Here is a 1,015,121-nt window from a genome sequence, read left to right as displayed (position 1 = left end):
ACACCAGAGGTATCGCATGACAGTAAAACCCACTTTTCAGTTGCCCAGGCCATGATCAATCATCGGTCAAACCCAACATTCTTCTTTAGACAGGTCGAACGAACCCATAATAAACAAGCATTGGAAATGCAATAGGTCTCGCATTAGAAAAGTTGGAGTTATTGGTCTTGTAAATGACATATTTTATTTATTTGTTGGTTTTTAAAATTCCTAAATTGATGGCTTTGTCATTTACAATGCCAATAGTTATAACTTTCGCGAATGTGACACCTATAGCATTTGGAATGCAACATGTTTTGTATTTACGTGACTTAGATGGCAGCTCTGGTCGTTAGGCCACATCTCTAGAGAGCAGGAGAGTGCAGCAGGGGAGAGAAGCACAGCAATGCAATAGGTCTCGCATTAGGAAAGTTTGAGCTATTGGTATTGTAAAGGACACATTTTTTATTTATGTGCTTGTTTTGAAAATAGCGAAATTAATAGCTTTGTTATTTACAATGCCAATAGTTTTATCTTTCGCAAATGTGACACCTATTGTAACACAATATGTGTTGTGAGGGTGAGGGTGAGGCGTTGAGGGTGAGGGGTTGAGGGTGAGTGAGGGTGAGGGGTTGAGGGTGAGTGTGAGGGTTTGAGGGTGAGTGGTTGAGGGTGAGTGAGGGTGAGTGGTTGAGGGTGAGTGAGGGTGAGTGGTTGAGGGTGAGTGAGGGTGAGTGGTTGAGGGTGAGTGAGGGTGAGGGGTTGAGGGTGAGGGGTTGAGGGTGAGGGGTTGAGGGTGAGGGGTTGAGGGTGAGTGAGGGTGAGTGAGGGTGAGTGAGGGTGAGTGAGGGTGAGTGAGGGTGAGTGTGAGGGGTTGAGGGTGAATGAGGGTGAGTGGGGTGAGGGGTTGAGGGTGAGTGAGGGTGAGTGAGGGTGAGTGAGGGTGAGTGAGGGTGAGTGAGGGGTTGAGGGTGAGTGAGGGTGAGGGTGGGTGAGGGTGAGTGAGTGAGGGTGAGGGGTTGAGGGTGAGTGAGGGTGAGAGTGAGGGTGAGTGAGGGTGAGGGTGAGTGAGGGTGAGGGTGAGTGAGGGTGAGGGTGAGTGAGGGGTTGAGGGTGAGTGAGGGTGAGGGTGATTGAGGGTGAGGGTGAGTGAGGGTGAGGGTGAGTGAGGGTGAGTGAGGGTGAGTGAGGGTGAGGGTGAGTGAGGGTGAGTGAGGGTGAGGGGTTGAGGGTGAGTGAGGGTGAGTGAGGGTGAGGGTGAGTGAGGGTGAGGGTGAGTGAGGGTGAGGGGTTGAGGGTGAGTGAGGGTGAGGGAGGGTGAGGGTGAGTGAGGGTGAGGGGTTGAGGGTGAGGGTGAGTGAGGGTGAGGGGTTGAGGGTGAGTGAGGGTGAGGGTGAGGGGTTGAGGGTGAGTGAGGGTGAGTGAGGGTGAGTGAGGGTGAGGGGTTGAGGGTGGGTGAGGGTGAGGGGTTGAGGGTGGGTGAGTGTGAGTGAGGGTGAGGGGTTGAGGGTGAGTGTGAGGGTGAGGGGTTGAGGGTGAGTGTGAGGGTGAGTGTGAGGGTGAGGGTGGGTGAGTGGTTGAGGGTGAGGGGTTGAGGGTGGGTGAGGGTGAGGGGTTGAGGGTGGGTGAGGGTGAGGGGTTGAGGGTGGGTGAGGGGTTGAGGGTGGGTGAGGGTGAGGGGTTGAGGGTGGGTGAGGGTGAGGGGTTGAGGGTGAGTGAGGGTGAGGGGTTGAGGGTGAGTGAGGGTGAGGGGTTGAGGGTGAGTGTGAGGGTGAGGGGTTGAGGGTGAGTGAGGGTGAGGGTGAGTGAGGGGGTGAGGGGGTGGGGGTGAGGGTGAGTGAGGGGTTGAGGGTGAGGGGGCGAGGGTGAGGGTGAGGGTGTGAGGGTGAGGGGTTGAGGTTGAGGGTGAGGGGGTGAGGGTGAGTGAGGGGTTGAGGGTGAGTGAGGGGTTGAGGGTGAGGGGGTGAGGGTGAGGGGTTGAGGGTGAGGGGTTGAGGGTGAGGGGTTGAGGGTGAGGGGTTGAGGGTGAGGGGTTGAGGGTGAGGGGGTGAGGGTGAGTGAGGGGTTGAGGGTGAGGGGGCGAGGGTGAGGGTGAGGGTTGAGGGTGAGGGTGAGGGGTTGAGGGTGAGGGGTTGAGGGTGAGGGGGTGAGGATGAGTGAGGGGTTGAGGGTGAGTGAGGGGTTGAGGGTGAGTGAGGGGGTGAGGGTGAGGGGTTGAGGGTGAGGGGTTGAGGGTGCGGGGTTGAGGGTGCGGGGTTGAGGGTGCGGGGTTGAGGGTGCGGGGTTGAGGGTGAGGGGTTGAGGGTGAGGGGGTGAGGGGTTGAGGGTGCGGGGTTGAGGGTGAGGGGGTGAGGGGTTGAGGGTGAGGGGTTGAGGGTGAGGGGTTGAGGGGTTGAGGGTGAGGGGGTGAGGGTGAGTGAGGGGTTGAGGGTGAGTGAGGGGTTGAGGGTGAGGGGTTGAGGGTGAGGGGTTGAGGGTGAGGGGTTGAGGGTGAGGGGTTGAGGGTGCGGGGTTGAGGGTGAGGGGTTGAGGGTGAGGGGTTGAGGGTGAGGGGGTGAGGGTGAGGGGTTGAGGGTGAGGGGTTGAGGGTGAGGGGTTGAGGGTGAGGGGTTGAGGGTGAGGGGGTGAGGGTGAGGGGTTGAGGGTGAGGGGGTGAGGGTGAGTGAGGGGTTGAGGGTGAGGGGGCGAGGGTGAGGGTGAGGGGTTGAGGGTGAGGTGTGAGGGTGAGGGGTTGAGGGTGAGGGGTTGAGGGTGAGGGGGTGAGGGTGAGTGAGGGGTTGAGGGTGAGTGAGGGGTTGAGGGTGAGTGAGGGGGTGAGGGTGAGTGAGGGGGTGAGGGGGTGAGGGTGCGGGGTTGAGGGTGAGGGGGTGAGGGGTTGAGGGTGAGGGGTTGAGGGGTTGAGGGTGAGGGGGTGAGGGTGAGTGAGGGGTTGAGGGTGAGTGAGGGGTTGAGGGTGAGGGGTTGAGGGTGAGGGGTTGAGGGTGCGGGGTGAGGGTGAGGGGTTGAGGGTGAGGGGTTGAGGGTGAGGGGTTGAGGGTGAGGGGTTGAGGGTGAGGGGGTGAGGGTGAGTGAGGGGTTGAGGGTGAGTGAGGGGTTGAGGGTGAGGGTTGAGGGTGAGGGGTTGAGGGTGAGGGGTTGAGGGTGCGGGGTTGAGGGTGCGGGGTTGAGGGTGCGGGGTTGAGGGTGAGGGGTTGAGGGTGAGGGGTTGAGGGTGAGGGGTTGAGGGTGAGGGGTTGAGGGTGAGGGGTTGAGGGGGTGAGGGGTTGAGGGTGAGGGTGAGGGGTGAGGGGTGAGGGTGAGGGTGAGTGAGGGGGTGAGGGGTTGAGGGTGAGGGGTTGAGGGTGAGGGGTTGAGGGTGAGGGGTGAGGGTGAAGGGTTGAGGGTGAGGGGTTGAGGGTGAGGGTTGAGGGTGAGGGGTTGGGGGTGAGGGTGAGTGAGGGGTTGAGGGTGAGGGGTTGAGGGTGAGTGAGGGTGAGGGGTTGAGGGTGAGTGAGGGTGAGGGTGGTTGAGGGTGAGTGAGGGTGAGGGTGAGTGAGGGTGAGGGGTTGAGGGTGAGTGAGAGTGAGGGGTTGAGGGTGAGGGGTTGAGGGTGCGGGGTTGAGGGTGAGGGGTTGAGGGTGAGGGGTTGAGGGTGAGGGGGTGAGGGGTTGAGGGGGTGAGGGGTTGAGGGTGAGGGGGTGAGGGTGAGTGAGGGGGTGAGGGTGAGGGTGAGTGAGGGTTGAGGGTGAGGGGTGAGGGTGAGGGGTGAGGGTGAGGGGTTGAGGGTGAGGGGTTGAGGGTGAGGGGTGAGGGTGAGGGGTTGAGGGTGAGGGGTTGAGGGTGAGGGGTTGAGGGTGAGGGGTTGAGGGTGAGGGGGTGAGGGTGAGTGAGGGGTTGAGGGTGAGGGTGAGGGGGTGAGGGTGAGGGGTTGAGGGTGAGGGTTGAGGGTGAGGGTTGAGGGTGAGGGGTTGAGGGTGAGGGGTTGGGGGTGAGGGTGAGTGAGGGGTTGAAGGTGAGTGAGGGGTTGAGGGTGAGGGGTTGAGGGTGAGTGAGGGTGAGTGAGGGTGAGGGGTTGAGGGTGAGTGAGGGTGAGGGTGAGTGAGGGTGAGGGGTGAGGGTGAGTGAGGGGGTGAGGGTGAGGGGGTGAGGGGGAGTGAGGGGTTGAGGGTGAGGGGGTGAGGGTGAGGGGGTGAGGGTGAGTGAGGGGTTGAGGGTGAGTGAGGGGGTGAGGGGTGAGGGGTTGAGGGTGTGAGGGTGAGTGAGGGGGTGAGGAGTTGATGGTGAGGGGGTGAGGGTGAGTGAGGGGTTGAGGGTGAGGGGTTGAGGGTGAGGGGTTGAGGGTGAGGGGTTGAGGGTGAGGGGTTGAGGGTGAGGGTGAGGGGGTGAGGGTGAGGGGGTGAGGGTGAGGGGTTGAGGGTGAGGGGTTGAGGGTGAGGGGTTGAGGGTGAGGGGTTGAGGGTGAGTGAGGGTGAGTGAGGGTGAGTGAGGGTGAGTGAGGGTGAGTGAGGGTGAGTGAGGGTGAGGGGTTGAGGGTGAGTGAGGGTGAGGGTGAGTGAGGGTGAGGGGTTGAGGGTGAGAGTGAGGGTGAGTGAGGGTGAGGGGTTGAGGGTGAGTGAGGGTGAGAGTGAGGCTGAGTGAGGGTGAGGGTGAGTGAGGGTGAGGGTGAGTGAGGGTGAGTGAGGGGTTGAGGGTGAGTGAGGGTGAGTGAGGGGTTGAGGGTGAGGGGGTGAGGGTGAGGGGGTGAGGGTGAGGGTGAGTGAGGGGTGAGGGGTTGGGGTGAGGGGTTGAGGGTGAGGGGTTGAGGGTGAGGGGTTGAGGGTGAGGGGTTGAGGGTGCGGGGTTGAGGGTGCGGGGTTGAGGGTGAGGGGGTGAGGGTGCGGGGTTGAGGGTGAGGGGGTGAGGGGTTGAGGGTGAGGTGTTGAGGGTGAGGGGTTGAGGGTGAGGGGTTGAGGGTGAGGGGGTGAGGGGTTGAGGGTGAGGGGTTGAGGGTGATGGGTTGAGGGTGAGGGGTTGAGGGTGAGGGGTTGAGGGTGAGGGGGTGAGGGGTTGAGGGGGTGAGGGGTTGAGGGGCTGAGGGGGCGAGGGTGAGGGTGAGGGTGTGAGGGTGAGGGGTTGAGGGTGAGGGGTTGAGGGTGAGGGGGTGAGGGTGAGTGAGGGGTTGAGGGTGAGTGAGGGGTTGAGGTGAGGGTGAGGGGTGAGGGTGAGGGGTTGAGGGTGAGGGGTTGAGGGTGAGGGGTTGAGGGTGAGGGGTTGAGGGTGAGGGGGTGAGGGTGAGTGAGGGGTTGAGGGTGAGGGGGCGAGGGTGAGGGTGAGGGGTTGAGGGTGAGGGTGAGGGGTTGAGGGTGAGGGGTTGAGGGTGAGGGGGTGAGGATGAGTGAGGGGTTGAGGGTGAGTGAGGGGTTGAGGGTGAGTGAGGGGGTGAGGGTGAGGGGTTGAGGGTGAGGGGTTGAGGGTGCGGGGTTGAGGGTGCGGGGTTGAGGGTGCGGGGTTGAGGGTGCGGGGTTGAGGGTGAGGGGTTGAGGGTGAGGGGGTGAGGGGTTGAGGGTGCGGGGTTGAGGGTGAGGGGGTGAGGGGTTGAGGGTGAGGGGTTGAGGGTGAGGGTTGAGGGGTTGAGGGTGAGGGGGTGAGGGTGAGTGAGGGGTTGAGGGTGAGTGAGGGGTTGAGGGTGAGGGTTGAGGGTGAGGGGTTGAGGGTGAGGGGTTGAGGGTGAGGGGTTGAGGGTGCGGGGTTGAGGGTGAGGGGTTGAGGGTGAGGGGTTGAGGGTGAGGGGGTGAGGGTGAGGGGTTGAGGGTGAGGGGTTGAGGGTGAGGGGTTGAGGGTGAGGGGTTGAGGGTGAGGGGGTGAGGGTGAGTGAGGGGTTGAGGGTGAGGGGGCGAGGGTGAGGGTGAGGGGTTGAGGGTGAGGGTGTGAGGGTGAGGGGTTGAGGGTGAGGGTTGAGGGTGAGGGGGTGAGGGTGAGTGAGGGGTTGAGGGTGAGTGAGGGGTTGAGGGTGAGTGAGGGGGTGAGGGTGAGTGAGGGGGTGAGGGGGTGAGGGTGCGGGGTTGAGGGTGAGGGGGTGAGGGGTTGAGGGTGAGGGGTTGAGGGGTTGAGGGTGAGGGGGTGAGGGTGAGTGAGGGTTGAGGGTGAGTGAGGGGTTGAGGGTGAGGGGTTGAGGGTGAGGGGTTGAGGGTGCGGGGTTGAGGGTGAGGGGTTGAGGGTGAGGGGTTGAGGGTGAGGGGTTGAGGGTGAGGGGGTGAGGGTGAGTGAGGGGTTGAGGGTGAGTGAGGGGTTGAGGGTGAGGGGTTGAGGGTGAGGGGTTGAGGGTGAGGGGTTGAGGGTGCGGGGTTGAGGGTGCGGGGTTGAGGGTGCGGGGTTGAGGGTGAGGGGTTGAGGGTGAGGGGTTGAGGGTGAGGGGTTGAGGGTGAGGGGTTGAGGGTGAGGGGTTGAGGGGGTGAGGGGTTGAGGGTGAGGGTGAGGGGGTGAGGGGTTGAGGGTGAGGGGGTGAGGGTGAGTGAGGGGGTGAGGGGTTGAGGGTGAGGGGTTGAGGGTGAGGGGTTGAGGGTGAGGGGTGAGGGTGAAGGGTTGAGGGTGAGGGGTTGAGGGTGAGGGGTTGAGGGTGAGGGGTTGGGGTGAGGGTGAGTGAGGGGTTGAGGGTGAGGGGTTTAGGGTGAGTGAGGGTGAGGGGTTGAGGGTGAGTGAGGGTGAGGGTGGTTGAGGGTGAGTGAGGGTGAGTGAGGGTGAGGGGTTGAGGGTGAGTGAGAGTGAGGGGTTGAGGGTGAGGGGTTGAGGGTGCGGGGTTGAGGGTGAGGGGTTGAGGGTGAGGGGTTGAGGGTGAGGGGGTGAGGGGTTGAGGGGGTGAGGGGTTGAGGGTGAGGGGGTGAGGGTGAGGGTGAGTGAGGGGGTGAGGGTGAGGGTGAGTGAGGGGTTGAGGGTGAGGGGTGAGGGTGAGGGGTGAGGGTGAGGGGTTGAGGGTGAGGGGTTGAGGGTGAGGGGGTGAGGTGAGGGGTTGAGGGTGAGGGGTTGAGGGTGAGGGGTTGAGGGTGAGGGGTTGAGGGTGAGGGGGTGAGGGTGAGTGAGGGGTTGAGGGTGAGGGTGAGGGGTGAGGGTGAGGGGTTGAGGGTGAGGGGTTGAGGGTGAGGGGTTGAGGGTGAGGGGTTGAGGGTGAGGGGTTGGGGGTGAGGGTGAGTGAGGGGTTGAAGGTGAGTGAGGGGTTGAGGGTGAGGGGTTGAGGGTGAGTGAGGGTGAGTGAGGGTGAGGGGTTGAGGGTGAGTGAGGGTGAGGGTGAGTGAGGGTGAGGGGGTGAGGGTGAGTGAGGGGGTGAGGGTGAGGGGGTGAGGGTGAGGGGTTGAGGGTGAGGGGTTGAGGGTGAGGGGTTGAGGGTCGAGGGGTTGAGGGTGAGGGGTTGGGGGTGAGGGTGAGTGAGGGGTTGAAGGTGAGTGAGGGGTTGAGGGTGAGGGGTTGAGGGTGAGTGAGGGTGAGTGAGGGTGAGGGTTGAGGGTGAGTGAGGGTGAGGGTGAGTGAGGGTGAGGGGGTGAGGGTGAGTGAGGGGGTGAGGGTGAGGGGGTGAGGGGGAGTGAGGGGTTGAGGGTGAGGGGGTGAGGGTGAGGGGGTGAGGGTGAGTGAGGGGTTGAGGGTGAGTGAGGGGGTGAGGGGTGAGGGTGAGGGGTTGAGGGTGTGAGGGTGAGTGAGGGGGTGAGGAGTTGAGGGTGAGGGGGTGAGGGTGAGTGAGGGGTTGAGGGTGAGGGGTTGAGGGTGAGGGGTTGAGGGTGAGGGTTGAGGGTGAGGGTTGAGGGTGAGGGTGAGGGGGTGAGGGTGAGGGGGTGAGGGTGAGGGGTTGAGGGTGAGGGGTTGAGGGTGAGGGGTTGAGGGTGAGGGTTGAGGGTGAGTGAGGGTGAGTGAGGGTGAGTGAGGGTGAGTGAGGGTGAGTGAGGGTGAGTGAGGGTGAGGGTTGAGGGTGAGTGAGGGTGAGGGTGAGTGAGGGTGAGGGGTTGAGGGTGAGAGTGAGGGTGAGTGAGGGTGAGGGGTTGAGGGTGAGTGAGGGTGAGAGTGAGGCTGAGTGAGGGTGAGGGTGAGTGAGGGTGAGGGTGAGTGAGGGTGAGTGAGGGGTTGAGGGTGAGTGAGGGTGAGTGAGGGGTTGAGGGTGAGGGGGTGAGGGTGAGGGGGTGAGGGTGAGGGTGAGTGAGGGGGTGAGGGGTTGAGGGTGAGGGGTTGAGGGTGAGGGGTTGAGGGTGAGGGGTTGAGGGTGCGGGGTTGAGGGTGCGGGGTTGAGGGTGAGGGGGTGAGGGTGCGGGGTTGAGGGTGAGGGGGTGAGGGGTTGAGGGTGAGGTGTTGAGGGTGAGGGGTTGAGGGTGAGGGGTTGAGGGTGAGGGGGTGAGGGGTTGAGGGTGAGGGGTTGAGGGTGATGGGTTGAGGGTGAGGGGTTGAGGGTGAGGGTTGAGGGTGAGGGGGTGAGGGTTGAGGGGGTGAGGGGTTGAGGGGCTGAGGGTGAGGGGTTGAGGGTGAGGGGTTTGAGGGTGAGTGAGGGTGAGTGAGGGTGAGGGGTTGAGGGTGAGAGGGTGAGGGGTTGAGGGTGAGTGAGGGTGAGTGAGGGTGAGGGTGAGTGAGTGTGAGGGTGAGGGGTTGAGGGTGGGTGAGGGTGAGGGGTTGAGGGTGGGTGAGGGGTTGAGGGTGAGCGTGAGGGTGAGGGGTTGATGGTGGGTGAGGGGTTGAGGGTGAGGGGTTGAGGGTGGGTGAGGGTGAGGGGTTGAGGGTGGGTGAGGGTGAGGGGTTGAGGGTGGGTGAGGGTGAGGGGTTGAGGGTGGGTGAGGGTGAGGGTTGAGGGTGGGTGAGGGGTTGAGGGTGAGTGAGGGTGAGGGGTTGAGGGTGAGTGAGGGTGAGGGGTTGAGGGTGAGTGTGAGGGTGAGTGAGTGTGAGTGTGTGAGGGTGAGGGGTTGAGGGTGAGTGAGGGGGTGAGGGTGAGTGAGGGGGTGAGGGTGAGGGGGTGAGGGTGAGTGAGGGGTTGAGGGTGAGGGGGTGGGGGTGAGGGGGTGAGGAGGTGAGGGTGTGAGGGTGAGTGAGGGGTTGAGGGTGAGGGGGTGAGGGTGAGTGAGGGGTTGAGGGTGAGGGGTTGAGGGTGAGGGGTTGAGGGTGAGGGGTTGAGGGTGAGGGGTTGAGGGTGAGGGTGAGGGGGTGAGGGTGAGGGGGTGAGGGTGAGGGTGAGGGGGTGAGGGGTTGAGGGTGAGGGGTTGAGGGTGAGGGGTTGAGGGTGAGTGAGGGTGAGTGAGGGTGAGGGGTTGAGGGTGAGTGAGAGGTGAGTGAGGGTGAGGGGTTGAGGGTGAGAGTGAGGGTGAGTGAGGGTGAGGGGTTGAGGGTGAGTGAGGGTGAGAGTGAGGGTGAGTGAGGGTGAGTGAGGGACAGGGTGAGGGTGAGTGAGGGTGAGTGAGGGTGAGTGAGGGGTTGAGGGTGAGTGAGGGTGAGGGTGAGGGGTTGAGGGTGAGGGGTTGAGGGTGAGGGGTTGAGGGTGCGGGGTTGAGGGTGAGGGGGTGAGGGGTGAGGGTGCGGGGTTGAGGGTGAGGGGGTGAGGGGTTGAGGGTGAGGGGTTGAGGGTGAGGGGTTGAGGGTGTGGGGTTGAGGGTGAGGGGTTGAGGGTGAGGGGGTGAGGGGTTGAGGGTGCGGGGTTGAGGGTTGAGGGGGTGAGGGGGTGAGGTGTTGAGGGTGAGGGTTGAGGGTGAGGGGGTGAGGGGGTGAGGGGTTGAGGGTGAGGGGGTGAGGGGTTGAGGGTGAGGGGTTGAGGGTGAGGGGTTGAGGGTGAGGGGGTGAGGGTGAGGGGTTGAGGGTGAGGGGTTGAGGGTGAGGGGTTGAGGGTGAGTGAGGGTGAGGGGTTGAGGGTGAGTGTGAGGGTGAGGGGTTGAGGGTGAGTGAGTGAGTGTGAGGGTGAGGGGGTGAGGGTGAGGGGGGCACAAGTCCTAACAAGGAAGCAAAGCAAACAGCCGGAGAAGGGAGAAGAGAGAAAACGGCAGGAATCGAAGTAAAGAGGAGGATGCAAGGAGAGGTACAGAGGGAGTTAGCATAAAAGGAGACACGGCCGGCGGCCGTGAAACTGAAAGTACGGCCGGCCGGCCGTGAATAATTAGGGGATGAGCGCACGCTGAGAAGCTGCCTTTGATGTGGTAATGCGAGGCAGGCAGGCAGGCGGCTGGTGGCATTGTGCACGCGCTTTTTAGGGCTTGCGCTTGCGCAATGACCTAAAAAGCACATGCACTTCAAGAAATCGCCAGTGGAATCGTGCTTGGGTAAACGCTGTTTAAGCCCCTATAGAGCTTCGCCAGCTATGCGCATGCGCACAGCAGGCGAGCCCTAAAAAGGGCACAACCCAATCATAAATATACCATAAAGAAAGGAGCAGAAACAGGTGAGAGTAGGATAAGGCATATTTGTGTGCAGTAAAACTTTATGATGTCCTGTGCTCTGATCCTTAATCTTGATCAGCTAAAGGGCAGGAACTGGTTTAACAAGGTCAGCTTCAGGCAACAGGGTCCGTTCACTCAGGTCAAACAGGAGTCAGCACAAACTCGAGCTAAAGTGTACATGTCCTTAAAAAGACTAGTTCAGCCACAGTCATCGGCCTATGTGAGGGCAACCACAAAATGGCTGCCAAACACAAAATGGAACCCAAGGGTTCAGAACGAAATCCCTAAATACGTAGTGAATCCATCGGTCTAACATGATGAAAACACTCATACTTGCCGCACTAACTAGTTACGGTTCGCTAGTATCAAATTCGTAACGAAACCATAACCTTTATGAAACGGGTTCAGAATTCACGGAACCTCACTCGTACTCGCGCTTTCATCGAGGCTACATTTATCAAACATCTTGTCTGCAGCCTCGGCGCGCTTGCTGTGTCTGGAACTTGCCATTATAAATCTTGCACCAATTCATGCGTTAAGCTGAAATGCTGGCGAAAAAGTAAGCCAAACTTACTTGGATCTTTTCCGCCCTCCATCTTCAAGGTCTATTCAAATGTCAGCACTCTGCTCGTACTGGGAAACAGACACATCCGTGGTCGTTTAGATTTCACACGGCCACTGTTCTTCCTTCTCAGAGTTGACGAGTTTACGTGCTCCAATGATTTACTTGCGGACGGGGGACAGCCATTAACAACCCAAACAACTACTCTCGGCAGAACGCCGAGAACGCCATGTCCCCACCTCAAATGGCGGCGGCTCGTGGTAAAAGGCGGCGAACCTTCAAATAATCCAGAGATCCAGAGATACTGTGACAGATGACGGGAGTTTCCACCCGAGAAAAACACAGCTCCACGAACTCCGGATGCAATATCAGCAATATTTCTATTTTTAGCAAAACAACGGCAGTTACACTCAATGCGCTTTGAGACCTACATCTCTTGGTCACAAGTGCTGTTGGTGGTTAAGGCATTGGTGTTTAAACAATTGTGACGTGCTCAAAGTAAACAACACTATAAACAGACCTCCGTTCACTGTTGTGATACACATGTGCAAATGAAAAAATAACAAGAAATAAATGATCTTAACTGCTAGTGCATTAACTTTCATTCCATATTCTTAAATGTTGTGCAATTTAAAAAAACTACATGCACCAGCAAACATATACCTGTACTCTTTGGCCCGTTTTGTACGTATGACGCTTTATAATCATTTTTTTCTAAATGCGTTGAGTGGAACTGCCGTTGTTTTGCTAAAAATAAAAATATTGCTGATATTGCATCCTGAGTTCGTGGAGCTGTGTTTTTCTCGGGTTGTAAACTCCCGTCATCTGTCACAGTATCTCTGGATTATACAAGGAACTTTGCAGTGTTTTAAAATGACTGCACTGCTACAAAATCAGCCAGACTAACAAAACCGGTCCTCACCTTCCAGCCTCCCGTGGAAATGCCTGAATCCCGGAATGGCCAGGCCAGCCTTGTAGAAGATACATCTTCCAAAAATTCAAAATAAAACCTTGCAAAAACCCCAGCTACTCTCATAATCTTTTTCAATTGATCTCCTATTCAAAAACCTTTACCTGCCTTGCTCCATCCAAATCACAACCTGCCTCAAACAAACAAACCAACCCAATGTTCCATAGTCACAGAACTAACAGGATTATAAAGTCTAACATAAGTTAACAACTGAGTCACCCAGTCTCTACGAAGTTCTGCCATTCTTTTCTCATATTCTTTCAAACACCTCACATAACTTAAGGTGTTGAGCGAATCAAGGATGAAAAGAGAATATGAGATTGTTTTAGTTCTTTGTAAAATCTGAAACACCCATCCTCGTTATAAAATTGGTTACTTATCTTCAATGCTTTATTATCTGAAACTCTCCTGAAAGATATCAAACATAAAAAGTCACCAAATTACTTGAAAACTGTTTTAAAGTAAAAGGCCTATAAGTGGGCCAGCTCTCCAAGTTCTCAGATATTATGTTTACATCCCACAAATGATTGTATTTCGGTCTGGGTGGTCTACGCAGCTTAATGCCCTTCATAACCCTGTAAAGTAAAACATCTCATTCTATTGAAATACCATTAATAGGAACATGGCCAGGTGCCACCGCTAACCTATAACCATTCATAGTTCTATAACTCAGGCCCTTTTCATACAAATAAATTAATAATTCTATAATAGATGCATCCACTGGATCCAGATTGCTTTTGAAGTACCAACAAACCAGGTCCTCCAAGATAAAAAATGTATCTTTCCTGCAACTGGGGCCCAAAATTCTCAGAGTAACTCCTGAGCCCGGTCAGAAGGAGCTGTAAACTGTTCTCAATGCCTGAAATCCTCCAAGCAAGAAGGTTCACAACCCCTTTTATCACCCAAGAATAATCTTCTTCTTCCGGAGCCTACAGCAAACCTCTTGAAATTTGAACTAAAATTGGTTCCTCCATTGTCAACTTCAGCCCTGGAAACCTGGGTTTAGCTACCCAAAAAAGTGTTATCAGAACTGACTTGCATTGCTGTCTCCTCTCCACCAGTAATACTCTCTGAATCATGGCAAAGGGTGGAAAGGAATATCCTCATGGTTCCTCCAGTCCTCCTGAAACCCATCTACCACCTCTGCTTGTGAACCTGGTCTCCAACTAAAATACCAATCCAACTGATTTGTTAGCCTTGATACAAACACATCCACCTCTAAAGGACCCCAAAACTACTGCAATGCCTGAAAATCCCTCATTATGCAGTGAATTCCAATCTACTGTTAGATTGCCCAATCCCAGAAAATACTCCTCTTTCTTTTTTTTTTTTTTTTGAATTTTTTATTTTGGCAAGCATGTCAGACAGAAAACGTATCAAAAACAAATTTAGAGTGATTTCAGGGAGAGATCAAATATACAAAGTAACACAATATTCTTACACATAACGCATCAGCCTGACAGAAAGACTAAATATAAGGAATCAAAGTAAAAAAGAACAAAAAAAAAAAAAAAAACCCAACCTTCAATCTTCAAAGTCCCAAACAATTCATCTTGTATCATACAGGTTTTATACAAAATTAGCCCATATCCTTTCCATTTTTTCTACTGCCTTTCGGCTTCTGTTCTTAGCAAGAGCCTTTTCCATAGAGTATTTTTAATGGATTAAATTTAACCATTCTGTCTTATAAGGTGGATTCAGTGAGATCCATGCTCTAGCTACCACCAGTCGAGCACAAGATAGCGCTATATTTAGCCAACCAGTATTGTTATTACTTCTCGTATTTAAAGAAAGTAAGACCATAGGTGCAGTAAGTGGGAAGCAGATCAGTTGCTTTTGGAGTAGGGTATTTTCTATTTCTTGCCAAAACGGAGCCAACATAGGGCACAAATAGATCATATGAATGAGATCTGCTGCTTCCAGATCGCATTTAGGGCATTTGGTACGATCACTATTTTGTGACCATTTAGAGATTTTCAGCGGAGTATGATAAAGTTGGCTGACCGTCCTATATAGTTGAAGCTTTAAGCTCGAGGAATGGTCTATTTTGTTAACATTAACAAAAGCACTAGATATGTTTTGTGGTGTCACATTTATTCCCAATTCTATAGTCCATTTTTGTGACAATCTCGGGCAATCATCCACATTATGTTGGCTTAAGAGTTTGTATCCAGAGCTGATTAAAGATTTTTTTTTGTATTTTTGTACTATACAAGAAACCCCACATATCCGAGCTTGTGATTTTATTCAGCTTCATTTTTCGTATTAAGTAGTCCCTGATTTGCATATATTTGAGTAGCATTTCCCCTGGCAACTTGTAAAGCAATTGTAAAGTCGAAAACTGAAGAAAGCCGTCAGAACCATAAAGGTCTCCCAGTGTCTTAATCTCATAGATGGCCCAATCTCTCCCAGCTTTGTCATTAAAAATACCTGGTAATCCTGGATTGTCCCATAATGGTAAATCTGTATGAAAAAAAAGAAGTATCACAAAATTTCATAATCTGGTTAAAAATCGCTACCGAGTCCCTTGCTATCTTAAATTTGACTCGTTTGAAGAAATTCGGATCTTGTACTCTTGCTAGAAATTGAGATGAATTAGTGCCTAAGATAAATTGATAGAAAAAGAAATGGGTTTCATTTTTATTTAGTAAGCACCTAAGCCGTCCGAGAAAGGATGCATAAAAGTAAGACTTAAAGTCCGGAAATTCTAATCCGCCTTTTTCTAGGGATAATTTTAGTATCGTCATTGATCTCCTAGGATTTTTATAGCTCCAGACAAAACTGCTGCATATTCCCTCCAGTTTCCTAAAAAATATATTATTAACTCGAAGGGGAATGGAGCGGAAAAAATATAAAAATTTGGGCAAAATATTCATTTTAATCAAATTAATTCGGCCCAAGATGTTCAGTGGGATTTTATGCCATTTTTTAAAAACCGTTGAAGTGTGTTTAAGTAAAGGGTCATAATTTAGTTTGTTTATTTCACTAGTTTTAGGAGAGATTTTCACCTCTAAGTACACAGCTGAATTGCATAGCCCAGTGACTGGTTGATTAATTTGGTAGTTCATTAAGGTTTGAGTTTTGTTAAAGTTTAATTTGTAGCCTGAGATAGCCCCAAATTTTTTCGCTTCGTCTGCAATTCCGATTAGTGCTTCTATTACATTTGTAGTGTATATAGCTAGATCGTCTGCATATGCAGTAACTTTGAGTATTTTGTGTTCATGATCTAGTGGTATTATCTTTTCTTGATTCTGCAGGGCGTTGATAAAAGGTTCCATGGAGAGAGCAAACAGCAGGGTAGAAAGTGGACACCGCTGCCGAGTCCCCCTTAATATTGCAAAAGTTTGTGATGATAGCCCCGCATAGCTAATTTTAGCATTGGGTTCCCTATAAATAGCCTGTATGCCTCTGAGGAAACGATCTTTAAACCCAAACTGAGTTAACACTTCCCACAGATAATCCCACCCCACCCGGTCAAACGCTTTTTCTGCGTCCAGAAGTATCATGCCGAGTGGGGTGCGATTAGTAGCAGCTATGTCAAATGCCGTAATTGCCATATTGTCCGCAGCACTTAGGATAAGTGCTAACTCCCTGAGCACAACCTTTTCGAAACGAATATCGTTTTATCAAATATTTTTCCAATAAAGTTCAAATCAATATTGCGATGGATTGCTTCATCTTTTATTCCATGTTGTTTTTCACATGAATATATTTGATCATCTCATCATAGTAGATCATTTTCATATTTCACATTTTGCTCATGGTAAATTCATCGGAGAAACAAAATTATATATAAATATATATATTTTTTGTTCTGTTTGCATTTCTTAATTTTTGCTTGGAATGTGTTGCTGTGCACATTTAATAATTAACAAAGGATACTTTGACGATGAATTTACCATGAGCAAAATGTGAAATATGAAAATGATCTACTATGATGAGATGATCAAATATATTCATGTGAAAAACAACATGGAATAAAAGATGAAGCAATCCATTGCAATATTGATTTGAACTTTATTGGAAAAATATTTGATAAAACGATATTCGTTTCGAAAAGGTTGTGCTCAGGGAGTTAGCACTTATCCTAAGTGCTGCGGACAATATTTGGATTTCAACACCTTCTGTCAGGGGGTGATACCTCTGAAGCACACCACAGCTATCCACTTTGATCCAAAACGGTAGTGCGCAATCCGAACCCCTTTTTGTAATTGCCATATTGACATGCGCTGTGGTATCCCTACCAGCTACAAAGCCATGTTGTTGTTCGTTTACTAAGTGAGGCATAAGGGGTGCCAGTCGTAATGATAACAGCTTAGAGTAAGCCTTAGCATCAGTATTTATTAAGGAAATTGGCCTATATGACCCGCATTGCGTTGGAGGTTTCTTTTTTTTCAGAAAAAACATAATTTTCGCAGTTCTCCAGGATTCCGGAGCCTTACCGGTTGTACCTATTGAATTCACAACTAAACACAGAAGGGGAAGTAATTCTTCGGCACAGACTTAGTACAATTCAATAGGAAGCGTATCCTCCCCTGCCGCTTTATTAGGTGGGAGAGAGAATACTGCTAAACGTAGTTCTTCAATTGTGTATTCCTCTTCCAGATTATCTAGGGTGACCTGATCTACAAATTGTTTTACGGGGAGTTTATCATTTAAGTAAGATTGGATCTGAGTTGAGCTGACCTTGGTCTCTGGAGTGTATAATTCCTCGTAATAAGAAACAAATTGCTCCATAATATGTACAGGTTGCGTATACAGAATATCATTGGGGCCTTTTATGGATTTAATCAGTGTTGATGCTCGATCTTCGGCCACTTTATACGCCAGGAGCTTTCCTACTCGATCCCCACATTCATATTGCGAGATTTTATATTTAAGTATCTTGCAGCTATATTATTCCTTGAGAGAACTTTTGATGTCTGAGCTTAAGATCAGTAGTTTATTTTCCAGAAATAATATATCGGGCCTATTCCTACCCCCATCCCTTAGACAGTCAGCTAGTTGTTTCTCTGTATGTAAGATATTATTTGTCATTAGTTTTGCTTCTTTTTTCTTTATTGCATTTTGTTTGAAAATATATTGTTGTGTTATTCCTCTGATGGAGGCCTTGCAGGCATCCCAGACTGTGAGAATGCTAGCCGTGTCCATATTATGTGCAATAAACTCCTTTATATGTTTTTTAAGGGAAGTCACAAAGGCCTCATCCGATAATAAGTATCTTGGAAAAGTAAAAGGGCGCCCTTCTTTTGCCCTTAAAATTAGACCAAATGTAAACATTATGGGATTGTGGTCAGAAGAAATTTTTGGCATAACCTGCATAGATCCCTGACTCATTAAATCGTCTGAGGCCCAAGCCAGATCTATCCTAGAGCAGAGTTTATGGGGAGATGAATAATAAGTATAACCAGGTATGCCTGGGTAGAGACTACGCCATATATCTTTTATGTTGTGTATTTTTGCTAGCTCCAGTATTGCTGCTCTTGTTTTACGCATACGTATTCCTGTCCCTTTTTTAGTTGCATCCTGTGAATAGTCTAATACACAATTAAAATCCCCCATTAATATAAGCTCTCCTTCCCATGATAGTAATTCAATATTCAACCAATCGAAAAGCTGTGGTTCATCTTTGTTAGGACCATATAAGGCACAGAAAACATACATACTATCTTCTATCCGAATTTGCATTATTGCCCAGCGTCCAGCCTTATCTGCTGCAGTTTTGATAACATCCCCTTGCCAGTGTCTTTTCTTTAGAATTGCAACCCCTCTTATAGGTGAGGTAAAAGTGGTGCAAACCACCAAATCATATCCCAACTGTTTCAGAAGTGTTTTATCTTTATAACAAATATGCGTTTCTGTTAGCATGACCAGCTGTGCATCATACATTTTCAGTTCTTGAAAAACTAGATTTCTCTTGGTCTTATTATTCAGGCCAGATACGTTCCAAGCAAGACAGCTACAGTGCATCATTTTATGTAAGACCAATCAAAAAACACTCCCCCTTTCTTATCACTCTTCCAAGTATCCTTCCTTGCTAGAAATATTTTAACTTCATTTTGACTTGCCATGCCAGTTTTAATTTTCTCCCTCCCTTCCCTCCCACCCTCACTCCCTGATTCTACACACCCTCCCCCCGTACTGTAGGAAACCACCCCCCTTTATACCTGCTGTCGTTGATAGGACAGCCTCTTGAAGGTGTAGCCACCTACCTGCCTCCCACCTACCACATTAGGTGTGTCATTCCCCACTTTAATAATCAACAATTTATGCTAGATTCATCAAATTGGTCAGGTCCTTCCAGATAGCAATCATGTAGAATTGGCCTTTCTACAAATATATATACCTAATAGCTTATACATTAGTAAATTTTCCTAAGACCATGTCTGCCTCGTTGACCTGATTAAGATAGTACGTATGCCCGGCTTTAATAACTTTTAAACATGCAGGTTCTTGGAGAAAAACCTGAGCCCCCACGGCTTTAAATGGGTCAATTAATTGACGCAAGTTCCAGCGTCTCTCCATGGTGGTTTTACATAGGTCAGACCGAACAAAAAAAGTAACATCTTCTGTAACAATAGGAGAGTTAGGTTTGCCTTTTAGAGATACAGCTTGTCTGAGTAGAAAGATTCCAAAATAAATCAAAAATGGGCGAGGGAACTTATTGTTTCTATTTCTGTTAGCTAATGGCAACCTGTGAACTCTCTGAAGCTGAGAGTCCCAATCCCAGTCTGCAAGATCCGGAAATGCACGTTGGAATAATTTGACTATATACGCTCTTGGATCTGCCCTTTCTGCCCCCTCAGGGACCCCAAAGAGCCTAAGATTTTGTCTTCTCTGTCTGTTCTCCATATCTCCATATCTTCAATCTTTTTGTAGAGCCCGGATCTCATCCCCATGGCTAGAGCTTTTCTGCTCATATTTAACCGAGGACTCTTCTATATGTGCAACTCGATGTTGTAGCTCTTCCACTTCTTGCGTTATCGTATTCATATTACTATTAACTTCATATAAGTACTATTGGATTTTAGTATTATCCTCCTTCAGTTGCCTAAAGTGTTGCTGCGCTTCTTGTCTCTGTTCGGTAAGCATGTTCAAGATTAATGCAAGAGAAGGGGTCCCCAATGTAGCGTCCGGCGGTCACGCTTCCCGATGTGAATCGTTGGTATCTTGCGTAACATAGTCTGTTTCTTTATCAACCGGGCACACAAGATCATTTAGACTGGAAGCCACTTCATTGGTCTCTTCTCCTGCCATAGAGTCCAAATTCAGTTTTGATGGACTTGGGGGTGTGGCTAGAGTTGCATTATCCACATCTTGGTTCTCTTGGTACTCTTGTAATGGAGTTGATGGCCCTGTGGAGCTGTTTCCGGATAGACGTAAGGCCATTGATTTTATCCCCCCCCTTAGCTTGTATCCACTTGCGTAATGGACTATCATCAAAGATTGGTTTGCCTCTGGTATTGGCATGAGTTATGGCAGAGGAGAGAGTAGAGGGATTAGTGATCTTCTTGTTTTTTAATTTATTTTTAGCTTTCCCTCTTCCTTTTTACCCTGTGCCACTATTTTCCATTTGTCCTGTGGGAAACTCTCCTCATTGTCCCCCTCCTCATCATTCAGTTCCTCATATTCGTCATTGGATTCTGCCTGTTTCCCATTAGTTGAGACTAGATTGATTGTGTCTGTTTCCTCATCCAGTGAGGTATCCACCAAGGTATCACATATCATCTGAGTGAGTGAAGTAGTAACTGGGTCATTTCTAACCCCCTTTTCTTTGACAGTATCTGTACTTCTTGTTAGCTCAGTGTCTACTGGATTAAAGGATTGTACTTCTTGCTTAACTTTGTCTTTGTCTCTAGCTATATAGTTAATCTTATCATTATCATTTTGAGCAGCTATTATATCTCTATCAGAGGGTATTATAGCCAGATCTGTGGTCACCGCATCAGTCTCATTAGTCTTAGCATTGCTAATATCAGTTCTAATAGCACTCCGTGTATCAGACATCATAGCCATATTGTTCCCCTTATATGTTGACATAGTGACCTTAGTATTAGTACGTTTTTCTAAGACCATTTTGGTTAGATCTATATTGACCCCTTTAACTTGAGTGTCGTTATTTTTACTAGCGGTAGACGCTGCAGGCAAAAGCGATTCCAATTGCTTACCATTCATTATTACTGCTTTGTCTTGTTTCCCGGTAGCAACCAAGTCCTGCAATCCAGCAATAGCTCTATCCTTCCCTTGAAGCTTGGCTGGGGTTTTCACTTTATCAGCCACCTTATCCTCGGGATTTGAGACTGCTTTCGTAGTCCTAGTGTTCCGTGGTTGATTCTTCGGAGCCATGCCCGTAATTAGACTCTCTGAGCAAGCCTCTGAGCAAGAAAAGTGTCTAGAAGTTAAGGAGCCTCTTAGCTCTCGGTCGGTGCAACAAAGAGCACTGGTTGCACGCCTCACGCTCGTTAATACTCCGGTTCCCGGGTCTGACGAGCCAAGCCAGGTTAGCAGGGTCCAGCGAGCCCAGCGTGGGTAACCAGTCTCAGCCCCCAGCCCGCGGTTGCCACTACCGCTGCCGCTTGCGAGCAGGAGCCGCATCCGAATTCGGCTATGTTCTCAGCTGTACCCACAAAGCGGTCGGTCAGGGCTTAGCTAAGCTTCTCCCCGCCGTCAATAAAGTGAATTTCCTCGGCTGTATCCTAGGTTAGGGAGCTTTTTAGCTGTAGATCAATGCAGAAAAGGGCGCTAGTTGCGCGCCTCACACCAGGTTAGCAGGGTCCAACAAACCCGGCGCAGGTAGCCAGTCTCCGCCCCCAGCCCGCGGGGGCCGCGGTAGCCGCGTCCGAGTTCGGATGTGTTCCCAGGTCTGACAAGCCAAGCCAGGTCCGGCGAGTCCAGTGCGGGTATCCGGTCTCCACCCCCAGACCGCGGCCGCCACCACCGCCCTCGAGCAGGAGCCGCATCCGGATCCAGCCACGTCCTCGGCTGACTTCTTGGTCGAAAAACAACCCTCCAGATGTGGGTAAGCCCGTTTCTTCTTCTTCTTCTAGTCGATCAGGGCTTCGCTAGATTTGTCCGTCTATCCATAGTCAGTGAAGTGGTGGGAGCGGCATTTTCGAGCTACACCTGGCGGCGTCTTCAATCCGCCATCTTGGTTCCTCCCAACCCTACGAAAATACTCCTCTTTCAAATCTATTTTGTGCTCCAGATACTCCATATCACCTTTCCTAACTGGTTGATATAACACACTGAAGAAACATTGTCCATGTTCAACAAGACATTTTAATTCCTTATTAAATATACAAAACTCTTCAATGCAAATAAACCTGCCCTCATTTCCAGTTAATTTAAGTGACACAACCTCTCCTCCAAAGTCCATCTTCCACCAGTGTCCTGATGATCTAAACATGCTTCCCAATCACACAGACTTGCATCAGATTCTAAAACAAAATCTGGACAGATTCCAAAAATTGCCCGGCCATTCAAAACATCTAAATTGTTCAGTCACCAATATAATTCTTCCTTAGTTCCACCGTGAGAACAATCAGATCTCCGTACCACAATCCCTTCCTCAATCTCTAAGCTTTTAGACTCTGCAAAGCTCTGTAAGCTCTGTAATGAAGAAAACTGAAGAACCGTGTATACCCACTTACTGGGTCTCGGCGGCGGGGGAACCGCCCTAGTCTTCCATACCCTCCTTATATAGAAAAATGAGACACAGGATCCTTCGTCTGCAGGAGGAACCAAGTTTTATTCGAATAGCCCGGGCTATGGAACAGAGTCCCAAGCTCGTCAGAGACAAGACAGAGGAGGCTGCTGCTTTACTCCGCAGCTTACAGGCCTTATATACATATTTCCCCCCTTAAGAAACCAGTTTGGATGGGGCTGAGCGCCTTCCAGTCAGGACACAGTTACGCCATTCTTTGTTCTGGCAGGGTGGTGCTGCAACAGATGGTGTCATAGATTACGGGCAGATCTTGTAAAACAGGAGGTGTACGAAGAAACAGGCAGTTCTTGCAAAACAGGATATGCATGAAAAGAACAGGTTCTGGGACGTTGGCTTGACCAAGTCTTGCAAAACAGGATGGGTGCGTGCAGGAGTTTAGTACGAGGGTGGTGAGGCCAATTGTTTGTTCCCCTTTTTCAAAATTGGCCCAACCACAAGGAGCAGGAAGGGCAGGGTGGTCGTGACAGCTAGAATTTCATCAGACATCAGCAGAAATAACCAGAAGGGTCATGCAGAGGTGTTTGCCACGAAATGGCAATGCAAAAAAAATGGACTCCTGACACAAAATAAATGCCAACACGAAGGACACTTTTCCTCAGGACACTGGAAAACGTCTTGAATAGAAGATGAAAATAAACCTATAATTTTTACTAAAGTCCTCAAAGTCAAGAACTCCACTTCAAAACATCTTTCACTTCTGACTTTATTCTTGCAACTTCCTTTTCTGGAAAACTTAAAATAGCCTGAACAGTACTCATCAGAAAACCCAGAAATTCTAACACTTGACAAGTCTCGAGCACTGGCTTCTCCATGTTTATTAGGAAACCCAGTCAGTCTAAAAGATCCATCACCATTCCTAAATTAATCCTCAACTCCTTTCAATTCTGTAACATAATCAAAAAATTGTCTAAGTAGATACTCAGTCTAATCCCTCGCTCTCAGATATGCAGTCACTGGACGTAACACCTTTGTAAAACACCAAGGAGCCGAGGCCAGTCCAAAGGGAAGACAAGTAAACTGATAAAGGACTCCTAACCACCTGAATTCTAGATACTTGCAACTGACGTCTGACATTGGAATTGTCAAATAAGCATCCTTTACATCAAACTTCACCAAACAATCATTAATTTGCAAAATATCTCTTAAAAGATGGATTCCTTCCATCTTGAAATACCGATTTACTAGTAACCAGTGTAAATTTCTTAAATTTGCCACTGGATTCCAACCTTTGCCCATCTTTACTAAAAATATTGTATTCGCAAAAGTTAACTCTTTCTCTGACACTCTCTCTATGGTACCTTTTCTACACACCTCTTGTACTTTCAACTCCATCTTTTGCATCTCTTCTGGAGAAACCATCTCTTGTGGTTTCTGAGTTTAAAAAATAATCTCTCGGAACTCTATCATATAACCTTCTACCACATTCAAAACCCATTGGTTTATTGTTAACAAGCTACAATTTCTGAAACATTTCTTAGGCAACCCTCTATCTTTCCTTGGGAAGACCCAAGAGAAGTCCTCGTACTTACCTTGAGTACCTCCCAGCTGTTAAACCCTTCCGCTTGACCGGAGTCTCTTACTAAATCTCCGACTCTCAGGGAAGAATCCGGTGATCGACTGACTGGGGCAGATTTGGTGCATCCCTGCATATCATCAGGGATGCGCCAGTTATTGTGCGTCACGGCCCCGCTACCATGGATGCGCCGCATTTACAATGTGGCCCACCAAGGGACAAAAATGGACAGATGCTTAGAGGCAAGATGGTGTCGGTGTGATCAGTGGCAGTAAGCAGAGCTCCGCAGCGTCCAGACTCCTGTAGAGTTAGGAAGCAATGCTCAGGGGGCCAGCCAATCTGAATCCGCATGAAATTGCCCATGGATTTTAAGACATGGTTAACCTGACAAAAATTCGGTGAAGAATGAGGAGAAGAAAAGACAAAGGGCAGAGTGCATTTCGGACGGCAATGGTGCATGGTGAGAAACCGATGCGGTGGCGATATTGTAACAGAGGAAAACTATCAACGGTGGTAGAGCAAAAGGAGAGAGAACTGATCTACCGGAGCGGCACTGAGCCGGGCGAAGTGTGACAAACAATCTTTTTAAAAAAACATTCCAAAACAATCGTACCTGTATTTCATTTGGTAGTTGGTACTCGGTACTTGGGAGAATAATTTTATGACGCCGAGAGGTTCTGCGGCTTGCGGTTCTACGGGGCAGTGGTTCAGCGGTTCCAAAAACTCGCCGATGTGGTTTCAAAGCTGATTTCCAGCCCGGCCGTGTATGGCTTAGCAGCCAAGAGGGCTCCCGGTCATCTTTGGTCATCGCCCACCATTGCGGCAGATACGGGTGTCTACTGGTGTCTATGTGCGTAGCCCCCCACTGTTTGGGGTTTCAGACTGCCCGGCTCTTGCCATGACTCATTCAAACTTCAAAATCCTCGAGGTAGACTGAGGCAGACTGACAGCTCGACGGCTGCATAGACTCGACGCTCCACTGTTCTCCTGTTTCCAGGGAGACGCTGCTAGAAGCTACAAGGCCCGTCCGGTGCTCAATGCAGAGCACACACAAAGGGAATTCTCGAACAGGGACTGGAATAGGCTCTGGCTCTGGTCTTGGCTCGGGCTCAGGGCAGCTCCACTAAGGCTGTGCTCCCGGCGGCTTGAGTCACCAGGTTGTAGCGCTCCTGAGGTTTGTGTCACGCCTGGGGAATGGAGGCCCTTTGAAACGGCTTTTCTACGGGTGCTTCTATCGGAGCTCACCGAGGTCAAGTGAATTCAGGCGGATACCGAGAACTGCCGGGAGAACGGTTTGCTCCTGCCCCTGCTCCTGTTCTTGCCGGTATACTGTTGCCCTGGAGAGACTACAGCAGAGCCAGCAGGGCCTGAGATCAACAGTGGAAGAGGTGGCCGACATGACAGAAGCGGAGGGGTCCAGCTCCGGGTATGTACTGCGCGAACAAAGCATCGAGAGCGCTCTGGGCGCAATAACTATAACTGACACACAGGGGGGTGGAAAGTGTCTTGAGAATGCAAGTATTCAGGGCTCGATTAATCCAGTGAGGCGGCTAGAGACAAGGGGGGCTAAAAATAAAGACAAAGAGAAGAGATTAAAACTCACAGACAACGAAAGGGACAAAGTTAAACAGAAGGAGCAGAGAGATAAGGAGAAGGATAAGGAGAAAGACCCAGTTAAGGACAAGGCTAAAGACAAATTCAAAGATAAGGAGCATGATACAGACATTGGTTCTGATAATTTACAGACAGTGGCCAAGATGGAATTATTGGCGAAAAAAGCCAAGCGGCTACAGACTATAAAAAATCTAAAATCTGCCGCCAGAACTAGTGGCCAGGCTAGTGATGCTCAACCCCGGATCTCGACCATATTTGCTCCAGCAACCGAAGGGCAATCCGACCAGGGGAAGCTAACAGAAATTGACAGCAACTCAAGTAATCCGTCTAAAATACCCGGCAATCGGAGCAAATACTCTGTAGCCACTAGTGAAAAAGCCACGACAGGACCAACAACCGAGGTATGCAGTTCGACTGAACTTAAAGGACCACCAGGGGGCCTGACAGCCATGTCACCGGTAGAACTCACACAGACTACCAGCCTAGTCCCTCCAAGCTCCTTCTCATCATTGCCCTCAAGCTCGACCAGCGCAGTCGCGGAAAAAAACGAGCATTCTCAAAGTCTCGATTTAAAATTTGATACTACGGCTCCATTTCTAGACAACCCGGGATCTGAGTCAGAACTAGAATCAGAGACAGAGTCCGGACTATATGAGACGGGAATGTCTACCTCAAGTGAACCTTATGGACTGAGACAAGAACAGACACATTTTGAAAGCCCCGAGCCCTCTGATTCCAACTCCAAAACTAATTTTAAAGAGACAAATGACTCTCCTAAAGAAAATAGCGCAAGGAAAAAGCAAGATAAAAAGAAAAGAAGACAAAGCAGACATCATAACATAATAGATGAGAATACTACCGATCAAGGCAATAATACAGATCGGATCGACTATCTCCATAGGAATCTATCAACACAAGGACAATCAACGTCCGATCCAAAATATAATTCAAAATACAATTCGCAAAGAGATGTAAATATGATTGCACACAAACATCTGACGAAGGGGACGGTCACAGTGAACCTTCTCTGGGCGATGTATTTAACTCAATTAAGAAATTTCAAGATATCGTTGAATCTGACAATAAGAAGCTCCAAGGCTCCATCAACAAGGTGGGACAAACTTGCCTAGAAATTTCGTAGAGAATGGCGTCTGTTGAGCTCAGGACAGAGAATCTTGAAAAGGATGTTTCTGTCCTCCAGAAACAAGGGAAAGAACACGAAGGAATTGCGCGAGATTTAATGAGGAAAGTGGAGGATCATGAAAACAGGGCCCGGAGGAACAACCTACGCCTCTTGGGAATCCCGGAGGGAGCAGAAGGGAACGACCCCAGGGGATATATGATCTCTCTATTTAAAGAATCTTTCCCCGAAAGCACTGCCTGGGACTGGGATAAAGAGGTTCAGCGGGCGGGCCTTTTCTTTAAATAAACGATCTCACTGAACAGAGAAATACCCAAGAACATTCTTGGTTTATTTTGGCAACTTTCTTCTACGAGAAGCAGTATTTGATCTGGCTCGCCCTACACACAAAAGAGAACAAAAAGTGTATAAGTTCTTCAGTCGACCTGACTTTGCCCATGCAACGGTTGAAAGAAGATGGCGGTTGCGACAACTTTTTACCCCTTTTGAACAGCTGGGAGCCACGGTATATCTACAGAATCCTGCCAGAATGAAGGTCATTTACAATGGAAGCACCAGAACCTTTATTAGCGAAATCCAGGCGCACACCTATCTAGAGGAACTCACAAGAAACAGCGATGGCAAAGAAAAACCTAAAAAAGGGGTGAAAAAACATAACACTTAGTGTGTAACTTTATGTTAATCAACAGCGCACCCGCGGCAAGAAGAGGCGAAAAAGATATATTAGAGAAAGAGAAAGGGTGGTGGGCAAAATAGTTAGCATAGACAGATGTTATGTTTGTGCCAAATGACGACAAGAAAATGCATTGCTTAAAAAGAACATTTAATCCTTCACTCTCAATAGTAATAGGGGTTAAGACGCGGAGAGACGCCAGCTGCATCGAATCACATGATGCCCACAACCTGGTTCCGACGGAACTCGGTTGCCTCACAAACAGGTGGAGGGGGGTGGCGGGGTGTGTGGGGGGGGGTAAATGTAGATGGGTTTTAGGGGGAGGGGGGTGGGGGCAACCAAACAGGCAACAAACCAGCTCAGAATTTATGACTGACATAGCTGCGAGAAAAAAATTGGGGAAAAAAATGGGCATTGCTCACTAGTAAAAAGTGCAAATACCAATATATACAAAAACATTCTCTTATACCTATAAATGGCTAAATTAAAAATCTTGACTATCAATATATGTGGGCTTAATGATCTTAGGAAGCGACAAAAAATAGCAATCGGCCTCCAATCAATCAAGGCAGATATTGTTTGTCTGCAGGAGACCCATATTGAGGGGTCCCAAAGACACTTATTAAAAAATTTGGGTTATAGACTAGTTGTTACTACAACTCAGGTAAATAAAACACGGGGGTGGCTATTTTGGCACGGGGTGGTGGAGTACGTTTTACAAGATCTGCTGCAGATTCTTGTGGCAGATGGGCAATTACTGAGGGCCTATGTGCTGAAGGGAAAAAGATCACAATTTGTTCAGTTTATGGCAGTGTTTTTGATGACCCTGAATTATTACTGTTTTTATCTAATGAATTAGCGCATTGGGCGGTACCCATGGTTATTTGTGGTGATTTTAATCTTAACCTCCCAACAAATTGGTCCTATGGTCATAACTTTAACTATCAAGGCAGGAAACCAAACAGGCAACAAACCAGCTCAGAATTTATGACTGACATAGCTGCGAGAAAAAAATTGGGGAAAAAAATGGGCATTGCTCAGTAGTAAAAAGTGCAAATACCAATATATACAAAAAAATTCTCTAATACCTATAAATGGCTAAACTAAAAATCTTGACTATCAATATATGTGGGCTTAATGATCTTAGGAAGCGACAAAAAATAGCAATCGGCCTCCAATCAATCAAGGCAGATATTGTTTGTCTGCAGGAGACCCATATTGAGGGGTCCCAAAGACACTTATTAAAAAATTTGGGTTATAGACTAGTTGTTACTACAAATCAGGTAAATAAAACACGGGGGGTGGCTATTTTGGCACGGGGTGGTGGAGTACGTTTTACAAGATCTGCTGCAGATTCTTGTGGCAGATGGGCAATTACTGAGGGCCTATGTGCTGAAGGGAAAAAGATCACAATTTGTTCAGTTTATGGCAGTGTTTTTGATGACCCTGAATTATTACTGTTTTTATCTACTGAATTAGCGCATTTGGCGGTACCCATGGTTATTTGTGGTGATTTTAATCTTAACCTCCCAACAAATTGGTCCTTTGGTCATAACTTTAACTATCAAGGCAGGAAACCTAAAACTTTCAAAGCCTTGGAATCACTTGGGTTAGCAGATTGCTGGGAGGTAAAACACCCTTATAACCCAGGCTATACTTTCTTTTCTCATCCTCATCAAAAACTAGCCAGACTGGATTACTTTTTTGTTTCACACACCATTGTATCTAGCTGCTCAATAGATCGGTTACCCAGGGTTCTTTCTGACCACAATCGTTTACTTATGTGCATGAATATGTTATGTTATGTTATGTTAAACAATTTATACCGCGCACGTACACCGAGACGGTTTCTTGGCGCTCAATATGGGGACGATACAATCCGATCGTAGCCTGTGGACCTTTGAAAGAGCATTATTGCACAACGAAAAATACTGTTTACATATGGAGAATTGGATCCCAGAATTTTTTTTTAAAATTATTTTTATTAATTAAAACACAAGAGAAGAAATGTACATATCGGATGTCAGTTGGAGAAACATACTGTGATGGCGAACGGGCAAATGATTTAAGGATATACATAGCAGTTATAGACATCTGAAAATCAACAATGCCAGCTTAGAGCTGGGGCTAAACAATACAGTACAGATAATCATAAGCGAACAGCATCGGAACCCGCCCACGCCAGAAGACAGGATATTAAAAGCTAACATTCGTCACCCAGATATGAGGAACTAAACGGCTCAGGATAATATGCCACATCTCTTGTGAAGAGGGGAAAAGGGAGAAAGAAAGGCCATAGAACATAATAAAGGAAAAAAAAAAAAAACTCAGCCCCCCACCCTGCACCCCTGCAGATGGCTACGACCTAACCCCACTAGCAGCGTGCCTGTCGCCCACTAAACTAAACCCCAAGGAAGGAAAAGGATGGAGGAGGAAATGTCATACAATACAATACGAGCTCCCGGACTCCCCTCCCCCCCTCCCCCCCGCCAAAAGTGGACAGCCCCTACCGTCGTACAAAGCGAAGGAAAGCAGACTAATAAGCAAACAGATAGGTGAGTCACAAAAATGGAGAGAAGACCTTCCCGCCCAACCCCCGGCACAACAGAGGCAGCAAATCCTTTATCAAACAGAGCAATTGCACCAAACCCAGGCGATCAGACGTCCATCTGGCCCCTACGCTCACAGACACCACCCAGCAGAGCCAAAAGATAGTCACTGTGCCGAACTCAGACAGTCAAATTCAGCCCTGGCCCTCACGATCCATCGCACAAACCCCATCCGGTAGGACCGACATAGTAGCAAAAGAGTCAAAACGTTGTAAGAAAAGAAGACCTATACTGCTGGAAAGGGTAAAAAATGTTACGTCTCGAAGTCTCCCGGATACACGAAAGTCAGTCAGAAAAGTATGAAAGGAAGCCTCCAGAAGCGAAGGAAAAGATGAGTCCTGCGTGGGCGATGACTCTGCCGGTCGTGCTGGTTGTTCAGGGGCTCCGGCAACGTTCCGTTGCACTCGTGCATAGACAAATGGCACCAGGTCTCAATTACGTTCGGGGTTCTCCTCTCGAGTTAGATCAAGCTTCGCGGGGGACACCGTATGTTGCAGGTCTGACACAAGGCTGGAGTCCGGTCTCAAACACACAGTCTCGATGCTTACGGCCAATTTGTAGAAGATAGCCTCCATTTGCAAGTGAAGAGCCCCAATGGCGGCCATTACGGTCCCCAGTGATGGTCCACACATCGTTCGATCCATCGCTACTTGCATGATAACAGAACAGGTTTTTAACCCCGGAGGCCGGCTACTCCGGGGAAACAAACAGGAGCAGGATGGACGGAAGCGACGGGCGACTTGTAGGCTTGGCGCTCTTTACACTGTTGCCGCGTGCGGGGGCCCCACCTGCGGACCCCGCGGGACGCTACAGGGTCCCCGGGAACTGGCCCCCCACCCACCTCAGCAAACACATCTCGTCGCCGTCTGTCTAGTATTCGCCGGGACCAGAAACCACCACCAGGTCGAAGAAAACATTTTACTCCAATGAGACCGGACTCCGCCAGGTACCTGCGGCCGATGTTGTTCAACTGAAACCCGGCTGGGTCAGTACTCGAGGCCGCGGCTTACACACTGGAGTAGGCCCAAAAATGAAAGACGGTGTAACTTCGTCAATCAGTGTGAGAAAAACTCCAGGAATGCCCCCCTGGGCTCAGCAACGATTCAGACACCCGGGAGTCGGGCGGGAGGTCAGGATTAATTGCAGGATAGGTCCGCCAGCGACGGAGGTCGGCGGAGCCGGGAGCTTATGCGGCCATCTTGGTTGCTAGCGTAGCTCCTCCCCCCGGATCCCAGAATTTTTAAAGTTTAATTTGGGTAGTGCCCCTTTGGATGTGGTCTGGGACGCATTGAAAGCAGGTGTAAGGGGCGAAACTCTTAGATTTTCCATCAACAATAATAAAGAAGAAAAACAAAAGCTGCTAAACTTACAGGAAACCTAATAAGAAGGGAAGAAGCCCTCGCTAGAGCGGTGCAATGTGGAGTCAATGTAGAAAGGGCGGTACGAGAGGTAGTGATTGGAAGGAATTCAATATCTGAAATATTTACCACCAAAGCAATCAATAAAGCGGTAGTGAACAGGGAAAAAACCTATGAACGGAGTGAGCGAGTGGGTCATCAATTAGCTATTCGTATTAGACAACAGAACTCAGGAAATATGATTAAAGCAATTAGAGATCCTGTCCATGGATTAACTCATGATCCCAAAGAAATCAGAGAAGCTTTTAAGCGGTATTACTCGGATCTTTATACTGAGATAGGTAATAGCCAGGTTAATATTGATGAATATCTAGAATTAACTACACGCCCCCGTTTATCTCAATCGGATCAAGATATTCTCACGGTTACTCCGGATTGGATAGAAATTCTACTCTCAATAAATAGTCTTCCGTCGGGCAAAGCAACAGGCCTCGATGGAATCCCTATCGAATTTTATGCTAGATTTAGCAACAAACTGAAAGATATTCTTACTAACTTAATGATTCATATCTTTCAAGGTGGAAGCCCTCCGGCATCCTGGGCCAGGGCGAAAATTATTGTCTTTGCCAAAAAAAATAAGGATCCTACAGAACTTGATGCATATCGACCAATCACATTAATCAACAATGATTCTAAAAAATACTCTAAATTATTAGCGTGTAGATTGTCACCCTTAATCCATAAAATTGTATCGGCCAGACAACACGGATTTGTCCCAGGGAGAACAACCACAGATCATATTCAGAGGGTGATCATGCTTTTCGACATGGCAGAAGTGGCAGGAGACCGTATGGCCTTGATATTGCTAGATGCCGAAAAAGCATTCGATAGGGTCTCCTGGCAGTATCTATGGACAGCCATGTCGAAAAGTGGGATTGGCGACCAGTTTATCAAAGCTGTTCAGGCGATGTATACCACTCCAGAGGCAGTGGTAATGGTTAAAAGGGATTAATCAGACACCTTCAACGTGACTAGAGGTACGAGGCAGGGCTGCCCCTGCTCCCCATTATTATTTGCCATTTTTATTGATCCATTTATTTCAAGGTTAGAATCAAACCACTTAATACAACCCAGGAAAACAGCCAATGGTGAAACAAAGACCGTGGCTTTTGCAGATGACATTGCAATAGTTACTGCCGATCCAGAGGAAACAGTTAAACAAATGGAAGAAGAAGCGAAAAAGTTTGGCATTATATCAGGGTATAATTTGAACGAAACCAAAACCCAGATTGTCACCAATAGTCAAATCAATTTTTCTGACGACAGGGTGGTGGAGAATGCACTATATCTTGGCGTCATTATCACCTCCAATCTAAACAATTTAGTAAACCTCAATTTGAACCCACTTCTTAGAAAGACTGAGAAAAGCTAAACAGCCTGCATAACTTGCAGTTAACTATTATAGGAAGATGTAATCTTATTAAAATGTTGTTCTTTCCGAAATTTCTATACATTTTTCGGACCATCTGTCTAAATTGCGACCCATCAATATTTAAAGATATGGATAATATTTTCTCTCGCTTTATCTGGGGATATGGAAGAACTCCTAGAGCTCAAAAATGTATTATCCTACCAAGGGAAAGAGGGGGTATGGCGCTTCCCAACTTTAAAATCTATTGGTGGGCAACCATCCTTAAATACAGTAGAGCTCTCTTAACCCCCAGGCAAGAGTCCAATCTAGATATGTTTGTCCCAACCCCACAGGAACTCATTCTAGGCAAAGAGACAAGTGATCATTTGTGGAGGTTAACATATGACTGTCATTTCAAAAAGGTCCGCTTTAAAACACTTAAAGGTATCTATATCGTTTGGAATAATGTGCGAAAACTCTTGGGGCTCGGTAGGTTCTCCCACTATACCACTCTAGTCAGAAATTCTAATCTCCCCGAGATCTTTACAGATTATTGTATGACACGATGGGTAAGATCGGGAATCACACAGATTGGCTCGCTATATGACTGTATGGGCTTTCGCTCATTCGAATCCCCAAGAACTAAATTTGGGCTAGAATCGCGTGACTTTTTTAAATATTTGCAAGTTAGGGACTTTATTTCTAAAAAGGGGGGTGGCAGTAGGGCCATGAATAAAATTCCAGCAATCGTAACAGTGGTGTGCACTAATAATAGTGTCAGAATTGGCGAAATTTATAAAGATTTAGTCGTAAGTCTCCCAGATGATTTAGACAAGCATATCCGTTATTGGCAAAACAAATTAGAATTAACAGAACCTCTTACGCGAAAAGCACTAGAAATCTCAAATTGCTTGTTAATGTCAACCAAACTTCAAACCCAATTTTACAAGACGTTTTTTCAACTTTATTATACACCAGCTAGAATATCTAAATGGAGTACCGGCAAAGGCACATTATGTCCTCGATGTGCGAAGCCCGAAGCAGATTTGGTACACATGTTGGCCACATGTCAAACCCTAAATACTATCAGACAAGATATATCAACATTTTTGTCAGGAATATTTGAGAGCAATATTGAGATCACCACTTCTGAAATAATACTGGGGGTAGATAGGAACGTTAGACCCACCAACATGCAGGGATTATTGTTTATCTCTATGGCGGTACTTAGAATCTGCTTAACATCTGCATGGTTGGACTCGTACCCGCCTACATTCCAGCAATGGCGGGCACGATTCCTTGCTACCTATAGCTTGGAAATAGCCATATACAAACATAAGGGCCTTAAAAGGAAAAAAAAGGGGCTAGAAATATGGTATCCCGTTACACAATGGATTGAGAGATCAGATTTGTAATGCTGTTTAATTGCTTTTATATGAAAGGATTTTCTTTGTATGGATTTGCACTCATTCGTTGTGTTTCTCGCTTATTATTTTCATAACGCCTTATTTAAAATATTTATTTCTGTTTATATTCATTGCCTGTATGGGTGGGGTTGTTTTTATAATAGGGTGGGATGGGTGGGAAAGAACGGTCAAAAACCATCAATAAATAATTGTTAAAAAAAAAAAAGAAGATGAAAATAAACCTATAATTTTTACTAAAGTCCTCAAAGTCAAGAACTCCACTTCAAAACATCTTTCACTTCTGACTTTATTCTTGCAACTTCCTTTTCTGGAAAACTTAAAATAGCCTGAACAGTACTCATCAGAAAACCCAGAAATTCTAACACTTGACAAGGCTCGAGCACTGGCTTCTCCATGTTTATTAGGAAACCCAGTCAGTCTAAAAGATCCATCACCATTCCTAAATTAATCCTCAACTCCTTTCAATTCTGTAACATAATCAAAAAATTGTCTAAGTAGATACTCAGTCTAATCCCTCACTCTCAGATATGCAGTCACATGGACGTAACACCTTTGTAAAACACCAAGGAGCCGAGGCCAGTCCAAAGGGAAGACAAGTAAACTGATAAAGGACTCCTAACCACCTGAATTCTAGATACTTGCAACTGACGTCTGACATTGGAATTGTCAAATAAGCATCCTTTACATCAAACTTCACCAAACAATCATTAATTTGCAAAATATCTCTTAAAAGATGGATTCCTTCCATCTTGAAATACCGATTTACTAGTAACCAGTGTAAATTTCTTAAATTTGCCACTGGATTCCAACCTTTGCCCATCTTTACTAAAAATATTGTATTCGCAAAAGTTAACTCTTTCTATGGTACCTTTTCTCAACACCTCTTGTACTTTCAATTCCATCTTTTGCATCTCTTCTGGAGAAACCATCTCTTGTGGCTTCTGAGTTTAAAAAATAATCTCTCGGAACTCTATCATATAACCTTCTACCACATTCAAAACCCATTGGTTTATTGTTAACAAGCTACAATTTCTGAAACATTTCTTAGGCAACCCTCTATCTTTCCTTGGGAAGACCCAAGAGAAGTCCTCGTACTTACCTTGAGTACCTCCCAGCTGTTAAACCCTTCCGCTTGACCGGAGTCTCTTACTAAATCTCCGACTCTCAGGGAAGAAACCGGTGATAGACTGACTGGGGCAGATTTGGTGCATCCCTGCATATCAGCAGGGATGCGCCAGTTATTGTGTGTCACGGGCCCGCTACCATGGATGCGCCGCATTTACAATGTGGCCCACCAAGGAACAAAAATGGACAGATGCGTGACGCATCTGCTGCCGTAAAGGCGGCGCATTGCTGGAGTTGTGTCGCAAGCGCAATGCAGTTCCAGCAAGACTCGGGGTGCACTATCCTGAAAATGCTGCGTCAATCCTTACGTCTGCTTCAAGCATGCGCAGGGTTTTGACGCAGCATGGCCTTACAAGTGGCTGAGTGAAATCTTGTAGATTCCACTCAGCCACTTTTAGGAGGCGTTCCTGCGCCGGAGCGCCTACATGTGGCGCAGGGCTTTACAACATAACGCATCTCCCAGATGCTTCACGTTGTAAGTACCCCGCACCATGGTGCTGGCTTTGCGCCGCCGCTGCGTCACAAAAGTGATGCAACGGCTGCGTAAAAGAGGTGCAAGGGGCTTGTAAATCTGCCCCGAAAAGTTTAAAAGATCCATACCCTTGGGCTTGATAGTGAGATGTAGAGTAAACTCGCCCAGAAAAACATTCTCTTGCTGTGACCCTCTCAAAAACATTCCCTCCAAACACTCTCCTTAGAGAGACTGAGCTTTGTAAACCTTTAAACGTTATTACATAAGTTCCAACCCCTTTAACTAAACCATCTACAAAGAGAAGTCCCTTAGGATCTTCACTAGGCTATTTTTTAGGAAACTCCATTAACTTGGGACTAATTCCCATGTGGCGACACCTTTCTTCTTTCAGTAATTAAAGAAGCATTTGCATTTTCCGTTTTGCTTTATTATCTACTAGCAGCCCGTCCCGATCTTGTCCGGGTATGAATTGCTGCCGGCCAGTAGTATATTGTTTTGTAGGATTTAGTTTTGATAGCATTTCTTCACTGTGACAGGCCTGTGAAACGCTCCGATTCACAGTGCACTGCTGATGCACTTAAGATGCGCATTCAGTAGTGTGTGAACTCGAGTTTCCCTACTTTATTTTTCCTTGCAATATTATATAGCGCGAACTCAACAACATGGCATGAGCACAATTTACATTACAGAAGAACACATTAATTTGTGGTTGGCACGGGGAGACAAAGCGATTTGCCTGGAATCACAGGATGTTGAGCTGATGCCGAGATTCGAACGTAGCTCCCCAGCTCTAGAGTTCGCAATTCTAGAACTTGTGGTGGGAGGTGTATCTAAAAGTGTATGTTGGTGCAGGCCATCAATGAGAGAGACCTGTGCATTTTTCAAATCGGTGGTGAAAAAATATGAGTATTTTGCTGGAGATGTGGGCCGCCGTGCCACCAATGTACTTACCGGGGGAGGGTAAACACCCATTATTACGCAACTTTCTTTCCGCATACCATCACTCCGCATACTTTCATTATGAAAGTACCATGACACCGCAATGCCATTATAACGCATGGCATTACATTTTATATGCTTTTACCACGCATACATGTACAACGAAATTCGTTGTAAATGCATGAATGTTAAAAGCATGTTTTTTTTAATGTTTGGATAAGGTAAGTATGGGTATAGGGGTATATGTTTTGGGGTACTGAGGTATATGTTTTGAGGTGTTTGGGTATTTTAAGGGTTCCGATATAGTTTTGGGTTATGGGGTACAGGGGTAGTTTTAGGGTTTAGGGATAGGTATGGGTTTTGGGGTACAGGGGTATTTTTGGGGTTCATGGCTAGGTTTGGTTTTTGGGGTATAGGGGTATTTTTAGGGTTCAGGGGTAGTTTTGGGTTTTGGGGTACAGGGGTATTTTAAGGGTTCAGGGCTAGGTTTGGGTTTTGGGGTACAGGTGTATTTTTAGGGTTCAGGGCTAGGTTTGGGTTTTGGGGTACAGGGGTATTTTAGGGTTCAGGGGTAGGTTTGGGTTTTGGGGTACAGGGTTATTTTTAGGGTTCAGGGGTAGGTTTGGGTTTTGGGGTACAGGGGTATTTTAAGGGTTCAGGGCTAGGTTTGGGTTTTGGGGTACAGGGGTATTTTAGGGTTCAGGGGTAGGTTTGGGTTTTGGGGTAGAGGGGTATTTTTAGGGTTTAGGAATAGGTTTGGGTTTTGGGGTACAGTTTATATTTATAGGGTTAAGATGGGTTAGTGTTTAAGGGTGTTGGGGTATTTTAAGGAGTAAGGATGGGTTTTGATTATGGGGTGCAGGGGTATTTAAAGGGAGCAGGGTGGACACCCGGAGCTGGAATGTACAGAACCTGGGAAGAAAAAACAATGAAATATTTGGCACAACGCTCGCTTTTTTCCCCCCGTAATCCCGCGCCCGCACACGCCCACACCCCCAGCACACGCCCACAGCACACATTATGAGACATGGCATGAAGAGCGGAATGTGAAAACAGCAGTTGATGGACAGAATGAAAAACAATGTCATACAGTCACCCCAGTACAGAGATCTGGCCCTAAATCCATCGTTTTTGTACTCCACACCAACACCACCCCGGTACAGACATGGCCATATGCAAATCAGCCTTGACCTTGCGCCTCATGGGAACAGTCCAGCCCTAACTGCCAGGCAATGTCTTTCCTGCACCAGAATCAAGCATCCTAGGACCAGTTTCTGGCTATCAGCCATTTTCATCCAGAACAGCTTGACTCAAGTGGTATGGAGAGCATGGGACTCACGTCTGAGCATACCCATCCCACTCGGGGTGACAAATGCAAAAACAACAGCTGATGGACAGAATGTAGAACAATGTCATACATTCACCCCAGTACAGAGATTTGGGCCTAAATCCATCGTTTTTTTGCACTCCACACCACCCCAGTTCAGACATGGCCATATGCAAATCAGCCTTGACCCTGTGCCTCATGGGAACAGTCCAGCCCGAAGGGCAGAACGTACCATACGCCCCCAGCATTTGTCACGCCCCCAGCACAAGCCCACAGCACAAAGCAGACACGCCCACAAGGGACTACTTTGCTGGCACGGTTCTTTTACCTTTTAAATATATATGGTGGGCGTCTGCATAGCCTATGTCCTTCTGCTGCAACTGCCCTTTCCAACGCTGTATTGGATGTTGTGATTGGTGCTGTGGTTCCTGAGATTACCCGCCTCAAAGGTTTGGGCTCTCTCTTTATTATATTAGTATGGATAACAGGAAGACAGATTGGAGCCTGCATAACAGCCTTAGCTTCCTTCTCCAAAGGCCTACGAATGCATCATTTAATAAACTCTGAAACATGACTCATGGGCCATCATTTCTTGGGTATCTTATAATATCTGGTCTAAACACATCTTCTCCTTGAGGATATTGACATATTGCTTTCTCTCTCAGTATTTTCTACCTCTTATCACTATCCAGGTCCCAAAAATCATCATCATATGCATCACAGACAGACTCATCAAAATATGACTTATCCAAACTGGACCCATATTGATTAAAATAATTTCCATCATAAGGTCTAGCCTGAATCTCCTTTGTGCTGCCAAGGAAACCTTCAGATGGCCCACATAGGACTCCTTCAGATGGGCCGCGTAAGACACCTTTAGATGGGCAGCGTAAGACACCTTTAGATGGGCAGCGTAAGACACCTTTAGATGGCCCACGTAAGACACCTTCAGATGGACCGCGTAAGACACCTTCAGATGGACCGCGTAAGACACCTTCAGATGGACCGCGTAAGACACCTTCAGATGGACCGCGTAAGACAACTTCAGATGGACCGCGTAAGACAACTTCAGATGGACCGCGTAAGACACCTTCAGATGAGCCGCGTAAGACACCTTCAGATGGGCCGCGTAGGACACCTTGATGGGCTGTGTAGGACACCTTCGGCTTATGTGGTGCTAAAACCACCCTTCTCTAATGTAGATAAATCCTCATCATTTGCCTTTTCAATATTCCTTGTTTTCATCTTTTATTTTCGACTCTGTTTCCTTATATCTCTAGTCTGTTCCTCAACAAGGGACCGAAATTTCTCATCCATACCTGTAAAATGTATTCCTGTTATGACTTAAGACAAGCCCCTAAGCTTCTTTAACAGAAGCTTTTACCTCTTTCGCTACTTTTTTCCATATAACTTACTCCTGAGCCCGTGTCTCAGATGCACCGTCATCTTATCTCTTTTTTAAGTATTCCCCAGGGCAAAGCACAATGAAAGAATCAAACACTAACATAATTCAGTTGCGGCTGGCATGTATTTAGAGTGGTGGGTGGGCAAAATATGGGTGGTATTCAAATACAAATAAAAAATGGCACTTATCTTTCTGACTTACCGCACGAGGTCCTCCTTGCTTGGGTGTCTTCGCTCCTAGAAGCTCCGGACCCAGAAAACTGCACTACCCAATCCTAGCCCTGCTTTCATGCTGTCAAACAGCACAAGAGAAGCCTCTCTCAGCGCTCGTAACAGAACTGGAGGCCTGCACTTGCTCAACCCCAGCTGTCTAAGGCAGCTAAGTTAGAGAAGTTTAAAATGCACATATCTGGTTGGCCGTTGCAATACGGCCGCCCAAACGGACATGCACACTTTAAACCTAAGTGCACAGCTCACTGCTGCCACTCATCAGCCCAACCCCATCCTGACGCTTGGTTCAGGACGGGTTGTTAAAAAATAAAATGGTAATAAATAAAATGTGTTTCCATTTTATTTTTCAGCTGCTCTGGGGTATTTTTTGTTAGCGGGGCAATACTCCCTCGATCTCATGGAGAGCCGCTCCTGACGTAATCATCGCTTGACTATCACCGCGACTTGACTGAATAAAAGACTGTTATCATTACTATTTTTCAAACTGTCAAAATTGCCTTTACCAACATGTCCCTCTGTGCTACTCTTCTACCTATTCTACCTGCAATAATGGGCTTAACCAAGATGGTGGAACCTATAACATGACGACCTCATTGCACAAATGATACACCCTGGAACACACTGCAGCTGTACCACAAATGAAGTCTGATGGAGCTAGCAGTGATTCACATGTCTTACACAGAGAAGAGAGGCTCTCAGATTGTCTCACAGTCTCTGTGTGAGTGAGGCTACATGTGCTTCTTTTCAAATGTGTATCCCAGACTCCATGGGCAACTGCCTGAGCACCTCTTGACTACCAAAATGTTAAAACCTAAACTCTTTTACATATGCATAAATCTACTGTAATTTCCAGTAACCTTGCATCAACAACATTTACAAATCGTAAAACATTTGAAAACAAATAATACAACAAATATGTTTCAAGTTAACTAGGAAAAATAAACATACTGAATCTCAAACTATTACAGACACAACTATACAAAAAACATCTAAAACTGCTTAACACATTTTAAATAAACATTTCCCAGCAAAAGGAATAAGGTACTTACCTTACACAGACCAGCAATGAAAAGAGGAGGATGGCTGATGTGTGAGGGCTTATAAAGACTGAGGGGGGTTATCACCAAATCTCCACACCACGCTTTGCAGCATCCCACGAGACTGCGCGACAGGGAAGGAGCAGGAGAGCGCCATATTTTCAAAGATACAGTTCTCTCCTCCCCTTTCCTTTGCGCTGGTGCTGGTGCTGATTACAGCTGCAGTGCGCCACACACCACCTTATCGCCATAGCGCTAGGGTGTGTGTGTGAGTGTAGCATAGGTTTTATGCAGGAAGGGTACCCTTCCTGTATAAAATACTATGCCTAGACATGAGGGAAAGTTTTTCCCACTTTGTACGCATGCTGCACAGTGCAGCACGAATGCAAAGTCGGAAAAGGAAAGAGAAATTAAAGCATTTTTCTTTTCTAGTTTAAAAGGGCGTAGTTTTCTCCCTCCAAACTCAATCTGCTGTATTTAGTCAATGGGTTTAGCCTGAGACACCTTTGGTGGTTGCATGGGAACCCCCATGCACCACCCTTGGTAACACCCCCATGGCATGAAGTAATGATCCGCTGCTCACATTACTTTTACGTATTTTCCAGCGCTAAACAAGTTAAGTGCTGGAAAATAAATTAGGAAAAAAGATTTTGCACCATTTTGCGTCACTTTTGTGATGCAGACATGGCACAAAATCTTAGTAAATCTCCCCCTGACTTCTGATTCTTGAATGTTAATAAGTGTGGCTAGCAGTTTGCTTTAATTGGCTGCCTTGGAGCAGCCTTAAAGAGATTATGCATAATGCTAGCCTCTGGTCTTGTCATGAAATCTCACCATTTCTGCCAACTTTTTTGTATCAGTAAACAACAGTAGAAAGATTTGTGTTCGGAACAAAATCAGCTCGGGCTTCAACTGTAGGCAGCTGAATCTGGTACGTCCTGCGTGGGCTTTGTTTTCATTTGACTGAAATGTCTTCGCGCGATACATTCTCGCAAATCAACTGTTTAACCACAAGAGGGCAGCACTGACCCATCTTCAGATGTGATCTTTTATTAACAACATTTTAGACGTAGAGTAAAGGGTTTGTTTACATGGCCTCTCCAGAAATGACAAACAAATGCAAAGAGCATGCATGGTTTTGTTACAATTTTTGATACTGAATGTATTCTTGCCGTATTTTAAGAAGTCTATTTTGTATGTGTTTATGTCACTCAAGCGACAATTGTTAAATTTATTTATTTATTTATTTGAGAGTTTTATATAGCGCGAACAAGATCTTTGCAGATAACAGAGCGCTTTACAGAGGCAGGTGGAGGGTAGGGGAACAAGGGGGCATAGTAGGGAGGTAGATCAACAAGTTCATGTACATAGCACCAATATAGTATATAACATAGCACCAATATAACGTATAGTACAGGTATGAGGCAGCAGGCATAGTTGGAGCGTAGGCCATCAACACGCTGTAAATAATACAGAGTAATATTATTATAAAAATAGTACGTATAGTACGCATAGTACAGGTATGAGGTAGCAGTGCATAGTTGGAGCGAAGGCCATCAAAACGCTGTAAAAAATAAAGAAGGACTAAAATACGTCAAAACACACGTGCAAAGGAATATATAGGCAATATCATAACACAATACTGGTAATACTGTTCATACTGTAAATCAAACGAATTGTTCAAGTGTATTTAGCCATAAGGATACTTTTGACTTCTTTCTTAAAAAGAAGGGAGGAAGAGATGAGCCTCATTTCAGGAGGAAGTGCGTTCCAGATCCTGGGCGCCATACCAGAGAAGGAGCGTTTGTAGGTTTTTTTCCTTCCGGAATCTTCGCGGTTTCAGCAGAAGATTGTTCGTGCTCCTGGTAGTTCTGGACCCACCAGAGATTGTCAACTTATGAGTGAGGTAACTGGGTGATTTCAGGTGTATAGCCTTGTGCGTCATGCAGGCAATTTTCAGCTGTATTCTGGCTTCCAGAGGCAGCCAGTTCAAGGCTTTGAAGTCAGGGGAGATATGCGAATGCTTTTTTGATCCAGTGATGAGTCTTGCAGCCGCATTTAGTGACGCTCTTAGGGGTGCAGTTGTCGTTAGGGGGAGGCCGCAGAGGGCCACGCTGCCGTAGTCTATGCGAGGGATGACTAGAGCTTGTACTGCTGTTTGGAAATCTTTTGCTGGGAGGAAGGGTTTCAGTTTTCTCAAGGTATTTATTTGGAAGTTCGCCCCCTTAGTAGCCTTGCTGATATGCTGCTGCATTTTGAGGTTGGTGTCTAGTGTTATGCCTAGGGATTTAGCTGAGTCCATGATGGTCGGTTGGACATTGAGTGCTGTTAGGTGCTTAAGCCATGTTTGTGCGGAAGATATTTTCGTGGGAGGTGAGATTAGGAGGAACTCAGTCTTAATAGCATTGAGTTTGAGGTGGTTGTCTGCCAACCAAGATTGGGTGCTTCTGATCGTTGAATTCAGACTCAGGATGTCTTTGGGGGATTGTAACTTGAGGTATATTTGAGTGTCATCGGCGTACATGTGAAAGTGTACATTGGATGCTTGTAGCAGGGTGGTGAGAGGTTCCATAACTAGGTTGAACAAAGTAGGGGATAGGCAGGATCCTTGAGGGACGCCTAACGATACCGGTACTGGGGAAGACATTAGGTTTTTGCTCTTGAATTTTTGAGACCTGTTGTGTAGAAAGGAAGTGAACCAATGAAGCACAGTCCCAGAGAGGCCCATTCTTGATTTTAGGAGTTCGAGTAAGCTCTCATGTTTCACTGTGTCGAATGCTGAAGAGAGATCAAGAAGGATGAGGAGGCAGGTATTGTTTTGAGCTAAGATTTGGATGGCGTCGTCAATTATGTGAGTCATAGCGGTTTCAGTACTGTGCCCTGCTCGGAAGCCTGATTGGTGTGGGTTGAGGAGATCAAACTGTTCTATGTGCTTTGTCATTTGTAGTTGGACGCATTTTTCTAGCAGCTTGGCGAGAGTGGGAATGTTGGTAATCGGACGGTAGTTGTTTAGATCAGTGGGGTCGGCTGTTGGTTTCTTCAGTAAAGGTGTAACTTGTCCAACTTTGAGGGAGTCCGGGATGGTTCCTTGTTGTAGTAAACTATTGATAATTTTAGTCCATAGTGGGAGTAGCAGAGGGATGAAGTCTTTTACGGCGTTAGCAGGAAGAGGGTCAGTGAGGTGATTGCATGGTTTTAGGGTGCTGAGTATTCTGCCAATTTCTTCTTCAGAGTAGGTGTCAAAGGATGACCATGTCGCATTGTTTTTTAGTTTAATGGGTGTTATGCAGTTGGGTATTGAGTAAAGGCTTGCGTCATTGAGGAGGTCGCTCCTTATATTGTCAGTTTTATTGTTAAAGAAAGCTGCGAAATCTTCACAAGAAGGGGTAGTGCTGATAATGTCGACAGCTGGGTCGACATTATCAGCACTGAATGAATCATTGGAACATTTTTGGAAAAAAAAAAAATTAAAGGTTACAAATATGTTCTGTTAACTAGCATTTGCATGGTATACAGCTGTCATTGTTGTGGTATTCAATCAATAATCTTTATTTTGATTATAAAAAACCATAAAAGATTACATATAATATAAAAACAATCATACAAAGTTCATTTAGATCGTAACCCGCACAATCAGACGCAACTTTAAATATTAATCGAAGTCCCAATAAAGGTTTTCCTAAGAATTAAAACAATAAATACAACTTTAAATTTTAAAATACATAAAACACCCTTCACCAATATCATTATACCTTAATTTCACAGTATTATCAGTACTTAAAAAACAGTTTATAAGGGATATTAGTTCCTACTTAAAATACATTTAATAACTTTCAACAATATGTACAAGGATCTATACCAGTCAACAAGAGGTATACATCTTGGGTTGTCATCATTGCTTACTTGACATAGGATTAATCTAAGAAATAAATATAACTTAAAGCCCCTTATTATTAAATCTACACAAAAAAGATATCTACTTACGCTAAACACAATAGGTTGTGCAACATCTGTTTGCAATATTCTTTCCAACTCGTTACAAGATCTGGATCCCAGGAGCCGACAAATGGGTTTAATCCATTTTCTCCTAGCATAAATGTAAGCGGGGCAGAAGAATAGCACGTGTGCTTCGTTCTCTTTGACACTTGTGTTGCAGATTTCACAACAACCAGTATTTTCCTTTTCTGTGTTACGCACCCATTTGTTAGTATTTGCATTAATTTGCAAAATACCGTAGCAACATTTTAAATACAGAGATTTAGCAAGTTCTGGTTGGATTTCGTCCATAAAAGACTCGAATTTACTATCTGGCTTTATATTTAGGTACCTTAAAGCTAAGGTGCCCAATTTAGAGTTGTGTGACAAGGAGACTTGAACAAACGTCCAAAATGTTTGTTTGAGCAATTTTTTTGATCCCAAGGTCAGACCTTCTGGGTCCTCCCAGAAGTGTCTCAACCCCAATTTAGTAAACCAATCCTGGATATGATTTAACCATGCCAACCTTGTACTATTTCTAATTTTAAAAATGTCCTGTAGGCCTTCTCTATAATGGACGAGCTTGTCTGTTGACCACAGGCGGACCCAAAATAATAATGGCAGTAAAGCCGCATGCTCATCAGTGCTGTGAATGTGCAAATCCATTACTACTGGTAGTATAGGTGTACGCTTAGGGATGCCTAGTAGCTTCCTAAGAAAAATATTCTCTTGAACCGCGAAAGTGTTCTTTACTGCGTAGCCCCATAATTCAGCCCCATAGAGGCAAGCAGACTGTACCTTATATCTATATAACTCCAATACTGGAGAAACAGCTTTCGATTGGCTACTCTTATGCTTCCTTATTATTGGGACTGAGTTTTGAATTTAAATTGTTTTACTTTTGTCCAGCTGTGGTTTCCATTCTAATTTAGTATGTAGAGTGATACCTAAATAATTAAAATTAGGCACGTGTTCTATCCTTTCATTGTTGACAGTTACATTTTTTCTAAAAGATTTGTGAGGATTAACTGCCATATATTTAGTTTTGGAGGAATTAATCTCCAGGCCCTTAGTATGACAGTAGATTTCAAAAGTATTGAGTAGATTTTGCAGACCTTTAGGTGTCTGAGATATCAGGATCGTATCATCTGGGGAGAGCTGCGGATGGAGCTGGCTTGTGGATGACAGTGGCCCGGACTGAGGACGTCCTTTTGGCTGGCAGCCGTCTGCTGCTCCCAGAGTGAGCAGGACTTTGCTGTAACTTCCTGGGGAGAGGGGCTGCTTCCCCACACTGGAGGAGATGTGGGGAGGCCAATAGTGACTATTTGTCAGCTTGGAGTTCTTCTCTTCCTCTCCCTGGTGTAGCACGCCCAGCGACTGCGGGAGTGTGCTGTTGATTCTGCTGGGCTAGGGAGACCCTCCATACTGAGAGAGGGGGTCTAAAGGGGACAGCTCGCCTGGGAGGTAGCCCTCTTTCCTTCAGGCCCTGGGGATCTGCGCAATTTTCTGTTGGACCTATTTCCCTGTGGGGTAGTAGGGACTGCTGATCATTGCCCCCAGAAGTTGTTGGCACCTGCATTGGAGCAGGCACCAGGGGGCCGGCTAAAGGGGGCAGAGATATTGCAGTGAGTGTCAGAGCAGGGCTCCCAGCGTGGCACAGGACAAGGAACCTCAACGGAACCTGGACATCCCAGACAAACTGGACTCGAGTGTAAAATAGATAAGGTGTCCGTTGACCTGGGCATGCTCAGGGATGACTGACAAAGCGAAACACAGTGCTGAGGCCCTGGATGAAGGGAGCCAGCGGTTGGACCTCATACTTTAGAAAGCCCGGGAGGAGCAGAATTACCTAATGGGGCAGGCATCAGTGGCTATCTTCTCAGACTACACCATGCAGGTACAGCAGTGTTTCGCTTTGTTCCTTTGTTAAAAAGGAGATGAGGGAGGCCGGCATTTGGTACTAGTGGTTATTCCCTGCCCACCTTAAGGTCATAGTGGATTGCAAAGCACTGTTTTTTAATGATCCCCCAATGGCGTGGGATTGGCTGGAGTCCTACGAGGCTGAGCTTGTTGGAAAGAGACATGGGGGTCACTGCGGTTGAAGCGTCAGCGCCGGCATCTCCGGTTGCTCGCCGAGGCACTGCCAGCCGAGCCAGAGGTAAGCGGAATGGGAGAGAACCGCGGCACTGTATGCAGTCCTTCCCCTGGGGCGGTCTCTGTGGCGATCTCAGAATTGGTTAGCACTATGGCCTCCCCTGAAAATATAGATGCTCTGCAGGAGTAGCTGGCTGAGGTCCCTTGTGTCACACCCCAGGATGACTGACTACCTCTAGTGGTGGTGCCACCCCATAAGGATGTGTAATTCTGTGAGCTGTTTGTGAGCTAGTTTGTGGAGGGGGTTCTGGCATGGGTGGCTATAACTGGCAGGGTCGTATTCGCTGGAGCCTTCTAGACAAGCACAAGAACACCCACCCATATGTTGTTGAGACAGACCAGCCCGAGCCCAACTTAAGGTCCGGTATATGTGCATAGCGAGGTTGATGGCAGAGTGCTGCGCCAGCTGGGGATACAATGGCACCTCTCCCCTTGTAAAAACCTCCTTACGATAAACTGGTATTGGGGGTTTGGATTTCACGGCTACGTTGGTAAATTCTTGGTTTTGGCTGGAGGGCCGTTGCTACTCTGACTAGGGTTTGGGGAGTTGGGGAAAGAATGATTGTTGTTTGCACAGTGTGTGTGTATGATGGTGGCTGTACTTCTTAATGGGGGGATGGGACGGCGACGGGGTCTATGATTCTTACCTCCAGTATGAATGAGAAGATGTGTTAACATTTTCTCATGTGGAATGCTCGGGGTCTATTAGCAAATTGTATCAGGTCCTCTAATTACTGAAGCAGAGGTATGTCGACGTGGCCCTCCTCCAGGAGACCCACTTAATGGGCGCTGAGACAACAAAGTTACAACGCTACTGGAGAGGGCATGCCTTTGTGACAGGGTATTCGGCTTTCTCCAGAGGGCCACTGGTCTGGATAAGGCTGGGGACCCCAATGGAGGCAGAAAACACTTACATTGACAAAAAGGGCTGATATGTGATGGTGGTTGGGCTCCAGATATTGGTGGGCAGCATATATCCCAAATGCGGATTAGGCGCAGTACCATGCAACACTATTGCAGGTCCTTTCATGTCATCCAGATGCCCGATGCTGCTGGGGGTGACTACAGCGGGTGTGGTGGATCTGGTACTTGATTGGCTTACCCTGTCTTCCGGACTCCCCTATAACGACACTAGCACAGAGTATCCAAACCTGGAAGGACCATTGTGTGGTAAGATTGCAATCTGGACAGAAGGGAGTACTCCTTTTACTCCCTCGTGCATGACTTGCATGTGCAACTGACTCGGTGTTGTGCAAAGCGGGACTGGCTACTTAGATCGGCTGGTATGAATATTTGGGGCACACACTGTCAGACCACAACCCCCTACAAATCGCTGTGCTCTGGGAAGCGTATATCGTCTATAGCCACCTGGTGACTCAACCCCACACATATGTGCTATCCTGCCTTTAGGAACCCCATAGCTGAAGTGATTGACGATTATTTTGCTGCCAACGCACGTAAAGCCTCCCATTCTAATACTAAGTGGGATGCCTTTTAAGGCAGTTGTCAGGGGGCACTGTCTCGGTCAGTCAGTGGGGATGAGCTGATTGTAAGATGAACTGACTCTACAAGAGGGAGCCATCTGCCAACTGAGGGGGGTGTCACCCTGGGTCCTTTCAGGTCCTGAGGGAGACATGCAAGAAATACTCAGAGGCACAGAGCAAGCTCCATTCCTAACAACAGAGAGAATTTCTCAACACTGCACATGGGGAGGAGAGATGAGCCAGGCAACTATTGCAAAGGTTCATCCAGACGGAAGATCGGGGGGGGGGGGGCATTACACAGCTGAATACACCAATGGACCAAGGAGTGCACTTCCAATCTGAAATTCATGCAATTTTTTCAGACCATTCTAGGGGACTGTACAGGGCTGGCTCTCCGGTGCCTGTAGAGGCGCTTGAGGGCTTTCTGAGCCAAATGACCCTCCCACAGCTGCCTGGGACAGATGGTCTCCTGGACAAATTTTGCAAGGCTTATTCCGCTAAATTGGCTCTGCGGTTAGCTAACAAGTATGTGGCATGATTAGAGTGTGGATGCCTACTGGAGATGTTTCTAGAGAAGCTCTCATTGTGCCTATCCCATAGTCAAAAGGGGACATCCTGAAGGCGTTGACATATCGTCCGTTATTGACTCTCAATCTGAATTATAAGATACTTAAGCCCATATTTACGACCTGGTTTACGTCACTCTTGCAATATGTAGGGGCCCCCTGAAAACTGATCAAGGGCAGACCATCAGGGGAAAACAGAACCAACCATACACAGAATTGTCTGCCCCTTCTACTTGATGCAAATGGCTCACGAGGAGTCCAAAATTACTACATAGCAGATTTGAGTTCACCAAAATGCATAGCTAGCCCACAAAATTAACAAAACAACGTAATAGAAAAATACAAAAGTTTTATTTATTGAGTTCATCACAAATAAATAATTCCTTCATCAAAGAAACACAGATAGCCATATTCACAAATCAGAACTAAACCGTCTCACACAACCCAAAATTCTTACATCCACTCAACAGCACTTAATCACATTCTCTACATCCTCTCCAAGCACAGTACAACAAACATACCCATATATCCATCACCTATTTCGTCACTCATCCTTAACAAGATTTCAGATGTAGCAAACTATAGCTGTCCTGCGGCGTCTTCCCAGTAGAACCAGGGACCAGATATCGTAATAGCAGGACAGAGTAAAAAAAAAGCCAACGCGCGTTTCAGTGCCGTGCCAGATCTACGGCACACCTTGATCAGGGCATTCAAGAGTGGGAAATGAGGGGACAGGAACAATATCAAAACAGCAACATAATCTGTAGTGGGTAGAAAGGCATATTTTTTACATATGAATCAATTCCAACTGATAATTTCATTACAAACAAGTCCTAAAACAAGAACATTTCAGTATTTGACTTTTTCTTCAACTGTCTTTTTTTCCTTTTGACCATGCATTAGTGAGCTCAAAATCTGCATATTCGAATAAGTACACTGAGAAAATGTACATCCAAACTAAGGACATAGGAATCCCTCGGGAAGACATCACACAGCAACCAATACATCAACCTTGCTAATCAACATCAAACAAAGAAAATGCAAAATACAAAAAGAGGAAATAAAAGAAAAAGTGTGACACAAAAAGGTCTGCTCATTGCAGCAACTCTCGTACGGAATTAAATAACCAATATGCAATGGTTCTTAACATATGGAGTCAGTATAACTTCCCACAACAGACCTCAAACTGAGGTTTTAGATACTTACTCAGACGCGAAATTATCAGTTGGAATTGATTTCTATGTAAAAAATATGCCTTTCTGCCCACTACAGATTATGTTGCTGTTTTGATATTGTTCCTGTCCCCTCATTTCCCACTGTTGAATGCCCTGGCACGGCACCGAAACGCGCGTTGGCGTTTTTTTACTCTGTCCTGCTATTACGATATCTGGTCCCTGGTTCTACTGGGAAGACGCCGCAGGACAGCTATAGTGTGCTACATCTGAAATCTTGTTAAGGATGAGTGACGAAATAGGTGATGGATATATGGGTATGTTTGTTGTACTGTGCTTGGAGAGGATGTAGACACAGGGCCCGATTCACAGAACTAACTTAAGACAAAATCCTAAACTTACTACCATTTTGGTATTCACGGAAGGCACTTACTCATTTCGGTATTCACAGAAGTTAGGAGTCCTAACTTTAGGACTCCTAAATGCCTTCTGTGAATACCGAAAGTCTTAAAGTTAGGATTTTTCTCAGTTTAGTAGTAGTAAAGTTAGGAGGCCCGATTCACAGAATGAACTTAAGACTCAATCCTAAACTTACTACTATTTTGGTATTCACAGAATGCACTTACTACTTTTGGTATTCACAGAATGAAGTTACTACTTTTGGTATTCACAGAAGTTAGGATTTTGTCTTAAGTTTGTCTTAAGTCTGCCAAGTTTGTCTTAAGACAAACTTAAGACAAAATCCTAACTTCTGTGAATACCAAAAGTAGTAAGTTCATTCTGTGAATGCCAAAAGTAGTAAGTGCATTCTGTGAATACCAAAATAGTAGTAAGTTTAGGATTGAGTCTTAAGTTCATTCTGTGAATCGGGCCCAATGTGATTAAGTGCTGTTGAGTGGATGTAAGAATTTTGGGTTGTGTGGGACGGTTTAGTTCTGATTTGTGAATCTGGCTATCTGTGTTATCTTTGATGATGGAATTATTTGTTTGTGATGAATTCAATAAATAAAATTTTTGTATTTTTCTATTAAGTTGTTATGTTAATTTTGTGGGCTGGCTATGCATTTTGGTGAACTCAAATCTGCTATGTAGTAATTTTGGACTCCTCGTGAGCCATTTGCATCAAGTAGAAGGGGCAGACTATTCTGTGTATGGTTGGTTACGTCACTCTTGCACCACGCAACGCTGGGCAAGAGCAATGCAAACCGTAAGTCATATTTTTGAAGCCACATAAAGCCACTTTGCGCTGGCCTAAAAATATGGAGCAAAGCAATGCAGAGCAAATCACTGCGTTGCATTACTCTGCCCTGGGTAGGCGCTCTGTTAGACCTGGCACCTTGGCGTGAGTCTCCCTTCCACTTTTTGCTGATGTGCCTCAGATGTTTTGCTGGTGTTCGCTGCTCAGGGCACTGCACCACGGCCAATCCGTGCCGCAGTGCAAGTGCTCCCAATGTAAACTGTACCTATAATTGATTTCCACGATTGGCTCCTTGGATTTACTGTTAGTCCCCAGTAAAGTGCACCAGGGGTGCCAGGGCTTGTAAATGCCAATACTGCTAGTGGGCCTGCGGCACTGGTTGCGCCACCCACAGAAGCGAAGCAGCCTTTTAAAATGTGTCTAAGGTCTGCCATTGCAGAACCTGCATGCAGTCTGGTACTGTCATGCTGGCTGGGCAAGTGCACACACTTGCCAGACCCTAAACCTTCCCCTTTCTTCATGTGAGTCACCCCTATGGTAGGCCCTAGGGCAGGGTGCATTGTAAGCATAAGGTGGGACAAGCCCTGATGTGTGTGGCATGTCCTAATAGTGGATTACAGCCATTTTCGTTTTTAGTGTTTTTAGTGTTATCGTTTTAATTGTAAGGCTACCTGTTCTCATAGGCCAGAATGGGCTGCTGGAATTATTACACTCTATAATCCCAGCAGGCTCAGGGAGCATGGTAGAAGGTCAAGTTTAGTATGCCTGAACTCAGAATAATAAAATACTTCTTTTAGTAAAGTTTATTTTAATATCCTGTGTTTGCAAATGCTACTTTTAGAAAGTTAGCCTTTGCTTGCCTAACCATTTCAGCCCGCCTCTGCCAGGATGTGTATCTGCTGTCTGGGTTGTGTGAGTGATAGGGCTGGGGATGACAGGTGGTGAATGGAGGGATTACATCAAGGTGGGTGGTGGGAGTGCCCCTTGACTCTGAATAGGGCTGTGCTCTGCCATCACAATGCTGGCTCCACCTCCTGGGGAGCGACTGATGACTCTGCCCGACACCTGGCCCAGGGAGAGGGAAGACTGTCAACAAGGTGCTCCTGGCTGTACTTGTCATCTCAATGCCGGCTTCTCCTCCTGCGGAGCGTCTGCTGCCCCTGCCCCACACACTGAAAGGAGAAGGCAGAGTCTGCACAACAAAGTGCTTCAGTGCTGAAAAGGACTATGCAAAGGCCCCCCTGGCCTGAAAAGACAAAAAAAACTGACTATAAATGTAGGAGCCCTGCTCCAAAGAAATCAGATCCAGTTTTACCACAACGAACCTCTGCCCAACTAGAAGGACCAAGAAGAAGCTGAAGGACTGGCCTGCAGTTTGCCTTGCTGAGGGAGGAGAAGACCAAAAAGGACTTTGCTTTGCTGTGCTCTAAACTATCTCCAAGGGCTTGTCTGAGCTTGCCCCCTGAAGTGAACCCCAGGACCAGGGGGTTCTATGTGCCTTGGCTCGTCTGCAAACTGAGCCGCGTGTTTCCTCTCACCGGAGTTGAGACTGCACCCCCTCGCCCCCCTAGAGCCGTGACACCCAGGAGCTGGCCCGCCCTTCTGCCTGTTGAGAGCCTCGCTCCGCCAGAGCCGCTCTCTGCCCCCCTGGTCAGGCCGCCTGCTCCTCTGTCACCTTGCTCGTTACTGGAGTGCCCCCTCACCCCTCCCGCCGGAATCCTGGTCTAACGAGCGCACTTCCAAGCCTGGACGGCCGCCCGTGCGCTGCATCGCACCCGGCCGCCCCGCTGTGCCCTCTGACCTCTGGAAGAGGCCGCGCCGCACCGCGAAGGGACTCGCCCCGTACAATCCGTACCGGAGCTCCTGTACCGCGCCCCGCCTGCTGGAGACCACCCGCCATCGAAGGACCCCGAGGTACGCGGTACCACGAAGCGCACAACCAGCCCACGACTCGCCTGATCGACGATTGGACGTCGCGCACTTCACAGGTACGATCCTTCACGACCTGATCAACTCGGGCTCGGGGCCCGCAACGTTCTGATTTCCCCGTTCTCCGCTGTGCGTCTTCACCTGTTCTATTCCGTGCCTGCCTGCCCGCCCAGTACGCCGCGTACCGCGAGGCGCTCCGGTGACAGCAGGACTTATCTGTCCTGCCTCGAACGAGGCACATAGCTGTCACGAACTTTGCTCCGGTGTCCCGCAAACACACCCCGGAGTGTGTGGAACTATCGTGAAGTTAAATTGAATAACTCGAAAGTAACAAACCATTGTCTTTACCCTACAAGAACGCTTGCCATTATCCTTACATCTTGTGGCCTCCTTTGAAACACGTTATATAAGGTCTTGTGATAATTTACCTGCCTGCATATATTTTTACATAAAGAAGACGTATTTTTGATACAACCTACAGCCTGGTGTCCATTTGTGGGGGAATCAGTGTATTTATTGTATGTGATTACAAATGCTTAACTGACAGCACTCCTGAGATTAGCCTTGACTGCTCGCGCCACGCAACCTAGAGGGTGAGCAGGGGTTATTCTTGAGAGGTAATTCCCTTGCCCTGACCTAGAGGAGAGGGTCCCTGCTTGTCAGAAGTACCTACCTGTGCCAACCAGAGACCCCCAATTCTAACGTTGGCAGCGGATGGGATTTTCGAATTTGCATTTGTGATTTATATACAGTAAAACATTAATCACCACATAGTGAGAGCAGAACTATAACAGCCACAGATTTCTGTTTTTTTAATTTCGTTGAGAGATCTCCCATTATTGAAGCCATGCCTGGCTCACTCTCTGATGGAAGGGCACCCTCCATAATCTCTGGGATTGATGAAGTAGATTGGGAACACCGGGGACTGGAAGGCTACACAGTAGAGCAGTTGAGAGGCTACTGTCAGAAGTTCAGAGTTGCCCAAACAGGATGCAAAAAGAAAGCCCAATACATCAAGGCGCTGAGAGCCTGGAAGGAGTCAAGGGAGCCACAGAATGTGGTGGTAGTGGAACCATCAGAAGGCATTTTGGACTTTGGCAGAGGCCTGTCGCCAGAGGAGCTGGCAGACAGGGCAGCAAACAGGGCACATGAGGTGGAGATGGCAAAATTAAATGGACAAATGGAAATGGAGAAACAAAGATTGGAAGAAAAGAAGCTCCAGATGGAGCATGACATGAGAGTGAAAGAGTTGGAGCTGAAAGCGAAAAGTTTGGAAACAACTCCCTCTGGTGGCAGCACAACGCCAGTGCAGGTAGAGTCAAAGGTGTACATGCCTAAGGATGTGGCAAAGGAATACTTTAAGGGGGATGACATAGGGCAGTGGTTCAGAGCCTATGAGGTAGCTATGTCCTCCCACCGGGTCCCTTAGAGAGATTGGGGAGCGGGGTTGTGGGGGCGGTTCCTCACTGAGGGGCAGGACACACTGCTAGATCTTCCCTCTGAAGTTACCAATTCCTATCCCCACATGAAAGAAGCCTTAATGACCAGGTTTGGGTTAACTCCTGAAATGTATAGACAGAGGTTCAGGGGTTGTACTAAGATTCCTGGGAGCACGTATGTGGAGTATGTAACCTTTTTCTGCAGAGCACTGGATGGTTGGGTGAAGGGTAGCAAAGTGGATGATTTTTAAGGGCTTCTTGATTTAATGGCATGGGAGCACTTGTCCAGTAATTGTTTTCCTGAGCTACGCCAGCAACTAATTGATAGCAAGCTGTCCAACCCGAGGAAGCTTGCTGAGGAGGTGGACCGCTGGCTCAGCACCAGGGTCCACAAGGGTCCTGTGGGAGACTCAGCCAAGGGTGGGCAGGCTCCCCAGCAGAAGAGTGGGGGGACAGGGGTAAACAGAAAGGGTTCCAAAAAGACCCCCAAAGTAATCCCCAAGGGAGCCAGCAGAGAGGTTCTCATCCTCCAACACCCCCGAAGCAGACCGGGGCCCGACAGGTAAACCGGTTCAGAGAGGGCCCATCACCTGTTACAGGTGTGGTGACCAGGGTCACATTGCCGCTGATCCTAAGTGTCGCCTATTTGGAAAACCCGCACCCACTGGTGCTCCTCCCAGGCAAATAGCTAGTGTTAATTTTGGGGAGGAAGTAGCAGTCCAAGGGGGTGGGGATCCTGTTCAGGTGACCCTAGTCTCTTTAGGAGACAGTGAGATGGTCCCAGAAAACTACTTACCCTCTAACACTAAGAAATATGGGCAATTAGTGACCGTCAATGGAAAGAAAGTAGAGGCTCTTAAGAGATACAGGAGCCAGTGTTACTGCAGTAAGGCAGCACCTGGTGTCTCAAGAGCAGGTTGTACCTCATGCCTACTGTAGGGTTGTCAATGCTGACAACTCAGAGAGTCAATGTCCAATGGCTCAGGTTCCCTTTGAGTGAGGGGGTCTCTGGTACTCTGCAGGTTGTTGTGAGAACTGCCATGCCTGTAGACTGTTTGCTAGGGAATGATCTGGAGAACTCCCCTTGGGAAAAGGTGGAGAAAGCAACTCACCGACGGATGGTGGGTTTACCTGATTGGGCATGTGTGACCACCCGGTCAATGGCAGCCAGTAAGGGTGTTGAAGAGGTCCTGGAGCCTGAGGGAGAGGCCCAGGAACTGGCCTTAGAGGGAGGGAGCAGGGGGCGCGGGAAACCGGCCCCTGAAGTTTCCACGGCCCAGGAGGAAGCAGACCTTGAGGGGGATGCCCCGGAGCCTACCGGGGAACAGATAGCCGAACTGGGGAACCTGCCTGAGCTGACCCATTGGGCGCAAGAAGGAGGCCCCTCCAGGGAGGAATTCTGCAAGGAGCAGAGAGAGTGCCCCTCTCTCGTGGGTGTGCGACAGCAGGCTGCAGACCAGGCCAATGGTAGTCAGTCCGGTACTCACTTCATTTACTGGGAGAATGACCTTCTGTATTCAGAGCCTAAGGTTGCTGAACCTGGGTCAGCCCGTGCGCTGGTGGTACCCCAGAAGTTCAGAGCCTTCCTACTGGGGCTGGCTCATGACGTTCCCTTAGCAGGACATTTGGGGCAGGACATGACCTTTGAAAGGCTTGTCACCCACTTTTATTGGCCCCAAATGCGCAAGAGCTCAGATGTGCATTGCAGGACTTGTCAGACTTGCCAGGCAAGTGGGAAGAGTGGCAGGAAGCAGAAACCTCCCCTCCAACCCTTCCCTGTGGTCAGCACCCCATTCCAGCGAGTGGGAATTGACATTGTTGGGCCTCTGGACCCCAGGACAGCCATAGGCAACAGGTTTATCCTGGTCCTGGTAGATCATGCCACCCGGTACCCTGAAGCCATCCCTCTGAGGACAGTGACGCCCCCCGTGGTGGGACGGGCACTGATGGGAATTTTCTCCCGAGTGGGATTCCCTCTAGAGGTGGTGTCTGACAGGGGCACCAATTTCATATCCAAGTATATGAAATCCCTTTGGCAAGAGTGTGGTGTAACATACACATTCACCACACCTTACCACCCCCAAGGAAATGGGTTGGTTGAGAGATTCAACAGAACTCTGAAGGGCATGATCATGGGTCTGGAAGAACCCATGAGGCGTAAGTGGGACGTCCTCTTGCCATACCTTCTCTTTGCATACTGCGAGGTGCCACAGAAGTCTCTAGGGTTCAGCCCCTTTGAACTTCTGTATGGTCACCCAGTGAGAGGACCTCTGAGTTTGGTTAAGGAAGGCTGGGAGCAATCGCCGAGGAAACCTCCCCAGAATGTATACAGTTACATGCTGGCCTTCAGAAACCAGACCATGCGATTCAGGCAACTTGCTGAGGCAAATCTGGAAGCCAGCCAGGAAGAGATGAAGCGGTGGTATGACCAGAATGCCACTCTGGTGGAGCTTCAGCCTGGACAAAAGGTGTGGGTCTTGGCCCCAGTGGAGCCTTGTGCACTTCATGATAAGTGGACAGGTCCATTTGAGGTTGTGGAGCGCAAGAGTCCTGTCACCTACTTGGTGGACTTGCAGTCTCCCAGGAACCCTTTGAGGGTCTTATATGTTAACCGCCTTAAGCCCCACTTGGAGAGGTCCGCAGTGGGCATGCTCTTGGCAACTGATGATGGGATGGAGGAGGAGACTGAGCCTCTTCCTGACCTCTTGGTAGCCTCTGAGAAAGATGGGTCAGTGGATGGAGTTAACCTCTCACCCACCCTGACTCCTGAACAACAGAGTGACTGCCGCCACTTACTGGGGCAGTTTCCTTATCTGTTCTCCCTGGTTCCTGGTGTCACAGATTAGTGCGTCCATGATGTGGACACAGGAGACCGCTTGCCTGTAAAGCACAAAGCTTACAGAGTAACTGACAGGGTCAGAGCCTGCATTAAAGAGGATGTCTCAAAGATGCTTGCTCTTGGAGTGGTTGAGTCCTCCAGCAGTCCTTGGGCCAGTCCAGTGGTCTTGGTCCCAAAGGCTGCAGCGCTGGGAGCCACACCTGAACTCCGGTTCTGTGTGGACTACAGAGGACTCAATTCAGTCACCAAGACTGACGCGCACCCCATCCCCAGAGCTGATGAGCTCATTGATCGGTTAGGGTCTGCCCGGTACCTCAGCACGTTTGATTTAACGTCTGGGTACTGGCAGATCGCCCTGACTGATGGGGCTAAAGAGAGGTCAGCATTCTCCACACCAGATGGGCATTTCCAGTTCCGGGTTATGCCATTTGGGATGAAGAATGCCCCTGCCACCTTCCAGAGATTGGTCAACCAGGTGTTGGCTGGACTGGCTGAGTTCAGCGCTGCCTACCTGAATGACATTGCAGTGTTCAGCAGCACCTGAGAAGAACACTTGCAACACCTCTGGGAAGTGTTGATGGCACTGTGCAAGGCAGGCCTCACGATCAAGCCAAGCAAGTGTCAGATCGGACAGGGTTCAGTGGTGTACTTGGGACACCAAGTGGGGAGTGGCAAGGTGGCACCCCTGCAACCCAAGATTGAGACCATCCTGGCTTGGGAACCCCCCAAAACCCAAACTGCAGTGAGAGCCTTCCTGGGTCTCACAGGGTACTACAGGAGGTTCGTCAAGGGGTATGGCAGCATTGTTGCACCCTTGACAGAGCTGACTTCTAAGAAGCAGCCCATTAAAGTGATCTGGACTGACACCTGTCAGAAAGCGTTTGACACCCTGAAGACTGCCATGTGCACGACGCCCGTGCTCCTGGCCCCTGATTTCTCCAAGGAATTTCTAGTGCAAACAGACGCTTCAGAGCATGGTGTAGGCGCTGTTCTCTCACAAATGACTGAGGAGGGCTGGGACCAACCTGCAGCCTTCATCAGCAGGAGGTTACTTCCACGGGAACAGAGGTGGAGTGCAATTGAGCGAGAAGCTTTTGCTGTGCTCTGGGCATTGAAGAAGCTAAGACCCTACTTGTTTGGGTCTCACTTCCGGGTTCAGACAGACCACAGGCCCCTCAGATGGTTGATGCAAATGAGGGATGAGAACCCAAAGCTGTTGAGGTGGTCCATTTCCCTACAGGGTATGGACTTCACGGTGGAACAACGCCCTGGCGCAGATCACACCAATGCTGACGGTCTGTCCAGGTTTTTCCGCCTTAGTGATGAGGAACTCCCTGGGGTAGGGTAGTTCTCCCCACATTTCAGCTGGAGGGGACACGTGTTAGACCTGGCACCTTGGCGTGAGTCTCCCTTCCACTTTTTGCTGATGTGCCTCAGATGTTTTGCTGGCGTTCGCTGCTCAGGGCACTGCGCCACGGCCAATCCGTGCCACAGTGCAAGTGCTCCCAATGTAAACTGTACCTATAATTGATTTCCATGATTGGCTGCTTGGATTTACTGTCAGTCCCCAGTAAAGTGCACCAGGGGTGCCAGGGCTTGTAAATGCCAATACTGCTAGTGGGCCTGCAGCGCTGGTTGCGCCATCCACAGAAGCAGCCTTTTAAAATGTGTCTAAGGTCTGCCATTGCAGACCCTGCGTGCAGTCTGGTACTGTCATGCTGGCTGGGCAAGTGCACACACTTGCCAGCCCCTAAACCTTCCCTTTTCATCATGTGAGTCACCCCTATGGTAGGCCCTAGGGCAGGGTGCATTGTAAGCATAAGGTGGGACAAGCCCTGAGGTGTGTGGCATGTCCTAATGAACAAGTTACTTACGTTCGGTAACGCTTTTTGTGGTAGATACTATATCTGCCTGTGGATTCCTCTCCTTGTGAATATCCCCTTGCGTCAGCAACATTCGGAAATTCTTTTTGTAGCTTCGCGCCGACATGGACTCGGACGTCACAGAGGCATGGCATCGCTCGCGACTCCGCTGACGTCACCGACGCCCACAATAGGCCCACGCCGGCGTGATGACATCAGTTCCGCCCTTTTTTCCGTGCCTTCGAGGCACACGGACGGACCAACGACAGTAGACATATACACAGTATACACAATACCCATATCAAGGTAACACACACAGTGTGAAGCAAATGCAATAAAACATTTTACAACAAAATAAATATATAACAGAAACACTGGTATAGAAGAGTGGACAAAGGGGAGGCGGGTGGGTCAGTGAGGAATCCACATATAGTATCTACCAGAAAAAGCGTTACCGAAGGTAAGTAACTTGTTCTTCTGATAGATACATCTGCCTTGTGGATTCCTCACCTTGTGAATAGAGTCCCACAGCAATCCCCACTCCTGGAGGAGGGTGTCCACTCCGCTATACCAGGAAATCTTGGAGGACAGAACGCGCAAAATGACCGTCCCTCCTCACCTCGGTATCCAAGCAGTAATGCTTCGCAAAAGTGTGGAGGGAGGCCCAAGTCGCCGCTCTGCAAATGTCCTCAACTGGAACACCTCTAGACAAAGCAGAAGTTGCAGACTTTGCTTTAGTTGAATGTGCTCTAATACCCTCAGGAGGGTCCTTACCCGCCAGAGAGTAGCAAATCTTGATGCACAAGATTATTCATCTGGAAAGTGTGCGCTTGTGCACCGCTCTGCCCTTCTTGCAGCCAGCAAAACCCACGAAGAGCTGATCGTCAATTCGAAAGTCTTTAGTCCTATCAAGATAGAAACTAACAGCTCTCTTTGGGTCCAAGCGATGAAGCCTCTCCTCCTCCTTGGAAGGGTGTGGGGGAGGATAGAAGGTAGGAAGGGTAATGGACTGTCCTAGATGGAAGGGAGTTACCACCTTAGGCAGAAAAGCAGCCCTGGTCCTGAGAACCATTCTTTCAGCATGAATGGACAAGAATGGGGGCTTGAAACTAAGAGCTTGAAGCTCACTCACCCTCCTTGCCGAGGTGATTGCAACCAAGAAGACCTTTTTAAAAGAAAGAAGTCTCAATGGACACTTGTGCAAGGGTTCGAAGGGAGAACCCATCAAATAGGTCAACACAAGATTCAAATCCCAATGAGGAACAATAAAAGGAGTAAGAGGGAACTTATTTGTGAGGCCCTTCAAAAATCTCAAAACCACAGGAGATTTGAAAAGAGAAGGCTGATCAGGCAAACAGAGAAATGCCGACAGCGCTGAAAGATAGCCCTTCACTGTAGCAACGGCAAGACCCTGTTGCGCCAGAGAAAGGACAAACTGGAGAACATCAGACAAATGGGCTCTCAAAGGGTCTATAGATTTCTCCCCACACCAAGTGACAAATTTTGACCACCTATAAGAATAGATGGGGGTCATTGTGAAATTCCGCCGAGGGCAAGGCAGGACACAACCTACCATCAGGAGAACTGCTGCAGGGCGCTGGGCTGCTGACGCCGTTGTTTCCTCCCGCCGCTGGCGCCAAACTCCATCCCGGCTGCCGAGGGGAGGAACTACGGTTCCCAGCGCCCCTTGCGGCTACTGACGACCACTTCCTGTCCCGCGCACCAGGAGGTGCATATAATCACGGAGCTCCCTCGAGGGAGCGGGGTCATTGTGAAATTCCGCCGAGGGCAAGGCAGGACACAACCTACCATCAGGAGAACTGCTGCAGGGCGCTGGGCTGCTGACGCCGTTGTTTCCTCCCGCCGCCGGCGCCAAACTCCATCCCGGCTGCCGAGGGGAGGAACTACGGTTCCCAGCGTCCCTTGCGGCTACTGACGACCACTTCCTGTCCCGCGCACCAGGAGGTGCATATAATCACGGAGCTTCCTCCGCGTCGCGGACGCGTGCGGACGGCGCCGGGCGGAGCCCGGGCAGAGGGCGGGCCGTCTGTGGCCGTCAGTGGCTTGCAGTGGTCGGGCGGGCCACCCCTCTTACATTTCCATCTCGCCCGTGGTGAGTCTACCTCCATTTCCTATTCACCTCTCAAAAAAATGGAGTCTGCTAACATTGGTGTTACTCAGGATGATTTTCCTTTTCCTCCGGCTACATTCGAGTCTTTACTTGAAAATGCACTGACCTTGGTATCAAATGAAGAAGAATGTCTATAAGCTGTACCAATGTTACACAGCCGATATCACTGTCAAATAGCCCTGGTATCCCACTATCTCCAGCTGTTCTTATCACAAAACCGGCATTGGTACTAACACCTCCCTTGTCCCTGTTGCCCGGAACTGTTCCCACTATTACAATTGCCTCCCAGGATGAGGCCACTAACCCGGGATCTATGGAAACTGGTAATAAACAGGGAGGGGAAAAACGCAAGAGAGGCATCGCTAAACCAAGTGCCAACAAAAGGAAGCAACCACTAATTAACAAGAACCAGCCCACGCCTCAGAGTTTGTGGAATAAACAAAAACCTATTGGGGCACAAACTGTTGATGTGGATAAAGACTTAGTGGATGCAGATGATATCCCTGCTGTAATTACCACTAATTCAAATGGGACTTCCAATACGATATGGACCCAAACAACATTAATGGGAGACAATTATCATCTTACGAAACAGAATGGGAATTTGATAGAAACTATAGTTGATACTATTTTTAATCGACTTGAGAAACAAATGATCTACCAGTTTAGTAATGTTTTTAAAAGACTTGACAGACTAGACAACCTGGTTAAAAACGAAGAAGCAAAAAGAAAGGGGTCTGTTGTCTTGGATCAAATCAGAGCTGACCGTCTCTTAAAAGAACTTGAATCTGTAAGCAACACACTGTCACTAAAGAAACAGGAAGCTTCCCCCTTACCGGGTGGGAGCTCAAGTAACCCTGGAATATTACAACACTCTACTGTACCATCTATAATTCAACCCCGATCCGCCAATGAAAGGAAGAACTTGGCAAAATCTAATTTACCGCCTAAATCTATTCCAATACCTGCACCTAGAAAAACTGTCCCTTCTGCTACTACCAATAAAACCATTACTAACCACAACGGCTTGACCCAAACCATTACAGCAATAAGATCAACTGCTGCTAGCAGTAAAAGCACTGGGGAAGCAGGGTCAATCAGGCCTTTTAAACATCAAGGGCCTGCATTACACCTGCCACCGGATGCTTGTCCTTTTGTCCTGGTCCTTGCAGGAGTACCACCGTTGAGGGAGGATCAAGGGGAATCATGGGTACAACTGCGGAATAAAAGCATAGATTGGCTAACTAAGCACAAAGGTGTCGGATATGACATCTCAAGAGAGATCCTATCGGCTCGCAGGGTGTCTTGGGTTGGGCCCTTACTCAAGGATATGGAAGGTGAGTGTATAGTTCTCAATTTTAAGAACCCCGCAACTGTAAGACATTTACTCAGTAGAAATGGTAACTGCTCTGCTATCTCTACTGTTGTAACCATGTTACCCTTGAGTCACTTCTACAGACAATCGCTAATGCAATCTCGGCCACCCTTAATGCAGTTTCATCCACCACCTATGCACTTTCAGCCACCCCCTATGCAATTCAAACCGGCCTCATTTCCATTAAATATGGTAAATAGATTTGCCCCTCTGTCAGATTTGGATATGTTAGACTGACCCACAACGTCTAACCCAGCCGGATCATCACTGGCACCTACTATTGAAACCCTGGATGTCTCACAACCCATGCAATGGACTGTAGTCAGAAAAAAACCCTTGAATCAAAGACTAATGCTCCAGGATCCTGATATATCTCTCGTAAGCTGGAACATAGCGGGTCTTAACTCTAAATTGAAAATTAAAGAATGGTCAGACTGGGTTAATAACAACTGTGACATTTTGATGCTGCAAGAGACTTGGTGCACTACTACACCCTCAATGGAGGGCTTCTGCTGTTATAATTTACAGGCTTCTCCCTCACCTAAGGGTCGCCCCTATGGGGGCTTATCCATCTGGACTAAAATAAAATCCGGGGTACAAACAAAATTGATCCCCACACCGGGTAAATGTTTTATGGCTATGAAGTACACTAAAAGGATGACACTTTGTATAATTAATTTTTATAATAATGATTTTGTCACTCGCCCCAATGACAATTTTACGTTATTGTTTAATTTTATTGACGAAATCACGGAAGGGCAGAAGTATGGGCCCTTTGATGGCATTTGCATTGGAGGGGATTTTAATGCTCACATGTATCGTGATAGCCCTATATGTAGAAACGGTGAAGAGTTGAAAAACCATCTAGCCTCCCGTGACCTAGTAAACGCAATGGAAATTGCTGGTTCTAGTCTAAATAATACATTAACACCTACATATATAGGCCAGGGCTGCTCCTCCACGATAGATTATATTTTTATTTGTCCAATATTGAGTGATATAATTCTAAAAGCGGAAGTCATTTGTTCCGCATACAGTGACCACTATCCGCTTAGAATATATTTTGACAATCTACAGATCCCGAAAGCTGCTGTGAGATTTGAGACAGTGGCACAAATTCTGTCATTATCTACTGATAGACTCAGATTAATATGGAAAGGGGTGGACAATAAAGATATTCTAGCTAGAGTAATTAAAAAACACCCTCAGATGGTAGAGACTTGTCTGTCGTACACTAGCCCAGGTGACGATGTGGTTGTTGCCTTCTGTAATCTCTGTGGGGCTATTAAAAGAGAATCCTCTAAACCAGCCAGGCCTAATATAGATCATGGCCCATGCTGGTTTGACTCCTCCTGTTCTAAGGCTAATAGGGACCTTAGGGCGGCCTTAAAAACTAACCCTAGGGATGTCCAACTTGTGAGAGAATTAAGATCAAAATACAAATCTGTGCTTCGCACTAGATCTGAGGCCCTAGTGATTAATCATTGGGAAACTCTCACACGTACTGCCTCATTAAAAGACACGACAGGTTTCTGGAGAGAAGTCAAGTCCCTCAGATCTTTTGGATCTAATATCCAACCAATCAACTGTAACATAACTGGCGAGGTGTGGGCAGAGCATTTCTCCAAAATCTATGCTATATCAGCCACTCCTCTAGATACTGTCCCACCACCTAGTACAGCTAAACGACTGAACTTTTTATTACTTGAGGTCGAGGATGCTATATTTGAGAGTGCTAGTAATAAAGCTCCAGGCCTGGATGGCCTTTCTATTGATCAGATTAAATCTGAAATTAATTTCTGGGCCCCATTATTATGTAACCTATTTAACAATTTGACTGACAGCTCCATTCCCGAATCCTGGTCGAACAGTGTCATCGTACCGATTTTTAAAAAAGGTGACAGGGCGGACCCTGCTTGTTACCGCCCGATCTCACTGATCGATAACACACTAAAGGTCCTTGGAAGAGTAATTTTTAAAAGGATAAGGAATTGGGCTGAGGATAATAACGTTTTACACTACAGTCAATTGGGATTTAGAAGTCACGTGGGCACTGTTGAACAATGTCTTAATTTGAATCTGATTTTGGCCAAATATACAATTGTTAAAAAGTCCCCGCTTTATTTAGGTTTCATGGATTTGAGTTCCGCTTTTGATTTTGTTAATCGTTCTAGGTTGTGGTCACTTTTGCTTGATTATGGTTTAGATGAATCACTGGTATATTTCCTTTCGTATTTACACAGAGATTTAAAGGCGAGAGTACATATTAATAATGATGGCGAATTATCTGATGATATTTTAATTAGCAGAGGAGTTAGACAAGGCTGCGTACTCGCCCCACTGCTTTTTATTCTATATATTAATGGGTTGAGCTGCACTCTGAGTAAGACTACTAAGGATGTACCAATTGTAAACGGTTCCCCCATTACTACCCTACTTTATAAGGATGACGCAGTATTAATGGGGCACACCCCGAATGCCTTGCGCATTTTAATTACTGGGTTTGTTGATTTTATGTCCAATCTGGGCCTAAACACTAATTTAAAAAAATCTTATATTATGAATTGTGGACTTAAAAAATACAATATTACCTCAATTAAGTCAGGTGACAATATACTAAAATGCACTAGCACCTTTCCTTACTTAGGGTTACTATTCTCCAATACAGGCTCATGGCAGCCACATGTTGCCTATGCGAGAAATAAAATTGGGAAGTCAATCAATTCAATTCTATCCCTCCGACAACCCAAATTGGCTGACGTTATCACCCGCTTGCTCAATATTTATCGTACCCAATGTCATCCCACTGGTACATATGGAGCAGAAGTGTGGGGATACTGCAATATTACATCTCTCCAATCGGAAGAAAATAGATTCTGTAGAAAGGTGCTGGGGGGTGTCCCTTGTGCTCCAACATTTATCTGTCACAGCGAACTGAGGTTGCCATATATTGTTGATTTTATTAGATCTAGGCCCGCGCTTTTTTGGATAAAAATATGGTCAAACCCAGCAGCATCTTTAACACGCAGCATAATATCTGATTGTTTATTACACGAAAGATCCTACCATATACCCTGGTTAAATGCTGTTAAGAATAGTTTGCTGAGTGTGGGATATGGCTCTTTGTTCAGTTCCCCTAATACCATTACCCCCAACCATAAGAACAGTGTAAAACGGGCATTACTCGATTTATACAAAGAGGAACGAATGAGATCCGAATTTGTAAAACCCGTTGTTATTAAATATTTGTCACTTACAGAATCAGGTAATAACAACTCAAACAGGCCCTGCAGATATCTAACAACACCAAAAGGAAGATGGAACCGGAGCCTTTTGTTTAGGTTCCGGGACGGAAGCATTGTTAACTTGCTTAGCTTCCCCCTTGGCTATAACAAAAGCTTAGAAGAGCTGGATTGTCCCTGCTCCGTAGGTGGGAAACAAAGTTTGCTGCATTATTTCCTTTTCTGTGGCCATTATAATTTATATACCCGCCATTACCTATTGCCGATTCTTCGTAAACACAACTTAAGGGATTTTAATATGGCATTTAAGTTCCTACAAATGTTGCCAACAGATGAGATCATTCATACTGTAAGCTGTTTTATAAAAGTTTGTGTGAGATCAAGGGCAAGTATGGAACAAGCATAATGGATAATGGTATTATATATGAACGCACATTGCACTTTACCATTCTGATACAAATTGCACTAAGAAAACATTTATATGTGTGTATGGATCTGTATGACTATTCTTAGGTGAATGCATATTGCACTTTACCTCTCGGATACAATTTGCACAAAGAAACTTTTATATGTCTGTTTGGATCTGTCTGATTATTTTAGGAATAGATAAACCGAAACCCATGGTAAAAATATACTAATGAACTAATGTCTCTCCATATGTATTATGCACTTTATGATATTTATGCTGCTTAAAACCCAATTGGAAATTCTGTTTTTAACTTTTTATAGGTTTTATGTGCTTTTAATGTGTTTCATTCTGTATGTACTTTTATGGATGTATCAAAATTCCGAATAAAGATCATTTGAATTGAAAATTGAATAGATGGACTTAGTGGAGTCACGCCTGGCTGACAAGATAACATCCACCACATCAGGCGGGAGAGAAAAAGAACTCAGGTTGCCCCGTTCAATCTCCAGGCATGAAGGTGTAAGGTCTGGAGGTGGGGGTGTAGACCCTGCCCCTCCATCTGAGAGAGGAGGTCTGCCCTGTGAGGGAGACGGAGCGGCGGGTGAGAGGAGAGGTGGAGAAGGTCTGAGTACCACACCCTTCTTGGCCAATCCGGGGCGATCAATATAACTTGGGCCCGGTCTTGGCAAATTTTCCTCAGAACCCGAGGAATCAAAGGTATGGGAGGAAACGCGTAAAGGAGTTGCGAGCTCCAACTCAACTGAAACACGTCCCCCAAGGCTCCTTGCATCGGATACTGGAGACTGCAGAATGACGGGCAGTGAGCATTCTCGCGAGTGGCGAACAGGTCCACCTGAGGAGTCCCCCACATCTGAAAGATGTCGTGAACCACCTCCGGATGGAGCCTCCACTCGTGGTCGGCAGAGAACTGCCGACTGAGACTGTCTGCTCGCACGTTTAGAACTCCGGCCAGATGATTTGCCATCAGACAAATCTGGTGGTCCTGAACCCAGGACCAGAGACGCAGAGCCTCTTTGCAGAGACACTGCGACCCCACTCCTCCCTGCTTGTTGACATACCACATCGCGGTCGTGTTGTCCGTCAGGACTTGAATCGACCGACCGCGAAGGGAAGGGAGGAAGGCCTTGAGCGCCAGACGTATTGCCCGTAATTCCAGAAGGTTGATGTGAAGCAACCTTTCCTCTGGAGACCAAAGACCCTTGACCTCCAGGTCCCCCAGATGAGCACCCCACCCTAGAGTGGATGCATCCGTTATTACCGTGGCCACCGATGGAGGAAGTTGAAAAGGCTTTCCTTGCGACAGATTGCCTTCCACGGTCCACCAAGACAGATCCACTGCAGTTTCTCTGGAGATCCTCACTGACTCCCTGAGATCTCCGTTGTGCTGATACCACTGCCTGCGGAGGCACCACTGGAGTGCCCTCATGTGCCAGCGTGCATGGTTGACCAATAGAATGCAAGAAGCCATCAGACCGAGCAGGCGAAGAACCTTCAGGACTGGAACGACCGCTCCATTGTAGAACAAGGGAATCATTTCCTGTATGTCGTGAATCCTTTGAGGTGGAGGGAATGCACGCCATACAGTTGTGTCCAGTACAGCACCTATGAACAGGTTGCGCTGGGAGGGCACCAGGTGAGATTTGGGTACATTTATCGAAAAACCCAACCTGTGTAACAACTGAGTTGTCTCTTGCAGGTGATGGAGCACCTTCTCCGGCGACTCCGCTTTGATCAACCAGTCGTCCAGATACGGGAACACATGTATCCCCGACCTCCTGAGATGTGCTGCCACTACCGCCATCACCTTGGTGAAGACTCGAGGCGCAGTAGTAAGACCAAACGGAAAGACTGCAAACTGGTAGTGTTGCGACCCAACCGTAAAACGGAGATACTTTCTGTGCGACTTCAAGATGGGAATATGAAAATACGCATCTTGCAAGTCGATCGACACCATCCAATCTTCTTCCAGCAGCGCTTGAAGAACCTGTGCAAGAGTGAGCATCTTGAACTTTTCCTGTTTCAGGTAAAGGTTCAAGATCCTGAGATCCAGAATTGGCCGAAGCCTGCCATACTTTTTGGGGATCAGGAAGTACCGGGAGTAGCATCCCTGACCTCTCTCCTGCTCCGGAACCACCTCTATCGCACCTTTTCGAAACAAAGCCAGGACTTCTTCTTGCAGGAGAAGTAGGTGGTCCTCCGAACAATAACCTTGGCAAGGAGGGTAATTGGGAGGGAAATCCTGGAAAGGAAGCGCATACCGATTCTCCACAAGATTGAGAACCCAAAGATCCGATGTAATCAATTCCCAATCTTGTAGAAAATGGGTAAGCCGGCCCCCCACTGGGCCCACATGATCCAGAATGGTGGATCTAGGGCTGCTTTGCTGCTGTGGCTGGGGGCTGGGATGGAGAAGAGGAGGAAGAGGAGGAAACATTACGGCCCGAGCTCGGGCCCTTTGTTTGCCTCTATAAGCTCTGTATAAAGTGTTCTGCTGCTGCTGTGGATGCTGTTGGGTTGATTTATAGTTTCGAAAAGAAGATCTGCCAAATCCTCTTGAGCGTCTTGCAAAAGTGCCCCTGGTCTGAAGGCCCAACGACTCTGCTGTTGCTCTGCTATCTTTAAAGCGTTCCAACGCAGTGTCTGCCTTCTTCCCAAACAATCCAGACCCGTCAAAAGGAAGATCCATCAGTGCAGCTTGGACATCAGTGGAAAACTCACTAGATTTAAGCCATGCGGCTCTCCTTGTCGCAACAGAAGAACCCATGATCCTTGCCACAGAATCAGTCGTGTCCAATCCACTTTGGATAACCTGTCTTGCTGCAGCTGGAGTATCAGAAATAACTTCCTGAAAGTCTTTCCTATCCTCTTCAGGTATCTTGGGCACCAATTGTTTCACAGTGTCCATAAGAGCATGGATATAACGTCCCATTAAGCAGGTTGCATTTGTGGATTTTAAAGCCATACTGGCCGAGGAAAAGACCTTCTTAGCAGCCTGATCCTGCTTTCTAGACTCCTTTTCCGCTGGAACCTGCGGAAACGCACCTGTAGATCTCTTGGAACAGGCAGCCTGCACCACCAAACTCTCCGGTAAAGGATGAGATGTTAAAAAATCCGGGTCCTCAGGAGCTGCTCTATACCTCCTAGCCACAGCTCTAGATACAGCAGGAGCTGACACAGGATTTTTCCAAATTTTTAAAATTGGTTCCTTTAAGGCATCATTAAAAGGTAGTAAAGGTTCAGTCACTGAAGAAGGAGAGTGAAGGACCTCTGTGAGCAGATTAGATTTAAACTCTGCAGAAGGTACAGAAATGTTCAATACATTTTCAGCTTTTTTTATCACCACATGATAAGGTGTCACATCTTTTGAGGGTTCATTAGAAACCGAAACAAGGTCCCATTCAGGTGACAGTTCAAGGCCACTAGCTACAGATAGGTCCTCGAAAGGGTCCTCAGAATCATGAAGCTCGCCTTCCTCCAGATTTTCATCTCTATATCTCTCCTCATCCATCAATCTTTGGGCTTCACGTCTAGATCTTATCTTTACATTCGAAGCCGTCGGATCCGCAATCGACTCCGACGGAGCCGGCGTCGAACTCGACGTCGGACGAGGAAGAGATTCACGACGTCGCTCAGGGTTCGGCATCATAGTTGATGGAACTGGAGTCGAAGGAATCGGAGTCATCGATCTCGGCGTCGATGGCTTCGGTGTCGAAGGCCTCGCCGGAGTCGGATAATGCCAATGCGGCGCCGGAGCCGGCATAAAAGGCATAAAGGGCGCAGGTGCATAGGAATGAGGAACACCCAAACCATATGCCATAGGACCCATAGGACCAGTAGGAGCCCCAGAGGGATACATAGCCCTTGAATAAATTCCGAACATCGCATTCAGGAAATGCGAAGGGTCTTGACCTGGAGCCGGGAAGGCTGGGTATGAACCCCCAGGTTGCTCTTGAGGGCGTGGAGTCGAAACGACGTCGACCTCTTCTTCAGGCTGGTGTACCGGAGTCGTACTACCTTCGGGCATCCGAGCTCCACCCTCACCAACCTCCTCCTCCTCACCTTCATCCTCCTGACCTGAAGGATGGGATGGGTCCGGAGATGGAACACACTTCCGCTTCGGTGAACTCGGTGAGTTCGCATGCGATGCTTCAACCTCGACATCGTGATCCTCCGAAGCCGAAGAAACTACCTTCTCAATCAGTTTCACTTGTGACTTCGGCTTGGAACCCGACTCCTTCCTCGATCGATGTCGGAATTCATGGGTTCTCTTTTTATGCTTCTTTCTAGAAGACCTCGAAGCATGGGCTGAGGACGAATCAGATCGCGACCTCGATCGAGATCTCGACTTCGAACGACGAGTTCGCGATCTTGATTTTTTCTTTTCTTTTCCTCCTTTAAATTTAGCAACTAGAAGTTTTGCTTCTCTCTCCCGAAGGGCCTTTGGAGTCATCTTCTTGCAGGATTGGCAGTCCTCGACGTCGTGGTCGGAGCTCAGACACCACAAACAGCATTCATGCGGATCTGTAATGGACATTATTCTGTTACATTCTCCGCAAGCTTTAAATCCAGTCTTCTTCGAAGTCATGATGAAAACGAGAAGACAAAGATACTAGAAATTTAGATAGTAACAAAGTTACAGTAAAGGCTACAGACGATCCCAGAAAACCGTTAGCGTCGACGACGCGGAAAAAAGGGAACTGATGTCATCACGCCGGCGTGGGCCTATTGTGGGCGTTGGTGACGTCAGCGGAGTCGCGAGCGATGCCGTGCCTCTGTGACGTCCGAGTCCACGTCGGCGCGAAGCTACAAAAAGAATTTCCGAATGTTGCTTACGCAAGGGGATATTCACAAGGTGAGGAATCCACACGGCAGATGTATCTATCAGAAAGTGAATTACAGCCATTTTCGTTTTTCACTATTGTAAGGCTACCTGTTCTAATAGGCCAGAATGGGCTGCTGGAATTATTACACTCTATAATCCCAGCAGGATCAGGGAACATGGTAGAAGGTCAAGTTTAGTATGCCTGAACTCAGAATAATAAAATACTTCTTTTAGTAAAGTTTATTTTAATATCCTGTGTTTGCAAATGCTACTTTTAGAAAGTTAGCCTTTGCTTGCCTAACCATTTCAGCCCGCCTCTGCCAGGATGTGTATCTGCTGTCTGGGTTGTGTGAGTGACAGGGCTGGGGATGACAGGTGGTGAATGGAGGGATTACACCAAGGTGGGTGGTGGGAGTGCCCCTTGACTCTGAATAGGGCTGTGCTCTGCCACCACAATGCTGGATCCACCTCCTGGGGAGCGACTGATGACTCTGCCCGACACCTGCCCAGGAAGAGGGAAGACTGTCAACAAGGCGCTCCTGGCTGTACTTGTCATCTCAATGCCGGCTCCACCTCCTGCGGAGCGTCTGCTGCCCCTGCCCCACACACTGAAAGGAGAAGGCAGAGTCTGCACAACAAAGTGCTCCAGTGCTGAAAAGGACTATGCAAAGGCCCCCCTGGCCTGAAAAGACAAAAGAAACTGACTATAAATGTAGGAGCCCTGCTCCAAAGAAATCAGATCCAGTTTTACCACAACGAACCTCTGCCCAACTAGAAGGACCAAGAAGAAGCTGAAGGACTGGCCTGCAGTTTGCCTTGCTGAGGAAGGAGAGGAGAAGACTAAAAAGGACTTTGCTTTGCTGTGCTCTAAACTATCTCCAAGGGCTTGTCTGAGCTTGCCCCCTGAAGTGAACCCCAGGACCAGTGGGTTCTTTGTGCCTTGGCTCGTCTGCAAACTGAGCCGTGTGTTTCCTCTCGCCGGAGTTGAGACTGCACCCCCTCCTAGAGCCGTGACACTAGGGAGCTGGCCCGCCCTTCTGCTCTTTGAGAGCCTCGCTCAGCCAGAGCTGCTCTCTGCCCCTCAGGTCAGGTCACCTGCTCCTCTGTCACCTCGCTCGTTACTGGAGTGCCTGAAGTGCTCCCTCGCCCCTCCCACCGGAATCCTGGTCAAACGAGCGCACTTCCAAGCCTGGGCGGCCGCCCATGCACTACATCGTACCTGGCCGCCCCGCTGTGCCCTCTGACCTCTGGAAGAGGCCGCCCCGCACCGCGAAGGGACTCGCCCCCGTACAATCCGTACCGGAGCTCCCATGCCGCCCCGCCTGCTGGAGACCACCCGCCATCGAAGGACCCCAAAGTACGCTGTACCACGAAGCGCACAACCAGCTCACGACTCGCCTGATCGACGACGCACACTTCACAGGTACGATCCTTCACGACCTGATCAACTCGGGCTCGGGGCCTGCAACGTTCTGATTTCCCCGTTCTCCGCTGTGCGTCTTCACCTGTTCTATTCCGTGCCTGCCTGCCCGCCCAGTACGCCGCGTACCGCGAGGCGCTCCGGTGACAGCAGGACTTGTCTGTCCTGACCCGAACGAGGCACATAGCTGTCACGAACTTTGCCCCGGTGTCCCGCAAACACACCCCAGAGTGTGTGGAACTATCGTGAAGTTAAATTGAACAACTCGAAAGTAACATAAACCATTGACTTTACCCTACAAGAACGCTTGCCATTAGCCTCTTGTGGCCTCCTTTGAAACACGTTATATAAGGTCTTGTGATAATTTACCTGCCTGCATATATTTTTACATAAAGAAGACGTATTTTTGATACAACCTACAGCCTGGTGTCCATTTGTGGGGGAATCGGTGTATTTATTGTATGTGATTACAAATGCTTAACTGACAGCACTCCTGAGATTAGCCTTGACTGCTCGCACCACGCAACATAGAGGGTGAGCAGGGATTATTCTCGAGGGGTAATTCCCTTACCCTGACCTAGAGGAGAGGGTCCCTGCTTGTCACAAGTACCTACCTGTGCCAACCAGAGACCCCCAATTCTAACACGCTCCATTGGCATTGCCTAGGTGTTCCCAGGCAACTCACATGGTTTCTGATGCATCAGATGATTTAAAAGACCTTGTAAACCTGGGAATGCACCATAAAGATACACCTTCCCAGGAGAGGCATACCCAGGATAAATATCTTTCTCATTTTTTCTTCTTTTTATGTATGCTGCATTCTACAGCACATATAAAAGAGAAAAAAGCCTCTTAGGATTGTTTTTGTGCAGGAAGGTGGCTTTTACCGCACAAAAACAATCCTGCCTACAACACAGGCACCCTTGAACCATGGAGCAAGGGTGCCTGCATTGGTGCTATGCTGCCAAAACGATGCCCGCACAAGCAAAAGTGACAGGAATACCCTGTATTGGATATATACGGTGCACTCCTGCCCTTTCCCTGTGACGCAGGGAAGCGCAGCAGGATAACTTGCTGCGCTGCCCTGCACCACAGAACTCATAAAGATGGCCCTTAGTAAGGTCCTGGGAATAGACTGCAGCCTCATCTCGCCTCCTTAGTGTATGCGGACCAAAATGATTTTATAGCGAATAGCTCATAAATCAGACATCTGTTCTGTGTCTTAGATTAAACATCTGTGGAACAACACCCAAAGTCGCTGGCATTTTCTACATATATAAGAAAGGCTTTTGGCTCACTGCGGTGGGATTATCTTCAATTGGTCACATGACCTGGATGTCTTTGGGAGAGGGATTGACATGATGGGTTATATGTTATGTTATGATAACTTATATGGTGCACTATTACCCGGAGGTGTTCTGGCGCAAGTTACCTTTCCAATACCCAGATCCCACCAGAAGGCATAGGGCAAAAGAGAGTGTGTGATAATTCAAACTGAGCTATCTGTCAAACAGCCATGTTTTTAGGCTTTTCCTGAAAGATGTTAAATCAGTAGATTGTCTGAGATAAACGGGAAGGTCGTTCCAAGCCTCTGCTGCACCAAGTACGAAGCATTTGCCTCCCCAAGTGGCCTTTTTGATGGCTGGCACGGTAGACAACTTGGCCCCCCGAAGAGCGAAGATTGCTTGTTGGTGCATACCATGTGAATTGTCGTCTTAAATATTCCGGTCCAGTACCATGTAGAGCCTTATAGACCGTACATAATGCCTTGAAACAAACTCTATTTCTCACGGTAAGCCAATGAAGTTTTTTTATACCTCCACAAATTGAGGCAAACCTTGGCGTACCAGTGAGGAGCCTAGCTGCGGCATTCTGCAGCATCCGAAGCTTGTTTATAAAGCGTTCCTGAATGTTTAAATACAGGCCATTACAATAGTCAAGCTTTGATAAGACCAAAGCAGTAACCACGGTCTGTTGACTACCTAACGATAAAAAAAAAACGTTTTTTAAAAAATTGTTTTGATAGCAAATGCGGTTTTAGATGAAACTGCGTTTATTTGGTCTCCAAAATTGAGTTTGTCGCCCACATTAACACCTAAGTTTTTAGCCTTCTTCGTAGGTGTAGGAAGAGAACCCATCGATGGCGGCCACCAATTAGGTGTCCCCCATCTATTTGCCTACTGCTTCCATGCAATCCTGAAAACGCCTCTCAGTCCCAAGTTCCTGCCCGGGTAGGAGAGACATCACAATTTGGGTGTCATCAGCATAGGTTGTAAGATCAAATCTAAAACCACTAATAAGTGGGGCCAAGGAAGAGACGTATACGTTAAACAGTGTAGGACTGAGCGAGGACCCCTTTGGGACTCCGCAAGGCAGCACAAATGGTTTGGATTGGTAATCACCCAGAGACACCATCTGGACTCTGTCTGAGAGGAACGATTGAAGGAGTTTCCATGCTTTGTTCTGGATCCCACACGCCCTTAACCGGTCCATCAGGAGATCATGGGGGACCGTGTCAAAGGTTGCGCTACTGTATGCAGAAGCAGGAGCTCGAGAGTGCATTTCAGGCCCATTTGGGGTTCCATAGTGGCACACGATAGAGTGGCCCTCTTTCCGCCATGTTGTTTGCGCTGGCGGTCAAGCTTTTTGTGTGTCTGGTGTTGGATAGAGGTCATGGAAGCAAATTCTGCTGCACAACAGGGAACACATGATCTCGTTGTATGCAGATGACATGCTAATCTTTCTGAGGGATGCCAGGGATGGTATTCAGTAGAGCATGGCTCTCCTGGAGGAGTTTGGGCAGGTTTCTGGCATACAGGCAAACTGTTAGAAGGTGTGCACTTTCCCTGTGCCGCTGGAATTAGTGGAACCCCCCGTGGAAGGGCGAACCGCTGGACTCCAATGGGAACAAACATTTATCGGTGAGGATTTAGCATACCAATAATAACATTAGAGTTTAACCTTTGGAGAGCACTCCACACTCTTCGTGACTCTGGCATTCTGAGCGGCAGAGAAACTCACCATCATGACTCACGTGGCCATGACCAAACTTGTCATGTTGCCTTGAGTCCTTTACTACTTTGCGAATCTCCCTTTCTGAGTCTCGAAGGCATGGTTCAAGGCCATTAGTGGCTTACTATGGGAGCTGATCTGGGATGGCCAGCTACTTGGGTGTCCTTATGACACTTCAGCATCCGACAGCTAGGGAGAGGTCTTGGGGTCCTAGACTTTGAGATGTATTATTTCGTGGCTCAATTGCAGTGGGTAGCTAGCTGGTTGTCACAGACCCATATGGCGGAGTTGGGAGATCTTAGAACCGTCCATAGAGAGGCGGCGATGCGGGCCACATTACTGGGTGTCAAGCTTGCCCCAAAGGCTGACCCCCCCAGCTGTTGCGAGTGGGGCTAAGATGCTGGAGAAGGGCTTTCCGCTTTGTGAGGTCTGTCCCACTTTACCCCGGTGCTGCCATTTGTGGGATTCCCTGATGCTAGGGGTGGATACTTTCCTGGTAGGTGCTTGGCTGCATGGACAGATGCAGAAGTGGTAACCTTTGAGCACTGCTACTCTGAAGATGCCTTCAGGATGCCGGAAGAACTGGTGGCTGATTATTGCTTACCGGTACCCGGCACTTTACCCCGGTGCTGCCATTTGTGGGATTCCCTGATGCTAGGGGTGGATACTTTCCTGGTAGGTGCTTGGCTGCATGGACAGATGCAGAAGTGGTAACCTTTGAGCACTGCTACTCTGAAGATGCCTTCAGGATGCCGGAAGAACTGGTGGCTGATTATTGCTTACCGGTACCCTGTTTTTGGCCTATGGAGAGTTGGCTAGAGCAGTGCAATGGATGTACAGGGTAGTGGACCCAAGACTGCAGACGCATCAGCTCTAGTAGACTGCGCTGACATTCATAATGGGTGTCACCTTATATCCTGGCTGTATAAAATGCCACTTTCCATGAGAGTTTTTTTTTAATATAGTTTTATATAGCACGAATCGGGTATCAGAGCGCTTTACATGAGCACCAGTTTCGTTACAAAAGGACACATTCATTTTTGTAAGGCACGGGGAGATTAAGTGATTTGCCCAGAATCACAGGATGTTGAGCATCATTGCCGAGACTCGAATCCAGTACCCCAGCTTTGAGGTCGACAGCTCTAGCCGTAAGGCTACATCATCTCCCCAGAGTTGACGATCTGCAGGTCCTGCGGGATCACTGGGAGACCATGTTGGGTAGGAATTTGCAGGGAAGGAGTGGGACAACGTACCAAATTGTTCCTATTAGATCACTCGTAAAACACGGTTCAAATACACTCAATTTAACTATTTGCACTATGCTTACCTCACACCACAGTCTGAATATTATGCTCTAAAGCACTCGCAAGACTTGCCTTAGATGTGCACTTGTCGATGCAATCTTCTTGCACATCGTTTGGAGCTGCCCTATTATTGAGAAATTATGGATACACTGTGCTGACCCAAAGTGCACCGTGGGCTCATTTCAGCTCTCTACAGTGAAGATGTCTGCTTGGCTCGTATAGGAGACCATAGAAAAAGGTGGGTGACAGGTTCTTGGATCTGGCCTCAAGGATAGCATGGGGAGACGTAGCGTGCCCTTGGAAATCATCCCATGGCCTCTGTATAGCAGGAGGAGGGCAGTGGTAGACATGTGGGCCTTAGCAGAAGGGGTGGGGTTGAGGACTGAAGAAGCTAGAGGGCTTCGCCGCGAACCTCTCGCAGATTTCTGGCAGGAGCTGGTGAATAGCTTTTTAGAGGGTGACCAGTAGAATGGGATCAACTGGGTAGATGGTGTAGATGTGCGCATAGCAGGCACTGGACTTTGCACGTTTTTGGGGTCCCTTCGATGCCCCTGGCGCCTCCCATGACCTAGCAAGATTGAAAAGGGAGACATTGGGCAATTGCATGTAATGAGACTGTTGATAGCTTCACTGACCCACACTGATCAAGCCTTTTTCGTTGATTTTTCTGTTGTTGTTCAAGAGGTATATTGAATCATTTCTTTTTTCTTTCTACCATCGAGGAGCGCTAGGACTGGAAAAAGTCAATAGCTGCTTTCGGATGAACTGCATGATGTAGCTGATTTTAAGTACTTGTGAGGCATAGCCTTCTAAGGCATAAGAATACTTGACACGCAGATCATTCTGCAATTGTAATACTCAAAGATAATGTTTTGTACTAATCTTTCATCGAAGTATTGGTAAAGAAATTTAAATAAAGACTATGAGGACTTGAACATCACTTCTGGAGATGTTTTTCTGGGGGGTTGGAGGGGGGAGATACACTTTCTGTAGTAGAGAGCTCCTACAAATTCTCTTGGTTTTCTTGGCAAAGTGTTCCTTGAGGATGATGTTGGAAGCGAGATTGCCCTTAAATTTGCCATGGATCTGGAATGGTTAATATTCTATATATTCACTATAGTAGTATGAGAATCAGCATTGTTTGCCTATTTTATTGCCAGGGAGGTTTTTCATCTTATTGTTCAAGGAAAGAGCAAATATGAAGGGGCCCCTTGAACTGCCGGTAGGTCACTTTATTTGACTTTATTTGACACACCGGCAGCACAGTGGGGTGCTCCATATTTACGAGGCCATTTAAAGTCACCCTGCATGGCTTTTCATGGCCTTGTAAATACGGCCCCTTTTTATGCAGCACTTTGTGTGAAAGGGGCATTCCATGGATGTTGCTGTGGGTGTTCCCATGCAACACCCATGGGTTATGCCGTATTCCCAGATTTACAACATTTCGTAAACCTGGGAATGAGTCAGAACCATACGCCATCCTACGTAAGGAGGTGCAAAAAGGAGAAATAAAAAACAAGTTACTTACCTATACACTGTGGTTCTCCAGTATTGATATCTTTTACAGATTCACATACTTGAATCTTCCATGTCGTCATTGTGGGAGTCATACGGTAACAGTAGAACTAGTAGTACTGAAAATATTACACAGACGTCCATAGAGAGAAAATTCAATTGAGCACTCTATCAACCTCATTTTATAACATCCAAAGTTCAGCCAATCACAGCAGAGACCTCAGAGTAACCCTCTCCACAGAGCCACCACACCTCAGATTTCGAGCACAAGTGTGCAAATATATATATTTTTTTATTACTCAGAGGTAGAATGGTGAGCCTAACCGGGGAGGGGGCGGGTCGCATATGAAGCTATAAAAGGTATCAATACTGGAGAAGCACAGTGTACAGGTAAGTAACTTGTTTTTTCTCCAGTATTGTATCTTTTATAGATTGGGAACAAAATAGGTTGCTGAACTGTTCCTGAGTGAAGAAATTATATGTATTTGGCGTGACCGGGGGTGTAAATATGGCACCCTTGGGTATCCATTTTGTTGGATATATTTGCCTCACACACCCGAATGGGTGTCATGCTTCATCATCGGCGTTGCTCCTCGTCGGGGAGGCGGTGCAATCCCCGACGGGCTCACCTCAAAGAGGGGCTCTTTAGCGGACATCTTTTAAATCCAACTGCCTTATGGTGAAGTGCGGGTATGTGGGAAAAAGGGCAGGTAGCCTAGAGAGTGATTAAAATGTAGTAGGGAGTACCAAAGACACTCCTTTATTCTGGGGGTCTCCCGCTACGGTTAAAAACGTGGATCCAACTCACTGGGTGTCACTATGTTAAGTACAGTGGCCCTAGATGAGATTGGAAAAGAGATTGGTCAACATGTTTCTCGCATCATTAGATTCCCCGCGATTCATCAGGACCTATCAGGTGTGGAGATTCTAAAAATTGCAGTCATTCAACAGCATGCTAGTGTCATGTGTGAAAATACAAATGTTGTGTGTCTTGTTTACCTCTGTAGTGTTGTCCTATGCCTAAATTAGGGAATAAGCACAATAGTACAGGGTTAATAACAATGAGTTGAAGTCAAAACACACAATTGATCAAGCCGGAAATACACATAGTGTGTCATGCTGGTGATGGTGAGGTAACAACCAGCTTCAGTGAACCACCGCTGCGTGTTGGCAGCGTATCGTAAACACAACGCACCAACCATATGTGCTCGAAAGGTGCTCTACATTAAAAACAATATTATAAAAACATCGAGGTAAGGAAGAATAGGAAAAATAAGAATACAGCAGCATAATAATAAGAAACTCAGTTAACTTCTTTCTTGGTGCACATCTATTGTTACAAGTGCTCACTCAATGTGGAAAGTGACATAGCAGGCACACATCTGTCTCACCTTAGGGTCAAGAATCAAATACTACATGAGTGTCCGGCAGTTTCTGAACATCAGGGGAGAGCCTTCAGATGTGGCTGCAGGAGGAAGAGGCATGTATTTTGGTAAAAGGGAGGCAAGGAGCAGGTGAATCACAGCCCACTAGTATTGTAGCGCCCAGCATGTATTACCGTCGAAGGACAGCAAAGGGCAAATGAATCCCAGCCCACTGGTATTGTCAGCTGGTAAGGAGCAGGTGAATCACAGCCCACTGGTATTGTAATGCCCGGCATGTGTTTTCGTCAAAGGACAGCGTAGCGCAATTGATTCAAAGCCCACTGGTATTGTCGCGCCGAGATCGCAGCCCACTGGTATTGTAGCGCCAAGCATATATTTTATTTAAATCAAGGGAAAGCAAACGAAGGCAAGGAACGGCACTAGTATTGTGGCGCCGTGGTCGGTTAACTCATAACAGGAGTAATGGTGGACTCCCCCGGTATGTGACTATAGATCGCCTTACCTCGAATTACCCGTGTTCCAGCAGTACGACCTACCCATCGCCGCCGAGCTCGGATAGATAGGGGAGCTCGGCGGCGGGCGCCATATCTAGTCGTAGGCGCCCTTGGAAACGGCGTTTGGCCCGCCCCTACGTGGAGGTCAGGTGGTGCGTCAGGAAATGGCGGCCGCCATCTTAGAATGGAAAGATTCCGGTTAATCTGATCTATCCATGGCTTCAGATAAGCCTGAAGAGTGTAATTAATTATATCTGGAGGGTTGGATGAGTGTTCCAGCATATCAAAAATATAGGTTATTGACATATTGTATGCATTGTGTGCAATGACTCAGGTCGGGAATAGCCAAAGTCAGTCACCTCACATGATGGCGGTCATTACAGAGTGGAGTATTGAATATAGACTATACCTAGCGGGAGTGTGATTAGAGTATGAACATACCCGCATACAATTGTAAGGACCGCCGTGTATTTGGTAAAATCAAATAATGGTCGCGGGTGGAAATGTCAGGGCAGTGGCTGTACAGTGGTATCACATTGGGCCCGTTATTTATTGTAGTGTAGTATTGTAACTAGGCATTTTGGACAAAGGAAAAAACAAGGAATGTGGGTTGCCATTCCATGTATTACGTACAGTATATGGTGTACAGAAGTGGCGTCAGGTTGTATTAGAGAGAGTGCCAGGGGATATCCTCGTTGAGACCTCCACTGTCAGTGGTCAATCGGTGAACCCACCTTTGTTCTTTCCGGAACAAAGCTTGTTTAGGACAATTGGGGCTGGATTCTAACACTAGCCATTTTAGTGAATCTGCAGTGTGGTTGGCCTCCACAAAGTGTTTACACATTTTAGTGTGTGTCTTTTTACAGCGAAAATTGCTGCGGTGTTCTATAATACGGGTTTTGATTGGACGAGTCGTCATCCCAATGTATTGTAGTCCACACGGGCATATTAGCATGTAGATACAGTGGGAGGTATTGCAGTTAGTGTGGCCCCTGATCTCCCAATTAAAGGTGTCACTAAGTTGGATTGTCTTATGTATAGCTGTGTAGGCACACACTCCACAGGAACCACATGGGTAGTGGCCTTTGACTGGGGGTAAGTTCCACAAAGTCTGTTGGACCCCCTTCTTGGGTACTTTAGGTCTTGTGCTTATCAAGATATCTTTTATATTCTGGGATCTTTTGAACGCAAACCTCGGGGTTGCAAGGTTAAGGTTGCCGGTGTTCAAAATGTCCCAGTGCCGCTTGATCACATTTTTGATTTTACTGGACCAAGGGGTGAAGGTTGTAACACAAGTTATGGGTTGGTTCTCAATAGGTACCGCCTCCCGTGACCTTAATGATTACAAGCAAGAATCTGCAATCCTGTCCAGGAACCTACTGGACAGAGGTTACCCAAAGAGAGAGGTCACCATAGCTAAAAAACGAGCCAGAAATAATCATCGTGAGGCCCTCCTGGAACCACGGGAGGCGGTACCTATTGAGAACCAACCCATAACTTGTGTTACAACCTTCACCCCTGGGTCCAGTAAAATCAAAAATGTGATCAAGCGGCACTGGGACATTTTGAACACCGGCAACCTTAACCTTGCAACCCCGAGGTTTGCGTTCAAAAGATCCCAGAATATAAAAGATATCTTGATAAGCACAAGACCTAAAGTACCCAAGAAGGGGGTCCAACAGACTTTGTGGAACTTACCCCCAGTCAAAGGCCACTACCCATGTGGTTCCTGTGGAGTGTGTGCCTACACAGCTATACATAAGACAATCCAACTTAGTGACACCTTTAATTGGGAGATCAGGGGCCACACTAACTGCAATACCTCCCACTGTATCTACATGCTAATATGCCCGTGTGGACTACAATACATTGGGATGACGACTCGTCCAATCAAAACCCGTATTATAGAACACCACAGCAATTTTCGCTGTAAAAAGACACACACTAAAATGTGTAAACACTTTGTGGAGGCCAACCACACTGCAGATTCACTAAAATGGCTAGTGTTAGAATCCAGCCCCAATTGTCCTAAACAAGCTTTGTTCCGGAAAGAACAAAGGTGGGTTCACCGATTGACCACTGACAGTGGAGGTCTCAACGAGGATATCCCCTGGCACTCTCTCTAATACAACCTGACGCCACTTCTGTACACCATATACTGTACGTAATACATGGAATGGCAACCCACATTCCTTGGTTTTTCCTTTGTCCGAGATGCCTAGTTACAATACTACACTACAATAAATAACGGGCCCAATGTGATACCACTGTACAGCCACTGCCCTGACATTTCCACCCGCGACCATTATTTGATTTTACCAAATACACGGCGGTCCTTACAATTGTATGCGGGTATGTTCATACTCTAATCACACTCCCGCTAGGTATAGTCTATATTCAATACTCCACTCTGTAATGGCCGCCATCATGTGAGGTGACTGACTTTGGCTATTCCCGACCTGAGTCCTTGCACACAATGCATACAATATGTCAATAACCTATATTTTTGATATGCTGGAACACTCATCCAATCCTCCAGATATAATTAATTACACTCTTCAGGCTTATCTGAAGCCATGGATAGATCAGATTAACCGGAATCTTTCCATTCTAAGATGGCGGCCGCCATTTCCTGACGCACCACCTGACCTCCACGTAGGGGCGGGCCAAACGCCGTTTCCAAGGGCGCCTACGACTAGATATGGCGCCCGCCGCCGAGCTCCCCTATCTATCCGAGCTCGGCGGCGATGGGTAGGTCGTACTGCTGGAACACGGGTAATTCGAGGTAAGGCGATCTATAGTCACATACCGAGGGAGTCCACCATCACTCCTGTTATGAGTTAACCGACCACGGCGCCACAATACTAGTGCCGTTCCTTGCCTTCGTTTGCTTTCCCTTGATTTAAATAAAATATATGCTTGGCGCTACAATACCAGTGGGCTGCGATATCGGCGCGACAATACCAGTGGGCTTTGAATCAATTGCGCTACGCTGTCCTTTGACGAAAACACATGCCGGGCATTACAATACCAGTGGGCTGTGATTCACCTGCTCCTTACCAGCTGACAATACCAGTGGGCTGGGATTCATTTGCCCTTTGCTGTCCTTTGACGGTAATACATGCTGGGCGCTACAATACTAGTGGGCTGTGATTCACCTGCTCCTTGCCTCCCTTTTACCAAAATACATGCCTCTTCCTCCTGCAGCCACATCTGAAGGCTCTCCCCTGATGTTCAGAAACCGCCGAACACTCATGTAGTATTTGATTCTTGACCCTAAGGTGAGACAGATGTGTGCCTGCTATGTCACTTTCCACATTGAGTGAGCACTTGTAACAATAGATGTGCACCAAGAAAGAAGTTAACTGAGTTTCTTATTATTATGCTGCTGTATTCTTATTTTTCCTATTCTTCCTTACCTCGATGTTTTTATAATATTGTTTTTAATGTAGAGCACCTTTCGAGCACATATGGTTGGTGCGTCGTGTTTACGATACGCTGCCAACACGCAGCGGTGGTTCACTGAAGCTGGTTGTTACCTCACCATCACCAGCATGACACACTATGTGTATTTCCGGCTTGATCAATTGTGTGTTTTGACTTCAACTCATTGTTATTAACCCTGTACTATTGTGTTTATTCCCTAATTTAGGCATAGGACAACACTACAGAGGTAAACAAGACACACAACATTTGTATTTTCACACATGACACTAGCATGCTGTTGAATGACTGCAATTTTTAGAATCTCCACACCTGATAGGTCCTGATGAATCGCGGGGAATCTCCTGATGCGAGAAACATGTTGACCAATCTCTTTTCCAATCTCATCTAGGGCCACTGTACTTAACATAGTGAAACCCAGTGAGTTGGATCCACGTTTTTAACCGTAGCGGGAGATCCCCAGAATAAAGGAGTGTCTTTGGTACTCCCTACTACATTTTAATCACTCTCTAGGCTACCTGCCCTTTTTACAACATACCCGCACTTCACCATAAGGCAGTTGGATTTAAAAGATCTCCACTAAAGAGCCCCTCTTTGTGGTGAGCCCGTCGGGGATTGCACCGCCTCCCCGACGAGGAGCAACGCCGATGATGAAGCATGACACCCATTCGGGTGTGTGAGGCAAATATATCCAACAAAATGGATACCCAAGGGTGCCATATTTACACCCCCGGTCACGCCAAATACATATAATTTCTTCACTCAGGAACAGTTCAGCAACCTATTTTGTTCCCAGGTACCTGCGGTGGGCACTAGCTGATACTGGACCTTCCACTTTGCTAAGTGGTAAAGAGTGCCCCGTTGATCGATTGATCACCCTCCCCTCCTTTGATGACTATCTTTTATAGATTCACATGCTAGAATCCGATTAAAGAGGAGTACATCCATATATGAATAGAAACAACAATGTAGGTGGGAAGGCGAACACTCCCACCATGACAGTGTCAGAAAATCATACATATAAAACCAGAATTCTCTTAATACAGGTAGAAATAACAACCAAAAAGATTATACAAGCATAAGCACCATAAGTAGATAGAGAAATCAGGATGGCTACAAGCCTCCTAACTTGGGCAAAGAGATGACGAAGAGCCACTTGTCCCACGGCTATATCTGCCTTCCGCCAACCATCTAGGCAGTAATGCTTTGTGAACATGCGTCCTCGCCCATGTTGCTGCCCTGCATATGTCAGGGAGAGAAGCCCCGCAAACAGGGCTGAAGAAGTTGCGACCTTTCTTGTTGAATGGGCCTGTCCAGCCTTCTCATGGCAGAAAACAGTAGCTGAAGTGACCCAGGGAGCAATACTGGCCCTAGTTAGGGCGAGTCCCTTCCTGGGTGAAGAGTAAGAAACCAGCAGCTGAGAAACCTTTTGAAAGGATTTTGTCCAGAGAATGGAGAGATTTTTCCGCCACAGAGGACGGATTTGGAAAAAATGTAGGCAGAACAATAGGCTCGTTGAGGTGATAAGATAATGGTACTTTAGGTATGAAAGAAGGATTCTTACGCAGAATAACTATCTGCTAAAAATTAAAGAAATGGTACCTTTGTAGAAAAAGCCAGCATCTAGCTGATACATCTGGCTGACGTAATGGCCAAGAGAAAGGCCACCTTCCATGAGAGAAATTTTAAGTCACATTTGTGTATTGGTTCAAATGGATAACGCATTAGTTGTGACAAGACCGTATTTAGTTGCCATAGCACTGGAGGAGATTTCACCGGTTGGTAGGTCCTGTATAGGCCTTTTAGAAATTCCTTAATAAGTTTATGAGAACACAATGAAGATTGTTCCAGACTTTGTCTGTATCTAGAAATCGCATCAAGGTGGATCTAGATGGACGAATGTGAGAGTCCCGCCTTAGCTAGGTGTAGGAGACATGGTAATACTTGCTCCGGCGTGGATGAAAGAGGATGTAAAGAATGAACACTGCACCACACTCAGAATCTTTTCCATTTTTCAGAGTAACATTTGAGCGTAGAAGGAGCTCGAGAATTTAATAAAACTGTTTTGCACTCATTGGGTATGTTCAAATTCTCAAATTCAATTCTTTGGAGGAAAGAGAATCGGAGTGCACTCTGAGAGGCAAAGTAGCTCTGTGCACCAAAATTGCCTTGCCCACCCGGGAGCGATAAGAATTATGCGGTACGGCTCCCATTTTATTTTTGGGAGAACTTGAGGAATGAGAGGAAACGGGGGGGAAGGCAAATTTGCCTGTCCAGAAGAGCAGAAAAGCGTCTCCCCATGATCCCGGCTGAGGAGTCCCGATTGTGTAAAAGGTGCACTTTTTGTTTAGCTACGTAGCAAATAGATCTATGGTTGGAAATCCCCAAGACCGGAAGACCATAACATAACATAACATAACGTGTATTTGTAAAGTGCACGTTCACCCGGAGGTATCTTGGCGCTGAATAACAGATGTTTCTTGTTACCCAACTCAATGGTACTCATTTTATTGACCTCAGATGGATGAAAGGCTGAGTGGACCCGCCAGGATTTGAACTTGTGACCATGAGGTCGAACACAGGCCCCTGCAGTGGAGGTATTAGTCTACTGAACCAGCAGACCCGGCTGCAACATCTGGTCGTGGAGCTCCTATTCATGGCACTGTTTGGACACCCTGCTGAGAGAGTCAGCCCGCTGATTGTGAACTCCTGGCACGTGCTCCACTCAGAGTGAAATTTGGTTGAGGAGAAGCCATTCCCAAATCTCTTGCGCTTGAAGAGAGAGAACCTGAGATCTCTTGCCACCCTCTTTCTGGATATAAAACATGGTGGTGGTGTTGTCCATCCGGACCAGAACTGGAGATCCCAGAATCTGAGGCAAGAATGCTTTGTGCCCCAAGAACACTGCTCTTAACTCCAGAAGGTTTATGTGGCATTTCGATTCCTGTTTGGACCATTTCCGTGCACTTGAAGCTCTTGGATGTGAGCTCCCGAGCCCTCCATGGACGCATCCGACGTCGTGTTTTACTCGATCTGCCACCAAGACATTGCAGTTTTCTTAGCCGTTGAGATTTGAATTGTGTCGTGAAATGACCCCTTGGATTGAACCCATTGAGTGTCCAATTGCTCCTGCAGTACTTTCAGACAGAAACTAACCTTTTTGACGATAGAAGGCGTGTCATTCCTGGAGACGCAAGACCCTTTTGAGAGTTGGAAAAGCTTTGCCGAGATTTGTATTGATGCGAGCTCCTAGGAAAGTCAGAGAAAGTCAGAGAATTGGAAGAAATGAGAGAGGACTTTTCTAGACTGAGGTGGAGACCCAGAGACTGGAAGAGATTCCGGCAAGTTTGAGGAGAGTTCCTGGCTGCCTGAAACGAAGGAGCTTTTATTAACCAATCGTCCAGGTAGGGCAATACCTGGTGACCGTAGCATCTCAGAAAGGCAGCTATCGTGCCATGCATTTGGTGAAGACTCGGGGGGGGCGACTTCAAACTTCAGACTTCAAACCGAAGGGAAGCACTCTGAACTGATAATGGCACCCGCCACTTTGAGCCGGAGATATCTTCGATGCTTGGGGTGAATGGGGATGTGAAAATAAGCATCAAGAAGATTGAGAGATAACAGATAATACCCTTTTTCTATAAGAAGGATGTCCTGCAGAGACAACATCTTGAAAGATTGTTTTTTGATTAATTTGTTCAGTAACCGGAGGTCCAAGACCTGCCTCCATTCTCCTGTCTTCTTTAAGATTAAGAAGTGGGAATAAAACCCCTTAATGCGCGGACGTAAGGGTACCTTTTCTATGACACGTTTGGAAAGAAGAATTTTTATTTCCCTCTTGAGATCTGGCAGATGACAATGTAGTACCTTCCGAGGAGGGGTAGTCGGAGGATACTGAACAAACTCTAGGGTATGACTGTGACGGAAGACATCCAAAACTCATTTGTCTGATGAGATGGACATCCAATTTTTAAAGATTTTTTAGCAGGTTGATTCCAATAGTTGTGGAACTCTAGTGGTGGGGGCCTGAAGAAACTCATTGCCTCTTGTTAGAATCCGGTTGTCTTCCGGCAGATTGCTGCCTTATACGACCAGTGGGTCGCGAATAAGATGATGCAGTGCCGGACCTGTAAGGTTGGTTGTACACCTGATAGGATATTTGAGGGTAATGTTGGAACCTCTGTTGGAACTACGGTCTAAATGCGTACTGCCCTCAAACTCTGCCTCCAAAGCTCTGGAAAGGTTGTTGTTGTAGAGTTGCCAGGGATTTAGCTGTGTCTGTGTCATTTTCTATAGATTGAAGGGCTTCATCTATATGATTTCCAATTAGGCATTCGCCGTCAAAAGGCAAATCTAGCACATTAGCCTGAACCTCAGGACGGACGCTAGTTGCCTTGAGCCACCCTTGAAGCCTCAACACCGCTGCTCCTGCCATTTGCCTGAATGAAGTCAAAGAGATATCCGTTGCAATCTCTATCATCTCAGTGGAAGCCCTCTCCCCTTCCGACAAGATATCCCTTGCTCGCTTTTTTTCTATCTTCTGGAAGATGTTCTAGGAGCGAAGAGATGTCTGACCACATCTTTCGGTCATACCTACCCAGAATGGCCACAGCGTCGGAAGCTCTTATAGAAGTGGCTGCCAGGGCGGCAAACCTCTTCTATATGTTGTCCAGCAGACGTCATTCTTTATCCAGAGGTGCAGAACATTGAGATGCTGGATTTTTAGCTCTTCTTTGAGCAGCCTGCATGATCAATGAATCCGGTTTAGGATGACCAATGAGGCATGTGGGTGAATTATCCGAGGCTTTGTACTTTTTATCCAGCTTCGGGATTACTACTGGGATAGAAGCTGGTGTCCGCATCAGTTTTAGACCTTCCTGTCATACATAATCCACTATGGGAATTGCCCTAATGGATCGTCGAGTGCCTGGTTTAAAGTCATATAAGAAACACTCAGTTTGTTTAGCTGGCATGGGTAGATCAAAGCGCCTCGAGGCACGTTCTAAAAGGTTATGAAAGCCCCCGATGTCAGCAGGCGGAGAGTCTGCAGGAGGAGGGATAGGAGATGATGGTGGGGGAACTACGTAATCATCCCATACGTCCTGGGTGTCAACATCAGTGTGTATCTCTCCTTCCTCTATCTGTTGTTGGTTCACATTTTGTGAATCATCAGAAATAACTATAGGAGGAGCAAAACCTTTTCCCTCGCGGGTCTAGAAGTCACTTGTCCTGTGTGTTCCACGGGGCCTGCTGAGGGGGTGGAGGATGTTGCGGAGTATTTGCCTCAGGAAAGCGTCCATAGTAGTCATTTAGCATGTGACGTAAGACTGTTACCAATTGCACTAGAACGTTAATAGATGGTTCCCTAAAATGGCGAGGAGCCTCTTCGTCAAAGATAACGCTCTTGGAAAGATTCTGGCTGCTGAACGGTAACAGAGTCAATGAAAGAATACTCCCCTACAAGGTATGAGGATGGATTAATGTCCTCTAAGTCCTCATCATCATCAAAGTCCTGACATTTGACTTTTAGCTGGGAAGGACTACATGCAGGGCCAAACGCGCTGTCATCCTCAGACTCTTGGAAGTCAAGCAAACGTGTAGGTGGTAGTGGAGACGTTTTTGAATAATCCTGAACCTTAGAAAGTCTCAAATGGATTTTTTCTCCCGTCAACGGTACTGTCTACAGTGTCGACGCTGACACCACCACCGTCGGCGGAAAGGAGGACGACGTCGTCGATGGAGTGGTCGTTGTCAGAGTTAACTCCGTTCCCGTCAACACAGCGGCCGTCGACGAAGCTGTTGTCGCCGTTGCTGTATCAGCCGTCAACAACGAAGGAATCACCTCAGGTCTAACAGGAATAGCTCTCGTCGATGACACCGTCAACGGACGAGAAGAAAGATCTCTCACAGGTGTTATAGAAGCAGAAACTGGAGCAGAAGATGATTTTAGAGTTCCTTGTACCTGCTTTCTGTGGCATGTCTCTTCAGATTTTTCCCGATCCTGTGATTTCGATCTCTTGGAGTCCTCTTGGTGAGGAGAGAAGCTACCTTCTTTTCTTTGCCTGCAGGAACAGTGGGGCTTTTCCTCAGTGTCAGAGCCAGATTCAGAAACTGCCTTTTGTCTTCTGGAGCCAAAGGAACAGTCTTCCCTCCATATCGTTGAGGGATTTGGCTGAGAAGGTGCAGCAGTATTTGCATTCCCTGGGATTATGGTCAGGGTAGAGGCAATAGAGACATTGCTTGAGAAAAGTCTAGATTTGCCACAAGACTTACAGGGCCTAAACAACCCTTTTTTAATATGGCATCATGAAAGTCAAAGAAAGAAGTACTTTGAGCTGAAAGCTGGAGGTCAAAAGTTGAAAAAGCCATCTGTCGCTGAGCAGAGTTCAGAGAGACTCCCAATCACATGACGTGCGGTAAGAAATCTGAGGTGTGGTGGCTCTGTGGAGAGGGTAACTCTATGGTCTCTGCTGTGATTGGCTGAACTTTGGATGTTATAAAATGAGGTTCATAGTGCTCAATTGAATTTTCTCTCTATGGAGGTCTATGTAATGTTTTTAGTACTACTAGTTCTACTGTTACCGTGGGACTCCCACCATGACGATGGGGAATATTCAAGCATGTGAATCTATAAAAGATACACTACTGGAGAATTATATTTCTCCTTGTCTTTTCCTCTTTCTATGCGTGCTGCATAGAAAGATAAAAACACATCATCTGATTGTTTTTGTGCAAGAAGGGAGACCTTCCTGCTAAAAAACAATCTCTCCTAAAAAGCAGACATCCTTGCGTCATGGCGCATGGGTGTCTGCATTGGCGCATATCAGCCAAGTGTGCACCATCACGGGGGAAAGCACGGGGATATTGTTGTAAATATGAAGCATCCCTGTGCTTTGAAAGTGGCGGCAGCCAAATGCCATGTGGTGCAGTGCTGCGTAACTTTCTTGTAAATAAGACCTGAAGTGTTTTGCTAAGTTTGTCATTGAAACCGCAACAAGAGAGATTAAAGGCAACCTTTGGTTGCAAGGTTGGTGGATGCTACTATTACTTGTGGAATCACGGCTAGACTTATCAACGCTTAGTGTCAGTGGAGTGTCACCAAGCGTGATGCCCCATATGAAAGAAAGGTACCCCCTAATTAATTAATTTTAGGTCTAGGATCAAGGAGAAAACAGAAACCATAAACAGAACACATTATTTCACACGACCTCCAGTTATTCTGTTATAGCTCAAAGTGCATAGTGAACTGATCAAAAACAGGTTTTGACAATTAATAGCTGATAAATTTCCATAATTTTTATTTTTTTTACTTAAAACATTTAACAATGCACAATGCTGCAATATTGTTATATACATAATTGTTGTCACCCCATCGACTCATTCCCAAAACACATGTTCTCATATGTACCACTTATACCAATCCCAGCCACGCCGCACATACACCACAAATCACAACATGAAAAGATCTATTTGAGCCGTTGTTGTGTAGTGGACTAGGATCCCTCCTAAAATCAGTAGAGACACGTTTTGGTGGGTGAAAACAATTCCATATCCACATCAGGACCATACTTTAACCAGAATATACTCTTGTGGCTAATGGGGGTTTATGCCAATCGGGGAGGTCTTCTAGTATGTTTATGCATGTTATTTTTTCTTTTTCACATGTCCATACTGCTATAATCATCCCTAGGGTAATGAAGTACTCTCACAGTGGCTATAAATTGGGGACTCCTTGGGGTTCCTCATCCTGCCTCTTGTGCTTGGATATGTTTTTCAACTTAGCGTCTCTCGAAACTCTCTGTGGATTTTAAAAGAGTCGATGGAAAACCCTAATGTATACCCGACTTTGGAATACCACCGGTGGTCTCCGACTCAAGACATCCCCTAGGAGTTTGATGTCGGAAGAACAAATGATGGACAGAATGCTGAACAAATCAAACATTCCACAGATCTGAGTTTAATCCATTATTTTCTTTCCTCAAAACACCACCCCAGTTTGAATCCAGCCATGTGCAAATCAGTCTTGACCCTGCTCCCCATGGGAATAGTCCAGCCCGAACTGCCAAGCAACGTCCTCCCTCGACCAGAAACAAGCATCCATGCTGCAAAGCTATGTATTCAAAGACTGTGGATTGCTTTGGCATGTGCTGCATTGAAAAAGTGATACACATGTATACGTGCACAAATGGTGGGCAATAATGTATTTCAGTGGTGGTAGGGCAGTCGGATTGTCAGGGCCACTGGAATTATGGAGGACCAAATTATGCAGCACAGTTGACTAAATTATGAGACAAGAAAAGACAAATTATGCGCATAATGTGACATATGCTGTGGCAGAATTGCTTCACTAATTTGTACTGTCTGGGCAAAGGTTTGACTGCATTAGTACTTTTGACACTTGGGCCCAGATTAAAAAAAATAATTGGGCTGGGGTTGCATTACTTGTTTACCGCAAACCCGACACCAAGTGTACTGGTGGAAGTTCCAATTCAACACAGTCACATTTGCATTGGACTGTACCCTAAAGTAACACAAAACTGCATAATGTACTGTCTTGCTTATTTTATGTCAAGGGGGCATTCCATGGATGGTGCATGGGTGTTCCCATGCAATCACCCATGGGTGTTGATGCAAATTCCTATCTTTAAAGAATTGCACAGAGGAGTTTACGCCACAATCCCGTGCTTCATTGAAGTTGATATAACAATGAGGAATGTTTTCATTTCTCTTCGTTTTCCCTCTTTTATGTGTGCTGCATTTAACAGCACACAGACAAATTGGGAAATCCTTATAGCACAGATTTTGTATTGCAGCATTTACATAGTGCTTCCCACCCTTACGTGGGTCGCTGAAGCATGTGCTAGTTATGGAATTTCTTATTATTCTACCCTGCTAAGTTGGTTAGTGCACTGGGTTGTCCTATCTGAGATTTTCTGTGTAGCTGTGGTCATGAGCTGGCATGGTTACAGGGATAGAGAAGTGGAGAGATCTTTTGGGGTCGTTTATTATCATACAAGACGGTGGTTCATGCACACCAGGTTTGTTCTCACTTAGGGTTTCATAAAGTTGTGCGTGCAGATCGAGTATCGCTCACTGATCCATGAGCGTGGGAAAAGAATGAAAATAGCAGTCTCCTTGGGGGGGAGGGGGTCCCCTCAATGCACAGCATTTGTCAGTTAGTTCACATTAAATCAGTCTGGAACAAGTTGGTCCTGTTTTCATAAATTGAATTTATTTACTTTCATGAATCCGAACTGAAAACAGAACTGAAAAGCTCCCAAATTGTATTCCCAATTAGTAGCTCAAATGCATTTTGGGCTACTGGGAGCCCTTCATCAGGGGAATTTTTAAACTCCGAAAAAATGAAGCAGAAAGGCTGGGGTCACTGTACTGCACTGTTCATGCTTGTAAACTTGAAACATGTGCATCGTTTGTCTATGCCAAGAAAGGATATTCCAGTGGTGCCATGGTGACCGCTCTGTCGTGCAATTTGGAAACATGCGTCTATGAAATGCTATATGAATTAATCAGGTGACGATATCACATTATTTCAATGGTAAAAATATTTAAGCTAAAAAAGTGTGGTGCACGGCTTGTACTCATGAATAAAAGAGTGAGTGCCCTTGATTATTCAATTGTGCTCAGAAATAATCCATTTCAAAGATGTGTGCTAAAAAGGTGTTCATGCTCAGGGATGCAGATTGGGTGTATCGAACGCGTCACGTGGCTATGGCAGTGTTCTTAATGAATGGTTGAGCCCAGTTCAAAGATGCTTGTTAAAAAGCACAAGCACTATTTAACAAACATTTTTGAACTGGCCTCCATCATGCTGGGTTGTGCAGTCTATATCATAAGGTTTCAGAGACAAAAGAACTTTAGTTTCAGAGATTAACCCTCTCTAGCTTTAGGAATTATTATTTTTTGTTAAACATGCAACAGTGCTAATATTTACGAGCCTTACCACTGAGACTCTCTTGAATCCTTATATTGTTGATTATAGTTTCAGAAGTAATCTTACACTATAGAAAAAATATAAGAATATCAAGAATATTCAAGAATCAAGAAATTTGAGGACAAACATATTGGAAGGTAAGTTTCTATAGGTAAGCAAAGTTTTACTACAAATAATGCCACATATACGTATCTTGACGATATATATATATATATCTTCAAGGTTCGTAGATGTGAAGCTAAGAATAGTAAATCTATACTTACACACTGGCACTTACCTTCTCGATATTTTGGTCCTCGATAATTTTGACACGATATTCTGTCCACACAATATTTGAGTTTCCGATATTCTGTCAGTGATCCCCCTTCAACGACGTTTAGTTTAGTTCATCGTCTCCTTCCATAACCTCCTCAGATCCAGTTTCCTTGACTTCTCTCTGTTATTACTGCCAGCTCGCCCTTCAGTTTTCTCCACTACCCCTCCTCTGTCTCATTCATTCACATCTGCAGCTTGAAATTTATAGGATAGACACAGTATGAATGTGCAGGGTATTTGAGGTGAATCTCTTAATGTTCAATCTTGAAATACAGGCAGGTGCTCCATTAATTTAATATAGAGATTTATTTCAGAGGTGTTTCCTATATCAATATCGATACTATGTTCAGATGGAAAAGGGCCAGCCACTATGTGTTTTGCCCCTGGGTCGGCGCGCAGGCCTATGGCTTTCTCAAGGCTGTATGTCCGAAACAGAGATTGTTTTTAAAATACATGAACACAGAAATATATGCATGACATTTATAAAAAGAGTTAAAACATATGCAAAAAGAATCAACATTGGAACAGAGAATACGACAGGAAGAGCAAAAAAAAAAGCAAATAATAAGAACGCTGGTTGGTCAATGACATAATAAATCGATTGCCTATACATGCATAGAGTGGTGAGACCATGGGTACACTGCAAACTGGGTCAAAAAGCACTCTGTGCAGCATGGTCATGTTTGAAGATCACGCCAAGTACAGCACTGTTGCTGGTTGTGCGTTTGTGCACCTATCCGGTGTGCGAGCTTTTTAGAAAATGGCGGCTTGCCCTTAACTGTTGAGTGTAGAAAGATGGGTTCCTGAACAGGTAAGCAGTCAAAATTACAGCTGATAATTTAGCCAGGATTGATAAATACTGGTCTATAATAAAGATTAGTAAAGGATATCAGTGTCACTGAGGCAAACAAAGCCGCAAGGACCCACTTCCTACGTGTGTAGGGAGATACCTTGGTGGTAAGAATCTTGTCCAGCATTTTGGACTGAACGTACCGTCCTGATTAGTCCAGGTTGACAGGCTTTTACCTGTGTCACAGATCGAGATTTAAATTAAGTCTATAACGGTTGATTATTTGGACCAGCATACTGCATGGGTGCATCGAGCGATGCTTACCTTAGTTAGTGTTGAAAGCAGGTCACTGAGGTCCGGAATGTTCATTCAGTATGAACCACTCTGTTCACCTTCTTTATTTTGATTTTTATTGTTTTATTTAGTGAGAACAAGGAGCTTTCGGGTGTCAGAGCGCTGTACTATAGTATATAGATAGGTAGTCTTAGTCTGACACTAACACACCATACAGCCTCCATCTTATTCCACTTATTTCTTGCCCAGAGAGCCACTAATATCCTACAGACACCACCTTCTACTGGACGCCTGAATGACACTCCAACCAACTACTTCAACCAAAACGCTGAACTATGACCTAGATGTACATTGATTTTGCGTCATTGTTATGTCATTTTTGTGGCTCAACCTGATGCTAAATCATTTTAGGCCACGCAAAGACACTTTGCATGGAATTGTGTGGTTCAGTAAATACTAAGTAACGCAAAGTAGCACATTGTGCTACCTTGCATTACTTTGTGTCGGTTAGGCATTACATTGGGAAAGCATGGGCGTTCCCCAGCTCTGCAAAAACGGGTAGTCCTGGGTTTGCACCAAAATGCTGCTCCTTCCTGACAGAGGCATAATAAAGACAAATATCCTTATTTCTCCTGCTTACTTCCTATTTCCATGTGTGTTGTATTCTGAAGCACACAGAGAAAGAGGAGTATGTCTCTAAGGATTGTTTTTGTGCAGGAAAGTACTACCTCCTCCACAAAAGTAATCCTACCCATAGCGCAGACACCCTTGCTCTGTGGTGCAGAGGGGGCTTGCATCGGCGCTAGGCACCAGTGCCAGAAGAGAGCTGAAGAGCGTCATATCTCTGTAAATATGGAGCATTTCAAGACTCTCCACTTCACACAAAGTAGTGCAGCAAGTTTTCTTGCTGCGCCACGTTGCATAAAATAGTCAATGTGCCTCCAAATTCTTACCGCCAAGATAACTCCCCAGAGAAACCGGGGACAGTTCATTAGTGAGAAGTAGACCACCCGTTTGAAGCGGACATCCAGCCTTCCACTGTGCAGATGAAAACCTGGCTGGCCTTTAAAAAGGATTTGGAGAGACTGCACCTACCTGCAGGGGGTTATCTGATTGGGCCGTAGGACACCTTGCAGGTGCACTATGAGCCACCTCTTTTCTGCCCACAGTTAGTGTGACCCCCCCGACAACCAACTTGCCTCTGCGCTTGTGTTTGTAATAAGGCGCAGGTGGAGAGGTCTTTCCTCATTTGCATGGGGCCCAGCCCACATGCTTAGGAGGTACTACCCCATCATGATTACACCAGCGTAAAATTTGGATTGGTGTGATAACGTATAACAGAAGTGACTTCACAAGCATCTGAGGCCCCAACTGCATTTCTAAAGTGTCAATGGGGAGGAAGAAGCGGACACAAATGCCTGCTGCGCTACGTGGCCTTTACTGTAATACAGTCCCAGGAGCTCTCCACGGTATGTTGTCTGCTAGCAAGGATCGCAGTGTAGAGACGGTGCATGAGGAAAGCCAAGGGTAGCAACTGCTATCTCTCGCAATCCCACAGTGAGGTCCTTGGGTGAACTGGGTAACACAGTAGGCAACATCATAGAAAAGTGCACGATAATATAGAACATAACTATAAATAGAAGGATGGCGAGTGCTGAGTAGGAATCTTCTCTTCAGTTTTTTTTAAATTAATCAACACCGCTTTCTAAGTCGTTTTCCAAGGTTATGTGACCTTACTTAGGGACAATGAGGTTATTCCTTCACTTCATTGGCTACAATTCAAGCCTTGTAATGAGGTGGATTGACTGCACATGTGGCGAGGACTAGGCTTTGCCAAATGAGTGCATAATCCCACAGCTCCTGAACCATGAGGCACAGATGATTGCTAGAATGAAAGGAGTAATTCGGCCATGTGGATATATGATATAGTCAACGACGGAGAAGCGTAAATCCTTCTACTCTTTGGCAATCCTTAATGAGCTATTTCCTGCCTGATCCACTACTGCCCTCTTACAAATTTCTATGGCCTAAATGTATCACTCACCCCTTGGAAGCATTAATTCAAGATTTTCATGTACTTGACCACAATGCCCGCTTATTTAAATCATGCCGATCACAGAGGCAATGACGGCAATGCAGATTTTCATAGACTTCTAGCTCTCTCGTAGTATCTCTACTTTGAAGTTTTTCTGCTCTCGCCACCTCTACATGTCTGGACAAACACAACCATCTCCGACAGTCAGCCAACATCCCTCTTCAAAGGTAGAACATACAGCCAGAGCAGTGCTGTGAATGTCCACCATTTTAGAACATCAATAGATAATGGCAACAGCAGCAAATAAATTATTCATTATATTATATTCACAAGAGGCAGAAATGTATCTCTAGAGTTTAAAATTGGAAATATAGCACTGAAAAATCAGCGTGGTTAGATCACTTTTTTATGAATTATATAATCAGGCATCTTTCCACTCTTCTATGTGACAGTGGTTAGACCCGTAACAAGGTGCAAATTAATTTTTCTTTAGGTAATCACTTGTCCCGCGCATCTCCGCTGTGATCAGCAATTTCTCCGCCCTCGTTGTCCAGTTCGATCACTCCTCTGTAGGTAAGAAATCAGTATCAATGGCCACACAGTTATAAGCTGCGTACCGCAGCTTCTCTTCACAGACTTTGGCACTGGAGGAGAAAGAGTTAAAGAAAGTGAGTCATTACCACAATAACAGAAGCCATTCCTTCTTCCTTCTTCTCTTAGTTGCCCAGTAGTTCACTTCTAATGTATTAGGATCAGCGCTAGCTGCAGCATTGCTGCACCTTGGAATAATTTTCTTATTTTTTATTTCTTTATTGGCATTTAAGGAACTTACATCCAGCATAATAGACACATCTGATATCTGTATACAGTTGGTACAATTCTCTCACAACAGTACAGTAGACATATATCCATATCCATTCCACCTTGTATTTTCCAGCTAGGATAATCATATAAGAACCCAACTACACAGAACACACCCCACCCAACCTCAAGTTGTCAGCAAATTGTAAGCGTCACTCCCTCTCATACATTGTCCAAAGGTCTTATGGTCTCCAATTTCCCATCCCGTCGCACTCTCTTCATTCTGAAAGCTTCTATCGCCGCCCACTCACCCGAATCTTGCAACCACAGTTCAATCTTTGGAGGAGCAGTGCCCATCCATGATATAGCGATCCGTCGTTTGGCAATGCCAACCCCAGTATCACAAACCTCCTGTTTAGTTTATTTTGCTTTGGAGCGGGCAAAAGACCCAGCAGCACCTCCCGTATACCTTTGGACACGGACCATCCGGTCGCCTCCAGTATTTTCTCCAGAACTGAGGTCCAGTACTGAGACAGCATCTGGCATGTCCACACCATGTGAATAAAGTCAGAGGAAGCAGCCCCGCATCTAGGGCGGCTATCAGGTCTGGTCGGGAAGATTCTACTAAGTGTTTTGAGGGTGAGGTATGTCTGGAGTACAAAGTTATATTGGACTAATTTAAACCTGACATTCGAGTTGACAGCTTTGACCCCTTCAAGAATCCTAATCCAGTCTTTCTCGGACAAGGGCTCCTCCAGTATCTCCTCCAACCTACCCATGGCAGGTAGGGGTGCACTGGTCAGGTCCTCCCGCAATGCTCTGTACTGGTGTGTAATAAAGCGCCTCCCCCTCACCATATACAACATAACCTGCAAAACCCTGGTTACCGGTCATCAGGGGTGGAAGTCCATATCCCCCGTGCTACTTGGTTAATCTTCCCATATTGAAGAAATTGACCTGTCCCCAACTCGAACAGTGATTCCGTTTCCTCCTTAGTAATAAATTGTTTGTTTTGGAACAAATCACCCATCGTCAAACACCCGCCCTCCTTCCATCGCCGCACCGTCATGGTGGTCTCTATTTTTGCGAATGGTTGTACCACCCAGAGGGGCATATCTGGGGCGCACAGGGCATGTCTCACCACTTTTTTAACGACACATTCCCAGAACCGTGCCACATGCCGAATTATGTATGGTACTGTCTGTGGGGTACTCGCCCCCATCATTAGTAATGCTGCCAGCGAGTGTCCCCCATAGGTGCCCGCCAGCAGCCTCCTCTCCCAGTTGTCCTTCTCATCCAGCCAACGAATTGCATGCTGGAGCTGTGATGCCATGTAATGTAATTCCAAGTGTGGGACCTCCAGTCTGCCGCTCCATGTTCTCTGCAGTGTCTCGAGACTTACTCTCTTTCTTTTGGACCCCCATAATAATTCTATCAACAATGTGTTCAGGGACTTAAAAATGTGGGACGGCACCTCAGAGAGAGAGTGCTGTAAAGCATACAAGCATCGAGGGAGTATTATCATTTGAATAATTGCAATTCTGCCCATAAGGGACAGAGGTAACTGCTGCCAAAAACGAATTGAACCTTAGATCCCCTCGATCACCTGCCCTATATGAAGCGTCAGATACCGGGCGGGATCATTGGCCAGTTTGATCCCCAAATACTTCAGTTCCGAAGTTACCCATGGAAGTCCCACCTCCGGTATGTCCCCCCTCGCACTCTTTGCCAGACGACCCACCGGCAACAACCTCGACTTATTAGGATTCGTCTTCAAACCTGACACCTCCCCAAAGTGGGACAGCACAGTCAACAGTGTCGGAATTGCTTGGGCTGGTTGCTGTAAATTTACTAGAGTATCATCTGCGTACATAGACACTCCGTGGTTTGTGTCTCCCAATCGAATCCGCCACCACTCCAGTCGCCGTAATCGTAGTTCAAACACACAGGAGATCAATCCCCCCGGCGCACCCTAGCTCGTGGGTCCGTATAGATTAACTGGAGCCACCGGAGGAACCCCGGACCCATTCCCATTACTCTCAGTGTTTCCCAGATATACCCCCATTCCACTGAATCAAACGCTTGTTCAATATCAAGCAGTGCCACAGCGCAGTCCTCCTGTTCAACTCTGGGGGAGTGCCACACCAAGGCCAACCTCCTGAGATTATTAGCAGTGCTTTGTTTGGGAATAAATCCTCATTGGTCAGGATGGATTAAAAAGGACATGTGAGCCAATAGACGGTGTGCCATAACACCACTCATAATTTTCCTATCTATATTAAGAAGCGGTCTGCATAACTTCGCCATGTGGGGGTCCCGAACGGGCTTTGGTATCATGATAATGACCGCCTCTGTCATACTTTCTGGCAAAATCCGGTACTGCAGGGCTTCATTTTCACCTTGGTAGAATGTTCATGGGTAGGGACTGCCATAAACAGGCAACAGCCAATATTTTGTTTCTGTTTTTTTTAAATGGTGGTGCTTAGGCATGTGCAACATTTCATAAATTTGAGTAACAAACCTTTGCAAAAAAGATACAAAATTATGAGGCTGTCTGTAAATGACATTTGTCGGTATGTCGTGTGAAATTTGAATGCAAGGGCATGCTTGGTTACTTACCGGTAATCTTCATTATCCTTAGTTCTAGGAGTCCTCGTCACAATCATTACTTTATTTTTAAGGGTGGCCTCACCCCTCACAGGAGAAAAAAAACAGAAAGTAAGAAAAGATCCTCCCACGCCTAGGTGTTAAGGATTACTTACCCTGTGCCACTTCAAGTAATCTTAGTAACAAAAGAGAGAGTGAGGGAAATTATGTGAGGTGGGAACTCCTGGTCCCCCGAACAATATACAAAAACAAAGGAGGAGTATCCACTCGTATGTAGAGAAATGTGTTTCTCTAGTCCTAGGCTTGAGTGCTCCAATCAGCACATTATGCCCCAACCTGTCACTGGATAATGCATATCCTTATAGAAGACCCCTCACTCACCAACCTAGTTGGTGACATGCTTCATCATCGGGGTCCCACCCCATAGGCCGAGTGCCTATAGGGTGTGCTGCGACACCTGACTACAGTGGAGCTGGTTAGTATTCTTCTTTTATGTGTTCAGAAAACTATCAAAAAGTGTTTTAAAAAGGGCCAATACTACTCACTGCAAGTATTTTTATTCTTGAGTGCTTGAACCCTTGTTAAAATATAGTGTGGCACCCGTGCCTAATTAGGTAGGCTTTGGTGTCATAAGTAGTATTCAAGATTTAAAAATAGCAAAAAGTGTGCTATGTGAAACGTGAATCTTACAAACTATTAATTAAAAAGGTCTACATGTTTCAACCCATCAATATATTCAAGGGTTTTCGTCAGGACCGTGGTATTTTGAACTGGGTGGTCCGCACACGCTAAGGCGCGTCCTGCCCTAGTTCAATTTGGAGACCGCAAATTGCGGTTTCATGTAAAAGAGTGCGTTTTTCCTTAGTCCGGAAAAAACCTGTAAGGAAACAGGAAAAACAAAAGACAGGTAGGGTCACATACTGGGGTAGACAAAACAAATGTACAACATTTAACATATATGTTATTGATCGTTGCCCCAAACATATGATCAATATATGGGGTCATGCCAGCATTTGCGATCAAACAGTAGGAACCATCTATTGCGGTCATGCAACAGTGCTACCGTGATAAATGCCAGACTGTGCCTTTCAGTAAAGGTCCAGCGCCAAAGGAGAGGTGTCGAAATGGTTTTGGCGTCTGATACTATCGTGCGATAAAACAATGGGCCGGGATGTAGGGGAGTGATCTATATCGTGCTGCGACGTGGACGGCTGCCGAAAAATTGTTTGTGAGCAGTCGTGCTATCGCTGCCGTAAAAGAAGAAAACGGCTTGTTTTCGTTTTTTTGCTTACGCTTAGTTGCGGCACTACCGCTTCATGGGCACCAGCGTATCCAAGACGGCAAGAGTCCGTCTCCTGTAAAGTAATAGAGAGCACATACCGAGTATAAGTCGTGAGCTGCTCAGGTCTGCCAATTTTCTACAACCTGTGGGATCGTGCGGTATGCCGTTTCCGCATTCCGATCGGGCCGAATGTACTTACTTGCTACTTCTGTTCGTCACACGGAAAACCTACTTGGTTCCTGCTGGACGTGCCCCGAGGAATAACCGGAGTGTCCGTCCGGAGCTGGTAAAGTAAACCGGTTCCACTTCCTGGTTGGGCGTGGCTTCGTCACGTGGTCTTAGCACGTGGTTCATTGAGAGCCAATCCGGTCGATTGACTGGAAATGGTAGAAGGACTACTCTTTCACGAGCATTGATTATTTTGAAGCCCATATTCATTGCCATGGTAACCGTCCCTGCTATATGTAGTGAACATCAGAGGGACATAACCCTGTTGGCTTGTAAAGTAGATAGGGAATTTTTGAAAACAGAGAGGACAATAAACGGGATTGCGAACCACAAGGGTTGATTCTACACTATTTCACCCATTTGTATATTGGGAAATTAATTGGTCGATATAGAGATTATGTAGCTGATGGGAACAGTACTTATTTCATCACGCTATTCCACGGTATATTGTCATTCAAACCGGATATGTGGGTGGAGAGTCTATAAACCCACCTCTGTTCTTTTTCGAATAGACGTTGGGTCAAGTTAGTTCCTGGTTTGATTTGTTCAATAATTGTCCATTGAAGGTCATCAGGAGTGTGACCTACAGACAAAAAATGTTCAGTACGTTTTGTATTAGATTTTTTGCATCTAATGGTGCTTCTGTGCTCTCCGATGCGTAGCTTGATTTTCCTACTCGTCATTCCTACGTAGTGTAGGTTACAGGGGCATGTTAGTCTGTAGATGACGTTTTCACTATTGCAGTTTGTCTGTCCTCTGATTGTCCAGGTTTTGTTCGGTTCCAGATGTAATGTTTTGGTATTCTTGGTGTATGGACAAACACTGCAACTTCCACATTTATAGTGGTCTGTCACTTTTGGTAGACCCCATAGGTTTGTTTGTGTTTCTTTTTCTGGGGACACCTTTAAGGGTCTAGTATTGACAACAGCATCTTTTATGCTCCGTGCCCTCTTAAATGAAAAAAGGGGTTTCTCCCATCTCAAATTTCCTGTATTCAGTATATTCCAATGTTTTGTTATTATTCTTGACACATCATTGGATATGGTGTTATATGTAGTAACACAGGTCAAGGGGATTTCTTCCAGTGTTTTACAGGTATGTCCCAATAGAGCTGCACGCGGTTGGTTGCGCACTCGCTTTTGGCTTTTTTGGAGAATTCTATTTGGATATCCTCGGTTGTGCAATTTTTGAGTGAGATCATGGGCTTGCTTTTTATAGTCTTCCAACTCACTACAGTTACTTCTGATCCGCAGGTATTGCCCATAAGGTAAATTTTCACGTAAGGGTCTGGGGTGGAAGCTTTCAAATCGTAGTAGGTTGTTTTTCGCCGTTGGCTTATAATGGGTAACAGTAGTCAATTTTCCTTCTTTTTTTGTAATTGTTACATCTAAGAAGACCAATGTTTCATTGTTTTTTTCATAGGTGAACCTTAGATGATCATCACAAGTATTCATCCAGTTGTAGAAAGAGATTAGGGATTCATCGGTACCTCTCCATATGGTCAGCACATCATCGATGTATCTACGCCATAATAGAATATTGGAACTATAGGGGTTTGTATCACTGAGAATGTATTTTTCTTCAAAATCATACACATACTATCCCGCTATGCTCGGCGCAAAAGAGCTGCCCATGGATGTACCACCCGTCTGTAGAAATATCCGATCTTCGAACTCAAAATAATTTCTTTTGAGTGCCAATCTTGCACATTCTAGAACAAATTTTCTAGGTGTTCGGGAAGTCCATTCTTCTTTTTCTAGCGCTCTTTCTAGCACATCCAGTGTGGCATCCTGGGGGATGCTGGTGTACAAACTCTCAATATCAAAACTCACCAGGATGGTGTCATTGTCCACGGTGAGTTGATCTAGAATTTGTAGTAGGCTTTTGGTGTCTTGCAGGTATGTGCTAGTTTTTTGTACCATAGTTTTGAAGAACACGTCGCAAAATTGCGAGAGTGGTTCCAGAACGGACCCAAGTCCAGAGACAATTGGTCTGCCTGGAGGTGGTACCCTGTTTTTGTGTATTTTTGGGAGTGTATAAAAGTAGGGAATCTTCCCTTCACTTTCACAGAGGAAGTCAGCCTCTTGTTTTGATATGAATCCCTCACTTTCACCGTGCTCCACTAGTGATTTTATCTCACTTTTCAGATCTTCGGTTGGGTCCATTGGTAATCTGCGGTAGCTGTTATGGTCTGCTAAAAGTCGGAGACATTCATTTTGGTAAGCTGTGCGATCTTGCACGACAATGCCTCCGCCTTTATCTGCCGGCTTAATGATAATGGTATCACAGTGTCGTAAATTTTCCAGGGCGATCCTCTCTTGGTTTGTTAGGTTCATGAATGGTTTCTTAGGATTCGTATTCTCCACTTCATTGAACACGGCTTGTTCGAAAGTAGAAATTTCCACGGGAATCAGATGTGGTGGGGGGTAAAGGTGGATTTATTCCTTAGTCCTGTTTCATTGGTGTCCAGGTTCTCCTCTATGGTGGATTTTTTCTCAAAGAATGCCTTTAATCGTAATTTTCGGAAGAAAGACGAGAGTTCACAGTGGAGTCTAAATGTGTCCAGGTTCGCTGTAGGTACAAAACCTAGGCCCTTGTTTAAGACTGATTCTTCGTCTTTACTTAAGGGTCTGGTTTAGAGGTTTGTTATCAGGTTCTCCGATTGCTCGGCCCTGCTTGAGGAGGTTTGGGCTTGTTCTGGTTCTTGCTCGGATCTCCCGGTGCCCAATGTACCTGTCCACCCTGATTCTGGTTTTTTCTTCTTCCCCGTCCTCTTCCGCCCCGGTATAAAAAAGGTGGTGTGTAGGGGTTGGGTTGAAAGAATGGCTGTTGAAAAGGTGGTTGCCACCCATACATTGGCATACTTTGTGGGTGGTAGTAAGGGTCAGGTGGCCCTTGCATTGACACTGGATTAAACGGTGGCCAGTTTCCCAGTCCTCTACCACGTCCTCTCCCTCTCTGTTTGGTATTTCCTCCATTTGAGTTTCCACTAGAGTTAGATGTGTTACTCGATGCATTGCTAGAGGCATCTGAGTTGTCTTCTCCTTTAGAGGGTGGTACGAACTCTGGATCAGAGTATGGGTATGCTTTGATCATTGAGAATTTTTTCAAATCTTTCTGGAATTTCTGCACTTTCTGCTGTGTCAAGTTGTCTTTATATTCTGTCATCTCTTTGTTCAGGTCATCGAGCTTCTTCTTGAAGCCTGTGATGGTAGCTTTCATATTGCCTTCTGTCATCTGGATTTCTACTAGGATTTTTTCTGAGAGTCTTAGAGCAGTTTTTAGGATCAATACTATCCAGTCATGCGTGCAGTGCCACGCTATGGCTGCCCAGTCTTTTCGGAATAGTTCATCTTCAAGGAAGATGCGAGGTGCATTGGAGACCAATAGCCCCTTTGGTGCCATATTGTTGCTCAAATATTCTTTTAAAATTGTCCCGTGTAGAATGGTCCTGATTCTGTTCCTCTTCAGTTCTGTCAAATTTTCCCAATCTTTCGTTGTGGAAATGCTCTGTGCTATGTTTGCATCCGCAAACACCGATAGGTCATCCATTATCTCCTCTATCTCAGCAGAGGTATAGGAGAGGCCCTGGTTTTCGGCCATGATAATAATGGGTTTGGCCGGTATTGTGTGGTGTAGTATCTATAGTGTTTAGACTCTCGCAGCTGTGCGCTGCCTACATCTTAGTAACAAAAGAGAGAGTGAGGGAAATTATGTGAGGTGGGAACTCCTGGTCCCCCGAACAATATACAAAAACAAAGGAGGAGTATCCCCTCGTAAGTAGAGAAATGTGTTTCTCTAGTCCTAGGCTTGAGTGCTCCAATCAGCACATTATGCCCCAACCTGTCACTGGATAATGCATATCCTTATAGAAGACCCCTCACTCACCAACCTAGTTGGTGACATGCTTCATCATCGGGGTCCCACCCCATAGGCCGAGTGCCTATAGGGTGTGCTGCGACACCTGACTACAGTGGAGCTGGTTAGTATTCTTCTTTTATGTCTTCAGAAAACTATCAAAAAGTGTTTTAAAAAGGGCCAATACTACTCACTGCAAGTATTTTTATTCTTGAGTGCTTGAACCCTTGTTAAAATATAGTGTGGCACCCGTGCCTAATTAGGTAGGCTTTGGTGTCATAAGTAGTATTCAAGATTTAAAAATAGCAAAAAGTGTGCTATGTGAAACGTGAATCTTACAAACTATTAATTAAAAAGGTCTACATGTTTCAACCCATCAATATATTCAAGGGTTTTCGTCAGGACCGTGGTATTTTGAACTGGGTGGTCCGCACACGCTAAGGCGCGTCCTGCCCTAGTTCAATTTGGAGACCGCAAATTGCGGTTTCATGTAAAAGAGTGCGTTTTTCCTTAGTCCGGAAAAAACCTGTAAGGAAACAGGAAAAACAAAAGACAGGTAGGGTCACATACTGGGGTAGACAAAACAAATGTACAACATTTAACATATATGTTGTTGATCGTTGCCCCAAACATACGATCAATATATGGGGTCATGCCAGCATTTGCGATCAAACAGTAGGAACCATCTATTGCGGTCATGCAACAGTGCTACCGTGATAAATGCCAGACTGTGCCTTTGAGTAAAGGTCCAGCGCCAAAGGAGAGGTGTCGAAATGGTGACCATATGGAGAGGTACCGATGAATCCCTAATCTCTTTCTACAACTGGATGAATACTTGTGATGATCATCTAAGGTTCACCTATGAAAAAAACAATGAAACATTGGTCTTCTTAGATGTAACAATTACAAAAAAAGAAGGAAAATTGACTACTGTTACCCATTATAAGCCAACGGCGAAAAACAACCTACTACAATTTGAAAGCTTCCACCCCAGACCCTTACGTGAAAATTTACCTTATGGGCAATAGCTGCGGATCAGAAGGAACTGTAGTGAGTTGGAAGACTATAAAAAGCAAGCCCATGATCTCACTCAAAAATTGCACAACCGAGGATATCCAAATAGAATTCTCCAAAAAAGCCAAAAGCGAGCGCGCAACCAACCGCGTGCAGCTCTATTGGAACATACCTGTAAAACACTGGAAGAAATCCCCTTGACCTGTGTTACTACATATAACACCATATCCAATGATGTGTCAAGAATAATAACAAAACATTGGAATATACTGAATACAGGAAATTTGAGATGGGAGAAACCCCTTTTTTCATTTAAGAGGGCACGGAGCATAAAAGATGCTGTTGTCAATACTAGACCCTTAAAGGTGTCCCCAGAAAAAGAAACACAAACAAACCTATGGGGTCTACCAAAAGTGACAGGCCACTATAAATGTGGAAGTTGCAGTGTTTGTCCATACACCAAGAATACCAAAACATTACATCTGGAACCGAACAAAACCTGGACAATCAGAGGACAGACAAACTGCAATAGTGAAAACGTCATCTACAGACTAACATGCCCCTGTAACCTACACTACGTAGGAATGACGAGCAGGAAAATCAAGCTACGCATCGGAGAGCACAGAAGCACCATTAGATGCAAAAAATCTAATACAAAACTTACTGAACATTTTTTGTCTGTAGGTCACACTCCTGATGACCTTCAATGGACAATTATTGAACAAATCAAACCAGGAACTAACTTGACCCAACGTCTATTCGAAAAAGAACAGAGGTGGGTTTATAGACTCTCCACCCACATATCCGGTTTGAATGACAATATACCGGGGAATAGCGTGATGAAATAAGTACTGTTCCCATCAGCTACATAATCTCTATATCGACCAATTAATTTCCCAATATACAAATGGGTGAAATAGTGTAGAATCAACCCGTGTGGTTCGCAATCCCGTTTATTGTCCTCTCTGTTTTCAAAAATTCCCTATCTACTTTACAAGCCAACATGGTTATGTCCCTCTGATGTTCACTACATATAGCAGGGACGGTTACCATGGCAATGAATATGGGCTTCAAAATAATCAATGCTCGTGAAAGAGTAGTCCTTCTACCATTTCCAGTCAATCGACCGGATTGGCTCTCAATGAACCACGTGCTAAGACCACGTGACAAAGCCACGCCCAACCAGGAAGTGGAACCGGTTTACTTTACCAGCTCCGGACGGACACTCCGGTTATTCCTCGGGGCACGTCCAGCAGGAACCAAGTAGGTTTTCCGTGTGACGAACAGAAGTGGCAAGTAAGTACATTCGGCCCGATCGGAATGCGGAAACGGCATACCGCACGATCCCACAGGTTGTAGAAAATTGGCAGACCTGAGCAGCTCACGACTTATACTCGGTATGTGCTCTCTATTACTTTACAGGAGACGGACTCTTGCCGTCTTGGATACGCTGGTGCCCATGAAGCGGTAGTGCCGCATCTAAGCGTAAGCAAAAAAACGAAAACAAGCCGTTTTCTTCTTTTACGGCAGCGATAGCACGACTGCTCACAAACAATTTTTCGGCAGCCGTCCACGTCGCAGCACGATATAGATCACTCCCCTACATCCCGGCCCATTGTTTTATCGCACGATAGTATCAGACGCCAAAACCATTTCGACACCTCTCCTTTGGCGCTGGACCTTTACTCAAAGGCACAGTCTAGCATTTATCACGGTAGCACTGTTGCATGACCGCAATAGATGGTTCCTACTGTTTGATCGCAAATGCTGGCATGACCCCATATATTGATCATATGTTTGGGGCAACGATCAACAACATATATGTTAAATGTTGTACATTTGTTTTGTCTACCCCAGTATGTGACCCTACCTGTCTTTTGTTTTTCCTGTTTCCTTACAGGTTTTTTCCGGACTAAGGAAAAACGCACTCTTTTACATGAAACCGCAATTTGCGGTCTCCAAATTGAACTAGGGCAGGACGCGCCTTAGCGTGTGCGGACCACCCAGTTCAAAATACCACTTCAAGTAATACCAATCCTATATTGAAAGCCACCAAATGGAGGGGTGGGTTGGAGGGGTGGGTGAGTCGTAGTGACTGTATTGAGGACTCGAGGGACTAAGGATAATGAAGATTACCGATAAGTAACCAGGCATCATCCCTACAGCCCTCTGTCCTCATCCCAATCATTACTTTTGAGAATACCAAGGCCCATAGGCCTGCAATTAGAAAATAAAACACCAACCAATGCTTTCCCATTTTATTAGTGCTCACAGAAATCCAAGAACGTGAAGAAAGGAAAATGCTACTTACCAGTATGCATCTGTTCTTGGCATGTAGAGCTATAGAGTTGTATACTTTAGCATAGATCGCCACCTGGTGTTGAGCTTGGATGTTTGCAGTTTGTTTTTATTGAAGAAGTGCTCGTTAGTCACGAGATAGGAGACTTCTCCTTATGATGATAGTGCACATGGGCATCGACTCCATCCCCAGTTTGTTTTTCGCCGTGAAGGGTAATGATGGAGTTAGTAGGAAAAGTAGAAAAGAATGTCAATGTGTAATGTATCTAAGTAAGATAATACTGCAACGGATAAAGTCATCTGGGGAGGTGGGTGGGCGTATACAACTCTACATGCCAAGAACAGATGCATACTGGTAAGTAGCATTTTCCGTTCGAGGCATATGAGCTGTAGATTTATACTTTAACATAGACTATATAGCAGTTTCCTTCCTTAGCGGTGGCAACCTGTATCCATTGCAGTGGTCTGAAAAAGTGTTCTCAATACAGCCTGGCCCACCCTAGCTTGTTGTTTTGCTTGCACATATACATAATAGCGTTTAGTGAAAGTGTGCAGTGTAGACCAAATTGCTGCTTTATAGATGTCATCTAGGGGAATATTCCCTAAGAATGCCATAGAAGCCCCTAGTTTGTGTGTGCAATGAGCTCTAGGGGGAATGGTTAGCGTGCGTTTAGCTTTGAGGTAGCAGATTTGTATGCACTTGACAATCCATCTTGCAATTCCTGTTTTTGAAATGTGATTATCCTTGTGAGGTGGGGAGAAAGATACAAATAGTTGTTTAGTCTTTCTAAAAGGTTTAGTTATTTCTAGATAGTATAGTAATGCCCTTTTGATGTCTAGCATGTGAAGAGCACATTCTGCCCCCGAGTCTGGTTGAGGGAAAAAAACAAGTTCAACAGACTGATTAAGGTGGATGGCAGAAACTACCTTGGTTAGAAATTTTGGGTGAGGCCTAAGAACCACTTTACTATGATGCATTTGCAAAAATGGTTCTTGTATGGTTATTGCCTGGAGTTCACTAACTCTCCTGAGGGATGTGATAGCTACCAGAAAGGGCACTTTCCAAGTGAGGAACTGTAACTCACATTTGTATAGAGGTTAAAATAGATGACCCATGAGCTTGGTAAGGAAAATATTGAGGTTCCAGACTGGGGAAGGTGGAACTCAAGGTGGAATTATTCTTTTAAGTCCTTCCATAAACGCTTTGATAGCAGGAACTCAAAATAAAGACAGGACTTGTCTGTTTTGGAGGTTAGCGGATATTGCAGCTAGATGTAGCCGTTTAGATGTATATGCCAAATTACATTGTTGTAGATGCAAGAGGTAACAGATAATGTTTTGAATGGAAGCATCTAATGGGTTGATATTGTTATTTGTACAGTATACAACAAATAGTTTCCACTTTGCTCTTGTGGTAGGACGTCTAGCCTCTTTGATGATGTTCATACAATCTGGTGGGAGATTGAGGTAGCCAAACTCTGTGACTTCAGGAGCCAGATATCAAGGTTGAGTTGATTGGGATCTGGATGCCTTGCCTCTCCATGGTTCTGTGTAAAAAGTTTGGGTGAGAGGTGTAGCTTTTGATGCGAAACTACTGATAGTTCCAAGAGGGTTGTGAACTGTGGTTGTCGGGCTCATGTTGGAGCAACTAGGATCATTGTGAGGAAATGCTGTTTGAGTTTCCGAACCACTAACAGAATGAGTGGGAGAGGAGGAAAAGCGTAAGCAATTTGCCTGACCAGTTCATCCATAGCGCATTGCCTTCGGATAATGGGTGTGGATACCTGGACGCGAAGGTTGGGCATTTTGCGTTGTGATGTGTGGCGAACAGATCTATGTCTGGGTGCTTCCACATTTGAAAAAATGGTTGTAGAACTTGATGATGAAGTTCCCATTCATGACCTGGTATGTCCATATCAACCCTCTCGTCTGTTTCGCTCTTCTACAGAAGAAAAATTTGAAATTCCGAGGATTAAATTGGTGAAAATGGGCGGGCGCTCCTTCTCCTACCGTGGTCCTATCCTGTGGAATTCTCTCCCTGATGTGATGTGTAAAGAGAGTGTACTCTGAATTTCGTAAACAATTAAAAACTTGGTTAGTTAATCAGTGATTCTAACCTAGGTTTTCAGAGTTTCTTTCTGGTTCTGCGCTGGGAAACCCTTTTTGGGTAGCTGTGCACATTAGAAAATAAATTAACATAACATAATATCTGTATTATAGTCCCTCATGAATCTGGCTGCTGTGGGGGATCATCATTATCTTGTGGAACTATATTATCCTCCCCTTGTCCGTCTCCATCTCCATTATCACTATCCTCTGGCTGTGAGAGTAAAAAAGAATGTTCTGGAGAGTGTACTGGAGAGATTAGTAAACTGGGATCAATAGGTGGATGAAAAGGTGAGGAGGGTGGAGAGGTGTTAGTGCCCATGCCTATTCTTTTAGTGTACCGGTGAATTTTGCAAATGGTCAAGTTTCCTTTTTGTAGGTTGTTTGGAGACAACATGACCAGTTTTTGGATGGATATCAATTGATTACTGGTTTGCATCCGGGACAAAAAGTTCTTCGGAGCCCGTGTTCTTTTTCGGTGCTGAAGATTTCTCCCTATGAGGAGTCTTAGACTGTTTAGGCATAGGGATAGTGTCCGGTTTTAGAATCCTTTTCTGGTTCCGAAGACTTCAGTGTTGGTTGTTTCGGCTCCGGAGTCTTTTGCTTCGGGGGTTTAGGCATCGAAGGTTTTTCCCTGGATTCTTTCAGCTCTGACGTTTTAGGTGTCGAAGTTTTTCCCTTTTGCTTTGGCTCAGAGGGTTTGTCCTTCAGCTGTTTAGGGGCCGGAGGGTTTTCCGGTGCCGAAGGAGGAGGGTGTGGCATATCGGCGGCCTTGGACTTGGGTGCCAAAGGTGTTTTTTTGGTACCGGAGTGTGTTCGGCTCGAGCCCGAGACCGTATGCTTGTCTTTGCTTTTCATAGGTGGGCCCGAGGGAGGGGCATCTGAATGGTTAGGCCGGTGTGGACCTGGGCCCTGTGGCGAAGGTGATACTGGAACCCTTGGTATGGGCTTGGGTGGGGCAGGGGTCTTGGTACTCACGGTCCGCTGAGCTGGGGTGACTGTGTCTTTGACGTCGGAGTCATCCGCTTCGGAGACTGAGACCTGTTCCTCCTGGGCTTGTTCCGGAATGCTGTTAGGGCCTGGATGGAAGATGTCCGGAATGGAGACGCTTCCTCTGGACATTTCGTGGCGTCAAGCCCGACGATCACGAATGGTCTTCTTAGACTTGAAAGATAGACAAGCCTCACAGTAATCCTTTCGATGCTCCGGATAAGAGGCAGAGATTACACACTGGGTGTAGGTATGAGTGTGGGAATTTAGCACCACACTGGGGACATTTCATGAAGGGAGTACGTTCTATCGGCTTCCGTTGGAATCGGCGCGGGTAGGCCCTACGGCCCGTGTTGACGTTTATCGAAGTTTTGCCGATTGTTGAAGATGCGCATCTAAAAGGGAAACGCGATCGAGACAATACTGTCGAGTGATAGGTGATTGCGTGTCGAAGGGTGCCTGGGACCACTGCCTACTCTTAAAAAAGTTTTTGCTGCCAGTCACAAAGGGGAACAGGTCCCATGGGGACCCCTTACCGTATGCAATTGACTTACCACCTACTTCAAGTAGGTGGTAAACTGCAATTGTTTTGCGACCGCATTCCAGTCGCAAAACAATTGTACATGGCCTAGTGACTCGCTATTAGGAAAGGACACATTTTTCATTCTCTACAACCCTTTTTAGCAATCGTAAACGTCCCAAATCTCCGTTTGCGAGTGCTAAAAATAGTTGAACATGTGGCCCTCAATCTGATGGTAAACTGCAAATGTTTTGCAATCATAATCATCCGCAAAAGATTCCTACATACCTCTGCTTCTTGCTATTAGAAAGGGACACCCTTGACATGGCCCATCCTAATACCGACACACAAACCCATTTTGTGATTCGCTAACAGGTTAACGAATCGCAAAATAGTGTTTGTACATTGGAAAAGCCATCTTTTCCAGTTGCAAATGGCCAATTTCGACTACCAAAAATCTTTGTAAATCAGGCGTGTAGATAAACGGTCAGCATTATATATTGTTTTACTTTTATCAGTTAGTATGGAAGGTACTAAAAGAAGGATCATTTAGAGAGCACGCTCCGAAAAATTGATTAAAAAACATGATGTACAAGGTTGACGACAACAAAATACAATAACATTGTTGTAGCTGTAAGACCAAATAATGTAAAATACTTTGATTCTAGTATTTATCAATGTGGAAGGCGGCACACAGCCTGCATTATGTTAGATGCACTTCATTGTGTCTCGTGATCCAAATAACCACTATGAACTGCATCTACCAGAATGCCGAGGGAGAACTGGTGATGGCGGTGTGCTCCTCCTCCAGGAGTTATGTGGCTGACGAGCCACGAGATGCAGCGGCATGAGTGTAGTGGGCCTGACGCACCATGGGAAGCACTTCAAGCCCCCACAAACCTACTGCCTCCTTTCTGCTCAGGACCAGCAAGAGCACAGAATGAATATGCTACTTACCAGTATGCATCTGTTCTTGGCATGTAGGGCTGCTGACATTCATATCTATAGCATAGATCGCCGCCTAGTGTTGGGTCCAGATGATTGCACATTGTTGTCCTGGAAGAGTCTTCGAAGTATCACGAGATAGGTGGCTCCTCCCCTGGACTACAGTGCGCATGGGCATCGACTCCATCCCCAGATTGTTTTTAGCCATTGTGGCAAAGATGGAGTGTAATAGTGATAGCGATGGCCATGCCAAGAGTAAGTGTTAAAAAGTCTGCAGCTGCTACAGGCGCCAGGGAGGAGGGCGGGCGATATGAATGTCAACAGCCCTACATGCCAAGAACAGATGCATACTGGTAAGTAGCATATTCAGTTCGAGGCATGTGGGCTGCTGAATTCATATCTATAGCATAGAATACATAGCAGTCCCTCCATTAACGGCGGCCGCCTGTGCCAGCTGCAGAAGTCTGAAAAAGTGTTTTAAGAACAGCCTGCCCTACAGCTGCCTGCTGCTTGGAGTGCACATCTACACAGTAATGTTTAGTAAATGTGTGTGGTGTAGACCATGTGGCTGCTCTACAAAAATCTTCCAAAGGGATATTACCAAGGAAAGCCATAGAGGCCCCAAACTTTCGGGTGGAGTGAGCTCTTGGAGGGACCGTTAAAGTGCGCTTAGCCTTGTGATAGCAAATTTGAATGCACTTAACGATCCACCTGGCTATACCTGCTTTGGAAATGGGGTTGCCTTTGTGCTCGGCTGAGAAGGCAACAAAGAGTTGTTGTGTTTTCCTAAAGTCTTTGGTCCTATCGATGTAGTACATCAAGGCTCATTTGACATCAAGAGTGTGGAGCATTCTTTCGGCAACTGTTTCTGGGTTTTGAAAGAATGCGGGCAGTTCAATGGTCTGATTGACATGGAACTGCAAAACCACTTTAGGAAGAAATTTAGGGTTAGTGCGCAGCACCACCCTGTTGGAATGAATTTGAATGAATGGCTCTTGTACAGTGAGCGCCTGTAGCTCACTAACACGTCGCAGAGACGTAATGGCTATGAGAAAAGCCACTTTCCATGTCAAGAACTGAATCTCACATGAATGTAGAGGCTCAAAAGGTGGGCCCATTAACCTGGTGAGGACCACATTGAGGTTCCATACAGGAGCTGGCGGGGTCCTGGGAGGGATGACCCGCTTCAGGCCTTCTAGGAAGGCCTTAATGGAAGGCACTCTGAAAACGGAGAGATGCTGCCTGTTTTGGAGATAAGCCGCTATGGCGGATAAGTGTATCCTGATGGAAGTGTATGCTAGATTGCATCTGTAAAGATGTAACAAATAGCAGATGATGTTGGGAGTGGATGCATCTAGCGGGTTGATGTTGTGTGTAGCACAGTAAATGACATACCGCTTTCATTCGGCTGCATAGCAGGCTCTGGTGGTGGGCTTCCTTGCCTCCCGTATGATATCCATGCATTCAGGAGGCAAGTCAAGGTAGCCAAACTCTAAGACTTCAGGAGCCAGATCACCAGGTTGAGCTGTTGCGGATCTGGATGCTGAATGTCGCCATGGCTCTGCGTCAAAAGCTTGGGCGTGAGGTGTAGCCTTTGATGCGGTACCACGGAGAGTTCCAGAAACGTGGTGTACCATGGTTGGCGTGCCCACGTTGGAGCAACCAGGATGAGTGTCATCGAGTGTTGCATTAGCTTTCTTGCCACCAGCGGTATGAGAGGTGCTGGGGGAAAAGCGTACGCAAATCTGCCTGACCAGTTCATCCATATCGCATTGCCTTGCGACTGTGGGTGAGGGAACCTGGCGGCAAAGCTTGGGCATTTTGCGTTTTCCCTTGTGGCAAAAAGGTCTATCTGTGGATGACCCCACTGCTGGAAGTACGGGCGGAGTACTGATGGATGTATCTCCCACTCGTGCATCTGGTGGCTGTACCTGCTGAGCAGGTCCGCCATCTGATTGTCTGTGCCTGGGAGGTGTTCTGCCATGAGGAAGATGTTCCTCTGAATGTCCCACTTCCACATGCTCTGAGCCAGATGAGACAACTGTGGAGAGTGTGTACCTCCCTGCTTCTGGATGTAGTACATGGCCGTCATGTTGTCCGTCCGGATCAACACGACCTTGTTGCACAGATTTATTTTGAATGCTTTCAGTGCCATGAAGATTGCCATCAGTTCTAGGTAGTTGATGTGCATCTTCTTCTGCTGTATTGTCCATAGTCCCTGCACTGTGAAGTGGAGTACATGAGCTCCCCATCCCTGGAGAGACGCGTCCGCCGTCAGGATGATCTGTGGGACAGGCTCTTGGAACGGTCGGCCCTTGCAAAGGTTGTGTGGATTCCACCAATGCAGAGAGTTGTATGCCCGACCGGTGACCAACACTAGGTCTTTCAACTGTCCCTGAGCCTGATTCCACTGATGCGCTAAGCATTCCTGGAGCGGGCGCACATGTAACCTCGCGTGCGGGACTATGAAAATGCAGGAGGCCATCATGCCTATCAACTGCATGAACACTCTCACAGGGAGCGAGTGTTGCGGTTTGAACTGTTGGATCAGCGACTGGATGTTGTTGATCCTCGCCGAAGTTGGCTGAGCCGTGGCTGCCAGAGTATTGATTGTTGCACCTAGATATTGCCGCACATGGGCTGGCTGAAGGTGCGACTTTGGATAGTTTAGGGAGAAGCCCAGACTGTGAAGAAGGTGAATGGTGTGGGACATGTCGGCGGCGCACTGCTGGGCCGACTTTGCCTGAACCAGCCAGTCGTCCAGATAAGGGTAGACATGGATGTGTTGTCTCCTGAGGTGCGCCGCCACTGTTGCTAGACATTTGGTGAACACTCTGGGGGCTGTGGTCACTCCGAAAGGAAGGACCTTGAATTGGTAATGCCGATTCTGAATGGTGAATCTGAGGTATTTTTTGTGTGATGGATGGAGTGGAATGTGGAAGTAAGCATCCTTGAGGTCCAAGGTTGCGAGGAAGTCCCCCTGAGTGAGTAACGGAAGAACCTGCTGCAGCGTCAGCATGTGGAAGTGTTCCGAGAGAATGTATTGGTTTAGAGGCCGGAGGTCGAGAATAGGCCTGAGGGACCCGTCCTTCTTTGGGATCAAGAAGTACAGGGAGTATACCCCTGTGCCTTCCTCTTCCACTGGTACGAGCTCTATGGCGCCCTTTTGCAGCATGACGAGAACCTCCTGCTGCAATAAGTGTAAATGCTCTGTGGACATAGGACGGTGTTTTGGTGGTATGTTGGGTGGAGTGGATGTGAGCTCCAAACAATAACCGAACTGGATAAGTTTCCTGACCCACCTGTCTGTGGTGATGGATTTCCAGACTGGCAGGAACTGCTGGAGTCTCCCCCCGACAGGTGTGGAATGGTCAGGGGGCAGTGAAAGGGCGTCACTGTTTGTTGGAGGCGGAGGAACGGGAGTTGTTGTTGCCCCTGCCTCTGCCCTTGGCGTTGTTGCCCCGATAACCTCCTCTATTTTGTTTGGGGTAAGAGGTTTGCGCCCCACCTTTATTGAATTGTGTTTACTGGGACATTTGGCCTCTGGAAACACCCCTATTGCCTGAGCGACGAAAAGTGCTCCCCCGAAACTGTTGGGATTGGAGAGCTCCCATGGACTTCGCAGTCTCGGTATCCTTTTTTATTTTTTCCAAGGTGGTATCCACCTCAGGACCAAATAATCTGTCAGGGTTAACTGGCTTGTTGAGGATGGTAGTCTGGATCTCAGGCTTAAATCCGGAGATTCTGAGCCATGCCTGTCATCTTAACATCACACTGGTGTTAATCGCCCTGGCTGCAGTGTCCGCAACGTCTAGTGCACACTTAATCGAAGCGTTGGAGATGAGCTTCCCTTCCTGGATAAGCATCTCCGCAGCCTCCTTATATTGGTCTGGGAGATGTTGCAACAGGGTCTCTAGTCTGTCGTAGTGTGCCCTGTCGTACCGAGCCAAGAGTGCCTGCGTGTTAGAGATACGCCAGATATTGGCCGCCTGAGCTGCTACCCTCTTTCCCGATGCTTCTAGCACTTTGGACTCTTTGTCCGGGGGAGGAGCTTCACCAGTGGTTTGCGAATTCGCCCTTTTGCGTGCATTAGAAACGACCAGGGAGTCCAATGGCAACTGGCCCTTGATGTAAGTGGGATCGCCAGGTGCCGGTCGGTATTTTTTTTTCAATTCTAGGATTGACCACCCTAGCCCGTGTGGGCTCTTTGAAGATGTCCGCAGCATGTTTGAGGACCCCTTTTAGCATCGGGAGGGTTTTCACAGTCTTTTCGGCAGTTGAAAAAGTGCCAAAGAGGAAGTCCACCTCCACAGGGTCAGCATGCATTTCAACGTCGTGGTTTTTTGCCGCCCTTTCAATCAAGGCATTGAATGCCGCAGAATCCTCAGTGGGAGAGGTCTTGACATTGTATATCTGAGGGTCAAGGGCGGGTTGCTGATCCCCCTGGTCACCTGTGTCCACCCATGCGTCCTGTTGTTCATGAGGATCTGTGTGGGCCGGGAAGCTGTATTCCTCATCCTGATCCCCAGCATCCTCGGCATCTGAATAAGTTGGCGAGGGCGCGGCAACTGTCTGAGTCCGAGGAGTCAGTGGTTCGACCAAGACCGGTGAATCCGAAGCAGGCTTCTTGCGCTTCAAAGGAATGGTGTACGACTCCAAAGGCGTCGTCGCCGTAATTTTCCGCTTGTAAAGCGTAAGCTTCACAGTGTCGGCATCGATGAAACGTTCCGACTGTTCCTCCATTAATGGTGGTCGATGCTTCAAACCCCCAGCCGGGAGAGTAGGCGTCGACCCCACAGCACTCTGCAAGTTCGCGTCGGGCGCCGCCCGTGGTGCGAAGGCCTTAGGTGCCACCTTCGGCGGCAACGTGAAGAGGATTGGCGTCGATGACTTGGAGGCGGGGACCAACTGCTTCGGTGCGGAAGGTGTTTTGGGGTCTTCTGCCGAAGCCTTGTCCCTGATACGTTTGAGGGAGTCCGAGACCTGCTTCGTGAATGAAACGGACGGCTTCGTCGACATGACAGACGATCGTGGTCCACCAACGTGTGAAGACTCGAGGGTCGATGCCTTGGGCTGGTCGGTCCGAGGCTTGATTGCGTCGGCGGCCTGGGCAACCGCCTTTGGGGCACCAGTCTTCGGCTCGATGCCCTTGCTGGACTTTGGCTCGATGCCCTTGCTGGACTTCGGCTCGATGCCCTTGCTGGACTTCGGCTCGACGCTTTTTGCGGCCCTCGGCTCAACGCCTTTGCTTTGCTCCGGCTCGACGCCCGTCCTGGACTTCGGCTCGACGCCCTTGCTTGACTGTGTCTCGACGGCCTTCTTGGACTTCTGCTCGACGCCCTTGGTCTGCTTTGGCTGGACGGATTTCACCGACTTTGCTGAGTCGACAGGCTTCTTCGGCCTGGGCTGTTCTGACACCTCGGAGGACGAGGCTGTCGACGGTGGAGCAGAAGGTTTCGGTTTCGAAGGCGGTTGGACCACTTTAGGCAGTGTGGACACCGAAGGTTTCACTTTCGGTTTCGTTTTCGGTAATGGCTGCTCCGTCGAAGAGTCCGTAGCCGGGCCGGGAGGCGGGGCCGTGGATGTTGGTAGAAGGTCTTGGGTAAGGCGTTAGGCGATCCCTCGACCTGAGCCTTTGTAAGTGTTCGAACGGGGCATAGCTCTTCCTCTGAGCTATCTTCCATGGCCCCATAGGCCTCATCGTCGTCTCCTACCTCGTCGACGACTTCTTCTACGGGTAGGCCTTCGACATCCACTTCATATTCGTAGTCGATTTCTTCCGCTGGAGGTGAAATTTGCAGCTGAACATCGTGTTCGTCCGCTTCTCCGCTGTGGAAGATGTCCACCGGTGCCGGGGCCGACTGCCGGGCCTCCATACGCGCCACGCGCCGAAGCCGAATCGTCTTCTTTGAACAAAATCGTGAACAAGCCATACAGTTGGATTCATCGCGGTCCGGCGACAGGCACTTGTTGCACACCGGGTGGACGTCGATGTGTGGGTACTTCGATCTGCACACGGGACACTTCTTGAACGGGCTCCGTTCCATGTCGCGTCGTCGAGGGTCTTGCTGCGCCGACTCGGCCTCGATCACCAAAGAGCCACGCGACTCCCTGGATGTCAAACTTGGGAGGCGAGTCCGAACAGAACCGGGCACCGAACGCAAACAATACCGACGTTACTGAGAAAAAGGCCTTTTGGCCTCGAGAATATTGTCGATTCCGAACTGGAGAGAACGAAAGTACATCCAAACCCAATGGCGGAAAAAAACAATCTGGGGTTGGAGTCGATGCCCATATGCACTGTAGTCCAGGGGAGGAGCCACCTATCTCGTGATACTTCGAAGACTCTTCCAGGACAACAATGTGCAATCATCCGGACCTAACACTAGGCGGCGATCTATGCTATAGATATGAATTCAGCAGCCCACATGCCTCGAACACACAAGTCCTGAAATGAAAGCACTGGCAGTAGCAAACACACCCACTGCTGCTAGTGTGCCTCTATTGACTATTTAACAACTTAATAAATTGTTTCATATTAAACCGTACTTTAATAAATCACTTGAATAGACCCTACTTGGATAGCTAATTTCCTCAAAATAATATCAAGCCAGAACCAGGGAGTTATTTTCAGCAGTAGAGCAGGTGCAGCGGCACCGGGGTCGAGGGTTGCGCGCATCCCATTTCATCTCAATCATGGTGGCCCCTTACGCCCTATCAAGGGACGCAAGAGGACGCAGGCTCCTCGCGTGCATCCATGCCCACCACACCCTTGCTACGCCACTCCCAGCAGAGGAAGAAGCGAGCTTTAAGCAGCCACGAAAGCGGACTAATCGAATCCCTAAATTGTTGCTTGCGAGTACACCGCAGTGACAGTCAGTGGTTCTACCACGACAAGGCTAAGGCCATATCCTTAAAGTCTAAATAATGTCACAGTGTCAGAGTGGACTACTTTTCTTTACAACATTTCTGCCAGCAAATTTGGACATAAGATCAAGGCCATGCCTTCATTCATGCATCTAGTCCAAGGGTAGAAATCTTATTTCATGCATATAATTGGCTTGACTCAGTCTTTCTCCATCCAGCATATCTTTGGATCCATACGTTCCCCTGTTCCCTTCCACTAATGAAAAAGAACAAAAGAAATTGACATTTTCTTGACTTAAATGAAACTGTTCAAGACAATTGGTGTAACTGTATAACTTTTGTAAGTAGTGTAATTGTATTGGATGAGTTGCAATTACAATTAAAGAATTAAGGGCTTAATGTACAAAGCATTTGCGAGCTGAGAAACGTTTGCACACTGGTTTGCGGCCACAACTTCGGCCTTTTGCAAAGTACAATTGGTCAAAATAGATTTTTTGCAAAAAGTACAGTAATGTGAATAATTGGCGATTCCTTAAAATGTGACTGAAAAGAGTGAATCCAAAACTATGGTTTCAAATTTGCAAAGCAAATTGTGATTATCTCCAAAAACAGCAAATTGCATATGAAATTTGCTGTCAAGTGGAAGCGGATGGCAACCAGGTGAAAACTATAAAAGGCAACCCAAAATGCAATACAGGCTTTCATAATGGCCTCGATCAACGCTATATGGAGGGGATGTGCATCCTTGGACCACAGCAGAGGAGGAAAAGAAGAAACTCTTCAGAGGTTGAACCTGTTTGAACAAATTGAATAGGAGGTTTATGCTAGATTTAGGCGGGTTCACCCAACTCAACCAGGCAATCCCCACGCCCATACAGGGTTTGTTTTACCTACACTTGCTAGCCGCTGGAAGGTACCATCCAGTGGTAGCCAGCCCATGGTGGTGGGGTGTGTGGAGGGGGCACAATGGGTGCGCGAGTAGGGAGTGCTGAATAATTAAAAAAAGATAAACTTACCTGGTGTTGCTTCTGCCACCTTGCACCTTGGTACTCCTCTGCTTCCTGGTCCCAGGAGCCCCTGGGACAGCATCAGAGGCTCTCTGAGTAATCCCCGCACTGCTCTCATGCAGCATGAAAGCGGCACAGGGATTGGCTTGAGCGGGCTTGTTTAAAGCTCTTTCAGGCACATTGATTCTGTGCTGTTTCTCCAACCTGGCTATGCAATAAAGCTGTGTTAGAGAAACATAACTGTGCATGTCTGTTTGGACAGCATAGGACGGCCGACAAACAGACATGCACAGTTAGCATCACTCCGCCCCATTGCCATTGTACGGCCCATCTCCACACACTCTGGCAGCCAGCAGCTGAAAAATAAAATTATATTAAAATATTGTTATATTATTCAGCTGCTGGCTGAGGCAGTGGGGCGACACTCCTCCGTCACTGTGGAAGAGCTGCCGCTACTACCATCATAAAGTAGCAGTTGGAGGGGGCATATCATAGAGAGTTGTTGAGTTAATGTAACAACGTTGTGTTAAATATCATATGTCTTGTTTCTCCCTGCATCCCTTTTGCTGTAGTACAGGCAAACATTGCCTAACCTCTATCTGTTCCATGTGTGATAGTTACTTTGGAGTGGGGGCTAGGGGCAGGGTATGTATGTGTGTGTGTGTACACGTGTGTGTGTGTGTGTGTGTACACGCCAGTTGACACTGATCTTCGTGCTGTACCTTCCCTGCGTATGAGAGAATCTTTCCCTGTTACTGGTTGCACTGTACCGGCTTTGGTTAAGGTTTACAGTGCAACCGTCTGAGATGTAGTTTTTCCATGTGTCAGATAAGCTTTTCCCGTTGATGCTTCTGTGTTGTACTCATGCTCCCTGTGTGAGCTTGTTCTGCAGCTGCCTGTGCTGGTGGTACCACATCTGTGGTGTTTATTCACCTGTATGACCATCACACAGGGGATCCTGACCTATCTATGACCTTCACTGTTTAGTCTTTTCAACAGTAGCATCATATTTATAGCATTTTTCATCATCAGATTTCTGCTTATTTATGATTCTTCTGTATGAACATGTTCATTTATTCAGCCTTTTGTATTGTGTTATGTTTAGGGCTATTAAGAGAAGGATTTCCCATCATTGCAATTTAAGGCCAAATTTATCAATGTTTTGCGTCATCCTTGCGCCACTGAAGGCGATGCAAACCCTATATTTAGATGTACCACGCCATGCAAGGCCATCTTGTGTGGTTCTGTGTGACTTGGTAAATCTGCAGTAACGCAAGACAGCGGGAGTAACTGCCTTGTGTTACATTGTCTGGTGGGGGAATTACATGGGTGGAGTGTAGGTGTACCCACGCAACTACCCATGTATTCTGATACATTCCCAGATTTACCAACACTGGTAGATGTGGGAATGCGTCAGATTGTACGTCTTCCCACCAGAGGTACAACAAGGAGAAATATATTTATTTCTTATCGTATATTCCGTTTTATATGGTTTTATAAGGTGTCCCTTCCTGCAAAAAACGATCCTGCTTACAACGCAGGCACCCTTGCACCACGCAGCAAGGGTGCCCTGCTTTGGCGGTAAGCTGCACTGAGTGTGCCAGCGCAAGGTTAGTGCAGGAATGTGCTATAGAATGTTAAAAATGGTGCATTCCTGCACGCTCTCATTCACTCATCACAGTACAGTGTCTTGCAGCGTTCCATGAAACCTTGATAAATCGCCTCTCCGTTTTCACATGAACTTTTTTCATGCATGACTAGTTCCCACAAAAAATTCACGAGAACATCCTGGGGTTGCAAAGAGTAGCCTTCGACATGTATTTCAACTGTGCAACAGAAGACAACCCCTTATACAGTCATTTAGACACACAAGAAGATTGTTTTGTTGAGAGCTACTCTCAAGGACCTTGGACTGCAGAGAAGGCTTGCTTTGGGATACTTCCCTCATAATGGTAGAATAAAGGTTGGGAATATTTGTAATACATTTTCTTTCATTCCTTTATGATAAATGTTCACTAATTATTAATATATTTTATTCAATATTAATTTGCTATATGCTAGTATAGGGCACAGTAAACACAAATAAGATCTAACCCGTGGTCTTTGCTGACTACTCAGAACCGGTCAGCACCACATACACAACCTCTGCTGAGTCTCTGGCAGGACTGCTGTGGACTGTGGATGTCCTACCATGTCTCACAGACACAGGAGGGGGACTGGGTGGCACTTGTCTGTTCTTCTGCTACACATGCCTACCAGGGAATCCGGTAGAGCCTTGGAGGATCCTACTAAGTCATCAAAAAGAGAGGAAAAACAAGGAGCAACCGATGTTTCCTATTATGTATCCCATGGGGCATCCACAGGAGAAGGACAGGGGATGTTAGCTGTGTGGGGTGTGCATTGTGGCTTTGAATGCTATCTGCTGGTATACCTGGTGTACTGCGCCAGAGTGTCCTCCAGGGGCAGTCGGACCCTCTACAAATACCCATAACTGGTATATATGGGTAAGGAAATGACCTGGGAGTACAATGACTGACACTTGGCGGGGCAACCTGGACACATGATGTCAGTGACTGAGTCGCAACCGATAGTGCTAGGAGAGCAGTGGTCCTCTATCTTCACTGGAGACAACAGCAATGAGAGAGTATTTATTACTCTCTTCAACCGACTCTCGTAGTTGTCACTACATACTCAGTGTCACGTAGCAGCACTGTCCTAATCTACACAGTGGAATAACAATTGTATACTGTCAGTTTTTGTTGCAATGTATTACTGCATTATACAGCATAGTAACATTTTTAAATCCAATAAAAATAAATCATAAAAAAAAGATTGCAATGACTGACGTATATTTATTTACTACAAACAATTGAATGGTACTTTTGGATGAAATAAGTGGAAATACAGACAATAAGGGGCTGATTTACTGGTGCTGCAGGCCTCTCAATCATATCAATGAGATGACGCAAAGCCACCCTGCGTGGCTTTACATGGCCTCATACATATGGAGTAAGGCAAGGCAGCGCTGAGGAGAAATGTTTTAATTTCTTTTTATTTTATTCCTCCTTCCATATCGGCTGCATTCTGCAGCACACATAGAACGAGGAAAACGCCTCTCAGGATTGTTTTTGTACAGGAAGGCGACCCAAAAAGACTTAGGGCACTGCCCAAAGCCATTTGTTGTGTAAATGAGGCCCTAGATATTTAAGAACCATGGGGCATATTTACTAAGGTTTTGAGTCGGAGTTGCGTCTCTTTTATGGCGCTGCCACAACGCAAATTCCTTTTTGACATTTACTATGTCACACAAAGCCATTTCGTGTGGTTTAGTTAATACAAAGTAACACAAGGCAGCCCTGTGCGCTGCCTTGCATTGCTTTGCGCCAGCCAGGCGCTACATGGGTGGAGCATGGCTGCTCCCATGCATCCACCCATGGAATTTGGCACCTTCCCAGATTTATAAAGAATTGAAAACCTAGCAATGTGTCAAAAAGCTATGCCTCCATGAGACAGGCGTAACCATGAGAAATGTCTTTCTACTGTCAGACCTTGCTGTCCACTGTCTGCCCATTACATCATAAAACGGTAAGGGAAAAATAGAGGATCGCCACAGGGGAGTATATCTACTGTATTTAGGGAATTTCACAATTTTACTTATTCTACTACAGACCTTCGATGCACAATATATGACCTTGAAGCGAACCTTTTTATAGTAGCTTTGCTCTGGTTGTCATAAAAGTAATCCACCAGCCCTTTTGCCAAGTGCGAGTTCATTATCTACTGAGAATAAGATGTGCATCTGTTGCAAGATGGCCGCCCAGTAATACAGCCTAATGTTGGTTATTGCCAGACCCCTTGCCTCTGTGGGAGAGAAAGATATTTCATTGAGCGCCTTATTTTGCCATATTGCCATACAAAGTTGACAAACATTGCATCCAAAGTCTTTAATATTATTTAGTCGACCATTACTGGTAAAGACCTAAATAAGTGCAGAACCTTGGGTAGCATGGTAAGTTTTAGTACATTAGCCCTACCAATGTTTGATAGATGCAGCCCATTTATACACTTAAGATCAGTTGGCATTTTCTTCATTAGAGGGTCAAAATTAATTTTGGCTATCGTTGCCACTTTTGGGCTGATACGAACCCCTAGATACACAGGTGACTTAACACATCTTGTATGCTGAAACCTCAGGTTAACTGTACAGATAATCTGCGTTGTATTTGTATTCAAGGAGTACCCTGTGAATTTACCGAAGTCCTCCGCCATGTTTTCTATTTCCTTGATTGTCATCTGGGGATCCGTAGTGAGCACCGCAATGTCGTCGCCGTACGCAAGCACCTTAGTCTCATATATCCCTTACTGTATTAAGGTTTTATCCCCTGGTTGCTTATACATTTTTCAATCAACGGATTTTTATATACTGCAAATAGGATGGGGGAGCACGGGTACACCTGCCTCGTCCTCCTTGAAACTCTTATAGCTTCTGATTCTTCTCTCATTAGTTGAATCCGTGTGTATGGAGAGGAGTACATGGCTTTAATAGCAGTAATTATTGTTGGACCAAACCCCCTTGCTGCTAAGATCTACCATAGATACCCTCAGTCCACCCGATCAAAGGCCTTCTCAGCATCGAGTAGGACCATAGCCATTTGTTTACCTGTCCCAGCCATAATGTCGAACAGTGTTATTGCCCGACGAATATGGTTAGTTGTTCCTCTGCCGGGAATAAATCCATGCTGCCAGGGCGACACTAGGTCGGCTATGACCCTACCCAATTGAGTTGCCAAGATTTTCGAATAGACCTTAGAGTCTGAGTTTATTAATGAAATTGGCCTGTATGAAGCTGGGTCAGTAGGGTCTTTATCCTTTTTGGGAAATATCACTACGTCAGTACCCTTCCATGACTCCGGTGGAACCCCTGTGTATTGAATCCCTAATAATAATAATAATAACAAATCAAAGAGAATAGGAGCTAATTGCAGTAAAAGAATTTTATACAATTCAATAGGTATTTTATTGGGCCCTGCTGCTCTCCCCGAAGCCAAGGGTTGTATAGCTACCATAACCTCAAATAGTGTCATCTCTGCCTCCAGCTCAGCTCTTATAGTTTGATCTAAAGTCACCCCAAGATCCCCTTCAAAAATAGTGTACAAGTTATCTACAGGTAGCCTCTCCTCCCCTTTATACAAATCTTGATAGTATTCCTGTAGAATCCTGATAATATCACCTGTTTCTGTATATACCCTTCCATCCTTTTTTATCGAAGTTATCCTGCTTCTAACTTCTCTCTGCCTTGTACATAGTGCCAATACTCTGCCAACTGATTCTCCATATTCGTATGCCTTTGACGTGTGTATTGATAGTCCTCAGCTGCCCTCTGATTTATCCAACTGCAGTTTTCTGCCTTCAAAGTAATCATTTTAAGCTAGGTCCGGGCTACAGCCTGTCCTAGTGCTATAAACGTCACATGTTCCTGCTCAGTCTCTGTTAATTCCTTAAGTAGTCTTTCCCTTTCGATCTGAAATCGTTTTTTTTTCTGAGCAACATAGCTAATAATTTCCCTTCTCAAGGTGGCCGTTAAACTATTACACACTATTATCTGTGAAGCACTGTATCTACTAGCTTCATACAACCCCAGTAGCCAGCTCTTAATATTTCAACAAATTTATTTTTAGTTAGCATTTTCCAGTCAAAACGCGATTTCCTATGTTGTTTGCCCTTTTGAGTGAGTTTCTACCTCCAGAATCAATGGATTATGGTCCGGAACTAGCTCAGGTAGTTTTCTAATCTTACTTTTGCTTGCCAGGATTGCTGAGCTCAGGAAGTAATCAAGTCGTACATGTTTCTTATGAGGACATGAGTAATAAGTATATCCTGGATCACTAGGTTGATGATGGTACCATAAATCTACCAAACCGTGGCTATCCATAAGAGATGACATTGCCCTATGCACATGTGGTTTCCTCCCTAGGTATCGGCTCCCTTGCCGGGGGTCAGTTGTGTAATGTATATTAAAATCTCCGCAGATAACCAACGGCTGAGGCCAAGATGCTAACTCCACCTCGAGGTCCTCAAATAGCTTTGAATTGTCTAAGTTAGATCCATAGACTACACAGATCACCAGCCCTAGCTCCAACTCAACTACCGCCCATCTATCCTGAGTGTCCATAATCTTACGGTTGGCCAATCCTATCTATGGTTTGGCCAGAATTGCCACCCCTCTGATGTTAGTTCTCTGTGGAGAGCATACCAATAGATTATAGCTCCTCAATGACATCAATTCCCTCTTCTCCCAGGGTATATGCGTCTCCTGCATACACACAAGACCTGGGGATGTTATGTGTATAAATTCTGCTACTTTCTTTCGTTTGCCCTATCATTAAGCCCTCCTATATTTATTGAACATATAGTAATTCTAGCCATATAAGCTGTAATCTGAAAATAAATTACTGTTCTTCATTACATCACCATTCAATTTATTATTAATAATACAAAACAGTTGTATCTTATCATCTTGACTTTTGTTCTGAGTTTTCTTTTTGAGTTTGCACCCCCTGCACTTGCCCCTCCCGTCCCCCTTGCCCAATCGCCCCTCCTCCGCCTGCTCCTCCCACCCAGCCCTGAGAATCAATAAGACCACGATGCGGTCTGTAGAGAGATGGTAGTGATACCTATGACCAGTGCATTTTGTGCCTAGTGAGTATACATCTTAATTACAGTGTAATGAGGAAGAAAAAGAGGTGCAAAGTCAAGGGAAGTAAACATACATAGTATAATAAAGAAAGTACAAGTGCCTAATATCCTGTCCCAGATCCGGCCATCGACTAACAAATGGGGCAGGTATCCATCTTCTCTCAGTCCACCTATCCCTCCCCCATTTACCAGACATAAAAGTGAGGATGATCCATTGAGTAACCTCTGATTAAGTGCAGTTTATATAATGATATATCAGCCTCATATTTCTCCTTCTCTCTTTTTTTTCTCTCCTTTTAAATTTTATTTAAGAGTATTTAATACTAACAAGAAATTCCTTGCCTTGATTTCAGACACAAAGAAACATGTCTGTCCCCCCAGATCACTTTCCAGAGTGCAGGATTAGTTAAATATACTTGTACATTCTTATCCTGAAATGGTCTAATCATTTGCCGAAGCCACCAGCGTCTCTCAACAGTGGAATGTTAAAAGTCCAGGCAGACAAAGAATGAGAAGTCGCCACCTGATCTCTTCGCTTCAGGTCTTGCTTTTTCAAAAATTGCCAGTTTCAGCAAAAAGTTCCCAAAATAAATTAGTATATCCAGTGGTTTAGAGCCTTCCTTAGGTGGTTGTTTCAGGACGACTCTATGGACCCGCTGTACTTCTTGCTACCAATTCCATCCTGTTATTTCTGGAAGGGCGGTCTGCAATAGCATTAGCACATAAGTTGCATATCCGAGCCCTCAATCCCTTCTGGGACCTTTAGTAAGCATAGATTATTGCATCACTGGCGGTTCTCATAGTCTTCTAGCTTCCACTGAATGCCTACAAGTTGTGCTTCATGTGCCTCCGTATGAGTTAGTTTTATTGCGAGATCCGTTTCTGCCACATTTAATTGTTAAAAAGTGACCTGCCAGTGCTTTATTTGAGCTGTTATTTAAAACCAATTGTTCTTGCGCAAAATATTAGGGATTTTAAAATTGTGTTGTGTCATAATTTGCACAGTTGTATGTTTTAGTATTGCACTTTATAATAGGGGCGCTATACATCTTAGGGAAAGCATTGTAACACATACTTTTAGAAACGATTTGACTATATTAATCCTTATTGCTTTTAAATGTTATATTTATTTGTGATATATTTTATTATCTTTTATGGTAGCAGTATTCGTGCCAAATAAAAAATCTAATTGATTGATTGGGCCGGTGGTTGCAGGTGGTGACCACTGGTACTCATTTTTGGGGAACGGCACTTACTTTTCTGTAGCAGACATTTACTAAGAGCAAGAGAAGAATAAATAAACAAAGCGTAAAGATGGAGGACGAGAAAGACGAACAAAGTAGCAGATAGGGAGAAAGCAGGCAATGCAAGACTGTGAAAGGGTCAGGGAGTATCTAGTGTTGGATTAAAGAGGTATGAGGTGTATTCAAGACTGCGTGGCCTTAGTATTGGGCATGCCAACAATTAATTGCACCAGCCGCAGGCTTCTGCGTAGAGCTTTAGTTTAGGCACTGGCACTCATTCTTTTACAAATTAAGCATTTGGACAGGACATAAGGACAAAATACTGCATAATGGGGAGAGGTACTAGTTCCTGGTGCCAGGGCTAGTAGTCCCATCATAAAGTCAATGTCATCCGCTAAGCAGCAGTCACTGTGTCAGGAGTCGAGATTAAAGTCCTCACAGTGTGTGGTCTGCCATGGAGTTGTGTGGCATTTTAACTTTTCTGTTGTCTGTGTGTTTTTGCCCCAACCATTAGACTCAACATCTTTGAGCCCACTGACGGAGATCCACATTACTTCTGTTAGCAGAGCAGGTGGGTTTGCTGAGTTGTGCGTTTGTCCCAGTTATTCCCATCCGGGAAGACGGTAGCTGTTGCCACATGATCAGTCTATGGACAAGCCACTGGCAGGGGGTTTCTATGCCGGGGCACATGCCTTTTTACCTGTGCCTTGGTGAAGACCTGCTAGCACTGAAAATCTTTGAGACCACATAACTAATGGTATCCTTCTCAGTGTGCTGTCACGTTGTATTGTGCTAGTGCGATTGTGTGCTGTATACATGTCTACCGAGAGGGAAAACTGCATGTTATGTTAATACATTTGTAAAGCGCTTAGCTGCCCCAGCAGCAGAGCTTCCCAGCACTATCCATTGCAGATTGCAGCAGCGGCTTAAAACAGAGAGGGGAGAAAGGGGCACTAACTGGAGGTTCTGTTGCAGTACCCCCCACTTTTTGCCTGGCTCTTGATGCAACTTTAACTGTAGAGTAGTGGGTTCCTGCAAGTGTGCCATGTCAGCTAGCACTGACTAAGATATAGGTAAGTCACCCCTCTAGCAGGCCTTACCAGCACTAAGGGAGGGTGCACTATATCCCAGGTGTGGGCATGTCTGCATGAAAAGATATTCCCCTACAGTATTAGGGTCTATTCCTTAATACTGTAAGTGCCAGAGAAGCCCTAGTGAGTACATGGGAGGGAAACTCGACAACTCCAGTTCCACAGCACCATGTTGGCTTCACTGAACACAAGAGTATTTGGTACCAAACTACTCCTTTCAATCAATCCCCACTAATGCCAGTGTGGGACTTATTGTACTATATATATATCCAAAGGGCACCTCAGAGGTGCACCCTGAAAACCTACCCACCCTGGTTTGCTGTTTGAGAAGCTGTAGGCAGCCAGATGCCACCAGACATGTTTCTGGACCCCTGGATATAGAGCCTCTGCTCTCTGGGACCAGAAACAATACACATCCTGGGCAGAAGTGTCAGACCTCCCTTCCCTCGATGAGCTAGTGCTCAAAGAAGGAAGTTTCAAATGCCTGCCACCTTTGTAATGTGACCCCCAGCCTCTACTGCTAGCTGTAGATGGCAGCCACTTTGGGCGGGAGAACCAGCGGGAAACCTCATAAGAATAGGAGGTGTGCCCACCTCTGCCAACTACACCTCTAAGGTGGGGGAGGCAAGGTGAAGCACATCTTTCAGTCCCTACCATCTTGAAGATGGGGAGACCCTCCAATCAGGGCTAGGTCTATTCTCCCTCCCACAGGAGGGTGGCATAATAGAGGGAGTAGTAACCCAGGGGAAGGTTCCCATTGGCCCTCCCTGCTACTGCTCTAAAAAACTACCTAAATCTAGTATTTAGGTGGCTCCCCCAGGCCTGGCAAGTAGATAATCGATGACCTAAGAAGAAAGAAGATGACCCTACAAAGAAGACTGAAGACGATTGCTGCCTTGGCCCCAGCCTTACTGGCCTGTCTCCAGCTTCTGTGAACCTGCGACCTTGTCTTGCAGCCAGTGACCTCTGAAATTCCTGGGGAGACTGCTGCCTTGGAAAAAGACTCCGATCTTCCGTGGACAACGGATCGGACCTGAAGAAACCTACTCCAAGGACTCCGGATCAAGGTGGATCTGCGTCTCCTGCCCACTCTGCACCCGATGGCCATGGCCCGAGTGGCTCACTAGTGCAGTGAAGTCTCCCCGGCGATCCCAACTTTGAGTCTAGCGTTGTCCGACCTCTCCTGCCCTCCACGAAGGCACCTGCAGTGTGAATCCAGAGGCTCCCCCCGACTGCAACCGGCCCGGGAAGAAGATTCTGACTGAATGCCCCCTTGCACCTGAAGACCCTGGGCTTGGCGAAATGAACAGACGGCAGCCCTACAATCCCCTACATCCTAAAATGTGCCTCTTTGCTCAAGGAAGAATCACTATTGAGCGCCAACGTCAAATCTGGGTCCTGTACGGAGTCTTCCCAGTGCCTCTGGTGGTGTATGTTTGGTGCTGCTTTGTGCCCCCGTGCTTGACATAATCCCAAAAGCTTGGCCCCCTGCAACCGATCTACTTACCTGTAAGCAGTGTGGCTCCAGGCACCCCCTGTCTCTATTGGGTCGAACTCCGATTTTGACCTCTGAACCTGGCCGCCCCTGTGCCGCTCGTGGTGCACTATTGATACTTAACTGACCCTGGCTCTTGCTGACTTTTGGCTCCGTAGACTGGTATTTTAAGTTTAATGCTTACTTGTTTAACCGTGATATTTTGTTACCCATAGGATAACACTGAACTCTGCTGAAAAGTTGCTAAGCGCAGATTTTTGAAAGTGAAAAGTATTTTTAATTAAAAGCGTATTTACCCGATTATGAATAACCTGGTCTTAAAATAAAATACAAACAACGTATATATTTCAAAAATTGGTCTGGATCTCCTTCTTGAGTCATGTGTCCATTATTGATCAATGTTGTGCAATAAACGTCTTGCACTCTGTGTTAGGCCTAAAGCTGCTCACCTTCACTACCACTAATAAGGGTTTACATTGAGCCGTGCACATTTTTGGGGAACTTGTGTACTCTGTGGGCGGTATTAGCACAGTATTACGGCATTACACCTAGTGGCAATATCATATACGGAGCCAGCTTCCTACAAGCCTGGTCTTCAGTGTTTTCCTGAACTGAAAATGGTTCTGAATGTTCCTGATGAACAGTGGGAGCAAGTTACAAGGAGCTGGGGCCTTTGCACGAAAAGAGCTGCCTCCCAGTCTTACTCTCTTAAAACGTGAAATAGATAGGAGCCCCCTGAGAATGCAGAATCTTGTGGGCAGTACACAAGGTCTTAAAGTGCATTCGCCGGTCCACAGGGAGCCAATGCAGTTTGCAAAGTAGAGCAGAGGCACTGCACAATCTAGGAAGGGATAATAGTAGTCTGGCATCAGTGTTTTGTGTCAGCTGGAGTCTATTAGTTACAGACTAATTGGCTCCCAAATACGGAATGTTGAAGTGATCTAACAAAGATAAGATAACTACTGGAATAATGGTTTGTCGAATTATGCTCGAATACCAGGGTGAAAAAGACCAAGGATGGGTTTAAGCCCTCTCAAGAACACGAAGTACGTGCCTGCTATTGATTTGTCCTGCGCTTTGAAAGTTAGTGTCGTATACCCAGACTCCTAGATTTTCAATAGAGGTCTTAGGGGGGGATGGTTGGAGGGGAGGGGGGGCGGGGAGTGGAGGGCTGAGGAAGGGAGGCCCCAAGTGATCGCCACAATAGTAGGTATCTTTTCCTAGTAGGAAAAGTTCTGTTTTGCTTGCGTTTAAAAACAAGTAATTGGCATTCATCCACTCTGCGACGATACGTATTCCCTTTTGGAAATTGGCCAGGTCAGAAATATGATTGTCCAAAAAAGAAAACACAAACTGGGTGTCATCTGCAGACAACACCAGTGCGAGCCCAGAGTATTTGATGACATGAGCCAAACAATAGATACAAATATTAAACAAAGTAGGGCTCAGAGCAGAGTCCTAGGGAATGCTTTGTCACAGACCATGGAATTGAGAGCTCGGGAGGGGCGGGAGGGATTGGGGGGTTGAACTGGAAAGATCGCTCAGATAAAAAAAATAAAGCATTTACAATGCAATGGTTTCGCCTTTGTTAAAGTTTGAGCTTTTGGTATTTCTTTTGACAAATGGTCTTTTCTAACTTCTTTGAATTATGTGTAAAACGTTGATGTGTTTTACGTTACACAGAAATATGGATTGCATTTATAATGCAATTATTTGCAGATGCACAGTGAATTAGACACGCACTCACACATACGTGTGCACAGACACAGTGCATAATTTGAGGAGGTGGTGGCAGCCAGCGCCCATTTTTGGAGACCACGATTATTTTTCACCATCAGGCTCTGACAGGCCACAGAAAAGAGGAATGGAAATAAAGTAAAATTGTAACATAGGTAGAAGAACCCTGTAAGAGTGAGGTAAGTGGACAGGAAGTGTAAGCTGGTGGAAGAAAGAGTCATGAGGTTGATTCAAGAGCAAGCCGCCCTGCAGTTCAGGTCTGCAGGGGACACGCCCCCTCAAAACTCCTCCTCCCAAACACACACCTTCCGACTGATTCATTGCCATGTACCACAACTAACAGCCTCCTTAAAGGACACCGAAGAGTTTGAAACAGTTCTGAAGAATGCTAAGATTGTTGTAAACAAACTCCAAAAGCGTGGTGTTTCTTTTGTGTTTCGGGGTGGATTCCTTTGGGATTTTTGCAGAAAAAAACCAGGGAAACCTTTAGTAAAATGTAGGACAATCTGCTAGGATTCTGCGGACAGTCATATGGGGTTCTTTATAAAGGGAATGTAGATGACTCATAAGGAAAGTAACAAGGCCTTTTATGTAACCGCTATCAGCAGGAGCGCACTACATTATCTGTAACTTTGAAAAGTATCCTTCAGAATTTAGTGAAACAAATATTCCAAAGATTGCTTTTGCTTTCACTTACAAACTCCCATGAGATATGTGTGACCTTTCCTTATAAACTCGAGGGTGCCACCCTAGCAAGTAACGGGTGGTCACAAAAAAAGCTAAGTGATGAGCACACAATGTTCTCGCAGCTTGAGAACTTTCTGTGCCTGGACATTTTGTCATCAGCCACTTTCAGAAGGAAGCATGCCTGGAGCTTGTCAGCCTCACCACACCCTTGCAGGACATTGGAGCCTGAGGCGGTTCACCCTTTCCTGATAAAGATTGCATGTGCTCGAATGTGTCCACTCTGAAGTCATGCGACCCGCAAATTGCCCAACACTTGGGGAGTGGAGGGCGATGGATTAAAAACCAAAAGAAGCAAAACTGGGGAATCTAACATAAAATCAACAGAATCCACCAGAAACTGCACAGTTTTATCCGGACACCATTTTATAACCAGTGTGCACTGATAGTGCGCCCTGTGTGCTAATACTAAGGCTGATCGTCTGAAATTCTATAATGTATTCACACTTTAATGGTAAAATAGCGTGGTATGTGTGTGTTGTGTGAACATGCCACAGAACTGCATGACCAGGCTGTCTGTGCATAAAACCCCGTATGAGTGGAACCCTAACCGTGCCAGTATTTGTTAGTGTGTCTGATTTTTTTCTATAAATGATGGGTAAGACCTCAAAAGGGCTTCTGAAATCATGCCCAGTCATTCTTCGAATCCTGTGGGGGTCACTTCACAAGTCCAAGACACTAAACCTGGATACAGAGGAACAGGATGTACAGTGTAACATGGTGGGATCATTTAAAGTGTTACTATTTATATCAATCAATCCAGGTTTATACAGCGCTGCTAATCACCGGATAGGGTATCCAGGCGCTTGCAGGCCCAGGCGCTCATTGGAACCGCCCGGTCTTGAGGGCACTTCGGAATTCCAAAGGTGCAGCTCCGGCTCAACCCTATGTCCCCTCGCATTGCCTGGCCTCAAGAGTCATGACATCCGCATATTCATAGAAAGCAAAGAGGTCTCTCGGAGCCATGTTTATTTTTTGTAAGTTCTCCTTAACACATCCCCTCAGAAGTCAGAATGACCTTACTAAAGTGTAACTGCGGAATGTAATGTTTGTTTTGAGGAGGAAAAAACCAAACACACCTTTCAACTGCGTGTTATTACACAATCAAGTGCTTCCTCTTTTTTCTCGTCCATGGAAGGATGAAAGGCAGAGCCCGTCCTGCCGATCCTAGGACGTGCAGACGGGCACAGCCGCATGCTGCGATAACCTGCTTTTCCAGATGGGAAGCATAGTCCCCGGCCCACGTTTGCAGCCAGGCTGGAAGAGCCGAGACACGCGTGGCGTCGGCCGCTCCCAAGCTCCAGAGCCCCTATCTCGGGCGGCCCTGCCCGCCCGCTCCTGGCTGCCTTTCAGGCGCACTTTGCTCCGAGGCCCGCCACCCTGGGAACATACAAAGGGAAAACACATTTATAAAGAAAATGCTCCTTACCTGATCGCTTCGTGGGAACTTAAATCTTGCAGCCAACTCCAGCAACAGACACTTCTAAGAACAAAACAGGCCGACACGAAAAAAAAAATAGCATACACCCACCGCCGCGATGACGATCAGAAAAGGGTGGAGAGGGAAGAAATCGTGGGAACGCCCACGAATCTGGTCCGGCCATGACGGACAGATCTCTGTTCCAATGGCTAGCCTCCATTTATGGAGCTAGCCAATGGAACAGAGGGCGGATTCTCAAGCCACATAGTATTCTCATTAGGTTTTCGCCTGCGCGAAAAGCTGCGCAGTGCGCAGCTTTCACTTAGGCGAAACCTAAAAAGGAAAACCAGAACAGAGCAGGCCCACCTACGCCGATATCCGATAAATGCTGAAGCAGACACCGTATCAAAAGCAGTGCTTAGGTCGAGCAGAATCAAGGCTGTGGTTCTGCCTTCATCCAGAGTGCTATCGAGTTGCTCCATAACCGCAACGAAGAGCAGATTCTGTACTATATGCCAGCCTAAAGCCATTTTGCATCTTGTTCAGAATCTGGTTGTCTTCCAAGAACTCCAAGAACTGATTTAGAATGGCATTTGCATTTCTCTCTGTTACCATAGCAAGAAATGGCAAGAAGGAGATGGGGCAGACATTTTCAGCCTAGGAGGTATCTAAAGACTGTTTCTTTAAGGGGGGATAACTTTGACATGCTTCTATGGACTAAGTACCAAAGCAGAAGACAGAGAGAGAGACTGAACAGTTTCAGACAAGGAGGGGGAAGAGAATCCTGAAGTTTAAGGAACAGGTCTGGTTTAAACGGGTCGGCTGGAGAACATGATTTAACTTCTTTGCATAAAGTCAACAACTCAGGCAGCCCTAAATGGGATAGACAACTGAGCTGAGGCAATACTAGTAAAACTATCAGGCCTCAGCCGCTAGAGCATCAGGTAAAATGCAGGTAGATATCCTCTAATCTCGCTGTGAGCATTGGAGGCTTCAAGGGAGGCCACTGAAAGCACTGGTTTAGTGAGGCTAGTTACTAGATTAAAGATTTCTATTGCAGGGTTATTACTATTCTTAATTTTATGTGCTAACTATTCTGCCCTAGATTTCCAAATCAATTTATAATAGGACTTAATAGCAGCTCTATATCGTATTTTTAAGGAGGAGTCATATGATTTCCTCCAAGATCGTTCTAGAGCCTTACGTTGCTTTTTTAGGCAGAGAAAGGGGTTTCATTAAACCAAGGGGCAGTTTCCTCTTTCTTACCATGAACCTGTCTACCAGGGATGAAGACATCTACGGCAAGCTAAGACTGCAAGATGTTATTCGGTACCTTTACATTGGAGACCAGCTGACGGCGGCAGCACGTGCTGGTGACCATACACTAGCTTGTCAACTCTCCCTAGAAACTCATCCTATTAACCAGTAACGGACACCTAAGCCGGTAACACAGTGGTTGACATGAGAGTAACCTGAAGGTTGCTAAAGCCAGCCCACAACTATGTGGAAGTCTGCATCATCCTGAGAAGAACTTCAGTGTTTCTTTCCTTTCTTGAAGTCATCATCTTAAAATGTGTCTCCTGCTGGAATGCTTAATTGCACCCTGGCTCTAAAACAAATGTTACCCAGTGGTTGCCAGCCAGCCAGGAGTGGGCCATCACCACCAGAAATTCCTAATATTGACCATTCATTTCTAAGATTCAACCAATACCACAGAAAGCCACAAAAGGTCAAGTGTAATATCTGTGGATTTATTTTTTGATCCATTTAATGGGTCCCCAAATAATAAAACTGCAAACATTAGGACTTGGAAGAAGCAGTTTAAACCAGACAAGCTGCCTGCTGATCCCTTCAGGGACAGTGGAAGGGAATCAGAGTGCTCAGCAGTGCACAGAATAGAGCCTCAAGGGCTACCTGGTCAAACAGGAAATACTGCACTCTTTTTTCTACTACCTTTCTCAATGCTTTGGAGATGCGATCCATGCTTGGGTGGTAATACAACAGCATAACTCTCACCCTAGACCTTATGAATCCTGCTGAGTGCTTCAGATAGGGAGGCTAAAGTGCTGTCTGCAGAGAAGTGCGAACTCCTTTCAGTCGTAACCCCAGTAATCTTTCGGGTAAACGAGTAATCCCATGGTAATTCCCAGTTAAACCATAATCAAGTGGTGAAGGAACGCCTGACAGTGGCAAAAGCTATGTACACTAGCTGCCCAGTGATCATGCCGCAAGGTATTTCCCCTTATGGACGCCATGCTCTAAGCCTTCTGGGGAAGGCAGCGCTTGAGCCAGCCAGGGGCTCCCTCCCAAGAAAAGCAGCACCCGTGTTGGGAAGGCTGATGGCAACAAGGCTCCAGGGGCCAAGAGAGAGGACCTAGAGGTGAAGCCAAACCTGATGGATAAAGGGCAGGCAAGGAAGGAACCAAACAGGTGAAAGCCTGAGGCTTTCCATAGGTACTCACTACCCAACCGGTTCTCCCAAGTAATGATAAAGATCTGTTTTTGGACAAGGTGGTGATACCATCATGTGTTCAAGGAGTAGAGATGCTGAGGTGAGCTGAGCTGATCAGCTGGTGAGGTAGATTCAGCCTCCCATCAAAGTGAGGCCGGTAAATTAAACCAATAGTATCACCTGTTACTACCAGCACTTACAAAACAAGAAAAGCAGAATGAGTTCTTAGAAGTGTTATAAAGATAAACACCTCATAACATTTTTCAACTATTACCAATGTTATCAGAGAAACCAGCAGACAAGAAGAGGACCAAACTAATGACAATGTTACATAGTCGTTTTTGCAACAGCCATTAGAGAGATCACTGAACACTATTCCACAAGTCCCAGTAGCACACAGGTGAAACTTTAAAAGATTATGTCATAGATTTCCAATCAATTTCATGCAATGATGGAGAGAACTTTTCTCAAGGAGGCACGTAAAAAGACATCCCTTACAGACCTTGTTACTAGTAGCTTCGAATGGAAAGGATCTGCTAATATGCATGTCCATGTGGAATGTTTCTAAGGAGCATTAAGCGCGCAGTGCAACTTCACACATCCTATGACCATTGCCAGCAGCGACACATTTCCTACATTATGACAGACCACACGTGAGCACCTCGTGCCTCACTCAACTCTTTTCACATAGGACACAATCCAACCAAACATATGAGTCTGCCTGGAACCACCTTGGACTGACAGAGTGCCACACAGGTAGCAAATGCAGTCTATACAAAAGCCAGAGAAGATAATTGCTATATATGCCTAATCCCTGATTCCCAGCGCCTGGACGCCTCAGGGCAACTGCAGCGCTTTACAAACCCTCTTTTCATTTCATTTCATTTCAATGCTCACCTGGGATATCTTGGTAAATAGAGGATACTGCTGCAGGTGCAGGATTCGGGCAGATTATCTGTGATGTCTTCAGAGCTGTGAACATGAATTGAAAGAGTAACCTTTTATCCTTCACCTCAGATCGTCCAAGTATATTCACTAATACAACATTCTTGGTCAGCAATGTGTGTGAGAGGAAAGTTGTTAGACTAGTGTGTACTTGTTTTATCTGTGAAGCTTGTCCCGTGGCACACCATGTTGTACTTACCTACTGTGTGTGGATGAAGCTCTCTTGCTTTCCCCTTACTATACCTGTTTTGTGTACGAGTGAAGTTCACACTGTTATTGTCTGTGCAATATGAAGGATGGCTTGCACTATCACTGCTGCACTTGTCCGCTTGTGTGTGAAGGAAGCTGTCTCCTGCTTTTCCCCTTACTTGTGTATGAGTGACGTTCAGGGCTGCTGTCTGTGCAATGTGAGGAGAAGATTGTACTGTTACTACTGTACCTGTTCTGTTTGTGACGGAAGCGTGCACCATTACAGTGCTGGCTCCGTGAGTGCAAGGGCTAATGGTACTGCTTTTATACTTCATGCGGAGTTCAAGAAAAAATGTTGATACAGTTTGTTGATTCCTTTGTTAGTTGTTAGGGCCACGTTTGGGTTTCTCAGTGACAATATAATCCCAAGTCGTGAGGTATCCTTCTTGCAGGATAAGTCATAGCTGGATCTAGTTTGGTGCAACTATGTTCCTTCCAGTCCTTATCCACAAGATGCTCCCAGTTTGCCTTCAGTCTTTATTTGATGGATGATATTTGGAATCAGTTTTAGATGGAATTGAAAACAATGGCACATTCCAGGGAAGCAGCCGACATATGGCTGCGTGATTAGGAGGAACTTCCATAATTTCCTTTCTCACATTCGGTTGCTGAATGTTCATTTTTCTAAGCCCCACAGGACTGCACCTAATGCAATCTGGTATCCTAATGTGGCTTGGACAACTCGATCAATGCACTGCGAAAGATGGTGGCCATGAGAACGAGAAAGTCTGTGAATAGCATTTGACGAGGATTCAGATTTTTCAATTGACTTATGTCCAAGGATGGACTATTTAGATTCCTGTTTATGTTCAAGCCAAGAATGCAAAATATTAGCAAGCATGTTTACTAAACCCTTATGCAATGCAGATCAACAGGCAAAGTTACTGAGCTGTGTTTCATGAATGAGAAAGAGCTGAATAGCATCATATCTACTAAGATATGGTGCTCCTCAACTTTCTACCTGTGCTGCCGCACTTGAGGCTGCCTAGTATCAACCTTCCTGCACAAAAACAAGTCCAAGGAGGCGATTTCCTCGTTCTATGTGTGAATACATAACACACAGAAATGGAACATAACCAGGAAAAATAAAGATATAACTGCTCGTTACGTCTCTGTGGTATGAACACCATTTTGGTACAAATTTGTATTGTGTCAAATTCCATAGATGAATGCATGGGAACGTCCATGCGCCACCCATGAAAAGCCTACCACAACAAAATATAACGCAATGCAAGCCGCTATGCTGCTTTACATTTAGTTACAAAGTGTCGCAAGGCAGTGAAAATAGCCCTTGCGTCGCTTTGCACATCCTATTTAAGGACTTGCGCTGCCTTGCGTCACTCAAAGACAACACAAGTCCTTAATAAACCTGGACCTTAACTTCTTCGATGGAAAAATATGTTATAATTCTTTGATTTTTTCCCCAAAAACTACTGTGTTTGTTTTTGGTTTGTTTATCTTTTGCCCGTTTGCTGTACACGATTGTCCATAGCAGATGAGCTTGAAGCGATTTAGGTGTACATAGTCTGCATACAAGAAGGCTGATATTTTGAATTCCCTGATTGAGGGGACGTCTTGAGAGGCCTTCAGGACTGTGCCATGGAGGCTATTGGTGTATAGTGATAACAATAACGGGACAAGGAGACATCCCTGTCTGACCCTACACTCACTATGAAGTTAGCCAATGAATGACGTTGGCTGACTCAGTGCCCCATGCTTTTTGCTGTAGTGGGTACAAGAGACATGTGTATGACACAAAAACAGTCCAATGGATGAAGAGGTCTGGCTAAAACATGTAAGTATGTCTATAGATCTACAGATGGTGAAGTGTCTTGAAATTGAATGAGTTTGAAGAAGAGAAAGCACCAAAAATCCCAGCAAAGCATTAAATGCTACCAGCTATCACAAAAACAACAGTCTTCACTCCTTAAAGAATTCCAGATCTTTGGCAACACAAGTGGTGAGTTCAATGTTGCATGCAAGGATATTATAGTCCTCACATTAGAGAAGTATATACTTAAAAGTATATATTTTATTTTCAGATCAGAGTCGAGCACCTATGCTCCGCATCCACGTATGAGTATACAAAATGTCTGTAGGTTTTCAGATGACAGCTTTAAATATTTACCCTGACTTCTCCGGGTAGATGTGTATGAGTGCTGGAAGACGACTCCTTCCGCTGACAAATCTTAGGAAATGGCTGCGATCCTCTGCGGGAAAACAAGAACACGTCAGCAAACAGGAGTTGCCTGCCAAGTCTGCCACAAGTAGGAACTGTGTGGTGTGAGAGGTAAGTTGCTAATCTTTTCACTCAAACTTTACATGAAAATTACAACTACATCCACAAAACACTGGCCAGTTGACGACCCTAGATAAAAGGCAAAACCAAGTTGAGGATTATAGGACCTAATTACAAAGATACATATACATGTGAGAAAAGCTACATGTGTAAATGTACTGTTACACTTTGGTCCTCATTACGAGTGCCCGGTTCTTCTCCAATCCCTGTGCAAACTATTGTGTGCACAGGAATCAGAATTCCGAGTTTTGCTGTAGTTATTACATGCCTCTCAATTTTCCCTACATACATTTCGGCAGGTAAAACTTGCTGAATTTTACAGGGGGAAAATACTTGGTAGATTCCTTTACGTATGGATTTTGGTGAGCAAAGCACACAAATCTCCATGTTATGACCCATTTTAAAGGGCACAACTGTATGATTGCATTAAATTCTGAACTCTGTGGTATCGAATTGTAAAAGATGCAATAATAATCGCCTTCCCAGCCAGGCACTCGTGATGAGCGTCTCCTTAGCAACTTTATCACGTTTGGCTAGTCACCATTTTGGAGTGTAAAAGTTACTACAAAAGGTAGAGATTTCCAAGTCTCCACTCTAGAAACCAAGGGGTGGAGTCTTAAGCACTAGTAACGTTTTTCACATGAAGGTGAAGGTGTAAAGTATAAGAAAATTCCAAAAAGTTTATTGAACTTAAAGTAACAATATTTTTATATTAAATTTTAGTGTAAATTAATTGTATCTTTTTTTTTTAAATAAAGAACTAAAAACATAAAAGGTTACCTCATTAACTGGATTTTAAATTATATTTGTATTTGATTTTAATATATTAAGATAAAAAATAACCACCTAAAGTAAAATGCTTATATTTATTTATTAAGCATTACTACAAATTATGTATAGATTTTAAATCAATCTAATTATGTCAAAAAGTTACACTTAATGTTAATGATATACTTATTAACATTAACTCTTTAACTGCTGCCGTCGCGAGCACTACCTCACTGGTGCTGCGAACGTCCAACGGCCGACGCGGCCCCACCCACTCCGCGGAACTGCTGCACTGCCGTGAAATAACGGCCGCAGCTAAAGTGTTAAATTACATGTTTATATACTTTTAAAAAGTCAGAATAAATTAATTTATTTTGACATTATTTCCTGCGGGGTTGTAGTGTAAGTCCACGCCTCTAATGAACAAGTTACTTACCTTCGGTAACGCTTTTTCTGGTAGATACTATATCTGCCTGTGGATTCCTCACCTTGTGAATACCCCCTTGCGTCAGCAACATTCGGAAATTCTTTTTTTCGTAGCCTCGCGCCGACGTGGACTCCTGACGTCATAGAGACACGACCTCGCTCGCGACTCCGCTGACGTCACCGACGCCTATACTAGGCCCACGCCGGCGTGATGACATCAGTTCCGCCCTTTTTTCCGTGCCATCGAAGCACACGGACGGACCAATGACAGTAGAAATATACAAGTATACACAGTACACAGTACTCAAGGCAAAACACACAGTGTTAAGCAAAAGCAGGAAAGCAACTGAAACATTTCCTTGACAATAAAATATATATATATATTACACTACAGTAACTCTGGCATAGAAGAGTGGACAACGGGGAGGCGGGTGGGTCGGTGAGGAATCCACAGGCAGATATAGTATCTACCAGAAAAAGCGTTACCGAAGGTAAGTAACTTGTTCTTCTGATAGATACATCTGCCGTGTGGATTCCTCACCTTGTGAATAGAGTCCCACAGCAGTCCCCACTCCCGGAGGAGGGTGTCCACTCTTCTAAACCAGGAAATCCTGAAGGACAGAGCGCGCAAAATGGCCGTCCCTCCTCACTTCGGAATCCAAGCAGTAATGCTTCGCGAAAGTGTGGAGGGAAGACCAAGTCGCCGCCCTACAAATATCCTCCACAGGCACACCTCTAGCCAATGCTGAGGTTGAAGACTTAGCTCTAGTTGAATGAGCCCTTATACCCTCTGGTGGTTCCTTACCGGCCAAAGAGTAGCAGATCTTTATGCAGAGGACGATCCATCTCGATAAAGTCCTTTTATGGACCGCCCTTCCTTTCTTGCAGCCAGCAAATCCAACGAAGAGCTGGTCCTCCAAGCGAAAGTCCTTGGATCTGTCCAAGTAAAAGGACACCGCCCTCTTAGGGTCCAGACGGTGCAGTCTCTCCTCCTCCTTGGAAGGGTGAGGGGGAGGATAGAAGGTAGGTAGGGTAATGGACTGTCCTAGATGGAAGGGAGTTACCACCTTAGGCAGAAAAGCAGCCCTGGTCCTAAGAACCATTCTATCAACATGAATGGTCAGGAATGGGGGCTTGGAGCTAAGAGCTTGAAGCTCACTAACCCTCCTTGCCGAGGTTATTGCAACCAAGAAGACTGTCTTAAGGGTAAGAAGCCTCATGGGACATTTGTGGAGAGGCTCAAAGGGAGCCCCCATCAAAAAGGTCAATACAAGATTTAAATCCCACTGAGGCACAATGAAAGGTGAAGGAGGGAACATATTAGTAAGACCCTTCAAAAACCTTAAGACCACAGGAGACTTAAAAAGAGAGGGCTGGTCAGGCAAGCAGAGAAAAGCCGACAGTGCCGACAGGTAACCCTTCACCGTGGCAACCGCAAGACCCTGCCGCGCCAGAGAAAGGGCAAACTGGAGAACGTGAGACAAATGGGCCTTCAAAGGATCAATAGACCTTTCCCCACACCACGAGACAAATTTCGCCCATCTATAAGAATAGATGGACTTAGTGGAGTCACGCCTGGCCGACAAGATGACATCCACAACGTCAGGCGGGAGGGAAAAGGAATTCAGGTTGCCCCGCTCAATCTCCAGGCATGAAGGTGCAATGTCTGGAGGTGGGGGTGTAAAACCTGCCCCTCCATCAGAGAGAGGAGGTCTGCCCTGAGAGGGAGACGGAGCGGCGGGTGAGAGGAGAGGTGGAGTAGATCTGTATACCACACCCTTCTTGGCCAATCCGGAGCGACCAATATGACTTGGGCCCGGTCTTGGCGAATCTTCCTCAGAACCCGAGGAATCAAGGGTATGGGAGGAAACGCGTAAAGGAGTTGATCTTCCCAACTCAACTGAAACGCGTCCCCCAAGGCTCCTTGCATCGGATACTGGAGACTGCAGAACGACAGGCAGTGCGCATTCTCGCGAGTGGCAAACAGGTCCACCCGAGGAGTCCCCCACATCTGAAAGATGTCGTGAACCACCTCCGGGTGCAGCCTCCACTCGTGGTCGGCAGAGAACTGCCGACTGAGACTGTCCGCACGAACGTTCAGAACACCGGCCAGATGATTTGCCATCAGACAAATCTGATGGTCCTGAACCCAGGACCAGAGACGCAGAGCCTCTCTGCAGAGACACTGCGACCCTACTCCTCCCTGCTTGTTGATATACCACATCGCAGTCGTGTTGTCCGTCAGGACTTGAACAGACTGACAGCGAAGGGAAGGGAGGAAGGCCTTGAGCGCCAAACGTATCGCCCGCAATTCTAGAAGGTTGATGTGAAGCAACCTTTCCTCTGGAGACCAAAGGCCTTTGACCTCCAGATCCCCCAGATGAGCACCCCACCCGAGAGTGGATGCATCCGTTATCACCGTGGCCACCGATGGGGGAAGTTGAAAAGGCTTTCCTTGGGACAGATTGCCTTCCACGCCCCACCAAGACAGATCCGCTGCAGCTTCTCTGGAGATCCTCACTGACTCCCTGAGGTCTCCGTTGTGCTGATACCACTGCCTGCGGAGACACCACTGGAGCGCCCTCATGTGCCAGCGTGCATGGTTGACCAACAGAATGCATGAAGCCATCAGACCGAGCAGGCGAAGGACCTTCAGGACTGGAACGACCGCTCCATTGTAAAACAAAGGAATCATCTCCCGTATGTCGCGAATCCTTTGAGGGGGAGGGAATGCACGACATACGGTTGTGTCCAGTACCGCACCTATGAACAGGTTGCGCTGGGAGGGCACCAGGTGAGACTTGGGTACATTTATTGAAAAACCCAACCTGAACAACAACTGGGTTGTCTCCCGCAAATGATGGAGCACTCTCTCTGACGACTCCGCTTTGATCAGCCAGTCGTCTAAATAAGGGAATACCGGAATCCCTGACCTTCTGAGATGCGCCGCCACCACTGCCATCACCTTGGTGAAGACTCGAGGCGCAGTAGTAAGTCCAAACGGAAGGACCGCAAACTGGTAGTGCTGCGATCCCACCGTAAAACGGAGATACTTCCTGTGCGACTTCAGGATTGGGATGTGAAAGTAAGCATCCTGCAAGTCGAGTGACACCATCCAGTCTTCTTCTTGCAGCGCTTGAAGAACCTGAGCAAGGGTGAGCATCTTGAATTTCTCCTGTTTCAGATAGAGATTCACGATCCTGAGATCCAGGATTGGACGAAGCCTGCCATCCTTCTTCGGAATCAGGAAATACCGGGAGTAGCATCCCTGACCCCTTTCCTGCTCTGGGACCACCTCTATCGCACCCTTTCTTATCAGAGTTAAAACTTCCTCTTGCAGAAGAGACAGATGCTCCTCGGAGCAATACCCTTGGCAAGGAGGGAAATTGGGAGGGAATTCCCGAAAGGGAAGGGCATACCCATTTTCCACAAGATTGAGAACCCAAAGATCTGACGTAACCGATTCCCAATCCTGTAGAAAATGGGTAAGCCGGCCCCCAACCGGACCCACATGATCCTGAATGTCGGATCTAGGGCTGCTTCTCAGGGGCAGGAGGGTTGGAGGAGGTGGAGGAGGAAGAGACCTGACGTCCACGAGGACGCACTCTTTGCTTTCCCCTGTAGGACCTGTATAAGGAGTTTTGCTGCTGCTGTTGTTGCTGCTGCTGCTGCTGGCCTTGCCGGGAATTCCGAAAGGCAGGACGGCCAAAACCTCTGAATCTTCTGCCAGTCGAAGAACCTCTCATTTGGAGACCCAGGGATTTAGCAGTCGCCTTGCAATCTTTAAACCTCTCAAGGGCCGCATCAGCCTTCTTCCCAAAAAGGCCTGAACCATCGAAAGGAAGATCTAATAATGTCGCCTGAACATCAGCCGAAAAGTCAGAGGATTTCAACCAGGCAGACCTCCTAGTAGCGACAGCAGTGCCCATAATGCGCGCCACAGAGTCTACAGTATCCAAACCGCTCTGAATGACCTGGCGAGCCGCTGCCTGAGCGTCAGAGAGGACTTCCTCAAAATCCTTCCTGCTGTCCTCAGGAACTTTTGGAACCAGAACATGTAAAGAGTCCATCAGAGCGTGTAAGTATCTCCCCATCAAGCAAGTGGCATTTGATGACTTCAATGCCATACTGGCAGAGGAGAAGGACTTCTTTGCCACCTGATCCTGCTTCTTTGCCTCCTTCTCAAAAGGAACCTGAGGGAAAGCACTAATGTTCTTTTTGGAGCATGCAGCCTGAATTATCAAACTCTCCGGTGAAGGGTGAGAGGTTAAAAAGGCAGGATCATCAGGGGCAACCCTGTATCTTCTGGCTACACTTTTAGAGACAGCTGGAGCAGACAAAGGTTTTTTCCACACCTCCAGAATGGGTTCTGTTAGAGCCTCATTGAAAGGAAGAAGAGGTTCCACCACTGAACTCGGAGAATGGAGTACTTCAGTCAGAATATTAGATTTGAATTCTGCTGTAGGCAAAGTCAATTTAAGCAGACTGGCAGCCTTTCTCATAACCAAATGATAGGGTTGAATGTCCTTAGAAGGAGTACTAGAACCTGATGGTAACTCCCACTCTGGAGAGAAATCCAGGCTTCCTGCTTCTGCCAAATCTCCAAAAGTATCTTCATCCAACTCACCCTCCTCGAGATCAGATTGTGAGTCCAAAAACCTCCTTTCCTCCAGAAGGCGCTGAGCCTCTCTTCTGGATCTCATCTTGACCCGTTTTGCCCTCGGATCCACCATCGGCTCCGACGGATTCGGAATCGACGTCGGGATCGAATCCGCAGATTCAGAGGGATGTGTTCTAGGTCGACACGGAGCTGGTGACGTCGGAACCGGCGTCGACGGCTTCGGTGGAGCCGGAAAATGCCACGGCGGCGTCGGAGCCGGCATGTAAGGCATAAACGGAGCCGGAGGGTAGGAGTGAGGGACTCCTAAGTTAAACGCCAAAGGACCCATGGGACCCGAAGGTGCACCAGAGGGGTACCATGACCTCGAAAAGACTCCATACATCGCGTTGAGAAACGCAGAAGGGTCCTGGCCTGGGGCAGGAAATGGTGGATGAAAACCTTCAGGCCTGTCTCGAGGAGCGTTCGGATTCGGCTCATTTAAGGGCTCGGAACCCTCATCTTCATGAGGCTCCTCCTCATCTCGGACCGGGGACGGCGCCGGAGATGGATTCGGAGCCGGATTCGGAGTCGGAGACGGAGCCGGAGACGGCGCCCGTGACTCAGAAGGGGAAGCCTCACCTTCAGGTTCTGGATCCGAAACCTCAATGGTCACCACCTTCGAACGAACCTTCGGTGACCTCGACCTCGACCCCGACTCCTTACCAGATCGACTTCGGGACTCATGTCTCCTCTTCTTATGTTTCCTCTTCTTCGAAACATGGTCCGAAGCCGACTTCGAAGACGACCTTCCTCTAGATCTAGACCTGGACCTCGATCTCGACTTCGACCTCGCCCTTCGAGAACGAGACTTCGACGATTTTCCTTTTCCAGCTTTCATTTTAGCCACCAGGAGCTTCGCCTCTCTCTCCCTCAGGGCCTTCGGGTTCATCTTCTTACACGAAGAGCAGTCCTCCACATCATGGTCCGAGCTCAAGCACCAGATGCAGTCGCTGTGTGGGTCGGTAATGGACATCATTTTGCCGCATTCTCTGCAGGGCTTAAAGCCGGTCTTTTTTGAAGACATTGTCGAAAAGACAGGATACAGAGAAGCAGAAAAAGGTAACAATATAGGCAACAAAGTATCCGTTGGCTACAGAGATTCCCGATAACCGTTAGCGTCGACGACGCGGAAAAAAGGGAACTGATGTCATCACGCCGGCGTGGGCCTAGTATAGGCGTCGGTGACGTCAGCGGAGTCGCGAGCGAGGTCGTGTCTCTATGACGTCAGGAGTCCACGTCGGCGCGAGGCTACGAAAAAAAGAATTTCCGAATGTTGCTGACGCAAGGGGGTATTCACAAGGTGAGGAATCCACACGGCAGATGTATCTATCAGAAATGTTCTACAGAATGGTCTGGAGTATTAGTGGCTGGCCATGTGTGGTGCTGGACTTACTCTAGGTCTGCATGGAGCATATTAATGACTGCTATGGGTCCTCTGTGGCTGTATTAACTTTAGACGTGCAGTTTGTGAATAGGAATGGGCTTACGCTTGTGGGCAGGTGCACGCCCCTCTCTGAACCCCTCCTTAGCCTTCCCTAAACCCCTCCTTATTCCTCCACAAACCTCTCCCACTTTGTAGTACGTGTTTACCGTTTTCCAGCCACTCCCCCCTGTCCCTGCTACATTTACTACTCCAACGGAGGTGAGCATGCATGGAGATCTCAACAGTCGGGGCATTGTTCTTTGCATAGAAATTATGGGAGTGGCGGAGTACAGGAAGATACTGTCCAAGAAAAGGCGAACGACACTTACCACTGGTGAAGTTATTAAGAGCCTCCCAGAAGTACTGAACTCTGGTGTCTGCCGGCTTCATATCCTGAAATTGAGCTGTTGGGCAGAATGCAGAATCGATTATAACCAGTGAATGCATAGAGAGATGCCTCTAGGGAGGGAGAATAGGGAAATGCAAGCAATCAAAAAGAACTGAGAGTGAGAAGAGAGTTATATAGAGAGAGTAAGGCTTGTGAGGCATATTACTCATCTGATGGATAGTTAATAAATAAGAATAAATACTTGCAGACGGTTACATTCTAAGCAGTTAAATGTTAGGTAAAACAACTGACTTGCCTGGTAGTAGGTACAGTATTCCAAGTAAAACAAACCTTCTACCGGTATTTGATCTTGGGGTATTTTCGAAAAACATGTGCAGGTTCTGCAGTTGGGAGAGGGTTGTTGAGATATCCTGGAGCACACTCTTGGCCTTTGTTTCCCTTGAAGACCTAACTCTTTCTGTTCCTACTTGAGTAAACTGGCTAGAAGCTCCCTGATTTCCACATGCTAGATGGGAACATGAAATGACATCATTGCTTAGAAAGCAACCTTTCCTTATTCTTACTTTTGGACAGCTTCTGTTTCCAACTTTGAGAACAGGTTGCGAGGCAAAGACTAATAAGAAGGCAACGGCTAGGCCAGGAAAAGTATTTCGCAGAATTATTTGGGCAGATCTGATCGCTGCTCTAAAGCTTGCTTTCAGAGGGCAGTAACGACAGACTGCACCTGCATTGCTCATTGCACTGCCCTATATTTCCCATAAAAGGTAACATGATTCTGGAAGAATTAAAGCTATTGCTGTGTTTGTGGAGTAGACAAGAGTTCCTGCATCAAACACACCTCTCTAAGGGAATGTACTGATTCACAGCACACAATGCAATAGAAAGTGGAGACTTTCGGTCCAAGGAATCTTCTGTTTATAAGTTACTAATAGCCTATTAGTTTTGTCATTGTAGAATCCAAGAGCATGTCCCATAACTAACCAATGCAATCTTCATGATATCCAAGAGACCTGGAGTATCAAGGAACATAACTAAATAGTTGGGTGTTTAGCGTAGGTCCACGATGGACAGAGCAATCCCCATGGACAACCACAGTAGATAAATGTTGTAAATAAACGTAGCGTAGTCCTTGTAGTTCCTTGTAAGTCGTTTATTTAGGTAACATGGTAAGTTAAGAATAAGAAAGGAAAACTCCACCAGGAGCAGCCTCCTGCCACTCAGCCCTCCATCCAACTGACAGTCTTACACACTCAACATTCTAACAGGCTCTCACATCATACATTCTAGGATGAGCAGCAGGAATAAATATAACACTAAATTACATAAAATATATTTAGGTGGAACATGATGTATGAGTGGGCTGGTAATTGGTGCAAAATTGATCGTAGCTGCTAAAATCTGACTATGCTGTGTCCAAATTTATTGGGGGTGATAAATATTGCATGAATTACAAGCTTCCCCTATAATGGGGAATAACATGAGGATTTTGATGCTTGCCACATTATAGTCTGCGTATCTACTGAGCATCCTGCCCCCCCCCCCCCCCAAGTAAATTCCAGCAGGTTTCATCTGTCCAAATGTAACTCGAGGAAGTGATTTGTATCACACAGTCTAAAATTAGGTCTTCAAAACAGAAACACTGGCAACAGACTAGAGAGTCAAAGAGTGTAGTACAGTGTTGTATAATGGAGGTGCATACAGAGGAGAAGAGTGTAGTACAGTGTTGTATAGTGGAGGTGCATACAGAGGAGAAGAGTGTTGGACAGTGGAGTGGCATAGAGCAGAGCATGGTACAGTGGCATGGAGTGGAACGTAGTGCAGAAGAGTGGAGCATACTGGAGTGGCATAGTGTAGAGTGAAGAAATTTGCCATGCATTGGAGTGCCATGTCATAGAATATAGAGGCGTGGAATGCAGTAGAGTGCAGTGGTGTAGTAAAAAGTTGAGTAAAGTGTCATAAATTGGAGTACTGTGTTCTACTGTAGAGTGTAGTGGCGTTTCGCACAGTAAAGTGATGATAAAGTGATGTAGACTACAGTAGAGTGGCATACAGTCTAGTTGAGTTTTGTATAATGGAGTGGACTACAGTACAACATTGTAGATTGGATTGGCATTCAGTGTTAAGTACAATGGAATAAAGTGGCATAGAGTGGAGTGACATACAATAGAGTAGAGTGAAGTGGAGTAAAGGGGAGTAGAGTACTATATCAGAGTAGAGTGGAGTAAAGTGTTGTGCACTGACACAAAGAGTTGCGTACAGTCTCGTATAGTGGACAAGAGTATCATAGAGCAGCACAGAGTAGAGTGTTGTACAGTGGCATACAGTATAGTACAGTGGAGTGTAGGGGTATAGATAAGAGTAGAGTTGTGGACAGTGACATACAGCATAGAAGAGTGTTGTAGAGTGGAGTTGGATAGAATCACGTAGTGTCAAGGAGTAGAGTGGGGTGGAGTGGCGTAGCGTAGGTATTAAATGGTTATCAATTGGAGTGGGGTCTTGCTCTGTACAGTGGAGTGCTGTGTCTTATAGAAAAGTGACAAATAGTGGAATAGAGTGTTGTACAATGGAGTGTACGAGCATAGAGTTGAGGAAAGGATTGGGCAGTGGAGTGTACGGCATAGAGTAGCATATAATGTTGTAGGGTGCCACAAAGTGTGGTAGACCTTTATAGAGTAGTTATATAGAGTGGAGGAGAGTGCCATAGAGTGGAGCGGTGTAGTGGTGTGGTGTACAGTTGAGGCATGGAGTGGATTACTGTAAAGTGAAGTAGCATAAAGTGGAATAGCGGACAGTTAAATTAAGTACAGTGGCGTGTAGAAGACTAGAGTGGCATAGAGAGGGACAGCGTAGAGTAGTGTACAGTGGAAAGGCATAGAGGCGAGTAGGGTACAGTGAATTAACGTAGGGTGGGGTGGCATACATTGAAGTAGCATAGCATTGAGGAAACTGTTATAAACTGGAGTGACGTCTCATACAGTAGAGTGGAGTGCTTTGTTGTACAGTGTTGAAAATTGTCGTAGAATTGGGCAGTGTTGTACAACAGGGTATACCGGCATAGAGTTGGGTACAAATTTGGACTGTGGAATGTAAGAGGATATAGTGGAGTAAAGTAAAATAGAGTGTAGAAGAGTTTTGTAGAGTGCAGTTATATAGAGTAGAGGAGGGTACACTGAAGTGGCATACAGTGAAGTAGCGTTGATTGGAGTGGTGTACAGTGGAGTGGCATATAGTGAAGTAGCATACAGTGGAGCGGTGGAGACTGGAGTGGTGTATTGTGGGGTGGGGTAGAGTGTAATAGCATACAGTGGAGTGGGGCAAAGTGGAATACCATACAGCAGATTGGCAAAGATTGAAGTAGCGTACAGTAAAGCAGAGTGGGGTGGAGTGGCATTCAGTGGAACAGCGTAAAGTGAAGTACAGTGGAGTGGCGTAGAGTAGAAAAGTGTAGAAGTTGAATATCGTTGAGCGAAGTGGTGTACAGTGGAGGGCAAACACCGGAGTGGGGTGGAGTGGAATAGCAAATAGGGGAGTGGCGTCCAATGGACTAGCGTAGAAAGGAGTGGAGTACACTGGAGTGGCATATAGTAGAATAGCATAGAGTGGAGTGCCATACAGTGAAATGGCATATAGTAGAATAGCATCCAGTGGAGTGGCATACAGTGGAGTGGCGTAGACTGGAGTAGTGTACAGTGTAAGAGCGTAGAGAGAAGTGGCGTGTAGTGAAGTTGCATACAGTATAATAGCTCATAGTGGAGTGGCTTAGAGTGGAATCTCCTACATTGGAGAGGCATAGAATGGAGTGGCGTAGAGTGGAACAGCATATAGTGGAGTGGAGTACAGTGGTGTGGTGTATGGATGCATGTAGCAATGTAGATTATGATGTGCAGAGTAAGGCAAAACAGAGAATTCCGCTGCCTTGCATTTCTAAAGATTTACCAATCATCGCAGAGCCACACGTGATGGCTTTGCATTGCTTTGTAAATCTGACTTAAGTATTGCGTTGCCTATGCGACACCATGTGTGTCATAAGGGTACTGCAATCCAATAATAAAGCTAGGCCTTAGTTACATTTTTGGCCATGGTATACCACGGTAACTTTGCAAGGTACTGTGGTACATGCAGATGACAAGCCAGTATACTTGAGTAAGGGCCATTTTTAGAGAATGAAAAGGCAGCCATATTGTTTTACTACACTTTGGTTGTGTTCAGTGTTGGGCCTTAGATATAGGTAAGCAGTAGGTCCTCATCAAACTCACACTAGGGATCCAAGGGAGATAATCCCACCTAAGAATGTATCATTCCCTATCTACATAAGAAACCCACAAAAGAAAAGTTCTACTTAAAACAGTTTTTTTTTAACATGTCTAATAAGGAAAAGTAATCCTTTGTCACATCAGGGCCACAAGGTCCCAGATGTGGCTACAACTCCTCACCAAGAGCAGTGGGTGGAGAGGAGCTGAGGTGTTTTAGATGGGAGATACCACTATGAAGTATGGGTGGGTGAGGGGCAGAGTGCAAAACTAAACTGAGTGAGAGGTTAAAACTATCTCAAGGGACTCAATCTCTTTATTCAATAGTGCCCTTGGATAGGATTAAAAAGTGAGAGGACTGGGGGTTCAGAGTACATATACACCCGTAATGGTCAGGTGGTATATCTGCTCTGAACACCCAGTTACTCATTAGACGTGTTAAAAATCCCATTTAAGCAGTAGCTCCTACCTATTACTACTTTATCAAAGTGGTAATAGGTAGGGAAATAGTTTTATATTTTTCATATGATTTTAAATATGTTTACACCCATGGTAGTTTCACAATTCTTTTTGAAATTATGTGAAAGGACAGCGATGACAGTTATCAAAGAGTTTAAATACCTTATAACTTAAAAGATGCTTACCCTACTTAATTTAAGTACAGGAACAGCATCATCATTGCACCACAATGTATCATCCTGTTAAATTTCATTGAAAATCCGTTCAGCCATTTTCGCGCTACGTTGAATACAATAGCCTTTGGAAAATACATTGGTAAAAAAACACATTTTGGGAACCCACTTTTATCCTTAACAATTCACCACAAAAATGTAATTGTCTCAAAATGTAGAAAATGCAATAGGACTGGAAAGTTTTGTGGTGATTCGTCAAATGGGTGGAAAGGTATTAGGTAGCTAAAATCAAAGGAAATCATATCTGGGAATACGAGCTATAACTACAGAGTACGGTTATCTACTGTATTTGTTTTTTGCTTTGCATAATCATGTTATGGTATTTTTTAATTTTTTATTTGTTACATGCTCGAATCACCCCCAGAGGGGTATGTCGTAGCGGGACCTGGACGACGGACAGCAGGCAAAGAAGGCACTCTTAAACTAAGTAGGTCTTAAGCGCTTTTCTGAAATGGGATTGATTTTCACAGGAGCCTAATTGCAATGGCAGTTTATTCCAAAAGTGAGGGGCAAGGAAGGAGAACGATCTGCAGCCTGACCTGGCCTTTCATGTGACCATAAATGTGTTATTTTAGTTGTTCATGTAGTAATTCTTAAACTTTACGTATGCAGTCTAGTTATTTTTTGGGCTTCCTTGCTACTTTTAGTAGGATTGTGCTATATGTGAAGCCCAAAGTAAATGAAAGACAATCATTATTGTGGTTATAAAAATATAGATTATTGGGAAGGTTCGTGGTCAGCAGCTGCTGAAGATGGCAGCCATTTGAGCGAGCTGCGCTTGCTACCAGCGAGCAAGCCCGCTAAATCCGTTGTAATTCGGAGTCTGGTGAGTAACCAGTGAAAGACAGCTGATCATAAACACAGTGGGTGCCCCACAAGGAGTAATAGCCTCTGAGCGACGACGGAGGCTGGATAAGCAGCGTACAGTCGGACCGGCTGGCGGAGGCAAGATGGTACCGCCCTTGTAGCTCTGGGAATATCGAGGGGAAACTCGCCCTGAGAAAGCAAGGCAGCACCGGCTGCATGACACGCAGATACTGAGGGCCCCAGTTGGAACTGTTGCGGAGAGCCCACTTCAGGTGCAGGTGGGGCTGCTGGTACCTTTAGGGAGCAGAGACCCTAAGCACCGGAGAGCGTCGAACAGCAGGGAACTTACTGGGCTGTCCACAAGTGACTGCTCACCAGCTCCGACCCATAAGCTGGTGGCTGAGCCGCTGCAGTGATTTAATTGGGGGCGGATGTGTGGTCAAGGAGGAGGGTTGAGAGCTAGATCTGCCGGTAGACTGATCGGGAGGCCGGCTGTGAGTCAGGGATGCATGCCCCCCACCCCCCTTTAGGTATGAGGGAAAGAGCCGCCTGGGAGTCGCCTAGGCTTAAGCAAAACATCCAGGAGGTGCAGGGACTCCAGCAGGCCAAAACGTGAGTGAATTTACCTGGAGTGAATGGTAGGCGGGGATCCCACACAAAACTCAGCAGGAGAATCCAAGACATTTCGTGACCCTGGCTGGATGGAAGTAAGAGGGCTCTCCCCTTGAGCAACTGGACCTGTGAAACGATTGCTTGTGTGGCTGAAGCTGTAGTGCGTAGGAAATCTTGAGTTGTGCCCATAGGGGAGAAAGTTAAGGAGTGGAGGCATCCGACACCAGTGCAAGTACTAAATACATAAGTCTGAATGAATTCAAAACCCGAGCCCACCGCTGAAGAACTACGGACTGCAGACATGGAACGCAACAAGGTGGTGCGGCCAGGTCAGGTCAACCATATTGATAAATACACTGTGGCAATGGGCCACGAAGGAGCCGCAGTGGGAGTTGAACCACTATCTGAGCACGAGGCCCAGTCTCCGGATCCCTCCCTGAAAGACATCATGAGGGCGATCAAGGAACTACGTGGGACCCTGGTACCAAAACTTGATTCTGTCACTGAGGAGGTAAATCTGCTCAGAGCAGAGCAGACATCCGGAAAATGTCTGAGAAGGTGTCCGTGGCAGAGGCGAGCATTGCGGATTACAGTCCAAAACCAAACGTCTAGAAGAGCAGGTCTCAATGCTCACTAAGAATCAATCTGATATCTTTGTCCGACTTGAATAACAGGAAGGGAGAGCCCGACGGAACAATATTCGGGTGGCGGGGGTGCCAGAGGGTCTGGAAGGGCCATCAATGGACCTCTTCTTGGAGGACTTAATTCTGAATAAATTGACACCAAAGCGCATATCCTCATTCTTTTCCGTAGAACGTTCACACCGCGTGCTGGGAGGTAGACCTTGCCCAGAAGCAGCCCCACGCACGATCATAGCCCGGATATTGTATGTCAGAGATTGGGATGCCATCCTGTAGGTGGCGCACCAGCATGGAGACTTATGCCATTACCTGTTTTTCCCCAGATTTCACGCTCCATGTTCAGCGTCAGAGGCGTAGATTCGACGCAGTCAAGGGGGCACTATGCGAGAAAACCGTGAAATACATGATGCTATTCCTGGCAAGGCTCAAAATAATCTACGAGGGAAAGGCATACTTCTTTGATTCACCAGCAGAGGCAAGCGACTGGCTAGAGGGCTGGCACACTGTCGGACGAAAAGGAGGGAAAAGTCTAACACCATCTGCGGATGGGTGCACCGCGGAGGGACGGGAGATGGACTAAGTGCCACACAGCCCAGACCAGCGCCAACGAACAGATAAGTGACAAAATGGATGCTCACCCCAAGTATTGACACTTAATTGTCCTCTCCTGGGTTCGCCGTTTGGGGAGGGTGGGGAGGCTCTGGAACAACACTATAATGTTAAGGACCACCTTTGATACAGGGCACCAAAGAGACACTTGTGGTGTCACTATTGTTGTCCCCTCAGGGGGTCTGGAGTGTGAGCAGATGGACAAGGTTACTCTCCAGACATTTCAACAGGGTTTAGATGTATCCAACAGCATATTTATAGTACTTCATGCTGCAGACTGATACGCTGCCCCTTATTAATCTTTGTTATTACACAGTTTGGGCGACAAGCACTATACGTGTTTGGGAAGTGGGAAGTTTGCTACTCACCTAGCAGGGTTGCAGGGTTGGGGGAGTTGTGCACAATGTTTAGTTTTGTTATGTATGTTTGCATGCGCGCTCAGGACCACTGTAGCCGAACAGGTTGACACAAGACCATTCTGAGAGAGCGGGGGGATTAACACGAGTGAATTTCTTAACCCAACACCACGGAATACCTGGCTAGTATACAGGTATGGAGCTGGAATGTAAATGGTCTGGGAAACAAAATCAAGCACACCCTAGTCCTCCAACACATTAAGAGGCACTCCCTAGCTGTTGTATTGCTACAAGAGTCACACCTAAAGAGGAGCAAATGTAAAGCTCTAGATCGCTTCAGGTATAGGCTGGTGGCCCACTCTGGATACTCTACCAGGGCTTGGGGGAGGGAATCCTAGTTTGCAGTATGTTACCCCTGACTATAACAGATACTTGGACAGACGATGCAGGCTGCTGTGTGGCGGTAGCGGGTAAATGGGAGGGGCGCTTGTTTTATTTTGCTCGATATACATACCTCGAAGGCTTCACGATATTGCTTTCCTGAAGATCAGTTTGTTCCGAATCAAATTGCCCTAGGTTACCATATTGGTGGGAGGGGACACAAACGCTGTCATGGACCCGGAGCTAGATCGATCTGTTTTTCGAGTGGGCCAGAGGAGAGAGCGAGACCTGTTGGGCTTCCTGACGGCCATGGGCTTGATAGACCTGTGACTTGACCACCTCTTTACACGGAATGACAAAGTGGGAGAATTTGCAAACCCAAACATATGGCATTGGGTAACTCAAATCACTCCCCGGTGGGGTTGGTCATTAAGGGCCCGCTCTTACCAGGGCAGCATTCCTGAGGCTTAACCACTGGCACTTTCGGGATCCGGCACTTCGGGACCAACTCCGGGAGAGCTCGGAACTATACTTTAAGGAGAATGAGGAGACAGAAGATTCACACATAACTCTATGGGAGGCTTACAAACCAGTGCTGAGGGGACAGACACAGGCGCTAATTGGGGCCAAAAATAAGGAAGAGGAGCTACAAATTAGTTCTTTGGAGCTTGAGATAACTCGGATGGAGGGAGAGGAGGTAGTGGACACCTCTGAGTTGCACCACAGACTGGCACTGAGGCAGCGCGACTTACGAGCCCTGGCAGACAGTGAAGCGAGAGCATATGCTATGGCAACTCAGCATCGCCAACATGATGTGGGAGACAAAGCATGGAAACTCCTAGCATTGTTGGAGAAGCGGGATAGTGAACGGTCATGGGTGACAGGAGTGCGAGATAAAGCAGGGGTACTGAAAACAACAAGTACAGACATAGCGGAGGCCTTCGCCGCACATATAGAGGAAGTTTTGCCCACCCGTTTAAACTAGATCCGAGGGTGACTGTGAAGTACGACTGCAAAAACTCTCCCTACTCACACTAACTGAAGAAGCGCGTGATACATTCGATGCTGATCTCACAGAGGAAGAGCTGGGAGGAGCCCTGGCGCACCTCAATTCAGGGAAGGCAGAGAGCTCAAATGGACTCCCAGTTGGAAATATACAAAAGTCAGGCTTCCATAATAATACCACCACTACTAACTATGTTGGTAGAGGCGCAGGGACAACTCCCGTCGGGTCAGCATGCGGCCACAATTGTGGTGATACACAAGGCTGGGAAACCACCCGACCAATGCGCCTCCACTTCCCAATCCCTATGATCAATGTAGAGGCGAAAGTACTGAGGCATACAGGAATGTGGCTTGCTCCTGCAGTGAGGATTGCCAAAAGAAACATCGCAAGGAGGTGGGGAGCGCCTTTACTGCCGTCTCTGGGAGAGTGGAAACAGGACCTTGTCTGGTGTCAACGTGCTGAAGAAACAGTGTATGAAAGTAGGGGATGTGTCAAAAAGTGGGAGAAAATGTGGTCACCATGGCGTCAGCATAGAGCAATGTTGGGGGAGGAGTGATACGCATCAGTTGCGCCTTGTCGGGGGAGAGGGAGCGACCGATAAATTGGTGTTTTTGTCTACTGATTACACATAGGGCCTTCAGAGCCATGGACGGTACACAAGGATTAGTTACTTACCTGTAATCCTAGTTCTCTTCCAGGGCTATACTCATCAAAGTCATAAGCACTGAATTATCTCCACCCATAAGCGGGAACCCGGAACATATAGACTAATATATATATATGTGTAAAATATATAAAAAGAGTACATAGTACTAAAAGAATTATACACATGTATAACTAATAATATGCAGCCCTAACCATAACCAATAGGCTAATAAAGCCATAATTACATGCCTTCTGCAGAATGAAAATAATCTATAAAAACAAATGCACGAAAAGGACATGAGCCTTAAATGCATTCCACAGAAAACACCCTTTTATGTTCATCAAAGAACAGGTAATAAAAGGCAATAAGCCTAAGCAGGCTGCATAAATAAATAACATCCTTGTACAGAAAAGGAGACTGTCACCTCGCCTTTAAGGCCTCAGAGAATCTGAACACTTTGCCTTTAAGGCCTCCAGGAGAACCCTGCTCCCATCATGCCCCACAGGTGACAGTTAGGTCAGTTCTTTTGTACGGTATAGGAAACCTTGCAGGAACCTGCATACAGAATGCAATAACAACATATCAAAATACAATGCTACTGCTCGCCCGGGAGGCGGGAGGGTGCTTATGACTTTGATGAGTATACCCCTGGAAGAGAACTAGGATTACAGGTAAGTAACTAATCCTTCTCTTCCAGGGGATACTCATCAATAGTCATAAGCACTGAATAGAGTAGAAAGCTCATACCCACTACCAAGCGAGCGAGCAGAAAGTAAAGATTAAATCACTTTGACACATATATCTCAGCTATTATTAGCAAACAAGTTTCTTAGTGATGCCTGCCCAACCTGAGCATCTGCCTGCATGTCTGAATCAAGACAGTAATGGCGAGTAAAAGTATGGACTGAACGCCATGTAGAAGCCTTACAAATTTCTGCCATAGTAACATTCCTAAGGAGAGCTGTGGTAGAAGCTTTCTCCCTCGTAGAATAAGCCTTTGGCCTTCCTGACAAAGACCTGTTAGCTAATTGATAAGCTAGTACGATGCAAGAAACAATCCACCTAGATATGGATCTTTTGGAAGCTGCGGACCCCGTGTTATTAGGACCATAGTTAACAAACAAACGGTCTGTCTTTGTTCTGTCCAAATAAAACTTGAGAACTCTCTTAACCCCTTCGACGCTCATGACGAGCTGGGCTCGTCATGCAGTAGCCTCCTGCTACGCTGATGACGAGCCCAGCTCGTCATGAAAAGGGGCATCTGCAGATTTCCAGCACAGGGGAAAAATCCCCATAGCGTTCAAGGTGTTAAAATCTAAATGATGGAGAGATCTTTCTGGAGGATTTGTAGGATTTGGAAAAAAAAGTCGTTTGTCTGATTAATGTGAAAATCAGAAACAACCTTGGGTAGAAAAGCAGGATGTGTTCTGAGTACTACTCTATTAGCATGAAACACAGTGAAAGGTTCCTTACAACACAGCGCCTGGCTCTCGCTCACTCTGCGGGCAGAAGTAATGGCTACCAGGAATGCAACCTTCCAAGTTAAATGTTGTAAGGAAGCTTTGTGAATAGGCTCAAAAGGAGCACCCATTAACTTAGTCAATACCACATTAAGGGAGAAGGTGATCTGACTGGAGGATACACCTTTCTTAGGCCTTCCAGAAAATCTCTCACCACCGGCATCCTAAAGAAAGAAGTCTGGTTAGGTGATTTTCTGTAGGGGGTGATTGCTGCAAGATGCACTTTAATAGAGTTAAACTGAAGGCCAGACTTCGCCAAATGCAGCAAATAAGGCAAAATCACCTGCTATTGACCTTGGACAGGGTCATGTCCCTTGTCCATACACCACAGGAAGAATCGCTTCCATTTAAAACTTATGAATTCCTTGTCGAAGGCCACTTCGCCTCTTTAAGGATATGCATACAGTCTGGATTCAACTGCAAGTGACCATACTGGATGACTTCAGGAGCCACGCTGCCAGGCGTAGGGAGGACAGGTTGGGGGGGGGGAATACTCTCCCCACCTGCTTGGATAGAAGATCCGGGCGACATGGCAACCTCCTGTGTGGCACTTCCGACAACTGAAGGAGGTCTGGAAACCACCACTGGCGAGGCCACTCCGGAGCAATAAGAATCATCCTGGAGTTGGTTCTGTACATCTTGTTGATCACTGTTGGTATCAATGGGGTCGGTGGAAAAGCGTACAGTAAGTTCTGACACCAATCTTTCAAAAGGGCATTCCCTTGAGATCCGACCTGGGGAAACCTGGATGAGAAGAAGGGGCATTTTGCGTTTCCCGCGTCTGCAAACAGGTCGATGTCTGGAGTTCCCCATGCTTGAAAAATACTGTCCACGACTTCGTTATTGAGGACCCAATCGTGAGTCCCTGCTGAGGAAATCCGCTTGAGAATTGAGGGAGCCCGGCAGATGAACAGCTACTATCGACAAGTCCCTTGCCAGTAACCAGTTCCATATGGTCTGGGCCTCCATGGAGAGGGTCCTTTACCGGGTACCCCCCTGTTTATTTAAATAATACATTGTTGTTATATTGTCTGTTTGAATCAGAAGGTATCGAGACTTGAAAGATGGAAACAGGGACTTGAGAGCTAGATGTACTGCTCTGAGCTCTTGCAGATTGATGTGATAGCCCCTTTCGGATTCTGACCATAGCCCTTGTACTTGCAGAGGGCCCATATGAGCACCCCAAGCCTGGAGAGAGGCATCTGTGATCAAAGTCTGAGTAGGAGGATCTTGATGAAACGGCACTCCTTTCATTATGTGCGACCTCTCCATCCACCATCGCATGGAATCCTTGGCTGTCTGATGAAGGATTATCTGATCCTCCCAGCACCCCGACCTCTGCATCCACTGATCTTCTAAGCACTGCTGTAGTGGAGGCATGTGCAACCTTGCGTTTGGTACTATAAAGATGTACAACGCCATTGACCCTAGTAGAGAGGACACCTGGCGAACTGTCGGGAAACTGGTATGAAGAAGAGACAGACATTTTGTCCGCATTGATAACCACCTCTCCTCCGAAAGACACACGTTTACTTTTTCTGTGTCCAAGAAAAAACCTTTTGGATTTATGGAAGGTGGTGGTTTTTTGAATTTGAGGAGGTATCCGTTCAGAACGATGTCGATGACCCACCTGTCCTTTGTCAATCTTTTCAACTCGTTCAGATATAATGCAATGCTTCCTGCTACCGGAGTGGACAACAGCCTTGGAGGAAGTTCCGTCTCATTGTTTCTGAGGTTGTTTTGAAACTGTAGACTGCTGTCTGTTTCCACCTCTGCCTCGCCCAGCCCTGCGTTGTTAAACTGCGACCTCTGTTGAGACTGGCCCTGGTTTTGCGAAGACCAGTTCAACGTTTGCCCACGCTGTCAAAACTACCTCTTGTCGTAGGGACGAAAGTGACGGTGAAACTCCTTTTTTTTGTAGGCCAACAGCCTTTAGAGTATCCAGTTCAGCCTTCATTTTGGCCATCTCATCGTCTGCATGAGATCCAAACAACGTTGTTCCATTGAAAGGCAAATTAACTATTTTCCTTTGGGCATCAGGCTTAAGGCCCGTGAGGCGAAGCCATGCTGACCGTCTGGAACAGATGCCATGGGCATAACCATGAGCTGCTAAATCCGCAGTCAGCAGCCGTAATAATAATTTGGTTGGCAACCAAACCACCTTCTTCCACAATCTCTAAGAAATCTTTCTGATCCTCCTAAGGCAATTTTTCAGCAAATCTCGTCAGAGAGTTCCATAAAAGACGGTCGTAGCGACCCAGCAGAGCCGCTGCACTCGCCACTCTCATAACAGAACCAGCCGTATTACACATTCTCCGCCCCAAGGAGTTCATGTTCTTGCTGTCCTTTTCTGGTGGAGCAGATGAAATGGAAGTAGCAGAATGTGCCTTCCTGGCCGTTGCCACAATGAACGAATCCAGTGGTGGGTCAGTACGTAACATTAAGGGATCCTGATCTGGAGCTTTATATTTCTTTGCGATTCTAGAGGGCCCCGAGCCCACTGTAGCAGGTGTTAAAAATGTCTTCATTGCTGACCGGTAGTCTTGAACATTCCAGAGCAAGAGGTCTATCACCCGCTCTGGGCTGCATTTCCAATGACGGATGCTCTCCAACTATCTAGGGGACATGCCAACAGGAGGTGATTTGCGCACCGGAGAGCCCTCCGGGGTTACCTGGACAATTTGTATCCCCATCGCCGACGAACTCCTTATAGACTGTGGAGATCTAAACATCGGTCTATTTGCTTCTTCCCCAGGAACCAATTGCCTGAACCAGAATGCGCCGCCAAAGAAGATGCCTGATGAGGAGAGGCTCTGACAGATGGAGATCTGTTCGAAGAAGCCCTCGACGTCGGATCTTCCTGCGGCACCATGGTTGGTCAGTTGGTGTCCTCGACGTCGGCTCCGACCTTGACAAAGACCAGTGACGGGTCCGAGAGGTCGATCTAGAATGTCTCGACGCCGACCTTGGAGCGGGTGGCGGAGACCTCGACGACGATTTTCTCGACGTCGGTAGACTTTTCAACGTCGAACGAGGCTTTTCATGCCTCGAGCCCGAAGCATGTCTCGACGTCGACCCATGCCTCAACGGCGACCTTGATCTTCTTCTCTTCTCAGGTCTCGACGTCAATCTACTCCTAGCCTTCGATGTCGATCTACTTTCACCCTCGGTGCCGGCTTCAATGCAATCAACACCACATGCCTCGACGTCGAAAAGCTTCTCGTCGGCGATCTTGACCTCGGTTTCGTAGTCGACTTGCTTCTTAAAGGTGATGTCTTCGATGCCGGTTTACCTCTTTCCACTGGTCTCGACGTCGACAAACCTGAGGGCGATCTAGACTTCGACGTCGATCTTACTTTTTCACTCGCCCTTGATGGTACCTCATGACACCTTTTCTTACTCCTACCCTCAGGAGAAGCAGATCTTCGACGTTTTGTAGTAGAGGAGGGCCTTCCAGATGAGATTCCACTTCTAGCACCCTTCTCATGATGTTTCTCCCTCTCCATAAGCCCCGGAAGACGAATTTTCTCTCTTTCCTTCAGAGTCCTTCTGGAAAGTTTAAGGCAGTGGTAACATTTCTCTACATCATGTGTGGAAGGCAAACAAACCCCACACACAGAATGAGGATCTGTTTTGGACATCTTCTTCCCACAGGAAGGACACTTGTAGAATAACTGACTAAAGATTATCTATGAATTAGTCAGAAAAGATTAAAAAATACCACCAACAGTCACAACTGTCGAAAAAAGTAGGAAAAAAACAAATTCTGACTGAAAAACAATTAAATTCAGAAGAGCTCAAGTTCCAGGTTCCTCACAGAACAAGCCGGGAAAAAAAACTGACCTAACTGTCACCTGTGGGGCATGATGGGAGCAGGGTTCTCCTGGAGGCCTTAAAGGCAAAGTGTTCAGATTCTCTGAGGCCTTAAAGGCGAGGTGACAGTCTCCTTTTCTGTACAGGGATGTTATTTATTTATGCAGCTTACTTAGGCTAATTGCCTTTTATTACCTGTTCTTTGATGAAAATAAAAGAGTGTTTTCTGTGGAATGCATTAAAGGCTCATGTCCTTTTCTTGCATTCTTTTTTATAGATTATTTCCATTCTGCAGAAGGCATGTTATTATGGCTTTATTAGCCTATTGGTTATGGTTAGGACTGCATATTATTAGTTTATACATGTATATGTGTATAATTCTTTTAGTACTATGTACTCTTTTTATATATTTTACACATATATATGTATTAGTCTATATGTTCCGGGTTCCCGCTTATGGGCGGAGATAATTCAGTGCTTATGACTATTGATGAGTATCCCCTGGAAGAGAACCTCATACCTCTCCTACAAGAACATTGTTGTGATACAAAAAAATGTCAACCATGTAAAAATGCATGTCATTACTGTAATGTATGGTCCCTTGAGCAAGTTAATTAAAAGATTTATAAAACAAAAATTCAAAAAAATATTCATTTTTTTTCCTAGTTGCGAATTATCATTGCCTCCAAATAGTAGTTTAGGTAGGTCACGTTTTCATTTTGTTGCACAGGGGTACGTAAGGAAAATGGATTTAGTTACGCTTGTTCAGCACAGTTTTATTTTGTGAGCCAGAGAGCAAGCAAAGAAAACGTAAGTAGATTAAGATGTATTCTATTTGTTATGTATTTGTTTATAAGTTTCCATAGCATGTGACCATAAATGAGTCTTTCAATTGTTTATGTAGATAATATGAAACTTTTCATATGCAGTCTGATTCATTTTTGGGCTTCCTTGCTACTTTTAGGAGTAGTACTGTGCTACACTTATACCACCCTTATAACTTCATAAGCACTTCACAACAGTACTTGCAATAACAAAAAGAATCATCTGCATGGTCTGATGTATATTGTTGAGAAATGTCATTACAATCTGTTCGTGTTTTGCTGCTACGTGAAATACAAAAGTCTATGTAAAATGCATTCGAGAGCACATATTTTTGGATCCCCTTTTGTCTTTGCACCGTGGCGCCAAACTTTCAATCCTTTGCCAATGTACTGGGTGCAATAAGTCAGCAAAGTTTTGCGAAGATTTGTCAAACACGTGCACAGTTATTAAGGGACAAAAATCGGAGGAATTCCGATCTCTGGTAACCCTAACTATAACTACAGAGTGGCTATAGCATACATGGATCAGCACTACAAGCAAAGTGCCTGACTCCTGACAGATGCAGTGGCTATCAAAGAGAACCTCCGCCTGTCATAGGGCACCATGCAGAAAGGGGACACAATATGCAAGAGGTAAAAGTTATGGGGCACCAAGCTGGGTGTTGTGACGTTGGATGGTTTCTCAAGTCTAGATGAAAATTTGTTTTTAAGTGCAGCAGGTGGCTTCAATTAAATCACACCTCTTGGGCACTGAGGTCATGGCGCAGACAGAGAAGTGTCACCAAGCTGTGAGGTTACCTACAGAAGCAGGGACTGTGGTGGAGATTAGGTAACTGCCTCGGCATCTCTGGGTGTTGGATACCCAGTTCCCATATCTAGGAGCTTAAAACTGCATTTGGAGTAGAAATGCTATCAGGTATATTGGGGGCACTTTCTTGAAGTCGCGAGATCTCTCATACATTGAACCTGGTTCTTTAAGGATGATTGTTCCTCCTTCACACAGTTGCCAGGAATTTATTGTGATGACCATTTATTTGTATTTAGTTTATTTCATAAGTTTTATAGAGCGCTAGCTAGACCTGACGGTATTAGAGCGCTTTACATAAAATGAGAAATAGAACATAGCTTTACAAAGGATGCATAAAATGAGAAATACAATAAAGTAGCTCTGTATATGATACTAGACACTTAGATTCAAGAGAAAGCATAAAAAGGAGACAAAGAGAATCAGTAAGCAAAAAAGGTGTGTTTACAGTATGCGGAAAAGTTAGAACAACATAAATGAAAGAGGGAATGACCTACTAGACTGCTGAAACAATTAAATAACCAACTATCACAAACGGTTGAGTCATAAAGAGAGAAAGCTATTGGAGCATAGTGCAGCTGGCATGTGTGGTAAATTATTTGTTGAGGAGGAGTTTCAGTTCCATTTTGAAGCAGGAGAAGGAGGGGTTGCATAGGAGATCTCTAGGGAGTGCGTTCCATATCCTGGCTGTATTTCCAGAAAAAGTGCGGGTCTGGGTGGTTTTCCATTTCAGTTTGGGAGGTATGAGAAGTGATCTGGAGCTTCTCAGAGTTCTGGTTCTTCCTGTTTTCGTAAGTTTATTGTCTAGATAGTTGGGGGTATGAGTGTAAAGGGCTCTGTGGGTGATGAAGGCAGTCTTGTAAATACATCTTCCTTCAATGGGAAGCCAGTTGAGGATCTTGAGGCCTGGTGTGATGTGTTCAAACCGTTTAAGACCTAAGAGTCGGGCTGCCAATTTTTGGACCGGCCTGAGGGTAGAGGTGAATTTTCGCCGTCCCTGCTAAGATGGCGTTCCCATAGTACAGTTTAGAGAGGACTAGAGATTGTACTACTGTCTTGAAATCATCAGGGGGATCGAATTGTTTAATTGTCTTGATGTGTTTTAGTGTGTAAAGCACTCCTTTGGCTGAGATTTTGATGTGATCATTCATTGACAAGTTATTGTCCAAGGTGATGCCTAAGGACTTTACAGAGTTGGACAGGGTGAGGGAGGAAGTAAGGGCATCCAGGTTCTTGAGCCCGTCTTGGATTGGTAGGTGGTTACTTTCAGCGGAGAACAGTATTAATTTATTTTTGTTCGGATTCAACTTTAAGTAGGTCGAATTAACCCAAAGTTTGTATCTTGGTTAGTGTGGCATTGAGGTGTAGGATGTCACTAGGTAACTAAGTAATTTGATTTTGTAGTAGAGTTGTGTGTCATCACCATATAGGTGATATTTGACCCCTGCTTGCTTCAGGATGATTGTAAGGGGTTCCATGAAGAGACTGAAGAGGAAAGGGGAGAGAATTGAGCCTTGGGGTACACCAAGATTAGCTCATGTGGGTTTGGAGAGACAGTAGTTGATTTTAACTTGTTTAGATCGGTGTTGAAGGTAAGATGTGAACCATTTTATTTAGTACTGTGCCAATAAAACCAGAGCAGATCTTAAGTGTCTCAAGTAATGCTGAGTGATTTACGGTGCTGAAAGCCGCTGATAGGTCAAGAAGGATGAGTAAATTGGCTTCAACTTCATCTAAGGCTCTGTGGATGTCATCTGAGATATTGAGCATGGCAGTTTCTGTGTAATCCTGATTGGAAGGTTGGAAGCGACTTAAAAATATGTGGCATCAATCGGAATATAGTGGATGGGATGAGTCACCGTCCTCGAAATGATTATCTCAAAAAAGTCGCCACATTACGGTCGGCCAGTTGTGAATCTTCTGATTGAAGCTCCGAGTGGGACGCTGGATTTTTACAGCCTACAGATTCACAACTGGCCGACCGTAATGTGGCTGCGTTTTTGAGATAATCATTTTGAGGACGGTGACTCAGCCCATCCTCTATATTCCGATTGATGCCCCATATTTTTTAAGTCGCTTCTGCATCAGCTACATGCTCTGTGTTTTCATTCCATGATCCACGACACTACGCCCCACCCCCCTCCTGAGGAAGACCCCCCCTGTAAGGCTCCATCACTGCCTACGTTATCGTGAGTCGAAAAGTCGACAACCTGTCCACTTACCAGCTTCTACCCTTAACATGATATTTACTGTAATTTTTGGAAGCATGGTGTTTTTTATTTGAACTTGAAGTCGTTCATGTTTTATGTATCTGGCTTTTTTCATAAGCCGTGTCTATATAATTTTTTAATAAGGTCTCTTCACCGTCATTGTCTCACTACCCTCAACCTTGCACTACTCCTTCCACTGACATCCTCCCCAACCCTTTCCTTCCGGGGCACTATTTGTGATGACGTTGATATGCCTTTTTTGTGTATAATATATTTTGGTTGATACATTGTGATTACATAACAATGTCTCCTTACACATTTGTTTTTATATGTCCTTAATTTATAGTAAGAAGTCCTTGTTTGTATATAATACTACGTTCTGGGACCCTTCTCTCTCATACTGTTTACTGTACACAGGGCTGGACAAGCGAAATGACATCTTTTACTAAGGGTGGGCTACATGATCCAATACAGTTTTAAAAGAAAAGCACATCCCATAAGAAGGAAGCTTAAGAAATACGGATTAGTTACTTACCTGTAATCCTAGTTCTCTTCCAGGGGTATCCTCATCAAAGTCATAAGCATTAGAATATTCCCGCCCATGCGCGGGACCCCAGAAACACTATATTATATGTGCCCCACATATATATATATATATATATATATATATATAAAACCAAGCAATTGCAGCCAAATTCACAATAGAGCTGGATTATGCTGTAAAGAATTTCTACCATACATGAAACATATGCATTAGAAATATGAAAAACAACACCAAAGATTGTTTTGAAACTGTTTTAATGCTGAAAAAGCAGTAGAAATTCTTATTATATCCTGAAAGCATAGAAAGCTCCCAGGCTGCATTGCAAACACACAGTCTAAAAAGACTGAAAAGCTAACCTGTAGCTGCATGCTACAAAAAACTGATACCGTGCCTTTAAGGCACACATGACCCCCAGTATCCCATCATGCCTCAGGGGTGACAGTTGTGTCAGTTGTTCTTTTCGGAGACTGAAAAACCATGGAAACAAATAGGTTAACAATATCTCCAAATTAATAAAGATCCTATGCCCGGGGAGGCGGGAGGGTTGCTTATGACTTTGATGAGGATACCCCTGGAAGAGAACTAGGTTTACAGGTAAGTAACTAATCCTTCTCTTCCAGGGGATCCTCATCAATAGTCATAAGCATTAGAATAGAATAGCGAGCCTCATCTCATCTCCCTGCGGGCAAAGGAGTAACAATACAGTAATAACATTACTAAGCCTAGAAAAACTAAGCTTGAACAGGCCGCAGGCTACCCAAATAGATTCCTCAAAGAGGCTTGTCCTACTTGAGTATCAGTCTTGGAATCAGATTCTAGACAGTAATGCCTTGTAAAGGTATGAACTGATCTCCAGGTTGCAGCCTTGCAAATCTCTGACATAGGGACATCATGCAGGAAAGCTACTGTGGCCGCTTGTGAGAAGTTGGCCTGATGTATGATGTCTCCAATTCTGGGGGCACCTTGTATCAGTCCAAACAATCCCTTATGGTGGTGGTTGTAAGTCAACCTTAAAAGACAAGCTATCCTAATGGTAGCATGGACTAAGCAGCCTAAAGGCTTAACTCAAGAGGGCATGTGAAGCCAGCTGTTTTACCATATGCTATCCTGTAATATCAAATGAAAGGACACCACACAAGTTATATATTATAAAAATATATGTATTTATTACTAGAATAATCCCCTGTACTCTTTATGAGTATAGAAGCACAAGAGTTTAAACAAAAGCACAGTATAACATATGAAAGTTGCACAATTATGGATAGGGCCGGTGGCCATTCAAACCATATATGAAAAAAGTGGTATAAGTATCACCTTTCGAACTGTGGTAAGGCCTGGGGCCTTGGGAATCGCTGGGACTACACTGGACTAACAGTAGTTAGGACAGGAGTAGCCCGCGGGAATCTGGTGCAGCGCTAAAAGCACACGCATGCACCAATGTAAAGTCAATGGTGCGTAAAAGTTACAAAGTTACTGTTTTAGGAGTCTTCCGACTGGAATAGAATGACCACACTTTAAACTAAGACACTAAAGGTGTAAACCACTTCAGGAGCACCGGCGTTCATGAGTTACCTCACCCACAGGAAGCGGGTGCATAAGTACCAAAGCATGTCGGGTTTCGTCGTGCAGTTCTATGGGGCCTGGAGATGAAGATGCTGAAGCGGTCAGGAGAGAAGAGTCCGGTTGGATCCAAGGGTGGATCGAAGATGTAGAGTACCTGAAAGCAGAGGGGACAGAGTCTGGGTCACTGACCAGTGACCAGGAAGGAACCAGGCGATGTCGGGCGCAATCAGGTGGTTGTCGAGAAGCTTGTCTCCGCTGCCACGTGGACTGTGGGGCTCCGAGGATGTCCTGGAGTGAATCACGAGCTGTCCCGCGAAGGCTCTCGCTGTCAGTGGTGTCGGCTTCCGGATTGGAGTTAACAAGCCTTGGCAAGTGCAACCCACGCAGGACTGGAAGATCGCTTCTTTCTCGGACCAGCGAGGTCAGAGGGGTTGCTCCTTTTCAGGGGAGCGAGGGCCAGTCTGGAGCAACCAGACTAGCAGAGCAAATTCAAAGGTTCGTCGGTACTGGGGCCACTAGCCAACGGGCAAGAGACCGGACCAACGCGTCGAGCAGGAAAATGCAAAAGGGCCCCAGCACTCGGTGAGTGTGGAGGGGAGATCTTCGGTGCAAAAGCTGCTCGGGGCTGGGGCTTCTCAAACCCCAATGCACAGCTTCGAGGAAGCCTCGGGAGCTGCACGGTCAGCACTTCGTAGTTTTTCCAAGATGGCCGGCTCCACGTCGCCTCTACGGGTCTCAGATTCGCTGGGACTGTGGATCGGGCTGCTGGAAGTCAGGGAAGCTGGGTCTTGTCGATCTCTGTCGCTCGGGTTCCGGCGGGAACTGCAACAAAGCAAACGGTGAGGCGCTGGATGGTGCCTGTTTGCACAGGCTGGTCACTCCTTGACCACAAGGGAGATTCTTCAGTCTTCTACGTCGAGTAGGATGTCGAAGGGTCCAGAGTTTCGTTTCATAAGTTTCAGTCAGGATAATCTAACTTGGAATGGGACCAGCTCCTACCTTTATCCTGCTAAAGGGGGCTGTACTAGTGACTACGTCCCTCCCATGGGTGGGACCAGGAAGGGGGGTGGTTACACCCGTTATCCTTTGCCCGGTTTCGCGCCAGAGCTGGGGCTGGAGTGCCCCAGCAACTGGTTTGAACCGGGGTATGCACAGGGACACCTTGTGTGCCCCAGGCATGTCTCATTCCTTTCAGCCCTCCCTACCTCAATACACAAAATCCTGTCTGGGGTGGTGCTAGCACCTCCCAAGGCAGGAAACCCTTTGTCCAGGCCTCCCTCGCTGGAAGGACTCCCAGCAGCAGGAGGTCAGACTTGTGTCTGTGGTGGCAGCATCCATTTTGTGATGCTGAGGCTCTGTTTAACTTTAACCGGGGTTCACAGTTACATACATGTTGTGTCCCTCTAAAAGGGTGGAATGCTACCCCCTTTGCCAGAACTGGCGAGGGGGTAGTATTCCAATTCGTATGACACCTTACTCGACATGTTTTGATAATGCTATATCAAAGTTAGCAATAACCGCGAGGATTATAATGCATTTAAGAGTATATGGTATAGCGTTATCATGGAAACAGCTAAAGGACTTGGTTCCGAAAGCTGCAGACAGGCTCAGCTCATGCTAGAGCACCATCTCACATAATTCCAAGCACTCTGCCTTCAGGATTGATAAGGCCTGCCATAGGAGTGACTGATAGGAGTATATTTGTCCATTTTTGGGTTAGATATAGGTATACTATATCTACAGCAAAGGGTGATTACACCACCTTGCCCCAGCTGTCTTAGCAGCCAGTTGTGTCAGTTTAGGTGGCCAGCCAGGGGTGGCATAATACATGCTGCAGCCCCTGGTAGGCCTTGGGTACACCTATGCCCTGGGTACCTAAGGTACACTGTACAGGGGCTGATAAGGGGACCCAGCATCCAATTAGGTATGTACCTAAGGTACATGGAGTCCATTTTATCAGAGAGAGCAGATAGCCTGGGGTCCTGAATAGCAGTATCCCAGGCCAACTAAGTCGAAAACCAGCTAAACACTAGGCAAAAAGTTGGGGGTAACCATAGTCAGATATCCACCTTCCTACACCGCTCTCCCCCTAGTAGAGTGTGCTTTAGGTGACAAAAGTAAGGGCTTGCCTGCAAGCTGATAAGCCAATTTAATACAGGAGACGATCTATCTGGAGATGGATCTCTTGGCAGCTGGAAAGCCCATTCTCAGTGGACCACAGTTGATAAACAATTGGTCCGTCTTACTACTCCCTTTGGTCTTTTCCAAATAAAATTTAAGGACTCTTTTGAGATCTAAAGAGTGCAGCGACCGCTCAGCCGGGGTCGTAGGGTTTGGAAAAAAGAAGGAAGAGAAATAGACTGATTTATATGAAAATCAGAGACAACCTTAGGTAAAAAGGAAGGATGTGCCCTTAAGACTACTCTGTTGTGATGGAAAACAGTGTAGGGTTCTTTTGTACACAGCGCTTGTATCTCACTTACTATGCGCGCTGATGTAATTGCAACTAGACAAGCGGCCTTCCACGATAGGTGTTGCAAGGAAGCTCTGTGGATGGGTTCAAAGGGTGGGCCCATCAACTTAGACAACACTAGGTTTAATTCCCACTGAGGAGAAGGGTTTCTAACAGGGAGGTACACTTTCTTCAACCCCTGTAAGAAGTCCTTGACCACCTCCATCTGGAAGAAGGAGGGCTGAGTAGGAGACTTCCTATAAGCCGTAATGGCCGAGAGGTGCACCCTGATCGAAGCATATTTAAGACCAGATCTTGCTAGGTACAGCAGGTAAGGCAGAATCACATCCTCCTGTGCTGATGAGGGATCAAAGTGACGTTCTCTGCACCAAAGAAAAAACCTCTTCCACTTAAACGCATAAGACGTTCTTGTGGAGGGTCGTTTCACTTCCTTTAAAATATGCATACAATCAGGTGGCAAATTTAAATGTCCGTATTGTAGGACCTCAGGAGCCATGCTGTTAAGTGCAGTGAGGGAAGGTTGGGATGAAGAATCCTCCCCCCCCATCTTGGTCAGCAGGTCCGGCCTGCAGGGCAGTCTCCTGGGTGGAAGCACCGACAGCTGTAGAAGGTCCAGGCACCACCACTGCCGAGGCCAGTTTGGGGCTACCAGGATCATGGTCATGCTGGATCTGATGAGTTTGGACACCACCTTCGGAATCAGGGGCAGAGGAGGAAATGCGTAAGCAAATGTCCCTGACCAGTCCATCAAAAGGGCATTCCCCCTTGTCCCTGGACGGTGGAATCTGGACGCGAAGGCGTGGCATTTTGAGTTTTCATCGTCCGCGAACAGATCTATTTCTGGACGATCCCAGCGATGGAAGAGGTCTGCCACCACCTCGTCGTGCAGAACCCAGTCTGGCTGATCTTTGAAGTGCCTGCTGAGTGCGTCGGCCTTGATATTTAGCTCTCCTGGGAGATGCACCGCTACTACTGTGAGGTTCCGGGCGAGCAGCCAGTGCCAGATGACTTGTGCCTCCAGAGAGAGAGGACGTGACCGAGTTCCGCCCTGCTTGTTCAGGTAGAACATGGTCGTCGTGTTGTCCGTTTGAATCAGGACTGAGTGTGATTCGAGTGCAGGAAGGAAGGACTTCAGAGCCAGATGGACTGCTCGAAGCTCCATCATGTTGATATGGTAAGTCTGTTCTTTTGCTGACCACCTTCCTTGAATCTGCAGACACCCCATGTGTGCTCCCCAGCCTTGGAGAGACGCGTCTGTGACTATAGACTGTGTCGGGAGAGGTTGGTGAAAAGGCACTCCCACCAGAAGGTTGCGAGGGTGAGTCCACCATTTGATGGAGGTCTTCGTCACCTGGGAAAGATTGATCCGGTCTTCCCAGCGCCCTGTCGACTGAACCCATTGATCCTCCAGAGCCTGCTGCAATTGTCGCATCCTCAGCCTGGCGTGAGGAATCAGGAAGATGCAGGATGCCATGGAACCCAGCAGAGACTCTACTTGACGCGCTGTTGGATTCTGGGACTGTAGTAGAACTCTGCACTTCTGCTGCAACGAAAAGAGTCTCTCATCCGAAGGATACGCTTTTCCCAATTTTGTATCCAGAACGGAGCCCAGGTAGTGAATGGATTGGGTTGGTAGTTGTACTGACTTCTCTATGTTGACGTGGAGGCTGAGCCTGTGCAATTGTAGCAGGCAAAGGTGGAAGTCGTTCTCTACCTGTTGAGGAGATGGGCCTTTTAGGAGCCAGTCGTCTAGGTAGGGATAGACGAAAAGTTATTTTTTGTGCAGGAAGGCTGCCACCACTGCCATGCATTTGGTGAAGACTCTCGGCGCTGACTTTAGCCCGAAAGGCAGGACCCTGTACTGGTAGGGTTTGCTGCCCACCAGAAACCTTAAGAACTTCCGATGTCGCATGGCAATTGGAATGTGGAAGTAGGCATCTTGCAAGTCCATCGAACACATCCAATCTCCTACTTGCAGATGTGAACATATTTGGTGAAGAGCAAGCATGCGGAACTTCTCCTTGACTATGTTTTTGTTCAGAACACGAAGATCCAGGATGGGCCGGAACTTGTTTTCCTGATCCTTTTTGGCGACAAGAAAGTATCTGGAGTAGACTCCTTTTCCCCTTTGTGTGGGAGGCACCTCTTCTATAACTCGTTTTTGGAGAAGAGCCTTCACCTCTTTTCGGAGCAGATCGAGTTGCTGCGGACGAGATTTCTTTGGGGGAATGTCCTGTTGAGGCGCACGGAAACGAAGAGCATATCCATTGCGCAGTGTATTCAGCACCCACCGATCGTTCGTGATGCTGCCCCACTCTGCCAGATGTTTTGAAACACTTACTCCCACTGGAGTGGACAACGGCGCCAGAGGAAGCCAGTGCTCATTGTTTTCCTCCTCTCGTAGAGGTAGAGGACTGCTGGTGACCTCCTCTACCTCGGCCGGCTTTACCACCCCGAAACTGGGTCTTGCCCTGGGTCTTGTTTTGGGACCACTGAGGGGTTTTGAACCCTCTGTTGAGCGCCTCTGCCTTTGTTGGTCTTGAAACGGCGTTTAAACTCTTTCTTTTTTTTCTATGCCGACTGCCTTGACGGTGTCGAGCTCGGCTTTCATCCGACTCATCTCGTCGTCTGTGTGCTGGTCAAAGAGAGATGATCCGGTAATCCGGTAAACGGGAGGGTCAGAATGCGCTGTTGCGCGTCGGGCTTGAGGCATGTCAGGCGCAGCCACGATGAACGTCTGGCACATACCCCATGGGCATATGTATGACCCGCCAGTATTTCTCCATCTGCAGCAGTGCTAATTATCTGGTTAGCCACCAGACTTCCTTCCGTCAGGGTCTCCTCGAAGTCTTGTTGCTCCTCCTTAGGCAATTTTGATTTAAACCGCTCCATTGAGTCCCATAAGGCTCTATCGTACCTGCCTAAGAGCACAGCCGCGCTAGAAACCTTCAGCGTCGAAGCGGCACAACTGCAGCCCTTGCGGCCCCACGAGTCTTGCAACTTGTTGTCCTTATCAGGAGGAGTTGAGGAGGAGGGAGAGACTGAGTGGGTTTTTCGTGCTGCCGCCACGACTACTGAGTCGGCGGGCGGGTCCGCTTTCACAAAGATCGGGTCAGAGGGTGCGGCCTTCTTTTGGATGTGAGCCGGCTCCGCTTTTACCGATGCTGGAGCCAGGAACACATCATTGACAGGATCCATGATCCCTGGGACCAACGGTAACAGTGGACAAGACCCCGACTTTTGGTGAAGAGTCTCAAAGATCACTGTCCTGGAAACCTGTGGCACAGACAGCTCGATGTTTAATTTCAGTGCACCCCTCTGTAGGACATCATGATAGGTGTTGATATCGTCCACCGGGGAAACCCTAGACACAGGGCTATCAACCAAAGTGGGGGAGTAATCCCGTATGGAAGAGCGGGTAGAGGAGGTAGGAGAAGTAGCTGGTGTTAGAGCTCTCCTTTCGCAAGATCTTCTGGCGGGTTCCTCCCGTCTAGGGGAACGAGTGTGCCTCCTCTCGTGAGACCTCCCTGAGCGTTCTTCTCGTGCAGGGGAACGAGATGCAGCTAGCCTCACAGGTGATCTTTCTCTGTGCCTGGGAGGGCTGCCACTGTCCACTTCCTCAACCAGTCTTTGTAGAGGAGATCTGTGTACTGGGCTGACATATTCCTGCAGCCGTCTTGTAGCCCCTGAGTCTCGCCAACCGTGCAGAGGCTTATACCATCTGGGAGACAACTGCACACAATCAGTGGGAGGTCTGCGGGCAGGACTTCTAGATCTGCGGGCAGGACTTCTGGATCTTGACGGGGATCTGGAAGAGCCAGAAGAGTGACGGGAGGCTGATTCAGTCACTAGGATCACTGAACCATCCCTGGATCTCGTAGCCGAGTGTCTCGACGTCGCCCTGGACCGTTCATGGTGCCTCGACGTCGAATGCTCTGAAGACTCCGAGCGATGATGACCTCTCGACATCGACCGGCGCTGCCCCGCCGCCGACGGAGTCCTTTCCTTCGAGGCCGACTCTCTCTGTGGCGCCGGTGGATAAGGCAATCTCGACGCCATATGCCTCGAAGGCGAACGGCGTGAGGAATGGTGGTCTCTCGACTTCGAGCGGCGTTGTGTGGCCGACGACGGAGCTTCCTCTCTTGACGTCCAATGTGTACGTGACATCGGCGGAGGGGTATTGGTCGCTCTCGACGCTGAACGTCGACGAAGATCTCCTCCTCGACGCCTGGTTGTCGACGGCGGAGGACTTGGGGCTCTGGACGTCGGTCGCCTGGTTGACGTCAGTGGAGGAGTCACACTCTCGACGCCGGTCGTCGCCTGGTTGACGACGGCGGAGGTGTAACGCCCCTCGACGCCGATCGTCGCCTGGTTGAAGACGGCGGAGGGGTCTTACCTCTCGACGCCGATCGTCACCGAGTTGACGATGGCGGAGGGTCTGGACATCTCGACAACGACATACCTGATCTTCTTGACAGTGAGCCCGCCGTCGGCGGTGATAAACGTCGTTTTTTCGAAGAATGACCCACCGGTTGCTCCCTTCTCAGCGCTGAGCCTGACGCTGAAGCTGCAGGACAAGAAGACTCGCCCTTTGAAGGTTATCTGGACCTCTTGGAGCTCTTCTTGGTTGGGGACCTCCTTCTAAAAGACCTATGGGCTAGGCCATAGACTCGAAATCTCTCCCTTTCTTTCAAAGTTCTTGATGACAGGGACTCACAGTGAGGGCAGGTCCTTGGGTCATGGTCTTCAGGTAGGCAAAGGATGCATACCTCATCTCATGGCTGTCCGTCTTTGCCTTCTTCTTGCCACAAGCAGGGCATTTGTCAAAAAGGGAAGGCATATCAAGATGAAAATGCCAACCAACAAGAGAAAACCTACTTGACTAGTTGAACAACGTCTAAGTACGGTTAAAAACGTAGAAAACAGAGAATTTTCTGTCAGAAACAGAAAAAGAGTGGAGGTGTGTAACCAGGATCCTTCCTGAAGGAGCCGGAAAGAACAACTGACCCAACTGTCACCCTTGAGGCATGATGGGATACTGGGGGTCATGAGTGCCTTAAAGGCACGGTGTCAGTTTTTTGTAGCATGCAGCTACAGGTTAGCTTTTCAGTCTTTTTAGACTGTGTGTTTGCAATGCAGCCTGGGAGCTTTCTATGCTTTCAGGATATAATAAGAATTTCTACTGCTTTTTCAGCATTAAAACAGTTTCAAAACAATCTTTGGTGTTGTTTTTCATGTTTCTAATGCATATGTTTCATGTATGGTGGAAATTCTTTACAGCATAATCCAGCTCTATTGTGAATTTGGCAGCAATTGCTTATATATATATATATACACATCCATATGTCGTGCAGCCGCCGCTGCACTCCGCTCTGACCCCTCCACTCGCAACAGTGATCCGTACCGGGCAGCGAGCCCATCAATTCCAAGCAGTCACACTCACGTCCTCTCAATGCCGGGACAGCGTGAAGTATGCGTCGAGAGACATTGTTTTGTTTCTGCCATTGCTGATTAAACAAACTGTGAACACGCTATTTTGGTGTATATATATATATATATATATATATATATATATATATATATATATATATATATATATATATATATATATATATATATATATATATCTCGAAAACAAGAAGAAGCAAAACTGCCGTCCCGGGTCCCCAGGAAAGCAGACAACTCCACGAATCCAGTATCCAGGCAAAGGTTTTTATTAAGCAACGCTTAACAGAGAAAGAAAACTGACGCGTTTCGGGCGGGGTGCCCTTGATCACAGTCAATTTAAAAACCCCTCACACCTGAACTTTTAAACTGCGTGTGCATACCATGTGACACCTATAAACATGGAAGACATACTATCATTACATGTATTTTGGCAAATGTTCGGGAAAAGGGGGAAACAAAGACACATAATGTTAACGTGGCTTAACATTGCCTGACACAAAAAGAAATTAATATCTGAATGAATTCAAAATATAACAGTGACACAAATTCTGGCCGCATAAATGCTAAATGTCACGTATTTCTAAAGGTTTTCAAGGGCAAAAATAGTAAAAAATTTCTATCATTTATGTATACCGACAGTAAAGGAATAGATTGAATAAGGACAATACCATTATTACGTCACATACTAACCAAACTTTAACTCAATATGTTGACACAATTAATAATTAATATCTATGTAAGAATAAATATATACCCATAAAAATAAATGTCACTCATATATGTACATACAATTGTCGTCTATTTACTCTATATACAAACGACCATATCTCATATGTACATCTGTGTTGGAGATACTATGTTCAGTGGATGATATCTTAATACTCAATAAATACTGTACAAATATATACAAAAATATACATTAAAATCAAACCATTCCTACCCTGTTTGTGTATAGGTGGGGACATCATTATATAGTGATGGCAACCCCACCTGAATGTGCTTGCTTCGGGGACATCAAACTAATGATGGCAGCCCCTATTTTCCCAAACAGCTCTCCTACGTCTAATAGTATATCTACCCCAACAAAAATAATGGGATTGTGTACCCAACATCTAGTGAGTAACATCATGCAAAAATAAACATGAATAAACAAAATCATTGAATATTGTTTCACTTTGAATATGGTAGTTGTGCATACATCATACTCCAACATATAGTAATGGTAAATTTAATTCAAAGTTCAAACGTGAAATATATACATGGGGCGAAGTGAAGGAAAAGTAAGTCAACTTACTAAAAAACAGAAAAGGGGGTGTATACAATAATTAATTTTGTTTGGTGAGTCAATATGGTGACCTAAGAGGGGAGGCGGACTCCACTGATAAGCTTTTAGGCAAAAGGATATATAATGCCTACTAACACCAGATGTCACGTTAAGGCTAATATATACAGAGTATAGTGACTTTATAGGAAATGATATAGGTCCTCAGTGGTATTCAACCCATTCGGGACCTTGGTATCTAGCTCTAATATCATTCTGGATTCCAGTTGGCGAAGTAACTTGTCTCTGTCTCCTCCTCTACGAGGACGAGGCACAGAGGTAAGGACATAGTAGCTGAGACTTTCCAAATTATTATTGTGGACACTTTTAAAATGTCTCGCCACCGGGTAGGCATTGTCGTTGTTTACAATTGCTCGGAGATGCTGTAAAATCCTGACGTGCACCGCAAGCCGAGTACTCCCAACGTACCTCAGGCCGCAAGTACACGTCAGGACATACACAGCAAACTCCGTTCTGCAATCGTATTTGCCTTTGATTTTGACAGGCGTGGGACTGAAAGGAGTCATGTAGGTACTGGTGTTTACACCAAACCTACATGCCCGACAACTAGAGCATTTAAAAAAGCCCTGATGTTGCGGGAACCAAGTTTTCGGTTTGAGGATTTCGGGAAACGCATTGGTGACATGATTGCGGAGGGTCGGCCCTCTCCTGAAAGTGATTCTAGGGTTATCAGGGAGGTCAGATGCTATCACATTGTCTGTTTGTAAGATCGGCCAGCTTTTGGTAAGGATTGATCTAATTTTCCTGTTCTGGCAACTATACGGTGTAATGAATCTTAATTCAGACTCTTCAGAACTTGTTTCGGTGGTTGTATTAACACTGTTCTGCTGTAGAAGGCATTCCCTGGATTTTTCATTGACCTTTTGAACTGCCCTCTTTAAAGTGTCAGCATGATACCCTCTCCTCCTGAATCTGCTAAGTGCTTCATTAGTGCATCTCTCCAATTCATCCTCACTGCTGCAAATTCTTTTTAAACGGAGCAGTTCTCCATAGGGGATGTTTTCTATTGTGTGCTGCGGATGAGAACTGCTGGCATGCAGAGTTGCATTGCCAGCAGTAGTCTTTCTATGAAGGGTAGTTGCAATTTTGCCAGATTTGTGATATACCCTTACATCTAGAAAATCAACTGATTGTTCACTGATATGATGAGTGAATTTCAAATTATAATCATTGTTATTTAGTTGATCAATAAACGCAAGTGCACTGGAAACATCTCCCCTCCAAATTAAAAACACATCATCTATGAATCTTACCCACATCTGGACATGTTCTTTAAAAATCTCTTGAAGTGTTCCCATAAGGACCTGCCTCTCCCAAAACCCCACATGGAGACATGCGTAGCTCGGGGAGAAGCAGGCCCCCATCGCCACCCCTCTCCGCTGCAGGTATATTTCCTTGCCAAACATAAAGAAATTGTGGTTGAGACTCCATGCTGTCAATGAAATGAGCATTTTACTGTGGTTGTAACAATCAACCGGCCTTGTCCCTAAAAAGAACTCCATGGCCTTCAAACCTTTCTGATGTTCAATGCTCGTGTACAGAGCCTCAATGTCTAGCGTAATTAGCAGAGAGTTGTCTGTCCAGGTGGTATTGTGGATTTTATTCAAAAAATGTCCCGTATCTTTAATATATGTAGGTAATTTCACCACCAAAGGTTGCAGGAAATAGTCAATATACTGAGCAAGGTGTTCACCCATACTGTCTATAGCTGATATAATTGGTCTTCCCGGTACGGGTGTTACTTCCTTGTGGACTTTAGGTATTAGATAAAAACGTGCCATGCAGGGTAATTCGACATGCAGGAATTTAAATTCTTGAATGGAGATTAAACCCTCCCTTTTGTACTGAAGGAGAATGTTAGACCTGACACCTTTTGGCGTGGTTCTTCCCCCATCTTTTTGCCTCTGACTCATGTGTTTTGATGCTGTGCTGGATTTCGTTTTTGCTGATTTAGATGTTTTGGACACTCTGCCACTGCTGATCAGTGTCAGAGTGTAAGTGCTCCTTCTGTAAATTGTGATATTGATTGAGTATACCTAATTGGCATATTTGTATCACCACGAAGTCCCTAGTAGAGGGCACTGTGTGTGCCAGGGCTGGTGATGACAAATGCTACTAGTGGGCCTGCAGCGCAGATTGCGCCACCCACATGAGTAGCTTTTAAAAGGTGACTCAGGCCTGCCAGCGCAGGGCCTGTGTGCAGTCAGTGACTGCCATGTCAGCCTGGCCAGTGTCCCCACTGGCTAGGCCTAATCCTTCCCTGTCTGTGCACATCAGTCACCCCTATGGAAGGCTCAAGGTACCCCCCTGGGCAGGGTGCAGTGTATGGATAAGGTAGGGCATGTGCTAGTGCAGGTACTATGCTCTGGTAGTGGGCTACAGCCATTTTGTGTGCTCACTGCTGTAAGGCTATCTTGCTCCATAGAGTAACATGGAGGGGGGCTGGGCCCATGTGATACCAGCCTATCTCCCCATAGGAACAAGATGGGACATAAGTGAAAGATATCCCTGGACTCAGAATTTAATGACACATCTTTTAGTGAAGGGTGTTTTTAAATCCTGTGTTGGAGAATAGCACTTTTAGAAAGTGGCTGTTCTCTTGTCTAAACCTTTCTGTGTGCCTGGGTTTGTGGAATGTCTGCCTGGTCTGGATGTGACAGGAAGGGGCTGCAGAGCCCCAGAGGAGAGGGTCGGAGCCATCCCGGGGATGAAAGGGCACATCTGCCTGCTTGGGAGGAGGGAGGAAGGAATGCCAGATAAGTGCTGGGCTGTGCTTGCCTACCTCCCCCACATTAGCTCTCTCCTGGTGGTCAACTGACCCCACTGGCCCTGAAGCTGACAGGAAGAAGAAAGCCAGAGACACCTCAGTGCTCCGCAACCCCCAGAACTGGTTTAGACTGGACCCAGGGCCTCCATGCACAAAGAACTTCAAAGACATTGGGGGGTATAAGGAAAGGACCCCTGTCTGCAGAGAGTTAGATTCTGAAATTCTGCAACCAAGAAGGAACCTTTGCTGGAAGGAGGACAGCTAGGGAACTAAAGGAAGACTGCCTTGCTGTGTGCTCTAAGGGCTGACCTGTTCTACTGTCTACCTGGAAGCTGAGGAGAAGAAAAGGGGCTTTGCTGTGTGCTGTGACCCTGCCTACTTGAAACTGCCAAGACTCTGCTGTGTGCTGTGTCTGCAACTGAATCTCCAAGGGCCTGAGAAGAGCTGGCCTCCTGCTGGGAACCCAGGGCTAAAGGTTCCTAAAGCTATCCCAGGAAACAGCTGCAAAATCATGCTGTTGGGACCCGAGACGCGTGGTGCTGGACTGCGGAGCGTGAGGAGGAGATCGGTGTGCTCATCGGCACATTAATCGTGAGGGTTGGAGGCTTGTGGAGCCTCCCCTCGTGAAATCTGCTCCCAGGTGGTGGCAAGGTCGAGAGGGGGGTCTAGTTCTGACCAGCGCCCTTTAAAACCCTTTGCCGCCAAATCACCGTCGCAGCCCGGGGCCAGGATCACCCCTGGAAGTTGCTGTTCGTGACCAGGAGCGGCCGCGGCAAAGAACGAAGCCGCCGCGACCCCATTGGCTGAGGGAGCCGAGCCCCCTCACTAACGCCGCGACGGGATTGGCCCGCGCAGCGCAGCGTCATCAGCTGTGGTGTGCCGTGATTGGCTGAGCCTGCGGAGCGTCATCGGCGAGGCCGCGCTGCCATTGGTTGGCGGCCTCGCGCTCAGAGGGGCTCGACTGAGGGCCGCGACCGGATTGGCTGCCTCCGCTGAAGCTGCAGGAGTTGCCTCAGGATTCCCCAAAATCACCGCCGGGACCGGGGAAGAGGTCCGACCCCGCCGAGGGACCTGGAAGCGTCCCGCACCCCTGGCCCGCCGTCCCTCCATCAGGTGAGCTTCACCGCCTCCCCCGCCGCTCGTTGGATTGTCGAGAGCGGGCGGGAGAGGAAAGGGGACCGGCCGGGGCGGGGACGCGTGCAGTCTGCACGGCTGGTGCGCAGTGGTGCGCCTGTGATCAAGGAAGACGCGAGGCTGCCCCGGGGACGAGAAAGAGTCCCTGGGCCTCGCGAGGGAGTGTCTGACAGCGCCTGAATGCCCATAAATATCAGTACACGTGGGCCTGGTGTTGACTGTTCGTTTTGAGAGCGAAGTGCATAGAAATCAGGGGCCTATTTTTGAGGCCTGATTTGAGAGACTAGAGACTATTTTTATTGTTATGCTGAGAACTGCCTATTTACAAGACCTACTAAGAATTAAGTGCAACCTTGTTCTAAATGAAGTGTTTAACGTGCAACCTTTAAGCTAAGAATGCTATGTGTTTTAAAGAAGTGATTATCATGCAACTGCTTCATTTACAGGCTGAAATTAGATAAAGTTATATTTTATATATACTTACCTGTGTGGTCTCAGTTTGTGGTGGATTGGGAATTGCTGTTGTGTTAAGTGCAAATGTTATCCACATTGTCTCCGAGTTTAGCCTAGACTGCTCGCGCCATGCTACCTAGAGGGTGAGCAGGGGTTATCTCAGAGGGTTATTCCGTCGCCCTGACCGGAGCTAGGGGTCCCTACTTGGGCCAAGGTACTTACCTTTGCCAACCAGAGACTCCCGGTTCTAACATTGGTGGCTCGCGGTGCGGATTTTGAACTAATGATTGCACTTGACCTGCAGTGATTTCTTGTACATCACTAGTCTAGTTTAACGGAACAGGTTGCGCAGGATTTTTTCTTTTTGGTGAAACCTTTTTAGTTGAAAAAGGGGTAGGAGGTAACATGTCTCAGAACGCGCAAAGCATGAATGCAGAAGGGGAAGTGGAATTTGAAAGCCAGGAGTTGCTCACCTATAACAAGGAGCAACTGAGAAAATTCTGCAGACAGCTTGAATGCCCAGTAAGGGGCGGCGCAAATAAGGAAGAGCTACGGACAGCTCTGAGGGCCTGGTGGGAGGCCAAACATGGTGCCCTGGAAGCTGCTACTGGAGAGGGAGACACACCGGAAAACGGGTTTTTGCCCAGTGAATTGCCAGTGAGGAAGCCAGGGTCTAGGACCGGCAGCGACCACTCCAGTAGGGTTATGTCTCCAGAGGAAATAGAGGAGAATCAGCGAGTTAGGGCCCATGAGATTGAGCTTTTGAAGCTCAGGGCGGAAGCCGATGAGAAGAGACTGCGCTTGGAAGTTGAGAAAGAGGCGCAGGAGAGAGCGGCGCAGGAGAGAAGGCAGGCGCTCGCTCTAGAGGAGAAGAAGCTCCAATTGGCTCATGAGAGGAGCATGAAGGAATTGGATTTCAAATATAAAGAGAGAGGGTCCAGTTCTAATGGTGGCAGCGCACAACCAGTACAGGCGGGTAAGGTATACATACCAAAGGATCTGGTACAGAATTATCAGAGGGGTGAGGATATTTATGCGTGGTTCAGAGCGTATGATGAATGAGGTGCCTGAGAAGAATTGGGGAGCAGGGTTGTGGAAGCATTTTGAGGCCTCTGGGAGGGATGTTTTGGCACCCTTAGAAGCAAAGGATGCTTTGTCCTACTCCGCCATGAAGGAGGCTTTGTGCCTCAGGTATGGGCTCACTGCTGAACAGTACCGCCAGAAGTTTAGGAACTTCAAGAAGCTTGATTCAAGTACTTGGGTGGAGTGTGTGAGTATGTACACGCGTGCACTGGAAGGTTGGATGAAGGGCAGCAAAGTTACTGATTATGTGGGGTTGTGTCACTTGATTAGTAGGGAGCACTTAAGTAGTTTGTGTGTCCCAGAGCTGCGCCAGCATCTTTTGGATAGTAAGTTAACTGATCCCAGTGAGCTTGCTAAAGAGGCGGACCGGTGGACTAGCACCAGGGTCCACAAGGGGGTGGTAAGTACCCCAGCCAAAGGTGGACAGGGTCCCCAGCAGAAGAGTGGGGGGGACACGGGTAATCAAAAGGAGTCTTCTAAAGGGCCCCAAAGTAGTTCCCAAGAGAAGGTGTCTCAACCCCCCAAGTCTAAGAAGTCCTGGCCCCCTAAGGGCCCGCAGGACAAGAAGACCCTCACTTGCTATGCATGTAGGGAGGTGGGGCACATTGCTCCAAACTGTCCAAAGAAGAAATCTGCACCCACTGGTGCTCCAGCTCCAGCTCCGGCGATAGCCAGTGTAGCTTTGGGAGGGGATTTGATTTCTAGTGGGGAGGAGGGGTTAGCATTGATGACCCTTGTCTCTCTAGGAGACCGAGAGATGGCCCAGGAAACCTTGCTGCCCCAAAACACTAAGAAATACGGGCAGAAGGTAACCATCAATGGACAGGTGGTGGAGGCTCTGAGAGACACAGGGGCCAGCGTGACATCTGTTAGGTGTCAGTGGGTGTCTGAAGAGCAAATTGTTCCCCAGGTACTCCGGCCTGTGGTGGCAGCTGACAGTTCAGTGCGCTACTGCAGGCTGGCGAAAGTTCCATTTGAATGGGGAGGAGTCTCCGGTATTTTGGAGATTGTAGTAAGTGATGCCTTGCCTGTAGATTGTCTATTAGGTAATGACCTGGAGAGCTCCCCCTGGAAAGAGGTGGAGCACAGGACTCACTTGGAGATGTTGGGTTTGCCTGCGTGGATCTGTGTGTCCACCCGTGCAATGACAGCAAGAGAGGGCGGTCTAACAGAGCTGGAGCCTGGAACAATGGCCCAGGGACCTGCCAAGAGAGGAAGGGGTAGAGGGCGCGGGAAACCGGCCCCCACTGTTCCCACGGTCCAGGAGGAGGCAGACCCGGAAGGGGATGCCCTGGAACCTACAGGGGAGCAGGTGGCCGAACTAGGGGAATTGCCTGAGCTGTCCCAGTGGCAGCAAGAGGGTGGTCCCTCCAGGGAGGAATTCTGCCAGGCTCAGAAGGAGTGCCCTTCTCTCATTGGTGTGCGGCAGCAGGCTGCCGACCAGGCCGCAGGCCTGGGGTCCAAGGAGCATTTGATCTATTGGGAGGATGACTTACTTTATAGTGAGCCTAAGTTCGCTGAGCCCGGCGCAGCCCGTGTGCTGGTGGTACCGGAGCGCTTCAGGAACTTCCTACTGGGTCTGGCTCATGACGTGCCTCTCGCAGGACATCTGGGGCAAGACAAGACCTATCACAGGCTTGTCACCCATTTCTACTGGCCCCAGATGAAGACGCACGTCTCTGCCTTTTGTAAGTCTTGTCAGACTTGTCAGGCCAGTGGCAAGAGTGGAGGGAAGCGCGTGGCACCCCTCCAACCCTTTCCCGTGGTGAGCACCCCTTTTGAGCGGGTGGGCATTGACATCGTGGGGCCCCTGGATCCCAAGACAGCCCTAGGCAACAGGTTTATCCTGGTCTTGGTGGACCATGCCACCCGGTACCCGGAAGCCCTTCCGCTCAGGACAGTCACCGCCCCAGTGGTGGGCCGTGCCCTGATGGGGATCTTTTCCCGGGTGGGATTTCCGAAGGAGGTCGTTTCGGACCGCGGGACAAACTTCATTTCTAAATATATGAAGTCCCTGTGGAGTGAGTGTGGGGTGACTTACAAATTCACCACTCCTTACCACCCTCAAGGAAATGGTTTGGTTGAGAGATTCAACCGCACATTGAAGGGCATGATTATGGGCCTGGAAGAGCCCATGAGGCGGAAATGGGATGTCTTGTTGCCATGCCTGTTGTTTGCCTACAGGGAGGTGCCTCAGAAATCATTAGGGTTCAGTCCCTTTGAGTTGCTGTATGGCCACCCTGTCAGAGGACCTCTGGCTCTGGTGAAGGAGGGGTGGGAGAAATCCCGTGGGAAAACCCCTCAGGATGTGTTCAGCTATGTGCTGGCCATCCGCAACCAGACCAAGCGCTTCAGGAAGCTCGCTCAAGAGAACCTGGAGGCTAGCCAGGAGGAAATGAAGAGGTGGTATGACCAGAACACTTCTCTGGTTGAGTTCCAACCTGGTCAGAAGGTGTGGGTGATGGCGCCAGTGGAGCCTTGTGCGCTCCGTGACAAGTGGTCTGGCCCATATGAGGTGGTGGAGCGCAAGAGCGAGGTTACCTATTTGGTTAACCTGAAGACTCCCAGGCAGCCCCTGAGAGTGCTACATGTGAACCGCCTCAAACCCCACTTTGAGAGAACTGAAGTGACTATGCTCATGGCTACAGATGTTGGAGGGGAGGAGGATAGTGATCCTCTCCCTGACCTCCTGGCAGTCAAGGAGCAAGATGGGTCAGTGGATGGTGTGGTCCTCTCCCCCACCCTGACCCCCGAACAGCAGGAGGACTGTCGCCAAGTGTTGGGTCAGTTCGCCCCACTGTTCTCCCTGACCCCAGGTGTCACCAAATGGTGCGTCCACGACGTGGACACTGGAGACAGCATGCCTGTGAAACAGAAGTTTTACAGGGTGGCTGACAAGGTCAGAGCTAGCATCAAGGAAGAAGTTTCCAAGATGTTGGCGCTTGGGGTTATTGAGCCCTCCAGCAGCCCCTGGGCTAGCCCAGTGGTCTTAGTGCCTAAGAAAGCTGCTACCCCCGGTGGCCCCCCAGAACTTCGGTTCTGCGTGGACTACCGTGGGCTCAATGCGGTCACGAAGACTGACGCGCACCCCATCCCCAGAGCTGATGAGCTGGTGGATCGGTTGGGAGCTGCCCAGTACCTGAGTACTTTTGATTTGACTTCAGGGTACTGGCAGATTGCTTTAACTGACGGGGCAAAGGAGAGGTCAGCATTTTCAACGCCGGAAGGACACTTCCAGTTCCGTGTCATGCCCTTTGGGTTGAAAAATGCCCCCGCCACATTTCAGAGATTGGTCAACCAGGTACTGGCAGGGCTGGAGCAATTCAGCGCAGCCTACCTGGATGACATTGCGGTGTTCAGCTCCACTTGGGAGGAACACCTGCAACACCTCACTGAAGTGTTGAAGGCTCTGCAGAAGGCAGGCCTCACTATCAAGGCCAGTAAATGCCAGATAGGGCAGGGATCTGTGGTGTACTTGGGACACCAGGTGGGGAGCGGCAAGGTGGCGCCCCTACAGGCAAAAATTGATACCATTCTGGCTTGGGAACCCCCCAAGACCCAGACTGAGGTGAGAGCCTTTCTAGGTCTCACCGGGTATTACAGACGGTTTGTCAAAGGCTATGGCACCATTGTGGCCCCTTTGACAGAGCTGACATCTAGGAATCAGCCCAGGAAAGTGAATTGGACTGAGGCCTGTCAAACTGCTTTTGACACCCTCAAAACTGCCATGTGCACAGCACCGGTGCTTAAGGCACCTGACTTTTCAAGTGAGTTCATTGTGCAAACTGACGCTTCAGAGCAAGGCGTGGGAGCAGTGCTCTCACAGATCAATGACGAGGGAGGAGACCAACCTGTGGCTTTCATTAGCCGGAGGCTGATCCCCAGGGAACAAAAATGGAGTGCCATTGAAAGAGAAGCTTTCGCTGTGGTCTGGGCTCTGAAGAAGCTGAGGCCCTACCTGTTTGGGACTCACTTCCGTGTTCAGACCGACCACAGGCCCCTCAGATGGTTAATGCAGATGAGGGGTGAGAATCCAAAATTGTAGAGGTGGTCCATTTCCCTACAGGGGATGGATTTTACGGTGGAGCACCGCCCTGGTACAGAACACGCCAACGCTGACGGTCTGTCCAGATTCTTCCGCCTTAGTGATGAGGACTCCCAAGAGGTTGGGTAGTTCTCCCCACTTTCAGCTGGAGGGGACACGTGTTAGACCTGACACCTTTTGGCGTGGTTCTTCCCCCATCTTTTTGCCTCTGACTCATGTGTTTTGATGCTGTGCTGGATTTCGTTTTTGCTGATTTAGATGTTTTGGACACTCTGTCACTGCTGATCAGTGTCAGAGTGTAAGTGCTCCTTCTGTAAATTGTGATATTGATTGAGTATACCTAATTGGCATATTTGTATCACCACGAAGTCCCTAGTAGAGGGCACTGTGTGTGCCAGGGCTGGTGATGACAAATGCTACTAGTGGGCCTGCAGCGCAGATTGCGCCACCCACATGAGTAGCTTTTAAAAGGTGACTCAGGCCTGCCAGCGCAGGGCCTGTGTGCAGTCAGTGACTGCCATGTCAGCCTGGCCAGTGTCCCCACTGGCTAGGCCTAATCCTTCCCTGTCTGTGCACATCAGTCACCCCTATGGAAGGCTCAAGGTACCCCCCTGGGCAGGGTGCAGTGTATGGATAAGGTAGGGCATGTGCTAGTGCAGGTACTATGCTCTGGTAGTGGGCTACAGCCATTTTGTGTGCTCACTGCTGTAAGGCTATCTTGCTCCATAGAGTAACATGGAGGGGGGCTGGGCCCATGTGATACCAGCCTATCTCCCCATAGGAACAAGATGGGACATAAGTGAAAGATATCCCTGGACTCAGAATTTAATGACACATCTTTTAGTGAAGGGTGTTTTTAAATCCTGTGTTGGAGAATAGCACTTTTAGAAAGTGGCTGTTCTCTTGTCTAAACCTTTCTGTGTGCCTGGGTTTGTGGAATGTCTGCCTGGTCTGGATGTGACAGGAAGGGGCTGCAGAGCCCCAGAGGAGAGGGTCGGAGCCATCCCGGGGATGAAAGGGCACATCTGCCTGCTTGGGAGGAGGGAGGAAGGAATGCCAGATAAGTGCTGGGCTGTGCCTGCCTACCTCCCCCACATTAGCTCTCTCCTGGTGGTCAACTGACCCCACTGGCCCTGAAGCTGACAGGAAGAAGAAAGCCAGAGACACCTCAGTGCTCCGCAACCCCCAGAACTGGTTTAGACTGGACCCAGGGCCTCCATGCACAAAGAACTTCAAAGACATTGGGGGGTATAAGGAAAGGACCCCTGTCTGCAGAGAGTTAGATTCTGAAATTCTGCAACCAAGAAGGAACCTTTGCTGGAAGGAGGACAGCTAGGGAACTAAAGGAAGACTGCCTTGCTGTGTGCTCTAAGGGCTGACCTGTTCTACTGTCTACCTGGAAGCTGAGGAGAAGAAAAGGGGCTTTGCTGTGTGCTGTGACCCTGCCTACTTGAAACTGCCAAGACTCTGCTGTGTGCTGTGTCTGCAACTGAATCTCCAAGGGCCTGAGAAGAGCTGGCCTCCTGCTGGGAACCCAGGGCTAAAGGTTCCTAAAGCTATCCCAGGAAACAGCTGCAAAATCGTGCTGTTGGGACCCGAGACGCGTGGTGCTGGACTGCGGAGCGTGAGGAGGAGATCGGTGTGCTCATCGGCACATTAATCGTGAGGGTTGGAGGCTTGTGGAGCCTCCCCTCGTGAAATCTGCTCCCAGGTGGTGGCAAGGTCGAGAGGGGGGTCTAGTTCTGACCAGCGCCCTTTAAAACCCTTTGCCGCCAAATCACCGTCGCAGCCCGGGGCCAGGATCACCCCTGGAAGTTGCTGTTCGTGACCAGGAGCGGCCGCGGCAAAGAACGAAGCCGCCGCGACCCCATTGGCTGAGGGAGCCGAGCCCCCTCACTAACGCCGCGACGGGATTGGCCCGCGCAGCGCAGCGTCATCAGCTGTGGTGTGCCGTGATTGGCTGAGCCTGCGGAGCGTCATCGGCGAGGCCGCGCTGCCATTGGTTGGCGGCCTCGCGCTCAAAGGGGCTCGACTGAGGGCCGCGACCGGATTGGCTGCCTCCGCTGAAGCTGCAGGAGGTGCCTCAGGATTCCCCAAAATCACCGCCGGGACCGGGGAAGAGGTCCGACCCCGCCGAGGGACCTGGAAGCGTCCCGCACCCCTGGCCCGCCGTCCCTCCATCAGGTGAGCTTCACCGCCTCCCCCGCCGCTCGTTGGATTGTCGAGAGCGGGCGGGAGAGGAAAGGGGACCGGCCGGGGCGGGGACGCGTGCAGTCTGCACGGCTGGTGCGCAGTGGTGCGCCTGTGATCAAGGAAGACGCGAGGCTGCCCCGGGGACGAGAAAGAGTCCCTGGGCCTCGCGAGGGAGTGTCTGACAGCGCCTGAATGCCCATAAATATCAGTACACGTGGGCCTGGTGTTGACTGTTCGTTTTGAGAGCGAAGTGCATAGAAATTAGGGGCCTATTTTTGAGGCCTGATTTGAGAGACTAGAGACTATTTTTATTGTTATGCTGAGAACTGCCTATTTACAAGACCTACTAAGAATTAAGTGCAACCTTGTTCTAAATGAAGTGTTTAACGTGCAACCTTTAAGCTAAGAATGCTATGTGTTTTAAAGAAGTGATTATCATGCAACTGCTTCATTTACAGGCTGAAATTAGATAAAGTTATATTTTATATATACTTACCTGTGTGGTCTCAGTTTGTGGTGGATTGGGAATTGCTGTTGTGTTAAGTGCAAATGTTATCCACATTGTCTCCGAGTTTAGCCTAGACTGCTCGCGCCATGCTACCTAGAGGGTGAGCAGGGGTTATCTCAGAGGGTTATTCCGTCGCCCTGACCGGAGCTAGGGGTCCCTACTTGGGCCAAGGTACTTACCTTTGCCAACCAGAGACTCCCGGTTCTAACAGAGAAGTTTTCTCAATTTGTCCCTTGCTTTGTCGTACATTTTAACATCAGCTTTTGTATAACATGATGAATCTGATAGCTGTTTAGTGGCTTCAGCAATATATTGTTCCTGTGGCCATATAACAATATTGCCGCCCTTATCGGAGCTGCACACTATATTGCGATAGTCGTTTTTTAATCTAGATACAAAGTCCCAGTATTGTTTTTCCTTATCATGTTTGATCCTGCCACGGTGTTTGATCTGGTGGTGTAATTTCTTCAAATCTGATATTACCACATCATGAAATGAATCTATTGCATCTTTAGGCATGATGGGCATAAATGTAGATGATGGTTTAAATGGGCTTGATCCTGCTCCCGTCTGTGGGATTTCAGCAGATCTTAGTTCTTCCTGAGTCGATATGTTGTCATCCATGTCATTCGTACCTTGATCCAACTGGCACAGAGTGAGTAAACCTCTTACGTCACTAGCTTGGAGATTAGAAGTGGTTGGTGTAGCTGAGTCTGATTCCGTTGTGCATGTATTCTGCTTGATTTTAAAGAATTTGGACAACTTGAGCTTTCGAATATAGCGGAATATATCTATTCTTGTGGTTGAATAATTAAAGTCCGTCAAAGGACAGTAAGTTAACCCAAGACTGAGTAATTGCTGTTCCGCTATCGTCAAAGTTTGGGATGAGAGATTAATTATTGTTTTTTCATTTGATTTTTCTTCTTGTGCCAGAATTTTTTCTTTTTGTTGTTGTTTCTTGCATCTATTTTTTCGGCGTCGCTCTTTCCTGCGCCGGTTGATTCTGGCCCTTTTTTCTGCTGCTGTTGCTGCTTGCGTGGGCGCAAGGTTTGCAGTCGGGCGTTGACTAAAAAATCAATTTCTTCGCCCAAATCAAGAACCATTAAGGGCTCATCCCCATCTTCACCGGTTGTTGAATTATCGCTGTCAATACTGCTCAGGTTGGAGTTGGAGTCACTTGTGCTGGGTAAGTGCTCTCTTGGTTGCTCTCTTGTACAAGATTGGCTTGAGGATGCTCCCCCGTCAGTTAGCGGCAATGCCTTGTTTTGATTAATTTTCAAGCGCTTGGCATCCTCAAACTTGCGTGCAAACGTGTAGATTTTACCATGCTCGTAATCATCTTTATCACGTGCAAATTTCCACGCTTTACGGGTTTTGATTTTTTCCTCATGTCCATTTACTCTCTCCTGAATTTCCTTTCTCAATGAGGTAATTAAATCATTTGGTTCGAATTTGAGCAATTCCTCATTAATTGTTGCCAACTCTTTAAGCAAAATGTCACGGTCTATCTCAGCATATTCTATTAAAATCAGAATTAGATTTTTTGAGGCCTCCAAATTGCTTTTCCCCCATTTTTTCAGCATTTCTGGGTGGGGTTTCTCATAATTAGGTATATATATATCTCACATATAATATAGTGTTTCCGGGGTCCCGCGCATTGGCGGGAATATTCTAATGCTTATGACTATTGATGAGGATCCCCTGGAAGAGAAATGAAAGTTCCAAATAAAACTGTCTCTGCATCAGTGACATAAGTAATGAAAAAAGGAGCAAATACTAGCCCTATTGATGCTAAGGAATTGAGTGATGAGTGGAATAGGAGTTCTAAGATGAGCAAGGATAGTCAGTAAGTAAATGTGGGCATCCATTGCCTGGTGCTTATTCTGAACTGCAAGTGTTATATTTTCAGGTCTGATATAAGTAATAATAGATAGGACATCTGGAGAAGTCATCATTGCATGCAGTGATATGAGAAAGACCGTACTCTGAAGCTGAAAGAATCGATTTAAACATTTATGGAAGGTTCTAAGTACACACGTGGACACAGACAGACACACACACATACCCATACACCCACCCACAACATAACATACCTATCTTTATGAGGACCACACACACACATGCGTACACACACACACATACCCACACACACATCCAAACACTGATATACTTGTCTTATTCATCATTTCACTTAATGATGTGATGAGATAAAGGGAACCTGAAATCTTCCTAATTCCTCATATAGATACAACAGATACACTAACCTGGGCATATAGTTGATTTCATGCAGTGATGTAGAGATGAAGCAAATTAGAAATTGTTTTGATTTTATTCATGACTCATGGAGAAACACTCTAAATTCAATACAGAATGATGAACGCTACTCACTAAATTTCTTTAAGGCCTCCACTGTAATTTCAGGATCACCACAAATTTTCTTTTCCAGCTCTTGCCAGGTCAAGAGATCAAGGACTGCTTGCGGGACAACCGTCAGCAGGCCAGCCTGCATCGCTGCAATCTGAGGTTCAGGGCAGATTAGACAAGGAGAATAGAAGGGGGTGTGGTGGAGAGGCAAACAGGAGGGGGCAGACAGAACAGATGAATACAAAGAGAAGAGAAGAGAAAAGGAATACCATGATTCAGAGATTAAGTTACAAAAACTGTAAGTCCTCCTTACAGGATGTCTCTTGTGAATACAGTTGCAAAGGGTAATTTGATGAGGTCTCCAAGGAGCATCATGGTGCTATGAGACTTATACCTAAAGAATCCCCACCAGGATCTCCAATCCACAAAAACAGACTAGGTATGCCTTGAGGGCCTTCCTGATGAGGATGTAGCTTTCCAGTTGACAAAACGAAAAAGGAAGAGAGTTCTAGTGTTTGGGTTGTAGTTAACAGAGCACTCACCCTATGGCTCAAGCTATATTTTAATGCACTACCTTAAATAGTAACTGGTTGCTAGACCAGAGAGACTGCAGGAGAATGCATTTGGAGAAGCAATCAGCTTCAAACGGGGGCCCATATTTACAAACACTTTGTGCTGGGTTTGCCTTACTTTTGTGGCACAAATCTGAAGCAAAGTGCTATACTGGAATTTACTATCCTACACAAATCAGGTTTTGCATTGGATAGTTTCCCAAGAGGGTGTTCCTTGGGTGGGACATGGAAGTTCCCATGCAACCAGCTATGGGTTTTGATGCAAATCCATATCCACCAACAATCAAAGACCGTTATTTCCCTTAAAATCTTATGCCTTCTTGAGGCAGGCATAACAAGGCGAAATGCTTCATTTCAACAGATTTTTCCTGCTTTGCATGTATGCTGATTCTGCACACAGGCAATGTGGTAAACGTGTTAAAGGATAGTTTTTGTACTTGAAGGGCCCTCTTTCTGTACCAAAGCTATTCTTCACACAACGCATGCACCCTTTCACTACAGATCACGGGTGCCTGGCAGCCTAAAGTAAGGCAGCGCAGGGATAGAGGTAGACACGGTCACATCTTGATAGATATGACGCTGTCCTGCTCGCTCCATTTTACGCAACGCAGAGTAGCAACTAAGGATGCTGCAATGCTCACATTTTTAGTAAATCTGAGTTGAGTTCTTTAATGTACTTGGAAGCAATAAAAACTTTATCTATATTGACTAAGATGGTCAAACTGTCATCCAAAATGTTGTCTGTGTTGCAACTTTTCCAGCTCCTTGGCTGGAGGGTGTAGAAAAAACACTGTTGCAACTGTAGAGGTGTGAAGGACGCACGCAGTGACTACTTGTTTGGGCATTGCTTTGCATATAAAATGGAGAACTTTCTTTAAGGAGCACATGATGTAAATACAACCGGAGAAGGTGCCCTTTATGGATCTATTAAGGAGTCTCATCAATCTAGACACCTAGCAATTTCACCTTGTCTATCACACATGGAAAAGCGGAAACTGATGCCGGCCATATTGAGTTATGCCACGACAGATTAGTAATCGTTACCTCTTACTAGTAACTTGGTTTTATGACCTTTACTCATTTCCAGGATGACTAAAACTCCTTCAGCACTTAGTACACTAACAGCATCTCTCAAATGTCCTTGCAATATCACCTTTTTAGAGAGATAAGCAAACGTCATTTTAATATTTGAAACTCTAAACGTGCAAACATAAGCAAATAATAAGGTAATAATGCACATACTTTTTGTCAAAATGGCTTGACTGATCAATGCATTCCAGATCACAAATTCTCTTATACGCCCTGCCCCCTAATTTACAACACAGTTTCCACGACACACTGAATCTAGTCTAAGAAAAAAAGTTAATACAGAGCAGTGTTTGGATATATCCTTCAAAATGCCCCTCTGCCCCCTGTTTATATTCACAGGTATAAATTGATAAGTGCCTTTGAATATCAATGTTTCTGTGGGGGGAACACCCTCTGGGCATACTACGATGATTCAGCTTGCTTCCAACATCCCACCATATCCCGTTTTATTGTGAGAAAATCTCATTCTATGTTGGTGATCCCAATTAAATTATTCTAAGGGTGGTAAGCAGGCATAGAAATGTTTCGTGGCTACTTCTCTAGAGTGTGGACTGAGAGAATGTTCTATGTGCACTGAGTGTGGAGGCAGCTGTATCTAAGAGTAAATCTATACCAGTTCTTGCAGTAACTCCTCATCTGATGTGTATCCTGCTCGGCTAGCCTTGAACAGTAAAGAAGACAGCTGTCCAATAATCTGGACTATCACATTTCTTGATAGCACCACAATATATTCATGCATGGATACCTATCAGGCTTTCGGCTGTGGAAATAGGCATAAGTGCACAAGCAACGTTTCTGTAAATATCTCATGCATAGGATTAGTTTAGTACCGCAACTGAGTGATTTGGTAAATATTCTACTAATATTTATGAATGTGATTTCAGTCATTGGTGTTGCCAACCCCTACCTGCTCCTTGCTCTCTTCCAGGCGTGTCTTTCGCACCAGGCGGATGAACTCCTTGCGGTCCTCGTAGCGTACGGCCACACTGGCACCGTTGGGGATCAGCTCCACCACCTGCTGGTCACTGAGCACAGTGGTGTACGTTAGCTCGCCACAGAACTGGTAATCGAACGTGTCTTTGTCAATCACTTCCATCACCTCCAGCAGATTCACCTAGGGGACAGAGCAGTCAAAACAGGCTGTCTCTAAAACAGCAATGAGGGAATCAGCGTTTGAACTTTGAGCTACCGCCGACACCAAACCACAACATAAGGGTCTGGGGATTTCACTATGTGGTTGGTGGAAGATTCATGGCAGGAAAGCCCAGCCTGTGGGCACCACATCTGTTACCATTACAAAAGCAAGAGAGTGGTAGATGTTTGATAGTGAGTTGCAAATGGGCTACTGGTCTACCTTCACTAGTACAAAACACAACCTATGGTGGGTCAAATAAGACACACAAACGAGATGGATTTACAACCTTGGAAGACAGGTGGGGAAGGAAAAAAACAGCAATCGAAGCAGCAAAGAGAACAGAAAGATATTCAACTCAGTGCTGGTGCATGAGTATCTGTCATGGGTACGAGGTTCGCTAAATAAAACACATATGGTCTCAATGGGGAGGAGAAAGCACATTGATTTCGGTGATACGAGAATAAATTGTCATGGAAAGGAGTCTTTCTTCCTTTGGTGGTATCTAATCTCCACACTTTCATCAAAAATAAACAGTGAACAGGCTGTGGAAGGTTAATTCTACCAATGGTTAGACAGCATTGCAGTACAAATTTGAAAATTATGCTAGACACTGGGAACCTTTAAGAAAGTCTTTCCTTTGGTGTTCATTTCACATATACATATAAATACTTGTTGAAGTCACTCCAAAATAATCACTGTCCAATTTGTGGTTCAGGGTTTATTCTGGTACAACGTTATCACCATTAATAGTAGTACACGCTCCACTCGCCAAGTTACTCCACTCCAGCCGTGATCTTTCTTGTAGCTGCTCCAAAGCCAGCAACATTCCACCCCCGAAAATCTTAAGTGGCATTTTGTTTTTGAAAACACAAAAACAAATTACTCCCACACCATGGGAGTGGTCTCCCCTGGAGTGTGGGTCACTTTGCAGTATTCATTGCCCTTTCCCACCAGGGTTTACCCGGTGGTATCAGACTATGAAAACTGACCATTCAACTGCCCACTACAAATCTTTCCCTTACTCTTTCCGTGTCACTGCAGAAGCATGTCAGCGAAAGAGATGGAGCAGTCTCTGTTGCTGACATCAGTAAGGTCCACCCGTCCATGAACCAAACAAGCAGACTTTCAGTCAGGCAGAGGTAGTACTCTGTCACTGTTGCGACGGAGTACCCTCTTTACCAAATGCTAAATCACCTCCTATATGTAGGCTACTGCAGGCATGAATTTTGCAACCCTGGGCACCCGCTTGAGAACCCCACTGGACCTGTGGAATATACAAGAAAGATTGCACCTGTTGTTGAGACCTGTGTGGAGAACCTAAGAGCTAAACCTGCTCTCACTTTCACCCAGGACTAAGAAGTTGACTCCAAGGGTGAGGTAGCTGACCTCTTCTTAAGTTATAGGGACACAAAGCTGCAAGAATCCCACTTTCCTGGAAGAGCTCTACTGACCAGTTTCGACAGAACCTGCCCTGGAGCCTGTTGATGGCTTCTATTGGAGTGAGTCCTGACCCTCACTTCCTCTTCCAGAGGTCCTGGAACCATTGGCTGGTGTCAGAGTGTACCTCTCAAGACCAAATATAAAGGATGGGAATTAGAAATGTTTTCACATTTTAAGGCTGGAGAACCATTCTGGGCCCAAGACCAACACGTCAGCCGATCTGACATGGTTGTATAGCCAATGGGCTTGACTTCCCACCAACAGGCATCTGATGACCTCAAACCTTCTTCAGTTACAGTCTGCATCCTGCTAAGTAAATCTGACTTCCAGAAAAGAGTCTAAGTCCGCAGGCAGAAATCTTCACTGGGCCGATGCTGAGCAGCATCCGATCAACACCGATGGCTTCCTGGGTGCGAACTTCCGACTTTTCCCGTTGTGAGCTTTTCCCAACTTTGTTGAAGGTTTCACTGAAACTTTGTCCTTTGTTAACCTGTCATTGATGTGCCAGTCTTCAGATCCAGCCAGTAGTTGTTTTCATGTCATGCTGTTTATTAAAACAATGTCTAGTGTTATAAGTTGGGATTTTTAGTGTTGTGTTTTTGGCTTTTTAAATGTTTTGGTACTAAATACATATTTTCTTAAGTTAAGCCTGTCTGGTCTGTGCCATTGGTGAGGGAGTGAGTTCAGGCTTAAATTACTAAAACCTTTGTGGATCCAACCAGAAAACAAGATTTTACAGATTATTATATAGGATGGGCTACCATCCATTCCAACTAATAATCCTCTTCCTCACACTGGCAGCACGCCAAAGAACTTCCACTGATGCTGTGCCCTCACCATTTCGGGGGAACCTCACAGAGCCTTTAGTGACACATCACTGGCATGTGCCTGCACCACATCTGGGTGGGCCACACATACCTATTACTGAGGTTTCTGTACAATGCCACCAATTCTGGGTGCCATATAGGAGACCTATCTAGGCATCTGTGGGTTGTGCCTCTACTGCTTTTGAGAAGTACATCACAGACCCTCTACTATGAGCAATTGTTGTTTTCTAATTGATCCTTCACCTCATCTGCATGGACCTCAAAGACCGTCCGCTGAGAAAGGTAAGTATATGCAACAGTGTAGATAGGTTTGGTTATTTTTTGCAGAAATGCGTGAAATAATTCCCAAAAGAAGGTTTTAAGTGTAAAACATAGTTTTATTCTTGCATTCAATCAATTGGGATCAAGTCATAAATGTATCAAATTAGAAGTGATTAAGCCAGGATGTTTCCAGACAAAAATCAGTTGACAAGTTGTCTTGACACTTCCCCTGCTGTAATGTGATCTATTCATGTACTTTATGAATATGGAAATAAGGTAAAAAAGTACCTACATGTAAGTTGAATCATCTTGAGCTTTAGGATGCACCGAAAATGTGTGACGACTTCACATTGATTAACTGGTGATACAACTGTGTACTTGCCCACCTGCTTCTTTGTATTCCTTGGATACCATTAAATACAAAAAATGTAATGTATTCATGTATGGGCATTACAAAGTGCAAGCTTAGCTACAACATTACTGGCCTCTGTCCTGGGGATTGAGGTTGCAGAATGCAGAAGGAGGGATTCTCAACCAGATAGATAAAAAAGGGTGCAGAGAAACGATGGTTGATTGGCATACATACAGAAGAGAAGCAGCCACTTTGGGGGGAGGGAGTGGGGTTGATAGGATTGAGGGTGGGTTCCTTCAGAGGTATCCGACATCAGAGGACTGTAACAACATTTTGAGGAGGAATAATATTGGCTACTACTGGAGCTTTCTCTGACATCTATCATCTTTCTTACACTGAAGAATCAGAGAACACTGAGATTTAATGCACCACCTCCACACTGCTTAGTGCTCACTACTTACCAGCACTGAATCCACAGCTGGAAAGTCTACACTCCAACTAACAGGCTCTCCAGTCAGCTGTTTCCAGACCAGGCCAGGCAGTGCAAGAACCTGCAGGAGGCACAGAAGGGAAGAGAGTCAGATCACACTGAATAGAGTAAGGGCACAGAAAACTCAAATCACAAAAACAGGTACGGCAGCACCAGAAAAATAATAAAGAGAAACATAGAAGATATGTTGTTTTGGAACATTCAAGGAAGAATAAGGAATCCAGAGTTTGGACTTCACAGGACTTCTGACATGTGTCTGAGCATGGCCATCCTTAGTGGAGGGAGGAAACTTCACACACCTAAAGATGTCATGCTTCATCATCGTTATCCTCTCCCCAACCTGGTATGTCACTATCCTCGAAGGCTTTAAAGGAAGGAGAGAGTTCTTATATAAAGACTACAGAACAATGCGGGATCCAGACTTACAAAAAATACCTCTGTGTTTCTCGGTTGTCACCTTAATTAATGATGACACCTGGCATATCCAAAAAACAATCATGAGTGGGAATACTGAGGACAATGGCTCAAACCAGTCTCTTCAGCCAACATGTTTCTGCCCAATTATGGTAGCAGACAAGGTTTGTGGCATTCTTCAAGGCTTTGAGGATCCCTACGAATGGTTAATATGACTCTAATCAGCCAAACCTTTCTTGCAAGCATACAATTAAGCTTAAAAACACAATTTTATCTCTTGACTTCTTATAAAATACATGTACATAAGAAAATGACAATGACTCGAAGTTTGAATGGCACTTGGTTAGAACTTACATTGCATGTATTTCTTTAGAGAGCTAGGAAAATAAAAGAATAGGGTGACATGAAGGCACGGAAGAGATGGGTTGAAAGCGGTCTTCGATCCTCTTCTGACTTTCCGTTGGATAGGCTTGAGGTACAGACGCAGTGGAAGTACAGGGGGTCCGCACCCACATCCTATACAGTGCACCCAGTGAGTGTCCAGCACGTAGTCAGTGTCTGACTTTGGGTGTATGGTACAGCAAAGGGTGCTTCGGTGAAGCAGAAATGCCTCATCATGATTGGACGGTTAGGTCAAGCAGAAGATTTTGAATCAAATTCATATTTAGGTTAGACACCAGTCCAGACCTTTTTCTCACCAGGAAGATGTAGCATGTTCTCTTTAGACAAATATACGGCAAGCTTCAGGTTGTTCAATGTGTAAGACAGGTGTATAGTGAAGAGATAATTGCAATAGTGATCTAATGAAAAGATCCCCTCCCCAGCCCCAATGAAACTTCAGATCTTAGAAAGGCACTTTTGTTGCCTTGTTCAATTCTGTCACGAATGACTGGTCAGCATCAAAGGTTACTCCTAGGCTGTGACCTTGATGACTAGGCACCTGTGCTAAGACCATAGCATGGACCATGTATAACATAGAGGGCACAAGCTTCAGAAATAGGACATTTATATTGGAAGCACTGAAACATTAGTGACTGACAGCATCATAGCTCTGGACATTCAAGAGGCAATTCGCAACCTTGTTTAGGTGCAGCTACATGCTGTCAGTATATGTATGGGACCTGAATTACTAGAAAATTCACGAAGGACATTAACTATAGTTGCTGCAAAGCGTTGCGTGAAAAGGAGATAGTAGAATAGTGTCACTTCTACAAAGTTATAAAGCTTTTTTCCTCTCTTCCTGCTCTGGCACACATTAGGCTGCCATGGCAAATGCACATAAGGTTGTGTGTGTTCTGTAACAATAGTTTTTGTTCTGAACTGAAAGACAAACTGATGGAGTTAGAGTCCTAGGAATTTATATGTCAGAGTTAAGACGGTCAAAGTAATGGTCATTTCAATGTTAAAGGTTTTGGGAACCAACCAAATAAGGATAGTAGTAAAGAGGTTGGAGCAATTGCGGTTCAGAGTGATGAAGGTTGGTTGAGGAGATGACATAGGTTTCCCTAGTAGCTAGATACATGTTTACTGCTGGGTTTGACTTCAGCAACATAAAGGCCTAAAGAACAAGTTACTTACCTTCGGTAACAATAGATCTGTAAGAAACATTAGTAGTGATAGATTCCTTACCTCAGAATTACCCCCAGGCGTCAAACTGGATCTGGAAAGTTTTTTGTCAGCAGTACCCCTGCTCGTCGGAAGGTGGCGTCGTGCGTCTCTGTAGCTACTATGACGCCGCCCATGCGCGCTGACGTCGGTTCTGTATACGACTTTCTGCGCCAGGAACGCAGAGCCATGCAAGATACTGACCACTGGTACCTTGAAACTAGGGCCCTGAAAGGGATGACCTTAACCCTAGAAATCACTTCGCAGAACGGTAAGGATGGGTAGGATGGTAAAGAATCTATCACTACTAATATTTCTTAACAGACATATTGTTACCGAAGGTAAGTAACTTGTTCATCTGAAAGAAACACGTAGTGATAGATTCTTACCTTTGTTGTGTTTCTATCTAGGACCCTAATTCGATATTCCCGATTTATGCCCTTATATGGTTATAACAAATATTATCCTTATAAAGGCATAAGAATCATATCCATATTTAGTAATAGCCAATGCAGTCCAAATACGGCAAGGCTACTCCCCATGACTCCTAGAAACGCGTTCTTTTTTTTAAAAAAAATTTGTTTTTATTGTTGCCAACACATAATAAACATCAGTGGATAACCATGCTTCATTGCAGCGTCAACATTCAGCTGCATTCAATCAGTATAGCAACTTTTCAAATTTTTATTTTCTCCCAAACTCTGAACAGACTACTAAAAGGGTCAAGATAAACGATCCGTGTCATAGATCAAATATTGCATCAGCGTGAATAGAAGCATCATAAGCATTATTCAGAGTCTCTGTTAGAAACAAGTCTGCCTGCATGTTCAATTCCTAGGGCCCGTGCATACCTTAGCTTTCAATGTCCTTTCCCTAGTTCCCCCCATTATTTCGCATCCTCGTCTTCCCCTGAGCTATCACCCTCCTCATCTTCAGGCAGAGGCTCACAAATATCCCCTCTATATGTGTTCCAAGGTGACCATAATTTGTTCCACTTGCGTGGATTATGCCTCTGTTGGTAAATCGCCCTCTCCGTTAACATAAGCATGTCCATGTTCCTGCACCACTGAGCTAGGGTCGGAGTATTCAGCGCCCCCCAGTTCTGCGCTATATCGCGTTTTGCCAGCATCATACCAATGATCACCCATCGTTTTCCATGCGGCGACAGGTCGGTTGGGCCCCATACATTCAGTAAGCAAACCCGAGGGTCAAGCGTGAACGAGGTCTGTAGGGTCTGGCTGACCGTTCTTGCTACGCGCCTCCAGTACGTTTGTAAATTAGGACAGAAAGTATGGAACAGCGTACCCTCCTCCCCACAGTTCCTTAGGCAGTATGGGTGTTCCGCCCTGTGAATTTTGTGTAGTGTTGTCCGGGTGTAGTAAACCCTATGTAGTATTTTGAATTGGACCAGTCTGAATCGGGTGGATATACCTGCCTCCCTAGGCGACGCTAGTGCTGCATTCCATTCCGTTTCATCCATGTCCCCAATCTCATCTACCCATTTTTCTTTCAGTTTCTCCAGCGGATCCGGTAGGTTGTTCAACAGTTTGCGGTAGGTGAGGGAGGTAGCACCAGCTTCCATGTAGTCCGTAAGCAGTCGGTCTTCTAACGGAGCCGACTCCGGGACCGTCGCCCCCAGTTCTAACACAGACATGAGTGCGTGCCTAACTTGTATATATCTGTACGTTTCATTCACTCCAAGATCATACTGCTCCCTCAGGGTTGCAAAGGAGAGCACGCCACCTCTCGACCATAGATCGCCAACCGTGGAGATCCCGATGGCATCCCACTGATCAAACCCTTTACAGCTGCGCAGATTACCGAGGGCCTTGGAATCCCACAGTGGTGTGAGTTTGGTAATCACCCCCTCCCAACCAAGCCGCCTCTGAGCCCTATGCCATATAGACACTGTGTGCTTGGTAGGTCCCTCCAGCTTCCCCACCATACCCTTGTTGTAGAGTGGGGCCAGAAGGGTGTTCGTGCCCAGTTGGCTTCTATCCGCCATGTAGGCCGGGTCATCGTGTGCACCATGGATCCACTGGTTGATCACCTTAAGGTGCGCTGCCCAATAGTACAATTCAAGGTTCGGGAGCGCTATCCCTCCGCTGTACCAGTCTCTAGTCAATTTCAAATGCGCTACTCAAGCTGGCTTGCCACTCCACAGCAGGGCGGACAGTTGTGCCGACACTTGGCGGAAGAACGATAATGGGACCACTGCCGGTGCGTTCTCTAGAACATAGAGGAAGCGAGGCAGCGCCAACATTTTGAAGAGTGCCGCTCTACCCAGCAGTGTCAAGGGGAGGGTCTTCCAGTGGCGCACGTCGGCCTTCAGTCTGCCAAGCAGGGGCACAAGGTTCAGCTCCAGAAAGGTCGCAGGGTCCCCTGTGATTTGAATCCCAAGTTATCTGAAGGAAAGGGTTTCCACGATCAGCTGACACCCAATAGGTAGGACCGGGGGGCTGCCCCGTATCATAAACAGTATGGACTTGGACCAGTTAAGTTTATACCCTGATGCTGCACCATGTCTCTCACATAGGGCCAGCAGGACCGAAATACCATTCTCGAGGTCCATGAGGTAGATGAGCATGTCATCAGCATACAGGGAGACCCTATCCTCCCAGCCGTCACCCCATCGTATGCCCCTCAGCAGCTGGGTGGTTCTGAGAACCGTGGCCAGGGGTTCCAGTACTAAAGCAAATAGCAGCGGTGAGAGCGGGCATCCCTGTCTCGTGCCCCTCGCTAGCGGAAATTCCCTCGAGATACAACCATTGGCCGTCACCCTTGCCACGGGGTCGGTGTACAACAACCTGACCCACGAGATGAAGTTCGGGCCAATACCCATGTGTTCCAGGACCGCAAAGAGATAGCGCCATTCCACCATGTCAAACGCCATTTTGGCATCTAATGACAGCACCGCTGCTGGTTCAGCCAATCGTGGGGCGCGCGCCAGTACTCCGTGCAGCCGTCGCAAATTCAGCGCCGTACTCCGGTGTGGCATAAAGCCCGACTGGTCCGGATGAATTAGGTGCGTCAGGTGGGGCAGTAGTCTAGTGGCCAGTAGTTTTGCCAAAATTTTATTTTCGGCGTTAAGGAGTGAGATTGGGCGGTACGATCCGCATTCTTCAGGAGGTTTGCCGGGCTTCGGTATTGCTACTATTGTGGCCGTGCGCTGGTCAGGAGGCAACCGCCCCTGCTCCCGGCATTCCTTATACATTTCGAGGAGGGGTGCGGAGAGTGTTTCGGACATGATCTTGTACCATTCTATCGGCACTCCATTGGGGCCCATTGCTTTCCCTGGGTGTAATGCCGCTATGGCTACCTGTATTTCTTCGGACGTCAGGTCCGAGTCAAGTTCGTCCCGATCGTCCTGGGGGAGCGTACGGGTCGGTACCCCTAAGAGAGACCCTTCTACCATCTCCCGCGTGACCTCAGTTTCAGGGGAGTAGACTGAATGGAAGTGGTCTGCTAGGAGCTCCACTATGCGGTCCGGACCGGTCTGTAGCACCCCCTCCGAATCTTTTAGTTGCAGTATGGCCCTCTGCCCTCCCCGTTTCTTTGCCAACCATGCCAAGAGTTTACCTGCCTTATCGCCTACGTCATATATCCTATTCGTAGTCGCCGCCATACTGTTCACCACTTTGCGTCGTACATGGTCGGCGTGTCTCTGCTGACACAGCCTGAGTGCGTGTTGTGTATCCCCATTCGGGTTTCTCTCATGTTCCTGTGTTGCCCTGGCGAGCTGCTCCTCTAGGTCTAATAAGTCCTGGCTCTGTGTGCGCTTATGCTGTGCGATAACCGAGATTGCCTGCCCGCGAAGAACCGTTTTGTAGGCTTCCCATAAGGTTACATGGGATGACACCGATCCCACATTGTCAGCGAGGTAGGATCTCGTGCCCTTCTTTAAAGCCTTGGCTATAACCGGCTCTCTAAGGAACTCCGGGTAAATAGGGTAGATGCGTCTGTGGGTGCATACCTGGCTGGAAAGAGTCAATGTCAGCGGGGAATGGTCCGAAACCCCCCGTGGTCCGATGTGAGTGTCAGTGATATTGAGAAGGCCCCCCCCAGAGTGAGGAAGTAGTCAATCCTTGATAGGCTATCGTGGACTGCCGAATGGTACGTGTACTGTTGGTCTTCTGGGTGAAACCGTCTCCATATGTCTACTAACCCCTGCGCTTCCATGAAGTCATGCAATCTGGAAGGCCCTGTTGTGCGTGTGCGCACAGGGTAGCGGTCTAGGGAATTATGTGCCACCGCATTAAAATCTCCCCCCACAATAAGGTCCCCCTCTGGGAGGTTCAACAAAAATTTCCCCAGCTCCGGGAGAGCCACGGTGTGCAGCGCTGGCGGGATGTACACTGAAACCACATTGAGCGGCCTCCCCTCCCACTGCCCATGTATCGCCGCAAAGCGTCCCTGTGTGTCAACGCTAACGGATTGGGTTATGAATCTGGACGAGCGGTGCATTAATATCCCCGCACCCCGGGACCCCTTAGTAAACTCAGGGTGAACAATCATGCTGTAGCCTTTCCTATCTAGGGCCTGTGTCGCTGTGCCAGTCAAATGAGTTTCCTGCAGGAGGACCAGGGCGGGATTTAATCTCTTTATGCTCTGTAAGACCAACCCACGCTTTATTTTGTCCCCCAGACCCCTCACATTCCAGGACATTAGGCTCAAAGGTGATGCCCGCCCAATGCTAGCGTCCCCCCCCCATCATGTCTGAATGAGCGGAAAGTCAGCCGACGTCCGCATCGCTGTAAGCAGCTTGTAGAATCAGCATGCACCCATTGCTGTAGTACCACCATTCTACGCATACGTACCCTACGGTACTGTTCCTGACCCTGTGTACTAACTAAAAACCAAAACCACATCCTACCCCCAACTCCCCCCCTCCCTGCCCACCTGCTCAACGGACTCAAAACTGCCCGCCCCCCCAACTCAGCAGAGTGCCTGACCCCAACCCAAAACATAGTACTTGCTCGCTGGGGTGAAGGACTCTCCGGTATCAGCGGCCCCCATCCTCGGCTGCGGAGGCCCTCAGCCCAGTGTCCAAGGCGGCATTGCCGGTCATCACTGCAGTCAGTTCAGCCATACCGCAGCAATGATTCATTGGTCCTCATCAGCACCCTCCTCCTGAAGGTCAGGCAAAGGGGAAAGTGCCTCCGCGTCCTCTCCGGTGGATTGTGAGCCCTGTCGGGATCCAGTAGTACGGTGTTTGGTCTGCCTGTTGGAGCGACGCGGGAGGTCCACCTGCCTCCATCCCTCCAGCCATTCCTGTGCCATCTCCGGTGAATCAAAAAAACAGGTTTTATTGTCTGCCACAATCCGAAGTTTGGCCGGAAAAAGCATTGAATACGGGATTTCTCTAGCTCTCAGTTCCTTCTTTACTTCGAAAAAAGTTCTCCTCCTCCGTGCGACCTCGGCTGTGTAGTCCGGAAAAAAGGCCAGTGTAGAGTTCTGGATCTTAATAGGGGGCGAAGTTCTCGCCGCCTGCAGGATGGCGTCACGATCTCTGAAGTTAAAGAGTCTTGCTATGATCGGTCTGGGGTTAGCGCCCGTTTTCCGGCGTCCACCAGGGACCCTGTGTGCTCTTTCCACTGTGAAGAAGGCGGAGAGTCCTTTAGGCTGTAGTTTCTGCTTGATCAAGTCCTCCACATACAGGTCCATTGCTCTCATGTCTTCCGATTCCGGCACACCTATTATACGGATGTTGTTCCGCCTCGAACGCCCTTCTTGTTCATCGAGCTTTTCACGCAATTCCTTGTTTTCCTTCGAGACGCGTTCCATACTAATCTGCAGCTCCGACACATCTTCCACCAAGGACTTGGTCACCACTTCCATATTATTCACTTTCTCCGACATCTTATGGAAGTCCGCTCTTATTAGTGTGATTTCGGCTGAGATCGACCCCACTGTGGCCTGTACTTGCGTGAGGGCCCGCATGACGTCGTCCAGGGTCGCCTTCTTGCCCCCTGTCGTGTCCATGGACTTGCTGTGCTGGGATTTGGCATCTGGGGGGGAGGAAACGGGCTTCTCATATGCAAATCCGTCAAGGCGAGACTGTGCCGCTCCAGCCTTCGGTCCCTTGCCGGCCATCTCAGCAGTGGGGCTCACCCAAAGTGTAGGTAGCCGGTGCCCCACTCCCCCGGTTCAGCGCACCCGTACGCCTGTGCCCACACCTGACGCCGCCCGGGCAGATGCACTCTCTGGGTGGCCACGGGGCGCAGTTCAACAGGCCACGTGGTCTCCGTGAATTCTTCTTGACCCAAACAATAATCGGTGGCACTATGTATCACAGGGCCCCCCCACCGTGTCGCCGTTCCCGCGGTGTTCAGCGGGGTCTGCGGGACGAGGCTGCCCTACCCAGTCGTGGGGCGGATGTTTCAACACTCTCCTCCGGAGATGCGGAAGGTCCTCTACTCTAGTGTCTCATGTGCCGCCCCAGCCCTGCGGCCGTCAAATCATCTGCCAGGCACTCCTGGTTAAATCGCAGGGCCGTGAAACTAGCAAAGAGGTCGGCTAGAGGCCGAGGAGCAAGGCCTGTATGGACGACCCCCTCAATGGGGTCCGGTGTCTGCCCGGGCTGATGTCGGCTCTATGTGTCCCCAGTCGGTGGAGGAGCCCCGGTAGAAGTTTATGCGCTGCCAGGCGGCGAAAAATCACTCCCGGCCCGGCTCTGCGTCTCGATTGCGACGCCGGGTCTGCTGCGGCTGAGGCAGGGCTCTCTGTGTGATCCCAAGATGGCGGCCCCTCGTCCCGGTGTCGCCGCTCTGTGCGCCTCCTCTCTTCCCCGCAGGCTGTCAGGGCTGGTCTTACCCTCACTCCTTGCCGCTGCAGTCCGGCGGCGCTTTAAGGGCGCCGAGGGTTCTTCTCCGTCGTCGCCAGGCACAGGCGGACGCTTCCGGTCTCCTTCCGCCCGGATCAATGAACTTCCTGTCCGTTCTGCGGTGCAGTACACTCCCCGGTCCGGATGCTGCGCACAGGCCCACACGAGTGTCGGCCGAAACTGGAGTTCCTGACCACGGATCGAATTCCCGGTACTCTAGAATATTGCCGCCCGGTCCTGGGCTTCGTTGCCTTCCCGCCTGGGAAATTCCGTAGACGGATAATTGATCGGATAGGTTAGGAGGCAGCTTCAATCACGGAGCTCTCCTCCTAAGCTGCCGCCATCTCCGGCTGCTGGCCACGCCCCTCCAGAAACGCGTTCTTTAAACAAACCAAGCCTCCAGCAGCCCGGGAAATCCCCCTGCTCTTGTTTTGATTTGCACAAGAACTCCTAGAGTCAGAAAGAACTGTTAGTTCTTGGTGACGTCTTATGTCCAACCTTACGTCAAACCCGGCACCTTCCAGGTATAAATATACCAAAGTTGCCTTAAGCAAACACACGGTGGTTTGGAGCAGAGCGGCTATCTACTTGCCCGGAAGCCCAGCTGATGCGAGAGCCGAAGGAAGCCGCCCCTCCCCTTTGACGCACTGAGAGAGACGCTGTCTTTTTCTCCTGCCGAGAAAATCCAGCTCGGCAGGAGAAAAAATCCAGCTCCGGTGTTTCTAGTCACCCATGCGGGTTGCTGGGAGATCGAGTCCTGAGAGAGAGATACAAGACCTCCTACATTCTAGAACCAAGGTACGGAGCTGACTAAACCCTTAAGAGAATTCTTGATTCAGATTCTTGGCAAAAAAAACAACTTAACTTAAACTGCAACTTACTTACTCCTTCCCACGTATTAGGCTTAGGTCAGGTACACCGGGGAAGGCCTATCTTAGAAGCACCAGTTGAGTACGTTAGTCAAATGTTTTTATGTATGTATATATTTTATCCATTTTAAAGTATCATGTGGCTAAGAAACCATATCAATGCTTTTACAGTATTATTTCATAATACTCCTTCTACTGTATGTACTTTACTTCATGATAAGTATTGCAATTGTGGCAACTCATTTCTCTTGCATGAGAAAGAGGACTGCTCAATAAATAACTTTTATTGAAAACGCCCGTCTCTCTATTTCTCTGAACTCTGGTGAAATTAAGCATGCACGATTGACTGAGTGAAATAGCTGTCTATTGTTTTCACACGACTCTAGAGATATACTCTTTATTCTGAGGGAGCAAAGTTGTCATGTTTATGCGGTTGTCGGAAGCTAATCCCTTCTTGTCTAAATCAAGAGAGTTAACTCTTTCCTGAACATTCAAGAAAGTTTCTAGTGACCTCTGAGCTAGCTGGCAAAACTAATTAAGTCTAATATAGTCAGTAGAGACCTAGATGACCTCAGTCCTACGTCTACACTGCTGTTTATATTATTCCAATTCGCAGAGCCTATTGGGAATATAGGAACTACACTACACCTTAGAACAGATACCCCAGCAGTACCAACCCCGGTGGTGGGTCTGCGAACCAAGATCACACCAGAAAGTCCTGGAGAACAGAACGGCCAAAGAAGCCGTCTCTCTAAACTTAGCTGTCCAAGCAGTAGTCCTTGGTAAACGTGTGCAGCAAGCCCCACGTAGCTGCCTGACAGATGCAAGGTAACTTCCCGTCCCAAGGCAGTAGTGGTGGCCATCGCCCTGATAGGATGGCCGTGTAGCCCCACCTGAGGCTCCTTTTTAGCCAAAGAATAACAAGCCTTTATGCAGAGAAGGACCCACCGAGAGATGGTCACTTGTGCACGGTCCAACCTTTCTTGGCGCCCACGTAGCCAACAAAGAGCTGGTCATCCACCCGGAACTGTTGTGTGCGGTTCAGGTAGAATGAGAAAGCACGTTTTGGGTCCAGACCTTGGAGCCTGTCTTCCTCTTTGGAGGGATGCGGACGAGGAAAGAAGGTGGGCAAAATGATGGTCTGCCCGATGTGAAAGGCAGTGACCACCTTTGGCAGAAAAGATGGACGAATCCTTAGAACAACTTTGTCTGGATGGACAGAGAGAAACAGAGTTTTAGAAGAAAGAGCCTGGAGCTCACTCATTCTTCTGGCACTGCTGATGGCAACCAGGAAAGCAGTCTTTAAAGTGAGAAGACGAAGAGGACAGTTGTGAAGTGGCTCAAATGGAGCACACATTAGATATATCAGAACCAGGTTCAAGTCCCACTGAGGCATTATGAAAGGAACAGGAGGGAAATAATGCCTTTTAAGAATCTACTTACAACAGGCGTCTTGAAAAGGGAAGGCTGATCTGGAAGCCGTAAAAAGGCTGAAATGGCTGAGAGGTAGCCCTTGATAGTGCCCAGAGCAGAGCCCTGCTGGGACAAAGAAAGGAGGAACAGGAGTACCTCTGAAAGAGGGGCAGAAAGGGGATCCACAGCCTTTGCTGTGCACCATGCCACACACAAATTTGTTCCACCGGCAGGCATATACAGTCTTAGTGGAGGGATGCCTGGCTGCCAAGATTACATCACAAACTTTGGGAGGTAGGTCAAAAGACGTCGTCAACTGCAGCTGCTCAATCTCCATGCAAGGAGGTGGAGGCTGGACAGGTTCGGGTGGAGGACCGTCCCCTGCTGCTATGACAGAAGATCCTCCCGAAGAGGCAGTCAGATCGGGGGATCGATGGCCATGATGAGTTGCTCGGGGTACCATACTCTTCGAGCCCAGTCCGGAGCCACAAGAATGACTTGGGCCCGGTCGCGCTTGATCTTCTTCAGCGCTCTGGGTAGAAGTGGTATAGGCAGGAAAGGCGTATAGTAGACCGCAACTCCACTCGTGATGAAAAGCGTCGCCTAGCGAGTGCCGCCTATGTATATTCCAATGCGCAGAACTGATGACATTGCGCATTCTCTGCGGTGGCAAATAGATCCAACCAAGGCTCTCCCCACTGCAAAAAGAGACCTTGCGCCACGTCCGAGTTCAGACGCCATCCAAGATCCATCATGCACCGGCGTCTGAGTTCGTCCGCCCTGGCGTTCAGTGAACCTGCCAGCTGTTGAACCACCAGGGAAATGCCCTGGTGCTCCAGCCAAGTCCAGAGACTTAGAGCCTCCTGACATAGGGTCCACAACCCCACCCTGCCCTGTTTGTTGCAGTATCACATGGGGGTGTTGTAGTCCATGAACACCTGCACTACTCTTCCCTGGACAGAGGGAAGGAATGCCATCATTTCAAGCCGGATCGCCCAAAGCTCTAGAAGGTTGATGTGGAGCCCGGACTCCGCCGGAGAGCAGAGGCCTCTGATCTCCACCTCTCCATGTGGCCGCCCCATCGCAGAAGGGACGTGTCCATCTCCAATGTATGTTCCGGTTGGGGAAGGGAGAGGAAACTGCCATTGACCCAACAGCGATTCGGGAGCCAGCACTGCAATTGTCATGCAGTGCCCTCTGAGATCAGGACGTGATCGGACAGCTTGCCCTGATGCTGTGCCTACTGGAACTTCAGACCCCACTGCAGAGCCCGCATATGTCATCTGACATGATCCCATAGCAGGATGCAGGAGGCCATCAGGCCCAGGAGCCGCAGGGTCATCCTGACCGAAACCCCGGATAGAGGCTGAAAGATCGGAATCAGTTTCGGGTTCATCCCATAACTCGCTGCTCGGGGGGATAAACCCGAAAATGCGCCAGAACTGCTCCGATGAAGAGGAGCTTCTGAGAGGGAATTGGCACGTTGATGGAGAACCCCAGCAAATGCAGGAGGTCGGCCGTTGTCTGGAGGTGGGAGACAACTACCTGGGGTGAGCCCGCATTCAACAACCAGATGAGCTGTGACCACCACCATCACTTTCATGAACACCCTAGGGGCGCTGGTAAGGCCAAAGGGGAGCACGGTAAACTGAAAGTGCTCGTGGCCTACTGTGAACCGCAGGTAACGCCAGTGGGCCGGCAGGACGGGGATGGGAAATATGTGTCTTGCAAGTCCAACACTACCATTCAGTCTCCAGGGTCGAGGGCAGACAACTTCTCCTTCCAGAGGAAGCGATGGACGTTCCTGAGGTCCAAGATAGGACGCAGGTCTTTGTCCTTCTTGGGGACCAGAAAGTAGTGGGAATAACAACCACAACCTACTTCTGGCCCAGGAACGCGCTCAATGGCCCCCTTGGCCAAGAAGGCTGTGACTTCCTACTGAAGAAGCGCAAGATGGTACCCCGACATGCGGTGGTACTGAGGTGTTACTGAGGTGGCATGGCTGGAGGGGTAGTCTTGAAGGGGAGGGAGTAGCCCTTTCGGACTATTTGCAGCACCCACCTGTCCGAGGTCATGTTGCGCAAGTGGGGGAGATGATGGCGTATCCTGCCGTCCACTGGCGTTTGATGAGCCTGAACGTTTGGACTAGGAAGGCTTGAGGCAGATGCTGCGGGGTGGAGGTGGACTGACCTGTCCGCTGCCCCCCCCCCCCCTCCGAACCGCCTCAGCGGTTTCCACATCCGCGCTGAGGTTGTTGTTGTGCAGGCCTGTGGCTCTGAACCGAATGTGGTGGGCACCCCTTCCATGGCCATGAAAGGAGCAAAAAGCAGAAGGCGGAGGGTGAGAGGACGACAGGCCCAAGGACTTGGCCGTAGCCCAGGAGTCCTTGAAGCGATACTCTGCTTTGTCACCGAACAGGCGACAGCCATCAAAGGACATGTCCATCACAGTGTTCTGGACATCCCCTGAAAAGCCATTTGTCCTCAGCCAGGCATGGCGCCGAAGCACCACCATCGTGGAAATTGCCCTGCCCAGCGAGTCAGCGGTATCAAAGTGAACTTTGCTGCATCAATGTCTTGAGAGAGCACTGTCCGAGCCTCCTCCGGACAGGCAGACAGCACCTGCGCAATAGTGTCCCATACAGAGTGGGAGTAACGGCCCAAGAGGCATGAGGTGTTCACCGACAGCAGCCCTAAGCTGGCAGATGAAATTAGCTTCTTGACAAGCTGATCCAGGTTCTTGGATTTCCTACCCGGAGGTGCAGAAGGGAACTCGCTCTGGGAAGTAGAGGCTTAGACGACCAAGCTCTCAGGGGTGGGATGTTGGCAGAGAAAGAGAGGGTCAGCCGAGCTAGGCAATGGCGTCGGGCTACGTCGTTTCCACAGGCGCCCCGGTGTTGGGCCTGGACAAAGTGCCCAAAAGAATCTCCGAAAGTGCGTCATTAAAGGGCAGCAAGGGCTCCGAAGAGGTCGCCGCCGGCTGAAGCACTTCTGTCAGGAGGTTAGTCCTGACAGCCACTGTAGGGAGTTCGTGGGGGAGGGCCTCGGCCGCCCTACGCAACACCACTGCTTAGCTTGCACTCTCCTCCGTAGCCACATAAGGAGGAGACAGCATGCCAAGGTCAGATGCGGTGTCAAGACCGCTGGCTTCCCTCAATTCTTCTGCCCAGTCTGGGTCATACTCATACTGTTGTGTGACCCCTCCCAGTCCTCCCCTCCCTCTGAAGTATGCGAAACAGGCTGGAAATAAGGACGACTGACATGGGGAAAGTATAACCTCATCGTCGTCGAGCAACGCCGATCCGGCTCCGTGTCTGCTTTGGAGCAGAAACCCGGGGACGACGTCGGAGGTGGTGCCAGGGGGTGGGGGGGTCGGCGTGAGTGGAGGCGTTATTAGGTCAACCTTATTGGGTCAGTGGTTCAAATCCTTCCTGGAAAACAGAACGCAATCCTACTTGATCAGCAACAATCTTTCAGTCTCCTCCCCATACCTACTGGGAGTTCCTCAAGGCTCCACGCTATCTCCCATGCTATTCAACCTATACGTCGAACCACTCACTGAGCTACTACAGCTGGAGAACATATCCTTCCACATGTACGCGGATGATACCCAACTGTACATCAAGATCTCCTCTATCGAAGATTTAAGGTCAATGAACACAGCCCTCGAAAAGACAGTCCAATGGCTATCGACCAACTTCCTCAAGCTAAACTCTCAAAAAACAGAGTTTCTCCTAATCTCCCCACCTAAAAACACCACCGAGACAAAGGAATGGATCAAAACTATCACGGCGTTGAACTGCACGCCAACAGTAGTGGACTCCTCCATATCACTAGGAATCACTCTGGATAAGAACCTGAACATGCAAAACCATGTCAACCTATTGGCTAAAAATGCCTGCTTCCATCTCAGCTATCTGAGAAAAATGAAACCATTTCTCGAGAACACGAACCTCAAATCTGCAGTCCAGTCCTTAGTTATCTATAGAGTGGAGTACGGTTGTACCACCCTCGCGGGGGTTCCCAAACTCTCAACAGCCCCTCTAAAAGAACAAGTTACTTACCTTTGGTAACGCTTTTTCTGGTAGATACAGTATCTGCCTGTGGATTCCTCACCTTGTGAATATCCCCCTTGCGTCAGCAACGTTTGGAATTTTTCTTCGTAGCACGCCGGCGTGGGCGACGCCATAGGAACGCGGCATCGCGCGCGACTCCGTCTGACGTCACCGACCCCTTATTAGGCCTACGTCGGCGTGATGACATCAGTTCCGCCCTTTTTTCCGTGCCTTCGAGGCACCCGGACGGACCAATGACAGCAAATATACATATATACAGTGTACATAGTACATACAAATCAGAACAGCACACATAGTGCGAAGCAAAGGTATCAAAAACCCAATATATATACAAATATAAATATAAATAAACATAAACTCAGGTATAGCAGAGTGGACAACGGGGAGGCGGGTGGGTCAGTGAGGAATCCACAGGCAGATACTGTATCTACCAGAAAAAGCGTTACCGAAGGTAAGTAACTTGTTCTTCTGATAGATACATCTGCCTTGTGGATTCCTCACCTTGTGAATAGAGTCCCACAGCAGTCCCCACTCCCGGAAGAGGGTGTCCACTCTGCTACACCAGGAAATCTTGGAGGACAGAACGCGCGAAGTGGCCGTCCCTCCTCACCTCGGTATCCAAGCAATAATGCTTCGCGAAAGTGTGGAGGGAGGCCCAAGTCGCGGATCTGCAAATGTCCTCAACAGGTACACCTCTAGACAATGCAGAAGTAGCAGACCTTGCTCTGGTAGAATGAGCTCTTATACCCTCAGGAGGGTCCTTACCCGCCAGGGAGTAGCAAATCTTGATGCACAGGATTATCCACCTGGAAAGTGTGCGCTTGGGCACTGATCTCCCCTTCCGACAGCCAGCAAAACCAACAAACAGCTGGTCATCAATCCGGAAGTCTTTAGTCCTATCCAGATAAAAAGACACCGCCCTCTTAGGGTCCAGACGGTGCAGTCTCTCTTCCTCCTTAGAAGGGTGAGGGGGAGGAAAGAAGGTAGGAAGGGTAATGGATTGTCCTAGATGGAAGGGAGTTACCACCTTAGGCAGAAAAGCAGCCCTGGTCCTAAGAACCATTCGTTCATCATGAATGGTCAGGAATGGGGGCTTAGAACTAAGAGCTTGAAGCTCACTCACCCTCCTTGCCGAGGTGATTGCTACTTAGAAGACCGTCTTGAAAGACAAAAGCCTCATGGGACACTTGTGTAAGGGTTCGAAGGGAGAACCCATCAAGAAAGTCAAGACAAGATTCAAATCCCACTGAGGCACGATAAATGGAGAAGGAGGGAACTTATTTGTGAGGCCCTTCAGAAACCTCAAAACCACCGGAGATTTAAAAAGAGACGGCTGGTCCGGCAAGCAGAGAAATGCCGATAACGCCGAAAGGTAACCTTTGACTGTGGCAACAGCAAAACCTTGCTGCGCCAAAGAGAGAGCAAACTGCAAAATATCAGACAGATGAGCCCTCAAGGGGTCAACAGCCCTCTCCCTACACCAAACAACAAATTTAGACCATCTATACGAATAGATGGACTTGGTGGAGTCACGCCTGGCCGAAAGAATGACATCCACCACATCGTGAGGGAGAGAAAAAGGGTTCAGGTTGCCCCGTTCAAACTCCAGGCATGAAGGTGTAATGTCTGGAGGTGGGGGTGTAGAACCTGCCCCTCCAGCTGAGAGAGGAGGTCTGCCCTGAGAGGGAGACGGAGCGGCGGGTGAGAGGAGAGGTGGAGTAGGTCCGTGTACCACACCCTTCTTGGCCAATCCGGGGTGACCAATATGACTTGGGCCCGGTCCTGGCGAATCTTCCTCAGAACCCGAGGAATCAAGGGTATGGGAGGAAACGCGTAAAGGAGTTGATTTCCCCAACTCAACTGAAACGCGTCCCCCAAGGCTCCTTGCATTGGATACTGGAGACTGCAGAATGACGGACAGTGAGCATTCTCGCGAGTGGCGAACAGGTCCACCCGAGGAGTCCACCATATCTGAAAGATGTCGTGAACAACCTCCGGGTGAAGCCTCCACTCGTGATCGGCAGAGAACTGCTGACTGAAAACGTCTGCACGAACGTTCAGAACTCCGGCCAGATGATTTGCCATCAGACAAATCTGATGGTCCTGAACCCAGGACCAGAGAAGCAGAGCCTCTCTGCAGAGACACTGCGACCCTACTCCTCCCTGCTTGTTGATATACCACATCGCTGTCGTGTTGTCCGTCAGGACTTGAACCGTCTGACCGCGAAGGGAAGGGAGGAAGGCCTTGAGCGCCAAACGTATCGCCCGTAACTCTAGAAGGTTGATATGAAGCAACCTTTCCTCTGGAGACCAAAGACCTTTGACCTCCAGATCCCCCAGATGAGCACCCCACCCTAGAGTGGATGCATCCGTTATCACTGTGGCCACCGATGGAGGCAGCTGGAAAGGCTTTCCCTGAGAAAGATTTCTTTCCACACTCCACCAGGACAGATCCGCCGCAGTTTCTCTGGAGATCCTCACAGACTCCCTGAGATCTCCGTTGTGCTGATACCACTGCCTGCGGAGACACCACTGGAGTGCCCTCATGTGCCAGCGTGCATGGTTGACCAACAGAATGCAAGAAGCCATCAGACCAAGCAGACGAAGGACCTTCAGGACTGGAACAACCGCTCCATTGAAAAATAAAGGAATCATTTCCTGTATGTCGCGAATCCTTTGAGGTGGAGGGAATGCACGACAAACAGTAGTGTCCAGTACCGCACCTATGAACAGGTTGCGCTGGGAGGGCACCAGGTGAGATTTGGGTACATTTATCGAAAAACCCAACCTGTGTAACAACTGAGTTGTCTCTTGCAAATGAAGGAGCACCTTCTCTGGCGACTCTGCTTTGATGAGCCAGTCGTCCAGATACGGAAATACAGGAATCCCCGATCTTCTGAGATGTGCTGCCACCACCGCCATCAACTTGGTGAAAACTCGAGGCGCAGTAGTAAGTCCAAATGGAAGGACCGCAAACTGGTAGTGTTGCGAACCCACCGTAAAACGGAGATACTTCCTGTGCGACTTCAGGATAGGGATGTGAAAATTAGCATCCTGCAAGTCGATCGACACCATCCAGTCTTCTTCCAACAGCGCTTGAAGAACCTGCACAAGAGCATCTTGAACTTTTCTTGTTTCAGATACAAGTTCAAGATCCTGAGATCCAGGATTGGCCGAAGCCTGCCATCCTTCTTGGTGATCAGAAAATACCGGGAGTAGCATCCCTGACCCCTCTCCTGCTCCGGAACCACCTCTATCGCACCCTTTCTGAACAGTGCCAGGACTTCTTCCTGCAGGAGGAGCAGGTGGTCCTCCGAACAATAATCTTGGCAAGGAGGGTAATTGGGAGGAAATTCCCGAAAGGGAAGGGCATACCCATTTTCTACGAGATTGAGAACCCAAAGATCTGATGTAACCGATTCCCAATCTCGTAGAAAATGAGTAAGCCGACCCCCTACCGGACCCGCATGATCCGGAATGGTGGATCTAGGGCTGCTTTGCTGCTGCGGGTGGGGGGTGGGAATTAGAGGAGGAAGTAGAGGAGGAAGAGGTTTGACGTCCACGTCCACGACCCTTCTGTCTACCTCTATAAGACTTGTACAGAGGGTTCTGTTGCTGCTGTTGCTGCTGGCCTTGCCTGAAAGGACGAAAGGAAGATCTGCCAAAACCTCTGAACTTTCTGGTAGCTGTACCTCTCGACTGTAAACCCAAGGATCTAGCCGTCGCCCGGCTATCTTTGAATCTCTCCAGAGCTGTATCTGCTTCCTTTCCAAAGAGACCAACCCCGTCAAAAGGTAAATCCAAAAGAGTAGCCTGTACATCAGTTGAAAACTCTGAGGATTTTAACCAAGCAGCTCTTCTGGTAGCCACTGAAGAACCCATTATCCTAGCTACGGAGTCAGCAGTGTCCATGCCACTCTGAATAACTTGGCGGGCTGCAGCTTGAGTGTCCAAAACAACCTCATTAAAGTTTAGCAGATAATTGTTTGACTGAGTCCATTAAGGCATGCACATATCTGCCAAGCAAACAAGTAGCATTTGTTGATTTTAAGGCCATGCTACCAGAGGAGAAGACTTTCTTAGCGGCCTGATCCAACTTCTTGGAGTCTTTATCTCCAGGAACTTGAGGAAAGGAGCCAGCTGATCTATTCGCACAAGCAGCCTGAACTACCAGACTCTCTGGCGAAGGGTGAGATGACAAGAATTCAGGATCTCCAGGAGCCACCCTATAACGTCTCGCCACCGATCTAGACACTGCAGGTGCAGACAAAGGCTTTTTCCAAACCTCCAGAATTGGTTCGGTCAGAGCTTCGGTAAAAGGTAGAGTAGGCTCAATGATAGAAGAAGGTGAATGTAAGACCTCTGTGAGGATATTAGGTTTAAACTCAACTGTTGGCAAAGTTAAGTTTAGTAAATCAGCAGCTTTCCTAATTACCATATGGTATGGAACGACATGCTTGGAGGGTGCATCTGATACCACAGGTAATCCCCATTCCGGAGAAAGTTCAAGACTGCTAGCAGAATGAAGATCTTCAAAATAATCATCATGCTCATGAAGTTCACCTTCCTCCATTTCAGATTCCACATACTCTTTTTCCTCAAGTAGACGCTGGGCTCTACGCCTCGACCACTCCATACGGATCGACGTCGACGGATTCGGTAACAACTCAGATGGAGTCGGAGCCGGCGTCGACCGAGGAGCTGGAGCAACAGGAGTCAGAGAAACAGGAACCGGCGTCGAGCCTCGATCTGAATTCCGAGGTCGCTCCCGAGTCGGCGAAGCCGTGCGCGGAGTCGAAGCCCTCGGCGGCGCCGAACCGATCCAAGGAGGATATGGAGTCGGCATGAAGGGTAGAAAAGGCGCCGGTGCATAAGCTTGGGGGACACCCAAGTTGAAAGACAAAGGACCCATAGGACCCGCAGGTGCTCCAGTGGGGTACATTGCCCTCGTATACACTCCATACATAGCATTTAGGAAATGCGATGGATCTTGACCAGGACCAGGAAAAGAAGGGTAAGAACCCATTGGATTTGTAGGAGGCTGAACTGGATTTGGCTCCTCTTGATCCTTTAGGTTTTCCGGTTCATCCTCCGGAATCGGAGATTGAGGGACCTCCAAGACGTCCTCATGCTCCGAAGACTGACCCGAAGCCGGATTCGGATCCAGTTCCGGCTCCGGTGTATGCTCTCGAGATGTTACCAGAGTGGTAGCATCAGCAGGAGATGGAGACACAAAATCTTTGTGATGCTTTCGAGAAGATTTCTTCTTAGAGTCCGAAGATCCCGAATGATGGTGAGAACTATGCTTCTTCCTCTTATGTCTTTTCTTCGAGGAACCCGAAGCATGTCCAGAAGCCGATTTCGATGCCGACTCCGATCTGGCCCTCGACCTCGATAACTTCGATCGCGACCTTGATCGTGACTTCGATTTCGACTTCGGTCTCGATCAGGAGTCTCTTGATCTTGATCTCGAAGATCTGTCGGCTTCTTTACCTTTTATCTTGGCTAATAAAAGTTTAGCTTCTCTCTCACGCAGTGCCTTCGGATTCATTTTCGAACAGGATCGACAGCCCTTGACGTCGTGATCCGATCCCAAACACCATAAACAATCCTCGTGTGGATCAGTAATTGACATCATCCTGGCACACGAGCCACACTGCTTGAATCCCGTTTTCTTCGACGACATCCTCGACGAAGAACAGAAACAGTAACAACAAAAAGAAACAAAGTCACTATCTGTAACTACAGAAGATCCCTGAAACCGTTAGCGTCGACGACGCGGAAAAAAGGGAACTGATGTCATCACGCCGACGTAGGCCTAATAAGGGGTCGGTGACGTCAGACGGAGTCGCGCGCGATGCCGCGTTCCTATGGCGTCGCCCACGCCGGCGTGCTACGAAGAAAAATTCCGAACGTTGCTGACGCAAGGGGGATATTCACAAGGGGAGGAATCCACAAGGCAGATGTATCTATCAGAAGCTTGTCTCAATGCGGCAGCAAGACTCATAACAGGGTCTAGGAAATTTGACCACATACCGCCACACCTGAAAGCACTCAACTGGCTACCCTACGAAGCTCGAATCCACCTAAAAATGGCCTGCATCACACACAAGGGGCTACACCACAACACCCCTCGGTACCTAGCCCAAAAACTTAGCTTATCTGGAGGAAACAGACATTCAAGGAGTGCTAATAATCTACTTCTGAAACCCTCACGTTTCAAAAAGTCTAAAACTTCCAACAGAGCATTCTCTGGAACAGCTCCAAGAATTTGGAACTCCCTTAAACCACACATCAGAAAAACCTCCTCTATCCCTCTCTTCAAAAAGGAAACAAAATTATTCCTGATGAGCAAATTCCTACCTTAAAGCAATACCACCATGTCACAAGATCGACAAACTCCATACTACCTTACTCGCTGGTCCGTTTAATTAAGACCTTCGTGAACCTAAACTGTGCTGTTTGGGCCCAGAACATTCTTCTCATGGCGGCCACGAGAACTGTTGACCAACACGAACATGAACGGTCTGTTATTGTTTTTCAGAACAAGTTTTCTCAATGTTATTACTCCCTGTTACTCGTGAACTATGTTTCTTTGTATGCAATGTTCCCCATTGAATGTTTCACCTTACGCCTCATGTAAAGCGCTCTGATAGCCCAGTTTGGGTCTGGTTCGCTATCTATACAACTCTAAAAATAAATAAATAATAAATAAACCTGCGTCGACCGGGATCCAGGTCCAGGCGGGTCCTGTGGCCGAAGCCCGTGGCGATGTAAGGGCAGGACCCCCAGTCAGGCCCCGAAGGAGCACCGGCGGGGTCAGAGGGCCCAAAGAGTCAGGCCATGGCAGCAAGAAACTCATGCACCTGAGCAGATGTCACCGACGGACCTGGAAAGGGCGGGTAGGCCGGAGGTGATGTTGCAGGCTCCGCCAGAGCCTCGGGGTGGCACCACCCGCACCCAATGCTGCGTCGGGCGAGGGTAAGTCTAAGAGCGATGACGCTTCTTCGACTTCTTCTTGGAATGCTTTGACTTACCTGACCCAGAGTGCGAAGAGTAAGATCCAGAGGAACAATGATGATGGACGGAATGTTGCACAATGGCAAAACATTCACCCCCACTCACAGATCTGGGTTTAATCCATCGTTATTTTGCTCACCAAGCCACCCCACTTCAGACATGGCCATATGCAAATCAGTCTTGACCCTGTGCCTCATGGGAACAGTCGAGCCCGAACTGCCAAGCCATGTCTTCCCTGGACCGGAATCAAGCATCCTAGGACCGGTTTCTGGCTATCAGCCGTCTTCAGCCAGGATAGCTTAACTCCAGTGGCCTAGTGAGCATGGGACCCACGTCTGGGCATACCCTTCCTGTGAGAAGTTGGCCTGATATATGATGCTCACTAGTTCTAGTGATCACCTTGTATCAGTCCAAACAACCCTTATGGTGATTGGTTGTAAGTCAACCTTATAGACCAGCTATCCTAATGGTAGCATGGACAAAGCAGTCTTAGGCTAAACTCTTTTGGCATGTGAAGCCAGCTGTTTTACCACAATATAACCCCTTGAATACCAGATGAAAGGACACCACACAGGTTGCTATGAAAATAATCAGTATATTTATTAATAACAACACCTCTGAACTCTTTATGAGGTCAGAGTGCTAAGCACATGACAATCTCTTAAGAAAAATACGACAAGTTGCACAAAATTACAATGGTGCCCTAGGGGCACGACAAACTATATACTAAGTAAGTGGAATGTGAAAGTCGATAAAAGGAATGGAGCTGTCCAGAGGCTGTAGGATCGATGGGACCACGCTACACTAACTCTAGGTAAGTAATAGGAGGCCCACTGAACGCGTGTGCAGAGTGTGAACTCTCACGCGAGATGCGTAACAACGTCTATGGACAGTACAGTTCAAGTAAAAGGTGAGTATGGGCAATCCTGACTAGTTAGGACTAAAACAACTGTGGAACTGGACAGTAGAACAGTTAAACTACCCTTGAGCACTGAAATGCTCTCGTTACCTCACCCACGGGCTGCGGGTGCATAGGTGCCAAAGTGTGTCGGGTTCTCGCCTTGAAGTCAATGGAGCCTGAAAGAAAAGATGCTCCAGGCGACTAGGAGGAAGATGTCCGGTGCGATCCAAGGGTGGATTGGTGAAGAAGAGGACCTGAAAGCAGAGGGGACAGTGTTCAAAGTCACTAGCCAGTGACCGGTGAGGAACCAGGAAGGAACCAGATGCTGTCGTCGCGATCAGGTGAAGAGTGGACGCTTGACTCTGCAGCCACGTGGACCAGGAGGTGACTTCGACGACCAGGATGGAGGCACGAGCTGTCCCACGCAGGCTCTCGCTGTCGGCGGTGTCGGATCCGGGATTGGAGTCAACAGGCCTTGGCAAAGGCAACCCACGCGGTGAGTGGAAAAGACGTCTGGTGCGGACTAGGAGAGTCCGGGGTGTCCCTCTTTTGGAAGGGAGCAAGGGCCAGTCTGGAGCAACCAGACCAGCAGCAAAGATTCAAAGGTTTGTTGTCTAGGAGGTCACTAGCCAGCTGGCAAGTGACCAGACTACGCGTCGAGCAGCAAACAAGCAGAAGGGCCCCATGCAGATCTCGTGGAAGCTGGAGGGCTGATCTTCGGTGCAAGGGCTGCTCGGGGCTGGGGCTTCTCAGTCCCCAAAGCACTTGGTCGAGTTTACCTCGGGAGTCGTGCTGGAAGCGAAGTGCAGGTTCTTTCAAGATGGCCGGTCCCACGTGTCTCGTCGCACCCACGGATCTCAGCTGTGCTGCAGATGTAGGTTGAGGTCGGAGAGGTCTGGGAATCCGGGTCTTGTCGGGCTCTGAAGTCTGGATCCTGGAAGGAAGACGACAAAGGGAAGCCGCTGGACGCTTGATGGTGCCTGCAGTTGCAGGGTGGACACTCCTTACCTATAAGGGAGATTTATTCAGTCTTCTGTGGAGCAGAACGTCGAAGTCCAGAGTTTCTTCTTGTAGAGTAGTTCAGGATTAATCTAATTTGGAATGGGACCAGCTCCTACCTTTATCCTGCTAAAGGGGGCTGCACTACTGACTAGGTCCCTCCCCTGGGTGGGACCAGGAAGGGGGGGGGGGTTACACCCCCTATCCTTTGTCCGGTTTCCCGCCAGAGCTGGGGCTGGAGTGCCCCAGCAACTAGTTTGAACCGGTGTATGCACAGGGCACCTTGTGTGGCCCAGGAATGTCTCATTCCTTTCAGGCCTAGCCTACCCAATACACAAAATCCTGTCTGGGGTGGTGCTAGCACCTCCCAAGGCAGGAAACCCCTTTGTCCAAGTCGCCCTCGCTGGAAGGACTCCCAGCAGCAGGAGGTCAGACTTGTGTCTGTGGTGGCAGCATCCATTTTGTGATGCCAAGGCTCAAGTTAACTTAAACCGGGGTTCACAGTTACATACATGTCGTGTCCCTCTAGAAGGGTGGAATGCTACCCCCGTCGTCAGAATTGGCGAGGGGGTAGTATTCCAATTCGTATGACACCTTACTCGACATGTTTTGATAATGTTATACCAGAGTTGGCATTTAACCGCGAGGTTGATAATGCACTTAAGAGTATATGGTATAGCGTTATCATGGAACAGCTATTAGGACTTGGTTCCGCAAGCTGCAAACGGGCTCAGCTCATGCAAGAGCACCATCTCACATAATTCCAAGCACTCTGTCTTCAGGATTGATAAGGCCTGCCATAGGAGTGACTGATAAGAGGATATGTGTCCATTTTTAGGGTTAGATATAGGTATACTATATCTACAGCAAAGGGTGTTTACACCACCTTGCCCCAGCTGTCGTGCAGCCAGTTGTGTCAGTTTTAGATGGCCAGCCAGGGGTGGCATAATACATGCTTCAGCCCCTAGTAGGCCCTGGGTACACATATGCCCTGGGTACAGGGACTGATAAGGTGGCCCAGTACCAATTGGTGAATGCACCTAAAGTACATGGTTGTAAATTTAGACAGAGAACAGCTAGGCTGTGGGTCTGATTAGCAGGCCCACAGCCAGGGAAAGTCGTAAACCAGTGAAGAAAAAAGCAAAAATCTGGGGTGACCATAGGATTGCAGACCCCACTCTCCTACATAACCCCCCCTCAAACTTAGGGACATTAAACTAACCTTGACCAGGTGAGTCTTCCTGTTCTAAGTGGAAATACCTGGAGAGACCATCTGCATTGCCATGGTCAGTCCCTGGTCTGTGCTCCACTGTAAAGTCCATCCCCTGTAGAGAAATGGACCACCTAAGAAGTTTGGGGTTTTCACCCTCATCTGATTTAGCCATAAGATGGGCTTATGGTCGGTCTGAATCTTGAAGTGAGTTCCAAACAAGTATGGCCTCAACTTCTTCCGGGCCCAAACCACAGCAAAGGCCTCCCTCTCTATAGCTGACCAACGTTTCTCTCTAGGGGTCAGCCTTCTGCTTATAAAAGCAATGGGCTGGTCATGACCATCAATATTCAGTTGAGATAGAACAGCTCCCACACCCAACTCAGATGCATCTGTTTGGACAATGAAGGTTTTGGAGTAGTCAGGACTCTTGAGAATAGGTGCAGTACACATGGCCTGCTTTAGGTCATCAAATGCCTTCTGACAGCTAACTGTCCACTGAACTTTCTTTGGCATTTTCTTGCTTGTCAAGTCATTAAGTGGTGTCACAATGGACCCATAATTTTTGACAAACTTCCTATAGTAACCAGACAGGCCCAAGAAAGCTCTGACCTGTGTCTGGGTGGTTGGTGGAGGAGCCCAGTCCTTTATGGCCTGTATCTTGCTCTCCAAGGGTTGAACCTGGCCTCCACCCACAAGGTGGCCCAAGTACACAACCTGACTCTGCCCTATCTGGCACTTGGTGGCCTTGATAGTGAGGCCTGCCTTTTGCAGGGCCTCCAAAACTTTCCTCAGGTGGATCAGGTGATACTCCCAGGTGGAGCTAAAGACAGCAATATCATCTAGATATGCTGCACAGAAGTCATCCAACCCAGTGAGAACTTGGTTCACCAACCTTTGAAAAGTGGCAGGTGCATTTTTCAAACCAAAGGGCATCACCACAAACTGGTAATGACCTCCTGGGGTAGAAAATGCTGTTTTGGCCTTGGCATCCTCAGCTAACCTGATCTGCCAATGACCAGCTGTTAGGTCAAATGTACTTAAGAAAGTTGCAGAAGCCAACTTGTCTATCAGTTCATCTGCCCTAGGTATTGGATGGGCATCTGTCTTAGTGACAGCATTGAGACCCCTGTAGTCTACACAAAACCTCATCTCTCTCTTACCATCCTGGGTGTGAGGGTTTGGCACTAGAACTACAGGACTAGCCCAAGGGCTCTCTGAGGGTTCAATGACTCCCAATTCCAACATCTTTTGGACTTCTTTCTTTATGCAGTCCCTGACGTGGTCAGGTTGCCTGTAGATTTTACTCTTGACAGGCAGACTGTCACCAGTGTCCACCTCATGGGTGCACCAGTTTGTCTGACTGGGGGTCAGTGAGAACATTTGTCTAAAGGATTGAAGAACCTGTTTACAATCCTCTTGTTGGTGTTCAGAGAGGCTGTCAGAAAAGACTACACCATCTACTGACCCATCATCAGGGTTCTGAGTGAGCAGGTCTGGGAGAGGGTCACTCTCTTCCTCCTGTCCCTCATCTGTGGCCATGAGCAAGCCCATGTCCTCCCTGTTGACAAATGCCTTGAGCCTATTCACATGAAGCACCCTGTGGGGGCTCCTGGGAGTTCCCATGTCCACCAAGTAGGTGACTTCTCCCTTTTGCTCAATGATGGTATGGGGTCCAGACCATTTGTCTTGGAGAGCTGCTGGGGCCACTGGCTTCAACACCCACACCTTCTGTCCTGCATGATACACAGTTAGGACAGCCTTTTGGTCATGCCAAGCTTTTTAGAGATCTTGGCTGGCCTCAAGGTTTTTGGATGCCTTCTCCATGTACTCTGCCATCCTGGAGCGGAGACCAAGTAGATAGTCCACTATGTCAAGTTTAGGCTTTTTGAGAGGCAACTCCCATCCTTCCTTCACCAGACATAGGGGTCCTCTTACAGGATGCCCAAACAGAAGCTCAAAAGGACTGTAGCCAACCCCCTTCTGTGGGACCTCTCTGTAAGCAAACAGGAGGCAGGGTAAAAGGATGTCCCATCTCCGCCTAAGCTTTTCAGGTAACCCTTTTATCATCCCTTTGAGGGTGTTGTTGAATCCCTCAACAAGCCCATTGCACTGTGGGTGATAGGGTGTGGTGAATTTATAATTGACACCACACTCCTTCCACATTGCAGTCAAGTATCCTGACATGAAGTTTGCACCTCTGTCAGAGACAACCTCCTTAGGAAACCCCACTCTGGAGAAAACTCCAAGTAGGGCCCTGGCCACAACAGGAGCTGTAGTTGTCCTAAGGGGAATAGCTTCTGGATACCTGGTGGCATGATCCACTACCACCAGTATAAATCTGTGCCCAGATGCTGTTGGGGGGTCCATTGGTCCAACAATGTCTATCCCCACTCTTTCAAAGGGTACCCCCACCACAGGTAGTGGTATGAGGGGGGCCTTTGTTGTGCCACCTGATTTGCCACTGGCTTGGCAGGTGACACATGAGCGACAAAACTCTTTAGTGTCTTCAGACATATGAGGCCAGTGAAAGTGTGGGGCAAGCCTGTCCCAAGTCTTGTTCTGGCCTAAGTGACCTGCAAGGGGAATCTCATGGGCTAAGGTGAGAAGGAAACCTCTAAGAGACAAGGGGATGACCAGCCTCCTGGTAGCACCAGGCTTGGGGTCTCTTGCCTCAGAGTATAGGAGTCCATCTTCCCAATATACTTTATGGGCACCTGTAGCATTCCCTGCAGCCTCAGCAGCAGCCTGCTGTCTGAGGGGTTCAAGAGAGAAACAGTCTAATTGGGCCTGTCTCAAGTCTGCCCTGGAAGGTCCCCCTGTCCCAAGAAACTCAACCTGATCAGGTTCAAGTTCTTCTAGGACAGTTCCTTCTGGGGTCTCTGGGTCAGCCTCCTGAGAGGGCTGATCCTCAACCTGAGGCAGGGGGAAGGCTCTGCCTTAACCCTACCATTCCTTCTTTTGGGTAGTGTCTGGTCCATTCTTCCAGGATCCAGCACTTGTTCAGCTGGGCATTTCTTGGCCTGTGACCTAGTCACAGCAAGGACATGTGAGGAGAGACCTAGCATTTCTACATGAGTCCTGTACTCCACATCTGACCACAGTGAGGATTCCTAATCATTGCCCAAAAGACAATCTACTGGGAGGTCTGAACTAACTACAACCCTTTTGAGGCCAGTTACCCCTCCCCAGGAGAAATTAACAACTGCCATACTGTGATTGGTAGTGACATTGCTAGCATTCGTCACTAGGTAATCTGAACCTAGCATGATCTGGTCAGGGTCCATAAATGTTGGTGTCACCATGGTGACACTGGCACATGTGTCCCTGTAGGCCTGAGCCATTTTTCCATTGATTAAAGGCGTTTGTCTGTATTTGCCCAGAGTACTAGGACTTACAGTAGGGGTCATATCCATGTCCCCAGTACAAACAAGAACTGCCTGAGTAGGAATTCTGACTAAGTCAGAACCCACCTCAGTTCCCAGGGTTAACCCAACTATAGCTTTGGGAGGTACACTACCACTACTAACTTTACTAGGGGGTGCAGGTGTCTTAGGGACAGTAGTGGTAGGAGTTTGGCCTTTCTTGGTGCACTCACTAAACCAGTGAGTCTTACTTTTACAGTATTGGCACCATGGTTTCTTAGGACCATCCTTCTTCTTTTGGGAATTTTGGGACCCACCCTCCTTAGGTTGTTGGGGCCCTGTTAAAGACTTCTGGTCATTTTGCTTATTCTCATTACCCTTCTGGTCTGCTTTCTTCTGGCCACCACCCTGGTTCTGGTTTTGCTGCTTGACCCTTGCCCTGACCCATCTGTCTGCCTTCTTTCCCAATTCTTGGGGAGAGGTCAGATTTGAGTCAATCAAGTGCTGATGCAACAACTGGTTCTGACAATTATTTAAGATTTGCTCTCTCATAATTAGATTATACAATCCTGTGTAATCAGTAACTTTACTTCTCAGTAACCAGCCTTCCAGAGCCTTAGTGGCACAATCAACAAAGTCAGTCCAATCTTGAGCCTGAGTTTTCTGGGTGTCCCTGAACATCAACCTGTACTGTTCAGTTGTTAAGCCAAACCCATCAATCAGTGCAGTTTTCAAGACTTGGTAATCATTAGCATCCTCATCTCTAACAGTGAGGAGCTTGTCTCTACCTTTACCTTCAAAGGAGAGCCACAATATAGCTGCCCACTGACTCTGGGGTACCTGCTGTACTTTGCAGGCTCTCTCCAAAGCAGTTATCCACTTGTGGATATCATCTCCTGTCTTATAGGAGGGCACTATTTTACTCAGGTGTCTATTATCAAAACTCCTGTCTCTATCCCTAGGGATATTGCTGCCACCAGTGGGGACTACCCCACTCAACTGTTGCTCTCTAGCAAAGGCAAGCTTCTCTTTGGCAAGGGCAAGTTCTTCCCTTTGGATCGTCACATTAGCTTCCTTCATCTTTGCCTCATGCTCTCTCCTCTGATGGGAAGTCATCCTCCTCTGAGCAGATGCATGAGAGGCACGAGAGTGCAGATCTAATGGAGTCCCTAGAATGAGACCTATCTCTTCTAACTCCATGGTTAGGCCTGCTTAGGTTCAGCACTGGGGGTCCCCCAGTTCCTTCCCTATGTAGGTCTAAGTTGGCCCTTGTGAGTCTGCTGACTATCACAGAACCTTTGTCTGCCTCATCCCCGGAGAGTTCCTCATCCTCCTCCTCCTCATCTACATCTTCTGTTTCAGGGAGATTTGGATCACCACGAGTACCTTCTAAGGGGGGCATGCTCCTATCTGGATTAGAAGGGTCTGTGTTAGCAGCCCTTCTGGCATCATATGTCTCTAAGAGACCTAACAGAAAAGGAGTGGTAGGGTTAGAACCCTGTTTTAATTTCCTGGAGGTACACAATTGTTTTATCTCCTGGAAACTGAGAGCTGCATATCTGGAAAGGACCTGTGGAGGGTCACTAACCACTAGGGGAGTCTCTGAAGACTCTCCATGGGTAGACATGCTTTCTAGTGAGGTGTAAGTGATGCACCTACCTACACTATGGGTTTTCCTACTGATCCCTTGCTAAGAGTTGTAGTCAGGGTGTGCTAGGCCCTTTCTACCTACTACAACAGCTGGTTCAGTAGAACTCAGAGTATTTCTAAGCTTGTTATATGTACCTAGAGTACCTTATGTGATCTTTCAGATGATATTTCAAGATTATATGTGGTAAAAACAACAGCAAGCTCAAATCCCAACCGCTGCACACCAATGTGAGAAGTTGGCCTGATATATGATGCTCACTAGTTCTAGTGATCACCTTGTATCAGTCCAAACAAGCCTTATGGTGATTGGTTGTAAGTCAACCTTATAGACCAGCTATCCTAATGGTAGCATGGACAAAGCAGTCTTAGGCTAAACTCTTTTGGCATGTGAAGCCAGCTGTTTTACCACAATATAACCACTTGAATACCAGATGAAAGGACTCCACACAGGTTGTTATGAAAATAAACAGTATATTTATTATTAACAACACCTCTGAACTCTTTATGAGGTCAGAGGGCTAAGCACATGACAATCTCTTAAGAAAAATACGACAAGTTGCACAAAATTACAATGGTGCCCTATGGGGCACGACAAACTATATACTAAGTAAGTGGAATGTGAAAGTTGATAAAAGGAATGGAGCTGTCCAGAGGCTGTAGGATCGATGGGACCACACTACACTAACTCTAGGTAAGTAATAGGAGGCCCACGGAACGCGTGTGCAGAGTGTGAACTCACACGCGAGATGCGGAACAACGTATATGGAAAGTACAGTTCAAGTAAAAGGTGAGTACGGACAATCCTGACTAGTTAGGACTAAAACGACTGTGGAACTGGACACTAGGACAGTTAAACTACCCTTGAGCACTGAAATGCTCTCATTAGCTCACCCACGGGCTGCGGGTGCATAGGTGCCAAAGTGTGTCGGGTTCTCGCGTTGAAGTCAATGGAGCCTGAAAGAAAAGATGCTGCAGGCGACCAGGAGGAAGATGTCCGGTGCGATCCAAGGGTGGATCGGTGAAGAAGAGGACCTGAAAGCAGAGGGGACAGTGTTCAAAGTCAATAGCCAGAGACTGGTGTGGAACCAGGAAGGAACCAGGTGCTGTCGTCGCGATCAGGTGAAGAGTGGACGCTTGACTCTGCAGCCACGTGGACCAGGAGGTGTCTTCGACGACCAGGATGGAGGCACGAGCTGTCCCATGCAGGCTCTCGCTGTCGGCGGTGTCGGATCCGGGATTGGAGTCAACAGGCCTTGGCAAAGGCAACACACGCGGTGAGTGGAAAAGACGTCTGGTGCGGACTAGGAGAGTCCGGGGTGTCCCTCTTTTGGAAGGGAGCAAGGGCCAGTCTGGAGCAACCAGACCAGCAGCAAAGATTCAAAGGTTCGTCGTCCAGGAGGCCACTAGCCAGCCGGCAAGTGACCAGACAACACGTCGAGCAGCAAACAAGCAGAAGGGCCCCACGCAGATCTCGTGAAAGCTGGAGGGCTGATCTTCGGTGCAGGGGCTGCTCGGGGCTGGGGCTTCTCAGTCCCCAAAGCACTTGGTCGAGTTTACCTCGGGAGTCGTGCTGGAAGCGAAGTGCAGGTTCTTTCAAGATGGCCGGTCCCACGTGTCTCGTCGCACCCACGGATCTCAGCTGTGCTGCAGATGTAGGTTGAGGTCGGAGAGGTCTGGGAATCCGGGTCTCGTCGGGCTCTGAAGTCTGGATCCTGGAAGGAAGACGACAAAGGGAAGCCGCTGGACGCTTGATGGTGCCTGCAGTTGCAGGGTGGACACTCCTTGCCCACAAGGGAGATTTCTTCAGTCTTCTGTGGAGCAGACCGTCGAAGTCCAGAGTTTCTTCTTGTAGAGTAGTTCAGGATTAATCTAATTTGGAATGGGACCAGCTCCTACCTTTATCCTGCTAAAGGGGGCTGCACTACTGACTAGGTCCCTCCCCTGGGTAGTACCAGGAAGGGGGGTGGTTACACCCCCTATCCTTTGTCCGGTTTCCCGCCAGAGCTGGGGCTGGAGTGCCCTAGCAACTGGTTTGAACCGGTGTATGCACAGGGCACCTTGTGTGCCCCAGGCATGTCTCATTCCTTTCAGGCCTATCCTACCCAATACACAAAATCCTGTCTGGGGTGGTGCTAGCACCTCCCAAGGCAGGAAACCCCTTTGTCCAAGCCGCCCTCGCTGGAAGGACTCCCAGCAGCAGGAGGTCAGACTTGTGTCTGTGGTGGCAGCATCCATTTTGTGATGCCAAGGCTCGAGTTAACTTTAACTGGGGTTCACAGTTACATACATGTCGTGTCCCTCTAGAAGGGTGGAATGCTACCCCCGTCGCCAGAATTGGCGAGGGGGTAGTATTCCAATTCGTATGACACCTTACTCGACATGTTTTGATAATGTTATACCAGAGTTGGCATTTAACCGCGAGGTTGATAATGCACTTAAGAGTATATGGTATAGCGTTATCATGGAACAGCTATTAGGACTTGGTTCCGCAAGCTGCAAACGGGCTCAGCTCATGCCAGAGCACCATCTCACATAATTCCAAGCACTCTGCCTTCAGGATTGATAAGGCCTGCCATAGGAGTGACTGATAGGAGGATATGTGTCCATTTTTAGGGTTAGATATAGGTATACTATATCTACAGCAAAGGGTGTTTACACCACCTTGCCCCAGCTGTCGTGCAGCCAGTTGTGTCAGTTTTAGATGGCCAGCCAGGGGTGGCATAATACATGCTTCAGCCCCTGGTAGGCCCTGGGTACACCTATGCCCTGGGTACAGGGACTGATAAGGTGGCCCAGGACCAATTGGTAAATGCACCTAAAGTACATGGTTGTAAATTTAGAGAGAGAACAGCTAGGCTGTGGGTCTGATTAGCAGGCCCGCAGCCAGGGAAAGTCGTAAACCAGTGAAGCAAAAAGCAAAAATCTGGGGTGACCATAGGATTGTAGATTGTAGACCCCACTCTCCTACACTTCCCACATAGGGTTAACAGCAAAACAAACAAGATGATGGACGGAATGTTTCACAATTTCAAAACATTCACCCCCAGTCACAGATCTGGGTTTAATCCATTGTTATTTTGCTCACCAAGCCACCCCAGTTCAGACATGGCCATATGCATATCAGTCTTGACCCTGTGCCTCATGGGAACAGTCCAGCCCGAACTGCCAAGCCATGTCTTCCCTAGACCGGAATCAAGCATCCTAGGACCGGTTTCTGGCTATCAGCCGTCTTCAGCCAGGCTAGCTTGACTCTAGTGGTGTGGAGAGCATGGGACTCACGTTTGAGCATACCCATCCCACTCGGGGCGACAAAGGCGAAAAACAACAGGTGATGGACATAATGCAGAACATTGTCATACATTCACCCCAGTACAGAGATCTGGGCCTAAATCCATCGTTTTTTTTGCACTCTACACCACCCCAGGTCAGACATGGCCATATGCAAATCGGCCTTGACCCTGTGCCTTATGGGAACAGTCCGGCCCGAACTGCCAAGCCATGTCTTTCCTGTATGACAATGTTCTGCATTCTGTCCATCACCTGTTGTTTTTGCCTTTGTCGCTCAGAGTGGGATGGGTATGCTCAGACGTGAGTCCCATGCTCTCCACACCACTGGAGTCAAGCTATCCAGGCTGATGACGGCTGATAGCCAGAAACCGGTCCTTGGATGCTTGATTCCGGACCAGGAAAGACATGGCTTGGCAGTTCGGGCTGGACTGTTCCCATGAGGCACAGGGTCAAGGCTGATTTGCATATGGCCATGTCTGACCTGGGGTGGTGTGGAGTGCATAAAAACGATGGATTTAGGCCCAGATCTCTGTACTGGGGTGAATGTATGACAATGTTCTGCATTCTGTCCATCACCTGTTGTTTTTGCCTGGGTCTCTCGGTGTGACAGGTGACCCAGTACTAAAATGTTATCCGTAATGGAACTTTCAGGCCTAAAACCAGATTTAAAGAGAGGAATGATGTTGTCTTTTACCCAGGCTTCTAGTTCTTTCAACAGTATTCTTGCATACACTTTTGCTTCTTTATCTAATAGAGCAATAAGGCGGTAGTTTTCTGGTTTCGTGCTGTCCCCTTTTTTATATAAATGGGGAAAAGAATGGAACCTTTCGCCGTCAATGGGATAGTTGAAGTGGCGTAAGCGTACTTGGAGCATGGAATGAGCGGTCCTGCCCAGTATGCATGTGAGGCTTTAAACACTGATGCTGGGACCCTGTTGGATCCTGGGGCTCTGTCTGTCCTCATTTTTTAATTAAGTTGGTAACCTTGGCCCCTGTAATGTTAGGTGTTTTAACGGCCTGTCATGTTACTTGGGAGGATTGTTGAGGGTTGGTATATGACATCTTCTGGTGGTTAGAATATAACTGCTTTGCGTGTTTGACCTACTCAGCGGCTGCCACTCCATTCCCTTTTGTCTGACCGGTATTACTATGTTGATTGATGTATTTCCAAAGTTGATTATGTCCCCTTTCTTTATGGAGGGTGAATATTTTCAGCCATTCTGCCTCGATTTTCTTAGATCGTATCTGCCAGACTTTCTTTCTGTGCTCAGCATGGAGATGTGATATTGTCTGTGTTTGCGGATTTATTATTCCTTTTCTTCTTGCCTTCAAGGCCTTTGAGAGACTGCGTTTGGTTGGATGTAGTCCCCTTGGTTTAATTTGTGGGGGGAGTTGGTGGGCATAGGTAGCCTGCGTTTGGGTGTTTCCAAATCCGCCCCCTAGAGCTCGTTTTAGATCCGCTAGGAGTACTTTCCAATGTTCCAGGGGGCGACGGTACTCATGGCTGTGGGGTTTAACTCTTTGTGTTTATTCCACTCCAAACGTTTTGGGCCAAGATTTGCAGACTATTTTATTCTGCTCAGCTTCTTGGTGCTCTTCCCCGGTTGAAGCCCCTAGTGTTTGCAGCTGTGGTGCAATTTTCCCATTTAGTTGAGAGATTACCCTCCTAAAACAAAAGCAAAAGGGCCGGCATCATTTACAGTCTGAGACGCCTAAACCAGCGACTTCACAGTCCGACTGCAGAACCCATCCTGAAAGTTTTAAGAGCAAATGTTTTTCCCCCCTTAATTATGGTCAGCTATTATTTCCCAGCGTATTCAACAAGCTCCTTATGAACCTCCAAATCTCAGCTTATAAGAAGGTTCTAGCTCTCCCTCGACAGGTCACTTGAGCCAGAGTGAGGCTGGAGCTGGGACTCGCCCGCCAGGATATTATTTGCTATGGGGACATAATAAAATACTACATTAGTACTTTGGGTGCCTCAGCACCCTCACTGAAAGCTCAAATCAAAACAATTTTTGAAGAAGAGGGTGGTTCCCCATGGCAGGTTCAGTTGGCAGCAGCTACAAGTCTACTTGAAATAGAAGTCCAAACTCTGGACAAGCAGGATATCCTGGCCATAGCCTGGAAAAAGACAGTGGACGCTCAGGTCAAGAGAATATTATTTGAAAGGGACCTGGAAAGTTTACATTACCAACTCAATCTATCCACACTGGACATCTCTTATATCCTGGGAAAACCTCAGCCATACTATGAGCAAGTTTTGACAGGCTCGGCCCAGAAATAAATCACCTACATGAGACTTCGCGCAGTGCCCATCGTGATCTTCAATCCATCCTGAGCCAGGCATGACAACTTAATCGCCTGTCTATGTAGCTACCATTGTGAATCGTGGTTTCCCTGATGTGTTGCTGCCCGAGGTTGGCAAGAGAGCGGCACTGCATGGTACTCCCAATATGCAGGTCTCACGGCTTTAGAAGATACAGAGAAGTCTCAGACCTGTGTTTCTTCGCCAACACAGCACAAATAGTTGCCCGACTAGGGAAATTCACAGATGAAATCCGGGCTGTACTGACACACACCACTAAAGTCACATGTTGCAATCAGTTGGCCACCAAGCCAGAGTGACGACGACTAAACAGTCCACAAAGCAAAATATCAGTCCAGTGTCTACAATATATTCAGAGTCCTGCCTCGGTTTTTATTCAAAACAAATCCCAGGCACACAAGGAACCCAAAAAAAAAAACGATTAAGACTAGAGGACTAAACAAGCATGTCAGACAAGCTAATCCAGGTACCTGGCACCGAAACAAGGAAAATGATATTGTTTCAAATGTTTAGTCATCATAAAGCGAACATTAATTTTATCGGGCATAGGGAATATCTAAAGGACGTGCAAACTGGGTTCCCAGACAAAGGAGCCATCCCCATGCACCAGCACTTTAGTTTTCGTTTGGACAATTGTTTCTACGATTTTATAGCTTTTAGCAAATTTAGTTACCCCTGTAACCTTTCCTTTTTTCTACTGGGAAAATGTGTATTATTGTACTGTTATTAAATAATTGAACAATAAAAAAATACTGAACTCCATCACTAGGATATCTGCCTTCCATATCTACTCTCTATCTATCCAATCACAGGATACTTGCCAGAAACTCTTTGCCTCTGAGAGCTGCACCCATCAGCTGGCCAATCCATTGATACTTTGCGAAGTCCCGGCAGGAGGGGTTGGGGACATACACATCCCGGGCTTCACCAGTGCTGTTGCCCTGGAAAGGAACAAAAGAATTTTCAGTTCATGGTGGTCTCATCGAAAAAAACTGGACACAAACTCAAACAGGCAGACCAACCTCACATGTGTGGTTCACAGGGTTTTTAGCTGTCTCTACAGAGGGGGAAATAATTGATCTCTTGCCAGAACAGAAAGGGATTTTGGTCAGTAAAAGGGTAATGGGACTTAGAAAACTCCTTTGCTTTGCTGCATTAAGGGTCACATAGGAAGAAATCACAGAAGAGCAGCTTTAATTTATCCTAAAAAGTCTATATGCATCATGCCACCCTTCACACTGTTGCTGCAGGGTTTCCCGTACCTCTTTCTATTGAAAGCCCGCCAAAAAAAAAACAGTGAATCTTTGCTAGAACAAGTGTTTGAGAATTAAAAAAAAACACCAAATATCTTACTACTGCCCCTCACCTTCCGCTGGCACGCCCACTCTCGTTTACCCTTTCCATATGTATAACATATACCTGCCATCTCTCTTGCTTTTCCTCCCCCTCTTACCCCTGGCTCTTCCTCCTCCTACCTCTATGAGTGCCCTGTTTCTGAGCTAGTAAGGAGACACAGTGCTCGGCAGTCGCTCTGTGTCAGAGCTCTGCCGTGCTCTGCAGACCTGGAGCCGAATGGCAAACCTTTTTGACTGGCACTAATAAATGTCCTTGATGGTCAGTACGGTAGTGATTGGTGCAACAGCTTGCACCACAGTACTACGAAGGCAAGTTTGTGGAGGAGGCAGTGGGTGACAAGAATATTTGAGCATATTTGTTCTGCTGTTTGTGTTGTGTTTTATCCTGTCTTACCTACATTGTGTTATTGTTGTGCTGTTTTGGGGTTGTTGAGTTGTATTCTTTTTTGACTGTTTTGTTGTGCTCCATTATATTTTTGTTATGTTATTTTGCTTTGTGTTATTTCATTGTTCTGTAGTTTGCTAGAGATGTGAACAAGTACTGTGCATTTCCTGTCAAAAGCAGCACAATCCATTAAAGTTCTCGTAACAAACAGCCATTTACCACTGCCAATGGTGGGAAAAAGACTGCCTGAGCTTTTGAACAATTTATTATATTGGTCAGCTTAAATTTGCTGCATAGACCTCTGTTACATCAGCACTTTCAGTGCTCACATTATGTGATACAGCCCAACTACCCAACACAGAATGTGAAGGAAGAATTGCTTCAGATCATTTAAACATGATCTTTAAGAAAACATCAAAGGCCTGGTGCTTCCACAGATCACAGAAAAGATAAGTATCGGGGGCGTGGCTTTGTGTTGTAGGGGTGTTGTGTTATGCGCCGTGGTGTAGCTCTGGGGTGAAGACTTCAATCTGCTGCCGCCTGGCGCCCTAGAGAGTGCAGCGCGCCTCAGAGGGCTGGGGGCGACCTGTCTTGGGCTCTTAGGCCCCTCCCCGATGTTGTCCAGCCTACCTGGGCTGTGCCACACTTATGAGACGGGCTGTGGTGGTGCGTCACGTGAGCAGGCCATGGCTGCGGCTGCTGGGGCCCACTGCGTGCTGAAGGCTCCCGAACACTGTAGCCCCCATCTCCCTTTGCCCCCATTGCCTGCTAGACACGATAGACTGCTGGGGCAGAGGGGGCAGGTGGGGGCTGCTGCTGTGGGCCCTCCCCGCCAATGTGAGATCATCAAGCCTCTTCCTCCTTCCACGCAGGAGGTTGTAGGTGGATACGAGCGTGCCAGAGAACAGAACCAAGGGGCATCCATCTTGTTTCTCTCCCTGTCGTTGCCTCCTTCGTGTTACCTGCATGGCTTTTGAGGCTCTTGGTCAGATTGCGATTCACGCTGCTAAACTGTCGTGACCTGCAGTACCGGGACTGCTCCTTCCTCGCCAGAGTAGGTGGATTCTGGGAGCGACCAGTACACACAAGGAGATGATGGACGGAGAGTCAAAACTTTTCAGACACTCACCCCCAGTCACAGATCTGGGTTGAATCCATCATCGCAGAGACCCTGGCCATGGTGCAACCAAGGGTTGGAAAATCCACAGTGCTGGCCTCGTCATTGGGGATGTCATCCACCATGGCCGCAATGGAGTCTGCGGGGGAAGGCCTGACTGTGCTAGATACATCGACTGGAGCGAACTCAGCACTGGAAATTCTTGACTCCATTTTATAAGCCATCACTGAGACCTGGATAGAGCATGGAGGATGGATGGATGCGGTGGCCTGAGAGCTGGGGCTGTTATGGGCTGAACAGTGAAAACTCATAGAATTCAGTCTGCGGAGGCAGCCAACTCTTACCTTTGGCCATAAATGCAGTCGCTCAGTGCGCAGGTGGATGTACTCGCCAATGAGGTTAGTTAATTGGAGGAAAAGCTCGACCATCTTGAAGGCAGGTCCTGGCGCATCAATGTTCACATCCTTGGCTTCCCAGGGTGGGCCGAGTATGGAGACCCAACTACTTTTTTCGAGACTTGGCTCGCCATGGAAGTTGCACCAGGGGGACTGTCACCTCAATTCACTGCGGAATGAGCGCACAGGGTGTATGCATGCTGGCCCCGCCTGGTGTGCCTTTGCAACCAGTACTGGACAAGCATCGGCAAGTGTCCTTTGCAGGAGTGAAGTGTACGCTACAGGATGTGGTTATCAAGTACCCCCTTTTGATCCCAGCAAAATTGAAGATGATCGCATATGGCAAGACCTACTTCTTCACGGAGCACGGAGATGCTTGGTACTGGGCTGAACGATGCAGGCAGGCCTCTCTGGAGCCTGATCACACTGTGCTGAGCGGGGCAGAGGCCCCCTCGACTAACCTGCGGCAGGAGCACCGTGACTGTCAACTCCCAGGAATGCATAGGAGGACCTCGGTGTCTCTGGTTCTCCTTCGCCTATTTAAGCAATACGGAAGAGCCCTTGTAGTGACGGCACATTTGCGAAACTCGACACACTACTTCAATTGTGCCTTGCCCATAATCGATCAAACCCACCTCTTCCAAACTTCCCCACTGCCCGAGCTGTAGTCTCCTTTCCACAATGGGCTGTACAATGGTCCTCCTTGCCAGCTGTAGTTACCTACACCAGGGAATACTTCTTTTACTCAATTCCTCTTGACTTGCATGTCAGATCGGATAGGTTTCTCTGCCCTCCACACACCAAACTGCTCGTCACAGGTGCAGAATACCGTGGCAATCTGCATTGGTCCTATGTTGGTTGCCTACTCCCAGGCAGATATTCACAAGGAGTTTTGCACACACTGTCAGACATTGTATGCATCTGACCGTACTCCGTGCCATGCTGAGATAGAGGACTTCCTTTCCACGGTTGTCCTTTCGGGTGTCTCAGCAGAACACAACCGACTTCTCTGTGGCCCCGTCACGGAGGAAGAGATCCGATCTGCTATATGGGATTCTCCCACTTATAAGACCCCCGGGATTGGATGTCCTTCCCATCGAGTTCTAGAAGATGTACTCGGACCTGTTGGCGGAACTATATGCCGCAGCTCTGTACGCTGGCATACTTCCTGGTTCCCGGAGTGAGGCACTGTTGGTCTCCTTACCTAAGCCAGGCAGAGACCAGCTAGCCGTGGGCTCTTATTGCCCTCTGACCTTGATGGGGTATGACTATAAGATCCCCAGTAAAGTATTGCCCATTTGTTTACTGACCTGTATACCGTATTTGGTTCATGAGGACGAGCACAAGTTTATATTGGGGGAGATGTTTGTCATTTCATTTGCGGTGACTCAATCGGCTGCTTGAAGCTGTCCCAGAGCTGTATCCCCACTCTGCTTGCCAGGTTTTAGACCTTGAAAAGACGTTTGATATGCTGGAATGGGGAAATAGGCTTGTTGTACTGAGGAAGATGGGGATGGGGGAGGGACTGGTCCGCTGGGTCAAGCCACTTTAAACGAAGCTGACGGTCAGAGTTCGGATTGGCCAGTTGATATCTGTCCTAATCCCGAAGTGAAAGAGTATGAGGTAGCGGTGCCGTTTGCTGCTACTGGTTTTGCACTAGTGATACAGCCATTGGCGCAGAGACTACGACCGCCAGACCAGGACTTGAGACTGGCACTCCAGGGCCAAATGCAGGCGTTTTTACTCAATGCAGATAATATCCTAATAAAGGTGGTGTGGATTCTGTGCTGGGGGCCCCAACTGCATTTTTAAGGTGTATCGGGACTGGGTGTAAATTGGCCTAAGATAAGCATATTGCCCCTGCAACTATACTGCCCCTGGAAAACAGTGGTTGCGGAGTCTCACAGCATAAAATGGGAAGCCTGCACATTTTGATACTTGGGCATCAATGTGTATCATTCTCCCAAGGATTTAATGGAGGGCAACCTCATGAGGGTGGTGGCCTCCCTGGGTCCTCTATTCGCCCCTTGGTGCACACCCCTCCCCCACAGTACAAGTGAGGGTTGCCCTATCTAAAATGGTGATGCTACTTAATATTTCATAAACCTGCCCATTTCTGTCCTGCGACTGACGTTCCACATGCTGGATTGCATGCTGGGATACCTACTCTGGAGCAAGAGTATGCGTAGAGTTGCTCCAGGCAAGCTTTAGTTGCCCACAGCCGCAGGGGGCCTTGCAGACCCAAACTTTGAACAGTACTACCTAGCAGCAAACAACAGTGGTCTGTCCATTGGCTAGCAGGGCGTGATCTGGTAGAGATCTTGCCCATAATGCTCGGTGAGACACATTACAAGGTGCAGGAATTTTTTCTCATGCAATCATCGCTGCCTGCACATTCCAGCAGTCTACTCCACGTAGCCTAAGACTGTTGCCGTAGGGCATTGAGGTACGCATCTGGCACACTGCTGCATGCACCAGAGATCCCGCTGAGCACTCTACCTGACTTTTCACGGCAGCCAGCAGGGAGGGCCTGGCAGTTTAGGAATCCTTGGGGGTGGGCTCTTTGATTGACCTGTTTCAGGATCACGCTTTAGTCCCGTTCTATACTTTCAATCAATCAATCAATCAATCAGGTCATTTGTAGAGCGCACTACTCACCCGTAGGGTCTCAAGGCGCTGGGAGGGGGGGGGGGGGTGCCGCTACTGCTCGAACAGCCAGGTCTTGAGCTTCTTCCTGAAGGAGAGGTGGTCTTGGGTCAGGCGCAGATCGGTCGGAAGTGAGTTCCAGGTCTTGGCGGCCAGGTAGGAGAAGGATCTTCCTCCTGTTGTCGCTCTTCGGATGCGGGGGACGGTGGCGAGGGCGTGGTTGGTTGATCTGAGGAGGCGCTTGGGAGTGTAGAAGTTGATCCGGTTGTTGAGGTAGCTCGGGCCTTGGTCGTGTAGGGCTTTGTGCGCGTGGGTGAGGAGCCGGAAGGTGATTCTCTTGTTGACCGGGAGCCAGTGTAGATCTCTCAGGTGTCCGGAGATGTGGCTGCGTCGGGGGATGTCGAGGATGAGTCTTGCCGAGGCGTTCTGGATCCGCTGGAGTCTCTTCTGGAGTTTGGCGGTGGTTCCGGCGTAGAGGGCGTTGCCGTAGTCCAGTCGGCTGGTGACGAGGGCCTGGGTGACCGTCTTCCTCGTCTCGGTGGGGATCCACCGGAAGATCTTACGTAGCATGCGCAGGATGTTGAAGCATGACGAGGAGATGGCGTTGACTTGTCTGGTCATGGAGAGGGAGGAGTCCAGTATGAAGCCCAGGTTGCGTGCGTGGTCCGTCGGTTTGGGTGCGGTGCCCAGGGCGGGGGGCCACCAGGAGTCGTCCCAGGCGGAGGGCGTGGAGCCCAGGATGAGGACCTCCGTCTTGTCTGAGTTCAGTTTCAGGCGGCTGGTCGTCATCCATTCGGCTACGTCTCTCATCCCTTCGTGCAGGTTGGCTCTGGCGGTGTCGGGGTCGTTGGTCAGGGAGAGGATCAGCTGGGTGTCGTCGGCGTAGGAGATGATGTTCAGGTTGTGTTTGCGTACGATGGCCGCGAGGGGGCTCATGTAGACGTTGAAGAGGGTGGGGCTCAGTGAGGATCCTTGAGGGACGCCGCAGATGACTTCGGTGGCCTCTGACTTGTACGGTGGTAGGCGGACTCTTTGTGTTCTTCCGTCGAGGAAGGAGGTGATCCATTCCAGTGCCTTCTCCTGGATTCCGATGTTGCTGAGGCGCTGTACTAGGGTGCGGTGGCAGACCGTGTCGAAAGCCGCGGAGAGGTCCAGGAGGATGAGGGCCGCTGTTTCGCCGTTGTCCATCAGGGTTCGAAGGTCGTCGGTGGCGGCGATGAGGGCGGTCTCGGTGCTGTGGTTCGCTCGGAAGCCGGACTGTGAGGGGTCGAGGGATCCATTCGTCTCGAGGAAGGCGGCCAGCTGTTTGTTGACGGTCTTCTCGATGACTTTGGCCGGGAACGGGAGGAGCGAGATGGGACGGTAGTTCTTGAGGTCGGTGGGGTTTGCTGTAGGTTTCTTGAGGAGAGCGCTGAGTTCGGCGTGCTTCCAGCTCTCAGGGAAGGTGGCGGTGTCGAAGGAGGTGTTGATGATGTCCCGCAGGTGGGGTGCGAGGACAGCGTCGGCCTTGTTGAAGATGTGGTGAGGGCAGGGGTCAGTCGGAGATCCGGAATGGATGGAGTTCATGGTGCGGATGGTGTCTTCGGTGCTGATCGGGGTCCAGGTGCGGAGGGTGGTGGTGGGTGGCGTCGTTGTGGTTGTGGCTTGCGTTGGTTGGTTGTTGAAGCTGTTGTGAGCTTTCAGAGCAGTCTGGCCTTTCAGTGGGTCCGTTTTTACTGCACAGATGGCTAGTTGCTGTGATGGGACTTCTCTGGGGCACTGTTCATGTTGAGGGAGGGGCACCGTCTGGTCACCATGCTCGGGAAAACCATTACTGATCAATGGATAGACTTATTGGCTGGTCAGAAGGGTCCGGTGTGAGCAGGACTTACATCGTCTTTTGGCTCCTAAACAGTGCTAACAGATGCTCCAATACCAGCATAAGGTCTCCAGAAATGTTTGCTTCCAGTATATCCAGTTTAAAATCTTACACTGTCCTTATTTGACCTTAACCAAACTATATTGCATTTATCCAACGTCTGCTCTGGCATGCCCCAGGTGTAAACAGACCGGCACAGATATATTCCACATGCTCTGGGAATGCTTCATAGTACATCACCTTTGGGAGGACGTTTGTGCAACACTTCACAGACTCATAGGTCGATCAGATAGATGTAGGCCAGAGTTATGCCTCCTTGGACTACATGGTTGTCAAAGAGCACGGGGAGACACATCACTCTCTATTGATTTGGTGCTCCAGTTAGCAAAACGCACAATTACAATGCGGTGGAAGGCTGTGTAGCTCCCTGGACCGGCGCCATGGCAGGCGGCTCTGATGCAGTAGGACACAGCGGCATTACCTATAGCTGCTGATTGGGATGACTCCTTACGTGCTTTTCGGAGCGTCCCGACTCGGATTCTGGCTCATAGTCACTGTCATTTTGCACATCATTACATTCCCGTCCAGGGGGCAAGACAGTGTCCATCCCACGACGATGGGTACATAGTCATCCACACACAAAGACGTTGCGACAGACTCTCTAAAGTAGGTCTTATGTTATTTGTTGGTTTACTGCTTTCTCTTTTGTTGATATCCCATGTTTACAATAATGCTTTGATCTAATGTATTTTGTCACTGCATGAGTGACACTGGCTCCAACTGTACTGCTGTAAACAATGGCGTTCTTTCTTGGTTTATTACTTGAAGTGGTTATTTGTATTGTTCAAACACCTTTAATAACTATATGTGGAAAAAAATAAAATATTTGTATCAATAAGTCTTTGAAGGTGCTCACTGAAATCATACAGCTAAGTGAAAAATTCTGTTTTATTTTGTGAGGTTCCCACTGAAGAAGAAATGTCTTCTCTCGACCCCCCCACCCAGGACTCAAGATTTGTAGCGGAACCAGCAAACAAAACATGATACACCCAAGCTTTCAGAGGACCATAACGGATGCTCATCTAGATATTTTAGGTCTTGTCTCCACTGCTATGGTGCCACTGTGGGAACTAGAGTTCGCCAGTGCTTCATGTAACAGCCTGTCATGCCCCCACCTGATGCATCCAACTGTGTTCATCAAGAAGACAGTCATCACCAATCAGAAATGGGTGAAATAAAAAAGCAAAAGGAGAGCAAAGCGACTAGTCTGTTTGAAGCTTGTTGGTTTGACTGGGGCAATAGAATTACAGATTAATGCTAAGGGCAGAAATACTAAGTGTGCGCGCTGGTGCTCATATAACTATAAGATATTCAAAGCATCGCAAAGCACCAAAAACATCAGCAAGGGAACAACTTACACATGCATCTCATCTATCGTGATCTAGTAGGCACACTTGAAAAGCATCACGGGGAAAACAGAGACCACAGCAGTAAATTAGAATGCAAATGGTGACATTCAGTGACATTGTGATGCGATGAAGCTATAAAGCGATCAAACATGTCAATAGATCTACTACGTCAAGTGTACCCAAACCAGTCAAGGGACATTTTTAACATTTTTAATGAGCTGACCAACTCTGAGTTACAAAAAACATCCCTGAATACCTGTACAGCTGTGCAAATATTTATTTTCTTCTCGTCCAAGTGTAGGAGAGCATTATTACCAGCAGCATGAAGTATAATCACTTCTCCTGACTCCCTCACCCAACCTTTAAGCGATGCTAACAGCATTTCAGCCATTAGATGAATCAGCATAAATGCATAATTTTATGTGCTTTGACTTTGCACTCGTAAAGATACTACTCGTAAATCCTTTTGTGAATAGCAAACAAACGTAAACTTACGCAAAAGTGTGAGTTTACCAGGCCCAAAGTGTTTCTTCCCCTGAGCTACAGTGGGAAGAAACCAGTTAGAGGCGGTGAAACTTAATTATAACAAGGTCCGCTACCAGGTGGAACATTCTTTCGTTTCTACATATAGTGAGTATTCCTTTACCCAAAGGCCACAGTCTCATTCATCAGTGAAGAAAAAAGGGGCGGAGTCAGGATTAAGACAAGCCACTCACACCCAGAGGTCCTATATAAAGAAGGAAATAGAGTAAGTAGATTGTATCTGTATTAACCAATGATGTACTGACTGCTGTCCTGGTGCTTTCTATCAGGAAAAAATATATATCCAGGACTTTATATAGATGTGAAGGGAGCAAGGAACTTAAATCAGAGGACAAAGAACTGAATTGATAGACTGGAAAAACAAATGCCTGTTTCAACAATTTAGAAGCTCCTAAGAGAATGAAGTAATGCCCTTAATGAGGTCCCCTGTCTATTTTAAGTACATTCTGTGTGAATGAATACTGACAAACCTTACCCTAAGTTCCCTACAGACATTTGATTTTCTCCAAACGTCATCAGATCACCTCAAAGGGCACAAAAAACACCTCTGCACCGATGAGCAGCCGGTTAGCTCCTGAAACTGTGCCATCAACCACTGAGAGCTTAAGGAACAATTTTCCTCGAACTTTTAAGTAAAGATGTTGTCCGCATGCCTCTTGCAGAAAGTTGGCTTTACCCCCGCTAGGCCTAGTTAGTGCTGGGTCAGCCCGCTGGAGCTGCAGTGCAAAAGGGTAGAGAAGAGTTGTCTTGTGGTATGAAATGAAGTTGGACGCCCGGAGAAGAAGTAAGTGACTTTATTGGTAGCACACCTCAGGAGCAGTCATCCCTCAGCCAGCCAGCAAGAAACTGCCAACTTTGGAACGCCCATCTCCTACACTCTCTACAAGGAATGGAGAGTGGCGATGACATTCCAGTCTATCAACTTATAAGCACACTTCACAACAAGTTGGCACCCAGGGAGCGGAGGAGGCTCAGCTTAAATTGGTCTTGAAGAGAAGCTCTTGTTGATATTAATAAAAACTATGCTAATGCATTTAATGGTACACTCGCATACATAAACAAAATCACATCATTATCTTTAAATTCGCCCGTCATGAACTCTCAATCAACCCAGACTCAAAAATACGTGACAGGCAAGCTCTGCAACCTAAACCTGCAGTAACTGATTGACAGGTGACCGGTGGGGTGGCACATAGCTGGCAGACAAGCGTGCGAACAGGAAACTCAGGTTAAAACCCCAGGTAATCGCAGCAACACTAAAATGGTCCTGGGAAATTGGCCCCAAGCACACATGGGCATGGGGGTGTGTGCATTCCCAAACACCATAACGTCAAATGCCACAAAGAGTTGGGAACACACAGCCAATCAGGACACAGCATACACAGTACATGCAGTGATCACATGCCCCTCATGCTGGACATCAGGATATTTTACCCATTGGCCCACACTGTGTCCATGCAAGGTCGAGGCTCACATGCATTTGTTATCAGGGACCTTTTATTTACGGCTCCACAGACTAGGCCTGTATTCTTTTACCAAACAAGGATCGCCGGATGTACATTCATGGCACCCAAACTGTTTAACAATTGCTCAGAATTATACTTTGAGACAGTCCTCAGACCCGTTTCTGTAAGCTGTACTCCCGGCCGAAGTATTTAACTGTTCCTATTTTGCCAAACGCTTCTGGTCTTTTGTTTTTTCAAAGTAAATTCATATTAGACCAACACCCCTATGGAATTACTACAGAGGGCCTTATTACCTGTTCAGATGCTATTTATCATACTTGATAAATAATATTTGTGGGGAAAAACATGCATATTTTGGTGTTTAACGTACCAAAATCAGGACGGTGTGGTAAATACCATATGGTTTTCCCCCGTTAAGTTGAAATTTAACAACAGTTGAGGTATTTAACAAAGTTGATAATTATCAGATTTGTTACATTCAGCCAAACTCATAATTGCGAGATGGCCATGGACTGGTCCAATGTCCTTTAAAAAACTCTTCAAGTATTGTGTGTATTGTGTTGATAAATGCCAATAAACAAAGTAAAACAAAAACCTCATAATTCTGTCTTGTTCGATAACAGGGGTTTATGCACAGGTCGGAATTAACCAACCCACTCGTAATCAGAACAAGAGACTGTGCTTGTTTGACATCATACACCGAGAGTCACTCTAGCCTTAACCTGTCCACCAGAACAATGCCTCCAAGAGATGCTAAGTGTTGTGACTCACTTTTTTACTCAAATACAGTCTTAGAGTTTAGAGGACAGATGATAAGAGTAGAAGGAAGTGAAATATGGCTTCACAAACAACCCATTCCCTCATGAATTGAGGATCCTAGCTGTGATCTAGGATTTTCCCCTCATGAATTGAGGATCCTAGTTGTAATCTAGGATTTTCCCCTCATGAATTGAGGATCCTAGCGGGGGGAGAGGGGGGGAACTGCCCAGGGGGCAGAGGGGAGTGTTGGGGTGGAGGGGGGGGGGGGTGGGAAGAGACTATCAGGCATCAGTATTATTGGTTCACAGTTGTTATATAAAAGTCATTTTTGTGCACAAACCTGGTGTTGGGAAGATACACCCTCAACTACGCTAGCGCACACAAGCTTAATGTATGGACAGTCATGGACCTACTCTGGGGCGGCTGCCCCAACAGCATACGTTTTGCCAGTATTGGGCGGGTATTCCTCCTTCTTATTCTACTCATTGTTTTGTACCCCATACCTATATGATGTAATGTCACTTAATGCACATCTGAGATGCCCATTTACTGTGCTGATACTGTTGCAATGTCCAATGTACTGTGATATCAGATTTGACAAAAAAATGAATTGAGGATCCTAGCTGTAATCTAGGATTTTCAGAGAGTGTTAAAAACATTGTGGAATCAATCGCCACATGAACAATCACCTGACAAACAGATGAAGGTATACAGAACCTTACCAAGAGGGTTTCATGAATGGACTTCTTGGAGACTGTACTGGAAGAAGGACTGAAGACTCACAGTAACTTTCATTACTGTGTGGTGCCAGCAGTACTGAGGTTGTAGTTCGAGACTGAATCTCTTGAAGATGATAAATGAACATCTGAGGAGTCCTTTACTGTTCCGACATATAACGTGTCCTAAGCAAAGTCTCCCATTATACAAGGCTCCCTTTATTAGAGTTTGAAATCCCATAGGGTAAAGACCAAGAGTGCATAGTTGGATAGTAAACCTAAAGACAAAGGGTCTGGGCAGAAGGAGGAAATTATCTCCGCCATCTTGATGGACTACCATTAAATTTAGAGATCCTGATGCACTACCGTCAAATTTAGAGATGACCACCGGCCCAGAGGTCCTCCTTATATATTGAAGGGAATAGCCATCACATCATTTGTTTACTCACCATCTGTTTTCCCATCCATCCACCAAACTTGTAACATATTATGTTTTTCAGAAACAAACTTCTAAAATGGGAGTTTGTTTTCTAAAAAACCCCAAAACCTAATGACCCTTACACCTTTCGAGTGTTCTCCCAAGGTGTCGGGGTCATTAATGTTTTTTTCTGTCCCTCAAAAGCAGGTTTTTCCTGGTGGTAACCGCTAGAAAAAGAAGATATTACACCATCCTCCCTAAATAGGGCAAGCGGTGTAATTTTTAAATTACTGACCGAGCGCACGGATTGAAGCGGGACTGCTCCGGGTCCCCTCACTGCTCCGGTGATAAGCGAGGGCCGATTTAGGGCTCTTACAGCTTGCAGCTTCCCCACAGAATTCGGGCGCCATCTTATGACAGCAACTGCAGGTCAGCGCACTAGTGTACGGGCGATTGGCGGCCCAGATACTACAAATTGGACACAGCATTCACGCGCCTGCACTTAGAACTTAAAGCTCCTGAGGCGTTCAAGCCGGGAGTTAGGTCACACACGCACTCACTAGCCTGCCTGTTTTAATCTTGTCGTAATTTTAAAACTTTCGCATTTTGTGGTGCTTTTTCAAAATAATTTTTAAATTACTGACCGAGCGCACTGATTGAAGCGGGACTGCTCCGGGTCTCCTCACTGCTCCGGTGATAAGCGAGGGCCGATTTAGGGCTCTTACAGCTTGCAGCTTCCCCACAGAATTCGGGCGCCATCTTAGGACAGCAACTGCAGGTCAGAGCACTAGTGTCCGGGCGATTGGCGGCACAGACACTAAAATGAACGTCACTTCCTGCACGCGCAGCGGGCCGGCGGAGCGGACGCGCCGATGGCGCGCCAGAGGCAAGCCCGTCTGCGCCCGTCCGCGCCAGAGCGGGCCATGGGCCAGATACTCTGCCCTCTACCACTCCCAAAGATCGCAAGACATACACTAGGGGCGAACTTATACAGCTAAACCATAAGGTAGGCCCTCAGCACGGTCAACTGGAGACTCACGACAGACAATTCAGACAAGGTCAGCTCTGCCCTAAAATCACCCAGGCCAATAGAACGGGTAACAAGACCTGTAATCATCTCAATATGGCACTTCTTAATTGCAGGTCACTACCAAAGCACGCTGTCGAGATAAACCTACTGCTTCATGAGGGGAACCTGGATATACTGTTTCTATCTGAGACATGGCTATCCTCCAATTCAGAGTTCGACATTGTCAGCGCCCTTCCGACTGGCTTTCTTATTCAGTGCCAACATAGGGCGCTGGGGAAGGGAGGTGGCCTGGCAATAGTTTATAAAGATACGTTCTCATGTAGAATAAATGACAGTTGTATTGCGGACTCAGAAAGTTGTCACTTTATTCTCCAAATCACCCCTAACAACTCCCTATCAGGTCTCCTAATCTACCCCCCCCCCGGGCAGTATAAAACAATTTAAGGAATCTCTTCTGGATATTACTATAGCCGCAGCTGCTTCTTCTTCCAACTTTATGATATTAGGAGATCTCAACTTACACTTTGATGATCCTGACGATAAGGTGGCAGCGGATCTTAGGCTTGATTTTAAATCCTTCGAACTCAACCTCATAAATAAGGAGCCCACTCACATTAAAGGTCATCTATTGGACTCTATATTTTCTAATATTACTCATCTCGATTCCAGCTCCCCCCTCCCTATTCCTTGGTCCGATCATCTCTTGGTCCCTTTTACATGGAAAATTCGTACTTACTTACCAAACGTCACACCCTGCCGTACTCTAGAGAGAGCCTGGTCTAAATTATCCCTTGAGAACTTTATTCGGACACTGGAACAAACAGTTCCCATGCCAGATCCAGACCCACTAGTGGCTGACACCAACTTTCACAGTTGGCTGATTAATTCCCTAGAGGTGGTACTGCCTAGGAAAAGTACAACTAAAAAGAGCAGTCGCTTCAAAACACCACGGTATACTTTGGAACTCAGAATTATGAGGAAAAAGTGCAAGCAATTAGAATGCACATGGCAAAAAGACTGGTCGGCCAATAATAAGGCAGCATACCGTGCCGCCGTGAGGCTTTATAAAACTGCCCGCAAAACAGCCCAGTCAGCCTTTCTGGAGGAGAGAATCAAAACTGCCTCCAACTCATCCAGGGAAACTTTTAAAATAGTAAAAGAACTGCTGAAAGTCCCCTTACCCTTAATTAGGCAGGAGAACTCTGAAGTTAGATGCAATCAACTAGCCGACTTTTTCTATATGAAAATCCAAAAAATCTTAGACAGTATTCCGCATAGTGGCCCTGCCCCGCACTCCACCGACCACTGTTCTCGCATACCTGGTCCATCGCTGGATTCCTTTTCCCCTTTTACCGTGGATGACTTTTGTAAAACCTTGTCCCTTCTCAAAAGCGGCTCCCCAACTGACCCCGTGCCCATCCATATCCTTAAGCTCATCTCTGATACCATCGCCCCTGTAGCCACGGAGCTTATAAACATCTCCCTAACTTGTGGTGTTGTTCCACCCAGCTGGAAGCAAGCTAGGGTGAAGGCTCTTCTCAAAAAGCCAGGTCTTGATCCCGCAGACCTGGGAAACTATCGTCCAATATCACTCCTACCGGGGCTTAGCAAAATTGCGGAGAGAGTGGTCAACAAGCAGCTTTCCTCTTTCTTGGAAAACAACTTGCTGCTGCGTAATTCACAAACAGGCTTTCGCCCGGGTCAGGGGACTGAATCCGCCCTGATAGCAGTGGCGGAAGAGGCAAGATGCATTTTAGATTCAGGGGGATCCGCAGTTGCGATCCTCCTGGATCTCAGTGCAACTTTTGACACGGTGGACCATGGCATCCTTATCCAGCGACTTGCGGGATTGGGAATCTCTGGCATGGCGTTACAATGGCTGTCATCTTTTTTGAGCTGTCGTTCTTTCCAAATCTGCGAAAACAGCGCAACCTCGAAATCCATCCCCCTCCAGTGTGGAGTGCCCCAGGGCTCTTCATTGAGCCCTACCCATTTTAACGTTTACATGTCACCACTGGAGGAGGTGGTTAATCCTTTTGGGATAAAAATAGTTACCTACGCTGACGACACCCAACTAGTCGTCTCGTTATCCCAACAAGAGAGTTGCTTTGAGAATCTTTCCGCCTGCCTCTCGGGAATCTATGCCTGGATGTCTAGATCTCGGCTCAAATTAAATGGAGCCAAAACAGAGATCTTGCTCCTGGGTCATCAACTAACAGCGTTGCCAAAGTCCATCTGGCCTCCCTGCCTGGGTGTTGCTCCCACCCCTAAAGATGAAATCAAAAGTTTAGGGGTTTGGTTTGAGCGGGACCTTACCTTTAAGACCCAAGCAAAGAAAACAGCAGGCATATGTTATGGGTTGCTTCGGTCTGTTCGAAAGGTTCTTCCACTTCTGCCCAGTCCAGGAAGCTGTTAGTCCAAGGTCTAATACTATCTAGACTGGACTACAGCAATGCCCTGTTTTTGGCGGCACCCGAAGCAACCATTAACACCCTTCAACATGTCCAGAATTCAGCAGCTAGGCTGCTTACGGGCTCCTCAGTAAGAACTTCAGCCAAGCCAGCCTTAAGATCTCTTCACTGGCTCCCGATACGGGAAAGAATAAAATGTAAGTCTCCTTGCATATCACACAAGTCCCTCCAGGATAAGGGACCTTCCATCTTGAGGACTCTGATCCGCCCTTACAAGTCCTCTCGGACTTTACGATCTGACCAGGGAAACCTCGCCATTGTCCCCAGAGTGAGGAGGGTTCGCTCGGGGGGGGGGGGGCTCGCTTCTCAGTCAACGCGGCATCACTGTGGAATTCCCTCCCTCTGACGATCCGAACTGAACCCAATCATGGGAAGTTTCGGAAACTCCTCAAAACCTTTCTTTTCCCACTGATCTCAAACTAACGTTGTCCACTTTAGGTTGCTTTTTGTTCTGCTGCTCTGGGACGCTTTCGGGCAGCCATGCGCTTTACAAATTACATTTCATTTCATTTCATTGCTCTTCCTCTGATGGCTACTACCCCAGTGGGTGGCTGGAGGAAGTTTTCTGTCGATGGAGCCCCTGCTGGACAACTTTAAGATCTGCCTGTCTTTAAATAAGGCAGGCGGGCCCAAACTTTGATGGACACGTTACTCTACCACGTTTGAGATGGAGTACCCTATATGCCTAGCTCTAAATCAGGCCCAAAGTCATAGCAATGTTAGCATCCAACCTGAGCAAGAGAGAGTCCTGCAAAAAAATTGGGGCAACAGACATATACAGTGAAAATAATCTTTTATGATTACAAACAATCCACACAGACCAGGAGGTAAGACGTAAACAAGGGGAAAAGGTCTTGATTGGTCTGAGGCTCAAGGCAGAGCGTGATATTAGGCAAAACCTGGGGCTCCCCTGTGTTTACACAAATGTCAGCTTCAAGAGTCTTCATGAAAGTTCAGTGAAAGAGCGCTGTGTGACACAAGAGAACAAAACCCAATACTGGTTGTTGGCCACTAGAGGGGGAAGGTGAGATGCACTGTACGGTACAAAGTCAAATCTTTTTTTCTAAACAAATACAGTGAGTGGGGGTGGGCAAAACCTATACCTGATCTGACATTCCCTAGTAGTTGCGATGGTCCCTCCTTTCCTTCCTCCCTCCTTTCTCTCATTCCATTCTTTTTTTCTCTATGGGTTTTCAATGTGGTTAATCTATTTGGAGGATGTCACCTGAGATGTGAGTAAAGTTATACTGGGGAAATGTTTTTTCAATGCAATATTATTATGTTATTTCCTTGAGATATTTGAGACCCCTCAACAAAAATGAAAGAAACCGAAATATATCAGCTGTTGTAGTGTTAAACACAATCCAATCTTTAGCATGGAAAGTTACTGGCTAATCTTTACAATTCTGGAGCGTTTGCATGAGGAAACTATCTTCCTCCTGTTCCAGCAGTGTGGTAACTCTGGGCCTGATTTAGATCTTGGCAGATGGGTTACTACGTCACAACGGTGATAGGATATAATGGGATTTATATTTCAACAGACAGAATAACGATCACTGTTGTGATGGACTGACCCGTCCGCCCAGATCTAAATCAGGCCCTCTGTAATGAATTACAGAGAGATTTCATCCAGAGGTGACAACCATGAATAATAACACTTCCCACTAACCCGTCAACGTAATTAATCCAATATGGGAGAGATCCAAAATATTTTTTTTCCCTTGCATTTTTATTTCACTTTGCATGATTAATTTTCAAACAATATTTCTTATTCTCATTTATATCATTTTCGCATGAACTTGTTTGATAGAATTACAGTGTTTAAAATGTATACATTCGTTTTTGTAAACAACACTACACGAAATATAAAGACAAATCCGCACAATACTTCACAATGCAAAGTTACGATCACCCCACTCTCCGATCACTCACTCACTCATATATCACTCCCATACACTCCGTATATACAAGTCATTTACACTCCCAGAATATAAATCTTTAACAATCCACCTAGGAGACCATTCTTTTTTGGGCTTCTATTGATGTGTCTTGATCTGGGTTTTTCCAGAAAATTGGTCAAGGCATGTATCGGTGGTATGCAGGTTCTTATAACCGCCTTCTTCAGGACATATAGCTCTTTAACTTCTTAAACAATTCAATGAGTGGGGGGATTTCCAAAGAAGTAAAAACATGCATTTTTATGGGTCTGAATCTCCATTTAGAATGAACATAGCTTCAATTGCATTTTTGAGACATAGTTGCTCGTGACCAGTTCCCACCATATAATGGGTCTCATGGAGATTCCATGCCAGTTAAAAAAAAACCAAGGAGCAGTATTCTGAAGCAGACACTACAACAAAACAAGCAGCAAGCACAACATCAGTGACAGCCTATACTCATGTACATTCATACTTCAGGGTTGCTACTGCTTTTGCCGCACACCGCCTGTGTCTGGGGACTTCAGTGTTTGGACGTGCTCCCTATGCTGGCACCGCCTCGCATCCACCGCTAGTGAACTCAGCGTGAGGCTGGGTGCGATGCTGCCCCCGACGGTGTGCCTCTGAGGCCTTTTCTGGCGGCAGTGCCTGTTGCTTCCAATCCACTGTGGGCTGACCGGATCCCGTGACGGCTATCCTAGGGCCTGGCCCTACCGTGATCGGTGGGGACGCTGTGCAGGAGTGCCTATTTGACCCCAACTGGTCGTTCACCGCGCCCCCACCCTGTATTCCTTTGCGCTGACTCGGGGTCTCAGGCGCTGTGGTGTGCCCTCCTGAGACGGCTGGCTTTGGGTGATCGGCCTCATTGGACTGGCTCATCTGTTACCTGCCTGTGCGGACGCGCCGTGTGGGCCGGGCTGGCGCTTGTGGGTGTTGCTGGTCTCCTGGCTCTTCTTGCTGCTGTCTTGCTCCTCCTGCGCCTCACCTCCTACACTGGGCCCGGATGCCCCCTCTGGGTCTGGCTAACCCCGTGACGATCTGCTCAGGTATGGGAAAGTCGGATCTCAAACAACCCAAGATCGCCTTTGACCTTCGTAGGTCCTCCCGCCAAGACGGTGCGGGCCTTGAGACGACGGACTCTGCCGGGGCTCTGGATGCTCTCCCCGGGCGTGATGACGATCTCAAGGCAATTATGCTGGAAGTGAAGTCAGCCGTTACCGGCATTGCCTCTCAACTTGAACAGCTCTCGGCTCGCCTTGATTCGGTTAAGGCCCGGGTAGACTCTCACGACAACCGGCTCCTGCACGTCGAAACCAGGGTATCGGATGTAGAGGACTCTGCCACCCAGGATAGGCAGAAATTGCTCCAGATGGACAAAATCCTAGCTGTTATCCGCGAGAAGAACAAGTTACTTACCTTCGGTAACGCTTTTTCTGGTAGATACTATATCTGCCTGTGGATTCCTCACTTTGTGAATATCCCCTTGCGTCAGCAACATTCGGAAATTCTTTTTGTAGCTTCGCGCCGACGTGGACTCGGACGTCACAGAGGCACGGCATCGCTCGCGACTCCGCTGACGTCACAGACGCCTACAATAGGCCCACGCCGGCGTGATGACATCAGTTCCGCCCTTTTTTCCGTGCCTTCGAGGCACACGGACGGACCAATGACAGTAGACATATACACAGTATACGCAGTACCCATATCAAGGTAACACACACAATGTGAAGCAAATGCAATAAAACATTTTACAATCAAATAAATATATAACAGAAACACCGGCATAGAAGAGTGGACAACGGGGAGGCGGGTGGGTCAGTGAGGAATCCACAGGCAGATATAGTATCTACCAGAAAAAGCGTTACCGAAGGTAAGTAACTTGTTCTTCTGATAGATACATCTGCCGTGTGGATTCCTCACCTTGTGAATAGAGTCCCACAGCAGTCCCCACTCCCGGAGGAGGGTGTCCACTCTGCTATACCAGGAAATCTTGGAGGACAGAGCGCGCGAAGTGGCCGTCCCTCCTCACCTCGGTATCCAAGCAGTAGTGCTTCGCGAAAGTGTGGAGGGAGGCCCAAGTCGCGGCCCTGCAAATGTCATCAACAGGTACACCTCTAGACAAAGCAGAAGTTGTAGACTTTGCTCTAGTTGAATGAGCTCTAATACCCTCAGGAGGGTCCTTACCCGCCAGAGAGTAGCAAATCTTGATGCACAAGATTATCCATCTGGAAAGTGTGCGCTTGTGCACCGCTCTGCCCTTCTTGCAGCCAGCAAAACCCACGAAGAGCTGATTGTCAATACAATAGTCTTTAGTCCTATCAAGATAGAAACTAACAGCTCTCTTTGGGTCCAAGTGATGAAGCCTCTCCTCCTCCTTGGAAGGATGTGGGGGAGGATAGTAGGTAGGAAGGGTAATGGACTGTCCTAGATGGAAAGGAGTTACCACCTTAGGCAGAAAAGCAGCCCTGGTCCTGAGAACCATTCTTTCAGCTTGAATGGACAAGAATGGGGGCTTGAAACTAAGAGCTTGAAGCTCACTCACCCTCCTTGCCGAGGTGATTGCAGCCAAGAAGACCGTTTTAAAAGAAAGAAGCCTCAAGGGACACTTGTGCAAGGGTTCGAAGGGAGAACCCATCAAATAGGTCAACACAAGATTCAAATCCCAATGAGGAACAATAAAAGGAGTAGGAGGGAACTTATTTGTGAGGCCTTTCAAAAATCTCAAAACCACAGGAGATTTGAAAAGAGAAGGCTGATCAGGCAAACAGAGAAATGCTGACAGCGCTGAAAGATAACCCTTCACTGTCGCAACGGCAAGACCCTGTTGCGCCAGAGAAAGGGCAAACTGGAGAACATCAGACAAATGGGCTCTCAAAGGGTCTATAGATTTTTCCCCACACCAAGTGACAAATTTTGACCACCTATAAGAATAGATGGACTTAGTGGAGTCACGCCTGGCTGACAAGATGACATCCACTACATCAGGCGGGAGAGAAAAAGAACTCAGGTTGCCCCGTTCAATCTCCAGGCATGAAGGTGTAAGGTCTGGAGGTGGGGGTGTAGAACCTGCCCCTCCATCTGAGAGAGGAGGTCTGCCCTGTGAGGGAGACGGAGCGGCGGGTGAGAGGAGAGGTGGAGAAGGTCTGAGTACCACACCCTTCTTGGCCAATCCGGGGCGATCAATATAACTTGGGCCCGGTCTTGTCGAATCTTCCTCAGAACTTGAGGAATAAAAGGTATGGGAGGAAACGCGTAAAGGAGTTGTGAGTCCCAAATCAACTGAAACGCGTCCCCCCAGGCTCCTTGCATCGGATACTGGAGACTGCAGAATGACAGGCAGTGAGCATTCTCGCGAGTGGCGAACAGGTCCACCCGAGGAGACCCCCACATCTGAAAGATGTCGTGATCCACCTCCGGATGGAGCCTCCACTCGTGGTCGGCAGAGAACTGCCGACTGAGAATGTCTGCACGAACGTTCTGAACACCGGCCAGATGATTTGCCATCAGACAAATCTGATGGTCCTGGACCCAGGACCAGAGACGCAGAGCCTCTCTGCAGAGACACTGCGACCCCACTCCTCCCTGCTTGTTGATGTACCACATCGCGGTCGTGTTGTCAGTCAGGACTTGAATCGACCGACCGCGAAGGGAAGGGAGGAAGGCCTTGAGTGCCAGACGTATTGCCCGTAATTCCAGAAGGTTGATGTGAAGCAACCTTTCCTCTGGAGACCAAAGACCCTTGACCTCCAGGTCCCCCAGATGAGCACCCCACCCTAGACTGGATGCATTCGTTATTACCGTGGCCACCGATGGAGGAAGTTGAAAAGGCTTTCCTTGCGACAGATTGTCTTCCACGCTCCACCAAGACAGATCCGCTGCAGTTTCTCTGGAGATCCTCACTGACTCCCTGAGATCTCCGTTGTGCTGATACCATTGCCTGCGGAGGCACCACTGGAGTGCCCTCATATGCCAGCGTGCATGGTTGACCAATAGAATACAAGAAGCCATCAGACCGAGCAGGCGAAGAACCTTCAGAACTGGAACGACCGCTCCATTGCAGAACAAAGGAATCATTTCCTGTATGACGCGAATCCTTTGAGGGGGAGGGAATGCGCAACATACAGTTGTGTCCAGTACAGCACCTATGAACAGGTTGCGCTGGGAGGGCATCAGGTGAGACTTGGGTACATTTATCGAAAAACCCAACCTGTGTAACAACTGAGTTGTCTCTTGCAGGTGATGGAGCACCTTCTCCGGCGACTCCGCTTTGATCAACCAGTCGTCCAGATACGGGAACACATGTATCCCCGACCTCCTGAGATGTGCTGCCACCACCGCCATCACCTTGGTGAAGACTCGAGGCGCAGTAGTAAGACCAAACGGAAGGACCGCAAACTGGTAATGCTGCGACCCCACCGTAAAACGGAGATACTTTCTGTGCGACTTCAAGATGGGAATATGAAAATACGCATCTTGCAAGTCGATCGACACCATCCAATCTTCTTCCAACAGCGCTTGAAGAACCTGTGCAAGAGTGAGCATTTTGAACTTTTCCTGTTTCAGGTAAAAGTTCAAGATCCTGAGATCCAGAATTGGCCGGAGCCTGCCATCCTTTTTGGGGATCAGGAAGTACCGGGAGTAGCATCCCTGACCCCTCTCCTGCTCCGGAACCACCTCTATCGCACCTTTTCGAAACAAAGCCAGGACTTCTTCCTGCAGGAGAAGTAGATGGTCCTCCGAACAAAAACCTTGGCAAGGAGGGTAATTGGGAGGGAACTCCTGGAAAGGAAGTGCATACCCATTCTCCACAAGATTGAGAACCCAAAGATCCGATGTAATCAATTCCCAATCTTGTAGAAAATGGGTAAGCCGGCCCCCCACTGGGCCCACATGATCCAGAATGGTGGATCTAGGGCTGCTTTGCTGCTGTGGCTGGGGGCTGGGATGGAGAAGAGGAGGAAGAGGAGGAAACATTACGGCCCGAGCTCGGGCTCTTTGTTTGCCTCTATAAGCTCTGTATAAAGTGTTCTGCTGCTGCTGTGGCTGCTGTTGGGTTGATTTATAGTTTTGAAAAGAAGATCTGCCAAATCCTCTTGAGCGTCTTGCAAAAGTGCCCCTGGTCTGAAGGCCCAACGACTTAGCTGTTGCTCTGCTATCTTTAAAGCGTTCCAACGCAGTGTCTGCCTTCTTCCCAAACAAACCAGATCCGTCAAAAGGAAGATACATCAGTGCAGCTTGGACATCAGTGGAAAACTCACTAGATTTAAGCCATGCGGCTCTCCTTGTTGCAACAGAAGAACCCATGATCCTTGCCACAGAATCAGTCGTGTCCAATCCACTTTGGATAACCTGTCTTGCTGCAGCTTGAGTATCAGAAATAACTTCTTGAAAGTCTTTCCTATTCTCTTCAGGTATCTTGGGCACCAATTGCTTCACAGTGTCCATAAGAGCATGGATATAACGACCCATTAAGCAGGTTGCATTTGTGGATTTTAAAGCCATACTGGCAGATGAAAAGACCTTCTTAGCAGCCTGATCCTGCTTTCTAGACTCTTTTTCCGCTGGAACCTGCGGAAACGCACCTGTATATCTCTTGGAACAGGCAGCCTGCACTACCAAACTCTCCAGTAGAGGATGAGATGTTAAAAAATCGGGGTCCTCAGGAGCCGCTCTATACCTTCTAGCCACAGCTCTAGATACAGCAGGAGCAGATACAGGATTTTTCCAAATTTCTAAAATTGGTTCCTTTAAGGCATCATTAAAAGGTAGTAAAGGTTCAGTCACTGAAGAAGGAGAGTGAAGGACCTCTGTAAGCAGATTAGATGTAAACTCTGCAGATGGTAAAGAAATGTTCAATAAATTTGCAGCTTTTTTTTATCACCACATGATAAGGTGCTACATCTTTTGAGGGTTCATTAGAAACCGAAACAAGGTCCCATTCAGGTGACAGTTCAAGGCCACTAGCTACAGATAGGTCCTCAAAAGGGTCCTCAGAATCATGAAGCTCGCCTTCCTCAAGATTTTCTTCTCTATATCTCTCCTCATTTATCCATCTTTGGGCTTCACGCCTAGATCTCATCTTCACATTCGAAGCCGTCGGATCCGCAATCGACTCCGACGGAGCCGGAATCGGCGTCGAACCCGACGTCGGACGAGGAAGAGATTCACGACGTCGCTCAGGGTTCGGCATCATAGTAGATGGAACTGGAGTCGAAGGAATCGGAGTCATCGATCTCGGCGTCGATGGCTTCGGTGTCGAAGGCCTCGCCGGAGTCGGATAATGCCAATGCGGCGCCGGAGCCGGCATAAAAGGCATAAAGGGCGCAGGTGCATAGGAATGAGGAACACCCAAACCATATGCCATAGGACCCATAGGACCAGTAGGAGCCCCAGAGGGATACATAGCCCTTGAATAAATTCCGAACATCGCATTCAGGAATTGCGAAGGGTCTTGACCTGGAGCCGGGAAGGCTGGGTATGAACCCCCAGGTTGCTCTTGAGGACGTGGAGTCGAAACGACGTCGACCTCTTCTTCAGGTTGGTGTACCGGAGTCGTACTACCTTCTGGCATCCGAGCTCCACCCTCACCAACCTCCTCCTCCTCCTCACCTTCATCCTCCCGACCTGAAGGATGTGATGGGTCCGGAGATGGAGCACACTTCCGCTTCGGTGAACTCGGAGAGTCCGCATGCGATGCTTCAACCTCGACATCGTGATCCTCCGAAGCCGACAAAACCACTTTCTCAATAAGTTTCACTTGTGACTTCGGCTTGGAACCCGACTCCTTCCTCGATCGATGTCGGGATTCATGGGTTCTCTTCTTATGCTTCTTTCTAGAAGACCTCGAAGCATGCGCTGATGACGAATCCAATCGCGACCTCGATCGAGATCTTGACTTCGAACGACGAGTTCGCGATCTTGATTTTTTCTTTTCTTTTCCTCCTTTAAACTTAGCAACCAGAAGTTTCGCTTCTCTCTCTCGGAGGGCCTTTGGTGTCATCTTCTTGCAGGATTGGCAGTCCTCGACGTCGTGGTCGGAGCTCAGACACCACAAACAGCATTCATGCGGATCTGTAATGGACATTATTCTGTTACATTCTCCGCAAGCTTTAAATCCAGTCTTCTTCGAAGCCATGATGAAAACGAGAAGACAAAGACACTAGAAGTTTAGATAGTAACAAAGTTACAGTAAAAGCTACAGACGATCCCAGAAAACCGTTAGCGTCGACGACGCGGAAAAAAGGGAACTGATGTCATCACGCCGGCGTGGGCCTATTGTAGGCGTCGGTGACGTCAGCGGAGTCGCGAGCGATGCGTGCCTCTGTGACGTCCACGTCGGCGCAAAGCTACAAAAAGAATTTCCGAATGTTGCTGACGCAAGGGGATATTCACAAAGTGAGGAATCCACACGGCAGATGTATCTATCAGAAGAACGAGGACTTGGAGGCACGCTCTCGTCGGAGCAACCTCCGCCTCACGGGCCTTCCTGAATCCACGAATATCTCTAAGATGAAAGACTACATGGAGAACCTCCTAAGGGAACTGTTTGGAGACGTCCTCTCGTCCTTCTTTGTGGTGGAGCGGGCACATCGCTTCCTGGGGCCTCGACCTCGTCCTGGTATGCCTCCACGCCCCATCGTGGCCAAAATTTTAAATTTTCGCGACCGGGATGCCATCCTCTGTGCTGCCAGGGACAGAGGCACCATCACCCACCAGGGCAACACTCTTTCATTCTATCCCGACTACACCATGTCTGTTCAGGCCGCGAGGAGAGAGGTTTTACCAGCTAAGAAAATCCTCCAAAAACATGAGGTGTCTTACTCTTTGGCCTATCCGGCAAAGCTGAAGGTCCGCCAGGGCGACAAGACGCTGATCTTCCCAGACCCGAGAGAGGCTCTCGCTTATGCCAAAAGCCTGGATAGAGACTCTAGACACTCCCCCTCCGGATCTTCAAGTGAGGCCACCAATCAGCCGAGTGACAATGATTGATGGGCCTTGTGGGCTTTCTTATGTTTTCCATGCCAAAATGCTGGAGAGAGCAATGAATCAGGAACTAACACACACCTAGAAAACCATCACCTCCTAGACGTTACTCAGCATGGCTTTAGGGCTTGCCACTCTACTGAAACCGCTCTGATCATAGCCATAGAGGACATTCGCAGGACCATGGATGACGGGGGTAGAGCCGCCTTGATCTTACTTGATCTAACAGCGGCATTTGACACCGGTAACCATGGGGTCCTACTTAATAGACTCAGGGCGCTGGGCATTAGGGACACCGCCTTAGCGCTTTTTGAGTCCTTCCTAGAGTCCCGTGTACATCTGATCCACTGGGGAGGCCTCCAGTCAGCAGAATTCCATCTTCCATGTGGCGTTCCGCAGGGTTCGGCTCTATCACCGACCTTATTCAATCTATACGTCACTCCCCTGGCTTCACTAATAAAATCCTATGGCTTGCGTTTAGTGTCTTACGCCTACGACACTCAATTAGTGGTGTCATTATCTCAGTCGGTAGAAGCCACGGCTGCCAACTTCAGAAGTTGTCTGTCGGACGTAAAGAATTGGATGAACGATCACTTCCTAAAGCTTAACACCGAAAAGACTGAAGTGATCGAATTTGGCCAGAAACCTTCCATATGGAGTCACCAATGGTGGCCTCCAGAAGCGGGAAGCTGCCCTGCTCCAACAAATAAAGTCAGAAATCTAGGTTTTATAATAAAGATCTCAGCTGCTCAGCACACACCAGTCAGGTCACTTCGGCATGTTTTTACTTAACGAAGGTACTTAGGAAAATCCTACCCTACATTCCGTTCCTTCTTAGGAAAACTGTGGTGGGAGCTTTAATTATGTCTAGAGTATATTATTGCAACGCTCTTTACCTGGGAGCAGGTGCAAAACAGCTTGCAAGGCTCCAGTCTATTCAAAACACTGCGGCAAGAGTGTTACTTAACCTCCCAAAAAGACATTCCACCTCCAAAGCCATACGTGAATTGCACTGGCTCCCGGTTAGGCACAGGATCAAATTTAAGGCCATGTGTTTGGTCCATAAATCACTGTATGGCAACACATCTGAGGAGCTTACCAACCTCCTTCCCCGCTATATGCCCTCACGCGCCTCAAGATCCTGCAGCCAACTTCTACTCCAAACACCTAGAATAAAGAGAGCCCGGTGGGGAGGAAGATCCTTTTCCTTCCTGGCCCCCAAGTTATGGAACAGCATGCCCGTTACACTGCGCTCGGAAAACAACAGAGCGAGTTTTAGAAGGGCGCTGAAGACCTGGCTCTTTATGATGCCTTACACCTTCCCCTCTACCTGCTTCTGTCTCACAGCGCCAAGACGCCTCGGCATAAGAGCGCTTTAAAAATAATTCAGTCAGTCATGTACTCTGATGACGGTTTTTTTCACCCTATGTATACTGGGTTGTGTCCCTTCCTTCCCCTTCCTCTTGCATTCCTGCCGCCACTGGGGGCCTCCAGTTTCTGTGTAGTGTGTAATGTCGGGCGCTGCCCTTTTGTTCTCTGTTATTCCTAGCCCCGCAGGTAGACTTTATCCTTGCCTATTATTAGTGCAGCTAGGTAGTGTGGGCACACTGTTGGTACTTTCCCACTATCTTGCTAAGAGGCTGCTGCTCCTTTTGAGCTTGGCCACCCTGCCTCACCGCGGGGGCGTTCGCCGAGTCCTGCCATGCCCCACCAGGGATGGTTTTGCTGTCCTGTCCAAGTTCTGGGTTCCCTGGGTGGGGAGGGGGTGTTTCTCAACCTAATTGGGTGGTTGGAGTGGGTGGAGGAAATGGTGGGGCTTTCCGCTTGCTCTGTTGTGGGCGGATCCTGGCCTGTGTATTGTGGGGGGTGGTTTTGTTCTTCAACCAAAGTTGTGGGTTTGCCGCGCTGTTATTCTATTTATGCTTTGTGACAATGTATGCCCTGACGCTCCTGCTGCGCAATGTTTGAGATTATCTCTCTCTTCGTTCTGCGATGGCTAGATTGCTGCGGGGGGGGGGGGGAGGAGGAGGAGAGGTCGCTTTCCCAGTGTTTTGGCTGCATTGAGTTGTCGCCTTTATGTTGCCTCTGTACAGCTGTGTATGCCTCACTATGGACACCATGCTGTGCTGGCGTGAGGTGCTCCCCTGCGTGTCCTTGCGCCTACCCGCGGCAGCGACCGCGTGGCCCTGCCCTTCTGTTCCCTGGGTGCGCTGTTCCAATTCCCCTGGGCTGGATTGCTCTCCCTCGGGCTGCTGCTGGTCTTACTTCCCCCATTGGTTCGCCAGTCCGCCCGCTGTGACCAGTTGTGGGACAAGGCTCATCCCCCTGCTGCGCCCCCCCGTGCGATGCCTCCCTCTTTGATTTTTCTGATGCCTAATCTTACGTGTTGGACATGGAATGTCCGGGGCCTGAACAATTATCGCAAGGCCCGCCTAACCTATGCCCATTTGCAGCGCCACTGCGTGGATATCTGTTTATTGCAGGAAACCCATCTACTACCCAGCTCTGTTTCCAGGCTTCAGGCGCGCTATTGGGGGGAAATCCACTCCTCTAATGCCAGGGGAGTATCCATTTTGCTGGCCGCAGCCTCCCCTGGCAGACTACCAATGCCTGCGTTGACCCGGAGGGCAGATATGAGATCTTACATGGCCTCCTACTAGCACAGCCAGTCACCATTGCTGCGGTGTATGGCCCGAACTCTGACAACCCCGACTTTTTCCACCACGTCTGGCATCAGATTTCCTCCTGTGGTCCTGCTGCCATTATTTGGGGTGGGGATTATAATGTTACCCTCTCCACTGCACTGGGCCGGTCGGGTACTACCCGGTCGAGCCCGCGGGCCGCCACTGTCTTGTCCTCTATTCTGGCCGATAATTCACTCTCTGATGTTTGGCGCCATCTCCGCCCGGATGCCCGGGAAGGTACTTGTATCACGGGAGCACGGGGCTGCTGGTCAAGAATAGACCTCTGGGTCGCCTCGCCAGACGTCCTGTCCTGGACAGTCAATGCCACTCCTATGGCCTGAACCCTCTCCGATCATGCGCCGGTCCAGCTCATCCTTCGGCCCCCCGGGTTTCAGCTATGGGCTTTCTCCTGGCGTCTCTCTCCTCATGCCCTTCGGGATTCACCACCTTTTTTGAGCTTAACGTGGGATCTGTCGACTCGGCCTCTACCCTCTGGGAGAGCTTTAAGGTATTTATTCGGGGTGAGTGCATCACTAAACAATCAGGTGTTCTCCGGTCCATTCGCTCTGTGCTCGCTCGCCTGGAGGGCGAGATTCGTGACTTGGATGCCGCTCTGGTGCTCGACCCCAGCCCTGACGCGCTGGCGCCAAAACCACACCGAATTTTCGGAGGAAGCGGGCCGAGAGTTGTCCTTTCTGGGTAGGGAGGGCCGTGCCCGCCGCTTTGGGGAGGGGGATCGCCCAGGGCGCACTCTCACCAACCTGCTGCGGCCTCCGCAAGCTGCTTCTTATATCACCACCCTCAGTGATGGGGGCCCGGATCGCACCACGTCCACGGAAGAGATTGGGGCCCGGTTTGTAGCATTTTACTCTAACCTCTTTTCCGCGGGTTCTCCTCCTCCCTTAGCGGAGTTTGAACAATATTTTGAGTCCAGCGCCTTAGTCTGGCTGGCGGATTATCATCGTAAATTCCTCGATGAGCCCTTCTCGAGGGAAGAGATCCTGGCGGCAATTAGCAGCCTTCCAAGCGACAAAGCACCGGGCCTGGATGGCCTGCCTGCCGCCTTTTACAAAGCATTTGCCACTCTCCTGGTCCCGCATCTTGCCGCCATGTTCAATTAATCCTTCGATACGGGCACGCTCCCGCCATCTCTCCGCGAGGCCTCGCTGACCCTTCTTCTCAAGCCCGACAAACCTGCTGATCCGAATGGGTTTTACTGCCCACTGCTTGCAGAACATTCGTTTACTTTATACTGCTCCCACGGCTCGGCTTCTTAAAAACGGTCTGGTGTCGGATCCCATTGCCATCTTGCGCAGAACCAGGCAGGGGTGTCCGCAATCGCCCATGCTTTTCGCCATCGCGATGGAACCCCTGGCTGCCCGGCTGGGGCAGCATCATACCCAAAGGGGTATCGTCTTCTCATCCCGCTCCCTCCTGGTCTCCATGTACGCCGACGACATCACTCTTTATGTTCGACACCCCCAAGAACACCTAAGCCTCCTGGTAAGGGAAGTGATCCGGTTTGGCGTGCTCTCGGGTGTCCTGATCAACTGGAACAAGTCGGTGCTCTTCCCCTTGACGGATGCTACTCATTCATTTTTGTCAGATTATCCTTTTGAGTGGGCGTCTGGCCCCACGCGCTACCTGGGGATTTGGCTAAGCAGAGACCCAGATGAGCTATGGCGCTCCAACTATGGCCGCGTGACTGATTGGCTTGAATCTAAAGTTCCCCAATGGTGCAGGTTACCGCTGTCCCTGGCAGGCTGGGTGGCCATAGCTAAGATGGTGGTACTCCCCAAATTCCTTTACCTCTTCTCCAACATACCTATCCCTCTCACCTCCTATTTCTTCCGCCGACTCCGGTCGCTGGAGGTATCGCTGGTCTGGGCCGGGCAGCAACCCAGGATTGCCTACGATATCCTCACCCTGCCTATGTCGGCCGGCAGGCTGGGCGCCCCAGATTTTAGATTGTACGATCTCTGTGCGCAGGCTAGTTTCCTTCATTTCTGGCTGCACCCCACCCCTTACCAGCTGGATGTTTCCTCTCCTTGGCCCCTATCCACAGCACTCTTTGCTCCTGCGGTGCGTCCCCGGGCGGAGGTAAACACTGTAGAGACGCTGCGTTGGGCGTGGTTATATCTTTGTCGTCTATCAGGTCTTTCTCATTTATCCGCTAACGCCGTACCCATCGTTGACCACCCGGATTTTCCGCCCTTGCAGTCCTCCAGCATGTCTCGCCATGCAGCGTCCCGGGGTCTTAGCATCGTCGCGGATCTGTACCCGAATAACTCCTTTTATTCCCTCCCTGAGTCTCCCTCCCTGATGGACACTCTCCTCTTTTATCAGTTGCGTGCCACCTGTCTGAAATTGCACCCGACCTTCCCGCATCCGTCGCCAACTTTTCCAGCACTGGATTTTGTGTACACATCGGAGTCCCCGCATAAACTTGTCACTAGATTGTATGCTTTTGCGTTGATGGCCTCCCCCAACTCCTGGACTCGAGCGCGTGATGCGTGGAGTGCAGATCTTGGCGTAGACATTTCGGATGCCGATTTGTCTTACTGCTGCAACCAAACGACCAAACTCTCCCCGAACTATCGGCTCCGCCTGATTCATTTTAAATTTTTGCACAGGTTTTACCGCACTCTGATGTATCTTTATCACGTGGGACTGAGTCCGGAGGACTCCTGCAGGCGATGCTCGGCATCAGCCGCGGACTTCGCTCATCTGTCCTGGCTTTGCCCGAGTGTGCGGGGGTTTTAGAGGGAGGTCTGCTCTACTGTATCTGAAATCACCGGCTCCACCGTGCAACCGGACCCCCTCCTTTGTCTTCTCGGATTTGTTAAACCGTGCCCGGACGCATCTCGTCGGCTAACTGCCATGCTACTGCTGGGGCCGCCGTCCCTCCCCTGTTGTTGCGGACGGGCTTGCAGATGCATCCCGTCAAACGCTCCTCTCTGAATTCTGGGACCTGATGCCTGTTAGATCACGGCCTGTGGACATTTGGGGCCCCCTGGTCGCCTATTTGCTTTCCCGTTCCTCCTCGGGTGGTGCCGTCTCGCCTGCGCTCCCCGTCGGCCCTGGGTCCGCCGCGGCCGCGGAGATGGCCGACGCCTGACCTCCTCTTCTGCTCTCGCCCTTTCCATGCACTGCCTGTCCCTTACCCCCACTGCTGCCTCCCCCGCGCTCCCCTCAGGCCCTTGGCCCGCGGCGGCCGCCGGTGCTGGTTGACTTACAACCGTCCCCTGATCGGTCGCTGTTGCACCTTTGAATCTGGAGCTTCCACCAGACATGCTGTCCAGCCCAGTGGAGTGGTCTACCCGGGAGCACAGCGCTGCTACACCAATGTCTGTAAGGACTGTCTGCTGCTTCTCCGTCACCCTTTATTGTGAATGTGGACATCTTTGGAAATTATTTGACACCCTGCGTGGTGTCTTGTTATGGAGCTCATATCTTGTCATGTGTTATTGTACTGCATCGTTTTATCAGAAAATGATAAATAAAGTTAAAAAAAAAAAGTAAAACAAATTTAAAAAAACAAACGGTTTGATAGGGTTCCCGGAGACACCCAAGTTATATATTAAGGGCTGTTTGGGCTCCGTGGTGCTAGAGGAGCGACCATCAAAACTGCTGATTGCGGAAAGGGCCCACAGTGAGTCAGCCATGCACCCCAGCTGCCCACTCCGAAGGCCATTGTGGTTCAGCTCCTACATTTTCTTGACTATGATCATATCTTGTAGGTGGCCAAGGTTCGCAGAACTTGTCAGTTAAATGGAGGTTAGGTTATCATTTATCAGGACTACACGAAGAAGGTTCAGAAGCAGAGTGAGCCTTACATTGAGGTTAAGGGACAACTGAGGACCCAGAACCTTAAATATGTGCTAGTAAGCTCCGTGTCACAGAACACAGAAAAGAACAGGCAAGCAACACTCCAAGAAAGCCAGCTGGTTCACTCTCACCCTCCACGAATCCAGACGCACCTGCAGACGACTCGAGAAGTGATGGAGAAACAACAAAACCCCAGAAACCCATGCTACCTTCAAATCTGATGTCAAAGCACATCAACTCCTCCTCAAAACCACAAAGAAAACAGCCCCCAAGACCGATTCAGCGCTAACGCACCCAACAGCAAAGAACTCTTCGCCATCGTCAAGGAGTTCACCAGGCCCATCAGCGAGACCCCAGATGTCCCTCCTTCCCAAGACCTCTGCAACAAACTCTGCACCTTCTTCTACTACAAGATCAAGCAGATCTATGACAGCTTCAACATCCTAGACCCTGCCACTATTTCCACCACAACTCCACGCAACCAGGCCGCACCCCAACAGACCATGCTCTGCTGGACCCCGCTCACAACAGAGGACACACTCAAGACCACGAAGAGCATTTACTCAGGAGCCCTGTCGGATCATTGCCTGCACCACATCTTCCATGAAGCAGTCGCCGCCATCGCTCCCTAGCTTCACCACACCATCAACTGCTCCATCGAAACCACCAACTCCCCCAATGACTGGTAATATGCCGAGATCAACCCCTTGCTGAAGTAGTCGTCCTCAGACCCAACTAACCTCAAGAACTTCAGACCTATCTTCCTCCCCACCGTCCCAACCAAGGTCATTGAGAAGGTCATCAATGCCCAACTCTCCACGTTCATAGAAGTAAACCACGTCCTGGACACCTCCCAATCTGGCTACCAAAGCAACCACAGCACGGAGACCGCACTCCTCGCCGCCACCAACGATATCTGCTCCGTCCTCGACGAGGGCGAGACCGTAGCCCTCATCCTACTGGACATCTCAGCCGCCTTCAACACAGTCTCCTACTGCACCCTAATCACGAGACACCACGACGCCGGCATCCACGACAAGGCACTGGACGGGATCCACTCCTTCACTGGCCGGACTCAGTGAGTCAGACTACCACCATTACACTCAGATCGTACTGAGATCAGCTGCTGAGTGTCCCAGGGTTCCTCCCTGAGCCCCACCATCTTGAACATTTACATTGCCCCCCTCGCAGCCATCGTAAGAAGCTATGGACTCAACATAGTCTCCTAAGCCGATGACAACCAGCTGATCCTCTCCCTCACCAATGAACCCAAAACCGCCAAAACCAACTTTTATAGCTGAATGAAGGACGCGGCTACCTGGATGAAAGATAGTTGCCTTAAGATCAACTCAAACAAGACTGAACACCTCCTCCTGGGACCCACCCCTTCAGACTGGGAAGACTCTTGGTGGCTTGCCGCACATACCCTCCCACCCCGACTTACCACACATGCAACCTCTGCACCATACTGGACTCATCACTCACAATGAACCACCCATATCAAGGCAGTTTCCTCAGCCTGCTTCCCCATGCTTAGCCTGCTTTGAAAGAGATTGAGATGGCTCCCACAGAACCCAGAAACATGGTCACCCATGCACTCATCTCCAGCAGACTCGACTACGGCAATGCACTCAACGTCGGGTCACCCAGAAACAGCTCAAGAAACCACAGAACGCCCAAAACCCTGCAGGAAAACTGGTCCTTGACATCCCCTGCCGCAGCCACATCACACAAGTGAACAAGAGAGTCACTTCCCAGCTTCTCACACATGCCTACAAAATTCTCCACAACGAAGGACCAGCAAACCTGAACTACCATCCCGCATTCCACGTACCCGCCAGACAACACTGTTCCACCCAACTCGCCATAGCCTCCGTCCCCAGGATCCAGAAGACCAAAAACGGCGGAAGATCCTTCTCCTACCTCGCCGCCAAGACCTGGAACACCCTGCCCTTCCACCTCAGGCAATCCGCATAGCTGACCCAATTCACAAAGGACCTCAAGACCAGGCTCTTGGAATGATCCTACACCCAGAAGGACCAGCAGCCCCCCACGGCTTGAGACCCTCATGGGTCAGTAGCCGCACTATACAAGCCCCTGATTGATGAGATATGGAGGGCTTGTAGGAAGCTGGCTCTGTACATACTATACCAAAATGAGGTATAGTGCACGGAATCCAGTGGAACCCCAAAGGTAGGCTGAGGTAAAAGTAGATAGCACCTTACCCTCTATTTGTGGTAGTGTGGGTGAGCAGTAAGGCTTTATAGGAAGGTAGTGTTATGCAGTTGCTGTACAAAATTAATTAGCAAATGATGTCACAAACTCAAAGACTGAACTCAGATTTTTTTTTTTATATACAAATATTATTACGTTATTTTATTTCTAGAACCAAGCCAAGCTTGGTTCAGCCATGTGAAATAAACTACCTACTCCACACAAAGTTTTTTTTAGGAAAAAGCAGTCAATACATTCCTATGGAGGAAAATAGAGTTATCGGTTTACAGGTAAGTAGGTATTTGTGGGAGTGGGTATTCTGGGCTTAGAACCAGGGTTCCCCCTGGGTTGAGGATGCACTCTCAGAACACCTTCAACAGCACTAGGGTGGCTGGGTGCAGAGTGCTGAGGCCCAATGTTATCCAATGGGGGATAAGGGGCCTATAGTTGGTGGCTGTTCACGGGCAGGCCACACGGTTGTGGAAGAAAAGCTCCTGGTGTTAGGCTCAGGGCAAAGAGGGATCTGAGTTAGCACCTAAAGTACACCCGCAGCTACACAGGGGCGGCTGGGTGCAGGGTGCTGTTTGTGCTTCCGGTGCCCCGTTGATTTCAATGGGGATTCTCCGGTTTCAACAAAGACTGCAGGCTCCTGGAAGATCTTCTGGAAGAGACCACTGGTTGGAGAGGTAAGTTGGGATGCCTGGGGATGCTGGGACACGGTCAGTTGGGCAACCAAAGGCCGTGGGACTTCGGGTGCAGGGGTGTCTTTAGACGTCAGGTTTTCCTTACCAGCTCCGGTTGGGGTGATCCCCCAGAAAGAGGCTGCAGGCTTCGCTGGGAGATTTGAGGTAGGTCAGAGATCACAAGATCTCAGGTCAGGATCGCCGGTAAGACCTCCTTGTGGTGTTGGGTCACTCAGAATCGGGCCGTTGGGTGCAGAGTGGTGATGACTCGCGGATTTGGCCAAAGCCAGAGTCTGTGGGTGAGCAAATCCGGTGCTCAAGGGAGACAGAGTCTTTTCTGTGGAGGGCAGGTCCTTTGGTTTCTTGAGGTTGCTGGCTGCGGGACACACCGGGTGGGGAGAGGCCGGTAGGGCAGGTGTGAAGTCAGTGGGCATCCTCCTCTTCTTAGCTATGGCACGGCTCTTCGGTCTTTCTTCTTCTTTTCTTCTTGGTCGGTTCTTGTCTGAGGAGACAAGGTTCGAGGCTGCCCCTAAATAATAAATTTAGGGGTGTTACAGGTAGGTAAAATTTGGGACCCTTCCTTGGGGTGTGTACACTCCCTATTATGCCACATTCCAGTGGGAGGCGGGCATATGCCTCACACGGGTTGGCTAGGTCCCCCATCTGCAAGATGACGAGGACTGAGAGTTGTGCTTCGCCTCACCTCCCTCACCTGAGGGGTGGGGTTGGCAAAGGTGGGCACACCTCACTTCAACATTTGGCTTTCCGGACGATTCTCCCGCCCAAAGTGGGGGTCAGAACCGGTGGGGGCCAGTTCCTGGAAGCAGCAAAAGTGCCCGGGGAAGCTCATAAGGGCAGCACGCCTTTGAAGCTTCCCCTTTCTGGACCCTGCCCATCCTGGGGGAGGAGGCTTGGCAACTAGTCCCAGGATGTGCATTGTTTCAGACCCTCGAGAGCAGCAGGCTCTTGACCCAGGGGTCCAGAAACATGTCCGGTGGTGGCAGCAGGCAAGCAGCCACTCAGCCTGTACACTATTGTTAGTATGTTTTTCAGGAGGCATCTCTAAGATGTCTTCTGTGTGCATTTTTCATTAAATCCCACACTGGCATCAATGTGGGTTTAACGTGCTGAGAAGTTTGATACCAAACGTCCCAGTTTTCAGTAAAGCCATTATGGTACTGTGGAGTTCGTATTGACAAACTCCGAGCACCATATACTCTTAATGGCATTACTGCACTTACAATGTCTAAGAATTGACTTAGACACTGTAGGTGTACAGGGCACATGCACCTGTACCTCACCATTAGTATAGTGCACCCAGCTAGAGGGGTGGCTGACCTATGCCAGGGCAGTGGGTTGTAGGCATGGGACACAGGGATTTGTGCCATGTCGACTCTTCATTTTGTTCTGCACCAAAACACGCAGCCTGCAAAGGCAGTGTGTGTGAGAAAAGGTACAGGGCCTCTAAAAAGGTGGCATAATAAGTGCTGCAGCCCTTAGAGGCCTTCCCTGGCCACAGCGCCCTTGGTACTTGTGGTACCATGTATAAGGGACTGACCTGTGGCCAAAGAGTGCCAATTGTGGCTTGTTTTCAATGCAGTTTAGGGAAAGAACATAGGCCCTGGGCACCTGTTTGGCAGGAACCCAAGGCACACTCAGTCAAAGCACATCAGCAGTTCAGCAAAAAGTGGGGCAACAATGCAAAAAGAGGGCACTGTCTAACAGGGCTCCCATTTCTTTGGGATGGCAGCGGAAGCTTTGGACTGGCTTGAGGCAAATGGGCACCTGGCGCTAGGCCGATCAGAGAACAATGGCAAGGAGCCGGAATGCGACGGGCGGCGGTCTAGACCTGGGAATATGCCCACAAAAACACAAACCAAGACAGAAATGGAGAGGGTGGTATCGGAGATCCAAGGTGGCCCTGCCTGGTATGAGGGTAGCCAATGGTCCGCATTGGATGTTCAAAAAGAAGCTGACAAAGATACAACCGATGGGGAGTCCTTCGCCACGGGGGCGAATCAGAGACGCCGGCCGTCAGCGGTTACCCCCATGCCTGCCAACCTGACTTTAGGACTAGAAGACAGGAATATATCAAGCCAGCATGGTGCAAGGGTGTCTGTGTGGTAAGTAGGATTGTTCTTGTACAGAAAGGAACACTTTACTCCACAAAAACAATCCTCTGAGGAAGTTTCCTTTTTGTATGTGTGCTGTCAGGCGCGGTCCGTGCAGGTAAGCGCGGTGGGAATACAGCACACATAGAAAGAGGAAAAAATGAAAAGAAATAAAGATATAATTCTTCGTTTGTTTGTCACCAGGAGAGGTGTAGCATTTTGACCCATTCCCAGGTCTACCAATAAATCTGGGAATGCACTAAAATCCAATGGTGAATGCGTGGGAACACCCACGCATCCACCCATGGAATGCATGCCTGTGGCATAGTAATGCAACGCAGGGATTTGCGCTGCGCTACTCTAGATTCATCAAGGCATGCAGGGCCAAGCAAAGTGCCTTTGCATGGCTTGATAAATCTTACTTTGTAGTTGTGTCACCATAGCGCCCCTTGCGTGGCTCAAAAGCAACACAACTGTATGATAAATATGACCCTAGTAGTCAATGGACCAAGAGTGGATCATCCTCAACACAACAAGAAGATTAGTACCTAATCCCCTCCTGAAATCAGAACTGGTCAGAGATGCTTTGGAGTCTGTACTCAATCTAACTTAATCATACTCGCAACAGCTGAACAACTGAAAGGATAAATGGTACCATCAATGCTAAATTATTCCTCCTAATATATGCAAATCATCTAAACCATAATGGTATTGAATGATGTAATCCCACCACTGTCTAGGATCTGAGCGGCTGAATGTATGCATTGCATGCATGCCATACCAGACATAACTCAGCTACCAAATCAGGACGGAGGGCACACTGAGCATCCACTTCTGGCCAGCCAGAGAAGGGAAAACCTGCTCATTCCACCCACTGAAGAATCCAAAATAACACAACCCTCATCCTTTTTCACCCTGTCCATGAAACAGACTATTGTTTGCAAACAACAGGTGTCTACCAAGACCAACGTTAAATGACCACTCTTAAGGACTGTACTAAGACCAAGGTTACTTCTCCGCCTGTAACTTGCGCTCTAAAGTATCCAAAGTGTGACATGCCACTGCACAACTGGAGGGCAGCACCTCACTAAATCATGCCTGTACGTACAGTGCTGTAAGTTGCATCAATCGTAAGGTTTCATTAGAAAGGGTAAAGAGCCAGGCACCTGGTTGGATGTGCGCACAAAAAAGGGCAGAGGTAATGAGCTGTCGGCTGAGCTGGGACACAGCTCTCCGGAGATGTCTGTCAAGCAGTCCCGGAATCCACCACCTGTGAGAGAGAGAGAAGTAAAGCAGATCGTCACATCATCGTCATCCTAACTCTGCAACCCGCACACCTGTAGAAAGGTGCATCTTTAAAGGACAACATCAAAACTGCACATGGACTGTGATCTGTAATTCTGTTTTTGGCAGGTGTTCGTTTTCTCAGTTCCCACTAATCACTTCTCCCACATATCTGAGCACTCTTCAGACAGGGTTCCAGGGCAGCTCACACCCTGACACAAAGAGCAGGGCTGCTTCACTCGAGGATGGATTCAGTTAACTGGGCCTCCAGTACAGTTACTAACAGGATGAAAAGACCACTGAACCCTGAATTTAATGAATTCAGTGCAAAGCCTTCTCTTGTCCCCATCTGCTACACCGGGCAAGTGCTGCATTCAAACCATTTGCAAGGCCGGTGGATTGAAAAAGTTAGTTTGATGCACAATTTCCAGATCGGTTTCTAGGTTTTGTCAACAAGACTTTGTTGAACGTGGCTTATGTTACTACTGCACGTTGTGAAACCACATAGAGGAGCGTCAATAAACTCGCATTCCCTAAATGTAATAACAGACCTGTCTTCTACATGCATTCTCATTACACTGCAAATATTATGACAGTACCATTTTTGTATATCCGTCATCTGTACACATCTGTCATAGAGGAGGGGTCCCATCAGAAGCACGGAAGGCAGCCAATGGCCATTATGATGTGCATGTCAGAACAACCCACCCTTCTCGCTGCCTCATATGTATAGCAAGAAGCCAGAGGAGCAGGCCAGAGGATGTAGCTAGCGCTTGGGCATGGCTCCATGCAGCTAAATTACAGGATCTAATGACACCAAAATGAGCATTGCTTGAATATACAGCTTTCTACATTTTTAACGAATTAGTGCTCGTTGGTTTGCAACTTGAGCTGACTAGAATTTAGGGGTGAGCGTAACTCGCGTAATTCAGTGTAGCGCAAGTTACCCAAAACGTCCGCGAGATTATACATTATTACGCAAGAAGAGTAAGTCTGTGCTAAGAAATGGTACTAAATGAAACAGAACACAAATAGCTTCTGCTCTTAGGGTACCTTTCCGCCCAATCATATTCGCTAATTCTAGATAAGCTGTAACTTGAAACTCAGCTTGAATGGCAGCTCCACATGCATTACAATAGGCCAGCCAAGAGAACACAAATGCTTTTGGGAGAAAGCTAACGGATGTGTTGTGTACAGTGGTGTCATCAGCTGGCGAAACCAAGACAAGACTCAGAGATGATTTGCTGAACTAATTCGGCCAATTCTGTATCCATCTTGACTCCTAGGCCATGTTTAATTGACATGGAGAAACATTTCAGTCTTGCTCCCATTTAATTGTATCCAACTGAGATATATCTGGGTGCCCAATGCCCTGAGGTAAAGTGGAAATACAAAAATGGTAACTATTTATATTAGCCCACTTTGAGATGCAATATTAAACTTACATGTAGTGTATATGACCTCTCCAATTAGAAGCGGGACTTCTTTCTCTGATTGACTCAGTTGATAGAGAAGGTTGGAAATTTGCAAACCTCACAATTTACTTGTTGTGACCTGTGCCCATTTTAAGTAAGCGGTCATGTGAATTTTTACCTGTGAGCCTAGCTTGACAAGTCACACTGCTCTTGGTTTCTCCACCTCACTTAGAAGTCAGGAGAAGAAAACAAGTTACTTACCTGTAACTTTGGTTCCCCAGTTTGGTAACTTTCATAGATTCCCATGCTTTTGTATCATTCCCCGTCGTCGGAATGGGAGTCTCGGTAACAAAAAATAACATAGCAGTAGGTACAAAAGAGAAAGGAAAGGCCTAGGCCGCTTTCCCTTTTGTAGCAATCCGCCTCTTTTTGTAAAAGAGACCAAACTAATCATCAGTCAATCAGAAGAGCCTCACCCCTTAGAACACTCCTGAAGGAACCTCAGATTTTTGCAGCCGTTGTGTAACAATAACCACATCTGCTGGAGGCTGAGCTCTCCTCGGGGAGGAGGGTGGGCGCATGGGAATCTATGAAAATTACCAATACTGGGTAACCAAAGTTACAGGTAAGTAACTTGTTTTCTTGCCCCAGTATTGGAACTTTCATAGATTCCCATGCTTTTGTATCAGAGTAGCAAGCAGTAAATAATAAAGCACATTTTGTGGCATAAATATATATTGCAATAGCCATCAGTACATCAAAGATACAAAATGTACATAAGAAAAAAGGAAGGAGGGATAGTAAGGAAAGCTCACCAATTATTGGAAGAGGTTCCTCAGGACTGCCTGGCCCACAGCCGTGTCCTCTTGCATCAAGAATTCCAAGCAGTAATGCTTCGTAAAGGTGTGCACGCTGCTCCATGTTGCAGCCCTGCAAATGTCTCTGATGTGTACTCCCGCGAAGAGAGCTGTCGAAGAAGCCACAGATCTTGTGGAATGCGCTCTAATTCTGCTGACCTGCTGTCGAATGGCAATAGAGAATGGCACTGGAAATCCATCTCGCAATACTTTGTTTTGAAAGAGGGAGGCAGGCCCTTACGAGGACCACCAAAAGCAATGAATAGTTGTGAAGATTTACGAAATTCCTTGGTGCGATCCAAATAAAATTTCAAGCACCTTTGTACGTCCAGAGAATGCAGAGACCTCTCTGCTGGTGTGGAAGGGTGAGGAAAGAAAGGTTTAAGAATCACTGGTTCATTCAGGTGAAAGTCCGAAGGTACCTTAGGTAGGAACCTCGGATTAGTTCTTAAGATTACAGTATTCCTCTTGAATTGAAGAAACGGCTCCTGAATAATAAGAGCCTGTAGCTCCCCAATGCATCTTGCCGATGTGAGGACAAGAAGAAGAGCCAATTTCCATGAAAGGAATTTCATGTCCGTCGATGTATAGGCTCAAAAGGGTCCTTCATAAGTTGTGTTAGAATCAGATTCAGCTGCCAAGTAGGAGGCGGAGGCCTCACTGGGGGATAAACTCTAAACAATCCTTTGAGAAACTGTTTAATTATTCTTGAAGACCAGAGAGAAGGTCCCGATGCTGAACGTCTGTATCTAGAAATTGCCGCTAAGTGAACATTTATGGATGAATGTGCCAGTCCATTCTTGGCTAAGGACAAAAGATAAGGCAGAAGTTGATGAGGTTGAGAAGAGAAAGGATCAACGCCTTCTTTCCTGCACCAAACGCAAAATCTTCTCCATTTTATTCGTGGAAGGGGCTTTAGCCTAGGAGAGAACCTGTTTTATTTCATTCGAGATAGGAAGGTTCATGAATTCTCGCTGCTCAGGAGCCATGCAGTCAGGTGCAATGAAGCTGGATCCGGATGCCAAATCTGCCCCATGGACATCGTGAGAAGGTCCGGAATGGCCCGCAAGGGAAGAGGAGGGAGACGAGCGACAACAGATAGAGTTCCGTGAACCAGAACTGTCTCGGCCAAGCAGGAGCTATCAAGATCATCTTGCATGGTTCCACTTTGATCGTCCTGATAAGCCTCGGAATCATTGGAATAGGGGGAAAGGTGATCCTCGATGGTGAAGCCTGCTTGCATAAGACCGGCATTTCTTGTTGGTCGGAGTGGCAAATAGATCTATCGAACGCTTGCCGCACTGTTGGAAAATCTCGTCCAGAACCATTTGGTTGAGTTCCCACTCGTGACTGACTGAGGATAGCCTGCTTAGTCTGTCGGCTGTCAGATGTTCTGCTTGCAGCAAAATCTCGTGATGGATAGCCCATTTCCAGATTTCTTGAGCTTCCTGAGTCAACGGGAGAGACCTGGTTCCTCCTTCATTGTTTATGTAATGCATGGCCGTGGTGTTGTCCGTCCGGATGAGAACCTTCGAACCTCTCAGTCCAGGGAGAAATGCTTGAAGAGCCAGTTCGATATCCCTGAGTTCTAGGAGATTGATGTGAAGAAGACGGTGCTGGGATGACCAATGTCCGCTGACATGTAGATCTTGCAATACCGCACCCCAGCCGTCCAATGACACATCCGTCGTCACAACCTGAGGAGACGGATCGCTTACGAAGGATAGACCTTGGGATAAGTTTTCCTGCTTCGTGCACCACAAGGCAGCTCTTTTCATTGCCGAGGTGATCGTCACTTTGTCGTCGGATGAACCGTGAACCTGCTTCCACTGATTGTCTAGCTGTTCCTGAAGAGGACACACCCTCAATCTGCAGTAAGGAATTAGAGGGAATCATGAGGAGATCACTCCTAGAAGGGATTTGTAACGGCGTACTGAAAGATACCTTCTTTTTCTTAAGACCATTGCCATGGTTCGCAGTTTTTCCTGTCTTTCTAAGGTTGGTACAGTTTTGTTGAGATTTGAGTCCAAGATGGCCCCCAGGAAGCGTGCAGTCCTGGTCGGAACCAGAGATGACTTCTCCTTGTTGAGAATAAGACCCAGATTCTGAAAAAGGTTTGTACACGCGTTGACTGCTTCCCTCGCAGTGTCCCTGGACAGAGCCTTCAGCAAACAGTCGTCCAGGTAAGACCTGAAAGTGATTTTTCCGCAGAAACGCTGCCGGTGCCAGCACCTTGGTGAAGATTCTTGGGGCTGAGCGAAGCCCAAAGGGTAAAAACCCTGAATTCAAAGTGGCTCTTGGCTACTGTAAACCGTGGGAAACCTTCTGTGAGCAGGGTGAATAGGTATGTGAAAATACGCATCTTCGAGTTCGAGCGGGCCATGAAATCCCCTGGATTGATGAGACGTAGTATGTCTTGAAGCGAGACCATCCGGAAGGATAGGGAAATGAGATAGGTGTTGAGCTCCCTGAGATCTAAAATGGGTGGCCATTTCTCTAGCTTCTTCCTTACCAGGAAGAACCTGGAATAGAATCCTTCCCCTCTTTGAGAGGAGGGAACCGGCTCTATAGCACCCTTCAGGAGCATCTGGTGAACTACGAGCCGCAGGAGACGCAGCTGTTTTGATGGGATGGCGGCCGGGGGCTTGGATGGTGGGATTTGTGTGAATTCCAAAGTATGGCCCTTTCGAAGGATGTTTAGCACCCAATGGTTTGATGTTATCTTGGACCAGTTCTGAAGGTATTGAGATACCCTGCCTCCTACCGATGATCTTGTGGAGATGGGCACAGTAGGAAGAGCCGGGATGCCACTATTGTCTCTTGGACGTATCATGTGCTTGGCGATTCTGTTTTCCTCTATTATTCAATCGAGAGAAATTCGAGGTCTGGCCTTGTCTTTGCTGACAAGGCTGGCGGTATTGCTGTGACCCTGATCTGTACGATGAGTACCGATGCTGCTGGTATGAGCCTCAGTACGTGGTACTCTTACCCCTGGCACCTCTGAATGGAGCTTTTCGGTACTGAAGCATACCAAGAGAACTAGCCGTCTTGGTATCCTTCTTGATATCCTGGAGAGTGTCATCAATATGCTTCCCAAACAACACCTCGCCATCAAAAGGTAGATCCAGGATCTTATTCTGGATTTCAGGTCTAAACCAAGTCGCCCTGAGCAATCCCTGGAGATGAAGAACTGCTGCACCAGCTAGCGATCGAAAGGCTGTTGTGGCGATGTCCATGGCACAATCGATTATCTCCATTGACGTTGCTGCCCCTTCTTGCAAAACGTTCTTCCCATCGCCTTTTGTTTCTTGAGGCAGTTGATCCAAATGAGGTGAAATGTCACACCAAAGTTGGTGATCATACCTGCCTAATATCGCCAAGGCATTTGCTGCCCGCACCAAAAGACGAGCCATTGAAGAAAATCTCTTCCCAGCCTTGTCTAACCTCCTGCCTTCCTTATCTGGAGGAGTAGTCAAGGGAGCTGACGGATTGCGTGATTTCCTCTGCACAGCCTGTGAATTCACTGAGTCCAGTTTTGGGTGTCCCGTCAAAGCCGCCGGACCATCCTCGGGCATCTTATATTTCTTTTCCAGGCGCGGTAGGACAGGTACCGCCATAGCTGGGTTCTTCATTACTTTAATGCCTTCCTCCCAAACATGTTGAACAATAGGGATAGATCTAGTAACGTTCTTATATGGCTCTTTAAAGTCATATAGAAATCACTCTGTGGCAACAGAAGGCATTGGTAGCTTGAATCTGCTAGAAGCCCTTTCCATCAACTTATGGAACCCCCCAATATCCACCGGAGGGGAGTTCACCTGATCAGGACATGGTGAAGCCGGGTCCGGGATGACATACTCCTCCCATTCCAAGCCTTGATTAGGCCTGCCATCAAAGTTTTGATCCTCATCTGAGGAATCATCGTGAATGTCCAGTGGAATTGAAGGTACTTGCGTAACCGGTGATTGCGGCTGAGACATCAACTGAGTCGGCAACTCTGGAGAGACCATCGCAGGGGTCGTAGGGACAGGCAGGGCTTGAGTAGTCGGAACAGAAGCAGGCTGTGAACATCTGGATTTGTAATCCTGTTGCATATTATGGAGATCCTGCAAGAGGGAAGATGGAACAGATACCACCTCTTGCCTCGTATACTCATGTGGCTGAGCAGAATGTTGATACGCACATTCCTGCAAGTACTCTTCTTTGGAATCAGTTTCTTGACATTTTACCAGAATTTGGGATTGACTGTGTGCATATCCATATGAGTCCTGATCCTCATCATCTGAGTCGTCATCATCCTCCTCTAACAGCAGAGCTGGAGGCAAGGGGGTAACCCTCCTTGGAGACGTCGTGTCTGGTGTAATCCGTCTCATAGAAATAGTGATCCTTTCCGTCGATGACAGTATCGTCGATGATCCCGTCGACGATGGAGTCGTTACTGGTAATGCTGCCGTCGTCGACAGAGTAGACCCCGTTGACAAACGAACTATCGACGACGAGATGGGCGTCAGCGTCGACCAGACCGTCGACACTCCTGCAGTCGTCGTCAGTGTTGTCGTCGAAGAATTCGTCGACGACACGGTCGTCGTCACCACCGTCGACGAAACCCTCGTCGTCGCTGTCGTCGACGAATCCCTCGTCTTCACTGTCGTCGCCGACGTTCCTGTCAACATCCTTGTCGACATTGCTGTCACCATCGTCGACGACTCCGTCCATCATCCCGTCGACGCTGATCGTACTGTCGACGAGCCCGTCGACGGTATCACTTTAACTTTGGGCTTCAACGCCTTCGTCGACAGAGCCTTCAGCTGCGTCGTCGACGACTTGGAACTCCAGTCTGACTTCTCAGAAGACTGAGAAGATGGTTTTTTGAAGGCTGGAGCATTCTTCATCCCAGAAGACGGTGTAGATGGTCCCTCCCTCTCCTTTACACCGTGGTGAAGAGATTCGATCGGACCCTGGCTCTCCGACTCTCTTGGGGGCTTTTTTGAGGCCTTAGATTAACGCTCCACCGAAGGTGAAGGGGAAGCCCTACCCCTTTTGACTGACCTTCTTGAAGATGTGGCTGAAGAAGACTCTTCACTGTCACTGGAGACTGTGTCTTTTCTGGCCTTCAGTTTCTGGAGCCAGCTTGAGAAGCCTACCCTCACGGTCCCAGAGGGTCTTGGTAGAAAAGATGCGGCAGATCTTGCAGTCCGCAGTCTTATGATCAGGATGCAGGCAATATATACAATCTTTATGCCGGTCCTCAACAAACAATCTTTTCTTGCCACAGGTGGAACATGGCTTGAAAAGGGCCTTCTTCTTCTCCTTATCAGACATCCTGGAAAGGACAGCCAACAATCCTGAAGAGAAATCATGTAGAAAACACTTGAAAGAGTAGAGATTGAGCAGAGCTCAAAGGAGACTCCTTAAGCACAATGTGCGGTAGAAAATCTGAGGCTCTGAGGTTCCTTCAGGAGGGTTCTAAGGGGTGATGCTCTTCTGATTGGCTGATGATTAGTTTGGTCTCTTTTACAAAAAGAGACAGATATGCTACAAAAGGGAATGAGGCCTAGGCCTTTCCTTTCTCTTTTGTACCTACTGCTATGTTATTTTTTATTACCGAGACTCCCATTCTGACGACGGGGAATGATACAAAAGCATGGGAATCTATGAAAGTTCCAATACTGGGGCAACATGGTTGACCGTTGGGAATGCTGCAGACAGCTCTACTATCAAAGGCCCATTACCACCATATCCGGTGGTGTCTGTTCTGTTTGGAACTGACATATTTACTATGGTGTATGAGAGACAAAACGTCTAGAAATGTCTCCCTAACTCACAGCTCTTTGGGATCTGTCCTCTGAAATAATATAACTGTCTGCAGTTCCATCATGGCATGACTAGGCTACCACGCTGTTTATTACCCCTCTGAAGCAGCTCCCACCACAGACATGAGAGCCTCTGCAAAGGAAAAAAGTCAGCTGTAGCCTCTAAAATGGCGTGGGAATTTGTTCTTGAAGCTAAGCACTCAGCCACGGATTTCCAATGGACTATTTTGGAGCAACCATTTATTCCGAAACACACAGCTGATGTGACAAGGTACCTGCTGAAAAAAGAGCAAAGGTGGGTGCTGAGATTGAAGACACACAGAGGGGGTCTGAACGATGATATTCCCTGGTCCTCTCTTTGACTCTGCCCATAATAATAGTGTAGGGCCCCACTGTTCCAACCCACATGTCTGTAGCTGCATTATTGGCTTGTAATGACGAATGAGAGGTTTGTCGTCATTCTATCTCTCTCCCTTTTAAATGTAGCCAGTATGGCTGAGCCACAGCACTTGGCTGAGTTTGTCCATCCTGATCACCACGTGACCCTACTTGGGATGCAGTCCCCATAAACAGGACCAGACCATACTGATCCCAGCAATATGTATGGATCACTGTGTCTAGGTAATCTCATTGCAAACAACAGCGTTAGGTATCTTTTATGCCTCACTAGATGCACCTGCGGTTAGATTTAACCGCAGTAAACATCGTGTCTAGTTCCTCCCTGGACGCCTGAGTAGGCGACAGTCACTGAAAACTAGTTCATTCATCTTCTTTTATAAGATATTAGACTATCTCTATGACATTTCGTAGTTCACCCTCCCCGTGGGATCCTGTTCGTGCTGTGTTTACATTTGGAATGGACCCGCGTTACCATGACCACTTCACGCAGGTTTGGCCAATGTACGCTCACGACTTACGCTGCATCAGCCAATGAGATGAGAGGGCTCGTCTAATTCTGCAAGATGCTCATAGGTCCGTTAGTCGCCCCATGTGACCTGGCGACCGATAGGAGCGCGGCTTATATACTTCTGCCACTCCGCCTCTCGTCACCTCCCCAGTCGGCCAGGACGCCGGCACGGAGTACCGACGGAGAGGTAGGAGAAGCATGTCGCTGTCCCACGCGCTCTTCCGCGTTCTTCCCCTTTTTTACTCATGTTACTTAACTCTGAAACTGAGCTCAGACCTCGCGCTTGCTGCCCTTACTCACGCCGAGCCGCGTTTTTCTAAAAAAACGACAGCAGCCTTTAGACACAGTTCTGGCTCCGCGAGTGATGGATACCACAAATATCCATCATGTAGAGATACAGATACCACTTCTTGTCGGCAACCGTTCAGAGGAAGTGCTTTATTCCTGTTGTGTGTGTTGTGTTTTTTACGTGTTCTTTGCATGTTTTATAGAGCGGTGCTTCATCTTTCCCCTGAGCCGCTGCCAGGTGGGGTGAGGCCAGTCATCCTTACAGATCTAGGTAAGGACGACGATATATTCGGCTTATGAAATTGTCTTTCCGAATAAATTAAAATTCAGGCCATATGAGTATTTATTGCCTATATGTCAACATAGTTAGTGTGATGCAAAGTTTGATCCACATAAAATGGACTTTCTGGTCAGCCCATTTAATACTGTTAACCATACCTAACCCACTTTCTTTCTCCTTAGTGATCAACACAGACTGTAAGGGCACCGGGAGCGTTCAGGTGACTTATTAGCACTTGCACTGTTATCCTGGTGTCATCTTTTACTTACTATTTTTAATTCACTTGGTGCAGTAGTTTTGATTTTTATTTATATTGGTCCTGAAGAATGCAAGGGAACTATAGTCCCAGTATTGCAGAAACTAGTCGACCTACTCTGACCTAGAGCAGTCTACCTTATGAGAAGGCCTTAGGTTATATTGTTTTTATACTTTGGTATGTTAGGCAAACACGGAATAAACTTCTTTTCAAGTGCCTATTCAAACCAATTTTAAACACACAGTTTATGGGTTTCTTTCACTTTATCACTATCTCTAGCACTGCACACCCCAGTCCCATATCTAGGGCCACTTACCAACATCGAGTGGTCTACCACACTGTCACTGCCATTCTCCTTTGAGGAACCCCCTTACCACCGGGTTGACCTCTCAGTGTGGCACCGAGCTTCTCAGACGGGTGGTACGGATAAAATCCCAAATGATGAAGGGTGGATCCGTATGGTGACTGATGGGTATTCTCCTCATCCTGTTGAGAATCTTCTGTGTTGTATCACTTTGGTCTGCAGGGATAGGTTGGCTCTCTGTTTCTTGTGGGCACACTCCTCGAGACCCTCTGGTACCTTTTGTTGTTGATATGCCTGTTGGGGATTGTACCCAGAGCGAGGTCTGTAAACTTCCCCTAGGTCCCCCCCTACCGTAGTGTGTTTTTTGTGGGAATTTGCTACCATGCCATGCTTCTATACTGATCCACAATCATACTGTGTTATGCTGTGGTTTGCAGCAAAACGTTCAATAAAGTTGTTTATAAAAAAAAAATCGCCTGGAAATCTTTAAAGGAAGTACAACTCTATCGATGGTGCTAGCTGTAGCCCAAGAGTATCTTCTCAGAAGGTGGCGATCAGCCATTTATCCTGCTCATAATGATTGGCTCATTTAAATGTTCTGCATGGTATCCTATGAAAAACTCATTAACAGACTTTAAGCTAAATTGGAGGTGTTTCTCCAAATGCGGTCTTCCTTTCTTCAAAGGAGGACTGAATGGTGACATGAAAGCCACCATATGGCCAGCATTGGGTAAGATACCCTCATATGATGGGGCCAAGGTACGTGGTGGATGGGAGGGAGGGACACCAGTAACTCATGACGCATAAGTCATTTCAGATATCAACTGGTGTAGTATTTTGCAGTATTGTGAGTAGAGGAGGATTGTAGTGATAGTTACAGGTGTATGAGTGGTAACTCGCCACAGGGATTAGCTTGAAATACACACTGAGCACTGTGTGTCACGTGCTGTTTAATTGTCTTCATTTTATGGAAAATTTTGTTTTTGCAATTTTTCTTTATTAATATTTGATCCAGACAGGTAGCGATACAACTTGATTTGATGTACTAGGATTTAATCGGGTTTGGAGTTACAGTTCTCCTGGGCTGCCCTGGAGACTGAATTATGCAAATATAATATGATCATTATGCAAATATCGGATTAAAATTGATCGCTTTACAACCCCAAAGCCAATAAGTGTGCTTTCTAAGTTGTAAGTCTCTTTCCTTTAGTGACACTTGAACACTAAAACGTTTCAATAAAGAGACATACAAAAATAAATGATCCTCAAACTCTAAGAATGTATTAAGGGGAACCCCCAAGCATCACTAGGGACCTGGGATTGTCACGCAATCTACACAAACAGCAGTGCCCCAATATATAAGACTCATGTTACTTAATTTCTCATTTAATCAAACATATACAAAAGATAATAAACATTGGGTTTCAGTGACAAAAAACATGCTTGGTGCGCTCTTTAGTGTGATACTCACGTGAATAAAGTGATCAATGTGTGTATCAGGTAAACGAGAACATGGCCTGTTTAGTTCAAATGAAGGAATACACATAGGGTCGGTTACAGGTCAACAATGTTTCGATCCCTTAACGCAATGTGGGATCATCAACAGGGCTGTAAGTTAGGAAGCACGAGGGGAGCAGCAAAAAGGATCACATGGGTTGCATTTGTGCTATGAAACTCTCCCAGAGAAAACCTAAAGGCAGCAAGGGTAATACTTGCTAGGGGAGTTCGAGGTAGTAAGGCCCCTACGGAATGCTGGGGGCATGAAGGACTCCTCTCGGACAAGGTGGGGGAAGGACAGCGGGTGAAGTAAGCTGATGAAAGGCTGTGGATAAAGCCCAGCGATTGTCACAGGGCGCATGCCCAAGGACTAGCCCTGCGGTGGGGTGCACTGCAGATGAGGCCGGAGCCAGCTGGCAGCGGGCCTCAGTCAACATAGCGCTCTCCTAACACTGGAAATGGTCATCGTTCATGTGCAATTACGAGCCATGTATTGCGACAAGGGTGAGATAGTAAAGTGGCAATGGCATGTACTCTCTTCATTCATTTACAGGAACTCCTAATTACAAAGAGTCTGACTGGGGAAAAGGAAATAAGCCTTCATAGGCTAAATAGGGTGATAGGTGTCCCGATAAATCAGAAAGATCCCATGATTGCCTATTGTTCATAAAAGTTATATTCCGCACAGTAACTGAAAGTTGGCAAAATAATGTTGTAAATTGCAGTTCACAGACACTCTGATACTCGGTGCTGTACATAACAGTCTCTGCTGCTCATGCAAAATGCAATTTATAATGCAGCTAAAGTCATTACCTCGGTCAACAAGGCCTTCTTCAGTGAACTTGCACTCCCACCACTGGGTGTAGCTCGGCGGCCATCTGGAATGGAAAGAGCAGGTTAGTTTACTGAAGAGGAGGTCATATTGGGAGGAACAGCAGCATGGTGTAATTTCTCCTGCAGGCTCATACCTCTCTGAAAGACAATACCTTGAGCCCTCCCAATGCAGATATGAAACCACATAGAACTGTAACAGTGAAGCAACATCGGCTTTCACATTCATGCATTAAAACCCAGATGCCAGGTCTAGAATACACGACTAGGCAGGCAGTCATCTCTAAATTTGGTGAAGGGTAGTCCGTTAGAGTCGCAGAAGTAACGTCCCCTACCACCATCACGGACTGTACTTCGTCACCATACTCTAAATAGGCAACTAGATATAATCAGAATTTTAAATTTGGTATCGCCGACACCTTCCACCTTCCAGAAGACCTAGATGTTCCACTTTATGGTTCAATTCTTTTTTATTAGCATTTCAACAAGTCAAACAATGCCAACAGCAAGGTACACAGTTACCCATAAACATACAGCCCCAACCCCCGACAAGTTATTGCTTATGTCATGCTGGCAGTGAAACCCCCCTTCCCAAACTACCTCCTCCCCTCTCTCCCTCCTGTACCGCCACATTGGGACTCTTGAAATGTACAGATGTAAGTTTGCTCAGTGATTTGAGATTGTTGGAGGTTGATTGGTCTCCGGCAGGCGTAATAGTCGGAGATATCTAGGGCATGTCAACTCCCTAAACTCCTGTAAGAGCAGGGACATGTACGGATCCCCAAATGCCTCCCCTCTACCGGCCTGGGTCATTGTAATCTTTTCTATCCCTAGAGTATGTCAGAGCCTCTGAAGCAAACTAATGTGTGTAGGAGTCTGTGGTGACCCCCAGTGGCTATAAATGTTTTGAATAGCAGGTCCTAGCGCCATTCCTATCTGCCGCCCGCGTCTGGATTTCATGGGGTAGGTCAAGGAGTTTGGAAGGCCTAGGAGTATGTATGAAGGGAAGCGTGGCAGTTTGGTGTCTAGGTGTTGGTCAATGTCATTGAGTACCTGCACCCAATACTGTTGGATCTGGGGGCACTCCCATAAGATATGCGTCAGTGTCCCCCGCTGCCCGCAACCCCGCCATCAGCTCGTGCTTCGATTGGGCTTGACTCTGTGTAGTTTAAAAGGGGTTAGTACCAATACGTGGCTATCTTTGTGAGGGTTTCGCTAAGGGCATTACTGCTAGCTGTGCGTCTGGCCCTATAGGATAGCTCTCCCCATTATTTAGTGCTCAATTACCTCCCCAGTTCCTCCTCCCAACTAGCTTGTCGGGCGCTGTGTGTGCTTGTTACGTTTGATTAAAAAAGCATATAATTCAGTTATTAACCCTTTGTCTGAGTACGTGGCGAGGAGCCATCTTTCGTAAGGGGTGAGTCGCCGGTGTGCATTCAATTTGTTTTGAGGATGCACAATCCAGTGCTGTATTTGTAGGTCGTGGGAGTTTTTCAGACTCCTGGAGCCCATATTCCTTGCGCATTTTGGGGAAGGGGAGCACTCCCTTGGTGTCGAAAAAGCGGCCTATGGAGCGGCACACCAACTATTTCCACTCTACAAACTCCCCATCAACAGTTCCCATCGTAAAGTCCGGGTTTTTCGAAAATTGGGGTCAACAGGGACGGAAAGGTGGTCAGTTTGTGCCTCATGGAAGTCCGATCCCAGGCCAGCATGGTCACCCAAGTTATTGGCGATAGGTAGAGACACTGTCTGCCACCGCACCCTACTTCAACGCCTCAGCAACATCGGTATCCAAGAGAAGGCACTGGAGTGGATCATCTCGTTCCTCGCCGGAAGAACACAGAGAGTCCGCCTCCCCCCGTTTCGATCCGAAGCCACCGAAGTCATCTGCGGCGTACCGCAAGGATCATCACTCAGCCCCACCCTCTTCAACGTCTACATGAAACCTCTTGCAGCCATCGCATGCCAACACAGCCTCAACATCACCTCCTACGCCGACGACACCCAACTGATCCTCTCCCTCACTAGAGACCCCGCCACCGCCAGAACTAAACTACACGAAGGGATGAAAGACGTCGCAGAGTGGATGAAGAACAGTCGCCTGAAACTGAACTCAGACAAGACGGAAGTCCTTCTCCTGGGACCATCGCCCTCCGCCTGGGACGACTCCTGGTGGCCCCCCGCCCTGGGCACCACTCCCAAGCCAACAGACCATGCACGCAACCTGGGCTTCATCCTGGACTCCTCCCTCTCGATGACCAGACAAGTCAACGCCGTCTCATCATCATGCTTCAACACCCTACGCATGCTCCGCAAGATCTTCCGATGGGCTCCCGACCGAAACCAGGAAGACGGTCACCCAGGCACTCGTCACCAGCCGACTGGACTACGGAAACACCCTCTACGCCGGAACCACAGCCAAGCTACAGAAAAGACTCCAACGCATCCAGAACGCCTCCGCCCGACTCATCCTGGACATCCCCCGACGCAGCCACATCTCCGGCCACCTGAGGGACCTGCACTGGCTTCCCGTCAGCAAGAGGATCACGTTCAGGCTCCTCACCCACGCACACAAGTCTCTCCACGACCTGGGCCCCAAGTACCTCAACGACCGCCTGACCTTCTACACGCCCACCCGCCAGCTACGCTCTACAAGCCTCGCCCCCGCCGCCGTACCACGCATCCGAAGAGCCACCGCCGGAGGTAGATCCTTCTCCTACCTGGCGGCCAAGACATGGAACTCCCTCCCCATCCACCTTCGGCTGACCCAGGACCACCTCGCCTTCAGGAGACAACTCAAGACCTGGCTGTTCGAGCAATAGCAGACCCCTTCCCCCAAGCGCCTTGACACCCTTCCGGGTGAGTAGTGCGCTATACAAATGTTATGATGATTGATTCTTTGGTCTGTGCGCCTTTGTCAAGAAGGGGACCTTCCAAAGCGAGGTCCCGGCCACCGCCCTGTCCTGAAAATGCTTTTCGGCCAGAATTCCGGCGGCGGTCGTCTCCCTCCGTTATCTGCACTCTCAGGCTGGGGGCAAAATCGAGGATTTAACGCTAGGGGAAGCAGGATTTTTAAGGATGTAGAAGTGGGCTTACAGATCTACTCTAAGCCGCGGGCATGTTTGAGCCAGGCAAGCTCTGCCCCCGTGTCGCAAATCACAATGTACAACAGCGTCTCTCAGACACTGTTTGCGATTCCCAATGGGGTTGCAAATTGCATGCCTCATGAATACTAATGAGGCACTTGCTATTTGCGACCCCATTGGGAATGGCTGGTCCTCCCAGGTATGGTGGCCTGCTGGGCTCAGCAGACCTCCATGTCTGGGACTGCTTTTAAATAAAGCAGGTTTTCTTTTTAAAATGCAGGCCGTTTTCCTTAAAGGAAAACGAGATGCATTTAAAAAAAGAAAAAGGAAACGTTTTAGTTTCATTTTTTAGGGGCAGGTATAGGTCCATGGGACCACTGCCTGCCCCTAAAAAATATTTCTCCATTCCTTCAAAAAGGGGAAGGGGTCCCCTGGGGACCCCTTCTCATTTGCAAGTGCTTTACCACCCTTCTGAGAAGGCTGGTAAACTGCGACTGTTTTGCGACTGCAATTGCGGTCGCAAAGCATTCTTTCATAGGGCTCCTACAGGCTCTTAGGAAGGGACGTCCTTGGAACGCCCCTTCCGAATAACGAGTCGCTAATCCTATTTAGCAAGTCCCAAAAAAATTGCGACTCGTAAATAAGGTTAGTACATGGCCCATTTGTACTTTGCATGCACAACGGGGACACCAAAATAGGGTCGTACATCTGACCCTCAGTTCCTTGATTTTACCTGCAATAGATCCAATCTACACAGTTTAAGACAGAATTTTCTCTTCTTCTAGCATTACTTATTGTATCGCAATTATTTTATGACCTATGCCAATCTAACAGTAAAGAACAAGTTACTTACCTTCGGTAACGATATATCTGTAAGAAACAGTAGTTAGTATTAGATTCCTTACCTTAGAATATCCCCAGGCGTCAGTCTGGATCCGGAAACTTTTGCGTAGCAGCGGGTCGGTAGGCGTCGTCTGCAGGCGTCCCCTGCGGCTCCGCGTCCGTCGTTGGCGTTGTGCGCCGTGATGGCGTCGCTGGAGTATATAGACGCGCCTCCGCGCGCTGACGTCAGTTCTTTGCACACAGCTTTTCCGCGCCAGAACACGCAGAGCCATGTAAGAACCAACACTGGTGCCATGCGAAACTAGGGCCCTGAAGGGGATGACCTTAACCCTATGTATCAGTTCGCAGAACGGGGAGGATGGGTGGGGCGGTAAGGAATCTAATACTAACTACTGTTTCTTACAGATATATCGTTACCGAAGGTAAGTAACTTGTTCATCTGAAAGAAACAGGTTAGTATTAGATTCCTTACCTTAGAATAGATACCCCAGCAATACCAACCCCGGTGGTGGGTCTGCGAACCAATACAGCTTACACCAGAAAGTCCTGGAGGACAGAACGGCTAAAGAAGCCATCCCTCCGGACTTGACTGTCCAGGCAGTAGTGCCTTGCAAACGTGTGCAGCGAGGCCCACGTAGCCGCCTGACAAATGTCCTGCAAGGGGACTCCCCGGCCCAGGGCAGTAGTAGCCGGCGTGGCCCGAGTGGAATGGGCCCTCAGCCCAACAGGAGGCTCCTTCCGAGCCAAAGAGTAGCACGCTTTGATGCACAGGACGACCCACCGAGAGATGGTCCGCTTATGCACCGCCCGTCCCTTCTTCGCACCCACGTAGCCAACAAACAGTTGGTCATCCACCCGGAACTGGCGAGTGCGATCCATATAAAATGAAAGCGCACGTTTTGGGTCCAGACGATGGAGCCGCTCTTCATCCTTTGAAGGATGCGGAGGCGGGAAGAAGGAGGGTAAGGTGATGGACTGCCCGATGTGAAAAGCAGAGACTACTTTGGGCAGGAAAGAAGGTCTAGTTCTCAGAACCACCTTGTCTGGATGAATGGACATGAAAGGAGGTTTGACAGAAAGAGCCTGGAGCTCACTCACTCTCCTGGCAGAGGTGATGGCAACCAGGAAGGCCGTCTTTAAAGTCAGGAGACGGAGAGGACAGGAATGAAGTGGCTCAACGGGAGCACACATCAAGAAGGTCAGAACCAGGTTCAAGTCCCACTGAGGCATCACAAACGGAACAGGTGGATACATGTGCGTGATGCCTTTCAAGAATCTCGTTACAATAGGGGACTTGAACAAAGAAGGTTGATCAGGCAGCCTTAGAAAGGCCGAAAGGGCAGAAAGGTAGCCCTTGATAGTGCCCAGAGCAGAGCCCTGCTGGGCAAGAGAGAGAAGAAAGAGGAGAACCTCGGAGAGAGGGGCAGAAAGAGGGTCCACAGCCTTTGCTGTGCACCATGCCACAAATCTGTTCCACCGGCAGGCGTATACCGACTTTGTGGAGGGACGCCTGGCTGCCAGAATCACATCACAAACTTCAGGAGGCAAGTCAAATGGCCTCAACTGTCGCCGCTCAATCTCCACGCATGGAGGTGGAGACTGGACAGGTTCGAGTGGAGGACCGTCCCCTGCTGCTGCGACAGAAGGTCCTCCCGAAGGGGCAGGCGGATCGAGGGACCGACTGACATGCTGAGTAGCTCGGGATACCAGTACCTTCGAGCCCAGTCCGGAGCCACAAGGATAACTTGGGCCCGGTCGCGCCTGATCTTCTTCAGCACTCTGGGCAGAAGTGGTATAGGCGGAAAGGCGTACAACAGAGCGCAACTCCACGCGCGCCGAAAGGCGTCGCCGTGCGAGTGCCGTCTTGGAAACTCCAACGCGCAGAACTGATGACATTGCGCGTTCTCTTCTGTGGCGAATAGATCTAACCAAGGCTCTCCCCATTTCAGAAAGAGGCCTTGCGCCACGTCCGAGTTCAGACGCCATTCGTGATCCACCGAGCACCGACGGCTGAGTTCGTCCGCTCTGGCGTTCAGAGAACCTGCCAGGTGTTGAACCGTCAGAGTCACGCTCTGACGTTCCAGCCATTGCCAGAGACGCAGAGCCTCCTGGCAAAGGGTCCACGACCCCACTCCGCCCTGCTTGTTGCAGTACCACATGGCGGTGGTGTTGTCCGTGAACACCTGCACTACACTCCCGTTGACAAAGGGGAGGAATGCCTTCAGTGCTAGACGGATCGCCCGCAGCTCCAACAGGTTTATATGGAGCCGGGACTCCGCCGGAGACCAGATGCCTCTGATCTCCGCCTCTCCCAAGTGGCCTCCCCAGCCCTGGAGGGACGCGTCCGTCACAACCACGTGCTCCGGTTGGGGAAGGGAGAGGGATCTGCCTCTGACCCAATCGCGGTCCGTAAGCCACCACTGCAGTTGTCTCGCAGTGCCCTCCGAGATCAAGACATGGTCGGACAAGTTGCCCTGATGCTGGGCCCACTGAAACTTCAGGTCCCACTGCAGAGCCCGCATCCGCCACCGGGCGTGATGCACCAGAAGGATGCAGAAAGCCATCAGCCCCAGCAGCCGCAGCGTCAACCTGACCGAAACCCGGGATAACGGCTGAAAGATGGGAATCAAAGCCTGTATATCCCGGACTCGCCGTTCCGGAGGATAAACCCGAAACTGCGCCGAGTCGAGAACCGCTCCGATGAAAAGGAGCTTTTGAGAGGGACACAAGTGTGATTTCGGCACATTGATGGAAAACCCCAGCTCGTGCAGGAGGTCTGCCGTCATCGGAAGGTGGTGGACGACTGTCTGGGGCGAGCCCGCCTTCAACAACCAGTCGTCCAGGTAGGGGAAGACTGAAACCCCCAACCGGCGCAGATGGGCTGCGACCACCGCCATCACCTTTGTGAACACCCGTGGGGCGCTGGTAAGGCCGAATGGGAGCACGATAAACTGAAAGTGCTCGTGGCCTACCGTGAACCGCAGGTAACGCCGGTGGGCCGGCAGGACGGGGATGTGAAAATACGCATCCTGCAAGTCCAACGCTACCATCCAGTCTAGCGGGTCTAGAGCAGCCAAGACCTGAGCCAAAGTCAACATCTTGAACTTCTCCTTCCGGAGGAAGCCGTTGACGTTCCGTAGATCCAAGATAGGACGTAGGCCCCCTATGTCCTTCTTGGGTACCAGAAAGTAGTGGGAATAGCAACCACGCCCTACTTCTGGCCCAGGAACGGGCTCGACGGCCCCCTTGGCCAAGAGGGCCGTAACTTCCTCCTGCAGAAGTGTCAAGTGGTCCCCCGACACACGGTGGTTCTGCGGTGGCATGGCTGGAGGAGTGGTCTCGAAGGGGAGGGAGTAGCCCCTTCGGACGAGCTGCAGCACCCACCTGTCCGATGTGATCGCGCGCCAGCGGGAGTGGTGATGGCGAACCCTGCCACCCACTGGCGTCACATGGGCGTGAAAGCACGGACTAGGAGGATTTGAAGGCCGATGCTGCGGGGGGAGGTGTGGTCTGACCTCGCCGTTGTCCCCGACCGCCTCCACGGCGGATTCCACGGCCGCCACCGCGTTGAGAAATGTGTTGCGGCGCGTGGCTGGCAGCACGTGTGGGACCGCCCCTTCCTTGGCCACGAAAGGAGCGAAACGAACCCGTTTGCTGGCGCTGGGTCGAGAGACCCAAGGACTTGGCCGTGACCCTGGAGTCCTTGAAGCGCTCCAGCGCGTGTTCCGCTTTGTCGCCAAACTGGCGACTGCCATTGAACGGCATGTCCATCAAGGCATTCTGGACATCTGCCGAAAAGTTGGCGGACCTCAGCCAGGCGTGGCGACGAATCGCCACCGTCGTGGACATCGCTCTGCCCAGCGAGTCGGTCGTATCAAGACCACACCTGATGGAGTATTTTGCTGCGTCTCGGCCTTCAATCATAGCCTTGCCGAGCTTTGCCCGTACCTCCTGCGGGCATTCTGGCAGCAGGTCCGCAACCGTATCCCACAGAGAGTGGGAGTAGCGGCCCAAGAGGCATGCGGTGTTTCAAGACCGCAGTCCCAAACTCAGGGACGAGAAGACCTTTTTTCCATACTGGTCGTACCTCTTGGATTCCCGGTCGGGCGGGGCCGACGGGAATGCAGTTTGGGAAGTCGAGGCCTGGATCACCAGACTCTCAGGGGTGGGATGGGTGGACAGGAACTTGGGGTCATCCTTACACGGACGGTGGCGTCTGGCCACATTCCTATCAACAGGCGAACCTGAAGCGGGCCTGGACCACGTGCCCAAAAGAACGTCAGACAAGGCTTCCTTGAACGGCAGCAGTGGCTCCTGTGGGCATGACTGCGGTTTGAAGACCTCAGTGAGGATGTTAGGCCTCACGGCCGCGACGGGGAGCTCAAGGTGTAAGGCCTTGGCAGCCCTCATCAGCACCACTGAATAAGCAGCCCCCTCCTCCGAAGCCACGGTAGGAGGCGAGACAAAGCCAGGGTTAGGAGAGTCGTCCAGACCACTGGCGTCACCCAATTCACCTGTCCAGTCCACATTGTACTGACACTCGCGTGACAGAGGGTCCTCAGACCCCTCCCAACCCTCTCCGTAATCTACATATTCACCATATTCGGAATCAACAATGTAGACCGGCTCCCCGGGGTCCACAGGCCCCATCGGCGTCGGACTCGGCGTCGGGCGACGCCGGTCCGACTCCGCGTCCGGAGTCGGAGAGGGTATGGGGGCGGCGCACCGGCGCCGCGCGGGGGCGGCGTCGGGGGCAACCCCGATGGAATCGGCGCCGGAGAGGCCGGTAGACCAGCCGGCGTCGACCCTGAGGGTCCCTGCGGCGCCGGGGTCGGAGCCGTCGGCGGCGCCGGGGCCGGAGCACACGACGGCGTCGAGGCAGGAGCACCCGAACCGCTAGGGCCCCCGGACGGAAGCACAGGGCCCGAAGGCGCCGTAGGCCCCGTCGGAGGAGACAGTGCCCTCATGGCCATGAGGAACTCCTCTATCTCCCCGGGCGTCGCGCCTTGCCCAGGGACCGTAGGGTATGGAGCAGGCTGCGCCGGCGACTCACGCGGAGCCGCGGGGGTGGGGCCACCCGAACCCCCGGCCGCGTCGGGGGGAGTCGGGGGTACGATGACGACGCCCCGACTTCTTGTGTTTCCTACCTGAGGAACCAGAGGAATGGTGACGACTTCCGGAGCGCTCGTGGCGGCTCCGCGACCGCTCCCTCGACCTCCGGCCGGACCGGGACCGCTCTCGACGCGGGGCCGACACCCGCAGCTCGAGTAGCTTGCGGGACCGCTCCCGCCTAGCTTTACTCGTCAGGGCCCGGCAGTCGACACAGTCGTATACGGCGTGGTCGGGGCCCAGGCACCGGAGGCAGAGTCGGTGATGATCCGTGACCGACATCGTGCGGTCACAGTCGTCACAGTTCTTAAAACCGGGCATCCTACCGGCACCGTAGAAGAATCAAAGATTCACAGAAAAAAACTTTGGTCAAAAGACCGGAGTACTGCACTTCTCGGATCTGCGCTAACTGGCGCGGAAAAAAGAAGAACTGATGTCAGCGCGCGGAGGCGGCGTCTATATACTCCAGCGACGTCATCACGGCGCACGACGCCATCGACGGACGCGGAGCCGCAGGGGACGCCTGCAGACGACGCCTGCAGACGACGCCTACCGACGCGCAGGGGTACTGCTACGCAAAAGTTTCAGGATCCAGACTGACGCCTGGGGATATTCTAAGGTAAGGAATCTAATACTAACCTGTTTCTTTCAGATGTGGTTTATTATGCAAGGGTATGTATAGATTGTTAAATAATGATGCCTCCAATCGCCTGTCATTAATACCAATTAGTTTCACACTCATCCTCCTAAGGCTCTTTAAGCCAAGGGGACCACCACCTCCCTGGGCCTTTATTCATAAAAAGTAGGTGGGTGCATAGGGCCCTCCTTCCTGAGCTCTATGAGCTGAGGACCACCACCTCCCCGGCACTAAAGAAAGACTAATGAGGGGGGGGGGGGGAGGCCATGACACCACACTGAGCCCTGGGTACCCCCATCTCCACGGGGCTAAATAACACCCAGAAGTAAGTCCCCTACAGCGGGGTTGCTCAGACCTCGGATGCCCCACCCCCTTTCTCAATTATTATGCAAATGCACTTACTGGCGCACTACTGTTTGGGGGATGAAGTCCCCTTGGCTCTCGAGGGTCACTGGGGGGAAATAACATCTATTGTTGTCACAAGTAAGTCCCTACAGTGGGATTGCTCAGACCTCATCAGGGACCCCACCACCTTTCTCAACCACTCTGCAAACGCATATCCTGGTGCACTATCTTAGGTGCTGAAGTCTAGGAGTGAGTGCAGCAGTAAACTCCGCTCAGTCGGCTGTTGGCAGAGTTTTTGCTGAACTCTATGTTTGAAGGGGAGCGGCAAAACTTTGCAGACTCCTCCCACCTCTAATAGAGACTATCACACTCACTCACAGACCCACTCAGACACTCATGTACCCACTTACAGCCCCACTCATACTCTGTCACACCCACATACAAACCTACTCAGACTCATACCCCCACAGAGACACTCATGAACTCACTCACACACTCAGGGTCTAATTAAGATGCAGGTCAGACCGCAACTGTCCGACCGGCATCTATTGCTGCGGTCTGACCAACACATTATGATGCATGTAGTCAGAGGCAGCAGGCAGAGGGACTGAGCGACGCTTTCTCATGGAGCCCGTCGGTTGGTCGGAAACTCGCCATAATCCCTTAAGGAAGGTGTTTCCGCCATCAGGATTATGTTGTCCGTTTCCGACAGACATTCCACGTCGGCCTTTCCGACATGGAAAGGCTGTCAGAAAGAGAATTTGGGGGCCCCTGGCAGGGGTCCCTTCGTTTCGCGGCCTCGTATTTGGGCTTGGGGCGCACCTGAACATCCCTACACCATGTGGCAGGCACCGTGAGGTGCAGGGATGTTCACAAAAATCCATTACTCACTGGGAGCTTGTGCAGCGTGCGATTTTCGCCCACAGCACAAGCCTCCATAGAGAAATGGAAGCTTCCGAACGCACTATGTGCGGTTGCATCGTAATTAGGTGTTTGGAACCGCCGACTTATGGTGGGGGTGGTTTCCTCGCTGAAACGGTGTCGGTCAGAGGTAACTCCGACCAACATCTTAATGAGGGCCCCAGTGTCAAAGGTTAGTGGTTACAGTCAGGAAATACAATTTTCAAAACCTTACAAATTCACGTAATAAAAAACAAAAGGTTACAGGGACGTTATATTTTGGTTTAGATTTCACTTGCACAAAACCAGTGAAATTGAGCAGTTATAGTTACCTGAGCAAACTATAACTTACGCCCCCGCAATGCACTGCTTATGACCTCACATATTACATCACTCATGAAATGGTCAGGGAGAGAACTAAAGGTATACTGCCTCCAGAATTATGAGAAGCATTAATAATCACCTTACTAAAACCTTGTAAACCTGTCAAAATGCACCTGGAATAGGTCTCTGTCTCAGATGAGTCTGGGCATAAAAATATTGGCCAAGAAATGGCTAAATGCTATGTATGACTGTTAAAGCCTTGTAGGAACAAACAGCATTTGTATCAGGAAGATTCCCACAACATTAGACAGCAATTTGACCAAATGCACCAGACTGATCCCAACATACCTGTTGCAACAATGTTTTTAGAAGCCAAAAAAGGCATTCTGTTTGGTGGGCTAACCGTATATGTAGGCTGTACTTCAACACTTGGGGTTTCCAGAGATTCTCTGTAATGGATCAGGTTTCTGTATTTTGATCTGGACCACCGAATCAGGGTAATGGTCTAAACTTAACAGCATTCTCTATAACCACAGGCACCCGGCAGATTTGCCTACTATCGCTGTTGCTATTTGTGGTGGTGATGGAGTTCCTGGCTTGTACATTCAGGGAGCACCATGTCAACAAGAGAATAAGCTAATTTCACTTTATTCAGATTACCCGGAGAGAATGTGCCACCACTTATAAGGGAGATCTTGATGGTCGTGGGATGTCACGTTTTCAGAACAATTGGACAAATCTCCCTCACGTTGGGCACACCATGGCTCTTACCCATGGATGTAGAGCAAGAACCCAATATGATACTTGAGGATCAGGATACACAGGACCCTGAAAGTGGTCATAAAGAAAAATATGCCCTGATGCTCCTCAAGTTACAATAACAGGTAGAAAATTAGAATGAATTGCCTGTATCTATGACAGGGAGACTAGCAAACATAAAAATTATTGTTTTGCTTATGCGTCTACAGTAGTTCTTCAATACATTTTGTTTGAAAATGGCCCTCTCTGCAGGGTCCCCCCCAACACTTTGCCTTTACCCTCAACTTTTTGCTAAATTCGTTTTTGTTGGCCTTAGGACTCTGAGCACTTTACCACTGCTAACATTTCCTAAAGGGCATGCGTTCTCCCCCTAAAACATGGTAACATTGATTATACCCAATTGGCATATTTAACTTCCTTATACGTTCCTAGTAAAGTGCACTATAATGTTCCCAGGGCTTGTAAATTGAATGCTACTAGTGGGCCTGCAGCACTGATTATCACACAAACTTAAGTAACCCTCTAACTGTGTCTCTGGCATGCCACTGCAGAGCCTGTATGTGCAGTTTAACCTGCCATATCAACCTGGTAAAATAAACCTTTTGCCAGGCCCAAACCTACCCTATTTATACATATATGTAACCTCTAAGGTAGACCCTGGACAACCCAGAGGGCAGGTTGCAAAGTATTTAAAAGGCAGGATGTTTTTAGTGGGTGCTGGGCCAGGGCAACCCATGTCCAACAGCACTGCTTTAGTTCACAAGCCGGGGGACTCTGTCTGTCCTAAGAAACCACCCACTGTTAGGACCTTACAGGGGTGGCCCATATAGCCTTAGAGGTAATTAGTCCCAGGAGAAGGTCATAGACCATGCCATGACCACCCTTAGTTAGGAGATAAACTAAGATGGTGATCCCAGAGGGTGGGAGTTGTCAGTTCCACCAGTTGAAGGTGAATGGGGTCCCAGTCACTGCCCTGGCCAACCAGACCATGGCTGCAGAAAAGCTAGTTTCCCTAGAGCAGTACACTGGCCAGGTGTGCAGGTTAATTCAGGCCCATGGGCAGGACTTCTTCCATCGTATGGGCCTACTATCCCTGGAATGGGGTAGGTAGGTGAACCAGAGGAGGATAATAGTTATTTCCCAGATGCCTGCAGACTGCATTTTTGGCGAATGAGTTGCCCCCGATGTCAGGAAAACTGAGAGGGGCAGCCGTCAAGGGCACCCTGACAGTTCAGTTTTCTGGGGAGTACCACTCTCAAGCGGACGTTACGGAGGCACATATCGAGGGTCAGGGTGAGGAAAGACTCATCCCTGTCCCCTGTTCAGTTTAAGGGTACACACCCTGGGTTAACTAATTATTGTCAGGATACCACCCGTCAACTGGTGGGAGGTAGAGTTAAAGTAGAGTGCAATCCACCTGGAGCTACTGCCCTCATACTCTGAGATAGCTCAGAGGCCAGAGAAACCTCAGGTGCCAAAAGGGAACTCCTAGAGAGCCCCAAAGCTGGAAAAGAGGCCTACCCAATATCCCCGCACCTAGTAGTGGATGGCCTGAGGCTTGGCTCCTGACACTAACAACTGTCAGTAATTTTGTTGGTTACTGTCCTTATGGACAGAATTTTTCTTGGGTTGGGGACAGACATCTTATCCACAGAGTGGAATGGGCCACATAACTTTGTTGGCCAGGGTGGTTCTTTCTGCCTACTGGGACGCATCGGTCAGCAAGTTAAGCTAAGGTGCTGCACAGATGGGGTCCTCAGGTGCGGAGAATGGTTCCTCATGGATCAGTTCAGTTGTTCCAGAGAGTATAGCTAGAGGCATCCAAATGAGTTCAGAGAGGCATAGAACTGGCAAGTGCTCCTGTAGTTTCTGCCCGTTAGATCGTCCAAAGCAGGGAAGTCTATCAAGGTATTGATTAGACTCCGTGGCTTTAGGCTGAAAGGTAGGTTGTGTTGTTTTGTCTTTACCCTCCACTTTTTTGCTGAATTCGTTTTTTGTTGGCCGTAGGAATCTAAGAACTATACCACCACTATCCAGTGCTAAAGTGCATGTGCGCACTCCCTAAAGAATGGCAACATTGGTTCATACCCAATTGTCATATTTAATTGCTTATAAGTTCCTAGTGAAGAGCACTACAATGTGCACAAGGTCTGTAGATTCAATGCTACTAGTGAGCCTGCATTACTGAGTGTGACACCCACTTTAGTAGCCCTCCAACCATGTCTTAGGCCTGCCACTGCAGATCATGTGTGTGAGGTTTAAACTGCCATGTCAACTTATAAACCTTTTGCCAGGATGAGAAACTCTCAAATTCATTTTTCACTACTGCAAGGCCTATCTCTCCCATAGGATAACATTGGGGTTACATGATTACATTTTAAGTGTGAATACCAGTTATGAAGAGATGGACTTTTTGAGTTTGGTATCTCTGGAATCACAATGTTAAATCAAAACTTATGGTAAATTCGGATTTGAAATTGCATTTTTGAAAATGCCACTTTTACAAAGACCATACCACTGTAATCCTTACTCCAATAACGTAAAAACACAAAAGAAGGAGAACAAGACAGTTAAAAAAATTACCAAGAAAAATACCACACAAAAAGTAAGTCCAGCCAAAGCCACCAGCTCAGACCAAGCCATATGATGTATAAGAAAATGAGTAATAAAGTGAACAGAACCATATACCTATCTCCTTCTTCTGTGTTTTCACGTTATTGGGGTAAGGGTTACAGTGGTTTGGTCTGTATTATTTTAGTATTTCCTATTCACTTCTTCTTTGTTGTTATCCAAGTTTAATAAGTGACCATTGTTGTTGGTATCCTTTTGTTAAGTCCTTACAGCTCTGAGGACATCTAGTAAGGCTAAGCACGTGTCGGCTGTGCTGTTTGACCGGACGTGTTTTGCAAAGACATAGCATGTATTTTATTTATTTTAAAAGTTTTATATAGCGCTGGCTAGACCCAGAGGTATCAGAGTGCTTTACATGCTTATGATAGTATAAGGCAAACATGGTATAAATGGTATAAGACTGAACTGCAAGTTTAAAATCATTGGTGGGTATGAATGGTTTGATTTTCTTGAGGTGACGGAGAGTGACGAGGGCTCCTTTACCAGAGTTTTTGATGAGAACGTTAAAAGTAAGGGTGTTGTCGATAGAAATGCCAAGGGATTTGACGGAGTTGGACAGTGTGAGTGAGCAGTTGAGTGCATTAAGGTCAGAAATCCATGATTGAACGGGGAGAGGGTTCTTTTTAGGGGAGAAGAGAATGATTTCAGTTTTATTAGGGTTAAGTTTGAGATGATTTGAATGGAACCAGGTTTGGATCTTGGAAAGGGTGTTGTTCAGGTGTAAGATGTCAGCATGAGTTTAAATCTTGTAATAGATTTGGGTGTCATCGGCGTATAGGTGGGAGTTGATGCCTGCTTGTTTAAGAATGAGAGTGAGGGGTTCCATAAAGAGGTTAAAGAGGAAGGAGAGAGAATAGATCCTTGGGGACGCCAAGGGAGACGGGAGTGGGGTTAGAGAGACAATTTTGAATTTTGATTTGCTGAGTTAGGTGTTGAAGGTAAGAGATGACCCATTTGTAGGCGGTGCCATTAAGGCCGAAACAGATCCTAAGAACATTAAGTAGGGCTGAGTGGTTGACTGTATCGAATGCTGCGGAGAGATCAAGGAGGATAAGAAGGCAGGTCTCGCCATTATCAAGCGATTGATGGATGTCATCTATGGCATTGAGTATTGCTGTTTCGGTGCTGCAGCCTTTCCTGAAGCCAGATTGAAGGGGGTCGAGTAGGTTGAAGTTTTCAATGTGTTTGTCAAGTTGTAGTAGGACACATTTTTCAAGGACCTTTGGGGAGGGGGCGAGGATAGTGATAGGGCGGAGATTGTTTAGGTCAGAAATGGGCAATTTCTTCACATCTGGCTGAGGAGGCTGTCATATTAGGAGGTGCTGGGGAAGTTTGGTTTCGAATGATATTGAAGAGTTCCCTGGGTCTGTTTTTGGCACGATCAAGTTGAGTGCGGAAGAAGGATGCCTTTTCCATGAGGATGTGTTTTTTGTACGTGGATCTAGCACATCTGAGAAGTGCAAGATGGGAGGGTGAGCGATGGTGTCTCCAGGTTCTTTCCGATAGTCTGAGTGACCGTCTCTCATTATTTATCTCAGTATTAAACCAAGAGTTGGAGGGGGTGTTTCTTTGGTTTTTGAGTTTAGGCGGTGCCAGTTGGTCAAGAATACCGGTGATGGTATTATTGAAGAGTTCAGTGAGCTCATTCACATTTTGTGAGTGGGGAATGAGAAGAAGTTGAGCTTGGAGTTTAGATTGGAGAGCATCTGGGGGGATACAGTTTAGGTTTCTGGTCAATTTCTTAGGTCTGTTGACTTTAGAGGCGGGAGGCTTGCTGAGGTATCAGTGGTGAACAGTATAAGGTGATGGTCAGACCAGTCAATGGGGATGATATTGGTCACGGTGGTCAGATCTTCGTTAGACAGAATAACGTCAAGTATGGCTCCTTTAGGGTATGTTGGGGATAAGCATAGGAGTTCAGTGATCTCAAGGAGAGTAGTGATGAGGGAGATAGTGGGGTCTTTGGTATCGTTCCAATGGAGGTTAAGATCCCCAAGAAAGAGATTTTTTGAGTTGGATAATGCGGATTTCGTCAGGAGCTCAGATAAGTCCATCACATATTGTCCTATCTATGTTGATATCAAAGTGAATTGTATTTTTAAGACTGGCTAAGGGCCCGATTATTACTTTGGCGGTGCGGGAGTAGGTCGCCACTCTGCCGCCCCACTCGGCCGAAAGTCACCGCCAGCAGACCGCCAGATTAGTAGTTTTAAAAAAGCACTGCTGTGGGAATGCCAAAGCAGGTTCCTGCATGGCATGGACTTCGAAGTCCACGCCATGCAGGAACTTGGAGTACATGCAGACAGGGAGGCACACTAAGTGCCCCGTGCATGCCATGGCCGAGAGGCACATGGGGGTCATGTAGAGCCCGCTGCATTTCCTCACCGCCACAGTTTTCATGGCGGGCCCCCTGCCATTAAACCACGGCAGTGAGGAAGCTCATAATATGCTTGGCGGTACCTCAGAGCACCACCAAGCATATTGCTGTCTGTACCACGCCACTTAACCTCCATGGAAGAACAATAGTTACTTACCTGTAATCTGTGGTTCTCCAGTATTGGTGTCTTTCATAGATTCACATGCCTGAATCATTCCCCGTCGTCGGAGTGGGAGTCCCACGGTATATCAAAAGCAATAATATGCTATAACAACATTGTAAAAACCAGAAATTCCCAACCAGGAGGTAAAGTAGCCCAAGCTACAGTAGAAAAAACTTCCACACTCATGACTATCCTAGTCATTTTGTATAGTCCAAACTACAGCCAATCAGGCGACAGCACCCACCAGAATGTTCTCCCCAGAGGCTCAGGCTGTCAGATTTTCTCGCAAGGAGTGATGGTAAACCAAAGTAGCCTGAGAGCCTCTGAGGGGAGGTGGGCGGGTTGCATGTGAATCTATGAAAGACACCAATACTGGAGAACCACAGATTACAGGTAAGTAACTATTGTTCTTCTCCAGTATTAGGGGTGTCTTTCATAGATTCACATGCCTGAATCAGAGTAGATAGCAGTACATATTTGTGCTAGTCAGACGCTACAGGTAGCTTAAGCTTGTCAACATTAACAGCACATAGCAATACAATATGTAAATAAACATATCATTAAAAGCATACGCAACAGAGACATAATAAGCGTCTGACAGCAGTAATAGGAGGTGGGAAACAGAGGCACACCTTAGTTGAAAAGATTTCGTAGAACTGCTCGACCCACTGAAGCATTGGCCTCGCTGGCTGCATCCAAACAATAGTGTTTGGTGAAAGTATGGCGACTGGCCCAGGTTGCCGCTCTGCAGATGTGCTGAAGAGGGACTCCAGCGAATAAGGCCGTAGAGGAAGACACTGCCCTCGTAGAATGCGCTCTAGGAGCTGCTTGTAAAGGTCTTCCTGCTTGTGCATGGCAAAAGGCAATAGCTGCAGATATCCATCTTGCGATTGTTTGCTTGGAAACTGCCTGTACTTTACGAATTACACCATAAGTGATGAATAGTTGATCAGATCTGCGCAATGTAGATGTTCTTTGTAAATAAAACTTCAGACATCTCTTAATGTCCAGTGTATGCAATGCCCTTTCCGCAGGCGTTTGCGGGTTAGGAAAGAATGTCTTTTAGATCACGGGTTCGTTCAAATGAAAGTCCGAAGGAACCTTAGGAATGAATTTGGGATTAGTGGGGAGCACTACAGAGTCATTTGTGAATTGTAAGAAAGGATGCTGAACAGTGAACGCTTGGATATCACTGACTCTCCTAGAAGAAGTCAGGGCCAATAACAGTGAAACCTTCCATGTTAGAAATTTCAGATCAGCTCGATGGATAGGTTCGAATGGGTGGCGCATGAGTTGCACCAACACAACATTGAGATGCCACGCTGGAGGTGGACGACGTGCCGGAGGGAACATTCTAAAACGGCCTTTAAAGAATTGCTGTATGAGTCTCGTAGAATAAAGAGAATTTGTCCCATCTTGTCGGTATCTCGAAATTGCTGCTAGGAATACCTTAAGGGTTGCATGAGACAATCCTGATCTCGCTAGATGGTGGAAAAAAGGCAGGATTTCTTCTGGATTAGCTGAAAAAGGATGAATGCCAGCTGAGCGACACCAAACACAAAAGCGTTTCCATTTAAGACTGTACGTCTTTATGGTAGCAGGTGCTCTTGCCTTGGCCAGAACTTTTTTTTTTTTTTTTTTTTTCGGTGTAAGATATTTATTTGTTGTATGTAAACAATCGTTACACTGCGTCATGCCAACAACCCGGAGGTAGGCCGCGATAAGTACAAGTAACAAACAATAACAGGGCTCCAGGCTGGGAATCCCCAGCATATTCGGTGACATCGTGTCCGGCATTTCCTGTAAATATTGTAAAAGGAAATTAAACATGCAGTGCAACAGAAGCAAATCACATAATCTTACAGTTTTTTCTTTTTGTCCGTGGATGGTGCCGCAAACAGTCAAGATCAAACATGTGCCAGACAACGCCTCATCATAGTGACGAGTACGGTGGTCATAGCGTATCAAACCATCAGGTCAGCATAAGTAAAGCAGCGGCACTCATCCTCTCAACCCCTCACAACAGCGTGAGGGTAACAAAGAACTACGTGGTGCTGAGGAAAGTAGGGCCTACATATCTAATGTGGTAATCTCGGGGCCGTGCGCGCGGGGTGCAGACAGCAGGTGAATGATGTAAGCAGTTGGCAGGTTCAGTGACAGGGACAGGCCAGGTATCTCTCATGAGGTGGGGGGGGGGGACAGAACAGCTAGCGTTCCGTTCGATCAGTTAGTGGGGCGTGACGATAGGTCTGGCAGGCGCTAAGGGAAGCTCATTCAGGGGACGGGGAAGGTGTTACGCAGGTCATGGGAGCAACCCCTCTAGCAATCCTCAACCCAACGCAAATAGAGTTCATGCAGGCCAGGGACCTCAACCCATGTCATCAGAGACTCCCACGTCAGGGGAGCCCTCGGAGGTAGCAGAGCTCGCTCCCTCCCTGGCCCATTGGAGGAAAGGTTCCCAAATGTCATTGGGCCTTGTAGCAGTGGGCATCGACTCCCAGTAATGCGTAAGTTGTGTTTGACCATAAGTCACATCGTTAATCCATGCCTTGAACGCAGGTAGGGCCCTGCGGCCCCAGTTTATTGCCACCTGTCGTTTCGCATACAGGAGTAGGATCGCGTGCAATTTTCGGTCACAAGGCTCAGTGTCTCTCACATACCCCAACAGGCCCACAAGCGGGGTGGGCTCGTCCGAGCGGCGCAGCATTTGGTTAATGGCAGTGAAGATGGCCGACCAATAATCGTGTAATTTAGGGCAGGTCCACGCCACATGTAGGAATGATGCATCCGCCCCACCACATTTCCAGCAGGAAGCGTCTTCTTTGACGCCCATGCGGTGTAACAGTGTCGGGGTGCGGTAGTACCTGTGCAGGAACTTAAAGTGGACCAGCCTCAACCTATAGTTTGGTGACAGTGCCAAGAGTTGTGCGCAGCAGTAGTCCCATGTGTCGTCAGTGAGGGGGTCAGCCAGGTCGGCAGACCAAGCCTGTTTGGCCGCTGGTATAGTGATCGGGGCCTGCTCCTGCATACAGTTGTATAGTCTAGAGACCAGCTTTGCAGGGGACGGTCTCGACAGCAAATTATGGAGTGCGTCTAGGCGTGGCGGCTCCTCAGGGAATTGAGGCCACAACTTTTTACAGGACTCCCGGAGGGAGTGGTGCAGCAGTGCATCTGAGAATGAGTCAGGTGGGCCATCCTCTCGCGCTGGCACCTCAGCAAATTTCCCGTCGGGGTAGAGATCAGCAAACGTCAGTATGCGCTTCCCTCGAAGTAGAATAGTGTCACCCCTGGTGCAAAGGCACGGCAGCATCGGGTTACCACGTAATGGGATCGATGGCGCGTAGAGTAGCGGGAGTTTCGCCCGGATCCGCAGCTCTCGCCAGGACCAGCGGATCATTTCCACCGTGTCAATGTCTTTCGATGGGCGCGTTGCCCTGCCGTACAACGCCACCTGGAGAGGCGACGGGGCGACAGCGGCCAGTTCCACCGCCACGTGTGGCTGGTATGGGGTGGGGAAGACCCAGAAATGCAGGAACTGCGCCTGCGCGCACAGCGAATATAGTTTGAAATCCGGCGCTCCAAGGCCACCCTGCCCGAGTGGGAGGGTCAGCAGGGCCCAGGAAGATCGAGCCTGGCCCCCGGCCCACACCAATTTCAGAAGTAGCGACCTCACGCGTGCATGGAAATGTGCTGTCATTGGCACGGGAACATTTACAAATAAATATAGAAATTTTGGGAGGACTACCATTTTCACCAATGCTATCCGTGCAACCAGGGAGAGGGGAAGCCTGTTCCATATCTCTACTTTGCTTTCGAGCCAGTCCACCGCTCTCCCGAAATTCAGGGACCATATTTCCTGCATGTCTCGACTCACCCATATGCCCAGGTATTTCACCGCCTCGGTTTCCCACCTCAGGGGATATTCTGAGGGAGGCTGTGCAGTTGCGGCTGTTAGGGGGAATGCTACAGATTTCGACCAGTTGATCGATATGCCGGCCAGACCCTCGAATCTCACGAATTCTCGGAGCAGTGGGTTCATATTTTCAGTGGGATCTTTAATGTATAGGGTGACATCATCCGCATATAAGGAGATCAGCAGACTCCGGGAGCTGAATCCTATCCCCCTCGTCGTGTGATGTTGACGAACCCGGGCCGCAAGCGGCTCCATGGCAATAGCGAAAAGGAGAGGAGATAGGGGGCATCCCTGTCTGGTCCCTCTGGAGATGTGAAAGGGCTCGGATACCAATCCATTCACACTCACCCGCGCTCTGGGTGCATCATACAGCAGTTGTATCAGTGTGATGAAGTTTAGGCTAAACCCCATCCTCCCTAAGATTTTGAACAAGTAGGGCCATTCCAAGGAGTCAAACGCTTTGGTGGCGTCTAGGAACACCACCGCGGCCTGGGTAGATGGGTGTAGATAGTGCAAGATGGAGAAAAGTGTTCTGAGGTTATGGGAAGTCGCGCGGCCCGGGATAAACCCGGATTGGTCAGGGAGAGCTATAATGGGTAATAACGGTTGTAGCTTGTCTGCAATGACCTTAGCACAGATCTTAGAGTCTACGTTAATGAGGGAGAGGGGACGGTAAGAGTCAAGTTCCATGCTGTCTTTATCGGGTTTCAGGAGGGTAATTATTAGGGCTTCGCGCATCGAGTCAGGAAGTGCATTCAGCTCGAGGGCTTCAGCAAACATCGAGTGTAGTTTCGGGGCCAGTTCTTCCACATAAGCCTTATAGAAAGAAGTCGTAAGCCCATCCGGGCCAGGCGCCTTGTTCGACGGCATGCTTTTAATGACCTGTGCTATATCTTGTGCAGTCACGGGGAGGTCCATGTATTTCCTGTGATTGTCGTTGAACCAAACTAGGGCAATAGAATCAAGGAAGCTATCTAGGGAAGCAGGGATTTCCGTCTGCCTAGCCTTGTAGAGGGATGAGTAAAAATCAGTGAATGCCTGTAAGACTGCCTCTTGACCCACCACCAGGGTGCCCGCGCTGTCGTGAATAGTGTGTATGTGATGAGTTTGCGACCTAGGGGCGATTAACCTGGCTAGGGTTCGGCTCGGCCTGTCTCCTTCCCCGTACCTACGTGCCTCAGCTTGCTTACCCAGAAATTTTACTTCTCGCTGCGCCTCCTCATTAAATACGAGCAGTTTGGCTTTTATACTGCTGGCCAGCTCTAGAGTCGGGTCCCGGCAGAAGGCCAGGTCTAACTCTTTCAGTTCCTGTTCCAACCTAGACAGAGAACGCCGGATGTCATGTAGTACCCCTGCTTGCCTGGCTATACACTGACCTCTTATTACCGCCTTAAAGGCGTCCCATACAATGGCCTCCGTGGAGGCCGACCCCTCATTATCCTTGAAGTAGTTCACAATGTCGGTGCGTATGTCTTCAGTGAACACCGGGTCTGTGAGGGCATGCGGGGGCAAGCGCCAAGTGAACGCCCTAGTATTATTACCAGGAATACTCAGCTCCAACGCACAGGGGGCATGATCAGACAGCGACCTAGCTTGAACATCGGTACTCACCACCCACGTCATCACCTCAGGCGTCAACAACCAAAAATCCAACCTGGACCAAGCAGCATGATGGCATGTGATGCAGGTGCCCATTCTCACTCCAGGGTGCCTAACTTTCCATACATCGGACAGCAGTCCTTCCTCCATCACATCTAGTATAGCCTGTCTCGCCTTGACCTGCGTGGGTCTGGCAACACCCTGTCTGTCTAGCTCATCATTTAACACAACATTAAAATCCCCTCCGATCACAATCGAGCTACAGTTTAGCAGAGTAATTTGCGCCCAGACCTCGCGGAAAAAGTCCGGGTCATCCACATTTGGACCACATAGAGCAGCCAGGACCAGGGGCCTGCCCTGCAGTGAACCATGCAGAATGACAAAGCGGCCTTCAGTATCAAGCACACATTTATGTTCCTTCCAATCCAACCCTCTACGCATAAGGACAGCCACCCCTCTAGCATAGTTGGAATAAATGGCGGAGTACACCCGTGACCATCTAGCATGTTTCAGCCTGGGCGACGGAGTCGCATTTAGATGAGTTTCTTGCAGGAAGCACACGTCAACATTGTGCCTAGATAGTACACCATGCATCAGCTTAGCCTTTTTGTAGTCCCCAAGTCCTCTAATGTTCCAGGTCCATAGCTTAACCCCCCCCATCCCAGCAATGTTGTTGAAGTGTCTGAATGCTCCCCACCGTGAACCCCAACATCTTCCGAGTGCTCGCGCACCCCACAACTAACAGCCCCTTTCGCACCACGCCAGGAAAGTCTAAAACCATTATGCACCAGTTCAAAACAAAGAACCAAACACCCAACCCCCCTCACCTCCCCCCACCCACGCCAACCCCCCAATCAGGTTGCGTTAAAACCCTTGTCGTGCTTAAATCAGCACTCCAGTTAAGTAGAAACAAGAACAGTGGGATATACCCCATGGGGCGAGGTGCTTCCGGCATACACCCCCGAGTCCTCGGGGTGGCTGCACATCACAGGAGAGTCGCAGCTCCTTAGAGACAACCTGTCCCACGAAGGCTCTAGTAATGTACCAAAATGGGAGACAGTAGTGTCGCAGACCCAGGGCTGCACTCGGTTTCAGGTCGATCCCCGGGCATGGCAAATGGGACAGGCTGTTGGCAGTAAGCAATCCCAGTGTCCAATGTTCGCGACGAATCTAGGGCCGCCCGTCCAGGTTCCAGAGTAGGGGGCTGTCGGTCAAGCAGTACCGACGTGTTCAATCATTGTCGCTCATCCGGTCAGCGTTTTCTTCCAGTCTGGGCGATTTTCGGCGAGCACCAGGTCCGCATATGTGTCTGGAGAACTTCAGGGCGGATTTCGCGTCCGTGAAGAAGTGCGCCTCACGCTCGTGCATAACTTTCAATTTGGCCGGGTATAATAGGGAGTACGGTATTCCAGCTTGCATTAACAGTTTCTTGGCTGGCAGAAACTCCTTCCTCGCCGCCTGTACCATGGGGGTAAAGTCCGGATAAAATGAGAGCTGGTTCCCCTTGTGAGTGATCTTGCCTTTCTCCCGGGCCATCCGCAGCATGCGGTCTCGATCCTGGTAATTTAGCAATTTCGCCAAGATGGGTCTAGGAGTGGCCCCCGTCGGAGGCTTCTTGCCAAGGGTCCTGTGTGCCCTCTCCACCGTGAACACCTGGGAAAGGTCTGGGTCAAACAGTTCGTGGAGGAGATCCGTTACAAAAACCTCCATCCTCCCAGTATTATCAGTTTCCGGAATGCCTGTGATTCGAATGTTGGATCTTCGGGAACGCGCCTCCAAATCGTCCGCTTTGGCTCGCATGAAGTCCAGTTCGCGCTCAATATTCGTTATGTGTTGCTTAGTTTGTTGTTGGAACTCACAGCATTCCGTTTGTCTGTTTTCGAGTTTGTCCAGGCGCGTCTCGTGTGTGTCCACTTTAGCTTTTACCGCTTCCAACTGTGAGGCCATGGCGTCGAGCTTGGAGTCGATGCTTTTTAGGCTGGAGCGGACCTCCATAATTAAGGCGCCAAAATCAATGTCCGGTGTGGGGCTGGTGGAAGGGGGTGTCGCCGCCTCCTGATCATCCTGTGTCTGTTTGGCCTTCTGTTTTTGCTCGAAAGTGAGCTTGGGCTGCCTCGCATCTCTATTACCACCCATCCTGAATAAGGAGGTCACCACCTCTAAGGTTTCGTATGTCCACCTACACCTGTGCGTCGTCAAGTCCGCTACCAAGGATGCCGCAGCCCTAAACGAGGGCCAACGGAGCCCAAGTGGGGAGCAGTTGAGTGTCACAGCAGGCGATCCCCACTAGTTGCAGGTGTTGGAGGGGCGCAGTGTCAGCCGGTGGGCCTCTCAACAGGGAAATGGCGGGCCTTCCCCCAGCGAGCAACAGCCAAGCTCTGTGTGTTCGGTGTTCGCGCCCCCAGTCCTCCCCGCGTTTGCAGTCGGGTTTCACTCACCGGGGGCGCGGCTGCTCTTCGCGCGGTCAGCAGGCTACAGGAGCGCGGCGATCCCCACTAGTTGCAGGTGTTGGAGGGGTGCAGTGTCAGCCGGTGGGCCTCTCGACAGGGAAATGGCGGGCCTTCCCCCAGCGAGCAACAGCCAAGCTCTGTGTGTTCGGTGTTCGCGCCCCCAGTCCTCCCCGCGCTTGCAGTCGGGTTTCACTCACCGGGGGTGCGGCAGCTCTTCGCGCGGTCAGCAGGCTACAGGAGCGCGGAGGGTCGCCTATCAGGAACTGTCTCCCCTTCAAACCAGCCGAGTGATCTGGCTGCTGTGTTCCGCACCGCAACTCTGCTCCAAAATGGCGGCCGCTTCGCCTGGTCAGCGCCCGTTCTAGTAATGGGGGCAGGGTGGTCGGCAAATATCTCCGCTTGGTCCAGATACCGCAACCGCAGCCCTACGATCCACAGCAGCCGACACCGAGCGCCGCTGGGGCCCCGACAGCTCTGCACCAGCCCTAGGCAGACAGGCCCGGCATCCCCGGGGTCCGGTGGGCAGTAGTCTCCGCCCTGGGTTCCACAGCAGCCGGCAGGCAGAGCCGGTCAGGTCGGCAGCGCCAGAACTCGTGCGCCCGGCGTCCGTGTGTCCTAGGATTATAACCGAGTGCTCCCCAGGTCATTCAATGTTCAGCCATCTGCGAGTCAGGGTCTCCCCACAGCGTAGGAAGGATCAATGCAGGATTTTCAGTGTGCAGCCGGCGGAGCTCGCTCACAGAGCGGCCATTTCGCTGCTCGGTTAGCCACGCCCCCCGCCTTGGCCAGAACTTCCTTGCAGTCCGCAGGTATGTTCAGATGGGCGAACTCACGGTACTCAGGCGCCAGGCCGCTAATCTCAGTGACGTTGGATCTGGATGGTAAATCCGGCCATCTTGAATGGAGAGTAAGTCCGGAATAGGGGTCAACTGAATCGGTTTGCACTCTGACAGGAGAAGGAGCTCGGTGAACCAGTACTGGCGAGGCCACCTGGGAGCAATGAGAATCAAACGACATGGTTCCTTCTTCATCTTCCGCAGGACTCTGGGAACTAGCGGTATTGGTGGAAAAGCATACGCATATATCAGAGACCAGTTGATCGAAAATGTATTCCCCTGAGAGTCCTTGTGGGGATGCCAACTTGCAAAGAATCGGCATTTGCTGTTGGTCTTGGTTGCAAAGAGGTCTAGGTCTGGATGACCCCATAGATGGAAGATCCGATCCACAGTCTGCTGATGAAGTTCCCACTCGTGAGTGGACACTGTTGAGCTGCTGAGCGTGTCTGCCAGTACATTCTCCGTTCCAGGAACATGAACCGCCTGGAGATTGATCTTGTGTCGTATTGACCATGTCCACAGCTCCTGGGCTTCCTGCGACAAGAGAGCTGATCTTGTCCCTCCTTGTTTGTTGACATAGTGCATGCTTGTAGTGTGGTCTGTGCGCACCAACACATTGGCCCCCTGGATGATTGCACGAAGTGCTTTGAGTGCAAGGAAGATGGCTCTCAGTTCTAACAGGTTGATGTGCCATCCCCTTTGCTGAGGGCTCCACTTGCCGCTGATTGTCAGGCCCTGAAGATGAGCTCCCTAGCCTTCGAGGGATGCGTCCGTGGTGAGTGTAAAGTTTGGCGTATCCTGAAGGAATGCACAACCCTGTCGTAGATTTGTTCTTTGTGTCCACCAGCGGAGGAAATCTCGCATGCGAGGTGTAATCTGGATGAGATCCTCGAAGGTGCCGGAGACCTGTAGCCATTGTAGGCTGAGCTCCTCCTGAAGAGGCCTCATTCTGAGTCGGCAATTTGGTATTAGCGGAATGCACGACGATACCATCCCCAGAAAAGACTTGAACAGTCGGACTGAAACTGACTGTTTTGAAAGCAGAGACCGGGCCATATTCTGTATCTTGTCTTGCCTTTCGTCCGAGACGAAGGCTTGGAGTAGCTGGGTGTCTAAAGTTGCTCCCAGGAAAGCCCGTCTCTGTGATGGTATTAACTGGGATTTGCTGATGTTGATGGATAGGCCCAGAGACCGAAAGAGGTTTAGACACTGTTGAAGATGGTAGTCTGTGTCTACGTACGAACTGGCCTTGATAAGGCAGTCGTCTAAATATGGGAATATTTGTATCCCCTCCAGCCGGAGGTGAGCCGCTACTGGGGCCAGGACTTTTGTAAACACTCTGGGTGCCGAGCGCAGCCCAAAGGGAAGTACTCTGAATTGATAATCCCTGCCAGCCACTCTGAATCACAGATACTTTCTGTGACGAGGTAAGATGGGGATGTGGAAATAGGCATCTTGGAGATCCAAGTTGGCCATGTAGTCCCCTGCTGCTAAAAGATGCAATATTGCCTGTAGTGATAACATTCTGAATGTTAGTTTCTTCAGATATTTGTTTAGAGCACGGAGATCCAGAATCGGACGCCATTCTCCGGATTTCTTCTTTATTAGGAAAAATCTGGAGTAGAATCCTGTGCCCCTCATCTTTTGAGGCACTTTCTCGATTGCTCCCTTCTTTAGCATCGGATTTATCTTGGCATAGAGCTCTTTCAAGTGAGCTGGAGGTGGGCCCTTTGGAGTAACATTCAGAGGAAATTGTTCGAATTCTAGGGCATGGCCCTTGGCCACAATGTCCAGGACCCACCTGTCCGATGTTATCGATGACCATTTTAAGTAAAATTTTGATATTTGTCCTCCAACTTTTTCCTGAGAGTGGGGCAGTAGCGGTGGCAGGTGACAAGTCTCATTGACGTTTATCTTTTCCGCTGTAGGCCGGTTTCCCCCTGTTCTGGGAATAATTGTTTCTGCGTTGGCCGTAAGATTGATAGCGCTGTGTTTGGTAGCGCTGATTTCCTTGTCTGTAGGAAGATTGCTGTGTTTATCCACCTCTGTTAGAGGACGATCCACGTCCTCTCGCTCCTTGAAAGGGCGGTTTACGAAATTGAAGGGTGCCCAAGGATTTCGCTGCTTCTGTGTCCTTTTTAATTGTCTGCAAGGCTTCTTCTACTTGCGGGCCAAACAGAAAATCTCCGTCATAAAGCATATCCAATACCTTCGTTTGAATTTCCTGACGGAATGACGTAAATCGTAGCCATCCCTGTCTACGTAAAACAGCAGCACCTGCTAACTGCCTGAAACCAGTGGAGGCAACGTCCACCGCCGAATCGATAATCTCAGACGAGATTTTTTCTCCTTCCTGTAAGATCTTTTGCGCTTCAGATCTAGCGGGCTCCGGAAGCTGGTCTATTTATGGCGCAATATCCGACCACATCTGCCAGTCATATCTGCCCAAGATGGCCAATGAATTAGCAGCCCGGACCGTGGTAGCTGCCATCATTGAAACACGTTTTCCAATGGCGTCAAGACACCTACCATCTCTGTCCGGTGGGGCTGCAATTGGAGATGAGGGGTTCCGAGACCTCTTCTGAGCAGCTTGAACAATAACTGAATCTAGTTTTGGTTGCCCTAGAAGGCACGCAGGTGACTTCGCCGGTGCCTTATATTTTTTGTCAATCCGTGGCAGGACCGGGGGGTATAGAAGCTGGATTAGACATCACCTTAATACCCTCCTGCCATATAAAGTCTAAAATAGGTATAGATTTCACTTGTTTTCTAGGCTGATCCTTAAAATCATAAAGGAAACATTCCTGGTCCGTATGTTTCATATCTATATGAAATCGCTTAGTAGCCCGTTCCATTAAAAGGTGAAAACCACCAACGTCTACTGGTGGTGAGTCCGAAGCAGCCGGAGGTGACGGAGAAGGAGTCTGCACCTGATATTCATCCCACTCCGACATGTCATCAACCTCTCCTTCATCTCTTTGTTCTACTTCGTCAGAAGACTGTTGTCCCTCTGGCTGATTAGACGGCGCCGGTGGAGGGGACCTTGGAGGTCTAAAGTCAGGTAAAGGCGCTTCCACCGCCGGAGTAGGAGGCTGAGAGCCTGTAGATTCCGATGGCGGAAACCTCCTGTAATAATCGTCAAGCATGCATTGGAGGTTGGTGAGCAATACAATTGGCACCTGAGTGGCAGGAACATTTGCTACAGGGGACGTCAACTGCTCAGACGACTGTTGTTCCTCTAGGTCGTCCTCCTGAAGCTTAATATTTAGTTCGGAAGGACTTGTAGCCGCACCAAATGTTTCCCTAATTACAGAATCCTCCTCACTGTCTTCAGAGTCTAGAAGCTTGTCTGGGAGCTGTAGGGGTACCCTTTGAGGTGAAATATGCAGTGGTGATAACGTCAGTGCTGAACTACACCTCTGAAGCAAATGGATAAAATATTATGGCTTAGACCTAGAAGTGGACAAGCAAGGAATGGATCTACCCCGGGGAGGATCGGGGATGGGGCCTTGATGATTGTGATGCACGACCCGCTGCTGGCAGATGTAACTATGTCAGAATTAAACCCTCATATATGTATGTATATAATGTTGGCCCACAGTCATGTGCTCTCTTTCAGAGGAACTGTTGTTACACCTTTTGCCTTGCTCCATGTGCTATTCTCCACTAATCAACCCATATTGTGTATTAATGATCTCTCTGATTGCAAGTTTCATTTGTAAAAAATCAATAAAAACATTTAAAAAAACAACAATATCGTTAATAAAGACAAATATATCGATATTTAATACAAATGTATAGGTTAAAATAGTAAATATGAAATATTTTGATATAGAACATACATACAATGTAAAATACATAAATGCAAGTTACATTTTATAATATATATATATATACTTACATAAACATACACACATTAATATATCGTTTTCTATATTTATTTATACATATATATAAAACATAACACTAGTATTAAAAAAAGGATTTCACATTATAGAACATTTCAGTTTATTTGTTGAACAAATTAATTATTTACCAAAAATAATTCAAAAATATATGAAATATTATATATATGTATATACAAATAATGTGAAAAATATAAATTGAAACAAATAATATTACATATATTTAAACAATATTAAAAAAGTAGTAACATCTTTGAAAAATAGATATGCTATTTCTACTGCAATGTATACAACAGTAAGGAAAGAGTTGGACTCCGGAGGGGTAACATTTTCTATTCCCACTCCATTTCTGTGCTACAGTAGGGAAAGCACTGGACACTGGAGGGATAACATTTACTATTCCCACTCCAGTCTGTGTAACAGTAGGGAAAGCGTTGGGCTCCAAATGGGCAAAATTTACTTTTCCTACTCCAATCTATGCAACAGTAGGGGAGGTGTTGAACACCGGAGGTGTAAAATTTAGTATTCCGACTACAGTCTGTGCAATAGTAGGGAAACCAATGGACATCGAGGGTAAAATGTACTATTCCCACTCCAATATGTGCAACAGTAAGGAAAGTGTTAAGACTACGTAGGGGTAAATTGTACAATTTCCACTCCTCCCTCATTTTACCCCTTCGTAGTCTTAACACTCTCCTTACTGTTGCACATATTGGCGTGGGAATAGTAATTTGTACCCCCCCCCCCCCCCGATGTCCATTGGACAGCGTTGGACTCTAGAAGGGCAAAATGTTCTGTTTCTACCCTAGTTTGTGCAACAGTAGGGAGAGAGTTGGACACCAGATGGGTAGAATTTACTATTCCCACTACACTCTGTGCAGCAGTAGAGAGAGTAGTTCACTTCAAACACATAAAATATTTTAACATCTCTATTAATTAACCAAAAATATGATTTTTTAAATAAAAATAATTATGGGGCATATTTTGATGTCGGTCGGAAAGGCCTAATTTCAATGTAAATGGTCGGAACTGAAATCAGCGCTCAAGGAGCCTGTTGGCCAGTCTCAACTGGCATGTAATTCCAATACAACGGCATTTCTGCCGTCGGGATTACGAAGCTCGGTTTCTGACAGGCTTTCCCTGCCAGGCTTTCCGACATGGAAAGCTCTTCAGAAAGTGAGTTTGGCGGCCCCTAGCAGGGCCCCCTCCTCCTTGCAAGCTCTAGTTGGAGGCCGAGGGGGCAACCAAAGTGCACACCTGTTGATCCCTGCACCGTGTGACAGGCACCATGAGGTGGTTGCCACGCAGTGCAGTGGTGAATACAATCTCCCATTTCCCTATAGGAGTTTGTGCTACTGCCTGTTTACGGCTGCAACACAAGCTCCCATAGGGAAATGGGAGTATGCGACCGCACCATCTGCGGTCACATCGTAATTATTCGGTCAGGAACGTGATGCTGTCAGACTACAACCAACATCATAACCGGCCCCTATATGTCTACATTTCTTTTAAAGAGTAAACAAATTGCATAATTATTACAATTTTGAATAATCAATCAAAACAAATATTAATTTAATTAAAATGCCACACTATATTCCCACAAATATAACAGCCAACAAGTATAATGTAATTGAAATAAAAAGTATAACACAATTAATATATTAAGTAAAAATTTAACAATTATTATTAACTGAATACATTGTTTTAATTGATTAATACTTCATTAACTTCCCATCCTATTCTCCTACAAACACAACAAAACTAATATATAATTTTAAAAATGTAATTATTCAATAATTATACAAAATTATCAATACATTAAAAATTTCAATAAATTAAATTTTGATTTCCCACACAATTAAGCTACAAACTAAACACACATTAAAAATGCAACTCAACAAATATGGTAATTTCACAATTAACTTCCCACTCTGTACTCCTAAAAACCCAACAAATCCGCACCTAACATATAACTTAAAAGATATAATTACAACATGTACATAATTATCAATTAAAATATTATTAATGAATTAATAATGAATTATACTTGGGTAACTTCCCACCCTTTACCCCTACAAACCCACCAACCCACACCTAAAATATATCATAAAAACTTTACAAATAATTTACCTATTCTCGATTGTACAATTATTAAACAAATAATAATTAATTAATTATACTTTAACTCCCCACCCTTTACACCTACAAACCCGACAACCCACACCTAAAATATAACTTAAAAAATCTATTAATTACACAGATTGCAAAATTATCAATTAAAGAATATTAATTAAAAACAAATTATTAATTTTAATTAATTACATTTTCACCCTTTCGCCCTACAAACCCAATAACCCGCACCTAAAATATATCTGGAAAAATATATTAATTACACAATTTACATAACTAGCACTTAAATAATGAATATTAACTACAAAATAATTATTAATTATAATTAACTTCCCACTCTGTACCGCTACAAACCTCACATTCTACTACGACACTACAAATTACAATTAACAATTACATTTAAAAACAAAAAAAGAATAACTATATTGAGAAACATTAATTATACAATTTATACAATTAAAATCTATACTAAAATACATAAAGATAATTAAAAAACAATATTTTTTACAACTATATTTTTGTAAACGATATTAACACTATAGATATTTTTGACAACAATATCACTTACCTTTTAAAACAAATCGATATTTTTGATTAAAAAAGATCTGAATCACGATATTAGTGTATCACGGTATTAAAAACTCGATATTTGTGTGATTCGATATATATTTTTTTTAAAACATATTTTATTTGTCAAAAGCACATAGAGAGGAGCTCTGTAACACAGAGTCTGTAACACAGAGGCTACCGTAGCATCAAAATGCAATATCATGACTTTGACACTTTTCTCACATATGAAAAAAATATTGAAAGGACTTGCAATTAAAGCAAAACAAAAATAAACAAAGAACATACAATACCCCCACCATTCGCCCCATCGCACTGTCAACCAAACAAAATCAGCATATACAGTCGAAGCCATAGTCCTACGCTAACCACTGTATATTTCTAGGAAAGCGCTATACCACCCAGTGTATGTAAAGTAAAGACCCCCGTGAGGGGGAGACGATTAAAGCTGGTCCGAGCCCTGTGCTGGAACAGGCTCCAATTCCAGTCCCCGATAGTCTGCCTAGTGCTTCCAGATTTTGTACTGTTTACGCGGGCACCCCCTCACTACAAATATGGGAGCCTCCAAACCCATGCAGAAATCCGGACCTGTCTTCCAAACCGAGACGGAATGCGCAGCTATCGCCTTCCAGGCTCTAGCAATGTCGCGTTTGGCAAGGGTAAAGCCCAGGAGCATAAGGTGACATTTGTAAACATTGCCCCTGACATCGTCCATGACATGAAGGAGAACCAGCTTAGGTGAGCAAGGGAGGTCCCAACCCAAAACCGCTGATAGGCATGTCATAACTCCCCACCAAAACCTCGCCAGCGCGGAACAATCCCATATGGTATGCAGCAGGGTACCCTCTTCATGCATGCAGCGAAGACGCATCGGGGAAGCCACCAAACCCGCCCCGTACAGCCTGACTCTAGTGGAATATACCCCATGGAGGTATTTAACCTGGATAAGCCGAAGGCTCATAGCAATGGCTGCCCCGCGAGGGGAGGCGAAGGCCTCTGGGCAGTCCTCCTCTTCGAGCGAGCCCACATCGCTCTGCCATGCCTCACGGAGACACTGCAAGGATGGGGAGCTATGCGTGACCAGGGATTAGTAAATTATAGATATCTTATTGTCCTGCAAATCACCCATGAAAACTTTCGCCTCCACAGGGCTGAAGTCGGCTAGCTCCTCCAAACCCACCAAGCTAGGGGAAATAGCATGTCGAAATTGCAAATATTTTAAAAATTGGGTACGCGGCATTTGAAAATCTTTCTGCAAGTCCTGGAACGACTTCAAAACAGGCCCCCACATAACATCCCCCAAGGTGGAGATCCCAATCATGTCCCAATCACAGAATCCAGGCAAGGCCGCCAACTGCGGCACGTGTCCATTTTGCCACAGCGGGGTCTCCCGGGTCAAACGGTTCAACCAACCCATCTTCCTCAATGCCTGCCTCCATATCTGAAAAACAAGCTATGTGGCAACCGGCAAAGAATGCCTCAAAGGCGCAGAATATAGGAGTGTGTGCAGCGAGTGATCGCCCATCAATTGCCGTTCTACAGCATACGCCGGATCCGACCTATCCCCATACCACCATTCATTGAGGACCAATAAGTGCGAAGCCATATAGTACGAAAGAATGTCAGATGTCGCAAGCCCCCCACAATATGTGGACTGAAAACAGGTATGGAGAGCCACCCTGGCCGCCCCACCACCCCATAAAAATTGGCTTAAGGCCGTATTGACCTGGTGGAACCATCTTGAAGAGATAATATATGGATGATTTGGCATCTGATATAACAGACGAGGAAGAGAGACCATTTTGAAGATGGCCGAGCGACCATATATAGATAAGAATTTTGTAACTTATTATATAAAATTAAAAAAGTAAAAAGCAGAAGAAAGGAAGAAAAGTCCACTCGGTTCTGCGCAGTATTACTCCTGTCCACGCCACAAACTTATCCTCGTGGCGTGGACAGGAGTAATACTGCCCGTCTGAAGACGTCAATATCGCCAATTTATTGGGCGCAGAACCGAGTGGATTTTGAGTATCCATTATTTATCTGACTACAACCCAGAGATGCGTGGTAACCAATTTGGATTTTATCTCCAAGTTGGAATTGACTTGACAGCTATCCATCATTGTTGGTTGGTCCTCTGATTTTAATTAACAGCTGTGTAACGCTGAAGCAAATTCAAGTCCTGATGATGACCGTACATTAATACAGCGGTCGAAACGCCGTCGACGCTCTTTTGTGGCTGTAATTTGTTTGAAGGGCGCACTATTCTCTGTTTGTGCGATTTCTTTTTACATGTAATTTTTTTTGTTGAGCCACTTGTTTGGTCCAGGATTGGTTTGTTTTTTGTATACCAACATTCTGTCTTGAGCGTAATTGTTCTTTTTTGTATATATTTTTTCCTAATATGTAATAAATTATAATGTTTTTCGGAAATTTGTATAAATTTATTTTGACTATATGATTCTATAGGCTTCTTTCTTCTTTTCTTCTTTTCTTCTGCTTTTTACTTTTTTAATTTTATATAAAAAGTTACAAAATTCCTGTGACTTCTCTACCTGAACCTTCTGTTGGGTATATCGATTGTCTGTCCCTGGTTCAGGGTTGTTGGACTGCCCCCGTAGTTTTTCTATCATATATAGATAAGGGCATGTGGGACCAGATTTTAATATCCTCACGCACCCTATTCCACACCGGCACAAAGTTTCTGTCCCAGGCAGTCGGCTGCGAATCAGAAAGGAACGCACAGAGATATTTCATCCCTCCATGTACCACCCACACCGTAGAAGCCCAGGTACCAGGGTCACCCCCTCTGCCCAAGACCCAAAGGGTGTATTTCCGCTCGTTCAAATAAAAGCCAGAGGTCTCTCCGAACACCTGCATGATGCGCAGCAGCCGCGGGCCGGTCCTGTCCAGGTTAGTGAGAAAAAACAACTTGTTGTCGGCATATAAAGCTATGCGATCCGACAGTCCAGTAGCACATCCGAGACCGGCCACTCGCGCATCGATCAGCACCCATGCAGCCAGGTGTTCCATTGCCAGGGCAAACAGATATGGAGATAATAGGCACCCTTGCCTGGTGCCTCGACCAATGGGAAAGACCGCCGAGACAGAACCCGCCACGCTTACAGACGCCGTTATGTCCGTATAGAGTAGGGTTAGATAGGACCAATGTTCCCTCTAATTTTTTTCCTCTGTGTGCGGCAGTGGAGGGTCTCTGTGCGCTGCAACCATGGCTATGTGCGCCAGGAACCAGACCACGCGCGTGTGCCGTGCCAAATATCACTCTAAATATTTACGTGAAAAGATGGTGCATTTTCACACATAGAGAGCCACGTTAAGGGTCTTACGGTTGGTTTGCAAATTGGATAAACATGCCATTACATGAATTAGTTACACAGACAAGTACACTTTAGGTTTAGAAAAGCACAAGACTCCAGTGGTGGTACCATCATTAGATTTTACTATATTCTTAACTGGAGCACTGTTCATTGGGTGGGGAAATATTGAGAGCCTATACAATATCACATGTACACGCTGGCTGGTAGCTTTGCAGGCAGCTGCGCTCAGTGTTCCTTGTGCTTCATGTCCCGCTCTCCCATAGTGGCCAAGGTTTCAGGTTGCCTATGTGCGCCATTTGCATAATGTCAGTGTAATTATGAGTGCCATTCAAGGACTATGAGTGACACTTTCTCCTGAGCAAAATAAGCAATTATTTACTGCAGCCTGGAGCCATGCGGCAATGCGATTAGGGGAGCGCTGCCATGATTTGCTGTTGGAAACACAATCTTTATGATGCTTTTGGGACCATAAGGCAGCACACTCTGATGCCCTTAATAGAAAATCCTTACTGCTTGGGAAACACTGTCTTCTCCCTCGTTAGGGAGATCGTTGGACATGTGCTATTTAAAATAGGCGCAGAAGGAAGATGCAACAAACGGAATGAGCTTGTTGCACACAACGGATACATGAATGAATATAGGCACCTGTAGGGTGCAAGTGCTTATTCACACAGGTGCAATAAGGAAGCTGTAGGCAGCTATGCAGAAGCGAAAATCTCGAGGGTTCAAGAAGCCGATTTTGTGCATTCTGTAAGTGCACATCTGGAGTTGTTCTCATTTTACCCACAGTGCCAGGGGCAAAGGCCGAGCCAACCTATCTGAGCCTCTGAGCTCTCTTTGGTCTCTTTGGCGCACTTCAGCTTGGGGCACTTTGCTATAGTTTGCTGCTTAAGTCTCTCTTATTGGACCCTTTCCAGAGTTTGGAGGCTGCTCAGACTGCAGGCCATCCATCCCTGCACATTAGCCCAAGCAGTAGGGCCATGAGTCCCCTTCTCACCCAACAAATACCTGTTGAGACACATTGTGAGGTAAAATGGTCGCAGATTTATTAGTAATCTGGGTATGACTTGCTCACACAAAAATCATAGGCAGTAAAATCTAGCGTTAGATCAATCGGAAATCTTGCCCACATAGCGGAGCGCTCGTTCGCGAAATATTTCATTGCACTCGCAAAGACTGGGTTTTGGCTCGTAAAAGATGAGAGACAGAGTGCGGAGATAGAACAGCTATCAATACCACAACAAGCATTTGCAATACAATAGGTCTCGCAGTTACGCGAGTTTGAGCTATTGACATTGCAAATAACAATGGGCCATATGTATGAAAATGTCCATTTGCGATTCTCAAGTAGCGATTTTTTTGTGAATCGCTATTTAAGAATCGCAAAACGCTATGTATGTAAGATTTGCAAAGAATTTTGCGAATCCTACATATTCCTTAATTGGGAATCGCAAATTGTGATTCACAATTAAGGAATACCTCCCCATTCATTCCTATGGGCCCGAGGCTCATAGGAATGAATGTGAAGACATTCTCAATTTGCGATTCGCAATTAGAGAATCACAAATTGAGAATGCAATTTCAAGGTTGTCAAAAGGACACCCTGTTGCACCCCTGAAATGTGCATGTGTGCACATGTGGCACACATACATGCCCTCAGGGCATGTATGTGCGTCACATGGCACTTTGAAAAATGCAAACAAGTGCATTTTTCAAAGAAATCGCAAATTACCACCAACTGAATTTGCGATTCCTTACAGTCAAATCACACTTTCATTGTGCTTCTTACATTGCATTTAAGAAATCTCAATTTGCGATTCCTTAAATGCAATCGATTCCTTATTTTGCGAGGGGTGTTTTGTATCATACATTGAATACTGCTACTTTGCGATTGCAAACGCAGAAATTCTGCAAATTTCAGCATTTGCGATCGCAAAATAGCTTTCAAACATATGGCCCTATGCCTTTTTGTTTTACAAACATAAATAAAAGGCATTGTCATTTACAATGCCAATAGCTTCAACTTGCGTAACTGCGAGACCTATTGCATTTCAAATGCTTGTCTTTGCATGTGGCCACTGTGAGCAACACCACCAGCTTTCTGTAACGATAATCAACAGAACCCTTTTGTTGGTGTTAACAACATATGCAACAGAATTAGTCACAAAAGGAAGGATAGAGGAGGGATAAAAGGGGAAGAAAGATTTGTATTCATATAGCACTTGTTACCCCTGATGGGTTTTGAATCGCTTTTTTGGCGAGTAGCACGCCACTCCGAGGCTTGCTAGGAAATGGAGGGATGTGTCAGGCTATACCTTGGCCTTCAAGCTCTTTATTCACATACTAAGGACATCGGTATAGGATAAGGGTATCCAACTTCTAATCAGCAGATGGAATATTTATAGTCATCTTTTTCTTTGTGAACACTATTTCTTTATTGCCAAGGACTCCAAATTCTCTTAAAAATCTGATTAATATTTTTGAAAATGTTTCTCAGGGACGTGATATTACAATTTTCATTTAGAAATCCGAAGATTACTGAGCCACGGAGTCTACAGATTAATGTGGAATACATTCTGACGGATCCCTTTTATGATTTTCAATGACTGGGATACTTGGGTACTGCAGTACCCTTGTGGTCAAGGTTACTGCCTGCATGTCATTGCTAAGTCTGCATGTCTACGGCCTGATCCCTAATTTGTAGTCACTGAAAAAGGTGTCAATTAAAAAGGCATTATTCTACCAATCAATATGTATTTTTTGTTTCAGCCCCAGGGCCATACAACCAGTAGACAAGAATAAAAAACATAATAAACAGAGCAAATGTAGATTAAAACCGCAGGCGCATGCAGTTTAATTTGTTCTTAGTGGTTCGACAAAGCTCCAATGTGCGCGTGAATTTATGACCGACAGTTTGATCTGGTCTATTTTTATGCCCTAAAATATGTAGAGGGTCGCCCTCCTAGGCAGCAAAACGATATGATCCCGGAAACAAAAGAATGATGCCTCACTGCACTTTTTAATATTGCATGTTACGAAGGCGGTCGATGAACCTGCCTTTTTATCTCCACTGTGCAGTAACATAAAAGCATAAAGTGGAGCAGTCTCTCGCCTTGCATGTACATTCATCCACATTGGTTGACTGAAAAATGTTCTACCCCCACTCAACACTCCCGGACGTAAGTAAACACAGAGCTCTTGCTCCTTTGTTTTTTTTCTACATCAGGTGACATTTTATCTTTTCTCCCTTTGTCTTTTAGGTGATGCAGGTAAATAAGCTTAAGAGTACTGCTACTCATTTTCCTCTATCTAAATAAAAGAACACAATCTGCCCGCAGCCTCGCTTTACTTCCAAAATAATACAGCAAGTCTGCAAACCGGGCAGATTACCCTAAAAAGCACACACGGGTGTTTAGGTCTCGCCTGTCGATGCGCATGCGCATCGAGCTTGCGAGCCTATTGCGGCTTAAACAACCTTTAACTAACAAGCAAGGAATCGTGGCGATTCCTTGCAGTGCCCGTGACTTTTAAGCTCAATGCGCATGTGCATTGAGCTTAAAAGCGCGTGCACATCAGTTCCCTCAGCCGCAATCGCCGTCTGTTCCCTCAGCCGCATTCCTCCGACACCTTTTGAAGTGAAGCTTAGCTTCACTTCAAAGGCCCCGGCTTCTTCACACCCACATGCCGCTCTCCCCGCTCCGCCCGCTCCGCCCCCTCCCCTGCCCGCCGTGTGCATTTCTCCTCCACCCCCTCCCCACAGCAATGCCCTCCGTCTCCCAGGAGCTGGGCAATTCCACAAAATGATGCATCACAGGATAGCTTTGCTTAAATGAAGCCTAGAGGTAAATGCCTTGTGCAAAGGCCCCATTACAGTGGTTAACATGATAACTTTACAAAGGAGCACACGGGTGGTTTGGCTTCACAATTCGCAGTACTGATTAACATTATATAAAATGCCAGAGGACGCAGTACGTTTCCAGTACAGTCAGCATCTTACATCAGTGCAGGTTTCTTTGGCCCATTCCTTTACCCGACCGTTTTCCCCATCAAAGAATACTTCCTATAAAGGGTAAAGCGCGACTTTCAGCCTCTATTTTCGGTTGGGGTAAGCTTGACAGCCACTGTGTGAATGTTTTAATAAATACCAACCTCGTCCACCCTATATGAAGGTGTCCGCCGACAGCCGGAAGATTGAGGGAAAAAATACAGCATTGAGGAAGATGACCTACCCAGACCTTTCTGACATAGACTTTGATAGATTTATGGTTTACACTGATTAATCGTCCGTTTCTGAAGATGGCCTTTAAGACACGTCTATGCAGCTTTGGCATCTTTCTGCCATTCCTGACTGCTGACTGCTGACCTCGGGCACTCACTGCAATCAGTCACCCTGGCCTTACACTGGCCGGAGGGACGCGCATGTTCACGTGTGCTCGACTTACAGGCGAATGCTCAGCTCTGCGACCATCACGTGTTCTCTTGTGCACCTTCAAAAAGCCGAAAAAGCTGTGCACAGCCCCTTTACATCCACTGTGTACACATTTTTGTGTTCTTTATATAAGGTGTACACTGATCACAGATTTTAAAACTTTATGTTATAATGTTGGGTAAATGTAATATTGGTAGATAGTAAGAATTTTTGTTTAGAAAAAAATTGGGGAAACAGGTAAAAATGTTGGCACAGTCGTGGAATTTTCTGGCTCACCAAAACGGACAAGGGGTCTCTGTCACCGGGAATAGTAACACATCCAGCCAGAGTGGAGGAACTGGTCACCTGCATTTTCACCGCAGGACAATCTTACACAAGTGGTTGCTGCCAGCCAATGGGCCGGTGCCACAGAGTCATTTGTGAGCCGTTTTTTTTAGGCCTCTGTAAAACGGACCCGGTGACTGACTTTCTTTTCCAGTCCCCACCAGGCCACTTTAATGTGGCCCCAATATCTCGCTCACTCCCCTGCCGTGCTGTAAATTGCGGTTTGCGGTTAGGGGCCAGGTGTTGCTTTAGCCTTTGGGGAATTCTCACGCCCTGCCGCTTGTGCCCTTCCAGAAGCAATGTTAACCCCAGCCGGGCCATCACTTTCAGGCCATGACGGAAGCAGGGAGGGTGGGTTGTAAGAGAAGATGGCCTCTGTGGTAGCCAGGTGTTGTGACCTCACCCCCAGTGTCTATTAGGACTTGGTGGGGGGGGGGGGGGGGGGAGCGTTGCATAAAATTGCGCTAATCTCTGCGCCACCAAACCACATGTAAGTCATCACAGTAGAATTGAAGCAGTCATTTTTGGTGCTTTGGAGGTGTTGAAGCTGCGCAGCCGCAGTGAAACCTCTGCCAGCAGGGCCCGCGCCTTCCAGGTCTCTCGGCACCATTATATTGCAATAAACGGAGAGTGTGTGTTGGATTGTTGGGACCTGGAGTTCGAGGTCGCCTTTTTCTTACCGCCCCCCCTCCCCCACTACAACTTCGCAATTTAAGAATGCAAACGGTATTTCCTGCCTCTCGGAAGCCCGGCGAGGACCCACAGGCGGCCGTTGTACATTTGTACCCTAAAAACCATCGTGTGAGGGGCAGGGATCCACTTGTGTTTGCACTTCGGTTGCCTTTGAAAAGAAACGCTGTCACCCTCACTCACCCTCAACACCTCACCCTCACTCACCCTCACCCACCCTCACCCTCACTCACCCTCAACCCCTCACCCACCCTCACCCACCCCCACCCACCCTCACCCTCAACCCCTCACCCTCACCCTTACCCTCACTCACCCTCAACCCCTCACCCACCCTCACCCACCCCCACCCACCCTCACTCACCCTCAACCCCTCACCCTCACCCTCACTCACCCTCAACCCCTCACCCTCACTCACCCTCAACCCCTCACCCTCACTCACCCTCAACCCCTCACCCTCACTCACCCTCACTCACCCTCACCCTCCCTCACTCACCCTCACCCTCACTCACCCTCACCCACACTCACCCTCACCCACACTCAACGCCTCACCCTCACTCACCCTCAACCCCTCAACGCCTCACCCTCACTCACCCTCAACCCCTCACCCTCACCCACCCTCAACCCTTCACCCTCAACCCCTCACTCACCCTCACTCTCACTCACCCTCACTCACCCTCAACCCCTCAGCCTCACCCTCACCCTCACTCACCCTCAACCCCTCACCCTCACTCACCCTCAACCCCTCACACTCACTCACCCTCACTCACCCTCAACCCCTCACCCTCACTCACCCTCACTCACCCTCACCCTCACTCACCCTCACCCTCACTCACCCTCACCCACACTCACCCTCACTCACCCTCAACGCCTCACCCTCACTCATCCTCAACCCCTCACTCACCCTCAACCTCTCACCTTCACCCACCCTCAACCCTTCACCCTCAACCCCTCACTCACCCTCACTCTCACTCACCCTCACTCACCCTCAACCCCTCAGCCTCACCCTCACTCACCCTCAACCCCTCACCCTCACTCACCCTCACTCACCCTCAACCCCTCACACTCACTCACCCTCACCCTCACCCTCACCCTCACTCACCCTCAACCCCTCACTCACCCTGAACACCTCACCCTCACTCACCCTCACCCACACTCACCCTCAACCCCTCACCCTCACTCACCCTCAACCCCTCACCCTCACCCACCCTCAACCCTTCACTCTCAACCCCTCACTCACCCTCACTCTCACTCACCCTCACTCACCCTCAACCCCTCAGCCTCAGCCTCACCCTCACTCACCCTCAACCCCTCACCCTCACTCACCCTCACTCACCCTCAACCCCTCACACTCACTCACCCTCACCCTCACTCACCCTCAACCCCTCACCCTCACTCACCCTCACCCACACTCACCCTCAACCCCTCACCCTCACCCACCCTCAACCCTTCACCCTCACCCTCACTCACCCTCAACCCCTCACACTCACTCACCCTCACCCTCACTCACCCTCAACCCCTCACCCTCACTCACCCTCACTCACCCTCACCCTCACTCACCCTCACCCACACTCACCCTCACTCACCCTCACCCTCACTCACCCTCAACGCCTCACCCTCACTCACCCTCAACCCCTCACCCTCACTCACCCTCAACCCCTCACCCACCCTCAACCCTTCACCCTCAACCCCTCACTCACCCTCACTCTCACTCACCCTCAACCCCTCAGCCTCACCCTCACCCTCACTCACCCTCAACCCCTCACCCTCACTCACCCTCACCCTCACTCACCCTCACTCACCCTCAACCCCTCACACTCACTCACCCTCACCCTCACTCACCCTCAACCCCTCACCCTCACTCACCCTCAACACCTCACCCTCACTCACCCTCACCCACACTCACCCTCAACCCCTCACCCTCACTCACCCTCAACCCCTCACCCTCACCCACCCTCAACCCTTCACCCTCAACCCCTCACTCACCCTCACTCTCACTCACCCTCAACCCCTCAGCCTCACCCTCACCCTCACTCACCCTCAACCCCTCACCCTCACCCTCACTCACCCTCAACCCCTCACACTCACTCACCCTCAACCCCTCACCCTCACTCACCCTCAACACCTCACCCTCACTCACCCTCACCCACACTCACCCTCAACCCCTCACCCTCACTCACCCTCAACCCCTCACCCTCACCCACCCTCAACCCTTCACCCTCAACCCTTCACCCTCAACCCCTCACTCTCACTCACCCTCACTCACCCTCAACCCCTCAGCCTCACCCTCACCCTCACTCACCCTCAACCCCTCACCCTCACTCACCCTCACCCTCACTCACCCTCAACCCCTCACACTCACTCACCCTCACCCACCCTCAACCCCTCACTCACCCTCAACACCTCACCCTCACTCACCCTCAACACCTCACCCTCACTCACCCTCACAACACATATTGTGTTACAATAGGTGTCACATTTGCGAAAGATAAAACTATCTAGAGATGTAGCATAACGACCAGAGCTGCCATATAAGTCACGTAAATACAAAACATGTTGCATTCCAAATGCTATAGGTGTCACTCATCCATTTGCAAAACGAAAAATGTCAAACTCTTCTATTGCGAGACCTATTGCATTTTCAATGCTTGTTTTAAACTTGCTGCATTGTTTTGTAAGTAAAGCGAGGCTGCGGGCAGATTGAGTGCTTTTGTTAAAGTATCCATGTAAATCACAGCTCGTGAAGTGGCTGCGATTAACATGGATACTTTAACAAAAGCACTCAATCTGCCCGCAGCCTCGCTTTACAAAGAAAAGAATATAAAACCAACAGTGCGTGCACTACAGGGCGGCAAAACAAAAGCCGAACCCATCAAAAACAAAAGGCCAGCAAGTGGCCACATTAAAACACTTACCTCCGCTCCCAAGTATTAGGTCACTCCAAAGTGGTCACTTCCGCCGCCGTCCTTCACAATCAGGAAATGCCCATTTTTTCGCGCCGCGCGCCTTTTAAAAGCGGCGGCGGCGCGAATACTCTTGCGGGATGTGTGCCCCCATTGAAAATGCAATAGGTCTCGCAATAGAAGAGTTTGACATTTTTCGTTTTGCAAATGGATGAGTGACACCTATAGCATTTGGAATGCAACATGTTTTGTATTTACGTGACTTATATGGCAGCTCTGGTCGTTATGCTACATCTCTAGATAGTTTTATCTTTCGCAAATGTGACACCTATTGTAACACAATATGTGTTGTGAGGGTGAGTGAGGGTGAGGGGTTGAGGGTGAGGTGTTGAGGGTGAGTGAGGGTGATGTGTTGAGGGTGAGTGAGGGTGAGGGGTTGAGGGTGGGTGAGGGTGAGTGAGTGTGAGGGGTTGAGGGTGAGTGAGGGTGAGTGAGGGTGAGGGGTTGAGGGTGAGTGAGGGTGAGGGTGAGGGTGAGGCTGAGGGGTTGAGGGTGAGTGAGGGTGAGTGAGAGTGAGGGGTTGAGGGTGAAGGGTTGAGGGTGAAGGGTTGAGGGTGAAGGGTTGAGGGTGGGTGAGGGTGAGGGGTTGAGGGTGAGTGAGGGTGAGGGGTTGAGGGTGAGTGTGGGTGAGGGTGAGTGAGGGTGAGGTGTTGAGGGTGAGTGAGGGTGAGGGGTTGAGGGTGAGTGAGGGTGAGGGTGAGTGAGTGTGAGGGGTTGAGGGTGAGTGAGGGTGAGGGGTTGAGGGTGGGTGAGGGTGAGGCTGAGGGGTTGAGGGTGAGTGAGGGTGAGTGAGAGTGAGGGTGAGTGAGGGGTTGAGGGTGAAGGGTTGAGGGTGGGTGAGGGTGAGGGGTTGAGGGTGAGTGAGGGTGAGGGGTTGAGGGTGAGTGTGGGTGAGGGTGAGTGAGGGTGAGGTGTTGAGGGTGAGTGAGGGTGAGGGGTTGAGGGTGAATGAGGGTGAGGGTGAGTGAGTGTGAGGGGTTGAGGGTGAGTGAGGGTGAGGGTGAGTGAGGGTGAGGGTGAGTGAGGGTGAGGGGTTGAGGGTGAGTGAGGGTGAGGGGTTGAGGGTGAGTGAGGGTGAGGGTGAGGCTGAGGGGTGAGGGTGAGTAAGGGTGAGTGAGAGTGAGGGTGAGTGAGGGGTTGAGGGTGAAGGGTTGAGGGTGGGTGAGGGTGAGGGGTTGAGGGTGAGTGAGGGTGAGGGGTTGAGGGGTTGAGGGTGAGTGAGGGTGAGGCGTTGAGGGTGAGTGAGGGTGAGGGTGAGTGTGGGTGAGGGTGAGTGAGGGTGAGGGTGAGTGAGGGTGAGTGAGGGTGAGGTGAGTGAGGGTGAGTGAGGGTGAGGGGTTGAGGGTGAGTGAGGGTGAGGGTGAGTGAGTGTGAGGGGTTGAGGGTGAGTGAGGGTGAGGGTGAAGGGTTGAGGGTGGGTGAGGGTGAGGGTTGAGGGTGGGTGAGGGTGAGGGGTTGAGGGTGGATGAGGGTGAGGGGTTGAGGGTGAGTGTGTGTGAGGGTGAGGGGTTGAGGGTGAGTGAGGGTGAGTGAGTGTGAGGGGTTGAGGGTGAGTGAGGGTGAGTGAGGGTGAGGGGTTGAGGGTGAGTGAGGGTGAGGGTGAGGCTGAGGGGTTGAGGGTGAGTGAGGGTGAGTGAGAGTGAGGGTGAGTGAGGGGTTGAGGGTGAAGGGTTGAGGGTGGGTGAGGGTGAGGGGTTGAGGGTGAGTGAGGGTGAGGGGTTGAGGGTGAGTGTGGGTGAGGGTGAGTGAGGGTGAGGTGTTGAGGGTGAGTGAGGGTGAGGGGTTGAGGGTTGAGTGAGGGTGAGTGAGGGTAGGGGGTTGAGGGTGAGTGAGGGTGAGGGTGAGTGAGGGTGAGGGGTTGAGGGTGGGTGAGGGCTGAGGGGTTGAGGGTGAGTGAGGGTGAGTGAGAGTGAGGGTGAGTGAGGGTTGAGGGTGAAGGGTTGAGGGTGGGTGAAGGTGATGGGTTTAGGGTGAGTGAGGGTGAGGGTTGAGGGTGAGTGAGGGTGAGTCGTTGAGGGTGAGTGAGGGTGAGGGTGAGTGTGGGTGAGGGTGAGTGAGGGTGAGGGTGAGTGAGGGTGGGTGAGGGTGAGTGAGGGTGAGTGAGGGTGAGTGAGGGTGAGGGGTTGAGGGTGAGTGAGGGTGAGTGGTGTGAGGGGTTGAGGGTGAGTGAGGGTGAGGGTGAGGGGGTGAGGGTGAGTGAGGGTGAGGGTGAGGCTGAGGGGTTGAGGGTGAGTGAGGGTGAGTGAGAGTGAGGGTGAGTGAGGGGTTGAGGGTGAAGGGTTGAGGGTGGGTGAGGGTGAGGGGTTGAGGGTGAGTGAGGGTGAGGGTTGAGGGGTTGAGGGTGAGTGAGGGTGAGGCGTTGAGGGTGAGTGAGGGTGAGGGTGAGTGTGGGTGAGGGTGAGTGAGGGTGAGGGTGAGTGAGGGAGGGTGAGGGTGAGGGTGAGTGAGGGTGAGTGAGGGTGAGTGAGGGTGAGGGGTTGAGGGTGAGTGAGGGTGAGTGAGGGTGAGGGAGGGTGAGGGGTTGAGGGTGAGTGAGGGTGAGGGTGAGGGGTTGAGGGTGAGTGAGGGTGAGGGTGAGGGGTTGAGGGTGAGTGAGGGTGAGGGTGAGGGTGGGTGGGTGAGGGTGGGTGAGGGGTTGAGGGTGAGTGAGGGTAAGGGTGAGGGTGAGGGGTTGAGGGTGAGTGAGGGTGAGGGTGGGTGGGTGAGGGTGGGTGAGGGGTTGAGGGTGAGTGAGGGTGAGGGTGGGTGAGGGTGGGTGAGGGTGAGTGAGGGTGAGGGGTTGAGGGTGAGTGAGGGTGAGGTGTTGAGGGTGAGTGAGGGTGACAGCGTTTCTTTTCAAAGGCAACCGAAGTGCAAACACAAGTGGATCCCTGCCCCTCACACGATGGTTTTTAGGGTACAAATGTACAACGGCCGCCTGTGGGTCCTCGCCGGGCTTCCGAGAGGCAGGAAATACCGTTTGCATTCTTAAATTGCGAAGTTGTAGTGGGGGTGGGGGGGCGGTAAGAAAAAGGCGACCTCGAACTCCAGGTCCCAACAATCCAACACACACTCTCCGTTTAATACAATATAATGGTGCCGAGAGACCTGGAAGGCGCGGGCCCTGCTGGCAGAGGTTGCACTGCGGCTGCGCAGCTTCAACACCTCCAAAGCACCGAAAATGACTGCTTCAATTCTACTGTGATGACTTACATGTGGTTTGGTGGCGCAGAGATTAGCGCAATTTTATGCAACGCTCCCCCCCCCCACCAAGTCCTAATAGACACTGGGGGTGAGGTCACAACACCTGGCTACCACAGAGGCCATCTTCTCTTACAACCCACCCTCCCTGCTTCCGTCATGGCCTGAAAGTGATGGCCCGGCTGGGGTTAACATTGCTTCTGGAAGGGCACAAGCGGCAGGGCGTGAGAATTCCCCAAAGGCTAAAGCAACACCTGGCCCCTAACCACAAACCGCAATTTACAGCACGGCAGGGGAGTGAGCGAGATATTGGGGCCACATTAAAGTGGCCTGGTGGGGACTGGAAAAGAAAGTCAGTCACCGGGTCCGTTTTACAGAGGCCTAAAAAAAACGGCTCACAAATGACTCTGTGCACCGGCCCATTGGCTGGCAGCAACCACTTGTGTAAGATTGTCCTGCGGTGAAAATGCAGGTGACCAGTTCCTCCACTCTGGCTGGATGTGTTACTATTCCCGGTGACAGAGACCCCTTGTCCGTTTTGGTGAGCCAGAAAATTCCACGACTGTGCCAACATTTTTACCTGTTTCCCCAATTTTTTTCTAAACAATAATTCTTACTATCTACCAATATTACATTTACCCAACATTATAACATAAAGTTTTAAAATCTGTGATCAGTGTACACCTTATATAAAGAACACAAAAATGTGTACACAGTGGATGTAAAGGGGCTGTGCACAGCTTTTTCGGCTTTTTGAAGGTGCACAAGAGAACACGTGATGGTCGCAGAGCTGAGCATTCGCCTGTAAGTCGAGCACACGTGAACATGCGCGTCCCTCCGGCCAGTGTAAGGCCAGGGTGACTGATTGCAGTGAGTGCCCGAGGTCAGCAGTCAGCAGTCAGGAATGGCAGAAAGATGCCAAAGCTGCATAGACGTGTCTTAAAGGCCATCTTCAGAAACGGACGATTAATCAGTGTAAACCATCAATCTATCAAAGTCTATGTCAGAAAGGTCTGGGTAGGTCATCTTCCTCAATGCTGTATTTTTTCCCTCAATCTTCCGGCTGTCGGCGGACACCTTCATATAGGGTGGACGAGGTTGGTATTTATTAAAACATTCACACAGTGGCTGTCAAGCTTACCCCAACCGAAAATAGAGGCTGAAAGTCGCGCTTTACCCTTTATAGGAAGTATTCTTTGATGGGGAAAACGGTCGGGTAAAGGAATGGGCCAAAGAAACCTGCACTGATGTAAGATGCTGACTGTACTGGAAACGTACTGCGTCCTCTGGCATTTTATATAATGTTAATCAGTACTGCGAATTGTGAAGCCAAACCACCTGTGTGCTCCTTTGTAAAGTTATCATGTTAACCACTGTAATGGGGCCTTTGCACAAGGCATTTACCTCTAGGCTTCATTTAAGCAAAGCTATCCTGTGATGCATCATTTTGTGGAATTGCCCAGCTCCTGGGAGACGGAGGGCATTGCTGTGGGGAGGGGGTGGAGGAGAAATGCACACGGCGGGCAGGGGAGGGGGCGGAGCGGGCGGAGCGGGGAGAGCGGCATGTGGGTGTGAAGAAGCCGGGGCCTTTGAAGTGAAGCTAAGCTTCACTTCAAAAGGTGTCGGAGGAATGCGGCTGAGGGAACAGACGGCGATTGCGGCTGAGGGAACTGATGTGCACGCGCTTTTAAGCTCAATGCACATGCGCATTGAGCTTAAAAGTCACGGGCACTGCAAGGAATCGCCACGATTCCTTGCTTGTTAGTTAAAGGTTGTTTAAGCCGCAATAGGCTCGCAAGCTCGATGCGCATGCGCATCGACAGGCGAGACCTATTGTTTTGTAAGTAAAGCGAGGCTGCGGGCAGATTGAGTGCTTTTGTTAAAGTATCCATGTAAATCACAGCTCGTGAAGTGGCTGCGATTAACATGGATACTTTAACAAAAGCACTCAATCTGCCCGCAGCCTCGCTTTACAAAGAAAAGAATATAAAACCAACAGTGCGTGCACTACAGGGCGGCAAAACAAAAGCCGAACCCATCAAAAACAAAAGGCCAGCAAGTGGCCACATTAAAACACTTACCTCCGCTCCCAAGTATTAGGTCACTCCAAAGTGGTCACTTCCGCCGCCGTCCTTCACAATCAGGAAATGCCCATTTTTTCGCGCCGCGCGCCTTTTAAAAGCGGCGGCGGCGCGAATACTCTTGCGGGATGTGTGCCCTCTGTGCCCTGTGCGCGCTCCACACAGGGGACTGCACGCTCGTGGGTAGGGAAGTGCGCGCGCGCACGGCCGCGCGCGTTCCTGGGAACAGTGGATAGGACAAGAAGCGAGGTCCTAAATACAATTTGCGCAGGAGTGCAAATAAATACTCCCAACTCAATGAGTCAAAGGCACAATCCATATTCGCGAGCAATAGCGCCGCACGCACCCCCAGACCCCTGACTGCCGCGATAGCTGTGTGTGCTCTGCAACTATTGTAGCGGGTCGTCCCCTGGGACATATACCCGGCTTGGTCCAGATGAACTAGGGAAGAGATATGGGCCGGAGACTATTGGCTAATGCATTGGCCAGGACCTTGGCCTCGGCATTGAGGAGGGAGATAGGACGATACGCCGTGTGGTGCTCGGGATGCCTACTGGCTTTATGAAAGACCACCACCTCTGCATGCAGCCAATCGCTGGGCAGACGACCAAGCTCCCTGGCCTCCTCCACCATGTTGCGGTAATGAGGGCCAAGTTGCAGGAAGTACCGTTAAAAAAATTAATTCAGGAAACTATTGGGACCCGGGGCGCAACTCCCGGAGGGCAGAACCCAGTTCGTCCTCCGTGAGTGGACGCGCCAGCTCCGCACTGACCTCGCCTGACAGGGTTCTGGGTGGGAGATCATCTAAAAAACAGCCAATAACCTCTGTTGGCGGACATTCATTAGGAGCATATAGGTCCACATTGTATGCCGCAAAACTTTCCGCTATGGCCAACGGGTCCAGTATTGGTGCCCCATCAGGTCTGATAATGTTGTAATGTTTAGATCCCGTATGCATTTTCCCCGATTCATGCCCTTATATAGGTACAATTCACATTGCCCTTATATAGGCATAGAAATCCAATCCTTATTTAGGCATAGCCCATGCTACCCAAATACAGGCTTGGCTACTTCCATCCGTTCATCTAGGTCACAATGATTTCTCGGAAAACCAGACTCTTAAGCTGAAGGGACTTCCTCTTGCCTGGATATTGATTTCTCCAAGAACTAATTTCTTATGCATGAAGATCTATTCCTTAGGGGTTCATTCATAACGTTCATATGCTCGACTTTTACGTCAATACTGGCATTCCTAAGCACCTTCAAGGTATAAATATACCTTCACTTGCTATGGCAAAGCAAGGTGTGGTCCGATTCGGCACCTTGTGGTCCGGTTCGGCACCGTGTGGTTCGGTGCAGTTCGACTACCTACTTGCACGACGCAGCTCACTACAGCAAGTGCTGAAGGAAGCCAACTCCCCAGCTGACGCACTGACCAGAAGATGTCACCCTCCTGCCGAGAATACAGCTCCAGTATTTCTGACTCCCCTTGCGGGGCGTTGGGAAATCAAGTCCCGTGAAAGAGATACCAACCTCTCTCATTCTAAGGTATGGAGCTGATTAGAACCTAGAGAAACCTTTGGCAATTCTTGGCAGAACTAAACTATAACTAAAGACAGCACCTACTTCTTCCCTGGTACTAGACCTAGGTTAGGTACATTGGGGTAGGCGTATTTTAGAAGCACCAGTTGAGTATTTTAGCCTGTGTTATTTATGTATGTATTTTTATATATGTCATAGCAACAGACCATGCTATTATAGTATTATTTTATATTACTGGGCACGCGGTACGCATTATACTTCACATTCTGTCCAACAATTGTAGCAGAACACCTCTCTTGCATGAGAAAGAAGACTTTTCAATAAACCCTTTTATTGAAATGCCCATCTCTATTTCTTTGCAAAACTCTGTAGAAACGAAGCATGCACGATTGACTGAGTGAAATAGTTATCGATTGTTTCCACGACTCTGAAGATATTGTTCCGGTTCTAGGGGAAACAAAGTTGTCATGTTTATACGGTTGTCAGAGACTAATCTCTTCTTGTTTATTCGAGAAAGTTTCTAGTGACCTCTGAGTTAGCTTGCACACACACAATTAAGTTAAAGTACTCGATAGAGACCTACTGACCTCAGTCCTATGTCAAATCTATAGTGTATATTATTCCAATGCGCAGAGCCTATTGGGAATATAGGAACTGCACTACACTGGGAGAACCAGGGAGCCCGACGCCCAATGGCACAATCTATGTAATAGTTTACCTGACTAGTCTCCCCACTGGTATATCCTACTCCAGGTTGCCAACCAAGCCTGGCGGGCTTCGTCAAGCAAGAGGGATGAGTAGCCTTGTTGAGCGAGCAACAGTTGGCGGCGGACCAGCCGCCCCCCTTCATCCGTACTACGCTCCTCCAGATCCAAGGTTGTAGCTTACGCCCGAATAGGAGACTACGGGCCGCAAAGCAGAAGGAGATGTCCACCCCGCGAAGAGTGGGCTTCATTGCTTCCCAAAGAGACTCCGATGCTGGCACCGACCCTACATTATGTGAAAGATACTCATCAATGGCCTCCTCCATGCATTCCCTATACTCCTCATTCTGAAGATTCCATACGGATAGGCGCCACCGGAAGGGCCCACATGCCAGTCCAGCGCGCAGTGTAATGGCCACTGGCGAATGACCCGAGAGCCCACGGGGGAGAATATCTGCCCCAACTACCCTGACAAAGATGTAGTCAATTCGGGAAAAGAGTCATGGACTGCTGAAAGATAAGTGAACCCCTGGGTCCTGCCATGCAACCTGCGCCACCGGTCAACCCAATCCAGGCCCACCACCAGGGAGTGGAGCCTGGTGGGGTGTCGAGCCACCAGGGCCCCGTCGGGCCTCCATCAGTCAAAGGCAACATCCATCACGTCATTCCAGTCCCCCACCAACCAAAGCCAGGCCCTCTGGGATGTCCGCCCACATGGTCACAAGTTTCTCCTCTAGCCCCCAGGATAGCGGCGGTGGGGCAAAAACGCTACCCAATATCATTGACTCACCCCTCACCGTGCCCTGGAAAAAAAGGTATCTGCCCTGTGTGTCGCCCCACGTCTTAGTGTGAGTGTAAGGGACCTGTCGGTGTATCAAGACTGCGACTCCTCGGGACCCCCGCACAAAGCCCGAGTGAAACACTTGTATATATCCAAAGCCTTGGAAACACAGTGCCTTCGTCCCCATGAGGTGCGTCTCCTGCAACATTAAAATATCAGTGCCAGCGCGCTTCAATTGCTTAAGGATTGATCCCCGCTTAATCGTGTCCAACGCCCCTCTGATGTTACAGCTCAGTATGCGTAGGGACCCCAAAGAACCTAGTGGTCTACCAAATATGGCAGCCATGTAAGGGCTTCATGAAAATGGAGAACACTGGTGGCCCAAGACAGGTAGTGCAGCAAGGCTCCCACATGTAATTGAACAGTGCGATTTAAAAACAACAACAATTCCCCTAAACAACCCGACCAACCCCCTACCCCGACCCTATACCTCAATAACAGAGAAGTATCGGTCGCGGCGGGCAGAGCAGGTGACCCCCAACAGGAGGTACCACCCCGAACCCGCCAATGGATCCCCAACTTACAGCCCATCGATCGTCCTCAGGCCCCTTTCCCTGTCTGGAAATATCCAACAGAAATACCAGCTTCTTTGGGCTCCTCTGGCCAATTATAAACTTCCTGAGGACTTTAAGTGTGTTACCACAGACGTTAATCAGTCAGCTGGCGCTGCCTGTCCTGAGGCAGAACCCACTTGTGACGGGGCATCACTGGATTTGGACCGCCTTCTGTACCTGGAGCGGCTAGACCCTTTCCCCTTGACGTTTGGCATATTCCGAGCCACCCCACTCGAGGATGAGTCAGTCTCTCCCTGCCGCGAGTGAGGGAGCAGCCGTACTATCTCGTCTGTCCACTGGAACACCTCTTCCAGGGAGACAAAAAGGTGCGTGCGAGGACGATAAACGACCTGCAGCCGGGCCGGGTAAAGCAACGCATATGGGAGTTTGAGTTCTCGCAGGCGGGCCTGGGCTGCTAGAAATGATTGCTGCTGCTGGTGGACCAGTTTAGTGTAGTCAGGGAATATCAGGATGCGGGCATTGTTATACATCAAGGGTTTTTTGGCCCTGGCCTGTTTCAGGATAGCGTCCCGGTCGTGATAATTAAGCAATTTTGCAATCACTGGCCTCGGGCGAGCTCCCAGAGGGGGCTTCTGTATCAGGGCCCTGTGGGCACGCTCAAGCACAAAGCACTTGGATAGGGAGTCCGGGGGTAGCCAACTCTCCAGCCACTGGGTAAGGAACCTCTCCATATCTCCAGACTCACACCCCTCCGGAAAGCCAACTAAGAGGAGATTGTTGCGTCGCGCAGGGCCCTCAGCATCCTCCACACTCGACGCCAGGTCCCGCTGGGTGCTCTCCAAGGATGGCACTCGTTGTTGTAAGGTAGTAACCACATCCTCCACCCCCGAGATTCTTGGTTCAGTCTCCGCGATACGTGCCACCGCATTCTGCAGGTCCTGGTGCAACAGCATAATGTCAGAACTCACCGCCCCAATTTTGGCATCAAGAGCCTCTCTGGACTGTGTGATGGCCGCTAAGAGGGCGACATTGTCCGGAACATCATCCTGGGCCCCACCCGAAGCTGCCGCGGGGGCCCCAGGGCCTGCAAATGTATCCAATGTGCTCTGTTTGGATGAGCCCCCTCCGGTTATGTCCCTTGTCATGGCGGACCAGGTAGTCTTTCGTGACACCACTACCAAGTGCTCAGACGCTGGGGCCCCGTCCCCTGCCGGCAGGTCAGTATAGGTGACCCAGGGGTGGTAAAGATGTCAGGCAGCGTCACACGCGGCTCGATCCAACCGCCGTGCGGACGGGGCCCTGGATACACACCACAGGGCCATCACCGGACAGGCAAGCGGCCCACCCACACCTAAGAGGGGACCCCCGTAGTCCGGCCGGCCAGCCTCCAAGGCGGGGGGAGACAGGGGAACCCTGCCGACCACTATATCCGTGTTGTGGCATGCAGGTGCACTCGTCGATCCGTCTCAGCTCCGCGCCCCCGGCGGTGGTCCCCAGGCAGGTAAATCTCAGCGCCCAACAATATGTGAGAGGACGAGGGGGGCCCCCGGGACGTCCAGGCGCACAGTACAGACCCAATATAGTCGGCCCTCAGTACAAGGGCCGCCGACTGCAAGCACACAGGGAGCCCCATAAACTGCCACAGGCCCACCAAGAAGCGCCCGGGGGGGGGGGGGTTGGATACTCTGCGGGCAGCAGTCACCAGTCAACACCCCCACACGGCCCGAACACACCGCCGAACCCCCGCACAGGCCTGGGGGGGCTGGAGAAGCCCATGGAGAATCACACAGGGGACCGGTCCAAAGGAAGTCTCAGACCCCCAAACACCCCAGCAAAGCCCAGGTCCACTAGGGGAGAAGCAGCCAGCCGGATATAGGCCCCTCCACGACACCAGAGCACAACGGGGAAGGCGGCGACTCACCAAGCGTCCTGCAAGCCTCCCTCCCGGCCCGAAATGACTGCCGAACAAGGAGGAGCAGTCACGTGATAGGCCGGGAATGATGAAGAGATCCCGGCAGGTAGGTAGGTGTAAGGGGGCTACTCGTGGCCTACCTGACTCACAGGCCACGGACCACCGGTCATACTACGTGCAATGAGGGGACAGCACACACAGCTCTGCAGGTACGGACCGGAAGTCCCGAGCGACTCCGGTCCCTTTATTTAAAGCCTTCTGGCCACGCCTGGCCAGAAGGTGCTACAATGTGTGGATGTGTTTCCGGGTCTCAGCCGAGACCCGCGAAACACTAGAGCGCTACATCCCATTCCAACTTGGTTCTTTGTTTATCCTTGGGACAGGACTCTCAAAAGTCAACACGCAAAATCAGCAAGTTTCACACTGGGTCGAGGGTTGGGTCTTAGATGGTGGCTCTCACCTCCCCTGGTCGCTTGTAAACCGGGCTCTGTTCCTCTCGCCGGTTCGGGTGCGCTCTCTCTGGGTTTTGTATGGATGGTGCCATCATCTTGCTCCGCCCTTTCCGTGTCCTGTGTTTCACCACCTTGTCGGTTGTCCTGGTTCGCTGGGATGCGCTTGAACCATGATATATTTCTGGTCACCACTTCGTCATTTCTCTGTGCTGTCACTGCCGTACCTTTCGTCGTCCTGATGACCCACGGGTCGACCTCGTAGGGTGTACGGAATTTTCCTCCCGGTCTTCTGGCTCGCAGCAGCGCCGTGTCTCCTGGGCTGAGTTCTTTGTCTTGAGCCCTCCTCCGGTAACTGGCCCGTTCATTGGTCTGTCGCCTTCGTTCTTGGGTGGCCGCCGGTCTGTATGGCGCCACTTTCCAATTGTCAGCCATGGGCAGTCGATCCCTCCTTGGTCCGGCGAACATCAGTGACCACGGGGATCTTTGGGTTGTGCTGTGCGGGGTGCTCCGGTATTCCCTCAGGAACAGTTGCAGCGCTACCTCTGGGTCTTTGCCCTCGACCATGGCAATTCGTATGGTTTTGTTAACTGTCCTCATAAAACGCTCAGCCTCCCTATTAGCCTGCGGCCATTGCGGAGTGATTCTGTGATGTTTTATTCCCAGTTCCTTTACGAATTCCTTAAATTCAGCTCCTTGGAATGGCGGACCATTGTCCGTTTTAATTCTCCGGGGAATGCCAAATAGCGCAAAAGTCTTGCTAAGCAGCGGGTGGATGTTGGCGAAGCTGGTAGATGTTGCTAACTCCACCACTGGGTACTTGGTGTAACTGTCCACCATTACTACTGTCACTCTCCCGTCCGGGAAGCTACCAAAGTCTAAGCTGATCCAGCTCCACGGAGATGGTGATGGCTCCTCCGTAATGATCGGGGCTGGCGACTCTGGGGTACTCGTGAGCTGACATGCCCGGCAGTTCTTTACCACGCTGTCTACCTTCTCGTCCATGTAAGGGAACCATACCTTTTCCCTCATTCTCGCCTTCATTCTTCTGGTCCCTTGGTGTCCCTCATGCGCTAACAGGGTTGCGTGGTCTTGGAGCGTTACTGGGATAACTATCCGCGACCCTCTCAGGACTAGTCCATTGCTGGCTTTGCTCAGCCCGTTGTGCACTCTCCAAATTTGGGATAGTCGATTTCGATCGGCTTCACTCCAGTCGCTCACGTTGCGCAGGAAACTCTCCCAGGACCCTGAGTCAAGGGCCGCTGTAACTCTTACCATCGTGGCATCATGTTCATATTGACTCACAATATCTTCGGCCACCAGTGCACGGGGACACGCCAGCTGTGATATCATGTCTACAAACTCCTCCGTCTGTGCCTCCTGATCGCTCCCATTTTCTTCCTTCTCTGTGGGATGTCGCGACAAGAAGTCGGCCGGGTTCTTTGCTCCCGGACGATACACCAGCTCCATTTGGTAATGTTGCGTTTGAATGGCCCACCTCTCAATCCGTGGTGGAGGGTGTGGAGCGGTCCCTCTGAATAGCGGTAGAAGCGGTTGATGATCGGTGACCATCCTGAAGGGCTGTCCAGCAATGTAGAGATGAAAATGATTGCAGGCCCACTTAACTGCTAACGCCTCCCTCTCTATCTGAGAGTATCTTGCTTCGGTTGCCGTGAGGGCCTTGCTTGCGAATGCCAACGGGACCCACACCCCCGGTTCCGACTCTTGGGTGAGGAGTGCGCCCAACCCTACGGGGCTGGCGTCCACCAGAATTTCTGTTGCCCTGGCAACGTCAAAGTAGGCCATCGTCGTGCTGTCCAGTAGCGCTTTCTTGACTTTCTCGAACGCCTCCGCCTCTACTTTCGACCATCTCCACGCCGTTTCTTTCTTCGTCAGGTTTCTCAGCGGTTCGGCAATTGTGGCTAATTGCGGAATGAACCTGGCACAGTATTGTGCCATCCCCATGAAACTCCTCACCTCTGACGCCGTCATCGGAGCGGGGGCGTTTTTGATTGCTGATGACTTCCTGGGATCCACCTTGACACCTTCCGCGTCGAAGACATAACCAAAAAACTCGATTGACCGCTTGAAAAACTGGCATTTCTCCTTATTCAAGGTGATTCCGAACTCCGCTAACCCTCCCAAAGTTGAGTCTCTTGTAACGTCTCAGCCCCAAGTGTGTAGAAAATGTCGTGATGTACCGACTCTCTTCCGCCAGCCTGAGCTGATGGTATCCCGCATTAAGATCTAATTTAGAAAACCATTGCGCTCCATTTAAATCGGTCAAAATGTCATCCACTGTAGGCGTGAGGTGTCTCTCTCGTTTTATTGCTCTATTCGGCATCCTCATGTCTATGCAAATCCTGATTTTTCCAGGTTGTCGGGGCTTCTGTGCGATTACCATAGGTGATACCCACGGGGTTGGCCCCGTCACTTTTTCAATCACGCCTTGTTCTTCAAGATTCTTCAGCTCCTGTTCCACCGCTGACCGCAGGTGGAATGGAATCCTCCTATGGCGCAGAGCTACCGGTTGTATTGCTTTGTCTATGTGTAGCCTGACAGGCGGTCGTTTGATGGTGCCCAGACCCTGGAATAGCGAGGGGAATCTTTGTAGGAGCTCCTCTGTGTGTAGCGCCTTCACTATATTTGCGAATGCTATCAACTTGAGGTCTTCTGCGGTGTGGCTTCCTATGAGTAGATCTGCCTCTCGATCTATTACGTGAAACGTTGTAGTTAACTCCTGCCCCTCTGCTCTTACTTGTACAGTCATTTTTCCTTTTAGGGGTAGCGGTTTCGTGCTTCCGTATGTGAGGATGCGTGCTTTCGATGGCAACAGTTCCGGTCTTGGTCTCAAAGCGTTGTAGTGCTGACACCCCATCACATTGATCGTTGCCCCAGTGTCTATTACACCCGTTACTGTTGATCCATCGATCTGTATTTCGCACTTGGGTTGCGGTCTCCGTCTTCTCTTCAACTCACTGACAAATGAGACGTAATAACACTCATCGTCTTCATCCGTCGACGATTCATCTGGGTACTGTGAATATCGGGGTTGTGGTCTGTCCCCCGTTGCAGCCGATTTCCCACGGGCATCTTCTAGCGTCAGTTGTCTGACCGCTCTGTTTGGAGTTTTCTTCCCTGCTGACTCTCGACCTCTGAAAGTTCCTCTGGCGCCCCCTCTGCAGACGCTCGCGAAATGATTCATTCCGCCACACTTGGCGCATGCCTTCCCACGTGCAGGACAGCCATTTTGGCTGTGTTCCTCATATCCACATGCTCCACACGGGGCTTGTCGCTGCGTCCGGGTCGGCCATCTTCCTCTGCCCCTGTTGTTGCTGCTTTTCATTGCGTCCACTCTTTCTGTTTTCACTGTTACTTCATGGCTGGTGGATGGATTTATAGCTTCCTCCATTGCGGTGGCACGAGCATCTGACAGTTCGTGTGACCTGGCGAGCATCAGTATTTCGTCCAGCGTAATGCGCGACTGTCGTAGGATTAGTGTCCTCAAATGCTTACTTCTACAGCCCTGGATCAGTTGGGCAGTCACTTCCTTCGTTTGATCGTCGTCCGGGCAGGTGCTTATCATTTCCCGGAGTCTTGCATGGAACACATCCATGGTCTCCCCTTCTCTTTGTTTGGACTGCCTAAATTTGAATCGTTCATAATGGGGATTTAGTTGAGGGTCGAAATGGTCATTTAGCGCTTGTACTGCCGCGTTGTAGTCTGTTTCTGCACCTGTATTTGGTAGGTGAGTGAATAGCTTGTGGAGTTCATCTCCTCCAAAATGCAACAGGAGGGAGCGTTTCACCTCATCGTCCTTCTCACGTGTTGCCGTGAAGTAATTGTTCAGACGGCGCAGCCACATTGCCCATCTTGGTGCAGCGGTATTTGGTTCAATGTGGGCACTAAATGGTGGCAGGGGGTTGATTTGTGAGTGTGGGGATTGTTGGATTATTGTCCCCACTGCTTGCTGTGCCACTGTTCCTGCCACTGCCGCTGGTTGTGCAGCCTGTTGTGCCCCCCCTGTCGCTGCCCCTTCTTGTCCCGACATAGTTGGGTCTTATAGGTGACGTAATCCCCTCCTGGTTCACTGTCGTTATGTATTGCCTTATTCCGTGCTTTTACTTATCTTATCGATTCATGTATTCAAACTTGTAACAAAATTATTATTTTTTTTTCCAGATTGGAGTTGCCAATGCTTGTTGTCCGACTTTTCCGATCCACACCGGGCTTCCCCAGCGATCCAGCCGTTCCTTTCCTCTTCGCGAGGACACACGCTGCACTCGCAGCCCTCAGGGATCCTTTCGCGCCACACAAGCGCCGGGCAGTTCCAGCCGTCTGTACTGCGCATGCGCGCCTCCCACGATGCTTGCGCAGGCCTTCCTAGGCCCGATCACGCTCCGGGCGACTCCACTGCGCATGCGCGCACCACACGAGGCCGTCGCAGGCCCTCTCAGGCCTGACACTCGCTCCAGACTCCGCCACACGGACAGCGCCGGTCCCTGACGCAGCTCCCCTCACGCTGCTTACCGGCCCAATTCCGCGCCGCCTTCACTTTTCCGGCACAGCAGGGCCTCCGCCGCCGTCGAAGGCCGTCACGCTTCAGGTAGGCGCGACGCGCTTGCTGGGACGCTGCTCCGCCGTAGGGCTCTCCACACCAGTGCCCGCCCTCGTCGCCAGTGTAAGGGGGCTACTCGTGGCCTACCTGACTCACAGGCCACGGACCACCGGTCATACTACGTGCAATGAGGGGACAGCACACACAGCTCTGCAGGTACGGACCGGAAGTCCCGAGCGACTCCGGTCCCTTTATTTAAAGCCTTCTGGCCACGCCTGGCCAGAAGGTGCTACAATGTGTGGATGTGTTTCCGGGTCTCAGCCGAGACCCGCGAAACACTAGAGCGCTACAGGTAGGGTCTCGCACCGCACTCAAAGAATAGCGGAGCAGCCGCCGCAACCCCAGATCCACCAGGGAGCACCGGGGGAAGGTGGGGCACGCCAGGCCGCCGTCCCTACGGTGCCAGCAGGCCCAGGCAGCAATCCAAGCGATGCGTCATGCAGGGCGGGCGCCGAAACACACAACACCGCCAGTCCCCTATGGTTACAGACGCCCCCGGGCAGGACACCAAATAACAGGGCGGAAACCACAGTGCCGCCAGGGCACCCGGAACTCTGTGGCCGGGCAGCACAAGATGGCGGCGTCCACCCCAGGCATCTCCCGGGTCCCACACACTCCCACCCCATGCAGTCCGATTTGACCGCCGATCAAGTGGGGGGGGGGTCTGCTCTGCGGGGACACCAGCACACAACCGATAACTGGCTCAGGCGGGGAGATGGATATCCCGCACAGCGACGCTGGAAGGATCAGACGGGCCACAACAGCTCCGCCCCACCTGAAACCGCCGACAAGGCCGCACTCGAGGCCGCGGACCCAGAGCTGCCTCCAGGCCAGCCGCTATCACACCGCCGCCGCAGGATATGGTGCAGGTCAGTCATCACCCAGGCAAGCGTTGCCAAGTTTCCACACCTCAGGGACAGCCGGGCGGAAGGTATCGCAGCCGGAGGAGCAGGATCAATATAGGATAATAGTAAGGGCTGGACGGAACCTACTTAGCACACGTCCGCCATGCTGGCTTGCCACGCCACGCCCCCGTGATTAAAATATTTTTTACTCAATATTTTGTCCTTATACCCACCATCCTTTATCACTCTCTTAGTTTTCACATTCATTATCTTTTTAAAAAGAATACTCTAATCTCTAAAGCTGAACTCAAGCTAATTTGAACTTCTTCACCTACCCATAATCTTTTTTATTTCTGTGCCTCAAATTAAATTAAATGTGTGTTGTGGAGTAGTGACTCATTCGTTTTTGATTTTGTTAATGACAGAAAATTTTTTGTCTTGCTATTACACCTCAGAAAGTACATTCAGATATTAACCTCCAAATTTCATCCTACTCTCTAATATAATAAATGCAGAAAACATTAAATAATTGTAAAAGAAAAACTGGCACAACATACATGACAAACTGAAGATAAAATATTCCATATATATGCATATATTCAGACTCCCAACCAGTTGTCTATTTTTAGAATAATATAATATGATATAATAGAATATAAATAGCAACTATAACACATTATACACATAAGGTATGCATCGAAAATATAATTTGTGAATATTAGATTAGTTCATTACAACAAGAACATCTTCCACCATAAATCACACTCATTCTCTTGTCCTTAACAGATTAGTAAGAATAGACCTGAACAGCTGGGGTTGATTTAATTAACCACTACAGATAAATGATAGATGAATTGCCATAATTTCTTTGATACTGGCTAAATCCAAGTAGGAGGCCAAGTGACAAATCCATCCTCACTCTTTCATCCCCCCTTTATATCCACTAACTGCTAACAGATATAACTACAAGTATGAATTAAACGAGTATCATCTAGAAAAATGAATTTAGTGCGTCTTTGTATTCCCTCTCTTGTTTCTGTGATAATAAGCAAGCAGGCAAGCCTTAATATTCTGACATTTACACGCAACATTCGAGGTGTTCCCACCGAGTGTGAGTTCTTGGGATGAAGATGAGGCAAGGAATATGGGCTTACATATGTTACAGCTACAATTAAAGCACCACGAAGTCGAATACACTCCACATGCCATCACTCAATACCTCATCACATCTGCATTGCCCCAGAGACCTGCATATTGTGGTGAATGAGCCTGTGGCAACTGGCTGATCAGAGACATAGGGTGGGACTTTCAGGTCAGATTAATACGCTTCCAGAATCTGAGTCAACACAAAAAATAAGTTTGCTCAATATAACTTACCCAGGTCATGCTTCAGAAGCCACTTTTTTGCTCCTGAGCGTTTGTCACCTTGTTTTGTCTACTTGCCCCTTTGCTATTTTTCTTCCCTTTCTGGTTCCCTTGCGTGTAGGCTCCACCATTAATGATATTTATTGTCTTTTATTTCTCTGCTTTCTTCCACACTTATGCTACCTTTGGACTCCAGGGTTTCCTGCGTTCCATGCCTGTATCATGGTGGGATTAGGAGCCCTTTATAGCATGCTATCACCTGAAGACTAGTGAATTCTGCCCTCATATTTACCCACCGAAACTGACTGTGTTCTGATTTGTTTTCCTAAACCCCCAAACTCTTTCTTTTGTTGGTGTGAAAGTATTTGTTGTACCTGTATCCTGTCACCTACATACGAGGCAGAGTGCTGTACCAACCACCAAGAAGGGCTGTGCATGTCTCTTTCTCTACTCTGCCCCTCATTGCCCTCAAACCTTTCATGCAATATTAACTGGCACACCTATAAACATTGCTTTAAACCAACTTTACATGACTTTTCATGACACTAAGAACATGAGCTTCCTGTAGAGATGGATCGACTAAAGATTAATTTTAGAAGAAAATTGTACAAAGTGATTTCCACAGACCCAGATAATTTCTAGGAGAAGATACAGGCTCATGTACCCCGTACTGAGCACCGCTGGCCACATCCTAAACTAAACAAAAAGCGGAAGATCTACAGCCGAAGAACCATAAAGGCTCAGTGACTGATCATCAGTAGCAGTCTGCTCCAGCTCTTCCACTGCCACCAACTGACACTGCTCCTCTAGTGTTCTTCATTTCTTATATCACTTCCTGTTCTTCCAATGTCAGTACTCTGTATAGTATGTCAATAATTTTCAATGCTGGTCTTTGTTTACACTCGTATGGCAATGTCCATGCCAGCGGTGCTCAATAAGTATTCATTAGTCCTCACTCTGCGCATGCTACGTAAGATCTTCAAGTGGCTATCACTACACACAAGACGCACCGTGACACAAGCCCTCACCACCAGCCGACTGGACTACGGCAATACCCGCTATGTAGGAATCGCCGCACACCTTCTACCGACCATACAGAACGCCGCAGCCAGACTCATCAATGGCCTTTCCCGATGAACCTACATCACTTCCCACCTCAGGAAACTCTACTGACTCCCCATACAGAAGAGATACCAATTCAAGCTTCTGACCCACGCACACAGGCTCTACACAAGCAAGGGCCCGCCTACATTAACCACCACCTCAACTCCCAGGAACAGTCGAGAAGACTACGCTCTGCCTCCCTTTCACTTGCCCATACTACCTGCATCACCTCAAGCAGAAGAGGAGGACGCTCCTCCCACATCGCTGAAAAGACCTGGGACAGCCTCCCGCCGAACCTCACCACACCTCACTTCCACAATTCCGAATGGCCCTCAAGACCTGGCTGCTGGAATAAGCCTCCGTGGCCTGCAAGAGCCTGGATATCCTATCAGGTGATTAGCTGTGCTTTATAAATCCTGATTGATTGATTTGCCTGATTTCATACCTCCTACTTGGTCATTGCTGAGGATTCACCTAGCATAGCTTAGCCTTTGCTATTTGATTCTGAACAGTTTCATCTCCTGCTAGACTAGTATCAATTCTCAGCACAGATCAGAAATAGTTTCTGAATCCTGATCTGAAGCACCTCTTGTAATACATTAACAAATCCAGCACAGCGAGGCCAATGCACATATTTATAATTTGCATGACCAGCTGATTTCATGCCAAAACCCAACACATCTCTCACCATGGCTGTCAATCGCAATCAGTGGGCTGCCTGTAACAGACAAATTGGGACCCTCAGCCCTGGAAAACACATCACACCACAGTGATCTGACATACACATTTCCAAGTATAAAAGTTGGAAAACAGTGGCAATCGAGGACATGGGTCTCACTGACAGCAAGAGGGGGTTCTTAAAAAACAGTGCATGGACATGTTCAGTGTTTTACTACGCAAAATAGTATCAATAAGAGTACCAGCTTCTCGTTTAAATTCAAAATAAAACTAAACCAACCAATAAAATATAACTATAGACAACTTTCTATCAATCCGAGAACCAGCTTCTGGGTACCATGTTCATCCCCAGCAGTGACACAAGCTGCAGGTTTTAGGTCTTCTTCAGGATCATTCCACATCACAATCACTCTCCCACCAACAGCATGAAGATCTCTCCAGCCTGTCATCGCACTCTGGTACTATCGCCTAATGATAACAGGTCTCACACGAAGAAGATCCTTTCTCTAATAGGAAACAAACTGGGTGTTTCCTATTCCCGTTGAGAGCAAGAAAGGCTAAATGCATTTTATTTTCCTGGAAATGTAATTTCAGCTCCCAGTTACTTCTAGCCCTTCCAGCATTTCTTTTAGTGCTAGGACTCTTTCTTTACCAGTTAATCATGCACGCTGTAAGTGTAAAAAAAATACCTGTAACCTCGACTGAAAGCAGGCGTAACCATAGGTATTGGTCACCGTTAATACCAAAAAACGTAAATAGGCAATGACCAGTTACTGAATCAAAACGCGCCCTGCAAGTTGATAAATTAAATATACTTTCCTGGAATATTGCAGGTGCAATAACAAAGCTTACTGATAGGACTCTAATGGAATTCTGGGGTCTATATGATATCATAGCACTACAAGAAACCTGGCTGACATGTCCAATTCAATTACCAGGATTTACATTACATCAGGTGGACGCCGTAAAAACAAACCTCTACGGAAGACCAAAGTGCGGTCTTTCGGTTTACATATCAAACAATATTAAGGTAGAAGCTGAACAAATGTGGACAACCTCAATTAACATATAAATAATAAGACTTAATTTTGGTACCAATCACTGGATAACTACACTAATCTTGTTTAATATATACGCTCATCCAAACGTTCAAGAAAAATTAATAATATTCAAAAAGTTAATTTATGAAATAACTGAAGTAAGACACAATACTCCAACTTGGGTAATAGTCATGACAGGAGATTTCAATACCCATCTCATTTTTACCCCAGATGAAGACGACCAGTTAATAGCAGAAAATGAAATTTGGTCGATAAATCATCAAACTGCCCATCCATGGAGGAAGCCCAATAAAGTGGGTAAGGAATTAGTCACCACTCTAGAACATTTAGGTCTGAGAGTAATCAACGAGAGAACGCTGGATGATAGTCCACCAAGCTTAACACATTATGGACCAACTTCAGGGTCTGTTATTGACTATACTATTCTTTCCTTGCCACTAATTCAACAATTAAGTATGTTTAAAATTAAGTGCACTACGGAAAGTGATCACTCAATTCAGCAAATAGTAATAAACATTCATTTGGACAGATTTCAAAAAAGTATAGTAACCACATACAAACAAGTGAATTGGTCAACCAATCGACTTCCTGAACTCGTAGGCAAAGCCAAAGCAATACTGGAGGATAGTATAGCGTCATCTCCCACCATATCAAACGCTTGGACCAAATTTGTGATTGAAGTAAGGAAACAGAAATCAAAATCAACAACGAGACGGACCAAAGTTCACACTCATTCACCAGCACAGAAAATTAAGGTGCTAAAACAAGAAGTGAGAAGAGAAATAAGGAAGGTCAAAAAACAAGGTAACAATTCAGACGCTTGGGGCAAGCTAAAATTACTCAAGAAGGAATTAAAGAAACATGTTTGGCAAGAAAAAAAACCAATGGATGAGTTTTGGGCAAAGCTGGTTTATCAAACAATCAAATGCCTAAGCATTTTGGAAAACAATAAACGGTTTAAATAAGACTCACAAAGTAATAGTATCATCAAATGTTACAGAAGAAGCTTGGGCCGTGTACTTAAACTTTTTATTGACGAAGATCAGTTGCGAGTAAACAAAAATAAAAAAATTAAGCAAATCACGGAACTATCGTCATATCATGTGCACGTACCCACTCTAGATGATACATCATGTACGCTTACCAGAGTTGAAAAAGTTATTAAATCAGGAATAAGTGACAGTGCTCCCCGACCGAATGGTATCCCACAAGCCCTATTTAAATCGGACCCAAAATATTGGGCCAATCCCATAATGCTATTATCTAAAGAGGTGGAAAACACAGGTATGATTCCAGACGGTTGGAGAGGATCCATAATAAACCCCATCTTTAAGGGTGGAGATAAAACAAAACCATCCAATTACAGATTAATAGCTCTCATTGACACAGAAGCAAAATACTATGCATCGATAATACTGGAAGATCTAATCTGTTTCCACCCCAACAAACATGTTTCCAGAAAGGGTATGGTACCTCAATTAACATGTTAACAGTAGCAGTAATTGCGGAAAAAAGCAAATGCCCAAAGAAGAAATTACAACTCTGCTTTATAGATTTGAAGGCTGCTTTCGATCGGGTGGATTGTCCACTCCTTTGGGCCAAATTAAGACATTGGGGTAAACAAGAAAAAATGTTAAGAGCAATTGAATCTCTATATACAGAAACGTGGATTCAAATCAAGGTAGGAGATGGGGCCAAACTATCAAGGAAAATACCAACCGCTAGGGGGCTTAAGCAAGGGTGTGTGCTAGCTCCATATCTGTTTAATTTATTTATGGCAGATTTGACTTCCAACCTGGATCTTGTTAACACCCATGCACCAAGATTAGGCCCACTGACGATATCCCATCTAGTATATGCTGATGACATTGTGCTGTTGAGTCATACAGAAATCAGACTCCAAAGATTGATCCAAGAAGCATCGATGTATACAAAACTCAACAAATTTGAAATAAACATTGCCAAAACAAAAGCTATGCTTATTGGGAAGAATACCGGGGCTTCTTTAAAGATCAAGCTGGATAATCTAACCATAGAAGAAGTCAGTACCTATAAGTATTTTGGTTTTAATTTTGATTAAAACATCGATTTTCAAGCCCAACAGCAGCATATGATTAGGAAGAACAATGCCTTAATACACGCATTCAGCTTGCTAGCAAAAAATCTAGACGGTCCCTCCTACCAACCACTGCTTTCTGCAACTTAAGCAAAATTGCTTCTTTCTCTAACCTATGCAAGTATGGTGATGCATGGTAGGGGTGCTAAAATGTTAGACAGATTACAAACCAAAACATATAAGCAGGTATTTCATCTTCCTGGTAATGCCTCCCCAGCCCAAATTCGTTTGGAATTTGGACTAACACAGCAAAACATAGCAAGAAGGTACCAGTTCATTAAAACCATGCAAAAAATACGAAACAATCAATCTAGTATTCTAGTCAACGCGTTATGGAAAGCCTTGGTCAACGATGATAATTCAACTTACAATAAATACTTGTTTTCATCATTACAATTAACTAATGCAGGTGATCTGTGGGACTTGAACTTGTCTCATCCCACGTTTTGCCAGGCCATGAACAAAGCGGCATAAATTCACTCGCTAGTAGATGATAAAAGTATTTTTTCGCGACAAGCCCATGTATGGATGACAATCCAAACGTATGCCACATTGCAACCTGCAACTTACCTTCAGCTAACCTATCCGGTGCACTTCAAGAAACTATTGGCCATGCGCCTAGGTGATCTGCCGTCTCTGTCAGACAAACGACTTTGTCGATAAATGGACTTAAAACGTGCAGACTATGTGATGCCCCAGATGAGGACTTTGTGCATTTGGTATGTATATGCTCCGAAAGGAACAATGCGCGTCGATTACATTTAAAGTACTTATTTAATGAGTGAGGGATCCGTACATGCAGAACAGCCATCATGAGAAGCTTGGATTCTACAGACCCTCAGCTAAATTGTAAACTTGTGAAGTTTTTACAATCTCATGACAGAGCAGTAATACAGGCGTGCAAGTAGTATTTAACACCACAAGTTACAAGACTGTATGACACTGATTGGAGAATAAAATTGTAGAAGGATGACTATATTTAGAACTGTTGAATCCTGTTTGCTACAACAGATGCATACCCCATATGAATAATCTGGTGAAGTAATCATGTACTGAATATATCTTATAATATTCTATTTTACAAATCCATGATATTGTGTTATACCAATATTTATTAACGTTTTAATGAAAATTGAGTAATATCCTTTTAACATGTATTTAATTTGTATTTGTATTGTGATGGTTTTTATTAACTAAAAATAAAACAATTTTATGCAATTTTTACCTGTAATCCAGCAGCTTCTCATTCTTATCAGAGGGTTTCAAACCTTCATATACCTGGGAAATAAAGGGGACCTTTTGGTTAAAGAGCACAACAGGCAGTATCAACACCAAGGCTTTGGCATATGGGAAAGAGGAAGACGCACAAGTTACTACTTGTGTAACGATATATCTGTAAGAGACATTAGTTAGTGATAGATTCCTTACCTTAGAATATCCCCAGGCGTCAGACTGGATCCGGAAAGTTTGGCAAGCAGTACCCCTGCGCAGCAGTAGGTGGCGTCCTGAGGCTCCGCGTCTGTTACTTGCGTCGTATGCGCCAAAATGACGTCACGGAGACTACTTAGGCGCCACCCATGCGCTCTGACGTCAGTTCTGGACATGACTTTCCGCGCCAGGAACGCAGAGCCATGCAAGATACTGACCACTGGTGCATTGAAACTAAGGCACTGAAAGGGATGACTTTAACCCTAGTAATCAGTTTGCAGAACGGGGAGGATGGGAGGGGCGGTAAGGAATCTATCACTAACTAATGTCTCTTACAGATATATCATTACACAAGTAGTAACTTGTGCATCTGAAAGAGACACGTTAGTGATAGATTCCTTACCTTAGAATAGATACCCCAGCAAGACCAACCCCGGTGGTGGGTCTGCGAACAAGATTAAACCAGAAAGTCGCGGAGAACAGAACGTCCAAAGAAGTCGTCAAACTGGACTTGACTATCAAGGCAGTAATGCTTGGTAAATGTGTGCAGCGAGGCCCACGTAGCTGCTTGACAAATGTCCTGCAAGGGAACGCCGCGTCCCAAGGCAGCAGTGGAATGCGCCTGCAGCCCCACAGGAGGCTCCTTCTTGGCCAACGAGTAACAGGCTTTGATGCAGAGAACGACCCACCAAGAGATGGTCCGTTTGTGCACGGCCCGGCCTTTTTGGACACCCACGTAGCCAACAAAGAGCTGGTCATCCAACGGGAACTGCTATGTACGCGTCAGATGGAACGAGAGCGCACGTTTTGGGTCCAGACGGTGGAGCCTCTCCTCCTCTTTAGAAGGATGTGGAGGCGGAAAGAAGGTGGGCAAGGTGATGGTCTGCTCAATGTGGAAGGGCGTAACAACCTTTGACAAGAAAGAAGGACAGGTCCTTAAAACCACCTTGTCCGGATCAGAGGAAAGGAGATTTAAAAGTCACAGCCTGGAGCTCACTCACTCTTCTGGCAGAGGTGAGAGCAACCAGGAAAGCAGTCTTTAAGCTGAGAAGACGTAAAGGACAGTTGTGAAGCAGCTCAAAGGGAGCGCACATCAAATAAGTCAACACAAGATTCAAGTCCCACTGAAGCATTATGAACGGGACCGGAGGATACGAGTGTATAATGCCTTTCAGAAATCGGTTAACAACCGGGGACTTAAAAAGAGAAGGCTGATCAGGAAGCCGTAGAAAGGCGGAGATGGCAGAAAGATAACCCTTGATAGTGCCCTGAGCAGAGCCCTGCTGGGCCAAGGAAAAAAGGAACAGAAGGACTTCGGAAAGAGGGGCAGAAAGGTGCTGAGCACCACGCCACAAACTTGTTCCACCTGCAGGCATACACTGTTTTCCTGGAGGGGCGCCTGGCTGCCAGAATGACATCACAGACTTCGGGAGGAAGATCGAAAGCTGTCAACTGTCACCGCTCAATCTCCATGCATGGATGTGGAGGCTGGACAGGTTCAGGTGGAGGACCGTCCCCTGCTGCTGCGACAGAAGATCCTCCCGAAGAGGCAGTCGGATCGGGGGATCGATCGCCATGCTGAGTAGCTCGGGATACCAGTATCTACATGCCCAATCCGGAGCTACAAGGATGACTTGGGCCCGGTCGCGCCTGATCTTCTTCAGCACTAGGGGCAGAAGTGGTATAAGCGGAAAGGCGTACAACAGACCGCAGCTCCACTTGCGACGAAAAGCGTCGCCGAGTGAGTGCCGCCTTGGAAATTCCAACGCACAGAACTGATGACATTGCGTGTTCTTTTCGGTGGCGAATATATCTAACCAAGGCTCTCCCCACTGCTCAAAGAGACCTTGCACCACGTCCGAGTTCAGATGCCATTCGTGATCCATCAAGCACCGGCGGCTGAGTTTGTCCGCCCTGGCGTTCAGAGAACCTGCCAGGTGTTGAACCAGCAAGGTGATGCCTTGATGTTCCAGCCATGTCCAGAGGCGCAGAGCCTCCTGACAAAGGGTCCAGGACCCCACCCCACCCTGCTTGTTGCAATACCACATGGCGGTGGTGTTGTCCATGAACACCTGCACTACACTTCCCCGGACAGAGGGAAGGAATGCTTTCAGTGCAAGTCGGATCGCCGGCAGCTCAGAAGGTTGATATGGAGCGGGGACTCTGCCTGAGACCAAAGGCCTCTGATCTCCGCCTCTCTCAAGTGGCCTCCCCATCCCAGGAGGGACGCATCCGTCACCGCTGTGTGCTCCGTTGGGGAAGGGAGAGGGATCTGCTATTGACCCAATCGCGATTCGTGAGCCACCACTGCAATTGTCGAGCAGTGCCCTCCGAGATCTGGACATAATCGGACAGGTTGCCCTGATGCTGTGCCCCCTGGAACTTCAGGTCCCGCTGCAGAGCCTGCATATGCCACCTGGTATGTTGCACTAGCAGGATGCAGGAGGCCATCAGGCACAGGAGCTGGAGGGTCATCCTGACTGAAACCCGGGATAGAGGCTGAAAGATCGGAATCATAGCCTGAATATCCCGGACTTCCTGCTCGGGAGGATAGACCCGAAACCGCGTCAAATCCAGAACCGCTCCGATGAAGGGAAGCTTCTGAGAGGGACTCAGGTGCGACTTCGACACGCTGATAGAGAACCCTCAGCGGCTGTAGTCTGATGGTGGGAGACGACTGCCTGGGGCGAGCCCGCCTTCAATAACCAGTCTTCGAGGTAGGGGAAGACTGACACCACTGACCTGCCCAGATGAGCTGCGACCACCGCCATCACGTTCGTGAACACCCGAGAGGCGCTGGTAAGGCCAAAGGGGAGCACGGCAAACTGAAAATGCTCCTGGCCTACCGTGAACCGCCGGTAACGCCGGTGGGCTGGCAGGACGGGAATGTGAAAATATGCGTCCTGCAAGTCCAACGCTACCATCCAGTCTCCACGGTCCTGGGCAGCCAAGACCTGAGCCAGAGTCAGCATCTTGAAATTCTCCTTCCGGAGGAAGCGACTGACGTTCCCGAGGTCCAAGATAGGATGCAGATCCCCTTTGTCCTTCTTGGGGACCAGAGAGTAGTGGGAATAACAACCACGCCCTACTTCTGGCCCAGGAACGCACTCGATGGCCCCCTTGGCCTAGAGGGTCGTGACTTCCTGCCGGAGAAGTGCCAAGTGTTCGCCCGACAAGCAGTGGTACTGAGGTGGCATGGCTGGAGGGGTGGACTGAAAGGGAAGGGAGTAACCCTTGTGGATGATCTGCCACACCCACTTTTCCAATGTGATATCGCGCCAGTGGGGAGGTGTTGGCGGATCCTGCCACCCACTGGAGTGGGGTGCTCCACAAAGCTCGGATTAGGAAGGTTTGAAGGTAGAAGCAGCGGGGGCAGAGGTGGACTGACCCCCACGCTGATTCCCAGACCCGCCCCTGCAGAAGCCACGTCCGCCCTGAGGCTGGTTCTGCACAGGCTTGCTGACAGAACGTGCCTGGGCGCCTCTGCCATGACCACGAAAGGAACGAAAACCAGGAGTGGCCGGGCTCTTTGCAGAAAGACCCAAGGACTTGGCCGTGGCCCGCGAGTCCTTATAACGCTCCAGTGCACTGTCAGCCTTATCACCAAACAGGCGAGTGCCATCAAAAGGCATGTCCATGAGCGAGCTCTGGACATCAGGCAAGAACCCAGTAGAATGCAACCAGGTGTGGTGATGCAGCGCCACAGTCGTGGAAATGGCACTGCCCAACGAGTCAGCAGTGTCCAAACCACACCGAATGGCGAACAGAGCCGCATCATTACCCTCCGCAACCGCCAGGTAAAGTACAGCCTGGACCCCCTCAGGACACTGAGGCAACACCTGAGCAACGGTATCCCACACCGCGTGGGAATAGCGGCCCAATAAGCAGGCAGTGTTTACCGATCGCAGCACCAAGCTGGCTGAAGAGAACAAACGCTTACCGAACTTATCCAGCTTCTTAGAGTCCTTATCCGGCGGAGCGGTGGGAAAAGCACTATGCGACGCCGAGGCCTGGATGACCAGACTCCTAGGCGTAAAATGAGTGGTCAGAAAGGCGAGGTCACCAGGAGCCGGGTGGTGACGCCTGGCAACATTCTTATCCACAGGGGCCCCTGTGGCCGGTCGTGACCAAGTGCCCAACAGGACATCGGTGAGGGCGTCATTGAAGGGAAGCAGCGGCTCTAGTGAAGTAGACGCCGACTGGAGCACCTCGGTGAAGAGGTTAGTTTTGAGGGTTACCGTAGGAAGATCGAGGTTGAGGACCTCAGCAGCCCAACTGAGCACGATCGTGTAGGAAGCGCCTTCCTCCATTGTAGGCGGGGGAGAGGCAAACCCCGGGTCATAAGAGACATCGAGGTCACCCGCGTCCTCCAGATCGTCCACCCAGTCCTGCTCGGAGTCACACTGACGGGCAAGAGGGTCCCTGGACCCCTTCCAGTCATCCTCCACCTCCATTGCCGGACGAGTCGCCGCTGCGGCGCAGCCGGAGGAGGGACAAATGGCATCGGAAACACGTCGTGAATGGCACCGGCTGAGGCCAGGCCGGCGCTGTGTCCCAATGCGGATCCCAGGCAGGAACAAAATGGTCCTGGAACTGGGGCAGGGGCGGAATGAACGGCACCTACTGCGGCGCCGGTGGCGGCGCTGGAGCCGGAAGCGCCGGACCTTGTCGCGCCAGAGCCAACTTCGTGGGATCCTGTGGCGCCGCAGCTGGATCCACCGACGGCGCTGACGGGCCAACAGGATCTGCACACGGGACTGCAGGGCCCGAAGGCGCGCCGGCGGGAGCCTGAGGCCTATAAAGGCGGCCCATGGAGGGAAGAAACTCTTGCACCTGTTTGGGAGTTGCCGACGGACCCGGGTAAGACGAGTAGGCCGCGGGACTCCCAGGCTCCAAAGGAGCCGCAGGGGCAGAACTCCTGTTCCCCTCGTCCACATCCGAGGACCATCGGGGGGGAGAGCGAACACGCTTTTTCATCTTCTTTTTATGACGTTGCTTACTGGAATCCGAGGGAGAAGACTTGGAGCCCGAGGAACGACGACTGCGGCTCCGCGAGCAGTCCCGGGAACGATCCCTGGACCCAGAGCGGCATCAGGACGAATGCCAGGCCTCCAGCAGTTTCCTGCGCCGCTCCCTCAAGGCCTTCGAGGCCATAGCTCAGTGGTTCCCAAACTGTGCAGCGCGGCACCCTGGTGCGCCGCCAAAACCAGCCAAGGGCGCCGCGGCAGCAGATTCTGATCATAATCTATTCTGAATTACACCAGCATCTGGAAAGCAGGCTGGGTGCTCAGTGCCTGGCGACCACTAGGAGGTGCACTTGCTGCCTCGTAGCGTAATCATTTATCATAAGTAAAGAAACACAGGGTAGCAGACATTTCCCTCATTGAAAGTGTTATCATTCCCCAAGCGAGGACAGCAGGACAGGAAACAGTTTGGTATTTGGGTATTTATTATGAGCAAAGCCATTAAAATTGACATCTCATGTTCAATGCCCACAGTGATGAATATCCTCATTTATTATGTTTATGTTCGTTATTTTCAGTATTTATGAAGGACAAAAGATTGGGGCTGAATAACCCCCACGCTACTATGTGATACCTTCACTGTTTGACTTTGTTAGCACTAAATGCGATCCAGTGTAATTCAATTCCAAACTGGTCGCTGCTTTAGGACTACAGTAGAAGCGTCTTCATTTCTTTACATCACTGCCGTATATTTGCCCATCATTGATAACACTGAGGAACACAGCGGATGTTTTCCTTTTTCATTAAAGAGGGGTAGGGAGGTTTTGTCTAAAATATATCTTCTCACATCAATATTTACCCGGAAGCGGCTGGAGAACTGCCCCGTAACAAGAGGTGCTGTACTTTTTCAGAATAACAGTGTTTACCAGTATGCTTGTCCGTATTTGCTGATGGCTTTTTCTGGTGCTGGAGCCACATCCCTGGCTTTGTCCACACTGTCCGTCCTGGCTTTTTACTCTGCCTTTCAGTTGAGGCATTTTTAGTACTTTAATGGGTGTTCGAATGCCTTCACTGCAGCCTACTCCAATCACAAATGTGCTGGCTTTTAGTACAATATTTGATGTATGTGTCAGTACAGTGAAAGACTTACAGAAGTGAAGCATACAAATGACTGACCTGAAGCAATGGAATCCTGTCGTTCAGAGGCATTCTGAACGGTTTTTTTTCATCTCCATTTTATGGCTATTGCTGCTGTTTTGTTGCTAATTACAGTGGCTTGTATATAGGCAGACAGTATTTAACAGCACTAACTTTCTTAATTTGAGGATTAGCACCAGCAGTACTCTGAATGCCTTGGCATTCTTTTCATTGGCTTTATTACATGAATCCATGGCTACAAAAATAGGCTTTGTCTTTCTTGATAAATAGTTTTACTGGAATTAAAGTAGACTCATGGAAGCCGTCTGAGTGGACTTCGTGTCCAAATGAACCTCAGTTTTGTGATTTTACGGAGTTTTATATAGCGCAAACTTGACCCGAAGGTATCGGGTACCAGAGCGATTTACATAGCACCAGTCTTCTCCAGTATTGTGGTGTCTTTCATAGATTCACATGCCTGAATCAGAGTAGATAACAGTACCATAATGCTCGTTAGAAGCTCTTTGTATCACAGTATATATATATATATAAATACACATGTATAATAATGAAGTATCAGTAATATCATAAACGTATATAAATACATTAGTGCTTACATATGCATAACAGATTAGGATATATAAACAGTATGTAAATAAGCGTCTAAAAAGAGCATATTGGAGGAGGGAGAACAGAGGCTCACCTTATTTAAAAAGATTGCGGAGAACAGCTCTTCCCACTGACGTATCTGCATGACTTGAAGCGTTCAAACAGTAATGTTTGGTAAAAGTGTGTCTGCTGGACCAGGTTGCCTCTCTGAAGATCTGATGAAGAGGCACACCAGCAAAGAGAGCGGTAGATGAGGAGATCGCTCTCGTAGAATGCGCCCTCGGCATGGTGTGTAAAGGTCTTCCCGTCTGCTGATGACACAGACTAATCGCCGCGGACATCCAACGAGCTATGGTATGCTTGGATACAGAGTAACCCTTGACGTAATCTTCCATATGCTACAAATAGTTGATCTGATTTCCGAATTGTTGTAGTTCGTTGACGATAGAACTTGAGACATCTCCTGATGTCAAGGGAATGCAAGGCTCTTTCAGCAGCTGTTTGCGGATTTGGAAAGAAAGTTTTCAAAATTATCGGTTAATTAAGGTGAAAATCCGTAGGTACCTTAGGCATGAAGCTGGGATTGGTACAAAGCACCACTGAATTTGAAGTGAACTGTAGAAAAGGTGACTTAATCATGAATGCTTGAATGTCGCTGACCCTCCTTGCTGATGTCAGCGCCAACAGCAGAGATACCTTCCAAGAAAGGCCAGGATGGAGGTGGACGCCGAATAGGGGGAACATATGAAATAGTCCTTTAAAGAATTGCTGAATAACTCTAGTAGAGTAGAGAGAGCTAGAACCATCCTGACGGAACCTTGAGATAGCTGCCAAAAACACTTTCAATGTGGAATGAGATAAACCTGATTTTGCCAATTGAAGAAATAACAGTAAGATCTGTTCTGGTTTGGCATGAATTGGATGGAAATTGGCAGATTGACACCAAATGCAAAATCTTTTCCATTTGAGTTTGTATGTCTTAATCGTGGCTGGTGCCCGAGCATTGGCTAAAACTTATTGACAGTCCGCAGGAATATCTAAGTGTGCGAATTCAAGGTGTTGAGGAGCCAAGCTGCTAATCTCAAGGATGCTAGGTCAGGGTGACAGATCTGACCCTTCTGAATGGACAGAAGGTTCGGTATTGGTGGAAACTGAATGGGATCGCTCTTCGAAAGGAGGAGAAGTTTGGTGAACCAGTATAGGCGAGGCCATCTGGGAGCAATGAGAATGAGGCGATAAGGCGTTTCTTCATCTTGCGGTTGACTCTGGGAACCAACGGAATCGGAGGAAAGGCGTAGGCATATATATATGTGACCAGTTAATTGAAAGCGCATTCCCGCATGAGTCCTTGTGGGGAAGCCAGCTTGCGAAGTGTGGGCATTTGCGGTTCTGGCTGGTTGCAAACAGGTCCAGATCAGGATGGCCCCACTCCCGGAAAACTCGGTCCAACGAACGTTGATGCATCTCCCATTCGTGATTGGATATTGAAGATCTGCTGAGGGAATCCACTAGAGCATTGGAGATCCCTGGAACATGGACAGCTGAAATGTTGATCTTTTGACTCAGTGCCCAGTCCCAGATCTCCTAGGCTTGTTGAGAGAGCAGAGCCGACTTTGTACTGCCCTGTTTGTTTAAGTAATGCATACTTGTTGTGTTGTCTGTCCGAATTAGAACCGAAGCCCCTTGGATGACTGTTGGAAAGGACTTCAAGGCCAAGAAAATGGCTCGCAGCTCCAGGAGGTTGATGGGCCACTTCTTTTGCTGTACATTCCACTTTCCGTTGACCGTCATTCCCTGAAGGTGTGCTCCCCATCCTTCGAGACAAGCATCCGTGGTGATGGTGAAGTTTGGTACTTCCGTCAGGAATGCACATCCTGCTTGCAAATTCTTCATCCGAGCCCAACAGAGAAAGGCTTCTCGCATCCAAGGAGTTATGAGAATGACGTCGTCAAACGACCCTGAAACCTGCAACCATTGGAGGTTGAGTTCTTCTTGCAAAGGCCTCATTCTGAGACAGCGGTTGGGTATCAGAGGAGTGCAGGATAAAATCATCCCCAAGGAAGATTTGAACAGTCGAACTGAAACATACTCTTTTTCTTGCAATAGGCGAACTAGCTTGCAGATCTTGTGTTGTCTCTCTTTTGAGACGAAAGCCTGAGTGAGTTGGGTGTCCAGCTTGGCTCCCAGGAAGGTCTTTCTTTGTGACGGAATGAGATGAGATTTGTCGAAGTTGATGGAGAGGCCCAGAGATTGGAATAGCGATAGACATCTTTGAACGTGTGCGTTTGCCTTTGTAAAAGAATTCGCCTTGATAAGGCAGTCGTCCAAGTATGGGAAGATTTGAATGCCCTCTAAGCGAAGGTGTGACTTTTGTGAGAACATGGGGTGCTGACCGAAGTCCAAAGGGAAGGACTCTGAACTGAAAGTCCCTGCCAGTCACTCTGAACCGTAAGAATTTTCTGTTTCTGGGGAGGATCGGCACATGAAAATAAGCATCCTGAAGGTCGAGGGTGGCCATGTGATCCCCTACCGAAAGAAGCTGGAGGATTTCTTGAAGTGTTAACATCCGGAAGGACAGCTTTTTCAGGTATTTGTTGAGGACGTGCAGGTCGAGGATGGGGCACCATTCTCCCGATTTTTTCCGTATGGGGAAAAATCTCGAGTAAAAACCTGTTCCTCTTTGCAAACAAATGACCTTTTCGATCGCTACCTTCCGTATCATCAAATTTATTTTGGTAAACAGCTCTTTGATATGAGCTGGAGGTGTGCCCTTGGGAGGAGAGTTTGGAGGGATCTTGATGAATTCCAAATTGTGGCCTCTGGCCACTATGTCCAGGACCCACTTGTCTGTAGTAACTGCGGACCAGTTTGAGTAGAATTGGGAAATTTTTCCTCCAACCTTTGACTGGGGGGAGGGCAGAGATGGTGACAGGTGGCCAGAGGTAGGCTTTCTTCCTGAGTAAGAGTTACCTCGCTGTCTGTAAGACTGTTGCTTTTAGGGCTGGTATCTCTGATTACTTTGAGAGGTTTGGTATGACCTCTGTTGATTGTAGCTTCCTCTATTGGAAAAGGATCCACGCCCATTAGCACCTCGAAAGAACGACTTACGAAACTGAAGGCTACCCAAAGATCTTGCCGTTTCCGTGTCCTTATTGATAGCCTGAAGGGGCTCGTCGACATGCTGGCCAAAGAGATACTCGCCATCAAATGGCATGTCGATTATTTTTGCTTGGACTTCCTGGCGAAAAGATGTTGATTTTAACCAACCCTGCCTTCTTAGCACTGCTGCACCTGCTAGCTGCCTGAATCCTGTAGACGCTACATCTACTATCGCGTCGATCATTTCCGCAGAAGTAACTTCTCCTTCTCGCAATATTTTCCTTGCCTCAGATTTCGTAGGTTCTGGTAGCATTTCAACGTAGGGGAGATGTCGGACCACATTTGCCTGTCATATCTCCCTAATATCGCTAGCAAGTTCGCGGCACGTACAGTTGTTGCCGCCATAGTGGAGACTTTTTCCCAATGGAATCCAATTGTCTGCTATCTCTGTGTGGTGGAGCAGATATAGAAGAAGAGGGGTTCCTGGCCCACCTTTTTGCCGCTTGGGCAACGACCGAATCAGCTTTAGGCTGTCCTATGAGGCATGCAGGTGAGTTGCCAGGTGCCTTATACTTCTTGTCCAACCGGGACAAGACAGCAGGAAGAAAATTGGGTGTTGCCATAATCTTTAATCCTTCCTTCCAGATGAAATCAATGATGGGAATGGTTTTCACATGCCTTTGTGGTTGATCTTTAAAATCATAACAAAAGCAATCATCTATCTTTGTCTCCATCGGTATTAGAAATCTCTTTGTAGCTCTCGTCATCAGGAGATGGCAAACCTCCGATGTCTAATGGAGGAGAGTCAGCCGTAGCTGGAGCAGATGGTGATGGCGTCTGAATTTGGTACTCATCCTACTCCGACAGAACAGATTTGTCATTCACCTCGCCTTCCTCTCTGTCCTCGTCTGTGGTGTTAGCATCCTGAGAATGGTGAGATGGTGCTGGAGAAGGTGGTCTTGGAGATCTTAAGGAAGATGCAGAGGCCTGAGGCATGGGCGTTGATGGGAGAGACTCTGCCGATTCAGATGGAGGGAAAACGGCGATAGTAGTCGTCCAACATGTATTGTAAGTAATTGAGAAGTGCCAAAGGCATCTGTGCTGTGGGCACCATGGCAGGAGCTTGATCTACAGGCTCAGCGAACGGTTCTTCGTCCTGATCTTCATCCTGATATTTAATGAGCAATTCTGACGGACTTCTAGCAGTGCAGAATCTGTCGTCTACATCTGATTGCTCCTTGTCGTCATCAGAATCTAGCAATTGGTCAGGTAATTTAAGTGGCGAAAGAGCTTACAATGAAGAGCCACGTCTTTCTAGCAAAGAAGCGGTCGTAGCCGGCAGGGCAAAGGAGACCGTAGATGGTGTGGCGGACCAAACTTGCAATTCTGTGCAAGATGACAGAAGAGGAGTCGACGGTTTTGCCGTTGACGGTGCCGTCGTCGATGGAGATGGTGTTAGGATAGTGACCGCCGGTGGAGAAGTGTGGCTCACCGGTTAGAAGCGGCAGACCCTGAAGCAGAGGTCGGCCCAGGACCAGGGTTCAATTCCCGACGCGGCAGGGTCTTGGGTCAATGTCCGCGGACTCGATAATTCTCGCTTAGGTGCCTACGCTAACCATGGGTCCCACTCTGCAACTCTGGGCAATAGCTTGCTTAATCTCCACAACGGCCCCAGCAAAGCCGGGGATGCCTGGCTTCACCTTGGGGTGCCCTCTCACAGGGAAAGCCAGGACGGGTTCCCCAGCGGTATACAGCGCCAGGACACCACGTAACGAGGTAACAGTGCGCTTTACAAGTATACATACATTACATTACATTTACCGCCGACGAGACAGTTGACTTCGTAGATGGTGCAATCTTCGTCAACGATGTCTTAGACAACGAGGCAACCTTTGTTGACGATGTCTTCGACGAGGCAATCTTCGTCGACGATGTGGCCGTCGACGACGAGGTAGTCTTCGTCGATGGTGGGGCCATCGACGACAAGGCGGGGTAGTTTTCGTCGTCGATGTAGCCGCTGCCGAGGTGGTCTACGTCGACGGGATCTTTTTTTCCCTTCGTCGCCGACGACGGAGCGTCGACGAGAGATGGCTTTACCTTCGTCGACGAGATGGGTATAACTGCAATAGAGACCAGCGTCGACGGAGAGGAGGCTGACGACATTATCATTTTGGGCCTCGGCGACGAGAAGGTGACTGTCGACGTTGAAGTAGCATCGACGATGATAATCGTCGACGGATGAGCCGTCGACGGGGTCTTCTTCTCAGGAAAATCCTTCTCAGGAAGCCTTTTAGACGCCAGAGACTTTCCAGTATTTTTATGGGGCGAAACAGGTGTAGATCTAGAATGTGGAGAAGCCTTTTTTGTAGAAGGCAAGCTAGAACCCTTGGAGGGTTGAACTTTTCTCAACAACTTAGTCCCAGGAGAAGATAAGTCTTCCTCAGCCATCCTCTTTCTGGAGGATACAGATGTACCTGAGGCCACACTTCCCACTTCAGATAAAGGGTTATCCTGGTCTTTAATCTTCTGTAGCCACAGAAGTAGGCGTCCTTCCCTATCTCTCAGGGTCTTCTGAGGGAAGGTCCTGCAAATCTTACAATCTCTCACCTCATGATCTGGATAAAGTCAGTAGATGTACTTTTTTGTGGGGATCTTCTGAAAAAAGCCAGAGCTTCCCACAAGATTCACAAGGCCTGAAGAGAGATTTTTTAGTAGATGACATCCTAAAAGGAGGTGAAATCCAGACAAAAAGTGAAGAACTGGGGGCGTGGTCAAGATGGCGGAGTGAGGGGACGTGTATCGCCACAGCTCCTGCCAACGGCCCTGTTTCAGCACCGGTTCCGGCGCCTTCTGCATCTGCAGTCTGGGCTCAGGGCTGTCGGAACCGACCACATAGCAGAGCGGACCCGGTGAGCGTTGCAGAAGGCACTGCTAGCGACGGCGCGGGTCAACCGCGGGCCCGAGGCGCGAGGCACCCCTTCCCCTTCCGACCTGGAAACGAGGCCGACGTGGTGCGGAGGACGCGGCCGAGGGGAGAGGCCCTGCCGTGGCGAACCAGCGCGGCCTGAGGCAAGTGCCTCCCGCAAGCACTTGGACGCAGCACCGGGACCCGCGGCGCCTGCAGCGGTCTCCGGATAGACGACGGGGGCGGGCAGTCGGCCCGACAGGCGGCGGAGCAGTGCAGGGACGCCGCGGGGCCCAGAAGACGATGGAGGCGTGCCGCAGGAGAAGAGGCCGGAGGTGAGAGCCGACCCTGGGCACCGCAAGCGGCGCTGTTGCAGGTCCCGAGTGGGGGCGGCGTTTGGAGTACCGGGGTGGCGGACCCCCTCGGCGGGCATATCGGCCCGGTGAGACTTACAACCCCTCAACTTGAATCGCCCTCGCCGGGGGCATGGCAGGCTTTGTCCCCCCTTAGTAGAAGCCAAAGTTAGCGGGGACTGCCGGGTGGCGGCATGCGGAGCCGGGCCTAGCCAAGGCGACCTTCCTTTCTTCACGTCAAGAGGCGACTGCCACGAGACAGTGACAGGAGATTTCCCCGACATTGGAAGTGGGTGCATCGCGGCACTACAGTGACCCCCACAGACACCGGAGGCAGCAGCCGGGTATCGGAGGGGACGTGAAGCCCAGCCGCGCTATTCAGGGGACCCAGCCCGCATCGAGACCAATCGAGCACATAGGCCGAGACGCGGCGAGGGTGCTCTCGCAAGGGACGACCAGAAGAGTTGCGCCGTCCCGTAGGAAGCGGGCGCCAAATCAGGACCACGGTGCAGGTCTGCATTCACCTGGGGCACTCGCAGAGATTGTAGCACCGGGTGGCGGGGACGCCCGAGAAGCGGGATGTCGACGGCCAGGCCTCCCAGGGGCAAAGCGGTGAAGGAGCTGTTCGCGAAAAACCTGACCCCCCCCAGAAGGACGCGGGGGCCCCTGCACCGACAAAGATGGACCAGGCCTCTGATACTGGGACGGAACCCATCACAAAGGCCTTTTTGGAGTCCCTCTTTGCGTCCCTACGAGACGACATCCAGATTTTTAAGACGGAGTTCGCCAGTGAAATCCGAGGTGCGGCGCGAGATGGACGGTACAGGGGAGAGGGTGGCAGACTTGGAAACCAAGAGCGACGACAGGGACACGGAACTGGCGGCCCAGCAACAGGAGATTATCCGGCTACACGACCAGCAGGTAGATCTACAGCTTCATTTGGAGGACTTAGAAAATCGCTCTAGGCGCCATAACATTCACATTCGCAATGTAGCCACTTCCGATGCCACCCAAGATGTGTTTCGCTACGCTAAGGAACTTTTCAACCACGTGCTGGGGCGACCGCTGGACTCTCCTCTACAGCTGGACAGAGCTCACAGGGTCGGTCCGCCCTGCGCGGGGACAGCACCCCCCTCGGACATGCTGGTGTGGGTACAGGACTATCGTACCAAAGAAGAGATCCTACAGAAAGCGCGCCAGAAACACCCAATAGCGTTCCAAGGTACATCCCCGCTGCTATTTCAGGACTTGGCAGCACTCACGCTCCATAAGCGTCGGCTCTTCAAACCCGTCACGAGCTACAGCAGAAAAACATTCCATATAGCTGGGGCCACCCCTTTCGCCTCGTCTTCCGGCTGGAGAACAAACAATATCAGCTTCGCTCGGTCTCAGAGGCCTGCACGCTGTTGGGAATCGAGAAACCCGAAGACGAGGCCGAGACCCAGGGCTCTGCGCCAAACACAGATGGAAAGACATCGCAGTGGAGCCATCAGAGACGGCGGAAACGTGTAAAGAAACCCCCTGCCACAGAAATCGAGGCAGGTCAGCGAGCCGCGGTAGAAGCAGTGGCAACAGACAGCGGCGCCGGTTCCACGGGATGAGAGACACGCAGTCGCCTACCGGCATGGTGGTTCGCTCTGGCCGCATGGCCGTTGGCGGGAAGGCATTCCCGGACATACTAGTAAGACTACCTTACATTTACCCTTCTCTCTACTTTTCATCCCTGGATGAGAGACATTGACCACTTACAGTTGTTTTGGGGGGGGGTAAGGAGTTGGGGTTGGGGAGGGTAATTGGTCCATGGTTCGATTCTTAGCGGGGAAGACGCTGGGACAGGCAGGTGGGTTCACGAGAAGGAGGCAGGCGGGTCGCTCACGGGACTGGTCGCTCCGGGGCTATACCAGAGGCGGGGAGTGGAGTAGACCTTTTAGATGAAGGGCGATGAATTGTCTATCCTCACACTGAATGTCCACGGCCTCAATAACCCCACTAAACGCAAAGCAGTCCTGCTCCACCTAGAACAGCCGGAGCGGATATATGCCTACTACAAGAAACACACCTTGTAACCAAAGACTGTCATAGGTTGAGATTCTGTAAGTTCCCTCACCAATTTTTCTCCTCAGGCCCAGACAAGAAAGCAGGAGTTGCGATTTTAGTTGCACAAAAGTTCAGAGGCAAGGTGTTGGGGAAGCTTGCCGAAATCAGGGGGCGCCTGCTGGTCTACAGATTTGCGGTGGGCGACAGGACACTCACGATAGGTTCGGTGTATGGGCCCAATGAGGGTCAGGAACAATTTCTCCATAGGGCGCTCACAGACATAACTGACACCACTGATCATCACATAGTTCTGGGCGGGGACCTAAATTTAGTCTTCGACAACACGTTAGACAGATCCTGCCAGCACACTACACAGGTGGGGGCACTCTCTGCAGCGGGCAAAGATAGACTACGTGACTTGGGGCTCACGGACCTGTGGCGTGAGCTGCACCCTGGTGAGAGGGACTATACATACTTCTCGGCGGCACACCAGACGTATGCCCGACTCGACTATTTACTAGTGTCCAACGCCACTAAGTCACTTGCTATTAGTGCCGTCATTGACACCGCTTCGCTCTCTGATCATGGCCCTGTCCGAACCGTCCTTTCCATGCCTGACACCCAACGTCCACAGAGTTTGGCGCCTCCGAGACTCACTCCTACAACGGAAAGCGGTGGTCACCAAAATCCGCAGCGCGATCACTGATTATCTAGCACATAACAGCAATACGGACACCACTCTCTCCTCACAATGGTCCGCACTGAAGGCAGTTCTTAGGAGGGAATTCATTTCACTTTCCGCGGCTGAAAACGCAGAACGTCAAGCTAAGAGGGAGAAACTAACGCGGCAAACTAGAGAGTTGGAGCAGATGCACCGGAGAACGGGGGCTCCGAGAATCTGGCGGCAGTTAAAAGCGGTCAGACAACAGCTCGCAGCGCTCGACCTCGACAGAGCGGAGTACGCAGCGTTGCGGTTGCGCCACGCTTACTATACAGGCGGAGACAGGTGTGGGCACTTGCTGGCGCACAAACTTCGCGAAGTCACGCAGCGTAGAGAAGTCAGGGAGATACGACGGGGTGATGGCGTCACAGTAGACCGGAATCAAGACATAGCAGAGGCCTTCAGTTCGTTCTACGCGGACTTGTACAAAGCTGACCCCACCAGCCCGGAAGCGGAGTCTGGGTTCTTGGCGAGTGTCCCCCTGCCGAAGCTGACGCAGGAACAGATAGACTGCCTTGAAAAAGACATTCGGCCGGAGGGGTGATATCGGCCATCTCCCGGCTCAAATCAGGAAAAGCCCCGGGCCCAGACGGTTTTCCGGTGAGTTTTTACAAAACATTCTGTTGCCAAATAACCCCCCTACTCGCTCGACTCTTCACCTCCTTCGCTGAGGAGGGAGCGATTCATAGGGACCTGTTGGAGGCATCCATCGCAGTGATACCTAAGCCAGGTAAGGACCCGGTTGAGTGCGGAGCATATAGACCTATCTCTCAAACGTGGACCTCAAGCTATATACAGGGGTCCTCGCCTCCAGACTGTGACCGTATTTGGGGGGGTTGATTGATCCGGACCAATCCGGATTTATTCCGGAACGCCAGGCCACGGATAATACGAAACGGGCCTTTCACCTCCTAGAAAAAGCCGCACGAACGGAAGGAGACCATTGATGCCGAAAAGGCTTTGATAGGGTACACTGGCCCTACTTAGAGAAGGTATTACTCAAAGCAGGGATAGGGCCTAAATTCCGTAATAGAGTGTTTAATTGCTACAGATTCCCGACAGCGGCGGTCCGTGTCAATGGGTGCACGTCCCCCCGATTCGACATCGAACGTGGCACCAGGCAGGGGTGTCCATTATCCCCTCTTTTGTTCGCTCTGTATATGGAGCCTCTTGCACACCTCCTGCGCTCCGATTCGGAGATACAGGGTATCAAGTTTGGAGGCAGCGTCCACACCGTTAGCCTATATGCCGACGATGTGCTGATTTCCCTCGCTAAACCCCGGAGCTCGCTACCGGCGTGCATAGCGGTCCTAGAAAGGTTCGGCAGTGTCTCTGGCTTTAAGGTCAATATGACAAAATCGGTGGCCCTTGATATCTCTCTGGACCCCTCTACTCGCACTCACCTACAGGCTCTGTTCCCCATACTGTGGACGTCGGACACGGTCCCTTACTTGGGGATCCAATTAGCACCCTCCCTTCAGGAATCAGTAGATGTTAACTACACCAAGCTGCGACAGAAGATCAGAAACGAGCTGGGCAGATGGAAATATTATCCGCTGCCCTGGCTGGGTAGGGTGGCTGCAGTAAAGATGACAATCCTCCCCCAAATCCTGTACCTTTTTCGAACAATCCCTCTTGCACCACCTTGAGGTTGGATCAAACAAGCACAGTCCGACTTGTCCCAGTTCATTTGGAATGGGCGGAAACCTCGTCTGAAACGCCAGATCGCCATGCTGGCGCCAGAACAGGGCGGAATCGGGATACCAGACCTTGCGACATATTTTCAGGCAACCCAACTCCGCTTTCTAGTGGAATGGGTCAGGTGGGAGTCAGGGAAACATTGGTTGTTTCAAAATCAGGCTGTAGCGGGACGGACTTTGCAGGAAATCCCCTTCATGAGACGGGAATATAGGCCTCCCAACCTCTATGCCTCCCTCATCACACGGGTTCCCCTAGAAATTTGGGATCGCGTGGGGATTAGTCAGGAGTTTACCACCCACCCCTCCCCCTTACACCCATCATAGGGAATCTGGAGTTTCACCCAGGGCTGGATGAGAAGGCGTTTGCGCGTTGGAAGCCGGCCGGCTGCCGGGCTCTCCATCATGTCTACGACTCGGAAGGGGTGATTCCCTTCCAGCAATTCCGACAAGAATTTGGTTTGCCGGAGACGGAAAGGCTCCGCTACCTGCAGGTGAGGCATTGGGCACTAGGCACCACAGTGAGGCCGATGGCGGATAGACACCTGACCAAATTTGAGCATTTGGCTCATCTCCCGTGACACAGACAAACACTTAATCACAGACCTCTATAAGATGCTGATGCAGAAATACCAATACACATATAACGCGGGCAGAACGCGCTGGGAGAGGGAGCTGGGGAGAACTCTGACGCACAAAGAGTGGGAGGGAGTCTATTACAGGGCGCGACACTCAGCCTACCACATGGGGCTCACAGACACACTTACGAAAATTGCATTCTACTGGTATTACACCCCCGAACAACTGTACGAAATGGACAGCAAGCAAGACCCCCTGTGCTGGCGCGGTTGTGGCCAGATTGGCACACTGACACATATACTCTGGGACTGCCCACTTCTACAGGAATACTGGAATCTGATTTTGCAGGAGATAGACACACACTTCGAAACAGACATCCCACGCTTCCCTGCATACGTGATCCTGGGGTTACCTAACGCGCTGACGTATCCACTGAAATCACGGAGAGGTCGATTGATTGCGATCGCACCTGGATCGGCTGTGCAGAATATTGTGGCACATTGGCGATCCAAGCATGTCCCCACACACCTGGGATGGCTACATCGTTTGTGGATGGTTCTGGGGATGGAGAAACTGTCCCTATCAAGAGCGGGGGAGGGAGCGCGCTATGCGGAACTGTGGAAACCATTCTTGTCCTTATTGGCGTCTGAGTTCACGGAGGTAACCTGTCCCAAGTACCTCCGGCTTTTGAGATTGACGGATACCGACACGACACCAAACTCTCAGTGATCTACCATCACTGACTTTGTGGGCCCCCGGCCGGAACACAAAGGAACCATGGACCCTGGGGGTGGGGGGTGGGGAGGGTGTTTTGGAGGGTGTTTTGGGGGGGATGGGCGAGTTAGGGAAGGGGGATGAGGGTTTGGGGTTTGAGAGACATTGCGATTGTTTATGACAGGCCCGCCCTACCTTTACTTGCCTGTTTGGTGTTGCATTAGTTTTTGAACTCTTAAGGACGGGGGGCCTCAGGTGACGAGCAAGCAATAATGACAGTTACCAGAGCTTGCAGACGTGGCTCCAGACTTTCAACGACGGTGACGCAGGCCATCAAGTACTCTGGCCTCTCAGTGGAAGGGGGGAAAGCTATGCATCAGGGAAACGCACCAACCACCTTAGGTTAATGACGCGGCCGGCCCAGGTTGGGTTGTAGGCGGCTTGCTGTGTATTAGTTCGCATTCTCATCAGGTGGTCAGGTTTTTGGGCAATCCTCAACACTGTATGGTGGGTCTGCGCCCAAACAGTTTTGTCATTTTGGAACTACCAATATGTATCACCACCTGTTGTACCCCCAATAAACATATGTAATACTAAAAAGTGAAGTACTGAGCAGAGCTCAGGGAGACTCCCTTCACAGTGTGGAAGTTTTTTCTCTTGTAGATTAGGGCTACTTTACTTCCTGGTTGCTTATTACCAAGGTTTTTTGGTTATTATGTGCATATTATTGCTTTTTTATGTACCGTGGGACTCCCACTCCGACAACGGGGAATGATTCAGGCATGTGAATCTATGAAAGACACCTCAATACTGGAGAATAGTGATTTCCCATCATTAAAGCTGTATCCCTGATGCTCAGACTGTGAGCTTTGGGTTTTCAAGCTGCATCCCAAAGCAAACCAGCAATTTTTCATGTTGTCCCTCATCCCATGTAATTTTTCCAAGTGTCAGAACTGTTTATCGGGCTTTTCATAGTGGCGGCCTGGGTCTTATAATCTAACTTTTTATCATACTATGTGGTTTTACTGGCAAATCAAGATGAACTAAATTGACTCACCTGGAAACTGTGCTCAGGCTGCATGAGAAGCATGCATATGTGTGTGGAGGGCTGGAGAACCAGTACATGGGCAGGTCATCCTCAGTCTCTACAAAGGTTGCCAAAAACGTAGGGGTTCACCACATGCAGTGGTCCTTGTGTCCCTGATCACACAGTTGGTCATAGATAGATCATGCACACTCAAGGGTGGCAATAAGGGACATATTGAGTTATCTCCTAAAAGATGGTGCATTTGGGGGAGGAGCAAGGGGAAAGCGTAACCAAAGTTGATGTACATTGATGTTCTCTATTTATTCCTCGCTCGTTGTTGTGTTTGTTTATGTTTCTGCTACTAACAACAACAGACACGTGCCGTTTAACTGGGGATACTCTCAAGATGGGTAAATGTACATGACTGTGTACCATGTCAAGACTGGCCAGGTAAATCGCTGACCCAGAACCTTTTTGTGAGGGTTCAGTGGTGACTGGCCCATACAGAGGTATGGCTCATTCCCATGAGCCTGTTTGACCTTCCCCTTTTTTTTATATGTGACCTAAGAAATCAACTAGTCCAAACAAAGGTGGGCGTATCTCTCACCGCCTGATCTACTGACCCCACCTTCAAAAGCTGTTGAGTGCCTCTCTCATCATTAGGTCCATTAGTCCACACAGCGGCCTCTGCCATATACGTGACTAAAGTAATACTGCCATTGGGGTCCAACCCAATGATGGCCCATGCTAAGCTAAGCCATAGAGACTCTCTTACGATGCTTCATACCGTGTTGAAGACTGAGTTCCTGTAGGTGGGGTCCCGCAGGGGCTTATCCCGGTGCTCCATGGCCTTCCTCCGGTTGATGTGAAGAAGAGGCATGTCGCTTGGAGAGCTGCTTTCAGAATCCTTCAGGCACTGGTTGATGAATGGACCACGCCACCGAGATAATAATAGGAACTGCTTGGTGAACTAAAGAGGAACAGAAGAGAAGAGTAAGATTCATGAAGTTACAAGAGCCTACATTCTAGCTGGTTAAGAGCAAACTTCAGAAGAATCCAGGTGGCTCTTAATTTTACCTGGCAGTAGAGTACCATTAGCTCTTCCCACCTTCCACTAAAAGTACATTCCATTTTGCCCCTGCCAACCTGCAAGATAGTCAGTCTTAGGTCCTCTTCAACACTGCCTTTCAAAAAAGCCTGTCCAGTTTGTAGTTGACCTTTAAACTTAAGAATGCAGTCTGCCCCAGGGCACAATCCCTTTCACAGCATTTCTAACGGCCTGTATGCTTCACCAAGAAGTTAAGTAACCCCAGCTCAGCCACCTTTTCATAATATTGCAGAATCCATTTTGTCTCGGGTTCCATTTTGTGACCCTTAACATGACTTTGCAGAATGTGTAAATGCTTGCTGGCCTGTACTGAACTCGAAATGGCCGCAATAACTTGAGAAATAAGGAAACCATGAATGTTCATCACAATCTACTGCTTCGCCCGCTTGTTGATTTCATAAGTCAATATCCATATACAGCCAAAAGTTTCAAGTCGATTAAAGATTGGATAAACGTTAAGAAATCTTTAACGCTTGGGTATGCACTATTGACCCTGTCAGTCAGTCTGGATGTACCAAGAAGGAATAAAAAGCCATGCAAACTGTTACTTGGGGAGTCGCTCCAGAAATGAAACCATACCCACGCCGCTGAGGTTGATAGAGCTCGACTTTGAACCATACTGCTTTAGTTTGACAATATGAACTGCTCACCCTTTACTTACCAACACTTGGTAGGACCTTTTCTTGCAGGGCTTGTTTACCTTAACGGATAACCTTACTTTTCACTTGTTGGCATTCACCCTGTTGTAATGATTCATTGTACTATGTTTACCTGCTTGTGTCTGTACATTCTGGTCTCCATGGTAATGTCTCGGGTGAGGCAGTTGGAGACTGGAGAGCTGACAGGCTGGCAGGAAAAGTTGGTGGTGCGACTAGGAGTAAATAAACTTCTTTTAAACATTACAGTGTGTGGCCTCTTAACACCGGTGACGAGTGACACTTGTAGGGGAAAAGCTCACCACCAACTCCCCATTTTGGACCCACTTATGCCGTTTTTGTAGGAATTTTTTTAACGGCCACCGGAGAGTACACAAAGATTACTGGATTATTGAGCATCGCTTCATTTTCATGTAAACAGGTAAATCGGCATATTTCAACTTTATTACCTGGCATTTTGTTGGATTCTGGGATTCAAGCGTGTGAACCGTTATGCTCGTGAAGCTGCTCATGAAGTCGTCTCAGAATCTTCAAGCATCCTGCTGACGTGGGTGAATTCGTCATCAAGTTATGTGCGCATACATGCGCACCACCATCTTTGTTGTTATCGAGGCCATAGTAACAGCCTTACATGCTGACGTGTGAATTCCTCATCACAATATGTATGCCATTGAATCCTCTGAGAGATTGGCCCCAGTGGTTTTGGCACCCAAGGATGGTGGCAAAAATAACAGAATGTGTGTTGACTTGAGGAGTCTGAACAAGAGGATATGGGTCGACAGACAACCACTCCCCAATACTGCAGAATCGATCACCATGTTAGATGGTACAAGGGTTTTTAGTGAACTAGATCTCTCCTCCGCATATCACCAAGTGCCCCTGCATCCGGCCTCCAAGCATTTAACATCCTTCGTAACGCCTCTAGGGGCATTTCGTTTTGTAAGGATGCCATTTGGGTTAGCCTCGGCAGCTGCCTGCTTTCAACGCATTATGAAAATGATTCTAGGTGACTTGTCTAACATCTTGTTTTTCCAAGATGACATCTTAATATATGGTAAAGATGAATTGGAACATGATGACATATGGAGGAGTGTGCTACAGAGGTTATATGACAAGGGTTTGACTGTGAACAAATTGAAATGTAAGATTGCTGTGTCTTCCGTTACATATTTGGGACATGTTATCTCGGGGGAGGGCATTTAACCGAAGTTGGACTTAGCAAAGGTATTGTTAATGCTCCTGCACCCACTGATAAGGAACAAGTAAGGTCCTTTCTTGGCCTTGCTGAGTTCTATTCAAAGTTTAATCAAAAGTTTTGCCACCATTGTAGAATTGATTAGGATGTTACTCAAAAAGGGTACACAATTTGCCTGGTCTGAAGAATACAATGCAGCTTTTAACACTGTCAAACCTGTAATTGGTAAGATACCCACTCTTGGTCATTTTGACTCTAGAAAAAAACTGTTCTCACAACTGATGCCAGTCTTTGTGGTCTTGGCGCAGTTCTCTCTCAAGTAGAAGCAGGCGCAGAGAAGGTTGTTGCATTTGCCTCAAGGGCATTAAAGAAAGCTGAGCAACAATATTCCTGCATTGAGAGAGAAGCTCTTGCCATAAGAAAACAAGTTACTTACCTGTAACTTTGGCTCCCCAGTATTGGTAACTTTCATAGATTCCCATGCTTTGTATCATTCCCCCGTCGTCAGCCTGGGAGCCTCTGTAAATAGAAAATACCATAGCAGTATGTACAAAAGAGAAAGTAAGGCCTAGGCCTCATCTCATTTTGTAGCCTATTTTCCTCTTTGTGTAAAAGAGACCAAAAGTTTGCAACAACCAATCAGATCAGCCTCACCCCATAGAACCCTCAGGAGAGAGCCTCAGAGCCTCAGATTTTCGCAGCCGTTGTGTAACAGTAACCACTGTTGCTGAAGCTGACCTTTCCCCGGGGAGGAGGGTGGGCGCATGGGAATCTATGAAAGTTACCAATACTGGGGAACCAAAGTTACAGGTGAGTAACTTGTTTTCTTGCCCCAGTATTGGAACTTTCATTGATTCCCATGCTTTGTATCAGAATAGCTAGCAGTAAACATTTTCTTACCAATGTATCACAACATTTCAGCATAATATTCTCATGTAATTATATATACCTTGTAACAGTAGATGCAGAAAACGTATGTGATACAAAATGTGCAATCATAGGAAGGAGGGATAGAAGGGAAAGCTCACCTCTCATTGGAACAGATTCCTCAGTACAGCTTGTCCTACTGCCGCTTCGCTCTTAATGAAAGAGTCCAGGCAGTAATGTTTTGTGAAGGTATGGGCGCTGCTCCATGTGGCCGATCTACAAATGTCCTTTATAGGGACACCAGCAAAGAGAGCTGCTGAAGACGAGACAGATCTTGTGGAGTGAGCTCGAACCTGTCTCTGCAGTGGCTTCCCTGCCGATTTGTGGCAGTAATCAATTGAGCTTGTAATCCAGCGTGAAATGCCTTGCTGCAAGAGAGGAAGTCCTTTCCAGGGTGCACTAAAAGCCACAAATAGCTGAGATGATTTCCTAAAATCTTTTGTTCATCAAGATAAAATTTGAGTCATCCTTGGACATCCAAGGAATGAAGAGAACGTTCTGCTGGTGTTGCAGGACGAGGAAAAAAAGATTTGAGAACTACTAGTTCATTCAAATGGAAATCCGAAGGGACCTTCGGTATACATTTTGGATTGGTCCTTAAAAACATAGAGTCCTTCCTAAACTGTAGAAAAGGTTCCCGGATGGAGAGAGCTTGCAACTCTCCTACTCTCCTAGCTGAGGTAAGAGCCAGGGGGAGAGCTAATTTCCATGATAAGAATTTTAGATCCGCCCAGTGAATTGGCTCGAATGGAGGTCTCTTTAGATGAGCCAGTACCAAATTAAGATTCCAGGTCGGAGGTGGCGGCCGCACTGGCGGAAAGACTTTGAAAAGACCTTTCACAAATTGTTTGATAACTCTAGCTGACCAAAGCGATGGACCCGCCGATGACCTTCTGAACCTCGAAATGGCCGCCAGATGAACTTTGATGGACGAATGAGAAAGGCCTGATTTAGCCAGCGATAGAATGGTGAGGAGCTGAAGAGAATGGATGGATGTGCTCCCGTTCACACCACAGGCAGAAGCGCTTCCATTTAGCACGGTAAGTCTTATTCGTACTTGGTGCACAAGCTTGAGATAAAATGTCTCTACACCCTTGAGAAATATCTAGAGAGTGAAATTCTCTGTACTCAGAAGCCAGGCTTTCAAATGGAGAGAGCTCGGATCTGGATGAACCACCTGTCCCTGGGACATTGTCAACAGAGATGGGATGGGACAAAGGTGATAAGGATGATCTTGGGACAGTAGGAGGAGTTCTGTGTACGAGAACTGGTGAGGCCACGCCAGTGCTATTAAGATCATCCTGCAAGGTCCCATCTTCAACTTCCTGAGAAGCCGTGGAATTAGGGGAATTGGAGGAAAGGCGTAACAAAATGCGCCTAACCAAGACATCGAAAGCGAAATCCCCAGCGATCCCTGATGGTGATGTCAGCTTGCATAGAATCGGCATTTCCTGTTTTCTGCAGTCGCGAACAAATCTATCGTTGGAGTACCCCAATGCCGAAACACTTTCTCCAGAGTGTCTTGATCTAATTCCCACTCGTGACAGGTAGATTTTAGACGACTTAGGGTGTCTGCTGTTGTGTTGAGAGTGCCTGGTAGGTGCTCCGCTGGAAGTACTACATTGTGGAGAATCACCCATTCCCATATTTCCTAGGCCTCTTTTGAGAGGAGAAGGGATCTTGTTCCTCCCTGTTTGTTTATGTAATGCATGGCCGTTGTGTTGTCTGTCCTGACCAGCACAGTTGCGTCTTGAATCCTTGGATTGAAAGCCTGCAAGGCCTAGTGAATCGCTCGGAGTTCCAAGAGATTTATATGAAGATGACGCTCTTCTGTATTCCAGCGACTGCTCACCTGGAGATCTTGTAAGACCGCGCCCCAGCCTTCCATTTAGGCATCTGTGGTTAGAACCAGAGGGGATGGAAGCATCCTGAACAAAAGACCTCTTGAGATATTTTTCTTGACAGCCCACCAACCTGCTGCTTTTCTTATGAGAGGAGTGACCTTTATCTTTTCCTCGAAAGAGCCTTCCACCTGGCGCCATTGCATTTTATTTATTTATTTATTTATTGCACTTGTAAAGCGCGCTGTCACCTTGAGAGGCATCCTGGCGCTGGCAGCATCAAAAGCAAAAAAGGAAGGGCGGCTGGAGGCAGGCTGAAAGTTAAGGAGAGCGTGGGAAAAGCCGAGTCTTTAGCTGCCTTCTGAAGGCAAGAAGGCAGTTAATCTGGCACATCCAGTTGTTCCTGCAAGGGACGCATTCTTAGTCTGCAATGCGGAACTAATGGTATGCAGGATAATATCAATCCTAGAAAAGATTTGTAGAGACGAACTGAAAGGGATCTTCTCCTCTGTATATTGACTGCAGAGGAGAGTAGTTTTTTCTGCCTTTCTTCTGAGGGGAAGGCTTTGCAATTCTTTGTGTCCAGAATGTAACCCAGGAACTTGACCCTCCTGGCTGGAACAGTGACTGACTTGTCCTTGTTGAGGCATAGACCCAGGTTTTTGAAAAGATGGATGCAAGTTTCGACTGCTCTTGACGCTGTCTGAGAAGATGGAGCCTTGATTAACCAATCGTCTAGGTAAGGGAAAACCTCCCGCGTTTGTTTCCTTAAGAACGCCGCTACCGGGGCCAATACCTTTGTGAAAATCCGCGGAGCGGATCTGAGCCCGAAAGGCAGCACTTTGAACTGAAAGTGGCTCTCGGCTACTGTGAAGCGTAGAAACTTTCTGTGAGCTGGGTGGATCGGAATGTGGGAATATGCGTCCTGGAGATCCAGAGTCGCCATGTAATCCCCAGGATTTAGAAGACGCAAAACATGCTGAAGAGAGACCATTCGAAAGGAGAGTTTTATGAGATAGGTGTTGAGCTCCCTCAGGTCTAAGATTGGGCGCCACTTGTCTTCCTTCTTCTGAATAAGGAAACATCTGGAATAGAACCCTTTTCCTTTTTGAGTGGGTGGCACAGGTTCTATTGCTCCATTGGTGAGCAGATGAGAGACTTCGAGACGGAGAAGTTGCAGATGTTTTGATTCTGTGACGCAAGGGGCTCTTGCAGGTGGTACATTTTGGAATTCCAATGTATGGCCAAATTGAATGATCTGTAGGACCCACTGATCTGTTGTTATGATCCTCCAGCAATCGAGAACAGTTGTAATCCTCCCCCCTATCTTTGAAACAAGAGGTGAACGAACAGTAGGCAGAGCCTGGAAGCCGCTATTGGCGTTTAGAGGTATCCCTCCCTTGACGCCCTTGTCTACCTCTAGAAGATTGGCGAGAGAAAGACGCTGATTGATTTTGCCGCTGAGAATACTGAGGATTAGAAGATTGCGAATAGGAGGAGTATCGTTGCTGATAGCCTTCCCTGTATGTAGAGAATCCCTTGCCTCTTGCTCCCCGGTAAGGTACTTTTCGGTATTGGAGCGTGCCTAAGAACTTCCCCGTTTCGGTCTCTTTTTTAATGTCCTGTAGGACATCATCCACATGCTTACCAAATAGCATGTCTCCGTCAAATGGTAAATCCAGAATTTTGTTCTGCACCTCCAGCCGAAACCAGGTACATTTCAGCCAACCCTGACGCCTCAGGACTGCTGATTCCACTAAGGCCCGGAAAGCCGTTGTAGCAATATCCATTGCACAATCTATGATTTCGGCTGATGACCGTTCATCCTCTTCTAGAATTTTTCTTGCTTCTATCTTGGCACTCTCTGGAAGTTGATCGATAAAAGGAGAGAGATCGCACCACATGTGGCGGTCGTATTGTCCCAAAATTGCAAGTGCGTTTGAAGCTCGAACTAAGAGGCTAGACATCGAAGAGAATCTCTTCCCAACATTATCTAATCGTCTGCCTTCTTTATCCGGCGGTGCCGTTAGAGGTGCTGCAGGGTTCATTGACTTCCTTTGTGCTGCTTGGGAATTGACCGAGTCCGGTTTAGGTTGACCAATTAGACATGCAGGACTGTCATCCGGGGCCTTATATTTCTTTTCCAGCCGCAGTAGTACCGGAGTCACAGTAGCTGGAGACTGTATCACCTTCTTGCCCTCATTCCAAACATGTTCCACAATTGGTATGGAACGGATCGACTTTTTATAGGGCTCTTTGAAGTCGTAGAGAAAGCAGTCTGACTGCATGACAGGAACTGGAAGGCCAAATCTTTTTGATGCCCTTTCCATAAGATTATGGAAACCCCCTATGTCCGCTGGAGGCGTATCTACAGGGTCCGGAGAAGGAGATGCCGGGTCAGGGATAACATAGTCGTCCCATTCAGTGTCAGGGTTTTGAACCTGCTCCCTATCTTGGTCATCATCAGAAGAGTCATCATCATTATCAGGCACTGTGATTACATGATGTCCTTCAGTCCCAGGCTGTTCCCCTTGTTTTTGAGAGGTTGATACCACAGGAATAGGTAAAGACTGCTGTGGCGGAGGCGGAGGTGGAGGTGGAACGACTTCTGAGGTCTGAGATGGGAACCTCTTTTTATAATCTAGTAACATCAACTGTAAATCAGTTATCCTGGCCAGATGCTCGCTGATGCGTTTCCTGAGGAATGAATTGAGACTCTGGATGATGTTGATCCAGAAAATAATCGTCAGAATCCGAGTCCTGGTACTTTACTTGAAGCTGTGAAGGACTATATGCATCCCCATACGGACTTTCGTCATCATCCGAACATTCCTCATCAAACAGAAGAGGTGGAGGCAAAGGTGTTACCCTACGGGATGAAGTAATTTCCGGTGTAATCAGTTTCTTCTTTATACAAGTCCTCACTTTCTGGATCGTCGACGATGTCGTCGACGAGGGGATCGTCGTCGTCACTGGAGAAAGTACTGTCGTCGACGGAGGAACAGCCGTCGATGGAGGGCTGATCGTCGACGGGATCGTCAACGAGATGGATGTCAAAATCATCGTCGACGTAGTCGTCGTCCTCGTCGTCGACGCCATCGTCGAAGACATTATCGTCGACGGCGAGATTGAAGGCCTCGTCGACAAACTCAAAGCAGGAACTGTCGACGTCGAAGTCATCGTCGACGATGTCGTCGGTGAAACTCTTGTCGACTGGCCCGTCGACGGAGTTAAAATTGAAGGCAATGGAGATTTTGTCATTGTCGTCGACATACCTAAGGAGACTGTCGTTGACGGATGGATTTTCTTCTCTTCTTTTGCTTCCTGAGGAGTACTTGAAAGCTTTTTGAACACCTTTTCTTTCTCTGAAGGTGAAGAAGCCACAGAAAGGTTTTGACTTGCCTTTTTTACAGATGGCACCTCAGGAAGAAGTCCCCCTTTCTCCTTTGACTGGTGAGGAGATTTTTTGGGACTAAGCCTTTTAGACCTTTCAGAGGTCTTTTGAGAGGCCTTAGCAGGAGGTTCCGCAGATGTACAGGGGGAAGACCTACCCCTTTTTGTAGACCTCCTTGAAGAAGTAGCTGAGGAGAAGTCCTCACTGTCACTGGACAAAACCTCTTTCCGAGACTTCATCTTCTGTAGCCAAGTCAGAAGTCTTCCTTCCCGGTCTCTCAGAGTCTTTGTTGAGAAGGTTCTGCAGATCTTACACTCAGTGGCTTTGTGGTCTGGGTATAAGCAATAAATACAATCTTTATGCTTATCCTCCACATAAAGTCTTTTCTTTGAGCAAGTCGCACAGGCTTTGAATAAAGCCTTCTTTCTAGAAATCCTGAAGAGAAAAAAGGGTTGTAGAAATCAAACTGAAGAGAAAACTGAGCAGAGCTCAGAGGAAACTCCCTTAGCACAACATGCGGTAGAAAATCTGAGGCTCTGAGGCGCTCTCCTGAGGGTTCTATGAGTTGAGGCTAATCTGATTGGTTGTTGCAAACTTTTGGTCTCTTTTACACAAAGAGGAAAATAGGCTACAAAATGAGATGATGCCTAGGCCTTACTTTCTCTTTTGTACATACTGCTATGGTATTTTCTATTAACCGAGGCTCCCAGGCTGACGACGGTGGAATGATACAAAGCATGGGAATCTATGAAAGTTCCAGTACTGGGGCAACATGGGCAATCAGACACTTCAAGTTCTACTTGTGGGGCGTACCCTTCTTGGTAAAATATGACCATCCCCCTTTGGTACAAATATTTTCCTGCATGGAGAGTGAAAGATTAACATCCAGACTAAAATGATGGTTCAAAGGTTTGGAAAAATTTCATTTTCAGGTGCAGTACCATCCTGGAGCAGCAAATAGAGCGGCAGATTGCTCTTCAAGTTTGCTGATTGAGTTCAACTGCGATACTCATGATGTTGAACCCAGTGCAGTGTGTTCTGTCAAGGAACCTGCTATTACAGTGGATGAATGAGAGAAAGCTTTATCTGATAATGTGATTCTTACAGTTGTTGTTGACTTTGAGATTAAGGGTTGGCCTAACTCCAAAAGCATTAATCCTGATCTTTTGCCCTTTTGGTCTGTCAAAAACAAACTCGCCAGAATCAACTTATGCAGGTTGAGCAAGTGGTGCCCCCATGGAATTTGAGATTTAAACTTGTAAACCTTGCCCATGAAGGGCACTTGGGAAGGAATCTTACCTATTCCAGGCTCCGTGAAAGGTATTGGTGGCCTGGGATGGATTGTCAAGTGGAAAGGGTGGTCAAAGAATGTTATCAGTGTGCCATGAATGATTAATCTCAGGTCACCAACACTGCTCCTTTGTCTCCAGTGGAGATTCCGTGTGAGCCATGGAACAAATTGGGATTGGATCTAATGGGTCCTTTTGAGCTGCTGGGACCTTCTGAAAGGTTTGTGATCCTTTTAGTGGATTATTTATCTAAGTGGGTTTCCACCAAGTGTGTAAGTGCTGTTAGCACCAAAGTGGTTCTGGATTTTCCTAAAGATGAATTTTTGAGGGGGGCGTTACTAGATTCCTTGTTACTGATAATGGGGCGCAGTTCACCTCACATGAAATGCAATAATTCCTGAAGGATTATGGCATAACTCATCAAATAACTGCTCTTTATGCTCCACAAGCCAATGGACTTGTGGAACGCATGAATAGAGTGGTTAAAGCTTGCGTACAAAGGGCCACAGAGATGAGAGTTCCTCTAAAGGATGTACTTAGGGACACTTGGTGGGCACACCGTACATCTCTTAATGGAGTGTTGCAAAGTTGCCCTTGCTCGAGGGTGTTGGTTTGGATAAGGAGGAGGTTGGTGCTAGAATTGAGTCCTACCCAAAAAAGTATAAGGAAAGATTTGATCACAAGAGGTCGGTAAAGGTCAAGGCATGGAGTGTTGGGGATTGGGTACTTATGAAGAAACCTAGGTGGCACAAAAAAGGGGTCACCGAGTTCATGGGCCCTTTTGTCATAACCAATGGTACTACGTGGAGCATGTCACATCTTGTTAAATTTCGAGGTGATAAATTGTTGTATTGTTCGTGCCCTGGTGCTGTGCCTCCAAAATCCAAATTGTCTGAGAGTAATTCTTCTCAGAATTTTCATGCATGAGGTTTCTCTTCCAGATCTCGCTGTTCTCCTGGATACTTAAAGACTATGTCATGAGTTGAAGCAATGTTTTCTGTTTTCTTATGATACCTTCCTCTTATCTTATCTTGTTCTCTCCTCTCTCATATTAATTTCTATTTTATCCTTTTAGTTTTCTTTTGTTTTTAGTAAAGGGGACGTGTTGTAATGATTCATTGTACTACGTTTACCTGCTTGTGCCTGTGCAGTCTGATCTCCATGGTAATGTGTCGTGTGAGGCAGTTGGAGACTGGAGAGCTGACAGGGTGGCAGGAAAAGTTGGTGGTGTGACTAGAAGTAAATAGACTTCTTTTAAAGACTACCCAGTGTGTGGCCTCTTAACACGCCCTCTGCCCCATGCTCTGCTGACCTTCACCTGACAGAGTCTGCCACAGGCCTCCTCACCCTAGCAGGCACTACAGCTGCCAGCTGCTGGCCAGTGCTGCTCACCAGCACCTTGAAGCACTTTACTTGACAGTACGGTCTTCCTCAAGGGCCACCCACCGTTCCCAAACAATACTCCTTTTACCTTTACCTGACAGTGCAGCCTCTTGCCACAACTCGCTTAGTTTTACACAACAGTACATACCGGCTACGGCCTGGTCAACTTTACCTGACAGTACATTTTGTATCAGGGCTAGGCCATTTTTATCTTACAATATGGGTTTCCTCATTAGATACTTTATATTACAGCATGTGTTTTTTGCCTCATCCGCAATCACAACTTTCTTGGCTTAGTAGGTGGGGGTTGTGTCTCTGTCAATAGTTGGAGGTGTATTCTGTAGTAGGAGGGCGTCCTGAAACCCCGCTTTAGCAGCTTCAGTGGGGGCGGGCCCTTGATGGGCCTCTTCTGTCTGCAGCTCGGAAGATAAAGGCTAACAATTAACATGAGAGGTTGGGGGAGTGCATCAGTGAAAGGATGTATACAAGGATGGATGGGTGAGTGTAAGGGTAGATGGATGGACAGATGGATGAAAGGATGGATGGGTGAGTGTGCGGGTCGATGGATGAGTGAAAGGGTGAGTGGATGGATAGACGGACAGATGGATGAGTGGAAGGACAAATGGATGGGTGAGTGAAAAGAGGGATACATGAGTGAGTGAAAAGAGGGATAAATGAGTGAGTGAAAAGAAGGATGGATGAGTGAAAGGATTGATGAATAAGGGAATGGATGGATTGTGAGTGTAAGGGCGGATGCTGGATGAGTGAGTGAAAAGAGGGATGGGAGAGTGAGTCAAAACAAGGTTGGATGAGTGAAAGGATGGATGGCGGAGTGAAAGGGTTGATGAATAAGTTAAAAGGAGAATGATGGCTGGATGAGTGAAAGGATGGATGGATGAGTGAAAGGATAAATGTAAAGCTGGATGAGTGAAAAAATTAGTGAAAAGGAGGGTGGCTCGATCGTGGGACAAAAGTGTGGACGACTTCTGAGGGAAGGATGAAAGAATGGATGAGTAAAGAAGTGGATGGATGGATGGATGGAAAAGTGAAAGGATGGATGGGTGGAAGAGCGGATGGATGAATGAAATGATATATAGCTGAGTGAAAGGATGGATTGAAGGAAGGATGAGTGAAAAGGAGGATAGTTGGAGTGAAATTGTGCATGGATGAAGTGAAAGGGCGGATGGATGGGTGAGCAAAATGATCAGTGTATGACTGAAAGAAGGGATGGATGGGTTGATTGATAGGTTTGTATATGACAGAATGTAAATGTGAAACAGTGGATTACAGCAGGTGGAGGGAAGGATAAAAGGACGAATTGATACATGCTTGAATGGAAGAGACAAGAGAGCTCTTCTGGGGCCGGTCACAATGATTTGATTTGCTTGCTTGGTGCCATAAGAGCTTTGTTTCAAAGTGTGGGTTGTTTTAATTTCCTGGCAAATCCCTTGGTAGTGTTGTGTGGTGTAGTGGTGCCACCTTCCAGCTAGTGTAAACGTGATCAGTGAAGTATACTGGGTGACAGTTTTCTCTACAGAGGTTTTCAATAGGGATGGGAGGAGACTGATTCTTGTGACCTTTGAGCAAACTCATTGCTAGTGGCCGCATTTTGGGGTCCTTCTAGAGTGGGTCTTGCAATGTCCCGAAAACCTGTGCAAGTGCAGATGCGAGGTTTCGGTGTCAAGCACCTTCCAGTTCACCTTGTCTCTCTGCCCGCTCTTGCCATCCAGTTTCCTTCTCTGTCTCCTTTTTTACACTCTTGCACTAGCTTCTTTCCGTTTCTAACCACGGTCACACACTGCCACAAAATCAACACGGGGAGCTATGGTGTCTCTTCAAAAGCTCCAAAGTGACCAGCATTTGTCTCATTTCACCCTGCTATCAGCCTGAACATGCTTCTCTTTACTCAATAGTCTGGGCAAGTCATGTGATTGACTACGTCATCACTATGTAAAGGAAGAATAGAAATGTTGTTTTCCTCACAGCTCTCTATAAACACATATTTATAGCACCTACTAGTCCAACCCAGGGTCCTGTACTCCCCCCCCCATACACCTGGTGTTCTACTGGTCCAATCTATAATCACACCATCCTGCCTTTCCAATTGATTAATGCCTACTAGCCTCTTCTGTAGTTAGGCCTATCTGCTCCTTCAATACCCTACTTCCTGTTACATGTACAGTCCGATACACCTAGTGCCCAAGTTACTAGTCCTTCTTGCCCTAACCAGGGTCTTCCACATCTTTTTAGATAAACGCACCTTAAACTGGCTGAATGTTCCCGTGGTATGAATCCATGCTGGGACCAGGTGGTGCAGCACACGGTCTTGCATTTTTACAAACCTGCGAAAAAGAGGAAAAGTTAAAATAGCATGAAAGTTGGGCTTAGACTAACAGATGGACCTGGGACTAGAAATGACTTCTTAAAGGAGGCTTCCCATTCAAATACATTTGATGTAAATCAGCTCAGACATTATTGAGAAATTAAAGTTTAATATGTATATATACTTAAAAACTCAGGATCTGGTGAGCCAACAGATCCAAACAGAACATCTGATTGGCTGCCATGACATGAAGATAGATGCTGCAGCAGCCATTTTAGGGCTCAGGGAATCAGTCCCTTTTTGAGGAAAAAGATTGAAAAAAAGCATATAGGGGGCAGGGTATGGATACCGTGACCTGCTTGGCCTGGTAAATGGGTTCCAGATGAGCCCCTAGGGCCAAAACATATATATTTTTTTTACTGCTGATCCACTGCAGAATTTTTTTTCAAAGGGCTTGGGTCAGGGCCCCGAGGTGGGGTGGTCGGTGATTTTATTTGGGGGGCAGGGGAGAGGACTTGCAGCCATTAGGAGGCCCCAGAAACCCCATTCCTAGGGCAAATGGCATTATTATGGGCAGGGCCGGCTTCAGCGCTCGTGGCACCCGGTGAGAAAATCATTTTTGGTGCCCCCACACCCCATGGCAGCTTCCTACCACCAGGCCCTCATCTCCCCAATTATAAGTTATTGCTAAACACAGCGCCCACACCAGAGGCCTGCGCCCCTCTACAGGTCAGTGCCCAGTGCGGCCACACCAGTCGCACTGCCCTAATGCCGGCCCTGATTATGGGGGCTGGGTATCGGTGACCCTCCACAAACTTTTTAAAGGCCCAGAGACAGATCCCAATGTTGCACAATGTCCAGTCCCAGACACCCCATTCCCCGGAAGACTTTATTGGTCCCTGCCTGGGAGAGTGCGGGCAAGGAATACAAATCGAATTCCCTGCTCACATTCTCTCAGGCAAGGATTATAGCTTTGCTCATTTTTTAACACTCCGAGGTGGAGCTGCATGCTCTCCAGCTACTGTCTGGGGATCTCTAGCGTTTGGTTCTATGACTGCATTGTGGGGCTGAAGAGCATTAAAGAAAGACACACAACCCTATAGGGGTATTGCTGCATATTTTCTAAAAAGTTACATAACAGTGCCAAATTAGAGAATAGGTGTTTTAGGTGGCATTCATCAAATTAAGAATTAAAACTATTTACAAGTCCTTTGTTTCTTTTAGGGATCAAGACTGTAGGTGATTCCACAGTCAATGTACTAAATAATAAAAGATTGTGAAATATCCAGGAAGACGTGGCAATGATTAGGAAGCCCGTCTGTGAGGGCATGTTAGTGATAGGTGTGGCTCACTGGTTAGAGGCGGCAGACCTGTAAGCAGAGAACGGCCCGGGACCAGGGTTCAATTCCCGACGCGGCAGGGTCTTGGACCAGGGTCAACGGACTCGATAATTCTCGCCTCAGTGCCTACTCTAACCAGAGAACACACTCGGTAACTCTGGGCATTAAGCTTGCCTCATCTCTACAACGGCCCCCCACAGACGCCGGGGAAGCCTGGTTTCACCCTGGAGATACCCAGAAAGGGACCATCTCACAGGGAAAATCAGGACGGGTTCCCCAGCGGTCTACAGCGCCAGGACACTCGGGTAGAGTAACAGTGCGCTTTACAAGTATCCAACATTTACATTTACATTTATATCCCCCAATACATTGAATGATATTTCTTTAAAAATAAGAACAGGGTGATTTTGGATAGACAACACAACATTTGTGTTCTGAGAAAAAGCATTATATGGGTTTCCATATTTTTCTCACTTTTTTAGGTGCATGTATTTTAAAGGATTGGCCCAGTTTTGTGCAAAGATATCCATTAGGACTATAGTATTGTCCAACAGATCCTCGATCATTATAAAACACAAGGACTACCAGTATGTTCTGAGGGGTTTGACTGTATAGGTTAGTTCTTGAGACAATTTCATGATAATAATTAGAGTCTTAGACTCACCCTTTATAGAGTGGAATTTAGGTGGGCCATATTTATATATAGAAGAAACAAAATGGTGCTTCCATGATAGGATGACTCTAAAGCTGAGAATGTTCAGAGTCCATTGGTATGAGAACTTAGGCCGTACCTCTGTATTGCGATGGCCCGTCGATAAAGAACTACAGGGTCCCTCCCCTCCAGTCGAGGGTAGCGCACCAGTTCCGCTGCCTGAAACATGTCCGCATTGAGCCGAAAGTCTTGTTTTTGGGAAGGCTCAATTTTGATTCCCCGTACGCGGATGTCACAGCCTAAATATGTGAGGAAAAAAAAGAGAAAGGATTGTTTAAACAAATATGGGCTTTGTGATGACGATTAGTGCATGAGGTGCAAAGCGGCAAGTGCGAACTTCATACATCTAGCTTGGGAATGCCCTAGTATCCGTAAGTTTTGGAATGAAGTGTTCGCTGCTTTACCAGAAATGCTAGAGTTCACGCTGCCTGAAACACCGCTAGTTGGCCTTCCAGGGTGTGACAAAGAGATACCCAAGTCAGGCCGCAAGTTAGCGGCGATAGGCCTATTAATTGCGAAACGTAGGATAGCGATGAGATGGATGCACGGACCATTACCTAAACTGGCAGATTGCCACACAGATCTGGTTTATTGCTCCACACAGTTAGATAATTACACAGCAATAATACCTGCCCATTGTCGACCCAAGAATGTATGGGGACCATTTCAGAAATACCTGTCAAAGAAAGCTGCAGCAGACACAAAGGAGGAACGAGACAGAGAAGGCATTGGTTGAAGTAGAACTGTGCTGAGGCGCTGCTTTGCGTTGACAGGAATTAGAGGAACTGTATCCAGAGTGCTTATATCGGAAACATAATATATTGGTAATATCAATTATGTTGTAAATGGTGTGTATGGATGCACTACTTGGTGTGACATAGTGTTTGTATTGATGACACAGTGACATATGCTACTTGTATTGCTGTATGCAATGTAAAAGTAAAAAAAAGTTTACAAAAAAGAGGAATAGGTAAGAGGCTGTGATCCATCTCAGGATCCATTTGAGAAGACTTCTACAAGGTCACTTTACCTCAGTTAATCTCTACCATGCTGCTGCACTAATGAGTTGGCAACATCCTTTTAATGTAGCTCTTCAGAAATGAAAAATGCTAGTTAAGCTTTCCCCCCAAAGAAGTGCAATATCTGCTCAGTCTTTGCACTTATTATATATTCTGCCATCTGCCTTTCCTTCACCAGCTGTCCTCTGCAAATCACTCAAAACCATATTTCAAGACATTAAGGAAAACTTTGAAATATTTACTTTCAATTTGCGGTTTGTATATTTTACAATGAAAACAATAATCCTGAAAAGGTTTCAACAAAAGACATTTCAACAAATGGTCCACTTTTTTTTGCATCTAAGTGGTCCAGTCCTTCTTCAGGTGAGACTACTATTGTATATGTTATCACAGTGCCTGTTATTTCCCCAGAAGTTGCAAAATGAGCCAATAATGTTTCCAATGGAATAATGATATAGTTTGTTTTTAGGAATTACCCAATTAAGCCCTCTGACCCCGGGTTTTACCTAGTTTTAATGAGTTTATGTATGTATAGATTTATGGAATGGTCATGTCCTTATTGAGGGTAGACCTATTTATCTCATTTATTTTTGAGAGACTGATTCTTTCCAGGTATCTGTTGTATTCCATTAGTTGAGACCTCCTTATCTGAATTGTATATGTTTTTGTAGAAGGAGTGGAATGCTTCCAAAATGTATTTGGTTGATGTACTAGTTGTACCAGCTGGATCTCTGAAGGCTGGTATAATTATTTTGAGTCTGGTAAATATTAGATAGGGGGTTGCCTGCTTTATTTTTCATACAATTATTCATAGCCTTACCTCTTGTCACCTGTGTATGAGCTTTGTCACTTAAAATATTGTTGCATTTATATTTAGGTATTGTGTGCTCTTGAATCAATTGTTGGTTCCTGAAACATAAAGGTTTACATTACAGGGAATAATTTTCATCCCTACTTCATTTAGTTTCAGGTTGTATGTTTTGTTTTTACCCACCATAATGTGTGTTTGATTTCAAAGTATTTTATTAAGAATTTTACATATACACTTGCTCATCGTACCCAGTAGTGTTGCTTTTAGTAAGCCCCAATGGATTTCGGGTGATGGCCCCTGTTTTTTTGTTAAACTCTTTAAAAGGTTGTTAATTCTCAACTAAAAAATAATAATTATCCTCCATTCTTTGAGTTTTAGAGCAGGACAATTAAGTGTGTAATCACATAAGATGCATGTGTGACCTGATATTAATATAGGATCATGTGCTTTACTGGTTAATAGATAGTCATTTCTGGAGATTGCATTATGTGGGTGAGATGCAAACGTGTAATCTCTACGCTTTGGGTTATGTCGATACCATGTCTCAGAGAGGTGTGTGTATTCGAAATATTTATCTTTTGAAAATAACGTTTTAGGTCTAAATTTGGCATTAGAAATTCTGTCAAGAATACCATCCATTTGAGAAGTTAAAGTCACCACCAACAGCTAGGCCTTAATCATATTGAAGGTTGATAACAACTTTGTTGAGGTTTACCCAAAAGTTAGGGGTATCAGTATTAACAGTGCAAATAATACTCACATAAACTTCTATGCTATCTTTCCTTAGTTTATCAGCCACGCCAGTCATTTTTATTAGAAACAATTGACAATACAGACATTTTTTGGAGATAGAAATCAGACCCTATCTTTTCTTTTAATGGGCAGCTGACCATGCAGCGTCATTGGCTCATTGTGAAAACACCTGTGTAGCCTCCACCTCGGACATTCTAGTTTTTTATAAGAGGGCCAAGTGATCTCTGAGTTTGTTACAGTAATTCATAATTTTCTTTCATTGTACAGTATGGTTTTTTCTTTATATTTATCACATGACTGCAATCTAATATTAGTCATAACATATTATGAAGGAATATATGGTACAAGAATGGAAGTTCAGCTGAGATAAAACCCTGTTGAAAAGAGTATTGCGCAATTGTGGTTTTCCAAAAGGATATTATCCAAATAGACTGAAAACAAAATGAGATCTCACATTATGTGGTTACCTTGTCGTACAAGTCTGGTATCACAAAACACAAAGAGAGAAAGGGTATGACGGAACTACTCCTGGGCCCCTTTTAGATTAACACAGTCAACAAAGAACGAGTAATTCCAGGAAAGGATTACTACTTAACGTGGTGAGAAAAAGGAAGCAATTCCTATTTTAAAAAGAACCTCACCCACCAACCTAGTTGGTGGCATGCTTCATCATAGGGTTCCCTCCCGAGGGGCCGGATGCCTCCCGGGTGTGCTTCGACGCCTGCGTTACAGCGGAGCAGGATTTTTTTTAACAGTGCAAAGTGAGTGACAAGTGAAAGTGGTTACATTTGCCTCTATGTCACCTTGAAATTTATTAGTGGGGTCCTAGGACAAGATTTAAAACAAAGTAGAGGGATGTTCTCTGGGATTTAATTGGTCATAAATATCCGTGGTAAGGTCATGATTAGGTCTACATGTTTCAGCCTTTCAATGCTTAATAGCAAGGTTTTCTTCAGCACCAGTGGAATGATGTGTGCACTCGCTAGGGTGCACACATTCAGTGAAAGGTGAACCGCAAACTAACAGTTCTGCTATCAACCATTTGTTCTGGAAGACAAAATAACTCATGAGGTTAAAAATCCTACATACAATCAAATCAGGCCTCCAACAGCAGTAATAAGATTATTAGGTTCATCAGGTGTGATAAAACAAGATCCACATGCCTGGATCTGCACTCATTTATTCCACCTGATGTGCGCTGCAGACAACCATGTTTACAGGTGGCCATCACTGGTTATCCAACAAGCGCATGCTATCAACCGCACTTGTGACAATAGATGTGTGGTCTATTCTAAGGGAAAATATGTGCGATTTACCGAAATTTTATGGTCAAGGGAGAGAGGCCGAATAATGCGGGCTCTCCAGCTTGCTGAATATAAGGAGACAAAGTGATCATTAACTTGAGATTGTGGGTAACAACCGAATTAAAAAACTCAATCTCTTGTCGCAGTGATAATCAGGCCAAGCACGGGGGAGAAAAGGAACTGTCTTCATATCTTACGTAAATCGCAAGTGTACGATACCCCATGGATCCTGGCGGGGGCGTTGCCTATAGTCAAACACTAGAAATGAGTAAGTTAAGAATAATGAGAAAAGCCCATGTCTGTCAGTGCGGTGGCGTGCGATTAGGCAAGTGCCCTACTTACTTCTTCAAGGTCAGCGCCCGCATCTGGCACCTACTTTAGTCCTGGCCGGGATCCCGAGGATAGTTTGTCTCCCGATAGTTTGTCTCCCGTGTTATATCTGCTGGTCTCTGAGGCCGCTTCCGTGTGCATCATCACGACAAGCATGGTGACGCCAGCACACTAGCCTCTTTCCAGGCAGGGTTAATTCTTACTTGCCTGATATGGCTCTTGTCAAGCTTTATTGAGGCAATGTATTTTAGCAAATTCAGGTTTAACGAACTAGAATGGGCCAATCTTTTTCATGTATTTTTATAAATCCATGTTTGTCAAACTCGAGTGGCCAATCAATTTCATGTTTGTTGGGCTCGACTGAGCCAAACCTTTAAAAACGTGTTCTTAAGGAATAATGAGTACCTGCATTACATTGAACAATGTGGTACCCACACTCAAGTATTAACCGGGCGGGTGTCCTCTGGTATTCAAGCATATTATAATTCTATGTGATATAAGGGATATCAGGCATCATGCACAACATTGTGTAAAGTAATAGCCATGGCTATACATTGTCTAGTATGGTTGTCTCCTGGAGTTTTTGCATACTGTTAATCCAGCGGACATCCCCCCGTATTTTGGCCTGCCATTTATCCTGCTGGTATAAAGGGTTGACAATGTGTGCAGACTCAGAGTATTTAAAGTCGTAGATTTTTCTCTCTCTTAGATTAAGGGCGGGGTCATTCATGTGTGCAAGCTCGGAAACCTAGTATGTCTCTGACAGTTTTCATGTACCCGACACCCATTGTGAAAGGTTGGTCCTAGTATAATTCTGTTCTGTTATGTATGGATGGTCAGCCCAAGGGATTCTCATCTCTGGTGTTTCACCTCTGGTTCAGTGTGTTCCAGGGAATATGGTCATTGAAACCTTGTTTATGGGTAGAAACTCTATATACCCATATCTGTTCTTTCTCTAAAAGGAATTGTTGTGTGTTCCCAGTGGTTTGTATTTGTTTAATAACTGTCTGTAAAAAGAGTTTGGTCATTTTTGTTGTATTTCGCTTACACCTGATGTTGCTAAGGTGCTCGCAGATACGTTGTTTCACCATTTCTGGTGAAACAACGTATCTAATTGTCTGAGGATTCGTGGTCTGGGAGAGTTTATGGATTTTATTTTGTCTTGAGAATTTTTTCTCTAGCGTGTTCAATGTGCTTTTTCTATTTTAAAGTCTTTTTCAAAGGAAATGCCCAGAATTCTGGGTATACATTTCCTCTTCAATTTCTGTTTTCCCTCTCACCTAGGTCCTTTCTGAGTTCAGACACTTTGAGGTGAGATCTTCATGCTGTTTTTGAGTGATGGTTTTCTCATCTTTGATACAACTAATGTATATTCAATTTCTGAAACTCTTTGAGGCAAAATCTCTCAGGTGTTAGTGAAGCTTGCAGCTCACAGATTTGTATGAAAGTCAGCATCAGCAACAAGGAGAACAGAAAGTGCTTACAAATTGGTACCTATTGCGTAAAGTGACTTCCATTAGCCTTGGTAATAGGCAGAGAGAGAAACACATGGTAGGAAAAACTTAGCATTGATGAACTTGCGAGCCAAAGTAACAAGATGAGACGGCTTTCAGAGACAAACTGTGTCATTTGATGTAGAAATGTATAAGGTGCACCCTCCAACAGATAGTTAATACCGTAGTTAATTAGTATCACCATCACCCATTTTAAAATTTGGTGGTACAGTCAGATGTGGAAACAAGAAAAACATATTCTTCAAAGAATAAATCAGAGCAGCTGAAAATGATTCTAAAGAACTGTTTAAAACAGTTAAATAACTACCTTCCTAAGGCAACACCAAGGCTGCAGCCCCAGACAAAAGTTAAGTAATGAACAGGCTGAATTATTTTTTTCTAGTCTAAAGTAAATAATACATTTAAGGACGTCAAGATAGCAACTAATATTCTAGACTGTGATACAGGAGCAGACTCTGAGGTTGACCACTCTGAGAAATAATGATGGTCCTCTTACTTTGGTATTGAGATCTTTTACTCCTCTTTCTGAGGAGAAAGTTTCTAATCTGATCACCTCTACTAAGTCCGGAGCCCCCAGAGAACCCTGCCCTCCGCAGGTGTTACAACCGGTCTCTGCAACCATCTCTACCTATCTCACGCCTTTACTCAACATGGCACTTGAGTCAGGCATTTTCAGTGAGGTCTGGGAAAAGGTATCCATCCTGCCTTTATTTGAAAAAATCCCTCCCTGAATCCAGCAAATGTGAAAAATTACAGGACCATATCGCGCTTGCCACTTCCAGCCAAAGGTTTACAAAAAACATGAAATCGGGATTTCTATCCATCTTCCTTGAAAATTCTAACAGCCTTGACCCTGCTCCACATGGATTTAAGTCATATCATTGCACAGAATTCGTCTCATTAGCTGCAACAGAAGCTATTAAAACTATAGTGGATAAAGGAGACAGTGCAGCCTTGATCTCACTGGATCTTTCGTCCACTTTCGATATGGTTGATCACCCTTTCCTAGTAAACCGTTTAGAAAGCATTGGTATATCTGCCCTTAGATTGCTAAAATCCTTTTTGTCCAACCAAAAGCAATCAGTGGAATTGGAAGGCTTTACTTCTGATCCCTTTTCGCTACCATGTATGCCTCACTTAGTCCTACTTTTTTCAATGCTTACCTCACTCCTCTGTTTAGACTGGTGCGCTCTTTCGGGTTCTAAGTTGTATCTCACGCCAATGACATCCAAATTGTGGTATCAGTGTCCACTGACCCCAACAAAGTGTCAAAGGTTACAGATCATGTATGTTGATGATTGTGAGAAGACACACAATTGATGGACGGAATGCAAAACAAATCAAAACATTCACCCCCAGTCAAAAGATCTGCGTTAAATCCATCATTCTTTTGCTCACCATGCCACCCCAGTTTAGACCTGGCCATATGCAAATCAGTCTTGACCATGTGCCTCATGGGAACAGTCCAGCCCGAACTGCCAAGCCACTCCTCCCTGGAACAGAAACAAGCATCCTAGGACCGGTTTTGGGGTTTCAACCCTCATCAGCCACAATAGCTTGAATCCAGTGGCACATTGAGCCCGAGACCCACATCTGGGCATACCCGGTTCACTTAGAGTGAGAAAGCAAAAGACACACAATTGATGGACGGAATGCAGAACAAACCAAAACATTCACCCCCAGTCAAGAGATTCTTTTGCTCAACATGCCACCCCAGTTTAGACAGGGCCATATGTTTGAAAAGTTTCAGCACTCCGTCCATCATCTCCTTGTGTTTGCTCTGTTGATGATTGTCACCTGTATGTGGAAGAATTTAAAAAAAATGTATTCTGATAATACAGAAGTGCTATTATTTGGAAGACCATGCTTTCTGGAACTCTTTGTGGTGGCCGTCCAGCCTTGGGGCCCTCCCCTGTCCACTTCAAAAGTCTGAAAATCTTGGAGTCACCTTTGATTCAAATCTTTCCTTCCTCGACCACTCTAAAGAGGTTACATCATCTAGTTTCCTAATGTAAAAAATTCTTAAAGAAAACCTTACCTTTTATTACCATATAACTTAGAAAAACAGTCATACTAGCGCTTGTCATATCCAAAATAGACTACTGCAATGTTCTCTGTGAAAGTCTCAGTCTCACAATCTGAACAAAAACCTTCCCAAATTCTGTTCAGCATCCAAAGCAATCAGTGACCTTCACTGGTTGCCTGTTAGGGCAAGAATCAAATTTAAGGCTCTAATCTGTGCCCATCTGGTATTGCATTAGATCAGGCCCCTCTTTCTACTGATCACTTTTAAATGGTGAACTCCCTCTTGTACTCTTCGATCTAGCACCGCCAGGCAAGTTTGTGTACCCGGAATAAAAAGATGTCAATAGGGAGGAAGGCATTTCTTTTATTCCTTCTCCAAATGGTGAAACTCCCTCCTGTCTTGTCGTGTAGTTCCTAGGAATCCCCACGACCTGTGCGTTTTGGATGACCTAAACTGAGGGCATGGTGTCCAAACCGATTCTGGACACCCCCACAGGATATGTCAGCCGTTAGACCAGCTAGCTCTACAGTGCCACTACCATCCCCCTGTATCTTACAGTGGTATAGGTAGTTTCTGGCAACCACTGAACATGACCACCCCGATTCCTCAGGGGTCAAGGAAAACAGTAAAGTACTTTTCGCTCAGTCAATTGTGCTTACTTGTTCTCAGGAAATACACAGGATGCCCATTAGGACATTTCAATAAGTAGTTAAATTAAATTATTAGTCCAGCGTCAGTCTTGTGTAAAACATGTTTGCTGCGACAATTAGGAGACAGAAGCATACGAAAGAAATCGCAAGTGGCATGTAGAGCTGCTGAGTTGTACACTTAGCATTAGATCGCCACCTGGTGTTGGGCTCGGATGATTGCAGGTTGTTGTCGTCTTGGAAGAAGTCTTTGTAGTCACGAGATAGGTGACTCCTCCCTTGGAAAATACTGCGCATTGGCATCGGCTCCATCCTTAGATAGTTTTTCGCCATGATGGGAAATGATAGAGTTAGTATAAGTAAAGAAAAAAGTATGTCCATGCGTGTGCATCTAAGTAAGATGAAAACTGGAACGGATACAAGTCCCGGGGAGGCGGGAGGGCGTGTACAACTCTGCAGCTCTAAATGCCAAGAACAGATGCATACTGGTAAGTAGCATTTTCCGTTCGAGGCATATGAGCTGCAGATTGTACACTTAGCATAGATTGTACAGCAGTGTCTCCCCTAGCGGTGGTCGCTTTTATCCGTTGCAGTGGTTTGAAAGAGAGTTTTAAGGACAGCCTGGCCTACTGCAGCTTGCTGCTTGGCTTGCACATCAACACAATAGTGTTTAGTGAAGGTGTGTGGTGTAGACCATGTTGTTGCCTTGCATATGTCCTCTAAGGGTATGTTTCCTAAGAAAGCCATAGAGGCTCCTAGCTTGCGAGTGGAGTGCACTCTAGGAGGAACTGTTAATGTACGTTTAGCCTTTAGATAGCATATTTGTATACACTTTACAATCCACCTTGCGATCCCACCTTTAGAGATGGGGTTGCCTTTGTGTGGAGGAGAGAAAGATACAAACAGTTGTTTTGTTTTTCTTAAAGATTTAGTTCTATCTATATAGTATAGAAGAGCTCTTCTAACATCTAGAGTGTGTAAAGCCCTTTCTGCTACAGAGTCTGGGTTTTGGAAAAACACAGGTAACTCTACGGATTGATTTAAGTGAAAAGGAGTGATGACCTTTGGAAATTTTTTTGGATTAGATCTAAGAACCACTTTGCTAGGATGTATTTGAAAAAATAGTTCTTGTATAGTAAAAGCTTGTATCTCACTTACTCTTCTAAGAGAGGTCATAGCAACAAGGAAAGGGGTTTTCCATGTTAGGAATTGCAGTTCACATTTACGTAGTGGCTCGAAAGGACTTGTAAGGACAATGGTCAGGTTCCACACAGGAGAAGGTGGCAACCTGGGTGGGATTATTCTTTTTAATCCTTCCATAAATGCTTTGATTGCAGGCACTCTGAAGAGAGATAGATGTTGTCCGTTTTGTAAATACGCTGCAAATGCTGCAAGGTGCAGGGGTATGGAAGAATATGCAAAATTAGACCTTTGTAGATGTAAAAGGTAACAAATGATATTCTGGATGGAAGCATCCAGGGGATCAATTTGATTATTTCTGCAATATATTGCGAATCTTTTCCATTTAGCTGCATACCACGCTCTGGTAGTGGGTTTCCTAGCCTCTTTAATGATGTTCATACAGTCCGATGGTAGATTTAGATAACCAAACTCTAAGACTTCAGGAGCCAGATCGCTAAATTCAGTTGTTTTGGGTCTGGGTGTCTGATTTCTCCAGGGTTTTGTGTTAACAGGCAGGGTGTGAGCTGTAACTTTTGGTGTGGAACCAGAGAGAGATCCAGCAGTGTGGTGAACCACGGTTGGCATGCCCATGTGGGAGCTACCTGGATCAGTTTGAGAGACTGTTGTCTGAGCTTGCGCACTACTAATGGAATCAGTGGGAGAGGCGGAAAAGCGTATGAATATCTGTCTGACCAGTTCATCCCTATCGCATTGCCCTTGGACAATGGGTGTGGAAACCTGGAGGCGAAGGTTGGGCATTTTCGTGGGTGGCAAACAGATCTATGTGTGGATGACCCCACCTCTGGAAGAATGGCTGAAGAACTTGTGGATGTAGTTCCCATTCGTGAATCTGTTGTGACTGCCAACTTAACAGATCTGCTATCTGATTGTGAACTCCTGGGAGGTGTTCTGCCAACAGATGTATATTTTGAGGAATGGCCCATCTCCAAATGTTCTGTGCAAGCTGGGACAGTTGCAGAGAGTGTGTGTCCCCCTGTTTTTGTATATAGTACATGGCTGGCATATTGTCCGTCCGGATTAAGACAGCTTTGTTTTGTACTTGTATTTGAAAAGTCTTGAGTGCTAAGAATATGGCTAGCAGCTCTAGATGGTTGATATGGAACAGTTTTTGTTGATTGTTCCATTGACCTTGAGTTGTATGATTTAAGAGATGGGCTCCCCATCCTGTGAGAGATGCGTCTGTTGTGAGCACTAACTGTGGAACAGGTTCGAGGAACGGCCGCCCCTTTGTCAAGTTTTTGGTGTTCCACCATTGCAGAGAGCGATGTGTGCAGCTGTCCACCAACACCAGGTCTGTTAGTTGACCTTGACCCTGGTTCCACTGTTGTGCTAGGCACTCTTGTAACGGGCGCATTTGCAATCTTGCGTGTGGTACTATGAAGATGCAAGATGCCATCATGCCTATTAGTCTCATGAACAGTCTTGGCTTGCAGAGATTGTTGTTGTTGGAAGACTGTGACTAAGGCTTGAATGCTCTGTATCCTTGCTGGACTGGGATACGCTAGAGCTGTAGATGTGTCTATTGTAGCCCCTAGATACTGGTGTACATGAGAAGGCTGCAGGTGCGACTTGGTGTAGTTGATGGTGAACCCCAAGTTCTGCAACGTTTGAATTGTTTGATGTGTGTGTTGGACACATTGATTGAATGACATGGCTTTTATGAGCCAATCGTCTAGATAAGGGAAGACATGTATCTGCTGCCTTCTGAGATGTGCTGCTACCACTGCTAAGCACTTTGTGAACACGCATGGTGCTGTTGTCACCCCAAATGGAAGGACTTTGAACTGATAGTGTTGTCCTTGTAATACAAACCTTAGGTACTTCCTGTGAGCAGGGTGTATAGGAATGTGAAAGTAGGCATCCTTTAGGTCTAGTGTTGAAAGGAAATCGCCTTGTTGCAGTAGTGGGAGCACTTGTTGCAGAGTGATCATATGAAAATGATCTGATTGTATGTACTGATTGAGGGGCCTGAGGTCGAGAATTGGTCTTAGTGTCCCGTCCTTTTTGGGAATTAGAAAATAAAGCGGGTAAACCCCCGTTCCCTGTTCTTCTAAAGGAACTAATTGAATGGCGTATTTTTGTAAAAGTGACAGAACTTCTTGTTGGAGCAGAGTCAGGTGGTCTGTAGACACTGGACACTGCCTGGGAGGTATGTGTGGAGGGGTTGCTGTAAGTTCTAGGCAGTAGCCATGTTGGATAATCTGTCTCACCCACATGTCTGTTGTAATGGAGTTTCAGACAGGCAGGAACTGTGTTAATCTGCCCCCTACAGGAGTGGAATGCTGTTGGGGAGCAGAGGGAAGTCACTATCTTGTGGCAGAAGAGGATCGATTGCTGTGCCGCGACCTCTTCCTTTGTTATTATTGCCTCTGTATCCTCCTCTAAAATATCCCTTGTTAGAGGATGCTTGTATGTGAGATTTGAAAGATGTTGTAGTGTCTGCTCCAGTTTGTTTGGAGCCTCCTCTGTAGAAGGAGCGATGAAAGGAACCTCTAGCTGGTGTGGACTGCAAAGCCCCCATAGACTTGGCGGTGTCCGTATCTTTCTTCATCTTTTCGAGTGCAGTGTCCACTTCTGGGCCAAATAATTGGTTCTGATTAAATGGTTGGTTTAAAATGGTAGTTTGCAATTCCTGTTTAAACCCGGAAATGCGTAGCCACGCATGTCTCCTAAGTATGACACTGGTATTCACAGCTCTAGATGCGGTGTCTGCCGCATCTAGTGCACATTTTATTGAGGCATTTGAAATTAACTTGCCTTCCTGTATGAGGTCAGTTGCCTGAGCTTTATATTGATCTGGTAGGTGCTCAAGTAGTTTTTCTAATTGATCATAATGAGTCCTATCATAACGAGAGAGGAGGACTTGTGTATTAGCTATACGCCATATGTTAGTGGCTTGTGCAGCTATTCCTTTACCTGACGCATCAATTACTTTGGATTCTTTGTCAGGTGGGGGTGCTTCGCCAGAAGTTTGAGAATTTGCCCTTTTCCTAGCATTGGACACAACTAAAGAATCTAATGGTAGGTGTCCTTTAATGTAGACTGGGTCTGTGGGTGCAGGCCTATATTTTTTCTCAATTCCGGGGTTCAAAATTCTAGTACATACAGGGTCTTTAAATACCTCTGGAGCATGTTTGATGACCCCTTTAATCATGGGAAGAATTTGAACAGACCGTTGAGACTGTTCAAAGGTATCTAAGAGAAAATCCTCCTCAGCCTCATCAGAATGCATAGTGACTTTATGGTAAGCGCAGCTCTGTTTAACAAATGACCAAAACCAATGTTATCCTCTGGAGGGGAAGGTTTTGAAGGGTATAACTGCGGGTCAGGAATATCAGGAGCATTTTGTGGGTTTGGCAAGTCCCATATAACGTCATCCACGGGGTATGGGAAAGGCTCATCTATATCATCCCCTCCACCCAGACTATATTCATCATCATCATGTTGAGGTGAATGTGATGATAAAGGTGGAGAATGTGAAGGAGAGATTTGAGGTGATATGTGTAGAGGAACAGGAGAAGAAGGAGGAGGAGGTATAGGAAAGGAAAAGTGCATAGGGGATGTTGCACAGTCCTTTTTCTTGTCAGGAACCACAGGTGTGGGTGGTGCATTTGCTGGTCTCTTTTTGTGAGGTGTAGCTTCTACATGACCTGTTTTTAGATCTTCTTTCGTTGAGGATCTGGCAAGAAAAGTTACTCCTCATGTACAACCTTCTGGGGCGTCGATTTTTTCGGTTCCAGCCGAGGTTGTTTTGTGTGTTTAGCCTTGGGAGGTACTATAACGTCCTTTGACGTAGTTTTCGGTGCCGAAGGTGTTGTATTCCGGCTTGGTAGGCAGGTTCGAGGGCTCGGGTACTTCGGAATGAGGCCCTGTGGGCTTCGGCACTGAAGAAGGTGTTTTCGGTGTGGAAGGTGGTGTCGTCGGCTTCGAGGCGGCCGACGATGGCTTCACACTTTTATGTTTAGATGTGGACGGCTTCGGAGCCGGTACTTCTTTCGGTTTTGGTGCCGATACTTCTTTAGGCCTCGGTGCCGAGAGGTCTTTCTGTTTAGGTGCCGAGCCATCCTTTGGTTTCGGTGCTGAGCTAGTTTTGGGTTTTGGTGCCGATGGAAGAGGTGAAAACGGCACATTCGGCTTGCTCGGTGCCGAGGCACTAGGGGGCTTAGTTGTTTTCTCCGGAGCCGGGCTCGAAGGCGGGGCTTTCGAAGCGGGTGTTCGGTCTCGACTGAGCCCAGCGGGCGGAGTGCTGACCTTTGCCTTCGGTTTGGGAACTGTATGTGGTGCAGGGGCAGTAGTACTCACGCGCTGACCTGATGGAATGGAGTCATCTGATTCGTCTGCCTCTGATATGATCTGGAGATCAGGTGAATCTTCTTCGGGAACGAGCGGAACCTCTTCATCGAAGATATCTTCCAGTTCCGGAGCTGATCTCCTCATTTCGTGTCGACGGGCCCTCCGATCCCAGATGGTTTTCTTTGATCGGAAGGATGCACAAGCTGTGTAGGTCGATTCGTCGTGGTCTGGTGATAGACAGAGGTTTCAGACCTCGTGGAGATCGCTACGTGGAAACTTTGCTCGACATCCCGTGCATCTTTTGAACGGAGTTCTGTCCATGAGGTGTAGGCCGCACGGCGTTGATAGGCCCAACGACCCGCGTCGATGACCGGAATGGAACTGATGGCGGTGAAACTATTGTAGTCGATGTCAATGGTAGTTTTAAGAAGTTTGAGGAAGTTTTGCGCTTCGAGGTGCTTGAAAAATGTTTTTGTAGCCGGAGCGGAGAAACTTTCATCCGAACCCAGTGTCGGAAAAAACAATCTAAGGATGGAGCCGATGCCCATGCGCAGTATTGTCCAAGGGAGGAGTCACCTATCTCGTGACTACAAAGATTTCTTCCAAGACGACAACAACCTGAAATCATCCGAGCGCAACACCAGGTGGCAATCTAATGCTAAGTGTACAATCTGCAGCTCATATGCCTCGAACATACATTTCGACGATAGTGGAGTGGAGATAGTGGAGAAGTGTGGCTCAATGGTTAGAGCGGCAGACCCTGATGCAGAGGTCTAGCCCGGGACCAGGGTTCAATTCCCCGTCTCGGCGGGTCTTGGGCTCAAAATTCCACGGACCTGATAATTCTCGCCTCAGCGCCTATTCCAATCATGGAGTCCCACTCTGCAACTCTGGGCAATAGCTTGCTTAATCTCCACAACGCCCCCCACAACGCTAATGATGCCTGGCCTCTACCTTGGGGGTGCCCAGGAGTGGACACCTCACAGGGAAAGCCAGGATGGGTTCCACAGCGATATTCGTACAAGCGCCTTGAGACCCTTGCGGGCGAGTAGTGCGCTATACAAGTATCAATTTACATTTACATTTAGTGCTAAGAAGATGAACATATACAGTTCAGATAAGACAGTAGCACTTGCATACTCCTATAATGTGCGCCCTAAATGTACCTAGCCTAGATATGTAGGTGTAGTATGTATATCCCTATAGATATATGTGTTTATAGCCAAGAATCCCCTAGGGAAGAACCAACCCCCTCACTTCATGGTAAAGAATAAAGGACCCAGTCTCTGCTCCGAGGATGACACCCCGCAAGAGATGTCAGACTGCCGAGGGCTGAAGATTCAGCATGCAGGACCCCATGTCAGCGTGGAGGGAATTCTCCTCTAATTTTAAGGGGGGAATTAGGGTCTTATATACTAGAGAAGCAACTCCAGGGTTTCTTCTAGAATCGATACGTTTTGAAAACAACCATAAATGTTTTTCCAAACAATGCGATCATGCACAGCGGGTCTGTTGGTCAAGGATGAAAATATACAGAATATTTATGCAGTGCCTGAGGACATGTTTATGAACGTCAGGTACAGGTATTACGATAAAATACGAAGAGCCTGGTGTGAAAGAGACAGGAGCAAACTACTATGTAAAAGGTCACCTATTCAGAACCGTTATTGTCTTGTGAATGGGACAATGTATGTAAAAAGGGGGCATACATGACAGGACTAGCCTAAAGGATATGACAGGACTAGCCTAAAGGATATGACAGTTACATCTCAATAAGTAGTCCCATCACTAAACATTTAGGAAGGAACTGAAAACTTATAATTTCAGCAGCTCACCTTAATAGCAGTCTTGATAGGCTAACAACTTGCAGGCCTCTACCTTGATCATTCTAAATAGGGTATAATGACACGAGCGCCAAGATGCCTTATGGTAATCGCGCGCTCTATAAAACTTATTAACAGAACATAACAAGGTAGATTAGATCCACAATATGAGGGCAAGCAAGATGAGCATAGTAGTGTGGGAAAAAAAACCTCATAATGGGCCACACCGCCAGACTCATGTTTGAGGTTGATTATGGGACATTGTACTTTGTGGGAGCCATAAGATAGCAGACTTGAGACAGTGCTGTGAGGTCTTCAGAGGTTGCGTTGCAGAGCAGAAAGGTGTTACAGAGCTGACAAGAAAGAGATTGTCAGACTGAATGTCGTTGGAAGAAGGCAATGTTGGTGTGAGTTGTAAGGTGATGGGAGCCCAGCATTGATTCTGGAGCATGATGAGGCCCATGAAAGGCTCACAGGTCTCTCCAATTGAAAGAGAAATAGTACGGCAGTGATCTCTCCCGGAACACATATATGCACCTCAGCACAGTCCAGGTGGATCATCTGGTCGGTTATGTATTCTGATAAACATTGAGGGGTAATATCACATTAGCGACCTGTGGGTGCCTGTATGACCCCATTTCTCAATCATCCAAGGGGAATCCTCGTGCTAGGTGGTCATCTTGCTCGGCGTCGGCCACACCCTCACCAAATGTCATTTAAATGCTGCCTGTGCAGTAAATAGTACAAAGTACTTCAATAAGGATGCTTCTCTCCCTGAGCTCTGGAAGGGATACATATTAAAAATAGATCCCTAGTACAACTGGCTTGCACTTTTAGGAACACACCTACCAAGCAGACTGCCATTTTACGCTTCCACTGAAAACACCAAGAGTGGTCATTAAGAAGGAAACTGGAAAACATGCAGCCTGGGTGCAAAGCTATGCATCAAGGGAAGAGAAGACCTGGGTGCAATTTGAGATGTAAGAGAAGAATTGGGTGCAATTTGAGATTGGGTGAAGGTGTTGGAAACCATCAAACAAAACTTGGGTAACATCATCGTTTTCCACTTGTGCTGAGGCAGTGAGCTTAGGAAGAAATGGAAGTACAGGAAGAGGGACAACAGTAAAAGGAAGGTGTCTTACCATGCAAACATAGAATGTGAGGTTTTACACACAGCATCACCAGCAGTATCAAGATAGATTAGGTTTAGCATACAGCTCAGGGTGGTGCAATGTAAGCATCAGAAAATACCGAAGAGAGCTGCTACGTCGTCTCAGAGCCTGAGGACAGCAGTTATAGTAGGCACATTCAAGTGCCTCAAAGGTACAAACAAAGTGGTAAAGAAACAGCTTCAAGTGGAGGTGCGAATTCAGAATAAGGGTTAATGATATATGTGTCACTGGCAGACAGTGTCCTCAGGAACTGACACAGGAAGGCTCCTCCTGAAACGTGGAGCATTCATTTGAGTGTGGTTCAGCACCAATGCATAAAGAGATTTAGAAAACAGTTACAAAAAAAGCACTTAACCCCCAAAGGATGCTAACCATACCACAACAACTATGACCAAGGGAACAGCTAAGCAGAGCATGTTTTATAGCAGCAGGCTCGGAAATTAGCAGAGTACATGGGGCAAGTGGCCCTTTTCTGGTGTAAATAAATATTCAGCTACATAAGAAAATGTAAGTATATGGATGCGCTTTCTTTTATGATCTGGTTTGACAGTCCAGCTGTCTCCAGACAATTATGTAAGAATCACCAGGAGAGGGTCTTTGGCTCCACCTATATGTTGAGAGCCAGGAGTACATGTTTTGACTGGGCACAAGTTGTGTGCTTCCACAAAAAAGTGCTTGCCTTCCAAACAGCTCAGATCATTTTGTTAATTTATTCAGCTGCCTGAGCTTGAACTTCAGGGCCATGACATTGAAAGGCTAATAGCTGTCTTAGATAAACAGATAATCGGCTGTTTTTCTCTGGCAGCAGGACAGATTGGATGAGGGCAGTAATTTAGGTACAAAGATTTTTAGATCGGGCTTGACAGTGCAACTGTCACCTGACCTTTTAAACTACACCAATATTATTCTGCAGTTCTTTGATTCCACACAAATACATATCTATTCCCATGCTACTTACTTGTAATGCTTCACATTAGCAGACAACATTACTTTAAAGCCAGGTCTATTGGAATTGCCAATGATTGTTTTATGTGATGGAAGAGAACATAGTATGAATGCCTCACTCTTGGGGTGTGGCCACACCGGTGACCAAGATGGACACAAGGCAGAGAAATTCGGGCACTGAGAGCCCCACTATCCAGTTCCATTCTTGCAATGCTGCGATGGAAGGAGGTGGGGGTGAACCAGGATGCCAGGCTGGACCGACTAGCTACATGTGGAGGTGCAATTGGAGGCACGTGGACGGAGTGGAAAGCAAGTGTGGTACTTGGAGGTCTTGCAGTGACAGGGACCATGGCTGAGCCTGAGGATGTGGCTACCGAGCACTGCTGGCACGCCCTGTCTGCTTTTTCTAAACCTGCCCCCATCGACACACTGCCGATCGTAAGGAGTGGCACCAGAGTGCTGATGATACGGTCTGACGCTGGATGAGGCCTGGTTCTTGTTGCTGTGCCACATGGTTAGGGTGAGTGGTGGACCATGCATCGAGGCTGGTCAGATGTCGCTGCCTGGCAGTGCGCTGCACATGCACTTTGCGATGCAATACTGACTGTTGTTAAGCCCCTGCACCATGGGCCGGCCGTTGCTGAGCGGCTCTGCCTGGCTGAGTGTGTGATTGTGTGGATAATCCTACCTAGTGAGGCGCTGGGTAGCAGCCCAAGGCCTGCTGCAGGGGTGCACAATTAGGATTCAGCACTTATCTCCAGCTACCGCCTCCCAGCGTTGACCTTTGGTGGTCAGAAGACCGGGATTGAGCTGTGAGTTTGGGAGCCTGATTATCATGCTTGCTCCCTTTACCCGCTGCCGCAGATGAGGCCACGTGAAGCAGTGTTTGGGCTCTGCACTACCAGGGCTCTATCTTTTTCTCGATTTCACCATGGTGGTTCGGGAAGCAATGAGACGCAAATTTGCAGATGTCAAAAACACTTTAAGGAAACAAGGACTAAAATACAACATGTTCTACCTAGCTCGCATGCGAGTGAAAGTTGATGGGCAATCGTGGATCTTGACCATGCCAGTGGAGGCCATAGATTTTTGTAAACAATATGGCAAGAGGGGCCTCTCCCGCCCTGCCGTATTGCTTCCCCTCCACTACTGAAGCTGATGTACCCCACAAATCACCGGATTGACAGCTGCCTGCCGGCGCTGCTCTTGCACCAGTACTTTGCATCCGAAGTGGCTGTACTGTCTTCCTTCCTGCTCATTGCTACTCCCAAACACCGATAGAGAGCCTCATGATGCTACCATAATGCAACGCAACTTCCTCCTGTTTAGGTATCACAGATTAAGGGCATCAAATGCTGTGGTGTTGCCACTCCTCCGAGCTGTGTACACAGCTCTGACTGGAATTGGGATGTTGATTCGGTTTATTTGGGATTCGCCCGATATTCTAAAATCTGGATGTTTTAATTGTGTTTTGTTACTGTTTGCATAACAACATACTGTCCGGTTACACTGTGATATCTTCACTGCACTCACAGAGACACTTATTCATTATACCCTCCCCTAATAGGGACCTTGCCTAGGGGGACATGAGTGACGGAGTTGACATGTTTGATGTGAAACATCCCAAGCCTCAACAACCCCCAACAGGGTAAGCAAGTGCTCTCATACCTGGCAGGACATGGTATGAAGGTGGCATTCCTCCAGGAGATGCACCCTTCCAACAGGACCACATGGTCATATGCCTTGGCATGGAGGACAGTCGATATGTTTCCTATTACAGCTCCTGCTCTCGCGGGGTATGCACCCTGATACATAAAAGCATCCCCTTCACACATCACAACAGTTTTATAGACAATGCTGGAAGGTATGTTATTGTCTCTGGCATATTGGAGAAAAAGAGAGTACTGTTGGTCAATGTTTATGCCCTTAGCCTACACTATCCTGATTTCTATCAGGAAATTCCGGCAATCATGGGGCTGATAGAGGCCAACTTGGTGCTCCTGGAACGTGTTCTAAACATGGCCTATAACCTTGTAGGAGACTCCACAGCTCTAATGTAAGTGGCAAATCCCGTGCCCAATGCGTTTTTTCCGGATATTGGTAACATCTTCAAGCTAGCAGACGCGTGGAGGTTACACAACACCAACATGACAGACCATTGGTTTCTATCCCAGGATGCGGCCCTGTGGCTGGCCAAAACAAAACATCTCACTCACACTTTATCGGACCATGCTCAGGGCTAAGATAGTCCTGCAACTCTCTTATGGCGGGGGATTGGTAAGACAGTGTGGCTTTCCTGACAATACAATGCATGATACGTATTAAAGTCAGAGTTGTGTGACTCCATCACAGAATATTTTACACTTAATACTAGGTTGGTTGCCACACAGGCCACTCTCTGAGAGGCCTTTAAAACTAAGATATGGATTGGCATACATGCGTGAATACTCCAAGACATACGCACCAGTGTGAGCCGTGTTGAACGGGAGCTGTTAGAAATCGACCAAGAACCTGTGCCGTAGGGGCATAAAGCTCAGCTCTACTGCCGTTCAGTGTTGCTGCAGGAGATCTTGAAGAGTGAGAGTTGGCCTACCTAGGGAAATATGAGCAAGAGCGTAGATACGGAGAGGGAGAGAGGCCAGGACGCATGCTGGCACGGCTATTGAGCAAAGGGGTATATGACAGAGCTCCGTACTACCCATCGAACGACTGCGGTCGATAATGACAGCATAACTAAGGAACTTATGCCCTAATATCAACAGCTATACACCACAAGAGCAGATGATGGCACTACTGCAATATCAGATTACTTAACAAAGGTTGCAATGGTCTGGCTGACAGAGGGCCAATAGGAATGTCTAACAGCACCCATTTCATGTGAGGAAATCACTAAGGCGATAAGACACACTAGATCTAAGGCCCCAGGGTTAGATGGCCTTACGGGCCGTTTTATACGGCCCACAAACATGACCTTGCTCTACATCTCTAGGAGGTTTATGCAGAGGCCCTTGAGACTCCCGCCCACCCTCAGAGAGGTTATGAAAACACTGCTGCTTCAGCCTGGTAAAGAAACGCATCTTCGTGTCATATCGACCTCTATAGCTTCTCAATAACGTCAATAAGATTTCAGCCAAAGTGATTGCTACCTGCCTTGCATTCTTTTTGGAACAAATTCTATCGCCAATACAAACTAGCTTTGTTTCACATAGGTTAACCACCCCGAACCTTCGAACTGTTTTTGCAGTGCTGGTCCGCATTTGCCCTGAGCTCCCAGCGGCGGTTGCCCTACTTAATGCAGAGAAGGCTTTTGACTCGCTAGAATGGCCGTTCCTGAGGACTTTGTTGTACAAACTGTTACTCCCACGCGGATTCCTAGATCTTATTATGATGCTCTACTCTAACCCTGTGGCTAGACTGAGGGTAATGCTGCACTCGCTGCCCCTTTTCAGTGACTAGGGGGACCCATCAGGGATGCCATCTGTAGGCATTACTCTTCATTATCGCCATGGATCTACTGATCCGGCAGCCACAGAAACAGCACCTACATTGCGGCCTGCGATGCCAGCTGGTCCACTCTTGATCTCCATGTTCGCAGATATTTTGCTGTATTAAAAACCCAGCCGCAAACCTAGCCCCTATTATCCGTGAAATCATTCGATTTGGGTGCCTCTCTGCCCTCTCTCCATTAATTGGACCAAATCACAGCTCTTTCCAAAAACTGAAGCCACGGTACGCTGAGAGGTGGAGCACCCCTTTACCTGATGTGACGATTCCACCAGATATTTAGACTTTATTTTACATAAACAAAAAGAGATGGTGATTCAACTGAACTATGGGCCAGCAGTGGACAAACTGGCCTCGCAAACGGAGTGCTGAGTCAATTTACCATTATCCATGTGTGGGCGCATCCAAATGATCGAAATGGTAATCCTCCCACGTTTTTATTATTTTTTGATGAATATAACAATTGCTTTGTCTAATGTATTCTTGCCACTGTGAGGAGCTATCAGCTCCACCTGATTCGGGTAAGCTGCTGACCCAGAATCCGTTGGAAAGTTCTGCCACTACCATAAGAGCGAGGAGGATTTGGCGCACCAGGTATGCAGCTGTATTTTTGTGGCACAATGTCGCTTCTCTTACTACTGATTTCATGCGGATGCTAGATTACCATACTCAAAACCAGAGAGGGACCAGGCTGTGCTGACTCCTCTCTCTTCTATCATACCGCTGGGCATACTGAGAGATCCCTTGGCAATCCAAATGCTTTCTCCTACCTGTTGGGCATTTGCAAAACTTCGCTGATACCTAGGGGGGTGGGCTAAGTTTACTCTCCAGCTATACCACTAACTCATAATCCTTGGCTACCCGTGACCTAGGAAAAATTAGTACAACGTACTTTACATATGTTCAATTTGCACTCACTGGGAGACCTTTCCCCAGGCGGACATGTTACCACACACACGGCCATCGCCAATATGGGGGTCGTTACACATATGGACAATTTCATCCTCTGGCGTAGTCACAATACATTACACGATCGGTAACCCTCATATCCACTAGAACCGGAGGACTTCCCCCACTGGCGCTAGTGTTTATTGCCATTGAAGGGTCACGATTGGTCTCTCGCTTTATCAAGCTTGTCTTGCCCGAAGTTGGGGGGAGATGGGAGGATCCGGTCGGCATGTGAACGTGACATAGGGCACCCTATACCAGGTATGATGAGGTGCTACTGTTGCACACAAACAAAGCTCATTGCCCCTAACCCAAAGTTATTTGGCAACTACTGCACGATTATCTGCTTACCCTAGACACGATATCTCAGATGGGAATGACTGATGCCCATGATGACCTGCTACAGTGCACTTCCTCAGTTCGTGCCCGGATTGGTGCGGAGCTGGCTGTGGTCCTGCCCATTTGGGTGCCCCAGAGCCCTCCAACTCTTCTCATCCACCCTAAAGTGTATTTACACGCAACCACAAGTATTTGTATATTCTTACTCTGCCTTACTCCTGTATACGTCTCGAAGCTATTGAGTAGCCTCTAGTGATAAGTATATAGCTGAAATGCCATTAGTTGTTTTGTTAGTTATCTTGGAAAATGAGTAATAAAGTACCACAAAAAAAACGATGCCTCGCTCTGCATGTAGAGTTTTGCCCTCAAAGTCAGGGCCTTCTACCTCCAACGTAATTTGATTAATTCATCAGCCAACTAGACAATCACTGCAGCTTGTCTGCATCTGTTACTATTCTTCTCTTTGAGTTTGTGTCTAAGTGCTAGGAGGCCAAACATTGTGATCTACTAACAACGCTTCTGAATCATTAGAACCTATAGTTCACACAGTTTCCAGTGTGCATACTATTATGTATCGAATTGGAATTATTTCTATAGGATGGGGTGGGGAAGAGACTTGTCAAAACAGTTTTTAGGTCATCCCGTTTTAGAGCACTTCTACCACTTTTTACTGCTTTTACAGCTCAGCGCCTCCTTCGGCCTGTGTAGTTATCGCCAAACAAAATCCTTGTCTTCTGGACACAAGGACCAATTTATCTGGTAAGCAAATTTTCTATTAAGGCTGCCACAAAAAAATCCATTTTGGGGTAAGCATTAATACTAAACTATAATAAATAACTGAGGCACTAATAGTCCAATGGAGCCCACCCAACTTGGCATTAGCATCATAGCAGCGTACTCCCCCACAAGTGTTTTTCGTTTTTGTAGTACAACCTTGACACTCCATGAATCGTATCTCGATGACCGGCAGGTGAGTCGTCATGTCCTCCAGGATGCAGACATCCCCGGTTAAAGTCCTGAAAAGGTAAGAGCACAGAGCAGGAGGGATGCAGAGGTTAGCAGTTTGAACTATTGAGCAGCGAGGGTGAGAGGTGGCAGGGAGGGTGAGAGGTGGCATGAGGTAGGTCTGTTGAGTTACTGAACAGAGGTGGTTTGATTATTCCTGTGTTACATAGCATATGAATATTTTACAGGTCAAAGGTAATCCTTTAGGTCCCTGGTGAAAAGAACAACAGTGAACTTCCTGAAATGAGATTTGGACATAATGTGATCTGAAAAGGCCTGCTCTCAGACGCGGCAGCTTAACAGGCCAGCCTCACAGCGCCCTCTACACATCCTCAGGGTAGTTAGTCCCAGCAGAGGTGGGTGCTGCTCTGTGTATTCCACAGGTGGAATCAGCTCTCCTGCCCTGTGTTACTGTGGTGGTCAATGCACTTAAATGAATTTACTAAACAACATTTCCTTCTTTTCCTTATTAAGTAGCGATCAATTTTCCTCCTGGTAATCCATTCAGTTTGTAAAATTTGTCTGTATACATTGTTTCGTTTTGATCCTGCATAATCAAATGTTTTATTCACATCTGCTGTCTTCACTCCCTACCCTATATACAAGTCTCTGCATATAATGTAAAACAATAAAGATAATGAACAAACAAGCATGGGGGCCTATTCAAAAACACCACTTTGTAGTCCGTTTAGTAGTAATACAGTAAAAAAGCTCACGTACTACAATATGCCTGTGCTACTCCTATTTTTATATGCGGAGGTCTCTGCCACATGTGCTGCCACAGAGTTACTGTAGTCAAAAGGGTCCCAAAACAGTGGTAAATGGTCTGCTGTCTGGCTTCAGAGTAATTACAGCACCACTCATGGCCACTTACAGGCACTGCAACAGGTTCCCATAGAAAACAATTAAGGCAGGGACTTAAAATAACATCCCATAGGAAATAATGTTAAATAAACGAAATTATTCCAACGTTTACATGTATTTTGTTTAGTTATAAAATATTTAATGAATAAATAATTGTTATATTATAAAATGTAATAAGCTTATTTTATAATACAAACTAAAAATGTTGCTGGATTTTTAAACTTATTCTTTAAGAACTATTATTATAATTTAAATAAATAATATTGAATGACAAATATAGTTAATACACATTTAAGGTATTGTGCTTAATATGTTATTAGTTGTTGGTCTAAATTACATAATTAAACATATTTTACATTAACATTTCGACATAAAATTTTAAATATAAATATATTTTTTAAAGATTACTAAGGTTTTAGTAATTTCCCTATACTTTTGCATAGGAGGAGCTCTGCTACAATGGTAGTAACTTTACACTTGCAAACCCTGGTGTAGGAGGCTTTGCAAAGGGGAGGAGACTTGAACTTCTACCCCTAGGAATACCTTTACACTCAGAAATGGTGAATAGCACAAAAAGTGCAATGTTACTAATAGATGCAGTAGCACAATTACACTTGAGTGAATTTGTATGTATAAATTCATGTTTGTTAATAGGCCCCAAAGTCTTGGAAGCAAACGTTTCAACCAATTGCCAAAGATCCTCACAGGACATTACAGTGAAACTAAAAGCCAATGCTTCACTGATATCAGAGACATCCAACATAATACGGTAGATTCACTAGCATCCATAAGATGTCATCTTTCACAGTTGTTTACTATGCTCACCGCGAGGACTTACATAGCGTATGCGGATTTCTCATTCTGGCTTTAGCATGTACATTTAGCAGCATATGCAAAAGGAATGTTGCTGCAATTAAAAAGTGACCAATGTAGCATCTTCATAAAGATATGTGGACACGGCCAGGCACATGGGAAAATCATTAATGCAGTACCTCTAAAGAGATACCAAACTGGATGATCCTATGCGTAGCACCTACATTTCAACTTATTAAACAGCCAGAACCACTCACATGACTGTAGGTGCCTACAAAGTTGCTTTCTCCCATGCAGCAGCAGGGAGAACAACCAATTAACCAAAGCACACTAGCTTTTACTACCTGGCACAATACCTAGGGCTGCCGCCTGCAGTCTTGGTGGCTTTTTGATTGTTATCTATTGATGAAATGTCAATCAGGTTTTGTTCTACTGAATTTTGCACCATTTTCTATTGGTTCATTTCACAGAAGGATTAGTTACTTACCTGTAATCCTAGTTCTCTTCCAGGGGTATCCTCATCAAAGTCATAAGCATTAGAATATTCCCGCCCATGTGCAGGACCCCGGAAACACTATATTATATGTGCCCCACATATATATATATACTCTCATATATATATATAAATACATATATATATATATATATAACATGCAATAGCAGCCAATAAAAACAGAGCTGAAATATGCTGTGTAGAATTTCCACCATACATGTATAATAATAAGCATTAGAAACATGAGAAACAACAAAAAAAGTTTGTTTAGAAATTGTTTTAATGCTCAAAAAGCAGTAGAAATTCTTATAACTCACTGGAAGCATAGAAAGCTCCCAGGCTGCATTGCAAACACACAGTCTAAAAAGACTGAAAAGCTAACCTGTAGCTGCATAGCAATAAACTGACACCGTGCCTTTAAGGCACTCATGACCCCCAGTATCCCATCATGCCTCAGGGGTGACAGTTAGGTCAGTTGTTCTTTTCGGAGACTGAAAATAAACCCAATAACAAATAGGTTAACAACATCTCCTTATTAAAGAATGTCCTTTGCCCGGGGAGGCGGGAGGGTTGCTTATGACTTTGATGAGGATACCCCTGGAAGAGAACTAGGATTACAGGTAAGTAACTAATCCTTCTCTTCCAGGGGATCCTCATCAATAGTCATAAGCATTAGAATAGAATAGCGAGCCTCACCTCATCTCCCTGCGGGCAAAGGAGTAACAATACAGTAATAAACCATATTAAGCCTAGAAAATACTAAGCTCGTATAGGCCGTAGGCTACCCTAATAGATTCCTCAAAGAGGCTTGTCCTACTTGAGTATCGGCCCTGGAATCAGACTCGAGACAGTAATGTCTCGTAAAGGTATGAACTGATTTCCAAGTCGCAGCCTTGCATATCTCCGACATTGGAATGTCGTGTAAGAAGGCTACAGTAGCGGCCTTCCCTCTAGTGGAATGCGCTTTGGGTGACTGCAACAAAGGCTTGCCTGCAAGCTGATAAGCCAATTTAATGCAAGAGACAATCCATCTCGCGATGGACCTCTTGGCCGCTGGAAAACCTGTTCGCATTGAACCATAGTTCACGAACAGTTGATCCGTTTTCCTAATCCCTTTGGTCATTTCCAAATAGAACTTGAGCACTCTCTTAAGATCTAAGGAGTGAAGTGACCGCTCGGCTGGGGTCGTAGGATTTGGAAAAAATGATGGAAGGGAAATGGACTGATTTATATGAAAATCAGAGATGACTTTAGGTAAGAAAGCTGGATGAGCCCTTAAGACTACCCTATTGTGATGAAAGATAGTGTATGGTTCTTTCGCACAGAGAGCTTGAATCTCGCTGACTCTGCGAGCAGAGGTAATCGCCACCAAAAAGGCCGCCTTCCAAGAGAGATGTTGCAAAGAGGCCTTGTGGATGGGCTCAAAAGGTGGTGACATTAACCTGGATAGCACCAGGTTTAATTCCCATGGAGGAGAAGGATTTCGCACAGGGGGATACACTTTCTTCAACCCCTGGAGGAAGTCCTTAACCACTGGAACCTGAAAGAAAGACACCTGATCTGGTGATTTTCTGTATGCTACTATGGCTGACAAATGCACCCTAATAGAAGCGTATTTTAAACCAGCCGTAGCTAGGGAAAGGAGGTATGGCAAGATGACGTCCTCCTGTCCTTTAGTCGGACCTAGGTGATGATCCCTACACCATAAGAAAAACCTCTTCCACTTGAACGCATAGGACGCTCTTGTGGAAGGTCTCTTAGCCTCCTTTAAAATGTTCATGCATTCCGGAGGCAAGTTCAAATGTCCGTATTGCAGGACCTCAGGAGCCATGCTGTTGGGTTCAGTGATGGGAGGTTGGGATGCATTATCCTCCCGTTCATCTTGCTCAACAGGTCCGGCCTGCAAGGGAGTCGTCTGTGTGGACACACAGACAGATGCAGAAGGTCCGGGTACCACCACTGCCGCGGCCAATCCGGAGCTATCAGGATCATTTCCATGTTCGACCTGCAGAGCTTGGAAACTACTCTCGGAATCAGAGCCAGGGGAGGAAACGCGTAAGCGAATGTCCCTGACCAATCCATCAGTAAAGCATTCCCCTGAGTCCCTGGCCGGTGGAACCTGGACGCGAAGGCGTGGCATTTGGAGTTTTCGTCGTCTGCAAACAAATCTATGGTTGGACGACCCCAGCAACGAAAAAGCTCTTCCACTACTTCGTCGTTTAGCACCCAGTCTGGCTGATCTTCGAAGTGCCTGCTGAGTGCGTCTGCTTTTACGTTCAACTCGCCTGGAAGGTGCACCGCCACTATCGTGAGGCCTCGAGAGAGGAGCCAATGCCAGATTGCCTGAGCCTCTCGAAACAGAGGGCGAGACCTTGTGCCTCCTTGTTTGTTCAGATAGAACATGGTGGTCGTGTTGTCCGTCTGAACTAGGACTGAGTTGGACTCTATCGCTGGTAAAAAAGCTTTGAGAGCCAGGAATACAGCTCTGAGTTCCAGCATATTGATGTGGTATGTCTGCTCCTGCGCAGACTACAGGCCTTGAATCTGAAGCGGACCCATATGCGCTCCCCAACCCTGCAGAGAGGCATCCATCACTATCGACTGGGTTGGAAGAGGCTGGTGAAACCGAACCCCCACCAGCAGATTCTTTCTCCGTGTCCACCATTTGATGGCGTCTTTTGTCGCTTGGGAGAGTTTGATGCGATCCTCCCAAAGATCTGTCGCCTGGTCCCATTGATCCTCCAGAGCCTGCTGTAGAGGACGCATTCTCAGCCTGGCGTTTGGGATGAGAAAGATGCAGGACGCCATGGAACCTAGCAGGGATGCTACTTGTCGGGCTGTTGGAAGCCGAGATGTCAGCAGGATTCCACATTTCTGGCTCATGGAAAAAAGTCTCTCCTCCGAAGGAAACGCTTTTCCCACGTTTGTGTCCAGAACGGAGCCTAGGTAGTGGATTGATTGAGTAGGCCGCTGGACTGACTTCTCCAGGTTCACATGAAGGCCGAGCCTGTGCAACTGGAGTAGACACAGATGTAGATCGTGTTTCACCTGCACTGGAGATGGACCTTTCAGGAGCCAGTCGTCCAGGTACGGGTAGATGAAGAGCCCCTTCTTGTGAAGAAAAGCCGCCACCACTGCCATGCATTTGGTGAAGACTCGTGGTGCGGACTTGAGACCGAAGGGTAGCACTGTGTACTGATAGTGTTTGTTCCCTACGACAAACCTTAAGTACTTGCGATGTTGTAGAGCAATAGGGATGTGAAAGTACGCATCTTGTAGGTCCACCGAACACATCCAATCTCCGACTTGAAGATGTGGGCATATTTGGTGAAGTGCCAACATGCGAAACTTTTCTCTGACGATGACCTTGTTTAGAAGTCGTAGATCGAGTATTGGTCTGAACTTGTCCTCCCGAACTTTTTTGGGGACAAGAAAGTACCTGGAGTAAACTCCCTTTCCTCTTTGAGCGAGAGGAACCTCCTCTATCGCTCTTTTTTGTAGTAGGACTTTTACCTCTCTTCGGAGCAAGCTTAGTTGATGAGGGTAAGCGCTCTTTGGAGGAATGCTCTTTGGAGGGGCACGGAAACGTAGCCTGTATCCATTGCGCAGTATATTCAGCACCCACTGATCCTTGGTGATGCTGACCCACTCTGCCAGGTGTTGTGAAGCACTTCCTCCCACTGGAGTGGGCAATGGCGCCAGAGGAAGCCACCGATCAGGCTTTTCCTCCTCTCGTGGTGTTAGAGGATTGCTGATGACCTCCTCTACCTCTGCCAGGTTTACCTCGAAACTGGGATTTCCCCTGGGTCTTATTTTGGGACCACTGAGGGGTTGAACCCTCTGTTGAGCCCCTCTCCCCCTGTTGGGCTTGAAACGGCGCTTGAACTCTTTCTTCTTTTCCAAGCCCACCGCTTTCACTGTGTCCAGTTCCGTCTTCATTCGGGTCATTTCTTCGTCAGCATGCTCCCCGAAGAGAGCGGAACCCGAAAAGGGGAGATTAAGGATGCGATGTTGAGCATCCGGCTTCAGGCCTGTCAGGCGCAACCATGCCGATCTCCTGGCACAAACCCCATGAGAATAGGAGTGCGCCGCCAGGACAGCACCATCCGCAGCCGTGCTTATCATCTGATTCGCCACCAGACATCCTTCAGTCACGGTCTCTTCAAAATCCTGCTGGTCTTCTTTTGGCAGCTTGGCTTTGAACCTTTCCATAGAGTCCCATAAGGCTCTGTCGTATCGACCCAGAAGTGCAGCCGCACTAGAAACCTTAAGAGTCGACGCAGCTGAGTTGCAAACTTTGCGACCCCAGGAGTCTTGAGTCTTGCTGTCCTTGTCTGGTGGGACTGAAGAAGAACCGGCAACTGCGTGTGTCTTCCTCGCCGCTGCCACAATAACCGAGTCTGCTGGAGGGTCAGATCGTACACAAACCGGGTCAGAAGAGGCCGGTTTGTATTTCTTCTGGATGCGGGCTGCCACAGCTCTGATAGCCGCCGGAGTTAGGAATACCTCCTTGACAGGATCCATAATCCCCGGGACTAACGGTAGTAAAGGACGGGTGATCGCCTTTTTGTGTAAAGTCTCAAAAATGACTGTCGTTGTAACCTGAGGGACAGACATTTCAATGTTCAGCTTCTGAGCTCCTCTTTGTAAGACATCCAGATACGTGCCAATGTCATCCACTGGGGAGGATCAGGACGTAGGACTGTCCGTCAAAGTAGGGGAGTAGTCACTCTTGGAAGACCTAGTAGAAGAGGTAGATGAAGTAGACTGAGTTCGTCGACGACTACGGTGAACACTGTGCCTCCTCTCTTTTTTTTTTTTTTTCCAAAACCTTTATTGCACTTTGCATATGCCACAGCGGAGTGCCTACAACCCCGTGGGCCGGCCGCTATCAGTGGATCGTTGTACACATTAAATTCCATCAGGAAGGATATCAATACCGCATTGACAACAAATCCACAGCGGAGAGTACTGAAAGTTTAAAAGTGCCAGTTGAGCAATTATTCAATGCATGAATTGAGGTTTTGATGTAGTTTTGCTTTTTTTGTGTTTTCCACTTTAAATAACAACAAACACATAACAATAACAGTTAGGAATGACAGTGCGGTGAAACATTATTCAGTGCATTTCAGGTCTCTAGTGTCTCTTGGGAATACGGGAACTTGACAGCCCATCACAGTGCACCCATGTCTTCACCCACCCCACCCGCTCCTACCCTCTTTGGCCCCTCTGTCCAATCTCTAAGAGGAAGCCTACTGCAGCGGCCCTGGCCATCACCCCCTTGCCCCGTCCCGCCTAAGTTCAACCCTCCTCCCCTTCCTCATCCTCAGATTTGTCCTGATCATCTTCTCGCAGGGGTTCGCAGATGTCCCCCCTGTATTCATTCCACTTCAGCCATATCTTATTCCATTTCCCGGGACAGGCCCGGTTGATGTACACTGCTCGCTCTGTTAACATTACTCGATCCATGTTCAAGCACCATTGGGACTTGGTTGGCAGTTCTGCTGCCCCCCAGCGTTGTGCTATGTCGCGTTTTGCTACCATTAACCCCGCTGTGACCCAGAGTTGCTCGTATCGGTTCAAGTCAGTAGGTTCCCATATATTTAACAAACACCTCCTCGGGTCAGGTAATATGGAGTGATCCAGTGCCTGCGAAAGTGTGCGGAGCACCTGTTTCCAGTACTCCTGGATCTTGGGGCAGTCCCATATGGTATGTAAGAAAGTGCCTTCCTCCCCACATCCCCGCAGACAGTATGGATGGGGCGCCCTGTGTATGCGATGCAGCATTTTCCTTGTGTAATAAACCCTATGCAGGATCTTAAATTGCACCAGCCGCCTGCGTGCCGAAATGCCTACCTCTTTAGGGGACCCAAGTGCCTCGTTCCACTCATGTTCATCCATATCGTTAATCTCCCCTTCCCATTTCTCTTTCAGGTGTGACGTGGGTTCAGGGCTGTTATTGAGTAGCTTGCTTTGTGTGTCTGCTGGAATGGCTGCAAGCAGTGCGTGGCGGATTTGAATGTATCTGTACAGTTCCCTGTCGTTGAGCTCATAGAGTTCCTTTAATTGGGTAAAAGGGATCACTTCATTCCTCTCCCATAGGTCACCCACTACGGAAATGCCTATTATGTCCCATTGTGCGAACCCCTTGGTGTTCCTCAGGTTGCCTAGTATGCGAGAGTCCCACAGCGGAGTCATCCTAGTGATTCTCCCCGTCCAGCCCAGCGCTGCCGTAGCTGCGTGCCATGTCTGCACCGTTATCCTGGTGGGGCCTACCAGAGTGCGCAGTTTGCGGCGATCATATAGTGGACCCAACAGACTAGCAGCTCCCAGCTGCACCCTATCTGAACGAAATGCCGGCTCATCGTGCGGTGCGTGTAACCATTGATTAATGGGTTTCAGTTGTGCAGCCCAATAGTACAGTTTTAAGTCCGGTAGCGCAATGCCCCCGCCATACCAGTCTCTGTGTAGCTTGGATTGCGCCACGCGGTTGCCCCAAAGTAGGTTGGAGACCAGAGCCGCTACTTTCTGGTAGAATTTGGGTGGCACAGGATAGGGAGAATTGTCAAGGACGTACAAGAAGCGTAGTAACGCCATCATCTTATAGAGTGCTGCCCTGCCGAGGAGTGTTAACGGCAGGCCGGACCAAAACTCCACATCCCGCTTGAGTCTATCCAGGGGCGGCTTCAGGTTCTTGTCTATGAATTCAGTCGGGTCCCTAGTGACGTGTATGCCTAGATATTTAAAAGATGACCCCGCCAGTCGCAGCGGGCAATTGTCGTCGAGATCCGGAGCCGGACCTCGTAAAACGTAAATCTCTGACTTGGACCAATTTAGCGTGTAGCCGGAGATCTTACCATACGCGTCACAAATGCGTAACAAGGCCGGTATTCCCACCTCGGGGTCCGTTAGATACAGCAGCATGTCGTCTGCGTATAGGGACAGACGGTCTTCCCAACCCCCGGTCCCTGGAATTCCCTTGAGGAGGGGGGAGGCTCGTATGAGAGTCGCCAGGGGTTCCAAGGAGATGGCAAACAACAGGGGCGATAGAGGGCATCCCTGTCGCGTGCCCCGCCCCAGCTGGAAAGTGCGGGAAATGTGGCCATTCGCCACCACATGAGCCATTGGGGCTGTGTACAGCAGTTTGACCCATGCTAAAAAGCGGGGCCCGAACCCCATACGTGTCAGTGCTTCGAAGAGGTACTCCCACTCCACCAGGTCAAATGCCATTTTGGCGTCAAGTGCCAGGATTACTGCCGGCGTGGTGATGGTGTCGGCTCTGGCCAGTATACCATGCAGCCACCGCAAATTCATCGCTGTGTTCCTGTGTGGCATAAACCCGGACTGATCCGGGTGTATAATCGAGGACAGATGGGGCAGGATTCTCAGTGCCAGCAGTTTGGCCAAGATTTTCACTTCCGCGTTCAATAAGGAAATGGGTCGATAGGAGGCGCAATCCTCTGGGGGCTTACCCGGCTTGGGGATCGGTATTATAGTAGCCGTACGCTGGTCCGGCGGAAGGGAACCCCTCTCCAAACAGTCCTTGAACATCTCTAACAGATACTTGCTGAGGGTGTCCGGCATCACCTGATACCATTCTATGGGTATCCCATTTGGTCCTAATGCCTTGCCCGGGTTTAACGCCTTAATGGCCAGCTGGATTTCATCGGCCGTGATGTCCGCCTCCAGCTCGCACGATGCCTCCGGTGAAAGGGTTCGAACGTGCCTCCTCTCTTTTGATCGTTTCGAACCCTCTTCTCGTCGAGGAGAGCGAGACCTGACCCGCGCCTGTAAATCATTTCTGGGAGATCGGGGCCTGGGAGATCTGGTAGGTGGTCTCACAGGAAATTTGCGCCTGGGAGGGCTATGCTTGTCCATCTCCTCCACCAGATCCTGAAGAGGAGACCTGTGCTGCGAGCTGGCATAGTCTTGCATACGCTTTGCAGCCCCAGAATCTCTCCAATGGTCCAAAGACCTGTACCATCTAGGTGACAGTCTGACTTTATCCGCCCAAGGGTCCGTCCGACGCTCAGGTGATTTGCGTACCGGACTTCTGGACTTCGAAGATGCCGTGGAGGAGCCAGAGGACCTTGAGGTGGAATGACGGGAAGCTGACTCCGTTACCATCACCACATCTGAACATCTCGACGTCGAGCGATCTTCCCTCGTGGTCGAGTGCTTTCGTGGAGTCGGCGGATCAAACAATCTTGTTTTTGAATGTCTATGCGAGGATGTGTGGTCTCTCGACGTCGAGCGGCGATGAGCAGCCGCCGACGGAGTTCCATGCCTCGACGTCGAACGGCGAGTACCGGCCGTCGACGGAGCCCTCTCTCTCGACGTCGAACGACGATGCCCAGTCGTCGACGGAAGTCTCGACGTCGAACGACGATGTCCTGTCGTCGACGAAGCACCCTGCCTCGACGTCGAGTGACGATGTCCAATCGTCGACGGAGGCCTTTCTCTCGACGTCGAACGGTGATGATCAGCCGTCGACGGAGTTTTCTGCCTCGACGTCGAATGTCTGTGCGACGACGGTGGAGGGGTATTGGACACCCTCAACGCCGAGAGCTGACGAGACACCGACGGAGACTGCCTCCTCGATGCCGATCGACTCTTCCCTGTCGACGGCGGAGGGGTCTTGGTCCTCGACGCCGAACGTCGCTTCTTCGACGACGGCGGAGGAGTCACACTTCTCGACGCCGGTCGACGTCTGGATGACAACGGCGGAGGGGTGACCTCCCTCGACGCGGTCGTCGCCTGGTTGACGACGGCGGAGGGGTCTTGGAACTCGACGCCGACCGTCGCCCGGTTGACGGCGGCGGAGTTCCCTTCCTCGACGTCGGACGTCGCCCGGTTGACGCCGGCGGAGGGGATTTCGACGATGGAACTGGATCCTTCGACGTCGTCGACGTACCTGGTCTTCTCTTCGACGGCGAGCCCGCCGTCGACGGTAGTATAGACGATGAATGATCCACCGGTGGTTCTTTTCTCAGCGCCGAGCCCGACGCTGAGGGTGAGGGGTGTGAAGACTTCTTTCTGGAAGATGAATGAGTCTTCTTGGAGCCCTTCCTCACCGGAGATCTTCCTCTTGATGACCTATGAGCTAGGCCATAAATGCGAATCCTCTCCCTGTCTTTTAAAGTTCTTCCTGACAGGTGTTCACAATGAGGACAGGTGCCTGGATCATGTTCCTCAGGCAGACACAGGATACAGACGTCGTGGTTGTCTGATTTGGCCTTCTTGTTGCCACAAGAAGGGCATTTGTCAAAGAGTGAAGGCATTTTCAGGAGAAAATGCTCACCAAAATGACTGAAAAAGACAGTATCTTACTTGACTAGATGTTAAATGTCGAGTAAGAACAAAAAATTGTCAAAAGTGAAGAGTTTTTCTGTCAAAAAACAGGAAAATTAGTGGAGCTGTGTAACCAGGGTCCTTCTCTGAAGGAGCCGGAAAGAACAACTGACCTAACTGTCACCCCTGAGGCATGATGGGATACTGGGGGTCATGAGTGCCTTAAAGGCACGGTGTCAGTTTATTGCTATGCAGCTACAGGTTAGCTTTTCAGTCTTTTTAGACTGTGTGTTTGCAATGCAGCCTGGGAGCTTTCTATGCTTCCAGTGAGTTATAAGAATTTCTACTGCTTTTTGAGCATTAAAACAATTTCTAAACAAACTTTTTTTGTTGTTTCTCATGTTTCTAATGCTTATTATTATACATGTATGGTGGAAATTCTACACAGCATATTTCAGCTCTGTTTTTATTGGCTGCATGTTATATATATATATATGTATTTATATATATATGAGTATATATATATGTGGGGCACATATAATATAGTGTTTCCGGGGTCCCGCACATGGGCGGGAATATTCTAATGCTTATGACTATTGATGAGGATCCCCTGGAAGAGAAAGGGTGTTACTGGTGGTACACATCAGCCAAAAAGAGCTTTGTTTACTACCAGAACAGACCTAAAAGATGAGACACAAATCAATAGACCATGCTTAAAACGCACAGTAGACGCTGCTTAGCAAAATACATTGTTCCAGCAGCACTGCTGCTTGCTCGTAGTACTAGGTGATTGACTGGAAATGTATCATACAGAGAGCACAGGGAGATATATTAAAAGGTAGGCAGTGCAGGAAATGAGGGCGATCCTGGATCCAGCTATTATTGAGTCAGATGTAGGACCCATGATCTCGGCTGGCCTCAGTGAAATAAGCTGAATTTGTACTTGGTGTACTTTGCCACTTTGGTGTACTGGGACATATTCAGCAGCATCTGTACTTTGTCTGCTTTCTGTTGAAGCACCAACCTGCAGGCATTGACGGAACTTTCGTATTTTCACTTCGAGTTCAGCCCAACATAAGGCATTATTTAAAGGGAAATCAGCCCTTCTTTTGTTTGCGTGTCACTCTGCATGCGAGCTATCCAGAACCTAACTCCTAGGTGTCACTGCATTGGAGGAATGCAAAGGTGCACACAGCTTTTCATCAGTCATGTATCTAAGATCTGGAACTACACCCCTGTATCCATCAGGACTGCTTCAACCCTGCTTCAATTTAGGAAAGAGCTGCTGACATACCTGTTTAAAACAACACTACATAGTAACAGTTCCTCTAAATAGCAGAACCCAACCTTTACTCCAATATATCGGCAACTACATCTTTGACTTGATCTTGTACGGTGCTCCGCCGCCTTTTTGGTTAGGTTTGCACTTTACGAATATTACATATGAACATATATATATTATCACACAGTCCACCGCTACCCTCCACCACACCGCTCAGCACTTACTGGTCGATTAACACCTCGCGAAGCTTCTTTAAGTTATCTGTACTTCCGCCATATACAGCCACCTTCTTTGGCATGAAGCTGCAATCGTCCGCATTGACCGTCAGGTGAAGTTTTCTATGTTGCGAATAAGGAAGATGCATTATGTTCCAGTAGGGTGAATACAGGAATGCCACATAGCCAGATGAAAGCTTACAGATGACCCAAATTCATACATATCAATAAATTGAACACGGGTAGAAAAAATAAAAAGGCCAAGAGCACATGCCTTAAATTAAACACAATATACAAACACATTCTGCCAAGCAAGACAGGGTCACGCATAAACAATAAGTAGATATAAATCATTACAGCTCTAAAGCGTTCAGTCACAAGGAGAAGCAGGACTAAATAAAGGATGGCAAGAGAACAAATACATACAAGTTTACTGGCAAAAAGCAAAACTTGTCAAGAAGGGTAAGAAATTTATGGGTGATAGGTGCATCACTCAACTATCATTCCTGTACTGTATCAGACTGTAGTTTTTGCATTCACTTCACACTCATGATTAGAACACGAAAAGATTCCGGTGCTGAATAAAGAGGCTACTCCATTTGTTGCACAAGGTTGGTAGAGTGTGGGTAACAGAGTCACGTATGTACTGAAGAGTACGAGTGTTGTGCATGAGCTATGGAAGAGTGATCCAATCATATTGTGACAAACATATGGCTCTTCTTAAGCATGGAGTGAAGGGGGCTTGGCCATCAAGAAGACCAATGGCATGTATTCGCTGAGGAGCCACTTGCCAAATGTGTCCATACACTGTAGCATTGCTGAATGCCTAAGACAGATTTGCTCAGGTCGCAACACCTAAACCAACATCTCTTTGAAAGCGGGAAAGTGGGAATGACCATCTAGAACAGCAGAAACCGTCACACCACATGCAGTGGTAATGCAATTAAAGGTATAACATCCAGTTATTCACTGAATATCAGCATGATTATAAAAATATAGGTGACCACTCATATAAGTTGGTTGCATAAAATAAAAAAATGAACTGTCATTAATATGATAGTGCAGAGAAAAATGGACTGATTTAGAATTTGAAGGATGGGTTACTGGTTAAAAGTGCAATAGGATATAATGCAGCTAATAAGGCCAGCGGGATGTTTGTCACATTTGTGACTGAGTAACTGGCATACCCGTCACATTTGTGACAGAGTAACTCAGCTACCAAACACTAAACCAGGACCAAAGTCTCTGAATTCCTGGTGAAGCAATGCCAGAAATCCCTTATTACCATTCACAATCAATACCAGTACATGACAGAACGACAGACAATGGTGTCATGAAGTATTATACACTACACTTCATTCGAAGTCTCTCAAATGTCCAGGTGAATCTGTCTGTTATAGCTAATACGTTGACAATTGTTCTCATTGTTCCAATAGATAGACTTTGATGTGTTCATCCTGTTGGCACCAATCTTGGTTATTGTTGTTTTCTGTCCATGTGAAGCAGATGCTTGATGTTCAGATATGAGCAAGGTCCATCCCGATGTATTCTTCTCTTGTCCTTTGGAACCGATTTAGTGTTCCACAGTTTCTACCAGAAACTTTCGTCCTTATCAATTATATACATCTTTTTAACATGCAGGGTGCCCTGTTACTCCAGGAAAAGTTTCTAACTTTGGTAGGGAAAGGAAAACTAACATGATATCTAGCTTGATGCTAGGAAAAGCTACATGTTTATAAAGTTCTCAGCAAATGCAGTATGCTTTCACATTTACAAGCGTGCATCAACTAAGCTATGTTATCATTCTGTAACGTGATTCTTGCGTTGACCTAATCCTACATACTACAATGAACCCTGACACATCTTGGTGAAACTGTTTGTTTTCCTGTCCTGATGGTTGAACAGCGACTGAAGTCGCCAGGAGGTGCAATCTGGCTGCTTGATCCTCTGTAGGGAGAGGCAACTACTCAGATTTGAATGGTTTCTCTGTGAAGCCTTGTCCTTTCAGAAAAAAACAAAAAAGAAAACTTGCTGATAAGTTGGGCATATGTCGCAGGGTCCTGATATGGTCCTTAGTTGAACGTGCTCATAGACACTTGTTTCACAACTTAGGTCTGGTGTCCCATCAGATGAGATTATCATCTGCTTCTTGAACTACAGAGACAGGGACACAGTTTCGCAGGGGTCTGTAAGAATGGCCCTGCACAGTTTAAAGGGAAATCAATCCAAAAATTACTAGATTACTCTCAACTTGTTCTTTTTTTTTTGTTGTAACTCTTTTTATTGTTAAATAAAAACATGAAAAACAAACAAGGCAATAAAACAATATACTCGGGCGTGCGCTCAAGGAGGACGGGAAATGCATTACAATACGATACAGGAGTTATTTTAAACAGATGAGGGGGTCGGGGCAGGTAACGCAAAGTCAAAGAACATAAACGCTAAACACCACCAGGAATGTTGGGTCAGGGGGACTGGGGAGGATTAGGTATCTCTGTGAGGGGGGGCGTACATATATCTCCCCGGTATGAGTTCCATTGGCTCCAATATTTCCCCCATTTCCTGGATCTACCTCGTGCCACATACACAGTCTTCTCCCTAAACATGCCCCAATCCATGTTCTCCTTCCAAGCCACAACCGTGGGGGGCCTCTGGGAACCCCACAGCTGTGCAATATCTCTCTTAGCAATCATATTACCAAGGGTCGCCCATCGTGTCTGTGACACATCATAGTCATTCGGCTCCCATACATTCAACAAACACCGTCGCGCTTCAGGCAACATCGCCGCACCAGTTACCTCATTCATCACCTCATGTATGCTATTCCAGAAAAGCACCATCTCAGGACATTCCCAAATTATGTGGAGAAAGGTACCAAGCAGACCACAACCGCGCTTACATAATCCATCCGTCGAATAACCCATACGAATCAAGCGTGGGCCAGTAACATAAATCCGATGTAAGATCTTAAGCTGGACAAGGCGGAGACGGGCTGGGATCGCGACCTCCTTGGGTGAGGATATCGCCGATTGCCAGTCCTCGTCGTCTAATTCTATACCATCTGCAATTCAGACCGCCCTGAGGTGCTCGAGCAGGCTCGAGCGATCATTGATCATTTTCTTGTATACCAGAGAAATTGTTCTATCTGGCACATTACCATCTAGTATACGATCTTCAAGGGGGGAGGATTCCGGAATGTCGCTACCCGCGGGAAAAACCGAACTCAGCGCGTGGTGAATCTGGGCATAGCGGAAGAATTCCCTATCACTTCGTTTGTATTCCATCTGCTGTTCTGCGAAAGTCTTTATCCTGCCCTTAACCCAGAGATCGCCCACTCTACTGATACCAATCATATCCCATTTCTCAAATCCTTTCGTCTTCCACAGGCAACCTAATCTCGCAGATGCATAAAGCGGAGTCGCACGGGTCACTCGATCCCTCCATCCCATGGCCGCAGTCGCACAATGCCACACTCGTACTGAATAGAGCGCCCTGTTATAATCACCACCCGGTAGCAGCCACTTATCCATTTTGAACGCTGGATTCAAAGCCGGGCCATACATCCCATGGTTGATTGTGCAAGCTGAGAAGCCCAATAATATCGCCTGATATCCGAAAGTGCGATGCCGCCGTCATACCAGGGAAGTGTTAGCTTTGGAAGAGCGATACGCGAACGCCCATCCCATATCAACTGTCTCTGTAAAGTTTCCACCTCCCGGAAATACCTCGCCGGAACTACGTCGAGTGTATTCTGGAGTGCGTATAAAAATCGCGGCAAGGACATCATTTTAAAAAGAGCTGCTCGCCCAAGAGGAGATAACGGCAACTTACGCCAATCCACTACGTCAGATCGTAAACGTTGAAGCGGAGGAAGCAAATTACGCTCGTAGCGAACCGCAGGGTCTAATGTTATAAAGACTCCCAGATATTTAAAACCCGTCTGTGTCACATGGATAGGACATCCATGCGGCAGGAGTGGGACGCCGCCGGCGAGCACATATATGTGAGACTTGGTCCAGTTAATTACGAGGCCGGAGTTTCTTCCAAACGAATTAAGCACATCAAATAATACATTCAACGATTTTTGAGGCGACGTGAGGTACAACAAAATATCGTCCGCATAGAGCGATATGTGGTCCTCAAAGTCCGGAGTCCATTGTATGCCTCTCATCGAAGGCTCCCACCGTATCCAGGCAGCAAGAGGTTCCAAGGCAAGGGCAAAGAGAAGTGGAGACAGCGGGCAACCCTGCCGCGTACCTCTCCCAACAACAAAGGGCCTGGAGACCCGACCGTTTACAACAACCTGTGCCAATGGTTCCTCATACAGAAGTTTTACCCAACCAATGAAACCAGGGCAAAACCAAATTTCGCAAGAGCAGCCCAGAGATATGGCCATTCGACTGTATCAAAGGCCATCGTGGCGTCTAAGGAAGCCAAGATGGCCGGTTCACGCAGCGACATCGCCCTTGCGAGAACACAATGCAAGCGCCGCAAATTCAATGCTGTGTTGCGATGTGGAATGAAACCAGACTGATCCGGATGAATTAGGTCACTGACTACCTTTATCAAGCGGTTTGCGAGCAACTTAGCAAGAATCTTAGGCTCAGCATTAAGGAGCGAGATAGGCCTGTAAGACGCACAGCGGTCCCGTGGCTTCCCCTCCTTATGGATCACCACGATGGTCGCAAGACGCTGATCACGAGGAAGGGAGCCAGTTTCTCGCGATGTTAAGAACATATCACGGAGATACAGTGCCAGCGTGTCAGGGCGCAACTTGTAAAGTTCGATGGGAAGACCATTAGGGCCCATAGCTTTCCCGGAGCGAATAGAGCGGATAGCGAGAGCCACCTCGTCAACCGAGGGCGCAGCATCCATCAAGTCCCTGTCTGACTCCGACAAATGAGGCAACGCAATATCTCGTAACAGCAAATGAGAGTCTTCCTCAGGTCTGTCAGACACTGGGGAATACTCATCCCAAAAGTATTCAGCAAAGCACTCAACAATGGCAACAGGGTCGTTCACTCGCATGCCATCAGGTCTCTCAATCACTGGAACCACACGACTTGCCCTCTCCTTTCTGTCTAGCCATGCAATCAGTTTCCCAGCCTTGTCGCCCACATCATACAGTCGTCCCAGCTGCTCTCTACCCATCGTTTAGCTGCATCTGTAACCAGGGCCTTATACTCAAGTTGCTTGAGACTGAGAACATGAAGCGCATCTCGAGTAACACTCCACTCCAAAGCACTTTCCAACTCAGTAATTTCAGTCTCAAGGCGGACAACCGCCTCATTTCTGCTTTTCTTGGCGCACCCAATTAATGACCGTCTTAAATGCTTCCCACAGTGAAACAGGAGAGGACACAGACCCCATATTCTCAACAAAGTACAGATCCAAAGACTTAATCAGTTCAGTTCGGGTTTTAGGGTTATGGAGGTACCATGGATTAATCGGGGCCACCCTTCCCTCAGCACCCACATTCATATTTATCTGAAACCACAGAGGGGAGTGGTCAGATATGCCTCGAGCCAGATGTCTGATCTCCCCAATTGATGAGGACTGGGCAGCCGGCATCAAAACATAGTCCAATCTGGAAAGACTACCATGTGCACCGAGTGGAAAGTGTACTGTGTCTGTCCTGGATGCATCAATCTCCAACAGTCTACAAGTCCCAGTGCTTCCAAGAAACCACCCAACCAAGACTGCGCTCTCGTAAGATCTCTGGGGGGGGTAGCGATCCTCCCTCCCAGAGACGACTGAGTTGAAGTCTCCACCCAGTATCAGGACACCATTCGGGAGCCCCAAAACTACTCGTCCCAAATCCGCAAAAGTAGTGGTCTGTAAGCCAGGTGGGACGTACACCGAGAGCAACAAGATAGTTTTCCCCTCCCACCTACCAGTGAGGGCAACATAACGCCCCCTAGTATCCAGAACTATGTCATCGATTTCCTGGGGAAGAGAGTTCCTGACTAGTATACCCACCCCTCTAGAACTAGTGGTGAACCCAGAATGTGCAGCGAGACGATATCCCCTCCTGTTCATAGCGGAACAAGCGTTTCCAATCAAGTGAGTCTCTTGCAGTAGCACTACATCAGAGGAGAGGCGTTGCAACGTTTGTAAGACTACCCCCCTCTTTATCCGGTCCCCCAACCCATTTACATTCCAGCATAGTAGCCTCAGCCCCCTACCCCCCATCCCAATCGTTGATGATCTCCCACCTCATGTCGAACACAACACCCAGGTCCAAAATTGAACCAATCCATTACCTTGAAAAAGAATGGAACACACCCAACCCACCCTCCCCCCAGCAGTACCCCGGTACAACTCCCCCTACCCTGCACCCCTGCGTAGACTCAAAAGCCACCCCAACTTGCAGTGTGCCTGTCGCCCTAGCAAAAACTGATCTACACAAAGAAACCCAGAGGAGGAAAGGGTCCCTTTCTCCCCCGCCACCTCCAGGTGTATATTTCAAAGCATACGATCATAAAAGTCAGCAAACCACAGTTGTCTATTGTCCTCATTGTCCGGAGCTCGGGTTCCATCGCTCATTCTTGTTCCAACAGGCCACCTTCAGCTCCACCTGAATGTTCCGTGCGATTGCGCCGGGTAGGCAACGTATCCAGCCAGTCACTCACCCCCTCGGGGCGATCAAAAAAGAGCGTCCGATCATAATATTCCACACGCAAACGGTCCGGGAAAAGCATCGCATACTTCAAGTCCATATCTCTAAGTCGCCTCTTTACCCCCTGAAATCCCATCCTTTGCTTCTGAACGGATTGGGAAAAGTCCGGGTAGAAGTTCACCGTGGTGTTTTCAAACTGGGTAGGGCCGCCCATCCGTGAAGCCTGCAAAATGGCGTCTCTGTCCCTGAAATGAAAAATTCTGGCGATGATCGGCCGCGGGGGGAATCCCGGCTTCGCCTTCCCTCCCGGCACTCTGTGTACACTTTCCACCGCAAAGAATTTACTCAGTCCCTTGGGGGTGAGGTGATTGAGGATGAGGTCTTCGACAAGGAGATCAGTGGTCAGTGTTCCAGAGTTTTCAGGGACCCCAATTATACGTACATTATTGCGCCTTGCTCGACCCTCAAAATCCTCCAGTCGACGAGCAAAGATATCGTTGGAGGATCTCAAATTGCGAACCCCTGTCTGCAAGTCGGACATATCCGTCGTGAGGCTGTAGGTCTTCAAGTCTAAGGATTTGACCTTCTCATTAGTCTTCGCTAAATCTGTTCTGATGAGATTGACGTCAATGGCCACGGTGTCAAGCTTCAGGGCCAGAGCCTCGTATTGCTGGCCGATGGATGTCTTGATACTAGCAATGGCGCCCATGACGTCTTGCAGTGTTAAATCTGCCGACACAGTAGGATCGTCAGTTGCCTCCTCCCGGGCTCTGGGTGTACCACCGGGGTACCCCCTGGGCTGAGTATAACGATCCATAACATTTGTTTGAGTTTCACCCCCCCGGAAAGCGGTCTTGACTTTCCGTTTCTCACCATCAGGCTTACCTGTCATGGGGGGCTGTGTGCCCCGGCGGGGCGCCTGAGATCTGGTCAGAATGGCTCCTCAGAATTCACCCACGGGGTCGCCAGAGGCAGATTAAAGCCAGTGTATTGCCGCAGCCACGCACTCGTTGTTCCCAGGCCTATGTGGAAGTCACGGGATCCAGTTGCGCCCAGCGTCGGTCCCGGGGAAGAACAATGGCAGTTAGCAAAAACGAATCCGAAAGCCAACTCCGGGCCGTGGCCTGGACCCCCTTAGCCGATGTTGTTGAATTACTGCCTGGGCACAGTAACAACTCGAGGCCCGGGTGCCTCCACGGGATAGGCCGCAAAGGTTCGAAGTGTCGTAGCTTAGGAACCCGAACTCCAAATCAATTTCTGAAAGCAGGTATTATATCAGCTGGGCCGCGTCATCAATAACCCATCTTCGTATTCAGGATATAATTCAGGATAGATGCGGGAGGCGGCGAGGGTCTCGGGAGCCCTGTCTTCACGCGGCCTTCTCGGATTCTCGCGAAGCTCCTCCACTCTCAACTTGTTCAACGTCAGTGCTGCTCTTTTGAGGCATTAAAAAGAGCAAATAATTGAATACATGCTCTCCCATCTTTGAGCACTAAAGGTAATCAAAGATGGGATTGCATATTTCTTCACATTCCCTGGGATTGTGTGGGATCTGATTGACAACTGTGAGACGCCCCAGCCTTATAACAAGAATAGGTCGGATTCTGAGCTATTTGTGCCTGGTATGAATGAATGCTCACCAGGAGGAGAAGCAAAGGAGGTTCAATGCTGGTAGAGTGATGGTCAATGATGATGGAAAACTGCATTTTGAACAATAATTATATGCTGAAGGGAAAATACCCTCCAGGTTGATGACTAATGGAGCATTAGACATGTGACTCCCCTGTCTCCTTCGCCTTGTTGAAAGTAGCTGGATAGGAAAAGGATGAGCACTGGCATCCCCAAGCTAGGTAGTACAACACAGTGATCCAGGCGCTTCTGTGCTACTCATGCAGCACAGTTTGTTTTTGTTTCTGTTGTGTGTTTGACTCATATCTCTATGTGTGTTTTATTCTGGAACTGTACAGATTTGATCACTATTTCACTCGAACATTGTTGAGAAGTTTGATGTTCTGAGTGTGGAAGGTTGAAGTTTTGGTGTCTTGTTCTAAGTCACAGACACATAAGAAATGGAGACACTGTTCAAGATATATGGCAAGTGAAGCACTTCCTAAACTTTCTGCAGATAGAACAGATTGACTTACTTCTGTGTACCTGTTAGTTGGCTGGAATGGTGCAGGTAATGATATGGAATGTGCGTGGGTAAACCAATTATAAGAAGTGGCACAGAGTCCACTCCCACTTAACAACACAGGATGTGGGTATACTCTTTCTACTAGAGACACATCTCAATGACATGGAACATGCCAAACAAGGACAAAAGTGGAGCTGGGAACTGTATTACTATTTCATCTTCTTCCTACTCCAGGACAGTCGCTATGTGTGTGGCTGAGAGGACCCCCTTTAACCCCTTCCACACTCATGACGAGCTGGGCTCGTCATGAGGTAGCCTCCTCGCACGCTCATGACGAGCCCAGCTCGTCATGAAACATGGGAATGATCAAATCTCAGCACAGGAGGGGAATACCATCAGCATTGATGTGGTTAAGAAATCACAAGTGCTGAAGACTCAGAGGGTCACTATGTCAGGATCCAGGAACCTTTGGATGGCCAGAAACTGTGCCTCTTTATGGTTTAAATCTTGTATTGGGTTTTTAAAACAGGAAAAATAAACGGACCACATTTCCCCGTCAGATGCAATGTTGTTGGCTATCACATTAAAACCCCCATGGCAAATATATTGACAATGTCGGAGATGCAGGGGTCTTGCAGCGGGGAAATCCAGACCATAACCTCCCTTCCCTCCCTGTCCACAAAGCAAAGGCATAAAGAAAGGAAAATCACCACATTCCTAGCGGAAGGCCATTGATCGAACATCAGCCCTTAGTCTTACGCCTGTGCGGCTGAACCTTAGGTTCCTCAAGTGGTGTGTTCGCAAGGCGAAGCAAGCGTAAGTAGCGTGGGCAGCTCAATTCCCTAAACTCCCCCTTGAGCAGAGTCAAGAATGGTCGCCAAAGTGCTGCGAATTCCTCTCCCCTCCCCTCCTTTGCTAGAGTTAACCTTTCCATCCCCAAAATCATCCATAATCTGTGGAGCCAGCCGGTGTGTGGGGGAGGTTGAGTGGTCCTCCCGTGCGCTACAATGTTCTGGACGACGGCCCCCAGCGCGATCGCTATAAGCCTCCCTCTTCTGGACTTCAGGGGGTACATCAATGCATTGGGGAGTCCAAGCAAAATGTAAGCGGGGAATCTGGGAAGTTGGGTGTCTAAATGGGAGTCCACTTCATCTATGATCGAATTCCAGTAGGGTTGTAAGCGGTCACAGGTCCACAGTAAATGCTCTAGCGTGCTAGGTTCCCCGCAACCCCACCAGCAGCGATCACTAATGTGGGGATCCCATCGGTGTAAGCGTTCCGGAGTGTGGTACCAGTAGGTGGCCACTTTGGTCAGGGTTTCTGTGAGACCAGTGTGATAGGCCGAGTGCCGGGCTCTATGGTATATGCCTTCCCATTCCTTGTGCGAGAGTTGTCTCCCCAGGTCCCTCTCCCACCTGACCCTCCCTGCCTTGTATGTGTAAATGTTGGTGAGGAGGAGGTGTTGGTACAGGTCGGTAATCATTTTTTTATCTGAGGTACGCGTCAACAGCCATTTTTCATACGGGGTGAGGGAGCGCTGTGCGCCGGGTTTGATTGTCGGCTGTAGGGCCCAGTGACGGACCTGCAGTTAGGACAGGCGGTCCGCTTCTGGTAGGGAAGGATGCCGTTGAGATCGAACTGGTGTCCCAGTTCTCTACAGGGCGAGCGTCTCCAGGCAGTAAACGCCTTGGGATCTAGACCTGGGGAGAAGTCAGGGTTATCGAAAAGTGGGGTCATCGGGGAGGTGAGGTCGTGTTTGATCGCCACTCTGTCCCACATGTCCATCACGGTGCTCGTGATCTGTGACGCATAGAGATTGGGGGGGTCTATGACATCGCGGTAGGAACGGAACCCCCTGAAGGGGCCTGCCCGCCACTGCTTGGTCTTGGAAGAGCCAATGCTTACCAGACTCCAGTTGTTACCACTCCACAAGGGTGTGGAGTTGTGTCGCTTGGTAGTACAGGGTGAGGTCAGGCACCCCCACTCCGCCGTGAGCGGGGGGAGTATTCGATCGCATGCTTAAAGCGCGGGCGGCGGCCGTTCCAGATAAAGCGAGCCAGATCCGACTGTGTCCGCTGAAGCCAGCCTGCGGGGGGGCCCAAAGGGATGGTCTGAAACACGTAGAGAATCTGTGGCAGCAGTGTCATCTTGACTGCCGCTATCCGGCCAAGCCAGGAGAGCGAGTGTCGTTTCCACCTCCAGAGTTCGTCGCTAAGGCGTGAGTGGAGTCTAGTATAGTTAGCTTCCGTAGTGGCCGGAACGGTGCGAGCCAGCAGAACTCCCAGATAGGGGATATTGGCGTCGGACCAGTGCAGGTCAAATTCGCTTTTGGCCTCTTCGAGCGTGTCCGGTGACAGGGATATATTCAGGGCCTCCGACTTCTCTATGTTAATTTTAAAGCCGGAGGCTAGCGCAAACGTGTTCAGCTCCACAAAGAGCGCCCGGAGGGACTGCATCGGGTCTGTCAGGGAGAGTAGGATGTCGTCCGCATACAGACTGATCTTATGCACGTCACCGCCGAAGGGAATGCCTTTGATGAGATTATGGTGCCTGATCCGTTGCGCCAACGGCTCCATATAGAGGGCAAACAGGATTGGGGAGAGCGGGCACCCTTGCCTGGTGCCCCTGCCAATTGGAAAGCGTGGGGAGGTATGCCCATTGACCCGGACCGTGGCGTAAGGTTGACGGTAGCAGTTCAGAATGCGGTTACGGAGCGTCTCTCCCATCCCAACTTGCCGCAGCACCAACTCCAGATATGGCCAGTGCACGCTATTGAATGCTTTTTCGGCATCGACAGTAAGCAACATGCAGTCCGGCCGCGTCCGTGACCCGGTCTCAATGAGGTGGAGGACTCGTTTTGTGTTATCGCTGGTCTGTCTTTGGGGGATGAAGCCTGCCTGGTCAGGTTCCACTAACTGCTGCATATAGGGCGCCAGCCTAGTCGCGAGAATGTCCGTGTAGAGCTTAAGGGCGATATTTAACAGGGAGATCGGCCTATAGGAGCCACACCGGGTGGGGTCCCGGCCGGGCTTGGTATAACCGATATCGCCGCCTCCAACAGATCCACGGTGATGGCACCAGGTTGGTCAAATGTATTGAAGAGATCTCGCAATAACGGGGCCACCTGGTGACAGAGGGTTTTATAAAAGGCCGCCGTGTAGCCGTCAGGGCCCGGCGATTTCCCCAGTTTGAGGAGAGATATCGCTGAGATCACCTCCTCCAGGCCAATGGGTCGATCAAGGAACTCGGAACTCTGCTTGCGCTTCGTTCAAGGACGGAAGGGTCGCCCCTCTTAGGTAGGCTTGGCCCACTTGCGTGCCTAGCGGGTCTGCCGCATATAAGTCGCCGTAGAAGTCCCCAAATGCCACGGCGATGGCGTCGTCGTCAGTAACAAGGTCCCCCCGACTAGATCGGACAGTTCGAACGCCCTGTCTTTGGCGTTGCTCTCGCAGTTTACTCGGCAGAAGTCTCTCGCAGCGAACCCCCCCAGAGTAATACGCGTGTCGTAGGTATAGGGCTGCGTATTCGGCCACATCCTGGTTCAGGGCTGCCAGCATCTTTCTCTCCTTACAGAGTTGGCGCCACGCTCTGGCCGCCCCGGTGCGCTGGTGCATCTGCTCCAGTTCTGCCACACGCTGGGTGATATCCGCCCATTTCTGGGCGCGGTCTCTATTGTTAGCCGTGGCGATAGAGATGAATTCTCCCCGGAGGACCGCCTTGAGCGCGGCCCACTGAGTGGCCTTGGTAGTGTCCGAGTTGGCGTTATGGGTAAGAAATTGGGCGATGGCGGTTTTAATCCGTTCCACTATAGCAGGGCTTTAAAGCAGGGCGTCTCTTAGGCGCCAGTGTCGCTGTGGGCCAGGTGTGGATGGGAAGTGAAAGGAGGCCAGCACCGGGGAGTCGTCGGGAGGATGTCGACATCCTTTACTCGGAGCACCAGCTGTGAGGAGCATAGAAAGTAGTCAAGTCTTGCGTAAGACTTGTGAGCGGCTGAGTAATAAGTGTATGCCGTGGTTTGTGGGTGGAGGTGCCTCCATAGGTCAACAAGGCCCAAGTCGGAGAGGTGGGCGTGGCCCGTCTCTGAGAGTGCCCCAACTTGGCCATAACGTTGGCCCGAACGATCTGCTGTGTTATGGAAGACTAGGTTGAGATCGCCTCCTAGCAGCAAGTGTGGTTGTGTATTAGCTGTGGCCGATTCTAGTGCTGTGTGTAGCAATTTCTCTTGTCCTTCATTGGGTTTCATATATGGTGCCCACTAAGAGTGTGTGCCCGGCGACTAGAAAGCGGTGGATCAGTAACCTGCCTTTGATCTCCGCCTCCTTCTGTATGACCCGCCCCTCAAAGGATTTGGACACTAGGATCGCCACCCCCGCCACCTTCTTGGTTGCTGACGAAAAACACTGCAAAGGGAAGGACCGGGACTTAAGTCGATGGTGATCCTTGGGCTCCAAGAGGGAGAGTACCACTCGGCGTTTTATTGGGTTATTTAGCCCCCTCACATTGAGCGAGAGGATAGTCAATGGGCGTGACATCCTAAGTAGGTGGTCGGGTTAGCACCGCGCTGCGCTCGATGTGTGGCGGCCAAAGAAAATCAAAAATTCCCCCCTCGTGGACAAGGAGGACTCCCCCTCCCCCTTAGACCCAAACTCCCCCCCTCTCCATGCACCCCCCTCCTGCCTTCCTCCCTCAACATTCCCCTCCCTAACCCCAACCTTAAACACCCAGCAAACAGTCATAAACTTTGTCATAGTCCCAGGCCTATCCATACACAGTTCAGGCCTACGGAGTCTTTACGTGGAGGAGTGTGTGGCGGTGGCGACCTCCTCGGCCCCCCCAGACCTGCTGATCCTGAAGCAAAAAGAAACCCCCTTACTGATTACTGCAGAAGCCAATGCGCCAGGGCAAGGTATATGTCCCAAGCGCCTACTCCGACGTCACTGTGTCCTTGGACACCTCCTCGATGGCCGCCGCCTGTGCTTGCGCTACCGTCACTTGATCGGGTTTAAGGGATGTCGTCGGCGAGTGTCTGCGCCCCACTCGCTGCCATCCGTCGCTTGAGGTCCTTGGTGAGCGCCTTTGTGAGGGTTTTCCCGAGGGGTCCTCCTTCTGCGTGTCATCATCATGGTCTATGCCCAGCAGTGCGCAGGTGTCCTGCAGAGACCAGAGTTGATGTAGGACTCGGTTCCACTTGAAGATTAATCTAAAGGGGTGGCCCCAGGAGTAAGGAATTCCCTGTTCCCGCAGCAATGCGGTGGCTGGTTTGAAGGCCTTGCGCTTTTGCAGGGTGATGGCCGATAGGTCCTGGTACAGCGCCAGTGGATGGCCCTGGTAGCGGAGGGGTTGTTTTTTGCGGGCCGCTAGCAGAATGCGTTCCTTTAATGGTAAGTCAGGAAGGAACGCCAGGATGTCCGGAGGGGGGGGCGGGTGCTCGGAGCGCCAAGCCGACCCTGTGTGCCCTGTCGATGCGGGTCTCGAAATCTTCCCCTTCACTCAAGATATCCCTGAATAGGCCCTGCAGGAAGAGGGTAACATCAGTCCCTTCCACTTTAAGTGGCACGCCTCGGACTCGTATATTATTTCTGCGGGAGCGGTTTTCAAGGTGCTCCGCGTGCGCTTGTAGGTCTACCTGTTGTTCTCGGAGACGAACCACTTCTTGTTGCAACTGCTCTACCTCTTCACTTCTAGAGTGGTCGGCGTCTTCCACCGCGGCCACTCGCTCCCCCTGGCTATCCACATCAAGACGCAGCTCACGAAACTAGCCAGCCATGTCCTGCTTTAATGTCTGGAAGTCTTCGCGCAGTGTGTTAAAAAGGGTTTTCAAAAATGATTTGGTGATGGGTGCCCCGTCCTCTTCCTGCCCCGTAGCGCCCCTCCCAGCAGCTAGGGTCGTTGGGCTCTTCTCTCCCTTATGGGTGCCTTTAGCCAGCATGTCCGTGATCGTGCGGCCTCCTCTGCGCGGCCCCGATGACATGGTGTCCGCGTCTGTCGACCCCGGGGGCCGTAAATTGCTCACCACCACTGAAGAAACTGTCTCTGGGAGGGCGCGCTCTCCTGCCGGCCGAGGTCAGGCTCACCAGGTTGTGCACCCTACTCGATGGAACCATGGGGCTCTCGTCGAGGCCGAGCAAGGGCGACACGCTGTCGCAGGCGCTACCCAGGCCTGGTTGGATTGGGCCTCCTCGCCGCTCCCCTTCCCGGGACTCGTGTCAGCTGGGCGTCTGGGCAAACACAACAATGATGGACAGAATGTGGATCAATGTCACACATTCACCCCAGTCCAAAGATCTGGGCCCAAATCCATCGTTTTTCCACTCCACACCACCCTGGGTTAGACAATGGCGATATGCAAATCAGCGCTGACCCTGTGCCCCATGGGAACAGTCCAGTCCGAACTACAAAAGCCATGTCCTTCCCAGAACGGAAACAAGCATCCGAGGACCGGCCCGGTTTCGAGGTAACACCTCTCATCAGCCCGGCTAGCTTGATTCCAGTGGTGTGGAGTGCCTGGGACTCACGTCTGAGCATCCCCAGTACACTTAGAGCGGTAATTGCAAACACAACAATGATGGACAGAATGTGGATCAATGTCACACATTCACCCCAGTCCAAAGATCTGGGCCCAAATCCATCGTTTTTCCACTCCACACCACCCTGGGTTAGACAATGGCGATATGCAAATCAGCGCTGACCCTGTGCCCCATGGGAACAGTCCAGTCCGAACTACAAAAGCCATGTCCTTCCCAGAACGGAAACAAGCATCCGAGGACCGGCCCGGTTTCGAGGTAACACCTCTCATCAGCCCGGCTAGCTTGATTCCAGTGGTGTGGAGTGCCTGGGACTCACGTCTGAGCATCCCCAGTACACTTAGAGCGGTAATTGCAAACACAACAATGATGGACAGAATGTGGATCAATGTCACACATTCACCCCAGTCCAAAGATCTGGGCCCAAATCCATCGTTTTTCCACTCCACACCACCCTGGGTTAGACAATGGCGATATGCAAATCAGCGCTGACCCTGTGCCCCATGGGAACAGTCCAGTCCGAACTACAAAAGCCATGTCCTTCCCAGAACGGAAACAAGCATCCGAGGACCGGCCCGGTTTCGAGGTAACACCTCTCATCAGCCCGGCTAGCTTGATTCCAGTGGTGTGGAGTGCCTGGGACTCACGTCTGAGCATCCCCAGTACACTTAGAGCGGTAATTGCAAACACAACAATGATGGACAGAATGTGGATCAATGTCACACATTCACCCCAGTCCAAAGATCTGGGCCCAAATCCATCGTTTTTCCACTCCACACCACCCTGGGTTAGACAATGGCGATATGCAAATCAGCGCTGACCCTGTGCCCCATGGGAACAGTCCAGTCCGAACTACAAAAGCCATGTCCTTCCCAGAACGGAAACAAGCATCCGAGGACCGGCCCGGTTTCGAGGTAACACCTCTCATCAGCCCGGCTAGCTTGATTCCAGTGGTGTGGAGTGCCTGGGACTCACGTCTGAGCATCCCCAGTACACTTAGAGCGGTAATTGCAAACACAACAATGATGGACAGAATGTGGATCAATGTCACACATTCACCCCAGTCCAAAGATCTGGGCCCAAATCCATCGTTTTTCCACTCCACACCACCCTGGGTTAGACAATGGCGATATGCAAATCAGCGCTGACCCTGTGCCCCATGGGAACAGTCCAGTCCGAACTGGGCGTCTGGGCACCTTGATATTTGTAGTGGATCCTCGTCGTGTGCTCCTCCAGCCCCTCCTCGCTAGGGCCAGTCAATGATCATGGGCATAGTGGACTCTCCTCGTTAGGCCCAAAAGCACGGGGCTCAATCGGACGCCGCTGCGCCGGTGTCTGCCGACCTGTTCGCTGTGATCCGCAGGCGTCTCTGCCCCCCCTCACCTTCAGTCCACTGACAGCTATCTCTGGGACGGGCGGCCCGATGTGGTTCTTAACGCCCCCTCCCGCCGCGCCCTGCGTGTGCGCTCCGACCTCCACCTGCAGGTGTCAGCCCCTGGGAGTCTTCGGCCCGCAGGCGGGCTCCGCCAGCTAGGCCCCAAATCCCGGGGCTCAATTTTCGCACTGTCACGCTAGTGCTGGCTGACCTGCTTTCGGCGGTCCGCGGGTGACTGCAGCCGACCCCCGCCTCTCACTATGCTCCTCGGGCTGTCGCTCGTGGTGGTGTTGCGTCCGGGTTAGTCTCCCTGCCAGAGCGGGTGTGTGACCGCCCCCGCTGGGCCTGAGAGCCGGGGGCTCTAGTTTTGCGCCCTCCGGGCGGGCGTCTCCTCGGTCCACCGGAGGGTGTCCCGCTCTGGTCTGACGTTGTTTGGGCCGCCTCTACCACACTGCCCCGCTACAGCCCCCGGCAGCTACTCCTCGGCATCTCTGCGTGTGTCCGCTGCACCGGTGGGGATCCTCGCCAGTCACTCCGCGACCCCGGCCGCTATGACACTGCGGGCCGATCGCGTCGCGTAACGGGTGGGACACCGCGGCAGTTAAGGTGCCTCCAATCGCTGTTCCATCTATTCAGGCCAGTGTGCCTAGAACTTTAGTAGCCCCGCCGGCCCTGTTTGGGGGTCACAGGTGCTTTAAATAGGTCTGGGTGAGGGCCCGGGCCGGGAGCTTCACAGACCCACGGCTGTCTCTGTCGCCATCTTGGCCACGCCCCCAACTGTGCCTCTTTAAAGGCTATGCTCCCAAACTCCCTAACGCCATGTTGTTTCCCAGATTGTTCGATGTTCTTTGGTCTGAAATTTCAGTGCAGTGTCTGAGAAAATGCAAAGGTCATCTCCCAGAGCCGGTGTTGTTCGTCAGATTAACCACTTTGCTAAGGGGCATAATTCATACATTAAACCTTGTGGACCTATGGAGAGAATATCTCCACCACCACACAGGAGTGTATAGCAGAATAGATTAAGGCCTAGATTTGCAAAGATTTTGCATAAAGCTTGTGTTCCTTTTTTAATGTAAAATCCTGGTTGGTATTTGTGTTGGTTTGTAACCAAAAGTAACTTTGGTCCAAAGGGGACGATTCATGGGAGGTGCATGGATGTTCCTGTGCATCCGCCCATGGATTTTGATGAAAATCCATTGGCTACACATTCTTGTAGATACAGATTTGCGCCAAAATCCCTAGCCTCTCTGTGGCTGGTGTAACAAGGAGGAATATTTGTATTTCTCCTCGTTTAACTCTTTGCAGAATGTAGCACCCTTGCAAAGGGAAAATAACAATGAGTTATAAAGACATTTCTCCTAGTCAGCCTCAGGTAGGCACACATCTAGATGCAAATTCATGTCCACAAATCCCTGTAAATAAGGTTTTGTTTCTAACCCCATGGGTGGATGCAAGGGGCGACCATGCACCACTCATGCAACACCTCCCTGACGCAATGTAACATATTCTTTTAGACAGAGGTACACCTTTACCTTCGTCCTGAGGATGACGCCATAAAGTCAACTCACCACCAGGGGTTGCAATGTCGACCATATTTTATGATTGGACTGCCCTTGGATTTATTAACAAACAGTGGGGAGGAAAATATATCTATACCTCGAAGGGAGAACCAATTAGCAGCCATCACATTGTTTATAATGGATTTAAGAGTTATTCTCTGCTACTCTTTATCTCACTCTCTATAAGCAACGCAATTTTTTTCACTAACACTTCTTTCACAAGCACCTCATTGTCCAAAACTGATATTGTACATCTAATGGTGTTATTTGCTGGAATATATCAGATAAGGGATAAAGTGCCCCCGTCACACATTATAAGAATATTGCAAGTCACTGAGGAGGTCCATAACAGTATAGAATTACTTTATAGCGTTATGGAACGTCATAGGTTGTATGTCGGAACCAGGCAGGCTTTAATCACGTCTGCTTTAAAACAGGGTCGGAACAAGACCACGCAAGTTGTTACAACTTGCCTTAGGTAAAGTGCAGGATTTGGAATAGTATAGTTTACTATTTTAACTCCAGTCTGTGCAACAGTAGGGAAAGTATTGGACTTAAAGCCCAACATCAATCCAACAACGCTCTCCCTAAGGCAAGTCTTTGTAACAACTTGTCTGGTAAAGGAATGCATTGTAAAGACGCATCTGGGGTTCAGACCGTGCTGTTAAGGAACAGCATAGTTCCAGCTGAGGTGGAAAAGCTGTTCCCCATCTACATATTTAGACTGACAAATTCTGGCCAATGAGTAAGTCTAGCCTCATAAATTGTCCCCTTACTGAGTTACTGGAGAATTTGTACAGACTTCCTCATTCTTTGGTAAACAGGGGTTCTGGTTCTTTGATTCTCATTTGGGTTTAATTAGTTTGATTTATGCAACTTATCCCACTTAGAGCTAATTGGTTGTCAACATATATTGTCTAAGACAAAGGTATGGGGCGTGGTCAAGATGGTGGAGTGAGCGGACGTGCTTTGCTGGCACTCCGTCCCTGCCCGATCCAAAGCACATTTAATTGCATCCCCCTCGACCAGGGCACAAGTCCTAAAAACAGAAGTGGGGGGACGCTCCAAGTTAGGTAGTGTCACCGGAAGTGATGTCACGACAGGAAGTGACATCACGAAATTTGCCGTCTGCGTCTGAAATGCGTGAATACATACAAGATACAAGTAGAGGTATAATACTGCAATAAGTGCCAGTCACTCAAAACACAAGAACACACTATACACAGGACCCATTCCTCGGATGATTACACGGTTATTACAGACTCGGTCCGTAGGCACTACGGGCATCTGTTGGGGTCCCTGGAAGAGACAAGCTCGGCGTGTTGACAGCGTAGCTCCTTGAAGCATTAGCGCCTCGGCTGTGCTCTGAGAAAGGCTGGCAAGGGAAGGGCGCGAGGTGGAAGGGGAGATTAGTCTGAGCCTCAGTGCATTTGAAAGGCTATCATTTGCACGCAGGTGCAGACTCGGGTACCGGCTCCATCTTTTGGGCAGGGGGGCGGCGTCCACCCCGTAAAAACCCAGAAAAAAAAGTGGGGGGACGCCGTCCACGCGCATGCTACTCCGACTCGAGCCCTGCCCCCGGCTGGTGTTGCAACTGGGTAGGGAGGGGGGAGCCGAGGGGCTCGTAAATCACCAGGGGGCAAGTGCTGATCACTCGGGGGATGGACGGTGTCCGTTTGGAGGCTGCTTGGTGGAGCCTGAGATCTGATGCGCACTCTGGCAAACACGGGCCGCCACACACGATCGACTGCCGAGCAGAGGCGTCGCCAGTCCCTCGTTAAGTAGCGCATCCCGAAAGGGGGGGGGGGGTGGCAAACTTATCATCGGGGGCTGACCACCCAGGGGCCCGATAGCGCCGGAGCGAGACTTCCTAGAGGGGTTGGAAACCCGAAGCGCACTGCGGGCTGCATTGAGCACGGGCCACAATGGGCCTAGGGAGTGGCTGGAGCGGAGCAGAGGCTCCCGCCTAGAGACTAGCAGAGGATGGGGGAGCAGGGCCAAGCAGACACCAGCATTGGTCCGGAGGCTCCCGCAATTGCAACCCGGACCTCTGTGAGCCCCTGGCAGCGGGATTAAGCACATGTAGGCCTGCGCCTTGAGGGGGCCTCACTCCGGATCCTGGGGCCTACGGCGGTGAGTGCATCATGCACGCATCAGGGCCTTCGACCTGGCCTGCTCCCCTTGACACTGCACTCCCTATATTGGCCCCCTGCACCTCTTCAGCCTGCAGGGCTCTTCGTGCTCCGGGGAGGCAGGGGTGAGGATGGGGGGTTAGCAAGGTCCATGGAACCGATCGCACTGGGACCAGTACCCTTAATGCTGTTGCCCTGAGCCCTCTTCTGCCGCACAGAGCGACAACAGAGCGGAGCCACCACCTGAGGCCCAAGCGGGGTTGAAGCCAGATGGGCAGTTCTTGAATCAGGGGCCTACTGCTTCCACGCCAGCCATCCCACAAAACCCATTGGGAGCAACCCTGAGAACCACTATGCGTTACTCGGATCTGCATCTCCTACATATGGTGGAGGCCTAAGGCAGGGATCTGAGCGATGCACTGAAACCCTGTGACCCTTTTCAGCCCCATAGCCTTCCCTCCCAAACAGGCGGACCATGGCAGAAAGCAAGTGGATTCCACCATCCCTGCGCAGGTAGCGGCTGCAGCTTCCCTGACCTGTGATCTCACGGACCTCCCTCGGCGATCCCCAGTAGCTCTTGGGCCCCCACAGAAAAGCGGCCGATCTGCACCTCAGTTTTCTTCCTCTTGTGGCCCATGACTCTCTATGTTGTGCAAGAACTGCCTGAGCTAAAGGCCCTAGAGGCAGCAAACACTGAAAAGGATACACTTCTGGGAATCCAGCACTTGAACAACGTAACGAGGGAACCGCAACCGTATGCCCACGCCAGCAGTGCTCATTAGGTTTGATCGGGTCCCGGCCCTGCCCTAGATAGCGCTTGGGCCTGGGGCACGGCACACTCGGGCCGTGAGCCTGGCGGCGCCTCCGCGAATCACCCATCCTTTGGTCCCCGGGCCTGGAGGTGGGGAGCCATGTCCACAGCTAAAAGGAAGAAGGACAGATCTGTCAAGGAAATGCTGCTTAAAGGCACGGTGGAATCCCAGCAAGAAAAGTCGTCCAAGGAGGAGGTGACTGTGCGGAGAGCTCGGAGACCTGTGAATTCTTGGAAGCGCTGTTCGCATCCTTGCGGAAAGATCTACAGACGGTTAAGAAATATTTCACGATGGAACTCTGGGAAGTGCGCCGAGACATCGATGAAGTAGGTGAGAGAGTGGTGGCCCTCAAAGAGAGCTCCCTGACCAGGGACACATAAATTGAAGCCCTTCAGCAGGTGATCGTCCGTTTGCAGGATCAGCAGTTGGACCTTCCCGCCCACGCTGAAGAGCTGGAAAACAGGACAAGGAGGAATAACATATGCATTAGGGGGGGCACCCAAAGGTGCAGAAGGTACGGACTTCGAGGGCTACGTCCAAGCCCTATTTGGAATTATCCTTGGGGACAACGCGCCGAGCAGCACCAAGTTAGACTGATGCCAGAGAGTCAGCCTCCTGTGGGCACCTCCTTGCCCACTAGCTGACATTCTGGTCCAAAATTTCTTTGATAAAGAGGCGATCATCAGGGCTGCCAGAACTGACCAGAAAACGCAATTCCGTGGCCACTCACTCCAGCTATTCCAGGAACTGGCGGCATCCACTCTGCTGAAAAGCAAAGAGTTCCGGCTGGTCACCAGTCATCTTCGCTCCCAGAGCATCTCATACTCCTGGGGCCACTCATTTTGCCTCATTTTCCAACTGAAAGGTAAAACCTACCAGATGCGCTACCTGACGGAGGCCTGCAAAATTCTCAAACTACCTGACCTGGATTCCCAACGCCCCTTGACCGACGAGAAAGTCCAAGGTAAGAACAAGCGTGGATCCAGACGAGGACCGCGTCCTGTTCTCCACTGCCCGGACCCAGCCACCGTGGCCAGAGAAAGGACTGAGGTACTGCATTCGCTCTCCGGCGAAAGCCAACCTGATGTTGACCCCCACCCTCATAAGATACTGTTCATTGGCAGAAGGGAGATTTTCCTAAGGGTGTGGGTGGGGGTGCCAGCTCATACCGTTTATTGTTGGCTCACTGTGCCCTGGTAGACCCCACGGATCCGGACTTCCAAGTAATGAAAGACTCTATGGAGTACATGTTTACCCTGGTTTCTTATTTTCAGTTGGGATTAGGGGGTATTGTTTGGGGGTTCCCCTTCCGGCTGACTGCACATGAGCGAGATGACATACTCCTGGACCACTATGATCTCACCCCGAATGTGTGGCTCCCATGCACTTAACATCTAACCTCCCGTGTTCCCAGCTTACATCTGCTTAGCTCTCTCTATATTCCAGATAATAGAGATAAAATTACTTAGTCTTAATGTGAAAGGCCTTAACACCCCTACTAAGAGGTCAGTGATACTTAACTTTTTAGAACACTTGCAAGGAGATATCGGTTTGCTCCAAGAGAAGTATTTGCTAGCGAAAGACACTCATAGAATACACACCAAGAGATTCCCACAACAATTTTGGTCATTGAGGAGTGGGAAGAGAGGAAGAGTGGCAATTCTTTTCTCCAAGCAGTACAGTGTGGTGATTTTAGGTACATGTCTAGAGATCAAGCGTCGCTTGATGGCTATGCGGGTGCAATTAGGCACATGTCACTTCACAATAGCCTCACTCTACGCTCCCAACGAACATCAGGATAACTTTATCATTGACGCACTTGCCTAGGTCCTTCAGTCCCCAGATCAGGCAATTTTGGTGGGAGGAGATTTCCATATTGTCATGGATGCGCTGGAGGATCGCTCTGAGCAAAGGATTGCGCATGCTAGGGACCTTTCCCAAGAGAGGAAGGCATGGTTGGCAGACTGCGGGCTACGCAATGTATGGTGTTTGCAACACCCCGCTGAATGGGATTATACGTTCTATTCAGCGGCGCATAAAACCTACGCCCGCTTACACCATTTCTTAGCCTCTCCCTTGGCCTGGGACCGGACAACGACTTCTTCCATTGAGCCCAGCTTGTAGACAAGCATTGCTTCAGTGTCTTTGCCCAGATGATGTACTTATTAATTCTGCTTTCACACATGTTTTAATTATTGCATGGAAAAAACTAGAATGAAACAATATTAATCGTCATACTGCATATATTCTGCGCTAAGCTTTTAAACAGATTAACTCGATTTATTCAAACAGTTTTCACTATGCGTGTGTATAATTTTAAGGTTTACTGCTATTTAAAAAACATTTTAATGAGGTATTGTAATTGAAATGTCCATAATTGTGTTTTTACTCCTTGTAAAGATTTTAAATAATCAATCAATAAAATTACTACTACTAACATTGAGCCCCGCTCACTGTCCGACCATGGGGCAATTACACTTACTTTAACAACCCATGCGCCCCCTCCGAGCTGCTGCCATTGCGCCTACGTGAAACGCTATTGCACTCTCCTGACGTGGTATCTTCAATCAGACAGACTATTACGGACTATTTGGCTAATAATGACATGGTGAGGTACCCCTCTCTTCAGTTGGGGAAGCTCTTAAATTGGTTGTCCGAAGAGCTTTCATACCAAAAGAAGCCAATGACAAGAAGCTCTGGAAAGATAAGAGGGAGGAGTTGGAAAAGTCAGTATTGGAAATGGAGTCCATTCATAAGCGCACCACAGCTCCTAAAATCTGGTGCAACCTAGACAGGAGAGACTGCAGCTCAAACGCCTTGACTTGACTGAATATGCACTGCTTCGTCTCAAACATAAATTCTATACAGGGACCAACAAGGGGGGAGGTGGGGCGGGCGGATGCTAGCACACTGCTTCAGCAGTAAACAATACGCGAACACAGTCAAGGTCATCCTAACAAGCGCAGGTTTAGCGGTATCTCATGCGTCAGATATCGAGGTGGAATTACGGGCGTTGTAGGCTAACCTATATGCGGGGGACCACGCGACAACCTTGGATCCCCAAGTCTACGTACAGTCTGCAACGATCACACCTCTCGCAGCCGCTGAATCAGAGCCACTTGGCCAACCTATTTTAAGAGGTGATCTCGGCGATTGCAAGGCTAAAGCCAATTAAATTGCCAGGCCCGGATGGGTTCAGCTCCATTTTTGAAAGACATTTTGTAAGGAACTGGCTCCCCTTATGACCCGCCTTTTTAATTCCTTCACTGATACCGGGTCAGTGACGGAATCGATGTTGCAGGCCTCCATCTCAGTGTTTCCGAAGCCCGGAAAAGATCCTAAGCAGTGCAGCTCGTACCGTCCTATATCCTTGCTAAATGTAGATGCTCAACTATATGCTGATCCAGATCAGGCGGGTTTTACTCCCTTACGCCAATGTGGGGACAACACCAAACATGTGTGTCACCTCATTGATAAAGTCCAGCACTCCAGGGAAGATGCCCTTTTACTAGCGATTGACGCCAAGAAGGCGTTCCATAGAGTGCACTGGCCATACTTGTTCGCAACTCTCAGGCACTTTGGGTGGGTGAGCGATTCAGGAGATGGGTTCACAGCATATACAGCACGCCTAGTGCAGTGGTCTGGGTCAATGGTGGGAGCTTCAGCAAGTTTAGGATGGAGAGGGGTACGGGGCAGGGCTGCCTGCTCTCCCTGCTCCTCTTCGCTTTATACATGGAGCCCTTCGCTCAGAGGCTACGAGACGACCCCGGGGCAACGGGCATTAAATTTGGAGGACCATCACTTGATCAGTCTCTATGCAGACGATATTATGTCCTCCATCACCCGACCCCTGTCCTCACCTCCTGCTATTACTTCAGAGCTGGAAGCATTTGGGGCCATGTCTGGCTTCAAGGTAAATTCGCTGAAATCACTAAAACTGAACATCACCGTTCACCAAGACACAGATCAAACTCTACGCTCCCAATACAACTTTCTTTCAGTGGGTGGAGACTGATCTCCCCTACCTGGGACTAGTTCTGGCTCGGAGTCTCACAAAAACTGCGTAGGCCAATTACTCTAGACTCATGGCCACAATTCGTAAAGACCTAGATCACTGGCAGCGCCTTCTTCTATCCTGGACCAAACGGTAGCGGGTTCACACATTTGATGAGAGATTTGGCTCCCCGTGTCCATAGATCCTGGGGTCTTTACTCATCCCCAGTCACCACTGAAGATATGGGACAGGATAGTGGAGACTGCGGGGCTCTCGTCCTTCCCTTCCCCTATGCCTCCTCTATCTGCAAACCCAGAGTTTCCACCCGGTCACCGGGCATTGCTAAGCGCTGATTTGCTGCAAACGGTGGGCTGCCTTTTTGATCACAAAGGTCTTATTCCCTTTAAACAACTCAAAGTACACTACTCCTCTCTAGAACAAGGCAGGTTCACTCACACTCAGCTGGCCCATTGGTTGCTCAACACAGAGACATGCCCTGAAGCTAGCAGACCTATAACCCGTTTCGAGACATTGCTGTTCCTCAAAGAAGATGACAAGAAACTCATATAAGAAATCTACCGCCACTTAATGAAAGCGCCCCTCAGCTATAAGACCCCGGCCAGCTCCGTTGGGAGGCGGAACTTGGGCGTAGCTTCACTGATAGAGAATGGGGAGACATATTCTATAGGACGCACAAATGGGGGCATAGCTTAGGACACACATTAACAGCATATAAAATCAGCCCATACTGGTATTAGACCCCTGTACGCATTCAGAAATGGAACGCGCAGAACGATGGTCAGGACTATCGAGGCTGTATCAACCCTGGGACTCTGATACACCTCTTGTGGAATTGTCCCAAGCTCACGATATTCTGGGAACAGATTCTGAGCGTATTGAGCTCCGTATTGAAGGTGCTATCGATAGCACCTTCAATACTGAGCTTCGCCGATCCCCGCGTACATTCTCCTGGGGATCCACTAGAGGCAGACAGATAGCTCTGGCCCTTAATGATGCACACAGGTTACTCTTGGCAAACTGAGGTTCAGACAAAATCCCCGAACATAGACAACGGCTCCACCAGCTCTGGTCCTTGTTGGGCATGGAAAGGTTATTGAATGCAGCCAATTTCGGCCCCACAACATACGTGGAAATATGGTCCCCATTCATTACTATCCTGTCCAAAGAGTTGAGGGAGCTGACTTGTCCAACATACTTGTACATCCTTAGACTTTTGCCTCTCGAACAAGGGGTGGCAGAGGCCCCATAATCCTAATGTCCCTGAATCACAGCAGTCCTAGCCAGACAGTCTGCAAACCCAGCATGTTCAAGTCGGAAGGGGAGAGGATTGTTCAATTTTTAATGTTCCTATGTTTTACTGTTTTTCTTGACATGCAAAGCATTCTAACACACCCAGCTGTACTGTGCTATGGTCATTTCTATACTCAGCTGTTTATGACAACTCTTGCATTTTTGTTGAGCCTGGAAGGCATCTATCTCTTGTCCCCCATATGCGGCCAGCCTAACTCGGGTTGCCGCGGCATGCTGGATATTACCATGCCCACTTTGCGATTGCTACTTTGTTGTTTTTGGCTCTGCTCCTTGGTATGCATCTGAACTTCGCGGCCAGCCCGTAATGGGTTTAGGTGGTTAGCTGTGTATGTGATTTGCCTAATTGTCTGCCAATAAAAAGATTTGATCCTCAGACAAAGGTACATCTTCACCTTCATCCTGAGGAAGGCCACACAAACCCAGCCCACCACCAAGGGTCAAAACGTCAACTATATTTTATGATTGTACATGATTTGGATTTACTTCCAACAAACAATGGATAGGAATAGATAATCTATTCCTCCCAAGGAGAACCAATTAGCAGCCATTACATTGTTTTGAAGTGATTTAAAGCATATTCTCTGCAATTCTTTATTTTACTAACTGTCAGCACCACACTTTCTTTCACTAACACTTCTTTCACAAGAACCTCATCCTCTGAAACTATTGTAAATGAAATGTCCATGATAACTCCCAGATGCCTCGCTTCCATCCAGGTGGCTGGTTGGTGTTCAAGTTCCTGAGGCCAGCTGACAGTCCCGCTCTACTTAATCTAGTTTTCACAGTTAAGCATATCATATTTCATGAGGCGAAAAGGAAGACAATTTTTTTTCAAGATTTAGGATCCATTGAATGTCATCCACATAGTTGCAGCAGGTTAGATTTAATGACTACATTTGGTTTGGAGAGGTGTGGAGAAATGGTAGAGGCTGTGGGGCGCTGCCATAGGTGTAGGAAGCAGTCAATAATAAAACATAAAAGTGAGGCCATGCTGCGTATTTTGTAGAGGTAGGACTGAATCAAGTCCTGGGATGGACTTTCCCTACCAAGCTTGCTCAGATTTAGGTTGAAGTGATGCAGCATGCCAAATGCAGAAGAGCTATCTTGTAATAATAGATCATCTCAATAAGGCAGATTGTGTCCCTTTACCTTGGCATTAATTAGATTTGCGGGCCCAAAGGAAGATTGCTTTCCTCGTAGAAAGCAAAGTTTACAAGAAGGTTGATATTCTAATAAGTTTTGAAAAAAGAACAAACTAAAAAATACTGCCTAAAAGCTGGGGAGCCCTATTAGATCGATGCTTTTTGTTTTTTAGGATCAACTTGATGTAAGTTGTGTTGAAATTATCAGGATATTTAGTAGGTGCTACAAATGTGTTGATTATGACTCTGACTGAACAGACAGCCGAAGCGACAAAGAAACGTGTCTGGCTGCAGGAACAGGACCAAAGGCCAGGGAGATGAAGGTCAGTGCTTCTTAATTCAAAAGAATATTTATGGTTTGACGCAGGTCTGGTTTGTCACACAAAATGTTCATGTACTCCAAAATGCAGAGATTATTGCCAACTGGTGAGGTTAGTGATGTCTTCAATTAAGGCATTTTCGTAGCCAACAGTTTAGTGGTCTGGTGTAGAGTGGAGTGAGGTACATTGGAGTGGGGTAGATTGCAGTGGTGGAGAGGAACAAGTTACTTACCTTCGGTAACGCTTTTTCTGGTAGATACAATATCTGCCTGTGGATTCCTCACCTTGTGAATATCCCCTTGCGTCAGCAACATTCGGAAATTATTTTTGTAGCCTCGCGCCGACGTGGACTTGGACGTCATAGAGACACGACATCGCTCGCGACTCCGCGGACGTCACCGACACCTACAATAGGCCCACGCCGGCGTGATGACATCAGTTCCGCCCTTTTTTCCGTGCCTTCGAGGCACACGGACGGACCAATGACAGTAGACATATACACAGTATACGCAGTACAAATATCAAGGTAACACACACAGTGTGAAGCAAATGCAAAAAAACATTTGAAATAAACAACTCCTTGACAATAAAATAAATACATTACAGAAACTCTGGTATAGAAGAGTGGACAACGGGGAGGCGGGTGGGTCAGTGAGGAATCCACAGGCAGATATTGTATCTACCAGAAAAAGCGTTACCGAAGGTAAGTAACTTGTTCTTCTGATAGATACATCTGCCGTGTGGATTCCTCACCTTGTGAATAGAGTCCCACAGCAGTCCCCACTCCCGGAGGAGGGTGTCCACTCTTCTAAACCAGGAAATCCTGGAGAACAGAGCGTGCAAAGTGACCGTCGCTCCTCACTTCGGAATCCAAGCAGTAATGCTTCGCGAAAGTGTGGAGGGAAGACCAAGTTGCCGCTCTACAAATATCCTCTACAGGAACACCTCTAGCCAATGCAGAGGTTGAAGACTTAGCTCTTGTAGAATGAGCCCTTATACCCTCTGGTAGTTCCTTACCGGCCAAAGAGTAGCAGATCTTTATACAGAGGACGATCCATCTCGACAAGTTTCTCTTATGGACCGCTCTTCCTTTCTTGCAGCCAACAAATCCAATGAAGAGCTGGTCATCCAAACGAAAGTCTTTAGATCTGTCCAAGTAAAAGGACACCGCCCTTTTGGGGTCCAGACGATGCAACCTCTCCTCATCCTTAGAAGGGTGTGGGGGAGGATAAAAGGTAGGGAGGGTAATGGATTGACCAAGGTGGAAAGGAGTCACCACCTTAGGCAGAAAAGCAGCCCTGGTCCTAAGAACCATTCGATCAGCATGAATGGTCAAGAAAGGGGGCTTGTAACTAAGAGCTTGAAGCTCACTTACCCTCCTTGCCGAGGTTATTGCAACGAGGAATACTGTTTTAAGACTCAGAAGTCTCATAGGACATTTGTGAAGAGGCTCAAAGGGAGCACCCATTAAAAAAGTCAATACAAGATTTAAGTCCCACCGAGCACAATAAAAGGAGTAGGAGGGAACTTATTTGTGAGGCCCTTCAAAAACCTTAAAACTTCAGGAGATTTAAAAAGAGATGGCTGGTCAGGCAAACAAAGAAATGCCGACAGCGCTGAAAGATAGCCCTTCACTGTGGCAACAGCAAGCCCCTGTTGCGCCAGAGAAAGGGCAAACTGAAGAACATCAGACAAATGGGCTCTCAAAGGGTCAATAGATTTTTCCCCACACCACGTGACAAATTTTGACCATCTATAAGAATAGATAGACTTAGTGGAGTCACGCCTGGCTGACAAGATGACATCCACAACGTCAGGCGGGAGGGAAAAGGATTTCAGGTTGCCCCGTTCAATCTCCAGGCATGAAGGTGTAATGTCTGGAGGTGGGGGTGTAGAACCTGCCCCTCCATCTGAGAGGAGGTCTGCCCTGAGAGGGAGACGGAGCGGCGGGTGAAAGGAGAGGTGGAGAAGATCTGTATACCACACCCTTCTTGGCCAGTCCGGGGCGACCAATATGACTTGGGCCCGGTCTTGGCGAATCTTCCTCTGAACCCGAGGAATCAAAGGTATGGGAGGAAACGCGTAAAGCAGTTGATTTCCCCAACTCAACTGGAACGCGTCCCCCAAGGCTCCTTGCATCGGATACTGGAGACTGCAGAAAGACAGGCAGTGAGCATTCTCGCAAGTGGCGAACAGGTCCACCCGAGGAGTCCCCCACATCTGAAAAATGTCGTGAACCACCTCCGGGTGAAGCCTCCACCCGTGGTCGGCAGAGAACTGCCGATTGAGACTGTCTGCACGAACGTTCAGAACTCCGGCCAGATGATTTGCCAGCAGACAAATCTGATGGTCCTGAACCCAGGACCAGAGACGCAGAGCCTCTCAGCAGAGACACTGCGACCCCACTCCTCCCTGTTTGTTGATGTACAACATCGCGGTCATGTTGTCCGTCAAGACCTGGACCGAACGACCGCGAAGGGAGGGGAGGAAGGCCTTGAGCGCCAAACGTATTGCCCGCAATTCTAGAAGGTTGATGTGAAGCAACCTTTTCTCTGGAGACCAAAGACCCTTGACCTCCAGATCCACCAGATGAGCACCCCACCCTAGAGTGGATGCATCCGTTATCACTGTGGTCACCGGAGGAGGCAATTGAAAAGGCTTCCCTTGAGACAGGTTGCCTTCCACGCCCCACCAAGACAGATCCGCCGCAGCTTCTCTGGAGATCCTCACTGACTCCCTGAGATCTCCGTTGTGCTGATACCACTGCCTGCGGAGGCACCACTGGAGCGCCCTCATGTGCCAGCGTGCATGGTTGACCAACAGAATACATGAAGCCATCAGACCGAGCAGGCGAAGGACTTTCAGGACTGGAACGACCGCTCCATTGTAAAATAAAGGAATCATTTCCTGTATGTCGTGAATCCTTTGAGGAGGAGGGAATGCACGACATACAGTTGTGTCCAGTACAGCACCTATGAACAGGTTGCGCTGGGAGGGCACCAGGTGAGATTTGGGCACATTTATCGAAAAACCCAACCTGTACAACAACTGGGTTGTTTCTCGCAGATGATGGAGCACTCTCTCTGACGACTCTGCTTTGATCAGCCAGTTGTCCAAATAAGGGAATACAGGAATCCCTGACCTTCTGAGATGCGCCGCCACCACTGCCATCACCTTGGTGAAGACTCGAGGCGCAGTAGTAAGCCCAAACGGAAGGACCGCAAACTGATAGTGCTGCGATCCCACCGTAAAACGGAGATACTTCCTGTGCGACTTCAGGATGGGGATGTGAAAGTACGCATCCTGTAAGTCGAGCGACACCATCCAGTCTTCTTCCAGCAATGCCTGAAGAACCTGAGCAAGGGTGAGCATCTTGAATTTCTCTTGTTTCAGATAAAAATTCAAGATCCTGAGATCCAGAATTGGACGAAGCCTGCCATCCTTTTTGGGAATCAGAAACTACCGGGAGTAGCATCCCTGACCCCTTTCCTGCTCTGGGACCACCTCTATCGCACCCTTTCTTAACAGAGTTTGAACTTCCTCCTGCAGGAGTAACAGATGTTCCTCTGAGCAATATCCCTGGCAAGGAGGGTAATTGGGAGGGAATTCCCAAAAGGGAAGGGCATACCCATTTTCTACGAGATTGAGAACCCAAAGATCTGATGTAACCGATTCCCAATCCCGTAGAAAGTGGGTAAGCCGACCCCCCACCGGACCCACATGATCCTGAATGGCGGATCTAGGGCTGCTTTTCTGTGGCTGGGGGGTTGGAGGAGGCGGAGGAGGAAGAGGCTTGACGCCCTCGAGGACATGCCCTTTGCTTTCCCCTGTATGACCTATACAAGGTATTTTGCTGCTGCTGCTGTTGTTGCTGCTGTTGACCTTGTCTATAGGTACGAAAAGAAGAGCTTCCAAAACCTCTGAACTTCCTGGTCGTTGAACCTCTTACTTGAAGACCAAGAGATCTAGCAGTTGCCCTGCTATCCTTAAATCTCTCTAAGGCTGTATCTGCCTTCTTGCCAAAGAGTCCTTCACCATCAAAAGGCAGATCTAACAATGCAGACTGCACATCAGCAGACAAATCCGAGGATTTTAGCCAAGCTGAACGTCTTGTGGCAACCGCAGTGCCCATGATCCTAGCAACAGAATCTGCAGTATCAAGACCGCTCTGGATAACTTGACGAGCTGCCGCTTGAGTATCGGATAAAACTTCCTCAAAGTCACTTCTGCAGTCTTCTGAAACCTTTGGAATCAATAAACGCATTGAGTCCATAAGTGCGTGTACATATCTTCCCATAAGACAAGTGGCATTCGTTGATTTTAACGCCATACTTGCGGAGGAGAATGTTTTCTTGGCCACTTGATCCTGTTTTTTAGCTTCCTTGTCACCAGGCACTTGGGGAAAAGCACCAACTGACTTTTTTGAGCACGCAGCTTGAATCACCAGACTTTCAGGAGAAGGGTGAGATGACAAAAAGGCAGGGTCCTCAGGAGCCACTCTATATCTCCTAGCCACACCTTTTGAGACAGCAGGAGCAGAAAGAGGCTTTTTCCACACCTCCATAATGGGTTCAGTCAACGCCTCATTAAATGGGAGTAATGGTTCCACAGCTGAGCTCGGTGAATGGAGAACCTCAGTAAGCAGATTTGATTTAAATTCAACAGTAGGCAATGTTAAACCTAAAAGTCCTACTGCCTTTTTCATTACCACATGATATGGTTGAACATCCTTAGAGGGCACATCTGGACCTGATGGCAATACCCACTCTGGGGAAAATTCAAGAACACTAGCATCAGCTAGCTCCTCGAAATAATTTTCATCCAGTTCACCTTCCTCCAAGTCTGAATGAGATTCATAATATCTCCGTTCTTCCAGGAGACATTGAGCTTCTCTCCTAGATCTCTGCTAAACACGGATTGCACACCCAAATTAAATGCCATTGGACCCATGGGACCCGAAGGTGCACCAGAGGGGTACCATGACCTCGAGAATACACCATACATAGCGTTAAGAAACGCTGAAGGATCCTGACCTGGTGCTGGAAAAGGTGGATGATCACCCTCAGGTCGATCTCGAGGCAGATTCAAATCTGTTTCAACAACAGGAGTCGATTCCTCTTCTTCATTAGGAACTTCACCGACCTCTTCTTGAGCCGGAGACGGCGTCGGAGTTGGATCGGAAACCGGAGTCGGAGAATGAACTTGCGACTCCGAAGGCGAGGCCTCGCCTTCTCGATCTGAAATCTCTTGTGGCGGGATCACTTTCGATTTAATCTTCTTGGGTGATCTCGACCTCGAGTCTGACTTCTCACCCGAATGACTTCGAGATTCAGGTCTCCTTTTCTTATGCTTCTTATGCGACCTCGAAGCATGATCCGATGAAGACTTCGAAGCCGACGCCTCCCGAGATCTTGATCTTGACCTCGACTTTTTTGAGCGGGATTTTGAAGACTTCTTTCCTTTATCAGCTTTCAGTTTTGCCACAAGAAGCTTGGTCTCCCTTTCTCGCAGGGCCTTTGGATTCATTTTTTGACACGACGAACATACATCCACGTCGTGGTCGGAGCTCAAACACCAAATACAGTCCTGGTGTGGGTCCGTAACGGACATCATCTTCCCACATTCCCTGCAGGGTTTAAATCCCGTCTTCTTTGTCGACATAATAAGGAGACAAAGAGGCAAGAGAACAGAGAAACGAAGAAAAACAGTAACAGAGTTACCAAAAGCTACTGAGTATCCCGAAACCGTTAGCGTCGACGACGCGGAAAAAAGGGAACTGATGTCATCACACCGGCGTGGGCCTATTGTAGGCGTCGGTGACGTCAGCGGAGTCGCCAGCGATGTCGTGTCTCTATGACGTCCAAGTCGGCGCGAGGCTACAAATAGAATTTCCGAATGTTGCTGACGCAAGGGGATATTCACAAGGTGAGGAATCCACACGGCAGATGTATCTATCAGAATGAAGTGGTGTAGAGTGGGATCGAATACAGTGGAGTAGGGTACAGTACAGTGGCTTAGATTGAAGTGAGGTACGGTGTAGTGGCGTGTAGTGAAATAGCATAGACTAGAGTGGAATGACGCAAAGTGGAGGTGGAAAAAGCACTGGGCTTCATGGACCAAACAGTAGCGGGTTCACACATTTGATGAGAGGTTTGGCTCCCCGTGCCCATAGATCCTGGGGTCTTTACTCATCCCCAGTCACCACTGAAGATATGGGACAGGATAGTGGAGACTGCAGGGTTCTCGTCCTTCCCTTCCCCTATGCCTCCTCTATCTGCAAACCCAGAGTTTCCACCCGGTTTGTCACCGGGCATTGCTAAGCGCTGGTTTGCTGCAAGCGGTGGGCTGCCTTTTTGATCACAAAGGTCTTATTCCCTTTAAACAACTCAAAGCACACTACTCCTCTCTAGAACAAGGCAGGTTTACTCACATTCAGCTGACCCATTGGTTGCTCAACACAGAGACGTGCCCTAAAGCTAGCAGACCTATAACCCCTTTCGAGAAATTGCTGGTCCTCAAAGAAGATGACAAGAAACTCATATAAGAAATCTACTGCCATTTAATGAAAGCACCCCTCAGCTATAAGACCCGGCCAGCTCCGTTGGGAGGCGGAACTTGGGCGTAGCTTCACTGACAAAATGGGGAGACATATTCTATAGGACGCACAAAAGGGGGCATTGCTTAGGACACACATTAACAGCATATAAAATCGGCCCATACTGGTATTAGACCCATGTACGCATTTAGAAATGGAACGCGCAGAACGATGGTCGGGACTATCAAAGCTGTATCAACCCTGGGACTCTGATACACCTCTTGTGGAATTGTCCCAAGCTCACGATATTCTGGGAACAGATTCTGAGCACATTGAGCTCCGTATTGAACGTGCTATAGATAGCACCTTCAATACTGAGCTTCGCTGATCCCCGCATACATTCTCCTGGGGATCCACTAGAGGCAAACAGATAGCTCTGGCCCTTAATGATACACACAGGTTACTCTTGGCAAACTGAGGTTCAGACAAAATCCCCGAACATAGACAACGGCTCCACCAGCTCTGGTCCTTGTTGGGCATGGAAAGGTTATTGAATGCAGCCAATTCCGGCCCCACAACATACGTGGAAATATGGTCCCCATTCATTACTATCCTGTCCAAAGAGTTCAGGGAGCTGACTTGTCCAACATACTTGTACATCCTTAGACTTTTGCCTCTCGAACAAGGGGTGGCAGAGGCCCCATAATCCTAATGTCCCTGAATCACAGCAGTCCTGGCCAGACAGTCTGCAAACCCAGCATGGTCAAGTCGGAAGGGGAGAGGGTGGGGGATGGGTGAGTGTTTTGTTCAATTTTTAATGTTCCTATGTTTTACTGTTTTTTTTGGCATGCAAAGCCTTCTAACACACCCAGCTGTACTGTGCTACGGTCATTGCTATACTCAGCTGTTTATGACAAATCTTGCATTTTCGTTGAGCATGGAAGGCATCTATCTCTTGTCCCCCCCATACGCGGCCAGCCTAACTCGGGTTGCCGCGGCATGCTGGATATTACCATGCCCACTTTGCGATTGCTACTTTGTTGTGTTTGGCTCTGCTCCTTGGTATGCATCTGAACTTCGCGGCCAGCCCGTAATGGGTTTAGGTGGTTAGCTGTGTATGTGTTTTGCCTAATTGTCTGCCAATAAAAAGACTTTTTTTTAAAAACATTTTTATTGGCATTTGGCATCATGATAACAAACATCAAGCATGTCAATGTCGAGCTACACACCCATCCCCCACCCCTTATCCATTTTTCCCTTTATTTGATCAAAAACACAGTCCACAGAGTCCAATGGGTCAGGTAAGTCTCCAGCCCAAATCCTGTTACCGATCAGCCTCAGTCCCTTCATCTCGTTCTGCCCCTTAGGTGCGTAGGAATTCTCATCCCCTTGTAACTCATAATCCTCCATCCTGCCCATGATAGCGTCTCCATTTACCCCATACCCCGCCAAATTTCTTGGGGCATCCCCTCGCCTTATACGTAACTCTCTCGGCGGCCATGTAGAGGTCCATCCCCCTCCTCCATTCTTCTATTTGTGGTGTGTCTGGTGCCCCCCACTTCCGGGCCACATCTCTCTTGGCTACCAGTAAAGCCAGTACCAGGAAGATCAGCAGTGGTCGAGCCAGGTCCACATCGTTCGTCATTCCCAGTAGGGTCAGTTTGGGATCCAAGGGTATTGTGATCTCCAGCACCTCCCCCAGCTCTGTCAGGACCGCCCCCCAGAAGAGTTGAATATTCGGGCATGTCCATAGATTATGATAGAAATCCCCTATAGCAGTGCCACACCTCAGGCAGCCCGGGTCAGTTATTCTCCCAATCTTGTGCAATCGTGCTCTATCAAAATAAGTCCTATGAAGGACATTAAATTGGATCAACCTTAGGAGTGATTTAACCGCAACCTCCCTGGGATGCATGAGGACCGTACCCCAGTCCACTTCATCCATTTCACACACTTCTCGCTCCCATGTGGTCCGTAGGTTCCCCAGTCTATCTGGCCTGTTATTCATTATTGTTTTATATGTAAGCGACACTGCCTTGCCGACTATCCTTTCCTGTAAGAGGCGACCCTCCAGAGGAGCATATTCTGGAAGCGCCTCTGTCAATGCTCTCTCCGCCCTCCATGCGTGTCTGAATTGCATGCATTTAAAGTATTGTGTGTGGTGGAGTCCATATTCCTTGCGCAATGAGGGGAACGACTGTAGCATTCCATTCTTCACTACATCCCCCAGAGTCGACAGGCCTATAGCATCCCAACCTCTAAATCCCTTCAATTTATTAAGTTCCTTCAGCCAGGCGCATTTCCACAGTGGGGTTTGTTTTGTTAATTTACGTTCCCACCCCATCGTTCTCGTCGCCCTCATCCATATCCCTACAGTAAGCCTCTTTGCAGGCAATAGTCTCGCCCTACCCTTGCCTCCGTATAGATAATGCAGTTATGTGTGTGTATCCAAAGTGTGTCTTTCTAGTGCAAAGGTGGGGTGGGTGGCTGGGGCGTGCAACCATTCATTAATGGGTACCAGGTACTCTGCCCAGTAATAGGCCTCCAAGTCGGGCAGGGAGATCCCCCCATTATATTTGTGCCTTTGCAATGTCGAGAGCGCCACCCTAGGCTGCTTCCCCATCCAGAGAAATGTTCGGAGTTCCGCGTGTATAGTCCTGAACACCCTGCTCTGTAATGGAAATTATTCATTCTGGAATGCATATAAAAACCTGGGCAGCGTAATCATTTTAATCATTGCCGCCCGCCCGAGGAGCGTGAGGAGCAGCAGTTTCCATCGTGCTGCATCGTCAGTACAATTGCTTATTATGCGGTGAATGTTCCTTTCAAAGAAGTGCGCCCTATCAGTCGTAATGAATACCCCGAGATAGGTAAACCCCTCTGCTGTCTTTACCAGACGTTCTGGAAGCATGGGCCCCCCCTCTCTTCGTTGAGGATCATATGAGTTGGATTTATGCCAGTTGATCTGGTAGCCCGCATGGGACCCATACCGCTCTAGTTCCAAAAACAGCACAGGTATGGTAGTATCCGGTTCAGTAACAAATAGCAGGACGTCGTCTGCATATAGGGAAAGCTTCTCTGTAGACGTGTCTGACGATCGCACGATAAAAAGACTTGATCCTCAGACAAAGGTATGTCTTCACCTTCATCCTGAGGAAGGCCACACAAACCCAGCCCACCACTAAGGGTCAAAACATCAACTATATTTTATGACTGTACATGATTTGGATTTATTTACAACAAACAATGGATAGGAATAGATAATCTATTCTTCACAAGGAGAACCAATTAGCAGCCATTACATTGTTTTGAAGTGATTTAAAGCATATTCTCTGCAATTCTTTATTTTACTAACTGTCAGCACCACACTTTCTTTCACTAACACTTCTTTGACAAGAACCTCATCCTCTGAAACTATTGTAAATGAAATGTTATGTGGTGAATTATGAATAAATTAAAAAGTATAAATATTATCCCTTTCAAAAACATCAGTTCTCTATGCTTGTCAATTTCCAAGCAGCAAAACTGATACAAGAGGGAGGGGGTTACTGGCACTTCTTTAGTAGTTTTCAAATATTGAAAGTACCTTTATAAATGTCCAGAAGACAACAGTTTTTCATAACAGCAGGGTAATGCAAGGTAGCGCAATGCACTGCTTTGTATCATTTGTTTTTCATACCAAATTGGCAGTTGCGTTGCTTTAAAAATATCAAAAATATCAAAAAGGATTTTACATTGGGCTGCATAAAAATGTGACCAACCCTGGCGCATATCTTTGTAAATCTGGGTGAAGTTGAAAGTGTTGGGGTGCTCCAGTCCTGATGCAGCAATCTTGTAACTATGCCTACACGCGGTGTCTCAAAGTAGAGAGTGAGGTGGATAGGCTAAAAGTGCAAAACTACCATCCTCCACTAAGAAGACCTGCACATCAATGAGCCACGTGTTTGGGATCTGCCAGAACTTTACCATCATCTTGAACTCTACGTGGTCATTGATAATCCTTGCAGAGAAAGCGTTTCAGATTTTGCTGTCTGCAAAAAAGAAAGCACTACTGTGCTTTTATATGAAATGGATGTAGAATCAAAAGACACACAATTGATGGACGGAATGCAGACCAAATCAAAACATTCAACCCCAGTCAAGAGATCTGGGTTAAATCCATCATTCTTTTGCTCACCATGCCACCCCAGTTTAGACCTGGCCATATGCAAATCAGTCTTGACCCTGTGCCTCATGGGAACAGTCCATCCTAGGACGGGTTTCGGGGTTTCACCCCTCTTCAGCCAGGATAGCTTGATTCCAGTGGCACAGTGAGCCAAGGACCCACGTCTGGGCATACCTGGCACACTTAGGGCGAGGTAGTAAAAGACACGCAAATGGAGGTAGAATCAAACAGAGTGTTCACAAAGTCCATGATAACTCCCAGATGCCTCGCTTCCATCCAGGTGGCTGGTTGGTGTTCAAGTTGCTGAGGCCAGCTGACAGTCCCGCTCTACTTAATCTAGTTTTCACAGTTAAGCATCTCATATTTCATGAGGCGAAAAGGAAGGCAATTTTTTTTCAAGATTTAGGATCCATTGAATGTCATCCACATAGTTGCAGCAGGTTAGATTTAATGACTACATTTGGTTTGGAGAGGTGTGGAAAATGGTAGAGGCCTGTGGGGCGCTGCCATAGGTGTAGGAAGCAGTCAATAATAAAACATAAAAGTGAGGCCATGCTGCGTATTTTGGAGAGGTAGGACTGAATCAAGTCCTGGGATGGACTTTCACTACCAGGCTTGCTCAGATTTAGGTTGAAGTGATGCAGCATGCCAAATGCAGAAGAGATATCTTGTAATAATAGATCATCTCAATAAGGCAGATTGTGTCCCTTTACCTTGGCATTAATTAGATTTGCGGGCCCAATGGAAGATTGCTTTCCTCGTAGAAAGCAAATTTTACAAGAAGGTTGATATTCTAATAAGTTTTGAAAAAAGAACAAACTAAAAAATACTGCCTAAAAGCTGGGGAGGTGGTGAGTTATAACGGGGTATACCCTAAGAACTCTCTGACCTGGGTCAGTTAAGTAGATATGAAAAAAGTGGTCAGAGTCTATTGATTAACAAAAACATCAAATGGCTCATATGAATATTGTCATTTGTAAATTATCAACATTCCATCCATGTAGTGCAAAAACTTTTATTTAAGCACCTTGTTATCTCGATACTTATCATTCAATAAGTACCAGAAATTGTGAAATCAAAATTAAACATATGAGAAAGAATTATTTCAATTACTTCATTGAATCAAACAAACAATTAAGGACATAAATATCAATTTAGAGCATAGAAAAAACTTCATGTGTAGAAAAGATTCACACATATTAGCTCCATTATGACATGTCGACGCGCTCGACATGTCATAATGGAGCTAATATGAGGTTCCTCAGGACAGCCTGTCCTACTGCCGCATCATCTTGTTGCAGAGATTCCAAGCAGTAATGCTTGGTAAAGGTGTGAACGCTGCTCCAGGTAGCAGCTCTGCAAATATCCTTAATCTGCACCCCCGCGAAGAGGGCTGTCGAAGAGGCCACAGATCTTGTGGAATGTGCTCGGATCTTTCCAGTCAGAGGCTTCCCTGCAGCCTTGTGACAATGTAGAATGGCACTCGTGATCCATCTCGAGACACCTTGTTTGGAGAGCGGAAGGCCCTTACTAGGACACGAAGGCCACAAATAGTTGAGAAGATTTGCGAAAATCTTTCGTCCGTTGCAAATAAAATTTCAAGCATCGCTGCACATCCAACGAATGCAATGCTTTTTCTGCTGGCGTTGAAGGTTGGGGAAAGAACGCCTTCAGAATGACCGGTTCGTTCAAGTGGAAATCCGAGGGAACCTTTGGCATGAACCTAGGATTAGTTCTCATGATCACAGTGTTTCTTTTGAATTGAAGGAAAGGCTCCTGGATGGTCAAAGCCTGTAATTCTCCAACACGCCGAGCTGACGTGAGAGCAAGAAGGAGAGCCAATTTCCACAAAATATATTTTATGTCAGAATGATGGACAGGTTCAAATGGACCCTTCATGAGTTGAGAGAGAACCAAATTCAAATGCCATGTAGGAGGTGGCGGTCTCACTGGTGGATAGACCCTGAACAAGCCCTTAAGAAATTGCTTGATTATCCTGGATGACCACAAGGAAGGACCGGATCCTGTCCTTCTGAAGCGTGACAAAGCAGCCAGATGGACTTTAATCGACGAATGAGCTAGACCTGATTTGGCCAAGGACAGCAAGTAAGGCAGGATCTGATGAGGCTTGGATTTGAAAGGATCAATGCTTTGTCCCCTACACCAACAACAAAATCTTTTCCATTTGAGGCGGTAAGTCCTGTTCGTTGAAGGAGCCCTTGCCTGAGACAGGACTTCCCTAATCTCCTTAGACAAAGGCAGGTTCATAAACTCTCGCTGCTCAGGAGCCATGCAGTCAGGTGTAACGACTGTGGATCTGGGTGCCAGATTTGTCCGTCGGACATCGTGAGAAGATCCGGCAGAATTCTCAAAGGCAAGGGAGGAGCTATTGACAACAGATGGAGCTCCGTGTACCAGAACTGCCTCGGCCAAGCCGGGGCTATCAGGATCATCCGGCACCGCTCCACCTTGATTTTCCTGATCAGTCGTGGTATCAGAGGAATGGGAGGAAAAGCGTAGACAAATGTCTTTGACCAAGCTATCGAAAGCGCATTTCCCAGTGAATGTTGATGGGGAAACCTGCTTGCGTAAGACCGGCATTTCTTGTTGGTCGGAGTGGCAAATAGATCGATGTCCGGCTTGCCCCAAAGGCTGAAGACCTGATCCAAGACTCTCTGATTCAACTCCCATTCGTGGCTGACCGACGATGACCTGCTCAGTCTGTCGGCGTTTTCGTTTAGGACGCCCGGCAAGTGTTCTGCGCGCAGTGACATCCTGTGAAGGATTGCCCATTCCCAGATCTGCTGAGCTTCTTGCGACAATGGGTGCGATCTGGTTGCTCCCTCCTTGTTCACATAGTGCATGGCCGTGGTGTTGTCCGTCCTGATAAGCACTTGTGAACCTTCCAGGTGAGGTAGAAACGCTTGTAGAGCTAATCGGATCGCCCTGAGTTCCAATAGGTTGATGTGGAGGCGTTTCTCCTGGGGTGACCAGTGACCGCTGACATGTAAGTCCTGCATCACTGCTCCCCAACCCTCCAACGACGCGTCCGTTGTTACCACCTGTGGAGACGGGTCGTTTGCGAAGGATAGACCTTGGGACAAGTTGTTTTGATCTGTCCACCATAAAGCCGCTTCCTTCATCTCTGGAGTGACCGTCACCCTGTCCTCGAATGAACCGTGGACCTGTCTCCACTGATTGTCTAGTTGCTCCTGTAAAGGACGCATCTTTAGTCTGCAATGGGGAATTAGTGGAATACACGACGAGATTACTCCCAGCAGAGACTTGTAGCGGCGTACTGAAAGACACCTTTTTGCTTGTAAGTCCAGGGCCATGGTCTGTAACTTCTGCATCCTTTCCGAAGTAGGGAAGGCTCTGGAGAGTTTCGAATCCAGGATGGCCCCCAGGAAACGAGCTCGTCTGGACGGAACCAATACAGACTTCTCGATGTTCAGAGTGAGTCCCAAGTTTTGAAATAAATTGGTTGTGAAATGGCCCCTCGGGAGACGACCCCCGGGACCCTGTCCCGTACACCATCAGAGCCGCCCCCGTTAACGCTCTCACCTTGTGCAGCGGATCCGACAGCAACGGCGTCCCTGACTCCCAGAACCCCTCCCCTCTGTGTATTGCAGGACCCAATCCGGAACGACCAAGAACCGGAAGTGCATCCATCTGACCCCGGAAGTCCAGCCTCCCCGACGCCGGCCGGAGAAAGAAAAGGCGGAAGCAGAGAGACTGAAGGCGTCGGAAGATCGTGGCAGGAGCTTGTGACCGGAGAGGAGGAATCGTGCGGAGAATACGGCGGAGAAGAAGACGAGTGGTGCGAGGACTGGTGGAGTCCCCCGGGAGGAAGCTGAAGAGCGGCCGCAACTCACCCGGAGAGTTGCGGCGGAGCCCGTGAGTAACCCCTCGCTTCTCTGTTGCACATTAGGTGCCTGTAAATAGCATAGAGTACTGTTTTCTTCTAACTGTAGCACGACTTAGGCACGCTAACCCTGTCAGGTCACTGTATATACCTGTAAAGCACCTTTTTTGTAGATAGCCCTTACGAACTAACCAACCCCCCCCTCCAACACGTCTCATACACCGCCCTTAGCCTTTGTATCCGTATCCAGACCCCCCCACCCCCTTCCTTCCTCACAATATCTCTTACCACTCCTCACGACCCGGTGTTGGTGGAGGCCCTTAGAGTCCGATCCAGTGGGACTAACGGCTCCTTTCCTATTTTTCTCTCATTGCCCTCCGGTGGACTCCTTGAGCCAGACCCGGATCTACACCCGAAGACCCGGCTCTACATCCGAAGACCCGGCTCTACATCCGAAGACCCGGCACTACACGAAGACCCGGACCTACATCCCAAGAACCACCCCTTCTTCTCAGAACTCTAATACCACTTCGGATCCCCTCACACCCCTTTGGACTCTGTTGCACAGGACTCTCAGCATATCAATATACCTCACAATTGCACGTTATATCCAGCCTCCTTGCCTGCTTTTCCAGCCAGCCGACCGCCCACCATCACATTTGGTGTCAGAAGTGGGATCGCCTGGAAGCATGGAGGCCGCTGTGAAGAAGATGGCCGAGTCCCAAGAACAACTGGGGAAACTTATGGAGCGCTTCCTGAAGACCGCTGAGGATGACCGTGGCCAACTACATGACATCCTAAAAGGGCAAGGGGATTCTCATGAGCAAGCAATGGGTAAACTCACCGACGTCCTGGGTCAACAAAGACCGATGACCTCCCTCCCCTCAGTCGTTCTGCAGAAGTATGCACCGGGGGAAGACCCGGATTACTTTTTTACGAATTTCGAGAGGCTGGCCCAGGCCGCAGCCTGGCCGAACGATCGCTGGGGTCATTATCTGGGACCCCTGTTGACGGGCGATCTCCAGGCAGCATACCAACAGGCAAACATACAGGGCAACACCCCCTACCCGGATATCAAGAAGTGTATCCTGGAACGTCTCGGCATCGATGACGAACGATATAGGGTCAAACTACGGCAGATCAGGGAAGGACCCCAGGAAACGCCTAGAGCCCTGTCTTTCCGTGTTAAGGACCTAACCAACCGATGGCTCAGACCTGAGACCTCGACTAAGGAGGATATCCTCGAGAAGCTGTATCTCGAACAATTCCTGGCCTCCCTACACCCTGGGACCCAGCGGTGGGTAAGACAGCACGCCCGACTCACCCTAGAGACCGCCGTCGAAATCGCGAGTGCCTACAGCCGAGCCCAGGAACCACAGCGGCACAAAGATGAACATCCGTGTAAACCCCACGTCCCTACAGGCACTCGCCCACAGCGACCCTCGTTGCCACGATGCCATGACATGCCCCCCTTTGTACCAACCCCGCTCCTGGTTAGGCCAACCAATCCGGGGCCCCAGTGTTACAGTTGCGGGGGATTTGGCCATATTGCTCGTCATTGTCCTCAGAAGGACGAGCCCATGGAAGTTGGCTTAGTGCATAACTACATATGTGCTCCACCAGACCCAGCACCACCCCCTTTCCGATGTCCAGTGACCATCAATGGGCAGAAGGTCCTCGCCCTAGGTGACACTGGGTGCCGTCAGAGCGTACTCAGACCACAAGACATGACCTCTGCAATGGAACCCCCTTCAGGCATGGTTGCCATACAATGCGTGCACGGGGACACCAAGAGATATCCCACCACCCGGGTACATGTACAACACCCTAAGGATCCCGGTTCCACTCTCCAAGTGGGTCTTATTCCCGCTCTTCCCGAACAAGCTATACTCGGAAGAGATTATTCAGGTTTACCCCGGCTTCTCCAAGACCCCACCGATTCCCTTTCCAGGTGGTGGGTAGAAGCACCGTATCCACAGGGACAGTCCCCCCCCGTTCCGGAAACCAAGGTGCACAAATCCCGGTCCCAGAAAAGGAAGGAAAAGAGGGACTACACCGAGGTCCACCTCACCACAACCGAAGAACACCCCTGGCAGACGGACAGGGAATTCAGGGCAGCCCAACAGGAGGACCCCCAGCTGCAGGAGGCGTGGGGCAGAGCCCTGGAGAACGAGGACCCCCTTAAAGTAGGTCCCTATTTTTTCAAACACAAAGGGTTATTGTACCGCAAGGGAGGGGCCCAACAAAATCCCCAACTCCTGATCCCCGGACCCTTCCAGGATAAGGTTCTCTACCTGGCCCACAGTCACCTCCTGGGGGGCCATTTCGGTGATGAGAAGACCAGCCAATCGGTTTTGGAGAAATTTTACTGGCCCGGTGTCTACCAGCGCATCAAGAAGTACTGTCGAGAGTGTCCCGTCTGTCAGAAAAACAGTAGATACCGACCCCCCAGAGTACCACTACGCCCTCTCCCTGTGATAGACGTCCCATTCAGCCGCGTAGGGATGGACATAATCGGACCCCTGCTACCGTCTAAAAGCGGCTGCCGTTATGCACTAGTGATTGTGGACTACGCCACGCGCTTCCCCGAAGCCCTACCCCTGCGTCAACCCACTACACAGAACATCGCTAAAGCACTCCTCTCTGTATTTTCCAGGGTAGGGTTTCCCCGAGAAATCCTGACAGACCAGGGCACCCCATTCGTCTCTGCACTAATGAAACAGGTCTGCGCCCAGCTGGGCGTTAAACAAATCCGAACCTCGGCTTACCACCCCCAAACTGACGGCCTAGTCGAGAGGTACAACGCCACCCTTAAGCAGACATTGAAAAAGTTGTTGGGACTTGAAGCTCGAAGGTGGGAGGAGATGTTACCGCTTGCCTTGTTCGCCATCCGATGCAAACCTCAAAGTAGCACAGGATATTCCCCTTTTGAGCTCTTGTACGGACGCCCACCACGCACCTTGTTGGACATGGCTCAAGAGGCCTGGGAAGCGGAACCAGACCGGACCCGTCCCCTTCCCGAATACGTCGAGAACTTGAAAACCCACTTGTCGGTAATACGTGATATCGTGCGACAAAACCTGGAGAGCGCACAACAAGCCCAGAAAGGACAATACGACAAGGGCACGAAACACCGGGAGTTCGTTGTAGGCGACCAAGTGCTCCTGATGATGCCATCTTCGGACCAGAAGCTATTGGGTCAATGGCAGGGGCCGTATACCATCCTGCGGCAGGTGACCCCAGTCACGTACGAACTAGAGTTGGATCCCACTCGGGGTACGACACAGATTTATCACATAAACCTCCTCAAAAAGTGGGAAGGGCCCCGTCCTGTCATGTCCGGTTCTGCCTCATCTCTCTCTCTCTCCTTCGACCCCTGCCTCGATACAGATCTGACCAGGACCCAAAGACAAGAAATCCAGAACATTCTATACCCTCTACGACAGGTGTTCTCCTCTTCACCCGGAAGGACCACTGTCACTGAACACGTCATTCAGACCGAACCAGGGAAGACCGTTCGACAGCGACCCTACCGAGTACCCGAAGCCCGTAGGGAGGTGATACGGAAGGAAACGGAACAGATGCTGAAAATGGGAATCATTGAACCGTCAGTGAGTGACTGGAACTCACCTATCGTCTTGGTACCGAAGCCTGACGGGTCGGTCAGATTTTGTATCGATTTCCGTGAGATCAACAAAATCTCCTCCTTCGATACCTACCCGCTACCCCGCGTCGACGAAATGGTGGAGAGGATCGGGAAGGCGAAATACATCTCCACATTAGACCTCTGTAAAGGGTATTGGCAAATACCCCTCCGACCGGCAGATCGAAAAAAGACCGCCTTCGCCACCCCTGATGAGTTGTTCCAGTTCCTCGTTTTGCCATTTGGATTGCACGGAGCACCCGCCACATTTCAACGAGCCATGAATCACGTCCTAACGCCACATTCCCAATACGCGGGCGCCTACTTGGACGACATTATCATCTACAGTAACAGCTGGCCCCAACACCTGGAACACCTACAGAAAGTTGTCACCTCTCTAGGGTCTCTCGGATTCACCATTAATCCCGCCAAGACCACCCTGGCCGCACAAACTGTGAAATATCTAGGCTATCTCCTAGGCGAAGGCCTGATAAGACCCCAGAGGAACAAGATCGACGCAATTCAGTCTATTCCCTTTCCCCGGACCCGGAAAGATCTCAGAGCCTTTTTGGGATTCTTGGGTTACTATAGACGGTTCGTACCCAACTTCTCCCAAAGAGCGGCCCCCCTCACTGATCTCCTCAAGAAGACCACCAAAACGGAGGCCGCCCTCAGAGACCCCACTCCCCCACTGCAACAGGCCTTCACGGACTTAAAGAACGCCCTGACGTCCGGTCCGGTATTGGTGAGCCCGGACTATACCCAACCGTTTCTCCTCCAAACGGACGCTTCCGACCAGGGCCTGGGAGCAGTATTATCCCAAAAGGACAGACAGGGAGAGGAAAAGCCAATACTCTACCTCAGCAGGAAACTATTCCCACGAGAGAGGAATTATGCCGTGGTGGAGAAGGAGGCTCTTGCCATTAAGTGGGCCATTGAAAGTCTACGCTATTATTTGGAAGGCCGTGAATTCATCTTATATACGGACCATGCCCCCTTAGAGTGGATGGCTCGAAACAAAGGACGAAACGATCGTGTCCTTCGCTGGTTCCTGTCTTACAGCCATACCATTTTAAAACCTTGCATCGAAAAGGGACACATCAGGGCAACGCAGACTATCTCTCCCGGTACCCCAGAACCCTTACCGGTACAAGAAAGACAGCTAGGGAAAGGGGATGTGAAATGGCCCCTCGGGAGACGACCCCCGGGACCCTGTCCCGTACACCATCAGAGCCGCCCCCGTTAACGCTCTCACCTTGTGCAGCGGATCCGACAGCAACGGCATCCCTGACTCCCAGAACCCCTCCCCTCTGTGCATTGCAGGACCCAATCCGGAACGACCAAGAACCGGAAGTGCATCCATCTGACCCCGGAAGTCCAGCCTCCCCGACGACGGCCGGAGAAAGAAAAGGCGGAAGCAGAGAGACTGAAGGCGTCGGAAGATCGTGGCAGGAGCTTGTGACCGGAGAGGAGGAATCGTGCGGAGAATACGGCGGAGAAGAAGACGAGTGGTGCGAGGACTGGTGGAGTCCCCCGGGAGGAAGCTGAAGAGCGGCCGCAACTCACCCGGAGAGTTGCGGCGGAGCCCGTGAGTAACCCCTCGCTTCTCTGTTGCACATTAGGTGCCTGTAAATAGCATAGAGTACTGTTTTCTTCTAATTGTAGCACGACTTAGGCACGCTAACCCTGTCAGGGCACTGTATATACCTGTAAAGCACCTTTTTTGTAGATAGCCCTTACGAACTAACCAACCCCCCCCTCCAACACATCTCATACACCGCCCTTAGCCTTTGTATCCGTATCCAGAACCCCCCCTTCCTTCCTCACAATATCTCTTACCACTCCTCACGACCCGGTGTTGGTGGAGGCCCTTAGAGTCCGATCCAGTGGGACTAACGGCTCCTTTCCTGTTTTTCTCTCATTGCCCTCCGGTGGACTCCTTGAGCCAGACCCGGATCTACACCCGAAGACCCGGCTCTACATCCGAAGACCCGGCTCTACATCCGAAGACCCGGACCTACATCCCAAGAACCACCCCTTCTTCTCAGAACTCGAATACCCCTTCGGATCCCCTCACACCCCTTTGGACTCTGTTGCACAGGACTCTCAGCATATCAATAAACCTCACAATTGCACGTTATATCCGGCCTCCTTGCCTGCTTTTCCAGCCAGCCGACCGCCCACCATCACATTGGTACAAGCCTGAACAGCCTTCAGTGCTGCTACTCTGGATGGAGCTTTCAGTAACCAGTCGTCTAGATAGGGGAAGACTTGAAAGTGATTGCTTCGCAGGAAAGCTGCAACTGGCGCCAACACCTTTGTGAAAATCCTTGGGGCTGAGCGGAGTCCAAAGGGTAAAACCCTGAACTGGTAATGGCTCTTGGCTACTGTGAATCGCAGAAACCTTCTGTGTGCCGGATGAACTGGAACATGGAAATAGGCATCCTCGAGATCGAGCGTGGCCATGAAATCCCCCGGGTTGATAAGCTTTAAGATGTCCTGGAGAGACAACATCCGGAAGGACAGGGAGATGAGATAGGTGTTTAGCTCCCTGAGGTCTAAAATGGGGCGCCACTTCCCTAGCGTCTTCCTCACCAGGAAGAATCTGGAATAAAATCCCTGACCCCTTTGGTGTGAGGGAACCGGCTCTATCGCTCCCTTCCGGAGCATCTGTTGAACTTCGAGCCGAAGAAGACGCTGGTGTTTCGATGGAGTGGCTGCCGGGGCTTGCCCTTTGCGAATGATGTTGAGCACCCAACGGTCCGATGTTATCCTGGACCAGTTCTGAAGGTATTTGGTGACCCTGCCTCCAACTGATGATTTCCTGAAGGAGGGTCCAGTAGGAAGAGCCAGGAGGCCGCTATTGGCGTTTGGGCGAATCCCGTCCACGTCCCGCCTGCTTTCCTTTATTGTAAGGCCTGGAGTAGTTGGTAGCCTGGCCCTGTCGCTGTTGATAGGGCTGACGGTATTGTTGAGAACCTGAGCCCGTGGTGGAATAGCGCTGCTGTTGGAAGGATCCTCTGTAATAACCACCCCTGCCTCTGGATCCTTTGAAAGGAGACTTCCTATATTGAAGGGTCCCCAGGTATCTGGCAGTCTCTGTGTCCTTTTTTATGTCCTGCAGGGTCTCGTCAATGAGTTTGCCGAACAATGCTTCCCCATCAAAGGGTAGATCCAAGACCTTGTTCTGGATCTCCGGCCGAAACCAAGTAGCCTTAAGCCAACCTTGGCGACGGAGCACTGCCGCTCCAGCCAACGAACGGAATGCAGTTGTTGCAATATCCATTGCACAGTCGATGATCTCCATCGATGTCGCCTCTCCCTCCTGTAAAATTTTCTTTGCCTCAGGCGTAGATTCTGGAGGCAGGTGGTCAAGGTACGGGGCCACATCGCACCAGAGCTGGCGGTCGTACCTACCCAGGATCGCTAAGGCATTAGCCGCTCTCACCAGTAAACTTGCCATAGATGAGAATCTCTTTCCCACGTTATCCAATCTCCGCCCTTCCTTGTCTGGTGGAGTTGTTAGTGGGGCAGAAGGATTACGCGATTTCCTCTGCGCCGCCTGCGAGATCACAGAGTCCGGTTTTGGGTGACCCGTTAAGGCTGCAGGAGCATCATCGGTAGCCTTGTATTTTTTATCTAGGCGCGGTAGCACTGGGACCACCGTCGCTGGGTGTTTCATAGTTTTAATGCCCTCTTTCCATAGGTGATCCACAATAGGTATGGACCTAGTAGTTTTCCGAAAGGGTTCCTTAAAATCATACAATCTTGAGTGACTTTAGGCATGGCTAATTTAAATCTTGCAGCAGCTCTCTCCATCAGCCGATGGAAGCCTCCAATATCCGTTGGCGGGGAGTCCGCCGGGTCCGGAACTGGAGATGCAGGATGCTCAATGACATATTCATCATATTCCGTATCAGGATTAGAGAGATGATCAGACTGCTGGTCCTCATCCGAGGAATCATCATCATCATCATTATGGCCCTCTTGTAGTCCAGAGGAATCCTGCTGGAAGGACGTGTGAGGGTGAGGTGAAGCTTGAGCCGGAGAATCACGTGTTACAAATGGCGCCGGAGCCCCTGCAGGCGTGGTAGGCGTTGACGGTACTGGAAGAGGCCTACTTGCCCTAGATTTATAGTCTTGCAGCATCGTATGCAGATCTTGAAGGAAAGATGCTGGTATCGTAACCATGTCCTGTTCAGATTGCTGCTGCTGCTGAAGTTGACCAACCTGCTCGTGGCCGTATTCGCCCTCTGAGTCAGTGTCCTGGCATTTGACTAAAAGCTGGGAGGGACTATTGGCATAGCTGTAAGTATCCTGTTCATCGTCCTCTGACTCTCCCTCCTGAAGGAGCATGGTCGGCATCAGGGAAGAGACGCTCGTTGGAGATGTTATTTCCGGTGTGATTCGCGTCACCGAAATGGTAACCCTCCTTTCTGTGGACAATATTGTTGGATCTGTCGTCGACGGTTGTATCCTCGTCGTCGAGATTGGCGTCGTCGACGATGAAACCGTCGACCTGCCAGCTGTTGTCATTGTCACTGTAGAAGTCGTCGACGCCCTCGTCGACGAGACGGTCGTCGTCGACATCGTCGATGTCATCATAGACGTCGGCACCATCGTCGTCGACACCATAGGAGTATCTGTCGTCGATGGGACCTTCGACGTCGACGGGATCTTCGTCGTCGACGGATCCTTCATCGACGGTACCTTCGTCGTCGGCTTCGATTTCTCCGTAGACGGTGAGGACCCCGCCGTCGACGGTTGCTCTCCTGTTGACGGTGTCTTCGACGACGATAAACCTGATTTTGGTGTTTTCGTCGACGGAACATCCGCCGTCGACGTCTTCGTCGTCGAGGACTTTGACGTCCTCTCAGAAGACTGTGAAGGAGGTGTTCTGAAGGCTGTGGCAGTCTTCTCACCTGTAGAAGGCGTGGATGGTCCTGCCCTCTCCTTTACACTTCTGTGAGGAGATTTGATGGGACCCTGGCTCTCAGACTCACTGGGGGTCTTTTTTGAGGCCTTTGAAGATCTTTCCAAAGAAGGCGAAGGGGAACCCCTACCCCTCTTCACTGACCTTTTCGTAGAAACCATCGATGCTGCCTCCTCACTGTTACTTGAGACACTCTCCTTCCTGGTTTTAAGCTTTTGAAGCCATGTCAAAAGCCTACCTTCCCGGTCTCGGAGGGTTTTGACTGAAAAGGTGCGACAGATTTTACAGTCAGCAGCCTGGTGGTCTGGATAGAGGCAATATATACAGTCTTTATGCTTATCCTCCACAAAAAGCCTTTTCTTGCCACAGGAGGAACAAGGCTTGAAAAGGGCTTTTTTCTTCTCAATTTCAGACATCTTCGATGGCAGCAACAATTCCAAACTGAATTTGAAGAATTCTGAAGAAAAATTCTGAAGTAAATCCTTTTGAAGAGTAGAAGTTGAGCAGAGCTCAAAGGAGACTACCTAAGCACAACGTGCGGTAGAAAATCTGAGGCTCTGAGGTTCCTTCAGGAAGGTTCTAAGTGGTGAGGCACTTCTGATTGGCTGATGCCAAAGTTTGGTCTCTTTTACACAAAGAGGGTGATATGCTACAAAAGCGAATGAGGCCTAGGCCTTTTTCCATTGTCTTTTGTACCTACAGCTATGGTATTTTTGTTACCGAGACTCCCATTCCGACGACGGGGAATGATACAAAGCATGGGAATCTATGAAAGTTCGAATACTGGGGTAAGTGGTTCTTCCTGGTCTTTCCAAGAATGGCACCAGAGTTAGAGATGACCACTGCTATGTTCCAAAGAGTTTCCCTGTGTGCCTCGTCCCTCTCCAGGATAGAGGACACCACCACCATATTTGCCAACTTCTGGCAGAAGGCCGTCATAGGATCTTGCTCAGCTGACTCAGCAAATTCCGTCCAGGGGAGATTTTCTCTTGTACAGAAGGTATAGGGCATAGTCCAAGCCTCCTGAAAGCACACAATGTTCACTCCACACAGGCTGGCCACCTCTACTATGTCTACGATGCGCTTGTGCAGTGCCGCTACCTGCTCTCCTACAGGCTTGTTGGTTGGCTGGACGATCTTGCTCTGGATCAGTCCCACCCTCACAAGGCGAGGTTTTCACTGTTGCTCCGGAGCCGCCTCCAACTGGTGACCCTGCGGCTCAAAACCGAGCTTAGACGCCGCCTCCACCGCATCTTGGGGCAAGTCAAGCTTCCTGCTCCCCGTCCCATACAAGATCCTCTTCACCTCCCGCAGCTCCCGCTCCGGATACATCATGGTGGTATACATCAGTACATGTGGAAAAGAAGGCATCTATAATTGACTAATCGTTGTGTTTTGAAAACATAAATATAGAGGGAGTTAGAGGACAAAAGCTGGGGCCGCCCTCCAAAAACGATTCATAACACAGAAAAAAAGCACCCAACCAATTTTTAGGGAAGTCAGTTTGCGCCCTAGAAAAAAACATTGTTTTCTGTGAAACCCTCACCCACCAGGGTAACCCCTTGGTGGCATGCTTCATCAAAGGGTCTTTCCCGTTTCGCTGCGTAACAGGCGTGCTGCGACCTATGAGTTACGTGGGAGCACTTTTGTTGACTATCAGAGACGAGATGGTATGTGAGGGAGGAGTGGGGGAAAAAAGGGGAACTTTAAAAATACCTGGCTAGTGGCTTATGCTTATTTTATTCAGGACCCTAGTCAGTATGGTTTAAAAAACAGGGGAATTATCAGGAAAACGGGGATAATGTTCCTATCTCCTAAAGGGCGACATGTTACTAGCCTATCCCGATTGGCTATATTTCAGGACCTAGCGTATTTAATGGTTATTCTCTCTTTGCAATGCCTGGTTCCCTCCTGCTGTTGTACACTTAACAAAACATTCAATTGCATGCTAAATAGAGAGGTGCATATATACGTATACCATGTATCTCTTGTTCATACTATTGATTATATATAATATTCAGCCAATGCTCCATGATTCATCCTGCGGAGAGTGAAATCTGTAGTCACACTCCTGTCAAGACTTCACCCTGCTTCTCTCACCTACTTGATAGCCTCTCTGGAATCGCTGTGTTTACCAAACATAAAAGTTAGCCATGTGGGTCTTAGCAGAGTTTGGCTGCGTTCTGCTTTTCGCTGTGTTCTGGGTTAGGGTCTTAGATATAGGTAAGTAGTATGTTTTCTTGTTGTTCCCTACCTAGTCCCACTTTGTTAAAGTGGGAATAGTTAGAGAACTGTACTTATAAGTTTCTATATATTTTACAGCGGTTTAGGGAGGACTGTGTATTTAAATAAAATGTTTAAGTTGTGCATTGATTTGTATATATTACTGCGTTACTCTTTAGACTTTTTTTGTGCACATTCAAATTGGTTAAAAATAGAAAATACACTGTAATACCCTATTACTAAAATATAGTGTTGCAGTCATTTGTAGGTATTATCGCAGTATTTCGTAGACTTTTTTGTGCACAGTTAAATAGGTTAATAATACAAAGTACACTACATTACTAAAATATAATGTAGTACAGTGTATTTTTAATCTTTTAATTAATTTTTTTTAATGTATTTTAAGTACTGCAGTACTCCAGAGGAAGTACCGCAGTACTCCATGTATTTTTTTAATTATAAAGAAACCTATAAAGATTTTTCCCAACCTATTACCACTTTGACAAAGAGGTAATAGGTAGACCAAGTGGTTATAGGCAGGGGAAAAATATCAAACCTAATACCTACCTGTATCTCAAGGCGTAATGCAGAATGCAGGCCGATATTTGTCCTAGGGACCCAACCCCTGTGGCCTGACCAATTATAAATGGGGGTGGGAAGGCTGGGCTGATACTCTCCACAGATCAATTTCAGCCATGGGGACCCCGAAGCCCAGCCGGTAACAGGTGGGTGCCCTGAAGCTCACCCAGGGGCACCCATTTCATCATTGTTGGAGGCCGCGGGGGAAGCCTCAATGCCCCTGTGGCCCCAAACGGCTTTCTGCCCTTTTCCGAGCCGGCATTGCTCCTGCCCGCAGGGTGCAGCTAAAAATGTATATAATTGGTTCTCTGAATAACTGGTATTAAGGATCTGGAATAATGTTCCAGCATTTTCTCTGCAAACAAACTAGCTTGTAAGACTGCAAGCCCATAAATCAGAAAAATATGAGGCATTGAGGAAGCTGTTCTATCGACACATTATTTTTCAGCTAAAGGATTAGAAGAAACAAATTGGAAATTACTGCATATTTCAGCAAATGCAGAGAAGAAAGGAGCTAAAGCCCAGCTAGGCCAGTTTCTTATCTGGCGTCCTTTGGACTACTGAAGTTGCACACCATTTGCAACAGAGTTTTTAGTGGGGGCGTTTCCAGTGAATTGTGAACTGGTGTCAGAGAGCAAGCCTGTGCGTGCCCCATGTTATATCACGAGGGTCGAGGCCTGCAGGCAGACAAGAAGGCCCACTCCAAGCACCCAGAGCTGCACCCAATAAAAACAGGCACTATGGCACACAGCTTTCATTTTTAATTTAAAGCCGAACTTTCTTTTCTGGACATAGTGCAAAGCGGTGCACGTCATTTATATTTCTCCATGGATAATTAATCCCGGTGTAGACAGGGTTGCGTTCTAGCCCCACTTCTATTTTCGATATTTCTCGCAGATCTGCCATCGTCCTTGATGACCGATAGAAGTGCAAGCCCAAAAATGAGTGGGAATCATATATCCTGTTTGCTGTATGCAGACGACTTAGTCATTTTAGACCAAACTGAGTTGGGTCTGCAAAGAAAGTTAAATGCGTTCAATATATATTGTACATCTATACGCCTTACAGTGAATATGGATAAAACAAAAATCCTGTGTTTCGGTAAGAGAAATCAAAAATGTCATTGGACTTTATGGCAAACAAAATTAGAAATTGTTAACCATTATAAATATCTTGGGATATGGTTCGAAAAGTCTCTAAAATGGACTACGCACCTGGAGGCCCAGAAAGTTAAAGCCCTAGCTTCAGTTTGTGGGCTGAAAAATTTCAATAGTAGCTATGGTGACATGTCCCAGAGACCGCTGTTGAATGCATTTAATACAATGATCCCCCCACAAATGCAAAATGGTGCAGAAATACTATGCTTAGGAGGGGAAAGTACCTGGAACAGAGAAGAGGGGAAATGGTTAAAAGCACTATTGTCATTACCTAGCTCATCAATGTTACAGTCAATTAGGTTAGAGCTAGATGTGACTTTGTGGGATGTCTAGTTACAAGTAGGTTTGTTAAGGTTCTGGAAACGGCTGGAAACAGGAGAAGAGATGAAAGTGTCACAATGGTGTATGGGGGAGATTCAGAAGAGTGAACTTAGGTGGGCGAATGAAATAAGAAAGAAACTGTACTCCATCTGTGATAATTTAAAAGTGGAAATGAACTTGCAGTCCTTGTATATTGCAGAGTCAAAGAGTGAGCTTAAACTCCTAGGGAAGGAATTGTCCAAATCAAACGATATACAATATTTGTTAAAAAAAAAGAGTCTGTGCACCCCTGATAAATAGCTGGAGGAAAGATAATTGGTATCCTTACTTAGACACCCTGCCAAATCAAGGGCTTAGGATGGAACTTTTAAGGGTGCGAATTGGGATTAACCCAGCTCGGTCAAATGACAAAATAAAAAAGGAATTGTTGGGCCCAGAGGGTAGATGCACATGCAGGATTGGTACGTAATGTAATTGCTTGCATATATTAAAAATTATATCAAATATCAAAAATTTGTAGTCCAGCGAAAACAGTTTTTACGACTGATATTTGTAAAATACAGCATTGGGTCCCGTCTGCAAGCAATTGAGCTCCCCACAGATATGTGTCACCTTGATATCACCATTGCGGTGGCACAATGTATCCAGGCTGTTAAAAAGTTGTTTATGGAATAGGAAATGGAGGATCAGATTGAGTAACGAGGAATAGAGAATTAAGTTTTATTCTTTTAATATTTTAAAACAGGTTTTTAGTGAGTCGATTTACCCTTAGGATGTTGGAATGTATTTTATTGCTGTATGAAATTGTTTTTAATATAACTATGGTGGAGGATATGAATTTCATAGTACTTATGGAAACGATACGCGGTGTTAGTAATTATTTTTTTAAAGAATTTTAAAATAAATGTGTATTCTTTGTGGTTTAAAGATCAATGATCTAAATAAACTTACATTTTGACTGACAATAATCCCGGTGAAAAGTCGCTAGTTCCTTAGATTGGAATAGAAAACTGATGAACGTTTCTCCTGGTGCCCCACATGTGTAACTTTCAATCCAACAGATAGAATACATTTAATGATCTCTGCATCCTTTCTCTGACAATGGAGCTGTCGAGATTTTGACTCAGAATGAAAACGCCCTGCTTCCTTGTAGAAAGATGACAGGAGGAATGTATTACGCATAAATCAGACAAAAAGGCCCAGATTGAGAGACGATTCAGGCAGCAGATGTTGCCGCGCTGCACGCATGAATGGGAGCGCACACTACAGTGCTCCTTCTGCTAATATGTGGCGCTGTTCTGCTCGCTTTCTGCGCTGGCGCACTTCTGGCTGTCAGGCGCCAAAGCAGACACCCTTGCACCATGGTGCTAGGGCATCTGTATTTGTGGGAAGCATGGGTTTTTGTTGGAAGGGGTACCTTCCACTACAAAAACTATGCTTTAAGGTGTTTCCCTCTCTGGATGCGTGTTGTAGAATGTAGCGCATATGGAAATTAGAAAAATGAGGAGAAATCAAAATATTTCTATCGGTAACGTCTGCCTCAAAGAGGCACAGGATTTTGGCGTCAATCCTGGTTTGCACTTCTTTGTAGATAGGGATTTACATTAAAACTGCTGGGTGGTTACATTGTAACACCCATGGAACACCCATGGAACACCCATGGAACGCCCCTTGGCACAACTTAAGGGAAGGTAATGCATCTTTCAGCTTTGCGTTACCTTTTGGTTACAATCTTGCATTGGACTGTAAAGCCCAACGTAACACTTTGCGTTGCTTTTGCATTAAAAAAGAACCGCAAACCCGACGCATATCTTTGTAAATTTGGGTCTCAACCCTTTCACTGTTAGCATGGACAGAATCTGCCTCGGTGTTTCCCCAAAGGATTCTATGTCTGCACTAGTGACCTAGAGCTATTAAAGAAGAAAGAGTTTTGCTGGACAATAATGTTGTCAAGAGTCTTGGCTTATTTTGCAACTATGAATTAAACAAGCCTGTTCAAACTTTGGTCTAATGATCGTCTGATTATACGAAAGAAAAGGGAGAACCCAATGTCTCTTTGGCCTGAGCACTCATTTCGGACCACAGAAACATCGGGGTCTCCTTTTTCTTTCATGTAACAAGACAACCATTAGACTGAGCACTCATCTATTAGATTAATTACCTTGAAAAAGCCCATGGCCTTTTGCCATACGTGCGAAACACGTGTTGGCAGTGCTCTGTTTTTCTTTCTTTTGGCAAGACATAAATACTGACCTAAAACTGACGATGCCTTTGGATTTGGGGTTTTCTTACCCCAGGATTTTATGTATATACATATTTCTGCACAACCTGTCTAGCGCACAGTAGACATTTTTATGTTTAAGAAGAGAAAGCTAAAATCCTTAAGAGTGCAAGATCTGGGCCTCAATATGTATTCATTGTGAGAGATGAATACAAAACTTGGATGTTTGAAGCTGCAGTATTGGTTTTCCAAAAATCAGGAATAAACATTGTTGAAATTAATACTTTCAGGGAGGTGGGAGCGCACCAGACCTGAGAGATAAGGCAGCATGCCCTGCAACCTATGAACTTTGCTTTTTTTCCCTACTGACGATTGAGGAATCATGAAACACATGTCTAGGGATACGAATTGAAACTAATAATACAGCACTGGCTATTAACACTTTGAATTGAGCGAGAAATAATGAACTACATGAACCATCATGCAAGAGGTAATTACGTTGGGGCGTGTCTGGTGCGCTCCCACCCCCCTGAAAGTATCAAATTCCTATGAGCTGACGAGCTCGGGAGCCTGCGCCTTCATGCTGTGAGTGGAACTGGTCCTGAGAGATAAGGCAGCATGCCCTGCAACCTATGAACTTTGCTTTTTTTCCCTACTGACGATTGAGGAATCATGAAACACGTGTCTAGGGATACGAATTGAAACTAATAATACAGCACTGGCTATGAACACTTTGAATTGAGCGAGAAATAATGAACTACGTGAACCATCATGCAAGAGGTAATTACGTTGGGGCGTGTCTGGTGCGCTCCCACCCCCCTGAAAGTATCAAATTCCTATGAGCTGACGAGCTCCGGAGCCTGCGCCTTCATGTTGTGAGTGGAACCGGTCCTGAGAGATAAGGCAGCATGCCCTGCAACCTATGAACTTTGCTTTTTTTCCCTACTGACGATTGAGGAATCATGAAACACGTGTCTAGGGATACGAATTGAAACTAATAATACAGCACTGGCTATGAACACTTTGAATTGAGCGAGAAATAATGAACTACATGAACCATCATGCAAGAGGTAATTACGTTGGGGCGTGTCTGGTGCGCTCCCACCCCCCTGAAAGTATCAAATTCCTATGAGCTGACGAGCTCGGGAGCCTGCGCCTTCATGCTGTGAGTGGAACTGGTCCTGAGAGATAAGGCAGCATGCCCTGCAACCTATGAACTTTGCTTTTTTTCCCTACTGACGATTGAGGAATCATGAAACACGTGTCTAGGGATACGAATTGAAACTAATAATACAGCACTGGCTATGAACACTTTGAATTGAGCGAGAAATAATGAACTACATGAACCATCATGCAAGAGGTAATTACGTTGGGGCGTGTCTGGTGCGCTCCCACCCCCCTGAAAGTATCAAATTCCTATGAGCTGACGAGCTCGGGAGCCTGCGCCTTCATGCTGTGAGTGGAACTGGTCCTGAGAGATAAGGCAGCATGCCCTGCAACCTATGAACTTTGCTTTTTTCCCTACTGACGATTGAGGAATCATGAAACACGTGTCTAGGGATACGAATTGAAACTAATAATACAGCACTGGCTATGAACACTTTGAATTGAGCGAGAAATAATGAACTACATGAACCATCATGCAAGAGGTAATTACGTTGGGGCGTGTCTGGTGCGCTCCCACCCCCCTGAAAGTATCAAATTCCTATGAGCTGACGAGCTCGGGAGCCTGCGCCTTCATGCTGTGAGTGGAACTGGTCCTGAGAGATAAGGCAGCATGCCCTGCAACCTATGAACTTTGCTTTTTTTCCCTCCTGACGATTGAGGAATCATGAAACATGTGACTAGGGATACGAATTGAAACTAATAATACAGCACTGGCTATGAACACTTTGAATTGATCGAGAAATAATGAACTACATGAACCATCATGCAAGAGGTAATTACGTTGGGGCGTGTCTGGTGCGCTCCCACCCCCCTGAAAGTATCAAATTCCTATGAGCTGACGAGCTCGGGAGCCTGCGCCTTCATGCTGTGAGTGGAACTGGTCCTGAGAGATAAGGCAGCATGCCCTGCAACCTATGAACCTTGCTTTTTTTCCCTACTGACGATTGAGGAATCATGAAACACGTGTCTAGGGATACGAATTGAAACTAATAATACAGCACTGGCTATGAACACTTTGAATTGAGCGAGAAATAATGAACTACATGAACCATCATGCAAGAGGTAATTACGTTGGGGCGTGTCTGGTGCGCTCCCACCCCCCTGAAAGTATCAAATTCCTATGAGCTGACGAGCTCGGGAGCCTGCGCCTTCATGCTGTGAGTGGAACTGGTCCTGAGAGATAAGGCAGCATGCCCTGCAACCTATGAACTTTGCTTTTTTTCCCTACTGACGATTGAGGAATCATGAAACACGTGTCTAGGGATACGAATTGAAACTAATAATACAGCACTGGCTATGAACACTTTGAATTGAGCGAGAAATAATGAACTACGTGAACCATCATGCAAGAGGTAATTACGTTGGGGCGTGTCTGGTGCGCTCCCACCCCCCTGAAAGTATCAAATTCCTATGAGCTGACGAGCTCCGGAGCCTGCGCCTTCATGTTGTGAGTGGAACCGGTCCTGAGAGATAAGGCAGCATGCCCTGCAACCTATGAACTTTGCTTTTTTTCCCTACTGACGATTGAGGAATCATGAAACACGTGTCTAGGGATACGAATTGAAACTAATAATACAGCACTGGCTATGAACACTTTGAATTGAGCGAGAAATAATGAACTACATGAACCATCATGCAAGAGGTAATTACGTTGGGGCGTGTCTGGTGCGCTCCCACCCCCCTGAAAGTATCAAATTCCTATGAGCTGACGAGCTCGGGAGCCTGCGCCTTCATGCTGTGAGTGGAACTGGTCCTGAGAGATAAGGCAGCATGCCCTGCAACCTATGAACTTTGCTTTTTTTCCCTACTGACGATTGAGGAATCATGAAACACGTGTCTAGGGATACGAATTGAAACTAATAATACAGCACTGGCTATGAACACTTTGAATTGAGCGAGAAATAATGAACTACATGAACCATCATGCAAGAGGTAATTACGTTGGGGCGTGTCTGGTGCGCTCCCACCCCCCTGAAAGTATCAAATTCCTATGAGCTGACGAGCTCGGGAGCCTGCGCCTTCATGCTGTGAGTGGAACTGGTCCTGAGAGATAAGGCAGCATGCCCTGCAACCTATGAACTTTGCTTTTTTCCCTACTGACGATTGAGGAATCATGAAACACGTGTCTAGGGATACGAATTGAAACTAATAATACAGCACTGGCTATGAACACTTTGAATTGAGCGAGAAATAATGAACTACATGAACCATCATGCAAGAGGTAATTACGTTGGGGCGTGTCTGGTGCGCTCCCACCCCCCTGAAAGTATCAAATTCCTATGAGCTGACGAGCTCGGGAGCCTGCGCCTTCATGCTGTGAGTGGAACTGGTCCTGAGAGATAAGGCAGCATGCCCTGCAACCTATGAACTTTGCTTTTTTTCCCTCCTGACGATTGAGGAATCATGAAACATGTGACTAGGGATACGAATTGAAACTAATAATACAGCACTGGCTATGAACACTTTGAATTGATCGAGAAATAATGAACTACATGAACCATCATGCAAGAGGTAATTACGTTGGGGCGTGTCTGGTGCGCTCCCACCCCCCTGAAAGTATCAAATTCCTATGAGCTGACGAGCTCGGGAGCCTGCGCCTTCATGCTGTGAGTGGAACTGGTCCTGAGAGATAAGGCAGCATGCCCTGCAACCTATGAACCTTGCTTTTTTTCCCTACTGACGATTGAGGAATCATGAAACACGTGTCTAGGGATACGAATTGAAACTAATAATACAGCACTGGCTATGAACACTTTGAATTGAGCGAGAAATAATGAACTACATGAACCATCATGCAAGAGGTAATTACGTTGGGGCGTGTCTGGTGCGCTCCCACCCCCCTGAAAGTATCAAATTCCTATGAGCTGACGAGCTCGGGAGCATGCGCCTTCATGCTGTGAGTGGAACTGGTCCTGAGAGATAAGGCAGCATGCCCTGCAACCTATGAACTTTGCTTTTTTTTCCCTACTGACGATTGAGGAATCATGAAACACGTGTCTAGGGATACGAATTGAAACTAATAATACAGCACTGGCTATGAACACTTTGAATTGAGCGAGAAATAATGAACTACATGAACCATCATGCAAGAGGTAATTACGTTGGGGCGTGTCTGGTGCGCTCCCACCCCCCTGATTGTTGAAATGAAGCCTCTTGTATATGTGAGTTGGAACTAATTTTAAACAAGCATTGGTAATGCATCGGTTTTGCCTATGTAATGAACTATGAGTTGTTTTTATCAATCATCTTCGGGGACGAAGGAAACAGCTCCATGACAAGTATCACAGGAGTGGAAAGGATGTGGGGCAGAGCTGCCAAATCGAAAGCTGAGGATCCCTGTTTGCGTAACGGCGCCATAACATCCTCTGATTCTCAGCAAATCACAATCTCTCAGTGTGATAAATTGCGCTATATAAATCTACTGCAAGACTTAAAAATAGAAAGTGGCAAAACTTTATGAAAAAAATAGTTCCTGATAGGAGAAGCCGACAAGAACCAAACACTGGTAAATGAAAGAAAATATGCTACAGCCAAAAGGAATGGAGGAAAAGTGAGTGGCAAGCTCAGGAACAATAGATTTTACAAGCACAGCACAGGCGATGTGCAGGCGAAACCCAAAAAGGAGATATGTTCTTTTAACTCTGGTTGCCTTATTTCTGGTGATCCTGTTTTCAAGTGGACTCCTGCTTAACACATTGACTGGTTGATAAGGTCCCAGGCTGCCAAAACATGAATCCAGTATTGCCAAAAAACGTGTGCAAAGAAATTAATAAAACAATGTGTTCTTTCATATGAGAAACGTGTCATTCTGGTAAAGGTTTATCTTCTCTAGTATCTACGAAATGGTCGGATGCCAGAACGTTGAGAAACTGGGTCATTTCCTAAGTGCAGTGACTCACTTGACAACTGTCCCCTTCTTCATGTGGAGACGGATCCATTGGTCCTCCGCGTACCCATTGCTTCCCCAGTACGTGTCATCGTTGTTGTCTGTCAAACAAAACACACCGGACTCATCCTAAAAGATGAGAAACGGTGTCAAAAATACGGTAATCATTGCAAGGCCCTGCATAAATACACGTGATTGAACACCAGGGTAGCCAGAAAATTGAAATACGCCCACTTTGAACCAAAGATCTAATGGCGCCAAGCAGGTTGGGCCCATCCCAGCATAGAAGAGCTACCTTGTCCCTTCTATGCAAGCATCTATCCATTCAGCGTGCACTATACAATCCACCTGCTGATATCCACCATTTCACCTTTATATTCTTGTCATGCATCCATTCTTTCATCCATCATTCACTCTACCCCCATTCTATCCATTAGCTAGTCCATCCATCCATTTACAAATCTATGCATGCATCTATACACCCAAGAACCATCCTTTGACTTGCTCATCCATCAATAAAGCCATCCATCCATCATTTTTCTTTGTACACTTCCATTCTTTCACCTGTACATCCACCTTATCCCTTCACTCAACCCTTCACCCTCTCATTCATCACCAGTTATTCCTCCATCTAGCCACCCTTCCATTCAATATTCTTGTTTCTATATACCTATCTTCCTTCCTCTTTGCTGCTACTTGTTTATTGATGCTGGTGTCAGTGTTTTTTTCAGATTCAAATTTTCGTAAAAAATGTTGCTTAAAAAATTTTTAATAATGGATTCAATAGTGTAAAATAAAATTAATATGAATGCACTAAAAATAAGTTTAAAATAATGTATTGAACTGTGCTTAATAAAGTATTTCAATGATCCCACATTTTTGCTGAAACCTTCATTTTTAGTTAAGATAGAAGCTGTTTTGATGCTGTTCATCTCACTCATCTCACCCTCCCATCTCATTCCCCTGCGCTTCGGGTGGGCGTAGTTGGCGTAACGCTTGAAAAAAAAAAACTCCTGCAAACAGAAATCATATATTTTTGGTTAAATAACAAGTATCTCTGTCTTTATATACTAAAATGCATATAGTAATTTCACAAAAGTGAAAGTATTAATTTAACAAGCAGTGAGAGAGGTGATGATTTTGGGATCCTCCCTAACCTAGGGAGAGAACCGACCAGATGCCTTGAAACAAAAGCGCATCTTGCTTAACGATTGAGTGATGATCCCATCCTCTTAGGACCCCCCCAGCACAGTTATTATGGGCAAAAATACAATCCCAACTAAAGGCCCTGTAAAGCATTATGGGACAAGACTAGCAGTGGGCAGTGAATATTATAGTATCCAATATCAAAATAATTCTACAAAGAGCTGCAGTTCAACTCCTCGTTACTAGGTGTCCCTCAGGAGTCAAATGCAAAAGCATTGAAAATATTACAGCAAGCTAATCTCATCCCATAATGCTTTGCAGGGCCTTTGGTTGGAATTGTATTTTTGCCCATAATAACTGTGCTTGGCGTGGTCCTAAGAGGATGTGACCACCACTGAAGCGTTCAGCATTATATGGTCTTTGTATTCAAGGCATTGGCTTGGTCGTCCCCCGAGGTTAGGAGGGACCCCAAAATCATCACTTCTCTCATTGCCTGATATTTTTCAATTTCAAAGTTCACTTTTGTGAATTGGTGATATGCTTTTTAACATGTAAAGTTGCTTTATCAAAGCATTAGTGGGGGCAGTTTAGAAGCTGACTCGACTCCATTCGTGGTGGAATGCTAACAAATCTCCGCAAGTAGTTCATTGCCCAGTTACTCATAGGTTCTGCAGAGAAAAGCCAGAAGATATCATCTAGTAATGTTCCTTCCACAGCTCTGTAAAGCAAAAAACGAAACAATGTAATGGATTTTTTCTAATGTGCATGTATTGTAAATGAACTGCTAATGTTGCAAAGTGATCAAAGTCCTTCGGCTACTCTTCTACCGGTATATAGCCCATTGTTTAGAAATGTTGCATATTAGTTGAACTTCCTATGACAATGTAACACCAAAAATTTAGAAATGGGTTAGTATTAAGCTTAATACTGAATCTACACACTTTGATTTGCTCAATAGTGGTTATCTTTAAACATGCCATGCTAAAACTGCGGTTTTCCGTTATTTTATAAGCAAGAATTGTTTACAAGACCCCTTTGCTTTCGGTAAGGAGACAGATTTTAGAAGACTCTCCTGTTCCTCTAGTGATGCTGTACAATTTCCTATTGATGTTGCTGTTCATTTGGCAAATCAACTTAGAAAAAATAAAATTTATGACTGAGGGCCCGATTTAGATTTTGGCAGATAGGTTACCCCATCACAACGGTGATGGATATCCCGCTTGCTGAAATCAAAATCCCATAATCCGCCAAAATATAAATTCCATAGGATATTATGGTGTTTATATTTTGGCGGATGTAATATCGGTCACCTTGTGACGGAGTAACTCATCCCCTGAAATTTAAATCGGGCCCTATGTATTTTGTTCATTTGAGGCTTCATAGCATATTTTGCATTACTCTGTACCAATTGATTTTTAAGATTCAGTAATTAACTTTTTTACCTTTTTCGTTGATCTAAAACTCAGTTATTGAGTGGTCCCAGTCACTTATTTATTACTCTGCTAAATTTATGTTGGCTCTGATTTTGCAGAGGGTGCTTTTAACACAAGATCAACCCTGGCGTGGAACCGGCAGAAGTACATTTTGTGTGTTCTGAAATTTGAGATGTCCTGAATTTTGGGGTTCAGGGTTCCACTTCCACACTGGTATTCCTTTATTGTGGTAATTTTAAACTTCTGTCTGCCTAGTTGCAGACAGAAGAGGCCCGCAAAGATCCCACCCCTCTGTAGCTGCTAAAGCAGGAGGTTCACAATGCCTCTGTGCATGAATGTGATGTGGTTTCCATAGATGCTTAGACATGTCTTAGTGGGGTGAGATACCTTAGTTGGTTATGTCTCAGTTGGGTGAGGTATAGTTAAGATGCGTCAATAGAGGTGCAGTGCTGTATGCCCCACAGTCATGGGACACTTGCAAGAGGCTACTAAGTACAAGCTGCCTGGGTATATTTCAGCAGTAATACGCTAAAAGGACAGAGTGGGGTATGGGTTACACTGGCGTATGGCTCCCTCTCATCAGAGACTGAAGTGCAAGCAGCCATTTTCATGTAAAGCGCTATGTCCATTTAAGAAGTTCTTAGCGAACATGGAAGCTTTCCAAGCTGGAAGGGGCAATCTTTGAAAGAATGTAAACAATTCTTGGATGGCAACAGCCTTCAGCAGAGGAGTATGAGTAAGAATAATATCAGCCAGGAGATATGGTACAGCAAGGGATTCGATCTGCAAGACAGGGAAATGCTGCAGGTGGTTTAGGGATTGTGCTGAAAAGTAAGATATGTGCTACCATGGTGTGTTTGTGGTATGAGTACGTTTGGACGTTTCAGGGTGGGTTACTACAACTTTGCATGCCTCATTCACTTTTGCTTGGAACAACTTGACAACTGTGGAACCCGCAGAGAAAAGTTCTAATTGCCTCTTTTCCACCTGACCAGGTTTTGTGATATTGAGCAAATCAAAAACTGTTTGAAAACCACTGCGAAGCAACATTAAAACTCTCCATTGTCAGGGAGCTTACCTGAAAAGAAGAGACGTTGATGTTGTCAACATATTGCTTGACGCAGCCAAGATTCTCATCTTCATTCAGAACTTCAGCAGCTATGAAACTTACCAAATCCTCATCACATTCATAACTCCAAGCTGGAGGAACAAACCTGCAATGGCACCAGAACATGAGTTACTAGAGTCATTTCCTGTTAATACCTCTGCACCCAATAAGAGGCAATGAAACATGAAAAAAAGTGTTTGAAGTGGCTTCTAACTCACCCAGCAGCAGCCAATTAAAGGACAGGAGGAGAAATATGTGTACCCCCATTCCTTCATCCCTTCTATGGCTCCTGCAGTCTGCCCTTCTAAGACAGCTGGGCAGATGGTAGATGACACATTTAATCCTCCCAGTAGCGCCCTTTGGGGGCTGATATTGGAAGGTAAAGGTGAAAGAAGGAACTCCTATCCCCTGCAGCCCCCACCAGCAGTCAGCCAAATTCGGATACTGGGGCACAGAATAGAGAGATCATTTCCTGTCTTCCTTCCAACCTTTCAAGAAGGAGGCAGAGACTTGAGTAAAAACAACAGAGGAGCCACCACGTTCATTGGACACCACAAATCAGCCACACCATGACCATCTCAGGCACCCTACCAGCTTCCAGGACCACACATCACCTTCAGTAGCCTCCTTACTGGCTTCATCACTCCCACCGCCATCTGACTTCTTCCACAACAAAATTCTCAAGATCTACTCTAACATCGCACCCCAAAAAAACACAGAAGAGATCATTATGCAACCAACCACCACCCCCAAGAACACCCATCACCTAACGAACTGGAGCCCCCTCAAATTCAGAAGACAACACTGGAATTATGAAGACCATTTATTCAGGATCCCTCACAGACTCCAGCCCTCACCACATTTACAAGCTGGGAACATTGAGCAACACCAACCTCACCATCATCAACTCTTCCATCCTTAGCGGAACCTTCTTGGATAGCTGGAATCATACAGAAGTCACTGCACTGCTGAAGAAAACCTCAGCAGCCCCGAAAGAACCCAGCAACTACTGACTCATCTCGCTCCTTCTATTCCTGTACAAGGAAATGGAGAAAGAAATCAACAGGAAACCATCCTACTGTTTAGAACAGCACCACCTCCTGGACTTCACCAAGTCAGAGTTTAGCACCAACCACAGAACAGAAACTGCCCTCCTGGCTGCAACAGATGACAATCAGTCCATCATGGACAGAGGTGATATCGCTGCTCTCATCCTCCTTGGCCTCTCTGTGGCCTTCGACACAGTATCACATCCCACCCTCATCGCTAGACACTGGGACTCAGGAAATCAAGGGCCCACCCTGAGATGGATCGCCTTGTTCACTCCAACATAACGCAATGAGTCAGAATCCCCCTCATACATCTCTGAACCGATGAAGCTTGTCTGTGGAGTCAACTAGGGATCCTCCTTCAGCCCAACCTTTTTCAAACTGTACATGGCACCCCTCACCCATAAGATCCCATGGCATCAACATTGTCTCCTAGGCCAATGAGATACTGTTTATCCTCTCCCTCACCGAGGAGCACAATACCACGAGGATTGACTTAAACGTCCTGCCTGACCGACTTGGCAAACTGGATGAGGGAGAACTGCCTAAAACTCAACACTGAAAAAAATGGAGATCCTCAACTTCGGAAACAAGAGCTTCCTCGTGGGGCTGCTCCTGGTGGCCATCCAAACTAGGATACACGCCTACCCCCACAGACCACGTCAGAAACCTCTGCATCATCCTAGACAACAAACAGACGATGAATAAACAGGTTTACACTGTGACTGCACCGTGCTGCCTCTACCTCAGAATGCTTTGCAAGATTTTCAAATGGCTCCCCATGCACGAGAGACACACAGTCACCCAGGCCCTCATAACCAACAGACTTAACTGCAGCAATGCATTCCACAGCTGCATCTCCAACCAGCTCACACAAAGACTCCAGACCATTGAAAACACAGTCACAAGACTCATCCTAGACATCATTCATATCACTCCCATCCTCAATGAGATACACTGGTTACCCATCCAGAAACTGTCAATTCAAACTGCTCATCCACGCCTTCAAAGCCCTCCACAACACCGGACCAGCATACCTCAACAACCGACTTACACTTACTTTGACTTATTTTATTATTTTTTTTAGAAGTTTTCTATAGCGCTAACAAGACCCGAAGGTAGCAGAGCGCTTTACAGTAAGAGGAAAGGCATGGTGAGAAAAAAGATACGTAACACATAAAGGCAGTCCTCAAGACAATGTTGGGGGAGGAGAAGTTCGTAACAGTAGGCCTTTTGGTAGAAGGATACAGAGATAGCACATAGTTCAGAGGGAGATCCTAGTTATCTAGGACCCAAGGAACGGGTGAGGAACAAGGATTTGAGTTGGATCTTGAAGTCCGGATAGGAAGGTAGAGTTCTGATATGAGGGGGGATAGAGTTCCATATTTTGGGGGCATTTCCAGTGAAGGAGCAGTCCGCAGTTTTCTTCTTTCTGGTTTTTGGTGGGATGAGCAACAGGGAGTTGGAGCTTCTCAAATATCTGCTTTGGCCTGCTTTTTTGAGCTTGTTAGCCAAGTATTCTGTTTACCGGTGTGGAGGGCCTTGTGTGTTAGGCAGGCCGTTCTGAAGGAGCTACGCATTTCCACCGGGAGCCATTCAAGTTCTTTGAGTGCTGGGGAGATGTGGTCAAATTTTTTGCATCCTGTGATCATTCTTGCTGCCGCATGTAGTGTTGTTTTTAATGGAGCCAAGTGTGATTTGGGTATGCCTGTAAGGATTGAGTTCCCATAGTCCAGTCTAGATAGAACTAGAGATTGGGTGGCTAGTTTGAGGTCTTTGTTTGGAATAGAATGTTTTATTTTATTCAGCAGTCTGAGGTTGAAGAAAGCACTTTTTGACGAGTTCTTAATGTGGTTTGTCAGGGTTAATTTGGGGTCAAGGGTGAAACCCAGGGATTTGACGGAATCAGTTGGCGTGAGAGAACCTTTAAGAGCATCGATCGACTTCAGCCATTCAGTGATTTGAGGATTGTCTTCTTTGTTTGAGATGAGAAGAGTTTCGGTCTTGTCGGGATTGAGTTTCAGGTGGTTTTTTGTTAGCCAGTCTTGAACATCTTTTAAGACAGCATTTAGTCTGTGGATGTCATTAAGCGAGGAGGTTTCCAGGTAGATCTGCGTGTCATCCGCGTAGAGGTGGAAGAGGATATTGGCATTCCTGAGTAGTTTGGCGAGCGGTTCCATATAAATGTTGAAGAGCTGAGGTGAAAGTACTGATCCTTGGGGGACACCCTTGTTGACTTGCTGCGTTTCAGAGGTGAAGTTCTTCAGTTTTATTATTTGCGAATGGTTGTGGAGAAAGGAAGAAAACCAATCAAGGACAACTTCGCCGAGGCCAGCTCTTGCTTGCAGAGTTTTGATGAGGAGCTTATGGTCTACCGTGTCGAAGACTGCGGATAGATCAAGGAGTATGAGAAGGCAGCACTTGTCAGCGTCAAGAGAACCGTGAATGTCATCTAAGATGTTCAGCATCGCGGTTTCTGTGCTGCGGCCTTGTCTGAAGCCAGATTGGAGGGGATCGAGGAGATTGATGTTCTCCAGATGATGAGTCAGTTGCAGAAGAACACAGCGTTCCAGTGTTTTGGCGAGTAGAGGGAGGTTAGATATCGGTCTGAAATTGTTTAAGTCTGCAGAGTCAAGACCGGGTTTTTTCAGTAAAGGAGTGACTTGTCCCATTTTTAGGCAGTCAGGGACCACTCCGCTTTGTAGGGAGCTGTTTATGATTTTGCCCCAGATGGGAGCTAAAGTGAGCTTCATTTTTTTGACTAGTGAGGGAGGAATGGGGTCTGAGATGTGAGCTGATGGTTTGGCGGTCGAGATCAGCGAGATTATCTCAGTTTCCTGCACGTGGCGAAAGCTTAGCCACGGGGCGGGGGGGGGGGGCCAGAGAGGAGGGTCTGAGGGATGGCCGCGTTACTGATGTCTAGAGATAGTTCAATTTTTAGGACCTTGTCGTTGAAGAAGCTGGCGAAGTTATCGCAAAGTTCTTTGGACGCTTGCAAGGGTGGGGGTAGAGGCTTGGATGTTTGATGTCTGATTATGTTGAAGAGCTCCTTAGGTCTGTTTTTGGAGTTGGCTAGAGCCTCTCGGAAGAAGCTGGATTTCTTGCTTTTGATGTTGTTGTTGTACTTCTTGCGGGCTGTTTTTAGTTGTAGGCGAAGGGTGGTTGTTGGGTTGTTTCTCCACTTTCTTTCTTTGGCTCTCAATGATATTCTTTCTGCGTTGAGGTCCGCATTGAACCACGTTCTGGATGGGGTGGCGCGACTTCTTTTGAGCTTTGGAGGAGCTAGATTATCGAGGATGGAGACTAGCTCAGAGTTGTAGTGGTCAGTGAGTTCGTTGGTCGAAAGATGTGGGGAGTTGTCTAGAAGAAGAGAACTTAGCTGCCCTTCTAGAATGTCTAGGGGGACTTGGGAGAGGTTTCTTGACCATTTGGGTGGGTCTTGGGGAGGTTTAAGCGGGATGATGGGGTGATTAATGTGAAATAGGATCATATGGTGATCTGACCAGTCAACAGGGAGTATGTGGTTGATCGTGATTGAATTCTTTTGTGCAATGATGGCGTCCAATGTGGCTCCTTTGTAATGTGTCTCCTCGGTGCAATGTTGAGTGAGGTTGTTGTCGGTGAGGAGGTTGGATAGTGATCTAATTAGAGGGTTATGGGATTCATTCCATCGGAGATTCAGGTCACCAAGAATTATGTTTTTGGAGTCATCGAGAGCGTCTTGGGCGATCAGGTTTGATAGTTGGTCTCCAAACTCATTGTTTCTGCCCGGGGGGTGATAAAGAAGATGGCAGAGTAGAGAGTCATTGTCTTTAGTTTTGATGGAAGCGGATAGGCATTCAAATGAGTTGTATTCAAAGGGGGAGGTTTCTGTGATGTTCCAGCTGTCCTTGTGGATGATAGCAACTCCACCTCCTCGTTGTTCTATCCTGTCTTTGGAGATGAGGGAGAATCCCGGTGGAACCAGCATGTCTAGGCAGGGGGGAGATGACTTATTAAGCCAGGTCTCAGTGAGGAACGCAACGTCTATGTCATGTGTGAGGATGGCTTCAGCTATGTCCGTTGCATGTAATGAGGCCGATCTGCAGTTCATTAGGAGGCAGTTGGTGATTCTCTCCTGAGTGCTGGTGGTTTTGTCTTTAACTTCTCTGGGTATGGCGGTGAGGACTGGTAGTCTTTGTCGTTTGAGGATGGGTTGATCTTTCCGGAAACCAGTGATTACTTGGATTTTAGATTTAGGTGAGACTGAGATGGGAGATTCGTAGGTCGTGGCTAGTGATGCTGCTTCACTGTCTGACATGGGGGCTTCTGATCTGAGTGGTCTGGTGGTCAAGTGATTTGAGCCTGCTAGGGAGTGAGATGGGTTAGTTGTCGGGGGCTTGGTCCGTGAGGTTCTGGGGAGTTCAGTTTTTTTGGGCCTGGAAGCCAGGACCTTGGGGTAGGGATCAATCGGGAGGGTGTTGAGGGCTTCTGAGGGTCCCTGGGTGATGATGGCATTGGCGAGGAGGGGCGTTGGGGGAGGGGTATTGGAAGGTTTGGGGGTATTACATTGAGTACTGAGGGGTACTATGGGACCCTGGGTGATGTTGGGGTTGGCGAGGAGGGGTGTTCGGGTAGGGTGATTGACGGGAGTACAGGCAAAACCGAGGTTGAGGAGTGTTACTGTAAGGCCTTGGGTGATGGAGTCGACCTGTTTTTCCAAGGCTGAGAGCCGTCTGGTTATGGAATCGATGGGGGTGTTGTGGGCATCTGCAGTGGGGCCGGGCGTAGTGTGGTTAGAACTTCCATCCAGAGGGCTACACTCAACCTCTCTCACCCTCGCAAGGGTCCCTCGCATCCGCAGAAGTCCCTAAGGAGGGCACTCCTCCTCCTTGATTGCCACCAAGACCTGAAATGCACTTTCTCAACACATCTGGACAGCTCCTCCGCAACTCAACTTCTGAAATTGAAGATCTGGCTATTCAACTAGGAGCTCCGTCCAGCTTATGTTCCAGCTCCAGTGCCATACAAATGGACCTAACATAACATAACAATTCTAACCCACCAACTAGAACCTATTGAGACAAGGTGACACATTTTGTTGATCCAAGTCAATCTCTAGCACAAGCGCCTAATGACTAACAGGAATAATAGTTTGAGTTCTGTACTCATTCCCATCCTCTGGCCACGCAACAACACTAAACCAATAAGCAGAATGATGTTGTGATTGTTTTATTTGAGAATTTCAATGTCTCTTTTATGATACAAAGCAGGGAGTACTCGTTAGTTTCTTTGGAGCATTTGCAAATTTTATGGTATGATATCGTTTTTTGGTACTGATAATTAAAGGTGCCATTGTGCAAAAAATTACTTTAACACTTACACCCCTTTGGCTTGTGCTGATCAACTCTCGCAGTATAATATGCTCTTCGCCAACTGAGTAGCCTGAAGGAGTTCTCATTAATGCCCTACACATCTCTTTTCAATTACATTCACATTTTATACACAAAAGAACAGAACACAGCCACTTTCAGTTAAGCAGCAACACCATAAGGAACTACAAGAGAGGAAAAATAAATAAGACCTGAATTCTAACACCCAATAAAACAACTGCCAGCAATCCTTATCTCTGGCTATTATTCTGCTTCTTTTAAAAGAAATCCTTTCTTCAAGAGGTACCACCACCATCCCTTTTCTCCCTGATTTACACCCACACTAAAAGTAGCTAATTCATTGCAATTTATACTGAAAACATAAAGCCACAAGCAAACCCAGTTCTCATCTAGCTTCCATGGTGGCCTCGCTGTTCTAAACATTTGGATTATTCAATCATGTTAAGCATATTGGAACAAAACAGCACTTTGCAATCCCCCTCTGAGACCCTTTGGCGAGGAGCTCTCCATAACAAATAAACCAAACAAAAATCTCCATGCCCCACTGACGTCACCACTTTTTTTCACGGGCGGAAACATCCATCACAAGTTGTAGCTATCGCACTCCCTTTACCACTAACAATTCAGCTTCTTCGATTAACACTAACAATCACTTCAGGCCCACAGATCATACAATTCTAATTTCAATCTCTAAGTAACACAACTTCACAAATACAAAGGCACATAGTTCGCTAGTACAGAAACAAACTATCACAATGAGCATTTCATTGGTATCCTGAAACATCACCCAAACCAGCAAATTAACACAGATTCCAAAAGGCATACACTCTGCTTATCTCAAAATATTATCAAGAGACACCAAGTAAAACCCACAAAAAAAGACTCTGGATTCTGTTAACCATGCACTACAGAACTGTAGATCGTCCAATGCATATCACAATATTTTATTTTTTATTTCTAATGAAATCCAGGAGGTCAAATTAGACTTCAGATTCGTTACATAGACATGGCTAATACTCACAAGCTAGTTCCTCCTTTGTTTATTTTAATCAGAGAAGACTGGGCCAAATCATTAGAGGGAAGAATACACAACAACATCAGATCTCCTTCATGAAAAAGAAAAATCTAAATTTGCTGGTTCAATTCTTTTGAATCACTAAAGACGGGCAGGAAATCCTCTTCCCATTGAGAGCATTCTCCTTCAAATCATCTAACACCCACCTAGAAAGAATAAAGATTTACTTATTTAATTCTCAAACTATGCAACAGAACAATCTCTGTAGGTCATAAATATATACTTGGGTGACTTTGACATCGAATGTAAGTACTCCATAGATTCCACAGTCTACTAACTTCAAAACATTTTCAAAACTCTTGGGCCTAACTAATTACACTTCCTAACCATACCAAAGCCAATTTATTAAAGCTAGAAGTCACAGGTCAGGTCACGGTAATCTGCAGCAAACCAACAGAACAGAATTGATTTCATCATGCCATCATAATAATGTCATTTAACACTGACAATCTCAATAAAACGTTATAGCCCTTTTCAGAAGCAAACTCGAGAAGATCCTTCACACTTGCCTCTGAAGACAATGACATGCTTACTGTAACCGCAGCAAAAACAAACTTTCAAGGCACAAAGAGCAACAACTCAATTTTCTTTGTTTATTTTGAAGCCACCACTCAGGCAATTAAAGTAACACAATATAAACTCATGCAAAACTTCCAAAACTTCAGCACTCCCAAAGTTATTACTGAAGCCAAAACAATTAAAATTAATTAGGAAGAAAATTAAGATCAGGCAAAACTCACGCTTGGTCCTTTAGACCCATAGGGTGTAATACCAACAGGGTATAGTAAATTATAAAGCTCTGCATCTCAAAAAAAAAAATACCATCTCTTAACAAAACCGAACGACTTTCCAAATAGTCAAAAATACACTGAATCCTTGAAACGAATCTAATCTGATTTAAACCAACTGAAAATCAGAAGAAATTCAACATCTTTGCCTCAACAAAGTAGAAACCCTGACAAAATTAAACTGAACTAAATTTAAAAAAAACATTGGCATAACCTTGCTCTCCCAAACATGGGACAACTGGCCTGAATCTGAAATAATCACAGAAGATATCCTGCTCAACATTAAAAAAAATCGAATTCTACATCGCAGAACAATGATCTCATTCCAACCTCTACCATAAAAGAACTTTCAGCCCTTCAAAAAGATTTTGAGCACCTACTAAACACATCTTTAAATGGGGACATTTTCCGGACATACTAAAGACTAGCCTAGTTACCCAAATATTTAAAAAATAGAGGAAGATCCAAGTAACCTCACAAACCATAGACCAATCACTAACTGCCCACGGCTGGACAAAGTCATAAAGAAATGGATGGAAATGCTTGGCATACAACTATCCTCCCACATAGCAAGCAAGCACGGTCTCATAGCCCCAAACAAATCTGGCTTGCATTAGGGATGCAGCACTGAAACAGCTTTCCTTCAAATTCTTGATGGTACACACAGAATCATCATATAAGGTGGTACCTGTCTCCCTATTCTTCTTGATTTATGTACAGCCTTTGGCATCATTGACCATCACAGCCATCATCAAGATTTTAGAAAACAAGCATGTGTCTCTGTGGAAGCGTCCTCAAATGGCTCACCTTCTTTTTCACTAACCATAACTAGCTGTGCAGAATGGGTCAAGCTACCATCAACCCAAAAGCTCCATAGTAGCCTCTTTGCAGCTCAATGTCTCCATGGAACCACTGAAGGACCTAGTCGAGGAGGTGAGAGTAACTAAACACCAATATGTCAACAACACCTTGATCTACAAGGTAATCTACTCCATCAAAGATATTGAAACATAAATGTATGCCTTGAGAGACTCAATCACTGGATGGCATCACATTTCCTCTGATTCACCCCCAAGTAAACTGAATGTATTCTTTTTTTTTTTTTTTTTTTTTAGTTTCAAAAACCTTTATTGAAGTATGATAGCATGGTACATGAATGCAATAAAATCAAGTTGGTATACATTGTATTATGTAGCAGAATAATGGCATCTTCCCATGCAGAGCAGTACTGAGCAATTATCAGGTAAACAAAGGAACATACCATGGGTGACTTCAAAACGCCCCCCCCCACACCCACCATCCCAACATAGTTATCTAATTCAGTAATCGAAGGTCCGAAGTAGTCCTGTAGCAGCGTAGACGAGTCCTGAAGCCTCATTTGAGAAAGTGGGATCCTCGCCATCTAAACTGAGCAATCACGCAAGACATATCAGTGGGCACCACATTCAAATGACGTCCTAGACAGAGGCCCATTGGAGGACCTCATTCTTATAGTCAGGCACAGCAAGGGCAATAAAGTTAAATTATAACACGTTGGCGAGCAATTATGGATTGCATTCAGAGGAGGGCATTACCTATCCTGTACTTAAGGAAATGTTTCGGTGTCTGTGGCCTCCACAGCCTGGTCAGTTTCCTCTTCTACTCTCAGCTGGAGGAGATATGCCGTGAAAGGAGCCCATATGTCTTTTGGCTGTGAATTAGGGGGCAGGAGTTCCGCATAATCATGTAAGCTCTCTTGCCAGGTAGATAGAGAGCGAATCCAACACTTAAATTTGGGGGCACGCCCTCTACCCCAGCGGCATGCTATTAATCGCTTAGCAAGTAATAAACTGAGGGCCAGGAATTTTTTGTGATTAGTAACCACGGATTGCGTCAATCCCAACAATGCTTGGAGCGGGCACGGGGTAAGATCTACGCCTAGCATGCTTGTTAGGCCAGCAAAAACTTGTTCCCAAAAACTGGCAATCTGGGGGCAGGACCAAGCTAAGTGTATAAAATCAGCGCCAGCGGCGCCACAGCGTAGGCAGCAGTCTGTTTCGCGTAGGTGAAGTCTTTTCAGCCTGGCAGGCGTGTGATACAACCTATGAAGAAATTTATACTGTAGAAGTCGTAATCTATTATTGCTTGTAATTGCCTGTGTTTGAATACAGCTGCTTTCCCATTGTTCATCTGTCAATGGTGACTCAAGATCTTTATCCCACTCCGTTCTAGCCCTAATAAGGTTGGTTCTAGGTGCGGCCTGCACATGTTTGTAAAGCATGGATACTACGTGTCGTGGGGTGTCCGGCTGAACTATGGCGTGAAGCGGAGCAAACGTGTCTGGTTCAGTGGGGAATGAAGGGGTAAGGGCCCGGACGTTTTGCCTCAGTCTAGTAAACAGGAAGGTGTCCATGCAGGACGGGGACATTTCCCCAAAAAATTGACCCGCTGTACGGAAGGTACCCTGTACGTACAGGTCTCCCCAGCAGCAAATTTTAAGTTTCCGGAGCAGGTTGTGACAAATTACTGCGCAGGTGACTTGTAGTCTCGGGTCATTCAACAAAGGGACATTGGGTGAATAGACAAATGGGCTATCAAGGGCCCGCACAAGACGGTTCCAGGCCTGTACTGTGCAGTCCACAGTGGAGGGGTCACGGCTTCTTTGGCTCACCGTGGTGTGTATATAGCCCGTTGGAACTAAGGGGGCCATGTAGCCGCCCTCAAAAGCCAAATGTGCCATATAGGGTGGTGGGTGATACCAGTAGACGGCGAAGTGCGCCTGTGCGCAATCATAATATCGTTCAAAGGCACATCGAATCCGCCTAGGTGAAAGGGAAGCATGAGGGTGTTGAGGCTGAGGCGCGCCTGTTTCCCACCCCAAATCAATCGCGTGATCTGGGACCTAAGGGAGCGGAAGAAAAAATTGCTTGGATTATACGGGATGTTTATAAAAAGATATAACAGTTTGGTCAGAATATTCATCTTAATTAACGCAATGCGACCTGCCATGGAGAGGGGGAGATGCAGCCACTTAGTGACGTTGTCCGTTATTTTATCCATTGGGGTGCCATAATTGGCACGCATCAGTGCCTCCTTATCCCTATGGATGTGGATGCAGAGATATTTCAGGTCATCCTGCAACCACACTAACGGGTAGTCTAGTTGGAATGGATGTGTGCTGTCTGTAAGCGGAAAAATCGCCGATTTGGCCCAGTTAATTTTTACTCCAGCAATCCCCCCAAATTTTGTAATTTCTCGTAGGATTGGATTTAAATGATCGCAGGGTTTTTCTATATAGAGTGTGGGTCATCCGCATAGAGCGAGATGAGGAGTGGTCGGGAGTTATAGATGAGGGAACGATGATTATGCTTTTGCCGGAGCATTGCGGCTAGGGGTTCGATTGCTAGGGCAAATAGGATGGGGGACAGTGGGCAGCCTTGGCGGGTGCCGCTCTGGACAGTAAATGGAGTGGACCTGTACCCATTGAGGAGCACAGTAGCTGTAGGTTGATGATATAGCAATCTCACCCAGTCAAGGAAACTGAAGGGCAGCCCTATGTGTTGTAACGTGCCAAGCAGGTAATACCATTCTAATAAATCGAACGCCTTGGTGGCGTCAAGGAACACCACCACGGCGTTGCATTTAGGATTAAGGTCTTGAAGCACAGCATGAAGAGTGCGGAGGTTATGGGAGGTAGCCCGATTAGGTACAAACCCGGCCTGGTCAGGGAGGACCAGGCGCTCCATGAGTAAGTTGAGTCGTGTAGTTAACACCTTGGCAAGGATCTTGGTGTCGCAATTTAAGAGTGATAACGGGCGATAGGAGTCGCAGTGTGAGGGGGGCTTACCTGGTTTAAGCAGGGAAGTGATAAGGGCCTCGCGCATGGTGTGGGGCAGACTGCCTTCATCGAGAGCGATATAGTACACCTGTTTCAGTATGGGGGCCAAAATGGGGGCGAAGAGCTTATAAAAATCGATAGGGAGGCCATCCGAACCAGGGGCCTTGCCCGAGCGCATGCTCATAATAGCCTCGCTGATTTCATCCAGTTGTAGTTCAGCGTGGAGAAATTTCTGCTGCGCGTTTCCCAACCATGCCAGCGCCACGTCATCAAAGTATGTGGGGAGGTCAAGGGGTTCTGCTCTGTGCGAGGAATATAGTTCCTGGTAGTTGTCTCGGAAAGTGCGAATTATGTCAGGGAGATTCCTATGAGTATCTCCACCTTCATCTTGTATTTTAGTAACATAATTAGCGAATCTAGGGGGCTTAACCGCGTTCGCCAAGGCTTTGCCTGGTCTATCCCCCTCCCCATATATCCGGGCCAAGTGCGGGCGTCCTAAAAATTTGCTTTCTTTGTCAGCTAGTTGCGTGTATTCAGATAGTTTACGTCGCATACGTATATTGATCTCTAAGTCCGCAGGGCTGCGAGCAATGGACCTCTCCAAGTCCCTCAGCTCTGCCTCCAGTTTATGCAAGTCAGTGCGCAATGATTTTAAGATACCACCTCCTTTAGCGATACACCAGCCCCTAACTGTTACCTTGAAGGCCTCCCAAACGGTGACAATGCTATCAACGGATGAAATATTGCGCTCAAAAAAGTCCCGGATGTCCTGTTCCAGTTCGGCTTTAAAAGCAAGGTCCCGGGGGGCGTGGCCAAGATGGCGGCGGAGTGAGACGTGTTGCAGAGTCCCTCTGGCGCCGTCAACCTCTTAGCCTTGTTTTAGCCCCCAGAGCAGCTTGATTTTGGCACCCTACCTGCCCGCTGTGAGTCCTGAGGCGGTGGGGCAGGGTCCGGCGGCGTGATTTGTCCCCCCGGAGCGCTGTGGCTGCAGCGATCTGCCGCGCGGCCTGCGGCGTGGCGAGGCCTTGAGATCCCCGGCCTGGGCTGGGAGGAGTGGCCGAGAATCGAGTGCTGCTGGGTGCGGAGCAGACGCCGGCGGAGAACCCTGCAACGGTGTGGCCTCTGGATCCCCCAGCGGATTAGCTGCTCTGCCGCGTCGCCTCCTCCCAACGTACGCTGGCGGAGTTGTTCTTGGCCCCGTGTGACGCTGCGGGGTGGCCCGAGTAGCGCCGGAGCTGCGGTGGAAGACGGCAGGAAAGGCCGGGGATCGGCGGCCTACTGGTGACGGTCGGGGGCATTGCCGCACCTCCCCTCCCCCCCCTCGGACTGTAAGCTACCTTGGCGGATGAGACGCCACGCTGCGGGGGTGACTCCATTGACTTGGCCAGGACCTGTGGGCAGCTGGCACCCTTGGGGGGGGGCGGTTATGAGGGCCTCCGAGGGGCTCCGGAGGGGGCGCGGCCTGTCCAGCGCTGGGCATTGTCATTTGTGGACTGCGCCTCGCTGCTGCCCTGCTCGGGGGGCGCTGGAGTAGTGTTGACCCGGAGGCCCGGGACGGGGGGCCTCTAGGCGGCGGTTGCTGGACTTTGAGCCCTAGCTACATACGCCAGCTGGAAGGAGACGGAGCTGGGAACTTGAAGAGGCTGGTTAGCTGAAGGGGGCCCCCACCTGGTGGTATCATCCCGAGCGGCGCGCTCCCTGGAACCGGAGCTGGTGGCGGCTGACGCCCGTGGAGCGGGCCCTCCGGGGTGCTTGGGTCGCCACTTAAGAACTGCGCTGCATCTTGGAGCACGATCCCCGCGACTCTGGGCCTGGGCGACCCGCTCCCACGGAGCTTGTCTGGGTGAGGCCCTTGTCGTCGGATCTGGGGGTTGTGGCGGCCCTTCCGGCTCCTGCTGAGGCCCCACCGGGTTCGTGAGGCGGCCGGGGGGGGACTGGAGTGCCGTTCTATGCCCTGGGAGCCCCGTCATTGCTGCCTTGAGTCTGGGAGCCAGCGGCCAAAAGACACCCAAACATCGCTTGTGGCGGATCTGGGCGTTCTGCACCGGCGGCAAGGAATCGGCAGATATGAGACTCTGCCTGACTGGAGTGGCTCGACAGGGACAGCACGATGACCTCCAAACCCCGTAAGGAAAAGCCAAGCAAGGACGGCCCGCAGAGGGGGGGGCATCCAGCGGCGTCGCCGGGTCGCAGCGCCTCGCCCAGACAGAAGGACGATGACGCACCTGCCACCAAAGCTTTCATGTTGGAGCTCTTCACTGCCATAAAGGAGGACATCTCCGAACTCCGCTCCCAGCTCGCTTCAGATCTCCGTGAGGTGCGGAGGGATGTCGACGGCATCGGGGAACGAGTGGTCACGCTGGAGGAACATGATCTAGTCAAGTCAAGTCAAGTCAAGAGATTTATATAGCGCGCTACATACCCATAGGGTCTCAGGGCGCTTGAGGAAGGGTGGGGAATTACTTGTCGAATATCCAAGTTTTAAGTTGCTTTCTGAATGCTAGGTGGTTCTGAGTAAGGCGAAGGTGAGTGGGAAGTGAGTTCCAGGATTTAGCTGCCAGGTAGGAGAAGGATCTACCTCCCATGGTGGTTTTGTTGATGCGAGGTACAGTGGCAAGGGCTTGGTTGGAGGATCGTAGCTGACGGGAGGGGGTGTAGAAGGACAGTCGTGTGTTGAGGCATTCGGGTCCAAGTTCGTAAAGTGCTTTGTGTGCGTGGGTTAGGAGGCGGAAAGTAATCCTCTTATTTACGGGGAGCCAGTGGAGGTTTTTCAGGTGACCAGAGATGTGTTCTTTACGCGGGATGTCTAGTATGAGCCTGGCTGAAGCGTTCTGGATGCGTTGGAGTTTTTTCTGGAGTTTTGCGGTGGTACCGGCGTATAGGGTGTTTCCGTAGTCCAGGCGGCTCGTGACCAGTGCGTGGGTGACCGTTTTTCTAGTTTCGGTGGGGATCCAGCGAAATGTTTTTTTGAGCATGCGAAGAATGTTGAAGCAAGATGATGAAACGGCGTTGACTTGTCTGGTCATCGAGAGTGAGGAGTCCAGGATGACGCCCAGGTTCCGTGCGTGGTCCGTCGGGATGGGTGCTTTTCCAAGGGCCTCTGGCCACCAAGAGTCATCCCAGGCGGAGGGGGAGGTGCCTAAGATGAGGACTTCTGTTTTGTCTGAGTTCAGTTTCAGATGGCTGTGCTTCATCCATTCGGCTACTTCTTTCATTCCTTCGTGTAAGTTGGTTTTGGCGGTGTTAGTGTCTTTGGTGAGTGAGAGGATCAGTTGAGTGTCGTCAGCGTAGGAGATGATGTTGAGATTGTGTTGGCGAGCGATGGTCGCAAGGGGGCTCATGTATACGTTGAAGAGGGTGGGGCTGAGTGACGATCCTTGTGGCACGCCGCAGATGACTTCAGAGGCCTCTGACTTGAATGGTGGGAGGCGGACTCTCTGGGTTCTTCCGGTGAGGAACGAGGTGATCCATTCCAGTGCTTTTCCTTGGATTCCGACGTTTCTGAGGCGCTGTAGAAGGGTGCTATGACGAACGCAGCGGAGAGGTCGAGGAGGATGAGGGCGACTGTGTCTCCATTGTCCAGTAGAGTTCGAATGTCGTCTGTTGCTGTGATAAGTGCGGTCTCAGTGCTGTGTTTGGCTCGGAAGCCGGACTGTGAGGAGTCGAGGGATTTGTTGGTTTCGAGGAAGGTGGCGAGCTGGTTGTTGACAGCTTTCTCGATGACTTTGGCCGGGAATGGATGAAGCGAGATGGGGCGGTAGTTTTTGAGTTCGGTGGGGTCAGCTGTGGGTTTTTTCAGAAGGGCGCTGAGTTCTGCGTGTTTCCAGCTTTCCGGGAAGGTGGCGGAGTTGAGGGAGCAGTTGATGACATCTCGGAGGTGTGGTGCTATGATGGAGTCTGCTTTGTTGAAGATGTGGTGAGGGCATGGGTCAGTTGGGGATCCTGAGTGGATGGAGTTCATCAGGCGGATGGTGTCCTCAGTGGAGATTGGGTTCCAGTCGTTAAGGATGTTCAAGGGGGGTGAAGGTCCCGCAGAAGGTTGGGTGGGTTGGTCTCCGGGTCGGTTGTTGAAGCTGTTGTGGATGTCTGCGATTTTGTTGTGGAAGAAGGAAGCTAGGGAGTCGCAGAGGGCTTGGGAGGGGGTGATGTCGTTGGAGTTGGCTGATGGGTTGGTAAATTCTTTGACGATGTTGAATAATTCCTTGCTGTTGTGGGCGTTGTTATCTAGTCGGTCTTTGAATGCGGCTTTCTTGGCAGATCGGATTAGTTGGTGGTGTATGCGGGTGGCGTTTTTGGAGGCGTCCCTGGTGCTGGTGTTTGGGTCTTTTTTCCAGGCCTTCTTGAGGGAGCGACAGAGTTTCTTCGATTTCTTAAGATCATCGTTGAACCAGGAGGCGTTTTTGCTGCCTAGTTTGATTTGACGTTTTTTCAACGGTGCTAGGATGTCGGCGCAGTTGGATAGCCATTGGGTGAGGTTAATGGCTGCTTGGTCGGGGTTTGAGGAGTGGGCGGGGTTTAGAAGACGCGATGAGGAGATCTGGTCGATGGTGATTTTGTTCCAGTTTCTTCGCAGGGTGGGTTGAGGATGGTTGTGGATTGTGGTCTTATTGTAGATAAAGTGAACGCAGCTGTGGTCTGTCCAATGAAGAGCTGTGGTGTGACTGAATGAGACATGTTTGCTGGAGGTGAAGATGGGGTCGAGTGTGTGACCTGCAATGTGGGTGGGGGTAGTGACAAGTTGTTTGAGTCCGAGGTTGGCGAGATTGTCCAGAAGGGTGGTGGCGCTGCTGTCATTGCTCTTTTCCAGGTGAAAATTGAGGTCTCCCAGTAGAATGTAGTCCTCGGAGGGGAGGGCGTGTGGGGTAATAAAGTCAGTGATGTCGTCACTGAATTGTGCACGGGGTCCTGGAGGCCGGTAGAGGAGGGTGCCTCTGAGTGTGGTCTTGGGGTCGGTGTGGATCTGGAAGTGGAGGTGTTCGGCGCTGGCAAGGTTGACGTCTGAGCTGGTTGAGATGTGGATGGAGTTCTTATGGACGATAGCGATGCCTCCTCCTGTTTGCTTGATGCGGTCCTTACGGATGATCTTGTATCCTTCCGGGATGGCAATGGTGATGTCTAGGGATGGCCGAAGAAGTGCACCAACTCCAGCAAGATGTACTCCAGCTCACGGAGCAGAATCTGGACCTCCAGGCCCACACCGAGGACTTGGAGAATAGATCTCGCCGGAATAACATCCGCATTCGAGCTGTGCCCTGGGACGGTGAAGCTAGAGACCTCAGGGGCTATGTAGAGGGCCTCTTCCTGCAGATCTTGGGAGAGGACGACCTCCATTAAATCCGTATGGACAGGGTCTATAGAGTTGATTTGTCGAGGGGCGTGGGGGCTCCGCCACCTGACATCCTGGTGTGTGTCCATGACTTCCAACTGAAGGAGCGCATTCTTCGGAAAGCCCGGGGGATCTCTTCCCTGCAATTTCGGGACCATCGTCCCCAGCTGTTCCAGGACCTGGCGGCCTCGACGCTCCAGAAGAGGCGTGACTTTAAGCCTGTGACGACCTTTCTGCGCGATCAGAATGTGGCCTACTCCTGGGGCCACCCTTTTCGCCTCATCTTCGGATGGCAGAATCGGTTGGTTCAAGTCAGATCTCTGAAGGATGCTAAAGATCTCTTGGGCCTGACCGATGATACCCCTGCCCCGAGTGGGGTGCGCTCTCCTTCGAGGCGGAGACGGCGCTCCCCATCCTGGCAAAGAGCGGGTCGGACTGCTGCTTCGAGGAGACCGGACGCATCGGTCAGCATGCAGGAGAGGGGTGCTGCTGTCACGGTGACGCCATCGCAGGATAGCTCTGGTGCGGCCTGAGCTTGGGGAGAAGGATTGGCTGGCGCCGGAGGGACACCTCCCTTTCAGGTACCGTGGGTATTTATGTACTTTTGGGAAGACGCCCCGGACCGGATTCTAGGGGGACACTACCTGTTGCCACGACCCCCCGTTCGTTGACGGCACCTACGATCGTCCACAATTTGGGGCTATCAATCCCTCTGATTTGTACTGTTTGCTTCCTTTTGGGGCTTTTCAATGCTTCGTCAGGCTGTAATGTTCTGTTGTTCAGACGCTTGGGTCGGGGGGGAGGGAGGGATCTTAGGGGGGTAGTTGGGGGGGGGGGGGAGGGGAACTGGGGGTTGGGGGAGCAGTGGTGGTGTCCAAGGTGTGTGGCTGTATACAGTTTCCAGTCTGCAGTGTGCTAGGTATATGCGTTCTGACCGACTACATTGGAGTCCTGGGGCTCTAGGGGACCGCTGTGACGAGACTGATGCCTCGATGGCCATGTGTTGCTGTTGTCCTGATGTGGGTGGGGGGGAGAGAGACGGGTTGGGCAAAATGGCTGAGGGGGGTTGGACTGTGGGGGAGGAGTGAGCGTGAGGGATGGATGAGGAGTAGACCATGTTGGTGGACGAGGAGCAGAGTCCTGGACCCTGGCATGTGTGAGGGTGCTTTTTGTTGGGCGCTGCTACGGCCCGGGCGTTGGCATTGCTGGAGGGTGGGGGTTGCGCCAATTGATCTGTGCTTGCTGGTGGAGAGAGAAGGAGTTACTACTTTGCAATGCCGATCACTATAGGAACCTGGAATGTGAAGGGCTTGAATTCCCCGCAGAAACGCCAGAAAATCTGGAAATATATAAACGATCATCAGCTGGATGTGGTGGCCCTTCAGGAGACCCACCTAGCGCGCAGAGATGAGGGCCGCCTTAAGCATAAACAGTTTCCCCTTATTTACCGCTCATCTGCTCCCACAAAGCATAGAGGGGTGGCCCTTCTCTTTCGCTCTGCCCTCCACTTCCAGCCCATGGGTGTGCGTGGCGATAGGGAGGGCCGTTGGCTCATGTTTAAAGGCATGCTTCATGGCAATTTATGCACGTTCTTAGTTCTATATGCTCCGAATGTGGGCCAAAATGAATACATTCAGGACCTGTTGCGAAAGGCGGAGGACTTTGTCGAGGGAGCCCTATTTGTGATGGGGGACTTTAATTTGGTCTGGAATAGAGAGATGGATAGCTCTCACCACCAGAGATCTGATGCTGGTCTGTTCTCCGCTGAGACGCCGAGTCTGATCGATGACATGGGGTTGTTGGATGGCTGGCGCTCTGTCCATCCCCAGTCTCGGGACTTTACATTCTTCTCCCATGTCCACCACTCTTATTCGCGTTTGGACCACATTTTTTTAAGTCGCTCTCTTCGGGGAGACATCCGCGATGCCAGAATCTTCCTGCTATCGGTTTCTGACCACAGCTGGCTCGCTCTTTGCCTCCGCTGGTCGGCAAAAGGAGACGGCCAACGCAAGTGGTACTTCCCGGCCTCTCTGGTCCGAGACGAGTCCTCCTGTAAGGAGCTGCACAAGGCCATTCATGAATTCTTTGTTCTTAACCCAGTACAAGATACGTCGGTCTTTAACACATGGGATGCCTGTAAGGCGTCCATGAGGGGCACCTGCCTGGCCCTCAATCCTAACCTTAATAACTTGCGGAGGAAGGAACGTGAGGACTTGGAAAGGGAGCTCTTTGCTCTTAAACAGAACCCTACCAGACAGTCACTTCGCCCACTGACGGCAGTCAGGGGGAAACTGAGGGCTCACTACAATAACAGAGCGGAGTTCACCCTGCTGAAATTGCGTCACCTCTCCTATTCCCAGGGGAACAAAGTAGGGAAGCACTTAGCTCGTCAACTCCGAGACAAACAAGTGAAGGAATACATAGGGGGTATCCGGGATGCGACGGGGACTGTACAGCACCAAGACAAGATCAAGGCTGACCTTTTCGGCGATTTCTATGCCTCCCTCTACGCGGGAGAGGCTCTTGACCCCGAGAAACAACGAGAATTCTTAGGCGCCCTCCCACTCCCCCAGGTCTCCACGGAGTGGAATGAGCTACTGGCGGTCCCTTTCACAAGAGAGGAGGTCATGGGAGCTATTAAGGCTCTGAAACTCCACAAGGCACCTGGGGCGGATGGCTATACGGCTCTTTTCTATCAGACCTTTGCCGCCGAGGTGGCCGACTTTCTAGTGCTCCTTTTTAATGGCATGGCCGAAGCCGGGGAAACGTCGGGATCCATGGCTGAGGCTGTGATTTCGGTTATTCCCAAACCGGGGAAGGACCCCTCTAAATGCTCCTCATATAGACCAATAGCCCTTCTCAATCTTGACGCCAAGTTGTATTCCTCCATCATTGCGAACAGACTCCAGGACCTGATGCCGGCACTCAACCACCCGGACCAGTCTGGATTCATTAAGGGACGCCAGACTCACGACAATACCAGAAGGGTGATACACCTCATAGAGAAGGCTAATCGCTCCGAATTCCGGCGGTCCTGGTGGGCCTGGATGCAGAAAAGGCCTTCGACAGGGTGGATTGGGGCTTCCTGTTCCGCACCCTGTCGGCCTTTGGCTTCTCAGCTAAGCTCCTGTCGATGGTCAGGGCACCCTATAGCAGCCCCCGCTCTAGAGTAGCGGTTAATGGCCATCTGTCGGCGTTTTTTTCGCATACACGTGGCACTAGGCAGGGCTGTCCCCTCTCCCCCCTGCTCTTCGCTCTGAGCATTGAACCGTTAGCACTAGCCTTACGGTAACATCAGGGGATTCATGGCATTCCCTTCACGGGGGAGCAACACAAAATTACCCTATTTGCGGATGACGTTCTCCTTTCCCTTGTAGACCCTGCGCAGTCCCTTCCACACGTCCAGGAAGCTCTAACGCACTATGAAGAAGTGGCAGGCTTTCGGGTTAACTATGATAAGTCCTATATTCTCAACCTCACGCTTCCCTCGGCAGAGGTGGACCGACTGCGGCCGCTCACGCTGCTGTCGTGGGCCACCAACTCCATCCTGTACCTGGGGGTCCATTTGACTCCTACGATAGGGAAATTGTACTCCGCAAACTTCCCCTCGCTACTGGCGAAGGTACAGGGCGACCTCGGCCCCTGGAAACCGATGTTCATATCATGGTTAGGGAGAATCCACGCACTTAAAATGACCCTCCTCCCCAAGTTCTTATACCTTTTCCAGGCACTTCCTATCCCACTGGAGATGGACTTCTTCCGTCGTCTCAAGACGCAAATGCTTCGTTTCGTTTGGCAGTGTAGCCGGGCGCGTTTTTCTTTTACCACTCTCCGTCGGCCACAGAAGAAGGGGGGAGTGGGCCTCCCCGATATGCACTTATACTACAAGGCAGCGCAGCTGCGTGTTTTAGTAGAGTGGTTCCAACAGGCCTCGGAGAAGCATTGGCTGCATATTGACAGGAGTGTGGCGGGGAGAACGATCTGGGACCTAGTGTGGAGACTCAAGGGGGATAGACCCAGGAATGCGTACATTAGTACTCCCACCAGCACTACCTTAAAAGTGTGGGATACGGTCTCTGGTGACGAACGCTGGACATCATTTCCGTCCCCCTTCACGCCTATACACTTCAACCCAGCTTTTCCACCGGCCTTGCGGGAGGGCCCCTTCGATGCATGGAGGGAGGGGGGCTGCCACGCGCTCACACATTTGTTTCATGGCCACACCCCGCTCACCTTTGAAAATTGCATGAGAGATTACGGAGTCCCTAATTCTAAATGGTTCCACTACATCCAGTTGCTCCATTGGGCTACGTCTCCAGCAGTCGGGGAGGCTGCCACGAGACCGCCCGCCCCATTTGAGGCCTTCCTCTCCAGGAACGTCCACTATGAAGGGTGTCATCTCCTTCATTTATAGCCTTCTTCTCTCCTCCGTCGTGGCGCCCAGGCTGTGCTATATGGAACTCTGGGAGGAGCTCCTCGGGCGTGATATTTCAGATGTGGAATGGTCGCACCTATGGAGCGACATCGCTGCGCATAATCACTCGGTGGAACTCCGGGAAGCACATCTTAAGACCCTCATGGACTGGTACTTGTACCCCGCCAAGTTGCATCGGATCTTCCCGAACTCCTCGGATAGATGCTGGAGGGGCTGTGGCCGTTTGGGCGACTTCCGCCACATCTGGTGGGACTGCTCGATCATCCGCCCATACTGGGAGGAGATCCTATCTCATATCAAGGAGCTGCTGGGGTACCAGATTGCGGACTCGATGGCTCATATTCTGCTGGGTCTTAGGGACCCGGATCTCGAACACCAGACTAGGGCTGACAAAAAGATACTATGGTTGTGTCTTGGAGTTGCCAAGCTCACTCTAGCAGCGGCTTGGAAGAAGCCGGAGGCCCCGGCGACATCCCAGTGGCATGCGAGATTGTGGAAACTGTTGAGCATGGAGCGCATGGCGGATATCTTCCTGGGTAACTTCAAGAACTTCACGTTCCGCTGGGGCCCTTTGGTCCGCTTTCTTTCCAAGGGATTACCATCAGCAGTCTGCCCACCCACGATACAGGCTCTCCATTTGTTTCAGGTATGAGTGTGATACTGGATGACTGAATCGGTGCGAATGTTGCGGCCACCACCACTGGGGGGGAGGGAGTAGGAGGGGGGAGGGGTGTGTCCTGTTTTGGGTTTTTATGACATCCTGCTAATGGCTGAGGCAACGAGAGACCTAACGCATTATAGATGCTCACCCTTCACGGACTTCTCCATTCGCAAAGACACGTACCTTGTCTGGCTCCCCGACTCTATGGGGAATTTATATCGTTGCCTGGGGGTGTCTCCTGCACCTTCTGTGGATTGAGCCTTACGGACTAAATGTAGATGTCTTTCCATGCTACTTACTTCTTTGTCACTTGGTCTATGACTGCCCCCTGCGTGGGAAGTTGTGCGGGATTGTCGCATGTTTCTCTTTTTCCCCTTTCCCCTATCCTTTCTTTCAAAACCTTAATAAAAATACCTTTGACAAAAAAAGCAGGGTCCCGGAGATGTGTGGGTTGAGACGCCAGGACAGAAAGGGAGAACTATCCAGGGGAAGCTGTAGTTCCAAAAGGACTGGCGATTGATCAGAAAAAGTGCGGGCTAGGTGTGTTGCGCTCCGCAACCAGGGAGCTAAACCCGCAGAGTCAAAAACAAACTAAACGTGCCCAGGTGGAGTGTTGGGTAGAATAGTGTGTGCCTTCTCGCAAAGTGGGGTGTATGTATCGCCATGCATCTGTCAAGTGATTATCGACTACTATATCATTGAGCGTGGTTTGTGTGTTGGTATAGTGTGAAGGAAGTGGACGAGATCTGTCCAAGGCAGGCTGCAGCGCCGTATTAAAATCTCTGCCTAGGATAACGTGCGTGATGCCCAATGTATGTATTTTGCTCCAAAGTGTCAGCAAACTGGAGGGGTTATCTACATTGGGGCCATAGAAGTTAGAAAAGAGAACATCATGCGAGTACAGGCGTCCCCATACCAGACAAAACCTGCCTTCTCTATCAGTTTCAAACCCTGTAGGCGTAAAGGCTACTCCCTTTTTTATCAGAATTCTGACTCCCCTGGCATAATTAGAATATGGCGAGAAGGTGCGACTGGAGACCCATCTGGATGCGAATTGTGGAGCATGCTCAGGGGCCATGTGTGTTTCCTGTAGGAGAGCCACATTTATGCCATGCCTGTCTAGATATCCCAAAATCTGTCTACGTTTTCAAGGGTCATTTAGGCCTCTAACATTCCAGGAAGCCAGTCTAATGATCTGATTCGCCTCAGGACGGGTCACGGTGGACATGTAGGTATGCAGCATGAAACAATAGGCAGGTCAGTGGCAAATGGCAGATTGAGTAAGCAGTTGAAGAAAGAGTGCCACATGGTATGTACAGTGAGTAGAGACATTGATACTTCGGACCCGAAAACAACAGTTCTTTGCCCCCTCCCCCACACCCACACTGGCAGCCCCCAACTTGCCAGGAAAGAATTACCCCCCCCCCCCTTAAACAATACGCTGAGTCGTGGCACCCAGCCGGAACAGTCCCAAACTTTAACAATCATTAGTTCTCAGTGGGTGATGCCCTCAGATGGGGGGGAGCCACTAGGGGCTCCCGCCCGTACCAATCCATCTCCTTATTTCACCCATCTACAACCTCCTGGGTCTCAGGGGTCGGACTGACGGGACGGAGGCGAGCGGCCGGAAAACAATAAGCGCCTTCAAGTCAATAGGATCATTATACATCACCAGTCAGTTGGACGTCATCATGTCACCAATAGGAAGACGCCAGTTCTAGGTTGATGCTGCGTGGAGATAGCCACTCAGGAAGGTTCAGATAAGGGTGAGTGGGAGCGCGAGCGGCGACGGGCAGCCGCCTCTTGTGAGGATGATCTTCTGTCATGCTTCAAATAGTCCTCGGCCTGTTGTGGTGTCTGAAAAATGTGCTGGCGGCCCCTATGGTGAATCCGTAGCCTCGCAGGGTAGAGCATCGCGTACTGGATACTGCGGGTTTGGAGCTGTTTCTTCACCACAAGGAATTTTCGCCGAGCATCTTGTACCGCCTGGGTGAAATCCGGATAAAATGACAATATCGTATTTTCTAAACGCACCTCGCCTTTCTCTCTCGCCAGGCGTAGCAAGGCATCTCGGTCGTGGTAATTGAGGAATTTCATGATGATCGGACGCGGTGTCGCTCCCGGAGGGGGTTTGGGCGCCAGGGAGCGATGGGCACGCTCGATAACCAATTGCGCCGAGAAAGACTTGCGTCCGAATAGATCACTTAACAAGCGCTCCATGTAGTCTTCTAGTCGTCCGGTGTTGGTGGATTCCGCCAGGCCCAGCATGCGGACATTGTTTCTTCGGGAGCGCGCTTCCAACTCCTCGTTCTTGTCAGCTATGACCCGTAATAATTTGTCCATGTGTGCCATTTGCTTTTGATTAGAGGTAGGCCATCTTCTAGATCGGATACTCTTTGTTCAGCTTCTTTAAGGCGATCTTCGTGCCCATCCAATTTCGCCACTACATTATGTAGCCTGTGGTTCATTGAGTCAATTTTGGAGTCAATTGAGATGAGGCTTTGTTGCATGGTGACTAGGAGGGCTTTCCAGCTGTCCTCTCGTGTTTCGGGTGGATCATCGTCACTTTGGGATTTAGAGTTGGCGCCCGCTGCCTTGCGTCCATCGAACAGCAGTTTAGACTGTCTGGGTTCCGTTTTGCCCATCGTGGCTGGTCGGGCGGTGCGGGGCTGTGGTGAAGCAGGGGAGAGGGAGGCCCTCGCACTTCCACCCAGCTGTTTACGCAGTTCCAGTTTGAGAAAGTAGTGGGTAGGAGTACAACCAGGTTAAGTCACTTGGGTGGTCGTGGTCCAGCACCCTCTCAACTCTCGTGCAGGAGGGGGGGGACAGAGGGGAAGGGGGGATGGACGCCTGATTTATCCGCTCGCGCCCTCACCCTCCGATCAATGTGGTCAGTCCCAGTGTCACTCGCAGCCTCCTCGCTGAAGCGTTCTCCAGTAGTGCCAGCGACTATGTGAATATGCTCCCTACATGAGGATAGCCAGGGACATTACCGAGTAGCGCATTTCCAGTCCAGAATGGGTGCAGCAGGACGAGACCGGGCCAGCCCACGTCACCTCACGAATCTGATACGTCAGGGGGTACTGGGCTGTTGGTCCGAGCGGGGCCCGCGAGCTCACTCGTATGTCCTCTCCAAAATGGCGGCCACAAGGTATGTATGTCCCAGCGTTGCAGCGCGTGTCCCGGAAAAATAGGGCGGCCCAACGGGGCCGTGCTGTCCACCAACAGTGAGCTGGTCAGGAGATGGGGTCCGAAATAGCCTCAAGCAGGTACAGCATGGAGAAGTTCAGGGACCCGGGCAGTGCATGGTTGTGGAGGATGGCGGGCTAATCGTCTTCCACCACAGCGCCCCACGCCGTCCCCCCCAGTTTGGTGTCCGCTGCCCCCACCGCCCCCAGGTGACGACACAGCCAGCCCCCCACAGTTTTTAAGATGACCGAGGGTGTTGCTTCGGGCCTTCAGGTTCTACCCGCGCCATCAAAGAAGCCAGGAGAAATCGACGGGGGTAGGGGGGGAGGGCGGCAGTGTCTTACCATCAGGTGTCCAGCGCCACAGGGCAGGGGGGGGCCCGCACATCCAGCGAGGTGACGCCAAGCCCAAAGCTGAGATGTGCGAGCAGCGTCGGACCTGCGTCATGCGGCGGCCTACAGGGCCATGCAGCACCAGTCTCACATAGTTCCCCAGGCCGCCCGGCAGGCCAGCTGGTACAGCAACCTCCTCCCGCGGCAACTTCGTCCGCCGATTGCGGGCCCGTATCAACAGCCACCGGCCCAGGATATTCACAGAGGGAGCAGCTTGGTCTCCTAAACACTTCGGTGGTAGTAGAAGACTTAGTTAGAAAGCAGGATGGGGATTATGGCAATTTGTTTTCCCGGCAGGGCGAGAGCTCTACACCAGAGCAGCCATTCCGGTCTAGCGCCACCTAGCGCCCCCCAAACTGAATGTATTCTTCTTTAGGAAATCCAAGAGCAGAAATGTAACATATAATGGCTTAATGAACTAAATATTGACCGATTTAATCCTTAGCTAATGCAAAAACAACAATTGATGGACATGTTGCAGAACAATGTCATACATTTACCCCAGTACAAAGATCTGGGCCTAAAAAGCCATCGATTTTTTGGTCACCATACCATTCCACTTTGGAACAAGCCATATGCAAATCAGTCTTAACCCTGCACCCAATGGGAACCGTCCAGCCCGAACTGCCAAGCCAGGTCCTCCCTTGACTGGAAACAAGCATCCTAGGACCGGTTTCGGGCTTTCAGCCCTTATCAGCCAGGATAGCTTGACTCCAGTGGCATGGAGAGCTCGGAATCCACGTCTGGGCCTACCCGTCCCACTCGGGGTGACAGATGCAAAAACAACAATTGATGGACAGAATGCAGAACAATGTCGTACATTCACCCCAGTACAAAGATCTGGGCCTAAATCCATTGTTTTTTTGCTCACCATGTCATTCCAGTTCTTAGCTAAACATTCCTCCTTCACCTCTATCCTTCATTCGGCGGTACAATTTGTGTATGGAATTAGACAATTTTACCACATTGCTTCTGTTGTGAGAGAGCTATAGCTGTTTTCACTAGATGTCAAAATCAAATTGAAACCAGCTAGATTACCTACGCTCCATCTTTAAAATTTCTTGAGAAACAAACAACTTAGAACAAAAGACATTCTCTGACTAGAATCTAAAGGTCTAAAATCACACTCACAGCTCCCATACTTTTCTGAGCATCCCCGTTTTCTGAAACTCACTCCCAGTAGAAACGAGATGCCCAGATGACCTATTGACATTTTGCAAAAAACGGAACACTTTTCTATTCAACTAATTTATCAATTGCCAAGCAGAACACAGACCCTTTATCTTCTTCCATTTTTTCTTCTTCCATCTCAAATCTATCCAACACTCAGTATTCCAGATCACCTAATTGTCCCCGACTACCCCTCTGCCTCATTTCTGTCCTATATGTCATTCTGCACACCTCTCCATCAGACCTCTACTCTTCATTGTTATGCATCTTTCTTCCTCTCAACACTCTAGACTTCTGGCCCCACTAAACCAAACATCCATAATGCTGGCTTACTAAAGCCTCCGCTCTCCACTTTCACAACTCTGCTAAAATATGATCTTTTGGTACCTCTAATTTCCTCTTTCCACTCACTGTCCTCTCCTTATCTTGCTCTGTCCACCTCACTCACCACTTTCCCCACACTCCCCTTCCTGTTCTACGACAAATAGGCCCAGAAGGGTTTTACATGGATACTACCCAAATTTTCATTCTAAGGTAAAATGAGTTGCACAGTATGACTGTAGTGGACCCTCCCAGTGAATTTCCCTTCTCTGCCACTCAAGAGTTGCACAATATGACTGTAAAGGATCCTCTCAGTATTTGAAACATTCCCCCTTCCCGGTTCTCTGCCTAATGCCTTGTAACCTTGGCATCCTGGCTCCACAGCTGTTCCAATGGAAAGGGCGATGATACAACGTAGGAGAGTGCGGAAGAAAAAATTTAAATACATAAATTAATAAATGCTAAATCGTGCATCAGGATAAATTTGTTACTGTGTATATGCATGTCCAATTCAAAACTGTGACTTGTGAACTTAGTTGGAGAATAACAGAATCATATACATGGTTCTGGGTGGCAGGCTCTCGCTTCAAACCAAACCAATACCAGTGCTACAGTAAGGCACTTATAGGCAGCTGGCTTGTGCCCCGCCATAAATGGCAACCAGAGAAAGAGCTAAAGCAAAAAAGACTTAAAAAGGCTCTACTTAAAAAACTTCTACTTTGTGCAGTGATGTTACAATCCTTGATTAGGAGCTGGTCTAGCTGAGTAGCACATTAAAGAGCTGTGTTTTGAGCTTCTTTCTCAAGTAGAGAGAAGGACAAAGCCGGAAGTTTATCAGGACAATATTCGATATCCTGGGTGAATAACATGAAAAGGCGTTTTTCAGGATGTTTGCTTGTGCATTTCGAGATGGTGAATTTTTCAGCCAGGGATGAAGTGATGGTGGTTCCTTTAGATCATGGGTACTCACAAACTTTCTCTCGGGGGCCAAAATTAAAGTGTGGTTTGTGGCCGAGGGCCGCACCGGTGGGGGCGGGGTCATTGGGGGGCGGGGTCATTAGGGGTGGGGTTAGAGGGGTTAGTAGAGCGGGCGGAGAATCAGAGGGCGGGAATAACCAGAAGATTGGGCCAGTGGGCAGAGTCAGGTTTGGCCAAAAAGAGCAAAACATCCCAATGTTTAGTATTTGCTGGCATTTCATAGCCCAGTTACATCTTATTACGTTATATAATTCAACCAATGCAGTTTCTTAAATATCTCCAGCTAGCTGAAAGTACAAAGAAGGAAGCAAGCATTAGCAAAGCCAAAAGGTCTAGCCTTGGCAAGCTTGCAATGAATTGATAGCTTGCTGACGTCTTTGGCCCAGTCACTGAAAGTGCACAGGTGCACTTGCCTAAATTCTCAATGTGTTTACATTTTATAATCATGGCTAGTAACAGTGTTTTCAATATTGTAACACAGCAATAGCTCACTAATATTACTGCAAGTAATGTCTGTGACACCACTCCCATTTGTCATATGTGAGTTCCTGTTTTGATCTAACATTACTACAATGGCATGTGAGACAGGTGGGGAGAAAGAGAGATGATATCCCAGCCCTAACGGGCAATGAGTTCTGCGGGGCTTTTCGAATCTCCACTCTGGGTCTATTTTATAGCACTCAGTTGCTCTTTACAGTACCTGGATTCTTAGAGGATGTCATCAGGTAATCCACGTATGCTATCTAACCCCACCCCCTTTAAAAAAATGTGTTCAACAGAAAAGAAGGATTGGACTGGAACCAACAGAGCCAAGGTTCATGAGATGTTTCCCTCTTGGTTCCTTTGACTGGTCTGGCTGCATTTTCAATCACTTATTTGTTTAGGCCTGGAAGGGGGGGGAATCTCTTGATCCCAATGACCATCCTTTCACCTCACTAAAGACAGGTCAGCATCATCAGTGTTAATTGCAACCTTTATCGGAACGCTCTTTACAGCCCCAGTGCATGTGGGCAAAAAGTAAGAATTAATCTTGCACCGGCACAAGCCTGTCCCTCCATAGCATTGGTAGTATTGTACTGTAAATATATATATATATATATATATACACAGCACTTCATACCACTAACGAGGCACTGAAGTGCTCTGTGGATGGTGTGTATACCTCTTCATTGGCTTTTGCTTAGTGTGAAGCCTGTAGGTTTGTAGTGAGGCCCTTGGAGAATGTGTTCCGATGTGTGGTTTTACCAGACCTTTGATCTTGTTATGTTATTATATGTCAATGAGATTTGATGTGAAAGGTAGCAAATATAAGGCATTTATATGTTTGGTTGAAAGGGCGAGGATGTATGCTTTGACCTATATGGGGAGTATTTGGGGTTGTGTGTGATTGGCTGTTCATGTTGTGTCACATCACTCTTATAGCAGCACTTGTGCATTAAGTGGAGTAAAGGAGAGCGAGAGATAGCTTTTTTTTTAGGGAGTTTTATATAGCACAAACTCGACCCGAAGGTATCAGAGCGCTTTACACGAACACCAGTTGCCTCACAGAGGGACACATTCATTTTGTTAGGCACGGGAGATTAAGTAATTTGCCCAGAATCACAATATGTTGAGCTTCTCAGCCGAGACTCGAACCTGGTTGCTTAGCCTGGAGGTCGACAGCTCTAGCCGTTAGGCCACATCAGCTTGTTAGTATATCACACAATGCACAACTTAATCAGTTCTACACACTCATGTAATAACTATTTAACAAAGCCCCCTATCCAGATAAGTGTTTACGGGGGTGGCAAGGTCTCAGTCTATCAAATAGAAATGTAAAACATTTAAAGCGCATGGAAGGGGTGATTATACCGGACTGGAAACAGAAAGCTGGTCTGTAACATATTTTAATATCTCCTCCTGTGCGCCATACATGTGCTCTCCTGCCGTGGCCGGGTGCAACTCTCCCTAACATATTGCATATTTGGCTACTCGGATCAATTTCAATTACAAGTATCTCACTCTGGAATAACGTAAATAACAAATAACGTACCTTCGGATTTACAGGGGTAGTGAAAATAGAGGTTTCTTCCTCTTCTTTTGTCCAACCGTATTTCACACAGTAAATGACACCCCGAGTAACAATTACCAAAAGCAGTGGTGACAGCCTGTGTGTTACGGTAATTAATGTCCATTGAATGCGGCACACACGTCACCCGAGGTCTTTTCTATCTGTTGCATTTCTTCCTTTCTCGCCAGGCACGCTGCTAATACACATTACGCCCGGATCACCATAAGAATTCAACATCCATTGCTGGAGGAGTTGAATGAGTTTTTAAAGTCGGGGCCCAATGGTATTAACTGCGCACAGCTAGGGGCTCGGCTTCAGAAATGCGCGAACCAGCTGCAGCCCCGGAGAGATCACAAGGGGAGGGGGGCAGGGGGCGCAGCTTCAGAGGAGGACAGCGCGGCACCCCAGTCAGGACCAGGGTATGTAAACAACAAAGGTTTTCCAGGCGCCAGGTGCCGGGTGTGACGTCCCAGAGGCTAAGGCCAACCAGAGGCAAGCATAAGCAGAGAAGATGGTCGCAGGAGCAAACGCTGTGAATACGTATTGAATACGTATTCACAACGTGTGCGCCTGCGGCCATCTTCTCTGTTTAAACTTTACACGGGCTGGTATGGCAGCAAGGTCCGAGGGCCGCCAATTAAGGCCGAGCGGGGCGCCAGCGGCCCGCGGGCCGTACTATGAGTACCCCTGCTTTAGATTATTCTTCCAGTAGATTACTGGTTATGTATTTATGCAGCCCAATTTCACTCAAGGGCATTTTGGTACTTAGAAGATCAAACGAGTCAGCAAAAGAGATGGGATATAGGAGTCTTCAGGAACAAAGGATAAGCCTGGATCTCCAGCTGCATTCCAGACATTTGGACCCAGAACCAGAAAGGCCATAAGTGTGATGCGTATTTTTGATTCATGAGCCCTTCAAGAGTTAAAGTATCTTATATCATGCCTGATCTGTGATAGGCACGGTGTACCCTGCACTGTAAGCCCTCGCAGCAGTCAAAAGAACTGTTGTGCATTGTGCCTGTGAATAAAGTGCATGACTTAACAGCCAGCATCTGAGGACTACAGTAGGACGCCCTGGTTGTGCATGATTTTTAGTGAGATGTGAGGAAGTGACCTTCCTCCTCTCTAACCCCAATAAAAGTAGTAATTACACACTGCGGCCAGAATGATCGAAGCACAAAAATGATCCTCTGCCTTCAAAGACCTTTAATGGCTACAGGTTTATGACAAAATATAAATTGTCTTGCTTTACCCACAGGATACTAACCCTCAATAACCTATATAGCTACTCTCTAGAACCAAAAGGCCAGAAAACACCAAGAATCTGAAGAGTATCCAAAATCACAACCAAGAATCTAAAAGATGTAATGCCTGCACAGTAGCAGTCTCACAAACAATCTCCAGTCCAGTAACCACGAAATGGAACTCCTCACCAGTTGAGCTAATATGGTCTGAATCCTTATTGATCTTTCAGGGGAAATAAATAAAACTTTACTGTTCAACCTGTCTTCCCTAAAGCTATTTTTTCTCTCTCAATTTGTGCTTCTTCAGCTGCAGTACTCATTCCATTTCTCTGTGATTCCCTTTCACAGACTTTCTTTCTGTACTGTTTTTCCCTTTTCCTCCCATACGGTTTTCCCTTTTCCTCATCGCTTTCTCCAGTCTCACCTCCATTTCACACACTTCCACCCTTGACCCCACTTACATCCGGCACCTTTTCTAACAACACTCCTGTGTTGTACTTGTCCTGATCTTCTTTCAGTAAATGCATACAATTTGTATAGTTGGAGGTGGGGTCTGCTGGACTGCTGGCACTCATTTTTGAGGACTTTCAAAAAATACCAGGTGGAAAGAAAGAGGAAGGAGGTTGAAAGACAGAACACTTGTGGCAAAGAGAGAAAGCAAGGAGTAAGATACAGGGGCAGGAAGTGCCTAGTAGTGGTTGTAAGAGGCACAAGATGTAAGTGCGAATTGGCAGCCCTGGTATTCCGATCTCTGGACATTTTATAGCACCTAGTGCAATTTTTGAGCAAAACTTTGGGCTCCAGCATGTATGCTTTCACTAATTTAGCACTGGTCTTAACTTGTACACTTTGTAAATTTAATTTACAGTGATGAAGTAGGGTGATACTGTTGTATTCTCATATGTAATTACTGACAATGGCACACAACTTATTGTAATGGAAATTACTACTTACTTAAAATCTTGTGAGGTTGTACATGCAAGGACATCTCTCTATAACCCACAGAGAAATGGTATTGTGGAAAGGGCCAACCGCATGGTAAAGGGTATCATTCAGATGGCTGTTGCGAACAAAGGTGATGTGAGGGAGATGGTTAATGATCTTGTGTGGGCTTAACGTACAACTGAAAATACTGTTATGGGAAGGTTCCCTTTGTGGTCATGAGGGAGCATTGTGCGAGTACCAAATTAATTCCGGCATGGATGAAAAATCTTATGGGTTTAGCAATCTGGATTATGACAAAGTAGATCAAGAGAAAGTTTCAATGCATGATGGAACTATAAAACCCAATAATTTAGTAAAAGTCAAACCTGGTCGTGTGGGTGGTGGTTTCACTAAATTTCGTGGTCCATACAAAGTTAAAACTGTGCATAAAGGATATGTCACTTTGTACAATGGTGAAAATTGGAATCTGAGGATAGTTACTCTGTATAAGAAAAACAAAGATCATGGGAAGGATGGTGATTATGAGACTGTTAGCAATTTCAATCCTCATTTGTTCATGAGTGCTGAAGAAGTTGTTAGGAGATCGCTTAGCGATCACTCAAGGGATGGAGGTGATGGTTGTTTTAGAGATGTTACTAATAGATCTGTTTCACAAAGAACCCGATGTCCTCCCAGGTATCTCCAAGACTATGTATGTGGGGACTTTTAAGTTAATCTCACGTGTTATTATATCTCACATAGTAATATATTTGTTATCATTTAAATTTGTGTGTAAAAAGAGAGAGGATGTGTTGTATTCTCATATGTTTTATATTAATGTATCTTGTTCTTTTAATGTCACATTCCATTGTTAGTTTTGGCGTTGCTATGCTCCATGACATAGCTGTGTTCCTTGCCTGTCAGTTGTCTGCTGGCTGGAGAGGGAACACCAACGTTTTCTCTGGCGCTCCTAATAAAGTACTTATTTGATACTGAGCAAGTCTTCCACGCATCATTGACTACAACAGATACGTTTCACAGTCTTTTTTAATTTAAGGATTTTTGGGATTGGACATACAGTTCTCAGACTTCCATGCTAGGTTTCTGGAAAGAGCTATCTCATCTTCAAGTACCTTTGGCATATGGGGCAAATTAATACATGTAGTATTACCTCTGCATTTTTTGTGCCCATATTATAGTCACAAATCCATGTTTTGCACACTATAAGTGTAACTTTTAAGGAGCTAGACAGGACACGGGAGGAAACCTCAGAGACCGAGACCAAGGAGGAAGGAAGAAAGAGAGGGGCACAGGGAAACAGTCATCCTGCTCTTATGAGGTCAATTGACAACTCTGCTTTTGTGAAGGCAGAATCCTAGTTTATACAAAAATGTTGCTATTTCACAACCTTTTATTACTTTATCCCAAATATTTAGTGACCTGCCTAGTCTAAAGGTAGAAAATAACAGGTGAATGATGTACCTGAGCTGGTGGTAAAGTAAAAGACTGCAGACAGTGGCCCAGGAGACAGTAGGCGGAAACCTGTTTCAGTGGTCACAGCGCCCCTCTACCATGGTCTTTCTGAAATATCCTTCCAATCTTTTTTTGCCTGCCCGTCTACCCCCACAAACAAATCAAATGGGCAAGGGTTCAAGAAGCTGATGACATTCCCTCAAACTCTTCCCCACCGCTCTAGCAGATTGGAGCCTGACCTGGCAGCAGAAGGAGCAGTATAACTGAAACATAGTGGGTGGAAGGGACAGAGGTCAGTCTTTTGAGTAGGGAAACAAAACACATTTACGACGATGTAGGCAAATCCTTCTCTTAGACCGAATCAACCCTTAAGCTTCTTCACTGCACATGCACTTACTGAAGCTTCCTCACTGCATCTTCGTCCTGCTGCATGATCCGAGATTTCCCTCGCAGATGTACGGGGTATGTCAAGTCCACCACCTGCTCCCAGCTGAAAGAGGCCAAGGGGTGAGCAGTCAGATACAGACAATAACAATCTATCACCATCTCATGGGAGCTCCAGCTTGTAAGGAAGAGAAGGAGTTGTGACCCCCACACTGTTACAAATCCATATCCAACAAAACTATTGTTACACTCATCAGAGACCATTTTATGAATCAGTCTGGAAAACTATCTCCAGGACTCTTCAGATCCATTACCCTGCCTCACTAAACACGTGCATCCTGTAGAACAAGTTATCTGTGGGACGTCTTTTTGTCAACTTGGATAAGCACAAATGGATTCACCTGTAATCCTTGTTTTGAGGTTCTTTTGATGTAGACTCACATGCTGGGCACACTTCTAGTGTGTACCATGAGAGTATCTGAGGGTGCATAACAAATTTACCAGGATGAGTGAGCCTGAATAACATTTATCTTATGGTACATGTGGACATCGTCACATAGGAGGGGAACAAACCTCAGGTAGGAGCCAGTTTTTTACACAGCTGAAGTTAAAATGTAGGTGCTCGTCAGCAAAAATATGTATGTTAACAGTTTATTAATGTCTGGACTTTAGAGTGAAAGTTTCAATTCAGGGCCCTAGGGGAGCTAAATGGTGCACATGGTTGTGGAATGTATTGTGTTTTTTATGATCAGACTTTTTATAAACTGTAAAACATGCTTCAGTGTGAAATACATTTAACATTGGCACTCATCGGTCCACATATTTATGTTGCAGGTACTAATTTGAAGAGTGTTCGCTCTATAGGTAAAGAAAAGAGCAAGGTAGAGTACACCAAGAAAGTCACTCACAGTCAAAAGATCTATTAGTTCTTCTGCACAGTCCACTTGCGCGGTCAGCTGTTTAGCTCTGGAGGTTGCAGAAATCTATGTTGTGGGCCCTTGGAACCAATGTGTTGGGGTCACATCTACAGATGTAGGTTGGAGAACATGTAGAAGAAGTAGCACACTACTGAGAAAAAAACGCTTTCTGGGCAACTGCAAAGATTGGAAAGTCATGCAGTGCCACTGATGACTGGCCCATGGTGGGCAAAAATACATGGCCCATGAAACTGAACCCACATGTTCTCTTTTATTTAGAGGTGGACCTTATATACTTATGTGTCAGTCATGATAGGAGAGTGGTCTTTGTACCTTCTTCTCAAGTAGAGGAATTACGTACTTGCCGACTGGCTTGTAATCAATTCCAAAGAGAAGCTGCTGTCGCTGGATCTGGTCAGGGAGGTTCACAGGCACCAGACAGTCTCCACCTTCTGAACGTCGGCACCGGACTATCCATCCTTCCTCCAGGTCACAACCAGTCGCAAACTCTTTCAGTTGTCTCTGCAGATATGACAGTAGCACATGAGTGAATAAAGCGAGAGCTCAGTTCAGGCACTCACGAGAGTAAACAACAATGCAGTGCCCTGCATAAAGGTGTCTAGTACAACAGCATCGTTTAATTACTTATTTAAAGTAGCTATTATAGAACAGACCTAATGCTTTACATGTAACAGTGAACTCTGAGCAGAGATAGGAGAAACTAGGGACAGAGTCAGTCAGGGAAGTGAAGTCTGAAGAGATGAGCTTATAATCTTTTTTTAAATCAAGGAGGTTAGAATTTAGTTTTATGTGATACGGAATAGGGGTCCATAGTCCAGGAGCTAGTTGTACCTGTTTTGTAGTCTTGGTTTTCTTAGTTTTAGGTATTTCAAGAATTAGAATTTATCATGAGCAGTGCAAAGGTCATACTGCCTGTTCAGTGAGGTGGTCAAACCTCGTGGACAATACTACAGGGAACCTATGAATGCTTAAAGCCTGCAAGATCAACAGTGGGTGTACTGAGTGGACCCTTCATGTTAGTCTCCATTTACAGTTTCTTCGTGGATCCTTTACCACCCTGGCCATCATCAAGATTCTTCTAAGACGTCAAATGGCTACAGCACATAGATAAACCAAAATGAGTGTGCAAATACAAAGGGCTTTCATTCCACAAGAAAGCAACAGAGCCATGTTTGATATTCTACAAAATAAAACAGGGCATCCACCTTAACCAAAGTAATATGTTCAACTCCATTTGAATGGGTCAAAACTTAACCGAAATCCAGACACATCACCCTGGGCACCACCCATTCAAGTCATTAAAGAGAGGTGAAGATTGTGTTCAAGCATTATATGGAATCTACAGGCTTGATTAGGACCATTCCAACCTCATTCAAGAAATCCAGAGGGCACTCAAAGGAAATAAAAAGCACACAGGTTCGAACAGCCTGGTTCTGGTTTCTTGCCCATTCTTCGGAATGCAAACAGGAGACCGTTGAGGAGCCAAGTGCAGGAAAAGGAGTCAAACTTGTGATCCAAGAGGTGAGAAGCGACTTTGGTGAATCAACGCCCATGCCTAAATTTGACATTTCTGATCCACAAGGAAGAGCATGTGCAGGGACTGAATCATGGTAAGGAAGTAGCCGCAGAGTTAAATTGCCTAGAATTAGTTGCACTATTCTTTATCCTACCTATTTGTGCAAAGCAATGATGAAGCATGGAGCAGGATTGGCACTTAAAAGGGTGATGCTAGATGACAAAATTAAGAATTTATGATACATGCATGTTTATATATACAAACAGATAATGGAGGAGCCATTTGAGTTAGATTATTTTTGACAAAGAGGTCATGGTATGATAGAATGGAAGGAAGCTGGGCTCAAGAGCTACCATGTAACAAGTAGTCTGGACACCACAAGTGTTACTAGACACTATCATCACTATGCATCAGCCAAGGACTGACTGCGCTTGCGTCATCCTTCACACAACCTGGTTTGTTTCCACTGCACCTCTTCAAAGTTCGATCTGATCTTAGTCTTGGAACTGTGTACTGTGTACTTGAACTGATTAAGGCATAACTGGCTCACATAATGCAGGCATAACTGCCACAAACAATACAAGTATGACTGGTTCACTACCTCCACATAGGTGTTTCCCCAAGCTATTAGGCGCCAGGATGTTAAGTGCAAGCATTGCACTGGTTGTGTCTAAAGAATATGGTGGTGCTTGCAGGGTAGACATAAACATTTAGCAAATCGAAGCCAGGTGTCATACATTCCCAACACTCTCCTGTCCCTCCCCATTTCATGATGTATTGAGGCAGAGACAAAAATCATGGAAAGAAGCACAGACTAAGAGGGAGAAGAGAAGCACATACAAAGAGGGTGGAAATAACCAGAGACAAAGAGGGCGGAAAGAAGCACACACAATGAAGGTGTAAAGAAGCACAGACGAAAAGGGTGGGAAAAAGCACAGACGAAAAGGGTGGGAAGAAGCACAGACAAAGAGGGTGGAAATAACCAGAGACAAAGAGGGTGGAAAAAAGCACACACAATGAAGGTGTAAAGAAGCACAGACAAAGAGGGTGGAAAGAAGCACAGGCAATGAAGGTGGAAATACCCAGAGACAGACAGGGCGGAAAAAACACAGACAATGTAGGTGGAAAGAAGCACAGACAAAGAGGGTGGGAGGAAGCACAGACAAAGAGGGAAGAAAGAAACACAGACTTAGAGGGTAGCAAGTAGCCAAGTCAAAAAGGGTGGAAGGAAATGGGCAGAACCTATTTTGCTCTAATATATTGTGCTGGCTGCTGGTACTACCAGAATTGAGTGTGTGAGATGGATCTCAGAGGACAAATCAGCAAAGTCTGGAAGATTCAATCCCAATCTGGAGGCCTGCATTGTGTGGCACTAGTGCACCCCCATGTCCAAACCTGCATGCATCCACTTTTTCATGACTGCAGATCCTGGTCGTTACCATAGAATAGATACTTGGGTGCATTATCACATAAGGTATTGCCTCCTTACATTACAAGCCATTCAAAATAGAGCCTGGCAATAGATTGCCAAGTCCAAGTCACCTATCTTCCTTCGGACCACTCTGCCTCTCCTCATCCTTTCCACACTAGTATTTAAGGCTCAACTATCGTCTTTCTCCATTTTCATTATGTACCTCAGTGTCCACACCACCTGGTCCAGTATTAAAGCTTTACTGTCTACAGCTATGCACAATTGACTGTTCCTGCGATTACAACACTCTCCCGATTCGGATATGTTTATGGTAGGATAGGACTCTGCCTCCACTCAGTCAACAACAGGATGCCTGTATCACCTGTGGCAATGATTAATGGACTAGCAGCTCTGGAAAACTTGCAGGCTGGCTCCGAAATGTGATGATATAAAGCTAACCCTGCAATAAACTGTATGTGGTGCGCCCCGCGGAAGCGGGACACTGAATGTCACTAGTATGGAACATCAACGGTCCTGGTGAGCGGACATGGCTTGGCCACCCTTGTCCTTGCAACAGGGTAGACGGCAGGAAGAGGCCGTGCCCCCTGGGATAATTCCCTAAATTCTTTCAGATGGAATTATTAGGTTGGGGTAAAGGGAGGCAGGTGGGAAGGCAGTCACAACCTAATGAACAAGTTACTTACCTTCAGTAACGCTTTTTCTGGTACATAAAGTATTTGCCTATGGATTCCTCACATTGTGAATATCCCCCTTGTGTCAGCAAAATTCGCAAATTCTCTTTGTAGCTTCGCGCCGATGTGGATGACGTCACAGAGGCACGGCACCGCTGACGTCACCGACACCATAATAGGCCCACGCCGGCGTGATGACATCAGTTCCGCCCTTTTTTCCGTGCCTTCGAGGCACACGGACGGACCGACAACAGTAGATATACACAGTATACAATAGTCAAGATAACACACATAGTAAAGACAATGCAGTAATTCAAGTAGAATAACATATATACATTAAAACATTGCCATTATCTAAGGTGTAGAAGAGTGGACAACAGGGAGGCGGGTGGGCATGTGAGGAATTCACAGGCAGATACTGTATCTACCAGAAAAAGCGTTACCGAAGGTAAGTAACTTGTTCTTCTGATAGATACATCTGGCAGTGGATTCCTCACCTCGTGAATAGAGTCCCACAGCAGTCCCCACTCCCGGAGGAGGGTGTCCACTCTCCTATACCAGAAAATCATGGAGGACAGAACGCGCAAAGTGGCCGTCCCTCCTCACTTCGGAATCCAAGCAGTAATGCTTCGCGAAAGTGTGGAGGGAGGCCCAAGTTGCCGCTCTACAAATGTCCTCTACAGGTACACCCCTAGACAAAGCAGATGTTGAAGACTTTGCTCTAGTAGAATGAGCCCTTATACCCTCTGGAGGTTCCTTATTCGCCAGGGAGTAGCAGATCTTGATGCATAGTACGATCCATCTTGAAAGTGTGCGCTTGTGCTCAGCTTTTCCTTTCTGGCAGCCAGCAAATCCAACAAAGAGCTGGTCATCTACTTTGAACTCTCTGGTTCTGTCCAGGTAGAAGCTCACAGCCCTCTTAGGGTTCAAACGGTGAAGTCTCTCTTCCTCCTTGGAAGGATGAGGGGGAGGATAGAAGGTAGGGAGGGTAATGGACTGCCCTAGATGGAAAGGAGTCACCACCTTAGGCAGAAAAGCAGCTCTGGTCCTAAGAACCATTCGTTCAGCATGAATGGTCAAGAATGGGGGCTTCGAACTAAGAGCTTGAAGCTCACTTACCCTCCTTGCCGAGGTAATAGCAACCAGGAAGACCGTCTTAAAAGACAAAAGTCTCAAGGGACACTTGTGCAAAGGTTCGAAAGGAGAACCCATTAGAAAAGCAAGCACCAGATTCAAGTCCCATTGAGGCACAATAAAGGGAGTAGGAGGAAATTTATTTGTAAGGCCCTTCAAAAATCTTTAAAACCACAGGGGATTTGAATAATGACGGCTGATCCGGCAAACAGAGAAACGCCAACAAAGCCGAAAGATAACCCTTGACTGTGGCAACGGCAAACCCTTGCTGCGCCAAAGAAAGAGCAAAAAGTAGTATATCAGATAAACGAGCCTTCAATGGGTCAACAGATTTCTCCCCACACCAAGTGACAAATTTGGACCATCTGTATGAATAGATAGATTTGGTCGAGTCACGCCCGGCCGATAGAATGACATCCACCATATCATGTGGAAGAGAAAAGGAATTCAGGTTGCCACGTTCAATCTCCAGGCATGAAGGTGTAAGGTCTGGAGGTGGGGGTGCTCTTGAAGTCACCAGATCTCACTTCAAATGGGAAATTATTTAAGGCAATGCTGGAAGGGGCAAACCTCCCATTAGATGGGTTTTTATTTAAATTTGGAGATCGAAAGTTTTTCAAGAAGGTGAGGCTGAAGACTCTATTAACACAACTGAAGTCATGGGTACGAATTAAACGTAGAGTGGGGTTGGCGTACTACTCTAACCACGCTCAGATTTGGGACTCTCCTGGGCTTCCATTGTGCTTGCAAGACTCTCTGGCAACCCCCCTAATTACAGCTGGGCTTTTTAGATGGGGTGAATTGCTATATGGAGGCATCTTGATAGGGTGGGAAGACCTTAGGGAGAAAATAGGGCCGACACTATCAAGATTTAAATACGCACAAATTAGTAGCTGGGCCAGAGAATTAATCAGGAAAGACCCTAATACCGGGAGAATTAGTCCTCTAGAACAACAATTAGTCGAAAAAAAGATAGGAGGGAAGGAGGTGGCTCTCTGGTATTGGTCCATACTGGAAGAGATAGATGCGGACTTTAATCTCCCAACGGAACTATGGGGTAGAGAAATTGTGGCACTAGACGAGGATTGGTGGGCTGAATCTTTCTCCCTTTTGTATAAATTGGTTAAACCCGCCTGGCTTAGACGAAACCACCTGTTCACTTTACACCGGGCATATCTCTCCCCTTTACGTTTATCCAAATATCAAGAGGGGAAATGCTGTAACAAATGCCAACTGTTAGCAACCTCCGATATACATATGTTTTGGGACTGCCCCCACATATCGACTTATTGGATGGAGATCAAAGCAACTTTGGATTCAATTATTAAGACCAACATTTCCTTAACTTTACCACTTGTTATTTTTGGTTTGGACCAGAACATCACTGGGGTAGCGCGGTCCTTCATATTCTATGCCATCCTGTTGGCAAGACGGCAGATATGCATGCACTGGGTGGATACTACATCTCCCACTCACTCTGCATGGCTAACCTCACTTTATGAAACTTCCAAGGTAGACTTGAAAAGAACATGTAGAGCCCAGAACCTCACATTTTGGAAATTTTTGACAGAGTGGAAGTGAAGCTGTCTCTGTCTTCCCCCCCCCCCCCCCCCCCCCCCAAAGATCCGATGATTAAGCCCATCTACTCAATGGTTCAGTATAGTGGTCTGCCCCGATTCCGATATTTGCATACTGGATTCACTGGCACGAAGTTGCCTTGAGATCGTCAATAAGATGCATGATTGTACCCACCAACTCATAAAAAGTTCTGCCAAGGTGTGTAGCGGCTCAATTTCCAGGGTATTGCTCCCAATGGCAGTGAGCTGGTTGGGTTGTTTTTCTTCGCATCTAAGGGACGTGTGTCGGGCAGATGATTATTTTAAAAAAATAAAATAAAAAAAAAGGTCTGGAGGTGGGGGTGTAAAACCTGCCCCTCCATCTGAGAGAGGAGATCTGCCCTAAAAGGGAGACGGAGCGGCAAGCACGAGGAGAGGTGGAGAAGATCTGTGTACCACACCCTTCTTGGCCAATCCGGGGCGATCAATATAAGTTGGGCCCGGTCTTGGCAAATCTTCCTCAGAACCAGAGGAATCAAGGCTATGGGAGGAAACGCGTAAAGGAGTTGTGAGCCCCAACTCAACTGAAACGCGTCCCCCAAGGCTGCCTGCATCGGATACTGGAGACTGCAGAATGACGGGCAGTGAGCATTCTCGTGAGTGGCAACCAGGTCCACCCGAGGATTTCCCTCACGTCCGAAAAACGTGACGAACTACCTCTGGGTGAAGCCTCCACTCGTGATCGGCGGAGAACTGCCCACTGAGACTGTCTGCACGAACGTTCAGAGCTCCGGCCAGATGATTTGCCATCAGACAAACCTGATGGTCCTGAAACCAGGACCAGAGACGCAGAGCCTCTCCGCAGAGACACTGCGACCCTACTCCTCCCTGTTTGTTGACATACCACATCGTGGTGGTGTTGTCAGTCAGGACTTGAACCGACCGATCGCGAAGGGAAGGGAGGAAGGCCTTGAGTGCCAAATGAATCGCCCGCAATTCCAGAAGGTTGATGTGAAGCAACCTTTCCTCTGGAGACCAAAGACCCTTGACCTCCAGATCCCCCAGATGAGCACCCCACCCTAGAGTGGGTGCATCCGTTATCACTGTAGCCACCGATGGAGGCAGTTGAAAGGGCTTTCCTTGAGACAGGTTGCCTTCCACTCCCCACCACGTCAGATCCGCTGCAGCTTCTCTGGAGATCCTCACAGACTCCCTGAGATCTCCGTTGTGTTGATACCACTGCCTGCGGAGGCACCACTGGAGTGCTCTCATATGCCAGCGTGCATTGTTGACCAACAGAATGCAGGAAGCCATCAGAACGAGCAGGCGAAGGACCTTCAGGACTGGAACGACCGCTCAATTGTAAAATAAAGGAATCAACTCCTGTATGTCGTGAATCCTTTGAGGTGGAGGGAAAGCTCGACATACAGTTGTATCCAGTACCGCACCTATGAACAGGTTGCGCTGGGAGGGCACAAGGTGAGATTTGGGCACATTTATCGAGAAACCCAACCTGTACAACAGCTGAATTGTCACTTGCAGATGACGGGGCACTACCGCTGGAGATTCTGCTTTGATCAGCCAATCGTCCAGACACGGGAATACCGGAATCCTGGATCTTCTGAGATGTGCTGCCACCACAGCCATCACCTTGGTAAAGACTCGAGGTGCAGTAGTAAGACCAAACGGTAGAACCACAAACTGGTAATGTTGCGATCCTACCGTAAAACGGAGATACTTCCTGTGAGACTGCAGGATAGGGATGTGAAAATATGCATCCTGCAAGTCTATTGACACCATCCAGTCTTCTTCCATCAGCACCTGAAGAACCTGTGCAAGGGTGAGCATCTTGAACCTCTCCTGTTTTAGGTAAAGGTTCAAAATCCTGAGATCCAGGATTGGACGAAGTCTGCCATCCTTCTTGGGTATCAGGAAATACCGGGAGTAGCAACCCTGACCCCTTTCCTGCTCTGGAACCAACTCTATCGCACCCTTTCTTAAGTGTGTCTGGACTTCCTCTTGCAGGAGTAACAGGTGTTCCTCCGTGCAAAAACCTTGGCAAAGAGAGTAATTCAGAGGGAATTCCCGAAAGGGAAGAGCATACCCATTTTCTACGAGATTGAGAACCCAAAGATCTGATTTATCCGATTCTCAATCCCGTAGAAAATAGGTAAGCCGACCCCTACAGGACCCGCATGATCCAGAATGGCGGATCTAGGGCTGCTTTTCTGTGGCTGTGGGGTTGGAAGAGGTGGAGGAGGAGGAGGAGGAGGAGGCTTGACGTCCTCGAGGACGAGCTCTTTGTTTACCCCTGTATGACTTATACAGCAGATTTTGCTGTTGCTGCTGTTGCTGTTGAACTTGACAGTAGGGACGAAAAGAAGAACTTCCAAAACCTCTATACCTTTTAGTTGATGAAACTCTGGTCTGCAGCCCCAAAGATTTGGCAGTAGCCTACTGTCCTTAAATCTTTCCAATGCTGCATCAGCTTTCTTACCAAATAGTCCAACACCATCAAGGGGTAAGTCCAACAACGCAGCCTGAACATCCGCAGAAAAGTCAGATGACTTCAGCCAGGCAGCCCTTCTAGAGGCAACAGCAGTTCCCATGATGCGAGCAACTGAATCAGCAGTGTCTAGCCCACTCTGAATCACTTGGCGAGCAGCCGCCTGTGCATCGGCCAATACTTAAAATCCTTCCTGCTTGTCCACAGGAATTTTAGGAGCCAACAGCCATAAAGAATCCATCAGGGCATGTATATATCTCCCCAAAAGACAAGTGGCATTGGTCGACTTTAAAGCCATACTTGCTGGGGTGCGTGGCCTAGGCGTCAAGATGGCGGTCGCACTTTGAGAGTGCCCCGGACTCCCTTCCGTCATCCGCCTAGCTTCTACCTGCCGCAGCGACCATCGATGCTCCTCGCCTGGCTGGTTGAAATCGCCGCCTCCTGGGCTGCCCGCTGCTCCCCTCCTGAGGTGGAAAGTTGTCTCCTGAGCCCTTGCTGCTCCCTTCTTCTCGGCGCCCGATCCCTGAGACAAGATGGCGGCCCCCTGGTGCGCTCCAGCCTAGGCGACGAACTGCCTCGCGGGCGGCCCCGCACTTGTTCCTCCTGCTTCCCGACCTGGCCGGAGACGTTCCTGGAGCCCTGGTGAGCGCCGGAGACTGGAATCGCGCTGATCCCCCGGGGGCACTGGGGGACACGGCGAGTTCCCGGACTGCTCCCGGTCCACACGGAGCATGGAGGGGGCTGTAGAAGACCGATTCGTCCCCGGGGCGAGAGAGCGCCTGGGCCGGGACACACTGCCTGTGAAGCTGCCCTATGAGGTCCAGCGGCCCGATGGTCTGCGCTGGTGAGTGACGCCGCCCTGCTTGACTGGGGCCCGGTGAAGGCCTTGCTGACCGGGGCCTGTCCGAGCTGACGCTGCTGCCTGGATCTGGGCCGGGACTGACGGGGTTGAAGAGAACAGGCTTCCCCGGGCGCCTGGCTGTTGGCGCCGAGGTGCCCCCTGCCGCTCTCCCCCCGTCCTGCCTTGCTGGAGGAACAGACAGCCGGCCTAACTCGGCTGCATCGGAGTTCCCCGCGCCAACTGCCATCTTGGGCGCGCGAGGGGGCTTGCAACTGGCGGCGCTGTGGGGGACCGCTGGCCACCCCTGACCACCTGACTTTACAGCGGACTCCATCCCGCCCATCACCCGGCCGTGGGAGACGGCGATAACACCCAGGGAGCTACCCTTCGACGGCGGGTTGGCGCTCAGATATCGGGGGGCTGTGGAGCACCTGGGGGCTCGGCCATCTTGTCGGGTGGCGTGTGGGGTGGTGTGCGGTGTGGAGTGGTGCTGTCCTGTCCCCTACTCCCCCCCTGTCACCCCCCGACCGTCGAGGGCGCTCGATCTGCTGGGCTGGCCGGTGGGATCCTCGAGACGGCGGGGGGCCCCCCTCGTCCTGAAGTGCGCCCTGGCCTCAACTGAGGAGGTACAATCACCTCGCTCCCAGACCATGCTGAGGGGCTGACGCGTGGGATAGAGGCCTGAGGATCACCCAGTTGAACTGCAGAACGCCCTGCGACTGCCCCCCTCTGCCCGGGGCTTGGTGGCCCTTCACATCCATGGGCAAACCCCACGCGCCCCCGGCCCCTGGCCCCACATCCCAAACGACACTGGATAACTTAGCCATGGTTGGCCGGGGATCTGGAGTGGAAACTACCTGGTCCTGGCCCAGCCGGAGGGGACCTGGCGACTATCCTGCAAGCGATCTCGGCGTCCCAAACGTCTGTCGAGACCAAGATAGGAGAAGTACGGGTCGATGTGCCCCTCATTCCCCAAGACCTCCACAAGGCCACAGAACGAATTACGGAAGCTGAGTCCCGGATCTCTACTGTGGAAGACGATGTCTCCACCATTAAATCCCAGATGGCTCGTCTCCAGTCACAGACCTCGGAGCTCCACCGCCGGGCCGAGGATGCTGAGAACAGGGCGGGCCGGAATAATTTGCGCCTCCTGGGCTTCCCAGAGGGGGTGGAAAAGGCTGATACAGCTACCTTCTTGGAGGATTGGATCCGCACCTGGATGCCTAAAGAGAGGCTCTCTCCATGGTTTGCGATGGTTTGCGATAGAGCGCGCCCACCGATCTCTAGCCCCCAAACTACCACCGGGAGCCCCGACCCAACCCTTTATTCTCCGTGTCCTCAACTTCCGCGACAGGGACGCCATCTTGAGAGCGGCCAGGGAGATGGGGCAGATACATCATCGAGAATCTAGGATAATGGTGTTCCCGGACTACTCGCGGGAGGTCCAGTCCCAGCGTCGCTCCTATGACGAGGTGAAACAGAAGCTCAGAGCGATGGACCGCCGGTATGGGCTCCTCTTCCCGGCCCGACTCAAGGTGTTCTTCCAGGGAAAGACCCTTTTCTTCGATTCCCCGCAGGCGGCGTGGACCTGGATCACTGAGGAGAGGCCCCTCCGACTACAGATGACCCGGTCCCCGCCCCAAAGAGCCCCCGACCAAAAGAATAATCCTGCACCCAAGCCCAGGCGACGCAGGACTGGGTCCCGCAGGAGGGGCGCGCGCCGGGGAGGGGGATCCCACTCGCCGGCGTCGAGAGCCCGGCGAGCCTCGCCCCGGGCGCAGAGGCGTGACCCCGATCCTCCGCCATCGGCCTCTTCCCTGATTGACCTGGGCAGCGCCCCCGGACCTGCAGATGCCCCACGACGCACAATGTCGGATTCTGACCTGTCCAAGAGCCCGGTGGTTCGTGGATCGGAAGGGGACTCTGACTCATGACTGATGGCACCACTGCGGCGAAATGCTTTGACCTGAGGCCCGGAACCCGCGCCCATGTCTGCGGCGCGATGATTGGAATCGGCAGAGGCCTACTGTTCTGGCCTGCTGGAACTCTCCCAGCGCTGCACCTCGGGGCTCAGGGTTTCTCCTGCGTTACCTCATGGACATAGGACTACCTATAAAATGTAACCCTTCTTCTATCCTACAATTCGAACTGTGCTGACTCTTTGCTTGTCACTGTTGGTAATTATCCTACACTATGGAGGGGGGTCCTCCCTAATGTTTCTTTACTGTTCCTGCCCCTTGCTAACCGTTTTAGCTTAGCACCCTTCCCCTAGTGGGGGTTGGTTCTTGTTTGAGGGACTGAATTTGGGGCGACAGATGATTCCTGTTTTGAAGTGTAGGGTGGGGGAGTTGGGGGGTGTGGGTGGGTAGGGAGTCCGTTGGCTCCTCTTGGTTGGTTGTTTTTGGCTGCCTACGTGTCGCCCTTTGCCTTAACTCTACTTAGCCGCTCCTCGGCCTGTGTTGTCACCACTCGCGTGTGGCTGGTTGCAGCTCTCCTCCTATGTGCACTGCAGTGGAAGGGTCTCTGTCTGACTCCTAGTCCCTATGACCCACTAGTTTGTTACTTTTGTCTGCCTACAGGCCGCCACGGGAGGCAGCCGCGGGCGGCTGCCCCCCATTCCATCCTTCCCCCATGGGCCCCTGGCGCCTCTGGTCCGCTGAGAGGCCTGACTTGGTTCCCCCTAGCCCCGCACGACGCTGCTTCTCCCCTCTTCCCGGGATTTCCCCCCAGAGACCCTCCGTCTCCCCACATCTCTCTTCCCCCCAATGGCGTACACACTGACTAAACCCCTTCACGTTCTTTCCTGGAACGTTAATGGCCTCCTAGATCATATCAAGCATGCGGCCGTCCTCTGGGCGGCCCACCGTCATGCGGCGGATGTCCTCCTCCTCCAGGAAACCCATCTCCTGGGCACACAATGTAACTTCCTGGCCCGCTGTGGGTACGCGATGGTCTGGCACTCCAGATTTACACATGGGTCCCGGGGGGTGGCAATCCTGCTTAGGAAAAGCCTTCCTTTCACTCTCACCAGGGCCGACATCGACCCACAGGGTCACTATGTGGTGATCTAGGGTACACTGGAGGGATGCCCCCTAAACATCCTGAGTCTTTACATCCCGCCTGCCCTTCTCCCCCCGACGCTCTGCTGCCTCACAGGGATCCTCCCACGGGGCCTAACGGTGGTGGGAGGCAACTTCAATGCGGTTATGCAGCCCCGATGCGACACGACCGGGACCCCGTCCGCGACCCGGAGTGCCTCGGCAGCTGCCCTGTCGGTATGGGCCTCCGCCCTGGGGCTTTGTGACGCGTGGCGAGTCTGGAACCCTCGCGCGACGCAATTAGCCCACACATCGGCATACCTAGTCCCGTATTGCCCTTCTTTTGCCTCCAGCCACTGACTATCACTTGGTCTCCGGGGTGGCTATTCTGCCTCGGGGGCTATCGGACCACTCCCCCGTCTCCCTCCGACTTGGTTCGCCCTCTGCGGGTCCGAGGGCGGTATGGCGCCTCAACGCATGGTTCCCCCAAGACCCCGATCTGGTGGACTCGCTGGAGCAGGAACTGGCTCACTATTTCTCTGCCAACGAGGGGTCAGTCCCGTCGCCCGGGACCCTGTGGGAGGCTGGTAAGCCTGCGATTCGTGGAGTGGCACGGGGGCTTGTGAACGCCAAATGGGCGGACCAATTGGCCCGACTCGTGGAGTTGGAGTCGCGGGCGGCTCGGATGGAGGCGGAGCACGCACTCACCGGACGCGCGGACCCCACCCGACAGTTAGCACTGATTCGGGAGGAAATCCGTCAGATCTCGTTGAACTCGGCCCAGATGCTCTGGCGCTCTTCAGTGGCGCGGGTATAAGGATGGGGCGACAAAAATGGCAAGCTCCTCCACAACCTGGTCTCCTACCTCAAAGTCCATCGTATCATTCCAGAGATCCAGGTGCAGGACGGCACCCTTCAAATGACCTCGGAGGCAATAGCATGCGTCTTTGCACACTTCTACACGAACCTTTACGCGGCACGACCGGCGGAAGACTCCTCGGCCGTCCTGCTGGAAGAGACGGGGGTTCTGATTCCCTCTCTGCCGCGGGTCTACATGGAGGCCTTAGATCGCCACTTCACCTTGGAGGAGGTGCTGGGGGCCATCCCCCTCCTGCATCCCGGCAAGACGCCTGGCCCTGATGGGTTCCCGCAGGAATACTTTGCCACCTTTCGGGCCACCCTAGCCCCCCAGCTGTTGGCCCTTTTCCGCCATGTGGCAGACACCGTTTACTTCCCCCCTGAATCCGATCTGGCCACGATAGTGGTCATCCCCAAGACCCATCCACCCTCCACGAGCTGCGCGGAATACCGCCCAATTTTGCTTATCAACACAGAGATCAAGCTCTACGCCACCATACAAGCCCAGAGGCTTAAGCCTCTCTTGCCGGACCTGGTCCATCCAGACCAGTGCAGGTTCATGCCTGCTAGGGGCACTCGCCACTGCATCCGGCGCCTCCATCTGGCCTTGGCTCATCGTGCTCAGCTCTCCCCTTATCTGGCCCTCCTCTTCCTGGACTTTGTAAAGGCCTTTGACACAGTGAACTGGAACTACCTGGAAGATGTGCTGGAGACGATGGGCTTTGGTCCCGTCTTCCGCCGTCTTATCGGGGTCCTCTATGCCAACCCCCGGGCCCGAGTGCTGGTCAATGGAGTGCTTTATGAGGCCTTTCCAATCCGGAGAGGTACGCGTCAGGGGTGTCCCCTCTCACCTCTTCTTTTCGCATTAGCTATGGAGCCTCTAGCAGCGCTCATTCGGCAGGACCCCCTTGTCCAAGGGTGGACCTGGAACGAGAGCACATAGATAAAATCGCCCTCTACGCCGACGATGTGGTCTTGTATCTGGCAGACCCAGCGACCTCGGGCCCCAGGTGCTTGCTTTCCCTTGCGGCCTTTGAAAAGGTCTCCGGACTCCGGCTCAACGCGGCTAAATCCACGTTGGTTCCACGACACCCCTCGAGGGAGTGCTACGACTGGCAGTCGGATATCCCTTTAAGACGCCAATCGGTCAAATACCTAGGGATATGGGTAACCCTTCTGCCGGAGCTTGAATGGGCGCTGAACATCGCCCCCCTGGCTGCCCGAATGAAGGCTGATCTTAAGAAGTGGCAGTCACTCCCCCTCAACCCCTTAGAGAGAAGCGCCCTCTTTAAAATGATGGTCCTCCCGCGCTTTCTTTATGTCTTGCAAAACACTTCCATCCCCCTCTCCCGCGCCTGGTTCCGCGAACTGGACGGACTTCTGACCCGTTTCCTCTGGGGGAATGGTCGCCCGCGTATATCCCTGGCGTACACCCGTATTCCCCCCTATGACGGAGGATTGGGGGTAACTCATCTCTTCCTTTACTATCTTGCCTCTAAGCTGATCGTCGTCCACGACTGGTATGCGGGTGGCTGGTCCGACCCAGCATACCGGGTGGAACTTGAGGAGACCGATTTTCCCCGGATCCAAGCGTTCTTATATGGCAGCCCTGTGCCGCAAAATATGGCGCCTATTACCAGAACGGTCTTCATGGCTTGGCGAGCAGCTCTGCGCCACACGGGCTGGAATAGCAAACTCACCAGACAAACACCGCTGTGGTATGGCACCTGGCTTAGCCCTGTAGGAACGAGGGAGAGGAGCTGATGGGGATTGTAGTTTTTTACCGACGCCATACCACGTGCAGCTTTTGGAGGCGTGGCCCGAAAACACTACAATTCTCAGCAGACCTTTTCTGCGCGAGGAGTTCGGATGGGTGATTTTTTACCATTATTGCTGAGAGTCATTAAGACCAAAGTGAGGAAATGTACATGCAATACAATAGGTTTATTTTTCTAGTTTACTGTCCCCTTCTCTTCTCGTTTTTTTTTCTAGTTTATTCTTGCTGAAGAAAGGATATTTGGAAGTGACCACGGAGAGCATCTCGCGGAGGTAGTTTAATTTCGTCTCTCCAGGCGTTCAGAGGCAGAGTTGTTTTCTGTTTTCTGTTTGAAAGCGCATAACCGAGTCTCCAAGACACTGCGTTTAAGGCAGATCTGTGACATCCAGCTGGGGCACGCGATATGACTCCCGCTTCTTCTAAATGAAACGCAGCTTGTTTCCCGTGCTGTAAATGCTGAAAGTCACGGAGTGCACACAAACACATCCGAGGCAGCCCGCGACTATCTCCAGGGCAATTTCAGGCGAGGCTCTGGAAATATATATATTTTTTAATGGAGCTAAATAGCTCGTATTGCAACACTCCAATACACAATCATCCGGCACATTACAATGAGCTATTAGTTTTCCGTGACAGTACATCATGAACATGCAGATAAGAAAGTGAGCCCTCAAGGGTGTATGCGATAATCAGCAGCATGCACGTAACTCACTGAGCCATCTTCCTAACAGAGGAGTTACCGAGAATTCCTCATACAACAAGCCTAAAAACAGCTGATGTATCCAACCTACTGACCTTTTCCTGTGCCTGAATGGCAGTCCATTTCATATGTTGCTAGTTTAATAACGGGGACAGCATTCATAGTTGACCACTCTACGTACTGAACTAGTTTTTTAGGTTTTGCCTACGCAATGCGTACGAAGTACGCATGCGCTAGCAAAATCTAATGATATCTCTATGTGGGGTCGGGTATCCGCCCCCTCCTCCCATTGGCTAGCTCCATAAATGGAGGCTAGCCATTGGTAGAGGGCTCTGTCTGTCAATCCCAGACCAGATTCGGGGGCGTTCCCGAGAATTTTTCCCTTTTGGCTACGTCACGCGACGTCAGCCGAAAGCCGGGAACGCCCCCGAATCTGGTCCGGCATTGCCGGCACCTGCATCAGCCTTCCTGCTCGGGACGATTGCACAAAAGTCGCTCGATAGCCCCTCCCTCCCGCTCCGTGGCAGCCCGTTTCCCTCCCTCTCCTCAGGCCGGCCAGCCGAAAGAAGCAGCCGTCCGCCTCCAGCCAGGGCCGCGCTGGGATTGGCCCAGCCGGCCGAGCCTCCACCACGTCATCGGGAGGAGGAGTGGAGAGCAGGAAGCAAGAGATCTGCCGGAAGATGTCCAGAAGTCCCGCCGCCGGTCTTTCTATGCCAGGGGAAAAGTGCCCAGGAGAAAGGAGTGCGGCTGCCAGCGAGGCCCCGGTGCAGGAGAGCCCCGCCCGCGGCACCCGAGAAGAGAGCCCAGGCCCCGGCAGAGGAAGGACACCGCAAGCGCCCCCGCCGCCTCCTGGGAGCAGTCCGGTGAGTTTTCAGGTTCTCCGTGTCCCTCCTCCCGCCGCCGTACTCCCCGAGTGTGCTGAATGCCGAAAGTGTATTTGCTTTCCTCCGAAGGTTGCTAGGTGACCTGCAGGTCCGCAGCGGGGGAGGCAAGAAGGAAGACCAGGACGGCTGTAATTAAACCCGTGGGCAAAGTATAGTGCTGCTTTCAAGTCCTCGCGCTGTAATTCCGCAGAGCTACAAAGCTTTGGCTTAACACTTTCAGTGATTTGTAGCGCGCCAGCTTTAAGAAAATTTTAGATGAAAATGTGAGTAAAGTTGTTTGGTTTAGCATATCTCTGCGCTCTTTCCATTTTTAACCACACAGGGATAGCTTGCCATCTTTGGTTCATGCAGTTAAAAAACAACTCGCACTATTTAATAATGCCTAAATAAACATACACCATGTCGGACAAACTGGTACATCATCACAGAAGAACGGAGCAAAGCAAGTCATACCCAGACTAGCGCCCTAACACCGCTCAGAGTGTATCGTACGCTACAAGTGCCCTAAAGAAGAACAACCAATCGTCGGAGTATTGTGTGTGTGTGAGTGACAGTGTATGCTTCTTAACAGCAATCTTTGATGTTTGATTTTACACCTATATTTTTATAAATTATTTTTTTAATGATTTCTGACCGGATCTAAATCGACTCGCTGCTACTCAGTAGGGTCAGGTGACCAGAATTTGGAAGCCCAAGACCGGCACATTTCTCAAACAGAGAAGAAGGACTACAATTTTAATTCAACCCAGCGTACAGAATGACAGCGCTCCTCAGCAGAGAATTACAGAAGAGGCAGTAAGAACATTCATAAAAAGCCATTTATAAACCCAGCAGCTTGCCTGTTAATTAAATTGCTTTCTTATAAAAGCTGCTAACTATCCCTGCTTTGCAAAACATAAAAAGATACCTCGCACTGTTTTTGACATGACCTTAATTTCCTGAAATCTGCCGGGAAGGCTGGAGAAAAACCGGCGCTGTCCGGGCAAATCCGGGACGCCTGGTCACCCTATGCTATTGGACGAGGCTATTCTTTATACATTGAATAAACTTGAGCTTTCTATTTCACTGCGTGCGTTTACGCCACATGGGTATCAGTAGGTGCCACTGGGGAGACACGGTGCATAGCTGCCTGTCAGACCCCTCCGTGTGCGCTTGTCAGTTTTTGATTCGAATAGTGTGTTCTGGGTGTGCATTAAGTGCACTTGTACATTTTTGCTGGTCCCCAATCTGTGCGTGCGCTCCTTATGCGCGCGTGTCTCAGTATACTTTATTTGTGAGTGCGCATTTAGCATTTACGTAAGCACTTGTTTGTGACTGACGCTCGCAAATCCTCTAGCCCTGGAAGTGCCCCTGCATAAGCGGTGTCAACACACGCCCTTCCTGAATCCGTCTGTTTCTGTGTTTTTATTATCTCCTGCGTGTGCGGTGTGACTAGGCCCCGGTGGCTGTGTGTACTTCAGGCTACCTGCGCCCTGGCACATCTGAGGTGTGCAAGTACAAGGTCTTGATTGAATTTAGGGCAACCCTTCATGAGCTTCACACCAATGACGGATCCATCAAAAAGAGCAGACAATTTTCTCGCAGTTGCGTGTATTCTGTTTTTCGGTTGGTCATCGTTTCTGCGTTTGTTAGGGGTTCACAATGCGTATTGTGTGCCAGCTGCAGTGCCGAGATGACACGTTACAGCACGTGTGCAACCTCTTCTCTGTAAAGCGCAAATTGCAAACTCACACGGCTTTCTGGTGCAAAGGCGAAATGAAGTGAATTGTAAGAGTGTGTGTGTGTGTGTGGGGGGGAGGGGGGGGTTCGTTCTTCAGATGGGTATGTAAAATGCCAAGGAAGGGAAGACTTTGGGCTCTGTACCCAGCCAATCAGCAGCAGCCAGGTCGGGGCGCATCGAAAAGGTCAGTGGCAGGGGCGCGCGATCCAGCAGCGATCACAGCGAGGGGTGAAGTTTATTGCTGGAGGGCACAGCATCTTCCAGAGGAGACCGCCAACACTGCTTGTCAATTTTAAAAATCGTGGTCCAGCAAAGATCCCTGGTCACCTATTCATTGTCACCTATCACCGAACCGGCATATTGAAGATTTGGAACAATGCTGTTGGGCTTTCCTGGGGGTACCCCCAGGCGCTTCTTTCCACCAAGTCTCATGCCAATCTGCTTATTCCTCCATCCACAGAGTATTCTTGCGCACTTAAAAATAAAGTGCAGCAGCCGTACCTGTAGCAGCAGCCCAGGACGTACACCGTCTGCTCCTCGCCGTTCGGATCCACCTGCTCCAGGGACATCCCTGATTCAAGCCCCACTAGAATCCGGTCAGGGAAAGTCCCCCACCACCCTACACCAAGAATCAAGTCCTGCGGATTTTGCCTTCGGTTGCCATAGTGGGGAAATTGGACTGGTGCATGACGCTGCTCGAACTCCGCATGAGTTTTCCGGAGATATCTCATGCCCGATCGTCAGCGAGGTTATGGGTTCCAAAATAAGATAGACGATACCTGTCTGCCAGTAATATTTCCGGTCGCCATTTTGTCTTGGGATCTTTTGGCTCGCTGTCTCCGTGGTGCAAGGACTTTCAGGTAAGCGATTTTCGTGTCGGGTCTCCTTCACTGTCCCTTTGAATGCTCGGAATTTTGGACTTCATTTATTTCTCTTTCGTTGCAGGTATTTGACGGCAGGGTGGGGTAACTATTTCCGGTCACCATTTTGTCTTGGCATCTTTGGCACCCTTTCATCCATCCACCCATCATTCATCCCACCACCTTTTCACACATCCATACATCATTCATCCATGCAACCTTTTATCCATCCATACATCCACCTTTTCTTCCATCCGTCCTTCATCCGTCCACCCTTTCATCCTTCCACGCATCCTTTCATCCATTCATCCACACTTTCAACAATCCATCCTGCATCCATCCACCCTTTCATCCTTCCATCCATACATCCATCCTTTAGCCATCCACCTTTCTATCCATCCACCCATCATTCATCCACCCACCTTTTCACACATCCATCATTCATCCATGCAACCTTTTATACATCAATCTTCAGATTCTTCAGAAGTTATGGGGTTTTTCAATCTAGTAAAGTCACTGTGCAAGATTGTGCCTATGCATGGTTCTGTGTGTCATCCTCATGTGCCTTATTGATGTTTTACAACAATACGTGCACTCGCATTCTAGGACCTTGACCTCACTGCGTATGTTGTTTAAAGAAGTTTCTAAGCAGCTGCCTGCGTCCATCTAACAGTGGCTTGTATAAGATATATTGTCCACCATTGTATAGTTGGGAACAAATATATTCTTTATAATAAACAGTTGCTGAATAACTCTCTCCAAAGCTTTATAGAACTCTAAGGGCCTAGTGTACATTGCCAGACAAGGGGAGGGCTCTCTGTGTGTGGGCGGGGGGCTCTGTGTGGGGGCGGGGGGCTCAGTGTGTGGGGGGGCTTTCAGTGTGTGGGGGAGGGGCTTTCAGTGTGTGGGGGAGGCTCTCGGTGTGTGCGAGCTCTCTGTGTGGGGGGTGGCTCGCAGTGTGTGGGGGAGGCTCGCAGTGTGTGGAGGGAGCTCACAGTGTGTGTGGGGGGCTCGCAGTGTGTGGTGGTGCTCGCAGTGTGTGGGGGGGCTCTATGTGGGTGTGTGTTGGGGGCTCTCTGTAGGTGTTTGTGGGTGTCATTTGCGAAAGATAAAGCTAGTGGCATTGCAAATAACAGCCATTTATTTATGTTAAAAAAAAATAATTGTCAAGAGCATTGCCAATAGCTCAAACTTTAACAAAGGCAAAACCATTGCATTGTAAATGCTTGTCTTGTGCTGTGGCCTGTGTGGCAGTGCTACTGAATAAGAGCATATTTAGGGCCTTGTAGCAAGTGTGGAGTATTGTTCACCCCCCAGAGGCCCTCCCACTGTCCACTGCCTTCTTATCTCTGAGGCAGAAATGTTTGACCCCCTCACATGTTTTGCAGTGAGAGAGGTTATTTTGTGTTACTTCGCTGCACCCACAGGGTTGCAGATATGGTGCGTTTTACAGTATATTTTTCATTATCAAACATTGTCCAATCGTTGAATGGGTGGATAGATCAAGATTACAGACAGGGTTGCGTGGCTCCATAAATGAATAGCTTGATTGTTAGCAGTGGGTGGATGAATGAATCCAAGAAGGATTGGTAATGAATAAAGACATTCAGCTATGTGAAACAAATTGTCTCAATGCACTGACCAATGGTGGATGGTCTGATTCTAATTTTAACGTTCGCATTACAACAACCTTTCCACAAAGCATGATAGACCACATTTTCAAGATTCCTGTTACGTTCCATTTACTTACGATAACCTTAGGACTAACCACCCACACCCTTTAACTCTAAATGATAAGCTATTACTAGACTTGGTGATTTCACTTAAAGCAACAACTATTCTGTCAGAGTAGAAATCCACATCAGAAACTAAAATGGTAGAATATTTTGTGTCACCAGAAGTGCGTATAATGCAATGTATAAAACATTATATAACATAACACAACATACCGCTCATCACTTATGGGATTCTTTTGATGTTTACCTTTTATTTATCGTTTTTTAAAAACACATAAATAAAGGGCATTGTTATTTACAATGCTAATAGCTCAAAACCTTATAAATGCGAGATCTATTGCATTGTAAATGCTTGTTTGTAAAGGCTGCCTGAATAACCAGACTTTCAGGCAGAGGATGCGAGGGTAAAAATTCAGGATCCCCAGGTGCAACTCTATACCTCCTTGCAACACTTTTAGCCACTGCAGGAGCTGTAAGAGGCTTGCTCCAAACCTCCAAAATAGGTTCAGTCAATGCTTCATTAAAGGGAAGCAACGGTTCAATAACAGAACTTGGGGAATGGAGGACCTCAGTCAAGAGATTGGATTTATATTCCACTGTAGGCAAAGTTAAATTTAAAGGCTCCGCAGCCTTCCTCATGACCATGTGGTATGGCGTAACGTCCTTTGAAGGGGCACCAGACACAGATGACAGCTCCCATTCAGGTGAAAGTTCCAAACCACTAGCTTCTCCTAGATCTTCAAAACAGTCCTCCTGAAGCTCACCTTCCTCCATCTCAGCCTCTCTATATCTTTGCTCCTCTATAAGGTGCTGAGAATCCCTTCTGGATCTCTCTTTCAACAGCCACGCCGTTGGATCCGTGAACGACTCTGACGGAGCCGGTATCGACGTCGAGATCGAATCCGAAGGCCCAGGGCGCCGTTCCCGAGGTCGAACCTGAGCCGGCCGGCGATGGCGGTATCGGCGTCGACAACCTCGGCGGCGCCGAGTAATGCCAAGGCGGCGTCGGAGCCGGCATAAATGGCATAAAGGGAGTTAGCCGTCCTGAGGAAAGGATTATCTTATGTTCCTGTGAGACCTACTGATTTCATTAAAATGAAACTAGAAGCTTTGGAATTTTGCAGAAAAATTCGGTTAAAAACATTTTTCTCTGATACCACGGTACAAACATCAACTGAAGTAACAGGCCTTCACAATAAATCTTTATTCAATCCTCCTGGCTCAAAAGTCCCCAGAGAAGTAATCACGTTTGAAAAAACTCTACTTTCAGGGATAACAGCCCTAGAGAACAAAAAACGGTATGTAAATTACAATATATCAAAAGAAGAAAAGGATGCGATTTTCTCTTTAAAAAATGATCGGTCTCTGGTAATAAAGGAGGCTGACAAAGGTGGCGCTATTGTCCTCTGGGATATAAATAAATATAAGGAGGAAGTCAAACGTCAATTGGATAATCCAAGATGCTATAGGGTGCTCAATAAAAACCCTACTGATGATCTACAAAAGGAGCTTTTTTCGATCCTCCAAGAAGGCTTGGATATAGGTATCCTTGGCCCCAAAGAATTTTCATTCCTGCAAAATAAACATCCGAGGACACCTTTGTTTTATGTCCTACCAAAGTTACATAAGGATCAAAACAACCCCCCAGGACGCCCGATTATTTCGGGATGTGCATCATTGATCGAGCCCACCTCGGAATATATCGATTATTTCTTGAAACCGCTTGTGGCAAAGGTCCCGGCACATCTACGGGACACCACAGACTTTTTAAACCAAATAACATCGGTTTCTTTTGATGATTCAAGACAGCTATTGGTTACCATGGATGTGACCGCATTATATACTCAGATACCGCAAGAACAAGCTCTGGAAACCCTTACTTATTTTCTGGACCAAAGAGAACAGCCTACACAAGTTCCCACATCTTTTATCGTTCAGTTAGCTAAATTTAGATTTACAAAAGAACTATTTCATGTTCGACAAGGACTTTTATTTCCAGACTAAGGGGGTAGCCATGGGCTGCCCCTTTGCTCCGGAATTAGCCGTGCTGTTCATGGGATTGTATGAAAACAAGTTTATTTATAATGATAACCCATACGCGGAGTACATTACAAAGTACCTCCGTTACATTGACGACGTGTTCATTATTTGGACAGGAACACAAGAGAAATTGGAGGAATTCATGATTTGGATTAATCATAGGATGGAAGACATACAGTTCAGTCATTGTTCATCCAATAAAGCCATCACATTCCTGGATGTCAAAGTATATGTTTTGGACGGCTCATTAAGTACCACTCTATTCAGGAAAGCTACCGATCGGAATAAAGCTTTACATTACAATAGTCACCATCCAAGAAGTCTAAAAGAAAACCTCCCGTTTGGGCAGTTTCTCCGCATTAGGAGGAACTGCTCAAACAGGGAGGAATATTTCTTCCATGCCAATGAACTATTACTGCGATTATCAGCCAGGGGGTACCAAAAAAACTCTTGAAGCATACTTTGAAACGCGTTTGGTGGATACCGCGCGAAACTTTGCTTCAAAAGAAAGTACACCCAGAACAGAAAAGGATTGTTTGTGTGTCTACATTTAGTCCTCACGCAAATTCACTACGGAAGTTGGTGTCTCAAAATTGGCATTTAGTCAAAGGTTTATGCATCGAGCTTAAGGATCCCCTGCTCTTTGCTTTTAAAAAAGAAAAAAGCATTGCACAGCATATCATCAGAGCATCACTGCCCCAAGAACCAAAAACATCTCTAAGAGGCATCCTAGGCCTCCCGCCAATTCAAGGTCACCACAAATGTGGTAATTGTTCATGTTGTGCGCAAACGAATGAAGGATCTGTGTTTGTGTTCAATGGGATATATTGGAAACACAATGTATTTACAAACTGCTTAACTAAAAATGTGGTCTACGGGGTCACATGTCCGTGTCCTAAACTATATATAGGGAAAACCACCCAAGAGATCCGTCACCGGATTACACAACACAAATCCAGGATCAGGAAAGAAACAGCGAATGCACCCCTGGTTCACCATTGGATTTTAAATCAGCACAAGGAAGAAGACTTAAGATGGACCATTATCTCAAAAATTGAGAATGACATTCGCGGAGGTGATGTTGAAGGCAGATTAGATCAACGTGAGGCTCTCCTCATTATGAAATTTAACACTGCAAGTACAGGGCTCAATGAAATCTCGGAGATTGTGAGGATGGTGTGCTAAACCCTCTGGTTTTGTTCCAGACTATTTGCAGAACAGAAACTGTGGTAGAGTTTTTTTCCCACCTCAATTTGATACGAGGATGGTGCGTTTTACCCTTTTTGTTTCTGAGCAGGTATGTGTGGCAGAGTTTTTAATCTACCTCAATCTGACACGATCTTTTTTAGTTCAGCATGAGTTACCTTACGTAATAGTAGACTGAAGTTAGGCCACCTGCCCCATCCAGTCTCCCTAAGTTTCTGAGTCTTGGTACAATCTAATATCATGGCATAACAATGGTTTAAGTATTGGTTTCTGAGCACTGACCCCTGGCTTTTGTGAATAGGCAGAAACACCCTAGTCTGAACAAAGCACATCGAATGGGATTGGCCAGTTTTACAGGCTTGAGTTCTTCTTCCCCGTTTTTCTATTTGCGGCATATTTATACACCTCCAAGATCTTTGGGGAGGATTTATGGGCATTGCTACTTGTACTGAGCGCCGAAGTGAAAAAACTATTCATAAAATATCAAATTATACAGGAGCCTTGGCGCAGCACCTTTAAAAGCGTGACAACAACGGGCACGTTGTGATCACGTGATATGCATGATCACCAATTAAATCACTTGTCTCTGCGGTGGGACTCTGAACGCGACTTCCGCTTCGGAAACTCTGGACGGGTACAGACGTCGATGCTGGTGAGACTCGCACTCGGCGCTCGCATTTCGTTTCTTTATTCAAGACCCGGTATGTCACAAAACTAATACGGCCTTCCCTTGGTTGTCATTGCAGCATTTTATGCAACTCGCCATCGCTAAGTAAGCGCCTAATGAACCATCTTCAGCCATAGAAAACCCTAAACACCGGTAAGATGGCTGCAAGTCTCGATCCTGTTCATATATGTGACGCAATGCTCATGATGCCAGTGCACTGGTTTTGCCTTGAGTTCTGATTATAAATTCTTCTTCCACCCAGATAAAAGAACACATGAACCTCAAAAGAGGTAAGCGTCCACGTGCACCTTCTGTTCATGTCCCAGTGTCTGTGGAGTATGTGATTGTGGTGGACTAATTTCCCATTGTTTGTCATTCTCTCATCATTTATAGTGGCTGTTTGGCTGCACGCCATCTACTAGCAAGACTGGTTTTTGTCTAATGACAAGGTATGGTTAGAGGTGTTTAACAGGTGTGTTACTGTTAGCAAGAGTACTTAGGATAGAATTTCTGACTGATTGATTATTTTTTTGTTGTTTATTCTTATAGACTGTTGGTCCTGAGGAGAAATCCGCATTGAGGATTTCGAAACGCGTCGACCTATCTGATTGGGCCCAGTTGTCAAAAATTGGAATCAGTATATAAATAGGGTTTATTAAATAGGACTTTACTGATATATAGGTGTTTAGTACACTGATTACTAGTTGTATTCATTGTTTACAAGTTTACACAAAAAAAACAAAAAATATATATATATATTTTCTTGACACTAGGCCCCCAGCTGAATTTTTTTGTATTTTTTTGCTTTTTGGTATGAATGGAGATGGATGAATGTGTTTGGCCAAAGTGAATGTGTGGATATGTTGTAAATATTGTATAAATTTCATTGTATTATATGCTGTCATTTGTAATGTGTTTTTTCATTCCTTGTATATGCACATGAAAATAATTTACTTATGAAAACTATTGTTGATCTACTAGTGCTAAATAAATAAATAAACTAGTGACGCAAATAAAAATTCGGATCCTTATGTCTTATCCATAGGGGTTACTCCAAAAATCAGTCTAAATAGCTCTAGTACTGGCATTTGTGTTGTTTCTTCAGGTATTTCAGGCTCAGCCTTACTGGTCCAGAGTCACGGCGCTGTGTCGTTTTCAGATAAAGGGAGTTGGAGCACAGGAGTGGGGAACCCCTAAATTATACGCCAGAGGACCCATGGGACCTGAAGGTGCACCAGAGGGGTACACTGCCCTGGAATAGACTCCATACATAGCGTTTAAAAATACAGTAGGGTCTTGACCTGGAGCTGGGAAAGGAGGGTAAGAACCCACAGACTGACCTTTCAGAGGTTCCGGATTCGCCTCCTCTTCCACAGGTGGATATGCCATAGACATCGAGTCCTCATTCAAAGGGACCTCTTCATCCTCTCGAGCCGGAGACGGCGCCTGAGATGGATTCGAAACCAGAGATTGAACCTGCAACTTCAAAGGCGAAGCCTCACCTTCGGGATCCAAGGCCTCTGGTGAAGGAGACACTACATCCTTTCCATGCTTCCTCTTATGCGACTTCGGTCTCGAGTCCGAATCCTTACCGGAGTGATGCCGAGATTCATGCCTTCGCTTCTTATGCTTCTTCTTAGATTTCGAAGCATGGTCGGATGACGACCTCGAAGGCGACGCCATGCGGGATCTTGACCTCGACCTCGACCTTCTCAAACGCGATCTCGAAGTCTTCTGGTCTTTTCTTCCTCTCAACTTCGCCATCAGAAGTTTAGTTTCCCTCTCTCGAATTGCCTTCGGGTTCATCTTCTTACACGAAGAACAGCGTTCAACATCATGGTCCGAACTCAGGCACCAGATACAATCCTCGTGCGGGTCCGTGATCAACATCATTTGCCGCACTCTCCACTTAGCTTGAACCCGGTCTTCTTAGTCGACATCTTCAGCGAGACAAAGAAGCAAGAAAACAGAGAAAACAGTAACAAAGTTACTAACAGCTACAGAGATTCCCCGAAACCGTTAGCGTCGACGACGCGGAAAAAAGGGATCTGATGTCATCACGCCGGCGTGGGGCTATTATGGTGTCGGTGACGTCAGCGGAGTCGCACGCGATGCCGTGCCTCTGTGACGTCGTCCACGTCGGCGCGAAGCTACAAAGAGAATTTCCGAATGTTGCTGACGCAAGGGGGATATTAACAAGGTGAGGAATCCACTGGCAGATGTATCTATCAGAATGGGGGATTGGTGTGGGTGGGCGGGAGGGTACTGGGGTTTGGCGTTAGTTCTCTTTAGAACATGGGTACTCACAAACTTTCTCTCGGGGGCCAAATTTACAGTGTGCTTTGTGTCCAAGGGCCGCACCAGTGGGGGCGGGGTCAGTGGGGGCGGGGCTAGAGCAACAAAAAAAAACTGTGACCATGAGGTTGATCACAGGTCCCTGCAGCGGACGCCTCCGTCCACTGAGCTACCAGACCCGGCATACACACATCTCTCTCTCTCTCTCTCTCTCTCTCTCTCTCTCCCTCCCTCCCTCCCTCCCTCCCCCCTCTCTCCATCTCTCTCTCTCTGTCTCGGTCCCTCTATCTCCATCTCTCTCTGCCTCCCTCCCTCCATCCCTCCATCCCTCTCTCCCTGTCTCCCCCTGTCTCACTCCCTCTCACTCCCTCTATCTCTCTCACTCTGACTGTCTCACTCCCTCTCTGTCTCCCTCTGTCTCCCTCTCTCTCCTTCCCTCTCCCCTTCCCTCTCCTTCCCTTTCCTTCCCTCGTCCTCCCTCTCCCTCTCCTTCCCTCACCATCCCTCACCCTCACTCACCTTCCCTCACTCCCCTTCCCCCTCTCCCTCCCTCACTCACTCCCCTTCCCTCACGCCCCTTCCCTCACGCCCCTTCCCTCACGCCCTCACTCCCCTTCCCTCACTCCCTCCCTCCCCTTCTCTCACTCCCCTTCCCACACTCCCTCACTCCCCTTCCCTCACTTCCCTCACTACCTCACTCCCCTTCCCTCACTATCTCACTCCCCTTCCCTCACTCCCCTTCCCTCACTCCCCTTCCCTCACTCCGTCTCCCTCTGTCGCCCTTCTCCTTCTTTCGCCCTCCTCCCTCTGTCGCCATCCTTCCTCTGTCATCCTCCTCCCTCTGTCTGTCTCCCTCCCTCTGTCTGTCTCCCTTTCTCGGTCTCCCTTTCCCCCCCTCTCCCTCTGTCTCCCTTCCTTTCCCTCCCTCCCTCCCTCTGTCTCCCTCCCTCTACCTTCCTCTGTCACCCTCTGTCATCTCTCCCTGCCTGTGTGTGCCCGGGCTGAGACAGCTTCCCGGGCAGACCCAGAGCTGCACCCGAGCACTTCACAGGTCTTTAAAAGACCATTTGTATGTTAATGAGGCTTTGCTGTATTTCACCTCCTCTTAGTGCCCCTGCAGCTCCACTATGACGATCGCTGGAATGAATCGCCCGGCCCCCACAGAGAAGCAGAGTCTCTCAGAGTGTCTCTGCTGCAACCAGCAGTGATGCAGACACTCTTTAAAAATGGTTTTTAAACTGTTGGCGGTGTTGACATTGTTCCAATCAGACTTCCGCCATGCATCATCGGCAAAATCTCGGTGGCTGGGGTCCTATGGAGCGGCGACACTGCCTGATCCTCCCGGTGTAATCGGACCCTTTGTGCTACTTTGTATCCCGTTTGCGGGATGGTTCAACGTTGGTACTATTGACAAACGAGGCCAGGGGTGAATTCGATTGGAACATGGAGGGACTCATGGCTGGTTGATGGTGATTTGAGGGGCGCTTAGCGGGGATGTCATTGATTGCGTTATACGTGATTGCTGCTACCTGTACTTCTTTTACCATTACTGTTTATACGATTTTTGCACGCGGAGGTGGGAGGGGCCGGATGACCGGATCGAGGGCCCTTCTCCTGTATTTTTTCTCTTCTTTTTCTCTTTTTCTTCTCTGTATGTCGGGTCTCTTATTTAGGGCGACAGGCACGCTGCTGGGGGGGTAGGCCGTAGCCTTTTGCAGGGGTGCAGGGTTGAGGGTTGGGGGATGGGTTTGTTATTTTGTTCTATCTTTGTTTCTATGGCCCTTTGCCCTTTTCCTTTTTCGATGTCGTCGTCTTCCATGTCTCCCATATTGTGTTTCGCCTTGAGGGGTGGGGCTAGTTCGCCATGATTGCTTGGTGTTTATTGCATCTATCCTGACTCATATGCCCCCTCCCCCATCTTTTTCATCTATGTACATCACTGGTGTAAAATCTTTTGCTTTCGTTAGCTGTATCTGGGGTGTGTGTGATTACGCGACATTGATTTTCATTTTATTTTTTGTTATTACAAAATGAACCGTCTCAGATCCTTATTATCGCATGGTACTTTGATTATATGGTATATCCTGGATGCTGCTCAGCTTTTGAACTCCGGACCGCTGTATGTTTTTATACTACATTACTTTTTAATCGATTTGAATAGCGGCCGGCCGGACTGGTTGTAGGCCGATGTTTGTATCTCCGTGCTATAACAATAAAGGTTCTTTAAAAAAAAAATGTTTTTTAAAACACAGGTACGATGCCTCAAGGTCCGCGGGCCACCACGGAAGGCTTGCCGGGCTGCTGGCGGCCCGCGGGCCATACTTTGAGTACCCGTGCTTTAGGGCAATGTTTGGGGGATGTTCAAGCGCTGCGAGGCCTCCGGGTAGTTATGCGCTATAGAAATGTAATTTTTCATTTCATTTCATTTTCATGGGAGAGGGAGGGGGCGTTTGTTTACTGGGATGGGGAAAAGCTGACTGCCTTGACAGATTGCTAATGGGCTCGACATGGTATTCACTGCACACTTGGCACACAAGCACAGCCACACATTCTACCCACCGCGCAACGGTATGTACCTCACCACCCTGCAGCACGCTAGTGTTGCACGCCAGATTATATGGCTAAAGTAATGTGATTTACCTGGAATGTCCGGGCCTCAACGACCACCAGAAGTCCCGGCTGTTGCACGCTCATCTCGCTCGGTAGGGAGTGGATGTGTGCTTCTTGCAGGAGACGCAGCTGACAGCACTGACTCTCGGCTCCACGCCCGATGGTGTGGAGATACTTATTCATCCGTCTACTCTAACTACGGCAGGGGTGCTGCTATCCTCCTTCTAAGGGGACTGCCGTGGCGCACTACACACTCTCTCATAGATAAGGAGGGGCGATATGTCATCCTAGCTGGAACTCTGTTCCAACAGTCCATGTCCAGTCGTTTACAGGCCTAACCTGGACGACATTGGGTTTTACCTGAAGGTTTGGAGGCAGGCCGCAAACTATGGCCCGAGGGCAGTAGTGTGGGGTGGATATTTCAATGTAGCATTAAACTGGTCTCCTGGACCACACAGGTGCCAGAAAGCACCATCCACAGGCCGCAGACATCTTGAGGGCACTGCTTGTTGCTATAGCAGTGACCGATGTATGACATCATGCACATAGGGATAGGCAGAGAGGTACCAGCCACTCCACGTACCATGGCCTCGCTTTGATTTCTGGCTGGTGTACAGGATTGTGGTCACTTGGACTGCGGCAGTGAACGACCTCCAACGCACGCTCTAGGATCATGCCCCAGTGCGACTGGTGCGGACGATGTCGCAAACCATCCCGCGGGTGTTTTTCTAGAGGCTGACTCTGCGAGTTTCGATGTTATGGGAGGAGATCTACATTGCTATCATAGCCGGTAAACATCAGTTGCATCGCGGTGTTTACACCGCAATACCTTTACAACGCAGGTATTACAACGAAAGTCATTACAATGACCTGCAGTAGATGGCGCTCTAACCTAAGGAATAGTATGATTTACTATTCCAACACCTTCCCTACTGTACGTAGACTGGAGTTGGAATAATAAATCATACTATTCCTAAGTCCAGCGCCCTCCAAAGCAAGTCGTTGTAATGCCTGCGTTGTAAAGGTATCGCGTTGTAAACAACGCAATGTAACATCATTTATTAATCATATACTACTCTGCGAATAATGCGGGATCGGTTGGGTCGTCATCCACACTATGGGAGGCTTTTAAGGTGGTGATGCACGGGACTTGTACCACGAAACAGGCCGGGGTGCTGAAGGCTATATGGGGAACCTTAAGCAGACTGGAGGCAGAGATTGGAAGACTTGCTTTGGCTTAAGCCACTGACCCCAGCCAGACTACACTGGCAGACATTACAAATAAGAAATTATAATACTGTGAGGAAGCTGAGGGAAAGAGGCACAGGTGCAACAATACGGGGAGGGAGACCGAGCTAGCAAGACCCTGCAGAGACCACACGCATCTACCTATGGGGTGGAAATGATGGACAGTAAAGAACAACTGATCACCTCCCTGACTGCACTACTGGAGGTTATGTTCTCCTTCTATGCCAAGCTATACACTGTAGGTTCGACCGCGGACGAGCATGCCTTACTAGAATACTTTGACACTATACAGCTGCTCTGGCTGGAGTTGGGGCACAGGGAATTCCTGCTCGCTCCGATAACACTGGAGGAGATAGCGCAGGTCATAGCTGGCCTGCCGGCCGGGAAGGCTTTGGCTTCAGGCGGACTTACACCCGCCTTTTACAAAGAATACACTGATATATTAATCCCACATCTCATCAAGATGTACCACAAATCGCTGTTGAGGGGGCAGCTCCCTTCATCCCTAAGCGCAGCTATGATTGTCACGATACTGAAGCCAGACTAGTCACCTATTCTGTGCGACTCCTACTCGCAGTCTCTGATAAATATTGACAGCAAAATCTACGCAAAGGTCCTGGCAAACCGCTTGTTGCCACAAATGCCCCTAATCATACGGCCGGATCAGTCTGGCTTTGTGCCCGGGCGTGCAACGTCGCATAACTTACATTCCATTTTTGCTGTCATCAATCATATCCACCCCTCCTTGCCGGCAGTGGCGGCCATTCTCAATGCCGCAAAAGCATTTGATACGCTAGAGTGGCCGTTTCTTTTCACACTGATGGCGCAGCTGGGGTTTTGTGCCAGCTATATACAGAAGATCCAACTTCTATATGCCCAACCCACGGCCCGTGTACGGCTCAACCGGCATGTGTCTGAACCTTTTTGGGGTCACCCACTAGTATGCGGTTGACATCACCCTCTATATCCGGGAGCCGAGCACCAATCTCAAACCTTCGATGCGCGTGGTAATAAGATTCGGGGACTCTCGGGTATTCAGATTAATTGGGGAAAGTTGATACTTTTCCCACCCACGGAGGCCGCCGTCCCATGCCAAACTGAATATCCATTCAGATAGGGCACAGAACCAATCAAATATTTGGGCACATAACTAAGCCAGGATGTGGAGGAGATCTGGAGGGCAAATTATGGGCGGGCGATGGACTACAAAAGGGCTTACCTGGATGTAGGACCCTAGACTCGATGTGGACAAGATTCTGAACCAGAAACCACTGAACTTAAACCATCTGGACTTTGTTTGGGGAGTCTTCGTCTCCCTCTCAGTCTGAAGCATCGGATGTGACTGTGCACCATACAGGCTCCTTGCAGGCACTGTGGAGCATCAAGGACAACCGAAGATATCTCCCTTGGAGTGAAGGAGTCACTCCCCTGCAACCGCAGACACCGTAATGCAACCAACCGGTCTGCTGATCCTGAGCACCTGCGGACTCCAAAGGCTCCAGCAACACCGGAGGTGGGTTCCACATCCCTCGAGGTTTGAGCTGGCCTCTCACCAAGTTTGAGGATAGAATCCCTTGTGGGGGCTGCAATACCCGTACCCCCTATGCACCGCGTACTTTTGCAAGTGCATAGGCTTGTTGGCATTTCCAAAACAAGTGCACTGGGCTCCGAGTAGCCCCGACTTCTGGCAACATTTCCACCAAAAAACGTTGGCCTCCTCACACTGAGTGCTCTGTAGGGTGTTGCTTTGTAATTCTGCTTGAGGTCCCCTTGTGACTCCTGTGCCTCTGGCCTGTGGGTCCTCTAGAGGGTCAACACTACTTTTCTTGGGCTCCCCTGGTTGCTCCAGGCTTGCCCTGACTCCCTTGTGTTTGGTGAGTCCCCTGGACTGTGCTGGTCCGAACCGTAACTTTGCTTGGCCATCGTCGTGGGTTGCGGCTGCCAAGGCTTGACATCTTTCGCGGGACAGCTCGTATCTGGCTATCTGGCTCCTGGTCATCCTCGACGTCTCCTGGTCCCGGTGGCTGCAGAATCAAGAACCCCCTCTTCGCACCTGAAGCACCCGACATCGGTTGGGCATTCGTCTACCGAGCCCCTTGTCACTCTTCAGTGAGCCAGAGTCAGTCCTCTCTGCTTTCAATCAACCAATCAAGACATTTATAAAGCGCACTACATACCCGTTAGGGTCTCAAGGCGCTGGGGAGGAGTGGGGTGCTGCTACTGATCGAAGAGCCAGGTCTTGAGTAGTCTTCTGAAGGCCAGTAGGTCTTGGGTCTGCCGTAGGTTGGTGGGGAGGGACTCTTCAACAGGAATCCACATTTGGGTTTCAACCCTTTTCTTCTTTTCCACAGTGGCATTTCCTTGAAGTCCTCCATTGAGATGGACGGCGGTTCCCAACACCACTTCAGCCCTATGCACCCAGATTCCCTGGGATAGGTAACTCTGGTACTACGGTATCCACTGGTGGGGTGGCTCTCCAACCTTCTATGATCCAAAGGGTTTCCTCGTAATCCACTGGGAAGGGTCTTTAAACTTTAAAACTTCAACCGTGACTCTCCCATAGAATTATACGGAACACGTGATCGTGTTCTCACACTGCACCCATCTTCCATGGGGTCCTGTCCCTACTTACTCACCTTGGGTGGTTCCTTGGGGTCCCAGCGATTCTACATCCTCTAGACACTGTCTCGACTCGAGTCGTGGTTCTTATACCACTATTTTAGTATATGGTTTGGTCTCCCCCTGGAGCCCACTGTGTATTAGTGCTACTTAAGATTGTTTATGTGCTACAGTATTGTGTGCTTTGTGTTCATCTGCGTGTAGCAGATACTGTGAAGTATTTGACTCGTGAGGGACATCTAGTAATGACTAGTAGAGCTGCAGCTTGATTCAATGCTTTTGCATTTGACTCGTGAGGGACACCTAGTAACGACGAGTTGAACTGCAGCTCTTTGTAGAATTATTTTGATATTGGATACTATAATATTCACTGCCCACAGCTAATCTCATCCCATAATGCTTTTCAAGGCCTTTGGTTGGGATTGTATTTTTGCCCATAATAACTGTGCTTGGGGTGGTATAACTAGTAATTACATTTCACCCACAATGAGGCATTTCCACGTGCTCCAGAATCATGTTTCTATTTCGGGGGCATATGTTAAAACCAGGATCATGATTATAGTGCTGGTACATATATTCAATCCAGGATCATGATTTTAGTGTTGGTGCACATTTTAAATCTAGGATTATGAGTCTATTGTGGCACAGATATTAGATCCAAGGTCATGATTTGAGTGCATATGTTAGATCCAGGATCAAGATTCTGGTGCAGGTTATGTATGTTAGATCCAGATCCCAACTCTGGTGCGTATGTTAGATCCAGGATCATGACTCTAATGTTTGGGTGTATGCTAGATCTAGGATGATGACTAGTGCTGGTTCATATGCTAGATCCTGGATCACAATTCTACTCCTGGTGCCCATTAGATCCAGAATCATGATTCAAGTGGCGGTTCGTATGTTAGATCCAGGATTGCAATTCTAGAGCAGATGCGTATATCCAGGATCATGATTCAGGTGCTGGTGCACAGGCGAGATCCAGGATAACGACTAGTGCTGGTGCATATGTGGTATCCAGGATCACAACTCTACTCCTGGTGCACGTTAGATCCAGGATCGTGGTTCTAGTGGTGGTGCGTATGTTAATTTCAGGATTGTAATTCTAGAGCTGATGCGTATGTTATATCCAGGATCATGTTCCTAGTGCGGGTGCACAGGTTAGATCCAGGATCATGACTCTAGTGCTTGTGCGGATGTGATATACAAGACCATGATTCTACTCCTGGTGCACATTAGATCCAGGATTACGATTCTAATGCTGGTGCATATACTAGATCCAGGATCATGATTCTAGTCCTGGTGCACATTAGATCCCGGATCATGATTCAAGTGGTGGTGCATAAGTTAGATCCAGAATAGTAATTCTAGAACTGGTGCATGTGTCATATTCAGGATCATGATTCTAGTGCTGGTGCATATGTTAGATCTTTGCACCAGGACTGCCCAACTGAACTGGCAAGAGAAAGTTTGGCATGTTTGTAAAAGGGCCTTGAGGGATGCCCAGGCAAATCTTTTCAAAAGTAATTCTCTGGGTGGAAATACTAGCAAGGTGATGAGGTCGGGGAAATCATTTCTGAGGCAGTCCCCAGCTGTGAGGCGTTTTAAGACAAGAGTAAAAACACTTATTTACTGCACTGCAGGCTACGCTGGCACCATGATGGCCTACAGATGGGCACCTCGGAGAGGCACGGTTTGCAAGTAAGTATCTTCGGTTTCAGGGCACAGGCCCCAGGGGTTAAGATCAGCACAGGGGGGCCACAAGGCAGTACCAAAGCTACACCACCAGCGGCACAAGGCAGCCAGTTGCAGGGTGTCAATCAGCGCTGGGCGCCCAATGCGTTTCAATAGGGAATCTCGGTCGCACAAAGAGGCTGCAGGCTAGGACAAGGAGACTGCTTGAAGGTGACCATCAGCTGGGCAGGTAAGTTTGAGCACTGGGGGAGGTCAAGGCACCATCGGTTGGGCTCACCAAGGCCGGGGGGCTGAGGATGCAGGGGTACCTTTTGGTGTCGGGTTTTATTGGTTGTAGCAGGTCATGGTCAGGGGGACCCTTCGTGTAGAGTCTGCAGGCGGCTTTTTGTGGTCCAGGGGATGTCTGCCACCGATTGAGATGAAGTCTGGATCGCTGGTGATATGTCACTGGACAGGTAAGCCACTCAGACTCGGGCCGTGGGAGTCAGGTGCAGAGTGGGTAGGGGTCGCGGATCTGCCTGGATCCAGAGTCCTTAAGTTTGAGTTTTTTCTGGACAGGACCACTGCCCTGAGAAGATATTTGACTATATTGAAGACTGGCAGTCTTCCTGAGGTCTTGGAAGCCGCTGGCCACAGGACTGACGTGGTCTTCACAGGCTCTTCAAGCTGAAGACAGACTGGTAGGGCCAGGGCCAAGTCAGTTGTCGTCTTCAAGCTTTACTGCATGGCATCTTCTTTGCCCTTCTTCTTCATAGGTTGCAGGAATCTGTAGATCAGGTTTCAGGGGCTTCCCTAAATAGTGAATTTAGGGAAATTACAGCAACTGGTAGCCAATGGGCCACTTGCCTTAACGTGACTATGCCTTTTCAATGTCCCCTCTCTTTGGGGAGGGAGCATATCCTAACCTGTTTGGCTAAAATCCATCTACCCAAGATGGAGGATTTCCTAAGACGGGCCGCAGGTGTCAATTCAGCTCTGGAGACCTTAGGGGTGGTCCTGGCTGAGAGGGAACACACCTCTCCTGACTACTAATTTTCCCTTCGACCTTGCCGCCAAAAGTGGGGCATGGTCAAAATCTATTATGCCATATTGCCAGGGTGTCTGCTTTGAGTTAAGCATAGTTTTTGCAGAAGAAAGGGTCCTTTTCTGTACAAAAACTGTGCTTTAGGGCATTTCCCACTTTCTATACGTGTTGTACAATGTAGCATGCAAGCAAAGAGGGAACTCTTAGGAGAAATGAAAACATTTCTCTGAGTTCGCCTGCCTCGAGGAGGGGCAGGGTTTTGACACAAATTGTGCAAAATTCTGTGCAGATTATGATTTGCATCAAATCCCCTGGATGTTTGCGTGGGACGGTCCATACACCACCCATGGAACACCCCCTTGACACAAAGTAATGCAAGGTAGAGCATTGCACAGCTTTGTGTTACTTTGGGTTTCTATCCAACATAAAACCCACCACTAGTTTTTGCAAAAGGTCTGGGTTAAAAAAGTAACGCAAACCTAACGCAAAGCCTTTGCAAATAGCGTCCAGAATCTCCTCTAAAACTTGCCTGTTTCCCTTCTCCAGCATCTGAGGCAACCATTCCTCTCCAAGTCAACATCTTGAAATTGTAGGACAAGCTCGCCATGGAAAGTTCTTACAAAGGGTTACTGCCTTCATCAAAAGCCTAAGCCACTACTGATCCACCACACGGAGGAAAGCAAACTCAATACTTGATCCACCACACAGAGTAAAGCAAACTCAATACTCTGCTTCTGGGACTAGACCTGGGTATGCAGGAAATATGTTATCAATCAAGAACAAAACTGCCTGAAGATAATTTATAGTTAAGCTATATGTCAAGGGTAAAGCAAGGGAACTGGATAATCACGTCCCCCAAAAGGCAATAATACAGTGTGCAACAGCAAAAAAGCGGCAGACGGAAAACAGCTAATGCAGAGAGACAATGGTTATTGGGGCATATGTCCAAAAAAAATGTGTGCCAATTCTCAAGGTATAAAAATATCAAATAGACAATTAATAAATCTTCAAAAAATATTCCACAAAGTACGATACCACATCAGAAGATGATTATACATATAGATGAAACCCAGGCGCAACACGCATACACATAACCAGCTCATACTCTCAGCAGAATCATACTCGCTAACTCGTACAATCACAGTATTCACAGAGGGTCCACTGCATCAAAAACGATAGTCTTCACAAGTAGGTCGTTGACGGTGTTATACATAGAAGAAACCACAGAATGCTTCATAATTCTTACATCTGGTCCAACGATCACCATTTAGACGTGTTTCCAATGAGTAAAGTTATATATTCCTCAAAGCTTCATATAAACCTCGAGAGGCAACGGCATAATGGTATTGAACGAGAAGTATTGATCAGGGGACGCCCGCACCGACGCGGGTTTCGGTGAACAACCCCGAATGTGGGTCAGGGCGCAATCAACTTGATGTAGGGGGAACCTGAGCTAATACCAGTTCTACATGAACTGACCGGAGAACCTGAGAATCAGGGTCGGTTTTCAGATAAAGGAGGCCCCAAGGGGTAAAAGGTTGGTCACTGGGGGCCTGCAAGACATCAATAAAAAGCAAACCTTTAACCTTCTGGTTAAAGGTTTGGCAAAACCCGGCAGCTTTGTTAACCAGAGAAATTATAATTGATTATTTAAAGTGCGACAAGGGCGGAGATATACCATGGCTTGCAGAAGTAAAAGCAAGTCTAACTAGAGTAAATCTTGGACATATTTTTCATAAACCAGAACAGTTAGATGGAATTAACAAAAAGACTATCCGAGAAGCTATATATATATATATATATATATATATATATATATATATATATATTATGGGGACATAAGACACGCACAAGAGCTCTCCAAAGCTTCGGTCACACGTTATACATCAATGGCAGACGACGGAGGCCCTCCCACTTACTTACCAGCTAGTTACCTTTTAAGGGATATTACCCGCTGGGAACAAAGTTTGCTCTTTCGCTTTAGATCTGGCACATTAAAATATATGTTGTGTTTCCCATTAGGCTTTCAACCAAATATTGAGGAAGTGCCCTGCCCCATCGGCAACTTAGGTAAACAATCAATGTTGCATTTTCTGTTCTTTTGTAATTTTTATCAAAAGTACAGTAAGCATCTCTTGATCCCGATTTTTAGGGCTAATGGAAAAATGGATTTTAAGGTTGCTTATGGGACTATTCTTCAGCTTAATGGGGAAAATTTAACACACTGTCTCTGTACTTTTTTTAAAAATGGCCATTCGTTCATGCGCCTCTATGAATCCCTGACAAGAGTACCAGACTGTTTAATATATGTACTTTTTGGTCCATGTGGACACAGAAATATGCGCTTTGGTTTTTGATTGATACTGAAATGTAAGGAGTTTGTATTCATTAGCTTATTTCCCTCTACTGCTATTCCCTCCAAAACTACATGCACTTGGCACTTTATTATATGATGCTGCTATACATTCAACCTGACACACCTGTGACAACTTTATGATGATTTATCAAACTGTGTTTATATGGCTAATGTTTAAATGTATGTCCTAAACCTAGACGATGTTTTTATGTAAATGTGTAAGTGATTAATTTTGTGAGAATTCTCTGTGCTTTTAGGGATATTGTATATCCGAATAAAGATTACTGAAAGAAAGCAGGGGTCTTTTAATCCACGGATCAGATGCAAGGGATGTCCTATCATCTATAGTGGCAGAGCGACCAAAGGGTGAAGATTGATCGTCCCCAGAGTCTGGAAGTAGGTCAGTAGTAAGGTGCAAAAAGATACCGGATATCTATAGATCCTGGGGGACTCCCCCCAAACGAGGACGAGCTTTGCAGGAAATATGGACTGTTTTCAACAAGTTAATACATAATTGTGTGGCCACTGCACGTGTGGATTCACCAAACTGGGTTCCGCAACTTGAATAGGGACTTTTCTAGTGTTTGTATACTATTCTTCCTAATTCAAATGCTCTGGGACACGGTAGCAATACTTTAGTGGTGCACCAGTTATGTTGGATACCAATTCCAGACTACAAGGTGTGGTTGGATCAGAGTGGTATAATTACCAAAAGACAATACCTGAAGGCCAGGTTTGCACATACATACCAGGCTCGTAATATTATCCTCCTTGCTGATGAGGTCTGCTGTACACCTTTGTGCTGGTGTCACTTCAGCAGCAGAGCCAGTAAAGGAAAGCACACATTATTAAAGACTGGTAGCACTGAACAGTGACAAGAGGATAAGGACTGTGCAATGAACATACGAAGGTCAAGAGAAACTGGTCTCCGGTCATGCAGGACCTGACGAGTATGATCCTATTACTGGGCGATCAGGGTTAATTAGTGCTTAATCTGAGTTGGTGGTTTCTGGTGCTCAGCACTGTGATAATGAGTTAATGTATTGTAATATGCTTCGTGGATGAGGTTAATAAATACCCACATTCCTATTCAACAAGTTTCCTGTTACTTTATTTAATGTGTTGAACACCACAAGCACCAGCACTTAAATGTCAGCACCAGCACTTAGGACAGTGTCACATGGTGGCGATGTTTGTCTACTTTAGAGAAGAGCACAATAACAGCTGTTTATTAGTTCAATATAAATTGCAAATGACTAACCCCATCCCCCCAATCCATTCTTATAGCTCTAGGGGCCTGGAATAGTCTAAATTGTCACACCTGTAGGAATGTGATGATTACAAGTTGTGTTGGTACTGTCATTGGCAGTGCTGTCAGGGGCAATGGGTGGTGCAAGCTGAAGTGGCTTCTTGACGAGGGCCCTGGCACATCATTTTTTTACAAATTAAATCCTGGGGCTAATGCCCTCATGTCATGTCTAGAAAACAATGACTCTGACGCAAGTCATTCAAACCTGATCTGAGCCTGTGGGAGTGGAACTTGTACCTTGCGCTCACTTCTGTCGCCACACCCGATCGAAGTCTCAGGCCTGGGTGTGCTGCCTGCCAGGCGTGACTCCACCACAGCCACAAAGGCTAACGTCATATGTGTCAGATTTTAGGTTGGCTTCTGCCTCGACCATAAGCTGTGTACAGAGTGACCTGAATGAATAGGTTTCTCGTTTTATAACAGCAAAACGTATGGAATTAAGACAAATAAAAAATGAAAATATGTACAAGGTGTCTCCCTAGAAACTCTGACTCATTCATTCCTGTTTACAGGGGAGGGGCGGCTTCACAGAGCTGTGTGTTCAGGAGACTTTGAGCCCTGAGATACACATAATAAATGCACTGGTTTCCATAGTGACAGCTGGAATAGAGCACAAGGTAGTTTCTTGCACACATTTGATCAAACTTGAATGGATGAAAGGCGGAGCCCACTCTGTGTTCAGGACTGCAATCTTGAGATCTCTGCAGCGGTTCTCAATGCCATTAGTTCTCGTACTGTCCCCTAGTGGAAAAGAGGTCTTACCTTGAACCTCCTTTGCCAGTGCAACCCGCAAATTATGCTCTGGGGTTTTGGCCTTAGAAGACATCACGACAAATTCCATAATCTGCAAGGCCCTAAGGGCCTAACTACAACTTGAAGTGTTATTTATCGCCCCTGATAAATAATGATACCGCGGCATACGTTATTAATTGTGTTCGATAAATAACACCTATTATGAGTTTATGGGGAACATGCAGAATTTAGTGTTTAAGTGCACCAACTCCACATGATACAGTAAATACCGTATGTGTTTCCCTGTTACATTTCAGCAGGTTTGACCAGCTGAAATTGAGCGAATGCTGGGTTACTTAACGCATCTAATAATAAAATTTGCAAGGTGGTCCCCCATCTACGGTTCTTCCATGATCCCATGAGTTTGACGTGGTCTTCAGGCTCCTTCAATTCTTTCTTCAATTTAGAGCAAACCTGATCCATCAACAATAGAATTCCTGCTAGCAAAGAAATTAATCTATCCCTCAAAATCGCTTTCAATAGATCCCATATTTTTGGGTGTGAAATCCGGCATCATTAGTTTCTAGATACGGAGCGAAGGAAACAGCTGCATCTCGAAAGAGATGCTTATCCAAGATCTATTTGCAGTCACAATCGACTTTACACATTGCAGAAATACCTCTGAACAACGGTGCGTGGTACAACACTGAAGTAGAGTAATTTTACGTTCGCTGAATGAATTCTAATATTATGTGTGTGTGAGAAGCTGACTAAGTATATGGTGCACACTTATGTAAGAGGGCACCCTGCACTAATCCAGACAACCCTTATGGTGATTTTAATGGTCTTAGACAACCTTAGAAAGCTGTCTAAGTGGTATCTGTGGAGAGCAGCCTTCAGGATCCTCCAGAAGGAGTGTAAAGCAACTTGTTTTACCAGAGCATAATCTTATTGGTATAGACTAACTGAAAAAGAACCACACAGTGTGTTTATAAAAATATGTATTTATTATAAGACACTCACTAACACATACACATATCTCCTGCCCGGAGATAAAGACAATGCGCACAATACTTGATACATAAAACAGGTAAGTAGCACGAATACACAGTGGGCGCCAGGGGAAAACCAAACCACATACTAAAATAATGGTATGCGAACTACAACTCAAGTCAAGACTATACCCCGAAGATGTAGAATTGCCAGGGACCCAAGGAACCACCCGAGGTAAGTAACCAGGGAACCACCCGAGGTAAGTAACCAAGAAACCCACGGATGTAGTGTGCAGAGTGAGAACATGACCTCGGGCTCAATACAAGTCAATGGGTAAGTCATGGTTGCAATTTTAAAGGAGGGCCCTCCCAAGTGGACCCTGAAGAAACCCTGTGGAAGACAGAAGGTTGGAGAGCCACCCCACCTATGGATACCCTAGGAACCAAGATACCTACACCAGGGAAGCCGAATGCATAAGTGTGAAGTGAGTCGGAAACCACCGTCAAATTCAGTGGAGGACTTCAGGAAGATGCTGCTGCTGGAGAAGGTGAAAGTGCCAGGTGGATTCAAAATGAGAAGTACCTGCAAGCAGAGGGGACAGAGTCTATGCCACTTAGGAGTGACCAGGAGGCACCGAAGACGAATGGCCACCGATGTCGAGTGTTGCAGGAGAGCTGACGGTGACCTTGGAGCTGCAGCTGTGTGGACTAGACGACACTGTGGAAGACCATGAGCTGTTCATGAGTTGTTCAAGTTCAGTAATTTGTATAGCGCACTACTCACCCAGAGGGTCTCAAGGCGCTTGAGTGAGGGTGGGAGCGTTATTTATCGAATAGCCAAGTTTTTAGCTGCTTTCTGAAGGAGAGGTGGTTATGTGTGAGGCGGAGGTGAGTGGGGAGAGAATTCCAGGTCTTGGCCGCTAAGTAGGAGAAAGATCTTCCTCCCATGGTGGATCTATTGATGCGCGGGATAGTGGCGAGGGCTTGATTGGATGAGCGAAGTTGGCGGGTGGGTGTGTAGAAGGATAGTCGTTTGCTGAGGCATTCGGGTCCTAGGTCGTAGAGGGCCTTGTGTGCGTGGGTTAGGAGACGGAACGTTATTCTTTTGTTGATGGGTAGCCAGTGGAGATCTTTCAGGTGACCGGAAATGTGAGCTTGACGGGGGATGTCCAGTATGAGTCTGGCTGAGGCGTTTTGGATGCGTTGGAGTTTTTTCTGTAGTTTGGCTATGGTTCCGGCGTAGAGGGTGTTTCCATAATCTAGTCGGCTGGTAACTAGTGCGTGGGTGACTGTCTTTCTAGTATCGGTGGGGATCCAGCGGAAGATTTTTTTGAGCATGCGTAGGATGTTGAAGCAAGATGATGAAACGGCGTTGACTTGTCTGGTCATCGATAGGGAGGAGTCTAGGATGAAGCCCAGGTTACGTGCGTGATTTGTGGGTATGGGTGCTGGGCCCAGAGCCGGTGGCCACCATGAGTTGTCCCATGCAGAGGGGGATGATCCTAGGATGAGGACTTCCGTTTTGTCCGAGTTATGTTTTAAACGACTATTCTTCATCTATTCGGCTACTTCTTTCATTCCTTCGTGAAGATTGGTTTTGGCGGTGTTAGGGTCTTTGGTGAGGGAGAGGATCAATTGGGTGTCGTCAGCGTAGGAGATGATGTTGAGGTTGTGTTGTCTCGCGATGGATGCGAGGGGACTCATGTACACGTTGAAGAGGGTGGGACTGAGTGAGGATCCTTGTGGTACGCCGCAGATGACTTCGGTTGCCTCTGATTTGAATGGGGGGAGGCAGACTCTCTGGGTTCTTCCGGCGAGGAACGAGATGATCCAGTCCAGCGCTTTTCCTTGAATTCCGACGTTGCTGAGGCGTTGTATGAGGGTGCTATCACAGACTGTGTCGAAGGCGGCGGAGAGGTCAAGTAGGATGAGGGCAACTGTTTCTCCGTTGTCCAGTAGTGTTCGGATGTCGTCTGTAGCAGCGATGAGGGCGGTTTCGGTGCTGTGTTTGGCTCGGAAGCCAGACTGAGGGGTCAAGTGAATTGTTGGATTCAAGGAAGGTGGCAAGCTGACTATTGACGGCTTTCTCGATGACTTTGGCCGGGAAGGGGAGGAGTGAGATGGGGCGATAGTTCTTAAGTTCGGATGGGTCCGCTGTGGGTTTATTCAGCAGGGCGGTGAGTTCGGCATGTTTCCAGCTTTCTGGGAAGGTAGCGGAGTTGAAGGAGCAGTTGATGACATCACGAAGATGGGGTGCGATGATGGAGTCTGCTTTGTTGAAAATGTGGTGGGGACATGGGTCGGTTGGCGATCCTGAGTGGACGGAGTTCATCAGGCGGATGGTGTCTACCGTCGAGATTGGTTTCCAGGTGCAGAGGTTGTGAGAGTGCTGTTTAGGTTCGGAGGTGGGTGGAATGGGTTGTTCTTCGGACAGGTTTCCAAAGCTGTTATGAATGTCGGCGATTTTGTTGTGGAAGAAAGCGGATAGAGAGTCGCAGAGGTCTTGTGAGGGAGTGATGTCGTTGGTGCCGGCAGTGGGGTTGGTAAATTCTCTAACGATGTTGAATAATTCTTTACTGTTGTTGGTGTTGTTGTCGAGTCGATCCTTGAATGCTGATTTCTTGGTGGATCGGATCAACTGGTGGTGTTTGCGGGTGGCGTCCTTAAGGGTGGCCAGGTTGTCAGTGGTTGGTTTTTTTTCTCCATTTTTTCTCGAAAGTACGACATAACTTCTTGGATTTCTTGAGGTCATCGTTGAACCATGGGGCCTTTTTGTTACCTTGTCTGGTCTGGTGGTTTTTCAAGGGTGCTAATTCGTCAGCGTTGAGGGTGATCCAGTGTGTGAGATTGGTGGCAGCTTGGTTTGGGTCCGATGATGTGGCAGGGGGGTTTTGGTTAAGTGACGTGAGGAGTTTGTCGGTGGTGATTTTGTTCCAATTTCTTCGGGGAATAGGTTGTGGGGGGTTGTGGGTCGTGGTCTTTTTGTAGCTGAAGTGAACGCAGCTGTGGTCTGTCCAATGGAGAGTTGAGGTGTGATCGAATGAGATGTGATTGCTGGAGGTGAAGATAGGGTCGAGCGTGTGTCCGGTAAGGTGGGTGGCGGTGTCAACAAGTTGTTTGAGCCCGAGATTGGCCATGTTGTCCAGAAGGGTGGCGGTGTTGCTGTCATTTTACTTTTCCAGGTGAAAGTTTAGGTCTCCCAGTAGAATGTAGTCCTCGGAGGAGAGGGCGTGTGTGCTGATGAAGTCAGTGATGTCTTCGTTGAAATGTGTGCGGGTTCCTGGTGGTCTGTAGATGAGGGTGCCTCTAAGAGTGGTCCTGGGGTCGGTGTGGATCTGGAAGTGAAGGTGTTCGGCGGATGCGAGGTTAACGTCGGAGTTGGTCGTGATTCGGATGGTGTTCTTATGGACGATGGCAATGCCTCCTCCGGTTTGGTTGGTGCGGTCTTTTCGGATGATCTTGTAAGCGTCTGGGATGGCTATGGCGATGTCGGGCGCTGATGAGGTATTCATCCAAGGTTCTGTAAGGAAGGCGACGTCCGGCGATGTGGTGTCGAGTAGGTCCCAGAGTTCAGTGGCGTGTCTGTGGACCGATCGGGTGTTCAGCAAGATGCACTTCAGGTGGTTAGAGTGGGAGCTGTGTTTGGAGTTTGTGAGTTTGGTTTGGTTCCTGACGCAGGCGAATTTGCAGGAGTGGCAGGCGAAGGGTCCATGGGTGAGTCCTGGGGTGGCCGTGCAGCATTGTGATTTGCGGCCGGGGTTAAGGGCAAAGAGGGCAGCAGCATCGTACGTAGTGCGGGTGGAGTGGGTTTTGCGAGAGCCAGGGGGTCTGGCGTTGGGCGCGGTCCAGGCGCGGACGGGCGTAGACGGGCTTACCTTTGGCGCACCTTCGGCGGGCATGGGGCGCGCCCGCTGCGCGTGAACGCTGCACGCGGGAGCATCGGTCATATGTGGATAGTGGAGGGGGAGTGGCGAGGGGGGTCAGCTGGGAGGCGGGAGCGGGGTGGAGCTACGGGCTGAGAAACACAACAAACAACAAAATGGCTGCACCAGTTCGAAAGCGAAACTGGGCGAGACTGGGGCACAATCAGAGGCACTATCGAGCAGAAATACTTGAAAATAAAACAATGATAACAGGACAATGCGCAGATTGAAATAAGCAGCGCTACATATGCAAATTGCACAAAGCAGGCAGCGGCAGCAATGCGGGGGTGAAATAGCGCAATGAGAGGCAGCAGAGCGAGCGGAGCGCAGATGCGGTGGTCAGTGTCAGCTGGCAGGCGCTACGATACCGCAAATCTGCTTCAGAGCGCTCAGGTATCTCAGATCACCAAGCCTTGGGGACGTGGGGGAGCGGCCTCTTCTGAGCGAGTCAGGAGAGTTGTCCCACGTCGGATATCGTGAGTTGATGGGTCTGTGTCCGTTGGGAGTACCAACAAGCCTTGTCAACTGCAACCAAAGTGGAAAGCGAAAAAGGTGCAATGTTGGAACCAGCAAGGTCCAGGTGACTCGCAGCAAGCAGAGGAGTCAGAGCAGGCCCTGAGCAATCAGGGGAGCCCGCTGAATTCAAACTCCGAAGATCTTGGAGGAAGAAAGCCAACAATCCTTTGCAACGGCAAGTCGACACAGTGCGCAGGGGTTCGAATCCTGCGGCTCCGAAGAGGGATACTCGCCTCATTCTTGGTGAGAGGACAGGGCAGGCGTCGAGGGATGTGAAGAAACACCACCTGTGCTGTTGAGCCTTTCGGAGTCCGTGGGAGCCCAGGATCAGCAGACTGGTCTGCATTGATGCGGTGCCTGCAGATGCAGGAAAGTGACTCCCTTATTTCAAGGTGGATTCCTTCAGGTGTCTTGGATGTCCAGTGTGCTCAGACGGTCAAAGAAGAAGTGGTGTCTTGATATGAATCTTGTCCCATGACGAATCTAGGGACCCACCGACAGGTAAGCCCTTAAGAACCCTAGGAAAAGGGTTGGGAAGATTCAGGGTTCCCTCCCACGGGATGGGGGTCGGACAGTGAGGAGGATACTCCCATGTCCTTTGTCCGGTTTCACGCAAGAGCGGGAGCAAACGGCTCCCTGAACTGTTGTGAACTGGACTATGCAAGGAAGGAACCAAATGTGCCCCTCAAGCAGACTGAGTGGCGCTGGCAAGCACTCCCACCCGGCACAAATACACTAAACCGTGTCTGGGAGGTGGTCACAACTCCCTGTGACTGGATACCTATTGTTCTGCCTTCCCCTGCTCGTGCTTGGCTCAGCAGCAGGAGGGCAGAATCGTGTCTCTGGTTGGCATCAGCCATGTTGTGCTGTGTGGATCTAGAAGACTGGTACCGGGAGCACTGAGGGCCTCCCAGAGGAGCTTTACAGTGCATGGAATCATACCTCACACACCGTGTGAGTGTGGGAGATATAATTCCAACATGTTTGATACCAAACATGACAGGGTTTATTCCAGTCAGTATAAAGTTAGCCATCGCATAATGACGCATGGCCACTCTATATATAGTAATGGCTGATTCACTTACAACCCGGCAGAATGGACTCCCAAGGTTGTAGGGGTGTCCTGCTCATGCAGGGGCACCCTCACACTTAGAACCAAGCACCCTGCCTTCAGGATTGAAAGGCCTGCCACAGAGGTGACTTATAGGTTGTAGGAGATATAGGGAATCCTATATCTTTCTTAAGTGATGCTAGCACCAGCTTACCCAGGTGGCAATGGTAGGCCCGTAGTCACAATTTGAGTGGTCTCTCATGGGTGGCATAATACATGCTGAGGCCCATGGGAGACACATTGTGTTGCTATGCCCTGGGTACCTCAGTACCATATACCAGGGACATAATGGTACACCAGTAGCCAATCTGGGATGTACCCAAGTACTCACCATAACCAATTCAGGGGAGAAAGCAGAGACTGGGGTCTGGATTAGCAGGATCCTAGTCAGAAACAGCATAGCACCAGACAAAACGTAGGGGTAACCATAAAAGCAGATCCTACTTTGCTACAATGTGATACAAAAAATATGGTTTCTTCTCAAGTGTGTGTGTGTGATGTACCTGTGGATAAAAAGTTTGTTCCTTTCCCTCTGGGTAGAGCAACCCCAAACACCCCAATATTGAAAATGCCCATGTCTGTTAACATCTCCTTAAGTGCTAGAGAGTCCACCATCTATTTTAAATGAGATTACTCGCTCACTAAACGAGTACCCGCCTTGTGGGCATCGTACCCCAACTATGTTTGTTACTGACTATATTGAGCTGGATGAGTGCTGGGGGCAACAAGTAAGGACCACATATTAGATAGACTGCAGACTACTGGACTAGAAGGTGCTGGGGCACAAATGAGAGGACCACCTGATGTCACATTATTCGCCCCCTTGAGTAAAGCTTCCAGTAAAGGTGTGGGTATGAGGGTATAAGATAGCTACCACACAATCCAATCGAGGGACATACAAACTCCCAGTACTAGCACACTCGAGGCCCTCGATGGGACTAGAGCGCAAGGCTAAGCACTGAGCATCCAATCCTGGAATCTTGCTGGGCTCAAAAGTAAACTCTCTTGCCCAGACTGTGGGCTTTTTGTGGACAGACAGGTTATTTGTATGTTCCAGGAAACCTGGACTAGGGAAGAATATCAGAGGGTAGGCTTTGCTACTTTCAATATCCCAGCCAGTTCAGGGGGAGGGGGGAGTAGACCATCAGGGGGTTTATCCATCTGGGGAGCCTCACACGTGGGCTTCAGAGCCGAGCAGCTGCCCACCCCTACAAGTGCCACCCAGTGTGTTGTACTCACCTTCCTCACAAAGATAAAAATTGTTCTTATCAACGTTTATTCCAGACCGGTTGCCATTAGCCAAGAATCTGTCACCATAGACCAACTGACTCTTAACATTTTCCCACAATTGACCCAGCCATATGGCAGATTATAGGGGGGCGATTTTAATTGTCAATTTGAACCCCTTATTGACCCAAGCAACACCATCCACAGTGAACAAGATCTCCAAAGGTTAATCAGTATTTTAATCCCATTCCTATTCATTTTATCTTGGTTTTATTGTTTCAATTTTAATTATTTATTTGCAATGAATTTTGGATCATGTTCTTTCAACAGATGAAATGTAGTGTACCACTCTACTGGATCCAGACCAGGTCCAACAAGAACCAAAAATGCACTTCATTACGGTCACTAGGCCTTTTAATGTACAGTTTTTATTTTTATTTATAGATGAACTAATTGTAAGAACACGTATTATCCATTATTCAAGTGTACATATTTCTTGTGTGTTTTTTTATGACAATGCACTTTTATGGTCCTCGAGACCGAAATAAAGGAATCGAATGGAATGGAATGGTATTTCTTCCTGATCTTTCCATGTCTTGATTCGAAATCTGATTGGCTGCGTTTTGAGGAAGGATCAATGTATGTATCCTGGATCCATGAGGGGCAAATCACTATAAGATCAGTCAATGTACGTCTCTAGCATACGTGGGTTGGATTTGATTTGGCACATGAATAAAGACTGCCCACTGCGATTGTAAATATGGGAAAGTGCTCTAGAGCTAACCGCATGGGCATGACCGGTCTGCTGAAAGAGCCTGATCTAAGGCACAACACAGAGCAGACTGGACCAGAAAGTTTATTGTTAGCAGCTGCCTTTTGAAGCGTTCCCAAAAGAATTGAACGGACTAAAAGTCTGAGATGCCAAAAGCTGGATGCAGAGGACACTTCCTTCACCCATGTGATCCGCTTGAGAATTATCTGACAAAACCATGGTCTTATCATAGCATATGACGAGTAACAGTTGCACAGCATCACTGCTCAGTGAGTTTTCCCTTTTTCGGTTTGGAGTGCTGAATTGTTTTACTTCTGTTGTGGGCTGAGGTCAGCTAAAGAGGTCTCAGGCACATATGCCTTGTAAAAATAAAGCATTTGTTTTTCCCAGTGATTGGCTTACTACTGTAGGTGGACGTTGAGTAACTTAGTGTCAGAGCCTCTGGCCAGCAATGGGTAATAACAAACTATTAACTAGACACTAGAAGGCGGCAGGACTGGGCGAAGCTCTGTCAGCAGCATCTAGAGCTGCATACTGACTTCAGCATTTAAAAAACACGTCAGACAACTTAGAACAATACACTGCAAAACAGCAATCCATTGCACACTCATCTGAAGCTGAAAGTGCTACCAGGTAGGATTTGTACTCTGGGTGCCTAGCAGTTTTTCCAGTTCTTAGATGAGCTCTGCGAGGGAGATTCAAGCCAGAGAGTGTAATAAAAACCAAACATCTTCTTGTCTGGCTCAGAAGCAAGCTCTTGCATTCCTGTTCTTCTGTTCCAGACTGGCTCTGAAGTTCCAGTGAGGGAACCATTCATTTTCAGATGCGATATCGTGGGCCTCATTTACGAGGCCCCTTGCGCCGACCGGAACGTCACTTTTTGTGATGTTCTGTGGCGCAGGATCCCGCTCCATAATTACGAGGCAGCCCTCAGCCACATTTTTGGCATAATGTTGTCTCGTAAATATGGTTCCCTTTAATGCAGTTTTCTGTATTAAAGGGGTGTGCATAGGATGTGCTTGGGGAGTTTCCAGCAACATCGATGACTGTTTGACACTGCCCCACATTTACGACAATTAAATCTGAGGAAGCCGAACACTTATGCAAGGTAAGGGTGGGCGTAGTTGGCAGTGTACCCCTACATGGAATTATTCGGAGTTAAACAAAAACTCTGTGAACTTCGCTCCACAACTCCTTTCCATCTCATCTCAATTAATAAAACCGAAACCTCACATTCCTTTGATAAAACAACAAGTAACTATCTTTACATGCAAAAATGCATACAGTCATCTCACAAAAGTGAAAATAAAAAAACAGCAAGCAGTGAGAGAGGTGATGATTTTGGGGTCCTCCTTAATCTAGAGAGAGAACCAAGCAGATGCCTTAAACAGAAAGAGATGAACGATTCGTTGGTGGTACCATCCTCCTAGGACCACATCAAGCACAAATACGGGCAAAAATACAATAACAACCAAAGGCCCTGCAAAGCATTATGGGACGAGATTCCAGAGTGCAGTGAATATTATAGTATCCAATATCAAAACATTCCTCAAGGGGCAGGCTCTCCCAGCTCAGCTGAGAGCTAATACTATAATATTCACTGCACTCTAGAATCTCGCCCTATAATGCTTTGCTTGGCCTTTGGTTGGCATTGTATTTTTGCCCATAACTTTGCTTGGGGTGGTCCTAGGAGGATGGGACCACCATTGAATCGTGCTTTTTGTGTTCAAGGCATCTGCTTGGTCCCCCCCTAGGTTAGAGGTGACCCCGAAATCATCACCTCTCTCAATACCTAATATTTTTCAAAGTTCACTTTTGTGAATTGGTTATGTGCTTTTTAGCATGTAAAGGTTAAGTTGTTCTATCAAAGGGTTGTGGGTGCAGTAGCATACTCCGCTAGGTCGCGGAGTCGGAAATCTTGCATGAATTCCGGGTTTTCAATGTAATGCGTAGTCCGCTAACGGAGCGGAGATCATTGCCTGTGGTTAATGCAAGGGAGATACAACGAGGAGAAATCTTTATTTCTCCTAATTTTTTAGGTCTCGCCTGGCGTTGCAGCGCTAAAGCGCTGTCGCCAGCGAGACTTATTGTCAGCGTCATGCCTCTCAAAGGAGACAGACCGGGGCACGCGCGGCGATTGGGGTCTGTGGACGCGCACGTACAGCCACGTGCACATCGCCTGTCCCGCTTTCGCAGGGTTCAAATGCTGAGGTGCCGCCCGCTCTCCAATCCTAGTTCATTTTACACATTACGAGTCCTTCCCACTCTCAGACAGCTCCCTGGATATTCCCATTCTTGGGATTTGTTTGACATTGACCCGGAAGCACTGGCGTTACGGACAAATGTTGTTTGTTAAAATATCAATAACGGACAACGATCATAAGACTGAATTCACCTTCGGTCCGTGTAAGTAGTGGACAAGTGCTCCGGACGCCTTGCGTGTTTGTTTAAAGAAACTTTAACAATATAGTTGTCGACATAACCCCTGTAATTAAAGTTATCAGCATTATTATATTGAACTATTGTCGGTTGTTCAACTCAGTAAAAGCAAATGCACTTCCCACTTCATTACATGGCATTTAAAATGCTGCATCTACAAATGAAGACAGGTGGTGAAGGTGATGGCAGGAAATATCCTTGCAAATAGTAGGGTCGGTGTCTACGGAACATTATGTGAGGTAAACTGGGCTGAGAGGAGCCCATTCACTTCATTTTATATGGAATTAGGGGTTTCATCGGTCGTCTTCTTTGTTGGTTTATTTATAAAGGGAAGCAAGTAAATTTGTATCTCTTTCCTTGAGAATTTATTGCATATGGCTATTCTTTTTTGTGCGTCTCCTAGACACTACCAGCAGAGGTCATTAACTTACCTGCGAGGCTGCTTACACTAAGCCAAAGTTCACTGGCATTTCACAACTATTTTCTGTAATGCTGTGACAAACTCAGTTGTATGCCTCTTCACTATAAATTGGTCTTTATTTCAAGATTGCCACGCATCCTTCTGACTCCACTTTTGCAATTTAACTTGCGTCTCTAATTTCCAGGTGCTTCTCTGGGTTGTTCTGGACTTCCCTGCCCTTTCGCTCTCAGTATCTAACTTCTCAGCTAAATCAACTGCTCCTCAGTACATTCTTTGTCTGAATCTTCTGGGTCTTTGAGTTGTGCATGCGCTCACACAGTGGCTTTTTTGCACCTTCATAGTCTTTGGGAGGATGTGTTGTTCGAGCTGTCACACAATCATTCTAAGGGGATAAAGTGGAAGTGTAAAGTCTTTTGTTACGAGCATGCCAACGGTATGCAGGGGATTCAGAGGTGTACTGCTTGGGTATGGCTCTGTCCCCTACAATAGCCTCTCAGATCAGTCAACCGCCTACGTCTCAACATATCAGAATTGTTACTGTTTCTGCCAATAGATCACACCCTGGTACAAGACTCACGTTCATTGTATGATATGACAGTTTTTTGCTAATGGATAGAATGGTACTTAAATTTAAACACCAGACTCGATGACCAAGCCAGAACCTTACAGTGTCATACAGGAATAATGAATAACCTAGGATTTATTAGCTCCTCCGACCTTGCCAAACATATGTTAGTTCCCTGTCTTGCACAAAGCGAAGGACTTATTGTTGGATTTAACCCATTTATTTGGCCATAAGAACCTTACCAAATGTGCGGATGGGTAACTCCTTATCTTACACAATAGGGAATTTTGCACTTCCTTCGCTCTCCTCAAACCATGGAGGATGATTGTTAATTTGTTATCCACCCTGCCTTTCCACAAACAGGTATTTCAGAGGTGATATGTGTTCTTTAACAGAAAAAACGTTGCTGAGTCAGCAGACCGCGACAGCGGTGCTGTATTTGCAATTTGGACCAATGCTGCCCTGCTGCTCCATTCTTCTCCCTCCTCATTTAGAGAGCGCAGAAGCCAGACAGGTTAGCCAGCTGACTCTTGGAGTTCAGGTCTAAGTCCTTTGGTACAAGTGGGAGCAGGTCCAGCCCTTTAGGTGTCCACACAGGTCAGAGACAGTAGGTCCAGTCCTCTTCTGTTCATCTACAGGTCCAGATGTGTGCTGATGAGCTATGGGTGAAGTGGCACTGTTGTAGGTGTCTGTAGCGGTGGGTGGGGGTGTCTCCTAGAAAATACCTAACTATTGGGCAAAAAGTTCTCGAGGAAATCCTTCCTACTTTAGCAGCACATCCTGTGTGCCTCACTGTAAACTATCCCACAGTGTACCATTCCTAGTAAAACCCAACATCACATAACCTATCTGCCCCTAGAAGAAATTGTTGACCCTCCCAGGGTTGTTTCAAGGGAAATGAACAGCCCCCCCATTAACCATACCCATCTGGTTCTGGAACCAGCTCCTCCTCCCACGCTCGTTCATGTTTCTTGCCCTGAACTGCGCCCTCAAGACATCTGTGGGTGTGGTAGACACTAGAAGATCAGAATTACTATTTTAACTCCAGTCCTAGAATATTTAGACAAAGAGCAACTTTCTCCAGAACATTCCAGGATGCCTATTTAGTATTCCAACTTCAGCCCCGGAATATTTTGGGGACAGTTATTCATTTCCCAAGTATTTTTAGGAATAGTTAAAAACTACTAATTCTGAATGGCAGAAAGTGCTACCCTGAGGGTGCAGCTCAGGGCAAAAATCTAGGAATACTCCCTCCCACTGGGATGGTGCAAGGATGCCTACCAACACTGCTCTGGGATTAAAAGGCCTATTTTCCTCAGGTCTCCTTTTACACAAACTGTGTTAGGGCAGGCCTCATCTGGGACCATTTCGAGATCATGAAGTTCATGAACCTTCCGAACTGCTCTTCCTTAGTTGAGAAGAGCCATATATCTTCCATTCAGGTCTTCCTTCAAAAATGCCCAAGCCGTTCTCTCTGATCCGAGAGCAGTTCTCAAACCCCATTAAGAGGAAAGCACTGACTGGGCAGCTGCTGGCAGGCTAATGCTAATTAGCCCACTGAAGGTTTAGGCAGGCAGAGTCTAGCTTTTGAAAAGTTACTTTTCCTATATGTTTATCAAAAATCCAGCTTCACTATTCAATTTGATGTTTAATGAATATTAAAAACAGTGCTTGGGACTTTTTGGTAGTTTATACCAAAGCACAGTTAGCAAAAATATGAATTTATTTGTACTTTAGCCTTTCTTATTAGATAAGCTGCAGCTTTTTACAGTGAAAATAGCCTTTGGGGGCATGTCATGAAGGAACATGCCAACATGAAATTCTTGCATGTGCCACTTAAAATACTAGGCATGCTACCATGTGGACTACACACTTGTGATTTGCTTAATATTTAAAAGTAGGATTCCTTCCTATCAAAAAAGATTATTATGACCGGTTTTCTTGCATGTTCAAAAGCTGCAACTGGCTATATGTGTAAGCCTGAAGCCATTCTTTTCCTTGTCAGCATAGCAGATGGCACGATAGGTGCTGCAGTCCACAGGTGATATTTAACTTTCTGTTACATTGGTGTATTTCCGTGCACCATATCCTATGACCTTACTGGGAAGTTAACTATGCCAATTTCACCATGTTTTAAGGGTCAGAGCACACACACTGGGGACTAGGCAGCAGTACCCTAATGTGTGGAGTTCTAAAACCAGCAATACTAGTTAGCAAAAAATGGGGGGAATCCCACAAAACAGGGGATTTTCTATCAGTGAGCTTTAGGTCAATTCCTTGCTCTTAATTGGATGGCTTCCCTTTCTATCTTATTTCCCTGCTTTTTAGGTCTCGCCTGGTGTTGCAGCGTGAAACCGCTGTCACCAGCGAGTCTTATTGTCAGCGTCATGCCTCTCAAGGGAGACAGACAGGGGCACGCGCTGCGATTGGGGTCTGTGGACGCGCACGTACAGCCACGTGCACATCGCCTGTCCCGCTTTCGCAGGCAATACAGCATGGAGTTTCACTTTCACGCGTACAGCCACGTGCACATCTCCTGTCCGTTTCACTTTCGCGCGCGTACAGCGGCGTTCAAGTGGGATAACATGAGATGTGTACGCGCACGGCGTGATCACACCACCTGCTCGCTCGCTCCCTGCCGCCCCTTGTTTTAGCTGTAATTGTAACTGTGCGCTCACCACCCCTGTCGGTATAACAATTTAGCCAATTAAGTTCTCCATCAGCTTTGCCCGCTCCTGAATGCCACCGATGTACAGCACTGTCACTCATCCAAACGGGAGCCACATCTACTACCCACTCCTAAAATCACACAACCCCCACGATTTTGAGTTTGGAGGATTGTGACAGAACCATGCCCTTACCAATGGGAGCCCAAGGCTTGATGGGGTCCATGTCTTCTGCAAACAGTCTGTCCCAACCTCTGCGTCCGAGTACCCCATCTTCAACGCTGCAAGGCCACACTGCGGCAAATTTCGCGAGAAAAGCGGCTGGGAGTCTAGTTCTTGGATTCAACTAAAGGACGAGTAAGGGTGAAGGTGAAGGTTAATAAAGAGGCCATCTTGAAAGGGAGCTAACCTGTTTGTGTTCAACGTTATTAAAACCAACACACGTCACCTGAGCGCGGTTTGGCTTAAAGCTCACGGCTTGAACGCATTTGCTTTTTTTGCCATAATAAAATAGTACGTTTGATTTAAAATATTTCAATAATTAAAAATTGTGATAAGTAATTTTTTTTTTTTTTTTTTGCAGATCATGTTCAAAAAAAATATATTTTTTTAATCTTGTTAAAAAGGATAACCTCTGGGGCGTGGCTTGCCGGGCGATGATGGCGGTCGCAGCGTTGTAGAGCTCCCGCCTGCCCTGACATAATCCTACCATTTATCCTGACCCCCGAGCCCGCTACCTGCCCTACCTGAGTGGCGATTGTCCCTGGCAGCATCTGGACCTGTCCGGTGAGGCGCGCTGTCCCCCCGGCTGCTCTGGTGAGCCGACATCGGATGTGGAGTGGTGCGGCCTGGGGCCGGCAGGCGGAGCCGGGACCTCAATTTTCGCGGCATCGGCTGGCGGCCGCTGGTCGGACCGGTGGGAAGCCTTCCTGATTGGTGCCTGCGACACCGGAGGTGAAAGGAGCTGCGGCGGTGACCAGTGGAGCGGACTCCCACGCCGGGGTGGCCTCTGGAAGCTCCGGTACCACTGCGGCCTATGCTGACCCCGAGAAGCCGGGGCCTCGATTTTGGAGACGCTGAGCTGACCCGCGCCTGGGAGGTGGTGAGTCGGCGCTGGGTGCCCCTGGGGTTGGTGGACCGAGCTCTTGCCACAGGACGCCATTCGTCGTGAGGAGGGGGTGCCACGGGAGACCCCCCGTGACTGCGGCCCATCTGCATTGTGGGTTGGCCCCCCTTTTGGTGGCGTGGGTCCGGAGGTACAATTCCCTTGCCTGGGACTGAGGCTGCCTGGTTCCCGGGGACGTGACGGAGGGCTCCCCGGACTGCCTTTGCTGTGACGACTGGGGGACCTGGCCCCCGGGGACGCCGGAGTGGTGCTGTGCTCTGCTGGGCCTCTGGACGCCGGGACCTTGAGGTTGGCGGTCCCCGCCTGGCGCGACCGTCTTTGGCTCTCTGTCGGGGGAGCCGACGCTGTGGTCAGTGGCGCGTGGGGTCGAGGGCCCCTCTGCGACTGGACTTTTACGGATCCTGCGGCTGTGCTGGCTGGGCAGTGGATCGGTGGCAGGCAGTGTCCAGTGCAACCTATGCCCGCCAGCCTGGGGATCGCGCCTGCTGCCCAGGAGTGGACTGTGGCCTGATCCGACTGCGACACGCGGAGAACTGTGAGTGCCCCCCGATTTGGTGTGTCCACCTGCGGTGTGCAGCTAAGCCCCCGAGTGCATTCTACGTCTACTTTACTGCGGGTGCGGAGGGGTTCGCCCGACTTCCCCTGATCATGACAAGAGGTGGGGGCGGCGCTGGACCCAACAAGCAAGGTCCAATCGACAAGTTTACCGGACCCAGCGGGGGGTCAGGAGCCTCGGGTGGCGGCCAGAACGCGGGACCTGACAACGCGGCCCTGATGGCGGCCATCACGCAATCCAGGGACTCACTGGACGCCAAGATCGGGGCCGTTGGGGCTGATGTCATGCTTCTGCGCCAGGACCTTCGAAACGCGGTTGCTCGCATCACGGAGGCTGAAACCAGGATCACGGGAGTGGAAGATGATGTTGGTGCCCTAAAGAAGAAAGTGGCGGAGATGGACAAGATTCAGAGGGGTCTGGCACTCCGAGTTGAGGATGCAGAAGGGCGAGCGCGCAGGAATAATCTACGCTTCATTGGCTTTCCGGAGGATTGCGAGAAGGGGCCCATAGATGCGTTCTTGACGCGTTGGCTAGAAGGTTGGCTCCCCCCAGATGTCCTCTCGAGCTGTTTTGTGATCGAACGGGCCCACAGAGCCCTGATGCAGAAACCGCCTGTGGGAGAACGACCGCGCCCAATCATCGCAAAAATCCTCAACTTTCACGATAGGGATACCATACTTCGAGAAGCAAGGGCCACGGACGCGTTGCTGTTCGATAATCATAAGATCATGATTTTCCCGGACTATACCAGACAAGTGCAGCAGCAGCGTCGCTCCTTCCAAGATGCGAAAGCCAAGCTCCGGGGTTTGAAGATTCCTTATTCACTGCTCTACCCGGCCCGTCTACGCGTCGTTTTCCAGTCCAAGACTCACTTTTTCGATACTCCAGAGGCAGTGTATGGTTGGACGGATGAGACTATCCGGCTCCGGCCGAACGCCCAACCGGGCCTGAACCCAGGGCCATCACGTGGATCGTCGCAGGAGAGGAGTGACTCCTCCACTAGGGGTAAAAGACGCGGGAAATCTCGGTCACGGAGACGCTCCCATTCCGGGGGCGCCCCGCGGGATGGTGTACAGTCCGACACTGATCAGTCCGGGAAAGGGCTTTGATGATCAAGAGACCTCCATTTCCTAAGTCAGTTCTCTTTTCATCAGTGGACTATCCGAGAAGCCCGGAGCAACTGCCGCGATGGCCGAGGAACTAACGCCAGGGGTGGTGAGACCCAGACATTGGTTTGTCTCAGGTGGGGCGCTGTTGGTGAGGCCTGATTGCCTCGCCCTGACCGTGTTACAGGTCACTAGTGGTTCATTGGGGCTCGGGGTGTTGACATATGGGCAGCCTTGTCCTCTCACGTTGGGAGGCGGCCCCGAAGGGTAGTTCCCGTTAGTTTGGGGGGTGTAGTGGGATCCATTGGTATGGGTGGTTTTGGGCACTCTGTTTTGGGCCCGAAGCTCCCCATGCCGCGACAGGTACTTCAAGGTTTCATGAGGTATAGGGGTGGGGGGAGGCGGAGTGTTGGGTGTTGGGTGGTTTGTGGGGTTGTGTCAGTTGGGGGATCTGGGGGGGCTGGGGGGGTGTTGGATGGGATGCACGTGATTTTGGCTACAGTGATTTGCATGCTACAGGGTGCCTGGGCTGGGTCCTGGGGCTTTCTGAGACTTTTTCGTCAGGACAATGGCTGATCCCGCACAATTGACACCTACTAGTGGATCTATGAGAATTTTAAGCTGGAATGTGAGGGGGATGTTGGACAAAATTAAGCGTGGGGCAGTGTTGCGCTGGGGCAAGAGAGACTCAGCTGATGTCATGCTATTGCAGGAGACACATATGTTGGGAACAAAGGTGCTAAGCTTACAGCGCTTTGGCTACACTCAAGTGTTTCATGCGGGATTTTCTAGAGGTTCGAGAGGGGTGGCCATCCTTATACACAGGAGACTGTCCTATACCCACGAGCGTCATTGGCTGGATCCCCAGGGTCGATATGTCTTTGTCAAAGGGGTGATAGGCGCGGAGCCGGTGGTGTTTGGCTGTGTGTATGCCCCTCCTCCTCTACAATGGTCCCTGGCTGAGCGCCTCTTTGCGTTGTGGGCTGAGATTCCGGACTCTTTGGCTGTGATAGGTGGTGACTGGAACGATGTGGTAGATGTGTGCCTGGATCGGCGAAGGCTGCAGGAAACTGCGGTGGCCACCTCCCCTACTCGCTTGAAGGCGATGGTTGATGGGCTGGGCTGGGTGGATGTCTGGAGGCATTTGCATGCCAGGTCGCGTGAGTACACATATGTCTCTGCTGTGCATGGCTCCTTCTCCCGACTAGACTGTGTGTTTGTGCCGGGGGCCTTTCTTGACAGAGTGAAGCAGGCCGTGATTCAGCCTCGTGGGCTGTCGGACCACTCCCCAGTCGTAGTACAGATCACGCTGCACAGGTCGCCCCAGCCGTTTCGGTGGCGGATGTCCTCGTGGCATCTCCAGCAACCAGACTATACTACTCACATGCGCGGAGCGATTGCCCACTACTGGCACGAGAACCTGACTGAGGAGATTGATGGGGTGATGGTCTGGGAGGCCATGAAGCCCACGTTGCGAGGCGTCGACATAGCTTGGTGTGCTGCAGCCCGTCGACGTCGTCGTGAGGCTATAGTGGCGGCGTCAGATAGAGTAGGGGTGTTGGAAGCTCGGTGTCGGACTGACGGTAATGGAGTAGCTCTCAGGCTGCTCCTGCAAGCGCAGCAATCTTACGCCTCAGTTTTACTTGACGAGGCGCGACTGGCCTGGCTGGCTACGAGGAGCAGGGTCTACCAATGGGGCGACAAATCTTGCACCATGCTCCATAGATTGTGCCAACAAACACTGCAGCCGGTTACTGTGCCGGGCCTCGTGGACGAAGACGGGTTGGCCATGACGGATCCGCTGCCATTGCGGCGAGCTTCGCTCGCTATTATGCGATACAATATGCCCCTCGGGACAGTCTCCCGCCGGAGGCTATTGACAAGTTCATCGCTGACCTTCCCCCTCGCGCGATTACAGACGAAGCCAAGACCGCCCTTGATCTCCCCTTGACGGCGGAGGAACTAGGCGATGCATTGGGTCAACTCAACACTGGCAAGGTGCCCGGACCGAGCGGATTTCCCAGCAAATTTTATAAGAAATTCCACTTGCAGCTGGGGCCGCATTATAGGCGGGCACTAGAGGCAGCGCGGGAATGTGGTAGCCTGCCGATTGACTGGCGTCAGGCCGAAATTGTGGTTTTTCAGAAACCAGGCAGACCACCCGACAGACACGAGTCATATCGTCCCATATCCTTGATCAACTTTGAGGCCAAATTGTTGGCCAAGGCGTTGGCGAACCGCCTCCTCCCGTATATGGCGGACTTAGTCCACCCGGATCAAGCGGGCTTTATGCCCGGTAGGGCGACGCGTCACAATATCAGGCGCGCGCAGGTGGCCGTCGATGCGATGGGAGCGACGGGAGAACAAGCGGCGCTTCTACTAGCGGACATCGATAGGGCATTCGATTCAGTCAGTTGGACTTATCTCTTCGCTCTTTTGCCGCGGCTCAACCTCGGTCCAATTTTTGTCTCGTATGTCCGGCTTCTATACACAGACATCACCGCCTCGGTGCGTGTTTCGGGGGCTGTGTCGGAGAAGTTCCCAGTTGCCAGGGGGACTCGCCAGGGGTGCCCCCTCTCCCCGTACCTTTTTGCCTTGGTCATGGAACCATTGGCCGCGTGGGTGCGCATTGATGCACAACTTCGGGGCTTTGTGTGGGGATCTGGACTCTCGGACAGGATTGCGTTATACGCAGACGATGTCCTCTTCTTTCTGACAGACCTTCACCGTTCTGGCCCGCGGATCCTAGACATAATGCGTATTTTTGGTGAAGTGTCGGGACTCTTCCTTAACCCGCGTAAATCGACTTTATGGGTGCTGGGCGGGAGATCGGAGGTGTTCCCCTGGGCCTCGGCCTTGCAAGTCGCGGTTGGTGGTCTAAAATACCTGGGAGTTTTCCTGTCTGAATCTGCCGCGGTTGCATGGGAGCGCAATGTGTTGCCGGTGTGGGACAGAGTTCAGTCGGACGTCAAGACCTGGTCTCGCATGCCCCTTAACATCTATGGCAGGTCGGCGATTTTTAAGATGGTCGCCCTCCCTAGACTCCTTTACCAGCTTCAGAACTTCCCATATAGGGTTGACCCACAATGGTTCCGTCGCGTGAATTCGGTACTGGGACGTTTCCTGTGGGCAGGGGGTGCCTCCAGAGTGGCACTGCGGACTTGTTTCCTGTCCACGTACTGTGGTGGTCTCGCTACATCAGACATACTATCCTACTACCAAGCCTCTCATCTGCTGGTTCTGAATGAGTGGTGGTACGGTGGGCGTGATGACCCGGCATACGCCCTGGAACGCTTTCTTATGGGGGATGCCACGCTCCACACGCTGTTATACTCGGCCAGCCGGCGGCGGAAGCTGCCGCAGGCTACTCAGGTGGTTTTCATGCTTTGGAGACAGGTGCTACGTCGTATGGGCTGGTGGGGTCGCCTAACAGCGGAAACGCCACTCTGGAACAATGGCCGGCTCCCTGCACTTGCCTCACTGTCGGGGTTTAGTGGATGGGACTCTATTGGGATCTCGACGCTAGGCCATGTCCTTACTGGGACTACTCTTAAAACCTTTCAAGCCCTTAGCGCCGAATTCGACATGCCCAAGACCCAATTTTTTAAATACTTACAACTGCGTCACGCTCTCGCGCCGAGTCTAGTGGGGTTAGACCAACTCCCAGAATTTAGCCCCGTTGAAGCCAAGCTCTTCATGGGGGATCTGGGGGATAAAAAAGTCTCCAAAATTTATCAAACCTTAATTACTCACTGCTCCTCTTCCCTCTTGTCGTTGAAGGCCTCCTGGGAAGTAGATGTTGGCCCCTTGGATGAGGATGATTGGAGGGAGGCACTGGAGTCCCCCCGTGGGGCAGCCATCGCTGTGAGACTCCGATTTATACAGTTCAAGTACCTGCATCGGGCCTATTACACCAGAGAGAGACTGTGGAAGGCTGGCCTCATTGCCACCCCTGTATGCCTGCGTTGTGGGACGAAGAGCGGTACGCTGCTGCATACTGTGTGGTCGTGTGTGGGTCTGACTCGATTCTGGAGTGGGGTTTGGTCTTGCTTGTCAGAGGTGCTGCAATGGGACCTTCCTCGCACGCCCAGACTAGGTCTTTTACATATCATGGATCAAGTAGGGGGTAACATCTATAAGCGTCACCTCCTTCTGTTGGGCCTGACGGTCGCCAAACGGGATTTGGCAAAGGCGTGGAAGAGTGACTGCGCCCCCCCACTCAGCGCATGGAGGGCGGGACTAGATTTTCTTATGGGACTGGAATTGCCTGTGTTTGAGGCCAGGGGCTGCCCCCGCAAACATTACAAGATCTGGAAGCAGTGGGCAGAATACAGAGACTTGCCATTGGATCCTCCCGTTGACCTGGATGATGGACTGCCTACCGGCAGTGACCTCGGGGCCTAGGTGGCTCCAGGACGCCTATTGTGCTTTACACTATATGCTGCAGCTGATGGTGATCACGTGCACTGGGTTAGGGTGGGATAAGGGGTGGGTAGTCGGGGGGTTTGTTGGGGTTGTTGGCTGGGGGCGGGACGGTGGGTGGGGGGTTAGTTGAATGTCTAGGCTGTTCATGCATTCTATTATGTGTTTTCCACTGGCAGTGTCCTCCTGGCTATGGAGTACTGTATGTATGATTTGCCTGAAACCCTTAATAAACACAGTTGTGAAAAAGAAAAAAAAAGGATAACCTCTGGTGTTATTATGACACTGAAAATCATTCATGCTTTTTTTTGTTTTGATATTTACGGTGCAGAGCGTCAAACAATTTTAAGCGTTTTGAGATTATTTCTAGCCTGGCTCTGCCTGTGCAGCAGCGGAGCGCCCTGCCCATGCGCACCGCCTTTGTTGGTCTGGTGTACTCCAGTTCCTGCTCTGGTATCACTGTAAGCCAGCAGCCTAATCGGTATCTGATCCGTAACCAATATGCTCTTTCATCTACTTTAGTATCCTATAAGATTTGCCACTTACTGTTTGTTTTTTAACCTCATTAAAGTCACTTCCGGTAATTCCAAAATGCTCAAAGGTACCCTATTTCCTGTGATGTCACTGGGGGTCAAACGGCACATTGTGTCACGTCTTCTACCTCTTAAATTTTGCTGAATCAATGTCCACTTGTCCACTGTTTACGCGTTGTGTTCTACTGACCCGTGATTCACCCAATAAACAACAAGCATTTGCGAGAGTTTAACCTATAGGCATTGTAAATATCAATGCCTTTTATTTATGTTTTAAAAAACCAACACATAAATAAAAGGCATTGCCCCTTACAATGCCAATAGCTCAAACTCTAACAACTGCGAGACCTATTGCATTGCAAATGCTTGTTCTTTTTCTATGTGTGCTGCATTCAGTAGCACACATAGAAAGAGGAAAAAGCCTCTTGTGATTATTTTAGTGCAGGAAGGTTTTCCTTCCTGCACAAAAAATCATCCTGCACGGTAGGCACCCTTGCACCATGGTGCAAAGGTGCCCAAGTTGGCGCACCGCAGGCCATTGTGCGCCAGCGCAGGGGAAAAGGAGAGGAATGCTATGTACCAGAGATACGAAGCAAACACAAGGAGATGATGAAGGGAGTGCTGAAACTTTTCAGACACTCACCCGCAGTCACAGCTCTTGGTTTAATCCATCAACGTTCTTTAGCTCACTTCATCACCCCAGTTCGGACCCAGCCATATGCAAATCAGTCTTGACCCTGCTCCTCATGGGAACAGAACAGTCCGAACTAACAAGAAGGGATCTTCTATGGACCGGAAACAAGCATCCTGGGACCGGTTTCGGGGTAACACCTCTCATCAGTCAGTCACGCATGAATCCAGTGGTAAAGTGAGCAAGGGGCCCACGTCTGGGCATCCCATTCCAACTTAGCAGGTCCCAGGATGCTTGTTTCCGGTCCAGGGAAAACCTGGCTTGGCAGTTCGGGCTAGACTGTTCTCATGAGGAACAGGGTCAAGACTCATTTGCATCACTCGGTTTGAACTGGGGTGGGGAAGTAAGCTAAAGAACGATGATGGATTCAACCCAGATCTGCGACTGGGGGTGAGTGTCTAAAATGTTTCAGCACTAAGTCCATCATCTCCTTAAGTTATCTGATAGATACGGCGCATTCCCGTCCTTTTCTTTCGCCGTAGAGCAGTGCAGCAGGCCAATGACTATGTATTGTTTTAAACATAGAAAATCACTGAAATTCACCAGTTATACGTATCTCAAGTAAGAGAACTATGACTCACGCCCACGCCATTCACTGCTAATTACCCCATATATTATATACCACTTGTGACATCATCTATGCCATCATTGATAATATCACTACAACATTTCCAATTAAATTATTGATGAGAAAAATGTACATTCAAACACAGAATTCATGAGTGTAGGTATTGGGGACCAATAGCATATTGCATAACAATAATAAAAATTTCTATCTCAAGAGAGATGGGCGTTTTAACAAATGTTAACCATCCTAATTTATAGTCAAGAACACTGAAGAAATTAAACTAAACCAAAGAAGCGTCTCCAACCATACAGATAAAAAATTGTAAATAATTAATACAAAGGGAAAGTGAGGTTACCCCCTACAGGGCAGCGCTTTGTAGGAAGCAAAATGGACATCAAAGTACAAAAAAAGCTTATTTGGCACACTGTCATCTTAAAATCAAGTGTGAACTTTCCTTGGCAAAATAAACCTGGGAAGATCAAAAAGACACAAATAAACTTCTTTAAACACGGTGGCATGTGAACTATGTCACCATTACAAAATTGAAGATGAGGATGTGCTGTACCGTTTTTTGACCTGCTACTATGTATATGGTTTGATATAATTTCTATATTTATTTACTAAATAATAAAATAGTGAATGGGATTTTTGAAAATGTTGTTTACAAAATAATATTTCTAACTAAATTAATATGTTTTAATTATCTAAACATTTGGTAAGCATTGACGAGTTAATGTGCAGTACCGTTTCATTTTATAAGTTCTAGGTTAATAATCAAGTTAAATTAATTTAAAAAAATTATTATACAATAAAATTGTTTTTCTTTTTTAACAAACTTTATAACTTTTCCCTATACTCTACCATAGAGAGATCTCCGCCCTGTTGGTGGATATCTCCTACCCAGTGGTGGTGATGTCCGCCTACATGTGAAATTTGCAAGTATTAGCGTTACACTCATAAATTAAATCTTAGATGTCGCCACGCCCTGATTTCAGGATAGGGAGACATGTAAGCCTGCACTTTGTGCAAATCTACACTTCGAAATTGGTGGATAGCAAAAAAGAGTAGATTTACACTGAAGTGCAAGAGTAAATCTACCCGTGTAAGTTTAGCTTTGTGAATAGGGTCCTAGATATGTAGTGCTGGTGACTGTCCAACATTTGTTTACAAGGGAAATGGGGAAGAGCTGCAGTACAGAAGGTGTCCTACACATTTTTTTTTTTTTTAAAGCGCACAATCACCCGTAAGGGTCTCTAGGCGCTGGGGGGCCGTCGGGAAGATTAAGCGAGCTATTGCCCAGAGTCACATGGTGCTGGGCTAACCTGCCGCCGGAGCCGGGGATCGAACCGTGGTCCCCAGATTCCAGCGTCAGTCGCCCTGGCCGCGGCGCCACACCTCTTCCACTACACATTGGGGTTTTCTAAATATATGTATCTTTAGTAATGCTAATCAAGTGAAGCAGCTCTAAACTATCTGAGCACTGGACCCGAAACATTAACTACAGCATTATCTAAGGAAGGTTAAAAGTCGGTCCGCCCTGTGCGCGTGAATGAGCTTTCACTGGGTTACTCCTACTGTAAATGTTAACTGTGAAAGAACTTTGTCCTACGGGTCATTGTGTATCTGTTCTGGGAGTGACTAACACTTGAACTGCTAGTGTCTCTGAAGTTCTACGCAAACAAAATGATGGACGGAATACTGAATAAATCATGCATTTATCCCCAGTCAAGAGATCTGGGTTAAATCCATAGTTCTTTTGCTCACCATGCCACCCCAGTTTAGGGCAAATCAGTCTTGACCCTGCTCCTCGTGGGAACAGTTCAGCCCCAATTACCCACCAAGACTTCCATGGACGGGAAACAAGCATCCTGGGACCGGTTTTGGGGCATTACCCCACATCAGCCAGGCTAGCTTGAATACAGTGGCACAGTGAGTAAGGGACTCACGTTTGGGCGTACCCATCCCCTTAGGGCAAAAAGTGCCACACAAACAAATGATGGCCGGAATGCTGAATAAATCATACATTCACCCCCTATCAAGAAGTGTGCACTGTGTCACAGTGCAGGTGCTTCTGTTATTGTGGAGGAAGCGGTCCTGACAGATGTGACTTCAGCTGCACAAGTTATGGGTGACAGAATCTTATGCCTCTGTGTGTCTTTCTGCGCCTGCTCTACGAATCTATGGGATGTGCAATTGAACAGCAATGCTGTTGGACAAGTTGTGTCTGCTCTGTGTAACACAGATTTATGCAGCTGTTGGACGCATTGCGACTGCTTTTTTATAACCCAGATGTATGCACAGCTGTTGGACACTTTGTGCCTGCTCGGTGTAAAATGGATGCGTGCCCAGTTGTTGGACACGTTGTACTGCTCTGTGTAACATAGATGTGTGCAAAGCTGTTGGATACTTTGTGCCTGCTCGGTGTAGCACGGATGTATGCACAGCTGTTGGACACTTTATGCCTGTTCAGTGTAAAATGGCTGTGGGAAAGCTGTTGGACACGTTCTAACCGCTCTGCGTCACATGGATGTGTGCAAAGCTGCTGTACACGTTTTAACTGCTCTGTGTAACATGGATGTGTGCACAGCTGTTGGACAAGTTATAGCTGCTCTGTGTAACATGAATGTGTGTGCAGCTCTTGGACATGTTCTTCCTGCTGTATGTAACAGGGATATGCGCACAGCTGTTGGACATGTTGCGCCTGGTGTATTAACAGGGATGGGCACACAGTTGTTGGGCACGTTGTGCCTACTCTGTGTAATGCATGTGTGCACAGCTGTTCGACACGTTGTACCTGCTCTTTGTAACAGGGATGTATGCACAGTTGTTGTGTGCACAGCTGCTTGACATGCTGTTCCTGCTGTGTTTAACATAGATGTGTGCACACCGATGGACATGTTGTGCCTGCTGCAGTAACAGAGATGTGCGCACAGCTGTTGAACACATTATTCCTTCTCTGTGCGACAAGGATGTGTGCACAGTTGTTGTGTGCACAGCTGTTGGACACGTTGTTCCTGTTCTGTGTAACAGGGTTGTGTGAACAGATGTTGTGTGCACTACTGCTGGGCATGCTGTACCTGCTCCGTGCAATAGGGGATGTGTGCACAGCTGTTGAATGCACTGTTGCTGGGCATGTTGTGTAACAGTGATGTGGGCACAGCTGTTGCACACGTTGTACCTGCTCCATGTAACAGGGATGTGGGCACAGCTGTTGCACACGTTGTACCTGCTCCATGTAACAGGGATGTGGGCACAGCTGTTGCACACGTTGTACCTGCTCCATGTAACAGGGATGTGGGCACAGCTGTTGCACACGTTGTACCTGCTCCATGTAACAGGAATGTAGGCACAGCTGTTGGACATGGTCAGCTTGATATACAAATAGGGATGTGTGCACAATGCGCCTGCTCTGTGTAACGGATGCACACACAGGTGTTCGACATGCTGTACCTGCTCTATGTAACAGGGATGTGTGCAAAGCTCTTGGACATGTACCTGCGTTTGCACATGTTGTACTCGGTCTGTGTAACCGGTACATGTGCACCGATATTGCTCAGGTTGTACATGGTCTGTGTAACCGGTACATGGGCACTGATGTTGCTCATGTTGTACATGGTCTGTGTAACTCGTATGTGCACTGTTCTTGTCCATGTTGTACGTTTTGTGTGTAACTGGTATATGTGCACTGCTGCTGGTGTTGTACTTGCTCTGGGCAAGGGGAAAGTGTACACTGCTTTTTCTAGTGTTGCATTTGTTGTGGGTGCCACAGAATCGGTCCTGCTTGGCGTGACCCATCACGTACCTGGTAAGCGGATCCGAAGGCAGCCAGCCCCAAAGGGTTCTAAGTGGACTTGGGGGAGGGGGGTATAAAAAAAGGTGTGGCCTATGTAATTAAGGGTGTGGCTTAATATGCAAAGTAAACATATGCGCTTCCCATAGTGTCCTGCTCGACCCATAGTGTGCTGGTCGACTGATATTTTCCTGCTTCTCTGAGCTTTCTGTTATTGCATCCAGATATATAACACAAAAACTGACATCTATCTAAAACAAGCTAGGACTATTGACTTTGTAAGATAAATGAGCAACAACAATGTTTTTCTTGTAATATTGAAAATGCTTCAAATATGAAATTATGAGACTGTGAATTACACATTTCTGGGGTCTACGGAGGGGGTAGTGGATCACTTGCCTTCACGCCACATTCCTCTGAACTCTGTGTTAGACACTCCTGCACTTTTTCTCTTCACATCTTCCTGAAATCCTCCTTCTGCCTATCTCGCCCCTCATCTCGTTCCTCTTCAGCACTTTTCACTCTCCCTTGTGTGTACTTATTCGCATCTCCTTCACTACCCCAACACACAAGGCACCCATTCACTTGTACACCTTGTCAATATTTTGACCACTGTTCATCTCCTTCACATACATTTGTATTGAATCACGATTTCACTGCATTACACTGTGCGATCTGCAGAGAGGCCAAGGATTGGATGAACATGAATTCTTGAAAATCTTTTTAACCGACAGAGTCACTGTGAGAATTTCACACGGCCTTCAACCTCAACTTCAGAGAACTCAATTGTGGCCCGTTATAAACAACTGGATGGGCCGGGGACTCAGGTCAAAGTAGGTACTTGAGTAATATGTTAAGTAATATAAACAAGAACTAAATCGCTGACTTAGATTACCTTAACATGTGTTACATTCACTGTTCAGAAATCGATCAGTATTTTTTTTTTACTGTTGCGTTAAGAACATTATTATTAGAGCCAGTTTCATTGTTATCTTTTCATTATTACCAGGGCTGAGACAAGAGGGACCTGACCCACTTGTAAAGCCCTAGGTCCACAATCTGGCACCTTTGGTAAACAAGTCTACATTGGCAGCGCACCCTTGTGTGTTTCCACGCCTCGCCACATACACCACCTTCACCCACTCACTGTGAAGAGCAGGCCTTAGGATCCGACAGTAATCTGAGGTGTACCTTGTTCAGCTTGACCCAGAGCCCATAGCTGTTGTAGTATTCCTCCCCAGTGGCCCGGATGCACCCTCCTCTCTTCACCTCGATGCTCCCCCGGGACAGCTTCTTCTGGCTCTGCTTGCCGTCGGATGGGGACGCAAAGACCGGCAGGAAGGTGCCCCTGCTCGCCGAGGCAGAGGAGGGCGAGGAGGAGTCCTTGCAGATCTTGTACTGCACCTCGGAGGGCACATAGCACAGAGCCTCGGGCAGGGGCTGCCCACCTCGGAAGCAGGCGATGCAGTCCAGGAGGAAGCGGATCCTGCCCAGCAGCAGGTGCGGGGAGTCCTGCTCCACCATCAGGAAGCGCCTAGGGTCCTTCCCGGGCGAGGCTTCGAGGCGCCTTGGACTGCAGCACTAAGGGTGTGGCTCGGATAGCTGTCAGTCCCTGAGGTCTGGGGGCCTCCGGCAGACTCCTTCGGTGCCCCGGGGCCCTCGCGGATCCCTGCAGTCCTGGGAGTACCCGGGTCAGCCTCCCCACCGCTGCCGCAGGGGCGATGGAAGCGCTGGCACGGCCCGGGTCAGTCCAGGCGAGGAGTCTGTCTGTCTGTCTGTCTGTCTGTCTGCCGGCACCGCCCTGCGCCCCCCGGCCCCTTCGCCAGTCTGCGGGTGCCTCGAGCGACCGGTAACTCCGCGAGCGCACTCCAACTGCCAGAACTTCCTGGTCATGGAAACAGACGTAGGACTGTCCCGGCCCAGACAGAAGGTGCAGGAGCGCGCGGCAGGGATGCTCCTCGCCCTGCCTGCAGCATCAACATGGACTATTGAGAGGCAGGTCTGGCACAACAAAAACAAAGTACACAAATGAGCTCCAGGAAAAGGGAATATTGTTAGGAAACAGTGCTATGTGTAACATGAAGTTAAAGGGGGGATATGTGCATGGAGTCGTCGAACTTGGATGCAAATTTACTAAGTTTTCATGCAAAGCAGAGCACAAAGTGCTGTGCTGCATTGTATAAATGAGAGAGCAGAACAGCGCCATAAACTACTAAGATCGAGCACTATTTTCTTGCTTTACTTAAGGCAACTTTCCGAGGCAAATCATGATTTCTGTTGGAAAGTAAACCCAACAACACTTTGCACTGGGTTTGTGTCACAAAAGTAAAGAAAAACTGGTGAGCATTGTTACTAAAATATCTGGACCCTAGAATACCTTGTCGGTGTAGTGTCGCACATTCATGACGCTGTCAGAAGTGTGATGCACTTGTTTTACGTTGTACACAATAGCTCAGACTTATGAAATAATGCTATCTCAAGGTTTGGTAGTTTATAGGAGAAACAATTATTCAGCAAATTCAGTCTAACTCCTAATCACAAGCCTGGGTCTCAACTGTCTACCCTGGAATCTGGAACCCAGCAGTGTTCCCGATTCCAGGCATGACACAGCGATACCACACATTCCCCTTCGTAAAGAATAATAAAGAAACAATTTAAACTGAAAATGACAGAACAAGAATTGATATACAAAGTATTTTTTTGATTACAGAGTTTGAAAACAAAAGCATCAATAACAAGAAATTACATGGTACGATGAACAAATCAGATTATCTATAAAGATGATAATCCTTAAACCGCACAGGAGTGAGACATTTCCTCTGCGTTCGTTGAACAGTATTAGAGTCAGGAGTACAGGAGAACTTATTTTCAAGGACACAGTGCAGAGATGTCGAACCAGAGAACTTTCTCCAATTACTGGCACTGTTGGAGGATCCCGAGTTGGATGGCATGCTACACTCTGAGGCTGTTCTCTTAGGCCACAACCACTTGGGAATCTTTACCACTTTGGACATATTCCACACGTTGCCATCTGAAAGTTCAACAACTTGTCGACCAACAAAGGATCTGAATATCGTGACTCCCCAGACCTGACTAATCTGCTCTTCTTAACACGCACCCAATCATTGACACTGAACAGTGAAGAATTGGCATGCAAGGAATAATCATTATCAATAGTCTTTTTTGAATCAAGCATCCTCATCCAAGGTTGACTTATGTTGGAGACACTCCTCCTCCCCCTCATCTTCTCAAAAGGTGAGAGATCACCCATGCTTCTTGGCGTATTTCTGTAACACCACAGAATTTCACTAATGGTTTGCTTACAATCATTACCATTACGTAAGGCTAATTGGAGACCCTCTTTAAACACCCTGATCCACCTCTCTACAATACCATTACTGTTGGGATAATAAACTGACACACGTTTGTGTCTTATGCCATGACGCACTAAAAACTCCTTCATCTCCTGAGAGACAAATTGTACACCATTGTCTGTTGTAATGGATTCAGGGAAACTTTCTCTTTCGAATACTTCATTCAAAAACCTGATCACCACACCAGACGTTATACTAGAAACCATTTTTACCTCAGGCCATTGAGACAATTGATCGACCAAGATAATCGCATACATCATGCTCTTGTTGAATGACATGGGACCCGCAATGTCTAAGGATACACTTTCCCAAACCCGTGAAGGTCTAGAAACGGGAAGACGTTCATACGTGACATGCTTTTGAGACTTATCACTTAAACAGCAATCCACACAATCCCTGACGTACCTTTCTATACACTTGTCCATCCCTGGCCACCAGAACTCACTCCTGATCCTCCTTTTCATAGATGTCATACCCGGGTGACCCTCATGAGCCATCTCTAAAATTTTAGACTGCAATTCGCCAGGCACCACCAGTTGTAAACCTCTAAATAATAACCCCTCAACCACAGATAGTTCTTGGGCAACATGAAAGAACGGTTGAATGCCATCAGACAACAAGTCTTTACGTGGCCACTGAGTTTTCACAAAATTACATATCTCATTAAAAACAGGATCGCCACTACATGCCAATTTCCATGTATCCTCACGGATACAACCTTTGGAAATCTCACATATTGACACTACGTTATCATTATCATTGTCCACCTCAACTACATTGTCATCAGGCACGGGTAGTCTAGATAAGCAATCTGCTAACACATTCCTAATACCAGGAATATATTCAACTTTAAAATGAAAATCCTGTAGCTTGTATTGCCACCTGGCAATTCTAGATGTTGCTTTTCCACATCCTTTGGTAGTAAATAAATCTACTAGAGGACGATGATCAGACCAGAATTTAAAAACAGTACCATAAACATATTTGCGGAAATATTCTATGCCCCACCAGCAAGCAAGAGCTTCTTTTTCCAATGTAGAATATTTACATTCAGCATCCCTCAATGGTCTTGAAGCAAACCCAATAGTTACCATTTGACCCTTTTGACGCTGCATTAAAACCGCCCCGATTCCCACATTGCTAGCATCAGTAATGATGAACGAACCATGAGCAGTATTAAACGTTGCCAGAGCAGGAGCAGATGCAATGTTCTGTTTCAACAACTTAAATTCTTCTTTACAACTTTCATCCCAAAGGAAATGAACATTTTTCTTCATCAAATTTCTCATATTTACAGTTTTGTCAGAGAACAGAGGAATAAACTTGGAGTACTATTCGGCAAGCCCCAAGAAAGAACTAAGCTGATCTTTATTCGTAGGGTCTGGGGCTGATTCAATGGCCTTGATTAAATTTAATTTTGGGGAAATGCCTTCTTTACTAATAGTGTGTCCCAAATAGTCAACAGAAGACACACCAAATTTACACTTTTCCTTTGTGAGGGTGAGACCACTATCTTGCAGCACACATAATACCTTATACAGTATTTCAGAATGGTCAGATGGATTAGATGAAAAGATTAAAATGTCATCTTGAAAGTATAAAACATTTTTAAAATCCTTAAAAAGATTATGCATCACCCTTTGAAAGACAGAAGGTGCCGATATTAGACCAAAGGGCATTCTTTTGTACCTGAAAGCACCTTCTGACGTGATGAAAGATGTCAAATGCTTACTGTCCTTGTGCAATGCAATCTGATGGTATGCATTAGACAGATCTAGCGTGGAAAAAATGGATGCCCCTTTTAATTTCGTAAACATTTCATTTATATTAGGCAATGGATGTCTATCCACCCATACATTCTCGTTTAAATCCCTTAAATCCACACAAAGTCTAACTTTGCCGTTTGGCTTGTGAGCGACAACGACCGGGGATAACCAAACTGAAGATTCTATTTCCTCAATAACGTCTAACTCACACAATCTTTTGAGTTCAGACTTCACAGCGTCTCTTAAATGTAAAGGCACATTCCTCACTTTATGAACCTTAGGTACAGCATCGTCCCTGAGAATTATTTTGTGCTCAAAATTTTTTAAGAGACCTAATGCAGATGCTGAAAATACAGATGGAAATTTTTTCTCACACTCATGGCCAAGATCAAACTCTACATTCATGACCAGGTCTGAATAGCCTAGCACTTGATTAGGATGATTGGGATCCAATTTCATCATTAAGTCCTTCTGCTGAGGCCACCCCAACAAACATGAACCATCCTTTGCCACATAAACCTTGGAATTAATGGTTTTACCTTTAAAACTTAGGGTTGTTGTGAAAAAACCAAGAATTTCAATGGGCTTTTTCCCATATCCAAGCAGAGATCATTTTAAACCCGGAAACTCTTTTATCCATTCCTCACCAATGAGAGTACGTTTTGCTCCAGAGTCTGCCATAACACTGATATTCTTTCCCCCAATATCCACAGTACAGTATGGAGAGTCCTTATCACCCTCATTAACTTCATATACGGCAAAAAGAAATTCTTCTTCTAAATTATCATCATCTATTTCATTAACATATTCATTAGAACTCTTCCTTTGCACAAAACTTTTACCATTAAATTTGTTCTTATTTTTACACATTTTACTAAAATGACCTTTTAATCTGCAATATCTGCAAAATTGTCCAATTGCTGGACATTTCCTGTCATTCGCCAGGTGATCTGAATTTCCACACTTGAAGCATGCATACTCTCTCCTCTCTTGGAATGGTTGGTTCTTACTTCTAAAAGAATTTTTTTCTTCAAAATTAGATTTTCTGATAACATTCACCTCAGTTGATTTCTTTTCCGTAAGTACTTTTACACCTAGATTCATGCTTTCAAAACGATGAGCGATATCTAACGCTTTGTCTAAAGTTAGATCCTCTGTGTCCAAAAGTTTTCCTTGAAGCTTGACATCAGCAACTTTGTGGACCATTTGATCACGCAACATTTGATCATGAAAGGTTGAATAATTGCATTTAGACGCTAAAATCCTCAAGTCATTTATAAATGAGTCAATAGATTCACCTGGTAATTGACCCCTACTCAAGAATTTATGACGCGACACCACCACATTAACTTTCTTTATATACTGTTTATCCAATTGTTTGATGGCTTCTTCGAAAACATCTATCACTTGCTCAGTAGATGTTACATTGCGTGAATCAACTGGTAAATGACTGAGGACATGTCTTCCTTCAGTGCCTAAACAGTGCTTCAAAATTGCTAGTTTCCTTTTGTCGGTGTAGTCTTCACCACCAATTGCCTCTATGTAAGCACAAAAACCCTCTTTCCACCTTTTCCATTCTAGAATTGGTTCACCTGGACTTGGTAGGAAAGGTGGAGGCGCAGAGAAACCTTCCATTTATTTAAAATTAAAAGTACTGAATTTTGAAGCAAATATGTTGAATGTTGAAAGCAAAAAAAAAAAATTATTAATTAATTTTCTTTTTTTTTAAATTTATTTTTTTACTCTTTTTCCCTACATATTTTTATCGTTGCCATGTTAAAATGTTTGTTTTCGTGGTTTATCGAGATTATGCAGGTTATATTCGCATTGAATAGTCTGTTACGATGTTCTCCTCGCGATGTCACATATCCACACTGTTTTTCAATGGAAATTAGCCCAAAAGATGGCCGCCGTGCGTCCAAACGCGTGTTGTCACGCCGTGACGTCACGCGCGTGCGCACTAGTTCGTTATGTCTCATATGCTGATGGGCTCTCGCGCTGACAAGTTCTCGCGCAACAAGCACAGAAAGTGCTGAAATAGATCAAAATTTAATTCCTCACTCACGGAAGGGCGTACAACAGCGGGATTTTCTCCAGTACGGCTCAGTACCTGTCCGTAGCTCAGCGCCGTCTTCTTCTACAGGAACTGAAGACGACTCGTGATCCTCCGTATACAACTCACCTCTCACGTTGCAGGTAGGGACTCCAGGCTTCGGTGTCAAGGTCTCTAACCCAAACGTCACCAGTGAAATAATGCTATCTCAAGGTTTGGTAGTTTATAGGAGAAACTTTTATTCAGCAAATTCAGTCTAACTCCTAATCACAAGCCTGGGTCTCAACTATCTACCCTGGAATCTGGAACCCAGCAGTGTTCCCGATTCCAGGCATGACACAGCGATACCACAACTTACCAACACTTTGTGACAAGCTTGTGTCTTCCACTGCAAAACCTATGCTTGACAGAACACGCACACCCTTGCGCTCTGGTACAAGGGCGTGTATAGTGGCGCATGGCAGCATAAAGTGCACAGCACAGGAAGAGAGGAAAACAGCACCATAGCTTACTAGATATGATGCTGCTTTGTTCTCTCTCTTTCACTCAACTGTATTGCATAACAGTTAGTAAATCTTCCTCAGTGTTCACAATAGTTATACCAAATGGCATTAGCTTTATTAATGCTACAGGCAGAAGGAGACTCTTTATGCACTTGCATAGCAAGTTGAGTTACACTCTATACCAGAGTGTTCGTTGTTCCAGAGTCAGGCCTTCTAAGCCTGCTCACATGCACTCTTATCAAAATCTCAATGGTGACAAGGTAGTCACCGTGTTTGCGTGGCAAACCCTTGGCCAATGACTGATGCAGGTATACCTGCCCACCCTCGCTACTCACTGGTGGCACTCCAACTGCACTCTACAGCCCTGGTACTCAACTGGTGAGTGCACGCACACATGCCGCAGACCACTATCAACCCACTTCTCACATTAATATTGGTATGCGAGAGCTGTCCATGTGACCGTGATCCATTCTGTGACATAAGTGACTAAGCAGTCTAGAGGTTGTGATGTCTCCCGCCTGCACTGAATGATAGCCATTAGAAATAATGGGGTATCCCAGTGACCCTCAGAACCTGGGTATTAAAGTTAAACAAGAACAGTTGGTTCTGTCGGATGTGAGTCAATTTCTTTGCTATATTATGAATATAATATTTCTTTATATAATTCACACAGTCAGCATTCACGGTAAGTAAGGACACACACAACAGTTCTCAATTTGAAAAGTTCTTCATATTATAGAAATCTTACATGTATCAATCAATAGTAAAAAGTGGCTGTCAGGGACAGAAATGACATACAATCACATACAGGGTGAAATATTTAGTGACTGATAGTGACAGGTGATGGCCGTGCTATACACGAATAAGTGAGGATGACATATTTACAATTATAGAAAAACAGATTTTCATCAGTCCATTTTTAAGAAAGATTAGTCACAACAATCCCATTATTTTCTTTTTTGCTTGTGTTGTGACTTGTGATGAGCGGATTGATAAGAGTAACGTCGACGTTTCGACCCTAGAAGTTAGTGCAGAATTATTTGCATCTGGAGCGGGTCTTCATCAGGACAAAAGGAAAGAGACAGCCTGAGAACGTGGACAGCTAGAAGTATCTTCAGTTGCCGTTTGAGGATTCGGTGTCAGCATACACATCTATCTGATACCTGTGTCAATAACTCCCTCATAAGTGGGGAGGCCTGTAATGATACATCCTGAGTCCTTCTTGAGAAAGGTGAATCCATACCAAGATGGTCTAGGCGACACATTAACTAACTGACATCAATGTATTTGATCAGCAGTTGGTTACGGCAGGAATTTGCTCATTAGAAAGATCTTTGCTTCCCTCTTGAAGATTGACCTGGCTGATATTCTTCTTATATTTGAAGGAAGCGAGTTCCAGATTCTAGGGGCATGGAGTCGTCAAACTTGAATGCAAATTTCGTAAGTTTACATGCAAAGCAGTGCACAAAGTTGCTGTGATGTGCTGCATTGCATAAAAGAGAAATATAGGAGGTTTCAGCAACAGGTCTCTGGCGCTCCAAGAAAGTCTGCCTCCTCCAGATATTTCAATTTTCTGAGCTGGGTACATCGCTGTTTTGTAGTGGAGCACTTTGTGTGTAATACAAGCCAATTTAAGTTGAATTCTGGCTTCATATGGCAGCCAATTTTGAGCCTTTGTGTGGAGAGATGTGGTCTTATTTTCTTAAACCTGTTAGGAGTCTCGCAGCTGCATTGAGACAAGCTTTTAGTGGAGCTGTGGAGAGCTTGTGTAATCCTGTTAGTATTGTACAACCATATTCGATCCTCAAGATGACTAAAGACTGGACTGCCAATTTGAGGTCTCAGGTTGCGATGACTGGTTTTAATTTTCTAAAGTACCTCAAGTGAAAGCGGCCACTCTTTGCTACAGAGTTGATGTGGGTTTGCTTGTTTAGATTCTTATCAAGCGTGATTCCTAGTGATTTGGTTAACTCAACTAGGACCGGGGTGCAATTTATAACAGTGATCAGTTTGGTCCATTCCTGAACATCAGGGGCCTCATTTATGAGGCCTTGCGTGAGTTTTGCGCTTCCGATGCATCACTTTTTGTGACGCATCGGCGGCGTAAAACATGCCTCCTGATGCGCACTATTTACAAAGTGATGCATCTAACCAGATGCGTCACTTTGTAAACCCCTGCGCTACATTATACCTGCGTCAGGTATTATGTATGCAGAGGGGGCGTTCACCCGCAAAAAGCCTCGTAATAGTGACGCAGTGAAATCTATGAGATTTCACTGCGTCACTTTTAGGACGCTGTTGCATCAAAATCTTGCGCCTGCCTCACAGCAGGCGTAAGACTGACGCAAGCTCTTTCACATGGGGCTTTCCCCATGTGAAAGGAAGCATTGCTGGAGTTGCGTCACTTTTGTGACACACTCCAGCAATGCGTCACTTTTGCGCCTACAGATACCTCAGAAATACTGACGTATCTGTAACTCCTTGCGACATGATGCGTCATATTATAAATATGACGCATCAATCATGTCGCAGGGAGAGCGCAGTGAAAAGTGACGCATCGCTGTTTTCACGCAGCGATGCGTCACTTTTCATAAATGAGGCCCCAGAGGAGCTTTTGGAGGTGGGGAGTAGGAGGGGGGGGGAGATTTATTGGAATTCAATGTTTTGCTTGTTTAGTTTAAGATACTGGCTAGTTCACTATTATAAGGTCACTTTTAAAGCATCATTCATTCTTGTGATCTCCACCAGTGAAAAAATCTTGATATAAATCTGGATGTCATCTGCATACATGTAATGTATGCAGTATGTATGTATGGAGATGTTAGTGGTGGAGCGAGGTTCAGAATAATATTTTGTTCTGACTCGCAAAGTTAAACTTCCATAAAAACATATAACCGTATTAACTGGTGTGTGAAGAATTATTAATCAACATGGTTTTAAAATGCATTTACACAACACTAGGGACTAACTTATGTGCTCTTTGTTGCAAAAGCAAGTGCATATAAAATAAAAAACTAACCTTGTCTATTGTCTTTGTCAGTATTAAATGCGGCTGTTTAATTAATGGCATGTGCTTATTTTGTGTGCTTATGTTATGTCTTTACGTCTTTATGTGGCATAAGCTCGTGGAGAATCCTGCGGCCGAAATGAAGAAGGTTATTATGAAATGCAGCTTTGTGTTCGCAGCTAGGTAACATAAATTAATGGGATAATAATTAGCAGAGGGGGTGGGTAACAGAATGGGTCTCAATTCTCTAATTAATTGATGTCTTGTGTTTGTTTAAATAATAGTTTCTGAAGAGAGGTCTAAGGCCTGAAAAGAAGTGGCAGTGGTCGTGAAACCTGTCTAGAGTGGAGCCTGGTATTCGCACAGCAGTGGAAACTTTTACCACGTTGTTGATTTTGACAGAAAAATACAAACTATTAACTGTGCAGAACGTACTCTCAGTGAAGATGGCTCAAGGACAGGAAGCCAGGCAACATTGCCAAGGTTAGGAAGTCGAGGACTGTATCTTGAAAGAAATGTTACGCTTTTGAGGAAGCCAAAAGTCGCGTGAGTGAGAAAGACAATAGAGCTTAAGTAAAGCTCGACTTTGGATTGAAAATGGTGAAGACATCACATGATCTGACATAAGTCAACTAATGAGGACACTGGATGGCAAAGAAAATTGTACATTTTAGTGAGATTGGCTAGACAGAAAAGGTATAAAACCTGACCCCATGGGCAGGAGGGCACTTCTCGCTTTCCAAAACCTGAAGGGCGTGTCGTGCTGTCGGACTCATTGGCGCACGTAAGGATAATAGGCCTAAATGATTTTTCCTTTTTCAGGTGGAGCAAAGAATAGTTAGGGAAATAGCTTGAGGGAATGGAAACTGGTTTTTTTTGCCTTAATTCATGCTTACTGATTTGCTTTGATGATGTCTGTCTAATAAATCATTTCCTTGAAGCGCTGCTTTTAATGCTAATAAAAAGATTTCTTATTGAAATGCTCTTTCTTTGAATAATAAAGTTAATAAAATTAGATTTTGAAACAACAAGCTGGTCTTGTTTATTCATGGTCTAGTTACCATTAGCTGATCCATGTACCTTAGTGACTTAATTAAATAATAAATGTTTGAAAAACCATGGTAAGAAATGAAAAAAACTGCAGTTGTATATAAATATGTAAATAGTTTGTGAATAGTTCTGATTAATTAGGTCACATGATTCAGTTGCCCAAAAATTGTCTCGTTGGTTTATGGGCCTTGTGAGTAATTTATGATTAATGGTGAGTATCATGGTGTTGGGTAGCATTGTTGAGACAGTTTTTCTATAGGGGCGCTGGATCATTAGCATGCTGGAGAATTTCAGTTAGTGGTTCAACATATAGGTTCAATAGCGATGGAGATAGTGTTGAGCCTTGCGGAGCTCCAATCGAATTAGGGGACTGTGATGATAGATCCTGGTTAACCATAAATCTTTGCGTTCTGGTTGGCAAGAAGGATTTAAGCCATTCTAGCACAGCTCCTGATAACACCATCCTATTTTCTAGATAAGCTAGCAATTGTTCATGGTTTACTGTGTCAAAAGCACATGACAGGTCAAGAAGAACTAATAGACAGGTTTCATTGTGATCCAGTGTCAGTAGAGCATTGTCCATTATATGAAGTATTGCTGTTTCGGTACTGTGACCTAGTCTGAACCCAGGTTGTCAATCGTCTAGGTAAAATAGCAGAAAAGCATGTCAATCAGACACTTTCCGATTTCTGGAAGAAAATGAGGTGCTGCACCACTCCCAAATGGGTTTCAGACCACAACATAGTAGAGTCCACCCTGCTGGTGGTCACAGAGGAACTGAAGGGAATCCTAGATGAAGGGCGTATAGCTGCCGTTTTGCTTCTGGATTTTAGTGCAGTCTTTGACACGGTTGATCACAACACTATGATCCTCAGGTTAAAGGAAGCGGGCATCACTGACACTGCGCTGAAATGGCTATCCTCATTTTTAGAAAATAGATCCTTCCTGATAATGGAAGGCGAGCACCTCTCAGATATCCTGCAAATATAATGTGGAATTCTGCAGGGATCCGCCCTGAGTCCCACATTATTAAAGTTGTACATGCAAACCCCGGTTGAAGATAGTGCAGAAATGTTGGTTATCTATTGTATCATACACAGATGATACCCAGTAGGTACTATCAGTGACAGAGGGCCCACATTCTATACACACCAACTTGGCCCACTGCATGGTAGAAGTAGCAGAATGGATGAACAGGTGCAGCCTTAAACTGAATGGAGAAAAAACAGAACTTATGTTCCTAGGAAATAAGCCTGTCCCTAGAAACTTTATCGGCTGACCTCCGGAACTACGCAACCCCCCAGTCCCAAAAGAATCTGTACAAAATCTGGGAATATGGTTAGACCATTGCCTTTCTATGGAGACATAAGCCAAAAAAACTGGCAGCCACTTGCTTTGGACGGCTCCGCATGATTCTGAAGGTTTTACCTCTTATCCCGGAACAATCCCGGAGAACTGTGGTTCAGACCACGGTGATATCACGCCTGGACTACAGTAAGTCTCTCTACCTGGGCGCCCCCAAATATGTAGTGAACAGACTACTGCTGGTTCAGAATGCTGCCGCCAGGATACTGTTAGGCATTCCCAGAAAAAAAACTCGACGAAAGCTGCACTGGCTTCTGATCCAAGCCAGGATTAAGTTTAAATCGCTTTGTATTGTCCACAAAACTATGAATGGCAAAGGCCCGGCCCTAATAAAAAAAAAGCTTGTAGTTCCTTATGTTCCTGGCAGATCTCTAAGATCCTCTTCAGATCTGCTCATAAAAAAGACAAGAATAAAGAGATCACGATGGGGAGGAAGATCCTTTGCACATCTTGCACCCAGCCTGAGGAACTCCCTACCTAAAGAAACTCCACTGTTAAAAGATGAGCTGATGTTTAGGAAAACATTTAAAACTTGGCTGTTTCCTGGATAACTTTTCGGCCTAACTGCACCTTCTCCTCAACGCTGAGAAGCCCTTGGGCAGCCATGCGCTATATAAATCCATAAACATTACATTTAGCATTGTGTTAGCTCAGTTGCTGTTGCACACATTTTCTAGCACTTTGGCTAATAGTGGAATATTGGTAACCAGTCAAAAAATATGTGGGTCGGAATGGTTCCCTGTTTTATTGAAGGGAGGACTTGTCCTGTTTTGAGGCAGTCTGATAAGGAACCTTGAGACAGAGAAGCATTGATTATCATTGTCCAAATGGGGACCACGGTTTGGTTGGCTATTGTCAAACATTTTTAGGAGAGAGTATCGTTGTAGTGGTTATTCAGTTTTGTGGTTGATAGTTTTGGCAATAGCATTATGGTCATATAGCTTGGAGGCCAACCATCTGTGCTTTATTTTTCGGCTTTGTCTAAGAGGTGTGAATGGGTGCATCATTTTGGGATGGCAATGGGTTAGCGAGGTTGTCTGCGGCTACCCTGAGCTCACTTTCCAAAGAGTTAGCTTTAGATGTAAAGAAGGCTGAGAATTCCTGAAAGCTCAGTTTGGATTTTATTGATTCTTGCAAGGATTTGGCCAGTTTATTAGATTGTTGTTTCATCATTTCAAAGACTTTATGAGGTCTGTTTTACTTTTTAGCATTACCCAGTTTATTTCTAAAGAATTATTTTTTGGATCTGAGAATACTTTTGTTGCATGCATGCGTTTCTAGTCTTTCTAAGAAGTTTTAGCTGGGGGATGATGAGTGCTGTTTCCCTCCCACTAGTCTCAGATTTCGCTTTTCTTCATTTAGCGACCTATTAAACCAAGAATTTTCATCTTTATCTGGTATTCTTTTCAGTTTTGAAGGCGCAAACTTATTAATTATACTAGCAGCCCGTCCCGACGTTGTCCGGGTATGAATTGCTGCCGGCCAGTAGTATATTGTTTTGTGGGATTTCGTTTTGATAGCATTTCTTATCTGTGACAGGCCTGTGAAACGCTCCGATTCACAGTGCACTGCTGATGCACTTAAGAGTGCGCGTTCAGTAGTGTGTGAACTCGAGTTTCCCCACTTTATTTTTCCTTGCAATATTATATAGCGCGAACTCGACAACATGGCATGAGCACAATTTACATTACATAAGAACACATTCATTTGTGGTAGGCACAGGATGTTGAGCTGATGCCGAGATTCGAACGTAGCTCGCCAGCTCTAAAGTTCGCAATTCTAGAACTTGTGGCAGGAGGTGTGTCTAAAAGTGTATGTCGGTGCTGGCCATCAATGAGAGAGACCGGTGCATTTTTCAAATCGGTGGTGAAAAATATGAGTATGTTGCTGGAGATGTGGGCTGCAGTGCCACCAATGTACTTACCGGGGAGGGTAAACACCCATTATTCCGCAACTTTCTTTCCGCATACCATCACTCCGCATACTCTCATTACGAAAGTACCATGACTCCTCAATGCCATTATAACGCATGGCATTAAATTTCATATGCTTTTACCACGCATACATTTACAACGTAATTCGTTGTAAATGCATGAATGGTAAAAGCATGTTTTTTTTAATGTTTGGATAAGGTAAGTATGGGTATAGGGGTATATGTTTTGGGGTACTGAGGTATATGTTTTGGGGTGTTTGGGTATTTTAAGGGTTCAGATATAGTTTTGGGTTTTGGGGTACAGGGGTATTTTTAGGGTCCAGTGGTAGGTTTGGGTTTTGGGGTACAGGGGTATTTTAAGGGTTCAGGGCTAGGTTTGGGTTTTGGGGTATAGGGGTATTTTAGGGTTCAGCTGTAGGTTTGGGTTTTGGGGTACAGGGGTATTTTTAGGGTTCAGGGCTGGGTTTGGGTTTTGGGGTACAGGGGTGTTTTTAGGGTTCAGGGGTAGGTTTGGGTTTTTAGGTACAGGGGTATCTATAGGGTTCAGGGCTAAGTTTGGGTTTTGAGGTACAGGGGTATTTTTAGGGTTTAGGGATGGGTTTGGGTTTTGGGGTACAGAGCATATTTATAGGATTAAGATGGGTTAGTGTTAAGAGTGTTGGGATATTTTGTGGAGTAAGGGTGGGATATGAATATGGTGTGCAGGAGTATTAAAATACGTCTACTGTACTCGAATTACAAAATGATTGCTAAAAACTTCCTGTACATGACCAGATTTGATAAAATAAGCTTTTTTATTTTAATATGCTAAAGTGCATATGGTACATTCACAATAGTGAAACTGAGAAATTGGGAAGCAGTGGGAGATGTGATGATTTTGGGATCCTCCCTAGCCTAGGGGGAGTACCAAACAGATGCCTTGAAAACAAAAAAGCACATCTTATTGAACAATTTAGTTGTAGTCCCATCCTGTTAGGACAAACCCAAACACAGTTATTGGCAAAAAAAACATTCCCAACCAAAGGCCCTGCAAAGCATTATGGGATGAAATTAGCAGTGGGCAGTGAATATTATATAGTACACAATATCAAAAGAATTCTACAAAGAGCTGCAGTTCCACTGGTCATCCCTAGATGTCCCTCACGAGTCAAATGCAAATGCTTGATGAAAGGGTTTCAATGGTTTTGCATTTGACTTGTGAGGGACATCTAGGGACGACCAGTGGAATAATTTCAATGCTTTGCATTTGACTTGTGAGGGACATCTAGGGACGACCAGTGGAACTGCAGCTCTTTGTAGAATTATTTTGATATTGGATACTATAATATTCACTGCCACTGCTAATCGTGTCCCATAATGCTTTGCAGGGCCTTTGGTTGGGATTGTTTTTTGCCAATAACTGTGCTTGAGATGGTCCTAAAATGATGGGATCACCACTGAAGTTCAACAAAATGGGCTTTTTGTGTATGCTCTTTGTGTTCAAGGCATCTGCTTGGTGCTCCCCCTAGGTTAGGGGGGGCCCCAAAATCATCAGCTCTCTCATTACCTAATATGTTTATTGTATAGGTACATTTTTGTGAATTAGTTATATGCTGTTAAGCATGAATAAGCCCAGGGATATATTAAAAGGGAGCAGTGTGGACACCCAGAGGTGGAAACGAAAAACAACAGTTCATGGACAGAATGTAGAACAATGTCATACAGTCACCCCAGTACAGAGATCTGGGCCTAAATCCATTGTTTTGTTTGCACTTCCTCACCACCCCAGTTCAGACATTGCCATATGCAAATCAGCCTTGGCCCTGTGCCTCATGGGAACAGTCCAGCCCGAACTGCCAAGCGATGTCTTCATACAGGATAACTTGACTCCAGTGGTGTGGAGAGGATGGGACTCGCGTCCAAGCATACCCATCCCACTCGGGGAGACAAATGCAAAAACAACAGTTGATGGACAAAATGCAGAACAATGTCATACATTCACCCCAGTACAGAGATCTGGGCCTAAATCCATAGTTTTTTTGCACTCCACACCACCCCAGTTCAGACATGGCCATATGCAAATCAGCCTTGACCCTGTGCCTCATGGGAACAGTCCAGCCCGAAGGGCGGAACATACCACACGCCCCCTGCGTTTGTCACGCCCCCAGCACATGCCCACAGCACAACGCAGACACGCCCACAAGGGACTACTTTGCTGGCACGGTTCTTTTACCTTTTAAATGTATATGGTGGGTGTTAGAACCCGGGGTCTCTGGTTGGCAGAGGTAAGTACCTTAGACCAAGTAGGGACCCTAGCTTCCAGTCAGGGTGACGGAATGACCCTCTGAGATAACCCCTGCTCACCCTCTAGGTAGCATGGCGCGAGCAGTCTAGGCTAAACTCGGAGGCAATGTGGATAACATTTGCACTTAACACAACAATAATCCCCAACCCACCACAAACGGAGACCACACAGGTAAGTATATTTTATAAAAATATATAGCTTTATCTAGTTTCAGCAAGGTGAATAAAACATTTGCATGATAATCACTTCTTTAGGAACATGTGGCATTCAATCTTAACGGTTGCACTTAATCTTTAGGATGGTTCTCTTAAATAGGAAGTTCTTAGTATCAAAACCAGTCTCAAGTCTCTCGAATCAGGGGTCTAAAAATACTGCCCCTGCTTTCTATTCCTTCCGCTCTAAAAACGAGCAAGGTAACCAATGCCAGCATTGAAATCTTACTTGTGGCTCTTAAGCGCTGCACGCGCGCTGCCTCGCGAGGCCCGGGGGCTCTCCTCTTCCCCCCGGTTCCACCTCGCTCCTCCGTGTGCCCCTTGGCGCCCTGCGAACCCCAGCACTCACTCTCCTCCAGGCCCGGCCGGTCCCTCCTGCTCCCCCGCCTGCTCTCGATCATTCAACGAGCGGCAGGGAACGGGCCAGGCTCTCCAGGCTGGGACGGCAGGCCGGGGCGGAAGACACTCGGGGAAATCCCTCGGCGAGGGCAGGTCTCTTCTTCCCGGGTCCGGCGGTGATCGCGCACCGCTTCCCTGGGGAACCCGAGGACGGGGACCAATCCGGTCGCGGCGTCTGGGCGAGCCTCTGGTGCACCCGGGAGTCAGCCAATGACAGAGCGGCTCCCGGGACAGTCAGGCAATGACGCTCCGCTCCTTCGGCCAATCACGGGCCACCACCACGGATGACGCTGCGCCGCACGGGCCAATCCCGTCGCGGCGTTAGTGAGGGGGCTCGGCTCCCTTCACCAATGGGAGCGCGGCTCCTTCGTTTCTTTGGCGCTTCAGCTCCGGGACCTCGGAGCAAGTTACGGGGGGTTTCCTGGCCCCGGGCTGCAATGGTGATTTGGCGGCAAAGGGTTTTCAAGGGCGCTGGTCACGACTAGACCCCCCTCTCGACCTCGCCACCACCTCGGAGCGGATTTCACGAGGGGAGGCTCCACAAGCCTCCGACCCTCACGGGTAATGTGCCGATGAGCACACCGATCCCCTCCTCACGCTCCGCAGTCAAGCACCACGCGTCCCGGGTCACAACAGCACGATTTTGCAGCTGTTGTCTGGGACAGTTTTAGGAACCATTAGCCCTGAGTTCCCAACAGGAGGCCAGCTCTTCTCAGGCCCTTGGAGATTCAGTTGTAGACACAGCACACAGCAGAGTCTCGGCAGTTTCAAGTAGGCAGGGTTACAGCACACAGCAAAGTCCCTTTCTCCTCCTTAGCTTCCAGTTGGACAGTAGAACAGGTCAGCCCTTAGAGCACACAGCAAGGCAGTCTTCCTTTAGTTCTCTAGCTGTCCTTCCAGCGAAGGTTCCTTCTTGCTTGCAGAATTTCAGAATCTAAACTTCTGTAGTCAGGGGTCCTTTCCTTATACCCCTCAATGTCTTTGAAGTCCTTTGAAGTCTTTGTGCAATGAGGCCCTGGGTCCAGTCTAAACCAGTTCTGGGGGTTGCGGAGCACTGAGGTGTCTCTGGTTTTCTTCTCCCTGTCAGCTTCAGGGCCAGAGGTGTCAGTTGACCACCAGGAGGGAGCTAGCATGGGGGAGGTGGCCGGCACAGCCCAGTACTTATCAGGCATTCCTTCCTCCCACCTCCCAGGCAGGCAGATGTGCCCTTTCATCCCCGGGCTGGCTCCGACCCTCTCCTCTGGGGCTCTGCAGCCCCCCTGTCACGCCCAAGCATTCCACAAACCCAGGCACACAGAAAGGTTTAGACAAGAGAACAGCCACTTTCTAAAAGTGCTATTCTCCAACACAGGATTTAAAAACACCCTTCACTAAAAGATGTGTCATTAAATTCTGAGTTCAGGGATATCTTTCACTTATGTCCCATCTTGTTCCTATGGGAAGATAGGCTGGTATCACATGGGCCCAGCCTCCTCCATGTTACTCTATGGAGCAAGATAGCCTTACAGCAGTGAGCACATAAAATGGCTGCAGCCCACTACCAGAGCATGTGACCTGCACTAGTACATGCTCTACCTTATCCATACACTGCACCCTGCCCAGGGGGGTACCTAGAGCCTTCCATAGGGGTGACTGATGTGCACAGACAGGGAAGGGTTAGGCCTAGCCAGTGGGAACACTGGCCAGGCTGACATGGCAGTCACTGACTGCACACAGGCTCTGCGCTGGCAGGCCTGAGTCACCATTTTAAAGCTACTCATGTGGGTGGCGCAATCTGCGCTGCAGGCCCACTAGTAGCATTTGTCATCACCAGCCCTGGCACACACAGTGCACTTTACTAGGGACTTCGAGGTGATACAAATATGCCAATCAATATCACAATTTACAGAGGGAGCACTTACACTCTGACACTGATCAGCAGTGGCAGAGTGTCCAAAGCATCTAAATCAGCAAAAACGAAATCCAGCACAGCATCAAAACACATGAGTCAGAGGCAAAAAGATGGGGGAAGAACCACGCCAAAAGGTGTCAGGTCTAACACGTGTCCCCTCCAGCTGAAAGTGGGGAGAACTACCCAACCTCTTGGGAGTCCTCATCACTAAGGCGGAAGAATCTGGACAGACCGTCAGCATTGGCGTGTTCTGTACCAGGGCGGTGCTCCACCGTAAAGTCCATCCCCTGTAGGGAAATGGACCACCTCAACAATTTCGGATTCTCACCCCTCATCTGCATTAACCATCTGAGGGGCCTGTGGTTGGTCTGAACACGGAAGTGAGTCCCAAACAGGTAGGGCCTAGGCTTCTTCAGAGCCCAGACCACAGCGAAAGCTTCTCTTTCAATGGCACTCCATTTCTGTTCCCTGGGGATTAGCCTCCGGCTAATGAAAGCCACTGGTTGATCTCCTCCCTCCTCATTGATCTGTGAGAGCACTGCTCCCACGCCTTGCTCTGAAGCGTTAGTCTGCACAATGAACTCACTGGAAAAGTCAGGTGCCTTAAGCACCGGTGCTGTGCACATGGCAGTTTTGAGGGTGTCAAAAGCAGTTTGACAGGCCTCCGTCCAATTCACTTTCCTGGGCTGATTTCTAGATGTCAGCTCTGTCAAAGGGGCCACGATGGTGCCATAGCCTTTGACAAACCGTCTGTAATACCCTGTGAGACCTAAAAAGGCTCTCACCTCAGTCTGGGTCTTGGGGGGTTCCCAAGCCAGAATGGTATCAATCTTCGCCTGTAGGGGCGCCACCTTGCCGCTCCCCACCTGGTGTCCCAAGTACACCACAGATCCCTGCCCTATCTGGCATTTACTGGCCTTGATAGTGAGGCCTGCCTTCTGCAGAGCCTTCAACACTTCAGTGAGGTGTTGCAGGTGTTCCTCCCAAGTGGAGCTGAACACAGCAATGTCATCCAGGTAGGCTGCGCTGAATTGCTCCAGCCCCGCCAGTACCTGGTTGACCAATCTCTGAAATGTGGCGGGGGCATTTTTCAACCCGAAGGGCATGACACGGAACTGGAAGTGCCCCTCTGGTGTTGAAAATGCTGACCTCTCCTTTGCCCCGTCAGTTAAGGCAATCTTCCAGTACCCTGAAGTCAAATCAAAAGTACTCAGGTACTGGGCAGCTCCTAACCGATCCACCAGCTCATCAGCTCTGGGGATGGGGTGCGCGTCAGTCTTCGTGACCGCATTGAGCCCACGGTAGTCCACGCAGAACCGAAGTTCTGGGGTGCCACCGGGGGTAGCAGCTTTCTTAGGCACTAAGACCACTGGGCTAGCCCAGGGGCTGCTTGAGCGCTCAATAACCCCTAGCGTCAACATCTTGGAAACCTCTTCCTTGATGCTGGCTCTGACCTTGTCAGCCACTCTGTAAAACTTCTGTTTCACAGGCAGACTGTCTCCAGTGTCCACGTCGTGGACGCACCACTTGGTGACACCTGGGGTCAGGGAGAACAGAGGGGCGAACTGACCCAAGACTTGGCGACAGTCATCCTGCTGCTCTGGAGTCAGGGTGCGGGAGAGGACCACACCATCCACTGACCCATCTTGCTCCTTGACTGCCAGGAGGTCAGGGAGAGGATCACTATCCTCCTCCCCTCCAGCATCTGTAGCCATGAGCATATTCACTTCAGTCCTCTCAAAATGGGGTTTGAGGCGGTTCACATGTAGCACTCTCAGGGGCTGCCTGGGAGTCTTCAGGTTAACCAAATAGGTAACCTCGCTCTTGCGCTCCACCACCTCATATGGCCCAGACTACTTGTCACGGAGCGCACAAGGCTCCACTGGCGCCATCACCCACACTTTCTGACCAGGTTGGAACTCAACTAGAGAAGTGTTCTGGTCATACCACCTCTTCATTTCCTCCTGGCTAGCCTCCAGGTTCTCTTGAGCGAGCTTCCTGAAGCGCTTGGTCTGGTTGCGAATGGCCAGCACATAGCTGAACACATCCTGAGGGGTTTTCCCACGGGATTTCTCCCACCCCTCTTTCACCAGAGTCAGAGGCCCTCTGACAGGGTGGCCATACAGCAACTCGAAGGGACTGAACCCTAAGGACTTCTGAGGCACCTCCCTGTAGGCAAACAACAGGCATGGCAACAAGACATCCCATTTCCGCCTCATGGGCTCTTCCAGGCCCATAATCATGCCCTTCAATGTGCGGTTGAATCTCTCAACCAAACCATTTCCTTGAGGGTGGTAAGGAGTGGTGAATTTGTATGTCACCCCACACTCATTCCACAGGGACTTCATATACTTAGAAATGAAGTTTGTCCCGCGGTCTGAGACGACCTCCCTGGGAAATCCCACCCGGGAAAAGATCCCCATCAGGGCACGGCCCACCACTGGGGCGGTGACTGTCCTGAGCGGGAGGGCTTCCGGGTACCGAGTGGCATGGTCCACCAAGACCAGGATAAACCTGTTGCCTAGGGCTGTCTTGGGATCCAGGGGCCCCACGATGTCAATGCCCACCCGCTCAAAAGGGGTGCTCACCACGGGAAAGGGTTGGAGGGGGGCCACACGCTTCCCTCCGCTCTTGCCACTAGCCTGACAAGTCTGACAAGATTTACAAAAGGCAGAGACGTGCGTCTTCATCTGGGGCCAGTAGAAATGGGTGACAAGCCTGTGATAGGTCTTGTCTTGCCCCAGATGTCCTGCGAGAGGCACGTCATGAGCCAGACCCAGTAGGAAGTTCCTGAAGCGCTCCGGTACCACCAGCACACGGGCTGCACCGGGCTCAGCGAACTTAGGCTCACTATAAAGTAAGTCCTCCTCCCAGTAGATCAAATGCTCCTTGGACCCCAGGCCTGCGGCCTGGTCGGCAGCCTGCTGCCGCACACCAATGAGAGAAGGGCACTCCTTCGGAGCCTGGCAGAATTCCTCCCTGGAGGGACCACCCTCTTGCTGCCACTGGGACAGCTCAGGCAATTCCCCTAGTTCGGCCACCTGCTCCCCTGTAGGTTCCAGGGCATCCCCTTCCGGGTCTGCCTCCTCCTGGACCGTGGGAACAGTGGGGGCCGGTTTCCCGCACCCTCTACCCCTTCCTCTCTTGGCAGGTCCCTGGGCCATTGTTCCAGGCTCCAGCTCTGCTAGACCGCCCTCTCTGGCTGTCATTGCACGGGTGGACACACAGATCCACGCAGGCAAACCCAACATCTCCAAGTGAGTCCTGTGCTCCACCTCTTTCCATGGGGAGCTCTCCAGGTCATTACCTAATAGACAATCTACAGGCAAGGCATCACTTACAACAATCTCCAGAATACCGGAGACTCCTCCCCATTCGAATGGAACTTTCGCCAACTTGCAGTAGCGCACTGAACTGTCAGCTGCCACCACAGGCCGGAGTACCTGGGGAACAATTTGCTCTTCAGACACCCACTGACACCTAACAGATGTCACGCTGGCCCCTGTGTCTCTCAGAGCCTCCACCACCTGTCCATTGATAGTCACCTTCTGCCCGTATTTCTTAGTATTTTGGGGCAGCAAGGTTTCCTGGACCATCTCTTGGTCTCCTAGAGAGACAAGGGTCATCAATGCTAACCCCTCCTCCCCACTAGAAATCAAATCCCCTCCCAAAGCTACACTGGCCAACGCCGGAGCTGGAGCTGGAGCACCAGTGGGTGCTGATTTCTTCTTTGGACAGTTTGGAGCAATGTGCCCCACCTCCCTGCATAAATAGCAAGTAAGGGTCTTTTTGTCCTGCGGGCCCTTATGGGGCCAGGACTTCTTAGGCTTGGGGGGTTGAGACACCTTCTCCTGGGAACTACTTTGGGGCCCTTTAGAAGACTCCTTTTGATTACCCGTGTCCCCCCCACTCTTCTGCTGGGGACCCTGTCCACCTTTGGCTGGGGTACTTACCACCCCCTTGTGGACCCTGGTGCTCGTCCACCGGTCCGCCTCTTTAGCAAGCTCACTGGGATCAGTTAACTTGCTATCCAAAAGATACTGGCGCAGCTCTGGGACACAAACTACTTAAGTGCTCCCTACTAATCAAGTGACACAACCCCACATAATCAGTAACTTTGCTGCCCTTCATCCAACCTTCCAGTGCACGCGTGTACATACTCACACACTCCACCCAAGTACTTGAATCAAGCTTCTTGAAGTTCCTAAACTTCTGGCGGTACTGTTCAGCAGTGAGCCCATACCTGAGGCACAAAGCCTCCTTCATGGCGGAGTAGGACAAAGCATCCTTTGCTTCTAAGGGTGCCAAAACATCCCTCCCAGAGGCCTCAAAATGCTTCCACAATCCTGCTCCCCAATTCTTCTCAGGCACCTCATTCATCTTTAAGGCAAGTTCATACGCTCTGAACCACGCATAAATATCCTCACCCCTCTGATAATTCTGTACCAGATCCTTTGGTATGTATACCTTACCCGCCTGTACTGGTTGTGCGCTGCCACCATTAGAACTGGACACCCTCTCTTTATATTTGAAGTCCAACTCCTTCATGCTCCTCTCATGAGCCACTTGGAGCTTCTTTTCCTCCAAAGCGAGAGTATGTCTTCTCTCCTGCGCCGCTCTCTCCTGCGCCTCTTTCTCAACTTCCAGGCGCAGTCTCTTCTCATCGGCTTCCGCTCTGAGCTGCAAAAGCTCAATCTCATGGGCCCTAACTCGCTGATTCTCCTCTATTTCCTCTGGAGACATACCCCTACTGGAGTGGTCGCTGCCGGTCCTAGACCCTGGCTTCCTCACTGGCAATTCACCGGGCAAAAACCCATTCTCCTGTGTGTCTCCCTCTCCAGTAGCAGCTTCCGGGGCACCATGTTTGGCCTCCCACCAGGCCCTCAGAGCTGTCCGTAGCTCTTCCTTATTTGCGCCGCCCCTTACTGGGCATTCAAGCTGTTTGCAGACTTTCCTCAGTTGCTCCTTGTTATAGGTTAACAACTCCCGGATTTCAAATTCCACTTCCACGTCTCCATTCACGCTTGGCGCTTTCCGAGACATGATGCTTGCTAACCTTTTCAACTAAAAAGGTTTCACCAAAAAGAAAAAAAATCTTGTGCAACCTGTTACTAAACTAGACTAGTGATGTACAAGAGATCACTGCCGGTCAAGTGCAATTATTAGTTCAAAAATCCGCACCGCGAGCCACCAATGTTAGAACCCGGGGTCCCTGGTTGGCAGAGGTAAGTACCTTAGACCAAGTAGGGACCCTAGCTTCCAGTCAGGGTGACGGAATGACCCTCTGAGATAACCCCTGCTCACCCTCTAGGTAGCATGGCGCGAGCAGTCTAGGCTAAACTCGGAGGCAATGTGGATAACATTTGCACTTAACACAACAATAATCCCCAACCCACCACAAACGGAGACCACACAGGTAAGTATATTTTATAAAAATATATAGCTTTATCTAGTTTCAGCAAGGTGAATAAAACATTTGCATGATAATCACTTCTTTAGGAACATGTGGCATTCAATCTTAACGGTTGCACTTAATCTTTAGGATGGTTCTCTTAAATAGGAAGTTCTTAGTATCAAAACCAGTCTCAAGTCTCTCGGATCAGGGGTCTAAAAATATTGCCCCTGCTTTCTATTCCTTCCGCTCTAAAAACGAGCAAGGTAACCAATGCCAGCGTTGAAATCTTACTTGTGTCTCTTAAGCGCTGCACGCGCGCTGCCTCGCGAGGCCCGGGGGCTCTCCTCTTCCCCCCGGTTCCACCTCGCTCCTCCGTGTGCCCCTTGGCGCCCTGTGAACCCCAGCACTCACTCTCCTCCGGGCCCGGCCGGTCCCTCCTGCTCCCCCGCCTGCTCTCGATCATTCAACGAGCGGCAGGGAGCGGGCCAGGCTCTCCAGGCTGGGACGGCAGGCCGGGGCAGAAGACACTCGGGGAAATCCCTCGGCGAGGGCAGGTCTCTTCTTCCCGGGTCCGGCGGTGATCGCGCAACGCTTCCCTGGGTCCCGAGGACGGGGACCAATCCGGTCGCGGCGTCTGGGCGAGCCTCTGGTGCACCCGGGAGTCAGCCAATGACAGAGCGGCTCCCGGGACAGTCAGGCAATGACGCTCCGCTCCTTCAGCCAATCACGGCCCACCACCACGGATGACGCTGCGCCGCACGGGCCAATCCCGTCGCGGCGTTAGTGAGGGGGCTCGGCTCCCTCCACCAATGGGAGCGCGGCTCCTTCGTTTCTTTGGCGCTTCAGCTCCGGGACCTCGGAGCAAGTTACGGGGGGTTTCCTGGCCCCGGGCTGCGGTGGTGATTTGGCGGCAAAGGGTTTTCAAGGGCGCTGGTCACGACTAGACCCCCCCTCTCGACCTCGCCACCACCTCGGAGCGGATTTCACGAGGGGAGGCTCCACAAGCCTCCGACCCTCACGGGTAATGTGCCGATGAGCACACCGATCCCCTCCTCACGCTCCGCAGTCAAGCACCACGCGTCCCGGGTCACAACAGCACGATTTTGCAGCTGTTGTCTGGGACAGTTTTAGGAACCATTAGCCCTGGGTTCCCAACAGGAGGCCAGCTCTTCTCAGGCCCTTGGAGATTCAGTTGTAGACACAGCACACAGCAGAGTCTCGGCAGTTTCAAGTAGGCAGGGTCACAGCACACAGCAAAGTCCCTTTCTCCTCCTTAGCTTCCAGTTGGACAGTAGAACAGGTCAGCCCTTAGAGCACACAGCAAGGCAGTCTTCCTTTAGTTCTCTAGCTGTCCTCCTTCCAGCGAAGGTTCCTTCTTGCTTGCAGAATTTCAGAATCTAAACTTCTGTAGTCAGGGGTCCTTTCCTTATACCCCTCAATGTCTTTGAAGTCCTTTGAAGTCTTTGTGCAATGAGGCCCTGGGTCCAGTCTAAACCAGTTCTGGGGGTTGCGGAGCACTGAGGTGTCTCTGGTTTTCTTCTCCCTGTCAGCTTCAGGGCCAGAGGTGTCAGTTGACCACCAGGAGGGAGCTAGCATGGGGGAGGTGGCCGGCACAGCCCAGTACTTATCAGGCATTCCTTCCTCCCACCTCCCAGGCAGGCAGATGTGCCCTTTCATCCCCGGGCTGGCTACGACCCTCTCCTCTGGGGCTCTGCAGCCCCCCTGTCACGCCCAAGCATTCCACAAACCCAGGCACACAGAAAGGTTTAGACAAGAGAACAGCCACTTTCTAAAAGTGCTATTCTCCAACACAGGATTTAAAAACACCCTTCACTAAAAGATGTGTCATTAAATTCTGAGTTCAGGGATATCTTTCACTTATGTCCCATCTTGTTCCTATGGGAAGATAGGCTGGTATCACATGGGCCCAGCCTCCTCCATGTTACTCTATGGAGCAAGATAGCCTTACAGCAGTGAGCACATAAAATGGCTGCAGCCCACTACCAGAGCATGTGACCTGCACTAGTACATGCTCTACCTTATCCATACACTGCACCCTGCCCAGGGGGGTACCTAGAGCCTTCCATAGGGGTGACTGATGTGCACAGACAGGGAAGGGTTAGGCCTAGCCAGTGGGGACACTGGCCAGGCTGACATGGCAGTCACTGACTGCACACAGGCTCTGCGCTGGCAGGCCTGAGTCACCATTTTAAAGCTACTCATGTGGGTGGCGCAATCTGCGCTGCAGGCCCACTAGTAGCATTTGTCATCACCAGCCCTGGCACACACAGTGCACTTTACTAGGGACTTCGTGGTGATACAAATATGCCAATCAATATCATAATTTACAGAGGGAGCACTTACACTCTGACACTGATCAGCAGTGGCAGAGTGTCCAAAGCATCTAAATCAGCAAAAACGAAATCCAGCACAGCATCAAAACACATGAGTCAGAGGCAAAAAGATGGGGGAAGAACCACGCCAAAAGGTGTCAGGTCTAACAGTGGGCGTCTGCATAGCCTATGTCCTTCTGCTGCAACTGCCCTTTCCAACGCTGTATTGAGTGTTGTGATTGGTGCTGTGGTTCCTGAGATTACCCGCCTCAAAGGTTTGGGCTCTCTCTTTATTATATTAGTATGGATTTGTCATCGTTGAGTTATAGTGTTCCGTATGTACCCTAACATTTACCATGTAATTAGGCGGGCGCAGATCCTTCTCACAACATGCTACTAGTTGCTTTTTATATAAGATTCTAGTGTACCGAACCCACTGTTTAAGTTTGATGGATTGTGTAGCATTTTTCTTTTTTATGACAGATATTTTAGAAGTTATGACACGGTGATCCAACAAATGGCAAGGATCATTGAGTTCATTTTAACTGCCTTGTCTCTAAAAAATAATCCATTCTAATGTTGAGCCTTTTTAATGTGTTGGCAGTATGCAGGCTTTAGTAATACTTAGGTCTGTTAGGAAATCTTTGACGATATTAAAGTCACCTAGGAATATATAAGTGGAGTGAAGGGAATAATTTGCAATCATGTCCTCCATTAACTGGTCTATGAAAGAGGCATTGGTACCAGGGGATGGTAGAATGCATGTAATTTGCAAAGTTGATTATCTACAGTTCTTATATAAAGGCCAAGGTATTCACAGCAGACAAGAGGGTCGAAGTGTAGTTGGGTAATAGGGAGAGCGGAGCAATGTTTCCATGTGCTATCTCCCCCTGGTTTGTTTCACCTGCCTAGCCTCACAGTGTTATAGTTTGTAGCAACCAATAGATCCATGCAAGGGGAGGATAATACAGTAAGCCACGATTCAGTTAGAATGGTCATGTCGTCTTCATGACTAATGAGGAGGGCAGCAGAGTCTGAGGCATGTTTCACTGCTGATCAGCAGTTGTGTGGTAGGCATAATAGCAGTTTCATTGCCTTTTAAGGATTTATGTCTTGACTGCTGGTGGTTAAAGGTACTCTTTTCTATTATTGGGCAAGGTAGCTCTATTTACATTGATTGGGACTGATCTAATGTTCTCAACTATATTGATAGTGAAACTGTATGCAGTCTCATAGGATAGAAATAAGGCTTGAGTTTCATTATCTGATAGATATTTAATATGTTTGTGTGGTCTCTTTTGTATATTTGTTAGAGGCATGGATATCAGTTTAAGCTTGATTTGTAGATCATGAACTGATTCTTGAATAAGCTTGATTCTAGATTGAGTATTTTCTGTGAGGTGTATCATTTTCTTCATTTTGAGTAGAGCATTTTGAATGTCTTGGGATACACTGTCCGCTTATAATTTAAGTATTTCCATTTACTTTAGTGGCGATGAAGATAGGCAGGAGGTGCCCACAAGCCCTGCATGTGGTTTGCTTGATAAATCAAAATCTAAGAGATTAGGACCAGTGTCTTTTCCAACACTAGTTTTTTCCCTATTCGGTAGGGTGCCTGAGGATCCTTTAAGGATAATATGCACTGAGCACCGGTTGTCATTGCAGCTAGTTATCGTAGTTGCAGGATAAGAATCTTGTATGGGTGCTGATGCTGTTGGCAATGCCGTAGTGTGAGGTTTATATGGAGGATTCATTTTCTTCCCTCATTTAGCTACCAGGGGATCGCTACCATGTGGCCTGTGTATGGGAGTGATCATATCAGGGTGTAGTGGGACAGACCTTTCCAGGGGGATTGGTGTTGAGAAGATATTGGCGTAGGGAATCGATTGGGTGTCAATGTTCATTGAGGTAGGGTTTGGCTGCTGGGAATGTTCTCAAATCAAGAGGTCTGTTCTAGTTGAGTGACTGGCGAACTGTGCGTCCGCTTGTGTAACAATGTGTTGTTGAGATCTTGTGATAAGAGTTGTTACATACGAAATCTGTTAGGTTAACAAAACAGTTGTCAAATTTCTTCAAGTCATTATTGGATGCTTGTAGAAGTATGATGCCATTCTTATAGGTAGTCATATATAGTTCAGCTCTTAATCATCTGATAGCTTAGTACGATGCGGGAAATTCCTCATTTTTTGTGTATTTAACATCTTTATCAAGACAGTGCGCCATTTTGCAATTTTCATCGAAAAAAAAATCTGGTAATTTACAAAAATGCCTTTTTTTATATTGAAGGATGGATCAGAGATCAGTATTTCTAGATTTTTTATAAGTAGTTTGTGTTTGAGGTTCCTGGATGGGTTAGAGAGGTATATTATAGTGTAGGAATTATGACCTGATTCCGGACATAATTTCTAAAAGCGTTATATAATCTCTCAATGGGTGGCCTTGCAGAGGTACCAACATATGTGAGGGATCCTGCAATTTGATAATCATCCAGCACCCAATCTCAAGTTAAGTATTGCACAATTAAGAGCCAGAGTAGGGCCTCCAATAAAACCCATCACTTTCAACCAATTACATGGGCCCCATGATCATTTAAATCAATGCATTCAGAGGTAAATCTAACTACATAATTCCCTAAAAAGCAATATTTATACATTTGTCTATACATTAGTAGAACGGAAGCCTAAAACACACCTCTTTTAAATACTGAGTCACAATTGTAAATTGTCACTTGGTAACAAGTTAAAATTTTGTACATCAGAAAAAACATTTTTGAGGTCGCAAATAAACAAATTGGTGAATCTGGCAGTTTGTGACCGGAAAAATGCTTTGTACATCTGGGCCTTTGCTACATAGAAAGTCCTGAGCTGCTAGTAACAAGAAACCTCACACACACGGCCCCCACAAAAAAATTGGCAAAGCCAATAGGTCACCAATGTCCACCAGCCTTTTGGATTTGCATTTCTTTTTTGTTCTCTTATGGTTTTTGTAAAACTTTAATGTAGGTGAAGCTGCCAGGCATTCAACTAATAAAAAAAAATAGATTAGCTGAAGGCAAAAACATTTTGGGGACTCAAAAAGCTCACATTACCATAGTAGTCTGTGGCACTGAATAGAACTACTTTCTGTGTGGATGTGTGGCTTTTGAAAGAGCAGCATGCCATAATTCACAGTGAAGTCGGCAAATGACTGATTTGGGTTGACAAACCTACCGGTGATGTATGTTGGATTGGGTGGAAAAAATATGTGAGTATTACAACAACAGACTAATGGAGTAATTGTTGCTGAAACCCCCTAGAACTAACTATGGTATACACTTAGCCTCTTTTTTAAAAAAAAATCACAAATATCACAAATAGATAAATACAATTTGAAACAAAAAACATGAGCTCAATGGGCTAAGCAACTGCCAATTTCATCAAAGACACAATTATTAGCAAAGAAAATTGTTACTTACCCTGCAAATATCTGTCAATCAGTAGTGCAGTAGATTCCCATGCGCTGTATAATACTTCCATCTAGTATTGAGAATGGATGTTTGCAAGTTGTCTTGAGTCAAAAGCTGTGCTGTGACAATACTCGTGGAGTAGTGTGGCTCACTGGTTAGAGGCAGCAGGACTGAGAGCAGAAGTCAGCCTGGGACCAGGGTTCAATTCCCGACGCGGCAGGGTCGAGGACCTTGGTCAGCGGACTCGATAATTCTCGCATCGGTGCTTACTCTAATCAGGGGTTCCACTCGGCAACTCTGGGCATTAGCTTGCCTAATCTCCACAACGGCCCCACCAATTCCGGGGATGCCTGGCTCCACCTTGGGGACTCCCAGCAAGGGACCATCCCACAGGGAAAGCCAGGACGGGTTCCCCAGAGTTATACAGCGCCGGGACGCCCCGTTGCTGGGGCAGCTGTGCGCTTTACAAGTATACTACATTTACATTTACTACATTTACATTTACATTTACCTTAGTGGACAATGCACATGGGCACTGTTAGACCCTCCTATTTTTCTTTCTTTTCCCTCCTTTCTGCCTCCTAATTTTTCTTTATTTTTGCGTCCACTACAATTTTTGGTGTTGTCCCTAGAGTTCTGAGTGCCTTCTGCCCTATAACTTTTTGAGGCCTATGTGCTCGCTTATCATGGTAAAAATATAGACACACAAAATGGTGGCTTGTAACTGCCACATTTTTACCTCAGGGACCTGAGCCATAGAACTACACTGGGAAGGCTCTAGAACCTTTCAGCTGATTCCAGTAGCCAGGGCCCAGTCTATAGAAGGACCAGAACCAGGGTGGCCATTTCGGAGTGACCAGAGAGAGTCTGGAAGGAATCTGGTGAGGAGTGAAGCGGTAGTGTAGGGAGGAAGACGCACAGAAAGAGGTTAGATCGTCCCATGGGTCGGCTGCCGTTTCTGAGGATGTCACCCCCTAGTTATTGACTGTGCCCCACCACTGGTTAATGGACTATAACACACATAACCCTTGTAGCGTCCCTGGGAACAGCGTCATTGAACCCCCGGTGAGCAGAGGTTAAATGTTGTTCTGGGGAGTACATTGGAGGAAGCATCCGATTTGGAAGAGACTGTCCCGTTACTTTTCCCTCCCCCCTATGTTCTCTGTGACTTTGCCTGGTCCGCTTTTACAGAAAGTGCGGGTTCAAATCTAATCACGGCCAATACCCCTTCCTTTTGGGTTCTCTGTGGCCATCCGCTTGTAAGGAAAACCTTACCTTGTGGCAGCTAGCTGTTGTTGCCCCCTCACGTAGTGCCTGCCGTGTATTCCTGGGTCCCATTGGGAGAATCAGCAGAAGAGGACCCAGCTCTGGACACCCGTGCCGCAGATTGTGTGAAGTGGCAGCGCGGGGGCCGTAGAGTGTAGCCGGGCAGGGCGAAAGGAAGGGACAGGAACCCGAGTACGCCAGCCCACATCTGCTCCCTTCCTCTCTGACAGCTGAGGGTGGGACACGGAGCCAGCGGAGACCTCGAGGGAGTTGTGGTAAAGTTCCGGCCTCGTCAGCTGTGAGAAGCCTGCAGCGACGAGGCAGGGATCAGAGCGGGACGGCGATTGCGTGACTGGAAAAGGTAGCGCGATCGAATCATCTGACCGGGAGGAGGCTGCAAGAGCCCGGTAAGATTGTTGGAGTGCAGGGCCCCCGCAGCTGAAGGGGCCTCGCTTCTGCCCTTGAAAGTTGTGCTAGAAGGGGGAAATACTAATTTGTGCAAGTATTTGGCCCAATTAAAACAGCTGGCAGTTACCGGAAGCCCGGAGTAAGTCGGCGGTTATGGGGGTAAGAGAAGCGGGAACTGTACGGATCCTTCTGTTGGCCCTGGAGTAATTGGTAGACTGCCTGGCATACAGTGAACAAGGGAAAGCCATGTGGGGGGGGATCACGGAAACCGCATAACTACCTCGGAATCAGCAGGGAGGAAAACGTGAACATTCTAGGGTGCCATAACCATAGGAACCTTGTTGATTCAGTGGGAGAGTGGGAGTGTGCTGGTATTGGTGATATAACAAGACCAAGGCAGAGGAAAATATAAGCTTTACAGGCTAAACTGCCGGGTCTACTACTTGAACTGTCAAACCAACTACCCATTAGTAATTGCACCGTAAAGGGGTCTATGCAGATTTGGAGTGTTATTTACAAATGTAATGTAATACTGAGATTAATTTGTCTTCCTGTCCAGGAATATCGAGCTAGACAACCCAGGTTGCCTTATGTAAAGAATTTCCCCTTTTGATCCAGGATGATGTCAAATGTCTTTAGGAGTTGAAGGGATCTAGCCTGTTAAATGAAATGTGGTGACTGAATAAGATTGTATGGGGAACTTTATTTCTATGAAACTGGGAAAGCTTATATGGGCAAGTGAATTTATTAGAACAGAAGTAACTCTCTAATCATGAGCAATAGTGCTCTGGCTAGCACGTTTTGCCCCAACCTGTTACTGGATAAAGCATATCCTTATAGAAGACCCCTCACTCACCAACCTGGTTGGTGACATGCTTCATCATCGGGGTCCCACCCCATAGGCCGAGTGCCTACAGGGTGTGCTGCGACACCTGATTACAGTGGAGCTGGTTTCGTTTTTATGTGTACAAGACTATCAAAGTTGTGTATTAAAAAGGGCCAACACTACTCACTTCAAGATTTATTCTTGAGCGCTTGAACCCTTATTAAAACTAAAGTGTGGCACCTTTGCCTAATTAGGAAGGCTTCGGTGTCAGAAGTCGTGTTAAAATATATAAAAATAGCAAAAGTGTGCTATGTGAATGTGAATATACAAAATTAATGTTTAAAAAGGTCTACATGTTTCAACCCAAACATGGATTTCAAGGGTTTTCGTCAGGACCGTAGGTGATTTGAACTGGGTGGTCCGCCCGCGCTAAGGAGCGTCCTGCCCTAGTTCAATTAAGAGATCTTAAATAGGGATCTCGTGAAAAAAAGTGCGTTTGTTCAATTTTTTGAAAAAACCTGCAAAAACAGGGAAACAAAGAACAGGAGGGGTCACACACAGGGGTAGACAAAATAGATTGTACCACATATAACATAGACATTCAGGGTTATTCGGACAATCATAATATCCACGTGTGGAATCATACCAGTATGTCACTTGAGTGTTTGTTAACATATCTATTGCGTGTGTGGCAACAGAACTGTAGTGAAAAAATGGCCGGGAAGTGCCTTTTGATTAAAGGGCAGGCGCCAAATGAGGGGTGTCGATATGATTTGGCGTCTGGGATACGTGGAAAAAAGGGGTCGGTAAATGGGAGAGTGACCTGTTAGCGTGCTGCGCTGTGAACGGCTGCCGAGACAACTGTGACTCGTCGTGAAAAGCCGTCTCAATGATATTATAGTAGCTGGTTGTTTGGTGCTTACGCTTAAAAGCGAGACTCTCGCTTCATGGGCACCAGCGTAACCAAGTAGACAGGATTCCGTCTCCTGTAAATGAAAAGCAAGTTTCCAATGTCAGCGCTATTGATAAAGCGCATTGACAATCGAGTTGTCCCAAGACAGAGTAGTAAATACTACAAGCGATCGTTTCCGCTTAGCGGTCCCTCAAAGTGTACTTACTTGTCGCTTCTGTTCATCAGACCGATAAACCTACTTGGTTCTTGCTCGGCGTGCCCCGTGGAGTGTCTCCGGTGCCTGTTTGCCGGTAATGTGAACACTTCCTTGTTGGGCGTGGCCGGGTCACGTGTGGTGAGCACGTGGTAAGATGTTGGCCAATCAGAATTTTTAGTGAACATTGTTGTAGGACTGGCCTAGGTAAAGCAATGTGTACATTGCTATGGTAACAGTGCAGTGATCACGAGCGGACAGCGCTCGAGTCTGCTGAGCCATGGTTCAGGTATATTTGTTATCGTTTTCCTAAGCAAATATATGGGAGTCAAAGGCAATATTTACAAATGGTTGTTATACAGAGAATACTTTCAGGACACGAGAAAAATCGCCCTTTCTACGGGGACTTTGGTAAAACAGGATGGTTATGTGAGAACTCCGTCTGGTGAGGTCTAGACTGATATATTCCCTTATGTCAGCACATTGTTCCACGGAATATTGTCGTTTAAACCGGTTTTGTGCGTGGAAAGTCGATAGACCCACCTCTGTTCCTTCTCATATAGGCGTTTGTCTAGGTTTTTGCCTGGTTGTACTTGTTCAATTATTGTCCATTTTATGTCATCTGCAGTGTGACCCTGCGACAAAAAATGTTCCGTAAGTTTTGTATTTGTCTTCTTGCACCTAATGGTGCTTCTGTGCTCTCCTATGCGGAGTTTTATTTTTCTACTGGTCATTCCTACATAATGTAATTCGCATGGGCATGTCAGTCTGTAGATGACATTCTCGCTGTTGCAATTAGTCTGTCCTCTAATTGTCCATACCTTGTTTGGTTCCAACAGTAGTGTTTTTGTATTTGTTGTAAAAGGACAGACACTGCAACTTCCGCATTTGTAGTGACCAGTTACCTTGGGTAGACCCCATAGGTTGGTTTGTGTTTCTTTCTTCTGTTGTACTACAAGAGGTCTGGTGTTTACTACGGCATCCTTTATGCTTCGCGCTCTTCTGAAGGAGAATAACGGCTTGTTCCATCTCAGGTTTCCTGTATTCAGGATATTCCAGTGTTTTTTTACTATTCTTGACACATCATTGGATATAGTGTTATATGTTGTCACACATGTTAAAGGGATCTCTTCCGGGATCCTTTCCTTTGGTTCCAAAAGCGCTGCGCGAGGCTGATTTCGGGCTCGCTTCTGGCTCTTCTGGAGGATTCTGTTTGGGTAACCACGGTTTTGGAGTTTCTGAGAAAGATCTTTGGCTTGACTCTTATAGTCATCCAGTTCGCTACAGTTCCTACGGATCCTCAGGTATTGCCCGTATGGTAGGTTTTCACGTAGGGGTCTGGGGTGGAAGCTTTCGAAACGAAGGAGATTATTTTTGGCAGTAGGATTGTAATGGGTAATAGTAGTCAGTTTCCCATCTTTTTTTGTGATTTTTACATCTAGGAAGACCAAAGTGTCACTGTTTTTTTCATATGTAAACTTTAGGTGATTGTCTCGAGTGTTTATCCAATTGAAAAATGAGGTTAGTGATTCCTCTGAGCCTTTCCAAATGGTCAGCACATCGTCGATGTACCGGCGCCATATTAGCAGATTGGAGCTATAGGGGTTTGTATCGCTAAGAATGTATTTTTCTTCAAAGTCAAAAACATACAGACCCGCTATGCTCGGAGCAAAAGAACTGCCCATGGATGTCCCACCCGTCTGTAGGAATATTTGGCCCTCGAACTCAAAATAATTCCTTTTCAGTGCTAGCCTAGCACACTCGAGAATGAATTTTTTGGGGGTTCGCGATGTCCATGTTTCTTTCTCTAGAGCTCTTTCTAGTACTTCCAGCGTAGCATCTTGAGGGATGCTGGTGTACAAGCTCTCGATGTCAAAACTCACCAGGATGGTGTCATTATCCACAGTGAGTTGATCGAGAATTTGTAAGAGACTCTTTGTATCCTGTAAGTATGTGCTGGTTCTCTGTACCATGGCTTTGAAAAAAACATCGCAAAATTGTGATAGTGGTTCGAGAACTGATCCCAAACCCGAGACAATTGGTCTACCTGGCGGTGGTGTTCGGTTTTTGTGTATTTTAGGGAGGGTATAGAAATAGGGGATTTTCCCTTCGCTGTTGCAAAGGAAATTTGCCTCCTGTTTAGATATATATCCCTCTGTTTCTCCATATTCCACTAGCGATGTTATCTCGCTTTTCAAATCCTCAGTCGGATCCACTGGTAGTCTCCGATAGCTATTGTCATCTGCTAGAAGTCGAAGACATTCGGTTTGGTAAGCTGTGCAATCTTGCACAACAATTCCTCCACCCTTATCTGCAGGTTTTATCACAATTGTGTCACAGTTCCGCAGGGTGTCGAGGGCAACCCTTTCCTGATTAGTCAGGTTCATGAATTGTTTCTTGGGTTTCGTATTCTCAATGTCATTGAAAACAGCCTGCTCGAATGTGGAAACTTCCACCGGTATTAAGTGTGGTGGAGGGTTGAAAGTGGCTTTGTTTCTCAGGCCTGTTCCATTAGGATCTGGATTCTCCTCAGAGATTGGCCTTTTTTCGAAAAAGGCTTTTAATCTGAGTTTACGAAAAAAAGACGATAGTTCGCAGTGAAGTCTGAACTTATCCAGATTCGCTGTCGGTACGAAACCTAAGCCTTTATTCAACACTGATTCTTCGGCTGTGCTTAGCGGTCTAGTTGCGAGATTGGTTATTAGGTTCTCCGGTTGCTTGGTCCTGCTTGTTGCGGCTTGGACTTGTTCTGATTCGTGCTCGGATCTTCCGCTGCCCAATGTACTTGAGCTCCCTGGTTTTGGTTTCTTCGTTTTCCCCTTCCCCTTCCGCCCCGGTATAAAAAAGGGGGGGTGTAGGGGTTTGGTTGGAAAAACGGCTGCTGGAAGGGTGGTTGCCAGCCGTACATTGGCATATTCTGTGGATGGTAATAAGGATCGGGTGGTCCTTGCATTGGTACAGGTGCATAATGTGACCAATTCCCTTGTCCTCTACCCCGTCCTCTCCCTCTTGGTTTGGGGTTACTTCCTCCAGAGTTCGTACTTGAATTGGAAGTATTGCTTGAAGCATTACTGGAGGCATCTGAAGTGTCTTCTCCTTTCGATTGAGGGGTAAAATCTGGGTCGGAGTATGGGTATGTCTTGATATACGAAAATTTCTTTAGATCCTTCTGGAATTTTTGCACTTTTTGCTGGGTTAAGTTATCTTTATAGTCTGTCATTTCCTTGTTTAATTCTTCCAGTTTTTTCTTAAAGCCTGTAATCGTGGTCTTCATGTGGCTTTCTGTCACCTGGATCTCGACTTGTATTTTTTCGGACAGTCTTAAGGCTGTCTTTAATATCAAGACGATCCAATCGTGTGTGCAGTGCCATGCTATGGCCGCCCAGTCTTTTCGAAAGGCTTCGTCTTCAAGAAAAATGCGAGGTGCATTTGAAACCAGTAGCCCTTTTGGAGCCATGCTGTTACTCAGGTATTCTTTTAGGATTGTTCCATGTAAGATGGTCCTGATTCTATTTCTCTTCATCTCTGTAAGTTTCTCCCAATCTTTAGTTGTTGAAATGCTTTGTGCTATATTTGCATCTGCGAACACAGATAGGTCACTCATGATCTCATCGACCTCTGCAGAGGTATATGAAAGACCCTGGTTTTCGGCCATGTTGCCGGTGGGTTTTTTTGGCAAGTGTAGTGTGGTGTCTAATATGTTTTATATAACTCTCGCAGCTGCGCGCTGCCTAAATCTTCACAACAATGGAGAGAGAGAGGGAAATTAATAATGCTAGGCACTATGTGAGGCGGGAACTCCTGGTCCCCCAATTAATCTGAAAAAACAATAGAGGAGTAACCCCTCGTGGGTAGAGAGAGAAGTAACTCTCTAATCATGAGCAATAGTGCTCTGGCTAGCACGTTTTGCCCCAACCTGTTACTGGATAAAGCATATCCTTATAGAAGACCCCTCACTCACCAACCTGGTTGGTGACATGCTTCATCATCGGGGTCCCACCCCATAGGCCGAGTGCCTACAGGGTGTGCTGCGACACCTGATTACAGTGGAGCTGGTTTCGTTTTTATGTGTACAAGACTATCAAAGTTGTGTATTAAAAAGGGCCAACACTACTCACTTCAAGATTTATTCTTGAGCGCTTGAACCCTTATTAAAACTAAAGTGTGGCACCTTTGCCTAATTAGGAAGGCTTCGGTGTCAGAAGTCGTGTTAAAATATATAAAAATAGCAATAGTAAGTTTCTCCCCAACCTGTTACTGGATTTATCCTGGTGAGTTTTGACATCGAGAGCTTGTACACCAGCATCCCTCAAGATGCTACGCTGGAAGTACTAGAAAGAGCTCTAGAGAAAGAAACATGGACATCGCGAACCCCCAAAAAATTCATTCTCGAGTGTGCTAGGCTAGCACTGAAAAGGAATTATTTTGAGTTCGAGGGCCAAATATTCCTACAGACGGGTGGGACATCCATGGGCAGTTCTTTTGCTCCGAGCATAGCGGGTCTGTATGTTTTTGACTTTGAAGAAAAATACATTCTTAGCGATACAAACCCCTATAGCTCCAATCTGCTAATATGGCGCCGGTACATCGACGATGTGCTGACCATTTGGAAAGGCTCAGAGGAATCACTAACCTCATTTTTCAATTGGATAAACACTCGAGACAATCACCTAAAGTTTACATATGAAAAAAACAGTGACACTTTGGTCTTCCTAGATGTAAAAATCACAAAAAAAGATGGGAAACTGACTACTATTACCCATTACAAACCTACTGCCAAAAATAATCTCCTTCGTTTCGAAAGCTTCCACCCCAGACCCCTACGTGAAAACCTACCATACGGGCAATACCTGAGGATCCGTAGGAACTGTAGCGAACTGGATGACTATAAGAGTCAAGCCAAAGATCTTTCTCAGAAACTCCAAAACCGTGGTTACCCAAACAGAATCCTCCAGAAGAGCCAGAAGCGAGCCCGAAATCAGCCTCGCGCAGCGCTTTTGGAACCAAAGGAAAGGATCCCGGAAGAGATCCCTTTAACATGTGTGACAACATATAACACTATATCCAATGATGTGTCAAGAATAGTAAAAAAACACTGGAATATCCTGAATACAGGAAACCTGAGATGGAACAAGCCGTTATTCTCCTTCAGAAGAGCGCGAAGCATAAAGGATGCCGTAGTAAACACCAGACCTCTTGTAGTACAACAGAAGAAAGAAACACAAACCAACCTATGGGGTCTACCCAAGGTAACTGGTCACTACAAATGCGGAAGTTGCAGTGTCTGTCCTTTTACAACAAATACAAAAACACTACTGTTGGAACCAAACAAGGTATGGACAATTAGAGGACAGACTAATTGCAACAGCGAGAATGTCATCTACAGACTGACATGCCCATGCGAATTACATTATGTAGGAATGACCAGTAGAAAAATAAAACTCCGCATAGGAGAGCACAGAAGCACCATTAGGTGCAAGAAGACAAATACAAAACTTACGGAACATTTTTTGTCGCAGGGTCACACTGCAGATGACATAAAATGGACAATAATTGAACAAGTACAACCAGGCAAAAACCTAGACAAACGCCTATATGAGAAGGAACAGAGGTGGGTCTATCGACTTTCCACGCACAAAACCGGTTTAAACGACAATATTCCGTGGAACAATGTGCTGACATAAGGGAATATATCAGTCTAGACCTCACCAGACGGAGTTCTCACATAACCATCCTGTTTTACCAAAGTCCCCGTAGAAAGGGCGATTTTTCTCGTGTCCTGAAAGTATTCTCTGTATAACAACCATTTGTAAATATTGCCTTTGACTCCCATATATTTGCTTAGGAAAACGATAACAAATATACCTGAACCATGGCTCAGCAGACTCGAGCGCTGTCCGCTCGTGATCACTGCACTGTTACCATAGCAATGTACACATTGCTTTACCTAGGCCAGTCCTACAACAATGTTCACTAAAAATTCTGATTGGCCAACATCTTACCACGTGCTCACCACACGTGACCCGGCCACGCCCAACAAGGAAGTGTTCACATTACCGGCAAACAGGCACCGGAGACACTCCACGGGGCACGCCGAGCAAGAACCAAGTAGGTTTATCGGTCTGATGAACAGAAGCGACAAGTAAGTACACTTTGAGGGACCGCTAAGCGGAAACGATCGCTTGTAGTATTTACTACTCTGTCTTGGGACAACTCGATTGTCAATGCGCTTTATCAATAGCGCTGACATTGGAAACTTGCTTTTCATTTACAGGAGACGGAATCCTGTCTACTTGGTTACGCTGGTGCCCATGAAGCGAGAGTCTCGCTTTTAAGCGTAAGCACCAAACAACCAGCTACTATAATATCATTGAGACGGCTTTTCACGACGAGTCACAGTTGTCTCGGCAGCCGTTCACAGCGCAGCACGCTAACAGGTCACTCTCCCATTTACCGACCCCTTTTTTCCACGTATCCCAGACGCCAAATCATATCGACACCCCTCATTTGGCGCCTGCCCTTTAATCAAAAGGCACTTCCCGGCCATTTTTTCACTACAGTTCTGTTGCCACACACGCAATAGATATGTTAACAAACACTCAAGTGACATACTGGTATGATTCCACACGTGGATATTATGATTGTCCGAATAACCCTGAATGTCTATGTTATATGTGGTACAATCTATTTTGTCTACCCCTGTGTGTGACCCCTCCTGTTCTTTGTTTCCCTGTTTTTGCAGGTTTTTTCAAAAAATTGAACAAACGCACTTTTTTTCACGAGATCCCTATTTAAGATCTCTTAATTGAACTAGGGCAGGACGCTCCTTAGCGCGGGCGGACCACCCAGTTCAAATCACCTACGGTCCCGACGAAAACCCTTGAAATCCATGTTTGGGTTGAAACATGTAGACCTTTTTAAACATTAATTTTGTATATTCACATTCACATAGCACACTTTTGCTATTTTTATATATTTTAACACGACTTCTGACACCGAAGCCTTCCTAATTAGGCAAAGGTGCCACACTTTAGTTTTAATAAGGGTTCAAGCGCTCAAGAATAAATCTTGAAGTGAGTAGTGTTGGCCCTTTTTAATACACAACTTTGATAGTCTTGTACACATAAAAACGAAACCAGCTCCACTGTAATCAGGTGTCGCAGCACACCCTGTAGGCACTCGGCCTATGGGGTGGGACCCCGATGATGAAGCATGTCACCAACCAGGTTGGTGAGTGAGGGGTCTTCTATAAGGATATGCTTTATCCAGTAACAGGTTGGGGCAAAACGTGCTAGCCAGAGCACTATTGCTCATGATTAGAGAGTTACTTCTCTCTCTACCCACGAGGGGTTACTCCTCTATTGTTTTTTCAGATTAATTGGGGGACCAGGAGTTCCCGCCTCACATAGTGCCTAGCATTATTAATTTCCCTCTCTCTCTCCATTGTTGTGAGGAAAAAAAAAAAAAAAAAAAAAAAAAGTGAATTTATTACACTGTTATAAATGAGAATGTGCTACTGTTTTTGCAACTAAGAGAAAATTAAGAAACTAACTGAAACAGAATATAAAGATTTTCTACTTTTCTAAACACGGTGTGGTGTTTCCTTTTTGGTGGATGGGCATTGGGTTACTGTCTGGATGCGATGCAAGTATAACACAATTGCTTTGAGATAGGTCTTTCCACTCGATGTCATGCTACCCTATGTGGACTGGTAACCCCAGGTCCAACATAATTGGTGTCCAGCAGTGGGATTAGAACTTATGCTTGCATCCACTTAGCAGTAGCTTAGTGTGCACCACATACCCACACCTGGAGTTTTCTCCTAGCGGACTCCCTAATTAAAAGTTTTGGTTTTCCAAATTCTTTCCTGGTGGGGGGTGGAGGTAGCTTTTAAAGTATCGCCTTTCTTGACTTCTTCTAAGTGACTGTCAGAGACCCTGTTGGTAAAATGGAATTCGAATTGGAAGAGTTGGAGACCTACACTGCGGCCCAACTCAGGGAATTCTGCCAAAGTAAGGGGGTGTTTTTCAAGCGTGGTGCTAAAAAGGGAGAACTCCAGACCAGCTTGAGAGCATGGGTGGCAGCTCTTCCAGATGGGAAGAAGGAGGAGGAAGAGGGGGATCGGGACACTGTCATCGGAGTGGATGAATTGTACCAGACCGAAAGGGGGAACCTACTGCAAGGTCCTAGGACACTTTCGAGGGAGGGCAGCAGTGTCTCTGTGAGGAGCTTGACCGAAGCCGAATTAGCTGACCGGAGAGAGGAAAGGCAGTTGAAGTGGGAGTTAGCTAAGATGGAGAAGGAGAGGGAGGAACAGAGGCTGGCTCATGAATTGAGTCTAAAGGAGTTAGACCTCAAGACCCTGCAAATAGGGACTCCTAGTTCTCCTGTTGGTGGCAGCGAACCCAAAGAGATAACCAGGGAACCCAGACCCTATTTGCCAAAAGACGTAGTCGCCAGCTACAGTGCAGGGGACGACATTGCGAAATGGTTGGCTGCCTATGAGGTCTCGCTAAGAGCCCATGGGATATTGGAAAGACACTGGGGGGGTGGCCTGTATAAATACATGCCTCCCATAGGAAGGGATGCGCTTCTGGCCCTAGAGCCGGAGGAGCAGACTAACTACCCCACCATGAAAGTGACGCTGATAAGAAAGTTTGGGCTGACTCCTGAGAGTACCGACAAAAATTCAGTAACAGCCACAAACTAGCTACACAGAATTGGGTGGATTTCCTAGATTATGCCAAGAAGGCTTTAGAGGGTTGGGTGCAAGGCAGCGAGGTGGAGGACTACGAGGGGCTGTATGATTTAATCCTAAAGGAGCACCTACTCGAGAAATGTTTCCCAGAGCTGCGACTACACCTGGTGGACAGCAAGCTTACCAGCCCCCGGAAGCTTGCTGAGGAGGCGGACATCTGGGCTAGTACCCGGGTGTCCTCAAAGGGGGCTGGAGGGGATTCCCAAAGGACTGGTCAGGACACTCCCCAGAAGAAAGAGGAGGGAGATAAGAAAAGGGAGTTCTCTAAAGGCCCCCAAAATAGCTCTCAAGGAAAGTGATCAGGATTCATTCCTAGGGCCAACCCGCCGAAAAACCCTCATCCTGACCATAGTCAGCAGCCAAGGGTTGTCCGCTGCTATGAATGTGGTGGGGTTGGGCACTATAAAGGAGATGTCAAGTGCCCAAAGAGACCACCACCTCCCACTGGAGGAAAAGCCCCGGGAGTAGCTAGTGTAGTGCTCGGGGAGGAGTTGCCCTTAAATAAGGGAGGGGAGTGGGCGGGAGTCACTTTAGTGTCCCTGGGAGATCGGGAGATGGTTCCTAAGACCCAGGTGCCCTCAAATACTACCAAGTATGGGCAGTGGGTCACTATCAATGGCCAAAGAGGGGAAGCTCTGAGAGACACAGGCGCCAGTATGACTATGGTAAGGAGTCATCTGGTTTCTCCAGAGCAAGTGATTCCATACGTGCTTCACCCCGCCGCGATGGCTGACTGCAGACTAGGTCACTACCCGGTGGCCGAGGTTCCATTTGAGTGGGAAGGGGTTGCAGGTCCTCTTCGAGTTGCCGTAAGCCCTGCTGTGCCAGTTGATTGTCTGTTGGGGAATGATATGGAGCACAATGCTTGGAAGGAGGTGGAATACCGGACTCATTCTGAGATGCTTGGTACACCTGACTGGGCTTGTGCCAGCACAAGGTCCGCGACTACCCGGAGGGGGAGTTCGCCAGGGCTGGAGCCTGGAACAAAGGCACAGCCAGCTGCCAGGAAGGGAACGATCCGAGGACAGGTGAAGCCTGCCTCGGCAACCACGCCCCGTGCGATGGATAGGCCAACTGAGGTGGTGGACCTGGAGGGAGATGTTGTCTCACTGGAGAACTTACCAATCTCTGCCGAATGGCATGTGGAGGGGGGACTAACTAGAGAGGAGTTCTGTAAGGGCCAAAAGGAGTGCCCTACCCTGGAGGGCCTGAGGCGTCAGGCCGCAGCCCAGGCAGCAGGTAACATTACGGGGAACTACCACATATATTGGGAGGATGGACTCCTCTACAGTGAACCCAAGGCTCCAGTGCACGGTTCGTCACGGGCCTTGGTTGTTCCCCAACGTTACCGAGCCTTTCTTTTAGAATTGGCTCATGAAATACCCTTGGCAGGACACTTGGGCCAGGACAAGACCTTTGGCCGGCTCGTCCCTCATTTCTACTGGCCTCACATGAGGGTGGCGTCTGACACCTACTGTCGGACATGTGTGACTTGCCAAGCCAGTGGGAAACAGGGGTAAAGCTGAAAGCTCCCCTGGAACCACTACCTGTCGTTAGCACCCCCTTTGAAAGGGTGGGCATCGACATTGTTGGGCCTTTGGATCCACCTACTTCAGCTGGTCACAGGTTTATCCTGGTTCTGGTGGATCGCGCCACTCGGTAGCCAGAGGCAATTCCTTTGAGGACTGTTACCGCACCTGCAGTGGCCCTGATGGGGATCTTTACCCGAGTGGGTTTCCCCAAGGAAGTTGTGTCCGACAGGGGGACCAACTTCATGTCAGCCTACATGCGGGCTATGTGGAAGGAGTCTGGGGTTACCTACCGGTTCTCCACCCCTTACCACCCACAGACCAATGGTCTGGTGGATAGGTTCAATAAAACCTTGAAAGGCATGATCAGGAGTCTGCCTGAGAGCCTGCGGAGGAAATGGGACGTCCTCCTACCCTGTCTGTTGTTTTCATACAGGGAAGTGCCGCAGAAAGGAGTGGGCTTTAGCCCCTTCGAACTTCTGTATGGGCACCCTGTTCGTGGACCTTTCAGCCTGGTGAAAGACGGATGGGAAAAGACTCCCAGGAAGCTTCCCCAGGACGTGGTGAGCTATATGCTGGCCTTCCGAAGCCAAATGGCTAAGTTGAGGAAGCAAGCTTCTGACAACTTGGAAGCCAGCCAGGCAGTGATGAAGGAGTGGTATGACCACAATGCTCACCCTGTGGAGTTGGAGCCTGGCCAGAAAGTGTGGGTGATGGAACCTGAAGAGTTGAGCACCCTTCAGGTTCGCTGGACAGGCCCCTTTGAGGTGATTGAGAAAAAGGGCAAGGCCACCTACTTAGTGGACCTTAAGACCCCCAGGCAGCCCCATCGGGTGCTCCATGCCAATCGCATCAAACCCCACTATGAGAGGCCCGAAGTCATCTTGATGATGGTGACTGATGGAGCAGAGGAAGAGGAAAGTGAACCTCTCCCTGATCTATTTTCGTCTCAGGAAAAGGCGGTGCGTCCATTGGGGGCGTTGCCCCACTAGCCATGGACGACCGCACTGCAGCGCCAACATGCATTAAAAAATGTTTTTTTTTTTTTTTTAAATAGTGGCGCGCACTGACTCAAGCGCACTACCGGCCCGACAGATTCGGGCATCTTTAAGGAAGTGGGCCGGGGGAAGGGGGGGGGCGAGGCTGCGACGCACAGGCAGCCAGAATATCGTAGGACACTCACACACACTGCGCAAGTGAAATCCAGGAGAAGGCAATATTCAGACTTGCCCGCGCATGCGTACACTGGTACACCCTCCCCCCACCCCCCTCCATGTCACCCAGAGACACAGGCAGGGACCCGGGGTCCCGGGCACAATATGGGCAGATAGTAGGCTGCTCGTTAGCCAATCCTGGCGCAGTGGCGCTGTTAACGCTGCGCCAGAATTGGCTGCTGCAGCAGGATGGTGACGTGCGGCACAACAAGAGCGAAATTGAAAGCAGAAGAAAGTAGTGATCAGTCGTCGTCGTTGTTATTGTGTGCCTGCCTGCTGCCTAAATCTACTACGGACGGTCCGGACCGCCTGGTGCTTTGTGCGAGTCCTCCTGTCTCCTGGACCTGTCTACTGCTGCTGCGTCGGTCGGAACGGAAGACAGACATCGAGGACTCGGAGCAGATCACCAGAGACGAGAGAGAAGTTCCAGATAGTCGATGTCACGGTCACCACCACCACCGCGACCCACGTAAGTTTTTTACTGTGCCAGGCCAGGCCTCCTCTGACCTCTGCCAGTGCCAGTGCCATCCCTAAGTTAACCAGTCACAGTCATTAATTAGAAACAAATAGATATAGTGTAACTTCGCAAGCGGCCTGATAAAGCTATCAAATGAAAAAATGCCTGAAGCAGCACAGGGTTGACACGTTTATCTGTGCGTATTGAACTTAAAAAAAAAAAACATGCTCCTTAATAATTTCTGTGTATTGGAGAAACGTGACTTTTGCAATGGCCTCAAATCCTCCAGTGGCCAGTTGGCGCTTTATCAAAGAAAGTCCGGAAAACAATAATGAACCTTCTCAATATGTTTTCATAGCCTAATGTTCAAACACAACTCTGATGGGTTTTATTTATGCTGCATTTATTGTTCTGCTTTATATGTTTTCAAGCCAAAGGTATGTGTTTAAAGGGGCGATGAGGCCTTTGGATATGAATTCATTCATAGCAGTCAGAGTTGCACGCAGTACGTCTGCCAGTGCACTTAGCAAAGTCAGAGATGACACCAGCTGCTGGTTATTAAACAGGTGGCTCATTACCAGGCAGGGCCAGAATCGAAGGTCATCACACTGGTCAAATGTTAGATCACAAATCTTCAATTACTGCTGAATCGAAGGTCACTAAATGTTAATGATGTCACGAGTTTCACGCGCCGAGGTCCGTTCACTGGCACAATTTGTATTGACTGCACAAAAGCTTTTATATTCAATCAGCAACCTCTTACTTCTGTAAAACCTGCCAGTTTCTCGGCCCTCACATGCACCGGCTAACTGGTTTAAAACCTGCCTCAGCAGTAAAGCGTTGGCGACGAAGCCGCCAGGGACATTCACTGAATACTGACAAGGATTTGATGCAGTGCTCCAGGGTCAGGTCAGGTGTGAATCCCCTTCAAAGGAGATCGTTTGTTCATCAGAAACGGACGTGAATCTATAGTGCACCCAACACTTCAAGGACGTGCATTTTTAAATTAACATTAGCTTACCTCCTCTATAAGTTTATGCTCTATTTATTTATTTGTTCAGATTAAGCTTATGCATGGGCGCATAAGAAAACAGCAGATTGAAAGCAAGACAGACGTGCAATTTAGGAACGTTAAAGTTTTAGGGTTATTGGTTTTGCCTAAAGGCATTTTAGAGTTGCGTCTGATAGTACCAGTTCAGAGAGCTAATGATGTAAATACGGGGTGGCTTCACAGTGTACAATCAGAGCAGTGAACGGCACCTTGGAATAACACGAAATGGTATGAGTTGTCAGAGAGAATAAAATATTTTGCCACCCATTCATACATACATAGTATATGCATTAACGCATGCAATGTATGCAGCCCAGGCTTCACTGACATGTTTTTGTCTTATTTGTGGGTGAGGGAAAAGCTCCAAACACACATCCAAAGAAGAACCTACTGAGCAGTGGCGGTGCGTCCACTCTGTATTCCAATATATATTTTTCTTTGTAATGTTATTGTTTACTGTAGCTACAGTTTGCATTATAGGACAATTATCTGGTAATTGTGTGCTGATTTTTTTCCAAACCTAGTTGTCCGTGCTTCTATTCACTATCATATGGGAATGTGTAGTGTGCACAATAAATTCTGTTGTATTGCTCTAATTCTCTCTCCGGAGCGGAGGGCTCCACATTCCAGAATGTATGTTTAAATCATGGAATATGGGCTCAGCTGAAGGAGGCTTTGTCAAATCGGTCCCTAAAAATGCTTTTACCTATTATTGTTGCTAGGCCAGTTATTTACTAGAGCGGTGCGGGCGCTTGTGTGTCACTGTCCAGTTTTGCACTGCATCTGCAGGTTTTTAGAAGGGTAAGTTAGTTTATTGGTGCAATGCTTTGTGCTGCTTGCGACACTCTGCGGTACGCGAGCACCCATGCGGAGACTTAATAAAGTTTCTTTCCTTCAGTCTTACTTGATGTGTGTTTACTTTCTCGCTCCTTTTCTCTTATGTACTTTAAATCTTTCTTATGAGGCTGTGTGTAGAGTAGTCTTTGGAAACCATCCGATGTTTTGTGCCTTTGGTAAACCGAGATCCCCATGGGGAGGAGCTTGTTCTGTTAAGGGGCCCTGTGCATCCATCCATTCATGAACAACAGGGCCGTGTATTATTAATATCACACAAGTGCAGCCTCTTGATTACTCTGCTAACCCCATGGCTTGCAAATTCTTCCTGCTTTCCTGATGCCTTACAGGAGAGTTGGTCCATGCAGAACAGCCAGTACAAATGAATGCCCTCTACAACCCAAGGCATCTGGCCGTCTGACGCATCACCCTTAATTGCAGCCTTTGCCCTTTGCCTCATCCAGCCTTTGCTGGAAGTGGGGTGTTTATAGGGCGCAGCGGCCTTTGTGACCTGTAAATGTGGTATACGGCCCCGACAAGGGCCCTTAAGAGTCTTGGGACCCCGGAGCTGGTGATTGGTGAATCGCTCCCTATGCCAGGGACAGAGCCCTCTTGTCTGCCCCAGGCCGCAGCGCCCCGGGTCTCTGTCCTGGGGCAGTGTAGGGGTATAAGTGCAGAGTGTGTGTGTGTGTCTGTCCCTGGGTGCACTTGGCAGAGAATGTATGTTGTATACTTGTAAAGCGCACAGCTGCCCCAGCAAAGGGGCGTCCCAGCGCTGTATACCGCTGGGGAACCCAGTGTGTGTGCCTGTCCCTGGGGTGTCCTGCGCGCCTCTAATGTGTGTGTGTGTGTACTTGGCAGTGTGCGTCTGTCCCCGGTGTGTGCTGCGCCTCTGATGTCTGTACTTGGCAGAGAGAAGAGTGTGTGTCTGTCCCTGGTGTGTGCTACTGCTACGTCTCTGATGTGTGTGCTTGGCAGAGTACTAGGTGTGTGTGTCTGGGCCTGATGTGTGCTTGGCAGAGAGTGTGTGTGTGTCTGTCCCTGGTGTGTACTGTACCTGTGTGTATGCTTGGCAGTGTGTGTGTGCTGCATGTCTGATGTGTGTACTTGGCAGAGAGTTTGTAACTGTCCCTGGTGTGTGCTACTCCTCTGATGTGTGTGCTTTGCAGTGTGTATGTGTGTCAGTGTCTGTCTGTCCCCGGTGTGTACTTGGCAGAGAGCGTGTGTCTGTCCCTGCTGTGTGCTGTGCCTGTGTTTGTGCTTGGCAGTGTGTGTCCCAGGTGTGTGCTGCACCTCTGGTGTGTGTACTTGCCATAGAGTATGTGTCTGTCTCTGGTGTGTGCTGTGCTCCGTCTCCAACACTCTCTCTGTCTTGCTCTTGTCTCTTTTCTCATATATCCTGCCCTCCGCTTCACTAGGTTTCCTACTTCTGTTCCACTTCATTTTTCATTGACCACAATTGTCTTCTGTGCCACAAAATTCATATTCCACCCACCGTTTCCCACTGCTCCTTAACTGTTAGTCCATGTGATCACCAATCTGCAACAAGCAGTAAAGCCTACATGCTCCCATCAGGCCCCTGCAGTGAGTAAGGAGGAGTATAGAAGCAGGCCACCAGTCACAAAAGCAAGTCCAATGCCGACCTGCCTGCTGGACCCATAGATTACCTTTATTAACCTTCCTGCTTCCTCAAATTTGCTTGAAAATGCACAATTTTTCCACTATTTTTTCAAAATTTTCTCGGGGGGAATTCCGCCCGAACCTTCCTTGGGGGGTTCGGGCTCGCTCGCTACGCTCGCTCGCTACAGCGCAGTATGAGTACCATTTTACGCCTCACCACTTTGAAATGTCACCAGCCGCCACTGGGATGGGTCGGTGGAGGGAGTGATTCTCTCCCCATCCCTAACTCCTGAACAGCGTAGGGACTGCCAACAGGTCCTGGAGCAGTATTCCTCGCTGTTCTCCCTTATCCCGGGAAGGACTCACCTGTGTACCCATGATGTGGACACAGGAGACATCCCACCTGTGAAGTCTAAGACCTACCGGCTGTCAGATAAGGTGAAGGCCAGCATCCACAGTGAAGTCACAAAGATGCTGGAGCTAGGATTAATTGAACCTTCAAGTAGCCCCTGGTCCAGTCCGGTGGTTCTGGTACCAAAAGCTGCCCCACCGGGCACCACTCCAGAACTAAGGTTCGGTGTGGATTACCGGGGACTGAACTCAGTGACCAAAACTGATGCTCATCCGATCCCTAGGGCGGATGAGCTCATTGACCGGCTGGGAGCTGCCCAATATTTGAGTACTTTTGACCTCACATCAGGGTACTGGCAGATCTCCCTTACGGATGGAGCAAGGGAAAGGTCAGCCTTCTCCACGCCTGAGGGCCACTACCAGTTCTGTGTGATGCCCTTTGGACTCAAAAACGCTCCTGCCACCTTTCAGTGGCTGGTGAACAAGGTCCTCTCCGGGATGGAGGCCTTCTCTGCTGCTTATCTAGATGACATTGCCGTCTTCAGCAGCAGCTGGGAGGACCACTTGTGTCACCTACAGGCTGTTCTCCAAGCCCTAAAACAGGCTGGCTTGACAATCAAGGCCAGCAAATGCCAGATCGGGCAGGGGAACGGTGCAGCCCCTCCAGGCTAAGATTGAGGCTATCATGGCCTGGGAGCCCCTCAAGACCCAAACTGATGTCCGAGCTTTCCTGGGCCTCACAGGATACTACCGTGGCTTTGTGAAGGGGTATGGCACCATTGTGGCCCCCCCTAAGTGAACTCACTTCCAAGAAGCAACCCCGACGGGTAGTCTGGACGGAGGCTTGCCAGCAAGCCTTCGACACCTTGAAACAAGCAATGTGTGTGGCTCCAGTCCTAAGAGCCCCTGATTTTTCTAAGGAATTCATTGTCCAAACGGACGCATCAGAGCATGGCATTGGGGCAGTGTTATCGCAACTCAATGAAGAGGGTCTGGATCAACCTGTTGTCTAGGAGACTGCTTCCCCGGGAACAGAGGTGGAGTGCGATTGAGCGGGAAGCCTTTGCGGTGGTATGGGCTCTGAAGAAGCTGCGGCCATACCTATTTGGATTTGGCTCACACTTCCTTGTTCAGACTGACCACCGGCCCCTTCGTTGGCTGAATCAAATGAAGGGAGAGAACCCCAAGTTGTTGAGATGGTCCATCTCCCTACAGGGAATGGACTTCAGGGTGGAACATCGGCCTGGAGTGGACCGAGCCAATGCAGAAGGTCTCTCTAGGTATTTCCGCCTTAGTGATGAGAACTCCCAAGGGGTTGGGTAGCTCTCCCCACTTTCAGCTGGGGGGGACGCGTGTTAGACCGGTCAGCCCTTTGGGTGGTCCCTCCTATTTTTCTTTCTTTTCCCTCCTTTCTGCCTCCTAATTTTTCTTTTATTTTTGCGTCCACTACAATTTTTGGTGTTGTCCCTAGAGTTCTGAGTGCCTTCTGCCCTATAACTTTTTGAGGCCTATGTGCTCGCTTATCATGGTAAAAATATAGACACACAAAATGGTGGCTTGTAACTGCCACATTTTTACCTCAGGCACCTGAGCCATAGAACTACACTGGGAAGGCTCTAGAACCTTCCAGCTGATTCCAGTACCCAGGGCCCAGTCTATAAAAGGACCAGAACCAGGGCGGCCATTTTGGAGTGAACAGAGAGAGTCTGGAAGGAATCTGGTGAGGAGTGAGGCGGTAGTGTAGGGAGGAAGGCGCACAGAAAGAGGTTAGATCGTCCCATGGGTCGGCTGCCATTTCTGAGGAGGTCACCCCTAGTTATTGACTGAGCCCCACCACTGGTTAATGGACTATAGAACACATAACCCTTGTAGCGTCCCTGGGAACAGCGTTGAACCCCCGGTGAGCAGAGGTTAAACATTGTTCTGGGGAGTACATTGGAGGAAGCATCCGATTTGGTAGAGACTGTCCCGTTACTTTTCCCTCCCCCCTATGTTCTCTGTGACTTTGCCTGGACCGCTTTTACAGAAAGTGCGGGTTCAGATCGAATCACCGCCAATACCCTTTCCTTTTGGGTTCTCTGTGGCCATCCGCTTGTAAGGAAAACCTTACCTTTTGGCAGCTAGCTGTTGTTGCCCCCTCATTTAGTGCCTGCCGTGTATTCCCGGGTCCCATTGGCAGAATCAGCAGAAGAGGACCCAGCTCTGGACACCCGTGCCGCAGATCGTGTGAAGTGGCAGCGTGGGGGCTGGAGAGTGTTGCCGGGCGAGCGCGAAAGGAAGGGGCGGGAACCCGAGTAGGCCAGCCCACATCAGCTCCCTTCCTCTCTGACAGCTGAGGGCGGGACGCGGAGCCAGCGGAGACGTCGAGGGAGTTGTGGTAAAGTTCCGGCCTCGTCAGCTGTGAGAAGCCTGCAGCGACGAGGCAGGGATCAGAGCGGGACGGGGATTGCGTGACTGGAAACGGTAGCGCGATCGAATCATCTGACCGGGAGGAGGCTGCAAGAGCCCGGTAAGATTGTTGGAGTGCAGGGCCCCCGGAGCTGAAGGGGCCTCGCTTCTGCCCCTGAAAGTTGTGCTAGAAGGGGAAAGACTAATTTGTGCAAGTATTTGGCCCAATTAAAACACCTGGCAGTTACCGGAAGCCCGGAGTAAGTCGGCGGTTATGGGGGTAAGAGAAGCGGGAACTGTACGGATCCTTCTGTTGGCCCTGGAGTAATTGGTAGACTGCCTGGCATACAGTGAACAAGGGAAAGCCATGTGGGGGGGGGGGGGGATCACGGAAACCGCATAACTACCTCGGAATCAGCAGGGAGGAAAGCGTGAACATTCTAGGGTGCCATAACCATAGGAACCTTGTTGATTCAGTGGGAGAGTGGGAGTGTGCTGGTATTGGTGATATAACAAGACCAAGGCAGAGGAAAATATAAGCTTTACAGGCTAAACTGCCGGGTCTACTACTTGAACTGTCAAACCAACTACCCATTAGTAATTGCACCGTAAAGGGGTCTATGCAGATTTGGAGTGTTATTTACAAATGTAATGTAATACTGAGATTAATATGTGTTCCTATCCAGGAATATCGAGCTAGACAACCCAGGTTACCTTATGTAAAGAATTTCCCCTTTTGATCCAGGATGATGTCAAATGTCTTTAGGAGTTGAAGGGATCTAGCCTGTTAAATGAAATGTGGTGACTGAATAAGATTGTCAGGGGAACTTTATTTCTATGAAACTGGGAAAGCTTATATGGGCAAGTGAATTTATTACACTGTTATAAATGAGAATGTGCTACTGGTTTTGCAACTAAGAGAAAAATAAGAAACTAACTGAAACAGAATATAAAGATTTTCTACTTTTCTAAACACGGTGTGGTGTTTCCTTTTTGGTGGATGGGCATTGGGTTACTGTCTGGATGCGATGCAAGTATAACACAATTGCTTTGAGATAGGTCTTTCCACTCGATGTCATGCTACCCTATGTGGACTGGTAATCCCAGGTCCAACAGGCACCAACTCCATCTTTAATGGTGTTTTTTTGCACAGCAGGTGAGGATGTGTATGGACTGTCTAGTGAGTGTAGGAGGGTGTACCGCACATATTGTGCTGTATCAACTCGGTTATAAAAGACGGCCCGTGTAATCAGCAAAAGCTTCCAGGGAGGGTCGGCGCATGTGAATCTACAGCAAGGAGAGCTCTGAACAGATGCTTACACGGTAAATACCATTTTCCATTTGTACCAGGTGAGGCTGTTGATGCATATTTTCAGCTTAGCCTGTAAAGCAATACCTTCCATAAGCAGAGACTAGCATGTGGATAAAGCTGATGTCTCGAACGAAGTCTTAAAGACTGACTAGATAACCATAGTCTGCTGGCAGGCGAGGATGCCCACACAGTATTTTTAAGAAAATGTGTGTGGTGCTGGAGTTGACCAGTTTCCGCTTGGAAGATGTCAGCTAGCAGGATGGTACATAATAAAGCAGTGGTCTTATGGGTGGAGTGTGCCATAGGTAGGACTCGCTTAGCTTTGTGGTAGCAGGTTTCGATTCATTTGACTATCCATCTTTCTTTAGAAAAGGGGTGGCCTTTTTGAGGGTTTGCAAAGGCTATAAAGAGTTGGTCAGTTTTAAACATGTGTAGAGCAAACCTGTTACTTAATGTGGTGGCTGAAAGAAGACTTGCAGCTCAATAGGTCTGGTTAAGGTAGAAGGGTGAAACCATCATAGGGAGAAACCTATGATTGGTTCTGAGAACATCCCTATCTTTGTGAACTCTGAATGAAAAGGTTCTTGCAGGATTTGCAGTTCACTAGTGCAACTGAGGGAAGTAATGGCCACCAAGAAGGCCACATCCCTGAAAAGAACTGTAGTATGATGTGAGAAAGTGCCCTCTTTCTGCATGGTGGCTCACACTTTTTGCTGAACTGCTGATGTATTTTGACTAAGTGTGCCCTGGGCTCCTGCCAATCAGCTACCCAGGGCAATGTTCTTTCCCTAAAACCCAATTGGCACTCTCTGGCCACAGGGCAGTCCCTGGTAAAGGGTACCACAGGTACCCAGGGCACTGAAACCAGGGAATGCCTCTAAGAGCGGCAGCACTTAGAGGCCCTGTACTTTACACTCACACACTGCCTATGCAGGCTGTATTTTTTGGTGCAGAACGAAGTGAAAAGTCGACATGGAACACATCCCTGTGTGCCATGCCCACAACCCACTGCCCTGGCATAGATCGGCCACCCCTCTAGCTAGGTGCCCTATACCAGTGGTGAGGGTACAGGTGCATGAGCCCTGTACCCCTACAATGTCTAAGCCAATTCTTAGACATTGTAAAGCCATCAAGAGTATATGGTGCTGGGAGTTTGTCATTATGAACTCCACAGTACCATAATGGCTTTACTGAAAACTGAGATGTTTGGTATAAAACTTCTCAGCACATTAAACCCACACTGATGCCAGTGTGGGATTTAATGAAAAATGCACACAGAGGACATCTTAGAGAAGCCCCCTGAAAATGACCTAACACTAGTGTCCAAGTTGAGTGGCTGCTCCCCAGCTGCCACCTCCAGACATGTTTCTGGACCCCTGGGTAGAGAGCCTGCTGCTCTCGGGGGCCTGAAACAACGCACATCCTGGGACGAAGAAGCTTCAAAGGCTTGCCACCTTTGTGAGCTTCCCCAGGCCTTTTGCTGCTTCCAGCAACTGGGCCCCACGGTTCCGACCCCCACTTTGGGTGGGAGTACCAGTGGGACAACCAAGTGAGGAAGGGAGGTGTGCCAACCTTTGCCAACCCCACCCCTCAGGTGGGGGAGGCAAGGTGAAGCACATCTCAGTCCCGGCCATCTTGCAGAATGGGGGACCCAGCCAACCAGAGTGAGGCATATGCCCCCCTCCCACTGGAGGGTGGCATAATAGGGGGTGTACCCACCCCAAGGAAGTGACCCATTGGTCCCAAACTTTTACTTACCAGTAACGCCCCTAATTCTAGTATTTAGGGGCACCCCTTAACCTTGCCTCGTCAGACAAGAAACGATTAACAAGAAAAGAAGAAGGACCGAACAGCCGTGCCGAAGCTAAGAGGAGGACGCCATCTGACTTGGCCCCTGTCCCCACCTCGAACCTGCAGAAGTGAAACTCCTGTGTGTCCTGCAGCCCGCAGCCTCAAGAACCTGAGGACCTACCCTGCCTTCAAAATAAAAGACTATATCCACTGAACACCAAATTTGTTCACCAACAGACTCCAGCTCTGGCAAAAACAGAAAGTCTGCACCACTCTACACCCGTCGCCCAGGGCCTGAGTTAGAGTGGCCCAACACCACGAGGAGGTGTCCCCGGCGATCCTGACTAGATATCCAGTGATCCCTGACCTGCCTCAATCCGGAGGGTCTCCCCAACCGCGACCAGGAGCTGGTAATATCTGACCCAAACAGACACCCCTGCATCGACGCCCCATGGCCTTGGGTGGCCCAACCGACGTTTTCTAGCTAACCCCTATCATCCCAAATTACCTCTCCAAGTGGTGGTCACTCCCAGAAGACCTTCGTCCCCGAGCCTACAGTGTGTTTGCAAACCGGAGAATCCCCATTGAAAGTAACAGGGCATCCAATGCCAAAACAGTACCCTGCACCCGGTTGCCCTAGTGCCGCTGTGGATGTACCTTTCATGCCATCTTTTCCCTGAGCTAAAGTCCAGGAGCTTTTCTCCCACAACCTTGTGGCCTGCTCTTGAGCAGCCACCAACCGGAAGCCGCCTACTGAATAACATTGGGCCTCAGCACTCTGCCCTAGTGCAGCTGAGGGTGCTTTGAGAGTACATCCTCGACCATGGAGTCTAACCCCAGAAAACCAACTCTCACAACAAAGTACTTACCTGTTAACCGATAACTAATTCCTCAAATAGGATAACATGGACTGTTTCCCATGAAAAAGGTTTTAAGTGTTGAGTTGGAAAATCTATAAAAGTCTATACAACTGTGTACAAATAACTAAAACGCATTTACTTACCTTTTTACAGCAAATGTCCCAGTGCAGTATCTATGTATACTACAGTGTAAGAAAATTAATCGGCAAAGTAATACATGACCTGCTATTGGAAAGTCATCATAAAGTATATGTACAATATTTTAAGGTATTGCATTTCCAGTAATTCTACTGTAACCAAACCAAAGTATACATACAATGGCAATTCAAATGGTATTGTTACTGCAAAGTATAAATCACTTACCTGTGCCAGGCTTGCTTGGTTCTAAGAAATAAATATAACAAAATAATATTTTTATACAAAGCAAATTGGTCTGAGTTCAGTCTTTGAGTGTGTGCAATCATTTGCTGATTGAGTGTGTTCAACAAATGCTAACACTACTGTGGAGTCTTCTCAATGAACATGTAATGTAATGTTTGTTGCCAGGGTGGAATGTTACTCTTTGAAGGAAGAACTAGTTGGGGCTGAGAAGCTGGAAGGAAGAGCTGGAGGTACCAGTTACTGCATCTTACCAATAAAGATACCCATCTTCACTTACTGCGTTGGAGTGGATCTTTACATTGGCGAAGAGTTGAACCCAGTCTGGGCAGGGGGCGGACAACAAGTACAGTACCTCCACCCCTGGATGAATATACTATTGAAGTAATTAAGGAAACTGGATTAATCTACCACTGTAAAAATCAAAAGAACTAACAAACTTCTAACATACTGCTAAACAAACTGTGAGTACCAAAATCAATGTTGTGCCTGTGTACTGGGTGTTCTTCTTTGGCCATACTATGCAACTCCCACAGTTCAACCTGCAAGCCCTGTGCCTGTAACTGCTTCTGTGCCAATTGGTGAATTTTACAAAGACCTTGTAAGCGCGCTTCACTCATGTCGCAAAGTAATTGAAAGTGAGGAGAATTTCAAAGCGCTGTGCTTGTGACTGCTTCTGTGCCAATTGGTGGATTGTACTAGAACTTGTAAGCGCTGTGCTCACGCTCATACCGCAAAGTAATTGAAAATGGGGAGGATCTCAAAGGGTTGTGTCTGTCAATTGATGAATTTGGGAACTACTGTTGTGCACTGCACCAGTAATTGCTTATGTGTAGGGCTCCCGATTTTATGGTATTTATTTTTTAAACATTTCCGTCTGTATTTATCCATATTTATTTTTTGGCCCTTTTATCTGTATTTATCCATATTTATTTTGTGTTTTGCGCATAAATGAAGTTGTCAAACTGTACATTTCCATATTTATTTAACTGATAGACATACTCATATTTTGATATCTGTCGTTGTGAGGAGAAAGCCGGACTAGATGAGAAACGTACCTTGCGCTGTAACGGACAGCAACACCCACGCTCCTTTGCTGTGTCTCCTCAGGAGGTCGGAGGTGTTGAAGGCAGGGACCCGGAAGAGGAGGAGAGCCGACCCGGATGCAGACTGGCAGGACGAATGGGAGACGACTACAAAGAGGCGAGGGCGGAGACAGCGGACGTCCACGCCGTAGACGGAGAAAGGAGTTCAGTGACGGAGAAAGAAGACGCGGGACCCGTAGAAGAGGCAGAAGCCCTTGAAGACGGTGCGGACCCGGTTCAGGAAGACGCGGGACCCGAGGAGAACCAGCCCAACCCAGAACAGGACGTCGACGAAGACAGCTGGTGTGAGGACTGGTGGTGCCCGGTGGATGCTGGAGAGCAGCCGTGACTCTGGGAAGAGTTACGGCGGGGTCGGTGAGTGACATCGGCTCTAGGGGACTGTAAACGGGTAGCGGGTGGGAAAGATACGGGGAGGCATTGTTTGTTTAATAGGTGTTGGCGTGCTTTGTGAAATACTCGGGCATTGTTTGTTTAATAGGTGTTGGCGCGCTTTGTGAAATACTCGGGCATTGTTGGTTCAATGGTGTTGGCGCTCATTGGGGACATAAGCGGAACACTGCCTGCAGCATAGGCTTGTAAAACGCACGGTGCTTATTTTGTCACTTCACAACGTGCACACTGTAAGAAATGAGAGCACTTCTGTCGTGTTCATCTAGGCACTGTGAGCCTTCTTTACGGTGAGCACTCCTCACGTTCTATCATAGGCACTAAACTCTTATGGTCCTATTCCAATCTATACCTACCACAGCATATTACCTATTGCTTGAGCACTCCATCCTCTCCTACTGGCCCTGTACACTAAAGGTGTGGTGAAGGGAAAACGCATCCCTAGGACATCATTGTATTTCTCACGACCCCTTCCTTTATTCCTCTTTTTCTCTTATGAGCCACCGGGGAGGCCAACCACGTCCTGAAGACAAGGCGAAGACCACACAAGACCTTTCATCGCCAGACACTTCCCCGGAGACATCAGAAGACGAAGAAAAGTTTGAAGAATCTTTACAAAGTCCCGACTCATCTTCTCTTGTTTTAAATAAACCTTCTTCCTTTAAACCACCACTACCGCCTCCATGCCTGTTTATCAAACCCGCCCTCTTACAGTCGTGTTTTAGCTATTTAGGCTGTCAAATATTACATAACAATACATCTACTGGTAAATACTAGCATTATACCATAAATGTATATTGACATTTGCCATTAATTAAAAAATTTCATCCTGTTTTTTTAATTTCCCATGTTGTCCATCTGCTCAGCTGATGGCCTATAAGTCATACTAGACAGCACAGAGAGTCACTTAAAAGTAGCAACATTTTATATATTTATCCATTTTTAAAAATAAATGCAGACAGGAAACACATTTTCTGTCTGTATTTATCTGTAAAAATTCATAAAAACCGAAAACAGGGAGCCTTACTTATGTGCTAATTGACCAGTTTGCCTCTGCCTCGCACACTGTACCTCAAACTATATCAGTAATTACCTCTGTGGTGGTTGTGGGATGTGCTGTGCCTCGCGCTAGATCAGTAATTGCCTCTATGCTGGTTGACGAGTTTGGGAAGCGCTGTGCCTGCGACTTTCGGATGGTAGTGGATTTTACAAGAACTTATAAGGGCTGCGCTTGCGCTTATGCCGCAAACTAATTGAAAGCAAACACTTAGCAAACGAACTATGGAACGCTCTCCATTGCCTGCACTCCTTGTCGAACCGTGGAATGCTCTCTATTGCCTGCGCTCCTCATTCCAACACTGACTCGTGGTGTGCTCTACTCCCCAACGAAAACAGACGCACGGCAGCAGCCATTTTGAGAAGTTGGGAAAACGTCTCAAAGTGTGACCAATTTTTTAGAGATAAAGGACAGTTGAGAAAACCTCCTCAAGAAACTACAATGTTTTTCTTCATGGGAGCATTGCTTTTCTAGATCAAAGCAATGTTTCCTGCAACATTTCAGATCTTCACCACGCGTTATTTGGATCTTCTCAATTTTCATCACCACCATATCTACACGACATTCTGGTTTGTTATTTTAAGGTTGTTTTATTTTATTTTATTGTGTTAGTTTGTTGTTTTACCTAAAATTTTATTCTCTTTCTGGTTGAACTAGAATTAACCAGTGATTATTCTTACTGCTTTAGACCATATTGCACTGTAGTCATTGCCTGGACCATGGCTGACCAAGGTTTAGCTGCCCCTCCTTTTCTTCCCACACCTGGGGAACCTTCCATTCCTTGGGAAGAAAAGAAACAGTTGCTTGTAACATATGTATTAGCAACTGGGGTGGATAAATATGGTCCCCACGCAGGCAAGCCATTCTGTTTCACCACTTCGGTGTTGAAGAGCGTCGCTTGCACGACGATCTTACCGAGATCTCCTTAGGAATGGGTGATGGTCAGCCGAGTCATGTCTATGACATGACGATGCAAATGTTAGATATGCGGTTCATTACCAAGGTTAATGTTATTTTAGAAAGGCATACATTTTTCTGTTGCACACAAAAAATTGATGAGGATATTTGCAACTTATGTTGCTGCCTTAAGGGGACTTTCTTTAATGTGTCGTTTTGAAGGATTGGGGGATTCTCTCATACGTGATCCAATAGTGAGGTGTACCAATAATAAGAGAGTGCGTTAAAAGTTACTCATTAAGGATCCTATGTTAGAAGAGGCAATTCAGATGGCCAAAAGAGTTAAGCATACAGACTTATGGATAAAGGAAATGGACAAATGTAGCAATTCGATGGTGTCAAAAGATCAAACTTCCAAAGTGTCTGAGGTTCATGCAAGTGTTAAGACTAAAACAGTGAAGCATGCTGTGAGATTGCAAAGGAAGCCCTCATAACAAACCTAATGACGTTCCTCGCGTTGCCACTACCGCCCCTGGGACCAGTGCACAAGTGATTAAGTGTTATCGGTGTGGTGCTCCTGGTCACATTGCTTTTAGCACCAAGTGTATGGCCAAGAATGTAATTTGTAGAGCGTGTTGCAAGAGAGGACATCTTACCAAAGTTTGTAGCTCGAAAACTCAATTTGTACAAGAAGTGGATGACACGTGTGAGAGTATTCATGAATTTATGTTGTGTGTAAATGGTTCTGGTGTTCCCTATGAATCATGCTGCAACCGCACTGTTTTGGATTGTAGCATTGTGAAAGAAAGTACAGCTAAGTTGGAAAAGCCTCACTGTAACATAAGCTTGGAAATGAATGATGTTCGAATGCTAGTTGATTCGGGAAGTTGTATACGTTGCTATCCAAAGAAATGTATTCCATGGTGTAGGGAGCTATGAGCAATATGGAGTCTTGGGACGAGTCTGATATCAAAGCTGTAGGTTACAGTGGAAAGACCATTGGCATTTTGGGCCTAAAGTGGGTGGTGATTGGCTTTAATGGGCAAAAAGTGTGTGGTTGTGTATACTTGACAAGACACGGATCAAATTTACTGGGTTGGCGCCATCAAAAGGATCTGGGGATTGTGCTCAATCCAAATGCAACAGCCAGTCATGTTTACTAATGTGAATATCATAGACTCTAATGAAACAACTGTGTCAGAGAAGTTTCCTAAGGGTTTCTCCAATAATTTGGGGAAACTTAAGAACTTTTCTCATAAACTTATTATTCTCCAGAAGAATGCAGTGCCTGTCATACACAAAGTGAGAAATGTACCCCATTTAATGAGAGGTCCTCTCCAAGAAGAACTCAAGAAATTGTTAGAGCAAGAATTATTGAACCCATTGAGGCTCGGGAATGGTTGGCACCTATCGTGGTCGCGTCCAAGGATGGGGGCAAGATTTGTTTGTGTGTCGACTTGCGTGATTTGAACAGAAATATATGGGTGGATGGGCAACCGCTACCCAATATTTCTGAGATGCTGACAGCCATGGGTGGGGGAGTGATATTCAGTGTGATTGACATGTCTGCAGCATATCACCAGATTGACCTGAATGAGGAATCAAGGCACTCACTTCATTTGTTACACCACTGGGTACATTTCTTTAATGCAGGATGCCATTTGCCTTAGCATCTGCCTCTGCGGTGTTTCAGAGAGTCATGCAACAGATATGTGTCAATATGAAAGATGTCCTCTGCTTTCAGGATGATGTGCTAATTGTAGGAAAGGACAACGCACACCATAATGAAGTGATGAACTAAGTTCTGAAGCGAATGGAGAGTCATGGATTGACTATAAAGAACGAAAAATGCCAATTGAGGAAAAGTTGTGTGACGTATTTGGGGCATGAGATGTCCGATGCAGAGATTAGACCCAAGAAGAGTATTGCGTCTGCTGTCAAGGATGCCCTCCTTGCTTTTAATAAGGAACAGCTAAAATCTTGTCTTGGCATGGCAGAATACTCTTCCAAATGTGTGAGTGGTTTTACAGAAATTGTGGAACCACTGAGGTTACTAATAAAGAATGGTGTTGTGTTTGAATGGGATAATATTTGCGACAAGGCATTAGATAGGTTAAAGTCCTGCATTTCCCATGCTCCCACTCTTGGTCATTTCGATGTTAAAGCTAAAACGTTCATTACCACTGATGCCAGTGCAGTGAGGATTGGTGCTGTTCTGACCCAAGTGTGTAATGGACAATAGAAGATTATCGTATTTGCGTCAAGAAGGCTTGAAGTCGCAGGAGTGTCATATTCTGTAATTGAAAAGGAGGCCCTGGCATGCTGTTGGGGGTTTAAGCATTTCAGATATTTTGTCTGGGGGTTACCTTTTAAAGTTTGCATGGACCACAAGCCCATTTATTTAAGGGAGGTAGGGGTCTGTAAGGTAGTGTGAGTCCCAGGATTTCAAAATGGATGTTATCAGTTCTTGAGTACAACTTTGAGGTGGAGTATGGGAGAGATCGGAAAAAGGTGTTATTTGTCTAGGATGTCAGTGGATAAAGCTGAGGTAGACATGAAAGAAGTTATTGAGGTGATCAGGTGCAGTGAGGAACAGGCCTTTGATAAGGAGGAGTGGACTAATGCCATGTTGAATCATGATGTGCTGCAACAGGTAATGAGATGTGTATCGGAAGGATGGAAGGAGGATCTTACCAAGGATGTTCGCTTCAAAAGTTATCGCCCTGTTGACGCTGAGTTGAGTGTGAGTGAAGGGAAATTGTTGAGAAGGAGTCACTTGGTGCCACCAGTAGGTCTTAACAATAAGATTATGAACATCGCGCATGAGGGACCTGGGCAGAAATATGGCAAAGAGAACTGGATGTCAGTCATTTTGGTTGTCTGGCATGGACAATGATGTTGAGGAGGTTGTTAAGGAATGCCATGGGTGTGCAAAAAGTGATAAAACCAAAGTTGTAAGGCAATCTCCCCTCGCATGTGTTACTTTTCCGAAGCGTCTTCGGGAGAGGGTGACGATTGACTTCTTAGGTTCTATCTCCAAACTCGGTTTGTGTGGCAAGTTGATGTTCTTAGTAGACTACCACTCCAAGTAGTTTGTCATTGAGACGGCTGATTGCATTGACACTGAGAAGGCGATTGGGTTCCTGGAACGAATGTTCATGAACAAAGGGATCCCTAAGACCCTTGTATCCGATAATGGAATTCAATTGGTATCGAAGAGAATGCAAGAATTTCTGTGCAATTTCGGGGTCAAACATAAAAAGGTCACAATGATCAGACCTCATGCACCAGTTTACTTAAAATAATAAACTATTTAATAGAGAACATTCAACTTTCAACGTCAAATGGTTTGTCATGGTTTGAGGAATTCAAGAAATTAGTGTGGTCATATAGGGTGACGCCCCTTCGGTGACTGCGCTGTTGCCATTTATCTCTCTCAAGGTGCGAGAGCCTGGTGTGAAAGAAGTCCCTGGTTGGCTTAAAAATAAGGATCGTGTATGGGTTGGTCATGCTGCTGTGGAGTGGGATGTTGCAAAGCAGCAATTGGCTGCGACTAACTACTACAATGCTAGGAAAGGTGATACTGTTCCTGATATAAAGGAAGGATACTGGGTTGTGGTAAAAAGAGGGGGAATTGTCACCAAAGGGGAAAGCAAATTCTCTAAACCTATGCAAGTGAAAACTGTGAAGAAGAATATTCTTATTTTAACTGATGGTTCTGCTTTGAGTGCTGGAAATCTTTGTAGATGTCATGCTCCTCAGCCAATTCTTTGTGACTAATGTTTCTGTGTTTTCCCCTTCTTATTGTTCCCTTCTTTGCATTGCTAAGTGGGTTAATTGTGTTGCTGTATATAGGGGGAAGATGTGTGGAGTCTTCTCAATGAAAATGGAATGTAAGGTTTGTTGCCAGGGTGGAATGGTATTCTTTGAAGGAAGCAGTAGTTGGGGCTGAAAAGCTGGAAGGAAGAGCTGGAGGTACCCGCCATTGCATCTTACCCATAGAGATACCTATCTTCACTTACTGCGTTGGAGTGGATCTTTACAACTACTCTCTGATAAAGTATTACTGCTCGCCCACACTACTACTTTTACCACGGCCTACCTTTGAGTTACCACTGGACCCTGTGCACACTATACCTCATTTTGGTATAGTATATACAGAGCCAGCTACCTACATTGGTGGATCAGCGGTGGGATATACAACTTTGCATTTGTTGGACTAACTTAGTCACCACCTGGTCACATGACAGAACTCTTAAATGGTCTTTAAATTTCTGATTTTTGAATTGACAAATGTTTCCAAATTACTAAAAGTCTTGCTGGGCCTGGGTTATGTCCCTTTAGAATTTTAGAAAAATAAAAGTTCCCTTTAGCTAGAGATAAGAGGGGTTAGAAGATTTATTAACAATGTCTCTTAACAAGAGCCCAGCTGTTAGTGAAGATGACTACAATGGCAGAGAGGATCAGGTTGAGGAACTTGACCACACCCCTTACCTCTACTTAGCTTTTAAGGAGTTAATGTCCCTATGCAAAATTAAAAATATGACCATGGGGTCCCATCTCACCAAACAAAAGCTCCAGGAGCTGTTGGCTGGGTATGCTAAGGACCATCCCTCTGAGAAAGGTGAAGACCTTTCAGATGTGGAAGAAGATGGTGGGGCTGAAGAGACCATCCAACCCCTGACTTCACAGGGAGAGAAGGGCCCCAGTGGCCCTGACTCCAAGAAAAACCTCTCAGTACCTAGAGGGATTGTTGTTATATCCTACATAATTATATAACATGTATTCTAGCCCTGCTGCCTCTAGCTGCTCAGCCAGAGTGTATCTTGGTATTAGAATGTTGGTGTGCCTGTGATGCGTGGAATGCCTGGGTGACTGAGTGGGTGAATGTGGCAGTTGGAGATGGGCTGAGCAGCTAGGGAGGCTGCTCCTGGTGGGGCTGGTACCACACTAGGCTGGTTGGAGTCATCTAATATGTAACCTGATCTGAAGACTGAATAAACAAGTCTTGAACATACCACCTGGCTCCTGGTGTCTTTCCACTAAGGACACAACATAATTTTGGCGACGAGGACAATCTTGAACCCTAGAGACTCTTGGTACATCACAGAAACAAAGAAACTAAGGAACTAAAGACTAACCAAGAGATCCTACAAGCAACTACAAGAAAAAAGAAGGTATTTCCAGGCAAGCCAGCGCCAGCCCCACCAGTGTCCTTCCTATGGACAGCCCCAATGAGCAGTGTCACCACCAACTGACACTACAGCCTGGGAATACTACAGCAACAGTGAGTTGGAGGAGTAGTTCAACTACAGCCTCATCTGGTGTTCCAGCCACATGGTAATGTACAAAAGTGTTCGTGAGTTGGATGAGTTGCATAAGGTGTATTCACAGCCAGACAAGGTGAAACTGAATTGGCACTCAAGACAAGAAGACTGAAGATTATCACAGAAATAAAGACTGTTATGGTCTGAGAAACGGAGGAAAAACGTCAGCAAAAGTCTAACTTTATGCCCTACTACCTCCTCCAGCGGCTGAGTTTATGGAAGAGAAGTATTTCCATTTCTCCAGCGGCTGATTGGGCTTTTGGTTATTCTTCGGTCGATCTGGTGAGGAGGTTAGCGGGAGGGGCTTGTGGCTGGTTATTGTTTGTGCCACGTTGTTGCTTGGAAATGCATCTCAGAGGGCTGTTTAATTGGGATCAGCTGTGCGCATGAAACGCTCGGTGAAAGTCTGTTGGAGCCGGAGCTCTTCACCCTTGAGCTGCCTGCTGTGTCTGATGACACAGTAGAATCCTGCACAGGGATTCGGTGAAAGATCTGCGTCAACAGTCATCTGAGCTGTTCTGGAATTCTACTGAACGCTTGTCTACGCTGTGTATGAACGTGCCTAAAGCTTATCTGCACGGAAAAACATTTCAATTTCTCTTCACAGCTGTGTGCTCTGACAAGTAAATTATTTCTTGGTTCAGCTGAGCAGCATTTGGACGGTTCGGAGAAGGAAATCGATCGAGACTTCAAATGAGCTTAATTTCTTCAGAAGGTTTTCCTTTTTGGTACAATTTCACAGCTGACTGACTTTCCCTTTGAAATTACAGTTTTTATTTCATCACAATATAGCACCCACCCTTTTCACCCCGGCTGGTCAAATGTATTTCTGATGCTTTCATAATTGTCATGTAGTTCGTGTGTGTAATGTTGCTATTTATAAGGAGGACAGAGGCCTTTATGGGGTTGAATATACGTTTATTCAATAAGTTATTAAGGCACACAGAGCGCCGAGCGTGTTGCTTGCGCACAGCTCCGGCGCCCGAATGAATCGCGCTCGGGACGCGCAATCCCAAAGATGGCCGCCGTTCACGCCACGTCATCACGTAGCGTGAACGACTAGAGCGGCAACTCTACAGATCTCCCCTTTTTTGTCCAAACAAATAGCTTAGTCTGTGGTGGTTTCAGATCCCATCCCCCATATCATAGTCCCGGAATCTGGAGGGTCTCACCACCAATCGCCCTCCTCTGGTGCACCTTACCGGAGTGGATGTTGCCTCCTTCTCCCCCAGTGTCATGGACTCCACTTCTTTACCTTTGTGGACATACGATCTCTCGCTGTCTACTGGCTCTTTCCCTTCTCGTCTTATCATCCTTGCACATGGGGTTTCTCCGCCGCCTTCTTCCCACCTCGGTTCCGTGCTGATTGTCTGTTACAATTTCCGATGTGCACTGTTCCGACACTTCTGGTTCTCGCGCCTCAGGGGCCCATTGCACTATCTTGTTGCATCAAGCCATGCGATCCTGGGACCACACATTCCCATCACTCAATCTGGCTGCTCGGCCAAGAACCTCTCTTACTTGGAGCGGTCTGCTGTATTTACTGTCCCCTTTTCATTGAAGTGTGGCCAGTTTAACTCTCACCCATTCTCCTTCTTCCAACTGCGTGTCCTTTACGTTCCTTCTCTTATTGTAGTGCTCCGAATATATCCTCTGGGCCCTTTCTAAATTTGCTTGTACTACCGCCGGAGACCACTTGCTGGTCACGGTCTTCTCTTTCTACGCCAAATTGTCCTTGGAAAATGGATCTCTTCCTCTAAGGATCTGGAAAGGACTGTACCCAGTCCCAGTGGGGGTGATGCGATACGCCCAAATCATGTGTAACAGTTCCTTTTCCCAATCCTTCCCCATCATGATGGCTGCTTGAATGGAACCTATCAAGACCCTATTGAATCGTTCTACTTGCCCATTCACTGCAGGGTGGTATATGGACGTGTGTTTGGGGCAAACTCCATTCCTTTCCATGTATTTTAGCCATTTTCTGAAGTGAATTGTGGGCCATTATCATTTAAGATAGATTTGGGGATGCCTTCCCTGAGGAAGAGGGTGGTGAGGAACTTTAGTATGGTGTCCGTATCCATCTCTTCGTTGACGTGTATTTCTGGCCACTTAGAGTATTTCTCCACCAGGACACATAGATATTTCGGGGTCCCTTGCTCATCCAGGATAGGTCCCAATATATCAATGGATAGTTCTTCCCAAGGATTCCTCGGTGTGTCGAATTTTCCTATGGGCGGACTCAAGGGTGTCATGGTCTTATCAGCTTGTTGACATTGGTTACAGTCTCTTACATGTCGTTCCGTTTGCGTGTCCATGCCCGGCCACCAGTAACCCTGTTTGGCCCTCAGTTTGGTATTACCAATTCCTAAATGGCCCTCATGTAGTATAGCTAATAGTCTAGAGATAAGTCCTTCTGGGGGTACTACTTTGTCCCCTCGGTACATAAAGACTACCTTGTCGCCGAGCAAGAGTTCTTCCCTCACTACAAAGTATTTCCTCATTTCTCCATTCAGATGTCTTTTTTCTGGCCATCTTCCTGTGATGTACCCTTTCACCTCTTGGAGGCTCCTGTCTGCCTGATATGCATCCTTCCATTCCTGGTTGCTTATCACCTTCTCCGGATCTTCCATCAATGCCACCATTTCGTCCCCTTCATCCTTCTCTTTCTCCGCAATTTCCATGGCTGCTGCCCTGCTTAAATAGTCAGCGACTTTGTTTCTGCTGCCAGGGATGTATTCAACGTCATAGCGATATTCCAGCAGTTTTAGAGTCATTTTCGCTATTCTTGGGGTGGCACTCGCATGCCCACTGGACGTGAGGACCGGCACCAATGGCTTGTGGTCTGTTCTTAGCAGGAATCTTGTGCCCCATAGGAACTGACGAAATCATCCCATGGCCCAATCCACTGCCAGCATCTCTTTTTCAATAACAATGAACTTCTTCTCAGTGTCCGTTAGGGCCCTGGACGCAAAGCTAAGGGTCTCCATTGTTCCTCCACTCCTGTCTTGCATAAGGACCGCACCAAGTCCTTTGTCACTGGCATCTGTTGTCACCACTGTCCGCCCGTGTGGATCGTACCCCTGAAGGGGTATGGCTTGGACCACATCTTTCTTGACGCCTTCAAACTCCCTCTGAGTTTCCTCCGTCCATGCAAACGTCGTTTTCTCTCTCATCAACAGCCGCATGTGGTGGGTCTTGGAAGCAAAATACTGTATGAATTTGCTATTATACTCGGCCATGCCTAGGAAGGACCTTACTTCCTCCTTGCTCGCAGGCGGTGGAGCATCGCATATTGCTCTTACATTCTCCTTCTTCGGAGTGATCCCTAGTTCACCTATTTCATGCCCCAGGTAGGTGACGGATACCATGCCTAGGTGGCATTTCTCCCACTCAGCAGTCAGTCCCTTGTCTTCTAGCACCCTCAGTACTTTGGCCAACTTGGCGTCGTGGTCTCGATGGTCACCTCCCATGACCAAGATGTCGTCTTGGACCCCTTCCAGGTCCTTGAAGAGACGATGCATAAGCTTTTGAAAGACTGCCGCTGCAGATGCTAGACCGAAGGGCATCCTGCAGAATTGGTAACATCCGAAGGGGGTGATGAACGATGTCAGCCTCCTGCTCTCGGGATGTAATGCTATCTGGTGATACGCCGAACGTCAAGTCGATGGTGGAGTACCATTTCTTTCCTTTGGTCTTCGCCAGCATTTCCTCAATGCGGGGCAGCAGGAACTTTTCCACTACGATATTTTTGTTAAGTTCGCGCAGGTCCACGCATAGCCGGACCTTGCCGTTTGGTTTCATCACCACCACTAGGGGGCCAGCCACTCTGCGCATGTGATGGGTTCGATAATGCCATTTTTTTCCAAGTCGCGCAGCTGTTGCTGGGCCGCCTCCCTCACGGCTATCGGTACATTCCTCACTTTATGTGGCACTGGTGTGGCATCCGTCTAGAGGATGATCTTGTACGCGAACTTCTCCAATTTCCCGACCCTTCCGCCGAATACTTTGGGGAAGTCTCTTTTCCATTTCTCCATGTCTGGCCACATTTCAGGTTCCGTCAATAGTACCTGCACTGCTCCGCCAGGGTCCATCCAGCCCAATACTGATGGTCCTTTCTCCATCACATATAGTTTGCAATCCGCACTGCGTCCTCTGAATTCAAATGTCAGTGGCCGGTATCCTGCTATGGGGATGCAGTTTCCAAGGTATGTGACCGGTCTGATGTCCGGTGGTTCCAGGTGCGGGCCCAAATGGGGCATGAATTTCTCTGTCCACACTGCTCTTTGTACCAAAGTGTACGGTGAACCTGAGTCCGACACGATGCTTATCATCACGCCACCTATCAGCATGTCCAGAAAGGGTTTGTTCGATCTCCTGGCGCCTACACTCAAGACTTGTTCCTCGATGCACAGTACTTCATCCTCTTCCGCTTGGCATCGACTGTCTCCATCTTCCTGGTCCATGTCAACGAATTTCACCGTGTTGCGGGCCATTTTCCTGCAACAAACCTTTTCGTAATGTCCCGTCAATCCACAGAACATGCACTTAGCCCAGAAGGCGGGCACCTTTTGTCATTCGCCTCATGGGTCCAGCTGCCACACCGGTAGCATGAAGTCTTACTTCCTTTCATCTGCCTCCCCGGTGGTCCCGGCTTTCCTTGCCACTTGTTGGGTCCTTTGTAGGTCGTACCAGTGTTCCTGCTACCGCCTTTAGGTTCTTCGCCTCCTTCAGCGTGGTCTCACCGCATGACCATAGCTTGTCCTGTACTGATTTCATTGTAGTGTGCATCACTATTTGGTCCTTGATGAAATCATCATGGAGTGTTCCAAACTGAAACGTGGACGCCAACTTTTTTAATGCAGCCACATACTCATGGATAGATTCGCCCTGCTCTTGCTTCCGCTGTTGGAAATTATATCGGTCTATTGACACACAAACCGCCGGCCGGTAATGTTCATCGAGTTCTTCTAGGGCATGTGCATACACGTCGTCATCACTTGTTTGTCTCTGCTTGGGTACTAGGTTCTTGAACACTCTGATTCCCTCCGGGCCCAGGTTATGTAGCAAGATTCTTCTTTTACTGACACTTGTGAAGGCCTCTTCATTCTCGTCCTCAATGTAGTTTGTGATGTATTCCTTCCAGTCCTCCCACTTCATTAGGGGCTCTCCCGGTTTCGGTAGGAATGGAACTGGCGCCGTCGCCGAGGACGATTGAGCGCACATCGTTTCCCGCCCTTTTGGCTCAACACTCTGGGTCTTGGGGCTGCCTGGTGCGCTGTTCTCCTCTCCTTTGCCTGGCCGAGGCTGGGTGTCTCTCTCTTCACCACTATCTATGGCTCCTGGATCCGCCAGTGCTACTAACCAGCCGGGTGCTCCTACAGGATGTGGCTCCTGTGCTGCCCTGCCGCCATTCTAGCACGTGGCAAGCCTCAGTGGTGCCCCTCGTACCTCAATTCTTCGGCCACTATGTAATGGCACAGGATCCAACTGCCTCTGCCGCGCTCTGTGTGCTCCCCTTCTTCTCCTGTGGTGCAGCTTGAAGAACAGGCTTCTCTGGCCAATGGTGACACCGTGGAGATATGGCCAGGGTTCTGTTTTTTCCTTTTTTTTAAAAAAAATTCCTGTTCACCTCGTCGTCATTGTAATCTTGCTATTTATAAGGAGGACAGAGGCCTTTATGGGGTTGAATATACGTTTATTCAATAAGTTATTAAGGCACACAGAGCGCCGAGCGTGTTGCTTGCACACAGCTCCGAATGAATCGCGCTCGGGACGCGCAATCCCAAAGATGGCCGCCATTCACGCCACGTCATCACGTAGCGTGAACGACTAGAGCGGCAACTCTACAGTGTGGTATATATTATTTGATCTTTTGTATTATACTGCCATCTAGTGGGTCATTTTCCACATTTACTCTTAGACTGGCTTTCTTGTTATTTTACCAACCATGCTGTCAGATCAACGTCGTTCCAAACACGGAGGTGTGCTTAGGAGCTGGGGGTTTTCAATTGGTAAAAGTTTGATCCAAAATGGATTGGCAGGTCACTAGTTCAGTTCTTCATGAAAAAAATGAAGGTAAAGGTGTTTTTCTCTGTTATTTTTCCCTTCTGTGAAGCCTTGTGGAGTGTGAGCACAAAACAGCTGTATTGTGTCTGGATTTCTTTTGACACACAAACCTGTGGATTCCTTCACTTCAAGTAGGTCGGAGGCAGTTTACTTTTGGCATGTTCACTGTATGTCCATTTTCTCGAAAAGGGCTGTCATGACTTTTAGGAATACGGTGTAAACCGGTTTATACTATTCAAGTATTTCCACACTAGTGTGTACAAATTTCTATAATTCTCTTGCACCTCTGGTGTAGAACTGAGTACATCGTTATATTTAACTCAAGGGTTCGCAGGTACAAATGTGTTTAAAGTGATGTTACTCTCTGCCAATCTCTTTCTGTGTTATGATTTCATGTATTCTCACATAATATGTTTTAGTGCATATTTCCACAATATTTGATCTATCATGGGTGATGTCGTAGTTCACTAGGTTTATGATTAACATTTATGCCTCGAGTGGTGTGCACAGCATTATTGTATGTCTATGTATGCATTATTTTAGTGACTCATTGCTTACCGGTGTGAGGCATATAAGGTCTACAGCTAATGGAATTCTTAACTGTTTAGCTTCCTAACCGTTTCATGTTGGGATACCACAGGTGTATGATTTATTGAGGATGAGTTTTCCTTTATTCCTTGTAGGTGGTTATCACATAGGTCCCTTACACGGGGGATTGTTGTGGGCTGAATTGCTCCTATAATTTAGAATGTTAGTTACTCCTACCTGGGGGTATGTAACCTCTTCAAGGGGTTGGTACATGGGTGAGTTCCCATATTAGATCCATGTTTATTAGTTCTATGGGAAAATGTGTTACTTCTACTCTGGAGTATGTAACTTCCACGCGGGGTTGGGTCATTGGTTAGTTCCCATTAGTTTGTACCTAGGTGAACTCCTACACGGGGTTGGTTGTGGGATTTACTCCCTGCCTCAGTTGTGCACAGTACCTTTATGGTTGGTAATATGGGTGACGTCCCATTTATTTTGTTTTCCCAACTCTTGGGTTCGAGTCATAGGTAATTTTACCTTTAGCACTATTTTTGGTTATGCTTTTGGGCATTTGGGTTGTGTGTTCTTTCTACCCTTTTGGTCATAGTGCTTTATGCCACAATATTTATGGAACTTAATTCAACGTTCTTATATTTGTTATTATCTTCTCATGAAGGGGGATGGGGGATTTTGCAATTAAATTGTTTTTATCTTAACCGTCCTTCCTTTACAGTATATTATTCTCTTGTGATGTATTATTTTCATCGCTGCATACTTGAGATTATAAATTTGTTCTTTAATGATCCCATCTTCATTGATGCTTACTTTTATTGCTTCCTAGAGATTTGAAATTTGTGCTATTGTTGATTTTTATTACTTCTATGATTCCATCTTTGAGATCTGTAATGTAATTGTAATGTGATGTAATAGTTTTCTTTTGTTTAAAGAAAAAGAGGTAATGTTATATCCTACATAATTATATAACATGTATTCTAGCCCTGCTGCCTCTAGCTGCTCAGCCAGAGTGTGTCTTGGTATTAGAATGTTGGTGTGCCTGTGATGCGTGGAATGCCTGGGTGACTGAGTGGGTGAATGTGGCAGTTGGAGATGCGCTGAGCAGCTAGGGAGGCTGCTCCTGGTGGGGCTGGTACCACACTAGGCTGGTTGGAGTCATCTAATATGTAACCTGATCTGAAGACTGAATAAACAAGTCTTGAACATACCACCTGGCTCCTGGTGTCTTTCCACTAAGGACACAACAATTGTCCCTAAATATGAAGAGTGTGAGGATATCACAAAATGGTTCATAGCCTTTGAGAGGACCTGTGAAATGAGAAAAGTGAAGAAGTCACACTGAGCAGCACTCATTTAGAACTGTTCTCTGGTAACTACAGGGACAGATTCCTAACCCTTACAGGGTCAGATGCTGGGTCATATGACCTCACGAAGAGAACTTTGATTGACGGCTTTGGACTCAGAACTGAGGAATACATAAATAGATTCAGGGAGGCTCACAAAACCAATCCTGGATTGACTTAGTTGATCTCTCACTTAAGACACTAGTTGGTTGATTAACTGAACACAATGTGAATGATTTCAATGGACTTTACAATTTGTTGTTGAAAGAACATAGTGTAAGTAATTCCACTAATGAAAAGTTACATCACCATTTGGTAGACCGAGACCTAGGTCTAATTTCTCCCCAAGAATTAAGAAAGAAGGCAGACCACTGGGTCCAGACAAGGGTGACAAAAACAAACACTGGGGCTGACCAAAAGAAAGGGGTTACAAAACCTCCCCAGGGGAAAGGTGGTGATAATCCCCAAGATAAATAGCCTGAGTCTTCAAAAGGGCCCCAAAAACCTGCACATAGGGGTGGGACCCATAACCTTTCCCAGAACAATAACAGGTACAGGGTAAAGAACTTTGATCCCTCAAAGGCCTGGTGTAACAACTGTAAGAAATGATTCCAAGAAAGGTTTTTTTTATAACACTCAGAGTATATACTGGGCGCTCTGCCTTAAGTGTACACAATGTTTGTAGAAGCTGTAGGGGTGGCTGTGGTGCAACTGGCGAGCGGGAAAGACCCTATAACCGCTCTATAGTATGTCAAAATCACCAAACATACGAAAGTACAAATATGCAAAAATGCCTATGCGCACACACTAAATATCATTTGCAGTCGTGTCAAATGTATAAACACAATCGATTACTGCCAAAGACAACAAAACATGATAATATAAATTTTCTTTGCGCTTGTTGCTGTGGTTTCAGATTTGATTGGTCCCACAACCAGCCGACACGTGTTTCGTCGCGTTTGGAACAGTGTGCTCGCGACTCCTCAGGGCTGCGGTACGAAAAACGAGGCAGTGTGCGAGTGTAAAGGTACAGGGCCTCTAAGGGTGGCACAATAAGTGCTGCAGCCCTTAGAGGTCTTCCCTGGTCACAGTGCCGTGGGGTACTATTTACCAGGGGCTGACCTGTGGCCAGAGATGCCAATTGGGTTTTGTTTTCAATGCAGTTTTAGGGAAAGAACATAGGCCCTGGGTACCTTATTAGTAGGAGCCCAGGGCACACTCAGTCAAAGCACATCAGCAGTTCAGAAAAAAGTGGGGGCAACCATGCAGAAAGAGGGCACTTTCTCACAGCTACTGTACACTGAGGCCAGAGACTTCAACTCTGGAGCCACTATGAAGGTGGTAGTGCCTCATACATACAGGGAGTTCCTACTAACTTTAGCTCATGACATCCCCCTAGCTGATCATCTGGGCCAAACCAAAACCTGGGAAAGGCTAGTTAGCCACTTTTACTGGTCCCAGATGTCTCAGAAAGTAAAGGAATTGTCAGCTCCATTTTCACCTGTCAAGCAAGCGGCAAAATAGGTGGACACCCAAAGGATAGGTGTGGGTTAACTTGAACATCCCACAACATCAGGAAACAAGTTTATACTAGTGGTAGTGAATCATGCCACTAGGCATCCTGAGGCAATTTCCCTTAGAGCTACTACAGCTGCTGCAGTAGCCAAGGCCCTCATTGGTGTCTTCACCAGGTTAGGGTTTCCTACGGAGGTGGTTTCAGACAGAGGATCAAACTTCATGTCTGCATATACATGTGGAAAGAGTGTGGAGTGCAGTACAAGTTTACTACACCCTATAACCCACAAACCAATGGTCTTGTTGAGAGGTTTAACAAGACATTGAAAGACATGATTATGGGACTCCCTGAAAAAATCAAAAGGAGATGGGATGTCCTCTTACCATGCTTGCTTTTCGCCTTTAGAGAGGTGTCTCAGAAGGGAGTATGGTTTTCCCCCTTTGAACTTTTGTTTGGCAATCCTGTCAGGGGACCACTCTGTCTTGTAAAAGAGGGTTGGGAGAAGCCTCTCCAAGAACCCAAACAAGACATTGTGGACTATGTACTAGGCCTAAGGTCCAGAATGGCAGAGTACATGGAAAAAGCTTCCAAAAATCTTGAGGCCAGCCAGGAGCTTCAGAAGCACAGTTATGACCAAAAAGCTGCACTGGTAGAATTTCAACCAGGGCAAAAGTTGTGGGGTTTGGTGCCAGTGGCACCAATGGCTCCCCAGGACAGATGGAGTGGCCCTTACCGAATCTTAAAAGAAAAGTAAGGACACCTACTTGGTTGTCCTGGGCACAAGCAGGATACTCTAAAGGGTGATCCATGTGTACCACCTTTAGCTTTTCCATGACAGGGCTGACATCACCATACTGATGGTGACTGATGAGGATCAGGAGACAGAGAGTGAACCTCTCATGACCTTCTCTCATACAGCCCAAAGATGGATCAGTGGACGGAGTTGTCTTTTCAGACACCCTCACTGCCCAACAGCAGACTGATTGCAAGTAAGTCTTGCAGCAGTATGTTAAGCTCTGTCCTTGACCGCTGGTCAGACAAACTGGTGTACCTATGATGTGGACACTGGTGACAGTGCACCTGTCATGAACAAAATCTATCGACAATTTGGTCAAGTCAAGGAAAGCTTCAGAGCTGAAGTAAGCAAGATGCTGGAGCTAAGGGTTATTGAACCCTCTGAGAGCCCCTGGCCCAGCCCAGTGGTTCTGGTCCCCAAACCTCATATATAGGTTGGAAAGAGAGAAATGAGCTTCTGTGTGGAATATAGAGTGTTCCACGCTGTCACCAAGACAGATGATCACCCTATCCCAAGAGCAGATATGTTGATAGATAAATTGGGTGCAGCTAAATTTCTAAGTACTTTAGAAGGGTACTGGCAGATTGGCATGGCATCAGGAACAAAAGAAAAGACAGCATTCACCACACCCGAAGGGCATTATCAGTTCATTGTTATGCCTTTTGGTTTAAAGAATGCCCCTGCCACCTTCCAAAGGTTGGTGAATCAAGTCCTTGCTGGATTGGAGTACTTCAGTGCAGCACATCTAGATGATATTGCTGTTTTTAGCTCCACCTGGCAGGATCACTTGATCCGCCAGGGGAAGGTTTTAAAAGCCCTGCAAACTGCAGGCCTAACTATCAAAGCATCCAATTGCCAGATAGGGCAGGGAATAATGGTATACTCGGGCCACCTTGTTGGTGGAGGCCAAGTGCAAACCGTCCATCCCAAGATCCAGGTCATTCTGAACTGGGCAGCTCCAACATCCCAGACCCAAGTCAGGGCATTCCTTGGCTTGACTGGGTACTACAGGATGTTTGTGCAGGGATATGGGTCCATTGTGACTCCCCTCACAGAACTTACCTCCAAGAAGATGCCCAAAAAAGTAAACTGGACTGTTAGCTGTCAAAAGGCGTGTGACACCCTGAAAGAGGCAATGTGCTCAGCACCAATTTTCAAAGCTCCATACTATACCAAGCAGTGAATTGTACAGACTGCTGCCTCTTAACTAGGGATAGGAGCGGTCCTTTCCCAGACCAATGATGAAGGTCAAGACCAACCAGTTGCTTTTATAAGCAGAATGCTTCTCCACGGTGAGCAGCCTTGGAGTGCCACTGAGAGGGAGGCCTTTGCTGTGGGTTGGTCCCTGAAGAAGCTGAGACCATACTTGTTTAGTACTCACTTCCTAGTTCAAACTGATCACAGACCTCTCAAGTGGCAAATGCAGATGAAAGGTGAAAATCCTAAATTGTTGCGGTGGTCCATCTCCCTATAGGCAATGGACTTTCCAGGTTCTTCCACTTAGACAATGAAGACTCTTTTTGGAAAGGGGGAGGGGGTGAGAAAGTGCCCTCTTTCTGCATGGTTGCCCCCACTTTTTCCTGAACTGCAGAGCCTAATGCTCCGGGGGCCTGAAACAATGCACATCCTGGGACGAAGTGCCAAGCCTCCTCCCCCAGGATGGGCAGGCTCCACTTAGGGCAAGCTTCCGAGGTTTGCCATCTTCATGAGCTTCCCCCTTTTGCTGCTTTTAGCAACTGGTCCCCACCGGTTCTGACCCCCATTTTGGGCAGGAGAACCAGTGGGAAAACCAAGTGAGGAAGGGAGGTGTGCCCAACTTTGCCAACCCCGCCCCTCAGGTGGGGGAGGTAAGGTGAAGGACAACTCTCAGTCCCGGCCATCTTGCAGATGGGGGGGGCCCAGCCAACCAGAGTGAGGCATATGCCCCCCTACCACTGGAGGGTGGCATAATTGGGTGTGTACCCACCCCAAGGAAGTGTCCCATCGGTCTCAATCTTTTACTTACCTGTAACACCCCTAAATCTAGTATTTAAGGGCACCCCTGAACTTTGCCTCGTCAGACTAGAAACGACCAAGAAAAGAAGAAGGACTGAACAGCTGTGCTGAAGCTAAGAAGAGGAGGATGCCTACTGACTTGGCCCCAGCCCCACCGGCCTGTCCCCACCTCGAACCTGCAGAAGCGAAACTCTGGTGTGTCCTGCAGCCAGCAACCCTTAAGAACCCTGAGGACCAGCCCTGCCTTCTAAGGAAAAGACTTTGTCTCTCGTGAACACCTGATTTGTTCACCAACAGACTTCAGCTCTGGCAAAATCCACAAGTCTGCACCACTCTGCACCAGTCGCCCACAGCCTGAGTTCAAGTGGCCTAATACCACGAGGAGGTCTCCCCTGCGTTCCTGACCCGAGATCCAGTGATCCTTGACCTGCCTCAAGTTTCCATCCAATGCCTGCAGCCTCAATCCGGAGGGTCCCCCCCAACCTGGTAAGATGATCCGACCCTAAAAGACACCCCTGCACCTGATGCTCCACGGCCTTGGGTGGCCCAACGGACGGTGTCTAGCCAACCCACAGCATCCCAACTTATCTCTCCAAGTGGTGGTCACTCCCAGAAAATCTTCGTCCCGAGCATGCAGTGTGCTTGCAAATCGGAGAATCCCCACTGAAAGTAACAGGACATCCGACGCCAAAACAGAACTCTGCACCCGGCTGCCCTGGTGCTTCTGTGGGTGTACCTTTGGTGCCAACTTGAACCCCTATTTGCCCTGAGCTAAAGTCCAGGAGCTTTGCTCCCACAACCTTGTGGCCAGCTCTTGAGCAGCCACCAACCGGAGGCCAACTATTCCCCATTGAATAACATTGGACCTCAGCACTCTGCACCCTGCCGCGATAGTGCCCCTGAGGGTGCTTTGAGAGTGCATTCTTGACTCTGGGAGCCCCCCCCCCCTGTTAACCGATAACTCTATTCCCTCCTATAGGTAACATGGACTGTTTCCTATAAAAAAGTTAAGTGCGGAGTTGGAAAATCTATAAAACTCTTTACAACTGTATACAAATAACCAAAACACACTTACTTACCTTGCAGTATCTAGGTATACTACGTTGTGTAAGAAAAGTAATCAGCAAAGTAATATACATGACCCGCTATTGAAAAGTCATTCTAAAGTATATGTACTATTACTATTAATATTACTATTAAAATTATTTATACAGCGCACTATCACCATCGGTTTCTTGGCGCTCTTGATAAAGATTGCGGTGATCCAGGAAGGGGATTAGTCATATGCCGCTTGAAAGAGCAGAGTTTTTAAGAGAGTACGAAAGCTATCGTACTTTGGGCAGAGACGAAGAGAGAGGGGTAGGGAGTTCCAGGTGGTGGGAGCCAGGACGGAGAAGCTCAGGCCACCGTGCCTTTTTCTTTTAAATCTGGGGACCTCAAGGAGATTCAAAGATGCTGAGCGAAGAGCTCTGGCAGGAATATGACGGGACAAAGCTGATGAGATGAACCTAGGAGCTGCGTCCTCGAGGGCCTTAAAGGTTGTACATGCCAGTTTGAAAATGCAGCGTTTTGAGACAGGGAGCCAATGCAGACTACGGAGTAGGGGGGTGACGTGCTGGTGTTTGGGCTGGCAGAAAATCAAGCGGGCAGCTTGATTCTGCACCAGCTGGAGTCGATGGAGGTGACATGCAGGGATTCCTGCGTACAAAATGTTGGCGTAGTCAAGCCTGGAGGTGATGAGCGCAATGACAACCTGGGTCAGGGCTTCTTTGTTAAGAAACCTGCTGATCTTGCGAATTCGCCTGAGGTGGAAGAAGCAGGCAGAGGTTACCGCGTTGATGTGGGGTCTCATTGATAGATCTTGGGAGATGATCACCCCCAGGCTTTTGACGGAACTCACAGGAGTGGGTGCCGTCCCCAGAGATGTAGGCCAGAAGGAGGCATTCCAAGAGTGATTGGGGCCACCCACCAAGACGAGCTCGGTCTTGGTGGGGTTTAGCTTTAAGTGGCTGTGGTACATCCACTCTGCTATGGTTAGCATAGTGGACTGGAAGTTGGTGCGGGAGGAGGGGAGGGAGTCGACAGGGAAAATTAGCTGCAAATCATCGGCATAATTATAAATTGTGACCGGGAAGTTACGGAGGGTGGCTAACAGTGGTTGGAGATATAGATTAAAGAGGAGAGGGGATAGTGCCGAGCCTTGTGGGACACCACAGTGAAGGGGAGTGTAGGATGCGGAAAAAGTGGAGAAATGGACGGACTGTGAGCGCTGGTGGAGGAAGGATTTAAGCCAGTCAAGGGCCACTCCTTGGATGCCGGCATTGGAGACACGGTCGATCAAGATGGTGTGATCGACCGTGTCGAATGCCGCAGAAAGATCCAATAGGACAAGGGCTTGAGCGATGTTTTTGTCAGCTCCTTTCCTGAGGGTGTCCATGACTGCCACTATGACTATGTACAATATTTTAAGGTATTGCATGTCCAGTAATTCTACTGTAACCAAATCAAAGTATATATACAACTGCAATTCAAACTGTATTGCTACTGCAAAGTATAAATCACTTACCTGTGCCAGGCTTGCTTGGTTCTAAGAAATAAATATAACTTAATAATATGTGTATATAAAGCAAATTGGTCAGAGTTCAGTCTTTGAGTGTGTGCAATCATTTGCTGATTGAGTGTGTACAACAAATACTTAACACTACCCTCTGATAAAACCTTTCTGCAAGCCCACACTACCACAAATAGAGAATAAGGTGCTATCTACTTTTACCTCTGCCTACTTTTGTGGTTCCACTGGACTCTGTGCACACTATACCTCATTTTGGAATAGGATATACAGAGCCAGCTTCCTACACATGAACGAGTGTAAAGGTTCAAAAGGTAGCTCATGAGCCTCGTGGGGACTCGATTATAGTTGCTCACAGGGGCTGGAGGTATTTTGGGAGGTATATAAATCACTTAAGACCCCTGGGAAAGCCTTAATGTAAACTGCAATGGTAGCCAGGCATGTTAATCTGTAGGTGACCAGATTACCCAGTCAGAAGTTATTTGTTTGAACCATCTGGCTTTTTTGCACTCTATTCGTTTTTAGCTTTGGAGGTGCATGACTCCAGAATAAAGTTATATTGCATGCATCATCCAATCTTATTTTTAACACATTCACATTTTTCACCAATGCACTGCTCTCAGTTACAAGTGAATAACATCTACCAGACACCCATCCTTAATTAATTATCTCCTTTCCATATCCATGGAGATAAACAATGGACTACCTACTGTGAAGTAGACCAAATGATGTACTGGGTGGCACAGAACAAGTAACTGATGGACATTTTTTCACAATGGTTAATTGTCCAATAGTTTGTCTTCTAGTTAACGTTTGAAGCAGACACATAGCCAGCTTTACACACACATAGTCTTGATTTTGTTGGTAGACCCACAGTTATCCGTCGTTTTTCATAATCTGTATGTGAGGCCAGACTTCTGCAGAAGTAAAAGATCGCAGATAATGTCCTTAATGCTAGATTGGAAAAACAGTAGAGGGCACACCTTTTCAATTTTGTGGCATAGCAGCCCTGTGGGAGGTTCAGATAACGAATTTCCAAGACCTCTGGTGCCAGATCGCTAGAATTAGCGGTCTATGGTATGGGTGTCTGAGGTGACCTTGCCTCTGTATCAGGTCTGGCTTGAGTGGGAGCTTCTTGTGGGGCCTGATGGAAATCTCAAGGAGAAGGGAGTATAAGGGTTGCCTGGTCCATGTGAGAGCCACTTGAATGAGTGTCAGAGATGTTTGCTGCATTGTTCTTGCCACATATGAGAGGAGCTGGAAAAGAGTAAGAGAGTAGACAAGGATCCCTGACCAATTCGGATTCTGGCAAACAGTGGTGAGCATGTGAATGGCTACAGGGATATAATATATGATAATATTTATGTTATTGTACTGTAAAAAGCAAGGGAATATGGGTCAAGCAAAATTAAAAATCTCATTACTGGTATGAATGCAAAAATAAAACCTTGATAATGGAGTTTGATAGAGAATCAAAGTAATGTATGGCAGGAATACTGTAGACTGACATCATGAGACCGTATTTATTGTAATGATATTACAGAATTGCTTTGTGGATTTGTTGCTCCTTTTGTGAAAATCCATATAATAATTTCAATATAGAATAAAGTATATTAGGTGATCCTCAAAAAACCAAAAACAAAGACCCCTGACCAATTAATTCACTGTGCATTGCCCATGAACAGTAGGTGTGGGTATCTAGAGGCAGAGTTTGGGCATTTTGAGTTTTGGAGAGTGGCAAACATCTATTTGCGGGTTTCCCCAACTGGAAGTAGTTGTGGAGGTCTCCACCTGAGGGTGGGATTTCCCCTAATGCACCTGTCGATGTGTGCCGTTAAGAAGGTCTATAACATTGTTATCCGCATCTGGAAGATGTTCCAATAAGGTGTGTGACATGGCGGATCACCCAATGCCAGATCCTCAGTACTAGAGCAGAGTTTCCGCCCTGTTACTCCACGTAATATATGGTAGACATTTTGTCCATCTTGACTTCATACCCTCGAGTGACCTGGAAGAAGGCTTGGAGGGCAAGGTGAATAGTAAGCAGCTGCAGGTAAATGATGTGGTGACATCCTGCTTAGGAGACTACATCTCCTGTAGGGACATTTTGTTGAAGGCACACCCCTGTCTGGGAGAGAGGTGTCAGTTATAATAGTCACCTGTGGAACGGGGTCTGCAAAAGACTTGTCCTGCAACAAGTTATTGCTGGTACACCAATGCAGAGAGTGATAGGTGCTAGAGTTTAGCAACACCAGATCTATCCTGTGACCCTCTGACTGTGACATTGTGCGGCAAGGCACTCTTGAAAGGGGACGCATATGGATCCAGGTATGGTGTACAATAGCTTGTTAACTGTGTTAAACATAGATCCCAGGAGGAGTTGGATCTGCTGAAGTTCTAGATGGCTGTAGAAAAACAAGTTACTTACCTTCGGTAATGATATATCTGTAAGAAACATAGGTTAGTTATAGATTCCTTACCTTAGAATTACCCCCATGCGTCAGACTGGATCCGGAAAGTTTTCCGTCAGCAGTACCTCTGCGAGAAGAAAGGTGGCGTCGGTTGGCTCCGCGTCCGTCGTTGGCGTCGTGGTTGCCGGGATGACGTTGCGGTAGCTACTTAGACACCACCCTCGCGTGCTGACTTCAGTTCTGTACACTACTTTCCACACCAGAAACGCAGAGCCATGCAAGACACTGACCACTGGTGCACAAAACTAGGGCCCTGAGAGGATGTCCTTATCTCTAGAAGTCAGTTCGCCGACCGGGGAGGATGGGTGGGGCGGTTAGGAATCTATAAATAACCTATGTTTCTTACAGATATATCGTTACCGAAGGTAAGTAACCTGTTCATCTGAAAGAAACAGTTAGATAAAGATTCCTTACCTTAGAATAGATACCCCAGCAATACCAACTCCGGTGGTGAGTCTGCGATCCAAGTTCACACCACAAAGTCCTGGAGAACAGACCGTCTGTTTAGTGAATGTGTCCAAGGAAGCCCAAGTTGCTGCCTGGCAAATGTCATTTAGAGGGACTCCTCGTCCCAAAGCAGTTGTGGCTGCCATCGCACTGGTGGAATGGGCACGTAGTCACTCAGGAGGCTCCTTTTTAGCTAGAGAATAGCAGGCTTTAATACACAAAACGATCCGTCTAGAAATGGTCCGCTTGTGTACGGCCCAACCTTTCTTGGCGCCAACGTAGCCAACTAAGAGCTGGTCATCCACCCGGAACTGTCTAGTGCGATCCAGATAGAAGGAGAGTGCACGTTTTGGTTCCAGACGGTGGAGCCTCTCCACCTGTTTCGAAGGATGCGGACGCGGAAAGAAGGTGGGCAAAGTGATGGTCTGCCCGATGTGGAAGGGCGTGACAACCTTTTGCAAGAAAGAAGGGCGGGTCTTTAAAACCACCTTGTCTTGATGAACAGAAAGGAAAGGAGGTTTAGAAGAAAGAGCCTGGAGCTCATTCACTCTTCTGGCAGAGGTGATAGCTACCAGGAAGGCCGTCTTTAGAGTAAGAAGACGCAAGGGACAGTTATGAAGGGGCTTAAAGGGAGGGCACATCAGATAAGTCAAGACAAGATTCAAGTCCCACTGAGGCATTATGAAAGGCATGTGAGGGAACATGTGCATAATGCCTTTGAGGAAACGGTTAACAACCGGGGACTTAAAAATAGAAGGCGGATCAGGAAGCCGCAGAAAGGCGGAGATGGCAGAAAGATAATCTTTGATAGTGCGCAGAGCAGAGCCCTGCTGGGCCAAAGACAGAAGAAACAGAAGAACCTCAGAAAGAGGGGCAGAAAGGGGATCCACAGCCTTTGCTATGCACCATGACACAAATTTGTTCCATCGGCAGGCATATACCGTTTTAGTGGAGGGACGCCTGGCTGCCAGAATGACATTATAGACTTCGGGAGGAAGGTCGAAAGCTTTCAACTGTAACCGTTCAATCTCCACGCATGGAGGTGGAGGCTGGACAGGTTCAGGTGAAGGACCGTCCCCTGCTGCTGCGACAGAAGATCCTCCCGAAGAGGCAGACAGATCGGGGGATCAATGCTCATACTGAGTAGCTCAGGATACCATACTCAAGTTCAAGAAGTCTTTATTCGATTAGTTCATCATAAAAGACATAAAATACAATGTACATATAAAAAAGTTAAAACAAGTATTAAATCATTGACAAGCTAATCAGCTTCTTGTACAAATATACAAAACTTTACATAGGGACTCGTGTACAACCATACATCAACTGGTTACTGGAAACTAGGCAGTCACCATTTGGTTATTTTTGATGAACCTGCTTCTAAGCACCCAGGCACACCCGAGGAATTTAGCAACCCCCACAACAATAAGGGGATCCAGGTTGGTTTTTAGCAATCTAGTTGCTTCCATAGCCAATCTGGTTCCCAACTGCCTACATACTGGTATTAGCCATCTGGCTCTGGGGGCAGAGTATAAAGGGCACACATACAAAAAATGGTTCAGGCTTTCCCCAATACCTTGGCAATTAGGACAAAAACCCGACCTTTCTGATCCCCATTTTATAGTGAACTCCCCTATGGGAAGTGAACCGCATCTAAATTGGAAAAATAGTTTGCGGTCCAAGGGTTTAGTTATAGTGTCCCAGTACCCCTCTAACTTGGGTGTGTCCTTATGTACAATGAACAGTCCAGTGAGACTGCTCGAGTTCGTTTCCAAATACATATTGTGGGTCACCCTATCCCAATAACATTTTTTAAGATCCTTTTTGGAGGGGAAATTGGCTGACTCAGGCGAGGACCACAGATCGCCATAACCCAAAGCTAATAAATTAGTCTTAAGGTCTCTAAACCATCCAATATTTGAAGCACCAGAGCTGTTCTTAACCTCCAAGCATGCTTCTGCATAATGATGGAGTTCTGGCGTCGTCCACAGACGGCGCCAGAATGTTAGAGGACGGAGTCTTGCTTGGTCCACCACCGAGTGACACCCTAGGTCGTAAAGAAGGGGGGTTATTGGAGTCGACTGTGGCAGACCTGTGGACAATCTTAGAAACTTGTTTTGGGCATGTTTTAGTGGATCCAAATTACTACCACCCCATAGTTCCGCACCATACAGAATTGCTGAAAGAACCTTACCACCATAGATCTTAATAAGCGGAGACATTGGCCTCGTAAATGACCCTTTATGTTCTTTAATCAGAGCTCCGCCCAGCTGTTGATGTTTCATGGTCATGAGCTCAATCTGGTGGGTCCAACTCAAGGTGTCGCTGAAAGTGACACCTAGGTAGGTGAAATGCTTTGTTTGTTCCAGGGGGGTATCCCCCATGGAAACCCTGGCATTTATTTGTTTACGCCCCCTTAAAACCATAAATTTGGTTTTGGAGACGTTCACCTCCAGCTCATGATCGCTGCAGAAACTCTCGAACCTTGACAGTGCGTTCTGCAGACCCTGTCTGGTTCGTGAGATCAGGAGAGTATCATCAGCGAACATGAGCAGGGGGATTCTCATGCCAGCCAAACTTGGGGCATCCGTGGGAAAGTTGTCATAGTACTTGGTAACTCTATTAATATAAAGAGAAAACAAGGTGGGTGCCAAAACACAACCTTGCCTGACACCTTTGGCCACTGGAAAATTCTCTGTCACCTCACCCGGTTTACCCCATCGCACAAATGCAAATGTCTGTGCGTGAAGGTTCGCTATAAGACGCACCAAGATGGGAGGCATGCCCATATCTAATAGGCAATTCCAAAGCCCGGCCCTCGGGACAAGGTCGAACGCAGACCGAATGTCCACGAAGGCCGCATATAGGTTGCCTTTGCCCAGGGTGACCAACTTCCAATACAGGAGCATGAAACGAAACGCCTGATCCAGGGTACTCACATGGGGTCTGAACCCAGCTTGGAGAGGAGTAAGAATGTTATATTCCTCTATCCAAGCCTGGACCCTTGACAGGACAAGACGGGTTATGATCTTCTGGACTGCGTCAATTAGACTGATCGGCCGGTAGTTCGAAGGAACCGACCGATCACCCTTCTTAAAAATAGGAAGTATTTCGGCGCCTGCCCAAGAGTCAGGAACCCTGGCGCCCATAACCAGCGCATTTACCAAGTGCACTAGGTACGGTACCCATAAATCTTGATCTTGTTGAAATAGGTCCGCTGGGATACAGTCCGGACCGGGCGCTTTGCCCCTGGGGATGGCATTCAGGACTGATTCCACTTCTTTGGCCGAGAACACAAGTGTATCAGTAGTTATGGGCCAACTAATGGAATCTTGCGTAATGCCATGACAGCTAAATTGTTCCTCAAAGTAAGACACCCATTTCTGATGTTCAATGGATGCGGGACTTGGGCGGTCGTCCTGAGACTGACCCACCTAAGGAGGTGCCAGAACTGTTGTAGGTTCCTGGAGCCACAGGCCTCGGCTAATAAGCTCCAGCGCTCGTCGTCCCATGCAGCTTTAGCCCGACGTTTAGCTACGTTATACGCCTTCCTACTAGTTTTAATTAGGGCTAAGTTCTTTAATTTTAAGGCCTTAAACAAAGACGAATGGGACTCTCGACAAGCTTCGTTGAACCAGTTTGCAGGTTTCTTAACCTTCCCCCTACCCTTGTTAACAACAAATTTAACAAACAGAGTTTTTAGGGATAGAAACAAGCTAGCGTGAATGTCTGTGATTTTTGAGATCGTCATTTCCTGGTTTTCACACTTATCAATTTCCATTAAGGAGTTTGATACCAGGGTTCTGATCTTTACACGTGCTTCCACGTCTACAGAAACCTTTGGCCAGCGCACCCTTCTCATATCATTTGTTAGTGCCACGGCCTCTTGTACAGGATTAGGCTGACGTACAATCGGCCCTACAAAGCTATAATCCTTCAATTCCGCTATGAGTGGTTCATGGTCGCTTTCTGGTCGTGGCTTCACTATCATGTCCAGAACTAATTGCCACATTTTAATGTCAACTAGGATATAGTCAATGCGACTGCTATGTCTGCCATTGAAAAAAGTGTAGTTACCCATCCTGTCAGAGCTTACGCGTCCGTTTAGGGCACGCAGCCCCCAGTTTAGGCAGAGACCTTTATAAATGTGGCTGCTTGAGACCACTTAGTAATCGGGGGTAGCTCGAGTTGAGGAATCCCCCAGGTCAGATCCTCTGCCTCGGTTAATAACCCATCCTCATTACCTAAGGGTTCAAAACAGGTATTGAAGTCACCCATAACAACCACATGACCAGTTAATTGAGTGGAGCCCAGGAAATCATCCAAGCAAGAGAGGATGGGCGACACTCTACCACCCGCAATACCTCTTGCATATACATTGATCAGCAGTATGTTCAGCCCACTATTTGTTTTCATACTAAGTATCAATATGTCGGGGCAGTCAATAGAGATTTCCTTAACAGAAACACCTGCAACCTGGCGAACCCAAATAGTGAGACCACCCATGGCCCTACCTCTTTGGCCTCTAACTGCTAGTTTGTTAAAGTTCAGGAAACCTGGAAAATAAACTGATTGGGTCGCCCAGGTCTCCTGAAACGACCAGACATCCCCTTGTCGAATGAAATCAGCCCAATCAGGAATACATATACAAGAGTCAATTCCTGCGACGTTCCAACATCCCATGGTGGTGCCCTTTTCACATGCTTGATCACTCATTTTTGTTACAGCAATTGGGTAGGGTTCATTAGACTGAGGAGAGGATACTACATGCCCCAATGCATCTGTAACCAGACCTTCCATTAGCAGACACATTGGCCCAGCCTGGGTAATTGACCCAGAGCTTGCGCCTACACTGATAACTTCATTGGAAGACAGGGGGGTGGGTACCAAAGCTGGCATATCTGGCTCTCCTCTATAAACAATACAGCCCTCCTCAACTTGATGAAATTGGTCTTCCGAACTTTCGGCAACATTTGAAAGGATACCCACGACATCTCCCCCCCTCAAACACTCAGAGTTAGGTTCATCAGCCCTTGTCGAAAGTGCTGGTCAATCATTAGTCGACAACCATGATAGAGGATCATAAAGATTTCTCAGAGGAATATTCCAAAACTCATTAGGCTGGGTAAACCTATTGGAATAAAGGTGTGCTGGGAAGAGACTTGGGGGCTGTTGTATCTGTGTAAAGGCAGGTGTTGTAGGAACCGGTGGATACAGGGACTTATTGGGGAGTGGTAGATCCCGTATGACTGGAGGACCTCTGGGCTTGGAATTAGTCTTAGCCCAACCCGGCGACTGTACAGGACAATTGTAGTTAGATTGAATGTAGGAACAATACTGCGCCTCAGGATTAAATTGGTATCCATAAAAATTAGGAGTAAAATTAGTCCATTTAAGGAGGCTTTTGGAGTTTTTATTGTTATTAGCAGGAGGTTGATCTGATGGATTGATCAGGGTCTCAGGGTAAAAATAGGTGAGATTCCTCGTAGAGATCCCTCCCTCATTACTTCCCACATACCAATCAGAAATATGGGATACTACTTTATGGTCCCTAAAGTTAATAATTACTATATCCCCCTCTATATCCTTGGGACGAACCCCTACCCACCGACATCTTCTGACTGTAACAATATCCCCATTAAGATGAGAGGGAAGGGGTCTATTTGTTTTCAGCCAAAAGATGACTTTGTTTTTTAAACTTTCGTTATTTTCCCTATCCCCTTCCGCAACTGGTGGCACACCTGTCATAACAATAACATAATTCGTAGAATCTGGGGGCAAATCTACATTTTTCTTATGGGGAAGGGGTCTGTTGATTTTGCCAGTGGAGTTAGCGATTTTACCCATCCCCTTCCTTGTCTGTGGCACTACTCCCTTTGCAGGCGGTTTATTGGCTACCACCCTAGGATTTGCTTTGGCAATACTGGCCGCTGTAAGGGGTTTAGCAGCCAGGGCCAAAGCTTTAATTGTTGTTGTGACAGTGTCAGTGTTGGCTACACTTTTAGTTGGTTTGCTAATAGAACTGGTTATATTGCCAACACCCTGGGATAATCCGGAAGGTTTGTTAGGTGGACCCTTGGCTTTGTCCAAGCTAGAGGAGTGTGTAGGCTCAATGATCGCCAACAGGCGGTCCAATTTTTCACCCATTATCCTAACACGCTCCAGCACAGGTAGCATATATGATTTAATAAGCTTCTCTATGTTAGCAAAGGACACCTCATTGACCCCTTCGCTAGCTAACTCAGGGGTTACCAAAACCTGTATATCTGGAAACAGTGGCGCTACATTGGGTGAAAACACCGACTCAGTGTTTGGTTTAGATAGAGTTGGTGAAGGTGGCTGGCCACTGTGACCTTTCCTTTTTACCCCACCCTTCCTCCTTCTTTTCCTCGGTGGGGAATGCACAACCCTTTTGGCCTCATCAGGCTTAGATCTACTATTACATATACTCTTTGGCGGTATACACTCGCCTGGATCTATACAAACCAATGAAAGGTTGGGCAACATGGGACAAGGATCCGAATCAATAATATTGATAGAGGGGATGTTTGTTTCCACAAAACTAGAGTGACCAACCGGCGGGCAAACTAAGTGATCACCGCTGGTAGCACTAACACAGGGCGGGGAGATTATTGGGAACCTAAATATTCTAGGGGTTTGGTTAGTGTCAGTAGCATCGGCCTCAATAGAGCTCAACCCTTGAGCAGCCAAATCATGGGTAGAATTTAAAACTGTCTGTGATGGCAATGAGATTTTCTTAAACTGCTCAATTGATCGTCGACGCTCTGCTCTTCTCTCTGCTAGGAGTAGGTCCATATCTACCTCTTTAGTAGATTTTTAAAAAAATGTATCTAATGGACCAAGCACAGAGGTGCCTACACCTGGGGGGGCAGAATGACTCATGACTAAATCTGACCGGTTAGACTTTCACAACCCAATAGTACAAGCTTAATATTCTACTGGTGGAACAAAAAAAGAAAAAGAAAGAATACAATAAAAAGATCAAAGACACAGAGCGCCAGAACAAGATGAAAATAACCTGGCCCAGCCCGGCCTCCTTCGGCCCCTGACGGCCACAGACGGTCCCGCCCTTGTCCCGGGCTTCTCCCGGGACGCTCCCGCTTAGCGGGTAATGGCCTTCCCTTAAATGGGTTGTCCGTAGGATTGCAGGTGGGGCGTGGTGGCCAGGGAGAGCAGCCAGGTGACGGGAGGCGCGGTCAGCAGAGGCTTCTGGTCAACGAAGTCCTGCCCCGCACGCTCGCAGCCCTGGACCTACCCACGCTGCACAGACAGGCTCCCCTGTGGCTCCGGTGCGCAGCGGGACCCGCGGAGCGGGTTCCGCAAGCAGTGGCAGAAAATAAGGGGTCCAACAGAGTCCTCGACCCTCACAAACGGTCGGCAGTAAAAACAAAGGATTCCAACGACGTGTAGTCCTCACGGTCTTTTGAAGAGTGCAGGCGGGGCGTGGTGGCCAGGGAGAGCAGCCAGGTGACGGGAGGCGTGGTCAGCAGAGGCTTCTGGTCAACGAAGTCCTGCCCCACACGCTCGCAGCCCTGGACCTACCCACGCTGCACAGACAGGCTCCCCTGTGGCTCCGGTGCGCAGCGGGACCCGCGGAGCGGGTTCCGCAAGCAGTGGCAGAAAATAAGGGGTCCAACAGAGTCCTCGACCCTCACAAACGGTCGGCAGTAAAAACAAAGGATTCCAACGACGTGTAGTCCTCACGGTCTTTTGAAGAGTGCAGGCGGGGCGTGGTGGCCAGGGAGAGCAGCCAGGTGACGGGAGGCGTGGTCAGCAGAGGCTTCTGGTCAACGAAGTCCTGCCCCGCACGCTCGCAGCCCTGGACCTACCCACGCTGCACAGACAGGCTCCCCTGTGGCTCCGGTGCGCAGCGGGACCCGCGGAGCGGGTTCCGCAAGCAGTGGCAGAAAATAAGGGGTCCAACAGAGTCCTCGACCCTCACAAACGGTCGGCAGTAAAAACAAAGGATTCCAACGACGTGTAGTCCTCACGGTCTTTTGAAGAGTGCAGGCGGGGCGTGGTGGCCAGGGAGAGCAGCCAGGTGACGGGAGGCGCGGTCAGCAGAGGCTTCTGGTCAACGAAGTCCTGCCCCACACGCTCGCAGCCCTGGACCTACCCACGCTGCACAGACAGGCTCCCCTGTGGCTCCGGTGCGCAGCGGGACCCGTGGAGCGGGTTCCGCAAGCAGTGGCAGAAAATAAGGGGTCCAACAGAGTCCTCGACCCTCACAAACGGTCGGCAGTAAAAACAAAGGATTCCAACGACGTGTAGTCCTCACGGTCTTTTGAAGAGTGCAGGCGGGGCGTGGTGGCCAGGGAGAGCAGCCAGGTGACGGGAGGCGCGGTCAGCAGAGGCTTCTGGTCAACAAAGTCCTGCCCCGCACGCTCGCAGCCCTGGACCTACCCACGCTGCACAGACAGGCTCCCCTGTGGCTCCGGTGCGTAGCGGGACCCGCGGAGCGGGTTCCGCAAGCAGTGGCAGAAAATAAGGGGTCCAACAGAGTCCTCGACCCTCACAAACGGTCGGCAGTAAAAACAAAGGATTCCAACGACGTGTAGTCCTCAAGGTCTTTTGAAGAGTGCAGGCGGGGCGTGGTGGCCAGGGAGAGCAGCCAGGTGATGGGAGGCGCGGTCAGCAGAGGCTTCTGGTCAACGAAGTCCTGCCCCGCACGCTCGCAGCCCTGGACCTACCCACGCTGCACAGACAGGCTCCCCTGTGGCTCCGGTGCGCAGCGGGACCCGCGGAGCGGGTTCCGCAAGCAGTGGCAGAAAATAAGGGGTCCAACAGAGTCCTCGACCCTCACAAACGGTCGGCAGTAAAAACAAAGGATTCCAACGACGTGTAGTCCTCACGGTCTTTTGAAGAGTGCAGGCGGGGCGTGGTGGCCAGGGAGAGCAGCCAGGTGACGGGAGGCGCGGTCAGCAGAGGCTTCTGGTCAACGAAGTCCTGCCCCGCACGCTCGCAGCCCTGGACCTACCCACGCTGCACAGACAGGCTCCCCTGTGGCTCCGGTGCGCAGCGGGACCCGCGGAGCGGGTTCCGCAAGCAGTGGCAGAAAATAAGGGGTCCAACAGAGTCCTCGACCCTCACAAACGGTCGGCAGTAAAAACAAAGGATTCCAACGACGTGTAGTCCTCACGGTCTTTTGAAGAGTGCAGGCGGGGCGTGGTGGCCAGGGAGAGCAGCCAGGTGACGGGAGGCGCGGTCAGCAGAGGCTTCTGGTCAACGAAGTCCTGCCCCGCACGCTCGCAGCCCTGGACCTACCCACGCTGCACAGACAGGCTCCCCTGTGGCTCCGGTGCGCAGCGGGACCCGCGGAGCGGGTTCCGCAAGCAGTGGCAGAAAATAAGGGGTCCAACAGAGTCCTCGACCCTCACAAATGGTCGGCAGTAAAAACAAAGGATTCCAACGACATGTAGTCCTCACGGTCTTTTGAAGAGTGCAGGCGGGGCGTGGTGGCCAGGGAGAGCAGCCAGGTGACGGGAGGCGCGGTCAGCAGAGGCTTCTGGTCAACGAAGTCCTGCCCCGCACGCTCGCAGCCCTGGACCTACCCACGCTGCACAGACAGGCTCCCCTGTGGCTCCGGTGCGCAGCGGGACCCGCGGAGCGGGTTCCGCAAGCAGTGGCAGAAAATAAGGGGTCCAACAGAGTCCTCGACCCTCACAAACGGTCGGCAGTAAAAACAAAGGATTCCAACGACGTGTAGTCCTCACAGTCTTTTGAAGAGTGCAGGCGGGGCGTGGTGGCCAGGGAGAGCAGCCAGGTGACGGGAGGCGCGGTCAGCAGAGGCTTCTGGTCAACGAAGTCCTGCCCCGCACGCTCGCAGCCCTGGACCTACCCACGCTGCACAGACAGGCTCCCCTGTGGCTCCGGTGCGCAGCGGGACCCGCGGAGCGGGTTCCGCAAGCAGTGGCAGAAAATAAGGGGTCCAACAGAGTCCTCGACCCTCACAAACGGTCGGCAGTAAAAACAAAGGATTCCAACGACGTGTAGTCCTCACGGTCTTTTGAAGAGTGCAGGCGGGGCGTGGTGGCCAGGGAGAGCAGCCAGGTGACGGGAGGCGTGGTCAGCAGAGGCTTCTGGTCAACGAAGTCCTGCCCCGCACGCTCGCAGCCCTGGACCTACCCACGCTGCACAGACAGGCTCCCCTGTGGCTCCGGTGCGCAGCGGGACCCGCGGAGCGGGTTCCGCAAGCAGTGGCAGAAAATAAGGGGTCCAACAGAGTCCTCGACCCTCACAAACGGTCGGCAGTAAAAACAAAGGATTCCAACGACGTGTAGTCCTCACGGTCTTTTGAAGAGTGCAGGCGGGGCGTGGTGGCCAGGGAGAGCAGCCAGGTGACGGGAGGCGCGGTCAGCAGAGGCTTCTGGTCAACGAAGTCCTGCCCCACACGCTCGCAGCCCTGGACCTACCCACGCTGCACAGACAGGCTCCCCTGTGGCTCCGGTGCGCAGCGGGACCCGCGGAGCGGGTTCCGCAAGCAGTGGCAGAAAATAAGGGGTCCAACAGAGTCCTCGACCCTCACAAACGGTCGGCAGTAAAAACAAAGGATTCCAACGACGTGTAGTCCTCACGGTCTTTTGAAGAGTGCAGGAGGGGCGTGGTGGCCAGGGAGAGCAGCCAGGTGACGGGAGGCGCGGTCAGCAGAGGCTTCTGGTCAACAAAGTCCTGCCCCGCACGCTCGCAGCCCTGGACCTACCCACGCTGCACAGACAGGCTCCCCTGTGGCTCCGGTGCGTAGCGGGACCCGCGGAGCGGGTTCCGCAAGCAGTGGCAGAAAATAAGGGGTCCAACAGAGTCCTCGACCCTCACAAACGGTCGGCAGTAAAAACAAAGGATTCCAACGACGTGTAGTCCTCAAGGTCTTTTGAAGAGTGCAGGCGGGGCGTGGTGGCCAGGGAGAGCAGCCAGGTGATGGGAGGCGCGGTCAGCAGAGGCTTCTGGTCAACGAAGTCCTGCCCCGCACGCTCGCAGCCCTGGACCTACCCACGCTGCACAGACAGGCTCCCCTGTGGCTCCGGTGCGCAGCGGGACCCGCGGAGCGGGTTCCGCAAGCAGTGGCAGAAAATAAGGGGTCCAACAGAGTCCTCGACCCTCACAAACGGTCGGCAGTAAAAACAAAGGATTCCAACGACGTGTAGTCCTCACGGTCTTTTGAAGAGTGCAGGCGGGGCGTGGTGGCCAGGGAGAGCAGCCAGGTGACGGGAGGCGCGGTCAGCAGAGGCTTCTGGTCAACGAAGTCCTGCCCCGCACGCCCGCAGCCCTGGACCTACCCACGCTGCACAGACAGGCTCCCCTGTGGCTCCGGTGCGCAGCGGGACCCGCGGAGCGGGTTCCGCAAGCAGTGGCAGAAAATAAGGGGTCCAACAGAGTCCTCGACCCTCACAAACGGTCGGCAGTAAAAACAAAGGATTCCAACGACGTGTAGTCCTCACGGTCTTTTGAAGAGTGCAGGCGGGGCGTGGTGGCCAGGGAGAGCAGCCAGGTGACGGGAGGCGCGGTCAGCAGAGGCTTCTGGTCAACGAAGTCCTGCCCCGCACGCTCGCAGCCCTGGACCTACCCACGCTGCACAGACAGGCTCCCCTGTGGCTCCGGTGCGCAGCGGGACCCGCGGAGCGGGTTCCGCAAGCAGTGGCAGAAAATAAGGGGTCCAACAGAGTCCTCGACCCTCACAAACGGTCGGCAGTAAAAACAAAGGATTCCAACGACGTGTAGTCCTCACGGTCTTTTGAAGAGTGCAGGCGGGGCGTGGTGGCCAGGGAGAGCAGCCAGGTGACGGGAGGCGCGGTCAGCAGAGGCTTCTGGTCAACGAAGTCCTGCCCCGCACGCTCGCAGCCCTGGACCTACCCACGCTGCACAGACAGGCTCCCCTGTGGCTCCGGTGCGCAGCGGGACCCGCGGAGCGGGTTCCGCAAGCAGTGGCAGAAAATAAGGGGTCCAACAGAGTCCTCGACCCTCACAAACGGTCGGCAGTAAAAACAAAGGATTCCAACGACATGTAGTCCTCACGGTCTTTTGAAGAGTGCAGGCGGGGCGTGGTGGCCAGGGAGAGCAGCCAGGTGACGGGAGGCGCGGTCAGCAGAGGCTTCTGGTCAACGAAGTCCTGCCCCGCACGCTCGCAGCCCTGGACCTACCCACACTGCACAGACAGGCTCCCCTGTGGCTCCGGTGCGCAGCGGGACCCGCGGAGCGGGTTCCGCAAGCAGTGGCAGAAAATAAGGGGTCCAACAGAGTCCTCGACCCTCACAAACGGTCGGCAGTAAAAACAAAGGATTCCAACGACGTGTAGTCCTCACAGTCTTTTGAAGAGTGCAGGCGGGGCGTGGTGGCCAGGGAGAGCAGCCAGGTGACGGGAGGCGCGGTCAGCAGAGGCTTCTGGTCAACGAAGTCCTGCCCCGCACGCTCGCAGCCCTGGACCTACCCACGCTGCACAGACAGGCTCCCCTGTGGCTCCGGTGCGCAGCGGGACCCGCGGAGCGGGTTCCGCAAGCAGTGGCAGAAAATAAGGGGTCCAACAGAGTCCTCGACCCTCACAAACGGTCGGCAGTAAAAACAAAGGATTCCAACGACGTGTAGTCCTCACGGTCTTTTGAAGAGTGCAGGCGGGGCGTGGTGGCCAGGGAGAGCAGCCAGGTGACGGGAGGCGTGGTCAGCAGAGGCTTCTGGTCAACGAAGTCCTGCCCCGCACGCTCGCAGCCCTGGACCTACCCACGCTGCACAGACAGGCTCCCCTGTGGCTCCGGTGCGCAGCGGGATCCGCGGAGCGGGTTCCGCAAGCAGTGGCAGAAAATAAGGGGTCCAACAGAGTCCTCGACCCTCACAAACGGTCGGCAGTAAAAACAAAGGATTCCAACGACGTGTAGTCCTCACGGTCTTTTGAAGAGTGCAGGCGGGGCGTGGTGGCCAGGGAGAGCAGCCAGGTGACGGGAGGCGCGGTCAGCAGAGGCTTCTGGTCAACGAAGTCCTGCCCCGCACGCTCGCAGCCCTGGACCTACCCACGCTGCACAGACAGGCTCCCCTGTGGCTCCGGTGCGCAGCGGGACCCGCGGAGCGGGTTCCGCAAGCAGTGGCAGAAAATAAGGGGTCCAACAGAGTCCTCGACCCTCACAAACGGTCGGCAGTAAAAACAAAGGATTCCAACGACATGTAGTCCTCACGGTCTTTTGAAGAGTGCAGGCGGGGCGTGGTGGCCAGGGAGAGCAGCCAGGTGACGGGAGGCGCGGTCAGCAGAGGCTTCTGGTCAACGAAGTCCTGCCCCGCACGCTCGCAGCCCTGGACCTACCCACACTGCACAGACAGGCTCCCCTGTGGCTCCGGTGCGCAGCGGGACCCGCGGAGCGGGTTCCGCAAGCAGTGGCAGAAAATAAGGGGTCCAACAGAGTCCTCGACCCTCACAAACGGTCGGCAGTAAAAACAAAGGATTCCAACGACGTGTAGTCCTCACAGTCTTTTGAAGAGTGCAGGCGGGGCGTGGTGGCCAGGGAGAGCAGCCAGGTGACGGGAGGCGCGGTCAGCAGAGGCTTCTGGTCAACGAAGTCCTGCCCCGCACGCTCGCAGCCCTGGACCTACCCACGCTGCACAGACAGGCTCCCCTGTGGCTCCGGTGCGCAGCGGGACCCGCGGAGCGGGTTCCGCAAGCAGTGGCAGAAAATAAGGGGTCCAACAGAGTCCTCGACCCTCACAAACGGTCGGCAGTAAAAACAAAGGATTCCAACGACGTGTAGTCCTCACGGTCTTTTGAAGAGTGCAGGCGGGGCGTGGTGGCCAGGGAGAGCAGCCAGGTGACGGGAGGCGTGGTCAGCAGAGGCTTCTGGTCAACGAAGTCCTGCCCCGCACGCTCGCAGCCCTGGACCTACCCACGCTGCACAGACAGGCTCCCCTGTGGCTCCGGTGCGCAGCGGGATCCGCGGAGCGGGTTCCGCAAGCAGTGGCAGAAAATAAGGGGTCCAACAGAGTCCTCGACCCTCACAAACGGTCGGCAGTAAAAACAAAGGATTCCAACGACGTGTAGTCCTCACGGTCTTTTGAAGAGTGCAGGCGGGGCGTGGTGGCCAGGGAGAGCAGCCAGGTGACGGGAGGCGCGGTCAGCAGAGGCTTCTGGTCAACGAAGTCCTGCCCCGCACGCTCGCAGCCCTGGACCTACCCACGCTGCACAGACAGGCTCCCCTGTGGCTCCGGTGCGCAGCGGGACCCGCGGAGCGGGTTCCGCAAGCAGTGGCAGAAAATAAGGGGTCCAACAGAGTCCTCGACCCTCACAAACGGTCGGCAGTAAAAACAAAGGATTCCAACGACGTGTAGTCCTCACGGTCTTTTGAAGAGTGCAGGCGGGGCGTGGTGGCCAGGGAGAGCAGCCAGGTGACGGGAGGCGCGGTCAGCAGAGGCTTCTGGTCAACGAAGTCCTGCCCCGCACGCTCGCAGCCCTGGACCTACCCACGCTGCACAGACAGGCTCCCCTGTGGCTCCGGTGCGCAGCGGGACCCGCGGAGCGGGTTCCGCAAGCAGTGGCAGAAAATAAGGGGTCCAACAGAGTCCTCGACCCTCACAAACGGTCGGCAGTAAAAACAAAGGATTCCAACGACATGTAGTCCTCACGGTCTTTTGAAGAGTGCAGGCGGGGCGTGGTGGCCAGGGAGAGCAGCCAGGTGACGGGAGGCGCGGTCAGCAGAGGCTTCTGGTCAACGAAGTCCTGCCCCGCACGCTCGCAGCCCTGGACCTACCCACGCTGCACAGACAGGCTCCCCTGTGGCTCCGGTGCGCAGCGGGACCCGCGGAGCGGGTTCCGCAAGCAGTGGCAGAAAATAAGGGGTCCAACAGAGTCCTCGACCCTCACAAACGGTCGGCAGTAAAAACAAAGGATTCCAACGACGTGTAGTCCTCACAGTCTTTTGAAGAGTGCAGGCGGGGCGTGGTGGCCAGGGAGAGCAGCCAGGTGACGGGAGGCGCGGTCAGCAGAGGCTTCTGGTCAACGAAGTCCTGCCCCGCACGCTCGCAGCCCTGGACCTACCCACGCTGAACAGACAGGCTCCCCTGTGGCTCCGGTGCGCAGCGGGACCCGCGGAGCGGGTTCCGCAAGCAGTGGCAGAAAATAAGGGGTCCAACAGAGTCCTCGACCCTCACAAACGGTCGGCAGTAAAAACAAAGGATTCCAACGACGTGTAGTCCTCACGGTCTTTTGAAGAGTGCAGGCGGGGCGTGGTGGCCAGGGAGAGCAGCCAGGTGACGGGAGGCGTGGTCAGCAGAGGCTTCTGGTCAACGAAGTCCTGCCCCGCACGCTCGCAGCCCTGGACCTACCCACGCTGCACAGACAGGCTCCCCTGTGGCTCCGGTGCGCAGCGGGACCCGCGGAGCGGGTTCCGCAAGCAGTGGCAGAAAATAAGGGGTCCAACAGAGTCCTCGACCCTCACAAACGGTCGGCAGTAAAAACAAAGGATTCCAACGACGTGTAGTCCTCACGGTCTTTTGAAGAGTGCAGGCGGGGCGTGGTGGCCAGGGAGAGCAGCCAGGTGACGGGAGGCGCGGTCAGCAGAGGCTTCTGGTCAACGAAGTCCTGCCCCACACGCTCGCAGCCCTGGACCTACCCACGCTGCACAGACAGGCTCCCCTGTGGCTCCGGTGCGCAGCGGGACCCGCGGAGCGGGTTCCGCAAGCAGTGGCAGAAAATAAGGGGTCCAACAGAGTCCTCGACCCTCACAAACGGTCGGCAGTAAAAACAAAGGATTCCAACGACGTGTAGTCCTCACGGTCTTTTGAAGAGTGCAGGAGGGGCGTGGTGGCCAGGGAGAGCAGCCAGGTGACGGGAGGCGCGGTCAGCAGAGGCTTCTGGTCAACAAAGTCCTGCCCCGCACGCTCGCAGCCCTGGACCTACCCACGCTGCACAGACAGGCTCCCCTGTGGCTCCGGTGCGTAGCGGGACCCGCGGAGCGGGTTCCGCAAGCAGTGGCAGAAAATAAGGGGTCCAACAGAGTCCTCGACCCTCACAAACGGTCGGCAGTAAAAACAAAGGATTCCAACGACGTGTAGTCCTCAAGGTCTTTTGAAGAGTGCAGGCGGGGCGTGGTGGCCAGGGAGAGCAGCCAGGTGATGGGAGGCGCGGTCAGCAGAGGCTTCTGGTCAACGAAGTCCTGCCCCGCACGCTCGCAGCCCTGGACCTACCCACGCTGCACAGACAGGCTCCCCTGTGGCTCCGGTGCGCAGCGGGACCCGCGGAGCGGGTTCCGCAAGCAGTGGCAGAAAATAAGGGGTCCAACAGAGTCCTCGACCCTCACAAACGGTCGGCAGTAAAAACAAAGGATTCCAACGACGTGTAGTCCTCACGGTCTTTTGAAGAGTGCAGGCGGGGCGTGGTGGCCAGGGAGAGCAGCCAGGTGACGGGAGGCGCGGTCAGCAGAGGCTTCTGGTCAACGAAGTCCTGCCCCGCACGCTCGCAGCCCTGGACCTACCCACGCTGCACAGACAGGCTCCCCTGTGGCTCCGGTGCGCAGCGGGACCCGCGGAGCGGGTTCCGCAAGCAGTGGCAGAAAATAAGGGGTCCAACAGAGTCCTCGACCCTCACAAACAGTCGGCAGTAAAAACAAAGGATTCCAACGACGTGTAGTCCTCACGGTCTTTTGAAGAGTGCAGGCGGGGCGTGGTGGCCAGGGAGAGCAGCCAGGTGACGGGAGGCGCGGTCAGCAGAGGCTTCTGGTCAACGAAGTCCTGCCCCGCACGCTCGCAGCCCTGGACCTACCCACGCTGCACAGACAGGCTCCCCTGTGGCTCCGGTGCGCAGCGGGACCCGCGGAGCGGGTTCCGCAAGCAGTGGCAGAAAATAAGGGGTCCAACAGAGTCCTCGACCCTCACAAACGGTCGGCAGTAAAAACAAAGGATTCCAACGACGTGTAGTCCTCACGGTCTTTTGAAGAGTGCAGGCGGGGCGTGGTGGCCAGGGAGAGCAGCCAGGTGACGGGAGGCGCGGTCAGCAGAGGCTTCTGGTCAACGAAGTCCTGCCCCGCACGCTCGCAGCCCTGGACCTACCCACGCTGCACAGACAGGCTCCCCTGTGGCTCCGGTGCGCAGCGGGACCCGCGGAGCGGGTTCCGCAAGCAGTGGCAGAAAATAAGGGGTCCAACAGAGTCCTCGACCCTCACAAACGGTCGGCAGTAAAAACAAAGGATTCCAACGACATGTAGTCCTCACGGTCTTTTGAAGAGTGCAGGCGGGGCGTGGTGGCCAGGGAGAGCAGCCAGGTGACGGGAGGCGCGGTCAGCAGAGGCTTCTGGTCAACGAAGTCCTGCCCCGCACGCTCGCAGCCCTGGACCTACCCACACTGCACAGACAGGCTCCCCTGTGGCTCCGGTGCGCAGCGGGACCCGCGGAGCGGGTTCCGCAAGCAGTGGCAGAAAATAAGGGGTCCAACAGAGTCCTCGACCCTCACAAACGGTCGGCAGTAAAAACAAAGGATTCCAACGACGTGTAGTCCTCACAGTCTTTTGAAGAGTGCAGGCGGGGCGTGGTGGCCAGGGAGAGCAGCCAGGTGACGGGAGGCGCGGTCAGCAGAGGCTTCTGGTCAACGAAGTCCTGCCCCGCACGCTCGCAGCCCTGGACCTACCCACGCTGCACAGACAGGCTCCCCTGTGGCTCCGGTGCGCAGCGGGACCCGCGGAGCGGGTTCCGCAAGCAGTGGCAGAAAATAAGGGGTCCAACAGAGTCCTCGACCCTCACAAACGGTCGGCAGTTAAAACAAAGGATTCCAACGACGTGTAGTCCTCACGGTCTTTTGAAGAGTGCAGGCGGGGCGTGGTGGCCAGGGAGAGCAGCCAGGTGACGGGAGGCGTGGTCAGCAGAGGCTTCTGGTCAACGAAGTCCTGCCCCGCACGCTCGCAGCCCTGGACCTACCCACGCTGCACAGACAGGCTCCCCTGTGGCTCCGGTGCGCAGCGGGATCCGCGGAGCGGGTTCCGCAAGCAGTGGCAGAAAATAAGGGGTCCAACAGAGTCCTCGACCCTCACAAACGGTCGGCAGTAAAAACAAAGGATTCCAACGACGTGTAGTCCTCACGGTCTTTTGAAGAGTGCAGGCGGGGCGTGGTGGCCAGGGAGAGCAGCCAGGTGACGGGAGGCGCGGTCAGCAGAGGCTTCTGGTCAACGAAGTCCTGCCCCACACGCTCGCAGCCCTGGACCTACCCACGCTGCACAGACAGGCTCCCCTGTGGCTCCGGTGCGCAGCGGGACCCGCGGAGCGGGTTCCGCAAGCAGTGGCAGAAAATAAGGGGTCCAACAGAGTCCTCGACCCTCACAAACGGTCGGCAGTAAAAACAAAGGATTCCAACGACGTGTAGTCCTCACGGTCTTTTGAAGAGTGCAGGAGGGGCGTGGTGGCCAGGGAGAGCAGCCAGGTGACGGGAGGCGCGGTCAGCAGAGGCTTCTGGTCAACAAAGTCCTGCCCCGCACGCTCGCAGCCCTGGACCTACCCACGCTGCACAGACAGGCTCCCCTGTGGCTCCGGTGCGTAGCGGGACCCGCGGAGCGGGTTCCGCAAGCAGTGGCAGAAAATAAGGGGTCCAACAGAGTCCTCGACCCTCACAAACGGTCGGCAGTAAAAACAAAGGATTCCAACGACGTGTAGTCCTCACGGTCTTTTGAAGAGTGCAGGCGGGGCGTGGTGGCCAGGGAGAGCAGCCAGGTGATGGGAGGCGCGGTCAGCAGAGGCTTCTGGTCAACGAAGTCCTGCCCCGCACGCTCGCAGCCCTGGACCTACCCACGCTGCACAGACAGGCTCCCCTGTGGCTCCGGTGCGCAGCGGGACCCGCGGAGCGGGTTCCGCAAGCAGTGGCAGAAAATAAGGGGTCCAACAGAGTCCTCGACCCTCACAAACGGTCGGCAGTAAAAACAAAGGATTCCAACGACGTGTAGTCCTCACGGTCTTTTGAAGAGTGCAGGCGGGGCGTGGTGGCCAGGGAGAGCAGCCAGGTGACGGGAGGCGCGGTCAGCAGAGGCTTCTGGTCAACGAAGTCCTGCCCCGCACGCTCGCAGCCCTGGACCTACCCACGCTGCATAGACAGGCTCCCCTGTGGCTCCGGTGCGCAGCGGGACCCGCGGAGCGGGTTCCGCAAGCAGTGGCAGAAAATAAGGGGTCCAACAGAGTCCTCGACCCTCACAAACGGTCGGCAGTAAAAACAAAGGATTCCAACGACGTGTAGTCCTCACGGTCTTTTGAAGAGTGCAGGCGGGGCGTGGTGGCCAGGGAGAGCAGCCAGGTGACGGGAGGCGCGGTCAGCAGAGGCTTCTGGTCAACGAAGTCCTGCCCCGCACGCTCGCAGCCCTGGACCTACCCACGCTGCACAGACAGGCTCCCCTGTGGCTCCGGTGCGCAGCGGGACCCGCGGAGCGGGTTCCGCAAGCAGTGGCAGAAAATAAGGGGTCCAACAGAGTCCTCGACCCTCACAAACGGTCGGCAGTAAAAACAAAGGATTCCAACGACGTGTAGTCCTCACGGTCTTTTGAAGAGTGCAGGCGGGGCGTGGTGGCCAGGGAGAGCAGCCAGGTGACGGGAGGCGCGGTCAGCAGAGGCTTCTGGTCAACGAAGTCCTGCCCCACACGCTCGCAGCCCTGGACCTACCCACGCTGCACAGACAGGCTCCCCTGTGGCTCCGGTGCGCAGCGGGACCCGCGGAGCGGGTTCCGCAAGCAGTGGCAGAAAATAAGGGGTCCAACAGAGTCCTCGACCCTCACAAACGGTCGGCAGTAAAAACAAAGGATTCCAACGACGTGTAGTCCTCACGGTCTTTTGAAGAGTGCAGGCGGGGCGTGGTGGCCAGGGAGAGCAGCCAGGTGACGGGAGGCGTGGTCAGCAGAGGCTTCTGGTCAACGAAGTCCTGCCCCGCACGCTCGCAGCCCTGGACCTACCCACGCTGCACAGACAGGCTCCCCTGTGGCTCCGGTGCGTAGCGGGACCCGCGGAGCGGGTTCCGCAAGCAGTGGCAGAAAATAAGGGGTCCAACAGAGTCCTCGACCCTCACAAACGGTCGGCAGTAAAAACAAAGGATTCCAACGACGTGTAGTCCTCACGGTCTTTTGAAGAGTGCAGGCGGGGCGTGGTGGCCAGGGAGAGCAGCCAGGTGATGGGAGGCGCGGTCAGCAGAGGCTTCTGGTCAACGAAGTCCTGCCCCGCACGCTCGCAGCCCTGGACCTACCCACGCTGCACAGACAGGCTCCCCTGTGGCTCCGGTGCGCAGCGGGACCCGCGGAGCGGGTTCCGCAAGCAGTGGCAGAAAATAAGGGGTCCAACAGAGTCCTCGACCCTCACAAACGGTCGGCAGTAAAAACAAAGGATTCCAACGACGTGTAGTCCTCACGGTCTTTTGAAGAGTGCAGGCGGGGCGTGGTGGCCAGGGAGAGCAGCCAGGTGACGGGAGGCGCGGTCAGCAGAGGCTTCTGGTCAACGAAGTCCTGCCCCGCACGCTCGCAGCCCTGGACCTACCCACGCTGCACAGACAGGCTCCCCTGTGGCTCCGGTGCGCAGCGGGACCCGCGGAGCGGGTTCCGCAAGCAGTGGCAGAAAATAAGGGGTCCAACAGAGTCCTCGACCCTCACAAACGGTCGGCAGTAAAAACAAAGGATTCCAACGACGTGTAGTCCTCACGGTCTTTTGAAGAGTGCAGGCGGGGCGTGGTGGCCAGGGAGAGCAGCCAGGTGACGGGAGGCGCGGTCAGCAGAGGCTTCTGGTCAACGAAGTCCTGCCCCGCACGCTCGCAGCCCTGGACCTACCCACGCTGCACAGACAGGCTCCCCTGTGGCTCCGGTGCGCAGCGGGACCCGCGGAGCGGGTTCCGCAAGCAGTGGCAGAAAATAAGGGGTCCAACAGAGTCCTCGACCCTCACAAACGGTCGGCAGTAAAAACAAAGGATTCCAACGACGTGTAGTCCTCACGGTCTTTTGAAGAGTGCAGGCGGGGCGTGGTGGCCAGGGAGAGCAGCCAGGTGACGGGAGGCGCGGTCAGCAGAGGCTTCTGGTCAACGAAGTCCTGCCCCACACGCTCGCAGCCCTGGACCTACCCACGCTGCACAGACAGGCTCCCCTGTGGCTCCGGTGCGCAGCGGGACCCGCGGAGCGGGTTCCGCAAGCAGTGGCAGAAAATAAGGGGTCCAACAGAGTCCTCGACCCTCACAAACGGTCGGCAGTAAAAACAAAGGATTCCAACGACGTGTAGTCCTCACGGTCTTTTGAAGAGTGCAGGCGGGGCGTGGTGGCCAGGGAGAGCAGCCAGGTGACGGGAGGCGTGGTCAGCAGAGGCTTCTGGTCAACGAAGTCCTGCCCCGCACGCTCGCAGCCCTGGACCTACCCACGCTGCACAGACAGGCTCCCCTGTGGCTCCGGTGTGCAGCGGGACCCGCGGAGCGGGTTCCGCAAGCAGTGGCAGAAAATAAGGGGTCCAACAGAGTCCTCGACCCTCACAAACGGTCGGCAGTAAAAACAAAGGATTCCAACGACGTGTAGTCCTCACGGTCTTTTGAAGAGTGCAGGCGGGGCGTGGTGGCCAGGGAGAGCAGCCAGGTGACGGGAGGCGCGGTCAGCAGAGGCTTCTGGTCAACGAAGTCCTGCCCCACACGCTCGCAGCCCTGGACCTACCCACGCTGCACAGACAGGCTCCCCTGTGGCTCCGGTGCGCAGCGGGACCCGCGGAGCGGGTTCCGCAAGCAGTGGCAGAAAATAAGGGGTCCAACAGAGTCCTCGACCCTCACAAACGGTCGGCAGTAAAAACAAAGGATTCCAACGACGTGTAGTCCTCACGGTCTTTTGAAGAGTGCAGGCGGGGCGTGGTGGCCAGGGAGAGCAGCCAGGTGACGGGAGGCGCGGTCAGCAGAGGCTTCTGGTCAACGAAGTCCTGCCCCACACGCTCGCAGCCCTGGACCTACCCACGCTGCACAGACAGGCTCCCCTGTGGCTCCGGTGCGCAGCGGGACCCGCGGAGCGGGTTCCGCAAGCAGTGGCAGAAAATAAGGGGTCCAACAGAGTCCTCGACCCTCACAAACGGTCGGCAGTAAAAACAAAGGATTCCAACGACATGTAGTCCTCACGGTCTTTTGAAGAGTGCAGGCGGGGCGTGGTGGCCAGGGAGAGCAGCCAGGTGATGGGAGGCGCGGTCAGCAGAGGCTTCTGGTCAACAAAGTCCTGCCCCGCACGCTCGCAGCCCTGGACCTACCCACGCTGCACAGACAGGCTCCCCTGTGGCTCCGGTGCGCAGCGGGACCCGCGGAGCGGGTTCCGCAAGCAGTGGCAGAAAATAAGGGGTCCAACAGAGTCCTCGACCCTCACAAACGGTCGGCAGTAAAAACAAAGGATTCCAACGACGTGTAGTCCTCATGGTCTTTTGAAGAGTGCAGGCGGGGCGTGGTGGCCAGGGAGAGCAGCCAGGTGACGGGAGGCGCGGTCAGCAGAGGCTTCTGGTCAACGAAGTCCTGCCCCGCACGCTCGCAGCCCTGGACCTACCCACGCTGCACAGACAGGCTCCCCTGTGGCTCCGGTGCGCAGCGGGACCCGCGGAGCGGGTTCCGCAAGCAGTGGCAGAAAATAAGGGGTCCAACAGAGTCCTCGACCCTCACAAACGGTCGGCAGTAAAAACAAAGGATTCCAACGACGTGTAGTCCTCACGGTCTTTTGAAGAGTGCAGGCGGGGCCTGGTGGCCAGGGAGAGCAGCCAGGTGACGGGAGGCGCGGTCAGCAGAGGCTTCTGGTCAACAAAGTCCTGCCCCGCACGCTCGCAGCCCTGGACCTACCCACGCTGCACAGACAGGCTCCCCTGTGGCTCCGGTGCGTAGCGGGACCCGCGGAGCGGGTTCCGCAAGCAGTGGCAGAAAATAAGGGGTCCAACAGAGTCCTCGACCCTCACAAACGGTCGGCAGTAAAAACAAAGGATTCCAACGACGTGTAGTCCTCACGGTCTTTTGAAGAGTGCAGGCGGGGCGTGGTGGCCAGGGAGAGCAGCCAGGTGATGGGAGGCGCGGTCAGCAGAGGCTTCTGGTCAACGAAGTCCTGCCCCGCACGCTCGCAGCCCTGGACCTACCCACGCTGCACAGACAGGCTCCCCTGTGGCTCCGGTGCGCAGCGGGACCCGCGGAGCGGGTTCCGCAAGCAGTGGCAGAAAATAAGGGGTCCAACAGAGTCCTCGACCCTCACAAACGGTCGGCAGTAAAAACAAAGGATTCCAACGACGTGTAGTCCTCACGGTCTTTTGAAGAGTGCAGGCGGGGCGTGGTGGCCAGGGAGAGCAGCCAGGTGACGGGAGGCGCGGTCAGCAGAGGCTTCTGGTCAACGAAGTCCTGCCCCGCACGCTCGCAGCCCTGGACCTACCCACGCTGCACAGACAGGCTCCCCTGTGGCTCCGGTGCGCAGCGGGACCCGCGGAGCGGGTTCCGCAAGCAGTGGCAGAAAATAAGGGGTCCAACAGAGTCCTCGACCCTCACAAACGGTCGGCAGTAAAAACAAAGGATTCCAACGACGTGTAGTCCTCACGGTCTTTTGAAGAGTGCAGGCGGGGCGTGGTGGCCAGGGAGAGCAGCCAGGTGACGGGAGGCGCGGTCAGCAGAGGCTTCTGGTCAACGAAGTCCTGCCCCCGCACGCTCGCAGCCCTGGACCTACCCACGCTGCACAGACAGGCTCCCCTGTGGCTCCGGTGCGCAGCGGGACCCGCGGAGCGGGTTCCGCAAGCAGTGGCAGAAAATAAGGGGTCCAACAGAGTCCTCGACCCTCACAAACGGTCGGCAGTAAAAACAAAGGATTCCAACGACGTGTAGTCCTCACGGTCTTTTGAAGAGTGCAGGCGGGGCGTGGTGGCCAGGGAGAGCAGCCAGGTGACGGGAGGCGCGGTCAGCAGAGGCTTCTGGTCAACGAAGTCCTGCCCCGCACGCTCGCAGCCCTGGACCTACCCACGCTGCACAGACAGGCTCCCCTGTGGCTCCGGTGCGCAGCGGGACCCGCGGAGCGGGTTCCGCAAGCAGAGGCAGAAAATAAGGGGTCCAACAGAGTCCTCGACCCTCACAAACGGTCGGCAGTAAAAACAAAGGATTCCAACGACGTGTAGTCCTCACGGTCTTTTGAAGAGTGCAGGCGGGGCCTGGTGGCCAGGGAGAGCAGCCAGGTGACGGGAGGCGCGGTCAGCAGAGGCTTCTGGTCAACAAAGTCCTGCCCCGCACGCTCGCAGCCCTGGACCTACCCACGCTGCACAGACAGGCTCCCCTGTGGCTCCGGTGCGTAGCGGGACCCGCGGAGCGGGTTCCGCAAGCAGTGGCAGAAAATAAGGGGTCCAACAGAGTCCTCGACCCTCACAAACGGTCGGCAGTAAAAACAAAGGATTCCAACGACGTGTAGTCCTCACGGTCTTTTGAAGAGTGCAGGCGGGGCGTGGTGGCCAGGGAGAGCAGCCAGGTGATGGGAGGCGCGGTCAGCAGAGGCTTCTGGTCAACGAAGTCCTGCCCCGCACGCTCGCAGCCCTGGACCTACCCACGCTGCACAGACAGGCTCCCCTGTGGCTCCGGTGCGCAGCGGGACCCGCGGAGCGGGTTCCGCAAGCAGTGGCAGAAAATAAGGGGTCCAACAGAGTCCTCGACCCTCACAAACGGTCGGCAGTAAAAACAAAGGATTCCAACGACGTGTAGTCCTCACGGTCTTTTGAAGAGTGCAGGCGGGGCGTGGTGGCCAGGGAGAGCAGCCAGGTGACGGGAGGCGCGGTCAGCAGAGGCTTCTGGTCAACGAAGTCCTGCCCCCGCACGCTCGCAGCCCTGGACCTACCCACGCTGCACAGACAGGCTCCCCTGTGGCTCCGGTGCGCAGCGGGACCCGCGGAGCGGGTTCCGCAAGCAGTGGCAGAAAATAAGGGGTCCAACAGAGTCCTCGACCCTCACAAACGGTCGGCAGTAAAAACAAAGGATTCCAACGACGTGTAGTCCTCACGGTCTTTTGAAGAGTGCAGGCGGGGCGTGGTGGCCAGGGAGAGCAGCCAGGTGACGGGAGGCGCGGTCAGCAGAGGCTTCTGGTCAACGAAGTCCTGCCCCGCACGCTCGCAGCCCTGGACCTACCCACGCTGCACAGACAGGCTCCCCTGTGGCTCCGGTGCGCAGCGGGACCCGCGGAGCGGGTTCCGCAAGCAGAGGCAGAAAATAAGGGGTCCAACAGAGTCCTCGACCCTCACAAACGGTCGGCAGTAAAAACAAAGGATTCCAACGACGTGTAGTCCTCACGGTCTTTTGAAGAGTGCAGGCGGGGCGTGGTGGCCAGGGAGAGCAGCCAGGTGACGGGAGGCGCGGTCAGCAGAGGCTTTTGGTCAACGAAGTCCTGCCCCGCACGCTCGCAGCCCTGGACCTACCCACGCTGCACAGACAGGCTCCCCTGTGGCTCCGGTGCGCAGCGGGACCCGCGGAGCGGGTTCCGCAAGCAGTGGCAGAAAATAAGGGGTCCAACAGAGTCCTCGACCCTCACAAACGGTCGGCAGTAAAAACAAAGGATTCCAACGACGTGTAGTCCTCACGGTCTTTTGAAGAGTGCAGGCGGGGCGTGGTGGCCAGGGAGAGCAGCCAGGTGACGGGAGGCGCGGTCAGCAGAGGCTTCTGGTCAACGAAGTCCTGCCCCACACGCTCGCAGCCCTGGACCTACCCACGCTGCACAGACAGGCTCCCCTGTGGCTCCGGTGCGCAGCGGGACCCGCGGAGCGGGTTCCGCAAGCAGTGGCAGAAAATAAGGGGTCCAACAGAGTCCTCGACCCTCACAAACGGTCGGCAGTAAAAACAAAGGATTCCAACGACATGTAGTCCTCACGGTCTTTTGAAGAGTGCAGGCGGGGCGTGGTGGCCAGGGAGAGCAGCCAGGTGACGGGAGGCGCGGTCAGCAGAGGCTTCTGGTCAACGAAGTCCTGCCCCGCACGCTCGCAGCCCTGGACCTACCCACGCTGCACAGACAGGCTCCCCTGTGGCTCCGGTGCGCAGCGGGACCCGCGGAGCGGGTTCCGCAAGCAGTGGCAGAAAATAAGGGGTCCAACAGAGTCCTCGACCCTCACAAACGGTCGGCAGTAAAAACAAAGGATTCCAACGACGTGTAGTCCTCACGGTCTTTTGAAGAGTGCAGGCGGGGCGTGGTGGCCAGGGAGAGCAGCCAGGTGACGGGAGGCGCGGTCAGCAGAGGCTTCTGGTCAACGAAGTCCTGCCCCGCACGCTCGCAGCCCTGGACCTACCCACGCTGCACAGACAGGCTCCCCTGTGGCTCCGGTGCGCAGCGGGACCCGCGGAGCGGGTTCCGCAAGCAGTGGCAGAAAATAAGGGGTCCAACAGAGTCCTCGACCCTCACAAACGGTCGGCAGTAAAAACAAAGGATTCCAACGACGTGTAGTCCTCACGGTCTTTTGAAGAGTGCAGGCGGGGCGTGGTGGCCAGGGAGAGCAGCCAGGTGACGGGAGGCGTGGTCAGCAGAGGCTTCTGGTCAACGAAGTCCTGCCCCGCACGCTCGCGTCCCTGGACCTACCCACGCTGCACAGACAGGCTCCCCTGTGGCTCCGGTGCGCAGCGGGACCCGCGGAGCGGGTTCCGCAAGCAGTGGCAGAAAATAAGGGGTCCAACAGAGTCCTCGACCCTCACAAACGGTCGGCAGTAAAAACAAAGGATTCCAACGACGTGTAGTCCTCACGGTCTTTTGAAGAGTGCAGGCGGGGCGTGGTGGCCAGGGAGAGCAGCCAGGTGACGGGAGGCGCGGTCAGCAGAGGCTTCTGGTCAATGAAGTCCTGCCCCACACGCTCGCAGCCCTGGACCTACCCACGCTGCACAGACAGGCTCCCCTGTGGCTCCGGTGCGCAGCGGGACCCGCGGAGCGGGTTCCGCAAGCAGTGGCAGAAAATAAGGGGTCCAACAGAGTCCTCGACCCTCACAAACGGTCGGCAGTAAAAACAAAGGATTCCAACGACGTGTAGTCCTCACGGTCTTTTGAAGAGTGCAGGCGGGGCGTGGTGGCCAGGGAGAGCAGCCAGGTGACGGGAGGCGCGGTCAGCAGAGGCTTCTGGTCAACGAAGTCCTGCCCCACACGCTCGCAGCCCTGGACCTACCCACGCTGCACAGACAGGCTCCCCTGTGGCTCCGGTGCGCAGCGGGACCCGCGGAGCGGGTTCCGCAAGCAGTGTCAGAAAATAAGGGGTCCAACAGAGTCCTCGACCCTCACAAACGGTCGGCAGTAAAAACAAAGGATTCCAACGACATGTAGTCCTCACGGTCTTTTGAAGAGTGCAGGCGGGGCGTGGTGGCCAGGGAGAGCAGCCAGGTGACGGGAGGCGCGGTCAGCAGAGGCTTCTGGTCAACGAAGTCCTGCCCCGCACGCTCGCAGCCCTGGACCTACCCACGCTGCACAGACAGGCTCCCCTGTGGCTCCGGTGCGCAGCGGGACCCGCGGAGCGGGTTCCGCAAGCAGTGGCAGAAAATAAGGGGTCCAACAGAGTCCTCGACCCTCACAAACGGTCGGCAGTAAAAACAAAGGATTCCAACGACGTGTAGTCCTCACGGTCTTTTGAAGAGTGCAGGCGGGGCGTGGTGGCCAGGGAGAGCAGCCAGGTGACGGGAGGCGTGGTCAGCAGAGGCTTCTGGTCAACGAAGTCCTGCCCCGCACGCTCGCAGCCCTGGACCTACCCACGCTGCACAGACAGGCTCCCCTGTGGCTCCGGTGCGCAGCGGGACCCGCGGAGCGGGTTCCGCAAGCAGTGGCAGAAAATAAGGGGTCCAACAGAGTCCTCGACCCTCACAAACGGTCGGCAGTAAAAACAAAGGATTCCAACGACGTGTAGTCCTCACGGTCTTTTGAAGAGTGCAGGCGGGGCGTGGTGGCCAGGGAGAGCAGCCAGGTGACGGGAGGCGCGGTCAGCAGAGGCTTCTGGTCAACGAAGTCCTGCCCCGCACGCTCGCAGCCCTGGACCTACCCACGCTGCACAGACAGGCTCCCCTGTGGCTCCGGTGCGCAGCGGGACCCGCGGAGCGGGTTCCGCAAGCAGTGACAGAAAATAAGGGGTCCAACAGAGTCCTCGACCCTCACAAACGGTCGGCAGTAAAAACAAAGGATTCCAACGACGTGTAGTCCTCACGGTCTTTTGAAGAGTGCAGGCGGGGCGTGGTGGCCAGGGAGAGCAGCCAGGTGACGGGAGGCGCGGTCAGCAGAGGCTTTTGGTCAACGAAGTCCTGCCCCGCACGCTCGCAGCCCTGGACCTACCCACGCTGCACAGACAGGCTCCCCTGTGGCTCCGGTGCGCAGCGGGACCCGCGGAGCGGGTTCCGCAAGCAGTGGCAGAAAATAAGGGGTCCAACAGAGTCCTCGACCCTCACAAACGGTCGGCAGTAAAAACAAAGGATTCCAACGACGTGTAGTCCTCACGGTCTTTTGAAGAGTGCAGGCGGGGCGTGGTGGCCAGGGAGAGCAGCCAGGTGACGGGAGGCGCGGTCAGCAGAGGCTTCTGGTCAACGAAGTCCTGCCCCGCACGCTCGCAGCCCTGGACCTACCCACGCTGCACAGACAGGCTCCCCTGTGGCTCCGGTGCGCAGCGGGACCCGCGGAGCGGGTTCCGCAAGCAGTGGCAGAAAATAAGGGGTCCAACAGAGTCCTCGACCCTCACAGACGGTCGGCAGTAAAAACAAAGGATTCCAACGACGTGTAGTCCTCACGGTCTTTTGAAGAGTGCAGGCGGGGCGTGGTGGCCAGGGAGAGCAGCCAGGTGACGGGAGGCGCGGTCAGCAGAGGCTTCTGGTCAACGAAGTCCTGCCCCGCACGCTCGCAGCCCTGGACCTACCCACGCTGCACAGACAGGCTCCCCTGTGGCTCCGGTGCGCAGCGGGACCCGCGGAGCGGGTTCCGCAAGCAGTGGCAGAAAATAAGGGGTCCAACAGAGTCCTCGACCCTCACAAACGGTCGGCAGTAAAAACAAAGGATTCCAACGACGTGTAGTCCTCACGGTCTTTTGAAGAGTGCAGGCGGGGCGTGGTGGCCAGGGAGAGCAGCCAGGTGACGGGAGGCGTGGTCAGCAGAGGCTTCTGGTCAACAAAGTCCTGCCCCGCACGCTCGCAGCCCTGGACCTACCCACGCTGCACAGACAGGCTCCCCTGTGGCTCCGGTGCGCAGCGGGACCCGCGGAGCGGGTTCCGCAAGCAGTGGCAGAAAATAAGGGGTCCAACAGAGTCCTCGACCCTCACAAACGGTCGGCAGTAAAAACAAAGGATTCCAACGACGTGTAGTCCTCACGGTCTTTTGAAGAGTGCAGGCGGGGCGTGGTGGCCAGGGAGAGCAGCCAGGTGACGGGAGGCGCGGTCAGCAGAGGCTTCTGGTCAACGAAGTCCTGCCCCACACGCTCGCAGCCCTGGACCTACCCACGCTGCACAGACAGGCTCCCCTGTGGCTCCGGTGCGCAGCGGGACCCGCGGAGCGGGTTCCGCAAGCAGTGGCAGAAAATAAGGGGTCCAACAGAGTCCTCGACCCTCACAAACGGTCGGCAGTAAAAACAAAGGATTCCAACGACGTGTAGTCCTCACGGTCTTTTGAAGAGTGCAGGCGGGGCGTGGTGGCCAGGGAGAGCAGCCAGGTGACGGGAGGCGCGGTCAGCAGAGGCTTCTGGTCAACGAAGTCCTGCCCCGCACGCTCGCAGCCCTGGACCTACCCACCTGCACAGACAGGCTCCCCTGTGGCTCCGGTGCGTAGCGGGACCCGCGGAGCGGGTTCCGCAAGCAGTGGCAGAAAATAAGGGGTCCAACAGAGTCCTCGACCCTCACAAACGGTCGGCAGTAAAAACAAAGGATTCCAACGACGTGTAGTCCTCACGGTCTTTTGAAGAGTGCAGGCGGGGCGTGGTGGCCAGGGAGAGCAGCCAGGTGACGGGAGGCGCGGTCAGCAGAGGCTTCTGGTCAACGAAGTCCTGCCCCGCACGCTCGCAGCCCTGGACCTACCCACGCTGCATAGACAGACTCCCCTGTGGCTCCGGTGCGCAGCGGGACCCGCGGAGCGAGTTCCGCAAGCAGTGGCAGAAAATAAGGGGTCCAACAGAGTCCTCGACCCTCACAAACGGTCGGCAGTAAAAACAAAGGATTCCAACGACGTGTAGTCCTCATGGTCTTTTGAAGAGTGCAGGCGGGGCGTGGTGGCAAGGGAGAGCAGCCAGGTGACGGGAGGCGCGGTCAGCAGAGGCTTCTGGTCAACGAAGTCCTGCCCCGCACGCTCGCAGCCCTGGACCTACCCACGCTGCACAGACAGGCTCCCCTGTGGCTCCGGTGCGCAGCGGGACCCGCGGAGCGGGTTCCGCAAGCAGTGGCAGAAAATAAGGGGTCCAACAGAGTCCTCGACCCTCACAAACGGTCGGCAGTAAAAACAAAGGATTCCAACGACGTGTAGTCCTCACGGTCTTTTGAAGAGTGCAGGCGGGGCGTGGTGGCCAGGGAGAGCAGCCAGGTGACGGGAGGCGCGGTCAGCAGAGGCTTCTGGTCAACGAAGTCCTGCCCCGCACGCTCGCAGCCCTGGACCTACCCACGCTGCACAGACAGGCTCCCCTGTGGCTCCGGTGCGCAGCGGGACCCGCGGAGCGGGTTCCGCAAGCAGTGGCAGAAAATAAGGGGCCCAACAGAGTCCTCGACCCTCACAAACAGTCGGCAGTAAAAACAAAGGATTCCAACGACGTGTAGTCCTCACGGTCTTTTGAAGAGTGCAGGCAGGGCGTGGTGGCCAGGGAGAGCAGCCAGGTGACGGGAGGCGCGGTCAGCAGAGGCTTCTGGTCAACGAAGTCCTGCCCCGCTCGCTCGCAGCCCTGGACCTACCCACGCTGCACAGACAGGCTCCCCTGTGGCTCCGGTGCGCAGCGGGACCCGCGGAGCGGGTTCCGCAAGCAGTGGCAGAAAATAAAGGGTCCAACAGAGTCCTCGACCCTCACAAACGGTCGGCAGTAAAAACAAAGGATTCCAACGACGTGTAGTCCTCACGGTCTTTTGAAGAGTGCAGGCGGGGCGTGGTGGCCAGGGAGAGCAGCCAGGTGACGAGAGGCGCGGTCAGCAGAGGCTTCTGGTCAACGAAGTCCTGCCCCGCACGCTCGCAGCCCTGGACCTACCCACGCTGCACAGACAGGCTCCCCTGTGGCTCTGGTGCGCAGCGGGACCCGCGGAGCGGGTTCCGCAAGCAGTGGCAGAAAATAAGGGGTCCAACAGAGTCGTCGACCCTCACAAACGGTCGGCAGTAAAAACAAAGGATTCCAACGACGTGTAGTCCTCACGGTCTTTTGAATAGTGCAGGCGGGGCGTGGTGGCCAGGGAGAGCAGCCAGGTGACGGGAGGCGCGGTCAGCAGAGGCTTCTGGTCAACGAAGTCCTGCCCCGCACGCTCGCAGCCCTGGACCTACCCACGCTGCACAGACAGGCTCCCCTGTGGCTCCGGTGCGCAGCGGGATCCGCGGAGCGGGTTCCGCAAGCAGTGGCAGAAAATAAGGGGTCCAACAGAGTCCTCGACCCTCACAAACGGTCGGCAGTAAAAACAGAGGATTCCAACGACGTGTAGTCCTCACGGTCTTTTGAAGAGTGCAGGCGGGGCGTGGTGGCCAGGGAGAGCAGCCAGGTGACGGGAGGCGCGGTCAGCAGAGGCTTCTGGTCAACGAAGACCTGCCCCGCACGCTCGCAGCCCTGGACCTACCCACGCTGCACAGACAGGCTCCCCTGTGGCTCCGGTGCGCAGCGGGACCCGCGGAGCGGGTTCCGCAAGCAGTGGCAGAAAATAAGGGGTCCAACAGAGTCCTCGACCCTCACAAACGGTCGGCAGTAAAAACAAAGGATACCATGCTCTTCGAGCCTAGTCCGGAGCCACAAGAATGACTTGGGCCCGGTCGCGCCTGATCTTCTTCAGCCCTCTGGGCAGAAGTGGTATAGGCGGAAAGGCGTACAACAGACCGCAGCTCCAATCGAGACGAAAAGAAACTCTGAGCGAGTGACGCCTTGGAAATTCCAACGCGCAGAACTGATGACATTGCGTGTTATCTTCGGTGGCAATAGATCTAACCAGGGCTCTTCCCACTGCAGAAAGAGACCCTGTCCACGCCAAGTTCAGACGCCATTCCTGATCCATCATGCACCAGCAGCTGAGTTTGTCCGCCCTGGTGTTCAGAGAACCTGCAAGGTGTTGAACCACCAAGGTAATGCCTTGATGTTCCAGCCATGTCCAGAGGCACAGAGCCTCCTGACAAAGAGTCCACGACCCCAACCCGCCCTGTTTGTTGCAATATCACATTGCGGTGGTGTTGTCCGTAAATACCTGCACTACACTTCCCCGGACAGAAGGAAGGAATGTCTTCAGTGCAAGTCGGATCACCCGCAGTTCCAAAAGGTTGATATGGAGCCTGGACTCCACCTGAGACCAGAGGCCTCTGATCTCCACCTCTTCCATGTGGCCTCCCCATCCCAGGAGGGACGCATCCATCACTACTGTGTGCTCCGGTTGGGGAAGGGAGAGGGATCGGCCATTGACCGAATCGCGATTCGCGAGTCACCACTGCAAGTGTCGTGCAGTGCGCTCCGAGATCTGGACATGATCAGATAGGTAGCTCCTATGCGGCGCCACTGGAACTTCAGGTCCCACTTCAGAGCCCGCATATGCCATCTGGCATGTTGCACTAACAGGATGCAGGAGGACATCAGGCCCAGGAGCTGGAGGGTCATCCTGACTGAAACCCGGGATAGAGGCTGAAAGATCGGAATCAATGCCTGAATATCCTGGACTCGCTGCCCAAGAGGATAAACCCGAAACAGCGTGGAATCCAGAACCGCTCCGATGAAGCAAAGCTTCTGAGAGAGACTCAGGTGCGACTTCGGCATGTTGCTGGAGAACCCCAGCAAATGCAGGAGGTCGGCCGTAGTCTGAAGGTGGGTGACGACTGCTCGGGGCGAGCCCGCCTTCAACAACTAGTCATCAAGGTAGGGGAAGACTGACACCTCTGACCTGCGCAGATGAGCTGCGACCACCGCCATCACTTTCGTGAACACCCGAGGGGCGCTGGTAAGGCCGAATGGGAGCACAGCAAACTGAAAATGCTCCTGACCTACCTTGAACTGCAGGTAGCGCCTGTGGGCCGGCAGGACGGGAATGTGAAAATAAGTGTCCTGCAAGTCCAATGCCACCATCCAGTCTCCAGAGTCCAGGGCAGCCAGGACCTGAGCCAGAGTCAGCATCTTGAACTTCTCCTTCCGCAGGAAGCGGCTGACATCTCGGAGGTCCAAGATGGGGTGCAGGCCCCCAATGTCCTTCTTGGGGACCAGAAAGTATTGGGAATAACAACCACTCACTACTCCCTGACCGGGGACGCACTCGATGGCCCCCTTGGCCAGGGGGGCCGAGACTTCTTGTTGGAGAAAAGCCAAATGATCCCCCGACATGCGGTGGTACTGAGGTGGCATGGCTGGAGGGGAGGACTGAAAGGTAAGTGAGTAACCTTGGCAGATTATCTGCAGCACCCACTTGTCCGCTGTAATTTCACGCCAGTGGTGGAGGTGGTGGCAGACACTGTCACCCACCGGCGTGGGGTGCTCCCTGAAGCTCAGATTAGGAAGGCTTGGAGGTGGAAACAGCAGGGGTAGAGGTGGACTAATCCGCACCCTGGTTCCCAGAACCGCCCCTGCGGAAGCCAAGACCGCACTGGGGCTGGTTCTTCACAGGCTTGTTGGAGGGGCGTGCCTGGGTGCCCCTGCCCTGGCCATGAAAGGAACGAAACCCAGGAGTGGCAGGGTTCTTTGAGGAAAGACCCAAGGACATGTGTCCTTAAAGCGCTCCAGTGCACTGTCGGCCTTATCGCCAAAGAGGCGGGAGCCATCAAAGGGCATGTCCATGAGCGAGCCCTGGACATCAGGCGGGATACCAGAAGAACGCAACCAGGCGTGGCGCCGCAACGCCATAGTCGTGGAAATTGCCATGCCCAACAAATCAGCGGTGTCCAAACCGCACCCGATTGCAAAATTAGCTGCATCCTTACCTTCAGCAATCGCTTGGGAAAGGACAGCCTGGATCTCCTCAGAACACTGAGGCAAGACCTGATCAACGGAATCCCACACTGCGTGGGAGTAACGGCCCAACAAGCAGGCGGTGTTAACTGACCGCAGCCCTAAGCTGGCCGAGGAGAACAACCTCTTACCAAATTTTTCCAGCCTTTTAGAATCCTTATCCAGCAGAGCCGTGGGAAAGGCACCTGCCACCTCGAGGCCTGAATGACCAGGCTCTCAGGTGTAGGGCGAATGGTCAGAAAGGCGGGATCCCCAGGTGCCCCCGTGGCCGGCCGCAACCAAGTGCCCAAGAGGACTTCGGTGAGGGCCTCATTGAAAGGAAGCCACGGCTCCGACGATGTAGACGCCATCTGGAGCACTTCCGTACGGAGGTTGGTTTTTAGGGCCGCTGTAGGGAGGTCGAGATTGAGAGCTTCCACGGCCCGACGGAGCACCATGGTGTAGGAAGCACCCTCCTCCATAGTAGGCAGAGGAGAGGCTAACCCCGGGTCAGAAGAAACATCGAGTTCGCCTGCGTCTTCCAGTTCGTCCACCCAATCTTGCTTGGAATCACATTGCCGGGCAAGAGGGTCCATGGACCCGTCCCAGTCGTTGTCCGCCTCTGGCGTAGAGGGGGCCGGTTGGAGGGGCAAAGCCGGAGCAGAGACGAATGGCGTCGGCCGGAGCCGCTTCCCACTGTGGATCCCAAGCCAGAACAAAATGGTCCTGGAACCGGGGCAGGGGTGGGATAAACAGCACCCAGTGCGGCGCCATGGGTGGAGCCGAGGGCAGCGCCGGGGGCGGAGCAGGCATTGCTGCACCTCATGGCGCCGGAGCCAGCAGCGCAGCATCCTGTGGCGCCGGGGCCGGAGCTGCTAGACCAACAGGATCTGGACACAGGACCGCGGGGCCCGAAGGCGCGCCGGTGGGAGCCTAAGGGCTTAAAAGGCGGACCATGGCAGCAAGGAACTCTTGCATCTGTTCAGGAGTCGCCGACGGACCCGGGTATGGTGGGTATGCCGCGGGACTCCCAGGCTCTCGGGGAGCCGCAGAAGCAGAGCCCCTGTCCCCCTCGTCCGCCTCCTTGGAGTGATGTCGGAGAGCAAACACGCTTCTTCGTCTTGTTTTTATGGCGTCACTTACAGGAATCCGAAGGCAAAGACTTGGAGCCCAAGTAGCGCCGACTGCACTAGGAACAGCCCCAACACCCACTGACCACGCACGCAACCTAGGGGTCATCCTCGACTCCACCCTCTCCATGACAAAGCAGGTCAACGCTGTCTCTTCTTCCTGCTTCAACACCCTCCGCATGCTCTGCAGGATCTACAAGTGGATCCCCACCGAAACAAGGACAGTCACCCAGGCCCTCATCAGCAGCAGACTGGACTACGGAAACGCTCTCCATGCAGAACTCCTGAAACCGCTCCAACGCATCCAGAACGCCTCCGCACACCTGATCCTCGACATCCCTCGCCACAGACACATCACACCCCACCTTCGAGACCTGCACTGGCTCCCTGTCAACAAGAGGATAACCTTCAAGCTCCTCACCCACGCATACAAGGCACTCCACAACACCGGCCCAGAGTACCTCAACAGCCGACTCCGCTTCTACACCCCCACTCGCCAGCTCCGCTCCGCAGACCGCGCTCTCGCCACTGTCCCCCGCATCTGAAGAATGACCGCCGGCGGCAGATCATTCTCCCACCTCGCCGCCAGGACATGGAACACCCTCCCCATCCACCTACGGCAGACCCAAGACTTCTCAAAATCTGGCTCTTCGAACAGTAGCAGCACTCACCCCCCCCCCCCCCTCTCCCCCTTAGCGCCTTGAGACCCTCACAGGTACGAAGTGCGCTATACAAATGCTATGATTGATTGACCACTAACGTGTCTTTCAGATTCAAGTCCCACTGAGGCATTACGAAGGAGATAGGGGGAAAGAGATGAATAATGCCTTTTAAAAAACGATTTACAACCAGGGACTTAAAGAGAGAAGGCTGATCAGGAAGCCTTAGAAAGGCAGAGATGGCCGAGAGATACTCCTTGATAGTGCCCAGAGCAGAGCCCTGCTGGGCTAAAGAAAGGAGGAACAAGAGAACCTAAGAGAGGAGGCAGAATGCAGATCCACAGCCTTTGCTGCGCACCATGCCACAAATTAGTTCCATCGGCAGGCGTATAACATCTTAGTGGAAGGACGCCTGGTTGCCAAGATTACATCACAGATTTCAGGAGGCAAGTCAAATGACGTCACCTGCAGACGCTCAACATCCACGCAAGGAGGAGAAGGCTGGGCAGGTTCAGGTGGAGGACCGTCCCCAGCTGCTGCGACAGAAGATCCTCCCGAAGAGGCAGTCAAATTGGAGGATCGATGGCAATGTTGAGTAGCTCGGGATACCAGACTCATCATGCCCAATCCGGCGCCACAAGAATGACTTGGGCCCGGGTCGCGCTTGATCTTCTTCAGCACTCTGGGTAGAAGTGGTATAGGCGGAAAGGCATACAACGGACTGCAACTCTACGCGCGATGAAAATCGTGGCCTAGCGTGTGCCACCTTGGAAATTCCAATGCACAGAATTGCTGACATTGCGCGTTCTCTTTGGTGGCGAATAGATCTAACCAAGGTTCTCCCCACTATTAAAAGAGACCTTGTGCCACCTCCGAGTGAAGATGTGATTCGTGATCCATAATGCACCTGCGGCTGAGTTCGTCCGCCCTGGTGTTAAGAGAACCTGCCAGGTGTTGAACGACCAGGGATATGCCCTGATGTAACAGCTATATCCAGGAGCAGAGGGCCTCTTCACAAAGGGTCCACGACTCCCCCTCACCTTGTTGGTTGCAGTACCACATGGCGGTGGTGTTGTCCATGACACCTGCACTGCTCTTTCCGGGACCGAGGGAGGAATGCTTTCAGTGCAAGAAGCATCGCCCGCAGCTCCAGAAGGTGGATGTGGCACCAGGACTCCCCCAGAGACCAGAGGCCTCTGATCTCCGCCTCTCCCATGTGGCCACCCCATCCTAGGAGTGATACATCAGTCACCACCGTGAACTCCGATTGAGGAAGGGAGAGGGATCTGCCGTTGACCTAGTGCTGGTTCGTGAGCCACCACTGCAATTAATGTGCCCTCCGAGATCTGGACACAATCGGACAGATTCCCCTGATGATGTGCCCACTGAAACTTCAGGTCTCACTGCAGAGCCTGCATATGCCACCTAGCATGATCCACCAGCAGGATGCAGGAGGCCAACAGGTCCAGCAGTCAGAGGGTCATCCTGACCGAAACCCAGGATAAGGGCTGAAAGATCAGATCATAGCCCGAATATCCTGCACTCGCTGCTTAGGAGGATATACCCCAAACCGCGTCAAGTCCAGAACTCCTCTGATAATGAGGAGCTTCTAAGAGGGAATCAGGTATGCCTTCGGCACGTTGATGGAGAACCCCAGCAAATGAAGGAGGTCGGCCATAGTCTGGAGGTGGGAGACAACTGTCTGTGGTGAGCCCGCCTTCAACAATCATTTGTCGAGATAGGGGAAGAATGGGATGCCTGAACTGCGCAGATGAGCTGCAACTACCGGCATCACTTTCGTGAACACCCGTGGGGTGCTGGTAAGGCTGAAGGGAAACATGGTAAACTGAAAATTCTCGTGGCCTAACATGAACCGCAAGTAGGGCCGGTGGCCGGCAGGATGGGTAATGTGAAAATAGGCATGCTACCATCCAGTCTCCAGGGTCGAGAGCAGACAAGACCTGAGCTAACGTCAACATTTTGAACTTCTCCTTCAGGTGGAAGCGGTAGATGTTCCTGAGGTCCAAGATAGGACGCAGGCCCTTGTCCTTCTTTGGTACCAGCAAGTAGTGGTAATAGTAACCACAACTTACTTTTGGGGCAGGAACGAGCTCAATGGCTCCCTTTGCCAAGAGAGTCGTAACTTTCTGTTGGATAAGGCCCAGGTGATGCTCCGATATGCGATGGTACTGAGGTGGCATGGCCGGAGGGAGTAGCCCCTTCGGACTATCTGCAAAACCCACCTGTCCGATGTGGGGGAGGTGATGGCGGATCCTGGTGCCCACTGGCAATTGATGGTCCAGAAAGGTCGGACTAGGAAGCATTGGAGGCTGCAGCAGAGGGGGGTTGGTGGACTGGCCCGCTCACTGGGCCTCTGAACCACGGCGGTGGTTCCCACGTCCCCGGCCATGCGAAGGTTGTGCAAGCTTGAGGCGGCCTGTGGCTCTGGGCAGGACGTAGTGGGACACCCCTTCCGGAGCCACAAAAGGGGCAAAAAAAGATTGCGCAGGGCGGGTGGAGAGGCCCAAGGACTTGGTCATAGCCCGTGAGTCCTTGAAACGCTCTAGAGCGTTATCTGCTTTGTCGCCAAAAAAGCGACGGCCATCAAAGGGCATGTCCATAGGAGCGCTTTAGACATCCCCAGAAAAGCAAGTCGATCTCATCCAGGCTTAGCAACGAAGGGCTACCGACGTGGAAATCGTCCTGCCTAGAGAGTTGGCGGTATCCAGCCCACAGCGTATGGTAAACTTTGCTGCAGCTCTCCTGGACTGTTCCCATGAGGCACAGGGTCAGACTGATTTGCATATAGCCATGTCTGAACTGGGGTGGCAGAGTGGGCTAAAGAACGGTGATGGATTCAACCCAGATCTTTTGACTGGGTCTGAGTGTTTGATTGGTTCAGATGCTCCGTCCATCACCACCCCCTTTTGTACCGCTTTTGGCCGCCATAAGTGTGGCAGGGTATGCTCAGACGTGAGTCCCTTGCTCACTTTGCCACTAGATTCAAGCAAGCCGGGCTGAAGACGGCTGTAATGCCAGAAACCGGTCCCCGGAAGCTTGTTTCCGGTCCAGGGAAGGCATGGCTTGGCAGTTCGGGCTGGACTGTTCCCATGAGGCACAGGGTCAGACTGATTTGCATATAGCCATGTCTGAACTGGGGTGGCAGAGTGGGCTAAAGAACGGTGATGGATTCAACCCAGATCTTTTGACTGGGTCTGAGTGTTTGATTGGTTCAGATGCTCCGTCCATCACCACCCCCTTTTGTACCGCATCTCTCCCAGCGGCAATGGCTTGGGAGAGTACGGTCCGGGCCTCCTCCGGATACTGAGGCAGCACTTGCGCCACCGTGTCCCACACGGAGTGTGAATAACGGCCCAATGGGCATGCAGTGTTTACCGACCGTAGTCCCAAGCTGGCAGAAGAGGAAACCTTCTTCCCAAGATGATCCAGCTTCTTGGATTCCCTATCTGGTGGTGCATTAGTGAATGCGCTCTTGGAAGTAGACGCTTGGACCACCAAGCTCTCCGGGGTGGGGTGTTGGGAGAGGAAAGTGGGGTCACCCGGGGCCGGGCGGTGGCGTCGGGCAACCATCTGTCATATTCCATATAGGTACCCTTTATATAGGCGCAGGTAACATTGCAACCTTTCACCTATATTCTTCCCTACATTACATACATAACGGTTCTAAGGCACTGACCTTTTACCCAGATATGACACTGCATTCATAATGTGGGTTTTTCCCTAGTTTGATTCTCATACATTATGCATGAGGCTTCTTGGAAACACAGTAGGACTAACAGTAGGATTACCATCTCCTGTATAATATCTCTTTATAACGTTCAGGCCTAACATCATCCTTTAGGCTGACACAGTAACAGAGTAAGGTAGGACCCCTGGGGAGGTCTATGGGTATATATACATCGTCTCTTTCTTAGAAATGCAGAAGAGACCGTGACTTTCAGGCTGACACACTGACCAGAGAAGCTGAGGTTCCTGCATGCAGACGCTCCAGCTCGCAGTGGTCTAACATCTGTCACAGGGTGTTCAATTCGAGACCAGGACAGGGTCCCACATTCTCCAACTCTCAGGTAATGGGGGTTGACTAGATCTTAGAGGCATTCTTGGTATATCACCTACATGGATGCTAGGTACATTTAGGTACATTTAGTTAGGGAGACATCGTAGGAGTACGCACTTTTAGGTTGCACCTTTTATCATGTGTTTAATGTACATATACATTTTCATGTTTTTTGCAAGATGGTAGAACTTTACCATCCCTTTACTTTCGTAGTATTGCTAATCATATAGCTCTGCTACTGTCAAATGGTTGTTGCAGCTCATATATTCTACACTGGAATAACAACTGTTCAATAAATTCTTATTGAAAATGCCAAGCCTGTTTATCTGTATATCTCTCAGACGAACTAAGTAAACACGAGTGACTGAGCAAAAAGTAGAATATGGTTTCCTCGATCCTGGGGTATCAGGGTTGTTATGTTCTGAGGTTGCCAAGAACTATTCTCTCCCCGACAAGCGGAGACTCTAGTGGCACTGTGAGCTAGCTGATACAGACAGGCTAACATATCCGGTGGGGGTGCACAAAATCATTCTGCCACTAAAACCCACAGTTTATGTTATCCAAAACGTGCAAATCCTGTATAGGGTATATAGGACTACACGACATTGCGTTGCCAATGTTGGTTGGGTACTTATTTAACAGTAGAATCTGAGTAGTTCAGTCTTGCTATTCTCATAGACCCCTACTCACAAAACACCAGAGACATATTGAGTGGGTGGGCACAAACTTGGCCACAGCGGAGTAGGCTGAAAAAATCCTATTTATTGGCAGTTGGTTAATCAAGCTTGAAGGACACAGTGTTCCTAAAATTGTGCAAAAACACCTTATCTAAGTTCACTTGGAAAAAGTCTTCTTTACAAAATGACTAAGAAAGAAGATAATACAGTAGTAGATCTGCACCTCTCAGGGGGAGAAGATGCAGACACCATACAAATTGCACCGAATTTCTGAAATATGTCACCCTGAAACTGCTAGAACATGGTTTATCATCTAGGGGTGGCATGGTAGTTTTCGTGATTGAGAAACACGAATCAAAGCGAACAGAAGTATTTTATTTGTGGGTTAAATTCCCAGCAGCACATGCAAGAACACAGAAATGTCATTCTTACACAGAAGGAGATGCACCAATGGAATATTGTCTGTTCGAGGACATTGAGATTCTACTCACGTACCAGGAACACTTCTACTGGTTTAAAGGTGCCCTACCCCACATAAGGAGAAAAGTAAGACTCTGCCCGCTCGGAAGAGAAGGGGCAACATGGCCTTTATTAGTGGCCTACACTCCACATCCGGACATTGAGAAAATGCCACCAGGAGACTTACTCATACAACACAAAGATTTAATAAAAATCTATAGGAGCATGACATAATTAGTCATGAGGACACTTACATTCCAACCAGAAATATTTGCAACAAACGGAACTCAAATTCAGGGTACAGCAACTAAAATCCCACCACAAACATTACAAGCGGTAATGGGTAAAATGCCCACAAAACGTGAACAAATACCATTCTGAGTAGCTCAGAAAATAACTCGGCTAGAGGCAGTATTCCTGAATACTACCCCGTATGAAAAACAATGTTAAAAATCTGCTTGCCCTAGGGGATAACGCCACAAGTAGAGGATTGTACCACTTGGGGTACAGCCTTTGCTGCCATTTATACCAAAACCCAGGGTATCCCATCATTAGCAGTAGTACCTGATGTATTAAGACAAATACAAGTACGGAGCAGAGCCTGCCCTAAACTTAGGGATGAAGTTTCTCTGTAACTATGACCGGGTATGAGCCATAATATTAGCTAATATTAAAGGGGAAGCAGCTTCAGTGGCTATCCACTAACGCATACGGGAGTTCAGTCCTGTAAATCAACAACATGAACTACCCAAAATAATAGAAACTGCGTATGCAGAATTAGGCAGAGACAGTTTGGGTGGGAAAGCTTTAAAACCATAACTGATGGGCATTCCTGAAAAGGACACTTCTAAGCAGACACCTGCTTCAACTAAGAAGTGGGATAATAAAAAACAACAAAACTTTAAAAGAAACAGATCTCAATCCAGAGGTAGATCTCCTCCACGGGAGCCCTCCGAATCAGAGGTATATCCTTAGAAATAGGGATAACATTAGGAAACCTGACAGGTATCAGGATACAGATACACGTTCCTCTCGTTCCTTTCAGGGTCCATTGAAAAACTCTGAGAGGGAAGGATGGTCAGAAAAGACATGAAGAGCGTACAAAGTCCACAGATGAGCAGCACACTCAAGATTACACTTCTAAAAAAGAAGAGAAACCAAAGCAAATGCCACAGTTCAAAAAGATGAAGGTTGCAGATCTAAAGATCAGATATGCCCAGATTTCTGAGGACTCTACTACTGAACTGGGAATGGGCTCTGACGATACCAGATAGTGCGGCAGAAGTAACAATAGCTTGCCAGAACCTGAAGGAATTTCTGGTGACAGCGGATTTGAATGATTATATCACAGTAGAAATACACGATACTAGGGTAACTTTCCCACACAAAGTATATGAAATAACGCTCCAGATGGAGGGGAAAAAAGTAGAACAGTGAGAGGTCTCTTTTGGGAGAACCAATGTTTGGCTATGACATTTTGTTAGATGAACAAGATTGGCCGCCAGCATTCATCATGGATTGCCTTAGAGGAGAAACGGTAATTTTACCAGCATTCTCAGATCATATTCCCACGCATTTCAAACACACATATGCACAGGAGAGGGCGGTAGCCCAGGCTCCCGCATTGTACAAGAACTATGTTGGATGGGATGAGGATTCAACGCACCACATAATTCCTTTCAAAAACACTCCAACTGCACAGAGGCCGTATCCATTAAAGCAAGAAGTAAAAAAACAGGTCAGGGAGATCCTAGATCAACTTGAATACCTAAGGGGTGATTGAAACTTGCACCTCACCAATGAACAATCCTTTGTTTCCTGTCATGAAATCTGACAATTCATATTGTTTAGTTTTAGATTATAGACATTAAAACACTTGCACAAAGACATTTGTAGTTTAAAATGCACACAGTGCCGCATTAATGAATAACAGTGCGGAAAAAATATAAAAAAAACACTTGATATCTTAAATTAATTTTTCTGCCAAAATATAGCGCCTGAAGGCAGGCATCTAACAGCATTCTCAGCGTTAGGGTCTCAGCAGCATTTTGTCGACTCCCCAAAGGGTATAAGAACAGCCTGGGGTTGTTTTCTGCAAGGGTAACCGAGTTACTTCAAAATTTGGATGAAGAGGCATGGTCCTGTGTGGATGATATTTATCTGACGGACGATGACCTAAAGGAACACTTGAACAGAGTGAATACCATTATTTTGGGATTTGCATCCTAGGGCTACAAATTCAACTTTAAAAAATCAAAAATTGCCCATCTCAGTGTCCTGTTTCTAGGATATGAGCTTTCAAGTGAAGGAAAAAGCCTGGTAGCTAATTTTTTCGAAAAATGCACACAGCTTCAACCTCCAAAATCATTGAAAAATTTACAGTCAATTCTGGGACTCCTACATTTTGGTAGAACATACATTTTAGATTACGCAGAAAGAGTAAAACCTTTCTATGATTTTATAAAATCTGATTTTTCAGTAAAACAATGGCCAGAGGAACATACAGATATACTTCGTTCCTTACAAGCTGACATGATAGCTTCCAAACACTTGGACACGCATAAACGTACGCAACCTGGTGATCCGTATAATTGCGGGTCAATCTTGGTACACCTATCTAACATATAACGAAGGTGAGACAGTACCAATTGCATACAAATCACATTTGTACACAAATGCTGAGATGCGTTTCGTATCCACAGAAAAGATTCTGACAGCGGTACAGACTGCTGTAGTGAGAGAAAGAGCACTGGCTCAGGGGGAACGAATAATAGTAGTAACTCCTGTTCCAGCCTTAGAGGCTGCGACAAAGGCAAGCATTGCTAACTCTAAAGCTTTACATCCAAAATGGATACAATGGGCTAACTCACTCACTGGATCAGATGTAGAATACAGGTACGACCCACATTTAATGACACAAGCATTCCTGCAATACGAATAAGAATATCCTCGACTGAATGAAATAATGCCTCTAGATCAGTATGAATATATCATTTACACTGACGGATCTGCTCAACTGGCCATAGAAAGTAAGCAACAATATAGTGCAGCATGTACTATCGTTAAAGGTTGCATGTGAGATAGAAAATTCCACCCAAGTTGCACAAAAACTCAGTCTCTAGGAGACTGCACGGCACAGTTGGTAAAGTTAAAAGCGCTGATACTGGCACTAGTGAATATGGATCAAGAACTCCCCACACTAATTGTGTGCGACTCCTTTTACTGTGTGCAGTCATATAATGAATATTTGCAGCACTGGGTTCAAAACGAGTTCAAAGTCGCAAAAGGTGGTACAATTAAGCATAAAATGCTATGGGAATAGGTAGTGGTGATGGGATATAAATTCGATACATACATATTATTGGCCTAATATATACAATATAACCTTATAGCCACACATTAGCATTGCATTATTCAGATTATTATATAGTAATGAATGATGCACTCTCTGTCCACTTTAACCTATTGATGTGACTAGGCCCCTCATGTTTCGTTTCTCTGTTTCATGCATCGTTTCCCTGAAATCATGTGATTAGGCTGTCTGTACGAAACCACAATGAAAGCTTAGTCGTCTGTTAGACTTGCTAGCTTGTAGCTCAGGGAAACCCAAGGTCACACCTGCCCCTCGTGTGGGATGCGCACATTCAGGCGGATCCCGTTCTTGCACTCCTCGAGCTACAGATAGAAAGGGAGGCACCTTACTGACCTGCCCCCAGAATAGCTTGGGCCTAGCTACTAGCAATCAATTGTGCCTTATATGGGTCTTCCTGCTGGCTCACTGACAAACTGTATCTTTCCTAGTAAGGTGTCATCGTGCTATGTGTGAAACGTATATATGCTTTGAGTCTCTTGCATGAAATCAGTCTCCTCTGCGCACCTCTGAGGGTCGTGTAGACTGAGGCTCCCCTGTCAGGGTTTGTACTTTGCAGAATAAACGATTGAACCTTCTCCATTGCCGACTGATTTATTATTGTAAGAAAGGTATATGGGCTATTGGTGAGTATAGTCCATTAGTGTTATTTTTTTGGTTCCTTCAGTTGGCGACTCCGCCGGGACTCCGCGATAGGGTCGTCCCCTCCTGTAAACAGGAGTAGAGGGACAAGGAGGAGTTCTGGCCGAGTGGGTGGACAGAAAGAGGATCCTGATTTGAGACACCCGTTTGTGGTACGTAAACAAGTAATTCCACTCTCGAGCCCAGTATCCCTCCCAGCTGCTGAAGACCCTACGCCGGAGTCCTACGGGCTTAACCCGAGAGAAAGGCAGACTGTCTGTCTAGGAGACGGCAGTGGAGAATTCACAATCGACCTGAGTGCACCAGGTGAGTGAATTTTGATTGTATTAAAAGAAAAACACTTGGGAAAGTGTTTCTTTGGTAGCGGTTAACTGCTTTTGGTTGGTGGTCGGGGAAGCCGGACCACATGGGAATCTGGGGGTCTGACGTTGCGGCGAAGTGGTCGTGCGGGCAGATACCTCACGGACTTGTTTTGTGAACATTTGAGACTACACCTGGTGCCTTAGCAGAGTACGGAGTTACTCGCTCGGCCAAATCCTCTTTGGGAAAGCCCTGGGAGGAACTGGGTAAGCTAGGGTTCTGAGCTACGTGCCCAGATGCCCGGCCCAACCAGAACAGGACCATGGGATGGCCTGTAAGAGGGTTCGTGGTTCGCCTATCAGGTGCTCTCAGAACATTCTGGTGACTGTTTCTTTGGTGGTTGAATTTTGTTGGTCCGGAATTTGGTTGATTCCCCGAACAGGAGTCAACGGGCTCTGTTTGTTTTTTTGAAGACGTCATTTGCATAGAATAAGCAATTGCCTTGCGACACTTTACAGCACTTTATGGCACAAACTTAGAGGAATGAGTGTGTAAGTGGTGAGAAGGACGCGTCCGACTGTGAATGGTCTCTGTGTGAGTAGAATTTGTGTAACTATTTCCATAATGCCCTGTTTTAGTAAAATATGTTTTGGGTGCTGCTGTCGGTGAGGTGCGAGGCTCGAAGAAAGACAGCCTGCCCCTCCCGAAGGCAGTCCCAGTTTTGATATGTATGTGAAACACGGTCTTCAACCGATATTGTTTAACACGCTGTGGCATAAGTATACAAAGGATAATTCTGATTTGCAATGGCCTCTAACGGGGTCATTTGATGAGAAAAAGATTAAATATATCCAAAACAAACTATTTATGAAGAAAAGTCGTCAGTCGATGTTTGATTCCTTGAACCTACGGTTTAAGGAGGCAAAACGACGACGAATAAGAGAAGAGAAATTGGGAAAGCTTAAATCAGGACAGACAGTCACCCAGAAAGCTTTAGCTTATGATAAAGGGAAGGTGGAAGAGAACATTGTACAAATGGATAGGCAGTTTTGTTTAGAGAAGGACAAAAGTTATGTGGCTCGACCAGACCAGATACTGGAGACGAATGAGAGGACTTATTAGAAGCCCGACCACCTCCTCCTTATGCCCTGCAGGGCTTATATCCAGTCGTGCCTTTGGTACGGGTGGATCAACCCGGAGCAGCATCGGCCGTTGGGGCACCGAGAATAACGGTGGCCACGGCCCCTGCTAATGGGTCAGTATGGAGTGCGTTACTTCCCCCTCCTACTCTTCGACAAACTACCTCATCCCTGATATCCTTACAGCCGGACGCGGCTGTCCCCTCCTCTTCACACCCCGTATTTCTTTCCCCTCCGATTCAGACCGCTATAGATCCCCGATATGCGGCTTGCCTAGACACCACACCCAAGCGTCTTAGGTCGGACTTGAGTGATCAGCGAGTCTATACTAGGTCGTTATTGGGTACGGAAGAAAGGAGGGCTATAGTAATACAGGCATCCCAGTGGATGCGAAATGCCATATACACCCCGGAAGACATTTGGAGTACCATGAAAGATTTCGAGCCTGTTGCTCAGCAACTGGCTCTAGAGAACATGGCGATTCAATTAATTGCATTATGGGAACAGTGTTTTGAGGAGGGACTCCCTCCCCAAATACTGCGTGATATAAGAGATCGAGCCCATAAGTTTCAATTACAGGCTGATGAGGTATTTCAGAATGTAGAGACACTTGTACATTACCGTGAACGTATGCACCGAAAATGTGCTGATTGGGGAGCACAGCACCCCATGAGAGAAGTACACCCCCTCTTTTCCCTGAAGTACCTGAATTGAAGGATGTTAATAACGTAGTAACTAGGGCTCGCGTGGATGCCAGGCTTTAGGAACAATGGGTTTATACCCCTTGGAAACGCAGTGAGGTTCTCACTCTAAAAGCTCAGCTCCCCGACCCCCGTAAAAATCCCACTGCCTACTATAAGGAATTAGCTGAGGTCGCCAATTCTGCTATCATGACAATACCTGATATTGAGTTATTTTTTGGTCTCTTGATCCCGGTAGACATCTGGAGACAAATACATGACACGGACCATGTTCCTGAATTAGGAGGGACGTGGGACCAATTAAAGAATTGGGACAAGGAGCGGAAGCCTGGAGAGAAGCCTAGGGACGAAGTACTAGCAGTACCAGACATAATTATTACGTATATGAAAACTCTCCTCCCTCCTAGGAAAGTTGATTGGGACAAATTGACGGCCTGTAAACAGAAAAAGGATGAAAGTGTGTCCGATTTCTTCACCAGATTTGAGAAGGTCTTTATTGACTTTAGTGGGCAGGACCTCTCCACGGAAGGTGGGATACAGTTGTTTGTAAATAGGTTCGTTACAAACTTACTCCCCGAAGTTATGTCCCGTCTTCAAGCAGCCTAAAGCCCCTGGACTACAGCTGCCCCGTCAGTAATTCTTAGTATGACTCAATATTATGAACATCGAGAAAATGAAATTAAGGAAAAGCCAGAAAAGAAGAATAAAGATTTAAAAACTAGAGTTCTGTTACAGCAAGTTAGTAGAGGACAGAATACAGGGCGGGGAGTACGTGGCTCATATCAGAGGGGTGCCATGATGGGGCGAGGTAAAGGCGGCCCACCGAACATTTGTATAAATCAATGTTCATATTGTAAGCAGGAAGGACACTGGAGGGCCGATTGCCCGCTGTTATTGGCACGGAACGGTCCTAGTAGAGGACGAGGAAGGGGCAGAGGAAATATAGACCGAAATAGCATGCGACGAGGGGACCTGCAACATAAAGGGTCGCGGAAGAATTTTTTTGATGATCCCCAAAACAGACAGTTATAATTATATTTAAGGACACTCTGGATTTCTCTCAGCTTGAGGCAAAGAGGGTCCAAGGATTCGAACTTATGGGCTTTTCTCTCAAAGGACAGAAAGGAACATTGCATTCCGGGCTGTTATGTTACAGACCTCCGGGTAATGCACTGTCCAGCCTACCGGATCTGATCGATTTAATCTATGACCTTTCCAATACTCATTCTAGACTACTTGTTCTGGGGGACTTTAATTTGTGGCCAAATGGACCGATGGACAAAGCTTATAGAGAACTGTGTCAGGCATGTAGCAATCTTCAACTGCAGCAACTGGTACTCTCCCAGACTCACTTGAAGGGCCATGCCTTAGACCTGGTTTTTGCAGAAGTCACGCAGGTTGAGATTAGGGATATAATCACTCAATGTTGGACTGACCACGCTTTAGTCCATTTTTCCCTAGTTCTCCCCGTCAACTCTGCGCGAGAGTGCAGTTCGGGTCCCACCAAAACTAGCAGACAATGGTCTAAACTTCTAAATAGCAGTGTTCTACCCACTTTGCTCTCGGGAGGTTTTTCCTTAGAGGGGAATGTGGAGGCGAGCTACTCAGGCCTATGTATGCAAATTACCAACTCGCTGGACAAGCTGGTCCCCCTGCGGAAATCAAAAGATAGACGCAGGCCTGCCATGCCGTGGTACTCTAACGATCTTGTCCATACAAAAATAAGATGCAAACAGGCAGAAAGGGTATGGAGAAAGCACTATGCAGAGTCTGCTAGATCCCGCTTTAAACAAGCGCCGCTGGACTATAAAGCCCAGATCAAGCGCGCCAAAGCGAAATATCTAGAGGATATGCTATTACAGGCGTCTAACAAACCACAGACCCTGTTTAAAATAGTTAATGATCTTTCTAAGCCGACATGTGCGGCAAACAATATTCCGGCCTCACAGTCTCTCTGCGACACTTTGGCTGACGCATTTGAGGACAAGATTTCCACCATTCTGAGTGGACTCGCTAGTTCGGGTTGCTCATGTCCCCAGCCAATTGCTGCCCATGTACCTTCATTTATCTCAGGTTATCCATGGTTGGAAAGTTTTACCCTTCCTCCGTTTAAGGATTTCTGTTCCCTTGCAAATGGTGTGTCCTCGGGCTCTCCTCTTGAACCGCTGCCCCATAAAATCTGGAAGCTTTTTCAGGAGGAGCTTTTCTGCCCACTCTATTCCATCTGTTTCCAGTCCTTTAGCACTGCTACGGTGCCAGAGTGCTGGATGTTGGATGTGGTCTCTCCTCTTCTGAAGAAACCCACACTCGATCCCGTCTGCCCGGTGAATTATCGGCCGATTTAGTTGCTTCCTTTCCCGGTTAAGATCATAGAAAAACTCGTGACCCAGTCTCTGTCCAGCTTTCTGGAAAGGAACATCTGTTTGGATGTGACCCAGTTCGGCTTCCGGCCAGCGCATGGTACGGAGTCGGCGCTGGCGGTCGTGCTGGATGATCTTCGATCGCGGGTCGACATTGGTCAAGCAGCCTTTTTAGTGCTGCTCGACATGTCGGCCGCATTTGACACGGTCAGCCACTCCATCCTTATCAGTCGGCTGGAGGAGATTGGAGTAGCGGGATTGGCACTGGATTGGCTAACTTCATATCTTCAGAATAGACACCAGGTGGTGGCTTTGCCTCCTTTTAGATCAGGGATCAAAAGAGTAGGGCAAGGTGTACCCCAAGGGTCAGCGATTAGCCCTATTTTATTTAATTTGTACCTCCGCCCTTTGATTAGTCTAATTAAGTCCTTCAGCATCTCAGTGATCAATTATGCGGACGACACTCAGCTTATCTTCTCCCTTGAAGGAGAAGACGCCGTGTCTAAGGAGACTTTTCAGCAATGCATGTCTGCTACGGCTGACTGGTTGAGAATTAATTCTCTCCAGTTTAATGGCTCAAAGACCGAGGTATTGTATTGTTCATCTGATCGTATCCCGCGCCCGGCTGATTTTTGGCCATCGTCCTCTATGGGCACCTTGGTGGCGGCGGAATCAGCTCGTAATCTGGGAGTCATGTTCAGTCCCAATCTGCAGATGGATGGCTTTGTTACCAAGACCATTTCCACTTGTATGTTGTTATTACGCACTTCGCGTAAAATTCTTCCCTTGCTTCCAGTGCAGGCTAGGCCAGAGGTGGTGCGTGGTATTATCCTAAGTAGGATTGATTATTGTAACGCTTTACTTTTGGGCGCACATAGCACTCTGATTAGTAGGCTGCAGCGCATTCAAAACATGGCAGCGAAGCTTGCTCTATCTAGGCCACGCGCTGCTTCTTCTTCCCTGGCGCTCAAAGACCTTCATTGGCTACCTGTTTAGCAACGAATTTGCTTTAAAGCTTCCTGCCTGGCCTTTAAGGCACTGAATGACCAAGGACCCGTCTTGCTGCAGAAACTTTTTTCGTGGTATCGCTCAGCAAGACTGCTACGCTCTTCCTCGGCATGTTTGGCGGTGGTCCCGAGAGTTCAGAGATTGCGAATGGGTGGCCGCTCCTTTAGATACTCAGCCACTAAACTCTGGAACTCCCTCCCCCTTTCTTTGCGGAGTTTGAGGGACTTTCCATCTTTTAAAAAAGGTTTGAAGACCTACCTTTTTCCTAGAACAGTATAATGTGGTGACTGCGTACTTGGTTTAGTGGAGTCAAAGCGCCAGGATACCCTTTGGGTGACAGCTTGCGCTATATAAGTGTACAATACAATACAATACAATACAGTACTACAATGAGACTTACAGGGATGATGAGTATGATGGACAGGATTATGCATGAGACAGCCGGGGGCCACTTTACAGTATCAGTTGACCAGGAGGGACCTTATGTACAAGGGGAACTGTTGGGAACGTCGGGAAAATTCCTAGTGGATACTGGGGCAATAAATAGCTCAGTTGCCCATGCATTGGTCCCAAGGGCTGCTCTGTCTGGCCAAAATAACGTATCAGTGGGATTCTCTGGAATACCGGTGGTAATCCCCGTTTCTATACCGTTGCCTTTTACCATAGGCCCCATTTCAATGCATGCACCGTTTCTTTTAACTTCAAATTGTGGAGAGAATCTTTTGGGTCTAGACATTTTGAAAAAGTTACATGCACGGATTTATTGTTCCCCTGATGGTGTTTATTTAACGATGCAAAAACCGCCCCCGAATGCAGCTCAGTATTTTTCCAAAAACGAAAGCCTTCCCCCTGAATTTTCTACGATTCCTAAGACACTGTGGGCTACAGGAGATACCGATGTAGGCCTGTTAAGAATAGCCCCTGTGTCAATAACCTTGAAACCCAACGCACAGCTGCCCCGCATTCCTCAGTATAAAATTTCACCAGAAGGTGAAAAGGCCTTGTTGCACATTATTCGTGACCTCATCCAGAGGGGAGTAGTAGAGGAGACAGCTGCCAATGTCTGTAATAGTCCGATTTTACCGATTTTAAAGAAGACACCAATTGACGGTGCCCCAGATTATAAACACACATATCGTTTTGTGATTGACCTCCGAGAGGTCAACAAAATTGTGGTCCCACAATACCTAGTGGTACCTGATATCACTGCAATTCTGACAATGATTCCCCCTACGGCTCAATATTTTTTAGTAATAGATCTGAAAAATGCTTTCTTTAGCATTCCTATCCACTCTGATAGCAGACATATCTTCGGATTCTCATTGGCAGGCCGAAGCTTTAGGTTTACACGCACACCCCAAGGCTATACAGAAAGTCCTAGTATTTACAGTCAAGCGTTGAAAGCAGTCCTTGATGAATTAATTCTGCCTGCAGGAAATACGATCATCCAGTATGTGGATGACATCTTGGTGGCCTCCGATACAGTGGAAGGTTGTAAGGAGGCCACGGTTAAATTGTTGAAACATTTGGCCCAAAAGGGAAATAAATTGTCCCTTTCTAAATTCCAATATTGTCGACAGGAAGTGACCTACCTTGGCCACTTACTGTCGAAAGCGGGGAGACGACGGACTCCTGAACGAATATCTGTGATAACTAACATGTCTGTACCTTGTACTCAACGTGATGTTCGTGCTTTTTTTAGCATAACCTCTTACTGTCGCCAGTGGATTCCTAACTATTCACTCCTCTCTAAACCCTTGTTGTATCTGACAACCAAAGATGTGCATGAACCCCTACCCTGGACGGATGAATGTCAAGAAGCCTTTGATTCTTTAAAGTCTGGGTACGCCAGATTACCGGAAGCCTTTTTCACTTTATGTGCACGAGTTGGACGGTTGCTCACTTTCAGTGTTAACACAGGGATTTGGCGGCAAGCAAAGACCCTGTGCATTCTTTTCATCAGTCCTGGATATTGTCGCACGATCCCTTCCAAGTTGCCTGAGGGCCACTGCTGCAGTAGCCGTGGCTATCCGACAATCGGAAGGAATAGTCTTGAATACGGACCTCACAGTTATGGTACCGCATGCTGTGGATATCCTTTTGAATCAAACTAAAACCCATCACCTTACGAGTGCTCGATTGACAGGATATGATTTAACCCTGTTTGCACCACATATAACAATCAAAAGATGTGCTACTTTGAACCCGGCTACATTATTGCCTCTCCCATCAAATGATGGAAAGGACGATGTCCATGATTGTATATTTAGAACTGAAGAAGAAACAAAGGGGCGTGTAGATCTCACTGACACCCCTTTACTAGAACCCCAGGGGGAGTTGTATGTAGATGGCTCGTGTTATAAGTTACCAGATGGCACTGCAACAGCTGCATATGCTGGTACCACATTAAAGACGGTGGTGGAAGCCGCAAGGATTTCTCATCACTCAGCCCAGGCAGCTGAACTAATAGCTTTGTTAAGAGCATGCGAATTGAGTGAAGGGCTGAGGGTGAACATTTTCACGGACAGCCAATACGACTTTGGTGTGGCCCATAGCTTTGGAAGGCTGTGGCGGGAGAGGGGCTTCTTTACCACACATGGTCAGAAAATTCAACATGGCCCTTTAATTGACCGATTGTTATTTGCTTTGACATTACCAGAGAAAGTGGCCATCATTAAGTGTAGCGCCCACAAGAAAGTAATTGACTCCACTGGAAAGGGAAATCCCTTTGCGGATTCAGTAGCGAAGGAGACAGCCCAGACTAGAATGAGCCCCATGTTCCCTAGCACATAGGCCCGGTGAGTAACAGAAACATCCCTGTTTGATAATACCAGTGAAAGCGTGAGGGAATTACAGAAAGAAGCAACAGTAGATGAAGTGTTGAAATGGGAACAGGAAATAGGGAAATTAGATAAAAATGAATGTTGGATAGATCGATCTGAAAGACAGCGATGGTTACTTCCTAATGCATTGGTATATGTTGTGGTAACGATGGCCCATGGCCCAGCCCACATAGGCGCGAAAGGTATTTGTGCAGTCTTAGATCCAGTATGGAACAACCCAAACATTCCCAAGACTGCAGCACATATAGTAAAATACTGTCCTGTGTGTTTGCGTTACAATCCAGGGGGTAGAGAATCTGTCTTGAGTGGAAATTTTGCACCACCATCTCTGCCTTTTGAGGTAATACAAATTGATTAACATTCAGAAGGAAAGAGTGAATAATTTGAAGTATGTATTGGTGGTGGTTTGTTCTTTCAGTAAATGGGTCGAAGCCTACCCCACCAAAGAAGCCACGGCAGTTGCAACTGCTAAAGCCCTGATTAAAGAATATTTCCCCCGCTATTGTTTACCCTGAATCATCTGGTCAGACAACGGGCCTCATTTTAATGCCCTGCTAGTACAAAGTGTTTGTGATGGACTGCAGATAAAACAAAAGTTCCATGCCGCCAGACATCCCCAGTCGGCGGGTCTGGTCGAGAAATATAATGGCACTTTAAAATTGAAGATGGAAAAAATTTGTGCAAGTACTGGGCTGAAGTGGCCCGATGCCCTTCCAGTGGCATTATTATCCTTAAGGACAACCCCTCACACGAGAACTGGATTGTCTCCATACGAGGTGATCTTTGGTCGCCCTGCCAATGTGTGGGGAGTCCCCAGACCCCGATCCTTTAGGGATATTGATTACCCTTTGATGACAGATTACCTGTATGCTTTAACTAAAGATCTGCGTTCTATTCATCAACAGGTATCGGACACATTGCAGCCACTACCGGAGGGTCCTGGACATCGCCTGGAACCGGGCCAGTGGGTCCTGGTGAAGAATTACCAATGGAAATCGAGTCTGGAGCCGAGGTGGTCGGCCCCCTATCAGATAATCTTGGCAACAAGGACGGCGGTGAAGGTGCATGGGAGAAAGCACTGGATCCACATCAGCCTTCTGAAACGCCTGCCGCTGCCTTTGCCCTTTGATTTGCGAAACCATGAAGGAATTTCGAGCCATGAAGGAGAACTGATTCAAAGCTTTGTGCCCTTTTCAGACGCCCAGGAAAGGGGGCAGCCGAGTGAGATGTTGCCCACAGTTGAAAAGGCGCTGGCTCAACCAGCGGAGGCTGTTGTTCTCGGTGCATCACCAGCTTCGAATGCATCAGATGCCCTTGCAGCAGAATTGTTTTCTGACCAGGAGCGACCTGGCTGTTGTAAATACGACCTGCGGCCCCGAAAACAGCGCGGTACCCCAGTTTCCGATGGTAGGAGGTAGACAGAGACTTGAGTTGAGGAATATGGGATAGAATTACTGGGGTACTGAGCGAGACACTGGACTGAACTCTTGAGAGCTTGGAACTAAGCATGGGCGGATCTAGCGGATCTCGCGTACGCGAATTTGCGTATTTACGGATTCGCAATCCGCGAGAATACGCGAACTCTCGCGGACTTGCGGATTTTCCCGTTTTTTGTGTTGGCGAGCGTTCGCGCGGATTTTGGGACAATTTCGCAATTGCGAACTTACTTTTCGGCTCGCAACGGCCGCGACTATGTTGTTTCTACGTCTGGTTTATCATCACAGGTTCACAGCACCCTCTGTTTCACCACTGCCACCCTCTGGGACACCCATGCCACCCTCTGGTACATCCTCACTGCCACCCATTAGGTTTGTTTATCACTGTAGTTTATGGGGGTTGAAAAAAGCAAGCACACCTCCCCTACTTCAACTGCCATGAATTAATTTGGGGTTGATTAATGTGTCAGTTATTTTGAAAGTTCCAGTCTGGCTGGCACCTGCTTCCTTCCTTATCTGTAATTTGCTTTCTGTTGCAGTGCAATTTTTTTTCACAGGACCTTTATGGTCTACTTGTAGCTATTCTATGAGCCTGCTGTTTGGGTCATAGCAGGGTCATAGAATAGTTGCAAACTCTGGAGGGGCCCCTCAGGAAGCACTACAGTGAATGTTACTAATGTTAAGTTTGAACTTTTGCACCTGCTCATTGCTTTCAGTTTAGCAAAAATCGTTTTTTCTGCAATTTTGCGCGTTTTTTGGTGCGCGAATCCGTGCGAGATCGATTTCGGAAGCCGCGAATGCTTGCGAATACACTAAGTTTTTCTTTGCGACGTGTATGTTCGCGAGGCGCTTGTAGCTATACGTTTGCCAAGTTACCCTAGCGGTCGTACACGGGCGCGGCCATCTTGTTTGCGTGACGTAATTCCGTTTCCGGCCGCTATGTGTAATCTCGCAAACTGTGCTGCTCGCTAGTACAATTTCGCGCGTGCTCGCGAGGAAAATCTCGCGCGAACTTACCCACGCGGTCGTGAACGGGCGCGGCCATCTTGTTTCTCATTCATTGCTATGGTTCTGGGCATGCTTTCTGTATCCTCTCTGAATCTCTGCCATCCTTTGCTTGTTTGAAGTTTATTTGATCTATTTTACTTATTAATCTATCCCTCTATTTTTCTAGCTCTATATTTTTTTGTTTTCTGCTGCTTTTAGTTACTTTTAAACTACTTTTTTAAACTCTTTTCTTTTCTTCTTCACTATTCTATTTCTTCTTTATCATTTAACTTTATTTCTGCCCAGACCATGGTAAAGGGAGCCGGGAAGCACCCTGAGAAGGGGAAGGGTCCCGCACCCCGTGCCCGGCTCCCGTGCGGGCGTTTGAGGGGGGAGCAAGTGGTGCCACGGGAGATCTTTAGCGCGGAGGAGGTGGCCGCACTCATCTTCCATGTCCAGCGCCGCCTCCCCAAGACGATCCTGGGAGGCGGCAAGATCGCAACCGGCTATGGCATCCGGGAGCGCAGGAAGCGGTGGGAGAAGGTGTGCCGGGCCATGTTTCAGCTCTCTGGGGTCCGGCGCACATATAACCAGGCCACCCACCGCTGGACAGATGTCATGGACCCGGAGCGGGACTTGCTGGACGCGCTCGGCGTAGAGGTCCCCGGGCTTGGTGAGTAGTAGTAGCTATTCATTTACTACTCTGTTTTATCCGGCTCTGTTATTTGCAAATCTTTGTTCTTTACCAAGAGCAATAATGCTGCCGATTACATGGAGGTAAATTATATTTCAAAATCTTCTATGCATTTCAGGTGCACTGCTCTCCTTCTCAGTAGCCTTGCTTGCTACTATGCTTATTTGTTTTGTATTTTGTGTTCATTTCATTGGCCTGAGAAATTATGTATGAGTGTAGTGTAAAGATAAGAACTGCGTAATGCTAGACACTAAGGGTCATATTTTCAATTACCGGCGCATCCCTGCAAAGTAGCAGGGATGCGGCAGTAATTGTGTGCCATGCCACCACCACCCATTGGCCCAAAACGTCACAGAAGCCTTACGCATCTGTGCCGTAAAGGCGGCGCATTGCTGGAGTTGCGTGCCAACGATGGCGCAGCTCCAGCAATGCTCTGGGGTACCCTATCTCCCCAATGCTGCATCAAGCCGTACGTCGGCTTCAAGCGCGCAGGGTTTGAGTCATGCATCATTGTCCTAAAAGTGACTGATTGACATCTTGTAGATTTCCCTCAGCCACTTTTAGGATTCGTTCCTGCGCAGGTATGCCCTCCCTTGCGCCGGAACTCCCCCTGATGGCGCAGGGCTTTACAACGTGATGCATCGCCCATATGCCCATATGTTTTTTTTTTTTAATATATATGCCGCACCAACACCATGGCGAGTCTTTTGTTCTGCCGCTGCATCACAAAAGGCACGCAACAATGGAGGAAAATGAGCCGCAAGGGACTTCTAAATCAGCGCCAACAGACTGAAGTCCAGTCCTTCCTTTAGACACATGGCTATAAGAAGAAATAGTGGTGGTGGTGGGTGGATTGATAGTTTGAGTATTCACTGATCTGCAAGCAGGATGGACTTTGTCTGTCACTTCGCGTGCTGCGGACTGCTGCCTGCCAGGCCTAGGCAAACCTCTTTAGTAGTCTGTTTATTGAGTTACATAGGAACTTTGGAAGTCAACGGTCCGCAAATCAGGCAATACGAATAACGTAGTATACCACATGAGATAGATCCCGTGGAATAGTTGTCTATCTATTTGCTATTTCTCCGAAATATTTTGTTATTGTTCTTTTGAAATGGTTGATTTGGTTGACAAATCTCATCCATGTTTTCTGGTCTTTCTTTCTTTCATGTTGTACATCAGCTCCCCCCAAGGGCAAGAGGACACAGGAGGAGGAGGGTGCTGTTCAGGAGGATGCAGGCCAGGATCGGGCAGGCGAGGGCTCCTTTGCTGGCCCCAGTAAGTTTTAATTTTAATAAAGAGTACCTATTTTTTCCTAGCGTTCCTCATTCGATTTTTCTAAATCGTCTTTGATCTTCTTGTAGACTGGATATAAATTCTTATCCTGCCTCGAATATGACTCCCTGTGGTATTACTAGATTATTCTTATTAGTCTGTCTGTGTACCTAACTAAGATTGGACATTTGGCAATTCCATTGGACTCCCATTCTATTCAGCAATAGCTCTATGCACTGTCTCCTTACTGACTAGATAGTGTGGCAGAGTCATTTAGCTCCCGAAGTCACCGATGATTGATCCCCAATGATCTCTAGATTATCGTACGCAGGACAAGAGTACGGAGTCACAGTCAAGAAGTGTCAGAGGCACTCATGCTTGCAAAAATTCCAAAACCTTTACCTCATCCACTCTAGTCTTGAGGACCAAAAACCACAGAGTCTATTTAAGTGTAAAAGCTTTATTAAAAGTAAACACATTTATTAAAATCTACTTTGTCATAAAACTATTTAACTAAAAACGGAAAAGTGCTTAGTGTTGACGATTAATTGGACACATTTCTTGTGGTCGAGCCGAGCTCTCACCTGGTTTGAACTTGATCCTGGTCGTGTTCTTAGAAGTCAAGCTTCTGTCTGTTAGGAGAAAAAGTGGTGCGTGTTAAAAATAAAAAGCAAGCATTCATCAGTTGTGCATAAAAGTGCAGCAAGACAACAGCCTTCCCTTGAAAAAGTGACATTTTTGCTTTAGAGTAGACAGTCACAAATTATTACATTGTAGTCTGTTTTTTTAACATTTCTTTATTACTCCTAGACCAAATATTATATAGTAGTGAGTGGTGTATTAGAACATTCTTAAATGTACTTTGTAGGTGAAACATCTGGTGACGGGGCCAGCGCGGAGGTGGCGGTGTTGGGCGAGGACTCGGAGGACTCTGGGGAGGAGGCGGTGCAAGAGCCGGCGGACGGTCCTGTGGGGGTTCGCACGGTGGTGGCGGGAACAGGTAAGCTATATATTCCTTACTTATTGAGACTGAAGACTGCATAGTGTGCTTTCTGCACGGGTGTATTACAAATCAACCAGGTAGTAGCCTCCTCGAAATGTACTTCGACTTAGCTGTGAAGTTTTTGGTGAGAAGAATCCCAATAAGTTCTTAGATGAACGTGATGGATGGGATGAACGAAAAGCGAAAGAAGGGTGTAAGTAAGTGGGACGTGAAATTGTATGATGGCTGGCAAAGAAGAACGATATGTGTTTGCTTGGCCCCCGAGGTGGCTGGGAAGGAAAGAATATGGTATGGTGCATGGCTGGGTCAATGATGAAGCAAGGATGGGTGGAAGGACAGCAGCCTGGGTGGGTGAAACAGAAACTGTATGTGTGCGTATACTTTGAATGAATGGATGCCTGGAGCATGGTATTCTCTGACTCTTAGATAGCACATGTGTATCTAGAAACAGTAGATGGTCGCTGGATGAACTAAGTCTTACCTTGAAGAGCATGTACCACCGCACCCGCACGTCCGTTCCAGTGCAGGGAAGGCAAGGAAAAGAAATTGTAAATGTGTCCAATACTACCATGAATAGTAGCAGTACTTTGTATTGCAACTGCAAGCACAGCATATATCTGGTTATTACGGTGGACACTCCGTACCTCTCTTAATAACTTTAGTTTAGTTGTAGTACGTCATTCATGTGTGGGTGTATCACTGTTCACTCAATATTAAGCAAAGCACCTAAAGTCATCCCATATGTCATCAAATACGTCCCATGTGAAGTGATAGATAATCAAATTAGTTAGCTTCTTCATTTTCCTTTTCTAGTACTCATTTGCACTGTAGGGTGAAAGGTAAATTAATTAAGCAGTAGCCCTTGTAACAGAGTATTCTCAGTGCCACCCGTAATAGAAAAGTAATAGCTTCACCACCTGCATGTACTGGACCGGTACAGTAACGCAAGTCTGTCTCACTCATCATGGTGTGCAACTGTTTTTCTCGGGTGCAAGTTCACTGTGCTGCCATTCTGCCGGCTTGCATAAGATAACGTACCAATTTTCCTAAACAAGAGAGAAGAAGAAGAATAAGACTGGTGTACTGTCATAGTCGACTGTAATGGAAGTCCATAGTGGTCGTAGAATTTGTTCATTAAACTACCACTAATGTTAGAGCAAGGATGCAGAAGTGGGAGGTTACATAGATACTGTCCTCAATAGTTATGTACTGTGCTTTCAATTTGCTACTTGTACTGTGACCCAACTCTCGGCTCAATCACTTTGTGTTATTAATGCTAAGGAGCATTGGTTACAGACTATGTCTTTCTTTCTTCATATAGTTGCTCCTTCCAAATCAACATCACGGAGGGAGCAGGCTCGAATGGCCCGGCAACGGAGGCTGGATGCCACTGTCGCCGAATATCGGCGGCTGGTGGCCCTGGAGGAGGAGGAGGACACGCAGTCGACCGGTGCAACAACAACATCCTCGACTGGGACCGCTGCATCCTCCTCCGTGACCCCACGGGACGCCAGCATGCGCAGTGCTCCAGCGGGACCGAGCCGGGCTAACAAAGCCAACCGCCACCGCCAAGCAACAGAAAGACCAGCTGCCCCCCACAGGAGCTGCAAGGCACGCCAACGCCGCCTAGGAGTCCGAATGTCCTACCTGGAGCAGGAGGTCCAGAACTATAAGAACTTGGTGGAGGGCCTCCGCTTCGAGCTTGCCACCCTCCGCAAGGAGTATGATGCCCAAGCCGCAAAATGCACCAGCACCCTCCAGTAGTGGAGTGTCCCTTGCCCTTTTTTTATAGACTTTTGGGGGGTGGAATTTGGGAGTTGGGATCGTTTTGGGACTTTTCAAAGACAATCGTTGGGGTTAGGGTGGGTCTTGAGGGAGATTATTTTGTTAGGGCTACATAAATATACATTTTTAAACTTTATCTGACCATACCTGTTTTTTACTGCTTTTCAGTCTGGTGGGTGGGGGACGGGGGTGTAACAGTAAGTTTGTTTTCCTGAACAGTCGTAGGACTTTAGTAGTACTACCGTCAATCTCTCGTCTAGTCCTAAATAATACTCCATTATACTACCTCCCACCAAACGCTTATCTTACCTGTAATTTGTGTTAGAAATTAGGGCTAGGCCCAGGGCTGGCTCCACGTGAAATGGGGATTAACGTTGGCAATCCTGGGCGGGAGAAATTTCCTCATTGCGGTGGTACTAGTGGTGTGACACAGTGGCAGTTGCATGCCTATGGAAAAAAAGAAAACGAAACCTGGTTTGTCCTTACTGTAGCATTACAACGGTTACGGTACGATCGAGAATATAGCAGGTGACAGTACACTAGAACAGTGCCATAATGTAGCCTAACAAATGGTAAAGTATTTGCTTGCAAGTATGACTAGTACTTGCGTTGAATTTATTTGACATTGGCTCCTACTACTAGAAGATATATAGTACTGAAGCTGAGTAAGTCTAGAAGATATCCTCGTATTCCTTCACCAGCCTGTTGCTATGACCTTATCCTCCCCAGCAAGTGTGTGGAATTATTGATGTCATTTTAGTCAGACATCAAGCAAAACAACACAGCCCGGGGGAAGAGGGTTAGGGTTTGGAAAATGGATGGGAATGGGGGTTTCTTTTTGGGTAGGTTTTGTTGAGAGAAGAAAAAAAAAGCACAGCATGGACAAACAATAATTGAAGATAAAGAGAATCTTTGGGTACAAACTAAAGCTAAGCACATGCAGTCACACTCATAGAATAAAACAATGGATACTGTATCTGTATTGCGTATGTTGTTGGAGTTGTCCTGTTGAATTTGGTAAGTAAGTTGCATGCAGCAAACAATTCCTCTTATTGGCGGCACTCCTCCATTCCAGCTGACGCTTCGTCCATCAATGTTGGTGACCACTGACAGAAGACACCCTGTCCACTGCCTGCCTGGCGGATGTTGACTGAAACCCGGCCTGTAATTATTGAACGGAAAACAGGAAGTGCTATTACAATACCACTGATAAATAAATAAAAGGTATGTACGCTGTGTGGTGCAAAAAGTGACACTTTGATTTCCCTAATAGACAGTACAATATTTTTGAAATTGCGTGCTCTGTCTGAGTCACCTTTTTAAGGATAAATAAGTATGGCCAAAATATTATAGCGGATCTTTCCCTTCAAGGTAGGTGTACTGTAAACTGTGTTTTAGAACAAAATTTGACCTTCCCAGCAATGCTCCCACCAAGACCCTTACTAAAGCCAGTCGCAAAAATGTAGAAGACCCCCAATCAGATCTCCAAAAACGATGCCTAGCAGAAAAATGGTGACAAAACGTACTTTGAAAGTAACAGTAGGCCCAAATACAGACCGTGGATTGTATTCAAACCACTTGCAAGCAAGCAAAAGTATCCATAGCCAGCATCGCTCCAACAGTGCTCTAAAACCCCAGAACTGCGTTGCAATAGAACCCCCCGAAACACATGCAATCCTGCTGCTAGGGCTAACCCTAACGAACCCTAACTTACAAAAAGTGCCAAAACTGGTGTTTCCTTATGGATTTTGTCCAAAACACTTCTATCCGGTATTAGACCTTCCCAGGAATGCCCCAGGCAAGAGTAAGACCCGCCAACCCACCCGCAAAAAAACACCCGACAACACCCCCAAACAGCGAAAAAGCTAAATCTCATACTTACAATATCTCTCGGCCTTCGGTCCAAACGCGGCGCTGTGCAGCTAGGTCATCATCATCAATCATCATAACTCCTGTTTTCCACCACGGATTTCCTGAAAAGCAAATGCAATCAAGATTAGACTGTCGCAGCAGTGCTTCGACAGAGACCCCGGCCGCAACCCACCCACGAACAGCAGGAAGCCCCCCAAAACGCTACATTGAGCAAGATGTCAGAAGAAATAGCAAAAAAAAGGCTGTTCCTTAAGGATTTTGTCCAAAACACTTCTATCCGGTATTAGACCTTCCAAGGAATGCCCCAGGCAAGACCCGCCAACCCACCCGCAAAAAACCACCCGACAACACCCCCAAACAGCGAAAAAGCGAAATCTCATACTTACAATATCTCTCGGCCTTCGGTCCAAACGCGGCGCTGTGCAGCTAGGTCATCATCATCAATCATCATAACTCCTGTTTTCCACCACGTATTTCCTGAAAAGCAAATGCAATCAAGATTAGACTGTCGCAGCAGTGCTCCCAGACACCAAAAATCACCCACAAACACCCGGAACCCCGCCAAAGAGCACCTGAAAGGCAAGCAAGTCAGCAAAAACGGCAAGAAATTTCCACCTCATATTTGGTCCAAAACACTTTTGTCCATTATTAGAGCTTCACAGCAATGGGCCCAAATCCGTCCACTCACCCGCAAAGAAGTACAACACCCCCACAAGTGCTGAGTCTTTCTTCATTGGGCGTAATCCAGCACTCTGCTTTGAGGGAAATCGCAGTCTGGAGGGGGAGGATAGAGGAGCATGTTCTTCAGAACTTGTGAACCTGAGGAATGTAGACTGCGGCACCTTCAAATCAATAAGCAAACAAGTGACGACAGTTCTGCTGATGGTCTTGTTTTTGGGATTAGGTGATTAAAGTTTGAATTAAATTAACTGTGCAAAACAAAGAAAGAGAGACACACAGGAATAAAAGTGAATAAGAAAAAGAAAGTTCTTGATTCATTGTCTCATTTTCAGGGCTCGGTGTCAGGGAATAAGAAGAAGATTTCGTCATCATACTCTGCGAATTCAGGCAGGATGAGGTCAGTGCCACCGAACAGAGAACAAATCCCCTCATCTACGTTGCCGTCCTCCTCGTCTTCATGCGGTGTGCTTTCTCGTACTTTGTAATCTGGGGGTATGAGGTGCTGATTCATCTTGATCATTGTCAGCCGCTCCACATTTTTGGGCGAGAGGCGGCTCCGTTTGGGAGTTACAATGCCACCAGCAGCACTGAAAACACGTTCAGAAGACACACTTGCGAGTGGGCAAGACAAAAAGTTTATAGCCAGGTTGTAGAGCTGTGGCCACAATTGTTTTTTGCCATGCCAATACTGCAATGGCTCATCATTAAGAAAGACCTCTGTTGAGTCATTCATATAGTCCTGCACCATCGACTCAAGGTCATCAACGGTTCCTCCACTTTGCTTACTTTTTGCTGTGCCTTTGACATTTTTTCGAGAACCATACCCAAGCAAACTTAGCCAATCCTCCTCAGCAGCCACTGTTAGTGTTGTGTGTGGTGCAGATGATCCAGTTGCCGGTGTCTTTAACGGCTGAGAGGTCACTTGTGCCCCAGCCACAGGTGCAGAAGTGGATTCTTGTGACTGGGGATGGCCTGCTGATGCTGATGTACTGTCTTCTCCTTCAATAACCTGCCGTTCTTTTTCAAACCTCTTGGCTGACCAGGCTAACCAATGTTTGTACTTTTGAACATCTGCATCAGCAAAAGGAAAGAATGCTTCGCCTGCCAGCGCCTTTTTGTAGCGTGGATCCAGAATAGTAGCACAAATGTAATGCTGATCTGACTTGATCTTTTGAAGACGTTCATCACCACGTAGGCGCTCTAATAATTTCTCAGACAAAATAAAATGGTCTTTTTTTTGTACATCTTTTTCAAACTCAGAAGACACCGCCATCAGTTGGTGCTCCAGCATGCACAACAATGGGATAGCTTTTCCCAAATTACAGTCCTCCTGGCTGACTGCACGCGTGAAGAACTCAAAAGGACGAAGCATGTCTGTCAGGCTTTTAACTATGTCCCATTGCGCCGCACCCATCCGCAGGTCCTCCTTCTGAGTTGTACCCTCTGTTAAGAAATAGTGATCGAGTACCGTATACTGCTCATACAGACGCTCAAGCATGTAGAAGGATGAGTTCCAACGTGTTGCCACCTCCTGGATGAGTGCTTTCACTGGTATTCGACTTTGAAGTAGCAGCCTCCTCAGATGCTTCCGGGCCTTAAAAGAATGGCTGAAATGGTTGCACATTTTGCGGCAGGTGGCCATTACCGCGAACGCTGCACTGTCTCTATCACTCAAGAATGTTTGAACTACCAGGTTGATACAGTGCGCCAAACACGGCACTCTGAAATAGCCACCCAGCGACATGGCCTTAACTACATTGGCGCCATTATCCGTGGAAACATAACCAATCTTGCGGTTTTTTTGGGATAGCATTTTCAAGACCTTTTTGTCAAACTCTTCCAAAATGTTTTCTGCTGTGTGACTTTTCTCCAAGCCAAACATGGCTAGTGTTGCATGTTTCCGAGCAGCTTTGAAAACTTTGTCCGGGTCAACACCTGCGTTTAGCTTTGCTTTAACACCTGAAAAAGAGACCCAGTGTGCAGTGATGCACATGTAATCAGCGCCTGCGCCACTGGTCCACATGTCTGTTGTCAGATGTATTGTGTGAACAGCACTCTTCTGCAAAGCTGCCCCAATTGCCTCCAGCACATCTTCATGTAGTGCTGGAACCGCAACTCTGGCAAAATAGAACCGGCTAGGAACCTTCCATTTAGGGCAGAGCGTTGCCACTAATTCTAGAAAACCTACCGCTTCTACAAAAGAAAAAGGGAGAAGGTCCACAGCTAGCATTTTAGCCAGCTTAGTGTTATACAGACGCGTCAGTGGGTGGTTGCGTTCATATGGCACGTCTGAAGTAAGCATTGTTCTAATGTTGCCCTGGACCAAGCATTTACGGGCTGATAATGACTTCGTTGACCCAATTTTGCTCGCTGGTGAACTTTTGTGCGTTGGTGTCTCACTCGCTCCAACACTCTTAGTGTGCCTCACATTGGGTGTGCTGCTGACAGGGGTACTGGGTGTAAGGGAAGTGTTTGACACGTCTTCTTCCTCCTCGTCATCATCAGATGCAACATCAACGTTTCCTTGAATTCGGCCTTTCTTGATCGCATCTAGGTGCGTGTGCTGTCTCCTAAGATGACCTCTCTGGCCTCCGGTACCATAGTTGGTACCTGGCTTACCACGACTAACTGCAAGCTTACAAAGGGTACAAATGGCAAACTTTGGATTTTTTTGACAAACAGTAAAGAAGTCCCAAACTGGGGACTTGAAGTGTCTGTGCGACCTGGAGGAGGCGGCGATACTGGTGGTGGTGGTCATGAAGCTAATGCCAGATGAAGTGGAGGATCTGGATTGCCCAACTTTTGTACGTTGTGCACTTTCACCGCCACTAATTAAGGTCGAGGTGGATGGAGGTCTCTTCTTGCCAGAAAGAAATATGGAAGCGGGACGAGTTGGTGTACTACTTAACTCCAATGATTGTGGTGTTTCCACTGCCTCCTCATCGACAACATCATCATCATCACGCTCAGCAGCTCTTCGGGCTAGGGTCAAAATGTCTGTTTGCTGCATGCCCGCTGGGGCTGCAGTGACCTTTATGATGACTGGGTCGTCGTTGGCAGAGTCTTCATCAGCAGCAGTATCCGCCACTTCTTGTTGAGCCTCATCACACTCCATAACTCTGAGACTTTGGACGAGCTTCCTTTTACGCTTAACTACCTTTGTCGGATCATGGTGTGCCTCACTGTCAGACGGCAGTGGTGCTGGTTCCCAAGTTTGATCCGTATCATCAGAAGGAGGTGTGCTTGAAGAAGATGTAGACACCACCCTTGATCTCTTCCTTGCTAGGGGTGTGGAAGACAATGAAGGATCATCAGGAGGAGTGGCTTCCTCAAATGATACCTCGCCTTGATTGTCGATTTCCTGATGTGCCCCTACTTCGGGAGGAACAACTATTGTGGGCACTTGTTGTGACCCTCCATGCACCTCTGCTTGCGCATCTCCTTGCGCTGCCTCTCCTTCCACATGTACTTGGGCTTGTACTTGCACATGTGATTGTTGTTGCGGCTGTGGTTGTTCAACACTCGTCAGATGAGCTACAACAACCTGTGTGTGTGTTGATTGAGGGACATTGCTGCTGCTTTCTTGCGATGAGCCAACATCACTGGTCGATGGTGATTCAAGAAATATACTGGCTGCCTCTGCAGCACTCAAGGGCTTGGACATAAGTTGGCGTGGTGGTGGTGGTGGCACTGAGCCCAATGGAGCGGGGGTGCTGCTGCCAGCTTGGTCCCCAGCAGATCCCGCTGCTGCTGCAGGCATACTTTTTTTTTTACTCCCAAAAAAAGGGGCGGGCGGCACACCAGTCTCCTTGGTAACTTGCTTCTTCTGCTCCTTACTGGCACCTTTCTTGCTAGAGGAGCTACGGGTTACTTTTTTTGGGGCCATCTTCTTCAGAGCAGGTCAGAACAGCAGGCAGCAGTTGCACGAGTTGCAGAGTTGTCTGTGTCCAGACGTGACGTCGCGTGACGTTATGCTGCACACACACACTGCTGCAGGACTTCTTCCTGGCACTGGTGGTTCTCTTGAGTCTTGTGCACCTAAAAGCAATGGAAGACAAGGGAACATCAGTTCAGTTATACACCCCAAAAAATCGACAAAACACAGAAAAATGAGCACAATCCCATGCCATCCATGATGTTTACATTGAAGACACCCCACAGAAAGACTAGGGACATGCAAGTATGCAACACTCACTACCCCTGGGCATAATGGATGAAAAGTAGGCAAAATAAGTGCAGGCCTCAGACACTGCCTCTCTTCAAAATGGCCCCTTACACCCCAAGCACATGTTGCCTGTACCAGCCAGCAGCACTCAAGATGGCCACCACCACCACCCACATGGCCAGTCCACATCAACAGTACACCCCAAAAAACACAGAAAAACAGCCAAAAATCACCACAAACCAATGCCATCCAGGATGTTTACATTAAAGAGAGTGGGACCACACTACAGGCACACTCAGTCCATGCACCACTACTACCCCTTGGCAAAAGGCCCCACCAGCAGCCCCAAAAAAACGACAAAAAACAATAAAATCAGCACAATCCCAGCCCATCCATGGCCTCAATGGTGTTTAAATTCAAAAGACACCCCTCAGAAACACTAGGCCCATGCAACACTCACTACCCCTGGGCATAATGGATGAAAAGTAGGCAAAATAAGTGCAGGCCTCAGACACTGCCTCTCCTCAAAATGGCCCCTTACACCACAAGCACATGTTGCCTGTACCAGCCAGCAGCACTCAAGATGGCCACCACCACCACCCACATGGCCAGTCCACATCAACAGTACACCCCAAAAAACACAGAAAAACAGCCAAAAATCACCACAAGCCAATGCCATCCAGGATGTTTACATTAAAGAGAGTGAGACCACACTACAGGCACACTCAGTCCATGCACCACTACTACCCCTTGGCAAAAGGCCCCACCAGCAGCCCCATCAAAACACCAAAAAACAATAAAAGCAGCACAATCCCAGCCCATCCATGGCCTCAATGGTGTTTAAATTCAAAAGACACCCCTCAGAAACACTAGGCCCATGCAACACTCACTACCCCTGGGCATAATGGATGAAAAGTAGGCAAAATAAGTGCAGGCCTCAGACACTGCCTCTCTTCAAAATGGCCCCTTACACCCCAAGCACATGTTGCCTGTACCAGCCAGCACTCAAGATGGCCACCACCACCACCCACATGGCCAGTCCACATCAACAGTACACCCCAAAAAACACAGAAAAACTGCCAAAAATCACCACAAACCAATGCCATCCAGGATGTTTACATTAAAGAGAGTGAGACCACACTACAGGCACACTCAGTCCATGCACCACTACTACCCCTTGGCAAAAGGCCCCACCAGCAGCCCCAAAAAAAAGACAAAAAACAATAAAATCAGCACAACCCCAGCCCATCCATGGCCTCAATGGTGTTTAAATTCAAGAAGACACCCCTCAGAAACACTAGGCCCATGCAACACTCACTACCCCTGGGCATAATGGATGAAAAGTAGGCAAAATAAGTGCAGGCCTCAGACACTGCCTCTCCTCAAAATGGCCCCTTACACCCCAAGCACATGTTGCCTGTACCAGCCAGCACTCAAGATGGCCACCACCACCACCCACATGGCCAGTCCACATCAACAGTACACCCCAAAAAACAGAAAAACAGCCAGAAATCACCACAATCCAATGCCATCCAGGATGTTTACATTAAAGAGAGTGAGACCACACTACAGGCACACTCAGTCCATGCACCACTACCCCTGGGCAAAGGGCCCCACCAGCAGCCCCAAAAAAACGACAAAAAACAATAAAATAAGCACAATCCCAGCCCATCCATGGCCTCAATGGTTTTTAAATTCAAGAAGACACCCCTCAGAAACACTAGGCCCATGCAACACTCACTACCCCTGGGCATAATGGATGAAAAGTAGGCAAAATAAGTGCAGGCCTCAGACACTGCCTCTCCTCAAAATGGCCCCTTACACCCCAAGCACATGTTGCCTGTACCAGCCAGCACTCAAGATGGCCACCACCACCACCCACATGGCCAGTCCACATCAACAGTACACCCCCCAAAAACAGAAAAACAGCCAGAAATCACCACAATCCAATGCCATCCATGATGTTTACATTAAAGAGAGTGAGACCACACCACAGGCACACTCAGTCCATGCACCACCACCCATGGGCAAAAGGCCACACCAGCAGCCCCCCAAAAACGACATAAAACAATAAAATAAGCACAATCCCAGCCCATCCATGGCCTCAATGATGTTTAAATTCAAGAAGACACCCCACAGAAAGACTAGGCCCATGCAACACTCACCACCCCTGGGCAAAGGGCCACACCAGCAGGCCCAAAAAAACTGACAAAAATCAGCACAATCCCAGCCCATCCATGGCCTCAATGGTGTTTAAATTCAACAAAACAGTTGTATCATGCACCCCTAACCAACCCTGGTCCTACTGGATACTGTGGCTACCCACAATATAATTTATTTAATGTTCTGAAAAAGTTCCAAATTTGTACTTGCAGCAACTGTAATGCCCCAAACAAACTTACTTGTGAAAGTTGATTTCTAATCCAAAAGTGATCCAAAGACAGTCAAAAAGGCCTCAAATCCAAATATCCAGCAGCACCCACAAAAAGTAATCCTTCCAGCTCCAGATCCAAATGAAAGTGACCAGGAGATGGACAAAGCACTGGGAGGAGCCTGCTGGACAGGAACAGGAAGTTGGAGACTGTGGGGCACTTCCATCCTCCCCCCCCCCCCAAAATGGACTCCTTGCAAAAAAAAAAAAGGCCATGCAAATGTCAACCTGAGGAGTGATTCTGATAAAAATCATAATTTTCTGAAGGTTTATCCTGTTTGCTGGTGATTTTCTTGTGCAGAATTGCAAAATCTCTATTTCGCGAGTGCGAGATTGTTCCTTTCCGCCGCAACTACGTGTTCGCAATTGCGAACTCTCGCGAGGTGTGCTGTGCAAGGTGGCAAGCCGCGATTACGTATTCGCGGGCGCCAAACTCCCGCGGGATCAAGCAGCAAGATCCAAAATGGCGCGGCACTCGCAAAGAAAAACAACTCGGCAAACGCTAAATGACGGAAAGTGAACGCCGTGCACCACGCCGCGCGCCGCAACCAAGCAAAAAATCCGCCACGAGCGGATTCACGGATTTTCGACAAATTCGCGAGAGTTCGCGGATTGCGAATTTGCCGAAAATCCGAAAAATCCGCGATCGGAGCGGATTTTACGCCCATGCTTACTTGGAACATTGTGTTAATAGCTCTGTTCAGAATGAAAGACTGAGTTAAGGGCCGCGGTTGTACTAACTGGAATATATGAATTGGTTTCTTTTGATGAACGATAGGAGTCTACCTGTGAGGCTCTAAACGGACACAGGGAGAAGGTCCCTTAGTGGGAAGAAGAAACCCTCTGGTGGTGTGCGTGCTTTGTGGATACAGAGATTAGTTTTGGACTTTTAGAGAGAGACAGAGTTAGTTTTGGGCTTATAGAGAGCATGTTTCCTTTTGTCCGATTTGCAATGGAGGATGAACGGCCACTTGCCCCTCGACGGTACAACGATAACATGCAATTATTTTCCAGATGGCCCAACAGAGTGAAGGTGGCATTCGTTGCTTTTATTGTCATAATCACCATAATTTTGATGTGTGTATTTGTGTATTTAGAATTCCAACATCCTGTACAGAAACTGTTAGGAACTACTCCTGCTCCAGAGGAACACCTCTTTTATTCCTTGCCTCCACACAAGGCTAGACACAGAGAAACATATGCAAAAAATGTTTTTATTGAAATGTTACATCAGACCCACAGTACGACCAATAAGACAAATTGTTGGGTTTGTGGGTTACTTCCATCAGTAATGCACCAGCATGAATTGTTCATTTCCTTACCCTTGTCCCACTTGGCTAGCTGTGAAGGCTGGTTCCAATTATTATCACCGATGTATTCTCATTATGTATCTAACCCTAAGATATACACCGAAAAAGATTATGAGGCCATTCTGAAGTATATAGAACAGCACCAGGGATTTGATGCTGAAGGCAATGGAGGAGAGGGATCCTTAGATCCAAATGCTTGTATGAATGTATATACGGAATATAAAAATGCCTCCTGGTTAGAAGAAATGCAAGATTTTGAGCTTTTCAATTCCACTATGTATTTTCAACATTTTAAGGAACGAAACGTCACGAATGACAAAGCTTGCCCATTCCCATTATAAACACCACTTCCCCTTTTTGCATCCAGGGACGAGGTCATGTTAAGGTAGGGAGCAGTAAGTGTAACTACACCTACACCCTGCAAACATATAGCACTCCCCCTGTGATCACTCCCCCTAACGGTTATTTTGTATGCGGGGAAAATGCATACACTTGGCTTCCCCGGGGATGGGCCGGGCGGTGTTACTTTTCATTTCTTTACCCTCCTGTTTATATTGCCCCACCTGACTATCATAAGACACATTAGCTATTTCGAAGGGAGATACCAGATAACCGAAGTATTAGGAGTTTTGATACTGATAGTACTGATCAGACAGACACCTCCTTGCAACAATTTGAAGATTTTGCAACGGGTCTAACCCCTTTCTGGGGTCCTATTTTTAATAGTCGTAGCATAAGACGTCTGTCAAGAATAGTGGAAAACATGGTACAAACCTCAACTGAGATTTTGACTAACCTTACTGTTGAGCTTCAGGCGACGAGGCTTGTTTCGCTTCAGAACTGAATGGTTCTTGACGTCATCCTCGCAGATAGGGGAGGAGCCTGCCGCGTGATCGGCAGCTCTTGTTGTGTTTTCATTCCCGATTCGGCCCCAACCATACATCTTGGAATTCAGAAATTACACCGGTTAGCTGGTGAAGCGCATGTCGACAATGGTACCTGGTCCCTTAGTGGGTGGTTCAGGGGTCTTTTAGCTACTTGGGGTTGGAAAATATTCATCATACTTGCTGGAGCCTTTGGGGTCATATTTACTTGTTGCCTATGCCTCCATTGTGGCCCAGCTTGTTGCTCTTTTTGCGCAGCTAGAATTACTTCGGCCCTAACGATTTCTCGTCAGACCAAAGTCGAAAAACAAATGATTCAGAAGGAGGTTTCAGACCTTATGCAGATTGATGAAGGAGTGTTTGTAGAATAGATCTAGTTATATTGGCTATAGTAGGCCAAAAGGGCCGTCAGATGGGATATAAATTCGATACATACATATTATTGGCCTAATATATACAATATAACCTTAAACCACACATTAGCGTTGCATTATTCAGATTATTATATAGTAATGAATGATACACTTTCTGACCACTTTAACCTATTGATGTGACTAGGCCCCTCATGTTTCGTTTCTCTGTTTCATGCATCGTTTCCCTGAAATCCCGTGATTAGGCTGTCTGTACGAAACCACAATGAAGGCTTAGTCGCCTGTTAGACTTGCTAGTTTGTAGCTCAGGGAAACCCAAGGGTCACATCTGCCCTCGTGTGGGATGCGCACATTCTAGCGGATCCCGTTCTTGCACTCCTCGAGCTACAGATAGAAAGGGAGGCACCTTACTGACCTGCCCCCGGAATAGCTTGGGCCTAGCTACTAGCAATCAATTGTGCCTTATATGGGTCTTCCTGCTGGCTCACTGACAAACTGTATCTTTCCTAGTAAGGTGTCATTGTGCTATGTGTGAAACGTATATATGCTTTGAGTCTCTTGCATGAAACTAGTCTCCTCTGCGCACCTCTGAGGGTCGTGTAGACTGAGGCTCCCCTGTCAGGGTTTGTACTTTGCAGAATAAACAATTGAACCTTCTCCATTGCCGACTGATTTATTATTGTAAGAAAGGTATATGGGCTATTGGCGAGTATAGTCCATTAGTGTTATTTTTTTTGGTTCCTTTAGTGGAGTTGAAAACCGAACTACCAAGGGCTCACGTGATGCATACACTGTGTCATCAGCGTGATGGCATTCACGTTGAAGAGAATTCATTGACCGACGAAGCCGCAAAGGGGGCTGTACTCACGGCTTCCATAGCTGCAATCACTAGTTCTAAAATGAGAATAGACGGTGAGATTATGGTAGCTGTCATTGCTTCGCGCAAATACAGCAAAGCATTACCAAATAAGTTTCCACTCAAGTACTCCTACAAGTTAGATGCCAATAACATTCCATTTACTCAGATTCCTGGAGTGGGTGATAGAGTAATTCCAAATATGGATCGTAGGTTTGTTTTAAATCTAGCAGCACACGAAGAGATAGGTTCTGCACATGCAGGAGTGATGGCGACTGTTTCATTGTTGAAACAACACTATTGGTGGCCTAGGTTAACAAAGCAGACTAAAGACTGTCTTGAAATGCGACATCTGTCAGCAGAGGAAAGGTTCCACCCTAACACGTCCAGCGCAGACACCACTGTTAATATCTGACAAACCATTAGCGTATGTTTATTTGGACTACTGCGGCCCCTGACAAAGAGATGGGGCCTACCGGTATATCATGGTTTCAGTGGATTTCTGCTCCAGATTCCTATGGGTGTGGCCCCAGCGCTCAGCTGACGCTCGAACTGTTATGAAAGATTTGCAAGTTTTAATAGGGTCATACACAATTGGCACATTACATTCTGACCAGGGCCCTGTGTTTAGCTCTTGGGCTTACAAGGAGGCCTGTGTAGAATTGGGTACTCATCTACGTACCATCCTGAGGAAAATTTGTTTGTGGAGAGAAAAAAACAGGACTTAAAGCAATCTTTAAGAACTAGAGTATTCGACATGGGTGAAAGTTGGGTAAAACACTTGCATGGAGTCCAGAGAGCCTTGAAAAACATGCCCAGAAGTTCTCTAGGCGGTAACTTATCTTGATTGTGAAGGCACAGTGGCAGATGTTAAACCTTTTGACATCCATGATCATTTGGCTGTTTTACAGGATCTAAATGAATCCAGTACACAACAAAGTAATGTCCCTCTGAAGCAGGCCCCACTGGGGAAGCCAAATCAGTCACTGCAAGACCTGTCTTGATCCCAAAAGTCGGGGATCTGGTCAGAGAGAAAATAGCAGACAAGAAAGAATTTGGCCCATCATAGAGTAAGCCTGTACCGAGCATAGCAATTGAAGGAACAAGACCTGCACTTCTACCGCCACTTGCCGGAAAAAAGATTTGTCTCAATGGACCTAATCAAACCACACTATGTGGCCGATACTGAGCAGTAGGCCACGTGGACCCCTAAGTAGTAGACGTCCTCCTCTTGCTACAATCCAAGAAGTTCAAACGAAAAGACAAATCACGTTCAAAGAGTCACCTGTAATGAAATGAAATACCAGCATTTGTAAAGCGCACAGCTACCTCCAGAGTGGTATCCCGGCACTGGGGGCCCTCGGGAAGATTAAGCGAGCTATTGCCCGGAGTCACATGGTGCTGGGCTAACCTGCCGGGATCGATTTCAACAAATCCTGATGCAATTTCATCAATTGATCGAACTGCTTTTGGCTACTTCATAAACTTTGATACGTTTTCTTTGAATCCAAGAGAACCTGAAACGACGATGGCCCAAAAATCACGGACGCAGCAAGTAAAAGAATTTCGGAACTTTCTTAGAAGAACTTACCTGGTATCACCGTGGGTAGAACTATGGATAATTACCGGGGTGCTTTTCTTTCTTTTCTGGCTAGGCTTAGTGATAGTTTTTAACATGCTTATTAATCGATAATACATTCAACAAAGCACTGCAGCCCAAATCGAGAACAAAGAGACTTGTCATCAGTGAACATTGCAGCAGTTCCTATACCAGATGGTACAATGTGGGACAAGGTTGATTTTGATATATTCGCCCCGACCGAACTTTTAAAAATACCACATTTATTTAAAATATCATTAAGTGATATCATTACCTCAAGTACATTTTCCGATGATTGGTATTTTGAAACTATTAAAAACATGTTGTCCGATTTGTAAAAATCTGCTGCATTTTCTAATAGTGAAACATTGGAAAGCACATCAGATTACAATAGTATATATTGTTGTCAACACTAAGGTCATCATTTTCTGCATAAATCTGCAAATCCTAGAAATGTGTTCACTTACCACGGGTGGGAACATTGTCCAACTCCGCCGGAAGGCAGTTCAAAAACATTTACACAAAAGTTTCCATACTTTTCAGGGTTTAATATGTCTGACCCAGCCTCATATTATTATAGGGTTGCACCAACATCAGCACAGAAAAATATGTTAACAAACACCTAACAGATTTAAACAGGAAGTGGTGGGAGCACACTGCTGACCACAATTCTTACAAGTCTCAGTACCTCTCACAGGTGCATCTCCACAAGCTCGTCAGCTCAATGGCTCAAGGAACCTTTTCAAACAGGAAGGAGTGGGAGTACACTGCTGACCTCCCAGCTCAGGTAGCCCCTTAGCATTATGGTAAATGCAGTTTGTAGTACACGCTTACTTGGTATTTTGCTGGAGCGTTCCACCAAAGTTGGTGCAGGTTAGTGCTGTACATCTCTAGACACATGTGTTTCTGGATTTTATCCGTCGTCAGTAGAGATAAAAGAATTATTTTCATCTGGGGTGGCTGAGCAGGCTGCCACAATTCTTACAGGTCTCAGTACCTCTCACAAGCGCACAGGTGCATCTCCACAAGCTCGTCAGCTCAATGGCTCAAGCAAAATACCAAGTAAGCGTGCACTAGAAACTGCATTTACCATAATGCTAAGGGGCGAACTGTGCTGGGAGGTCAGCAGTGTGCTCGGTCACCCCTTCCTGTTTGAAAAGGCTCCCATGAGCCATTGAGCTGACGAGCTTGTGAAGATGCGCCTGTGAGAGGTACTGAGACCTGTAAGAATTGTGGCAGCCTGCTCAGCCACCCCAGATGAAAATCATCTTTTGATCTTTACTGATGACGGATAAAATCCAGAAACACGTGTCTAGCGATGTACAGCACTAACCCGCACCAACTATGGTGGAACACTCAAGCAAAATACCAAGTAAGCGTGCACTACAAACTGCATTTACCATAATGCTAAGAGGGGAACTGTGCTGGTAGGTCAGCAGTGTGCTCCCACCCCTTCCTGACCAAACCGATTTACTCTGCTGCATTTATTGCCCCGTTATCTGAACAAGGTTTTGAATTATGGAAAGACACCATAGACCTAAAATCAGTTTTGGGTACTAGAGAATGGCAGGTGCAGGGGACAGACGCTTTGTTTAGAGCATGCCTCATCCCTCAACAATTCATGTTTTTGAACAAGACAGTGCAATAGACGTCTTGCCTTGGACTAGCCAAGAACAAAGACTTGAGCACACCTCAGCTGCCGACTCCATCACACACCAGGGTAACACAGCGGTATCAACTGTGAGAACACTTTAAGTGGATCGCTCATATACCAGGATATAATACTGCACAGGGCTTGTAATTGTTCTGTAGCGAACCTATCCTGCCATTTGAGGGGTACCCCAGCTGCAGTGATTACTCCAGCATTCAGGCTACTTTAGAATGGGAGTTACTTGATGCTGAACAGTCAAGGCTGCTGTGGAATGTTCCCGGGCATCGCATATCTGGTAACCGTGAGCTCCAGGGTTACTTGTTGTATGCAAGTATTGTTTCCACAGACACATACAGTCAGGGAGGTGCCTTTATGACCTTCACTGAATGTTTCTTTAATATCGTTTGATACTCTAAGCACAGTGAAAGCCATGCTTCTAAATTAGTCTGTGCCCTTAACCTCCACTCGAGAGACTTTTGATCTCCAGATCGCAAGGTCTTTGGCAGAGATACAGGCGCTCATTCACACAAACTGCACTTTCCATTTAGCAGAAATGGTAAATCGTATTTTTAACATGTCTGATACGACAGGCATGGTCAACGTATTTAAACCATAGGTTCTGGACATCTGAGCACCTTTCAGACGGTACTTGGAGTTCTAGCAAATTAATTAATTCCGTATTCTGAAGCATCTTTGAGGGACTTCCACTGGTCCTGTTTCTAATAGCAGGAATCCTGATTGTTATTCTCCTGCTACGCAATGGATGTCCCAGTCACCAAGGAGATGGAAAAAGCACTTCTGGAGCGTAAGTACCGTGATCACATGGTACAATATCTGGGCATGCCTTGCCTAAGAGAACTAAGTGCATCTTGGTTCTTGTCATTTCGACCAGTCTGGATGGACTGCATCTTACCAGTCCTCTGATGCCTGTTTTGCGGAGAAGAATGCGTGTTAGGCCTTTGTTTGACACTCCCATTATGTGCGCAACCGGACGTGAATGCTCTACTGGACCCAATAATGGCCCATGTTCTGCAGTGTCCCCACCGTATTCCAATGTACATTGCGGCTTTCCTTGAGCCACCGCAGGTAGTAACTGCACCTGTTGGTATGAACACCAGCTCCTCCACTGACACCCATGCTTTGGGCGGCGCACAGGCTTTCACAGCACCGGCTGCGGACAGCGTGGAACATCATCCGTGCTCAATTGCCAGCCTTTGAGAGGTGTTACAGGGGCCGTCTACTGCGGGAGCAAGCAACGGAAATGTTGCGTCTACCAGCCAGGACACAAACATATGACTCATTTGGCTCATTATGTGATGGGAAGAAATTCGCCCTTTTTTGACAAGCTCAAATTAGGAACTATGAAACAAAATTGACATTCCTTTAATTTTTTGGCCATACCTGGCTTTATAATGCTTATAGTGATTCAGACTTTATCAACGGACATTTTAGAGCTAGGGCTAGCAAAAAATATTAAGTTGGTTTTTTTTAGAAAATTTTTAAGAAGTTTTTTAACATTTTAGCTAAAGAGATGTTTTTATAAACTTTGTGCGTACCACTGTTTAGTTATGTTAGTAGTACAGTAATAGGTTACATATGTCGTCCAGTCGGAAGAGGAGTGGTTGTTATATTCCATATAGGTACCCTATACAGGCGTAGGTAACATTGCAGCCTTTCACCTATATTCTTCCCTACATTACATATATAACGGTTCTTAGGCACTGACCTTTTACCCAGATATGACACTGCATTCAGAACGTGGGTTTTTCCCTGGTTCGATTCTCATACATTATGCATGAGGCTTTTTGGAAGCACGGCAGGACTAACAGTAGGATTACCATCTCCTGTATAATATCTCTGTATAAAGTTCGGGCCCAACATCATCCTTTAGGCCGACACAGTAACACAGCAAGGTAGTGACCCTGGGGAGACCTATGGGTATTTATACATCATGTCTTGCTTAGAATGACAGACCTCCCGGCTGATACACTGACCAGAGACGCTGAGGTTCCTGCATGCAGACGTTCCAGCTCGCTGTGGTCTAACATCCCTCGCGAGGTGTCTAACTCGAGACCAGGACGGGGTCCCACATTCTCTAACTCTCAGGTAATGGGGGTTGACTAAATCCTAGAGAGATTCTTGGTATATAACCTACATAGATGCTAGGTACATTTAGGTACATCTAGTTAGGGAGACATCGTAGGAGTACGCACTTTTAGGTTGCACCTTTTATCATGTGTTTTATGTACATATATATTCATGATTTCTGCAAGATGGTAGAACTTTACCATCCCTTTACTTCCGTATTATTGCTAATCATATATCTCTGCTACTGTCTAATGGTTGTTGCAGCTCATATATTCTACACTAGAATAACAACTGTTAAATAAATTCTTATTGAAAACGCCCAGCCTGATTATTCTGTGCATCTCTCTGAGACGAACTAAGTGAGCACAAGTGGCTGGATGAAAAGTCCTGAGGAACAACCTCCCTTTTGGACAGTTCCTCAGGGTTCGCAGAAACTGCACCAACAAAGCTGACTACAAGCAAGAGGCAAGCCTTTTACAACATAAGCTGCAGGACAGAGGGTACCCTACTAGGCTCGTTTACAACTCATGCAAACTAGCTTTAAACAACCCCAGAGAAGCACTACTGGAAACACGCCCCAAAGAGCAATCAGAAATGATAACCTGTGTTACAAGTTTCACAAAAAACTCAGCCTACATCAAGGGCTGTATAAACAAACATTGGAATATCATCAACGCAGGAGGTCTGGATATTCCTCACCCTCGCTTCGCATTCAAACGAACATCCAATTTGAAGGATGCTCTAATTCACACACGGCCCAAGAAACAACACACTAGCAGCCAGAACACATTATTGGATCTCCCCTGTTAGGGGTCATTTCCCCTGCGGTGGATGCGCTGTTTGCCCACAAACCCACCCATGCAAAGAGATTAGTCTCACTGAGACATTCACGTGGCATCTCAAGACGCATACTAATTGCAATAGTACAAAATGCATATATATGCTGACTTGCCCCTGCAATAAATACTATATCGGAATGACTATGAGACAAGTGAAACTAAGAATAATGGAGCATAAAAGCAATATCAGATGCTCTAAGACACATACCAGACTCTATGAACACTACATACAACAAGGCCACCACGCGAACAGTGTCCGCTGGATTGTGTTGGAATCCCATCCTGCAATTACACAACAGGCCCTGTTTCGAATCGAACAAAGATGGGTCCACCGGCTAAAACTGGACACCCTGGGTATGAATGATTCGGTGCCATGTGTATCGCTGGCACGCTAAATATGACTCTGACCTTATCTGATTTTCTGCACACCTTACATGTATGTATACGGCCTAGTGAGACCATCCAATGTAGGACCCCCATTCCCGGGTGATAGGCTGGCATAGCTAATCAGCTTAAATCACCTGGCACCTGGCTATATACCATTAGACTTGACATTAACTCTTATGGTCCAATGAGCCCCCTACTAATCCCATAGCCTTTTTACCAGCTGCTGAACTTTTTGACATTAACTCTATACCTACATGGAATAGGCATTGTCTAGATGGGCTGGATAGCCCTTTCCAACTACTAGGATGCCATCACTATACTCTGCATCACCGCTTTGCCCCTCGAATTGCATACACCTTGGGTGACAACACCTGGCACATGATACTAAGGATGTGTTCACATGGTTGCGCTTTTCCACAGCGCGATACTAAATGTCAGGCTACGATTGCCTATCTGCGAGACTCCCTTGATATGCGCCAGAAAAAACTTCCTCGTGTCCCGTTGTGGTTACAATTTCCTACCACCGTTATTATTTACTAGCACCATTTGACCTGAATTTCTGTGGTCTATCTTTGCCCAATATCTATGTGATAACTCACCCCGGCACCACCACCAACATGGCCGCTACTACCTGCCGCAGGTTACTGAAACCAGGTCGGTCAAGCTCGTTTTTCAGTGTAAGTGTATGACGCATGCGCAGTCGCTTATGCTTGCGGCCCCGCCCACCACGAGCTTGGCGAGGCGGAAATGCGGTCATTACAAATACGGCGGGTTTGCAGAATGGACGCCACCAGTCGCTCTGATGCCCTGACCAGGCTCGTGGGGGTAGGTTGTGACGGCTGTGACCGCGCATATATCCGGTAAGTGCCTTATGAGTTAAATTCAAGCCCGTTCTCCGCCTGATAATTGACCGGGCTAGGGGCGGGGACTGTTCCGTTCTGAGAGCTCTTGCTCGCTGAGTGTTGGCGAGAACTAATTCCCTGAGTGGACGGTTTAAGTCTGGGTAGCTGTACGGTACTGACCGGTTGCAATGTATGCACGGGGCACCGTTCTGGCCTGACTCTGCCAGATTGCCGGTTGGAGTGGGCAATGGCCGATCGGGTCTGCTCAGTGTATGCGGCGCTCCGGGGTGTATTGTACAGCCTCTTGGGCCCTTATCTTGACCGCTTGGTAGTGATTCTCGCCACTCATGGTGTGGTTAAAAGCTACTCCTTACACGGCCACCACCACCCATGAGCCCCTTTCTGATGTCGACTCGCTACTACACACACCCCCCTGTGAGCCGTCCCTAAGACTGCGGCCTCGCTGCATATTTCTTCTTCCCTTTAGGTACCTGACCATTGGCGCAGGTCCCACGAGAGCAGACTGCGAGGCGCCTTAGGGAATTACTTAGGGTAAGCTCCTTTCTTTCTCTCCTACCGTCCAGCCCTCTCTTCAGCTGTGTGGGCACCTCCGCCCCCTTTTTAATCAGTTTTAGGTTTAAAGCATTTTATTAAAGCATAAAAAACACGGGAAGGGAAGTAGGAGGTCAAGGTTACATACAGTACAAAAGAAGTAAGTTGCAGTAATTCTAGAGAGAAATGGGGAGGTCGGCAGTCCCGGAGGGGGAAAAAGGGCAAATGCTGTAAGGCAAGAAGGCCGTGCGAATAACCCTCCAATAGTCCCCAACCTCCCAAGCAAAGCTAAGCTGAGCAGCGTCCCGCAACACATCGTAAACAACACAGTCCCTCCGAGTCCCCCACCCCCAGAAGAGGAAAAAGAAGAAAAACAATACCCCAACATCCCCGTCCAATAGCCCATTATAAACCATGCACCCCAACCACCCACCCCCAGGCCCCAGTCCCCTCGATCCCATCCCTCCTAAACCGCTGGAGCCGCCGGCGGCGTCAGCCTAAGAAGGCGTAGGTACCTCGGACATGTGATCTCGTGAAATTCCGTGGACAACAGTGCCAAGAAAGGGTGCCAGAGCTCCTCGAACTGGTCCCCCCTGCCCGCCACTGTGAGCGACATCTTCTCCATACCCAGTACCTGCCAGAGTCTATGTAACCAGCCAGTGACAGAGGGGGCAGTGGGGGTGCGCCAATGCACAAGGATATTTTGAACCGCTGAGCCCAGCGCAATAGCAATCTGCCTACCCCTGCGGGACTTCAGCGGGTACATCAAGTCGTTGGGAAGGCCTAGCAGGACATAAGCCGGGAAGCGCGGGAGTTCAACCTCAAAGTGCCTGTCCACCTCATCTAAGACCTCTTTTCAATAAGCAGACAATATCGGGCATCCCCAGAGAATGTGCGATAGAGTACCCTCCTGGCCGCAGCCTCGCCAGCAACCCTTGTCTGTGAGTTTGCGCATCTCGTAAAGCCTCTCCGGGGTGTAATACCAATAGGTGGACACCTTGGTAAAAGTCTCCGTCAGCCCAGTGTGGTACGCAGAGTGCCTCGCCCGATATGCGATCCCGTCCCACTCTTTGTGGCTCAGGGTTCTGCCCAACTCTCTGTGCCAGCGCTCTCTGCCCGGGTTGTGGTAATGAAACGGCGGGGGTTGGAGAAATTTATAGAGATCAGTGATAAGCTTGGCATCCGAGGTCCGGGTCACCAGCCACCGCTCGTAAGGCGTGATTTGACGGGCTGCGACGTCGCGCACTTGGGGCTGGAGAGCCCAGTGACGGACCTGCATATAACGCAGTCTATCCATCTCCGGCAGACCAAAATCCCGCCGGAGTTGTTGGAAAGGGAGCACCCCCTCCGGCCCGTAAATCTGAAAGAGCGCCCTGCAACCCGCACTCACCCAGCGAGAGAAAGCCCCCGGTTCCAAGCCCGGAGTAAAGTCTGGGTTACCAACTATGGGCGTGAACGGTGACGGGAAAGTAGTCAGCTCGCGGAGCTCACAAACCGCATCCCACACCCGTAGCGGAACTCGGGTGACAAAGGAGGCGTAGAGATTAGCCGGGCGGTGTGCGCGCCGCAGGAATGGGATCTCTTGAAGGGTGCGACCCGCAACCGCCTGATCTTGAAAGAGCCAGTGCTTGTCCGAATCCCACCTGCTCCATTCCACCAAATACCGGAGTTGCGCCGCTTGAAAATACTTCCGGAGGTCCGGAATACCGAGACCCCCCGCCTCCGGTGCCAGCGTGGAAAGAACCCTCTTCATCCGGGGCTTGCGGCCTTGCCACACGAAACGGGAAATGTCAGCTTGCGCTTGCTGTATCCAACCCACAGGGGGCTGGAGAGGCAGGGCGCGAAAAAGATACAAGATCTGGGGCAGTACCGTCATCTTCACCGCTGCGATACGGCCCAGCCACGAGAGCAGGCCCTTGCCCCACCGGCCGAGTTCCTCCTTAATCTTCTTGCTAAGAGAAGAATAGTTGGCTTCGACCATCACGGGCAGCGAAGGAGCAAGCAGGATCCCCAGGTATGGCACCGTGGAAGAGGACCACTGCATAGGGAAAAGACGCTGGAGGTCACGCCTGGTGTCCGCGGAAAGCGACACATCCAGGGCAGCCGATTTAGACATGTTCATTTTAAAGCCGGCCACACGTGCAAAGGCGTTCAGTTCCCGGACGCAGGCAGGGAGTGATCGCCTGGGGTCATCCAGGGTCAGCAGGACATCATCCGCATATAGGCTAACCGTGTGGGTATACTGACCCATCCTTACCCCAATAGCATCCGGATTGTCGCGAATCCTCTGAGCGAACGGCTCCATATAGAGGGCGAACAAAAGCGGCGAGAGGGGGCATCCCTGTCTCGTACCACGCTCAATGGCAAAACTACTAGAGCTGTGCCCGTTGACCCGCACCGACGCTGACGGTCTCCTATAGCAATTGAAGACCATGGAGCGGAACTTCTCGCCGATCCCCAGTTTCCCGAGAACCAGCTCAAGGTACGGCCAATGAACCCTATCAAAGGCCTTCTCCGCATCGACCGACAGCAACATCCGTTCCCCCGGGACGCGCGAGGCCTTTTCTAACACATGCGTCACCCTCTTGGTGTTGTCGACCGTCTGCCTACCGGGCACAAAGCCAGCCTGGTCCGCCTCCACCAGGCCCGGCAAGTGCAGTCCAAGTCTGGCCGCCAGGATCCCCGTGTAGAGCTTAAGGTCCACATTCAGAAGCGAAATAGGCCGATATGAACCGCACAGGGTCCGATCCTTCCCAGGCTTCGGAATAACCGACACCGTCGCGGAAAGAAGGTCCGGCGGAATGGCCCCCGGCTCAGAGAAGGAGTTGAACAGGCGAGTCAGTATAGGCGCCACAGTGGAGCAGAAGGTCTTGTAAAACAAGGCCGTGTAGCCATCCGGGCCCGGGGCCTTGCCGTGCTTCAATCGTGCGATAGCGGAGATGACTTCCTCCACATGGATGTTCCTCTCCAGATGGTCCGCCTGGGCGGGCTCCAGAGACGGGAGGGTCACAGACTCCAGATAGGCCTCGGCTTCTCCCGGTGGGGAGGGCTCCGCGGCATATAGCGCCTCGTAAAAGCTACGGAAAGAATCCGCCACATCCGCGTCACCGGAAACCGGGACCCCATCCATGCCCACTATCTCCTTCACCACATTGCGTTGTCGCGCAGCCCTGAGCCGATGGGCCAGAAGCTTACCGCATCTGTCTCCGCCCGTATAAAAGGCATGCTTCAGACGCAACGCCGCATATTCCGCCCGATCAAGATCTAGCGCAGAGAGGAGTTTCCTCGCCGCCTTCAGCTGCCTCCAGACCCGGGGAGCCCCCGTGCGGCGGTGAACCTGCTCAAGTTCTCTAACTTGCGCCGTCAATTCGTCTCTCTTAACTTGCCGCTCTCTGTTCTCCGCCGAGGAAATGGAAATAAATTCCCCCCTGAGGACCGCCTTCAAGGCTGCCCACTGCGTCGCTAGAGACGTGTCGGAATTGCTATTATGGACCAGGTACTCCTGAATGACCTCCCCCACTCGCGTCACCACCGACTTCCTATGTAGGAGCGTATCCCGAAGCCGCCACATCCCTCTAGAGGGGGGGGTTGCCGGCCAAGCAAAAACTCCGGAAACCGGCGCATGATCGGACAGGGACAAGACCCCGATGTCTGCCGCTGTGGCGGCCAAGCGAAGCGGGCCGCTCACCAAGAGATAGTCCAACCGCGAATAAGTACGGTGCGCATGGGAGAAGTACGAATAGTCCCTATCGGTGGGGTGCATTGTGCGCCAGAGATCATGCAGATCCATCTCAGCAACCTGGTCTCGCACCACTCGAGAAAGCTCCCCCGTCTGCGGAAAGCGTTGGGCAGACCTATCCAAAGCCGAGTCGAAGACCACATTGAGGTCTCCCCCCAGGACAACATGGCGATCGGGCGAGGCAGTGACATCCACCAACACTGATGCCAGGAAACGATCTTGGTGGTCATTCGGGCTGTAAACGGAGCCGACCGTGAAGGTGATACCTCCAAGCCGCATGCGATACACTAGGAGCCTCCCCTTCTGCTCGGCATATTTATACAACACCTCTCCCCTGAAGGAGCTAGCTAAAAGAATGGCCACACCCGCAGTCTTGGTCGCCGCCGAAGAGAAGAATTGGGTGGGGAACTTAGCAGAGCGCAACCTATGACAATCATTGGATAGTAAATGGGTTTCCTGCAAAAGGCAAATGTCCGCCTGCGTCCCCTCCAGCAGGGAAAGGATCGCCCTACGCTTCACAGGGTTGTTCAGACCCTTAACATTAAGGGTCACCACCTTCAAGGACGGCATCGCTCCCAGGGGATCGAAGCGCTAAGCAGCAAGTGAGGGAACAGCGGAGAGGGCGCGCGGGGCAGGTGTGCAGGGAAGGCCAGAACCGGCTTCGCGTGCGCATGGGCAATATCAGACGGGACCCCAGCTACAACAAACCAACTCCCAAACCCTCCCGGAACCAACCCACGGCAACTAGCCAAAACCAAAAACAAAGAAAAACACCCCATAGTCTCAGTCCAGCCCGAACGGGCAAGTCTGCAGAAGTCAATCTAGTGGACGTTCAGCCACTCACCTCCAACTATCCCCCCCACCCCCCCAGTCCCAACCCAGCATCGTAGAGGCTAAGAATCTCTCCCCCCGGAGTGAAGTTAGGCCGTCAAGGCCACACCGTCGGATTCAGGCAAGGTCCCGGCCGCCGCTCTCAGGGCCTCCTCCATGTCTGCTCTGATAGTAGGGGAATCAGGGCGACTCGCAGTCGCCGGCGAATGTCTTCTCCTCGATCCCCGCCGGCCCCGTCTCTCGGGACGTCTCCATGCGGGCGTCGCTCCGTCCTCGTCCGTGGCCGTAAGTCCCAACACCCCGCAGATGTCTTGGAGGGAGCGCAGCTGGCGTAACACTCCATTCCATCGGAAGATGAGACGGAAGGGGTGACCCCAAGAGTAGGGCGTCTCATGTTCCCGCAGAAAGTCCGTAGCAATCCGGAAGGACCTACGCTTCTGCAGCGTGATGGCGGACAAGTCCTGGTAGAGCGCCACGGGCCGCTCTCTGAAGGTTAAAGGCTGCTTCCTGCGGGCTTCTGTCATGATGCGCTCCTTCAAAGGGAAGTCCGGCAGGAACGCCAGAATATCAGGGGGGGGCGCCGATGAATGGCGCTGGCGGCCCACTCTGTGCGCTCTGTCTATGCGAATCGGGAAGTCCGTGTCTTCACCCAAAATCTCCCGGAACAGGTCCTGCAAATAGGCCACCAGATCCGATCCCTCATCTGTGGATGAAACACCCCGCACCCGGATATTGTTCCGTCTGGACCTGTTCTCGAGGTCTTCAGAGTGGGCCTGGAGCTCGACACATTGCTCCCGTAGGCGGAGAACGTCCTGTTGGAGATGGACTATCTCCTCATCGCGGCGCTGGGCCGCCGTTTCCACCGAGTCCACACGTTCGCCAAGGCCCTCAACCTCTCTGCGCACCTCACGGACTTCGCTGGCTACCTCGCTCTTGAGCGTCTGGAAGTCCTCCCTGAGGGAGCTGAATAAGTCTTCCATGAAGGACCTCGTGACCGGTGGTTCGCCTCCAGTGGCGTCTGCCGAGGCCCGAGAGGGCCCCGGGGATGGTAGCGTCCTGTCCCGCTGCTGCTGGGCCCTGCTGAGCATGTCTGGCAGGGTGCGTTCCCCTCTTTTCGCGCCTCCTCTCCCAGTCATCCTGGTCTCCGCAATGGGCAAGGCTCAGGGCCGGCCGCCGCAGATGCGTCCAGTCACTCGGGGGCACCAGATGTGAAGGCCCCGCCGAGGGCAAGGGTGATGCGTCACAGGCGACAAGATGGCGGTTCAGGCCAGGGCGAGACGAGCACAGTGCCGTCGAGAGCGAAAGCAGGGCCAAAGTCAGGGTCCTTCAGCGGGTCACCCTCAAGGAAGGTAGTGCGGGAGCCAGGGCGAAAGGAGGCACTCGTTCGACCAGGGCGCGGGGAGGGTCGCCCGCTCCAGCTCTCCAGTGACAAGATGGCGGAAGAGCGAAATCCGAGAGGGCGGCCCAGGCCGGCAAGACCGCCGGAGACCCCCGGGTTGCAATGGGCCAGGAAAAATCAAAGCCAATGTCCCACAATTGTACCGGGGGGTATGCTCAGATCAGCTGCAGCTCAAACTCCGCCGTCTCTCGCCTCCAGGTTCGGGATCTGCGTTGCAGCACCCACCGACTGCAGCGGTGAAAGGAGAACGCACCAGCGAGGATCCAGGGTCCACTGTTCTTCGGCGACTCTGGTCACGTAGGCTCCGGCCGGCGGGACCCGCACTCTGCAGAGCCCATCGGGTCCGATCCCTCGGGAACACCCGCACGCAGCACTCGGCCCAGCCGAGGCGCCCGGACAGCTCCGCAACACGCTCCGCCCTCAGGCACCTCTCCGTGGTCCGCTCCAAGCTCTTCTCCGTGGGCCGATCTACGAAGAGACTTTCAGGGCACTTCCACCAGGGCGATAGGAGACAGAGTAGCATCAAAATGTGCCCCAGGAATTCCGGCACAGCACCCTCGCCCGCAGAGCAGCTGCGGGGGGAGAGAAGCGCAGGAATCGGGGCGCGAGCTGGGCCGGGCCGGAGGAGCTACGGGAGGAAGCGTCCGCTCACACCGCCATCTTGGCCACGCCCCCTTTAATCAGTTTTAATCAGATATACCCACCTATGTAGGATCTCTGTCACCAATTTCGTTATAAGTGTTTAACCATTGAGTGTCTTTCCACAAGAGTGTTTTTTACAGCATAATATGGTTGTGACCTAGAAATGAATGGAATGATGCATTGATCCCTTCTCCATATTTGCATATATTTTCCTTAGGTCGCCACTCAATAGCAGGACCTGTCGGCCTGCCTTCCTATTGACCTCCTGGAATAAGGTTGTACATTGAGTTTTCATTTTTATTCACTGTGTAGTACTGAGCCCTTAGGTCCTGAAGAATTGCCACGGGAGCAAGAAACATGTTGACCTGACCAGAGGGTCGTAGATATCATGCTGAGTACACTTCTTAGCACATATCTCCCCTCCCACCATTTTAACCAAAAGTGTCAGCCACACTAATAAAACTCCTTGTGGACTGACCCACCTTTTTTATTTTCACCACCACTTCACGACTACACCTTCACTTGCCCTCTCACCCACACGCACCATATGGCCGGAACAAAAGATCTCCGATAAAGAGCCCCTTCACAGGTGCCCATCAGACATTGCAGCGCCAGTCTGACGAGGAGCAGAACCCATATGATGAAGCATGACATCTAGCTTGCTAGGTGTGTGAGGGTTTTAGTTCCAAAAAGGGAAATGCCCTTTCCCTTTTTCCTTTCCTCTATGCTGCACGCACTCTTGTCTTTCACACTCTCGTCGGGGAACTTTGTACCTTTCTTGTGCTACTATCCCTCGCGAGGTGTCTAAATCGAGGCCAGGACGGGCTCCCACATTCTCTGACTCTCAGGTAATGGGGGTTGACTAGATCCTAGAGGGATTCTTGGCATATAACCTACATAGATGCTAGGTACATTTAGGTACATCTAGTTAGGGAGACATCGTAGAAGTATGCACTTTTAGGTTGCACCTTTTATCATGTGTTTTATGTACATATATATTCATGATTTCTGCAAGATGGTAGAACTTTACCATCCCTTTACTTTCGTATTATTGCTAATCTTATATCTCTGCTACTGTCTAATGGCTGTTGCAGCTCATATATTCTACACTAGAACAACAACTGTTAAATAAATTCTTATTGAAAACGCCCAGCCTGTTTATTCTGTGTATCTCTCTGAGACGAACTAAGTGAGCACAAATGGCTGGATGAAAAGTAGTATATTGTTTCCACGATCCTGGGGGATCAGGGTTGTCATGTTCTGAGGTTGCCAAGAACTATTCTCTTCCCGATAAGAGGAGACTCTAGTGGCACTGTGAGTTAGCTGATAGGCTAATGTATCAGGTGGGGCTGCACAGAATCAGTCTGCCACCAAACATACAGTTTATGTTATCCAAAACGCACAGATCCTGTATAGGTTATATAGGAACTACATGACACTTCCTAACCATGGGAGCCCCCGTGTTGGGCCTGGACCGAGTGCCTAAAAGTATGTTGGTTAGGGCTTCATTGCACTGTAGCAGGGGCTCCGAAGAGCTCGCTGCAGATTGAAGCACCTCTGTCAGGAGGTTAGTCCTGACTGCCACTGTAGGAAGATCAAGGTTGAGAGACTTGCCGCCCTATGCAACACCACTGCATATGGCGCTCCCTCATCTGTAACCACGATAGGAGGAGACAACATGCCAAGATCTGAGGAGGTATCCAGACCACTGGCATCCCCCTGGTCCTCTCTCCAGTCCAGATCGTGCTCCAACTCCTCTGAGGGTCTCTAGACCCCTCCCAGTCTTTCTCACCCTCCCCTGGCTGCCAGGTTGGCTGAAAACAGGCAGGGTGGAACACAGGGGCAAAAGTACCCATCAGTACCGGATCCGGCGTCGGCTGACGCCGGTCTAGCTCCATGTCCACGTCAGGTTGGAAGCCGGGGTCGACGCTGGCTGGGGGAGCAGCCGGCGTCAGCAGCGGAGCTGGTGGAGTTGGCGCCGGTGGAGGTGTCACAAGGTCGACTGGCTCAGATCCGGATCCACGCCTGGATCCATGGGGGCCCTGCTGCGCTGGTGCCCCCAACCAAGTCTGCTGGTCCCGAAGGCACGCTGGTGGAGTCGGGTAGCCCAAAGGTGGCATGCATGGCTTCGTAAAACTGACAAAGCTGGGCAGGGGTCACTCCGGGTCCTGGAAAGGGAGGGAAACTTGGAGTCGGCCCTTTAGGCTACGCATGCGGACTGCAGGAGTGGCACCGCCTGCATCCATCGTTGCGTCAGCTGCCCGAAGGGGAGAATTTGAAGAGCGACGATGCTTCTTCGACTTCTTCTTGTGCTTCGACTTACCTGACCCAGAGTGTGAAGACTTAGATGACGACCAGGACGCACGATTTGGGGTCAGGGTTGTGGTCCCGCTCCAGGCAAAAGAGGTACACGCGGTGCGGATCCGTTATCGACATCAGTCGGGTACAGGAATTGCAAGCCTTGAAGCCGGCCATCCCTATGTGCACCAGGAGCGGTAGGACTCAAAAAGACGTTGACAAAAGTCGCTCAAAAAGTTCAGTCAAAAAGTGAGTGGAGGTACCGCTCTCTCCAGATCTGCGCTGGCTGGTGCGGAAAAAGAAAGAACTGACATCAGTGTGCGAGGGCGGCATCTCAGTAGCTATCACGACGTCATCCCGGCGATCATGACACCAACGACGAACGCGGAGCCGACCGACGCCACCTCTCGATGCGCAGAGGTACTGCTGACGAAAAACTTTCCGGATCCAGTCTGACGCCTGGGGGTAAGGAGTCAATAACTGACGCCTGGAGGTAAGGAGTCAATAACGGACGCCTGGAGGTAAGGAGTCTATAACTAACTGTTTCTTTCAGATAGGGAAATTGCTGCTTGTGTGTGGGCGAGGCAGACTTTGCAGATGAATGGCCAGTGCTGAGGGGTACTGCGTTAAAACCCTCAGAGAAGTGATGACCCCCGAAATAGTTTGAATTTGTATGGATGTTCTCCAACCACAAAACAAAGGTACTCGCAATGAACAGGGTGGATGAATATGTGGTAAACAGGCAACCTTGAGGCAAAACACTGTCAAGTAATCGACTTATTGGGGGATCAGGCACATGGAATTCTGCAGCGTAGTCACATGGAAAAGCTCTGACAGGCTGTGATAATTTAGAAGCCCGAAGGAGCCGTCCTTTTTGGGGATAAGGAAGAGCAGATTTCTTCCCCTGATGGTGTGAATGCACTCTCTTTATCGCCTCCTTATGGAAGAGCACATGTCTCTTCTACAGCTGGAGATGGTCTCTGGTGAAGACGTATGAAGGGTTGGATGTTGTGAGGGGTTGCGCGAAGTCTAGGCAGTAGCTGTGGTGAACCAACAATAAAATCCACAGGTCTAATGTGGTTTCCTCCCATTGAGAGTAAATCTTGAATGCTCCCATTAATAGGTGATGGGTGATCGGGGGAGGAAGAGCAGGTCACTGTTTAGAGGTGAAAGCTCCTTCATTAGAGCTATCTCTGCCCTTGCCTCCGTTGTTACCCCTTTATGCACCCTTGGTGTAGCCCCTGCCACACTTTTGATTAAAGGTTTGCAGCTCTTTGTTAAGTCTGTGGCTGGTTTGGTGAAAAGGGCTTGGCTCCCCCCTCGATTGTTGCTTCTAAATGCAACCGCCGGCTGCTCCCCAGCCAGCGTCGACCCCGGCTTCCAACCTGCCCAAAGACCTTGTAATCTCCGTGCTCTTGTAAAAGTTTTCTCAAGCACCTTATCAACGGGGGCCGAAAAGATGTTGCACACTGAACGGCAGGTTCAGGAGTTGCACAGTCAAGCATGCAGTCTGAGGACGTTGGTGTTAATGCCTTTTAAGGTTCTGTCTTAAGCAGTTAGCAAGCAACTAATCTTGGTGTTCAAGATGGTTTTGCCCATTTCCTCCCCCTTCTTCCTGTACTTCTCTACGAGCTGTTTGACAAGTAGCTGCATTTTCCCCCACTGGAAACTGTCATATCCGGAGAGGAGCCCAAAATAATTAGCTATGCACCAATGTGTGGCTGAACTTAAGAATACCCTTTTGTCCACTGTGCCAATCTTCTTACTCTTAATCTGCCTTTTTTCATGGGACATCGCCTTACAGGTTTCGGACACTGCTCTGGATTGGTCTACCCATTTTCTGCCTGGACATTCAGGTGGTCTGTCTATTTCAGTCCTCATTTTGAGTGCTCTCCTGTAGCATCAGCAGGGCCATTGCCCAACCACAACACTGTTCAGCATCTGTGTATCTCCTATAGCTTTCCTTAACAAATCCTTTTGAGTGCACTTTAAGACCTATGCAAACAACATTCAGATTAGTCCTCCTGCTGACAGAGACACTTAAACTAACTTCAATTTTAAGAAATGTCTGCCAGCAGTAGCTGCTTGGGTGAATTTCCTTTCCCTCAAATTTGACAAGACTGAGTTATTTGCTGTTGGAGGCTTATCTTCACTGGTCAAGCCACTTGTAGCCTGTGATCATGGCCCTCCTGCCACCCCTGTAGATATCATTCACAATCTGGGTTACCTCTTCATGTGCTCCCTCTCTTACTTTGTTCAAATTAGTAAAATTGTCTTGATGCACAAGTTACTACTTGTGTAACAATATATCTGTAAGAGACATTAGTTAGTGATAGATTCCTTACCTTAGAATATCCCCAGGCGTCAGACTGGATCCGGAAAGCTTTCATCAGCAGTACCCCTGCGCGTCGATAGGCGTCGTCGTACGGCTCAGCGTGCATTGCGTTGGCCGAGATGACGTCACTGGAGCTACTAAGACGCGCCCACATGCGCGGATGTCAGTTCTGTACACAACTTTCCGCAACAGGAACGCAGAGCCACTGGTGCATAGAAACTAGGGCCCGAAAGGATGACCTCAACCCCAGTAATCAGGTCGCAGAACGGGGAGGATGGGTGGGGCCGTAAGGAATCTATCACTAACTAATATCTCTTACAGATATATTGTTACACAAGTAATAACTTGTGCATCTGAAAGAGACACGTTAGTGATAGATTCCTTACCTTAGACTAGATACCCCAGCAATACCAACCCCGGTGGTGAGTCTGCGAATAAGATTACACCAGAAAGTCATTGAGAGCAGAACGGCCAAAGAAGCCGTCCCTCCGGACCGGACTGTCTAGGCAATAATGCTTTGTAAAGGTGTGCAGTGAAGCCCACGTGGCTGCCTGACCGATGTCTTGCAAGGGGACACCACATCCCAATGCCGTAGTGGCTGCTGTTGCCCTTGTAGAATGGGCACGCAGCCCCACCGGAGGTTCCATTTTAGCCATAGAATAACAGATACACAAGACGACCCATCGGGAGATAGTCCTCTTGTGAACAGCCCAGCCTTTCCCAGAAGGTTGATATGGAGCCGGAACTCCACCGGAGACCAGAGGCCTCTGATCTCCGCCTCTCCCATGTGGCCGCCCCATCCCTGGAGGGACACATCCGCCACCACTGTGTGCTCTGGTTGGGGAAGGGAGAGTGATTTGCCGCTGACCCAATGCTGTTTCATGAGCCACCACTGTAATTGATGTGCAGTGCCCTCCAATATCTGTAACGTAATTGGACAGGTTTCCCTGATGCTGCGCCCACTGGAACTTCAGGTCCCACTGCAGAGCCCGCATATGACACCTGGCATGGGTGGTCAGCAGGATGCAGGAGGCCATGAGCCCTAGCAGCCTCAAGGTCCTCCTGACTGACAACCAGGTTAAAGGCTGAATGATGGGAATCATAGCCCAAATGTCCTGGACTCGCTGTTCGGGAAGATAAACCCGAAACTGCGCCGTGTCCAGAACTGCTCCGATGAAGAGGAGCTTCTGAGAGGGAATCAGGTGCAAATTAGGCACATTGATGGAAAATACCAGCAAATGCAGGAGGTCGGCCATAGTCTGGAGGTGGGAGACGAGCCCGCCTTGAACAACCAATCATCGAGATAGGGGAAGACTGAAACCCCTGAACTGCGAAGATGAGCTGCGACCACCGCCATCACTTTCATGAACACCCGAGGGGCGCTGGTAAGGCCAAAGGGGAGCACGGTGAGCTGAAAATGCTCCTGGCCCACCGTGAATCGTAGGTAACGCCGATGGGCCGGCAGGACGGGACTATGAAAATAAGCGTCCTGCAGGTCCAGTGCCACCATCCAGTCTTGTGGGTCGAGAGCAGACAAGACCTGAGCCAGAGTGAGCATCTTGAACTTCTCCTTCCGGAGGAAGCAATTGAAGTTCCGAAGGTCTAAGATGGGATGTAGACCCTTGTCCTTCTTTGGCACCAAGAAGTAGTGGGAGTAACAACCACGACCTACTTGTGGCGTCGGAACGCGCTCGATGGCCCCCTTGGCCAAGAGAGCCGCAACTTCCTGCTGGAGAAGTGCCAAATGATCCCCCGACATGCGGTGGAACTGCGGTGGCATGGCTGGGGGGGTAGACTCGAAGGGGAGGAGGTAACCCCTTCGAACAATCTCCAGAACCCACCTGTCTGATGTAATGGTGCACCAGTGGGGGAGGTGATGACAAATCCTGCCCTCCACTGACGACCCGCCTCTGCGAGCCCCACGTCCACGGCTGCGCTGGGACTGTTGCTGCGCAGGCTTATTCTGAAATGAACGTGTTTGCGCGCCTCTTCCGGAGCTTTGAAAGGAACAAAAGTTGGAAGTGGAAAGAGTACGTGAGGCCAAAAGGCCTAGGGGCTTGTCCGTGGCCCTAGAGTCCTTAACACGCTCCAATGTGGAATCCGCAGTATCACCAAAGAGGCGGGTGCTATCGAAAGGCATGTCCATCAAAGTATTCTGGACATCTGCAGAAAAGCCAGTCGTCCTCAACCAGGCATGACGACGTAACGCCACCGTGGAGAAGTGTGGCTCAATGGTTAGAGCGGCAGACCCTGATGCAGAGGTCTAGCCCGGGACCAGGGTTCAATTCCCCGCCTCGGCGGGTCTTGGGCTCAATTTCCTCGGACCTGATAATTCTCCCCTAGGTGCCTATTCTAATCATGGGTCCCACTCTGCAACTCTGGGCAATAGCTTGCTTAATCTCCACAACGGCCCCCACAACGCTAAGGATGCCTGGCTTCACCTTGGGGGTGCCCAGGAGTGGACACCTCAATGGGAAAGCCAGGATGGATTCCACAGCGGTATTTGTACAAGCGCCTTGAGACCCCTTTGGGGGTGAGTAGTGCGCTATACAAGTATCAATTTACATTACATTACACCATTGTGGAAATCGCCCTACCCAGCGAATCAGCGGTATCAAGTCCACAACATATAGTTAACTTGGCTGCATCTCTCCCCTCCATAAGAGCTCGGGAGAGAACTGTCCAAGCCTCCTCCGGACACTGATGTAGCACCTGCTCAACCGCATCCCATACAGAATGGGAATAGTGGCCCAAGAGACAGGCAGTGTTCACAGACCGCAGTCCAGAACTTGCAGAAAAATAAATCTTCTTGCCAAACTGCTCCAATTTCTTGGATTCCTTGTCTGGTGGAGCAAAAGGAAACACACTCGGGACGTGGAGGCCTGAACCACCAAACTTTCAGGTGTGGGGTGCTGGGTGAGGAAGGCAGGGTCGCCAAGAGCCGGGCGATGATGTCGACCCACACCCTTATCCACAGGAGCCACTGTGTTGGACTTAGACCAAGTGCCCAAAAGCAGAAAGTGCCTCATTAGACAGCAATAGCGGTTCTGTTGAAGAACTTGGCCAAAGCACTTCAGTAAAGTAAAAAGTAAAGTCCACATTTGTAAAGCGCACAATCACCCGTAAGGGTCTCTAGGCGCTGGGGGCCGTCGGGAAGATTAAGCGAGCTATTGCCCAGAGTCACATGGTGCTGGGCTAACCTGCCGCCGGAGCCGGGGATCGAACCGTGGTCCCCAGATTCCAGCGTCAGTCGCCCTGGCCGCGGCGCCACACCTCTCCCTTCAGTCAGTAGGTTGGTCCTGACAGACAATGTAGGGATCTCGAGGCCAAGAGCCTCGGCGGCCCAACTAAGCACCGTGGAAAAGGAACCACTCTCCTCCATAGTAGCTGAAGGGAATGGTGAACCAGGCAACGGAGCGTAATCTGGGCCACCGGCCTCCCCCTCCTCATCCCAGTTAGGGACGGACTCACACTTTGCTGCGAGAGGGCTTCAAACCCTTCCAAATTCTCCCTTCCTGCACGAGGGGACGAGGACGTTGGTGAATAAAAAGGTAAATGTCCCCCTTTGGCGTTGGAATCGGCACCGGAAGACATCCCGCTAGCACCATGTCGACATCTGAAAAGAAGTCGACGCCGTCTATGTCAGTGGGTGCTATACGGGGTCCACCGGCAAGAACGGGGAGCCCCGGCCAGAGCCATGGAGGCCTCTGGGGGTCGACGACTTCGGGGCCGGAGCCGTCGAGGAACGCGGAACAGTGGAGCCCGTAGGCGATCCGACGGAGCCGCACAGGCCGAAGATATGTGCCATGGGGACACCTAACAGCTGACCTGGGCTTGCGTGGGGAACGAGGAGCATCGCGAAGCACTGCACCCATCCTTGCTGGACGAACAAGCCTTCCTGCCTCCTCGCCAGTCGCCGCCTCTGCCGAGTAACATCGCGGCGGACTGGGGACTACATCCCCCAGCGGCCCTAGCGAGAGAAAGTCGCGCACGCCCTGTCTCCGCCCCCGGAGGTGCTCTTAAAACAGCGAGAGCCCCGGGGGAGACCTAACAGCTGACCTGGGCTTGCGTGGGGAACGAGGAACATCGCGGAGCACTGCACCCATCCTTGCTGGACGAACAAGCCTTCCTGCCTCCTCGCCAGTCGCCGCCTCTGCCGAGTAACATCGCAGCGGACTGGGGACTACATCCCCCAGCGGCCCTAGCGAGAGAAAGTCGCGCACGCCCTGTCTCCGCCCCCGGAGGTGCTCTTAAAACAGCGAGAGCCCCCGCGTCGCGGGCGACGCCGGGCTGAGCCCGGGCAGAGGGCGGGCCGTCTGTGGCCGTCCGGGGTCGGGACGGGCCACATCTCTAACATCCCCCCCCAAAAAAAGGATCACCGATACCAGCTAAAACAGTAAGAAGAAGTTAATATTTAACTGTGACTGTTGTGCCTTGGGGGCAATACATTGTACTCTTTGAAAAAGACTAAACCCACGTACTCCTTAGCTACATGGGGAAACGAAAAGTGATGGAGGGGGGGGGGGACGGAGTAGGCAATGCATCAAAGCTTCGTAAGACAAAGAGAGTATCTAAAAAGGCATGCCAAGTAGCAGACAGTGACGTTATGGATCGCATTGACTCCCTTGTGAATGAGTGTAGAGAAATTCTCGTTGTTGACCAAATAGAGCCCTTTGCGACTGACAATGGTGGGGACACTTTGAACCTACTCAATGCTCCAAATGAACATCCTAAAATACCAGCTATGTTCAAGGCAAAACGGAAACGTAAATCCAAGGAAAGTATGGCAAACCCTACTAAAGATTGCATAATTGTACCAAGTGAATCTGTTAGCTCAGAAGGCAGGACCACTCCCCCTGATTCCGAGAGTGAGATTGAGCCATTGGCCTCAGCCCCGCAGGTACTTCTGGGAAACAGGTTCGCAGTTTTGGCTGAGGTCCATGACGAGTCTCTTTCTCATTTTAGCAACAATAGTAGTAGGGATAAGATACTGTCTATGGACGTTGGTACTCTGTCCAATCTAGTTATCTTACTAAGGGATGAAATAGGGGCCTTGAGGTCATTGATCGTAAATTTAACCTCTAAACGCGAAGGAGTACCAAAACCAACAAGTAAAGTGGCTCCGCCAGTACGTAATCTATCTCAAACACGTACTGACGTCGTTAGTAAAGTACCCTTAGTTAAAACCCTGAACCAATCTAGTACCCAGAGTCAGGGGAATTTAGCAGGATTAAACACCGGGTGCTTAGCCCCGAAATTGAGGAATACAGGCCAGCTTCCCCAAGGCCCTATAGGAGAGGGGTGTGGCCAAACAACAAGACAAACTATTAATGGGCCAGCTGGTCCCCATTTATACTCGGCTAAAGTCTCTGAGGGTCCACAAACCTTAGGGCCAAATAACTTGGGTTCCAAACCAAGTAGCCTCTATAATAAAGTACACTCCTCTAAGAATAAAATATATATGACCAATGTTCCGAAACTAACGAAGGGAAAGCCTGGCAATAGCAATAGCGAGCCCCCGGATTCTCTAACCAACAAAGCCATCCATTGGCTGCGCTATGTTAGAGGATGCCGTTCGGTGATTAGGGAGGACATTGTAGAGGCGAAGAGACTGAGCTCCCCTAATCTCGTAGGCGACTCTATAGAGCTAACTCTGAAATCCCCATCCCTTGCAGAAAACCTTTTCGCACTGGAATTCAGATGTAGTGCTCCATATCCTTCTCAGATCCAGCTAAGGAAAACATGCCCCCACACCTTGGTGTCCACCCCTGCACTTTCTGTAACACAAGGTAGTAGGTTTAACTCTGGGCTAGATAATATCGACTGACAATCATTGGTCTTACAGACAGAAGGCAGAGAATTGGATGGCAACCAATGAAAGGGAGGGTATGCACAGACTGGTAAGAAATGGCTCACCTAGTCCCGAAGTGTGTGATGTTACCTTCTTAGAAACCCCTAACCTAGAGCCAGATCCTGCGAGAGGGGTTGACACTGCTTCTGATCAACATCAAGGTCTGCTAAAGGAAGCGGAACAAGACTCGTCTTTGGTGAACTGTGTAAACCCTCTACCGAAGCCCCCGAATGGCATTGTGGACAGTGTGGGAAAATTACTTTCATGGAACATTGCTGGGCTGGGTTCTAAACTAGACTCTGGCGATTGGCTATTCTTTGTTAATTCTTATGATTTATGTATATTCCAGGAGACATGGTTATGCGAACCATCCTTTGCACAGGGATACCTGAATTACTCGGTGCCAGCACTAAAGGGTCCAAAGGGGAGACCTATGGGTGGTTTAACCATTTGGGTCCGTCAGACTTTAAAATTAGCTGTTAAGGTTATAGACACCTCCCACAGAGACATACAGTTAATCAGAATGAGCTCTGACACTCTGGGGTTGCTTGACATCTACAATGTTTATATAAGGAGCAACAAGGGGGGGAGGTTAGAGGTTTTAGCAGCCTTGGGTTCCCTCCTTGACACTCATTCGCAAGATAATAACATTGTCATTGCAGGTGATTTTAACCGATCATTTGAACCCTTAGCCATAGATGACGATTTTCTCGGGGACGAAGAAGATAAGCAATGGGGAATCCCCAAATTAGAGCTGAAATCAGTTGTACGCTGGACCGAGGAGGTCATTAACATGAATGCCTTATGCTATGAAAAAGGTCTAAGAGCGTTAAATGGAAGGACTTTAAGTGACAAAAATGGGTCTAGTACATTTGACAACGGGCGCCACAAAAGCAGAATTGACTACGTCTTATGTAGCCTGAAACTATGGCCGTTGGTCTGTGACATGGAGGTTGTGTGGAGGAGTGAGAGCGACCACAACCCTCTGTGTACAGAGCATAAATGGTGGACTCCCACCAATGGGCCCAAAGGGTCTAATGTCCTTATTCCTCCCTTAATTGTCCCTACAAATGATATGCGCAGGCTTAGGTGGGTAAATGTAGTGACTAACCAGCAGGCAATTGCCAATATTAACTGTGAGGTAGATAATGCAACACTAGCTTTAGAACTCATTAACTCCTCTAGTTCTGGGTCGAGTACGGTGGCTGAAATCCACGATACTCTCTTTTGTGTAATCAAAAACCACTTTTTAAAGCCCGCAAAAGTTACTAGAGCGAGAGCCCCCAAACATGCAAAGTGGTTTAATGCTCACTGCAGGGATGCACGATTGGCCCTAGGTGCTGCCATAAAAGGGAGACAGCCCATCGCTATTCAATTTGCTAGAAAGGAGTATAAGGCTAGTATAGCGAGGGCAAAGAAAGCTTGGGACAAGCATCATTGGTCTGAGTTAAAAGTAGCCTGCGATAGGAATGATTCTAGGTTATTCTGGAGCATCGTTAAGTGGGGTAGTGAGGGGCAACCCGAGCCCCCAGGTAACAATGTTACGGAAGAGGAGTGGGTAAAATACTTTAAGGCACAGTATGCTGATCCTAAACAGGTCCCCACATTGGCGGGTATAAGCTCATCTCACTTTAAAGACAAGCCCTTTAGCCCAAAAGAGATCATGGCGGCCCTGAGCTCTGTGTCCAGTGGGCGTGCTCCCGGACTAGATGGAGTACCAGCAGACGTATTTATTAACGATAAGGAACGCTGGTGCAAGTACATCTACCTTCTTATTAACGCTATTGCCCAGGGTGCAGAGGTACCGACATCTTGGCAAGGTGCGGTAATAATACCGGTGTTTAAGAAGGGTGACCGATCACAGCCTGGCAATTACAGGCCGATAAGCCTTATTGACACCATCCAGAAGGTAGTGGGGCGTGTGATTGTGAACAGGCTGCTTGACTGGGCAGAGGAGAACAACGCTCTGTCACCTTTTCAAGCTGGATTCCGCAGGTCCACAAGCACGGCGGACCAGGTTTTCCGCTTTACCTTGTTGCAATGGCGGACCGTGGTACTGGGCGGGGGCAGTCTATACTAAATGCAATTATAATTTGAGCATGTTAGAATCTGTCACTCAGATTGAGTCTTGAAGTCACTGAGGCCAAAGACCTGTATCTCTGCCTTTTGTTCATACTTTGAATCTTGAGTCACACAGCCATTGTATTGAGTACACCTTGGCATAAATGTACAAATGTCACATACAACTTTTTATGTTTTTATATTGATCCAGTGCGTGGCCTCTTTGTCCTGAGCGAGTGCCAGGCGAGGTGAGGTCTTTCCCCCCTACATATATAGGTGAGTGGAATATACCATATGTGGAGACATCTAGCATAACACATCAGATGCGTCCCTCTAATTTTGACACTTGCTCTGTGATGTGTATATTTTCTTTTGTTTCTTGTTTCATAGGAGAGGTTTTGAAATTAAGATATGAGACTACTTCACAACTGGTAGGTCTACATAATCTACACTGATTATCACGTCTAGTGGTAAGTGTTGCAGTAGTGTACATCATAGGTCCTGACGAAAGCACGTGGGGGCTGAAACATGTTGACCAACTATAATCTTTGATGAATAGTAATTCTTTACATACTATTTTCACTCTGTTTTTAAATATGCCGTCTTGATGGTCACATCTAATAAAGCTTACTTAGACATCAAAACAGGTATTTTTATATCACCACTATATTTGTTCATACTTTTCACACTTTTTGAGCACTGCAACTTGCCCCTTCAGCCTATACACTCTCATCTTTTGGTTGATGGTCATACTTGATGATCCGATACTAGCAATCCTCAAGAAACACTCTGAGGAGGTGTCTAGCGGATACCAAAAAAACCCAGATGATGAAGTCACGCCAATGGGTGGGCTGATGGGTATTCTTTCTTTTGCTTTGATCCTTCATTTCTCTCTCCTCTGTAACCTCCTGGATAACCTTTCGGTATGTTTGAGTTCGGATATCACAAATAGGTACCGACCATAGTGTAATTTTCATAAGACCCTTGGTATCTTCCGTTTGTTATTTCAGTCTATACGCAGCCTTTGTCGACTTGTGGGCTGCCTTCGACCTAGTGCCACGGTCCAAGCTGTGGTCGGTCCTCAGGATTATGGGTGTTCCTGCAGTACTATTGTCATTGATAATAAGACTCCATGAAACAAACTTTGCCAGGATTCAGTGGGGGGGACAGGGTAAGGTGACTGCGGACTTCCCGGTCGAGCGGGGCGTCCGGCAAGGTTGCTCAATGGCACCCACCCATCTTTACACTATTCATTAATGGCGTTGTAGCCCGTATGTTGTCTGCGAAGGTGGATGCTCCCTCTCTATCTGGCATGAAAATGCCTATTTTAATGTTCGCAGACGACACGCTTATCCTATCAAAGACTCCGAGTGGACTCCAGAGTGCTTTGTCCATCTTTGATCTATTCTGTCGGGAACATGGCCTAGAGGTTAATGTGGCCAAAACAAAGCTTATGGTTTTCAACCCCCACCGTAGCTTTAAATCTAAAATCATTATGAATGGCCGCCCTCTGGAGATGGTGAATGCCTTCACTTATTTGGGGATTCACATATCAAGTAGGAACAAGGGGAAGCCAGCATATAGATCTTGCCACACTGAGACATAGACAACTGTCAGGTGCTATTAGCTCAGAGCATAGAAAATCCCTGACTAAATCTGTAAAGCCTGCTCTCCAGGTATATGAAGCAAAGGCTCTTGGCTCCGCACTTTATGGTGCTGAGCTATGGGGGTTTGAGAAGGTGGCTGCACTTCAATCCTCGGAAAATAAGTTTTTTCGGGCAATAACTGGTGTACCTAAAAGTACTCCCTTGCTGCCCCTGAGGTATGATTTGGGCAGAAAAGCGGTCACAGACTTGGTCAGGCTTCGACCGATTCTGTACTGGAGAAGGCTCTGGACGACTCCTGAGCTTTCCCATTACGCCGAGGGGTTCCTAGACATTATTAAGGCAGATGTGTTCCACAAAATCGAGTGGCTCAAATCACTCAGTGCAATTTTGAATGAGCTCGGTATGAGCTCACTTTGGTTAGATCCAGCGGGATCGCCTTTTCCGACTAAAAAAGTATTAAAAGAAATTTACTGGGAGAAGGTAGCCTCTCGGGGCTGGGGTAGCTCGAGTATAGGATCTATGGCTGGAACATTTCTAGAAGCTAAACTTTATCCCTGCCTGGAACCCTATTGGGACATTATAACAAGGCCTGGTGATAGAAAGCTCCTTTTCCAACTAAGAGCAGGTGCACTTCCCCTTAGAGCTTTGACTGCAAAATGGGACGGTGGATCATGCGACAGTTGCCCCGCTTGTGGTACTGCCAAAGAAACAATTGGACATTTTTTATTTGCTTGCACAGCCTACTCTGATCCTCGGCGTACTTGGTTAACACCGATGTGTAAGAACTTGGGAACCACCAGCAGCACTGTTGCCTTGCGTATTATACGCACTAACAATCTGATATGGCTATTAACAGCTACTGCCAAGTATCTTGGATGGGCATGGTCGATCAGACAAAGACTGCTAGCCAACTGACTATTCTCTGTCCAATTAACTTGTCTGCATTTTACGCTCATGTTTTTACCATAAAATTGTTTTAACCAGGCAATTTTAACTTTTGTATTATTCTCAATAAATTGCTTACTTTGCACTGCTTCCAATTCCTAAAATTGGAATTGTAACCCAAGTCAATAACTGCTTTAGTTCTTAATATAATTAACTGTAAATTTAATTGTATTTTTAAATTGTTGAATGTACTTGCTTTTATGAGTGAAACCTCGAATAAAGCATACTTTGACTTGACTTGATATGTGCCATGGCAGACACGAACTCTTGCAATTCGGCAAAAGTTGCAGATAGGACCCGGGAAAGGTGGGTAATCCAACGGTAACTGCTCTGTGCCACCTGCCCCCTCAGCCATGTCCTGCGACCAGCGAGGGGATGACGAAGAGCGACAACGCTTCTTCAACTTTTTGTGCTTCGCCTTACCTGACTCAGAGTGCGAAGACTTCGAATGGTGGTGCTTGCTCCGCGACCGGGCCCTCGACCTCCCATGAGACCGGGAACTGGAATGTCGTGGGACCGACTCCGGGGCCTTTAGCCACTTTAGGAACTGCTCCCGCAAAGTTTTCGGGGCCATGGTTCGACAGTGGGAACACGACTCAGTGTCATAGTCAGGCCCCAGGCAAAAGATACACTCACAGTGCGGGTCCATCAGCGACATCGTGAGCGGACAGGCCTCGCAAAGCTTGAAACTGGGCATCCCTATGCACCAGGAGTAAGTTTTACTTTTTAATCAAACAAACACTTTAGTCGACAAGTTGATAGGGTACGGCTCTCTCCGGATCTGCGCTTGCTGGCGCGGAAAAAGAACAGATGTCACCGTGCGTGGGTGCGTCTAAGTACCTCTAGTGACGTCATCTCAGCGAATGAGACGCCAGCGACCCACGCGGAGCCTATCGATGACGCCCATCGACGCGCAGTGGTACTGCTGACGAAAGCTTTCCGGATCCAGTCTGACGCCTGGGGATATTCTAAGGTAAGGAATCTATCACTAACATGTATCTTTCGCATCTGCTTTTCTTTGAGGAAACTTTGAGAAATATGGTATTGTCCGTCATCCTGGTTGATGCTTGCATTACTGTAGCTCCAAAAGACAACAATTTAGAACATAACAATTATGATGTGGTCTAAGGTTCTTCTCTGGGATATTGGGAAAGTGCCTTTATATCTAAATTTCTCCATTGAACAACTCAAACGACCATGCCCACCCCTATATTCATATAGCTTTCCTACAAGGTTGCATAACCTTGTTTAAGAACTAGGAGGTCATTCCTTCACCTCACTAGCCAGAGTTCAGTTCTTATAACAAGGTGGATATATTGCATATGGGGCAAAGCGAAATGGACGTGCATTAATAATGCTGTTGAGTTTTCCAAAAGCTGGGCAGCTTTTGTAACTGGTTTTATCGCTTGACATTGGTTACTGCCTTGTTTTTTAGCGCTGCTGATGACCCTTTCAAAATAAGTTTATTAGCGTAGAAACATCAATGAATACATTAGAGGACTGATTTCAGTTTTGATGTTGTGCACACCATACCCTGATTGAGTTGTATTGTTGAAATCTATATTCATTTATTATTTGTTTATATACTTTGTACATAGCACTTGCACACTTTAGTTCATTCACTTGCACTTTCACTGCACTGCAATGTTTTTGTTGGAGCACCTTTTTGTGATGCTAGATGTTCATATACTTTTATGTTTTCAGAGTAAATAAATTTGATTTGATCCGTTCTAAAAAGCAGTCAATTGACAGCTTTTTTGATTTGCCAAGGAAGTTGAGGCTTACATTTCCTCAGAAGGGACCAGTGTTTTGTTCTATTACTGATCTGCCCCAGTTACCAGGGTTATAGGGCCGTCCCTTATTATTTAGCAAAGGAATAATTCAGATCATGTGAATCTTCCACATAGTCAAAGCTGGAGAACCTCATATTCCTAATCTCTTTGGCAGCCAAACACCTCTATGCTTTATTCCAGATTTCTGTGTCCCAAATTAATAACTTGGCATTTAGAGAAATGGAATCTAGGTTTCTATCTTCTGGACCACGCCTACCACTTATTTAAATCATGGCTTGAACAGGGGCTTGGTGGCAAAGGGGATCTTTGTAACACACCAAAATGTGCAAACTTTATCATACAGCTCTTCTGCAGTACCAAATCTTTACATTTTCTTTCAACTGTCCATGCATGTCTGGACAAACATATTAAGCTCAATAGTTGGCCAACACTACTTCAAGGAAGACATACAGCCACAGTAGTACTGTGCAGAGTACTGTGAAGTTGCACTCAATAAACAGGGCTTATTTATTAAACTGAACCATTCTCTTTTAGAGAAGAGAAATAAGGAAACGGTAAGAGCAGCAAATCATTTCCATGTTATATTCTCAAGAGATACAGAAATGCTTCCAGGATGTGCAACACCGTAATCAGGCTTGATAACGGTGCAATGAAATATTAGCATGGTTAAATCATTTTTTATAAATCATGTAATCAGGCAGCTTTCCGCTCTTCTTTTGATGTGAGCTCCACCACATCTCTAGGCCCGGCAGTATTCTTTTACCCGGGGCCACCTCCGCTGGGATCAGTGATTTCTTCACCCTTGTTTGCCAGCTCATTCAGTCCTCCCAAGGGCTCATATCAGTATCGATGGCCACACAGTTATAAGCGGCATACCGCAGCTTCTCTTCGCAGACTTTGGCACTGGAAAAGATAGAGTAAAACAAAATAGATATTATTGCTCAATGCTGGAAGTCCTTTGTGATCCCTATTTCCCACAGTTGACCCCTGGACCACTTTTTATTTGGCTTCGATCACCACCACCAGCTGTACTGCTTCACTTTGGTATCATCTAATAAACAGAAACACCACTGACTGTTTTTTAGATCGAACCTAAAGAATACTTTAGTGATTAGTGATCGCTTGTCACATTTAGCTTCTGTCCACTACAGCATAGAGCATGGGCGCAAAGGGTAAGATCACTTCAGCCTTTGGCTCTATTGCACTGTGAGTGACTGCATTGCACCTGATCACACATGCTCATCCGCCTAAAACAAAGTGCACCAGGGCTGGTGTGGCAATTTCTTCTTTCAAATTCAAAGCTTATTGGATGGTTACTAAAAACCATTACAATCATTCAATTGTGTTCGTGTGCTCATGACGAGCTGAACTCGTCATGACCACACCCTTTTCTTTAGAACGCCGGCACAGCAGGGAAATTTGCCCAGCATGCGAGCGTTGTAACGGTCATGACGAGCTCAGCTCGTGATGAGCACACGAGCACCGTGGCTCATGACGAGCTGAGCTCGTCATGAGACTCGAAGGTGTTAAAAACAGAGCTTTGGACTATACCATTTCCTGCTGAAAGGCAATATTTCTCTCCATGTGTTCCCATACCTGGCGTGTCACGTGTTAAAGAACAGTAGATGTTTCAGTACCCAGGCTAATGTGCTGCATAGCTAAATACATATAAGGTCCCAAAGAAGAGACCGATCCCATTGTAAATGCTTCTTACTTCTGTGGCATTTATAGTTCAAATAAATAAATAAATACAGACCATCCATGCTCTGCTTGACAATGTTTGTCAAGTAATTGCTAGCTATGCGGCAACAACGATGCACTCTAAATCTGCAACTCTTAAATGTTTGATGAAGGCCAAGGGCAGAGCAGGCCAGGCTTCCAGGAACCACACGCGTCCATTTCCGCCGCAGAGTGAACTATGTAGAGCACGGCTGGCATCTGCAAGAGGATATGAGCTGCCTCCATCAATTCAATATCAAACGTAATGGGAAACTTTCATTATATTATTTTATCGGTGAAAATAGCAGGCAGTAAAAGGAGAATAATTTGCAGAGCTAAGAAAGATGAAAGGATAAAGAAAGGATGCATGTACAAGAGTGACGGAGTTAAATGCCACTGGGCTAGGGGGGAGAGGGGAAAAGAAGGGTGACGAGTTTAAAATTAAAGGCCTCTACTTTTTGGCGATTTAATAAATTGCTCCGTTTTAAACCCTATTTTTTAAATTGTTTTAATTGACCCCACCTTGAATATTTTCCTCAGAATGATTCCAAGTGAGCAGCAGGGTGCGGCTGTCTGCAGTGCAGCAGGTGCAGTGGCACCAGGACCCAGGGTTGTGAGGGGCTAACTACACCCCGACTATGGCTGCTTTTTTCTATCCAATGATGGTGAGCATAAACAAGACATTTTTTTCTTCGCCCACATGGAGCGAGGGGGCAAGAGGGACTTTTAATGCAAAACCAGGGAGGCAAGAATGTGTATCAGATGAGGTACTTTGGAACTGAGCAGCATCTCTAAATGTGACACAGGGCAGTACAACGAGTGGTCACTAGGGGTCCTCTGGCAAGGTAGTATAACTAGCGGCCACTAGGGGTCCTCTGGCAGGGTAGTGTAACTAGCGGTCACTAGGGGTCCCCTGGCAAGGCAGTTTGTCAAGTGGTCACTGGGGGGTCCCTTGGCAGGGAAGTGTGACCAGCGGTCACCAGGGGTCCCCTGGCAGGGCAGTGTGACAAATGGTCACTGGGAGGTCCCCTGGCAGGGCAATGTCACGAGTGGTCACCAGGGGCCCCCTGGCAGGGTTGTGTGCAGAGCAGTCACTAGGGTCCCTTGGCAGGGAAGTGTGACCAGCGGTCACCAGGGGTCCCCTGGCAGGGCAGTGTGACAAATGGTCACTGGGAGGTCCCCTGGCAGGGCAATGTCACGAGTGGTCACCAGGGGCCCCCTGGCAGGGTTGTGTGCAGAGCAGTCACTAGGGTCCCTTGGCAGGGAAGTGTGACCAGCGGTCACCAGGGGTCCCCTGGCAGGGCAGTGTGACAAATGGTCACTGGGAGGTCCCCTGGCAGGGCAATGTCACGAGTGGTCACCAGGGGCCCCCTGGCAGGGTTGTGTGCAGAGCAGTCACTAGGGTCCCCTGGTAGGGCAGTGTGACTAGCGGTCACTGGGGGTCCCCTGGCAAGGCAGTGTGACAAGTGGTCACTGGGGGTCCCCCGGCAGGGCAGTGTGACATATGGTCACTGGGAGGTCCCCTGGCAGGGCAAGGTCACGAGCGGTCACTAGGGGTCCCCTGGCAGAGCAGTGTGGTGAGCGGTCACTAGGGGGTTCCCTGGCAAGGCCGTGTGACTAATGGTCACTAGGGGTCCCCTGGTAGGTAAGTGTGACGAGCAGTCTTTAGGGATCCCCTGGCAGGGCAGTGTGATAAGCAGTCATTACGGGTCCCCAGGTAGGTAAGTGTGATGAGTGGTCACTAGGGGACCACTGGCAGGAAAGTGTGATGAGTTGTAACTAGGGGTCGCATAGCAGGGCAGTATGACGAGTAGTCACTAGGGGTCCACTGGACTGTCGAGGAGCTTTGGATATTGAGAGGTAAAGGAGGGCCGCTCCAAATGCCACAGGGGACAATGCCACAAGCAGTCACTTAAGTGGAGCTGAGATGGACAGCAGATCCAGAAGTGTCCGGCTGCAGCTCCACAAGAGGGTTTTAACCAGAGGCGTACTGGAGATGAGCAGCAGCTCAGAATGTCACAGGATCCAGCGCTGCAAGCAGTCACTGGAGGACCCTTGAAGATGGGCAGCAACAGCAGAAGTCACAGGTTGCAGATGAGCCACTGGGATGCGCCAGGATGTGGTGCTATGGGTGGTCATTAGAGCCCCCATGGACCGGGGCAACAGTTATGAATGTGGCAGGATGCAGTACTGTAAACGGTCACGACAGGTCACTTGGAGATGGGCAGCTGCTCTGTATGTGTACAATGCAGTACTGCAAGTGGCCACTAGAGGTCCCCTGGAGATGGACAACAGCTCTGCATGTGTATAATGCAGTACTGAAAGTGGTCAATAGAGGTCCCTTGGAGATGGGCAATAGCTCTGAATGGGATAGGATGCAGTACTGCAAGCAGTCACTAGAGGTTCCTTGAAGCTGGGCAGCAGCTGTAGAGGTCACAGGCTGCAGTAGTGTGGCCATAGATGTGCGGGGATGCAGTGCTGCAGGCAGCCATTAGAGGTACAATGGACCTGTGCAACAATACACTGTACTGCAATTGGTATTTCAAGGTCCCTTGGAGATGTATAGCAGCTCTGGCTGTCACAGCGTGAAATATACTGCAGCCGTGCAAATTCTCATAAAATTTCCCTGGAGGTCGAAAGCGACTCTAGATGTGTCAAGTGGTGACAAGAGGTCAAGTGGAGATTGGCAGTAGCTAGGGAAGTAACAGGAATATTGCAAGCGGGCACGAGGTGATGCTTGTAAGATTGGACCAGTACCTATAAAATGCATAAAATCGGAAGAATAAAGTTAGAAACCTGTTTCAGTAGGTCTCAATTTAATCTAGATGAGTCATCTGGGAGACCTATTCAGAAGGTGTGAACAACTGTTAATAGTAAAGTCCAGTAACAAAAAAAGAGAAGGTACTAGTAACCTGTAAGGTGACTCCATGGGGGAAAACCTCTTCTTTGATTGTAATTAACTCAGCCAGCCAGCAGAAAAAACTGCTATATACGTAGCACAGAGTGACAACATAAGGCACTTGGTATGCTAGAGGAAGTATGAGAAAAAGTTACTTTACTCAAACCACAAAGCCCATGCACAGTATGCTCAACTACATAGGAGGAAAACAACATTTTTCAGCCTGGCCAAGTACCATGCATCAGTGGTTACATTAACACATTTTAGTGCTGGTATCTGCATCACATCACTGCACTGAAAGGCAATAGTCACGCATTTATAGCGCACCTGACCACCACCTGCGACAAGGCTGCAGAATTAACCAATCAGACTCTCAGGGAGCACGCTAATTGGCTTGCTTCGCTTGTTGCCTGTGACAATTAACAAAACAAGCATTTTACTATTGGCATTGTAAATGATAATGCCTTTTATTTATGTATTGGGTTTTAAAACATAAATAAAAGGCATTGTCATTTATAATAATAATAATAGTTTAAACTCTCACACATGCGATATCTATTGCATTGCAATAAAGGGCCTTTACGACCGTTTATTAGATTGTAAATATCAGAGGAAGAGACCGGCCTGCGACGTCTTCAAAGTAGTGATAAATAGTGCAGTGAAGATGTGTAAGTGCTGTAAATTACACAGACAGAAAGTGTGAAGTGAGGGTTACATATGAGCCGAGCTATAAACACTAACAAAGCGCTCCAACACATTTCGTTCTGGTAAATAAATAAATAATACCCTATTTTTGACTAGACTTATAGCATAACAGATAGCTCAATAAATAAGAGTCAAGATTCGAGGTAGTAGGAGTTTCTGCAGGTTTATTACAGCATAAGGACAGGATCAGGACAACCTGCATAGGAACAGAATGACAGGGCCCAGCAGGACAACTGGGGCCCAGCAGGGGAAAAGAGGCCCAACAGCTGCTGGGGCTAGGTCTGGGATGAGCGCGCTAACATTTAATAACAAAACATTGACTTATATACATAGCGCGAACACATAGCATTACATTGCAGTAGGCGTAACAGTGGGTGGAGCAGAAGGCGTGACGCGTAGCAGTCGCGAAAGATAACAGTAAAAAGAGGTGTAACTGGGAGTATACATAGACATGTGATGCGAACGTAACAGAATATGTCATGAATGGGCGGAAACATAGGAGGGGGCTACCTAAGGAGCCGGGACCTCTAACCTAATGGTGCGCGAAAACTGGCAATGACGTATTACTAGGAGAAGCTGGGGGCTACGAACTCTGTGCTAGGAGCAGAGACTAGAGTCTGGAGGGTCGGAGCGACATGTACCTAAACCCTATCTGGTATCTGATGTTTAGGGAACATGTTGATATGAACTAGAAGTCATGAGGGGAGAGGCTAACTTGACTCTAAGACTGGACCATGCATTATTCTACATGTAGTGCGTGATGAAGAATACTAAATGACCATTAAATACAGTATTTCTCTAACGTGGAGCCGAGTAGGCTAGACAATGACGGAAACTATTGATGCAGTTCAGTAGCTTAGGAATGCAGAAGAGGAGGACTGAACTGATAGCTGGAACTATAACATACTTTTGGCAGACTCAGAGGCAGAGCCAAGCTGCACCGGGCACTGCGAGGCAGGAAGTAAGTGAAGGGTCGAGGATACAGGTGGGGGCTGTATCGCTCCTCAGCGAGGCTTTCAGGAGACAGGAGCTGAATCCAGGGTCCGGGCCCTTTTGAGGCCTAGAAACGGGGATTTTATAATGGAATAACGTGCACACTGAGAAACGTGGCAACATTACTTTACATAGGCCTGATATTCGTAGTATTCACGAGGACTGGAAACTAACATACCAGAGGTGGACACAACTGTAATTGCGTCATTAATCGGACATGGGGAATAACATATGCATATTGGTCATGCACACATAACATATGATGGATGAGGCGTAGGGACACAGAACATGGCAAAATTTACTTTTCCACATTCCCTCCTTGTCACTACGTTTCCATCAGGAAACATCAATTTTCATGATACCATCTATCATTTCATACAGTACCATTTGCTCGTCTCGAATTGTCTTGGAACGGGATTTAGAACGGGGCTTGGGACTAGGAATACAAGAGGTAGCACACATGCTGCAAATCGCAGGGCCACATTGTATACAGAGGCAGCAGCTGAATATGATCGCTACTGCAATACCTAGGAAGGACAGGACTTTCCATCCCCATGCGGAAATTATATTCCAGAACCAACCGGACCATGTCCAGGTGCCTGGATCTTGATGTAACAGATGGGCAATTTTATGGAGTCTGGTTATAGCTGAATAAACAGACGGCGCGTTATTTGGAATGAAAATGCAGCAACTAGATCCGATGACTCTACAGGCCCCGCCCCTATCGGCCAGTATGACGTCAAGGACGAGACGATTTTGCAAAACGACAAATCTCATAGCAGATTGTTCTTCGGTTAGGTTACCTAGAGCAGAGGCAGTCTCATTAACTACAGCTTCAAGGGTTCTTGTTAACCTACGGATCAGTTTACTATTCTGGACAGGTCCTACAAAGAAGAAGAAACCTTTATTGAAATCTGTATACTGTTCTAGAGTAGTTTCAGTATAATCGACAATTGGGGACTCCCTTCTATGTCTAATGTGTACTAGATGTGTGTTTCTGTGATAATCAGATGGGGCTAGGAAAACAGGTGGCAGTAGGAAGGCAATGTAACAGGTTCCCTCCCAATCGAGGGGCAGACGGACATATGCAGCTTGACCACAAATAAAATAAGAATGACGTGAAGCTTTGAAAACAGATTTCCCACTGTCACTATACTGAATAACAGTAGTACATTCACTATGACCTATGTGTATAGAACCATAACTTTGGACACATAATTCGCCTTTGACTGGTAGTACTGAAATAGCAGGTAAGTCTGGAGTAGTATCAGACTGAACATTCAGGACCATGAAATTCGACGAATAATTACCTAAATTATATACTTCATTTTCTAGATCTAAACCTGTCCTGTGGGAAAAACCTTGCTTGTCTGGAAAACATGTACTGTTAAGAAAAGACATATCTGTTGAGGACGACGTTAACGTGGACCATGCTCCACACGAACCATTATGTGAGAATGGATAAGGAAACAGTGGCAGAACTCCCTTCGGTGTCTGGAAAGGGGGGAGTCGACCACACACCCAACAATTAGTGGCATTGCTGGTCTGGTGTGAATAATGTAACATACGGATGAATGTGTTATTACGCATTGCGAGGCGGTAAGAATATTCGTGAGGAGGCAGATCACTAAACGTGTGCTCTACTGTAGCATTAGCAGACATATTTACATGAGGAACTGGTAAATACAGGAAAAATGCGTAGCTGGTGCAGGAAATCATTATGCTGAGAAATAATATGAAACTCAGAAAAACGATACATTGAAGTGAACTTCGACTGACTCTCTCACTATGGGGGTCAATTTTATACATGTCAGAAACAATTTAACCGTTTCACCTAGGGGAGGACTTATACAATCAAACTGGCTGACTTATTAGACCTGAGCTTTAACTTATACTCCTGTTGCGGAGTTTTCTCTAACAAGGGAGGGGTTGTAATAATGTCCGGTGCGGGACAGTCCTTTAAAACAATGTTCTGGCAATCCTTTGAATCCTGGGAAATGTTCTTGGAAATGTTTTTGAAGACTGGCTTCGGTCCTTTGAAAAGTTTTACATGAGAAAGGTGTACCCACCCCTTCCTGCCTTCCAACTTGACGGCAGTTCGGGTGGTCAAGAGGACCTGACGTGGCTCCTTCCAACGTGGTTCCAGCGGACTTGATCTGTCACAATTTCTGATCATCACCAAGGAACCTGGAACGATCTCGTGCGGTGCCACCTCGGTATTGTCTGGAAATGCGGCGGCAACCTGTGAACGACATGAGTTGAGGGCAGACATCAAGGAAGCTAGGTAATCTGTCAGCATATTACATGAAACATCGGTAATACTTCGGGGTCTAGGAGTACCCCACATGTTAGGGGGGCGGCCGAATACGACCTCATACGGGGACAGACCTGATCTGGAATGTGCGACCATACGCATGTAAAACAGAGCGACTGGCAAAGCTACTAACCAGTCCACACCCTTGTCTTTACAGACTTTTGCTATACGGATCTTCAGAGTCTGATTATGTCTCTCGACTAGTCCAGCTGCTTCTGGATGGCGTACACAATGGAACTTCCACTGGTACCCTAACAACAGGGAAACGTGTCTCATGAGTTCTGAGGAGAATGGCTGACCGTTATCAGAATATACGACTCTAGGGAGTCCGTATCTAGGGAAAAATTCACGAACCAACTGCTTGGCAGTGGTCGCGGCTGTGTAATCTGGGACTGGATATGCTTCTGTCCACCTGGACAAAGCGCATACTACTACAAGGGCATACTTGAAACCTCGACATCGCTCCATCTGAATATAATCCATCTGGAGGACCTCAAAAGGGTGGTCAGGGGGCTGGAAACCACCTTGTTCCACCGGGACACTTTTACCTGGATTAAACTGACAACATATCATACAGGTACGGACTTTCTGCTTGGCTGCAGCTCGTAAATGCTTGTTGAACCAAATGTTCTGGATACTGTCTAACATAGCTTTTTCTCCTAAATGTGCTGGACTATGTGCGGTATTGATAATGACTTGAACCATAGAATCGGGGAGAAACCATGTGGCTCTACCCTTCGTTAACCATCCTTGATCTGTCTGGACCCCTCCTTGTTCAGACCATTTCTTGATTTCATCGGGGGTAGCATGTAACTGAATATCTATGACATCTTGTGTAGGGTCCTTAACTGTCATGCATGTAATCAGATCTGGAGTATGTGTCATGTTTACTGGAATGTCTGGAGTCTGTGCTGTAAGCTTGGCTGTGCGGTCTGCTAGATCATTACCTTGGGAAATAATGTCAGTGACTTTCGTATGTGCTTTGCATTTCATGATAGCAATAGATGTCGGTAAATGTATGGCATCTAACAGGGCTTGAATAAGGAGACCATGCTGAATCTTGGTTCCATGAGAAGTCATGAAACCTCTCTCCTGCCAGAGCACTCCGAAGTCGTGTACAACTCCGAATGCGTAACGTGAATCTGTGTAAACATTAACCTTCAGGTTCTTGGCGTGTATACAGGCTTGTGTCAGAGCAACTAGCTCTGCTGCTTGAGCGGACAGAGTATCAATACGGTGTGTTTCAATAACTTCAGTGTCAGTAGTCACTGCATACGCGGCGACTAGTTCTCCTGTACTAGTTCTCATACATGAACCATCCACATAAAGTGTCAGGTCAGGATCTGGTAACGGAATGTCTGTCAGGTCTTGTCTTGGCTTTGTCGTAATGTTAACTACTTCCACACAATCATGTGGGTCTGGATTTGAATTAACTGATGGTAACAGTGTAGCAGGATTCAGAACGTTGCAGCGTCTAATTTCTATGTGTGGCTGGAACAGTGTCAATTCATAACCTGTTAAACGTGCAATTGTCAAGTGCTGAGTTTGTGTTCGGTTTAAAAGAACTTCTACTGAATGTGGAACTTGTACTGTCAGGGAATGTCCTAAAACTATGGAATCACTTTGTCTGATAGCTAGTGCTGTGGCTGCAACTGACTTGAGGCACGCAGGCAACGCCTGGGCGACTGGATCTAATGTGCTCGAAAAATAAGCACAGGGCTTGTATTGACCTGCTTGATCTTGTGTGAGAACAGATAATGCTGTACCTTCGCGTTCAGTAACAAAAAGTGTAAAAGGCTTACTGTAGTTCGGTGTAGCTAGAACTGGAGCTTGACATAGGGCTTTCTTTAACTCGTTGAAACTAAGTGTATGTTCAGATGTCCAAGGGAGGACAGTCGATACGGCTGCCTCCTGTGTCGTTAACTGTATCAGTGGCTTGGCTAGAAATGCATACTGGGGAATCCATTGTCTACAATAAGAAGTAAGGCCGATAAAGGCACGTACCTCCTTCTGGGTTCTGGGCTGGGGAAGACTCGCTATTAACTGGATACGGTCGGGTGTCAACTGCCTACCCCTCTTGGACAGCAAGTGTCCTAAGTATACCACTTGCTGGACACAGAATTGAAGCTTTGAAGGTGACACCTTGTGCCCCATCTCGGCTAGAAAATACAGAACTGTAAGTGATGCTCGCTCGCAAGCACGTTCAGAACAGGCTGTGATCAGTAGATCATCGACATACTGGAGCAGGGCAGTGTCAGTTGGCATGTGAATATTGTCTAGTTGTCTCTTGAGTGCTTGACTGTAAATACTAGGGCTTTCTGTGAAACCTTGAGGAGCGCGTGTAAACATATAGCTCCTTCCATTTAAACAAAATCCGAAAAGAAACTGGCTGTCTGGATGAATTGGAACACTAAAAAATGCATTCTTGAGGTCAATGACAGTGAAAAACATGGCTTCGGAATCAATGGCTGTTAACAGGGAAGAGATGTCTGGAACAACTGGGTACTGAGGAATTATACATTTATTAAGCTCTCGTAAATCAATCACTAATCGATATACTGGGGGTGCATTTGGATCAGTACGTTTCATGACTGGAATGATCGGAGAATTGCATACATTGGAGTCAGTTTCTACAACTACTCCTTGAGCCATGAGCTCGTCAATAATTTTGGATAAGGCTGCTACAGCCTCAGGTGGCAATCTGTACTGTCTGATTCGGGGTAACACTACACCTGGCTTGAGAGTCACACGATGGGGTGTGATTTGCATGTAACCTACATCAGTTGGACCTTGCGCCCATAAATGCTGCGGAACATTAGACAATCTTGAATCAAAATCTCGTAACACATAGTGACCCTTAAAGTCACGTAGGAACAGACGTATTCCCTCTGGGGAACAGCAAATAACTGCACCTAACTCTTTCAGTGTCTTAATACCTAACAGATTTTCTGGACATGACTTAGTAAGTAACAGATCAGTAGTACGGGACAATGGACCTACTTCTAGAGTAACTGGCTTTGATATCTCATTAACGATGGGTTTTCCTGAAAATCCAAGGGAAACATTTCTTGAGCCTGAGAGCGGAGCCCCTGGAACTTCGGCATGACTAATTGTGGTCCTACTTGCCCCTGTATCGATCAAAAATTTTCTGTCTTTCCCTAATACTTGGCTGTGAACATAGGGACCTTCTTGATCTACAGGTATCTCGATGAGAGGCAAGCCTACCTCCCTCTCTAGGCTGTTTCATGAATATGACTGGTACTCTGGATACTCAGACTGTGCATACTGGTACATCTGCGATGTAACATGCTGTGTTGCAGCAATAGGCTGCGGTACTGTAACTGTCTGTTGTGCATTCTGTGGCTGAGGAATCTGTGAAACTTGTTCTTGTCTAGGCGGACGTGGTCTTTCTTTAGTCTTACCAGTAGCTATATTATGTTTCAGAACTGCACACTCGTTTATAAAATGACCTGGCTGTTTACAATAATTGCAGTTCCCTTTAACGGGAGCTGCAGGATGACTGGCTTGATTCGGACCCCTCTTCTGACTGTCTTGAGGAACAGATTGTGCAACTAGCACTTTCATTTTCGTGTCTTTCATACGTTTTCTCTCGTGTTCTTGCTCTTCTCTGATTCTATTCTGGTGATACTGGAGCATCTGGAGCATCTGGGACGGAGTATTTGCTTGCCAGGTGCTTTCGACTTTCAAAACTCGGTTTTTAATTTGTGGACTTGAATTCTCGACTAATTTGGTAACGAAAAGATGAGGGTATGACTCACTACTTGTCTTAAGACCACTGTTAATACTGAAACATTTCTCGAATCTAGAATAAAAATCACTAATGTCTTCATCTTGTTTCTGTTTACAGGCTGAGATTGCATCCCAGTCTTCTTTCCTAGTTGTCAATAATCTGGGTAAAACTTGAATCAATAATTCTGGTAATTCTTTACATTTATCTCCAAGACCGGTACCTGGTACTCGTGCCTTGTCTTCAGCTTCTAGAGCTGCCCAATCGATCTTTTTCTCTCCCACCTCCCATTCTTTTTCTTTTAACTTTTCATACACCCCTGCGGGTAACAGGACCTTTAACATTTTAATGATATCTGGGTAAGTGTATTCTCCCATACGGAGCATGTCTTTTAATTCTCTATGGAACCCTGCTGGATCTTTATCATGACAGGGAATTAATTTCTTCATTTCAAGAAGTTCCATCTTTGAAATCGGAGTGTATACAAACACTCGTTGCATTACGCCACCCGCCCCTTGGACTGGGTGGACTTCTCGTAGCGGATTCTGTCTGTCTATGTAAAACGATTTACTTTCTGGGGGTGAGACATGAACAAAATGCGGGTTCAAAAACGTTCTATATTTGTGGCGCTGTTCTAGAATGACAATAATTAAATCGGTACCTAGACCTCTCCATTTATACTGGAGTAACTCGTTCAGGATATCGTGTAACGGGCCTGGATCAGAATGTTGACCCTCATACAGAGTAATGAGGTGCTGGATCATATACATACCCACCAGTCGTTGCTCGGCTGGGGGCAGTTTCAGAAACATTTGTGCCACTATTTCGTCTGGAAAAGTGGTAGAATCAGTAATCCATCGGACTGCTGATCGGGCTAGTTCTTGTTCATGCATGGTACTTAACTCACTATAACCGACTCGTGATTTCAGAATGTGATCGGTAGCTTGGAATACTTGTTCTAGAGAACCTTGTTCTGGTGCTGGATGATGAAAAACAGACTTGGGTTCTAGGCGTAAATGGCGATCTGGAAATCTGGATTTTCCTACATACGCTATTCTGGCGGGATTCTCGTTCTCTTCCTCTTCAGGATCAGAGATACTTTCTTTCTCGCTTACTTGTGCTGCTTTACGCTGTTCGTGTAACCTTACTATTTCTTTACGAATTTTCTTGTACATACTCTCCATGGCACTGACGGTCTTGTGCTTACCCTCGGCTATATTATCACTCCACCTTGTCAGGATTCTCATTTCGGCGGGATCTTTAGACGGGTAATCTTGTTCTCTTATTAGACAATTGATCAGGAACTTTAATATCATGAGCTGAATCTCGGCTTTCCTTTGAGACATAATCTCGCCAATACTTTCTGGATCATCCCCTGTACGGATGAAACGATATATTCTGTCTAGATCTTCTTTCATATTCGGCAAGGTGACTAGATACTCGGTCACTCTCCTTACACGTAAGGAATATAAAACCATAGTATATTCGCCTGGAACTGGATCATAAACACATTCGTTAAGGGCTTGCCTGATTTCTGTAACAGACTTATTACTTTTAGGAGTACGCTGTGATGCTTGAGCATGTAATTCGAGTGCTGATAAACGCTTGTGTGGCGGCGGGGTTTGAGGAGCAGCTCCTCCTGCGGCCCCTAAACTGGAGTCGTCTACTGAGGCTCTACGTCCTGGCAGAGTGGGAAGTGGAACTATAGGCTGGACCGGGGGTACCGTAACAGGTACTCCGGTGTCTGGAGGAACATGAATTACCTGGTTTACAGGGACTGGCGGAGCGCGAACAGGATTGGCATATTCGGGGACTGTGTCGTCCAAATAGGACGAAATAAAAATATCAGCTGCGGTCGGTTTGTGACGTAGCTTGGTCGGAACTAATGGTGGCGGGAAATTACTGGATGCCTCTGGGGTCGCTTTTTGCACACCTTCGGCAAGAAGAGGATACATACCCTTAATAAGGGCATGCCTCTGTCTGTCTGACTGTTCGGTTTTGACTTGTTCACCTATCTCGATTAATTCTCTTTCTTGGGCTCGTTCTTGGGATTCTCTACTTAACTCTGACTTTCTGACTTCCTTTTCCGTTCTTTTATGAGCTTCCTTACGCCATAACTCGATGGCATCTTTCTGTGACTGTCTGGCTTTCTTTTTCCATAATGCTTCTTCTACTCGCATGATACATTCGGCATCCCATGTACCCGATACGGGCCATCTATACTTTTCTTCTAACTGTTTGGTATACTCTACCCACAAATCTAGATACATTATGGCGCTTATGCCATGTTTCTGATACATAAAGTGACCTGGACTGTCCCTAGGCGGGACAGGAACTGCTTCCTCTAACAGACCCTTTCTGGTTTTTAACTGACGTAACTTGGAAAAGAGCGGCATTCTAAACTTGAATCGGAACACAATACAATACACGAAAAACAATAACAATTGGGAAAACAATTCAGGCATACCACGACATTGGAAATACATTAAACAATATCATAACATAACAGTTCGAACAGAATACTACCTGAAAATACTGAAAACAGAAACAGAACAGAATTCTCGAGAACGGAACAGACTAGAGTTGCTGGATGCACTGCTATAACAGTACGGAACATACCGGTCCCATAAAGGAACACATCAAGACCCGTATCCACCTAGGTGAACACTTCGTTTGTGGGCTTGGGTACCACCAACCCACGGACCAGGAGTCAATTTAGACTGACCCTGTCTAGATACTACCCCAGCAATGGTACTCACCGGGCAATACGGAACGGAAAGCCTCGGACGGGACTGGACTACGACGGACTTCGGACTTCAGTTACGGGTGGGCCTCCGGATACCTCGGACCTTGGACTCTCGGCTTGGGCTCTGGTCGGGACTCGCCGCGTTCCTCCACCGTCTCGTTTGGATGCTGGACCGCCTCCTCCGTCTCCTCCGTGGGCCTGAGGGATACTTGGAGCAGAAATATCTGCCAGTGCACGGTATGGTTCCGTCACGACTGCAGAGGGTCAGGGGGTCGGCGTGGCTTCACCGACGCGTGGGGAAAGGGCAAGTCCCTGTTCGGGCGCCATTATGTGGTAAATAAATAAATAATACCCTATTTTTGACTAGACTTATAGCATAACAGATAGCTCAATAAATAAGAGTCAAGATTCGAGGTAGTAGGAGTTTCTGCAGGTTTATTACAGCATAAGGACAGGATCAGGACAACCTGCATAGGAACAGAATGACAGGGCCCAGCAGGACAACTGGGGCCCAGCAGGGGAAAAGAGGCCCAACAGCTGCTGGGGCTAGGTCTGGGATGAGCGCGCTAACATTTAATAACAAAACATTGACTTATATACATAGCGCGAACACATAGCATTACATTGCAGTAGGCGTAACAGTGGGTGGAGCAGAAGGCGTGACGCGTAGCAGTCGCGAAAGATAACAGTAAAAAGAGGTGTAACTGGGAGTATACATAGACATGTGATGCGAACGTAACAGAATATGTCATGAATGGGCGGAAACATAGGAGGGGGCTACCTAAGGAGCCGGGACCTCTAACCTAATGGTGCGCGAAAACTGGCAATGACGTATTACTAGGAGAAGCTGGGGGCTACGAACTCTGTGCTAGGAGCAGAGACTAGAGTCTGGAGGGTCGGAGCGACATGTACCTAAACCCTATCTGGTATCTGATGTTTAGGGAACATGTTGATATGAACTAGAAGTCATGAGGGGAGAGGCTAACTTGACTCTAAGACTGGACCATGCATTATTCTACATGTAGTGCGTGATGAAGAATACTAAATGACCATTAAATACAGTATTTCTCTAACGTGGAGCCGAGTAGGCTAGACAATGACGGAAACTATTGATGCAGTTCAGTAGCTTAGGAATGCAGAAGAGGAGGACTGAACTGATAGCTGGAACTATAACATACTTTTGGCAGACTCAGAGGCAGAGCCAAGCTGCACCGGGCACTGCGAGGCAGGAAGTAAGTGAAGGGTCGAGGATACAGGTGGGGGCTGTATCGCTCCTCAGCGAGGCTTTCAGGAGACAGGAGCTGAATCCAGGGTCCGGGCCCTTTTGAGGCCTAGAAACGGGGATTTTATAATGGAATAACGTGCACACTGAGAAACGTGGCAACATTACTTTACATAGGCCTGATATTCGTAGTATTCACGAGGACTGGAAACTAACATACCAGAGGTGGACACAACTGTAATTGCGTCATTAATCGGACATGGGGAATAACATATGCATATTGGTCATGCACACATAACATATGATGGATGAGGCGTAGGGACACAGAACATGGCAAAATTTACTTTTCCACAATTACACTGTTGCGGCTCAGAAGGAAGAGCGGGAGGTGGGGTTATTCCATGCCCTCTCCGTGATTTGAGTGTGCAGTGTGGCATCGCGTAATGTCATTGCTATCTTTGGCCTAATAAAAAACACTCCATCTGTAGTAGGGCCCTGGCTTCACCTCCTGGTGCAGGGCTGGCTGTGCTTTATGACAGACATGAAGAGAGGAGGGTTGGTCTCAGCTGCAGCTCCGGCCCCTTACAGTGCCCTTGCTATTACTAGTGAGCGAGAGGCGCTGAGGTGGTGGTATTGGTATCGGTGGTAGTATTGGTGGTGGTGGTATTAGTGTGGCTATTGCTGGTGGTGGTATTGGTGGTTGTGGTATTGGTGGTGGTGTGGTGGAGGTGGTGGTATTGATGGTGGTGGTGGTGTTGGCATTGGTGGTGGTGGCATTGGTGGTGGTGGTATTGGTGGTGGTGCTATTGGTTGTGGTGCTATTGATAGTGGTGGTGGTGGTGGTATTGGTGGTGGTGGTATTGGTGATGGTGGAATTGGCATTGGCTGTGGTATTGGGAAAGGCCCTACAAGCTGTAGCCTGGCCATTGTACCTGGACCACGTGGTCTCGGTCAAGGTTGGGGAGAGGAGTTGGCCTAACGGCTAAGGCGCTCGACCTCGTACCTGGGGATCTGGGTTCGAGTCTCGGTAACGAAGCCAAAAACCTCCTGTGATTCTGGGCAAATCACTTAATCTCCCCGTGCCTAAAAAAAAAATGAAAGTGTGTGTTCTCATGTAAAAACGTAACTTGTGCTATGTAAAGCGCTCTGATACATGATTCGGTTCGGGTCTAGTTCGCGCTATATAAAACTCTACCAAAAAAAAAAAAAAGACAATCAGCAAAGTGAAAGTGAAACATGATAGACAACTAGCCGCTGGATAAACTGCAACAGTACACAGGGATCTGGCCAGCGCCTTGAGTTGTTTTCTTCCGGCAGCAGGCCCCACCCCTGCACTGCACATGAGATGATTGGCCCAACAGGCAGGCGTAGATGCAGCACCTTTGTTTTTTGCCTTGATGCACATGGCCAATCATGGTGCCGCAGCCACAACTCAGGTACAGAAATAGCACCTTCTGTCTGCAGGATGTTAGTACTCCAGTGATCACCGGCTGCAAGTGTCAGTCCAGCTGAGCCCTGCCAGAAAGCAACATGAGCGGCCTCAACCTACTTTTTTAGGTTGAGCATTTAAGACCTCTTGTATATACTTTAGTATATACTTATATGTGTATGTACTTTGTGGGCTCTGGAGATCAGCCTTAGGACTTGTCTGCTTCTGCTTTTTTCTGTACAACTGCCTGTTTAACTGTCTTGATAGAAAATGACCAGTAGAGGTCAATAAAATATCAGAATTGCTTTCTGCTGAGCGACTTATTTTTTTATTTTTCTGTCAACTGCCTCTATTTAACCTTCGTGATAGAAAACGACCAGCAGAGGTCAGTAAAATACCAGAATCACTTTAGCATGCTCTAGATTCCAGTCCATAGAAGTTGTCTTCCATGAGCACCCTGTAGACAATATTTTTTTTCAAATCATGTATTTTCAGTGATATGACCAGCAAAGGCCCTGATTTTATATTAAAAACAGAGCTTTGGACTATACCATTTCCTGCTGAAAGGCAATATTTCTCTCCATGTGTTCCCATGCCTGGCGTGTCACACAGTTTGATGCTTACTTTCCCTCCATGTTAAAGAACAGTAGATGTTTCAGCACCCAGGCTAATGCACTGCATAGCTAAATACATACAAGGTCCCAAAGGCGAGACCGATTGCATTGCAAATCCTTGTTTGCTACAGGGGGTGAGGCTGAGTGCAGATACTTCAAGGAAGTTTTTTTTCTTTAACTGTGCACCTGGGACCCCGGTCATTGGCAGTTAGTAGATGCATCCGGCCAGGGTGGGGCACCAAATGAGAGCACAATGGGAGTCAGTCCAGTGATGGTTGTGTTTTGAGTGACTGCTCTTAGTTTCATTTCCAGCTGAGCTCAACTCATTACCTCACTCACAGGGCCATGTTCGAGTATCATCCTGGGTGGGGTAGCTGCCGCTTATCACCCTGATGCTAAAGCCAATTCAGGTTGTCCCTTGAAAAGTGCTTCAACTGTGATTTGGAGGCAATTTTGAGGTTCCATTGGTTAAATAATATTTTACAAATGAATAAATATTTATGCAGAACTAACTAATACGTCTTTCTTCCCAAAGGAACTCTTTTTAGCATCCTTAGAATATTGAAAACCGCAAAAAAACACTAATATTCCATTGTTAGGCACATCAGTCTGCATGTAGCTCCATGATACCTGTTCACTGAGTAACTCACTGCTCTATAAGTCAAGGAGTATAACTTGTGACTTGCAGGCAACAAAAGGATCTCTCACGCATAAGCAGTAACCCACTCAGCTGTCTACATAAAACATACATCTGTGACCTGTGTTACACGTTGTGTTCTGCGGCAGGCTCATTAACCCTCCTTGTTATTTTGTGATGTGTCAAACCTGTGACTAGACTGCACACAGATTTCTCCAGCAAGTGCACGGGCCATCAAGAAGTTTCGAGTCAACTGACCTTCCTTATCGGGGGTTTGCAGCCGTTTCAAGGGTTTCGTTGCTCGGAGTGTAATTTCAGACATTTATAGCTATATGTTGACTTAATTGCTTGCTTTTAATGCAGAGGATGTGCCACTCGAACAGTCACACTTTTGGCAGTAGAATGTCACATATATGTACTCAGAAACCTTGAAAACGTCAAGCATAAGTAGTCTAAAAACTTGGCAGCTATGGTTTTCTATTTTTGTATCTCTTAAAAGACACAATATAAATAACATTTAGTCACGCCAGTAAAGCAGTTTTACACTGCACCGAGTTCGAATCCCCGCAGGGACGACTCGGCCTTCCATCACTCCGAAGTTGGTAAATTGAGCACCACTAAACTGGCCAGTAGAAACACCTCTGATTTTCAGTACTCAGAAATGCAAACAAGGCTGAAGGGGGTCTTTGTAGTGCTATATGGAATAATAAAGTATTACAGTATTTTAACTACTGATAATACTACCGCAGAAAACAGCATATAAAACAAAGTCTGAAATAATGACAGTTTTAAACAGCTGCTTCTAGTCACAGCCAATAGCGATACTGTGATGTACTATTCCATAAAAAAAATTATTCAATTGATTGCAAATCAATTTCATGCACTTACAGGGAGCTCCTTTTTGAAGCACTGTGGCAGCAGTGCTGGGAAATGAAACACCAACGAAGCATTAGATAGTGCCATTGTGAGAAAGTGCCTCTATTGACAGGATTACCCCCACCTTTTGACAGGTATTTGATGTGGATTGGATCGTAAGAGCCTGCCAACCAGGTCCCCTCTGCCAGTGCTTCTTCCACAATTGGCCCCTCAGGCCCCCAGTAAGTCCCTAGTAAATGGTGCCTGGTTACCTAGGGCATTGGGACTGAAGAGGGTCTCCTAGGGACCCCTCACCAAGGTCTGCAGACTGCTATTGCGGTATGCATGGCCTGGTGCAGACAAAATGAGAAAGTCGACATGGCACATTGCCTGTGTGCCATGCCAGCTTGCACTGCCTACGGTATAGGTGAGTCACCCCTCTAGTAGGCCTTCCAGTCCGAAGGCATACCACAGGTGTGGGAATATCTGCATGAGAAGATATGCCCCTACAATACTTAAGTCCATCATTGGATGGTGTAAGCCACAGAGAGTACATAGGCTGGAAACTCAACAACTCGAGTTCCCAAGCACCATGAAAGCTGCTCGGAAACCAGGAGTGTTTGGTACCAAATTACTCTTCTCAATAAACTCACATTGATGTCAGTGTGAGATTTATTGAACCATGTACTCAGAGGGCACCTCAGAAGTGCCCCCTGAAAACCTACCAACTCTGGTGTGGTCACAAATTGGTTGTAGGTTGCTTTAGGTGGGAAAACCATCAGGAAAACCTTAAAGTATAGGAGGTGTGCCCACCTCTGCCAATTCCGCCCCTATGGTGGAGGAGGCGAAGTGAAGCACATCTTTCAGTCCCCGCCATCTTGATGGGGAGACTTCTCCAATCAGGGCTAGGACTATGCACCCTCCCATAGGAGGGTGGTATAATTGAAATTGTAGTCACCCCAGGCAAGGTGCCCATTGGCCCTACCTGACACTCCCTGAAAATGCCCCTAAATGTAATATTTAGGTGGCGCCCCCAGACCCTGAAACTAGTTTCTGCTAACCTAAGGACAAAGACTCCGTGCTGCGAGGCCTGACGACGCCGGTCCTGCAACTAGCAACGTCCAGAACCCAAGGAAGACCGCCTGCTCTTTGGCAAAGACCAATGTCTCCCGAGGACAGCAGATCGGTCTCCAAGAAACCTACACAAAGGACTCTGGTGCCCTTCGGAACCGCAAGTCCTGCCCACTCTGCACCTGATGCCTTCGGCCCATTTCCAGGAGGCCCACCGATCCAGAAAAGGTTCCCCATCGCTCCTGACCCCAAGTCCACCAATGCCTGACCCTCTCCTGGACTCCATAACGAAGCCTGCAGGCTGAATGCAGAGGCTTCCCCAGACACGACTGGCTCCGGTAAGAAGAATCCGACATCAAAGGACACTCCTGCACCCGAAGCCCATGGACCTTGGTGAGCTGAACCGATGGTGCCCCTACGACCCTCAACACCTCAACTTCCCTCTGTCGCCTCTGATGACATGTGTGCAGCCTCCTGTGCAATGCCTGAAGCCTGTTTGCCTAAACCAAGTTTTTCCATTGAAGAACATTGAGCACCCAATGCTATATTTGCACCCTACATCCGGCCGCCCCTGTGCCGCTACTGGTGTATGTATGGTGCTGCTTTGTGGCCACACCTGTACTTGCTTTAATCCCCAAAGCTTGGCCCCTATAACCATTTTACCCACCTGCAAGCACTGTGGCTCCAAGCGCCATTGAAAGTCATTGGACCTATGCCGCTGGTGGTGCAGAGTTTGTGCTTATCTGACCCTTGCCCTCTGCTGATCTAAAACCCCGAAGTCTGGAACAGTAATTTGGGTACTTACCTGTGAAGCCACATTGTTGTTTTCCTTGATAGGATAACATTGAAAATTGCAGTCAACTTTTAAAAGACTTAAGTATTTTTCCTGAAAAAATGTACTTACCTTTTTGCGACGATCTTGGTCTTAAAATAAAATGTAAACAAAGCTTATTTTTATAAAATTTGTGTGGATCTTCTTTTTGAGTCGTATGTCAGTTATTGGTCAAAGTGTGTACAATAATTGTCTTACACTCCTGTCTTAGGCTTAAGGCTGCTTGTCCAAACTACCACTAACAGAGCACTTTGGGTTTACATTGAGCCCTGTACACTTCAGGGGAATCTCTGGACTCTGTGTATAACTACCTACTGATATGCCATATACAAAGCTAGCTTCCTACAGCCATGCACGATATTCTGCACAGTACGGGGCTCTCGAACAGAGCTGAAGAGAGACGTGGAAACTAGCAAGGCACAGAGAGGCCCTGGACCTTCCAGGACAGACAGTAACAAGAAAGAGCAGGGTACTCCTGCAAACAAACACTCACACTATATGACTGCAGATGGAAGGACAAGTGGTAAGTAATGGGCAAGACTGGGACAAAAAATAGGCCCGGGCAACAAAATAAAAATGGCCCCCATTAGCGAACCATATAACTGAGAATGTGGCCCACATTTGCAAGTAAGACCGGTTTTTAACTTTTAAATGCACGCTGTATGGATACGCTTGTGGCAATATTAGTCAAATTAACACGAAAAAACGGCCCACCAGTTAATCAAATAGGCCCAGAGACTGCTAACAAACAGTTCTGCATACTGATCTGGGAGACGGGTCCATCGGGCACGTCCTGATTGCCCTATGGGCAAAATGCAATTTGCAGAGGTTTGCATCAAGGAGGGTTTTAAACCGTATATGAGTTTGGTAAGGGCAAGGTGGCTTTTTCTGCAACATGCAAGCAGACTCCTGGGCAGCTAGCTTCCCACCATCAGGTATGTGCCATGCAGATTCTATTTCTAAGCAGGAACAGGCATAGCTAGAGAATCATCAGGACTTCCAGCTCTGCACTAAGTAGACCGGGTATCTCAGGACCTTCTCAATGTCTCACAAACGTCTCAAACGTCCGAACATCCAACATTAACTTTTATTGTGAAACAAAAGTTTGAAAGATACAAGTTCACTACCTCCTTAGTTCACACTTGTAGGGAGGGATGCTTCAATATGAGCGGCAATGCCTCAACTGCTGATACACATTTTCTGCTGTCTGTTAATGAGCACTGCACTACAGAATTCAGTAGCACAATTAAGTCAGTGGAAGGCACCAGAGACACATATGTCCAACAAAAATTCCAGACCCTCCAACCAGATGCAACATCTGTCCAAACGCACTTTCAGCAACTATAAAGTACCACGATTCAAGAAAACTTGTGTCCGAGATCGTCGTTTCACATTCCACACCAAAAAAACCTTGAAGCTCCCTCTCCGTTGAGATAAGTGTAATCTAAAACCACCTTGCCTCCCAGACGGCCATAAATCAAGGTTTGCATGCATCAAATCACTGATCTTGAGTCAACTCAAAAGACAACACTTACCAACATCAGACCAAATAATTTCATATGGACAGAACATGTTAACTCGCACGACCAGGAGGTACATTCCAAACACTGAATGATGCATGCTACATGCCTTCTCACACACCCTACAAATATTGGCAACAACTGCGCCTTCTCACACACCCCACAGATATTGGCAACAACTGCAATGCTTTTGCAGCGAAGAGTTTGCTGCAATAGGACCAGTATGTGTGTAAGAACCTGAGTCACCTACCTCTTTCTACTCATTTCTCCAACAACATATAAAGGCCTGTAAAAACTGCTTCAGAAAGTTGGAGTACTAAAATTCCACACTACTGGCAGCTGCCCACTCTACAAATGTTAGAAACATAACATTACATGGTACCATTGTCTGTGCCCACTGCTTACCTGGCATACTTTGGTAAAAAGAGGGTACTGCTGCAAGTGGAGGACTCTGGGAGATTATCTGTGACTTCAGAGCTGTGGTGAAAAGAAGAAATAGTCATCTTTCGCTTCAAAGTCTCAATACATATTCAAATCAAATCAAATATAACTTTATTCGATTGTTAAAAAGCAATCATAAAAGTGTACATAAAAAACATTCAATTTAAAAAGATTCGTTAATTCATTTTACAATCTCAATGGCGTACATGAACAAGAAAAAACAGCGGTAAAGTGCTTCAAAGTTCATAATATCATATATCTTAAAGTGCATCATATAGGCATACTTTTTCTGCTACGCATCACATTTTTCAGATACAAGGTAATTGTTGCGATACATAGATGGTTGTCTAAGTATTGGAGGCTAAGCATCGCCACACGACATTGCCGATGGCCCATCTCTCTAAGCAAAGGCAATAAAACATTATGTCTAATTAAGCCATAAAATTTACAAAAAAGAACAACATGTAATGTACTCTGGGGTGATACATTATCACAGGGACAGGGAGGTAATTCATGCATCCAATTGTTTACTGTAGGAAAACTAACAAGTCTGTGGAAAATTCCAAATCTAAAACGAGACAGTAGAAATCTATCATAATTATCTGGCACCTAGATCAGGTTGGGTTGAATTTTAAAAGTTGATAAAATCATTTGATGATGCAGGACAGTAGGTTTTAGAACCTCAGATGTAACTTAAAGAATCCAAAAAAGCCAGACCCTCCTTCTTTAGTTCCTTGCGGGAAATGGCTGAGATAGTAAAAGGATTTAGAAAGTTATCTAACTTTCCAATATCTGTTAGAAATTTACATACATATCTCAGCCATGGTATCCTCATGGCTCCCTCTAGTTTTAAGATATCTGTCATAATATCTCTATTAAGCTTGGTTTCATCCTCTGTCCATAGTCTGTGCCATAATAGCACAGGCTCCAGCTTAATAAATCAGATATAAAGGCAAGACCCAATTCTGCATGGCAGCTATAATTCGGGGTGCTCTTGGGAACTGCAAGGATAAACTTTAAGAAGGAGTTTTCCACCACCTGGATAGGTGTGGGGTGGGCAAGGCCCCACACTCCACTACCATAAGTTGCACCAGACACACATTTGGCTTTATAGATCTTAATTAACTCCACTGGAGGTCTGGTGCCTAGTTTCTTTGAGAAATTCTTGAGGGCAGCAGTCGAGCGAACCAACGCAAGTTTTTTCGCTGTCACTACCTGCGACCAAGAATCACTCTTAGTGAACAATATACCCAGGTACGAAAATTGCTTAGTGGATTCAAGCTTCTGGCCTGCTATAAAAATGGCCCTCTTAGGTTTATGGTACCTGCCGCAATGCATGGGAACATTTTGAGATGTATTGACTCTTAAACCCAACTCCTTCATGTAGAGGAAAAAGCTATCCACCACATGCTGGAGTCCCACTTGAGTACGTGACATCCGCACAGCATCGTCAGCGTACCAAAGCGTCGGAATTGGACGGCCGGCAACATATGGAGGGTCTAAGCTATTATTGCACAGGTCTTTTTCCAATCCATTAATGTACAAATTAAAAAAGGAAGGGGGCCAGAACACAGCCCTGCCTGACACCGCTCCTGATTGGAATTGTATCAGTGCGTTCCCCCTTCAGGCCATAGCGAACGCGGGCTGATGCGTCGTTGTTTAAGATAATAAATAATATTTTCATCATCCCCAAGTTGTCCCATTAATATCCACAGTTTGGAATGAATTACACAATCAAATACAGCCGAGAGGTCCACAAAGGCCAGGAACAAGTTCCCTTTTTTGGCCCTTGTGTACTTCCCGATCAGCATTAGGAGATTTATGCCTTGTTCCACTGTACCCAAACCAGAACGAAAGCCATGCTGTAGGTCAGATAAAATAAAGTTTTCTCTGGCCCAAACCAAGAGCCGATGCAATGCTTTTTCTACTTCCTCCAGAATGAACAACACGTTTCTTGAAGCAGGGTGTGCAAAGAGGGTGGGTTGGGAACTTACCCCACCCTCACCCTCATATACTTTAAAAAAGTGCCTAATGCAATCAGATTCGGCAATTGCCATTTCCAGCCTGGGACCAACATCTTCCCTAAGAAAGGGTGTTCTGATAATCTTCCAGAAGCCCGCACTGTCGTTGCTACTGGAAGCCTAGTGCAAGGCTTCCCAAGCTTCTAATTTCAACATATTCTTTCTATCTCTTATAGCTATTTCGTACTCTTTCCTGAGTCTGCAAACTTCCTCGACACACCTAGGTTTCTTATGTAATTCCTTCTTTAGAAGTGCATAAGCTCTAGTACAACTAGAGTCAAACCAACCTCCTTTTTGTTTACTATTTTTAATCTGTCTCGTAAGGGAGGTCCTAATTTCATTAGAGGTAGTCAGGTAAGATGCAAGGACCATTTCAGGAATAGAATCTTCCCCTAAGCAAGTCGCTAGCTCAGGTCTACATTTACCAACCACTATTTTGAGTGTTTCCGGCTGGTCCACCATAGCCCATTTCAATGAGTAACCATTTGTACTACCAATAGATAGGTTTTCGTCCACACTATCCCTTTCTTTACTGTTTTTTTGACGTGGACGTTTCCATATACATATTTATTTAAGTGCTCACACTATACGTACAAAACTGGATTCTCGGCAGAGTGTGGGATGAAAGCTTGCACTGATATCGTTTGTGGCGCTGCCGGGACTGTAGTTGGTGTTGAGTGAGTGAGTGTGTGTGCGTGTGTAGACTGCAGTCCTGTTCTACATTTGCGGATTGTGCTTCAGATTCTTGCACTGCTGCTGTACACCTGCCTTGAGGGATTGTGCAAAGCTTGCACTGCAGCAATCTGTACTGTACTTTTCAAGTGTGTGTATAGCTTGCATTCTTGCTCGGCAACTGCTGTGTGTGCTAATATGATACTTGCTGTTGCCTGCACCATGTCCTTTCCCCATTCTACGTGAGGGCCGCTTGCACTGAAACTTTCCATGCTACAATTGTCCCTTGTGTGTGTGAAGGAAACTCTCCCTCTACTCTTTTTTGTATGACTGCAGCTCACACAGTGCAAGGGGAAGCTTGCACTGCGACTGCTGTGCTGGGCCTTCGTGTGAAGGACGTATGCACCGCTAATGCCAATTTAAGGCTGATTGTTGGATCCTTCAAAATGACACAGGAGGGTGAGCTGATTAAAGCAACGTTTATTCAGTAAGCCAGAGAAAGAGCACACACACTGTCTCTCTCCAAGATACTCCTAGGACCGTGTTACTACAGTCCCTAAAATGGTCTTCAAGAGAGGCGAAAACATGGAATCTTGAAATTAACTCAAAGAGAGAGTACAGCACTATAGCCACACTGAGCACCACACAGTCGACATTAAGCATATAATACATCTTCCCGATAAACAAGAAACAAATGAACATTGTATACTCAAAAATCTGATGTCCACAAAGATACCATTTTGAATCACAACCTCCCCAAAATAAAACTGAGTTACAAAAGTATTATAAGATCATAAGATCTATCCATGAAACATTTCCTTTCAAATATTTTCCAATATTTAAGTGTTTATGACAAAATAAATTCGCTAATGTATCTAGGTTTGTTTTTATTTCTTGCAGTTGTATATCTCAACAAAACTGGTTCATTGCATTCCTCAAATCTACTGTTTCCATCAGCCCGACAGACAAGTGACACTTCGCCATCCACACAAGAATCATCCCTTCCGGTCACTTCATAACCTGTACTGCTAGACTTAGCGCTTTGTTCTCCCGGCTCTCCTGAACACACTAAAATCATCACACTTCTGGCCACCCGGCACTCTAGAGCCACTGGATTTGTACACTAAAACATTACTTGTTCCATCACCAGGGTTAATCTTCGCAACATTCTTCTCTCTCCATCAATGCCCATTTTCCACTGTGGGTGCATGCTTGCTAATGCGAGTAATCATGGACTTGGTATAAAAGTGACTGGTCAACTTTTCAAAGACCCTGGCTGTCTGACTCTGGCATGATCTCCCACTTAAAAATCCACAACCATTACTTTATTTGACTCATCATATCTTCCCTTGCTTCTCTGTTCAGAATCTACTACACTTAGCCTTACTACTTGGACTTAAGGCATTCTCAAACTAGCTCTAGTCCTATCCAATACCCGAACAGGAGACAACTCATTTAACAAAAGTCTACCTTGCAACAAAACAACAGGTGCAACTTCTGTGGTCGTGTGTGTTGTGCTGTGATAACTCCACATTCTTAACTCAACCGCAGACTGAACATCTGACCCTGATGGCAACGCCATTTGAATGGTCTCTTTTATAAGCCTGTTCACTCTCTCCAACACACCAGTGCCTTGAGGACTATACAGTGAAACTGTTAAATGTCTAAGACCAAGCAAAGCAAGAAACAACTCCATTACTTCAGTCTTAAATTGCGCACCGTTAAATGTGACTAACACTTTGGGCAACAACTTCTCAGAATTTTAATCACCACTTTGTTATTAGGGCCACTCAAAAACCTATGATACACCCATTTGGAATGTAATCAAAGATCAGTAAAGCATATCTCAAATTCTCTTTGAGTGGCTACACAGGATCAATAAACATCCATACCTAACTTTTGCCAGATTGGCAAAGGAAATTCCACTGGTGACAAAAAAGTATTACATGTACGTAAGAATGTATCTGCTGTTTTGAATCCAGCAGGCCTTGCAGCCATAAATTAGACTTCGGCATCCATTCCCGACCGCTAGTATATACGCCTTAATCTTTTCCTAGACCCATACAAACATACATGACCGCCATGGGCAAATCTTACTAATTTGTTTCTTAGCTTCACAGATGGCACTAACAGGTTACCTCATAAAACGAAAGCACCTTCCACAGCAAGTTCATCCTTAACTTTATAAAACAGTGTCACTTCTTCCTGAATGTTATAAGCTTTAGGTCAGCCTTGATTACTATATATTTTCAGTGCGTTTCAACACTCCTCTAACGCTCCTTATTCCATTCTCTCTGAGAAACTACCACTTCCACAATTTAGAACACCATCGGTCAACTCTAGAACACATCTACACATTCAAGATCATCTGAAGTGACATCTTCAGAGGCATCCCCACAAAGACACCTAGACAGAAAATCAGGTCTAGAACATTTCCCTCCTGTATGTGTTTAATCTTAAAGTCGAATTCCTACATTTTGGACACAAATTTCACTAACCTGCGACTGGATTTGTTAGAATTACCATCCCCTAAAAGATAAACCAAGGGTTTATGATCTGTCAGCAATGTAAATTCCCTGCTCCCAAACAAGTGAAAAAACAGGGAGTGGCCCACACACGGCCAATGCCTCCCTTGCTATTTGTACAATATTTTTTTCTGCCCTAAATTAACTCCTTGAGGAAAAAGTCGCAGTATTCACATTTCCTTCCACCATTTGATTTAACACTGTTCCAAGTCATGTCCCACTTGCGTCAACTGTAACAATGGATTTTGCGTCGTCAATAAAAGCCTGTAGAACAGGAGCTTTTCTTATCACGTATTTTAAGGAATTGATGGTTAACTCTTCAGCCTTACCCCCAAAAGAATGTAACACCCCCTTCCAGTAGCTTTCTTAATGGTTCTGTCTGAAAAGCAAATTCTCCACAACTCTTGAATATTATTCATATAGCCTCACAAAAGATCTCAATTGGTCCTTGTCACTGTGCACAGGCGCCGCCCTGATAGCTTTCAGTAATTCGGTACCTCGAGCTTTCAAGTCTAAATCACTGTACACTCTCTTGACTACGAGTCAAGTCAAAGATCTTTATTCGGATTTTGGTAACATCCATAAAAGTACATAAAATCGCAACATCATCCACAACACATAATATCACAATCAAGAGTCGCATAATAAAATCACATAATTCATCATGAAATATGTTAAAAAAAAATACAAATAACTACATAGATGGATACATCACTAATTTTAAGGCACACAATAATATATACAAGGATTAAAAACACTGCAAAAATGTCAGTAATATGTGCAAAAAGCCAAAAAGCAGCTGCTTGTGCAAAGATAAGCAATGTGCAAACTAGGCAAATGGTGGTGCAAAAACTTTTCACGCCATGTTCAATGACACTCTTGAGTGAACAGCAGCTTTGAGAAAACAACTGACTCTGAAAATCACTTCGTCAGTGCCCAGCCTCGGTAAATCACCAAGTCGCTAAGTTAAAGTCCAACTGGGCTGTCTTGCGGAGGTATGGCATTAAAAAATGTTTAGTATATTTTACATAAAAGCCACAAAAGAGTATGAAGTGTAAAAGACTTTGTTTCCCACCACGGTTACAGGGACAGTTTAAGTTTTCTAAATTTCTATTAAAGCCCATTGGGAAGCATAATAGATTTTTGATGCTCCCATCCCTGAACCGAAACAACAAGCTCCTGTTCCATTTACTCATCTTTCTTGACTACGTACATTTTACTTTGGATAATTCTATTTTTGTCCGCCACTTTCTCATGTAAATAGCCCAACATGTTGAATTCAAATCCTACAAATGCAACAGTAAATATGCCTGGGGGTTTAAATTCCACAACATTCCATTTGTTCCAATACGAGCATCAGAAATGATAGTTACAGGTGAACCTGAGTCTAATGTGATTAAGTTCATTGGATCCAATAGCCACCTGACAGACAGGATCTCCCATCTTTCCCAACCATTTTGATTAGCAACACCACCCTTAAACCACTCTGGTTAGAATCAAGGGCTCCATTTACCAAACATGGTTGCTGCTTCACCAATGCAATTTTTTTTAGCATTATTGCGTACTTAAGAGAAGTGACCAAACTTTTTGCATTTCATGCATTGTTTCCGAATGGTAGAACACTGTTCATAACTTGCAAGATGACTTTTGAAATCACATCTAAAACGGGTTGAGGAATGTCTTTGGGACATTCTTTTTTAACTTCTTGTCAGAGAGAGTTGAGCCTGAAACTATTTTAGATCTAGCACTGATATTTTCAGTTGCACCCAACTGCTGAAATTTGCCTATTTATTTTGAAGCAAGAATTGATCTTTTTAGGTCTCTGGCAATTTCTAATCTTTCCTCTAAGTTGGGACGTCTGCACCACAAAAGTATTTCTTACGTTCTCTTTTCATAACAATTTACCACCAACTGGTCTCCTAAGTAGTTGTCCAAACTGCCATAAAACTCACAAGTGGTGGTGAGTATTCTCACGTAAGCTAAGAAACGATCTACAATTTCATCCCATTTCTGGCGTCGAGTAAAATAAACCTATGTCTCTCTACAATTATGCAAAGATCATCCATCTTTAAATTAAGATTCCAATTTGTTGATAGCCTCAGTGAACTCATCTAATACAAATGGCACAGGAGGAATTTTAGGAGGTAATTAATCATACATTCTTTGCCATTCATTACCTAAACAAATATATAAAATAGCTTTTTTCCTTACAGGATTAAATTTAGTTCCATCCACAGCAATTAGATAACTGTCAAATGATCGGTTTCATTTAGTCCATTGTCATCTTGACTTGCCAGCTCCACGCAAAAACGAACTAGGTAAAATTGCATTCTGTATTTGCTTATGAGGGATTTCTTTGCACATTAAAATTGAGCTTAATGACAATTTCAAAGGAGTGAGTGGTGTAGTAAGCTCTAAAGTGGAAAATCAAATACACAAGTGCGGTTCACAGGAGGGCTGTCAATCCCCAATCACAAGGGAATGGTAAATGAGAAGCCATCAGCTGTCTTACAATGAAGAACTCGAGTTGGTCAGCGGACGCAGAGGAGCTGCCACGATGAGAAGGCACTTGGCTGAAAAGGTGAGATTAGCAGTGCTTCTGTGGTAGAGTAATTCTAAGAGCGTGCGAAAGGCAAAATGAAGCACTCACCCACAGAAAGGTGCTTGATGCCCTAGAATCTAGATACAGAGTTGGGCTGCTAAGATGAATACTTGGGGCCCAGGAACGCACTGTGTAAGCTGCCATTAAATCAGAAGGTTCCGTAACGGGAACAAGAAGTCAGAAAGCTTAATCTCACCCACTATAGTGTGGGAAAGTAGTCCTTTTTGACATGGTCACCCCCAAGTTTTGCCTGGTAACTGACGTGATTCCAAATGGAAGTGCACTGGGTTCCTGGGAACGAGGTCCCCAGTGTCAGAACTCTTTACCAAAATTGTACAATTGTTCCCCCAATTGTCAAAACCTTTAGCAACCCCTGTAAGTCCCTAGTAAATGGTACCCCAGGTACCAAAGGCATGACGTACTAAAGTGTGTCCCTAAGGGCAGCAGCGCACATTTTGCCACTCTAAAAGGACCCCTCATCAAGCAAGGTTGCCATTGCAGGCTGCATGTCTAGATGCAGACAAAAGTGAAAACACAACAAGTCACATCTCTGCGGGCCATGTCCCTTAACACAGCATGCAATATTTGTAAGCTACCCCTACAGCAGGCCTGACAGACCTAGTGTAGGGTGCTGAATATTACATGTGAGGGCACACCTGTATGAGAAGATATGCCCCTGTGCTGCTCAGTCTTATTACTGCCGGTACAAGTGACCGGGGAAGCAGTTTAAAACATGTGCTGGACACTGGTGAAAATGAGTTCCCCAGCTACATGATAGCTTCACTGAAGATAGGGATGTTTGGGATCATACACCTCAAATCAATAAACCCACACTAATTCCAGTGATGGATTTACCAATAAATGCACCCAAAGAGCACCTTAGAGGTGCCTCCTGAAACCCTACCAGCCTCTGGTATGCTCCCTGACTGATTTCGGGCAGCCTGCCACCGAGACACTGTTCTGACCTCCTAGGGTGACAGCCTCTCTTCTCAGGACACCCAGAACAAAAACCTGTGCCGGAAGAGGGTAGAGCACCCCCTTCCACAGGATAACTTGCTGATTAGCCTTCCTAGACTGGCAAGCTTCAAAGAACTGCTGCCTTTGAAATGCAAACCTGGCTCCCCTCACAGTAGAGGAAGCTTACCCCTTTTGTCCAGGGCTCCCTTGGTATCTAGACAGGGGGGGAAATGAGCTAGTTAGGTAGGCTGCCACCTCCAGGCAAGTACCACCCATAAGGTGGGATACACTGAGGGGGACATGATTTTTCAGAAGTAGCAAACTTGGTGATGGCATACTTAAGAATTCTGGGACAGGTTATGCCCACTTCCAATAGGAATTTATAATATAAGTGGCATAATGACCCCAAGGGTCAGTAGCCGATTGGCTACTACCCTACACTTCTTCAACAGCCCTGAATTCAGTATTTAGAGGAACCATGGCAACAGAAGAGCAGATCCTGACGACCCGAAGAAAGAAGACTGACAAGAAGAGTCGTACAACAAGAACAAAAGACCCAGAAATTGACTTGCCACCAATCCTGCTGGCCTGCCTGCTGACTTCACCTATCCCAACAAAAGTCGACTTGTCCTGCAGCTGCTGAGTCACCAAAACCCGGGAGACCTGCCAGGAACCACAACATCCAGAGGGATAGCGGAACAGTCCCCTACATCCTGCAGACAGCAGAAAATGGACAAAGAGGACGCCGGGACACAAAATTCCGATGCCGTTAAGCACTACTGCACATGAACCCCCGCCCGCCCGTGTTGAAGTGGGCCAACGGTGTCAGCGTGATCTCATGCACGCAAGGTACCGAGCCCACTATGGAGTGACTCCCGTGACTTCCTCACCTTCGCCCTCTGCTGGCAGGCACCCTCAAATGCGAGTGTTGCCGATGGAGAAACCGGACACCCCAAAGAGCCCCTGCTCCCGGACGCCCTGCTCCGAGAAGAAGAGGACCAACGGTGATCCCATTTCCCCTAACATCGCAAGAACCGAAGACACACATAGCTTTTACTGGCCTGGCCTCATAGTCCCCCTCCTACAGCTTCTTTCTACCGCAACCATACTCCATTGGGATCCCGCTTCTGTTTGGACTCTGCACCTGGCTGCCCTAGTGCAGCTGGTGGTGTTCAGCGGGTGCTGCCTTGGACCTGGACCACCACTCACCTTCACTCCTGGAGAAGGGTCCCGCAAGACTATTTTTAACTGAAAAATATTCCAATTAAAAAACTTATTTACCTGAATGATTTTCTTCTGATGCTTAAACATATATAAAGATACTTGTTATTTCTATTAATTGGTGTGGATCTCCTTGAGTTGTGCGTCTCATTTTTGGACCACAATGTGTATTTTAAGATGTATTGCACTCCTCTATGTTAAGCCTAAGGATGCTCGACCACCCTAGCCCCTATTAGAGCACTATGAGATTGCTTTGGCAAGCCCCTTCCACTCATAAGGGAACACCGAGACTCTTCACACGGTAGATCAGCTTCCTACATATAGTAAATTAAATCATCAATCTTGTAGACTTCAGGAAGTGATCTGTAAGAAGGTGCTGAAATTACTTGGAGAAGTGTGGCTCAATGGTTAGAGCGGCAGACCCTGATGCAGAGGTCTAGCCCGGGACCAGGGTTCAATTCCCCGCCTCGGCGGGTCTTGGGCTCAAAAAATTCCACGGACCTGATCATTCTCGCCTCGGTGCCTATTCCAATCATGGAGTCCCACTCTGCAACTCTGGGCAATAGCTTGCTTAATCTCCACAACGGCTCCCACAACGCTAAGGATGCCTGGCCTCCACCTTGGGGGTGCCCAGGAGTGGACACCTCACAGGGAAAGCAAGGATGGGTTCCACAGCGGTATTCGTACAAGCGCCTTGAGACCCTTGCGGGTGAGTAGTGCGCTATACAAGTATCCATAACAACATTTTAAAGGTGGCATCCCTCTGTCACGCAATCTTTCAAAATGACACAGGAGGGCGAGCTGATCAAAGGAGCATTTATTCAGTGCACCACATGACATCTCTCTCCAAGATGCTAGCAGGACTGTCCAATGACAAGCCCTAGAATGCTCTTCAAGGAAGGCAAAAACATGGACCCTTGAAATGAACATTCTACTCTATTAAGGAGATAATTAAGCACCCTGCCCACACATAGCATAGCACAGTGCAGACAATGAGCACATAATACTGCTCTGTCCGCATAAGAAATATTTGTACTGCTTCTTGCTTGCTGTCTCCTTGCTCTGTATGCCCAATACTTACTCTGTAGGAAGGATGCTTGAGCCGACACTGCTTGTGCTGCATCTACTCTATATACAAGCTAGTCTTGCAAGGATTTATACGTACTGTGCCGCTTCAGTAAGACAGCCTTGCACAACCACTGCAGTACCCGATGTGAAGTTGTACAATGCAGCTATTACTGCTTCCTGGTTGCAATGCAAGTAACATTTTTTAGATATTCACAACATATTTTAGGATTTGAACAAGAATCATAGTATATCGGAGTGTGTGAACATCAAAACCACAAAAGGTAATGGGAGAAAAGCTTGCAGTAAGTCTAACCACTGGCAATCACTTTCCGTAGCATTAAAACCCATCGTTTTTTTGCCCACCATGCCATCTCATATTAAACTAACTCATATGCAAACAGTCTTGGCCCTTCTCCAATAGAACGATTGCCAGTGGTTAAACTTATAGCAAGCATTCCTCCCATCACCTTTTGTGTGTTTGATGTAATGCACCAAGTGGTCAACTGTATGTCCAGACGTGGGTCCCTTGCTAAATGTGCCACTGGAACCAAGCTATATCCGATTGCAGAGATCTAATCAGGCCGAAACTGGTCTTGGGTTGCTTGTGATCTGGATCAGAGAGGACTAAGCTTGGCAGTTCAGGCTGGATTGTTCCTATTGGAGCAGGACCAATGTTGATTTACAAATAGCTCAGTTTAATCGAAGGTAGCATGGCGGGCAAAATAACATTGGTTTGGAATGCTATCCAGAGAGATTGCCTGTGGTTAGACTTATTGAAAGCATTTCTCCTATCACGCTTTGTGTTTTCAAAGTAATGCAGTAAACCCCGAAATGGGTTGCTTGCTTTTTGTGTGACTGGAACCAAGCGATACCTGTCTGATGAGCCTCAACATCGGCCAAACTGGTCTTGGGATGCTGATGTTCCAGTTTAATAATTAAAGTTCAATGTTACAGTTTGTAAATCCAACAAATCCACAAAAAGACTGACACCCCAACATCTCCAGCCACCTGTTACTACCTAGATTTACTGTAGGCGCTTCAGACAAAAAAAACACAAAAAGTCAAAAAAATATCTGCATATTTACCCTGATTTATCTGGATAGATGTATATAGGTGCTGGCAAACGACTTCTGCCAGTGACAAACCTTAAGAAACGGCTGCGGTCCTCTGAGGGGAAAAAAGAACAAATGTCAGAGAAAAGGAGAAGCTGCATGACCTATCGGCCCATGTATTAAAAAATCTTGCCACACTGCAATCCTAGGAAAGAAAGAAAAAACAAATAGGGGAATCCATAGATGTGTTGGTAGGATTGGGGGGGGGGGGAGCCTTTGTAAAGAGGTAAGATGCAGAGGGACAATAGACAGAGATGTAAGGGGCATAATGACACCACAGTGCTGACAGAAAGATCCTGACCACCAAAGTAAGAGAAAGGAGGTCTGAATAGACTAAGAATAGTCAGAGATGCTGACAGGGTTATTTGATAGGTAGATGTCAATAGCAGCTTTGTACAGGAATACGTGGAGATACAGCACAGAAAGAGTTGAGCAACACTTACCATTGGTGAAGTTGTTAAGAGCTTCCCAGAAGTACTGAACTCTGGTGTCTGTCGGCTCCAGATCCTCAAATCGAGCTGTTGGATAGATTGTTATAATGATTATAAACAGGGTATGCACGGAAAGCATACATGTTGTTAAGGAGACTAGAGGTGAGTAAGCTAACAGAAGAGTCAAGAAAGCAAGATCCAAGGAGTGAGAAAAAGTGTAAGACAGAGTGAGCTAAGACTAAGAGGTTTTAATGATCTAATGGAGTGTTAAAACAAGACTAAATATTCACAGACCGATTTTATTCTATGCATATTACATAGGACTGCAGACTTATCTGATAGTAGATATAATATATTAAAATCCATCACATTTTCAGCAGTTACTCTTGGTTTATTTGGGGCTTTTTGTCATATTCAGGATATGGTGAGAATCATGGCCATACTCTTGCCCCCTCTTCTGCCCCTTCACCGCCTCAGATCTGAATTTAGTAAAATGGTTAGAGGCAACATTGTTGCATAAGTGAATTGTAAATAATGGCTAGGAGTTACGAATATAAAATATCTTACAAAAGTCAAATTCAGGAAGTAACAGTTTCTTACACTTGCATCTGTTCAGCTGCAGTATCCACCTCTTGGGAAGAAGTTACCAAACAAAGATCTATGGACCTGATGTGCAAAAGGTTTTTTCTATTTTGCTCTGTGGGAAAATGTGTGACTACATTTGGTCATATGTGCGAACAGATGCCAGTCCAGGTAAAATATTACACAGAGCTGTTTGCTCAAATTTGGGATCTGGTCTTGAGCTTACAATTACAGAGTAATAAAGCATGCGTATTGCCCTCAAGAAGAAGACTGCTTTATCTAACAAGCATTTGCAATGCAATAGGTCTCGCATTAGGAAAGTTTGAGCTATTAGTATTGTAAATGACAATTTTTTTATTTATGTTTTGTTTTTGAAAATAGCGAAATGAATAGCTTTGTCATTAACAATGCCAATAGTTATAACTTTCGCCAATGTGACACCTATAGCATTTGTAATGCAATATGTGTTGTATTTACATGTATTGATATTACAAATAACACTGGCTTTTAATTTTTTCCGTAATTAATACTTAAATAAAAGTTATTGTAATTTATAATGGCAATAGCTTAAAGTTTTGTAAATAACTTTTGTGAAGAGAATGTTCAGTGTTTTTTATTGTGATGAAAATCCAAGAACAGAAGCGAAATATTAACATCATTTTGTTACATTTGTAATAAAGCTTGAAACATTGAGAGAACATATTTGAACCAGGTGTTGTTGAATGGTTGCACAGATTGAAGCTGTGGTGGCGCTGAGCGATGTTGTGATGACGAACGAGTGATGTTGTGGCGTTCAGTGATGCTGTGTTAGCGCATAGTGATGTTGTGTTGCCCCTGAGTGATGCTGTGGAGGTGCGGAGTGATGCTGTATGCTATGCTATGTTTTGTTTTGCTATCCTATGTTTTGTTCTGTTATGCTATGCTATGCTTTACTATCTTATGATTTGATTTGTTATGCTATGCTGTTTTTTTATGCTATGCTATGTTTTGTTATGCTATGTTTTTCTATGCTATGCTTTTCTATGCTATGCTTTTCTATGCTATGCTATGTTATGCTATGCTGTTTTGTTATGCTATGCTATGTTTTGTTGTGTTTTATTATGCTATGCAATGTTTTGCTATGCTATGTTTTGTTATGCTATGCTTTGTTATGCTATGCTTTGTTATCCTATTCTAAGCTTTGTTTTGTTATGCCATGCTATGTTGTGTTTTGTTATGCTATGCTATGTTGTGTTGTGTTTTGTTATGCTATGCTACACGTTTTGTTGTGTTTTGTTATGCTATGCTATGCTATGTTTTGCTATGCTTTGCAATGCTATGTTTTGTTATGTATGCTGTTTTGTTGTGTTTTGTTATGTTTTTTTGTATTTTGCTATGTTTTGTTATGCAATGTTTTGTTTTGTTATGCTTTGTTTTAGATTATGTTATGCTATGTTTTGTTATGTTATGCTATGTTTTGTTCTGCTATGTTTTGTTGCGTTTTGTTATACTATGCTATGTTTTGTTATACTATGCTTTGTTATGCTATGTTTTTATTATGCTATGCTATGTTTTGTTGTGTTTTGTTATGCTATGCTATGCTGGTGAAGGTGTGTGAGTGTGTGTGAGGGTGAGTGAGGGTGAGTGAGGGTGAGTGAGGGTGAGTGAGGGTGAGTGGGTGTGAGGGCAAGGGTATGTGAGGGTGAGAGGGTTGTGAGGGTGAGAGGATGTGAGGGTGAGAGGATGTGAGGGTGAGGGTGAGGGTGGGTGAGGGGGTGTGAGGGTGAGGGGGTGTGAATGTGAGAAGGGTGGGAAAGTGTGTGAGGGTGAGGGGGGTGAGTGTGGGTGAGGGGGTGTGAGGGTGGGAGGGTGAGGGTGTGTGAGAGGGGGCAAGAGGGTGAGAGTGGGTGAGAGGGTGTGTGAGGGTGAGAGGGGGTGAGAGGGGGTGAGAGGGTGTGTGAGGGTGAGGGGGTGTGAGGGCGTGAGGGTGTGTGAGGGTGAGGGGATGTGAGGGTGAGGGGATGTGAGGGTGAGGGGGTGTGAGGGTGAGGGGGTGTGAGGGTGTGTGAGGGAGTGAGTGTGTGTGAGGGAGTGAGGGTGTGAGGGGGCGTGAGGGGGTGTGAGGGTGTGTGAGGGCGTGAGGGTGTGTGAGGGCGTGAGGGTGTGTGAGGGGGTGTGAGGGCGTGAGGGGGTGTGAGGGCGTGAGGGGGTGTGAGGGTGAGGGGGTGTGAGGTTGTGTGAGGGTGAGGGGATGTGAGGGTGAGGGGATGTGAGGGTGAGGGGATGTGAGGGTGAGGGGGTGTGAGGGTGAGGGTGTGTGAGGGTGAGGGTGTGTGAGGGGGTGTGGGGGTGAGGGGGTGTGGGGGTGAGGGGGTGTGGGAGGGTGAGGGGCTGTTAGGGTGAGGGTGAGGGGGTGTGAGGGTGAGGGTGAGGGGGTGTGAGGGTGAGGGGGTGTGCTAGGGCAATGTCAGTAGTATTGGGCATGGAAGTCCAACTAGAGCCCAAATGGTTCCTCCTAATAACAGAAGAAAACGAGGATTGGCCACGACATGTGAAGCAGTGGCTGGTGTTCCTTGCCAGCGCTCGCACTCCGCTCGCAGCCCTGCTCGTCCAGCAGCACACCTCCCAAGCAGTCCGTGAGGTCAACAGGCAAGCCAACGATGCGGGACCCGCGAAGCGGGTTCCGCGAGAAGTAGGTGCAATTTACAAGAACACGCAACCCAACGTGCTCAAAGGGTCCTCGGCAGAGAGTTTTTTTTATCATTAAGGTATCAGATGTCAAAAAAATCCTTTTTAATTTTTCGGACTGATTACCTATGAACATGGAGTTTGGAGGACCTTATGTTTTATTGTAGCTTTTGCACTTGACAATTATCTTTTGTAATTGTATTGACTGACCTCGATTAATAGAACAGTGTTTATCTAGGTGAAGCCGAGATGTTTAGAATAAACTAATGCATTGATAGGAGCACATAGCGGAACCTAAATTAGGTTTTTGTCCTCTTATGTTTTGCTTTGTTTTTCTTTACATCTTTGAGCTCCACTTTTATAGGCTATTTAATCTTAATGTTTTTTGGCCAGCTGTTTGTTGTATTGTAATAGAATCTATCCCTGTTCCAGGCCATTTTCAACATGCTCTTAAATTATTTTAGCTGCAATAAGCCTTTGCTAAGTTAAAATGCACTTCACGATGTATAGTCTTAGACTGCTTGCACTTAATTGTTCGGGAGGCTATGTTGCATATGCATATGGGAGCTCCTTTTGCTCTTGCTTTAATTACAACGTTAACGCATTCTGTAGCATTCCCATCGAGCTGCTGAATATATATATATTTATTATTAAGCCGGTATGTGTTTTTACGTTTTACTGTTATGGCCTTTCGGCCGAATAAAGTTGATTGAACTCCTCGACCGTGCATGGCAATACGGCCCTGGATGTTATTAGTCTTGCTGCCGTGGCCACTACAGGAGCCACACAGAACATGTTGGCGGGAGACAGAAAGGTGGGTGAGAGAGAAAGAGGGAAGAGACAAATGTAGAGAAAACAAAGAAAGGGTGGGGTGGAGGAAGACAGGCGTGCAGAAGAGTAGACACTCAACATTTGTGAGCAACTGCCGTGTAAAAGGAGAAATTTGATCTGGGAAGCATTGAACAAAAGTAATCCTAAGCCTCAACATGTTTGAATGCCTCTGACATTCATTGGATGTGGTAAATCTCTCAGCTGTGGCCCTTCGATAGGTCCAAAACTAGCAATTCGGAGGGGACAAACCCTTAAAAGGTGCAGTACATAGACAAAAGATGCATATTTCTAATTCATCAACTGCATAATTCCAGTGTTACTACAGAACAAGGATAATTTAGGACAAGCAAGTCCATTGCCTGGGGTCAAGTCGTAATAGCGATCAGACTGTATACACACCAGCAAGCGGCTTAAATGTATTAATTATACAGCTAATGCTCGTGCGAATTAAGGCTATTTTAATCCTTGCAGCAGCCCACGCCCTTCCCTTTATATATTATTGCAGAGGTGCAGTAGACGTTTGGAAGCAGGATCTACCTCCACTGTGGCAGATTTACAGGGGCAGACCACTGCAGCAGACTCGGAACAGACTGCAGGGCACGCCTGTGCCCATGGGGCCCAGGAAACGATGACGCCTGTGACAGGACTGGTACTGCCCAGAACACAGCATGCAAAGCACCCTTCATCGGAATCCTCTGGCCGAGGCAGACCCAGGCCCCCGATGCAGCTGAAGTAACTTCTCCCCCATGCTGCCACACACAGAGGTAGGCAGAACCAAAAACACAGCACAGGAAAGAACACAGAGGCTGAGACACTGACACGGGAGCAATAGAAACCCCACCCCCTTGACAAACACAACGATTGCTGCCACTCTACCGTCGAGCGGCTGCGGCTGAACTGGGGTGAGTGAGTGAAGGTGTGGATTCAAGCCATCCACATCAAGATCACTTAAGATGTACGACTGAGAGCGCAGGTTCCGGAAAGCACCAGGATTGCGCGGTCAGATCCATCATGTGCGCCTGCAGTCAGCAGAAGACATCTTAATAGGCTATAATTGCAGCTAATGAGAATGATGTATGCGCTCTGCTTTGACCTTGATACACCTGGGAACCTTGAAACACATCTGACGGCCGCACTGGCTAACGCGCTGAAGAGTCACGTGAGAAAACTGCTCATTCTATGTCGACCCGAGGGTGAAATGCGTGACACTGTGGGCCATCCATGAAGGACTGATGCGAGTTCTGTAGGTCAGAAGATTTAAAGGCTCAGCAGCCAGATCTGTCCTTGCAATAAGGAGCGCCAAGACAACTGAGGCTGTGATAAAAAACAAAGGGTAATGTTTGCCGATTGAGAGCTAATGAACGCATCAAGATGCACTTTGAATTTCAGTGTAAGGTCGATTCCGACCTGTAAAAACCAGCTCACCAACCTAGTTACGAATGACTTTTGTCCTCGCTGTATGGAACCAGCCAGCCCCGGGGATCCTCCCTGCTCGGCACCCATGCGCACGCGTAACCCCCTCCCGCCTGGCGGCTTACCGTCCCCGGGTGAAATGGTCTCGATCTCCACTCCCATGACGGCAGCTGGGAAAAGAAAAGGGGGTGTCCTCGCGCGGGCTGGCTCTGGCTGGCACCCCGGGCTGGGACATGCTCGTGATGCCTTGGCGGGGCTTGCTGGGCTTGCTTGTGTGCTTCCCAGAGAGACAGGAGATTGGGAACGCGCTCGCGCGGCCGGCTCCGATCGCTTTCCTGAGCGTGCGCGCGCCAGTCTCTGTCTCCTGGGAAGCAGACTCCACAACTATAGTATCGCGCCTGGCGCGATGCATATGGCTTCGCCATATGCATCGCAGGCGCGAGACCTAAAAAGTAATAGGTTTCTGAAAGCACTGCAGTTATCTTTGTGTTGGCGGCGTGGGATAGAGTTCCTGCTTTGAATCAGGCATTTCTGTTTATTTTGATCTTTTCCTGAATTTTATTGTGACTGTGGGCATTATGGTGTATTACTCATCATAGTCTGCAAGACTATCTGTTGTGGTGTCATTTTTTAATATTTTTGCATCAACAGAAATGTATCTTTATCAACTTCTACGTGGAAGGTATATCTCCTCATCCACCATTTCTGTCTGTGCCGGCAAACCACTATTGGAGCGGTCACGTTGGAAGGAATCTTTCAAGGCATATCTCCATGCAGTAGATTGTGACACTTTAAATACTAAGAAAACAAAGGCTCTAGTGAAACATAGCTTATATCCCGATAGCAGATGAGTTTTAAATAAACTACCACATTGGTAGAGGTAAGAATTCCTTCTCAGCAGGAAGAGGCCAGAGAACAAGCAACGGTGTATCATGTAGATGAGTATACTACAGTCTTACAAGCACTTCACAAACAGTTTTCTCCCAGTAGGAATGTAGTACTAGACAGACAAATGTTTACAAAGCTCCCAATAATTAGATGAATCCATTGATGATTTTGTTTCAGCTCTGAGTACTTTGGCTATTACCTGTAATCCAATAGAAAAATTCAGGAGTGTGTACTTTTCATGGAAAACACAGATCTGGAAACTGTAATCATCATTGTCAAAATGATAGAGAATTTAGATGCTTAATTCAATCAAGAGTCTTCTCCTACTGACCACTTTCAGTGCAATGAGATCACTCTCTACGTGAGGGACCAACGAAAGTCATGAGGGTCAGGTCAGAAACGAAACCTGAATATAAACAGGACTGGAAAAGAGAATGTATGCAAGACAAATGTTGTAGTTTCAAGTGTGGCAGCAACAACCACACATAGTCAGTCCAGAACTGGCCTGCATCAACACAAGCATGCTTCAACTGTAACAAAGATGTCATTTTGCAAGGGTTTGTCACATCAGTTGTGTTCAACATAGAGGAAGAAGATAATAGTGAATGGTGTTATACTCAATGTAACTAGTGCTGGGGGTGGAAAATGAAGGTTCTGATGTCAATATTGTTGAAAGCAGTGTTGGTGGAAACTGTGTGTGCAACATTAAAAGAAACCGTGCGAGGTGGGTTTAAATGGTGGGTTCTGGGTTGACTCTTACTACCATTGGGTTGGAGCCATTCAAAAAATTTCAACTGTGAATTAGCATCCCCTGTAAAGATTTCTACCTGTGGATTGGCCAAAATCGAGGTTGTGGGGGAGTTTTGATGGACAGTTGGAATTTTTATGGTAGGACAAACACGTGTGTGATCTACGTAGCCAAGTATGGGTCAGATTTGCTGGGGTGGGACGAGCAGGCAGAATTAGATACAATTCTGGACCCAAACCACCCTGATCGAGTTATTTCAAAGTACCGTTTAGCCAATATCAGATGTGAGAATTGCATGAATGTGTCCTCCTCCAGTAAAGGTTGGCTTGGTCGTTTTCCAGCCATTTTTAACAAGAAACTGAGCAAGTAGTATGATTCAAGCACAAGATTGTATTGAAGAGTGATACCAAGCCTGTAGCCTGCAAGGTTTCACAATCGAGCATTGTGTTTGAGAGCTGAATTGGAGAGTGAATTGAATCGCTTGTGTGACTTTGATATTACTGAACCTTATAGAAGGTACTGAGGGGCTGTCTCAGATTGTCCTAGCTCTATAAAGTGAATTCACTTTGAGGCTGTGTATGGATTTACGCGATTTGAACCAAAACAGCTGTTGATCGCAAACCTTCATTTAACATCAATGAGATGCTGTGCAGGTTAGAGGGAGGAGTAGTATTTATCACACTTGATGTCTGCGGCATATTCCCTGGTCATATTGTCTGAGGATTCTAGGCACTTCCTTTATTACTTCCCTTATCAGCCTTCCATTACAAATACCTGCCTTTGGGTTGGCGTCAGCATACTCAGTTTTTGAGACTAATGAGATTCATGTTCCATGGTCACTAAGGGGTGTTTTGTTTCCAGGTTGACATTCAGTTATTCTGAGGTAATGTAAAGAACAGGACTAATGCCTCGCCAAGGTTCTAGCCATGCTAAAAGATAAACGATTAACATTACATGCCAATAAGTGTACATTTGAACTAAGTTGAGTGGATTACCTTGGACACCAATCGAAAATGGAGATTTGGAAAGCCATTGAGGAAACCTCTTGCCCCAAGAACAAGGAGCAACTAAAGTCTTATTTGGGCCTGGTGGAATATTATTCTAGACTTGTTCCTTTCTTTGTCCAGAAGACTGCACCTTTAAGGATTTTACTTAAGAAAGGCAGTGCATATGATTGGAACGTAGAATGCCAGAGTGCAGTAGAAACCATTTAATCAGATATTGTTAAGGCTTTGCCTTTAAAACCTTATAATCCTTGTAATTCCAATATCATCATAGTCACTGATGCCAGTAATGACAGTTTGGGTGCTTTGTTGTTACAAAAGAGGAGAGGTGGCAGGGAAGAGGTGATTGCATTTGCTTCTAGAGCACTTCGAGCATCTGAATAAACTTATTTCACTATTGAAAAGGAAGCAATGGCGATTTGTTGGGGCACTCAGCATTTTGGAACTTATGTCTGGGGTGATCTACTTGTGTTACACATTGATCACAAACCGTTGGTGGACTAGTAGAGCAATGTCCAGGTTTGCCAAATGGCAATATCATTTGCTGGAGTATTATTACAAAGCAGAGTATGTCCCAGGTAGGTAGAATGTGGTTGCTGATTACTTGTCCAGAATGCTGCTGAATATTACAGAAGAATGCAAGTAGGAGAATGAAATTGTGGTAGGTACCATGCATCAAATATTGGGGGAAAAAAAGTGGTGCTATTTCGCAGCAAGAATGGAGGGATGCTCTGATTTTGTTTTGCCTCAGGTGAAGAGTTGGCTGAGTGGTGGTTGGCCAGATGCCAAGTGTACTGAATTTGGGCCTTATTTTCAAGTGGCGGATAAATTAACATGTGTAGAATGTTTTGTGTGAAGGGTTAAGCAATAGGTGGTGCTGAGTGAGTTGAGGAAAAGGGAATTGGAAATGGCAAGTGAGGGTAATCTGGGAATTCGTTCAATGCAACAAAGGGTCGGCGAGGATTATTGGTGGCCAGGTATTGACAAGTCTGACGAGCATTTTGTGAGTGATTGTGACAAATGTTTGTTAAGTGATAAAAGCCATGTCACGAAACAATTTCCTATAATTCCAGTGGAATCAGATATGTATCCCTGGTCATAGTTAGGTTTTGACATTGCTGTTCCCATAAGAGATCCAGGGGAGGTGTTCAAGTATGTTTTAGTGTTTAGAGACTACATGTCTAAGTGGCAGGAGGTTGCTTTTGTGAACATCGAAAAGCGAACCATCATAGATTTTCCATAGGAAGAGTTTGAAAGGGAAGGGTATGCCAATGAATTGGTGACACATAACAATTGGTGTCTGAGGGAATGTGTAAATTCTTAATTGAACAAGGCATAAGTCATAACTGAATTTTTATTTTATCATTCATGGACTAATGATTTAGCAAAACGTGTCAATTGCACACTGAAGGATCAATTGCAGCTCCACTTTGTCAATAAGTTAAATTGGAGGTGAGCCATCAGTGAAATGTTGTGCGCCATGTAATACACACTCAATGTGACAACTGGCATCAAGCCTTTTGTGTTTTTGAGAAGTCAGGTCCTGGGATCCAAACTGAACAGGAAATGGATGGGTCACCACACAATGAATCCTTCTCGATTGAGAAAAGTAGTTGATGTTAGGGAGCAAGTGCAAGCTGCTTACAAACGCAACGTTGACGCGGTGATGTGTGAAGGCAAGAGTGGGTTGTTGGATAAGGATAAAGAAGCTTGGTTATTTAGCAAAGGGAGAAGCAAAATATTATTTTTCTGTGCAAATTGTTCGTACAGTGTCCCTAGCCATATGCATCAGCGATGGTCGTACATGTAATAAACACAAAGTGACAATGATTCCTGAAGCATTGTGTATCTGCACGGGATTTAGCAAAAATTATGATACGTTACAAATACTAGTCAGGAGGATTTTTTTGTCCTGCACAGTTTAGTTTCTCCAGGCACCTGCCTGGCTATTTCAAAGATGAGGTTGTTTAGGGCTGGACTGGCCGTAATGGGCACCAGGCGTTTCCCCTGTAGGCTGGAGGGGGGTGGGGGGGAAGAGGGTTGGTTTGCAGCAGTGGGAGTCGATTTTGCAGGAAAATATTTCTTACCTTCTTCATTGATACAACTTAATTTCAGAATCCCAGCACAATTTAGAACCTAGAAAGCTAGCGCTTCAAACTTTGTCTGCTAGTCAAAAGGCAACCATATGGATTACCCCATGTTCTAAAGAACTCCTCATAAACTGTAGGTTTTGGCTTTCATTTGTATAGGGCACAACTGAGTCCCACACACCAATGGACAATGAACTACAGAGTATGGAAGAAAGTCTCTAATACAAGCCAGTCTTCCTGTCAACATATTTTTAACATGATCAACAATTAAAAGAGATGTAGCAGTATTAATGCAATTTTCCAGTTGGCATTGAGAGTATTCTGCACATGTAATGCATGTTATATCACCGTTAGCAATTACATTCAGCAGGTTTGCATTTTTCTCAAAGGAGGAGAGATTTTAATGTAGGCTAGCAAATGGCTTGCAGTTTGCTGGGATTTGGGGTCTGGCAGATCTCCAAAAGTTGAAGTGGAAGAGCAGGGAGTGGTCATTTTGCGGAGTGATGCTAAGAGTGCAGGGCCCTGCTGTGTTGAGTAGTTTAATCGGAATGTGTATTCTGACACTGGCTTTCAGTCTCAAACGGCAAATATTGTTAGGAGACACTAGCTCGTACCTGATGGAAAGAAGCACATGGCTTCTTATGCTGTGGAGTCATGTAGAGAGGCGAGTCTGGCTCTCATCAGGTTGAGAACAGGCACATGATCAAGTAGTGCACTCTTTTCAGAAAATGCCACCGGAGAGCTGGCTACTGTTGCTCTATGTTTAAGTGCACCAAAGCTTTCAAAGATTGTGGACCCTACAGTCGGAGGTCATTAAGGCCTTCCTTTCTTTCAGGCAGCAGGAAGTGTGTTCTCAGAGATAGTTTGTTTGCTGCATCCCTTAGGTCTTTTTCTCAGAGATAATTAAAAGTTGGCTTCTAATAGTTTCTTGAGGGTCCATCCAAGTGTGGACGAGATATTGTAGTGTGTTCCATCAACATCTTAAGGCCACTTCGGGCTAGGAAGGGAGGATGTCCATCAATGACTGTTTTGTTGTGTATGGATTAGTTCGCTTCACACAACAGGTCAATGGGTGCTTGGAGCTACACCTATTAGTACTCCCAGGAACTTACTTTCAAGCATGCTTGATATTAGACACCACAATCTAAGCATATAGGATCCAAGACTTAGTCCTAGCAGCACTGTGCTTTCTCTTAATATGTAGATGAAAACTGTGTGTGCCTCCTGTTCATGTTTTGGGCCCATTCTTGGTGGACGTTATGTTAAATGTTATGTTACGTTAAAAGTAATTTGTAGAGTGCACGTTCACCAGGCGGTTTCTTGGCGCTGTGCTTTTCCAAGGCAAGAGTTATAGTAATGATGTCCCTATATGAGCATGCCATGACCTTTCAGCGTGTTATATGCCCAAGTGTATTTATTCTTCAGGGGTCTGAATGCAATTATTTCGGTTTTTGTGGGTGTTGATTTTGATTCCAGTGTCTGGTATGCATTACAGATCGTATTCATTTACAGTAGAGGGGTCAACTAGGTTGGGGTTGAGCATGGACCCAACCAATCCAACTAATACATAACAGTACAGATATATACTGGTCAGGGGCTGTCTCTATTTTTTGGGAGGGAAGGGGGGGTACTTAGCTACTATTTAGAAGAGATGGGGTCTACAAACTTTTCTGTATTAAGATCTATTTATCTTTAGTGAAATTTCTCCCGAGATTCTAAAAATATTAGAGATATAACAGTGACCACATAAGACAAGATTACATTAGCGGACACCGTATGGAAGATTACCAGCAGCGATCATCTCCGTGCAGCAGGCATGGTTGCAGCAGTAATGTAAACTAGGCGCGAGACCTAAAAATGCTTTCAGTGTGGAATGCCTCAACATGGTTACCACATAACAGCCATAGCTGCAATGTCCCTTGCACCAAGTTAATAATATTAGTAATAGGTCTCCACAACACCATTGGATACTTATCACTCAAATATCAGCATTAAATATATTTTGGAATTAAACCATTATTCCCCAAACAAAGTTATTAATTCTGAACATGCACACATTTTCATCTTTAATACAAGCATTTCTGTTTTGGTGTACATATATATTAACACAACCAGCAAAAGCTTCTAATGTAGTTTACTGGCTTAACATAAGAGAGAAACTTACAGATACCTGGATAGCTGCCAGTAGCTCACAAGCTACTCATTTGAGATCCCTGGTTTAGAGCATACTGATGTTCACCTGATAGATGTTACATAGAGCTGGCCTATATAGATCAGTGTCTAATTCCTTAGCAGTGTTGCTGACCTTTCAGAAAGGGCCCTACTGGCAAGGTACCTAATTTTTGTCCATAAGCTTTTTGGACAGCTGTGATCATGTTTATTACTGTTGGGTCTACACGAGCATGATGTACTTTCTCCCACAAATGTGGCTTGTCCACTGTAGCAAAATCTGCACTAAGGTATATGAAGCAGATAAAAAGAGGATTTCAATTAGAGATGGATTTTTTTCTAGCATGTGTAAGTCATGGTGAAGAAGTGATCAAAGGGGGACTGGCCCCATGTGAATCCTGTTTGGATGGGAATGATTATGGCCTGTTCAGTCCATTCGTCTAACAAGTTCAACAAGTGTCCCAAGGGAGTCTCCTTTGTAGGTTCCACAAAGATACTGGGCTTTAATTTCAAGCTCTGCTCAGTTTACATTTTTAAAGTATAAGAATTGGACTTCTCTTCCATGAGGGTTGTAGAATCCTTTGGCTGATACGACCACTCGTGAAGGACCTGCACACGCACACTCAGCACCAGTTTGCGTTGGATTAGATCCACATGTCAGGTAAGGGATGTGGGACTTGACCTACACTGAGGGTCATAAAGATTTTAGGACGAATTGCGGCTTTGGGTGGATGACTTGGCCTGGTATAGGTGTTTGTGTAAAGGACGGTTTCATCTTCCTACACTACTGGGAGTCCAGATATAGTACAGTTAGTTGGGGGATTCTTTGAGGCTGTTATGGCATGGTCCATTTTGCTATGGAATAAACAGGCGCAAGCATGAACGTCAAGGTTTTCTGTGTAGTTTGTGTTGCCAGGGCAATTTTCACAGTATCCTCCATTTGTTTTTTACTTTAGAAGCTCCAACAATTTTTTTGAGGTAGAGTAAGAGCTACGGAAGGCTGAGATGAAGATTATGTTGGAGGGTTCCGGATCACAGAGCTTCACAGAATTATTTTCTATAAACTCAATTATACCAAATGGCTCCATTGATCCTGGTCATGCTGCTTGCTGTTATGTAAATTAGTAAACCTGCTGAGCATCTGTGCCCCTTCTGCGCTTTATATTAGAATCTGAATATTGCAGGTAAGCATCCTCACTCCCTTGGGCCAGTGTGCAGCTGAATAGCAAGAAAAGTAGGAATCCCAGGTCCTTCAGGAAGGCAAATAGATGTTCTCGACTTGTTACTACGAGTAGCAAGAGTAAGCATTTTTAAGTAGGTTTCCAAAGGCTTTTTTGGGGGGGAAATTGGAAGTACGACGTGGGAAACTGCCTACTCGAGGGCTATTCAAGCCCTTTTAGCCATTTCAGAATCAAGATGTTGGCAGTGTATGGAGGCACAGGGGACTACTGTTCACGCAACAAAAAACTTTAAATCTTTTTTCCTTAAGCTTGAAGGAAAACGAGCTTCATTAAAAACATATTTTATTCAAAGAGTGAGTAAGAACCTGGTTGTCAGCTGACCCCATGTCTGTGTGATGGCTACCAATCGTAATGAATGCCTTATTTGCAAATGAAAGATAAGGTAGGTCGGATTGTGACCCACTATAATTCAAAATTGTGTGAACCTACCAATCTGTACATAGGTCAGTTCACAAAATTCCAAACTGGTCAGAAAAATACTGGTTGCAACTTGCGACCAGTATTTTGCAACCAGTGTTTCATACATCTGATCGCTAGTGGTTAATAAAATAAGGGGTATTCCTTATTTAATTTAGTTATAATATCTGATAACGGATATACAAATACCTTGAGATATTCAGAACTTCTAAAGATGATAAATGTGACAGATCTACAGAACTGAGTATATTCTTCATTTCAAGTGGTAAAGAAGAAACAGACCTGTGATTGTTTTGATTTAACACAGTGCCCATGGAAACATTTCTGGGTTCAGCAGTTGATTAAGTTACTCACTTAGTTTCTTTAAGGCCTCCACTGTGATTTCAGGATCACCACAAATTTTCTTTTCCAGCTCTTGCCAGGTCAAAAGATCAAGGACAGCTTGGGGCACAACCTTCAGCAGGCCAGCCTGCATCGCTGCAATCTGAGATTCAGGAAAGTTGAAGGTGATACAAGGAATGAGAGGGTGGAGAGTAGGCAAAGAGGGAAGAACAGAGGGAGACAAGAAGAAATATCATGATTCAGACGTGTATTGAGAGAATATGTGTGTATGAAGCTTGCATGCTGTGCCAAGCTACAGGTGTGTTTAGGAGGGAGGGCATGAACCGGACAATTAATGCTGGCCCATTAGATGAAAATGACATCACATCATGCCTTGATGAAGCAGACATGTCCCCTTTTCTAACAGGAGTGGTTAGCAAGAGGCAGCCTGTGCGTTAGTATATCTGCTCAGTGCTTCTGATGGGTCAGGTGGATGTGCTATATGACTGGTCTGGCTGTTCTTCTAAGGAGAAATGGCAGTTTGCAGGTGGGAGCTGGAAAGCACAGACATCCCGGAAGGAGTGTCGCCCTGAAAGAAATCCTACAGGTATTGGGTCTGAAGGGAATGGGTATGCTCCAGAGGCAAACACAAGCTTTTTGCTGACAGTGAGCAGCCACGCAGAGCCTGGGTAGCTTGCGCAGCACTGAGACCAGATTGGGTGGAACGTGTTGGGGCACCCCTTACGTAGATATGAAAGGGGCGAAAGGCAGACTGCATGGGGTGAGAAGTGGCTGCAAGGCCCAAAGATCTGGCTGTAGCCCTAGAATCCTTGAAGCGCTCAAGTGCTGAGTCCGCCTTGTCACGAAACAGGTGACCACCATCAAAGGGCATGTCCAGAAAGGTGGACTCGACATCCCAAGAGAAACAAGATGTCCTCAAGCAGGTGTAGCGCCTCAAAGCTGCTGACATAGAAACCGTTCTGCCCAGCAAGTCCGAGGTTTCCAGCCCCCGTTGAATGGTGAACTTAGCTGCGCCTCAACCCTCTGCCCCTGGGTGAGTGAGAACGGCCCGGCCTCCTCCAAGCACTGCAGCAGCACTTGCGCAACTGTATTCCACACCGTATGTGTATGACGACCCAAAAGGCATGCAGTGTTCACCGACCACAGCGCTAAACTGGCGGAAGAAAAGGAATATGCTACTTACCCAGAATGCATCTGTTCTTGGCATATAGAGCTTAAAGTCATATGCTGTGCAATGATCGCCATCTAGTGTCGGGTCCGGATGTTTGCACTTTGTTTTCCAGCAAAGAGTGATAATGGAGTTAGTAAGAGTAGTAAAAGGAGAAGTCCATGAATGCATGTCTCTAAGTAAGATGTTACTGCAACAGGTATAGGTACCCGGGAAGGCAGGTGGGTGCATATGACTCTACAGCTCTATATGCCGAGAACAGATGCATACTGGGTAAGTAGCATTTTCCGTTTGAGGTATAAGTGCTGTAGACCATATGCTGTGCATAGACTACAGAGCAGTCTCCCAAAGCGGTGGCTAACCTGTAGCTGTTGCTTTAAATAGTGTATGTTAAATTGATTGGCCCACATTTGCTTCCTGTCTTGCTAACACATCTATACAATAGTGTTTTATGAATTTGTGAGGTGTAGACCATGTTGCAGCTTTGCATATGTCTTCTATGGGTATATTTCCTAAGAATGCCATAGAAGCCAACAGTTTGCATGTAGAGTATGCTCTAGTGGGAACTGTTAATATTCATTTTGCTTTTGCATAGCATATTTGAATGCATTTGACTATCCACCTTGCAATACCGGATTCTGATATGGGATTGCCTTTATGTGGTGGGGCAACAGCGACAAAAAGTTGGTTTGTCTTACGGAAAGGTTTTGTTCTTTCTATGTAATAAAGTAATGCTCTCTTCACATCTAAAGTGTGTAGGGCACGTTCTGCCACAGAATCTGGTTGAGGGAAGAACACAGGTAACTCAACAGATTGATTGATATGAAAGGCAGAAATTACTTTAGTAAAGAATTTTGGATTGGTCCAAAAAACTAGTTTATGTTGGTGCATCTGTAAAAAGGGTTCTTCTATAGTTAGTACCTGAAGCTCACCGACTCTCCTCAGTGATGTAATAGCTATGAGGAAAGCTACTTTCCACGTGAGAAATTGCAGCTCACATTTGTGCAATGGTTCGAAGAGTGGACCATTAGCCTGGTGAGAACAATGTTGAGATTCCCTACTGGCGCAGGTGGATGTCATGGTGGAATGACTCTTTAGAGACCTTCCATAACATCTTTGAGGATAGGCACTCTAAATACAGATAGATGTTGTCTATTCCGGAGTTATGCAGCTATTGCAGCCAAATGTAAGCATATGGATGTGTACGCTAAATTGGAACGCTGTAGATGTAACAAATAACATATGTTTTAAACAGAAGCATCAAGCGGGTTGATGTGGTTGTTAGTACAGTGTATTACAAACCGTTTCCACTTTGCTGCATAGAAGGCTCTTGGGGTAGGATGTCTAGCCACTTTGATAATATTCATGCAGTCTGGCGGTAGGTTAAGGTAGCCAAACTCTAGGACTTCAGGTGCCAGATCGTCAGGTTAAGTTGACTGGGGTCTGGATGTCATATGACTCCATGGCTCGGTGTGAGGAGATTTGGTGTAAGACGTAGGTTTTGATGAGGAACTACTGACAGTTCCAACAAGGTTGTGTACCAGTGTGGACGTGCCCACGTGGGAGCAACTAGGATTAGTGTCAGGGACGATTGTTTGAGTTTCCTAACCACTAATAGAATGAGTGGGAAAGGCAGAAAAGCGTAAGCAAATATCCCTGACCAATTCATCCACAGTGCATTGCCTTTGGACAATGGGTGTGGATACCTGGACGCGAAGTTTGGGCATCTTGCGTTTAGGTGTGTGGCGAACAGATTTATGTCTGGGAAGCCCCCCGTTCGAAAGAATGGGAGGAGAACTTGAGGTTGTAGTTCTTATTTGCGGATTTGTTTTGTCTGACCACAGAGCAGATCTGCCATCTTATTGTTTACTCCTGGAAGGTGTTCCGCTAGGAGATACATTTTGTGATGTATGGCCCATTTCCAGATGGTCTGTGCTAGCTGTGACAGCTGGAGAGTGTGTGCCCCCGTCTGTTTTTGTAAGTAATACATCGTTGTCTTGTTGTCTGTACAAATCAAGACAGTTGTGCGTACTAGATGAACCTGAAATGCTTTCAGTGCCAGAAAAATTCCTAGCAGCCCTAGGTGATTTATATGAAGTTGTTTCTGCTGCAAGCTCCATATGCCCTGAATTGTGTGGGTTTGGAGATGTGCTCCCCAACCTGCCAGTGATGCGTCTGCTGCTAGTACTATCTGTGGAACCGGGTCGCTGAAGGGCCGCCCTTTTAAAAGGTTTTGTGTGTTCCACCACTGCAGAGAGCGATGAGTGCAGCAGTCTACCAACACTAGTTCTGATAATAGACCCTGAGCCTGGTTCCACTGACTTGCTAAGAATTCCTGGAGGGGACACATTTGAAATCTTGCGTAAAGGATTATTAGAATGCAAGACGCCATAATTCCCAGTAACTGCATGAACACACGATCTGGTAAAGAGTGTTGAGGCTGAAACTGAGACAGCAGTACTTGTATATTCCGGACCCTGGCCAGAATTGGGTTTGCTAGAGCATTTTGTATGTCTACAGTAGCTCCTAGATATGCTTGAGTGTTGGACGGTTGGAGATGAGATTTGGACAGATTGACTGTGAATCCCAGCTCGTGGAGCAAATGCAGATTTTTGTGTGTGGCGTAGCCAGTCACCTAAGTATGGGAAGACGTGAACATGTTGTCTTCGTAGATGGGCTGCGACCACTGCTAAGCATTTTGTGAAAACCCCGGGTGCGGTTGTTACTCCGAATGGGAGCACCTAGAATTGATAATGCTGGCCTGCTGACACGAACCTGAGGTATTTGCTGTGTGCAGGATGTATTGGGATATGAAAGTAGGCGTCCTATAAAGCCAAAGTGGAGAGAAAGTCTCCCTGCTGAAGGAGCGGAAGCACTTCGAGTCTTACCATGTGAAAGTGGTCCCACTGAATGTCAGATTTAGTTCTCTGATGTCGAATATAAGCCTCAGAGAGCCGTCGTTTTTGAGAATTAAAAAGTAGAGGGAGTACACACCTTTCCCTTGGTATTGTAAAGGGACCGGTTCTATTGCACCTTTCTGCAACAAAGAGAGAACCTCTTGCTTTAGAAGGGTAAGATGTTCTTGTGACATGAGATTTGACCTTGGAGGAATGTTTGGTGGAGTGTTGTAAACTCCAGGCACTAACCAGACTGGATAATTTGTAAAACCCATTTGTCTGATGTAATCGTATTTCAAATGGGTAGAAACTGGGAAAGACGCTCCCCTACAGAAGTGGAATGATCGGGGGTATGGCAAGGAATTCACTGTTTGGTGTTTGCAGGGGAAGTGCGTGTTGAACTGCTTATTCCCTTTTCGTTGTTTCCTCTATATCCACTTCTAAAGTAACCACTTGAACAGGGCGACTGATTGTTGCCTTTGTAATAGGAGGAGGGGTTTTCTGTAGATATATTTTTGGAGCAACCCCTGTAGAACGAGCGATGAAAGGATCCTCTGTTGGAAGGTGATTGTAAGGCCCCCATTAATTTTGCAACCTCAGTATCCTTCTTCATTTTTTCCAGTGATATATCAACAGCTGGCACAAGGAGGTGCTCTTTGTCAAATGGTTGGTTAAGATTAGAGGCTTGCACCTCAGGTTTAAATCCTGAAACTCTTAACCAAGCATGCCTACAAAGCAGTACACTAGTATTTACTGCTTATTTATTATTTTACCCTCTTGAATAAGGTCACTAGCTCTAGACTTATGCTCATCAGGAAGAAATTCCATGAGCTCCTCGAGATCATCATTATGAGCTCTGTTATATCTCGCTTATAGTGCTTGAGCATTGGCAATGCACGAATGATTAGCTGCTTGAGATGCTACTCTTTTGCCCGAAGCATCAATTAATTTGGACTCTTAATCCGGAGGAGGGGCGTCAGTTGTGGTTTGTGAATTAGCTCTCTTACGAGCATTAGAAACTACAAGAGAGTTCAAGAGCAACCGGCCTTTAATATATACTGGGTCAGTAGGCACAGATTTGTACCTTTTCTCTAACCTGGGAGTGTTTATTCTTGCTCTTACAGGGTCTTTAAAGAGGTCATCAGCAGGTTTAAGCATACCTTTTGGCATTGGTAATATTTGGGTAGCCCTCTGAGATGAACTTAGGGTTTCAAACAAAAAGTCTTCCTCTGAAGCCTCTTTATGTAGCTCTACCCTATGATACTGTACAGCTCTGTTAAGGAGCTCAATATATCCAATATTATCATCTGGAGGAGAAAGTCTGGATGGATATAAGTCTGGGTCATTATCTGGTTGAGGGTCAGTACCTTGGGGTGCATAGTCATCTGCATCTCCATCCCCTATATCCAGTGGGTCAAGTGATGGTGGTGGAGGTGAATGTGTGGGTGTGATGAGCAAATTTGGATCAATGGGTGAAGAAGGTGGAATAAAACGTGGAGAAGAGTTAGTAACCACATTTTTCCTTTTAAGAGAAATGTGGTAATCTTCTTGTAAGCCCATTTTCTTTTTCTCTGGTAGGTTGAAAAGAATATGTCCAGTTTGTGGATTAATCACAATTTCCTTTTGTTTTAGATACGAAGGTGGAGCACCTGTCAGAGGCTCTTTTGTTGAACTGCTTTCTTTATATGCCGGTTTTGGCATCGAAAGTTTTGGCTCAGAAGTTTTCGGCTCCAAAGATTTAGCCTGCGTTAACGCTGGCACTGACATCAGAACTTATTTTGATGCCGAAGGTTTTGGGTCAGCACCGGCGTAAGGACGGGTAGAGCCCGAGCCAGAAGGCTGTTTGTGTCTCGGGCTGAGCCCGAAGGCGGGCGCTCAAAATATTTTTGGTGCCGACCTTGGCCTGAAGGCAGAGGAAGGACTGGAGCCTTTTTATGGAGAAAATGGGAGGGGAAGGAAGTCTCTGTACTCGCGATGCGTTGGCCCAGTGTGAGGTCTTCGGCATTGGAGTCGGCTTCAGACACAGAGATGTGCTCCTCCTCGTATTCGTCTTCCTGCGTGTGGGATTCTTCATGTTCGGAGTAGTCCCAGACAAGATCTGGTGCAGAGCCGCTTTGTTGGTGCATTTCGTGACCTCGAGTCCAATGGTCACGGAGCGTCTTTTTTGACTGAAACGACTGACACGCGTCGCAGTCTTTCTCAATGTGTTCCAGAGATAGGCAAAGGTTGCACACTTCCTGCAAGGTGGTGCATGGAAACTTAGCACGACACCCATGACAGAACTTGAATGGAGTCTGTTGCATCGACTGCTATCGACAACGACGTGGGTAGTCCAAAGGGCCTTCCACAAATCTTCCAATGGAAGGCTTTCGACTGTAGACGATACGCGAAGAAAGGGAAACGTGATCGATAAACAATACCGTCAAAGGTAGTAGATTACACGTTGAAGGGGGCCCGAAGAAAGGTGCCGAACAGGAGCGCAACAATTCACATCCGAAATCGATGGCAGAAAAATACAATCTAACAATGGAGTTGAGGCCCATGTGCACTATCACTGAAAGGAGGAGTCACCTACCTTGTGACTAGAAAAACAAAGTACAAACATCCGGACCCAACACTAGATGGCGATCTATTCACTGCATAGGATCTACAGCTCATATGCCTCGAACCATCTTCTTTCCAAGGTGGTCCTGCTTCTTGGAGTCCCTATCTGGGGGAGCAGTAGGGAATGCGCCTTTAGAAGAAGAGGCTTGGACTACCAAGCTCTCAGGGGTAGGGTGTTGGGAGAGGAAAAGTGGGTCGCCTGGGGCCAGCGGTGGCATTGCAATCATCCTGTCCACAGGAGCCCCTGTGCTGGGCTTGGACTAAGTACCCAGAAGGACGGTGGTGAGGGCTTCATTAAAAGGCAGCAGGGGGATCCGAAGAGGCCTCTGCTGGTTTAAGTACCAGGAGGTTAGTCCTGACTGCAACCATAGGAAGCTCCAGGCCCTAGGCCTCAGCCACCCTATGCAACACCACCGGGTATGAAGCATCCTTCTCCGTAGCCACGGTGGTGGTGGGGGGGCCAGGGGGGAAGCATGCCAAGGTCTGGGAGGTATCAAAACCAAAGGCATCACTAAGTTCCTAGCACCAGTCTGGCTCTTCAAGCTGGTCAAATAAAGTGTCTACAGACCCCGCTCAGTCCTCCTCACCCTCCTCATGCTGCCAATTGGGCAATAGGGAACGCCAGGGATGAACAGCGGTACAAACGTACCCTCCGGCACCAGTCCCGAAGACGGTCGGGCACCGTGTCCAAATGGGGGTGAGGCTGGGTCGCACACTGACATCGGGGGTGTCGTCACTGGAATTGGCACCGGGGGAAGGTGCTGTGAGATTGACTGGCGCCGATCTGGATTCTCAGGGGCCCTCTGGTGTCAGAGCTGCCGGCATCGAAAGCCCAGGGCCCCAGCCACGTTCACGCCAGCAGAGTTGGGCTGCCTAAATTTCTATGGAGCGCTTCATAAAAGGCTTGAAGCTGGGCAGGGGACGCTCCAGCCCTAGGAAAGGGAGGGCAGCGCGGAGCTGTTCCAGAAGTGGGCTCTGAAGACATAGCAGGATAGCGACGACGCTCCGGGTCCCAAGTTGCGTCGGCCGACAGACGGGGACAAGGCGAAGAGCAACGATGCTTCTTCGCCTTCTTCTTGTGCTTTGACTTACCCAAGGAGTGCAAAGACTTTGATGACGAGTGGTGGTGGCTCCGCGACCAGTTCCGAGACCTTCCTCTTGACCGGAACCTCGAACGACAGAGAGTAGACTGCTGGGCCTCCAAGAGCTTGTAGTGCTAGAGGCACTCTTGTGATCCGACACCCTGGGATGACCTTTGACTACCATTATTTTAATTGACTTTGGTATGCTATTTTATCCTAGCCTGAATGTACGACGTCCTGCATATGCCTTGTTTCTCTTAAAGAGAGAGAGAGAGAGAGAGAGAGAGAGAGAGAGAGAGAGAGAGAGCGCGAGAGAGAGAGAGAGAGAGAGAGAGAGAGAGAGGTGTGGAATGTACTTTTTGGTTTCGAAGTGCAGTGTTATGAGCAGTGGTGCACAAATGTGCACTGTGTTGTAAATATATATTTATATATTCTCACTCTCCGATTCCATCTCCCTACCTTCACTCGTGGTCGGGTGCTTAGTAACTCGCTGACGGACACCGCATTACATTTTTCAGGCTCACGGTAAATGAAAACCAGCACTCACAGGAACAGTCACATCCCAGATGTTTATTGGGATAGAGCAAACACAACAAGATGCGTTTCGGCAACCGCCTTTTTCAACATTGAAAAAGGCGGTTGCCGAATCGCTTCTTGTCATGTTTGTTCGATAAAATAAAAATCTGGGATGCGACTGTTCCCGTGAGTGCTGGTAGTCATTTACCTCGAGCCTGATAAAAAAAAAATAATAATATATATATATATATATATATATATATATATATATATATATATATATATATATTTATCTCTATGTGTATTTGAATGTGATTCATTTTGGCATCTGGGAAAGCCTTTCTGTTAGAGAGCATTGTATAAAAAAAAACCAAGCCTTATTTTAAAAAGAGAATCTTCGCATTTTGTAAAATAAATCCCTTTTCTAGGTGTTGTGCTTTATGTCTCCTGCTTTGCTGTGTTTGAGCCACCGTGTGGGAGATTCTGTATTATCTGAAAGGAAGAGCAAGACAGAGCTTTCGGGACCGCTCCTGTAAAGACTTCGTATTCATGGCTTGGCAGTCTGGGCTCGACTTTGGGTCGTGGTCGCGGTCCAGGCACCAGAGGCACATGAGGTGCGGATCAGTGACGGACATCAATTTGTGACAGGAGTCACAAGTCTTGAAGCGGGTCTGACAATGGGACGTCCCTTATGCTACCAGGAGTCGTTTGACTCAAAAAAGACGTCGACAAAAGACGAAAAAAATGTAGTCAATAAATGACAAAGGGGCAAGCTTCTTTCTGGATCTGCGCTGGCTGCAGAGGAAAAACGAAGAACTGATGCCAGTGCGCAATTTGTGTTTCAAGTGACATCTTATACCTCTGCATATCACCCATCAGCACTTACAACTCCAGAGGAATAAAGTGAGGTAAACCTGTGAGGTCTTTAATGTGTGGCTGAAGGGCATGACTAAGTTGTAAAATATTTGAAGAACTGCCCCTGATGCAGATATGAATTCCTTTTGAAGGGGTTCAAAAGAACACATATGACACTGGTCATCACATCTCCTAACTTGGACACTCCATTGCAGTTGTGGAAAGAACATACCTGGCCAAGCCAACCACTCAATCACTGTTGAGTTGCTCTTGTTAATTTACGATACAGGCGGGCCCCCACAAGGATCACAACCCAGTTTTATCACGTGACGGCAGCTGGGGGCAAGTTTGGCCCAAGTCTCCCACCATAGAGATAGTGCATTCGGTATGTTTATAACATGGGCCACATTTCAGTCGCATATGCATGGTCAGAAGGTGACCTTGCGTGTAACTTATGATTAGATGGGGAATGTGATAATACACAATTATATCTGTGGCGCCAATTACACCATTGTACTAGGATTTTGTAAAATTTTACTACAATAATTTACAGATTCTTACCTTCAATTAGAAAAGCCCAAATTATTGAAGTAAGGCGAGTGAAAACCTCTAGTGGGATTTCAAATGTATAATTTTGTAGTTGCTAAAGCATACGTGGTTGGGACAGCAACGTTATCAAGAATTTGCAGAGTGAACTTTTTTGTTGCAAAGTCTTATGTATAATCGGTTCTTGAACCTTATAATAATAATACGAAAGACAATTTTCCAACAGCATACACCTGAACTATTTATCTAAAGCATCACAATGTATTCATGCATGAATTTAAAAAAATCAGGTTGTGTGATATGAATTAGTACAAAATGTTCCATAAATAATCTCATATATGAGAACAATTTAACATGAATAGAACAATTTGGTAAGTGATCTAATAATCAACAATAAAGAATGCAATGCCATATATTGGTTTTGCCAGCACCTACCTGTTCCTTGCTCTCTTCCAGGCGCGCCTTTTGCACCAGGCGGATGAACTCCTTGCGGTCCTCGTAGCGTACGGCCGTGCTCGCACCATTGGGGATCAGCTCCACCACCTGTTGGTCACTGAGAACAGTGGTGTACGTTAACTCTCCACAGAACTTGAACTCGAAGGTCTCTTTGTCCATCACTTCCATTACCTCCAGCAGCTTCACCTAAGGGACAGAGAAGTCAATACAGAAGTCTCTATACAAGGGATGAGTGGATCAGAGTCTGAACTTTCGCACTGGGATCTGGAGATTTCACTTCGTTGGCAGGAACACAGACAGCAGGGAAGATTGAACTGTGAGCACCTTGACTGGGAAACATACATCCTTGTGATTAATCTCTATTTTATAGCAGACCTGGGCTAACTGTACAACTTCACAACAAAACACAATCAAAGTCCATTGGTGAGTGGAAATGAGATGCCTTACAACCCTGAAAGATGGTCAGACGATGCACCTTGTTCAGAATTGTACAAGTATCACATTTCATGTCATCTCACATGGTCATGGATCAATGAGAAAAATTATAAGGATTATCATGCACATCAGACTACTATCACTGCAGCTCCAGAACTTGCCTATACTTCTATCCCTGAAGTAGCATTATAAATCATGTCTTCACACTTAACAGGCAGTACAATTCCTGTGGAAATATTTTTTTTTATTTTCTTTTTATTTGCATTTCCACATTTACAACTTGTTAACATACAGTACATGCTAATTAGTAAATACATGTCGCAGTTCAAGAGCAGTATCATTCTATGCATAGCATCTTCAAATTACACATATTTCACATTAAAGCCGTGCACCCATGGTGTTTCTCTTCTAGGCCTGTCTAGTGCCTGTAACATGGAATCATCAACAATGCTGCCTGAGGCTTCCTGATTGTATTTGTATATGCGTGGGGGCACCATCCTCCCATTTAATTATAGCTGTTGCATAAGATCTATCTTGAGAGGTTCCTTATGTCTCTGGGTCTGGAACTCTGGGGTAATAATTCTGCTTATGCGCTAAGCTGTTCTTGGCGATATACCAGATCATGCATCCAATCCTTAAATTTAGGGGCTCTGCCCCACCCATCTACATCTACAGGTCCACCATCTTGAACAGGGTCGCTCCCACCTCTCTCGAGTACTCGCAGACCGCTCTGCATGTCCAGGCCAGGCGAAAAAAGTCTGCCCTTCCCTGCACCCATCAGAGCTATCAGTATCTTTTAGTTTATACCGATGAAGCCGCGCAGGGTAGTACATCCTGTGTAGGAATTTGACATGGATAATCCTCAATCCGCTGCTAGCCATTATCAGTTCAGTCTGCCGACAGCAGTATGCGCATTGTTCATCTTCCATAGTGTGTCCCAACATGCCCTCCCAGCCTAGTCTGGCTTCGTCGTTGGTAAGCGTTTGTGATGTGAGGACACTTCTGTAGAGTCTTGAGACCGCGTGTGATGGGCCTTCAGTTTGAAGCATATTATGCAATGGGGTTAGTACTGGTGCCTCCTCAGGGAAGCTAGGGGTAGTCGTCTTAAAGTTCTGTCTTAGCCATATGTACATTATGATCTCAAGGGGAGTTGTGTTATTTTCCCAGAAAAATTCTTCCCTAGTTCGGAATCTCCCCTCTACATAGAGGGCCCCCCCTGGTGCGCAGATTGTGGCGTTATAGCATACGACGGCATTACGCTTCATGCATTACCCGAAGATTGTATTGGTATTTCAATGGCAATGCCGGTGAATACACCATAGGTGCCTGTAGCTTTTTTGCAATGCTTTTTCAGGCTTCATTTTTACAAACAATGGTTGATTCCCTCCCTACAGCTGTCTGTCGTTCCTTCCCGAGAAAACCAGAAAGTGGCACAGGTGCCATGTACCCCAGCTCCACTGCCAGGTGTGGCATGAAGGGATGAGGATTGTACCAATATGTTCCGTAATGTTATTGTGCACCTAAATAATATAGTTCTGGCTCCGGAGATTTAAATCCCCCCTTAGGGCTTTGTGAAGGTATTCCACTTGATTCTGGTTGCTTGCCCCCACAAGCCAGACGTATAAATTTGGTCCTCAGGCTCTTGAAGAACTGGCGTCTCGGGGTATGTGTTATGTTTATGAATAGATATAGCAATCGGGGTCAGAAAACCATTTTAATCAGTGCAATGAGCCCGACCAGGGACAAAGGCATTGCAATTCACCTGGTAATGTGGTAGTAAGGGAGTCCAACACCCTACCATAATAGGCTCTCAGTAATTCCTCCTTATTTCTGTTAACTACTATGCCTAGTGGTGAGAAGTTCCACTTCACGCCACTTCAACTAATATTCAGACAGAAAGGGGGGGAGGGTCTATTCGGGGTGAGTGGAAAGACTTGAGATTTCTCCCAGTTTATTGCGATTCCAGAGATCCTTACAAACCTAATGAATTAGCGGATTATTAAGGCTAATCTGGGACTCTCTAAGATGTAAAGTAATGTCATCCGCATTGAGTGACACTAATATATGGCGGTATGGGTATCTCAGTGCCCACTCCCTATGATGTTGCAGAAGGATAGCTTCCAATGGTTCGACCGCAACAGTGAAAAGGAGGGAAGACAATGGGCATCCCTGCCTGGTGCCCCAGGTTAAGACAAATGTGGGATATTTCATACCGTTAACTAACATCTTCGCCCTTGGTTTGGGATATAATAAATGCACCCACACAACACATTTTGGGGGGGAAGCCCATGCTTCTCAGTACTGCCATCAGGTAGTCCCATTCCAGCGAATCAAAAGTCTTTGTGGCATCAAGAAATACTCCCACAGCATTGAGCTCCGGATCTATATCTTGAATGTAGGTAAACAATGTACGTATATTGTGAGATGTGGCTCTGCCTGGAATGAATCCAGCCTGGTCTGGGCGTACCAAGCCATTCACGAGTAGGTCTTGCCTGTTGGCCAGCATCTTTGCAGGTATTTTTACATCGCAATTTATTAAGGATAGTGGCTGATAGGTTTGCTGGCTTCGGGAGAGACATAATGAGGGCCTCTCGTAAAGTGTGCGGCAGGGTTCCGTTCTGCAGCGCCTCCTCATAAACTTGTTTAAGGAAAGAGGCCAATGTGTCAATGCATGCTTTGCAGAATTTGTCCGGAAGCCCGTCTGGGCCCATTGCTTTGCCTGCCCCCATTTGCATGATTGCAGCCCTGATCTCACCTTCCTCAAACTCAGCGGTGAGGAACTCTCGGTGTGTGTCTAGGTAAGCATCTACATCTATAGGAGTAGATCGCCTAGTGGTGTATAGTAAAGAATAATATTCCATAAAGATCTGCATTATGGCCTCTGTGTCTTTCTGGTGTATCCCTGCTGAATCTTTAACTTCCATAATATAGTTGGAACATCAGGGTACGCGCGTTAGCTCCGTCAGCACTTTTCACAGCCCCCCGCAGCTCCTGGCTCTAAAGTGCTTTTTTCAGAAGAGGCTTTCCCTCATCTATGTTCAGTGAGTGCTTCCTTTATTCTTGCTGGTTTTGTCCCATCCTTGTCAGCATGAAGGCCACCCTACAGTTCTCGGAGTTCCCCCTCTAATGTCTTTTAATATGCCCTCTATCTTGGCCATACATACACCTCTTATGGTCACTTTCAGCGCTTCCCATACTGTTGCCAGGGCGGGTACCAAGTCAGTCAAGTTAAAGAAAATCATCCACTTCGCGCCTCAGTCAGTTCTAAATAGGACATCAAGTAGTACATGTGTGGGGAGCCTCCAGAACATGCTCCCTAAGGGATTCTCTGGGGGAGTGATCCGAATAAGTTCAACCTAGACGTTGTGTGTCTGTAATCCATGTCGCTACTCCCCTCGACACCAGCCAAAAATCAAGTCTCAACCAACTTGAGTGCACCTTGGAGTGACATGTCCCCTCCCTGCGTATCTGGTGGGCAAACCCCCATGCATCTACCAAGCTGTGGCCTTCAATAATCTGTTGCACTTAGCGTTGTGCTCTTGTATGATGGTGTGGTTGGGGATGAGAGTGGTCAAATTCTGGATTGATAGCAAGGTTAAAATCTCCACCCCAGATAATGTGAATCCTATATTGACAACCATCCCCCACAGAGTGATAAAGAACGAGTAATTATCTATATTTGGGGCCATAACAGTTTACTATGACCAATGTGATGTCATCCTCCCCATGCCACACAATATCTCCTTCGTGGTCGTTTATAACTCCCTCTTCGACATATAGCGTGTTCTTCTGTATGAGGATGGCAGTCCCTCTTGAGTACGAAGAATATGATGAGAAATACCTATGTGACTCATAGCGCGCAATGAATGTGTGGTTGGCTGCAGGAGCCAAGTGCGTTTCTTGCAGAATGGCCACATGCATGTGATGCCTGTCTAAGTAGGCCAAGAGGTCTCTTCTCTTGCGCTGATCTTTCAGCCTCGTATGTTCCATGTCACCAAATTCAGGCCCGTCTGTTGCCTGTTACCTTTCATCTGTGCGCGATCTATTAATGAAAGCTGGGTTCTTGCCCCGCCAGGGGCTGGTTTACTTGGTCTGAGTGTGTATCTCAATTGAAATGCTGCTCTACTCAGTGTTCATTGTGAAGCTGTTGCCCCTTACGTCGGCTTCCCCAACATGCCATGTACTATTCATCCTGCCCTCCCGGTCCCTCTAACGGTCCAAAATGCCTAAGTAACAAACAAGCAGCTTGGTACGACAAGATTAAGGGTACTCCGATCTCCAAACATATTTGATTGCTGTACTGCCATGTCTACTCGAGAGTTCGGAGTTTCAACATTTTCAATATTAGTGAAATTGCTGTATTTAGAATAGAAAAGTATAACCCAGAATAAAACAAAATGCTTTCGGAGGAGCAAAACAGTTGCCCTGTCCATGTTCTTAGTTGAGAGAATTCCTGCTGGGGCATGACACCTAGGGGGCATAGCTGAAGCTCCTCCACGCTGTAGCTACATGGGTGGAAGGTGTCCAGGACACGCACATAGTGCACCTAAAGCGTTTTGGTTACGGGCGGTGGCCCATTGTCAATTCTGCTTTAAGCTTGTCTTCCTTGCATAGGTTTGTTGGGGCATTGCGCCCTATGGTTATATGAAAACCATTTGAAATCCAGAGTTTGGGCAATGCTTTACATATACTTGAGAGTGCGCCTCATGAGCTGGCTTTCTCTGCGGTGTGGTACGCCCGATTCCTACGTTGCCTGTCCTGTTTCACGTTTATCTTGCACTAGTCTACCTCTGATCTTGGCTGACTGTTTCTGCTTTCGGTGGGCGAGTTTCTGACCTTGAGGGGGTTTCTGGGTAGTTTTTTGAGGAATTCCGTGGCTTGTTGAAGGGATGTACAGAAGTGTTGCTTGACTTGATGTGTGATTAAGCCAGGTAGGGTACAGCATTGCATAGGTGATATTAGCCTGCTGCAATTTTTTTGGGGCCGGTAGAAACCTTTTTCTAGCCTCTTGGACTGCCATAGTGAAATCAGGAAACAGGGTCATGATGTTGCCCTCAAAAGTTAGGGACTGCTGTTCCCTGGCCTTACGCAAGGCCGTGTCCCGATCTCGGTAGTTTAGGAGTTTTGCCATAATGGGTCTCGGAGGTGTTCCATTGGGAGGACGCGCTACAAGTGTTCTGTGTGCCCTTTCCACTACCAATAGCGAGTAGCTTCAGCCCCACAACAAGTGCGCAACATTCATTCCACATATTCCTCCCTAGATTGGCAGATTCAGGCACACCTAGTATGCAAACATTATTCCTCCTAGACTCGTTCTTTGCAGCTATTACTTTCAGGAGGCAATCCATCTCTTTTATTTGTGAGCTACTTTTGGAGGTTTTGTCTTCCAGTTCCGAGAGTCTATGTTCAGCTTCATCTAGCCTCCCGTCCTGCTTGTCTAGCTTTTGGGTAATGAAATCCATACGTGTGCACATGGTGTCCATTGTTGATTCTATTGAGTTAAGGCTGCATTTCATTGTTACTAACAGCGACTTAATCTCTTCCTGCTCCGATTACTGGGTGGGCTCAGTTTCTTCTGCCGTCGCTGGGTGACGCTCCTGATCCTGTCCCCTTCCCGATTTATCGGGCTTAAAGGGCAGTTTAGTTTACCATCTGTTTTGCCCATCTTCCCGGACTTACAAGTAACTGTCTTTATTGCCCAGTGCGACTTGTGTGCTAGATATCTGGTCTGGTTCCTTTAGGTGAGTAGGTGGTGCTTTTGATTCCAAAAGAAACAAGCATTTACAATGCAATGGTCTCGGCATTATTAAAGGTAGAGCTATTGCCATTGCTCATGAAATTTTTTTCCATTTTTTTTTATAAACATAAATAAATGGTATTGTCATTTACAATGGCAAAAGGGTAGCATTGGAGAGTAGTAGAGAGTATTCACGGACACAGAGCCACACACACAGAGAGCCCCCCCACACACACAGAGAGCCACACACATAGAGAGCCCCACACACAGTGAGCCCCCGCCACACACACAGCGAGCCCCATACACACACACACACAGAGCGAGCCCCATACACACTCACTGGCCCTCTGAAAGAAAACTGCGCCACAGGATCGGAGCCCTCAAGGCTCTAGAACACTACATGTGCCCTCTGACTCCTCGGACACAAGGACTGCGCAAAACTGAGCCCTCTGGCTCTAACAGTACGGTTTCCCCAGGGAGCCACTCAGGCTCTAAACAAATGCGCGCAGGCTAGAGCCACACGGGGCTCTGTAAATAAAAGGTGTCCCCAAACGTTGGAGCCCCACATGGGCCCTGGGACAAAGACTGCGCAAAAATGTGCCACGGGTTGGAGCCCTCTGGCTCTAGAAATAAACACATGGCCCCTTAACTAATTTGGGCCCAGTATAGGGAGCGCGCTGGCGCTTTAAGTAAATATGGCCGAGCTAGAGCCACACAGAGGCTCTTTCAACAATAATGCCCCCTGTCGTTGGGGCGGCCCTCTCACCAACGGGGCCACCCAGGTGCCGATAATGCGATCAAATGGGGCCCCCAGACTCGGGGACCCCCAAGGGCCCTCTAAACCATTGTTTAAATGTTGGAGCGGCCCACTGCACCAACGGGGCCGCCCTGACTGGGGCCTTTCTGCACAACTAGTGCTCCACTTCGTGGGAGCGGCCCGCTGCAGGACGGGGCCGCTCGGGGACTGAGACTGCCATCCCCCCTGCCCAGCCCTCACTTACCGGTCTTCTCTCTGGCGGCGGGGGGGGGGGGGGGTGGGGGGCGGGGGGTGGACTCCTCCGGGCTCCAGAACGCTCCTCCGGACTCCAGAGCGGGGCCGGCACCCTGCTTCTTCCCACTCCGCTGGGGAGGCTTCGTCGACCATCCGGCTGCTCTCTGCAGCTTTCCCAGGCGGCGGCCGGTACCGCAGGTATGCGCAGGGCTCCCATCGGCACACGGGAGCCCTGCTTGGGAAGACGCTTCTCCCGGGGCTCCCATCAACTCACGGGAGCCCCGCGCCGGCACTCGAGGAGGCGGGGTAGGCCCTCCTTTCTCGCACCACTTCCTGCCTTCCAAGCTTCCTGTCCTGCCGCGGCCCCGCCCCCGTCACAGGCCGGCTTGCCTGACTTCCGGGTGGCCGCTGCGGGACAAACTCGTGCATAATGAGGGGTGGGCACCCTCGGTAGGTAATAAAAATGTAGAAGCGAGGTGGGCACTCGCTAAGGCACACAAACACAGGGTACTACCCGTACTAATTGGCAGCGAGGCTGTTCCGGGCAACAACCAAAAAAAATGGCGGCCGCAAACGTTCTAAATTTTCGGAATAGGGGGCGTGTTTTTTGCGTTCTGAGTGACGGATGACGTCAAAGGGTAAAAGAAGGCAAAAAACACGCCCCCGAATCCGAAAAAGACGGGGCTTCAACCGAGTGACGCCCCTCTCCTCCAATGGCTGGCCTCCGTTTAGGAAGCCAGCCAACGGAGAAGAGGGGCGGGTTGAAGCCCCCCTAACTAAAAAACATAAAATCTTGCGACGGTCCTCGACCTAAAAAGAGGAGGGTAGCGGGAAGCGGACTCCTTGCGCACAGCTTGAGAGGCATTATTAAAGGTAGAGCTATTGCCATTGCTCATGAAATTTTTTTCCATTTTTTTTTTATAAACATAAATAAATGGTATTGTCATTTACAATGGCAAAAGGGTAGCATTGGAGAGTAGTAGAGAGTATTCACGGACACAGAGCCACACACACAGAGAGCCCCCCCACACACACAGAGAGCCACACACATAGAGAGCCCCACACACAGTGAGCCCCCGCCACACACACAGCGAGCCCCATACACACACACACACAGAGCGAGCCCCATACACACTCACTGGCCCTCTGAAAGAAAACTGCGCCACAGGATCGGAGCCCTCAAGGCTCTAGAACACTACATGTGCCCTCTGACTCCTCGGACACAAGGACTGCGCAAAACTGAGCCCTCTGGCTCTAACAGTACGGTTTCCCCAGGGAGCCACTCAGGCTCTAAACAAATGCGCGCAGGCTAGAGCCACACGGGGCTCTGTAAATAAAAGGTGTCCCCAAACGTTGGAGCCCCACATGGGCCCTGGGACAAAGACTGCGCAAAAATGTGCCACGGGTTGGAGCCCTCTGGCTCTAGAAATAAACACATGGCCCCTTAACTAATTTGGGCCCAGTATAGGGAGCGCGCTGGCGCTTTAAGTAAATATGGCCGAGCTAGAGCCACACAGAGGCTCTTTCAACAATAATGCCCCCTGTCGTTGGGGCGGCCCTCTTCTCTCTGGCGGCGGGGGGGGGGGGGGGGGGTGGGGGGTGGGGGGTGGACTCCTCCGGGCTCCAGAACGCTCCTCCGGACTCCAGAGCGGGGCCGGCACCCTGCTTCTTCCCACTCCGCTGGGGAGGCTTCGTCGACCATCCGGCTGCTCTCTGCAGCTTTCCCAGGCGGCGGCCGGTACCGCAGGTATGCGCAGGGCTCCCATCGGCACACGGGAGCCCTGCTTGGGAAGACGCTTCTCCCGGGGCTCCCATCAACTCACGGGAGCCCCGCGCCGGCACTCGAGGAGGCGGGGTAGGCCCTCCTTTCTCGCACCACTTCCTGCCTTCCAAGCTTCCTGTCCTGCCGCGGCCCCGCCCCCGTCACAGGCCGGCTTGCCTGACTTCCGGGTGGCCGCTGCGGGACAAACTCGTGCATAATGAGGGGTGGGCACCCTCGGTAGGTAATAAAAATGTAGAAGCGAGGTGGGCACTCGCTAAGGGACACAAACACAGGGTACTACCCGTACTAATTGGCAGCGAGGCTGTTCCGGGCAACAACCAAAAAAAATGGCGGCCGCAAACGTTCTAAATTTTCGGAATAGGGGGCGTGTTTTTTGCGTTCTGAGTGACGGATGACGTCAAAGGGTAAAAGAAGGCAAAAAACACGCCCCCGAATCCGAAAAAGACGGGGCTTCAACCGAGTGACGCCCCTCTCCTCCAATGGCTGGCCTCCGTTTAGGAAGCCAGCCAACGGAGAAGAGGGGCGGGTTGAAGATGGAGGTCTAGTGGCCACTTCATCCGCTAGCCACCAAAAGCTTGTCGTTTTGTATGCTAGGGCAGTACTCTCCTGTACTCAGGTGGAGGGCAAAAAAAGGGGGGACCATCAACCTCCCTGGTGTTCCAGTTTGAGGCGATATCTTTGTGGAGAAACTATGTCAAACATGCCCCTTCACCCACCCAACGGAGCAGCAGTACGAATGCCTGTGTCATGCCCGGGTGGCTGGCTAGTGGGTGTAAAATGGCAGCTCCTTCGCTCTCCACATTCCCCTCATCTCAGGCTACAGTAATGTCTAGTTTAGTACTCCTGTGCTGCTCGCCACTTCCAGCGGCTCCCATCTGCCCAAATGCTGAAGGGGGGGTGGGGTTTCAGAGGGGTCTCCACCGTATGCTGTGGGGCTGCAACCACCCACAGCGGGTCCGCTTTTTATATTCTTATACCCGCATGCGCAGCCCGCTCCGCTTGTACCAGTCCGTACCAGCCCCCGGTCCCTGTACCTAATACTTCCGCGTGGTATCCGCCGTGTCCTGTCGGCTCTCCAGTGATCTCCACTGTCAGGGCTTGTGGATACTTTCCCCATTGCCTCCCTGAGGGGTGCTCGTTGCAGCTTCACAGATACTTTTCTGCCGCCTCACTTCTCTTACGTTATGAAGCTCCTCTCCTGTGGCCTCTCGCGCTTGATTGCTGGTGGAGGGCCACCGCTTTGTTATCACCGGTGTCCAGGCATCCTTCCCGCTGCTTCGTTTTGGCAGCAGCACGATCGCCTGCGTCACGCCCGTATGGGCTGTGCTGGTTGGCAGAAAATGGAGGCTCTGCCGATCCCCTCGTCTTGGGCCTTAAAAATGCCTGGCTAAGTGCCTTCACAGTGCTTGTCAATCCCCCCCCCCCCCCGGCAGTCAATATGCTGAGAGGGGGGAAAGGGAGTGGGGGGCAGCAGGGCCTACGTTGCGTGCTTTAGAAGTGACAACACCCACAGCGGGTTTGCTGCATTTTCCTTAGACCCACATACTCTGCTTGTGCCATTGCCATCTCACGGTCCCCCTACCTCATACTTGCGCGTAGTATCGGCTCTGACCTGTCGGCTCTCCAATGACCTATGCTGTCAGGGCTTGCGGAGACCTCTCCTGCTTTCTCCTCGACAGTTGCTCGGAGCGGCTTCTCAGGATATTTCTGCTGCTGCCCTTTACTCACGCTATGAAGGCCGCAGCCATGCCCTTCTCCCGCTCCCCAGTCCCACGCGCTAGACTGCTGCTGCAGAAGGCCGTCACTTTATTGCCCATGTCCAGATGCCTTCCACGCTTCTCAGTGTATTCGCCGGTGCTTTTCAATGTATTTCAGGCTTACATGCCCCTTCAGGTGCAGGATAATGTTGTTTAGGCATTCCAGACTGCAGGAGCCTCACTACTGTGCGGCCATTTTGCTAGTCCACCTTCTAGAGCCCCTCCCATAGAAATGAGTTATTCAACTCAAGTTATAAAAGTAAACAAAACAAAAAAAACATGGCAGCGTCAGGCAGTCAGGTGTTATTCCCCATGGAATCCTTGATAAGAAGGCTGGCACTAGCTATACACTTGAGCCAATCTCCCGACTTCTGGTACAGACCGCTGTCTCATCCAAGTAGAGGGTCAACTGGAATGCAGACGTGGCATGTTAGTCTGAAGCGGCTCAATCTGCAGATACAGGTATATAATATATCTAATCCTGAATAATATCTAGCAGGCACACATAGCCCCATACCATGCAGGTACCCTGGACTCGTACCTTGGGTCGCTACCTCTCCTATATTCAGTGGTGGAGTGGGCCTTGTTCCCAGTATGCACACCCCACATTCACACACTTCACACAGTGTCAGTCAGACAGTAAAGGAACCAGCCTCCGGTGTCAACGTAAATAAGGTGGAAGTAAGGTGACGTTGGCTGCCTAAGATGAAATCACTGCCGTGTCTTCTGGCCTCTCATCGGACATCAGGTTCTCCAACATATCCCCCAAGCCTCTAGATAGCGTTCTGCATAATCATCAGTGCGAACGGCGCTCCTCAACCTCACTCAAGTGAGCCCTCCATTTATCCAACTGGGGAAGGTTGTACGGTGTGTCCAGAGAATGGCAATGCGGAGTTTAGCCAGAAAGAGTCCCAGGACGGCAAATTTTAATCGCATACGGGTCCCAGTCTTGAGGACCAGGAGAACGCCAATAAGACAATGCTTAACTGATGCCTTAAAGGGACCCTCGTGACTTTCAGCAACACATGCAATACTTCTGTCCAGTATGTCCGATGTTGGGCACAATCCAAAGTCACGAGTTGGAACACCGATGACCCCACACCACAGCGGAGGCAAGTTGGGGAGTGTGCCGCATTAAATTTCAACTATCGTTGAATTGTCAGATATGGGCTTAAAGCGAGCATTATTGGTTCCCACACGGACTTGTACAAACGCTCGTCGCCACTGCCCCTCCCTGAGTGGCACTGGCAGGTATGCCAACCATCGATTTTGGATTTTTGATACATCAACCCTATGGTCCCCCTTCAGGGCTTTATATGTGTGGGAGATCAGCCCCTTAGAGACAATGCATCTTAATGTAAAAATTAATGGAAAGCATTCAAATAAAAACCAGGAAGTGATGTATCAGAGCAGATGAAGAGATGAACTTTGAAAAGGTGCACGAGTGACTGCAATGGCTAAAACATTCTGAACGAAGATTTAGCTACACTTGTGTCGGGTGACACAACTAGCTTGCGCAATCAGAGTAATATTAGTCAAGAAAAAGGTTAAGTTAGAATCATTCTTCCTTTGGTCGTAGATAATTTCTTTGAGTGCCACTGATTGGTGTAGAGATAAACTGGCTAACAAACAGAGTCATTCTACCTAGGATTAAATTGCATTAGAGTGAAAACTGGGGGAATATCTGGTTAGGCCGTGGGAATCCATAAAACACTTCTATGGATGTCCATTTCACTTGCACACAGATGAAACTCAGATCTGTTATTTTTATTAATAAGGTATAAAATATATTTTATATTCATAACCTTTAAAATGCTAAATTAAACAATTGAGATAAGGGACATGTGCTTTAAAGGAATATGCACGGAGATTAATCTGTGTAATGCTCATTCTGCTTAATACTCTAACTGCAGATTCCTCCCCTTTTCAATCTCCTCAGGTACTCATCAGATATTTGCTATGCCATTATGCTTAGGCGCTGCTACAAGTTCTTTGCGACGTGATGGAGCCCATTTTCTGACCCTCATACACACACCACACTCAAAACACACTAACAACCATGCACAACAAATGCAGTAGCCACTTCCTCAACTATCAGAAAGTGCTTTGGATCTTACAAGGGGTAGGAAAGAGTTATATAAATGCAATTACAATAGAACAGAATGTATGTGTGCAAGCATAAAAAGACATATTTCGTCAGAGATGATTTGCAGAGTTCAATTAAAGTCAAGTTAGAAGAGTTCAGTTTTCAAGAGTTACTTCAACTTCATTAAAATATGTTCAGCTCCAAGGTTGGTGTTTAGGGTGTTCCAGTGTCTAAGCCCTTGATCCCCCCGCCCCAAGTTATGAACCTCCTTGTTTCATCCACTTGAACGATAGTTGGTTTACAAGACAGGCAGTCAAAAGGTGCAAGTCTATTATTGGGGAGTAAGGACATCTAAAGAGGTCTCACAGCTCTAATACCTCTACACTTTTTGTAGAGGAAAGCAATTGGCTGCTACTGAAGCATTCTCTCACATTTATCACCTATCATCCACTGAAGCCCCGCTAAGTGACTGCTACTTACCAGCACAGAATCCACAGCTGGAAAGTCCTTATTCCAACTAACCGTCTCTCCACCGAGCTGCTTCCATACAAAGCCAGGAAGTGCCAGAACCTGCGGAATGGAGAAAGCTGGAAAGTCTCAAATCTTGTTGTACAGAAATTAAGGCACAGAAAGCCCACAGACATTTCCAAAAGGAGAAACTTTGTGATGACGGAGCACAGAAAGATTGCAGATCTGCACTAGTGAGAAAATCTAGCAAGCAAGGGAGAGAGTATATTTCGAAGGCACGTCTGTTCAATGGAGTGAGGAAGACACCCAAGAGTCGCACAATACATGGATGGACTTCAGATTGCCAAAGGCATGGGGCACAGAGCATAGTGGCAGCAGGAGCCTGCTCCTGTGAGAATGGAAAGATGAGAAACTTCTAGCACCTGAGAAAAGGGCAGGTAGCACACATGGGTACATTTAAGAGCAGGAAGAGACAAGAGTTCAACAGCATGGCAAAAGAGCTCAGCTACACATCTGGCTTGCCCTAGGAAGGTGGAACAGAAAAAAAGAGACTCACAGTATATCAACAAAGGCTGAGAGACTGTAGACAGAATGTCAAAAAACTCGCCACATGGGGATAGAGGCAGGTTTTCCCCAGGAAATTGGGAGAAGCTAGAATGTTATTTAATGGTGACAGATGTTAGGCCACATGACAAGAGGGCACAAGAATAAACACAAGGGGGGTTGTGGGGGGGGGGTCAATGTGGTCTTCAATTCTCTACTTTCAAATGATTAGGCAGGAGGCAGTGATGCAGTGGAAGCAGCCTTAAATGCACAGGTACGTGCCTCCAAATGTAACATCAGTCAATCAGCAAGTGCCCAGTAGGTTTTGATTTCCAACGTTAGGTGTTACTTAGATACAGTAACCATGTTTTAGTAAACAAGAAAGGCACCTCAACATTCTCCTTGGTGGGTCAAGAAGTTCCTGAAGCCAATGTATATTTGGGCTAGAAGTCAGTGTAGGTTATTTCTGGCCAGGTAGATATGATATGACTTCTTTATGTAAAGATAAGGTGAGATGCTTAGTTCAGGGCATGTAGAATCTGGTGGGTCAGTGGACAAACAAATCCTTTCCCAGAATTTGTTTTTGACTCAGGGCCACAGGTTCACATTTCAACAAATCTACTCAGCCTTTAATCTGTCAGACGTTGAATAAACGGACGAGTATTGAGTTGGCTGGCGATAAAAACTCTGTTATTCAGTGCCAACATGCGCAAAGGTTTGAAAGTGTGATTTACTGATGCATGTTATTTTATGTTGGGTGGGAGCCCAGTTTAAATCCCATTGCAATTCAGATGACAGCTGCTCTTCTGGGGCAGCAGTACAAAAGCTGCCTCATAAAGGTCTCTAATGGTAAACAAGCAGTTCTGTTACTGTGCTCACTTGTGCCATGAATGAGAGGTTTGCAGCAAACGGTTCTACAAGGTTGTGGACTTGAAGAGGAAGGTGTCGGAGTAGTGTGGGCATGTATGACATAGTGGTCCTTGATCCACAGTCCCAGGAATAAGAATTCCATTGTGCAATAGTTATAGCATTTACAGCAATAGAGACTGCTATGCCTCCTGTCATGTGTGTACAAGAGACAAATCACTCTGAATCCAATGCTATTAATTCTACCTATCATTTTTTCTACTGACATCACTTTAATCCAAGCACTTGGACTTCGATGTAAAAGGGTAGACAATTGTTTATAACACACATTACTAAACAAACATTAATATGTTTATTCAGGGCAAAATGTAGTGTTGTGGTTACGATAAGGTATAATATTGGCTTAACCTATTAATACTATGGTGCTAAGGTTAGTATTCCTCTTTATTTGTACTTGTTTTAAAAAGTGGGGGCATAACTTATTCAAGTTTCACAGTGCTCTACATCATATATATTTAGAGAATACAGCTGATGAGATGTAAATAGTTCTGTTGGATTACATTTTTTTATAATAATTGATGCATATACGGAAGTACAATTGGTGGAACTTAGCTATTCAGTATGTATCACCGGGGAACTTGAAACACTGCACTAGTCAGACATGTTAGTGCTGAAAATACAAGTAAATCAAAAAATTACACTTTAGAGTCCGTATCAGTGTTAAAGTAAGGAATAGGGGTAGGATTAGGGCTGTGGATTGCTTAAAATAATTATTATTATAATGTTTAACAATTAGTGCCATTTATTTAACTATAAAAACATTTAAAAGTAAAGTTTAACCATATGGGTCTAGTGGGAGGGTATCTTAATCTAGTATTTCACAATGATCTAGACAGATCTGCACAATACCAGGGCCAAACCGGCGCTGTCTCTTGCAAAGGAAAACTTTGTCTGCGTGAGATAGTACTGGTGGATATCTGGCACATGTTACACCCACAAACGCAACTATACCATTTTTTTTAACATGCTCATAACTCTTACGCATGCATAGACCATTTCTTGAGCACAAACGATCTCCAGTACCGGGTCATGCACTCAGAGATAGAATCTCGCTTCCTATCTGACCACACGGCGGTCTCTCTTACATTGATGCTACCACCACTACCACCGCATCCAAAACCTGGTGTATGCGTGAAACCTTCGTCCAAAGACCTGCGGTTGTACAGCAACTTAATAAGGCACTCATAGATTCCTTAGCAATCAATGACACCGCAAATATTTCCATCTCTAAACTCTGGAAAACACTGAAGGCGGTGATTAGAGGGGAAATGAATAGCCATATCACCTGTGGACAATAAGCTCCATCGTGAGAAGAGGGAACAATTGACTCGGCAGGTACAGGACTTGGCCAGTAAATGCAGTGGTGCCTCTCGAATTTGGCGCCAGCTCGATTCCAGATAGCGGGAATTGACTCTGATAGGGCAGAGTACGCTGCTCTCAGACTCCGCCACTCTTTCTATATCAGGGGAGGGGGGTGTGTGATAAATGTGGAAATCTTCTCGCCAACAGATTGAGGGCGCAAAGACAAGGAACAGTGTCCACACTATTCTAAAGGATAATGATACTGAACACGTGGACGATATTGCTATGCTTCCACCTTTCAAGACTTCTATAGGGATCTCTACGCAGAGGAAATCCTTCAAACAGAGAACCCAGACCTCTACATTCAAAATGTAAGTACATCAAGATTGATGGCAGAACAGGCTACTGAGTTAGATTACCCGATTCTGATAGAGGAGGTTATTTCAGTCACTGCCCGTCAAACTTTTAAAATCCCCGGGTCCTGATGGCTTCCCAGCGTCCTTATACAAAACATTCTGTACAATACTTGCTCCCCTTCTCACAAGACAGTTTAATTCCTCCTTCAAGGGCCCAGATACAATTCTACCCTCCATGCTAGCAGCCTCCTGTTTGGTGATCCCCAAGCCCGGCAAGAATAGGCGGCATTGCGCCCCTTATTGCCCAATTTTCTTTCTCAATGTGGATCTAAAGCTCTTCAATGGTATAGTAGTGGCATGTTTAAGCCCTCTCGTAGCAGGACTAATTAGCCTAGACCAAGCAAGTTTTATACAGAATCGTCAATGTAGAGATAATACAAAATGCCCACTGACTTGGCCCCAGCCCTACCAGCCTGTCCCCACCTCAAACCTGCAGAAGCGTAACTCCAGTGTGTCCTGCAGCCAGCAACCTCAAGAACCCTGAGAATCTGCCCTGCCTTCCAAAGAAAAAAACTTTGTATCCTGTGAACACCGGATTTGTTCACCCACAGACTCCAGCTCTGGGAAAATCTGTGAGTCTGCACCACTTTGCGACCACGGCCCGTGTTCAAGTGGCCCAACACCACGAGGAGGTCTCCTCAGCAATCCTGACACGAGATCCAGGGATCCCTGACCTGCCTCAAGCCTCCAGCCGACACCTGCAGCTCAATCCGGAGGATACCACCCCCTCCTCCTCCCAACAGCAACCAGGACCTGGTAAGAAGATCCAACCCTAAAAAACACCCGACGCCCCACACCCTTGGGTGGCCCAACCGATGGTGTCCAGCCAACCCCCAGCATCCCAACTTACCTCTCCAAGTGGTGGTCGCACCCAGAAGACCTTCGTCCCGAGCATGCAGTGTGTTTGTAAACCGGAAAATCCCATTGAAAGTAACAGGGCACCCGACGGCACAACAGTACCCCGCACCCGGCCGCCCCAGTGCCGCAGAGGGTGTACTTTTAGTGCTAACCTGAACCCCCAATTGCACTGAGCTAAAGTCCAGAAGCTTTGATCCCAAAACCTTGGGGCCTGCTCTTGAGCAGTCACCAACCCGAGGCCCCCTATCCACATTGGATATCATTGGGCCTCAGCACTCTGCACCCAGCCGCCCTAGTGCCGCTGAGGGTGCTTTGAGAGTGCATCCTCGACCCTGGGAGATCCCCTCCTCCCCACACACCCCCTTCCCGAGTCTAACTCCAGAAAACCAACTCCCACAACAAAGGACTTAAATGTTAACCGATAACTCTATTCCCTCCCATAGGATAACATTGACTGTTTTCTAAGAAAGAGTTTTTAAGTGTGAAGCTGGAAAATCTATAAGTCTATATAACTGTGAACAAATAACCATAACACACTTACTTACCCGTTTACAGGAAATGTCCCAGTGCAGTATACAGGTATACTACACTGTGCAATAAGAGTAATCTGCAAAGTAATTTAAATGACCTACTATTGAAAAGTGATCACAAAGAATATGTACAATGATTCAAGGTATTGCATTTCCAGTAATTCTACTGTAACCAAATCAAAGCATAAATATAACTGCAATTCAAACTGAATTGTTACTGCAAAGTATAAATCCCTTACCTGTGCCAGGCTTGCTTGGTTCTGAGAAATAAATATAACTAAAGAATATTTTTATACAAAGGAAATTGATCTGAGTTCAGTCATTGAGTGCGTGCAATCATTTACTGATTGAGTGTGTGCAACAAATGCTTAACACTACCCTCTGATAAATCCTTACTGCTCACCCACACTACCACAAATAGAGAGTAAGGTGCTATCTACATTTACCTCTGAGTATCTTTGGGGTTCCACTGGACTCTGTGCACACTATAGCTCACGTTGGTATAGTATATACAGAGCCAGCTTCCTACATTGGTGGATCAGCGGTGGGATATACAACTTTGCATTTGTTGGACTAACTTGGTTACCACCTGATCACACAACAAAATTCTTAAATTTTCTTTAGAACTCTGAATTTTGAATTGACAAATATTTCCAAATTACTGCAAGTCTTGTTAGGGCCTTGGTTAAGTCCCTTTAGAATGTTAGAAAAATAAAAGTTCACTTTAGCTAGGGATAAGAGAGGTTAGAAGTTTTGTAACAATGTCTCTTAACAAGAAGCTAGCCGTTAGAGAAGATAACCACTGTGGCATAGAGGACTATGTTGAGGAGCTTGACCTTACCCCTTACATCTACTTATCTTTCAGTGAGTTAAGGTCACTATGCAAAATTAAAAATATAACCATGGGATCACATACCACCAAACAAAAGCTCCAGGAGCTGTTGGCTGGGTATGATAAGGACCATCCCTCGGAGAATGGTGAAGACATCTCTGATGTGGAAAAAGATGGAGGGGATGAGGAAAACCATCCAACCCCACCCCCCACTTCATAGGGAGAGAAGGGCCCCAGTGGCCCTGACTCCAAGAATAAACCTCTCAGCAGCTAGAATTCACACAGGTGGGTCAGGTGCTAATGAGAACATTGAGGACAGCCTCAATGAGGAGGATAACCTGCTAGCAAGGTTGACCAAAAGATTGGCTCTAGAGAATAGACTCCTGGCTCTAGAGAGAAAGAGAGCAGTGATGGGCCTGGCAACCATCGATGCGGCCAGCAATTTACTTAATAAGGATGAATAAGAATCTTATTATCCTAAAATCCCAAATGGATTGCGACTAAATATGAGGAGAGTGATGATATCACAGAATGTTTCACAGCATTTGAGAGGGCCTGTGAAATGAGAAACGTGAAGGTCACACTGGGGGCACTCCTTTGGGAACTGTTCTCTGGTAACTGCAGGGATAGATGCTGGGTCTTATGACTTCATGAAGAACACTCTGATTGAGGGCTTTGGACTCACAAATGAGGACTACAGAATTAGATTCAAGGGGGCTCACAAAACCCAAAACCAATCCTGGATTGACTTCATTGACTACTCAGTTAAGACAGTAGATGGTTGGTTAACTGGACATAATGTGCATGATTTCAATGGACTTTACAATTTGTTTATGAAATAACAATAAATGAAAAGTTACATCAGCATTTGGTAGACTTAGGTCTAATTTCTCCCCAAGAATTGGGGAAGAAGGCAGACCATTGGGTCAAGAAAGGGTGACAAAAACAACCACTGGGGGTGACCAAAAGAAAGTGGTTACAAAACCTCCCATCGGGAAAAGTGGTGAGAATCCCCAAGATAAAAAGCACGAGTCTTCAAAAGGGTCCCAAAAACCTGCACAGGGGGGTGGGTTCCAAAAATCTTCCCAGTCCAATAATAGGTACAGGGGAAAGAACTTTGATCCTGCAAAGGCCTGGTGTAACAACTGTAAGAAGTTGGGACACTTAACTGGAGATGCTACTTGTCCTAACAAGAAGCCCCCTAGTCCTCCTGGTGTAGCCAGTCCCCAGATGGGATCAGTAGTGTGCCAAGAGCAAATCAGGTTGCACACTGAAGCAGTTCTAGTCACAGAAGGGGAAGTTGAGTTTGCCATTTAGCTGTGTGGCTACCCAACTTAACGAACTATTTGCAATACCCTTGGATTAATGGGACTAGAATAGAAGCCCTGAGGGATACAGGTGCCAGTGCCACTATGGTGAGAGATGCACTGATTTCCCAAGAGCAATACCTGATTGGGAAAACATAACCAATCACCAATGCTAATAGTGTTACCACTAACCATGCAATGGCGATGGTGACATTAAACGGGGGGGGGGGGGGTTACTGGCCTGAAACGGGTAGTGGCCTTTCTGAAGCTTCCAGTTGCATGTCTACTTGGTAATGACCTAGAAACCTCAGCATGGGAATTAAAAACCCATGCAGCAATGCTGGACATCCCTGAAATTATGTGCGTGAAAACAAGAGCACAGACCTGAAAGCAGGGTGAAAACGAAGTGTTAAGAGCCTGAAAGTATGGTCCAACTTTCCAAGAGAAAAGAAAAGGTAAGAAGACTAGGGAACCAGTTTCTGTACAGCAAAAGGATCAGGACCCCTCTCCTCAGGGAGAGGACCTGGATACCCAGAGGGAACTGAGCCCAAGGAGCTTGACCCTTACCAGGTTAAACTCTTAGACCCAGGGGGACTCTCTAGGGATGAGCTGTGCCTTAGACAGCAGGACTGTCCAACTCTTGAAAGCCTGAGGCAGCACGCTACTACCCAGGAAAAGGGAGATGTCAGTGGTTCCCACAGAGTTTATTGGGAGGAGGGACTACTGTACACGGAGGCCAGATACCCCAAACCTGGAGCCACTAGGATAGTGGTGGTGCCTCAGAAGTACCGGGAGTTCTGCTAACTTTAGCTCATGACATCCACCTAGCAGGACATCTGGGCAAAACCAAAACCTGGGAAAGGCTAGTTAGACACTTTTACTGGCCCCAGAAGTCTCAGAAATTAAAGGAGTTTGTCAACTCCTGCGTCACCTGTCAAACCATTGGCAAAACAGGTGGACACCCAAAGGCCCCATTGATCCCACTACCAGGGGTTGAGGTTCCCGTTGAAAGGGTAGATGTGGACATAGTAGGTCCACTTGAACCTCCCACAGCATCTGAAAAACAAATGTATTCTAGTGGTAGTGGATCATGCCACTAGGTATCCTGAGGCAATTCCCCTAAGGACTACTACAGCTCCTGCAATAACCAAGGCCTTCATTGGTGTCTTTACCAGGGTAGGGTTTCCTAAGGAGGTGGTTTCAGACAGAGTCAAACTTCATGTCTGCTTACCTAAAAAACATGTGGAAAGAGTGAGGAGTGCAGCACAACTTTACTACAACCTATCACCCACAAACCAGTGGTCTTGTTGAGAGGTTCAACAAGACATTGAAATGCATCCTGAAAAGCTCAAAAGGAGATGGATGTCTGATTACTATGCTTGTTGTTCGCCTACAGAGAGGTGCCCCAGAAGGGAGTAGGGTTTCCCCCTTTGAACTTCTGTTTGGGCATCCTGTCAGGGGACTACTCTGTCTTGTAAAACAGGGTTGGGAGAAGCCTTCCCAAGAACCCAAACAAGACATTGATGACTTTGTACTAGGCCTAAGATCCAAAATGGCAGAGTACATGGAAAAAGCTTCCAAAAATCTTGGGACCAGCCAGGAGCTTCAGAAGCACTGGTATGACCAAAAAGCTGCACTGGTATCATTTTAACCAGGGCAAAAGGTGTAGGTTTTGGAGACAGTGGAGCCAAGGGTTCTCCAGGACAGATGGAGTGGCCCTTACCCCATCTTAGAGAAGAAAAGTGAGGTCACATACTTGGTTGACCTGGGCACAAACAGGACACCCAAAAGGGTGATCCATGTGAACCGCCTTAAGCTTTTTCATGACAGGGCTGACATCAGCATGCTGATGGTGACTGATGAGCATCAGGAGACAGAGTGAACATCTCCCTGGCCTCCTCTCATACAGCCCCAAAGATGGGTCAGTGGAAGGAGTTGTCTTGTCAGACACCCTCACTGCCCAACATTAGACTGATTGCAAGCAAGTCTAGCAGCAGTATGCTATGCTCTTCTTTGACCCCATGTCAGACACACTGGTGTATCCATGATGTGGACACTGGTGACATTGCACCTCTGAAGAACAAAATCTATTGACAGTCTGTTCAAGTCAAGGAAAGCATCAGAGCTGAAGTCAGCAAGATGCTGGAGTTAGGGGTTATTGAACCCTCTGACAGCCGCTGGGCCAGCCCAGTGGTTCTAGTCCCCAAACCTCATCCACAGGGTGGAAAGAGAGAAATGAGGTTCTGTGTGGACTATAGAGGGCTAAACTCTGTAACCAAGACAGATGCTCATCCTCTCCCAATAGCAGATGAGTTGATAGATAAATTGGGTGCAGATAAATGTCTAAGTACCTTTGGCTTAACTGCAGGGTACTGGCAAATTGGCGTGGAACCAGGAGCAAAAAAAAGAAGACAGCATTCTCCACACCTGATGGGCATTATCAGCTTACTGTTATGCCCTTGGGTTTACAGATTGCCCCTGCCACCTTCCAAAGGTTGGTGAACCAAGTCCTTGCTGGACTCCTTTAGTGCAGCTTATCTGGATGATATTGGTGTCTTTAGCTCCACCTGGCAGGATTTTAAAACCTTCGGAAGATTTTAAAAGCCCTGCAAACTGCAGTCCTAACTTTCAAGTCATCTAAATGCCAGGTAGTACAGGAAACTGTGGTATACTTGGACCACCTTTTTGGTGGAGGCCAAGTGCAACCCATACAGCCCAAGATCCAGGCCACCCTGAACTGGGCAGGTACAACAACCTAGATCCAAATCAGGGCATTCCTTGGCCTGACTGGGTACTACAGGAGGTATGTGAAGGGATATGGGTCCATTGCGACTCCCCTCACAGAACTTACCTCCAAGAAGATGCCCAAGAAGGTAAACTGGACAGTTAGCTGTCAAAAGGCTTGTGACACCCTGAAAGAGGCAAAGACCTCAGTACCAATTCTCAAGGCTCCAGACTATACCAAGCAGTTCATTGTGTAGACTGATGCCTCTGAACTAGGGATTGGAGCGGTCCTATCCCAGACTAATGATGAAGACCAAGACCAACCTGTTGCTTTTATAAGCAGAAGGCTTCTCCCCAGGGAGCAGCGTTGGAGTGCCATTGAGAGGGAGGCCTTTGCAGTGGTTTGGTCCCTGAAGAAGGTGAGACCATACTTGTTTGGTACTCACTTCCTGGTTCAAACTGACCACGGACGTCTCACATGGCTAATGCAGATGAAAGGTGAAAATCCTAAACTGTTGTGGTGGTCCATCTCCCTACAGGGAATGGACTTTTGTAGTGGAACACAGACCTGGGACTGCCTATGCCAATGCAGATGGACTTTCAAGGTTCTTCCACTTAGACAATGTAGACTCTCTAGGGAAAGGTTAGTCTCATCCTCTTTCGTTTGGGGGTGGAGGGGTTGTGTGAGAAAGTGCCCTCTTTCTGCATGGTGCCCCCCACTTTTTGTTTAACGGCTGTTGTACTTTGACTGGGTGTGCCCTGGGCTCCTGCCAATCAGGTACCCAGGGCCTGTGTTTTTTCCCTAAAACTGCATTGAAGACAAAACCTAATTGGCACTCTCTGGCCACAAGTCAGCCTCTGGTAAATGGTGCCACAGGTACCCAGAGCACTGTGACCAGGGAAGGCTCTAAGGACTGTAGCATTTATTGTGCCACCCTTAGAGGCCCTGTACCTTTACACTCGCACACTGCCTTTGCAGGCTGCATGTTTTGGTGAAGAACAAAGTGAAGAGTCAACATGGCACACATCCCTGTGTGCCATGCCTACAACCCACTGCCCTGGCATAGATCAGCCACCCCTCTAGCTGGGTATACTATACCAGTGGTCCAATTCTTAGACACTGCGAGTGCAGTAATGCCATGAAGAGTGTATGGCGCTGTGAGTTCGTCATTAAGAACGCCCAGTACCATAATGGCTTTACTGAAAACTGAGAAGTTTGGAATCAAACTTCTCAGCACATTAAACCCACACTGATGCCAGTGTGGGATTTAATGAAAAATGTACACAGAGGACATCTTAGAGATGCCCACTGAAAAACGACCTAACACTAGTGTCTAGGTTGAGTGGCTGCTCACCAGCTGCCAACACTAGACCTGTTTCTCGACCCCTGCGTTGAGAGGCTGCTGCTCTCAGGGGTCGAGAAACAATGCACATCCTGGGACGAGGTGCCAAGCCTCCTCCCCCAGGATGGGCAGGGTCCAAGAAGGAGAAGCTTTGGAGGCTTGCTGCCTTTGTGAGCTTCCCCAGGCCTGTTGCTGCTTTCAGGAACTGGCCCCCACCGGTTCTGACCCCCACTTTGGGAGGGAGAATCGGCGGGAAAACCAAGTAAGGAAGAGAGGTGTGCCCACCTTTGCCAACCCCACACCTCAGGTGGTGGAGGCGAGGTAAAGCACAACTCTCAGTCCCCGCCATCTTGCAGATGGGGGGACCCAGCCAACCAGAGTGAGGCATATGCTCCCCTCCCACTGGAGGGTAGCATAATAGGGGGTGTACCCACCCCAAAGAAGGGACCCACTGGGCCCAACCTTTACTTACCTGTAACGCCCCTAAATCTAGTATGTAGGGGCACCCCCGAATCTTGCCTCCTCAGACAAACAATGACCAAGAAGAAAAGTAGGAGGACCGAACAGCAGTCCCGAAGCTAAGAAGAGAAGGACGCCCACTGACTCAGCCCCAGTCCTACCGGCCTGTCCCCACCTCGAACCTGCAGAAGCGAAACTCCGCTGTGTCCCGCAGCCAGATACCTCAAGAACCCCGAGGACCTGCCCTGCCTTCCAAAGAAAAGACTGTTTTCCGTGAACACCAGATTTGTTCGCCAAAAGACTCCAGCTCAGGCAAAATCCGTGAGTCTCTGCAACTGTCGCCCATGGCCTGAGTTCGAGTGGCCCAACACCACGATGAGATCTCCCCGGCGATCCTGACCCATTATCTAGTTATCCCTGACCTGCCTTAAGCTTCCAGCCGACATAAGCAGTCTATATCTGGAGGGTCCCCCCAACCAGGTGCTGATCCGACCCTAAAAGACACCCCTGCATCCGACGCCCCATGGCCTTGGGTGACCCAACCGACGGTGTCCAGCCAACACCCAGCATCCCAACTTAACTCTCCAACTGGCAGTTGCACCGAGAAGACCTTCATCCCCAAGCCTGAAGTGTGTTTGCAAACCGGACAATCCCCATGGAAAGTAACAGGGCACCCAAAGCCAAAACAGCACCCTGCACCCAGCCGCCCTAGTGCCGCCGAGGGTGTAACTGTGGTGCTAGCCTGAACCCCCAATTACCCTGAGCTAAAGTCCAGGAGCTTTGCTCCCAAAACCTTGTGGCCTGCTCTTGAGCAGTCACCAAATGGAGGCCCGCATCCCCCATTTGATAACATTGGGCCTCAGCACTCTGCACCCGTCCGCCCTAGTACCGCTGAGGGTGCTTTCAGAGTGCATCCTTGACCCTGGGAGACCCCAGAGTCTAACCCCAGAAGACCAACTCCGTGAACAAAGTACTTACCTGTTAACCGATAACTCCATTTCCAGCCATAGGATAACATTGACTGTTTTCTATGAAAATGTTTCAAAGTGTGGAGTTGGAAAATCTATCAAAGTCTATGAAACTGTGTACAAAGAACCAAACACATTTACTTACCTGTTTACAGGAAATGTCCCAGTGCAGTATCCAGGTATACTACACTGTGTAAGAAAAGTAATCTGCAAAGTAATTTACATGACCTGCTATTAAAAAGTCATTACAAAGTACATGTGCAATATTTCAAGGTCTTGCATTTCCAGTAATTCTACTGTAACCAAACCAGAGTATATATACAACTGCAATTCAAGATAAATCAATGACATGTGCCAGGCTTGCTTGGTTCTAAGAAATAAATATAGCTAAAAAATATTTTTATACAAAGCAAATAAGTCTGAGTTCAGTCTTTGAGTGTGTTCAATAAATGCTTAACACTACCCTTTTATAAAGCCTTACTGTTGCCCACACTACCACAAATAGAACGTGAGGTGCTATCTACTTCTACCCCTGCCTACCTTTGGGGTTCCACTGGACTCTGTACACACTATACCTACATTTGGTATAGTATATACAGAACCAGCTTCCTACAGCCCTGAGAATCCCCGTCTTGCACAAGTGGGCCTGACCCAGAAAGCCTTCATTTGCCACTGCTCACTAAATCTACCCTTGACATCTGGGATTGGGTAATTGTAGGGAAAGGCTTGACATCATTCCCATCCCCATTGACACTAATTGTGGGAAATGTGGATTTTACCCCTAGGCTAAACCAGATAGAGTTCCATTACTGCAACAAGAAGGCTGCTGCTCTTTAGGCCATCTCTTCGATGAAGAAGGCCCCTTGCCCAGCTCATTATAGCCTTGACACTCCCTAAATCCGAACAAATACATTCCCTCCAAATTCACCAGTGGTTGATGCAGCCTTCTGTTCGCTCCTGAGTGCAGAGGTTACTTATGACATTTGAAAAATGTCTGGGGACCAAAGTGTCGGATAAGTACCTAATCACAGAGTTATAGGGCCTTTGGCACCCCTCCTTCCCACCACCACTTTGATTAGTATACAAACTGCCACTAAAATAACTACATACAGGTAACTCACTCCAGTACCTCCACATAGGGGCAATCCCAGGCGCTCAGCAGATTGCTGGTGCGGTTTTGGATCCCCGGGCCTTGCTCAACCTACTTTGAGAATGTCCATCACTTACTGGCTAGTGGACACAACTGCTAGACGACAGACACACCACTCCACACCCAGTTACCCTAATTTCCGGGGTACATAGTTCTGGGACTGCCTAATGAGTTGACTTTTCCCCTTAATCATACAGAGGGCGGCAGATCACATTGGCATTAGGGGTGGTTTTGCAGAATATACTGGCACATTGGGGGGCCAAGCTCCCTACACACTTAGGCTGGCTTCAACGCTTAAGGTCTATATTGAGGATGGTGAGATTGACTAACTGTTATAGCACACAGTACATTTTATGCCAAACTTTGGCAGCCCTTCATCACCTTATTTTCCACAGAATTCCATGAATTAACCTGTCCCAAATATCTTCGCCTACTTCACTTAACAGACATTAAAACAAACACCGAATATCCTCACTAGAGCCCCCCCAGAGTCATGGCAAAATAAGCCCTTACATGCATATTGTGGTAAACACTGCAGTTCCAGGGGTTGGAAAGGGGGAGTTAAGGGATTATTGTGTGTTTTTATGCCGTTGCCAAGATGATTGAGTGTTGTACACTCTAAACAATGCTTTGGTTCCTCACTGCATTTTCCCCCTTTTTCAAACTTAATAAAGAGATTTGAACCATAAAAAGTAAAATTTACGAACAACAAGGATTAGGAATTGGATCACCTCCATTTTTGTTTAATTAAGATAACTATAATTTAACTATAATTTAGTTTTTTTTGGTTTTAATTAAGGTTAACAATAAGGGTAGGGTTAACATTATGGGCGATGGTCACTGCAAGGTTACAGACAGGGATAGAAATGGTGTTCAGTTTAATTTCAGTTTGATGTACAGGTTGAAGGAATGGTCATTTTACAGATAAAGTTGGGAGTTGAAGCAATTGCCGGTACAATTAAAGGAATTGCACCAATGTTAATTGGAAACAATGGTGGTTTTAGAGGTAACAAATACCCTAGTAGACCACTTACCTCTAGATAGAGGGGAAAATAACATACATATTGGGGGGAGGATGTGGCGTAAAAGTCAGAGCCGCTGACTTTGGAACTGGGGAACCAGGTTCGAGTCTTGGCGTTGGCTCAACATCCTGTAATTTGGGCAAATCACTTTATCTGAGCAAATCACCTAATCTCCCTCTGTGTACAAAAAATGAATGTGCCCTAGCTTAATGTAACTTGTGCTCATGTAAAGTGCTCCAATACCTTTGGGTTGAGTTTGCGCTTTATAATACTGTAAAAAAAGCAAAGAAAAACACTGCTGCTTTAGATTTCAGAGAAGTAAGGGAGGCCCAGGCTTATCTTTAGGGAGGTTTTGGTAACATTATGCTGGAGATTACCCAGGTCTTCCCTCCGACTGAGAGATTTGTTAATAAGATCAATGAGAATTAGGTCAATGGTTAGGAGCCAATATTGGTCACCGTTGGCTGATATCGGCAATTAATGGGCTACAAGGTCTTAGCTACTTTTCCGAAAGAGTCTTGGTAAACTCACAGCGGTGCATGAGCAATGCTAGTTTTCAGGTTATGAACAGGAATAGGCATTGTGGAGAATCCTTGGTGAGGATGACAGCAAGGTAAAATCCAGTGGAATCCTAAAATGGTAGTAACATTACCAGTAATACAAAAGACCGAATTACCCCACTGCCCCATTTTCCTGATTAAGTACTACACACCAGAAACTGAAATTGGGCAGTATCAGACAAACAAAAGTGAAGAGTTTATCTGTGAAACAAGTGGAGAGTCGTTCCTTCAAGCTAACCAGCAAACATGGATAAATAAGAATCCGGAACAATGGGAAGACCCCAAGGGAGGAAGCAGACTAGCTTATGGGTAAACTGGAAGAACTACTACCATGATTGGTGCCTCAGAAAAGCCAGAGCACAGAGGCAGTATCAACCACAGATAAACAGGGATAACAGACTTGCGGCAATTGGAGAGATGCAGTGATGAAACCATCCCCTTGCATAACCCTCAGGGGCCCTGTACCCTGGCACGCACACACTGCCTTTGCAGGCTGAGTGCCTAAGTACAGAACTAAACCAAGAGTCGACATGGGACACATCCCTGTGTGCCATGCCCACAGAACCCACTGCCCTGGCATACTTCAGTCACCCCTCTAGCTGGGTGCCCTATACCAGAGGTGTGGGCACAGGTGCATGAGCCCTGTGCCGCTACAGTACCCAGGGCCACTCTTGGGCACTGTAAGTGCAGTGATGCCATTAAGAGTATATGGTGCTGGGAGGTTGTCATTACGAACTCCACATCACCATAATGGCTACACTAAAGACTGACAAGTTTGGTACCAAACTTCTCAGCACATTTAACCCGCACTGATGCCAGTGGGGGATTTAATGTAAAATGCACCAGAGGGCATCTTAGAGATGCCCTCTGAAACCCTAACCTACAATCCACGTCTGGGCTGAGTGGCTGCAGAGGCTGCCACACAGCAGACAAGTTGCTGGACCCCTGGGTGGAGAGCCGCCCGCTCTCCTAGCCTGCAACAAAACACATCCTGGGCGGGGTGCTGGGTCTCCTCCCCCAGGATGGGCAGGGGGAAGCTTCAAAGGCATGTCGCCTCTGTGAGCTTCTCCAGACCATTTGCTGTACCCAGCAACTGTCCCCCACCAGTTCTAACCCCCACTCTGGCGGGAAGACTGGCGGGAAAAATTACATCAGGAAGGGGGGGGTGCCAGCCTGTGTCAACCCCACCCCTCAGGTGGGGGAGACAAGGTGAAGCACGACCCCGGGCTCCAGCCATCTTGTAGATGGGGAGCCCTGCCCAATCCCAGCTAGGCTCCTGCCCCCCTACCACAGGAGAGGAACAGACTAGGGGGTGTACTCACCCCAGGACCCATTGGTTCTGTCCTTGCCCTACCTGGATCGCCCCTAACTTCAGTATTTATGGCCTCCCTGAATCTTCCTTCCTCAGATCCCGATACGAAAAGAAGAAAGAAGATCAAGAAGAAGAAGACCCGCCGTGCAGCTGCTAACAACAGGACGACAACAACTGACTTGGCCTCAGCCCTACCGGCCTGTCGATCCTGGAACCTGTTCCTGCCTAATCATGGCGACTCCTGCAGACAGCAACCTTGGGACATCCGGAGGACCTGCCTGCCTTGACCCTCTTAAAGACTGGGACTCCCATCAGCAGAGGCTCTGCTGCAACAACCCACCTGGTGCCAACCAGGAAGCTCCAGACCAGCCCACTCTGCACCCGCCGAGCCCGGGCCGGGCCCAACCGAACCAAGACCACAAGGACATCCCCCAGGCGACTGGGACCCGACGTCCAGTGCCCAAAGACCCTCCTCGACGAACCAGCAGACGCCTGCAGACTCAGAACCAGGGGCCACCCCAACCGCGACCAGCCGAGGGTAAGCTTTTCAAACACCCAAAGACACCCCTGCACCCGGCGCCCTACAGCCCCCTGTGCCTCCCTTTGGGGTACCTACCTGGGCTCCAAGATCCCAACCTACCTCTCGAAGTGCTGGCTGCCCCTGGAGAGTCTCCGTCCCCGAGCCTGTAGCCTTTGTTTCTTTTTGACCTTTCCCATTGGATAACATTGAGCGCCCGACGGCTCATGAGCACCCTGCACCCAGCCGCCCGAGTGCCGCTGGCTGTGCCAAATTTGTCCTATCCTACTCCCTGCCTTGTCCTGAGCAAGTGACCAGGAGCCCAGCTTCCACAGCCGGGTGGCCTGCTAGCCATCAGCCACCAACCGAAGGCCCCCTTTCCCTCATTGGATATCATTGGGCCTACCTACCTCTGCACCAGGCCGGCCCTGCGCTGCTGGGGCGGAACCAACTGTACTTACCTGACCCTGGGCGACCCCTGACTCTACACCCAGAACCTTAACTTCACCAGCCAAGTACTCACCTGGAAACCGGTAACTCACTTACCTGCCATTGGATAACATTGACCCATTTTGACTGGTGAAGTTCGAAGTACTCACCTGCAAGCAGGCGAGAAGCCAGTACTGTACTTTGCAGCCCAGTACTGAACCGCAAAATTAATCCTTACTGGGTTTACTAGTAATCTGAATTTTCTCCACAGGAACCCATTGTCTGCTTTAAATGAGATATGATTATTTTATGTTTCTGTATTTTGTAGGATTTTTCCCCTGACGAAGAGAACCTTAGTTCCAGAAAAGCATTGGGCGACGCTTCTCAAGAATTGAATTGATGAGTACACACAATTGAAAGAATTTTCATATTTATTGTTTTGTTACAGACAATGTAAGGTACTTGCTGTTAAACAGATAGTATCCTGTCATGAATATCAATGTATAGAGATACTTACATTATGTAATTATATTCAATATGGTGACAGTGGTAAATACCACTGTATAATGAGAATATAAAAGAACTATAAACATTTAAAAGAATCTGAATTTACAGAGACTATGTCGATTTATTTAATTTGAAAGTTTGTTGTTTCTAAATACTGAGAAGTATTTCACTTGGAACAGTGCACACTGCATGTAGGCCGCTGTCTACATTTCATTACAGTTTTCACACATTGTGTAGCCAACACAATAAGTAGTGTAGCACCCTTTGATTACCATAAACATTTTTTGATTAACAGATAATAGGTTGAGTGCACCTCCTTCCCTACTCTTTTTGTTAATGGCTGGGTGCAGCAGGGCATGAAGGAGTCAAGAGTACAATGGCTAGGTATGAAGCGAGGCAAGGTCTGAGGTACAACAGCTGGGTATGCCGGCAGGCAGAGGGCTAGTCTCCTATATTATGTGGTTTTTTTTGTAGCGTGCATGGCTTTTGCCATTGCTACGGCTCTTTTACAACACAGTTTCTCATTGGCTGATTCAATTAGAGTAGTCAATTACTAGTTTAGCGAGGTACAAACAGCGGGAAGACTTGCAGCTCTACAAAGCTGATCTTGGTCTCTGATTTCTTTGATGGACATTGGAAGGGAATACCATAAATTATGAACCTAAAGTTTTGGGAGGTCCCTGGTCAATCGCAGCTTTGACTCAGAAACTGGTAAAACAGCCATGGTCCAGTCTCCTAAGCCCTCTCATACAAAGGGAAAGAAATAGTAAGTATGCAGACTACCTTCTGAAGACATTCTGTTGGAAAGTGCCCCTTTTTGACATGGTCACCCCCCAATTTTTGCCCGGTACAGGATGTGATTTCGACAGGAAGTGCAGTGGGTTCGTGCTAACCAGGTCCCCAGTGTTAGATCTCTTTCCCCAAAACAGTACTATTGTGTCCCTAACTGGCAATACCTTTAGCACTCTCGGTAAGTCCCTAGTAAATGGTGCTTCAGACCATTTACTACGTACTAAAGAAGGTTCCCAAGGGCTGATGTACGAACTGTGCCAACCTAAGAAACCCCTCACCAAACTCATGCAGGGCTGCCACCTCAGGCTGTGTGTTTTGGTGCAGAAAACTGAAAACGCGACATGAGACATCCCTGTGTACCATGTCCCCAAACACTGCATGATACATTTTAAATCACCCCTACAGCAAAGCCTTACAGCCCTCAGTCAGGGTACCATATATATTACCTGTAAGGACATATCTGCAGGAGCAGATTTGTCCCTGTGCTGGCCTGTTCCATAGCTGCCTGTACAAGTTATCAGGGGAGCCCTTTTAATCGATGTGTTGGACACTGATGAAAATGAGTTCATCAGCTTAATGAGGACTTCACTGAAAATAGAGATGTTGGGTATTAAACATCTAGTATTCACAAACCCACCCTGATTTCAGTGGATGGACTTGTGAGTACATGCACTTAGAGTTGTCTCCTGAAAACCTACCAGGTTCCCAAGACATATTTCTGATCGCCCAGGGTGAGGGCCTCTGCTCTCAGGAGATCAGAAAAAAAGCCTGCACAGTAAGAGGGTGTTCAAACCCCCTCCCTCAGGAGAACCGGCTGATTAGCATTCCAACAAGGCTGGGGAGCTTCAAAGCCCCCACCTTTGACATGTGAATCTGGCTCCTCTCACAGGAGAGGAAGCCCCTTTTTGCCCTGAGCCCTTTGGTACCTGGACAGACAGGAAAGTTAATCAGTCAGGTAGACGTGCCCACTCCTAAGCTAGTACTACCCCTAAAGGTGGGCTAACTGAAGAGGCCACAGCTTTTCAGAAGGCAACCTAAGGAATTCTGGGATAGGGTTATGCCCACTTCCCACAGGAAGCGATCATATAGGGAACCTAGTGACTCCAAGAGTAAGTTAGCCCATTGGCTACTACCCTACACTCCCTTAACATCACTAAATTCAGAATTTAGGGGAGCCCGTGGCCCCAACGAAACAGATGCTGCCGACCTGAAAGAACATGATGGATTTGAAGAGTCGCAATGAACAAGAACTGAAGCCCCAGCAAATGACTTGGTGCCAACCTGGCCGGCCAGCCTGCCTACTAACTTTGATAATCGCACAAAAAGAGGACATGTCCTGCAGCTGCTGAGCCTCCATAACCCAAGAGACCTGCCAGCACTTCACCCAGGAACCAAAACTTACCGAGAAGTAGCGGACCTGATTTCCTGTATCTTGCAGGTAATCAAAGACTCCTGAGAGAACTCTGTGAACACAGAAATCTGATGCCTTAAGACACCACTGCACCCGTCGGTCCAAGTCTGAGCTGAAGTGGGCCAACAGTGTCATCATGGTCCCCCCAGCCCTCTAGAAACAAAGTCCACCGTGGTTTTGCTCCCAGTGAACTCTCCGGCTTCGCCTGCAGCCTCTGCATGCAGGCCCCCTCTACCGAGACTGCTCCCAGTAAAGAAAAGACGACGCCCAAGGACCTCTACACCCATTGCCCCTGGGCCGTGCAGAAGAGGACCAAGGGTGTCCCTATATCCCTAAGCATCATGAGGCCTGAACACCCCAGACCGTTCAGCCCGACTGGCCTCTCAGTCAAAGCCTACAGCCTCTTTACGTGAAGACCAATCCTCACAGAGTAACACTGGGCACTCAATGCTTTTTTCACCCCTACAACCAGCAGCCCAAGTGCCGCTGGGTGTGTACTGCTGGGGTTGCCTTGGAACTTGCCCACCACTCACCTTAACTCCTGGAGAATGGTCCCGTAAGTCATAGTAGTGAACCGGAATACCGCACTTGCTTTTCCTCCCATAGGATTACATTGCAGCTTCTGAAAATTGCACTAAGTGCTGACGTTTTAAATGCAAAAGTATTTCTACGAAAAGAAAGTTAAAGCAGAGAGCGGTTGCCCCATCACCTCCAGTCACAGGATACTTGCCAGAAACTCTTTGCCCCTGAGAGATGCACCCATCAGCTGCCCAATCCACTCGTATTTGGCAAAGTCACAGCAGGAAGGGTTAGGAACATACATATCACGTGCTTCACCAGTGCTGTTGCCCTGGAAAGGAAAAAAATCTTCAGTTTATACAGAGCCATTCAAACAACAGGAATGAAACACTGAGACAGACTGAGGTTATCAGCATGATCCAAAGAGCAATAAAGGAGTTTGCAGTGTCTCAATGAAGTAGGAAACAACAAAGGCTCTTGTATTTGAACTCAAAAGTCGATTTTGATCAGTGAAAGAAAGATGGGAATTGAGCAAGGACATTTTTTTGCTTGAAAAGGGGTCAGACAAAAATAGATCACACAAGGGCTACATGAATCAGGTGAAAAAATTCACATAGGGTTATTACTAGGCCAACAAATGTGTTAAAAGGGCCTCCAATTCCAAGTGTATTTATGAGACCTCCAACCAGTGGAGCAAAATGTCAAACATCCTAAATGAACTGACCAAACCTGGGACACGAAGAAATAACCTTGATACAAACATGCATCTGGGCAAAGATTTACACTTTTTCTTTAAATTCAAAAGTTACAACATCAGAGAAACCGTTACTGATAATATTGTAGTATGAGCATTTGTCTTGACACCACCATTCAACCTTAAAGCAATGCTAACATATATCAGCAGTCACTGGGCTACAGCTTAAGATCAAAGCATCTTTTAGTTGAAAGAGTGTTCTGCTTCTTGCAACAAGGATTTCTCCCTGCTCCTGCTCACACAGTGTTAGTCTATGCCTCAATTGTTAAGAGCAAAGCAGCAGGCCATAAAACAACGCTTTAATCCCACTCCGAAAAGAAACTATGGCAGATCCAAACTTGCTAGCCAACTAGAAACCAGTTTTTAATGTCCAATTTCTGAGTGAGGTCCTGAAATAAGCAACAGGACACCTTCGGATACATGTGAAGAGGAACTGAAACTGCCTCCACAACCCTATGGAATGACCTGCTCATCGCACAGGGCAAGGATGATCAGACTGCACTAATTGTACTCGCTCTTTCAGCAGTCTCTGACATGACTGAACACACACCACTATTCAAATGGCTGGGGGAATAGATGTGGGTTTCTTTAATCGTCAGGGTGTAACCAGCGATGATCATATGAGCGCTGTAAATCAATTTAATTGTGATCTGTAGAGTGATCCATATGCAAGGTTAATTGTGGGGTCCCATATTGTTCATTCCTGTACCTGTTATTATTCAATGCTAATACGGCCTGCTAGAGCAGGTGCTTGAAAGAGACAGTCCTAGATTCCAGGTGTCGCTGTTGATACCCAGTTTTAACTACACTTGGAGAAGGCATTAAGGAGCAGAATGTATTACTATATTGACTGTATTGTTGATGTATGTACAAATGTTTTAAATGTAAGTTTTTACATTTTTATTTAGGGGTTCACACCTCTCAAATCACCCCTTTTAAAATCTTTTTAGCCTTCTGTTTTTTCACCTAAACTTTTAACTTTTTGTAACCCTAAGCCCTATTATTGTTTCCCATGTATTACCGTTTTTAATCTACCCAAAATAAGATACATCAATCAATCAACCAGGATTTCTAGAGCGTGGCAAATGACTATGAATAGATAGACATTATTCCTTACAAGTGATTTATTCACACCGCAATATTCAACTTCCTGTGCAGGTAACAGCTCCTTGGATGAACCAATTCCCAAAAATATATTAACTGTAGTACATTAAATGTGTGTTCTTTACTTTGCTTTATTTCATCTTGATATTTATCCAGCCACATCTCTATAAAAGTCTGTAAGTAATCCTCCAAGGCATGCATTTCCTCTGCTATTGTTTCTGTAGCGAGGTCATGCGATTAACTGCAGACAGTCAGATTGGGGTTCTGGGCCCTGAGGTGGGATTTTGGTACACCACAATACACAGAGGTCCTGGTTTCCTGCGCATAGTTCTGTGTATGTGCAGAATCCCTGCAACATGTTGCACATAACGTTTGGTCTGGTTCTTATTTACGAGGCACTCGAGTAGTACTGGTGTTTGTCCACAATAACCTCCCTTCTGTTTTCCGGTAAATAGTTGTGACGGCATAACCTACCTATATCGATGTTCCCACTCCCCCTGCAACACCTAATGTATATCGGCCTTACAGAACTCTTGAAGTTCAAATTTTGGCATGGCAACACCGTATTTGGTTTAATGGCGCCCTACCCCACACAGTGACTCCGGTCCGTTAAGGCCCTTTATCAATTCCAGGGGCCACTTGGCCAGTTTTAGCTGGGTACACACCACATCATTGTGACATGGCAGCAACAGTAGCAGAACTGCGTGTCTTGCACGCCTCCTTAATTGAGGTGCACAGCGCTCTAGTGCAATATGTCTCCCGCAATCACCAGGTGGGAGCACCTGGGGTTCCTGCCCAACCAGCTGGACCTTGCGGACTGACTATTAGTCCTGTAATGGTTAATTCAGTTATGGGCAAGCGTCCACAGAATAAGGATGATTTACCTTACTGGCTTGTAGAGACATTTTTACCAGCTGGAAGCGGTATTTCCAAATACCACCCCTGTGGGAAAATACAGGATTTTAACTATTAGTTTGCAGAAAGACTTAATACCCGAAGTAACCGATTGTGAAAATTGGGGTAAAGTGTTTGAGGCGGTGTATGCAAAATGTTTAGGCACACCTTCTAGGACAGTGCTCCCTTCTATGATTTAGCGTGTTCAAGATGAGCACGGACCGGAGGTGGCTGTGGAGTTTTGGATGAGGTTGGTTGGAGTGTTCGACATAGTTGATGATCTGATCCTTGCTAATGTCAAGGGAGATGCAGTTAACTTTCAAGTATCTAATGCCTTGCGCATTGTCCCTGAAGATGAGAAACCCAGCGAATTACTAAAAATCATTGCAGATGCCTGTAAGACAATTGGCCGTAATAGTTTGGGTGTTAAACCTTTTGCTAGAATAACAGCACAAGAGCAAACACAGATGGCGCAGTCTGCAAAAGATGTCCGTCCAATATTTCCTAAGAAGAATTGGAAAAATATAAAGCAGGGGAAACCACAACACAAACAAGGGTTGCGTGCTGCATCACCGCTACCCAAGTCATCTGAGCGCATTTACAATGTGCACGACCGGGCGAGAATTAGGACTCCTGACAGATTTCAGATTCCTGATCAGCATTCTCCTCGCTTTTCACAGGGCACATCAGGTTCACAGGCTAGAGGCAGAGAACGCCAGGGGCGCAGAAGAGGTCGAGGTGTCCTGCACGGACATGAGCAACCTCGTCAGACTGACGGAAAAGGGAAACAGGACGAATTTCCTCGTCAGCGCCTACAGTTTCAGAAAAAAAAGTTGCTGCTTTAACAGCAAGATATGCCACAGGCGGTAAGGACAAGGCTCCGGAACCTAACATGGGCAGTAACGCTGCTAGACAGCGCAGCGGAGGTTACAATAGTGCGGCAAGCACTGCATCTATTCCTGGAGGCGACAGCAACTGAAACGTTCATCGCAGTTTAAACGGCTGACACCGAGTGGCTCCCCCTGACAGATTATATGATATAGTCCTTTTTACTGAAGGTGTATAATTCAAGGAATTTTTGGGGAAAATCTGACTTCTTCTTATGACATTTTGTTGGCAGAGGCAGATTAGCCCCTGCCTTTTGTTCTTGCCGCTCCGAGGGGGGAGGAAGTAATAATCCCGAGTTTTTCACATAACGTCTCCAAGGAGCATGCAAAGGCTTTTGCAGAAGAGTGGGCTCTGGTGCTTGCACCAGCACTGTCCTGTACTCAGGTGGGCTGGGATAAAGATTCTCCCCCTCATGAGATACAATTACGGTATATGCCATAGCCACAACCTCAGTATCCCATCCGGTGGGAGGCAAAAGTTCCAGTTTCTGAGATTCTATATCAATTGGAGTATCAATGAGTTATTGAGGCATGTGTGTCACCGATGAATAACCCTCTGTTTACCATAACCAAACCAGATGGGTCGTACCGCTTAGTTTTGGATTACCGACATTTGAATTCTCATTGTCGCACCTGTGCGGTTCAGAATACCCATAGTTCTGCTCTAGGGGACACTATTGTTCATAAAAAATATAAAACTATCCTTGATATTTCCAACAGCTTATTTAGTCACAACCTGTCACCTGAAAGGTCACTGTCGCCTTATGCTATAATTTTGCCCAGTTGGGAGTTTTAGATCGGATTTGGCCACAACATCATTTGCAAGTCGAATACATTCACATGTTACAAGATGTCCGCCACTTGCGCTAGTATTGTCACGTGACCAGCTAGGACTTCCCCTAGCCAGCAGATCACAGGTGTTCTCTTTTTTCTCGCTGTCGGGCGTACTTTAAAAGAAGACGGGAGTTCCAGACTCCATTCGTTGCCGGAGGATGCGCCACTGTCACCACAGGGGAAATACTCGTTATTACCGATCGGACTTATCATATACCGGTAAGACTCTCGTTGGGACTGTGAACTCCAATGTGGGTTGTAGACTGCTTGGCAAATTACTTTTACACTTTGGCTTAGGCTGTTTGGGTGGTTATATGTGCCATTTATGTTTCATTGCTGTTGGGACTCTGAACTCCAATGTGGGTTGTAGACTGCTTGGTAAAATTACTTTTACACTTTGACTCAGGCTGTTTGGGTGGTTACACGTGCAATTTAGGTTTCATTGCTGTAACGCTGGGAAGAAGGATGGGTATACATCTGTGCATCCTTGGCTTTGCAATTTTTGGGAGTTAGATACAGGGTATTAATTAAGACTTGGATTATCATTCAGTTCTTTTGGGATAAGGGCACATCCTATCAGTAACACAGACTTTCTCTGTGGTGGTGTGATATGTAATATTCAGAGGCTTAGGTGTGGCAGTTCTTTCTACTACGTTTTTTGTATTATAACCTTGGTGGATAGATGTGGTGTACTGTTTAGGACATTTTATTATCATCTAGCTTTTGATATACGGGCGCTTTTTATCGGCACCATTCGCTGACCCTTTGGCAGCACAACATGTCTGGTTCAGAGGCTCAAGGGTGTATGATCTCTTAGATCCACCATATTAATGGTGATGCTTAGCTGTTCCTCTCTCTGATTATTAGGTTGCCTCTCTCTGAGAAATTTTGGGCATATATCCTATAATTTGTATGCTCTTTTGAACCTGATAGATTGGGGCAATAAACCCATATTATTTAATCTTTGACTACACATTGATGGACTACATTTCTAATATGGATAACAGATAGGTAAGCATATACATGTTTACCCCAAATTTTAAGGGGCTTATCTAATTTACCTTTGGTTATACATCTTAGGCTTTCTTCTTTATTATGTTCTATGGAGATTAGATTGTATATGGGGTCCCACAAGTGTTATGGAGTGGTCCTGTATTAACATACCTGACCACTCTGACTTTTCTATATCGGACTAGATGAAGAGCCCAGACCCCTTCAGGGGCATTATTAACGATGCCACGTTTATCCTTACAGACCAATTACTGCATGCAATTGTATTTAATCTCTGGATCAACAGATACCACTCAACAGATATCACACCACATTCTTGAAGGACAGCGGATACATTGACCAGATATTTACTTGGAACTTTTGACCTTTGTAAGTGGGATTATGCCTTACCCTCATCCCATACAGCTAGTTAACTTAACTTACAGTGCGCTTTATATGCAGAGGCTTACTGATCATCACTTTGTCTAACCTTTAGATCGGATGAGACAAGCCTTTCTCGTCTGTTGCGGTGCTACTCCTTTAGAGCTTCATCTTCCGTCTTCACTCGAAGTCAAATTTTTTTTTTAGCAGAAGGTACATTCTTGACTGGATTCCCTAGATTTCTCTCCATGCCTCTTGTTTTGATAAAACACTTTCCTCTTTCACTGCTGAACTACATTAATCATCTATAATTGGTTACTGGTGCCCAGGTTTGCCCTGTCTTCATTTGATCTTTCTGGCATAGGGCGGGGGATATCTTTTGCATAACATGTTGGGGGGGAAGGGATAGAGGCTGAGACCTCTCTCTGTCTCCTATGGACGCGGTTACTCTTAAGTGACACCATTGTTTCTTCTCTTTTCTTATCGGCTTCAACGCCCCCCTACCCTCCATGGACAACACCTTCTTCTCTGCGCACATCTTTTCTATATATCTGCATTTTTACTCTTTGCCTCTGTTTCTTTGAAATCCCACGTTCTTTTTGTTGATATATCAGATGACGTTTCTAAATGCAATGGGTATGTTGTAACCCAATTTAAATATGTTGAATGTTATAACATCATATTTCTCCATATATTATTGTTCATGCTTCTCTGTCTGCTTATGTTTGTACATATGTGCAGAAAATTTACACAACAGGATTTAAAAAATAAGAAATCATATTGTTGTGTTTTGTTTTTAACACTAGATGTTCAATATGTATATATATATATGTATATACATTGTTTTGTACATATATTTGTATATATGTGTTTTTACATGCGTCTTATGTATGTTTGTTTATATGTTTGTATTTAACAGCCCTGAAGAAGTCCCTTTTTGGGACGAAACGCATCGCTGTATGGTGCTTCACCCTTTTTGAAATAAAGAAATCAAAACGAGGAACCTCATTCTCCGTGACTTATTGAAAGTATAACTCAAATGCCAAAGGGTGTGGTGCACCTGTGCTGTTATGTTCAATTGATTCAGTTCCTTAGGGAACTAGCACTGTTACAGTGGGTGCTATTCAGTGTGCACACGAACCCACATTTAAATATTAGGGGTACCAATTAATAATTGGGGTTATTCTTTGTTAGGTGCTGTTTCTAAGAAGGTCCCACTGTTAGGTCTCTTCTATCCAGCAGTCAATGGACCGGTTTTACTGCCGGCGGAAAACAGGAACAATTCAGGCATTTGGCCATGGGCTATAAGAACAGCTCAGATGTATTTGCCGCCCAAGTCTTCTCTTTGTTAGACGGGATAGTCCCTGATGCGTACTCGTACGTTGATGATATTTATCTCACGGACGACGAATTATGGCCGTATCTTTGTCGAGCGGACCGCATCATAGTTTTGTTTGCGGACTACGGCTATAAGTTTAACTTTGCGAAATCACACATTGCACACAGTGTTGTTCTTGGGCTACGAGCTCAATAATGAAGGTAGAGGCTTGGTGCCTCACTTCTTGGAGAAATGCGCACGTTTGCAACCTCCCACAACCCTGAAAAAAACTCCAGTCTGTGCTGGGATTTTTAAACTTCGGTTGAACCTATATTCCAGAGTATGCCCAGCGCATCAAACCATTGTATGCTTTGATACAACCTACTTTTTCAAAAGCCTGCTGGCTTCTGGAACATTCAGCTATCCTGCAATCTTTGCAGTCTGATCTTCTTGAATCTAAATACTTGTTGACACGCGATAACCACACTAACCTGGTGATACATATCGTGCCAGGCGTGGTGGGTTTCACATACTTGACGTTTAATGAAGGCGACAGTGCCAATTGCTTGCAAGTCACATTTGTACACTTCGGCTGAACTGCGGTTTTCCACTGTTGAGAAGATCTTGACAGCTGTCCAGATGGCGATCCTGAAGGAGCACGCACTGGCACAGGGAAAGCGCATTTTGGTTGTGACACCATATCCTGCTCTAGAAGCAGTGACAAAGGAAAGTGTACCAAACTCAAAAGCTTTACATCCACGTTGGATACAATGGGTTACTTCATTGACATCTTCGGATGTCACCTTCATCTTCGACTCCTCCCTGAAAATACAGGAGTTTTTACAATATGAATTTGTTCATCCTGCTCCTTTGTCAATGCGTCCATTGGAGGAGTACGATTGTATAATTTACACTGACGGTTCAGCTCAACCGGCGACAGGGTCAAAGCAATCTTATTCAGCAGCATGCGCAATTGTGGCAGGTGCCATAGTGAACAGAGAGTTCAAGTCAAGTGTTGTACACACTCAGGCACTAGGAGAATGTACCACCAAATTAGCTGAGCTGCGCGCCCTGTTGCTCACATTTGAATTTGCAGATCCGAATGCGACTACTCTCATTGTAAGTGATTCTTACTACTGTGTTCAGTCTTTCAATGACTACTTATTCTTTTGGTCTCAAAATGACTATCATGATTTTAAAGGCAGCGCAATTAAGCATAAGAATCTTTGGGTTCAAGTCACAGATCTTAAAGAACGTTTGCCTCTCACACATGTAATTCATATTCTTAGCAACCAGCGCCTAGGAATACACGCGGTTAGCAATAGTTTGGCTGATGAAGCAGCTAAATCTGCAGTAGCCACGCTTTCAGTTGCGCCAGTTACAAGATCCATGAATAAGATTGATGATGACATCTTGGCAGCAATTGCTGCTACAGAGAAGGGTGGCAATTACCCGCAGGGTTTCCCTTCGAGATACTCTTATCACTCAAGTCCCGATAAAGTTCCTTATGTGAGGATTGATGACGTTGATGACCGGTTGATTCCCAACGGGGACCGCAGACTTTCACTGATAACAGCTGCACACGAAGGCTTGGCTTCGGCCCATGCTGGAGTGTCTGCGACTGTTTCTATTTTACAGCAGCGTTACTGGTGGCATGGTTTACATAAACAAACCCATAATTATGTGCTTTCGTGGGACATTTGCCAACATATTAAGCCATCTACGGTAACACACCCACCACAAACACCGCTAGGTATATCTAATAGACCTTTTGAATGTGTATATTTGGATCATTGCGGTCCATTTTCTTCAGATACTGCCTATAAATTCATTCAGTTGCAGTTGATTCGTTCACACGTTTTCTTTGGGTGTGAACACAATGCAGTGATGACACTCTAGCTGCCATCAGGGATTTGAGTGTCTTTGTGGGAATTTTTGCATGTGGCACTTTCCATTCAGACCAGGGTCCAGTATTCGCCTCTAAGGCGTACAAGGAGGCCATGAGATCTTTGGGAGTACAGGTCAAATTTTCATCTCTATACAGACCTGATGGTAATTCAGTTGTGGAGTAAATGAACCGTGACTTAAAGCAATCCTTGATAGCTAGGGTCTTAGGTACTGGCAGAAACTGATTCGCCCATTTTTATAGCATACAACGTGCACTAAATCTCCCTAGAAGATGTCTGGGTGGGCGGTCCCCGTACGAAATGCTCTTTGGCATGAAAATGTGTGTACCGGACCTTGATGGTCTAGACATGGCGGTGGCTGCCACAACCTTTGACATAGATAATCATTCTGCTATATGACAGAAACTACAAAAGACCTGAGACAGTCCTGCAAAGGAACATTTACCATCTGTCACAGATGCAGCACTGCAGATTCTGGTAGTCGGCTGTCTACCCAAAGTCGGAGACCTGGTCCGAGAGAAGATGGAGAACAAGAAAGAGTTTGGCCCCTCTTATCGTGCACCTGTCCCAGTGCTTGGCGTGAAGAGAACTTGTACAGTCATTTTACCCCCACTTCCTGGTCGGAAAGGCAACAGAAACATCTCTGTGGACAATGTCAAGTTACATCATCTGGCCGACTAGTATAACACTAGCATCTTCTGTCCGGCGATTTCCAGGAATCCAGTGTTGGGCGCTTCTGACGCCACGCAGCGTGACACTGCCATAGCGATGGACTCTGTCATTAACCCTTTGCTAAATCTCCCTACTTCCAGTCTAAATGAAGAAACAGAGTATGCTTATCCCACTACCAAGTCATTGCCTGGTTTGCAACCGGATACCCTTATCTAGTCACATTTCTCTTTTGACTCGAACTCTACATTATCATTGACCCCTACCAAATTCTCTATTTTTGTAGTCTGGTTTAAAAATACTTATTTGGTTCTGCCTTGGACATAAATCTGGATGGTCCGCTTTGCCATTTTTCTATTTATGTCAATTGGATTTGAGACATTCTTTTTCCTTCTCATAAATGGTCACTACATACCTGAACGCTCTGTTGTGAAACAGGTTGATGGAACTTTGGCCCCGCATTCGCCTTCTCACATCATGAAAAGGGACCTGACTTTTGTCAACATCTCCGCCTGGCCAGTTGTGGATGGCATAGTTTGAGATGCAGTGGAGTTCCAAATTCATGGCCCTACAGAAATAATTAACGTACCAAATGTACTTCGTGTTTCCATGGGGGATGTAGTGAAACACACTATACGGTCTGATGATTGGGATATACATGCAAAACAATCTTTGTTTTCAAATTTGAAGTATTATGCTGCATTAGATGCTGAAGATTTGCATTTGAATACTGCACAGTATGCGGATTTGTTTTGCTACCAGCATTATGGCCATCATTACCTGCATAAAGCTATTACATTTAGAAATGTTTTCAATTACACACAGTGGGAACATTGAGCTACCTTCAAATGGAGTCGGGCAAACACGTTTTTGAAAAGATTTACATATATTTTACAGATTTTGATAAATCCAAATCGGAAATATTTTATTTTAAATTAAATGTTTTGTCCAATCCTAAAGTGATGCTCACCCACACCAAATTAGTGTATTCCCAATCCTTTATTAATGAATTGTCAGTGGGTGGCTATGATCAGTGGAAGGCCACAGTAGATCTTAAATCTGTGTGGGGTTCTAGATCCTGGCAGGTGCGGGGCACTGAAACTTTACGTCGCGCATGCCTCATCCCGACTCAAATTTTATTTTTTAATGATTCGGTCAATCAGACTACGTGTTTTGGATTGGCTACTTCAAAGCATATTAATGCCCCTGCCATTCCTGCTCTCGTTAGATATCTGAACTGGACCAATCATACTGATTATTCCATTGACAACTGGCAATCCTTGTTTCAAAATGTTACTTTTAATATTTCTGCCTTAGACCCCTGAGGTTGGTTGGTTTGGCAGACCAGCTCGGATGCTTGCCAACTCCATTTCCATGACAAGGCCCCTGGCTATACACAGGATAGGCTTGATCCACGTTTTACCAACTCCCATTCGGTTACCACCTACTCTGTTGGTAAATCGTTTTACTAACTCCCATTCGGTTACCACCTACTCTGTTGGTAAATTATGTCAAAACTGGTTAAACCACTCAACACTGTTGTCAGTAAAACATAATTTGTCATTATTATCAGATGACATTGGTTTGACAGATTTTATCAAGGGGCCTGCTGGTGCTCGATCGAAACAATTTATTTGCGCAACCTATAATGAAATATGGAAGCTATCTCAAATTGTGGCTGCTTCCCGTTTAAGGGAGACAGACCAGGCTAATTTAGAAAAAGTCCTTGATGTTGTTGATAATAGTATTAACACACTTTCTTCTCGCATTTACACGTTGGACAGTATTGTTGATATTGTATAAGATGATGTGTCTGTTTTGTATCGTGGACAGAATCAATTGCGTTCAGTAATGCTGTTTGCATGGACATTACAAACTCTTAAGATGGGGAAAGTTCCTTGGGATTATTTGAACGCGTCATCTTTGGTTTTGCCTTTTAACTTAACAAACAGAGATTTATGTCCATGAAAGATGCTACATACACTCTTTTACAAATTGAAAATGGGCGTAACCCTGTCCCAGTGGGTCCATCAGGAAGTTCAACTTAGGGGTGTGACTGATCTGGGGGTGCACCACGCCTATTTCACATACGAATTTCCCACCTGTTCTGGTACAAAATGGGCCTCAGGGCAGGGGGTGGCATCTCCCAGGTCTGGGGGATGTAGGGGTCGCATATCAAAAGTGGGAAAGTCTTTGAAGTCTCTGGCCTTGAAGCCTTCAGCCTTGATATGCTGCTAGCTAGCCATACTGTTTGGAGGAGGTGTAAATACCTCCTGCCAGTGCAAGCATTACTCCTGACCTCTGAATGCGGGGCTCTCACCTCCTATGGAGTCCGAAAGATGTCTGTGGCGAAGGCTGGACTGTACCAGTCAGCAAGCACACTAGTAGGTTTTAAGGGGTGCCTCTAAGGTACCGTCTGGGTGCATGTATTAATAAATCTATCACTGGAACCAGTGTTGGTTTATTAATACAAGATGTTTGATACCAAACATCTTTGGTTTCAGAAAAACTATCATGTAGCTGAGGAACTCATTCACCAGTGTCCAGTACATATCCTTAAGACGGCTTCCCAGTTCACTTGCAATGTCTATGAATCGACTTACTTACACATCGCAGGGGCATATCTGCTTATGCAGTTATGTCCACACATGTAATATAATGCACCCTGGCTTAGGACTGTAAGGTCTGCTCTTGTTTTCACTTTTGTCTACACCATGTGTTAGACTTGGCATCTTTTGGCGATTTTTTGCTTTCTGACCTCCCGGTTTTGACTCTGTTTTTGCTGGCGTAGTGTTTCTGCGCACTTTTACTGATCAGTGGTAAAGTGCAAGTGCTCCTGTGGTAAATTGTGTTATGAACTGGTGTTTCCATAATTGGATATTATATTTGATTTACTTGTTAGTCCCTAGTAGTGTGCACTGAGTGTGCCAGGGCCTGTAAATCAAATGCTACTAGTGGGCCTGCAGCACTGATTGTGCCACCCATGTGAGTAGCCCGGAAAAGGTACCTCAGACCGGCCATTGTAGAGTCTGCTCGCAGTTTGTAACTGCCATGTCGAGTCAGTGCACACATTTGCCAGTCCCTCACCTTTCCTTTTCTTACATGTCAGCCACCCCTAAGGAAGGCCCAAGGTACCCTGTGGGCAGGGTGCAGTGTACGTGAAAGGTAGGACATGCCCTGGTGTGTGTGGCATGTCCTGATAGTGAATAACGGCCAATTTAGTTTTTCGCTATTGCAAGGCTACCTGTTCCCCATAGGACAGAATGGGGAGTTTGTTTATGACATCTTATAAGCATAATTTGCCAGGGAAATTGGGTAGGAAAATAAAGTTTAGTATGCCTGAACTCCGAATCTAAAGATGCATCTTTTAGTGAAGGTGATTTTTACATTCTGTGTTTGAAAATACCACTTTTAAAAAGTAGGTATTTTCTACCTCAGTCCTCCTGTGTGCCACTGCTGGAATGTGGATTGCCTGCCTGGGTTTTGGATGACAGAAGGCTGGAGAGCAGGAGTGGTTCCAGATAGTCTAGGTGGTTCAGGAAAGGGCTGAATAGGTCAGGGCATGCCTCTGACCATGCTGTCTCCACCTCCTGCCAGGAAGTCACACCATAGAAGGCAGAACTGGTTCTGGCGCGGCACAGACACTCTCTGCCTAAAAGATCAAAGGATTTTGGGATATAAATATTGGGGCCCAGACCCTTGAAATTTAGAACTCTTTTGACCAAGAAGACTGCCAAAAAGAAGAGCCGGAGAAGCTGTTAGAAGGAACTACTACTTTGCTGTGTTGGACTGCAGTGGCTGCTTCAGTCTTGGGCAGTGAAAGGACTGGGGGGAACTTTCTGCAATCTACTTTGTGAGTTTCTCCAAGGGCTTGAGGTAGAGCTGGCCCCCTGTTCAAGAAGTCTCAGGAACAGAAAATAATTTAAGCTCTTCTGCCCTCAGCACTGGGAACTGTGTGTTTTGTGCTGCAACAGAAGAAAAGCCACCCGACGACGTCTACGATGCCACTGCTGACTCCGTGTCCTGAAGGCACCGTAGAGGGCGCCCTCGTCTCACCGAAAATGCATGATGGCGCTGCCACCGGGCTGCTGCTCACACTGCAACCTGTGAGCCCCGCACTCTGCACCGCCTTGCTTCACAACGACACCTTGATGTCCCCGATGATGCTGCTCCACGCTGAAATCTATGACGCTGCTTGCACATTGGTTCGAGGGCACCGCTTGTAAAGTTACATAAGGCACCGCAGCCTTGGCCTACTGACGCCGGCGCCATCTACTCCAGTTTGTCAGCAGACGACAGCACTTCAGCCATGACGACGCAGCTGCTTGCACCATGACCTGCCATTACTGCAACAAGCACCGCCTTCACCTCGCACCGCGACCCTGGTCTCACTGATGACACCTTCTGACGCCGCCACCGAGCTGCTCCTCGCACCGCGACCTGAGGGCATTGCACGCCGCACCGCTGCACTTGGCACCGCAGCACCCGACGCCTGCCGGCGCCAGCGCTTCTGACTCCAACAGAGAAGAGATCAATCTGCAATGTGTTTTACCTCGAGGGCCCCGACGACTCCTGCGCTGACCTCCGGAACAGACGCCTGCGGACGCTGTGCTTTCGGAAGTTCAACAAGAGGTCGCCGACGCCCTGCATTTTTAAAAGGTACTGTTTGCAGGTCTTTCCGACACCGTAGCTGGCCCGCAACACCGCGGTCAGTCAGAACTGTGTGGATTGGTTTGCTCACGACTCCGTGATAGCCTTGGATGGAGCTATCGACATCAAGAAATGGTTTTTCAAGTTTTTTTTTTATTAACAGAAGATTTTTAAGTACTGTATTGTGGATTTTTATCGTTTTTGGTCTTGTCTTCAGTATATAAAAATATTGGATATTTTTCTAAACAGGTGTGGTGTCCTTTTGTAGTGCTTACTCTGTATTACTGTTGGTTATGCGCAAATGCTTTACACACTGCCTCTAAGATAAGCCTGAATGCTTGTGCAAAGCTACTAAGGGGGGGGGGGCATGTCGCGCTCTGCCGGTCCGCCCTACACTCAAACAGCCAACAGCTGTGGTGGACCGGGGTCTGAGCAGGAGACGTGTGGCGCGGTGAGTTTCAAGGCAAAGATATAAAACCATAAATGGAAGAAGTGGGAGAGGAGGAACAGCGTAGGCAATCGTCCCTGACCAGTTCCCCCTTTGTTCATTTCCTACCGACTGCGGGTTTGGGTATTTGGTGACGAAGCATGGACATTTTGGGTTTTCGGCGGTGGAAAAGAGATGTTCTTCGGGAAAAGCCCAACAGCGGAAATACAGAATTAGGACTTTTTATTGGAGTTCCAACTTGTGGACTTATAGCTGCATCCTGCAGAGCAGGTCTGCAAAGTTTTTGAGCCTGCATGGACAACTGTGGTTAGTGAGTCCCACCTTGCTTCAAGAGATAGTACATGGCAGTCATTTTCTCGGTGCGAATGAGGACTACCTTGTTATGGATGTGGGAGAGCTAGTTGGTGGCCAATAACTCATGGTAGTTGATGTGGAGACAGTAGTGGCTGGCAGGGAACAAAAGTAGAGGGATGGGGGGGGGTTACACGGGGGCATTACAAAATAAAAACGTACTTACATTCTCGTTGTGATTGGTTTGAGCAAAGTAGCTTGGTGCTCAGACAGGACCTGGGAGGGTTTGCATGTTTCTCATCAGGCTATGTAATGCAGCCTGGTGAGGAACATGTAAAGTGCGTAGGACTGCTTGGCCAGCACGAGGCGGCCGTCCAAGCAGTCCTGCGCTTTTGAAGTGTGCAGCAACCACTCCTCCTGAACGTTACGGGAAACCATCTCAACCCGGGTGGAATTTTTTTTATAATAACAGAGATAACTTCTGTTATTATCATATTTTTTTTACACTGCTGCACGAGCAGTGAGGCGATGCTCCTCTGCCTTAGCTGAGGAGCCGCCACTGTGTGGAGACTGTTGGTGGGGAGCCCATAGACCCTGGACAATGAGCTCATGCAAGTGCACCCTCCATCCCCCACCCGGAGAGGGAAGAGTCAGTTGTGACGGTCACCTGTGGAACTGGGGCGAGAAAGGGGCCTCCCTGCAACAGGTTGCTGGTTTTATACCACAGCATTGAGCGATGAGTGCAGCCCAAGAACAACTCTAGAGCCTCTCAGTGATCCTGTGCTTTTGACCACTGTGCTGCAAAGCACTCCTGCACAGGTGCATATGTAACCTGGTATGAAGAACTATGGCAATGCAAGAGGCTATTGTGTTGAGGAGGTGCATAACTGTTCTGACTTTTACCGAACGATCTGGCTGAAAGACAGTGAGCAACGTCAGGAAGACTTGAACTCTTGCTAGACTGGGGAAAGCTTTCCCAAATAAAGAGTTGAGGACTGGCCCTAAGAACGGGTTTGTAGAGGCTGGAGGTGCGATTATGTGGCACTGATAGTGAACCCTAGACCATGAAGGTCTAGGCTGACCTAGGTATGAGCTAAGCACCGGAGATGACAGCGAGTCGTCGAGGTGCAAAAGACGTGGATGTCAGTGTGCCTGAGGTGCGTTTCCAGGACTGCAAGACATTTGGTGACCACTCTAGGCGTAGTGGCGACCCCTGAAGGCAGCACTATGAATTGATAATGCTGACCACTTATGAACCGGAGAAACGGACAGTGAGCAGTGTAGGAAGAGGGCTCTGTATATGGTATACCACTAAGTGGTTATATCATGCAGAGAGTCCAGAGATTTCCCCCAAAGTGTATAGGGCTCAATGTAAACCCAAAGTGCTCTCTTGGTGGTAGTGTGGGTGAGCAACCTTATGTCTAATACCGAGGAGGATAAGACATTTGTTATAGATACAGTGACTACTAAATGACACGCGACTCAAAAAGGAGATCCGCACCGATTTTAGAAAATAAGCTTCTTTCAAGATTTATTTTAAGATCAAGAAGTTTGCAAAAAATGGAGTACGTTTTTTCAGAAAAATACTTTATACTTTAAAAACTGTAAACTTAATGCAATGTTCAAGCTTTGCAATCTTAACCCATGGGAGGAAAACAAGAAGGCACTTTCACAGGTAAGTACACAACTTACGAATCCAGTCTTCGGAGATTGAAGTCAGCACCGGGAAAGATTCAAGTGGGACCAAAGGCGCACCACCAGCGGCACAGGGGCGGCCGGGTGCAGAGGTGACAGTCTAGGTCGGACACCCAATGTTAAACATTAACCCTTGTGACTGGTGAAGAGGACCCATTGGTCTGAGGTGATTTCCACCCACCATGAGGAAAAACATTGGAGTCGTCCTCCGACGTTGTGCGGTGGGGTGTGGCCTGGTTGGGAGACACACAAGCATGTCACTGCTTTGCTGGGGCACTTTCTTTGGTGGACCTCTTTTGCCCCTGCCCATGGAGTGATTACCCCTGTAGTCCCCACGGAAGCAGCAACAGGGAGTGGTCTACGGAGTTTGTAGCCTCTGGAAAGAGGTCAAGGTGCTTTCTGTTGAAGGGCAGGTTGAGCAAATGCTGCTTCACCTCTGGCCTGAAGCCATAGGCACGCAGCCATGTATGTTGACATATCAGGGTAATAGAGTTGATACAGTGCATTGCGGTGTCAGCAGCATGAATGGCACAATGGATGGAGGTGTTAGAGATTGGCTTACCCTTGGAAACGAGGTCCTGACCTCTCTTACGGTACTAGTCAAGGAGGTGTTGGAGGAAATCCTCCATTTCATTCAAGTGCACCCTGTGTTAACCGGAAAGCAAGCCGAACAACTTGCCGATGATTATGGGTCTTCTTGCTCTCCTTGTCCAGCAGAGGTGCCTCACCTGTAACCTGCGCGTTTAGGTGTTTACGGCTGTTGTAAAACACAAGTTAATCTAGTTGTAACTTTACCTGATGTACGCAAGGACCAAGCCTTGTACTTACTATCTATCATCGAGGTGATAACCCTGGTCTTGATCAGCTCCGTAAAAATATCCAAAGCAGGCTTCATCATGCCACTGAGCACGGGAGATACAGCTTGGAGCATTGGGTGGATGAGAGCATTGCCATGAGGAATGTATTGTCCTCTGGGGCCTTGTGCATCTCTACTTTATGGTAGGTGGCAACCCTGTTGAGCTCTGCTGAGCACCTGATGATAACAGGTGGTGCCGTCAGTTGGTGATGGTCGTGCAGGATACAGATCAGGGTCTGTACCCCCATTAAGAATGTGGTGATACCTGTGGGGAGTGAGGTAGAGGTTAAGAGGCAGTAAAGCTAGGGGGAGTGAGGGGAGGCACAGAAGGAGGAGAAGTAGAGAAGGAAGGAGAGAATGAGGCATGGTGCTAAACTTGTCATGTCTCCTACTCATATTAGACACTGGCTCTGGTTGCAGGTTGAGGGCTTCCTCAAATGTGAGTTTCCCTTTTGGAGGAACAGACTCCTTGGGCTTAGGTGACGGGTGAGCAAGATTGACCAGTTTCAGGGTGGATATGGATCCATTTGGGTCGGGAGTCAAGTACCTCTTACAGCTGCTCGAGGATAGACTGTTCCTGCTCCTCGGAGTTGAAAGAAGATTGTGTCCTGGTTGCCAAAAGTTTTGCCACCACAGAGTGTCTGAGCACTTCTGGTACTGAAGGCTTTGGAGCTGAAGAGAGCTTCAAAGGAGTCTTCTATCCGGGCGCCGAGGGTGCAGTCAGAAGGGGAATCAGGATTTTCTTTGCTGCTGGTAGCTGGCTTGGTGCCGGGTCCGAAGCATGGTGTTAGTGCCGACCATGGTCTTGAAGCAGTAGTGGAACGAAAGCCCAGTATCTGGCTTCACGCCTGACCCCCTCAAGGGCGGTGCTTGGCCTCGGTTCGGTACCATGCTTGAGAATGAAGAAGGTCGTACTGACCGCATCCATCTTCGATTTGGTGAGCAGGTGCATGAGACAGTTCAACAATCTGTGCGTTGGGGCCTGAGCTGGCCTCCGGCGAGAAGACCCGTGCCTCAGACGGCAATAGGCTTCGATGTCCTGTACCTTGAAGAGATTCGGTGTATAGTCGCCTTGTTGCTTCATCATGGAGTCAAATGCATGTCGCCTGTCTCGATGGTAGTGAAGAGTCTTTTTGCTGCAGAAACCAAGACAAGCTTCTTAGGAGGACTCCTGGTGCTCCAGGGACGGACAAATAGTACACAGCTTGTATAGGTCAACCCATTGGTACTTGGTGCAACACTGTGGGCAGTTTCTGAATGGAGTCCTTTCCGTTGTGCACAGGGCATTCTTGTGGTTGCACTGCCAGGAAAAAGGCCCAGAGCAGGTCATGGAAGAAGTGTCAGTCATCGAATCGGACGAGAGGAGCATGATGAACCGAAATGAGAAGGAATGAATGAAATTATATTTGTATAGAATGAAATTATATTTGTATAGCGCATTCTACCCTAAGGCCTCGTAGCGCTTGTGGACTGCTTGGAGACAACAAAATAATTAGGGCACATTGCGGAAGGAGAAAACAAATGTAAAAAAGCGATGGAGAAAGACTATCTGAATGGAATGGAAAGATCACACCAAAAGCGTTGACCCAGATCTTGGTGAAACACACCCAAACCTGACGGTAGCAAAAAACAAAACATAACAATGGAGCTGATGTCCATGTGCATTACCATTGAAAGGTGGAATCCTTATACCTTGCGACTCAGAGACTTCTTTGGAGAACAACAAGTTGATGACCTCTGAGCAAAACAACATATGGCAGGAGTATGGACAGTATGTGTATCTACAGCTACACATGCTGTGCAAAGTAACCCAACCCCTAAGTAAACGTACCCTTCACAAATAACACCCTTGCGTAATGTGACCACCCAACGATAAAGATTTTAATAAAACTGGGTGCTTTTCAGTCTGTAACTAGAGCTCCGAGTTAACCAGACTGACATGGGAAAGTGTTACAAAACTATAATTTATCAATAGAGTCTGCCTGCAAAATTAAGTTGCATCACTGGGTAAATTGTTATTGAAGGAGAAAGAGTCATGTACCTGGTTTGATGTGTGTACAAAAAAGGGGAGAGGTAATGAGCAGTCGGCTGAGCTGGGACACAGCTCATCAGAGATGTCTGCCAGGCTATCCCGGAATCCACCACCTGTAAAGAAGGAGAAGTAAATAGGAGAGTCACATCTTTGTCATCATCATACTCACTCTGCAATCCCTCCACCTCCGAAAACATACCCGAGTAAAAAGGTGGATCACTAAAGAAAAGCAAAACTCTATGTTCCCTTCAGTCCAATCTTTCTTGTGGATACTATCTACCTACACATTCCTGACCTGTTGAATAATTCATAACATTTTCATAGATCTCCCATACCATCAGGGGAGCTGCCTCGATCGCTGTGCCGAACAATTCGCTGGAGCGATGTAACTATAGCCATACAGAGACCACCTTGGTGCACCGACGTCAGAGTTCCCTGCCCAGTTTTGCTGTACCCGTCGACTTAGAGGCGAGGAAGTGACAGCTCAATCGTGGAAGTGCATTGAAACAGCTAGACTGGAACCTTTTTAAGATGTGGTATATGATCATCCTTCAGAATGAGGAGGACGGAATCAGTGAAAAATCTTCAGGGTAATGGCGTATCCACTAGAGAGATAGTTAAGGAAAGTAACAAACTTGTACTTCTGATGGATACTTCCACCTGCAGATTCCTCACATATAGAAAACATTCTATAGTAGTATCTCTATGAAGGTGGATGGCCTGAAGGAGTTGTTAGACGTGAAGAGCATAGAGCGTGAAAAACAGTAATCCCTCTTCACCTAGAAAAAGTGAGAGGGAAAGCTTGTGACCGCTCCATTACGAATCTCAGCCACAGGAACACTCCTAGCCAACGCTGCAGTGTAACACTTTGCTCTGGTGGAATAAGAGTGCATTTGCTCAGGCGAATCCTATTTGTCCTAGCACATCTGTATACACCGAATGATCGAGCAAGACAACATCTTCTTCTGGAATACCTTGCTATCTTTGTGGACTGCATACCCTACAAAGAGCTGGCACTCAGACTTGATCTCCCGGATTATAACAACAAACTGCCCTACGGGGTCCAGACAACAAAGCCTCTCCTTTTCCCCTGTGGCGATGAGGTGGAGGGTAGAAAGAAGCCAGGGTAATGGACTGCCCCATATTTAAAGGTGTCCACACATTGGGGAAGTAAGATGCTTAAGTCCTAATGATCAGTTTGTACAGGTATAAGCATGTAAAAGGTGGGCAAAAACTCAGTGTCTGCAACTCACTGACGCATTTCACTGAGGTAATAGCCACAAGAATACTAGTCTTGAAGGTCAATATTTGTAACTGACAACTAAGAAGGGGCTCAAAGGGAGTACTAATTAAACAAACAAAAAAAATCAAAACAAAGTTCAAATCCTATTTGGGGCATAACAAATAGTGGGAACATGTGTGTCAATCCATTCGAGAACCGGATCACTACACGGGGTTTGGAGCAGTATGGCTTATCTGGAAGGCAAATAAATACAAACAACAGAGGATTGTATCCCTTGACAGAGCCCACTGCACAAGTCAACTGGGCAGGTAATAGAACAAAACTAAGAACTTCTGACAGCCATGCCATCATGAGGTCTACATTCTGCTCCACACCCAGATGGATAAATGTCTCCAATCTTCAAGATAGACTGATTTTGTGGAGAGGCAACAAGCTGACAGTATAACATGGACCATCTAAAGCAGCAACAGGAAGCAGCTTGGGTGCCCTTGTCCAAACACCAGGTATGAAGGTTGACATACAATACCTGTCCCTACGCCTGTGAGAGGAGGTTTTCCCTGCCAGATTATACCAGTAGACTAATTAAGAGACACAAGAAAAGTTGCACCCTTCTTGACTAGGTCAGATTAAAGAAAATTATTTGGGTTCAGTCAGGCGAATCTTCCTCAAGAGTTGAGGAATCAAGGGTATTTGAGGAAAACACGTAATGTAGCGGAAAAACACCACCTCAACTGAAACTTTCCTCCCTGTGTTCCCTGAGCTACATACTGGCAGACAGAGAAAAGTGGGAGATGAGTGTTATCTCGAGTGGTCGAAGTGATCCACCGGAGGCGTGCCCGGCTGTGGTAAAATTACTCACTTAGGTTGTCAACCCTGGTATTCAGAAAGTCAGCCAGGTGATTGGCAACCAGCCACATTCTATGCAAACCTACAACAATGTAGAACGTACCTTGGCCGGGTCAAGTCCTTTAATGACCTGCTATACTCAGTAAAAAATTGTGCCCAGCCCCACATGTGCATTTCGCTTACATATGTTACATAGAAAGAACATTCTGGAGATTTTGCCTGACCCAATAAAACATTGGATTCTGTGGTCAGGTTTTTGAACATAATGAATATGCTACTTACCAGTATGCATCTGTTCTTGGCATGTAGGGCTGCTAACATTCATATCTGATGCATAGATCGCCGCCTAGTGTTGGGTCCGGATGATTGCACATTGTTGTCCTGGAAGAGTCTTCGAAGTATCACGAGATAGGTGGCTCCTCCCCTGGACTACAGTGCGCATGGGCATCGGCTCCATCCCCAGATTGTTTTTAGCCATTGTGGCAGAGATGGAGTTAAATAGTGTGAATGATGTCCATGCTAATGATGAATGCAAGAGAGTGTCTGCAGCCGCTACGGGCACCGGGGAGGAGGGCGGGCGATATGAATGTTAGCAGCCCTACATGCCAAGAACAGATGCATACTGGTAAGTAGCATATTCAGTTCGAGGCATGTGGGCTGCTAAATTCATATCTGATGCATAGAATACATAGCAGTCCCTCCATTAACGGCGGTTGCCCGTGCCAGCTGCAGAAGCTTAAAAAAGTGTTTTGAGAACAGCCTGTCCTACAGCTGCTTGCTGTTTGGAATGCACATCCACACAGTAATGTTTGGTAAACGTGTGTGGTGTAGCCCAAGTGGCTGCTCTACAAATGTCTTCTAAGGGAATGTTCCCTAGGAACGCCATGGATGCCCCCAATTTGCGTGTGGAGTGCGCCTTTGGGGGTATTGATAAAGTGCGCTTAGCTTTTTGGTAACAGATTTGAATGCACTTAACTATCCATCTGGCTATCCCTGCTTTGGAGATGGGGTTGCCTTTGTGCTGTGGTGAGAAGGCAACAAAAAGTTGTTGTGTCTTTCTAAAGTGTTGAGTCCTGTCAATGTAGTACATCAACGCCCTCCTAACATCTAGTGTATGAAGCATTCTTTCCGCCACGGTTTGTGGGTTTTGAAAGAATGCAGGCAGGTCAATAGTTTGGTTGATATGAAACTGTGACACCACCTTCGGAAGGAATTTGGGGTTAGTGCGGAGCACTACCCTGTTAGAATTTATTTGGATGAAGGGCTCTTGGATTGTGAGCGCTTGCAGCTCGCTAACACGTCTGAGCGACGTGATAGCAATGAGAAAAGCCACTTTCCACGTCAGAAATTGAATTTCGCAGGAGTGCAGTGGCTCGAAAGGTGGGCCCATCAGCCTAGTGAGGACTACATTGAGGTTCCACACTGGAGCTGGTGGAGTTCTTGGAGGGATGACTCGCTTCAGTCCCTCGAGGAAGGCTTTAATGGCAGGCACCCTGAAAACAGAGAGGTGCTGCCTATTCTGGAGATAAGCCGCTATGTAAATGTAAATGTATAGGCATTTATATAGCGCACTACTTACCCGTAGGGTCCCAAGGCGCTTCGACCGCTGCGAAACCCTTCCTGGCTTCCCTGAGAGATGGTCCCTTAATGGGTATCTCCAGGGTGAGACCAGGCATCCCCGGCGGTCTGGTGGGGCCGTTAGTGAAGATGAGGCAAGCTAATGCCCAGAGTTGCCGAGTGTGAACGCTGATCAGAGTGGGCACCGAGGCGAGAGAATTATCGAGTCCGCTGACCCTGGTCCAGAAACCTGCCGCGCCGGGAATCGAACCCTGGTCCCGGGCCGTCCTCTGCTCTCGGGTCTGCCGCCTCTAACCAGTGAGCCACACTACTTCACTATGGCGGATAGATGTATCCGAATGGAAGCGTACGCTAGATTGCATTTGTAAAGATGTAACAAATAGCAAATGATGTTAGGGATGGATGCATCTAGCGGGTTGATATTGTTGTTAGTACAGTAAATGACAAACCTCTTCCATTTTGCTGCATAGCAAGCTCTGGTTGTGGGCTTTCTTGCCTCTCGGATAATGTCCATGCATTCCGGAGGCAGGTTGAGGTAGCCAAATTCTAAGACCTCAGGAGCCAGATCGCCAGATTGAGCTGTTGCGGATCTGGATGCTGAATGTCGCCATGGTTCTGCGTCAAGAGCCTGGGTGTGAGATGCAGCCTTTGATGCGGTACCACGGAAAGTTCTAGAAACGTGGTGTACCATGGTTGGCGTGCCCATGTTGGAGCAACCAGGATGAGAGTCATCGAGTGTTGCTTTAGCTTTCTTGCCACCAGCGGAATGAGAGGCGCTGGGGGAAAAGCGTACGCAAATTTGCCTGACCAGTTCATCCATATCGCATTCACTTGCGAGTCTGGGTGAGGGAACCTGGCGGCAAAGCTTTGGCATTTTGCGTTTTCCCTTGTGGCAAACAGGTCTATCTCTGGATGACCCCACTGCTGGAAGTACGGGTGGAGTACTGATGGATGAATCTCCCACTCGTGCATTTGATGGCTGTATCTGCTGAGCAGATCCGCCATCTGATTGTCCTTGCCCGGGAGGTGTTCTGCCATGAGGAAGATGTTCCTCTGAATGGCCCACTTCCACATGCTCTGAGCCAGATGAGACAGCTGTGGCGAGTGAGTACCGCCCTGCTTTTGGATGTAGTACATGGCTGTCATGTTGTCCGTCCGGATCAACACGACCTTGTTGCACAAATGCACTGTGAAGGACTTGAGCGCCATGAAGATTGCCATCAATTCCAGGTAGTTGATGTGCAACCTTTGTTGCTGGGTTGACCATAGTCCCTGCACTGTGTAGTGGAGCACATGCGCTCCCCACCCTGGGAGAGATGCGTCCGTCGTTAGGACAATCTGTGGCACAGGCTCCTGGAACGGTCGTCCCTTGCAAAGGTTGTGTGGATTCCACCAATGCAGAGAGTTGTATGCCCGACCGGTCACCAACACTAGGTCTGTCAGTTGTCCTTGAGCCTGTGTCCATTGATTTGCCAAGCATTCTTGGAGGGGACGCATGTGCAACCTTGCGTGCGGGACTATGAAGATGCAGGAGGCCATCATGCCTATCAACTGCATGAACACTCTCGCTGGCAGGGAGTGTTGCGGTCTGAACCTCTGGATCAGCGACTGAATGTTGTTGATTCTGACTGTGTTTGGTTGAGCTATAGCAGTCAGGGTGTTTATGGTCGCGCCCAGATACTGCTGCACATGGGCTGGCTGAAGGTGCGACTTTGGGTAGTTTAGCGAGAACCCCAGGCTGTGAAGGAGGTGAATAGTGTGGGACATGTGTGAGGCGCACTGTCTTTCCGACTTTGCCTGAACGAGCCAGTCGTCGAGGTACGGATAGACATGTATGTGTTGTCTCCTGAGGTGCGCCGCCACTGTCGCTAGACACTTCGTAAACACTCTGGGGGCAGTAGTCACTCCGAAGGGTAGGACTTTGAACTGATAGTGCTTGTTGAGAATGGTGAACCTGAGGTATTTCTGTGGGATGGGTGGAGTGGGATGTGGAAGTAAGCATCCTTGAGGTCCAAGGTTGCCAGGAAATCCCCTTGGTTTAGAAGGGGAAGGATTTGTTGCAGTGTCAGCATGTGAAAATGTTCCGACAGCATGTACATGTTGAGGGGGCACAGATCTAGAATGGGTCTGAGCGATCCGTCCTTCTTTGGGATGAGGAAGTACAGGGAGTAGACCCCTGTTCCCTCCTCCTCCACTGGCACGAGTTCGATTGCTCCTTTTTGCAGCATTACTAGCACTTCCTGCTGCAATAAGTGCAAGTGCTCTGCCGACATAGGACGTTGTCTCGGGGGGATGTTGGGAGGAGTGGATGTTAACTCCAAGCAATAACCGTACTGGATTAGTTTTCTCACCCACCTGTCTGTGGTGATGGACGACCAGACTGGCAGGAACTGCTGTAGTCTTCCCCCGACAGGTGTTGGATGGTCGGGGGGCAGCGACAGGGAGTCACTGTTTGGTGGTGGCAGAGGAACGTGAGTTGTTGTTTCCTCTGCCTCTGCCCTTGGCATTGTTACCTCGGTAACCCCCTCTACCTTGCTTGGGGTAGGAGGATTGCGCACCACCCCTTGCGAATTGTGTTTGTTGTCCCGAGTGTCCTCTGGTACCACTACGCGCACCTGAGCGACGAAAAGTGTTGCCTCTGAACTGTTGTGATTGGAGAGCCCCCATGGACTTAGCAGTCTCGTTGTCTTTCTTAATCTTTTCTAGTGTGGTGTCTACATCAGGGCCAAACAGTCTGTTAGGATTGACTGGCTGGTTGAGGATTGTAGTCTGGATGTCCTGCTTAAACCCAGATATACGAAGCCATGCTTGGCGCCTCAGCATGACGCTAGTGTTAATACCCCTAGCCGCTGTGTCCGCGACATCAAGTGCACACTTAATGGCAGCATTTGATATGAGCTTCCCCTCCTGAATGAGCATTTCGCCTGCTTCTTTATACTCATCAGGTAAATGTTGAAGGAGCTGTTCTAGGGTGTCGTAATGCGCCCTATCGTAACGCGCCAGTAGTGCTTGTGTATTTGCTATACGCCATACATTGGCAGCCTGCGCAGCCACCCGCTTGCCAGAAGCCTCAAGCACTTTCGACTCTTTGTCTGGGGGAGGAGCTTCACCCGTTGTTTGGGAGTTGGCCCGTTTGCGGGCGTTCGCGACCACCAATGAGTCCAAAGGCAACTGTCCCCGAATATAAGCAAGGTCTCCAGGTGCTGGCCTGTATTTTTTCTCAATACGTGGGTTTACCACTCTTGCTCTTGTTGGTTCCTTAAAGATCTCTGGTGCATGTTTAAGGACACCTTTCAGCATGGGGAGTGTTTTGACTGTTCTTTCGGAGACAGAGAAAGTGTCAAACAGGAAATCTTCCTCCACCGGGTCAGAGTGCATGTCCACATTATGAGTTGCAGCTGCCCGTTCTATTAAAGCAGTGAATGCTGCTGAGTCCTCAGTAGGTGATGTACGTGTTCCAAAAACCTGAGGGTCATGTACTACTTGATGGCTGTCCTGGTCCCCAGCGTCATCATATGGGTCCTGGTGTACATCAGGGTCATTGTCAGTAGGGAAATTATATTGGTCATCTTGTTCTTCATCCTCACCCCCTGAGTGGTGGGGGGAAGGAGTTGGACTCCTCCTTGGTGGAGGCTGAAGAGGTTCAACAAGTGGAGGTATGTCCTGTGCTTGTTTTTTCTTTTTCAGTGGAATAACAAAAGCTTCTAAAGGTTGGGAAGTGATCTTTCTTTTATAAAGTGTCAAGTTCCCTGTGTTGGCATCGATGTAATGCTCTAAATTGTCCCCTGACGCCTTTGGCCGCTGCAAATTGGGACTGGGCGTCGAATATTCCGACGTGACGGCGTTCTTCGACACCATTTTGGGCACAAACGCTTTGGGCGCCACCTTTGGTGGCAGGACGTAGAGACGCTTGGAGGACGACTTTGCCGGTATGTCCACCGGTGTCGGATCCGATGATGCGGTAGACGTTGACGTCTGTGCTTTCTCCCGAATTCTCTTGAGGGAGTCGGTGACCTGTTTTGTAAAAGAAGCCGAGGGTTTGATAACCGATGCTTCATGTTTGTCTGCTTCGGAGGACTGTGGCGTAGCAGAAGTGGCCACCGATGATTCTTGGCCTCCCACGGGACGCTGCTTTGCGGTCGGTGTAGGCGCCGACGCCGGCGATGCCGACCCGGCATCCGTGTGCCGATGAGTAGCGGCTCCGGTCGTCGGATCTTGGGCCTTAGGCGCCGAGGCGGGATGGACGACCTTCTTTGAGGACTTGTCCTTAGCCACCGTTTGTGGCGCCGATGTGTCGACAGTCTTCTTGGACTTCGTGTGGCTTGAAGCTGACGGAGTTGAAGACGGAGTCGGCTTTGCTGGCTTGGACTGGACATCGGCCATTTTAGATGTTGTCGAAGCCGCAAGTTTCGGTTTCGCTTTTGCTGAGTTGGGGGCCATTTTCGGAGCCGTGGAGACCAAAGGTTTCGGTTTCGTTTTCGGCGTGATGTCGGCCATTTTAGGCGCCGTCGACAGCAATAGTTGCGGTTTCGATACGCGCAACGGTGGCTCCTCCGGTGTATCCGTAGCCGGGCCCGAAGGCGGGGCTGGGGATATCGGTGCAGGGTCGAGGGTAAGGCCGAGTGGCGATCCCGTGACCGGAGCCTGAGTCGAGTAACTTTCGGGGCATAGCTCGTCCTCTGAGCTATCTTCCGCGGCCCCATAGACTTCTTCTTCGTCCCCTACCTCCTCGACGTATTCAAGGTCTTGGCTCTGTCCTTCGATGTATTCCTCTGGATCCGCCTCGACCTCCGTCGATGGTGGTGAGATCTGAAGTTGATGGCCGTGGCCTTCGTCTGAGGGGTCGTCGAATATGTCGTCGGGTGCCGGGGCTGCGTGGAAGGCTTCAAGTCGCGCCGCGCGCCGATGCTTGAGCGTCTTCTTTGACCTGAATTTGGAGCAGGCCATGCAGTTGTCTTCGTCGTGGTCCGGCGAAAGACATCTATTACAAACTGGATGCACGTCGATGTGTGGGTATTTAGACCCACACACGGGGCAGCGCTTGAACGGGCTCCGTTCCATGCTGAAGCCGTCGGGGTCTTGCTGCGAGTACAGGGCCTCGATGCGCGAAGGGTAAAACCACTCCGCTGAAATCTGACCGGAAGAGTCAGACGATGCTCGGGACCGTTCGCATACAATACCGACGCGAATACCGAAGGCCTTTTGGCCTTGAGAAGGAAGGTTTTTCGATTCCGACAGGGAGCCGTCGAAATCACATCCCAACGCAATGGCGGAAAAAAACAATCTGGGGATGGAGCCGATGCCCATGCGCACTGTAGTCCAGGGGAGGAGCCACCTATCTCGTGATACTTCGAAGACTCTTCCAGGACAACAATGTGCAATCATCCGGACCCAACACTAGGTGGCGATCTATGCATCAGATATGAATTTAGCAGCCCACATGCCTCGAACACAACAGTTTCTGGAATTTGTAGAGTGCAAAAGTCACCCACACTCTTCCTGGTACCAAGAACAGCATGATGATACATAGCGCTTGTACAGTGAGCATGCAGACAGGTGTTCAGAGCCTTCTTTAATCTAGGGGGGCAGGAGTCAAGGTGAATTGCAGACAGTGCAGAAATCCATCATTTAGGTACAGTCACAGAAAAGGGCCTGTTCACAGACTTGGGTTTTCCCAAAAGATGGTTTACCAAGAAGCGCAAGTCTGCATGATTGTGATTTCCTTGCTGTCTGATAAAGCTTAAAATGTAAACTTAATCTGTTCAGCTACGGGTTACCAGTGCATTGTGGCTCTGGTTGAAACACGGTCTGAGCGATTCTAATTCAGTAATTTCGGCTTAGCTACAGCTTGAGAATTAGTGAAGTTGAGAGGTCATGAAGGCCTTCATCAACAGTACGAAGCAGGGTAGAGTAAATAGATGTATTATTCTCATTGTCAGAAGTTATGGGACAAGAGCCAAGTATAGAGTGTTGTTATAAAGGAGAACAATTTTAGTTTTTTTTAAATGTCTTTTTATTAAGAACATTGGCAGGGCATATGGCAGACATACGGTACATATAGTGGATACGACTATGCATTGTAATCATCAGTGTCATTACATACGTTACAATGATAAAAAACATCAGACTTGCATGGACATTGGAACACAACTCGATGCCCCCGAACCCTCCCCCCCCCCCTAATCAGAGTCGCTTTCCCCATCGGTCAATGGTGGATCACACAGATAACCCCTATATTCATTCCAGGACCCCCAGATTTTGCCCCATTTCCGGAGACACCCCGGTTCAAGTACACCACTTTCTCCGCCAGCATCGCTGCATCGAGATCCCTGCACCAATCAGTAAGCCCAGGTACCTCCCCGGATCCCCAGTATTTGGCTATATTTCGTTTGGCCTACATTACCCCCAGTGTCACCCAATTCTGAGCTGGGTGGGTAAGGTCGTTTGGTTCCCATATGTTCAGCAGACACAGTCTCGGTTCGGGGACCACCGACTCCTTCACCACCTGTGACACTGTTCTCATAACCGTAGCCAAATACGCACTGCCATATGGTGTGAAAAAAGGTTCCTTCCTCCCCACAACCTCTCAGGCAGAGGAGGTGCTCCGCCCTCCCCATGGTGTGTATGGTAACCCTGTTTTAGTACTCCCTGTGGAGTATCTTTAGCTGAACCAAACGTAGTCTAGCGGGTATGGCCACCTCCCGTGGGGAAGACAGTGCTGTAAACTATTTTAGTTTTGATCCTATTTAACATGAGCCGACTGAGACACATTCAGTTGTTTTCTGCGGTGAGTTACGCTTGTAATGCAGAGAGGGAGGGTAACCTGTATGCTCTAACTATCAGTAGAGTAGTTAGTCTTACATTTGAAGAATGTAAGATTCTTCAAAAGACGAAAACATACTTCTAACTCTGATGGACTCAGCTGGGTAGGAATATCAGCAATTTGTAGATCTCACGTTACTACTTCCACAACAAAAGCAAGTGATGGCAAATGTATTTACCATGACTGCCTTGTTATTAGTTCTTTCAGTGGCAGCACAAGTAGTTTTTATATTGGTGGTTCTAACACACTATGTTAAAAGGTCCAATTAGTGAATTAAGGTAACTAGTCATAGGCTTGAAAAGTACACTAATAATCAGGGAGCTAGCACAAACAATTAGTGTTAGTAGAAATTATATTCTGTATAGTAAGAGAAAATTGAAAAATAATAATATTGTAAACAGTTCACAGCCACACTGAACCATTGAGCTGTCTACAGTACATTCTCTGATGCACATACTATTTACATTTTTTACTGCAGTTTAGGAGGAATTTACCTTGGTCAATAATGCCTTCAGCGATGAACTTGCACTCCCACCACTGGTCATAGCGCACGGACCACCTGTAATGGAACAATAGGTTAGTTTACGTAACATGAGGTGAACGTTGGCAAACCACTGCAGCATTTACCAATTTGCCCAAAAATATCAGAACCCCTTGAAATAAAATATCATCAGTCCCCACTGCTCTAATAAAACAGAAGAAATTATATTTACCTTCAGTAACGCTCTTTCTGGTGGATCCTCTATTTAACCACAGATTCCTCATCTCGTGAAGCCAAAATAAATGGCTCTGGAGAATTTTCTCAGCAATTCCCTAACGCGCCAGTAGGTGGTATCGTTCGGGACTACCCGACCTCGGAAGGGAGACAAGGACTCATATAAGGCCACGACTTTCACTCCCTGATGTCAGCTTCATCCTGATCTCGGTCTGCGCCGGCAGACATGGAACCTTTAATAATCCAAGTGTGCCAGCATGCAGATTATAGATTGGAATTTTATTAGTATGAACTAGAGGAATCTATTCCGCAGAGAAGGGTTGGGTCCACAGGGGTGTGGAATTTAATGAAATATGTACTTGTCCAAGGGACAAGTAGCTTCATAAACCTACTTGTCCTGTAACAAAATCCACTTGTCCCTTTGGTGCCACATAGTGCGCCGTAAAATAATGGCAGCCATCTCAATATAGAAGAACTCTGATAGTAGCCTCTCTGGTTAATGTCAGGCTAATACTATAAAAGGATTTGACTTTTGGGGGTTTTCACTAAGCTTTTCCCATACTGAGAAAGGTTGGAAATTTACTACCCCTGACAACGGCAGAAGTAAAGTTTCTTCCAGGGCTGGGAAAAATGTGGTTCGAGGAAAAGTGAACTTGTAAACACTCAGATTTCCACTGGGGCACATTCATCTTTGCTCATGCTAAAATGCAATTCACAAATATTTTCTAGAATTATGGTTTCCTGGCCTACTTAAGGAAATTCATGTGAATTCATGAAAAACATAAATCTGCATTAATATAAGGACATATATCCTGGGTGCACTTTTGTGATTTTCTTTAACATTTTAGCCCCTAATTCAATCTGAGTTAACCAAGACTTTTTGTTTTTATTTAAATGCTTTCTCATCCTATCTATCGGCTGGCTTCATTGTGTGTGACAACATTCTGCTCTTTTACAAAATAGTTTTGTTCAGTACCAGGAATTTCTATGGCAATGAGGCCTTTATGAGACCAAATACTGGCTGTCTAGTAAGAACGTGCTGGAGAACAGCACCACACCTACCTGATAATCCTCAGGTAGAGAAAGGAGCATAATGCAGGCCAAGTGAGTAACCAGAAAATTGAAATACCCCCCAATTTGATCCAAAGCTCTTATGCCACCAAGCAAGCGAAAAAAGTCACAAGAGTCCTCTCCAGAATTGCTCTGTCTCTTCCATCTAAGCATCCATCCATTCATCCTTTCACCCACTGATATCTAGCATTTCATCTTTACATGGTCATCCATTCATTCTTTCATCCATTAGCCTTTCACCAATATGTTCGTCCCTCTGTTGATTTGTCAGTCCATCCGCTCTTCAATATCCAAACCTACCCATCCATCTCCAAACCTAACCATTTCAGCCATCTGTCCATCCTTTCGCTCATCCATACAGCCACCCTTCCCCTCCATCCATCTATCCATCCATCCTTTCACTTATCCATCCAACCTTTCACTTATCCATCCACCCTTTCACTCATCCATCCACCCACCCATCTACCAATCCACCAATCCATCCTTCCACTCATCCATTTATCCTTTACACTCATCCATCCTTTCGCTCCCTAATCCATACACCCTGTAACCCATCCATCCATTCAGCTTTTCCTTCATTATAACATCCTTTGTCCATCCACTATCCCCGTCACTCAACCATCCCTGTCACTCATTCATCCCTGTCACTCATTCATCCATGCATTTAGCCAGCAACACTTACACTCACTCATCCTTTCACCCACACATGCATCCATCCTTTCACTCACACGCACCCTTTCACATTAATTATGAGCCTTTGTCTGTCGAGCTGCAGACAGAAGAGGCCCATCAAGAGCTCCACCTCTACAGTAGCTGCTAAAGTGGGGTGTTCACGAAGCCCCTGTTCATACCTATCCTTCCATCTCCAAACCTATCTATCAAACTCATCCATCCCGCCTTCCTTTCACTCATCCATCCTTTTGCTCATCCATCCTTTCACCCCACACATCCTCCTTTTCGCTCATATTCATCCACCCTTTCACACATCCCTCCATCCTTTTGCTCATACATCCATCCTCCTTTTCACTCGTATATCCTTCCACCCTTTCACGTCCTCCATTTATGCTTTAGCTCATCAATCCACCCTTTTACCCCATCCATCTTCCATTTCGCTCATATATCCATCCACCCTTTTACTAATCCCTCCATCCACCCTTTCACTAATCCCTCCATCCACCTTTACACTCAACTATCCACCCATCCATCCACCCTTCCACCCAGCTAGCCACCTACCCACCCACCGATTCATCCACCCATCCACTCAGCCATCCACCCATTCATCTACTCTATCTCCCAACCATTAATCCCCCTTTCATTCAGCCATCCATCCTTTCACTCATCCATCCACTTTCACCCCATCCATCCATCCCCATCCATCTTTTCACCCTTGCCCATCCATTCTTTCACGCATCCTTCCTTACATCCATCATTTCACTCATTCATTCATGCATCTATCCATCCACCCTTTCACTCCACCCATTCATCTATGCACCTATTCATCCAACCTTTCACTCATTCATACATGCATCTATCCATCCACACTTTCACTCATTAATGGTTTTATCTATCATCCACTCTTTCACTTATTCATCCATGCATCTATACATCCACCCTCTCACGTATTCTTCCATGCATCTATTCATCCACCCTATCACTCATCCACCCACCCCTTTCAAATCCATTATGGGCCTTTGTGTGCAGACCTGCAGACTGCCCATCAAGAACTCCACAGCTGCTGTAGTTGCTATGGCAGTGTGTTCAAAATGCCCCTGGTGTACGCACAAAGTGAGATGACAGAAATTGGGGTGGCCTTTGTCCTGCATTAAAGCCTCATGGAGAAACTTATGAACGTTAATATAAGCCCTGAATGACTAAGAAAACAAGAGGCCAAGGGGAGCAGGTCCGGGCTGTCAGAGAGGGCTGTGTCAGCAGGTTTAGGCACCGGGTGAAACAAAGTGTACAGGAAAGGCAAAGTGCAAAGAAGGGGGTGCACGAAGTGCATGAGAAGGGAAAGCACTGCTCTTGGGGCCTTATGAGGCCCAAGAGTGGAGCAGAGATTAAAACGCAGGGGTCATAGACTGTTCAAGTCAGAGCAAGGGGCCAAGAGGCAGATAAGGCAGCCTCTTACATGCCAGTGCTGTGAGTGTTCTGGAGCTGCAGAAGCACGATGTTTGTCTCATGCTCAAAGAAAATAAAAGGAACAGGGGCGGGCCTGGGGGCCACACAAGCTTATGGAGCTGGCTGCAACTTTGAGCTCTGCTATATCTCTGTTGTTGTTCTGCTCTGGGGAAATTAAAGTGCAGGCCCCAGCACCATTAAACTGTCTACTTGTCCTTTGGACAAAATGCAAATTAAAACCTCTTGCCCTCCTAAGAAATCTAGATGTCTCGGGCGTCGGGAGATAGGAATTCCCCACCCCTGGGTCCATGAAGAAACTGGGTTAAATATAGTATTCACCAGAAAGATTGTTATCAAAGGTAAGTAACTAGTTATTCTGATGGATACTTATAACCTCAGATTTCTCAACTTGTGAATAAATACCAAAGCATTACCTCCCCAAGTGGCTGGTCAGTGGAATGGCTCAGACCATGAAATCTTGCAGGACAGATCGGGTAAAGTGCCCATCTTACCAAATCTGGCTATTTAGGCAGCAGTGCCTTCTGAACATACAGACTGATACCACCATAACAGCCTGGCAAATGTCCAAGACTGGCACAACAGGTGCCAGCGCAATGGTAGCAGTCTTTGCTTTGAGCAAATCAAATGAGCAAATAGGCCTTCTGGAGGCTGTTTCTTGGCCAATCAATAACAGATTTGGATACGCAGGACAATCCATCTTAAGATGGTTAATTTTGGTTCAGCTTTTCTCTCCCATAAAGACCAGATCGTCCACATGACATTATTTGGTACGATAAATGTAGAAAATCAGGATTCTCTTAAGGTCAAGGCAGTGAAGTCTTATTTCCTCTTTAGATGGAGGAGATGAGGCAAAGTAGGGAGGCTCAGTAATAGACCGTCCTATGTCGGAACTCTGCTTTTGTTCAGAGCACTAGCTTGTCTGGAAAGAAGGTGATATACAGTTGCTGGACAGATAGCCCGCGGTTCACTCACGCAACAAGCATATTTTATTGCAATGAGTAATGCCCTCTTCAAAATAAGCAGTCTAAGGGAACAGCTGTGCATTGGCTCAAATGGAGGGCACATAGGAAATGTGAGGACCAAACTGAGGTACCACTGAGGCATTACAAATGGTATTGATTAGAACATGCTCGTCAGCCCTTTAAGAAAGTGGATCACCTCAATCATTTAAATAAAGATAGCTGATCAGCCAAACATAGGAAGGCTGAAAGAGCGGATAAATAACCTTTACCGCTGCCACAGCAAGGCATTGCTTGGCTAAAGATGTACAACAGAGGAATGTCAGCAAAATGTGCTTGTAAAAGCTGGATCTTTTGGGAATAACACCAGACAACAAACTTACCCGATCCTCCAGGTAGACTGTTTTAGTGGAGGAAGGCCTGGTTGCCAAGATAACACTCACTAGTACGTGAGGGAGATCAAATGCCACTCAATCTCCAAGCATGGCGGTGTAGGTTGAGCAGAATCAGGTGCAGGACCTTGCCCTGCTGCTGCAACAGGAAATCCTCCAGAAGGGGCAGCCAAATTGAAGGATAAATTCTCATGGCCAGATGTTCCAGGTACCACAGTCTCCTCGCCCAGTCACTTGGAACACTTGGGATTGGTCATGCCTGGTCTTGTAAGAACTCTGGGCAGTAGAGACAGAGCCAAGAGGGTGTACAGGAGTCTCGAGCTCCAATCCAAATGAAAGCCATCACTGAGTGAGAACTGCCTTGGGAGCTCGTATGCGCAAAAGCAATGACACTGTGGTTCTCTACAGTGTCAAAAAGATTGAACCAGGGTTTTTCCCACTGCTCAAAGACGACTTGTGCAACACTTGAGTACATCTGCCATTCGTGATCCACAAGGCAACATCATCTGAGTCTATCTGCCCAGACGTTTAACGATCCTGCTAGTTGCTGTACAACCAGAGCGATGTCCTGATAATTCAGCCATTTCCAGAGACACAGAACCTCTTTGTACAGGCGCCATGACCCCCACTCCACCATGTATATTGCAGTACCACATGGCAGTGGTCTTGTTCAAGAAAATCTGCACCCGTTCCTGCTTGTGGGAAGAGAGGAACACTTTTAGTGTCCAGCAAATCGCCCGCATTTACAACTAGTTGATGTGGAGATAGGCTTCTGTCGAAAACCAGAGGCCTCTTATCTCCAATTCTCCCAGATGATCCCCCTGACCCACCAACGAAGCATTCAGAACAACCGTTCGTTCTGGGTGGGGTAAGGAGAAGAGTCTGCCACCACTCCAGAAGCCTCCACTACAGGTCTTTTGCAGTCCCCTACGACATCTGGAGCGAATCTGAAAGGTTGTATTGGTGCAGACCCCACTAAGACTTCAGATCCCACTGCCGAACCCATATTTGCCAATTGGTGCTGTCCACAAGCACAATTCAGGAGGCCCCAGACCTGCTCTCACTGAGACCAAGGCCAAGGAGTAAACCACCTGGATCATAGCCCAAGTGTTCTGGACTTATTGAGTTGGCAGGAAGGTTTGGAAGAGCACCTTGACAGGGTGGCTCCATTGAAGAGCCTCTGTGAAGGAGTTAGGTGTAACTTTGGCATGTAGATGGAAAACCCAACCAATGTCAGCTGGCTGGCTGTCCACTGGAGGTGGTGTCTGAGGCAAGCTTGCCTTTACTAACCAATTGTCGAAGTATGGGAAGACTGGTGTTCCCAACCTCCATGAAAAATATGATATTGGTCACTACCCATCTTTGAACACCCATGGTGCACTGGTAAAGTCAAAGGGGAGCACTGAGAACTGAAAGTGCTTGTGGCCTATCTAAAAACCGCAGGTAACATCTATGGGACTGAAAGCCTGGATTTTGGAAATAGGCTTCCTGCACATCCAACGCCACCATCCAGTCTACTGCATCCAGGTCAGACAGAACTTGGTCCAGAGTGGACATTTTCAACTTGCTCTTTGTGAGTTCAGAGGGAGAAGACGGAGGATAGGTTGAACGCCTCAGACCTTCTCTGTCACCAAGGGGGCAGAGATTTGTTCAGTACTTTGCCCCTGGGGCCTGGATGCTGGAACCCTCTTCTAAAGCTTTGAAAGGGGCGCCGAGCAGGCAGGGGAAGCTTAAGGCAGGGCTCGGTTGCCTTGCTTTCCTAAAATCACTCCAAGGCTGAGTCAGCCAGTGAACAACCTTTACAACGCAACTTTTACAACGTAGTGCCTTTACAACGCGGTATTTACAACGCAAACCATTACAACGCATTGCGCTGGGGGGCGCTCTAGGATAGGGAATAAATTTAATTTACTATCCAACACCTTCCCTACTTTCCATGGGGACTGGAGTTGGAATAGTAAATTAAACTATTCACTATCCAGCACCCCAAAGCGCTATGCGTTGTAAAGGCATGCGTTGTAAATACCGCGTTGTAAAGGCATGCGTGGTAAAAGCATGCGTTGTAATGTCATACATCCGAGTCTGCCTCGTCTTCAAAGAGACGTATGCCATTAAATGGCATGCCCATCAAGAATTGGTGAACGTCATTAGAAAATCATGTGGTATGGATCTAAGCATAGCGACAGAGCATTACACTTGTTTCGACTGAGACTCCTCATGATGGGAGTTGTTTGTGGACTTATGGTTCTCCTTTTATTTTGACTAAACTGATAATCGCGATCTTGAAGAACAATGCTTGAGGAATCTGCCTCTGTAACAAGTCAGTGTCCGTGACTTTTGAGCGACACTAGGATCAAGTAAGATCGGGCCTTCCCTGGTTTTCTTTGAAATTCCGCGACATACAACTTGGCCTAGATCCAGAATGGTCTTTGGATTCAAACAAGCGCATTTATCGGACGTCGTCCAATTTTGTGAGGAGCCAGACACCAAAGACAGCCATTGTGAGGGTCTGTCATGGGATCAGTTTGTAGCAATCCTTACTATGTTTAAACCCTGCAATTTTAGGGGGAATCCTGCACACTGGAAATATTTTTGAAAAGTATCAAAAATATAGTCCGTCAGTCCTGACAGAATTTGAGGAGTGAGCTCCAGAGCCGCATTGAACGGAGCAGAAAGAAAAAAACTGTTATCAGTGCAAGGAGGTGATGCCTATGTTGGGTCCCAACGTCACTTCTAGGGTGGGATGGATCAGATGTGTAGCCACATGACCACCTACCGACGCGTGAAGGAATTCTGAGAAAAGTCTCCAGTTCCAATCTGGTGCCTGGGGGTATTCACTAAGTAAGGAATCAGCAGTTAAAAGTATCCATCAGAAATTAAAGTGCACAATACTCTGCTGCAGCCTCTGTTACAATAATCTATTAAACCACCATAGCCCAGCTGTAGAATACATCAGAGCACTGCTCTGTACTAGTCCCTGCTAGTCTACTATTAATACTTTATGCAGTGCTTAATTTGTAAAATGAGAGTTGGTGCCCAAAGCTCTGCTCAGAAGCCTATGGCCATTAAATGTCAGCGCACTTTCTACCATGGCTGCACAATCTTCATTCCACCTCCTGCCACTGTAATCTACTCCCCATTACAAGCCTCCCCATCCTTCATCTCACTCTTTCAAGTTCTTTTTTTCTCCTTTTGTGATAGTATTTTCGCCTTTCTTGCTATCTTCTTTTCTCTGTGTGTTTTCCCTTGTTTGCTATTAGTAAATGTCTGATGAAGAAAAATAACTTCTGGTCCCCACAAATGAGTGCTGGTGGCCTCCACCGGGACTCGCTGGCTAACATTAGGCACCGACTCTATGCCTATAAAATGGTCAAAACCTATGCTTTATTTATAATTTTTAGGTGGAAGCATCTTACGGTCTACTCAAGTTCCAAAGGGGTAATTTCTGATATTGTTAAGTGCCTTTTTGCTAGTCTCTGTGAATCACTCTTCTTGGTTTAATTGTTTTTTGACTTTTCTTTCTGGAATTGTATGTGCTGAGCTTCTCATCTGTATGATGGGTTGTTTAGCTCCCTATCTGGCTGTCTATTTTTGTATAACTCTACGAAACAAATGAAACAGCCATGTCTCTGTGTGTTTGAGGAGGTGCATTTCAGTACTTTATTTTGGGTTAGCGTCTTTGTACCATAGCTCCATTTGGTGGGGAGGGGGAAGTGGACAAGTGTGACATATCTAGGTCTCAATGTATCTTGCAATTTCGCTCCACAATACTTCTCAATGCTGATCTCGGTTTACACTCTTCTCATGCTCATGCCCAGCCAGCTCGGTCAATGCGCCTTTAGCCTGTTTTGCATACATACTGCTTTGCTAAGCTCAGTAAATGCTTCTCTAACCTGACCTGCCTCCTCTCAGACTTGGCGCATACCAATTCTCAGCACAGCTCAGACAGTTACTCAATCCCCATTTGCAACACATCCTACTGTTGATTAACAACATTAGCACAGCTTGGTCAATACCGCAAAACTTTCCTTTGAATGATATCCAAAATGATGTACCCAAACCATATCAAGATTGTTCTTTGTAGCCAGCTCGCCAACAAACCCAGTTCCCTTCTCCTGACAATAAGATCTTTGCACTGAGAAAACCTTTTTCCTGCTATTAAACTCATGGATAGTTCCAACTTGCCTATACGGAGGAAGAAATTCTAACAGTGCGTGTTATTTTAATGCAAATACCTGTAGTCCAGCGGCTTCTCATACTTATCAGACGGCTTCAAACCTTCATAAACCTAGGAAACAGAGAGCAGCTTATGGTTAGAGAGTTTTAAAGCCAGTAACTGCACCAAGACTTTGGTATATGGGAGGATTGAAGGCAGAGTTCTTTGGCTGGCAGGAGTTCTTTTTTGTTGTGGGTAGGAACTAAGCGATGGTGTGAGATGTATTAAAGCCCTTTCTGTTAAGCCAGTGAACCTAAAGGCCAAGACGTTCTGCCACTGTAAAGTCAAGGTAATTAGCAGGCTAAACAAGTTTGATATAACAAGTCTCCAAACTCAGCATAAAAGAAACCATGTCGCCAAATGACAGGCTTTTCCTCTCAGGCTGGGTTGCTGACATACACCTTAAACTCATTTTTGTATTTAGACTTTATTCGCAGGTATTTTTTGTCTTAACCTTTCAATGTCCCATTTTGAAACATGACTAGAAAATAAAGTACAAAGAAGATTTTGATTCCACCAACCCCTGAAGGATGTAGAGTTAATAAAACAAGGGGACCCACCATGTGCAGTAGCCATCATTATAAGGACTCTTGGGTCTGTATTTACCAGTTGCCCAGACTGTGGAGCTTGGAATTTCAAGCTGTGTTCTAAAGGATAACGTGATGTTTCTGCACTTCCTTCTTCAGTGGCTGTTCATTCAGAAATTAATCATAACTATTAACCAAACGTCTCACTGTAATTTGGTTCTTATAAACTATTTTACTTTTACAGTGTATGCAGCTGGTCTAAATTTTCTCCACCAGAAACTGAGATTAGGAGGACTGGTGGACTTGTAGGTGCGGAGCTGTAACATGTTTACACAGAGACCTGTCAAGCTGGAGAACCTATGCATGAGCACTGCATCCAACTACTCAACAAAGTTAATCAAAAAACTGAGGAGTTCATTAGATGCAGAGTTCCTTGCCTGTACCATCTGCCATAGTTGGATGAAGACAGGTCCTATATCATTGAGATACACACCACAAGTAGGCCACTGAAAGAAGCATCGACCTTATCAATCCCAGCCAGGTAAGTAGATGAACCTGGACTTTTCACGGATATGGTTAAGTACAAATATGCTTTATACTCCAACCAACCCAATTACACTGCTATGTCTTAACCTAATATGGGTCCCTATGATGCTTCAGACACATACAGATATCACAACCGGTCCGCACTACACCATACCTTGCTGGAGTTCTTGTCTTTTGGGTGCAACACAAAGATTACCTGTGGACAAACAATAAGATTCTGTGCTGCCGCCTCCTCATAAGCACACATAACTGAAGAGGAGTATTATCCTTGGCGTTCAGATCAGATGCGGCAAATTCGAACACAAAGGAACCAATTACACATGCCATGCCACATACTTGGCTAAAGACAGAGTTCTTGCAGGTAGGGTCCAAGAGGGGGTTATCTCGGTGCTCCATGGCCTTCCTCCGGTTGATGTACAGACTTGGCATCACGTTTGGGCGACTGCTTTCTGATTCTTTCAAGCACTGGTTGATGAGTGGCCCACGGCGTTTTGATAACAACAGGAACTGCTTGATGAACTAAAGGGGAAGAGGAGGAGCAGGGTAACAATCGCAAGAGAACAGGTTCCAGTTGACTGTAAACAAATTATAGAAGAATACTGGGTCTGCTCATGTCTACCTGGACGTAGAGCGCCAATAGCTTTTCCTGCCCTCAACTAAAAGTACATTCCCTCAAGTTCCAGGTCTGCTCTGCTTTGACATGTAGAACAGTTAGTCTGTGCCCTGTTCATCCTGGTCTTTCAAAATAGCCTGCCCTTTTTAGAGCTGGCCTTTACAGGCAAGTGAAGTATGCCCCAAAGAATGCTCCCCTTTGCCTAGGAGTACATTGCTTCCAAAAGGTCAGAACATCTTTACATGTAAGTAAGATACATTCAGACCAGCCCACCTTTACATTATTCTAAATAACATCCTGCTGCAAGGCCCGCTAGCTTTTGCTTTATAACACAGATTGCACCATACCCTGCATACCTTTAACTGACACAACCTCTTTTCCAATGGCATGGTTGCCATCAGTACATTCTCCCTTGGCACTTGCTTACTATCATCAGGCAATACCCACGGCTCCATTCTTTGCTGACATTTACCTGAAAGAGGCCATCACAGGCCTCTTCATCTATATCATGCATTACATCCTGCTATAATAAGGAAATATAGGATTGGTTACTCCAGCTAAAATTATTTAAATTCAGATGAAATAACACACATTAAACCTACCCTGTGACAATGCTGTTCGCCTGAATTGGACACAGACACTCACCAGGGCTGACACAACTAACTCAGTAGTACAACCTTCCTCATGACCCAATCGGCTTAAGGTTCAATGCTGTATCCCACCACACATACATCAAGAGAATCCACTACACCGGGATCTAGGGAGACTTACTTAAATGGATCACATCCTTGCTCACAGGTAATCCACCTACCACCCTTCACTTCGGAACCCAAGAGCACCATCTGTGACGTCCCTCAATGTTCATTCCTCAGCCCCACCCTGTTCAACATTTACATTATGTCCACAGCCATCATAACCTCAACATCATATGCTTAGCAGACAATACCCAGCTCATTCTCTCGCTCTCAGCAGACCCCTCCGCCACTAGGACCAACTTCCTCAACTGCATGACGAGTGACGCAGACTGATGAAGACCAACTGCCTGAAGTGCAACACAGACAGTACGGAAGTGCTGATTTTTGGGAACAACACCACCCCGTGGATCAACACCTGATGGCCCTCCAAACTCAGACACACACTGACAGGGCACACCTGCAACCTTGACATCATCCTGGACAGCAAAGTCACCATCAGATGCTAGATCAAGGCAGTCTACTCAACCTGCTACCTCACCCTTCACATGCTCACTCAAACCCTAGTCACTAGTCAGCTGGACTACGGCAACGCAGGAGTCACCAACCAACTCCTGAGGAGACTCCAAGCGATACAGAACCCAGCTGTGAGTCTCATCTTCAACCTCCCCAAAAGGACCCACATCACCCCCCACCTCAAGAACCTCCACTGGCTCCCCTTCCAGTGAGAATGCCAAATAGCCCTCCACAAGCAAACACCTGCATACATCAACCAGCGCCTGAACTTCCACCGACCCTCAAGACACCAGCGCTCTGCCTCCCTTGCCATCCCACACACTCCACGCAACCGCCGAAGCTACAATGGAGGACAATCCTTCTCCTACCTTGCCACTAAGTCCTGGAACAACCTTCCCCTTCACCTACGAACATCTCCTCCTCTCCCGGAATTCAGAAAGAGATTCAAGACCCGGCTTTTCGACTGATCGCAGCAAAAACCTAGCACCTGGATACCTTCACGGGTGATTAGCCACACCCTACAAAACCAAGTTGATGGATTGTAAGCAGATGGTACAGCCTTTCAGAAGCGTTCACCTTCTCTGCTTGATAATGCAGCCAGCTTCTCTGATTGATTTCATTTTACCCAACTATATCCTACTACCAACCTGTTCACCTTCAAATGGCAGTACAGTCTGTTCCAGCGCCGGATGCTTTTTATCTTACAATACAGGCTGGCTCATGGCCTTCTTTACAGTTTACTTTGTACGGTCGTGCGTCAATCAGTAACTGATTTCTTGGTGCTTGCAATGTCAGAAAACATCTAGCAGTCATCTTCCACTGACACACAGTGGAGTCTGGTCTCCGTTAGGACATGATTGCAGTGGAATTCTATACAGGGTCACTTCACAGTTTTCTAACTAACCCACATGAATGTAATCAGTGTAGTCTATGAGATGCGAGTACTTCCTACAGACACCTTCGTAGGAAAGAAGGGCACCAGGTCATGATCAAAAAGTTATCCCTATATTGCAATTCTTGCTTCTTATCTTCATCTTGCTCAGTCTTTTCTGGGTCTCCCTGCAACCCCATTCAGTGACTGGCCTCTCATTGAGGGAGCCAAGAGTGATTCTTCTGTGAACGCAGCCAACCCCAATCCCTCCTTTCAACACCCTGTCTTAGGCTGCATGACCCAACTATAGCATTGGTTGCATCAAAGGAAGAGGGGGGGTCCCACATAGCTGCCTCACTAATTGGGAGTCAGATTTATAATGAACATGTAGAGAAAACAGAAAAATCTACATGCAAGTTGTTACCCAAGGATGAAATGTCCTGTTCCCAGCTTACATGTATATATTGTCATACCTACATCCTAATCCACCTAGTGCTTACTTGTCCCATCCATTTTCGAACCCACCCGCTTCCCCTTTGATTAATCTCTACCATCATTCTCTACAATGCAGCCCATTTACTTCTTTCTTACCCATTTCCTCCATCTAGAGATTCCACCCACCTGATGCCCTCAATACAAGTGGCCCATTAATGGGTCTGTAAAACCTGGGACTCAAGGGTTGGGAAACAATGCAATTATGATTTGGAACCAGAGGACAATTACAGAGGTATTTCAAAAATTAATAACCCTTTCTGTAGAATCCTAAGCTGAAAACATAGATTTGTAACCCTTCACTGAAGTCCAGTTAACTGACAATCTGGCAAAGCTGCACTTCTGGTTCTTGTAATGATCTATATTCGGCCATAACTTGAACCATATGCATCCAGTTTTCTACTGAAACTCTTTGACAGTCCTGTTTTATGAGGTAAAGTCAATGACGAATAGAGGCAGGCAGTTGTTAAACCAAAAGCGAAAGAACATCACTTAACATGGACGAGCCATGTAATTTTTATCACTTCTCTTTATTACCCTTTTTAGTTAAAATATTATCAAAACTTGTATTCCAACAACTTCAGAGATTTGCAGAAGATAATAAGTTACAGGAAAACATTCAGGCAGGCATTAGGCCCAGTCATAGCACAGCGTTAGTGGGGCTCTCAGTTACAGAATACCTTAGAACGTTTGTGGATGATGGTGGTGTCAGCACTCATACTTTTGGACATCTTCGAGACATTCAATACCATCAAACATGTCACTCAATAAAAGGTTCAAAGAGACAGGCTTCTCAGGCCAAGTATTAAACTGAATTCAGCCTGTTCTTACTAATAGACTTTAGTTGTCTCACTTCCCCTCTTTAGGTCTTATCACCGGATAGCAAATTGTGGTGTCCTAACCACTCCCCACTGCTATTCCATTTGTACATCTGGCCACCTGCTCTCAATAGGGGATACATTTTATATGCATGCAGATGACACCGCGTTTATCTTCACCATCTCATGCCGTCAGAGTACTTATGTTCCTCATTCTAACCATGACATCATGAACGAATGTCTTCTAAAAGCCGATGTCCTGCTAGCCCTCTTAGTATCGATCAAAGGAACAAACTTTCTTGGTCTATGTTAACACCATAGGAAATTTAGGGATTCATCATGGCTCTTTGCTGTCATTGGAACTTCAGACCAATTAGGAAGCAAAACGCTCCTTCCTTCAGCGCAAAATTCTAAAGAAAATACTCTTTTCTGGAAGTTGACTTCCATGTACTTGTAGTTATTACATGAATCCAGTCAAATTAGACTACTCTAATTCAGTCTTCTTGGCCCTTTTCTAACAAACTGAGTCAACCTCTTTAAATTGTGCAAAACACAGGAGCTTGCCTTTGGTGGCTGTGGCTAGAGGCACAGTATTACATTCAGCTTAGGATCCCGTCAGTGGATACCAGTATGTCACAGAAATACCTTCAAATCCATGACGATATTGCACAAGGCACAATACAACGTTTTCCAATGTGTTTGGTTTCCAATTTTTTTGTGGCACAACCCGAGAAGAAACATGTATCTCATATCTCTTCTCTATCCAAAGATCAAAATCAACCTTGTTCGGAGACAATGTATTTATATAGCTTCTGCAAAAATCTGAATCTAGCTACCTCTATCCCTACATTCCAAAACCTGTATTCTACATTTCAGGAAATGCTCTTGCTTTTAATCATTTAAGGTCTATAACTCGAGGTTTTGTTACGAGGTTGTGTTCATTCTACAGGGACGAGGGGCTTCTTCATAAAAGCGATTTACAAATACACTTAAGACAACAACATCTGATCACATCCAATGCCCGCAGTAATTTCTACTTTTTGGCTGCATTTTTACAAGAAGATATTAGATGCTTTGTGCAGCGGTGTCACTACAGAAATGTTCGGATCCACAGGTTTATCACATTAATCAGAATACTGATGGGTCTGGTAATTTCAGGTACCAGGTGCCCCGGGAATACGAGCAAGTTGTAATTGGGACCAAAGGCTTCATTAAGGATGCTGGGGAGTTAATTCAATATCACTGGAGATAATGAGGAGTCCCATTAAGTCTGGGAATGCAGAGTTAAGGGGTATTCTGGGATGAACGCAGAGAATCTCCTGAGTAGTAAGAAATTACTGAGGAAATCAGTAATTCTCTGTCCGCTTACCCCAGTAATTCTTCACTGACTCCCGGACAAGCATGATAGGTAGAGGTAACTCTGAAGACCTTATCTTCAGTGGGGCTGATTACAAGGCCGCTAGAAGCATCAAGAATCATGAGACTCTTGCAAGGAGGGCTCCTACTGATCTAACCTTAGTCCTGTCCACCTATCCGCATTTGCCAGCTAGTCTTCCTTGCCTTTTCACAGCAGGTTTAGTTCATACACACCTTTAATTGGCTGAAGGTTCCCATGGCGTGATCCCATGCTGGAACGAGGTGGTGCAGGACACTGTCTTGCAGTTTTACAAACCTAAGGAAAAGAGGAAATATTAAAATACTGTGGCCCTTGGGCTTAGTTTAGCACATAGTTCTGGGGCCAGATACTGCTTCTTAAAGTAGACTTCTTTTAAAATAGAGCTTCTACAAAAACTGATGTGTGTCAGTACCAAGTCCCTGCTGTGTGCTTGTAATTATTTATACTCCTGATCCTCTGCACCGCCCCTCCAGTCAGTTACGTCCATTTGCCTCTCACTTCCTGCTCGGCAGCTAAGGAGTAAGAAAGTCAGCAGACAGTATCGGTAGAACCAGATTTAAAGCCGGCAAGCTAGAGAAACCATGCATTAAGTCTGGTAGAAACACTAAGAACATAAAACTTAGAGAAAGACTAGTCATGTCAGAGCTGCAAAGCAACCTTTTGTGATGTCTAACACCAGTGATTCTTGGCACGCAATGACAGAAGCAGACTATCCCGCAGTTCTTAGTCAAAACTAAGGCAAGCTTTTTAATTTGCAGAAAGGCAGTAGTCTACATTCCCTTTCGCAATGCAAGGAGTTATACGGATTCCCAAAATCATCAGATCTGGCTGCCATATCAGTGACGTGTTTTGACATTAAAGAACAAGTTACTTACCTTTGGTAACACCTTTTCTGGTAGAGACTATCTAGCCACAGATTTCTTACATTAGAATTATCCCAAGGCAACAGACTGGACCCGGAAAGTTTTTGCTAGCAGTACCCCTGTGCGCTGGTAGGTGGCGTCGATCTGCTCCACGTGGCATTGTCTGCACAGGAAGTGATGTAAATGATGTCTATACAGTCCTTCCCCAACGCGTTGAAGTTAGTTTCTTTTTACAACTTTCTACACCAGGAGCACAGAGTCACGAAAAACACAGGATACTGGGGTGGAAAACTAGGGCCCTGAAAGAGGAACAGCCCTGTCTCTAGAAATCCGTTCGCAGAGAGGGGAGGATGGGTGGATAGATAAGGAATCTGCACCTAGATAGAGTCTCTACCAGAAAAGGTGTTACCGAAGGTAAGTAGCTTGTTCCTCTCGTAGGAACTTCTAGCCGCACATTTCTGACTTTAGAATAGATACCCAAGCATTACCTCCACAGAGGTGGGCCTGCAAAACAATTTCACACCAAAAAGTCCTGCAAGTAAGAGGGTGTTCAGTTAAAAGATGACGCATTTTAAGGGAGGCAGCATCGATAGCTGAGCAAGTGGATGTCCCAACTTGCGAAGAGGAGCTAATGATCCAAAATGTTCTGTTCAATGTGTGAAGATTGTGACAATTGACGTGAGAGACATTTTGAGAAGATTTTTATGTTTAAGTGACACTGATTCAGGTGTGGTTTAGTACAGAACATGGCCAACTTTAAGGACTACCCAAATATGAAAGTAACAAGTAAAAACTTTAATTAGATTGGACATTTTGCACAATATTTAATTCAGCAAATGCACAGCCAAAGTTAACAAGGTGACATGATTACAGTGAAACTTGCAGAAATAGTATTTTGAAAGTGTCTAAGAGTAACTCAAAAATTACCCCAAAAAGTTATCAAAATTAATGGTGCAAGGATAATGGTTCTGTATAAGAGGCATTCAAAATTATACTTAAAATGCAATTTATTTTGTTTCTCAAAGTTTATTATTCAAAAATGTTACTTTCCAAAACCAAAGTATCCTCTTATATGTGTTGATGATAAAATATGCAACTTCCCAAAGATCCTCCGATAACAGCAAAACAACAAAATAAGATCAACAATATACATATTTTTTATATGATCCAGTAAAATAACAGAACAGGAATAATTCAATAAATAAGCAAGGACAGCCAACACGTGTTTTGCAACACAAGGCCAAAACCAACTGACACTGGTCTCGAAACCCGCAAATTCAATCACCGTAGAGCATAATATCCACACGGTTGTTCCAATATATCTTCTAATCAAGGATGGTGGCACTCTTAGCATATATCTGTCATGCAGTACAAATTTTCATCTTTAAGTGTCCTTAATGTAGGCCAATTTTCTGAATACTCCTCATGAAAATGGTCAGGATTCTCGTTAAAAGATTGAAAGTGCATTCATTCCAATTACAGGGCCTCCAAAGAATACTATACTGTTATTTTTAATCACTACCTCCCAGAGTCAGGAGTTGGTAATTTCCTTGGATGTGGTAGCCATTTCTCAGGCTCCCTCTTCAATATCGACCCTGATTTCCCGCTACCTGTACTGACAAATGAAGGCATAAAAAGTACCACTGAAAGTTGATAGGAAAGACATCCAAATTGATAGTCGCCATATCAGGGACGTGCGATCGGTCCAGGGTTATCTGGAGCCATAACAGTCAGGTGAGCCGGGTTTGGTATTTGTACTGAATAATTTACCCATCCTGGGAGATCAACGCTCATCGGCATGTATTAGGTGTAGAATTACCACAGTTATACAAGTAACAGACGGAGCGATCAAAGGAACCATAACAGATTTAACGATTCATTTGCAGCTGCACTGTACCGGCCATGTGTACTTTCACGTGCACAGCTTAATCTTTGAGACACGCATATGTTACTTGCAGGATCAACCAGGAGAACGGTTCTGGTTGATTCTGGTACCTAGCAGACACTAATATGAGCTAGGTTTTATGAGAGCAACTTTAAAGAAAGAGCCTGGAGAAAATTCAGTAGGGTATGGGGGGAAAACAATCAGAGGATATTCCCAAAAAAAGGGAATGTTAAGGAATAAGACCCTAATGGTGAATCTTCAGTCAGGTATAAGTCTACTGTAATAATACTGTTAATGAAATTAATGTTCAGCAGAAGAAATGTCTATAAAAATAGAAGTAGGTCAGGGTTAAGGGGATACATTTGTTTAGACGTCCCAGAGAATTATGAAACGAAATTGGGGTGTTTAAAGAGATATATGTACTAGACCAAATTAAAATCAGGTTCTGTGATTCTAGGGAGTAAGGCGAGAAACATTTCTTTAGCTTCAGGAGTGGCATTTAGCTGAACTGAGAAGACTTTGCAAGAGTGAGTGACTGAACCTGTGGAAGGAATTGAATGGGTGGCCCCTGTGGTTGTAGCACTGATTCAAGGGTCCTTAATAAAGGTGTTGTGTGGATTATTTTCTGCTGCCTAATTAAGTAGAAATGTCTACTTTGTTAGCTGGAGTATCAAACTAGATCTTGTTTCTGCATGCCATTAAATTAGGCTACATAAGGGGTTGAAAGATTTTACCATATTTATTACCCCACTTTGAACTTATTGATTTTTAAGAAAGACTTTTGGTCTTGTATCTGCTGCATACATGTTTCAAAGAATTACTCCAATTTCTAAATATGTGTCAAATACTACCAGGATTGTGTAATATATCAGGGACCCCCTGGAAAGGATAAAAATCCTGGGACAGGGAAATTGTTCAGTGCGAAAGTATATACCCAGGCCTACAATTGTAAGGACAACCAAGGCTATTTCAACAGCAAACTTAAAAAAGGGGTGAACACACAAAAAGAGTTTTTTTCTGATATTTAAGAATTTAATTCTAATGATAAAACAATTGATCAATAACATATAACAGAACAGATATATTCAATACACTTAATACAATATTTTCATTAATAAATTTCTTAAAAACGATATATGTTCTGGTTAATGTGCAGGTTTACGGATAAGGTCTTCCCAGATATTGTTGGGGGGCTGTTTATTTCAACGCGTTTCGACACGTGGTTGTGTCTTCATCAGGAAATTATTTATACAGCCAATTTTCTAGACTTTCTTTTTCCGCTTTTTTAAAAATTTCAGAACGATGAGGGCGAAGAGTGAGGCACCTTTCTTTACCTTTGCAATCGAAATTGGTATGTGAAACCTGGGTTTAGCGGTTTCACTGCATACATCCCACTCTTCTGTTCGGACAATTAAAACATACTATGCTCTTTAAAAACAAGTATTCTTCTTTGGTTATTATGTCAGCGTTATGGATCCTTAGCGTTATAGATCTTTAGCGTCATAGATGTTTAGCCAACTAAAAGCGCCAGCATGGGACGTCGTGTGCAAGATAAAATCGTCTCTTTGGGTAACAGTAATTCTTTTTTTTTTAAAATGGGATTTAATCAATCCTGTCTGTTCAATTTCATGAGCAGATAGATGAATGAAGCAGCATTTTCATGTTCTATTATTTCCAAATTCTGCTAAAAACTTCTGATAGATAAGCGTGTTCTTATTAGAGTAGAAGTTTTTAGCGGTTAGGATGATGACAGACTTCTGTCTCACGACGCCTCGCCTGGTGCAGAAAAAAAGGCCCTTTTTTTCTGCACCAGGCGAGGCGTCGTGAGACAGAAGTCTGTCATCATCCTAACCGCTAAAAACTTCTACTCTAATAAGAACACGCTTATCTATCAGAAGTTTTTAGCAGAATTTGGAAATAATAGAACATGAAAATGCTGCTTCATTCATCTATCTGCTCATGAAATTGAACAGACAGGATTGATTAAATCCCATTTAAAAAAAAAAAGAATTACTGTTACCCAAAGAGACGATTTTATCTTGCACACGACGTCCCATGCTGGCGCTTTTAGTTGGCTAAACATCTATGACGCTAAAGATCTATAACGCTAAGGATCCATAACGCTGACATAATAACCAAAGAAGAATACTTGTTTTTAAAGAGCATAGTATGTTTTAATTGTCCGAACAGAAGAGTGGGATGTATGCAGTGAAACCGCTAAACCCAGGTTTCACATACCAATTTCGATTGCAAAGGTAAAGAAAGGTGCCTCACTCTTCGCCCTCATCGTTCTGAAATTTTTAAAAAAGCGGAAAAAGAAAGTCTAGAAAATTGGCTGTATAAATAATTTCCTGATGAAGACACAACCACGTGTCGAAACGCGTTGAAATAAACAGCCCCCCAACAATATCTGGGAAGACCTTATCCGTAAACCTGCACATTAACCAGAACATATATCGTTTTTAAGAAATTTATTAATGAAAATATTGTATTAAGTGTATTGAATATATCTGTTCTGTTATATGTTATGGATCAATTGTTTTATCATTAGAATTAAATTCTTAAATATCAGAAAAAAACTCTTTTTGTGTGTTCACCCCTTTTTTAAGTTTGCTGTTGAAATAGCCTTGGTTGTCCTTACAATTGTAGGCCTGGGTATATACTTTCGCAACGAAATACTACCAGGATGACATTTTCTTGTAAGGTGAGAAGACAAAGGCATGATGAGAGGGTGCATCTAATATTAAGAAATGGTATCAATAAAAAAAAACAGTAAGAGATTTTGACGGTATGGTAAGTTAATGAAAAAAAAGAAGTAGTAATGCTGTTTCTTGGAATGGTAAAGTTTAGGGCAAAATGCATCCCAAAATGTCTAACACCAGAAATCTTTTTTTTAAAGTAAGGGTTTTGTGTGGAAGAAAGATTATGAAAAAGAATTTGCTGACATAAAAGGGGAACTAGTGTGTCAAATTTACAGTTTTTATATCATTCTTTGAATATGTTGTATAATAATAGAAGCTTGTATGAAAGTCTGGGGGCAGTATTTCAACAGATGGAAAAGTGTGAGTGTTAAGGGTTTTAGGGGATCAGAGTAAAATTTTATCTTTAAAAGAGACCCCATAGCTTTGTGGTGAGGAAATTTAAGGACAGTGCCTGGGGAAGCTTTTCTGTTCTGATGAATCACAAACCTCTTAGAAGAAAACCTTTATGAGGGGAAAAACAACTATTTCAATACATATTAGTAAATGGATAGTGGTATTAAAGCATATCAGTTTTGAAGTATACTACATTCCAGGAGGGTGCAATAATATTTCAGAGTGTATGTCCAGAATGGTAATACAAGGCGCACAAGGAGAGAACACGGTTAAATATGGATTTTTGGAAGCAGAAAAGATGTGTGCAGTTAAATGTGGGGTGATTTCAAAAGAAGACCTGATTGAGACAATGAGAAAATTATTATTTTACAAGAAGTATTTAGGTAGTTGAAGGAGGGTAGGAAGGCAAAAGTAAGTGCAGTCAAGAGTTTTTCGTGAATCAAGGTTGAATTGTAAGTAAGGAATAAGATGCTATATGGGGGAATTGAGATAAAACATGAAAGAATAAGGCTCAGTAACTACTGCATTGGACTGGATGTCAACGTCAAAATCAGTGCATGTTATAAGAGTGCAATGATTGTGCCTGCACGTTTTTTGATGATTTACTTATGGAGGCACATAAATTAAGAAGTGTGAACGTAACTGGCCTTAATCGCCTTACTAAAAGAATTGCATGGCTCTCATATTTGAGGTGCCCTAAAAGTGACATGTGTCCAGCAAGAGACTCATCTCCTGAAGAGGAATTGCCTTTGTATATTTTTGAAATAGTTCCCAAAACAGTTAATGTCATCTGAAAGTTGTGTTGCCATCCTTCTATTGAGTGTATTTAAAGGTAATGTCAAAGAAGCTCTAACAGAAATAAATTGCCATGAGAGTACCATGGGGAAATAACACATTTAAGATTACCCTAATTCCTGCCCCTAAAGAAGATCAAGAAAACTGGAACAATGGGAGACCTTAAGATAGTTATAGGCAGCAGAGTTGACAGATCCATGCAGCATCCAGGCCAGGCATGGGAGCTCTCAATATAGGGCAAGGAATGACTTAAGGATACAGCTTAACAGACGTTTGGACATCTCTGCACCTCAAATTCTCATTCTTCTCAGTGGTACACAAAACATATGTCACATTAGATAATTTCTTCGTACTTCCATCTGATAGAGTAGGAGAGGCAGAGACTGGGGTGAGAGTGATCTCAGACCACGCCCAAATTCACTTAATTCACACACCAGTCATCCATGGGATTCTGGAGATTGAAGGAAAGTACTCTGCTCAGCAAAAACAATTGGACTTATGATTCGGAAGCTAGGTTTCATTTCCTGCAAGAGAATGACAGAGGGGAGGGGTCAGGGAAACACACCCTCTGGGACACTCGAAATGCACATTTCGAGGCATACAAAACAACAGGGGAATGATCAATTTTTCTTACTATCACTAGAGCACAAGCTTAAGGCACTAGAGGTTGAAAGAGCAGAATATGCACGGCTTAGATTGAAGCAAACATATTGTAAGAGTAGAAATAAGGCAGGACGATTGTAGGCATGTATGTTCAGTGACCAACAGAGGAATCTGTGCAGTGATGTCATTTTGATATCAGTCAATTCTACCCAATCCATGCAGTCCTCCCATTTGCCAGGCTTTGAGGTCTCTCTGGGAGGTATGTACCAGATCGTTGTAGTTGTCTTGGGCCATCCTCCCCAAGGGTAATGCAGTCAAAGCGTCTAGTGCCTGTTAGCAGTTTAGCTGCTGCATTGAGGGTCGCCTTGTGTGGAGCAGTTCACGATTTGGGAAGACCTGAAAAGGTTACAGAACCATATTCTAGTCTTGAGACCACTGATTGTACTGCTTGTTTAATGTCTGGGTGTGGCAGGAAGGGTTTCACTTTTTTTAGTCGTTTGAGAAGAAGGACCTCTAACCTCCTGGCCGGAGTCCCTGCTCTCTGCCCCAGCAGCTCCGCTGTTGTGTTGTTGCAGCCTACACCTTTCCTGGTAGGTGTTCAAGGCCCTTATCTGTCTACCTGGTTGGTCTCTGTTCTGTTCCTCTGTCTTCTTGTTTTGTTTTCTGTCTTTTTACTTGCCTAGATTCTGTATTTTTATTGTGCCTTATTTTGCTTTTAATTGTACGTATATCTCTGTGCCAGTTGCCCGTGTCCTCCGTTGCCTGTTTTTCGCTGCCCCTTCCTGCCGCTGCTGCCCCGCGGCCCCTCCCCCAGCCGGTTCTCGCTCCTGCCTCCCAGGTGCGCGTTCATACCCCCTTCCCTATTTAATGGCGGCTGCTGTGCGGCCGCGCTCAGCTGGCGTGCAACTTGCACGCCATAAGCAAGTCCGACTACGACCAGCGCCAGAGACCCTGTTCCTCCGGCCACTACGACTCTGCTTCCATCCTCACACTCAACCCCGGGAGGAACAACTGCCAGCGGCACACGCCAAACATCACCCACAAGTCAGGTCTCCGGAGGCACTGCCTCCAGACCTTCACCACCATCCGCACTCCCACAGGCACGGCACAGCCGCCACATCGGATGCCAACACCAGCGAGGCCCTGAAGTGCATCCTCTTCACTGTGCGCTCCCTCCACAGACAAGCAGTAGAGATCTGGGACCTCCCCGACACCCTCTCGACAGACGTCGCCTTCTTCACAGAAACCTGGACTAGTGCCTCCTCCTCTCCCGACATCACCACCGCCATCCCAGACGGATACAAGATCTAGAGGAAGGACCACCCCAACCACCCAGGAGGAGGACTAGCCATCGCACACAAGAACTCCCTCCAACTCTCCACCTCCACCACGGGTGAACCGGTCTTCACCAGCAAACACCTTCACTTACAAGTCCAGACCAGCCCTAGAACCACACTTCGCGGCACCCTCGCATACAGACCACCCCGGACCTCGCGCCTCGTTCGCCACTACCATCGCCAACCTCATCACACCCCAAGCCATCACCTCTATGGACTACATGCTCATCGGAAATCTGAACTTCCACCTCGACAACCCCAGCGACCCAAACTCCACCCCCCTTCTGAACAACCTCGCCAACATCGGACTGAAACAGCTCGTCACCACGCCTACCCACAAGGCAGGGTACACCCTCGACTCCATCTTCACAGGTGGCAACAACATCCACTTTAGCCACACCACACAACCCCCTTGGATGGACCACCACTGTGTACACTTCCTCGTCAACAAACCCAGGCCGCCCAGACCTGCACCCCGCCCTCCACGAAGAAACTTGATCAAAGTCACAGAGCAACAGCTCAACTCCACCCTCAACTGCAATGCCCCCTCCACCTCGACTGATGGCAACCGCACAGCCAAAGAACTTCACAGATGGATCTCCAACTGCACAGATGAGCTCGCTCAGCTACGTAAACCCCGACAGACAGCGCCCCAGGAAGGCCACCTGGTTCAACACCGACCTCCAAGAATCCAGAAGCACCTGCAGAAGTCTCGAGAAGAACTGGAGAAACAGCAGAACGTAGCACCACTTACAAGACCGCCATGAAGGAATACCACCTCATCAGATCCACCAAAAGTACCTTCATCCAGAACAAGATCCTCGCCAACTCCAGTAACTTCAAAGAACTTTTCAGCGTCATCCAGGATTTCACCAAGCCCCCTAGAGAAACCACAGACATCACCCCACCCCAGGAACTCTGCAACAAGCTCGGCTCCTACTGCCATCTGAAAATCCACAGCCTCTACGACAACTTCCACAACCTGACACCGGACGCTGAAACCACTTTCTACTCCAGCAACACCAGCCAGCCCACCATCTCCTCCTGGACCCCAGTCACCACCGAAGAGACCATTTCAACAGTGGAGCCCCCAAGGATCCCTGCCCCCTGCACATCTTCCACAGAGGTGCCACCGCTATCGCTCAGTTACTACAACGCACCATCAACGCAACCCTCGAGACCTTCATCTTTCCAGATGACTGGAAATGCGCAAAAGTAAGACCCATACTCAAGAAGCCCTCAGCAGATCCCATGGACCTGAAGAACTACTGACCCTTCTCTCTCCTCCCCTTCGCGGCCAAAGTCATTGAGAAGACCGTCAACACCCAACTAACAAAATACATCAAAGAAAACTCCATCCTCGACCCCTCCCAATCCAGTTTCAGCAGTAACCACAGCACTGAGACCGCCCTATTTGCCGCCACGGACGACATCCGCACCCTCCTCGACCAAGGACATACTGCAGCCCTGATCCTACTCAACCTCTCTGCAGCACTTGACACTGTCTCCGACCGCACAGTCACCGCCAGACTTCACGACACAAGCATACAGGGAACCGCCCTCGACTGGATCCACTCCTGCCTCACCTACGAAATCCAAAGAGTCAGACTGCCACCCTTCCTCTCCGAACCCACAGAAACCAACTGCGGAGTACCCCAAGAATCGTCGCTCAGCCCCACGCTCTTCAACATCTACATGGCCCCCCTCGCCGCCATCGTCAGACAGCATGGACTCAGCATAGTATCCTACACAGACACCCAGCTCATCTTCTTCCTCTTCAAGCACCCTATCACCATGAGACTCAACTTTCAGGAAGGAATGAGGGACATCAAATCCTGGATTTGCAATAGCTGCCTGAAGCTCAACTCGGAGAGGACAGAGGTCCTCGTCCTCGGACCCACCCCCTCTGCATGGGAAAACACCTGGTGGCCCACCGCCCTCGGCAGCCTCCCCTTCACCTCTACAGACCACGCCCAAAACCTCAGGATCATACCCGACTCTGCCCTCTTTATGACCAGACAGGTCAGCCGTCGCCTCCAGCTGCTTCAGCACCCTCCGCATCCTCCATAAGACCTTCAAATGGATCCCCCCAAATCAAGGAAGACCGTCACCCAGGCACTCATAACCAGCAGACTGGACTACGGAAACTCACTCTATGCCGAGATCAACAAGTCTCTGCTCCGCAAACTCCAGACCATGCAGAACATCGCAGCCAGACCCGTCCTTGGCATCCCTCGACACGAACACATCATCTAAAACCTGCCGAACCTCCACTGACTCCCTGTTGAGGAAAAAAGTAACCTTCAAGATACTCACCCAGGCCTACAAATGCCTCCACAACACCGGACCCCAGTATCCCAATGAGAGAATCTCCTTCCACGTACCCAAGAGAAACCTCAGATCGGCCGACCTCGCCGAAACCCCGTGTATCAGCAGAGCCAGAACAGGTGGAAAAGCCTCCTCCTCCATCACAGCCAAGACCTGGAATGAGCTCCCAATCAACATCAAACGTGCACCCTCTGAACATCTTCGGGAAGACACTCAAGACCTGGCTCGTCAACTGAACGGAGCTGCTTACTCCATTCTCCCCCTCCCCCTCCCCTACCCAGCGCCTTGAGACCATCACAGGTGAGTAGTATGCTTTACAATCCCCGGATTGATTGAGTTGGAATAACGCACTGTGCATAGTTGCACTGATATGTGCTAGTATGTTCAAATTCTTGTCCAGCGTTATTCCAAAGGATTTAGTGGAACCAATAATGGTAGGTTTGTAGTTGAGGGCATCAATGTGATTGAGCCAATATTGAATGTGTGTAGAGTTCTTCTGATGGGAGAAAAGTAGGAATTCTGTTTTCAGTCCGTTCAGCTTGAGGTTGTTTTGAACTAGGTAGGACAGAGTTTTAACAGAGTGTTATTTAGTTGGATGATATCCTCTAGGGAGGATATTTTAAGTACAATTGTGTGTCGTCTGCGTACATGTGGTATGCAACGTTCGACTGTTTGAAGATTTAAGTTAATGACTCCATATATAGGTTAAAAAGTGTGGGGAAAATGGTCAACCCTTGTGGGACTCGACATCTCATTGGTGTGGTATCTGAATATGAGACTCCTAGTTTAATTCGTGAGGAGCGGTTCTGCAGGAAGAATGCAAGCCATGAGAGCACGTTCCCAAACTGCCCCATTCTGTTTTCTAGCAGTTTGTAGGAAGCTGGCTCTGTATATGGTATTCCGCCAAGTGGTTATACTGTGCACAGAGTCCACAAATTTCCCCAGAATTGTGCTGGGCTCAATGCAAACCCATACTGCTCTATTTGAGGTAGTGTGGCTGAGCAGCCTTAGGCCTAACACAGAGGAGTGCAAGATATTTGTTGTGCAAACAATGGCCAATAAATGACACAGGACTCAAAAAGGAGATCCATACCAATTTTATAAAAATAAGCTTTACTCAAGATGTATTATTTAAAACCAAGATCTCCATAAAAAGGTAAGTATGTTTTTAAATAGAAATTCTTTACAGTTTCAAAAGTGGACACAGTGCAATGTTCATTCTTTGCAATCTTAACCTATGTAGGAAAAGATAATGCTGTTTTACAGGTAAGTAAGGAACTTACAAATCCAGTATTGAGGTTTCAAGATCAGTAGAGGGCAAGGTTCAGGTAAGCACAAATACTTCACCACCAGTGGCACGGGGTGGCAGAGTTCAGAGGTGAAATCTAGAGGTCAGGCCCAATGGAGACTGAGGGTGCTTGAACCCACATTGCTTGCAGGTAAGTAAAGCTGTAGCAGGGCTTAAGCTTCGGAAGTTTAGGCAAGCACAGGGGGTCCACAAAGCAGTACCAAACATACACTACCAGTGGCACATGGGCAGCCAGCAGTGTTGGACCCCCAATGCAAGTCAATGGGAGAACATGGGCGGGAAAACAGGATGCAGGCGTCAAACCGGAGGCTTCACCAAGAGCACCAGCGACAGCAGAAATAAGTTGGAATGCTGTAGGTCGCAGCTTCAGGTGCAGGGGTGCATTTTGACGTATGGGTTCTCTTACCAGAGCCAGACGCGGTCAAGGGAAGCACTTGGATTCACACAGCAGATGTCCTCGTGGGGTCCAGAAGGGGTCAGCCAATGCTGGACTTGGACTAAGGATCGCTGGGGAACCTTCTCAGGATCGGTGTGCCACCTGTACACAGGCGGGAGGCGTCGGGTGCAGAGTGGTCAGGGACCGCAGAACCAGAGTCCTTTGGGTTGATTTCTTGGAGAAGGAGCTGCTGTCCTCTGGAGTTCTTGTCTTTTTCAAATTCAAGAAGTTCTTCCAGGGGTTGTGGAGGTCACTGGCTCCAGGGCAGGCATCGTTCTTTTCGCAGGGTCTATCAAGCTGAAGACAGGCTGGTAGGGCTGGAGCCAAGTCAAGGGGCGTCGTCAGTGTTCTCTGCCTGGCGTCTTCTTTGTCCTTTTTCTTCTCAGGTTTGCAGGAAATAGTTTCAGGGCCTGGAGGAGCCACCTAAATACTAGAGGGAGTGGCCAATGGGCATCCTACAGGGGGAAACTACACCCATAATTATGCTGCCCTCCTCTGGGAGGAGGCATAGACCTAGCCCTGATTGGAGGTGTCCTCATCTTCAAGATGGTGGGGACTGAAAAGTGTGCTTAACTTCGCCTCCTCCACCTGGCGGTTTTCCTTCCCAGAGTGATGGTATAAACCGGGCTGCTCATCTGCTGCTAGCAGGAGAGGCTGAGGGTGAGGCGGGGGGTCACATTCCAAAGCTGGCATGCCTTTGAAGCCTCCATCACAAGTACTGTGCCCACCCTGGGGGACGAGGTGTGACACTTCCGCTCAGGATGTACTTTGTTTCTTGTCTGAGAGAGCGGGGTCCAGAAACATGTCTGGTGGTGTCACAATGCCTAAAGCCTGTCTGTGACAACACCAGAGTTGGTAGGTTTTAGGAAGCACCTATGAGTGCCCTCTGAGTACATGTTTCAACATATCGCACTGGCATCAGTGTGGGTGTATTGAGAGGAGTTGCTTGGTACCAAACACTATTGTGTTCAGAGAAGTCATTATGGTGCTGTGGAACTACAGTTGTCAAGTTTCCAGCCCATGTACTCTTTATGGGTTCCCTGGCACTTACAATACTAGGGAATAGACCCAAATAATGTAGGAGCATATCTGCTCAGGCAGATATGCCCACACCTGAAATATAGTGCACCTTGCCTTAGGGCTTGGAAGGCCTGCTTGAGATGTAAATGTAAATGTACAGGAATTTATATAGCGCAAATCACCAAGCGGTTTCTAAGCGCTTGCTTAGGGAACCCGTCCTGGTATTCCCCTGTGAGATAACCCCGGCAGGGTATCCGCAAGGTGAAAGCCAGGCATCCCGCCGCGAGGGGCCGTTGTGGAGATTAAGCAAGCTATTGCCCAGAGTCGCAGAGTGTGAACCCGTGAATCGAGTAGGCACGGGAGCGAGAATTGTCGAGTCCATGGACATTTTAGGACTCAAGACCCCGCCGAGTTGGGAATTGAACCCTGGTCCCAGGCTGATCTCTGCTTCCAGGTCTGCCTCCTCTAACCAGTGAGCCACACTTCTCCGAGTGAGGGGTCACTTACCTATACCTTAGGCAGTACTGGTTGTCATGGCACCCAGGCAGTATGTCATGCCGACTTTGTCATTCTGTCAGTACCAGGGCATGCATGCTGCAGTGTCAGTCTGCATGGCCTAGCTGAGGGGATCTAGGGGACCCTCTTCAGTCCCAATGCCCTAGGGACCCAGGTATCACTTATTAGGGACGTACAAGGGGCCTGGAGGGCCAATTGTGGAACAGTTTTAGGGAAGAAGCACTGGCACAGGGGACCCAGTGCACTACAATTGAAACCACATAATTTTCCAGGAAAAAAGTGGGGGACTAACTAGTTCAAAAGAGGCACTCACACAGTTTTAGTAGGTTGCTGTGACTGAGAGGTCTAGAATGCATGCGTCGTTGTGTGTCATTCATTATGTGAACAATGGCCAATTCTGTGCTGTGGTTTAAATCCTGATTGGAATTTGATGATTAAGTTGAATTGATCAATGTGCTGACTCAATTGGTTGTGTACACATTTTACCAGCAATTTGACACAAGCTGAATATTCGATACTGGGCGAAAGTTGCTCAGGGTTGTAGGGTATGCGCCTACATTTTTCAGCAGGAGTGTCACTTGCCCAGCCTTCAGGCAGTTCGGGATAATGCCTGGTTTTAGTGATGAGTTTACGATCTTAGTCAGTATGGGTGAGAAAAGGTGGCTGGATCCTTTAGTATTGTGGAGGGGATAGGGTCATTGAAATGTGAAGTTGGTTTCACAAATAGTAAGGTCTTGTGAACCTCAACCTCAGTTAGTGTTTTGAACTCACTACAGACATCTTGATTTTTGGTTTTGGATAGGTGATTTTTCGTCTGTTCCTCCACTGGGGATGGAGATAGAACGTCGGAATGGTGTTCATTTTCTGCATTTGCTCTTAGCCATTTTTGTCGGATACAATTTTTTTTTAGTTTTTTAAAGATTTTTCCATTGAAAAATGAAGAGAAAGCTTCACAGTTTTCCACTGACTTACTGTTGACCTTGGTTACATTGTATGCCCCGGTTTGTTGTTTGACAATTTCAAACTATTGGCTTGGACGATTCCTTGCATTGTCGAGTTGGGCTCTGAAGTATGAGGCATTTGTGGTCCTGATATGTATTTTGCAGCTGTTCCATCGTTCACATAGCTTGGTTAGGAGCAATGTTGAGGGTTCCTGCCTCCTCCATTGTTCTGCGTGTCTAAGACTTCTCCTTTCCTCATTTAGACTTTGATTGTAGCAAGGGTGGGAAGGTTTGATTTTTTGTCTTTTGAGGCTCAGTGGGGCTACTGACTCCAACATGTTTAATAATGTTTGTCTGTAGTGCTTGGTTAATTTGAGAACATCCGGAGTTCCTGTTGGGGAAGTGAGGTTTTTCTTGCAAAATGCGGTCAGTTCGGCCCGGTATATATTTTTTTGGTGTCTCTAACCCAGCGTTTGTTGTTTTCTTGGACTTTAGGTCTTCGTGTGTGCATATTTAGATGGAAGATGATTGCGTAATGATTAGTTCAGTCATTAGGTGTTAGAGTCAATTGTTAACGCTCCTTCTCTGGATATGATTAAGTCTAGCATTGATCCTTTGATACAAGTTGGGTTTAAGCATGATTGGCTCAAGTTTTGATGCGAGAGGAATTGTTTTAGAGTGGATACCTGCTTATCTTCCTCATTGTTCTAGTGAAGGTTGAAGTATCCAGGAAAAATGGCATTGTGGTGTAGTACAAAGTGTATTGTGACTGTTTCCATTATATGTTTATTGAACAGTTGGTTGTTTCCTGAAGGGGGTAAATGAGGTGCACTTTGGCTAGTGATTTCTTTGCTGTGAAGATTTCTGCATCCAAGTATTCACAGGATGTGAGACTGTCTATTGGGAAAGTCTTGAACATGAATGATAAAGATCCCTCCCCTCTGTCATTGCTGTCAGTCAACATGTTGAATGGAGCATCTAGGAGGCATGACAATGTCAAGCATGGGTGTTGGACCATTTGTTCAGCCAGGTTTCTTTCAGGAATAGCATGCCCAGCATAGTTTTCAGATGGACATGCTCCCTAGCTCAAGGGGCAGTAGATATAATTTGAGGGGCTGCAAGAGGTACTTCAATATACAATGATCTGATGTTTTAACAGATTTGATTTTGTTGTTTTGTGCTTAGGATATTTTCTTTTACAAAGTTTGCCCCTTTGCTATGTTTTTTACCGGTTAGGGTGATGTGTGCGTGTAATTCTGCTTCTCACCTCGAGCACTGTCAGAATGTTAGACTCTTGTAGGGGGCTGCATTCATTCATTTAAAAACCAAACATGTGTGCCATGTTCTCTAATACTGCATGTAATATTTGTAAGTCACCCTTCCTGCATGCTTACCAGCCCTAAGGCAGGATGCTGAATATTATATATGAGTGCATACCTGTATGAGCAGATATGACCCTATGCAGGACAGTCCTATTACTGCCAGTACAAGTGACCAGGGAAGCCATTTTAAAAGCATGTGCTGGACATTGGTGAAAACGGGATGAACATTCCTATCTTCAGTGCAGCTAAATAATGGCTGCACTGAAGATAGGGATGTTCGGTACCAAACAAGTGATAGTGGTGATCCCACACTGATTTCAGTGTTGCATTTACAAATCCATGCGCAAAGAGGGCACCTTAGAGGTGCTACCTGAAAACCTATCAGCCTCTGGAATACTCTGACAGGTTCCCTGCCAGCCTGCCACTGAAACACTGTTTTGACCTCCTAGGGTATGAGGCTTTTGCTCTCAAGAGGTCAGAAACTAAGCCGGTCCACGAAGAGGGTTTCACACCCCCTCCCACAGGATGACCAACTGATTAGCAAGCCGGCATGCTTCAAAGAGCTGTCGCATTTGAAATGCAAATCTGGCTCCCCTCACAGGAGAGGAACTTGAACCCTTTGTCCAGAGCCCCTTTGGTACCTGGACAGGTGGGAAAATTAGCTTGTCAGGTAGGTGTGCACCCCCAAGCTAGTACCACCCCAAAGGAAGGGCTAAACTGAAGTGGACATGTCTTTGCAGCAGTATCCATCTTTGGGATAGCATACTTAAGAATTCTGGGACAGGGTTATGTCCACTTCCCACAGGAAGTTGTCATATTGGGTGCATAGTGACTCCAAGGGTAATTAGCCTATTGACGACTACTCTACACTCCTCTAACGTCCCTAAATTACGAATGTAGAGGAGAGAAGAAGCAGCTGACCTGGTACCAACCCTGACGGCCAGTCTGCATTCCTCATCGCAAACCATGCCAAAATTGACTCGTACTCATCTGTTGAATCCAGAACCCTGGAAAGACTGTTGTCCTTCGATAAAGACCCAAGACTCCACATGAACAGCGGACCTCTTCTTCTGCACCATGCAATAACTCCAAAGCAAAGATTCTGAAGCCTCTGGAACCACCAAAACCTGATACCTGAAGCAACCACTTCATCCGTCGCACCCGGCCTAATTTGAAATGGGCCAACGGTGTCAACAAGGCCCCTCAGTCCTCCACCCCTGTGGACTCCCCAACAACATTTGCAGCCTCTGCATGTAGCCCCCCTCGACTGCTCTCGGTAAGAAACCCAGACACCTAAAATCACATCTGCATTTGTCACCACCTGGCTGTGGAGAAAAGGACCTCAGGTGTCCCTTCGTCCCCAAGCATTGCAAGACTTGAACCCCCTCTGTTGGTTCAACCCTACTGTCCTTCCAGCCTGAGCTGGCAGCCTCTTTTCACAGTGACCAATCTCCATAGAAACCTATTGGGCTCCCCACGCTGTTTTGCACCCTACACCTGGCCCACCACCGTGCCACAGGTGGTGTACTGCTGATGCTGCCTTGGACCTTGCCCACAACTCACTTTAACTCCTGGAGATTGGTCCCGTAAGTCGCAGTACTGTACCTCTTTCCAGAACTTTTTCTTCCTTCCATGGGATAACACTGTAGAACTCAAAAACTGCAGCGTCCACTTTCTGAATTGAAAATAATGTATATTGAAAAAAGTACTTACCTGAACAATTTTTCTCTGATGCCTGTTACTTGCTATTTTTATAAATTGGTGTGGATCTCCTTGAGTTGTGTGTGTCATTTATAGCTCATGTCTGCTTTTGCAGATGTTTTGCACTCCTCTCGGTTAAGCCTAAGGGTGCTCAACCCCAATACCCCGAATAGAGCGCCTTGGGATTGCTAGAGCAAGCCAGTGTCCACTTATAAGGGAACCCCTAAACTCTTTACACGGTATATCAGATTACTGATATATCGCATGAAGAGCCAGCCAACTCTGCAAAACACTAAAGTGATAGCTCAAGAAGAGTGCTGCCTAAACTGGTTGTGGCTGAGGTGTTACAGATTACATTTTCACCTACCTTCATCCAGACCTTGTGGCTATTCCTTTCTTCATATGCTTCAAAGTATTTTGGGAGTAAATTATACTTGTTCGCTCATCTCACAAATACAAACTGAACGGAGTCATTTTTATGATGCCACTCATTTGTACAGCACATACGAAACCCTGACTGGTTCAAAGTGCTGCTTTCCGAATGATTGGCTAAGAAAGGAAAGTGAAAAAAAATTAAATAGATATCCAATATGTGCATGATTTATGCTGCACAGCAAATGTTTTATTGAACAGGTGCCTTCCAGACTCTTTCCTAAGGTGGAGGCCAGAGTATTCCAGCGGAGGGTGCTTTGGTAAGAAAAGGACCTGCCTTGCTTTCAAAGACTGAGGTTATTTTTTATTTTATTTAAGAATTGAGAACTGGAAGTGGTGCTTATCTGTGAATCACTCTACGTTTTAATGAAGACCATTCTATGTCAGGACTGGAGGCGAGAATTATGCCTTCTTTCTTCACTTTATTGGCATAGCAGCATTTAAGATTAACAAAGACTACACTCCCCATGAACCAGAGGGAAAGGTAGCTCAAAAAACAAACATATAGCAACATCCAATCCTGGAACAGGGAGTCAGTGTCCAATCAGAGGCCTCCTAGTCCAATATAGTCCCTTGCTAGTGTCCTCTCATCCTCTTTCTTCGCTGCTACGCAGCCAGATAAGTGCTCTCCAGTACGTTAAAGTGCTTAGTGCATTGTTTCTGTGTCTTTGTTGTTTAAGAATATTGGTTATTATGCTATTTCTGCCGTAGGTGCAAGTGTGCTATGTATTACTGTGGTAATCCTTTGTTCGTTCAGTGCGCGCTGCGCCTTGTTTCGGCGTTTTATGGGTTTTTCTGGTTGTAAATTGCGCATGGGCTGTGCTTCTAAAATTGTCTGTGCGTGCCGCGTGAACGGGTTTCCCGTCCCTACGCGGCGCACTGCTGGCTTGTGCGCTGTGGATCTCCCAACGCTATGGGGCGCAGGAGGCTGTGCTGGGAGAGTCGCATGCTGGTTCTCCTTCAGGAGTTCAAGTGTTGCGTGTCCTTCGCATCAGAGATACTGGTCTGAGGTGAACGCCCGGTTCGGGTCTGTAGGCGGCAACGGATCTACTTGTTTCCCGTGGACCGTCTGTGATGAGTTACGTTCGGTTCCCTGCCTGGGTTTCCCATTTTGGAACACAAGTCTGTATACGACATTGAACGCCTCGCTGCGGTCTTGTACTGGCCGTTAGGCCTCACGGGGACACGACCCAGACCAGAATTCTGCTCTCACTGATATTGTGTGTTGCTGGCAGTTTTGTCCCCTGGGGCTAGAATACCAAAAAATTGTGGTTATGACACCACCCATACCCCTGACTGACACCCAGTCCAATCTTAGGCCTACCCCTCACGGCCTGGTGGTCTCTACCCTTATTGAATTACCCAGCATAATGGAGTATTACGACAAGTATCAGGAGGAGGAAAACCCCTCACTGACATGCCTTGGGGGATGCCTTTTATGAGGTGGTGGACACTTCTATTTACCGGGCGGTGGATCAGGCCCATACCCCTTTGGAGGACAGGCTCTCCCGCCAGATATCGCAGGCGTTTACACAGCTAACGCAGCAGGGTGCCACACCCCCCAGGCTCCGACCACACAGGCCCAAGCAACCCTTGGCTCTCCACCACCTAAGCGCCCCTGTGAACCCGGGGTGGATGTGGACGCTTTTGAGCGTTTGAGGCAGGCTTTTATTGATAGTCAACCGATGCTGCTTGCGGGGCACCTCCTGCCTCCCCCACCTGCGACTCCAGACACGTCGCTCCAGACCCTTCCCAACCCCCTTCCTCCCAGGCGCCCCCTAACACCTCTGACATGCTTGACCCCAATGACATTGTCCATCCCCGCTCCACTGACTGGACTCCGGCCAATAAGGTCGCTGCATACGTAGCCGGACACATCAGACGTCCACTCGAAAGAGAAACCCGCAATTGCCTTCGAGGGGAGTGCCCCCGTCCTTCTCTAGAGGGGAAGGTAGCCCTTACATCAAAAATTGACCCCAGTATGTCCACCTTAATACAGAAGTTTATCAGGGATCCCAAGAAGGGGATCGACAGATTTAGAGGGCTTGCCAGGACAAAATAGTAAAAATATAATAAAAGAGCTTGTAAAGTGCCTGGTTACACTAGCTAGTGTGTACTCGAGCTGCGGCCCTAGACGCTTACGGTAGGACTAACATTGAACAGGCTGAATATGGCTCCATATCTGAAAGAGCCATGTCTTTAACTTTTTTCCGGAAAAGGTTTTCAGATTGCTCCATCCGGAGATCATGGGGAAGAGCGTTTCACTGTTTCGCTGCTAGGTAGCGAAAGGATCGATCCCCCATTCTCATTCTTTTGAATACTGGGATTTGAACCTGTCCCGACCCCCAGGATCGTAAGGTCCTGGAGTGTAGGGGGACAGTAGGTTATGTAGGTAATTCGGACCCTTGAAAATGGACTGAAGTTTTCCTGGCAGCTTCAGGGAGCACATCAAGGGTCTTCCGAAAGTCTTTCATTATTCCGAAGCACTTCCCTGCCACCGTCCTGGTGTGGTGGTCAAAAGAGAGCTTAGAGTCTAACCACATCCCCAGGTTCTTTACCTGATCATTAGGAGTGGGAGTGGTACCCAGAGTCTGCAGCCACCACCTCGGTGACCATATCGAGAGAGCCTTACCCACAATCAGGACCTCGGTCTTACCGCCGTTCAACTTTAGTCAGTTGTTTGACATCCACACTGCCAGCTCTTGCAAGCACGTGGAGAAATTGGTGGCTGCCTCTTCATGAGACTGGGATAAAGATCCTACTAGTTGCGTGTCATACGCGTATGACAACACTGATGCCATATTTCTCAATGATGTCTGGCAAAGGGGCAATATAAAGATTAAACAGAGTGGGGCTCAGTATAGAGCCCTGAGGAAACCCTTGAGCCAGCCTGATGTTCTTAGAGTAGTGCGGCCCTTTGGACACCTGGAAGCTCCTGTTCTGTAGGAAAGATCTTAACCATTTCAGGGCCAGATTAGCCAGTCCTCCTTCCTTGAGGCGCTGAAGGAGTATTGGATGGGCGACGGTGTCAAATGCGGCGCAGAGATCCAGCAGAACCAATGCCACCGTCTGTCCTTCATCTACTTGTCTGCGGATATTTCTGTGGACAGAAGCAGCGCTGATCCTGTGGAATATGTTGCCCGGTAATCCGATTGCGTGGGGTGGATTAGGCTGACCTGGTATATGTGTGTTGTTAGTTGAATGTTAACCGTTTTTTCTGCAATTTTAGCAAAAAAATGGCAGGAGCGAAATTGGTCGTAAATTCTCCAACTGACTTGCGTTCAGCCCCAGCTTTTTTTGGACGGGGATAACCACTGCCTCTTTCCACCTTTGGGGGACCACTCCTGACTCAAAGGAGAGTTTGAGGAGGTGCCTGATAAAGGGGACCAGGATGTCCATGCTCTCCCTCATGTTTTTAGGTTTCACGGGGTCTCTCTGTGAGCCTGACTTGATGCTCAGAGCCATGGATTTGAGGTCGCCCAAGGAGGGAAGGTTAAAACTGGACAGGCAGATTGTCTCCTCCATGTTGTGCACTCCCGTCCTATCCGACCTCTCGTTATGTGCCTCCACCTGGAAGGTTGAGTAGATCCTCGCTACCTTGTCTGCAAAGTAGTCTGCTATCAGGTTGCCTTCCTGGCGTGCGCCTTAAGTAGTACCCTCCAACCTCCACACTAGACCGCTGACTCGGCCCAGACCGGCAAACCGGAGGTACTTCCCCCTTCCCTCCCTACCCTCCGTTCAATCGGCACTGAAACGCCGTGAGGGACAGGGGAGGCAATTAGGTTCAGAAAATAAAAACAGTGAGTATTTTAAAAATAAGTAGTGCAGATTCACAGTTTTTAGGTCGAGCTGACGTTAGCATTCATGCGAAGCATGAATGCTGTCAGCTCGACAACTAATGTGATCCGTTTTTAGGAGAGTGGACACCAAAGTGTTACGAGCGTTTTCAGTGCCGGATTTCACCTCGGGAGCGCGCAGCATTGTCTGCAGTGGCAGTGTCAGTTTCGCTTTTTTATTACTTTCGTTTTTCCCGAGGCTGGCTGAGGCTGGCTTGGAATGAACAGGCTTGCCCCCGCGCATGCGCAGAGTAACTCACAGCCCTTGTTTATATTTGTTTTAGTTCCGTGATGCTCCGATCTTTGCCCCTTCCGAGTGGAGCTTCCGAGTGGAGCTTCCGAGTGGAGCTTCCGAGTGGAGCTTCCGAGTGGAGCTTCAGAGTGGAGCTTCAGAGTGCAGAGTGGAGCTTCAGAGTGGAGCTTCAGAGTGGAGCTTCAGAGTGGAGCTTCAGAGTGGAGCTTCAGAGTGCAGAGTGGAGCTTCAGAGTGGAGCTTCAGAGTGGAGCTTCAGAGTGGAGCTTCAGAGTGCAGAGTGGAGCTTCAGAGTGCAGAGTGGAGCTTCAGAGTGCAGAGTGGAGCTTCAGAGTGGAGCTTCAGAGTGGAGCTTCAGAGTGGAGCTTCAGAGTGGAGCTTCAGAGTGGAGCTTCAGAGTGCAGAGTGGAGCTTCAGAGTGCAGAGTGGAGCTTCAGAGTGGAGCTTCAGAGTGGAGCTTCAGAGTGGAGCTTCAGAGTGGAGCTTCAGAGTGGAGCTTCAGAGTGCAGAGTGGAGCTTCAGAGTGCAGAGTGGAGCTTCAGAGTGCAGAGTGGAGCTTCAGAGTGCAGAGTGGAGCTTCAGAGTGCAGAGTGGAGCTTCAGAGTGCAGAGTGGAGCTTCAGAGTGGAGCTTCAGAGTGGAGCTTCAGAGTGGAGCTTCAGAGTGGAGCTTCAGAGTGGAGCTTCAGAGTGGAGCTTCAGAGTGCAGAGTGGAGCTTCAGAGTGGAGCTTCAGAGTGGAGCTTCAGAGTGGAGCTTCAGAGTGGAGCTTCAGAGTGCAGAGTGGAGCTTCAGAGTGGAGCTTCAGAGTGGAGCTTCAGAGTGGAGCTTCGGAGTGGAGCTTCGGAGTGGAGCTTCAGAGTGGAGCTTCAGAGTGCAGAGTGGAGCTTCAGAGTGGAGCTTCAGAGTGCAGAGTGGAGCTTCAGAGTGGAGCTTCAGAGTGCAGAGTGGAGCTTCAGAGTGGAGCTTCAGAGTGCAGAGTGGAGCTTCAGAGTGGAGCTTCAGAGTGGAGCTTCAGAGTGGAGCTTCAGAGTGGAGCTTCAAAGTGGAGCTTCAGAGTGGAGCTTCGGAGTGGAGCTTCGGAGTGCAGAGTGCAGATTCAGAGTGGAGCTTCGGAGTGCAGAGTGCAGATTCAGAGTGGAGCTTCAGAGTGGAGCTTCAGAGTGGAGCTTCAGAGTGGAGCTTCAGAGTGGAGCTTCAGAGTGGAGCTTCAGAGTGGAGCTTCAGAGTGGAGCTTCAGAGTGGAGCTTCAGAGTGGAGCTTCAGAGTGGAGCTTCAGAGTGGAGCTTCAGAGTGGAGCTTCAGAGTGGAGCTTCAGAGTGGAGCTTCAGAGTGGAGCTTCAGAGTGGAGCTTCGGAGTGCAGAGTGCAGATTCGGAGTGGAGCTTCAGAGTGGAGTGGAGCTTCAGAGTGGAGCTTCAGAGTGGAGCTTCAGAGTGGAGAGTGGAGATTCAGAGTGGAGCTTCAGAGTGGAGAGTGGAGCTTCAGAGTGGAGCTTCAGAGTGGAGCTTCAGAGTGGAGCTTCAGAGTGGAGCTTCAGAGTGGAGCTTCAGAGTGGAGCTTCAGAGTGGAGCTTCAGAGTGGAGCTTCAGAGTGGAGATTCAGAGTGCAGATTCGGAGTGGAGCTTCGGAGTGGAGCTGAGCTTCAGAGTGGAGCTTCAGAGTGCAGAGTGGAGCTTCAGAGTGGAGCTTCAGAGTGCAGAGTGGAGCTTCAGAGTGGAGCTTCAGAGTGCAGAGTGGAGCTTCAGAGTGGAGCTTCAGAGTGGAGCTTCAGAGTGGAGCTTCAGAGTGGAGCTTCAGAGTGGAGCTTCAGAGTGGAGCTTCAGAGTGGAGCTTCAGAGTGCAGAGTGGAGCTTCAGAGTGGAGCTTCAGAGTGGAGCTTCAGAGTGGAGCTTCAGAGTGGAGCTTCAGAGTGGAGCTTCAGAGTGGAGCTTCAGAGTGGAGCTTCAGAGTGGAGCTTCGGAGTGGAGCTTCGGAGTGGAGCTTCGGAGTGGAGCTTCAGAGTGGAGTGGAGCTTCAGAGTGGAGCTTCAGAGTGCAGAGTGGAGCTTCAGAGTGGAGCTTCAGAGTGCAGAGTGGAGCTTCAGAGTGGAGCTTCAGAGTGCAGAGTGGAGCTTCAGAGTGGAGCTTCAGAGTGGAGCTTCAGAGTGGAGCTTCAGAGTGGAGCTTCAGAGTGGAGTGGAGCTTCAGAGTGGAGCTTCAGAGTGGAGCTTCAGAGTGGAGAGTGGAGATTCAGAGTGGAGATTCAGAGTGGAGAGTGGAGCTTCAGAGTGGAGATTCAGAGTGGAGAGTGGAGCTTCAGAGTGGAGATTCAGAGTGGAGAGTGGAGCTTCAGAGTGCAGAGTGGAGCTTCAGAGTGGAGCTTCAGAGTGCAGAGTGGAGCTTCAGAGTGGAGCTTCAGAGTGCAGAGTGGAGCTTCAGAGTGGAGCTTCAGAGTGCAGAGTGGAGCTTCAGAGTGCAGAGTGGAGCTTCAGAGTGGAGCTTAAGAGTGCAGAGTGGAGCTTCAGAGTGCAGAGTGGAGCTTCAGAGTGGAGCTTCAGAGTGGAGCTTCAGAGTGGAGCTTCAGAGTGGAGCTTCAGAGTGGAGCTTCAGAGTGGAGCTTCAGAGTGGAGCTTCAGAGTGCAGAGTGGAGCTTCAGAGTGGAGCTTCAGAGTGGAGCTTCAGAGTGGAGCTTCAGAGTGGAGCTTCAGAGTGGAGCTTCAGAGTGCAGAGTGGAGCTTCAGAGTGCAGAGTGGAGCTTCAGAGTGGAGCTTCAGAGTGCAGAGTGGAGCTTCAGAGTGGAGCTTCAGAGTGCAGAGTGGAGCTTCAGAGTGGAGCTTCAGAGTGCAGAGTGGAGCTTCAGAGTGCAGAGTGGAGCTTCAGAGTGGAGCTTCAGAGTGCAGAGTGGAGCTTCAGAGTGCAGAGTGGAGCTTCAGAGTGGAGCTTCAGAGTGGAGCTTCAGAGTGGAGCTTCAGAGTGCAGAGTGGAGCTTCAGAGTGGAGCTTCAGAGTGCAGAGTGGAGCTTCAGAGTGGAGCTTCAGAGTGCAGAGTGGAGCTTCAGAGTGGAGCTTCAGAGTGCAGAGTGGAGCTTCAGAGTGGAGCTTCAGAGTGCAGAGTGGAGCTTCAGAGTGCAGAGTGGAGCTTCAGAGTGGAGCTTCAGAGTGCAGAGTGGAGCTGCAGAGTGGAGCTTCAGAGTGGAGCTTCAGAGTGGAGCTTCAGAGTGCAGAGTGGAGCTTCAGAGTGGAGCTTCAGAGTGCAGAGTGGAGCTTCAGAGTGGAGCTTCAGAGTGCAGAGTGGAGCTTCAGAGTGGAGCTTCAGAGTGGAGCTTCAGAGTGGAGCCTCAGAGTGGAGCTTCAGAGTGGAGCTTCAGAGTGCAGAGTGGAGCTTCAGAGTGGAGCTTCAGAGTGCAGAGTGGAGCTTCAGAGTGGAGCTTCAGAGTGCAGAGTGGAGCTTCAGAGTGGAGCTTCAGAGTGCAGAGTGGAGCTTCAGAGTGGAGCTTCAGAGTGCAGAGTGGAGCTTCAGAGTGGAGCTTCAGAGTGCAGAGTGGAGCTTCAGAGTGCAGAGTGGAGCTTCAGAGTGGAGCTTCAGAGTGCAGAGTGGAGCTTCAGAGTGCAGAGTGGAGCTTCAGAGTGCAGAGTGGAGCTTCAGAGTGGAGCTTCAGAGTGGAGCTTCAGAGTGGAGCTTCAGAGTGGAGCTTCAGAGTGGAGCTTCAGATTCAGAGTGGAGCTGCAGAGTGGAGCTGCAGAGTGGAGCTTCAGAGTGGAGCTTCAGAGTGGAGCTTCAGAGTGGAGCTTCAGAGTGCAGAGTGGAGCTTCAGAGTGGAGCTTCAGAGTGCAGAGTGGAGCTTCAGAGTGGAGCTTCAGAGTGGAGCTTCAGAGTGCAGAGTGGAGCTTCAGAGTGGAGCTTCAGAGTGGAGCTTCAGAGTGGAGCTTCAGAGTGGAGCTTCAGAGTGCAGAGTGGAGCTTCAGAGTGGAGCTTCAGAGTGCAGAGTGGAGCTTCAGAGTGCAGAGTGGAGCTTCAGAGTGGAGCTTCAGAGTGCAGAGTGGAGCTTCAGAGTGGAGCTTCAGAGTGGAGCTTCAGAGTGGAGCTTCAGAGTGGAGCTTCAGAGTGGAGCTTCAGAGTGGAGCTTCAGAGTGCAGAGTGGAGCTTCAGAGTGCAGAGTGGAGCTTCAGAGTGCAGAGTGGAGCTTCAGAGTGGAGCTTCAGAGTGGAGCTTCAGAGTGGAGCTTCAGAGTGGAGCTTCAGAGTGCAGAGTGGAGCTTCAGAGTGGAGCTTCAGAGTGGAGCTTCAGAGTGGAGCTTCAGAGTGGAGCTTCAGAGTGGAGCTTCAGAGTGCAGAGTGGAGCTTCAGAGTGGAGCTTCAGAGTGGAGCTTCGGAGTGGAGCTTCGGAGTGGAGCTTCAGAGTGGAGCTTCAGAGTGGAGCTTCAGAGTGCAGAGTGGAGCTTCAGAGTGGAGCTTCAGAGTGCAGAGTGGAGCTTCAGAGTGGAGCTTCAGAGTGCAGAGTGGAGCTTCAGAGTGGAGCTTCAGAGTGGAGCTTCAGAGTGGAGCTTCAGAGTGGAGCTTCAGAGTGGAGCTTCAGAGTGGAGATTCAGAGTGGAGCTTCAGAGTGGAGCTTCAGAGTGGAGCTTCGGAGTGCAGAGTGCAGATTCAGAGTGGAGCTTCAGAGTGGAGCTTCAGAGTGGAGCTTCAGAGTGGAGCTTCAGAGTGGAGCTTCAGAGTGGAGCTTCAGAGTGGAGCTTCAGAGTGGAGCTTCAGAGTGGAGCTTCGGAGTGGAGCTTCGGAGTGCAGAGTGCAGATTCAGAGTGGAGCTTCAGAGTGGAGCTTCAGAGTGGAGCTTCAGAGTGGAGCTTCAGAGTGGAGCTTCAGAGTGGAGCTTCAGAGTGGAGCTTCGGAGTGCAGAGTGCAGATTCGGAGTGGAGCTTCAGAGTGGAGTGGAGCTTCAGAGTGGAGCTTCAGAGTGGAGCTTCAGAGTGGAGCTTCAGAGTGGAGAGTGGAGATTCAGAGTGGAGATTCAGAGTGGAGAGTGGAGCTTCAGAGTGGAGCTTCAGAGTGGAGCTTCAGAGTGGAGCTTCAGAGTGAAGCTTCAGAGTGGAGCTTCAGAGTGGAGATTCAGAGTGGAGATTCAGAGTGGAGATTCAGAGTGCAGATTCAGAGTGCAGATTCGGAGTGGAGCTTCGGAGTGGAGCTGAGCTTCAGAGTGGAGCTTCAGAGTGCAGAGTGGAGCTTCAGAGTGGAGCTTCAGAGTGCAGAGTGGAGCTTCAGAGTGGAGCTTCAGAGTGCAGAGTGGAGCTTCAGAGTGGAGCTTCAGAGTGCAGAGTGGAGCTTCAGAGTGGAGCTTCAGAGTGGAGCTTCAGAGTGGAGCTTCAGAGTGGAGCTTCAGAGTGGAGCTTCAGAGTGGAGCTTCAGAGCGGAGCTTCAGAGTGCAGAGTGGAGCTTCAGAGTGGAGCTTCAGAGTGGAGCTTCAGAGTGGAGCTTCAGAGTGGAGCTTCGGAGTGGAGCTTCGGAGTGGAGCTTCAGAGTGGAGTGGAGCTTCAGAGTGGAGCTTCAGAGTGCAGAGTGGAGCTTCAGAGTGGAGCTTCAGAGTGCAGAGTGGAGCTTCAGAGTGGAGCTTCAGAGTGCAGAGTGGAGCTTCAGAGTGGAGCTTCAGAGTGGAGCTTCAGAGTGGAGCTTCAGAGTGGAGCTTCAGAGTGGAGCTTCGGAGTGCAGAGTGCAGATTCAGAGTGCAGATTCGGAGTGGAGCTTCAGAGTGGAGTGGAGCTTCAGAGTGGAGCTTCAGAGTGGAGCTTCAGAGTGGAGTGGAGCTTCAGAGTGGAGCTTCAGAGTGGAGCTTCAGAGTGGAGAGTGGAGATTCAGAGTGGAGATTCAGAGTGGAGAGTGGAGCTTCAGAGTGGAGATTCAGAGTGGAGAGTGGAGCTTCAGAGTGGAGATTCAGAGTGGAGAGTGGAGCTTCAGAGTTGAGATTCAGAGTGCAGAGTGGAGCTTCAGAGTGCAGAGTGGAGCTTCAGAGTGCAGAGTGGAGATTCAGAGTGGAGCTTCAGAGTGCAGAGTGGAGATTCAGAGTGGAGCTGCAGAGTGGAGATTCAGAGTGGAGCTTCAGAGTGCAGAGTGGAGCTTCAGAGTGCAGAGTGGAGATTCAGAGTGCAGAGTGGAGATTCAGAGTGCAAATTCAGAGTGCAGAGTGCAGATTCAGAGTGGAGCTTCAGAGTGCAGAGTGCAGATTCAGAGTGGAGCTTCAGAGTTCAGATTCAGAGTGGAGCTTCAGAGTGCAGAGTGGAGCTTCAGAGTGCAGATTCAGAGTGCAGATTCAGAGTGCAGATTCAGAGTGGAGCTTCAGAGTGGAGCTTCAGAGTGGAGCTTCAGAGTGGAGCTTCAGAGTGCAGAGTGGAGCTTCAGAGTGCAGAGTGGAGCTTCAGAGTGCAGAGTGGAGCTTCAGAGTGGAGCTTCAGAGTGGAGCTTCAGAGTGGAGCTTCAGAGTGGAGCTTCAGAGTGGAGCTTCAGAGTGCAGAGTGGAGCTTCAGAGTGCAGAGTGGAGCTTCAGAGTGGAGCTTCAGAGTGGAGCTTCAGAGTGGAGCTTCAGAGTGGAGCTTCAGAGTGGAGCTTCAGAGTGGAGCTTCAGAGTGCAGAGTGGAGCTTCAGAGTGCAGAGTGGAGCTTCAGAGTGCAGAGTGGAGCTTCAGAGTGGAGCTTCAGAGTGGAGCTTCAGAGTGGAGCTTCAGAGTGGAGCTTCAGAGTGGAGCTTCAGAGTGGAGCTTCAGAGTGCAGAGTGGAGCTTCAGAGTGGAGCTTCAGAGTGGAGCTTCAGAGTGGAGCTTCAGAGTGGAGCTTCAGAGTGGAGCTTCAGAGTGGAGCTTCGGAGTGGAGCTTCAGAGTGGAGCTTCAGAGTGCAGAGTGGAGCTTCAGAGTGGAGCTTCAGAGTGCAGAGTGGAGCTTCAGAGTGGAGCTTCAGAGTGCAGAGTGGAGCTTCAGAGTGGAGCTTCAGAGTGGAGCTTCAGAGTGGAGCTTCAGAGTGGAGCTTCAGAGTGGAGCTTCGGAGTGGAGCTTCGGAGTGCAGAGTGCAGATTCAGAGTGGAGCTTCAGAGTGGAGCTTCAGAGTGGAGCTTCAGAGTGGAGCTTCAGAGTGGAGCTTCAGAGTGGAGCTTCGGAGTGCAGAGTGCAGATTCGGAGTGGAGCTTCAGAGTGGAGTGGAGCTTCAGAGTGGAGCTTCAGAGTGGAGCTTCAGAGTGGAGAGTGGAGATTCAGAGTGGAGATTCAGAGTGGAGAGTGGAGCTTCAGAGTGGAGATTCAGAGTGGAGCTTCAGAGTGGAGCTTCAGAGTGGAGCTTCAGAGTGGAGCTTCAGAGTGGAGCTTCAGAGTGGAGCTTCAGAGTGGAGATTCAGAGTGCAGATTCAGAGTTGCATCATTGTAACAGGTGCATCAACCAACTGAGCTAGCTTGAAAAATTCCGGAGTGCAAACATACTAGATTAATAATGTAAGGTTCCTTTTGTAACACCTGCTTAGGACAGCTGCTAATCACCAAACATCTGATGCAGAGACACGCATTTTTTCCTTGACTGAAGCAACTATAACGATGATGCATATGTCATAAGTACATAGAAAGCTCACGAAAGTAAGCATGTGATGCTGAACATTTAAAAACATGATGGAATAACAATCTAGTATTTTAGCTATTCATCTTAACAAGACCAATGCATTGAACACCGTTACGTTGGCTGATAAAAGCGCATTTTATTTACAGTAGTCTAAAAGAGCAAAACTGCAGGAAAATGACCACTATACAAAATAAAAATAGCACTACTCTGCGCGCCGCCACTCCCGTGCACCATTTTAATTATGAAGACCCGGCCCGGCTCCAGTGCGTACCACTACCAACTATTTAATTAATTTTAAAAAGGCTCAGGCCAGGCCGGTAGGGCGTGCGCACCACGGCACCATAATTAATGTTTATAGGCCGGGGCCCGTTACCATCCGTCCCTGGCGTGCGTTGCGCACTGTAACTATTATAATATAGGCTTGCCTGCTTGCTTGCTTCAGCAGCAGCCGAGGGCAAATGGAGCAGGCGAGGAAGCAACAGGGGTTGGGGGGCTGGTTGAGTGCAAGGGCGAACCCAATATGGAGGGAAGCGGCACACAGGCAAGAACAGAGAGCAACACTGAGTGCGGCCCCGGGAGCAAAGAAGTACAGAAGCGAGAAAGCATGTTCTATAGGAGGGACAAACACGAGTGACAAGTTGGGACATAAATAAGAAGCAGGCAAATGCGCGACAGGAAAGCAACTTATTAGTGCACGCAGCAGGCCTGGAGGCAGGCAGCCAGCAGCAGCCCTGCCCCGCCGGTCGGTGACGGAGACGGAGTGACAGACTCTGAGTGACTTACTTTGGTCTTCGGACAGGGCAGCTCAGCGTGGGCGGGCCTGGCCGCCTGGCTGCTTTGTCTTGGACTTGGAAGGCAGTTAAGTTCGTAGTTTTCGTTGTTCTTCTCTTGTCTTCTTCTTTGGCTATGCGCGCCGCCTGCCGCGCCCCATATGCCACGCACAGGGGCTTACTGCTTATTGGCCCGCATGATGTTGTGCGTGCCCTGGGGCTGCCTGGCATTGCTCACCACCACTCAGCAGCAGCCAGCCCTGCTGCCCACGCCCCCCACGCACGCGGCACGCGCATACGCGGCGGCGGAAGTGCGGAACGGAAAGTGAAAGAAAAGGATAAAGGCCTGTCCCGCGTCCCGCCGCCATTTCATAGAATCAGGCGGGCTTAGACTAAGATAACAAAAAGTGCCTTACACACTGTGTAAGGCACGGTTTGTTATCATTGTCACTTTTGCCTCATGTAATGTAACGTTTGCCTTTGTATTTTGTTCACTAGTAATGTTCTCATGTATCAGTTCTGTTTCTATTGTGAATTCGATCTGACACCTTCGGGTGAAGTCCGCACATCCCTTCTTACTCGGCTTGCTTAGCTGGCAGAATGGTGTTGCAGCGTTGGCTAGGAGTTTATTATAGTTGAGCTTTTTTCTTTCAGTCAAACAATAAAGTAACATTCATACAACCTAAATTCAGGATGCTGCCTCCCTGCCAATGTTTTAGTCATCTCTCTTTTTAAAGTCGGGAACATTCTGTTAAAACAGCTGTTTAGGATGTAAGGTATTACTTCTCACGAAACAGACTGATTTTTGATAATGTCCTGAATGCAGCAAGGACCGTCTGAATCAATGTAAAGAATTGCAGTGTTCCTAATGTTCTATATGCGATTTGCCTTCAACTAGTAATTACCATTGGATCATTGTGTGCTGTCTCACTCTTAATGCCTGTTTAAAAAGAGTGCTCTATATGCTGGACCCAAGTATGTTGCTATTTAAACAACACCAGCGATCAATGCACGCTTCCACCACACGCACACAGAACCAGACGTCGGTGCACGCTTTCACCAGGCGCACACACACACCACCAACCGTCAGTGCACACTTTCACCAGGCACACCCCATCAGCCGTCAATGCACGCTTTCACCGGGCACACACGCCACTAGCTGGCAGTGCACACTTCCACCAGGCACACACACCATTAGCCATCAGTGCACATTTTCTACAAGCACACACACACCACCAGCCATCAGTGCACGCATCAATGGTTAGCACATCCACAATTAACTATTGTAGCAATCGCAGTATGGCGCACTTTACTTCTAAACATGTCAGTGCACGCTTTTACACCATGCACACACACCATCAGCCATCAGTGCACACTTTCAACAGGCACACACACACCACTAGCCATCAGTACATGGTTTCATCAGGCATACCCACCACCGGCCGTCAGTACACACTTTCAACAGGCACAGACACCATAAGTCATCAGTGCACGCTTTCACCAGGCACAAACACCACCAGCCGTCAGTGCACGCTTTTACCGGGCACAAACACCAACAGCCGCCAGTGCACCCTTTCACCAGGCACAAACACCAACAGCCGTCAGTGCACGCTTTCACCGGGCACAAACACCACCAGCCACCAGTGCACCCTTTCACCAGGCACAAACACCACCAGCCGTCAGTGCACACTTTCACCAGGCACAGACGCCATAAGTTGTTCGTGCACGCTTTCACCGGGCACAAACACCACCATCCGTCAGTGCACGCTTTCACCGGGCACAAACACCACCAGCCAATACAGAGTTTGGAAAAGAATTCATGCAACACATTGTCATATACAATGCCAATAACTCAAACTTGAATGCTGCGAGACCTATTGCATTGCAAATGCTTGTTAAACATACAGCTCTTTTTAGATGCCAAATTCTTTGTTACCACTACCAAAGCAGGTACCAGCAGACCCTGCCACTGTCTGCCTTTCGCCGCCTCCTTTCGACAAGCTCCTGGATGCCCTTGGCCCTATTACGAAGATCCTAGATGCGGCTGAGGAGGTTAAGGAATCTAGTTTCATCATCTCCCCAGAGAACTTGTCCGGCTGGGCACAGAGGGCTGTGATATTTCTGGGCAGTGCCAATTGTGCCCTCTTTATCGAGCGCCGCCGGTCCCTCCTTATTAAAATAGATCCGAAGCACGCACGACTACACAAGTCACTCGTCCAGCAACGTATGTGGCACTTCTTTTTCAGGAGTAGATGGGAGACCCCCGGACTTCCACGAGAGGCTGAGATGTTGATCACCAAGGCGCGGAAGGTACTGTCAAGAGGTATAGGTCCACGTGGGACAGATGGTTCAGTTGGTGTTTGCAACGGGGTTTCGATCCCTTGGTCATGGACGTTGTTCACGTTGTAAACTTCCTGGCTCAACTTGCTTACGGCGAGTTGGCTTATCGATCTATCAAGACCTTCAGGTCAGCTATTTCATCTGCCCATGTTTCGGTTGACAGGTCACCCGTGGGCGAACATACCATGGTTTGTAGGCTTCTGCGGGGCATTTGACTTTCATTGCCCCCTGAACCACGCTATTCCGCCCTCTGGGATGTTAATCAGATTCTAAACCAGTTTCTTTCTTGGCAACCCAACTGGTTCCTCTCCAGGAAGGAGCTTTCTGCGAAACTGGCTATGCTCCTGTGTCTGATATTGTGCAAGCGGGTCTCTATGTTCGTGCCCTCGATATTACAGGCAAAATGTTTACCCCTGACGGGGTCACTTTCATGTTGCTCAGGCACACGAAATGCCACACAAGGGTAATTTCCTATCCGGAGTTTCCTGAGTCTCCGAAACTCTGCGTGGTTCGATGTCTAAAGGTATATGAAGAAATGACGGAAGAATTCCACCCTCCAGTAGAACGACAACACCTCATTGCGCTCTGGAAACCCATCCGAGCGGTTTCCTCGCCCACCTTAGCCAGATGGGTGCGTTGGGTGATGCAGAAGGCTGGCATCAGCCTCCGTCACTTCGGGGAGCATTCCACGAGATGAGCCATGGCTTCTAAAGCTTTCGGCTTGGGCTTTGGTCTTCGAACTCCACTTTTAAGAGGTTTTATTGCAAACCAATTCTTAATATGGCTCATTTACTCGTGGGCAAGCTTTAAACAAGCATAATCCTTGCCTAAAATGCTGACATAGAATGAAAAATGTACTAGCTAACGTAACAGAAAGTTTCAATTCCATTAAGGACTTGGAGGCAAGGATTATCCCGCCCAGTGCTCAAGGAGGAGAACCCTCCCCGTAATGCAATAAGTACTCTACTTCAGTTTCTAACTGTATGTAGAATGCTGATTTATTCAGTTTCACTGCATAATGTTTCGTTTGCAGGCTTTCACAGTTTTGGTTCTTTTGGTAATTTGTCCCTGTTGTTTTCAGGTTCTGATGCTCATAAACAGGACTCCTGAAGTGGGAATATGGGCTGGCTTCGCACTCCGAAAGAGGATGAGAGGACACTAGCAAGGGACTATATTGGACTAGGAGGCCTCTGATTGGACATTGACTCCCTGTTCCAGGATTGGATGTTGCTATATGTTTGTTTTTTGAGCTACCTTTCCCTCTGGATCATAGGAAACGTAGTCTTTGTTAATCTTAAATGCTGCTATGCCAATAAAGTGAAGAAAGAAGGCATAATCTTCGCCTCCGAGTCCTTAATAGAATTTAAACTTTCCGTTACGTTAGCTAGGACATTTTTCATTTTCCACCCCTTTTAGAAAATCGAGCTCTTACAATTTTGTAATGGCCAATGGTACAAAAATGTTCAGCTCTGCTTATGCACTCAGAACACAAAGGTTCAGGAATCTGCTTATGTAACTAACTGACCAAGTAAAGTGTGTAAGGATTTTATGTATACGCCAATCATACTTCATTGTTCATTTAAAGTTTTGAGTTTTATTTTTGAATTAATTCAACAGTCAAACAGTTATACTGAACTATTTTTTTCTTCTTACTAGTCTAACACCTATTCTACATATTTACCCCAAACCACAAATTGATTTCAAGATACCACAAGACAAGTCTTCCTGCCAGGTCTGGTGTAAATCTACCTAGTAGTTTTAGCTATGTGCCTGGGCAAACATTCCTATGAAGCTTTTAGTACAAGACACAGCTTTTAGAATCAACCCACAATTTTGGCCCCATAACCGATCTGCCTAAAATTTGGCACAACAATTCAGGGGTGAAAGGAGGTGTTTCTTACACTTTTGTGCACTTTTATTGAATGGGGCCAAAGGTGCGCACATACATATACACACTTGCTCCACTGTCTAAGTAACATGACCCTCAATCAAGAGGTACTGAAAACAATCAAGAGCAACTAAAGATACACTACACAGAGGGTACATGCCACCATTCAGGATGTAGACAACAGGTAAGACTTTGTCTGTTGAGATGTGAAGGAGATTTCTATGTGCTCCATATTCGGCGGAGCTGCACTGCAAAGGTTCCCTTAAAAAAGATCTACTTTGGGTTTTAAAAGACAAAACTGATGTAGAGTTACCTAAATAACCTCTACTAGTCCGGTAGGCTGCACCGATCAAAAAAGTGCATCCTGTGAGGGTATAATGTTTGTTCACATGGAAGTTTGGGGGTTAACAAACTGTAAACAGCCTGCAAACATGCAATTATAGGTCTTTGGAAGATTCCAACAGAGATCCAAACGTCTTGTCTTGGTACTCTTCACTAGAATGCATCACCATCTGTGAATATGTTATTTTACCCAGATGTGTGCACAGCGACGCATAAGCTAAACCTTCACCATGTTGGATTTTGGAGATTCGCAAATGGGACTGCTGATATCCTTCTCATTGGCATTGTGGGAAGGATTTTTGGGTTGTGTGGGTTTGATATCTTGCACCTTTCTTTGCCCTGGTTTCAATGCATTCAATGTCCTAATGCTGGTGTGTTACATAACTTTTGAACAGTAATGCTTCAGGGATATCAGCCACTTTTTGAAAGTATGGAGAACTAGCTGACTGCCAGATTCAAACCCCATAATTTGTCTGAGAGATTAGGCTTGTGAAAACAGAGATAATCAGTATTTAAGACAGAGGCTGTCCCCATGACGTTGTAGGGTAGGCAATGGCCTTCTCTGATCACCAAGGGGCATTGCCAAGGCTTTCTAAACGCGACATTAAACTATTATTGAGGTCGTGCTAGCAAGGTTCCATTTGTCTTAAGTCAGAAAAGGGCTGTGGAGGAACTGGAGACATTGAAGACTTGCCGTTTCCCTCCAGAAATTCTAAGAGGAAAGAAGCAAGCAGCCAAGGTGAATTGCTACAGGAACAAATGCATACATAAACAAACATGACCCCTTGCACCGTAGGCCGGAACTAAATGGAATGTACATTTCTAGTAAATGCAGTGTTCATATGTAGCCAATCACTTGACTTAAATGTAAATATGAGAATTATTCAACTGATACGGGGGCAAAGTGAAGACAGATAGTGGGGGTCAATACGTTTTAGGGAAGAACACAGGACTGTGGGATGCAAACAAAGTGAAAGGAAAGTGTATGAAAGACAATTATAAATTATGTGACATAAAAAATAACAATTAAGGGGAGACAGGAAACAGAAATTTCAGTTTAGTACCAGCCAAGGTGGTGTATGGAAGGTCAGGAACACAACTTAAAAATCATGCAGCAAGAGACAGAGTGGAAGTACAGAAAGAAAAACAAAATCCTGAGATGTAATCGTGGCTAAACAGCAGGGACTCCACCTACACCCTGCACAGCATAGGATGACTCAAAAGCTGACAGCGTTCATAGTACTTCAGCATGAGCAGGCAAGCATACCTCTGTATGACAACGGCCCGACGATACAGGATTTCAGGATCTGTGCCCTCCAGTCTAGGGAAGCGTACTAGGTCCACTGGCTGAAACATGTCCGCACTGAGCCCCAAGTCCATCTCTTGGGAAGACTTGATTTTGATACCCCTTATACGGACGTCAATACCTCCATCTGGGAAGAAAAGAAAAGAGAGAGAGGAGGTGAGAGGCTGAGGTGCACCTCGGTTGCCAACTTAAGTGAGAATCTCCAACCTACATTTCCATAGTTAACAGCTATCCTGATGCTCTACTTAGTTATTTGATAGTTCTTGGCAGCTTCCTTGTATAGGGTTATTTCAGATAATTAAGTTCTTCCGAGAGGAGTTCAAAGTCTGGGGCCTATACACAAAGGCATTTTGAAGTACCTAAAGTAGCACCCCTGTAGTACTATTTTACATACTCTTACGTGCATTTGTGAATTGATATCAAAACTTCTAAAATGGCAACAAAATGGAAATATTCAGGAACTATTCATATACATGTAGTTCAAATAGAAAGGACTGTGCCATTGTTGCATGTTTACTAATAGGAAGTTTCAGAGCCGATTCACTAATATATAACAGCGGGTAAAGAAAAGGAGCACTCATGTAATGCTACTTGCCATACTCCGATGCCTATGTGAATTGGCCCCTTTACCCTTATACTTGTGCATATTCTTTTATTTGCCTACGCCTCACCAACTAATTTCAGCAAACGTCACGAATTTACTTCAAGCCATTCTTAAAAACAGTGAAGGAAAAGTTACTTATCTTCAGTAATGAACTTTCTATCCATCTGCAGACTGCTCACCTTTGAATATTCCAGGTGCGGACTGCATCTGGGAACTTTTGTAACAGCCATCCAGCGCCAGTAAGTGGCGCTTCCTCATTTTCACTGATAAAAGTGGAGTCACTGTGACATCACTGGAGTCGTAAAGGGGCTACTGTGGAACCTCCAGGTCAGTTCTAATCTCTTTTTTCAACTGCATATTTTAAAGCAGGGACGAGAACAATATCAGTTTTGGATAGATACATTGCAAGAGCTAACTTGGAAGATTATTATATTTATGTATATGCCAAGGCAAATAGTCATAATACGGCTAGATCGAGTATCCACCTGGAAAGATACGTACCAAAGGTAAGTAACTTTTCCTTCTGATGGATACTTCTAACTGCAGATTCCTCACCTTTGAATAGATCCCCAACACTTACTAGATGGGATATGAAAAGAAGGTTCTACAAGAAAATCTTGCGGCATTCAATGGATAAAATGTCCATCCCTCTTCACCTCAGAATCCAAACAGTAAATGTGGAAAAGTAAATTTTGCCATGTTCTGTGTCCCTACGTGTCATCCATCATATGTTATGTGTGCATGATTAAATATGCATATGCATTCCCCATGTTCGATTAATGACGCAATTACAGTTGTGTCCACCTCTAGTATGCCAGTTTCCAGTTCTCGTGAATACTACGAATATCAGGCCTATGTAAAGCTACGTTGCCACGTTTCTCAGTGTGCACGTTATTCCATTATAAAGTCCCCGTCTCTAGACCTCAAAAGGCCCTGGACACCAGATTCAGCTCCTGTCTCCTGAAACCTCGCTAAGGAGCGATACAGCCCCCACCTGTATCCTCGACCCTTCACTTACTTCCTGCCTCACAGTGCCCGGTTCAGGCTGGCTCTGCCTCTGAGTCTGCCAAAAGTATGTTATAGTTCCAGTTATCAGTTCAGTCCTCCTTCTCTGCATTCCTCAGCTACTGAACTGCATCAATAGTTTCCGTCATTGTCTAGCCTTTTCGGCTCCACGTTAGAGAAATACTGCATTTAATGGTCATTCAATATTCTTCATCACGCACTACATGAAGAATAATGCATGGTCCAGTCTTAGTGTCTGTTAGCCTTTCCCCTCCTGACTTCTAGTTTATATCAACATGTTCTCTAAACATCAGATACTAGATACTGTTTAGGTACATGTCGCCCTGACTCTCCAGACTTCAGTCTCTGCTCCTAGCACAGAGTTCATACCCCCCAGCTTCTCCTAGTAATACGTCATTGCTAGTTTGCGCGCACCACTAGGTTAGAGGTCCCGGCTCCTCAGGTAGCCCCCTCCAATGTTCCCGCCCCATTCATGACATATTCTGTTACGTTTGCATCACATGTCTATGTATACGCCCCGTTACACCTCTTTTCACCCTTATCTTTCGCGACTGCTACACGTCACGCCTTTTGCTCCACCCACTGCTACGCCTACTGCAATGTAATGCTATGTGTTTGCGTTATGTATATATGCTCATGTATTGTTATTAAAAGTCATTCCTTTTCCCTTCCCTGCCTTCCCTTGTCCCGATCCTGACACCAGCAGCGCTGCTGGGCCCTGTCATCCTATTCCTATGCAGGTTGTCCTGTTCCTGTCCTTATCCTGTAATAAACCTGCAAACTCCTACTACCTCGAATCTTGACTCTTATTTATTGAGCTATCTGTTATTCATTTATACATTCAAAAATAGGGTATTATTTATTTATTTACCACATAATGGCGCCCGAATAGGGACTTGCCCTTTCCCCACGCGTCGGTGAAGCCACGCCGACCCCCTGACCCTCTGCAGTCGTGACGGAACTCTTCTGCGCACCGGCAGATATTTCTGCTTCAAGTATCCCTCAGGCCCATGGAGGAGACGGAGGAGGCGGTCCAGCATCCGAACGAGACGGTGGAGGAACGCGGCGAGTCCCGACCAGAGCCCGAGCCAAGAGTCCAAGGTCCGAGGTATCCGGAGGTCCACCCGTAACTAAAGTCCGAAGTTCGTCGTCCGTCGTCGAAGAAGTCCAGTCCAGTCCGAGGCCTTCCGTTCTTGCTGCCCGGTGAGTACCGTTACTGGGGTAGTATCTAGACAGGGTCAATTTAATTGACTCTGGTCCGTGGGTTGGTGGTACACAGTCCCACAAACGAAGTGTCCACTTCGGTGGATGCTGGTCCTGACGTGTCTCTTTATGAGACCGGTAAGTTTCGTACTGTTTCAGCAGTGCATCTAGTTTCTGTTCCAGTCAGTTCTGTTCTCGAGAAAATTCATGTATTCTGTGTTCCGTATTCCAGGTAGTATTCTGTTCGAACTGTTATTCATAATGTTCTTCATGTATTTTGATGTCGTGGAATGAGTGAGAAGTGATTTTCGTGTTTATTGTGTATTGTATTGTGTCCAGATTATAGTTCAGTCATGCCACTCTTTTCGAAGTTACGTCAGTTAAAAACCAGAAAGGGTCTGCTGGAAGCAGCAGTTCCTGTTCCGCCTAGGGACAGTCCAGGTCATTTTATGTATCAGAAGCATGGCATAAGTGCCATATTATATCTAGATTTATGGGTAGATTATACCAAACAGTTAGAAGAAAAGTATAGATGGCCCGTATCGGGTACATGGGATGCCGAGTGCATCATGCGAGTAGAAGAAGCATTATGGAAAAAGAAAGCCAGACAGTCACAGAAAGATGCCATCGAGTTATGGCGCAAAGAAGCTCATAAAAGAACTGAAAAGGAAATCAGAAAGTCAGAATTAAGTAGAGAATCCTTAGAACGAGCACAAGAAAAAGAACTAATCGAGATAGGTGAACAAGTCAAAGCCGAACAGTCAGACAGACAGAGGCATGCCCTTATTAGGGGTATGTATCCTCTCCTTGCCGAGGGCTTGCCAAAAGCGACCCCAGAGGCATCCAGTAATTTCCCGCCACCATTAGTTCCGACCAAGCTACGTCACAAACAGACCGCAGCTGATATTTTTATTTCGTCCTATTTGGACGACACAGTCCCAGAATATGCAAATCCTGTTCGCGCTCCGCCAGTCCCTGTAAATCAGGCACTTCCCGCTCCTCCAGACACCGGAGTACCTGTTACGGTACCCCCGGTCCAGCCCGCCATACAAGTCCAGCCTACATTTCCATTTCCCACTCTGCCAGGACGAAGAGCCTCAGTAGACGACTCTAGTTTAGGGGCCGCAGGGGGAGGTACTCCTCAAACCCCGCCGCCACACAGGCGTTTAACGACAGCCGAATTACATGCACAAGCGTCACAGCGTACGCCCAGACATCAGACTGTAGCAGAAATAAGAAAATCCCTTGCCGAATGCGGCTATGATCCAGTCCCAGGCGAGGATAATATGGTTCTATATTCATTCCGCGTAAGAAAGGTGGCCGAGTATCTAGTCACCTTACCGAATATGAAAGAAGATCTAGACAGAATATATCGTTTCATCCGTACAGGGGATGATCCAGAAAGCATTAGGGAGGCCATGTCTCAAAGGAAAGCCGAGATCCAGCTCATGATATTAAAGTTTCTGATCAATTGTCTAATAAGAGAACAAGATTACCTGTCTAAAGATCCGGCTGAAATGAGAACCCTGACAAGGTGGAGTGATAATATAGCCGAGGGTAAGCACAAGACCGTCGGTGCTATGGAGAGTATGTACAAGAAAATCCGTAAAGAAATAATAAGGTTACACGATCAACGTAAAGCAGCACAAGTAAGCGAGAAAGAAAGTAACTCTGATACCGAAGAGGTAGAGGACGAGGATCCCGCCAGAATAGCGTATGTAGGAAAATCCAGATTTCCAGATCGCCATTTACGTCTAGAACCCAAGTCTACTTTCCATCATCCAGCACCAGAACAAGGTTCACTAGAACAAGTGTTTCAAGCTACCGATCACATTCTGAAATCACGAATCGGTTACAGTGAGTTAAGTACCATGCATGAACAAGAACTAGCCCGATCAGCAGTCCGATGGATTACTGATTCTACCACTTTTCCAGACGAAATAGTGGCACAAATGTTTCTGAAACTGCCCCCAGCCGAGCAACGACTGGTGGGTATGTATATGATTCAGCACCTCATTACATTGTATGAGGGTCAACACTCTGATCCAGGCCCGTTACATGATATCCTGAACGAGTTACTCCAGTATAGATGGAAAGGTCTAGGTACCGATTTAATTAGTGTCATTCTAGAACAGCGTCACAAATATAGAACGTTTCTGAACCCGCATTTTGTTCATGTCTCACCCCCAGAAAGTAAACCATTTTACATAGACAGACAGAATCCGTTACGAGAAGTCCACCCAGTTAGAGGAACGGGTGGCGAACTAGAACGAGTGTTTGTATACACTCCAATCACAAAGATGGAACTCCTCGAGATGAAGAAATTTTTCCCTGTCATGACAAAGATCCAGCAGGGTTCCATAGAGAATTAAAAGACATGCTCCGTATGGGAGAATACACGTATCCAGATATAATTAAAATGTTAAAGGTTCTGCTGCCCGCAGGGGTGTATGAAAAGCTCAAGGAAAAAGAATGGGAGGTGGGAGAGAAAAAGATCGATTGGGCAGTTCTAGAAGCTGAAGACAAGGCACGAGTACCAGGTACCGGTCTCGGAGATAAATGTAAAGAATTACCTGAATTATTGATTCAAGTTTTACCCAGATTATTGACAACTAGAAAAGAAGACTGGGATGCAATCTCAGCCTGTAAACAGAAGCAAGACGAAGATATTAGTGATTTTTATTCTAGATTTGAAAAATGTTTTAGCATCAACAGTGGCCTCAAGACAAGTAGTGAGTCATATCCTCACCTTTTTGTTACTAAATTAGTCGAGAATTCAAGCCCACCAATTAAAAATCGAGTTTTGAAAGTCGAAAGTACCTGGCAAGCTAATACCCCGTCCCAGATGTTGCAGATGCTCCAATACCACCAGAATAGGATCAGAGAAGAACAAGAACACGAAAGAAAACGTATGAAAGACACGAAGATGAAAGTACTAGTTGCACAATCTGTTCCTCAAGACAGTCAGAAGAGGGGTCCAAATCAAGCCAGTCATCCTGCAGCTCCCGTTAAAGGGAACTGCAATTATTGTAAACAGCCAGGTCATTTTATAAACGAGTGTGCAGTTCTGAAACATAACATAGCTACCGGTAAGACTAAAGAAAGACCACGTCCGCCTAGACAAGAACAAGTTTCACAGATTCCTCAGCCACAGAATGCACCACAGACAGTTACAGCACCGCAGCCTATTGCTGCAACACAGCACGTCACACAGCAGATGTACCAGTATGCACAGTCTGAGTATCCAGAGTACCAACAGTATTCATGAAACAGCCTAGAGAGGGAGGTAGGCTTGCCTCTCATCGAGATACCTGTAGATCAAGAAGGTCCCTATGTTCATAGTCAAGTATTAGGGAAAGACAGAAAGTTTTTGATCGATACAGGGGCAAGTAGGACCACAATTAGTCACGCCGAAGTTCCAGGGGCTCCGCTCTCAGGCTCAAGAAATGTTTCCCTTGGATTTTCAGGAAAGCCTATCGTAAATGAGATCTCAAAGCCAGTTTCTCTAGAAGTAGGTCCATTGTCCCGTACTACTGATCTGTTACTTACTAAGTCATGTCCAGAAAACCTACTAGGCATTAAGACACTGAAAGAGTTAGGTGCAGTTATATGCTGTTCCCCAGAGGGAATACGATTGTTCCTACGTGACTTTAAGGGTCACTATGTATTACGAGATTTTGATTCAAGACTATCTAATGTTCCACAGCATCTATGGGCGCAAGGTCCAACTGATGTTGGTTATATGCAAATCACACCCTATCGTGTGACTCTCAAGCCAGGTGTAGTGTTACCACGAATCAGACAGTACAGATTGCCACCAGAGGCTGTAGCAGCCTTATCCAAAATTATTGACGAGCTCATGGCTCAAGGAGTGGTTGTAGAAACTGACTCCAATGTATGTAATTCTCCGATCATTCCAGTCATGAAACGTACTGATCCAAATGCACCCCCAGTATATCGATTAGTGATTGACCTACGAGAGCTTAATAAGTGTATTATTCCTCAGTACCCAGTTGTCCCAGACATCTCTTCCCTATTAACGGCCATTGATTCCGAAGCCACGTTCTTCACTGTCATAGACCTCAAGAACGCGTTTTTCAGTGTCCCTATTCATCCAGACAGCCAGTTCCTTTTCGGATTTTGTTTAAATGGAAGGAGCTATATGTTTACACAAGCTCCTCAAGGTTTCACAGAAAGTCCTAGTATTTACAGTCAAGCACTCAAGAGACAACTAGACAACATTCACATGCCAACTGACACTGCCCTGCTCCAGTATGTCGATGATCTCCTGATCACAGCCCGTTCTGAACGTGCTTGCGAGCGAGCATCCCTTACAGTCTTGTATTTCCTAGCCGAGATGGGGCACAAGGTGTCCCCTTCTAAGCTTCAATTCTGTGTCCAGCAAGTGGTCTACTTAGGACACTTACTGTCCAAGAGGGGTAGGCAGTTGACACCAGACCGTATCCAGTTAATAGCGAGTCTTCCTCAGCCCAAGACCCAGAAGGAGGTACGTGCCTTTATTGGCCTTACTTCTTATTGCAGACAATGGATTCCTCAGTATGCATTCCTAGCCAAACCACTGATACAGTTAACGACACAGGAGGCAGCCGTACCGACTGTCCTCCCTTGGACATCTGAACATACACTTAGTTTCAATGAGTTAAAGAAAGCTCTATGCCAAGCTCCAGTTCTAGCGACACCGAACTACAGTAAGTCTTTTACACTTTTCGTAACTGAACGGGAAGGTACAGCATTATCTGTTCTCACACAAGATCAAGCAGGACAATACAAGCCCTGTGCTTATTTTTCGAGCACATTAGATCCTGTAGCCCAGGCTCTGCCTGCGTGCCTCAAGTCAGTTGCAGCCACAGCACTAGCTATCAGACAAAGTGATTCCATAGTTTTAGGACACTCCCTGACAGTACAAGTTCCACACTCCGTGGAAGTTCTTTTAAACCGAACACAAACTCAGCACTTGACAATTGCACGTTTAACAGGCTATGAATTGACACTGTTCCAGCCACACATAGAAATCAGACGCTGCAACATCCTGAATCCTGCTACACTGTTACCATCAGTTAATTCAAATTCCGTCACACATGATTGTGTGGAAGTAGTTAACATTACGACAAAACCAAGACAAGATCTGACAGATATTCCGTTATTAGATCCCGACCTGACACTTTATGTGGATGGTTCATGTATGAGAACCAGTACAGGAGAACTAGTCGCCGCGTATGCAGTGACTACTGACACCGAAGTTATTGAGACACACCGTATTGACACTCTGTCTGCTCAAGCAGCAGAGCTAGTTGCTCTGACACAAGCCTGTATACACGCCAAGAACTTGAAAGTTAATGTTTACACAGATTCACGCTACGCATTTGGAGTTGTACACGACTTCGGAGTGCTCTGGCAGGAGAGAGGTTTCATGACTTCTCATGGAACCAAGATTCAGCATGGTCTCCTTATTCAAGCTCTGTTAGATGCCATACATTTACCGACATCTATCGCTATCATGAAGTGCAAAGCACATACGAAAGTTACTGACATTATTTCTCAAGGTAACAATCTAGCAGATCGCACAGCCAAGCTTACAGCACAGACTCCAGACATTCCAGTTAACATGACACACACTCCAGATCCGATTACATGCATGACAGTTAAGGACCCTACACAAGATGTCATAGATATCCAGTTACATGCTACTCCTGATGAAATCAAGAAATGGTCCGAACAAGGAGGGGTCCAGACAGATCAAGGATGGTTAACGAAGGGTAGAGCCACATGGTTTCTCCCCGACTCTATGGTTCAAGTCATTATTAATACCGCACATAGTCCAGCACATTTAGGAGAAAAAGCTATGTTAGATAGTATCCAGAACATTTGGTTCAACAAGCATTTACGAGCTGCAGCCAAGCAGAAAGTCCGTACCTGTATGATATGTTGTCAGTTTAATCCAGGTAAAAGTGTCCCGGTGGAACAAGGTGGATTCCAACCTCCTGACCACCCTTTTGAAGTCCTCCAGATGGATTATATTCAGATGGAGCGATGTCGAGGTTTCAAGTATGTCCTTGTAGTTGTATGCGCTTTGTCTAGGTGGACAGAAGCATATCCAGTCCCAGATTACACAGCCGCGACCACTGCCAAGCAGTTGGTTCGTGAGTTCTTCCCCCGTTATGGACTCCCTAGAGTCGTATATTCTGACAACGGCCAGCCATTCTCATCTGAACTCATGAAGCATGTTTCCCTTTTGTTAGGGTACCAGTGGAAGTTTCATTGTGTACGCCATCCTGAAGCAGCCGGTCTCGTAGAGAGACATAATCAGACTCTGAAAATCCGTATTGCAAAAGTGTGTAAAGAGAAAGGTGTGGACTGGCTGGTAGCTCTACCAGTCGCTTTATTTTATATGCGCATGGTCGCACATTCCAGATCAGGTCTGTCCCCGTATGAGGTCGTTTTCGGCCGCCCCCCTAACATGTGGGGTACTCCTAGACCCCGAAGTATTACCGATGTTTCAAGTAATATGCTGACAGATTACCTAGCTTCCTTGATGTCTGCCCTCAACTCATGTCGTTCACAGGTTGCCGCCGCATTTCCAGACAATACCGAGGTGGCACCGCATGAAATCGTTCCAGGATCCATGGTGATGGTCAGGAATTTTGACAGATCAAGTCCGCTGGAGCCTCGCTGGAAAGAGCCCCGACAGGTCCTCCTCACCACCCGTACAGCCGTGAAGTTGGAAGGTCGCAAAGGCTGGGTGCACCTTTCTCATGTAAAACAATTTAATGGACTGAAACCCGTCTTAAAGAACATTTCCCAGGATTTGAAGGATTGCCAAAGCACCATTTTTAAGGACTGTCCCGCAAAAGACATTGCTACAAACCCTCCCCTGTTAGAGAAAACTCCGCAACAGGAGTACAAGCTAAAACTCCGGTCTAGTAAAATAAGTCAGCCAGTTTGATTGTCTAAGTCCTCCCCTAGGTGAAACGGTTAGACTGTTTCTGACATGTATAAATTAGACCCCCATAGTGAGAGAGTTAGTCAAAACTCAATTCGATGTATCATTTTTCTATGTTTCATATTATTTCTCAGTATTATGATTTCCTGCACCAGTTATGCATTTTTCTTGTATTTCCCAGTTCCTCATGTAAATATGTCTGCTAATGCTACAGTAGAGCACACGTTTAGTGATCTGCCTCCTCATGAACTCTCTTACCGCCTCGCTATGCGAAATAACTCATTCATCCGCATGTTACATTACTCACACCAGACCAGCAATGCCACTAATTGTTGGGTGTGTGGTCGACTCCCCCCTTTCCAGACCCCGAAGGGAGTCCTGCCACTTTTTCCTTATCCATTTTCACATAATGGTTCGTGTGGAGCATGGTCCACGTTAACGTCATCCTCAACAGATATGTCTTTTCTTAACAGTACATGTTTCCCAGACAAGCAAGGTCTCCCCCACAGAACCGGGCTAGATCTAGAAAATGAAGTGTATAATTTAGGTAACTATTCTTCGAATTTCATGGTCCTGAATGTTCAGTCTGATTCCACTCCAGACTTACCTGCTATTTCAGTACTACCAGTTAAAGGCGAATTATGTGTCCGAAATAATGGTTCCGTACATGTAGGACATAGTGATTGTACTACTATTGTCAAGTATAGTGACAGTGGGAAATCTATCTTCAAAGCTTCACGTCATTCTTATTTTATTTGTGGTCAAACTGCATATGTTCGTCTGCCCTCGATTGGGAGGGAACCTGTTACATTGCCTTCCTACTGCCACCAGTTTTTCTAGCCCCATCTGATTATCACAGGAATACACATCTAGTACACATTAGACATAGAAGGGAGTCCCCAATTGTCGATTATACTGAAACTACTCTAGAACAGTATACAGATTTCAATAGAGGTTTCTTTTTCTTTATCGGACCTATCCAGAATAGTAAGCTAATCCGTAGGTTAACCAGAACCCTTGAAGCAGTAGTCAATGAGACTGCTTCTGCTCTAGGTAATTTAACTGAAGAGCAATCTGCTATGAGATTTGTCGTTTTACAGAATCGTCTCGTCCTTGACGTCATACTGGCCGATAGGGGCGGGGCCTGTAGAGTCATCGGATCTAGTTGCTGCATTTTCATTCCAAATAACGCGCCGTCTGTTTATTCAGCTATAACCAGACTCTATAAAATTGCCCATCTGTTACACCAAGATCCAGGCACCTGGACATGGTCCGGTTGGTTCTGGAATATAATTTCCGCCTGGGGATGGAAAATATTGTCCTTCCTAGGTATTGCAGTAGCGATCATATTCAGCTGCTGCCTCTGTATACAATGTGGCCCTGCGATTTGCGGCATTTGTGCTACCTCTTGTATTCCTAGTCCCAAGCCCCGTTCTAAATCCCGTTCCAGGATAATTCGAGACGAGCAAATGATACTGTATGAAATGATAGATGGTATCATGAATATTGATGTTTCCTGATGGAAACGTAGTGACAAGGAGGGAATGTGGAAAAGTAAATTTTGCCATGTTCTGTGTCCCTACGTGTCATCCATCATATGTTATGTGTGCATGATTAAATATGCATATGCATTCCCCATGTTCGATTAATGACGCAATTACAGTTGTGTCCACCTCTAGTATGCCAGTTTCCAGTTCTCGTGAATACTACGAATATCAGGCCTATGTAAAGCTACGTTGCCACGTTTCTCAGTGTGCACGTTATTCCATTATAAAGTCCCCGTCTCTAGGCCTCAAAAGGGCCTGGACACCAGATTCAGCTCCTGTCTCCTGAAACCTCGCTAAGGAGCGATACAGCCCCCACCTGTATCCTCGACCCTTCACTTACTTCCTGCCTCACAGTGCCCAGTTCAGGCTGGCTCTGCCTCTGAGTCTGCCAAAAGTATGTTATAGTTCCAGTTATCAGTTCAGTCCTCCTTCTCTGCATTCCTCAGCTACTGAACTGCATCAATAGTTTCCGTCATTGTCTAGCCTTTTCGGCTCCACGTTAGAGAAATACTGCATTTAATGGTCATTCAATATTCTTCATCACGCACTACATGAAGAATAATGCATGGTCCAGTCTTAGTGTCTGTTAGCCTTTCCCCTCCTGACTTCTAGTTTATATCAACATGTTCTCTAAACATCAGATACTAGATACTGTTTAGGTACATGTCGCCCTGACTCTCCAGACTTCAGTCTCTGCTCCTAGCACAGAGTTCATACCCCCAGCTTCTCCTAGTAATACGTCATTGCTAGTTTGCGCGCACCACTAGGTTAGAGGTCCCGGCTCCTCAGGTAGCCCCCTCCAATGTTCCCGCCCCATTCATGACATATTCTGTTACGTTTGCATCACATGTCTATGTATACGCCCCGTTACACCTCTTTTCACCCTTATCTTTCGCGACTGCTACACGTCACGCCTTTTGCTCCACCCACTGCTACGCCTACTGCAATGTAATGCTATGTGTTTGCGTTATGTATATATGCTCATGTATTGTTATTAAAAGTCATTCCTTTTCCCTTCCCTGCCTTCCCTTGTCCCGATCCTGACACCAGCAGCGCTGCTGGGCCCTGTCATCCTATTCCTATGCAGGTTGTCCTGTTCCTGTCCTTATCCTGTAATAAACCTGCAAACTCCTACTACCTCGAATCTTGACTCTTATTTATTGAGCTATCTGTTATTCATTTATACATTCAAAAATAGGGTATTATTTATTTATTTACCACATAGTGTTTGGTGAAAGTGAGGAGGAGCCTTATGTCCATCACTGGCATTCCGCTGACCGTGGCTGCTGTGGAATATTTTGCCCCGGTAGAGTGCGTGCGGACACCTTTGGACAGCTCATTCTTCGTCAGAGCATAGCAGATGTTTATGCATAATAATCCAAAAAGGGCGAGTTCTCTTCTCACCTGCTTACCCTCCTTTTTGCCTGGGTATCCCACAAAGAGCTGATCTTATGACCTGTTCTCATTAGTGCAGTCAATGTAACAATTGACCACATTTCTTGGGTCCAGCCGGGCAGCTGCTACTACTCCTTTTTTAAATGTGACCGGGGATGGAAGGAGGTTGGGGATGGATTGGCTCAGATCGATATGAGACACCACCTGTAGATGAAAGGCCACCTTAGATCACTTGATTAACTTGCCCGAGAAGAAGCTTGTAATAGGTGGACAGACACTCAAGGTCCACAGTTTGCGTTCTGAGGTAACAGCAACTATAAATACTCTTTTCAAGGTTAAGAACCATAATTGGCAAATATGTAAATGGTCAAACTAAGCCCTATCAATAATGTTAGAGTCAAGTTAAAGTCCCACTGAGGAACAACAAAAAGGATTGGTAGAAATAAATCAGTCAGTCCCTTCACAAAGCGAATACCCACCGGTGATCTGCATAAGGAGGGTTGATCTGGCAGGCAGAAAAAGGCTGATAAGGCCACTATGACTATGCCAACGGCACAATCCTGTTGAACTAAGGGTAATAAAAACTGCAGCATATTGGCTAAGCTTGGTTTCAGAGGTTCATTACAATTTATTAGCACATCCTGAAACTAATTTATTGCATCTGGCAGAATAGACTGACTTAATCAATGGTCAACAAAATGAGCACACTGCACATTGGGAAAGGTGCAGAAGGGCTGTGTATCACCTTCTTATCTGGCAATTCGGTTGGATGAGAATGGCTTAGGCCTGGCTGAATCTTCCTCGGAACCCGATGGATCAAGGACACGGGAGAAAACATGTAGTGAAGTGGAAACTTCAACGTTAAGTGGGCATGCTTGTCAGGGGCAAAGGGGTCCACCTGACGAGAACCCAAATTGGATAATAGATTCTGACCTACCTTTGAGTGGAGACGTCACACGTGATCCTCGAGACGCCATCGGCTGAAGTGTCAATCAGGTGGGCTGCAACCATACACAGACCCTGCTTGCATGCCCATGAAATAAAAATAAGATTTATAAAGCGCACTCCATACCCGAGGGTGAATAGGCACTAGTCTCTAGAAGGCAACTGCTGAGAAGAGATGAAACATCAACTGACAGTTGAATAACCAGGTTTTAAGTGATTTTCTGAAGGCTAGAAATTTGGTTTCCCCTTTCAATTCTGAAGGGAGGGAGTTCAATAGGCTGGCTATCCCAACGATGAAGCTTCTGCCCCACTAGTTGGCCATTTCGAATTTAGGAACAATAATAGTGTGAGCTAAGGCAGACAAAAGGTGTCTAGGAGGAGTTTACCACTGAAAGTTTTTCCTAAAGAATTCGGGGCCTGTAGCATGGAGTGCTTTGACGACAATGCCTTGAAGCTGATATGCTTCTTAACTGAGGCCAGTGCAGGAGATTTAGTGATAAACAGATTGGGATTTGGGAATGCCTAGAAGAAGGCGGACGGCTGCATTTTGAAGGACTTTTTCCAGATATTGAGTATTGTTATATTCGATCTTAGAAAGTACCAAGGCTGAGAACAGTTTTTTGCAGATGAAAGGGGATAAATGGAGAGATTTTTCTAAGAAGCTTCAGCGTGAAGAACGTGGATGAAGTAATGGCATTAACATGACACTCAATAAAAAGTTTGTCATCAAAGACAACACCTATTGTTGACATGGAGCAAACAGTCATAAAAACGAGTGGCGACTTCATCCAGATTGCTGGCTATCAATACAATTGGGGTGTCATCAGAGTAGGAAACCACTGAGCACCAAAAAGATCTGATCAAATTGGAAAGAGGGGTGACATACATATTAAAGAGGGTGGGACTTAAGGATGAGCCCTGAGGGACCCCACAGGGCAGAGTGAAGATTGAGGAGTTTACATTTTCAACAAATCCTTGACCAGAGTTTCTGTACTTCAAGAAAGGTTGATCAAACTTCTCCCTAATTGTTGGTGTACCACATCATGGTTCTAATGTTAGTCAGGATCTGCACTGAATGCAATGGGATGCAAAGAAAACCTTGAGCCCTAGCCGACTTACCTCTAGAAGGCTGCTGTGTAATCTCTGCTCCCCTGGAGACCAAAGGACTATCACCCTCCAGATCTCAAAGATGTGCCCCACCTGTAGGTAGACACGTCTGTTAACACTGTGGCTACTGCCCTAGGGGGAGAAATGACCCCTCATGCGAGAGGCTGTCTTCTGTCTTCCACAAAGCCACATCCGCTGTAGTGTTCCTGGCGATCAAAATGGAGACTGCTATATCTCCCTGGTGTTGGAAAGATTGCCTTTAGAAGCACCACTGGAGGGCTCATGTGACAGCATGCATAAGTGACCAAGAGACTGGAATGACAATAGACTGAGCAGTCGCAGAACCATCAAGACTGGAATCCAAGCTCCCAGGTAAAATATCAGATTCATGTTCTGAATCCTCTGTGGAGGATGGGAACGCTCTCAGCAAGGGATCATCCAGTACTGCCCCTATGTGGAGAAGTGGAGAAGCGTGGCTCAATGGTTCAATGGTTAGAGCGGCAGACCCTGATGCAGAGGTCTGGCCCGGGACCAGGGTTCAATTCCTGCCTCGGCGGCTCTTGGACACAATTTCCCCGGACCTGATAATTCTCGCCTCGGTGCCTAGTCTAATCATGGGTCCCACTCTGTGACTCTGGGCAATAGCTTGCTTAATCTCCACAACGGCCCCAGCAGCGCTTGGATGCCTGGCTTCACCTTGGGGTTGCCCAGGAGTGGACATTTCATAGGAAAGCCAGGAAGGGTTCCACAGCGGTATGAATACAGCGCTACAAGACCTCTGGGTAGAAGGCGCTATTTAAATACAAACACAAGAACACAACACCTATGAGCAGAAGGTAAGAAGGACTCCAATTGAGGCTGACTGAAAATTCCAAATCAAACAACAGAGATGCTGTCTTTTGCGGGTGGCGCAAAACATCTGTAGCGAACCAGCTTTCGAGAGCCAGTTGTAGAGGTTTGGGAACACACTTCCTGCCCTCCTGAGAGGAGCTGCCACCATCACCAAGCCAAGGACTGCAAATGGGTACTGAGTGGACCCCCCTAACAAATTGCAGACAATTCCCGTGAGACTTCAGGATTGGGATGTGAATGAAGGCACCTTGCAAGTCAAGAACCATCATCTAGTCTTCTGCATTCAGAGACAAAAGGACCTGAGCCAGGAACAGCATCTTGAACTTTTCCTTGGTTAGGAAAAACAATTGGACTAAGCCTGCAGTCCTTCTTGGTGATCACAAAGTACCAAGAGTAGCGCATCCCTGCCCTTTGTCCTGCTCTGGAACCAACTCTTCGATTGAAGGGACTGTCAGGGAGGGATGTTGAGGGGCTGAGGTTAGAAGGATAGGGTAACCCCCTTTTCCACTATTTGTAAGACCCATTGGTCTGAAGGAATGTCCCAACCGGCCTGTAGATAAAAGGTTACCCATCTCACCCCTGTCCAATCATGGTCCTTCACTGTTAAACTATAGTGGCTTACCTGCTAGTGCCAACGAGGAGGAATTAAAATGTGTTATGTAACCTTTTTCTCTGCCCTTGGAAGTCAATGAAAATTGGAACTGCCTCTAGGAATAGCCTCAAAATAAACAACATTGGCTAAAAAAAGAGACCTATGGACATGGCTGTAACTCAACCTTCTTTGAATCTCTCTTAAGTGGCGTTCACCTTTTGACCTAAAAGTCTCTCCCGATCAAAATAAATGTCCATTCGAGCACTCTGGACACCCCTGGAAAAGCCTAATGAGTGGAGTCAGGCATGCCTCCACAAACAGACTGAAGAGCTAATCAAAAGAGGAATGGATTCAGCCAAGTCTAATTATACTTTTACTATGTAAGAGGCTGCATCCCATTTATCACGGCCTACCAAAATAATGTAGGAACGGAGTCTGAAAAGGCAAGTTAGGCTGTGAACTACCATAGCAGCCATATCCCCTAGGGCATGCGTGTAGCAGGCAAGAAGGTATGCTGCATTAAGGCGATCCTAGACCTAAAGTTTCTGAGGAAAAAACACTTTGACTACTCCCTCAAGTTTAATGAGCACCATGTCTGAAGGGCGAGTGGCAAAGACACTACAGTTTCATTTAGTAGTGGATCAGGCTTGAACAAATAAGCTTTCACAAGAAAAATGAAGGGGAAAAAGCCAGATCAGTAGCAGGTGGCATACACCGTTGTGCAATCCCTCAGTGAACTGCTGGAGTAGTCAATGGACACAGCTAAGGTTCCCTTGCTGCCTTTTTTAAGGCTTTGTTAAAAGAAAGACGGGGCTCATTTGATGCAGTGGGCATTTGTAGAAGATGTCGAGATATTGGAACGATGCTCTACGGAGGGAAGAGTGGGTTCTCAGGTCTCTGCAGCCTTTTGCTAGCACTAAATAAAAAAGAAGCCATTTCTTGTAGAACTGGAGCAGATACCACATCTGTATCTACCTCAGACGTATCCAGCCTACTGACTTCCTGTAAAGCTGTGAGGTCTGTGGAGCCAGTTGAAGGGGAGGTCATAAGAGGCTCTTCTGTCTGTGCTGGGGTCTGATTTTGAGGAGTTGGACCAAAGTAGGTTGTAAATTAGCTTCAAATACACATTCTGAGTGTCATCTTCTCTGTATTACTCCTTTTCAAGATGTCTGAGTCGCCCTTCTTGACCTTACATTATTGTCTGTGTGGAGGTGGCTTAAGTGATGTCAGAATCCGAATTAGCATAAACGGCACAAATGCTGTGGAAGGACTCGGTGCTGGTCCTGGCATTGCTTTTGGCGCAGGTGCTAGAATAGCTGCATGGAAAGGAGCAGACATTGGAATAATGCATGCCTGCGCCAGTGGAGCCCATAGCGTCAATGGAATATTTAGCGTCGGAAGGGAGGTGAACAGAGTCACACCCACACGAACCCTTGTGGTCAGGTGGCGCGCCAGGGGGTGGGGGGACAGCTACCTTTTGAAATATCACTAGCACTGTTTAGAGAAAGAATGCTGGACCTGTTCCCAGTGTCAGAAATACAAGGTATGCCTGCATCAGTATTGAGAAAGGAGGAGGTAGTGGAGGCTTAATAATTGGCACTAGAGTCAGTGGGGATGGCGATACCGGTTGCAGGGACAGTTCAAATAACAGAAGTTCATGAGAAGACTGGGACGTTAGAGAAGATGCAAGGGAAGTCTTCATTTTAGATTTGGATATCCTCACAGGAGAACAGAGTTTCTCCTTTTTGTGGCATCCTCCATTTTCGCTTAAAGATTCAGATGAGGGAGAAGAGCTGGAAGGGATCTCTATTTTGTTCTGGCCCTAGAACGAGATCTAGTGTGACAACAGTTTCTGCAGTCGTCCCTCAACAGCCATGAAGAGCTTGGGTTCTCACTCCTTTATTGCCTTAGAGTTCATTCTAAAGCAAAGATCTTACATTGATGAATTATATCCTGAGCCGTGGCAGCATAGACAATCGTCGAGTGGATCTGAGCATCACATTTCCAACTCAAACCTCGATTTCTTAGAGAGTGGCGTTATCACCTGCATAACACTAAATTTATTTCCTAATATGAGATGATTGAGAAGCTGTATCTGCACTGAAATGCACAGATTAAAGGGATCTGAGATCAAGGTGGCCGCTTCATGGCTCCAGGGTCCTCCCTGTGACTAGCTTCGAGACAGAGCCACTTACCGGCACTGGACAGCTATTGCAAAGATTTCTTGATCCAGTCTGCACCTGGGATATTCAAAGTTGAGTAATCTGCAGCTAAAAGTAGCCATCAGAAATATTTAATTTGAAAGTTTGGTTTACCACCAGGGCAGAGGAGGCTATGACCTCCAGTCCCCTGGCAGAGGACAGCCTGCGAACCTTAGAGATCCATGCCAGGCAGGGAGAGATATCTATGTCCAATGGAGCTGCCAGTACAGGGGTTCAACTGAAGGCCCTAATGCTTTGCTGAATCAGTGCCATGTTTGATGCTCCCACTTGGAAAAGTTATTTGTTTTCAAGAAACAAACCAGCCTTAATGCTTCGGAAGCCTCCTCTCTCTGCAAGGGGACCACCAAACGAGTTTCCTGCCTCGGACTGACCAGCCTTGCATGGCTGTCCAGTACAATGAGATCCAGTGATAGGCACCTCACCCTAAACAGAGAGGTTTGAATGTCATTTGAATCTGATGGATGAGTGGCAGACAAACTGTCAGGTCAAATGTTTAAACTGGTGGAACCAGCGGAACTTTGCCTGTGTAGACCCAGCACTTCCCAGGCCCAAAATAGAGCGGGGACCATGTGTTTGGCGGACCGGGAGCACCACCCATTTACGATGGGCAAATAATTAATGGCCTTTTTAGCCCCAAAAAAAGAAGGATTTTAACTACCTTTTTTATAGAAAACAAATTGAGACATCAACTAGGTCATACTTTAAACTTAACCACTGTACTGTCTGTCCATTGCTAAGATGTGGAAGATTTAAGGTCTGAAAGAAGTAGGCCAAAAAAGACCAGGTATTTACTTCACTCATTAAATCTTATTTCATGAGAACAAGTTCTAGAGTTGCACCTCTACTTGAATCTGTTCACCTGCTTTATTTTTACAGTCTTGGCTCTGTCATAACTAATGTTTTAAGTCCCTGTCAGACCCTCTGTCAGTACAACTACTCACCGCCCTCTCATGGTATCAGCAACTTGGACCGGGGGTGCCTAAATTGCATAAATCACAGGTGAGGCATCTCTCAGAGTACTATCTTAGCTTGGAATGCCACAAGTCCAGCAGGATCAAAAACACTAAAACTGAGAGAACTGCAAATCTACAATGTTGTCTGAGAGGGACTGAGGACATGTGTTATAACAGCACTAAGGCTAGCGAAATAAAGCAGGTGAACAGATTAAAGTAAAGGTGCAACTCCAGAACTTATTTTCATGAAATAAGAATTATGGATTTGGGGAGGCCCAGAAAACTGACAGAGGAAGGATAATGTTACTTACCCAGTAAGCATCTGTTCTTGGCATGTAGTGCTGTAGATTCACATGCTTTGCATACTCCTGCCATCTAGTGTTCGGTCCGGATGTCTGCAAGTTGTTTTTCTTTGAAGAAGTCTTTCCAGTCACCAGGTAGGTGACTCCTCCTTTCTTTGGTAGGGCGCATGGGCATCGACTCCATTGTTAGATTAGTTACCCGCAGAGGATGAGAATGGAGTTAGTAAAGGTAAAATAGAGAGGCCCATGCGTATGTGTGTAATGTAACAAAACTGCAACAGGCATAGGTACCCGGGGAGGCAGGTGGGCACATAAAAATCTACACATCTACATGCCAAGAACAGATGCTTACTGGGTAAGTAACATTATCCGCTCGAGGCATGTGAGCTATAGATCACTTTCTTTGCATAGACTATACAGCAGTAAACTCCCAAAGCAGTGGCTAACTCGTAGTTGTTGCAGTGGTTTGAAAAAGTGTTTTAAGTACTGCCTGGCCTACGTTAGCTTGTTTCCTCGCTAACACATCTACACAATAGTTTTTGGTGAATATGTGCAGTGTAGACCATGTTGCTGCCTTACTGATGTCAGTTAGGGGAATATTCCCTTAGAAGACCATAGTAGCCCCTATTTTGAGGGTGGAATGCACTCTAGGGGGTATTGTCAAGGTTCTTTTCGCTTTCACATAACATGTTTGGATACACTTCGCGATCCATCTTGCAATGCTTGAGCTTGATTTAGATATGGGACTGCCTTTGTGTGGTGGTGAAAAAGCAACAAAGAGCTATTTTGTCTTATGAAAATCTTTTGTTCTTTCCACATATTATAGTAGAGCTCTTCTATCATCTAGTGTGTGTAGAGCCCGTTCTGCTACAGAATCAGGTTGAGGAAAGAACACGGGTAACTTACTCAACTGATTGATTGATGTGAAAAGCAGAAACCTTTAGGAAGAAATATGGGATTGGTTCGAAGAACTACTTTGTCAAGTTGAAAGAAAGGCTCTTGTATAGTTAGTGCTTGGTATTCACCAACTCTCCTTAAGTAAGTGATTGCAATAAGAAAATCAACCTTCCATGCCTGAAATTGTAGTTGACACTTGTGCATTGGTTCAAAAGGTGGACCCATTAGCCTTGTAAGGGGTGGAGCTCTTGGCTGTAGTAATTCCATAAAGGCTTTAAGCATTTGTACTCTGAACAGGCATAAGTGTTGTCTGTTTTGTAAGTATGCAGCTACTGCTGCTAAATGCAATCGAATGGATGTGTAGGCTAATCCAAGATTGCTGTAAGTGTAAGAGATAACAGATAAGGATTAGTTACTTACCTGTAATCCTAGTTCTCTTCCAGGGGTATCCTCATCAAAGTCATAAGCATTAGAATATTCCCGCCCATGTGCGGGACCCCGGAAACACTATATTATATGTGCCCCACATAGACATATACTCATATATATATAAATACACATATATATATATAACATGCAATAGCAGCCAATAAAAACAGAGCTGAAATATGCTGTGTAGAATTTCCACCCTACATGTAATAATAATAAGCATTAAAAACATGAGAAACAACAAAAAAGTTTGTTTAGAAATTGTTTTAATGCTCAGAAAGCAGTAGAAATTCTTATAACTCACTGGAAGCATAGAAAGCTCCCAGGCTGCATTGCAAACACCCAGTCTAAAAAGACTGAAAAGCTAACCTGTAGCTGCATAGCAATAAACTGACACCGTGCCTTTAAGGCACTCATGACCCCCAGTATCCCATCATGCCTCAGGGGTGACAGTTAGGTCAGTTGTTCTTTTCGGAGACTGAAAATAAACCCAATAACAAATAGGTTACCAATATCTCCTTATTAAAGAATGTCCTTTGCCCGGGGAGGCGGGAGGGTTGCTTATGACTTTGATGAGGATACCCCTGGAAGAGAACTAGGATTACAGGTAAGTAACTAATCCTTCTCTTCCAGGGGATCCTCATCAATAGTCATAAGCATTAGAATAGAATAGCGAGCCTCACCTCATCTCCCTGCGGGCAAAGGAGTAACAATACAGTAATAAACCATATTAAGCCTAGTAACCACTAAGCTTGTACAGGCCGTAGGCTACCCAAATAGATTCCTCAAAGAGGCTTGTCCTACTTGAGTATCTGCCCTGGAATCAGACTCGAGACAGTAATGTCTCGTAAAGGTATGAACTGATTTCCAAGTCGCAGCCTTGCATATCTCCGACATTGGAATGTCGTGCAAGAAGGCTACTGTAGCGGCCTTCCCTCTAGTGGAATGCGCTTTGGGTGACTGCAACAAAGGCTTGCCTGCAAGCTGATAAGCCAATTTAATGCAAGAGACAATCCATCTCGCGATGGACCTCTTAGCCGCTGGAAAACCTGTTCGCATTGAACCATAGTTCACAAACAGTTGATCCGTTTTCCTAATCCCTTTGGTCATTTCCAAATAGAACTTGAGCACTCTTTTAAGATCTAAGGAGTGAAGCGACCGCTCGGCTGGGGTCGCAGGATTTGGAAAAAATGACAGGAGGGAAATGGACTGATTTATATGAAAATCAGAGATGACTTTAGGTAAGAAAGCTGGATGAGCCCTTAGGACTACCCTATTGTGATGAAAGATAGTGTATGGTTCTTTCGCACAGAGAGCTTGAATCTCGCTGACTCTGCGAGCAGAGGTAATCGCCACCAAAAAGGCCGCCTTCCAAGAAAGGTGTTGCAAAGAGGCCTTGTGGATGGGCTCAAAAGGAGGTGACATTAACCTGGATAGCACCAGGTTTAATTCCCATGGAGGAGAAGGATTTCGCACAGGGGGATACACTTTCTTCAACCCCTGGAGGAAGTCCTTAACCACTGGAACCTGAAAGAAAGAAACCTGATCTGGTGATTTTCTGTATGCTACTATGGCTGACAAATGCACCCTAATAGAAGCGTATTTTAAACCAGCAGTAGCTAGGGAAAGGAGGTATGGCAAGATGACGTCCTCCTGTCCTTTAGTCGGATCAAGGTGATGATTTCTACACCATAGGAAAAACCGCTTCCGCTTAAACGCATAGGACGCTCTCGTGGAAGGTCTCTTAGCCTCCTTTAAAATGTTCATGCACTCAGGAGGCAAGTTCAAATGCCCATATTGCAGGACCTCAGGAGCCATGCTGTTAGGTTCAATGATGGGAGGTTGGGATGCATTATCCTCCCGTTCATCTTGCTCAACAGGTCCGGCCTGCAAGGGAGTCGTCTGTGTGGACACACAGACAGATGTAGTAGGTCCGGGTACCACCACTGCCGCGGCCAATCCGGAGCTATCAGGATCATTTCCATGTTCGATCTGCAGAGCTTGGAAACTACTCTCGGAATCAGAGCCAGGGGAGGAAACGCGTAAGCGAATGACCCTGACCAATCCATCAGCAGAGCATTCCCCTGAGTTCCTGGTCGGTGGAACCTGGACGCGAAGGCGTGGCATTTGGAGTTTTCGTCGTCTGCAAACAAATCTATGGTTGGACGACCCCAGCAACGAAAAAGCTCTTCCACTACTTCGTCGTTTAGCACCCAGTCTGGCTGATCTTCGAAGTGCCTGCTGAGTGCGTCTGCTTTTACGTTCAACTCGCCTGGAAGGTGCACCGCCACTATCGTGAGGCCTCGAGAGAGAAGCCAATGCCAGATTGCCTGAGCCTCTCGAGACAGAGGGCGAGACCTTGTGCCTCCTTGTTTGTTCAGATAGAACATGGTGGTCGTGTTGTCCGTCTGAACTAGGACTGAGTTGGACTCTATCGCTGGTAAAAAAGCTTTGAGAGCCAGGAATACCGCTCTGAGTTCCAGCATATTGATGTGGTATGTCTGCTCCTGCGCAGACCACAGGCCTTGAATCTGAAGCTGACCCATATGCGCTCCCCAACCTTGCAGAGAGGCATCCGTCACTATCAACTGGGTTGGGAGAGGCTGGTGAAATCGAACCCCCACCAGCAGATTCTTTCTCCGTGTCCACCATTTGATGGCATCTTTTGTCGCTTGGGAGAGTTTGATGCGATCCTCCCAAAGACCTGTCGCCTGGTCCCATTGATCCTCCAGAGCCTGCTGTAGCGGACGCATCCTCAGTCTGGCATTTGGGATGAGAAAGATGCAGGACGCCATGGAACCCAGCAGGGATGCTACTTGTCGGGCTGTTGGAAGCCGAGATTTCAGCAGGATTCCACATTTCTGGCTCATGGAAAAAAGTCTCTCCTCCGAAGGAAACGCTTTTCCCACTTTTGTGTCCAGAACGGAGCCTAGGTAGTGGATTGATTGAGTAGGCCGCTGGACTGACTTCTCCAGGTTCACATGGAGGCCGAGCCTGCGCAACTGGAGTAGACACAGATGTAGATCGTGTTTTACCTGCACTGGAGATGGACCTTTCAGGAGCCAGTCGTCCAGGTACGGGTAGATGAAAAGCCCCTTCTCGTGAAGAAAAGCCGCCACCACTGCCATGCATTTGGTGAAGACTCGTGGTGCGGACCTGAGACCGAAGGGTAGCACTGTGTACTGATAGTGTTTGTTCCCTACGACAAACCTTAAGTACTTGCGATGTTGTAGAGTAATAGGGATGTGAAAGTACGCATCTTGCAGGTCCACCGAACACATCCAATCTCCGACTTGAAGATGTGGGCATATTTGGTGAAGTGACAACATGCGAAACTTTTCTCTGACGATGACCTTGTTTAGAAGTCGTAGATTGAGTATTGGTCTGAACTTGTCCTCCTGATCTTTTTGGGGGACAAGAAAGTACCTGGAGTAAACTCCCTTTCCTCTTTGAGCGAGAGGAACCTCCTCTATCGCTCTTTTTTGTAGTAGGACGTTTACCTCTCTTCGGAGCAAGCTTAGTTGATGAGGGTAAGCGCTCTTTGGAGGAATGCTCTTTGGAGGGGCACGGAAACGTAGCCTGTATCCATTGCGCAGTATATTCAGCACCCACTGATCCTTGGTGATGCTGACCCACTCTGCCAGGTGTTGTGAAGCACTTCCTCCCACTGGAGTGGGCAACGGCGCCAGAGGAAGCCACTGATCAGGCTTTTCCTCCTCTTGTGGTTGTAGAGGATTGCTGATGACCTCCTCTACCTCTGCCTGGTTTACCTCGAAACTGGGGTTTCCCTTGGGTTTTACTTTGGGACCATTGAGGGGTTTGAACCCTCTGTTGAGCCCCTCTCCCCCTGTTGGGCTTGAAACGGCGCTTGAACTCTTTCTTCTTTTCCAAGCCCACCGCTTTCACTGTGTCCAGTTCCGTCTTCATTCGGGTCATTTCTTCGTCAGCATGCTCCCCGAAGAGAGCGGAACCCGAAAAGGGGAGATTAAGGATGCGATGTTGAGCATCCGGCTTCAGGCCTGTCAGGCGCAACCATGCCGATCTCCTGGCACAAACCCCATGAGAATAGGAGTGCGCCGCCAGGACAGCACCATCCGCAGCCGTGCTTATCATCTGGTTCGCCACCAGACATCCTTCAGTCACGGTCTCTTCAAAATCCTGCTGGTCTTCTTTTGGCAGCTTGGCTTTGAACCTTTCCATAGAGTCCCATAAGGCTCTGTCGTATCGACCCAGAAGTGCAGCCGCACTAGAAACCTTAAGAGTCGACGCAGCTGAGCTGCAAACTTTGCGACCCCAGGAGTCTTGGGTCTTGCTGTCCTTGTCTGGTGGGACTGAAGAAGAACCGGCAACTGTGTGTGTCTTCCTTGCCGCCGCAACAATAACAGTCTGCTGGAGGGTCAGATCTTACAAAAACCGGGTCAGAAGAGGCCGGTTTGTATTTCTTCTGGATGCTTGCGGGCACAGCTCTGATAGCCGCCGGAGTTAGGAATACCTCCTTGACAGGATCCATAATCCCCGGGACTAATGGTAATAGAGGACGGGTGATCGCCTTTTTGTGTAAAGTCTCAAAAATGACTGTCGTTGTAACCTGAGGGACAGACATTTCAATGTTCAGCTTCTGAGCTCCTCTTTGCAAGACATCCAGATACGTGCCAATGTCATCCACTGGGGAGGATCGGGATGTAGGACTGTCCGTCAAAGTAGGGGAGTAGTCTCTCTTGGAAGACCTGGTAGAAGAGGTAGATGAAGTAGACGGAGTTCGTCGACGTCTATGGTGAACACTGGGCCTCCTCTCTTGTGATCGTTTCGAACGCTCTTCTCGTCTAGGAGAGCGAGACCTGACCCGCTCCTCCGGTTCTTTTCTGGGAGATCGGGGCCTTCTGGGAGATCTGGTAGGTGGTCGCACAGGAGATTTGCGCCTGGGAGGGCTATGCTTGTCCATCTCCTCCACCAGATCCTGAAGAGGAGACCTGTGCTGCGAGCTGGCATAGTCTTGCATACGCTTAGCAGCCCCAGAATCCCCCCAATGCTCCAAAGACCTAGGTGATAGTCTGACTTTATCCGCCAAAGGGTCCGTCCGACGCTCAGGTGATTTGCGTACCGGACTTCTGGACTTCGAAGATGCAGTTGAGGAGCCAGAGGACCTTAAGGTGGAATGACGGGAAGCTGACTCCGTTACCATCACCACATCTGAACATCTCGACGTCGAGCGATCTTCCCTCGTGGTCGAGTGCTTTCGGGGAGTCGGCGGATCAAACAATCTTGTTTTTGAATGCCTATGCGAGGATGTGTGGTCTCTCGACGTCGAGCAGCCGCCGACGGAGTTCCATGTCTCGACGTCGAGTACCGGCCGTCGACGAAGCCCTCTCTCTCGACGTCGAACGACGATGCCCAGTCGTCGACGGAAGTCTCGACGTCGAACGACGATGTCCTGTCGTCGACGAAGCACCCTGCCTCGACGTCGAGTGACGATGTCCAATCGTCGATGGAGGTCTTTCTCTCGACGTCGAACGGTGATGATCAGCCGCCAACGGAGTTTTCTGCCTCGACGTCGAATGTCTGTGCGACAACGGTGGAGGGGTATTGGACACCCTCGACGCCGAGAGCTGACGAGACACCGACGGAGAATGCCTCCTCGACGCCGATCGACTCTTCCCTGTCGACGGCGGAGGGGTCTTGGTCCTCGACGCCGAACGTTGCTTCTTCGACGACGGCGGAGTCACACTTCTCGACGCCGGTCGACGTCTGGATGACGACGGCGGAGGGGTGACCTCCCTCGACGCCGGTCGTCGCCTGGTTGACGACGGCGGAGGGGTCTTGGAACTCGACGCCGACCGTCGCCCGGTTGACGGCGGCGGAGTTCCCTTCCTCGACGTCGGACGTCGCCCGGTTGACGCCGGCGGAGGGGATTTCGACGATGGAACTGGATCCTTCGACGTCGTCGACGTACCTGGTCTTCTCTTCGACGGCGAGCCCGCCGTCGACGGTAGTTTAGACGATGAATGATCCACCGGTGGTTCTTTTCTCAGCGCCGAGCCCGACGCTGAGGGTGAGGGGTGTGAAGACTTCTTTCTGGAAGATGAATGAGTCTTCTTGGAGCCCTTCCTCACCGGAGATCTTCCTCTTGATGACCTATGAGCTAGGCCATAAATGCGAATCCTCTCCCTGTCTTTTAAAGTTCTTCCTGACAGGTGTTCACAATGAGGACAGGTGCCTGGATCATGTTCCTCAGGCAGACACAGGATACAGACGTCGTGGTTGTCTGATTTGGCCTTCTTGTTGCCACAAGAAGGGCATTTGTCAAAGAGTGAAGGCATTTTCAGGAGAAAATGCTCACCAAATTGACTGAAAAAGACAGTATCTTACTTGACTTGATGTTAAATGTCGAGTAAGAACAAAAAATGTCAAAAGTGAAGAGTTTTTCTGTCAAAAAACAGGAAAATGAGTGGAGCTGTGTAACCAGGGTCTTTCTCTGAAGGAGCCGGAAAGAACAACTGACCTAACTGTCACCCCTGAGGCATGATGGGATACTGGGGGTCATGAGTGCCTTAAAGGCACGGTGTCAGTTTATTGCTATGCAGCTACAGGTTAGCTTTTCAGTCTTTTTAGACTGGGTGTTTGCAATGCAGCCTGGGAGCTTTCTATGCTTCCAGTGAGTTATAAGAATTTCTACTGCTTTCTGAGCATTAAAACAATTTCTAAACAAACTTTTTTGTTGTTTCTCATGTTTTTAATGCTTATTATTATTACATGTAGGGTGGAAATTCTACACAGCATATTTCAGCTCTGTTTTTATTGGCTGCTATTGCATGTTATATATATATGTGTATTTATATATATATGAGTATATGTATATGTGGGGCACATATAATATAGTGTTTCCGGGGTCCCGCACATGGGCGGGAATATTCTAATGCTTATGACTATTGATGAGGATCCCCTGGAAGAGAATGTTTTGCACTGAAGCATCAAGGGGATTGATATTGCTATTGTTACACTACATAACAAATCGTTTCCACTTTTCCGCATAACATGACTGTTAGACCTGGCATCTTTGGCGTGGTTTCCCCCTATCTTTTTGCCTCTACCTCCTGTATTTTTGATGTTGTGCTGGATTTCGTTTTTGCTGGTTTAGATGCTTTGGACACTCTGCCACTGCTGATCAGTGCCAGAGTGCAAGTGCTCCCTATGTAAATTGTTATTCTGATTGGATATACATGTTTGGCATATTTGTATCACCATGAAGTCCCTAGTAAAGTGCACTGGGTGTGCCAGGGCTGGTGATGACAAATGATACTAGGGGACCTGCAGCACTGATTGTGCCACCCACAGGAGTAGCTCTAAAATAGTGTCTAAGGCCTGCCACTGCAGTGCCTGTGTGCAGTTTAGAACTGCCATGTCCTCCTGGTCAGTGTCCCCACTGACCAGGCTTAAACCTTCCCTTTTTGTGCACATCAGTCACCCCTATGGAAGGCCCAAGGTACCCCCCTGGGCAGGGTGCAGTGTATGTAAAAGATAGAGCATGTACTAGTGCAGGTGACATGCTCTGAATGGCAGCCATTTTCGTTTTCACTATTGTTAGGCTATCTTGCTCCATAGATTAACATGGGGGATGCTGGCTACAGTGTTTAACAGCATTTCTTCCCATAGGAACAAGATCGGACATAAGTATCTAGTATCCCTGACCTCAGAATTTAATAACACATCTTTTAGGAAAGGTTGTTTTTAAATCCTGTGTTTGAGAACAGCACTTTTAGAAAGTTGCTGTTCTCTTGTCTGACCTTTCTGTGTGCCTTGGCCTGTTTGTGGATTGAATGTCTGGTTTGAGAGTGACAGAGGCTGGCTGAGTCGGCCCTAGGCTGAATGACTGCATTTGCAACTGGAGTGGTGGGAGGAGTTACCACCTGGGCCTGAATAGGGCTGTGCCTGCCTTCCACAATGCTGGCTCCACCTCCTGCTGGGCGGCTGACGACCCTGCCCCTCACTCTGAAAGGACAGAAGAAGCCAGCAAAACAAAGCACTCAGGAGACACCCAGAACTGGTTCAGACCAGGCTCAGGGCCCACATGCACAAAGAGAACAAAGACTTTTAGGGGTATAAGTAAAGGACCCCTGATAACAGAAAATTAGATCATCCTGGAATCAAGAAGGAACCTCTGCCAAGGAGAAAGCTGACTCTGAAGAAGGAAGACGGTCCTGCTGTTGCTCTGCTGGACTGACCAGCTGTTGCTCTGCTGGACTGACCTGCTGTTGCTTTGCTGCCAAGGAGAGGGGAAGGACTTTGCTAGTGTGCTGTGTACCCTGTCTTGAAGGAATCTCCAAGGGCCTGAGAAGAGCTGGCTCCCTGTTCTGAAGTCCCAGGAACAAAAGGACTTCACCCACAGCTTCCCTGAACTCTGCTGAGAGAGTTCTATCCTTCCTAGAGTGCTTGATCCAGTTGTGGGGCCTCTGGAAGGTGTACCTGTGCTGGGAAGCTTGAAACTAAGCTTGAGAGACTTATGCCATTGAAAAGTGTCGCATCGCTCGCTTGCGGAGCGCATCCCCAACAGTGCGAGAAGTTTCCCGCCGCTACGAAGGTCGAGATCGGCCGTCGCATCCTTCGTTTGCGGGACGCACCAGACCGCTGCAGGAAAGTCGAACAACGCTGCAAGTGTCGTCGCAGAGCCTGTCGTCGCTGGGTGAGATCGCCGCACCGCTTGCTTGCGGACCGCATCACGTCGCTGCGAGCATCGTCGCAGAACCATCGCATCGAGGAGCTGCGAGAGAGAGGATCACCGCTGGACCGCGCATCGTCGCCCCGGAGATCGTCGCAGCCCCTACGAGATCTTCACATCGTGCCTTTGCAAGAACAAACTTCCTTCGGAACCTACGCACCCGAATCCATACAAGTGGCCTTCCCCCACATACAGATCGGATTAGTCGCAACACGCCCGCTGCTGCAGCGGGGCTGTCGCAAACGCCTCCCCAGGGTCTCAGGAGCAACGCATCGCTTGTTTTCCACCGCACCAGCTTCTGCTTTTGGAACTTTGTTGCAACAAAAAGGTACTGTGAGTAAACGTGACGCAACTGTGAACTTTTCACGCATCTGTAGAGAATTCTATCGCAACCTAGAGAATTCTATCGCAAACCTTAAGAACTCTTTTGAAACCATATTCTTGAACTGTGTATTTAGGATTTTTGTCATTTTGGTCTTGTGTAGTTTAGATTAAATACCTTTATTTTTCTAAACTGTTGTGGAGTCGGTTTGTGGTGTTATCACTGTGTTACTGTGAGTGTTGGTACAAATACTTTACACATTGCCTCTGGTTAGCCTAGACTGCTCGTGCCAAGCTACCTAGAGGAAACCCTCTGAGAGGGTTTCCTCCTTACCCTGACTAGAAGCAAGGGTCCCTATTTGGACAGTGGTACCTACCTCTGCCAACTAGAGACCCCCAGTTCTAACAATGCCCTAGTAGTAGGTTTCCTAGCTTCCTTTAGAATATTCGTACAGTCTGGAGGCAATTGTAAATAACCAAACTATGACTTCAGGAGCCAAATCGCTTGGTTGACTTCCTTTTGCGTTTTGAGCTGTGACGAACAGGTCTATGTAACGAAATCTCCATTCTTGAAAGTAGGGAAGAAGAACCTGGGGATGAAGTTCCCACTCGTGGATTTGCTGTCTATGTCTGCTGAGAAGGTCCGCAATTTGAATGTTTACTCCTGGAAGATGTTCTGCTAGGAGATACATTTTGTGATGTATGGCCCATTTCCAAATGGTTTGTGCTAGACGTGACTGTTAGAGAGAATATAGTATGGAATATAGTAGATAGCGGTCATGTTGTCTGTGCGGACTAGGACAGTTTTGCCTATTAAGTGAGTTTGAAAGGCTGTGAGCGCTAGAAACACTGCTAGTAGCTCTAGGTGATTTATATGGAGGCTCTTGCACTTTAGACTCTATAATCCTTGGATTTTGTGACTTTGTAGGTGAGCGCCCTGACCAGTGAGCAATGCGGCTACTGTTAGCACTGTCTGTGGAACAGAGTTGAGAAAGGCCCACCCTTTGGATACATTTTGTGGGTTCCACCACTGCAGAGAGCGATGGGTGCGGCCATCTACCAACACTAGATCGGTCAACTGACCTTGCGACTGGTTCCACGGACTTGCTAAGCATTCTCGATGGGGACGCATGTGGAGTTTTGCGTGGGGAACAATTATAATGCAAGACGCCCTCATCCCTAGCAGTTGCATGAATACTTTTGCTGGTAATGATTGGTTGGGCTGAAATTGAGTGAGAAGAGACTGAATAGTGTGAATCCTGGCTGTATTGGGAGAGGCTAGAGCTTTCTGAGCATCTATCGTGGCTGCCAGATAAGTTTGTGTATAGCCCATCAAGCCTTCTGGAACATGGGCCCCAGTATCACCCGTGATCTGGTCACCCATTACACCCCAAACCGAAGTCTTCGCTCCAGCCAGACCTTCTCGGCAGTGGTGCCAAGAATAAAAAGATCCAGATCTGGTGGAAGGACGTTCGCATATAACGCGTCCAAGACTTGGAACACTCTTCCACTCCATCTCAGAGCTAACCCTAACCTCACGGTGTTTCGCAAGCAATTAAAGACTTTTCTGTTCACATCCCCTTACTAATTGCTTGTCCCCCTCCTTTGCTTCAGTGGGTTCGTGGCTATCTTAGCGCTTGGACGCCTCCGGGCAACAATTCGCGCTCTATAAATCTGCAAGTTTACAAGTTGTGTGTTGGAAGGCTGTAGATGAGACGTGAACGCATTTACCGTAAACCCTAGTTGGTGAAGTATGCGACTAGTGGTTTGAGTGTGTTGGAGACACGTTTGGTAAGTGCTGGCTTTGATGAGCCAGTCGTCCAGGTATGGTAAGACATGGATGTGTTGTCTTCTCAGATGTGCTGAGACTACTGCCAGACATTTGGGAAATCACCTAGGATCAGTGGTGCCTCCAAACCGGTAGTAATTAGTAATGATTACCCACTATCATGAATCTGAGGTATTTGTGATGAGCGGGATGAATTGGAATGTGGAAATATGCGTCTTTTAAGTCTAGAGTAGACATAAAATAGCACTGATGTAGAAGTGGGAGCACTTGAAATGTCACCATGTGGAAATGCTCTGAAAGTATGTAGAAGTTTAGTTCTCCAATGTCTAGAATAGGTCTCAAGGAGCCGTCCTTTTTAGGGATGAGAAAGTACAGGGAGTACACACCTGTCCCTTGATGTTGTAATGGCACAGGTTTTATGGCTCCTTTGGATAGGAGAGGTTGGGCCTCTAGCTGAAGTAGATGCAAATGTTCTGGTGACATTTTGTGAGAACGTGGTGGAATGTTTGGAGGATTGTTGGTAAGCTCCAGGCAATAACCGTGTTGAATAATTCCTAACTCCCATTTCTTTGTGGTGATAGATTGCCAAATGGGGAGGAATTGTAGAAGACGTCCCAAGACAGGTGTTAAAGGATCAGAGGGAAGTGTAGGCAAGTCACTGCTTGTTGGGGAGGGGGAATTAAGTGGTGTGGAACCCTTGCCACGCCCTTTCTTCTTGTTGCCTCTGTAACCTCCTCTAAAGAAGCCCCTTGCAGAGGAAGATTGATTGTTGCCTTTGTAGGAGGCAAAGAAAACACAAGGAGATGATGGATGGAGCGCTGAAACTTTTCAGACACTCACCCCCAGTCACAGATCTGGGTTGAATCCATCATCGTTCTTTAGCTCACTTCGCCACCTCAGTTCAGACCCAGCTATATGCAAATCAGTCTTGACCCTGTGCCTCATGGGAACAGTCCAGCTCGAACTGCCCAACTAGGTCTTCCCTGAACCGGAAACAAGCATCCTGGGACCGGTTTCGGGGTAACACTCCTCATCAGCCAGGCTAGCTTGAATCGAGTGGCAAAGTGAGCAAGGGACCTACGTCTGGGCATACCCTGCCAACTTCGGGCAAGCAAAGCAAACACAAGGAGATGATGGACGGAGCGCTGAAACTTTTCAGACACTAATCCCCAGGTGTTGAAGTTTGCTAAAGAACAATGATGGAATCAAATCAGATCTGTGACTGGGGGTGAGTGTCTGAAAAGTTTGAGTGCTCCGTCCATCAACTCCTTGTGTTTGCTTTGTAGGAGGTGGCTGCATTGTCTGAGGACATGGTTTTAAACCCTACACGGTAGAAGGAGCGAGGAAAGGAGCCCCGATTAGAGGGAGACTGCAGAGCTCCTATATACTTAGCTACTTCCGTGTCTTTTTTCTTTTTTTTTAATGGCTTATCTTCTTCAGGCCCGAAGAGATGTTCCTTGTCAAAAGGAGTATTTATTTATGTATTTTAAAAGTTGTATATAGCGCTAGCTTGACCTGTAGGTATCAGAGCGCTTTACATACACACTGTAAAAACAAAAATAAACTGTTGTACTTCGGGTTTGAAACCAGAAATTCTCAACCATGCATGTCTCCTTAATAACACACTAGTGTTGACTTCTCTAGCTACGGTGTCTGCAGCATCTAAAGCGCATCTAATTGAGGAATTGGATATGAGCTTACATTCCTGGACTTTTGCTTTGTGCTCATCAGGGTGGTGTTATAGCAATTGCTTCATTTCGTCCCAGTGTGCCCTATCATATCTGCCTAGCAGGGCCTGGGTTTTGGCAATGCACCAATGATTTGCTGCTTAGGCGGCTACTTGTTTACCGGAGGCGTCTAAAAGTTTTGACTCTGTCTGGAAGGGGAGCATCCCTTGTAGCCTGTGAACTGACCAGTTTACGGGCATTAGAGACCACCAAGGAGTCTAGTGGTAACTGTACGTTATTAAAGACTGGATCTGAGGGAGCAGGCTTTTGTTTTTTATCAATTCTGGGAGTGAGAATGCAAGCACATACTGGATCTTTAAAGATATCATTAGCATGTCTCATCATACCTTTAAGCATAAGTAGAGTGTGGCTAACCCTTTGTGTGCTACTGAGCGTTCGAAACAGGAATTCTTCCTGTAGAAATATATTGAGCAACTGTACCCCATGATATTCTGCAGCTCTAGCAAGTATTTCTAGATGTCCTTCATGGTTGTCACGAGGGGAAGGCTTTGCAGAGTAAAGATCTGGGTCGTTAACTGTAGGTGATTCCGTTTTATAATCCTTCCAGGGGGCTATTGGTAAAATATTGCCCCCCCCCCCCCCCCACCCCATCATCATCATCATCATCGTCGTCGTCTGGTGGTGGTGAGTTAGTTGGTGTAATCAGTAAATGCTGCAAAGGTGGAGAAGTTGGTGTAGGGGAACGCGGTGGAGGAGGATAGGGGTTAGTACCTACATTTTTACTCTTCAAAGGAATATGGTAAAGTGTGACCTCTGACTCAGGTTTGCGTTTCTGAGGTGATTTAATAAGAACAGGTCTTGTATCTGGATTTATATAAAGTTCCTTTGTTTTGGATCCGATCTGGGTGCTGGAGCATCGAAAATAGGATCCTGCAGCTTCGGAGGAACAGTTTTAGGTTTCGCCACTGAGGATTTCGGTGCCGGGGTAGAACGACATTTCGGCACAGAAGGTTTCGGTGCCGAAGGAGGCTTCGTTTTTGGTGTCAATGATTTTGGCTCCGAAGTGGTTTTCGGCTTTGAGCCAGAAAGTTTCAGTGCAAAACTTTGTCCGGCTCGATCCCCTGCTGAGCCGGAGGTCAGGCGGCAGAAACATCTAGTCGGTGCCAACCATGGCCCGAAGCCTTTTGTTTCGACAGAGTTGGAGTTTGGGTCAAGGGGCCTTCGGTACTCACGGGACATTGACCTTGTGGCAAGTTTTCTTCCATCTAGGAGTCCGATTCGGGAATGGAGGCAAGTTCTTCTTGTTCTTCCTCAGCGCCTTGTGCCTCGAATTCGTGCTCGGATCCTTCGGCAAAGATGTCCGGCAAATATTTGGCATTTGGACTCTGCATTTCATGATGTCGAGCCCGACGATCACGGAGCATTTTCGTCGATCGGAACGATCTGCACGCGTCGCAGTCATGTTCTTTGTGCACTGGCGACAAGCACATGTTGCACACTTGGTGTGAGTCGGTGCACGGATACTTGGTGTGGCACCGAGGGCAGAATCTGAATTGAGTCCGGGCCATAGACTGTGAAACGGACCGACACAGACCGGACGGCCTTCCCGAAGATGTTCAATCGAAATAGAGGTTTTCCTTGACGGATACGATACGCAGAGAAGTGGGATAAGCGTTCGAAACAATACAGACGCGGGTAGAGTGTACTGCGCACGCAGGGGAACCAGAAGAAAAGGTTTTTAAGCTGAGCGCAGCAATACACGTCCAAACCAGATGGCAGAAAATAACAATCGAACAATGGAGTCGATGCCCATGCACGTTATCACCGAAAGGAGGAGTTACCTACCTCGTGACTGGAAAAACTTCTTCGAACAAAAACAACATGCAAACATCCGGAACCAACACTAGATGGCAGGAGTATGCAAAGCATGTGATCTACAGCTCACATGCCTCGAACAGTTCTTTACTACATGAGTGGTAGATTCATGGGGCCTTTTTCCTGTAGCAATGTCAGGAGTAAACTTGGTAAAAGAATGAAAAAAAGCATCAAGCCTCACCAAATTGTAACCATAATGCAACAACACAGACTATGGTTGTCCCAAAGTTGTTGCATTAGGCCTGGCGATGGAGAGACATGAGGCTAGCGTTCCTTCTATGACATCAATATGGAAGTATGTAGGCATATGTAATTTATAGATGTATGGTCTCTTGTGCATTTGGTGGCTTTGCATATGGCATGACTGCCTCTGTCAAATGTCTTGGTCTCCTACGTATCACAACCTTTAGCCCCTACATACATCAGCAGGTAAAATCCCTCTCTTATAGAAATACAGACAAATAATGCTGATATGCAAATAGTGCACCACTGTTGCCTCAGACATATGCATTTAGGATGCTGAATTAACACAAAACTATAATAATTATTGTGTCAGAAGGGCACCAGTGGTCAAATAGAGCCCTTCCAATTTGGAATTCACAGTATGGCAGCACACACTTCCCCACAAGTGTTTGTCTTTTTTGAAGTACAACCTCGACACTCCACGATTCGGATCTCAATGACCGGCAGGTGAGTCGTCATGTCTTCCAGGACGCAGACATCCCCGATAAGACTACTGCAAAGAGAAAAGCACGGAGGTAGCAAGAGGTAAACATTTTCAGTTAATGAGCAGGAGCGGTAGTGGTGGCATGAAATATCTGCTGAGTTATCTGGTGTGAGACATATCCACTTTGTTACTGAGCAGATGCATTGTGAGATGGGTCTGCTGAGTTACAGAACAGTGGAGGTATTGAACATATCCACAGTAACTAAATAGAGTGTAAATGAGACATGAATTCTAGCTGCTGAGGTACTGAGCAGAGTCAAGAGGTAGAAAAACATCGATCCAGGAATCTACTTCGCTGTTTTGAGGGATAAAATGTTACGCTCCTTCACTCACAAATTACACTTAAGACTCTAGAATGAAGGTAGGTTGTAATTTAACCGAGAAAATGGGAAGTTAAAGAGATCACCTCACATCTCATCCTTGCAGCAACTGTCAAACTTAAATCCCCACTAGATTAGGTTCTTATGCTGTAGTTGGGTTCAGTGAGCAGCGACACGTGCAGGGCATAAAGTTCTAACACCATCATTGGCAGGCTGTAAGCGATTTATAACATAGGAGACTTGTTGATGAGATTTTGAGCACAGGTGCAAGGTCATTAAATGTACCCACAGGGTTACTAATCACAAGTGAAATGCGGTGTGAGATCTACCCACTCAGTTATCAAGCAGAGTGGGAGGTGCGACAAGATCTGCCTGTCGAATTGCAGGTTCCAGAATATACATGAATTCTACTATCCGCACAAGGTGACTTCTAAAGTTGGTATGCCCTCGCCTTTCACGTATAGTAAGTACCAGAAGTGTGCAGAGGTTATAACAAAAATAGACATACACATAGCATGCTAAACCAATGACAGCCCTAACATCCAGCTGTTCGAACGCTGACAAACTGCCTAATTTCTATGTTGTATGTTCTCCTATGAGGGGGCTCAAAATCCCTACATGTATCCAAACTGTACTCTCACTGGAGAAACTACAGTGGTCAAGAGGGAGCACTCTAGCTCCCTACAAGACCCAAGCCAGTAGGGTGACACTTACCAGTAGCACATGCTCAAACTGTAACACTACTAGGGCTGCAGTAAGCATTATGAACAAGTTCACCGTGTATAAGACATCAAGAAAGTCAAAACTAGGTTATAATTCCAATGAGAGACAATAAATGGAATGAGAGGCAACCAGCAAAGCACACTTATCAGAAAAGGCATTGTTAGTAGAGATTTAAACAGGAACGAGCTGCAAGATAGTTTTCAACCATAGCCTCTACCAGACCCTGTCTGCGTGGAGCAAACCTAAAGATGTCGGACAGGCAAGAGTTAAAATAATCAATGGATTCATTTAGGAAGCTGGCTGTTTATATGGTATACCAAAAAGAGGTATGTTGTGTGAAGAGTCCAGGTATCCCTTATGAGCGCTCCGGGGTAGCTCTAGCAATCCCAAGGTGCTCTATCTAGAGTAGTGTGGTCAAGCAGCCTTAGGCTCATCAGTGAGCCGGGCCGGGCAGGTCGGATCAGTGTTTGTAGTCGGCTGGCTCTCGTGTGTCAAGGCACCCATTTGTGTCGGTCAGGACCTGCCAGGGGGACACAGGCAGGACAGCTGGGGCACTCTATGTGCTGGCCTCTGCGGTGCGGAAATCCCTCATCGGCTGGTCGTCAGTGATGTCGTTGGAGTCCGGACTGGTCTTTCAACAAGCTTTGGTTGCAGCAAGAGTCTGGTACCCCAGGTGTTGGTACAGCAGGGCTTGTGGAAGTCCTGGCGTCCTCAAGTTTGCCAGGAAGACGGATCTGGTCTCCTTCTGTGTGCTGACCTTTTCTTGGGCGGCTATATTCAGTGGACAACAGCTTCTTTAAACCAGATGTCGCTGTCAGTAACTGCAGGCAAGTAGTGCTTCTAATCCAAGAAAGATGATGGCTGCTTTGTGAAGTGCTGGAAGCACTCCAGGGCTTGTGACTGATGCACAGCTGCAGGACGAGGCGGGTCTTTGTAATTGTTAAGTTTCTGTGCAACAGCCAGGTTTTGGTGCCAAAAGTACATAGTCTTCTGTTTTTGCGGGGATCGGCTGTTCAGTGTACTGGTCTTCTTTGCAGTGAGTGGAATTTAAAGTTCTGGATTCAGGGAACCCCCTAAATACTAAATGTAGGGGCATTAGAAGAGTGGTAGCCAATGGCCTATTTACACTTGGGGTCACTATGCCCCTATATGACAGCTTCCTGTGGGAAGTGGGCATAACTCTCTCCCAGTTACCTACATTTTGCCATCACCAAAATGTGTGTGTGGGGCACATCAGGCAGCCCACACCTTACAGGTGTGAGTAACCTGGGTGTGCTCCACGCCTACTTCGAATACTAATTTCCCATCTGTCCTGGTGCCAAATGGGCCTTGGGGCAGGGCGGCATGGCTTTGAAGCCTCCGGCCTTGGTATGCTGATTGCTAGCCATCCTGTTTGAAGGAGTTGTAAATCCTTCTGGCCAGAGCAGGCATTGTTCCTGAACCCTGAGAGCGGAACTCTCACCTCCTTAGGGGGCCAGAAGCGAGCCTGTGTTGCTAGACTGGACCAGTCAGCCAGCACACTAGTGGACAAGTAGGTTTTCATGGGGTACATCTAATGTACACTCTGGGTGCATATACTAATAAATCCATCAATGGAATCAGTGTGGATTTATTAACACAATATGTTTAATACTAAACATCTTGGTTTCAGTGAAGCCATATTGTAGGTGGGGAACTTGTGAGCACCAGTTTCCAGTACATACATTCAAGCTGGCTTCCCTGTTCACTAGCAATGTCCAAGAATCAACTTGGACGGGGGCGTGGCCAGCAGCATGGCCGACTAGACGTGCCTGCATAGAGCTCCGGCCGAGCCTGCACTTAATCCGACGTACAATATCCCCCAAGTCCCAGAAACGCCGTCCAACAGTGCGGTACTGGAGCCCACTCACCTACTACGAGCAGCGGTGGTCCTGAAACGGAGTCTGCCTCGTCTAGCTCCGGTGTATGGAGCGGACTCCTCTGTTTCCCGGAGACCGAGATGGCGGCCTAGGCACCTGGGGAGAACGGCGCGAGCCGAGAGCCGGCGGTCCAGCGGATTCGTCTCGCGGGCCGATGGAGGCTTGACCGGGTGAACATCAGCCGGGCGGACGGTCGCTAGCCGCCTCCGCCGGACAGCGGGAGCGGGACAGGATGACCGCAGAACACCTACCCAAGATGGCGGCCACCATGGTGAAAATGTGCTGACTGAGGCGTGTTCCCCACGTTGATCCCATCGCCGTGCAGCAGCTGCGACCGGGTACAGGGACAGAGCGGCGGCGAGCCAGATACAGAGGTGAGGAGATCCGCCTATGTCTGGCACCTGACCCGGGGACCGATCACAGAAGCGGCGCCCGCCTTCACCAATATGGCGGCCGCTCGCTGAAAGACAAAGGCGAGACGGCTCTCCAGCCGCGGAAGACCACCGAGGCCTGCCTGGAGGGGGAAGGCTTGCTTGTGCTGCCCCGGAAACCCTGTGGCCCATCCCAGATCGGGAGTGCCTGGATGGCGCCGCGACCCCCCTGCCGCCAACACTGCACCGCTTGAGCCTACATCGGGGGTAACAACACAGAGGCGGTGGGAGTCCCGGGGGGGGGCCGCACACGAGGCGCAGGCTAAGGAGTGCCCCCCTGGCATCCCAGGACTAGAGAGTGGAGGCGACGGGGCCCCCTTCGGTAATCACCCCAGCCCCGAAGGTGAGCCCAGATCGGCCTGGCACCGGGAGAGAGGGTACACACCGGAGGTGCCACACCAGCGTGGAGGCCACACAGTAAGACACGCCGAGGGGACAGGCGATCGCTCCATACAGGAACTCGGGGGCCCATTGGGAGTTAGTGGACCAGGCCCTGTAGTCCTGAAGCCGGCGACCCCGTGCGGGGAAAAAGGAGCGGCTGACCGACACCTCGACTCCCCCAACCACAGAGTTCTGTTGCCGGTGCCTATGCCCTGAGACCCGGGCTGGGGGGAGAGAAGGCTCCTCAAGAGACACGATAAGGGGACCACTGCCCGGCTACCGCACCCGAGACGGGAGGTGTGCATGGACATAGAGTCTCTGGGGAGGCTGCCCGAGGGAACTGACCGGTCGGGGCGCCCTGTAGCCCTGCCTCGGCCTCAGACACACGACCGACCACAGGGGTAGCACTGCGAAGCGGGGATCTGGCCCAGAGGCGTCCGGCCTCCAGACGACGCAGATATGGGCAAGAGGGAGACAATGCCCAAACCGGCGAGCAAGGGCCCAATGGACAATTTCGCGGCAACGCGACCTACGGCGGACCCACAACCCACGCACTCTGGCGCACGCAATGACACGAACATGCTATTAGAGGCCATACAGGCGTCGAGAACGGACATCCAAGCCTCCCGAGCGGCCCTGGAAACCAAGATAGGGGAGGTAGGGTCCGAGGTGACACTGCTGCGCCAGGACTTTCGAAACTTGACAGACAGGGTCACTGTGGCCAAGTCGAGGTTGACGGACACTGAGAAGTCGGTTTCTGAACTAAAGAAGGACATGGCGGAGCTCCAGGCCTCCCACCGCCAACTCCTATGGAAGGTGGACGACGCTGAAAATAGGTCAAGGCGGAACAACCTACGCTTTGTGGGCTTTAGAGAAGGGATTGAGGAAAGGAGCATGACCGCCTTCCTCCTCGACTGGCTCAAAAAGACCTTTCCGACGGCACGATTCTCCTCGTGCTTTATCATAGAGAGGGCGCACAGGGCGCTTCTGGCCAAGCCACCGGAGGGCGCGAGACCACGACCGGTCATAGCGCGATTCCTGAACTTCGCAGATCGGGATCTGATCCTACGAGAAGCCAGGGCAATGGGCGAGATCCGTTTCGAGAATACCACCATTATGATTTTCCCGGACTACAGTCAGGAGGTCTCGAAACAGCGCCGCTCCTTCGACGCCGTAAAAGCAAAACTGAGATCCCTCAGCATTCAGTATATGCTCCTCTTCCCGGCCAAGCTCAAGGTCATCTATCAGGGCAAAGCCATCTTCTTCCCACACCCGGACGACGCATGGCAGTGGCTTGAAGAGCGCCCTATCCTGACCAGTAGAGAGGCGGCGGGCCGGGCGGCGCTAGACCGGTCACTGCGGGAACGACCGGTGTGGGAGAGGCCGAAGCCGCAGCGTCGAAGACTGAGGAGGACGCAGAACATGTCACAGGGGACTCCATACAGGACGAGGAACTTACAGAACGGGAGAAGAGGCAGATCGGCGTCGCCGGGTACCGATTCAGTGGCGGGCTCGAGAATGAATGGCCTAAGAAATGGAATCCGCTCAGAAGAAGAAGATGTGGAGGAATCGGAAGGCCGAGCATCCGGGGAGGAGGAGGAAGATGCAAGGAGTGACTCGTTGCACCCTCTGGCTAAAGAAATCCAGCAGCTGGAACAAAACTCTACAGGCCGTGAGGGACAAGTGGACACACAAGACTCACATTCGTGAACTGTGGTATACTGGGAATGGGAAAATGATGGCGGCTCGGCAACGCGGAGCAAGCAAGTTGGCACACCCCCACTACTGTTTTTTGTGCTCTTAACACTGGTTGCTGTTGATTGAGGGTGGGATGTGTGGGAGGGCGACAGGCCTTCTCCCACGGATAGTTGAGACCCGGATTGGGATGCAACTGGAAGGGGAGGGAGGTGGGGAGGGGGGTGCAGGAAGGGGTTTGGTTACAGTTTACCCCATGTTGGAGTGTTGGGATGTTGGGAAGGGAGGGAGACAGGTGTGCATGCAGCAGCAACTTCGGGAAAGTTTACCCTTGCTACCATCCCGGCCCTGGGGCCCGGTACTGGACAGTCCTCAGGTGATACAATGGCAAATACACTAGCTACACCACACGGTGAAGGCGCCGGGGTTAAGGCGCTAACCTGGAACGTGAACGGTCTGGGGTCCAAAATTAAGAGGAGCCTGGTTACTGCATATATTAAGCGTGTAGCACCTGACATCGTTTTCCTGCAGGAAACACATTTGAGGGGGAACCGCTGTGCTTTTTTAGCGCGCGGGCAGTACATAGTTCTGGCACACGTGGGGTACACCATGGACTCACGGGGCACGGCAATACTAGTTAGGAAAACAGCACCCTTCACAGTCACACGTACATGGTTGGACCCACAGGGCTCGTTTGCCGGGGTGCAGGGGACATGGAGGAGGCGCAGGTACACTCTGTTGTCGGTTTATGCTCCACCCAAATTACAAACAAAAACAATGCAGGAGATCACGACCATTCTCCTAGACACGGCGGACACGATACAGATTGTGGGGGGGGATTTCAACGACGTGATGTGCACAATGCGCGATCGTTCTGGGAACCCCCACACAGTGGCTGCAGAGACGGCTTTGGCGCGTAGAATGGACACGATCGGTCTCACCGACGTTTGGCGGTGGCTTCATCCTACCCACGCAGCTTACTCATTCTACTCTGGGGCCCACAAGGTCTTCTCTAGGCTAGATTACATTTTCACATCGAGACAGGAACTTTCGGCGGGGGACGAGGCAGACTACAGGGCGAGGGGTATCTCGGACCATTCCCCGCTGTTCGTACACATAGGTCGGGGAAGGGGGAGAGGTCAGGCACAGTGGCATATGTCGCCATGGGATTTACTGACTCCTGAAATTCTAGGGGGCATAAGAGCGGATATCAGAGATTTTTTGGCGGAAAACGAGGGATCGGTACAGTCCGGGGTGACACTATGGGAAGCCATGAAAACGGTGTTGAGGGACAGCTTCCAATCCAGGGTGGGGGAGGCCAGAAGGAAACGCACGGAAGCCATAGCGAAGGAGGAGGCAAACATCTTGACCCGAGAGGCTAAATATCACAGAACGAAGGAGGAGGTAGATCTCAGAATACTGCTAGACACTCAAAGGCTGTATAGAGAGCTAAGCACGGACGAGGCGCGTACACAGGCGCTGGCCACCCTACATCGCTTGTACGATGTCGGAGACAAATCTGGTAAACTCATGGCATGGCTGAGCAGGCGCGAGCAAGCTGCCAGGTGGGTGGATTGGGTTGAGCTCCCCAGTAAGGCGCGGGCGTCCACAGACGGCACTATAGCAGAGGCCTTTGCGACCTATTTCGAAGACTTCTACAGGGCGAGGGACCTAGGGGACTGCGAGGTGGTGCAGTCGTTCCTGGGTAGCGTGGAAGTTCCGCAGTTGACCCCCGAAGATAGTGAGGCTTTGGAAGCCGACCTGTCCCTAGATGAAATCGCAGAGGCGATGGCTGCCCTGAAACCGGGGAAGGCTCCGGGACCAAATGGTTTCCCGGCGGAGTTCTTCAAACGAACGGGGGACCTCCTTTCACGTCACTTGAAGTCGCTATATGCGGGCGCTTTCGCCTCGGGAGGCCTACCGCCGGACCTGGCCCTAGCTACCATAATCCCGATTCACAAAGAAGGCAAGCCCCGTGGCGACTGTTCCTCCTATCGCCCAATCTCGCTGCTAAATATTGAGACTAAAATCCTGGCCACTATTCTGGCACGACGCTTACGACAGGTAATAACGGGCCTGGTCCACCCAGACCAGTCCGGGTTCCTGCCGGACAGGGCTACCAAACTCAACCTGCGGCGCACCCACAACTGGCTCCAAGAAGTCGGTGACAGGAGGGAGCCACACTGGTTCCTCTCCTTGGACGCAGAGAAAGCGTTCGATGCGGTCCACTGGCCTTTCCTAATGGGGACCCTTGAACGGTTTGGGTTTGGGCCCACCTTCCAGCGCTGGGTGAAACTTCTATACTCGAAACCTAGGGCTAGAGTGCGAATAAATGGGCGAATGTCGAGAGAGTTCGCGATAGAGCGGGGGACGCGACAGGGGTGTCCGCTGTCCCCACTCCTTTTTACCCTCACGATCGAGATCCTTGCGATCCGTATCCGGCTTAACCGAGATGTGACTGGCTTCCACTGGGGGGAATCGGCCACTGAACAGGAGAAGATCTCCCTATACGCCGATGATGTACTGTTGTACGTGACCGACCCGGCTACGACGTTACCGGCCATATTCAGGGAACTAGACGACTTTGGGGCGGTAGCCGGACATGCTATAAACTGGCATAAGTCGGTCCTCTACGACCCACAAGGTGCCCCGCGAGGGGAGGAGCTGCCTGAGCTGCTCATCCACACCACGGAAGGCTTCCGGTACTTGGGGGTCTTTATCACCCGAGATAAGCGGCGCTCCTACACGGACAATGTCGACCGAGTTTTGGTGGCAGCAAAGGCGGAGATGGATAGGTGGAGGCCGCTCCCGCTCACCATGTTGGGCAGGGCTGCTCTATATAAAATGACCCTACTCCCGAAGTTTTTATACGCCCTGCAAAATGAGTATTATCCCCTTCCGGCTCTGACACTGCGGAAAATCCATACCGATCTCCGCTCTTTCTTGTGGCTGGGGAAGCAGTCCCGGGTGGCACTCATGACTATGCAGCGTCACCAATATAGTGGGGGTCTCTCATTGCCTAATCTGGAGGCCTATTACTGGGCGGAACACCTCACCCCGATCAACGATTGGATACACGCCCCGGCTGACCACCCCACCTATGCACTAGAGAGATCTAAGTGGGGCAATAAGACGGTGCTCCACTTTTTATATGGGGGGGGGGGGGGGGGGCAGCTTCTCCCTGCGACTAAGATTACCCTGTCGGCGTGGCGCAGAGCGTCGGTTAGAATGGGCTGGCATGAAAGGCCCACCCGCCAAACACCCTTATGGTCATGTAGGTGGCTGACTGAACTAAACAAGCTGCGTGGGTTTCAAAGGTGGGATGACATTGGCATATCCACAGTTGGGGATGTCATAGCAAAGAGAGAACTTAAAACCTTTCAGGCGCTGCAGCAGGAATTTGGACTCCAGGGAACCCAATACTACAAATACATACAGCTGCGACATGCATGGGGAGCCCAAAACATATCTCTCACTGACATTCCCCAGTTTGCACCACTTGAGGGCCGTCTACTGCAAGAACAGATACAGAGGGGGGCGGTATCCATGACTTACAAAACACTGACAAATAACATGTTGGGTGATCTACAGGCCCTCAGGGAGAGGTGGGAGGCAGACGTGGGTACGCTGGAGGACCTGGACTGGGAACTCATACTCATGCACCCCCGAGAAGTGGCCATAAAATCGAGGCTTCGCCTCATCCAGTTTAAGGTCCTTCATCGGGCATACTTTGACAGAGTGAGGCTTTTCCGGATGGGGAGGGTTACCAACACCACCTGTCTACGATGCCAGCACCTAACAGGCGACTTCTTCCACATCATTTGGGGATGCACAGTGATACAGGAATATTGGGACGAGGTTTTCAATGAATTGAGTGCGGTACTGGAGGTAGAGATACCTAAGGACCCCAAACTGGCGTTCTTGGGAATGTCCACGGAGGTGGATATCACGCGATACTTACTCATCTTTCTGCTGCTGGCCCAGGTGGTCGCAAAAAGAGACATTGCAAGATTGTGGGGGGCGCCTGGGAAACCAGATCTGGAGGAATGGAGAAGAGGTCTAGATATGTATATGGCAGCTGAACGAGTTACATATAAAGCTAGAGGGTGCCCCCGCAAATTTAGAAAAATATGGGCCAAGTGGAGACACTACCATGGGTTGGAGTAGTAGGGTGGGACCGGTGGGGGAAGTGGGCGGGTGGTAGGATGAATCACAGAGATGGTGCATATGTCGCTGATTCCAGCATTTTGTACCCTTGAAGGTTTCGGGACGGGGGGTTTGCCTATGCTCAATGTCACACAACTTAGAGGACCGAGAGAGCCGCGAGGGTCGGGGGGGGGGGGGGGAGTGGTTGAGGAGGGTGTCATGCTGCTTGGGGGGGGGGGGAGGACGGGAAGGGGGGCTTCGAGGAGAGGTCTCTCAGTTACTGCCTTTACTTATAGTTGATGGGGGGGGGGGGTGAGTTCGGGGTGAAAATGAAAAATAAGTTCGTCAGGATGAATGCAATGTAACTGACTATTTCAAAAGTTGCGTAAAGGCGGGTAGAGCGGAATGTTGATGCTCCCCCGCGCTGTCTTGTTCCTAGTACTTATGATTCGCCTGCTGCAACAATAAAAAGAATTTATAAAACAAAAAAAAAAAAGAATCAACTTGGACATCACAGGGGCATATCTGGTCATGCAGATATGTCCTCATAAGCATATAATGCATCCAGGCCTTAGGGCTTCAAGGTCTGCTCTAGGGGTGACTTACATACACTGAATGCAGTGCCTGCAGGCTTGGCACACAGGAGTTGTGCCATGTTGTGTCTTCGCTTTCATCTGCACCATGGCACCCAGCCTGCAATGGCAGTTTGCGTGAGTGTGGTGAGGGGTCCCATAGAGTGGCACCATACATGCTACAGCCCTTAGGGATCCTCTTTAGTATCTATGATCAAGGTACAAGGGCTACCTTTTTCTAGGGACTTACTGGTTCGCTAAAGGTTTTGCCAATTGTGGGGCCAATTACAGTTTTAGGGAAAGAGATCTGGCACTAGAGACCTCGAAAGCAGGAACCAAGTGCACTTCTATCCAAACTGCATCAATTACCAGCCAAAAAGTGAATGTGACCATGTCAAAAGGGACACTTTCCTACATAACCCTGCCCTCTAACTAAAGAGAATGAGACTAACCTTTCCCAAGAAAGTCCTCGTCATCCAAGTGGAAAAACCTGGAAATGCCATCTGCATTGGCATGGTCAGTCCCGGGTCTATAAATCCACTATATAGTCCGTTCCATGTAGGGAGATGGACCACCTCAACAGTTTGGGGTTTTCTCCCTTCATTTGCATCAGCCATCTGAGAGGGCTGTGGTCAGTTTGATCAATGAAGTGAGCACCAAACAAGTATGGTTTCAACTTCTTCAGGGACCAAAGCAAAGGCTTTCCTCTCAATTGCACTGCAACACTGCTCTCAGGGGAGTAACCTCTTGCTAATGAAAATAACAGGCTGCTCATCGCCATCCTCATTGTTTTGGGATAGGTCCGCTCCTATCCAATGTTCATAGGCATCAGTCTGCACTACGAACTGCTAAGAATAATCTGGAGCTTTGAGAATGGGTGCTGAGCACATTGCTTCAGTCAGAATGGCAAAAGCCTTTTGACAGCTCACTGTCCAGTTAACCTTCTCTGGCATCTTCTTGGAGGTAAATTCTGTGAGGGTGCTCACAATTGTACCATACCCCTTTACAAACCTCCTGTAGTGCCCAGTCAAGCCAAGGAATGGCCCGACTTGAGGACGGGTACTGGCACAGACCTGCCTCTTGATTTATTTCATCTGAGGAACTACCATGACAACGGTTTGCTTCCATGATCCTACTATAATTGGAGGAGTTTAAACTGGAAGCTGACACCAGCTTTTATCTTGTCCTGAGGAAGACCCTACTTGATGACTCATAAATCACACTGACATCGGAGTCGAAACTTCGACGTAGTATTCTCTCATGTTCTGAATCTCTGTAACCATATACTCATTGATTTTGCTGGTTATTGCTGAAACTCAAAAGGGGACGGAGATCCTGAGTATTTATGTTTGTGTTGTTTTATGAATTTGATATTACTGTGGTATAGCTCACCATTTGTCACATCAGTCACTATTTATATATGTTTTTGTTTGTCCGTCAGCCTTTTCTGAAAAATTTAATAATTTCACTTATAAAATAACTAAAATTGAAAAAGATAGTCATTTCTGACACAACAGATAAAGAGTTCTATTTATTTTTGTTGTGCAAAACAGAGCTTAATTTAGTTAGTTTATGTCTTTGGCTTCTTGAAAATATTTTGGTAATAAAGAAATTGTTTGGTTCTACCAGACAGAGCCATTTGTAGTTTATAGCACTATTGCCCAGGTTCCGAGGGACACAGGGTCACCCAATTGCCAGTAGTTCTGCCTTGATAGTAAGGCCTGCACTCTGCAGAGCCTGAAGGACAGTTCCAACATGGATCAGGTGATCCTGCCAAGTGGAGCTATAGACCACAATATCATCTATATATTGTGCACTAAAAGCTTCCAACCCAGAAAGAACCTTGTTCACCAACCTTTGGAATGTGGCACAGCATTCTTTAGTCCTAATGGCATTACTGTAAATTGGTAATGTCTATCTAGGGTCGGGAATGCTGACTTTTCTCTTGCTCCAGGGGTCAGACCAATCTGCCAGTTCCCTAATGTCATATCAAAAGTACTGAGAAACTTGGCTGCCCATAGCCTGCAAATAGATTCATCTGCTCTGGAGATAGGGTGTGCATCTGTCTTAGTGACAGCATTGGGCCTCTATAGTCAACAAAAAATATAATTTTTGGTTTACCCCCCTTCAAATGAGGCTTGGGAACTAACTGGCAAATGCATCAAGGAAGGCTTTTGCGATTCCTTATTTGCGATTAAGGAATCGCAAAAGCCTATGCATGCAGGAATCGCTATATGCGCCACCGTCGAGGAAATCGTCCTGCCCATTTTGTCTTGACGGCCACCGTAGAAAGCTGCAGGTCCAAGACCTCCGCAGTCCTACGCACCATCATTGCAAATGAAGCCCTCTTCTCCGTAGCCAGGATAGGGGGAGGTGTCCAAACCGCTGGCAGCACCCAGGTCCTCGTACCTGTCTACTTCTTCATTAGAAACCGGGATTTCTAAGGGATTCTGCTGCCCCTCCCAATCCTTATCCAATCCTAGCTCCTCAGATTAAGGCATAGGATATGGCATGGAGCCCAACAGTTCTGGTCTTGGCATCAGTGGACGCCCAACTAGCTCAGTGTTGGCTGGAATAAGGATGCGGAAAGTGGCACCAGTGGGCGCTGGCGACGTTGAGGGTCTCGGCGTCAGGGAAGGTAGAGGTGGTACGACCAGTGCCAGTCCGGATCCAAGAGGAGCCCTGGGCGCCGGGGCTGATGCTAAAGGCGAGGAACCCAAGGGAACTTCTTTCAGAGAACCTGTGGGGCCCAAAGACGCACCGGCAGGGACAGGCAGCCCAAATATGGCGCAAATGGCATCATAAAGGTTTTCAACTGGGCAGGAGGCCACTGACAGGAAGGGAAACGCGGAGCTGACAGAGGCACCTGCTCTGCGGAGCAGGGCCTTGAACGCCAAGACTACTATATCTCGATAGTTGACGGACGGAGCTAAGACGAAGCATGCTTTGACTTCTTATGCTTTTTGTGGTGCTTATTACTGGACCAAGAGGACTTCGAGTGAGAGGAATAAGACTTGGATCCCCCAGAGCGGTGCTCGGACCTGCTTCTTGACAGAGACTGGAAACAAGATCTTCAGTGAGATCTCCGAGGCGCCTGGAGCCAGGCCGCAAGCAGCTTTAGGGACTGCTCTCTCAAATCTTTCTGCAACACTCGGCAGTCGGAGCACGACTTAGGGTTGCGGTCGCGCTCCAGACACCAAAGACCTATGAGATGGGGGTCGGTAACAGAAATGGCACGGTGAAAGGCGTTGCATGGTTTCAACCCCAAGGTCTTTTTACTGGACATTCCTATACATCAAAAACATCGACAAAAA

At 48.0% G+C, this 1,015,121-nt stretch overlaps 2 protein-coding genes across 3 annotated transcripts in view; both read right to left on the bottom strand.

Moving 5' to 3' along the window:
• Positions 1–93,612: 93,612 nt before the first annotated feature.
• Positions 93,613–601,538, bottom strand: LOC144801703 (E3 ubiquitin-protein ligase HECTD3-like). 2 transcript variants are annotated; one of them, XM_078671764.1, is made up of 21 exons: positions 600,831–601,538; positions 531,529–531,689; positions 530,264–530,356; positions 495,573–495,708; positions 491,929–492,044; positions 429,287–429,400; positions 416,248–416,330; positions 392,763–392,922; positions 390,569–390,650; positions 377,303–377,485; positions 356,471–356,523; positions 287,899–287,963; positions 275,351–275,454; positions 236,998–237,117; positions 200,188–200,277; positions 196,619–196,825; positions 194,075–194,204; positions 148,942–149,016; positions 141,165–141,246; positions 138,740–138,814; positions 93,613–97,084 (listed from the first exon to the last, which is right to left on the bottom strand). In XM_078671764.1, the coding sequence occupies exons 1-21, from the start codon at positions 601,161–601,163 to the stop codon at positions 97,000–97,002; spliced, it is 2,547 nt and encodes an 848-aa protein (XP_078527890.1). In that variant the 5' UTR covers positions 601,164–601,538; the 3' UTR covers positions 93,613–96,999. The 2 variants fall into 2 exon arrangements, with proteins under 2 accessions (XP_078527890.1, XP_078527891.1); XM_078671765.1 differs by lacking the exons at positions 392,763–392,922; positions 416,248–416,330 and having other exon boundaries at positions 600,831–601,534.
• Positions 601,539–788,357: 186,819 nt separating this feature from the next.
• The window catches only part of HECTD3 (HECT domain E3 ubiquitin protein ligase 3), a 329,773-nt gene continuing 103,009 nt past the window's right edge, over positions 788,358–1,015,121 (bottom strand). Inside the window, exons 7-21 of the mRNA XM_078671763.1 lie at positions 1,001,568–1,001,650; positions 965,455–965,620; positions 928,809–928,890; positions 923,553–923,735; positions 922,163–922,215; positions 913,146–913,210; positions 902,171–902,274; positions 882,663–882,782; positions 862,036–862,125; positions 848,746–848,952; positions 838,655–838,784; positions 824,263–824,337; positions 823,793–823,874; positions 811,606–811,677; positions 788,358–788,799 (exon numbers count right to left, since the gene is read on the bottom strand). Of these exons, the coding sequence (XP_078527889.1) occupies positions 788,715–788,799; positions 811,606–811,677; positions 823,793–823,874; positions 824,263–824,337; positions 838,655–838,784; positions 848,746–848,952; positions 862,036–862,125; positions 882,663–882,782; positions 902,171–902,274; positions 913,146–913,210; positions 922,163–922,215; positions 923,553–923,735; positions 928,809–928,890; positions 965,455–965,620; positions 1,001,568–1,001,650 (1,597 nt within the window). The 3' untranslated portion in view covers positions 788,358–788,714. The remainder of the gene's footprint in view (positions 788,800–811,605; positions 811,678–823,792; positions 823,875–824,262; positions 824,338–838,654; positions 838,785–848,745; positions 848,953–862,035; positions 862,126–882,662; positions 882,783–902,170; positions 902,275–913,145; positions 913,211–922,162; positions 922,216–923,552; positions 923,736–928,808; positions 928,891–965,454; positions 965,621–1,001,567; positions 1,001,651–1,015,121) is intronic.

Source organism: Lissotriton helveticus, chromosome 1_2, assembly GCF_964261635.1.
Source record: "Lissotriton helveticus chromosome 1_2, aLisHel1.1, whole genome shotgun sequence".
Classification (NCBI taxonomy): domain Eukaryota; kingdom Metazoa; phylum Chordata; class Amphibia; order Caudata; family Salamandridae; genus Lissotriton; species Lissotriton helveticus.
Note: the sequence above shows the minus strand (reverse complement) of the source record. Positions and strands in the feature narration are given on the sequence as shown.

Excerpts from the sequence above, each read along its gene's own strand:
- LOC144801703 (XM_078671764.1), bottom strand. The coding sequence starts at position 601,163 with ATGGTGGAGCAGGACTCCCCGCACCTGCTGCTGGGCAGGATCCGCTTC. Across the intron at positions 275,455-287,898 it reads AGAAGGCCTTGTTGACCGAG|GTGGTGGATTCCGGGACTGC; the intron begins GTAATGACTTTA and ends TCTCTCTCACAG. Across the intron at positions 237,118-275,350 it reads TTGTGCGCACATCCAACCAG|GGCAACAGCACTGGTGAAGC; the intron begins GTGCCTGGCTCT and ends GTTCCTTTCCAG.